General features: G+C 33.9%; 17 protein-coding genes across 24 annotated transcripts; 6 read left to right on the top strand and 11 right to left on the bottom strand.

Annotated features, from left to right (window-relative positions):
• The first annotated feature begins 102953 nt into the window (after positions 1-102953).
• LOC147078013 (uncharacterized) lies at positions 102954-261978 on the top strand. Its single transcript, XM_085961068.1, has 8 exons — positions 102954-103419; positions 139223-139275; positions 240637-240926; positions 244990-245296; positions 246285-246463; positions 247086-247221; positions 249020-260201; positions 261585-261978. Exons 2-8 carry the CDS (start codon positions 139240-139242, stop codon positions 261842-261844), a joined length of 12390 nt encoding a protein of 4129 aa, XP_085817194.1. The 5' UTR covers positions 102954-103419; positions 139223-139239; the 3' UTR covers positions 261845-261978.
• Positions 261979-262154: 176 nt separating this feature from the next.
• On the bottom strand, positions 262155-282090 carry LOC147078012 (RIB43A-like with coiled-coils protein 2). Its single transcript, XM_085961093.1, has 9 exons — positions 281589-282090; positions 280172-280312; positions 278343-278503; positions 277162-277240; positions 269663-269824; positions 268449-268676; positions 266288-266394; positions 262940-263721; positions 262155-262843 (listed from the first exon to the last, which is right to left on the bottom strand). Exons 1-8 carry the CDS (start codon positions 281712-281714, stop codon positions 263580-263582), a joined length of 1146 nt encoding a protein of 381 aa, XP_085817219.1. The 5' UTR covers positions 281715-282090; the 3' UTR covers positions 262155-262843; positions 262940-263579.
• Positions 282091-287720: 5630 nt separating this feature from the next.
• Positions 287721-295227, bottom strand: HDAC11 (Histone deacetylase 11). 2 transcript variants are annotated; one of them, XM_085961098.1, is made up of 8 exons: positions 294961-295227; positions 294727-294853; positions 293274-293384; positions 292256-292347; positions 291422-291629; positions 291011-291177; positions 289177-289285; positions 287721-288208 (listed from the first exon to the last, which is right to left on the bottom strand). In XM_085961098.1, the coding sequence occupies exons 1-8, from the start codon at positions 294966-294968 to the stop codon at positions 288038-288040; spliced, it is 993 nt and encodes a 330-aa protein (XP_085817224.1). In that variant the 5' UTR covers positions 294969-295227; the 3' UTR covers positions 287721-288037. The 2 variants fall into 2 exon arrangements, with proteins under 2 accessions (XP_085817224.1, XP_085817225.1); XM_085961099.1 differs by lacking the exon at positions 287721-288208 and having other exon boundaries at positions 289177-290309; positions 290980-291177.
• A 2675-nt stretch (positions 295228-297902) lies between these two features.
• Positions 297903-452257, top strand: Ndf (Nucleosome-destabilizing factor). Its single transcript, XM_085961084.1, has 12 exons — positions 297903-297973; positions 298074-298110; positions 301619-301704; positions 302416-302542; positions 303729-303860; positions 308995-309174; positions 313346-313519; positions 441901-442011; positions 442937-443080; positions 444990-445113; positions 446660-446839; positions 450683-452257. Exons 1-12 carry the CDS (start codon positions 297939-297941, stop codon positions 450880-450882), a joined length of 1530 nt encoding a protein of 509 aa, XP_085817210.1. The 5' UTR covers positions 297903-297938; the 3' UTR covers positions 450883-452257.
• On the bottom strand, positions 331773-357944 carry LOC147078010 (uncharacterized). Its single transcript, XM_085961076.1, has 5 exons — positions 357637-357944; positions 343447-345197; positions 341300-341459; positions 337347-337487; positions 331773-332833 (listed from the first exon to the last, which is right to left on the bottom strand). The coding sequence occupies exons 2-5, from the start codon at positions 345147-345149 to the stop codon at positions 332012-332014; spliced, it is 2826 nt and encodes a 941-aa protein (XP_085817202.1). The 5' UTR covers positions 345150-345197; positions 357637-357944; the 3' UTR covers positions 331773-332011.
• Positions 452258-466087: 13830 nt separating the features above from the next.
• Positions 466088-468811, bottom strand: LOC147078008 (uncharacterized). The gene has a single exon (XM_085961102.1). It carries the CDS (start codon positions 468409-468411, stop codon positions 467629-467631), a length of 783 nt encoding a protein of 260 aa, XP_085817228.1. The 5' UTR covers positions 468412-468811; the 3' UTR covers positions 466088-467628.
• Naa15-16 (N-alpha-acetyltransferase 15/16) lies at positions 468653-832377 on the top strand. The gene is made up of 14 exons (XM_085961077.1): positions 468653-468817; positions 469235-469319; positions 470872-471134; positions 472469-472593; positions 474987-475169; positions 478499-478771; positions 479348-479615; positions 483015-483171; positions 487531-487655; positions 488016-488229; positions 826574-826827; positions 828055-828333; positions 829598-829774; positions 831421-832377. Exons 1-14 carry the CDS (start codon positions 468761-468763, stop codon positions 831616-831618), a joined length of 2658 nt encoding a protein of 885 aa, XP_085817203.1. The 5' UTR covers positions 468653-468760; the 3' UTR covers positions 831619-832377.
• Positions 494475-571877, bottom strand: LOC147078007 (uncharacterized). The gene is made up of 2 exons (XM_085961074.1): positions 571003-571877; positions 494475-498359 (listed from the first exon to the last, which is right to left on the bottom strand). Exons 1-2 carry the CDS (start codon positions 571018-571020, stop codon positions 494916-494918), a joined length of 3462 nt encoding a protein of 1153 aa, XP_085817200.1. The 5' UTR covers positions 571021-571877; the 3' UTR covers positions 494475-494915.
• Positions 832378-844476: 12099 nt separating the features above from the next.
• LOC147078005 (deoxycytidylate deaminase-like) lies at positions 844477-855055 on the bottom strand. The gene is made up of 5 exons (XM_085961065.1): positions 854888-855055; positions 851800-851955; positions 851630-851718; positions 846908-847121; positions 844477-845869 (listed from the first exon to the last, which is right to left on the bottom strand). Exons 1-5 carry the CDS (start codon positions 854908-854910, stop codon positions 845749-845751), a joined length of 603 nt encoding a protein of 200 aa, XP_085817191.1. The 5' UTR covers positions 854911-855055; the 3' UTR covers positions 844477-845748.
• Positions 855056-859040: 3985 nt separating this feature from the next.
• Positions 859041-864641, bottom strand: LOC147078004 (deoxycytidylate deaminase-like). Its single transcript, XM_085940049.1, is given in 5 exon segments — positions 859041-859110; positions 859717-859930; positions 864357-864445; positions 864528-864547; positions 864549-864641. Coding segments are annotated over 5 exon segments (471 nt in total). The 5' UTR covers positions 864627-864641.
• A 15409-nt stretch (positions 864642-880050) lies between these two features.
• Positions 880051-970667, top strand: LOC147078003 (uncharacterized). Of its 2 annotated transcripts, none has more exons than XM_085961080.1 (9): positions 880051-880214; positions 881858-881944; positions 922479-922522; positions 936668-936758; positions 950721-950924; positions 961442-961583; positions 963756-963955; positions 964752-964904; positions 968069-970667. In XM_085961080.1, the coding sequence occupies exons 3-9, from the start codon at positions 922489-922491 to the stop codon at positions 969537-969539; spliced, it is 2295 nt and encodes a 764-aa protein (XP_085817206.1). In that variant the 5' UTR covers positions 880051-880214; positions 881858-881944; positions 922479-922488; the 3' UTR covers positions 969540-970667. The 2 variants fall into 2 exon arrangements, with proteins under 2 accessions (XP_085817206.1, XP_085817205.1); XM_085961079.1 differs by having other exon boundaries at positions 881811-881944.
• Positions 970668-987699: 17032 nt separating this feature from the next.
• Positions 987700-997879, bottom strand: LOC147078002 (transcription initiation factor TFIID subunit 4-like). Its single transcript, XM_085961064.1, has 2 exons — positions 997711-997879; positions 987700-994709 (listed from the first exon to the last, which is right to left on the bottom strand). The coding sequence occupies exon 2, from the start codon at positions 994432-994434 to the stop codon at positions 991813-991815; it is 2622 nt and encodes an 873-aa protein (XP_085817190.1). The 5' UTR covers positions 994435-994709; positions 997711-997879; the 3' UTR covers positions 987700-991812.
• A 349-nt stretch (positions 997880-998228) lies between these two features.
• lsn (vacuolar-sorting protein SNF8) lies at positions 998229-1008951 on the top strand. The gene is made up of 4 exons (XM_085961101.1): positions 998229-998592; positions 1002167-1002368; positions 1003581-1003727; positions 1007700-1008951. The coding sequence occupies exons 1-4, from the start codon at positions 998325-998327 to the stop codon at positions 1007830-1007832; spliced, it is 750 nt and encodes a 249-aa protein (XP_085817227.1). The 5' UTR covers positions 998229-998324; the 3' UTR covers positions 1007833-1008951.
• Positions 1001189-1030331, bottom strand: LOC147078000 (uncharacterized). Of its 2 annotated transcripts, XM_085961083.1 has the most exons (12): positions 1030088-1030316; positions 1029397-1029451; positions 1025758-1025937; positions 1024545-1024667; positions 1022571-1022909; positions 1020857-1020935; positions 1016684-1016867; positions 1015334-1015457; positions 1013916-1014064; positions 1012308-1012481; positions 1010831-1010938; positions 1001189-1001222 (listed from the first exon to the last, which is right to left on the bottom strand). In XM_085961083.1, exons 1-12 carry the CDS (start codon positions 1030123-1030125, stop codon positions 1001219-1001221), a joined length of 1557 nt encoding a protein of 518 aa, XP_085817209.1. In that variant the 5' UTR covers positions 1030126-1030316; the 3' UTR covers positions 1001189-1001218. The 2 variants fall into 2 exon arrangements, with proteins under 2 accessions (XP_085817209.1, XP_085817208.1); XM_085961082.1 differs by lacking the exon at positions 1001189-1001222 and having other exon boundaries at positions 1008861-1010938; positions 1030088-1030331.
• A 2903-nt stretch (positions 1030332-1033234) lies between these two features.
• Positions 1033235-1075415, top strand: LOC147077999 (uncharacterized). Of its 5 annotated transcripts, none has more exons than XM_085961070.1 (15): positions 1033235-1033360; positions 1033665-1033889; positions 1044136-1044261; positions 1045933-1046109; positions 1046562-1046765; positions 1048036-1048110; positions 1048294-1049212; positions 1057230-1057386; positions 1057476-1057771; positions 1058165-1059907; positions 1060166-1060571; positions 1063019-1063245; positions 1065430-1065683; positions 1069236-1069692; positions 1073653-1075415. In XM_085961070.1, the coding sequence occupies exons 2-15, from the start codon at positions 1033722-1033724 to the stop codon at positions 1074006-1074008; spliced, it is 5565 nt and encodes a 1854-aa protein (XP_085817196.1). In that variant the 5' UTR covers positions 1033235-1033360; positions 1033665-1033721; the 3' UTR covers positions 1074009-1075415. The 5 variants fall into 5 exon arrangements, with proteins under 5 accessions (XP_085817196.1, XP_085817197.1, XP_085817195.1 ...); XM_085961071.1 differs by having other exon boundaries at positions 1033662-1033889; positions 1058168-1059907; XM_085961069.1 differs by having other exon boundaries at positions 1033662-1033889.
• Positions 1075300-1080042, bottom strand: AsnRS-m (asparagine--tRNA ligase, mitochondrial). Its single transcript, XM_085961085.1, has 3 exons — positions 1079834-1080042; positions 1078700-1079728; positions 1075300-1076057 (listed from the first exon to the last, which is right to left on the bottom strand). The coding sequence occupies exons 1-3, from the start codon at positions 1079963-1079965 to the stop codon at positions 1075800-1075802; spliced, it is 1419 nt and encodes a 472-aa protein (XP_085817211.1). The 5' UTR covers positions 1079966-1080042; the 3' UTR covers positions 1075300-1075799.
• Positions 1080043-1083590: 3548 nt separating this feature from the next.
• Positions 1083591-1087439, bottom strand: LOC147077997 (uncharacterized). The gene is made up of 4 exons (XM_085940102.1): positions 1087103-1087439; positions 1086313-1086407; positions 1085488-1085652; positions 1083591-1083608 (listed from the first exon to the last, which is right to left on the bottom strand). Exons 1-4 carry the CDS (start codon positions 1087437-1087439, stop codon positions 1083591-1083593), a joined length of 615 nt encoding a protein of 204 aa, XP_085796228.1.
• Positions 1087440-1095717: the final 8278 nt, after the last annotated feature.

Below are 1095717 nucleotides of genomic sequence, written 5' to 3'. Positions count from 1 at the left end.
CTTCCATCATTTGAATTATGATCTATTCGCCGGGACCTCTGACATACAATGCAATATTAATAATCACTGGATCTAATAAAGGCAAAACTGAATTTTTAGATATATAGAAGTGTACACGGGAGTCGATTAATAATGCGCAGTTGCCTTTTTTTGTATCGGTTAATGAAACGCGAGGCGCGTTGACGCACCCGCGGAGACGAGTTAATTCTTTAACTGTTAATAATTCTACGTTTAGTTTACGCTCATGAAATTATAGTTAATTTTTTTATTAGATAAATTATTATTACAGTCGATCGACTACGAATCGATCGATTGAGTATATTTGTATATATCAATAATAATGTGAAGATTTGTAGATTTATTTTTGTAAATAACAATAGCAATATATTTAACGTAATCGTAAAAATATGGGGACGGTTTTTTAGGCAACTTTAAAATAGAACATAATAATATACTTAATAATAAAATTATTATATATATATATATGATAAAAACTGTCACTATAAAAAATGGAGGTAGAATAAACACAGAGCATTATAATATGTATAAAAGGATACATAGAAAGAAACCTAGCCATAATGATATTATACAATTATTATTACTTCCTGCAAGTACTTTACACAGTAGCGTGCTTCTAAACTGATTAAATTAAAGTAATTTCCTACACCAGATGCCTTCTAAATGTTAACCATATTTACCACAATCATTATGCCTTTCAATAACTTGCAATTTTAAAAAAATTCTTGCAATGAACACAATTATAAACATAATATAATATGTAATATTTCGAAAATGTCACCTTTTTATTATACATTTTCATTTATTCGTTTATTACCTATTTGATTAATAAACTCAAATGGTGACCATAAGTAAATTTTTATTTTTTAACATTACATATTATCTGTCTTTGACTTTCTCTAATGAGATTAAACAGTACATATTTGAATATTGAGATAATCAATCAATTTACTGCAAATTGGAGATGTCTTGTTTATTTTTTGTAGGATATTAAATTTAGCCCATTCACTGCACTGGGCATGTGAACACGCCCAAACGAATCGAGTCTATATTGCAATGGTCATTAAATTTAAACATGCCCAAAATTAATTGGAATCAAAATAATCGACATTTTTGTCCACTTTTGTGTCGCTGTAAAAACTTGTTGCCGTCTCCTGTCAGTGAGACTCCTGACTCATTTTTGTCCTGGTATTTTTCCATTACAAACCTATTGTGCTGAAGGCTGTATTACTGGACTCTTCAATTTAACTCCACATTTTCAAGATAAAAATATCATTTTATTTTTTAAGTTCGCCGCATATGCCATAAATATTCAATTGAATGTTAAAGTGTTCTTTCTCCGATCGTGGGTCGTAACTTATAAGGCAGTGTTGTAGGAAATTACTAAAATTAATATTTAAATATATATCTTAGCGATACAAAACTCAATAATGAATGTTGCGAGTGTGGCTTGCATATAACTGTGACAGCGGGATAAGCTTTGATCGTGTCATGTCACAGTTTATAAGCTTCTTTGTTCAGAATTTGAATGTGTAGCGTTACCGTCGTTGAGTTGGTTTTGTTCCAATAAACCCCTTTATTATTATTACTATAATAATTTACATCGATTAACTCTTAACCCGTACGGATTAATTTAATTCTGTTATATTTACTATTTAAGGGATTATTTACTAGGGACATAATATTTATTCGGTTGTCATGGCAGTTTTGATATGATTCGTTGAGTTAGGAAAAAAATATTATCAAAAGTTTACATTTATTTAAAGAGTATTTACGGTTTGAGCAAAACACTAAGTAGTGAAGATCCCATATTTATCTAGAAGCATGTTTCATTCCTACATTTTATTTAATGTATCGCTTCAATCATGGAGGTAAAAAATCTATTAAGCGATAGAAAATATGGAGGGTTTTATTAAATAAAACGTTTCATGTTATATTCTCTTTCCTTCAGTCGAAGCAATTCAGTGAATTTGCTCATGACTTCAAATAACGTCACGCAAGACTGAGGTCCTTCGTCAATATTTATACAAAATGCTCTCTCTCTCTCGACAGTTTAATGTGTACCTCCATGGTTTGGATGACTTTTAGTGTAACAGAATGAGGCGAATTACAAATTTATACGAGTCCATAATGCGTGGCCGATAACCGTAATACTTGTGTTTGTATAAACAAGACTGAATCAATATTGTTTAGACGCGTTTGTTTAATGTTATTACTAATTTTCATTGTTTCACAGCAAACAACTAGGCACAATAGTTTTCTCGCAACCTGTAAATAAGGGATTTTCCTGTATTTTTGTTATAAACGTCAAAGAATGACTATAAATGAATATTTTTTTTGTATATTTTTGTGATCACGATATAATTTATGGTTATATATCCCATTTATTGGACCGTTGTTTTGTTTTGTTAATATTATTGTATACATTGTGATACACGAACACCAAGAGAGCTAGCTCGCATATGATTAACATATTATTAACCCCCGTGAGAATTTCAATTTATTTATTTAGTTTTGTTTGTTATTCTCATATCGATTGCAAAATTGACTAGGTTTTCCATGATTTTATTGCATAAAGTTGTTTCATTATCGACGAATTTTCCTTTTCAAATTTATTCGGTCTATGACATGATATATTAATGTGGTAAAAAATGCATTTACGCCAAATATAATATTTTAAACACTTATTACTTATAATAATAATATGTAGTATTCTTTGGCAGCTTTTAATAATCTCTGCCTTGAAAGACTATACTACGAACATGTATGTATAAATTTTTAACAAGAGTATTGAAGGAATATTATACAAATTGAAATAAACTTACTCGGTGACCATATTTGTCATCTCTTAATACCATCACAAAATGGACAAGTTGTGTAATTTAATCATTGTCTTCAGCTCTGGGCAACGGTGCATTTTTTATTATCACTAAGCAATTTTGTGAGAGTGTGTAGTTAATTTTGGCTGCTTTCATTTTATTCCAGTCGTCTGTAAATTTTTGAATATGATTTTGTTTATATACAGTAATTTATACGAGAAAAAAAAGGGACGTAATGTGGTTTTTGATAAAATCTATATCAATTGTTTATGCAACTTTCCATATCACTTTATTGTTGTTGTGAGATTATTGTCCAACTTATAAATTGTTTGTTTCGAAAATGGTTTATTAAAATTTTGACATCAACCATCATAAATATGTACAGTAGAAATATCCAACTAGAATCCTTTGATTTTTGTATTTATTTAATGCCTCTCAAAATTTAATTTGCTTGACATTTTACTGATTTTCTTCTTCATTGTAAAAGCTTATTATCCTGCTAGTTTTGAGAAATGTTTCTATTAATTATGTCGCTTTATTTTAATTTTATAAATTGGTAGCTTATTTTTGACAAGATTCTTAAACGTATTGACAAAGTTTGCAGTGTTCTGTATCTATTAAATAAATCTATAAAATATTTAAAAAAAAAACAGCGTTACAAAATAATGACAATCATTTCTGTTATTTCTTTTTTTTGTAATTACCGAAGTGCAAAATGCTCTGCAAATATTGTTAATTTTCTTAATAATTGTAACATGCATCGCTTGCAAATGCTTGAGGATCGAATAGTTAAAATGAATTCCTAATATGATTGCTTCCAAAATATGAATAAATTGTGATTTTCCAACAGTTTCCTATCAATTTCAATCTACATATTACTCAATATTTACTCCAAAGCATGTACTTGCTCATTACTTTGCTCACATCTAGTATTTTTGCTTTATATTATTGTGATAATGGAATTTATTTAAATACATACAAACAAACTATCCCCATTCTCAACCTCAAATTCATGTTATGAGACCGTATAATGCTCATTTTCATATTTTTGAATCCACCTTTGTCAATTGCATCTCAATTTCCTGGCATGTTTAGAAAATTAATATCAATTTGATATTATGAAAGAGAAAAAATGTGAAAGAATACTGTAGTAATTTACTTCATAATGACAATATTTTTGATTATCTATTTAAAATTTTAAATATTTTGTGATAAATACGTTGATTGCTATTTGTTTTCCTCATTTGCTGATAATGTACATTTTGGTTAGCTTTATAAATAGAACGAATAAATATTTAATTATATCACGATTATATTGACCACATCCTAAAATAGTAATATATTTTGTCTCTCTTGTTAAGTGTGTTTTAGTGATGGCTACCAGATTATTGGCGAATGTATACGATGCACAAATGCAGCATAAAGTAAAAGTACACAGTGTTTGTATTTTATTATAATCTTATTTTTTGTATGGATAGTATTTGTTGAATTTTAATTATTTCCCTGCTGTATCAATATTGACTGTCGACGATTCATAAAAGAAATAAGACAATACAAAACTGCACACCATAGAAATGTCCACCAATTTCTTCACATGAAAAAATATAATATTAAAGAATCAAAATAATATAACGTCTTGACATTTTAATTCTTCCAAGAAATACCATTTAGGGAGAGTAGATAAATGTGGTTTCCTCTCTCATCTTTTAATTCGTCTACCTGACAAATTTTGTCAGTTAATTATTCGAAATTATAAAATATTTCATCATCATTAGTCGAGATCGATCCACTGCTGGATGAAAACCTTCCCATAACTCTCATGTATTTCTGCCGACCACGATGAGTTTGTTGATTTGTTTAGTACCTTTTGGAAATCTAATGTAATATTTAATTATTTTGTTACCAAAAATCACATTTAACTGCTCTCTTTGTATACAGGGAGCCTATGAATGTTGTAGTTTTTTTTTGTAAAATTATCTGAGAAATTCCCAAGATATTATTTTAAATAAGCCATATGTATTTGCAATGCTTTCTCTTCTCAATTTGAGTGTCTGCGAAAATTACTAAATCTGATTAAAAGTAATTGTGTACTTACCTAAATGAATGGTTGGCTATTTTATAAATGTGCAGTTTTACTCATATCAAATAAATTACTTCTTTTGTTTATATAAGATAATCACATCATTTTGATAGAAGAAAGTGACAGTATAGTGTCTTATAATATAATATAACTTTATAAAACCGGACTAATATATTCTCATTCTAAATAAATGTATGTGTGTAAGAATTGAACATGGTAAAACATTATTGTGAAAATTTGTCAATGTTTCACATTACCATTTACCATTTTTATCCTGTGAACAACATACATTGCTGTGTATTTTTTATATTCAAAGATTTATCTGAAAACTTAATTAACTTTTGATGTGAAAAAGATTTTTTTACAGCATGATTATCAAAAAATGGCACTTTGATAATATAGTTTATTTAAACCTTGATGAATATGTGAATTCCACTAACGCTTACTGCTTGTGAGTTTGGGATCTAATAATTGTTAAAAAGCGTAATGATATCCACAATACTTATTAATTCCTTTCTGTAGACTAGTTGGAAATGCTAACGTAACATTTGGTATATCTTGAAATTGATATACCATGCCAAACTTACTGTTTGTAAATTGTCCTCAAGGAGTTGTATGTACGGATCAAATCAAATCTTAAATAATTCCCGTAATACAGGGATACATTAAAACATAGATTATTTTTGGATAGTATCTCCAATGGAGCACAATAATTGTAATTTTGTACATTTTGATACCTATCTTAGATAAAAATGTTCAATTGAATGAACGTTGACAAAACATTGTGTGCAAAAATACGTATTTGTCTTTTATCATTTTAGTATTAGTATATCAATATGGTGCTCCAACGGAGTATAATGTAAAATTTATTTCTCGTATTCTATAGTAGCTTTAATTATGTGTTTTTATTTCACATTTGGTCTTATTAAATTAACAAAGATTGTCCACTGGTCTTTCCATACGATTCCTCTGAGAAGTACATGCCAATAAGTTATCGTAAATTTTAGAATATCTGAATACTTTCAATCTAGCACTTGCCAATTCCTTAATTTTTGTACGGTTACTTTTGTTGGAAAAATAATAGATTTCTGTATTTGCAATAATAATTGTAAAAAGAGAATTTATAATAATCTAGTATAAACTGATAGGGAGAATAAATTTACCTAATGTTAGATAGAGACTGAATTATGAATGAGTCCTAAGACATGTGTGCAAATCTAGAGAATGTTGCGCAACGCAAACTCAAAAATATTTATTATGCCAAACCTGTACAGTACTAAGTAGACAATGATCTTTCTGATTTGTAAATATTATCTGTTTCATTTTGTAATTACGTAAAATAATTTTTACAGTGCCCTTAATTTATTCATAATAATTATTCATATTTATTTCTTTGCTGTTTATTTAAAAAAAAAAAATGAATGGGTGATAAAGACACCTATGTACCGAACTCATGTTTTTCTTTGATATTTAATTATTATTGTTGTCTTTATGCCTTCTCTTGAGTTAAATTTTCTTTTGCTCTTCCTTAGAGTGTTTTTATGTTTGTATCGTTAGAATAATTTTATTTTTGGTGGAATTGATATTGTTCGAGTTAAATTTTCTACTCTCCTTTCATATATTGCTTCCTTTTATTACCATTACAATGCAGTAATACGTTAAAAAAGCGACTATATTTTGTCATAAGTACTATCAATATATTTGATGCCTGAGCATAATGTTTCTGCTCCAGGATAGAATCTTTTGCTTAAGTCACAAATCCACGGTGAGAAATTTGACTCTCAAGTCAAAAATTTCACCATGATACATTTATTTGAAATACAATAATTACGTTATAATGTGCAGTGTGACTCTATTTCAGTGGTATGTGAGAGAGACGCGTGAGTCTTTTTTGTCATTTATGAGACAGAAATTTCACCGTGGATTGTGATCTTAATGATTTAGTTCTGTTGTCATTTTATCAGTATCAGAGTGTTTGATTGATCGATTAAATTTGTATTCGCTGAAGGTAGATTATATTTAAAAGCCCCTCCTCCCTAACATTGTTCTAAGTGAAAATAAATAATATTTTTTATAGTTAATGAGGATACAATTAAACGGGATCGCTTTTGGCCGTCGCCCTAACCTAAAAAACGTGTACGGTCAAAATGTTTGTTACACATAAAAATGTACACCTGATGACTATGAATATATTTTTACATGCTATGTCAGATAAGAGAGAAATCACAAATACTATTAATAATCCTTTATTTTTAAGAAGAATATCCGCTCTGTGGGTAGGATAATTACCAAACAAAACTTTTTTGTATATTATATGATAATTATAGAATTTATTATTGAAATGGTTGTTTTTATAATGTTCATTCACTTTTCCCATTCCCTTTGACAATTCACAAAAACATGTGTTTTAGGTAAATAGACAAATCACCATCATAATGAACATGGACCCTCCTTCATAATGTAGATTATTTTAATAGACTTGCTAGGAATTGTTGTTAGCCATTCATCAACCTATTGGTTCATGCTTTGAATCAAACTCGGAGAATTTACCAAGACCCTGGACCTATAGCTACAAAGTCTAACACTCTTGACTCTATTTCAGCATGGGGATCCCTTTTATATCTATGAATATTTTATTTAATGCAGAGGTTTTAAAACTTTGTTGATTTCCAATGGCCTTATTGTCTAAAAATTCTTTCATGGCATCCTAATTTTCTTCAACCCAAGCTTTTACATGCCCAAAAAAAATACCACAATACTAGGGTATCTTGGAAAGTCTATAAACAGGGGTGGCCACACTTTTATTCTCACTTATGTCTTTCACTACTAACAAAAAGAAGTAGGTACACATTAACTGTAATTTCACCATAGTTACACAATTTATCTGCATATCGAATATTAGAAATTTTGTAGTAGCCAAGATGCAACCCTTCGCCAGGAAACATACTTCATTCTACATTACTACATTCTATACAATATGAATTATCATTTAATTACATCAAATCATATCACATTAAATTGCATCGCACAGCTGTGTATTTAAAATTTAAATATCCCTTGAGGAAAATAGCGCCCCGCAGGCGACTTTTTTACTATTTGAGCAAATTTGTGGCTTGTGTTTTTCTTACTTAACTGGTTGACCCACTACGCCGGGCTCACCTCAGGCTAGAGCCCTGTCAGACCCCCCTTTGTGGGAGCCATGCCTGCTGGTGTATAATGCAATGATAACTGATAAAAGTGGGTACTGTTGCCTCATTTTTACATAAAGTAATAAACCCAACATGATTCCCAAACATAGCTCCTAGGAGCTCCATCAGTCGTAACCGATACTAGTTTATGAATAGGAAATCGAGTATGATTAATATTCGACTTAAATGCATTAAATAAATCTTCTCTTTTGGATCGTTCCTCCATTGGTAAAACTGTTAATAATTCTTTTGAAGCAAACATGTCTTTAAAAACCAATAGAATAAAAACGCATAGTTGTGTAATATCCGTGTAATCTACCGAGTCATCAAATTGCAAGGATAGGAATTATTATTTATTTTATTAATGTTTTCCTGTAAAATTTCTTTCAAGTTCTTATCACTTGTGTTCTTCATGAGTGTATTTCTTGATAATGACATGTAAGAGAAGAGATAAGAACTAGCGGATTTTAAGAGCCGGAACATAGAGTAGTTTTGACTCGTTTGAACAAGAAATAGTACAATATTATTATTATGTCCGCGATCAACCGAAAATACCTTCGCGATCGATGCACTGGCCATCCCTGGTCTATAAGATGGTGCGACAATTTATTAAATAAATTTACTAGTGGCAAGTATCTTCAGATAACCTTTGTCAAAATATTAATCCAAATTAACATTTGACAGCCACCATAATAAAACTCTCACCCAGGCTAGCGGTAGCAGTAAAATACATATAAATATTTTTTATTAATATCATAGAAACTTTATTGATTTTAAGTTATGTCAAACAGTAATTGGGCAGGTAGTAGGAATAAACAAATAAAGCTCACTAAAATATTATGAATTATAAGTGTGCAGTACAACATTGTCATAAAACCTTTCTGTAAGAATATGATTTTTATTTATTGAGATGAGGAAAAACACACAAACTCATGATTTATATAATCAACAAGCATCTAGGAACATTATAATATATTTTTTCAGTAAAGAAAAATTAAGAACATTTCAAAACAAATAAAAAAATATAAAAAAATACATAGAATTTAGAAAAAAAAATAACAAATTTAAATTGAAATAAAATAGGTGCAAATTATGCAAAAGTAAAAATATTTTATTTGCAGTTCTACATGTCGTATGTGTTATTAATCACAACAAGCAACAAACAGTCAATTTCAATCAATACCTACCTTCATGTGTGCGTTCTTCATGTACGTATGCACAATTCCATTTGATGGTGCCATTGTGTAGATTTTCTTTTGAATTTTTATTCGTAAATAACAAAACTTTTGAACAGTATAAAAAATATTCTTATTTTGGTTAGTAACAGATCTTTTCAAGGGATTCAGTGATTATTTCATAGAACTGTTGTAAACCATTATTATTAATTCAATCATTGAAAGTTTTGTACTGTTCCTTATCAATCGATATTTGCCACTTACATTTCGCATTTCCATATTTTAAGTACGTAGGTACCTACGAGTACACCCTTTTTTTCACTGGGTCTACAATCCGATGTGGATCTTCGTCGCCTCCCAAAAAGATTTTTAAACAGATTTTTTTTTACGAGAAATGGATGTTGGCCTTGCTTAATTCGTGTGAATTCATTACACATTTTTTAAATTTGAAATGTTATAATAGCTTCACCAAGAATTAACAGGGTAAAATATTATTTTTTAGCTCGAAACAGTGAGCATTAACAAACAGTTGATGAAATTTAATACACCTAACATGATTATTTTCGTATTATTACAAATTTAAATAACAATCAGCAAACATAAAATGTGGATACAAATAGAGAGAAAGATATAAAAGAAAAAATAATAATTAATACACAAAAACATTAAAACTCTTGTAACGTTTTGGGTCTCATTCTCGAATCATTCTTTCGTTTTTACTGTACTTACAATTCAAGTTAAGTGCTTACTTACAAAACTATTTATTCTAACTTAATTATTTCGAATTGCAATATTTGAAATTGCATGACTAGGTACCTACTGAATATTGTAACCAGAGATTTTTGTTTTGAAAATTATTTCGCCTCTTCGTCCTGTTGATGGTTGAGGCGATATGCAGATGACATCCTCTTCTTTCACTTCGTAAATGTCTTCTACTCTTGGAAATGAAAACATAATTTCGTTTTCTTTTTTAATCGTCTTAAGTTTTCGAGCAAACTTTGTCAGAATTCTGTCATCTTGCTCAAGTTTTATTATAACTCCGACAAAATGTTTCACAGTTTTTTTTGTAGCAAATTATACTACAATCCACTTTCCATTCTCTAACATTTCTGAATTAGATGCAACTGCAGTATCATCAAACTGATCAGACAATTAATTGAAGGATCGTTTTCCTCATCGCCGAGCAAATTATTAATATAGTCTTGCATATTATCTTCGCTTTCGTCACTTGATGTCCATGACAAATCTTCTTCTGATGACATGGGTTCGTGTTTTTTTTGTTTTAGTGTACTTTTATCGGTTTCAATACCTTCTTCTGCATGTTAGTTTTGTCTTGCAATGGCTTTATTTTCTTTTCTATTGGGACATTATTTTTCATTCGCTCTATAACATCATAACATGTAATCACTTCTGCTCCTGGGGCAACCATTTTTCTCTTATTCTTTATATGCGCCTTACTACTGATAATGAACAGCAAAAGTGTTTCAAACAAAGTTTTTTCTATATTTTCTGCAGGAAACTTCTTTATTTGGTAATTGAACAACTTTGCAATCCAGAATTATAGGCTTAGAAGAACATTTTTGAGTCGAACAGTCCCCATACAAATTGACGATTTTTTTTTCTTCTTCGGAAAATTCGATTTATAGCGATTTTCGCGACTTCGAAATCAAATTTTCAGAGTCCCTTAGATTTTGAATTATCTAGGTTATACGGGTATACAAATTCTTACATATAAACATTCTATTTCAATTACGAACATGTTCGATCTTCGATACTTCGATCGATATAAATTATGCGTCATGTCCCATCACTAGTTAAAATATTGACTTTGCAAATTCATACAAAATATATGGGGGAAGTGTGACACAATACAAAGGCACACTTACCCCACGTGTTTACTTTCGTGGGGAAAGTGTGTCTACTTGATTAAAGGTTTCAAATGCTTATAATTCAGTAAAACGATAACACCACGTGAAGCAGCGTATCAAAACACATATACTCACCAATTTTTACAACCACAATGTGCAGATTTCCATGTTTAAAAAAATATTTTAGTAACAGCTACCATCTCACTCGTCGACTTCAAAATGTCGTCTGGAGAAAATTCCATGTAGTCACCTCAAAAAACATGGTGTCGACACCATTTCTGATTATTTTTATAAATCGGTGATTTTGCTATCACCTTTCCATAGATGGCATCATCCAATTTGTAGTAGATACTGAGATATCTTAGTAGCTACACTTACCCCAAAGTCACACTTACCCCGACTTACCTTACAATAAAATGAATTATTATCTATATATATATATATAAAACAAAGTCGGGTTAGTTACACCATTTATAACTCGAGAACGGCTGGACCGATTTTTATGATCTTTGATTTGTTAGATTTGTCTCTGCTCGGAATAGCAGAATAACTATTAAAATATCGGATAAATCACGGAAAAAATACATTATGAAGACAATTCATTTTCTCATACATTTTGACATTTTGAAAAATGACCTCGCGCATTCGAAAATAAAAGAAAATCACAAAAAATTTAAATCCATATACAACGATACATGACAGAAAGAATAAACAAGAAACAAACAAACAAATGAAAGGCGTTGTGTGCATTATCTATCCTTTGACAGTTGATTCAGTTCATCGTCAGATAATCCCGAAAGACTTTGTTGTATACTCCGGTGAATTTTGGAGGAAGTTGTCCTGCCTGAATCTTTTTTACTTCGTCGACAGCGTCCAAAAATAAAGCCAAGGATAAAATTACATGATCTCATTGCTGGTATTGCTCATTATTTACCTACCAATTTCAAAAACCATCATTCGAACTTCATTCGACAATCGATCTACGTGAATAATCGAGCCGATTACCAGCTAGGTGCTAGAATAGCTATTTCGATCGTGATTTTCAAACGGTAAGTTGCCTTCGAAGATGTTCACTTTGTGAGGTTATCAAATTTGTGATTGTGTGTGCATCGATAAGTGCTTCATTATGTAATTTTGAATTATGTGATTAATTTTCCAGTGTTTATCATTTGATGATTCGTCAAAATGCTGACAACTATTTGCTGCGATTTCGTCGATTGCTTAAAATCGTCATATGCATGAATATGCGCAAGATGCAATGACATATGTTCATCATTACGGTCGTCATTACGGTCGTCCAGATCTATTCATCACCTTTACATGAAATCCGAAATGAATAGAAATTGTTCAACTGCTACTCCCCGGACAAACATCAAGTGATCGGCACGACATCACCGCACGTGTGTTTAAACAAAAAATCCTGTCGCTGATGAACTACATTGTTAATCATCGCGTCTTTGGGGATACTCGATGCTGGATGTATTCAATTGAATGACAAAAACAAAGCTTGCCGCATGCATACATTCTTATTTGGTGAGTCGAAAGAATTCGACCAGACCAAAAAGATGACATCATATGTGCCGAGATTCCTGATCCCGAAACCGATCCAGACCTGCATGATGTTGTAATTTCTTACATGATTCATTGAACAGTGTGGCGCCATCAACCCCCAATCACCGTGCATGGTCGACGGCAAGTGTTCCAAGCGTTATCCATGAAGTTTAACGGCGGAGACTATCACTGCCAATGATGGTTATCCACTGTATCGGCGTCGATCACCCAATGATAACGGTAAAACTATCACAACGAAAATGAAGTGAAACGATATCGTGGTCGACAACACTTGGATTGTTCCGTATTCGCCACTTTTTTCCAAAACATTCAAGGCGCATTGCAACGTGGAGTTTTGCAATTCAGTGAAGTCCATCAAATACATCTGCAAATATGTCACCAAAGGCAGCGATATTGTAGTTTTTGGCGTTCAAACTCCCAATACCAACGATGAAATCACGCACTATAAAGTTGGTCGATATGTGAGCTGCAATGAAGCAATTTGGCGTATTCTCTCATACCCCATTCATGAACGTCATTCCACTGCTGTACATTTGGCGGTGCATCTGGAGAATGGTCAACAAGTTTATTTCAACGCATCGAATGTTGCTCAACGTGCTGAAATATCTCCAGCGCCAACATTGACCAGTTTTTTTTCGATTTGCCAAAGCGATCCGTTTGCACGAACGTTGTTCTACTCTAAGATGCCACGTTATTACACTTGGAACGCTTCATCGAAGAAATTTTAACGTCGGAAGCAAGGCGATGCGGTTCCTGATCACCCGGATGTGCATTCTACTGATGCTCTTGGTCGCATTTGCACAGTTCATCTGAAGAATGGCAAATGATTCTACTTGCGGTTGTTGCTGGTAAATGTTCGTGGGCCGACATCATTTGAATCACTTCGAACTGCCAATGGTGTAGTGTGCCCAACATTTCGTGCTGCATGTCAAAAGCTCAATTTGCTTGAAAACGATACTCATTGGGACATGACAATCGCTAAAGCATTTGTTTCTGCATCTCCAAGTCAGATACGCACATTATTTGCTATCATTATTTCGACATGCTTCCCATCAAATCCACCTGAGCTGTGGAACAAGTACAAGGATGACATGTCAGAAGACATTTTACATCGAATTCGTGTCAGTTCAGAGAATTCCGATCTCGAAGTGAATGAGGAAATACATAACCAGGCTTTGCTTTTGATCGAAGACATGTGTTATCTCATGTGCGGCAGTTTGTTAGTCAAGTTAGGAATGCCAACAAATGATCGTGGAATGAATGACGCTTTTAATCGAGAATTGGAACGTGAACGTGAATATGATCAAGATGCATTGAACATATCGGTTTGATCGAATGTACTAATGTTGAACCCCAAACAGAAGGAAGTGTACGATACGTTAATGAAGGCAATTGATGATGGAAATGGTGGTTTATTTTTCCTCGATGCGCCTGGTGAAACTGGGAAGACATTTCTCATGACATTGATTTTGGCCACTGCTCGTGCGAGATCCGAAATTTCTGTAGCAGTTGCTTCTTCTGGGATAGCGGCCACGTTGCCGAACGGCTCATTCAGCCTTGAAATTGCCGTTAAACCTTCAAATGACTGAAACACCGACAAACAGTATTGCGAAACACTCAGCAATGGCCAAAGTTTTGGTAGCAAGTAAAATCATCACCTGGGATGAATGCATAATGGCGCACAAATGCGCATTGGCAGCACTCAATCGAACTATGAAAGATCTGCGCAATTACTCAAGATGTTTTGGTGGCGCAATGATTCTACTATCTGGCAATTTCTGCCAAACACTACCAGTCATTCCAAAATCGACCGCTCCCGATGAAATGAACGCTTGCCTCAAATCATAGACTCTGTGGCGCTATGTGAAGAAACTTCGGCTGACGACGAACATGCGAGTTGCATTGCTAAACGATCCATCTGCCGACGATTTCTCTAAGCAATTGCTGACTATCGGTAACTGCCGTGTTCGTGTCGACGAATCGAACGGATTGATTTCGTATCCGCCGAATTTTTTAATTTCGTCTCAGCGAAGGACGACCTCATCAACAAAGTGTTCCCAAACATCATTGCTAACCACAAAAATCACAATTGGTTGAGTGAACGAGCAATTTTTGCGGCAAAGAACAAAGATGTGGATCACTTAAACTCCAAAATTCAAAATCAAATCGTTGGTCCAATGCATTCCTTCAAATCTATTGACTGTATAATAAACGAAGAAGAAGCAACCAACTATCCAACTGAATTTTTAAACTTATTGGATCTGCCTGGCTTGCCACCGCACAATTTACAACTGAAGATTGACTTGGTAGTTATCATGCTTCGAAATCTGAACCAACCAAAACTATCTAATCTATTTCATGTTGATCTGATTTTTGCACATTTATTGAACTTAATTCATTTTGAGTATTTTAATTCAGCAAATAAGTTAACACAAGATTATTGATTCTGAGGCGGTATGAAGTTCGCCGGGTCAGCTAGTATTATTATAAAACAGTCGTTTCTTTAAAAGCTAGTATGGTTCTGATTTTATTTGAAATGCAATAAAGATATAACATGAAAACTCTTCAGGGCTTCAAATCTTTATTTTTTTCGTTTCGGTTTTCGTTCCGGTTCAAGTAAAAAAATATATAATCAGGGCTCGAAATGGACCGGAACGCACCTGAGCGCCGTTCCTTTTCTAGAAATCGGTAAAGTTATCGCTCCGTCTCGTGGAATCAATAATTCGACCGTCTGAGCTGGATAGGCCATATAACAAAAATCTAACAAACTTATTTTTATGAAATACACATAACATTTGATAACTATGTTAATATCTTCAGAAAATTTCCGAGCGCTCCGGTTCGTAAACTTTTCCATTTCGAGCGCTGTAATATAAGTAAGTATATCGGTTCGATTCCGGTTTTCGCTCCGAAAAAAATAACGGTTTTTTCCGGTTTTCGGTTCAATTCCAAGTGGATGGTAGTGAGTGACCCAATAGTAAATAGTCTAAGAGTCCAAGGGTCAAGAACCGAGACGTAAAACGTGTTGCACTTACGACAATTGATCGACAACTGAAGTGGGGAAGTAAGATCATGTTAATGCGCGTCTTTGAACATGTACCAAACTGAAAAAAACCGATATTTTTTGTTCAGTTCGGTTCAGGTTTTCGTTCCGACAAAAATAACGGTTTTCCTGGTTTTCGACACAGTTCCGTTTCGAAACCCTGCTATTAGGTCTACCTACATATTTTTAAATACGTATCAATGATAATAAAAAATCTTTGTTGATTTAATAAACAATACGTGTTCATAAGATGAACTCAAAAGTTCAATGTAGTGTTTTTAAAAATACCTACATTACGCGTTGTGCCATGCCCATGGAAACTAGCTCTTCGTAATATAATATTTAATTTTAGTTTTTACAAGGACGCATGTTTTATTTTTCAATAAGAGATTTTTTATGTAATATTTTATAAAATAATGCAAGACAGTTGGATACATTTCCCACCAAAGATCGAACCTGCGGTCAAGGCTACCGTCCATCTATATTGTGTAGGTACGTACCTATGCGATCCGGCTCGGCAATACCACGTCGGTTCTTAAATTCAGATCCGCGTAAATGCAAAACATTAATAGCACATTAATTTATTTTGTTCGGAAGGTGTGAAGAGGTTCAAATGGTTACTTGAGATTATTAGTTTACACCTACTTTTCGATGACATAGATGCCCACAACTGATAATAGACCAGGGACATTTTGAACATTATTCGAGTTTGCAGTATAACGGAACCGGAACTTAAATCCGGAATTCTGACAAACGAATGATTATTGTGGAACCGGAACCGTAAATGAAAAAGTGTTGGGGTTGGGGACATGCACACACCGTTAATTATTAAAAACTCAAACATAACAATATGTATTTTGTACATAATTAAGTACCTACATAGTTTTTCAAGATGGTCACAATCGTCAGCCATGAGGGAACGACTAAGAAGAGAAGTAAGTAGAATTTTCGAGATATGTAGGTACTATGTATGAAATTGGCATGTCAGTATGGCCATGGATAATATATACCAATGTAGTATTTGTAAAGTATGATGATAAACAAATTAATGTTATTTTTCGTACATGAGAAGCAGGGAACTCAGAAATAATGGGAACTGAAATACATAACGGGTAAGGCGATAGCAGGTAACCGACTCGAGTAAGGAAAAATCCGGGTTAAACTTACACACGTGTCAAGAATACGTTTTACGCCGAATACTGAAAACTGCTCTCGGTTTATGCATTTACGCTCATTTAATGTTGATGTATTACACACACTATTGCACGTGCACAATGCGTGCTTTATTTTCGTAGGACACTCACACATTCAAAACCCTGCATCAAGATGCGGCGTATTGAATATAGCCTATCGGTATTCTATTTATTATCTGTTCTTTGATGAGAAGTGTAGTGGGTAATAAATATTAAGTCGAAAAAAATATTTCTCCGCCGAAGTAAGATTATATTTTTTTTGAGGAATCGGGGTTCTGAGTTATATTTTGAATGACCAAACCCCCTAACGATTTTTTTTTCATTGGAACTGTAACTGTAACGGACCATTTAAAATGTAGAGGTTCGACAGTTCTGGTTTGAAGCTTGTAGCGAGAAATACATGGGTATGTCGTTGAGTAAACCGGTGCAAATATCTATCAGCTTAGAATAATTCTAAATAATCTCAAATAATATCTACGAATGCAAACGAATAAGGTCAATCAACCCCCCTGGGAATAATATACTAAAAGCTTCATAATTATTTCCCGCCGCAGCAATCAGGTCGCAATAACTATTCGGTCATGCATACAAAACATGGTTCGCCAGTAGAGATAGAAAATTAGGCAAAAAACTAAATAATTTGTGTACGGGAACAGCAGCGTTTGCTGAAGCAATAAAAATGAACAGAAAACATAGCTCATAAAATAGACAAATCTAGTCTTCCAGTGGTACCCAAGAGGTAGAAAACGATGCTATAATATGACACTGGAATTCAGCGCTCGAAATGAACCTGAGCGTACCGGAACGCAGCTTCGGTTCGCGAAATCGCCAAAATTATCAGTCCGCCTCGTGGACAAAATAAATATTGCGTCCCGGTTCGCGAATTATGAAAAGTAATTAAATTCATCTACTCTATAGTCCATATACATTTTTAAAATTTAATACGAAACTTATCGATTATTAAAATAATAAAGATGTCGTAAACCCGGTTTTTCGCCTGCGGCGCTAACAACTTTTCCATACCAGAAGATTAAAGATTTTTATTCCATATGACCGTCTGAGCCAGGTAGGTAGGTAACGAAAAAATCTAAACTACTTATTATAAGTAGGTACATACAATTAGATAGGTAAATGTGTTAATATCAGTTACGAATTATCGTTCGTATAATTACCATTTGGAACCCACTGGATTGATGAAATAGTTAAGTTGTGCGGAATTATGTAGCAACAGCGATAAAATGCAATTAGCGTAGAGAGTCCATCAACCAGCAGTGAATTGATTGAAACTGAAGATGATAAACTTTACTATGCTCTACTGAAAGAAAAATTGCCTGTGTTAGCTGCTCAATAAATAATTCTGTACCAACCAGGAAAAAGTAGGTAAGTCTTGTTTTCAGATTATCATAAGTCATAAATTCTAAATTAAATAAGTTATTAGTTATTTAACACACTAGGTAAAATACGACAAAATTATAAAACTATATCGTTGTAGTTTGTTTGTATAATTGAAGAAATGGATTATTGTACAATTAAATATAAAATAACAAAGTTCAAACCGTTCCCCTGAAAAGTTGCTTCTCGTGTAGTTACCTACTTCTTCACGGTTGGTACAGAATATTCTCCTTGCCACTATGATAGAGCTAAACAGCAATATTATTTTCATATAATAGTGTTTAAAAATGATAGAATGATTGATTTTACAACAGTTTTGGAAGCTCTAACGATAGGCGGATCTTGTTTGTAGTTCTTCTTGTAATAATTTGATGTCATCACTTTCGATTTTGCTTACATTTATAAGCAAACCGATTGTATGTTTAGTTCTTACATAGGTACTATTTAAAAGATGCACACTCGTTAGTAGGTATTCTAAATACTATTCGTAAACCGTATGAATTATTCAAATAATCATTCTAATAATATATTACAATAAATATTATGTTGATGCAAAAGCTTGCGGTTTGCAATGCAGTTGAAGAATTGACTATGTAGGTATTCAGTTGTAGTTTTTCACGAAGCCATATGAGGCAGATGCTTCTAGAACAAATTAATAAGATAAAAATGCGAAAGCCAGTCGCCACAGACCAAGACTTTCATCCATGACCACCACATCTTGAAACGTGTCCCCAGGCCAGGATCTTTGGCGGGCCCCCTACCTATCGCTAGGGTTAAAGGCAGTGTGACGCTCTACAGAAGCGAATATGTAAAATTAAGGGTATTCTGTGTAATTTTTAGCGATTTTTTTTTGTATTTTCGAATAAACCCACTTGAATTATAAAGTTTTCGAATATCGACGCACAATAATCAACATTTGCATCACGTAACCACATATTATAAATATTAACATTCTTAACATTCAGCGATGAGATACCATTAGAGAAAAATTCTGATGTATGTTTATCTCACTTGTTAGGTCGACCCGCCACGACGGGGCCCTCAGACCCTTGAATATTCTCAAGTATTGGCGAACTTGAATGCGCGTTGTGTTTACGTGACAAACTTTAATGTGTAGGTACTATGATGAAACATTGAAAATAATATATATTATATTTTTTTTAACCATCTCCGATTCTAAGAAGATCACGGGCCTCCACAGAGTAGAGATTTGTATTAACTGATTTTTGTTTTTATCGAGAAATGTATGTTAGCCACTTGCTCAACCTATTAGGCCCATACTCTGAATCGAAACACACTTCGAAAAACAATATAATGCGTATTTGGCAGACCCAGGATTCGTACCTGGGACCTACGACATTATAAGCAGACGCGTTAGTCGCTCGGCCATCGTGGACCATATTATTCTTTAACACTGGTTTAAGTTTATCCCACATTTCTCCACTCTCGAGAATCATAAGTGCCTTGTTACAACCATACCCAGAGGATACATGTTACCGAAATATACGAATGTCAGGAATAAATGTAGCTCTTCCTGTCCACCCTACTAAGAAAATAAGGAAAATAACAATATTAGATATTTAGTCTTGAATAAAAATGCATGAATGGAAAAAACGGTACGAGAAAAGGCTTCTTTAATTATTTACATTTCCATTTTTGTGCCATATTCGATATCGAATGTCGTCGATGATTTTGATTGCTGATTCCGCTGCTTTGAACAGGGTTGGAGTACTGAGCCAACTGTACTGACAAGCGTACTGACCAATTTTTCAGATTTTTGAGCCAGGGCGTTCTTCTGCCAGAGTCTCGCTTACCTGAAGTCACAGATGTAACCAAAGCATGCTAATATTGCATTTTTGACATGGTTCTCAGTTTTACATCAACGATATCATCTCGACATTCAATTTAGTGTCAATAAAATTAACCTCAGAGACGACACTTGCGAGCAACAGGGAATCTTCGAGACGCAGCGTAGTGTCCATAAATATGCTCTAGCTGAGGAGTTTCATGGACTAACAAGAAACTAGACTAAAAATTGTCACATAATTTTCAAGGGGTACTGTCCACGCAGACAAAACAGTATTAAAACGTATACACCGCCCATGCGCATATACGGATATAATCAGTGACGTCCCATGGGAGTAGGCAGATTGAGCGTCGCTTGGGGGCGGCAGTTATTCAAAGGGTGGCAAATCGAAGAAAATCATTTGGAATATATAGAAATAGCTACATAAACTTAGTAATAACGAAAATATATTTCCATTAAAAAATTCAGCTCACTGCTATATCTAGTTTACTTCCGTTGTCTTTCGACGTCCTTGGTGACCAGAAACGACACGTGCAGATTTGCGAATAATAAGTCTGATATTTTGTTAGTAATGTATCCATACAACATATTTCTTAGATATTGGACTGAAAGGATGATAAAAATAATGTAAGTATAAAAAATGAGGCGGCATTTTGGCGCTGCCTAGGGGTGGCATTTTAACTTGGGACGTCACTGGATATAATACAACGATAGGAATAAAATACTTTTTTTTCGTACAATTCTAGTTACATGTATGAATCCTGTTTCGCGTAATATGGTGATGTGAAATCTGCTACCTACTAACTCATTTTTTAATTATATGTCACTTACACTCGTGACTTCATGAGTCGTGACTCCGATTCAAGACAGACTATCATCGGTTTTCTTCGCCTAATTTTATTTGTTTGGTCATTTAGCCCGCAGAGAAGATGACAACATGGAAAAACTCGTGATGTTGGGTCAAGTCGAAGGTTGGAGACAGCGGAAAAGAGCTTCCTCCCGATGCACAGTCCAAATCAAGAGTGCCACATGTTTCATATTGACAAAGGTTCCGAATGGTGAGAGGGATGCAGCAAAAGCCGTAAAGAATGCTGTCAGACGTTCAAATAATCTGGATTACGATCCTCAGTCCTCAGTCTGACGTCCCGACGAAGAAGACAACTCTCGTGACGGTAGACTGAACCATTTGGAATGAGTGAGCGATTTGTAATTCTTCCGAGCTTGGCGTACCTACTACAGGAAACCATGCTGCTCGCGAACAAATTCTCCCATAACCTATAATGTAAGTGTCATGTCATAGATATGAAAATGATGAATTATTTTTATTATCGCAAGTTTACGACACACTTCCATTTTGTGGCCAATCATTTTTTTGACAGACATTGAATTGGATTTCAATATTATGAGACACGAGACATTTAAAAAGTGAATTATTGCATTGCTGATTGTGAATTGTGGACCAACTGCAATCTGCATCTTGCTTGGTTGAATACTTTGTATACTGTATACAATGGAAAATGAAAATGCTTCGCGAATTTGATTTTAGTATTTATTACGAAAGGTTAACCTTAAAATTTAATATAACCGCGTTTAAGTCAATCAACGTCTATCTTTAACATCAGTTTTCCAAAGGTGGCATGTGGTGTTTTATAAATTAATATTTCGTCATTATTTATAACGTGTACCTTCCTGTGAACGAATATTTTGATGTATAAACAAACATCTTAGCTCGCCCCAACCCCGATTCCGTACTGTGGTAGAGTATACGTTTTATAACTTTGCACTTTTTACTACCTACATTGATACGCCTCTTTGTCTGATTAGGTACTTAGCATACAATTAGATCAAATGACATTCACTTGTATTAATATATCTAGTAATAAATAATAATATAAGTATGTAAAAAAATATTTAAAAAATATATTATTACATTTTTTCATCCTAGCACCGGAATGCAAAGTTATGAAGCAGTACTCTAATATCAGAAAAGTATAACAAAAGTAATTGCGCGCATCAGCTATGTCGGGGAGGGTATAGATAAGCGAATTATGTGAAAACAGTGACACAATTTCAAAAGGTCTACGTTATGAGGATGCTCGAGTAATGGCGCATTTCACGCTGTCGTTTGTCGCTACAAGATTCAATGACACATGACGTATAAGAATGTGACATTTTTCTTGGAATATTCTTTTTATATATATATATAACAATGCCCTTGCTTTTTCGCCCAAGGTGATTGGGAGGGTTAGTTGCATTGATGTGTGGCTAATTATGTTCCTCCATTTATATCTTTAATTTTCGGCCAGAATTAAATATTTTGTGTAGTGTTCTTGTGTTGTTCTATTGCTTAGTACTTCGTGAGGCGTTTGGAGGGAGGTCAATTTCATGGTTATGCTGTCCTGAGAGCCGTCCCATGGACAACAGTCATCGTCACTCAATTTAAATCTTTTTAGATTGGCTCGCACCGCTCCATAGCCTGTTAGTATCTGTGTGAGTTCGTGTGATATTTTTATGTTCCTGGCAAGAGTGATTGATGGCAGAGTGTACGTTTGGAACACATTTCTGCGTTATTGATCCTGTGGCGGATGTTGTGTAACAGTGGTTCCATAGCTATTTTGTATCTTCGTTTAGTTTTTGTTTTGCGTAACTTATAGGGAAGTATGTGTAGGTTGAAGGTATTTTATCTGTTGTGGGTTGTTTAGCGTATTTATCAGGATTCAACTCCCTCGTTCCCAGCTATCCCTGTGTGACTTCTTATCCAGAAGAATCTAGGGTTTGTTCTATATAAGCTGTGTTGATAGTGTTAGAGTATGGAATATTCATAATTTGGAACAGCAGCGGAAACATGCGCATTCGAGAAATACTAGAAATGAACTAGTTCATATTAAATAATTAAAGAAACAATTGAACTAAAAATAATGCACGCCAATAGAATCTTGAGAATATATTTCTTGCATGACGCTGCCAGAAATGTTTTTGTGGGGAGGACCCTCTCCTCGTACACTGTGGAAGGGAAAATATACACTTGCTAAGGTATATTATCTCATATATAATCTAAAATATATATTTGGGAATATAACGCAACCGTGCTTATTATCAGTGGAAGGAACCTTGTCCTCTACTAACACCGCTTCCATAGTTGCCTGTCATATCAAGAATATTTTCACCAACAATATGGTGAAACATGATTGAGGGAATAATGTAACAAAGTTTTAACAATACATAACTCCTTCTATGTGCTGACATAACGGCTCCACCAAAGAAATGTCTTATATTATCAATGAATCCTTTCCGAAATGCAGGATAAAAGCTACTTCAGATTGAGAGTGAGCAGAAGGATGTAACTGACAAGCATTGGACGTGAGAATTTTGTACTTGATTGCGGATTCACTGAACGAGCTTTAAGCTTCTACACAAATATAGCATTATTATATCTTAACTAAATTCGGTGTGTGTATTCCAGCACACACAAGATTTCTATCGGCCGCTATGTCAGCTATCTAGGGTATGTTTGTATCGAAGTATAAGCTATTATTATAACAATTACAATAAGTTAGCCGTTTAAACAGTCAAAACTGTCTATCTCGCTCTAAAATTTAGCATAGCCATGAGACGTGCTGTTAAAATAATATAGCATTTATTGTAATAATTACAACTAATTTATAGTAATTGTTAGAATAAGTGCCCATACTTCGATACAAACCTACCCTAGATAGCTGCTGTAGCGGCCGATAGAAGTCTTGTGTATATAATAGATGCGCTGATGTGCTTTTAAGTGGGGTTTGAAAGAGTTCCTACTTTACGAGTGTGGTGAGATTCAGACAACGGAACATAACGTGAAGTCCTGTAATTTGTTTTCCCCGAAGGAGTTTTAGCCATATACTAAACCAAACCGGTTCCATTGTGATCAGTTACCTGTGTGATTTTATTTTCTGATGTATTTTTTTACAAATTTCCATGTCCATTATATACATGTCCATTGTGTATAAATATTATATTACTGTATATAGGTAACATGTTTATGAGCAGTCACTGTAAAAATATACAATAATGTTATTGCAAACTGTAATAGGTGAGTGGTGGTTATGTATACAAAGGTCAGTAATGGTAAAAATCAAGCACCATTCTTCACTTGGCAGCTGAAGACTTAAATGATACATCTTTGCACAATATTAACAGTGAATATGAATTCTATCACTCGCCCATATTCACAATGTAACATACCGTGTATCGTAACTCTTCTTAAAAATACCAGCAGACTTCAGGAGAATTTATTATTACTTTTAAATCGATGCCGATACAATTAAATGGTCATATAAAAAGTAGAACTAGTAATTTATTTCTTAGTGTAACCATAATAGGTTCGCATGCAGAAACTGTAAACGGGCGATTCTAATTTAAAATACAATTAAAATTTTCGCGTAACACCGAAGAATGCTTACCTATAGACCCTTTTTAGACTCTTAAATTATCATACTTTGCGCGTATCACTTCATATTTACCCTTTTATTACTATCAAGAAACGTTTTTAGCGTGGGTGAATTGGATATAGAATATATATTAGAATGTATATATATTATATATATTGAATAGAATATCGTCTGGTGAAAAAAAAAAAACTCAAAATTGCGTTCTGGTTCGTGAATTATGAAGAAAATTCTTTATTCTATTAATTTGCATAATATTTTTTATAAGTGCAGTACAAAACTTATTTTAAATCCGTATTTCTACAACCAATAGTGAGCTTTTGTATTATTTATCTAGATATTTTTAGGTATTTTAAATACGAGTATCTAATTCATTTGGGCCTTAAACGAACAGATTACCTATATACATAACCAAATTTATAAATATATATATATAAAATTGTTCAAACACGCGCGTTAACATCATTTTACTCCCTAGTTCAATTATAGTTTGTCAATTTATGGCTACGGCCGTATGTTGTAGCTTAACTACTGGGAAATGCCAAAAGAAATGGCGTATTTCAAAAAAACACTACCTTATTCTTAGGTCAATAATTATTATAAAGCAATCATTATTCGCAGGATGTTTATCACACTTGAATGGTCAAAGACATAGCTTATAATGGAGTATCTTTAGAATTATCTTCAAATGTGTTAATCTTGCCCATTTTTTGAATAATAAAATGCCTAATTCTTGTCAAATTTGGGATCACAGAGATTATCAATATATTTTTTTATCGTAAATATTTCACTATAATAATGTCGACATAAATTATACTGATGGATTTATAAATGCGTTTAAAAATTAATAAATGTAAAAAGTCTTAACACCACTGCACATATGTACTGAAATATGACTATATTCTAAAACATTAAAGCGAGAGGTTTAAAAGAATACTATTTTATGTAATAAAAATACTTTATGCAGTCATCAAATGTTTAAAATAAATATAAAGGATAATAAGGCTTCAAAATTAAATAAATAGATTATCTACAACGTTAAGGTATGTCCAGGATCATGCTTTGAAAATAAAACAAAAGCTCCATTTTGACCTACGCTGAGCATGTCCCCCCTTAACAGAAAATTTAAAAACGTTGTAAATAAAAAGTTCTTTTTATCTTGTAATTATTTACTATTAGAGCAAATTTGCATTGTGTGTTTATCTGACTTAACTGCTTGTCCTGAACGCCGCCCCTCCCCCTAAGCCCGCCCCCCCCTGGCTAGAGCCCTGTCAGCCCCCCTCTTGCGGGGGCCATGGAATACCTATATACGTATTCAAATCACCAGTAGATTATGCATGTCAACAGTGACTATAACGGGCAAATACAATCAACTAGTACTAAAAAATTAAGCATTCTTTAATATTTTCGCAAAATTATCGGGCGCTCCGTTTCGTAGCGCTTCTGACTGATGTAGAGAGACGCCAAAGTTATTATACTATTTTAACTTAAAGCTATTATAATATGATAGCCATGTCACTATGACGAAATCTTCACTCTCCTAGGAGAAAGGAAACCCAAAGACGAAGAGAATAAATATTATTGCAAACGATATTGTGTAATATTAGCTAATAGATTTACTCCTTTACCGTGTTCGGCATTTACACTAAGTATAACGAAGCATATTCAAAACAATATAGGTACAGATGAAATACGATACATATATATATGTATATTTCGATTCATTAAATTACGGCTGCTATCTATATCTTTTTTAGTTCAATCGATATGAACCATCGCTTAACTATTTACGGTAAGAAGATGACTTGTATTATTATTATCTTAGAAGATATTCAAACCGCAAGATATTATAAACACTCAAATGTTACATTATATAAATCAACTGACGTTTTGCAGGGTCGAATTTACTATATAATTATACAAAATTATCAGGCAGTGACGTCCCTAGACAAAATGCCGCTCCATTTTTTACCCTGTCTTGAGGAATTAAGAGCGATCCATGTCGACTTCCTCTTCACAAAACTTGGCAACATAGAACAGGCTGATAATAAATAGAATTTCGATAGGCTATAATATTCAATACGCTACATATTGGTGCAGGGTTTTAAATGTGTGAAGAAACACGCATTATGCACGTGCAAATGTGTGTAATACACCAAAATTAAATGAGCGTCAATGCATAAACCTAGAGCAGTTGTCAGTATTTGGCGTACGACTTATTCTAGACACGTGATTAAGCTTATCCTGGATTCTTCCTTACTCAAGATCGGTTACCTTCTACTCCTTACCCGTTAGGTATTATAGTTACCATTATTTCTGAGTTCCCGGATGCTTGCCAAAATTTGAAGTGATATTTTTAGCTTGAGATTGCAAAGCTTTAGGCATTATTAAATCGATAATCGATATAATGACGGCGCGACGCTAAACTCGTGGACCAGGAATGGTATGTGGGACGCTCTGTAAGAGGGAGGGAGGGTGCATCTTTTGTTTCGACGGCCAACATAACTACCACTGCACTTCGCACTGGTTAATAAATCAGACTGTAATTATTCGCAAATCTGCACGTGTCGTTTATCAAGGATGTCGGAGGGTAACGGAAGTAAACTAGACATCGCGAACCAGACAAAAAATACAGTCGTGTTAAACTTTTTATTTTAATTAATACATTTTATTTCCAACCAGTGAGTTGATTTTTTAATTAACGATATTTTCATCAGCCAACATTTTTACATAGCTAAATGAATACCTCTTTAAGTGGATCCAACTCCTCTCGGTTCTGTGAGTTACGTTGCCACACACTAACACAAACTTAACTATACCATCAATCCAGTGGCCTCTTCTTGGTCGTTTTCTACCTTTAGGATACCACTAGATAGCTAGATTTGTCCAGTGATTATCCCTTCTTCGAGTGATGTGCCTTCAATTAATTATCAAGGCGAAAGGTTGTTTATCAATTTATTACAAATTAAAAATTATTTATGCTATTCTGTTGGCCAACATCGTTTAAGTTCGGAGAGAGTAGGGTTAAAGAGTATGAAATGATAAGAGATTTGGCGGAAAAAAGCAAAACATATTACTATAAGTATTATAAAGTAATATAATTTATATTTAACCCTGCTGACTGAATTAAAAAATAACCTACCTTTGGTACCTGTTTTTGGGGCCTCTGAAATTTATTAGTCCAGGCCCACTTGAAATGAGTGCGATCCTGACATGAGAAATGCTAATTTGCGAACCGCAAACTGTACCTGTACGTATCTGATGTGAAATGTATTTGAGACGTCTATTTCCAAAAACCGATAAGTCCGCATGTGGTCTAAATCACAGAACAGATTAATAAATAGAATTTTGATAGCCTATTCTCCAACACACTACCTTTGACGCAGGGTTTTGAATGTGCGAGGGTCTTACGAAATTGAACCACACATTATAGACGTGCAATAGCGTCTGTTGCAACCTAAAAATATACCAATATTGAATAAGCGGTCAGTGCATAAACCGAGAGAAGTTGGCAGAACAAAGAACAAGTTTCGAATGGCGTATTCATGACACGTGTTTAAGTTTATCCCACATTCTTCCACACTCGAGATCGGTTGCCTGTTACTCCACAACCGTTAGGTATTTCAGTTCCCATTAATTCTGCGTTCCCTGGTCCTTATGTCTATGTAGACAGATATGTACCGGGAATTCACTAATACGTCTTATTGAATTTGTCTTGTAAATGCAGTGACGTTCCGTGAGGGTAGGCAGATTGAGCGTCGCTTGGGGGCGGCAGTTACTCGAAGGGCGGCAAATGGAGGACAATCATTAGGTATTTATATAAATAGCTGCCTTAACTTAGTTATAACGGAAATATCTTTAAAAAATCAGCTCACTGGTTGGAAACAAAATGTATTAAGTAATTAACATACCTACAAGGTTTAACAGGACTGTATTTTTGTCGGGTTCGCGATGTCTAGTTTACTTATGTTGTCCTTGGAGGTCACATCCTTGATGACCGGCAATGATACGTGCAGATTTTTTAATTATAGGTAGGTACATACGTGCCTAATTTAAAAAAATTTCAAATATTTTTGCCAGTCATGAATTTTGGAAGTTGCCAGGCGTATTTTTAAATATATCTGAAACCTAGGACTCACAATATTTCTATTGAAGCAGGGATAGCATTAAAATTAGATTTAGTATTATATATTTTGTCGATAATGTATATAACAACACATTTCTTAGATATTTCAGTCATGAAAGGATAATGAAAAATACTGTATAAAAAATAGGGCGGCCTTTTTTCGCTGCCTAGGGGCGGCATTTTGTCTGGGGACGTCACTGTGTAAATGTCATTTTTTTGGTTACAAGACAGTCGTTAAAATAAATCATTAAATTTATATACCTACGTTATAATAAATTGATATAAATATTCATAATTAGGGCATTATAATACATTCATTCCAATTAATAAGAAAAAATAGTTAATTTAAACACAGCGGCATCGAGTAAAGGATACCTCAAAGGAAATTCGTATTAGAATGTATTTAAATTTTTAGTGGGGTGTTTGTTTCGTAATTCGATCAATATTATGTAATATCTATGAAATCGCAACTTTTGGCCGCCCTTAAATCATTTTCGAACAAACACAGTGGCAGTTTCTAGCACATAGTATGACATAGTATGCTAACGGAGCATGGAGCATACATTCAGCTCAGTATTGAGTTCCAGGATATCTTTTGGGGTAATATTATTTGCTGAACATACTTATTAGTAAGTAATTTAATAAATGTGTAACTATCTTTATTTAGTTCTTACGTAAGCGATCCGGTTATTGTTTACCGGGAAACTGTGGAAGAGCTACATACAGTAAAGAAAAAAAGTCTCGCTTCAGTAAGTAATTTAATAGACAAATATTATTTATTTTTTCATTTCATCACGCATTCTCTATTGATTTGATTGTACAGTCATCAGCAATAATATAGATATTTCAATAAAGTCATGGTTATCAAACTAATTGTTTCGTTTAGTTTCTTCATTCTTATCCGTTAGCATTCAGCTTTGTTGAGCTTAAAGCCGGATTCACATTTGTGTTACTTGACCACGTTAAGCTGGGTCCACATTTGTTTCCGCATCTCACTCGGTTACCAGGTTCTGTCTCTAAGCGATGGTGCCCACAGAACGCGTCGGGCGCCGCACTCGCGCAAAATTTCTACAAGTGGCGCATAAATCATTGAAAATACAACGTAATCAAATACGCCAGCGCCCACTGGATATGGCGACGCATTATACGCGCGCGCCGCATGAATCATCGTTTTTTCGCGAATCACCGCTTCTCGGCGATACGAATGAAAGAAAATACAATGGAGTCCATTCATTGAACACAGCGAGCAAAAACACGCTGCGCGAGGCATCGTCGATCGACGGGCGGAAAGCAATTATTTAATTACAGAGAAGTCATTGTTTTATTTTATTGCGTGTTCAGTTTATCGCTGGTTGAATAATGTCGTCGTAAATTTTAATTACAAGCCCCGAAATAATATAATATTTGTATTGCTTTGTTAAGAGAGGCGCTGTAATAATATTTATTTTGTGCTGCTTGGGCCGCTTACTACATAGGTGAAGGGTAATGCGCGGCGAGAGACGTGTGATTATGGTTATGAATAAACACTGCATACGCGGACTTCGCGCGCCCGACGCGTTCTGTGGGCACCATCGCTTAGATCTATTACTTAGTAGCAAAATATAGACTGTGTCCTGTTTCCATGAGATATCATCTACATTAATTATTACCAGGAAAAGAACCTGGTAATAAATATGGATCCGGGTTTACATCATCATCTATATTTTGTGCTTACGAGGATCGGTAACATTTACCAACCCACGCTTACTTTAACCCACGCTCGGCGTCGTGAATCCAAAATGGTTTTCATAATGGTAATGATAAAAATATTATTTTCGAATCTTAGTTAGTGAGGTAACTTTTAGTATGCCAATTGCACCGATAGGCAGAGTAGTATGACTTATTGTCCTGTATGCAAAAAATAGCATCGTGACGTGTTTAGCCGTTCTCAGAATTGATAACTCTCGGAATTAGCTTAAATTTTATGGCCAACTATTAAAACTGCATCTGCTTATTTTATTTAATCTGAGGCTGTTAATTTCAAAGTCTGTAACCTCAATATTCTACCATTTTAAGATAATCGTAAAAAACCGTCAAGCACATTTAGGACTGCAAATAGAATATTTTCTTTTATCATATGTACAATTAAAAAAGTGAATAGTGAAATAAAATGACCTTTCATATTTAAAGTTAGTCGTAAAATATAAAAAAAAATCGGCTGATGAATATAAACGACTTTGCAATCAACATCCGGTTCAATTTTATTTAACTACCTATCAAACAGAGTTCGATTTGATATTTTATGAATACACATAAGTCGGAAAAGTACTTACAGAATTAGAATGAAGAAGAATGTAAAAAAAGTAGAAATGGAGTTAACCGACTTTGAAACAAATAACTCCATCTTATCGCATGGCTGACGTCGCTGTAATCTATTTGTATGGACCTAATTCCAGTTGATAAGTCTCCACCAAATTCTAAAGGTACAACTGCGTTACAGACATTTGAGGTCGTGACGTGAGCTGCCATGTCAGTCTTTAGTGACGGATGAAATAAATTTGTTATTTACAGCAATTTAAATTTCCTACATCGATATGTTTTCAGCTGACTGTACTATGCTGATTTAAGATGGCATTGCTGGCCTTTACGTAACAAATTGAATCAAATATTATTATTATCGTGACCAATATTTTTTATACTGCGGTAAGTAGTCAAGTATATTTTTCAAAATGATTATAATCCTAATTTAATTTTTTTCCATGAGTCACCTGGGCATTTAATCTTTTTGATGCAATCATAAAAGACGAGGAAGGATTAGTATTAGATAATAATAACCTTTTTTATAAGCATAGTGGCGTATTCTTTGAATGACAGAAAGCTTACTAAATGATGACTCTAGTCAGGGGCGGAACTCGGTGTCTTAACGCCCTGAGCAGTGAGAAAACGTATTGCAAAACTTGATTTGAAAAAAGATAGGCACCTAGTCCATAATCCTGTTAATATAACCTCAAGAATTTCCGCGCTGTTAGAGTATACGTTTTATAACTTTGCACATTTTTGCACTCTTTACTATAATACTGATACGCCTCTTTGCCTGATTACCACGCATAAAATTAGATCAAATGATATAACTTGTATTAATATATGTAGTAATAAATAAATCGACAGATAATATATAGGTATGTTAAAAAAATATTTTGTGAATATAGTATATCATTTTAATCCTAGAGCCGGAGTGCAAAGTTATGAAGCATATACTCTACCCTTCGTCCAACGGCATGTCCAACGTTTTTCTCCATGTCAGATTTTGATATGCAGTTCGTAGGTTGGTATTGCAGCATCGTCGGAGGGCAGGGGAGCGATCGGTTCTGCCACAAAGGTAAGGAGTGTCGCTCTCTTAGATGGCACCCAGAGTACATATCCCAGCCGATAAATCGCTTTTTTTTGATCACATCCATTACCAAAGGCTAACTCGTCTGCTCACGAGATTGATTGTTTATAGCGTGGTCGTGTTAGTGTACCCCGACGTTTTTTTGGAGCCATCGATTCTCAAAACGCAAAAGCTGTGACCCTTGAGCTTTGATTAAGTACTACGCTTCACAGCCGTACAGAACCGCAGATGACAGCTGGTACGTGTTGAACAACCGCCAATTGGTTCTATAAAATGAAGTGGGGTACACGTGACTCTAAATTGATTCAACGCAGTCAACTCGCTCAATGTTTAGTACGCGATCATGCTGAACATGGCCCCCAGACCCTGAAGCGGTCCCCCAGGCCAGGATCTTTGGCGGACCCCCTACTTATCACTAAGGTTAAAAGCAGTCTGACGCTCTACAGTGGCATTTTCTAAATGCTGTTCGAGGTCAATAAAATTCAGTTTATTTTTAGCGATTTTTAACACATAGAATTATGGAGTTGTCGAGTATCAACACACAATAACCTAAAATTGCATCGCACAACCATACTTATATTTTAAAATGGTAATAACTATGAAGTTAAATAGCGCCTCAGGCGACTTTTTTTATTACTATTAGGGCATATTTAAGATGTGTGTTTATCTCAATTATGTGGTCGACCCGCCACGCCGGGCCCTTCTGAACCCGGGCCCCTAGGCTAGAGCCCTGTCAGCCCCTCCCTTATGGGGGCCATGATGCTGAACACTGGTTGCAGCTGCAAGCTAGGTGTTAATTGCTAGAATATATGCATGAAGTTTCTGGATATGTGCGGGGAAAGGCTAGCTAGGAACTTCTTTACTTCATCAAAGAGATGCGTGCATTAGAGCTCGCTACACTGTATAATACCTAATATGCAAGCATCTTGTGCAAAAAGTATGGGAAATTGGGAAATATAATCCGCAACGTATGGTTATCACCGATGACTGTGCAAAATATTAATTATATTGATAAAATAATATTTCTAATAAGAAAAGCTGCGTAATCTGACCATTGAAATAAACTAAACAATTAATAATTATTGCTAAATATATAAATTTACGTAATATATTAATATTATTTATTTTACTCATGCGGTTTTCCCGAGATTTTATTTTACAGAATTTTTATACTTTAATCAGCCGCAAAGTGAAAACGTTCAACACTTTGAAGATTTTAAGGTTGTGGCATTGACCTTTTCCGAATTTTTTTAATCACCGAAACATCATTATTCTTTGATAATGTAATATTTTAATTGATGTGTAAGAAATGCATTTCAAGTTTTTTTTGCAATCGCGTTAACATGGCAACTTAAAAATCAATATGATGAACGCCAAGATTTATGTCTTAATGTAATAGGTCTGAACTCGTAAATATAATGGACACTATTTCTTAAAACATACAATATCTGAAAGTTTTTGAAGTTATACTTCTTTTGGCGCGTTTGGGAAATTAGATCAGAGTGTATTTTTGGCGTGTGACGTGTAACACATAATTTATTTTTTCACACGAAAAAAACGCACTCGATTGGATTCGAACCACCGATTGGTCGGTTATCAGCCGAACGCACTACCTTTACGCCACAGTATGATACTGCAATCGTGGCGATTATACAGTATAATATTATAGTTTAGAATTGTTCCGTTGCCTAGGCAGCGAATTTATTATTATCGGCCATTTGCAATTCCATACGTAAACAAACGATTAAATGTCAGACAGTTGGTACTTTAAAAATAAAAACAACGAGAAACCATTATATAACTTAGTAGTATAAGTTACAGTGTATAAAAAAAAACAAACGGCGTTCCAATAAGCGGTCTTTTTTCATGAGTGTGTAATTTAACAAGATAATTAAGAGCTAATTAAAGAATCTAGTTTATCACAAGTTTTGTTTTTGTTTTGTTACGCCAAAGAAGTATAACTTCTAACGCGCATACATATATACGTACAGACACCGATTTTTTTTTATTAGAGCCTCAAGAATATTACACAATATAATATATGATTACTGAATAAACTGACATTAATTAGATATAGATGTTCTAAAATATATGTTATAATATATATGTTATAATATATATGTTCTTGCGTATAGATAAATCATTCAATAGTGGCACCATGGGTACGGTAAAAGCGATTTGCAGTTGTGGTGGTATTGTTTGCTAGCAGGAAACTCAGAAATAATGGGAACTAAAATACATAAGGGGTAAGGCGATAGGAGGTAACCGACTCGAGTAAGAAAGAATCCGGGTTAAACTTACACACGTGTCAAGAATACGTTTTACGTCGAATACTGAAAACTGCTCTCTGTTTATGCATTTACGCTCATATAATGTTAACGTGGCATAATGCGTGCTTCATTTTTCGTAGGACACTCACACGTTCAAAACACTGCATCAACATGCGGCGTATTGAATATAGCCTATCGGTATTCTATTTATTATCTGTTCTGTGTTTGCTAGTGTAGAAACAGGCATTTTAGAAAACAATGCCGATATAAGTACGAATCGCCTGTGGTGTCACTGTAGAATGATTTACTTTGCCGGGTCTTTTCGGATGTTACGGTATTAAAAATTATCGCTCGGGCTAACCGTAGCAAGTACCTATATAACCTATACTTCGAAATCTAGAAACAGTGGAGTAGTTAGTATGGCTGGCTAAAAGCTGCACACAGATTTCGAATAATGCGATGACACGTCGTCTTACCACTATATGGAAGGGTCGGGGAGTTTCAATTGCCATGAAAATTATGCTTGTGCTATTATTATTAATTGTTCTCTAAACTTTTTTACGGTGTCGAGTCATGGACCTTGAGGGCAAGGGAGTGAAAGACAATTAATTGGTGCTTTCGAAATGTGGTTTTGGCGCCGAATGCTTCGTATTTCGTGGACAGAGCACGGGACGAACCAGTAAATCATCCAGAGACTCCAAATAAAAAATGGCTCTCGACAATAATATGTCTAAGACGGATTCTGCAGTTCTTTGGGCATTTTATTCGGCGAGGACCAGATAATATGGAGAGATTGGTGATTTTCGGTAGCCTCCAGGGAAAGCAAAGCAAATGAAGAGCGACCATGTGACCACATAATCTAACAAATAATATGTAGCTATTTAACACATAAGTCTAACTGCTTATAGGGCGTAAAGAGGTGAGGAGTAGGAGCCACGATCACTTCCAGGACCATGACTTTTAGTATACACTGTACAGAATCGTGTTAGATACACGAATCACAAAAGAAACTGCATAATTTATATCGTATTATGTATACGAAATGCCACTCAGTACCCGGTCTATACAATACATTGTCGTTTTTTCAGTAAATTTAATTGAGAATTGTTTTATTTTAATACATAATACTTGTTAATTGTTATTAGTCATATTAAAATGAGCTAATTTGCAGTTCATGAACCCATAATTATTTATTTTATGTAATACCGGATGCCTGCACGAGCCATCATTTTTGGTGTTTTAGCTTTTTATTGACTTAACCTTTATTAATTATTGCATGAAAAAAATAATATTAGCAATAGCATGTTATAATATTTTTCTATGGTTCACTTATATCATTATACTCCAACGCAAAAAGCATTCGTGATGCATTGTTTTATTTCCTTTAAGCTTTTATTAATTAATCTTAAAATATTTCTTATCTGAAGAATCATGCTACATCATGATTTTTTTTACGATACCTTTATTTCTAAATTCAATTCTGAATATTATGAAACTGTTTGCAGGATATGGAGACGAGTTTTAGAGAAGGGAAAGAAATCACGCAGGCTAGATTGATACTATCTCTTTCAAATCCTTCTTAGACAAATCTACTTCTATATTTTACTAGACGACGCGTTTATGTTTATTTTTAATTTGTTGTTTATTTGTTAATTTTAGTTTACTTATGTTTATTACAATTTGAATAAAGAGTTTAATTAACTATTTTTTTATTCAATGAATAATTCACAAGATTTAGGACCTACATTGATTTAAAATACAAAAGCCGATTGCCAATAGTAACTCAATTTAGAAAGCACTTCAGAGAGAGTTGTAAGAGCTAATTGTTAAAATTTGTTGCAATCAGATAATATGCCTATATAGCATTGTGGTCGATGTGCGTGGGCGCAAATCCCGAGAGACGCAGGTTCGATTCCTGCTGGGTAATATATTATTTTCTCAGAAGTATTATATTTATTTTTTTATTATTCAACATACATAATTTGAATAAAGAATTATAGCGGAGCGCCTTGCGGAAAAATATAAGGCTTGCAATTTAAGACAGTTTACTGACAATTTTTATTTTAAAGATTTATCGTACACGTGAATTCGTTAAAGGATACCATCTGATAATTATATATAATTTGTATATTGTGTATTTGAGAGTAGCTGCGCAAGTTTACAGGCTCTAAAACGCGTAGATGAAGATTGAAATAGGGTAAGTGAGAGTCTGATAAGCTAACTGGAAGCATCAGAATATGGTGGGCATGTATTATTCTATCTTGAAAAAAAATGGAGTGAGGAACGACGGTGACTTCCATGGGTTGATGGTCTATATGAAATTTGAGTAATCAACTGGAGAAAAAAACAAACGGCAAGGTCCGCCCCTAACTTTATCGCTAGGAAAGAAGAGGTGTCATGAGTTAATACATATCGAAAGTTACATATTATCTATGTGTATTCATACTTTGCCAGTCTATCTTGTAAATCTTAAATGAAGATATATTTTTTTTAATTGCAATGATTCCAGGATTTCCTGGTATTTAACAGGTTTGCAAACTTTGTGGGTACAGATTATGATGTTTTTGTGGATTGATTTCTTGAAATGATTGGACGTGTTTTTTTTTTGATCATGTGCGATTCTAAGATCATATTATAGGCTTTCATAGAGTGGAGGTTTGTATTACTCGTAACAGTTCTTGATTAATATTAATAACTATTTGTTTAATTAAATAAAACACAATTTTATAGTACTTATTCCACTTTATTAATTAAATTTTGGACCGGTTTTGTCCTCCTCAAAGGATTATGGATAAATGATTGATAATGTCCCTTTTAGGAGGACAAAACCGGTTCAAAATTTAAAGTAGAATAAGTACTATAAAATTGTGTTTTATTTAGTTAAACAAATAATTAATCAAATAATACAATGCAGTTCCACCATGAATTGACTGAATTAATAGTTTTATTTTGTTTTGATGAGAAATGGATGTTAGCCGTTTGCTTAACCTATTAGACCAATATTCTGACTCCAAACACACATTCAAAAACAGTATGTGTATTTGCCAGACACAGGGTTCAAACCTGAGATCCACAACATTTTAAGCCGATGCGTTACCCGCTTGGCCATCGTATGACGTATCATAGTTGCCTAATAAAGTTTGCCAAAAGTCTTAAATGGAACATGGGCGGTACACATTTTTCGTAGAAATGATAGTCGATATGGAGGAATGTCTGAATGAATTTAGTAGTGGTACTCGAGAGCATAAACTGACCGAAAGGCCGCTCCAAGATACGCTTGATTGAGAGGTATTATAATGTTAAGGTTCGGTGGAATTACGTGGCAGCGTAGGTTTAGCTCGAGGAGGTCTTCATCTAGAAGTGTATTAATACAAAATATAGTATTTTTTGGTTTATTTTAACAATACAAATCGAAAAATGTGAAGACAGTTAAACGCTAACATTAATTTCTCAAATTGTGCTAAAACCGTTTGACTTAAAAAAATATTATGTCAGATACATTTTTTTGTGTAAAAAATAATTCATTTCAGAATACAATTTTATTACTGTAGAGAAATATTAACCAAAATCCGTTTTTGTCTCCATTTTACCAAGATGGCGTCATTTGTATTATTTGTAATCAACAGAAAAAACCTTTGTCCCTCGATAATACCGTCTTCTGGTGACCAGAAGTATTTAATAAAAACCCAAAATTTTCCGCATTTTCCGGATATTTAATGCAAAATTAGAACATAATGCCCATATCGACCGGCGTGCACTATAATAGATCTCCAATACACTAAGTGTAATTTAATTCACCACTATTGATAAATTTAGATTTCAAGTCGTGACTGCGATCATCGTAATGCCTCATCATGAGCATTCAGCCTTGACTCCACTGGGTCATGAATCATGATGAAGACTTGACGCCAAAAAAATCGAGCTTTTTATGTAAAAAATAAAATAACACCAGGATGTCTTTCTTTTGATATGAATCGGTGATTTAATCAACTGAAGCAGATATCGTTTTTTTTTGTTTTTGTTGTTATTTAAGTATTGAAATTTGTGTTTTTGCATTATTTAACGCCGAACACAGGGGCGTGGTATGTTTTTTTATGCAAACTAAAAACGTGCATACGAATTAAATTGATCGATCAGATTTCATGATTTAATTGGTGTGAAGCGGTTTTTTACTACATATTTAAAATAAAAACAATCACGTTTTTTTTCAAATGAAGAAGTCATCGATCGGACAAATGCTTATTTTGAGGACCTTCCGAAAATTTATTTTTCTGACGGTTTAAAAAAAATTGAGAAACGTCTAACCAAGTGTATTGAGCTCCGAGGAGATTATGTTGAGAAATAAAAAAAAAATACAAAAATAAAAACTGTTTTAATGCTTTTTTCTAAGGAATTATTGACCCACCCTCGTATTATAATATTCCCAGATACTATTTTGTAATGCAAAATGATTATCGATGATTTTGTTATTTAAGTTTAAATGCATATTTTCCTATATCTGTAATGAATTACCCTAATGACGGTTTTGTATGATTGTCACAGGCGACGTTTGTATTATAATATGAATGTTTTGGTTCGGTACAGGTCGACTGTGTTTCGTCGTTGAAATAATCATCATATGTAGTAATTAACCAAACAATAACACCCATTCATAATATTTCCAAGTTTTAGGATTTCTCTTTGTAATATCTGCACATTTCTTAATTTACGGAATCTACTGATTGAGTGAATTTTGTGGAAATGAACAGATGCGGGTGATATTAGTGTACATATTAAGTTTTCTACATTAATATTAATATGCATAATGAAATCGCATGCAGCAAATTTATTAGTACATATTAAGCCGGGTTCCCACTATTATCGATTTTTGTCGTCCAACTGTTTGTTTAATGGCAGTTATAACCATATTGATAAGTAGGAATGACATTTCAATAAACTTGATCGACTTGTTAGTTTAATTGAACGAATGTTAGGTGATTTCTACGTTTAATTTATTCAACTATGTATTTATAACACCCGGCGTGTGGAAACATTTTATTTCGATTTTATTGCATTTGGTTAACTACAATATTGTATTTGTTTTAGTTTCTGAATTAAATGTGATGTCTTCATCCAAAAAAAATTGAAGTGGTCGTACAAAATTATGTTAACGAATTAATAAATTCACTTGACGTCATTTTGATATCGATTACCGGTTAAATTAAATCAATGTGTCCTATAAATTTCTTTTTCAATATTCAATATAATTTTGAACAATAAAAATCCACACGTGTGAACATGGCATTAGTAGTGCCTATTGTTTTAGTATAACTTCTATAATATATTAATTATCGGTATATTGAAGAGAAGCTTTTTGGGTGTTAAGCGTGACTTCCATCCTTAAGACATGGCTTTCTCAACGGAGTCGCCCCACGAGTGTGTAAAAGGCTTCGAAGGCCATTCTCAATCTTACCCTCTTCGAAGATATTCAGCTTTCTCTCATCTACGATTACTGTATTGAGCTCAAAATACATTGGCAGATTCTCAGGCCGACCGTCTGCCATCACAGCCCCCGATTGTGAGAAGTCACTTTTGAGTTGTTACATTTGGGCGAAGCTTTGATCGGAAGTGTTTCTGTAAATAGTAATATGATTTTATTGACAGTGTATTTATTCCACAATCTTCTTGGCTGATGTCATATTGATGCGTAATTCCGGATATACGTATTCGTCAATAACTGTCTTAAAATATAAACTATTAGAATATTACACATATTTATAATAGATTTACACCAAATTATGAATAGATATAATAAAATTAAAAATAGTTCTGCAGATAGCAACCAACCCACAGTTTGGGTAAAAATGAGTTACTGTGTTTAACATAATTCTGTGTAAATCGCACATGGTTTCGTCATACAAAAATGTTCAAACAAACCCATAAAGAAAATTTCACTAATTGCAGAATAATATATGCCACTTTTGATTTGTAGACAAATTACACTTCACTAAAAAAGGCGCAAAAATAACATAAACATATTCAATTATTTCCTGTACAGATATGTATTTATATAAATGGTAAAAGCTTACATAGCTGTATATTGGGTGCATGGACCCCACATCCTGAAACGGGCCTCCGGGCTAGAATCTTTGGCTTAACCCAACCTATCGCTAATGTCTCTTTCATCAGGTATATGGAATCTAATAACGTGGACCTGGCTTTAATCCAGGAACCGTACACTGGCAACACGGGTCAAATCCGTTCGTCGCTTTTTTCAGGTATCATTTTTCAGAAGCCGAGCAGTCTGTATCCAGTGAAGGCAGCTATTCTTGTGCGTCGAATGTCATCTCTAACCCACTGCATTTTACTTTCCGAGTTTAGCTCATATAGTTGCGCTGTTGTAGAACTCGACTACTTAGGAGAAACGCTACTGGTCGGATCACTGTACTGCGCGCCGTCAGTGCACATCGATGAATCGCTGACCGGCATGAGCCGGCTAATGAACACTTCAAAGGGTCACAGGCTGTTACTCGGAGGCGACGTAAACGCAAAGAGCATCTGGTGGGGCAGTCAACTTACAGATAGCAGAGGTACAGCCGTGTCAGATTTTTTAGCACAGCACGACCTAAACGTATTAAACGAGGGTTCTGTCCCAACGTTTGAAACGATCAGAGGAACTCGTAAGCTGGAAAGCTATATTGATATTACTGCGTGTTCCAACGCTCTGCTCACCAGAGTTGAAAATTGGAGAGTATGTCGTGATGCAGCGTTGGGATCCAACCACAATGCGATTGTTTTTTCATTACAGGCCGCAGATAGCTACGCTGCAAACAAAACTTCAAATGTCAATCAACAGCGACCAGGTTTGTTTAAGACGTCTAAGGCTAACTGGATAGATTTTGGGCTTGCACTTATTTCCCAGATTCAGGATCGCGGTATCACTGTAGATAGTTTGGATAGCGTCACAGACGCACATGAGCTCGAAAACATTGTCAAAGAATGGTCATTGGCGAACGAGTCAGCATGCGAGAGCACGATGGTGCGCTCTTCGGGCGAAGGATTTCAAAGAAAAAGTAATCCATGGTGGAGTCCGAAACTGGATACACTGAAGACGGCTTTTAGAGTAGCAAGGACAAAATTTCGAAATTCAGGCGTGGTTCGACGGCCGTTCACTCGACAGATTTTTGAAGCCGCAAAGAATAAGTATGAAACTGCGATTGCGGAAGCGAAATTAGAAAGCTGGAAGAGCCATTGCTCGGCTCAGGGAAAAGAGAATGTTTGGTCTATTCTTCAGAGATTGCTCAAAAGTAAGGCGTTCAAACCTCCTGAAACTCTGACAATCAACGGTCGCATGACCTCTTCGGCTCTCGAATCTGCAGAGGCTCTTCTTGCGTATTTTTTTCCAGACGACAGTATTGCAAACGAAACGGAGCAACAGACATTGATCCGAAATGCGGCCTCGATTCCTTCAGAGGAAGATGACGACGAGAACTTCACTCTCGAGGAGGTCGAAAGAACAATGAGGCTGTTCAATCCAGCTAAAGCTCCGGGACACGACAGTTTCACGGCGGATATCTGTCTCAATTCATTCTTAACTGTTCCTAGCATAGTTGTCGCTCTTTATAATGCTTGTTTGCGAATTGGTCATTTTCCAAAAATCTGGAAGGTAGCTAGAGTGGTGGTCATTCCCAAACCGGGAAAGGACGACTACGCTAACGTCTCGTCGTATCGGCCTATCGGATTGCTGCCCGTGTTCGGTAAAGTACTCGAAAAATTATTTATTAATCGAGTTTCCTGGAAACTTCAGACTAAACATCTGCTCAGCGAATACCAATACGGTTTCACCCCTCAAGAGAGTACTGAAGACGCGCTTCATGCAGCAATTGATAGAATCAGGGAGGCTAACCGCAATGGTCAGCTCGTAGTGGCGGTATCTCTTGATATCAAAGGCGCGTTTGACAACGCATGGTGGCCATATCTTCTTCAACAGTTGAAATCTAAAAATTGTCCCGCTAACATTTTCGGGCTCATCAAAAACTATCTATCCGACCGAGAAGTCTTCGTCGAATATGCTGGAGCATCTGCTACCAAAGAGACATCAAAGGGATGCATACAAGGTTCGTCTTGCGGCCCTGTACTGTGGAACATAATTCTCGACGATCTTCTCTCTATGCCGTTTCCTGAAGGTGTACACGCACAGGCCTTTGCTGATGATGTTTTGCTGATTATGGAATCCAAAGAACTTGGTTCTCTAGAAACCATGACTAACAGCGTGCTGGAGAGCGTCGAGACCTGGGGAAAGAAGGTCAAACTGTCTTTCTCCGCGGAGAAAACAAAGGCCTTATTCTTTACTAGGAGGCGCGTCTCTCCGCCTTCGCTGGTGATGAATGGGCAACCTATATATTTTTCTAGGGATTTTAAACTTTTAGGGGTTGTAATCGATGACAAATTAAATTGGTCAAAGCATGCGGACAGCATCTGCAAAAGAGCAGCGGTGACTTCGCTCAAACTAGCAAGAATGGCCAAACCTACATGGGGTATATCTTCTGAAGCTCTTCGAATTCTCTACACTTGTGCTATTGAGCCTATGATCACGTATGCGGCCAGCATATGGCATGAAGCTGCCAAACGGAAAAACATAGCAAAAAAACTCAATACGGTTCAGCGAGCACTAGCGATACGAATATGCAGAGCTTACCGAACGGCTTCGCTCAATTCAACGCAAGCTCTAGCAGGACTTATGCCTCTAGATTTACGTTTAAAACAAATCGCTCTCATTTACAGAGCTAAGAAGGGCGAGGAGGGCCTCACAGGTTTTCTGCCTGACGACAGGCTTTTCGAAAAACCGGTGGACTATAGAAGGCTGCCACACCCGGCTAGACTATTTTCTGAAGTGGTTTCTTATCCTGCAACGTTGGAAAGCAACGAATGCAATAACGTGCCGATTTTCACGGATGGGAGCAAAATTGATGGCGGTACTGGTGCAGGGTTTGTGGCATACATTAATGGCGGTGAGATAGCGGCTCGTAAGTACCGCCTTGCCAGCTATTGTACGGTAATGCAGGCCGAACTCTATGCCATCCAATGCGCTCTGGAGTGGGCAGGCTCAGATCCAATCCAGCGAAAGCTCACCGAAAACCATAGTATTTGTATTTATTCGGACTCCAAAAGCTCAATCCAAGCAATTGGAGATCCCTTGTCTACTAATCCGATTGTCTTTTCTATTCACAGCGAGTCGGCTCTACTGAGACGGCGCCACCCGGAGGTGCACTTCAAGTGGATAAGGGGACACACCGGGATAGAAGGAAATGAAAGAGCTGACAAATTGGCTCGGCATGGTGCCTCTGAACCCAATACCGCGATAGCTTATGACAAATTTCCTCTGAGCTACGCGAAAATTACAATTTCAGATATGGTGAAAAACGAATGGAACTCACGATACATAAACTCATCGACAGGGGAGAATTTTAGCAGCACGAGACGTCAGGGTGCATAAGGGGCTGTGTTTTGAGATGACTCAGATTCTTACAGGTCACGGAGTCATGCGAGCATACCTGCACCGGTTTAAAATAACATCTGATGGAAAGTGTCCATGCGACGACGGAAGCGACCAGGACGTCTTACATTTACTCCTAGATTGTCAAATCTTTAGCAAGGAGCGGCACAACCTGAACTTTTTATTACAGATGGCAGATGCGGACATTCGAGACCTTCCGGGGACCATGGCAAACGAGGCCGGAAGAGATGCACTTTTTAATTTCTGTATTGATGTAATAAAAAGAATAAAAATAATAAATGGTGACATGTAAAGATGATTCATGCCTTTCAGATCCAGTGACTGCAATCATAATATAAGATAGGATAAGTATATACTTAGAATATCAGTCCTATGCGACATTTCTTTTACCACGGGAAAAAACTCGACTACAAATCGCAGTCCTCAGTTCCCAATGAATACGACAAAATATTCATCAGAATCATCAGGTTTTTGCAAGGCGGTTTCATAGGCCCTGGCCGAATTCAAATTAGCAATACCCGATGCGGGTAGAAGAACAGTTTTCAATAAGGCATATTCTCTCAGCCGGCACAATTTTCATTTGACTAGCATCAAGTAGAGTAGTTTGCGTGCCAAAGTCCTTAAGAAACCTCGATAGTAAATGCGAGGTATCCATAAAGGCATCTAGAAAAAAAAAAAAAAACCTATCGCTAATGTTAAAAGCAGTGTAACACTATACAAGCATTTTCCAAATGGTGTTCGAGGTAAAATTATTTAGTGATTTTCGTATTTTTGAAAACATCTACTTGAATTATGGAGTTGTCGAGGATTGACACACAATAATCAAAAATTTTAACGCATAACCACATATTTTAAATGTTAATACCCTTGAAGTAAAATAGCAGCGCAGGCGAATTTTTCACTATTAGAGAAATTTTTTAAAATGTCTTTATCTCACTTATTTGGTCGACCCATCACGCCGGGCTCCTCCTAAGCCCGGGCCCCCAGGCCAAAGTCCTGTCAGCCCCCCACTGTGGGGGCCATGATTGGATATGTAGTTATAAATTATAAATGGTAATTATACCAAATATATAATATGCCATTTGGCTGCTTTCTGCATAAATACGATCAATTAACACTTTCATTAGAAACAATAAAAACAAAAAACGAATACCTACTTGGAATTTAAATGTGTTGCTCAGAATGACAAAGTTAAATATATTGGTACAGGTTTCATAATAAAATTGTGTATGATTGGGGAAAAATACAAGTTAATAATAAATAATTATTAATTATGATACATATGGAATTCACATTCTAAGATGAAAAAAAATATGGTACAAGTGGAAAACATGGTAGAGAATTATTTATAAAATACCTGTTTCTACTCATACAAGGTATCTATTATGTTAATTTACATTTTTATCACACGATAATCGTTGTGTAATCGATTTATGCGATTTTTAAGAAAATGCCTTTAGTATTAGTTTTTAATATTATTGCGGTATGTTCACATGGGATGAACGCTTGGAGCAGACATAATATATTGCAAATAATGTAAATCGTATTATTTTACGTGTACGATAGCCTAAGTTAAGCCTAACTTGTAAGATTTAATGTCAGGTTATAATTACGGGTCTGGAAAATTCACATGTTGTTTTTTTAATGTATATTTGAACCCAGAGTATGGACCGAATACGTTGAGCAAGTGGCTGATATAATTCTGAATACAATTAATCCATATTGTGATCCTCTTGTCAGTAACAATAATTAATACCTACTATATAATACCTACTTCTTCTCTAAGTTCCGTGAGGGTCAAGGATAGTGGCGATATTAATATTCTTATTGCTTACTTTTTGAGAGCAGAGGTCTCGTGTTTTGTTGTTGAACCATTCGCTGAAGTTATATGGTAGGAAATCCTTTACCAAGGATTTAATTCTTTTAGGTAGGTACACTTTTAATAAGCTCTTCCTCTAATTATGTACCTAATACTGATAGTAGTATTAATTAAGTTAAGGTTGTGATCCTGACGGTTTGACCGTCGAGGTTTTCCCACTCATTTCGCCACTAATTAGCAAAACACTGGGTATGTGCAGGGCAGCGGAATTGCGGATATCTTTAAACTGAATATAGATGGGCAGAGGCTGTGATCGAGAAATCTCGTGTTAAGAATTCTCGAGAAATAATCAAAAGAGGGCAATTTAGAATCTCGAGAAGTTAATTATTTGAAGTTTCGAGAATTATCATTTATCGAAAAATCAACGAGATTCTCTATCAAGAAAAATTGATTTCTCGGTAAAAAAAAAAGGCCTCGACTTTGAATTTGAACGGAATTTCTTAAATTCCCCGGTTATTTTTTTTGACCGGAAGAGCTGAAAAAATCTCTCGACTTTTAATGTGAACAGAATTTAATTTGTCTTGTTGTAGGAAATGCTAAAAAAATATTTTTTCTTTTTCAACAAACATTCGAGGGGTTGCTGCCAGATGTTCGTAAGTCAATAATTCAGGTATTTAGAGTTAATAACGGATTATGTGTCTATATATAAATATGTATGCTAGAAAAAAATCGAGGTCATTCAATATGTTATAGAACATGCAATGAACACGATGCATCACATTTAAAATTGAAATTACTCCATAATATGGATTGCAATACCAAATGAAAATATTAATACCGGTATTTCGGTAATTCCTATTGATTACCGATATTAATACCGGTTTTCGTAAAATAATTGAAAAAAAACCTTAACTAGCAAGTATCTGCCAATAAATATAATATATGTAAAACTCTCTTTAAATTATTAATTTGTTATAGCATTTATAGCATGTGTCATTGTTCACCAAACACGATGAAGGGCCACGGACGTAAACCAGACATCGCGTAGTCCGACAAAAAAATACAGCCCTGTTAACCATTTTATGTTAATTAATACATTTTGTTTACACGTTCATTACCGAATATATCGGTATTGTCTGATTTTTAAAACCGGTATTTCGGTATCGTAAAATACTGGGATACCGGTTTTGAAATACAATTATTGCAATCCCTACTCGAAAACATGATTTAGAAACTTTTGGCAGAAACCTCCACGCTTGATTTCGAGAATTCTAGAATCTCAAGAAATGAAAATAGTCGAGAAATCACAAGTTCTATAGATAGGTAATGCATGTATCCTTTATTTTTATAAATATTTACGGCGTCAACAGCTTTAGATACCTACCCAAAATTGTGGATGACTGCAAAGAAAAGCTCACTTTCCGTTGGTGCTGAAGCAGCATTCTGCTCAATGCGGAATATATTGAGCTCCCTGTTGTACTTGGTAAGAAACATGTACTAATGGTTGTTCACATTCTGAAGGTGCTGCGTTCTGTGGTAGCAATGGAACTTTATAAATACTTTAAGTTAGTAACTGCAAGCTGAACTTGAAGAACGGGTATAGCAACGAAATGGATCACACAGCCTCTCGTCACATATTATAGTAAAGATAAGACGTTGAAAGTGTTATGGTTGCCTCAACATGGGCTGACTTTTTAAAATCTAACCGATTTCCAGTATCCTGAAACTGTAAATATCAACCATAGAGTGTATAAGCTGAAGCCATGGGAAGCTAGCAAGTCCTGGGGAGAAGCAAGAAGTCTGACGAGCGACAGGGATTCTTGGAGGCATTGCGTGTATGCTAAATCTAAGTAGACTTAACCAAAGAGTTCGGTGAAAAAATAACCAACTATATTGATAGAGTGAACAGGATGTTAACACAGGCTATTAACTCTTATGAATTGCCAAATTTATTACACGCATGTGACCCATACATAATGGTAATTATGAGTGTATCATTTTTGACCTCTAAGTTTGTCATATAATTGCATCATATCATTGGATTGACCAATCGATATTCAAATTGTGTATAGAGACAATTCAAAACCACAAGTTCGTGCATAAACAATCATATTTTGACTTAATAAGCCATAATACACATTCTGTATTGTTTCCATCGCGCTATAGAATGCTAGGCCAAGTTCGAATACAATATTGGAAGGTTTCACAAATTGGAATAATATTGTTCTCAGTGTTACAATTATACAGAATTGTCTTTAAAATATCCAGTAAAACTTAATTATTTTTTTTTATTTTAAATTAAAGCAACAATAAAATTGACGTATACAAATTAATGCAGTTTGAAATTTACTCTTATTACAATGCAGGTAGATTTACGAAATGATTATTGTGCAGTCATTTTATTTTTTACACACGCTAATAAAATTAGACGTCAATGCCCCAGATGCACTAAACGACCATAAAAACTTCACCCGAAAAGAGTAGAAGAATCTAGTGATTCTAGAGGAAGCTTTAATGTATCGTTGAGTATACTCGGCTCAATAGGGAGTAAACGTCATTCGGATTGGACATGACGTCTTGATTGTGCCGCCCGAGGGTTCTATACCCTTTTCACCTGTATCTATTGTCTAAGCTTTTCACATATCGTCGCTATATGATTGGTTTGTCGAATATCCGTTTTTGTCGAAATCGACCTTTCAATCCAGAATGATTTTTTGTATCTAAATGGACCAGAACCATCATTTTCTTTAAATTACTTTGTAATGAATACAGCATGCATATGACGTAAAACAAAAATTTAAATATCTATATGCATTTAAATATAGAATCATGAAATTTGTTTTTCGTCTCCTGAACATTTGACATTTGGTCTATTCCACAACCAATCCTACAGCGACGATATGTCAGCCCTTGTAACGTGGGGAACGGGGTATACTAAACTTATTCTTTAAAGCTGGAGATAACAGGCTGTAGTAAGAAGTGGAATGGAAAAAATCTTGCATATATATATAAAAAAATAATACGAAGAAACAGAAGAAAAGATATATCGGGTTTTTTATTAATTGGACTAAGTCTTCAATGGTAATTAATTATTGTTGGATCCCACATCTGGGAACCGATCAAATACCAAATGGAGACATTTTGTCTGTCAAAACTATCAATGCAATAAATAACATTTTGACGTTTTTACGGTCGTGGGATTTTATTAAATTATTTATTTGGATTGATATTTCTGACCTTTGTTTTTGCAATCGATGTTGCCATTAAATGAATACATTCTTTAAAGAGAAAAAAATTGCTCACCTTAACACTGCGATTGATTATTGTAGTAAAAGGAGACCGCGCGTTTCGTCATTCATCTTTGAAGTAATGGCAGTTGTTATAATTCAATAGTGAACGGTAAGAATCCAATTTATCTACATTCGTCGGTGTTTTGTAAAAAGGGCGAATCAACCATTTTGGCGAAATCGAGATTTTAATGGAAAAACAATATGTACCCCACTAGCTTTGTTGTGTAAAAACGGCGAATTTTTATCTCCACAGGAAAGTACTTAAAAACGATAATCGACTAAAATTAAATTAATTAAAATTACGAAATAAAAAGCAAATGTGACATATTAGGTCTTTTGTTAGATATTTATAATCATCTACAGGTAAAAAACAAATAAATGTCAAAAGTTAAAAATCCTCCTCCTGTAAAGTAGCATTTTGGTTAATTCGCCCTTTTTACAAAACACCGACGATATTCATAGGTGGATTTTACGGTTTGAACTGTGATCAAAATAATAAAAAATATGCATCTTACACAATTTTAAGCAACCTCAGAAATACACAAGTAAGAATAAAAAAATAAAATACCTAATGGGACATGAACTGGCATCCATCACAGCCCGGGATTTACCAGTCAATCTATTGAAAAGATTATTAATCACACCAAAAATTTATAATAACTGTGCATTCCGTTACTATCTTATTGTAATTTGAAATCAAAATACTAACAATAGGTAGGTATATTTTACTCTAATTCCTAGGGTTACATGTAAATTGTACGTAAAACATTTCACCATGGCACAGTTCGGCTGGCTTCCTTTAAAGTGTAATCCGACAAAAACCATGTTTTATTTAGACATGAATTTTTTGTCAGTACTATACGAACCAATGAGGTTGGACGGTCTTTAATATATGGCCATATATTTCCGATACAAAATTTCACGGTGAAGAGTAATACGGCGAACTGCATACGTACAAGTTTCCTGATTTGATAGTTTGAATTGTGAACACAGTATTAAAAAATACGAAATGTATAAAAGATATTATGTATTTTACATAATTTTAAACAACCTCAGAAATATACATATTAGAATAAAAATTTAAAATACCTAATGGGACATGAACTGGCATCCATTGCAACCTGGGATTTACCGATCAAGCTATTGAAATAATTCTTAATCATGCCAAAATTCCCTGATGACAGTGAGAAGACACTGTCCCGACGCGCTCGGCCTCCACTAGGTACACTACTGTTAATATTTATTAAAAATCTAAATATCCAATGAATACTATACAGAAATTATTAATTATGTAATATTTTTATTGATTATAGATAATATTGTTTTAGATTTTTTTGTACCTTATGTATCATTAAACTCTTTTATTTTTGTTAAATCTCCATGCCTCTCTCTCCCATGCAATGACATATTAATAGACAACGCACTCAATACAGTAGCTAGCAAGTAAATTCGCGCATAGCGACATTCGCACATGTATGGGTAGACGTCACGCAATTTCCATTATGCGATATCACGCATCGGGAATTTATAGCAATATGACCTTTATTGTAACGGCGTTAGAACAGTGTTTCTAGTGTCAATGTTCATTTGAGCGAATCCGTTCAAACCGAACCATTCGGCAGACCCGACAAAAAGCATCGGGAATTTATAGCAATATCACCTTTATTGTAATGGAGTTAGAACAGATTATGCCATTCGGCAGACCCGACAAAAAAGTGAGTGTCTTTTTTTTTCAGATGCTTCGTCCATATTAATGTCATTGCTCCCATGGCACGTTTTATTAAATTACGTCTTTCATTAAACTCAGTTAAAGCTCACTTGAGAGGGTGGTGACCTAGGTCTTGGGTATCAGCTCCTGAGACATTCCCAGGCGTAAAAAAAATACTGGTGCTTCATATCAAATGTAGGGCCTCCTGATACGCTCGATTGAGACTGAGTATGGTGCGGGGCGGATTGGCTTGGTTTGGATGGTTCATGTTTGTGTTGATTATACATAATTTAAAACAACCTGAGAAACGTATTATGTATTGAAAAAAATCATCAAACAATAAATTAATATTGTTCCTATAAAAAATAATAGTAATAACGTTTGGATGAGAATTATAAAGAGTATAATAAATCATTTTACATTAAAATTTCGTCAATATTAAACAAAAAATATAAGAGGCGTATTAAACTATCACAAATTTGATTTCAGATTCGTTGAATACCTACATAATTAATGTATTTTCTCACAGAAGTTAGCGACAGCCCACATGTCGCTTTAAATTTACCAAATAAAATATGAACTCTGTACTAATATCGTGAGATTGATCGAAAAATTTATATTTTTTGACAGCGAAATGTCTTGAGAAACATTTTGCTCGAATAATACATATTACCGGCGTTTCGCATTAAATGTTAAATTTATGTTAGGCATATGAAATTGGAATCGTAAATCAGTTCTGCATTTTGAATAAATTCCTTTAAATTCTCTTCTTTCGTCCTAAACATAGACTGTAAAAATACTGGGGTTGTAGTAAATTTGTAAAATTATTATTAAGACTTTACCAGTTAAGAGTCCAGTGTTTGCCAAACTTGACCTGATGGCACACCGGGGAAGGGAAATTTGTTTCGTGGCACACCACATAAACATTAAATATTCTTTATTAATATGAATAAAAAATCTTATTATAGAAAACAAATACAATAATATTGTTTTATCAACATAATTTGAATTGATTTTATTAGTGAGAAGATTGCAATTAGTTTTGCGAAAGAATTATATTAAAACGTGGAATTAAATTAAATTAACAAACATGTAACTGTTCATCCAAAATGCTGACAACTCTAAATCAAAAAATGAGACTTGTGCACAGGATCGTTTATCAAGTCTATTCATTTTTCTTCCACTGTTAATGTCAGGTGTGTACCGTCATAAATTACGACAGGATTGATGACCCACGCGTACATTTAGTAATCAAGTGATGGAAAATACTCTAAAGTTATGTAGCAAGGTTTTTTAGTATCTTCTGCACTTATGACAAAATTTTCGCGGCACATTTGGAACCTCTCACGGCACACTGTTTGGCAAACAATGGGTTAGATATTAAAACATCGATGAATACGACTTATTTTAATTTAACTACTGGTAACAGAGGCGTCGCACCCTTATATTCAATATGTACTACATATATGGGCGGTTATACGCAGGGGTGGCCGCAGGATACCTTATGAATCGATAATTATCCTTTTACAATAAGTTCGTAAAGAAAGAAAGAAGATAAGATATCAGTTATTGTTTTTTTTTTTTTTAAGTAAAGTTTATTTAATATTCATGGCTGCCCAATGACAGTAGTGCAATAAAAAAGTAGTGTAATTAGTAATACAAGTGAAATAATCATAAACACTCAGGCTTCAGGCTCAGGCCACACTCAGGCTTTGAGAAAATCACATACATATATTGTGACCTCACCGGGTATCGAACCAGGAGCTGGACTACGAGGCCGCATTTTGGAGTATTTGATTTTATAAAATGATACTTTGAGGTGATATATACTATATATAATAATTATATATTATGCTGCCAGTATAAATACAAACAAAATTCGCATTATTAAATTGCGCGACGTTAATGATAGGTTATTTACGATAATAATTATTGATCCGAGTGAACCTGGTGAATTGTATCGCTGATGAATGAGTACGTTTATTTTTCGTTGAGTATTATAAAATTTTCTGAGTTCAGGCGACACTTTTCGTAGCACACTTCTTCAAATTCTTCGCAGTGGCCCTCTCGTGACAGTAAATGTTACATAGATGAAACTCGAGATATACAATCTTAGTATTTTGCATCCAAATGTTACAAAATAAACATATTATAGCTTTAATTACGACGTATATTATAATGAGTAATATAACTCGATGGAACTATATCCCGTAAACAAGTTTTTTTGTCCTGCTATAAAATTAATAAAACTTGACAGATGAAATTAAAATAAAAGCTCCTCAGTTATCATTCTGAAATCTTTGAACACATTATTCTTGTTATAAATTAATGTACCATCTTTGAGTACAGACTTTTTATTCAAGGTTATTATTAAAAAAGTATTCATAAAATTTCTTCAAAAAGGTCAATCATAATATATTTTTTATTCAAATTGAATAATAAAATTACAAATTTTCTCCACAAGACACGAGAAAATCGTGGCTTCACATAAAAATTATTCACGAAATTGAAAACACAAATATTTCTGTTGTAAGATCATTTTTAATTTATACCAATAAAAACAAACAAACACTAGGCACATAAAAATAATAATGGACACGTTTTCAGCATTAGGTAGGTCATAGACGATTTAAAGAATCATTAATGCACCTACAGATAATTTATGACGAGAGAAATATTATTAATCTTACAATAAAGCATCCGGAAACCACTTGCCAAAACACGACTTCTGTCATATTATATTTATTGAATACAAGGCACAGTCAATGTATTTGAATATTGGTTTGATCTGCGAAAAGAAAACATCCCTGAAGAACTCCCTTTCCACATTAGATCAGTATTTCTCAAACCGGTGGGCGCGGCTACCCACTTTTACAATATATTTTGTTAGGAGATGAAATAGGAACCGGAGGGTAGGTTTGTTTGACTCCAATAATAAGAAGAGTGATGCGTGAATGAAATGAACCCTGGTTTTATTATCTCCTTCCAAATAAATATTAATTTAATTATTACAGGTAAGTTTACAGATTTATAAGTTAGCTGTGTGAAATCACGTGTATGAGTTGGTGAATTGCGAAGTCGACCGGGCGAAGTTGAACGATAACCTTACGGTTAAATCTTTGATAACTGACTGACAATATTGTTTTCATGTAGTGGGTGTTTTTATAGTGATTCGATACAATAGAAAATGCTGCTATCACTACTTGAATATTTTGATAATCATGCTTATTAGGTTTATTGTGTAATGCATGGTTCGTTTATAAATAATTGATTTTAATTTGAACGATTAAGCAGTTTTTAATAATTAGGCAAAATTGATTTTCATATAAACAATTTTTGTGCATATCATGATAAATCGTTTTGTAAATTATAAATAATTGATTAAATTATTTTTGCTAAATTAGCTTTCTGTTAAAAATTGATTTTGCTATTTGAACATTATTATGTTGCAAGATACATTGTAATTATAATTTATTGGTTTCCTGCCAAGTCATGTAGGTGGTAGGGTATTGACCTCACCACATAAGTGTTAATAATTCGATACTTTTCTACCCTATTTAGCTGCTGTAGCAGACCGAAAGCAGCCTTGCGTATAGAATAGACCCGCTGGAGCTCCTGCCAGGGAGCCGCGAAATATGTATTTGAAAAAAAACAACATAAAAACATGATCACTGGTGATTGGACGATACATCATACAAATCAGTCAAAATTTCGAGGTCGAATTTTCACATGATCACAATATTTTATCCGGATATGAATAAATACTCTACTAATACTTAATAATTATTTTTATTACTAATCTAATAATAATTATTTATGTAAAAATATGCAATCACACCCCTCTCATTAAACTGTTTTTCTAGGCTGTAGCTTTTTGCTTTACAAGTAAGTAAATGAAATGTTCTAATATTTTTAATAAAAATGTACCTTTAATAATAATTAATGGTAAAGAAAGTACTGTTGGTCACTAAAGACAAACATTGTTGGGGCCTTGGATTTTTTTCTGATTTCTGGGGCCGTGGTATGAAAAAGTTTGAGAAGCACTGCTTTAGATCTTTCACCTTTATTATGGTAGATTTATGGTTAAAAAGATTTGCCATGATGGATACAATGTTTTCCGGTACTCTCATCTTTAGAAGGACCTGCCACATCTGCTGGCATCGCTCAAAGTCAAATCCACACCGTCGGTATATTAAATTCCTTGCATTATTATTATCATATTAGCTAGCACACAATCAGAATTTCCTCACGCGTACCTCTCCTGAATACAAAACACACCTACTCCTTTGGAAGTTTACTTAGTACCTACGTTTAGCAAAATTTTACTTCCGTAGGAGATCAGTGAGATTATGATGTTATACAACTTCCCAAATTTCAGAGTATGTTATACTTATTTTACAATTTAATAATGGTTAATAAACAATAGCCATGTAATAAATGATGCAATACCTATAGAATTACTATAACTTGATAAACACAAGTATGGAGCATCAGACGGTCATAGCACTGCGGACCCACACTGGATATCACACACAAGACGTCAATAAACTAATTAAAATGATATCACCAAAAATGTATAAAAAAAGATACGCACCTTGCGCACTTCGTGTATTATTTTTAATTCTTTGTAACGCGTATATCTTGTCCGCTGTATAATAATATTATGTGCATGCATTTACGTCGAATAAACTTTAATGTTTTAACTTTCGTGAAAGCTTATTGTTTCCCGATTATCTTCTCGCTATCTAGTCTAAATATATCCTTGAAGGTAAATCACCTGACAATCTGACACCTTCAAGACGACGGCCTTAAACGTAACAGCTGTGAATACTACTCAGGAGTTGCACAGAAGTCCAGTCTTTGGTAGGGAAACGATGGAAGGATAACACCATCACAAACAGTGCGATAGTTTCCACTCGTTTTAATATATAAGGATTATTATTTTATTATATATATAATATATAATTCAGACTACGTTTAATCATGGGGTCATTTCAGATCTCCAGAACGTATTACTAATATTTAGTAGATATTTTTTATTTTCAATTCTGATATAATATATTTTAGGAAAATATAGATTCAAGTTTCATCTTATATAATAAATATATTAAAGTTAATTTGGAAAATTAAGTAATAGACTAACGTTTAAATTAGTAGTAATTTATATCGCAAATGCGGATTCATTTGTAGATAGGTTATTTATTTCTGTCACCCGCATCCGGCGAAAAGGATTCTAATATTCGTGGATAGCTTGTAGATTGAATGATTTACTATTTCCGGGCATAAGGAAATTACTTTTTGCGTTTAAAATATCATAGTCCATATTGGTTTAGAAAAAAATAGTGTTCTATCTATTCATTGATTTTTAATTCGAATTAAATTTGAAAAATTGAAAGTTTTCCAATTATAAATAAGTCAGAGTTTCAACAGACCTTCTTGTATAGTATAATAAAATTAATTGTTTTATGATTATGGATGGCGAAGAAAATGTATGATTTTTTTCCAAGGCGAAGACACATAGTTAACATTTCATTTTTTTTTTTTTGCAAAGATGAAATGCATTTTAATCTATAATTATAACCTTCACCTCGATTGTCCAGCTCCTGAGTCAAACAATAAATGCGTTCATGATTTATTGGCGAAATTACGATGATTTGTTGTTATAATAACGTTTAATCGATATCATTAGCATCTGCTTATCTTATGTTTTAATGTAAATTATTTACAGTTTACTTAGAGGTTATGTAAACTTTGTGGAGATTCACAAGGCCCGTTTTAATCTCTACAGGCATTAAGTAGTTAATAGTTAAAGTAGTTATAAGTGTTGCTAACCAATGACGTCCTGTGGGTAGGGATGCCATGCGGTGTTTAGGAGCGGAAAATGAAGGAACGATCATTACAAGTTTTCTATAAAGCAGCCGATTCGGTCGCTTCATTGGAAAGTACTGACAGCTTAGTTTAAAAAAATATAAGGGGACCTCCATGTACCTAAAAACACTGCTGTTTTCGTTGGCTATAAATGCTCTAATCCTCAGTATAATATGTAGGTATGTCATTTTTTCAAGAATTCTGTTGCTACAATTTGAGACTAAAAATGAAAGTGTATGACTTTCTAAGTCTGCATAAGGGAGATATTTTGGTCAGGGACGTCACTGTTGCTAACTGTAATATAATTATAACATTTTTGTACTATCGTTTTGGTCTTCGCACCGTGTATAGTGTCGCAAAACTCTTAGAATTAAGGCAATCAAAAAAGTTATATGTTAAAAAATTATATCGCATGCCTATTTACACATTTCATTGACATGAGAATACCTAAAGGTTACTAATTTTCGAAATAACTCTGGTCAGTTTGGTTCAATAAATTCATAATATTATTGGCACAATATTTCAACCAAACTATGATATACTGTAATATGTCCAGTGTTTTAAGCATAATTTCAAGTACAATACAAAATAATATATTATGTATATAAGATGGACCAAAATAATTTGTCCAAATGTGGGTCTCAAATCACCACATGAAAAACTATAAAAATGTCTAAATTACTATAAATTTATTTCTTTTTTTGATCAAGTCAGATCTTAACACGATCATAATTATGTGCCTCCACACAGTGGAGGTTTATACTAACAGATTTTTGTTTTTACGAGAAATGGATGTTAGCCACTTGCTCAACCTAATAGGTCCACATTCGTTACTATAATTTTTTTGATGGTAACTTCTAATGGGTGTGTTAAAAGCCGGAATAAGTAACCAACGATTTCCGATAGTTTCGTTAGTAATATAAAAGAAAAATTTAGAAATCAAATCAAATCAAAATTATTTATTTTACATATAATGAACATAATAAATTACAAATTCGAAACGTTCACGAGATGACATAAAATAAGTGTTAACAATTTTTTAAAATAAAAATACAGAAAGACGTGACTTAATAATACAATAAGTAATAAAATAAGAAAGAAAAAAAAATATAGCAACAAAAATAAAAGTAGATGGCAGCACACAGGGTGAACTATCGATAGACCCTATCTTAAAAACTTATAAAACAACCTCCACCTAAGTTCACCCTCACGTAAGTGGAATATATCAATATCTGAAGCGATTTCATAAAACATGGTTATTGCCCTCTCAATTGGCATCACTAATGGCAGGTTAGTTCTGCACCTTGGGAGAACAAACAACGGATGCCCTCGATTACTAAGGTAATCATCAGAGACACATAAGCCAACACCACCATAGAATGGCAGAGTTCACATTTACGCCACGTATAAGTCTGAAAAAATATGTAGCTAAATAAAGATCCCTTCTAAAGCTACAGTATGTAAGCATACCTAAGAGAAAGTCAGTCGGATAGAGCCACGGATAATATCCATACAGCCGAAAGTAAAGGAGTCTCAAAAATTTCTTTTGGACTCTCTCCACCATAAGGCCGTACTTCAGCTGATGCGGGGCCCAAACGATAGACCCACTCTCCATTCTGCTTCTAACTAAGGAGGCATAGAGAATTTTTAGTACCGTAACATCCGAAAAGACCCGGGAAGTACGCAAGACAAAGCCCAACATTTTTAGTACCTTGACCACTCCTTCATTCATACAGTCACATAAATAATTCATACGATTCAACATAATGCGTACTTACAATTACTAATTATGAAACTAATTGTGTATTATTTAAAAATAAGCCAGCTCTGCAAAAATAATATACTTAACTAAAATACTAATTAACATTAAATGTGAATAAAGGATTGATATCATCGATTTTTTTTAAATATTCATATTATTATGTCACTGTTGTATTGTAATTATTCTTGAACCAGATAGAGTTTAATTACAGGTGTAAATAGGTATTTAACAGCAATAAAGCTATATTGACAGTATCGATGCGTAAACCAATATCAAGATACATCCGACAGTAATAATTAATTTGTAGTAGGTACGCCTTCTGATTAGAAGGAGCATTACAGTCGTTTTGAATTTTGTTTTTACCTTTGATGTAGGTAAATTGATTCTAATAACAATATTCCATTTCGTCATATCTAACGCCACTAATTTAGTTAGGTACCTATTCATTGTTTTAGTATATTAGTTAAGTAGTTTTATAATAATTTATACGTTTTTGGCAATAATTTATAGTACCTAATGCATCAAAAGTTACTGCATAATAATATTATGTATATTAGATTGAAAGGTTATTCATTATTTATGATATTTTGTGTTCAATACGATTTATGTAAAAATATAATATTATATGGGTTAGTAACAGTTAGTGTGTTAGCGTATTTTTTTTAAAATTTAAAAAACATCATTTTTTCTAGAATAAAAAATGATAGTTGATAGGTATTATTTATGAGCTTTGATGTTGTGCACAGATTAAAGTTAGATTCGATATAAATAAGAAAAATTAATATAAAACTATGATTTTTTCAAAACATTATTATATTATTATCTTCAGAACTTATAAAACTACATTTTCATGAGAGAAATGTGAATAAAATACAATGTAGGATATGAAATAAAAATGTCGAACTTCCAAAAAAACGAACATTTTATATAAGTATGTTTTACAACATTTTCCTTAGCTCTAGCTATTTGTCCGGTGGTTCTTTGTCCGGTACAAATCTTGCAGTCGATTTTTAACTAACTTTCCGACTAGCTAGACATTTGAAACTTTTAGAATATATCAAAACACGATGCCAATGCATTTTTTTAAAAACTTTTAGCCATCTTTAAGTAGAATTGAATTCATTTTTAATTAATTCTGTTTTGTATGAAAAGTTATTTCGGCACCATTATTGGTTGCTAGGGGTCTGGGGTCCTAGCAACTAAATTATTAATATATCCGTGCGTTACTATGGAAATCGAAATGACATTTCAGTATTATTTCTATCAAGTACATTTTTTTTATTGTTAAGCTAGTCAAGTCAATATCACTCCCCTCCATTTTGGTATGAGAATATTTCAACTGTCACTTTTATTTTTAGTTTCTGGTTTATCGTCTGCGTTTTAGGATTTGGAGGTAGATAATTGATACACCGGAATTGTGATGGAAAACGGCGAGTTTATTTACGTTAATATACTATATGGTTAAATTTTTAATAATTTTATTCTACGGAGGGCGAAATGTACGCGTTCGTGATTTTGCTGCTTGTCGCGATCTCCGCGCCATCTTGTGATTTTTTCCAACGAAACCGTCGTCGAAAAGAAAGCGACGTTGCAAATCTCCAACGGTTTTACAAAATTTACGGCATTGCCGGCTGGGCTCTTTTATTATTATTTATTTTCGTAATCAGCGCCTTATTATTTGCTGGCTTCGATACCGATTCGGGCGTCTCCAGATACACAAAGACATCCCCAAATGGGGACCGTACGGGGGTGTCACAAGCGCACCTCTCCGGAAAGGCCCGAATGGGGATCGGGCCAACTAAGGGCTGATTACGATAGCGTGTGTAACTGGACAGTGCGGCGGCTTGATAAGGGGGGGTTGCATTTCTAGACGTTGAAGGATCGAAGCCCTCCCGGTACGTCGGCGGCTGGAGAGACTCGGATGCAGCACTGTAGCATAGTGGTTCGCGGTTTCCAGGCCTACCGTAAAGCTGCTGAGAGAGGAGGGCGTCGCGCCCAGCCCTCTCAACACCCTCGGACCGTCGGCAACCGGAGAGTTTCGGATGCAGCACTACGCCGCTTTGTGGGCGTAGTGGTTCGCGGCTCCCCATGTCTACCGTACGGGCGGATGCTGAGAGAGGACGTCGCACCCAGCCTTCCCAACAGAGACCGTCCGAAAATCAGTCGATCCCTCGCGAAAATGCATACCGGCGCATTACTCGACCCCCTTTTTTGCTCGCTTGCCCTGCCGCGGCTATCGAATTACACGCACTACACTGATATTATATTAATATAATATGCAGAAAACTTAATTTAATACTTAAAATGGCTTTAAAGTTCATAAAAATAATTTAAAAAATATATCAGGGCCCGAAATGGACCGGAACGCCATTCTGCCTCATACAACCGCTCCGGGTTGTAAAATTTTCCACTTCGAGCACTGAAATAACTTATTATACATCGCTTCCAAACACAAAACACTTAAAACTAACTAATCTATGATGCTAATGGCTGAGGATGCTGCTTGGCTGCTATCCGCTGATGGAGGCTGCTTTGCTCAGCTGAAGAAGGCCGCTTTGTAGCTCTCTTCATCCTGGTGTATCTGGGCCAGGGCTGATTGCAAGGCTCACAGACATGCTGCTGTTGACGAAGAGGGCTCAAGCGGCTGATGATGCAGGGCATTTGATGCCGTTTTCCCTCGTTGGAGCCAGGGTCTTGCCCGATACACTCGTCCGTGGGCCAAGTTCGCTGGCGGATGCAGTTGGTCGGGAGTACATCGGGAGCCATGACTTTGCAATCCGGGTGTTTCTGCTCTTTTCTTCACTGGCTTGGCTTTAGCAGCATCCTCTTTCTACTGCTTATTATTATACTTTGTTGAGCGCCACCAGAGGCAAGCCTCTGGATGTTTCTTCCTCGCCGTTTCCTATCCCGGTGTTTGGATCTCAGGGTGTGTCCGGGTGAAAGAAATTTCACCTGCTTCTTGATTCCAGACGATCAAAATCAAGAAGCGTAGTCCCACGTTGACTGGGGCCACTTATCACTTCCCTCCATTTTGGTAAGAGATTATTTCTACTGTCACTTTTATTTTTAGTTTCTGGTTTATCGTCTGCGTTTTAGGATTTGGAGGTAGATAATTGATACACCGGAATTGTGATGGAAAACGGCGAGTTTATTTACGTTAATATACTATATGGTTACATTTTTTAATAATTTTATTCTACGGAGGGCGAAATGTACGCGTTCGTGATTTTGCTGCTTGTCGCGATCTCCGCGCCATCTTGTGATTTTTTCCAACGAAACCGTCGTCGAAAAGAAAGCGACGTTGCAAATCTCCAACGGTTTTACAAAATTTACGGCATTGCCGGCTGGGCTCTTTTATTATTATTTATTTTCGTAATCAGCGCCTTATTATTTGCTGGCTTCGATACCGATTCGGGCGTCTCCAGATACACAAAGACATCCCCAAATGGGGACCGTACGGGGGGTGTCACATCAAGTTTATATGATTCAACAGAAAATATAAAAAGTTCTTTTTATCATGTAATTATTTAAAGTTTATTTTTAAACTAAAAAAAAATATATGTATATTTGATTTTAATGTTCTTAGATGCATATTGTGTAGTTCTTCGTTATTTTAATTATATTTTAATGTGATATTACGTCCAGCTACTAAGTTCAGTTTTTTTTTATAAAGATACATATTTGATTAATAAACACAGAGCTGTTTTATGGTGATTTAATATGATAGTATGTCTTTATTATTTTGGTAGTTTTATGTATATTGCGGACAAATACAGTGATTCTTCATTATATCTAATACCGGTTAACGTTTATGTCAACTGTTTTTGTGATGAGTACTTCATTATTAACTGAGCTCGTTAGGTATATTTTATGTCGATAGGACTTGGGATACTTGGGATACTTGGGAGACTTGGGAGACTTGGGATTGATTAGGGATAATAATTATGAAAGTTTCAGTAAAATGTATTACATTGAAGTTTTTGCTTAATATAAGAAGAGTGAATACGTCAAGGAGAGGTTTTCGTCCTGCAGTAAACCGAGAGTCGCTGAGATGGTGATGATGACATAAACTCATCTAAAATTAAATACTCATAGGTACTTGAAATTCAACTTGCAAGCAAAACAAGTGTCGTAAAATATTTTTATTTCACTACACATTTATAAATCAACACTGACCACCACCACGTAATCGCTAAAATTGTTTTCTTTCTTTATCTCTACTAGAACTCTCTGCTATCAGTGGCGATCACTTTAACAGTATACATGACCTGTACAACCAGTGTTGCCAAGTCAAAATTTAAAATTTCAGTAGATTTTGACAAAAAATTCAGTAGATTTCATAAAATATCAGTAGATTTTGGAAAACGTAGTATATTAGATATAATTCAAGACTAATAAGGATAAAAATAAGTAATAATATTAATTTATTGTAAACAATGATGATATTAATGGGTAAAATGGCGCTCTTGGGTAGAGTTACAATGCTTTCTTCGTCAATTCTAGTGTAACACATCAAAAAAGATCGTGCGTAAATCATTTCAAGTTTATTATTAAAATAATCATGAGTAAACTTACAATTATGGAGAAACACAAATATCAGTAGATTTCGTGAATTTCGAAAAAAATCATAAATTCAGTATATTGGCAAAAAATATCAGTAGATCTACTGAAATTTCAGTAGACATGGCAACACTGTGTACAACACACATTAACCTATTCGCTGACAATTTTTCTAGTAGAAATTGTTATTGGCATGGACGGATTTAACCATTCGAGGGCCCCACTCGCAGTGCGATTGCCCCCTTTATAAACAAAATATATATCTATACTTATATTAAACAAAATTAAACAACCAAAAAAGGCGTGTAAACCCGTATTTCATAACTATAAATAATTGATTGTCAATACTCTCATTTTTTTGCCTCATCAATATTATAGACGTAATATGACATAAAATTAGGCACGCACACAGGGGTAGGGAACACAGGGGTTACGAAAAATAAATTATTTAGGTGAATGAAATATAACTCGCATTAAATTAACTTCGGCATTAGGTATACGACACGCAAGGCCAGTGTCAGTGGTACTTACGAATTGGTGTAACTATTTAAGGTAACCAATATATTTTCTCTAATATTCTGATACGGCATGTCTAAAAGATAAGACAGCGCGGACGATACAAATGTACACAGACGTTTCTAATAATTATAACCGTGAGGTTAGGCCATGCGTATTCCATAACAAGTCGTGGATGCGACCGTCGTAATATCTCATACCCGTAGCTAGGGAATCCAATCCTGAGCCAAAATTCTGATCCCGGGATTTCGGGATTACAATTTCACAATCCCGGGATCCCGGGACTGGTCCCGGGATTGGCATTTTTTCCATTGTTAATATAAAAATTTTATATTCACAAATAACATTGATAAAATCGGTCAAAAATAAATCTAGTATAATTTATACTATTTAAGACATTTATTGTTAAAATTGTATCTACGTTCAATCTTGGAAATACATAAGTTTAATGGAGTAAATAATATTGTAATATAAAAAATAATGTGAATTTAATATGAGATTGCTGTTTCTGATAGTAAAGGCTTAATGAATGGATTAGCGAGATTTAAAATAGTAAAGCAAATAATCATGGCGTACTTATGGCCTTTCCGCTTCATAAATCTAATTAGTCAACCAAATATGAAACTGCCGTAAAACGTATGAGATCATGGTGGAATTACGTTGTTAAAAGTGCGAAGCATTGTTTTTTTCCAATCTTTCTCATTTTTAGTAATTTATGTGAAAAAATAAAATGAATCGGCAACTTACACATGGGTATAAATCAAACTTCATTCAAACTCAATTTATTTCTAATGTAGTAATTTTTTATTATAAGAATTTTTTCTTCTATATTTTTGCTTTTATTTTATGTTCCAGAAAAATTGATAATAAAATCAATCCCGAAATCCCGGGATTATGTTTATCAATCCCGGGATTCATAAGTATCGAAAATAGCTCGGGATCCCGGGATTGGAATCCCTACCCGTAGCTATAGCGGCAGGCCATATTATTGTGTTAATCGCTAGACTCAAATTGCGGAGTTGTTGGGTATGAAAAACGTATATGGAAAAGGAAGCGATAAATTGCAGGCGGGGTAAGTGTGAATGCCAGTCCACCTGCTAAATTTTGTTGAGGGGGCGACGGAAGAAGTTCTTGAAAGGGCTCGCCCATCGTTGTTGGGTCACTTATGATGATGGTGATTGATAACTATTAACTCTGTTAAAGACAGTGCATCTTCCACGATGCTCGAAAAATCGTTTCGTTATTAGACAATAAATGTTTTGAAAGAAGTATACAGTCATTAATGATATTTTTTAATTACAGCAATTTACATATTTAAAAAAAACATTTTGTCCATTTTGTAAGTATTTTCTTGTTTTCAAAAGTTTTTACTAAAAACTTGACTATTTTATTTAATATTATTTGAATTTGGAGTCCTTTGTCAGCCTTATGCCTTGATTACACGTAACGAGTGCAGTGGCGAGACAGTGTTCTCGGCCGAGTGCCCGGTCGGTATAAACATATTACCGAGTGCTCGGCCGAGCATTCGGTCTAGTAGGGTGACGAGACAGTCACTTGGAACCTTTTCTATTTACTAGACCGAGTGCCCAACCCCCCGCCCTACTGGCACTGACTTGCTAGCCCGCTCGGCATGTTTAAACACAAACTCGGTGCGTACTCGCCACTCGTATCTTTGTATCATTGGAGTAATATTTAAAAAAAAATATTAAAACATTCTACATCCATTCTCAGAAGCGCTCTAAATTCATCAGGGTCTTCTAACTACAATTCACTAAAAAGAGTGTAGGTTTGACCACGATCTGGTATCCTTAAAATCCATTGTCTTGTCCAAAGACGTTTATTTTTTTTCATATTCAATTCTTCTATCAGCAGTGGCATGAGCAGCCTAGTATATTATATGTACGTTTTACGATCCATGTTTCGGTACACAAAACTAGCCTAGTTTTTGAACGAAGGTGAACTGACTCGCCACAAAAATCGAAAAGAGAAAAATACTTATAAACACTCTCTCGCTCACACCACTCTCTCGGTCTAGTGACATTTTGCTGTCTCGCCACTGTAACTTGTTACGTGTAATCAAGGCATTACTTCTGCGCGCACCCAGAGTAAGTACATTTAAATCCGCAACTGGGTTGTTGAAGTGGTGAATATGCGAAAACAAATCGATCGACAATAATATATTCAAGATATTAATTGGCAAAACGGATCTACATGTACAATATTAAGCATGAATTAATCAAATCAAAACGTGAAGATTAAAAAAATTACGTAACGTCTAAAACAAACCGATGGCTTATTGATTGTGGATTTTTTGCACTGGCAATAATTATTTTTCAATTCATTTAAAATCAACACGTCGTAAATTAATTAATTATTGATATTGGTCGTGCCAACGCCATGAATATGTATTGTTATGTTATTACATTTAAGCCGATTTATTTTTGGTAAATTAAATAACATCATTAATTCTGACACCTTGACAAACGTGTATGTAGGTACTTCTTTAAAAAAAAAAATATCGCAGGATTCTTTGTAAAATTTCGTGCCATTCTCTAAATGTAATATTAGTATCATTGCTAATAATACACACGTTGAAAAATACAATGTACCATACAGGTATTATAATATACGTAATATCGTCACACATGAGATCGCTCTCATGGTGGTTACTGGCCTCTGATAGGGGATGGCACAAAAAGAATACACAATAATATCATGCGAATGTTTTAGGCATTCATATATTGAATTAATCATTCATCGTAAAAAGCATCGAGAAATGTGTACGTAGGATATACAAAGCAACATCATTCAAACCGGAATGCGAGCAGCCATTTTGTTTGGGGATGCCAATATAAAAAGAAAAATAATGATCTTTTTACCAATACCACACGTCACACAATTGTTAAATCCGATATATTGTAATATACAGTGGCGAGGGGTGGGAGGTAATATCAGTGGCGAAAGGTGACTTTTGGAAAGAGGTAGGCTGTGGAGTAACAGAGCTTGTCAAATATATTTACGGGAAATAAGAAGATAACCCTATATTAATACTAATGAATAGGTACACTAAATCGATGAAATTTCAAAATCTCAATTTGTTTGATATAATTAGTTTATAAATAAGCAATAAGATTGAATTATGTATTTTCCTATAAACGTAACATACGCTCAAAATATATTATCTATCATCTTTGAAAATATCCGTTGTTGTGTATAATATGTTCCATAACAATTTATAATTTAACCCGTAAAACTAGACATTTTAAAATACTTATATATTTAAGAGACAGACTTAGGTATAAATAACTGATAAATAAAAATCGCGAGATAAATTATTTTATATTTTTAACAACAATCAATATTTATATGTGATTGAATCCCATAGAAATTATTTTTTAAATTATCTTAATAATTATTTTGAATAAATGTGCGGATGTAAGCGCTAACTAAACAGCCTATGATTTCAGAATAAAAAGCCAGACAGAGACTGGCGTCAGTGGCGTCACGTGACTAAAAACGCATACAAACCACATCTTAAATTCCCATCGAATATTCATTCATAACATAGTTGAATCCACACGGCAGTAGTTATGGTTCTAAACCATACTAATTTATAAAATAAAGCTATGTACTTCTGAATTTTTACGATAGATGACTATCAATTATCTTGGATTTTTCAGTGTATTTTTTTTTTTTAATTTAAATTATTTGCTTGAAGATCTATTTTTCTTAGTAGGTAGGCTTTAAATAATCGCCTACTATGGAGCCTTCGCCACCGGGTAATATAATGATATAAATAGTGCACACTAAACTTTTTCAGTCATACTTATTTTTTTCCATTAAACTTCAATACAATTTGCAGATTGTGCTAATTAGAATTAAAATTTATAAATTTAGTTTAGGTATGGTATGGGCGATATGGCAAAAAAGTGCACACTTTTTCAGTCATACTTATTTTTTTTTTTGTTGAATTAAGAATTCATAAAATATCAAAAATATTCTATAAAATAACTAAAATTATGTATGGTTAACTGCATAATTTTAGATATTTTATAGATAAACGAATATTTTTTTACTTTTGTCTACTACTGCTTAGATTAGGCAGGGTTTAATTGAATTTTAAAAACTAACGAACACTATCTACACATTGTAAACTTAATTCAATGAAAACAAATGCTTTTGACTGACAAATTTAAGTGTGCACAATTTATGTCGAATCATAAAATCCTACCTGCACCCTTAGCTACTAATTATTAATGGGAATAATTAAATTTATTAATGATCGAACGATTTTGTTAGATTAAAAGTGCACTTTTAAATGCATCGTATGCAAAATACGGAGGATTTATTTTTAAATCGCGAGATTTCCAAAGTTCTACCTATGTTATAACTACGCTATGACAAACATGTGAGTTAAGTTTATTAATTTTATGAGGGCAGTTAAATAGTCGTGATAATATTTCATCGTTTAACCAAGTGGTTATATTTAACTTTGATTCACGATACGGATCCACTGCCCATCAAATTATCCATGTAATTGAAAATTACTCTCGGTAAATAAATAAATAATAAATTGCAGATTGGAGTACCATATTACTCTAGCCGTAAATCAGTCCGCTATAGAGATGCAATGCGTCAACACTCAAATTACAATAAATCTTACATTGTAACTACACTTTTAATAGATATATGTCAAATTATCTACGGATATTTATTACAAATTGGGAATATTATTTTATAATGTGATGTATCATAGATTTTATAACTCGTATATACATTTATGACTATGCATAATCTACAATTTTAAAACTGCAATGTGTTTTATTATTATTACTATAAAATTGTAGATAATATTATTATATTAGTAAGTGTTTAATCACAGAACAGATAAAGCAGGATTTTGAATGTGTGTCCTACGAAAATGAAACACACGTTATAGACGTGCAATAGTGTGTGTTGCAACCTTAAAATTTACCAATATTGAATGAGCGTCAGTGCATAAACCGAGAGCAGTCGTCAGAACGAAGGACAAGCTTAAAATGACGTGTTCTTGACACGTGTTTAAGTTTATCCCATATTCTTCTACACTCGAGATCGGTTGCATGTTACTCCACACTCGTTAGGTATTTCAGTTCCCTGTGTTTAATAAATAATATTGTTTACATAAATAATGGAAGAATTACTCAAATGAAAATCGACTGGTCACTGTGTCGGCGACGGGACGTAAATTACGTTATAAAAACTAAATTATGGAGTGATCCGCGACGTCGATTAGTAATTAAAGAACTAATTATTGGTACGTACTTTAATTTAGTATGCTAAAACCGATAGCCAACATTATAGCGCGATTCGATGAGCATTTCATCTAACAACTACTAGTTTAAATCGTTGTAATTTAGTAAGATGCCGTAGCTTACTTGGAAAAGTATTAAGTCTCGTCGCGTATCGTATTTTTTTTTTTACATTTTTTCTAGTTTATACATGGATGACATGTTTTCAAATTATGTATGTTCATTGTATAGAATGTTACATTCTTTATTCGTTGGATAAAAGAAATAGTTTAAACCCACGGTGGCCACGCGGCTTAAGCGTTGGACTATCACGCCGTGGGTCTCAGGTTCGAATCCTGGGTCTGGCAAGTACACATATTGTTTTTCAATTTGTGTGTGAGTCAGGGTATGGACCTAATAGGTTGAGCAAGTGGCTGACATCCATTTCTCGTAAAATACAAACTTCTACTCTGTGGAGGCCCATATGATCCTATTAGGATCGGACATGGTCGAAAAAAAAAATTATAATTTTTACCTACGCAGTTGAATTCGAATCTTAGCCTGCAGATTTATATATACATTTAAAAAGAAAAAAATATGGAACATACCATGCGTTTCATACAAGTAGACATTAATCGAATAAAAACCGCCTGTTAATTTAGGCAAACCTATAGGATTCTAGATTCTAGTTTAGAAACGTTGAATATTGATGGAAAACCATCTACGTTTTACGGAGGCGCTGTTTGTGTATACAGTCAGTTTCTTTTACGGTGCTCTAAAAATGTATGTTCTGAGCTGCCAAATGAAAAATTTCCCTTCAGAAACTAATTTGAAAACTTTTTTTAGTTTTTATGCACAATTTTTTTGAGTAGTGAAGGAGAAATGTGTAAAATTGTTTGGAATTGTTACGTTTTTATAATAGACTGGTGTGTCTTTCGCTGTACACTTTGAATACCACTGCTTTAATAAATGGACGGATTATATTATTACAGGAGCCATTGGACTTGGATATAGAAGGCACATGACCGGATGCAATTGAAAGAAATTTGAAAGAACTGTGTCCAGCAGCTGCATCTAATGGCTGAAGAAGACTCAGAAGCAAGATTAGATGTGGCAGTCTATACTAAATATTAGATATTACTCAGTGTCCTATCCAAGGCTTGTACTATGACCAAAGTTAAATTACATAAGTTTTAATGTTAAAATGTAAACAAAGGACAAACAGTTAATAAATAAGATTACCTAATTTTATTATATAAGAAAGAAATGCGAGTTTGAAATCATAGAACAACAATATACCATAAATTAAAGCACTGTAATATTGCAATCATTATATCATTTTATTATTATCCATACATTTCAATGATACGAGTTATAGAGGTCAGGGTGCAAAACAATTATGATAAAATTTTTATTGCGTTTTTTATATTCAAAATCAGATATTATGCAAATTAAATCGAAGGGCAACATACCTCTTACATTTGAAATTTCAATAAAAATAACGCAGAAACTAAAAAATATAAATAACTTTACCTATCGTTGAAATATAATATGAAGACTTAGAAACCAGTGGCGAAAAGTGGAAATAGGCTGTTAAGATCCGACATACATAATGCCTACTAAACTTAAAAAAGACTACAAATTGCAGATAGTATTGGTTAGTTTATAAAAATCAATTAAACCCTGCCTAACCAAACCATAATAGACAATAGTAAAAAAATATCTAAAATCATACCATCAAATCACACAATTTTTTATATTTTAATATAGGCGATCCGACAAATCTAGTATCTACACACCTTTTCAGTCGTAGCTACTTATTTGTTTTCATATTATTAATACTATCGACCGAAGGTACTTGATGGAATTTGAATTTAAATTCTAATGGATTTAAGTTTTGTACTATTCCTTTGGAGTCATTTTTTGCGACTCGGGTTTCGCAAGGCAAGGCAAAGCAAAACGGTGTCAGTGTGTGTACATAGTGTCTGAAGATGCCGAAAGGCGAAACCCGGGTCGCAAAAAACGACTCAAATGGAATAGTACAAACAGATCCATTAGAATTTATTTGTTTTCGTTTAATTAAGAATACATATTACAGATACAGGTGTTAGTTAGTAAGTTTTTTTTTAAAATTCATTAAGCCCTGCCTAAACCAAACCATAATAGATAAAAAATATTCTTGTATCTATAAAAACTTAATATAATATAATTATTAATATTTTTTTAATTGCATAGGGACGTGTTTGAAGTACCGGACCGCCCCCAGATTTTATTAGAATGAATTGTAACCGCATCAGCACCTATGTAATTTTATCTGCAGGTATCCGGGAAGTAGACGAAAATTGAGCGTGACAGAAAAACGTTGCCGATTTTATCTAATCTTTTAAAATTATAGAGTAGATTGCAGAATCCGCATGATCGCGTAGAACGGATATTTGTTGAAACACGAAACATGTAAAACAAACACGTCGTATCACCACTGCCTTCAATATATTATTTTTTTTCCAATAATAATTCTCGGCTACCAATCCGTAATGCATCCGTACTTCGATCATCACAGCTAATAATAAATAAAGTGCTTTAACGTTTGGTTAAAAAAAAACCCCATAAAGCTTTTATTCCAGGTAAACGTGACATGATATCACAGAGTTTAATTAGGAAACATGCTTCCGTGATCGAAATCTAATGTGTAGTATTATTGAAAAATTCGATTCAATGCACCTTTATTGGTAATTAATGATGTTCTTAAATTGAATAGACACATTTGCTGATTGAAAGAATATGTAATCACTAATCAGTCAAGGATTATTTTATTTTAATCATCGATAATATTACATTCTACCTTTTTTGTAAGTGAATGACTCCGGATTTATTTGATGATGTGCCACCTGTTGAGTTAAGCATTTTATATCTGCACAGTGGCGCACCCAGGTTTTAATATTGGGGGGGGCCCAAGGAGGAGAATGAAAATTAGTCCCATAGGCTCTTTTTCTTCTTCACAGCCTAATTTCTCGTTTATCGCCCTTTTGTCTATTGCACTCGGTGTACCTACACCATGGTCCCCACATCCTGAAACGGGCCCTCAGGCTAGGATATTTGGCGGGCCCCGTACCTACCGCTAAGATTAAAGGCAGTGTGAAATACTACATTAACGTTTTTCAAATTGTGTTTTAGTTTAAATTAAGGGTACTTATACTGTGAATTATTGGCTATTTTCAATACATCCACTTAAATAATGGAGTTGTCGATTATCGACACATAATAATCAAAAAATATATTGCAAAATTATTGAAAATGTTCACGGTCATGAAGTATAATAGCGCCGCAGGCGACTTTTTTTACTATTAAAGCTAATTTATGATGTGTGTTTATCTCACTTATCTGGTCAACCCGACACGCCGGGCCCCCCACAGCCCGGGCCCCCAGGCTAGAGCCCTGTCAGCCCTCCCCAGCCATGACCTACACCACTCCGGAATTCGGGTGGACACCGAGAATTTTTTGACAGTTCCATTAGGGATTGGGTTTCTAAAAAAACCTGACATTAGTGTTTCGAAATTTTTGTGTTAGAAATTAAAATCTAAGAAATTTTTATAGAGGGTGCTGGAGAATTTCAAATCATTTTTTTGCCGTGTTTTTATTTGTCTAATCTATTGGCTTTTAGTTTCAATGTTTTTTGGGGGGGCAAGGCCCCTTGCCCCCCCCCCCCTGGGTGCGCCACTGTATCTGCATATTATGAATTTTATCTATATTTTACTTTTCGCGTGAGATATAAGACATAGATAGATATTAACAGGTGATATGTTGGTCTCTAAAAGCTTCTAAAGAACAAAGCACTCTCAAAGAAAACCAAAACAACCTTATATAAAACTCTCCTGCGTCCGGTATTAACATATGGATCAGAATGCTGGATACTCAGCAAACAGGATGAGAAAAATATGGAAATCTTTGAGAGGAGAGTTTTGCGTAGAATCTTTGGGGCTGTTCAAGAAGGTGGCATTTGGAGGTCAAGGTATAATGAGGAGCTATACTTACTTTATGGGGGCGAAAAGATCAAGTAGCATATGAAAATTCAGAGACCGACGAGGCGTGCTATTTACGCAACCCCCGATGGCAAGAGAAGGCCTGAATGACCGAAGTTGATATGGCTGGACCATGCCACGGGAGATTTAAAAATGCTCGTTCAAAACAATTGCAGATTGTCGGCGGTGGGTCATCCAGGATGGAGGAAGTTTTTGAAGGGGGCCAAGACCTACCAAGTGCTATAAAGGATGATGAGATATTGATGTAACAACACGTTTGGATTACAATATGTTATTATTAAAACAAGGCGTGCGTACTTTGATGTGAAATTAAGTAAAGCGGTTTCAAGTACTACTTCTCGACTACCTACTCTCTATTCTTCCAGCCAAGCAGCGATATTTTATTCACTATGCCATTAGTGGAATTCTTTGTTTTGATGTGCATCCTGGTGTAGCATTTCTCGATTGTCTCATTTAAAAGTTACAACTACTATTACATACGAGTTAGATATAACATTAATTAGTCCTGTTGAATACAGGATTATTAATTGATAGGAGATTTAGGCATTTATTACGTTAATTGGTCTCACTACTTATCGTTACTCATCGCATCAGTGCCGACTAAATATTACATAAAATTTTGACATTTATGTTAGATTCTTATATTATCCTGTTTACACTGGCGTGGATTTACTTCCGATAGTACGTATTATCGCGGCCATAGTAAGAAAATGCACGTGTAAACATGGATTACCATGCAAGTTGCAAGATTGCATGTTATGAATCAAAAAAGTTTGGAAGCATAGACTAATAAATACTATACCTATACCAATTCGGAAGCTTCTGAATTTTCACGCGACACTTGGGATTTATTCTATATCTGCGCCTGTGCTGTAGAACGATAGTGGCGTACCTGCTGGTAAAAAAACGAACTCATTTTGAGGTTAAATGATTTTTACGACCTGTCAAATAGTACTATAGAATGACAACATCGCGTATCTCTTATTCTTGAAGAATGAGATTGGAGAGACAGTCAGCACTTTTACGTGTAAACAGTTATCATCGCGATCGTTTAAAATACACGCTATTGCTGCAAGTAAATCCGACCATGGGGGACCATGGTACTTGATAGAATTTGAATTTAAATTCTAATTGATCTGAGTTTTGCCTAGTTGGTTTAGTATAGTATTGATTTATATGTTAAAAGAATTCAAAAATGTTCATTTTTGGCAACATATTTATAAACATCTATAAAAACCCTTTTGTGTTCGCTATGAAACTGCAGATATATATTTACGCCATATAAAGTGATGTAGATCTTCTACCATTATTTTCATCATCATCATCATCAGCCGGAGTCGATCTACTGTTGGAAGCCTCCCCTAGCTCTATCCACTCTTCTCGGACTTTAGTTCTTTGCTGTCACGTACATCCACCGAAATTTATGAGCTCATCTATCCAGCGGGTTTTAAGGTGGACGTTTAATGCCCCTTTAGTACCACTGAATGACGGCATTTGTCCAGTGGTTGTCCACTCGCCCAGTGTAATTATAATTTATAATTTAAATAATTCAATATACGGGCTACGTGTTATGTTCGTATAACCATCCATTTTGGGCCGCAGTTGTTGACCACTGTTCTGTACTGTAAGAATATTTATGTATACCTACATAATACTATAAGTTCATACTACATCAATTCAAAAAGTTGTTAACATTTTGTCACCCTTTAAAGTTTCAACACGTTTATAATGCATGTTAGACACACGTCTTCATTGTTAATTTTCTGTCATACATAAGATTTAAGTGTCATTTGGAGATAGGAAAATGTAAAAACTGTAAATCAACTGACGACGACATTTATTATTTTTTTGCTTTAAGCGTGTGAAGGATGCGAATTAAATTTTTTATTTAGTTAAGAGCAAAATGATAAACATCAAGTTTTAGCCATTTTATTATTTCATATTTGCAATTTTCAAGCGATAATAATAGTATAATATTCACAGCACATTGCGTTAAACACAAAATTAACATGACATGCAAAATACATTTTAGCTTAATGATATTTGAGTTAGGAAACTATTATATATTTAGGTATGATTTTTTTTTTTTTTAATAAAATGAATATTTACATAATCAAATAATGCAATTAAAGAAATTTGTTAGACAGATGTTGGACGGAGACAATGTATTTAATATGAAAATGAAGCTTAAAAAGTCAGATACTACGGCTAATGATCAAATATGCTGAAAATCATGTAGCATTTCAGATTAATTGAGCAAAAATCGCAGTTTTGTGATCAAAGATTTATTTTTTGTGCTGAAATAAAAAAAAATACCTCGTATTAGCATTACAATAAAACATTTTATTCACAATCAACCGACGTTATTTAGAATATTTAGATAAACAATAACAACAATCCGTAAACAAAATTGTGATAAGTATATAAATTATGTACAATATTATAACCATCTGACCGCCACACTGCTTAAAGTTGTCATTTACTTCACCAATATAAATTATACAAAATATTAATTCAATCCAATTCATTTATAACATTGACAAGTATGAACATTACAAATTTAAAGTGAATAATAATCACAATACGAAAATGAAATATATCTTAATAAATCAGTGGCACCAATCCAACCACAATAAATTTGTTTTGGAATCGTCATTAATAGTGTTGTGAACAAACAGTTCATGTTAAATTCAGAGGTATAATCCAAACTCTATAGTCTATGTTATTCTTTAAAAATATTCGGGGGAATTTTGTCTGAATGTCATTTTCATTAGATTGTCCTTTATGTATTCTTATTTTATAAATACCTATATCTAGATGTTGCTTGTAGCTGGATCTTTGAAAGGTTTACGTCGAAATGAAACGCACATGATTTAGAGTAGTGGAGTCAGCTTGAAAAGGTCTTGTTACTTGGTTACTTTTAAACAAGTAATTCATTTTAACAAGTTATTTATTGTTCATAAAAACTGAGAAATTGTGTAAAAACCATAAAATATTGGTTTACAAACTTTTTCATCTCGCATCGTTCTTTGTGTCTAAAAATTTCTCCACAGCGCCCTAAATTACCAATTAGTTGGATGAGTGAACCCGCTGTTCTCCACGTAATTTCTCAAATCTTGGAATTAAGCTAGAGACTTCTTATTTAGTAACATAAATCATTTCACTATTTTTACCAAATTTTATCAAACAAGTAAATATTTTTTTTCTGATATACTTAAGTATACTGGAACCGCAGGTGAATATTTGGCAGATTCCATGAAATCTATTCTCAAAAGTTATATTATTTGCATTCATTCATTCATTTTCCACCCTCCACAAAGCATGACATCATAGTCATACGAGACGTTACCTACCCTCATGTCTTTCAGATATTGAATCCATGTCAACTTCTACATACTATTATTTCCATAAAAGTATTTTTGAAGCCAATTACTAAGGTGAAATAGGTGCTGTATAAAATCAATTTTGTATTGAGTGAATATAATATTGTATTTGAAGTCATAAACTGGTGCAATAATGGGATCTATGATTGCGATTGTGCATCGACGCTTTATGTAAAAATTGTCTAGAATTAATATTTTTTAAACAGTTTGTAGCACACTGATAATAAATAACACAAAAAAACACGCATTTTTGCTTTCTTTATCAACCTGTTATAGGGTACATCACATAATTTAATGTTAATGGTATATTTGTCATGGATGTTATATCTGTGTTAATGATCCTGTAGTAAAAAAAAAACATTCACAATTATTGCATGATGGTAACGATCTAAAACATAAGTTTATTTATTAGATTCTAAGTAAAGATGAGCCTCTGAGTTTTTTATGGTTGTTAATTATACATGGTAAATATCAAACTAGGCATTTATTTTGTTATTAATAATATGTGCATTGACATTTGGCCTACCGAGCGCACAAAAGTATTAATGATTTTTCTCATAGACCATATTGTGAGCGTAGCGATTGCCAAATCCACGAAACATAATTCAGTTTGCCAAATAAAAAAATACTTTTAAAATTAATTAATGAATCTATTGTTTATTATAGTAAGTAAATCAATTTCAAAACACTTATTCAGATTCAAACTATAAAACTTTGACCTGATTCATTTTTTTTGTTATAATTCTATTGTAAAACAAAACATGTCTGAAATTCGTGTATTTTTTGTTTACCTTTACAATTATTACCCATTAGACCAATTTGTCAAATACATAATACCTAATTATTGTTATAGTATGGATTTACAGCTCAAAAACTGATAATAATTACAAGATAAAAAGATCTTTTTATATACAACGTTTTTAAATTTACTGTTAAATTATTATGCTCAATATGTTCAAACTTGTACTTGATATAGAGTAAATAAAAAAACATACAAACAAACAAATATAGAATACTGAAATGTCATTTTGACGTTTCATTTTGATTTCCATAGTAGCGCACGTATATATTAATAATTTAGTTGCTAGGACCACTCCCTTAGCAACCAATAATAGTATTTTACTTTTTACGGATTTTTTCTGAAATAACTTTCCATACAAAACAGAATTAACTGAAAATGAATTCAAGTCTGCTTAAAGATGGCTAAAAGTATTAAAAGAATGCATTGGCATCGTGTTCTGATATATTCTAAATGTTTAGCTAGTCGGGAAGTTCGAAAAATCGATTGCAAGATTTTTACTGGACAAACAACCACCGGACAAACAAGAATACGAGCTAATAAAAACGATGTAAAAATAGCTACGTACGAGTTTTTTCTTTGCATTTCGTCACTGTTCTGGCAGAAGACACTAATTCGAAAAAATGACATTTGAGTTAGTTATACCAAAATGTTCCTTATTTCAAACTTTACCGTCTGGAAACCTTCTTAATAAATAAAGTCTTTATTTTAAAGTTATCCTTTTTATGATTACTTAATAAACTCACATTATAGACCATTTCAAACATTTTAACAACTTCAAAGTCAAATTACTCAAAACAAGTATTCTCCAGTTAGTGTGTTCTGCCAGAACAGAGACGATTTGAAAACCCTACAATATGAGTTTTGTTATTAACAGCGAATTGATTGAACGAATGACTCATTATAAATATTTAAGAGCATGGGTCAATAAATGCGAAATAAAATCAAGAATTGAGATAGAGTGAAGTGCTCTTTCTCAAAAATTGACGCCTCTACGCAATAAATACTTTAACCTAGATCTAACATGGCTCATGGTTTGCTGTTCTCCCAATCGTCTTCTATGGTATACGTATAGATACTAAACCAAGAGATGTCACTGAAAGTTAAGACTTTCGAGATATGGCTGTATAAGTATGCGCATTCTCAAATTTATGTGGACTAACCGAGTGAAAATATTGTAATGTAGTAATGTTGACGTTCTCAAACGAATGGGAAATTGACGGAGAAGTTCTGCATAGTATCAAAACTATAAATCTACGGTACCTCGGCTAAGGATTGCAATACCGAATGAAAATATCAATACCGGTTTTCGGTATGTCTCATTGAATACCGGTATTCGTTAAAACATAAGTAATTATCACTGTCAAAATATAGCTATTAAAATCTCTTTAAAAACATTATTTTTTCGAAAAAACTTACCTACCTGCATTTATTATGGTGACATTTAAATATTGTAGAATATTGGTGATTTTTACAAATAATTTGAATACAACGATAATTTCAACTAAATCCCTCAAAAAGGCTAGTTGTAAGTAAAAAGTAAAAAGTGTAAATAAGCGCGCTGCAGGAAAAGCTTCTTCATTTCAACACTTGTACAATCATCAATAATGTTATTATAGAATAATTGAGCATTTGTCACGGATGTTTTTTATTTCGAAATGATATCAGTAGGTATGTTAATTTATAGCGACAATTTTATAAATGGTTATATTTAATGAATTATGTTTTATTGTTATTTCACCCATATTGGATTCAGTCAATATTTTACATTAATAACTTATACACTCAATTGAGAAGGAAATACAGTACAAACTAATGAAGAAATAATATTAGGTAAATTCATCGTCAAAAATGTAAACGAGTGTGGCTTCTAAATACCGAACATTTCGGTATTTTGAATTTTTAAAACCGGTATTTCGGTATTGATAAATACTGTAATACCGGTTTTGAAATACCGGTATTGCAATTCCTAACCTCGGCCACATTATGATAAACGTACAGGATTCCATAATTTGATATGCAAGGAAATATCAATGGTTAATATAGCAGATGACGTCGTTTAAGAACCTACATAGCAGATAACAAGAGTAGGTAACAGATGATGTAGCAAAGATCTTTCTGATGGTAATCGACTTCCGTTAGGAGATCGCACGATAAGAAGAAGATTAGATGAGAGTGTATCCGAAGAGGTCAACAGTATTTGTAGGGTAAAATTAATATGACGTACCTACCTGATAGGTATTAGCTGTTCTAGAAATACAGTATACTATTGGTTTGGGTCTTTATTAGGATCCATGATATATACATTAAATTCTTTTTTCTTACTTCATGTCCGCTCCTCAGATGGAGTATATTGACGTAACGCGGCGAATTTTTCTAGCATCTTATAGGTAGCTGTATATTGTATGTAGTATACTTGTCTTTCCAGGACGTCGGAATGTAGTTGACTAGAAAAGACAAGCCAAATTAAAACGAAAGACGACATGGTCTGCTATCTTATCTCCTTGTTAATCACACCAAAGTCATACCACCTCACACCTAGTATCCACCGCAAACATCCGTGTTGGTGAAAAAACACTGCATAGTTTATGTCATACATATAATATGTTCCCCAACGTTTTTACACCTGCGGACCGCTAAAAATAGGAAAAATATTTAGGGGACTATTAACGCAGAAAAAAAACTATTGCTAATATAGTATTTTTTATTGGCTTTAAAATCTTATATTATAACAACAGTCTAATTTAAAATACAAAAAAAAAACATGAAAATTCTATGGTTATTTGAGTAAATAAATTATTAATAATAGTACTTCTGGAAAATTGAGAATTTTTTATATTTATATTTTGTGAAATCTATTGATAAATATTTGCTAGAATGATTTATAACCATGGCTTTGGTATTATTTGTGAGATATCCAGGGAAGGTATCCATCCATTAGGTTTCTCAGTTTCGTTTTTTTATTGACAAACGCGAAAAATTTTCTCACCTAGTCAAAAATGTGGACAATAATTTAATGGCTTTCTAACAAAAAATGTTTGTATTTTATATCGAGATACCAAAATATAATCAAAAGCAAACTCGATAATTATTCTAGATTATTAATTCCGCAACGATTGATGTCTTACATGAAGGATCCTTTTTTGGCATAGTTATGCATTTGCCGACCGGCCGAAAGTTTCTGCGGACCCGCGGTTGAGAAACACTGTTCTATTGTACAGTTGGTAACATTGCTCTGAAGGATACGATGCTTTTTTGTTCTGTTTTCAAATATTTTTCTTTTATTTTCGCATATCATTTGTTTTTCTTATGCTGTCATATATTGATATATCACATCGTATTCAAATGTCATCTTTAAGCAACTCAGCCTAATAAAAAAATATTCAGTTTTAAAATCTCAATAATCCGTATTCGAATTACAACACTCGGATGTTTTGCCAAATGATTCGCTACCGTAAACAAGCATTGGTTTAATGAAAGTATTGATCATGCGAGATTTTGAATAGGATTCCTGAGATTAGCCATTTCCATTCTGATGAAGCTTTATTTTATACCCACGTCGTCATCCGTAATATGCTGCCTAAGCTTTTCAACTACGAAATTACACATTTGAAATGAACTGTGAACCTAATTAAAGTATGCGACACCAATGTCGTAGGTCATACAAATAACTCTCTGGAAATGTTTCACAATGCCAAAGTAAAGCAACAACTAAAATTTTAACGATATTAATATGATTCGGGCGGCCACTGCAAATGTAGAAATCGCATTTTAACATGTTAAATGATGACACATGCAAGTATAAATAAATGCTCATATAAAATGAAAAAATATTATTTTCTGGAGAATGTTAAATACCAAATGAAAATTAAAGTTCGAAATCGTTCAATAGGTCGAGAATCTAGATATAACTAACGTAATACATCGAAAGTCGTATAACTTATAACTAGTCGTTATTAATGAAAATACAAAGATTTGTTTATGACATAACGCGAACGAATTTTTTATTACATATTACAATGCAAATAATAACACGATAAGTACAATATCTAAATGTGGATTGTCCCACAGGATCAAACTCATGATGTTCTCTATTGTACCAGAATGTCACAAAGACACACGTATTTTTCTTAAATTAAGGGCTCATTTTTAATTATCTCTGTCTTACTGATCATATAAGAACATCGTGGTCATTTTTTTTATACGATTAACCTCCAAACATCTCATTGATAAGCGTACGCGTAGGTTTAATGTTTAAAAAGGAATAGGTATGTTGCTACTTAATAGATGCGATATGCACCCCTACTATATACGATAGTGTTATGCCCCATTTTAGGTTAATTCTACGGCGCTTGGCTAATACCCCGTTTACACGTGCATAGATTTACTGTGCACAGTAATAAAATGTATGGAGAAACATGTATTATCCTGTAGTTGGCAAGATTGGGTGCATACAAGATTGAAAGATTCCACATTTTGATGATTTATTGCGCGCAAGTAGATTATTTTCGATCTGCGCCTGCGCAGTAGAGCGATAGGGGCGCGGCGAACATGCCGGTAAAAAAACGAACTACTCATTTTGAGCTCGTCAGATAGTAGTATAAAATGACAACCTCACGTCTCGCTTCCTCTTGAAGAATGAGATTGGAGAGACAGTCAGCACTTTTACGTGTAAACAGTTATTGTCATGATCGTTTAAAATAAGCACGATTGCCGACAGTAATTTCATGCATGTGTACAGGCGCTATAAGTCTCGAAATGTCTGCAAAATCATATTGATGAAATTAAAAAAAAATGTTGAAACTTCAATTATTGAAATAATAAAGATTTTTTGGTGACAAAACGATGGCAGCAATGGTCGCGGCGAGTGGCGTGTTTGAATGTTTAGTTTTTGTTTATTGTTGTAGAGTTGTAACAGAGCCGTGTGAAACACGCAACGAGAAACGATCGTTAAAATTAACCTGAAGTTTCAGTTAATCGCTATAACCAGTAGTATAGAAATATTTAATTTTTAAATTTTTACAGGCTCTGTCGGACAGGCTGGAAATGTAAAGTGCAGTCATCATGTGCAGACATGGCAATGTTTCACGATTTGTAATCACTATGTTACATTCGTTGTGCTTTCAGTAAGCACATCCTCTGGGATTGCCCGCTTATGGAACCCGAACGAGCGGAACTGTTTGCCAGGGTCCGTCCTCACACGGGCTCAATTGGCCACTCAGACCTGATAGCAACCGATGCCAACTTTGCGGCATTCGAGAAATTTGCAGCGTTGTATGGGGACCGGGATAGTCCCGACTCTTAGGTAGACCTCTGTAGAAGAAAGTGAAGAAGGTAGCTATGTACTGTGAGAAAAGAGCAGATAGTAATTTTTCATATAACAATAATTATAGTACCCACAACATATCTTGTCACTTCGCGAATACGAACGTCATTATCGCTTTCCCTCCATGAATTGTTCAACATAATATTTAGGGACTTAAAAAATAGGATAAGTATTAAATAATTGTAAAGCACCCATCGTTTCACCAAAATAATCATTTCAGCATTTGGCATCTTATAATTTTTTTTTTACTATATGAAGGTGTAGGATTTTAAGATAAATAAATTAAGGAGTTAGGAGCATCATGGTATGACGTGTTAAGTGCCTTATCATTTATCATTTATCTTGTACTAACTGCTGTTTTAACATAGGTTTTATAGCCATTTTTTAACCCAACATGTACATTTCCATTCGACTGTATTTTACTCTTCTATTGCCTCCCTTGCGTAGTAAGTAGCATATATGTATTTTTAATGTAGTTGACCATATTATTAGCTTTCGATGGATCAAAAAAAACAACATGTGAATTTGATCCAGTCGTAAGTCGTAATATACTAACCTACGAACCACGGCATTGGAGACAGGCATACGTCCACTACTATGGTCAGTATGGGTGCCGTAGTATCTCTATCTATGCCCGAAAAAAAGAATACATTACAAATATTCGTCCACTAAAACACGTTAATTGAAAATAATAATGACACCATTGATATTTTGTATATTGTATACTGCCCTTCTAAGGAAAAAGGCAGTATCTGACTCTCACATACTTTCGAGATAAATGACATAATGTGTTTTTTTTTTTTTTTAAATATTAGTACTGTGAATTATATTTTAGTAGGATGTCAAAATACAAAGTAATAATAAATAAGCAGGAACTGCAATAAATATGTGCAATGACCTGCCTTTTTGCTAAGAAATGTGTATCATTTTAGCAGATGTCCATTTTTTCGCTAAGGATTTTAACGGTATTTTAGTGATAATACTGATTTTAAAGTGAACAAAATATATAGCTTTCAAAAATACCTCAAATTAACTCAATTTCACAAATTTTGCGAGTTACTGCCTTTTCCTTGAAAGGGCAGTATAAGGATCAACATAAAACGAGATGCTGCGGTAAGTTTCGTAATAATTATTATTCAATATAAAATGTATATTGGCGATAGAAAAATAATAATATTGTTGTGTAAAGGTCATGTTGACAATAATAATCCACAAGAGTTCAAGCTATATTAAGTTAGCGTAAAACTGGTTTAAAAAATATATGCGGTCAGGTTTTTTTATTTGTTATTTTTAACAATTGATTTTATTGAATGCCATTTCCATAACATAGTGCTTAATTTTCAATTCATACAAAAAAAATCATTAAAAATAAACTTGTAACTATTTACCATTACTAAATTCCTTTGGTATATTGTAATAATTTAGTAGTTGACATAGTAATACATTTTTTAATATAAAATAAGTGGTTATTTTAATTTCTTGTCGTTTTAATTAGTTTATTATGTTTTACATTTTAAACTGTATAAATACATATATTTAAAAAATCATCACACATTATTTACATGTGATTAAACATACTTAATATTTTTTCCGGGTAATATCTGGTGTCACTTGATTTCATAACAATAATATTCATCTAAATAGGCTTTTTCAATATAGTCGCACCAGTGATGTCCCTAAAAAAAATGCCGCCCCAGTATACAGCATTTTACAGTATTTTTATCATCTGTGCACGTATCGTTTCTGGTCACCATTGATGTCGAAGGACAACGGAAGTACACTAGACATCGCGAACCCGACAACAATCCTAGTAAACCTTTTATGTTAATTAATACATTTTTATTATAATTGTATTTGTTATCTTTTCTTAAATAAATAATTAAAACTATTTTACTTTCACATTATTATTTATATTACAATATTATTTACTCCAATAAACCTATGTATTTCCAAGATTGAACGTACACAATATTTACAATACATCTCTTAAATAGTATAAAATATACTGGACATGTTTGACCGAATTTATCAATGCTATTGGTATATATGTTATGCCGAATGTGCGAAATTGACTATTACATGAAATGGGCAAACTTTTGGCTAATTCGTGTAATATTCAAGCCCGCTGCCTTATTCATGAATAAGGTAATTAATCTGCCGAGTACGTGAATTCGCCAGGGTATGGAATTCTTAAACTGTCAACATGACAGTAGAAAAGTAAATTTAATACGGATGGTTTTATTAGTTATAATTGGACACAATATAATAGTATTATTATTAGGTTAGGTTAGGTTTTGTAATTCTGAATTCAACTGAATGTTCATTTTAAGATTAGCTAACAAACGGTCAACAAACTATCACAAACATACAATCGACCATTGCACGATTGATACCCAAGCACGAATCAAATCGCGAAAATACCTTTTAATAAAATTATTCCGTTATCATATTATAGTTCTAGATTTTTCATTTAGTTAGTTTGATTAGTTGCAAAAAAATACCACCGGAACGCGACCATCTATTTTGACCATAGATAATATACGTAAATTTTTACCAATGCATGAGCATTTGACACATTTAGTTTAGTTGTAAAAAACACCACTGTAGCGCTACTATCTAATTTGTCCAATGCATGAACTAGGCAGAAAAATTACTGCCGAATTCACGCACTCGGCAGATATTTTGTCTAATTCATGAATAAGGCAACCGGCTTGCATTTTTCATGATTTAGGCAAAATTTTGCCCATTTCATGTAATAGTCAATTTCGCACATTCGGCGTAACATATATAAAAATTTTATATCAACTATCGAAAAAAAAATCCAATCCCGGGATCAAAATTTTGGCTCGGGATTGGATTCCCTATAATATAGGTACGACTACGTAGCGCGGGCTTCCTCGTGGTTAATTTGTAAACGACTTTCATATAAGTTAGTTATAAATGAAAATAAGAATGGGAACTGCTTCCCTTTCAATATATTCTGTCAGATATTTAGATACAAATTAAGTCTTACAGTAAAATTAAAAATACAATATGATTTGATTGCGATAAAAAGTTTGATTATTGCAACAAATGGTATAATTAAATTACACGAGGTTTATTTTAAATTCAGCCTTCTCAATTATCCAATTTGTTTGATTGCAATAAATAAAAGTACAAAAAACAACAACAATGGGATTCCACATAAATTAACAAAGAGTTAAATGACATACATAAAATGTTTGTTTTTAATGCAATCAATATTTAAATTAAATCGCAAGGTGTGACTAAATGATTAGGAAAAAAATCTCCTTCCGTCGTATTAAATATATAATATATTATTAAACGCTATTATTTTACATGACTTTGGTCTGATAGTCTGATTACAATCCACGTTCAGGATTGACTTGGTGGTGAGTACCTACTTCAAAATACCGTTTTCTACGTATGAGGCGGTAGCTTTATCATGGGGAGTCGTAATTTACTACCTGGAACAATCGTTTTGCGCATTATACAATCCATCATTATGATAAAAAGAATGGGCGCAAGTCTACAGCCTTGTTTGACTCCTGATATGATTTCGAGAGGTCTCATAATACGGAAAGAGGCGTGAGAGTGCTGCACCGAAGAAAATGGCACGAGTATGTGCTTACTCTATGTATCCTCCGATGCTCAAGGTGAATTAGGTGAATCAATACGATTATAGAACAGGGATTTTAAATAGCAATATTTAGGTACTACATAATTTATTATATCACGCTTTTGGGTGCAAGCAGAAGTGGTAGTGTTTTTGTTTAGATTTTGACTATAAGTATGACTAATTGGTTTTTGAAACTCTTCTTCTTCAACAATGTCCGCCTCTAAGCTGGAGTATAAGGACATCACACGGCGCTTCCAAGAATCCATGTCGCTCGCCAGTCTTCTTGTGTTATACCAGTATCTCGTAGCGCCACCGTATACACTCTATAGATAGTATTTAGCGGCCTTCCAGGATGCCGGAATGCGGTTGGCTTGAAGTCAAGTTGAGGTTCTCTTCTGTCATTAGCAACACGTGGCCGAGCCGGGCCCAACATCACCCCTTCACTCTCAGTATGATGAGAAGCTGCTTGGTTCATTCTCATATCTCCTCGTTACTCCTTAAGTTATACCACCACCACACACATGCACACCTAGTATCCGTCGCAAACACCTGTTCTCAAAGCTCAGTATGTATACGGTTGCTCTGAGCATTCGTAAGGTGCCATGATTTGCTACCGTAAAGCAGCACCGTTAGAATGCAACCGTCTAATAGACGGCATCTAGATTTGAGTTTTAAAAATATCTAAATAAATCGTAAAATATGTAATTTTTAATTAATATAATGGCTTTGTAAATAACGATGATAAAAAAGGAAGTAGAATAAAATTACCATATTATAATTTATGTCCATTATATGGGTAACATTATAATCATTTTATATTTTATTATAATATATATTGAAAAATAACATGGTTTCGTTTATTGATAGTAATTAGTGTGGGAGTGTGTCGATATTTCACGAGGTATTTTTGACTTGCACATTGACAATACAATTTAAAAATACAATAAAATTTTAATCGTCTGCTTTCTCTGTGTAGGTTGAACAAATTGCTAAAAATATGACAACAGTTTATTTATTTAATGGCTTTCAGTATTAAATACCGTGTATTCATTATTAACATGTTAAATATAATTATATCATCATCTACTTAAAATGTTGTTTTAGAAAACATTTTCATTATATTATTGATATGTTCATTATTTTTTTTAATATTTCTCAATCTATGTTTGGGTAAGTATATAATTCACAATGCGATTCAGTATATTATATTATATATTGGCCATTTTCATTCAGGTTATTAAACATTGATTTTTTTATCATTTTCGATCACTGATAATTATCTTTTTTTGCCAAAATAAGTCAATGTTTTGGACTAATTAATTATACGTGAACTTATATGTAAAATTAATTAATTCAGATAGATTTATAAAGACGCTGAATCCGTTTAGTAATAACTTTAAATATCATAATAATTTACGATGGTGTTAATGACTGAAAATAAGAAAATAGGCTACCCTGAAATGTTTGGGTAAGAGATGAATGGTCGTGGATAGCTTTTGGAGCAGCGATTTAGTGTGAGGAAGGATCAGGTTTGGTGACGTCATTCCTGAAGGATCTAGGACGATTTGGCGCCGGGACAACTGGACGCCACGCAATTTAAAATTAAATAGACGTTTGGTACTTATAGGTACTTCTAAAAAAATATTGAATATTATTATTTATATTGAAATTATTATATTATGATATAGTTGGTGAGAATTTAAATATGCATACGTAAATACTGATTTAATCGTGCATATGTTTAAGTTCCAACGAAAAAAGAGTTTTTTATTTTATATAAAGCCTTAGGCATGGTAAATATCAATCCGCAATAAAAAAAACATTATGTTAAGAGTAAAATGAATTAAAACTACTAAGAGTAGTAGATAGAAACAGATTAAAATTACTCGTCTACGTTCTGTATACGTGTCTACCACAGTGCGGCGTCCAATTGTCCTGGCGTCCAGTTGTCCCATTCCCATTCCTGAAGGTACGCCACAAGGGTATGGAGTGTTTCACGGAATCCGGAACACATATCCCAGCCACGTGAATTAATGACTACCTAAATCACCAAGGGCTGACGTGTCTACTCACAACATATATTGATTGTAACGCGGTCGTACTGTTATATACATTAATAATACATCACACCTATTTAATTTACAATGCTATTTGATTATAGCATCATATAAACTTTAAGTTTTTAAAGTAAACAATATAATATAATATAAACATTTATGCACCCACTTGAATGTGTCAAACTTAAGAAATATTCAGAGTGATCTCACAGCATTCAAATCACCATTTAAAAGCAGTAAATTAACTAAAATAACGCATTAAACCAAAAGCGCATCTGCAGTAATAAATAGAGTGATATATGTACCTTTTTACACAAATGACACTTCAAAGTGCTATTAAGGAAATCTTTCAACAGGTGCATCTTTCTCACTCCCTTTTAAAATACTGACACGAGTTAAGTAATACACTTAACTGGCATTTATTAATATTATTTACGAGTTCATGCAATCTGTACCCACCTATTTGGAGTAAACAGCTGCAATCACCCTTATTCTAACTATGTTGATTTAAAACAAGTACATCATTATGAAATAGATCTCACGCTTTCGCAAGCTTAGAGATGAACCAGAAAAAGCACTCAACTGGTAATTATCAGTTTTATTTACGAGCTTATGTTTTATATTTGAAGTAAAGCAATTTGTTATCTATATTAATTACACAAATGTGCATCCCTTTTTTGGATTAGTTTAGACACTTATGAACACCTGCATAGTCAAATAATGTCATAAATGTTATTTCTTGTTAATGTAAAAGCATATATCATAATGCACACGTGCAGTCTGTTCAAGTCAAAAACCCATTAAAGAGAATAGTATAAAACCTCAGGGAATGTCACTCCTGTTGTCTTTAGTCTCCAACCATAGTACTGTACGTAACTTATGTCTGTCAAACACTTTGTACTAAAATTATTACTGAAATAAATAGTAATGTTTTACTTCGCGTAAAACCCTATTCTTCATCGTGTTCATAATCAATTATAAACGCCCACCGCTCAAGCATCCTAAGAAGGTAAATCCTCTGACAAAACTACCTTCAAGACGTACCGTCTATAACCGTACAAGAAAACTGTGAAGAATTACATCAAGGAGATTCACAGAGTGTCCCAATTCTGGTAAGAAACTTAAGGAAGGTTAATATCATCAAACCATACAGGACCTGCCAATCCAGATCTCCTACTCCATTAAGCTACTCATCACTGGGACATAACAGTACCATTGTACCTTATATTCGGCGGAAACATCGATTTCTCGAGAGCACTCAAGTCGAGACTTTTGGAGCCTGATAAGATGTCATATAGGAGCACAGGTACCACGTACGCGTTGAACAAACAATATTTGGTAATCAGAGAATACAGCCTTGACCTCCGCACAACTCCAAGTTGGCTGAATAGTGAATACCGACCCCATCACGCCCAAAATACGAAGAATATATTTAGATAAACAGTCACAAATAAAGATTGTATCGAAAACAAAAAAAACAACACTGTAATGTAAATCTGTATCTGTCGTGAACTACTAAGTAGGCAAAAATAATAAAATGACATCATAGTGCAGTGCGTAAGACGCTAGGTTTTCATTCAAGGGCTCCGGGGTCAATTCCAGGTGTGGTCGCAATATATTTATGTGATTTCCTTAAAGCCTAAGTGTCTGTGATTGTTTCACTTATATTACTACACTACTATTTCTCTATAATACTTACATCGGGCTTCATGGCCTAACTAAAAATGATTTGTATATATTGTATATATTTTCATACAGTAATATAAAACATATGTGTGGAACCATCATACTGCAGTGCTAAGGATTTAAATGAGAGTCAGGGGTGTAGATAGTGCAGGAGGGATTCTTAGCTCCGCGGATCGCTGCAAATACTTCCGCAGCCAAGATAACGGACACAATAACGGAGCCAACCAAATATCCTTGATCACATTTTGTTGAAAATTTTAAATACCGGAATTTGTCAGGAGAATGACCTAGAACTCCGTTTGACATATCATGAACCTATACGCTATTTAAAAATTAGAAAATCTGAATACAATAGTATCCTAGTCAGAATTTTTATTTTGACATTTTTATGGCTTGACAGAAAGAATATATAGATTCTCAGGCTGTTTAATGTATATAAAATGTAGTAAAACAACACGAATATTCATAGTAAAATCAATGTTCGTTGAATGTCACTGAAAACACAAGACAATACGTTCTGTCTAGAGTTGTTATTTCCTCGTTGCAGATACAAACTTTATGAAAGTAATGCAAGTTAATGAATGACTTTGCGATTAACTTAATCCGACTAGGATTCCTATGTGCATATGCTAATAACAAAGAAGAAATAAAACAATCGTTTGCTCCGTGAACTCTGACTTCAAAAGGCAATTTATATGACATAATACACTATGGCTCATAAAGTATAATCTGGACATAAACTTCATATGAGTAATGTTTATAGCTGTTTGACATTTTAGTAATTATGTAATAGTTATATTCGTGTCGTAAAACCAGAAAGTATACAATATAAAAAGAGGGAAAATAATCGAATGCAGTATAGTATAGGTCAAATATAAAAATTGCAGTACCAATCATCTATTTAACTATATTATGCACATGCATGACTTTGAAATACCATTTATTAGTAGGTTCTCATATTGGGAGTTTTGTGTTCGATTCCCGGTGAGGTCACAATACATTTTTGTAATTTTATCAACCCTTGTTATTTCTGTAATAATGTTTCACCACTACTACCATACAACCGTTTCATTATGTACGACTACAATGCCAAAAGTAGGCCTTGTAGCTTGTTATAATGTTAAAAATTGAAAAACTTAAATATATTATTTTCCTTCGTCAGTAATTTTTATGTGATATATTATTTAATATTCACCAAATATAAGATAATAAGTCATTGGAATTCAATATGTAAGTAAGTGTTTCAAATAATTATTTTAAAAAACAACATCATATATAAAAATAATTTAAAATGTGAGTTTCGCTCACATATTGAGTATACTCGTTCATTTTAAATTTAATATTTTTAAGTTATACTATTATAATTATTATCAATTTGGTATAAAATCAGCTATATAATGAGGTACTTGAATAGGTACTAAAAATATTACTTTATTTTATGTATTTAATATGTTCATTAGTACTTAATCAATATTGAAAGATTGCTGAGTTTTTCCGATATATAATCGTTCACAGTAGTTGCATATTAATGCATAACTGTCGTTTTATTGTTTAGTCATTTTAACCAGTAGGAATCAATCTAAAAAAATAAGCTAAGCGTTCCGTTAAAATTTCCGGGTTTGCGAAGTGTTCCATTGCAGAAAAAGTTTGGGAAACCCTGGTTTAGTGGATGGTTTAAGAATGTATTTTGAAGATTTATTTTTATCTTTGATATTTGAAAGTATTTAACTTAAATAATTTAGAGTATCCAATGCTCTTTCTGTGACATCTGGTAACTGTTTTGAAAACTCATAGGCCTTTTGAAAATATTTTTGTAATTATTGTTCAATAAATATCAATATATTAATACAAACTTTTTACAGGTTTCATTCATTTATATATTACCACATTATCTACTATACAAAAATAAAATATAGTAAAAAAGCTTGTCAAATAGTGAACTTTTGTACTAGCAGCTTGATTGATTAGATGTACTGAATTCATACAATATAAATAAAATTCAAATAACATTACAAAACATTTTTTTCCGAAATGCCTTTACACAAATTAAATAAAATCCACCTTTATAATTTAGTAATACGTGCAATATGAACAGAGTTCAATTGATTTTTTTTTCATATGAATTATATCATTGTTAAAGAAATAATGTTTATTGAAATAATATTTTTGTAAGAATTTAAAAGATCTCAATAACCTCAATAAATAGATTCATTATACTGGAAAAGTATTGTATTGTTATAAAGGACAACGCACACCATATTACATACCTACATTATTTAGGAATCAATTGTTGCCAATAGAATAATACTATAACACTTCGCTATAGAAGAGTTAATTCACGTTTTTGTGTGACACACTGTTGTAAGAATTTATGAAATGATTCTTTGTTTATTTATCCACGGATAAACCCGAAGGCCGCTAGACGACCTCTCCACAGACTAGCAACCTAGAAAACAGTAAAAGCCTTACGGGGATGCTCATCAGCTAACCTTGAACCGTCATCATAACGTCTTCATGATTGATTGATATTTTTTTGTATTCAATCGAGCTTCGGCCTAGCGGACGCTAATCGGTATAAACAGTGGTGTACTACGATATAAGGGATCGAATTTCATTACGCACGTACAAAATTGATTCCTATCGTATTCATTAATCTCTACGAATCCACAGTAATTATGAAAAGAAATTGTTCGAAACCGTCAGGCATATTTACATAATATTCTTATGACTCACAAACATTACAATAAAATGCAATTTTCATTGATAAACACTTTGTCAAAGTGGTAATTTGTAAACGTGTCATTTATCTTTTACATGTGTGTAATATTCTTGCACCCATCAGAAATCAATCTAAAAAAACTTCCTAAATCGTGTTGACAAAACGAAAAAATTACAAACCTTTTAAATAAGAAGAATTCTTTTTACTTCTTCGTGGGTTCATTTACAATCCGTAAATACTGGCAAATATTAATTTTCATGTTCCCACCAATATCACTCGTAACTCGTAACGGTCTTCAAGATACCTCGTCGCAAGACAGACGTTATGTTTCATGATGCTGTGTATCGTGCGATTAACTTATTGGCACCATAAAGGTTGATTTATTTTTTATTAACTATATAATGTTTGTGGACGTGTTAAATTCATAATTGTATATATCATGTTTCTTTAATATTTAAGTAAACACATGCTGTCTTTTCTACTTTCTTGTTATATTAGTTGTTATTTGTAATTAAGGCATTTTTATAATTTTGTATTTATTATGTATTATGGCGCATTGACCAATCGCTGTAATGCCGTAATACTCTTTTTCTAAATAAATAAATAAAATAGGAAGTTTATTAGTTTAAAAAGAAAATTAGCTGGTTTTTACTGTCTTTTAAAATGAAAGTTGTTTTTGTTTTATGAGGCTTACAAGATAAGCATGACGACATGTAGCATTTATTTGAGATACGACTGAGGTACATAAAAATAAATGAAGTAGATTATCTTCTGGGTGTGACTGTAAGAAGGTACAAATTTAGAGTGTGAATAAATATGGGATAAACTTAAACATGTGTTAAATAGAGTATGCTATGTTTCAATATTTACGTCTGAATCGTAATATGCACCAAAGTTTGTCATATAAACGATACGCGCATTCAATAATGGAAGATACTCAGCGGGATTTCAATTTCTTGCCTTATGTGGCATGACCGTCATCAGGCGATAAATTAAAATTGGCTATATGGCATTTCGCTTTTGAATTTCTATCTTATTATTATGTTTTGTGGATACGACATTTATTTGGGAATAATGATTTTCCGCGGTGCATATTAATATACACGAACCCAATTTATGAGAAAAATTTCCTGTAAATTTGTACAACTTTATGACTCTCTTCAACTTTATGAGTCTATTTTCTGGCGTTCTTTGCCGTACTACAGAATATCATTTTTGCTGAAATATTTTAAACATCTATTACACAAAGATACTGAACCATTCAATGGATACTTTGACAAGATGTTTTTCGGTGTTTTCGTATATAGTGAAGTTAATAAATATGTATTGTTTTAGTAGTGATATTAAATAAAATGTTTTTAGAATATATTGCCGCCCCTGCGTTGTGCACCCCCAATAACCCTGCTTGTTGCTGGTCAGAGTGATTATATACATTTTAGTTATATTGAATAAATGAATACGCTTCGATGGACTCCATTCATAATCAGGTCTCTTGGCTCATGAGAGGACTGCTTACGGTATAGACACGAAATTAGTATGTTAAGAAGAAGAGCTAGAAATGAAACTGGAACCGAACCGTGAAACCCTGAAAACCCTTAATTATTTTGGAACCGGAACCGGAACTGGAACTATTTATTTAAAATCTTAAAAACAAATACATGAAAATTGATTTTAAAGTAAGATATTAATAATTTGCATATAACTAGGTAGGCAGGTTTGAGTAGGTAAGTATATTTATAGTTTTTTTTAAGAATTAGAAGAAAACCCCGAAGCCGTGGATTTAATTTTGGTTTGATAGAACTAAACCGATTAGATTTTTCTACTGGAACTGAACCCGGAATCGAACCTTTAAAAACGGAGGTCTTAACAACTCTACTAAAGTACGTTCGAACTATTTATTTTTCATCGGTAATCCTTTTGCAACCATATATACAATTTTTTTCTCGACATGAAGACACGTGATAGGATTTAAAGTGGAAAAGCACGATTAGGTCGAATAAAGTGTGAATAAATTTTAATTCAACAAAGTCGATTCATACTAGGTCATTGTTACTATTGTTGCAAAAACATTTGTTTTGTTCCTAATGTTCAGTTAAACAGTGATTGCTTTAAGAAAGAGCACATGATACCTGGCACTTAATAATTATATACAGTGGCAATTTTCCATTAAGTAGCAATCGATTCGTATTAGTTTACCTACCGAAATCTTAGAATCAATATGAATATAAAAAAACATAGATTTGTAAAAATTCTGGTAACATAACAATTGACATATTTTTAATATTATCAAATGATAGTTTATCACACGCGGAAAAAAATTAAAGGGTGCCTCTCTAGAGTCTAGACTCATCAGCATATCCCACCTAAAATCGCCACAGACCATAGTGGAATATTCGATTCTAACACAAAACACACGGAAATGAGGGGTATAATGCTCCTAGTTCAAACAAAATAGCAATGTATTACATTACATTTTGCAGGTTAGCTTACGATTAAAAACAAAAAAATTGCCTCGCGAGGTTATAATTAAGCGTGTTGTAGCGCCGGCGCGACGCGTCGGAAGAGAGAGGGTCATTTTTGTATTTCTAAACCACGGCCATTTTAGTTTTTTCGAAAAATCGTTTATATAATAATAACATATATATTAAAACAGGGGTTGGGAACTTTTTTTGTTATTAGTTAACAATATTATTTTTTAAATTATAAATTAATTACTCGCTGTAATTCACTAGTCTGCTTGCGTGTCCTCAGGTCATGACAGCATCTCGTAGCTCTGCCGTTTTGACTCTGCAGATATTATATACCGGGCAGGACGCCTGAATCCGGTTGGTTTGAAGAACAACTAGGCTTAGTTTAAATTATTTCCAGCCATTCGTGGCACATCTACGAGCCAGGTTTAACGTCGCTTCTTCACTTTCAATATATCGAGAGTCTGTACGTCGATTTTTATCTACTCGTTATTGTAAACGTCATACCATTACAAATCAAGTATCCGTCACAAATATCTCTAGTCAAAGATCACTATATGGTTGCTATTGTAGCAAATAGTTAGAGGCCATCCATGGACTGAAACCGTATGCGATTTAGATCCGTGTGCCATACTAAACTTATGATTGTTGTTACATAATGAAAATACATTTTCACTAAATTTATAAGTGTAATTGTATGGTATAAACGGATACGATCAGATGCTTATAATATACTTTGTGAAAATATATTTTCATGAACAAAAAAGATAAGCTTAGTATAGCACACGGTTCGAAACCGCATACGGTTTCTGTTCATGGATGGCCTATTAGTTGCCCTTAAAGTAAAGAATACATTTTCCTCAAAAATATTTTCATAATATAGGTATGATTCTGAAGTATATCAAAATTATGCATGTTCAACAAAGAATATTTATATATTTCTTAAATATTGTAAATTATATGTTTGCATTTAAAATCGATCATAAAAATTTAATCATTTCATTTTTAATCCACTTTTAAAAGTCCAAATGATTTCTATACCTTCTTCGTACGAATATAAAATCATTGTTCACTAAGGTAGGTAAATTCATAAGGCACCAATATCAAAATTCTAAGGATTATTTTGTAGTATTGATATATTATAATATCTATTTTTGGGCTTTCATTGCCTACAAAATTTCAAAGATTTAATTTTGGGGTTATTTTTCACTATTCCTCGAGACACACAAACACTGACGAGCGACAGGGATTCTTGGAGGCATCGTGTGGTGTAAATATGCTTCAACTGAAGAGTGGACGTCAAAGAAGAAGAAGATTTCCCGATCCCTTTATCAAAATACTACTAAATATTTATCGTTGATAACTACTTCATGGATTATGAATATAAAATTAAAGTTGCGATTTTAAGTCAATTCAAATCATTCAACTACAGAACAAATTAATAAATAGAATTCCGATAGGCTATACTCCAATACACTACATTTTGACGCAGGGTTTTGAATGTGTGAGTGTCCTACGAAATTGAATCACACATTATAGACGTGCAGGTTACAACCTTTAAATACACCAATATTGAATGAGCGTCAGTGCATAAGCCGAGAGCAGTTGTGTTTAAGTTTATTCCATATTCTTCCACACTCGAGATCGGTTGCATGTTACTCCACACCGTTTAGGTATTTCAGTTCCCATTATTTCTGAGTTCCTTGCTTTCAACTAACAAATATACCAATTTAGTATTTACAATCTATATTGAGATACTACTTGTAAAATTTTCATAAAAAAAACTCGACAGATTTTTCATCTTTTCAAAAACAATAATTTCCATCATGCTTTCTATTAAAAAAGATTTCTTTTTAGAAAGAGTATATTTCCTTTTTTCTGCTTTACTACTAAAATGATAAAACCTAATTTTCAGTATAATATTTAACTGATATCAGGTTCAAATGACTCAACTAAAGGACTTTCCTCGTAGAAAACGGGTGGTCACCGTAACAGATGATGGTCACATTGTTACATGACATGATAATATGGTTATGGTTTATGAACACGTGACAAGATGAAAATCAATGTTATAGCACCGCTGCAAAGTACGACTGACCTCGATTCGTAAGGGAGTGGAGTGTGGATTATCAGTAGACATTTTGAGAGTATTCCCAACCTACAATAAGATGTGAACACCTCTAGATCATAAATCCAAGTCAATATATTAAAAAAATATAAAATATAAAACTAACGATAGCTTAGTTATTATTTAAATGAAAATGAATTAAGATTTATGTCTCTTGTTGTAATATAATAACTTTGTATTGGTTTACTCCTGGTGCCGGAGCAACATAAAACAAGTGTATAAAAGCTTTTTTGCGGATGATTAGCTTTGGGTTATTATTTTCTCTTATTTTATTAAACATGTTTTTGAAACTAGTAAACTTATGTTGAAAAATAATAATGTTTACGTCTCTTCCGTATACAAAAACAAACTGTGATTATATTTAATTCTAACAATAACCTACAGATAATAAACGAGATGAAATTGAATACATTATATTGTGCGAAAGGTTAAGAAAAACGCAAAAAATTATATTATTTTATTGGGAAACAACTTTATTCTAGAAAGATTTAGACTACTTTATAGATATTTATTAGTTTTTATAGTTTATCTTGTTCTGTAATGAAAAATAAATGTGGATTCTTTAGCGTTTATGTTTATGTTGAAAAAATATCTCTTCCAGCCAAACCTATTCTACCATATCCCTTTAACACCCAAAAAGAGCTAATTATGATAAATATATTACATTTATCACTTTACGTATTCCGGCGGTTAATTATTTAAATAAGTTAACCGTTTGAACTGTCAAAAAAGTGTTATCTTTTAACAGCTCCTGTCTTGGCCATGTTAACTTTGAGAACGAGACAGAGTACGTCAATTTTACAAATCGAGAATTGAGATGCAAGATCCGACTGTTTTGAAATATGATTACGTCACGGCCGCCGTTTCAATTTATAGTTTCCCGCGAGCTGTCAAATATCGAGTGGCTAGTACCAGCTAGTAATAATATAATATTTGTTCCATTGTAATTTACATTCGTGCTGCAGTCGCAATGACATGATTAATAAAATTGTAGGTTATCTTGATATGTCTGACGTGTGAATACAAAATTCTTGTGTTCGGCTTTATCCGCTTATGTTCGGCCGTAACTGGCTGCTCGAACATATCCAAATTTGACCGATATGTCTACCAACCTAATTTTTCACCATATTACGAATTGGAGATAGCTGCCGATAACTGTTTTGTGTATGGAATGCCTTCCGTGTTAATTTGGAACAATGAAAATAACGAAAATGTGCTAAATGATAACCGTTAAGAATAGACCTTACAAAATAGCGACTGCATTACCTATTTGAATTTAGATTCTTATTTGCTATTACATGTCTTGGCATAAAATAAAAAAGCAAACTTGATTTGATTAAGATAATTGAACATTCCGTTTAAAACTGGTTTAGAAGAACAGTTGACAAGTCAATTAGCAATATCCTTATGAGCGATTGAAACAGAATGTTATTAAATTATGCGGATTACGTATACTAAATAATTTGTTTGAATTCAATTAATATAGCAGTGAACTATTTTTTTTAAATAATAGTTTTTATTGATACCTTATCATTAATGTCGTATTTTAATTAATTTCAAATAGTTAATTTTTAATAAACCATTTTTTTTTATTCAACAAATAATTTACAAGATTTGTGAATGTAGTATTCTATAAATTGAACATACATAATTTGAAAACATCTCATGGATACCCACTAAAAAAATCCTTATTAATGCAATTTGATAAGCATTTAGCGTAAGTTAAATTCTTCGTAATTAAGTAGGATGCCCGTAGATTAATCGGACAAGCACACTGGCGCAAATCCAGCGGTTACAGATTGAAGTCCCGTTCGGTGTCGTATTTTTTTTCTTCTAAAAAACGATTTTTTCTAGTAGATAAATTCATAAGATGTTTTTAAAAATATACTTTTACTTACTACAGTGTTTTCTACCAAAATTTCTCATAATGTCTAAAGCATTCTTTAAAGCAATATTACCCAACGTGGGGCGTACGCCTACCGAGGGGCAATTTGATTGTTTTGGGGGGCAATGTGCAAATCATTAATATTTGGTACATTTTGTTTGTTAAAAAACGCGTTTTCGAAAATATTTTTTTGATATTGCAACCATCACTTTCCGAAAAAACTACTGCTGCCATTCCCATCATAATATTAAATGCGAATGAATAATAATATTAAACGATTTGTTACTAAAAAAATAAATCGTTTTGATATCACAAACTGTGGAGATTTAAGATTAAAATTTTCCAAATTAGTACCTCACATAAAAACTCTTTGGAGCTCACGTCAAGCACAAGGATCGCACTGATTTTCTTCCGAGTTATAGGTACATCTAATATAATATACATAGGTACTTACGAAAGTTAAATTAAATAATTACAAGATAAAAATAACTTTTTATATATCACGTTTTTAAATTTTCTGTTGAATCATATATAAACTTGACAATTCTATGTATTAATAAATACTTTTTTTGTACTTGATAGAAATACTGAATAAATATAGAACACTGAAATGTCATTTTGACATTTTCCATAGTAACGCACGTATATATTAATAATTTAGTTGCTAGGACCCCCTTAGCAACCAATAATAGTGTTTTACTTTTTACGATTTTTTTCCGAAATAACTTTCCATACAAAACAAAATTAACTTAATTAAATTTATTAAAATGAATTCAATTCTGCTTAAAGATGGTTACAAGTATTAAAAGAATGCATTGTCATCATGTTTTGATATATTCTAAAAGTTTCAAATGTCTAGCTAGTCGGAAAGTTTGTTAAAAATCTTCAATCGTCCAATACAAATCTTGGACAAACAAGAATACGAGCTAATAAAAACGTGGTAAAATAGTATTGCCTATGTGCATTTTTTATTTGAAGCAATTCATTTTTTTTCAAGTATGATTTTTTAAAGTATGATATCTCATAATTTTGGTGAAATAACAGAATATTTTAAATTAACTTAAGAGGTTACATAGTATGCTCCAGTTCTATTGCTAATGCTCTTCCGGTGATCAATCATTTTTCCTATAAGTGATATGATTAAAAATAGTGTATTCATATTAAATTTAACTACTGATTTATATTTAAAATATTTTTAACCCATCCAGCAGTGGTATTTGACCCTATGGATGACGTTATGAAATAAAACAACGCATCTGGCGTTTTTTGATGAGACGCTCGGAATGTGCATGTACAAATGTTAAAGTTTACTGCAATTTAGAGACTTTAAAGTTGTTTTTGCGAGAATGCGAAATGAAAATGATAAAACCACAATTATTTTAAGTATACGAGTATAAATACCGATAAATTGTATGCAGAGGTGTACGTACCAAGGGATGGATTTGTAGGTCATACGTATGTTTTTTCAATATTGTGAAATTCAAGCAAATGGTATAATTTTACAGTGACACCATGGATAGGTACGGCAAAAACGATTCGCAGTTATATTGGTATTATTTGAAACAGTCCATAGTGCCACCGTACAATGATTCAACTATATTATATCTAATGTATTACCATTTCATCTACTTCATCCATGAGACGAGATGCCTTATAATCAATAGTTTTATAAACTATTTATTTTATTCAACGAATAATTATTCACAAGGCATATTTTGATAATGTAACATTCTTTATATTGCACTTAAAAAAAATTAAAAACATCTCAGACCCTGGGGACCGTGTGTTTTGAATACGGTGGCTGAGATTGGTCATCGCTTGACTGATAAAACAGGTGAGTGCCGTTCTGTTGAAGTAGGAGTACCTGATACAGCGAATAAGCATAAAAATCTAAAAAGCTATTAAATCGCTATTTAAGGTTTAGTTTTTACTCTTGAGGTATCTAGGGGAATGGAGGAAGTATTATAATTATTGTTTTTTCGTTTATATAATATATTATATGTGGGTACTTATATCGTTTAATTTTACACGTTTATTATTTATTTGTTTATATATTTATATATAACCTAGTTATTTAAAATACAAACAGACAGAAACTTATTGTGATTATCTATATACATATATATTTAAATAATTGTGACTGTAAATTGTCATCTTTTAATAAAAAACAACGACTAGGATCGCTTCCTCCAGCATATTTTTAAGTGTGATTTTTTTGGGCTAGTGTCTTCTATCGGTTTTTCAAAATCATATCTTACAAAAATTAGCAAACATCACACTACCCTTAATTTTACGTTGTATAAATCAATTTGAAAAATACAACGCTAGATCATTATAGTAAGTAATTCATGCCATTACTGAGACTAGATCGATAGTACAAAAATGAAATGTGTATTACCGTGTTCACCCCTTCCGTAGCATATGGGGATTAGGCCTACATAGAGTGGCGATTATTTTAACATAGTTTTTATACTTAATAGCTATTAGACATTCGTCAACAAATTACCCAACTTACTATCGATTAAATACATAAAAAAAACAACATGTAATTTTGTCAGACACGAGATGCAGACCCGTAGCTGCGACCCCAGAGACTGGGGTGGACAACCAACGTGGGGATAACATTAAGTTATCTAAAATATCTAAGCTGTCTCATTATAAATTTTGATTATGGTTACTCTAAATTAGTATTTATTTTTCTTATTTTGTTCGTGCAACAAGGCGGGTGGACTTTTATTCTCTGGATATTCTATGTATGTTACTATATTTTATAAGGTTTTATTTAATTTATAATAAAACTAAGAATAATTACCTGCCAGATTTCCATGTATGCAAGAAAATTCCATTAAGGGAACATAATTATTGAAGCTTGTTAGCTATCGTCATTGATATTCCTTGATTACTTGTGTGACATTTTAGTTAAGGCTATACCTCAGTTGAGGTATGGTCTAAAAAATCGTGGCTAGGCGATGCGCGGATTGTGAAAATGATGCGTGCCGAACGAAATATAATTTGTCATATAAATCCAACATGCGTCCATTTAATGTTCTGTTTATTGTTCTATTAGTAACAATAATAATATATTCAGTGACATGTTTTCTTTTTCAAGTAAATGCGTAACGTTTTTTAGTCATCTTTACATGATTTAAGAATTAATATCCCCGTCTACATCACGAAACAAATTGACGTGTTCACAGCTCGACGTTCGCTCTCCGATTGCCAGCGAGTCTAAAATTTCGTCGCACCTATAGTTGAAAATTATTTGCCGTTTCACTGAAGTACCGTCGTAAGTACTTATTTATAACTATCTATGAATTTGCGCCTTCGTTAACTTTAGGCTTGATTTAATACAGCGAGCGTTAAAATAAAGGGGTGCAAAGAAAAATGTTCAACTTTACAGGAGAGCAATTCAAAATAATAATTTTATTTGCTGATGGTGAAAAAGATATTTTAAATTATTTAATCCAATATGTAGTAAGTATATTATTAGGAAATATGTTAATGTTGGAATTATAACATGGAATAAGTACAACATATTGTAGAGTATCTACTACTGTCAACTTCAAAAAAGCTGTATACTTTGTCCATATTTTTCCCAATAAAAAGTACGGTTTACTCAAACTTATAATGCAGGAAAAGGTAAAGGGCAGCATAAGGGCAGATAGAAGAAGATTATCTTGGTTACTTAACCTCCGTAAGTGGTGTAATGTCCATGGCGTTGGGGATCTGATACGACCGGCCCAGGATAGAGAGGTGCACTGCAAGCTGGTCGCCAATCTCGGAATAGAATTTATTTTATTTTATTTATTACAATGCCTGTCCACAAAAAAATTACAATAATTAACACAATTAAAGCAATTTTACCCCATAAAGTAACTCATTTATGCAAAAATTCCCCTTACGACCGTTGACATAGTAATCTACTAATACTAATGATGAATATAAATAAGATTATTATTAGGTATTTAGAAAATATATAGATAATATTGTTCATGCCACATGATATTATGTTAAATTAACGTGGATATGTATAAAATATTATAGTCTGTGAACCCACACAGAGTTAAGGATTAATGGTGTCTTCATGAAATTCAGGACACAAATGAAAAAGGACGAATAGGCGGGAGTGCACGATTCACCCCCCTTACCATGTTGGACCACAACATCTTCTCGCGGTATAAATACTTTCACTAGATTGCTCTGCGCGACACTCGCGCTATGTCGACAGCCGCGGCATATGCGCACTAAAGCGCGCAGTGAAAACCAACAAGCCGTCCCATTAATTATCATAAGGCACCGAAAGCGAAAATCTCCCACGAGAAAAGCCGCGAAAATATCCGCTCTTTTTGACACAGCCCGCCATTACGGCCGCGCGGTAGATCCGTGCGCACGCAGACGCTAGCGCCAACAGCCGGCCGCTGAGCACAAGAAAAGGCGGCGACCTTGAGAAACTTTTCCTAGGGTAGCTTTTCAACGCGATTTACCGCGTTATATTTCAAAATAAAACTGAATTATAAACGCATTCATATTGATAAATAAGACATATTATTAAATAAGCCTTCGAGGCTATAGAATAGGGGCTGTTTTTAGCTCCTCGCTGTCGCGTTTTGGTTATTAATTTGAGTGTTAAGTGCTTCATTCTATAAAGGATTGTGGGAACGCTTTTCATTCGGTAAGTTTTTTGTGATTTTCATTTACTAATTAGTGAACATTCAGTGTAATTGTGAAAAATAAGGATACTTGAACTATACATTGTCAATTTAGTTGTGAGGATATACATTTCCAGTGACTGGAATCACAATGCTTAATTATATTTTATAATAGAAAAGTGAGAACTATAAATAATAATGTTGGTCTCAAACCAACATATGGAAATATATTATCATAATATTTAATATATACGCACTCAATAAAAATATTAAAATATCAAATTAATTTTAAATAAGAAATTAAAAGTGTGATTGTATTATAGGTGAAATAATGAATACTGAAACTTACACAACATTATTATATTTATTATAATTAAAAATAATTTAGATAAATTGAATTTAATACGCGCATATTATAATATATTATTTTTTAAATTGAAGAATATCTATTACGAAAGTTTCGTCAAGATACAATTAATTACATTGAATAAAAATAAGAACTATTTTAATTAGGCATTATAAAAATGTGATAACATATTAGAAATAATAATTCTAAAATAAATTTGAATCTTTAGTTTGTTTGGAAAATTCTTTAAAAATGTGAAGTAGAAGATAATATGTAAAAAAAATTCGTGATGAAATTAAATTCTTGATAATTATTTAGTGCATTCTTTTTAAATATATTCTATCGCAACGTTCATAGCGGTTAAAAATATTTTATTGCGAATAAGGATGCCTCATCGTGTGGGCGTTTAAAAGTTTACATAAAACTTAACCTCATTTTCTTACTGTGACACAACTATAAATATTATTCATGATAGTGTATAATTTACCATAGATGGAATATATTAGTATGAATCGTGCTATTGTATAATTTACCATTAAAATGATAATTTATGAAGTTGAAACAAAGCCTTTAGAATACCCTTAGAATTATGCAAGACATAATTATAATTGTACAACTAATTGATATTTTTTATATTTAATTGTATATCCTTACGTTTCTTTGTCGATGTGTTAACGTATTGATTTTACGTTATATCTACTAAATCTACCAAGATTTATAATTTCAAATGAGTTTACACTACAAGTAGATTATTGTCGAAAATAACCGGTAAAATGATTTAATGTTCACCATAAGAAAAGTTTATATGTCATTTAGTCAATTTAAATTTAGAGTTGTTCTGAAATAAAATAAGCAGGTATAAATAAAATAGAATTATTATCACATTGAGATCTTAAGATGGATTTAGGAATTACTATTTACTAAATACAATAGTAATACGTTGATAATATTATGTTATTTAGAGATGTATATATATATTTAATTTTGATTAATTTCCCGAAGTATTAATGTTTGATGACTATATTAAGAGTTAAACTATACTTTTTCATAATATTAAATCGCGTGTTTTCATTTCTCATATTGAATATAAATTTGCTTAAAAAATCTCGAATAAAATATGAAAATCCAATAAAAGCATTGTGTAATATTTTTTTTGTTAATGATTATTTCATTCACAAATTTGCAGACGTATTATATGAAAAGTATCGTACAACATAATATTTTTATTTTATCTTCAATTTATGATTAATTATGTAATACCATCAACGCATTTTGATTAACGACCTGAGTATAGTTTAAAGTTAGCAAAGAATACGTATATGTTTAATTAATTTTGTTTGGTGTAATAAATGATCGTTTTATTGGTGTTGAAAGGTAGAGAATGTATTTTATTCCTACGCATTTCTTTTTAAAAAATAAACTTAATTACTGAATCGTATATGATAATATATTACTCTTGCCCACATATGTATGGATTATTTCTTTCTTAAAGTTGTGACCAATTTAAAAGCTTTACACTAAAATTAATACTTGTATGAAATTCATAAATGTTTTAATTGAATTTATCTTTGTAATTTTGATTCAAGACTTTTTAAACGTTTATTTCATAAAATAAGTGGCTAAAACTTGCTTTTAAAACTAGTAAACTAATACAGTTTTTAATTAGATATATTAGAATGGTTGTAGTACATCAAAAAATATTCGGTCTGGAAGAAATATTAATACTTACTAATAATTACTTACCGCGATAATAGCGTAAATACATATTTCTAGTTCGATGACATCCTTTTTTTAGATTAAGCATACGTCAAAGTGACAATAAAAAATGGCAGTGGCAGGTGTTCGGTGTTAACTAGTAATTTATATACAGAACTGATCCAGAACTTATTGGGGTAATAATAGTCATTATCAAAGTTATGAAGAGATATTTTGGAGTTAATTAATTGGAATATAGCTGCTGATAGCCATATTTTACGTAAGGAAAAAGTTCTTTGGAAAATTGCTAGATTTTTAAAGCATAAGTTAGTTAAAACTTTTACAGATCTATTCTAAAGTATGTTTTTAATTCGTGGAGATGGGAAGCAGGACCTAAAAGTCCTAACATACATATCTAATTAAAGTTAAGATATTTTTAAACATTGCAGTGATAGGTTTTATCACCATAATATCAGTTTAAGAAAATGGAGAAAGAGAATTGATTTATATTGTATAATATCTAAATTTATTCAATATTGAAAGAATAAGAAATTTATTACATAATATGACCAATAAAAAAATACTGACAATCATATTAATAGCATATAAAATTTGAAGCAATATAAGTATACTTCTAGTAGAAAACAAAGATCTTTCATTACTACACTCATTTTTACAGATTTTTAATTGCGATATGAGTTTCATCAATAACTCTCAGACAATTATACATATTCCCTTCTATATTCACCTAGAAAACAATTATGATTTATCAGAGACCTATGTTAACCTCAATTTATCGTGAGGTCATAATGACCCTTCGTTGATATATAAGCAATTCGTGAAGTTTTTCGTTGCGTTAGTAAAATAAAAACATTCACATTCTGTGTGCACGTCTCACGAATACTAAACGTGTGCATAAGTAATACATCTTTGTATTTCCTTGTTTATTTACTCATCAACACGAGGCTCTTATCAAAACAATTGGGAAACAATAATTACTAAAAAAAAATTTTCCACAACGTAATATTATAGCCAAAACTTGAAATACGAGTATCTACTATAATGTATTGAGTAATATGAAATTTAATATTAAAATATTTGATAGTGATTCAAAAACATTTTTAGTATGTATGTAATTTGAAAATATATGTAAGAAATATATAACCACTAGAAAAATCTTATATGCGACACCCAGGGAGCGCAGGTTCGGTCACGCTGGGTGTCGTATTTAAAAAAAAAAAATTCTAGTAGACATATTATATTTTTCACATGTGTTTTCAAATGATGTATATCCAATAAAGAATGCTACATTCTTAAAACTTGTAAATTATTCTTCGATTACAAAAATATCTTAAGTATGGTTGAATAATAACAATAATTACATGTTGGCAAAATCTCTAGTAAAAAAAGATAAAAACTTGCTTACTTATTTGCGATTTTACGTGACTATGAAATTATGATGACTCACTGAATAAATATTATTTTGGGGGTTTTTTACTTAAGCCCTGCTTTGGGAAATAAATCACAGATAAAATGTGAAGAAGCTTGCTACAAACGCATCTGCAATGCAAAATTACTAGCAAATAATGTCACTCTCAGTCACTCTCATATATAAAGCTCTATCTGCACTGAAGAAGGCTTTTATTTAACATCTATCGATTATAATAAATTTATAAGATACAGCCTTATACCGAATATATGAAAATATTTAATAATATAAATTAATATTCTGAATAGGATTTTTTTTAAATTCTAATATAATATTGCATTGGATTGGGAAGCACGTCATTTCGTCGCGTGAAAATGCGTACATTTTAACGAAGTTTTAAAGAGTGTCTCAAAATCTTTGTTCGATTAACAATTCAATTTAACTATTACAAAAGTTCCAGCAAGTGAATGCTAATTAAATTTATTATAATTTTAATCATGACTGAATGTTTATTTTGTGAGTATCAATTATATGAAAAAAATCAATGGATTTGTATTCAGAACACTGCTAAAACGTGTCGTCAAAAATAAAAAGATTTACATATAAGTATGTCAGGAGTCATACCACGTGGAATTTTCAATTTGTAATATTCAAAAAGTTTTGCCATCATCAGCCTGTATCAATCCATTAGTCTGATGGAGAGCATCCTAAAGCTCTCTCCACTCTTTTTGGTTCCTTACTGCCACGTAATTCCGCTTAAAATTTCATCAATTAAGCGTGTTTTTGGACGTCTTATATCCATCTTACACAAATCACTGCTGAACTTTCAATCACCACATTTAAATAACACGTTAATTATATCTAATGGCCAAGTACTCCAAACACGCCAGTCGCAGTGTTAGCACTAAATGAGTTAAGTAGTACTTTGTTATTGGATTTGTCCAGCGGCCATCGTACTAACGAGCTATGTGTTATCTTCTTCTAAGAGCTTTGGCATAATTAAAAAGGATCCTTTTTCTATCTCTACGCGTGATGCCTAACAAACACTTTTCATGATAAGTTGTGCAACTATTAATTAATAATTATAAATCCTTGTATAACTAAGAGAGCATGTTCTACTTGCATACGTGACCACTGCAAGCACACATTTGAGATGATGGGGGAGGTCACTCTTCAAAATGACGTCCATATGTCCAAATGTCCTTCACGCTTACGTTGTTTGCCAGACAATTTTGCTATGCATACTACTATTTATGGACAGCAGAAATATAGACCCCTTCAAATCAACCTCCTTGCATAACACTCGGTCTTAATCGAGTGTATTACGAGGTCATACGTTTGGTTGAAAATCATCAGCAGTTTTTACTCATGGGAATGTCTTAGGACTAAATACCTAATACCGAGGTCACCACGCCCTCAAGTGTGCTTTGACTGAGTTTACTGAGACTATTTCTAACAAAAGGTGCACATAGAAGAGAGGAACACGGTGAACTAATAACAAAATAAATGGTTCTAATTAATAAAATAATGTATTATACAAACAATTTAAGTAGTATTGTTATCCATAATATACGTAGTTTTAGACCCCCAGTTAGATAGAATTTATAACAATTAGGGATTTATGGCATAGACGCTATCACCAACAGTGTTTGGATTACGTATCAAACTATCTCGGTCAACCCTCCTCCCGCTTTTTATTGTTCTTATGGGTCGATGACATTGAGCTACTTTACAAGCTGCTTGTTGGCGAATTTCTGATTTTAAACTTGCCCAGTGCCATTATCGAACAAGCTAACAGGCAGATTGTAAACAATCTACCGAGAAAAGTTGAAAGCCGGTCTACTTTACACGCTACACGCTGGCGTGTGGTACCGATTTGCGTCTGCGCAGTAGAGCGACAGTGGCGACCTCCCGGTAAAAAAATTAACTACTCAATACGTTCTGTCAAAATTGTACCAAAAATGACGGTTTCAACTCGCTAGCTTGTTGGCTTCTGAGCGGGTGGAACGTTTTGTGTGTCATCATCACAATCGCACTAGCTGACTCGACCGCTTTTAAATTCGCCAACAAGCAGCTTGTAAAGTAGCTCAATGTTATCGATGCTTTAAACTATCGAACCTTATTTAGAATGATATACATTTAGGCCATGGGTGGTCAACCTTTTCAGCAGCCGGGCCAGATTCTAAAAATGAGACTTCCAACCGGGCCGCACAATCGATTTTTTTTTTTATACAAAACAAAAAAATATATATTAATAAAATAAAATAAGAATCCAATATATTTATTAGATTAGACTTTTTTTAAATAATAAAAAATAAACAAAATAGTAATAAAATTAGCTAAAATAAACAATATAAATAATAAATTTTAGTGAGAAGTTTGATTTTGTGTGGAAGAACTAAGTGCATCAATATCGATATCGAGTGAGGTTGTTCCTACACGCAAACAGTAATGTTTTCCAAATGCACATCAGTGATTCATGTTCCCACTCGGGATTTGATATGCTTCAACCTAATAAAAAGCTGTTCACACGTGTAGGTGTTTCCAAATAGCGAAGTCATCATTATAGCATGTTTGTAAAATGCAGGATATTTCTCATTGTCCAAATATGTTTTGTAAAACTCTTCCAAACCAACCTGATAGAATTTCTCCTTTAAATCTTCATCGCAATATATTTCACATTATTCCATTTGTAAATTTCCCGGTAATAAATTCACGTCTACGGAGAATGGCGTTGCAAATGCAGCAAAAGCACACGGTGCTTTTTAAAATCTTGAGCCAATATCGAATCTCAATTTGAAAAATTAGCACATCTAGCGGCAGCATTTGATATTATTTTTATTTTCTCACAGCTCCACGGGTCACAAGTTGACACCCAGTGGGCCGCATGAGGCCCGCGGGACACGGGTTCGCCACCCGTGATTTAGGCTGACTACAAACTCTTCTTAGAGACTGTCATTAAAATAAAATTTGATTTTAAACCATGTGCCACACTAAACTTATGATTTATGTTTATGGAAATATATTTTCACTAGAATATAGTTTATTAATAAATCTGTTTCCCTAATCTAAATAAAGAAGTGTTAATGGCTAATGAGTTCTCATCCCAAATGGGTCAACAGCCCGGCTGTTTGTGTTTTTGTCGAGCGTATTCGCTTTTTACGCAATTTTCGACCGCAGAGACTCGAGGTTGCGCAATGGCCGATTATACGTTTTTTTAATATTTGAGTGGAGAAAACGAAAGTGAGAATCTTCTGAGTTCACAATGACGCGCGTACGAGACCTATGATGCAGGGTCAAAGTTGGCATTTTATGGCCCATTATCTCTTCCTTTGTATATAACTTCATCTATATTTGCATTGCATTGATATGCTAAATGATACAACAACGACATCGGCTGCATTAGAAACCGTTCTAGTATTACGCAAATATGCTTGGGATGGTTTAATTAAAAAAATATATAAATTTGTAAGAAGTAAGAGAGAAGATCCAAATCAGAGCATATGGGTTGTATCAACAGTATTTTTATGAGGGATGGTTGTTAGCCATTTGCCCAGCCGATTACACTGGATCAAATACACATTAAAAATAACAACTATATGCATTTTGAAACCAGCTACAGGTTCAAACCTATTACATTGGATTTAGTAATATTACAAAAAAATATTTTTATTTTAATATTTTTTTTGGTGAGTTTGTTTAATATGATATTTGTTGATTTATATGTAGGCACTTTAAAAATAGAGTATAGTTCCTATATTTCCCGGGAGAATATATGGTCTTAATTGTCGCGTACGCCTCGCTTTGACGTAGACACTAGTTGACACTGGTACAACCAAACCGACCTAGTATCTGCGTCAATGCGGCGCGATCATGGCAACCTGCGGGAACTTCATCATTGATAATATTATAATACAACAATGAAAGGATAGATCGCGTCAATAATTTTGCCTAATAGATAATTGTACCTCAAGGGTAATATTTATTTTGATATTATTACCAATTCAACCATACTACAATCAATTGTTGTAAATTCAAAAGACTTGTTCTAATTATAATTCAAATTATTTGTTGAAACCCATTCGCTCCATAATTTTATAGTTATTACTGCATATTTTTTGATACTATAACGTTTGGCGAATCCTTGCAACATGCAGAAACTGTTTCACCCTATAGTCTAAGGTTTCACCAGTAACAATTCAGTACTGCCGCTTTCCAATAGCATTGACCAAATAATGTTGTTGTTGTTGTTGTTGTTGTTGTTGTTGTTGTTCACTATCGCCATACAGGTCTTCTGTTATTGTCAGAAGTTACGTACATAGGTCGCCTTGCTACTAACTGGCTCCCTTGGAACCTTATGTAGTTGACCGATTCAATGAAATCTATTGTTTTCACAATATTTTATATACCATCTTTTTGCTCACATAAATATAAGTATATCTCTTCATTACATCTTGATCAATAAATGCCATTTTCTTTAACAAATCTTAAGATTTTTTTAAGGACTCAAAGGTATCTATTATAGTTCTCCCACACTGTTTGCTAAATAATACCCAGATTCATATATTGGGTGCAAAAGATCTTTTAGGTTTTATTTATTTAATATAATCCTTGATCTGGACCTTTTAATAAAAATAACTAACAAGTGGCAGGTAAATTGAATAAGTGGTAATTCCACGCACCTACCTACTGCTCATAATTTAAGCATACATCTCTTCAGAATAATAAAACCGTATGAGAGTTCCTCGCTATAATCTCACGTGGGAGTATCCAGCGTTAATATATTACTATTATTTAATTCTTAAATACCTAATTATGAAGAAATAATAATTGAGTGATTCCAAAAAAATGGCCACAGATAAAATAAAATTATTACGGAGTCAAAAGATGAATCTGTACATTAGTTTTATGTAACTATTTGTAAGTACCTATGTATAATTATTAGGGCTTAGGGCTTCTAAAATTGGTCACGAAACAATTAAAATAACTAGTTCTTTTGTAGTACACTGTGATTTATCGATTTCGGATTTATTATAAAAATAATTGTTTTTTACAGCCATAATAATTGAACTCTTGTAAGTAGTCATGGGAAATGAGTGACATAAGTCGTCGCCTCAATAAATGTCCTGTCTTGTTCTTATCGATTAGGTCATTCGAGTCACGGAGAACGAAATTTATTATCAAATGCATTTGAGACAAACGCTCTGACTTGCTTCTGCCTTCACACCGTTCACGAAGTACCTTAGAGTCCTATCTTAGCTTCTGAGCGTATACAAAAGATGTTGCGGGATGAAAATGTAATTTTTAGCCATGACAGAATGTTTCAGACATTATGCATGTGCATAAAAGCTGGTGTACAACTGTTTTACGGCCAGCCTCTTACTCAGATGTCTCAAGTCATTAATTAGTACATGAACGATGAATATATTATTATTTCTAATTGCAAGAAAATGTTTCATTAAAATGTTTTAAAAAATTACAAAGTTGCTCAATGCAATAAAAGTTTATATATTCATCTATAATAATTTATATAAACAATATATAATTTTATATATTTATGATAAATTAAGATAGTTAGTTAATGAAATACAACGAATAATTTAAAAGATTTTAGCATGTAATGTACTTATTAGAACAAAACTTAAAAAAAAAATGTATGGTGCCAGATGGGAATCACTCTCGCATCCATCGGATTCCAGCCAATGTGCTTTTATGATTTAGTCACCTGCACTCTACCCAATTACGATGAAATTAACTACATTCGTGCGACTGAAGCATTTATCAAATTGGTGAATATTGGGGGTTTGAATGGTTAATAATTAGGTACTTACCTAGACTCCTTGCCGATGTCAGGATTTCTCTAAATTTTAGTTTTACCGTACTTGCACTAGATAATTAGATATTGTATATTGTGTATATTACGATGAAAGCTTTCGAATGTTTTATAACAATATTGTACTTAATTAAAAAAAAAACTCTAATTTCCTTTACACATCTACTTCCTACCTAGTGTCTGAGTTTCAAATCTCTGTGGGTGACCATAGATATTCTGTAGAAGATGTTATTATTTAGATGATTATTTAATCGAATAGATAAATTATTTCACGATTTTAATTCAAAAGATTTGAATCAGTTTTGAGTTCAATTTAAATTATTCTTTTAAGACCATTTGCAATTACAAACTCTCTTTTTGTTATAAAAAACATTCCATATATTCATAATACACGCGTTCAGTTATTTATATACCTGAACTAGAAATTATAATGTGCATTCTAACAAACAATATTTGATGAAGTCAATATATTTATTCATGAAGAACTTTTCTTAGGTAAGTATTTGTGTGAAATGTCGCCATTAATTTGAAATAGTCAAAGGTGTTAGTTATTTTGTCACAAAGATCTTTACGCATGGCACATCCAAATATGAAACAAACTTACAATATCATAATATAAAAAATTAATACCAAATAAATATACAATAATTAAAATAAATAAATGTTTGAGTTTAAGTAACATAATGTACCACTATATACTATATTAAATTTGATGGATTACCTACATCAAGATTTTTAAAAACTCGTTTTCGTTATCCAAATACTGTTTTTTGAAACTAAAAAATGGAAATACTGAGAGATCAAACATATTTTAATTTCGTCATGAGTTAAGGACCATATTGTCTACCCATATCATGGCCTCCACATCCTGAAGCGGGCCCTCAGGCCAGGATCTATGGCGGGCCCTCCTACCTATTGCTAAGGTTAAGGGCAGTATGTACAGTAGTACAGTAGTGTTCCTCAGGTGGTTTCTACGGAATCCCAGGGTTAAGGGTATTCCATGTATTTTTAGCGATTTTTTAATAAATTCAGTTGATTTATTGAGTTGTCGGCACATAGCATATTACTACGAACCACTGATCGTGACCTCCTTGTATGGTAACTAAGTAACATGCAACCCTTCGCCATATTAGATAAGTCATTTTATAGGTCAGGAAACACGCTTAAAATAATCTACACTCGAATTATAATTTAATGAATAATATCAACCATCATATCACATCAAATTACATAGCAGTCATATATTTTATAATGTTAATAATCAATTAAGAAAATAGCGCCGCAGGCGACTTTTTTACCACTTTTTTAAAAATAACTGATCGACCCGCCACGCCGGGCCCCCTCTAAGCCCGGGCTTCCAGGCCAGAGTCCTGTGAGCCCCCCATTGTGGGGGCCATGATCCATATTCTTAATGCAAATAAAAAAATGACACATTGATTTTAAATATATATATATATATTAATTTGACACAGTTGTGAGCTTGAAGCCCATGACTGAGGCGGTCATTCTAGTTTACACTCTATAACGGATGTAAAACTAACGTGAAACTAAATAACTAACATATTATTATTTTGTAAATGAAAATTCGGCGACTGCGTGAACAATAATTATGGTAATGCCGTGCATAACACAATATAATAAATAATTTTCTCACCGAACTATGCAAAAAAGAAATAAAAACAATCTCGAAAAGAAGCAAACGGTTGTGAATTCTCACACGTATGATAAAAGAATACTATCGGTAAATACTGGCGGTGCGTATACAGCCTTCAAGTGTTTAAAAAACCGAATAATTATTATAGTCCCAAAACTATTACTTCACTGACATAATAATTATTGTCTATGCTATTGAACGTGTATACTGACCTTTACGTATAAATCTTGTCATTTCTTATTCAATACAGGTAGTACCTACCTACAATAATTCGTTGATTTGTATAATAGTGTACCAACTAGCATAATATAAAAATATATAACTTAAAAAGGTGTGCATTAAAATGGGATTGAAGGCCCTATGTGGAATGGGAAAGTTTTAAATGAAAACTTTGGGGTATTTATGTGAGCTATCTGACTAAATCTGTAAAACCTGTAACCTATATGCTATTATAATTCCCAATCTTTTTAATTTTAGATTTATATATTTTATGATCACATCAAATATATTAATAACATAACACAGTATTATTCTAAATGTTATATTAACATTGAGAATAAAGCCATGTATTTTGGTACATTATATTATAATATATAGGTAGGCCTTGGTGATAGCACTTTTTTAAATTATTATTTGGCAACTCAATATGCATTGTAGCTTAAATTGTAATGTTATTTGACATTATATAATAAAATAAATTCAGTAAACGCTTAATTACGATTTGTAATTGGCATGTAACTTATAATTTTAAAGAAACTGCGCCGTCTACAACATGCCATATATTTTTTATGGTAGTTAATTATGTTATTAGCTCAGGGTTGAAGATGAGATTCTATTGATTTTAAAAATATTATTATGTATTTTATTTTGAATACATATTTGCAAAGTTTTTGTAGATAAATATATACTTACATCTATCGTATTTAATCATAATAATAATAAAAATATATTGTGACTGAGTATTTGATAAAATTGAAAAACTTTGGATTTGAAAAGTTACTAGGTATAGGTAGGCTCACCGTTATCTGAATCGGGGGAGAATATTAATCTCAAAATCCCAGGATTATAAATTCTTACCGGGATTGCAATCCATAATATGGACGTAATCCCTTTTAAACTCCTGACTCCTCTGTTTCGGCACAGTTTCAGTACACGGGAACAGAAGATACTTCAATTACTTTTTAAGATACTTCACTAAAAAGCAAGTCAAGAATCTTTTTTTATTTTCTAAACTCTTTATTTAAGCACCAAGGGGCACTGTTGCTACATCAGTCTCGTGCAGCTTCGTTTCGAGAAAAGGAAGTGTGGCACTATAATATTTTCATTCTGACACGTTTATAGTGTCATAGATGGCGGCCGTGCATAAACCGCGGCTGCAATAGATAAAGGGTGAAGATGAGATAACTCAAAGCATGGATTACATAATGAATTCACAAAGACGTTTTACGAAAATTGAGAGATATTAATTCAATTGGTTAATTATTTCATTTGATTAGAAAGCAACATACAACTTTAAAAATAAGTCACGCGATTACGGAGATCAACTCTATTTCTTATAATTTAAATGAATATTTTTAATGAATGAAAATTTGAACACAATTTTATTTGTCAGAATACACAGCTGCAATAACAATTATTGCACAAACAATACAAATGATAAATTAAGAACCTGAATAATATGTACAATATATATCTTTGGTAGGACACGCACATCCATTTTAAAGTTTCCAACACAACAATATTAGTATTGAATTGGCTTTCTTTGTGCTTCTCTTTCGGAATTGAATTACATATTTCAACACGCCAGCATCATTCATCAATCAAACGAACAGTGAAATGTTTGTTTTGTATTTTTATTCACGAAATTTATGTTGGAAGGTTATCGTAATATTACTCTCTGTATTTTTACTTGTGTACAGTGTGATGATTTATTCACAACACATTTTTGCATGTTGTATGAATATTATTATATTAATTGGAATTTGTATAATAGTGGCACGGAAGCCATATTATATTTTATTTATTAAATGACAATTGATGTTTAATTAATCTGGCGTCTACGTTGTAATACTACATATTTTAACTGATTATAAAACAAAGTTGTTTTTGTTCAATTATTTATATTTATGAATATTACAGGTTAAGAATTCATCTTCGGAACTGCCAACTATTTATAACTACTGATGTCAGAGGTTTTGATAATTCTTCTCTAATCTTTGACAGTTTTGAGAGAGCAAAAGGTTATGAATCAGATAAATCCAACTTCAAGTATGCTATTATCTAATGTCCAGTATCAAAACTAGCAGTAATCAACCGTACTCTACTATTAATTGTTATTCTATAGCTTGCTTAGACATACGTACTATATTTGACTAATAATACTGAAGCATTATAAATTAAACACATACACATGTCTTTCAACATCATAAACAAATACTTAAACTCCCAATCGTCGTGAAAATTATAAGTTTTGGTCCTTTTTAGGCCTTCATTCAGCAATAATCGTCAAATTATTACCACACTGTGAGAATAGCTACTATGTAAGTGTAAGGGAAAACTACGCGTTATTTTAAAGAGCGTAAATGAATATTTCCCTCACTCCCGCGGCAGGATGTCAGTAATGAAATACAATTCAACAAATATGATGAGGTTACGCAAACTTCTTAAAGCGAGGTTAATTTGAAAACCATTTACTAATAAGCTTATTAAAGAAACAAAGATAGTAATGGTTAATGCTCACCATTCAAAATCTCAATGAAATCATTTTATATTACAACTAAAAGTAGGTACACGATTTGTACATTTTCACAAATCAATTTCTTTCAATTCAATCAAAATCCTTCAACGAATTGGACATGCCTAGAATAAATGTTCATACATATATTATGGTTTCCTTCTCATTGACAAAAATGATGTAGTTGTCGTCTATTTATTATTTAATTATTTATTATGTTTTTTTTATATGTATACGGATTTAAGTATCATCGAGTAGTTATTAAAAATAATTTAAGAAATGAACTGTTAAATAGGTTAACATCTACAGGTATATCACCATGTATTGGTTATGGCTTGTTTGTTTTCAATGAATGCATATGTTCCTTATAACTGGTTATAAAACTTCTCCCTGTTTGTCCAAAACTATTGAACAAGTCATGCGCTACAAAAATAATATACACCACTTTTCTGAAGTGGATATAGGTATCTATTATTTATATGGTGTTCACTATTTTTGTAACGTGTCCGATTATACAGTTGTGGAACTTCGAATTCACATCCCATGTTTGGAAACATCACATATCGTTTTCAATACCTATGTATTTGAATCTAGATCATAAGTAATATATCGAGCAAGTGACTAAGTAACATCCGTTTCTCGTAAAAAAAATGTTAAAAAACCTCTTCGTGGGGCAGCCAAGATTCACATTAGATTGTAGAGGCAATAAAAAGTAGGTATATTCATATCTTGCAGTTAGTTGCATAATCATAATAATATTGTGAATTAAATAAATGAAAAAAATTAAATAATGTTTCAAAAGTAATATTAATTGCCTTATTGTTTTTAGTAGCACAACGCGGCTTAATTATATCAATTTTGAAGTTGAATAGGTATTATGCTAAACTTAATGTTGAATGGTTCATTCAACTAAATACACTTAATTTTAGCTCATCCATCTATCTTCTTTGTGAGTTTAAAGTGTTATGTCATCACTCAGGTAATTACTACCTGTAATAATAGAGACAGTGAAATATGATGAGTCCAAAACGATACCGTATGTGTAAACGTTTTAAATTATTGCATGTATGATGTGGGTCAAATTGTGGTTTAAACTTTAAATAATGACAATGATTTGAGAAATTTGTGACTACAGTTGGTCATTTTGTGGTAGAATTTAATTAAAATGAAATTGAAACAACTCATTTAGTAACTATGCGTAAATAATGATAGCATAATTAAATAAATTTATCACTTGATATTTACTACATCATATAAAAATTGCTGTACGACACGGGTTTCATTGATTTGATGAGCTTTTAAAGTTTTGAATATCAAGCGATAAGCTTATTTCATAAATTATACAATACACACAGCTTGGATGATACAATTGAAATATGAAACGTTGATTTCTACTTATCCTTTTCTTTTTTGCCATCCCTTAACGGAGGTCGGCCACCGTCAGAACAATCTTCATTTTATCATCAGCTACTGTGATATTTGATTAACCTACACTCGAAACAACATACTATAAAATATAACCTACAATAACAGTAGTTATAATTTATTGACTTACTTCTGTTTACTTTCATAACGATAATTTAGGTTTTGATTACTTTTTAGCAAAACACGTGGGTAAATTCGTAATATTTAATATAGAAGTAAAACAACACGATGAGTTTCATTGTTTTAACAAGTTCACACGGCTTTTTTATTTTCCTATCTGGACGCTATTACCTAAGTTACGCCATATTAAGAGTCAATGACTAACGATGCTTCATATCGTGATTGTTGAAAAAAAACTAAGTAAACTCAACGTCTATACCTCGAATAAGTATGAGCCATTCAATAGTGCATTGTTTAAGTCACTATTTAAAGCTTAGGTAGGTAATTGTAACATAATTATTGAAATCCTTAGTTCTAAAGTGTACATTTATCATCAAAGATGGTTGTTTATATTCCAAATATAAAGTGGCGCATGGAGATAACCAGATTGACTCCAGACCATTGAACTTCTCAGTTTTTAACCTGATACGGTGTTTTTGCCTCCAAGCTCTGTCAACTTAGCCTAATAGAATCTCCGACTTGAGTATGTGGAAAATTGCAGGATGCCGATCACGTTCTCTGGGAGTGTCCCCATATGTGGGTTGAAAGGAAAGACATTCTCAAGTCGGCCCGACCCTTTGGACCAGTTGGATCAGTCGGCTATTGCAATTTGGTATCTACGAGGAAAAAATTTCTCAGCCTTTAAAAAGTTTGCGGCATTTTATGGCGAGCGAGAAGGTCTTTTCTCATTGAGAATTGACCGTAACATATTATATCGAAGTAGGAATCACGCACACTCTAGTGCACGCCAACCAAGGTCTTGGGAAGTTGCTCAATTTCAGCACAACTTTGAAGAGCACTTAACGCTCCTTACGCCACGGTATACGCTTGCAAAACGGGTCTGGTGACGTGGCGGGTGGTGGAGGGAAAAGCAAGTGTCGTATATAGAAAAAAAGATGAAACCTTATATGGTTTCCAATTTCCAGTTTCTCGTAAGTGCCATTTTGTATACAACCTTCCAAGTTCATCAATATTCTTACTCGGTTACTAAGAAAATTAACAGAAATGGGCTCTTTTTTGCTTAATTTTCATTTGTTTAGTCTACATCTGTATGGAAGAAAGTTTTCTATCTTTGATATTAATCAAAATAAATAATTTTGAAGTGGTGAAGATTAAATGAGTGCAAGTAGTATATAAAATAAGAATATATATAATCAGATATTTTTATGCGTGAAAAGAGATTAATTACTTTGTATGAAATGTTATAGGTTATAGCATTTTATTCCTAATATCATATTTGATTATATCTCATGGATGTGATGAATAAAATGATGATATTATTTCCATAGTGACGTGGTAATTTCAACTGTTTTGCTCTAACCAGTGAGAAGAACTTGTCCTCGTTCAAATATTAAAAATATTAATGCATAAATTGAATAGGTAGTGGTAATTAATATTTTGAGAATAAGATCACATCTACAGAAGGTTGGAAGTAGTTATGCGGAGTATAGTATTTCATATTTAACTTTGAAGTTGCACTCGTATTCGTTAAATATTCAGCTATTTTGTAACCAATAAAGCAACTATTGTTTTGTATGATCGCATGCGTACTGATGCGGTTTTGATTTTAGTAGCAAAATTAATTAGACTTCAACGGTCGGTAAAGCATCAAACCTAAATGTCTACGTCGACATACATAATTATTACAACTTGTAATTTTATTGCAGTGGTGGTTTTAAAATGTGTATTCTTTATACATCTGATGATTTTTCTAGCACTACTATATGACTATAATTTTAACACTTAGTGGTGGTTAATGCATAGGCTAAATTCTTCATAGTTCAATAGTATCCAAGAGGACGAAAATGTCCAAAACGTGAACGTGGGGGCTGTTGGATCGATGTAATAGTTCATTTTATGGTCTTAATCCATCTGTGGATAGATTCAGACTGATGATTTTGATGACATGTTAAACAATTCTTTAATATTAAGTATTCTTCAACTGATGTATTTTTACATTTGATTTGGTTTGGATAAGATAAGTTACGGTTAGATTTGATAATATTTAAGGGATGATAATTAAATTATATTATTAAATACAATTGATGCGGCCAAATATAATACATTTATATAGTAGGTAGTTATTATAGTTTTTCAATATTTTTTTATGAAATTTTGACTAATTTAAATTGAATATGATGGTTAATTTGTAGATTTGTAAATCTGAATGCTTCATTTGACGCTCCTATTATAATTTTTCGACACTATTGATCCAGAACTCATCGACTTAATTTAATCTTCCAATTTTCAGTTTTTATTATATAATCTTTATACTAATCTCTATACTTATATAATCCACAATATATATATATATAGTTATATCTTTTGTTGCTCTCTTTTCAATATATTTTCTTATACTAATATTTCAATAATATCAATAATTCATATATGCGCCGCGATGACCAAATGGTAACGTCATGTCAACTTACAATTTCGTGAGTATCGGGATCGATTCGCGGTTATTGTTTTTTTGATAGAATATGTAGCTAACATCTATTTTTCGTAAAAAATGTAGATCCGATTTAATTTAATAATATGTATACATAATTTCATGCTTTCATACTAATTGACAGTCGGTTTTTGTATTTTAAATTACCTTTATTACTAACTGGTGTCAGGATCACTCCAAATTTAGTAAGTAAGTACTTATAAACTTTTTTTTTATTCAACCAATAATGTTACATTTTTATTGAGCATAAATTATTTGAAAACACTTCTGAGAAATTTTTCTTATAAATCTTGTAAATTATTCGTTGAATAAAATAAATAGTCAATTAATATAATCATTTATTTTCACCAATAAAATAAAATCACCACAAGTGTATAAATTATTATATTAGAAGATAAATATTAATTATTTATTTATTAAACTCATAATTCTATTCAGCGATTATCTAAGCATGTTTAACAAAAGAGAAATAGATAATTAGTCGATAAAATGAGATGTGTAATGTATTCATATCAATACAAGTGCGCGAGTAATTTTTTCTCATACTAGAAAAATACACAACTGTATTAGATTCGCGTAATAGTACCTACTAGCCAAGTGCGTACACCGGATTTGATTGTACATCGATAATTATTATCATTTAAAAGTAATCCAAGTGTTAATCAAAGGAAACATCATAGCACCGTGTTAATGACAATGTTATGAAATACGAAAGTGATTATTTCATTTATTCTCTCTCTTCATTTCTTTTGCTTGTGAGAACTAAACAAATCCCATTGTATTCTTTGCAAAAATAAAACACAGATTGAAAGATTCTTTGAAAGGTAAAACATAGCCACAGAAATCAGTATGTAATCGTTAAATTAACACATGAAGTAATTTTCACTGCTAATAAAATACGCAATTAATTAATGAAGTATTCATTAAACATAAAAAGATTGATTAACTATTTGACTAAGGTATATTATAATCAGACTTTTTATGATATAAATGGTTGCCTGAGATTTTTACTCCACTGAATTTTAACAAACATAATATTTATTAAAAAAATAAACATAGATTAAAAATATAAATTGAACAAACAACATTTGCTAACCTAAATTTGATATTACATCGGTTTATTTAATATTAATTAATAATTTATTTCAAAGCATGTCAATTTTGTAGATCATTACATTGATCACAACAATTTAATTTTTTTGAGTTATTCGATGACTATACATTTGATATTTAGGTCGGTAGATTAGTGATAATTGCTCTCGTCTAAATAGTTAGAGATTTGTATTAAAGTCCACATAGTGTGAATGTCACAGTTTTTTTTTATAAAACATAATAATATTTTAAATAAAGTCGAACTAGATATTTTAATCAATTCGTGTACACTGGACGCTAAAGATGCATCTAGCGCGTAACGATTAGGTGGCCATTCGATATAATTAGCATGTTACTTAAATGTGGTAATTAAAACGTAATTATATAGTCAGAAGTCAATGTGTATAGAGATGGTGAGAAAGAAAAAAGGCATATTACGTCTATAGCTTGCAATGAGTATATTTATTTTATGGCTAATTGTTTTTTACAAATATATCGTGGGTTTTGCCAAAAGTTAGTAAGTCGATAATTAATGTATTTAGCGTTAACGACGAATTATGTGTATATACATATATAAGTATAAAAATATGTATGCACATAAATCAGGAAGAAATTAGCATTATGCCTGATTTTAGAGGGCATGTCAAATTTCAAATTGGAATTACTCCATAACATGATTTCGAGACTTACCAACGTTTAGCAGTAATTCCAAGAATTATATAGGTATTTAAGGTCTTTGCTTTATTATTCTGGTGTTATATGCTACTTAAGTAGCCACAAATAACGGTTAAATTCAATTGAAAATTCTTTATTGTGTGGTGTTAATATTTAACCGTCGTTCAAAATGTGATGTCACGTTTGATCTAGCACATACTGTACGCGGTTAATAATTATTGAAGTATAAATTTTTGTTATGAAAGAGTCATAATATTATGTATATCACAATGCTTCATTGTTTTTGTTTTGTATTAAAACTGACATTATATCGGTGATTTAACATTTGGTAACTTCTGGTAAAGTAATATTTTAACAGTAATAATTTATATTGTAATTTGTTTTCCTCTGATAAAATATCATTTCAGTCGGAATTATTGTTATACGAATTAAATTGTGTGAATATTTGGTGGAATTATACTAAAAGAAAGAATATTACTATCTTATCATGGTCATAAAGATTATTTTTCTTGAAGTGTATTGTGAGAAATTTGTGATTATCAAATTTTTCTAGGACATTATATTTTTCGTCTCTAAATATTTAGAATTAAGGGGGGACATGCTCAGCGTAGGTCAAAATGGAGCTTTTGTTCTATTTTCAAAGCATGATCCTGGACATCTCTTGAACGTTGTAGATAATCTATTTATATAATTTTGAAGCCTTATTATTCTTTATATTTATTTTAAACATTTGATGACTGCATAAAGTATTTTTATTACATAAAATCTTGCCCATTTTTTGAATAATAAAATGCCCAATTCTTGTCAAATTTGGGATCACGGAGATTATCAATATAATTTTTTATCGTAGATATTTCACTACAATAATGTCGATATAAATTATACTGATGGTTTTATAAATGCGTTTAAAAATTAATAAATGTAAAAAATCGTAACATCACTGCACATTTATTGACTGAAATATGACTATATTCTATAACATTAAAGCGAGAGGTTTAAAAGAATACTATTTTATGTAATAAAAATACTTTATGCAGTCATCAAGTGTTTAAAATAAATATAACGGATAATAAGGCTTCAAAATTATAAAAATAGATTATCTACAACGTTTAAGGTATGTCCAGGATCATTCTTTGAAAATAGAAAAAAAGCTCCATTTTGACCCACGCTAAGTACGTCCACCCTTAAGCCAATCAAACATAATTGTATAATATCTGTATATGGCGTGAATATATTGATCTGTAGAAAAACATAAATTCTCAGCTATTTTAAAGTTTAGTTATCTGTAATAAATCATATTATATGTTTTTTTTTATAAATTTTAGTAAAATTTAATTTATTAATACACAAAAATCTAAAAACATCCCTGATTTTTCACAAAAATTCAAAATTAAAATAGCTGCCCTACGAATTGACGTTTTTTAACGTAACAAAATTTATTTACGCCATACATAGACATATGCATTAACTTTATACTGGTACAATTACTGTCATTTCTTTCAACATGCGGTAGAGTATCAGTGGCTACCTACTGGAAAACTATCCGCACAAATTCCGATGTCCTAAAAAGAAAATTAATAATTAAGTATGATTATCTAGTTATCAAATGCGATACCTACCTGAACTGAACTAATTCTTTGGCAAGTTCATCTGGCTATTTGGTCGAGCGAGCCATCTTACCTTGTTAATCTATTTTCATGTACCGTTTGAAGTATTATCTGTTATTATTGATTAATCTCTGTGAACTCTGAATAAATACTAAAACTGGAAGAGTTTCGGTTTTATAAATAAACTGCCTATATTATTTAATTTAAATTATTTGAAAAAGCATTTAATGAATAGCATTAAAAACTACAGTGCAGCAATGGTAGATTACTTATATTGAAGCTATGGGTTGGGAGTTTTTTGTATGTCAAAAAACAACATACTGTGTTGAAACCAAATGGATTAAAGATTAAATGAACAGTTAAATTTCGTTGTCTAAAATCTGCCATACTCTATTATAAGAGGCCATAATGATCATTTACCATTTATCTTTATTTTAATAAATAAAATCTATAACGACATTAGCCTGAAAGAGTTGAATTGGTGACCTTAAAGTAAATTTATTGCAGGATCATCCCGCATCTTTCTTTTAAAAAAAAACCTAACAGCGTGATAGCAATATGGGCCCTCTTACTTTCTCTTTTCGTCGCATGTTGGTCTTTTCTTGTCATTAAACGTCATAACCTTTGACATTAGCAATACAGTCACTAATTTACTACTGAGATAATAATTATATTTGTGCAAATTCGACGAGATTATGCTTACCTAATTAAATGTCATCCAGTATTCATTTTATTATTTAATATTAAATTAACATATCTGACTAAAAAATTATATTAATATGTTACTTATTAATATTTAAAAAAGCGATCGTAGATTATAAACTTTTTCAATTATGATGGCATAAAAATAATTGATTGATGATACAATGCAGCATAAAAGAATTTAATTAACAAACTGTTTTAAATGATTTATTGATATTTTTATTAAGTCAAAAATTACTTATTATTAAATTTTATTTTAAAGTTAGGTTTTTTATTTAAACTAAAATTATATTTTTTTTCTCTTGGGCAGTGCAAATAATTTGGAATAATTATTCATATTCTTGATTTTTTTTTTAAAAATCGCGAAATCCTCTTTATTTATATCAAATCGAGCTTCAGTGTAGTAACCATACTGTAATGACATTCGATATAACTAAAAATCATTCCATATAAATGCTACGTAATATGTTTTCATATTATTTAGTATTTAGTATTTCTTAAATAATAATATAATTAAAATAACAATATAAAAAACGCCCATAAAAATGTATCTCGTAGAAACTATACCAAGTGGTATTTTAGTTTTTTTGTTGTATATTAATACTTATAAAATAATTAAATTTTGTGAATTCAGTGGTATATATTACAATATATAATAGTAATAGTTATAATGGTATCAAATATTATCGATTGTTTGTAGTTATGGCGAACCAATACAAAAAACTGATAACTGTGTAGAAATCTTTGGAAATAAGGGATGCATCTCTACTCATAAACTTTATTTAACCAAAAGTGCTGATGTATTTTGACCCAAAAGGTGATTGTTTATTCATTATTGGATAAATACAAGTAAGCAAAAAATAAAACATCTGGTAGGTCGTGCCTACTAGTGAAAATTAAACGGTATTCTACTGCTACATTTATTTCAGCTTTAGTAGTAGTGCGATGGGTTAACTATGTAAGGATGTCACACGCAGAAAAAGAATATGAGAGCCAAATTCGACACAAAATTGTATAAAGTATAAAAAGGCAGCAATGCATTTGAGGAGATATTTAATTCCGATGTAAACAAACGTCAAAAAACTAAAAAACTAATTTTAAATAAAGAAGAGTCAAAACGAGTAATATAAAGTTTTCTATTTTTTATCATTGAATTGATTATAATGCTGCGTTCTTGTGTGGCGATTTTTATCGTTAAACAAATCAAAAGAAATGTTCTCACGTATCGATTTAAAATAAACTGATAGTCATAGTCAAGATGTCGTCAAGTGAAATATACAATTTGGCTAGGTAGCCAGTTATTCAAATATTGAACAAATAAAAAAAGAAACAACCTCAATTTCATTCAATTTGTAAGTTGATCACCTTTATTGAAACGTGGTTCCCACTTATCAATTGTTATTAAGCTTCAACTGTCATTCAAGACCCTGTTGAACAACACAAATTGCCACACCAGAACGCGACATAACAGAAATACTCATTTCTCTTGTGAGAAAATAACACGATTTTCTCATATATAACACTAAATATTATATTTTTTCTAATAGGTTTTACTATCATCCTATTTTAACACATTTAAATGATTAATTTTCAGTATATTGGTCATTATAAAATTTTATTTCTGCCGCGAGTGCAGGCCACTGATTTTTTTAAAATTATTTGTCTGTTAGTTGGCATTACAAATTGATTATAATAAAAAATTGCATAATCTAAGGTACGTAAGTCATTGAAAAACACATATTGACAATATTTTAAAAACAGTGCGGTGTTTTCCCGCCTCTAGAAAACGCCTATGCCGCCATTTGTTTACCGTAAGCTTTATCAACTATTTCATCAATATACGTGTAAAGTATTTTAGTATACAGTGGCATATATAATTATATATATTTCTATCAAAGAGATTAATAAATACATCGGATGTCAAAATTATATACCCAATCGTGTCTATTACTTTTATATACTTAATTAGAAAAACCATTGGCTACAGAATCGTAACCAAAGATATCACATTTAAAAAAAATTAACTATTCTATGAAAATTATTCATGTTTAAAAATGTTTCCATCTGTCAAAAAAATATTATTAAGTCGTTTAACAATGTTTCCATCTGTCAAAAAAATATTATTAAGTCGTTTACGACATCTTTATAATGTGATCCCATATAGGATTATTTTTATTACAATTGCAATCCAATCATTAATTTTCCAAAGTATGACAAAATATCATACAATATTTTTGGAAAATTGAAATAAATGTGTTATTAGCGAATGATAGAAATCTTCATTAAAAATTAAATATATTTGTTTAAATGAAGCGAATATTTCAAATTATATTGTCAAGACGTTCACAACATGACATGGTAAAAATTAACATTGTTAAATTGAGTTACATGTAAATAAAATAAGATTAAAAAAAATCGGTGTAGTTAAAAAAATATAATATAATAATATATACTTATAAAATATACCAGAATGTACATTTAGTGAGCTAAGTAGAAATGATCTTAAGAATTTGTAAAATAATGTCCACATAAACTCTAACGCAGTTGAATATATGAATTTGTGAAGCGATTTGGTTGACCACAGTTATTGCACTGCCAGTTGTAATTACCAATAGCAGGTTGCGACTGTACCTTGGGCACCATATTATATAACTAATGTTCCCTAGCTGAAATTTATTCGTCAAAGTATTTTTCGACTATATATTAGTTTTATTGGAATAGATATTCTAATTTTCAAATCGAGTAAATTCAGTACATAGCCAAATTCTGCTTTTCATATAGATTTTGTAATGAAAATAAAATACTTCTTTATTTGAAATTATTTGAAAATGGAATGTTTTCCACATATCATTAATTTGTTTTGGTAATATCTTGCACATAAGAATGCGTTTTTCGCAACCAGTAGTTAGAATCAATATTTCCAAAGACAAGGTGTGTCTATAGATCTTTGAAATCTTTAATAAGTTATCATAATTATTCATGTTAACTGCCATCTTGGATGTTTTTGCGTAACTATACTTGATGGATGTTGAATGACGCTTTTACGGTAAATAACGCTATGCACAACTACTAACCATCAACAATACGTCATAACCTATGAAAATACGTGTAAATCTTTTTGTACATTATTGAAATGGTAAAAACCACAAAGAATATATTAAATTAACAACTTTTTGGACTATCATTAATATATTATAATATTTGGTAAATATACACGAATTGTTGACGTTTACTCAGATACTCTCAATGGCCGCCTAAGAGACCGTGGGTTGTAGGATCGATCCTATGGCAAATGCATGTTGTATTTGTATGTGTTTGACCCGGTGCAAGGGTCTTATGAGTTGGGTTAATGACTAATAATCATTCGTTATTAAAATCTATTAATAACACGATAATTTAAAAGCAAATTACCATGTTAATTCTTGAAGGAAAGCATATGGGTTTCCAAATAATGGAAGTTATTTTAACAGATTTTTTACAATGAATGGTTGTTAAGCATTTTTCCAATCCACTAGTGACTAGATCATGCACATGATTAAATACACCAAAAAATATGCATTTATATTTGTCCAGCCGCGGGTACAAATTTTAGCTTCAAGCTTATATTAAGAGATTTTTCACGAGGAATCTTTGTTAACCATTCGCCTTCCCCATGTTTAATCATACGATAACGTATGTGAATTGAAACAATCATAAACATATAAAATTCTAGAAAATCACATAAATATATTATGACCTCGCCGGGAATTGAACCCGGAGCTCCCGGATGAAGAAACAGCGCATTACGTGAGCCATCAGTTGGAAATGTAACTAAGTCTGGTCACTTATTTTGAATAAAATATAGTTTTAACTGACGTTCTCTCTGACCAACCTCTCTCAAAAAAATACATGCTACTTTATTTTCGTTATATTGTAATTTAATATTATTGAAATTAATTACTTTTCTTTTTTGACTATGAATTCCGCGTTTCAAATAATATGTAGGTACCTTATATTGATTCAAGGGACGCTAACCTTTTTTTACATAATGAATACTATTGAATGGATGATAAAGTAACGGCACACTACTGTTCTGTTCTGTGCACGAAATAATCCATCAGCTGTCAAACCGATCAATGGAATCTTCGTAAGTTGTACTTATGTATAAACGGTTGTTTATTCCAGCACACCTCTTCAGACAAAAAAATGTACATATATATAGTATAACTAGCGATAGCTGCAACTGTCGTTCAATCTCTATACTGTAAAACTGATAGTTAGTTGTCCTGTTTGTTTTATGTATGTTAATGTGGATGCATCTTTTGATTTATGGTATAAGCTGTGTTTTTGCTTATGAATCTCTTTAAACTGTCTTCTTGTTTAGAATAAAAAAAATTAAAACAATATTTCGATTCTTATACATAAATAAATTGTATACCTACCGCTTTTGACTTTCTGTCAAGTGGTTCAGAATTTTACGTATAACATTATCCGTACACTAACTTAATTTGTGATTTTTGTTCAAAAGCTGCCTTTTTTCTTATGAGGCAGTATTATAGTAATGGCATGGATAACTTGAAAATGAAGCTTTCGGTATAAATTTACATGATACAAGACAAGTCAATCGTTAGGACTATTCCTATCATCTATATACATAGTTATTATTTCGTATATAAAAAAACTCAATAGAACTTGCACCGTTGATAGTACATAGTGTTATATTTGAGGCAACGGAAATCCTTCACGTGGTTCAGTGGAAGATGTATGTCAGTAATAAGCCTCGATGAATGTTAATCTTCAGAGAGATGTTTATTCGCCATGTCTCAATATTTACAGTTACATGGTGTAAAAATAAAAGGGAATGAACTCATGAGAGTTTGATCCGCAGTAAAACAACTCAGTGAGCAGAGTTGAGTTAAGTTTGAACAAGTTGAATGGTCCGAGTTGAATGATATTAGAATCGTTTACAATAGTATACATATGAAATAGTAAGTAAGTAATATTAGTGTCGCTTAGTTTATGTACAAGGGTTTATATATATTATATTATAGGTGTATAGTAACACAGCCTAGATAGGGTGGATAAATTGGAGTTGATCAACAATATAATATTGAGTAGGTACATTGCAATAGTCGAAATCACACCGATCGAATATTCTTAACAATGGTACATAATTAGAATTTTAGGGTGTCGATGAATTAAACAAAAGAGAATTTATTGTCATTGGGGAGATATCATAGAGAAGAGAGTTACGGGTACATAACAGTAGGTACTAAAATGGCTGACGAGAAAGGCAAATACAAACTCCTACGTACCTATCGTTGGTCATGCTATCACTTATTATGTACGGATACTGCACGTTCAATAATGAAAGTAAAACTTGAAATATAGAAATGAATTTATTGTGAAGTCGAAAAACATAGACAATTAAAAGATGGAGATTCGTGGTCAGAGGTGAAGTAATTAATCGACAACATTAATAATCAAACGATATTAAGCATCTAAATTAACTTGTTATATAAACGTTTTTCTTTTAACCTATAGTGAAATTTTAATGGTAGGTACTCCATTATAGATAGTAATTATCGTTTTTTCAACACTTTAAATATACATTATTTTTATAAACATTTTAATAAATGACGCCTCAGCATAAATTAATTGTATGCAAGAAATAAATATATAAGCGTACGTAATATATATTGCTTTATCAAAATAAAATGTTTTGTTCATTTTTTAAACACGTTTTAAAAGCTAAATGGTCACATTAAATTTCACCTTTAACTTTCGTTGGTGTAATTTTAATCGAAATTTTATTCGGGTACACCTTTGTATAGATACCAGATATATATAAATTATTTTGAAATAAAATATGGTTAGTTAAACTCTATGTATATTCATTTGTATCTATTATCGCACGTATCAGTCAAAAACCGCAATTTTAGATACATACATCCACACCTTCTTTTATTTATCACTACAGCATGTCACGCAGCCCAATAACAATAGTGTAGTGAAATAGTAGTGTATTTATTAAAAAAATAATCACAAGCATTTAGGCTTTGAGAAAATCACATACATATATTGTGATCTCACAAACCATCAATTCCACAAACTATTATATATATATTAGCATTATATATATATATTATATAATATTATATATATATATTATATAATATATATTAGCAAAATAATACATTAAACATGAAGTTGTTATAGACGGAACGAATTTATTCACATTCTAATAAAAAAAATGTTGCTATAACTGCATGTAAAAAGAAAAACGTATCAGTTATTTTATAATGTCCACAGCTAGACAGCCAAATGCACTAAATCATCATTATTTAGTTAGATATTAAACCACAAAAATTATATATTATATGTATATGACAATAAATAAATATAAAAAAATTAAACCAAATATAAACCCAAAGGTTTATAAACAAAAAAATATGGCCAACTGTTTTTGATACACCAATGTAAACTATAGATTTTTATATTGTTACTAATTTAATCAGACTAAAATTGTCATGATATTGCCATTAAATCTAAAAAAATATATTAAGTTTAAGACTATAATTGTTAAATAACACTGAAAATAAACAACAGTTATTTGCAGATGTCCGTTAGCTTGAAGTCAAAACTTAAATTATTCTGTACATTCATTCCATCATTAATATTTTAATATTATGACATTTTACTGAATTATTAAAAAATGATTGTGCAAAATTATGTGCTGACGATTGCCTAGTGAGCAGTTAATTTGAAGGATTTTTGCAAATAAATATTTAAACTATAAATAATAAATCACGAATTTTGACGGCCGAATATTTTAGACAAATTTTTCACTACGCCTTGAAAAAATTGTCATAGATATTTAAAAAAAAAAACGCATTTTTTTCGCAGGTGTTTGCTTGTCTAATACATAATATAGTGTAATGTCAGTCAATGCGAAAAAATTCATTACCATAAAACATGTTACTTATAACGAAAGTTTGATGCCATTATGGTTCACGATGCCCTATACAAAATTACCGTTGTTAACACTCCCGTTACCCATCAGTAAAAATCTATATACTACTCGTATTTATAATAATCAAATACCTACCAAATATTAAATTGATAATTAACTTATTAGATTGTTTACTATTATTATTGAATCAGTAGAATGAGCCTGGTATTGTGATATCAACTCGCGTACGATGAAAGTGTCAACATAAGCGGTTGGAAGGTGTAATTATTCTGAGGATGCATTTACTTCAAGTGTACCTATCTGTATAGTCGAAAAAATTAGTCTTTGCTTAAAAATTGATCATACGATTTTTAGCGTCTTCTTATTGTCCTCTTGCTTCTAAATGCCCAAATAAAAATACGTGGAATTAATTTATTATCACCAAAATATTCATATTACAATAAAAATCATAACAACTTTTACCTATTAAATAAATAACATTCCAAATTAATCAATGAAAATTGCATCGCAGATAAAATTTTTACTATTTATGTTTTTTTTAATGTTTTAGGTACCTATCTCTATGATTCAATTAATTTTATGGCACCCCTTTCCCACTGATTAGCATCCCTAACACCCCCGCTTGACATGTCCCTGATCTCCCGTATATGCCAACAAAATAATATGTATAAAGTCTATCACCCACTTTAGGACACCATGCCTTATACCAGGGTTTCCCAAACTTTTTCTGCAAAGGAACACTTTGCAAACCCGGAAATTTTAACGGAACACTTGGCTTATTTTTTGGTAATTCCTACTAGTAAAAATTTAAAAAAAAATGTTATTATAACACAGTATATATTTACTAATTATTTTTAAATATAAAACTATAACGTAATATACACATAAAAAATATGAATAAATAAAGCACTTAATGGATTTGATGATGTTGAGTCCTAGAATTGCATATCTTATCTTATCTTATATCAGGCAAGTTGCATTCTAATATCTGGTGTGCAATGACATTAATGTCATTGCTGGTGTGGCATCGAGCCTGTTCCTGCACTTTGACTTCGTTGTAGCATAAAAAGAAGATCCCACTTCACATAAATAGGTTGTAGAAAACGGAAGTTGGCTTCTTTTGAAAAATTGGGGTAGGCAGGTACTCTTCTGACAAACTCGCACAGAAATCATTTAAAGGCTGATCTGTGTATTTTTGTTTCAAATCAGAGTCACTAATTAAACCAATTAAATTTTCATAGTCAATTGCGCTTAAGCCTACTGGTTTAGCTGTCACGGAAAATGGATTCTGAGCCCAGGAATCGTCCTTACTAGTTTCTTTACTTATTCTAGTTTTACTTATTTTACTTTTACTTAGTAAATGTATTGCAGTGTGTAAAACCTTTCCAAATTGTCGCAGAACACCTACTCAGGTTCGGCGGAACATATTTTGGGAAACGCTTATACAATACCACAGTTTTTTTATTATGATATATTTGACACAAAGTAACGGTGATAATTTTGACAATATTTTCCCTGTCTGTCGTTGATCTGATCAGGAATGGAGTCCAATAATCAAAGCTGTTTCTAAGATTTTAAAACATATGCGTTTTATTCTGCTAAGATAGTCTGCCCTTATTATATATAAACACATATCGTTCTCGGAATGAAGTTAAATGAACATCCTCTGGACCATAATAATTTTTTGTTTGTTTTGTTTTCTGTCTAATGTCACGTTCAATTTACAAATAGCATGTGTTTCGTAAGCGACTTTGAACTCAATCTATTTGTAATTTTATTTTTTTTCATCTACGATTAGGCTTGAAACACATACTAACATACAAATTGATGGGATTGACTATAAAGTTAAAAATGCGACTGTAAATTGCACATAAGTAATTTCAACATTCTATTAATAAGGTCGTATTTTGATGAGATTAATATGCCATGATTTGAAAAAATAGCTGTGTTACGTCTAATATTTTTTTAGTAGATTATTAAATAATACAAGTTAGCCTAAAATATTAAAATTAGAGAATATGTGTCTATAATCATTCATGTGCTATGTTTAGAAAGACGTACAATTCAAATATACCGCACTTGGATGTTGTATTGTAATGAAAATTAAAATTATAATGAGTCTCATTCAGTCCTCTGAGCCTCTATTCTTCTTGCGAATGGAAAAGGAAGAGAGTCTTTAACCATTACTTTTCAAGAGTGCCAAGAGAAGATCAAGTTTTGAAAAACTTCGCAATTGAATAACTTATTTAAGTATAGAATTTATTATTGCATCATGATAGATTCGTTTTTTTATTTACACACATATACAGTATTATTATTAAACATATTTTTCTTATATTTTCAAGCATATCTCTCCTTACTTTTAACTTCAAGTATTATTTCTTCTGATAGTGGAAGTGATAGTAAAAATTTGTGTCAGTTAGTATTTAATTAATACCTATTTAAATAACATGTCATATCGCATTTTGAATGTTAGATCTTTTTAACGTGTCATAAACAACAGGAGCTTTTGACAGGCCTAATGAGAAATTTGATTATTAATAAATAAGAAAAAAGGTTAATTACATTTTTTAAAAATAAAAGTCCTTCATACTCTCAGGAAGTTAAAAGGTACTCATCAGCATATCAAATTAAGGAAGCGCTGTACAAAATATTCAACTTAAAAAATGCACGATTTTTACCGCGAATACTCATACATCAAACAAATAGTTTGGCATGCAAAAAAACTCAGCGTGAATAAGTTTTATTTGTTTTTGAAGAATGTTGGCGAACTTATCTTGAATATAAATACCTCTATTATGTCATCAAACAATCAAATTTAGATTTCTCATTGCATATTAATTGAAAATCATCACTTGCAAGAGGAATCTCGCAAGGCCACTGTACACTTAGTTGTGCTTATATTAAATATGTAAGTCCTGTTAACACTTATAGAAAAACGTTGAATTTCTACCAATTATTTCTCTGAACTTTGTCAGTCATACGTGTTTGTTTTTATTGAACCAAGAATACAAATTTTAGATGGTATGGGTTAGTTTTTTTTAAATACAATCACAGGCTGCCTAAACCAAGCTACAAATATTCTTCTATTTATAAAAATATTATCTAAAATTATATATGATTTAATGGCACAACTTGAGATATTTTCTAGATAGAAGATTTTTTGGTACAGTTCGGTTATGAGGAATACAGCGGAAAACACATTTTGAAAATAGCCGATGTACTGGATTATTTGTTAGGTTAACCTAAACAAACCTAACCTAACCTAACCTAACCTAAACTAACCCAAACTAACAAATAATCCAGTATATCGAGTATTTTAAAAATGTGTTTTCCGCTGTATTCCTCATAACCGAACTGTACCGATTTTTTAATCTAATATGGTTTTGTTTAAGCAGTGGGTTAATTATTTTTTTCTATTAGGTACATATCTTAAGTGTTAGGCTTTATGTAGGCTTTCGTGATTTTAATAGGCATATGCGCACATACTATATAAAAAAAACTCGTATACGTTAGCTTGGTCGAAACTATGTAAGAACGTTCTGGTAATTCTTAGAAGTAAAAATGGTTGTTTTATTTTATTTTAAAATTAAGTATATCTCAATTAATAGATTAGCTTATTATATTTTTTTTTAACATAAATAATCTTTTCTTTAATGTTTATTGTCACAAAAGTGTTTAGAACTGGCCATCTGCTGAAATCGAATGATGCCATCTTGACTGCGAAGATTTCGCTTTTATCCGGAGGCCTTGAAATGAATACTATTCAATTTGTATAATCGACTTGCGCACGATATTCTGCACTTACACGTAATGCTAAATATAATCAATACGTGCGGACACTAAAATTACTTACAGACAATATCGAAACTGCTGTTGGCGCTTGCCATTTAGAAACAGTACTTATTATACCTATTAGCATATCGACAGTGTTTTATTATAAAAAATCGGAACATCAAATGACTTGGTATCATAATGCTATATACTGTTGTGAGATTTTTTAAAAATCATTCTTCTGCGGTCCATCTCTAGTCTGCTATGCCAATGATGTTGAGAACTGTTTCAGTTTACGTATAAATCTTAAAAACGATTTTTTCTTCTTTTGGTGGTGGATCTAAAATTATGCCATTAAAACATACATAGAAGAATATTTTTTTGGTCGATTATGATTTGGTACGAGGGTGGGTCAATAAGTCCTTAGAAAAGCCGACAGGTGGCGCGACTAGTACTGTAAGCGGTTTGTTTTCATGCAGCGGCACTACCGATTCAGTATGCTGTGAAGTTTCAATCAGATTGGTCGGGTTGTTGTGTGTTTCTCGTACATTTAAAAAAAAAATTTGCTTGTGGAAAATGGAAAAATGGAAAATGGAGAAAGTTGAGTTTAGAGCAGTTATTAAACATTTTAATATAAAAGGGTTAACAGCAAAGGAAATAAAAAATGAGTTGGATTTAGTTAACGGCATATCTGCTCCTTCACTTGCAACTATTTATAACTGGTTAAATGAATTTAAACGTGGTCGTACATCAACAAAGGATAAACCACGCTCAGGACGTCCTGTAGAGGTGACTACACCAGAAATGATCAATAAAATCCACGATATGGTGTTAAATGACCAAAGATTAAAGTTGAGTGAGATAATTGAGGTTACAGGGATCTCAAAAGGTAGCGTCATTTCTATTTTACATGACAAATTGGGCATGAAAAATATTTCTGCAAGATGGGTGCCGCGTTTGCTCACAGTCGACAATTAACGCAATAGGGTGGTGGCCTCTAAAGCCCTGTTGTCGCTCATGCAACGCAATCCGGATGAATTTTTTCGTCGCTTTGTGACTGTAGATGAAACATGGATACACCACTATACTCCCGAGACGAAAGAACAGTCAAAGCAGTGGATTGCGAAGACAAACCATGTCCAAAGAAGGCGAAAACCGTAAAATCAGCTGGTAAGGTTATGGCTACTGTATTTTGGGATGCACGTGAAACTATTTTCGTTGACTATTTGGAAAAAGGAAAAAAAATAACAGGGAATTATTATGCATCTTTATTGGACCAGCTAAAAAACAAAATTGAAGAAAAACGGCCTCATTTAAACAGGAAAAAAATCCTCTTTCATCAGGACAATGCCCGTGTTCACACATGTTTACGATCAATGGCTAAAATTGAAGAATTGAAGTTCGAATTGGTCGACCACCCACCGTATTCGCCAGATTTAGCCCCCAGTGACTTTTTCCTCTTCCCAAACTTAAAAAAATGGCTAAGTGGACAACGTTTTTTTTCAAATGAAGAAGTCATCGATTGGACAAATGCTTATTTTGAGATACCTTCCGAAAACTTATTTTTCTGACGGTTTAAAAAATATTGAGAAACGTCTAACCAAGTGTATTGAGCTCCAAGGAGATTATGTTGAGAAATAAAAAAAAATACAAAAATAAAAACTGTTTTAATGCTTTTTTCTAAGGAATTATTGACCCACCCTCTATAAGCATTAATGAATTTAAAAAAAAAATAACCAACACTATCTGTAATAATTATATATTCTTGATTCGACAAAAACAAATAAGTATGACTGAGAAGATGTTGCACTATTTTTGTTGGATCGCCTAAACTATTATGGGTTGGTTTAGGCAAGGTTTAATTGAATTTTAAAAAACAAACCAACACCATCTACAAGTCATATTCTTAGTTCAATGAAACAAATAAGTATAATTGACAAAGTATAATATGCCCTATTTATGTCGAATCTTAACAGCCTACCTCCATTCCTCGCCTCTGCTTTGGATATTGAGCCACTTACAATCTTAAAATCTCCTTCTATCTACGTTTTGGCTGCTGCTAAACGATAGGTACATATTATAGATAGAAAGTTTTACAATTAGAATAGCTACAAATAATAAAATTTGAACCATATATTTTTCTGTACAAGTCTGTTAACTGGAAGTCGGAAAAAAATCAAGAATGATAACCTAACAAATAATCCAGTATATCGGCTATTTTCAAATTTTGTATGCCGCTGGTTTCCATTAAATAGATAAAATCCTATTTTCCTATTAAGTAGGAAAAAGTAGAAAAACACTGTTATTGGATACTATACTAATGTCTTAAACCTGAAAGAAAATCCCAATTTCAAAACATAAAATCTTCATTAGATTTTTCAAACTTAAACAGCTATTATGACAAAAATTACACGTAATCCGTTGAGCCATTAATTAATGAGATGAATGTGTTAATTTCCATAGACACTGTTTAAAAGAAATGCATCTACGAATTGTTAAGTATTTATAATAAATGTAAATATAAAGTAATGCATACATGTAATTTTACATAAATATGTGTAATAATATATGTATAATAATAATAATAATGTATAATGTATATAAACGTTTTCTTGATAATAATTTATGACCTATCGATTAAATTATAGGACTGGTTGGTTTTAGGACGATACATGACTAATATAAAATTTATTGCATGGCATGGTGTCTATTCCTTGTATATTTATCTACTAGCATCTTTGATGCATCGCCAAAATCTCAAAATGTCAAATGCCAAGATCTTTACGAAACTGCCAACTGAAAAATAAACAAGTCCCTGACACGGTGGTGTGGAAACAAACAAAAAATCTGACCAAATATGCATAAACGTCATTAAACATATTATCTCTCTTATTCTTTGCATGTAAATTCATCATACTAAATAATATGACATATTTTAATACTATTAACAACGGTCTCATAGCATAAAGAAAAAGTTGCACACTAAATCTGGTTGTAGTATACCAAAATGGACGTTGCAATATGTGAAATTTTATAAAATAACATAACGCTATTTTCCATAATGAAGTTTCCAATGTATATTTCATCTCGTTGTGATTGCATAAAAATAAAAACTTAACATAAATAATATGTATTATTAAAATAGTATAATGGTATATTTATTATCTAAAGCGATATCTTAAAATGCATCCTGAATTTTTGTCTTTTTATTTGTTAATTAATCAAGCATTTTAATTGCCATATCGAAAATGAATTATGCAATATAAATGTAAAAAACTTATTTTTTTTCTATTTTTTCAGGTTTCCAACACACAGCTATGAAGCTCTTAAGACTTCTAGCTACAGTCACGCTGGTAAGTTTTTCTTAAATGTTACAATTAATTAATGGTAAATAATTATTTATACTTCATCTGTCCTCTTTTTTTTACAACAGGAGTGGAGGAACTTTTTTGAGTATCTCTCAAAATAATTTATATAACCATAATATTTACAGACAAACAAAATAAAGTTAATTGCCCTTAAAGTGAAGAATAAATTTCTCTTAATGTCAAGAATTAATACAAGACATATAAGTTACAATATATTTTGTTATACATATAGCACACATTAAACATTAATTAAAATATTGAAGAATTGAATTATTTCATTCAAATGTTTTTGAAAATTACGTGGTTTCATTTTTGATGAAACATTCATTCGATTTAAAGCTATTTTTCTAGTTTAGAAAAGTAGAAAATTCTTGGACACAATGTTAGGTTGGTGCAAAATGCAGTAACATTATTGTCACTTTCTCAATTTTATTTGTATCTTTAGACTTTCATTTTCTTCAAAGTATTCATATTTTGTGTAATTTACCCCATCTTCCAGAAATTACTCTTGACTTTTAGTCATTGTTAGTTAATTTTTATAACTAAAAACAGTAGATTACGAAGAAACATCCATTTAACTTAAATGTCATTAGGATTCACATAGCATAGCTAACTACAATGTTTTGTTATACGCTATTTACTAATAAAATTTCTTGTTGTATCCAAACAGTAACGAATATTATTAATGACTGCTATTTAAAATCAATAAACAGCCTTCACATATAAATTTAAATTGGTTAAATTTAATACTATATTGATTTGACATTTAATTAGATAAATCAATTAGAATTTAATTTAAAACTTCATTCAAAGTATTTTCAGTTGATTGTATTAACTTCACATATAATATAAAAATATATACATACTTCAATTACTAACAAAAAACATCTATATTATTATGTATGCTGTGATCTATAATATATATAAATTAATAATTATTATTATTACTTATCTAAGAAAAGTTATTTTTTTATTTTAATAGGAACTTATTATAGATATTAATTATTATTCAGTATTCACAGGTATTAAGGAAATAAAGATTTTTTTCCTACATCGTTTTATTAATAGTGCTATGTAGTACAAAAATCTGAAAAGATTCTAGAATTAAAAAGTAATTTTAATAATGACAATACTATAGTTATTGTTTGTGGTACTTAACTTATGCAACCACAACCAGTGTAGAAATAATTGAAAGAATAACAAGTTATTACGACATTTTCATTAAACTTGTTGTATTTTTTGTGGAATATTTCTGATGAAAAATTAATATAATATTTTATGCCATAAATTCAATGATAATTTGTAAAAAAATAAAAGTCAAAGTTTACTTTAAAAATTATTTAGCTGCGAGTATTAAAGTGGTACTTCTTATATTACAGTTTTATTAGGGATTAACTTTAGTGTATATATTTTGAAACTCTGACGCTTTTCTGTGTATAATATAATTGCATGACGTGTTTTGAATATGTCACAATAGTTATAAATCTATTATAAACTACTATAATTTATTAAAGTTAGCACAGTTATAGGCAATTTGGCAACGTGAAATATCTAGTAATTGGCGGTCCACAATATTATTATTGGTAATAAATGACAATAAAATAAAATGTCACGTCGAATCTATTCAAGAAGTTTCCTTGTCATCTTCGTTTATTATTGTCAATGATTAGATTATAGTATTCTTTATGGTACGGCATTATAAAAGGCATTATAATATGAATCGAATAGAGGCTATTTAACCTAGTTTGTATGAATGAAATATTAGCCATCGGATAGTGTAATAGTTTCATTCTGATAAATACGTATTGTAGTATTGTGTCACAAATGTTTAGCATTACGTATAAGTAGCTTAGGCCAGGCATTAGGAACATATTTCATTGCTTATCTTCTATGAGATGATAATAAAATTAGTTAAAGTTTCATTTAAATGAGATGAGATGAGATTAAAAGATAGTATGCTAATATACAACAAAAACAAATAGTATCATGAAATATATAACTTTTTAAACGATTACATAAGATGTTTTGTAAATTAAACTTTTTGAATTTAAAAAAATCATTAAGTATGTATTAAATTAAAATAACCTTTAGTAAGTATTTTTTTAATTCTTTCGGCATTTAATAAACATAATCTTGTATTTGAATATCTGTGCAAACGTAGAATACAATTTTTTAATATTAAGACTTTTCACTGCAGATATAACTTAAATTTACGAATCTGACATGATTATAATGATATAATATGTTACACTAATATCATTTTAATAAAATGATTCCTTGGAAAAAAATGGACGATCTAAAGAACTTTTCAAAATAACTATTTTGTAGTGTATACTAGCATACTCACTTTGCCTTATTACGCCTGAGCATTTGAGCATAGGGCAAGCACGAAATTGCGACACTTCTCTGGGTCCATCGTCACGTCCCACGTCTCCTGCCATGTAAGACGTGCAGTGTGTAGATTGCTTTTGTATAGCCGCTGCAGGATAAGGAAGGATCGGCCACGGCGACGGAATCCTTGAGGCACGAAGATTGCTAAGATTTGATGGAGACATCTATTCTCAAAGCTCAAAGGTTAAATTAATTTTTTAATATAGGTAATAATAATTATTATAAGTATATGTTTTTCATTAATATGGTATATGTGAATGAAACACGACTGAATTATCTCACTAACCTAAAATTATAATATGAATGAGAAAATCTTAATTATACTATGTACGGCACTGTTTAAATAAATTATTGAATTCACTTAGCTGTGACTACTCCTTTACCGATGTTATCATTCGGACATACCTGTAAATAAAGTCCATTTTGAACAGAAGTGCATGCAAGTCTTGGCAAAGAAAAATGTCACATCGAAATTTCACCAAATTCAGACAGGCTTTGTTAGTAATAAAATTAATGTTGCACATTGCTTAGCAAACAGTTCAACTTGATTGTTTGGCAAATCTCACGCATGTTAATTGGCGCGACATTGTGTTTTTAAGCAACTTAACACTGTCAACACAATCTATTATAATTATAACTACGTTGCAATGAGAACCGAAATTTAGAATGCGCTTTATTTAGTCAATATGGAAATATAAATTTAGTCACAAAAACAAATTAAGTAGGTCCTCAGTGGCACGCGGTAAGATCTGTTAAATATTTAGAAACTTTGTGGACTCCGTTTTTTAAATAAAACTATTTTAAGTTACATCATTTGGAAGACAGGAAATTAAAATGAATGTATGTCACACAGAATTCAACGTAACGCAAATCAAAATGTATAATTTGTACTAATGTGTATTAATTTAAAATATTTAATTAACTGTCCTGCAGGCTTTTACAATAATATATTTTTTCCGCGAATGTGAGCCATTAAAAGTGTTTAAACCGCAATATACTAGTACAGGGGTCGGCAAACCGTGGCTCGCGAGCCACATGCGGCTCTTTTGGTATTGGCGTGCGGCTCTTTGCCAAATTCCCAATTCACATTTTTTACAAAAAAGGTATGATTGTTGTCGTTTTAAATCCGCCCATTGCAATAGTCGACAAAATAAATTTGTCTCCATTTCATATTGACACGAGATTTAACAAGCAGAGTTATCGAGCTAAAAATTTGTAGGTCTTGCCACCAAAATTGAGGATTTGGAGAGAAAAATGCAATTTAATTTCACAACAAAGCTAAAAAACTAACAACAAACACTAAAAGATCTACATAACTAGCTAGATACTACGATTAACAATATAAGTAGCATTTAGAGAAACCAAATAACCGATGAAAATTTGGAGTCACGCCTAAAATTGAAAACTACAAGACCAAACATACAGACACTCTCCAAAGAAATGCAAGGGAGGTCATTGTTCACATTAGTTTTAAGGAATGCGTGAAAATTGTATGTAACTCATTTTCTCTAAAAATTATATTTATAATGTCAACAATAAAAATACTCATATTTGCGTTAGTTTTATTCGCAAAATCTTCTTCACTTGGTAAATAAACAATAACATTCACTGAAATAAATCATATTTATAAAAATATATGTATGGCTCTCGAAATTTTTTTTAACCATTGTGATACTCATATTTGGCTCTTTTGGTCCAAGAGTTTGCCGACCCCTGTACTAGTATATCGACTTTAACTAATATTGTATCTTTAGTGCCGTTTCATTTGTTATTCTAATTCAATATTATTATTTAATTTTGCTAAATATTTCTGTAGTTTATTTCAGAATATAAGTACTGTTATTATAGTATACTGTAGTTTACTTTATTTATGTTTCCATACAACTCTGCGAATAACCTAACCGCAATTTTAACTTACTACGTTACAACACTAAGTATGCTATTATTCTATTTGTAAGGACGGCGTTGTATGAATGTATGAGAAGCACCATTTGTATATAATGCATTATAAATTACTAATCCAGGTAACTAGACAATTATCTTAGTTATTAAAAAAATAGCTACGCGTAACATACAGATGCAACAAAAACCACGCAATTTATATACAAAAGGTCGTATAAACGAACATGCGTTGATGAGATTTTTTTTTGAATTGATTCTTTCCAGATATAAAAAGATTGAACTTATATAATGGTACTTACGACATTTTTGTATTATAACTCTTGCTAGCGATTCCAGAATGTTTTAAATTTGATATTGGTAACTATAATCATAGTTCAATGAGGTCACCTGTACCTCGACCGCGCTCGAGAAGTGACACTCGGCGATTACATGTGGACAGCTCAATGTACCTGGAATGCGTGCCAGTTTTTACATGCGAGTCAAATCGCGCCATCGGGACAAGGCCTAAGTAATCTTAAATCTTCCGTGACGCGTTCCGTCCATCTCAATTTCTTATTGCCGTTGCGACATACGTACATAGTCCACCGTGCTGGTTACTTATCCGCATTCTTATAATATGACATGTGATCTCGTTGCCCTCATACAGAGTGTAAAGTCAATAATAATACCAAGCTTACCGTTGGCGGCGATAGTTTATAAACTGTGGATTTATTTGTTTATCTTAGGTCCTTCATCACAAACACATATAACACACGCGAAGAAATAAATCGCCACATTTGCTATTTTGGTTTCCAAAGGTTTCTGAAAAACATGGCATTCTCAAGGAAAAGCAAAACAACTAAACATAAAACTGTCTAACGCCCAGTATTAGCGAATTCATCAAAATCATGAACTGTCAGCGGAGAATGAGATAACTATAAATACATTTGAGAGTAGAGTCTTGTGGCGAATCTTTGAGACTGTTAAAGACTGAATTTGGAGGTTAAGGTATAATGTGATGCTTTATGGAGTGCGAAAAAATAGCGTGGCGTATGAAAATGTAGAAACTGTACTGGATTGATCACGTGCTAAATATCTGGTTGACCGAAACTGAGATGGCTGGACTGCGGCAATAAAAGATTTAAGAATACTTGATCATAGCAACTTGAACTGTTTTTCGCCTTATTAATTAGTTACATTTTATACTAGTAACTATGCATGTGCATACTATCACGTTCATATAAAATATTATCACAGCATTGAGGACTTAATAAAAAAAGAAAGAAGGCAATATGTAAAATGATTCTGTTTTTGTTTAAATTATTCATAACATGTAATTTTTGCAGACTGCATAAAGATTTGACATTACAGAAGAGAAAATATGAAAAAATAGAAACTGCTTAACAAAAATGCAAATGTGTTTGAAATAAATCATCTATTTTGCAGAAATATTAACATCGCCAATTTTTAAATGAGAATATTAGAAATAATAAATAACGTGGTCGGACTTATGTCTCTGTTTGTACAACACGCGTTTAAACAATACCAGTAATAAAAATGTTAATCAGTCAATTGTAAGAGCATGCAAGTGGATGCCTTATAAAAACATTCCTGTGTAAACGCACTTCCCACGATATTTTATGTTGAGATTACAAAAAGCACCGATTATCGTAAAATTATAAGAAGTATACAATATAATTACAATCACAAGGTGCTAACTAAAGTAACCAGCCTCTTTATTGAGCTGTAGAGATTTTTGGTTTGCTTTTTATTATTTTATTTAGTTATTCGTATTGAATTTTTTTTTTTGTAATTAGGAAATAATTATAAAACTGGAAAGCGTCCATTCTAAATAAGGACACGGTGAGAGAGTTTTTGGAGAAGTCAGAATCCATTCCTGGTTGTCGCGCTTCTGATGGTGATGAATAAGATTTTTTTTTGTGTGTGGATGGGGAATTATTTTATTTCCATCACCATATCCGTTTTGTTTGCGTGCCGTAAACCATAGGTTAAAGAAAGTTAGACGCTCTTCTACGTTAAGCTGAGAGTATCCTAGGAACAACTTCCAAAGGGCTTTGGTTAGCGTGCACTAGAGTGTGCGCGATTAATGGTCAATCCTTGACGAAAAGAAAGTTTTCATCGTAAAAATGCCGCACATTTATTGAAAGCTGAGAAATTTTTCCCTCGTAGATACATTATAGATAGTCGCAATGGCTGATCATTCCAACTGAGGGTCACATCGACTGCAAGTAACATCATCAGAGAATGTGTTGAGCATCCTGCAATTCTTTACACGAGAAAGTCAGAGATTTTATTGGGCCAAGGTGACAGAACTTGGAGGCAAAATCATACATAATATTATTATATATTATACGTTTTACCAGAATTGAATATTAGTTATTTTTCCAACTCTTATTTATAATTAAGAAGAGGAGTGCAAACATTAGAATTCGATAAACAATAATATGTATGCTGCATAAAATTCTTAGTTTAATTACATCACATAAAATAAAATTAGTCAAATCAAAATTTATCAGTACCTATGTTATCGAATGAAAGTGCATATTATATGAGTATATTGAAAAGGAAATATCTGAGATTAACTTAGCAAGTAGAGTTTTTCACAATTTTTCAGAAATACGTGCATTGTCGAAATCTGTTAATGTTTTTAATTACTAATCTTTATTCAAGTAACGCTTTCAATCTAATGTGTAAATCGCATAGACTACTGGTTACTATTGTAAGTTTAAAATTTTTAAGTTTTGAATAACTAATACCTTGTAACTGACAAAATAATTATTCATGCTGCATTTGTGTATTTATGTAAAAAGATTTTTTTTAAATTTGATATGGGCTACCAAAAAAGACAGAGAGAGAAGAAGAGTCAGATTTAAGAGTTGACTATTAAACAGATTCATGTTTTCATTGATTAGGTAATCTATGTTCTTTTTTCGGTGTATTTATTTATCTAAGCTTGCTTTATTAGGTTTAAAATTCATAAGTGACCATGAGTTGAATCCACAATGTAGCCACTCTTTAATTGTTTTAAACCCACTAATTCAACCATACTAAAAACATTAAGAAATCGCTAAATAATTTATAATGAAGTAGGTAATAGTTATATTATTGGCTGAATACGTTTGTGTTTATTATGCATTGAAACAAAACAAAATATTCCATCAGTGACTTGTATGCTATGTAAATTTACTTGCTTATTTATTTTTTTAGAAATAAGTAATTAAACTTTTTGACCCCGTTCATGATCACCGGTAGTTTAATTAATATAAAATATTCTTTGCGCAGATGAATTTAAACGCGTCAATAAATAAAAGTCTGATAATAAAATGTCCAAAGCAATTAAGCTTTTATGCAAGCAGTGAATTTTTTTCCCGAGAATTAACCGAGGCCTTGGGGCGTGCGAACTTCTCGCGAAGAAAAAAGAACTTTCGTAATAGTTTTTTCGGTGATTTACTAATTCAGACTCGCAATTCCGCGCCGGGTTCCATGGCGCTATTAGCCTCCGATTGGCAAATCCTCAAATAAAAGCATTTTCATTTTAATTTCAACATATAAGTACTACAATAAAAATATAAAAGAAAAGAACTACATACTCGTATCTTCCCAATTATTTTTAGCTAGTCTTAATAGCGTCTTTTTATCATTAAATGATACATAAAACGAACGTATTTGTTTTTTCTTAAATAATGAATAACACTTGTGCATCCGGAATTAAAATTCTCTTTCAGAAATATGCGCACAAAATTATATTAGGTACATGTAAGTCGTCTTGTAATTTAGGAAAAATTTAAATAAAACAGTAATTACACGGTTTATTAAAATTGTTTATGGTCATAATATTCATTTGTCCCAGCAAATGACCATAACAAATTTGTAACGAAAGTTTATTTTTTCTTCTCACATTAATATTGGTAGGCATATAATATGCTTAAATGTTTTTAACATGTCAATATGACAAAATGACCGATATTAAAAATGAAGTTTAACACATCTTACTGTATATGTGATATTTCATTGGAAAAGGAACAAAAAAATATATTCTCATAACGTTTTCATATTAATTTAGAAGAAAAACTATTTTCGGGATGAAAATGAGTATTATGTGTCTTTAATGGTATATTATAGAATGTGCGTTACCTTCTAGATATATACGTAAGAAGATATAACTCTGAAGTACGGAAATATGAGAAAAACTTAAACACCTATTAAGGAATATGTTATTTTCAATAGTTACATCTGTATATATTGAAGTTTATTACGTGAACGAAACGCGCATTGAATATTGGTAATATTTTAGTATGTACTAAAAAAATACTAGGTGGCAGTGCCACCTATCAACATTTTTGTCGATGCGCTCAATGCGTTCAATGTGTTCAATCCGCAGTCAGAGAGACAGTATGTATGTACGTGCTATGCCGTGTTGCGCAGCATTACAGACAAATATTATAATATAATGTAATATTCCGGAGTTTTAGTATTTCTTCCTTTTTATGGCCTTAAAACTGACTAAGTGACTGACTTTGCATTTATATCTTATTAATTTGTTGTGTGGCGTTTATCGTGTCACTATCTCTCATTCTCGTCGCCAAGACAGGATCGTTTTCTGAAATATTTCCGAATTCTAAGTTAACTTTCTCAATTGATCCTAATCGTATGTAAACCTTGTGGCGGATACTATGGTAGCTAGAATGAATTCCTTCATCTAGTCAGTCCACCCCTTTCACCTGACACATAGCCCAAAGCAATTAACCTTTCGAGGCATTCTGGGCTTCGGTGAATAGTATGTTCGAAGAATTACGTAATATAACTCAGGCCTTTCTTTATCGATGATCACTTCTTACAGTATCGAGGAAATGGTTATATTGTATACTATACATGATATCCATCACCAGCATCTTATTTAAAAATGGGTTAGATCAGCATGGCACACAAAATGCAATGCCTTAATGGAGTATGTGGCATAATATTATTTACCCCTCTAAAAACGGTCGAGAAGGTTGTTTCTAGGTATTAATTAAGTACCTACATAGAAAAATACTTCAATATTTTAATTATACTTATATTAAAACAATTTATCGGACATTTTCATATAACAACTTAAGTATCTGCCTACCTACCGATTCTCCCGTATTTTTACAGGCTAATTATTCAAAATGTAAGGTTCTATATTTACCAGTAACAATGAACTAACAGCTAACTTTGCAAGATACCAAAATACTAGCTGGTTTTATTCGTCTAACAATATTATTTTGTACCGCATTTTCCATGATACCAATGAGCTAATTTTGTATGTGTTTTTCAATATAATATTTAAACAGCGGTGCCTGAATTATGAGAAACATGTCGTTCTCGGTTATTCCTTCAGAATTAATTAATTCTATTGCATTAAATTGAAATTAAAAACCAAGTTTTTTACTGCGGACCTTTAAATTAATATTTAATTACCACATTTACTTGCGTTGGAGTAGTGAATCAATCGTTTTATTTTATTATTATTACTTAGGGTGCGACGCCCCCAATGCACGAGGCTTGATTAAGTCCAATTGGTAGAATCACCCTAAGATACATTAATTGAAGGCACCCATCGAATAACGATAACAATAACAATACATTTGAGGAATGAAGAAATACCTACGTTTAATCAAACACTTTGTAAACATACGTTTATCATTGTTCTACTCACTTCATTTTGCTCTTCTTTTGGAAACATATTGGTATTGGTTTCCCGGCATCTTTCAGTTTTTTTCATTTTGACATCACTCCAATTTTCAATTAAGGTAATCTTCCCTTTTCTGCTTTTATTCAATAATTGATTTATGCCACTAGATAACACGATCACACTATGTTTGCGTATCGTTATTCCTGGATAAAGTAGTTTTCGAAAACTTACAGTACAGTCTAGGAGTGAATGATAAACCTTTTCGATACATTAAAAAGTTCATAAGGATCCACTAATTATCATTTTTTTTATATTTAACTCAATATGCCAAATATGTACCGCTTTTACTGAGATGAGCAATTACTCATTATTAATAAATGTACATTGTATTTTATAATTTTCATTCATAAAATAACCCAAATAGCTAGACATATTAACTGCCTATTAATTATTATTAGCAACCAATAAAACACATATTATTATGGCCTATTAAAACTGCACACCTTTACTACGTAGTTCACATTACATGTGCTTTAGTAATTGGCCATAACTACGGTAGAAGGTCTCATAAGGTTGCATCACATCATAAGACAATGGCGATATTATTTTCAAAACGATTCGCGTTGCAAACGAAAGTGTAAGTGTTGAAAATAATATTATAATACAATATATTATACGACATATTATTATCAATGCGCAAAAAATCTGTACCGTTATATCATTTCGATCAGAGCCAAATAATAACCAGACGATTTTGTGAGAACTTCTCTCATATTATTATTTATTACGAAAATGTCTGGAGTATCAGCCGATTAAATATGTACTTATTGCATACAATTATTAATTGTAATCAGAGACTGCAGTTATTGCATATACAGTTAAAAGTATTAATTAACAATGGAGGGGTGCAATAACGGTATTCAACAAATTACTTCGTGTATCGAAAAATTCCATTTTCGTGTAAGGGAGTGTAGTTAAACCTGGTAAATGTTTTTGTAAACGCATAAAATTTGATCTATTTAGCTCAATATATGGATAGGGAAACAGACAATAGTACTCGATGTGATAGAGGTTACTAACCATATGAAATGGCAATGGGCTGGACATGTCGCTCAGTGAGTAGACAACCGCAGGACAAATGCCGTCATATAGTGGCAACCAAGGGGCACTAGACGCCCACCTGGCCACCCAAAAACCCGCTGGACAGACAAGCTCACAACGTTCGATGTATGTACGTAGCAGCAGAGTTAGAGACCGAGCAGAGCGGAGAGAGCTAGGAGAGCTAGGGGGCCTTTATCCAGCAGTGGAATGACCCCGGCTGATGATAAAGGATATTTTTTATTACATTATATATATTATATCACTCTCATTAACCTTGATAATATTACGGCTCATACCATCTTGTGAATATCTTCAACTTCTAATATTCACTCATGTAAATTGTAAATAAATGGATTTTAATTTATTTTTATACGATTGTTTATCTAAAATTACAAAATTTGATTGAATTAAAAGCTTTTTTCTGGTAAACATGTCGGGCCACGTGTGAATTTTTGCAACAAATCTATTTCTTTAATTCGGTATAATATCCGTTACCGAGCGTCGTCAATAATTTTGGTCGTCTTTTCTTTGCCCTGGCTTTAAATAGGGATGAAGTACTGACCTCAAACTAGCCTCTGAGAATTCATCTTTTGCCAAGACCTCGATTACCAGAAATCTTCATTCAATAATAATATGCAGAAGTTAATATCTCTGTGCAGTAATTACGAAAGCTTCAAATTGTATTAATATTGTGAAATAAATCTATAAATGCAAAATAATTTGTTGCTAATTTCATTACTGGTCTCGATACAATTTTCTAGTTTCATTTTCATATAAGTATAAAAGCTCTATCTGTATAGAAAGAGATTATATGTATACTACGTAGCTTTTTATATGCTTAGTGCTTGATTCTTTAACGCATAACGTGATCCAATTATATGATTTAGATTTGCACTTAGATTTGCTTGGGGTTAATGTTCCCTCATAATAATGCAAATCGGTATTTGCTTTTACGATCGTGTTGCCATCATTATCGGATAACAATTACCGACTCGCAAAGCAATTCAATGATAGATAGTTAATCTTTATGGATTCACTTTAAATTAGTATTTCCTGCTCACAATAGTTCATCACCTATAAAACAAGAACGCCTTAATCACGATGCAATTTAGACATTAGCAAAATAAACTTCAGATGTTATGACGATGATCCGCTTTCGACGAAGTGAATAAATTATAATCTCGACGATTCATCTAACGGAGCAGACACTTTCGCAGTCCATTTTGGTCTAGTCAAATAATTTATTGTTAGGTCCATTCGACTGGCATCTCTAAAGCACATCATTTCTTTGTTGCATCATTACAGAAGAGTCCACAGATATAGAAATATAAATGTGTCCTTATTAGGCCACTAATTTCCTTTCGTAAATTAGCTGGAGATTATTTGCATGTCAATCAATCTTTCAAACGCTTTAAAAGATTATATATTGTGTGTTGTTATGTCATTCAAGTTTTAAAGAAAGTGTTTGTCGTCCTAGTAGAATATACTACAATAATATAATAGCTGGCTTAATTCTAATCTCCTGTCTATCTTCTGCCAAATGCAGCTATCCACAAATTGATCTCTCCGTTTAAGTAGTGAGTAGATTAAATATTATATACTGCTTGTAATGAATATAAAATATGCTAATTTTCTTACTCATTTCACGGGAAAATAATATATTTTGGGAGCACACAATTGTGTTTTTGCTAATTGATTTTCAAATGCAAATAACACTTTAATCATAAAATTAATTAAAAGGGCCCGTAAGCATTGAATTATTTATTTAGTATTGAAATACTCAACATTAAAACACTTTAGACACATATATAATTATTTAAAAAAAAAAAAAAAAACAAATTAGACCGATTAGGATTCTCACATTGTCATTATCAATTCTCTTATTAATTAATCTATTGATTAGCATATGCGATTCATAGGACAAATTGATAATAACCACGAGGTCCTTAAAATTCTTTCAAGGAATCGCTTTATTACGATTTATAACTGGCGTTAGGAGTGATTTTTTAGCTATGACAACCTTGTAATTGATAATATTTATGAATTCAATTATATGTACTAATAGTACTCATCTAGATTATAAAAAAGGGAGTTATAACCATATTTCGTTTATAACTCCTATATTTTCCTATATTCTCCTCTATTATATACTCCTATATTCCTGTATTTTTACAAGATTTTCTCTAATATATATTTATCTGAGGTTTTCCAAATTATGTAGGTATTTGATATATATAATCTGATGTGCTTTTAATATTAAATTAACTGGTAAAATAAAATATAAATTATTAAAGAAAAAATAAATTTAATACAATTTTGGTAAGTAGTCCAATTTGAACATTATTAATATATTTTTATAAAATTTACTTGGTTTTTACTACCTTTAGGAATTAGTTAATACGGCCCGTAGTTCGCTTATATTATACAGCTTTTTTCAACCCCCCACTTTATAAGGCTGATAATATTTATATTAAGTATGTATTTAAACTCAAATGTAAACTTCCGGTACGTTTATACATTTTATCATGTAACCTACTATGTTGAGAAAAAATCTTATTTAAAAATCAAACAGTATTGATACAAAAGCTGTTTCTTTATATCAGCTAGATATTTGTAAGTGATTTTTGAGCTTTTTAAAAATGTACAGTTACAATGAAAACGTGGTATTGTAACAATGTTACAATGTCCGATACCGTTGTTGGATAACATTAGAACATAATATATTATATAATAAAGATGTAGCTATTTATTGATAATAAAGTCATGAGCCATATCAAACATTATAAAAGCACATGATATTGTGTCGTGTCCAGCAACCACGTGCTAAAAATGATCATTAAATAAATTAGTTAGGTACAAATTCAATAATTTTTGTTGAAAGATGCCGCTAAAAGAAGCGACTCGTTTATTGTCGCGCATTAAAATTGTCTGATTTTAAGCGAGAATTAGCAATATTAAATATTTGCATACATTAAAAGTGAAGATCGTCTCAAATAGCATTGAACTCTAATATTGCCAGTAGCGTACGAAAGAAGTTAGATTTTGAATATGGATAATATCATTTCATAAAGCCTCAAAATCAATATCATAACTTTACTATGTTTTCTTTATAAACACATATTTATCAAAAGAGTATCAATGCCACTCAAATTAGTGGATCAACAACTACGCTTATTTCGGCCAAAAAAATAATTGACGTGGTGTCTGTGATGAGATTGCTTGCAGAACCAAACTAGTGCGGGATACATTACGGCACCTGAATAGTATATTCAAAAGTGATCTTCAATTGAGTGGTTCATAAGCCAAGTGAACCAAGTCCAGTTTGGTTAGTTTTTAGTAAATGAGGTTCAAACATAATATTTGAGTATTTCTAATTCTGTAAGGGTATGATTGCAATTCTGAAGTGTTATGTTGAGTACATTTAAGTTTTTTCTGTAAGGGCAATCATACCCTTACATAATTATAAATACTTAAATATTATGTTTGAACCTAGTTTACTTAAAACTAACCAGAGTGGACTTGGTTCATGTGGTTTATGAACCACTCAAGTCTTTCTTAGCATAAAGTGTTCAAACAAGCGTTCTATCAATGCTGACGTATGCATAACAAACATGGACCCTTAATGTCAGTAAAATCCAAACATTACGACTAGCGTAACGTAGCATGAAAATGTGCACATTGGGCATAACGCAGAAAGACCATAAAATAAAGCTATGGATAAGATATGAGTACACGATAGAATAGAGGTCGTCAACCAAATTAAATGGTAATGCACTGAATATGTCGTTTGGTGAGTGGACAACTACTGGACAAATGTCGTCATGCAGTGGTACTTACAATGCATTAAATGATCACAGGGATGCCCTTAAACCCGCTGGATAGAATAAAATAGATAAGCTCATAATCTTTCAGAGAAATCACAGAAGACTTAGCGACCTATATTACACCGTACACTTTTGTCTACCCCTAGTAAAGTAGTAGATACTGTCAGTTTATGTATCAAGACTGTCACCACATTACATTCTTTTTTCACCTTTCTTCCAGGTTTTTGCCTTCATATATCTAACAGTAGGTACACTTGAAAATAGTGTTTTATGATAATATATACTGTAATGAGCACAGTGTCCATTCGACTAGTTTCTTCAAGGCACAACATCATTTTTGTTGCGTCATTATAGAAGATACCACGAATATAGAACCATAAATATGTCCTTATTAGGTCACTCATTTTCATTCATAAGTACATAGAAGAAGATTATTATCAATCAATCTTATAACGCATTAAACGATTAGTGTCTGTTGTCATTCCATACATGATTTAAATAATAAGTGATTGTATTGCTAGTTGAATGGATTGTAATTACACAATAACTATTTTAATCGTAATCTCCCATCTATTTGCTACCAAATGGAGACCTACTAAACGTTATCCGACCATTGAATTAAAGGAATAAAGGTGAAGTATATACATAGATAACAGTCCAAACATTTTTTTAAACAGTCAAAATCTCCAGCAAGTAAATGTTTACTGGCAACAGACGTATAAGTATAATAATGCTTCTATTTTACAACGTTTTTCTTAGCTCGTATTTTTATTTGTCTGGTACAATGCAATCGATTTTTAACTAACTTCCCGACCAGCTAGATATTTGGAACTTTTAGAATATATCAGAATACGATGACAATGCATTTTTTAAATACTTTTAGCCATCTTTAAGTAGAATTGAATTCATTTTCAGTTAATTCTGCTTTGTATGAAAAGTTATTTCGACACCATTATTGGTTGCTAGGGGTCTGGAGTCCTAGCAACTAAATTATTAATATATACGTGCGTTACTATGGAAATCAATATGACATGTCAAAATGACATTTCAGTATTATGTCTATCAAATACAATTTTTTTTTGATCGTTTAAGCTAGTCAAGTCAAGTTTATAACCTGATTCAACAGAAAATTTAAAAACGTTGTATATAAAAAGTTCTTTTTATCTTGTAATTATTTTTATACATGGTCAATAAATAAACCTTTTCCAGGACAGCATATTTAAAAAAATAGAGTGGCAAGACTGGCAAGGGAGTATGTAATGAAAGAGTAATGGGCATAGGCGATAAAAGTAAAACTGCTTGTTTTGTTTTATATGTTTAGAATTTTCAACAATATATGTGCAAGGAATTCTCGTCATCACTATAAACTGTCCCATCTTCACTTCCACTAGGGTTCTCCGAACAGTCACACAGTTGTTCATCAGTTAGGTACATGGTCTTAGTGATATATTTGTATTTGTAAATGTCGGAATAGTAGGTCAACGTAGGTACAATATTTTATGGGTTATCTTTCATACGCATAATGTATGACCATGAATCGACGATTTCTGTTTTGTTATTGTTGAAATTTTTATGATAATCGATCAATTTTCGCGCCTCTAAATCTCAAAAAGACAGTATATTGCTGAGTGAGTTTCACTTATTTAATTGATGGACAACCTATGCATATCACTGTAAAAGTTCAAAGCTCTTTTAAAAAATAAAATACCCTCTGTTAATATAGATCTATTTAAATTTTAAAAAATAGTTTTGTTATTACATATTATATGGATGTGAGACATGGCATCTTATTAAGCTTCAAAGGTATTGGCTTTTGAGCTTTGAGAATCGATGTCTCCGCCGAATCTTAGGGGTACATTGGTACGACCGCGTTACAAACACCCGAGTTCGTTAGCAGACACAGCAGCCTTCGGTGATTGACGTAATCACGAAGAGACGTTTTTCGTGGCTTGGACATGTGTTCCGGATGCCGGCAAAGAGTGCGACACTTCGTACCCTTGTGGCACAGCTTCAAGGGTTCCGTCGTCATGGTCGACCCTCCCTCACCCTGAAGCGGTGCTACAAAACGATCACGCGCTGCAGGTCTGGAATAGCGGGAGGCGCAAGAGTTAGCGATGGATCGAGGGAAGTGGTGCGAACTTGTGCTTGCCCTATGTCCCAATACTGGGCCGTGACAGGGTGAAAGAAGAAAGAAGAAGAAGATTACATATTTGCATTTTTGAGTCATTAAAGATATTACAAATTTGCTAAAGTAGTTAGGATATTAACATTAGAATTATAAGTGAAATCTATAATGAGTTACATTTATTATGTTCCTTCATTAAATTCTTTAATTTTTTAAATGCCTGAAATTAGATATTTTGTACCTATGGTGTTTTGGTTTTTTTTTATGGTAAATATCATAATTAAGTTGTCTCCTCAAACACTGACGGATATACATCACATGGATAACAGTTAGCTTCGTTGGTTTGATTTTACTACGTTTTTCTTAGCTCGTATTCTTGTTTGTCCGGTGGTTTTTTATCCAGTACAAATCTTGCAATCGATTTTTAACTAACTTCCCGACTAGCTAGACATTTGAAACTTTTAGAATATATCAGAACACGACACCAATGCATTATTTTAATACTTTTAGCCATCTTTAAGTAGAATTGAATTCATTTTCAGTTAATTCTGTTTTGTATGAAAAGTTATTTCGGAAGAAATCCGTAATCCAATCCACTATTATTGGTTGCTAAGGGGGTGGTCCTAGCGACTAAATTATTAATGTATACGTGCGTTACTATGGAAATCAAAATAACATTTTTATATTCTATATTATTTGTTTGTTTGTTGCAAAATAGCAAAAAAATGATTTGTTGACAATTGCCTTATTTGTCCTAAATTATTAATACATAGAATTGTCAAGTTTATACGATTCAACAGAAAATTTAAAAACGTAGTATATAAAAAGTTCTTTTTATCTTGTAATTATTTTAAGATAAGCTCTCAATGCTTCGTGGCCTGTTTATATCTGTGTGAGTTTGAGCGATGTTTTATTTTCCTGGCAAAAGTGGTGGCGGTTCATTTGGACATAGTACTAAAATACTTACCCATTTTCCATACAGATACGACACTGAGTATGGCACACTTTCGGTAACGTCTAGGCCAGCTTTCAGCCTAGTCAGTCGACTCTCTTCCACTTTGAACCCAACGACAGAGTCAAACACTTTCTTTTCCAGCCATTTAACGGCCATTGCAGTGATACCCAATAATATTCATCGCCCAATTAATACGCCAGCGATTATATTATTTTATAATACTAATCTAAAAGACAACGATTTATTTTGAATAATTTTCACAGAAAGCCACGCCTAATATCATTGATATCAAAGCTTGCGGAGTGATTGTTCTAATAACATATTATGCAGGACGTATTTAGGGGTTTAGAGCCTAATACACTGACTGATTTGAGGCCCCATTATAAAAAAAAATAAAGTAATCATAAATTCCAACTATCAACGTACCTACATAATAAAAATAATAATGTATCTTTTTTTAATAAACTATTTATTTTCATTCAACGAATAAGATACAAGATTTCAGAATGTAACGTTCTATATATTGAATATACATAATTTGAAAACATCTTATACATGTTCAAATCCCGTCGGGTGTATTTTTTTCTACTAAATGATTTTTTTCTAGTGTGTATATGCATGAGATGTTTTCAAATTATGTATATTCAATATTTCTCTTCCCGATCTAATTATCATTGAAGTTGACAGTGACACATAATAATATTAGTGGTTTATTTTTTGTATGCAAGTATGTATCTGTTTGAGTAGATATTGGGCCGTTTTGATGACCTTCGTTAATATTTAATACTTACTTAATTTGTGAGAAATATACTTTTTAAGATTTTGATATAATTTAATAATTAATACCTACATGACTGGTTTAGACTGTTTCGAGGCCCCTTTTTAAATCTTTTGACAAATCTATTGCGCCATCTCCGTCAAAGAAAACCGCCGTCGATAATATCAAGTTTTATTATGTGTCTGTACAGATAAATATCTATTCTTTATACCTTCTTTCTAGGAATAGTATCTGAAAGATGAGGAATTTCTTTCTTAACTAAACTTAAAATTACGTCATATTGATCTCTGGCCATTAATATATTTATTTATTACAATCGATTCTTGCCGCTTGCATATATTTATAAACAATCTTCCATCCGTTTTCAATGCTAATTTACGTTTCTTTTCGACTTTTAACAAAGGTAACGTTTTGATTATTACCTTTAAATGTCACTTTCATTGTTTGTAGGCATATTGTTGGATTCAACGGTATTGAAATTAATATGGCAATACTATGACTCAACTATTCATGCATATAAGTTATAAAACGTATGCAATTATAGTTAGACAAATTAAAACATATTTACGATTCTCAGATTAAGTTAAATAAACAGATGTGATATTTCTATACAAAACACCTCGATGGTTTTATCTACTAGTGATTTTTTTCATAACGGACAATAACGTCTTACAACTCTGTTAGTCCAAATAACATACTAAACCTTACATCATTTTCAATTGATCTATGCTCCTTTCAGCATTTTTATGTGTCATGATAGAGTAGTCGAGCGTTTGGCAAAAACTCAATTTTCTGATAAAAGAACCCCGTTACTATAGCCCTCACTGTGGAGGCACATTTGCCCCGCTTATGAGTAAAAATGGTAAAAAATCCATGCCTGGTTCTAAAGTAACTAAATTAGCCCTACACAGGATTTAACTACGTGATCTGCGGATCGTAACGCGGAACTAATTCTATTACTTCACCGTGGACGTTGATCGGTGTCGTGGATTATATACATAAATATGCGCCCTCGAATCGAGAACCTCGGGTCCCCGCGTCTGCTATAATTGTAAATTGTTAAAATTCACATATTGTTTTTCTATGCGTGTTTGAGCCCTGATCATATATTATATGCAAGATTCCTATAATAATTATTAAGGGGGGACATGCTCGTCGAAGGTCAAAATTGAGTTTTTATTGTATTTTCAAACCATGATCCTGGACACTCCTTAAACGTTGTAGATGATCTATTTATATAATTTTGAAGCCTTATTATCCTTTATAGTTATTTTAAACATTTGATGACTGCATGAAGTATTTTTGTTACATAAAATAGTATTCTTTTAAACCTCTCGCTCTAATGTTTTAGAATATAGTCATATTTCGGTACATAACTGTGCAGTGGTGTTAAGATTTTTTACATTTATTAATTTTTAAACGCATTTATAAAACCATTAGCATAATTTATTACGAGATAATTTTTGTAAAATATTCACGATAAAAAATTATATTGATAATCTCTGTGATCCCAAATTTGACAAGAATTAGGCATTTTATTATTCAAAAAATCGGCAAGATTAACACATTTGAAGATGATTTTAAAGATACTTATTATAAGCTATGTCTTTGACCATTCAAGTGTGATAAACATCTTATGAATAATGATTGCTTTATAATAATTATTGACCTAAGAATAAGGTAGTGTTTTTTTGAAATACGCCATTTCTTTTGTCATTCCCCAGTGGTTAAGCTACAACATACGGCCGTAGCCATAAATTGACAAACTATAATTGAAGTAGGGAGTAAAATGATATTAACGCGCGTGTTTGAACATGTACCGTTTAAAAAAAAATAAAAAAAAATTCGGTTAGGTACATGTTCAAACACGCGCGTTAACATAATTTTACTCCCTACTTTAATTATAGTTTGTCATTTTATGGCTACGCCCGTATGTTGTAGCTTAACTACTAGGGAATGACAAAAGAAATGGCGTATTTCAAAAAAACACTACCTTATTCTTAGGTCAATAATTATTATAAAGCAATCATTATTCATAAGATTTTTATCACACTTGAATGGTCAAAGACATAGCTTATAATAAGTATCTTTAAAATCATCTTCAAATGTGTTAATCTTGCCGATTTTTTGAATAATAAAATGCCTAATTCTTGTCAAATTTGGGATCACAGAGATTATCAAAATAATTTTTTATCGTGAATATTTTACAAAAATTATCTCGTAATTAATTATACTAATGGTTTTATAAATGCATTTAAAAATTAATAAATGTAAAAAATCTTAACACCACTGCACAGTTATGTACCGAAATATGACTATATTCTAAAACATTAGAGCGAGAGGTTTAAAAGAATACTATTTTATGTAACAAAAATACTTCATGCAGTCATCAAATGTTTAAAATAACTATAAAGGATAATAAGGCTTCAAAATTATATAAATAGATCATCTACAACGTTTAAGGAGTGTCCAGGATCATGGTTTGAAAATACAATAAAAACTCAATTTTGACCTTCGACGAGCATGTCCCCCCTTAATATATGTTGATCAATTAATTTACTCAAAGAAATATTTTCTTTCATCATTTTTAACACATTTAATTTAAAACTCATGGTGGCAGAAACTGTCAAATAAATCTGTTTAGGAAAAACCTTCTTCTATGCATATGGAGCTATCATATATTCAAATAAAACTGAAATAAGGTTACTATTTTTAAGTAAAAAAATATAGACTTATTTCTAAAAAAAACTTTACACTTGTTATTTGAAATGCTTTTGCTAAAACCACCTCACAATCGTGTAATAAGTCTCAAAAAAGTTAGTGCATGCAAAGAACCATCTCATTTTTAGATAAAAAATCACAAAAGCTCGTATATAACATAACTAAGTAACCAAAGCATGACGGCAATATTCAAGTCAACATTTTCTATTTTTTATTATTTACAATGTTTTCAATGCTGTCAAAACAGATAGTAGGTATTAATTTACTAAAACCCACTGACATTCTAGAGTATTTCGGAACGTACCCCCTCTATTTTAGTATTACAATACCTTTCGTCTTAAATAACGAATCCGTCGTTATTTAAAAAAAAATAAGTGTTTGAAGAAGTAGGTATCTACTAAAAATAAAAATGGTTACTTAATCATCAAATTAATTATACATAGGCTGATGCGTGTGAATTTATAATGATATATTGTGCTTTTTTAAAACCTAATATCCATTATACCGACTTTAAAAAAACCTACTCTTAATTGGGTAAGTAATATATTTAACAAAGTATTAATTCAAAATTATGGGCTACCGGTATCAAATTATTTTTAAAAACAAATTAAAAAAATAGGTAGTGGGAAAATTATAGGATCAAAAAACAGCTTATCAATAATTTACGACCAAAATTATGTATAAATATGAAAAAATAAACCTGCCAATAATCTTTATAGCAAATTTTAATTAAATACAAAACACAAACTACAAAACCATAAATTGTAAATATGAAAACATGTTATGTAAGCATATTAGTAGTGCAATACGATTTTTTTTATTATTTCATAATGGCATATCATCAAATAATTATAGCGGGCAGGTCATGATTTAAAAAAAACATGATTCATCTCATTTCAATATCTAATTATCTACTGTCTTATAAATTATCATTGATCAAATTCACGGCGGTAGCCATTTGTCAAGGCATGATGTGATGTTCGATTATGCAATATTATGATTCTGTTCATACATGGTACTGGCATAGTATTGTTTATTTTTAGGTTAATAACCCAAATTAAATAAGTATGTCCACAAATATCGAATTATTATAACAAAATGACAGTTTGTCGACAGCAGTAGTGTTGTTTTGTTCGGAATAAACGTATTTTGCAGGTGATTTGTCTTGCACATAATAATAAAATTATATAATAGCTACATGTGTGTGTCACTGTTATTAATGTGAAGATGCATCCAAATGTGATGTTATACATTCATTCTTGGGTTACATGACAAGCATTTTCAGTCAATTAATAAAGATCAGGACCGATTTCATCCACCCACATAGTCAACTGACAGTTCAATACAGACTAAAATAAATACATTTATATTATTATACCTAATATTGTACATATCGATACCCTAGTTCTATAGGGAAATAACTCAAAATACCTTGTTCCAAGATAATGGCTTTTGAAAATTTTGAACAAATTTTCATTTCGATGTTAAAGCCTTGATTTTTGAAGTAAATGCATTTATTTTTTATTTAGTTCAAATGAACTTAGCAATGCAAAATGAAATGTTACAGTTTAATAAATAATTAACTCAGACATTCCCGTTAATATTTGAATTAATGATTAATCCCAAAAACGGTTTTTTGAGTTTTTGACCCGTTGAATAGATTTTTTGATTTTTTTTTATTGAATTATGAAGATAGAACCGTTCTACATTGAATGGCATTATTAACTCAAAACCTTGAAATTTTGACTTGTTTCCCTATAGAACTAGGGTATCGATATATTAAGTTGTATAATATGTATGTATGCATTTACATCGGCTTATCCGGTTTGAATACCAATACAATATATAAAATATAATACAGTAGGTACCACACTTAGCAATTATAACAATTCTACCATTTTGTATTCTATAATCCTGATCCAAAATTATCTTATTAAATCGAGGATGTTAAGGCTGAACCTCATTAGCTGATCTGAACAGTTTACGAGTTATTACGAGATCTAAATTTTTAATATATGCTGTATTTTGGACATGTCCAAAAATGAATGAATCCGATTCCATTGAACGCGCCATTTCCATATTATTATGTAATCCTTGATCGCTACTAAAATATACTTATGTATCTATATTGATCTGTCGTCTGTCTTACTTTATTTTTTCGCTGTTTTTTCCTACAATAATATGAAGAAATTGAATAATAATACCTATCAGTGATATATCTATATTAATATAAAAATATTAACCCTTTCATTTATATTAATTAATAATTCTGTTTTTTTATTGACATACTTCTCTCTATTTTACGGTATGGTTATTCTAAAGATATTTTTATATTATGGAAGGCTAGTATGTTTGTGGAAATTTTACTACTTACAATGGTTTTGGTTTTAACTATTTTTATATTATTTTATAACAAGACTGTAACTGTTTGTTTTCATCAATCATATTATAATAAATTAAAATCGTGAAGATATTTTTATTTTTATGTTTACTATGTAATATTTTTCTCACGCCTTTAGCAAACTTTGAAATACACCAGCACTATTTAATAACCGATAACATAAAATATTCAAAACGTATCAAATGGTATCATTACTTGAGTGTGGAATAGGCAAGCTAAATTATATTGAGCTATTTATAAATTAATTATCGATAGTGATATAATACGATAATAAATAATAAGGTCTACACTACATCACATTCACTCCCATAGGGAGCAGCACTATATAGATAGCATAATAATAATGAAAGAAAACGTTAAAATGAATAGACAGTTAGTTGAAAATTATTGTGATTTAATTTACAATACTATTCTAACTTTCAAAACAAATTACAAACTTGCATTCATAATGCCAATTTCTATGGCAATAATTTCAATCAAATTGCTTCGGATTTTAATATATTCCATGTTCGTGAGGTGAGTTTGGTTAGATGTAGTTTAAATATTCATTCAGTTTACTTTTATGTCCTTTTATGATGTTTCAGATTACGTCTGTATAAATATTAATAGTATTCTGTTAAAAATTCTTTCTATTTTTCATGTCATGCCATGGACGTTGTGACTTTAGAATTCGTAAAATTGACTTAAATATATTATAAAATAAATAAATTAAAAAAATAATGTAGCTACAATAACATTCACGTCGGAAAAGAAACAGTTACGAACTTTGCACTTTTCATCATTATATTTGTTGCAAAAATAACTGACTTAACAGCGATAAAAAAAGTAATAACACACATCCTTAATAACACTTTCCATTATCACGAAAATAGAACGCTAAGCAAATAAAACCTGCATGCACATTTTCGAGTTGCGGCAGTACTTTACCAGAAGCGAGGAGTCTCTCGAAATGATGAACTAACCGGTTTCTCAACACGACCTGTTGATTATCAAATACGCACGAGGATGGCCCGCGGTCACAACTCAAAATAGTTACACATACAAGAGTTGAGCCATTTCATACTATACTTAACATTCCCTCCGCTGTCAATAAGTGCACGTAATGACATGGATTATATTCGCAGATAATTTATTCTACATATATTATGAGCTATTATATTTCCTAACTATTGGAACCTAACACTAATATATTTCTTATATTATTTGACGTCTTGGTAGTGTTGCCATATATTATATTGTAGAATTTCATAATTAATTTTTTATTATTGAATCGTCTTAATCATAATACTCTTAGTACGGTTGATAACACTGAATCTTGGGTAAGTATGCATAGGGAATAGCATTAATAATAGTCGTGTTAACTTAAATATTGTATCTTAATAAGTACAATTAGTTAAGAATGTCCATGACGAAGCCGGTCCTGATCGTTGTTAAATTTGGTGGAATAAATATTATTATATGTATTATCATATGTTGAAAAAATACTTACTTTATTTAGTACCTGTTGACATTTTTTTGTTATGTCACGTGATTTTTCATCTAAATAATGATGTTCATTGAATAAAAACTTTTTTAGATGTTCTTATATTAGCGCTTTCCTGATAAATAAATTTCAGATCACAAAGTATTATGTTTACTACAAAGTAATTTACAAAACTAAGTAATGATTAGCCCTTGTCTACAATATACCTACGACTCCAATATCTTGAATCCATAAGCTACTATCTACTTATTATTTTATCTCATTTTAGATAATTTGTTTTTGTGGCTTGACATCAACGCAACAGTGCGCTCCGGCACTTCTTCAAACAGTTTTTATCTATGTTATACACACAATACATTTTCAAAATGCAATATAAACGATTAGTCAGTTCAATTCCGTTGTCCAAAAGTGATTATGGGTGTTTTTATTGGATTTTTCCTACGCAATACTAATTCTGATCTTTAAAGAACGTCATTCTGCTCGGTACATAACCATTGAGATACTGAATATGTGTTTTAGGAAAGTGGGGGGAGGGGGTAATTAAGATTTAAAAAAAACAGGGATCTGACACTAGTTTATTCACCACTGCATGATATTACTGTGCAAGTCAGTAACCTTTATACGGAAGTCATATACTCAGAATAGGATAATATACATGATTTACGTAAGTACTTAAATATCTGTATACATTATTAGTGCTTGTTTAAATCAATCATTTTAATATATGGAGTTAATTATACGATGAAACAAAAGAACTCAAAATGATTACCGGCAATTTCAAATAAAGAACATTATTTGAAACTGGAAAACAAATGAAGTGATCAAACGATGTATCGAACAATACTAATTTGACGTCAGCAATTATTTTTTTTTTAACAATCTTTCATTCCACTTTCTCTAATAGTGGTAATTACACCACCACTCATATATAACAATAAAAGTTAATTGAAAGTTCTTCTAATTCATAGCTCAATTTTAACATTAATGCCTACGATATTAGCCAAAATCAATAAATCAATCGACCAACTTACGAGCGGGAAAAAAGATGCGCGAAAACGCTCGAAGCGTTCACAGTTCGTGCTAAGTGGAAGCGTCCACTGATATCTTGCGTCATATCAATCTATTGCATACATTTTTTTTAAGAAATAGTCGAATTGCATAATAAAATTATTCGTTTGCAGTGTTTTCTACTTACTTTTCTTTCAAACCACGCTCAATTACTGGAATACAAAGTTTTTGCCTTCGAAGATTATAATATTCTTTACAGTCAAGTCAGATTTGTTTAAAAAACAACGCTTATCATGATATTTATAAATAGAAGCTGATTTGCATTGCGTTATTTTTTCTACAGATAAGAAGGGAAATGGAGTGACGAGAGACGTAACTGTGGGGTTGAACATCCCTGAGGCTAAGGTGTTGGATGAAGCTTGTAGGAGACAGAAAGTAGTGCAGATGTTCCCTGTATTGGGTTATTATGCTGTTTAAAATACAATGTTTGTAATGATGTATAAATAATAGGTACTAAAATTGCATCGCATCACGCATTTATAAATAAAATTTATTTGTTTTTGAACACAGAATATTCATGTATTAAATTAGTTTACATATCATAAAATATAATTACGTATATTATTTTGTATACTTAACTGTAAAATTTAATTTCTGAGTCCGTTGACATTAACCCAATCCTGACAGTAATTAAAATATCTGGGTTAGGTATTCCACACACTTGTTAGGAACAATGATAGACAGGGGAAATTATGTCCAAAAATATCGCTAAAGTCCAATAGAAGCACATACTACATATATGTATATTTTATTTTGTTTTAAATAATTAATTATAATGTCTTTCCACCAAGAATTTTCAATTAACACCATTGTGTTTTAATTTAAAAGAGTGCGATAGCCACAATTGTGCTGAAGTTAGAACAGCCTAAATAATATGCAGCCATAATTGTAGAAAAAGTTATCAATTGCTTTAAATGTATTCTATTTTTACTTAACATGTATTTTGGATATGCCCAGAAAACACAGAATCTGTTATGTAGATAAGCCGCATGATTTAAAAATGTAAAATGAATTATGTTAACCAATTGGAAGTTCTTTAAAAACACATGCCTCATAGTATGGGTGAAATACGTACCTCATTAAAACTCATTTAAAATATATATTTAACGTAAATTATGTTGACATAATCTCGTGAATTTAATTCATTAAAAAAATCCTTTGACCGAATTTAAATACTATGTGGTTTGCTAAATCAAGTCTGCTTTGCATACACATATAACAACAAATCGAAGTTATTCAACCGTAAAATTTACGTTAAATTAATTAACATGACAATTGAAACCAACATTTCTCAGAATTAAGTTAATCTCCGTGGGTGTTTTGAATTAAATATTTCTTAAAATGTCCATTGAATTTGTCATAGGCACTGTTCGCAAGAACAGTGTCATTCTAATATGAATAGATGTACTATTATTGTTTGTAAAATCACACACAATTATTGAAAATACTACAGTTAATTAGACTAAGGAAATTTTCACAAGTGTTCATTATGAATCGAAAGTCGATTTCGCAAACCGGTAATCTATACCGGTTGAAACAGCTAGAATTATATAGTCCTGATATTAATATCGTAAATCTGACTGATGTGAGCAAGAAAATAACTTCAAAGAATACTGATGTATAAGCTTTTACCTGTTTAACTACAAATAATTTGAATAAACTTCCATTCTATCATAAACATTTTAACATAGCTACCTCACAATAGTGAGATAAATTAAATTCCACAGAATAGATTTTTACATCTTTTGTGTTTGTATTTTGTATGAAAACTGTTATAAAATTTAATACTAATGTAAAATGGAATTATTTAAAATAAATTATATCTAAACTATTAAAAATAGCTACTACTTAACTATTTAGCTATTTCCATAAACCTTTAGTGTCAATAACTGAAAACAAATATTCACATTTTTACAATTTACTACAATAAATCTACAAAATTAAAATATATCAAAGAGTTTAGCCTATAATCAGATGGAGGTTACATAAATTTTTGATTAGTAGAATTGGTAGCCATATAAATTGTATGATGTATTAAAAAATGACGGTATTGTCGTTTTATGACACGATATTTTATGATTATTCATTTAAATATTCTAAATTATTTGGCTGCTTATGGTCAATAATTGATGCGGTATGTTCTTTTGCCGATAGTTAACGCACTTCTTCTTCTTCTTCTTCCACACTGTCACGTCCCAACGTTTGGGCATAGGGCAAGCACAAGTTGGCGCCACTTCCCTTCGTCCATCACCAACTCTTGCGTCTCCCGCCATGTCAGACCTGCAGCACGTAGGTCGCTCTTGTAGAACCGCCACAGGGTGAGGGAGGGCCACACACGGCGACGGAACCCTTGAGGCTGTGCCACAAATTCGTATTGTAATGTTAATGCTTTGATTTCGGTACAAGTTGAAAATGTTTCGTATTATAAATGGGCAATGTGTATAATAACTAATATAAAAACACAACCTATTTATAACAATTTTAAATTTCAGAACTTATCTTGATAATATTATTAATATATAATTTGAGGAATTGACCGAACCTAAAATTGTTTTGACAGACGTGGACGATAGCGTGTAAAATCTTTAATTCAATACGAATGACTTCCAGTTAATTGAATCATTAACCTTAGTGATATTTTTATGAAAATTGGTTTCTATAATTAGGCGCCATAATAAAGGCTTTCTTCAGCATATTTGAATTATGTGTTCAAATCTCTTCTATTGATGATATCAATTAATTTTATTGGTAGTTAATCACGTAAATTGACATTTTATTGATAAATAAATATTTATTCGATAAATTAGACATTTGATAAAAAAAAAAACTATCTCTTAGGCACACACTAATAATATCCGTGCCACTTTCAGCGAAATATAAATCAAACAAATTGCATAATAGTAGACAGACATCTCATAATCATCCGCTGGCATTTGATTAACAACTTTTCGGCGATTTCCAATAGTTTTCTGCGGTTACGTATATATTTAACCGCAACTTGAGACATTGCAGGGTGTTCACAAACGGTCTTTATGTATATTTAATAATATATAACTGTTCGCTTCTATATATTTTTTAATTGTATTTAACAATGTTTAAGAATATGATTTGAGGAAAGCTGTATAATTGTTTATTGTTTTATGCCAAGCTCAAATTACACCGCAGACTGGCACGTATTTTTGGAACGGTTTTATTAAGTTGCTAATTTTATCGACTTGTGTGAAGTTTTTGGACTATTGAATACAAAAATCGATATTTTTATACGTTATTAAATTATTTTAATACCTTTTATGAATACCGTGTAACTATTTATATATGCACAGTGTACACTATGCATCGTTGTCGTTTCTGAGAAGCGGTATTAGGTCTTAAAACGAAAGAATGGATAAAATTTTCCGGCCGTAAATCTCCGTATCCGGAAATTTGTACGTAAACAGTTCAACGTAGAACACTTATTCGTGTGCCACAGTACGTGAAACATGAGTTCGTGCAACATTTAATCAAATGACGAGTTCTTCATTGAACATTTCACCGTGGAATACATTTCACCGTGGAATACGTATTCTACAACATGTGGCGCTAGTTTGCTCTTCCAATTAGATTCAATACGAATTTTATGAGATGTCTTTATTGGTTTTAAATAATTTAATGTTGTGATTAAATAATTGTGAACATTTTTCACATAATTTTTTTATTCAAATGTTTTGGTAAAATTATAGGAATCTGAATAAAACATTTGAAACCATAATATTATTCTAATAATAAAGATAATCTCCTAATATAATATTTTACCAATTACCACCAATAGATGTTGATAATTTATACCATTAAAGTGCAATATTACTTACTAATATACTTATACTAGGTAATACTAATATATTACACAGGGAATTATAAATATAATAAATATTATTTATTTATAATATTTAACAAAATATTGCTATTTCTGTAAGTTGCAATATTAATGTCTAAATAGAACACTTAAAAATACGTAATAAAACCATCGTAATACAAGAAACACACATTATAAAATAGGTAGGTAAGTAGATTATAAATACAATCACATAGTATAGGTATATTATTTACGTAGTTTCAACATTGAATTATTTAAAACCAATAAAGACATCTCGTAAAATTTGTATTGAATCTAATTGGAAAAGCAAACTAGCGCCACATGTTGTAGAATACGTATTCCACGGTGAAATGTATTCCACGGTGAAATGTTCAACGAAGAACTCGTCATTTGATTAAATGTTGCACGAACTCATGTTTCACGTACTGCGGCACACGAATAAGTGTCCCACGAAGAACTGCATACGTACAACTTACATGTAACCGTAAATCTCGGCCAGGCTCGATCTCTCAACTCTCTTACCTCGCCTGGAGCAGTGTGATGTTCCACATCATTTGTGGTGCAGTCTACTCATCTTTACATACCTATAATATATCTGCAATGCAATATTCGCGATATCAATTTAAATGATCAAAATAGCTGGAAAAGTTAATGCAAAATATTGAAGAAGTGTTTTCACTAAATAATAATAATACAATTTGTCTTTCATATCAACCGTATATATTATTACAGTCTACGTTATATGTACCTACGATGTATTACCATCCTATAACTCTCTAACCTCAGAGCATAGGGCAAGCACAAGGTCACGGGATTTAGTTCAGTCCTTCTACCTTTGCATGTAAACTCCGTAATTGTTGTAGTTTCACCATGAGCTATATATTATATTTATATCAGTTTATTAATGGCACTAAAGGGTGACAGTAATGTTTTTAGAAAAAAAACTGCAATATATATGCTTAATATGTTTCTGATAACTTTTATTTCCAATAATCAAGATGCTCCTAAAAACATTGAAATTTATATATATATTTTTTTGTTATACACTTACACTTTAAGAAATACATGAAATGTGCGTTGTAAGAAGTTTTTCAGAACGTGACAAAACGATTTTTGATAAATTCATAGTTTAACACATTTATTTTAATTAAAAAAAAAAAAGATTTTTATCATCATCATTTATGGCACTACAATCCTTTGGGGATTTTGGTCTCCATCAAAAACTTCCTGCATCCTGGACAATCCAGCGCCGACATTATCCAGTTGCTTTGACCGAGCATTCTAAAATTTTCTGTGGCGCAGTCCAGTCATCTCAATTTCGGCCGTCAAGATATTCTCTTGCCCTCAGGGGTTGCGTACATAATCCGCCTTGCTGGCATTCTACGCACGTGGTCGATCCAGCGCAGTTTCTGCATTTTCATAATAAGGATATCGATTTTTATAAAAAATAAAAATGTATACATGGCGAGCTTCGATGTGGTTATTAGTATTAAGTTATATTATATTCTCTAGAACAATCGAAGTTGTATTGTGGTCGTATTAAAACTCTATTAGATAAACTTAATTAAATCAGACTACATTTTAATGACTAATGAGTAACTAATAAGCAAAAACGCATATTTTAGTTTTTTTATTTAAAAAATCTTTATAAAGACACGTGTTGATTACTTAAAATGGAAATTATCAATAAAATTTATAAAATTATATTTTTTTAAATTAATTCGTAGACGCATTATGCTCACCTTTTTGGAAGAGCATAAAAACAAGAGAACATAATCTAACACTTACTATTCGTCTTATTAATTTTATTTTATGATTTTATATCATATAATCTGAACAATCATAGTATATTTCCAAATTACATCTCGGCGGCTTTTTGTTGAAAAGAAGATACTGTTGCTTTGAGCGATACGTCATTATCATTTAATTTATTATAAGACAATTTTGGCAAACACGCCACTTTTATTGTTGTAATGTTGCACGTTGATTGCTTGCTATAGATAAGTTTTCACTTTTTTATAGGCATGTATTCCTTATTCACTAGGAAACTTAATTTAGGATAATCATTTTATTACTTAAAAACTCTTTATATTTTAACAGATATCTGGGTTCTATTGTAAAGTATGCTTACATTTATACATATTTCAAACTATCATGGTTGGTATTCCTGTGGGTCTATTCTATATACAACGCGACTATCGACGGCTAAAGTGATAAATATTATTACTTTATCATATTGATGTATTGAGGTGGTTAATTGTTACAAAAATTTAACCGTCTTAACTGTCAAAACTGTCTATCTCGCTCTAAAAATTAACATAGCCAAGAAAGGGGCTATTAAAACATCGCACTTTTTGTTTGTTTAGACAGCTAATATAATATTGTTACAACTAACTGCCTCAATACATAAATATGATAAACTACGGTCAATAGCCACCTTGTGTATAGAATAGACCTACTGGTGTAGATCAATATATCGCATATTACAGCTTTATAAAATTCTTCGTAAACTTTTTTTTACAACACAAAAACACATGTACCTACTATCATTTTGTGCGAATCTCTGAGTTTGTCTGAATCTGCGAGTCTATACCTGCAAACATTACTATCAAATGACAATCCATATCGTAAAAACTTGGACTTCTTAATACAAACAACATTTGACAAGACCCGCGTCGATATTTCCGATGAAACAGTTTAAAAGAATCCCTCAAATATGGCCACACTTGCTTGTTTTTCAGTACATTTGCATAATGTCATATTTTGTATACACGCCAGAATATGTACTGAAAATGGTTATTTTCGTAGAAAAACATTTAAATGAATAATATATTTAAAATTTACAATGTTCATTTTGTTTACAGCCAAATACATTGTGATCTAGGCTAGGCATTAGAGAGTACTATGAAATAAATTGTAAGTTATTACAGGGCTGAATTAAGACGCTGTAGAATCCTGTACTACGAAGACACGTTGAAATATTTGTAAAATAAAAATGGAAATTTTAATAAATTATTACAATTAGTAATCTTGTTTTAGAATCTTAATGTTGGTTAGGTACAACTAATGCTATGCCTAAACATAATGTTTAAGTGTAAGTTATCACTTCACTGCACTTAAGTATAATATATTACAATATCTAATGATCCTAAGTATGTAATAAGCTTCTTAATAATAAAATAAACTAAAAATCTCAGGCTAAATTTAAATATGGAAAAGCAAATATATTTATACATTGAATTAATGTTTCTATAAAAAAATAAATTAACAGGTGTCGTTGGTAGTCAATGGATATTTGAATTGAAAGATTTTATCGTAGCATTGTGAATTGATGTTTTATTATAAATATATGCGTAAAATATTATATATGAGAATGTCGGCATTGTTTCAAACATCGAGTTGCCGGTTTTCGACATTGGCAACACGCTAAAATATTGAAACAATAAACATTTTTTTGGCGGCAAAGCATGAGTCAGATATTTTCAACCAATGGTAAATACATACTAAAAAGAAATAAAATATATTAAAATTACAGAACATTTTAAATATTTGCCGGATGATCTAATACCAGCACTTGGCACTATAAAATGTGTAACAAAGGTAACAATAAACCTTTATATAGAATTCGCAGTTACGAATGAAAATGTAATATTTGTGAATGACGCCCATTATGGCCGAGCGGCTTACGGGTCGGCTTATAATATCGTGGGTCCTAGATTCGAATCCTGGGACTGGCAAATACGCATATTGTTTTAATTTGTGTTTGGAGTCAGAGAATGGACCTAATATGTTGAGCAAGTGGCTAACACCCATTTCTCGTAAAATTAAGAAATCTATAAAAAAAAACTATACACTGTGGAATCCCATATGATCCTATTACGATAAAGAAGAATAAAAGTTTGTGAATGTGTCTACATCGAAAAGATTATGGTTAATCAACATCTTATTAGATGACCAAAACCTGACAATTTTCTCATCTAAAATAATTATATAAATGTAAACGTATTTTTTGACACTTATACTTGATAATACTAACTATATGAGTGAAACACGTGTTTTAATGATCAAATGTTAATAAGTATTCTTTGGTTTCCTTACCTCTGATTCAAGCCAATCGCGCTCGAAACTTTGTGTTCTTTTTTTGAATAAAGCGTGTGAAGAACTGCGTTCCAAATAGGTATAATTTCGTCATAATAAGTAATATTTAAATATTTACTTGCGACAGCTAACGATTGTTCGGAAAAGCACCCGCTTTTAATAATTCTAATTTCAAAATTTTTGACATTAACCATGAACGTTGAAGATGTTTTAACAAGTTCGGCGAGCTAATTAACTTATTTACATAAATTTTTTTTACAATAATAGCGATATAAACAAATTAAGTTTTTAATGTTTAAAAAGAATAACGTTGAAATGTACACATCAATAAATTTGGGAAGAGTCTTACATTTGAAATGGATTTGAAAGGAAATTTCAAATGGCTTAGTTTATTTTGCACTCTATAGAAATCATTGCTAAAATAGTTGAATGAATACGTCAAAAGAAATAAAAGAAAGAGCGAATCGTCAAATAAATAAATACATATCACACGAAATTTAAACAAAGAACTTTATTCTGTAACGCCGTATTGAATGTAATCCATAGACAATAATATTAATAGACTTTATGTTTTACAATGTAAAATGGTGGTTAAATTCTAATGAAAGCATTATTTTTTACTTAACATAACAACTAAAGAATAATAAGAGGCATCTTCCAACCATTATTAGAACGTCGGTTATGCGTTCAATAGCGCATTTACGAATAGTAAAAAAGAACCACATAGTGAATGGGATTCTCAATAACATTATCTCGTAAAATGTGTTAATTTTTTATAATTTATTAGCTATGCCTATCGTAGAGGTAAACAAGTATAGAATTATAGACGTTATCAATCCAAACAATGATCCCGGACAATGGACGGTGTTTGGGTAAGCGGCGAATATAAAATGTTAAGATTGCCAAATAAAAACGTGATCTCGCACTTGGACATTCGGATCGGTCTGTGGAACCTCTTGAAACTTGAAACTTGGTCTTGAGAAACCTGTTGAAAGAAATAATGTTGATGAAAAAATTCCTACCTCCCACAGAAGAGATTAATTAGATAGAAATGTAAAAGCCATCGTCATGGACCAAGGTTTTGAAGCAAGGTACTTTATACGGTCAGGCAAAAAATCCCAAATAAAACAAAGCGCGCCGACTGTCCTCAAAAATTGAATGCGTGTTACACTGTAATGTATATTACTATGATACAGACTTAACTATTGAAAATAACATATTATATAATGTGTGTTTAAGTGAATCCTATATTTTTCACACTTAAGTTCCGTAGTTTATCATACCTCACCCAGTAGGGTAAACCAATTTATATTAATTTTGTAATCCCGGTCAACTCCAAAAAAATGGACTTAACCCGAGGGTAATCTATTCATCAAAGTTTTTAGTGTGGTTAAATTGGTTGTTTTTGTTTATTTCAATGCGCAATTTAACATTTAAAATGCTATGTAACCTGACTTTACACCACAGATAGTTGAAAAGGTTAAATAGAATATCATGTCATGTCATATTCTTCAAATTTGTTTTGCGAGTTTTTCACATTTCGATTCGGTGTAATTCGTTGTGACACCGAGCCTGCGTCGCGAATTTGTTGACTGCGTCAAATAACGCCTTAATTTGACAATAATTTCGTATATTATAGAAATACTGTAATCGTTTGGAGTTAGATAATAGTAATTTTTGTTTTTGTTAACAAGTTAAATGTACGTATTTTTTTCTTTAATATTAAATATTGCTGTTTTGAATGAAAAGTAACAGAAAATGAAATTCATAACACTTTTCGTAATAAATGCAACGCGAATATAACATATAACTACATTCACCAGTGATAACCACGCGCTGTAAACTGCGTTTCCCTACAATTTATACATATATATATATATATTAATTGACACCTGCACACTCCACTTAAATGACACGAGTTTTTTTTTGTGAAACAGTTAGGTATGAAGACGTTTATCAAATCGTGCAAAAATGATTAATGGATGACACACGCGAATGTAAGAATGCGACATTCGGTGTTGTCCTTTGCAGAAATGAATCAGAAATCTATCTCATATTAATAAATTGTGCAAGAGAGAGAAATTTTATTTCAATGGATTTTGTACACAAATATCTTTAATCCGAATGCTAAACACAGAATCATAGTCATTAGGATATTTTAGCGTCTAATTAGGTCTTTGATATGTGTGGATACTCGTATAAATGAATACGTGAATGACAGGCAATAAAAGCTTTGTTTGAGAGCAAAAAAATAATATAATATACGACATACTGCCATCTTCTATCTTCTTCCTTTTCAAACAACCATGCTAACAACTTTTACATACCACTGTCGGTATGAACATATATTATTAGGTATAGAACATAATATTATTAGGTAGGTACACTTTATGTTAGAATACCAAATGTTACATATTATTTTTCAGATAATATGATGTAGGTAGATGATAATAATATTTAGACTTGTGTGTGTTGTAAAAAGAAATTAAATAATTTATGTACGTTTCAATATTTGAAAGTTCATTATAGTTTTGCAGTGACCTGTTGAACTTAAAATGAGTTTCTACTGACCGTGTACATAATAATTGTACATCTAATCAACTTTTTTTGTGTTATTATATAATTGTTAAAATTATACTAACGAAGCGGTTCTTGCAATTATCGAACGCCCTGAATAATTAAATCCTTTCACATATAAATTATACTGATGTAAAATATAGATAACGTTTCAAAATAAATCATATTTTGTATAAGAAACGATGCGAAAAAGATAACGGATAGGTACCTACCTACGTAGATCTCGATACAATGTATTTTATAGCCGCAAAAATATGTGTTCACAATAAATCAGATAAGATGTACATATTCAATCTGCTGTCATTTTTTCTTTTGATTTTGTATATAGATGGGTAGGTACCTAGTATTGTTTGAATTGTTGAATTTTTCCGTCAGATTAAACGTCAAAATAACCGAATGCGTTCAAATGTCAAATTGTTAAAAAAAAAAATACATTTCAATTGTTTCCACTTGCTATGTTCCGTATTTGAAATACCTACCAAAGACTTCAAAAGATGCCTTACATACCAGATCCCAAGGCCGACTATGTTCAGGCCTGGGCAAGAAGTTGTGAATTTGGTTATTTTTCAAATGCAATATGGTAAACTTTTTGTAAAGGATGATGATTGTTATAAAATGGTAATACATTAATTAGTTTTAATCGAAAATCTTCAGGTACTGAGAACAGGTTACCGCATTGCATTCGAAGATAATCAATAAATACTACCATCACTGTAAGTGCTAGTGCTTCAGCCTAATTATTGTCGGCCTTGACTGGAGAATGAATTATATTATTATGAAAATAAAACCGGAAGAGGTTTTACGTTTAAATTCAATGCAAGTCATTTCGCATTGAGTATTCATTTGTGGCGATTTTCACAACTGTTATCGCCTAGGTACAACTATCAGTCCATCTGTCAAAAACCGCAGGCATTTCAACAAAGTTTTAGATTCATTAAAATGGTGATTTTATAGTTATTAGTTTTATTCTAGATTCATAAAGTTGCCGAATTCATGTGGTTTTAAATTTAAATAGCATGATACAATATATGTTGATCCGCGGCATTTTTGATCGAAAATGTGAGACAGACTATTCTGAAATGATTTGGTAATATAGGAATCATCAAATGACTTCTAAATATGGAATTAAATCGTAATTATTTACATATTCGATAAGTTCACGAATTCGACAGAAAATTTGCAGATATTGTCATGATATGTACAGAATATTTAGATTTACAATCACAAATATGTCAAACACGTATATTATCCGCATCGAAAAATTAAGCATCAAAGTTGGCGGCAATACACATGCCTCGACAGTGTTTCGAATTAATTAAATATTAATTTTGCTATTACTACAAATTTAATTACACTTCAATGTTCCAGAAATGCTGCTTCCACACACCTACATAAATCCATTCACTCAATTTCATTTTACTTACAAAAAATTGTTAGTGATTAAAATTTTAGTCTTGAAAAAATCTTATAATAGCCAAACAAATTTGTTTAAAATGAGCCGGGTAATCGTTATAATATGACGATGTCTTTGGTAGGCGGAGTTAATTTTTTTCGCTTCAATGTTTTTTAATATTATCAAGTTGAAGATTAAGAATAAATAAAATTGAAAGTAGCCTCGGCCACCTGTGGGAAAATAATTCAAACACATTAAATTACGCAACATTTACTTACAATTACCGAATTTCCCATGCAATCTGAAGTGAGCTGTGCTCAACTAGGTAAGTATGTAAAAAAGATTGTCTATGAAACTGTGTGCCCCGTGCCAAAATAAAAATTTAAAATCAAGTCTAAAATATTATATATGGAAAACCCCAAACTAAAACTGATACCGCATGCCAACTTAAGAAGCGCATATCTGATTTCTTTCCGTATGTGAGAAGGTAGGCAAGCTAATTTGTTTATTATCTATTGTCCTTTTTGCCTTGTTTCGCTGGGTACGGTTCCACCTATCTTTTATTTCCGGCCAAGATTATCAAACCTTAAATATTATAATATACTGTATTTACAGATGTCTGCAATTTTGACATTATCAATTAAATTTTAAACTTAGTATACGAGTGACAGTTCTCGTATACTAAGCTGCAGTATAACAGCGCCCACGGTGGCCGCGCGGCTTAAGCGTTGGACTATCATGCCGTGGGTCCCAGGTTTGAATCCTGGGTCTGGCAAGTACACATATTGTTTTTCAATTTGTGCGTGAGTCAGGGTATGGACCTAATAGGTTGAGCAAGTGGCTGACATCCATTTCTCGTAAAAAACAAAATCTGTTAATACAAACCTATACTCTGTGGAGACCCATATGATCCTATTAGGATCGGACATGGTCGGAAAAAAAAACAGTTCTCAATCTTGTAAATGTCAAAAAGTATATCAAAATTGTTTTAAATTCATTAATATTCCCAAAAACATTATAAATCAAGTAACCTACTTGTATAATAATTGAAGTGACAATAGATCTTCATCTTCGTGACCCTGTTCCTCACTATTGAGTCTTTTAAGTTGTTTTATGTATGTGTCTAATCGCTGCATTGAAGAAGAATCCGACAAATACAATGAAAAAAAAGACAATATATTATGAACTTGTATGAATGTAAATATAATATTTTTGGAAAATCTTCAGCATTTTTTCTCAATAATAAATAATCTATGTAGATTATTATTGAGAAAGATTTATTGGAAATTTATGCATCATGGATAAACATAGTTTTTTTTATGTTCAATTAAAGAATGAAGATGTTGCAAAGAGAATGTATTTAAATGGTTTTATCTAAGCATTTGAGAAGCTTTGGCTTACAGAAAATTAATGCCTAATGTTAAAGAAAGTAAAAATAGTTTTTGTGTATTTAAAAACTAAATTATTATCACCGCTTAAATAAAAATTCATCACGTCAAAATCATCAAGTCAAATGTTTTTACTGATTACTTTTATCAATTACCTACCATTAATAGGTTTTTTTTATTAGAATGTATTTGAACCATAGACACGTATTTTTTTAGTCAAAAATCAAAGATGTTGAAGAAAGCTCTTACATATTGTAGATGGTGATGGTTAAATTAACTGCAAATATTTTCAAGTTACAGGTTCATTATTTTGTATCATGCTTCACTCTAATTTTATTTAACATGGGTGCTTTAAGATAAAAATGCTTTTGATTATTAAAGTTTAAAAGCACTAAATGGAGTTTTTGTATAATATACTCTCATTATTTAGATGAAAAAATACGTAAAATAGGGAACTAAAGCCAGATATGAATAGTAGGACGCCTTACTTTTTTTACTAATTAATAATGCATGCAATGTCTCAAACGGAATGAATATTATTGTTTATATAATATATTCAATTAAATTAAACTATGCTAAAATTGATCTAGAGTTGCTTTTTACTCTAGAGTCTAGATAGTGGAAAAAAGTTTCCCAGGGAAAACATAATATAGATCTCAACGACATTCTCAGTGGTTTGAATTTGTCAGCATTATCTGTGGAGAGAGAATCAATGTACCCACACATAATATTATAGTATATACACATAGGGAAAGTTCGCAGCTTACTCGATTGAGGCCCACGACGTAATAGATATTAAACATTTGCTTCTCTTGTTATTATAATATATGTAAGAAATACCGTTTTTAATCGATTGTTGAAATTTATAATTTATTATTTTCTTTTCCTATGCCTATTGCCTCACGATCGTGTGTGGAGAACAACAGTCGATAAAAAATAAGTAAATTAAACAATTTAAAATGCAAAACGGTGGCAATAAATTATTTAAAAGTTAATGAATTAATAGTCTCAACATCGCAGTGTTATTTTTACCAACGATTCCGGATTCAGTCTTCTTTAATTATTCACTCTTCCTTTCTGTATGTGTTTGGTTCTTGAAATAAGCGGAATTAGTCACGTGAGTAGAATCGACTGACTTATAGCGTCTTGAAGATGGTCGCTTTCTCCGTCCATAGCGGGTCGTCTCAGTCAACATTTCTGTCTGGTTTTGCCGTTATAGGGCATACGGCTATCGGTAAAAATTCACATCAATCTAATAATAACCATAGATGAGTTGTACGAGTATTAATAGTATGACAAACTTTAACGGATCACAGTCTAAAGATTAATTCAATTATCCATTGTGCTCAGAAAAATATAACTTTAAAACTATTATTATTGCGTTTTCAATCTCTATTCCTGTATCTATTCTTATTTGGTATCCATTATTGGAAATAGGCCAACAATTTTAGCTATATTTTTCTGTCTATCACTGAACAGGAAGTCAAACCAATTTCAGGCATTCTTCAGAAATGACGTTATTTTTCTGCCGGGGCTACCAGAAATCTTCACTTGAATGATAAGACATAGGCGTTGATACTTTTCAGGATTCTAATAGTCAGTATTTAAACTGACAACCAAAAACTATACTAGACATGACATGTGTCAAACCTTTAAAAGTAACAAATAAACTTGATGTTTCAGACGTCCTAAAAAATATGTTTTTGCTAATAGTAACTTTTCTATGAACAGAAAAGAAAGGTTCTGTCTTCCTCTTGGATCACGCATATTTTAAATTATAATTCAACGGTACTGGTCGGTAAAATTTACCAGAGTAAGCTTAATAAATTTTACTGGAGATTTTCACACATTTTAAAGGATATAATTATTCATGAACAACTCAGTTTTAATTGAAAATCTATGACGCTGGATCATCTGGTATGAATAAAGATTTTGAATGAGTTGTACTGCCAAGAATAAAACTGTAGTTAAACCTAAGTTAAAGTTAGTAGGTAGGATGATAGTAATAGTAGAAAAATATCGTTTAATATTATAACAATTATTAGTATATATACCCAACTTCTCACAAATGATATAATTTAGAATGTAGGTATATTTAGTCAATCACACGTACACGACAATATACTAATTATGAGATACGAGTATGTCACATCATTTGAACTTTGGTTGACAAGTGTCTAGAAAGTGAATAATATAATATTGCGGCGTAGAGGAAGTGACGCTCCAAAGTGCAAATAATATTCATACAACACTCGTCTAGTAATAAGCCTATTAACAATGTTAATAATAACCAAGTAAAAAATAAGTATATTGCAATATACCATACTTATTTTGGCATTTAAATAAATATTAAAAAAATTCACAATGAAAGTTGTAGAAATCGGGTAAACTTAGAAACGTTTTCTTTACGTAAAAAAAACATTAAATTATCTAGCAAATCTTTTGGTGAATTTGTTATTTTTTGGTCGTATTATTTATTTATTAAATTAGGTATTCAGCAAAAAAGATCAGTGTGTCGAAGAAAATCTTCTTTCTTAGAAATGAGACTTATACACATTTTAATCCGATAAAAAGGACTCTTTCTATGAATACTGTACTATTTTTTATAAAAAAAACTCTGAAATTATGAATTACCTAGGTCTTATATTTCTTGCATATTATATTACATCATTTACGTAAAATTTGAACGTTCTTCAGTGATTTATCTAAGGAAACCACAAGAGACTACACCTGGAAGAAGATTCGACTTATTTTATCACCAAAGACTAGCACTACGATGGGAGCCCACAATTTTGTACTATGGCCTGATTTTGGATGGAGTGTGATAAAAGGCATTGATAAATTATTTTACTTACTTTAAATGTATTGACGACAGTCGTGCATATTTTTAGTGATCCATATCATGTGATTTTAGTTAAAGCCTACTAGTTAGTATAGTTCTTACAAATAGTCTTGAATCATTAGCTATGTTCGGTGTTGGCAAGCGAGGAGTCTAGTAGGTAGGGTGCGAAGAATGCAATATGCACACGATTCGCGCCCCACTTACTCACTCGATCGCCCACCGACCAACAATGTCGAAAATTGCCGAACATTCAGGACTATTTGTACGAGATCTACTATGCATTTGATTCAACTGTCGATTATGGTGTACTAAACTTGTACGCATATTATAATTTCATTGTGATGATGGCAAAATATTTTCACATTTTTTTTCTGGAAAACTATTAACAAGATTGAAATATAAACTTATAACACTTGAGGTACTGAGGATTGCACTAATACACCAGATTGACTAAATCGACATCACAGTTAAATATACGATTGTAAATTCTACATAACAATTTTCATCATTTTGTAAATAAGATCTCATTTTGACTGTTTAATCTGCAAACCAGCTAACTGCACTTTTGACCAAAGATTAGATTTTGATAGCATATTATTATAAAGTATGTTTTCTATTGTCATGTATAATTTCAAACTCCTAAACCTATAAATAAATGCGTTATTGTTCTTCACACAAAACACCCAAATGCAGTTGCCAAATTACCAATATCGTAAATGGAACAACTCCGCTCTTTATATAAGTATTATGTTTTTATTGTATTAATTTAGAATGCAGCATATTTGTTAAATTGTTAAATTCCGCTTGATAGTTAAATTATTAAGTTTTTTTCTCCTTCCTGAACAGTTTTCCCAAATGGAGTTTGCCGGTTTGCAGATTAAGTAGTCGATTCGTAAATGACTATTCCATGAAAATGATATATTTTTATTAATAGATGTTTTAGAATTTGAAGCGAGCAAGTCAAGCCAAATCATTTAAATAATATACGGTTACTATAAACATAATAACGTCACTTTAAACACCATATCCACGGGATAATAAACTCCAATAATATGAATAAAATTGTTATATCTTTTCATATAAAGCAGCTACATATTTGAATCCTATTTCACGTATAAATAGGTATGTGGTAATTTTAAAACTGCTCCTACCCCATCTTTTTAATATTATATATGTCAGTACTATTATATATTTAATGCTAATGTTTTATTCTAATAATTCGACTAACCACACTAATCTATAATAATATATTAAATTAGTATATTCTCTTTTTATTTATCTGAGCTATTTGCACGTATTCACGTATTACAAATTACGTAAAGAGAAACAAAATACTTGTATATTTTGCAATAATGGCTGAACGTCAGACAAAATTCCACAAATTATATCTAATGATCAATTATTTAAATCACTATAATCAATTAACCTGCAGCTTTTGAAAGGTTGCCTAGAGATCAGCACGTGTGGTGTGATCTCTCTCTCTCTCTGTTCTAGCAACACATACTAATATAATATCTTGTACTGGCGATCGTCCACGACATCTTCCACGTGAAATACGGACAATTTCACGCTATCGCTAGTAATTGATAACATTTGGTGAATACCAAGAGATAAGTTAATAAAATTGGTTATCAGTTGGCCCACGATGACCAAGCGTCGGTTTATAACGTCCTGGGTCCCAACGAATTCTGGTTCTGGCAAATACACATATTAGTTTCCAATTTGTGTTTGAGCCAGAGTATAGACCTAACAGGTAGAGTAAGTGGCTGACATCCATTTCTCGTAAAAAAAATATGTTAATACAAACCTCCACTCTGTGGAGGCACATAGGACCGGACATTAAAAAAAAATACACTACATAATATAGAATATAATATATTGTTGTTACGACACGTTTCATTCATCCTTTTCAAGTATGAGTACTGTAATTTACAACAAGTTTTATAAGTTTTTGTATGGTTATAATTACAATCAATGTGTGCTTGGGGGTAGACAGGAAGGTAATATGTTCTGGGTAAGAGATAGTTGGTATAATTCAAAGTCATAATCAGTGATGCCAACCGTACTATTTTTAAAGTACAATACTATAATTTTAATTCTGCGAAAAATGTAAAATACTATAATTTTACGCCAAATATACCAAAATACCATAATTTTAAAGGATTCAAGACGAAAAATGTTCTTCTACTATATATTTTTTAGAAATACTATAATTTTTACGCCTTTGTACTATAATCAGCATAGAAAAGGATGGCAACATTGGTCATAATTGAGACAAAGTCAACAAAGGGTCGATTTTTTTTGTGTTGGTGAATAACCAGAGTGCACGAAAATAATGGGAAGTGCCTTACCTTCTGGATATGGTTGTAAGATGGTACATTTCTTGAGTGTGGACAAATTTGAGACAAATTAACTGTATTACAAAAGTTATTCGCGTAAACGAAACGCGCAATAAGTCATTGTTAAGTCTCTTATTCTATGGTGATTGGCTTTCGCATTTCTATCTGATTAATTGGTTTTTTGATGAATACCTAGTGATAACCCATTTTATATATTATTACCATAAATTACCACCAATTATATTCTGAATCTCTTAAAAATCTATTCATTTTGTTTATTTTAGTGATCAGTCAGTCATCAAATATGAATTGCAGTCTAAGTTCAAATATTGTTAGTAGATTCTAGATATACACGTAGGTATTTTCTATTTTTATGAACATGAATCCAAGTACCTATACTACATTCTCTATGACAGAAGTACTTCAACTTCGACCTTAAGATGGGATATACCTGTTCATAGCTGGATAGACCTCTCTCATGAGGCTGCTTTATGATAATCACGTTAAGGTTGCAGTGTAATCTATGGCCATTATTTAAAGTGCTGGATAATTAAATTTCTATCATTATAAGTAGGTAATATTAAAATAATTCATATGGCGAATATGCATGTGTGTAGTTTGTAGCTTAATTCACCGCAATAACCTCACCACCCCACTATGTCATACTGTAGCAGTCTCATACAAATGTAGCAGAAACTGGACGGAAATAAGCTATATACGTAACTAGGCATCCACGCCGCGAACTAGATCGGGGAAGGGATATGTTAGTCATCGCGTGAAAATCGGAATAAAAAAACTTTGAATGGCTTACCACATGTGCATCATCATCAGTCAGGGTCGATCCACTGCTGGATGAAGGCCACCCTTAGCGTTCTCCACTCTTCTCGGTCCCTAGTTCTTTGCTGCCATGTATATCCACCGAACTTCATGAGCTCTTCTATCTAGCGGGCTTAAGAACGGGCGTTTAGTGCCCCTTGGATACCACTGTACGATGACATCTGTCCACTCGCCGAGCGACTTGTCCGGCCCATTGCTATTTCATATATTTAGCGATCTCTATCACATCGCATACTCTTGTCTGTTTCCTTATCCATTGGTTTATTATATGATCTTTTCGCGTTATGCCTAATTAACTTAACTAGTAATTGTAGAATACGTGCATCTTCAAATAATGGCTTCGTTTCACGCTGTCACTTGTCGCCACTTATATATAGACATTGTTGCACACGAAGTTATGAGCAAACGCTAACCTAACAAATCATTATTGATAATAACTTGACATTATCTGCATAATTATAACATACATACGAGAGTATTAATTAAGCTTAATATATTAGTGAGCTATTTAACTATATAATATGTTATTTACATTGAAATGAATATGCGGGTCTATTCTATTACACAAGGCTGCTTTCGGCCGCTTCGACGGCTAGCTAGGGTAGGTTTGTATAAAAGTATTAGCACTTAGTGTACCAATTACAATAAGCTGGTTGTAATTGTTGAATAAGTGCTATATTTTAACAGCACCCCTCTTGTCTGTGATAAAATTTAGAGTGAAATAGACAGTTTTGACTGTTTAGACGGTTGACTTATTGTAACAATTATAATACCCCAATACAAATATGTAATAAATACTATCACTTTATCACTTTAGCGGTCGATAGTCGCCTTGTTTATAGAATAGACCCGCCGCGGGTCTATTCTATACATAAGCTTGCTTTCAGTCCACTACGGCATCTAAATAGGGTAGGAAAGTATAGAATTATTAACACTTATTGTAACAATTACATTAAGTTATCCGTTTGAACTGTCAAAACTGTCTATTTCTGTCTAAAATGTATTACAGAGAAGAGGGGTGCTGTTAAAATACAGCACTTATTGTAACAATTATAACTAAATTATTGTAATTGTTACAATAAGTGTTAATAATTCGATACTTTCCTACCCTATTCAGCTGCCGTAGCGGACCGAAAGCAGCACTGTGTATAGAATAGACCCGCTGGAATAGATATAACATTTTTTCCCGATTATTTTAATTGATTTTTTTCGGTGTTATCGCTTTCATATTAATTTAAAAAAAATACATGTTTTGTATGAAGTTACTAAGTAATTCATATTAAATTATTATGCCATAGTGGCAAAATATATTTAGCAAGACACTGCATGATTGACTCATGCAAGTTGAATTACCTTATGTGCGCATTGCAGAATCTGCTGCAAAGTAATAATCACAATATAGTAATAATCGTAAAATTACATGGTATTTTAATAATAAAAAATAAGCATTATGAAATACGAATTTTAGTAAAATTTTCAATTCGATATTCACATGGAAACTTTCGCAATATATTTTGTGCAGCCTCGTGATAACATAAGACGTGTTAATTTTTGATAGTTTCTTACGAATACGATAATAATATTGTATTACGTTTTTCTACGAGATTTGAAACTAAGTGGCCTTGCAGAGACTAACTCTACAATTTATGTATGGTTAATAAAAGATACAATAGTTTTATACATTAATTTTACAGTGATATTCTGCCCTACCATTTTCAAGACATTCACCGTTTTTTTAGTGAAAATTAATGACAATTCAATTCATAAAATTACTTAATACTTTGGACGCTGAAGACGCACCTGACGCGTAATGACCAGGCGGCCGATCGATGTAATTAACGTGCATTTTAAAGGTACGTGTTTCGCTCATCCGATGAGTATTATTAAGTATCAGTACCGAAATTTACGTTTGAGTTACTGTAATGTTATAATAATTAATCTCAATATTGTGTGGTGAGTAAATAAAATAAGCTAAGTACTATACAGTGAGAAAGAAATGCTTAGTTGATAAAATTCCAAGTCATAATAGAATAAAATGTAGAAAAATACTGAAAAAAATAGTCTTCAAAGTAAATATTTTAAATTATAGATGCACAAAACATAATAAAACAAACCAAGATTTTGATGCCAGATTTGGTTTATAAATTAATGGCGGTCAGGCTATAAAACGTAAGAAATACAAAGATACAAAATAATAGAAAAATATTTTCAATATTCAATGCGCGTTTCGTTTACGTACTTAACGTTAATGCATACAGACGTAAATAGTGAAAGTAACATATTATTTAACATGTGTCTAAGCTCAACCCATGTTTCTCCACACCTAAGAATTGTACTTTCTTACAACCACACTCAGAATATAACCCACTTCTATTATTTTTGTGACTCTTGATACACACCATATAAAGAATTAAGATTATGCACGAATTTATTACGGAAAAAAATGTATAAATATTGTAAGCAATGCAATATCGAAAATCATGCATGACTTAAAAAAAATCCATAATGTTTAATTGCATGATGCTTGAAGCATATCGTTTTAATAGTCTTCTATTACAGGGCGAGCTTAAATTAGGCAATACGACCTGTAACCGATCTGTGACCTTTCGATCACGCTTGCAAACTCATGGATGAATAGTGTCCCAACACAGGGGTACAAATTATTCAATTTATTTCATATAAATTTCTATAATATTTCCTGATTATTAAATGGTTGATTTTTACAGAATATATATCATTAGTTCAAAGATGGAGATGGCGAAGGGTGGAGATATAAATAGTGCAAACTAAACTTTGTCGGTCATACTTATTTGTTTTCATAGAACTAAAAATACAAATTATTGCAGATGGTATTAGTAAGTTTTAATGATTATATCAATTAAACCCTTCTACCAAACCATGATCAAACATCCTGAAGTGGGCCCCGAGATCAGAATATTTGACGGGCTCCCCACCTTAAGGCTAATGGCAGTGTGACGTTCAACAGTAGTGTTCCCCAAACGGTATTCTGCGGAACCCCAGGGTTCCACGAAGTAAAATTAGGTTCTACTATTTTTGAATAAATCCACTTGAATTATTGAGTTGTCGACACCATATGAAGCGCCTAGTTTCAAAAGCCCATAAAACGATTCTAAGTAGTTCTGAGAAAAATGAGAAAAAAGATTTTAGGTCGTTTTGAGAAAATTGAGAAAAAATCATATCAATTAAATCTGTGAACTTAATGTATTTATTTTTTAACTCGTTACATTCTAAAGAGTATTTTGTGCATTCCATTTAAGGGGTATTTGAAAAGCACACCCAACCATTTTAGCGGGATTTGAAATTTACCCTAATTTTTGATCATACGTATTGACGGTTTTTGGCGTTTTTTAAAGTTCAATTTTTTGCCATCATATAGGTAACCAAAATATCCATCTAAATACATATCTAAATCAAACATGTTCAAAAACCGTTTTAGAGGCCTTTGAAACTAGGCAATTCATATTATGATGTAATGATCGCGACCCCCTTTTGTGGTATCCAAATAACATGCAACCCTTCGTCATATTGGATAAATAGCCATTTTTATTAGTCAGAAAACACTAAAAATAATTATATCACATAAAATTATAGCCAAATATTTTAAAATGTTAACATTTTTTAAATAAAATTACGCTGCAGGCAACTTTTTTTTACTGTTAAGATTATGGGCCATGATTACATTACATCTCGATAATAGCTGTAGGTACATCTGAAATACCTATCGATTAAAAAATTATTTTGTAAAATTTGGTATTATTAATATTATACTATTGTAAAATGAAGTTATAATATCACAAAAACAGCTTTATTTTAGTACGCGATCCAAAAAAAGGTTCTGTATATCTAATGGAAAGCCTCCACGAAAGACATTATTGTAAATAAAAATGTTTTAATCAGTTTCGACTCCGTGACTCCGCATTCAGTCATAGATTTCACTGACGACATTTCCGTGTAGTTTTCATTTACAAGAACTCACAATGCCTCCAAAACATTATTTCAATGGTTTAATATAAGTTTTACGAGCACGTACATAATAACTAATATAATAATAATCGAAGATATAAGTTTAACATTATTTTTTATTATTCTTTCGGGAAATCTAATTTTATATCAACTATAGATATATATATAAATAATAATTAAACTATTTATTATTTTTTTATATGAATATTCCTCTTCCTGGTGTTGCGCTATAATCATTGGGTTTATCTACCATCTGCAACGATCCAGGTCTCTTAAAAACCGCTTCTCTGCAGTTTTGGCCGACAAATCGCTTCAACTATTGATATACATATTTTGCTTGTTTGAGAATGATTTTAAGTTGACCTTGTTCTATTTTTTAAATAGTTTTAGTTTGCTTATCTTATTCGGTGTGCTTCCATGTACTGTATTATAATTTTTCAATTTACTCATTTAATTACTTTGTATAAATACCATTAAATATTTCATTATTTCCTCCCCCATTCATAGTGCGAACGCCTTAATTTATAATTGATAAAGTTCACTATATCTTAAAATAAAGTGAAGTGAGTGTCCCATTCGCTGTAACTTTCTTTCTAGATTTTTTCATGTATATCACCGAGGTTATCAAAATTACGTTTTTTTCTATAATGAATAATCCCTTATTCAGTATTGAATAGAAAAAATGTATTTAAAAGCATCAGAAACACACTTAAGAAAAATTATAGAAACTCCTTTCACTGAGTACCTACCCTTACAGACTATACCACTAACCCAAGACGTGAAAACTTAACTTTGGAGTTGACTCCAATTGATGTTAGATTATATAAATCTTTGAGACTTTCACGATTGTTTGTTAGTGTATTTATAGATTTTTGGGTTTCATCGTGTGTACTTCTACCTTCCACCTTCTTTCCTCGACATTTTGGACTCTTAGAGCGTGTATTCTTAGAGCGGCGTTCGCATTCATACCCCTAGACTACACTTTATCGTAACATATATCTTGAAAATTGCCTCTGCAACGAGCCCTAAATGTCAAAGAAAAAATATAGAAGCACACAGGGTGAAAATTCAATAATGCGGTGATGTTAGATTAATTTACTTATATTATAAACTATAGTTGTCATTTTTGACACCATTTTAAAACATCTCAGATGCGTTGGTGTTAGGAACTATGGGCATGAATAATACCTATTTGAGGGGGTAGTTTAATTCGTAAAGTACTAGACCGGTGTACAATAGATGGGAGTTGACGCCCAAATTTTAAAAATGATTTTTCTAATGGGTTTAATTTCTGAGGCTTTTCCATGTTGTGTGAATAATGATGCATTCTTAAATCTTACACACATTCAAACTTGAATAAAAAGGTAATTAAATTTTATTGTTAATAGCATTTTAAGCTATATTTTCACTGATCACGATTATAAAATCATCGCAATAAAAATAATAATCAACCTTGACTGTCCAACTATCGATGAAAAGCAATCGAATGGAAGACAATGAAATATGATGATCATAAATTAATGTGCTTAATTCGAATGTTAGTATCCTTTTTAAATCGACACAAAGAATCGATTGGCATATGCGATTGTAGTTGTGAACGAAATGGAAAGTTCTTGACCCGGCACTGTCAGGTACCCACATGAACTGCATCGCATCGTGACTTGTGGGAACCTTCATCGTGACCTCATATCCTGCGCCGTCAGGTGTGCACCAACTCAACTAACATGTGCGGAATACTTACTACTATATACTAGTATTATAATTTATTGGGGACATTAAATAATGGATTGAAGATTAAAAATCATAATGTGGCAGTAAAAATGCATTTATTATAAATATAATAATAATACTCTCAAAGGACATTGGAAAGTTTTAGATTTTAAGTCAATTTACTCACTCATTCATTTGGATTCCTTTAATCCTGAGTTTAAAATTAAATATTATTTTGACGATATTATCAATTTACTGGTTTCTATCTCTCTGACAGGTAATATATTTTAATATAGTGGAAATCTTTTAAAAAATCGTTGTCATTGTATTACAAATATTAAGATGTAAGAAAAAAAGGTCTAAGTACTATTCTGTACAAAAGTTGGCATGCAAAATATTATTTAATGTGACGTCATTGAACCTGTTAATAATCATTATTTTAATAAAAAAATATTCAAAATCTTTTATTAAAAGTTCACCCATTGGAAAACCTTTATAAAGTAAAAGGAAGTCACAAATATGTTTTAAGAAATCCTGACGCCATGCATGAATCAACTTTAATACCTAAAAGTCATCTTGCTTAGTTCTCAAAATAAATTGTGATGTTCAATAATGAATAAATCTATCAATTATGCAATAAAATAATTGGTTTACATTTTTATATCACTTTATATTACGGATACCTACATGAAGTTATTGTAATTTGTATGTGTTCCAGTACGAATACTAAAAATCTACAATAGTATACAACTCTACAAATTCATATTTAACACTTTTTATCAAGACTTGTTATATAAATAGATTAACTCTTGATAATGGTATTACAACCGAAATAGTCATTACCTAAAAAAATAATTTTAGATTTTATATTATTAAAATTATACTAGGTGCATACTTTAAAATGGGTTCTACCAAATTAATGCCATCTCAATTAATAAACTAAAAATTTACACAAAATGAACTAAGTAATAAGTATATTATATTGTTACTAGGAGAATAGAGAAATATCATTTTTTGTGAAAAAACTATCCTCACACCCACATATTCATCACTTATTTGTTTTAATTTTTTGAGCAGTCAACTTTCAGAATAAAAAAAAATGTTTAAAATGGATTTTTTGTTAAACAGCAGGACGTATTATAAAAAAAATCACAAACATTCATAATATGAAACGACATTCCGTATTAGTCAGTTTTTTTCCAAAATATTTCACAAAATAATATTTTCCCCACAAAAAAAGAATAACACATAAAAATGTCACTTTTGGTTTCAGTTTTTTTATGTTCCTATTATTATATAAATTCTTGTTAATTTTTTTTTTTTAATAGTGAATATTAATTTCACAATATGCCTAATATTGTATGAAATTTGCATAATATATATATTTTTTTGCGGACACAATACAACATTTTTAGTATTAAACACAATGAATAGTGTTTCCGTGAATAGACCGTGACAGATAATTTTGTACTTGTTTACGCATTTTTAATGCATAGTTTTGAATGTTATGTTTAAATTATCAATATACTTACATATATATGCATTATGTTCACCAGTACGACAAGCCATTGTGGGTCTTGACCGCCTACGGGAAATGTCTCCACTACCATCTATCTGCCATAAGTTTCATCAGCTGCATTAGCCTTACCATCGGTGTCTTCTTCTACACAGTCACGATTCTCATTTTCTTTATGATCTATTGACGCGGAGACACTTGAATCATGACCAGGCTAAGGGGGTCACCTCACTATGATCGAAAGCTCACTATAATACAAGGCATGCGGTACACAGTTATACTTTTCTCGTGCCAATTCTATATACGTGTCCAAAGTCTAGCCCTAGCAGTCCAGTGCATAAAGCACTGGTTTCTCATCCGAGGGCTTCTAAGCTTGTGAGGTCACAATACATTTATGTTATTTTTTTCAAGCCTGGGTGTTAATAAGATTGTTTCATTTCTACTATTACACTGTTTCACTACACCACTGTCATTTAGCCTCGTGCAATGATGTAATTTTTAAAATAAAATATAAGTACCTACATTAAAAAGAAAAAAATGAAAAACTTTTTCAATATTGTATTCCTATCGAAATATTCTATATTTTATAATAATGCGTGTTTAATGTAATTTTTCATTATGTAATATAATATCTATAACTTAGTAGGTATCATCTGTTTGAATTATATTCATTGTGCTGATAATTTGTATCTAAGTTATATATATATATTAACAAGTATTAGGGGCGGTTTGAACCCATATACTGCTCTGATAAATAAAAAGACAGTGTTTTGGTTCCAGTAACACGTAGCAGACGTCTGTTTAGAGATTACGTCAAAACAACTCAATAATTTCACATAACATAAAAGAAAGAGTGGGTAGTATAAACTTGGGTTCTCTAACATCACAAAAACCAAAACACTGCCTTTTTACGTAGCAGGGCAGTATACTACCCTTATTATTTTATTTATTTAATAAATTTCCAGGATGCAAATATATACGGTAAAAATATAACCACTTGCGGAATTCAGACCCACTTGAATCGAATGTTTTCTCATTTTGAGATACATTTTATCTTTAGATAGGTACATTATAATTAATAATTTTGCGTCAATAATAAATTTGCGTGAACATCTTAATATTTGAAATTAATTAGGTAAGTGTGTTTAATTATTTGACAAGTAAAAAAAACAATAGTGTCATAAATCATCTCGATATATTCTGATACTGAATTGATCAACCCGTAAGGCACTGGGTCTCATATGGGGACTCCAGGTTCATGTATGGGTGTTTATATGATTGTTTCACTGCTACTACTACAACACAGTTTCATTAGTATTGTATTATTGGCATGCGTAGAGACTCCTTTACTTGAGGTTGTATGGATACTATCCGTGGCTTTATCCAACTGACTTTCTCTTAGGCATGCTTACATACTGCAGTCTGCAATTTAGAAGAAATCTTTATTTAGCTACGTATTTTTCGACTTATACAAGGTATAAATGAGAACTCTGCCGTTCTGGGCAGTGTTGACCTGTGTGTCCCTGATAACTATCTTAGAAATAGAGACCTTCAGTTGTTTATTCTCCCAAGGTGAAGAACCAACCTGCCACTGGTAATGCCAATTGGGAGAGTGATAACTATGTTCAACGAAATTGCTTCGGGTGTTGTTATATTCCACCTACGTGAGAATGAGTTTAGGTGGATGTTGTTTTATAAATTCTTAAAATAGGGTCTGCTTAACTCATCCGGTGTACTTCCTTGTACCTATCTAATTCATCTACTGATATATCTCTTTTTTTTATGTAATACTGTTATATTTATATATCTTTGTTTCTAAATGTCATGTTGTGAACGTCTTAAACTTATAATTTGCAATGTCCACAATATGTTAAAAAAATAAATGAATTGAATTGAAAAATAAAATAAAATAATGGGAAAAAATCATAGATTATGTAGGTATAACGTATATGCCTATTATTAAAGCCTACAGCCAATGCTGTACATCTGTGACTTCCATTCGTAGAAGCACGTATCTCCAATTTAGTAAATCTCGTAATTATTATCTAATTAAATGTGCAATTTCTTTCGGAAGATGAATAAGCGTGACATGTTTTCCAGAAGAAAGTTTCTTTAAATTGGCGCCATTTTTAATAATGTAGACACTGAAATCGATATTGACATCCGAGACAAATAATTTCTTGTCGCAGGGATCGGAAACAATAATAACTATGCGTGATTAATAAAAGACATGATTGTTTAAAAAAAAAAAAAAGCTTCGACGTTACTGTCAAGTGTATTTTGTATATTTAGTAACGTTAGAGCTAATAAACTAAACAAACTGGTTACATGTAAATTGTACATAAAACATTTCACCGAGGCACAGTTCACCGTGGGCTTTCTTATCGAAAAAAGATGACCGTATACTATACGGTCTCCTATTTTATTATATTCAATATCAACGTTAATTCAATTGTCATAGCTGATTTTGGCAAAATTCATGAATTCAAGAATGAAAACCTAACCTATCCTAACAAATAATCCTGTATATTGGCTATTTTCAAAATTTGTTTGCTGGTTTCCTGTGAAGGGTAAACCGACAAGAACCGTATTTTATTTAGACATGATTTTATGTCAGTACTATACGACCCAAAGAGGTTTGACGGTCTTTAATATACGGCCATATATTTCCGATAAAACATTTCATGGTGAAGTGTGGGACGTCGAACTGCATCCGGACACAAAACAAACTATGCTTAAGGTCTCTGTCGTTTCCACTACGTAGAAATTTAAATAACTAATTAACTATTATATTGTATTAATAATAGTGATTACTATGATAATGAATAATGAGTATATCAACATCATCATCTGTCAGAATGGGTCCTAAATGAAGACCTTCCCTAGCTGTTACATATTTCCCTTGAGCTTTATGGTGACTTTGGGTTCATTTAGAGGTCTTTGAATACCCATGTATGACAATTTTTGTCTGTTCGTTTATTAATTATTGACATGAATAATATAATGGAGACTGCGCCATATATTTATATAGAGTATTGACTCTAGTATTTTTTTTATTAAGGAAACAAACAGTTACATATTGATTACAAAAATTTAAAATATAATAATGAAAAGTTATTGCAACCAATAAAGTTATAGCAAAGCATAGGGAAAACTCAAAGTTTCAAGTTTTTTAGTTAATAATTCCATTCTATGTAGAAACGTCATTTCTTCAACGGGTCATAAAATCTTTCTGGGATTTCATTGTGCATTGCTAAGTTTATTTGAACTAAATAAAAAATAAACACATTTACATTTAAAAAATCAAGGCTTTAACATTGAAATGAAAATTTGGTGCAACATTTTCAAGCACCGTTGTATTAGAAGAGGGTATTTTGAGTTGTTTTTCTATAGAACTAAGGTATTAATATATCAAACATCGATACCGATACCGATACGATATGATAAAAAAGCTATTTTTCTCCTTCTACCTACCTCCTACAGATAATCTACCATCCTTGCCTTGGAATAAAATATAGTAAATCAAGAAATAAATTTGCTATGCGTTATCTTATTACATTGCAAGTAGAATAATTTCATAATGAAACCATATACGATCTGTATTACGAAATAATTATATTTGAATGACCTGGGTCGATAAGTCGTGGGACCTATGCAAACCAGATGAGCAAGGTCGAGTGCGCTTTTAGTTTTCAGTCGGAGTGTAGGTACATTATAAAATAAGTTATTTGTATGTACAGTTATATATCGCTATATTATATATTTACGTACGCACAAAGTATGTTATATTATAAAACCGTAAAAGAACCAACAAAAAACGCCATGTTAAAATCGCTCGTTATGAATTGGTACTACACGGAAATCGCGTGGCTTTTTCCCATTACTTATCTCTTCACTAAGTAGCATTAAGTATATCCCATTAAATAATTATGAAGACATCGGTTTAAAAAATCCGACGTTCACACCATATTTATAATCTGCATGTAACGACAAATTGTACTTACCGGCTTAGATAAAAATTTGTTAAGTAATTTCATAGTTTCTTAAAGGGCTTTATTATTTAAATTTAAAAGTTCCACCCAGACCCACTTATTCTTAATTATATTATGCATCGTATACACAATTAATATGCATATCAATCCATCAATATACTGTCCGTATAACCTATAGTATTGTTAACAAGTTTTGATAATTCCAGTGGGTAATAAGAAAGAGTGGGAGGGAGAACAGGTCAACCTGATACAAGAGGATCAATTTAAACAATGTATAGTGACCATTAACAATGTACAATTTAGTCACGCTAATTTCTTGCGCATAGGAAGGAATACCACCTTTTAATGTCTCTCTATAGTATATTGATGAATTGTAGATGTTATATCACTCATTTGATTTTGCATACAGTCGATTAGTAGAGAACGTTACCAATAATTAATTAATGTTGTCTATACGCCAGGCAAGTAAATATTAAATCTTGTGATAATTCATATATGTATTACATAATGTACATATATATTCTTTTGAATACTACAATACAGCAGGTCATGAGGTCCAATTACAGTAGTGTAGTTAGTAATAGAAGTGAAAATATCACAAATACCCGGACTTTGAGAAAATCATATCATCGGGATTCGAACCCGAATGAAAAGCCAGCACTGTACGCACTGGACCATCGACTACACTACTGACTACACCATTGGTGGAACTAATATAAAGACCTATATTCGATATCGTTGATAATACTCTTAATGAAAATGTATGAGAAGATCATTGGGTGAAATAATTGTACGCATAAATTTCTCCAAGCGTTTATTCAAGAATCACCAACAAAATAGTGGAATAAAAGTTTTTTTTAATGCTAGAAACAAGGAGGAACTAATAATACTATAACATTATTATTTATTCGTAAAACAAACGAGTTTTTTCCTTGTTTTCGATAAACTTTTTTAAATAAAAAAAAAAAAAAAACTCGTAAAAAATATTAATCGCGCCATTAAAAATTAAATGTTTACTGCACACTATTATGACGTCTAATCTGCATAATTACCGAACATTTTCAAGATGATCATATTCAAACATACGATTATAATTTGGAAAGAAAAGAAAAATATGAAAGTGAATTTAATCACACGATAAATGTTTTTAATAGTATGACAATCCAATGACGATTATAATATTGTATGCAGGTATTATAAAATATCAATCTCATTAACGTTTTGTTTGATATAATATCTTCTTATTATGATTGATAACATCCCAAAGCGGACGTTGGCCATGGAGTATCTGAACTGGTTAACCGGGTAACCAAACGTTTCTAAACTAACCGAAAACTGGGTAATTTTACGTGGTTAACCGACCGCATTCATAGTAGGTATTTGTACAAACATAAAATGGAAATATGCATAAACCCAATTCCTTAGCTAGGTTCACATTCCATGCCCAGTTGCTTACTCAGAAAATAAGCATACTTTCGGAGAAAGTACATACTGATAGATAGCTAGGTAGGTATTATTTCAACTGATATATTATGGAGCGAAATACAATTCGATTTTTTTTATTTAAACATGCAACATATTTTATTTAATCTAACGATTTAAGCCGGTTAGTTATTTGTAAAAAAAATCGCTAAGCAGGTAGTATTTTCCACCGGTCTATTGGATTTCAATCTCTCTTGATCCGGGAAACTTTTGTTCAATTTTCTTATGCCCAGTGACATCCCTAGACAAAATGCCGCCCCTAGGTAGGGCCAAAATGCCTCCCCATTCTTTATACAGTATTTTTTATCATCCATTCATGACCCCAATATCTAATAAATATATTCTAATATCTGTAATGATATGTTTAGTTTGAGATCGCAAAGGTTTAGGTTTAGGCATTATAAAATCGATAATCGATAACCGCGTGACGCTTCGATACAGACTAAAAGCATGGATCCGGAGTAGTAGGTGGGACGCTCTGTAAGAGGAGGGTGCATCTTTAATTAAGACGACCAACGCAACTTCTGTGCGTACTGGTTAATAACACAGACTGTAATTATTCGCAAATTTGCACGTGTCGTTTCTGGTCACCAAGGACGTCGAAGGGCAACGGAAGTAAACTAGACATCGCGAACCTGACAAAACCAGGGAGCTGATTTTTTTTAAATAATAATAGCTATTTATATAATATATTCCAAATGACTCTCCTCGATTTGCCGCCCTTCAAGTAACTGCCGCCCCCAAGCGACGCTCAATCTGCCTACCCCCACGGGACGTCACTGTTTATGTCTGAATAAATATTCAACGAATAAATAACTTGCCAATATATAGACGTTATTATATTCCGTTTATAGCATAAATGTTAAAAGAAACTATTCAATCAAGTTATTCAACTATTCAGTAAAGCAAAATTGCAGTAATTGTCTATGGTGTATTCACTGTCGTATTCGATTACCAATAATCTTTGGTTTTGGCAGAGTAGAATTATGATTATAATAAATACATTACTCATCTTTACATATATTAACTTATGCGGATGTAGTAGGAGGCAAAATATGCTCACATATTTTCATGGCTACACAGCATGCATGGTGATTAGTAAATTAGTAAAATGATATTTATATTAGATACTTAAATAAAAATATAATGAGTTTTACTAATTAAATACCAGCTCGATTAGTATAGTATGTTTAAAAAAATCTTTAAACGATTATTTTAACAAAGTGCAACTTTATCATTTGAACAATATTTGGTTCCCATGACTTTTAACCGAAAGAAGAAGCGGTCAATTACGGCTTTATTATGGTATATCTTTCATACCGATTACTATTTTACATTGTATATTATAAAAGATAAAAAAATACATACATATTCCGAAATGTCAAGGATGTTTGAGATGCGTCACGTGCCTACTAATAAAGTATTTGTAGCCGATTCGCCTCATCCGAAATATATATAATTCCTTTTTTTAATAACAGCCTTGAAAAGGCGAAGACGGTTACGAGATATCCTTTATAGTATAATAATAATAATCCTGAAGTATAGGTCAAAGGTAGAAGAATTTATTGTCTTTCGCTTAGTAATAAGATAACGGCCTGGACAGGTGTTCTCAGCACAGTCATTATTAATATTGACTTATATTTGAGCATATCACTACATAATGTAGCATATCAATGTTGACGCTTTAGCAGAGTATGTCAAAGGCATTCACTTGAATTTGCAATACCCTTATAGCGCCTGTACACGTGGATGGATTTACCTGCAGCAATAGTGTGTATTTTAAACTACCGTGACAATAACTGTTTACATGTTAAATTGCGGACTGTCTCTCCAATCTCATTCTTCAAGAGTAAGCGAGACGCGATGTTGTCATTTTACAGGTGGTGAAAATCGGTTAACCTCAAAATGAGTCTTTGCGCGGTGTAGTTCGTTTTTTTATGCCGGCAGGTTCGCCGCTATCGTTCTACTGCGCAGAAGCTTCCGTACTTTTTTGATTCATGCATGCAATCTTGCAACTGTGGGATAATACATAGATTTTACATACTGTACATTTTCTTGTGATGGCCGCGATAATAGGTACGTACTGTCAGCAGTAAATCCATGTATGTGAAAACGGGGCATTATGATAATGTAGATATTTTTATATTATTGGTGACAATGTCGAAGTGAACACGTAAATTATGGTACCCCTCAAAGCATCGTTAGTACTACTTTTTGGACTACTTTCAATCAAGGCCGTCTATAGTCAGGCTACGGCACTAAAATGGTAATAATTTACGATGGTAGTGCTTGCTATTTCTTGAGATGAAGAGTCCACCTACTAGATGCAGCTGGCGGAAAAATACGAATCTTGCAAAATTTGAGATTTTTTTTGAGAAAATCACATGTGTTTCAAATAAATACGTATCATTAAAAAGAAAAATATTTTTTTATGTAATGTGAAACAAAAACCTACAATTTAAAAAAAGATTCTATATTATTATTACATATTATTTCATGACAATAATTATTATTAAAATTTAGTTTATTAAGTTTTTTCTAATGCAAACAAAAGATTTTTGACTAATGCTAAGTTTTTTATATTTATTTTAAATTATAACATAAAATTGTTTTTATTTATATCAATATTGTGAGCATACCAAGATAAGATTTTTTCTATAAATTATACCGGTGTAGATAAATAATAATTATGGATTACTTTTCAATCTTTATCTCTCTGATTATTAATCAGAAGACCTTTACTTATACATAGAAAGAAGGTTACAATAATAAAAGTATATAATATATACTCACTCAAAGTATATAGTAACAATGAGTTACCTACCTACTTTACTAGTGAGGAAATGTTTTCATAATTATATTACCACGAACATCTTCAAAGACAAGAATATTAAGCCATTAGATTTATTTGAGATTACTATCAGTTTGATGTTAAGTTTACTAGACAAAGGTTACTTATAAAGTAACCTCTTTTATGCTGCTAATAATAATTACACATCTTATGCAAAGTTGTAATAAATCTTAACCGCAAGAATGTCTGTATTTTGAGTGTTTGTTGTGTAACAATGCTGTAATTATTACGTATGTATTAATTGGAATATGTAACGTTTTCTATCAATGATCTTTGAGTCAACTCATTTAATTTATATATAAATACTAGCTGACCCGGCAAACGTTGTTCTGCCATATAAATTATTTCTAGTGAATATTTTGGTTGTTAAATAAAAAATAACGAATGTATCGTAAGTGTGGGGGGATGGGATCTATGACAGAAAGAGGAATAGAGCGCTGTATACGATGACCGCTGATAAAAACAAAAAAACATCAACCATTCATTTTCTCAATTCAAAATGAGTAATGATGTTCATAATGAATGAATTACCTGTGACAGGATCTCGTTGTTTAATGTTTATGCAATATCCGTCTTGTCACTTCCAGAAAATTAGCGGATATTGGAGAGCGTCGTGTGAACGGTGTGTGTCAGCGATGAACTCCAGATTATTGTTTTTTATTCGAATCACGATTTCTCGCGTCGATGTGCGGTCGCCAACCATGATTCCGGCAATGTCGTCAACAACAGGCACATTGAATCGACGCACGTGCTCTCCAGCTGGTGTTTTATTAGTATTGATGATAATAGCGTGATTGTCACTTTGCAATTTGTGCATGTGTGCTTTGAAGAATTTCAATAATTCATTGTGCTCATTCAACAGGGCGTCCAGTTCGCCGACGATGCGCCTGGCATTAGGTGAATTGAGGCTATTGTAGCCGCAACGTGCATCCACATGATTGATGTCCTCACCGCCCATGAAGTAGATTTGTAAAAATGTATGTGGTTCGTTTGGCATTGGCAGCAATGAGCCTACTTTGTGGTATACTTGGCCTTTGATTTTGAACGTAGAATGGAATTGTTGACCATTTGCCGCAGTATTGTGAACTATTTATGTTGCTCCGAATGAAGTCATTTGGAAGCATGAATTTAATGTGCGAATGGACTTCAGGAACAGGTTTGAATCTGGAACCGTGCCGATGAGCAAGCCGTTCAATGGTTCTGGTGGTATCTCAATTTCTGGTAGTTGCACTTTTCCTAATGCGCAACACATCCCGGCTGACTCATGTTTGAATTTGAGCGCATGACAATGGGGACATTCTTTGTCCATAGCACCAATCAGCACTTTCGGATGAGCGAAATATTCAATATCTGGCTCGTACTCGAATGCGAGACGAAGGAACGAAGCGGATGTTAATTTTCGATGTACTTGTTGGCGTTGTCGGTCATTTGCTCTGCGTATGTTAACTACGAACCGGCGCGCTTGGCTCCATTCCAATTGTCGTTGTTGATTTCGTTCAGCTCGTCCCTCTTGTGATTAAGATGCACGCAATTGTGACATGCTTACACGCACATTTTTGTTATCTTGTTGGATTTATTCGTCTGTTCTTTCTGCTCTACTATTTTGCATGTTTGTTGCTTTATTTGTTCGACGGCCCAAATGGCCCCCCTTGCGTCTTGCTGGCATTGTGACTTTGATACACGCACATAAAAATAGATAAATTAAAATAAATCGTACAAAATTTTGCACGCACTGCGTTGTGATATGCCGAATGAAATGTCAAAATGACGCGACGCTTCTCTTGAATTCTTCTCGGACGTAGCGCTATCTGTCATTCAACAACATAAATTATTTCGTTCTGTTTGAAATACGAACGACGGTTAAATTTGTTCATACAAAAATAATAAAATCGCGATTAAAAAATGGGAGGGTGGGGGTAGGAGAGTGAAAATTTGGGGTTATAGGTATTTTTTATGCCAAATAATAAAAAAAATACAAAAAAAAAATTGTCAAAAAAATAAAAGAAAATTTTTCTGGATAGAGATACTCTAATCACCTAGCGGTATATAATATACTTGTTGACCTATTCTCATACCTAGCAAATATACATTAAAAAATTCATAAAAATCGGTCGAGCCATTTCGGAGGAGTTCGACCACAAACATCGTGACACGAGATTTTTATATATATAGAGATTACTTTTCAATATAAATCAAACACTATCATAAACATGGCACAAAGTTGTTTGTAAATTTCAGCTCGGTTAATTGATTGCTGGATGGTTTAACCACCACTCAGTATATTCAGTAATCTTCCGAGCGACTGGGACTTTCCACCCCTCTCGGTCTTCTGCTTCTCACAGAGAAGAGTGAGGGCTGCCCCCAGTAAGCTCCTTCTCTTTGTCGCTGCAGCGGACCGATGCTCTTCCTCTGTTTCGCCTTCCCTGGAAGCAACCCAAAACCACCAGTCTCTCCAGGTTATCCAGGCTGCTCCGAATAATATGTCCAAAAGCTGCAGAATACGTCTCAGACACATCGTTATTTTATCTGGAGTCTCTGGATGATTGACTGGTTCGTCCTGTTCTCTCTCCAAGAAATACGAAGCACCTGGCGTCAACGCTACATTTCTAAGGCATTGATTGCTTACCACTCAGATTCCCTCAGGGTCCATGACAAGACACCGTACAATGATATGGAGAACACTAATGTTTGCACATGTATCATTTCCTAGTAGGTATATAATATTATGTATGTTTTATAACGAATACTCTTCTTCATTCTGTACCATATCCGTAATGATACGTCGGCAATGACTGCAGCCATATTCTCGATATCTGACACTGTTCTGAATAAGAATGAATTGCTGAGATCAAATCATTCTTTAAGATTTTGGTTCAAAAAGACCTAGCAAAGACCTCCTCTCGAATATAAGTTGATATCTCTCGGGATGCCGCATGATGTTGTTAAAGTATACTAGCATTCTAGTTTTTACTTCGCAAATTAATTTTGTGGTATTTATCATCTTCGACATTCATAAGTCCTTTCAGCTGATGCGAAGCATGCGTCTGTACACTCACATCAATGAATATTGCATTCATCATAAATCTTGGCAATTATTAATCCCATCCCTACACATAACAGTGGTAGACAAGGGAAATATTTCACATATCATCGCCTATACCCAGTAGTGGAAATGGCACAAACATTTAATTTCGTAATGAAATATGTCAGTCCGAATCCTGTCATTATTTTGAGTGCATATCATTATATCATATTCGTGTTGTAAACAATTATATAATATATCATTCAAAAAATAGATTACCTTTTAGATCCCATTAATAATAATGATTTTCATATTGAGAATCAGTTACCAGTAAAATAAAGTAAGCAGGTATTTAGATTTAAGAGAAAATTAATTTCAAATTAATCTTAATTTTTCAATCATTCTGACAGATGATAGACTAAAATAAGACACATAGTTGTATAATACGCTAAAACGTATTGCGTGTTCACGTGAACTCATTGAAAATTAAATACAATATACAAGTATCATATTGAGCTCTGTTATTTTAAAATAGAAGCTCATTATACTGAAAAGAATACAGCATTTTAATACTAGTCAGAATAATTACTATAATATCGCATACTAAGCGCTATTAGCTGATTCATTATTATTTCTTAATATCTTGAATAGTTTTGGTATGTAATTAATTGGTTTTAAATGTCAAATAGTGGATAGGTACATGATTTATATGTATATTTTATATTGTATGGATGAATTTTTTATACATATTGTCTTACATAACATTACCTAGGCCGGCTCCAGACGATACGTTGAGGAATTTTAATGGTGCTGCGATCCATGTACTTTAGGGATGCATTGACTTTTATGAAAGAGTCGTAACCAGGGTGTTCGCGGTGCGAAAAATCCGGGCGGCAGGATTCAGTGGGCGGCAAAAGTTCGAAAAAAACTCATTTCTTTCTCAGAATCTTATGATATAATATATGAAGTACGTAGACAAAATATAAGAGTTAAAGCTAAATATACAAATATTACCTGTATATTAAAAATTATTACCTTATTTAGGTAAGTATATGAAATCTCCGATCTCTTTCAATCCGTGTCATATCATAATAAATAAAACGTTTCTGCAAACATGTAATAATTCTTTGTACGACAAAGAAAACCATTGGGTCTATTCTATACTTATCGACCGCTAAAGTGATACAGTGATAAATATTATCAAACTTAGGGTAGGTGTGTATCCAAATATTAGCACTTATTGTAACAATTACATCACAGCACCTATCTTGCTGCTGTTAAAATATAGCACTTATTGCAACAATAAAAACCGACTTATTGTAATTGTTACAATAAGTGCTAATACTTTGATACAAACCTACCCTAAATTTGATACTATTTATCACTTTATTACTTTAGCGGTCGATAAGTATAGAATAATCCCACATAAAGTGTTTCATAACGGTAGAGCATTTGACGTTTATCACGAGCTCGTTTATGGACAGTAAAAATATGTTTCATTCCTAATTATTTAATAGTTTTTTTTATAAATTGTGCTTGATTCGATTATTTTGAATCATTGAACAGCAAACAATCATAAGATACTGTAAGTCCCAAAGACTACGATGGGCGGGACATGTGGAGAGAATGCCTGAAGTTAGAGCGCCAAGGATCATGACGAAGTGGCTACCCCAACAGAAGAGACCCAGAGGCCGTCCAAGAAGGAGATGGGCTGACGCCGTAGAAGTGGACTGGCTTCATATAGGAAGACCCGCTAACTGGAGAAGTGTGGCGAGAGATCGGAGTGAGTAGAGAGCGGTTGTGGAGGAGGCCAAATTCCACCCCGGGATGTAGCGCCGTGGAAGAAGATATATTTGATAGGGAAAATATGTCAACAATGCTGTTAATATGAATATTTTAATGAAAATATAATAACTATTTTAACTTTTTTATTTAAATATTTCTCATACTACAAATAATTTTATTAACATCACAAAATCTGTTCAAATTATATGACGGCTAATCTAACCGAACCACACTATAAACTCATATCATATTCGACAAGCTTCATATGGAAACATATTATCAAAGTGAAGGTTATATTTACAGACTTTTTAGTATGAACGGTTAGCCTCCATTCGCTCAACCTATTAGGCCCATATTCTAGATTCAAACACACCCTATAAAAATAACATGTGAATTTTCTCATGACTTTGGAGACAGAAGTTCGTGGACAGAACAAAGTGGATACAATCGTCTTCACCTAGTTACAATTTATATAGTTAAGAAGGTCATAGAATATCATTTCTATCAGCGAACAGCTTTCGTCATTTCATTTCTCTTGTTGTATGTGTTCACTTTCTATCAGCTACACCTACTCACAATACTCACATACATCAGCTTTCCTTCTTTCTTGAAATGCGATTTTGTTCTTCAGCAGTATGTGCCCTTAGCGCATGGATCAGTGTTGCTGACTTTCGTTTTCTTACCAGATCTACCATGTTCTATTAGTCATTTATATCTTGCAAAAAATTATCTAATGTGTAGCATTTCATTTTATATAAATAGCGACTCTAGTATTATTTTCATTCATGAAATCGCTGGTTTTTTTATAAACAACTCGGCCATGCTGTTTTTCTCACTGTTCTTCAAAAAACATCAACATATTATCTCTATTCTATTAAAAATCGTAAATCGAAATATCCTTACAAGGGTTACATGTAAGTTGTACGTATGCAGTTCATTGTGGGACACTTATTCGTACGCCGCAGTACGTGAAACATGAGTTCGTATAACATTTTATCAAATGACGAGTTATTCGTTGAACATTTCACCGTGGAATACATTTGTACGTATCTTACAAAATGCGGCGATAGTTTGCAAATAGTACTGTTCTAATAAGATTAACCCTAACCTAACCTAACCTAACCCAACCTAACCCAGGCTAGTAAAGACATCTCATAAAATTCGTCACATGTTGTAGGATACGTACAAATATACTTCACGGTGAAATGTTCAACGAAGAACTCGTCATTTGATTAAATGTTACACGAACTCATGTTTCAAGTAATGTGGCGTACGAATAGGTGTCCTGCGGTGAACTGTTTACGTAAAAATTTCCGGATACACCTTACAAGACAAGCAGTTGTTTTATTTGTCTCTCATGATATTTTTATTGGCTAAACTTGGCAATATTTGCACGACTCGTTTAAATTGATTAACATAACAATTGTTTTGGTGTTGAATGAAAAAAATCAATTATGCACACTCACTGACTTGCTCCATCTGTTCAACAAATAGTAGATTTCGAAAGATTACACGTTTTTTGCCGTAATTAAACTTACTATGAATGCAAAATAACGGTTAGGTAAGAATTAAATGGTTTTTAATAATTTATCGACTTCATTTTGAATCACGATGCAAGAGACACCTGTTTTATGTAAATCGTACGATCAATTTGGAAAATATGACCATAAATAATGTATTTAATACGTAATTAACAGCATGTAGATAATAAGCTTTAAAATTTTATGAATTTTTACTTGTTAATAAATGTTTAAACTATGTTAATTATTTCAAACGACTGAGTACTTATAAAGCAGTAAATTAAATTTTACAAATGGAGATTCTTAAATCCCCATGTCCACTGTGTGTTTTTTTTTAAATCAGTGCGACATCATTACATACACATATAGGATATAATCCGTACCAGGATGAGCGCGCGGTTAATTGCATGCGCGGGGAGATTCACACGCTGATTAAAAAAAACTATTACTTATACAATATGACATTTAAGAATTTAAGACATATTTAAGAATCAGTATGACAATAATAATTGTGCCTTTTCTACGTCCACCATAAATAAAGTTTAATAAAAAGGATTGGAGTATTTCAATACTTAAAATTTACAGCTAATTGAACGGGTGTACTGGGTGATTTTCCTTTTTATGCATTACTAAATAATGTAATGAATAAATAAACAATACATAACCATAAAACAAGCAAAGCAACGGTAAAAATACTCTGGAATATAAATATAACTTAGTCTTTCGTCAGCCTTCAGTCGTACACGTATAATAAAAGTTTGAATTTAAAAAGCACATATTATTACACTCATCTTTCTGCCGATACCATGGCTTCGTGACCTAGAGGGGCGGTAGAGAAGAAAAACAATCTTAGTTTTAATATACATTAAACCTTGAAAGTCTTTGAAGATCCGTTTCGTTATTATCAAATTGTGGAGAAAAAACTTTCCATAAAATAACACAATGAATCGATAATCACAACAAATTAACGTAAGTAGTAGAATTATACATTTTATATTCAAATCGCTTAAAAGACATAACCATTTACATTATTATTGATGTTTCTATGAATCTATATATTTAATGTTTTAAATAATGCGTTTTAAAGTTATTCATAATATGTATTTGCTTATCGACATTGTTTAATCTAAGCTTTGCAAATATAAACAGATGTAATATAAAGATTAAAAAAAAGTTATAGCTAATTAATAAGTAGTAAAAATGATACCAATTAATATTATTCTGTTTTTCTCTCTCTTATGTTTGTAGAACTATATTTTTTACAGTTGTTAAAAATTGTAGCTGAAATATGGCATTTATATAAGTGTTCATATTCCAAATTTAAATGATTACAGGTTTTATAATTGTTTATATTTTACATGTTTCAGATAAATAGCTGCTATATGGTATTTATATCACCATGTTCCAAATTTAAATTATTACAAGTTATATGAGTATCTAGTAGTTTGTGCTTACATTTTCTATTAAGTAGCTGTAATGTGACATTTTTATAACACCGTGGTCGAAATTTAAATAATTTCAAGTTAGTGTAGTAGTTGTTGTTATTGTGTGTATAGCTAATTGTATTAGAACTATATTCGAATGAGTTTGAAACATCAGATTGAAATGATGACAAATAATATGGTTATAGCCCAAATTACTGTAAAAGCGTTTAACAATATTTTTTATTGTTATTTTAATAATCATATGTTTTTTTTATTTAGCTTATGATGCATCCATTACATCCGAAAGTTTCCATAACTTTTCAGTGACCAAATAACTCTCTTTAAAACATTATAATATTATTAAGTATACATGTAGCTGTGACTCCATCTGATTGTATCACGTTTTAAAAGTAGGTTGCGAAACGAGAAATAATATTGGATGCGCAGAAGATGCTGTTACGGGCAAGACGATAATTGCTCACCGGTCGCCTCTTCAATTGGACATTCTTGGTTTCCCTTTCGATACAGGGTTGTACAATGCGATTCTGCATAATATTAGTCCGATTCTAGTATTCAAATTCTTATGCAGGAATTATCAGAGTAACATATAATAGAATGATAATACTTATATTTAATCTGCCACCATTGGCAGAGTGCCTGTTCTTGAGTGTGTGAAATTCGTGAATACGGATTTGAATTATGAGACTGACAAGTGTTTTAATATATGTTTTGTTTTCAATGTATGTTTGATCCAGGGCAGGTTTCTGCCGGTACTGTACGGATCGGTACTGTGTCTTACAATCATTTCTATTTTTTTTTAAATCTGTTAATATATACCCACTTCTTAGAAACTTTTATATTTAAATGTAGTAAACAAACAATTGGAAAATTTACAATGTTGGTTGTTTTCTATTAATATTACTACCCGTAAAGTATCTGTTTCCGTTTAATTTTACTTCTTTTCACAGATGAAATAATGTTTGGGCGAATGGCGAACAACCAATCATTAAAAACTTAATATCTTTCCGTCACAGTAAATTTCTAATAAATATCCAAAACTACCAAAAGCTCATGAGTCCGATTTGACATATTATGAAATAATAAAAACATAGCATATTGGTTATAAGTGTATTTGTTATGTTGACCATTATTATTAATTAGGTCGGTTTGTATTTAGCAAATTATGATAAAGATCTCTTAGTTTCTATTAATGAAGTCGGTTTAATTAAATTTGGTAAATTACATACATATAAACAAAAATAAATGATACTTGATCAATATGCATGTGATATTTATTAAACACATAAATTAATATGTAAATTTATGTATACAAATATTGGCATTTTCAAATAAATTCTTGGAAAGATGAGTAAGAATGTGAGGACAGTGCCACAATAAAAATAAATTTAATTATATATAGACCCCCTTGTCTGTAGGCAACCCTGATTAACCTGTATTGCACAGAAGTGAATATTGAGACTTTTATTATGCCCCCTCCAACACAAGACAGACAGAATACCTACTACCTTTGGCATTTTATTTCACGCATCGTCAGTGAAGTCATAAAAAATGGAAACTTGCTATTCGATTTTTAAAACGAAACATAATATTAGGGAAATTACATTGTTTTTAAATTTAATCTTATATTTTTATGTTCTGTTTTAAAAATTCCATCTTTGAATTTGTATTGTATCGTGTTCACTAACATAACGACATGATTTATGCATATCATTAAATTTTATATACCTACTTATAGATATCTCATGAATCAGTTCATCGAATAGCTTACTTTCAATCATGATCATCAGCCTGAAACTATCTACTGATTAATAGAAGCATCTCTAAGCTTACTCTACTCCTACTAGTACCGTGTATTTCGCTACCACGTACTTCCACAGAAGTAAACTATTTCGTCAATCCAGTGGTTTTTGTATCACTGGACAACTAATTTTTTGCCCAGTGTCCAGATTTATGGTTTTTAGCAAACGCTTTTTTTTTAATTATTACTAAGCTTGTCTTTGCTTTTTCATACAAGGTGGTTGTTAGAAATTTTGAATAATCACAAACACCCAGGGCTTAAGAAAACACATACATATTGTGTCCTGACCGAGATCGAACCCAGAACTCTCGGGTGGAAAGCAAGCGCTTTATGCAGTGCACCACAAGAGCCGCACAGCAAACTCTATTACACCGTGTAGGTACCCTTGTTTATTTCACGTCTTTCTGTATATATGCAACTCTGTTTCTGGATCTCTCTTTCAATGGAGAATCTAAATTTGTATCGCATATTTATATTATATGGTTATTGAAAATATACACTGATTCAATATCGTATTTAAGGTAAAATGGTTGGTCATTTTTACAAACAATATTCAGGCAGTCAAAAGCATTCAGCCCAGCTTTGTTTTGTAAAGAATTTCACCAAGTATGCATCTATCTACTGCCACTAAACTTGTTGTTCCACATAATGTTGTTCTTCACCTGTGCAATTGATAAAGATCTCTTTTTGGTCAGCAAAGTAAACTTTTAATAGTTACCTTCAAATAAACAATAAATGGGATGAGAAATCAGAAAATTAAAAGTTTGTTAGCTAATATAAACTTTTATTTAATGAATCGATAGATACCATTACGATCTCGGCGTTAACAGCTTAGCGACAGATATAATAATATAAATACATAGTAAAAACGATAATGTTATAATGTGAGTAAAAATTATCAATTTTATCAGCGACGGTTATAATATCATTTTAATAATTGATTTTATTGTTAAATATGCAAATGTCATGCGTCAATAAAAATAAACATGACAAAATAGGATATATAAAAGTATGATGTAAATGTCAAATTACAACTATTAAATCGTATTATCAGAATTTATATAAAGAATTATTTAAAACTCTATGTAGAAATATCCGGCAACTAATTTTAGTAGGTACTAACACATCATTTTATTTTAAATATTTTTATAGCAATATTTAATAAAATTATAATTGTAATCTTTTATGTATATGGATAATTTAAGCTATATAAACTTTCTCAGTATGTACAATTAATCGTGCTATCCTGTCAATGATTCATTATACCTAAGTCAAAATAAATCCTGAATTTGAAAAATATTATTAATAACTAGTAAGTATTTAGATAACTAGTAAGTAAGTGAATTGCATCACCTTTATCTTGCAATGGCCTTCCATCAAAGATTGACAGTGTACAAAATTAAACACGAAAAGCAATTAATTTATGTTAATTATTACCATACGTTACCAAAAAAATGTATCTTACTAATAAATACATTGTAAAACGCTAAGCATTATTCTGTGTTATTAATAATCTCTCTTAATACATTAATGTGTAGGCATAAGTACTATTGCATTTACAATTATAATGAGAATATCATAATATAATATTAATGATCATTATGGCCGATTGTAAATAGTTTGTTAGTTATGTCTTCTTTCGTATTTCGTATCGTATCCAAAAAATGGCTATTAATGACGACTCATAGAGGGAGGGATTCACTATTCACATTCGTTTTTATAAAACACTTAATTGCGTTCTCAGAAAGTTTTTAGCTTTGTAAAAGTTTTAAGTAACCTAGTTAATAGATTAAAATAGTAAACAGATAAAATATAGGTGTATTCCTTAGCAGCCCTTGAGACATAGCGATAAAATAAGATGGTGGCGTATTTTGCGTTTTATTAAACTGTATGTATGATTATTTTAATTCTCTCATATTTTAACACAATACGCCATGATGCCTAGTTATAGTAATGCAGTAGTAGTAGTGAAATAATCACAAAAATACCCATGTTGTAATAAAATCATATAGGGCACATTATGTATTGGACTACGAGGACCATTGCAGTTAGTGTCGTTTATAATTATTATTCATCGAAATACTCTAAATAATGATGGTCCATTAGTTAATAAAAATATTTTAGGCTTTTAACAAAACTGCAGCCGTTTTTGTTTTAGTGTAAGCCTGACAAATAAATCTCAGAGTAGGTAGGTACAGCAGCACACATGAATCTACGATGCTACACATTATAATCTTTCACCTTTGTAGCTTTTTTCAGTTTTACTTTCATATGTTTATGCTCCGTGTGTATAAGACAAGGTTTTATTCACTGCTTTTGTTTTTAAGTATACTACGATTGTAATTACGTCATATCCGTAATAAAAAGCTATATTAATTTTATATATTATTCATGCATTTAATAAATAAATAACGTTATATTAAAGCATTGTTTACAATAATTTAGTACTGAAAATATTCTGTTATCATGAATAATGATTAATTTTAATTGAAATTTATAAAAATATTTAACCGGTTAGCTTAGCAAAAATATGTCATTGTTTTTATTCAAAGATTCAATGCAATTACGATTTTATTCGAAATATCCAATATCGCTGTAAAATTAGCATTTTTAATGAAATATTTATATAAAATTTAAATTACTTTTTATCGGTATTTTAATATAAATAAGAGGAAATCTGTTAATATTTTCTTGCTTTGCAATAATCGATTAAACGACTTATCATTTGCATAACAATAGTAGGTACCTGCCGACAACAATATTTTAATAATGCATAAATAATAATAGGTAAATATATATTTTTCTTATTTATTTATTGTCTATTCAGGCCATTGCCAAAGGATGTTGCATTCATAATAATATTATTAAATGAGATTATTGTCTTTAAATTATTTAGATTTTTTGACAACAATGTAATGTATCATACATAAAACTTACCTATATTATAGTGTCCGTTCCCATTTCGAGTATACTTGATAATTTATTTGGCACTAAAGACAATTCGGACCAATTACTGACTTTTTTCTATACTACAAACGTCTGTATTCTGAAAATTCTCTGTCCAGCAGTCCATGACATATTAATCCTTTACTGAATACTTATCCATACCACCGCTGCTTAGGTCGCAAGTATCTATAGAGAATTATAATACATTCCAAAAACAAATAGAGTAGGTGTACTACAACAATATTAATTACATGTAATTCACTCAGTGACGTTTCGTAGGGGTAAGCAGGTCATACGTTGTTTATTGGTAGCGCATTATAAAATTTGGCAAATGAAGAAATGACTACTAGCATTACAACTTTTGAATGTATGAAGTTGACGATTCGTTAGAAAGTACCGGCATCAAGGATCTAATTATTTTAGTATACAGCATTAAAGTGATCTAATGTAAAATAACATAATGCTTACAAATTATACCTATCAGGTTATAACAATTGCGGTTGTACAGATGACGCGTGTCTCGCTGCGATATGCCCCGAGTGCATGTGGACGCCTCAATGAAGTCACCTGTACCTCGACCGCGCGCGAGAGGTGACACATTGCTAGTGCTTATGGACGGCTCAATGAGGTCACATGTATTTGGAACGCGCGCGAGTTACGCGCGAGTCAAATGGCACCATCTGGACTAGGCTTAAGGATGTATTAAACTTTTAGCTTGACTTGTAAATATGTTTTTTTCGACCATGTCCGATCCTAATAGGATCATATGGGCCTCCACAGAGTAGAGGTTTGTATTAACAGATTTTTTTTTAAATATAATTTGTAAATATAATTTAAATATGTTGTTTTCAATATGAAACTTCAACTGGAGTATCATGAAGACTGCAGAGTTACGAGTGATATTGTTGGGAATATGAAAATTAATATTTGCCAGTATATACGGATTGTAAATGAACCCAAGAAGAAGTAAAAATAAATGCTAAGAGCAATCACTCTTTGGGTGGACATGGATTGCATTGATAGCATACCCAGAAGAAAACGAGTCGAATATGTCAAATGTTAGTATGTGGAGCCCTCACTCACCGGACAACTTATACTGGTGGATGTATATTATTAAATATTACACAATACTTTATTACGTCGTATTGTATTACTTTTTCCATTTCTACAATTTTTTTTACAATGGAATAGTGGTCGTTAATGCAAACTAGCTAATTCTAGCCACAAATAAGTAAGTAGGTAGGTACTACAACTTTATGAATTCGATTTTATGCTTACATGTGCAAAGCCATAAATACTTATAATTATGACAAGTTTGAAATATTATTCGCTTCTCATGTGTTATGTTATGTTTATGTATAATAGACAAATCGATATTTTTTATTGTCATTAATAAGACCGGGCCATTAGACACCTGCCCATCCAAGACATTAAACCCACGCGTATATCATAAAACATTTACGAATGAATAAATATTACGAAGATTTTAATGGACATTTTTAAAGCACGAGAGATGGTGTAATAATAATTCTGAACCAGGAAATAATATGAACATAGCTACAGATTCATTATGAATTGATCGCGGAATTAAACATAAATATATCGAAATGTTCGGACTGTTTAACAAATAAAGTCCTCACGTAAGTAACCTTTGCAATAGTATTTTTTGCAGGACACGATGTTAAACGATATAAAAATGAATCAAGTTTAGAAAGATACTAACATTAATATAAAATATATATATAAAAATAATCTTTTAATGGTATAGGTTACTACATAATAATTAGATTATGAAATATGTGGACTAGTTTGTGCATTTGTGGATCGTTGATAGAATTATGTTTTACAATAATATCATAATATAAAGAATATTAAATCCTACATTTTTAGTTGATAGACATTTCCGTTAAAACGATTGACTTATAACTAGTGGCGTAGCTACTTATCGCAAGCGTATGCAAAGCATTTGGACCTAGCGAGACAAGTGGCCCTAAATCGTCCGATACAGTTCACAAAAAATATAAAGGAAAAATAAATCACACGGGAATTTAAAAAAAAACATGGAAGAAGTGAGGAAAAAAGAGTTGAAAAAACTGAGTTTGATTTTGGAAGATTTTCTTTAGAAACACCGAGTGGTCTCTTGTATGATTTTTACATAGTGGCTCAATTTTTATAGTTACGCTACTGCTTATAATATGATTTTACCGTATAAAATCTCATTATAAAAGAGGACACGTTAGCAGAATAGTTCAAATACGTGAAGTTAAAATAATAATATTTATTGCATTGCAGTTATTTTTTTCTACAATGCTATAAATTATTTAATACAATGTAGATTATCCGGCAAATCCACAACGCTTAAACCTTCATTTCAGTACTTACCCATTCTTTGAACGCAAATACAAAATACTGCACCATGCAAGAGAATGAAAAGATATGATATTTAGCCAATCCATAATAACCTTCTAACACTATTCTATTTTTAGGAGACTGAATGATTGACGGCCATCAATAATACATATTATATACTATATGTTGATATATAAATGAACCTTTAGGTTATAACAACCAGAACATTAATATACTAGTTATGTAGCGTGTGTGAAATTGAAAGTTGTCCGAAGATCGTCTCTTGTTATATAAACAAACTCCATGTTAGCGTGTCAAACTGTATTAATTTAATTATCTAGACTTCTCTTACGTTTAAACAGTAATTTCATATTAAGCATGAGGTACTTAAAATTTGCGAAATGTTTAATATCTGGCACAAAGCTTTATGTCTTATTTTGGCATCATTATACCTATGATAGTGCAAGTAATATCTACATTAATTTCCGCATTGTCATTAATAATTATTATAATGACCAAAAAAGAAATGCTTGATTAGTGTGGCTGGATAAAGGTTTATATAAAAATAATTATCTCACACAAATTTGTCCAAGTATAGAGTAATATAATATGCACGGCGAGATTTTTCGGTGAGAGTATGATGGCTTAAGAAAGAGAATCAATGACAGTTGATAGCGTAAATTTAATAATATCATTCCAATTCCAATTTTAATGTTTTGACGTTTCATTGTTGTTCATTTGTTTTTAACATTATTATATAATATCAAAGTGTAGTTAGCTATCTATATAAACACTAACAAAACATACTGCTTAATTCTATATTATTATGTAACTATTATTAAGTCATACGTGTCAGATTTGAACCATGTATCATTCCATTTTCAAATTTAACTCTTTGACGTTTCACTGTTGTTAAATTGTTTACCTTTATTATATTATTTACACGTCTTTCAATGCAGTCGACTCAGAAGTTAACGCTGCCTTTATCAACAAAAACAAAAACAGGACATACTAGTTTAACCATACTCAATTACACTCTACAACATGACCCCACACCCTGAAGCGGACCCCCAGGCTAGGATATTTGGCGGGCCCCTCTACCTATCACAAAGGATAAAGACAGTATGACGCTACAGTAGCGTTTTCCAAATGGTGTTCGCGGTAAAATTAATGTGTATATTTAGTGTTTTTAATACATCCATTTTAATAATGGAGTTGTCGAGTATCGATACACAATTAAAAATTGTATCGTACAACCAAATAATTCATTATTGAATGAAAATTACTTTTTTTTACTATTAAAGCAAATTTGTGATACGTATGTGTTTATCTCACTTATCTGGTCGACTCGCCACGCGAGCCCCTCCTGAGTCCGGGCCCCCAGAGCCCTGTCAGCCCCTCCCCCTTGCTTTACATACACTAGTTCATAATGTATTATTCGATATTATGTGATAAGTCTTGAATTTCGCTATCATTCCAATTTCAAATTTCTGTACCCGAGAAGCATACGGATGCAAGTCCAAAATTTGGAGAAATGAGTTAATGATGACAACTTATAGTTAATGACCATGTTTATCAGTGGCAGAGAGATGCAAGTCCTATCTCAAAGAATAAAGGATTTTCAATGATGTATACGGATGCAACAACCATAACTCATTAGAAGCAGAAGGGTGTACATGGACTTGCATCCTTATGAATCAGTAAAATCAGTTGCATTCCGACTCAAGTCCAATGTACATCCGTCTGCTTCTATGGTAACTGTCTATGCTTTTGACTTACGCATCATTATTGATCATTATATTCTTGTTTCTTCTCAAAGAGGAAACGCAATAGGTACAAAGCATGTCCCAGGGTGAGTACATTTTTCATTTATAAATTTTGGAAAAAAAACGATGTTGCCATATGTACTTAGATGTTTATACTGTTTTTTCCGTAGCACGTACAATTTTCAATCCATACAATACTAAAAATATTCTTATTTATGTACAGAATATTCTGACTGAAATTGAATTGCCTTCACCGTCGAAGAAATCCCCGGATCAAAATTCAGCAAGGCTTATATTAGTTGATCCAATATACGACTCTGACTCTGACAAAGATCCTGAATAGACCATCAATAGCTCTACCAAGTCGGACAATATACACTTTATTATTCCCCCGGTTCATTTAGAAGAAATCCCCACCCCCATTCGTTTAGAAGAGACTGACAATCTAATTTTGGAAGAATCATCAGCTCAAAAGAAATCAGTTGGGAGAAAACGTGTGATTAATCAGGCTAAATAGAAAAGACAGCGGGCAAAAACCAAACACCTTACAGGAGTTCAATACAAGTCTGCTTTTAGCAGTAAGTGGATACCGGCCAAAGCATTGAAAAGTAGATGCAATCAGCGTTGTCAGAGAGACTGTAATTTGATAACAAACCAATAAAAAATTAATGTACACGAGAGGTTTTGGAAAACGGAAAGTTGGGATTTACGTCGTCAACTTATTGTGTCATTGGTAAATATTGAAATCATAGAACGATTACGGCCAAGGAATAATTTAAAGCCGATTATCAGAAAATACACAAGATTTTATTTTTTGGTTGTAGGGATGAATCAAAATAAGATAAGAGTATGCAAGACAATGTTTCTCAACACTTTTAATCTCAGTGACAAATTAGTCACCCTCGCAATAAATAAAAAGCTTCAGTGCACGGGCTCGGTTCTGCCTCCAGATGGTAGGGGTCGGCACCCCCCAGCAAATAAGCTGGATGATAATATTATCAAATCTTTAGTCATATCATATCATTTCCCAAAAATATCTGGGCACTCATTTGAATGTAAGCATGATTTGAATTTAACCAACTGTACACAGAAATGCATCTTGAAAATCATGCAAAAGAATGGCTCTACTGCAAAAATTTTAATGAAAAATTCAGCTTGAGTTTTAATCCACCAAGTAACGATACCTGTGATGTCTGTGACCAATTTGTCATTAATTAAAAAATGCAAACGAGACGGACAAACCAAAGCTCGAGGAAGAAAAAAATTAACATATCAACGAAGCAAAATTACGATACGATTTGAAAAAGTTTCGAGCAAAGACTACATCTTCTGAAGTCATATTAATGGTTGATATGCAAAAATGTCTTCCCTGTCCGTTTTTTACAAATGCCCAATCATTTTATTTAAAAAAAATTGTGGGTTTTGAACAAAACTATTCTTGACAGCACAAATGAAAAGGCATATTGCTGTATGTGGAATGAGACAGTTGGTGCCAGGGAGGCAAATTAAGTGGCGTCTTGTATCCTTAAATGGATATATGATGCCATGGGAGATGATGTGGAAGAAATAACTATCTGGTCTGATAACTGAATATGGCATCACTTTATACTGGTTCCCAATCACATTTTGTCGTACGAAAAAAGAATGTTAATGGTGAGGATTTCCTATTATACACAGTGGTGTAGCTGCGAGCTGACGCTAATATGCCGGGAGTATTATTATACAAAAACACTTTTCAGCAAAATTGTTTCCAACAACTTGCCGTAAGAAGAAAAAAGAGAGGTGTTTCGACTACTCCAAGTGTAATATGTGAAGTGAATAACACCGCTTAGTTTGCAGATCTGCAAAAAATGTTGCAGTGGATCCCAGAACCACTGCACTTTTTTTTTTACAAAAACTTAGCTCACAAAAATAATATGCCGGAGTATCCTCAATCGGGTGATGAAGACATTGAGTCAAATATTTGTTTATGAATTTTTTGATTTCTTAATGTTAATAAAAAAACTTTATAATTGCATCGGAGTTCTTAATAACCTATAATGAAAGCTTTCTAACTTTTCATTATAATAACAGTATTATACACACATGGATCCTGTAGATCAGTGCTCCGCAACCGTTGTAACGCGGCACACTAGTGTGCCGCGAGACGTTGCTGGCTGTGCCCCGGCACATTTTTCCGGTAGAAGAAAAAATCAAATGTTGTCTATAATATAAAATACTTTGTGCAAACGCAGACGCAGATAAGCAGAAATATTTTTTTTTTGTAGAATATGTAATCGAAAAAATATTTATTTTTAAGCACCTTTATTTTCTACCTCTAAATGTATTCATCTTTTTGGTATCTGGATCGGCACCCAAGAATTCTTCGCACCAAATAATCGTAAAATGGTTAAACAACTGCTACTAACAGTCATGTACTTCCAGTCAATTCAGTCAAATTTTCAATTTCATTTTCAAGCATAAGGAATCAAGTCCACTGAAGTCAATACCTATATTTTTAAATATTTTTTTTCTATGTCTTCTACATAAAAAAAATCAAAAAAAAAAACACAATTCTTATTCAAAATTAATTGATATTCATAACTTATTTTTTTATCAATCTGTATAAATATTTCTAAAAGTTATAAGAGCTTAACATAAAATAAAATAGTTTTTTGGCTCTCCTGAACATTTCATGTTTTGGACTTGCATCCGTATGCTTCTCGGGTACAGATTTAATGCTTTGACGTTTCATTGTTATTCATTTTTTTGACGTTTTATATATTTATTGTATATCTAAAGCGTCAATTACATTGAGCTTCTTTACGAGCTGTTTTTGGCGAATTTATAATCTGCCAGTAAAGTCGCCCAGTGTACTCATCGAACAAGCTAACAAGCAGGTTGTAAACACTCTACCGAGAAAAATTGAAAGCCGGTCAACTTTACACGCTACACGCCGGCGTGTGGATCTACTGCGTCTGCGCAGTAGAGCGCAGTAGCAACCTCCCGGTAAAAAAACGAACAACTTTCTGTCAAAATAGTCGCTGGCTTGTGGCGAATGCTATGGAATATTTCTCAGCGAATGGAAAGTTTTGTGTGTAATCATCAAATCGCAGTAGCTGAATCGCTCGCTTTTTAATTCGCCAACAAACCAGCTCGTAAAGAAGCTCAATGTAATTGACGCTTAAGCAATTGACTTGCAAGTAAAAGCTATTTCTATTCAAGAAATCAAAAAGGCCCCACTGCTCATATCAGCTGCTTCTCACTAACAATATAATATATTAATAATACATATGATTAGGATATACGTGATTAGATCTGATCTCGTACAAGACGAAATATTTCCCACGAATGATATTTGATTTTGTGAGTTCATAAAACACGTACCAAACTCAAAATTAAATTTACAATTTTAAAAAAATACTCCGCACAATATCTAAATGCCAGATTTATTTATCTCACAATAAATAACTAACTATTATTAAGAATTACTAGTTTTACTTTTTATGTTAGTGTTGTTTAATTATAGTATTACTACAGGTATTATTATACTTAACCAGCTAATACGAGGTAGGTAATACAAATTAAGTTATTTTTCTCATGTTTGGTGCAAATTATTGTGCGAGAAAATGGCCGGCCCATACGGAAGAGTAGTTTTATAATCATCTCGTTGAAAAATGGTGTTAATAACATATTAGTAATTGCATACAATTGTTGGTGTCATTCCTCTATTCGGCAGTGGTTCGTAAGAACCGGTTGTTAAAATAGTATATTGTCTGTAAGCCCGTTGTTAGATTCGAGACAAACTAGTTGGACACTCAAAATACTGTATCTTCATCAATTGCATTATATTTTTTTCGAATAAAATGCAATTAAATATGGAAAAACATTGTTTTTCCCTGCTGTTACCGCTGCTTCAATACTAAGAATAATATTAAGAAACGTTGGACAAGTACCTAAATGATTTCATCTTACAATAATATAATATTTTTTTAGGAAAACGGCGTGAATTTTCAAACTCTGTTTTACATTAAATTCTCTTCTTCAGATATTCATGTATTCCACTTAGGTGAGAGTAAATTTAAATGGTTTTTGATTAATAAATTATTAAAATACAGCAACTCACTCGGTATTCCTTACTCTCTGCATGTTTATAGAATGCATTTTTTCTCTACGTCATCGTCACTTTCATGACGAAGGATCGTGACCACTATGGAAATACTACCGAATTCTGGATTAACTTTCTTCTTATTTTCATATCCTTTGCAAACATTATGGTATTTTTTTTATTAAATGTCATGTTCGCTTCAAAGAAAATTATTTTGATAGACTTTTTAGGAGAAACGTTTTCTATTCTTTCTCTTAACTTCGTGGTATAGATCCAAACAAAGATTAACAAAAATAATCCTTTTGATTAATAACATGATAAATCTAATTAAATTAAAATTTTTATTAATTAAAATGGCTACCTACTGATGGTATGATTCAAATAAAATTCCAACGCTTAGAAAACCCAGTACTTGTAGTACAAAATTAGGGTTACATTGTATTAATCTGCGAACATGTTGATAGAAATTATAATGACAACATTATATAGAAGTGTCACTATTGACAGTCACTTACCTATCGTATAATAGTGATTATTATCACACTTACATAATGTCACAAAAAGTAGTATGCAGTTTTTGTTAACACGATTTGGATAGGTCTGCGATAAAATTAGAAGGAAGATCATTGATGCGTATCTCGTTGCGACTGATTTAGAAGTCGGTCAATAAACAGAACATTGTTTTTAAATCTTATTAAAATGTTTTCTTGCTTACGTTTAATGCGTAATTCTTTTGCAATATTAAGACAGACTACTGCAAACATCTTTGGTATATAAAAGTACTGTATTTATTATCATTGGACCACAATATTATCTTCAATAACAACTTGCTTAAATTTATCTGTTTATTGAAAATTTAAACAATTCATTTCAGAGCGTTATCAAATGACCAATATGTATGGTCACTTCAAAGGGTTAGATTATTTTTTTATGGAAATATATGTGTATACTATGATTCCCTCATCCTATCACACGTAAGAGTGGAGCGACTCCGTTGGGCAGCTGAAGAATAGAAGATATCCAACCATTAAAGAGGCTCATCTTCTATAGAGCATTAATAGAAAATGTAGGCAGGGAGATCAAGACATACAGCAGGAAGTTATTTGCGGCAGATACAAGGAAGTGGAAAGGCGGAATTTACTATAATTTATGTTATCATTTGAAAAGATATCAACGCTACAAAATTTTAAGCTGATTCTTTATTTTTTCTTTCGACCATGTCCGATCCTAATAGGATCATATGGGCCTCCACAGAGTAGAGGTTTGTATTAACAGATTTTTGTTTTTTACGAGAAATGGATGTCAGCCACTTGCTCAACCTATCAGGTCCATGCCCTGACAGAAACAAATTGAAAAACAATTTGTGTACTTGTCAGACCCAGGATTCGAACCTGGGACCCACGGCGTTATAGTCCAACGCTTTAAGCCGCGCGGCCACCGTGGGTGGTAAGTTAATTATTCCACAGTTAATTATTTCACACGTAGCGAGTGTTATCGCCGGTAACACGGATAACTCAGTCGTAAGACAGGGGCCCTATGTTAGAACTTGCGAGTGCCAGCTGCCCGGTCGACATGACGTCATATGACATCATTGTGACGTACTACTGGAGTGATAATAGCACTCGAGAAAATAACGCTACTCAGACAGCGGCGCTATTCATTGTCACCATACACATATAGGTATTTCATCGTAATAATATCTACGGTGAGCACTGCACGCTGGGCGGCTTGCCTCGAGCGTGTATTGGCTGACGTCACAATTACGTCATGTCGTCTGGTGCCACACGAGTCGATAGTTAGGAAATCGCGGTGCAGGGCTTTTTCATTTTGAGCGTGAGCTGCGTGACCATACATAGTCGTAAGTGAGTCATCAATTAAGTATAGTCAAACCACACTACCACTGACTGCGATATTATTTTGTCTAATTTGAGTTTTAACCTGATTAACATAAAATTATTTTGACGAATACACAAAGACATAACATACGAACTAATCATTAGTTCATGTACTAAAATTTAGCTTGCCATATTATATTCAAAGTAAGACGTCAATTTTATATGAGTAAATTGCAAAGCAAAGAAACCCCAAGTATGTATTAATTAATTAAAAAATCATCTGTTTCGTGCTGAAATATTACACATATTTCAAATGTGATATACCTAATTTTTTGATTGGTCATCATATCAATTCTGACCTCATTATTGAATAAGTAATTTATTACAAACATTATTCAATTAATATTGTATACAATTTAATGTTTGAATTACAAACTGTGTTTATATACAATTTTTCTATTACTCATTGACCTGTTAATATTTTTTACTGCATTAGTTGCCATTGAAAAGAAGTGGCATTAATAAGAATACAAAAAAAAGAACAAGAATATGTAGACTATAATTATAAATTAATAGATACACACAGAAACTCATCCGTGCAATACATAATCTGTAAACGCAAAGAATATTTACTATGAATAAAACCTCTTAATATCAGTTTAATACGCATTTATTTTTTTACTGAATACAAATAAACACAGTAATTGATGGGTCACGAGCATGATGGGCCACCTACTGGAAGGCTACTTAATATATTAATTTTATTTATTATGTTAGTCATCCATTCGTGGACCTTGATGGGATAATAATAAAGAAATATTTCGAAATTTAATGAAAGATGATACTGACGCCCCAATAATGAGCAAACGAAAAAAAAAACACTTTTGTTTTTCATTCAAGCTGTCAATAAAATTAAATACATGATATTGTGTGTAAAATTAATTATTGTACGGATGTTAGTTTACTAGTAAGTGTTTTAAAAATATACAATGTCAGTTACAGAGGTTATTTACAAAAACAAAACAAAAAACCATTACACCTGCTTAGAAGGTAGTTAGTTATTAATTAAATTTTAATAAGGCATCATACGAATTCAATTGAAATGTTTACCAGACAATATCAACATGCAAATTATGGCAAATTTAAAATAATTTCCTTTCAATAATTTTAATAATAATAACATCATATAAACTTTTTGATTTATTATATTTTTCAATAAAATTTAAAAACGAAATATACACAATTGTATACCAATATAATTTTACTATTTAAAAATTTCTTCAATTCAATTATTATCAGGGAACACAGAATTAATCTGTTCTGTTATTATTATCATGTATTTACTTCATGGCCCCCGCATCCTGATGCGGGCCCCCACACATATCGCTAAGGTTAAGGGCAGTATGATATTTGTTGACTGGTGTACCCTAAATGGTAGTCCCCAATGAAACCTTAGGCTTCAAGGTAAAATGAAGGCCGTTCCATGTATTTTCAGTTTTTTTTTTTTTAAATAAATTCACTTGAATTATTGAGTTGTCGGCACTCGGCATTCTATTACGAATAACTGATCACGACCCCTTTTTTTGGTAGTCAAGTAACATGTGACCCTTCAATATATTTAATAAATAGGCATTTTTATTAGTCTGGAAACAGACTAAAAATAATTAAAATAAATTTACACGCGTGAATTATCATTTAATTATATCAATCATCATAATACTCGTAATATCACATTGAATTGCATCACATAAACACATATTTGTAAATATTAATAGTCTTAAAGTATACCAGCGCTGCATGCGACTTTTTTACTATTAGAGAAAAATTTTGATGTGTGTTTATCTCACTTAATTAGTCGACCTGCGACGTCGGGCCCTCTCTAAGCCCGGCCCCCCGGTTAAAGTCCTGTCAGCCCCCCCCCCCCCCTTATGAGGGCCATGCTTTACTTACTTCACTTCACAGATATTGTATTATTCAGGAAAATAATAAAGGAAAATTAGATTATGTAACGCATTTAACTTTAAAAAGACTTCTTTAAAACTATAAAGGATATAATTCAATGCGTGTTATGAATCTTTTTTTTTAATGGTGAAACGAAGATAACTTACTATTGTCATTTTTAGATCCTTAATATGATTATAGTAGTAGTTATTTCAATGAACGTATGAATATATCCTAGCGAACGGTTGTCCGGACATGACCGTATATTCTCCATACTTATGTTATTATGTAAAAATGGGACATTAATGTTGTTACGGTAGGTATTTCTATGTAATATGAATATTCTCTAAATATGATTTTTTTTGTATTACGTTCTACCTATTAGGTACACCAAAAAATAAATTGCCAAATCCTACATAAAAACACCAAAGAAAAGGTTATTTAATTTATTAGGTATTAATAAGGAGTTCCATCAGAAATCGTCAGTAAAACACATTCATTATATTATCAAATAGCTAAATTTATCATCATGATCGATGTCAGCAATAAATCACTAGAAGAACCATTAAACAGAGAAAAAAACATGAAGGGGCTTATAAAATAAATCAAGTTCACACATTGAAGTAGGCATTTGAAATCGGCTAGACAAGCATATTTATAGGTGAAGATTTATTCGTATTGTTAATTGTAAAAATGAATTGCCAATCAATAAACTAATAAAACATTATTTACCGCCAAAAATGAAGGATCTTCTATCGGCAAATAGGTCATAGATATTGTGTTGGGAAGATAAGATATGAAAGGATGGTAAGATGGTAAGAATAATGTCGTGCAATAACAGCTGGAAATTAAATCTATAATTGTCTGCATGTTAAATTAAAAAAGTAGCCGGCTTTTATATTCTATCACAATCATCGCCGTAGTTGACCGACAGTGATAACGTTTCTACCATACAATAAATACCAACTTGCCAACTCTAGAACTGTTATAGGCACAATGTCAATTAATAGAAAGTATTAAAAATAGTAGGGAAAGATGTAGCACCCACTATAAATTTTAAAAAAAGGATGTAAATTATACCAGTTTGTTTTTGTACTTCTTTATTGATAGTTAGCTGCAGTGACGTCCCTAGACAAAATGCCGCTCCTAAGCAGCGCCAATATGCCGCCCCATTTTTATACAGTATTTTTTACCATCATTTCATGACTCCAATATCTAAGAAATGTGTTGTATGGATACATTAGTAACAAAATACATACCGCTAAATTTAATTTAAATGCCATCTCTACTTCAGTAGATAATATTGCGGGTCCACGGTTTCGGATACATTTAAAAATAGATCTGACAATTTTCAAAACTCGCTAGTGACTGGCAAAAATATTTGGATAAATTTATTAGGTTATTATGTACCTACATATAATTAAAATATAATTCGCAAATCTGCACGCGCCATTGCTGGTCATCAAGGACGTGACGTCCAAGAACAACGGAAGTAAACTAGACATCGCAAACTCGACAAAAAATTACATTCCTGTTGAACTTTTCATGTTAATTAATACATTTTGTTTCCAACCAGTGAGCTCATTTTTTTAATGAAAAGATATTCCCGCTATTACTAAGTTAAAGGAACCTGTTTCTATATATAACAAATGACTCTCATCGATTTGCCGCCCTTCGAGCAACTGCCGCCCCCAAGCGACGCTCAATCTGCCTACCCCCACGGGACGTCACTGGTTAGCTGAAGCATACATGTTTGTACTATCGTCTCAAGTTGCCTATGATAATAATATATTTGGCAAAGTAATACCGCTTAAATACGTGTAGGCGGATAGTGAAAAGCAATAAATATAATCTCAAAAATCTATGGGAGAACTATCAATATAAAAAAAAATATTTTGGATATTATACAAGTCTATAAAAATGTTGATAATACCTACTGTTGGTATCTATGTGAATGTTAATCATCTAATATCAGTTCTACCTTCCCACGATTATTTTGCTTCGTGATAATGTACCCAAAAATAAACACTATTTTCCTTACTGCATATTCAGACATAATATTGCATTGACATGGTGTTAAAAATGTAATGATTCAGTTTATCTGTTTCGTTGAAAAAACGCCGTAGTTTATAATAAATTCGTCGTTAAAACTTTGTATTTTAATTTTTTTATTTTTAATTACTACAATTCCTTACATAATATGATATTTGCCTTTTGACATTTCTTTCGATATCGCCGTCCAGAATCATACGAAGATAATCCACCTCTCAACGTAAATCCAAAATGTGCTGACATGAATTTGTTTCTCCACCAAAGAGAATGTCACATTAACAATAACGATAGTTATTTCTCATTTTACTGACACAATATATCTAAACAGCTGTTCTGGTGACATCTTTATTATTGACTTATTATTATTATTATCATTGACACTAAAACACACTATGGGTGTTGGCTGACTCCAGAAAACGTCTCCACTCGTCTCACCACAACGCTTATATTACTACTACTACTACTTTACTACAGCTCTCTCCACTACTGGTTTCAGCGTCTCTACACAATTAATCAGTGGGGCAGTTTAAGTACGTTACACACCTTTTTTCTTCCCGTCTATTAAAGAGTGATGTAGTGTTAAATAAAATAGCGCCGGGTCACCGTTTTTAAATTATTAACAAATGCCTCCTACCCCCCCCCCCCCCCCATTTTTCTAAAGTAAATTTTTCAATATTTCGACGGATAGGTACCTAAATTTTCGTAAATGACAACGATTATGGACAGACTGAAAATCAAAGCAATAGAATACTAAATATATAATATTTCTGTGCTGTATGATACAGGCATTATATTTTTACCTTGGAATTTGACTGACTAATCGCATTCGCATTTACACCTAGTTTCTTCTTCTTCTTTTACCCTGCCATGACTCAGCATTGGGGCATAGGGCAAGCACAATTCGCGCTACTTCCCTCGGTCCATCACCAAATCTCACGCCTCTCGCCATGTCGACGGAACCCTTGAGGCTGTGCCACAAGGGTACGCAGTGTCGCACTCTCTGGCGGCATCCGGAACACATGTCCCAGCCACGTAAAGCGTCTCTTCATAGTTTACTGGGTATAAATATTTATCATGTAGGCATATTCTAATTTTTTTTACAATTTAAAATAAATTAACAACGACACAAGACGATAATTATATGGAGAAGTGCCCGAGACCCTCCGTCCTGGAAAAAAAGTCCCGTATCAGCGACCCGGCGTACACCGGCCTAACTACACTACTGAAGAAAAGCCACACCGTTCCTTGAGACAACGGATTTAGCACAATTTGAATAAATCTTGACTGACTTTTGTACGTCCCTATTATTAAATAAACTTACAATTTATTATATTTTGAGTTATCGTGTACCGTTCGCCTTGGAGGATCCTAATTGATGATTGGGTGCGATGTACGAACAAAAAAAATCGTGATCCGGTCAAACTGTTGTACATACAAGACGTGACTTCTTGTTTTGGAACGTTTCCAGTGAAGTGTATACTTAACTAGGTAATAGGTTACCGAATAAAAAATGCAATTTATTATGATTAAGCCGTTAACTACTCTTCATTATTAGTTATGCAAAGTTCAAGCTCACAATTTAATTAATTGTTTTGATATTTTTGGAAACTGATCTTTGTATTAAATTATCTTTAATGGCATGATACACTACGTGATCTTCGTGCCGGGACGTTACAATACTTTGAATAGATAGTAAATTATAATATGAACTTATGTTACTTCATACACGGATACACATTCATAAATTAGCGAGATGGATAACAGTTTGATTTATGCGCGTGTTCCTCTACTGAGCCGTTCTATTTTTATAAATACCCTGTCAGTACCTTTAGTGACGTACGTCAGTATCACACTTGACTGAGTTCACCCGATTAACGATGGTTGTATGTGCCGCCGCTATTTCAACACTTTACCTGCTTGAGATACATTATTGGATGATCGTTTTTTGAACAATGCATATGCGCCTCTATATGTTGATATCTACGTCCGTATCCGGAAATTTGTACGTAAACAGTTCACCGCAGGACACTTATTCGTGTGCCACAGTACGTAAAACATGAGTTCGTGTAACATTTAATCAAATGACGAGTTCTTCGTTGAACATTTCACCATGGAGTATATTTGTACGTATGCCACAACATGTGGCGAATTTTATGAGATGTCTTTACTAGGTTAGGTTAGGCTTAATCTAATTGGAACAGTACTATTTGCAAACTATCGCCGCATTTTGTAAGATACGAACAAATGTATTCCACGGTGAAATGTTCAACGAAGAATTCGTCATTTGATAAAATATTATACGAACTCATTTTTCACGTACTGCGGCGTACGAATAAGTGTCCCACGATGAACTGCATACGTACAACTTACATGTAACCATCTACGTCACGGCGACGTATGCGAGTTTTTGCATGCTGGCGGTATTGCAATGGTTTTAGTTCCAGAAACGACCACAGTGATGTGTATGTCTCGATATAGAAGCCACAGTTCAGTCTATCAAATTCTATCAATGTTGTTCCAGTAGTGTTTTAGTTAAACGGACAAACGATAACTTAAAAAAATATGCTTAGATATCATGGAAGTAGAGAAAACGCTGATCAAAAGGCAAATATTATTTTGTAATCACACACAGACATTTTAATTTTGTTATAAGTGTATGTGTAGATATCTAATAAAAAGCCGAGACCGTCCACAAAGTATTCAATATACTATTTATGTATAAGTTTTTTTTTAATATTATACTAAAATATTTTTTTATTCCACGAATAATTCAAAAGATTTGATAATGTAACATTCTTTATAGAGTCATTCAAAATTTTAAAATACATCAGAAACTACTAAAAATAATCGCTACAGTTTATTAAATTATACAGGGAATTAACGTGAAACAAATACATACAAATTATTCTAAATAAACTTTTGTTAAAACTTCAGTTTTGATTAAGAGACTTTGACATATTATATCGGTCAATAAACATAATATATCATCACACATACTGAAAAAGTGTTAAATAAATACTTAAGTAAACGTTCTTCTGATTTGATACATAAATATACATACATTAGTGAGAATTAAAAATTATAAGTTCAAAACTTTCACAGCATTTCGAATATTAAAAAAAAATAAGAAACCCAATGATATCAGTGAGAGTTTGTAGTACGCAGAATATGCAATCAATTTACTTTTGTTTATAAATACGCACCTCACTGGTCATTAAATAATATAATACAATATCGGTTTTGGAACAAATATAAATCATAAAACCTCTTTGTCATATTAAAGATGCGAAGTGTTGCACAGAGTGGTCGGGTCACAGTTCAAAACCGCCTGCGAACAGGTGCTTCTCAAATTTGACTGGCCATTATATTATTATTCTATTGTGCAACCACACTACCATTATTTCGTAATTGATTGGGCTTAAAATATAAATATAACGCAATAGAGCAGAGTGATTAATAAATAGTGAGATGATTTATAGAGTAGATGTTCTTGTTAAAAATGTTTGATATTTTTGCTATGGCCATCGCAATTTTTATTGAGTATATTTCCATGTATCATGTACACAGAGAGAAAAATTGACAAGGTCATAAAATATTTTGTTTTATTCTCCATATTTTGGATCAACATTAGAAACATGATTACTGTAACCTGTAAACTGCGGAAAATTTTCCAGTTGATAACAAAGGCCATGCGTTGTGATTTCATTTCAAAGTGATGACCGATAAATGATAACGAATTCATACACGTTCAAAAACTGTCACACGTAATACTACATCACCTCACACGCATTCATTATGTATTATTGGTAACAGAACCTCTTAGAAATAATCTTAGAAAAAATTACCGAAAGGGACTTGAACTCACACCCATCGTAATCCGGGTAGTGAGCTCTACCAGTTAATCTATACCTATACAATATGCAAAACATTGGATGTCATCTTAAATGATCTATAAAGAATTTAACTATATTTTTTAACCAATCATTGAACAAAAACTAATTGATATAATAAATATTATGTATACATATTAACATAATTGGTTTTAATGCGCTGTTTGCCTGACAAAAACTTTATTAAGCTATATCAATTTTAATGGCCAAATCCAACTGTCTAAAATCTGTCTCTTACATAGCCAGGTCTTTTCCAAACATTTGCATGCAACGAAAACATTAACGATAAAATCAGATAACTGAAAAGAAACGTATTGACAACCAGTTATTAGCGATTTCGGTTAGGTATCGCTTTACTCTACTAATGGTTGGTTAAATGAATAACAATGATTCCCCAAAAGTGTTTTTCAAAATATTAACCGGTGGTGGCTATATATTCCACCTCAGAGAAAAAAATTGTTTTTATAATAAAAAAAAAGATAAAAGGTATTTTAATTGTGACATCGACGCAGGTGTATCCCTTAAAACCTGTAGATCAATTTTTACACGATTGTTTTGTTAATAATTAAATTTGAATTGATTTCGAATGGGTAATAATATAAAGTTTATTTATTTGAACATACATAACTTGAAAACACCTCAGATACCTATCTAGATAGACAAATACCCATCAGATAGACACCTACTAGAAAAAATCTCATTTGAAAAAATACGATGATCGACGGGTTTCGAACCCGTATACTTAAACACAAAAACCGATAGTCATTAATAACGCAATTTGATAAACATTTCATATATGACCTACTAGTTTAAATTATCGCGATTAGGTAGGAGGCTTGTAGCTTAATTGGTTAAAGCATATTAGCGCGATACCAGTGGATATACTGGCTCAAACCCGACGAGCATCGTATTTTTTTCAAATGTGATTTTTTTCTAGTGGGTATATATATATATATGAGTCGCTTAGAATCATAACTCACATATTCCAAAAATCAAGTTTTAAGATAATCGCTAAAAACCAACAGAGCACTATTTTTTGTAATTAGAAGAACAGTATTGAACTCCCTAGAATATTAATGAGTGAGAGAGTCGAATAACTTTTTTTTTTTTAAATATATATATCTAATACTCCTAACGTTGCAGACATACAGCATACTATGAGAAATAGAGCTCCCCGATTGGTTAGGAAGGCGTTGGTGACAAAACTCTATTCTTTGAAATATACGACATATTACACCAACAATGAATTTTGTCAACGATTTTCACATGGTTTAAATTGACTTTTAATACTCAACTATTTTTCGGTATATAGATTAATTCATTTAGAATCACTTGGCATATTTAACTAAAAAACGACAAAATTGCAATATGTGAGTTATGATTCTAAGCGACTCATATATCTGATGTGTTTTCAAGTTATGTATGTTCAATATATGGAATGTTACATTCTCAAATCTTATGAATTATTTGTTAAATAAAAGAAAAGGTTTATTTATTTGTTTAAAGAAGTGGTATTTTTTGTGTCTGTTCATATCAATTATTATTCCAACCAAACGTGATTGTTGTTTATTGTGAAAAATATAATATAACTAAATTTAGTATTAATTAAAATAAACAATATGTTAAATTTCGCTTTGAAATGTACTTAGTGAATTATTACTTCTAGCGCATAATATGTAGGTGCTACGAGTAGCTACGCACGGGTGTATATTTTTATTCAGTGTTTATACGGACTAGTCGTTAGCACAGATTCGTATACAAAGATCCATGCAACGTTGAACGAAATAATAAATTTCTCATTCTTTCGAGTCTCAAATATTTATTAGTATTTAGGTAGATACTTTAATTTCATGTTTTTTAGTGTGCTTGCGAAAATACGCAATGATACGTCTGTGATGAGAATATTATATTACATTATTTATGTGATGCAACAGATTTTGATTGATTTGGTAAACATTTAATAAGAAAATCTATGCAAAAATTTTCCAATATCTGGGACAACGCGTTGTAAGAAAGTTTTATTTATTGATTGATTGTATTGTATGGGTAAATTTTGACACGTTCTTTAACGACATTTATTTTCAAAAGTCATGTCAACATCTTCAAATATAATATAAATAATCAATAAACAATTTTTATTTTATGATATTTACAATATTTGTGTTAATTTCAAAAATGATTATTTTCAAAATGTGTTGTAAGAACTATAATATTGTATTTATTAGGAAAGGAATATACCTACATTGTTTAAGGGTTTTTTTCTTCTCACTGACTTAAATCGCATGCTGGATTTCATATTATGCATTGTCAAACCCCACATTAAAGTTCATCATTGTACCTTCTTCCCATGCCATGCCATCTTCGCATAAGTCTCTGAAGAATCTTTACAATATATTCGTTTCAAAGCTGTCCAATGTCATGTCATATTTGATAAGGTGCAGCACTTCAATTCATATATATTCAGAACATTACAATAAAAGTCTAAAAGTCATGTCTACTTAAAAACATAAATAAATAGTTCACCCTGACAAGTAAATTTAAGCCATATTAAATAAATTTGTTATATACGTTTATGTTAATAAACTACTTTGACATGACGTATTGAAAGTCCTTTTCTCCAATATTAAATAACATTCAGATCTGTCCATAGCGACCTGCATTATTAATCGTAAGGTTCGTCTTTTGATATTTTTTAGTCCAGGGAACACAATGGAAATTACGTTACCTTTTTAGTAGGTTATACAGAAGATACGATTATCGGGTATGGATAAATATGGGACAAACTTAAACACAAAGAATAATGTTATTTTTAATATGCACGTGCGTATTATAATAAACATTAAAGTTTGTCAGGTAATTGCAACGGAAATTCAATATTGATAATTTTAAGGACATTCAGTGTAATTTATATTTTTATTAGCTGGCCCCTCATTATATCATAAACCAAAACTGCTTCAAAGTCTCGGTCTATAGCGACTGGTTTTTGCATTTATATCTTATTAATCTAGTCTGTGTTTCCGACTCTACGTTACCCATTCATATAATACAGTCGGTTAGCTCTACGCTTGAATTACGATGTCGGCACAGCCTTATTAAGATTTATTTTTGAGTATACAGTACACAATGATGACTAAACTACTACTAATAGTCAATATCATTAATTTAGAAAGTATGTACATATAAATTTTCATAGTATTAATTATCAGTATAATTTTCATTGTATAAATAGTATTAAACCTTTCACGGTTCTTAAATGCTAAGTAGAAATTCACCTACGCTTACACAAATGCCACCAGTGTCAATAGTTGACAAGACTTGAAATAAAAATAATTCCCATTTAGGAAAAAATACAAATATGCAGTCACGTAGTACGTGTGTGAAAACCACCTACATATTTTAAATATAAGCATAATATTTATATCACAACACTTTTAAGCATATTTTCGCGAATTTAATCGAATACATAATAATTGTCATTGCACAATAAATTCACATGTCTTAACATCCTTCGAGATAATTATTTAAGGTCAAACTTAAGCAAAATAATATCTACAAGGGCAACAGGTATCCAGTGACGATACAATATTTTTTCATGTTGAGGCTAAAATAAAGTAGGTAACAATATTTAAGTTAGTAGCTAGCAATAAGTGCGTTGCATGATTTTTTAAGCTTTTAGATTTAGTTTTGTCATAACCAATATCAGCCTGAATCAATTTAATTGTCTCTTAGAGTTGATTCTATTCCTCTCGGTCATGTGCCTTTTAATGTCATGTACTTCGTTCTACTGTTCTACTTAACTACCTCGCTGATCCAGAGGAATCTAAGTCAACCTTTTAGATTTATAAAACGGATTCAATATTATATATTCACATAAGTATACAATATTATAATATATTATGCTAAATATTATATACATTGAATGTGCTCTACCTCTAATGACTATATATATATATATATGTTCTGACTATTTAAGTTTCCTTAAAACTTCAAGTGGAAATGCACATTATTTTAAGCAATGTCAGGTAGCTATAAAAAAACTACAGCATTTTTGTACTAAAAAATGGAATCACTTTTTAATACTTATAGTTTTATTTCTGTAAAAGAAAATTTATTTTAAATGTGTATAAAATCAAGAAATGCCTCAATTGTTATTTTTCCCATATATTTTTTAAATTTTCTGTGATCTTGGTCTTATGGGTCAAAGACCCCGAGCAAGATAGAAGATTTTTTTATGTAGGATAATCTATCATATGACCAATAACATAATTATACAGAAGCTGTTAAATCACTACAATTAATAGCCCTCCATCAAAAGCTTGTAATTTCTAAACATAATTAATATATACGCCAATGATTATCAGGTATTTCGATTAATACAATTTATATTACTATTCATAAAAATAGTAAACAAAAGAAACATTTCCACGGGATATTGTTTTATTATGTTGAATCGAGCTTCAGACCCATCTGCAGACCGAACATGATAAAAGATGTTAAAATGGGAAACATTTATTGTTTTATTTGGTTTCCAAAAAAAACAGAGGTCGCGCTATTATGTCATCCTCGTAACCTTAAAAGTCGGTGGATAATAAATGGATCCATTCAATTAATTACAATATAATATATTAGAATCTCCATGAATACAGCTATTTATCAATAGTGTTCGTATAACCCAAAATAAAAGACTAACTTATTTTTTCAATAATACATAGTGTCTGCCTATAGATTGTAGTTGTGTGATAGAAATTGATTGAATTAACTTCTTATACATATATATTTATATTAATTTCATATTTTCGATTCAATTGTACACATGTCCAAATAAAATACGTAGCCCCTCTACTATGCTCTTCAACGGTAAAGAGGTGGACGTTGAATTTCACCTGACTCACCTCCGTAGACAGACCACTAGAAGCTAGACACAAGGAAAGGGGGCATCTACCTGATGCCGGTGAATGCGGCTATGAAAACCTGTCAGGGTGATTGGGATGTCATGGACAAGGGAAGGCACACATAATGTTAACTTGCATTAGGTGGCGAATGGAGATAGACGCTCCTACTTCGGACCACCATAAGAGTTAGTTCTTAACTGGGTATGGCGGGTTTCCTGGAAAGCTCTTCCCTTGGTCGTATATATTGGCCTAAAACTCTATGTTGATTTTTACAGGATGCTGAACATATCCTGTGAGAATGTCCTGAAGTGTGTACGAAAAAAATAGCTATTCAATACGTCCAACTGATAATTCCATTAAGCCGTCCTTCAACCTACTAGATATTTTCATTTAGTTATCTCTACCGGCATTCTTTCTTCTATTTTCTTTTTGACTCCCCCATGAGTTTTTCCTTCTTAAAAGGGTTGCCAGGTATCCCGGAAAAGAAGTCATTTTACCGAAATTTTAGAGGCTACTGATCAAAATGTTTGCAATGCATATTACACCGATTTTCTATTATGCAGGTTAGAATAATATGTAGGAAGATCTAGTAAGAACACGGAAAATAAAATAAAAACGGAAATCTGATTCTGAAAGGAAAATGAATGATGGAGTTTATTATGTTGTATACATACATATTTCAAATGTTTCCCAATCTGCTAATCCACAGATAAATAGATTTTCTTCAATAAAATTAAGAGGGATTTACTATGGCGGTAAAAATAAATATCTCTAATTATACATTTCGCGCTGTGGCATACATATTAAATGTCACTTGTCTTAAATCAGAGGCTTTCAAGTACGATCATCATGACTACTTATGGGCTATTAAATAAAAATGAATACAATTAGGTACCAACACATAATTTAACATACTAACCTGCATAGTTTAGTAATAAGTGTATTATTTATGGCATTTAACCTAGCAATTAAAAGTAGCCTTGAATCTAACTAGAGATAATATCATTTAAATAGTTACATCAATTAAATCATTGTGTATTACAAAATGAAAAGTATGTGATAAAAAAAATACTAATTGTTTGAGACTATCATTAAATGTCTCAGATTTACGATTGAAAAAAATGCAACCACAGATTTCGCGGAATTTTGCGTATGTTATGAGGACTTCTACAATACAATATCTATAAAAATATAATTAGTTACCACGTCCATGGCTTAATTCTACAGCTGAATATCTACATCAATTATTGTTGCAATTACGTGTAATAAAACTAATGCAAAACATCAAGTATGTAACGACATTAGAAATCTCGTTTGTTTGTTTTTTAAACCTTTCATAAAATGAGTATCAGATTTCTTAAATAATGAATTTTAAAATTGGAATAACGGAAACGGAAGTTGTTACATATAAATATCGGAAAATACCCCTTATGATTTCAATAGGACTTTATAATCCTGCCTCGCGCCTCCTTGTTCCTAAATCACCAACGTACGTGCGTCATGTTCTTATTATGGATTGTTATAATTGTATAACCTCCGTCCAATAGGGAGTCTTCTCCACTAAACACCTTTTTTTACTTTGGCTCTACAATTCGATATGGATGTTGGCCACCTCTCGAAGAAGTATTTAAACAGATTTTTTTTAAGTGAAATGGATGTTGGCGAATTGCTCAATCTTTTTGGTTCTAACACGCCTTGAAAAACAACATGTGAATTTTGCCAGACCCAGGACTCAAACCCGAGATCGATGTCGAGATCAAGACAATCGTAACACTTAAATACCCACTAAAATCAAATATATTTATTGAATTAGGTTACCATTTAATTACTATGGAAATTTAAGGTACAATACATTAATTATTACCCTTTAAATGTATGTAGTTAGTAATTGACATTAATTTGTCTCATTTATTTAATGATAAAATTATCCTATACATAATATTATTCTTACGTTCTTTAAGTAATCTTTTTTTTAATATTAATAACCATGCCCTTGCTTTTTCGTACAAGGTGGTTGGGTGGGTTAGTTGCATTGATGTGGGGCTAATAAGGTTCCTCCATTTATATCTTTAATTTTCTTTATGGCCAGGATTAAATATTGTGTGTAGTGTTCTTATGTTGTTCTATTGCTTAGTACTTCGTGAGGCTTTTGGAGGTCAATTTCATGATTATGCTGTCTACATCGAGTCCTGAGAGTCCATCGCTCCTTTTGTAGTATAGGGCAGTCGTTGATAACATGCCACACAGTTTGAGATGTGTTGACGTCACATGGACAACAGTCATCATCCTTTAATTTAAATCTTTTTATAAGCTCGCACCGCTCCGTGGCCTGTTGGAATCTGTGTGAGTTCGTGTGATATTTTTAAGTTCCTGCCAAGTGTGATGGCAGAGTTTATGTTTGGAATAAATTTCTGCGTTATTGATCCTGTGGCGGATGTTGTGTATCTGTGGTTCCAAAGCTCTTGTGTCTTCGTTTAGTTTTTGTTTTGCGTAGAACGTAGACGTTTGCGTATCATAGAGCGATACAAGTTATATAATATTAACTACATTCGACGATGTTACTATATTTTATAATTTCATATTGACATAATATAATATATACTAATTACGGTTCACAATTTGATTGAGTACCTTGTAAGTTTGGTCAAATAAAAGTGTATTATATTATAATTTACATTACAAGTAGGAACATATACATATGAAGATTTGGTTGAATAACTCTGTGATTTAATAGATAAACTTCTCTTAGTAGAACTGGTCAGGTCACCGCTATTGCAAATTCAAATCGCTTTCGCTAACTAAAATCTCACAAGTTAATTGGCGAAGATTACCTTTGCCTCCACTGCGGATGACTACTCTATAAAATATTACCTAACCTGATCAATTATAATTATTCTAGATTTCTTTATTCAAGTGTCAGATGATGAAACAAGAAATGAAATTTTAGAAGTACTCTTATGTATGCGTAATTATATATTCGATACAGTATGAAAACATCAGCATCTTCACAATATAACTTAGATAATTTTGAAACACCTTAGAAACATACAGACTAGAAAAAACTTAGAAAAAAATATGACGCCCAACTAGAACTTGTGTCTAGGGATTCCAATCCCGGGATCCCGAGCTATTTTCGATACCTATGAATCCCGGGATTGATAAACATAATCCCGGGATTTCGGGATTGATTTTTTTATCAATTTTTATAGAGAATAAAATAAAGGCGAAAATATAGCAGAAAAAATACTTTTAATAAAAAATAACTACATTTGAAATAAACTGAGTTTGAATGAAGTTTGCTTTATACCCACGTGTAAGTTGCCGATTCATTTTATTTTTTCACGTAAATTATTAAAAATGAGAAAGATTGGGAAAAAACAATACGTTGCACTTTTAACAAAGTAATTCCACCATGGCCTCATACGTTTTACAGCAGTTTCATATTTGGCTGAATAATTAGTTTTATGAAGCGGAAAGGCCATAAGTACACCATGATTATTTGCTTTACTATTTTAAATCTCCCTAACCCATTCATTAAGTCTTTACTATCAGAAACAGCAATCTCATATTAAAATCACATTATTATTTATATATACTTACATATATATATTATATAATATTATTTACTCCATTAAACTTATGTATTTCCAAGATTGAACGTAGATATACAATATTAACAATACATATATTAAATAGTATAAATTATACTAGATTTATTTTTGACCGATTTTATCAATGTTATGTGTAAATATAAAAAAAATATATTAACAATGGAAAAAAATCGAATCCCGGGACCAGTCCCGGGATCCCGGGATTGTCAAATTGTAATCCCGAAATCCCGGGATCAGAATTTTGGCTCGGGATTGGATTCCCTACTTGTGTCCTACCTAATTACAACAAAATTGACTATACAAATAGTGTGCAACTGAAACGCTTTACAAATTTCGCAGATAGTTGCGACTTGGTTTTGTGGTTTGAATCAATATACCAATAATATGTTATTACTACTTATGTACTTTGGTTACTAGCCAGCATAAGGAATCTCTCAAAATTTTAATCATAACGTACTTACACTTTCTAGTAATTATTCTAATTCATGTTTCTGAAGTCTTTTCCAAATTGATCTTAAAAGATCAAAAGATGAAAAAAAATCTTGAAAATAAATAAAATATGACACCAGACAGGACTCAAACCTGTGCCCATCGAATTTCAGTTAAAGTGTGTAAACTGAATATGTAGCTAAAATCATTAAAAGATAATATTCGTCAATGTAATCAGTGATGTAAAAAAAGTGTTTCATTATTATTGTCCCAGAAGTTGGTATTTCAATTGGCTAATACAAAAACGTATAACCCTCTGTTTTTGAAGAACATAATGGGTAAATCCCCAATGGACCGAATTCTATAATGGGTCTCTGTTTTTTTTTTTTGTCACCGTTCTGTTTTGTCATGTTCTGTTTTTGTCATGTTCTGTTTTGTTCGGTTACCCTATAAAGATTCGCCAAAATGCTGTTTGTTGCGGTAACGATAGGAACTAACTTGAAAAACTCTATTCAGTTTTAAAAACAATAATCAAGAATCACAAAAGGGAAAAATATTTTTTAATTCGTAACGCGGTGCACTAATTTTGTTTATAGAAAAAATACATTCAAACATATTTATATATATATCTATTCATTATCTTTATATTATCATATTACAATATTACGCCTTGGTAATTAAATTTCTAACCTATTTTTTCCTTTCTTATAGCTGACCGTCGCGTCAGTGGCGTCCGACGATGAGACCCTATCGGCTATCCAACTCAACACAGCTTTGGCCGCAAAGGACGTCCCTCTATACTCCCTGGAAGAAGATCTCAGCGAAGAAGTGACCTTCGTGAGGGGAGCCAGGCAGCTGCGCCAGATAGACCATGGCCACACGCACATTGAATCTCTCAACGTACAGTGCGGAGACCGCGGCATGCAGGTCACCATCGAATTCGCGGAGTCTTTCGGTGGAGTAGTCTACAGCAAGGGGCACTTTAACGACCCCAAGTGCAAGTGAGTCAAATTCATGGTTAATATTGTAATACAGCCGTGTCATAGTCTTTTATCAGTATGGCTAATTCATTCATTTTATAATGATTCACAGGTCGCAAGTGTAACAAAAAGGTTAATTATTATTACAATTAATTTAAATTTAAAGGGAAGTGTACTAGGGACGCCTATACGCCATAAAGAAAAAAGGATTTCAAGTAAACATTCAGTTTTTTAGATATAATATGTTTTTTTGATACGTATCGATGTTTTTAGATTTAATACAAATGCATCGAAAAATATCAAACCACATTTAATAACACATAGTTTGAAAATATTTTTGAAAAAAAAGACTTTTGAATTATTCATTAAAAAAAACAGTTTATTAAATTATTAGCAAGTGCAAGTACGTTATAACTAAAATTTGGAAATATGACACTGGTTGGTAATGATTGGTAATTGATACTTTGATTTAAAACACAAAAGCCGACTTCCAAAAATTAGCACAATTTGCGAAGCGCTTCAACATATAAAAACTACAAGTTAATTTCGTCGTAATTAGATAGTACGCACATGGTTCAATTATTAAAGCATATTGGCACGAATCCAGTGGGTGCGGATTCGAGTCTTGCTGGTCGTCTTACTTTTTTAATTAAAGATCTTCTCTGGTAGGTAAACATATATAATATGATGAGGTGTTTTCAGATAATGTTTGTTCAATATAAGAATGTTATATAATTACAAATAATATTGTATATCAAATCTCGTGAATTAGTCGTTGAATAAAAAAACAGTTTTTCACATTTATTAGGATGACATTTTAATGTTAATTTAATGTTAATTTAATGTTATTTAATACTACAATTATTGCATTAGATTGCATATTTTGGTACTTCCGTGAAAACCAATTAAATTAATGTGAAAAAATTATCATATTCAGTTTGGTGCCACAATAGATCTAGATTAATTTGTGAACACTGTGCAATATTGTTTGTTCAAAATAATTTTGGTACCTACCTAATTAATAATTTCTGTAATCTTATTGTACACATTGGTTCTCAACCATTTCTCGTAAACGTAAACTTCCGAACCAAAAATCACAGCATACAACAGCGACAACCAACAATAATTATTGTTGTGTCGTTTTTGCTTAAGAGTGAGAGTAACGATTTTAACTATTTATCGATAAATTGATTTTTAAATGTTATATATTATTTTACAATACCTGCATTTGCTACAATTTAAATTTACCTGATTTTTTAAATAATCAGATAGGTACAGATTGATTGATTAAAATGCTTTAAATGTAAATTATCAGAAAATTATATTAAATTGCGTACCTACTTCGTATTCTGTCGTCAGATACCGCTAGTAGTATGACGCTCCCCTTAACATAATTTCTTTGATTACAAATAACTAAATCATCCATGATCTGATTCGCGTAAAGTTGACCGCGGATGATATACTTTAATTACGGGATTATTTTTTAAATATTTATTTGTTTTCTTTACTGCATACTTCAGGAATGAATACAAATTTTTAAAATACTGATTTCAATTTATTGGAAATTATAAAGGACTATACTTCAATTCGTAGTATTAAGGATTGTCTATAAAACAAAGTAGTCATCGACAATAATTATTGTTTTGTAATATAAATGTCATTATTATTTGTCTTCAATATCTATAGTCATTTGAAGATGCTTGTAAATCCAATCGCGCCATAAATAGTCCGGGTCCGTGAGGTCAAGGATTGCGTCGAAATCGTGTTATGCATCTAGCCAGAACAATATTGTTGAGATCCGCTGGTCTAACTAAATCAGAAATACTCAAAACCGCATTCCAATTAAATAATAAGTAATTATACACAAGTGCGTATCTCTCATTATGTTAACTCTTAGGCAATAAAATAAAGGCGATTTTATCGAAATTAAAATTTACTAGCTGTAATTTGGGTATAATGCTTTTTTATTACGCGCCGTGGGAAAGAAAACCTATGACCTTAGGTTGAGAATTACAAAGAGAGATTGCATTATTTGTTTTGCTTTGAATCTGATCCGAAACCCATGCAATCGACACTTTGCTAGTATGAATTATTGCCAATTTGATAATGATATTGCAATAATTTCTGATAATGAGCAATGATAATATTATAATAATTATTATAGGCGTTCACGTTTGCCTAATAATTTTATTTATTTATTGTTGGAACACAAGGTCATCAAAATCCGGCTAATTAATGGGTAATACAAAATGTGATTTTTTAAATTATATCCAACATATTAGACATTATAATGAAACATAATTCATCATTTGGAATTAATTAAATTGGCACTAATTTGAGTGATGTATGATAGGCAATAATTTTCAACTATAGGCACGACGAAATTTTGGACTCGCTGGCATTCGGAGAGAGAACGTCGAGTTGGGAACACGTCAATTTGTTTCGTGATGGCGACGGGGGTATTAATTCTTAAATCGTGTAAAGATGACTAAAAATGTTACCCATTTACTTGAAAAAGAAAACATGTCAATGAATATATTATTATTGTTACTAATAGAAAAAAACAGAACATTAAATGGACGCATGTTGGATTTATATGACAAATTATATTTCGTTCGGCATGCGTCATTTGCACCCGCGACCCGCAATCCGCGCATCGCCTAGCCACGATCTTTTTAGACCATGCCTCAACTACTGAGGTATAGCCTCAATTTAAACGCGGCCAGTAAATGCGCCCGTGATGGACAAGTGGCACAATGTCCGGGTTAGTCGCGGGTTAGAATCCCGATTCTGGCAACCTAACGCGTTGTTGTTTCTTTCAATTTTGGTTTGGAATGAAAGTATGGACTAAACAAATTGAGCGAATGTTTAATAACTATTTCCGTTTTCCATATATTATATTATTAAATCTGTTGAGCAACCTCTTCGAAAAGCCGGAAAATTTCACGAAGAAAAAAATAATGAAATGGTAATAATGGTAAAAATAAAACAAAGGTAAATGATTGAATTGATTCACAATTTTCCACGACGGGTTGGTAGCTTTTTGTTCAATATCTACTTTTATATGAGTGGTTCCTTTGGAGGGTTATGTTCGTGATCTTCCTCGGTGACTAGCCGTATTGGAAGATGGTTTTTGTTTATTGTTATAATATGTTCATGTATGAGATCTTCGTGGGAGGGGTGGATTGGTTGCTATGTGTTCTTGTCTTTGTTGACTTGGTCGACAACCATGCAATACAACAAACCTTGCATTTATCCCAGAGTCCAGTGGGATTTCTTTCTTTCTTTGGAGGAGGCCTTCACCCGAAGAGGGGTTCTTACAAACCAAACAAGCAAACAAACCAAAATATTATTTAAGTTACAAATACAAAAATATATACCTACCTACTATATAAACGCTATATAGCACTGTTTAATATATAAACATTATTTATCAGTATTATATACAAAATAAAAATCTTAATATATATATGTATTATACAAAAATATAAAAGTATACTTAGATAAAATATAAAAAATCATAGATAGATACATATACATAACAGATATAATTATAGGTTATATATACATTAGATATAGTCAATTCACTGTCATTTACTTTTTGTCTGTAAGAAATAAAAAGGCTTTTTTTATTTTATTATTTATTATTTATTATGTGAGCGTTTCACAAGCATAGTGAACCAAGTCCATTCTGGTTTTTTTTAAGTAAGCTAGGTTCAAACACAATATTCGAGTATTTCAAATTCGGTAAGGGTATGATTACAATTCTAACGTGTTATTTTGAGTACATTTAAATTATTATGTAATGGAAATCATACCCTTACAGAATAAGAAATACTCAAATATTATGTTTGAGCCTAGCTTACTCAAAAATAACCAGAATGGACTTGGTTCAATATGCTTGTGAAACAAACACTCATATGACATGAAACGTTCCCTTACAAGCGCGAGCCCAACGTAAATAAAGTAAAATACGAATGACGTATTATTCAAATGTGTATTACAATAATGCCAGTACAATCGCAAAGAAAAAGCCTCCTTCAAACAGTCTTACATATCTAATAATTTATTTATTTAATTCCAGATACGTATCATATGGAGGAAGCCAAACAAAGTACACCTTCAACGTCCCGTTCAAGGGATGCGGATCCCGCCCGGCGTGCAAAGCATGCGGCACCATAGACAATATCCTGATCATCCAGGCCGATGATACTGTCCAGGAGGTGTGGGACACTGCCAGGAAGGTGACCTGTATGACTGGAGAAGACAATGGTGTGAAGACTATCGTATTCAAGCCATTCATTGTGGACATGCTGGAGGTGGTCAACGTTCCGACAGCGCAAGGCAGTGTTGAATGCTGGATGGACATTCAGAAGGGCGTTTACCCTAACGTACGTTTTGTTGGACTGATATTTTCTAGATATTCAGTGCTTACTTTGTGTTTATTGTTAATTGATTTAAAATAATATATTTGGATATACCAAAGATGTTGAAAAACAATGCAAAAGTTCCTTGTAGAAACCGTATAATGTAATACATAATATATGCTACATTAGGTAACCATTATCCTCATTTGTCATGCAATTTTTGGGCATGTCACCAATGGACATCCCATTTTAATTTAGTTTAATTAATTATTAATGCTCTGGTAGCTATTTTCCAAACAAAACACATAAAGATAATTTTCATCGATATATATGTATTTTTTTTTTTATCTAACTGAAATAAATTCAAAAACTACGGCAAAATGTCAATGAAATTTAAAGTCAAATTTCAATCCTCCATTTTCACATCTGCTCGCATAAGCTGGTGCTACACTGTCGACAGCATCTCATCCGAGGGCTACGTAGAAGCCAAGTGCTTTCATAAACTTTCATAATCAATGTTATACAATATTTAAAACCCAGTCAGACCTATATCTTGCCACCTCCTTGACTCAAAACTGCAGAATTAATTAAAACACGTGTGCTACTGCCATGTGAAATGTAAATAAATGCCACTACAGTCAATGCTCTCTAAGAAGTCGGATAAATCAGACTTACCGTCCTTGTTTTTTGTCGTAGGTACTTATATAATATTGTGCCTACGTATCTTTGACGTAAATGTAACATCTATAAATCAAGTCATCAACGCATGTAAAATGTTACATCGTATTGACGGATGTTAATATTAGTTGCCACGCGATACTACGCTAAATGATAATATTGACCACTGGACTAGAGAAAAGACAAAGCGCGGCAGCATATTGTATATTCCAGCTATATGCCATCCTAATTCAGATCGACTAAAATGCTATTATAATGCAACTAAATCTACAAATAATATATTTTTCGATCTATTGCCACATTAAATTCACAAACGCCTTTCCATCTTCAACAGGTGTCTCCACTGTCAACCGTGATCAAGATCGGAGAAGACCTCTCCGTCCTGGTGTACCTCAAGGATCCAAACAAGCAATATGACCTGAGGATCCGAGACTGCTGGGCTTACGACGGAGATGATTATGATTCTCCGCAGACTAACAAACTGCAGCTTACAGATAAAGAAGGATGTCCTAAGTATGTACCTGGAGGTTGTCATCGAGAATTCTCGAGAAATAATCGAAAACGGCTCTTGAAATCTTGAGAAATATTTTTTTCTGAAATTTCGATGATTCTCATTTCTTGACAGACATTGTTATACGGTGTGTATATTGCAAATTCGCATCCGTAAATGAGAAACTAATCAATATCATGATCTGCTAATGAGTCTCTTGAAAAAGATTTTGTTTGTAAAGTCAATGTATATCTACAATACGATCCACTAAGTCTTATTAGTAACCGCTAACAAAAATTAAATTATCAGGACAAAAGATGTTATATTACAAACATGCCATATTAGGATGAAGATCGTTAGTTTTGTGAGAAAATAAGTCATAGTGCCTAGCGAGAGTAAGCGATGCAATTAATAGGCTTAATGTAAATGAAGCCGGGAATAGAAAATGAATTAATTCGTGCGCACTAGAAGAAATCTCATCTGCGCATATTCAAGGTGTTAGTGAAAGAAGAAACGTGAAATCAAATTCGGTGGATACACTATTTCTTCCCAATTCAAAAATTTGTATAATACTTTTCCCGTTTCATTCGTGGACGCTCTGTAATGGTTCTAATGGTTAACATTACTATTATTTCATTGTCATAGGAAGAAGAAGTTAGCCTCTTCCTGGCAGACGACTCAAAATACTGGAAACTCTGGCGCTTCTGTCATCGCATGGAACAAAATCAGCGCTTTCAAGTTTCCCGATAAGGATCAAGTTTTCTTGACTTGCAACATTGAGGTGAGTTTTGACTTATGTATGAATACTTAGTATCAATAATATTATTGTCAAACGTGTGCAATGAAAACACAACGAGTATCTTCGAACTTTATCCACGATCAAATTAATATGTTCTGTATTTTGACAAGACCCCCCATTATCAGGTCATGGCGCGTACAAACTTCTCAACAATAATTAGCCCCTTGAAGGGATTACTTTACTCCAATACCTATATAAGTATTTTTATTAAAATAAAGTGTGATGTCAATAAATGTTTTATGCTCTTAAGCTATTAGTTTGTATATGCTTTAATCGAATAAAATAAATGAAATATTAAAAAGCCTTTAGAGTTAATTTTCGTGGCAATGAAATACGACACATTGGCGAAAAGTGCCATAAAGTAACCCTACCCTGGTTTACGCTATGTCATTTTGAGATATCGCTATAAATACATAAAGAACTTTCAAAACCCCGAATAATTCTGTGATACCCGAAGGCAATACCTGAATGCATAAATTTTCAGAAAATAAAACGCTTGAGGCGACCTTAATGTGGTTATATTTAGATATTTTTTGACAGATTCTGACCCTATTCATTTGCTGTTCAAAATGCTCTGAATGCTTACGGTATTTAACTTTTATATGATTTTCTATAAATTAAAGATGGGGAAATTTTAATTCATTCATAAGAAAATATTTATTTGTTTAAAAAAGCATATTGAGTACTTACTTAACATACATAAAATTGTATGTTTTTTGTTTTCAAAAATTTTATTTTTCTGTATTAAATTGTACTTAAATATGTTTTGATTTTATTTTATTTTTTTGTTATTATATTTTTTCTATATTATTCTCTTCTTCTCTCTTGTGAGGGTAATGTTTGACTTATAATGTAAATCTCATGTTGTGTACGTCTTGAATTTAGATTTGTAATGTCCACAATGTTTTTTATTCCTTAATAAATAAATAAATTATTAATTCATGGCGTTCCCAAAATTACATTTGGAATGAAAAGAACAGGCAAATCAAGTTAGTAGAGATAAAAACTACAATAATTCAATAAAAATACAAATTAAACAGTAAAATAGAATTTTAAAAACAAAATACCTACATAGCGCATCACTAAAAATGTCTACGTCTCTACGGAATGCATTGACCAGCCGCACAGGCCTCGATAAGTGCAGCTTTAGTCGTATGGTTTTAATTAAGTAAATCAAAATTTAACCATTGTGGGTGGGTAACTGCGCGGAGAACCCGATGATTTTTTTATTAGAAAAGGAATTATTATGAAATACATTATATATATTAATTGGCTCTACAATCCGGTGTGGATCGTGGCCGCCTCACGAAGATGGTTTTTTTTTTTACGAGAAATGGATGTTAGTCACTTCCTCAACGTATTAGGTGCATGCTCTGGATTCAAACACGCATTGAAACACAGTATGTTTATTTTACCAGACAAAAGATTTGAACCCAAGCCCTCGACTGACTTGCCAGGCGAATACTTTACCACTCGGCCATCGCATAAATACGTTAATAAAACACTTTCACTGCAGTATTGACGTCACTAAACGGATATATACTTTCCCAGCCAACATTTTGAATTTACAAATTATAATTTACTGAATTACAGATCGTCTTTAAATAAGTTCCACAAATTATTGTTAATATGCATCGATTCAGTGCACCCGCTGCCTCCATTTTAAACATTATGAGGTTGAATACTACCAGTTATGAACCGTAAATCTATTGCGAGCGCGGGTGATAATATTATGTTCACCGTAACATTATCACTAACCTACTCATTTGTACTTTTACAGATATGCAACGGTAAATGCGAGCCAGGCAAGTGCGCTGGAGATGACACAACTCTAGTCACCGTAACATCTCCAACTCCTGTGAGGCCGTCACCCCCGGGACCCTTGTGTTACCCAGGATCCACTGACAAGAGGTGCCAAAACACGCAAGGATCGACTAGTCGCCCGACTCCTCAACAAACATCTGCAAATTGCTACCCAGGCTCCAATGACCCTCGGTGCTCAGGGTTAATCCAAACAACACCAGGTCCGGGTTCACTACAATGTTTCCCAGGCTCGCAGGATCCCAGATGCCCAAGACCATTCACGACATCGACCCAAAAGCCAAGCTGCTACCCGGGATCAAGTGATCCTAGTTGTCCAAAAACTACACTTACTACCAGTCCTCCACAATTGAATTGTTACCCTGGATCAACCAATCCTGGTTGTTCGCAAGTTAAACCAACACCTGGACCTCTTCAATGCTACCCTGGTTCTAATGATCCACGTTGTCCTCGCCCAGGATCCACGACAACAAAGACACCCGCCACATACTTACCTCCGTCGAGTTCACCAGCATCTCCAAACTGCTATCCAGGATCTACAGATTCAAGATGTCCACAGCCACAAACTACACCAGCACCTAAACCAAATTGTTATCCAGGCTCAACAGATCCAAGATGCCCGAAAACTCCCGGAACACAGCCACCGCCCCAATGCTATCCTGGAAGTACTGATCCCAGATGTCCTAAACCTCAAACAACACCATCAGGACCAAATTGTTATCCAGGATCTACAGATTCAAGATGTCCACAGCCACAAACTACACTATCACCTAAACCAAATTGTTATCCAGGTTCAACAGATCCAAGATGCCCGAAAACTCCCGGAACACAGCCACCGCCCCAATGCTATCCTGGAAGTACTGATCCCAGATGTCCTAAGCCTCAAACACCATCAGGACCAAATTGTTATCCGGGATCAACCGATTCCCGCTGTCCGAAGCCACAAACTACACCAGCACCTAAACCAAATTGTTATCCAGGATCAACAGATCAAAGATGCCCGAAAACTCCCGGAACACAGCCACCACCGCAATGCTATCCTGGAAGTACTGATCCCAGATGTCCTAAGCCTCAAACAACACCATCAGGACCAAATTGTTATCCAGGATCTACAGATTCAAGATGTCCACAGCCACAAACTACACCATCACCTAAACCAAATTGTTATCCAGGCTCAACAGATCCAAGATGCCCAAAAACTCCCGGAACACAGCCACCGCCCCAATGCTATCCTGGAAGTACTGATCCCAGATGTCCTAAACCTCAAACAACACCACCAGGACCAAATTGTTATCCAGGATCTACAGATTCAAGATGTCCACAGCCACAAACTACACCATCACCTAAACCAAATTGTTATCCAGGCTCAACAGATCCAAGATGCCCGAAAACTCCCGGAACACAGCCACCGCCCCAATGCTATCCTGGAAGTACTGATCCCAGATGTCCTAAACCTCAAACAACACCATCAGGACCAAATTGTTATCCAGGATCTACAGATTCAAGATGTCCACAGCCACAAACTACACCAGCACCTAAACCAAATTGTTATCCAGGCTCAACAGATCCAAGATGCCCGAAAACTCCCGGAACACAGCCACCGCCCCAATGCTATCCTGGAAGTACTGATCCCAGATGTCCTAAACCTCAAACAACACCATCAGGACCAAATTGTTATCCAGGATCTACAGATTCAAGATGTTCACAGCCACAAACTACACCATCACCTAAACCAAATTGTTATCCAGGTTCAACAGATCCAAGATGCCCGAAAACTCCCGGAACACAGCCACCGCCCCAATGCTATCCTGGAAGTACTGATCCCAGATGTCCTAAGCCTCAAACACCATCAGGACCAAATTGTTATCCAGGATCTACAGATTCAAGATGTCCACAGTCACAAACTACACCAGCACCTAAACCAAATTGTTATCCAGGTTCTAATGATCCCAAGTGCTCAAAACCACAGACGTCTCCAGCACCTCCATCTTGTTATCCAGGTTCCAACGACCCAAGATGCCCACAACCAATATTCACTACAACAAATACTCCTCCTACATACTTACCACCCTCTTCAACTGCACTCAATTGCTACCCTGGATCAAGCAATCCAAGATGCCCTCAAACTAAGCCAACACCAGCTCCCTTACAATGTTATCCAGGTTCAAATGATCCAAAGTGCCCAAAACCACCACCATCTACACAACCACCTGTACAGTGCTATCCAGGAAGTACAGATCCAAGATGTCCTATACCACACATCCCCCCATCTCCTTCTACCTGTTATCCTGGATCAACAGATCCTAGATGTCCAAAAACACCAGGTACACAGCCACCACCAAAATGTTACCCAGGAAGCAGTGATCCGAAGTGTCCAAAGCCCCAGACAACTCCATCAGGACCTAATTGTTATCCGGGATCAACTGATTCCCGCTGTCCAAGACCGCAAACTACACCTGCACCTAAGCCAAACTGCTATCCAGGATCTACAGATCCAAGATGTCCAAAAACACCAGGTACACAGCCACCACCACAATGTTACCCAGGAAGCAGTGATCCGAGGTGTCCAAAACCACAAACTACGCCATCTTCACCAAATTGCTATCCTGGTTCATCTGATCCTAGGTGTCCAAAGCCCCAGACAACTCCATCAGGACCTAATTGTTATCCGGGATCAACTGATTCCCGCTGTCCAAGACCGCAAACTACACCCGCACCTAAGCCAAACTGCTATCCAGGATCTACAGATCCAAGATGTCCAAAAACACCAGGTACACAGCCACCACCACAATGTTACCCAGGAAGCAGTGATCCGAGGTGTCCAAAACCACAAACTACGCCATCTTCACCAAATTGCTATCCTGGTTCATCTGATCCTAGGTGTCCAAAGCCCCAGACAACTCCATCAGGACCTAATTGTTATCCGGGATCAACTGATTCCCGCTGTCCAAGACCGCAAACTACACCCGCACCTAAGCCAAACTGCTATCCAGGATCTACAGATCCAAGATGTCCAAAAACACCAGGTACACAGCCACCACCACAATGTTACCCAGGAAGCAGTGATCCGAGGTGTCCAAAACCACAAACTACGCCATCTTCACCAAATTGCTATCCTGGTTCATCTGATCCTAGGTGTCCAAAGCCCCAGACAACTCCATCAGGACCTAATTGTTATCCGGGATCAACCGATTCCCGCTGTCCAAAACCGCAAACTACACCTGCACCTAAGCCAAACTGCTATCCAGGATCTACAGATCCAAGATGTCCAAAAACACCAGGTACACAGCCACCACCACAATGTTACCCAGGAAGCAGTGATCCGAGGTGTCCAAAACCACAAACGACGCCATCTTCGCCAAATTGCTATCCTGGTTCATCTGATCCAAGATGTCCAAAGCCGCAAACTACGCCGATACCAGAAAACTGTTATCCTGGATCACCGAATCCAAAATGTCCTCAACCCAAACCTATTACTACAAAATCTCCTTCAACATATCTGCCTCCAGTAACATCACCAAAGCCAGCACAGTGCTATCCAGGGTCTAATGATCAAAGATGTCCAAAGCCTCAAACCACACCAGCCCCTCAACCAAACTGCTACCCAGGATCATTAGATCCTAGATGTCCAAAAACTCCCGGAACACAAACACCTCTACAATGTTATCCGGGAAGTACAGATTCCAGATGTCCAAAGCCCCAGACAACTCCATCAGGACCTAATTGTTATCCGGGATCCACTGATTCCCGCTGTCCAAGACCGCAAACTACACCCGCACCTAAGCCAAACTGCTATCCAGGATCTACAGATCCAAGATGTCCAAAAACACCAGGTACACAGCCACCACCACAATGTTACCCAGGAAGCAGTGATCCGAGGTGTCCAAAACCACAAACTACACCATCTTCACCAAATTGCTATCCTGGATCATCTGACCCCAGGTGTCCTAAACCTCAGACCACGCCCTCAGGGCCGAATTGCTATCCAGGATCCAACGATCCCCGCTGTCCAAGACCGCAAACTACACCTGCACCTAAGCCAAATTGCTATCCAGGATCTACAGATCCAAGATGTCCAAAAATACCAGGTACACAGCCACCACCACAATGTTACCCAGGAAGCACTGATCCAAGGTGTCCAAAATCACAAACTACACCATCTTCACCAAATTGCTATCCTGGCTCATCTGATCCCAGGTGTCCAAAACCCCAAACAACACCATCGGGACCTAATTGTTATCCGGGATCAACCGATTCTCGCTGTCCAAGACCGCAAACCACACCTGCACCTAAGCCAAGCTGCTATCCAGGATCTACAGATCCAAGATGTCCAAAAACACCGGGTACACAGCCACCACCACAATGTTACCCAGGAAGCACTGATCCGAGATGTCCAAAACCACAAACCACACCATCTTCGCCAAATTGCTATCCTGGTTCATCTGATCCAAGATGTCCAAAGCCGCAAACTACGCCGATACCAGAAAACTGTTATCCTGGATCACCGAATCCAAAATGTCCTCAACCCAAACCTATTACTACAAAATCTCCTTCAACATATCTGCCTCCAGTAACATCGCCAAAGCCAGCACAGTGCTATCCAGGGTCTAATGATCAAAGATGTCCAAAGCCTCAAACCACACCAGCCCCTCAACCAAACTGCTACCCAGGATCTACAGATCCTAGATGTCCAAAAACTCCCGGAACACAACCACCAACACAATGTTATCCAGGATCTACTGATCCAAGGTGTCCAAAACCACAAACTCCACCATCTTCACCAAATTGCTATCCTGGCTCATCTGATCTCAGGTGTCCAAAGCCCCAGACAACACCATCTGGACCTAATTGTTATCCGGGATCAACTGATTCCCGCTGTCCAAGACCGCAAACTACACCTGCACCTAAACCAAATTGCTATCCAGGATCGACAGATCCAAGATGTCCAAAAACACCAAGCACACAGCCACCACCACAATGTTACCCAGGAAGCACTGATCCAAGGTGTCCAAAGCCCCAGACAACTCCATCAGGACCTAATTGTTATCCGGGATCAACTGATTCCCGCTGTCCAAGACCGCAAACTACACCCGCACCTAAGCCAAACTGCTATCCAGGATCTACAGATCCAAGATGTCCAAAAACACCAGGTACACAGCCACCACCACAATGTTACCCAGGAAGCAGTGATCCGAGGTGTCCAAAACCACAAACTACACCATCTTCACCAAATTGCTATCCTGGATCATCTGACCCCAGGTGTCCTAAACCTCAGACCACGCCCTCAGGGCCGAATTGCTATCCAGGATCCAACGATCCCCGCTGTCCAAGACCACAAACTACACCTGCACCTCAGCCAAGCTGCTATCTAGGATCTACAGACCCAAGATGTCCAAAAACACCAGGTACACAGCCACCACCACAATGTTTCCCAGGAAGCAGTGATCCCAGGTGTCCAAAGCCCCAGACAACTCCATCAGGACCAAATTGTTATCCGGGATCAACCGATTCTCGCTGTCCGAAGCCACAAACTACTCCTGCACCGAAACCAAATTGTTATCCTGGCACAACAGATCCAAGATGCCCAAAAACTCCCGGAACACAGCCACCACTGCAATGCTATCCTGGAAGTACAGATCCGAGATGTCCAAAGCCCCAAACAACACCATCAGGACCAAATTGTTATCCAGGATCTACAGATCCAACTTGTCCAAAGTCGCAAACGACGCCTTCTCTGCCCAGCTGTTATCCTGGTTCGAATGATCCTCGCTGCCCTCGCCCCAATTTCACCACAACAAATACTCCTCCAACATACTTACCACCGCAATCGACAGCTCCAGCACAAAAATGCTACCCAGGATCAAATGACCCGAGATGTCCTAAAATAACACAACCCACACCTGCACCAAGGCCAAATTGTTATCCAGGATCAACAGACTCCAGGTGCCCGCAAACAACGAGGCCGACCCCTGAATCTAAACCGAACTGCTATCCAGGATCATCTGATCCCAGATGTCCAAAGCCAACACCGCAGCCTAAACCAAACTGCTACCCAGGCTCAAATGACCCTAGATGCCCTAAAATAACACAACCTACACCTGAACCAAGGCCAAATTGTTATCCAGGGTCAACCGATTCTAGGTGCCCGCAAACAACGAGGCCGACACCAACGCCTCAGCCGAAGCCAAACTGCTACCCAGGCTCAAATGACCCGAGATGTCCTAAAATAACACAACCCACACCTGAACCAAGGCCAAGTTGTTATCCAGGATCAACAAACCCTAGGTGCCCGCAAACAACGAGGCCGACCCCTGAACCTAAACCGAACTGCTATCCTGGATCATCTGATCCCAGATGCCCAAAACCAACCCCGCAGCCAAAACCAAACTGCTACCCAGGCTCAAATGACCCGAGATGCCCTAAAATAACACAACCTACACCTGAACCAAGACCAAATTGTTATCCAGGATCAACCGATTCTAGGTGCCCGCAAACAACGAGGCCGACACCAACGCCTCAGCCTAAGCCAAACTGCTACCCAGGCTCAAATGACCCGAGATGTCCTAAAATAACACAACCCACACCTGAACCAAGGCCAAGTTGTTATCCAGGATCAACAGACCCTAGGTGCCCGCAAACAACGAGGCCGACCCCTGAACCTAAACCGAACTGCTATCCTGGATCATCTGATCCCAGATGCCCAAAACCAACCCCGCAGCCAAAACCAAACTGCTACCCAGGCTCAAATGACCCAAGATGTCCTAAAATAACACAACCCACACCTGAACCAAGGCCAAATTGTTATCCAGGATCAACAGATCCTAGATGTCCAAAGCCTACTCCATCAAAACCAAATTGTTTCCCTGGTTCGCCAGATCCTAGCTGTCCTAGACCTCCGATTTCATCAACAAAGGCTCCGTCAACATATTTGCCACCAGAAACAACAACTGGATCACAGTGTTATCCAGGATCACGAGATCCTAAATGTCCTCAAACTAAGCCGACAACGGTTTCACTTCAGTGTTATCCAGGATCAACGGATCCTAGGTGTCTAAAACCAACACCACAGCCGAAGCCAAACTGTTACCCAGGTTCAAATGATCCCAGATGCCCTAAAATAACACAACCAACGCCTGAACCAAGGCCAAATTGCTATCCAGGATCAAGCGATCCTAGGTGCCCGCAAACAACAAGGCCGACACCTGAACCTAAACCGAACTGCTATCCAGGATCATCTGATCCCAGATGTCCAAAACCAACACCGCAGCCAAAACCAAACTGCTATCCTGGCTCAAATGATCCCAGATGCCCTAAAATAACACAACCAACGCCTGAACCAAGGCCAAATTGCTATCCAGGATCAAGCGATCCTAGGTGCCCGCAAACAACAAGGCCGACACCTGAACCTAAACCGAACTGCTATCCAGGATCATCTGATCCCAGATGTCCAAAACCAACACCGCAGCCAAAACCAAACTGCTATCCTGGCTCAAATGATCCCAGATGCCCTAAAATAACACAACCAACGCCTGAACCAAGGCCAAATTGCTATCCAGGATCAAGCGATCCTAGGTGCCCGCAAACAACAAGGCCGACACCTGAACCTAAACCGAACTGCTATCCAGGATCATCTGATCCCAGATGTCCAAAACCAACACCACAGCCAAAACCAACCTGTTATCCTGGCTCAAATGATCCCAGATGCCCTAAAATAACACAACCAACGCCTGAACCAAGGCCAAATTGCTATCCAGGATCAAGCGATCCTAGGTGCCCGCAAACAACAAGGCCGACACCTGAACCTAAGCCGAACTGCTATCCAGGATCATCTGATCCCAGATGTCCAAAACCAACGCCTCAGCCTAAGCCGAACTGCTACCCAGGCTCAAATGATCCGGGATGTCCTAAAATAACACAACCCACACCTGAACCAAGGCCAAGTTGTTTCCCAGGATCGACAGATCCTCGCTGTCCAAGACCTCAACCGTCTTCAACAAAAACTCCTCCAACTTACCTACCACCAACAAAAACTCCAGCTTTGAACTGCTATCCTGGCTCAAATGACCCCAGATGCCCTAAAATAACACAACCCACACCTGAACCAAGGCCAAATTGCTATCCAGGATCAAGCGATCCTAGGTGCCCGCAAACAACAAGGCCGACACCTGAACCTAAACCGAACTGCTATCCAGGATCATCTGATCCCAGATGTCCAAAACCAACACCGCAGCCAAAACCAAACTGCTATCCTGGCTCAAATGATCCCAGATGCCCTAAAATAACACAACCAACGCCTGAACCAAGGCCAAATTGCTATCCAGGATCAAGCGATCCTAGGTGCCCGCAAACAACAAGGCCGACACCTGAACCTAAACCGAACTGCTATCCAGGATCATCTGATCCCAGATGTCCAAAACCAACACCGCAGCCAAAACCAAACTGCTATCCTGGCTCAAATGATCCCAGATGCCCTAAAATAACACAACCAACGCCTGAACCAAGGCCAAATTGCTATCCAGGATCAAGCGATCCTAGGTGCCCGCAAACAACAAGGCCGACACCTGAACCTAAACCGAACTGCTATCCAGGATCATCTGATCCCAGATGTCCAAAACCAACACCGCAGCCAAAACCAAACTGCTATCCTGGCTCAAATGATCCCAGATGCCCTAAAATAACACAACCAACGCCTGAACCAAGGCCAAATTGCTATCCAGGATCAAGCGATCCAAGGTGCCCGCAAACAACAAGGCCGACACCTGAACCTAAACCGAACTGCTATCCAGGATCATCTGATCCCAGATGTCCAAAACCAACGCCACAACCTAAGCCAAACTGCTACCCAGGCTCAAATGACCCTAGATGCCCTAAAATAACACAACCCACACCTGAACCAAGACCAAGTTGTTACCCAGGATCAACAGACCCCAGGTGCCTGCAAACAACGAGACCGACACCTCAACCTAAGCCGAACTGCTATCCAGGATCATCTGATCCCAGATGTCCAAAACCAACGCCTCAGCCTAAGCCAAACTGCTACCCAGGCTCAAATGACCCAAGATGTCCTAAAATAGCACAACCCACACCTGAACCAAGGCCAAGTTGTTATCCAGGATCAACAGACCCCCGTTGTCCTAGACCACAAATCTCATCGACTAAGGCTCCGTCAACGTATTTACCACCACCAACAACCATTGCCTTACAATGTTATCCGGGCTCACGTGATCCGAGATGCCCACAAACAAAACCAACTGCAACACCGCTGCAGTGTTATCCGGGCTCCACAGATCCTAAATGCCCGCAAACCACAAGACCTACACCAGAACCAAGGCCAAATTGCTATTCGGGGTCCACTGACCCTAGATGTCCGAAACCAACGCCGCAGCCTAAGCCAAACTGCTTCCCGGGCTCAAATGACCCCAGATGCCCTAAAATAACACAACCTACGCCTGAACCAAGGCCAAATTGTTATCAAGGATCGACCGATCCTAGGTGCCCACAAACAACGAAGCCAACACCTGAACCTAAGCCGAGCTGCTATCCAGGATCATCTGATCCCAGATGTCCAAAGCCAACGCCACAGCCGAAGCCAAACTGCTATCCAGGCTCAAATGACCCGAGATGTCCTAAAATAACACAACCTACGCCTGAACCAAGACCAAATTGTTATCCAGGATCAACCGATCCTGGGTGCCCACAAACAACGAGACCGACTCCTGAGCCGAAGCCGAGCTGCTATCCAGGATCATCTGATCCCAGATGTCCAAAGCCAACGCCACAGCCGAAGCCAAACTGTTATCCAGGCTCAAATGACCCGAGATGTCCTAAAATAACACAACCTACGCCTGAACCAAGACCAAATTGTTATCCAGGATCAACCGATCCTAGGTGCCCACAAACAACGAGACCGACTCCTGAACCGAAGCCGAACTGCTATCCAGGATCATCTGATCCCAGATGTCCGAAACCAACGCCGCAGCCTAAACCAAACTGCTATCCTGGCTCAAATGACCCCAGATGTCCCAAAATAATACAACCCACACCTGAGCCGAGGCCTAGTTGCTTCCCAGGATCGACAGATCCTCGTTGCCCAAGACCACAACCGTCATCAACAAAAACTCCACCAACTTACTTACCACCAACAAAAACTCCAGTTTTGAACTGCTATCCAGGATCTAAAGATCCTAGATGTCCACAAGCCACACAGCCAACACCGGAACCTAGGCCAAATTGTTATCCAGGATCAACCGATCCTAGATGCCCACAAACAACGAGGCCAACACCCCAACCGAAGCCGAACTGCTACCCAGGCTCAAATGACCCAAGATGCCCGAAAATAACACAACCCACACCTGAACCAAGGCCAAGTTGTTATCCAGGATCTACAGACCCTAGGTGCCCGCAAACAACGAGGCCGACACCTGAACCTAAGCCGAACTGCTATCCTGGATCATCTGATCCCAGATGTCCAAAACCAACGCCACAGCCAAAGCCAAACTGCTACCCAGGCTCAAATGACCCTAGGTGCCCTAAAATAACACAACCCACACCTGAACCAAGGCCAACTTGTTATCCAGGATCAACAGACCCCAGGTGCCCGCAAACAACGAGGCCGACACCAGTACCGAAGCCAAGCTGCTATCCAGGATCGACTGATCCAAGGTGTCCTCAACAAACAAAACCCACCCCGGAACCGAAGCCAAACTGTTATCCTGGATCAACCAATCCGAGATGCCTAAAACCAACCCCGCAACCAAAGCCCAATTGCTATCAAGGATCGAGCGACCCTAGGTGCCCCCAAACAACACAACCTACTCCGGCTCCTAAACCTAACTGCTATCCAGGTTCAACTGATCCTAGATGCCCCAAACCACCAACACCGAGCTCTTGCTATCCAGGATCAAGGGATCCTAAATGTCCCCAACCTAATGCTCCCACCAGCACCAACCCGCCATCAACTTATTTGCCTCCGTTCCCAGAGCAAAATGAGATTGGGTCAAATAAAATTTACCGAGGAGCAGCATCTGAAATAGTGGAGAAAATTGTTCCTGCAGAAATAAACAATGCATTCGATGACGTCGACAATACTGTGGCAGACTCGGGAGACATCTCTGCTGCCGCAAGTGAAACAGTGGAATCATGTAAGTTATCGTTTTCATATTTAGACGTATGATTTTAAAAAACCTAACAAGTCAAAATCTTACAAAAAATACAAACATACTATCCTATTTACAAGTTCACACGATATTTAACGACTTCTAACTTCTAAAATATGCCAAATCATATTACGTAAAATACATTAAAAACTTAACGACTTACAGAAACCAATTATTTATGACCTAATAATGATATAAAATAAATGACCAATTTTATTTAGCTAATATTTCCTGCAAAATAAACATTATCAAATAGGTATGGGCAAATTGTTCAAATTTGACAACAAAATAGATAGAGATATAAAAAAGGAACTAACATTAAAACGTTACACACAAAAATGTCCTAATATTTAATTGTGGGTTTTTTAAATTAGCCCATACAATTATAACCATTGGTCTAGATAAAGTGCTGCATAGCATCTACCATTTTTCAGGGTGAAAATATATAAAAATCCATTATATTTATCATGTTTAACTAACATTTAACATCACAGCTTAAAAGAAAGAGTGCGTATTGATGAAATTATTCATTTTTTATTTTTCAGTAGGTATGTAATAAATACATCATTTTTATTTTTATTTTCTTCTTTACATGACATGATATGAGGATTTGATGACCTCCTTAATCGGGGGATCTGCATCCTTCTATGCAATGATATGGGTCTTGAATTTGTCTCTGCACCAGCCACCCTCTTGATTCGCCGGTTATCATTAATTTATAAATAAATTTTCATCTACAAGCACGCAAACAAAGGTGAATGCGTAGTCTTAAAATATAATCTCGTTTTTAAGACATTATAATAAATTGAATTTACTACATTATTATACAAATTCGATTTTAAGAAATGATACATCACACCAGTCTGAATATAAACAAAATTTTAATTATTAACATCATCATCGGCCGGGGTCGATTCACTGCTGGATGAAGGCCTCCCCTAACTCTCTCCACTCTTCTCGGTCCTTAGTTTTTTGCTGCCACATAGATCCACCAAACTTTATGAGCTCATCTATCCAGCAGGTTTTAGGGCCTCTCTGTAAGCATTTAATGCCCTTTGGGTACCATTGTATGACAGCATGTACACAATGTTAATGATTGGTAATCTACGATAAATGATTGATGATAATGATAAAGATGTTTTTGTTAGTTGACTATTTCTAATCCTTTTTTACAACGGCTGCCGTAGTTATCTCTCGTGGCGGCCCGATACTCAGTGATGCAATTATATTATAACATTTAATAAACATATTTTATAAAATATGATAGACAACAATATTCTTCTCACACTCAATATTCTTCTCACACTCTACACAAATCTACTAGTAAATTAATTAGTATAATGTTACAAATTTATTACTTATTTTCAGATGTCAAGCCAGAGAACGCTGATGCAGAGAAATCCCACGTCATCCATAGAAGACACACGATGGAGGATCAAAATAATAATACCAACGACGACAAGATCACAGTAACATCGATCTTCACATCAGGCTACATGGTGGCTAGTTGTAGCATCCTTTCATTGGCCGTCATATTAAGTGTTTTAGGTTATATTTATAAGAAACGATCACAAGTCGCCCACAAAAATAGAATCGTTGAATGCGTGCCAGAATTACAGTCAAATTAATTAAGTTACATAAACTTAACTGTATTCCCCATTCATAGATGGCCAGTAATATTACAAGAATAAAAAAAACATTTTCGCTAATTTCATTTATAATATTATTTAAAAAATCATGATAAATTATTTTTTATTAGTATTATCATAATAATAATTGTGAATTGAAAATTCTAGCAGCAATAAAATAAGACAGGCACAACGAATTCTAAATTCCTTGTGAAGGTTTTTTTTTATCGACTCAATTCGAAGGATCGATTCGCAAGAGGATTATTTTTTTATTAAAAGAAAAAAATCTAATTAATAACAAGTGTATATTGTAAATTCAATTTATTTCTCTCGATAAATTTAATATAGTGCCATGTGAATTTTTCACTACCTTCTTTAAGACGAGAATAAAAATGCTTCAAAGTTTTTCACAGAAAAATTTCGCACCCAAACGATATAATGAAGTATTACAAAATATTATTTAAATTGACCGAAATCACTGCCGTAATGTTATTTTGTATATTATTCAGTATTTACTATTTAATATAATATTATCTAAACATGTTTTTAAATCATGAAAATTCCATCATTAGTTTTAGTATTGTGTAATTTTCTGTAAAAAGTTTAATATGAAAAGTGAATTATCGATTACGAAGATATAATAAATAATTCGATGGACTGCATATTGTAGTCCACGCAATAAAACATTTTAATGATGTTGCTATTTTCCATAATTTTATAAACTTGTCATACTTATAGATATTTTTTGTAAAAAAACTGCCTTATCTGAAGTAAACTACTTCAAAAATAATAAAAATACATGTTGTCATTTTATTCAAACCATTCCCATAACTCAAGAAAAGGTACTCAGGTGCAAAGGAAAATGACAAAGCTATCCAGGATTTTTTACCACTTCACTACAAGGTTCTGAGTGTTCATCTTTGACAAAACAAACCCAACACTGAAGTAGTATTTTAAGTTGCCTCATCGTTATGCCGTGTCCACATTGGCAACGAGTTGCTGGCAACCTCATTAAATTTCACGATAATTATCATAATTTATATGACCATAAATTATTTTAATCAAAATTTAATGAGGTTGCCAGCAACTTGTTGCCAATGTGGACACTGCTTAAGACATTATTTGTTTTCATTGAACTAAGAATACAAATTCACATGTTTAGTTAGACCCAGAGCGTGGATCCAATCGGTTGGGCGAATGGCTTAAAACCATTCCTCATATAAAAACAGGGTATTATCCACGCAGTGGTTGAACCCCGCAATCCACAGCTGTAGAGACGGGTAATCAACCAGCTAAGCCACCGTAACTATATACTTTTATTTTTTTTGACCATGTCCAATCCCAAGATGATATCGGTCCCCACAGAGTAGAGGTTTGTATTAACAGATTTTTGTTTTTGCGAGAAACGTACGTTTGCCATTTGCTCAACCCATTAGGTCCATACTCTGGCTTCAAATTTGATATGATGATATGAATGATTCATTCACACATTGAAAAACAATATGTGTATTTGTCAGACCCAGGATTCCCTGGAGCCCATGACATTATAAGTCGACGTGTTAGCCGCTCCAATAATTAAAATTTGATCAAAAGTAATCATGATGTTAACATAGTTTTATTTATATTTCATGAGTCACGACATACACAATCCAAAGACAATAATTATAAGAAACAATCACAATCACGATACATATTTAAAAAAACATTGCAGGATTTAAAAAAAAAAAACTACAGTTTATCGAGACGATGTATTGAACTGATTGAAGTAATCTTCAGTGGGCTCATTCTTATAAATGATCTTGTCGAAATAATCACGCTTCTCTTTCTGCTGCAAAGACAGCCGCAGGTTTTCTTGCATTGTTTGTATTGCGTTCTCTCTGTAACATGAAAATAAATTTCCAGACATATTCCCAAAATAATTTTTCATACTATTCACTAGTATAGTCGCAGGAAAGAAACCTATGGCAATCACACCAACAAACACATAATTATTGTACAAGTTAAACAGTGTATCTATAGCAAAGAATTTGGACTCTAGATAGAAGGAGTCTTAATACAGGTTCTGTATTAGGAATTTTGAGGGCAGATCGATATTCGAATTGAACAATTGTATGTGTTTATTTTTCATCTTCTATTGGCAGCCTCGAAAACACAATGGCGACTCGTCTGCCACTTTGTTTGCATCATACATATTTCTCAGTGTTTTACGTGATTATTCATCTTAAAAATAATGGTCACTGTATTGCTTTTGGCTGCCTATATAGGGAGTATATTCCTACAGGTATTATTAGCCAAATTTTATATTCAAATGTGTCGTTTGATGAAGCAATATGTGAGATGCATGAAATGGAAAATTTAAGTCGAATTTAATAATGCCCTACCCAATTCTATGTAATTAAGTACCTATTCATGGCTTATTTTGCCAATATCTGCACATATAATCATGCATATAATTAACTAATTGGGTAAATCTAAAATTATAGTGGAATATCATACAAGAAGTGTTTTTCATTTTCACAAGGGGGCTGCCACTAGGGAATCCAATCCCGAGCCAAAATTCTGATCCCGGGATTTCGGGATTACAATTTGACAATCCCGGGATCCCGGGACTGGTCCCGGGATTGGCATTTTTTCCATTGCTAATATAATTTTTTTATATTTACAAATAACATTGATAAAATCGGTCAAAAATAAATCTAGTATAATTTATACTATTTAAGACATTTATTGTTAATATTGTATATGTTCAATCTTGGAAATACACAAGTTTAATGGAGTAAATAATATTGTAATATAAATAATAATGTGAATTTAATAGGAGATTGCTGTTTCTGATAGTAAAGACTTAATGAATGGATTAGCGAGATTTAAAATAGTAAAGCAAATAATCATGGCGTACTTATGGCCTTTCCGTTTCATAAATCTAATTAGTCAGCAAAATATGAAACTGCCGTAAAACGTATGATATCATGGTGGAATTACTTTTTTAAAAGTGCGAAGCATTGTTTTTTCCAATCTTTCCATTTTTAATAATTTATGTGAAAAAATAAAATGAATCGGCAACCTACACATGGGTATAAATCAAACTTCATTCAAACTCAGTTTATTTCTAATGTAGTTATTTTTTATTAAAAGTATTTTTTCTGTTATATTTTCGCTTTTACTTTATTTTCCATAAAAATTGATAAAAAAATCAATCCCGAAATCCCGGGATTATGTTTATCAATCCCGGGATTCATAGGTATCGAAAATAGCTCGGGATCCCGGGATTGGAATCCCTAGCTGCCACATATTTCAGTATCTCGTGCTTATATGTATCTTAAACCGCCACCCCGTGGAGCACGTTTCTATAACATACTCAGTGGTTTAATTTTCTCTGCACTCTCACAAGGTGATTGGTTGTGAGAGGTCAAGTTTAGTTGGCGGGGGGATTATTAGGCTGCTGAAACCGACCGGTACCCAAAAATATAATATACAGTCGAACTTGGTTATTACGCGGAAGATGGGACCGACTGAATTTGCTCATCATAAGCGTTACTCGTTATATCAGAGAATAGGTAATATTAATAGGTAATAGTAATTTTTCCCCGAAACAAGCATGGCACTCATAAAATACAAAAGAAGTTGTTTATTGTAATGAACGCTGGTATTGTAGTACCTACTGACTTCACAAACCTTTACATGCAATTTCAACCATATGCGTGGAAACTTTTTCAATATTGTCGGCGAAAACACCAATTAGGTAGCTACTTAGACACTTAACTAGTGTCATAAACGTAATCCAATCCCGCCGGCATCCTGTCCAGTGGGATTTTATTGCTTAGGGTCGAAATGTTTTTAAACGATCAACACATTAATAGTTTTAAGAAAATTTTTGATGATATTTTAGCTCGGTATATCCGTTAAGTAACTCATTATAAAATTGAATAAATGTATGGGGAAATTCATAAACTAAAATGTCAACGAATATTTCCTCGTTACATCCGAGATCTAGCTATATCCGTGATCGTAATAACCGAGCTCGACTGTAATATAAAATCAAAAAATGTTTGCAAACTACGAAGCGTGGTTCCACGTCATGAAAGAGAAAAGGTACCTAATAATGAAAATAATGTATTGCTAAACTGTTTCTTATGGATTCTCTCATAATAATAAAGTAATTTAAAGATGTTATGCCAAAAGAGATATAATAAATAAACTACCAGGAGAGAGGACTTTGTAATAGAGTGATTGAAGCAAAACTGATCATGTCCTATGAAATTTGTTCGGCTTTATCTATTGCTTAAGAAGAGATAATGTGTGAAAGAGAAATGAAGATAGATGGAGAGAGAAGACAACACCAGAGACTCCTGTCAGTTTCACTTTGGATACTATGCATAACTACAGTGTGATAGAGTTTGAACCTAATTATGTAAATATTTTATCATTAACATAAAATGTAACCTCCGTAGCCTGCGCATATCAGAATTGATATCTGCAACATTCCTGTTCAAGTTGGTGGACAGTTCTTGCCATTCGGATGCCATCTTTCTTTCCTGCTCTCGTCTCACCTGCAAAACAGAAAAATTTGAATTTATAGGTTTTCTTTCATAGGTTAATAAATTTCTGGAATAGCTGTTATGCAAAAATCTTTAGTTGTTTATCTAACATTTAAACACATAATTAATATTATAGAATTGTTTAGTCGGGGTATTGCAATAAATTGACCAGAGTTGAAAATCGAGACCCTAAAATTGTGATGAAAAGACCCTGGATAAACTATCCATCTTGCCCCCCCCTATATATTATCGTCTCTCTATATTAAATACCTCCCATGTGGTTTGTGTCATTCTGAAATAATCGTAAAAAACTGTTTTAAAAAATAGTCATAAATCAAATTTTTGAACATTTTTCGTAGATCCTAATAATAAACAAAAATTGGATAATCATATTTTTTTATGATATATTTATTATTTAATAGAAAAATCATAGATTTTGCCATGTTTTTATCACATAGGATTAATTTTATATGCACATTAAACGCATTGAATTATTTGATTATTTTAATACTGACCTATAAATTGCAGCGGACGTTCACATAGGATTAATTATGGTGCGTGATTTTGGATGCTCTCACATAGTATTAATAATAGTACGTGGTATCAATAACTCATTTTCATCAAAATCACCACATCGGAGGTATTTAATATACAGAGACGATATATTACTGTACATAATTGGGCCTCGTGGCCTGATTTATTGATTTAACCCTTTATAGGGCAAAGGTCGGAAACGGTTTATTTATCGACCACTTAATTTATGAGCTATAAGTTATACACTAAATATGGAAATATCAACCTTAGTGCGTCAAGACGTTGTTGAGTACGTTCTCTGGTTATGAAATAAACCATCTAATATGAAGTGTACGTCAATCGCTCGCAAAACACTATTTCAACGATTGGTCGATGTATCAGCCATTGCGCGTTTGCGGTCGCGACTCTACGAATTCGCGAGTGACACTTGACTTTGCAAGTCATTTTGTTCCAATTTATATTATGTGTTGTGAAAAATGGTATGTACATAAGTATTTAATATGCATTTATTTATCGATTTACATTATATTTTTTACAAATATATTGTGATAGAGTACTTGTTTCATCATTCTATTGCCAAGCGGGAAGTACATAACCTCAAATTTGCAATTCGCACGGCTGACTTCTAGAATTATTTTAAAAATAATAAAGCGGCTTAGGCAGCTGTGTATAGTTATATTTTATTGTAAATATAGTATACTATCATAAATATATTTTAGTTTTACTCAAAATATTTGGGATCGGAAAAGTTTTCAAAATATCCGCGAAGAAATGGTGTTTTTTTGTTAGTTGTGACATCAATTGAATGCCAAAGTACTAAATTACTATCAATATCGCAACTTTCATGGGTTTGTATTGTATTATATTTGACCGTAGAAGTAACATCATCATCAGCTGGGGTCTATCCACTGCTGGATGAAGGCCTCCCCCATCATACTCTATTTTTCTCGGTAATTTCGTAATATGGTAATGTTGTAGGTCGGTAGGTACTGTTACGATAATATGTTTTATTTTTGTTTTAGTTCATGAGTAAATCTAAAAAAAAGAGCTGTCGGTGTGCTTATTGTAGTACGGCTAGAGAGCCAAAACGCATATCTTATTTTTGTAAGCAGTGTAACGTACCACTTTGCATACTATGTTTTGAAAAGTATTACGTAAATGGGTGTAAAAAAATAAAAAAATGAATTGTAACTTTTCTTATGATTTAATAAATAATATGTACAACCATTATTTATTTGTTTTATTTGAAAAAAATATATTAAAAAAAAGACCTAAATGGCCACTGGTTGATAAAAAAACCATCATAAATTATAGTTTTTCCAAATTTCTGTTTTTTTTTTTTTTTTTTGAAATTGTTTTAAGATATTAAATATCTGATGCAAAATGATAGAGAACGGTTTAAAATGAAGAAAAAAATGCTTTGCCCTATAAAGGGTTAAAAAAAACAATACACAGGGCATTCCTGCCATTACACTAGAACAGATCCTTATCATTATCAACCTTAAAAAGGGCGCGAAGCTGTCGCCAATTACCTTCTGCTCCTCGATCTGATGCATCTGGGTCTTTCTGATCTGTTCTTTCTCCTGGGGTGTCATTCCTTTGTAGGCGTATCCAATGAAACGGTGAGGTCCCAAAACACTCCTGGCAACGTCATGATTTTCTGTCATCATATCCGAAGTGAGGTTGTTGTACATCTCAGCTCGGTTGTCTTGAGCCTCGTTCTCATTATCAATGACTTCTTTACACTTTCGTTCTTCAGCCTAAAATATATTTATATTGTATGTTGTTATTTGTATCTCATATAATGTTGGTTTGACATTTCATTATAATATACGTATGACATAGTGTTATTTGCGATGTTTTGTGATTGTTTATCTAAAATTTTACACTTGTAATACAAATGCAAGACCTTTTTATCTAACTGCAATACTGGAATATAAGTCTGACATGTTTGCAACAAATTAATCTACAGGTCCAGCCAATTCAATCATTAGCCGTAAAAACCGTTTTTTGGTTCACTTTCATATATTTAGGATCATAATAGAAGGTTTTCTTCAACATCTTTGTTTGATACCAGTCAAGCTTCATTTTAGCTGACAGAGATGAGCCAGTGTCGCTTGTAATTTGGGTTAAATTAATCTGCGAATATGTTGACAATAAAATTGACACCGCTGACACATCAGTTATAATCATAGATAACAGACAAAATATATAGATTAGATGCGTAAGTTCCATACAACAGGGCATTCTTTGGTACAATCTCTTGTTGGTTGATGAAACTTTCTCCATAAGAGCATTGGAACAAAAATAAATAAAAGACGATATTACCTAATTCAAATATTTGAAAAATCGATGTGGTTGCATAATAATATAAGTACATACCTGAGATTTCTATGGAAATTACGGATATTTTTTATGAAGCTAGCCCATTTTGAATGCATGAAGAAGGCCAGAAGAAGAACAGAAATAAGTATGACTGAAAAAGTGTGCACTATTTTTGGCCCCTAGCATACCTAAACTATTATGGTTTGGTTACGCAGAGTTTAATTTAATTTTAAAAACTAACCAGTACCATCTGCAAATTGTACTCAAAGTTCAATGAAAACAAATAAATATGACTGACAAAGTTTAGTGTGCACTATTTATATCGAATCGCCACTGCCATCTCTATTACACGAGGTTTTCATCAAGATCCTTGTATTTAACATTGTAATATGAGTGTAGTAATTTATTAGATTATCCTTACCAATGCTTTGTTGAATCTGGCATTAGCGGCTTCAAGTCGAAGTTTGCACTGCCTCTCCACAAGTTCCAGTTGCAGAGCTCTCTGATCTCTGGCGGCGACCACATGCATGTAGGCTTCATTCGCCATCTTCTGCTCCAACTCACACACTCTGCGTTCTTCCATCTGAAAATGATAATAATGTATGAAGATGCTAAATAATAGTCATAAGTCATCAATGACACTTATCATTTTATCATTGGGCCATCTGTTAGGTAGCATAAACTTAGTCATTCATCCAACCCATTGGGTCATCGACTAACATGCATTCGATGGGCCTTGAAGTAGGATCAAACCCATGAACCACGGTTTCAGAAACGACCATTCTATCAACCAGTATGAATTCTATATTGTGGTATTGCAAGTAGCAGGAATGGATAAAACTAGGTGTTATTTAATTAGTTCTCTAATAATCTGTCAACCACAAGCCGCTCTACACTAAAATAAATAATTAGAGCTCTATAGTTTTTAACCCTCATTATAACTCCACATCCATTAGATGGGCGTCTACCACGGTGTAATTAATTTCAGGCGCTAGTGGCGCAACAAAAGTTGCACACCCGAGTGTCCCAGGAATAACCTTTCAAAACCTTGATTGTCGTTAACTGGAGTGTACATGATATACCTGTTTTGATTAAATTTATTGAGGTTAAGTACACATAGTACACACAAGTACACATAATAATCGAAACGCCGCCCAGTTAACACATACATAGTGTTGTCTCACTAAGTTTTTGTTTTGTTTTATTATTTCTTTGAAACAAAATGGCTGAAATAACTGAATTAACCAATATTATAGTCAAACAAAGTGCCCTTATTGAAAAACTTATGAAAAAAGTGGAGAGTATTGAGGAATTCCTCAAAATAAATTCATTTAAATTAAATAATGCAACTCCCAGTGACTCGAATACAGTGTGTACTTCGCCAGTAATTAAGTCCGTCGTAATTAGTGACAATACGGTAAAACCAATTACCACGGCAAGTTCAAAATCGACGATTGAAACGCGCGCGCAAACGAAGCGCCGAGCATCGACCAAACAACAAATCGATGCAAATTCAAAAAATGCCGCGTTAGAACGATCGCGTCCTGGAAAGGAAAATTATCCTGCACTCGGAGTTATCCCAGCAGTCGCCCCAGAAGAGGATTCCTCATCGTCACCCAAGGCCTCACAACCGAAACCACCAGCTGAAGGTTTACCTACGCCTGGGATTGTTGATGGATGGGCCACCGTTGCACGGAAGCGGCGTGTTGCGGTTCGGGGAAACCTCGCTGGACGAGCGAAAACTGTTGTGAAGCAGTATCACATCTGCCCGTTTCACAGAGATACAACAACGGCTGATGTTTTAACCTATTTAAATAAGTTGTGTACCGCTGATTTCACAGTTGTGAAAATTAAATCAAGGGGGGACTACGCATCCTTCAAGGTAGGTATCCCTTCTGATGTCACGGACACTGTTTTGAGGGCGGATAACTGGCCACGCCACTCATTCATAAAAGAATGGGTGTCGAGAGTGGAAACTCCACGGTTGCCGGTTAGCTGACTTCGGAACAGTCACCGTTCAGATAAACTGTTATTTTACTATCAGAATGTTCGCGGCTTGAGGACAAAATCTGTGGAATTTTTGAACGGCGTATTAGCTGACGACTATGACATCATAGCGTTAACTGAAACGTGGTTTAATGACAGTGTTTTCAGTCGTGAATATTTTGGTGGTGATTATGCTGTCTTTAGAAGGGATCGAGACTCCGGAACAGGCCTCAGGCAGGGAGGAGGCTGCCTCCTGGGAGTTAGAAATATGGAAGGGTTGCAGACCGAACGTTTTCGTATTTTGGAGACTTCTAACGAGGACCTTTGGGTTAAACTAACCTGTAACGGAGAAACTGTCTACGTTTGTGTCGTGTATTTTCCTCCAGCAAGTGAAGTGGAGGCGTATAAACTTTTTGTTGAAAAAATGTTATCTAGTATCGTCGTATTTGGGGATAAGAGGGTTATTGTAATGGGAGATTTTAACCTAAACTCAGCGCGCAGCGGTGAAAGGGTCAAGAGTGAACTGGAATTTCTGTGTGCTGTTTTTGGATTTTCCCAGTACAATGATATTCTTAACTCTAAAGGTGGACTTCTGGATAGGATTTTCAGTAACGCTATTTTATCAATTTCGCGATGTACATTACCTTTGATACGAGAGGATGTGTACCACCCTACATTGGTTTTTTTACACGTATTTCATGCGATTCGCCCGCTGCGAACAGAAATTCCCTCACACGAAGCTAATTCGTGTGGGGGATGGAAGTTTGATGGTGGAAATTTCAAGCTGCTTTACTCTTTAATGAGTGAAGTAGATTGGAGTGAGTTGCGTGAGATTTTTGATGTGAATGAGGCGGTACAATACTTTTATAATGTTGTATATAATGTGTTTAATAAATGTTTTTCAAGGAAGTCACTATGTCGAGGTGGAAGACGATATCCGAAGTGGTTTTCTTGGGAGATTGTTAGAGACATTAGAGTCAAACACTACTATCATACAGCCTGGAAGGCTAAGCATGGTCAGCATGACTATGAAATGTTTGGCCTTTATCGTATGAGAGTGAGACAAGCTGTTCGGCTGGCCTATCGAACATATATGGAATCGGTAAAGGATTGCATTCACGAAAATCCTAAATCGTTTTGGGATTATATAAAATCATTAAGAAAGGATGGTGGATTTGCCAATTCGATGACTTGGAATGGCGAAGAGGTGACTGGACATAGAATGGCAGAAGCATTTGCTGGTCATTTCAGGTCCGTCTACGCAAGTAGTACTCCGAATCTGGATGTCGCCTCAACGTCAAGAAAACGATCGTGCGGTGCCCAATCCGTTGACATCTTCCCAATTGATGAAGGTGACGTGTTTAGATTTATTAAAAAACTTAAGAATACTCGCTCTTTGGGACCGGATAACGTCCCTACATTTTTTTTAAAGGGGTGTGTTGATTTTGTCAAAGGCCCACTTGCATATATATATAATCTTACAATGGAGACAGGTATCTTTCTGGAAATATGGAAGATGTCGAAGGTGACTCCAATTTATAAGAGTGGTACAGAGTCGTCAGTAGAAAACTACAGGCCGGTAGCTGTTCTCTCTGCACCAGCAAAAGTTCTGGAGATGATCATGCACAGCATGATTTCTCCAAAAATTGAGTCATTTATAATGAATGAACAGCATGGATTTAGAGCAGGCCGATCAACGGAAACCAACCTGATGGTATTCACTGATTATGTGTCATCAGTACTAGATAGAGGCAGCCAGGTTGACTGTTCTTACAATGATTTCTCGAAGGCATTTGACAGAGTCGATCACGATATTCTAATGGAAAAACTCCAACTTATTGGATTGTCGGATCGATTTTTGAAGCTATTCGGGAGTTATTTTAGGAACCGTCAACAATACGTTTCGTACGGCCTTTATCAGTCACAGACCTTTTACACATTTCTGGTGTCCCCCAGGGCTCAAACTTAGGGCCATTGCTGTTCACGATTTTCATAAATGACATAGCATTGGTAATTAAAAATGCTATGTTTTTGTTGTTTGCTGACGACTTGAAACTCTTCATGGAAGTTGTCACCTTGGACGATTGTCATCAACTCCAACTTGATATAGATAATATATTAGATTAGGGCAGGCGTAACAAACTGGACTTCAATATTGATAAATGCAATGTTTTATCGTTTACTAAAGCCTCACGAGTATTGTTTTTCCAGTACTCGATGCATGGCAGAGTTCTCTCGCGAATATCATCTGTAAGAGATCTTGGAATTACGTTTGACGGTAAACTGACGTTTAGTGGTCATATAGATACTGTCACCTCCGAAAGGGGGGGGGGGGGTGATGGATGAGTGCTCTGGACCCCCCTGATCATGTAATGTCATGTCAAGTCACGGTGGTATCGTCTGCTTCTTCTTTCGGGGACATGTTTGTGTTGATTGACAACGCGGAAGTACAGGCGAAAACAGGGCGTTTATTGTTCGGAATATAAATACAGTAAAGTACAGCGTACAAAATATTTAAAAAAAAAAAAAAAAATTTTAAATGGCGGTGACGCCGGCGAGCGCGGCGCCACAGCCGACGTCACGCTCGAGAGTCCGAAAACCGAATGACCCTAATAGGGGCTGGTAGGGCAGAGTAGGTAGTAATAATACCCAACAAACAATTCACAATTATTCTATCTCTGAAAAATGACAAAAACAGCCTCTGGCATATGTACCTGGCTTGTAAGTAGGTACCTCAGGTCTCATATTTCAGACCTTTTCTAGGTACATGCTTTGGAAAGGGGCTGTGAATTTCTTGGAATTATTACTACCTTCTGCATTTCTATGCTTGTTAGCTACATATTTTGAAATATTTGAACTAGGTACAAATACATATTTTTTCAAAGTAATCTCAAATCAGATATTCTAGGTGCTAGGTACATTGTATGGCTGGGAACTTTGCTTCCAATATTGGTCAAAATTGGATGAAATGTAGGTAATAATATTAAAAAAATGATATTAATAATTACTATTTGCTTACGGGCTAGAAACTTGCCTCGCAGTCGATCTGTTCATGTTTGCATGAATCAGCCGAATGATGATTCAGGCCTCGTGGCCTTGGATCCTCTGAGGATGCCATGGTTTAGGCGGTATCAATACCATTTGTTAAAAGGCGCTAAAGATGTTGGGCTTTGTCTTGCGTACTTCCCGGGTCTTTTCGGATGTTACGGTACTAAAAATTCTCTATAACTCCTTAGTTAGAAGCAGACTTGAGAGTGGGTCTGTCGTTTGGGCCCCGCATCAGTTGAAGTGCGGCCTTATGGTGGAGAGAGTCCAAAAGAAATTTTTAAGACTTCTTTACTTTCGGCTGTATGGATATTATCCGTGGCTCTATCCGACTGATTTTCTCTTAGGGATGCTTACATACTGTAGCTTAAAATTTAGAAGGGATCTTTATTTAGCTACATATTTTTTCAGACTTATACGCGGCGTAAATGTGAACTCTGCCATTCTTGGTGGTGTTGGCTTGTGTGTCTCTGATAATTACCTTAGGAATCGAGGGCATCCGTTGTTTGTTCTCCCACGGTGCAGAACTAACCTGCCATTAGTAATGCCAATTGGGAGGGCAATAACCATGTTTAATGAAATCGTTTCGGATATTGATATATTCCACTTACGTGAGGGTGAATTTAGGTGGACGTTGTTTTTTAAATTCTTAAAATAGGGTCTGCTTAACTCATCCGGTGTACTTCCTTGTACCTATATACTTAATATTTTTTGTATTTACATATTTATACTGTACATAAAACTGTTTTAATAATATTTCTTTGTTTCTAAATGTCATGTTGTGAACGTCTTAAACTTATAATTTGTAATGTCCACAATGTGTAAAATAAATAAATTAAAATAGTCCATTGCGTAAGCTTTACGCAGAAAAAACAATTATTAGATTCATCGCATTAGTACAAAATTTACCAATTCTATAATACATTTATAATAAATGGAAATATTTTATTAGTTTCTTCTGTAAGTGTCAACATATTGCGTATATAAAATTATGTATTATGTAAAAATATCACAAAACATGAACATGTTTTTGTTTTGTTGCTCTATGAGTAGAATTAAGCATGTAAATAAATATCTTCGAGTTTGCTACCTGGCTAACCGAGCCTAAAAATTTTATGATCTGCCCCTTTCCAAAAAAAGTTTGCCGACCCCTAGCGTAAGCCACTGGCTTGTCAACTACATAAATGTTCAATTACCAGTGAGGTCACAATGCATCCGTATGATGATTTGACTGTGATGCAAACTGTTTACTGAGCCACTAAGCTTTCAATGCTGATTTTTTTTTTTGACCATGTCCGTCCCTAATAGGATCATATTATGGGCCTCCACAGAGCCAAACTAGATCGGTTAATAATATTTTTACTTAACGGCCCACATGCTCGTCGTAGGTCAAAATTGAGTTTTTATTGTATTTTCAAACCATGACACTGGACACTCCTTAAACGTTGTAGATAATCTATTTATATAATTTTGAAGCCTTATTATCCGTTATATTTATTTTAAACATTTGATGACTGCGTAAAGTATTTTTGTTACATAAAATAGTATTCTTTTAAACCTCTCGCTCTAATGTTTTAGAATATAGTCATATTTAGGTACATGAATGTGCAGTGGTGTTAAGATTTTTTTTCGTTTATTAATTTTTAATCGCAATTATAAAACCATTAGTATAATTTATGACGAGATAATTTTAGTAAAATATTTACGATAAAAAATTATATTGATAATCTCTGTGATCCCAAATTTGACAAGAATTAGGCATTTTATTATTCAAAAAATCGGCAAGATTAACACATTTGAAGATGATTCTAAAGATACTTATTATAAGCTATCTCTTTGACCATTCAAGTGTGATAAACATATTATGAATAATGATTGCTTTATAATAATTATTGACCTAAAAATAAGGTAGTGTTTTTTTGAAATACGCCATTTCTTTCGTCATTCCCCAGTGGTTAAGTTACAACATACGGCCGTAGCCATAAATTGACAAACTATAATTGAAGTAGGGAGTAAAATGATATTGAAGCGCGTGTTTGAACATGTACTGTTTAAAAAAAAATAAAAAAAAATTCGGTTAGGTACATGTTCAAACACGCGCGTTAACATAATTTTACTCCCTACTTTAATTATAGTTTGTCAATTTATGGCTACGGCCGTATGTTGTAGCTTAACCACTGGGGAATGCCAAAAGAAATGGCGTATTTCAAAAAAACACTACCTTATTCTTAGGTCAATAATTATTATAAAGCAATCATTATTCGTAGGATGTTTATCACACTTAAATGGTCAAAGACATAGCTTATAATGAGTATCTTTAGAATTATCTTCAAATGTGTTAATCTTGCCGATTTTTGAATAATAAAATACCTAATTCTTGTCAAATTTGGGATTACAGAGATTATCAATATAATTTTTTATCGTGAATATTTTACTAAAATTATCTCGTCATAAATTATACTAATGGTTTTATAAATGCGTTTACAAATTAATAAATGTTAAAAAATCTTAACACCACTGTACATTCATGTACCGAAATATGACTATATTCTAAAACATTAGAGCGAGAGGTTTAATAGAATACTATTTTATGTAACAAAAATACTTTACGCAGTCATCAAATGTTTAAAATAAATATAACGGATAATAAGGTTTCAAAATTATATAAATAGATTATCAACAACGTTTAAGGAGTGTCCAGGATCATGGTTTGAAAATACAATAAAAACTCAATTTTGACCTACGACGAGCATGTCCCCCCTTAAGTTAAATAAATATACCACCAATCTAGAGAAGATTTTCTTCAACGTCTCTGTTACCGAATCATTGTTAGTGTGAAAATTGTTCATGAGAGTTATGAATCAATAATAATGGACACAATATGGATACCTGTTGCAGCAGCCATGCCGTTTTTTGTTCAGCCATTATGCGGGCCCGCTCCTCACTATGAATGTCTTCCCCTTCGAATCTGACAAAAATAAATATAACAAAGAGCACATATTTTATGTAAAAAATAATAACTAAAGATTTAAATTTTCTGTCAATCGCACGTCATGTCCCGTAAAAAAATATTTGTTTAGAGAAAAAGGCAGGCTAGATTGAGATTTTCAAAGACTCTCTTCGGTATTAAATCCACTGGATTATGGCATCATGGAAGGCCACTAAATACCATTAGGGTGTATACAGTGAAGCCATGAAATGTTGACATGACCTCGGAACATCCAAGAAGACTGGCGAATGAGAAAGATTCTTGAGGATACCCTGCGGGGTCCATATCCTTTCACTAATGAGCGGATGCCAGAATTGAATGAGCGATTGTCACCCAGAGAGATGTGAACTCATGACTATTTCTTCTTCTTTTATATCATATGCATGTCAACTTCTTAGATAAAATATATGGAGACCGTGTGATGCCTCTAATAATCCCTGTCGCTTGCTGGTCTTCTTGCATCTTCCCAGGTCATCCCAGCATAGTATGGTATTTAAATATTTTTATTTTGAGATTTTTTAAAACCGACATATTTGAAAAGACAATCATTGTAAATTTTAAATTTTCAATATCTAAATATATGTTTAAGAAATATTCAAATAAAGCAGTTTTAGTAAATTCTTATCAATTTTACTACAAAATAAATCTGGCTGTTGGTCTACTTTACGATATCAAATTAACCCATTGGAGACAGATTTTCAATCGGAGGAGATTGGAGACTGACATGTTCAACCATTACGTGCCACCAGTGCTCATGTCAGCCTATAAAACATGTGCCTTCGATACAAAAGGGATGCAAAAAATACGAATATGTGGCATAGAATGGTGCACGATGAGTATGACTAATGTGTCACAGACCAGACAAGGGTCTGCGATGTGATTGATTTCGCCAAACTGAAGTGGCAATGAGCTGGCAGCCTCTCGGAGAGTAAATAATCCCAGATCAAATACATTTACCCAACAGGCCAGCCCTACCTAACAACTGTCGCATCGATAATGGATCGTCTTAAAACTAAAACTAGACAGTACGATGAATGATTAATTTTTATAACACAACGAGGTTTAAAAAGAAATTATTTACTTTTGAGCAGAGGCTAGTCCGATGTCATACGAAGATGAACACCTCAAGGGCAACTGTTTCTTCAAAACCTCAGGGTCATTCAGGTCATATTCCCGGCGATCCTCCTTCCGTTGGTACATTTTACGATATTCATTAGTCTCGGCCTGGATTCTTCGACGTTCCTAAACCAATAGCACTTATATAATATAATAAATTATTGTTTAATTTAATTAAACGCAATTTTTTTTTTATAGTACTTATTCCACTTTTAATCAATAAATTAGGACCGGTTTCATCCGCCTCAGAGGGACATTTTCAACTGTTTTCAACTTCAGTTGAAAATGTCCCTCTGAGGCGGACGAAGCCGGTCCTAATTTATTGATTAAAAGTGGAATAAGTACTACAAAAAAAAATTGCGTTTTATTAAATTAAACAACAATACAATGCAGTTCCACCATGAATTGACAGTTAACAAAATAAAAGAAATATAATAAATTATCAAGCACTATAATCATTTCAAGATACTCCGCATTACATACAGATACAGCGTTAACTTATTTATAAAACGATCTTATCACTTCGTATCCACCGCATATAATTATATAGTAGTCATCACATTATATTATATTATGATGAATACGAAGTGATAAACGTTTTTTATAAATTGTCAGCCACTAGTTATTTTTAGTTTGCATTCAACATACCGTCGTACATACATAACATACTGTCAGTGGCGAAGGGTGGAGGTAAGCTGTTAAGATTTGCTATAAATAGTGCACACTAAACTTTTTTAGTCATATGTATTTGTTTTTATTGAACTAAGACTACAATTTACAAATGGTGTTAGTTAGTTTTTAAAAATCAATTAAATACTGCCTAAACGAAACCATAATAGTTTTGGTCTAATTTGGGCAATACGACAAAATTGTGCACACTTTTTCGTTCATCGTTTTTTGTTTTCGTTGGATTAAAAATACATATTACACATATTGTTGGTTATTTTTTTAAATCCATTAAGCCCTGCCTAAGTCAAACTATAATAAATAAAAAATATTATTCTATTTATAAAATATTCAAAGTTATGTATGATTTAATTGCATAATTTTAGATATTTTATAGATAGACATGTATTTTTTGACTATTATCTATTATGGCTTGGTTTCTCAGGGTTTAATTGAAATTTAAAAAACTAAACAACAATATCTGTAAATTGTAGTCTTATTTCAATGAAAACAAATATGTATGTCTGAAAAAGTTTAATGTGCACTGTTTATGGCGGATCTTAACAGCCTACCTCCACCCTTCGCCACTGCATACTGTACAGGCCAATTGCCGTAACCCTCACTTTTCACCGATGGCAATGGACTTATTACATACTCTTACACAAACTGGCCAAGTATTATAAATCCCAAAAAATAATTCAAAACTATTTTTTACGTCATTTGTAACTTGACAAAAAATATTCCAGCCAAATGCTGTAACCCTCTAAACGCAAGCCACTGGTGTCAATAAAAGAAAATTCTCAATTTGTAATAAAATAAATAGTACATAAAATAATAAGTAAATGCAATGCCCACAGTTTTTTTCACTTCCTGAACAATTTGATATTTGAGGGTTACGCCAATTGGCATGTACAGTGACGATACTATTATACAATGAGTCATATAGAAAAAAATAAACTATGATGAGCTGGACAATGTAGTTGGTTCTGTGTTAGATTTTGTAAATCGCTGTCTTAGTTACTTATAGAAACTAACTTACTTGCGATGCGCAGAAAGAACGGTGGAGGAAGCGAAATCTTGCTGGAAATGTAGTGCTGAGAATGATAGAAAGAATTGAAAATAACAAACCTCGTGTTCATTTCTTGCTAAATTGTACGCAGTCTGGACATCATTTTTCATTTGACAATCAAAAGATTCTTCCAACTTCTTCTCATTATCCTTCATAAATCTCTGCTCTTCCAACTGACGTTCCAAAGCATCAATGTCAACCTATACAGAGTTTGATTTGAATACATTATAATATCATATTCTTACTAAAATAATAAATATTTTGAAAGATCGTTATAATCCATTAATTTTGTTAACGCAATGAGAGAACGATGGAAATCGTATTATAAAATTTTATACCGTAGCATGGGGTGACTTTGGCCCAAATTATTCTACTACTCCAAGAAAACTGATATAAAATCGAACTGGAACAAAATGATGGGCTGAATATTTCTAGTTAAATAAAACGAGTATTGTTGAACATGTTTTTATTTATTTGGAAAATATAAGTATCATAGTTTCGTTTGATTATCTTTTTTAAATTTTGGGCTAAAGTATCCCAATATAAATATGACACTCCGCACGATACAAACCTGCACCCACTAGATTCGCACCATTGTGCTCTACCAACTAAGCTATGTATGTCCCATCTAATTGCGACAAAATTAACCAGTAATTCTTTACACTTGTTTTCTCTGAAGCACTTCACAGATTACGTTAATTTTGGCACTGAAGAAAATTTTGTCAAAGTATCGATAAATAATTTTACACCAATGAATTATGATTGTGAACTACGCCAATTAAACTCTCATTGAATGTAAAGAATAAAAAAAAATATTGACACAAAAATTAAAAAAAATACTGTATAGGTACTACTAAAACAAAGGAAGTTATCCATTGCGAAACGCACAACTATTTTATTTTTTTGACTATATCCGATCCTAATAAGATCATACGGGCCTTCACAGAGTGAAGATAAGTGTTAACACATTTTTGTTTTTATGAGAAATGGATGTTAGCCTCTTGCTCTTGCATATTCTTGACTCCAACCACAAATTGAAAAACAATGTATATTTGTCAAACCCAGGATTCGTACCTAGGACCCACGACATTATAAGCCGATGCATAAGCCGCTCGGCCATCGTGGGCACAACTAAAACATGGAAACTATATTTGTAATAAATAAATTATAAAATATGACATTTTTCAACTAGGTACTGAAATATTTCATGGCTCCATGGATGGAGCTTTAAGCCCATCTAGGGGTGGCGCCGTCCACTGTTTGAAAACCACTGTTCTAAAAGACAGTCAAATCAGATCAATATTAAGCCTTTATACATCATTTTCAGACCTATCTGTTTCATTTCAATAAATATTTCACATCTTCGTTGTTCTTGAAATTTGACTCAGTATTAGAGGTTAAGGTCCAAAAAATTTTGGTTAAATGTAAATAAATTAAATTAAAAATAATATATCTAGGTAGTTATAAAGTACTTACACCGATCTTCCTGTATCTTGGATTGAAGATTCTGTCTCTTCTTTCATTCTCAAAGCGGCGCCGTCTATCAATTTCTTGGGACTCCTTTCTGTCTTTTTCAGTTGCAATTAGAATGCTTCCAATCATTTCGTGAAATTTATTAAGATTTAAAAAAAATTATGATTCTCTCAAGATTTTCTCTTCACACATTGATTATAATATTATGACAAATCAGTAAACAATATTATAAAGGAAGCCAGTAACCATGGCAACTGTTACTATAGGCATTGCGAATGTTAACACATTATTATGATCCCAAACAAACGCCGATGTCTGATTTTATTTTACATATTAATTTATTGCAATTAAGGGATGGTTGATCAATAATAATGATGGACAAAAAACTAATACCAATCATTGAAACTCGAAACACAAAAATGTAATTTACCAGAAGTATTGAATTGTGGCTGTCCATCAAATTAAAGCGATTTGTACCTACCTATCTCAATATTTTTATAGAATCATATTTTTAATATTAATAATACACACAACTTTTAGTTTCATATCTATTTATATATTTATAATCGAGTAGGTAACAATATTTATATTCAGATAAAATATCAGTTCATTTATAAGAGGAAGTATCTATATTCTATAAGAGAGGGCACAATAGAAATTTTGAAATTGGCCACAGTAGTATTATGTTATTAAAATAAATTACTCAATTTAATATTATGTAAATGTGTGCGTAGGCTTATATGGCAAATTCACTACTGCATATTGCTGTGATTTTCGTAGTTTCTTGTAGATATCGGTATTCAAGTTCCTGCGCTGGTACGATCATTAGAATGAGTTGTTTCATTATCAGCTATATGTCAAACAAATATTGATTCTGACGATGACGCCAGCTGAGGAGCTGATATATAAATATTTACAATGCACCGACACAGGAATACCCCGTAAATCACAGATATGTGCAGCATTAATTAAAATAAAACACCACATTAATCAACCATTTAATATCATTTATTTATTGAACTGTCTGTCTCCAAATCACCTGCGATTGCTTAAATTCTTCTGGTAACAATAATTGTTAATTATTATATGGTATTCATCCAGTGAGAGCGCAAAAAAACTCTCTCATGGCCACGCCGGTGCACTGGTTGCCGACCTCTATTCTACATCAATCTTTACCAACAGTTTCATATTACATAATAATATAATAGCCCGTTTGCATGTGCATGGATTTACTGCTGACAGTACGCATTATCATGGCCATAATAAGAAAATACACATGTAGACATGTATTATCGTGCAAATCGCAAGATTGCATGCATGGATCAAAAAAGTTCAGCGTCTTCTGAATTTTCACGTGATAGTTTGAATTTGTGCGATATCTGCGCCTGCGAAGTAAAACGATAGTGCCGAACCTGCCGGAAAAATACGAACTACACCGCAGACATTTTGATAATTACCAATTTTCACAACCTATAACAACAACGCGTCTTGCTTATGCTTAAAGAATGAGATTAGTGAGACAATCAGCACTTTTGTGTGTAAACAGTTATTATCGCGATAGTTTAATTTACACACTATTGGTACCAGTAAATCCATGTATGTGTACAGGAGCTATAATAATAACACTTTAATTTCGTTTCATCACTAGAATAAAAATGTATTCCTGTCTTAAATCAAGGGAAAATATTATATTTTGTTGACGAGTGAAAAAAATGTGGTAGGTAATTAATTTTGGAGGCCGAACTAGAAAGCTTTAATGAATCGCAGTAAAATTTAATTCAATTTAATTCTCCTTTCTCAATACGCAATGTAAATTGCTGTAATTTTGTAAATGCTAATTTGCTGAAATTTTTTTTTTTCATAAAAGCTAAGTAACAGATTTTATTAACATTCTAATAATCAAAATTTACATTCAACAAAATTATAAGAAGTCATGTCTGACATTTAATATAGCACATTATGTACAAATTTATTATACAAAACATATATAATTAAATGAATAATTAATAATCTTATGTTTATAATACTTCTATGTCATACTTATTGAGTTCAGAATGAATGCCATCAAATAGTAAGCTAAGTTGAAGCAAATTTGTAAGTCGTTCACTCCATATGTAGGTATTATCTGTTTTAGTGTTGTATGCCACAGGTTATTACAGTATAATGTGAGGCGTCTAATTCCAAAAAGCGATAAGTCCACATTTGGTCAAAATTGAGAAAAAAATACGCATGTATTCTTTGTATAATTTTACACAATATGTATTGATCTATAAATTCCAAAACGTGACAAAACCCTATGAAAAAAAATATTTTAAGTCTCGATTTATTACAAAAAGCGCCAAGTCCGTGTTTCATATTATTTAAAGTTTGGTTGATTTCGCTCGTGTTTAAGTCAACCAATAAGGGAACGTTCAATATTGGAAATGGCGTCTCCCATGCTGTAGCATCCAGTAAACTGATGACAGTGCCAAGGAAATATGTGCCTTATGCGGAATAAATTAAAAAGTGACGTACAAGTAGCGGTACGTCCAATTTTATTTTGCATATTTATTACATTTAAGAGTTTATCGGCTGAAACAAATTGCCATTTAGTTCTAATTTCGACATAGAATACAACGGAAAAAAATAATCTCACGTTAAAACAAATAATTGAAATTTGAAACATAATAACATTGTTTCCCGCAAATATCGAATTGTAGACCTGTCGCTTTTTGTAATTAGACGCCTCATATGTATATAATAGTATAATGTATTTATTTCACAAAGGCGCGCCCCACTCAACCGACTGCGCTGATCAGTTCACACCGTGAGTGTAAAACCAAGACATGTGCAAATTTTTCAATTTCGAGATTAAATGCGAAACAACTGCAAAAGCCATGAACTCGATAATGTAAAAGTGAAGTAACTGAAAGAACATGCAATATAATGTAGATATAAACCAAATATTATGGTTTTTTTTTAGAAACTCTATTTGTCCTAACAAAACGAAGACTTCAAACCTTAATATCTCCAAAATATGTTTTTTGCGCATGTCTTAGTTTTACACTCACGGTGCGAGTGACTTGTTGGCTACTTAGCATTTGTCTAGCAGTACACTATACAGTCCCACAAACTTATCTGTACCACTGACAAAAATGAAACTAAATACTGATACATGTATACGTGTTTTTATAACTGTAAAAATCAGCTCTAAGGTTTGTGACAAACATTTTACCTGCCTGATCTGGCGAAATTCTGAGAAGTTAGGCTGCGGGTACAAAGCCGTTCTATCATAAGTCGCACCAGAAGCAGCGAACAATTGTCAGTCAGAGTTTATCCTGTATCTGGCCGAGATGCTTGATTCTAATTCTTGAATATTTACATTCTTATAGAATAATTATTATATTACGTTGTAATCGATACAAATACATACCTAGCTCTCTGTCACAAGTTTGATTATTGGACTCGTCACCAGCCTTAACAAAACATAACAGTCTAACGATGTTATATTGAATATGTCATTCTTCTCATTCACATTGTATCACTGTACCGACTGTGACAACCCCATCTAAGTTTGTGGAACTGTAACAGTGTTCACTATAAACAATGTTTAAGAACGTACATGAAAAATCGATTGCTGTATACTACTCAGTTGAAATAATTTTATTATTAACGTAAACAATGGACGCTGTGTTATACCGACATTGTTATCTTATTACACAGCAAATGGATAGGGTATTACAAAATTTGGCACAATATTTTCAACGGCAAATTTAAATGAAATAGAGTGAAACAAACTAACTAAATGGCTACATAACATTTTACAATTATTCATAATAATGCTTTCTTTCATTAGCACAAGACGATATTCAAACATTTCAGTCTAATTTCAACATAACATACATTATAGGTAGGTACCATCATTAACATTTCACTAAATTTAAGGATATATATGAGAGAGGTACCTAATTAACAATAATTTTAAGTTTCATATTTTTACTGCTATGTCAGTATCATTATTTAAAAGGTAAATGTGTCGGAAAGTATTACATTGTTATACCCCGTATACAAGTGCATGGATTTACTGCTGACAGTACGTATTATCGCGGCCATAACAAGAAAATGTATTGTCCAACAAGAAGATTTAGGCAATAACCAGAAGTCACTAGTGCGGTTAAAAGTAGGAGGAGCTTGTTAGTTCACAGTTTAAACACGTAGCCAAGAAGATCTTGTTGGACAGTATGTGTAAATATGTATTATCCTGCGGTAGCAGGATTGTATGTATGAATCAAAAAAGTTCGGAAGCTTCCAAATGTCCATGCGACAATTGAAATTTTTTCGATCTGCACCTGCGCAGTAGAACGGTAGTAGCGATCCTGCCAGCAAAAAACGAACTACAAACGAATTTTGAGGTTAACCAATTTTCACTACCTGTCAAATAGTATGATAAAATGACAACATCGTGTCTCGCTCACTCTTGAAGAATGAGACTGGAGAGACAGTCAGGACTTTCACGTGTAAACAGTAATTATCACAATAGTTTAAAATACACACTATTGCTGCCAGTAAATCCATGCACGTGTACAGGCGCTATTATTCTAATTCCAATATGATATGATTTATGATGAATTACCTAAATCATCATCACTATATGTATTTTGGATTACTTTCTTCACTACCAACATTGTCACACAATATAATCAAACGATCCATTCCTATCAATGAGGTTTTATATTATCGCTGCGCTCATAAAAACTTTCTTACAAACGAAAATCGTACATTGACCTTGAGATTAGGCAAATTTGATATAAAATTTCATTGGCTGAAAAATATTCAATAATAATCAGTCAATTCCTCATTGGCTGCATATCATTTACTACCAATACGCCGACCAATAACAGGCTCCGAATGCTTTATGAAACTTCAGAAAATGTATATGCATCAAATCTATGTGAATTTAGCTAAATGCCTATCCTATATGCATAGTATGATTCCAATGATATACCACACAATAATCAAATGCACACTAGAAGTGTTTAATGTTTAGTGTTGTAGACGTGTACCAATTTAGAACTGAATTGTTCCACTATATATCAATGCTTTTATCACGTTCATAATATTCTTCCTCTAGACGCACTATGTGATCGCACTCTTATTCCAATTAAGACGGTTATATACTTTTCAATACTTCTTCCGTTAATCAAACGATATCTTCTTATTTTGGTTATGAAACAAAGTTATTTTTGTGTATTCTAATTTAATTGAGTCATTTACGTTGACCCTATTCCACCCAGTAAATCCAACGGGCGACTAGAACTGTACAAAATAAATATCTTCTTATTTACCGTCAATATTGAAATTGGCCACCTTCCATCTGACCATTGACACAAATAAGCTAAGAGTCAATAATGGACATTAATCATTTTGGAATGAAAATAATTTTTATTAGTGGCAAGACAATTATGTATGTTTTCCTTCATCGGCATGGTAACCTATTTATTGTGATAGGGTGGGTGCATTGTCCATTACCACAATTATTATTGAATTAATTGGGACAAGAAAATTTTTCAAAATTTTGATTTAAAAATTAGTAAACCATTATTAACGAAACCGTTTTTACCGACAGCATAGACATTTAAGTATGGAGGAGATTTTAGGCAAAAAGATTATGTGAATAAATAACGATGTGATACTCTCCGACACTTTTACAAAAATGAAAGAATTCATACAATAGTGCAGTTATGTAACAAACTTCACTATACTATATATCAGTGGCGAAGGGTGGAGGTAGGCTGGATTCAACATCATAAATAGTGCACACTAAACTTTGTCAGTTATGCTTATTTGTTTTCATTGAACTAAGAATACAAATTGCAGACGGTGCTGGTTAGTTTATAAAATTCAATTAAACCCTGCCTAAACCAAACGCAATGGTAATAATCTTAGATATTTTATAGATAGACGAATATTTTTTGACTATATCTATTATGGCTTGGTTAATGGAGGGTTTAACTGAATTTTAAAAACTAACCAACACTCTCTGCAATTTGTAGTCTTAGTTCAATAAAAATAAATATGTATGACTGACAATGTTTAGTGTGCACTATTTATATCGAATCTTAACAGCTTACCTCCACATTCACCACTGCTATAAATAAAAATAGAACTTTATTTAAAGATGCTAGGAACACCAAAAACCAATTAGGTACAGAAAACCAGTTTTAGTTTTGAATATTATCAAATACAGCATTCTATATTTGAATAAGTATTTGACAATAAATTTTAATATTTTAGGTTTTTTTTTAAACTAGTTATGATATTTGAAATTTTTAATTTATAATCACAACATTGTCTTATTAAACTATGAATCCATCTGTTAACATTATGTATAATGTAATTTTAGTATGTAAAGTCTAGTTTAATTAATACAGTTTATGAAGACATAAGGTTTATAGAAGATCCCATATAATTTATTAATCAACCTCTAAGCGTTTTGGGAGATATCCTAATTCATCTAAATTAAGAATAGAATTGGCTATAATTCTAGCTGTCCTTTTAAGATAACCGCCACTCGTAAGCATAACAATTGGAATTTTATTTTTTCTGCAGGTTCTAAAGACGAATTCGTCACGCCGCATTATTCCCTGAAAATAAAATTAACAATCTTATATAATATATAATTATCCAAGAAATGAAACCCGATAATTTAGATATTTTTTGATACATCGTCGGCAGTGATGTCCCTAGGCAAAGTGCCACTCTTAAGCAAACTTAGAATGCTGCCTCCTTTCAGTTTTAGTTACAAATTGTCTGGAAAATCGTTAGGAGCATCCTTACTTATTTTATTATTTATTTCTGGCGATTTTAAACAGACAAACAAAACCAAAAATCTTTAAATTGACATACACTCCATCTACTGAGTATGTCTATGAAACCTACTTTTGAACAGTGGTGGTGTTAAATACGTGGGGGTCTGTGGCGCTGTCCTGGTTTAAAGGCACCCTTATGAAAATTTTGACTGTGCATTAAACCGCCATTGCATTTTAGTACAAAGGGTCTCCGTTATCCGAGGGTAATGGGTACTGAAAAAATACCTCTTAAAGCGAATCCGCTTAAAACGGGGATCAAAATTACTTAATAAATGGGTTTAATTGTGACACGTTTAGAAAATAAAGACACGTGAGCACGTTAGAGAGTGGGATTGAAAGTGACAGTTGACAACTGTGTGTTATCGCGCATGTGTTTTGTATGTGTTTTTATATTTTTTTTTGCATTCTTCTGCAAATTCGTAACTGCAGGGACTCAGATAATGAGGACCCCTTGTAATAGTTATGTTGTAAGGATTTTTAGCATGACCTGCCTACCCCCACGAGATAGGCTTTACACCGAGTAATAAATAATTAATCATTATCAGATTTTGTTGTTTCATCTGCAGATGCATAACCATCCAATTATACTGTGATTACTAAATTGTATTCATAAATTTAGTTATTGACCTTATTTACATAATAACATGCAAGCCGATCGTGTTTCTTGGGAATGTCTCTTTTATAATGACATGGTGCTCGATTAATTCGGTTAAATATAATAAAAAGTAAATTAAAATACTCACCACATCTGATACTTGTAATAATCCCAAAGGATCTCCGGCTAATATATCCGTACCGGCATTATAAATAATTATATCAGGAATAAATTCATCAAGCGCAACAGTTAAATTCCTGAAAAAAATATTTTTAAATATCTCATCACTTTTATCTTTACATCATCTTTAAAAATCTCATCACAAAATACTAATTGACAGTGGAAAGTATAACAAGATTGCTTGCAAAACCAAACTGGCATGGAGAGTATTTGAGTGCCTTACTTGTATCTTCAAAAGTGGACTCTGTGTCTGGCTATCAACCAATGTATGCTACCCAGTGGTGAACGGTGGAGGTAGGCTGTCAAGATCCGATTTAAATAGTGCACGATAAACTTTTTCATTCATACGAACTAAGACTACAATTTAGTGACTGGTGCTACCAATGCTTACGTATGCGTATGAAACATGGACCCTTAATGTAAGAAAAATCCAAGAGTATCGCATCATAGCATGGAAAGGACCACAAAAGAAACCAATGGATAAGGAGGCAGACAAGACTACATGATGTGATAGTGGTTGCCAAGCAGATGAAATGGCAATGTGCTGGACATGTGGCTTGCTGAGTGGACGACCGCTAGACAAATGCCATCATAGAGTGGTCCCTAAGGGGCACTAAATGACTCAGTTATACCCCAAAACCCACTGGATAGGTGAACTCATAAAGTTCAGTGGTTGTACGTAACATCAAAGAACCGAGGAAAAGTAGAGAGAGCTTGGGAAGGCCTTCATCCAGCAGTGAATCGACCCTGGCTGATGATAATGATGGTATCTTATAATAAATGCTGTCAAATAAAACCCCATTAAATTTATAATTAACATAAGTTTTATTCAACAATCAGTTAAGTTGTCTCATTGTATGTAGTGAATTGATGTCAACTCTTAGTTTCTTAATTGAACAAATTATGGTTATGGAATCTTGAGTACTAAATCATTTCCCGGTGTAATTGTCAACCGGCTTTTAAATTAGTAGGTGGCGGATTTCAATTATGTAATTGGATTAAATCCACATGTTTTTTAACTGTTTGTCCAAATTCAAATTCTGGACCCGATAGGTTGAGCAAATGGCTAACAATCATTCCTCGTAAAAAGTATCATGTCCACTGAGATACCCGGGGTTCCAGCGGCTAGCTCAGGTGTCCAGCGAACCCCGGATTCACAAAAAAAAGATATAAACGATTGGAGTGTAAATAAAACACGGTCTTTCGTGCTCCTAACGTGGTCTTCTTATATTTTACATTTTCTTTAAACGTTTACATATTTTGTTTTAACAATAAGTTTCGCAGGTCCGTACATGTTGAAAAAGGGACGCTCACTTCTCTTTTTTTCTCTTTTTAAATTCCTCAGACCCACGCCAACTAGTAAAAGGGACTAGTGATTGGCCAAATCTGATCGCATGATCTTTGATTCGGCGAATCACGAGCCTGACCCTGGCGCCGGCGCGCGAGGATTTCACGCACAATGCGCGGCAAAATTTATTATATTTGAATAATTATATTTAGTCTTAAAATTATCGCTTTTATCCATCATCATTTATACTTTTTAAATTAAATTAAATTTATCTTAATTACACCTCCGCCCAATATGCGATTTTCACACACCGGACGAAGGCCTTTACTTATGATTAAAAAATACTTACGTGGTTGAGCAAGGAATCAGATTAGATGTTTTATGAAGCCGTTTCTAGAGGTCAGGGTTACGTTTCGACTTATAGCTACTAAATGATTATTTTACACCGGGAGAAGCCCGCCTGTAACAGGGGTGTATCACCACAACACACACTAAATATGAAACATGTTTTTACTTTTCCAATTTTTTCAAATACTCCTCATCTTCGGTTCCTATACGCAACTCCACCTTTCTTTTAATAGCTTTCTTGGCTGCATGGTCCCGAGGGTAGATGGATGCATTGAACATGTCCATTATGTAAATATTTTCCGTGTCCAAAAAGTCATGCTCATAACCGTTACCCTGAAATTCAAATCACAAAACGTTATTAATAAAACAAATTCCCTCCTATAAATAATCCGTAAATTAGATGACATTAGTTATTGGAGACCCTGTCTCTGACTATAATAATGTAACACATGGATATAAGTAAAATGGAAGAGATTAAATCATAGTAGACAATGTGGGTATTTAGCAGAAAATTACTTTGATAAGTTTCGTAACAGATGGTGAACAAAAACAAAGACAAATAGAATCTAAAAATTACCTGATGGGCGTCCAGATCCACAATCATAGCTGATTTCACTCCCAAGCCACTGTGAAATAGAAACTTAATGAGCAATGTAATATCAGCGTACGGGCAGAATCCAGCCCCTCTGTTCGCACTGCAATGATGGAATCCTCCACCGATATTTATCGCCCACCCACGCTCCATTGCCAACTTTCCAGCTAAAATACTGCCGCCAGTTTGAAACCTGATAAAATCAAAATTGTTATTACTGACTATAACTGTAAATCTCAGAAAAATATGTATTTGGAAAAAACTAATTTTGGACATTTATTTGAACACTATTTAAATAAAATACCTATTAATATTTGTCAGTGCTGCAACCGACTCTCTGTTATAAGTCTGTCAGATGCCAGTTTCGGCCTGATCCTCAAAGGGGAATCAATTTAGTGGATGTAACTAGGTTACCATCTATTGGATTTTTTATAACATTTATGATAACTGACGATGCTTTCAAATTCTGTCACAGTTACCGTGATTTATATTAAACCAAGGTGATGATCATAACTCAATTTGATTCATAGATTATAACTGGGTTACTCCAAAAATTTTGTGACATTTTACTTGCGAATGTGTATTTGACGAAAATTGAGTATAATATTATGTAATACACAGTTTTTGATGTTTCATAAGGCAATCAGGGCCATATTGGGTATTAGACGGCAAACAGCCAATGAGGTGTCGGTCTTTCTAATATCGTTATGGTGCAGGTGAGTCCAACCTGAAGTGGCTATGTACTATTTTTGTGCATAAGGTTAAAATAACAATCGAAAAACCAATGGAATGCTAATAATTTAAAGTACTTATTCATACCTCATAGGTCTTAGATACCCAGATTGCACAAAACAATTTGGCACTAAAATCAACGGAATGACTTCAGCAATACGCGCCACGTTAAAACTCCACTGGAAATTTACAAAAGTATTATGTTCAAACAGATGCATGAATCATTTAACAAAAGGTAAACATAATTTTATATCAATTTGACGGTATGTGACAGTTTTGTTTGGTGTATTAACATGCCATGTATTTAGATTGACAAAGAATGGATCATTCACATTCACACACATATTATTATGTAATGTGTTAACAGATTTTTATTTTTTGTTTTTATGAGAAATGGATGTTAGCCACTCACGCGCTCAATCTATTACGTCAATACTCTGGGTCCAAACACACATTGAAAAATAGCACATGAAACTGTCAGACCCGGGATTCGAACCTATTTCCCTGTGATTATTAAAATATTAAAATGATGGTTAATATAAACTTTAAATAGGTAATTAAATGGTTGCTTTATCAGTGGTTATACTGAGTGTTTTCAAAATTCACATTTTTTTTATTTATTGACATGGCAATGAAATTTTATGTACCTATTATTAAAATGGCATCCATTGAGACAATAGATCTTAAGATCTAGTGTCGACAGTTTGAATAATACAATAAGACGTATTTAATACTGCTAGTCTTTTGTATTTGCATAGGTGGATTGGTAATCCAAATAATTCTGTTTTGTCAAAAACAAGGAAACAACGTTAAAACTGTATATATTTGATTTTTGATAGAAATATGCAGTTATATAATAGCCGACAGATTTGTTTCAATCTATCGCATCTAGTGGTATCCTGAATATCGGCTGATTAGTGATTAATGGTATTCTATGCATCAGTCTTTTAAAAGACCCGACAAGACTCTGTGATCCTAACCATTGAACATTGAAATATATGTACAACATTTACATACTATCCATGGGACAACCATCATTTATCTTGTCATACAATTGTCGTTAAATTGAGTAATAACTATAATTGTAAAAACATAAACTACCTACCCTTAATTTGTTGAGGTATTTCCTTGGATGGACAACCATTAAATCATCATCATCAGCTTCTAATGGTTTCACAACAGTATCCTTCTCCAAATAACCAGATTCCAACAAAATCTGAAAGCAAAAAGCCGATAAATTAGGGGTCATCCATAAATGATAACACGATGTTTGGTATTTTTACCACCACACTTCCCCCCATCGTCACACTCGTCAGAAAATCTTTTACGTCATGATATTTCATCATATTTTTAACACCCCCCCAATTCGTTAAAAACTGTATGTTCTCAAAGAATATTTTATTCTATATACATTAGAGTTGCTGAACCTTTTTACGTACGTGTGCCAAAATGTCCCATATATTATTTTGCCTTGGTTTTTCATGGAGGAAAAATAGTTTTTAAGAATTCTATTTAAAGAATGATGATGTTCTAGATACCACTCACAGAACATAGCACACATATATCTTTATTGCTTTTTTTCAATTACGCTATACATTTCGGTCCACCAATTTTGAAACTGTCTGCCGGAAATACTACTATTAGCTCCACCACGTTTTTGTTTCTTATTTGGTGCAGCCATTTTTGGTTGGAAGAAATGAAATTGTTTATTAATATATACATTAGTTTGGTTCTTTATGCACACATTGACACCAGAATTGCTCCTATCAGATAAGGCATTCTCTTGTTACAGTGGTCTCAAACATTGTAAATCGATCAAAATTAGAGGTTCGCGGCGCGGCATCGCCCACCGCCTGATGAGGTTAGTGTGTTAAAAGCGTGCCATGTAAAATCATCTCGTGTGCCATGGGTTCGCCACCACTGATATACATCATATTCGGTATAACCTCCCTATCCTTTTTGTCACAAATTATCAGACCTCCTACCCCCCCCCCCCCATAAGATGTGATGTATATATATACCCCCCCATATATGGACGACTCCTTCACTATCGGGTCACCCATAACTCAAGATTATTCATATCAATATAGCTGAGAATAAATTGAACTCAACTTTTTCTCTATTTGAGTGCATACTCAACTAAAAATCAAGATCATTAATAAAATTTTTGCTAAATTTTATTTTATTCTCGACGAATAATAATTACCCATACATTTTATGGTAAATATGTCACAGATGGCGTCATGAGATTTTATAACTTTCTTTTTAGACCAAACGAAACCTAACCTAACCTAATCTAACATACCCCAAACCTAATATTATTACCTTATATAATCATAGTTTGTGATAATGGTGCATCAAAATGTATGAAAATTTCAAATTTTCAATCAACGATTATTGGATCGAAAAGCCGATGCGCCGACAGAAAAGGGTATTTATTATAATTGTCTAAGTACGTGGAATAAACTGTTTTCGTAAAAAAAATATTATAAAAGCTCATGACAGCATCTGCGGCACAATTACCTATTTTATTTAGGTGCGACATAAAAATGACATACCTCAAAAATATGACCCCATTTCGAAGAATCAAAAACGTGTAATTTTTCTAGTCCCATGAATTTTACATTATATTCTTTCCTGTAGATAATTGGCAATTGCTTTGGCAATATGTCAAAATATAGATTACTGAAAACATAAATTAAATAGTATATTAATTTACTTTAAAAACTTAAATCACTTCCAATTATTAGGTCTCGATACAAACATTACTAAATAACCAGCATAATGATTACCTCGTCATCGTGTTATTACTTTTAATCAATTACGGAGAGAGGAAAGTTATAAATTTTTTGAGAGTCATAGATCTATTCACATATTGTGGAGTGACTGTGCCATTGGTTGAACATGTGTGGAATCGCATAATTAGTACAGATCAATTATTGTAAGTATTCTAATGCCAAACGAAAAGAAAGTGATACAATTTACTTGTATAATAATATTTTATATTAAACTATGGTTTTGAATCTGTCATCTGTCAATAACAAGAACAAATTAAACACATCTATGAAGTTGGTCACTCAACAATTAAGTTAATCAGGCAAACAACTGAAAAAAAAATATTATTTAGTGACTGACAGGCACAGACGCCATAACATTGTGCAGGCGGTCTATTGACGAGCCAAAAGTATGCGGACAATAAGTCATACGGTAGTATTTTCATGTAGATTTACACAAAATAATAAAGAAGTGAAGGTAACACAAATATTTCATTGTCTTTTAAGGTTGTTTTTAAAATAAAAAGGCATCGTTAACTTTCTTTATTGAATATACTTACATAATTTGAAAATACCTTAGATAATTATATGCTAATATATCTACTAAAAAAGATTAATAGAGATAATAAAGAAGTCTGGCAATGAAATTAGATGGGATAAACACTTTTTCTCCCATATAAACGTATCGCTACTCTCTTATGTGATATTATGGGTATTATGTGCATCTATAATTTGAAATATTTATATCTAACTTACATAAAAACTTAACAATCAATTATCAACAATATTGACAATATTATCTACATATAATTTGAAAATAATATCTCAAAAACATACCCACCATAAAACTCCTGGGAGTCCGGTATTATTCGATGTACCTACTTATAAAAAAGTATATTAAATGATTGAGTGCAAGTAGGTACGTTAAAACTAAAGTTTAGAGAGATTCAGACGTCGGTTACCAGGTAATTAGTTAATCTGATTAATACTTTAATAATTTAAGCCGATTGCAAAAAGTTGTGCGCTTTATTAAGTAATAATACTGCTAAGTAACTAGGTACTAGTTTATTTTTTCGTGATTAGATAAGACACACATAGCTCTATTAATTGGTAAAGCTCATTGGCAAGAATCCATAGCATGCAGTTTCGCAATAGATATATATTATGTACAATGTACATAGGTAACTCTGAAAACTCTGATTGTTTTCAAATTATTATGACTATACCTACTATTAAATGATAAAAATTGCTCTATCATAACTGACGTAGGTACCTACATGTATTAGGTATAAGCCAAAATATTGCGGTTGAAAATATTTAATATTCTTAGGTAAAATTTTTTGAATATAATTTATGTAGGTACTTACCTACCTAGGTAGTTGATAATATTTTTTTCTTTTATTAATTATTCGTCTTATTAAATATTTAATTAATGTCTGATATAATAATATGTTACATACAATTTACTGATGTTATATAGAACACATAAAAACTCTCATTTTCAAGAAACCTATTCGCGTTCCTTTTATTGCCACCAGCTTTTATAATGTTTCGCTATCGATGTATAATATGGTACATACCGCTCTAAGCATCGGATCATCTGCTGCCTATGGAATGTCATTGACTTCGTTACAATAATAGCAGTTGCATATTGAGTGAATAAATATTAGTATTTTATGTGTATCAGCGCTCGGAATGGAGCAGAACGCACCGGAGCGCCATTCCGGTTCGTGGGATTTCCGAGGATGGCGTTCCTGTTCGTAAAAACTTCGAAAATGGCGTACCGGTTTGTAAAATATCCGACTTCCAGCGAGCCGTCTAGTAAAATCCTCAAGCGTCTTACTTAATATTATAACGTTCCGGTTCTTAAATCTTTTTTTTAATATACGTGAAGGATAATAATATTTTCTTGAAATACGGAAGAGCGGCATTTTTAGTCTATTTAAGGGGCAGGGCAGCATATGCCCTAGGGACACCCCTGATTGTGTTATTACTAACTAAATCAACATATTAAATCAAATTAATCAAAATAAATACATTATTAATTATAAGTAAAAATACAGTGACATCCAGTGGGGGTAGATAGTACATATGCAGAAAATAGAGACAAAAAAGAAAATAAATATATATTTTAGAGTATATTTCGTAAAAATGCATTGTATTTTTGCCTGCGGCGCTGATTAACGTTGCCTGTCCATATGTTCAGTCAATGTGCATTTTTAATGGCTATTTGCATTTTATCCTTCCTTGGTAGGTAGTTTAGGTACCTATAGTTATAACAAAAATTCTGGCAGACGTAATTTTTTGGAAAATTATCAAGCGCTCCGGTTCGTAAAATTTTCTATTTCGAGCACTGATGTGTATGACAGCGAACGAATTCAAACAAAGATTATCAAAATTATGATTTTATAGTGTCAAGCTATTAATTGGTATTAATGCATCGGTAATAAGATAATAATTATTTATACAACTCAAGGCTATTATATTAGTGCCTTTACAGTATATTATCTTCCACGTAACCTTACAATTTGGAATGGGTTTTACTGAATTATTTGATGAAATCAACCAATCAGGCGCCTGGCATTTAATGTCTACATTAATACGCAGTGCGTACACACAGATCTTGTCAATGTGTACAATTGAAAAGTTACGTAGAGGATACTCTAATAGATAGGTATTTTCCTTGACAATGTTATTTTGTGTCGTTTTCAGTCTACCGCTACACGAGTGAATGAAGAATTATTGAAGATACAGCCTTTTCTACTGCTATATTGACGGAACGTCTGCAAAACCGGTATATTTCCGAACGTAAACTTTTGGTTAACCAATGGATCATCAGCATTAAGAACAGCGACGGCCGGCAGCTGGGTAATAAGTTTCAAAACAGTAGCAACACTAGTAATAATATGACGCTCAATTTGACTTTTCATTGTGGTATCATGTAAAATTGTTTTCATTTCAGTTGAGTTTGGAAGTTCGTTCTGTTCGTATGTACGATGTCTGTCGCTTATAAATTAAACGATTTAGTATGGTAGGTTTGACAATAAAACTTTCCAAGTGTCAAAACGACAACTAATACTCCTATAATATTCGAAAAATGTTTCTTTACATCGTTTTATTACTTTTTGCAGGGCCAAAATGAAGGGGTTCAGTCCATGGCCCGGCCGGGTAAGTTGTGAAACCGTTATTTGCTTATTATTTCTTAAATAAATACTCTAAGCTTTCTCGAAAGTGCCAAATTTGTGTCCAGGAGTCGTGAAAAAATATTACCGTCCGAAAATGTGATATAAATACATCGCAGCTTAAATTTTGTATTTTGTCAACTTTCTTGGTTCTGTCGTAAAGATAGCGCGGGAAACGAATTTAATTTTCAATTTGAGCGTACCGAAATATAACGACATAATTGTACTTTTATGACATGATTTTAAAACGTTAAAACCGTATTTAAATACCTGTTGTCATTGATAACCCCTAATGTCAAACATTAACCTAACAAAAACATAACCTCCAATGTTGATATTTACAATGAAATAATAAAAAGAAAAAATAATATATTTTTTGTATAATAATATAAGTATCCCTAAGCAGAAAGACAGATTTTAAATTCATTATCTATGAAATCGATTTTTTTTTATAAAAGTAAGTACATTCTATACCTACCAATTCCTATGAAATTATTTTCTCCCATATTATATGGGACTTCATCATCATCATCATCAGCCTGAATCTATCCACTGCTGGATGAAGGCCTCTTCAAGTTGCTTCCACTTCTCTCAGTCCTGTGCATTGCGTTGCCACGTACTTCCGCAGAACTTTATCATTTCATCGATGCAGCGGCCTCTAGGTCTACCTTGTGGACGTTTTGTACTTCTTGGATAGCACTGGATGACTAGATTTGTCCAACGATTGTCTCTTCTTCGAGCTATGTGTCCAGCCCATCTCCATTTAAGGCTTTTAATAAACTCTATTACATCGCAAACCCTTGTCCGCTTCCTTATCCACTCATTCCTCTTTTTGTCTTGTCGCGTTATGCCCAGCAAGCACCTCTCCATACCACGTTGTGCTACTCTGAGTTTCTGGATCTCTCTTTTACTTAGGGTCCATGTTTCACACGCATATGTCATCACGGGAAGCACACACTGGTTGAACACTTTGCGCTTTAGGCACAGTGGAAGGTCACTTTTGAAGATATTATTCAGGCGGCCAAAAGCACTCCAGCCTAGCTTTACTCTGCGAACAATTTCATCAAATATACATCCATCTATAGACACTTGTTGTCCCAGATAGATGTAGCTTTTCACCTGTTCGAGCTGAGTGCCATTGATGAGGATCTCTTTTTGGCCTGCAAAGCAGTTGAACATGACTTTCGTCTTTGTTACATTTATTTTCAAACCTACTTTGTTGCTTACTTCAGCGAGTTCCTGCATTCTGTTTTGGAGGTCTTCTGAGTCTTGCGAGAAAATTACTATGTCATCGGCAAAGCGCAGATGACTCAGTATTCTCCATTTATGGGGATCCCTTTGTCATTCCAGTCAAGTTGCCTGAATAAGTCTTCAAGGGTAGCTGTAAATAGTTTAGGTGAGATTGTATCACCTTGTCGGACTCCTTTGCTGATAGGAAATCTGCGCGATGGTTTATGGAGATTTACAGATGCTGTTGCGCTACTGTATATATTATTGAAAATATTTATATAGCGCCCAGGGATTCCTTGTTTTCTGAGTGCGTCGAGTATTGAACATTTCTTTATCGAATCAAACGCCTTCTCATAGTGGCAGTTTGTATTCCTGGCACTGCTCTATGATTGCTCTGACGACTTGGATATGGTCCATAGTGCTGTATCCTCCTCTAAATCCGGCTTGTTCTCTCGGTTGGTTCTCGTCTAGTACATTTTGCAGACGGTTTGAGAGAATTTTTGTGAACATCTTGTAGAGAATAGGGAGTAGACTTATTGGACGATAATTTGCTAGGTCTTCTCTGTCACCTTTTTTGTGAAGAATGACAATGCTGGCATTTTTCCATACCTCTGGGACATCCTCTTTGCATATGCAGGCTGTGAACAATTGTGCAAGTACTTCATTTGCATTCTTTCCCGCTTTTTTGAGGATATCTATCGTTAAACCGAATATTCGATTGATTACCTACCTACATACTCATATCACATCCAGCGAATTCAAATCATTTCATATTAACTCACTTTCTTTATACTATTTTCGTTTTATGTCTACAGCTGCAAGTCCACCGTTATAAAATAAATATTAATGCCAACATCTGTGAAGCCGCGATTATTGTGTTTTTAATCACTGGTACATTGCTTGATGTATGAGTACTTGATATGCAATATATGTATTTTGGATTCATTGCATTAATCCAGACATTGATTGAAGGGCTGAAAACTAATCATTGTTATAAGGCTCTTAAAATACCTCTGGTTAGGGTTACCAGATGGTATCCAAAAGGCGGACATGTTCTCTTGGTCGACTTAGAAATAATGTATTCTATCCATTTTAGAAACAGTTCTCATACATCCTCGAAATGCATTTTTTCATAGACAAAGTTTCTTACACTATTCTTATAAATTCGTCTCTATATATAAAAATAAATCGCCTGTGGAACAATTATTATCAGTAAGCATCTAAATGCTTTAACTGCATTTGGTTCGCTGGTATGTTCTCTATTTACTTTTCTTATGTATGAACGCTAAGTCAGGATATGTGACATAGTTTAACTTAAACCCAATTAAATGAGTCACATCAGTGGATTTTTTTATCCATTTCTGAAGAATGCAGCACCATCAGTTTAACAAAGAAATGCTGAAAAAATTCTGGAATTAAAATGTAACTATATGTTTCAGTTTTTTTGTCGACACAGATTTATGTTTTATCAGAAATGTTAATTTACCATACATAATTCCTTTACGACTCCGGATGCAGTTATTGCCGATCAGGCGGTTCAAATTAAAAACTTTCGTGTAGTTTGCTTAACATGCATAGTACAGGTAAGATCGATTAATTAATGCATATTACACTGGCTTCAGTCAGATGCGTTAGCGTTAAGGGATGTCCATAAATTTAATGATGTCACACGATCTTCGATATTTTTTTCACACTTTATCACAAAATCTTTTACCCCTTGTTCAAATTACATCACATTTTTGAATGTTAAAAAATAAATAAATTCTAGATGCTGATGGCATTATACTAGAAAGCCTACTGAATTTTTCGATTACTTTCCGCTTGAGTACCGCTATGCTTGATGCAATACCGCTGTCGTAGTCATTACATCATTTCACCTGCAATGAAAATTCAACGGGTGCTTAGTACACTCTTCACTCACAGACTGACTGTCAGCGACTGATGCTCTCTGCGGGTGCTACTTTTTGAACATCCTTCGCATGTAATTTGGCAGAATATTTGCTATTGCGTCACGTCATTTGTATGTGTGAATATTCTATCTGAGACGCAGTACAAAAAATTGAGTGACGTCATTTATGGATGACCCTTACCGTAAGGCCTCAGTGGCAGTGTTTTGCAGTGCGCAGCGTGCATATTGTGTGCTTTTGTTTAGCATGCACCCCCCACTTTGCAAAACGCTGCCACTGAGGTCTTACACTTATCATCTTACCTAATAGGTATTATGTATAAGAAATGAAAATTTGAAATTTAATATTTTCTTGCAGGTGGCTCTTCCTACCCACGATTTGAAACAACCGCCAAAGAAGACTGTCGGAGTGCAATGTATTTATTTCTTCGGCTCCAACAATTAGTAAGTTTAATTAAACTCTCATTTGAACTTTACTATTTATTAAAATTAATTTCTGTTGTGGACATACCTATTTCAAGTATAGTATGCAGTTGTGAGGATTAAATCCATTTCCCATTTATGTTGTATGGGTACGAGTATAGTGAAATCGAAACCACTGAGTATAATTTGGTTGACGTTTACACCCTGTTACTATATAAGCGAATGAATTATTAATCTTACCAATACTTTGATTCTCTGACACCCACAATGAATAAGGGCGCAAGTTCCAAACCTGTGACTACAAGGTATGTGTAACTCAGAGCAATGCCTCAATGGGTGAGGCGAATGGCTTAACAACAATTCCTTATAAAAACTTACTTGATGTAAAGATTGGATGCTGATCACAGCCGGTGACCGTCATAGTCTAATGTGCAATGCACTGGTTTTTATACCAGACACTTGGATGTCTTGAGGTGTTGTGGTCAGTTGAAAGGGAAGTTGATCCTATCTGTAGTTTGACCAATATCCAATACCCAGTGTGAAGTGGTTTACACGAGGGAGGATTGATTAATATTCAATAAATTGCAGCATGATGCAGCGAAAGAAAATGTTCAACCGAAGTAACGGTATGAGCCAGACTACAGATGTTCATTTTGAGAAGTTCTTCCCGGGATGCTCTGAGTACTATTTGATTTAAATGCTACTGTTAACACTCTTTTCTCTTATTTATAGTGCCTGGATAGAGGAACCGAACATTAAGCCATATTACGAATTTAAAGACCAGCTTATCAAGTCTTGCAAGACTGCTACTTTCAAAGAAGCAATTAGTCAAATTGAGGCATACATTAAGGATCCGGAGGTAAGAGAAAAATTACAGTTATCTATTACGTAGTATTGCTTTAAACCAGCTACAAACTTAGCTGCATGCGTGAGTGATATACTTGCGGTTCAGACTTGTGCGAATCTATGCTACACATGTTCAGTTATACCTGTGCAAAAGTATACAGTATAGAAGTTCCAATATTTTCATTTCGTTCATAGTCAAAAGCCTTGTGCTATATTAACATATAGACTCCAGTATATTTGTGCAAAATAATTAGGCAAGTGTACCAATCGAGTATTGACACAGCTTGTCTTTAGATTGCAGCCCTGTGTGAGCCTTAGGGCTTCTTCAACTGGGAAAGGTCAATGTGTTGTGAAGACAAAGTTTACTTTTACTTCTTTAGCTGGGATGTAATTTTAAAACACATCGAGTTGACACATTATTGTTAACTTAATTAATTAATGTCTTTCTTCGGGGGAGGTGGAGTTGGCGTCGAACATCATCCGTGAGTGGTAGATGGAGTGGTCGGGACGTAACGAGGAGCTACAGCTCGGCTCATTACGTGGTGTGCAGGTTAATGGAGTAGGGAAGAGGTAGGGCCGTGGTTCATTACGTGTTGCTGACCTTTGGTGAGTGAGAACTTGGGCAATGGGTCAGAAGGGAGACAGAGGCTCGGATCTTCTACTGCAAATTGGCTTACCACCGGAACTTTTCTCGGCCTACTTTCTGCACACGTTTGTAATGCACTGCAGAGTAATTATGAGTGGTGTATTAATTAAGACATTACCTTGATCCATCCTTTCATTCATTTCATTTCATTCCAAAATTCCATGCAAAATACATGTTTGTGTACATGTGCGTTGAATTGAGACTTTCCATTGAATGCGAATGCGTACTGGTGGTTCCAATATTCTATTTTTTTTAAATTTCAATTTTGTGGTATAATTGAAGGCAGGGAGACTTGCGGAGAAACAAGAAACGGCCATCCAAGTATATGAAATCAAAATTTTGCTGATAAATAAAAACTAAATGTAGTGCATCCATACTAATGCTGACTTCCTTACAAAGTCCATCTTTATGTAGAAAGTGTAAGTTCGGATATGGTTTCTAACGCTGCTTAAGAATCAGAAGATGTGCTAAAACTGACTTGCACTAATTTTATATAATTTTAGTTATTGCTTGTTTAACTTGTGTAAACTCATTCTTATAACCATTTGTGCAGCAATTTGGTCCAGTGGATGGCGTCCGAGCAGACCCCGATGTGGAGTTCAACAAATTGAAAGATGGCATTCAAGAGGAAGAGGAAGAGGAAGATGTGGAGACTCCTAAAAAACTTAACGCAAAGCCAAAAAAGGTAAGATTTCCACTATTCATTTTATTGATTTGGTCCACATACGATGGTCTAGGTAAGAAACCGACATGGTGTCACTTGAAGGCATGCTCAATGATATCCTTTATTCTCTTCAAGGGGATGTGTGCTAAAATTTTTCCTGGAACACTGAGTTAGCATGATGCCTTAGTGATTGTCGCAGCACACCTGTCTTTGTTAAGTATGAACATGTTATCATTTATCTAGTCTTCCGGATAGTCTGATCTAGAGTCTCATCAGATAAAACATTGGGACATAAAATATTGCAATCGGACTACTTAAGGAATTAAGGCGGGCGGCGGTTGAGCACTTGCAGAAATAATGTTTCCAAATATTTTCAAAATATTCTGGATTCGACTATCATTCCACTGGGACTGAAAATGACTCCAGGAGTTGGTAGGTTGACAGACTTAGTGGCTGATTCAGAAGAGTTTTTCGCTGTCATTCATGCATCCTATTTCAATTTTTTGGTTCATAAATTGGAGTTTGATGCACTGCACGAGTCTCTTGGTTATGTCTTGGGTCTGATTGTCTGTTTGGTGGTCTTCGGCTCAGTCGGGGTCTGTTTCCAGGTTTTTTAGGGCTTTCAGTCTCGCTTGCTTTCTCCCATGATTCATTCATTCCATGGCATCCACTCAGATGCTTATTCCATCTGGTCCCAGAGATGGCAGAAGTGGAAGACGCTACTTTATTTTTGAGGTACCAATTTACCTTGTGATTAATTACTTTCGGTGCTTGTGCTCTATGTAATTAGTCAATCAGCATCTTTGTGCGTCCATCAGGAGATGCGGCGAAATCTGTCCTTCTGATGATGAATTCATTAGTCTTGAGTTCAGTGAGATCGTCATTGTTGTTGCTGGGATCGCCAAGGCCGTGTCACCGCGTCACAGGGCTGAGTGCTGAGTCCGTTCCATCTCGTATTGTAATCCCCAATTACGATCGCACAGTCTCCCTAGAGGATGGCGGAGACTTCTGTGTAAAGGGAATTGTAGAGAACATCCTTAGTCTACCCACCTGTATCTTCAGTGCGGGCGTAGCACTGAAAGTTGTTAAGGAGCTACCCGTTGTCTTGACAGAGGTGTGTAGGAGTCTCTGAGATAGGTTACCATTTCATGAGGCAATGGACAGCTTTCTTTGATATTACCATTGCACACTCTTTGAAGGTAGTACCTCTGACTATAGAAGACGATAGTGTAACCTTCAATCAAATTTCTTCCTTGCTCAGATCTAGGATATCTGTATTGTAGATTTACATTATGCTAGTTGCGTGCAGATACTTTTCAGGGATGTGCATGGTGCGAACATTGTACATATGTCCGTCCTGGAGTCAAGTGCTCTATCAGTTTCTCTATCAGTCCATTTGAGACAGAAGAATCAAAACGGAGAAAGTGTCATGAAGAAAATTACATTGTAAATGATTTTTTACAGTAAATTAACTACACAACCAGTGGCGGCTCGACGACTTTCTAGCTGGTAGTGGGGTTTAGCCATTAATTATTAAATACATATGCATACCTAACGACTTTCTCATAATATGATTTTATTAATGAGGAAATGAGTAATTTTTCAGAATAAATAATATAATTATCCGAGTCGTACTTAATCACATCGTTTTTACCCACTTAGGGGTTATTTGATTCGCTATCCAGTATGCGTATACTAACGCTAATGCATTCACATCCTTTGTAGAACGAGATTTGTACTGTGGCGACGGGATGGGACTGATTGAGCCCGGTCGGAGAAAAATAAACATAGCTTTCTTGATTTGTACGTAGGTGTCACAGTGAAATAGGGCATATTTTAATATCGCGTAATCATCAGGTTATTACATAATTTACATTTATTGGTTTATTTATTTGTGTACTAATAATAATAAATATCTATAAAATAGCGACGGGTTTAGATGGATAAAATAAATTAAATAGTTCATTTAATCATGTAATTATGTAGATATATTATGACAATGATAAAAATATTGGACGTGTATTTTTGACATGATAATTATGTGGGGATGGTCCCTACGAACCCTTAGGGTAGAGCCGCCCCTGTACACAACACATAATCATTCCTTTCAATTAATGTGAAGAATGAATGGAAGTTTATGTCTGCTATGTGGTTTGTACTTTTGCCTTTTCAGTCCCTTGGCTTTTCAATATACTCTTGATAAGGTTCATGCTTGAGCAAGATTGCTCACATACAAAATTATGTCAAATCGAAGACTTTATAGCCGTGTAAACACAGAAAAAATTTACAACCTCATAAAATATTTATTATCATAATTTATTTTACCCTAAATTACTTAATCGGTCATTATGCTAGCAACACTTTTTCTATTACTTCCGATTTAATAGGTGAGTCGAGTGAGTTGCAGTTTTTATGATGTTGTCAACTTGTGTGTGTACAGTCTTCAGAATGTAGAAAAACAAATATATTTTAATAATAACCAGGAAAGCTATTCTGAGTGTTGAAAGTCTCCCTTTTGTAGATTTTTTATAGCAGCCTACTTGTGTTGTGAAATCAAATTGCATTTTTCTTTCTCCAGATGTTAATATTCAGTACTAAGACCTACTAATTTGGAGTTCTGGCCCCAGTGACCCCGTGACTATTCTGTCCTGTTGTATTCTGTATTGAGAAATTTGGGTCGTATAGTACTGAGATAAAATTCATGTCTATGTAAAACACGGCTCTTGTCGGTTTACAGAAAGCCAGCAGCAAATAAATTTTGAAAATAGCCGATATACTGGATTATTTGTTAGGTTAAGTTAGGTTAGGTTTTCATCTTTCATGAATTTTGAATTTTGAATCAATTCATGAATTTTGCCAAAATCAGCTATGAAAATGCCCCATGAACAACGCATAATTGTGTAACGGTGCTATAGAGATGACTGTATAGTATACGGTCATCTCTTTCTGATAGAAAGCTCGCGGCGAACTATGCTATGTGAAATGTAATACGTAGAATTTACATGTAACTGTTTTTTTTTTTTTTTTTAGAATTATTAATAACCATGTCCTTGCTTTTTCGTACAAGGTGGTTGTTAGTAATTTTGAACAATCACAAACACCCAGGCTTTGAGAAAAACACATAAATGTTTTTGTCATGACTGGGATCGAACCCAGGAACTCTCGGGTGGAAGGCGAGCGCCTTACCAACTGCATCACGAGAGCCGCCTTACATGTAACTGTTGTATTCAGGCACTGCTTGTCAATATTCACCAACTTTTGATGTCAGCTAAAGCTAACTTTACATAATATTGTCTCTGTTCTGGCAGAACACACTAACTGGAGAATACTAGTTTTGAATAATTTGACTTTGAAGTTGTTAAAATGTTTGAAATAATGGTCTATCATGTGAGTTTATTAAGTAATCGTAAAAAGGGTGACTTTAAAATAAAGACTGTTTATTTATTAAGAAGGTTTCCAGACGGTAAAGTTTGAAATAAGGAACATTTTGGTACTAACTCAATATGTCATTTTTTAGAATTAGTGTTTTCTGCCAGAACAGTGACGATATATTGATTTGTCTACACACAGTTCGGCAAATATTCAGTCCAACTAATCCATGCCAGTGACTCCCAACCTTTTTTGGTTACGTAAGCTCATGTTCAAATAGCATGTAATCGAATAATATTTGTAACCTGGCGGCGATGTTCTCGTTGTTCATTCAATAGCGACATAATTTGTAACTGAATGTAATACACCCAAATGTATCTTACTTGCCTTGGAAGAATAAAAGTGTCTCCACTCTGTGTAAAAAAGGTTTTGTGGTGTAATTTATTTTTAAATTAGTGCGGAACCCCTGCCATGTCTCGCAGAGCCTGATTGAGAATTACTGCCATATTCACTTCCTGCTTTAACACAAACTCCATTTTCTTACATAATAAATTTTATAGTATTTTTGTAAAATGTCAACATATATACTGATAGCACTAAATTACACTAAACACATTAAAATCACTAGAAATTTTCTTGTGTATGGAAAATTTCGAAGCACGGTTCAAAACATACAAACAAAATGCGCGCGGCTCAAACAAATGACGGTCTTTCAGTGGATTCCGATGTGTTATGTTGACTTACATCCGCTTCCAAAGTTTCTTCTAATTCAACATCCGAATCATCACTTCCATCGTCTTCAGATTCGACTGTTTCGATAAGGTTATCGATTTCACCAAAATCGTCAATTTCATCCATTTTGAATCATAAAATTTGTAAAACTAAACTTGTAAATAAAACATTCCGTATACGTAAATTGAATCCGAAATACAAATAAAAAATAGTCACAACACTTGGTCTTTCATCAATTTCTGTCTTAAAACATCAAAAATCTTTCTTTTCAGTCAACTTCAGTAGGTACAATTTAAAACAAAACTCGTAACTATAACACTTTTTTATACGCAAATTGTATGTGAAATATAAATAAAACACTTGGTCACTCAACAGAAATTAATATAAAAACATTGAAAACAGTTAAACTATAACGCAAATCTGAATAAGAAAATTAGCATTCCGACTTTATTGATTGATAACTCGGCGCCAACTACACGCCGATCGCGTCAGTATTGAATCATACCTAGTAGTAGAAATCCCAGTGTTACAGGGGAACTTTGAGCTAACCCTGATTTGGCCTCTCGGGAAATTCCCTTATTCTCGCGATGTATGCGCCATACAAATGTTTTTTGCTTGCAAGGTCTGATCAGAAATGTAGTTACACGTTTTAAAATTGAATAAATAAACATTTGACTCATACAAGCGCGCAGAACGACACGACGTATATCGTACGTTACGGGCGCCTGAATCGCGGCTGGCCATGACGTATTCGTTACGTTACGGGTTATCAGGTTAACTGCACCGTTACTTTTTTTTTTTTTTAGAATTATTAATAACCGTGTCCTTGCTTTTTCGTACAAGGTGGTTGTTAGTAATTTTGGACAATCACGAACACCCAGCCTTTGAGAAAAACACATAAATATTGTGTCCTCACTGGGAATCAAACCCAGAACTCTCGGGCGGAAGGCCAGTGCCTTACCCACTGCACCACGAGAGCTTGATCGTTAATTAAACATTTCGTGAATATTATAATATTGCACTATGTTAAAATATTTTTTTTATTTTGCTCCAGGAAAAGTCAGCGATAAAGAGAATATCGAGTGGTGCAAAGGTTGTTCCGCGAAAGAAAGCCAAATCAGACTTCCTCTCCTTCACCGACCTTGACGATGTCAAAAATGAATCAATGCTGAACCATTCCTTCAAGAAGTCATCTTCTTCATTGCTCGACAGACCCGCCAACGTTATAAGACCGGTAAGTGTGATCTGATGGTGATGTAAAGATATGGAATATGATACGAACATTCAATGCTTCTTTGAGCGTTTCTATTCTTTCTTTATTTTTGTTATGTTTGCCCTTTGAATAAACTAAATAACCAACACGCTGCGCTTTCAAGATTCTCATCACTTGTCACTTGCCAGTCTTCTTCTTTCCAGGCTATACCAGCACCCTGTATTATTTGAATGGTATTTGAGGATGCGGAATTCCTTAGGCTTGGTAAACATTATTTTTATCCAGTTTAAAGCAATATTTATAAATTATAATTATAGTTATGGTCAACGGCTGGTTGGTCCCGAGTGGACACATTCACACCAGTAGATGTGTCCATAGCAAATGTTGGGAAATGCCAAACTGCCAGCAAGTCCCATCTGTTGGCCTCCCCGCGGCGACCACCGGACAATGCAGTGTAAGCTGTAGCTAATAGCAGGGGGCGAAGGGCGAGTGAGTGCGAAGGCCTCCTTGCTAAGGGAAGAAAAACCCTTACAGAAAAACCCGGTCAAGCCGACCTTCAGGGCCCTCGTGGCTCAGGGGGCGAGAGCACTGGGCTAATCATCTTGCCTCCTTAAATCACAGCAGCCTCGGACTACAACCAGCTCTGTAAACCGACGACACAGCATGGAAATGGACAATGAAACCAGCAGAGTAATCCTCTCTAATAACTTGCGCTACATTATGGACATCCTAGGGCTGAGCGAAGTGCACTGGAAAAGAGCCGAGAGAAAGTTGATTGAGGGTTACTCTGTTGTTTACTCAGGTCAGAAGCAATATCATCACCAGGGAGTGGCAGTATTGATGTCAAAAAGAGCAGCCCGTTGCTTCATGAAATGGGAATCAATCTCGAAAAGACTGATACGTGCCTCCTTCAAGACGCCTGGTAGCTCCTTGACTGTCTTTCAGTGCTACGCCCCCAATGAGGATTCCGACGCGCAGACAAAAGACGCCTTCTATGATTCCCTCCATGTGGCAGTCTCCGCCACCCGTGAAGAGACCGCGTGATTGTAATCGGGGATTACAATGCTAGAGTAGGAGCGGACTCGGTGCTTGGTCTCACGGTGATGGGAGGGCACGGCCTCGGTGACCCCAACGACAACACAAAGACATCCACAAATACACATGGACGTCTTCTGATGGACGCACAGGGATGCAGATTGACTAATTTTTGTACAGCTTGAAACACACCGAAAGGAACTTCCTGACGTGCGCACCTACAGAGACACCGATATCCATAGCAACCACGAGTTCCTCATTGCAAGTATCTGGGTAAAACTCAGTCGCCAGACGAGGCCTCCGAAACGCGAACATATCGACGTAGACAGAATCTGGATCGAGTTCGAAACTGCTGTACGAGGTAGTGTAGATCGTATATATGAGCGGCATGCATCTGAATCCGACCTCATCGAGGCGGATTGGAACCTCATAAAGAGTGCGATTGTGTCATCGGCTCGTACCATCCTTGGTACCAGAAGGAGTGAGCAGCCAAAGTGGATGTCTGATGAAACATGGGATGAAGTTGGAAAGCGAGCCAAGCTGAAAGTCCTGAGAGACGAGGAGACAGACCCCGACCGAATCGAGGACCGCCGGACTGACTACCAAACCCAAGACAGGGTAGTCAAATGATCCGTGCGGCTCGACAAGCGCTAATTCATGAACCGGAAAATTAAAACAGCAGAGGAAGCAGCAAGCAGAAATGACACCAGAAAACTCTTCCGAATCACCCGTGAAGTCCAAGTCTGTGGCAGTCGACCACCGACTCCCGTAGTCGTTTGTGGGTGGCCCCAATGGAGTCATAGAGTCTGACACAGAATACGTCAAGAAGATTTGGAAGAATCATTTCTGCGGAGTGCTGAACCGCCCACCCCCTTTGGCCCCCTTTGACATACCTATAGAAGTCTTACTTTTGTATATCCTCTGAGCGACCGAAATTTCCACGCACGCCGAAATAAAATCGGCTGTGAAAAGGCTCAACAACGAAAAGGCACCAGGGGGAGACAGCATACATCTTGAATTCCTCAAGTACAGTTTGAGCGCAATCCTGCACCTTGTTTCATCTGATTACAAAGGTGTGGGAAGAAGAGTGCTGTGCAAGGGACTGGGTGAATGGTAAAATCATCACACTTCACAAAAAAGTGACCCTCTTAACTGCGACAATTACCGAGGCATTACGCTACTCAGCGTTCCGGGAAAGATTTTGGCAAACATCCTCTTGATGAGAATAAGGGACCCGATAATGCACGTCCTCAGAAAAAACCAGGCTGGGTTTCTACCTGATATACAAGACATCATTTGGTGTATGGAATGCCAGAATGAGCCATGCGGAGAATGCAGATATTCATCGGAGCTATATGGTGCTGGGTTAGTTTGTGAAGAAGCTGTTGAACTGACTGTGACAAGAATGATTAGAGGTATTGGCCCTTAACACTTAAAACTGTCTTGGCAAATATACTATAGACTATAGAGGCACGCAGCTTGGTAAGAAGGTGAACATGCTAGCTGAGATTGTTGTGTCAATATCCAACTGAGCTAAACCCGGAAAATACGTTTTGAAATTAGGTCACCTTCTTTGCAAATTCTTTCGGAAACCCTCAGACATGATGTCGTTTTGATTGCTCAAGATTACTTTTTCGTCAGTTCATTTTTGTTCATACGATGCACATGACATAGTCATTGTAATCTCCTGACCTTTATTGATTGAACTGAGTTTCGTTAAGGAGTCTTACTGATGACTGTACAGCTCTGCTTTGATTTGGATTTAGGCTTGTTCATTTTGCGAAGAGCTGATACCCAAGTTTCCGAGGAGTAGCGAGCACAGGCTTTATGAGTGACTTGTAAAGCATGCTTTTAGTTCCGCTAGCGGCTAGATAGTATGTAAGTGGGGTCTTAGTAAAAATTAATTAGCTATTTATCAGCATCATTACCATCTCCACAATCTAAGACCTCTTCAGCCAAAGTTCGAAAATCTTTTTCCGTGAAATGTCAATCACGGACTATGATGCATCGTGCATCTACAATCTACATCAATACCATCCATTGACTTACTAGTGGAAACGAATAAAAGAGTTTGGCTTCTTAGTCTCTTCATAGAAATTTCATTCTTTTGTAAATACACGTAACCCTTTTCCATCGCAATCCGCAGAGTGCAAATTCATTATACCACAATCAATTTTGAGTTTAATTTTGTTGTACCTACCGCATGCCAGAAATTGTCATAATGAGTGTAATCATGTGCATACGATCAGATTATTTGACAGTTATCGACAAATTTTACATTAAAATTGCAGACAGACCAGCAGGGTAAACTGTGTAGATTCGTTTTTGCTACGCGGAGCAAAATTAATGTAATTTCTTCAGTTTATTGCAAAGTTATAGTACTTTTAATTTATGTATGACATTAATTTAATTTTGTTTGTTTATCAAAAAATCTTTTTTAAATTGTAATTTGTGTTGTTTTTCATTTCCCCCCGTTGATTGAGAAATTTCTAAAACGCATGGCCCCCACATCCTGAAGCGAGCCCCCATCGCCAAGGTTAAGGGCGGTGTAATGTTTTACAGTAGTATTCCCCAAATGGTATTCCACGGAACTCTTGGGTTCCATGTATTAGGGAATTTTGGTTTTTTTTAAATAATTCCACTAATTGTCGACACTCGGCATCATAATATTATGAAGCACATTTGTGATAGTCAAGTAACATGCGAGCTTTCACCATATTGGCATCAGAAAACACTAATAGTAATAAAATTCTACTTGTGAAATAGCCCCGCAGGCAACTTTTTTTATTATTACAGCAAATTTGTGGTGTTTATCTCACTTAACAGGTCGACCCGCTATGCCGCCCCCCCCCCCTAAGCCCGAGCCCCCAGGCTAGAGCCCTGTCAGTCCGTATCCGCTGCGATTAACGGGGGGGGGGGGTTACCTGTACATTCTTACATTGCAATAAGAGAGCATATTGCAAAATCGGATTCATACCTTTACCATATTGTTGTCTTATTCTGTTAACTTGTGTGCAATATTGCCGATAAAAGAATTCTACCTGTTGTAGGTGCATATTGCAAATTCGCTACCATCAGTTCGAATTAGGAGAGAAAATAAAGTTTAAAATATTATATAGCAGTTGAAATAATTAGGGCACATCTGGTTTATTTTCAGGAAACTCCGATACTAGATCTTGAGAACATATCGGAGACGTTGAAAGGCAAAAACATTCTACCGAGTCAGATGCGGTTTGGCTTCCTGGGTCTGGGCATCATGGGCAGTGGCATCGTTAAGAATCTCCTCAACTCCGGGCACAAGGTTGTCGTGTGGAACCGCACCGCCAGCAAGGTAGGAATCATTTCTTTTAACCGTAAATCTCATGTAGCCGTAATCATATTGATGCAGAATTTGTAAATATGTCTTTACCGATTATACAATGTGAACATCCTCTTTGATATCAAATAATGATTTGTGCACGACAGAAGTCTAAAGATACTTTTTCCAGAATTCGGTATGTACGACTGCTGCAACAGGTCTGCAAACATAGCTGTTTTTAAATCTGGAAAATTCTTTTAATGACGACGCTCAGTAGGCTAGAATGAGGTAGCGACACTGTGGGATTGTTTATATATGATATCACACCCTACAGAGGGGATGGGTCTGGTATGTGCTGTCGGAGATAAGGAGTTGAAGAAAATGTCATTATCAAACCAACAAAACTTTAAATTTTAAAAATATTAAAAGATTTTGTGATGAAGTGTATCGATGGAGGGGCGTTCGGTAAAGAACAACCGAAAATTGTGTGACTTCATTTTTGAACATCGACGACAGATACTGTCCATCAAGAAGATTTAGACATAAGCCGGAAGTCGCTGTCATCGACTAAATAGGAAGAGCTTGTTTAGTTCACAGTTTTAACACGTGGATAACTCGTCGCTAACCGGATGGCGCTCTAATCGAAAATGTTTATTTAAAACCTAATGTTAATATTTTATAATTTATTGTGTTTTGTACATTTATCTTGCTTATGATGATGTTAAAATTTATAGGGATAGTTTTAAAAAAATATGAAAACAAGGGTAACTTATGTAGTTAGCGTTAAACTTTACTGACGATTTAATAAGAAATTAGAAAAGATTGACATAACGTTGTTTGACTATCATGTAGCCGTAAATGTAAAATAACGATATCTAAAAATAAAAAAAAAACACTATTTTGTAGATAACGTTGTCTGACTTTAAGCACTCGATTTATTGAACTATCAACAGACATGTTGCCTTCTTGGCGATTCTCCAATTAGCCCGCATACTTCAATCTATGGCATACCGTAGTCCAGTGCCCACTGGCCTTTCTCCACACAGGTGATAATCCAATATGCGAATTCCTCAAGCCTGGTAGTTTTGCTACTGCAATTAAGCTTAACAACCTGTTGTGCTGTTTATTAATAAAGAAACAAATTAAAAAAAAAATAATAAGCAAATAGATACCTGTAGAATTACATCATTACCATATTGTTGTAGATAATATGCCAAAGTTGCTAAGACGTGCTCTACAAGGCCAAGCAAAGATAAACAGATCTCAATAATTAAACGGTAAATGGAAATAACCTACTAAAGACTTTCGAAACGAGCCAATTTAATAACTGAACACAATACTTTCTCTTCCAAGTACCTTCAGATTAGTTGGAGATTTCTATATTATGGCTGCTATGTTAGTATGTAATGTGAACTTGCGGTTGCGGGCAGGGGTAGATTATTATTCAGCATCATTCTCCATCATCCTTAGCCAGTAGGACATGCCGAGAGTCTGGAGGTCCTTTTCTCTTTCACTTTGTTCAGCCACCGGATTTGTGATCTCCCGGGGTGTCGTCGTCCCTCAAGCTTTATGGTACGTTTACATCTGACACTTATACCGTTATACTTATTTTATGTGTCGGACATAAAATTTCATTTACTGTTTACACCTGCATGGATCTGACATAAAATTCTGGTATACTTCTCGTTGAAATAAAGTCTCGACACTTTATTCAATGGCAACATTGGAATAAATATATGCGGTGTTTACATATGATATTGTAATTTATTCGGACACTTATTTTGTATACTTCTCAAAAACGTTATGTCAGTTGTCAATATGGGAATGTTAAAAAAGAAAGCAGCGAGTGTTATTATTTTAAGTCTTTTGGCAACAAAAAGGAGGAAAAAATGGTCTTGATGGGTGCGGGAATGGATTCAGCGACGAGAAGAACTAGGTGCCTTCCGTTTAATGTCAGAGTTTAAAATCGAAGATCCAACTCAATTTGTGAACTTTAGTTTGCAAGATTGGACCTTTTGCCAAAAAACAAGACACACAATTCAGAAATGCGTAGAAGAACGATTAACAGTAACATTGCGATATCTAGCACTTGATCGTCATTGCATATTCAATATAATATTATCGTACCTAATACGAGTGCAGGTGTGGGCCAAAATGAATTAGGTAATACCATTTGAAGCGCATTTTCTCTTCACAGAGTGCATCAGAATTAATCGTATGTGCCGAGAACAAGCGATATTTTATTTTCGAACAAAATCCATAGAACACGGCACATCCGATTTATTTCTCATTGTCTATGATTTTTGACAGATCGCTACACAGTACATTTATTAACGTAAACGTTGGGCATACATTCATGGTGTACCTATGATTATTGATTGTCCGTTGTTTTAGAAATATACATATGCAATTCACTAGGTACCTGTCAAACTACGAATATTGTGTCAGGTACTTGACATAAAAGTAGACGGTGGTCCAACTTCGGTGATATATCGCTCCAAGTTCGAACTTGTCGAATACGCGGTGTTTACATTTGCGTATATAAGTAGATTGAATAAGTGGTAGGTGAGAGTCGACACACGCAAAATAAGTGGCAGATACAAATATACTTACTGTTTACACTTAAGTGAATATGGTGTCATACATAAATATGACGATATTAGTGTCAAATGTAAACGTACCATTAGACGTTAGGCGCGACAGGAGGTGTATCATTCATTTTTATATGAGCCGTCCAGTGGTCATTGCAATTTTATAAACTTTATGATATCCGGCTCATCACAGATACTGTATAGTTTGTTTGTGACAGCAATTTCTGATAATTTTCCTAAATATGCTGCTATCAAACATCATTAGTTTCTGACTGTTATTAAAGACATCGTCAACTTCACAATGGTTTTGTATACCTGTATCTTTGTTTTTCTACATAGTAATTTGCAGGGGTAATGGAGAGGAGATTTGTAGTATCTGAAGGGAGGGGTATTTTTATTTCCTCATGTTTGTGATGACATGTTGACCAGAATGTCGACATTACTCTGTAGATTACAGCCCTAATAGCCAGTATGATGAAATTTATACACTTATACATTATTAGCTTCTGTTTTCTTACTGTGATACATTGCTTGCAATTTAGTATTTTTTTATTGCAACCTGCAATTTGCTAAGTTAAAACATGAAGTGTTTAACAATGGGATATTTCTTTCTCTTGTGTTACTTATGGGAAAGAAGAAGATAGACGACAACAGTATGTTTTATGTTTCTGCAATAAATACCAGCGCAAGATATGTGGATGTATGTCGCAGCTTTATATGCTTTCATTGTACATGCGTCAATCATCACAGGCCTTAGTCAGCGTCCACAATAATACCCTTGCAACATTGAAACGTGCAGTAATTGAACTCTTGTCACTGTAGACCAGTGGTTTCCAAACTTTATTTTACTACGCCTCCCTTTAAAAGATATCTAATCTTGGCGTCTCCCCCCCTTTATTTCATTAAATAATACAGACACCCTTTTAAATGGCCAAAAATGTACTAAACACAACAAAGAAAAAAAACTTAATTAAGTATAAAAATAAACAAGATTTTACTAAGTACTTTTATTATATTTATGTTTAAATTAATTTATTTTTCATGCGATGGATGTGCTTGTTTCTTAGCACAAAGTGCTCTTTTTCTAATAAACGGGGTCGATTTTTGGATTTCATTGCAGCTAATGCAGAAAATCCCGTTTCGCATAAAAATATGATGTTACGAATGGTATAGCAGTACCTACTTTACTTAAAATAATATATTATTTATTCACTTCGATTCAATCAAAATTGAACTAGGGTTTTTGTTTCAATGAATTATCGCATAATAATTCTATCAATTTTTTCCTTTTTAATAGTCATTCCAAATTCATCATCATTCATTGACAAATGGATTCTATCACGGGCCCCACATCCTGAAGCGGGCTCCCAGGCCAAAATCTTTGGCGGGCCCACCTACCTATCGCTGAGGTTAAGGGCAGTGTGCTGCTCTAAAGTAGTGTTTCCTAAATAATACACGGGAGTTATCATTTAAGTACCTATAGCAATCATCACAATAGGTATCACATCAAATTGCAATGCACAACTACATATTTAAAATATTTAATAGTCCAAAGTAGTAGAAACAAAGTAGCGCCTTTTTAAACTATTGGATTAAATTTGTGATGTCTGTTATGCCTGGGCCCCAGGCTCTTTATAAACTATGCATTTGCAAACTGCAAACCTGTGGCTACATTTGTGTTAAACTTTTCGCGCCTCCCTTTGCAACACTCCGCGCCGCTATCGTGAATGAACCTTTCATTGTCAGCCCCTAGCTCAGTGGTGTTATTGTACAGTAATACCCCGAAGTTACGCGACAGGTGGGTCTGACGAAAATCACTTGAGTTGAATTCGCAGTCGGGGTACAACTTTGCATATAAATACATATAAATTTTGTTTAATTGGACCAAGGACTAACAAAAACACTAGTTTAGAAGAAAAATATTTAATAAAATTGCAGTTCATTGTGCATATTATTCTTTTTTTGATCATGCCCGATTCTAATAGGATCATATGGGCCTCCACAGTGTGGAGGTTTGTATTAACATATTTTTGTTTTAACGAGAAACGGATGTTAGCCACTTACTCATCCTATTAGGTCCATACTCTTGACTCCAACCACAAATTGAAAAAATAGTATATGTATTTGCCAGACCCAGTATTCGAACTTGGGACCCATGAAATTATGAGCCAACTTGTAAGCCACTCAGCCATCGTGGTAAGTTATACATATTAATATGTACAGAATATTAAAAAATGAGTTAGCAAGCTAATAATTTTTTTATTCCTTGCTTTGTAGCTATAACGCGTTCTTCGTTGGAGTCAATGTATTCTAAAAATTTTAAGCCCTTTTCAATTGAGCCGAGACCTTCTTTCAAGCTTGCAATTGAAGATCTTGGCATAAAAACATCAAATGTCCACTTTTTTCCATTTTCATTTTATTGCATTTCTATATTCCCTGTGTATGATTACATACAACTGTGCAAAGATATATTTTAAAAAAAAAACATAAGTCCCTCAAATCTGCTCTCAAAAATATGCCACTTTTCTAAAAACCGCAATAGTCCAGGCAATTTTGTGTGAAAACAGCAAAGGTCCAGTAGTTCTACACTTTTATCACCAGGCGGCGTTAGTAATGTTAGTATACATTCCATACAATTTAGTTAGTGTCTGAGCTGTCAAATTATCCTTGATTCGTTTAATTATTGCTTTTTATAACATTTTATTATGATTGTTTTTATATTTTATCATGGATATTACTAGCATAGATATCTGAAACGTCTCGAAAGAGAAAAATTAACAAAACCATGCAACGTTTTTACCAAATAACGGTGACTTTCATTATTGTTCAGTTGCATGTAATAAGGAAAATTCTGGGCCCTTCATTATAAAATCTAAAGAGACCGGAGAAAAAGATTTTTTTAATATGAAATATAGGCTAAAACTTTGGCATTTTTTGGTAAAAATTTGTAGGCTAGTTATAATGTACAAAATAGACCAGGCTAGTAAGGGAGAAGTGCTTTGCGAACATTTCAGTTTCTCTCTAGGATGTGGGATAGATTCAATGTACCTAGTGAATAAAAATCAAATGCAAGTCACGATTGCATTTAAAACAACATATGGTGGATTAGTTCCGTTGAAAGGAGCTAAACAAAAAAATATTTTAAAATTAGCTAAATATTTACAAAACCCAATAAATGTATCGTTTAATTTGCTGATAGTGAAGGTGTCAGACGAAGCTAATCGGTTTTCTTTTTTCGTGTTAACTATCAATAAATTCATGGTGGAAATCCATTGTGTTAATGATTTAATTTAATAAAACACATTTTTTTAGTACTTATTCCACTTTTAATAAATAAATCTGGATAGGTTTCATCCGCCTTAGAGGGACATTTTCAACTGTTGACAACAGTTGGCAGAAAAACAGAGGCGGACGAAACCGGTCCAGATTTATTTATTAAAAGTGGAATAAGTAGATACTAAAAAATGTGTTTTATTAAATTAAATCAATAATAATACTATGAAGCTTATCAGTATTAACCCGCACATGATTAAAACATTTTTTCAAATATTTAATTCTTGATTTTTTAGAAACATTGAAGTCGTTTGTTAATAGGTAAATAATATGTCAAAACCTTATTAAAAGTTGTATTATGATTAAAAAATAACAGAAATATATATTCTTTATTTTATTTAATAAAATTATAGTTTTAGTCATACTATTTACATTTCGATCTTTTCAATTTTGCAATAAAAACAACAAATGTCCAAAAATTGTGTAAAAACAGCAAATGTCACACTCATTCTTTTTTAAATATCTATTTAACCAAAATAAATTTAATATTTTTTTTACATTCATATAGTGCATATACGGTTTTCTATAATTTCTCATTGTCAAATTAATATAATTTTTCTTGACAACCAAGATATTATGTTTTTACCCTCTCCTGAAAAAAAAGTGTTTTGTGACATTTGCTGTTTTTATGCCAAGATCTTCAATTGTGATGTGCTTTTCTGGCGGAACTGGGTCTGAAGTATCGGATAAAGAACCACATAACTCGTGAGTTTGCATAAGTCAGGGTATTAATTACTGTATATTGGGATTGAGGCAGTAGAAAGTCTGGGACTTTAATCCGAGCCCGAGAAATTTCATATTTATCATGACCTGTCTCTAAATAGTCGGATAAATTAGGAATATTCAGCTTTAGGACTTGCTATCATAACAGTTAACAATCTTCTCGCACATATCTAAATCTTCTTCTTTGGCCGTATCCGCCCCTTAATTGGGGCATATGGACAGCACGCGGCGCTTCCAAGAATCCCTGTCGCTCGCCAGTCTTCTTGCTTCGTTCCAGGTCAAACCAGCATCCCGTAGCTCCGCCGTATACACTCTGTAGATAGTATTTAGCGGCCTTCCAGGACGCTGGAATCCGAACAGGCAAGCCAGGTTGAGGTTCTCTTCTGGCATCCGCATCACGTGGCCGAGCCAGGTCCAACGTCGCCTCTTCACTTTCAGCGTGATGAGAGGCTGCTTGGACCGTTCTCTTATCTCCTCGTTGCTCCTAAAGTCATACCCCACCGTACACCCAGTATTCGTCGCAAACATCTGTTTTCGAAGCTCAGTATACGGTTGCTCTGAGCCTTCGTAAGGTGCCATGATTCGCTACCGTAAAGCAGCACCGTCAGAATGCAAGCGTCGAATAGGCGGTATTTGGTTTTGACCGAGTACAATCGTGAGTCCCAGACATTCCGCATCGAGTTGAATGTTGCTCCAGCCATTCCCATTTGGATAGCGAGCTCTTTCTGCAAAATGCCATCTCCCGTGATGTGTACCCCCAGGTACTTGAAGCTGTCGACGCTCTTGATGTTTCGCTAATCAGAGGGAAATCTGGATCAGGACAGGCGCTATTACACAAGACGTTGGTTTTCTTCGCGTTGATTTTCAAACCAACGCGAGAGGAGTTGTTATGCAACCTGTTGATTGTCTCTTGAATGCCCTCGATTGAGTTGTCAAATAGGACAGCGTCATCGGCATATTCCAGGTCGCATAGCTTCACCGTGGGGGTAACAGGTATGCCTCGGTAGGGTGGTATTGACTTCCGTAGTATGAAGTCAAAGAGAATGATGAAAAGAAACGGTGCAAGGACACAACCCTGTCTGACTCCGGTCGTGACCCTGAACCAATCCGTGACAGTGTCTCCAATTCTGACACAGCATTCGCTATTCTCGTACAGGCTTTTGATTATGGCAATGATCTTGGGAGGGATCCCGTATGTTCCCAGTATCATCCGGAGGGAGGGGCGGTGCGGACTGTCGAAAGCCTTCTCATAATCCACAAAGTAGCAAGTCATCGGACTGTTCAGTTCATGGTTCTGCTGGAGAAGACATCGAAGTTGTGGATTTGGTCTGCACACGCTCGATCAGGTAGAAACCTGGCTTGGTTTTTCCTGAGGACATGCATTATTGGGTCCCTTATTCTCATCAAGAAGATGTTTACCAAAATCTTTCCCGGAACACTGAGTAGCGTAATGCCTTGGTAATTGTCGCAGCTTAGAGGGTCACCTTTTTTATGAAGTGTGATGATTTCACCGTTCACCCAGTCCCTTGGTCATATCTAAATCAGTGGTTCCAAAACTAATTCCGCGAGACGTATCAATGGTTCTACAAGAACTTGCAAAAAACGTGCAATTTGAAATCTTTTTAGTAATACGAGTAAAAATGAAAGTTTTCAAAATTAAGCTTCATTATAAATTGCCTCACAGATACTGTTGAAGTATCTAACAAGGGGTTTAATAAATTAGTACAAGAATTTCTGCGACGACATGGATTAAAGGAGTAAAATTTGAGGAATTGAGTTGTTATAAACATAAACAAATCACTTTAACGTTAAGTTCGATAGTTTTGCCAGAACAGGAGCGGCGTCGTGCGAGAAAAAGTGATGCAAAAGATTTGCTGTAAGTTCAATCCAGAACTGTAACTGTAACAATCATCACATTCGCCCTCCGTCATTTCTGTGCACTGGAGGATATCACATTTATTGTTCCACTATAGTAATGAGTATCACCACTTACTATGTACTGTTTTTGTTTGTATCTATCAATTTACACACTAACGCTACATCTGCAACGAAGTATTGAACTATTCCTATACATACAATGTATTGTTAAGTTTGTTTTATTGGACTTAGTTTGGTTGTATGTGAATTCTAAGAAATAAGTATTTTTTAATGTTAATTATTGAATTATAGAACTTTCAAGATTGAATCCGTGGAAATGACAAATTATCACCTCCTATAGTCTATCAGAATTATTTCTTACACATACAAGTGTTTTTTCGTTGATTCCGCAAGGCAATGAATTTTTGTAAAATTTGAGATGAAATATAATAAGCGGTGGAATTTTGGTTAAATGTCACTGTTTACTGCTTTACACACCTCTTGTGATTTATCCCTCTGCGCATCTATTCTAAACACAAGATTGCTATCAGCGGTATCGAGGGTTGTTTATCTTAATTTTATATCGAGGTACAGGAGGACCTCGACTTTCACACATAATTGGTTCCTGAAAAGGTGTGCGAATGTTGAATGTTCGAAAGTAGAGGGAAGTAAAAAAAAATTAAATTGTGTGTATTTTGAAATATTTATTTATCAAGTAAATATAAGATGTTTAAGTGGGGTTTGCGGGTGTTTCCCTTAAAAAATTATCAAGAGTTAACTGTTTGCCACTCTTCTCTTTCTTATTTTAAATAAAATATTTTAAATCGTAAATCATTAACTTTACAATATTGCTTAACTGCTGGCACGAAATGTAAAGTGAACCAATCTTTTAATATTAACGCAGTAAACCCAGGCTTTTTTATTTGAGTACTGGAAGCAATTCTTTATCCTTCCCTTCCAATGCTCTGGGATTTTCTGGTTGATAAATTAACATTGGCATCAATTTTAAATCACCAGCCGCCAAGTTTCCACCAAGAAGCAATGTCAATCGGTTTTTAGATGGTTTATGCCCAGGGGCAACTGATTCTTCCTTAGATAAGAATGTATGACTAGGCATTTTTTTTTTCAAAATAAACCTGTGTCATCTACATTAAATATTTGGCTAGAGGAATATTCTCCATCTTCAATAATTTTGGATAATGAGGAAATAAATTCTTTTGCAGCATCTTTATCCGCATCAGCCGATTCTCCAGTGAATTTAATATAAACCAGGGGTGGGCAAACTTTTTGGATGGAGGGCCAAATTCAAGAATTCGAAATGAGCGGCGGGCCGCAAGTAAAATACCATTTTTAGATATACACTATTATCACGAAAAATAAACATTACAAAAAAATTAATGAGAAGAATGAAACATTTTTTTAAATTCAGGTGTTAATTTTGTAGTTGATATTCTCAAAACTGCTTGTAAATGGGCATCGGAGATATTTGATCGTAAATTTTTTTTATTGAGGTTCATGATCGAAAATGTTTGTTCACATAGGTTGATTTTTCGATTTCGATTCGTAGATTTTTCTTGCATAATCTTTAAGTTAGTCGAATTTGTCTGAATTAAGGGCATTGTAAAATTTGGAGATTTCTTCACGACGATGCAATTCTCTTAAACCAGTTTCACACTGCAGATCAATAATCTCAAGTTGTAGCTATGTTGGTACACTATCAATATCTTTGAAAATGGATCGCGTACTATTGCTAAACTTGTCTCAATTTTTCGGAAGTCACCAAATCTTTGTGAAAAATCGTCATTCAGAGCTTTAATAATTTTACCATATTCTTCAAATTTATATTCTGGTATATTCAGCAACTTCAAAGTTGGAAAGTGGTCCACGTTCTTATTCGATATTTGTTGAAGGAATAACTTGAGTTTTAATTGAAATTCATTCCAACTTTTTACCATATCATGGGCATATATTTTTTCCTTGCAACGCGGAGTTAAAGGTATTTAAATGTGTCACGATGTTCAACGTAAAAAATAGTGGATACATAGTGTGAGACGCGACGCAAGGAAGACGTACTGAGATAATACATGTGCGAAACAACAAATTCTTCAAATTTTAATCTATTGTCAATATTTTTTAAAAAAATATATAAAAAGGTTATTCGTAATCAGAAGTACAATTAATGATGCACAACACAACAAGCCTGCATGTGCTCCTGCGCAAGACTAAACCTATCCTAGCTAGCTCACAAGCAAAGTGACGGGTGCGAGCAGGATGCAAGTGATGCAAGAAATGCACTTGCTTGTGAGTGAGCGAGAGGGGTATATGTTTACCCCATAGCGCGATGTTTTAAAAAAATGTTTTTTTTTAAATGTGCGAAAGTCGAACGTTCGAAAGTCGAGGTCCGCCTGTATTATAATTATTGTTACAATAAGTTACCCGTCTAAACAGTCAAAACTGTCTATCTCGCTTTAAAAGTTAGCACAGCCAAGAGAGGTGCTGTTAAAACATAGCATTTGCTATAATAGTAATTGCTATAATAATTATAGCAATTACTACTAACTTATTTTAAAAATTATAATACTTCAATACAAAAATATGAAAGCTACCCTTGATAGCCGCCAATAGCAGTCTCGTGTATAGAATAGATGCGCTACACCATAATATGTGTCTATCAGGTGGGGTTCCCTGAGGTTTTACAATATAAAATACATGGAAGGATTTCGCCGAACAAAAAAACCTTTTTATATAGATGAAGCAAGCCTAAATGTATGAAATTGAAGCAAAAAAAGACCAGTAGTCCACTAATTAAGTTAGCTATTGCAGTTCATTTACAGAGAACTTCACACTACTGCTATGATATTTATTTGCCAATCTGCAGGGCCTATAAAAAGAAATCCGTCACAATGAGTAGATAAGCAGACAATATGTTAAATTTGCACTCGAGTAAGTAATCCCATTGAGCATAAATAGTGACCGCCATTGAGTATGTAAGAAAATTGGAATGGCTACCGAGCGATCTTAATTTTTGTGGACTTTACCAACTCAACCATGCTTCATGCGCTTGCGAAATAATTTCAAATGCCATAACATATAAGACTCCTATTTATAGTACAAATTCTTTGCGTTCAACGTACATATAACTGCATATGAGGAAAACAAATCCATGATAAATAATTGGTTCTCGAGTAAAACAATAATGTTTCAAAATATCCATTTTATTTATTATTTCTTTTAAAATTTAAATGACTACACAGAAGTTTTTTTTTCATAAATTCTGTAAAAGATAAATGTACTATAATAATTTAATTTAAAATATACTTAATCTATCCTATATTATAAAATAGATAGTTCAAGGAATAGCATGGTACTTAAATTTATTAAAAATACTGTCATTGCCCGTAGCGTACCTAAACTACTATGTTTTGGGTAGGTAGGGTTTAATTGAATTTTAAAAACTAACTGACACTATCTACACATTGTAGTCAATGAAAAAAGATACGTTTGACTGACAAAGTTTAGTGTGCACTATTTATGTCACATCGTAACAGTTCAATTCCACTCTTCATCACTGCATAATATAGACAAAAACCAGTCAGGACTTCAAGGGGACCTCTAAACTTTCACATTTCAAAAACCACCACTGCTTAGGGCGCTCAGGCTAATATTTGTATTTTATTATAGATAATATTTACTTTACTATAAACTTTTCCATAATTTTAGCGACCCTGTCTTTGTGTTACGACATCTTCAGGCTGTATATACCAAACAAATGGCATGGATGCATATAGGTTGAATAATATGCCAGAAGTCTGAAAGCACAAGAGTCTTACAAAATAGAATTTAAAATCAGCTTCCATTGAGTGCCCTCAGTCTACATATAGTATTAATTTTCACATATAAATTGTATTTTTTTGGATATTATACTTAATTTAAAGTCGTGTTAATAATATATTGTTAAAAGTCAATGCGCATAGATAATATTATAATGTCATATCGTGTACAAAATGGAATAAAGTGGAACCCGATTTTACCTGCCCCGGAATTCATATCTTTCCATTTTAATTGCGTTCTTAACTTTTATTTTACTAGGGTATATATTTATATAATATTTTATTTTTAATCTCTAATATAATATAATGTATAAATCTTTATCTGTCTTCAAAATAAAGTAGTGCTGCAGGAGGAATTATTTTCGTCAAGGCCAAATTTAATTTATTTATGTAATGCCACAGAAAAAGATGTTTAGGATTCTCTAGTATTCTGCCTCCCCCCCTCCCAACACAGCTGTGATATTTCTACAGTTATCGAATTTACTGTTTAATACATCAGATAAATAATATTTATCTTTGCTTCTGTGCAAAATAGAAACTACGGCGTGGCGTTCCTTCAATCATTATGTTTTCTATGGAAATTCCTAAGTAAAATAAAAATTTACTTTTGCTGTAAATTGGCATTTGATGGTTAATACAACTACTTATAGTTTTGGCCTTAGAAAACCATAGACCAGCAAGTACACAAAGTTATCAATATCATGACTATGTTTTCCATTCCCTGAAGCCAGCATTAAAATTCTCTACATTCTGCTCACCAAATTGTGCGTAGTCACCGAACCATTTGAAATAAAAACAAGAGACCAAAGGTTACTGAATATCTACTATCAGCTTAGGTTAGTCATGAAGACCAAACCCTTGTCATTTAGTAGATCAACAAAATGCAATGCTTTAGTGTTATATTATCTTTACCCGACAACAGTGTCACTGGTTTTTTTTTTTTTTGAACAAAATGAGTTCAAAAATCTCCATTATGAGAAAATGTACACATTATCATTCTTGCTCTTGTGATTGGTGTATGCCTTCTCCAATATTTTTACACCGGGACTGCGTGTATGATTTATCCATTTGACCTCTTCTGGGTACAGTTTTTGTGTAAGTGACACAATGCTGCAACCAAGGAACGGAAATAAGGGAAGTGGGTTCCCTACCGGGTGGGGCTGTATGAAGGTACAATTCTCAAGTGTGGAGAAATATAGAATAAACTTAAACACGTGTTGAACAAACTGTTATTTTTAATATTACGTCTGTATCATAATATATGCATTAAAGTTTGTCATGTAAACGAAATGCGCATTCAATATTGGTCATATTTGACGACACTCAGCGGGCTTTGTACTTGTTGTGATTTATAGCTTGACTGTCATCAACTAGTAAACCAAAACTGCCTTTAAAGTCTTGATCTGTGGTGACTGGCTTTCGTATTTCCGTTCTAATAATCTGTTCAGTGGCTGCAACAAAAATGTCGCCTCCGTATATATCAATAATTTTATTTATTGTCTACAATGATTTTCACGCAAATCAAAAAAAAATAACCAGCAAATAATTTTCTGGAGTCTCACAACAAACTTAAAATACCATTTATTTTGAGTTTATCTCAATGCCCAATTTGGTAACTGGCATCAAACATGAAAAACACGCCACTATGTTTTTGACAATACACCATCACAAAGTACTCTATCTTTTCTTTCCCCATGTGAGTTATTGCAACTTTATGCTGTGTGATAAAATATCTGCTAAAGATAATTTAAAACTAGTGGGGGTAGTGAGGTAGTACAGGTATATTGACTAACATTTTATCCAAATCGGTTTAGTTATGTCTCACCTTGGTTGGACTTGGACATGTGGTTCTAATTAATCTTTTTTTAAATCATAATTTTGGATTGAAGGAACACACGTGACATGAAAAAATTTAAAAATTACAAATGCATTCAGTTATTTGGTCGTATTTATTTTTAACATTATTATTATGTATTTTCATTGTTTATGTTTTTTTTTTACAAAATATTGTAACATCATTGTATAACACTTACAACAATCAGTTATGACATCTCTCAAGAATGATTTTAGTAAAAATTTATACCACAAAATATACCCTCACAGATAGTTAATACAGCTAAGATGATATCTATTGACCCTTACAGTCCCAAGCTAGTGTTGGTTAATATTGATTCCTAAAGACAAAATTCTATACTATCCTCTCTGTCAAGGTTAAATAGTATTTATTTTTAGATAATTTTAAAACCATTTAGAGCTTAAGCATTTTTTTTTAGTATTGACATCGAGATTCTCACATTGACTGAATATTATTAAATTCAAAGATAGTTTCAATTTTAGAACATTTATGTCAAAAGAACCTAACTCTGTCAATAAAATAATGAACAATTAAAAAGATAATAATTCTTTTCAAACATCGCTTCTACATATAATATTATAATTTAAATACTTTATATTTTGATAAAGTGCTCAAAGAATCAAAATACGCTATATCCGATTAGTTAAAATAAATATACAAGATCATGAAGGTTGTAATGAAGTATTTAAAAAAAAAAAGAAAAAGCACAAATCTTACTGTAGGTGCTTTTGATTTTAATCTTATCTCTATTTTGGAATTGACCACATTTGATTTCTTACTACATACATACAGAATAATAACCAAAAGATTAATAAACCAAATAGAAACATAATCAATGGCCTTAGTAGGTCAACTAATAAACAACATAATATTCAAACTGAAAATAATTTGCAATAAACCGGTTTCGCCATAATGGAATAGAAAGTGTTCAAGAATGAATTCAGTAATTATGCGAATCATTTATTTTTATATAATAACTACCTAATATGAATTTGAAATGTTACTGTTTAATATTCTGAAAAGGTATGGATATTTTGTAATATATATTTTAACCCCTTCAGCCCACAATTGATATCGATAATTAAATTGCAGTAAACGCAGACAGTGCTCAGGTAATTAGCAAAAATGTTGTCTTACATAAGATTTGACAAGCCATAATGAATAAGTACTCAAAAATGAGATCAGTAAATACATAATATATTATATAAGACACTGCAAACAAACTTTTTGTGTTGACAAAAGTTCTTTCATAGAGTAACATTATTATGAAGATATAATTTTTTTACAGATCTCACTAGAATGATTTGCATGAATGATACATTGAAACAGTACTCCTGTCTACATTGCTCATATTATTTATTATTACTTATAATGATTGATAAATATAATGCCTAAATAATTTTATTAATTAGTAATAATTATATAAAATAGACCCCTGTGAAGCAGAATATTATTACAATTTTTAAATTATTTTTTTTATTAAATTAACTTTGCAGACTGAAAGGGATTATGTGCATATTTTTTTCTTTATTAGAAAAAATAATCGCATTTTTTTGTTAAAAGTAACAAATGCGAATGACTTTACTTTGATAGATTTCCTCTTATAAACGACCTATCACAGATAGAAATAATTTGCAAATTTAATACTCTACTCCTATACATTAGGCTTATTCAATATAAATTATGATCTTTTTCACATGACCCTTTTTTACAGTAATGGACTGTGCTTCAGGAAAAAAATAACAACCCACAAAACTGAATTTTACAATAGGCACAAAAACATTTGAATTCAATATTTTTTATTTCTTGGGCAATAGTAGGTATTTATTGGCAGATTCATACTATATTTTTATAAATTGCAAAACAAATAATTAATTTTTTTTATTTGAAAAATCTTTATATTTCGTGATAACGTTGACAAAAATGTGAAGGGTTGAACTTTTTTCCTTTAACAGTCATAAAAGTTTTATTATTGAATTTAAAATCACTTGATTAATTTATAAAATTCATTGTTATGACTATATTCTATAGAGTAAAGAATCTAGGTTGATATCAACTAACACCTATACTCGCCGAGTTAATAATCAAAGCAACATAATAAATAGACTGACTGGTCTTTAGCAGTTTTTGTAAAAGGTTTTAACCAACTGGATTTTCTCAACTTTAGATGAGGTATTAATTTACTCTCCATGCTAAGACTCGATTATTAAACTTCTTTACTCTACAGTAGACACACTTACATTTGACAATGTCATAATCATCGACATACGTTATTTCTTAATATTACTTCACAGGATCGTATGATAAAATGCACTAGTTTCCCCTTATCCAATTTGACAAATTTTGAAATGTTTTTTTTTTAAGATCTCTTCAAATTGTTCAAGTTATGCAATTTTTAGTTATGTAGCAAGTATGTTTCTTTCTGAGGATTGATTTATGGTGGCGCAATGAATTATGTGACGACGGCAGTTGAGACATATTCCCAAAATAGTGTTCAAAGCAATGTCATGTCTCTTAGTAAATATTATGTATAAACATACTCTTTGAGCAAATTTCTTAACATGTATGTGAACATTTTATATTCATGTTTACTAATTTAATGCACTAAAAACGTTTTGATGTTTTGTATTACAAATGAGAATACCAATACTGTACTAACTATTCAAATGGTGGTCCATGGAGAGCAATTCAATAAGCATTTTTTTTTTATAAAACACTTCATTAAAATATTTTTTTCAAAATAACATCTCACAATTGGCTTATGTAAAAATGACTTGCATTTGATGAACCGCAAGTACATGGGTAGTATTTATAAAAATCATCAATCCACCATTTGTTTAGTAGTAACTACCGATGTGTTGGACGTGGAGTTATCCGAGTTTGTCTTTGAATCGGTGTGGAGACATCCGTGTTTGAAATTATATCCAATTTTAATTTGATATGTATCAAATTGCAGAAATTTGGTGAAAACAATGCTTTAGTAACCAGTGCATTTTATTTTGGTACCATGTGTGAATCCATCATAATAATTAACCCAGGTAAATCTCCATAATTTAACTAATTTCAAAGCAAAGACACCTTAGTTTTGGTTGTTGAAAATATTTTATTTCTCAATGGATACCTAAAATGATGTTATAATTTAAATTTCTCAACTAATTAATTATTATCAAGCGATGAAATGGTTTCATAAGTAAGTATTACATGTTATTGTTGTTTTTAAATGACAAAACGCAAGTGAAACTTTCCTAGGCAGACAGTTTAACCTATTATGTAATTTAATTATAATGAGGTTTTACATTGAAATAAAATTATTAATTGATTATTTTAATTCACAATAATTTTTGCAGGAACTCAAACAATCACTTCATTATAATTTATTTTAATATTTGTAAATTCCAGCACTATTTTTTTTTTCACTATTTGAGATTAGCAAATAAAACAAAACTTATTCCAGAAAAAGTCATGTTTTTAGTTTCACATAATTAATTAATTACTTAATATGGGTTCTGTTCTGTCACCACACATTTTTCGTATACACAAACTTATTTAACACCTTTTTTGATTGTTCTAAGATTTCACGGCAAGACCACTTCTGTTATTTAACCTTAAAAACTAATCTAAACTCACTTTCACTTTTCATTTTTCTCTGAATGTTTTTTCTAAACCTACAATAATTAATACATGAAAACGCAGACTATGAAACGTAAGTAAAAAAAATTATATCTACGATTCCTTTTTAATTATATTTGCATTATTATTGGCTGCCGCTCTTCTTTGAAGGGGGTCGGTCGCTGACTTTAATTTCAACTTCTCTGACCTTAAAGAAGTAGGTAGTAAATTTTTCTATACAATATTCCTTACAAAAAAATCGTTTGCTGTTTTAAATAGAAATAAATGTATTTTAGTTATATTATATATATTTAAAAATAATTGACAATATTAAATTTAAATCTTTTATAAATGATACGCTGTCAAACGCTTCAGTCACAATGCATTTTTGAAAGCAATATTAATGTTGCTTCAAGGAATTTCCTCATGGCATCATACAACAGTGAAAAAATACAATTAAAAAAATTCACAGTTTAAATATCTTATTTAAAAAAATACTGCAATGTCTTTTCGCATTGCTTGATTGAAATTGGAAAAACTGACGATAATTAAATGTACTCTGGTACACATAATCAATGTTTTTTTAAAATATATATTCAAATAGAAGTAAGTATTACTGTCATCAAAGCTTAATTGAAAATTATGCCTGTCCATCGCAGGATTTTTTGATAAAAATCTTTTCGTTGGATAGAGCATAAACCTTGAACAGCCTGGTGACCATCCTATACTACAAAGGTGTAGTCTCCGTGGTGCACTCCTTGACCGTCACCCCTGGTGAAACGCAACGGGAATGATCGGACGACGAGGAATCAGAACCTTCTGGAACTTCAATAGCCAGCAGGACTCGAGTAGGAAACGGTCCCGCTAGTATTCTAGGCTTCGGACGCAATTCGGGCAAGCTCGAGCTCTGTATCATCCGAATTGGATCAGATCTTTTGAACCCTAGTAACGGTTCTTCAGAATGCGTCGTTTGATCGATTTCTTCATCTTCTAATTTTGGAAATAGTCCTTCCATTAATTTTCTCGAGCGAGTGTTCATCTCATTATGCGGCGACGATAGCACATTTTCCAAGGCGGGTGGTAGAAAATCGTGCGGTCCGAATATAGGCATACGGAGTCTTCTTTCTTCGATGTAGTTGATATGAATACCGTCAGGCATCATCATGGGGGGAGAATCCCTTCTGGAACCGATGGATCTCTCAGTGGGGGTGTAGTACACTGACATTTTGCTTTGTTCGTCTTCGTTGGCATGTCTCATGGTGGCCAGTTTCTCGATCTTGCTCTTGATGTAGGTGTCGATGCCCTCCAGGTCGTTGGGGTCGAACACGATCGAGTCGCTCCGGCCGCAAGATCCGCTGCGGCAGTTTTCGAAGTAGAAGCTGGGCAGGTTCTCGAGGACTTTGTTGAGCGTCTGCTGCTGGTACTTGCAAGACTCGCGGATGCGCAGAACCTGGTGCGCGCTGAACTTGCGGATCTTGTTGCGCTGGAAGACATAGTTTTCGCGCACCCAGTTCAGCTGGCTCGTCGAGTAGTCGCGGACGCGTTTCACCTACGAGTAAATAAAGGAAAACATTAAAAACGTGTACTTTAATTTATGAATGTGAAAAAAAATACATGAGTAAATACTCTTTGAACCAATTGGTGCCTACACAATTACCTAACTAATTGTCTATTCTGAGTATTTATCAACACAATCAAAGTCTAGCTAGAATTTGTGAGCATGTATGAATACACATAAATAATTACTTCTGCCACTATTTTTAAAACAATAATATTGTCATATTGCAAATTGACAGTCCGACTATACCAATTGTTTTAAAAGAAAACGGTTGATAAATTATTAGATTTAACAGCCAATTTATCCATTGATAAAGTATTTTCAATGTAACGTGTTACGAGAACTTCGATATTTCTCTATCAAATACCTAATACTTGTAGATACAATATGATATGAGAAAGAGGATTGTGACGTGACATCGCAATTTAAAAGTAGATGCCAACGTTCCGACTGACATCGCAACTGAGAAATGGATGCCAATGTTTACAGATAGTAATAATATTTATATTATGTCAACAAATCATGGTAAATTCGGAAGTGCTATTATGTAAAGCAATAAAATACAATTTAAACATTAATCATGCAGAAATGTCATCAAAAGAATAAATCTTACCAGTACAAAATTATCAATGTGCGAGTACCTAATACATAGTACATCACATCTTGAACTACGCGTTTCACAAGATTTGATAAGGGACTATTACGCAAATACAAGTCAAATAATATTTACATTAAAGTGTAAATAAATAAATACACAGTAGGTATGTATTAAAACGGTTTCATTTAGAATTTGTTGTGACATCAATCTTTTATCATTGATTACTATTTGCACTTAGTACCATGTCAGTATTTACAGATAATTTATTATTAAGGAAACATACATCGAGAGTAATATTGTAATAGATACCGTATTTTTTCTTCGTAGCTACTAGCTCAGGGATTCCAAACCATTTTGGTTGGAAGAGTCCTTTAAATAATTTGTAAAATCTCGGGGCGTAGGTACTGTTTACAAACAAACTCTGTCGATGGGCTCGGGATAATACTAGGTAGGTATATGTTAAGCTTTTATCGAAATTTAGTTATTAATTATTATACACAAAACGTTCGATTGCATTGTATTACACACCTTACACAATATAATTATGCATTTAATATGTCGATATTTTGTATTTTTTTTTTTGGTGTTCACGTAAGTCTGAATTTGGAAAATACACTAAAGTTGACTAGTTCTACATTGTTCGGAATCTTTTGAAAATTTTCGCGGAACGGTTGGGAATCACTGTTCTAACTATACATAGTTATATTAACCAAATGCATTTGTATATAAATTATATTATTAGTATTATTATATTACGAATGGCAAAAACAGTTGCACCATGCTGCAGTTAGAATGCTTTTTATAGGTCACTTGTCACATTAGCGAATCAATTAATTAAACATTTTAAAATAAAATGGACATCAAGCAAGAAATAAACGAGGCATAATTTGTTTTAATAGTGTTCAGACGAAATTGCGTCTGATTTCGTCTGATCTTTATTACTGACTTCAAATTTAAAGTAAATAAAATATCCGCAAAACCGTTACTTTTTGAACGAAAGAAGTAAAATCAAAGTGTATTTACTACACAAGTTTTTATTTGCATAGGCACTTAACGACTTCGTACAGTGTGAACACATTACGCTACCTACCTAATACTCTTAGTATAAACGTATCATTTCGACATAAGAGCTAATTAGATTCTACTTTTAATTTTGTAGGAATTTAATTAACTCGAAATTGTAATACTTGCTAAATTAGCGAACAAAAACTGTGTTAAAACAAGCAATACACGATATACCTACTACACTGTGCTTTGTAAAAAGTTGCTTACCATTGCACTTTTTGTAATAACCGGTCTAATTAGGAATACATATTATATTATACTACAATACGTAGATACAGAAAGTCTTGAATGGTTCCAAAGATCAAAGGTGTGTTATAAATATATTAAAAAACGAGATAAACTTAAAGGTACATTAGTAAAACAACAGATGATAAAAGCACAGAAACGTACAGGCGTGTATAAATAAATATGCTTTATTTTTAGTCTTTTTTCAAAATGGCCAACGCAAAGGCATGCCGTATGGCCGATTTGAAGATATTTCACACCTAATCAGGTGCTATTTTCGCATAGCGCGTTCCACGTGACCACCTCGCCTCATCTCGGCGGAGATGAGAACCAATGACGTAGCTGGTAAACAATAACCCCGCCGGAGTAAGTGTTGATATTACAATAATGATTAGCGTATTTACGACTTATACAGTGGTGAAAATAGCAAGCCGAGATAATGACTGCATGCGACGACATTTTGACAATTGAAATAATAAGAGTTGGTAGTTTGGCACCGCGGTCCATCAAATGTGAATGACAATAATAGCAGTGCCAGGGAAAGTTGATTGGCGCCCCGTAATCGACACGTAAACAAGACAACTTGCATATTGTCACTTCTTTCACGAGTGATGTACGATAATCTTGTCAAGCTGCTAAAAGAAGAAGAAACAATGCACCGGTATGACGTTAATTGAGTTTTATGTGTGGAATAATAATAAAATAAAACTTTCTTTTAGTTCATTGAGTAAATTCATTTTCTGTTAATGTGAAGCTTACTGTACACAAACTAATTCAATATCAGCTAGCAATATCAGAAGCAAAATTAAAAATTTTAGTAGTAATTTGATATTAAATAAAATTGAAATATATGTAACTATTAATAAAAAAATCCCAAATAAGTTAATACAATTTAGCTTTCCCACTCCACACGCAACCAATGTCAGTAAATTTTACATTCGTTTGTTCTGTAAATCGTATGTCATTAAAAAAACCTTTTAAGAATGTTTATTTATTGAAAATACATAAATTGGTTTGTTTCACCTTGAAGCACCTCAGATAAATGTATTGTATGCGTGATTGGTACCAGAGTCGGTGGCTTAGTGGTAAGAGCCCCCCCACTTAGTTATCGAACGGCGTGTGTTTGAATCCCGCTAGAAGGTTGGTTTAACAATATTTAAAAAAAAATACAAAAAATTTCGAGTTTCTTAAAGTAGGTAACTAAATAAATACTACTGTAGTGATGTGCTACTGTAGTGATGTGAATAGATACTGGCGACAGAAGTAACTACTCGTGAATTTTCGAACTAACAGGAACAACTTATATGAAAGTATGATAAGCAGTGTAATCATCGTTTCAGGTGTCTATGGGATGGTATTTTTCAATGTGTCATGTCAGTACGTTCTTCTTTCTGCTGTAGATAATATACGACATGGGTTGATCTTGAATAGCCAATACATAAATGTTTGATTTAATAATGGGTGTGCTAGTGCAGTGAAAAAAATGTTCCAACGATAGATAAAATGTTTTAAAACAATCAGAGCCCATTTTAAAAACTAGGCTTAATTTTATTGTGCTGTAAATACAGCAAAATACGATAATAAATTAAACATCAGTGCGTCCTTATTCGCCTATAGAATATTAGTTTCGGGGTGGCAATAAACCGACACTGGTACCAGTATAATAAAAATATATTCGATCGTCAATAATTTGGTGGCAACGATTCGTTTTGAACAAAGTCCAATACTATTATTTTAATGTATACATTTTTACAGTATTTTGCGCTTGCCTAATCAATTCAATCAAAATTGATTATACTGGGACTGTCACCGCAATGCGAGTCATTTCCGCTTGGCTGACAAATGATTTAGCAAACAAAAATATCAACACGACAATTTGTCTAAAGAATCTGACAATATTCTTCAAAATACTTAATGCAAAATTTTTAATATCATACCACAACATAGTGTATAGACTTATAGAGTATATTATACCAGTGATCAATACATAAAATTGAACTCTTAATAGAGGATCGCAAACTCTGCAAATTATCTACATTTAGGACATTTCCAAATGTTTTGATTTCGACATGATTTATTTTGACTACGAGTACCTACCTACAATTTCATCTGCATTCTAGAAACAAAAATCCCTTATTCAATACAATATGCTAAATTTGTTCATAAAGGGATTAAATTTAATACACTCATTTGATCGAAACTTGATTGTAGACTGCAGTGAAATAAAACGCATTTATTTACGAGATTTCACTACTTTATGATAGGCGTGTTGGTAGACGTTCAATCTGTATCGCGTCAGTTCAATCCGTGATTGCGATCCACAATGAGCAGATCGATGAACTGAATCGCAAAATATCCGAATTATAACCATTGCAGGTTGGCTTTGAGTGATCGTTGTTGTTATCAAATACATACACTGATATATTTTCGCGAATTTTATTTAATTAAAAGATTCAGAATTTTTGTCTTATATAAATGGCATTTTTAATATCACGAAAACGTCTGCCTATGTTTAATAGTATCGACTAATTATTATGCATCATTTTGGCTGTTAGGTACTTCAATAAAAAGTCTAGTGTCAATGGTTTAGTAAAACGGATAAGTCTTCTCCCTTACCTGGTCGTAGTACTGGTCCCGTAGCGCCGTGAGGTGGTTTGTGCCGATGTCTCTGATCTCCCGCAGGTGCTTCGACTGGCTGGAGTAACTACTCTGGATCCAGTCGACCTGCTGGGTGCAGTTGTCGCGGATGCGGTGCACCTGTGTAAAAAAGAACAACCAAAATCAATTAAAATGTCACACATTGACTAATTATATTATTATATAATCTGAAAAGTAAAAGCGCCCTCGCAAATGACCCTGCGCACACACCTGGTTTGAAATCACGTTTCCATTTACTACGGTTATAAAGATATTCATTGCACTTTTGAACGCACCGGTTGATTTTATCCACTGCATTATGTTATTATTGATTCAATGTTCGTTTAACAATAACCATTGAAGAATCCAATAACTGTATACAATAAGCCAACGTCATTTACTTATTACTTGGATAAAGCATCTGAAAAATAAAAGCGTCCCCGTGAACGAACTCCACTAAAAATCTCGCCCTGCTTGAAACTTGATGTATGGATGAGGTAAAGATTTCACTATCTACATACATTCGCATTCATATCTTTAAAGCATTTGTCATATCCTGATAATACATATACTTACACGTAAATATTGCCACATACAATATAAATAATGAATTGTAGTGGTTGAAAAATGAATTATATATAATAATATATGCATATTGCAACTGTGCATCCATGTCTTTGACCTATTCTGCTGACATGTCTACTTAAATATTGCTTTTTCCATGTACATAAAGCGTAGTATAAATCAATGACCGAAAATAAATCTATCATATCGACGCAAGTTTTCAATGTCACGTACATTTTATGCCTCTGAAATCGATAAGGTAGGTCGTCTCCATTTGCGTTATGTAATATTGTTTCATAAACTACGTGTCAATGTGAAACAAAACATCAACATTATTTATTCTAGTTTCGGCTTACTTAGAGACAGTAAAACGTTTTCGTTGAAATGTAGATTAACATCTTTGACATTGTTCAACAAAGCTGGACAGTTTTATCGTTCAATTTAAAATCTAAAAGTAACTAGACTGATAAAAACAGCGAACAATAATTATTTTAAAACAGAGTTTGCGGTTGATATTTATTTTGCCTTGTGTGTAGTGCAATATAACATAACGAGCGCATCGAATTTCTTAACAAAGTCACAATATGCATTTTCTGCTTTATTACTTATATTATACTTCCATTGGTCTCAAATCGAATTTAATTTCCATATATATTACCCAGATAATTATATTGTATCGAATTTCCTTCGCAAAGAAATCAGCTTCTATTTAGTCGCAAAAACGATATTTGTACGCATCATTCAATCATGTATTCAATGCGCGCTCTGACAGCATCCCAGCTTCCGGATATTCCGTGTGCGTGGGGGTGGGGGTGGGGGTGGAGATAACGCGGCATGATAAAAAAAAACGAAAAACGATTGGGTAGTAAGAAAAGAAAAATCTCTCAACTTTTCCGTTTATTTTTGACTTGGATCGACATGCGGTTCCATTAATTTTGAGTTCCAGATCGCTACTGGAATACTAACCGGATCCTTGTCGCAGAAGAATATCAATGAATATCTTTGGGTTGTTTTGAAGTTGTGCACCTAGTTTGAAACCTCGCGTAAAAAGATTTTATGTATATTATTATATTATATCAACACGAATATGGTATCAATAATTCAATATATAATTCCATGTTAAAATCTTATGCAATAGAGTAATAGACAGATAAAAGTATCAATCATTTAAAATTTATGATTCAGTTTTTTTAATTACCACTAATAATTATTATCACTTAGACGGCAAATGAAAACAAAGTGAGAAATCGCAGTGAAATTGGACAATTTTATTGTTTCGACTGTGTAATGTAGTTTGTGCGAACTGTTTTTTTTCCGGAAAGTATGTATTTCTGTAATTTCACTCGAGGTCACTTTCGTGAGAACTCACATGAATGCAAAAAAATATACAAGAATAGTGCTCGTGAAATTCCAACAAACATACCCACATTGTGTTAAACCTACGCTTATTTTTTTCATCGAATTTTCAAAGCAGTTTTTATCTCTTTATTTTTTTAACACTTGAAACATTCGCATCGTTAGGTGAAAATGATTGTAACGGTGTGTGAGTACGATTTTTTTCCCATACCATTTTATAAATACGTCGGCATTTCGTCTTGCGTGATAGAAAAGAGTTAAATGCCACCCTTATTGTAAGTGCCAGGGGGCGTACGATAATATCAAGTTTCGCCCCCATTTCCAAGTCGTTATTTAAAATCAAATGCCGGTATATAGTCTCGCGCTAATTTTGATGAAGAAATTTAACAATGTTTTCAACAAGCGTTCGTCTAAACTAGTATTCCGCCGTGTCCTTGGTAATATCCCCTACTTCTCTTGGCATTTAAAAACTTATTATGTACAGTTAAGTTAGTATCTATAAAAAACATTATTCTTTGTAAATAATACAAAACTTATACTCGTAAATAAAAAAAATTATGATTCAGAGGAAAATCATTTACTCATTACCGAGAATATTTAATTTAGAGTTTTGATATGTAGTATGTAAGTATATTCTGCATATTATATTTGAAACTAGGGCGTCCGAAAATGTTTGACCTGGTTATTCTAGTTTCTTGCACATACTCAGTTACTAATCCGGTTATCTAATCAAGAAAGTGCTCTGTAAAGTGTAAACATCGATTCTGTTCAATAATTTACTTGCATACTAGCTTTCTACTTTGGAAAAGTTAGGTTAAGTTTTGCTACTTAGGCAACCTTGGGTGGAGATGAATGCCAAACTTACATAACAAACAGGTGAAAATTATAGTTGGAAAACTATCATACGCTCGGGCCATTTACTTAACTGACAGCCAGCTCGAGCACAAAGAAAATTTTCCGGCGCAAAGCAAATTTGATAATAATAATGTTTCCCCGGCAAATGTCATCATGCCGCTATCGACCGGCACTGCGGTACAAGAAATACGTATTTCGTTACATAGGTAGTAGCACCACTACTTTATGACGCCGAAACACTTTTTATGTCGGTTTCGAATTAAGCCAATATATTTTTTTCTCATACAAGCCAGCGACTTGTTCGGCCGGCTGAAAATTGGCTGAGAGTGTAATTGATACGAGCTATTTATCAAAAGCATACTAGACGTTCTTTTCAACGTAGCTAGCAGACAAGTAAACTGAAACTTGGTTCCATTTACTTTGCCTTGAAACTTGTACTCTACACTTTGACCAGTGGGACAAGATTTTAAATTTATTACATACACTTACATATTATTAAACACGTGATCAGCAGTCGCTAAAGAGAAATCTCGATTGCTTCTACAATTATTATCTAATATTCTAATACAATTAAATCTGATACTTTCTGACATCAATGATAAACCAAATAACTGAACGATATTTTATGTACATATGTATACTTACATATTTAAGTTTGACAATTGTATTCTTAAACAAAATTGAATGGTTACTGGATACGTACAAAATAGCTGTTTTAGTATTGATCTGCCAAGTTTTATATCCACAATGTCATAACAAAACACTAAGGACGATTGTCAGAGTGTGCACCTTTGAAATCGCGGATTTTAATCCTGTGTTATAGAAATACATAATATTATTATGTCGTATTTTCATCGTGTGTTTGCATCAAGAGCGTTAACCATTAAGAAAGAAAACTGCCCAAGATTCACGCCAATTATTAGAGCAAATGATATAAAAAAAGTTACGTACGGGCATATCATCAAAATTTTATCTCAAAATGATCACCACTTTGAAAACTTGGTAGTAATGTTATGATATAAGCGAGAGGTATAATGTCAGGGAAGGCTTTCAAAGGGGGACACAATCAGAAACAGTACCAAAACATTAATGACGTGCAGTGTACCGACACGGTTTTCAATGTAGTCATATACCTATTTAATGTTATTTTTCCTCACCTGCATGGCATAATTCTCCCTGAGCTTCTCCAGCTGTTGGCTCTTGTACTGTTCGATGTTGTCCAGCATGGCGGATATTTGCTTGGCCCGCTTGGGCGCGTCTTTGTCAGCGTGACGGCAACACAGGCAGCAACTGCAGCACTTGTCGATGATGCCCAGCCTGGAAATTGCACGACGTTCAATTGCCGTTTCATTCTTTGCTTAGGCCGCCGCGGCCAGCCCAGATTCTGCAGCATTTAAACGATTATCTATTTTATGTTCGGTATACCTAAATACGGGTTCTGTCTATTAATATTCAACTTCACCACATATTACTTATATTTTTAACATATAATAACGGTTAATGCGCATCCCGGTAACGTTCGCACACATGAATTCATAGGCACCTACGTCCTATTCCTTCCACCAAAATACATAGTTGATAAACCGTCATATAGGTATATGACATTTTCAACCCAGCCGGGAGTTCAACTGACAACTAGACTAATACTAATTAGAAGTCATAATTAGGCATATGTCAGATTATTCTTAGTTCTGAATTGTTACCACATCTGTATCAATATTTTTTTCGGTATCAGTTCACAATGTCCATGTAAAATAATCAGATAGGTCTCGATCGTTATTAAATTAGAGAAAGTACTACGTGTTGTTGTATTTTTTACCTACAATGTCTTCGTTCTATGATGAATAATTTACAGTTAAAAAAATATCATGTTTAAACCTTGATTTCGAATAATTCAAATACAATAAACCTCGTTCGATACAATAATTATTACTTATGTGTGAGTTTGTTACTTGTGTGTGGATCGTGTATGAGCGTGAAAAAAATATTCAGAATGTTCAATATTTACACTATTTCTTATTTTTAAACATATAAGATACATGTTATATTGTTCTATTTATATATTGACAGGTGTCTTTTTGACTACATTTCTATTGTTTTATTATACTCATTCGCATTCTTTCTTTCTATCATTGTAAAATGTGTACAGCAAATATGGCGTATTTAAAATGCTTTTTGTTTGTATTATGGAAACATGCTTGATCGACGTTGAAAATAATGTAATATCAAACTGAAACTAAAATACCATTGTACTTATAACGACCGTTTACGTCGTAATACTCGAGTCACCTATATTTTTTTGCATTTTTAAAAACAACCCCGCGATATCGTCATGTAAATAATTATTTGCGTTTTTTTTAAACGAACGGGCACGCGATAAAATTAGTACACGACATCTACCGCCATTGAAAACGCGCCCGTGAAAACTTCATGGAACGGCACCCAAAGGAATTGCCAGAGCATGATTTAAATTCACACATTTTGCTGGATAACAATATGGTGTCGGACCAGTAATATTTCGCAAAGAAAGGCAATATTTAACGGAGATCGTGTGATTTTCTAATCGCTATCATGTCTGGCACTTTTCAATAAAGATTGGTTATCTCTGGTGGATTATCATACGGCGCATGATCTCGGGGTTATCCAGAAAAAAAATCAATTTCACTGCTATCACTACCGGCGATAAGAGTCACTATGCCATCTTTTTTTGGTATTTAGGCTGTCACCACGTGTTTCCCTTTTTGCTCCGGAACGCAGTGTGACAGTCAAATACAAAAATATAACAACAATCGTGAAATGACCACGAGATATGCATTTAAAAACGTTATTTTACCCAGGACAATTGATATGTTTGATACTGATCTTTTTGTATATAATATTGTGTGGTACAATAGCTATGCGTGGTATAAATATTGATTCAAACCAAAGTGTCGTGCATCTTATCTTATTTCTGACGAGTTTTATACTATCGAATCAGTTGAACATTATTATACTGAATATATGTTTTTTTTAAGAGGTTCAGAGTCTATTGGTATCCATGATATTTTATAAAACGTGATTTGCTCGGTTGGGTTTGGATGGGTGAGGTTTATCAGCCGATCCTCGCGATGTTCCTACTAAAATTTCCACCCCTTCGACTCAATTATAAATTGGAATTTCATTAACTATCTCTTTCCCACATTACATAGCCCTTATAAGTAATTATTACGAAAATTTCATGTGGTGAATACCTAGTGATAGTCGCAATTTTATAAACGAAAACAATCTTAATTATGATAGATAACTCACTAATAAATTAACTTACTTATCTACCACATATCGCAGGAATTGTATCAGGAGAGTCATCCCGAGGAAAGCCGCTGCACACGCGACACCAAACAGCAAGCTGTCAATTTTGATTTCATACATTGTTATTGGATCGATGTTCAATATAACTTCGGTGGTCACATTCGCTGAAGGATTGGAGGCGTAGCACATATAACTTCCACAGTCTTCTCGTGTCACATTTTGGATGAATAGTGTCCCGTTTCCGAGCACTTGGATGCGCGATCGGCGGTTTTCTAAATCGTTGAGCCTGTCATCGTGCGCGGTTGGATGTTTGCTGAACAAGTCGGGAATCGAAGTATCGGGATTCCAGTGGAAAACTTGCCTCAGCGGCGTCACCCACGTGACGGACGGTGCTGGGTTCCCGGCGTACTTACATTCTAACAGTGCGTTCGATTTCAATACGTAGTAGGAAAGCGGAGTTTTGTGAACTATTCGAGGACCGGTGCAGTTGAGGTATTGCAATATAGGTAACATATCATTGGGATAAGTGTGCGGGCCGCAGCTCAATTCTGATTTCAAGATGTGCTGTCTTTTCTCTGCCCAATTGGCAAACCATACCATTCGGCAATCGCAGGCCCATGCGTTTACACCCATGTGAAGTTCTTTCAAGTGTTCTAATTTCATCAGTGTCTTTGGTAATGATGTCAACGCATTGCCGCTGATGTCAAGTTTCTCTAGCGTCGCTACCTCGAGGAAAACTGCCGGTTCGATTTCTCTCAGGCGTTTGTTGTTTCTCAATATGAGCGATTTTAGATTCTTCAATCCCTTGAAATCCGTATCCACAAGTATCTCAACATTAGTTTGCTCGAGGTAAATTGTTTCTATGAGAACATTACGTTTGAACATTCCCGGTTCTAATCTAGACATTTGATTATCGCCCAAGTTGAGCCACCTGAGAGCTGTCAGTCCATGAAACATATCAAACAAAAAATATTTGACTGGATTTCCTTTCAAATTTAAGTACCGCAACTCATCCAATGAATCGAACAACCCTTTCGGTATGACAGACAGTTTATTATTTGACAGGTCTAATTTCCTAAGGTATTTGAGATCTTCTAACGCATTCGGCAACACCTTGTCCAGGTGGTTGTCGTTAAGTAGGAGCGTATCGAGAGCCCTATTGGTCCTATTGAAGTGGTTCATAAAAGTCATAATAGTATTATGAGAGAGATCCAATATTCGTAGATTCTTCAGAGGTGCAAATACTTGGAAGGGTATCGCATATAAAAGGTTGTGCGATACGTAGAGTTCCTCTAGCGCCTCCATTCCTTTGAAAAGGTTCCTCGGGATATCCTTTATTTTATTAACAGTAAAGTTCAACAATTTAAGACTATTTAACGATTGGAAGATGTCCGGCATATTGCCGGCAATTTGGTTCCTACTTAAATCTAATTGCTCCATTTCGGAGAGTCCCCGAAACGTGTCGGGGACGATGGACACCATTCCGGCATCCGACCAAGTGAAAGCCTTGATCGGCACATCACTCTTCGGGATGGAGGCGCGCGTCAGGATGCCGATGGCCAGTCCCGTGCAGGTCGGGCGGGCGGGCTCTACGCAGGAGCAGCCCGCGGGGCAAGCGGCCACAGATTGGCCTGTGGCCGACAGGCCTGGCCCGCCGGAGCATGCCGCCAGTAATGTGACGAGCAGAAGCGTGCGCACACCCTCACGGTGTCGGTTCATTTTGGCAGCTCACCGCGCATGGTTCGCTACGGACCGCAAGGCGGCTACCTGTCAAAAAAGAAAACATCAACTTAAAAATCACAGATAACAATATTAATATCGATTATTTATTTTGTATCGTACCCGGTAATTATCGCTTTGGCATCTTATAATATCTAGTAACATAATATAATATGTAGGTATATCTTTCTGTTTGCTTTAGTTATCAATAGGGAACTTCTAGATTCTAGATACTTTATATTTGTATGGTAACCGAGTAAAATATTTTTAAACATGTAGGTAGGTACAGCATAGATATTAAAATATAGGCACAGCACATAATTAATGCCTCAGCCTATCAAGGAGCGCAAAATAGGAAGATAAGAAAAAATCATACTGTCTTGCATAGTAGGTACTTATGACATATTGTTTCTCAACCGTATTCTAACTCATGTTCGTTAGTTTCGATATATTATTATGTAATATCACGTATGAGAATACCACTACTGCTTATTGTGTAGACTTACGTCCAATTCAAAGCGTTTTAGTGTTGTTTATATCGTCGTTGTTTCAAGGGGTTTAACTTGTAGCTTTGGTGAAATTATTCACTGGCAGTGTAATATTTCTAAGGATTTTCTACCCCATTATGTTTAAAGACAAAGCATCGCTACGTGACATTACTGCTAAAAAAAAATAGCGATAGCAAGATGGCTAAGCTACTGGTTTACGCGACCAGTTCGTATTTCGTTGCCAATATACCTACCTACTTTGTACTTCGCATAAAACGCTATTCCCCTTGTGTAACTTCGAGTAGGTACGTATTCAATGTGTGAAATGATTTTTTGCCTATTTCCGATTATTCACTCTTCTCTCGATAACAGTCGTCTGACTACGAGTGGCGTCACGTAATGTTTTTTTCAGATCGATGAGTTCTATACACGCCTTTAACAATGTTTACGGTTTTGTAATATACCTGCTTAAACATTAAAATATACCTATATATTTAAAAAAATAATTTCGCAGGCGTGTTTCCTTTGTTCCTATGTGAGAACGATATCATGGAGATTGTATTAAAACTGAAAAATTCAAGTGTGCAAATTAATGTCAAAATATATTTTCTACGTATTATTTGTGCAACTCATTCACGATACTTATAGTGTAATCAAATATAGCTTTGGGTCGCGACATTGGCGTGATCATTGGTACTATTTGCGGACGACAGTTGTTTATGATATTTTTTTTACAATAAACAATAGTAAATTATTATACATATTACAATGAATATTATCTTATACTTAATATGTTGGGTAATTTACATGAAATACTTAATCGTTTAAAACTTGGTATAGAAACATGGATGCTGAAAAACCGAGAGATATGATGGTGGAGGATTATGCTCCGAATTCCATGTGGCCCAAGCGCACGAATGCTTCGATTCCAACAATCCATAGAAGCTGGAAGTCACCTGACGAAGTGAAGAATCTTTCTGAAGTGACAGAATAAATTACACCATGGGCTTTCCTACCAATGGCCCTCGGAGTATACGAAGAAAAATGGCAGAAGGCCGTCAAGGGTAACAGCTGTTTCAGTCAATGAAGGGCGCTACCATAAGGACTAAGAAGAAGAAGTAATTTACGATTGTATTCAGAGTTATTTGTACGGATTGTAAATTGAATATAAAATGCAACTCCACGAATTAAGTAATTCTCTTGTCCATACGTTACTTTCTGATGTAAAAATAAATCTTGCAACAATCGTTGAGTGTGTAGAATGCTTTCGAAATCGCTGGATTCAAAAGCGGAGCGTACTTGTCTAATCCGCATCGCCTTGTCCGATACATTCGCTGCGCAATCCGAAATAGCTTTCACAGCCGGCAAAGGCAAACATGACGACGGCGGGACGGATTGTTTGCACGGTGAGTTGTGACGACGGGGAAACAGGTTCACAGCCGGGACGCGGGTTCGTCAACCTTTCGGCCGCCGAGGCAGGAGGAAAGCCGGGAGTTTCCTGTCAAACTGCGCAACTTTCTACCTGTATCATCTACGCCATTATCGCGCCGGACAGGATAGCTACTGCATTAATTATTGTATCAGACTCTTCGTTGTCAAGTCAGACATCTCAACGGTCAGTTACCTAGTCTAATTCTTTGAGACAGTATTCCCGTTACAATCTTGAGATTTATCGAATGCGTCGACGACTACACGTTATCTATGTCACAAATTTCTTTATATGAAATTATTATTCGTTTATTGATTTACAGCACTGACGGCCGTCAGTGTTAAGCTTTTAATCGAGACACAGAACTCCGAAGATACTCAACTCAATCATGTAATTTTAACTATTCGCCGATAGAGCTTTAACAGTGATTTTTTAAATTTATATCAATGGGGGGGGGGGTATTATGAAATTTGTATTTCGTTTATTGATTTTCTATTATACTCATTTCCGTCGTTAACGTCCTGCGGGTTAATGATCTGATATTTAATTTATAAATCTCTCAAGTAACACAAACGTCCATAATCAACTCAAATAAACCCGTATAATTAGTATAGTACTTTTCGTATTGTGCGATTTGGCCATTAAGTACTTATAGTGAGATATATTTCTCTTTGAGAGAATACTTAAAAAATGTAAAGTAAAATACGGGTATGGGATACACACGGGTAATAAGTTCATTTTTGGCACCCGGAAACATTCAAAGAACAAATTGCTGCCGAAAAATTAAGTCAGATAGGTTCTGGGTAAGTGCCGGGTGCTCAACGAAACTTGGTATGTACTGGGGGGTTTGTGAACGAACAATTCTATGATCAATGTTCGGAGCAGTGTATAAGAGCAAACCCCCTGTGTAATGGGGGATGCACATGCAATCGGTGTAGTGCCATGGATGTATGTAAACCTAGGTATATTATATTATGTAGGGGGTTTTCTTCTTTTAGGTATATTTATCCGGCGATTGTATGAGTAGATAATATAATAATAACATATTAGGTATGTATTACAGGAGTCATTGTCACTATCTTCAGTTCTGTAATAACACTAATAACATTAACGTAAATTTATTAATAATATAATTTATCCACAAAGTCAAAACAAAATTCTCGCCATGTTATTATACGCACACGTAGTTATTGTCATATATTCCATTTTCCGAGGCGGAAATAATTCAGCAGTCGTTCACGTAACTGACAGGCACTCGCGATCCGTCTATCTTTGTTTTTCACTGGTCCACCCCACCTTATATAATATAAATATAGTTAGACATCAGCATGTTTAGGCATTACAGACTAACTTACAGTAATATTGTACGAAACGTATGCAAAAGAATCGTTTGCCCGTGGATATTTTTATATGTAAAAAAGCCTTTCAGACTGACAGTAGTAATCATGCAGATTAGTATGGTAATTTCCAGTCCAGTGAGTATGCACAGCGGATTTAATTGATCTCGATTCGCGAAATATCCAAATTGTAAAAGTACCAAATATATTACATCAATACGAACATTAGATAATACGTTTCGAATCTGCTTTTTATATAACTGCGTAGTTCCGTAATAATTTAGTGCATACTATTATAAATAATAATTTATAACAAACCTATAATTATCTAAAAGTATTGAACGATGCTTTGTATTATTAGGTGGATAGGTTATGGACTCAATCTAAGTAGGTATGTATATTATATAACAATTTTGGCAGGTAGTCGATACACGTATTTATGAGGTACAGTGTAATGTAATATAATTATGCCGCACTATGCATGTGGATAGATTGAGAAAACTCATTGTCAGTAAAACATACAAATTTGTGAATTAAGTAGGTACACGGATTATTTTAAATTCACGAAAACGTACCTTGATTTATTCCACAGTGTAATTATTGGACTATTGATATTATATAAGAACCTGATATTGTAAAACACATATTTGTTAGCTTTAAATAAAATTATTCTAGTAAGAATTGTGTTTAACTATCGCTATCTATACCAAAGTGTGCATGTCATGTCACTTTTCATGGACTACTGGATATCAATTAGAAATTAGACACTTTAGTGTCCAAGACTTGTCTTGTCATTTATAAATTACACTTCGATCGCATAATAAACACTGACACTTGTATTGTATTTGAAAGTTTTCACTCAATATTAAATTTAATACACGTCTTGTGCATTTACATAAATGACATGTTTCTGATATGTATGTAGGTACATAATAATATGATTATGCGTAATGTTAGTCATCTTGAGAACCACTACTTGGCACTTTTCCAAGATGCTGTCATAACGAGCATCATCATAAATTATTACAGAATTCAAACAGAACGTAAGCGATCCTAAAACAATGTTTACTAATTTACTTCATTGTTTGTAAGCATTTTAGAGCAGTTAAAGATTATTAATAAAAAAAAATTCAATCATTGCCTTTTGTATTTCAACAGTGTTTTGCTTTCGTTTCTGTGTTGACTACCACTTACGGCACGTTTTGCATTAATTTTTTGCGATGACTATATTATTTGCAATCAAAATGGTAATCGAACAATTAGTTTCACTTAATGTTATATTGATGAACTGTTTTAGCTACTGTTTCCAGTTAGTACCGAAGTGCTAATACTTTGGAAAGTCGTGTTTGACAGTTTTGCGTTATGTATTGTTCAGAAGCTGCTAAAATAAGACTCGGGACTATTATGCCAACATCCACAAACGATGTACCTACTTACCCACCCGATACATCCATAACAGAACATTCAGAAATATGCGGCGTATAACCATTGACTTATAACTTATAACGCAGTTGCGTATTATAACTGAATATCTGTAAACAAACAATATTTTGATGAAACAGAATTACAGTTTGTTTAGTTTTTGTGCATGATTCAATAACAGGTGTGGCAATATTATCTCAGTTTTGCAGAGTCCGGATCCACTTATTAGTCATGCTTTCAACACAACGTTTAAGTTTTGTCACGTCATTTTATTACCAAATTTAGCACTTTGAATCGACACGTAGTTTTTCAGCAAGTCATTACTTAAATACCAGAAAAAGATACCTCTGCAACCTTCCACTTTTGAAGGTGCGTGTATTATTTTATCAGTATTCGCTATCATTCTATATTATTTAGAAAGCATAAAAAATTTGAAAACAACCGAGTACTAATTCTACATTACTTCTAGTCTGAGTTGGATATTATTGACATAGAAAACAATTTAATGGTGGAGTCTGAATTTATAAAATGAGCAATTCATTTGTAACTAGCTTATAGATTTACTAAATTGATTTTATTCATCCGTAAATCAAATCGCAAAAAAATAATTGAATTCTAATTTATTATTACCACTAATTAAACTAATCAGCGATGCTTGAAACTTCAAGAGTCTTTTTTGTCGATTAAATATTGTTTACAATATAATAAAACTGTATTACAATGTGTTGGTCAACATGCAATATTTCCGCAATGATATTAATAGCCGATTGCAGTTAGCAATTCGCATGTGGCGCAACCTGTTGGCAGATTTACCAGGCACGCCGTGATTTTCATATTACGGTGCCTAACGGATCAGTTGAGTGGCGAGTCTTTGATTGTTCGCGCTCTGATTGACGCATCGTCGTTAGCCAAGAAATAATGAGCGGTCATCCCGAATGGTTGTCTTGCATCGCATGTGCTCCGCCGCTTTCGCTTTCCACGGGCGGCCATGTCCTATTGTATTATTTTATTACATTATGAAACTCATTGAATTGGTGGTGCATCGTTTACATTCTTGCAGTCATAGATCCGTGCTAGATGTTATTGGATTCGATTGACACGAGTCAAGAACGGTGACCCGATTTTTCGAGGCCTAAACTAATAATTTTCAGTGGGTGTGATTAGAATTATACAGAGCAATACACAACTAGAAAAGATTGACAGATTGAGTGCCCAATGCCCATAAATGGCACAGGAGATGCTACTTCACATTACAGAGGGATAAGTAATTCTATCAGACAAGTTTTAATGCTTGAATTACCACTTACGCGCGCGCACACAATTGCCATGTTAAGCTGTTGCTAAGACATTGCCATGTAAAGCATACGCTTTACCATTGCTCACGTAGGTGCTAAATCTAAACACAACTGTTTGAATAGCTTATATGCAATCCAATGATTGTGCCATTCTCATTTTATAGCCAAAAACTGTAAAATTGTATTGAAAGGTGCATGCATCATTATGTAAATAAAATAAACAAATGTATAAATTCTGTATGATAAGCAAAAATGTGAAGCAGGTAATGTGTTCCAAATATTTTCACGAATACTTTATTCTATAAGTCACGCATGAATAGCCAACTATTCATTTATATTATTATAAACGTCTGATTTGAACATTATTGAAATACTTAAGTATTTAAAGAGAAATAATGCGGGGCGGTGTATTTTGTAAATTGACTGACAATGATTCGACTTCGGAAGCGGTTGAGCTCAAAGGGAAATATGATAATTAATCTGGTATTTGGTCAGTTTGGATCTCAGAAATTGACGGAAAAATATCATAACCTAGAACTTCGTGTTCGAGTAGTGGAAAATTTTTCTTTTTTTTAAAATTTAGATTTGGGCTGTCTTTCTTACATAAATGTCCAATTATTTCAATTACTTAGCTGTAATTGATATAATTGGACATTTATGTAAATTACCAGACAGTGCACCTACAACGCGCTTGATTATAAAGCGACCTGAAAGGTTAATGAAAATTGAAAATCCTGTCAAAATAGAAAAATCTGATACCTTGTTGTGTAGATAAGAGACATCACATTGTGTGGCCAAGTGCTTTATTGCGTGAATGTTATTAGCCTAAAAGCCGTGTTAAAAATACTTATCGATCTTCTTTATCGCGCAATTACTCGACTGTTGCTAATGTACTTTACTTGTGATTATCTACCAAGCATACTGTGGCTGATACACGTAAGTAAGTATTTTCATAGAATAAACTCCCCATTTACGGGTTATTTAAAATCTCCCAGCATTAAATAATAGGGAAACGTGACTAGGATTGTTTAATGCGGATTTATTATTATTACGTAACTCTAGACGCGCTTTGTGTACAATTTATTTCAATTTCAGTATGTATAGGTAGGCATTATTCGAAAGATTATATTTCTGTGCCAGAGGATATCCGTTTACGCGTTTATGGGGACTCACGCGATCTTTTGTGTTTCATTGAGCTAATCATATTTCGTACACACGACAATAATTAGGCACCTAGCCTGTAATAATATTATATTCTAATTAAAGTCTAGTACATACCTACATACACCCGCCCGCAAGGAAATAAACAACGTATAAAACCGTTTACGAACATTTGTACAAAATGTTTTTATACAGATACCAATATTTTATTTTGTTTTCTTGTGCGGATGGGCTGACAAAAAAGTGGACATGTTTGCTTGGTTTTTTTGTTATTTAGTTAGACTGTCCAAACTACATTTAATTTATTTGCAGGATATTCGTTTCAAGCACATGTGCAAATGTAAACAAAACCTGCTTCTTATAATAATTATTATATACCTACAAGTAGGTACATCGTACATGGTTTTTTGGATTGTTTAGCTTTTCATACATACTTAGGTGCCAAGTATAATAACAGATTGGTATTGTGTATTTCAATTTTGTCCTTTGTATTCATTATGTTTACACTCATGTTAATTTAATCCACCCCAAGCAAATAACTATACAGTGTACAAAATGGCCCCATATCCTAAAATGGGCCCCCGGCCAGGATCTTTGGCGGGCCCCCGTACCTATCGCTAAGTTTAATGGCATGTGTGACACATAACAGAAGCGTTTTCAAAATTGTGTTAGAGGTAAAAGTAAGGCCTTTTTTAGGGATTTTTGTAGTTTTAATACACCTACTTGAATTATATTTAGTTGTCAAGTATCAACACAAAACAATCAAAATGCATCTAACGACCTCATTTTTTAAATGTAAAATTATCTCTCGTGAAATAGCGCCTTTTTTACCTACTATTAGAGCAAATCTGTGTGATCAAAAGTGTGTTTTTCTTAAATATCTGATTGACCCGCCACGCCGGGCCCCCTCTGAGCTCGGGCCCCTAGACTAGAGCCCTGTCAGTCCCCCCCCTTGTGGGGCCATGGTGTACAATATATACATGTACCTACAACAATCCTAAGCTGAATGAATTATGCCGTACTGTAATAGTGTAATACACTTTACTTGGCTAAGTGGAGAAAATAAGCATTGTACGTAAAATATATTATGAGCTTGTAAAAAACTTGTTTTCGCCAAAATTACGCGAAGCCCACCAAATGCAATCATCTAATAAGGATTGCTTACTAGTTAAAGTATGAATTTTAACTCTACTATGATGCATGCCTGTGGATATCAATAATAATTGTGAAATGTTAAAAAAATGTTAAGATATTATAGGTACTTACATAATTTAACCAATAAGTCAAGCGACAAAATAATAATTATTAATACTTTTATGCACACGAAAGTTAGATATCAGAATGACATGTTGTTTTGTTGTCTTATGCTGGGTCCACACTGGCAACATGTCGCGCGACAACCTCATTAAATTTTACGATAATGATCATACTTATCGTAAAATTTAACGAGGTTGTCGCGCGACATGTTGCCAGTGTGATCCTGATGCCGGGTCCACACCGAAAACATGTCGCGCGACAACTCGTTAAATTTTACGATAAGCATGATAATTATCGTAAAATTTCTTAAGCAATTATGATAATTATCGTAAAATTTAACGAGTTGTCGCGCGACTTGTTGCCGGTGTGGCCGCACTTTGACATTATACGTGTTGACAGTATAAAGAATCTTGATACATGTCATATTATGCAGTGGGCAAACACTGTACAATATTACATAAAATGATATTTGGAACATTTTTTTGTTTATAATAATATTAATATTATATCTGTAACCATGGCAGAGGGTAAATAATGGCTTTTTTGTAATCACAATATAAAGTTGACGTGTCCGATATTGAGTGTTGCAATTTTCAAAGACGATACTAATTATTCATACTTGTAATAATAACATGTTGAAACCGTTGGCAGTATACTGGTTAATTATCTATGTATACATACATCATTGGAAAAAAATACAAAGGTATTGAAACGATGACATTGTAAATTTTAATAGTTAAGATACAGCTTGGTTTCAAGATAAAGCAATTTCCCACAATTTATACAATATTACAAAACGTCCTCGCGACGGGACCTACACGCACATATTGTGTGCACGTAAAGGGTAAACATTACGGTTTTTTTATAATACATAATACAAATGGTAAGTTTTCATTGAAAATGTAAATCGTCATCTACACGCAAGGGTGTGCGCGTAAAAGATAAATATTACGGTTTTTTATAACACATAATATAAATGGTAAGTTTTCATTGAACATGTGAATATTGTAAATCGTCGTTTCCGCTGCGATACAGAAGGTATAATATAATAGACTTCTACTGTTTGGGGTAAATTAACAGCTTTAGCAGTCGTTGCCTAATCTGCTCACTGAGGATCGTTGTCTTCTTAAGCTGTTCCTAGTCTATCGATCCTTCCTCAGTTGTCATTGGACTCAACTGATTATATACTGCTGAATATCCTGTCCCATTCTCGAGTTTATCAGTACATTGTACGGTTGTGCGCGTGATGCATCGTTTAGCCCGGTCGCATACAGAATCGTTTTGACTGCGAATCATAATCAGCCGGCAATGTTGCAACTCTTCCGCGCTCACAGCCAGGACAGTGAGGTCACGCCGCTAACGGAAACGAACGAAGAAGGCTATTCATGGAACATGTTGCTATTCTACCTATGGGCCCATACCGAGTGAAATTTGTTACATGCAACAAGCAGATGTTTTTTTAACCAAAAAAAAGCGGCCGTACATTAAATTAGACGAGGCTTATGTTACCAATCTACCAGTATTTCGATCAATACGATACGATGTCCCTTCTATTTTTTTATGAGAATATCTTTAAAACTGAATACAATTATTATTTTTGTACAATAAACAGTTTGGTGAATAATACATATAGATTAATAATACAAAATAGAATGATAACAATGATACCGGATTGTAATTAGGGCTATTAGGAGACCCAATTAAATATGCGTGGGTTTCCCATTCAAATTGAGATCACTCGTCGATTTTATTAATAATTACTGACTTGCAATAATGTAGGTACCTATACTATACATACATAGTATACACCCACATTATATTGCTTTTACGATTTAGAATTTCTAAATTAGATGATTGTACACGTCCGAAATTAACTGTATACTTAGTGGAATTTAAATTTCAGAAATATAGTGTATTTTTGTCGGTTTTAAATAATTCTCATAGGTAATCGGACGGAATTATGCAATTATATATTGGGGAATCTGAGATATTTATTTATTTATGTACTACTTGTTCAAGTCTGTATGAAATATTTCCACAGTATTTTAACATGTTTAATTTTGACTTACCTGTTCAAATTTGCGAGGTTACAATAAATTTAGTAAGACGTTGGTAGTGAAAGTAAGTAAGACGTACAAATACCACTTCTTTCAGTGGATTACAAGATAACTAGGCATAGCTAATTTGTTTATTATGGTACTTAGTTATGTTATCATCAACAGTGTTTACATCGTGCCTACCGTATCGGTTTGTCTCACTATTTATCCCCCCCCCCTTGTAATATCAAAATAGGAACTATCCATAATATTTAATTGCATGGTTCTTTCTACCTTTGATTCTAAATAACTGTGTACTAATATTCCTTTTTAATGTGGAGACTATCCAAATATGGGTACTTTAAGTCGTTAATAATACGTTGGAATGGTCAATAATTGTATGTCATGTTGAAAATGTACATTTACGTAAGTATCTCCTTTTACTACCTAATTACAAGTATTTCACGTCAAACCATTGCTGCTTATCGAAGTTGCCTTGTTCGCGGACAAGTGCGGAGAAACAGGCAGGTGTCCACAGCTGTTTTGAATTGACATGCTGACGTACTTAATAATGTAATATTATATACCTATATAAACGACAAAAAAAAGTTATGATACCACAGACCAGATTCCCTGTAGGTATGATACTACAACATTTATATGCGTTGAATTATATAATTTGAAAAGACCTTGAAGATTTTTGTAATACCTACCTATACATATTTTTTTCAAAGACTCCACACAATAAAATAAGACGAAGAATGTCAAAATATACATACGCACCATTTTGACTGAAGATTAACTTGTTTTCAAAAAGCTTACTCGCAACCAGTGTGTGGTGTGCTGACAGCTGTTTCGGGGTGCGAAGCTGTCACGAGAGTGAACCTTGGTTCTATCTAAAATTCTAAAACAACTTGTACCACGCATACGCCAATTCAACTGCCAGGTTCGGTTCATTTTAAAAATAATATGATGATAGGTTTACATAATAAAACCTAATTTAATCCAGAACGCAGGTGTTTCATTATGGGGGTGGTTCGTATTGTGATCTAATTGGAAATGAAAATTATATAATAGAAATAGAGAATAACTTAATTTATTTAGTGATGCAGTATTCTGGTTTACCATGTACCTACCATGGCAAGTATAATATTATCATTATGTAAGTATTTTTATTAGGTAATTGTGTTTTTGGGGCGGTCCGGATCCTCGAGACTGTCCCCAAGTGCCTACGTGATAAAACGTACAGCCATCATTGTCAGAGTTTCATAAAACCATTCAACACTAAATCGATTATATTAATATAACGTTGTTTCCCGCCAAAGGTCAATGTAAACAGCACTGGGCAACGCATGATTATTTACATAGGTACTCCAATTTAATCTATTTTATTGTCATTTATCTCTGGGTCTAATTAAAAAAATTACGATTATACATGGAAAATTATATAAAACGTTTATCGTACATTCAATTTGAAAATAGAAGCAAACATTAAAAATATTTTCTTACCGGAGAATATTATTATTATTGATTCACTCCAAAATTAAAATTTTTGTCATTTTTCTTTTCCGTGTAAAATATTTAGGTATTATATTTATTCCGTAATAACCAGCATACAATTATTATTAAAATTAGTTTTATGTAAAAGATTGTGTTGAAACCGCATGTTATTTTCATGACCTATTGTAACGAATGTCGTTCTGACGTTGCCCGCTGTGACTAACGAAATATTTTCAGACAATTTTTGCGAAACCCAGATAATAATCGCTTTAAACCAGATCAAAATTATAACCGAAAATGTTTTTTTTTATTATGTAAGAAGCATTTGGCTAGTTTTGAGCACTGTTTTGCTTGTAAATTCGCCACGTTATGAGTATTTTGACAGTTACCTTGACTGATAGAGAATGCAACAGCATTCTTTATTGCTTTTGCAAATAACATTCATGACTTTTCGTGTGAAGATATTAATATAATCTTGACGCGATGACGCCCAGCTATAATAAAGAAACACTTATAATGGCGATGTGTACTGTTGATATATTCATTCATTCTTTCAACATACCTAAACGGTTTGCAGCGTTGAATTCCTTTTACCGTGTAAATACAAAAGGAATCCATTTTTACAACAGATGCAGGTAAGGTTCGGAACGATCTTGTAAATTAAACTTTACACACTAATCTGAAACGCTATAAATCACTGTTCACTAACATTAATCACTTCACTTATCGAATAAATCCGTTATCGCAATTATTGTGGCGATTGGAGCTGCGTTTTAGTAACACAAATTTGTTGTTGGCGTTTTCGGCATATTACTCACATAACGCGACATGCGCGCGCGTCCGTGTTTCTGAACGAAATATCCGCGATGTAAATGTTGCCATAGTGGTGGCTAAATCTTTCCCGTTCGGGAGACGTGCAACAACGAAATGCGCCATAGATTTTTTTAATAATAACCATCATTGTACTATTTTACTTGCGATTTGAGGAATGAACTCTTTAGCTATTGATTGCTAGTAGGCTTTGTCTGTCAGTATCCTATGTGCACGCCTTCAAAAAATTTAATACTGATTACAAACATCATGGGAAAAATTAATTAACAAGATCCGTGATCTTAATTTGTGAATTTCATGGCATGTTATTCAACTTATTAGTATTTGTAATGATTGGTATTACGATTTCGATACTTACTATGAAAAGGCTATTGAATGGTGTCCAGGGTTATAATAATATAGTCATATTGAATAATAATAAATAAGAAAAAACACGATATTACTTGACATAAAATGGCCCGGTTTCATCCGTTCAGACATTGTCAACTGTGTGTAAATTAACATAACCATATAATTCTGATCTTTATTAAATTTAATTATGTTTGTAAGTACTACATTATAATATGTTATTTTAATTAAAACTGTTTGTACGTAAATCGTTTGCACTATTTCAAAGATATTATAATTATTTCCACTAAAGATGTACCTAATTTTGACACTAAAACAATTTCGTAATTTTAATTGATTTCGAAGTAAATATTTGCGATGAACTCGGGAATATTTTCGCACCTGGCAAGTCAGAGTCTGGTTTCGGTCGGGCAGCTCAGCTGTACAACGGAAATAACCGAACGACGCCGAGCGGTTGGACGATGCCATTGCTAGTTTGAGGGGTGTTTTATTTGCCCGTTTGTAGTATCAGCTGTGCCGTGGCGGAAGACTACTAGCGCAGCCATTTTGTACAATATCGTATAAATGTGAATTAATAATTTAATTTTGTTTACTATTATTTTCATGTAGGCACTGGTACATTTACTTTATGCTGCACAAGAGCTACAACGTTCATAGTTGGCGGATTAATAATACTTATAATATATTATTTTTGCTATTATTGTAGGCATAGGAAAAAAGAAGCTGTGTAAAAATATATAGATAGGTATTTATAGGTACCTACTTAACCGGATATCATCTCATAATAATATCTGGAATCTTTTTCATGCCATACTTTACATATAAAAAAAACTTGTAAATAGAATAAATGATATTTTCAAATGATTATCGGATAAATTTAATAATACCTACAAAGATGTTGAAGAAAACTTGGGTAATAGGTACCTACCTACCTATATTACCTATATGTATATCTTATCTAGAACAATTTAATCGAGTATTCTGCGTTATATGCCATAGTCATAATATTAAATAAATCAATTCAATCTGATTGCTGAAATTTTATAAAAATCTACTTCATCACCAGCCTGGATTAATCCACTGGTAGATGAATTGATCTCCAAGCTGATTCCATTATCTGCTCTTCGTCCGCGTTGCGCTGTCAGTCCATCGTTACCAACATAGCATTTTATAGCCAGATCTAGCATTTTTAATATAGGTACATCTAGCTTTCAAACTTTCTGGCGTATGGCGTTAATTCTAGCGCAAACAGCTTATAGCTTCTCATAAAAAGCTAGAATACAACAGGCTGACCTATTGTGCCTTATAATATCTTTATTATAGATACCTATATCAAATGTAACATACGATATTTGAGTGATGACCAAATTTCGCATCTAATAATTTTTAGGTTGACTTAGGTTAGGTATCTATTTATTAGTTGAGTGATATTTTCTATAGTGGAAACTTAACGTCGAAATTGCGCAGATTGCGATTTCTTCTACTGTGCACAAATTACACAGGGTAAATTTAATTATTGTTACCGCTTTATTGCCGACTGCTCTTACATGAAGCTCATTGCACCGTTTTCTCTCGCTCTACTACGTCATATTTTCTGTTAAACCTATCGACCTTCACGCTTATAATTTGTGATATGTTTACTATCTTTTTAAAATTATACGAAAATCTAGCATTTTTTCTGCCAACTAGCTTTTTTTGGAATATTTTTGTCAATGTCAGTTGGCATCACTGGACTGCCACACACTTCCGCAAAACTTAATTATTTCGTCGATCCAGCAGGTTTTAGGTAGGTATATATTTTGACCATCTATATGTACTTCTTGGGCCTTAGTGACTAGATTTGCTCAGCGATTTCTCTTCTTTTGTTCGTGGACAATACCTTTTATTAGTTTCTCTTCGAAAAGATTTTTTTCCGTCCGAATTCAATTACAGAATCCGGATTCTAGGATTGAATATATTCATGGGGAAATTCTTGAATTTTCGAGAATCTTGAAATAAGCGAGAGAGGAAATCTCAAGATCGTGTTTTCTCATTATTTCTAAATTTACTAAATGTACGGTTACAAATTCCACACGGTGCACGTACGTAGTGTTGGGATAACCCGAGAATACTGACGAAGAATGGTGATCCTTGGATGCACAGCGTGGCGTCCATACTCCATATTATGCCCTACTATTTACTTTAACCTAACTGATATGGACAAAGATAAAAATTCTACTCAAAAGCCCAACAAACTTATAAATAAGTATATTTATACAAATTATACAATATGTAATAGGTACCTATTGGATTTCTTTACTCCGAGTAACATTGTAAAAAATAATGCGAAATAAATTTACCTTCACAATATTCTTTCACATCAACATTTTAATTTTAATCAGATCGTTGAAAATCAGACACATGCAGAGAATAATAATATGTACATAATTAAAATATCCTTTCACTTTTTTATTAGTATTAATAATTACACCACAATGTTCTTTCTGGTTTGAATCAAATTTTCTACTTTTCAAAACCCACGTTCAAAATTTTGTTGGTGAATCAGTGTGAAATTATCTCACTCATATTCATATGTTATTTCATTATACAGTCGAACTCGGTTATTACGATCTCGGACATAGCGAGATCTCGGATGTAAAGAGGAAACATTCGTGGACATTTTGGTTTATGATTTTCTCCATACATTTATTCATTGTTATAACGAGCAACTTATCGGATATACCGAGCTAAAATACTGTTAATGTGTCGATCGTTTAAAAACATTTCGACCCTAAACAATAAAATCCGATCGGACATGTTTTTTTATGATTTTTTATTGATTATGATTTGATTACGACACTAGTTAAGTGCCTAAGTACCTCCCTAATTGGTGTTTCGCCGACAATAATAAAAAAGTATCTACGCATATGGTTGAAAGCGTTCATTACAATAAACAACGTCCTTTGTAGATTATGAGGACCATGCTTGTTTCGGGGATTTTTACGATGGTTTTCAGATTCTTCATTTTCGACTTTTTGTGTAATGTGACCGGTCATTTAAAAATACCTATTATCTGATATAACGAGTAACGCTTATAATGAGCACATTCAGTCGGTCCCATCTTCCTCGTAATAGCCAAGTTCGACTGTATTATTTTGGAACATCCCTAATGATATTTCTATTGTCATCAACCGGGGTCGATCCACTGTTGTATGAAAGGCCTCACCTAGCTCTTTACGCTCTACCTGGTCCCTAGTTGTTCATCGCCATGCACATCCACCGAACTTGACGACATCGTCGATCGGGTCGATTTTAGGGCGCCTTGTTGTCATTTATTCTCCCTTGGGTACAATTATTATAGGTATGACTGCATTTATCTAGCGATTAGTTGTCCAGATTGGCGACCTCTACTACATAACATCACTCTGCCCTACCTACTTATGTGTAATATTAATTCGAAGTAAAACACCTACAATTAGTACCTACCAGTACCGGAGGCGGATGTAGGTTTTTGAGATCCGACATAAATAGTTTTTTTGAACTCAATTAAATCCTGCGTAAACCAAGTCATAATAGTTAAACAATTTTCATATATCTATTATGGTTAGGTTCAAGCAGGGGTAACATGAATTAAAAAAAACTAACCAACACAATCTACAATAAATTTGTACTCGGAATTCAATGAAAACAAATAAGTATAACTGACGAAGTTTAGTGTATCTATACTATTTTTGTCAAAATCCACAGCCTACCTCCACTATGATAGTTTGGTTTGAGGCAGGGTTTAATTGAAATTTAAAAACTAACCAGCACCATCAGTAATTTGTATTCTCAGTTTAAAGAAAACAAAAATGTATGACTGACAAATTTTAGTGTGCACTATTTATGTCAGATCGCTACAGCCTACCTCTGCCTTTCGCGCACCTACCAAATAATTATTAATAACTAAAAAGGAGTAGCCTCAGTAAAATAGGACATAATAGCATCAGTTGTTTGTTCTCTCAAGGCACACGTAATATGTCATTGGTAATTTTAATTTAACCAAATCGCTTCGGAAATATTCCACTTGCGTGAGGAGTTTAAGCGTTGCTGTTTTAGCGTTGCTGTTTTATGTATTTTTTTCAATATGGTCTCAAATTTATTATTAGCTCACTCGGTGTACTGACATGTAGGTATTTTTTTATGATTTTCATTTTTTTCATCCTATTATGCTGGTTTTTTAAAGTTAACCATGTTTATTTTAATTTTTTACGTCATGTGAACGTCTTGAATTTTACTAAATAAATTATGTAAAATAAATAGTTTTAAAATTTTAAATAAAGGTTAAAAAATTTAAAATTATAACTTTACCGAGGGCGTGTTGTATTACGAGATTTGGCGGTTCTTAAGGGGCGGCTGAAGAGCTCGGTATTCAAATATAATTTAGTATGAAATCGACCTCGGCGTCGTACGCACGTTAATTTAAATCGATCTTTTGGCAAAAATCACTAATCATCGGAGATTTTATTTAAAAAAAAACATTATTATTAGTATTATTACTATTGTCGACCTTCTGCATTATTATTATTGTGGACAATCTTACATTATTATTTGATAAACACCACCTGCACGTGTCCGCTGATCAGAAAACAGGGCTGTCAAAATAATATAATATTTGTAAAATGTTAATTTCATCATAGTTTTTAATCAAACCTGTGCAAGTACATACTGATAACTTGGGTGGATATCGTGGCAAACATACTATTGATATATCTACGGGTATATTATTATTATAACCCAATTCAAATTGAACATAGGTTGATACTCAAATACTATTATAGTATCTTTATGATTTCGAGAAAATAATACGATGGAATATATTATATAATCCATTTTGGTTGCCAGTTTTTACTGCGATGAATCACTGTGTTCCTTACTGTCTTTTTTTATTCGTAGGTTTGTTTACTATGTACACCGAGAAATTTCCATTAATAATATCGGAAATGAGTTGGAATATAATGCAACCAAAACTGGAAAAATTCTATTATGGGTGTTTACTTTTTGAATTAGTTGACCCCAGAAAAACAGGTACATGCCACTACGTGAACCACAGTGGATATTATGCCGGGTCCAAATTGGCAACATGTTGCCGGCAATCTCGTTAAATTTTACGATAAGTATGATAATTATCGTAAAAAATTTTAAGCCATTATGATAATTATCGTAAAATTTATCGAGGTTGTAGCGCGACATTGTTTTGCGCCAGTGTGGACCCGGCATTAGATGCACAAAACTTAAATAAAATATATTATAAATTAAATTTAAAAAGTACAATATAATTAATTGCGTCGGCAGCCCTGTCAGACACTTTTTCTAGCGACAGTCATTTTTTATAGTCATTTTTTATATGCCCGCCAGTCCGATGGATTAATAAAAAAATAATGTGTCTAGTGACTGTATGTTAATAATTATTTTTAGGCACTCTTAATATAATATATAATTTCGCCCATTGGCTTTACCTACCACTTGTTTCACTAGTATAAAAGTGAAGTTGCGCAGGCAATAAAAAGTCACTTTCTTTTTATAGGCAGACAGTAAATTCTACGTTTTAAAAAATATGCATTAGAATTAAACAATACCTATTATTTTTAATATGTAGGTCCTAAACATTACAAATAAGCACTATTCATTAGTAATGTTTTTTGGATAGCACATGAAATAAAAATGTAGGTTGATATGTATGTCAACATCCTTCGTATGTTTAGTTCTCGGACAATTTCAGGTTAAAAAGTTATTAATATATTATTAAGTTTATATCGTGGCCAACACATAATCAAAAAAGTTATCATATCCATCATATCAGTTACAATACTTCCCACAAAAGAACTGATAAACATATTGAATTTAGTAACATTAAATGTTATTAGTAAATTTATTAGAAAATAAATTTTATTAGAAAGTACTATTTTTTGGTCACCCCATAGCTTCACTTCACAAGCTTCACTTGTAGGGAGTTTATTGAGACAAACATTGGCGGCAACCTTTTTATATTAACTAGTAGACCAGTTATTATGGACCACATGTAAAAAAATCATATTTTCAATTCTTAAGGGGCGGCTGAAGAGCTCCGTATTCAAATATAATTTAGTATGAAATCGACCTCGGCGTCGTACGCACGTTAATTTAAATCGATCTTTTGGCAAAAATCACTAATCATCGGAGATTTTATTTAAAAAAAAAACATTATTATTAGTATTATTACTATTGTCGAACTTCTACATTATTATTATTGTGGACAATCTTACATTATTATTTGATAAACACCACCTGCACGTGTCCGCTGATCAGAAAACAGGGCTGTCAAAATAATAGAATATTTGTAAAATGTTAATTTCATCATAGTTTTTAATCAAACCTGTGCAAGTACATACTGATAACTTGGGTGGATATCGTGGCAAACATACTATTGATATATCTACGGGTATATTATTATTATAACCCAATTCAAATTGAACATAGGTTGATACTCAAATACTATTATAGTATCTTTATGATTTCGAGAAAATAATACGATGGAATATAATATAATCCATTTTGGTTGCCAGTTTTTACTGCGATGAATCACTGTGTTCCTTACTGTCTTTTTTTATTCGTAGGTTTGTTTACTATGTACACCGAGAAATTTCCATTAATAATATCGGAAATGAGTTGGAATATAATGCAACCAAAACTGGAAAAATTCTATTATGGGTGTTTACTTTTTGAATTAGTTGACCCCAGAAAAACAGGTACATGCCACTACGTGAACCACAGTGGATATTATGCCGGGTCCAAATTGGCAACATGTTGCCGGCAACCTCGTTAAATTTTACGATAAGTATGATAATTATCGTAAAATTTTTTAAGCCATTATGATAATTATCGTAAAATTTATCGAGGTTGTCGCGCGACATTGTTTTGCGCCAGTGTGGACCCGGCATTAGATGCACAAAACTTAAATAAAATATATTATAAATTAAATTTAAAAAGTACAATATAATTAATTGCGTCGGCAGCCCTGTCAGACACTTTTTCTAGCGACAGTCATTTTTTATAGTCATTTTTTATATGCCCGCCAGTCCGATGGATTAATAAAAAAATAATGTGTCTAGTGACTGTATGTTAATAATTATTTTTAGGCACTCTTAATATAATATATAATTTCGCCCATTGGCTTTACCTACCACTTGTTTCACTAGTATAAAAGTGAAGTTGCGCAGGCAATAAAAAGTCACTTTCTTTTTATAGGCAGACAGTAAATTCTACGTTTTAAAAAATATGCATTAGAATTAAACAATACCTATTATTTTTAATATGTAGGTCCTAAACATTACAAATAAGCACTATTCATTAGTAATGTTTTTTGGATAGCACATGAAATAAAAATGTAGGTTGATATGTATGTCAACATCCTTCGTATGTTTAGTTGTCGGACAATTTCAGGTTAAAAAGTTATTAATATATTATTAAGTTTATATCGTGGCCAACACATAATCAAAAAAGTTATCATATCCATCATATCAGTTGCAATACTTCCCACCAAAGAACTGATAAACATATTGAATTTAGTAACATTAAATGTTATTAGTAAATTTATTAGAAAATAAATTTTATTAGAAAGTACTATTTTTTGGTCACCCCATAGCTTCACTTCACTTGTAGGGAGTTTATTGAGACAAACATTGGCGGCAACCTTTTTATATTAACTAGTAGACCAGTTATTATGGACCACATGTAAAAAAATCATATTTTCAATTCTCAAGGCCGATTCTGTAGAGCGTCCTCTTAAGGCCGATTCTGTAGAGCGTCCTCTTAAGCATTCAAGGTTATAAGGGTGGTTGAATGAGAGCAAACACGTGTAGTATTAATCCATATATATTATGTTTCGTGAATACCGAGTCATTTTGTATTACTTAAACAACAAAAAAAACTCGGAATCTCTTGAAAATTATATTATGTACTAGGTACGATGTTCATTGCAGCCAGCCGCATTGAGCATGAAATCGATAAGTACGCCTTGACCCTGTCGTTTCATATTTTGCCACTGGGTTAAATTATATACTCACCTACTGAGATAATATATTATTTAAAACAATCGGAGTGGGCCAATCGATGTTGGTTTTTTATGATGCTGATCGAAATCATGATTTCTTTTTTTGCTAGAATATGTATTATGGAATTAAATTAATTCACTGAAAATGTGAAAGGAAAAAATATCTGATATAACTACAACGCATTATAATGTTACACATATATATGTAAATATACACGAATTGCATGATACATTTTTGTTAAAACAGATACCTACTTAGAATGTAAAATTAAATTCTGATTGTTGTGAGTTTTTTTGCTATTATATTCGTCGTATTCAGGTTTTAAGTATACCTATATTAACATATTGTATATATCTACCTAAGTATACAACTGATAAATTTAATATTATTTAGTTTATAATAAATATGGATTACTTACACTAAGTACCTTCGTAATTAATATAATATAATAATTACAAGATAAAAAGAACCTTTTATATACCAGTTTTTAAATTTTCTGTTGAATCATATAAACTTGACAATTCTATGTATTAATAAAAACTTTTTATTGTACTTGATAGAAATACTGAATAAATATTATAGAATACAGAAATGTCATTTTGACATTTCATATTGATTTCCATAGTAACGCACGTATATATTAATAATTTAGTTGCTTAGCAACCAATAATAGTGAGTAGTAAATATTACTTTTAACGATTTTTTTCCGTAACATACAAAACAGAATTAACTGAAAATGAATTGAATTCTGCTTAAAGATGGCCAAAAGTATTAAAATAATGCATTGTCGTCGTGTTCTGATATATTCTAAAAGTTTCAAATGTCTAGCTAGTCGTGAAGTTAGTGAAGCCAGATTGACCAATGTAGCATAGACTACATGTGCCACATGTTATTTTATAAACTCCGCTTTTCTCCAGTTTGTTGATTTTATCTTTACTATTTTTTAAGTTTAATCCTAGATTATTATTAGCTTTGAATGCTACGTTAACGCTATGTTTAATTTCTTGATAAATTTTGTCTAAAATGCTACATTGGTCAATCTGGCAGGTCAATAAAAACTCGTTTTGAAGAGCACCTCCGGTCTTTTAGGAATGGTAAAACAGATTCTCAGTTTGCTAAACATTTGATATCAAACTCGCATAGCATCAGTAACAATGAAACGCCACAATGTTTGCATATATGTAATAAAGGTCTAAAATTAAATTTACTTGAACAGTTGGAAATTAATCGCGAATTATCCAAAAGTAATCACATAATTAATGAAAATTTGGTAATGTATTCGTCGCCACTATTAAATATAATCTAAACACACGATTAAGACAATTATACTAATAATATTTTAATTGATTAATAATGTCAATAAATAACCATCGAACACTGTAATTTTGATAAATTTTGAAAATTTCGATATCCATTTTAAAAAACCCACTTAGGGTTTTCAAAGTATTAATAATATTACAATTAATAATAATGTAAAAATTCATAATATTGCTGGAACGAATAAGAAAATGTATTCTGTCTCTATCTATACACGTATAGTATTTAAGCAAAGGCAAACGGCCTATCTGAATAGTCTTGATAATGGTGTTACAACCGAAATAGCTATCGACAAACCTTTTTAAAAAAACCTGTAGAATTTAATATTAATTATATTTTCATTTCTTGTAACTTAACTAGGTTAAATGGGACAGTATTGTGGCAGGCAAGATTTGGACATAATGTTGACGCGGCAGATGAAAATTGAGGTTTACGTCACGTCATTAACACTATTTTTTTAATATGATTTCGATAAATTTCGTATAAATTTAAAAAAAATGTATATTTGAATATGTAAATGATTATATTACTTTTTAATAATAATTCACGATTCGGGCATTTCACGAACAGCAGCTGCGCTCCAATACGTTCCAAACATTGCCCACTGAAGAAGGAAGCCGATACATTACACGACTGGTCCTACTTTTCGCCCCTCCTATTGTCTATAGACTGATCATACTGACGCGTCTGTCGTGTTCACTTGTCGGAGTATTCTTAGTTTCAGAATTCTTTCAGATTATTTTAGCGTATCTTGGAGACCTTGGAGTTCATCTGATTTAGTGGTTATGTGTTATTAATAATTGGAAGTGACGATCAAAGTAAGTAAACTTCTTCTGTGTATAATAATATCATAATACACTAGGACGTTTGTGAATGTGATAGTCGATTCTAAACGACAATAACTAATAACTTATTCATACTTTTCAGTCATTATAGAATACCAAACTCTGCTTGCAAGTACGTTATCAATAAATATTATGGCAGTGGACCACTCGTTGCTTGTGCAAACAGTTATGCTCAGGCTTTATTAATCTAAAGATGGCGGTGGTTCCAGTCCATGTCGAGCGCTGATTCATAAGTAAACGAATTGTCCAGACTCCAGGCATTGAAAAGCCTAATTTTTTTTCGCTTATAATTATTATTCTATTATGATTTCTTCCTTTCTTACTTGTGATCGTTTTTCTATACATTCTTACTTTCGTATGAACCCAGCCCGTCACACACACATTGTATTATATAATTATATAAGTATAAATGTATTAATACTTTTTGAAATTGCTTTCCATAGGAATAAAAACATATTTGATTATTGGTTTATAAATTCGAAATATATTTTTTCAGTAATATTGCATAAGCAAGTTAAAAACTAATTTATTACGATACTTATTATGAGCATAACTATTGTATAAAGGTGGAACTATCCATTGATATTTTCTGTTGTAGAAAATTACCTGTAAAGTCTCACTATAAAATAATCATATATAGATAAATCCGAATGCCGGTCACATTAATATTGCAATATTATTGAATAGGAAATGGCTTTTTGCGATAAAAGATAAGATATTATATCTGATGCACTGAAGTAGGAACATTTAGATTACACCTGGTATGGCAACATTAAATTCGTACGATTGAGAAATATTATATAAGTACCTACCTGTGGTATAACATTATAGGCAAACATGATAATAGACACCGGACATCTGGAGTCCTTTTTTTTTGGGACGGACTCGAATATTACAACATTTTTTAATTAAAAAATGTGTTAATAATTTATGGAACCTATGTTTTTCAGAAAAATAAGTTGTACGATGTAGTAGGTACAATGAAATATGAAATAAATGATATTGATAATATGTGCAAGAGACTTTATCGATACTTAATTATATAGAAACGCTGCTATTAGTAGATATACTATACTATTTAGAGAAATTAATGAAGCGCTTACGTATAGAGTGGAAGAATTAGTTGTTAATAGTAATATCTATAATATTTAATAATATTCCACTTTTTATATAGCTATTATTGAAATCAAAGTTTAAAATTTCCACTAAACTACTTCTATTTTCACTATCAAATAACAAATCAAACTTGCTCCCATGATGAGAAGGACCGGACAGCTAGTGTATTATTAAAATCGTACCAAATCTGAATGATTTCGTATATTATGTTGATACTACGAAAATATATAATAAAAAACATATTATTATATTATTGTAAAACCAATTCAACGAGGATTCAAATCAATGCTTATCAGCTCTTGAGTAAGGACAGATTTTTACACATTGCACAACAGCGGCCACTTGAGAATATCAAGACACGTCTGTTATATTTACCATAAGTACTTAAGCCAAACTAGTAATTATTTTTGAATACTCCACCTATAATACGTTCCTTGTGTTACGATAATGCGATAGATAGCGATGTGGATTTATGGATGGGTAAAATGAGGAATATCGGACCTACGTGGTTAATAAAACCCTTTAGAAAAAGTTTTGTACGAAAGATACTTCAAATCGTACATTTGTGTTTCAAGCAAGTGGTTGGACATGTTGAGATATTCAATTTTAATAATAGGTACTGATGTTGTAATGTTTTTTTGACATTTTGATAGGCCATTTTCAAACGCTTTATATTCATCATGCAAAATATGTAAGTATATGCGTTTTCTGTTAATTGCTACTCCCTATTACTATAAATTATATATCATAGTATTATTTCAATGAATTGTTTCGGAAGTTATCAAAATGATACAATCATAATTAGTCGACATTGACACATTGTGTATATATAGTACCTAATACCATTGATAATAAATTATTTTATCAAGAAATATTAGATATAAATAGGTATAACACAGTTGCAGTGCCTACCATTTCTTAACAAGTTGACCTTCTCTAATAGCTCATTGCTTTATCCAATCTGGGAGTTCACACATGAAACTATAATTTGATGTTATAGTAATATGGTAGAAAAAAACAAAAAAAACTTAACCTGTGCGCTTGTTAACTGATCTATGTATTTTCTTAAAATCCGACATCACTTCAGTTTTCACGATTATGGATTATTTATAGCTTAAAATTGTTTATTTGTTTTTTATTTAGTGAGTAGGTATATTTCGTGATATTTCACATTAGCTGGTTCCATTGTTTACGGGAAATGACGATTTAACGGGCTTACCTATTGAATGTATTAATAGTATGTAAGATATTCATTACGGGTTTTCACAAACACTTCACATAATCAAAATTTGTTTTTACTTGATCCTTTACTAATAGGTAAGAAGGTTTTCACATTCTTTTATTATATTAAATTACTATATAAACGAAAATTAGCTTTTTTCTATGTCAATGTGCATTTACGATCGGTGAGTGCGCATAGTGCACGAAGAAGGCATACGCCGGACCGTAAATAATGACTTGAATAGAATACCTAGTACAAAACATAAATCAATTAGAATTTATTGATTAATGTTTTTGCCACTCGTACCCGTTAGATATAGGGACCATTATACCACGTTTTCCTCTAGAAGGTATATAAGGTACTTTTAAACACTTTTGAACTGATTTTTTGTCCACAAAATCACTTTATATTGAGACGTCACACAACTATCACAACTTACGAGATAATGGCAAAAGATACGTCTTGATCACATAACATTACTTTATTTCTTGATCACATAACATTAATTTATTTAAAATTCAGAATACGATTCGTCCAAAACGCGCGCCAATTTGGATTAAAGACTACCTATAGTGATGTGAGTTTTGATGGAACTGTCATACGTTGCAGTGTGTGTAATATAAATATAGCATGTAATAAAACAAAGTTAATTAAGCATGTTTCCTGTAAGACTCATCAGCGTAATCTTGGTGTTATTGACCATCAAAGTGACTTTAATTTAGACTTTGCTGAATTTCTAATAAAGTGTAACATACCGTGGATGCAAGCGCAGAATCCAGTAATGCGAGTTTTTTTTAATAATTGTATAACCTATAACGGGTAAATACGCTAAAGTTACGCTACCTACAGAATCAAATCTACGAAAGCGCTATTTACCAAAGTTATATAATATAGTAGTAAATAACATTAAAATAGATTTAAGTGATTGTTATGTATGGGTAAGTGTCGATGAAACTACGGATCAAAATGGTAGACATATAGTGAACGTGATTTGTGGACGCTTAGCCGAAAATGAGGTGAAGTTATGCCATTTAATTTCAACAAAAGTGATTGAAAGGTGCAATTCAGATACTTTATTTCGTTTAATGAATGATTCTTTGTTGGCACTGTGGGGTGAAAATTATGAATCTAGCAGAAATAAACTTTTAATATTAGTGACCGATGCAGCACCTTACATGATTAGATTTGGCAAAAAAATGAAAGAATTGTACCCAAATATGCTACACTGCACCTGTTTTGCACATGGAATTAATAGAGTTGCAGAAGAAATTAGATCCGTATATCCTAACGGAAATAAATTAATTTCTAATGTTAAAAAGATTTTTTTATAATCTCCTTCGAGAGTCGCAGCATTTTCGAGCATTCTTCCAAATATACCACTACCTCCAGAGCCAGTAGTTACACGGTGGGGAACGTGGATAAGTGCTGCGTTATATTACGCAAATCATTTTGAAGGGATTAAATCCATAATAAACAGTTTTGATAGTCAGGCTGCATTATCAATTTCAGCTGCTCAGAATGCGCTTCGAGATAGAGATATTGAAAATGATCTAAATTTTATTAAAAATCACTTCTCAGTAGTAAAATCATCTATAGACAAATTAGAAAAACGAGGGCTAGAACTTAAAGACTCCTTCAACATCATACAAGATCTTCAATTGGCATTATCAATTGTGCCTGGAAGTAAAGAAGAACTTATCAATGAAAAGTTACGAAATACATTAGTAAAAAATCCTGGGTACCGAACGTTGTGTCAAGTTAATAAATTATTAAAATACGAAGAAATTAACTGTACTGATGACGACAATATAAACACAATAAAACTGTTCGAAAAGTTAAAATACTGCCCGGTCACATCAGTTGAAGTTGAAAGATCATTTTCTCAATTAAAATGGATTTTGGCGGATAATCGACGTCATAATATAACACCAATCCACCTCGAGCAACTCTTCGTCGTTTACTTCGAAAAACAAAACAGTTCATCATCATGAATCATCCAATACATTAACAATTATTGTAAGTACAGACAATTCATATGAAATTGTTCTATTCAATTTCCTACCGTGTTTGTTGATAATATCCACCTTTTACCATATTTAGAATGAATTTCACCATAATGAAATGTATACCTAAAAACATGTTTTTGTAGTGACCACCAAGACACACAATACGGTTATTGTACATATTGCATTTTTGTTTATTGTTATTAAATCTTAGTTGATATTATTCTTTTGACTTATTAACTTAAAAATAACAATAATGGATGAAATATAATATTCCTAAAAATTATAATATGGCACATACAATATATAATTATCAAGCCTCGATAGCGAAGGCTGCGTGACTCTCAAATGCACTATGTAAACCTGCTATTAATATTGTTTTAAAAGCACATTGCATTGTTATTTTTTTAAGATTATCCTTTGCTTTGTAATTTTATTCTTGTAAATCCACGGTAAACATAAATTTATATACAATATTGGTATATACTACAGCTGATGATGATACATACTATCGTATGGAAAATAATTCATTTTTAAGTAGTGGACTTTTTGTATTCATCATGCGATTGAAAACAATAAAACCACATTCAAAATTTGTCATTGGTAGGGAACCTTTTTTAATATCTGAGGTAGGTGAATTTTAAACACAGAAAAAATTTCAGTGATGAATTTACGCTATTTCATAATTTATATTATAAATCAGTCATTTAATAAATAAGTACAAATACCACCAACAAGTTAGTTCAAGTAAACAACGACTCCCACGTTATCTATACTTAATTAATTGACTTTTTATGCAATAATATGTACCTACTATCACTCCCCTCCATTTTGCGTGTGTCGATTTTTCTCAACTGTCACTTTGTGTTTTGTTTTCTTTTTTATCGTCTGTATTTGGGATGAAGGTAGATAATTGATACACTGGAATGGTTTCGGAAACGACGAGGTTTATTTGGTGTCAATATATACTATATGGTTACATTTTTTATCATTTAATTCTACGGAGCGCAAAATGTACGCGTTCGCAATTTTGCTGCTTGTCGCGATCTGCCCGCCAAAAAAAAAAACCGTTGGACTCGCGAGCTGTGCACAATGCGACGTTGCCATACGTGTTTTTTTTGGACAATGTTGCCGGTCAGATATTATTTATTAGTGGTATTATACATTATTTAATTATTTTCGCAATCAGCCGTTATTATTTGTTGGCTTTGATACCGATTCGGGCCTCTCAAAATACACAAGGACATCCCCAAATGGGCACCATAAGGGGGTGTCACAAGCGCACCTCTCTGGAAAGGCCCGAATGGGGATCGGGCCAACTAAGGGCTGATTACGATAGCGTGTGTAACTGGACAGTGCGGTGGCTTGATAAGGGGTGGTTGCGTCTCTAGACGTTGAAGGATCGAAGCCCCACCGGTACGTCGGCGGCCGGAGAGACTCGGATGCAGCACTGTAGCATAGTGGTTCGCGGTTCCCGGGCCCACCGTAAAGCTGCTGAGATAGGAGGGCGTCGCGCCCAGCCCTCTCAACACCCTCGGACCGTCGGCAAACGGAGAGTTTCGGATGCAGCACTACGCCGCTTGGTGGGCGTAGTGGTTCGCGGCTCCCAGGCCTACCGTACGGGCGGATGCTGAGAGAGGACGTCGCACCCAGCCTTCCCAACAGCGACCGTCCGAAAATCAGTCGATCCCTCACGAAAGTGCATACCGGCACATTACTCGACCCCCTTTTTTGCTCGCTTGCCCTGCCGCGGCTATCGAATTACACGCACTGCACTGATATTATACTAATATAATATGCGAAAACTTAATTTTATACTTAAAATGGCTTTAAAGTTTATAAAAATAATTTTAAAAATATATCAGGGCCCGAAATGGACCGGAATGCCATTCTGCCTCATACAACTGCTCCGGGTTGTAAAATTTTCCACTTCGAGCACTGAAATAACTTAATATACATCGCTTCCAAACACAAAACACTTAAAACTAACTAATCTATGATGCTAATGGCTGAGGATGCTGCTTGGCTGCTTTCCGCTGATGGAGGCTGCTTTGCTCAGCTGAAGAAGGCCGCTTTGTAGCTCTCTTCATCATGGTGCATCTGGGCCAGGGCTGATTGCAAGGCTCACAGACACGCTGCTGTTGACGAAGAGGGCTCAAGCGGCTGATGATGCAGGGCATTTGATGCCGTTTTCCCTCGTTGGAGCCAGGGTCTTGCCCGATACACTCGTCCGTGGGCCAAGTTCGCTGGCGGATGCAGTTGGTCGGGAGTACATCGGGAGCCATGACTTCGCAATCCGGGTGTTTCTGCTCTTTTCTTCACTGGCTTGGCTTTGGCAGCATCCTCTTTCTACTGCTTATTATTATACTTTGTTGAGCGCCACCAGAGGCAAGCCTCTGGATGATTCTTCCTCGCCGTTTCCTATTCCGGTGTTTGGATCTCAGGGTTGTGTGTCCGGGTGAAAGAAATTCCACCTGCTTCTTGATTCCAGACGATCAAAATCAAGAAGCGTAGTCCCACGTTGACTGGGGCCACTTATCACTCCCCTCCATTTTGCGTGTGTCGATTTTTCTCAACTGTCACTTTGTGTTTTGTTTTCTTTTTTATCGTCTGTATTTGGGATGAAGGTAGATAATTGATACACTGGAATGGTTTCGGAAACGACGAGGTTTATTTGGTGTCAATATATACTATATGGTTACATTTTTTATCATTTAATTCTACGGAGCGCAAAATGTACGCGTTCGCAATTTTGCTGCTTGTCGCGATCTGCCCGCCAAAAAAAAAAACCGTTGGACTCGCGAGCTGTGCACAATGCGACGTTGCCATACGTGTTTTTTTTGGACAATGTTGCCGGTCAGATATTATTTATTAGTGGTATTATACATTATTTAATTATTTTCGCAATCAGCCGTTATTATTTGTTGGCTTTGATACCGATTCGGGCCTCTCAAAATACACAAGGACATCCCCAAATGGGCACCATAAGGGGGTGTCACACTACCTATATTTTTTAATGTTATTTAATTGAAAATGTCCATTAGGATAAAATCGGTTAAAAATCAAAATTATGAAATAAATGTGGAAAAAGTACGAAAGTACATATAAAGTGTTTTAATGAAATATGTATCTAGGTACCAGTCGTTTTATGTGATGAATAGTTCTTTACACTTTATAATATGTAAGTATTTAAATCAAATACATAATATAATCATCTATCAGATAATTACTTTTTAATTACAACATTTAAATATAAAAATATAATGCTAATTATGTCGAATGGCCACCTAATCGGCGCGCCTTTAGCGTACAATGTATTAAATGGGACGGCGGGACTTTTTTAACGTTACACACCTACAAACTTACCTGTAGAATGGACAAAAATGGAACTACGAACTACCATAGGACGCCATTTTGAAAATTTCATTCGAATGTCAGATTTTGTCCAGTTACGAGTCTTGATTGGGTAGTTTTCGACAATGGCTCCATTTTTTTTGTAGTACTTATTCCACTTTTAATCAATAAATTAGGACCGGTTTCGTCCGCCTCAGAGGGACATTTTCAACTGAATCTTCCCTTGTTCAGTTGAAAATGTCCCTCTGATGCGAACGAAACCGGTCCTAATTTATTGATTAAAAGTGGAATAAGTACTACAAAAAAATGCGTTTCATTAAATTAAACATCAATAAATATTAACGTAATACAATGACTAAGTGAAAATCTGAAGCAATATTATATTGCAAAACCTTAAGAAGAAGACAATTACGGCTTACCAAATACCTAATATTATAATAGTAGGTTCAAACGAATATTTTCAGGGATGTCTCGCATCTACAGATGTACGCCACTGGTATTTTGAAGATGAAATTTCTTACGATCGATTTGATGAAATTCTTCAATGTCAATAGTTTATAATCAAATAGACCAGTTTGGGCAGAGCATCCTCAAAATACTTAAATATCTAAAGAAATAAACAAGTAGGTATGTGACTTTTTTATCGATATGTAGGTACTGTATTGTTGCTTGGTAATACTAATAGGTATCAATATGATACATTTAGAACATAAAACGGGTCAGCGGACAAAATCTTTCAATATTTGTATTTATATTAGTGGTAGGTACGCAAAAGCTATTCGATATTTAATTATGAAAAAACATATTCTACACGCATTTTATAAAAATGGTTGACCATTACTTACCTGCAATAAAACAAAACATCAATTTTGTAATGCGACCTTTTTAATTACACATCGCGAATTTGAATTCGTTTGGCGTGGCCCGCACGTCGCATTATAATATTGGCAAGACGATTATTTTAATTACAATAATTACCATCGCACCTGAGCTGCCAGAAAAAAACAACTGAATATATGTAGAAATCCATACTAAGAATCATTTGGGCAAAAGTCTCCTTAGGATATTGGATTCGTCCACCATTTTAATGTGTTTTTTTATGGGTTGACGGTTAAAAACTCGAAAGATCCGGCCTTTAATGATAACACTAGTAGCTAGATAAAATATTGTTTTGGATGAAACCATTACTGGAACCATATCATTTAAATGAAATGACGAGTAGAGAAAGTCAGGTATGGTTTTACACGATTGAGCATGAAAATGGTACGCTTTTCTTTTCAGTCCTATTATATTGAGTGGTGCCATGGACACTCACAGAAACAACGCTCAGAAAACTTAAAACTTTCGAAATGTGAGTGCACGGGGGGGGGGGGGGGGAATTCTCCGCTGGAAAGACAAAGCTACGAATGTGGATGAAAAAAAAACCAATAAAATAATCAGAAATAAAAATAAGATAATGGCATACTTTGGCCATATCATGCGGCATCCCGAGATATAAACTGGTTGCGTATTTCATAGTGGACTGTCGTTTTGTAACGAGATGGTTGTGGTGGTGGATGTGGATGCTGGAGGGCGGGGTTACACGTAGGATGCCAGGCACTGACCTTTTATGATGTTCTGGGTCTTGCTGAAGCTGGTCCCTGGGGCATGCTCTCACGTCCTGGCACTCGCACGGTACACTTTTAATGAAGGTTATGATAAATGAGGAGACACCCCGTGACGGTAACACGGACACGGGTGGTTTTATTAACGGACTTCGGTTGCATTGGACACGCATGTGGTATACACTTAACTTTTTGAATCAAGCGATATAAAGCCAATAAAGGCGATTCTCGGGGGCTGCAACATAAGAGAAAAATTGCTCATTAAATCAATAGATAGGTATGATTATGATCGCGGAAAACGTTTCAACAACAAGATAGTGTACCTACTCCTTAAAATGTGCAAACGCATCATAAATATGCGATTGTCCGAGATACTGGTTTTTCTTTGCGCATTGAATCAACACCAACATAGCATAAGTTTCATTTTTGTTCACTTTAGATTTTATCAAAACCCTCGTTATACCTAAGTCGTCACCGATGTAATCAAAAACGAGACATTTAGATAGGTAGTAGATACCACTTTTGAATCGATTCATTCTAAATAGGTAGGTAAGTAATATTGTCTCCTTCTAGATTCTTCTACGTGAAACATAATGTTAATTATCATAATATTATAATCATCAGAAAAACAGTAAAGGTGTTTTCTTTTTTTTTTGTAATGAACACTTCATTTTAATGAAATTGATAAAGGAATAATTTACATACATATATTTCACCGGCAGTCCTGTAGTTACAATCTAAATTCACATACAATGTATGTATTACTAAAATTCTAATTTAAAAATTTAAAATTAAAAAAGAATAAAGATACCTTTGTATTATGTTTATGAACGCCCCAAAAATTGACGGTACGTTAGGCCCATTTCAGACGGGACACCGGTGTCGCGCTCGATATAATATAAGAGGCTTTTGTATTATGTTTATGAACGCCCCAGAGCTAATGAGTCAACGCTTATAAATTAGAGCATAAAACTGGCTGCGGTAATAAAAACAAGTGTATCGGCGGCTTGAGAATGTAGCGGCCGAAGGAAAAGTGTACTGGACACGCGTTGACTCATTAGCTCTGGGGCGTTCATAAACATAATACAAAGGCCCCTTTATTCGAATACAAAGGCTTCCTATATTATATCGAGCGCGACACCGGTGTCCCGTCTGAAACGGGCCTTACTCTGAGGTGTGGGGTGTCAACACAATATGGCGTTAGAAGTTAGTTGAATGTTGAATGGGATGGTTTGAGCCAATGAAAAGCTTTTCAGCAATCATCGCAAAAAGTCTGTCAATAATTCTTTGATATATACTGTGGAGCTCTGCCATGTAACTAAAATGTCATCTACCAACTTATGTTTTATACTGTTTTTCCTCTACCACATATCTACCACATGTAAAATTTTGATAGTGATGTCATAATGCGATAATGATTAATGGTTTCATTGCAAAATATTTTTTATAGATTTTATATAAATTCGCTGTGTGTAGGTAGGTGCTCACAATCCGAAAGTTTTTCCTCTATAAAACTTCCCTGGCGGAGAGTTTAGTTTAGGTCATGTGCCTGGCGTAAGTAGTTCTTTTTTCAAAAGTGGTAAAGTAACGAACGGCGCATTATTCAAAGATGTGCCGGCCCGCGGTAGTTTCTGGCGAAAGCTCTCTTGCGCGCGTAGCCCCAGGAAAACTTCGTGTTGTGTGCACTGTATGCAGGCAGTGGCTCGCACCCCCGGAGGGATTTATTTTTGAATATCGTTATTCTATATCGTGGCTCTGTACAGAATGCATCCGTAGCGGTGACGAAGTCTCGAGAAATTGTGAGAAATCTTGTTTCCCATTTTTTCAAGATTTTTTTTCTCGTTTTAAAAATTGTTGTAATTCTCGAGAATTTTTGATATTTTCTATACTTACACTTCCGCTTGCCTGGAAGACCTAAGAGCATACTTCAGTGAAACGGCATATTCAACAATGGGTGGGACGTAATTTCGCACTCGTTGCCAATCAGAGGGCGATAGTCGACCTGTGAGCACGTCAATTTGTTTTGTGATGGCGTCGGAGGAATATATTATTAAATCGTGTAAAGATGACTAAATAACGTTACGCATTTACTCGAGAAAGAAAACATGTCAATGAATATATTATTATTATTATTACTAATATAACAATAAACATAACATTAAATGGACGCACGTTGAATTTTTATGACAATTTATGTTTTGTTCGTCACGCGCCGTTTGCACAATCTCTGCGTCTCGTAGTCACGATCATTTTAGACCATGCCTCAGCTGAAGTATATATAGCCTTAAAAATCTCAAGAAAACACATGCATTAGTGCCACAAATAATGCAAATTTGATTTATTGTGCCGAATTGAAATTAAGGGGGAGACGCATGCCAGCAGAGAACCTAGCGGAAATATACGAAGCTTGCAATTTGAGATTATTTTTTGATAATTTACAATTTCAACTGTATTATTTAATAAATATGTATCCGAAAACATTAAAAAGATTTTTTATTTTTTTTTAAACTTAAAGATAAACTTACAATTGTAAAAAAATGTAATAAAATGTGAATGCGTTGCAGGGTCAAATCTTATTATTGCATTATATTTTATGGTCATAATTATCATTAAAATTTAGTTTATTAAGTTTTAGATTTTATGTAGTGTAGATTTTTGACTAATTCATCGTTTTAATATTTTTTATATATATTTTAAAAAACATCGATTTTTATAAAAATATAAATGTGTATAACTTGAAATCCTTTTTATTTATATCAACTCGAGCTTCAATATTGTGACCATGCCTAAAATAAAATTTGATATAAATAAAAAGGATTTCAAGTTATACACATTTATATATTTTTTAAAATCGATGTTTTTTAAAATATATATAAAAAATATTAAAACGATGAATTAGTCAAAAATCAACACCACATAAAATCTAAAACTTAATAAACTAAATTTTAATAATAAATATGGCCATAAAATATAATGAAATAATAAGATTTGACCCTGGAACGAATTCATATTTTATTACATATTTTTACAATTGCCAGTTTATCTTTAAATTTAAAAAAAAATAAAAAATCTTTTTAGTGTTTTCAGATACATATTTATTAATTACTACAGTTGAAATTGTAAATTATCAAAAAAAATCTCAAATTGCAAGCTTCGTATTTTTCCGTTAGGTGCCTCTTTTCGCCTCTGATAGTATAAGCATCCCCCTTAAGGACGCCACGAGCAAACGGCCATATATGTATAGATTATATAGATACTTATATCATCCTTTTATAAAGTAGGTAAATAATATAGGTAGCGTTTATAGAACCATGATTCTAGACTCTAGACCTAGAGTCTCAACCCTTTTTGTCCGGTGGAACCTTTGAAATATTTTTTTAATTGAAACACATTGAGAATTTCCACGGAACTTCAGGCCCATAGTCTGGTCAATTATTGCTCTAGGAGAGAAGATAGAATTTATACAGCTGAATTAAATATTTCTTGTACACGTCGCCGGTAAATATTGATTTGAATGACTACATTCATTTTGTTGCTGTAATTTATTGTTTTTGTGTTAAATATTAGTTACTGGTAATTATTTTTAGTTAATTTAGTAGAAAATATGGTTAACTATGTAGAAATTAGCCGTACCGAGAAGCAACATGATGGTATAACGTTTCATAGTTGTTAATAATACTACAATCGAGGTTCTACTGTGCGGTATACGCAAGAAACACGGTTTCATTTTGCCGAATAATAGCCACTCTTTATATTGTTACTCTAAGCCCATACATACATAATACATAAGTACCTATTTTATTTAATTAACAATATTTCCACAAGTCCTGTCACTGGACAGTGAGTTGCCCGAGTAGTTTGTATGGACTTGAGGGATGTATTATTTGATCGTGAACTTTTCATGGTGACCTTTCCAACAGTAAAAGCACTTTTCTTGTGATATTATTCCCTTCAAAAGGTCTCGTGAATTTATTTGAATACCGACAATAGCGTTATAAGAGCTACGTAGGCAACTATTTTATAAAGGCGTCTAATTATATGACTAAATGGCAAATACGTATTCGACAATAATTAATACTACCTAGGTACGCTACCTACGTGTAGAGAAATTTTCGGGATTTTCCATCCCGAACTGGAATTGTCAGTGATTTTTGAAATTCCATTTTAATAAGTAATGTTTTGAATTATTTTTGTTTTTCTACTTCTTTTTTGTCTGTCTTCTTACATAAATAAAAAAAATCATATTTTTTTGAAATTTGTCTGTTTTTACACTAATTTTTGGATTTTGACAGGTTTTTTAAAATTTCTCGATATCTCGAGAATTCTCGAGAATTCTTTTCTGGAAATCCCGAATCTCGAGATTGAGATTTTCTCGGGAAATACCCAACCCTACCTACGTGTGTAATACAAAATCGGCCGAATAGGTACTGATTTCTATGAAACACGTGACAGAAGAACAAACTGAATGATATTATTAGATAGTCATTATTAATTGAATCGATTGGAGTTAGGCGTGGGTTTGGTAATCCAATTAAAAAGATAGGTAAAAGAAGATAGATAAAAAATAGATGGATAAAATAAGAAGGGCCCAAATAAATTTGGAGAGTTCTGTTTTTAGAATTCTCAATTTCTTTATTACGTCACCAAAAACCATTCTGGTTACGAATACAGTCTGTATCACATATTATTCGTCGCGCTGTCTATTAAAAGGAGATTTCTCACTCTTCTTCTTCTGTCATGTCCGTGCGGGAATGCGTCCAAACACTCTAAACCTAAACTCTTCCCAACCAAAAGCCTTGGTAAGAAAGAGCCTGCACGTGGCGACCCCTGCCCAGGGATCTGCTGAATAATCTCACCACTATGTAAGGAATGTTGTGCGGCTAATTAGAATAAACTCACAGAAATGAACCTACGTAATATTACCGCACAATTTTTGGTTCAGTTTAATTTTGACAATCAGACTGCCACGTGGGGCGCCGGCGACTTGGTGCCAAGGTCGCCTCGAATGCACTTGGCATCAAACTAAATCAAGCTATTTTTCGTTGTCTTGCAATGCATAACAGAACATAACAATAGTATTCAAGAGCCAATGCAATGCACATCGAGATTTATGAATTGACTAGTAATTAGATTAGAAACTTTGTATATTATCAAAAAGAAGACGTGGATTAAGCAATATGAAATTTTAAGAAACTGAGCTGATTAATTTTGAAATGTTTTTTCTTAAATCAGTAGGTATACCATTTTCGTTTATTGAAGAATATTAGTTAGTGATGATTTTGTGTTTGTAAAGGTGTTAAATTGTTTAATGCTATATATACTTTAGCTGGGGCACGGTCTGAAACGATCGCGACTACGCGGCGCGAAGATTGTGCAAACGACGCGTGCAGAACAAAACATAATTTGTCATAAAAATTCAACATGCGTCCATTTAATGTTCTGTTTATTATTATATTAATAATATATTCATTGACATGTTTTCTTTTTCAAGTAAATGGGTAACGTTATTTAGTCATCTTTACACGATTTAAGAATTAATACCCCCGTCGCCATCACAAAACAAATTGACGTGTTCACAGCTCGACTTTCGCTCTCCGATTGGCAGCCAGTCCGAAATTTCGTCGCACCTATAGTTGAAAATTATTTGCCGTTTCACTGAAGTACAGTCTTAATAATACTGATTCGATATGCGAATACTCTCTCTAGTTAAACATTCAAAATGCTTATTTTCGGGGCAGTCCTCTGTGTTCGCGCCTCCAACTTGTCATAACGCTATAATTAATTCAAGTTGATATCTGTGACAAACGTCTCTTTCAAATTGGCAGCTGAAAGCTTTTTATTTAGTTGTTTTGCCAGAATAGTTCGCATGAACTTTTCAGGCCACGATCCCTATACATACGCATACCTACATGCCTATGAATTAGTAAGAATTTTGTTATTTTTATTTATGTTCTTTAACTGTGACAGACTATTTTCAGTTGAGTTCATAAGCACCTTCTTATTGCCAAATTATCTATTCAGATTTTTTTAAAGCATTGTTTTCAATTAATTAGGCAGTTTTGTCTATGTATATAGTTTTAAAAAATACGTGTAATGATTATTGTTTAGTTTATTCACTCACCCACACTTGTCTTATAATGGGAGAGTAGAATGTAAAATGATGATACATGTTATGTTATAATACTATTTTATAAATAAATACTTACCTACAATAAAAACAATGAACAGAAAAATATCCACAGAACGAAACTAAAGTCGCCAAATCAAAATTACATTGTCAAAAATAGTAGGTACTTAGTGATCATAACCTATTTGTAAGAAGTGCCAATTTATCCATTTCCTAATTTTTCATGGGCCGCAGTGTGTGAAAAGTGTTTAAAAATAATGATTAATTATACTAGACGAGACATACATTTTACTATTTTAAGTTTAATATGTAGTAGTTACATATCAGCTACTCCAATCACCCTCCACTCTGCATTACGTACATATTATTATGTATTTGCACGATATAACTCAAGCGCGGCTTAAGCGTCGGACTATAGCGTCGTGGGTCCCAGGTTCGAATCCTGGGTCAGGCTAGTACACGTATTGTTTTTCAATTTGTGTATGAGTCTGGAGTATGGACCTAATAGGTTGAGCAAGTAGCTGACATCCATTTCTCGTAAAAAAAAAACAAAATACAAACCTCCACTTCGTGGAGGCCCATATGATCTTATTAAGATCGGACATGGTCTAAAGATTTTTTTTTCTGACACTGCATGATTTATTCAATGAAAAATTTGGTGATTTGAAGTTTGTGCATCAATATTGTATTAAGAGGACAACGGTAGGGCTTTAACCACCGAAAAGATAAATAAAATAGAAATGCTCGCCATGCGCCAAGGCTTTGAAGCCGGACTCAATTAGTTTATGACGGCCAAGCCACATATCATAAGAAGCAAAAGGCCCACCGAGTGTAAAAAACAGTATAGAATACGTGTTTCGTTTATGTGACAAACTTTCATGTAGGTATAAGATTATACAGACGTAACTTTTGAAAATAAAACACGTGTTTAAGTTAATTCCTTATTACTCCATACTCGAGATTTTAAATATGTTACAACCTCACCGAGAATGCAACCCCATTACATTATGTTTGTGTTCTCTGACCTCAACCAAAAATCTGCTATCCTCAAAGTTTGGTGGATAGCAGACAGTCCCACGTGTATGGCATACAGGACGCAGATCTCAATGGTTCAGATCTGTACATTCACGCAAAGGGGAGGAACTTCATCCTCAATCCTCGCGTATGCATGCATACGCACGTCGGGTATGTAGGCAATGATTTCGCGTAGGTATTTGGCCGCCTGGGAGTTTCTTAACCCAGATGCCTGCCATTCATGGTGCCAGACTTGTCCAGACGTATCGTACCATTTAACCTTAACCAACTCCTTTTTTTACTCCAGAAAAAAAACTATATTAGCGGACAGATCATACCAGTCTGAAGCGACAGCAGTACAAACATTTTTTATACCTACTCTTATTAGAGTCGCTGTGTCACGCCTGGGCTCTGGTGGAAGAATACATCTTTGTCCCTATTAAAAAAGTCGGATCTGCAAAATGCTATTTTTCAGTACAAGCAATCAAAGATGTTTCATCAAATATCCTTTGTGACCTATTGCTTGCCATAATGAATAAAAATACGGGTTATAGAAACTTTTCTAAACGTTTATTAAAAACATCCGTCTGTCCGGTGAACATAGCAGCAACTGTCAGATCCGACGCATCTTGCTCACCCACGCCCAGCCAACAGTGTCGGTGGGTAAGAACCGACATTGTCATTCGAACACTCTCGGTAGATCCGTCATTTTTAACTTGAGTATCTCGAAATTTTTCAAACAAACAAAAAAAACTGTGATTGTGGTATAAATGTTTAAAGTATTTAAATAACTTTTACGTAATAATCCGAAAATGACAAAATTTCAGATCCGACTTTTTTAATAGGGACCGACGACATTGTGTAGTACCTACCGGCAACCACAGTACACAGTAGGTACATACTAGGATAGTGGATACCGTTTTCTTTAAATTTTGCATGGTTGTATTTAACCTCGTTACTGATGACATAGACCACAGAACAGATCTGACATAGACAATACCGGTAAGTTTAATATGGTACGTGTTCTGTGAAATGCTTGTTATTATAAAAATATATGAAAAATTACGAAACTGCGGATACAAGTAGGTAAGTACTTAAGTGAGTCACCTTATTATCTCGTACGATAAGATATTATCTTGTATTGCGCATATAATATATAATACCTGTCTAGATACATGTTCAAGATAATATTTACAACGATAATATAATTCGTATTGCATACCTACACAAGGCCCACTAATTGTCAGGTCGTGACACGAAACCGTATATTACATCGTAGTGCTAGTTTTTGCTCATACTTACGCAACGAAATATGCGATCGAAAGTCTTCATCTATTACAAGAGTTTACCGCAATGCCTTTGAAAATAAACAATTACTGTCAACATACCACATAAGCGCAAAGTTTGATAGTTTTGACAGAAAATATGACGTAGTTAGAGCGACGTCGAGCGAGAGAAAACGATGCAATAGGCTTCATGTAAAAGAAATCCGAAATAATAACTGAACCAATAATTAAATTTACCCCTTGTACCTAATTCATGCGCAGTTAAAAAAACGCAATCATCATCCAAATCAATATTAATTGCCGACGACGTGTATAACAAATATTTAATTCAGCTGTAGAATTTCTATCTTAATCTAACACATTCTGCGGGTATATCAGCGCGCCGAATGCTTTCTCACTCGCACTTATGGTTCGTTTTTGTTCAGGCCTTGGGTCAAGTTGTACCATCGCACTACCATCGTACCTCGTAATTTAGTGTCACGACCTGAATAAGGTCAGCCTTGATACTTATATAGTACCTCCTTGGTTAGTGGTACTTTCGTTAAAAATCCCTACCTGGACCTGCATAATAATAGTACTACCCACTGTAAATATTATTGTTGTAATTTGTAAGCATTGATATAATTATTATTTATGTACAGTGGGTCTATTCTGTACCTATTGACCGCTAAAGTGATAAAGTGATAAATATTATCAAACTTAGGGTAGGTTTGTATCAAAGTATTAGCACTTATTGCAACAATTACAATACGTTGGTTGTAATTGTTGCAATAAGCGCTAATACTAACCTACCCTAATTTTGATAATATTTATCACTTTATCACTTAAGCGGTCAATAAGTAGAGCATAGACCCACTGGAGTCGTAATTCCATAATATTATAGTGTCCGAACACGAAGCTGGAACTTTTCTCTTAAAATGTTATATACATAGAGGTATTAAATAAAAAGAGGGGCAAGGTATCGGATTTCTCATACAACTGAATGAAGCAGGCCAACAATAGCCGACAACTTACGAGAAATAGCGACGCGATAAAAAAAATGCAGGGCTTCACGGAGGATTTACTTTGGTCATTATAACGTACCCATATAATTAATAATGTTAACGTTAATAATTCAATTTGCGGCAAAATTATTTTGCCGCAAATTGATTACCAGCCTGCCTCGCCATCCTTTTTTTATATAACTTACCTGCTTCACCATACTTTCATATAACCTGCCGCCCCTGGGTTATAGATATCTGTAAGAATCGCCCTTATTGCACTACTAAAGTTCAGTTATCTATAAGTACAAAATTATTTGGCGTTGGGTTACTGACACGTTAGGGAGATAAAATAGTAATAACGTGTCCAAATCAACGCAGTTTTCAAATTGAGCCTTATTAGGTAGGTGCAATGCAAGTAAGTTAATTTTTTCCATTTCTTTCGTCTGTATTTATCTGAAGAAATAAAATTTGTATGAGAGGATTCTGGAAGACGAAAAACCTACCTATGCGGCGGCTTGGTATCATTTTTTCCACATACCTACTTCGCCCATAATACGTCAATACTTGTAATGTAAGACGAAGACATTCTCTTGGTTATGTAAATTATTTAATCTTCAAGTCGTTGATAACCTAATTCGACTGGTTCCTGGATAGGGAAGTGAAAAGCTGGTTGAAATTTTGTGATAGGCAGATCGTAGGTAGATTTGCACCTAATATTTTAAAGTAAATGTAGAAATGCAATACAATAATTATGTAGACGTGTCATTTGGTTTGCGTTTGGCGCTGGATGTTCTGATGATAGAATCGTAGCCTAGAAACAGTGACGTTCCTAGACGAAATGCCGCCCTTGGGCAGCGCCAAAATGCCGCCACATTTTTTTATACTGTATTTTTTATCATCCATGCACGTGTCGTTTCTGGTCGCCATCGACGTCGAAGGGCAATTGAAGTAAACTAGACATCGCGAACTCGACAAAAAAAATACAGTCTTATTAAACCTTTTATGTCAATTAATACATTTTGTTTCCAATCAGTGAACTGATTTTTTTAATGGAAAGATATTTCATTATTATTAAGTTTATGTAGGTAGCTATTTCTATATATACCAAATGATTCTCCTCGATTTGCCGCTCTTCGAATAACTGCCGCCCCCAAGCGACGCTCAATCTGCTTACCCCCACGGGACGTCACTACCTAGAAATGACAACTGTTGACCTAATAGTTAGTTGTTCATTCCAAAATGTCATCGTTTTCTTATTTACCTTCACCCTCGAAAATATGTCCTCTTGATATACTATGCATTATTATAATTCTAGTTCACATTCGTGCAATTGAACGAGTTCGATTTTTTGTTTTTTGTTTTATAACTCTACCTATATCTATAAACGTAGGTATACACTTTCCGCGCCATCTCTACTTGCACCTGGCAATGTTCATTCCTCGTTTCGTTTGATGCACTTCGTGCTGACCTAGATGTTTTAATGCCTTCCCCATTCCCTGGAGTCGAATTGTCTAATTCGCGAAGTTGGTTTATTCCTGGTCCCTGGATTAATATTATAACTAATAGTATTTTTAAAAGAGTAGTCTCATAATTCGTTAAGTAGGCATTGTTCACGATAGTCTTAAGAGCGATAACGATAATACACCCCTTTTATATTTATCTATTTATATATAAGAATTATTTTGTTGGATTATTGATTGTAAGTCAATGTTTTTCAACCTTTTTACCTATGTGGCACAGTGAGCATAGTCATAACATAATATTAAATAAATGTGATACTATTTTATAAACACTGTGACTAACGTCACCGTCACACATTTCGTAAATAATTAAATTTTAAAGTTTTTTTATTTCGGAAGGTAACGAGTTGGCAGAAGTACAATTTTACATTTAGTTAAAGCCGTTGTACAAAAAATCGGGGAAACAAGGTAATCACCACCAAATGTTATGCCATACATAGGTAAAAAATTGACGGCACGTTATGACACTCGGCGGCACATCGGTTGAAAAATTTGCGTAGTTATAAAACCCGCCACTGACAGTAATACGAGTGGTTGCAGTATTGTCTTCTCGTTTGTTCATTGGACAAGCTTCTTCACAGCTTGGTTGGAATCATTTCGACATTTTAGGAGCACGTAGTACCTATATCGATTTGGGAAGGAAAAAGGGCGTAATCCACACGAATCAAATTTTCCAGGAGGCAGAAAAACGCTTTTGTTATGGTTTTCAGTAAAAGTTAAAATATAAATTAGACATAACCGTGAAGTGCATGATAATTAATATTTTTATTTGTATATTCCTAATCTGATATTAATTACTTATTGAGTTAATTTTAAAAAAAAAAACACAAAAATTATGGTTACTTAATCGTTTTCCCACTTCATTTTTTTTAATTGCTAGCTATATTTATATAATAATTCGGGATTTGCAGCTTACATACATTGGATACAACTTGTATTTAGTCGTGTAAACGTTATTATGCAATAAAACTGAGGGTTACGCCGTTTTTCCTTTCTACAGTCGATATATTATAATGACAGTGTAGTAGTAGTCAGTGTATTTTTCCAGCTCGATCTAGTGCTATAATAAAAAAAACAAATACTTACTTTACATCCGATTCCCACATATTTGTGTCGTGACCGAGTTTCACTTTATTACGGTGAGAGTAAAATAATAAAATACATCTTTTGAGAGTCGTGTCCATAAAACAGGTAATTTTAGACATGCATTAATAGTGTTTATCGCACACCTCTAGTGGGCCAATCCACATAGTTGCACCGCAAATTTTCTAATCCCAGAGATCAAGCTACATTTCACAGAGCTTTGTAGTTTACTTTAAAAAACGACGTTCTCTGGTAAGTATTAAAAACGTAGAGATATATTTTTTACTTACCACCAAAATAAAAATACACCTTGCAAAGATCACCATTTCCGACCTAAAGCCAGATTACATAGATAGATGAACAACATGAATTTATTTTATAATTAGTCGATATAATATGTAAATATACATACTTAATAAGGAAAGTGATTTTTGAGTATGGAAAAACGATATCCGTCGATTTGGCCGCTTAGTACAAGGTACTGTAAAACGGGGTGAATAGGAACAGTTCCCGGTAAAAAGATTCAGAGTGGTGCAATTACCAAAATGCTATCGTTTGCATTCCAATGTGTATGTTAATTGACAGATAATTTATTTTTCTGCCTTTTGGAAACTCCGATAGGACAGGAAACTTGACCGTTTGTTATTCATCAGACGTGAAAAAGTTTGTTGCGATTCGCATGTTTTGCATGTCTGAAAAACTTTTTCGAACATGTCTATTGTCCATGAATGAACTCAACACAATTAAATAGGTACATAGTTTTGTTCCAGCTAATCCACTGATTAAAGAAATAATACAGTTTTTGTTTTCTAAATAAATATTTCTTTATTTAATCATGTGTTTTAATAAAATTTGCGGTTTTTCCCTCTCTGTTCCTATTGACGCCGTTTTGCTGGCGAATAGGAACAGCCCATCATTTTTGGAAAATAACGCGTGAATATTGAGTGTTCCCATTCACCAAACCATACTGATGAATCGCAGACACAACTTTTGGCGAGCAAATTTAGCTTTTCAGTCATACAGCATAGGGTTTAAATTAAAGATGAAATCTGAAAACGTTCCTATTCACCCCGTTTTACGGTACGTCACTAGAATTTAACAAACAACTCTGGTGTGGTATGGTAATTAAAGTGGGCATTCAAATTTTGGTTTTAATATAATCTAATATTAATCTTGGATATCACTATTATAATCTACATATTTCTTAAATATGTCAATAAAATCTACCTTGCCCATTCCACGCACGACCGTAAAATAATTTGTCGAAATAATGTAGGTACCTATTTTATAAAATATCCGACGTAATATAAAAGGTTACATACATCTTCTAAATAATGACAAAATACTTACCCAGTTGATTTGAATGCACTCGTAATATGAGTGTGTGGGTAACAAAATATCCTTGCTGTGCATTCGATGTCTGTCTCACAGAACATTCTGAGAGTTTTTACCGCACCTGTCTGTCTATGGATCCATATTATGATTACGTATGCTGCGAGTGACCTTTGCCTTGTTAAAGATGGCCCCTCAATCAAAATCACTCTCGTTAATTGTCCCTATTAAATTTGACTATCTAATAACATGAGCCACTCACTGGCTATACATAATTTATACGTAATATATTGAAAACTATCGATCCAATAATAATAATAATATGCTGAATGTACGAGTATATTATAGATGAAAATATTTCTAGACTAAATGAGTATTACCCCGTTTACACGTGCATGTATTTACTGCTGACAGTACGTATTATCGTGGCCATGACAAATAAATGCACGTGTAAACAGGTATTATCGTGAAAATTGCAAGATTGCACGCATGGGTTAAAAAAGTTCAGAAGCTTCTGAATTTTTACGCGACAATTATTGGACTGTGCGATGTCAGCGCCTGCGCAGTAGAACGGCAGTGGCGAACCTGCCGGTAAAAAAACGAATTACAACGCGCAGACTCATTTTGAGGTTAACCGATTTTCACGACCTGTCAAATAGTACCATAAAATGACAAAGATGAAAAATTACATCTCGCTTACCCTTGAAGAATGAGATTGACAACACAGTTTTCAATTTACGTGTAAACTGTTATTATCGCGATAGTTTAAAATACACACTATTGGTGCAATTAAATCCATGCACAGGCGCTATATGTATCAGTGTGGGATTGCAATTTAGAAACTAATTGATGAGCACACGGAGTTTTGCCCGATTTTTAAAAAGTATTTGTAATGCCTTTGATTTTTAAATCTTTCCATCGGATAAACATTTTGTGCTGGTACACACAATGTTTGTCAGAATGCAAGAGGCAACATAATCAACCGCCATCTCCAGTCGTTGGAAGTGCGTGGTTACTGAGTAACTGACTGATTCGATCTCACAGAACAGATTAATTCTGTGTTCCCTGTTCGATTTATTATCACGATTACATGATCTGACACCACACAATGCTCTGTATGGTGCATGTATCGGCCACCACAAAGAAAATGGTCCCGACTAAGAGATTATCTTTGCATTCTATCACATATTATAATCAATAATTATGTAGGTATGATTAGAATCTTACAATCATTACTTAAATACGTTTTGAAATTGCGTTTTCCATATAGGTACCTAAACAAATATTTTTTACTACATTATTTAAAAAAACCGTAAAAACACACGAAAAATTCGTAGAAATAAGTTGGTCCGGGTGGGATTCAGACAGTGCTCAGTGCTCCTTAAAATTATCGATCCGTGTCTGACGTTTCAAATTCGACCAAGGAAAGCAACCAACTTTGTAATTAAAGCGAGATAATTATATTACTAACATGTTTGCAGATGCCGTCAGGAGTTAAAGCTATAGGTACTTCAGCTTAGGCATGGTCTAAAATACTCTAAAAAGATCGTGACTACGCGACGCGCAGATTTTGCAAACGACGCGTGCTGAACAAAACATGATTTGTCATAAAAATTCAACATGCGTCCATTTAATGTTATAATAGTAATAATAATAATATATTCATTGAAATGTTTTCTTTTTCGAGTAAATGCGTAACGTTTTTAGTCATCTTTACACGATTTAAGAATATAAATCCTCCGACGCCATCACAAAACAAATTCACGTGCTCACATCTCGATTATCGCTCTCCGATTGGCAACGCGTTCGAAATTTCGTTCCACCTATTGTTGAAAATTATTTGCGTTTCACTGATGTATGCTCTTAACCAATAATACTTATAATCTAACATTCTTAAATCTTTTATATGTATATTATGCAATATTGAATAAAACAAATAAAGAATTCTGGGCCATGACATAAAACAAACGAATGCAAAACTAAAAGCATGATAATTGATCGAAACTGTCAATTGGTCAATAACATTCGCGACAACTATCACAGGTATCGAAGCATCTGTTAATTAATTTTGGTAGGCTCTAACTAAAATCTAAATAATAAATAGCTCAGCAAGGAGTCTTAACCAGGGCTTAATACCCTCAGTTATGCGGACGGCGGAAAGATACCTATAACTAGGTCATTTCAAAGGAAAGCCTTTACCCTCAAAAGTGAGGGACACGAAAACGAAAGATACCTATATGCATCATAATAGAGCATTGTTATGATGTTAATTTACATAGCTTTTCACTAAAACAAACAATTATTATTAATTTATGACTTATTATTTTAGATTTTTATTGATAAAGTTTTGATTATTCGTTGTTGTCGTAGAGATTTATTTAATTACTGTATAATTAATTCTCTCACATACCTACTAATCGATTTGCTATCAGTTTCTCACTGATCATTGACCTGTATTTATTTTTTATATTGTATATTTTCGGTACCTAATTAAAGTTGATTTTTCACTAATAAATGAATGACCTTTGATATACCGCCCAGATGTTTATTTTTGCAAGTCATTGTAATACCATTTATTGGTTTTATTGTTCACAGACCACAGCATTTTATATATATATATATTTTATAACTATAACAATAGATAGTATAATCCTGATACTACATGTGTTATTTTTATTTATAAGTGATGTGATAAGTTCTTGTATGAATTGTATGCTTCTTATCAATACTTATTCATTCTCCTTGTTACTAATAGCGTAGCGGCTTCGTCGTTACCATCTACGCCGTAGCCGCTCAGCAGATGTCCACCATCTACGCCGACACGCACGACAAAACCTTATTATAATATTATTTTACCATGCGAACGCGATGAGTTAAAAGTAACTAAATTATTGATATACTTATAATTTAACGTACATATTTAATTTAAAACCTCTGCAAAGTACAATGTTATTATCAACTAGAAAAAATCGTTGAAAAAAATAGGACGTCGGGCGGAACTCGAACCCGCATCAATTGTCAATGGTCAATAAACAATGTTACATTCTCAAATATTGTGAATTATTCATTATATTTACCAATGCGTTCATAGCACTCAAATGTAATTATTATAATGAAATGTTTGAACATATTTTTGTTTTTTTTTTATTTGGTTGGGGGTGTCGTCATATGGTCCCCACAAGGGAGGGGGCTGACAGGGCTCTAACCTGGGGGCCCGGGCTCAGGAGCGGCCCGGCGTGGCGAGTCGACCAGATAAATGGGATAAACACACATCACAAATTTGCTCTAATAGTAAAAAAAGTCGCCTGCGGCGCTATTTTCCTTCGATAATGTTATTATTTAAAATTATTTGGTTGTGCGATACAATTTAAAATTGTGTATCGATAGGTACTCGACACCTCCATCATTCAAATGGATGTATTAAAATATACACATTAATTTTACCGCGTACACCATTACGTACGCTACTGTAGGGCATCACACTGCCTTTATAATTAGAGATAGGTAGGGGGGCCGCCAAAGATCTTAGCCTGGGGGTCCGCTTCAGAATGTGGGGGCCATGGGTGTCATACTTATAATGCTAGATTTAACGGTTTATGCCAGATGTGCTTTTTGCAAGCTAGATTGGTGCCTTTTCAAAAATGTTAAATTCGGCAAGAAAATTGCTCGGTTGGCAATGCAGAATTGCGACATTTAAATATGTATAGTTAATGGATCCATAATGAGATATATTTTTTTTTTTTTAGAATTATTAATAACCATGTCCTTGCTTTTTCGTACAAGGTGGTTTGTTAGTAATTTTGAACAATCACAAACACCCAGGCTTTGAGAAAAACACATAAATATTTTTGTCATGACCGGAAATCGAACCCAGAACTCTCGGGTGGAAGGCCAGCGCCTTACCCACTGCACCACGAGAGCATTAGGTGGTCTTTATTATCGATAATATTGTGTATACCAGTGGGTCTATTCTATACTTATCGAACGCTAAAGTGATAAATAGTATCAAACTTAGGGTAGGTATGTATCAAAATATTAGCACTTATTGTAACAATTACACGAAGTTGGTTTTTATTGTTGCAATAAGTGCTTTATTTTAACAGCAGTAAGATAGGTGCTGTTAAAATATAGCACTTATTGCAACAATAAAAACCAACTTCGTGTAATTGTTACAATAAGTGCTAATATTTTGATACAAACCTACCCTAAGTTTGATAATATTTATCACTTTATCACTTTAGCGGTCGATAGGTATAGAATAGACCCACAGGGCCGGCAAACTTTTTGGATGGAGGGCCAAATTCAAGAATTCAAAATGAGCGGCGGGCCACAAGTAAAATACCATTTTTAGATATACACTATTATCACGCAAAATAAACATTACAAAAAAAATAATGAGAAGAATGAAACTGTTGTACATTTTTGAACATTTTTTTAAATTTAGGTGAATTTTGTAGTTGATATTCTCAAAACTGCTAGTAAATGGGCATCGGAGATATTTGATCGTAAAGAATTTTTATTGAGGTTCATGATCGAAAATGTTTGTTCACATATATAGGTTGATCCAAAAATAACGAACATTTTTCTTGCATACTTACTCTTTAAGTTGGCCGAATTTGTCTGAATTAAGGGCATTGTAAAATTTGGAGATTTCTTCACGACGATGCGATTCTCTTAAATCAGTGTCACACTGCAGATTAATAATCTCAAGTTGTAGTTCTGTCGGTACACTATCAATATCTATTGAATCGATGTTCAACGTAGAAAATCGTGGTTACATAGTGTGAGACGAGACGCAAGGAATACGTACTGAGATAATACATTTACGAAACAACAAATTCTTCACATTATGATCTATCATCAATATTTTTTTTTTAAATTATAAAAAAGTTATTCGTAATCACAAGTACAATTATCGATGGCGGGCCGCGAAAAAATACCCGGCGGGCCACATGCGGCCCGCGGGTCGCAGTTTGCCCTCCCCTGGTGTATACTGTGTACATTAAATTTATATACATACCTATATTTATCTATAATAAATAGTAGATATATATCGACAAAAATTGTACTTCAGTACTTGATACGTGATAAGTGTGATACTATATTATACTACATATATAATAATTTTGCTATGCATAATATATATCAGAAATCGGGAACACAGCGCCGGTGGAGAATGGTCAGTACGCCCGCACCCAGTTTAATTAACTAATTACGGTGTCATTATCGCGTGTATGGTAATTATCTCGAAATGTAAATCGACAATAATCGTGTTTCATTCACTATTAAAACTCGGAATGATCTACCACACTTTCCCGTTCTTCAACAACACTGGGGCGTTACAAATTAAGCAACAGCACTGTTCTTCTTTTTTCATAATCACAATTAACTACTAAATTTGTATTTTTCGTGAAAATTATAGTTCTGGTCTTCTTTTGGGCACCCATCGTCAAACTATTATCACATTATCCAAAGAGCCTACTACGCAACGGTAAGGGTAGCTACGCCCCAGTTTTAAAGCCGCATTATTCCTTCGGCAGCAGATAGATTGCCAACCGGCAGGCTGGTATTTTTATATGTATGAGATTCTTGCAATACTACTGTAATTCGCACCTATATATTTTTTCGCTAATAGTAAATCATGGAATCAAATTTTTTTTATACCTTTGTTTGAATTATGAAAATATGTAGGTATGTCAATTCTTTTGGATCTTTATATTTATATAAATAATATTACAAATAAAAAAAATCTGTTTTCAATGGATTCAGTGTTTATTTAGCGGTTCGTAATTCATATACAGGTATCCCCCCCTGATCGCAGGGTATAATGTTTTGGAGACTTTTAGATAAGTGAAGTTAACGCGATTTTAAAATACATGGAAATACTTTTTATAAACAAAAGTCGTATGTACGTTTAGTATTTACTTATATGTGAGTGAGTGATGAAAGATCTTATGCACGTGATTGCACTGTTCATTATGATTTTTTTTCACGTGGCACATATCAAAACAAGTGCGGGGCAAACAAATATTATTAAAAATCAATTGTGATATAACGATTTCAACCTCGCAATGAACGAGAGTCACCTGTTTATAAATAATATAAACTATCACTTCCTATTTCACCACATTTACAAAATTTTTGATAAGACATGTGTTTTATTATTAATACTTACCATTATCATTGTAAACTTAAATAATTATAAGATAAAAAAAACTTTTTATATTCCACGTTTTAAAATTTTCTGTTGAATCATATAAACTTGACAATTCTATGTATTAATAAAAAAAAAATATTGTACTTGATAGAAATACTGAATAAATATAGAACACTGAAATGTCATTTGACATTTCATATTGATTTCCATAGGAACACACGTATAATATATTATTAATTTAGTTGCTAGGACCCCTTTAGCAACCAACGATTCCATACAAAACAGAATTAACTGAAAATGAATTCAATTCTGCTTAAAAATGGCTAAAAGTATTAAAAGAATGCATTGTCGTCGTGTTCTGATATATTCTAAAAGTTTCAAATGTCTAGCTAGTCGTGAAGTTAGCTAAAAATCTTCAATCGTCCAATACAAATCTTGGACAAACAAGAAAAAAAATCTACTGGACACAAGAAAAAATTAGTAGTGGACAAACAAGAATAAAGACGTGGTAAAATAAAGCAGTGCGGGTCTCACTCGGTAATAGCTAGGCTTAGGATTTTTAGATGCTAAAAAATGAATAATAGGTACCTAAAATATGTAGATATAATTGGAAAATATGTTATTAAAATTTCATTAATATGTGCTAAAAATTTAAATAAGTACCTCTTACAATAAATCATATATATTTCAATAGTTTAATTTATTATTTATTCGCAAACAGAAAACGCTTTATTACAATAAATATTAAAATGATGCTTCAAAATTTCGAAAGTGAACCTTTGACGATTTGATCTTAGCAATTTTTTATACACGGAAAAACTTCTTACCACTTCTACAGATGTTATTATTGCGTATGTAAATGAAACTATTTCTGAAGTAGAAAAAATTGAAACATCTGAGGAATCTAATAGATTTTCCAAAACAGCTTTAGTATTCTGCAGCATTTGAGGTCCAGTATTTTTATTTAAAACACTATTTAATTGGTCCAGATTGAAATTTTATGTTTATGTGAAAATATGTGCCTAAACTTAGAATATGTAAAAATATGTAATTATCCAAAAATATTTAAAAATAGGTGCTAACAAATAGGGCTGAAATTTTTTTAAATTGTCTGAAACAGATACCTAGATATTTTTGATATTTGGTTGTGGGGCCGCTCAAAAAAAATATTTAAATACCTAATAATCCTAAGCCTTGTAATAACACTATTCTACCAACAAATTGTTTAATTACTGTTGATTTGTTTGCTGATGAAGTGTACCTACTGTAGGAGTATGAATTTGAACGCCCATTTTAGTATAATATAATGCCCTCTGACCAAAACGTCGAGTAAAGAAGGAGGAAGAAATCGCGGTGAAAACCAAAAAATCTATTACGATAACAAACAACCGTGAAAGTCTCAAACATCATATCGATTGGTTTCAATTAATGTCAACAGTAATCATTGCCTTTCAGTAATTTATTACGGTCTATGGCTATACAATTCATTTCTTTATGTTTCAGATTACTATTTCCGTTATTTATTTATTTGTTTATTTTTTTGTTTCAGGTAAGAAAGACTGCTTTTAATGCATACTAAATTGGTGGACCATCAAGGTAAGAAATATTAATTATAAAGTTTTCGAATTTCCTAGATCCGACATGTTTTTCTTGAATAATTGTAGTGATCTACTGGCCACAATAATTGTATTTTAGATACTTCTTCATTATTTAATAAGTTTTGGCCTCGAACTAATTTTCTAATAATTGACTTTTGTTGTTCGGGCTAATTTTCGGCACGTGTTGATTATGTAAATCTCCACCTACCGACTGAAGTAGACATCACAATAGAAAACATGTTGGGCATAATATATTATTATTACTACATACTACCTACCCATGCTCCGCAAAGTTGAGTAAGTACTAATTCTCCTTTTTTCCATGGTCGTTTCGGATGTTACAGTATGACATTAATAAGTTCGTATCAGGGTCGATTGTTTGGGTCTCGTATTGGCTGAAGTACAACCTTATGGGAAACAGAATATTTTTTTATGGATTCTTGGGATTGTGTGGATACTATCCGTGGCTTTGTAATGTATAAGTTGGAATTTTATGCAGCCTTACTTGATATTATATCATAACATAAGCCGTGAAAATATATGTGGGACATTCAGTTGTAATATTCATAGTGTTTCAACACTGTGAACTAAAGACATTAGGTCAACTTATTACAGCATGCGATCGAGCGAGATTCCTTGGGGAAAGTGGGTTGGATGTATTTAAACATAGTGGCGGCAGGTTATATGAAAGTATGGTGAAAAAGTATAGTGAGGCAGGCTGGTAATCAATTTGTGGCAAAATTTCCACGTTAACATTATATTATATGGATACGTTATAATGACCAAAGTAAATCCTTCGTGATGCCCTGCTTTTTTTTTATCGCGTCGCTATTTCTCGTAAGTTGTCTGCTATTATTGGCCTGCTTCATTCAGTTGTATGAGAAAGCCGATTCCTTGCCCCTTCTTTTATTTAATACCTCTATGATTTAAACACTGCAATTAGCACGTGGAGACACTTTTATTCTTCAAGGCAAGTGAGTTAAATATGGGAATAATATCACATACGGTTACAAATTATGTGGATATTGAATGGGAGACGAGGACATCACCACCCGGTTACAAATATTATTCGATTACTTGTGAGTTAACCAGGGAACTCAGAAATAATCTGTTCTGTGGAGTTTACGTTATGGGTTGGTAATAAAAGGCATAATCGCAAAAATTCCTTATTGCGGGTACTTTGTACTAGCAATCTAGTGACCGGACGGCTGACGCCTCTATGGGTATATTTTGAAATGATGTCCTGAGGCGGGAATTTTTTGGTCCGTTTAGGTCAACCAATTATTTAGTTAACCCGTAATATCACGATGGTAACAATAGGTATTATGAATTCTATTTGTATATATCTATTTGTTATACAAGTAGCACTTTAAAGCCAAAGTAATATTTTATCTATGTTGATTTAAACACGTGCATATTCTCACTCTCTTAAAACATTTGACGTGCACCAAGAAATGCACTTAAGTGTTTTTTATTAATATTATTTACGAGCTCATGCAATCTGTTATCTACCCTTTTGGGTAGACACCTGCATTCATTATTATATTGCTTCCACCCTCTTGTAAACATGAAATGAACCAGAAAATGCACTTAACTGGTAATTATCAATATTATTTACGAGCTTATGTTTAATACTCACACTAGGGGTAAAGCAATCTGTTATCTACATTAATTGCACACGTGTGTATCTTTTTGGGTTAGATATCCAGATTTTACACCCTCTTTAACCTTTTTTACCCGAGCTAGAAAACTCATTAACCATTATCAGTGTTATTTATTGTTGATGTAAGTAGATGTGATAATGAACACCTGCAAATGCAAAGTGGAGTTTGTTCAAGTCAAAAACCCATTAAAGTGAATCGTATATAATCCCAGGGAATCTCATCCCTGTTGTCTTTTGTCTCCAACTATTGTACAGTACGTAACCTCTGTCTGTCAAACACTTTGTACTAAAATTATTACTGAAATAAATAGTAATGTTTTACTTTACGTAAAACCCTATTATTTCCCCGTGTTCACAATCAATTATACACGTCCACCGCTCAAGCATCCTAGAAGGTAAATCTCCTGACAAATTACCTTCAAGACGTACAGTCTATAAATGTACAAGAAAACTGTGAAGAATTACATCAAGGAGTTTCACAGAGTGTCCCAATTCTGGTAAGAACTTAAGGAATGTTAATACCATCAAACCATATAGGTTACCTGCCAGCCAGATCACCTGCTTTCTTAAAGTACTCATCACTAGGACATAACAGTTCGACTGTATAAGTTGGCGACCCCACAAAAAACCCATGGGTTGGGTAACCGTGTTCTATAGAAGAATAATAATAAAAAAAATCTCATTTTCCCTCAGTCGATAGTATTAACATACAGTATATTAAGATGAGTGAAACAAATCTAACAGCTGTCTTAATAATTGGTTATCAGAAATAAATAATGCCATTTTCTTGTATCAGATAAACCTATTTTGAATACGGCTCGACTATCTACGCCTACGCCATCTACGGCCTACGCCCTACGCGAACACGAAAATCTTTCAGTATTAAACACTTCGTATTATATTATTCATGACGTATCGATTCTAGATTGACACTATATTTTGTTAACAGACGCCATAATATTAATAATAATATCTACAATTGCATTGCCATGGCCCATGTCGTTAAAAAAATATACGATTAAATTATTTAAAGTAGGTATATACCTATTTACTATTTTCTAATTACTTAGATATTCGATTTATATTGTTTGTCAATTAAAAGATATTTTAACATATATATCAAGTAATCGGAATTTAAAAAAATAATAGCAATTATGATCGCAGAAAGCAACGTTGCCTTGTTGGTTGATTAAGTTTCGCATCTCTCAATACATTTTAATAAAAATAACTTTGACGATACTGTATAGGTATGGGTATCGTTGTTATTTTGATTTATTCAGTAACGTCGACTTTCTATGCATTACGGCCATAGTTAGGTATACATATTTAGTATTAAAGAAGTCTATTTTTTCCGTTTGTGAACAGGCCCGCTTGCTAACAACAAACTGATAATACGAGGATCAAAGCATTTACGACTGCGGTAAAAATTATACGATACCCGATGAGTCTTATCAAAATTGTCATACATGCATCAGTGACTAACATCATACATATGGGTACGCTGCGTACGTACAGTAAAAACGAAACAATGATGCGGTTCGTCGATTTTATATGTACGTATACGTACGAATACGCGGTCATCGGCTGCCAGGCATTTATTACGGCTCCCCATAAGCACGCACACTATCGACCGACCGCATTATTGTTTCGTTTTTACTGTACACTTCATAATAATAATATAATCCTCCCGAAATTAACCGCGAAACCGCACTGTGGATAAATGGATACATACTGGAATATTTTCATTTTGCCGATTATATTGTTTCAGATGTCATTTTGGTAAGCAAGGAAAAAACATGATAATTTCAAGAGTACAGAGTTTACCTACTTACCTCATGTCTCTCGTGAATCGACATAACGAATAACGATAATATAGAGGAAATCAACAATAGAATCATGTCAGTGAACAAATTAATGTTATTTCGATGCAATAAGAATATTAATTAACGTTTAATATCCAGACGAACTAAAGTCCACAAACATTGTTATTGACTAATTATGATTTATGAATAATACGTAGGTACTTAATCTTTTCAATTTATTCAGCAATTACTTGGTACCCATTAATATTTAGTATAATATTATAAAGATCACTTATGTTTCTTATACATAGTAGTAAATAATAGAAGTGTTGTTTGAATTATCCTATTTAAGTTATTTATTGTTTATATAGACACATTTATGCATCATTATTTTCATAATGATGTACATTGTAATGTACACTTATCTATGCAAATAACAAATATGTTAAATAGGCTGTTCCCTTCGAAAATATTTCAAATGTAAGTTAGAATAGTTCTGCATTCAGCTGACACAATGTAAAAAATGTACAATTTTCATTGACAAGAAATAAGCCTGCCTACCTACCGTTTGCATTCATGCTGAGACCAAAAGTTAGTCCAAAAATACTCTGAAAATTCTGAGTAGACAAGTATTTATTTCTTGCATATCATTTTTATTAAGTACAGTTTTACGATTGTAGCCAACCTGCCACGTACAAATATAAATTTAATGGATGTTTTTTCCTGCAAAACCCACACCATTTGATTAATAATGCGTTTTTGTATGATTATTTTATTAAAAAAAAATAAAATTCCACCTTGACAACATGCAGTGTGCAGCTGTTTTTTCTTTGCAATCGTTACGCCTTGTTGCATTCGTGTAATAATGATATTCCTATTAATATATTATTTACAATATTGGAGAGGTTTTTGCAAAGCACAAAACAAAAAATATAATCAATATATGTTTTTGTGCAGAGTTGTTAATGGCAATATTATGTAGTTCAGAAGATATGTTGTTTAGTTTCACATTAAAATCGTTGCCTGTTTAAGTATGTATAGGTACTGTTTCTTGCCTTGTATTTTTTTTTTCTCCAAAAATATGAAAGCTTCATAAACCCATTATCACCTTATAATAAATGTTTTATAATTATTATCGTCTGATTTCATTGATTTTCGTTATATGCATGTATATACATAACTGATTAAGTAATAATTAATGTAAAAGTCAGTCGCCAAAGATCAAGACTTTGGGTAGGATTTTATTTTTCGTATTAACGTCGTGTTTCATATTTTTTAAATGAGAAAACGATTATGAGGAATTTAATCATTCGTCACGAATGGCAGGTAATTCAAATTAAAATGAATCCCCCTGATTGTCATTGTTGATAATAAAAAAAATAAAAAAATAAATGAAAACCTAATTATTATTAATTATCAATATACGTCACCGTTTTAGCAAAACCATCTATGTGCACTTTCTCAAATTGTGCAGGAGAAGGATAAAACTGAATTAAAAAATAATGTTACATTTAAACATTAAAATTATGAAGAATACTTTATTATAATCAGAAAATGGTCTAAGATTATTATTTTGTTTACAAAAATCTTTTATGTTTAATACAAAAATAATAAAAATACAGTTTGTGATGTCACATAAGTTGTTTTGACCGTTTTGTAAATACACATAGTTTAATTTATTCATCAAAATGTGAATAATAATAAATTCATGAAAAACTGTTACATACATAATAGTTGAAATATACATAGTGCGTTAGTGATAAATTGCAATATCATTTTATTAATTATTAATGCAATAGTGAGATGATATTATATTTATAAGTTCGTTTACTTTCTATTAGCAGGTTTAAATGTTAGGTTATCGTAGAAATATTGGTGATCTTTCTCTATTACACTTTTTAATTCCTGAAGATGTATGTATTTCGACTGCGATATTGGCAATGATTCATTATATATATTACAAAGGCAGTCAAACGGTTGCACTGATAAAGTTGAGTTTGTAAAAGATTGTTCCATCTGGTAGATACTGTAACATTTTAATATCATATACAACAGGATCTCCGATTCGTTTTCCTGGTCTGATTGAACTTAATCCAGATTTAATCTTATCCATAATTCTTAAAAATTTAAAATCAATGACATTAATTTTATAAGGTTGTTTTGGTCTTGCTAGCCGCATACGTGCTATATAAACAGATGGTGAATATATTGGAGGCTTAAAATACTTTTCTTAGGTGGCATGTGCACTATCGGCCTCTATCATGGTGTGGCCTTTTTCCAGAAAAAGCTGTAGAATCTCGGTGTTTTTTCTCTCTAAAGATATAACTTAGAGCAGTAGCGAATAATTTATTTCGGTTTTGATATCCACACCCATCCGATATTAGAATTATTTCATTGTATTGTCCTGCTTTCGATGAGATGAGACAAATTCATTAGAAGATACATTATGAAGAATGTATATGGTGAAATTGTGTAGTTGCAGCTTTTGTTTATAATACATTTGTGCCTGTGTTTTGGACATAGCAGCACACTTTGGAGATCCATTGTGATTACTAACCGTCCAGTAATACTTCTGGTACTCTCCTTCATTTCATTTTTGGTCTTCTAGCATCTTTTTTTTTTTTTTTTTAATAATGTGGCTATTGTATTTCATTTCTGAAACATTCTTCATTTTATAACTACAGCAGATGGCAGTGATGGCACACTGATCTTTACGTGGTTGGTGGATACTGATTTTTTGGTGGTAAATATACTGGAGTATATTCTGCTGCTTTATGACCATTTTTTATATTCATCATGCATTTGTATTTTGGATCGGAAACACGATTCCACATACACCCTGGAGGTATTTTCTCTGCAATAATGGCTGGGAACTTTGGAATTAGATCCAACCATAATGTAACATTTTTCCACAAATCTCTCCGTTTTGATTTTTGGTTGCACTACCAATTATTTATCTTCAGTCAGATTCTTATTACCTGTCATTGTTGCTTTCAATTGGCCACTGTCATCGAGACGCTTGTAGTTGTTTATCCAACTTTTAAATTAATTCTCGCCTATACCCTATTGAACATGTAGGCATCTTCCAGAAATTATTGAATATTTCCTGTCTCTCTTTTTGAGAACGCATCTTTCAAACCGTCGTGCAAGACCATAATGCATAGCATATAACATAGAAACAAACTATGTGTAGCCAAACTGTAAAAAAACATTACACTCTCGATATCAAAATACCATCTTACTTATATGTTACTATAATATACACATAGTTGTTTTTGTGAACCCTGGTTTTTGAACCTTACACATAGCTGTTTTTTATTTTTTGAAATAACTTCGGAGCGAGTTTACCCAACACATAGATCATTTTACTGGCCTATAGAGAAAAAAATAAGGAATGACTTGGTATTTAAAAGTCATTTTTGATAAAAGTGACACATAGATGGTTTTGCTAAAACGGTGACGAATATTCTAAATACAAGTTGGCCCTACCTAATAACCCAGCAGTCAGAAAAAATGTTAAGAGCGTACATAACTGAAACGGCAAATAATTTGCAACAGCATGTGGAACAGTGATGCCAACCGTACTATAAATTATAGTAGGTACAATACTATATTTTTAATTCCGCGAAAAATGTAAAATACTATAATTTTACGCCAAATATACCAAAATACTATAATTTTAAAGGATTCAAGACGAAAAATGTTCCTGTACTATATATTTTTTAGAAATACTATAATTTCACAATAGAAAAAGATGGCAACACTGATGTGTAACGAAATTTAGCAGTCGTCACCAATTGGAGACTGACAGTCGAGGTGTGAGCACGTCAAATTGTTTTGTGATGGCGTCGGAGGAATATATTCTTAAATCGTGTAAAGATGACTAAATAATGTTCCGTATGTACTTGAAAAAGAAAACATGACAATGAATATACTATTATTATTACGAATATAATAATAAACATGACATTAAAAGGACGCATGTTGAATTTTTTTATGACAAATTATATTTCGTTTGGCTCGCGTCATTTGCACAATCCGCGCATCACCTAGTCACGATCTTTTTAGACCATGCCTCAGCTGAAGTATAGCCCTAATGATCACGTGGTGTTGGTGCTCACCATTGTCAGAATGGGTTAGGTACGCGTTGGCCGGGAAATGTTTGCCGTCTATCGACAGTGTCGGTGTCAACAAAATTAGTTTTATGTATATAAAAATGGAATTACTAATTAAATTTTTGTCAATAGTCAATTTATATATTTACAAAAATCATGGTCATCATTACCATCAGCCGGGGTATATCCACTGCTGGATGAAGGCCTCCCTTAGCTCAATCTACTCTTCCCGGTCTCTCACTACCACGTACATTCACCGAATGTGGTTCACTTCCGGTGGTCGTCCCTGTGGTCGTTTAGTCTCCCTTGGGTACTATGACTGCATTTGTCTAGCCGCTAGCGGTTGCCACTCGCCGAGAGATAATATGTTCAGCCCATTGTCATTTCATCTGCTTAGCACCATTATCACATCGCGTAGTTTGTCAGCTTTCTTGTCCATTCGTTTCTTTTGTAGTTTTTCCGCGTTATGTTCAACATGAAATTTCTATGACACGTTGCGATACTTGAAATTTTTGGATTTCTCTTGAGCATACGTTAGTACTGGTACTTGGTAGTGTACATTGGTTGAACATTTTACACTTAAGACACAATGCGACGTCACTTTTTGAAGATATTATTCAAGCACCCAAATGCACTCCACGCAAGTTTGGTTCTGCGACAAATCTCTTCATGGCGTGACGTCCCGTGGACCAGGCAGGTCATGCGTTGTTTGGGGGCAGCATAAAAGGACAACGAACAAAGGAACGAATACAAAATTATGACAACTTTTGAGTATTAGTGATCGTTTTTCATTAGGCAGACGATGTAGTCGCTTCATGAGAAAGTATCGACGTAGGTATTAGTTTAAAAAAATGTAAGCATAAAAAATACTGTCATAAAAATTGTTGTATTGTAATATTATATAAGTACATTGTATAATACATATTGTAATGGCAACTTATCGTATAGGAAAATTTTTCACATATGTAGATTTTTTTGTGAATTTGTCCGTTTAAGATACTTGGTCGAAAATAAATAATAAGATGGGCAAGTGGGTGTCTAATACGAATTTGCAGATAATTAATTTGAAACTACAAATGAATTATTGCCATTAAATATATAGATGTAGATAATATTATCATGATAGTACCATCAGTACCTAATGATGTTTAATTTATTTTGGCTGCCCCAAGTAAGCTCATTTACTTGGTATTGGTCACACCAGTGCGTTGTCAACAGCCGTTCCTTTATTTTGTGTAAAAATTAAAAGTTAAAAGAGACTATCAAAAGGTGAATTCTCGAAATTGTGGGTAGTTTTCCGGACCAATTAGCGGAAAAATAAAATATCTATATTTAAACATGACAGTTGCTCTCCTTGCCGTTTTATTATGACATCAAAGTTGATTTAGTGTCTTTCAAATTCTGAGTTGAATTAAGTTCGTTGTCCCATTTAGATTAAAAATAATACATCATTATTCCAAAGACCTCGTCTTTCGCTTCGGAATTAGAAATTTATCGTATGGCGAACATTTTCATAATTTATTTATTCAATTTATTCAGCCGCTTTGAGGGCGAGCTGAATTCGAAACAAATTCTAATGGCTTTTTGACAGATAGATTTTCAGAACGATTAATCTGTTAACGGAGAAGTGATGTTTTGTATTCAATAAAATATATAGTTACTTTTGTTATTTATATCCTCAGATCAAACAATGATGAACTAGGTCACACTCTTTCACCATCGAGACTATGCTAAATCTGCCCACATGATACGTGTCCCTTATTGCCGTAGCCCCATGGACCAGTAACGTTCCTTCCTAGGCAAAGTGCCGCCCGTATGCAGACTAAGAGGCCATCCATAGACTGAAAATGTATCCGGTTTAGAACCGTGTGTCGTACTAAACTGATGATTTTTGTTCATGGAAATATATTTTCACAAATTATATTATAACTTATAAGTTATAACCATCTGATCGTATACATTTATACCAGGGGTTCACAAAGTGTGTCCCGTGTCACCTTTTGGTGTGTCCCGTGAGATTTATGTTAAATCTGTGTTATTATTTTTCTTCACATAGAATATTAAAAATTACATTTAAAATTAAATATACCTACTCTAAGAATGAGGACTTTCATTTGAGGTATATCCAAATATAGTCAAACATGCTCATCAAATGGCTTCGTTATTTGGAAGTAGGTAGGTACCAGTGTTGCCAACCGTACTATAATTATAGTAAAATACTATAATTTTGATTCTGCAAAAAATGTAAAATACTATAATTTTACGCCAAATATGCCAAAATACTATAATTTTAAAGAATTTAAGCTGAAAAATATTCCTGTACTATATTTTTTATAGAAATACTATAATTTTTACGCCTTTGTACTATAATCAGCATAGAAAAAGATGGCAACACTGGTAGGTACCCATATTTGTGAAAATACATTTTCTACAATGAGCATCAATAAATCAAACTTAAGATCAAAATTAACAGACAACCATATCGCTCTGTTTTGCGTATTCACACCACAAAATATGAGCATTGCAGGATTTAGTTTCAAACAAACAATTGCATAAATCACATTGTGAAAAAAATTATAATTATAAGAGTAATAAAAATGTATATTTAGTTAAAAATGTATGTTTACACAATGAACTATTTTAAAATTTTTTTGCCTTATGTTTTTTTAAAAACAGAAAATATTTACAAAAGAAACGGCCCGCCAAATATTTTTGATTTCAAAATTGTTCCTTTGACGAAAAAGTTTGTGAACCCCTGGTTTATACCATACACTTACACAAACGTAATGGAAATATATTTATAAATATGTAAGAAATGAAAAAGAAATATATAAGAAAATATATAAATATATAAGAAAAGAAAAAGAAATATAGATATAAGTAAATATTTTTGATTTCAAAATTGTCCCTTTGACGAAAAAGTTTGTGAACCCCTGGTTTATACCATACACTTACACAAACGTAGTGAAAATATATTTTCATGAACAGAAATCATAAGTTTGTTTAAATTATTTTAAATTATTTTAAACCGCATATGGTTTCAGTCTTCGGATGGCCTCTTAGAATGCCGTGCGCATGCATTTTTAGTCTAAAATTGTGTACTGCGAACATTTTAAGCGCATTGCACACTACCATCGGAACTCGCAATATAGTGCCGCAGCTTGACTATAGACGGCCTTGCAACCATACAAAATCTCATCAGTTTAGTAGACACGTTCTACCTGATGAAAATCTGAAAAGTCACCGTTATTGCAATGTTGGTTGAGTTTACCTTTAACTTACATACCATTTATGTATTTTTACAATAAACATAATAATATGGCGATACAGCTGTAAATGCGTTAGCAAATGCAGATAGGACAAAAATAATGAATGCAGAGTTACACTGTAGGTAGAGTTCATTTTAATATGTATCTGCATTTATACTGCGTACATTTAATACGCCAGTATTTTGAACATTAAAACATCTATACATTGGTCCTACACATTTGGGGGTCATTTGGACGATCTTGAGAAGGAAATAGTGATTTTACTCGTGTTTTATTGAATACTACATTATTTATTGCGCGGTTCTTATTGGGCATTTATCGCCAGGCGGCACTACCTACCTTACCCGAACGGCCAGCTCGTCCCGCTCCGACGTTCGCCGAGCAAGAGGGATGGCGCCATACGAGCCGGCGGATCCCTAACCGGCGGCCGCCGTCTACCAGGCGAGCAGCTTTCGTAGCGGGTCGATAGGTCGCGAATCGCGCGCGTAGGGGTTGTGAACCTTCGCTGGGAGAGGGACCGATAGCCTTTGCAGATGGCCCAGATGATCGGCATATATTTATTATTTAGAAACTCTTAATAGCCTGTACATAATATGTACTTATTATGAATTTTCTTCAGTGTATGGTTGACTATCCTATTTCTTCTTTTAGACTATTGAGTCCGCTTATCACATGAAACGATGCAGAGTAATTTCATCATTATACGATGTAAACTTAAGCATAATTTTCGTTCGCGGGTTTTTTTTATAACAATCCAGTTTTGACAGTTTCGTGAGATAGTGTTAGTAAACAATTGATACATTCGTTATACTAGATGTTGGTAGTTATGGATTCGATATCAGATTAAATAAAATATGTAGGTGTAGTGTTTCTATACAGAAATGCTATGACTTGGCTACCTATGAAATTAAGCTAATTCTGACGGTTACATGTAAATTGTACGTAAAAAAATTCACACTGGCACAGTTCGCCGTGACCGTATACTATACGGTCTCCAATTTTATTACATTCAATATGAACATTAATTCAATTTTCATGGACGATTTTGGCAAAATTCATGAATTCAAGAATAAAAACCTAACCTAACCTAAAAAATACTTCAGTATATGGGCTATTTTCAAATTTTGTTTGCTGCTGGTATACTGTAAAGTGTAAACCGACAAGAACCATGTTTTATTTGGACATGAATTTTATGTCAGTACTATAATACGAACCAAAGAGGTTTGGACGGTCTTTAATATACGGCCATATATTTGCGGTACAACATTTCATGGTGAAGTGTGATACGGCAAACTGCATACGTACAAGTTTCCGGACACGAATTCCGACAGTCGCAAATGTTGAATACGCCGGGACACGTCATGTTGGTTTTTATAATGGACATAATATTACCTACTCCGCCAGGTAGTGCAAATGTAATACTATAAGTAACATCGTTTCTAATCGATCTATGGCCCGGGCATGGTTGGAATTTAACATTATTAATTGTCGGCTTAAAAATTAAAATGGTCGTAATCAATGAATATAGAAGACTGTTTTCTTCTGTGTTTTAGAAATATTATTTAAATGTAAATTCATTTCGCCATTTTTCATGGGTTATGGAAATAACAGATAAATAAATACGGATGAATGTCGTTGGAAAATCAATTATTTCTGCATTGAATGAGGGTCACCGTTGAAAATCTGAGTTCATGTTTTAAGAACATTGTCACCATATTCTACGAACGTGTGTACAATTTACTGTTCGTCAAATGCTATTGTATGTAGTTAAAAATACATTTTATGCACATATCAATAAGGGTGATTATTGCAGATTTTCGTTAGATGTTGACTATTCCTTTCACTGATATTTAATTTTGCTCATGTTTAAATATTAAACTTGTAAGAAGTATTATATCAGCAAAGCAAAATATGTTTTATTTTATTCAACCCCCGTAGCTACCCTTATAGTATGCTACCCCTGCTGCGAGACAACACTAGAGCATCTCCCTCTGAAATACCCGTGTAGCGCGTCATCTATCTCCCGCTACATTCTGCTGCCCTGATACAATTTGCCCCGGTTATTCAGTGTTCGTTGTCCCGGGGTAACGCTGTGCCTTGCCTGCCTCACAGGTGGGGATAGAATAATTTATAACAATCACGTCCGTTTACCTGTTGTCGCCAGCCTCCGCCACTTGCCGGAACGGTCCCGCCATTGTTGCGACGAGCACTCACTCGAAAATGATACTTGCACGCCATTTTGTCAAACTCGTGTGTCCTTCTTCACCGTATAAAAGTCTTAAATTTTATGACTTTATCCGGATATTAAATTTTTATCGCATTTCGTTTGTTTTAAATTGTTTTCAGGTAAATTATGTCATAAACATTTGTATGTAAACATTCAGTGTTTTTTTTTCATTCAATTTATTTGGTAAATTTATTTATTCAATCGCAGGATGGCCAAAAATTATGTATTAAAGATTATGATTTTAATTTAATCAGCTTGGTACCTAGTTGTCGTGAAAATGTATGAAAATCAAGTATCTATGAGTATGGGGACCAGTGGGTCTATTCTATACTTATCGACCGCTAAAGTGATATATATTATCACTTTATCATATTTATTTATTTATGTATTATAATTGTTACAATAAGTTAGCCGTCTCTAAAGCGTCAATTACATTCAGCTACTTTACGAGCTGTTTGTTGGCGAATTTAATAGCGGGCGATTCAGCTACTGCGATTATGATGATGACACAAAACTTTCCATTCGCTGAGAAGCCACCAGCCAGCGACTATTTTGACAGAACGTAGTTCGTTTTTTTACCGGGAGGTTGCTACTGCGCTCTACTGCGCAGACGCAGTAGGCCCACACGCCGGCGTGTAGCGTGTAAAGTTGACCGGCCTTCAACTTTTCTCGGTAGTGTCTTTACAATCTGTTTGTTAGCTTGTTCGATGATTACACTGGGCGACTTTACAGGCAGATTGTAAACTCGCCAAGAAACAGCTCGTAAAGTAGCTCAATGTAATTGACGCTTAAACAGTCAAAACTGTGTATCTCGCTCTAAAGTTAACACAGCCAAGAGAGGTGCTGTTAAAACATAGCACTTATTGTAAACATTACAACTAATTTATTGTAATTGTTACAATAAGTGCTAATATTTCGATACAAACCTACCGTGGAGGCCGAAAAGCAGTCTTGTGTATAGAATAGACACGCAGGAACACATAATTAATTGTTCTGTGATACGGGGGGGGGGGATGGGTATGAGTATAGCGTTCTACATATATACAAGTTTATAATTTGCGACGTCATATGGCGAGAGAGAAGCTGCCTTCTCATCCAGGCTCAAACAAAATAGCAATAAAATGGAACTCTATTGCACGTCATTTACAACTGGGCTCTTGGTAAGTTCTTCCTGGGACTCTCCCAGTCTATACCAAGTTTTGAAGGGTGCTTCTCGTACGTCTCGCCATTGTGGACGGTGGATGGTTGATGGGATAGGGGAGTACGTAGAGGCAAATTTTTGCTTTCCCGTCAAATCGTATTTATGCCTAAATTGGCCGCAGAATTAAAGTTTCATAGTATATAGGTACGCGCCGCCAAGGAGAATAAATTGTCTCTGTTCTGGCAGAACACACTAACTGGAGAATACTACTCGTAGTTTTGAGTAATTTGACTTTGAAGTTGTTAAAATGTTTGAAATGGTCTATCGTGTGAGTTTATTAAGTAATCTTAAAAAGGATGACTTTAAAATGACTAAGAAGGTTTCCAGACGGTAATGTTTGAAATAAGGAACATTTTGGTATAACTAACTCAATATGTCATTATTTCGAATTAGTGTCTTCTGCCAGAACAGTGACGAAATGATGATTTTATGTACATTTCAAATGGTCAGCAATGAAAATAAATCAATTTAATTATCTACTAACTACTTACAAAATATGTAGGTAGTCTAATGTGTTTCAAAATTATATATTTCCAATTATCAGAATTTAATATTCTTGAATCTTGTGTATATTCAATAGAGGTAGGTACCTACTTTAGATTAAAAGAAATCTAATTTCAAGTCAAATCAAGTAATGTACCTACTTACCTACTGAAACTAAATATTATTGGGTATTAGACCATGTCCGATCCTAATAAGAGATCATATTATGGGACTCCACAGAGTGGAGGTTTTGTGTATGATCAGATGTTTGTTTTTACGAGAAATGTATGTTAGCCACTTGCTCAACCTATTAGAATTAGATCCATACTCTAACAGCTATATTCTCTAAATAAAAAATGAAAAACAATGTGTATTTGTCAGACCTAGAATTCGAGCCTGGGACGACATAAGCCGGGGCGTAATCCGCTAGGCCATCGTGGGCATCGTCTATACCTGGTGGAAACTGAATAAATAATCTTCAACTAATAGTGAGTAGGTATAGACATAGGTGGATGTTTTCTTTGCATTTTTTTAAACTTGACAGGTCATGTTATCTGACTCGGAACATTTTCTGGCACGCTGTTTATTCCGTCTGGTGATAAGCCAAGTTTTAAAAAGTCGATAAGTATCGCGCACGTAGACGGAACATTATTCAGTGACTTTTTACCTTGCAGATATAACGTTTTAGTTTTACGATATCAAATCTGTATTGTGTCTTTTTTATTTAGAATTATTTCCAATTTATTTCACCCTACCGTGTTACAGCAATTTGACCAATATAGCAAATAGCAGGTTCCTAGCGCTATTTCCCTCGATGCAGCGCTTTTGGCGATGTCAACTCTGCAACCAAATAATAATTTTATTATTGATGGTCCTTGTAATATTGCCAAGGACAGCCACGTCAGTAGAATGCGTGCAGTTATTTTCAAATTTAATAGACAATGCACTGTATCACGAATCTCTGCACCACTGATTAGAATAGTTGTCTTCATTTTTATAGCCGGTCTGTCTTCTGAGCCGCTTCTTTAGTCATATATTATATTGTGACGTTCTTCCTGGCAACTTTTGTTACATGGGTTGTCTTGGCGGTGATCTCTATCCGCCGACCTCCTCAATCATCCTTTGCACACAGGGTTAAGAAATAGCAACTATGACATGCTGTTCACTCAATGGAAAGGCCCCCTAAGGCGTTGGTCAGATACCGCATTCCAGTACATGTGGACGGCTCAATGAGGTCACCGGTACTTGGAATGCGCGCGAGTCAAATCGTGCCATCGGGACAAGGCCTGAGCACATTCTGGTAGGAAGAATCGTTTGTCTCTATATGGGGAAAATATAATATTTTGGGTGAATCTAAAAAAAAAAACAAAGAAACCCTCGAAAATATTTTTCCATATACCTATCTATTTGCACGAATCTATTCAATGCCGGAATACATAATATAGTATAGCAGCAGCTTCATTTCATTATATTATTGCGATAACAGAATGATAGGTATATCGACATTTTTTCATACGTTTTTCAATTATGAATGCAATGATTTGGCATGAAATTACAGTCATGTAGTTGGTGCACTACTAACTATATGCAAAAAATATTTTACTATACAAAGAGAGCAAGGATATTTTTTTGCAATGTGCTACTTTAGCAAGAATGGTGCAAAAAAATCTCCCATTAAGCTGTAGTCATGAAATTATTGTAAAACATATTGTTTATATAGATAGGAGCACGCGCTCATTATGACGGCCAGCCGCTATTAGCCGGCTCTCACATCTAAACTCGTCTCGTCTGCAACGTGTCGAATACTTCGATGTGACGTCTTCGTTATTCACAAAACACACGTTGCTAAACGGACCTCCGTATATTGGTCGAATGCGACATTTTAGTTGGAAAAAAGACACCTGGAGGCACATGCAACTATTTTCAACCGACATGCATGCGACATGTGTAGTCCTCGTACGGCCTTACTATACGCACATAAGAAAGCTGCATGTTGTGCTCTTGGTTTATGACTATTATCCCAGTCGAGACGATTTTCAATGTGCGTCTGGGCTTATACACCGAAACGGCTAGTGGGTAGTAAGGTGAGGTAAGGTACGCATCATGTCGCACGGTGCCAACAGGGGATCAATGTGCGTTGAAGATGTCTGGTAGTTAGCCCGCACACCAGCGGCTCGTCGTAGTGGGCGTGAGCTCTTAATCATTTTTCTATGTTTTGATTTTTACTCTGAAACCATTTATCTCAATATGAATTATTTGAAAACGTGATAAAGTCTTCCACTCATCGTCATATGACATATTATGGTTGTGTGAACATGTGAAATCATGTTTTTGTTATAACAATGTAGTATTTAAGTTATGTCACAATGTGTGTATTGTGCATACCAGTGGCGAAGGGTGATGGTAGGCTGTTAAGGTCCGACATAAATCGTGCACACTGAACTTTGTCAGTTATACGTATTTGTTTTCATTGAACTAAGATCACACATTGCAGATAGTGTTAGTTAGTTTTTTTTTTAAATTCAATTAATTAAACCCTGCATAAACCATGCCATAATAGATAATAGTAACAAAATATTCGTCTATCTATAAAATATTTTATTAATTATTGTTTGGTTTAGGCAGGGCTTCATGAATTTAAAAAAAAATAATCATCACCACCTGTAATATGTATTCTTAATTCAATGAAAACAAATAAGTATGATTGAAAAGTGTGCACTATTTTTGTCGGATTGCCCATAGCATTGTTATGTATCCATAACTTCCCTCTGTATGATATCTCCCAAACGTTTAATTTATCGACACTCTAAGTTACTAATTATGTACCTACATACATATTGTTAATAATATTCGATCGGCGTGATTTCGACTATTGCAATGCACCTACTCAATATTATACTATTGATTAACACCTCAGATAAGTTCTACTTTCCGAGTTGTTCCACTGCGGATCGAACTTTTCTTTTTCGAAAGCTCTTTCCATTTTATAACGTAACTGTACTTTGACACAATGACGAATAAACATCACTGAAGATTAACATTCATCGAGTCTTATTACTGACATACACCTTCCACTGGACCACGTGAAGGATCGGGGCCCGTTGGTAAGAATTTGCGTTGCCGAAAACATAAAAGCATACCTAAACTATTATGGTTTGATTGAGGCAGAGTTTAATTAAATTTCAAAAGCTAACCAGCACCATCTACAATTTAAAATGGAAAAAAAAGTATGACTGACAAGTTGAGTGTGCACTATTTATGTCGGATCTTAACAGCCTATCTCCACCCTTCGCTACAACGTAGCACCTACTGTTTCATGATAATATTATTTTCATAAAGTGCCTTTAGGACTTATGTCGTTTGTCATTCATTCATTTGCTATCTAAAATGCATTCATTATGCCGCCGCGGTATCATCATAGTGTTCATAAAACACACTTTATGAATTTATGATATCACCAAAGTCCTTTACCCAGATACACATATTAGCATTTCATTTTGATTGTGTACCTACCTATAAGGATTATGCAAGTCAAATTATCTGACATTCTTGACAATATCTTTATTATTTGATAATTTACAAATAGCACGTAAATTGTTTTACAACTTAACCTAACCCAACCTAACCTAATCTAACGATGGCTTGTTGTCTGTGGTATAGTGCTGAATATAAACAATTTCGGAGCACTGAATAATTATACTTACCAGTTTTATAACAAATTTACTTCTACTGCATATTCTCTGTCTACATCATAGACTATAGATACATCTAGACGCCACCCGTTGCATTGCTAAATGAAGCTGCGTGCCATGCGTTTGGTTTGTGAGCGAGCGAACGCATTCGTCTACAAATGTTCGAGACCATAGACCATTTCGGTAGTGCTCGCCCAAAGTGCTCGCACTAGACGCTCAGAATTAAAATATAATTCTCTATTTTTTTTACGTTATATAGTATTTTTAAGCGGTCAAAATGCAACCATTAGGTAAAGATATCCATAATTTAAGTTATTTTAAAGAAACACTAGGTCACTGATATGAAAATATATAATAATATACAAATAAATTATCACGAACATGTATCAACTTACCTATGAAACGTAATACCATCTTTTTGCTTATCAGTACGGCTACCATATTTTAATACAACACACAGAACCATCTTTCCTACTTCATTAACTAAAAATATTTACCACTGACTTTATGTTTAACAAAAAAAATAGCAATTTAGCAACACGAGCTACGACGCTACGTGAAGCGATTCACCGCGATTTGTCAGCGATACTTTTGGAAACTAACTAAAACATATGTAGACCTTTTATCTTACTCTAGCGCGTGTCGCAGAGATTATTAGGGTGCCGAATACTTTCTCACTCGCACTCATGCATCGTTTTTGTTCAGGCCTTGGTCTACATCTTTCCCTGACGGTCAGATTACGCGTTGTTCGTTGAGCATTGCAGACAATATTCCGATTTTGGCAAAATTCATGAATTTAAGAATGAAAACCTACAAGAAATGAAAATATAATTAATATTAAATTCTACAGGTTTTTAAAAAGGTTTTGTCGATAGCTATTTCGGTTGTAACACCTAATAGCTATCGACAAAACCTTTTTAAAAACCTGTAGAATTGAATATTAATTATATTTTCATTTCTTGTAAAATGGAATTCTACCAAGTAAATGTTAACTCAATTAATAAAATGAAAACCTAACCTAACACATAATTCAGTATATCGGCTATTTTCAAAATTTGTTTGCCGCTGGCTTCCGGTAAACCCACAAGAACCGTGTTTTATTTAGACATGAATTTTATCTCAGTACCTACTATATGACCCAAAGAGGTTGGACGGTCTTTAATATACGACCATATATTTTCGATACAACATTCACGATGAAGTGTGATACGGCGAACTGCATACGTACAAATTTCCGGACACGGAATCGAAAACAGTTAATGCGCCTGGTCTCCACGCCCCTAAATCCGCCACTATTAAAACACTCTGGGTTACTTGGGCACTGACATTTAGTCCACCCTCCCCAACCGTACAAATTTGCGGCCAACTTTCACTTTTGTTCCACTAAAAATCAATATATCTACGTATTTCTGTGAATAATTCTGATCATGATGCATCCCATTATTAATGAAAATATCAACTATTAATTTTTAATGCAATTCTTAAAGCTTCTCAACCTTGGATTGCTATTATGGAATAATTCAGATCGTTATATTATTTTATGACTAAACGATGAATTATTGTTGGTTATTTCATTTTATCCCATTTCAATTTCAATTGCAATGTGGCAGTCAGCTTGAAACACCGCCTTCTGTTACCGACATTTATTTCTGCTATAAAAACATGACCTATATTATTGCGCAAAATGTCAGCCGTTTGTCTTAAAATAGAATTTTAAATGTAAATCGGCAATAAAAAACGTATTATTGTTACTTCGGTACGATGCTGAGTGCCGTGTAACTGATGTCTGTCTATACTCTATATACTGTTTATCAGTGGCGAAGGGTGGAGGTAGGCTGTTAAGATCCGCCATAAATAGTGCACATTAACCTTTTTCAGTCAAATTTATATGTTTTTATTGAAATAAGACTACAATTTACAGATGGTATTGGTTGGATTTTAAAAATCAATTAAAATCTGTCTCAACCAAACCATAATAGTATATTTTAGGCGATATGACAAAATTGTGCACATTTTTTCATTCTTACTTATTTGTTTTCGTTAAATTGAGAATAGGTACGTATTACACATATTGCTGGTTCATTTTTTTAATTCATGCTATGCCTAAACCAAACTATAAAAGATAAAAAATATTATTCTATCTATAAAATATCCAAATTTATGTAAGATTTAATTGCATAATTTTATAAATTTTATAGATATACGAGTATTTTTTGACTATTATCTATTAGGGCTTGGTTTTCGGAGGGTTTAATTGAATTTAAAAAACTAACCAACACCATCTGTAAAATGTAGTCTTATTTCAATGAAAACAAGTGTGTATGACTGACAAAGTTTAGTGTGCAATATTTATGGCGAATCTTAACAGCCTACCTCCACCCTTCGCCACTGCTGTTTATCAATGAAGAGATGATTCCCTAGCGAGATTTTTTATTCTGTCGCGAGACGAAAGTATCTGTTAGTTTCTGATGTGATTAGATTACGTTCGACCGAAAATAGTTCGATATAGAGACGTGGAAAGAAACCTTCTTCTAAAGTAAAAACTAAAGAGACTACATTAATTTATTATTTTAGTTTATTTTTCGGCGGTCACCGTATTTTCTTCCTCCTTTCCTCGATGTATCGGGCTTGTTCCAGAGGCTATTTTATTCTCTCTAGATACCTATAATAATGTTAGGGGTATGGAGTCTGAGTGCGAAGCTGAAAAATGTTACAGACGCTAATGATTAAAGTAGCGTCAAATCATTTAGCATTATAGATTCATGTGCAGCTTTGTGATCTGAGATTTATTGGTACTGTTCGGTTATACCGGAGCCAGCGGAAAACGCATTTTGAAAATAGCCGATAAACTGGATTATTTGTTACGTTAACCTAACCAAACCTAACCTAACCTAACCTAACCTAACCCAACCTAACCGAACCTAAACTAACCCAAACTAACAAATAATCCAGTTTATCGGCTATTTTCAAAATGCGTTTTCCGCTGGCTCCGGTATAACCGAACAGTACCGATTTATTTATTAGGTATATCTGAACTGAGATAAAATTAATATGTATTAATTCAGCTCTTACTCACGACAAGTATGTGCTCATTGCGTGGAGTATCTGGACATGATATTATATGAATGCGGGTGTCCCGCTACGGATCCAATGAGACACTGTAAGAAGGTAATCGGCATGAGAACAATAATTATGATTGGCAGACACTCACATCACTCTTTATGATACTTCCTCAACTGGAACACCCGTATTTCCACGCATTTATACTTAATGTTCAGACACTACTTGTTATTAAAACTTACAAGTGACCTGTTGTACCCTCAAGTGGTTGTCATGTGCGAGGATCATGTCACTTGAGAATTGGGAATTATGTGTATACTTGAAAGGCGCCCTAGCTAGGCAAAATAAAATTGTAAAGTTCTTTAACAGAATAGGGGTGAGGATCTAATCGGCGGATCCCCTTCTAGAAGAGAAGAGGCGATATGACAGCGGGTCGCAGTCAAAGCCTCGGTAAAATCACAAAAAAAATATTTAAATAAACGAATAAAAATAAATAATATAACGAAGCTCCTGCAGTTATTTGGCCACTTGGGACAGAAAAGGACAGTTATGATTTTGAAAGGTTCATCGTCAACGGACATATCGAAATTCGACGCGAAAGATGGAGGATGGCCTACTCGATGGTTCAGTGCGTAACGGACTGGCTTCTCATTCCGGGGTTCTGGGTTTGAATCCCGGCGACGTCACAGTATACCTAAGTATGTGATTTTAATCGAAACATAGGTGTTTTTGTGATTGCTGCACTATTACTATTGTCATCAGACGGTTGTAGTGCCAAAAATATACAAGGATCGCTGGCGAGATATTACATATTATTATACCTAACTAGTATATTTAAAAGAAGTTTTTGTAATAAATCCGTAATTACTTTCTCTGTGCATTTCTTTTGTATATAAAATATGATCATGATTAATTTATTGGCAAGTTTTTAATAATAATATTAATTTATTATAAGGCTAAATAAACAACTTATTACCTTTTGTATCGGTCTATATTTCACCTGATATTCACTAAGGTCTATCAAATGTGCGAAGTATATTACTACACACCCTCATGATTGTGTTATAAAGTTTGATGAGGGAAATATTGTTCCCCCGAAGGCGTAATAACCACCTGCCTGAGATGCCAGTATTTCGAATTAGGGTTTTGGTTACCTTTTGGACTGTGCAAATTTAAGCTTGATCACTTTACTTCTCATTATAATATTTACGTGCGCCCTGAGTTTGACAGGGTAATACAGGCGCGAAGGAATAATTCAAAATTTAACCGGACTCTACGTCAGGTATCATAAATATTGTGATATTCATTAAGAGGACGCTCTACAGAATCGGCCTTGAGAATTGAAAATATGATTTTTTTACATGTGGTCCATAATAACTGGTCTACTAGTTAATATAAAAAGGTTGCCGCTAATGTTTGTCTCAATAAACTCCCTACAAGTGAAGCTTGTGAAGTGAAGCTATGGGGTGACCAAAAAATAGTACTTTCTAATAAAATTTATTTTCTAATAAATTTACTAATAACATTTAATGTTACTAAATTCAATATGTTTATCAGTTCTTTGGTGGGAAGTATTGCAACTGATATGATGGATATGATAACTTTTTTGATTATGTGTTGGCCACGATATAAACTTAATAATATATTAATAACTTTTTAACCTGAAATTGTCCGACAACTAAACATACGAAGGATGTTGACATACATATCAACCTACATTTTTATTTCATGTGCTATCCAAAAAACATTACTAATGAATAGTGCTTATTTGTAATGTTTAGGACCTACATATTAAAAATAATAGGTATTGTTTAATTCTAATGCATATTTTTTAAAACGTAGAATTTACTGTCTGCCTATAAAAAGAAAGTGACTTTTTATTGCCTGCGCAACTTCACTTTTATACTAGTGAAACAAGTGGTAGGTAAAGCCAATGGGCGAAATTATATATTATATTAAGAGTGCCTAAAAATAATTATTAACATACAGTCACTAGACACATTATTTTTTTATTAATCCATAGGACTGGCGGGCATATAAAAAATGACTATAAAAAATGACTGTCGCTAGAAAAAGTGTCTGACAGGGCTGCCGACGCAATTAATTATATTGTACTTTTTAAATTTAATTTATAATATATTTTATTTAAGTTTTGTGCATCTAATGCCGGGTCCACATTGGCGCAAAACAATGTCGCGCGACAACCTCGATAAATTTTACGATAATTATCATAATGGCTTAAAAATTTTTACGATAATTATCATACTTATCGTAAAATTTAACGAGGTTGCCGGCAACATGTTGCCAATTTGGACCCGGCATAATATCCACTGTGGTTCACGTAGTGGCATGTACCTGTTTTTCTGGGGTCAACTAATTCAAAAAGTAAACACCCATAATAGAATTTTTCCAGTTTTGGTTGCATTATATTCCAACTCATTTCCGATATTATTAATGGAAATTTCTCGGTGTACATAGTAAACAAACCTACGAATAAAAACAGACAGTAAGGAACACAGTGATTCATCGCAGTAAAAACTGGCAACCAAAATGGATTATATAATATATTCCATCGTATTATTTTCTCGAAATCATAAAGATACGAGTACTATAATAGTATTTGAGTATCAACCTATGTTCAATTTGAATTGGGTTATAATAATAATATACCCGTAGATATATCAATAGTATGTTTGCCACGATATCCACCCAAGTTATCAGTATGTACTTGCACAGGTTTGATTAAAAACTATGATGAAATTAACATTTTACAAATATTATATTATTTTGACAGCCCTGTTTTCTGATCAGCGGACACGTGCAGGTGGTGTTTATCAAATAATAATGTAAGATTGTCCACAATAATAATAATGTAGAAGTTCGACAATAGTAATAATAATGTTTTTTTTTTAAATAAAATCTCCGATGATTAGTGATTTTTGCCAAAAGATCGATTTAAATTAACGTGCGTACGACGCCGAGGTCGATTTCATACTAAATTATATTTGAATACGGAGATCATGTGAACGTCTTGAATTTTACTAAATAAATTATGTAAAATAAATAGTTTTAAAATTTTAAATAAAGGTTAAAAAATTTAAAATTATAACTTTACCGAGGGCGTGTTGTATTACGAGATTTGGCGGTTCTTAAGGGGCGGCTGAAGAGCTCCGTATTCAAATATAATTTAGTATGAAATCGACCTCGGCGTCGTACGCACGTTAATTTAAATCGATCTTTTGGCAAAAATCACTAATCATCGGAGATTTTATTTAAAAAAAAAAACATTATTATTAGTATTACTATTGTCGACCTTCTACATTATTATTATTGTGGACAATCTTACATTATTATTTGATAAACACCACCTGCACGTGTCCGCTGATCAGAAAACAGGGCTGTCAAAATAATATAATATTTGTAAAATGTTAATTTCATCATAGTTTTTAATCAAACCTGTGCAAGTACATACTGATAACTTGGGTGGATATCGTGGCAAACATACTATTGATATATCTACGGGTATATTATTATTATAACCCAATTCAAATTGAACATAGGTTGATACTCAAATACTATTATAGTACTCGTATCTTTATGATTTCGAGAAAATAATACGATGGAATATATTATATAATCCATTTTGGTTGCCAGTTTTTACTGCGATGAATCACTGTGTTCCTTACTGTCTTTTTTTATTCGTAGGTTTGTTTACTATGTACACCGAGAAATTTCCATTAATAATATCGGAAATGAGTTGGAATATAATGCAACCAAAACTGGAAAAATTCTATTATGGGTGTTTACTTTTTGAATTAGTTGACCCCAGAAAAACAGGTACATGCCACTACGTGAACCACAGTGGATATTATGCCGGGTCCAAATTGGCAACATGTTGCCGGCAACCTCGTTAAATTTTACGATAAGTATGATAATTATCGTAAAATTTTTTAAGCCATTATGATAATTATCGTAAAATTTATCGAGGTTGTCGCGCGACATTGTTTTGCGCCAGTGTGGACCCGGCATTAGATGCACAAAACTTAAATAAAATATATTATAAATTAAATTTAAAAAGTACAATATAATTAATTGCGTCGGCAGCCCTGTCAGACACTTTTTCTAGCGACAGTCATTTTTTATAGTCATTTTTTATATGCCCGCCAGTCCGATGGATTAATAAAAAAATAATGTGTCTAGTGACTGTATGTTAATAATTATTTTTAGGCACTCTTAATATAATATATAATTTCGCCCATTGGCTTTACCTACCACTTGTTTCACTAGTATAAAAGTGAAGTTGCGCAGGCAATAAAAAGTCACTTTCTTTTTATAGGCAGACAGTAAATTCTACGTTTTAATAAATATGCATTAGAATTAAACAATACCTATTATTTTTAATATGTAGGTCCTAAACATTACAAATAAGCACTATTCATTAGTAATGTTTTTTGGATAGCACATGAAATAAAAATGTAGGTTGATATGTATGTCAACATCCTTCGTATGTTTAGTTGTCGGACAATTTCAGGTTAAAAAGTTATTAATATATTATTAAGTTTATATCGTGGCCAACACATAATCAAAAAAGTTATCATATCCATCATATCAGTTGCAATACTTCCCACCAAAGAACTGATAAACATATTGAATTTAGTAACATTAAATGTTATTAGTAAATTTATTAGAAAATAAATTTTATTAGAAAGTACTATTTTTTGGTCACCCCATAGCTTCACTTCACAAGCTTCACTTGTAGGGAGTTTATTGAGACATACATTAGCGGCAACCTTTTTATATTAACTAGTAGACCAGTTATTATGGACCACATGTAAAAAAATCATATTTTCAATTCTCAAGGCCGATTCTGTAGAGCGTCCTCTTAAGGCTATACTGTCTAAAACAGCGATACTCAACCTGCGGCCCTTTAAGCTTTTATGTGCGGCCCGAAACACATTTATTATCAGGAATTTCGTATATCTTGAGATTCGTTTCGACTTTGACGCACAGATAGTGACACCCGAAGAGGATTGTCACTATGGTCCACATCAGATCTGGTATAAGAGTGTTGCTATTGCACACGATTAATTTAAAAAACACGCATAATTTTTTAAATCTCAAAAATGTTTTGTAAAAAGGGGGGGGGGGGTTTCATGATTTTTTTCGTCACACCAGTAGTGATGCCGGCCCGCGTTACTTAACAAATATATCTATTTGGCCCGAAGAAAAAAAAGGTTTAGTATCATTGGTCTAAAACGATCGTGACTACGCGACGCGACGCGTGCAGAACAAAACATAATTTGTCATAAAGTTGCGTCCATTTAATGTTATGTATGTATAATTGTTCTATTAGTAATAATAATAATATATTCAATGACATGTTTTCTTTTTCAAGTAAATGGGTAACGTTTTTAGTCGGTTTTACACGATTTAAGAATTTATTCCCCCGGCGCCATCACAAAACAAATTGACGTGTTCACAGCTCGACTTTCGCTTTCCGATTGGCAGCCAGTCCGAAATTTCGTCGCACCTATAGTTGAACATTATTTGCCGTTTCACTGAAGTACCGTCCTAAGCAATAATTAATCTTTTTTTTTCATCACCAATCTCGGTAGGGATTTCTTCATTATCGACTTCACTCAGGAGATCTTTAATGTTCTAAATCCATAGTTCCTTTCAATGTCCAGATTTAGACCACACACAGAAGTTGGTACCGCCAAGATTTAGCAGCGTAGAATTCCCATCCCGAGGTCAAGGTTAAAGTCTTTATTAAAATGCTATGAAGTGGCTAATTACTTAAAAGAGTCGTAATACGTTACGACGTTCTTCCAATTTTCTAGTGTCGGTGACTAATCTATTTTATTTTCGGTAATACTAAAATATTAACTCGAGATAGCGCGCACATACACTGACCGCCCGTTTCTAATTTTCATTCATTAATAAATTAAAGCCTTTTCGATTTAGATAGCGGCCAAACCCTTCTCATCATATGTCGTTTCATACTACAGCAGATTTTTGCACTGTCACTCTGGTCGGAACACAACTTTTCACAGCATCGGCCGCATACATCTGAAGCGGATATCCCTGGTCCCTAGTGGTGAGAGTTACTTAACGTTTCGGAACCTTGATTTCTAAAAAAATACATAAACGTATTCTCGAGGGTTGAGAGCTTTGCTGACCAGAACAGCTACGCTATCCTCGACGATTCTCCACCTTTAACCCAAATACTCAACATTGGCTACATTGGTAGATCCTGGATTGGAACGTCCTGCCTTGTATCCACCCACACTTCTAAAGTAGAGCTTGTGATTTTTTGACTTTCATTTCTCAAGATTCTAGAATAATTCTCGAAATCAAGAATATTGGTTTTCTCGAGAATTCAAGATTGGTTTCTTGAGATAATGAATGAAAATAGAGACATTTATGTAGTTTTATCGGCCAAAATTATTTTTGATTTCAAAAATTCTGCTCAGAATCAATTTTTGCTCTTTCGGCAAATATTACAGAGATATAATTTTTTGAGCAGCTTAGCCTAGTGACCACAGAACAGATAATAAATAGAATTCCGATAGGTAATATTCAATACACTATAGTTTGATGCAGGGTTTTGAATGTGTGAGTGTGCTACGAAAATGAAACACGCATTATGCACGTGCAATAATGTGTGTAATACAACCATATTAAATGAGCGTCAATGCATAAACCGAGAACAGTTGTCAGTATTCGACGTATGACGTATTCTTGACACGTGTTTAAGTTTATCCCGGATTATCCCTTACTCGAGATCGGTTACCTGCTACTCCTTACCCGTTAGGTATTTCAGTTCCCATTATTTCTGAGTTCCCTGCTAATGACAATTTTTCGATTTCACGAAAATCTCATTTATGATTTCTTGAAAAATTGTATTCTTGAAATTTCGGAAAAATAATTTCTCGAGATGTAACATACTCACCATTGATTGCATTTATATTACTGACGTGTACTATTATATTATTGTCTAATAAAATATTTTATACTGGAACGTCTACGCGTTATAGTATTAATATTCTGTTAAAATAAAGTAATTAACATAAACCCTACATTGTATAGCCGCCATTTAAGCTCCGTTTGATTGATAGCAGTATACACTCATCCAAATGAATCAATTATGGGAAGAGCTTCGCCTATAGAGGCGTTACCCCGTGCCGAAAGTCCGTGCTTCAATATTTTCGGTCCCCTGACTTATTTATCGATTGTGCACGAGACTTCGATATCGTCGATAGCTAGCTGCCCCGCTATAAATAAATTGCTTATATCCGTGAGTGAAATAATCTTGGGTATCTTTTGGGGGAAATTGGGTCACATTAAATAGGTATCGTGAGAATTATGTGCCAACTATTTTTTGCTACGGTATTGTTTCTTTCCCCTTTATTTTCTTTGTATCCATGGGCTTCTCGGTGCACTAATTTACAACTTTATTTATTAGGTATTTATGGATTTTTTACTTCCCAAAATACCACCCGCCACTTTGCTAGGCAAGATGCGCTCTAGCAAAAAAAAGATTTAATGTCTTAGAAATAAAAATAATATTTCAACAAATACATTGAGGATACACCTGCTAAGGGAGTGGGGCATATAAAATACTTCGGTTGCTGTATATATACGGAGACCGGAGCCCGGGCTATAACATCAAGATCAGGATTTAGATGGCCAGAAGCACTTTAGAAAATAAATAAATGTTTCTTCTGCAATCGTGACATAGGTTTGGACCTTAGACTATAGATACATCTAGACGCCACCGGGTGCATTGCTAAATGAAGCTGCGTGCCGTGCGTTTGGTTTGTGGGCGAGCGAACGCATTCGTATACAAATGTTTGAGACCAGGATTAAAATATAATTTTCCATTTTTTGACGTTATATAGTATTTTTAAGTCATAATGCAACCATTAGGTAAAGATATCAATAATTTTAGTTATTTTAAAGAAACACTAGGTCACTAATATTAAAATATATAATAATATACAAATACATTATTACGAACATGTATCAACTTACCTATGAAACGTAATACCATCTTCTTGCTTATCAGTACGGCTACCATATTTTAACACAACACACAGAACCATCTTTTCTACTTAACTAAAAATATTTACCATTGACTTTATGTTTGACACAAAAATAGCAATTTTAGCAACACGGTTATCGACGCTTAGTTAAGCAATAAGCTAAGATCTGCCGGCTACACCGTAGCAAACCATCTCCCACATCTGTAAATCTTTTATCTTACTGTAGCGCGTGTCGCAGAGGTTATATGGGTGCCGAATACTTTCTCACTCGCACGTATGCATCGTTTTTGTTCAGGCCTTGGTCTGGACACTCGATGGAGAGATATGAGCTGCCACATCATTCTCTCCATCTACGGAGTCGAAGTCTCGTCATAAAACGAAACGACTATAAAAATACTGGAAGAATACGCTTAGATTTGGGTGTAGTGAACACATAATTAACGAGGAAGTTTGAAAACGCGCCAATATGACAGGAGAACTTTTAGTTTCTATCGAGCGCAGAAATGATATACTACTGGCCTGGAGAAGGAGGTTTATAGAATGAAATAATAGATTATTTCTAACAGATAAAACAATAAAACAATAGATCATTTCATTACGAAGGGCATTGCAAACGGACATGTCGTGTCTACTTACTACTACTTGGTGTATTATGTTATATATCAGCGCTGTCGAATTGGCGGCCCGCCAAAATTGTTTTGCGGCCCGCGAGCTGTACAGCAAATTTTTCATCAAACATTGAGGAGCAAAACTTTGACAGAATTCATATTTGACGTGAAATGTCCGGTTAAAGAAAATATAAAACTGTGTTCAGAATTACCCATCATACGTTAAAATTTGAATTTGCAGGAAAATAATTTATTTCATTTTGAATCTTGCAAAGAGTTCTGCTGATTTAAAGATTTTAATACATGATTTTCTCAATTTGATGACCTTAAGCTGAGTATTAATTTATTCAGTGATCCATTCAATATCGATATTAGCTCTGTTGGTCCTAAATCCTAAAACGTAATTAATTATGATGATTAATTTTTTTACAAAAAAAAAATAACTTAATATTATTGTTTTTATTATTTCTAGTTATGTGTTATTTCTGATTTTTTTTGTTGATATAAATTGAATTGAAATTAGCTGACTTTTCATTTACCTATCCTCTTTGGCCCCGAAATGTTTGCTAAAGAAAAAATGGCCCGCGGCCTATAAGAAGTTGGACAGCGCTGTTATATATTATAATGTTAATAGGTGCATAGGTATATTATTTAGTATTCTCGTGAGCTGTATTGTAAAAACAATGAAAACCAAAACTTTCCAACCCTCTAAGTAATAAAAAATTGAGTTATGGCTATTCATTTTATGAGTACCTACTGTAAGTGTAGCTAGTATAATTATCTCACATGATTCTATTATTTTGTAGTAAACATATGAATAAAATTACACATTTAAATACACACAGGATAATTAATACAGCATAGGTAATTACGAAAACCAAGGTTTAAAAATGGGCAGCTAATTTTGAGAACATGTTGGAACATTTTTAATTGTCATAAATTGTCCCTTATTCTACTTACCACACTCCAGCATCGGAGCATAATGTAGGACGGTATGAATGTGAACGCCCAAGAAAAAGGAAGAAAAATCACACAGCGATAACCCAAAAAACCAATTACAATATCAACCAACGGCGAAAATTTCTATCAATTTGAAATTATTTTACCAAACATATTTTTTTGCTTGTTTGAAAAGCATCTAAATATCATATTGTTGTTTATAGTGAGTGTATTAAAATAAATCAATACACGTTATAATTTGATGGCCGCATTACTCTTTTTCCGAATCATTACCCGTTTCTAAAAATCTGGGTTTGGCTACAGTAATTTTCTTCAGACTATGACGCACGTCTTTTTTTATAAATCCTGCTTTCATTAGCCCGCTACATTTTTCTGAATGGATTTTTAACACTTCGTTTTGGACTGTTTACACGATTAATAATATTGCGATTGCACAGCGTATTGATTATTTACACAAAGTTCGCGCGTTCGTGGTCCTACCACGCAACGTCTCAATTTCGACGAATCTCGGAACCCAAACTTTTACAGTCAATATAAATGCTGATGTGCGAGACCCAGTATTATAAGAACAGTTTCTCTGGCATCGTCTTAGGACCAGATGCTTGTTCATTCTTAATAATGGCGAAATTGAGAAACTCAGAAGAATAGTAAGTTGTATCGTGCACACGATTCGGGTGTTATGTTTCTTTTGCATTTCATGCGAGTTAGGTCATTTTATCTTGAGTGAAAATAAACTGATGTAATAAATGACGCCCTCGATGGCGGAGCGGTTAATGCGTCGGTTTATGATGTCGTGGGTCCCAAGTTCGAATCCTGTGTCTGGTAAATACACATATTGTTTTTCAATGTACTGTCCATAAAAAAGAAGGCACACGCCGGAATCGCTGTCGTCGACTAAATAGGAGGAGTCTTAGTAGTTCACAGTTTTAACACGTGGACAACTAACCGTCGCTAACCGGAAGGCGCTTCAATCTAAGTGCGGTTAAAATAGGGCGACCTTGTTAGTTCACAGATTTAACACGTAGCCAAGAATATCTTGTTGAACAGTATGTTTGTATTCAGAGTATAGACCTGATATGTTGAGCAAGTGGCTAACATCAATTTCTCGTAAAATCAAAAAAATCTGTTAATATTACAAACCTCCACTTCGTGGATACCCAGATGATCTTAGGATCGGACATGGTCAAAAAAAAACTAAATGTAATGTTACGCTTGCTTGAATTGTATGCTCTATTCTTAATTGTTTTGAAAGATGCCACATACGTTTCCCAAGTCTACCACTATTTAGTGGTTAGTTAGGCAAATTTAACCGTGCACTTTTCCGTATTTAGCGAATATGTATGTCCATTATGGAACCTTTTATGCCACACACGAAATATGGACATTGTTTTTAATGATACCTCCCGCATATTTCGCGGGTAGCCTGGAACCAACTCATGTGCACATTCTGACCGGAAATGCACCACCGTCTTTGGATAGAGAAACAGCATTTAGCCCCAGCGGTGTACGTAGTAGAGGAAGACACCGCATTTCGCGATTTATGAATCTCCGTTATCGGTTCGAGTGCAGTTCCAGCAAACTATTGCATGACGTTATAATGTCTCGTATGGTACTTGCACGAAATGTATTCTTCAATTTTTGAATCACATTGTTAGAAAATATCCGAGCAGTCGAAGTAAGTCGCTAGAGCTTATTACAAGCCTTCTAAGAGCGGCTGGATTATCAATGACGGAAGCTACCAGATCAGCGCAGGATCGCCCAAGATGAAACTATGTAAGTATTCAATAATTATCATCAGAGTAGGAAATACAGAAAAAAAACAAATTTGGAGAAACTTATTTTTACTCCAACCTACATACCTAACTGTAAGCATGTCTTTGGGTACCTACTTATCGTATTTCTTTATTCATGAAATAAAATGAATATTATTTACTGCTACCCTGGACATTGAGATCTCTTTAAATACATTCCTCCACTGTCTTCTTCTGTCTGTTTTTTTGCATCCGTCTCAAATATTTCATAAAACCGACTTATTTTTAATAATAATTTCCTCCTCGTGTACCGAACATCGTTGTTATGTCTGCCTAACATTGCGCCAAATGTAAAGGATGCCTGACATAACTTCGCGAAGTCACTTGCCAAGTGTGACGTCGCGGACATTCAAAAATAATATTGCATGCGTCCATTATCCGTCTTGTGTTAATTTATTCTTTCCTTCAGACAGGCCCACGCCGCGCAATTCCACCGGCAGAAATTAAAAAAATATGTTTTACAAGTGTACAAATTTGGTTAGACAACGGGATTCAAAACTTTTGTGGGTCGTAACTTTCGTTGTTATATCCTGCGACCCCTGCCACGTTTTCATAAAAAAAAACATTTTAAATATGGCGAAGAAAACACATACAAAAATATCATAAAATAAAATTTGACACATTAAGTACTTATCAATCAATGTTTTGAAAACTAATTTTTAATCTTTCTACCGGTAACATAGGATTACGGCTTTGTTTGTTGCATTTTCTTATTTTATATTGATAATATTAATAATTTGTCATAGAACCGAATTATCTGTTTTTTCCGGCTTTGGCTGCCGTTTTAAATCCAGGATGCACTTATTTAGTAGGCAAGTACATAGTTGGCGTTAGTTACATCCATGGACTAGGACATGGGTGGCCAAACCGCGGCCCGCGGACCGCATGCTGCCCACTGGGTGTCAACTTGTGGCCCGTGGAGCAGTGAGAAAATAAAAATAATATCAAATGCTGCCGCTAGTTGTGCTAATTTCGCAAATTGTGATTCGATATTGGCTCAAGACTTTAAAAAGCACCGTGTACTTTTTGCTGCATTTGCAAAGCCGTATATGTGAATTTATTACCGGGAAATTTACAAATGGAATATTGTGAAATATGTTGTGATGAACAGTTAAAGGAGAAATTCCATCAGGTTGGTTTGGAATAGTTTTACAAAACATATTTGGACAAGGAGAAATATCCTGCATTTTACAAACATGCTATAATGATGCTTCGCTATTTGGAAACACTTACACGTGTGAACAGCTTTTTAGTCGGATGAAGCATATTAAATCCTGAGTGAGAACACGAATCTCTGATGTGCATTTGGAAAACTGTTTGCGTGTGTAGGAACAACCTCACTCGATATCGATATTAATGCACTTAGTCCTGCCACACAAAATCAAACTTCTCACTAAAATTTATTATTTTTATATTAAGTATTTTGTTTATTTTTTATTAAGTATTTAAAAAAGTCTAATCTAATAAATGTGTTTAATTCTCAATTTTGTTTTATTTTATCAATATATATAATATAGGTATATTTCTTTTTTGTTTTGTATAATAAAAAAAAATCAGTTGTGCGGCCCGGTAGGAAGTCTCATTTTTAGAATCTGGCCCGGCTGCTGAAAAGGTTGGCCACCCATGGACTAGGAGGAATCTGTGAATTGGAGTATTAAAGAATAGGTATATTTTATTTTGCATATTTTTTAAAACCTCATCTCTAACGATTTCGAAATCGAAATAAATAAATTATTGTAATGTGCATACACGTGTGTGGTAATTTATACGAAAAAAACTTTAGCCCCATTCATAAATGGCAGAAAAGCATTCAAGCCCAATGGTATTTTTATCGATCAGCAAGATACTGTTTGTTATTTATTAGTTTTATTACGTAAGTATATGTATGCACATTATTAGTACATACATAATATCATTGCCATTATATTATGATAATGTACAAAATGTTATACCTAAGTACAAATTTTCCCTGTCATAAATCAATTGCAAAAATCCACCTACATTATACCTACGAATTTCTATATTATGCCAAATTTAATGAATGTTTCTCTTTCGTCGAACACTTCGCATAAGATTGCAATGAAATTTGTTTATTTAATCTCGCCCACTGCCCGGGAAAAATCTTTTTTCATTACCTGCCGCCGCCCGCCCACAACAAAATCAACAAAAAATATTTCCACTTTTTCTGTTACATAATACATTTCCTTCATTATTTTATTTGTGGTTTATGTAGTCGGATTATTGTTTTCTCAAACTTTTCTAACATACGTTCTAAATTTTCTAATTAAAACCAATTACCATTCAAATTTAATTTTGAATTTTAATTCAGCTTATTCATGGACTTTGCACATTGAATTTATTATTAAACTTTGAATACATACTTACAACGTTGCCTACCGTGTATTTTTGATCGAAATTAAGGCGCCGCTTAGTGAATCAGCAAAAGTAGAAGCACCAATGCCGCTGATCCACAGAACAACAAAATGTCGCGGTAAAAAGTTTACTGGTTTCGCATACGCTCTAAGTTATAATGAATGCGGCAGATAAACATACCGTAATAATATTTTCTAATGTTGAAGTACCTACCTATCGTCTTATTTGGGTGTAGGTTTCCATCAAATAACAGACACGTTGGTATTGGATCTTTTATATTGACATATTTTCTTTCTGTTTATCTGTCACGATGAGTAGATGAGCAGCCAGTAATACTACATTTCGGTATTATTATTTAGTTTAAAAAGTCCTGTAAAATTCGTGTAAAACCGTTTATACCTACACTCGAGTAAGTAATCATAATGTAAATAAAAATGGCAGCTATTGCTTAATAAGTAAACTACATAATAGCAGCAACTGAGCGATCTTAATATCTGTGGAGTTTACGAACTTAACCATGCTTCGTGTGTTATAAATCTTCCAAATAATTTCATATAACATAGGTAACGGACATGACGGAAATAACGTATAAGACCGTTTCACACGGGACATCTGTGTGGCGCCACCGTCGTGGCGAGATTCCGCATTTACACATAACAGAATGGGCGCGTTCAGACGGACACACACGAGTGCCACACATTTTAAACCACATGGTACGAAGCCGAAAATGCAACGATATATTATTTTATGAGACTTATCAAAGAATTCGGATTATAAATATAAGGAGTCTTATAGCCGTTTCACACGGGGCACTTTTACAGGCGTGGCGAGATTCCGGATTTATATATAAATGAACGCGACACTCGTGTGTTCCCGTCTGATCGCGCCTATTCGATAATATTCTAATGCGCAATACTTTTCGACAATTTTTATTTATTTACTCTTTTTTTTAATTCAATTTCTATTAAAGCATCACGATTTTTTGTTTGCTTATCGACATTGCAGAACTTCGTCGGTAAATGTTATTTTATTTATCCACTCGACAAAAGACAACGCAATGATTTCAACTTTTATTCGAGATGCTCGCTCCCAAGGTGCTAAAGCTAAACAGACTAAAATTAGCAAGGTCTTTTTCGGCAAGGCAGGTAACAACAATATTATTCCGAATCGTGCCTCTGTCAATAGGAAAGTTCAAAAGTACTTATTTATTTCAGAAGTGGCACTAGCTTAATCGTTACCAAAATCGTACATTAATTTATAATATGGTAAGTAGTTTCCAAGGATTTATTTGTGGCTCATATTGAAAACACTACACTGTTTAGGGGCGAACGAATTAAAATTCGTAAAGAGGCCCTCCAGACACGTCGTCAAATACGATCAAATAGGTCATAAATCGGCTCTCAGCAATAGGTCTGAGACACATTCTGCAGTTTTATGGACATTTTGTTCAGCGCGGATCGGGTAACCTAGAGAGACTGGTGGTTGTGGGTGGCCTCCGGGGAAGGCGAAACAGATGACGAGTGTCGGGGCGCTGGAGCTACCAAGTGAAGGAGCTGACTGGAGGCAGTATTCACTCTGCCCTGAGAGAAACAGTAGATTGAGAGGGATGGAAAATCTTGGTCGCTCAAAAGATGACCAAATTTCAGGGTGGTCACGATCCTCAGCCATGAAGGAACGACCAAGAAGAGAGGTCATAAAACATAATATACGTAGGTACATCGATTTGTTTACGAAAATTTAATAAAACCGACTATACATTTTAAACTTAAAACAGTTAATTGGCTTAATTTATATCGAAGGGACCTTAAAATCAGTGAACGCGTGGGTCTTTTACAATTATTTACATCCATTTCAGCGGCAGGCTTCTGAAGTATGTACATACCAGTGACGTGCGTTAAGTTTTGCTTATTAGGATGCTGTCCAATAATACATAATATACCCATCTACTGGGTATATAACACGGGGGTTTTCAAAATCAAATTTAATAATATTGTTGTGCAAGTTTGTAACTACCTACTAGAATGTTGATGGGCGGTAATGAAGTATAGTATGTCTGTGTGTATGTAGCCTGTTAGATTTGATATATTTTGAAAATGGTTGCCCACTTAATATTTATAAAGTAAAATACAATTTATCATACGATTTGCACAATAAATACGTATAGTAACAATGTCGATTATTCATGGGGATATAGGTACCGCACGCCACTGATAGTTATGTATCCAAGAAAGCTCTTTATTTTTATCTCTTATTAGCGATCGCCCACGAATTCGTCTGTGTGAAACACGGAAAGGAAAATTAGGCAGATAGGTACATACAGTATAGAAATACTCTACACGCGTCTCACCTCAACTTATACTAATTAGATTAATTATATTAATATTAATTATAATTAGTTGCAAGTGCGTTATTTTCGAGGAGTTTTTTTAGTGAAATCAAGAATCTATACGAAAATAGGTACCTACATATACTAAAATTTTACTAAATTGGTAGGTTCTAAGAATGTAATTTGGAGAAATTCAGTTTCATCAATATGGGTCCTGTAGTTTTTTTCAGAGCGTTGTGCAGACCTTTTTTTGAGTTGCTCCGCTCCGGGACCTAATACTTGCTCCAGCTCCGTTCCAGGGCCTGCTCCGCTCCGGGTTAAAAGTTTTAATAGGTGTTATATGTATACAAATGCTATTTTCTTTTAAATAAGTTGTTTTGAAATATGGTTTATTATTTGTACTTTTCATTATTAATTCTATTAAACAAAATTAACGACAGCAAATCGTCGTTCATTATCTACCTCGTCTGTCAAAAAAGTGAGGTATTTAGCACTCAGCAGTGTTGCTGTATTTCAAATAATTCCAGTGTTGCAGTGTCAAATATAATATTTTCATCGGATTATAGGACGAAAATTTAATAATAAAAAAACATCCGGAGCAGTGGAGCACTACAAATTTTCGGTGCTCCGACTCCGCTCCTGCTCCGGGTAAAACCCCATTGCTCCACTGCTCCGTGCTTCTGCTCCGAGCTCCGCTCCAACGCTCTGGTTTTTTTAGTTGTAACCGAACGAACGGATATTTATAGACATTCAAATGTTATTGCTTGATAGGTACATACATATTGATACAGATTTGACAAAAGTTTTCGAGGTTTATTATTGCCGTGTGATTTATAGCTCTCAAAAAATGTGGTTACACGAAAAGCATGTTATGAAGGCCCTGAGCTGTAGCCTCAAGCCCGTGCATAATCCGGCTCTGTGTATAGTATTCTGAATCTACGTGAATAAACAATTATTATTTCTCTTTCATATTTTTTTGTTTACTTTTTTCCGGAGAACAACGCTCATATTTTTTCTCGCTTTAACGCCAGCTTGGAGTGAGTGAGTGTTTTATGAACTTTTTACTTTGACTTCCTTTGAAAATGGTCAGTTTTATATTTCATCCGAGTGGCTTAGCGGAATGCAAAGCACTCATAGAACGGGGTGAATGTCGGGAAACATTTTCATTTTGAGGGTATGAAAAGCTGCCCTGAATTCATAATCGTAAGCATAGCTGCGACATTGCTTCTTAATTGTGTGTTATAAAGAGTTTTGCAATAAATTTTACTGAAATTAGGAGCAGGATTCATAATTTGCTAACCTTCAGGGTGAATTTAATTTTTTCAGAAGTATAATGTGACGTAATTATATTATATCAGCGTGTTTCAACCTTTTTACTAAACCGGCACACTTGACACTCTCCCGAAGTGCTAGAAATAATATTAATTTGCAATGAAGTTTATGTATTTTAATCCACACAATTATGTTATAAAGTTAAAGTGTATGAGTTAGTTTAGCGATTGTTACATAAGATAAGAAATCTCAATTGCTTCCCGTCTGGCGAAAGTCGATAGTGTGATAAGGGAAGGGATATATTTCACTTTTAGATTGGCAGGATTTTCAATAAATATACAGACGTGTAGGTACACCCGATCCTCTTTTTGCACGGCTTTTTTTGTACGGTTGAAAAAAAGTACCGATTATTTTTTATTATCTTTTATTTACACTACTGATTTTTTTGCTTTAACGCGGTTTAAAAAAACTAAAAAGAATAAAAATGCATATGTATGTACACATTTATCAAAAAATTGCGTTACAATCAATGACATTATTGATGGACAACGCACTCAGTACAGTAGCTAGCAAGTAAATACATATAGCGTAGCGCCATTCGCACATGTATAGGTAGACGTCACGCAATTTCCATTATGCGATATCACGCATCGAGAATTTATAGCAATATTACCTTTATTGTAATGGCGTTAGAACAGTTTTTCTAGTGTCAATGTTCATTTGAGCGAACCCGTTCGAACCGAACCATTCGGCAGACCCGACAAAGAGCATCGGGAATTTATAGCAATATCACCTTTATTGTAATGGCGTTAGAACAGATTATGCCATTCGGCAGACCCGACAAAAAAGTGAGTGTCATTTTTTTGTCTAGATGCTTCGTCCATATTAATGTCATTGGTTACAATGGACCGCACGCCACTGGTGCATACATATGTTGTCACCGGATGCCGCCCAGATATACATACTTACATACATGGCGCCACTAGTCAGTCACGTCGGTTCGATACGAGAGGCACGCCGCGTGCTTCGGCGTCAGCGTCATTAAATATTTCCAGCGATGAGAGTGATTTTTCGCCAGAGAAAAATAACTGTAAACGGGCACGTTTATTGTCAAGTAACGAGACTGGATGAATATATTTCTCTATGCTAAATTTAATTTAAATCGAACACTATGTATTTGTATGTAAGTATGCATATTTTAATGTATAAATAATAAATAAATTCGATTTATTTTTGAGTTCAAGAATTTCGTATTTTTAGTTAATTTTAAGTAATGGAACCTATCTACCATTTTTGTATGGGCACCTTATCGTTTTGTACACGGTTTTGTTTTGCACGGTAGTCTTTGGAACGTATCCCCCGTGCAAAAAGAGGATCTGGTGTTTATCAAGTCAAGTCAAGTTTTTCAATTTTAGACGGTACGAATTTGTTTGCATTCGTAAAATATATTATCAAGACGTTATCGACTAACGATGCAATGAATCCGGCTGTCTCCATGATGCTTCAAATACACTCTATGACGATCGGTCATATATATGTCGAAAAACCCGTTTCTTATATTGGCGTCCTGTGTCACAGGGAGTCACAGAGTGTAAATACGATGTCATAGCTGTCATACAATATGTATGTATAAATGTCGGAATGGCATAGATTTGATCATAGACACTAAAACGCTCTTAGCATATATGTGCCCGATCGTCATATAGTCTATTTGAACCTTGAGTAATTCCTAAAATCGGTCTCCCACCCTATAGGTACATAGTTTTTGAAGTTATACTTCTCTAGGCGCGTTTGGGAAAACAGATTAGTGTATTTTTTTCGACGCCTACTAAAATATTTCTAAACACATTATGTAGATGTAGGTGCCTATACATATATAACTATACCCATTAATTAAAGAAAAAAAAACTTAATACCGTAAATTCCACAATTTAAATATGGTATGAGGGGTGGGTATACTTGAAACCTTATCGTTTTCTTATGAACCAACAAACGCTGTGTTCGACTTACCACTCACCTGTCAACCCTTCTACCGTAGGAAATGTAGAAACCAGTCGGCACGGTATGCCTGCGCGGAGTATATAGGAAATGCTTACCTACGTAAAACGCAACCACAGACGGTGATAATGGGCCTTTATGTGTGGTGCAATTCATTTTATTATAATACTTATGTACTTACAAGACGTATTGTGATGGTTTTTAATGATTTTTGGAAATTGCCCGACTGAGATGAGGGTGACAGTCAGCAACCATTGAAAGTAAAAACCCAATCGAAAAAATACAGATTTTTGCCGCCTTTTGTAATGGAACATTTTGACACGAAATGTATTAGCGAAGTACGTATTAATAATGCATGTGAATCGAATTAAATGACGATATAAATAAAAATGCTCCGTATTTTATATAACATTGAAATATTATTATGTATGCATACTTTATAGATTCCATAAATAGGTAATATGATTATGTGTAATCGATTACGAGCCGCCATTGTTAGGCATTTATTGAAATGTCAAAATAACAATACGCAACACGAAAGAATAAAAAGAAACCATGCGAAAAGGTCAATAATATGCAGACGCGTAGGCAAATTGTTCGCCGATATTGGTATAGTTTTGCCAATATTATAAAAGCCAAGCGCTCGACAGACAGCACTAAAAATGATTAAAAGGCATAAAATCGACAAAATGGTACGAGTTCATATTTTTGACGCCGGCGACGACGTGTCAACGAACGCCTCATGAAAATGTCGCGTGGCCGTTTGTAGATTGCGGCTAGCAGGACAGAGACATCTATGAAATTTATTTTGAAGTACACTAAAAATTTAAATAATGATATTGTTAATTTATAATGTGAATTAACTTCATAATAATTAAATTATTTTATCTGCATAGAAGTAGTTGTTTTCCGGTTTATTTGAGTGAAATTTAATATTTATTTAGCTTTATTGTCAGAAAAATAGATGTCACTGGTTGAAAATATTTTTCAATAAACCTAAAAATATCTGGCATTTATATAAGCACATTATTGTAGAATCGGATTAATTTATGGTGTTTTTGGTGAAGTCGGAGTCACCGAACTTGGTAGGCACTTGTAGAAAAAAGAACAATGTCTGATTTTTCAAAAATGTTTAAATCCATATTTGTTACCGTCACATTCAGTGGTGTTGCAGTGGGATTTTTTAACAACTCCAACACGTTGCATTTTTATGCGTTTTATACTTATTATCTGAGATCTTCGACCCCATGCAGCTGATGATAGCTAGTACTTATTACTTCTTTTACCATGTCAGGCTCAGGCATCGCAGCATGGACGAAGCACAAATCCAAGCCGACTCCCATTCTACTTGCCGTGTCTGACCTGCTGCACGTAGATCGCTCTTGTAGTATTGCTACAAGATCTACGATGACAGAATCCGTATGACTGTTTCACATGGGCGTGTTAACAATAATTTGTTATTATTATTGCTGGGATCTTTTTGAGTTCTTCAGGTTACCACTGTAAATTGGGTGTGACTAGGGCCTCATAATTTTAGCTCTCCGTTTGATAAGGAATAATTGTGTATTTTACCAAATTAAGCCAAAATTACTTTCTTTTTGAAAGATTCAGTCTAGTTCAGTGGGTTTTTTCTATTCTGTACACAAGGCGCCTATTGGCGGTAGTTTATCATATTTATGTATTGATGCGGTTATTTGTTACAATATATGTTAACCGTTTGAACTGTCAAAAATGTTGTTTTAACAGAACCTCTCTTGGCTGTGTTAACTTTTAGAGCGAGATAGACACCTTTGACAGTTTAGACGGCTAACTTATTGTAACAATTATAATACCTCAATACATACATATGATAAATTACCGTCGATAGCCGCCTTTTGTATAGAATAGACCCACTAAAGGGTTGAGCCACTTCAAAATTTACCCAGGTCGTGGCAAAAATATCAATATTGAGTTATCATTTACTTGGTAGAATTCCATTTTATCATATAATTACCATCTGATTTGATGAATTTTCTATTAAGTACCTGTTCTAATATATTTTTTTGAAACTCACCTTGCTGTCAAGGTGCAAAACTTGATTCAATATTTTTCTTCCTATTATTAATTGTGCCAATTTTTCTTTTGTTCCAGTGTAAAGAGTTTGAAAAAATCGGAGCAACGGTAGCTGTGACCCCTTGTGATGTGGTGGAAGAGGCTGATATCACATTTTCTTGTGTTGCTGACCCACAAGCGGCCAAAGAGGTATTTACTTTCTGAATTAATGGAGTTTTGTAGTACTTGCGTACAATTATTTAACCAAGTCTTATAACTAAGGACAGGGATTCACAACCAGTCTTGTAGTTTATGTGGTGCTATTTGAATATATTGCATCTGGACACCAAAATTGTATCTTCTAAAGTGACCTCGTACTGTATCTTAACCATAAAGTGTTCAACCAATGTGTGCTACCAACGCTTACGTATGCGTGTAAAACATGGACTCTCAATGTAAGAGAAATCCAAAAAGAGTCCAAGTGTTTGTGCAATGTGGCATGGAGAGTTGCATGTTGGGTATAACGTTTAAAGACTTCAAAAGAAACCAATGGATATGGTAGCAGATAAAAAGACGCAATGTGATAGAAGTTACTAAGCAGCTGAAATGGCAATTGGATAGACATGTTGCTTGGCGAGTGGACAACTGCTGGACAAATGCTATCATACAGTGGCACCCAAGGGGCATTAATCGCCCACAGGGACACCTTAAAATCCGCTGGATAGATGAACTCATAGAGTTCGGTGGATGTACTTGGCACCGAAGAACTAAGGACTGAGAAGACTGGAGGACACTAGGGGAGGCCTACATCCAGCAGTGGATTGACCCTGGCTGATGATAATAATGATGTTGATGATGCTGATTTAAAAGAGGCAAACCTCAATCAGATGAGCTGTTATTTTAGTTCAGAGTTCAGGATCTTTTGCCTGTTCATTTGAACCTTTTAGGTTTAGAGTGATACTGTCGACTAACTGGATATTGTATTGAAAAGCAAAGTCTGAGAATAAATAGAGCTGTACTTCTCTGTTCCTGATATCATTACTTACTAACTCAACTGTTCCTCAACCCGTGAGTCGCAACCCTCAAGATAGCCAAGCACATAATATTGTTTTGTAAAATAAATTTAAAATTGCAGATGGTCTTTGGAAACTGCGGTGTACTGCACTGCCCTTCGTTGGAGGTGAAAGGATACGTTGAGATGACCTCTATTGACGCAGACACCTCTCATGACATCGTGGAAGCTCTCAGTGGAAAGGGGGCTCGCTATTTGGAAGCACAGGTATGCATGCATCCATCACAATATATCTAGCTCAGATGGTTACATAACAGATTTTGTTTTCAACTAATATTTACATCTGCAATTGGTGGGAAAGTATGGAGAAGTTCTGCGTAGCATTTGAACTATTAAACTACAGTAACTCGGTCACATTATGAGAGGACAAAAAAAATACAGCATCTCCCCAGATCATTCATTATCCAAGGAAAGATCAACAGTATATCTGGCAGAGGAAGACACTGCCTTTTATGGCTTATGCTCGTAGATATAGTCATAAAAATTTCAGTCTTTCGTAAGCAGATGACTGTGAAATGAGCTCTATGTACCAATGGCGAGTGGTGGAGGTAGGCTGTTAAGATTCAACAGTAAACTTTGTCATACTTATTTGTTTTCGTTGAATTAAGAATACAATTTTCAGATGGTGCTGGTTAGTTTTTAAAATACAATTAAACCCTGCCTCAACCACACCATAATAGTTTAGTGACCCTTCAAAAATAGTGCACACTTTTTCAGTCATACTTATTTTTTTTTGTTGATTGAAGAATGCATATTACAGATAGTATTGGTTTGGTTAATGTTTTAAAATTCATTAAACAACAACGATACAAAATATATTCTTCCATAAAATATCTAAAATTCCGTATGCGTCAATAGCATAATTTTAGATATTTTATAGACAAATATTTTTTGACTATTTACTATGGCTTGACCTATTGCAGCGGTCGGCAAACTCTTGAACCAAAAGAGCCAAAAATGAGTGGCACAACGGTTAAATTTTTTTTCGAGAGCCATACGTATATTTTTATCAATACGATTTATTTAAATGGAATTAATTACATTTTATAATTGTTTATTTATTAAGTGAAGAAGATTTCCCGAATAAAACTGACGTAAATATATGTTTTTATTGTTGAAATTATAAATATAATTTTTACAGAATATGAATTTCATACAATTTTCACGCATTCCAACTAATGTGACCAATGACTTTCCTTGCATTTCATTGGAGAGTTTCTGTATGTTTGGTATGTAACTTGTAGTTTTTAATTTCAGACGCGACTCCAAATTCTCATCGGTTATTTGACTTCTCTAAATGCTATTTATATTGTTCATGTTTGAAAATGATTGTTTACGTACATATTATGTAGACTCGATTATGTGTTAGGAAAGCTATTCCATGTATTAAATTAAATAAGTATCTACCATTCTACCTTATGTAGTTTAGAGCACTCCACTTGTGTTGTGAAATTAAATTGCATTTTTCTGTCTTCAAATCCTCAATTTTGGTGGCAAGACCTACAAATTTGGAGCTCCATAACTCTTTGCTTGTTAAATACACCAATAAAATTGTATTTCAAAAGTGCTCGTGTCAATATCAAATGGAGAAAAATTTAATTTGTCGACTTTTGGAATGGGCGGATTTAAAACAACAACAATCATTTATACCTTTTTACATCAACCATCACGGAAGAAAAATTAGTCTCACGGTAATGTCATTATATAATATAATAAGTGTAAAATCAATGACGAAAAATTAAAATTGTGAATTTTGCAAAAGTTTTTGTAAAAATTGTGAATTGGGAATTTGGCGAAGAGCCGCATGTGGCTCGCGAGCCGCGGTTTGCCGACCCCTGACTTATTGGAAAGCAAATACGATTGACTGACAAAGTTTAGTGTTGACTATTTATGTCAGATCTTAACAGTCTACCTCCACCTTTCGCCACTGCTATGTACATTGCAGTAATGATGCATATTGTAAATTTAATAAGCGTTCATGTGCCCTCTTTCAATTGAAATTTTATATCTACAATCGAGTTCTGAGTAATAAGTCAATGTTACAAAATGTCTAAGGCTGTTTTACTAACAATGATTTTCGATTTTCTTTATATCATGTTATTTGTATTTTCCGCAGATCCAAGGTTCAAAGGCACAGGCGGAGCACGGAACACTCATAGTACTTGCAGCCGGAGACAGAACACTCTTCGACGACTGCCAGTCATGTTTTGAAGCTATGAGCAAAAATTCCTTCTACTTGGGTAAATATACTCAGCCGTTTCTTTATTTACTTTTTAGAGACAATGGAGAAACTTACACCTGCTCTGATGTTTAATATTTATAGATTATATTGTTTTAAAATTCCAATACATTTCCAATAAAAACTTGTTACATTCATAATATAGGCTATTTATTATACTTATTATGTCAATATTTAAGAAATGCCAGAGAGTAAATACCAGGATTGATGCTAATATTTCTTGTAAATGTAAAACCATTTTCGCTCACAAGCTGAACATAATATCGGTCTTAACATATTTTTTATGAGTTATGTTCTTTAGCCATTCTACGAACCTATTAGGTACAGGCTCTGAGTCAACTATACAGTAATTTTGATTTGAACCTGCGACCTTTACTGGTGAACGTTTTGTCACTTTGTAACTGCATAATTGAAGCGTCTAATCACAAAAAGTGACAAGTCCACAATTCAATATTTTCGGGAAACAATTTTTTTATGTTTCAAGCTTCAATTATTTGTTTTACGTGAGATTATTTTTTCCGTTGTATTCTATGTCGAAATTAGAACCAAATGGCAATTTGTTTCAGCCGATAAACTCTTAAATGTAATAAATATAGGCAAAATAAAATTGGACGTAGCGCTATTTGTACCTCACTTTTTAATTTACTCCGCATAAGGCACATATATCCGTGGCACTGTCGTGAGTTTACCAGATGCTACAGCATGGGAGACGCCTTTTTCAATATTGAACGTTCCCTTATATGTTGACTTAAACACGCGCGAAATCAACCAAGCTTTAAATAATATGAAACACGAACTTGGCGCTTTTTGTAATAAATCGAGACTTAAAATATTTTTTTTCATAGGGTTATGTCGCGTTTTGGAATTTATAGATAAATACATATTGTGTAAAATTATACAAAGAATATGTGCGTATTTTTTTCTCGATTTTGACCCAAATGTGGACTTTTTGGAATTAGACACCTCAATTATAGTTTTATAGATGGAAGTAATCTACGATAAATACATTCAACAATAAAATGAATTTGTCAATTTCTAGCTCAACCTGCCCACTCTGCAAACCATGTAACACAAAATATTACTACTTACAAAGCAGCTAACCTTAAAAAATAATTTCGACATGACCACCTTTGTGGTGTATTATTAATCATTAATTTAGATATGCAACTAAACGTGGCTACTAGAGTCTTTGTTTCTCTTCTTATAACTCTCAAATTTTAAGTTAATTCCTCGTTAGAATAAAAGATATATTACCTATGTTGGTTATACATTTTTTGCTACGGTACATGTTGGCCGTGTGGTTACTCGTCGGCTTATAATGTCGTGGGTCCCGGGTCTGGCAAATTCACATGTTTTTAAATTTGTGTTTAGACCCAGAGTATGGACCTTAATAGGTTGAGCAAGTGGTTAACATTCATTTGTTGTAAAAACAAACATCTGTTAATACAACCTCCACCCTGTGGAGGCCCATTTGATCTTCTTAGGATCCGAACATGGTTAAAAAAATAAATATATTATTATACTTATATTTTTTATTTTTATTTTAGGTGAAATTGGCAATGCATCAAAGATGAACCTTGTCCTGCAGCTTATCAATGGAGTGGTCCTGGCTGGACTTGCCGAGGGAATGGCTCTGGCAGACCGAGCCGGACTCAACCAGAAAGATCTGCTGGAAGTACTTGAGCTCACAAGTCTTTCTTGTCCAGCCGTTATGGAGAAGGGAAGAGGTATGAAAAGAATTCTTTTTATCATCATTACTCAATTAACTGGCTAAATTTATGTAGGTATTATACAATGACATTAATATGGACGAAGCATCTGGAAAAAAAAATGACACTCACTTTTTTTGTCGGGTCTGCCGAATGGCATAATCTGTTCTAACGCCATTACAATAAAGGTGATATTGCTATAAATTCCCGAAACTTTTTGTCGGGTCTGCCGAATGGTTCGGCTTGAACAGGTTCGCTCAAACGAACATTTATACTAGAAACACTGTTCTAACGCCGTTACAATAAAGGTGATATTGCTATAAATTCCCGATGCGTGATATTGCATAATGGATATTGCGTGACGTCTACCTATGCACGTGCGAATGTCACTATGGGCGAATTTACTTGCTAGCTACTGTACTGAGTGCGTCGTCCATTAATAATGTCATTGGTATTATACATGTTCGATAGCAATTATTATTTCAATGCTCATGTTTTTTTTATAGGTAATCAGAAAGAGTCTAAGAAGCAACATAAGTTATTTACTTGCACAACTGGTGTTTTACAATCAAATTCGAATCAAAAAAATGCATTAATGTGTTTGGGTTTCAAATGACATGATTTTTAATACAATATTATAATATCATCTGTATCAATAAAATATAAATTATATATTTATCATTTATACTATTGAAACTGAACATGTGTAATATATGAGGGGAGTTCGAAAAGTATGTCATTTGTTTTTCCTGCGGAAACAAATGAAGCAAGGGAGGTGGGGAGTATCATCTCCATGCGTATTTACCGCCTGCCCCGAGAGATCAATCGCTGGCGGGTGAAAGAGTGTACCTACTGATACTTCTCAGCTCTGGCACTCCTAAAGAGGATGGAGTGACCGCACCCCACTGCTAAGGTGGTTAGCAAACGTTTTGAGAGCACTGGTTATTATAGATTGGCAGTGTCGTTTTGGTTTATTGAGTAACTTGACCTAATAAAAAATGCAAAAATTATTGAGATAAATAGATTACGACAGTGAGTGATAGGATAGCGGAGTGAGGGATAGGGATGCCTGAATGTCTGAAGGAGGAAGTGAGATGCCACAATATTTCACAAACAAAGATTGTTAGCTAGCCTGCTGGCAGAACGAAGATGGAGCCTTATGATGGAGGGAGAAAGCGTGTCAGCAGACACTGACATGCCCTTTTGTAAACAACAAGTTACCGCCTGCATATTAAAACACATTACAAAATTTTACTATTTAAACTGACTAGCGCAGTCTGATGCTGATTGCATCAAGGAGATTTGGGAGAAAACTGTGGAGTGCTGAACTGTCCACCCCCATTGGATCCCATTGACATACCTGCGGAAGCCTTACTTTTAGATATTCCCCGAGTGACCGATTTTTTCGTTTGCCCGCCGACGCACGCCGAGATAAAATTGGCTGTGAAAGGCTCAAGAATCGAAAGACACCGGGGGTAACTGACGTATATCCTGAATTCCTCAAGTACAGTTTGAGCGCAATCCTGCACCATATGTTTCATCTGATGGCAAAGGTGTGGGAAGAAGAGTGCTGTCCAAGGGACTGGGTGAACGGTGAAATCACACCACAAAAAGGTAATCATCTTAGCGGCGACAATTACAGAAACATTCCGAAGCACTTGACGTTCCGGGAAAAATTTTGGCAAACATCCTCTTGATGAGAATAAGGACCCGATAATACACGCCCTCAGGAAAAACCAGACTGGGTTTCTACCTGGACAAGTGCGCGGATTAAATACACAACCTTCAATATCTTCACTAGCAGAGCCAAGAGCTGAACAGTCCGCTGGCCTGCTGCTTTGTGGATTATGAGAAGGAGCATATGGTATCCCTCCTAAGATCGTTGGTATAATCTAGTGCCTGCATGTGAATAGTGAATGCCGTGTCAGAATTGATGATACTGTCACAATGGTTCAGGGTGATGACCAAAGTCAGATAGGGTTATGTCATTGCTCCATTTCTCTTCATCATCCTCTTTGACTGCATACTACGAAAGTCAATACCAACTGAGCGAGGCATAAGTGAAGCTGTGCTACCAGGAATACGCTGATGACACTGTCATATTCGACAACTCAAATCGAAGGCATTCAAGAGACAATCAACAGAATTTGCCTTAAAATAATCAATGTTGCCATCTGTCATTCATAAAATATGCCAGAGTTTCAACATAAGCCAATAATGACTGAAAATAATGTTAGCTTTTCTCAAAATTTCACAAAGTGTCTAGAAACTAGTATTTCAAAAAAATGTCATAATTATTAACATTGTTTTTACAAGAACAAAGATTTTCATATATTACAACTAATAAAATAAGTCACAATTAAAAATACATGTAGGTAAGCAATTTAGTCATCATTTTGTATCTAGATAGCATAATGGTCTTAATTATAAGATAAAGACCAGCTAGTTGATTTTCAAGTAAATCTCTTTATTGTGAAAACTTTTATGTTGTTTGCGGTGTCTAAAAATGGTAGATCTAACACCATACGTCGATATAACAAGCTACGAGTAGATGCCTATTCAAAAATGGTAGATCTGGCAAGAAAAATGTTTAATTGGCAACGCTGAAAATTATGTATTGTAATTTAGTCACGTTGTCATTGTATGCATGTTTCAACAAAACATGCTGATACGAGTTTAATTGATTTGCACTTTGACATTAAATAATATTATTAATTTACATTGTAATTATTTGCAGCAATCTGTAAAGAAATTACTTTAATTTACATTGTGTGGGTCTGAGCAAGGCCTGTTATTGTTTCACTGATAAAATCTTTTAAAAGTAAAGTTAATAAAGCTTACCAGTCTGTTACCATATCAGAATTTAATATAATAATATATAATATATATATCTACATATTATGTGTAACGCAGTGACATGCGGTGACTTATGCTTGTGGAGATGCTGCCGAAAATGCATATATATATATATATATATAACTAGTATTTAATATGTAGGTATTATCTTCTTAGGATTCTGTAAGTAGCTGAATCCTGGTGGGCGGTCGTGTAAGTAGTATGGTATGCTACTTCAGAGTGCAGTGGCGAAGGGTGGAGGTAGCCTGTGGAGATCCGACATAAATAGAGCACACTAAACTTTGTCGGACATACTTATTTATTTTCATTGAACTAAGACAGGGAATATAAGAAAAGAAAAAAACTAGTTCAGATATAATAAGTCGTAAATTTTGGAATAATTTAATTTGAAAGTGAAAGAGGCAAGAGAACAAAACAGATCCACTCGATCACTGTGAAGATTCATGGTTCTGCAGACTCAAGTCAATGGACAATTATTACCTGGATAGGTCTATTATGAATGTATAGAAGTGAAAAGATGTGAGGACGAATATTGACTCTGGGTACATTTAATAATATAATGACTATATCTAAAAATAGTACTATAGAGAAACAATTTAATATGTGCAAATATGACTTCCATTAGTGCGTAGGAATAATGCAGAGCTTATGTATGTGATCATTGTTATGGATGCTAACACCGTCTGAACTCACATTAAAAATATTGCATTGCTTTCTCTTACTCGGCACTGGCACCCATCCGACATGTCTTTTTTTCTGTCAAAACTATCAAACCTCATACTAATGTGGTGTGTTTATAGTAATGATTGAATTTATTAATAATGATTATTAATTACAATCACAATAATTCATTACAAAATCTTTTTACTGCGTATCTTGGTCTCAACTAATCTTAAAGATTCTGTACAACTGTTTGTTAATTATTATTCTATCTTCTCTGATGTCGGCACATATTTGTGTAATGATTTGAATGGCAGACAAATAAAATGGTATTAAATGTTGCAGCGATGATCGACAGCTCATACACCACCCACCAGCCACTGTCCCACATGCAGAAGGATCTGAAGCTGGCGCTGGGGATGGGAGACCTGCTGGAGCAGTCGCTCCCGCTCACCGCCACCACCAACGAGATTTTCAAGCACGCCAAGCGCCTCGGCTACTCTGGACACGATGCCAGCGCCGTCTACATCCGTGCCCGCTTTTGATGATCCCAGCCACACACTCATACTAACTTGACTCAAAAGAGCGAGTCTTCTCTGTTCCATTACCATCAATGATGCACCAGACACACATTTTAATCCCTCTTTTATTTCATACAAACATTATATAATCTCATGTCATGGTTTGCATATATACCTACTATTTAAAAAATATAACACTAATTAATGCTTTAAAATGACAAGGTTATCCGTAGCATATCACACTACATATTATACATATTTTCCTGGGTATATTATTATTATACGAGGGTTGTCCGTAAAATAAGGTCTCCAATTTTTTTTCACAAAGAAAAACACGTTTATTTGCAATGGATTATACATTGTTGGAAAGCCTGGACTTTCTACAATTTTTCTATATAATCCGCATTGCGATTGATGCATTTTTGCATGTGGTGTAGCATTTTTCGTATACCCCTGTCATAGAACTCTCCCGCCGCGGCGTGCAGGTAGCGTACAACCTCTTCTTTAAACTCCTCGTCTGACTAGGTGTGACTTCAATGCAGGAAACAGATGATCACTTGGTGCTAGGTCCGGGCTGTAGGGGGGTGTGACGTTATCCCATCCAAATTGGTTGATGAGGTTGGTTGTTGCACTTCAACTCGTTGCCGTTGGTGATCTTCGGTGAGCATTTTGGGGACTCACCTTGCACACACCTTGTGATAATGCAAATGTTCTGTCAAAATCTTGTCAATAATAGTCTTACTGATATCAGGGATCAATTTGCACAACTCCCGAATCGTCACCCGTCGATCTTCAAGCATTACCCTCTCCACTTTCGCAATCGTTACGTCCGAAACCGATGGCCGTCCGGCACGATGTTCATCATGGACGTCTGTACGTCCGTTTTTAAACTCTGCACCACGTTTTTGATGTCTATACACCGTTGTTCATACACTTCACATAAGTGTCGGTAAATTTCTATAGGTGTAGTGTCTTTAGCATACAAAAAACGAATAACAGAACGTAACTCACACCTGGCGGTAGCGGAGAGTGGAAGCTCCATCGCAAACGGCTACCAAACCAAGACTAAGCGTCGTAGACAGCTCGGAGTGGTGGGTATATGTAGGCGGGGAACCAACGGGGCTACACACCAGTGTTGCCGGATCTAGCGTTAAAGCGTTTCTCGTGACTCCAGTGCCATGGAGACGTTATTTTGCGGACAACCCTCGTATTATACTATACTATACGCACTGTATTCGAAAGGAAAATGGTGTTGGATCATATAAATTTAAAAATCACTTGGGTATGCCAAATTAAAATTCAATCTAGTTTGAAAAATAAAAATTCGTTTATTCTTATTCAGAGTTTAATTGATTTTTAAAAACTAACCAACATCATCCGTAAATTGTGGTGTTAGTTCAATAAAAAAAATATGTATGATTAACAAAGTATAATGAGCACTATTTATGGCAGTGACTAGCATGACAACCTACCACTCTTCGCTACTGCTTTTGAAAGTCATTTTTTCAGGAGAATGAAAAAGATATCCTTGTAATATTGAAACACCAATATATTTTTTTTCATACATTATAATTATTATCTATGGCCGTGTATGAAGAAGTAAGAAGATTTTTTTCTTCTTTTGACCATGTCCGATCTTAATAGGATCATAATATAGGCCTCCACAAATTTAATAATATGTGATAAAACAGCAGAGATTTTCATTGTTATTTCTATATTATGGCTAACACTGTTTGTGGTGTGAAAGGCCAGAGGCAGGATGTGGATATGTACTACATGAAATAGAAGGAGAATTTTTAGTTCTCCAGATGACCGTGATCGTGAACGAATTTAAAAAAATCAGCCCATGAAGTAAAACTACTGACATGTGGGAATTTAAACCTTGGAATATTATATGTATGAATTTTGAGAAGTCTTGTATATTTTGCTTTAACTATTTCTAATTGTTTTATTAACCCCTCATTCTCACACTATCATTTATCTACACTTCAAATGGAAGTGAAAGTGACAAAGTGAATATGAATATTTTCGAAGGGTATACAGAGAAGACTCACTAGTTTAAGTACGTCTCCGGCGGTAACATTTAAATAGGCATATTAATTAATCGTTAGTTTTTTTTTAAACATATAATCTTGTTTATCGGATCGGTTTTAGATGTCATTTTTCACAACACAATATTATGGAATACAGTTTTTAATCATTGAAATTTTTAATGGAAGATAAAAAGTCCATAGCATAATTGAAAATCAATGATTTTGTATTTTAATCATTTGGTTGAGGATTAATAATAATTGATATATTGTAATAATGAATAATAATGCACTTATTTTCTTTTCTTTGGCGATGGAATATGTCTGCATCAAGAATTACTTGAACTCACAATGTTAGGACATATGTGTGATTTATAAATATGTCAAGTCATTGTATCATAATACCCTGTTTACACGTGCATAGATTTACTGCTGACAGTACGTATTATTGTGCAAATTGCAAGATTGCATGCATGGATCAAAAAACGTTCAGAAGCTTCTGAATTTCCATGTGACAATTGGACTGCGATATCTGCGTCTGCGAAGTAGAATGAAGTGGCTATCCTGCCGGTAAAAAAATGAACTACACCGCGACTCATTTTGAGGTTAACCGATTTTCACGACCTGTAAAATAGTACCATACAATGACAACATCGTCTCGCTTACTCTTGAAGAATGAGATTGGCGAGACAGTCAGCACTTTTACGTGTAAACAGTTATTATCGCGATAGTTTAAAATATGCATTATCGGTGCAAGTAAATCCATGCACGTGTACAGGTGCTATTACTTTGAAATGTTATTAATGTGCTTCATACTTTAATAAAATGCATGAAAGTTCGTCAGTTTTAATATGAGTGTCTTTTGTGTATTGTCACACAACACAATGTCATCATATAAAAAACTAAATGTACTGTGATTTAGACTTTATTCTTCACACCATATGTTCTTCTTTGGCACTACCGATCCTGGAAATGAATCTTGGCATCTCTTTCGACGCTGGTGTTCCAGCGCAACACAGTTATTATAAAGGTCTTTGGTATCTTAGTGTTGCCTTCTGTACTATTTATTGTACAATACTATAATATTGTTACGAAAAGATATACCATTTTACCCGATATGTGCCGAAAACACCTTTGTACTAGAAAAAGATGGCAACACTGCTGTATCTCCTGCATGTTGACAATTACGTAGTCGATAATCTTATTTATTATAATTCGAATTTGCGTAATTATTTAAAAATGTTTAATTTTTTTGTAAAGTGTTGTGTTAAATGACTGAGCATTTAATTCCTTTATATATATACATATTAATATTTCACTGACTATTATAGTTTAGTTGTAAGATGGTTATACGTTTTGACTTGACATATTAGATAACGTTTCATTTCAATATTAATATAGTTAAGTACATGTATGTATGTATAAGAGGACGCTGCATAAACTTTACTGTAGAAGTTAATTTTAATGTTTTTATGTAGTGTAAATGTTTGCTAAGTAATTTTTAATTATTTCTAAATCCGAGTACTTTTATTTGATAACCATTTTAGGCACACGTTATTTTAATATCATTTCATTTTTTTTGTGATGGGGACAAACAAAACCAAATATTTTGGATAAATATTATTTTCATTCTTTGTAATAAACAAAATTAAAGCAAAAATGGTGTTATAATTATTGTACCTTTAATACCACTATCTAATCTCAGTGATTCTCAAACAGGTTCTGTGGAACCTTGAGGCTCCGGCTCTGCTAGGTGAGTTTCGGGTTTCGCGAGAATTCGAAAAAGCTACCAACTAATTTGGTAAAGAAATGTTTTTCGCAGGCCATTTTTAAACAATGAAGTAAGTATTTTTAAGTCCAAAGTGAAAATCGAGGATTCTGTCAGTAATGAAAGTCAATGCCTACCAGTGGCGAAGGGTGGAGGTAGGCTGTTAAGATCCGCCATAAACAGTGCACATTAAACTTTTTCAGACATAGATATTTGTTTTCGTTGAAATAAGACTACAATTTACAGATAATGTTGGTTAGTTTTTAAAATTCAATTAAACCCTGAGAAACCAAGCCATAATAGATAATAGTCAAAAAATACATGTATATCTATAAAATATCTAAAATTATGCAATTAAATCATACATAACTTTGAATATTTTATAAATAGAATAATATTTTATATATATTATAGTTTGGTTTAGGCAGGGCTTAATGAATTTTAAAAAAATAACCAAGAATATGTGCAATATGTATTTTTAATCCAACGAAAACAAATAACTATGAATGAAAAAGTGTGCACAATTTTGTCGTATTGCCCAAATTAGACTAAAACTATTATGGTTTCGTTTAGGCATGGTTTAATTGATTTTTAAAAACTAACTAACACCATCTGTAAATTGTAGTCTTAGTTCAATAAAAACAAATACATATGACTAAAAAAGTTTAGTGTGCACTATTTATAGCGAATCTTAACAGCCTACCTCCACCCTTCGCCACTGATGCCTACTATGTACAATTCATTTTATTTTAGTCAAGTGTTTAAAATTTACATTATTATACTCCGTTTACATGGGCATGGATTTACTGCAGACAGTAATATAACATATAAACATGTATTATCGTGCAAGTTACAAGATTGCATGGATGGATCATAAAAGTTCAGCAGCTTCTGAATTTTCACGCAATAATTGGTATTTGCATGGTGGGTGCGCATGCGCAGCTGAATGATAGTGACGAACCTGCCGAAAGAAATACGAACCTACCACACAGAGTATTTTGATGTTTTCTGATTATCTACGAACCTCTCTGAATCAGTCTGGACTTTTTTGTGTAAACAGTTATTATCGCGATAGTTTAAAATACACACTATTGGTACAAGTAAATCCATGTACGTGTACAGGCGCTATAATGTTATAGTTACAGCAATGAAATGATTTATTTTATTATTTTACCTATCACTTTCATTTTTAAATAATTCATGATTCAAAAAACATAAAAATATATAGAATTTGGTTATTACGAGGAAGATGGGACCGACTAAATTTGCTCATTATATCAGAGAATAGGTATTTTTAAATGAGCGGTCACATTACACAAAAAGTCACAATTCAAACAAAAATACACAATTAGAATTTTTCCCCCTTAACAAGCATGGCATTCATAAACTACAAAAGAAGTTGTTTATTGTAATGAACGCTGGTAGGTACCTACCGACTTCACAAACCTTGGATTTTTTACATGGAATTACAACTGTGGATACTTTTTCCATATTGTCGGCGAAAACACCAATTAGGTAGGTATTTAGATACTTAACAAGTGTCATAAACGTAATCCGACACAAGCGGCACCCTGTCCAGTCGATTTTATTGCTTAGCGTCGAAATGTTTTTGAACGATGCACATTAACAGTTTTAAGAAAAAAAAATTACGATATTTTAGCTCCGTGTATCCGATAAGGAGCTTTGTTATAAAAGTGAATAAATGTATGGAAAAAATCATAAACTAAAATGTCAACGAATGTTTCCTCGTTACATCCGAGATCTCGCTATATCCGTGATCGACTGTATTTTGTATATTGAAAAACAAGTAAATTCCATAAATTGTTTTCATTTTTTCGTATATGGACCAGTCGATAATGGAAATATCATAGTAAATACGAGAATTGTTCTAGCCTCGACTCCACTGTGGGTGCATTTTTTAGGTGGGTAAATTACTATTACCTGCATTAGTATATGGTGGGTCCCTGATGTGAAGATATTTTACAAGGGCTCCAAATACATAGCAAGATACCATTAAAAGTTTGATTGTTACCGATCTTGCAATGCTCACCCCGTGTGGCACTGTCACAAAATTGCATGATCATCTCTGCATACGGACGTGGCAAATTTTTACTTCCACAAATTACCGTTAAGGCAGATTATGTAAGTAGTTACAGATTATAAGTAAATTGCCACAGATTGTATTCTGACAGATTTAATGTAAGGATTGGTTGTTAGTCATTTACCCGATCCAATGACATATTAAATGGACAACTCACTTCATACCGGCGCGCACGAGAAATTGTGCATGAAAGTCATTCACAGATGTATAGGTAGATGTCACGTGACCATATGACGTATCCATTTCCATTATGCGATACAAGCTTCAAGAATTTATAGTAATATAACCTTTATTGTAATGGCGTATTAGTGTCATGACTCATTGCGTTAGAAACAGATTCTCGGTTACTTACGACTTCTCGTAGATTAGACGCAAGTGAGCCCGGCGCATCACAGGCGACTGTCCAATGGTTTCTGTCATTCAATTGCATTGAATAAACATTATCTTAAAATGGCATTTTATAAATAATAAATAATACTAACACATGAAAAGTGATATCCCATCTTTCTTGGAGTGTTTAGTAGATTTTTTTTACAATTTTTAACTAGGCACATTGGCATTTTGTAACACAATAATAACGGTGGAGTCGAAACCTGACAGTCAGAAATTTTGTATGGGCAGACCCAGCGGTGTCGCCAGACCGCTTGCAAGCAGAATGTTCATTTGAGCGTAGGATACCGATATTAAAATATGAATTTCGCCATCCGGCAGACCCGACACAAAGTGAGTGTCATTTTATTTTCTAGATGCTTCGTCCATATTAATGTCATTGACCCGATCAGAGGATGAGAGGAGGGAGAAGAACATTAGACATGCATTTTTTGTAGTGGTAAGTTAAGGGTTGAATAAAAAATATGGTGTTTCTTTTAATAATATATTTTATTATTATGTATAAAATTTCTAAAAATGTTTCTCGGACAGCTAGCATGCTGTCAACAAACTCACGATACATTATATACACATTTAAATGATATTACTACAAAAGAAACATACAAAATAATAGCACATTGTCAATTTATTATGAATCAATTGTATTGAATCATATAAACAGATCTGTTATTCTTATCCAGATCTTAATACCCAATCGAAACATAAAATATTCATATGCAGCATCCCAAACATAATACAAAATAGTTTTACAAAAACATAATTTTTTTTTATGTATTCATAATAATATTAATGTCTTGTCAATTCCTTTTACGCATCACACTATTTCTGGATATGAGTGGTAAGGTGACTTATTGAAAAAAAAAAAAAAACAATTTTAATAAAATCCAAATTCTCTACTGTAATGCTATGAATCAAATACAGGTGACCTTTGTTCATGACTTATTTTGACATGTGCCAGGAATCAATATTTACATAATAAGTGCAAGCAGGATTGACTATGCAGATTAATTTTTTGCAACGCAGAACAAAATGAATGCAATTATTTCAGTTTATTGCAATTAATAACCAAATTTTCTGTCACCTTACCTTTAGGGGGGTCCAGATATTATTTTGATATTGTATTAGTAATAAAGTTTTCATAATAATAATTTAGGGGCTAAGGATTTAAAATGACAAGTGACATAATCGATAAAACATTGAGTTATCACATTTATTTTTATGTGTAAGAAAAGGTTCAACTGTATAAATTGTTTCATATGAAAAGTTATAAGCATAATAATTTATTGTAACACTGAAATCTATTTTCCCAACTCGGTAACCTATACATTTGGATCACTTTAACCCTTAGCTGTTCAATTATTTTACAATTTTTTGACAGCTCAGATAACACAAAATATGTATTTTTTATTGAACACAACTGATTGATTATTATTCTGATAATTATTCACTTTGCACTGCGTTATGTACTTATACAACAAGTGACATTATGCCAAATTGATATAATAAGCTCTGAAGTTACAATCAGCAATCAACTGTCATAAATATTTTTTTTATATGTCAATGTATAATGCATTCCAATTATGAATTTTATTTGCTGAGTATTCAGACATTTTTATATTGTGCGGTATATTAACATGTCCCCCAATGATATAATTGCACGCTGCAGTCTACACCTTAACCACTATAAGGGCCGAAAAGATTTACCTCCGGTTAAGTAATATCTTAATAGTTTAATATCTTGTTTTACTGAAGACTTTCGGCAGTAAAAAAATATATATTTAGGTCAAATCATTTATATATACCTACATGAAAAAATGTCATCGACCAAATTAAACATAGATCCCGAAACTAACCACTCAACACTGGGTTGTTTCAGTGGCGGAAAAATAAGCGTATAACATTTTACGAAAGCTAATTTAAAATAAATGCGCAAATAATATGGAATGGAGTATTTTTCAAGTAAACATTGGCGGAAAGACTTGTTAATAGTCTTTATCATTGACATAATGATTACTGTTGGAACATGCCGCATACAAATAATTTATGAGTCTATTTTTGATAATACATTATTTTAGCAGACAGTGAAAAAATACATCTGACAGAAAATTTAAATAATAATACACAACTCTCATATTGCATACTTTTCAAGGGCAAAATATTACACTGACTAATTATGGAAATCAGTAATGCTTTCGCAATTAAATTCAATGATTTCGGCATTTGCTGAGTCAAAAAATATTTGATTGTATTTTATTTACAGTTTATGCAGGCATATAAAAATGCAATACATTATACAGTAAGTCCTCGACTTACGTGATTAATTCGTTCTGAAGATGTTCGTGTAAGTCGAATAAAACTTAAAATCACGAATTTTTTTAAATAACATCTTAGTTAGTAAGTGAAAATAAAATGGACCTACATCAATGACATTATTAATGGACAACTCGCTCAGTACAGTAGCTAGCAAGTAAATTCGTGCATATCGACATTCGCACATGTATAGGTAGACGTCACGTGACAAAATTTCGCAATTTCCATTATGCGATATCACGCATCGGGAATTTATAGCAATATCACCTTTACTGTAATGGCGTTAGAACAGTGTTTCTAGTGTCAATGTTCATTTGAGCGAACAATATTGATATTAAAATATGAATTATGCCATTCGGCAGACCCGACAAAACGCATCGTTAATTTATAGCAATATCACCTTTATTGTAATGTCGTTAGAATAGATTATGCCATTCGGCAGACCCGACAAAAAAGTGAGTGTCATTTTTTTTTCCAGATGCTTCGTCCATATTAATGTCATTGACCTACATACACACATTTAAGAAAACATTATTGATTGATGAAGTGGTTTGATTTTGCAATCCCCAGCAGCATTTCCGGGAAGGAAAAGGGTTAGCCTACTTCAGACACCTTAAAACCTGGCATAGATTTTTCTAGTTGGGATATATTATAAAATGACTGACCTGGCATTTTTTCCAATAAGCCCAGTTTCGATACTTCAGTGAAACGGCAAATAATTTTCAACTATAGGCGCGACGAAATTTTGGACTCGCTGGCAATCGGAGAGCAAACGTCGAGGTGTGAATAAGTCAATTTGTTTTGTGATGGCGACGGGGGTATTAATTCTTAAATCGTGTAAAGATGACTAAAAACGTTACCCATTTACTTGAAAAAGAAAACATGTCAATGAATATATTATTATTGTTGATAATAGAACAATAAACGGAACATTAAATGGACGCATATTGGATTTGCACAATCTTCGCGTCGCATAGTCACAATCGTTTTAGACCGTGCCCCAGCTGAGGTATAGCCTTAAAAAGTGGCAGGTAATTCTCATTTTTATGGTTTCTGCTAGACTCTTGATAAAATTCATAGCTTCCTCTATATCTGCATAACTTAGCAGCCTCACCTGTTGCTTTGATGTTGTGTAATTTATTACGGCTTTAAAATTTTTTGAAACCGTCCGTGGCTTGCAGTGAATGTATTAGTATCAACACTATCATCATTTTTACACTTTATGTCTTCAAAACGACTCAAGGCTTTATCCTGTATGAGTATAAGGCTTATTGGAATTTATTGTTGCTGCATATCTTCCATCCATATAACCAATATTTCCATTTCTTCTATTAATATTCCTCTTTTCTTGGTAATTATCATAGATTGCATTACTACTATGTTTTATACATGATCCGTATTATAAAAAATACTCAATATTATATGTAAACACAAGCGCAGAGAAACAAACTGCAGCAAAAAAACCATATTTAAAAAAATCGCATAAGTACGAATTCACGTAAGTCGAGGACTTACTGTATAGGAATGACAGAATCAAATGCAGGGTCACAGGGAATTGAATGCAAAACTGACAAGAGTATTTAAAGTTTAAATATGATAACTAATACATACTGGTAAATTCCATATTCCATTTTTCACATTACATAAAATTATGAGGCTTTACCATTCATAAAAAAAACAGTACATAAAATAATATTATACATAGCAGCTTATCATGATTGAAGTTGCTTACAACTTTTGCACCCAGAGTGGCCTATTTGGTAGAACACCCGTCTCTAAAGCCATGAGTTTGACAGAAGTCACGAAGCATCGTTTGTCTATGTTTTTATTAATTTTAATTTGATTTATAACACGGCTATTCGTCAATCCCCACTAGCTATCGTGCGGATTTTCTATCAGAAAAGGTGTCCGGTAAGGCAATACAATCTCCCCCAAATTCTAATCTTATTCATAAAACTATAAGGAAATTTTGATGAAATTATTCTCAGATCAAAGCTGAGTGAAAGTATTCAACCAGTATGTGCTTCCCGTTATCACATATGCAATTAACATAAAATCCCAGTAAAAGAGAAGTCTAGAAATCGAGTATGTGAAGTAATAGTATGGTAAAAAACAAATCAAAACGGGCAGAATACACCAGCTCATAAAAATCACTGGATAAATCTAGTTATCCAGTGGTACATACTATAATTTCCTAGATGCCGATGATGATGAAATAGTTCTGTTGGAGTACGTGGCAACATAATCCATAGGATTAAAAAGAGTGAAATATGTTTGGATAGGCCGACATCCCACAGTGGATTGGTCCAGATGTGTCACTTGATTTATGGATAGATGGACAATGTGATGTGCGAACTACTGCCATACCTAGCGGCTAGAAGCACTGCTAAATACAGTTTGTATTTGCTGGGGCTACGGAATCCTGGCATGACTAGGGGAGAATCATGTGGAGAAATTTTTTTTTTTTATTTTTAATTCACTAAAACCCTTTGTGTAATCCATATTATGCTCTAATTAGAAAGCAAGGATGGAAGGGGAAAATGTTGCTTATGTTGCACTGAAATATGTACTCGAAACGGTTCTTTGTGCTGTCTTCTCTCTGTTATTAATATTATAATAGCTGAATAGTGTTCAGTGATAGCAAATTGCTATTCAAGAGTATTTTGCAATCAGTTGTACTAGATGTTTCAATAATACAGTCGAACTTGGTTATTACGAGAAAGATGGGACTGACTGAATTTGCTCGTTACTCGTTATATAACATAAAAAATCTGAAAACCATTGTATAAATCCCCGAAACATGCATGGTATTCATAAACTACAAAAGAAGTTGTTTATTGTAATGCTGAGCCGCCGGTGCTGGTAGGTACCTACTGACTTCACAAAGCTTGGATTTTTTATAAGAAGAAAACACCAATTAGGTACTTAGACACTTAACTAGTATCATAAACGTAATAATCTGATCCCGGCGGCATCGGTCTAGTTAACTGCCCAGTCGGATTTTATTGCTTATTGTCAAAAATGTTGTTTTTAAACGATCGACAACAGTTTTGCTTGGTATACCTGAGAAGTAGCTTGTTATAAAAGTGAATAAATGTATGTAGAAAATCATAAACTAAAATGTCAAGGAATGTTTCCTCATTACATCAGAGATCTCGCTATTTCCGTGATCGTAATAACCAAGTTTGACTATATTAAAAAAAAATGGTACTATACATTAGCATTTTGTAGTAAATATATCGTTTTTCAGATAAGCCACTTGAAGGCTTTTAATAAACATGTACAATTTCATATCAGTTTTGTGATATGAAAAAATATGCATATTATGTATTGTAAATGTGATAAAATTTTAAACATAAAAAAATACTTCAAAGATTAAATAACAATGTATTCTTACATTGATAATACATTTTTTTTTAAATTTCAGAACATTATGTGTGAGAATGATAATATTATAATGCATCTGTATAATAGTTATAAAATTATTGACATTGGAATAAATGAAATACAAGACAAAAACAAATGTGTCCCATACTTCATTTCGATTATCAAACATTTTATAATATACCGACATGGCGGTGTAATGTAGATTTAATATGATTAAACAATGTACAAAAGGAAAATAAGCCTGAAAAACATTTATTAAACATACAATATTATGTAGACGAAAAAAAAGGACGAGTCAAATCAATACAGTTAATAAGTAAATTTCACACAGAACCATGGAAATTCACATGCAAAAATTCAATCTTCTTTTCTTTTCTTAGACTTCTTCCCTTCGCACATAGACATTACGTTAAGAAATCCAGAAGTAAAGCCTTACAAAATAAGAATCAAGTTAATAAAGCCTTTTCTTGGTCTTGAGTTGTATAGATGTTTTATCTCACGACGGTGTACATGTTCACCGACTCTTCTAAACCGGTGTAGTAGTATTATTAGAGCAAGACTTGCATAGTATTGCAAAGCAACTAATACATAAAAATAATGTACGGCCGAGATCCATCAAAAATAGTCCACAAACAGTTTTTCGAAGTCAATTAAACCCTGCCTAGTGGTTTGGTTGGGCAGGGTTTCATTGTTTTTTTATCTTTGGGCATGGTAAGTGCCTGCACATGGCGCCGCTAGTTCAATGTAAACAAATAAATGTGTCGCTAAATTTCAAAATCCGCTATAACACTTTTTTGAAATAATTAATATATATAGATATGTCAATGGATTCGTTTTAAAACGTCTACACGAAAATTTTATCGCCTCTTTCAAAATCCGCTACGATTGATTGTCATTTATGAAACAAAATCAATGTGTCTATCAACTTGCGCTATAACACTATGTATAACATTTTACGAAATTTAGTGACACAAATGACGTATGACTGATGTGTGCACTACTTTCATCGGATCTCCACAGTTTGCCTCCACCCTTTGCAACTGGTATACAATATATATTACACCATTGTAAGATAAAAATTATATACACTGTGCAATCGTTCCGATATGTAAGAAAATATATGAGTAAATATTATATTATGCTGACTTTTATCAAATAAACAATGAATATATTCTTACTATCTAAAATTTGAGTGAAATTTTGATGGCATCTCTAGACAATACACTTACATCTTATAAGTATTACGATTAATTTAATATAATAGGAAGGGGAGATTAAACTATATTATAATAAAAATTTTATCTATGACTATGATATGAAGATATTATTTATAATTGTCGTAAACCGCTATGTCTACATAATAATATCTATTACCTCTACGTAAGTATTTTTTATAATGGCCAATTTACACCACCTGTCTCGATTCAAATAAGAGGGGCAGTTTTCAGTCACTTGCTCAGATCGTGAGCATAATTATAAGATTTTCTATTTTACCTTAAACTAATCAAATAATAAATTTTATTTAGTGTCACAATCAAACGTCACGAGGGCTGTGTGCAGTTTGCTGTTAAAATGGCAACATTTTCACATGACATGTTGTATATTTATTTTTCTTGTTAATATAAAGAATAGTTTCATTCGCTGCACACATTTAGAAAAAAACTGAAATTACAGGTTTATTTTAATGTTATATTCATATACAGTGAGTTCTCGACTTACGATCATTCGGATTTACGATGGACAAAAAAGTCTTTTCTCAAGTTTTTGTCACCCTGCATGCGCTACTGGAGTAAATAAGATGTTGCGTCATCTTATATTTTTTTTAAATGTGCAGATAGTCACCCTTTGTGTGCGCTTGTGGACGGTGGTTTATTCGCGGTTTAAATCAAAGCTAAGTACATGTACAAAGACAGTTTGACCGGATGGCTGCCAATGACGTCTTAAGACGCGAACTTTTCCGCGAACGGAACACCGCTCGTACAAAAATGACGTCTTTGGACATCCCACTTTAAACGGGATTTTACTAACGTAAATCAATTATTTTAAACATATAACGACATATACGAACACGCAACATATATTGGGAATATCGTCATATACTCAGAATTGAAACAGAATTCATTTTTACCACTTGAAACGTAAATTGATTTTATTTTTTTATTTTTGCAATAAAATTCGCGGTGTGCAAGGTACCGCTATACATACACCTACCGTCAGTAAAAAGGTTAAAGCATGTAAAGATTTTGTAACCCTTTTCTTGGGTGGAAATGTTGCTGGTTATAATCTAAAGTCATTTGTGATTTATCATTCTAAAAATCCAAGAGCTTACAAAAGAATCGATAAGTCTACTTGACCCCTACATTATTGTTGGAATAAAAAGGCATTGATGACACAATGTCTTTTTCAAGACTGGTTTGAGAACTGTTTCATTCCAGAAGTAAAGAAATATTGTGATGTAAAAGACATAGCTTTTAAAACATTAGCACTAAAAGACATGGCTGCAGCTTTTAGCTAAATAAATGATGCAATTGAAAAATATGTACTCACTGATAGATGTTCAAAAATATATGCCACCTCATTCAGCAAGCAATTGCCTGTTATAATGAAATTTGACTTACGACCTAGAAGGCAGAACGGAACCCCGTTAAAAGTCTACAACTCACTGTACATAACTTAGGACAGCCTCAGAAATACACCGAGTAGAAAAAAAATCTTAGACACATTTATCACATGCTACTGACTCAAGTCACATTGTGTTAGATTCTTAAATCTTGGGTATTATTCAGTTTCCAAAAGATTACTTCAAACGTTTCAACTTAACTTTGACAAACATTTCATGTAATAATAATAATATAAGAGAGTTTGGTTGAGTATGAAGGTGTAATTTGGCCATAATAAAATATTGAAAAGCAAACAAAATATGATGCTTATTTACTACCAGACTTGTAAGTTTTATGACTTTTATGAGTTGCTCACGCCTATTGGCTGGGTTAAACAGTCATGTATGTATGTAATGTATGGCAGTAAATAGGACAGTATATTGGTGGTCGCTTTATATTGAATTCCTACAATGCATTTCCATCAACAGCAAATGATATCAATTTTATTAATGTAATTTCTACACTAATTTACCATTATCAAGAACTGCTATCTAAAAGGGGTCACGAATTCATCTATTTATATTAAAATCTCGCAAATGGCAAGTTTATTACAATTTTACTAGGTATATTGAATGAACAAATCTTCATCTATCATGTTGTATATTTTTTTAAAACGCTATTCTTACTAATTTCATTACAGGTATTTTAGGCACAGGAGAATATTGAATTAATATTACCAATTTGATATACTTGCCTAATAATAGAAACCCTTAAGTCTATATACTTAATATAAAAACAAAATAATTAATTATAAAATTTATCCATCAACATTCATTTAAAAAGTATTTAATTCAACACGTGTTTTCTGGACTACTAGACCAATATTAATGAAAAATATAGATTACATTGGTGGTTAAAATTTATCTCTTATACTCAGTTCCTGATATCTCAAAAGAAACGATGAGCAGCATGGAAAGCGCCTAGAAATCGAACAATTAATAATACGAATCAGTCTATTTCCTCATTGTGTTCATCTGTTTCTTTTTTTTTTTCTGTATTACACGTGGAAGAAGTCATAGGCGATTGCTCGCTGACAATATATTATATAAACTCAAACATAAATTGTTGCTACTTGTACTTGATAAAGTTTGCTATGTGAACGAAACACGTGTCATATTAGATATTTTTTTATGTGGTGAATATCAAGTGATAAAATTATAATGAACCGTGTAAATGTAGAAACTCTTTAAAAGAATATTACGTAAGTAGTTAGTATTGAATTACAAACTCATGTCAATTCATATTACACTTATAATTATTGAGTATGTCCACAATAGTATTTAGTCAATACTAAATAAAATTGTTATTTTCCAATCCTGGGCATGACTATTTGGGAAAATCTTAGATAAAATTTTAATAAGATACGGATTTCAGTATATTGACGGATGCTGTTTTATTTAGTACCCAAGTCACATAACCATGTTCCAAAAACCTAACATATATTGCTACCGTGTTCAATGCATGTGAATATGGAAGAGTCTTAACTTAACGTGTACATCTGTATAGTTATTTTCGCTTACACCGCGTGTAAAAAATCACCAAACAAAGTAAAACTGCATACCTATTAATAATTATTACGTGTGCATAGCAGAGTAGATGAATTGAAAAGAAAAAGTAAAACGGAATGTGATTAGGTAGGTAGTCATTTTTATAACGAATCATAACCAGAGATTAGTATGAAAATGATAAAGTGACATTTTATTGTTATAGTATTCCAATATCGGCTGAATATAGTATTGATGCATTGATAAATATGTGCACTTATATCCAAACATAGCAAGTTATGGAGATTGAAAGCAATATAAAATAACACCACAAATTTGTAAACTTCTAACAATATTTTTGTATAATAAGACCAATAATAACAAAATCTCACAATAATCAATCAATTAATCTTGAGACCTAAATATCCACAGAATGTACTGCTATAATTTATTATTCTTTCATTCCATGAAAAGTGAATACTTAATAATATATTGTCTATTAAAAATAAAAATAATGCAATGTTCCATTTTTAAATGAAATATTACGTAGGTAAATGTAATACCTATTGCACGTAAAATAAACATAACGCATAAGTATGAGCAGCAAAATTTCCCTGATAAAGCAAAATGGTTTCACAAATTACCGCTTAAAAGTATGGGACAGTCGCTTAGTGAGACTGGGAATGATGCCATTCAGGTCGTCTATATCTTCAATTGCTGCATTGTCTATAGCGGTTTCCATGTCTCCGTCCAGTTCATGGGTTCCGCCTTGTACCGGACCCTCGTTTCCAACATGATACGGCGACCCATCCTGAGATTCACCGCCGGCTTTCACTCCCTTTTTTTGAGGAACGGTAGAACTAGAATACTGCGGCATATTGGGTGGCAACTTTGAATTGCTCACGCCGCTTAGGGGTTTGGCCGTTCTCAAAGAATTTTCCAACTCTTTAATCTTCTCCTTTGCGTCCTTCAATTGCCCCGTGAGGCCTTCATTTTCTAATCTCATAGAGGCCAGGGTGGTCATTTTACTTGCGTCAACTTTTTTCAGGGATTCTAATTCTGTCTGGCAATAAGTCAAATCTTGTTTCGCCTTCTCTGCGGATCTTCCGTGATCACTGATATCCGATTTGTATCTGCGGATGTCTTCTTCGTTTTTCACTTCGATCGTTTTAATCTCGGCGATGCGACTCTCGGCTTCTCGGAGTTGGGTTTCGATTCCGTTCCTTCTCGACACGCAGATCACTCGCTCGTCGGAACATATATTCAATTGATCACCCATGTCGTCCATTTGTTTTAGTAATTCATGATTTTGCGTCGAAAGCGACCACCAGTTGCACGCCAAAAGAAAACACATCAGCAGCAAACCCGCTACCAGGTACGACGGACATCGCGCGTGCCCCGAACGCATCGTGTCGAATCCCATCTCACACTGAATAAAATAACTTAAATAGAATACTCGCCGTATCGTCTAATTGCTTATCGTGCTTAATTGAAGCGCGAGAAGGTACGATTTGCTAAAGTAAACAAATTATTTTACGTCGACACCCCTCCCGTATGTTTTGACGTTTCGATAATAAAACAATATTTCGTCCATAGGTTATGCCAACAGCCAACACAAAATAAATCAGTCGCTGGATAATCTCAATTGTTTTGTTGGCAACCCTGCAATTGTCAGGTCACGTGACCCTAATCGACTTCTTGGGTTATAGCCACGAGGTTTTGAGGTGAAAATTGAAGTTTGCCGGCCCGAATAATTTTGGGGCTGATCAAAAATGCCATCGAGCAATCCATTACCTCCCAAGGAAAATGCTCTATTCAAGAGAATTTTGGTAAGTTTAGTGAATATAATAAAATCTTCGCGGGTGCTGCACCATTTTTGTATAGCCGTCTCTGTCGCTCATGGACCGAGGCCTATTTGGGAATGATCAGCTAATAGGAAAATTTATGAATTAATGCCAATTTAAAATCATTTGAACTGTATTAAACAATGAACAGAAATAAATATAGAAATATTGTTCACTACTATGCCGTGGAAATGCAAATCCCCGACTCGTTTCCTCCTATTTATAGATCACTCAAATATTCAGGTCTTGTCACCTGTTTATATTATTTTTTATCTGTTGTAAATTCAAATTTAAAGAACCATATATTTAAAATTAACATTACCCAATCTATCAGCTAGCTTCTTGCGAAAGTTTTAATTTTATATATGATAATGCAACCCAAGAAACATCTTTTGTTTTCAGCGCTGCTACGAGCACAAACAATACAAAAATGGGCTAAAATTTGCAAAACAGATTCTCTCGAATCCCAAATTCGGAGAGCATGGAGGTATTGAACGTTTTTAATAATTTAATAAGCCGGAAAACCTAAAAATTTTCCATAATAACCATTTTATATGACCCTACTGGATGACACATGAAAACCAGTTTATTTATACAACATCATCGTTTTTTAAACAAATAAACCCCTTTCTCCAGTCTTTATAATCAAAAACATAGTAAATCTTCAAAATCTTCCTCGAGATTTACTTAAACTACGGTACATTTACTTTTTATAAGCATCATAATAATACATGTCAAAAGATTGAGGTTAGGTTGAGACAAAACTTACTTCAATGGATTAGCAATATTAAACGTTTGTGGTGTACTTGTTTATATTGAATAGTGGAATACACTACATAATCTTGATTCTAAGATTCTAATTAATGGCATTATATATTAGGAACATCTTGTAATCAATGATTGTCTACCCAGTTGTCAAAATAATTCAAAATCATTGTGGGTAGTATGTTATACAAATTCACCTTCCACAGTTGTATATGACATTATTATTTATAAGGATCTTTAACCTGCTATTTGTTTAAATAAACTTAATGTTGTGAATACAAACTGTGTTAGTGTGAGTAAGATGGTTCCCATCCAAGCATCCTTGCAATATCTAATCAATAGTTTCAATAAAATCTACATTTAAGCAGGCACACACATGTAGTTTTAAACAGCAAGTGCCACTATCATCTTTTAAACATTAAACACCAACTTAATACTTAAAGCTTATTTCAAATAATAATAAAGCAGTACTTTGTACATTGGCACCAATGGCGAAAACTGCCGGTTGGAGGGGGGGTTATTAATGGTTATAACATGTGAAAAAAATAACAATGCACACTCAGACGTTATCAGTATGCTGTAATATACATTTATAATTAACCAATGGCATTAGATTTTGATTACCTAACTTAATTAAGTATGTCTTATTTAAAAAAAGCAGGGCATATTTTTTTAAATTAAGGAAGGCACATTTTTATATTAGTAGTAATTTTTGTGTTCACACCTTGATATGTATTATACTAGGGTCTCTCCAATAGTAAATCGAGCGGAAGTAGTGGGTAGGGCATCTATCTATCAAGCTGTAGTTCGTGGGTACGAATCTCGCGGCACCATCAAATTTAGATGTTGGTTGTTTGGATCCCCAGACCCTACTATTTGGAGGCTCTACGCTCACGGACCTGTGCGACAGTGAATTAAATGACATGTTTTTGTGGATACAAATAGCATTACATGAAACATTTTTAAGTTTATGATTGTGTGTCCAATCATCGTATAATATACCTACTGTATATATACCACAATCATCACCGGCGATGACTCCATTGTAATTAACGTTTACCTTGCAGAATAATTTCAATATGAGAATGTTGCCACGTATAGCACGAATGAATTTAATATTCCATTCATAAGTAATGAATTTGAAATATAGTGTGACAACCTAGCGTCACCTTTGAATACTGTGAATTATTGAGTCCTGTATCTTTAACTTATATTTGTTTGAAATACTACGCTGCATAGATATGATTAATATGTATCTTCAATCCTGTTTACAGAGACTCTGGCGATGAAAGGCCTGACTTTAAATTGCCTCGGCAGGAAAGAGGAGGCCTACGAATATGTCAGAAGGGGTCTGAGAAATGACTTAAAGTCCCATGTGTGCTGGCACGTGTACGGCCTACTACAGAGATCTGACAAGAAGTACGATGAGGCGATCAAGTGCTATCGTAATGCACTCAAGTGGGAGAAAGACAATATTCAGATTCTTCGGGATCTGTCATTATTGCAGATTCAAATGCGCGACATGGAGGGTTACAAAGTTAGTCTTGATTCCGTTCCTCATTATTTTATTAATACATAGTCAATTCAATTCATTTATTTATTTAAAAGTATATCAAGATGTTCACGACATGACATGGAAACAAAGAAAAATAAGTAACAAAAATGTAAATAGTGAAAATCCAATTTCTTAAAAAGTTATCTTATTTACACAGTGTATAAGTCAGAAAAACATAGTCGAATAATGATATCTTCTAATACTACAGTATGTAACCATGTCTAACGCGACGTCCTACGTAGGCGAAGTTGATGTGAACGCGATTGAGACGCAGTTTGAAGCGATACAAAGCAAAAGGATGCGAAGCGGCAACGTTCTACGTGGCTTGTCACCAGTCGGTATCGCACATTCATTCATCATGGGCGGACGCAAGGGTTTTTTTATTTGAAAACTCATTTTAAATACAAAATTTCACAGAAATATGAAGAAGTGGAACTAATATTATATATTTAGAAAGATACGTTCATGGAGCGCGCAAAAATATTAACCTGATAAATGATAAACCTGATTAACTGATCGCGTCGCTGAAGCCACGCGCGGCTTCGCATCACTCGCTGTGCGTAATCTGCACCTAGGCCACTCCATGTATTTGATATTTCCGTGCCTTTTCCGCATTGACTTCGTCCACGTAAGACGCCGGGGGTAAGGTAAAGTCGATTGGGTGAGAAGTCAAGAAAAAGAAGTGTCAATTTTTGTTTGAATCCTCCACTATATAGCCATATTTTAAGTGATATACTACAGTGGATACAGAGATAGTGTATACTGGAATCATTCTCCAGTGTCACCATGGGAATTGGTATTGTTTCTATGATACAAACAATACCAATACAACTGCGATTCGCTTTTGCCATTCCCATAGTGCCACTGTTGAATAATTCCAGTATACCATCCTGAGGTGCTGATGGCTCAATTATATTTGGTTACTTGAGGTCACTATTAGACAATATGATAATTATATCGCCACTTTAGAGTAGTGTAGTGGGCAGAGTGCCTGTTTCTATAGCTGTAGAGTTGATCGCATCCATCAAAGATTACATTCAGTATTGAAAAAGATACAATAAAAACATGCTATTTATTGAGTCGTGCTTTTTGCTGACCATGCAAATTTGGTTATAGCTGCCTGAATTATTCGTATATCTATTTGATTATCCAAATTTAACAGGACAGTTAATTATGGTACACTTTCATATTATAATCTTGTGATTCACGATGATAATGTAAAATATTAGAAACATTTTAAAATGCTCTTCTATTGTTAACATAATTATGATTGTTCAGAGTTTTTCGTGTATCTACATTGCAGTTCTATTTTGCAGGATACAAGGTATCAACTTTTTATGTTGAGTCCTACACAGAGAGCGTCTTGGATCGGATTCGCTATGAGCTATCACCTTCTTGAAGACTATGACACTGCACACAGTATCCTTGAGACCTTTCGCAGGTGTGTTTTACATATCGGTTTTCATCTATTCATAATATCAAACATACAATCCCCAATCGAAAGTAACAGTTGGGATTTAAACTACTCAAAGTTTCTATTGTGTACCTATTTATACTGCCCTGAAGTAAAAAGACAGTGTTTTTGGTTTTAGTGAAATGAGAACCCAAGTTTGAAACCACCCTTTCTCTTATATTTCTTTAAATTATTGGACTGGACTAAATATGTAGACAGTGTCTATTTAGAATTTTATATAATATAAGAAGGTAGTTTAAAACTTGGGTTTTCATTTCACTGCAACCAAAAACACTGTCTTTTTACATGGTAGGCAGTTAGCCCCCTTGAAAAATTATTACAAACTATACTCATCACTCTATCGTGGTGTGTAGGGTGTAGGGTAAGGGTCTGGGGTTAAGTCCAACCAGTTGGAGGCAAATCTACTCTAATGTGAATCTTTGTTCTCATTAACAAAAGTGGAATAAACATCAATGTACATTGATAACTTCCTACCTCTCGGAAGTCACCAGTGATTTAATTTTATCATGGAGTAATTCACTTTTGTTATGTGCCATGATGAGCTTGCTAGTGGAATTTCTAGCATTGATAGCCACTATTGATTTCAGTATCGATGGTGATGGATAATTTTGAAATGAATATGGACATCCGTTCTCCTTGAAAAAGACTGTAGTTAAGCTAGGGTTTCCTAAGAAAGCGGTACCTTTATGTATCGGCCGTAATGTACCGGTGGTTGACGTCACTAAAATGTTGTCTATGCAAACCAGATGGCGTTGGTCTCCTAGAGAGCGTTGGCTGTCAGCGTAATGTCAAATAACGGTGCCGCCATTTCAGTCGTTGAACATTTTTTCGTGTGTAGCGGTGACTATAAAATAAAAAATGAGTAAACACTGCAAACGTAATTTGGACCAGTAAAAATGACGACTTATTGTTTGTTTTTGTAAGAAATAATGAAGCTTTATATAATTTGAATAGCAAAAACTATAAAAGCCATCTCTTATTTGATTCAGTACATAATCAAACAATACTGGTGTTAAGCGAAAGTATTGCCTGAATTTTTCCTCGTTGCAATGCAGACGGCGACGCATTAATATTGAAATGCACCCTTTGTAGCACGATTTCTAAATATCTCGCTCTCCTTCAAATGACAGTTTTCGTCTTTCGATGACTCCTCATCTTCCAAATAATACAGAAATAAGGCTATATCTAGATCGTTCATCTTCCACCGCAATACGCTTACTGGCAGCTGTCTGTCTTTTTTTAAGTTTACATCTCTGGTTACCGTTTTTACAGCCGTTTTCCTACGTCCGCCGCATCACGTCATGTTACGGCCACTACATAACGGCACCGCTTTCTTAGGAAACCCTAGCTTTACAGGTTGCATGATGTACCAGATACAGCTGTATTTTTATATTTGTAATACCAAAGATATTAAAGAAAAACCTCCAGTAGCATAGGTTTCTAATAAATAATTAGATTACCTGCAGACCGTTTTCCATTGCAGATTCATTTGTAATAACCTTGACAGCTTATGTTCCGACATTTATTGCTAATTAATAAATAATACCTTTCATTATGTTACCCGCCTAAAAGAAGCATTTTGTACTATCTATTTGTAATATATCTTTATCGTATCTTATCGTAATATAATATATCGTCACCGTTCAGGCAAAAGTCACCAACCCTGAAAATGGCAGTTTTGAGTTGAGTATGTCACCCGAAGCGTAAAATTATGTTCTTTAAGATGCAAAACTCACCACGGTACATTAGTTAGTAAAATTTTGCTTAAATCCGAATTATTTGTTTTTCACTAAATGACTTTCGATAAAATCTTAACAAGCAAAAGTCATTATAGGTGAATAGACATTATTGACTATATAAAAAAAAAATCCTTCGTTATAAATATACAAGCAAAAGTCACTATACTATGGATGGTGAGTTTTACTGATCCTTCTTTTGGCTAACATTGTTCAGATTATTAACAAGCAAAAGTCACCAAACCATAATTGAGCTACCTTGCCTCCTTCAAAACCGTCCAGATGTTTTAATTAGCATCAAAAAGTAAAATTACCTTAAAGAAATTATTAAGAAGACATGAGAAAATAATTTAATGTAGATAAAACTTTAAAAACATTAAAATCTGATTTTTCCTACATTTTCAAACTTTCAAATTGCGATATCTCAAAACTATGTTTTTAGGGTTGGTGACTTTTGCCTGAACGGTGACGATATATTTGTAATATCTATGTAAATGTTTTCCCAACACTAGTCCTCGTGTAACTGTGAGAAAACAAACGATAAGCCCTTCGATGTTGCGCTGGGAATGTCCCTGGTAGTTTAAATTCATATTCTGACTTAATGTTTTTCTATGTTTTAACCAGATCACAGATGAAGGTGCAATGTGACTATGAGCATTCAGAACTTCTATTATATCAGAACCTGGTGTTGGCCGAGTCTGGCCAGTACGAGAGGGCTTTAGGACATTTGGAAAAGTTCCAAGGGCAGATTTTGGACAAGCTAGCCGTCCAGGAGACATCCGGAGAGTTCAATTTGAAATTAAATCGGTGAGTTTCTTGTTTAATAACATTATTGCTATACTTTAACTTTCCAATTGAATCAAGAAAAATAAGACATATCAATCGGAAACATTATACAAATTTTGTATTCTTCTGAGCTGTTGCTTCATTACTGAGAATTTTGGTGTTCACAAGCAGTTCCTATTCTGTACACAATTCTCCGCAGTTGCCCCTAGACTCGGCTAAGCAGATTAACGATGACACCAATGAAGATCTTGTTGCGTTCTTCATTTGATAGATAGATACATAGCATGCTGGTAATCTTCCTCCTTTACAGTTTACATTGCCAATTGTGACAATTCTCTCCCAAGTCGTTAAACCTTCCTCCATGACAGTATGTGTTTTGTTCTTAGCTTTTCAAGTAGTCCAATGCGTAAGGCAGTGACTCCTCATACTGGGGGTCCCAAGCAGTGGCGGCCGGTGGTTTCCAAAATTGCTTTCATTGGGGGCTGCACTAAAAACTTTCTTACCTTCTAAAGAAAACATCAATAATTCGGCATTGTGTCTGCATAGTGAACACCTCAATAACTTTCTCTTTAAAGTCTGGAACTGTTTGTAGAACTTTTTATTCTTAGCACAGGTACAATTAAGTCTGTCCTGATTTATAGTACAGTCGAACTCGATTATTACGATCACGGACATAGCGAGATCTCGGATGTAATGAAGAAACATTCGTTGACATTTTAGTTTAGGATTTTCTCCATACATTTATTCAGTTTTATAACAAGCTACTTATGAAATATACCGAGCAAAAATATCGTCAAAAATTTTCTTAAAACTGTTAACGTGTCGATCTTTTAAAAACATTTTCTACCCTAAGCAATAAAATCCGACCGTAGACCGATGCCGCCCGGATCGGATTACGTTTATGACACGAGTTAAGTGTCTAAGTACCTAATTGTTGTTTCGCCGACAACATTGACAACGCATATGGTTGAAATTTCATGTAAAAAATCCAAGCTGAAGTCAGTAGGTACCTATTGTCCGGCAACTTCATCTTGGCTACGTGGCAAATCTGTGAACTACGTACACCTAATCGAATTTCCGGTTTCAAATTAGGAACGCCCCCAAATTTTTCATTACATTTTTGACACTTCGTATTGGACGCATCTGTTAATTTACGTAATTTGAAGCTTTTTATATTCAAAAGATGTCTAAAACAATACGAAATGATATTCGAATTATTATCAGTAAACTTTTGATTTATTGCGAAGAAGAAAAAGAGTCATATTTAAAAGGCGAGCTTATACAATACTTTCAACAAGCCCATTTTACGGGTTCCTGTCATGTCAGGTATGTCAAAATTCAGTGTTGTAATACTAGAAATATTTCCCCAAATACTGGAAATTATTTTTGTATATTATAGAGTTATGTGTATCGTAATCTATTTTATTAATATTTTTAGACGTATAATAATTAAGTATAAATGATCATTAGTTAGTTAATGAATTGTCCTATTTTTTCCTAATTTTTAAACCGATAAGTAGGTACATATTGTTTTAAAATTTATGTAAGGTAGATATAATTTAATTTATAGAAAATTATTTTCACAGTATGTGTTTCTACAACAGTTTTACTAAAAATACGATATAAAGACATCATTTGTAAATTATAAAACATGTGATTGGGTCATCAATATAATATTGAATATGTTATATCTTTCACTTCTACTTTTTTACTCATAATTTGTGTTCTAGTTATTTAATTAATAAATACCTGCAGCAATATTATCAGTTAATGTGGGTTCAATGATACATTTCCTTCCAAATTCAATAATTACGCTGTATTAATTAACCTAATATAATAGTAATAATTAAGAGGTGAAATTATTTGAAAAAAAAAATTCTATTGATATTTATTGAACAATAATTAGACTTATAAATTAATGTACTTATAAACTTACTGAGAATAGAATTGATATAAACTTAAAACCTAGTTTCGCGGGATATGTTTTCTCAAAAAATGACAACACTGTGAAATATTCTATACGCGATAAGAGCGACTTCCTGTTGTCGCCGAAATAATGTTGTCGTACAGTACCTACCAGCGTTCATTACAATAAACAACTTCTTTTGTAGTTTATGAATGCTATGCTGGTTTCAGGGAAAAATTCTTATTGTGTATTTTTGTTTGACTTGAGACTTTTTGTGTTATGTCACGGCTCATTTAAAAATACCTATTCTCTGATATAACGAGTAATGCTCAGTCAAATTCAGTCGGTCCCATCTTCCTCGTAATAACCAAGTTCGACTGTATTTCTTAAAAACGTTTTCATTCTTTTAACAGTTTAAAAACACCTTCCACTTTCCACAGATCTCATCAGAATCGGACAAATGCTTTTTAACAGTTTAGCATAAGATGATGTCGACGACAAGACTCTTTGTTTTAATCGGCACATTTTTTAAATATTTAATTCAGGTTTTGGTGCACCAGTTTTTTTTATTTCGAAGGAACTCTTGTTATTTTTGATAAAGTCTGCGTCTACCGACATCATTTTTAAACAGTTAACTAACTAAACAATTATATATTATGAATCTTTTATTCAGATTTATTTTTATCAAGAAAATTCTCGAAATAACGTGACAAAACAGTTAATAACGTAATAGATTGTTTTGAATATGTTTTTTTCGGCACTCGTCTCGACATGTAGTCATATTTTATTTAATGAGTCCCTTCGTCTACAAAATGCAATAAAATCTCTCGTCCAGTTAGAATCATTATACATGTGACATGTTATAATACCATCACTGAAAAACATAGTAACTAACATATTATTTTTTGATAATATTCTATTAAAATATTTGCAATATATTTGCGATATAACGATTTAAGAATCGTATCCATAATATTTATGTTGATATTCAATTTTTATGTTGTATTTATGACAAACCAAGATTCATTTTCTTGCGGACGGCAAGTCCGCACTCATATTCGATGACTGTTCAGTGGGTACATGCTTTTGGTGCAAATTTACATGGATTAAATTGCGATAAGCAAGTGAATGACTTATGAATAGTAATGATGCACGTTGTGTGATGTTTTAGAAAATGGCGGGAGTGTAGCGCACATGTATGGTAGAAAAGCCGCCGCTGGTCCCAAGTTTGATTCTCAATGAGCTCACAACACATTTATGTGATTTTCTCAAGCCTGGGTGTTTCTGTATTGTATTTGTACTAAGAACTTACTGCATTACATCCTAAAATTTTAAAAGTGTTACAGAAAATGAATGTTAATAAAATTTGTTTCTCACTTCAGGTGAAAGCTAGTTCAATCATTACATACTTACATTGAATGCTGTTGTATATTAATATTTCCAGATTCAAAGAAGCCGAAGAAATATATGTTAAATTGTTAAAAAGAAATCCTGAAAACGTTTTATATTACTCCAAACTACTAGAGGCCAAACAGATAATGACGGACGAAGAAAAGGTGGCATTCTTTGAAGCCAAACAATTGGAATTCCCGAGGGCCATTGCCCCGAGAAGATTGCCACTTAATTACGCAACTCAAAAGGACTTCAGAAGACTCGTGGACCAATACCTCAGGAAAGGACTGCACAAGGGCGTTCCCCCACTCTTCGTAGATTTGAGGTTAGTTTACAAAATTTATCGTAAGAATAATGGTTACATTAACACCCAAATAGACTTGGGTAGAAGTGTGGCCGTTTCGAGAACTACAATCCTTCCTAGCCCTTTCCTCTTCATTCCCATTTGACGTTCGTTATTTGTGCGTGCTGCGTTTGTGTAAAGTGTTTAAACGTGTTAATAATACAAAAAGTGTAGAAAAGTGGTAGCAGGAGGATTATCAGTCGTGTTATAACCTACTGCGAAGAAGAAAAAAAACAAAATGAGCTCTCTGAGCCTATATAATATGTATCCAGACAAAAATTTCCTAATTGTAGAGTTGATCCAATATTATTTTTCTTGCCATCACTATTCTCTAAATGGACCACATTATAAGTGAGATTTTATAGTTTGGGAATTAAAATAGAAGGAGTCAGAGCGGCACCGAGCGAGACAAGATGATACAGTAGACATTATCCCCATTCACTTATCAGAAATGTACCTATATCTTAATTATTATGCAGAACCATTATAATCTTAATCACTGCTGATATAAATTTATTATGCTGACATTAATACATATTGCCCTTGTCTCTTTTGTAGATCTTTGTATGACGACAAATCAAAGGTGGAAACGATAGAACTTCTTCTGAAGCAATACATGGAGTGCCTAAGCGCCAACAGTCAGTTTGCCAAAGGAGAGGGCGAGGTCCGGCAGCCGGCCAGCGCCTTGCTGTGGACGTACTACTACGCGGCACAGCACTACGATCACCTTGGAAACACCTCCAAGGCGATAGAATACATTGATTCAGCGATAGAACACACCCCTACCCTTATCGAGTTGTTTGTCACTAAGGGAAGGATATACAAAGTGAGTTGTGTGATGTTTTATAGTTGCACCTCCCTCGCCACGTGTCATCACCGTCGCACATGACTCCATAGACCAGGGGTGGCCAACCTTTTGCATACCATGCGCCAATTTTATTCACAGACGAGTTCAGATGCGCCATACAACTCAAGCACTTTTTCTACCTTACGTTCACGGTTGGGGTTTGAAAATAGGGATAGGGGTAGGATCTGCTTCGCTTAGGGGAGGAATAGGAATAACTCAATCAAGCTATTAAATTAATTAATTTATGCCAGTTCAAAAAACACACATTTATTGAAACACCAATCTACAATAGTCAGAAATGATCTCTTGGACGAGAGGGTGATCGCTGTCGTTGACCTCGCTGATGGTGCTACAGCTGCCAGGGAGTAGTTTGGTGAAGATAACTCTGGACCACAGTTGTTGGATGTGATGAGAGAGAGAGGGAGAGCTCTGAGCGGGATGGAGCACTGAGAGCTTTTGTAGTACATAAAAAATATTCTTTTATCTATAAAATATCAAGAATATGTATGATTTATTGGCATAATTTTAGATATTTTAGAGATGGAAAAATATTTTTTGACAATTATCTATAATGGGATGGTTAACGGGGGTTTATTTGAATTTTAAAAACAACTACATAACACTATCTGCAATTTGTTGTCTTAGTTCAATGAAAACGAATACATATGACTGACAAAGTTTAGTGTGCACTTGTGCACTACGAATTTGTGTCGGATCATAACAGTCTATCTCAGTCTCAGTCTTTCACAACTGGTTCATAGTCTGTAAAATTGTGTCAAAATATCGATTATTTATATGCATATCTGTTATTCAGAACATGGGAGCTATCTCCACAGTAGACTGGATCGGTTCATCTGGTTTTTGTTTTTTTGCCTTCAATTAATATTATAATATATTACTTCAGCAGCTTTATTCAGTGTACCCACTGCAAGTTCAATCTACCGCGGTGAGATTAGCGGGTAGTTATCACCTTGGTTACTCAACACAACTTGAATCGGAAGGAGATTGCGCAGTATAGTAAATTAGTTATTAATTGCAATATTAATTGCAACTTCTCTTGCGCATGCGCATTTTAACAAATTATTTATATATTTTTTGTAATGGGCATGCGCATTAGAGAAAACGAAAAGTCATTGGGTAATTTCTATTGCATTATTGCAATTATGTATTTAACTATTTGCTCCATATTATAAAATGGCAGTAGATTTGCAAATGACAAGTGATTTACTACCGTGATAATATTGTCTCCACATATTTCTCACCTTAGGATGTGAGTCACAAGAAATATTTGTATAATTAAAACAATCCCCCCCTACCATGTCCGATTCTAATAGGATCATAATATGGGCCTCCACAGAGTGGAGGTTTGTACCAACAGATTTTTTTTGTTTTTACGAGAAATAGATGTCAGCCACTTGCTCAACCTATTAGGTCCATGTTCTGACTCATACACAAATTGAAAAACAATATGTGTACTTGCCAGACCCAGGATTCAGACCTGGGACCCACGACGCTATAGGCCAACGCTTAAGTTGCGCGGCCATGGTTATTGTATGAATATCAAAGAACTGACTTGAACCTATAACTTAGATTATTATAATTTAGAATATTTGGCTTAGACATGACATATTATGAAATATTAATATCCAATTTCATTCATTTTAATTTAATTGTTATTGACAAAATATTATTGGATAGATAATTTAATGTATTGGTAGATTATTTGTGTCACCTTTTGAATTTGTTTTTATAAATGCCTGTTGTATAAAAATTATTTAGTTGAAAATGTCCCTCTGAGGCGAACGAAACCGGTCCAGATTTTATTAATAAAAGTGGAAAATGTATTATAAAAATGCATTTTATTAAATTAAATTAATAATGGTTTAGAAAGAAAGCTTTGGTTAATTTTGTAATTTTTTGTGTTATTGATCAGTGTTCCGACTGCCATCGATAAAAATAAGCCAGACAGAGATAAAGTAATGTTCGGTTTCTTAATCTGGCATTTTAAAGAGAAATTTTAAGCTGAATGCTAGATTTAACCTGTTCTATGCCAAGAGGTATTAGTATGGCCATATACGGAGGGCCGCGATTTTCGTTGAAAAAATAAACCTTAGTAAATATCCTTTTTTTGGCATTATATTAATACTATATCATATAGACTTACCAAATTAATACACAATGTGTCCATTTACGCCGCCATTTATCCAAATAAATCAAACCTAATGTTTCACATAACGTCAGGGTTGTCACAACACTTACACAGTAAAGATGAGAAATGTGATAATGTATGAGAAGTAATTCTACAATATGCTACTTTAATCTTAAAACCATATTATAAAAATATAACGAATTAAAAAAAAATTAATAGTCTTCTACCGTGTGGTATGTCTCAAAACAAGGTTGAACGCAGAGCGCCACTTTGCACTGTTTGCACTCATACTTTGTGTTCCTTCCATTTTGATTATGAAGATGATCAAAAGGTAAACATATACATATTTGTAAAATAGTTCAAATATCCCAGAAACTTAACTTTTTATAAAAAGATATAACACAAAAAAGTGAAACACTATGCGAATAAAATAAGTCCCGACACTAATATCTTATAAAATAAACAATAACCGACACAACACAGATTTTGAAGGTTTAAAAATTACGAAATCGTACCCGTAAATTACGAATAAAAATGCCAAAAGTCTAACAGTAATTATTATAAAACTATCATATAAGAAATGAATTATAAAGTGAAAATATTTCAGCCGCGAAACCGAATTAGATACGTCAAATACGACTACGAATATTCAACTGGTATGTATTCCAAGATGTGTCACTCCTATTGAGTAGTAGTGTATATTCAGGAATTACAGTATTCCCCGTTTCTCGTATGCATAAGGGGTAAACGGGAATCCCGGCGTGTGATTTGATAAATATCGGATCCGTGGCACAACCCTACTAGCGACGTGTTTCGGTAACCCAAGAAAGCTTTGTTTAAAATTGACGTTTCGTTGATGATAATATAGAAAATGTCAAATGTAAATATTACACCATGATCCTAAGAGATGTCTCTGTATGGGCAAAGTGATAGAATTATTCAAAACATTGACCTCGGCCGATATATTGCGTTTCAAGTGGAGCGTCTTTGCATGCGCATTTTGCCTGGCTGGCCCTCTGTTCTTGGATTAGAAAAGTGTGCTAGGACGCTGGCGGCAGTTATCCGGTTAATACCATAATATGTCAAATACGTTTCATTGTAAACGAGATGCCTATTGAAAAATATTGGATCTGGCGAAACTAACCTGGAATTATTATTGATATTCATATCTGTTTTGAGCTTGCTCATTCCTACAATCCGTTTAAATTATTTTTTGTGTTTATTTACAGCACGCTGGTAACCCTGCGGAAGCGTACAGGTGGCTGGATGAAGCTCAGGCCCTGGACACAGCGGACAGATACATCAACAGCAAGTGTGCCAAATACATGCTCAGGGACGGTCAAGTATGGTTGGCCGAAGATATGTGTTCTAAATTCACCAGAGAAGGTTTGTATCAACCATCACACCTTCGAATATATCATCATATAAACTAGTTCCTCGAAGAGAATTTAATTATTGTTGATTTAGTAATAGTAAACTTTAGTGCTCCAACGGATGTGCTTTTTTTAGCAGCGCTGCATCACTGCGAATGGTTTTTCCAATATATTTGTGGGGACTCTTACACAAAGGCGTTCATGTGCTAACAAGAAGTGCTGCAATGTCATAATTGTGACTCTTTGTTGCTAGCAATTCTGTTTTTTCTTTCACACATGGTGTTATATGAGTGCTGTAACAACATTAGTCATTCGTCACTCACGATCAATCAATTATATAGTAATTTATTTCACTTCCTCTTGACATTAAATGAGTTTTGATAAAAAAAAAACAATATGAAGTACCCATTTATCTTTTTATCGTGCCATCCCCTAATGGAGGTCGGTCACCATCAGGGCAGTCTTTGCTATATCATCTACTGCCCGGAACAGTTCCATGAAATATGGCGTCATCCTCGGTTATGTTCACCGTTGATCTTTCTTTGGATGACAAGTTGGGGAACGCTGTCCTTTTTGTCCTCTCATAATATGGCCGTGGTACTATAGATTTCTGGTTTTGATACTGTACAGAACTTCTCGGTCATTTCCTATTAGATTGAGATTGTCAACATTGTCACTCGGTCAGTCCAAGGAATTTTGAAGATGCGTCTATTCAGCCGCAATTCTATGACGTCAACTGGTAAAGCGTCCATACCTCAATACTATAGAAAAGGATTGAAAGAATATAACAGTGAATCATACACATTCTAGACCTAGGTTACGGTCTCGATTGCGAAGGTGGCATCTCTTTTTGAGAAAGGTACTCTGCGATCTCAATTCTAGTTTTTATTTCCTGAGCCTGTTCGCATTTCTCATTGACCCATGTTTCTAAATATGTATAGTGTGTCACACATTCAATGGGTCCGTTGTTAATCCTTTCTGTGCCGCAATTAGTTAATTGGTGTAATTAACGTACAATTAGGGCGCATAATTGATATAAAATTTAATATTGTCTTTTGGTTTGAGTCTCAATATGCAGTGAATGTAGCAATAGGGTAGAAAACAATGTATTGTGTCTACATTTGAAAGTAATTGAAAATTTTAATACCAACCTGTCTTATTCACTATAAATAGTATAAAAGTACCCATAAAATAACATGAGAGCTTGTCATAGGATATTCCAAAGAACTGCACCTACATCGCATTACCATTTTCGCCTCTAAGCGGAGCATATTATAGGCCTTACTTACAAAGTATGGTTGTTAGCCATTCAATCAGCATAGTGTACCCTTGTCTAAACACACATTGAAAAAAAAAATTTGCCATCCTATACTAGGTAGCCACCCTCGGTTTCAGAGGCGGCCACTCTACCAACTCAGTTACCGTGGGTGCAGAGCATTTATATTTTCAGTTAATTAACAAGCTTAGCACAAGTATCTCCTCGTCAGAATGCATGCTGTAATTGAGGCGTCTAATTCCAAAAAGCGATAAGTCCACATTTGGTCAAAATCGAGAAAAAAATACGCACGTATTCTTTGTATAATTTTACACAATATGTATTGATCTATACATTCCAAAACGTGATATAACCCTACGAAAAAAAATATTTTAAGTCTAGACTTATTACAAAAAGCGCCAAGTCCGTGTTTCATATTATTTAAAGCTTGGTTGATGTCGTGCGTGTTTAAGTCAACCAATAAGGGAACGTTCAATATTGAAAAGGGCGTCTCCCATGCTGTAGCATCTGGCAAACTCATGACAGTGCCACGGAAATATGTGCCTTATGCCGAATAAATTAAAAAGTGAGGTACAAGTAGCGCTACGTCCAAATTTATTTTGCCTATATTTATTACATTTAAGAGTTTATCGGCTGAAACAAATTGCCATTTGGTTCTAGTTTTGACATAGAATACAACGGAAAAAAAATTCTCATGCTAAAACACGTAATTGAAGCTTGAAACATAAAAACGTTGTTTCCCGAAAATATTGAATTGCGGTCTTGTCGCCTTTTGTAATTAGATGCCTCAATTATTGACTAATGAACTAGAGTAGGGCACTTGATCATGATTTTGCTCAAAGCAGTATAGCTTCTAATTAATGAAGAAATAAGAAATGATATCTTTTAAAACAGTTAAGTTGTTTATTTGGTTATGTAACTTCATCAAAAAACTGTAACAAAGACGATGTTTACATGACTAAATTTACATTAATGTCGCAAATGCCGGATGGGGTTAGTTGAGCCAGTGGGCATAGAAAGGTTTTTTTCATCAGAGCAATATAAAATACAATCAAAATCTTTCTTAAATCTTTAATCCAAGTTATTAGAAAACAATAGGAACATATAGTTATACTTGTACGTACTTTTTTCTTCTTTTGGAGATTTTTAGTTTTCTTAACAGGTCGTGTCTCTTCATCAGATTCAGAGGAACTCTTCAAAATAGCTTTCTTCACTGTCAGTTTCGTCGACTTTACTATCTTCTTGCTACCCTCACTTTTCCGTTTACTTTGTTCTGCAGCAAGCTGGTCCTTCTCAGGTGTATCTGTTACTTTCAGGTGTACGTTTGTTATGGCTCAAATGACCCCTTCCCCAAATTATTACTAATTGGATTGAGCCACCCAAAGACTATTGAAAATAGATTATTTTTGATTTTGTCATCGCATAAACACACTATTTTTAAATCAAAACACATTTACTTGATTGCCGTAACACCACAGACATGTGCTTGAGAGTCTTGAGACCAAAAAGTATGAGGAACTGCTTTCTTTACTTTTGGCGTGAAAATAGTAACATCGCACGTTCACAGTCACATCGAACACCGGACGGTGACTGATGCAATTGCGGATTGACTGCCTACCACTCCCGCTTTGTTTGGAATCCACCGCTTGTATCTATAATGCAGCGTAAGAGTGATACTACGGGTGGCGCAGGTGACCCCGTGGCTCAAATGACCCCGCTCTGCCCTAACGGCATGTGGGTTGAAGCTCTGCTAAAAGATTCGCATCTGTATACGAGTTCTTGTTAGCCAAATTATATCTCTGGAATCAACAGACTAAAGTATTAATTATTCCACTGTATTCACGAAGTTAGTTGAGACTGGTGGTGTAATTTGATACTAGGAATACCTCGATGAAGGCAGCTAGCTATTCGGCTTATACATTACCAATCCTGCTATTTTATAACATAATATAATTTTTTTGGCAATCATACATAGAACTGAATTATATGATGAATATTTTGTTGGTGTTATTATCGTTTGCCACATTCCTATGAATGATCATTTGAAATCTTGATTCACTGGTTGACCTTGAACTCGCGATCACTTCTAATCCTGCAATGGATTGACAACGAGCTAAAAAAATTATTTACTCACTTTGCTGTAGGGGGCTTTTTATTTTTTGTTAAGTGGCTCCATCTATTGTTGTCAGACTCAAATAAAAACTAGTTTTAATATGAAGCTTACGAAACACTATATTTTTTATTGTATGGTCATATAGATGTCATCAACTAATATAATATTATTTTAATAAGATTTAAAATTATTAATATTATTGTATGTATTATAATGTAACTTAGTAGAAATAACACGGCTATTGATTATTCATGTATCGTAATATCATAACACAAATTATTATATTATATTCAACAAATTTTTATATTTCACCAATCATTTAAGTGAACGATATTTTTGAAGAGTAGCATAAATATTCCTTACTGAATGTCGATTACTTAACAATAATTTTACATCACCATCAACTGGGGTCAGTGCACCGCTGGACGAAGGCTTCGCCATAGCTCATTTCATTCCCTAGTTATTTGCCACCAATTAATTCTTTGAAGTAGATGGATTCATTAAAAAGTGCAGCCTATCGTCATTTGATATTTTTTTTTTTCATATCCATATATCTATACATTAACAATGGTAGCACGCATTGGTCACTTTTGAAGATACCATTCAGGCTCCCGAATGCACTTCATCCCAGTTTGGTTTTGCGAGTAATCTCATGATACATACCTCCTCTGTGGACATTTGATTTGAGTGCCATTTATCATTACTTCTGCTATCGAGATGATATCTATCTTTAAACTTATTTTGTGATTCTTATTATATGCTGTTTGGACCTGTGATCCATGAAATATGACATAAGAATTCCATCTTCTACTCAGACATCAGCAGAGTATATGTTTTTATTTTGTTTCAACAACCAATCCTAGTGAAAAGTGTTGACATCTTTCACACGGTCGATAGCCGTAATTTGTAGTGGAAACAGTGATTTACCTTATTTTTATATGAAACTCTTGATTATTAAAAATGAATTTTTGTGATTGTTTTAGGTGTGGTAGCGACAGACAATCTAAACGAAATGCAGTGCATGTGGTACCAGACAGAATGTGCTGTCGCATATCAGAGACTCGAACGTTGGGGCGACGCGTTAAAGAAAGCACATGAAGTCGATAGGGTGAGTTTATTTCACTATGTATTCTTAATTATTTATCTCCGTGCAGAACTATTTTTCGGCAGCACATGGTTTTTCAAGAAGATAAAAAAAGTATTTTTAACCCATTGCGGCTAGATATAGTTAAAATTCTAAAATGCCTGAGTGGCCCTTTTGACATTTTGTCTTGATAAAATAGCCTGTCTAAAAATGATACAGATAACAGGTTTAGTTAAATCGACCAAATGAAAGAACTCAGAAAGCTTAATAAAACCGTATACCCATCTCGAGATTTATAATTTTGTATTTGTCTGGAATTGAACAAAGTCCACATCAAATTTAAATTGTTCCTAACTAATACTTCTCTTTTCCGTTTCTATACAGCACTTCTCGGAAATAATCGAAGACCAGTTTGACTTCCACTCGTACTGCCTGCGCAAGATGACGCTGCGCTCATACGTAGGTCTAATGCGGCTGGAGGACGTTCTCCGGGCGCACCCCTTCTACTTCCGCGCCGCCCGCACCGCTATCCAGGTCTACCTGCGCCTGCACGACAAGCCTCTTCTCGACATGAAGACGCAGATAGAAATGAATACAGGTCAGTTCATTATCACTGGCTGGAATTTTGCCTAGAGTTGATCTGTGTGCATATCGAGGGTGCTATGCCGAAAGAGCGTTAGGGTTAACAATAATGAGTTATTTTTGGAGTTAGGATGTCATCTTCAACATCACAAATGCTTGTCAGCAAAGTTATCCTGTGACAAAGTTATAACTATTTTTTGATAGGGTATTTAGTGAAAAATATATCGTCACCTCAATACTACAACTAGATAACTCTGATTTGGTCATTGTTGGGAAAATGAAATTTAAACTTTACTTGATTAACTAAAATCTAGGCTAAAATTATTATAAAAAAATTGTGCTTGTCTAATTGAGTCTAATGTTCAGTTGTATGAAATATTTTAGATGTATTATTTTATTTATTTATTGCATTTATGATTTTAAAATCATCGAATATTTTCGAACACAAAATTAATACAGTTCCCATTAACTTCCGACTTACCTAGTTTTATCTTATTGTAGAGAAGGAAATGTAGAATAATATTTAATAGCTAACTCAAAAACAGTGAAAATCAAGTTATCGAGGTGACGATATGATGAAACTAATAAAATTATTTTTTAAATTGCTCTCCTGTAATGTTAAAAATTGTCTCTAACCCTCTTGTCCTTTTGCCTTTGCACAGTCAATATAATATCTACATAGATGAGATCCAGGAAAATCAGTGATGTATTCTCTCAAAGTATACATCTCATCCACTGATGGTGAAACCAAAAATAGCATTGGCATTTGGTGAGCATGACCATATCATAAACAAGATATGCATGCTAGTTTCCTGATTGGTGGATTTCGATCTCATGGCTGGGTCAAATTCGTATGTTCTGTTAGTGAGTTCATGTCAGACAATATAATGTGAGGTTATTGTTTTCAAAGTCAGCTACCTCGTTGTTTTTTTAAATATATTTTTATTGATTCTGGTTCTGTAAATAGTTTTCTATCAAATTATGTATATCTAGCCCAAAATAGTATTAAACTGGTTTATTGTAATGTCGGTTATATTTATCAGCTCCCATTTTTTATATTTCTCGACCAATTTTAAATGTGTTTTTAATTAATTTTTATGAGTTTTGGATCATATTATTTAGTCATTCGCTTTTTATAAATTACATATTACAGTAAAACCTCGTTAGTACGAATTCCATGGGACCGAAAATCGAAAAAAAAATTGGGGAAAAATATTAAAATTTTGAAGGAAAAAAAAAATTTTTGATTGTCATTAATTTCGTTTCTGATCATAGATGTGACTACCGAAATGGGTCATAAAATGTCAGGATTATTTTTATTACTACCATAAAATAAGTGATTTTTGATGTTTTAAGAAAAGTCTGTCACAATTTTCAATGACTGGCTCATGAAATAGTGTACTTTATTACGATTTAATGAATATTTTTATATGCCAGGGACTCTGAAATCATTTCAAATTACGAAATTCGAATTAAAGGTATGGTTTGATATGAAAATAATTTTCAAGGGACTTTTTTTTTCGGGAAAGTTTCGAATTACGGCGAATTTCGAATTATCAGTGTTCTTACTAATGAGGTTTTACTGTAATATGTTTGCAAAAAGAAAATATTTTATTTGCAGTCCTGAATGTGGAAAGTCAAAATGGTGGAATATGGAGGTGACTTTAAAACTAATAGCTTCATGTGTTTGATTGAAGGCATGATTTAAGAGTAATTCCCAACATAGGGTGACCAGAAGACGAGGGGCAGTCAGTGGCACTAGATTGATCATGTTGTCAAAGTTCACTCAGCGTAAAATCAACTTTATGCCTAGGAGACACAAGGGGCAACAAATATTAATTAATAATACCTACCTCTCACTTCACATGTATGAATCATTTTATGTGATTTGGATTATGCTGTCTGTGTACGAGCATTGTTTTTAAATATTTTTCTATAATGTATGTGATATTGTCTAAAAAAACTTTGTTAGGTAAGCCAAAAATGTTTGAAATAGTCTGGTTTATGAGAATGGCTTACAACCAATCCTTGTAAAATAGTCTGTTAAAACATCTCCATTTCATCCCAATATGCCCTGTATTATGAATCTTCCACAAAGGTACTTACAATTTTTCAAGGATTGTTGCTAGCTATTCACTGAACCCTGTATTCAAATACATATTAATTGGAAAACAGCTTTTAAATATTTTTTTAATGTAAATCGGAACTCCAGCTCTTTAAAAAGCAAATAGGTACCTTCCCACTCCTACCTGCTTAGTTGTATGTACCTACATTATGGGAATTTTAAGTTATTCTTACCAGGTGAAGCATATGAACATCATAATTTGTAGGTATTCAACCACATTAATAAAAAAACTGTTGTATATTATTCCTTCATTCCGACTATGTCCGATCATATGGGCCTCCACAAAGTGGAGGTTTTGTATTGACAGATTTTTGTTTTTACGAAAAATGGATGTCAGCCACTTGCTTAACCTATTAGGTCCATACTCTGACTCATACACAAATTGAAAAAAACAATATGTGTACTTGCCAGACCCAGGATTCGAACCTGGGACCCACGACGCAATAGGCCAACGCTTAAGCCGCGCGGCCATCGTGGGGAATGATATATTATTGCATTAGAATTACTATTTTGTGGAATAACTGGCTCACCATCAAGGTTTCCAGTTCTACAATAATTTATTGGTTCTTCGGGTTCTGGGGTTCGGATCTGGCTCCATTTCCAGCCCTGGTATGCTCACGTAAAATGCAGTAATTAAATTAGATTGCATAATGCATTTTTAAATCAAACATTGTTTCAATCTACCTTAAAGTTTTGTCTCTCCTTAAATATGTATATAATTTGCTCAGTGATGCTTCATCCAAAACTCTCAAAGGACTATACACAGATCTATAGTTTGGGCATTGTATGAGTATGGGGAAATCAAACTGAGCATATTGTTTGTTAAACCTCCGACCATACCTTTCATCGACGAAATTGTAAGTTCTATGTGTGGTTTGCTCTTTTTGGTGAATTTGTGACTTATTTTGGCAATGTGATTTTGTGTTTGTTGATGTCTTTTTGATTTCCATTTTTGCTTCATGGCGAGGTATAATATATGCATTACATTTATTTACAAGGAATGGTGGTTAGCATTGGCCCACGGTTTCTTAACCCTTTTGAACCGCAACCCAGATTAGAATAATAGTCTTGTTTTATGACCCAACAAAATATCTTGATAATTTTAAATGTCTCGCTACCCACTCAATATGCCAAGTGACCCAATTGTGGGTTGTGACCCATAGGTTAAGAACCCCTGCATTTGTCCAAACCATTGGATCCTTGCACTGGATCAAATACTTAGCCAGAAACATGAACAATACTGCTACTCAAGGTTTCAGAGATGAGAACTGTATAAACAAGGCCACAGTGGGTGCAAAATGAACATTGTCAACATTAAAGTGAACATTTTAACGGAATAGGTTAAAGCTTTCATGTTAAAAAATATATACTATTTATGAAATAGCTACACAAGTTCTGTATTTAAAAAAATTGCAATTATTTTTCTCTTGTATTGACACAAATTACGAGGTGGATTGATTTTTGAAATTACTATGTAGATTTATTATGGGTGCAAAAATCTTACTCATGAAAATATTCGACAATTCTGGAGTATTCGATAAAAATTTTAGTCAACATTGTATTTATGAGTTTTACAAGACAGACTGATGAAATGTTTCACCGGCAGTTTTTTTTTTTATATGTTACCTATTTCTATATAAATGCATGACGTGATCCAATTGGGAGTTATCAGCTGTTGTTTTAAAATATCACCACATAAATCTGTGTCAAATGCCACACTGCTGATAATATAGTATGAAATTGAATAAAAATCACCTTACATCGACTGCTCGAGTCACAACATTAATAATGTCTGGTATGGAGGTCACGAAATTAAAACAAACATAATGTTCACTTTCATTTTATTATTGAAAAGTTAACAATGTCTTAGTTGCCACGCTTTATCATCAGCGTTCAGCGTTTAAACATGGGAAATTTTTTTCTCGTACACTCCGCATATAATTAATATTATTTAAAAAAAAAATAGTACATATTCTCGTATGCATAATTTATTCATTTGAAACATTTTAATATTGCCTGGTCCGTAGAAACGGATTAATTGTCACTAAAATGCACAAGCCTTGTGTGCTATTCGGTCACCTCACCTCGTCTTGTATTTATTGTACAATATTGCAATTATTACGTTATAATTAATTATCTGGATTTGATTTTATTTATACATTTTATATCATAATGCACTTTAGTATTGATTTATTTCGATATTAATATATTATATTCTGTCGTATTTAATGAATTTAAGATAAGTTTTTTGTTTTGTGAGTTCTTTTGTTTGGCCAATCCAAACTATTGAAATAATGATAATATTTGATGGTTAGTTTTATAAAATTTATCATTGTAGTTTCTTTTTCGATTTACAGGATGTTTAAACTCTTCTAATGAAAAATATCAGTTTTGTATTGACTGAAAATTTACCGAATACTAATTATTTTTTATTTTTTACAAATTTAAGTGTGTTTTCATATCAAGAAGTCTTAATTTCTTAACAAGATCGGTTGAAAGTGTTTTAATTGACGAACGCAGTATTGATGTTTTCGCGAAATTAAGATGTTTTTAATGTTTTATCTTTTATGTATGCATTCTGGGCAATCTTGCTTTATTGAAAACTCTTCCAAGGCAAAGTAAGTCAACACATAAAATTTTGATTACTTATTTTGAAAGTATTACTTGCAGATAAAACTCATTCAAAATGATACAGTGTTTCAGAATAATTATTTACTTATATTTCTGTTAATAATAAAACAACTGATATTTTAAAAAGCTTATACAGTATATTTTAATTTATAGTAATTCAACTATTCTGTTCGTACGGACCAGTCACTGCAATAATATTTAGGCAAAAGTATTGGGCTTAACATTAAAATAAATAATTCACAGGGAAATATTTACAATAAGATCTTTAATTGCACTGTCTCTTAACACAAGAGACCAGACAATATAAATAATAATTATTATTCTCGTTTATTATTTTTTCATGTAGGAAACATTTCTTATGTCTAATTTTGGTACTAATTTCATTTTATATACTGCGTTTCATATTTGACATTAGAAGGTCGTCCGTGTTTGCTATTGTAAGAGAAAATGTGCGGTGAATCATATTAATTGACACCCATGTATAGGCAAGACTGTTTATTAATTGTTCGTTCTGTATCTTGGTTTCTGTAAACATGACCATGACCCTTTAAAATTATATGAATAACTGTTATGTATACAATATAATAAATATTATATACAGGTCGCCTATACAATATAATAAATATTATATACAGGTCGCCGTGGTTGAAAAATAAAATTTTGTTTTCACAAATATGTAGCTTTGTTTTCATAAAGTACAAATTGTTAAATGAGTAAGGGTTTTTTTTTGTTTTCTTTCCTTCTAGTGTCAAAGTATGAAACGTGAAAATTTAATTATTTATTTTTTAAATCAAAGAATACTGTTTTGTGTGTATAATAATTTCTGCAAATTCATCATTGCATTTTTTTTAAATTGCCTACAGCTCTGAACGACGAAGCGTTCATTGTAAACGATTATTTTAATGCTATAACATAATATTCACATAAAAGCCTGCGATATAATATATTTTGTTTTTCACTATTCACTAATAGAATTACAACCTTAAAGAACTACATAATGGAAGAAGAAAATATGGCATTTTCACATGAAGCTGTCGTTTTTGACATGTGACTACTGGTCTTAAAAAAAATCTATATAAATTATTGATTTAATTACGGATGAATTCAAAAGAATTTTTATTATGTGGGGATTTCCCAGCAACCATTTAATAGTTTTTATATTGTTCGTGTTGGTTTTTTTTTTTCGATACAATAGCCGCATGTCGTCAAAAACACTATTTTCTAAAAGAAATACAATATAACATTTGAAGTACGTTACAAAAATAATATTACTGTTACCTTATCATATAAAAGGAAATAATAGGATGCGAAACAAAAATTTAAAAAATAATGATCTAAAACTACACTCGGTAGTATGTTTTTATGAAAAATGATTCTTATCAAATACAGTTTCATTTAAATAGTCAATAGTTTTTAATTTTAATATTATAAAAAAATAAAAATATATTATGTTATTTATAAAAAGGCATATATTGTCTAATCACATTTGCGCTTCTTTTCCTCATTTGAGCAGTCATTTTTTTACACCAACTTATTTTAATCACGAATTCATGTTGCGACTAATAATTATATTTAATTTTTTTAATGGCTGTCTTTTAAATATCTTATAAGACAACGGCTGACACTTTAAAATGTTCATGTCGTCTCATGAATGAAATAAAAGAGTCACTCATTTTCATAATTCACTATTCAGTCCGCAACATGGACAAGGTATGACAAGGAACAAAGTGTTTTAATTTTATAAATTATCCCCCACGTTCGTCTCGTATGAAAGATTAATAAGCTATTAATATTTTGTTTCTTTTAATTGCGCTTGGATAGGAATGAAGTTCACTAGGTATTAATTGAAATTATTCACCGATAGTCATATTAAATTGTCATTGATCGACATTCCAAATTTGTTGGCAATTATTAATTGTATCACATTCTAATTTGTGTCTGTCAATTCAACTAAGTGCTGCTATCTCCTCGGGAGTTCTGTATTTGAGACCGTCCGGTCTGGCAGGCTGCGGAGTTAAGAAATATACATGGGCACCTTCTCCTGGAAGTCTGTACGCAACCAACGAACCCGGTCTGCCTTCAGCCACTTGGGCTCTTCCCCCGCTATTTGCTACGGCTTTATTATAACCTTCATTGGCACTTTGACTCTGACCTCGTTGGGCGGTTTGTCCCGCTTGACTATTATAATACTGCTGCAATCTTTCTTCTTCAAACTGATCCGCTTGTTCGATTCCTTCTGATTTGATAATTTCTACGTTCTTAACTCTCTGTCTATGCGACAGTTGGTCTCTTATTTGTTTCAATTGTCTATCGGCTTCGTATTTTGCCTGGACCTCGGGATTGACAATCGGTATAAACTCACTCTCAGGATTTATCAGCGGCCTCGGTTGTCTGTAGTTTACTGCTGTGTCTCCTGAGAGCGACACGACTGCTTGTCTTTCTGGTGCATATGCGGCAGAATTTTCTTCATATCTAATATTGATTCCATTATCCAGTGGTGTTTTAACCGTGCTTACTTCCACTGGCTTTATCGGGGCTGTTACGGCAACTCCCACGCCATCGCTGTTGCTATGTTCGATCTTCTGACCGAAGATTGTGAAATAATTCTTTGTGATGTCATCAAACAAGCCTTCTTCTTGCTTGGTATAATAGGCATGGTTCACTGGATTTCTAGTAGTCGGATTAAGACCTCGCTGTCTGTTTTTAATGGCAGGATTTTCACTTTTTAGTGGTATATCCTGATAATCTTTGAATTCTTCAGGTTTGAGAGTTGCATATGAAGATTCAGTCGTGGTTTTTATAATTGGAGTAGGAGTGGCTCTGTATTTTTCTCCTTCTACGTTGAATGGTTTACTGTATGATACCATAGGCCTGAATGGCTCCGAGTCCATTTGAGGGGCACGGAAAGTATTTTGTTCCGGCCTTGCTGATTCGCTCTGATAACTGAATTGGTATACCGGGCGCGGAGTGGGCTTTGGTTTTTGCCTCACTTCTCTGTAAGGACTGGGCCTATAGGCATTGGCTATTGGTCTACGTGTTGTGTAGTAGTCAATAGTCTGCTGAATATTAGCAATCTGATCATAGAATGTAGATGGTCTGATCGATTGTTGCTGGCTGCTTACAGGTGCTTGTTGCTGCACATTGTTTGGCCTGGCAAATGTCTGTGCTTTAGGCTTCTGAACGCTGAAGTATTCCTGCGTTAATGTCCTGGATCCCTGTCTTTGTGGTATAGAGAAGAAGAACGGAGAAGGATCTCGACTTGGGACAGGTGCATATTCTAAATTAGACGATGGCTCAAATCCTCCTTGTGATTGAGAATTGTAAAAGTAACCATCTTGTCCATTTGCACCGACAGATTGGTAATAGTTTCTTCCATCAAAGTATGCCACCGGAGATGGTGTAGCCACTACAGCCTTCGATGGTTCTTCATAGAAATAGAAGGACGCGACAGATTTTCCATTTTGTCTCGCATTGAAATAATCAGGGCGAAGTCTGCCATCGGTTTGGCTGGTGTATTGAATTTGAGGCTGCGGAGCTTCCGCGTATGTCGGCTCGCTGTAGTATGCCCTCAACGGTACAGGAGTGGAAGTGACATATGTCTTGTCGGGGAACTGCTTGATGCGAGCTCTCTCTGGCGGACCGTACACCGGGAACGGTCGCGGAGACTGCGTCACGGAGTTTCCTTCGAAGTAGTTCTTCTCCGGGAAATCGTACAAACCAGATATGGGGACTGGTTTCAGAGTTGTTTTTATCGGTTTGTGCAGTACAGTTACAGATGGTGGATTCTTCTCTACTACTACGGGAGTGTTTGAGTAAATCTTTCTCGGGGGAGTTGGTTTGGGAATTACCACAACCCTGTCGGGCTGGCGATGTGCTGGACGAGACGTTATCGTTACCGCTTTAGGTGTCTGGGTGGAAATATTGTCTATAGTGTTATCGTGCAGGGCGTATGATGGTTTTCCTACTGGGAGATAGCCAGACGTCGGACTGGCGGGTCTTCTATGTGGAGGACGAGGCTTAAGTACTGAAGTTGGAGGTGCCGCAGGTGTGGCCGGATAAGCGTGTGCGGGTGCTTGGGTAGTGGTAGATGTGGTGGAAGTGGAAGGTGCTTTGGTGGTGTAAGGTTCCAGCGGCGCAAAGAAGTCTGGCGGCGGAGGCAGCACGATCCCGGGAACCAGAGGGCCGGCGGGCACCTTGCTCGTGTTATCAGCCCGATAGTAGAAACTGTAGGGCGGCGGATAGTAGATCGAAGGGTCGTCCTCGTCGTAGAGGTCCGTCAGGTTTCCCGGTGGTGGTGCGAACTGTGCTCCCGGCCCCTGTGGTCCGCCTGGAAATGATCCATTGTTCATCGTCGCGGGGAACGGGAACGGGAAGGGGAAGTCGCTCCCGTTCCTCGGCGCGAAAGGGAAAGGAGCAAACGGGAACGGAGCTCGCCCGGCAGTAAAGTTGCCCTGATCGGGACCAAGAGCCTGGGGCGGGAACGCCGGCGGATAGGGGCCGGAGAATGGCGGCGGAGCAGAAGCTCCGAAGCCCGGAAGGGGCGGGAACGCGGGAGCGGGGATACTGCCTTCGGGCGTGAGGAAGACGAGAGGGCCGCCGTCCGATAGGCGGACGGGAAAGGGCGGCGGCACTTCGGGGTTTTGCGGAATCTTTACTTGCCTGGGGGGCGCCACGTACGCGTCGATCGCTGGCCACGCTTCTCCTGCTGCCGTGGGTTTGGCCCCATGGTCCGGGAATGATCCGCCTTTCAAAACGAGCAAATGGTCCTCTGCCAGCCAGATCTCCTCTTTTTTCAGTCCTCCTAGACTGCTCTCATTGTCCTTGTTTTTGGTTTCCGGATTGGCCGTGTAGCTTATGACACCTGGCTGTGTCGGTGGGTTAACGAAAATCTCCTTCTGGATCAGACCGTACTTCCCTTCGGCGACTTGATCGGATAGCGTTTTCTTATCTTCGTCGGTGTCGGCAGCTTTCTTCTTTCCCTTTTCCTCTCCGTCTCCGGCGCTGGACATGAGCATGCCGTCGTCCCATTGCCCCTGGTTCCATCCTACGTTCTGGCCTTCAGTTTTTACCACAACGCCAGAATACTTGTCGTAATTCTTGATATCGGGGTCTTTGACCTCGTTCTCCTTGAATCGCTGGGATCCGTACTTAATGTCCTTCTCTCCGGGTGGAGTGAGGGAGTTCTTTCCATGGTCAGGGTTAGCTTTAGAGTTGTGCTGTTGTGATTGGGCGTCTCTTAATGATGGCAGTCTGAGATGGCCCCCTGCGAGGCGGGCGAGCGTCCTCTGCCCTGTGTTGAATGATGGAGGCGGCAGCACGTACGTCGGCACCAGCACGCTGCAATGCGCGACCAGTGAGCACGCGAAGAACGCCGCCACTACCGCAAGTGCCTGAAATAGACAACGGAAACAATTATTAAATTGTATTATAACACTAAAAATGTTTTGTACAAATGGAGCTGCTTTGAAAGTGAAGCTAAATTTGCTGCAAGTCTTTTCGCATTTCAAATTCATTAGTAGCAAGCTTGACAATATTGTACAAAAAATATATTTGCTAAGGTCACACCGAGACATAAACTAGAGACCCAAAAACTATATTATTTTAACAATGATTTATTTAGGATATTAAGAGATGAACAATCACGTAAGATAATTCATTATATTAGACAATAATAATAAAATTCGGCGATAATTGGTCAATTTATTGTTGATTGTGGTGTCGTATATTTTTGAGTTATTTTGAAATTAGTATAAATAATAGTATGTGTATAAAAAATGTTTTTTTCTATTTTGCAAATTCGTGTGGGATTTCCGCCTGACGTGTGGCACAATGGTTTACTTAATTTGATTGATACGAGACACTACGGCTTTCGCTTCGAATCCCACCTTTAGTTAGTATAAAAAAATATATATTATTCAATATACCCTTGTCAACTATTTTTAACAAATATCAGTATGTGTAATTGACAGATGTCAAATTAATTCACAATAACATTAGCGTAGTTTAGCGTACTCGGTTACCGAGAAATCTGACAACGCTTCACATTATAATATTGCGTGATTTCTAGTTTCCAGCACGAATCTTGTATTCTCCCCAAATACTACAGTTTCCCGCATAATTCGCGTTGTTAATGCGTAAATCGTAATTCGTAAACCGTAATAAACATTTCCGCTGGATTGGTAAAATAAAATTAACTTAGTGGTTAATATGCACACTTAGTTTCACTTTCCTCCTCTTACGCATGATGAATACGTTATTGGAGTTGTGAGCGATACTTGAATTACCATTGTACACGGTAATTGCGCGTATTGAATTTTAATCAAGCCTATTGATTACTCGCCAATTTTCTCCGGCAATTATATCGTTCCACAAATGCGTTAGTTACTCTTGTTTATGTGTTTCGCAACACTGTGTTACGTAGAATTTGTTATCTGAGTTTTTTTTTAATACCTCCCTTTAGAGATATGTACTTCTTTGAACTTCTATAGGTGTATAATTGTATTATCAGTATTATGTTCTCTTTTTATATTTTAATTTTTATCGCATTTATTACTTTTTTTTCTTTATAATAATGTTTCATGTCATGTTGTGAACGTCTTAAACTTATAATTTGTTATGTCCACAATAATTAATCCACGAAATTATTAACCGAATGATAAACGACCTTTGACATAACTATTCGATATGAAGAAAATGGCGTTTAGCCAACGAGGTACCTACGACTCGGAGCTATATTAAAGCTATACTAAAGACTTAGATTATTATCTCGATAGTTTATTTACACATTATTGCTGGCAATCCATACACGCGTGCAGGCACAGCATTAGATAGATTTAAATGTTGTATTTTTGACAGACGGTACAATATAACTTTCTGTAAAGTAAAGAGCATTTTGTAGAATTAATATGTGTAGTCAGTTAAATTTGTTTTGCCTCCAGCAGTTTGTGAAAGAGGCGGTAAACGGACAAAAATATACTACAGATTTTAATTCACAATGCCGTAGACTGTAATGAAACTCATATATTATATGCAAGGACGTTATTGTGTTTTTATCAAAACGTTTAGTAATAATAACAAAAGTATGACGAAATCTTTAAAAGTCCTTACGCCCTCGTCGAAATTAATAACGAAGATTGAATCAATGTCCTTAGATTAGGTAAATTATTTCGCTACATATTGAGCGACGATAATTTTCAATTATTGCGCCATTACGTCGGAACCCACGTGCAAATAGAATATAATATAACTTGACTGGCAATTCTGACGAAAGATATTAGAAATAAATTCAGCTAAACTAGGAACACTTACATGTCTTTTGTATCTGATTTATAGTCACTAAATTGTGCGCATAGTTATATACGTATTCATTATTATAACGAACGTAAAATATGGGTCTCTTTTGGAATTATCGGACGATTACAGCTGCCCACGTTGTATGAGTGATATAATATTGATTATTGACAGTCGATGGATTAATTACTCTCATATTATGGTTACTTAGTTGATTAAAAGTTGAGAAGTAATGGAAAAATTAAGTTGAATGTTTGCAGTCAAGTATTTTAAACGAACAGTTGCATAATGATGAAATCGATGGAAGGTTTACTGCACTGATGTTGTATATTTTATATGTTTTAATAAAATTAAAGATTCGAATTGATTGAAAATGCGAGACAAAATGGACATTATTATGTATTCGAATGAAACAATATCTTCTCAAACGGTACCCTATTTCGTCATTGATTTTGTACGACTAATACAGTCTGGCGTTCTGTGTCTAATAACTTAATTTTGGTGAAAACCATCCATCTATCATCCTAAACTCATGTTGATTCTAACGGTTTGTATTAGGAGTGTTGATAGCTATTTAGAGGTAATACACCATAACAACATCAGATCAATAGTATAACAATATATTACATCGAATCATAATTTAGTTACAAAATGCTTTTATAAAGAATTACAGTTATTAAAATAAATAATATTACAGATCTATCAGACTAGGGAAGGTGTTTAAAAATGTATTTGTTATTCAACCATTCACGTGTTCGAAAAAGTAGTTTGTCGCTTCTCGTCAGAATTATATTCATTTAATAAAATTGCATTTGCGAACTGGCTTGAATAAGAAAATGCAGTGATTGCACGTCCGCTAGACTGTTGGCACTTTCTTGTGCGTTTTTTTATTGTTCAGAAATGTCCATTTTCTTTGGCGACATTCAGTAAATAAACATTGTACTAAAACGACTTTCGATTATTCGATCGAAAAGTTTTGCAAGTTACATTGTAGATATGTACACTGAAAATGTGTCTCTCATACTAATAATTCATATTCTTGATTTCAGTAGGTATATTGTATTGAATCAACTAATGTTTAAATGGTATAACTAAAATGGTAATGGTTATATTTTGAGTTGTCTATATAATTATCATTATTACGTTGGTACTTACTTAACGTACTATTGCTTCATTATAATAAATAATAAATATCAAATGATAGAGAGTCATTAACACTAAAAAGGGTAGCCTGGAGCGTATCCGTTATATCAAATAATATCGATATCTCAATCAAAAAATCGGCCATATAAATAAATAAAACACATAAATTATGCCAAGTTATAAAATATTTCTATATAATACGCGGTCTATTTATCTGTATTATGTTTGGGGTCAAGCCAGAGGCTTTGGGCGTCAGAGTCGCGGTCGTGACGTGCTACCATACTGGATCAAGGTCCCGTTCGCTTGTGACCTCTGGACCCCTGTCTCTTTGCTAACGAAATAATTCAAGTCTTTTGTTCCGATATTGTTTTTTTTTGGCTGTGCAGCATTGGTGTATTGGGCATGTCTCTCTTTGGACAGTAACCTGTGGGCATACTTAATTCTCGAGTCACTTGTTTGTACGCGGTGAATGTAAATAGAATTGTGTTTTTGTTTGTGTTCCAATTTTGGCGGGCTTATTGGAAAAAGAAACGAAACGAAGTATCAATGTGACAGTTGTTTCCTTGTTGCATATTTGACTCTGTTCCGAATTGTCCACATAAGCGATAGTTGTGTAAAATTGTGTACAAGGAGAAACACATACACATATTTAAATAAAACAACCACTCTTTGATAATAATTGCATTAATAGAATTTTACTGTAAAAACGTCATTAGTAAAATATATAAATATGTTTTGGTGTCAACCCGGACGTAAAACCAAAATTCAATTTGATTCTTTGCAAGCAGCGGATTTTTATCAAATAAATAACTACTCATTTATATTGTTCTATTTATTCAATTAATCAGTTATTTGTGATTAAATATCGTATTGTTGCCACACTGAAAGAATTTTAATACACATAACTTTTTGTTGGCGTTTAAAAAAGAAACTACTTCTTAATATTCCAAATTCAAATCCTAAAATCGTGCGTCCGATTTTTATACTAGTGCCGCCATTGCTTACATTTTGTTTTGATAAAACAGCAGATAACACGTTTTAATTAGCCTTTCTTTGTATTATTTTTTTTTTTAAATAAGCAATTCGAATCTGATTACTAATTAAATTCTTAATTACGCGAAACAATAAACCTTTAACTCAATTTATTCTGAGAAGGTTTATTAAGTACTTTTCTTTGATAATCATTCACATTCTTTGTGACCACCTAATTCCCGCGCCTTACTAAAATCGCCCCGCGTAAAAAAATGTATCTGCGCTTTTGTTGAGATTCGGATCTAGCCGACCAATTAATTATACCATTGTTCTTTGCCTAACCTACCTACCGGTATACTTGAACATTGTTTTACTTGAACACGTTTATCATACATTAACATAGCGGGATTTAGGAGGTGATGAACTTTACAAGAAAGGGTTTCGTTTTCGCGTAGACAATTTTATTATTAAGCAGAAAAACATACGCGGTACCGCATTTTGCCTCTGATAAAAATGAAAGTAAAAAGATAGGTACTGTCTCATATTATCTACCATCAGTATCTTTTGAGCATTTTCGTTAACCCTTAGGTTTGGTTTTGGTCTTCGCACGAAATGCATCTGCTTATATTAAGTACAAAGTAAGTAGGTAGTTGAATTTGTATGAATATTACAGGAAATAATTATTTATTATGGAAACTTCAGTTATGAGACATGTACAGATGATTAATTACCGTTCAATCATTACTTATGTATATTTAATGATTATTAATTTATAACTAGAATTTACGATACGTTTTTGCGATTACACTACATAAGATGAAACCGTTCTCTTTTAGGTACATACCTGCATTCTTTATGTTATTTCAAAAAAAGATGGCGGGTTACGAAAAAGCACAATATGTTTATTGCTGTCGTTGGCAGTTCTTAATACATATATTATACTCGAATTGATTATTGTTTATTGACAAGTAAATAAATATTGCATAATACATTCATAATATTATTATTTTATTAAATATATTACAATGTATAACTCATTTATAGTGAGTTTGGTTATATAACGTTGTTTATATTTTCCAATAAAAAACACTCGATATTGTGCAAACTCTTTCATTGGCATTGTCCGTCAAAATGTATTATTATACTTAGTTGATTTTTTAATTAAGTGCCTTTGTACTGAGACTATTTTTTATTACTATCGACATTACTTCATACAACTTTAATTTATTGCCATGCATATAATTAAAAATAAAATATGGACCAAGTAATCAGTGTGTTCAAGTATTATATGTATTGTTTATTAACGTTTATTTAATTTTGTTTGTTGAGTTGGAAAAAAATCAACGCTGCAATAATTCGATTTTATATACGTGGCAATGCAGCCAGCTACGCGCGGTGAATGTGCCTGCATGAAATGCCCCGCCTTGTAGGGCGCGAAACAGAGTAGGTACCTACATACATATTTTTCAAAGTACAACGTGCACCTTTCGTACTGAGACACCGACCTGCTACTTACACACCGGCGAGTCTTTAGGCACGTCACCAATACAAGTAAAAGGTAAATGGACGAAGCGATTGGGAACATAATTCAAATTCGAGTATCTACAATTCTTTAATATCCTGTAGATTTGTTATTGGCAACTACGTTTTCGTCTTTCGGTGTCTACGAGCTAAATACAAGCGTAGGTCGTGAAGATGCTGGAAGGTGAAAACAGGTTGCCGATAACAATTCACATTATAACATTAAAATATATCAAATTTTGAATTAAAAAGCAATTTCCATATACAGAATAATTAAAACAACTAAACAAGTTGAGGGTTTTTTGCAAATAAAAACGAATTGTCGATTATTGTATTATCATCAGTCCCGTGCAGCTCCGTCTCGGGACTGAATAAGCACTTAAAATCACTTCTTTCAGACACGTTTATAATGTAATGGAAGGCGGTCGTGCATATCCGCGGTTGTACATACATAACGGGTGGTAGTGGGAAGTTGGAGTCCCACTGGGAACCTAGGTATGGTTGCGTTGTTCACGATTTTGTAATTCAAAAAAGGATTTTTTTTGTATTTGATACTCGTTGGCTTACCGGTATTTTTCACGGTGTGCCGTCAATCCAATCCATCGTTGGGTAACATATTCGTATTATTTAAGTTCAGTGATCCTTATAAATTATTAAAAATGTTAAAGTGTCCACTTGGTAAATTTAGACTCGTGCCTTTGTTAACGTTAAGTTTCTTTTAAAAAGTGACCCGCAAACCATGCCTTCGCGTTGTATGACATGGCACGGGCGTAGTTCGTGACTGGGTGGCGCGCGCCGCCTGATCCAATTCTTGACCGGCAACTGTTGGTAACTTACCAATTCGTGTTTATCGTCAGACAATATTATTGCGCCATGGCGGATATCTCGGAAAGCACACTGCCATGAACCGTTGCAGTGGATTTGTGTAGTAAGAAATGCAAACTATCAACACCTAATGGTGCATTAACTTTGTGAAGACTTTAATTTATGCCACTTTTGGGTCGGTAGTTGCTTGTAGGTATTCTATGGTACTTAGTGTAAAAACAATAAGCTGTGTGATGATACGAAACATAGAGTGGGTATTTCTTGACAGATTTAGCATTTCACTAGCTTGATAAAATAATATCGTGCATATGGCATGGCTTTAACATAAAAGTTTTTATATACTCGCTCGGTTTATTTAATAAATTGAATACTTTAAAATAAGCCATCAAAAATGATTCAGAATAGAAAATTTTAATTAAATTGGCTACTTATTAAATATGTAAAAATTAGGTTATTCTGAACGGTTTTTTTTTAATTGACTTCTAAGGACATCTGAAAGGGGGAACGTCTTATTCATTGCACAGAAAATAACACAATAATGTTCACGGTAAAAACAAAAGCTCTGAACCTTTGTCTCTTTTCAGGAAATATAGCATTTTTTCCCGTTAAATAAATAGCTTCTTTTGTTACCTCGTCTGGCATCACTTCGCGTTAATCAATTCAACTGAAACGTGGTTCAATCACGTTGTTATCAGCGATTTACGCTTTCAAATCTTTTAATACTATGTACCAAGTCTTACAAAGGTCACTAAATTAAAGTATAGGTACTACTTGAAAAAAAAACCTTTCGCTGGATTATTTCACAATCAAAATTAGGTATTAGCAAATAATGCTCTCGAAAGAGGCTTCGTACGGCGCAGTATCTTTTTAAACAGTAGTAAAATGATTTTAACTATTGATTTTACGATTTATTTCTAAATGCGATATTAATTTACAGCCGTGGCAAGGCCGGACGGGCACACACGGGCCGCTCGATTATTATTCAGATTTAATTTCAAGAAAGTCAACGAAATCGGTAGCTCGTGCTTTGTGCTCACCGTAACGTACCTACTTATATCTTTAATGGAATAGCCGCCGAAATGAAGTGTTATTTATTTTGTGTAATAGCTATTCGGGGATGCCCCGGGCCGCCGTAGCACGGGTCTAATCGACTCGTTGCGCACGTTTTAACGACGTACTATAACACCTGGCTTTAACCTAACTACGTTATTTGTTTATTATCGAACTGTAGACTTAGTCCAGCAGTTACGTTAAGGTCTACGCCGAAATTACCCCTTGGGCGCGCAAACTACCGTAGATACCTATATTTCTGTACGAATAGCAGTTACAGTTTATTGGTATAGTTTTTCCAATAGTATAACATAATTATTTTGTCAAAACCAACAAGATTTTATTAACAATTTCCACAGTAAAAATTAACTGTTGAAAAAATTCGATATTATATTTAATTACAATAGATAGTTTTAGTCAGTGGAATACTGGCTCGTAGCATGTAGGTATCTATTACGAAACTTAGGAATACAAAATATACCTACATATAGAATTTTTTGTCGTGTAGTAGCCAGCTAGAGAGGTATATATAACCATACCATGAAAATAATCTACGGGTTAAATATATAATATCATTATGTTGGCTATGTGCCCTACGGTGTCATAATATTGCTAATAATGCTGTAGCAGTGGCGTGCCGTCCATAGATGCTTTTTAATGCGAAGCATGCCCAGAAATAATCGATTAAGTGAAATTTATGGGTTAATTTGATTTCATTAATGATATTGATAGTACCTTATATAAACTGTCAATCAATAGTCAACGCATGCTTCTTGTAGGTAGGTAGTCAATATTTACAAATATATTATATACATAATTTAGTCAAGTTTCGTGCATTTCACTCTTAAAACATGATTTTGTGGAAAGTATTTATAAAAATATTTTGTTTAAATGTCGATTATACACAAGATTTAATAATGTACCTTTCTTCATTTAAAAATAAATGCCTCCGAAATCCCTTAGAATCATGATAGGTATCTATAGGTTAGGTTACCTACTTGGGTTGCATTTTTTATGTCTTGTCTAATCGCCAAATATAACAATACGAATGCTGCCGTTGGCACCTTGATAAATAAATGACGTTTCCACAAAAAGAAATGCCGAATTTCTTTAAGTATGTTGTATGAATACATTATTCAGATGGTTTGTAATTTCTCGGAATCGTGCAGAGTTATGTCGTTACCCCATAGTATTCAATTGGCCACCTCTGGCGAACGAAAAGTGTGATTTATATGCCTGTCGATGCAGAGAATTGATTTTTGGACAGGCGATGCTGGTTCGGTACATGTCAGTGGGGCTTTTGTGTTTGAAGGTAGGCACTAATATAATTGATTCAGATCATTTCTAGATACTGGCAATACTATTATGTCGAAACGCTTCGACTTTGAACAATCGAAAATATATATGCAGCTTTTTGAATAATGAACGCTTTTTATGAAAGTATTTTGATATCAGGTGTTGATTGCTTGTTTTGAAAGACTCACAAGGTTTTTTAAATTAATAATAATATAAAAATGCAATAAAGGTAATGTATGTAAAGTTTATGGAGAATTAGAAATGTTAGAAAATATATGGAGGTAACTTGAAATTAATAGTTTCAAACGTCTTGAATTTTGTTTGCCGAAAGAAAACAATTAATTGTATTTATGAAATGAAAAAAGTTAAAAAATGACAAGCTCTAGTCATGATCAAATACACAACTTCTTACGGCAGAAGTAAAACAAATTTGTATTTATATTATATGTATTGGAATATTTAAGTTAGATTTTTTTACTCGTTGTTTTTTACGTATCTTAATTTTTTTTTTTTATTTAATTACAATATGCCTTTATGTGTCTTCTTAAATATTTAATACTGGATAAGTGTAAGGAAAGCATTGCTTACCGCAGCTAATGCACGATAATTAAAAATGCAACTCGTTACCACGATAAACTCACAATAATTTAATCGAGATATCTCAATATAGAGGCACCAGTTATAAAACATCTCAACACTTCCGCGTTAAAAACTGTTTGTTCTTTGGATCATATGATATTATGAACGCGCGAGATCTCTGAGATCAGACCGATGTTTGTTTCTTGCGAGATGTAAATCACTAAGTAATCAAATGATCTTATCTTAACTGCAAAGCGTTCAATCGTTTGTAACTTAGTATATTTTTTAACTGCGCGTTGACTGGAAATATGCGCAATATTATAATTATTATTGTAGAGCGGGAAAAATACCTCAGAATTAATGTTTCGAAAACATCAATTTCGATATCTACCAGAAACAGTAGGTATGTAGAAATCAAACGCGGTAAGAAAACTTTATATAAATAGACGGAACCTACATATCGATACCTTAAACCTACAGCGAGTTATCTTTATATTAACTATCACGAAACTGTAACAAATGTACGTGAATATCACAATCGAATTAAACCGTCAACAACAGCCAGCTATTTTAATTTTATTTGCAAAAAGTTGCCAACATAGAAAATAAATACATATTAATTTGTATATAGTTACAAATCCAGCCATATTAAAATCGTTCAGGAGTTACTGTGGATAAAAATCCCTTTTTTATAATCAACATTCTTTAGTTGTAACCAATAATATCCATTCAGTTGAATAAGATAGTCTATTAATTGTGGTGCCTAGTCTAGAGCAAAACCGTTAACGTCGTACATATTTGAGCGCTTTAATGAAAACAACTTTCCTTGAGATCATGCGTCGCTACTTCCGATGAAACATAATTTTTTCCCTCAAACATGACCACACGTGCATATTTTCTATCTGCGGTAGAATATAAAACACATGAACACTCATATAAAAACATTTTTAATGTTATTATATAAACGTTCGTATACAGTTGTTGTCAAGTACCACAAACTTATATGAATAATTGATGGGGGAGCCGCAGTCGAAAACTACCCAATCAAGACTCGCAACTGGACAGAATCTGACATTGGAATGATTCAGTATGGGTTCGTAGTAGTTCCATTATTGACCGGTCTTCAGAGAAGTTTGTGGGACTGTACAAGATTTTCACGTTCAGGCGTATCTTGTTCTGTACTCGGCATAAGGGATTGTTTACACGGGATTAGTGATTACTAATGCTTATCACTAAACCCGTGTAAACAAGCCTTGATAGAGCAATAATTGGTACTATACGTTATAGTTAAGCAAGTCGGTCTACAGTAAATAGTGATTTCACGGTTAAAATGAATCCCATTTGCGGTGAAGTATCTTTTACGCAATATAAGTACCTACTGGCAAGGTGAAATGATGGAATAGACGCGTGGTCCGGTCAGCACGCGACCACTACCTAACCCGAGTCGAAAATGCCGTGAAACAATTATCTTTTTTACCGACCGCAAAAAGCGCCGGTCGATTATGTTTTATTTCTGCTACACTTTTTGAGCCTTGGGAAAACAACACTCGTTTTCACATTCGCTGTCTTATTAATACGATCATTTTGATTAAAGTGTTGGGCGTTTTTTTTTTATTTTTATTAGCCCATTACAGAAGTAAGTAACTTACAAAATATTATTTTTATATCGTAAACGTTGCGATAAATCGTCGGGCCGGAATGTCGGGTTTCGCGTAACCGTGCTTTGGTGAGTTAAGTATATTTGTTTAACGAATGTTTATAAAATGAGTTAATAAATTTATCGACCACCACGTAGCCGTAATTTATGTTCGATTTTTAAAAACCGACAATAAATTTTGATTGAATTTCAGGGAAACGTGATTTAAATTTAAAATTGTTCAAAATAACTATATTTTTCATCGTTAATATTAGATGCAAATATAAATTTACAAATAAACCAAACACTTTCTTGAGTAAAAATATTATGAACTTAAAAGCATTTATGCACTTATACACTTTAATAGAATAGTTAGTTTTAATTTTTTAAATAATTACAATATTAATATATAATAATCTTGATTTATCTATGTGTCTGTCTGTAACGAATGAGAGAAAACATACACGTATAGACAAATTCTTCATTTAAAAAACAAATTGATACGAAAATGAATGCGTCGTTTATTTTAATTGGTTCGTGAAAGAAAATAATTAATGATACTCTCATAATAGTTTAGCAGATTCTTACATTGCAGTACGTGCATATCGCCACATCGAAGAATATGAACAGCTACAGCATACAATACAGCTTTAACTACCGACCGAGTAATATTGGAATGTTGGGTATAAATACGTCGAAAAACATTTTTTCCTGTTTGACCACGTTAGAACAACAACTGTCAAATATTGATTGAATACTCTATAAGATTCGCATTCTAGGTATATTGGTGAAGAAAATGTATGATGATTCGATAAACAGATACTCGTTTGACCAATGATGAAAAGATCAAAACACTTAACACGGTACAAAATGCAGTTAATAGGTTTTCCTTGTACGCTGATTGTTGACAGTATAATATTAATGAGCGACTGTCAAAAGTCGACCGAAACATCATGGTATTTCTATAATCGCCACGAATATTAAACAGTCAGCGTTTTATTCACACACATAACAATTTTATATAATTTATGACAGATTAATATCTTTTTCGTGTTAATTTCTTTTGGCTCGCGCACCGCTATTTTCCGGCCCACTGATTTAATAGTAACATTTAATTTTTATTAAGGCGTGATATGAAAATTATTCACTTCCTTGCACGTGAAATTCGAAATTAATGCTCAACATTTGACCTCTCGGATTTTTTAAACGCCGCCATTAATTGAGATTTATTTTTATTTGCTTAGCTGCTACTATAAAATTAGTAAATTACACTCCTTTTTACGTGTCTATTCTCACAGGAAGTGTTTAATTATATTCGGACTGTGTAAACGTTGTAATATACGCTGTGTAAATTACAGTTATTAGCGATTTCATAGTTGCAGGTAAACCAAGATAAATTTTGTTACATCTTTGGGTGCAGGAGATTTGATGTAAGTATGTGTCGTGAATCGTATTATGAAAAATAAGCTAAAGCGAAGATATTACGCTATTTCCATTATTATAAGCTAAGTAGAGCTTTCCCATGTTGGCGATCAAAATTAATATACTACTTCGTCTAAGTACATATACTATTCCGCTTAACTAAAACACGGTTTACAAAACGCTTTCAATGTCTGTTCTCACATATTCTTCGGAAGCCTGAACATTAACTCTGCGAAATGAATGAGCGGGTATACCTACATTAGAAAAAAAATCCGTCGTAGCAATGAGCCAAAACGGCAACTGTTGGAGGAGAAGTTATACTGATATGATAAACTCTACGATCTCTTTCAGGGCTTTGTAATGCGTATGGTAGATTATCTCCATTGTATGGATGACAATGAACTGACAAATAGAGCAATGCGTAGCAATCCAATGATAGCAAAAGAAAGGGCAAGCCAAATATTCGCCGGCTAGGTGAACTCGATCATTATAATATTAATTATAGATTACGTTTCGAATGTATGTATGTCTTTTAATCAAATCTTAGCAAAACCATGATACAAATAACTTGGTAAGATATAAATAGATTTTAATGAGGCATTTAAATTGATAGATTAAAATTTATTCCATTGTCCGCTAAGTGATAGTCATTCGATACAACTATTGCAATCAGATTTTCGTACAATGATTGTTATATTACAGAAATAGCCAATAAAACATGGTCCATTTCGACTTTGTAAATAAATCAATAGCCGTATATTTCCCCACACATTTCAAAATGCATTAATTACTGCACTATCAATAATTATTCGACTTCCTCGTTCAATACTACTCAAAAACGAGCTTTACGACATTTTAATCGTTCAAATTTAATGTATTGACTAGGTTTTTTTTTCCATGTCTAAAAATATTTAGCCAATTTATGTATGTGCCCACTGTATCCATGCACGTAACCAGTTTAGTGGTGATTACTGTTGGTTACAATTTGAATTCGATTATCTTTTATCGACAATCTGTATTTGATTACTTGAGATTGACGTTCATTGTTTTGTGATTGATTATACTTAATCTCTCGAAAAAATGCACGGTAATGTTCTAACCGATAGAAAACACAGTCGATTCGACTTGAGACAAAGTAAATATTTGTATTATCTTATATAATATGAATTGGATATAATTAAAACACTTATAATATTATACAGCGTACTTACGATAATTTATTTTATACTGCAAATTAATATGTTACAATATTGTAGATGCTATTGAACTATGAAGAGATAGTATTGAATTATCAACACTTAGTATGGCAATAATTTACTAATTAAATTCAGTCACAAGTTACGAAAGCTGCTATTATAGTTTGTCCTCCAAATAGTTAATATTGTCATAGATGGTACTTGATGTAATTTGAATTTAAATTATATTTGACGATAGTTAGGTCCTATTCCACGGGAATCGGTTTTAAGTAGACATGTGTAGATCCTGGCAATGCCAGATCGCTACAATCGATTCCTAAGCAATGATACAAAGCTTTCATCGATTAGAATAATGTTATTTTTCATCTATATCTGATTGGCATTGTTATTATCTTTGACAATATAGGAAATCAGCATTTAATGATTTATTGACTCTTTTTGTTCGAATGACAAATCTTTATTTTCATAATAGTGAGAAACCCTTCCGAATAAGTGATCTATACTCTTATCGTACTTAGCCTATTCAATCGATTGTACATTAATATATGCGGTATCCCGTTTAAAGATCCTAATATACCGAGATGAGAGTCCACTGTTTATTTTGGACAAGACATTGTATGTAATTACCATTGCGATATTGTGTGACATTTATGATTGGGTGTTATAGCCTTCTTATATGTAGTATTCCGTAGCTCAAAATAAACGGTGAAACTCTTGATACACAAGCATATTATATTATTATAATCGACAGTGTATCTTATAAAATTCACCGTTGGTTCTAACAGCACGTTTATTTAACATACTATAAAAGGATTAATAATATAGTAACAAAAAGTTTATCAGAGATATTATAATAGACAACGAGCCAACAGGTGGCGCGTGAAAGTGAATAGACCATTTCATTCACTTAGCTATGTAAGAGCAACCTGCTAAATTCAACAGAATGCAATGAATACAGATTTTCTATAAGTATTATTTTATTCTATAAGTAAGCCGTAGTTTGTTTTCTTGTCGGGCAAAATGCGTTAGTTTGCTTTGGTGTTGTATCTTGGACAAAGGAAATGTGTTAGTCGTATCTCTGTCACTGTATAGTCAGGCTTTTACGTAACATCGCCCGTGGGTATACTTCGATTATCTAGGAAGCTTCAATAAGTTTATATTGATGACTTGGAAGCAGTAATTTATTTTAAATGTACCGTTTAACATCTCCTTTATACTCTCACGATTGGATGTCTCTGTTAAGTAATTAATCTTCGGTTTATGACAACATTATTTATTCATGTTTTGAATTTATGCAATAAAAATATTGTAGATATGATATACACAGAGGGAACATAACACTATTATTTAAATACTATTATTGTACCATAATCATATTACAATTTTGTGTTTATCATAAAATAAATTTTATTACGGATATTCAGTTTTGAGAATTATTACTTCCTTTTATGAAGTAGCTAATTATTTTAGCTTGTATTTTGTCAGAGTAATTCGACATGCCAAGTGAAGATTGATTAGTATACATAATTCAGTTATATTTGTGATAATTCGTTTATAAGATTATATTATTATGAAACGTAATGTTTTCTTTTATTGTGTTAACTGTCAATTCATGGTGGAAATGCATTGTATTATTAATTTAATTTAATCAGTTGAAAATGTCCTTTTGACGCGGACGAAACCGGTCCAGATATTTATTAATAAAAGTGGAATAAGTACGATAAACGAGTTGCGTTTTATTAAATTAAATAAACATAATATATTATGTATGTCTTGAATACCAAATGATTACTGAATAAGCTAACAAAAATGTATTGTCTAAATAAAATCATACAAAATATTAATATATACATACTTAATCTACGTAATTAAAAATACACTTAAAATACTAATGATTAGTTGACAAACACTCCTATAAGGTGCCAATACATCGAATTTGGAAGGTGTTAAATATTATATGTATCTTATACATACAATATTATATACATTTTGATTTGTTTAATATAATCTCTTTCCATTACATTAAAATACATGAAAGCGATATACTAATGCCAGGTGGTGGGAAGACCTCACTTGTATCTAATTATTGTGTACCTGGTATGGTTAACATGTAAACATATTATTAATATAATGAGTCAATCATATTGCAGCGCATGGCCAAGATTCTAAACTAATCGACATTTCCTCAGTTAAAACAGTTCTTAAGGAATGCCAGTAGAATCTAATCTAAACGCTCGCAGATTCAGTTAGCTGGTATTAAATGAAAGTAATTTCCCTGGCTTATGTTTTTATCGTACTTTATCTTTTTGCTAAGAGTTAAGTATTGCCATTATTACCGCTTGTCTGTTGGGTATTTTATTCTTTTTAATTCAACTATTCGGAGGTGTAATATTAAATCATTTGGAAAACTCGGAAGATAGCTATTATTATTTAACAATATCAATAAATTAGATTAATTTTAATACTACGATGCATTGAGATATCAAGCAGAAAGTAATTATGGATGTACACAAAAGAATTATTTATACACGTAACCGCAGTTAAATATCTTATGTAAAGTATATTTATTTTCTTTCATCAAATTCAACTTAATGTTAACCTGGATTAATCAGGAGTCGAATTAGGAATTAGGAGTAGAATTCGCATAATGAAACAAATGATTCTAAAAGTTAGATACATGTAGATTCATTGTCAACTGTACTTAAGTACTTGATTCATGTAGTGGTATCTTAAGTGACACATTACTTTGTAAAGAACATAGCTGTAGTCTTTTGTCAATTTATAAGATCATTTCGATATAGGTATGCAGTTTTAATTAGTTTCATGAGTTCTCTCGTTTGGTTTCAAACCAAATTATTGACATAGTATTCGGTGGTTAGTTTAATAAAAATGTATAATGCACAAGATATTATTAAAAAATAAATATTAACTTGATTTGAAGCTACATCTCAATTAATGTATAGTGTGTTAAGAAATCTCAGTGGAATGCGAAGGATATTGGTTCAACTTCCATTAGATGCATTTTTATATGTGTGTTTATGGATTTGGTCTAAATTACGTATGATACTTAAAATTAATCCGGATTAACTTAAGTTAAATGTAAAGAAGAATAAACGTACGTGCTCTACATGTCGCAATAGTATTCTTTTGTCCGCCGTTATAGTTCTGATTGATATCGTCTATTATTCGAAACTAAACGAAACATTTGATACTGTTGGTGCGTTTTATTCAACAAATTGTCATTGTAGTAATTGCTCAATAATAAAAAAAAATACGATGATGTATCACCAAGTCCGGCCTCTTACCAAAGTCTTTTGTTAGTCTATCATTATCTCTTATTCAATTGTCCGCGGCTTGTAACAGGCCAAACATTTTTTTCCTCCGACACAAGTACCCGCTGTTATTATTAATTACATAATAGACATTTTTTTACCTGTGGCAAGTATTATATCTACGTTTGCCCATTCGTTTGATACGTTTTGTGTGGTTAGAATTGATATCTGGACGCGGTACGATCGCCTTGCAATGTCATGATTTATTACAGCGATTTAGAATATGTATTCTGTCATGGGTGGCTTTTTTTGGCCCCACGGCATAATATGTCCGTCTGAATAGAAAAAGTCTATTATGGGATAAGCTACATGTTTGAAAGTACAAGTGTATGAATAAAAAAAGTTATTTGAATGATAAATTGAATAAAGTGACAAGTGTTTGCTTTTACTTACATTCAAAAGCAAATAATTTGGCACAGGAAGTTTCAAAGTAATGCTGTAGTATTTTTTATTCACTTGACACAACGCCCTTAGGTAATACTCAATGAATCAGTTGAACATTTGTAATAATTATTTAATACTGTGTTTATGTACAGCAAATTATGTTTACTGTTTGTGTTGTTTTATGCTTATTCACACGTTGAAATCATGTACAGCTATTTTAGTAAATAGAACATTCATATGTTGGGCTTAACAGAATTAAAAGTGGTATAGGTAATTATATACTTAGTTTTAATTGGTAATAAGTCATGTATTTGTGTGTAATCTGTTAAAATATCAATATAAATGAATTATTGCTATAACTTTATAGCGGTCTGTAGAAAATTAATTAAAATCATTCATCATAATAATATATAATAAACACAATGTTAGTCTCCAATATAATCTATCGTTGATTTTAGAGATATGCTACGTGTCACAGGTTTAGATAGGATGTCAACGCGTAGAAGACGAAAACCTGCGTCTACGCTTCTAAATAATTGCTTATTCTTTTTCTTATACCCGCAAGCGGTCAGAATATTTCAATCCAATTTGGTGCCCATTGTCGGCTGCCTTTCGGAAATAATCTTTGTTGCTTCATTAGGCTCGTATTAGGAGCGCGGAGGTGCGTATCTTTCAACAGGTTGGAATTCGATGATTTATGGATCGCTTTTCGATTTCCACTCAGGCGTGAATTATTCGGAATCCAACACTTTTGTTGTTGGCCGCGTGTAGCTAATATTTCTTTCCTATTTAGGTGCTACAGAATTTTTTATCGATCTTAATAATGGTTGTCGATTTGTACGTGGTTAAATAAATCACCCGGCACACACGTATTATTTAATATAAACGGGGGGGGGGGGGGGGCTAATGGAGAAATAAATGGCGCTACACACGTTTTTTTTTCAATAAGGAAGCGTAATTTGTTGATAATTGATGTACTTTATTTAAAGCATCATAAACTTACAGTAAGAAGACATGGAAGACCTCACCATACAAACGTTTATTAATATTAATATTTCATGACTTTGTAAGGGCGGTATTGGCGTCATATGCAGAGCGGGTAGATGTGAAATAATAGAATAATTTCCATTATGTATGTAGGATTTTGTATTACGAACCACGTTGTATACATAATAATTTTAGACACCTATTCCCAGCACTAAACTAAAACATGCGAGTCTTTATAAAGATGCGGGATACATTAGTGCGAAAAGGTGTCCTGACATGAAGGTGGTAGGTGCGGTGCATCTTATGAAAAAAAGTAATTTTAATAATCATCGAAAAAGATAAAATAATGGATTGGAAGTCCGACGTCTTTCTATTACAACACAATGAAACTGAATTTGGAAATAGGTAACGATTATATTATACAATATTTTTTCGTTACATACATAAATGAAGTATTTTATATTGTAGTGAGGATGTATTGGAGCATTCAAAATTACGATACCTTAATTATTATATTCAGGAATATTTACTCCGCTTTACTTATTTCGTAAATAGTCCCCCTAGGGCCTAGATCCATGATTTATACAAAATATAATATGTACAATATAAGGAATGCGTACTAATTAACATTTCCATATTGTAGGCATGCAATTTTTTATGTATCGTAATAGTTTGGGCGAATAATATAAGTTGTTTAGAATTATATTTTTGACGCAAGGGTCAAATACATAGACCACCGACCGGACCAGCTAGCAACAACGTCAAAAATTAAATTAAATTACAGTGTCCTTGTACCGACGGCCTGCATTCCTTTCCAAATAGACTCTAAAAAAATAATCGTAACGCGCTTTAAATAAACGAAACAGAATATGTCTATACGCGGAACTACCGTTGGGCCCAGCCGTAAGAGCATTGTCTCGCTGTAGGGCGGGCCCCTTCACTGCTCCATTAATGTTATTATTTTGATTTGTATTGTTGGCAGGCCTTTGATTATTATTATTGTTTCCATGTTGGCAATACTATTATTATTATCTATGGCGGCAATCGGCGAGATATCCGCTCGGCTTTCGTTTTGACAGCTTCAAGGATTTTCAGCCGTCACTGACACGCTAAGGAACGACCGGCGGACATTTTCGTTTCGATTCGATTATTATTGATAATTTGATCGATTTTTTAATTATTGATAAAATTGAAAACGCAGCGTGATAGCAATCGTTTAGTTTTTGGGTGGGTTTAATTTGTATATATTAATCTTTCTAAAAAAAATACTTCGTATTGTTTTGTATTATTGACAATGAAAATTATTCTGTTCTTATTGACAGAAAGACAATAAACAAACTTATAGTATTCTTCGATTTTTATGGTACTGAATCTGTTCTATAAATTCATTTTACTATATGTAAAAATATACCCCAGCTCTTTTAACAATAATTAATTATTGATTATGTCAAATATTTAATATCAAATATATTGCACAATGCCAATATATATAATATATGTAACGATTTTATCACCCATTATCATTGAACATATCAGGTTAATGAATAGAATAGCTTAAATGTTTCTAGGCCAATTTTGCATATTATTCTAAATTATTTCCATGGAATAAGTTCAATATTATAATTATTAAAATTAATACAGTCAGCATTTACTTGTGTGCTAATTCATGATATTTTTCACCACGTATATAGTAAACATCATATAGCACACTGGTTTCCACTCCGCACAAATTTTTCATTAAAAATTCCAACCCCTCCTTTCACTTATGGTACAATTGAAATTTTATCAACTATTTATAGCCCTTTCTCACATTATATACATAGCTCTTTTTTAGCTTACTACAAAATTGAACACGTATCGTATAAAATATTTTTTTTATATATTCTGATAAATAGATACCAAGCGATAAGTACGTTTTATAAATAATTACGCAAGATTTAAAATGCGTAGCTATTTGTATGGTGGTTTCAAATGTGTCGATCTGAATATTTTCCACTCGGCAACATAATATATATATTTTTTAATTCATTTAAGTACCTTATTTCACAGGATACGACGTTGTTTGGCCGGCTGGTCTCTAATGTACAGTCCGACGTTAATCTATATTTTGTTAACAGTGTCTCTCATGCGACATGAAAACGCCCCGAATGTCAGTCCGTGGCTTTTTATTAAGGTCAACTTTGTAATAAATTCAATTCGTTTTTTTTATATTACGAGAAGACAATAAAACTATATGGTCGAGTATAATGTGCACATGTATAAAATTAGCATAATTAGCCATCAAATTGATTGATTAAATTGTGAAACCACGTATGATAGATTACTTAATATACACAGTAAAGGATGTAAACTATGATATTGTCTCATACATCATCGTAAGGAGTCGGCTTGTCTTATGATCTATCACAATAATCAATTCAGAGTGGTCTGAATTTAAATATTAATGCTAATGCAATGATGTTTCTTTTAATTCACAGATGTAGATTATTCTGGATTTATTGTTGAACGTGGACGTATATGACGTGTGTATTTAAGAAGCAGTTAGTTTTGGTTAGTTAATGTACACCATCATCTATTATTTGCACAGTATTTTTGTTGTAGGCATACAACCACTATTTAACGGTAGAGCAGCAAAAGTATTAGTTTTTACTGTGTATTTATTACACGCATTGCAAAAATACAGTTGTAATTTGTAATCTCATGAAATTTTACGAATTATATAAACTTTCAACTACGAATTAGATATATATAATTTTTAATATACATAGTTAGATGTCTATTATCATTACTAGACTTCTAAGCGACGAAAATTATTTACGAGTACTAATATTAAAGAATGTTTTAATTTTGTTTGTACTTGGATATGCTATCTTGCACGACGCCCGCAAGAAAACGGCATCGTTGTACTCTTTAAAAGCTTCCGCCGAGCTTTTTTATCCGTTAATACTTCCGACAAATACGTCCTTACTTTCCCATCTTTCACTTCTACCTCAGAGAAAGTTTGCAGTAAATTATTATCTGGGATTATACTTAATACATTACATTTCGACGAAAAAAATAAACTTTATCTAACCGCTGTCAACCATATCCGGCTGTTACTTAGTACGTGTATCGTTCGCTGGTTTTACGAAGGCTTTCGTCGGGTTTGTTTGATATTGTGCCGCTAGGGAACACCTGCACGTCGAAGGCTGTTCGGGGAAACGGAAAAAGTTTGATTTAAGTACCGCAATTTTCGCTACGATGCAAGTTATTTGTTGAAAAATGTTTTTAAAAAAATCTAGTACGAATATAATATTACCATGTATAGATATAATAGAATATTCGCTTAAACCTGATCGGTTGAGCATTGTAATATTAAGATTTCCTTTTTAGGATTGTTGATTATATTAAATTTTGACGACTCATAAACGTCATAACAACGTATTAACGATATGTTAATAATATTATTGGTGTACCATTATCGTCCTGTTTAAAAATAATAATTTTTACCTGACTAGAAGATTTATAAGAATCTATATGAATCTATTCGTAGTGTTGGAAGTAATGTGGAAAGGTACTAAGTAACTATATAAAATTCATTTAAAAAAATCCATGTTCTTGAAAAAAGATCAGGTCCTATAATTATTAGTACTTACACCAAAAAATCTGATTATAACAGTTTTTGTGTTAAATGGGTATTTCACTTTATATTTATATAATTATTATTAAAGACATGGCATTCTAGTTATGATAATTTGGGTAGTGTGACGCTCTATTGAACTAAGTTTTGTTTGTGAAAATTAACAATTAGTGGATTTAAAAAAAAACCACACAATCAATATTACAGTTCATTTTGTGTTCCGTATACATTTTGTTGCATTAATAAATGTGTGTTTTATTATATAGCCAGTAGTCGTAATTAATGTACGTTGCTAATGGCTCAAATCCTTGTCCTTTTTAGTAATTCAAACGGACATTAATTGATACGTTCATAAGTCGTTTCGTTATTTTTATACTAATGGATTTCGCCCGTCATAATATATTTAAAACAATATAATAATTAGCGTGGAATTCTTTACAAATTACACGTCAGGTTTTGACTGAACAACCTAAGCGTTTGTAATTATCTTGCACTGTAAGTAAGAAATAATTATTATTGGGACCGTGCATTACCATTTATCACCCGCGGATATAGATTGTTAAAATGCTTTACTCAAACATTTCTCGAAAACTAGTCTAAGGTCAAACGGTTACTATTTTGACACAGTATTTTTTAAACCTGTGCTTTATTTGTTGAAAGTTATTTGTAAATTCATTACGAATATATTGTGTTTTGTGCGTGCCATGTGTATTCGCATACATATTTTAAATATACATCCAGTTATTCCCAACCATTGTAACCAATCGAATTAAAAAATATGCGCATATACTTTGGGGCAATGACAGTATTTCGAGTAGTTTGGCCTGTCAACCAAAATATAATAACTTTACTGTGGCGGAGCAGAAGGGCCTCAGTTTACGCATCTCAAGCCACACGTCTATATTTTTTGTTATTGATCTTATCGATTCGAATTTTTCCCCGATCGATTCTTCGCGTTCGGTTTTCAAATAAAATGTAAAAAAATATGCTGACGATCTGCTTTACGAGATAACGAAAGGCAAACATTTCCTTACTTTACTACTGCATAGTATGTGCCGGTGAGCGGTGTGCGCTGAGCAATTAATACCTCGTAAACCCCACGCAAATTTTGCCGAACCGTTACACTTTTTTCAAACTATTTTATTATATTTTCCCGATTTCACACGAATTAATAACCAGATGCAATTTATTCTAATAAATATTTTTCGTAAAAATAACATTAAACACCTTACGTACAAATTACTTGTCGACATTTATATGTTTCATAAGAATCTACTGTGTTATGTTGAATGTTGAATGCAAATGCTTCAAGTTTATTTTATGACGTATAAATAATAAACATACTTTTAATTGGGCACTTTTTCCTTTATAGACCGCCATTAGTCTATAATAGATGTATATTATGTCTATGTCGATGCTTGAAAGATATATTTGAATTTGTGATAGTGAACATCGATCAAAAAATATTACTTTTTCTCTAATAGGAGGCGAGTTTTCTTTAACAGATAATTCAGACAACTAAACTGAACTTTGAGTGTTCGATCGTTTTTAACGAAATCTTAATTTCAACAATATCTTTCGGTATATCTGTTGATACACTCTGTAATCTGTACTAATCGATAATTAGTGGTGATTATTAATTATTTTTTAAATTAATGTTTGTTTGTTTTTTTGTTCACAGGTAAGCCGCTCAGACTTTATAATTCGATCTGCAATTTTATGGCTGATGAGGTAAGATCTTGTAAATTAATACCGATTTAAGGAATGTTGTTTTTTATTAGACCCACGGTAAGGAAATGTCCGAACAGAGAAAAAACTACTGTTGATTTATTAAAGTCTTAATATTGGTCATCGCCAAATTGAGCTTTTGCTTTTTAAAGAACGCCTCAGGGAATAAATAGATGTATTATTTTCATTCAATGATATTATTTAAGTAATATATGCCAGCAGGTAGCAGATGTTTTTTTTTTGTACGCTATGACTTAAAAAACATTTCAAATGTAAGTGAGAAAAATATCATTTTATTAGTAAGTTGATTTGACATCTAAAAAATAGTTATTTGTATTTTTGACACAGTTTTTAGAAATACAATTTGAGGTTAAATAAACACAGTGTTGAAATAGTTTATTGAAAATTTTTTTTAACATCAGTGTATGTATATAAATACTTAAATAGTTCCTAATTTAGAAGATAAATTTTGCTATATAATATTTGACATAAAAATTCTACAAATATACTGTTAATGAAGTAGTGAAATGTAATTTATGTAGTAGGTTTTCACAAAAAATGTGAGAACTTTATATTATTATTTTTGATAAGCAAAACAGTGTTGCAAAAGAGAATCTCCTAACCTCCTAATGTGTATTTAGATCCAGAATATGGATCGCATAGGTTGAGCAAGTGGTTAAAAATTGTTAATACAACCTTCACTGTGGAGGCCCATATAATCTTCTTAAAATCAAACATTGTAAAAAAACAGTAGACGTTATATAATAATCGTACAATATATTTGATTAGCTCACTGCTATTAATTTTTTAATTGTTTAAGTATATCTTTCGAAATGTATTTTTAATTTGAAATTTGTAATAAATTGAAGATGTCAAGGATAATACATTGCGTTTAAGAGGGATTCGTTTTTGGTCACCTTTTTTTGCCACGTGATTAGTTTTCATAATAGGGTTTTATTTAGAACTGTGTTCAATTGGCAAAAACCTTGGAACAATTAGCAGTATCCCACGAGAGTGCGCTGGTGACAAATCTGTTGTCTTTCTTGTATATTGCGAACACACTGAAACTGTATGTTTTTCTTTGATTATAATTCGTCGCCATTGTCTCCCATGGTCGGGCGCTTCATTAGCAGTATGCACACAAGCAAAAATAACTGCGCGACGTTTCTAATTTTCCTCTTTGTCTCGTTCCGCTAATGCGGCTCGGGTGTAAAACTGAAGAACTTTCCGAAATCTGAGGAAAAAATGCAACAAAGGCCCATTGAAAATGACGCCGGCTCATTCATTCATTCATTCATTGACTGTGACGCGCGTGGTTCTCACCCAATGATTTTTTTGTTTCGCGTTATTAGGTATGGCACGGACGAAACTGTTTTCAACTTCCGAACACACATAAGGATATTGCACTTGATGTTATTTGCTTGTAATTCTGGCAAAACCGTTGGAATAACCATGATTAACTATATGTTTTATGTTTATAATTTTTAATACACTCAATAATAAGATTGGTATCTCAAAACAGTCATTAAAATAATAAGATACTTAGTCCGTATGATTTAGTAAAGATCAGGACCGTATTCGTCGGTATATTGAAGCAACCATAACCCGTATGTTCAGTCAAAACACTTACATAATCTCACTGAATTATATAACTGAAGATTATTTATAGTATGTCATAGTCGATTTTACACGAGGCCCACTATAGTTAGACTGTGACACGAAACTGTAAACTTCGGTGATAGTGCTAGTTATTGCGCATATTACGAATGCAATATGGAAAACTGTTTGTAGAAAATGATGATTGTTGCATATTGAAATAAATTATAATAATATCTATGAAATATTCAATCGTAAATCTGTATTTATTGCGAACAGGTAACCGTATTGCGTTCGAAGATAATCAATAATTAGCACTACCATCGTAATTCGCAAATCAGTGCCACGGGCTGAATATAATTAGCCATGATTTTACACTATTATCAAAAGGTTATCTATATAATGTATAAACGTTTTATATCTTCTTATATTAATATATTATAAATTCTGTTTAATATGCTGAAAAACTCAAAATGTGTTAATTGTCAGCACTTATCTTTTTTTGACTGAACGCTATCCGTATTATGTGAATACTCAAGTGAGCAAATAAGAACGTTTTTATGATCACCTGAATTTACCTGCATTATAAAGGACGAGTTCCATCAAACTTGAATAATGTACTTAGTATTCGTGTGTGCTCGACTTTACTTCGCTTGACCTCACGTATTATATTTTGAATATGTACATAATATAACGGCGTACCAGTTTTTGAACGGCCAGAATAACTGTCGCCGTGTCTCGAAAATGGATTGTGAAAGCATCCATTATTTTTTTTCCACTACATTTCGTCCGCGCACGAAAAAAAATTTCGACTCGAGTAAAACTTAAATACTGCGTAATGTATGCACAGCCAGCTGTACTGTAATTCACTCAAACTCAGGGCCCTGCGAACACCGGTGCAACATGATGGCGGAATTCCGGTTAATTTTTACATTTCGGTGCTCCGGAGTAGTTGAACTTTCATGTATACTAATATTAAAAAAAAAATATGTAGGTATAAGTACAATATTAAAAGTAAATTTCAATAATATAAGCACATAATACTTTTATTTTTTTAATCCGTAATAAGTAACTATGTGAAATATTAGCAGGTATATAGATTAGAAAAAAATATTTATGTACATGCATTTAAAATGAAACGAATCACATTGTAGATAGGAGAGGAGGTGCGATTGGTTATTTTAAAATTTAACTCTTGTTCAAAATAAACGTCAATTCACGAGTAGGTATATTAAACAAAATATTATCTACTCACTGTGATACCCAGGAAAATTAATAACCCCCATGTGTTAATAAAACATTTATTGTGTTTTGACCCTAAACAACGTTTTACACAAGAGATTTAGAGTGTCCAATATAGGTTTAAATAACTCGAGTTTATTTTCAATGAAAAAATTACATGACTATTTTTTTATTATTTCATTTTGTCGATTGCTAAGATGGGCGGGAAATCTGCCTCAAGACAACAGACTACGTGATAGTTGGTAGTTAACGATACGATCGATTCGATCTTACGTCCAGATGCAGAGAATGATTCGAAAAACTAGTCAGCCGATGAAATTCGGAAACGTTCGAATTTCGAATGATCGATGCAATAGTACGAATACTTTATTTATTTGTATAATATCCGGTATTCTGAATATATATCGGAATACCGGCGATGTGCTCCCTACTCACTCGTAAAACACTGAACCATATATTTCGACATGACAGTTTTTGAAACGTATTCATACCGCAGTACCTAATAATGAGAATGCTCATATCTATATGTGGCTCAGTGGGCATAATCCAAAAGCATTATTATACCTTGTACGGGGCCGAGTTTATTATCATTATCATTACAGAGTCTTGCATTAGTTAGTTAGTTAGTTTGGTAATTGGACTTAGTCATTTTATGCAGGGCGTCTTGTGTTTGACAAATGAAGATTTAATATTTTTATTTTGCTGTTTAATAATGTGCATTGTAACGTTGGCATCAATATAATATATAACATTGGGTAGGTATAATTTGAAAATTCTCAATGAAATATGTATGAGATATGTCACTTAAATGTATTAATTTATTCAGTATTTAATCGATATATTAGTTTTTTTATTATTTTAATATTTGTTTGCTTGATCTATTGTTGGGTTATATTCTAACCTGAAATAAGTACTTACCTAATATTTGCAAAAATATTGAAAAAAATATGACACCGGACAGGACTCTAATCTGTATTCATCGGATTCCGGATAATATTCTTTACAAATTTAACCACCTGCTTCCTACCTAAATACAATGATATTAATTAATCCGAATGCAATAGAAACGCTTCTCAAAGTTCGCTAATTACCTAAAGTACATTGGTCAGAATCCGGCGTCATTTTTTTTTTTTTTTTTTTTTTTAAATATTATTCTAATATTGTATTTTCAAATTATGTACATATGTTGAATTTTATATTTTCAAACCTTGTAAATTAGTATAATCAGGCAAAACAAATATGTGCAGAATTTTTAATTTACTGTACTTTAAAGTACTGTCCATTTTTAATTTTGACATTATTTGGTTATGGTTATTTCAATGTAGTTTTTGTTGTATAACTTGACAATGTTTTTGACGTTTAACGCATTCGCTGCTGAGTAGATAATGATTTTTTAATTAGCACCTTTAAAATGCACGTTAATTACATCGATCGGCCGCCTGGTCATTACGCGCATGTGCGTCTTCAGCGCCCAAAGTATTAAGCTGACGAAACTGGCCCTTAGAGCTATTAAAGTGTATCGATTAAATATTGTATTGTGATCATTTTTAATTATATTAAGTATATGTACTACATAGTATCACTTGCCCACAACTAGTATAGATTCTGAAAGTTTGCCTCCTGACGTAATGTGCAACTGATGCCCGGTGTTTTAATTATGATCGTTGTAAATTGTATTCGACCACGTCTCACGACATCTTTACTCGTACCAGACAAGCTCAATAACAGGTGTAAGGCATATCTCATCACTGATTGATTGATCGTATCACTGTTCAGTTTTTTCCCACGCTTTGTGTCGAGCGGGTTAAGAAAGCTCCGCACCGACGCTACGTGTTAGTAGGCATCGAAATCTGTTAACCCTTACACATGTTTTGACCCAGTCTTATCTTTGCTTCCATGTATTGATAATGTATTCTGTTGTATTTGACCAATTTATGATTAGTGCAAAATCCGTTTGGTCAATTTACTATTGAAATATTTATTGTGTCTTTTGGTTAGTTTTGTTTCTCGGATTGCCGGAAGACATGATTAATGTTTCAGAATAGTCAACGAAAAACATTTTTCAATTAAGACTAATGATTAAATTAGCTGCTAGACATTTCGGACTGAGATAAAACACATTTCATTGAGAAGTGCAACAAATTAAGTTTTTTTTTTATGCAATGAACCATCTTCATTTAGATAGACTGTGTTCTTCAACTATGCTTAAGAATTATATATTTTTATAGATACAGCTATATTTGTATTATTTATTATTTCGATATTAACGCATGCGAGTAAGGCCAGATTTAAAAAAAATACATATAATTTATGCAATTATCATTGCCAGACCAGCTGCGAAGCTCACTTATTCGCCCAGAACCGTGTTACAGTTTCGATTCACAAGACTGTGTTAGGACAACGGGTTTTTTTGTAATTTTTCTCCAACTAGTTTTGAATTTTTCTCCAACTAGTTTTCAGCCATTTGTCGCCGACGCGGTTGGTCGCTGTGTCGATCTAGTTATGACATGTGTAACTAGTCGATAAAATAAGTAGGTATGTATACTACATATTCTAAAGCAATAAGGAAAAAAATCAGACAAGTACGGTACATTTAATATTGACTCTTGCTCGATATACTGACATATCAATACATATTCTTTTTTGAAGCCAGTTTATGAATAATTTACTATAGGCCAATTCTGTGCAGATATACTTATTGGTAATGCGTAATTTAATAATATTCGTGATATTTGCAAGATTGCAAAGTGAGTAAGTTTCCATGCATTTATTTCTCGAGGTATATTGTTAATAATTTTTTTAGTGTAAGTGAACGAAAATAAGTAATCTTATATTCTTAATAGATATTCATATGCGTCTTTCAGTGAAGGAAAAAATAATATATTATTTAAAATGCTATAGGCAAAAAAACTTTGCTAATCATTTCTGCTGTATCTAAGTCTACAATTATATCAGGCGGCCCTAGTAGTCCAGTACATAAGGCGTTCCGGGTACCATTCCCAGTGAGGTCACAATACATTATTATTTAAGTTACTCAAATCCTTGGTGTTAATGTTATTGTTGCACTTCTATCACTGCTGACTATTAAGGCTACATGGCCTGTTATAGTACCGAAAAGAATATAATCATTTTTTTAATATTTTAAATGTCCGATATAATCTTGTTAGTGAGTATTTTTTAGTATGTAGTAGCTTCTTTGCAGTGTATTATGCTGAAATACTTTTTACAGCTTATCTATCTGTCTATCGAGTATTTCTTTATCTTGTCAAATCAGCAAAACGGCCATAACTCATCGGACTTCCTGAAAGAGATATCTGACGTAGGTTCGCACTTCACACGTAATGAAACAAAACGGAAGTATCAAATACATTTTTAAATCTGCAGTTAATAAAACTGACATAGTTAATAATATTAATGATCCAGTCGGAGAAGCGAACACCTTGAGTTTAGAATACGCGTTAATTGAGTGTTTTATTATAAGAGATATTAATTTATAATTACTGGTTATACTTGATATGGAATAGTAAGACTAACGTATAACAGGTTTAGTTTATTTCGCAGTGTATTAAATGACATATCCTCTTACTAAATAAATTCTTGACTGTCGCGCCTGTCTGATACCTCCTCCTTGATCTTTTGAAAGTTAAACATTTGACATTTCGACACCTTTTCAGTGGTTTTAAAGGTTAGGAATTTATTGTCATTATGAGATATGCTAACATAGTTTTATAAGCATGACAACAGTGTTATCAGGCCATTGCACAATAGTCGTTTTGCTACAACTAGCAGGTGGATCTGTGTGATATATAAAAAGTTGAGTTAATAATAAGACAATAGTGAATAGATTTATGATTATTTCTCATAGTCAGATCGCTTCAGGTTTGGTTAGAACATTATTTTATCCGTTATACCCACAACGAGATGAATATTTTAAAGTAGTACCTAAATTTTAATAATATTGAATACCCGTCATCACAATCATCCTTCCGGTATATAAGATTAGGAACCCGCACAGTACCGTAGTGTTCCGAATCGTGTCCGGAAACTTGTACGTATCCAGTTGGCCGTATTACAGTTCACCGTGAGCTATTGTCTCGCGAAATAGATCAGCCGTATATATACATATATATTCACGTCTAAGTAAAAACTCTTTAAAATATGCAATAGAACCCACCGGAATACAAGGGAAATACAGATGAAAATATGTAGATAAGTAAATTAGAAATACAATCATATCGTATATAATTATTATTTATATAAATTTTTTTAATAATTTAAAATTAGGTGGTCGTAAGTCGTGTCTCTCAAATTAATGTTCTTATTGATTCTAATACTCAACGAGAAACAAGTCATTTTTTTTTATCTCAATGCTATACGGCCATCTCTTTCCGGTGTGACGCTCACGGAGAACTGTGTGTATCGAAAAAGGTTTTAAGATAATTAATACCGCTAACTATCGGTAATAATCTAGATGGGTGTGAAAGTAACATATTCTGGGAAGTATATGAAAAAAATAACATAGATTATAGATCGAACAGTAATGGTTCAAACGACACGTGACCATTTTTTCTTATGTTTTATTACGAAGGCAACATAGGTATCTTGCCAAAAGCTCGATGTTAGGTAATACGGCACTGTCATATCGGACTTAATAAACGTTAAATATTATCATACAGTTACTTGTATTGAATGTAACATTTTTTTGTTGCAAATTAATAGCCTCTATTATCAATTATACTATTAATTTCGGTTACGGCAATCCGACCTCACGGGCGATTACCGAATCACCGCCGTTTTTCTGCAATACAGATTTCGTTTTCTAACCAGCCGATCACAGCTGGCGTACGATTCCATCAATCTTAATCAAATTATACGCCGGCCAATGTCAATTTGGACCGTCCGTTTTAGAAACTTAAACCGACAACATGGACAGACCGCACGAATTAACTTGGATTCAACCATACTCGTATTAGTAAAACGGTTTAATTTAGTGTGGTATGTACGCCTTCCTCTGTTAAACACATGGTTTATCTTTTAGATAAGATACCAGAAACAGTGGCCGATTTCCTTTCTTATGCATCGTGGTTGCTGTCAACCTGTTTACCGTTTTTAATGAGCTAGGCCCTAGGAGATGCTATTGTTTTAATTAAACTCTCATAATGTGGATGAATTATGTATTGTAGTTGTATGTTATTGTTTAATACTGTGTAGAACTTATACATCTTTCCCAATTTGTTTGAGGAAGTCAACATTATTATCCTTGTTAATGGAAGATTTTTAGTATACGCTTGGCTGTATCTCTACGTCCTCAGTTTTTCGTCGTGAAAATCTAGTCTGCCGTATTTACAAACTTTGCGTATATTTGAATTAACTATTGATTGACTATATATAAACTAAAAAAAATCACACAGTATATATATTTGGAATTTTAATGACGATTTGATAATCTTTCCTGTCATTATATTTATATATTATACTGTTAAATTAAAAAAAAAAAACCTTGTGTCTACGCAATTACTCTATTTCTGTTTTTGAAGTGTATGTATTCATTTGAAACATTTCCACAAATTTTACAGTCGTTAATATTAATATAATAATATTACTATCTTAAATTCTTAGTTTACTCTATTTTTATCTAGCTACAATTTTTAATATTCCGTTTAGCTTTAGCATAAATTATCGATTCAGTACCTACAATTCAATAGGTCTTACAAAATATAGCGTCATTCATTTACAACACTGTCAAAATTTCGCTCTTGTATGTTCTCTTACTTGACTGAACAGTTACCTCAGAGGCTTTCTTTGGTGTTACATTTTTTTTTCTTTCTCAAAGGCACACCTTAGTGTTTCGTTATATATTTAATTTAATTAATTACTGATTATCTTCTCGTCTCGTAATATTAAAATAGAATATAATTAAGACATTGTAAAGCCGAACGGTCTAAACACAAGAAACGTGTTTGATACTAACGTGTATATCAATCGAAGTTTGATTTATGTACATTAAGCACATCGATATTTTGATTAAAGAACAACTTACTCAAGCCTCATCTATAATATTATGATAATAATATAATTCTTATGCTACGTTATTCATTTTGCCATAGTATTACGATGGTTTAATAATAATTCTTATTACTTTATAGAATTTTTAGATCAATGCTGAAAATTTGTCTTTGTGTAAATACCGCGAGCTTTATTTAAAATGATTCTCAAATTGAGTGTAGTAAAATCAGTAAACTATTGAATAAATATTTAATTAAAATATAAGTAATGAAACAAAAATGTAGTCTTTAGTATACATAAATAATTATAGCGACCAGGACATTGTCAATCAACTGTGTTTCCAAAGGTTTATACGCACATAAAAAAATATTTGTCTAGTAAACTAGTAAAACATGTCATAATTTATTATACAATTTAAATTATTAATATCATTCATCTTAATTAATCACAAAGTAGACTGCCTCATTATAGGTGGAATTCGATGTAGATAGGTACCTCAATTAAAAAATAGAATTTTCACAAAGTTAATGAAAATATAATAAAGTCAGTGTTCTTTGCATTCAAATATCTATTGAATATTCAACAAAGCCTATTTAAGTTTAATTTTCTGTTAATTAAATATAATATAGGTACACGTGGTCGATGACAGTTGGTTGTTGGTGAGTAAATGACTTCCGTCCCACCGTTTTGTTACGATCAAAAATTGTGTCAGTCAAAACCGATGCTGGACTCGATTTTAAGTCGACGTGACATCTGTTTAAAGCATAATTTCACGTGTCGCTTACCGACCTATCTCAAAGTAACGAATCCAACAGCAATTTGGAAAGCCCGCTTGTTGCGCAACCGCAAAAGACAGGTCCATATCAAGCCGTAAGTATTACGTTCGCGGGTAATTACTTACATTTGTTTTTTTAATCTTAACTCTTACCATTCAGAGCACGCCTTCGGTGCCGTCATCGCGGCTCAGCGTCATCGTGTTAATTGTTGTAACGGGCCGACTGGTACTATCAAAACATTCGTCGGATGTTTGGAAGAAAACCGGAAATGCGACTGCGATAGCCGCGGAACGCACTTGTTGCAAAATGTATGCGAGAACGTGGTCAGGTCGCTTGCATAGTACTAGTTATGACTCAACACAAAATACTGAGAATGTTAACCCACCGAAGACAGAATTGATTTTGCACGAACACTTACAAAGCGATAATGTGGGTCTATTCTATACAGTATTCTATGACAGTTTATGCTTATACGGTTAACTTATTGTAAGAATTAACCGCCTCAGTATATATCCGTCGATGGTCGCCTTGTGTATAGAATAGACCTGCTGATATCCTAAAATTGGTTTTAATAGTTTATTATGTATTTAATTCAAATAAATTCTTTATTTTTTATAGGCATTTTTACGTTAACCACTACAAGACTTGCAAAGGATCGGGAAAGTTAGATAAAGCTTATACATATTCCCGCAGTATCTATTAAAGAATTATCACGATCCTCACTCAGGGCTACGACGAGGAATAATATGATTACTATATCTTAAGTCAACTATTTATATCGGTTATATTAAGAAAATAATACAGAAAGATGCACTAAAAGTGTATCTAGGTATAATAATTATTGTTAAAATGTTCAGAATATCTAGCGCTATTTTACGTTTATTACACTGTCAAACAGTTCATATATGTAACTGTCGAAGCGTCGCCATTTTGATAAATATAAACGAGAATCTTTTTTACTAAAAAAATACATTGTTTTAAAATATATGTCATATATCATAAAAGTATAGGTGCATCTTCCATTGAACAGTTTTCCGATTGTAATAATAAACGATTGTCACAATTTACTTATCTGTAATAGCGGCGCCTAATTGGATATGCGATTCACTATCTTCACATTATACTAATAATGAGCTATACGTATCGAGAAATGTGGAAAAGACTATGATAGACCCTTTGATTATGATGACTGAGGGTATACTGTCACTATGCTGAGAACATACACTAGTAATTATTTGACTAATCGATTGATTTCGGTTTTTATATTATTTTCAAGACGTCCGATTATAATATACAGTAGAGGGGAGGGTATTCGAGGGATTCTATTTACTTCAGTAATTGAATTAATTAATTGAGATAATATTCAAATTTACACTTTAAATGTATGTCATTATTAGTAAGTTTTGATGGTTAAAGCAGGAAACAAGAAGTAATAGTCGATACGACGGTGCGTTCTAAACATTTACTTACTGGGCACGGGAAGAATCTCATCAGTGGGTACATCATAATTGTTAAACGGTTCCACATGACAATTACATGTTCAGGTTAGTTAATTATTATTTAATTCTCTATGTATGGTCAAAGAAAACCAGTATTTTTTCATAACACTATTCCACTGACTCAGTAATACTTAATTACCCGTTATCATAGCCATGTTATCGCGTACTTTTATCTCGTTTAGTGAATACATTATTATTTTAATATACGGCAAGTAGCAGCGTTCGTATCTGGAGCGTGATTCTCGTGTGAAATAAAATTATAATCGGTTGTGTAACCGACTGACCGCTCGGACATCCAACTCTCTTCATTTGTATAACACTTATCTCATTTCTCCTGAACGAAAGCGATTCGTTTTTGTTACAACTGCCCGTGCATTTATTTGCACCGCCAATAACAACTAACTGCAAATAGTTAATTAACTTTCATTACATTCGCGAATCCGACTGTTTCTGTAATTATTACTTCTGATACGGTATTTGGATTCATTATTAGTTTTTTTTCACTTGGACCACAGTTAATTGCGCGAATTATCGAGTAACACGGATATAACAGGTGTATTCTATAATGCATAATTACGGTAATCTACGCGAGGGTGCTCGTGAATGAATGTTCATATATGCAACCCAATTAAAGATAACTTATTTATTTTCTTTTACACTTGTTTCAATGAAATTAACTTAGTGTTTGTATATATGTTGATATATATAGCCGTCTAATATAATAACATAACTAAATATTATAAGTAATAATATAAGAATATTATAAATATGTTTAACTACGGCACTGGCTGTCAGTCAATGCTAAATACTAATTAATACTAATTACAGTTAAATGTTCACTTGAGTGTCCGGCGTGACATCAGTGTATAATCGAAGGTCTATTGTAACGGTCGCAAAATCAATGTAATCTTTTACTCTGTATATTATTATTCATGATGATAATAATAAAGTTAATCATATGAAGAAAACCATGTTCATAATTTAACATCCTCTAAACGATCCATTATCCCAACATGGTAGCAGAACGCGGTTTAAATATAAAACTAGTGCAACGTGGTTTAAAAACGTAAAACCAGTGCTCCGTAAATTGTACCGCGGGTTCCCGGTGACAATAATAAAAGTGCGATCACAGCGGATCAGAAAACAGACCGCTTGGTTAAGTGAAACGCAGTGGCGGCGTAAGGCTGCAAAATAATTCAATAAAAAAGAAAAATAAATAAATAATAAATAAAATTATTATTACGAAAATGGCAAATCTAACGAAGATCACAGAGGTAAATATACCAATCTTCGAAGGAAGGAATTACAATAGCTGGAAATACAGATTGCTGAACATTCTAGAATACAACGAGTGTCAAGCGCCAGCAATCCGAACAATGGAAACAACAGAAAAATATGCGGAATGGAAAAAACTAGATTTAAAAGCCAAAACCATTCTAATTAGTGCAGTTTCAGATAGCCAATTAGAATTTATCAAGAACTGCGACACGACATTGACAATGCTGAAAAAACTAGATGAAATACACTCAACGAAATCAACGCCGATGCAGATAATCTGCAGGTCAAAAATCGAGGAAATTAAAATGAAAAACTATGCAACTGTCGATGATTTCTTCTTAGACTTCCAGAAAACCTGCAATGAATATGTAAATGCAGGTGGTACTCTTCAACAAGAAGAGCAGATAAGATATTTAATAAAGGCACTACCGTTAAGCTATAGTGCGATAGGTGATTTCATTGACATAGTTCCGGCGGAAAAACAAACAATGGAATATGTCAAATCGAAAATCAAGGAAAAAAGCCTAACAAACACGGAAAATCCACAAAAGACGAATGTAAGCACATTCAATACAAAAACAAAAACAAAAGCCCTGTGCTATATATGCAATAAGCAAGGACACAAGCAGCAACAGTGTTGGTTCGCAAATCAAACCGACAATCTACAGCAGGGATATGGGCCCAGCACCAGAAACAGCGGCAATACACCACAACAGCCGACGAACAAAAACAATAACGAGAAATTTGGATATCAGAGAGGCAGAGGCACAAGATACCAGCGAGGCGGCAGCCGAGGCAGAGGCATCCAGCAGCAGCAACAACAACTAAACTTGAACACGTGGGCTCTTCAAGTAAATCATCATAAACTCAGTGCAAACAGTGAAGAAACAAGTGAGAGTGAAATAAAGTGGCTACTCGATAGCGGGTGCACAGATCACCTAGTGAAAAGCGATAAGTTCTATTCAAGTTGCGTTGAGCTTAAAGAGCCAATCGACGTAAACCTACCCGACGGCAAAAAGTTGCGAGCAACAAAAGTGGGAAATATTGTAAGTTACTTTAAAAACCATAACAATGTTGAGCTAGTAGAACTAAAAAACGTCTATTTTGTAGAAGGTTTAAAGCAAAATCTGTTAAGTTTTTCAAAAATAACACAAAATTGCACGATAGTAGCGCGCGATTCAAACGCCAAAATCTTTAATAATAAAACCAGAAACCTTATAGCAGTGGCTAATAAAATAAATGATTTATACTACATGAATAGCTTTGTAAAAATTCCTGAAGATTCAAGCAAGATCAGTACATACAATGATTATCCAAATGAAGCCTTCACAAATACAACGAGATTAACAAAAAAGGAAAAGTGGCATCGTGCGTTAGGCCATGTAAACTTTAGATATCTAGAAAAAATAGTAAAATATAAGTTACTTGATGGACTACCAGACCATCTTGAAAAACAAGAAATGAAATGCGCGACATGTATTGAAAGTAAAATGGCAAATTTACCTTTTGAAAATCATCGCGCGAAAACAACAGCAATAAACGAAATAATACACACCGATCTAAACGGTCCGCACAATATTGTGGGCTATAAAGGTGAAAAATACTTTTTGACTGTCATAGACGATTACAGCAAATGTGCAAAAATTTATTGTATAAAAAATAAATCAGAAACGGCCGAGTGTCTCAAAAATCACATTAACTTTGTAGAGAATCAATTCGGGAAATCAATAAAAAGATTGCAATGCGATAAGGGGACCGAATATTTAAATCGAGAAATATACGAATTTGCAAACAAAAAGGGAATCGAAATTTTACCATGTCCGACAAACGTACACGAACTCAATGGAGTCGCTGAACGTTATAACAGATCAGCAATGGACATAGCAAGATGTTTAATTAAAGAGGCGCGCATAAGTAAAATTTATTGGCCCGAGGCAATAAATACAGTTGCCTATTTAAAAAATCGAACTATCGCAAATACGTGCGAGAATAAAACGCCTTATGAAATATTTTTCGGGGTTAAGCCGAAAGCCAAACATTTAAAAATTTATGGCTCAAGAGTTTTTGTCCGAATTCCGGAAATAAACAGAAAAAAATGGGACGATAAGTCACAAATCGGAGTACTCGTAGGATATACACATTTCGGGTACCGAGTTTTGGTTAAAAATAAGGTGATCGAGGCAAGACATGTGCAGGTTATCGAAAAAGGTACAAGACTAATATGCCTAGAAAATCAGACTAATGAAAACACTTTCGACGGAAGTAACGAATCACAAAACCGTGTAAACATTGATCTAAATGAGCAGGGCTCGGAGATCGAATTAAGCGAAAGTGAAAATGAGCGTGAAAATGATAATGATAATGAAGTATTTGTTGAAAATGAACAGGCGAGCGAATCGGTCAAAGTTAAAACTAGACGAGTATCCGCACGCGAAAAAAAGACAGTTGAGCGTTACGGAAATCCTATAGCTCACTGTATATACGTTAATTACATAAACGCAAATGCGCCAAGTACATATGAGGAAGCTTTAACCTCAAAAGACTCTGACCATTGGCGAGCGGCGATGGATTCAGAAATTAACTGTCTAAATAAAAACAAAACATGGTGTCTAGTCGATAAGCCGACTGATAAGAAAATAATCGATGTTAAATGGATATTTAAAAGAAAGAGCGATGATGCATATAAAGCGCGTCTAGTAGTACGCGGCTTTCAACAAAGAGAACACTTGGAAAACGTTTATTCCCCGGTGGGAAAAATGTTAACTTTTAAAATTCTTGTGAGTTATTGCACAACGAATAATCTCTTCATTGACCAGATGGACGTTGAGACCGCATTTCTCAATGGACCAGTTAAAAGCGAAGTTTATATTTACCAGCCAAAAGGCTATCAAAAAGAAAAAAATAAAGTCTGCAAACTAGAGAAAGCGTTATATGGTTTGCGAGAAAGTCCACTTGCGTGGTACGAAACATTCGATGAATATGTAAAAAAATTAGATTTCAAGAGAAGCGAATACGATAATTGTCTTTATGTAAAAACCGAAAATAAGGAATCAATATATCTCCTGGTATTCGTAGACGATCTGTTGATCTGTGGGAAAGACAAATTAAAAATTGACTTAATTAAGAAAAGTTTAATGAAAAGATTTACGATGAAAGACCTTAATGAGGTTAAAAGTTATATAGGCATCGATATAGATTACAATAAAGATCAAAACAACATGAAGCTAAGCCAGACAAAATATATCGAATCATTAGCCTCTAAATATCAGTTAGAAAATTCTAAACTATACGAAACTCCAATGGAGACAAACCTAAAAATCGATCAAGCGAGCGAAACAGATGAATCAATAAAATACAGAAACTTGATCGGCGAACTTTTATACATAAGCTCAGGCACTAGACCTGATATCGCGTACAGCGTTAATTACTTAAGCCGTTTTCAAAACTGCTACGACAAAACCCATTACAAGTATGCGATGCGAATTCTAAAATACTTATTAAAGACCAAAGATCTAAAATTAAGATATGGCAAAAACGAAAAGAACGATAAAATAGATTGTTACGTCGACTCGGACTATGCGGGCGACAATATAGACAGAAAATCGACGAGCGGTTACGCAATTCGACTAAACGGAAATTTAATTTTTTGGAAGTCAAAAAAACAAAATGTGGTTACAAAATGCTCCACTTTCGCGGAATATATAGCACTGTCAGAAGCAGTCACAGAAATTTTATTTGTGAGAAATATATGTAACGAAAGTTTTGATTTAAAAATAAATACACCAATCAAAATTCACGAGGACAATAGCGGAGCGGTCGCTATTGCAAAGTTTGGAAATTTTACAAAAAACTCCAAACACATTGAAATTCAATTTCATTATGTAAACGAACATTACCAAAACAAGACGATTGACATAGTAAAAGTTGATTCAAAAAATAATATAGCGGACATCTTTACCAAAGCATTGGATAAAACGAGCTTCCTGGAAAATCGTCAAAGACTGAAGTTAATCTAATGTACAAGTACAAAAGTAATTAAACGGCTAAGAGGCGTGTTGATATATATAGCCGTCTAATATAATAACATAACTAAATATTATAAGTAATAATATAAGAATATTATAAATATGTTTAACTACGGCACTGGCTGTCAGTCAATGCTAAATACTAATTAATACTAATTACAGTTAAATGTTCACTTGAGTGTCCGGCGTGACATCAGTGTATAATCGAAGGTCTATTGTAACGGTCGCAAAATCAATGTAATCTTTTACTCTGTATATTATTATTCATGATGATAATAATAAAGTTAATCATATGAAGAAAACCATGTTCATAATTTAACATCCTCTAAACGATCCATTATCCCAACAATATAATTATTACAGCATTGCTCCCCATTTTTGCCATGTAATTTTAACGCGTTGTGAAACTGAGGTTATTAATTATCTTTAACGCTTTACGTATGTAGGTATACAATCGTATGTTTAATGATTTTTAGTCGAAGGAATAATGTATTAAAAAGCGACCTCCAATAATTGTGCTTACAACATACATTATATAAATAATAATGATGTTTCTTATAAATGTCTGTAACGGTTGCCATCCTGGATTTAAGACGTCAAGTAAAACACCTGGTAAGCTACAATTGTATTCAATGTCTGCATTCAAAATTCCACGATATGACATTTGCCCTAGGACTAAAATTGCGTTGGCCTTTCCCTTAATCATTGACTATCCGTAAAAGAAAGCTCAAAAGTAGCACAGTGTGAGTGTTACATATTATATGTGTTAATGAATCATATGACATACCTATTTAATTTGTATGTTTTAAATAATACGTGATTAATTTCATTCTCTGCTGTATGTTAAAACATATAGACATGTCGAGTTGGTTCGCCCCTTATATCCGCAACGTCTTAACCATTTACAGTTTAATACGAGATCCGTATAATATATTTTTTATATAGTTACGCATTACGTAATTCCTTACCTCTGATATGTAAATACTCTGTAAAGCACAAGTGTCCAACTTTTTTGAACATGGGAGCGACCGACCCATCTATGTTTAGTATGTAATTCAGGTGAATATTCTGAATCGTATTTTACCATGCTTTATATATTATGATAATTTCTTTCATAATTGATAATCAGTAAATAAAATCAGAATGCAGTCTGTTTTTTTGTGGTTATCAGCGTTGATTCTGTTCATTTTTGTAAAATCTAATTTAAGCGGCAACTCTGGTAATACAGACGAAATTGTGTCGCATGAGAACATTTTTATTAATGTACAAAGAAATGCAAAATCGAGTTATTTTTTTAAAAATTTAATTCATAGTACATATTGAATCGAACCGTTTTAGTATGTACCTAATTGTGCACTTTGTACTGGCCTTTGTGATCATATTAACAGTTGTTTCTCTTTTTAAGCAAAATTAATGCAATTAAGGTAATAACCTTTAATAATACGCGCGAATAGGAACACTGGATCGGACAGTTGGACACCCATGCACGTAGTCATATTCCCCGCGCTAGTTCATGCCGAGTTTGATTCGGTTTTAAATTGTCAGTTAGCTGAATATAATCTACGATAATTCAACGTCGGTAAGTGACCATTGCGTAAAATGTTTGATCTCGATACATATAGCCTTTGCAAATTGTACCCGCACAGAGCGGCCATCTGATATTTAATTTGGGGTATTTGCTATGTTTGCGTACTGTTTTATTGTAATTATCAATACTGATATCGGCCCGAAGCGAACATAACTATCGTACGAAACTGCGCAAGAATTTCCGAGCTCGGAACTTTCTCAAATAATTAGTATTGCATGGTAGTTTAAAATATACGTAATTGGGGTCTATATTGAATTTTATTGCTGCTAAGTACTAATAAAATACAAGTTAAAATGTAGGTACACACATATATGTATTTTTATTTTTGAAATAGTTTTAAGTATCTAGTCACTATTTGTACTCACCTAGCTAGTTAGTTATCTATTCGTCATAGGCACTATTGGTTATATCATTGTTAAGTACATTTTCATGTTCAGTGAACAATGTCCATAAGACGGTGATGCAATAGTATTTACAGTTTTAATGATTTTTCCTTGTAGATTGGTGTAAAAAGTCTTAATATATTCCCATTTTTTATAATATAAGTATCTAGACGTATATGAAAATGGTGCTTAACTGATGTTTTAATACTCTTCGTACCGGCCACATAAAAGTAATTTTACGTTCATATTACAACAGCATTAGCGTATTCTTTGATTTCATTGTGTCATGTCATAAGGATTCCCAGTTAAATCGACATATATCGGAAGCCTTTATTAAACGACTCACTGCTCGGATGAGTCTATGATTGCGCGATACAAGAGACAGTGTTTGGACAACCATACTATGTATGTTTATTTCATATTTTGAATTGCCGTAATGTTAGCTTTCCCACGATGCATAATATTTTGTCTTTTCGTAGACCGTAGACGCATCGGGAACATCGACGCGCGGTAATGTTGGAAACTTGAGTGGCCCACTTAGTTCCTACATAATATCCGTCTATATCCCGTTTGTTGTTCGATTTACTTTATTCACTCGTTAATTTATTAATTATAATAATAATTATTATATTATTAACAATTATCGCTGGAAACTAGTCCATCTGTAACCGTGTTAATATTGTATTGTCTTCCTCAGACAATACAACTATCCACTCCAGTGAGATCATTCCTTTCCGCCTTAAGTTAATTTTGTAAAATATTTTGATCAACGCAAATGTGTTTAAGCATGCTTAACTGTAATTATCGTAAAAATGTAACAAAATAAATAACAGAATGCGATGCCGCAATTAACTTTCTTAAGTCATCAGTTATCATTGTACACAGTTTTGACAGTTTAATTACGTGAAAGAAAAATCGACATCTCAATCGTAACTGTGTAGCGATGCTGGCGAATTATTAGTCTGTGTAGGCCTTAATCAAATATAATCCAGATTGAAAATCGGCAGTTATACACAGTTTTTGCCTTTTTGTCTATATAATACATTATATTCTATTTCGCTTATATTGGATATTTTTGATAAACTCTGAATTATTTAAAAAAAATCGGCAATCCCATATTATGTTAAGACGACACTGTTGCAGTGCGCAAAGAAACTATCCTCATCTATGACGACGACGTATTAACGATTGGATTGGATTTAAAATGTAACTTAATCTTGATTCAATAATAATATATATTGTGATAATAATCGTACATATTAATTGAATTAGCAATGAGTATTCTTACTTCAATATCTTTTTTTAAATTTAATATCATATTTAACCTGTACCTTCTAACATTTTAATCGCTGAATGAGTAGTAAGTACACATACAAACGAGAGGTTATCAATATTTATGTTGTACCTACACAGCGATTCTTTAGTGTAAATTATTATGCGTATATATTACATGAATCCTTTGTTAGTGTGAATTCTAACGAGATGTATTATCAATAATTTCCTTTGAAACTACTATACAACCATTTGCGGAATGACTTTCGCCGTCTACACTACGAGTGAATTTATTCAAGAATGCGGTAGTATTGTTAGCTTCTATGCACACGTCTGTATCCCGTGTGCATGGACCGCAAACAGGTCTGCGTAGACACCCATACAAACAACGATCATTAGCATGCTCTACGGTTAATTGTTATTCGTGTAACGTCCGCTCCCAAAGGCGACTCGGCGAGTAATTGCCCATCACCGTTGTTCGTACACCTGTTCGGCTTGCCACTACTGACTTCTCGATTTCGTTCACAGCCGTGTTACCGTTGCTCATCATCACGTGCGTCGATGTCACATTTCGGTTATAACGTAATTTAGCTTATCTACGCCCAAAATAGAATAGCTCTCTCAGCTCCAAACCGTGTATGCAATATTTACTTGGTATTATTACAATACAATATAGAATATTCTTACACAACTTATACTAGGTCTCGTGGTTGTTAAGATGTAATACAAACGTATTGATTAAACAACTCATCTTTGTATAGTAGAAATTGTTAATTTGTAACGTATGCAGTTTTAAGTTTTATGATGTTATCATATACTAGACAAAAATACCAGGTGGCAGTGTCACCTGTCAACACTATTGGACGTGAGTCCTGCAATATAAATCATTTTGATTAAAATCACAATTAGACTTTATTGCTGCATTACCTTTCTGTCAATCTGTTACAAATTAATTGTAGTGTCGTTTAATACTTTCTATATACTCAATATGCTAGTACTGCGCCGTAAGCATCTGTCAATATATTGTGAGAGTAGCTACCGAATAAAATAAACGATTCCTTTACTTTCGTGTCAGTATATTTTTCAAATTTATAATTTGCTTCTACGTATATCTTTTCTTCCACCTTACCCATTTAATACGTCTTCTCCTTGTCTCGCTCTCTCCTACATATTTAGTTATGTTTTATTTCATGCGTTACAGACATTACATACGATAATAAAACTCCTAGATTTTATTTTCTCCAGATGCACCTTGGAATGCATGATTCTTTTTCATTCAATTGAAATGATTGCACACTGTAAATGTAAATATAGGATAGTGCTATTTTAAATAGATATCTTTCGGCAAGCAAACTTCGTATCACATTGTTAGACTTAAAATAACAGTGGGTCGGTCGGTCAATTCAGTAAGAAGGGATGACTGGTGGGGAAGAAAGGCAACGTAAAAACAAATTCAACAGTAGCCTTTTTATTGTTTTTTTTTTAATATGCGTTTTTATGGTACTTTTATTCTCTACGCATTACCCATGTCGTTCCAATGACAAAAAATGGCCACTACTAATTATTGTAGGTCGTGTGAGGCAATACCCCATATATTAATATGTTTATCCACTAAAACGTTGCGTATGCTGTCTTAAAATGACTATGATTAAATTTTGCTGATTAAAAGTACAATATAATGCGAACGTTTTTCTATTATCATTGCTGGTTGTGCGCGGCGTGACACGAATCTCTTAACATTTTTAGTATCTCGCTTTTCCTTTTGACATGTCAGGCCGGGCCGCTTTGGGAGTTTTCATTTTCCTCCGTAAATAAATAATACACGGCTATTGTCTCGCGGTCTCGTTTGGTATTGTTCGGCTGATGAGGCGGGTAAGGTTTTTCCCAGACCTTGCCGGAGTTTCGCAAATGACCCGGACCGCCTGAGATGACTGTCAACTCTATGTTTTTTTTTTAATCGGCAAAGTGATTTGTGGCGCATACTTTTGAGCGGTTTTTTTTGCAGACTAGTAGTGTGATATGTAATTACAATGCATATTGTAAAAATATTAAGCAGATTGCAATTTTTCAGCTAACTTCTTTAAGTTAACTAATTCTAAACTATCCTAAACGCCAATTTTTCGAAATACGTTTTTTTACATCAATCGATTCTCTATAAAATTTTCAACATTTATGTATAAACCTAAATGCATAGGATTGTATTGAATTGAATTGAATAAACAATTATTTTCATGCCACTTCTTAAATATCCTAAGTGACAAGTGCAAGTCATAATACTATCTTGATATTACCACTTTCATAACTCTTTCTTACAATTGAGTATGTCTACCTTTGTCGCATTTACTTTTAGATCTATCCCTTTTATTCGTAATGGAATGCGACGCTCTGATTGCAATGTGCATTTATAATTTAATCAATTATATGTATTTACTGTGTAACCTAAGACGACATTACAGTAATGGGAGTGTTAAATACTCAAAGTCTGCTAATTCGATAAAGTAATCAAAACTACGTGGCAGCAAATGACTAGAGACAGAGAGGGGTAGAGACAGCCTTCATCCAGCAGTGGATAAACTGGTTATATTTATTAGTTAGCAAGGTGTTATATATTTTTAATTCCAGTCATAGTACATTGATTCTCGTTTAAACAGTTTTAGTTCACACACTTTAAACAACAAAACTGCTGCAATGAACAATAGAATTAACTATGCAAACTAACTGATGGTGTTTACTCTGTCTTCTTAATTTCTTTAAATTTAAAATATCCGTTCAAGACCGCAATATAATTATGTAAAACAGTATGTTCTTCATTTTTACTAATACAATATAAAGTAAATGTCGATATGTACTAGTTTTTGATTGTTTTAAATATTTCAAAGATCGAATGCAGTATACCTTATTTTCGTTGTATCGCTTTTGATTTATTGCCTCCGAAAATATTAGCATGCTAATTTCGACATGTTAATTGTTGGTAAAAATAACAACAAGGTTTTTTACGACAGCAGCGCTTAAAGCCTTTCATCGTTTCTGCAATAATTCTAATTGCAACATCTCCCCGGCTTTCTGGTGTGGGCGGATAATCAATTTTCTAATAAAATATTACCCGTTGATTAATTAATGCTGGCTTTGGGATTAATTTATTTTATGTTGATCATCGTGGACATGATTTAAAATGTTTAAACGATAACTTGATAACTTCGTTAGAATGTAATCAATCATTTCGATAGATATACACTTCCGTTTATAAGCTGTCATTCAAACGAGGGCAGTATGTAATGTCTTAATTTTTATTTAATAAATGGTTAATTATTATTATAGTGTTAATATGAATTATAATAATCACGATTTATCTCATTATACTTACTAACAAAAAATATACTTACAAAACGTTTTAGTAAGACGCCAACTACATATTGAAGTATTTTATCTGTATTTAAGGCGAAGTCTTCACTGAGCCTTTTTTAAAGAGGCACCTAGCGGAAAAAATACGAAGCTTGCAATTTGAGACATTTTTTTGATAATTTACAATTTCAACTGTATTAATGAATAAACATGTATCTGAAAACATTAAAAATAAAATTTTTTTATTTTAAGTCAAAGACAAACTTACAATTGTAAAAAATGTAATAAAATGTGAATTTGTTCTATCGGTCCGCACCCTATTATTACATATATTTTATAGTCATATTTATTATTAAAATTTAGTTTATTAAGGTTTCTAAGCATCACCTAAGCGATTTTTGACAAATTCATAGTTTTAATATTTTTTATATCTATTTTAAAAAACATCGATTTTTATAAAAAATATAAATGTGTATAACTTGAAATCCTTTTTATTTATATTAATATAAATATTTTATTTATATTTATAAAAATAATTGATTTGATATAAATAAAAAGGATTTCAAGTTATACACATTTATATTTTTATAGTACTACACAGTACAGTTGAAATTGTAAATTATCAAAAAAATGTCCCAAATTGCAAGCTTCGTATTTTTCCGCTAGGTGCCTCTTTAAAAAAGGCTCAGTGAAGACTTCGCCTTAATATGTACATTGTAGAGATCAGTTTTCATAAGAACGATTGTATTGTAGTTGAATTTAAAACTGTAGAAAAAATAGTAAGTGGTGTTATTTTTTTATGCTTTTATTCGTACTATTTTATTCGAATGCTTATTTGAATACTTATGGTTTATTGTATATTGAAAACCGTTGAAGACATGCCACAGTAATGCGAAATGGTTTTATTTAATAACAATCTTATTATTTATGCGGCCAAACCGCACCTAAAGTAGTTTGAATTATCTTAATCAGTCACTGCTATGGTTTTTTTCTATAAAATTATGTGTTTGTGTTCTCTTTCGACAACAGTAACACTTGCATTATTTGTGGTGTTATATTAATATATTATTATCGCAAGCGATTATGTGGACGATTTTTCATTAAAATAATATTGTGCCTCACCTTCGCCGTCTCACTTCGATTAACTGTCATGAAATTGACAGTTTTTACTCATAGTTGTTTCACAACATTGAAAATTAACATACCTACAAACAATTAAAATTCGAAATTATTATATATATTTGAGGTGGTCCGGATCCGAGTAACCCTTCCGTCTCCACTCCAACGGTGTATTATTTATTAATCTATTAAATGTTAGAGTATTCTGGTCATTGAAAAAAAGACTGGAATTAACTTATTGTATTTTTACACTACTTATAGCTGTTTTGGTTATTTTACCGCTACGGAAATAACCGAATTATATCTTTTTTAGTTTTATATGTAGGCACTTATAGAAAATGACAACATCTTAAATAAAAAAGTGATTATTTTTAAAAATAATGAAGAAATAATCAGTATTTTGGAAGCTTTTAAAAATTGGTTATTTGTTATAATGTTGGTTGCTATTATTGATTTCATTTCATTAGGCAGTTTTTGACCAATAAGAAATTATTCATTAAATTACATAATATAGTGTATCAAAATTCTGACTATAGTATATACTATTTAAAAAAAAATATCTTGAATTTCACGTTAGATTATAAGATGAGTATTTCGTGAATGATTGAGTTGTTTTTGGATTATTCTTTCTTAAAATATGACCAGACAACGGAGGTTGAAGACTTCTGAAGTTATGCGGGAAAGTGGAAAACTTTTGGTTTAACAGTAGGGAAAAACATTGTTGCACGTGTACAATCGATGTAAGATTAATATCATCAGTATCGTATTTGAATCAATGAGAAAAGGAGAAGACACATTAATAAATAATATATCGTGAGTGGTCGTTTATTATTGACGGAAATTGTTATTAAACATCGAACAATCTTCTCACACTTGCGGAGTACCAATATTGCGGTCTTCGGAGAAAATAGACAAGTGATCATTATTATTATTGGTATTGAATTTTGCAATATCCGTACATCATTTATTCGTAAATTGAAAGCAAAGTGCAATTATCAATTCAATATCGCTTTCGTTCTGTAACACACACTTAACTGTTTATGTTTTGAAACAATTCCAAGTGTCTCCGGTACGTAGTAGTATTTGATTCAAATTGGATTATTTCACGTACGTAGGTGGCTTAAAGGTATGTGCTTCGCGCTTATCTAATTAGGTTTCTTTATGTCTTGTGAAACTGTCTTCATTGTCACTTAATTAGGATTATATTATTTGGTTTGCGTAGCCTACATACGTGGATATGTCTCAATTTAAAAATTCTTGGTCTCACCCACTTATCTCGCTATCTACGTGACGATTTCGTCTTACGATTACAATTCTGGTACGAAACTTCTCGTAAAAATCAGATAGTTATATTATAAAATAGATAAAATGGTTGCATTATTATATTCAATTCGTTTAACAAATTAATTTAAAACTGTGTAAATTAAAATAAAACATATTTTTTAATAAATAACCCGATCGGGATCTGGACGCACTCAACTATTGTTTTATTGCATTTTTTTAAATTTGGGATACTGTGCATAAAAATACATTAATTGTATTATTTGCAAAATCAAATCTTACATATTTAAGTCGCATGAAGATATTTTCTCAAATACACTTTTACAAAAATACCTCGGTTGTTTTTATAATTTAAATTATACATTAAGTAGGTTTTACATCGTATTAAATTTCGTGGGTTTGAAAATTTGTTATGTTATCATATATGCCTATATACAATATTTGGTATATAAGTATTAGTTGCATTTTTGAGACACAGCAATCCGATACGAAACAATCGGTTATTTCAACATTAAAAAAATATAATTAAAATATCATGTTGTGTTCTTTGCGGTAGTATTTTTTTTTACATGCTTTGGCGGTTGTACACACATACAGACCGACTGCAATACGTTGGCAAGCGCAAGGCAAGACCGCTCGCTGACTATGCAAAGACCTGCCAAATAGATATGGTCGGGCCACGGTGGATATGACCCGTCAGGCCACGGTACGCTTAGTACTGCGACACCCCGTGGGAAATTACTTATTTTTACTTCGCTACGCAAATGCAAAAGGCGTTTTTCAAACTCGCAGTCAGCCGCTGTTTTTCGTATAATCATGATTATACATCTGTGCTCAACCTTCAAATATATAATTTTATTATTATTATCGCACTTGCGAATTTGATACGGTGCTGCGAAACTTTAGGTGTTTTTTTTCTACTATGGCTTGCTCTGTAGTATGGGAAATATTCAGTGTTGAGCAGTTAGTAATGATTTATCAATTTAGCACTCTCGGAGAATAATCGCCTTGGAATGGAATTAATGGTGAGATGTATTGTGCCAAAACAAGTGTGTTATCAGATCATGCTTTTTGTCTCAATAATAATTGATTGTTAAGTGAATGCCACATTTTTATCCATAACAATACGTTATAGTCCAACGCAATGTTTTGTAATGAATAGTAATTTATTATTTTATTCTATATTATCTCCGTCAATAATTCATTATTTTCAATAGCAACTTACGTAAATTCTACATATGAATTTTGTTATGTATTAATAATATATCTTTAAACATATTAAAAACGCGTTAATATTTATTTTTTCTTCCATATAATTTTCTGCATACAGCGACATTTTCAACTTTAACCTTTCAGAATAACTTCGACCCCCGTTGTGTTCTCATTATTTGTTTATAAAAAGGTAAATTACCATTTTCGCTAATAAGCCTTGGAAGTTATATTAATATATATTTTTTACAAGAAATGTTAAATGAAAAAGCATGTAAGTTTGGCCAGATGTTGGATATATATTATATATACATAACTAAAATGTATTTCAATGTTAAATTATATCACATTTGCTAAGCAATGCAGGGCTGGGCTGTTTTGTTTTTAGTTTATATCGGGGCAGTTTAGTTTTTTTATATTTTTGTTTTAACAAAACTTAAATTGAACGTAGTTATGCAGAATGTAGCCAGTTCACAATAATATCGAGCTGAGATAATGACTTTTTTAGCAACAACATGATATTAAAAATGTATGTAAAATTGTAAATAGTATTTTATTTCAAGAATATTTTTTGCGGCTTGGCTATTTTCAGCAGAACGTTGAGAAAACCTTCTCGCATCTGTTCTATATCATATCTCATTATTTTATTTTTTATGGACTGGCTACTTTCTGCATAACTATGTCCAATTATAAGCCTTTTTTTAAATTACTTGTACCCGCGACCCGTTTTTAATAATATGTTTCGATTCTCTGCCTTGGTTTTAGACGAGATTAGCCCAGAGTTTAATCACAATTCTCATGCTTCTGTCCCTAGAACAATGAATTCTGACCTCACATACTGAGTATGCCTGTAGTTTACGAACATACCTGCAATTCGCAATAGCAATTCATGATAACTCGAATCTACATTTTTCCTCGTATGGCTCTACTGTCACAATAGTTAATTAAGAAAATGAAAATTTCATTGTCATATTATTACGTTTGCATTTTAGTTATGTGTAGATGTAGATCGCATACGTTTCATGGAATAGAGAAATTCGGAATTAAGACATTTATAATATGAATAAATGAAGGCGAGAATATGTAAATAGCGATATTTAACATGGAATTATAAATGCTTGATTAATATTTTACACAGTGATTGTTCGCCATTAATTGACTTTAACCAAGGAAATTCTCATAATAAATATTATGTTCAACAAACCCCAATGCAAGGTTGAAGGATAACATATATTGATTGGTGATTTGTTGACGTTTTAATAAAATAATGATTCCTAAATGACCGTGACAATACATATTGTCAAACTTTACTAATATGAAATTTCTATACACTAATATAATATAGATAGAGTTAAATTTATTCTACGTATTTCTACAACATATTTTAATGTAAAAACTCGAATGGCGACTGTAAACCACCCTTAACGCATAGATAATTACGATATTTAATTTAATAAAATCATAATCATCAGCCAGGGTTTTTCTTTTGCTGAATTAGGGTCTCTTCTAGCTCCTACCACTGTTCTCGATCCAAGACCAACCCATTGGCCCTGCGATCATTTACTGTGCCCCTTGTGTAATGTTTTCAACGGTTCATTTGAATCTATATAACTACGTCATAATACTTTTAGACAGCAGTGTATTTTATTCACAAACCTCACTCTCCCACACCAATTAATATTTTTTTCAACAGCTATACATTTAAAAATCTTGATAAGGCCACAATAATAACACAGTTTTGTGCGAAACTGTCCTATGCCATGAGTAGACACCGGACATCTGGAGTCCTTTTTTTTTTGGGACGGACTCGAATATTACAACATTTTTTAATTAAAAAATGCGTTAATAATTTATGGAACCTATGTTTTTCAGAAAATTAAGTTGTACGATGTAGTAGGTACAATGAAATATGAAATAAATGATATTGATAATATGTGCAAGAGACTTTATCGATACTTAATTATATAGAAACGCTGCTATTAGTAGATATACTATACTATTTAGAGAAATTAATGAAGCGCTTACGTATAGAGTGGAAGAATTAGTTGTTAATAGTAATATCTATAATATTTAATAATATTCCACTTTTTATATACCTATTATTGAAATCAAAGTTTAAAATTTCTACTAAACTACTTTTATTTTCACTATCAAATAACAAATCACACTTGCTCCCATAATGAGAAGGACCTGACAGCTAGCGTATTATTAAAATCGTACCAAATCTGAATGATTTCGTATATTATGTTGATACTACGAAAATATATAATATGAAAACATATTATTATATTATATGGATGGGTAAAATGGGGAATATCGGACCTACGTGGTTAATGAAACCCTTTAGAAAAAGTTTCGTACGAAAGATACTTCAAATCGTACTTTGGTGTTTCAAGCAAGTGGTTGGACATATTGAGATATTCAATTTTAATATATAGGTACTGATGTTGTAATGTTTTTTTTGACATTTTATAGGCCATTTTCAAACACTTTATATTCATCATGCAAAATATGTAAGTACATGCGTTTTCTGTTAATTGCTACTCCCTAATACTATAAATTATATATCATAGTATTATTTCAATGAAATATATAAACCCGATATAATTATTTATTTCGGAAGTTATCAAAATGATACAATCATAATTAGTCGACATTGATACATTGTGTATATATAGTACCTAATACCATTGATAATAAATTATTTTATCAAGAAAATATTAGATATAAATAGGTATAACACAGTTGCAGTGCCTACCATTTGCCTTAACAAGTTGACCTTGGTTCTAATAGTTCATTGCTTTATCCAATCTGGGAGTTCACACATGAAACTATAATTTGATGTAGGAATAGTAATATGGTAGAAAAAGCAAAAAAAACTTAACCTGCGCGTTTGTTAACTGATCTACGTATTTTCTTAAAATCCGAGATCACTTCAGTTTTGACGATTATGGATTATAGCTTAAAATTGTTTATTTGTTTTTATTTAGTGAGTAGGTATATTTCGTGATATTTCACATTAGCTGGTTCCATTGTTTACGGGAAATGACGATTTAACGGGCTTACCTATTGAATCTATTAATAGTATGCAATATATTCATTACGGGTTTTCACAAACACTTCAGATAATCAAAATTTGTTTTTTACTTGATCCTTTACTAATAGGTAAGAAGGTTTTAACAATCTTTTATTATGTCAATGTGCATTTACGATCGGTGAGTGCGCATAGTGCACGAAGAAGCCAGAAGGCCATAAGCCAGAAGGCATAAACCGGGTCGTAAATAATGACTAATAGAATACCTAGTACAAAACATAAATCAATTAGAATTTATTGATTAATATTTTTGCCACTCGTACCCGTTAGATATAGGGACTATTATACCACTTTCCTCTAGAAGGTGTATAAGGTACTTTTAAACACTTTGTACATTTTGCATTTTTGTTTATTGTTATTAAATCTTAGTTGATATTATTCTTTTGACTTATTAACTTAAAAATAACAACAATGGATGAAATATAATATTTCTAAATATTATAATATGTCACATATATAATATTGTGTAAGTATATAATATATAATTATCAAGCCTCGATAGCGAAGGCTGCGTGACTAGCAAATGCACTTACGACCTATGTAAACCTGCCGCTCTGTAATTTTATTCTTGTAAATCCACGGTATTATAGATGGTTGCACTATTATATCTAAAATGTAAACATAAATTTATATGCAATATTGGTATATACTACAGCTGATGATGATACATACTATCGTATGGAAAATAATTCATTTTTAAGTTGTGGGTTTCTTGTACGTATCATGCGACAAAAGCAATAAAATCGTCTTCAAGTTTTTGTCATTGGTCGGGAACCTTTTTTGATACATATACCTACGGCAGGTGAATTTTAAACACATCAAATTTTTCACAGTTTTGAAGTTACGCTATTTCTTAATGTATATAAACCAGTCATTTAATAAATAAGGACAAATATCACCAACAAGTTAGTTCAAGTAAACAATCGACTCCCACGTCCTCTATACTTAATTGACTTTTTATGCAATAATATATACCTACCTATATTTTGTACTGTTATTCAATTGAAAATGTCCATTAGGATAAAATCGGTTGAATATCAACATTATGGAATAAATGTGGAAAAAGTACGAAAGTACATATTATAAAGTGTTTTAATGAAATATGTATCTAGGTACCAGTCGTTTTATGTGATGAATAGTTCTTTACACTTTATAATATGTAAGTATTTAAATCAAATACATAATATAATCATATATCAGATAATTTCTTTTTAATAACAACATTTAAATATAATGCTAATTATGTCGAATGGCCACCTAATCGGCGCGCCTTTAGCGTACAATGTATTAAATGGGACGGCGGGACTTTTTTTAACGTTACACACCTACAAACTTACCTGTAGAATGGCCAAAAATGGAACTACGAATTACCATAGGACACCATTTTGAAAATTTCATTCGAATGTCAGATTTTTTCCAGTTACTAGTCTTGATTGGGTAGTTTTCGACAATGGCTCCATTTTTTTGTAGTACTTATTCCACTTTTTATCAATAAATTAGGACCGGTTTCGTCCGCCTCAGAGGGACATTTTCAACTGAATCTTCCCTTGTTCGGTTGAAAATGTCCCTCTGATGCGAACGAAACCGGTCCTAATTTATTGATTAAAAGTGGAATAAGTACTACAAAAAAATGCGTTTTTTTAATTAAACAACAATAAATATTAACGTAATACAATCACTAAGTGAAAATCTGAAGTACTAAATGGGACGGCGGGACTTTTTTTTAACGTTACACACCTACAAACTTACCTGTAGAATGGCCAAAAATGGAACTACGAACTACCATAGGACGCCATTTTGAAAATTTCATTCGAATGTCAGATTTTGTCCAGTTACGAGTCTTGATTGGGTAGTTTTCGACAATGGCTCCATTTTTTTTGTAGTACTTATTCCACTTTTAATCAATAAATTAGAACCGGTTTCGTCCGCCTCAGAGGGACATTTTTAACTGAATCTTCCCTTGTTCAGTTGAAAATGTCCCTCTGATGCGAACGAAACCGGTCCTAATTTATTGATTAAAAGTGGAATAAGTACTACAAAAAAATGCGTTTTATTAAATTAAACAACAATAAATATTAACGTAATACAATGACTAAGTGAAAATCTGAAGCAATATTATATTGCAAAACCTTTAGAAGAATGCAATTACGGCTTACGCAATACATAATATTATAATAGTAGGTTCAAACGAATATTTTCAGGGATGTCTCGCATCTACAGATGTACGCCACTGGTATATTAGTTGAAAATGTCCCTCTGATGCGAACGAAACCGGTCCTAATTTATTGATTAAAAGTGGAATAAGTACTACAAAAAAATGCGTTTTATTAAATTAAACAACAATAAATATTAACGTAATACAATGACTAAGTGAAAATCTGAAGCAATATTATATTGCAAAACCTTTAGAACAATGCAATTACGGCTTACGCAATACATAATATTATAATAGTAGGTTCAAACGAATATTTTCAGGGATGTCTCGCATCTACAGATGTACGCCACTGGTATTTTGAAGATGAAATTTCTTACGATCGATTTGATGAAATTCTTCAATGTCAATAGTTTATAATCAAATAGACCAGTTTGGGCAGAGCATCCTCAAAATACTTAAATATCTAAAGAAATAAACAAGTAGGTATGTGACTTTTTTATCGATATGTAGGTACGGTATTGTTGCTTGGTAATACTAATAGGTATCAATATGATACATTTAGAACATAAAACGGGTCAGCGGACAAAATCTTCCAATATTTGTATTTATATTAGTGGTAGGTACGCAAAAGCTATTCGATATTTAATTATGAAAAAACATATTCTACACGCATTTTATAAAAATGGTTTACCATTACTTACCTGCAATAAAACAAACCATCAATTTTGTAATGCGACCTTTTTAATTGCATTTTGCGAATTTGAATTCGTTTGTGGTGGCCGCAAGTCGCGTTATAATATTGGCAAGACGATTATCTTAATTACAATAATTACCATCGCACCTGAGCTGCCAGAAAAAACAACTGACTAATTGTAGAAATCCATACTAAGAATCATTTGGGCAAAAGTCTCCTTAGGATATTGGATTCGTCCACCAATTTAATGTGTTTTTTTATGGGTTGACGGTTAAAAACTCCAACAGGCCGGCCTTTAGCCATGAGCTTTGATTTTACGGCGTACTGTAAAACAAAAACATTGTTTAACTGTAATTAGCGTAATATACAGTTGCTATTCTTCTCGCCGTGGCAATTACTTGGGTGATGATCGCACCAGTCAGTGGGTTGGGTAGTCGTTTTCGTTTTATAATAAAGTAATAATACAACCGATTGACAAAATCGCTAAGTAATAGTTTACAGTTTCTCTTTTTTGCGCTATTATTGCAGTGGTGCCAAATTAATTTGCGACAGTTGGCGAAGCAGGTACTTCACAGTGACTGGGCGATTATTTGAGCTTAGATAATGGTTAGAATAATAGATTCTTCTTCATTCTACACGTTGCAATTGTAGTTGTTCGATAATGACTTTGCGGTAGATTAAGTTTTACTTTCTCTCTTCTATTTCAAGTTCAGATGGAACACTTGTTTTTATTTCTAATTACACAGTTGTGACACCGAGCGAAAAATATATTTAATTTTATTCGGTATCCTGACAAATCACCTGTTATTAATGTTTTTTTGTTATTTTTATTAACAAATTGATATTTTGACACCGGCATAAAAAATATACTCATACATTACTCGCGTTAGTCACGCATTTGTGCGTTGAAATACAATTTTAAATTTCACAACATCTCTGCAAGGCATTCAAAGTATTTTACATTTCGACGATAAATTCCTTATCGAGATAATATTGTATTTTATTCTTGATATTTAAGTACTATTCTCACGACTAAAAAAATCTGTGGTAACGATATGTTATTAGGAATATTAACATTATTAGGTTGCGGTTACAAAGTGGTTGTAATAATTGTCGACTTTCGTCATCGCGCGTCGTCGGGCGTTTCTCGTTGGACGCTTCACTGCGTTCGCATGACGCTCGAACGAAATGCGTCTCGCACTGCGGCGTCTACGCGACAATTTTTTTAATTAATTTATTTTCATACTTAACGTATTTTTTATGGATTTAAACACGCGTAAATATGGAAAACATGCAATTATCTTGTTTGCAATGGTGTAATTTTCTTTTACTGCATAAGAAAAACTTCATTAAACGGTAATAAATGCAGCGTAATACTTGTAGATAATTAGTGTTATTGATTAGAATTGTATTAAGTACATGTGTTAAACTAGATGTCAATAATTGAATTATTTAAACTTGAAAATAGTCGTTATTCTCACAGCCACCTTTATAATAAATCAAAAATAGTCCTCATTCATTATTCATTGAGCTTCCGAGGCAAGCAGTTATGCAGTGGTAAAATAACACTTGAGGGCGGTTTAAGTTATATTAAGCATATACTTGTCGTCGTGTAGTGTATATATCGTAGTGTATATAAGTGTAGAGTGTGAAATTCACAGTATTGGATAACAGAAAGATAAATATATCAATTAAATACTCAGTTGAATTTTACTGTAGTAAGAAATTTGAAAATAATTTCAAGACGGATTGATTATTGCTGTATTGACTTGGCAACTTACAAATTATTAACAATATCATGCCCTGTAATCAAATTATGATAAAATTAATTTTTAGTATTTTTCGTTTGTTTTTCATTTCATTCAAATGTAATTAACCACACACATTTTGCGTAAGAGTAAACAGTAGGTAGTTACTACGTGCGTATATTATTGTTTCGTTTTAAAGTATTTCATTGATGTTTTTTTTTAATTAGTGCCAATTATATATTCGTTAAACACACAATATATTGCGTGCGGTATCAAGTGAAAATGATACACTGGTTTTGTTTTGTTTCTTTTTTATTTGTAGATATGTTTATAATTATTACCTATTTGTTATTTTCTAGAAGAAAGTCGATTTACTTATTCGTCTTTTATTAAACTATTGCCAAGAATGTACGCATGTAACTGTCTTTATCTGTCGGTAATACGTACTGTCATTAAGTATCTTTGTATTGGAGGTATTTGATTTACAGTAAATACCACTTTCTATAGTAGGTGCCTTAAATTTGTCACGACCGTTAGGTAAACATGGACAAAATAGAACAGTGTATAAACATCTCGACTCATTATTATATATGTAGGGAAAATATCGAACACAAGGATCAACATTAGCATACGTTAATTTATTTCTGTTATATTATAATTATTATAGTCGATTCAATTAGCTTCACTGTTTGATAACATAAGAAATCGAATCTTCTTTGTTATTGCACATGCACGGGAAGCGTCGGTCGCCATTTTCCTATTGCAAATACATAATAATAAAAATATTGTGCATTCTTACGTTAATAATATAATTAACGATAATAAACAGAACCTGATTGTTTCTAGGCCAACGGGCGCAATCTTGATTATCATAACACTATGTTTCGTTACGCGAATCTTCGTATGATTTTTAGGCCGGCCGCAGACGATGTGCGAGCGGTTGTGCCAATTAATATAAAGGAGGAGGCCGCACTCGATCGTCCTGTTCTAGCAAGAAAATCACTAAACGCAAACTAGTTGGTTATATTTGAAAAGGGTCACCTGTTATGTTATGTAAGTTAACACAATAAAACGTAGTTATAACTTTATTAAACCCCAACGTCTTAAAAATTGAACTACCCAATTAAAATATCACATTTTTAATTGTGTACCTATTACGTAAAACAAATATTGTTTTACGTTGACATTAAGAAGGGGTGTAATGCGAGTGTCTCTCGCCTGTGACTAATACCCAAACGCCTTAACGTAAACGCATTAAAGGTTCAAAATATTCCTACGAATAAACGCATATCTTATTGAGCCTAGGTTACATGCAAATTATTAAGTTTCGTAGCTACGACATGGGTATTGTGTTAAGCATCTCTGGAGATTTTTCATTTATAATTTAATTTAAATATAGGCACATTGTTTCTTTGGATCCAGCGCACGTGTGTCAGTTTTTAGCCCATGACTAGTGATTGGACGAATGGAAATCTATATTATTAAAATTGTTTGGTTACCTTCACAGCGTGGTGTGCATTATGGTCCGTCTCGAGCGGATATGGTGAAAATATCTATACCGCAAATTCTACCACGCATGCCCCTTCATGTGTAGTATAAAATATTGCAATACGACGCAAACTACTTCATTATAAGTATGATGATACGAACGCAGTGTTTTGTAATATGTACAATAATTATTACTTGATGTAATTTTTCCTGTCCGGTCCAATCTAGATAATATTATTTTCTACTCGGCAACAAGCCATAATATACGTCTATACTTTGTTTTAAAATATAATATTGCTATGTCCATGTTAGATATGCATGTTTGGTATGCGTCGAGATCTTGTTTTGAGATCTTATGTTTTTTTTTGTAACACCAACTGCGTCGCCCTGTGTTTTCGGTCAGTACCTACATAACTAAAATTACATTAAAATATTTTTCTTTCTTTAAATTGCAACACTTTTTCTGATTATTTGTTATTTGAATTGAGGAATTGTGCATCTAAAGTGATACACTATTATTATTATCACACCAGTTTTGCCTTAATCACAGTAATCAATAAATTGGTCCGAAAATAGTTATAGTAATACTTAATAAATTTCAATAAAATGTGACGTTTTCATTGTCTCCGAAAAACGTTGAATTTATTCATACTAAATCTCGGTAATCGCTTGCATAACCTTTCAAATAGCGTTTCTTGCGGTGATTTACTGCAATGTGAAATAAAACGTTTGTCACAGCGGTTCTGTGGAGTGTAAACCTCCCACATTCCCATAACGCGAAATATCACAGCGGGAGGGACGATCGGATATGCTAATTTCAACTATACGTTACGATGTATAATATTTATCAATCTTTGACTGAATCGAGTACCGGTGTATTAATTCAAAATATGCTCAATTGACCTTGCATCGCTACTTATCATTTCACGACAACATAATAAAACATTTACCAAAATGTAATCATAACTAGAGGGAATCGTTAGAACTTTTTCTACGTATTACAATACATTAGACATACTACCCGAAATCCTACTTTGCCTTTTAAATGTTTTGTTTCAATATTGAATCGTAATTAAATAAGAACTATTAATGTTACATATTATATTTACACGTAAATTTGCATCGTAATATATTTTTATATTAATGTCTTATTTGGGACATTTCTTTGCAAACAATATAACGTATATACTATTAAATATGTTATATCCAAGTGTTTCATCTTCTTTGTCTACATATTTAATCGTGTAGCGTATGATTTAATACTTGCATATAATCTAGGTACACAAGATTTAAAAAAATGTTAGATTCTTCATTATTAAACATACATGATTTAAAAAAAACTTTAGATTAATGGAAAATAAATTGTACTGAGTGGAATTCGATGTCACATCTTTCTCTCTCCCGTGCAAATTCGTGCAAATTTTCACTAATAAATAATGCAAAGTGTATCTCTGATAAGCGTAGTTATTATTGGTTGGAAGTTAACAAGGCATTCGAAATAAACTGTCAACGCCTTTCTTATTGGATCTTTTACCATGAAAATATGCTAATTACCGCTGAAATAGAGAATAGATCTGACAGTCTACCCACAGCCTATTGTGCCATTCCATTGCGTCTTCAGTACTAATAAATTTCATCCGTCGATATTATTATCTTATCGGGCGTATCATATATATTATATTATGATGTCAATTTCGTACGGCAGCACGGCGACGTTAATTTATATTTGTTTAGGGGGGCGTTTTGTAAAATTCAAATAGGTTAAGGCAATAATTTAAGAAATTAGCACATCGCGTAGAATATAGTTGAGTTTTATTGATCGAACTGCTGGCGTATTTATAATGGTTTACCTCGATGCATCTAATTAAACATACATATTATACATGCTCACCTAAGAAGGTTGGCTCTTATTTGATCACGGTCTTGGGTATAATTATTATTGTTTATTCAATTAGATAAATTGTATTATTTATTCAGTAATGTGAAGATGAACAGTTTTATCTTCAATGTGTACTGTATACATTAGGCAGATTTGACCTATTTATTTGTTTGGTCTGGTATACACCCGGACACCTTCACCGTGGACAAATTTATTTTATATTATTATTATATTATACATACTGCGCATTGACGATAAACAATAATGATTGTAGCACTATAAAACAATAATTGTGTACGTCTCATAATAATGATTGCAATGTCTCGTTTAGAATTTTAATTTTAAATAGAGTATAAGTAGATACACACTTTATCGGGGTGTAAAGATTAAAGATCACGTGCTATGTACGCAACCCCCGAGGGCAAGAGAAGACATGGACAGCCTAAATTGAGAACGAATGTTTTGTAGTATTTCTTTTTGTAGCAGTATTTATTGTTAAATATTATACTGTACATTTTTATATCCCGTTTAAACATACTTAAAAGAATATAGCTGCCAAACATAGCGGCAAAATTAGAATTATTTTGTGGCCACTAATTCAACCATACTAAAAACGTTTCAGAGTTGCCAATGATTGCCGTAGTAGGTACTAAAATGTCAATAAGGTTCCGTATTGTTATAGTAAAACGTACAAATTATGTAGGATATGATCTTATTATTAATGCAAGCTCATATTATTTCTGCACTCGTCTCAATTCAACGCTATGGAACCGAATATACAATTTTGCAGCGGTTATTTTCGTGTAAATTCACACCTATTCCTAACTTGATTCGGTTCGCCACTTACAAACGGCGTTACGCGTTATTCAATAAGTCATAATAATTAGCACTTCTGGCTGTCATACGCAACTCTGCGTGCCGCGACACCTGCCTCATATGATTCTGTTTGCTATTGCATCGTTACGCAATTAATCACTCTTACGGCATCGATTGGTTTGTTATTTTATCTTTGTGAGATCGTTTCGTCGTTTTTTTTTGGCTGGCAGTAAATATTCTTGATATTTTAAAATCGGTCTACAAAGTGTATTCATTGTAATGTTAGAAATCACATGCATTCAATTATCGTTGTAATTTTTATCATTTCATTTCATTGGGATTTTAAAGGGGAAGTATTAACCATTCCTATTTTTATTTCCTTAACCAGCCTACGTATCAAATTAACAATGAGGAAGCCAGTCGATTGTGATTGCACTCCACAGGAGTGAGAGAAAGAGAAGATGTGAACCCCTGCGCCTTAAACTGAGGCGTAGTTCCCTTACTTTCACGAAGTGGGATAATTTCCTTGTAATGGTAAATGACAGTTAGTGCTGTTTAATTTGTAACCTCCCAGTATCATGAATCAAATATAATACGTTTGTTCAAGTTGAAGAATGGCATTGTGAGAGTGTGGTAGATACATTTTCTCATTTTTTTATATATTTAGTTATAAAATTATTATTATCGAGGGTAAATTATAAATAAAAATGAGGGTATTAACTGACTGTACACTGAATTCATAGACGATAACTATCTATACCTATACGTAGTAAATTAACGTGAACTCAATTTACTTGAAATGGACCTGTATATCTGTATTGAATATTTTTTATAGTTCGATGGCCAACTTTTTCATACTGAAATCAATGTTGGATTTTGATCATTCAGTACGATTATAAACAGGTAAAGTAGTTATTTATTTACTACGGGAAAATGATGTAGCTACCAATAATTATTGCTGACATCGTTTCCGATCTATTTCATTGTTGTGATTGTCTGAATACTATCATAAAATAATATTATAACAAATTTTAATAATAGTGAGGTATAATTATTGTCCAAATTTGAATGCATTATCTATTGACCCCAAAACCTCATATATGGATTGGTACATTTTTTTTTATTTGATTTGTGTTGAATCATAAAATGAAAACTGCACGAGTCTGTAATGAAGATCATTTTTGTATTATGCATGAATAAGTCAATACGTTGCAAGCTTATTAAAAAAACTAATATTACAACATAATAATTGCGTATTGACCACTTTGTTTTATCACACGTACCGTTTGTTAATACTGCTTGGAGACGATATGGAGTATCTCATTTAAACTATTAGGATTAGCTTAGCTTACAGTCGATTGAATGAGATGTACTAGTGAATTTGTCTTTTAATCCAATTCTGAATAATTCAGCGACACAGCCAAAAACTGCAGTACATTTTTGGCGAAACCACGTCGTAACATTTAATATTAAAAATACAGTGGTTCATTTGAACTTACATATTTTAACATTAAGATAACTCCATATAAACTCACCACACCCCCGTGTGGATGTGAATCTTCATTTCGCACACCCCCTTATGGAGATCGGCCACCATCAAGGGATATCTTACAATATTATCTGCTACCAGGAACAGTTATATGGAGTTGAGTTGCTACTTGTACCAGTCTCGGAGGTTTTTATGCCACACAATGATCTTTCCTTTTTCGGCATTTTCCCGTTCGTTTGCGAATGTCAACGTTTGTCACCCGGTCAGTCCGAGGAATTTTGTAAATTGAATGACATAAATAAAGGCAATCGACATATTTTATTTCGACTATTTCTACGCATCGTTATGTTCTACACGTCGTTCTATTTTCTTCGCGAGGTCTTTCCTTGTGTGTCTATTAATTACCGCGAAAATTTCACATCATTTCAAATGTAATTGCACTTTGGAATGTCAACAAATCCAGCAAGCCGTCCACCCGATGATTCAACGTCGCTTAAACGGTTAATTTGAAGTAATCTGCGTCTGTTTGTCCCCACGCGATAGCTGTCAACGTGTCTGCACATCGGGCTAAGATGGCATACCTACATCCTGCCTACATAGTTTTTTTTTAAAACACTTTTCTGTTGATATACGCTGTAAATTAATCACTGTTAATGTTGATTTAATAATAGGCTAAGTATTTACCCCTACGTATATTAAAAGTGTGTCAAAATTTTGTAATTACTAGATAGAGAAATAAATTATTATTTTATTGTTTTTCTTTGACAGTAATTTAATAATATGAATCACCGTTTTTACGCTTAGTTAGTTATTTTAATAAAATGCAGATATTCATTCCAATTCAGTATTATTATAATATATTATAGTATATTTACCTTCTAGAGAAGTGTTTCTTCAAAGTTTTTGTAGCATTACCCGATTTTTCTGTCAGAAAATTAATTTTAGGTATCTGCATATAAAACATTAATCGTCGACCCTTATACTGTCAAGATATTCTCGTTACAAAGACAAAGTCAAGCGTAGAAAACAAACGCCTATTGCAGGCCTATAGAACTAATCACGACTCCAGCTCAGGCATTATGCCCCCCACCCCTCTCTCGCTGCACCGATTGTCATTATTATTGTTATTATTATTTTACCTGAGTTCGCTTCAAAATAATGAAACTGGAGATTATTAATTACCTCCGTGTAAAGTAGGCCAGAGCGGGTTCTATTGTAATCTATACCGCGTCGACTCCGATTATATTTGTCTCTATATACACAAAGTGCATGGAAACTTGTAGGTAACTGTTTTATCCAATCACCTGTATTAATTTTACTATGCTTACCGCTGCAGTGTCCGTGTTGTGTTTTTTTTTTAAACACTAGTTCATGCCCGAGTCATTAGTCTTTTGAACAAAGACTCGATTGCATTGATTTTTTCTATAACAAGTGATTGAGTTTCAGTATTAGAAAACAAGTTGAATAGTAATTATTCCACTGGATTAATTATATACTATTACAATATGAATTTAATTTGGTACTTTTTAATTTTTCAATCATTTTATTAATATCATCGCCAGTCGGGGTTTATCCACTGCTACATAAATGAAGGTATCCCCATACGTCCTTCCACTCTCATGTCTAACAGTGCATTAACATAAAAAGTCTGTTACTCATAACATTTTCACTATAGATTTCCGTTTCCGATTTCCATTTCCGCATAAGAAGCGATTTATTTTTTTGACATTGATACTTGCTTACATTTGATAACATAAAGTGTTTATAACCAAATCACTGATTTACTTACGACAATTTTAATTAAACTATTTTTTATTCAATAACCAATGCACAAGATTTAAAAATGTAGCATTCGTTATTGAACATTCACAATTTTTAATACATCAGAAATATACCTATAATTTAAAATATGTATCAAAAATATTTGTACCGAGCGGGATTCGCACCTGCATCCATCGGATTCAGAACGATGTACTTTTAAAGCAAAGTCCGAATTATACTTTTGTTATTCAGTTAATAATACTGTCCAATACACAATAACCTACGTATTTATGTTGTACAAGATTATTTTAATTACTAGTAAGTACCTATACTTATCAAATAATTATTGCTTAATTACACGTAACTTGTTAAGTTCGCTGTGTTTATCATATCGGTATTATTATTACATGTTAAACTGAGTCTGTTGGAGAGTTAAATTTTCTTTTTCCGTACCTACTGCACAATATAACGATGCACATTTTACCTGCAGCGAACGGTTGCATTCTGATTTGATAGACCCCTCCGCTACTCGAGGTAATGTCGTTTTGTATCGTAACGAAGATCGTTCAACGATCTCGGACGACGTCTTGTCACGTCTTATTGCTTATGATAATTTAATCGGGGAATCCTCGGAACCGGTCCGCGGCGCCGAATCGGCCATTTGACAATCGCGCTAATGTGATATTTATTAATGTTTTTCCTAGACGCGGCCTTGACTGCCTTCTCCATATATACGTGTTTTATTCGATTTTAGATGTCACATGTCTGATTTATGCATCGCTTATATAAAGATAATTGTCATACTTGAGACTATTAGTCACTTTAAAATAAACACCCAAAATAAATTCGTTTGTATATTAAATAATAATTGTGATTTTTTAGGCTTTCAATGTAATGTCGTTACTTTTTTGTTTGTTTTTTGTGCTGCTTGATGAACGGAAGAGTTACTAAGATACTATAAAACTGACGAATCGATTTCGTTACAATATTCAATTACAAGAGTGATTATTTATATATTTATACTATTTCGCAGTGTCACGAGAGATGTGTCAAAAATGGATTGCTAAATTGTCTTGAATGAACTTAAATGATTCACGATCTATCTCAATTTTAATAATGTGTCACCCCGTTTTTAAAACTTAAAACAAGTAGTCGTGGTAGCCAGCAAGTCAGCATGGTCGATCGATCGCATAATTAATGACAAAATAACACATCGCCTGCCTATATCTACACGTTGAAAGCTTCCTAAGTAGAAACAATTCGATAATCAAGTTGGATCACGTGATCTTATAATCAAACGCGTGATCGACTCTTATTGGATAAAATTGGATTATAAAAAACACACATCGATTCCTTAGTTTAATAGGGAAACAACACAAAAAACACAAATTTTAATCATATAACCTTGATTTTTGACGAAAATAAGTTTTTTTAATATTTAATTCGAAATTTTTAAAGTTTAACAAAGAATCAACCCAGATATTCCCATATATAATTGAATTGGTGAATTGTTTGCCTACAACCACAGTATCGATATATATAAATAACTAACACAATCATCCCTCTATAATGTTTGTTTGCACTGTTTATTGTATTTTATTAGAATTACAACTAGTATATTATAGTATATAATTTCATTAAGTCTCGAGACCGCATGACGCTTGGGTTGTGTTTTACCCGGAGTAATTTTAGATTGATGAGTAGCGTTGAAGCAAAAAAAAAACAAACAATGTGACGATTAGTTATTAAGTACCTTTCAGTGAGAATGCGAAAAAAACAACCGACAATCGTAAACACGTACCTCATCATTACCTATTCCGCGCGGTATGTTTACGTATTTGGCGGAAAAATATCTCTGCTAAATGCCTTCTCGAAGATTGACTGAATAGATTTTTTATATTAGTGTATGCCCATTACGTGACGTGGGACAACAGTCACGCAGGCTAGATCCGGGACTCCGAGACCAATAAAAATATGTCCATGTTAATAATACAATAATGAATGACATAAAAAATCCCACGGACGGACGCTGTTTCCTCGTACCGTAGCGACGCCGAAAACAAGTTAATTTAGTTGATTGGAAGCAGCTGGCCGGCGAGGAATGCGGGTTAAATAATGTTATGTTGAAAAGAATCCGCAGACGTTACAGTTGAGGAATCACTGTTACGATTTTTACACGGCCACATACCTCCGTATACTTATTTTTACAGTCAATACATTGCTGGTTCTGTTCCTTTCAACCTATCTGTAGGTTTTTGGTATTTTTTGATACATATATATCACTGGATTATTATCATAATTATCAAAATCAAAAAATCACTCGTAACAATAAATGCGTACATAATTATTATGACATATGACCGGTAACCGTACCATTTTATTAAAGTAATACTGTATTAAAGTAATATCGCACATAGAAGTTTCCAATTTTTTGCAGCGTAAAAGCTGCCTATTTTAGTAAAGCTTTGAATTGTATGTTAATTTTCGATTAATATTGCATTTAAAGTTGAGAGAAAATACTCTTCTATCTAGGATATGACATGATTTTTTTTAGTTATATCATACAAGGAAGGATTTTATCGAATGCGTTTTTAGTGTCACTTCATTATAGTGCCGTTGTCGAATTAAAAATGTAATATTGTTTAACAGTGCCTATCCTGACATTAATTCCGCGACAGCCTTTTATCACAAACTCAATCTGTGCCATGTAAATGTCACCAAGTTTATTCCACTTCACGCATTTTGAAATATAACATTCTTGATTATGTCTTGTTTCATTCTATAAAACATTTCAAAATTTTACCATATTTTACTGATATAACACAATATGTTGCTTCGTTTTGCTATAATTGTATTGTTTTCTGGGATATCACAATGTTATGATGGTAATAATTATTAATAGTTATTATGTGGTATTATTTCGTAATGATTTTAAATCCTGCAATTAAACATAAAAGGCCCTCAAATGTCGCAACATCAATACGACCCGGCAGAGATTGTTAAATTATTATAAGTATAATTAAATTTGATATACCTACCAAAGCACTGACTTATACCATATAAAAAATAAACATTGGGAGTTCTTGATGTACGTATATTATTCTCTAAGCCCTGCCCTATTGGTAGATTTTATAACTACTAAACGTCAAATTGACAGCTCAACTTCTACAACATATTTTGTATTGCGTTACTTCAGTACAGCAATTATAAAACATCGATTTTGATTAGTTCTCCTGTCACGTCGCTATGACGATATTTAGTTATCTTGTAAATGTCAAGGAGTAAGGTACAACTAGATATCTACAAATATTTTTGTTGTCAGTATTCCTAGTTGTATTATTTGCAGAGATAATTTTTTTTTCAAAGCCCACTCCCATTGAGCAGAAAATAATGTACCTAGGTATATAGTTTAGAATTTTTTCTGAATAATGACATAACTCAAGATGCCTACCTAATTATGGTTTTAATGTGTCAATGCAATAATTTTATTCATCTAATAGATGGTGTGGAAGCTTTTAAAACAATCATTGCATGTTTATATTTGTGTTTGGTTTTAGTTCTGCGATGTCATTATATTTCTATGGACCACGCTGTATTCCGAGTTCAATGAAACCACCAATAACACCAACGGCCGGCAAAAAAGTGTTTTTCCATTAGAGCGATCAGGTTTTTCATCGCGTAAAATAAAAATAATAATTGTTTCGCGCGCGTTTTCATCGGGAGCGCCCCGGACCGTGAATCGCAACCGGAACTAATTGTCATCGAATCGATTCGACGAGGGACTATTGACTCTCTAATGATATCCTCGTAAGCTTCTTGGGAATTCCTTCTGAACAGGATACATGATGATAGTGTCAACAATACGCTCCTTCGTACATTGACTCTTCTAGTAAAACGGTCGTAGACCCGATCGGAGGTTATATTGAATCATGTTTTCGGTATGTCTTCGATTAATCGACGCCATATCGGATGATTATATCACGTATTTTTTTTAATGCTTTATGTATCAAAGTTTGGTGCGTGCTTTTATACATAAATACTGAAAAGTGACTAGTGAATTGTCTTAGTCAAGCTTTTAGGCTTACAATTTTATATATTTGGCGTTACGTATTATATTGCATACAAAATGAATAAAGTTTCTGAAAGTTTGAACATCGAATTCATGACAATATTGTATTAAACAATTGTTCATTGTCTTTAAAATTGTTAGTATAAACAGCTGTAAGATTGTTCGGTTGATAATGTCCCATTGAAGCGGTCGAAAACGGTCATAATCAGTATGAAATTATGTGGAGTAAGTTTTCACAACAATAGTTAAAGAGATTATTAAATTAAATGATATTTTTTTTGTAATACAAGCAAAACGTCACTTGTATGAAACGATACAAAATAAATTGTGATTGTATCGATGCATTTAAAGTCTTATTCTAATCATTGCATGTTTTTTTTGTCAAAAGATTCTACGTAGATGATTGGTCCTTATTCAACTATGAAATAATACAAATTTACTTTAAATTTTCTTTCTACTTAGGCACTGTTTCTTCTTCATAAATTATTTTTTAGGCAATCTCTCGTTTATTTAAAACTCCTTTAGCTAAAAAATTAGTCAGTTGTCTCAAATCGGTGTTGGATGTTATCAAACTGATAATTATGTAATATTATGAAACGAATTTATGTTGCATAATAATGGTATAAGCACCGCTGAATATAATAATAAAATTATTGTCAATCCCAGTGATTTATATCAGCTGCTAAATCTGCATAGAGCCAGCGCTGAACTCGACGCATTTCTCGACCTAATGGTTTGGATTCAGGCCCGTTGCATTGTGTCGCGTTTTCTTTTCCATTGTCCCCATATAAGAATACTAACAACCTGTTTGTCGCGTAATGCAATTTGATTGTTGAAATCCGTACCGCAACACCGTGACAGAGTAATCAAGTCGCTTTATTATTAAATTTTTACACACACGCGTCATAACGACAATCTATCGGGGCGTTAAATGGATTATTAACATTTTAATAAGGTGTAATTTTTACCATAATATTATCTATCTCTATCATATACCTACGTACCTAATTATTTTTAACTATACTTATACTTATTGTGTGATTTAAAATAATGAAATAAAATTTGATTTTTGAATTATTACAACTAAAATGATTCTCACCTAACGGTGTCTCAATTTGATTTGTTCTACACATATTATAAATAATCAAAATCACGATATTTAATGTTGTGTTCTAATTATATATTATATTTCGATTGAGATTTTTTTAAATAAAATACAATGCTGTGATTGCAAGACTTATCGCGAATATGTAAAAAATACTAAATAAATTGAATGTGCCGTGTAATCTTTTAAATAAAATACAATGCTGTGATTGCAAGACTTATCGCGAATATGTAAAAAATACTAAATAAATTGAATGTGCCGTGTAATCTTTCATATCACTTTAAACACGCGCTAAAAAAATATTATTTACAAAAAATATATGCAAAATTTAATTACAGTCATTAAACACTATTGCACATGCTAATATCAATTATTTAGGATACAATATTTTCTAAGACCTCGTTTATTTGATTTATGTATTGATAATTTTATTATGTACTTGTACGTATGTATACTGTATTTTTTTTCACCGTAGCAGATATTTCTAAAATATTGGCAGTTATTAAATTTTGAATTTATAAAATGTACCTATTATAATATTATGGAAGTCTAACTGACTCGATTAGTAATATTTTTTTTTAATTTTTCTTCATTTATTTGGTTTCGCGTGCGTTTTTGCTACCGCATACTTTAAAATTAACGCGTGTGTGAACTGTACATATGTACCTACTTTGATTTATTTAGATGTATGTCGTTGCATTGCGACAATGCCGTATGTACGGCACTTGCAGAAACAATTATTATTATTTTGACGACTTCCATACAAATTATCGCGCAAAAGACAATGGAAATGCGAAAATGGATTCGTAACGCTAGCAGAGCTTCACAAGTTGATTTTCACAGTTGCTCCCATGTTGATAAAATTATGATTGGGACGCGCGTAATCCAGTCAACTAAATCGAAAAATAAAAATTATTGTTATGGTTTCTATCCAAAGTCACTGTTGTTTCTCTTTTTTGTTAAATTTATCTCTGATCGTATCGGACATTCAATAGTGAGAAAAATATCAGAAATACAATTCATATTGTTATTAAATTTAAAAAGATAGAAATTTAAATTTCTAAATTCTGTATGTTTACAACTGAATTCGACATTTATTCATTTAAGTACCATATTATTAGATATTAATTTAATTTAATAAAATGCATATTTTTATCGTACTTATTCCGCTTTTATGTAATATCTGAACCGGTTTCGTCCGCCTCAGAGGGACATTTTCAACTGACTGACTAAATATACCATACGTAATTAATTGTGTTATGTTGTAAATAAATAAGTGTAAGACTGTATGTCCATCTGCTATAATTTTTTAAAATTTAAATTATAGATAGATGTCTTCGTAGTTAATGGCTCTCATTATGAAACGCTGAATTGAAGATTTGAATCGAATTGTCCATTTATTTTATTAGTTAATTTATTTCGTAATTGTAAATTAATTCGCCAACGAACACAATATGCCAAATTAATTTATTCTATCGAATGAAAACACTTGATTATCTGGTACAAATCTGTTAATTAGGAATATTACTTTTAAACTTGAAGAAATCGCTATTATGATTAAAATTGCTCATTAACCCACTATGCCGAAGTGTTTCGAATTATCATTATAGTCGCTTACGACATGAAGATGAGTGCATCGAATGGAAAAAAAATGTTAAAATTTATACACGTTATTTTTTTTGCGTCATTACTGAAACGTAAATGTTTCACGATTATGAATAAATTTCAACAACGCGATGGCTATCGCTTGATTAGATTTTTATCGTTTTCCAAACAAACATTTCGAAATTGACATCCATCCGATTAATTTCACTTTTCAACTAATTTATTTTGATTATATTTCTTTATATAATAACGGCTTAACGCTCGGATATGTAGTCATCTGCACCTTATCTATGGCAAGTACATACGGGACGGAATTAATATATGTAATTTTGAATGCACAATAAAACTGTGTTAGCATCATCACCGGTTTACCATACTATTCACTATAGTCGTAATTCATACACAGTTATATACTACAAGAATAACAGATTAACTATATTTATATTAACTTAAAAAAATATTATATTAATATTCTATTTATTTACACTGTAAGACTTTAAAGCATGTTTAAATTTTGTATTATTATTTCCTTACGTTTATTTGTATCCGCATCGTGATGGTCTTTGAGGTAAGTCTATCGAAGTTATTCTCTCCTTCCTTCCGAAGAGTGGACGTCCAGGAACACCTGTTAGGAAAAATCAATACTTTTCTCCGAACATATTCTCCGATGATGCACTTTTGTGTATATTAAAAAAATCTTCAACAACAGTCAATAGTTTCAGTTAAAAGTCACTCTTGTCTTATTTATTTTACCGATCAAATCACTGGTAAAATTTCCTCGTGATCATTTTTATCAACGAGTAAAGTTTTTGTAATGCATGTGTTTTAATTAATATTGTCACTTGTGGGTTTATTGATTGTTTTTTGCTATTATTATTTAACTTGTTGCGAAATCACCACGTCCGATCGACTTGAATGTCTGTTACGTACTGTCAGACGCCGTGCAGCCGAACCAATCTTGACAGGGTTAATCTGTGCACCGCGTAAATGTTTGCAAAACGAAACGACCCCCTCCCTTCACGAGTCGAAATCTACTTTCAATACCAGCATTAATTTTATTTTTAATGATCAGCAAAGTGATTTTTTTTGCGGACTATAGCTGACATAAAAGTATAACACTGTAGCGAATTATTATTGCATCAAACTTGTAATGTCAATCGAACGAATCACCGAATGCATAAAAGGATTTTTGTCAAATTGAGTGTTATATTTTAACACGTCGAATTCAAAAAATGAATATTACCGATGTTTAAATAAAATAATTATCGAATTCAAAGATGGAATATTGATTAATCATAACTCTCGTTCGGTATTATTGTTTGGTGCCGGCGAGTTGTAATCTCGGGTTGTTTAGTTTTTCAATGTCGCAACGCGACACGTTCGCCTTGCGTGAATGTCGTGGCGCGAGTGAGCCGGCGTGGTGGGGCGCCGCGGTATATACGGGCCGCGAGATTACCTGCGGCGGGGCGAAAGGGGTAAAAAAAGGCTTTAGGAATCTCACTGAAATATTTATTCGTGTGCAGGATTCTGTGTCGAAGGATCACTGTATTTTTTTGTTGTTTTTTTGTTCATTCTTATTCAACAATCATATTTTAGCTGTTGGGTTTTCTTGGTGGTACCAATCTATCTAGCGTTATTATGATATTACTATTGTACGATTAATTTATTTGTCAATAGAACTAATCATCGATTTCGAATTACTTACAAAAATATAGCCTTAAAAAATAGTTCATAATAAATATAAGATGTTGAAAATATCATTTAAGTACTCGTTTTATTCTTTTTTTTAATCGAGTATGTGTTCAACGTCGGCGCATCTGTATTTTTATTATAAGGTAGGTCATGTGACACATATCTATGCGTATTATGACAAATTCATAATATTAGTGACCAGCTGATTTCAATTTGATGCACCGATTCGATACAGTTCAGTCAGTTGATTTATGATAATATATTAGTAGGTTTACTTATATATTATGTTAACGACGAATTTTTTGTATTTTATTTATTAATTATTAAATTAACGTTCATGTGTTAGTTCCTACTTAAATGTATCGGTTTTTCCTTAAAACAATGTGTTAATTGGATCTACAATAATTATTTAGTTAATAATGTTGACAATGGGGTACATATATAAAATTATATCGAGTTATCTTTTTACCGTTTAATTAAATTTGTAGAATTAACAAAAATGTAGTTTAAAAAACATTAGGTATTTTATTTATGTTTGCATTAAAAAAATGTTTTTTATATACCTACCTACCTACTTAACCAATTCCTCAGTTGTATTCTGGTAGTCTCATTTTATTTTTAGTGAAAATTCCGCTTTTATAGAAATCAGTAATCCTTGAAAATATAAATACAAATAAGTATGTATTTTATTACCAAAAATCTCCTTAATTTTGATGATACGGAATTTGGCCAAAATGTGAGATAATAAAATTCTCAAGTTCAACTGCTTCGACACCTAGTCGACACATATTTGCTTCACGGATGTTTTTCTCGCTTAAAATATGTGTTTAAAATGCAATATTTATCTTTATTGGAGTTTTGTAAATTGCCATCTGTGAACATTCTAATAGTGTTACGTAATAATTGTAACGATATTACTATTTATGTCATATATAATATAAACATTTTCCAATGCGATGAAAATAACACAATACTAATTATACGAAGATTCTTTATTTGCAAATCTAATATTAATATACGAGAACAGGCGAATTAAGTGGACTATGGTAAGTAGTAAAAAACTTCTCTCTGCTCTCCGGATGAAAATAGGAAAAGTCTCGAAATCTACAGGCTAAATACTGTTTACAGTTTGAGTTTTTACATAACTTGTTTAATTAGAATATTTGACGGTTGACACACTAAAAGTTCCAACGAATTCATAATCAGCGAACTCCAGGTTCGAGATAGACTCTTCTCGGTTTGCTTTTGTGGGACTATTTTTTTTGTCATATACCCCACCCCGTAGAGATGACAGCCGGGAGAATATCATGATATCGGGTCGAAGGGTACACGTCATCGCATATTCTAAATTTGAAAAATAAATTGACACAAAAATAAAGGAATCGTTAATCGAATAATGTGGCAATGTCACTTCGTATTTTTTTCTAGTATTATATAGACCGGGGTGGAAAGGGGCAGAACTGCGGTGGTTAGACCGTTTAGGAAGAGACTCAGCGTCTAGTGGAGAGAGCTTGGTTAAGACGGAGAATAGTGTAGACGTTTCTCGGAGGCGGTGAAGACCCACGTTGAGTAGTGGCGATGATGATGATCGTATACCTACTTATGTTACGTGTGTAGGTAGGTACCTGCCCATCTCACCTCAATATATCAATGTGTTATTTTTCGTCATCGTTATTATTATTGGCATGTCTCGTTGGAGATGCGTTAATGTCTTTTTTTTCTCGGAATGTTTCTTTAATCATTTTTTTTTTAATGTTTTTTTGATTCTCGACTGTGGCACGCGCGGAATGCTGACTTGCCAGCATTTTAGACAGGGAAATCCAATGCAACAATAATTATTATACCTACTTAACTTATCTTCCGAAATTACTGAAATGTGGAGAAACACCATTTTTTTATTCTACGAATTAGCATTATTTTTATAAACTGAAATGTTAATATGAAATAATATATCCCAGAAATAAGTGCCTGCGTCGTACTGGTGCGTACGTAGACAGAGCATTAAACGCATGGTCAAGCTGTAAACTTTTCCCTATTTGTACGTTTACAGGTGTAAGTATTAAATTTTAACATTTTAGTTGTACATATATGAATGTGTGTGTGCTTTTATATAATGTTGTTAACTCCCAGTCAAAATTAATCAAATGAGTATATTTTTGAGCATAGTTCATTTTAGATAAAATTATGACAATTTCCAATAAAATAAACAGTTTAGTTTTCATATAGATATGTATACTTAAACTGACAAGTTTTATTTATTTACGCGTTAAGAAGCTCAAATACCTATTCAAAAAAAAAGTGACAGCTCTAAGAATTCTCTAGTCCCTATCCATGAAGTTAAGTTCTGTGGAAGTACGTCGTAAAGTAATGCGCATGACTACAGTAGGTAGTATACATTTAGAGACACCTTTATTTACCAGTGGATTGGAGAAGATTGGGTATGATTTAGTTTTTCCGAAGATTATTATATGGGCCGCAGAGTGGAGGTTGTTTGTATAAACAGATTTTTATTTTTACGATAAATGGATGGTTCGCCATTTGGTAATTCTATTAGGTTCATACTCTGGACCAAAACAACATTGAAGAACAACATGAGAATTTACCAGACCTGCGCAGCTATCGGTTGTTATCGAGGGTAGTTTACCATATGCTTATATTGAGGTATTATAATTGTTACAATAAGTTAGCCGTCTAAACAGTCAAAACTGTCTATCTCGCTCTAAAATTTAGCATAGAACTTAGTGTAACAATTACAACTAATATATTGTAAAAATTATAATACATACTTAAATACAAAAATATGAAAAACTATCCCCGATAGCAGCCTTGTGTATAGAATAGATGCGCTGGGATTCGAATCAGGGACCCACGAGATTTATAAACCGATGCGGTAATCGCTCGGCCATCGCGGGCAATTTGCAAAACGTGGGGCTTTTATTAAGTATGTAGGTATTAAGTGGGTATTTAATCTGAATTTAAATTTCATTTTTATTGAGTGAGATGTGAGCAGTCTCAGTAGATTGTAGGTATAAGTTCTAAAATTACAAACAATTTCATTATTCTGACCGTTAATATAATATTAAAAGCAGTACCTCGAAGACCGCGAAAATATGTTTGAAATCCCCTATCATTTGACACCGTCGGAATCTTCGCGTCTCTAGTCTCACCCGGAGATGAATTCGACATAATGTTTTATTTATTTTTCGCCGATAACCCGATCAATAATGGACTCTCTCACATGTCGGCAACGGACGCCACGATGACAATGGTAGTTTCTGCGGTTACGAGTCCCGTCATTTCGGTAGTCGAGTAGTTATGAGGCCGTCTACTATTTTTCATATCTTAACGTGTTCGATATATAAAAAAAATCATTTTTTATTTCTCATTATATTTTCCTAATAAAGCTGTACGTTAAAATTATTTTGTTATGACGTAGGTCTGTTTGATGGATTGTTAGCCGATTATTTGACTATCAATTTACCTTGCAAGGTCTTCGGTTCAAACACCTGTTGAATTAGTAAATTTATGATATTTTTAGTTTAGAGATAGGTATAGCAATTCTCAGATGGATTTTTCAATCAAGAGATTTCAGAATTATTATTTTTTTATTACCGGACTTAGGACGTATTATACCATATAACTCACCCCCTCGGTCACCTTTCACACCTTTCTGATTACGATGTGGGTACATAGTAATTAATGTATAGAAAACACAGACAGATAATATAACTCCACAGCACACGTTTATTGAATTATTAATTATTATAAGTTACACATATATCGAGGCTTAACATTTTACATGGCGAAAAATAATTTAATCAGTACCCCGACCGAATACAAACATTATGTTTTGATTGCGATATGAAATACGTATAATAATATAAATAAATCAACTACAATAAACCTTAAATATCCGGAGAGACAAGGATGGATTATTATGACAAAGGTAATGGCATGATGATGCCTCGCGGCCTCAGGTACTTTTGCAAATTAAAACATGTTAACACATTAACCTATTTAGAGACTGCAAACTATTATCTTCATTCGGTGGCATTAGATAATATGAATCTATGGTGATCCGTACAAATAGGTATATCGCATTTAAGTACTCAGTATTTACTTAGTGCTTTGTTTATATTTCGATTTAGTAAGCAAGCAGTTTAATACTTTCCAGGTCTATTGTCTCTCTTATGATGTTGAAAGCGAATAATAACTGCGATGTTTAAGGTAGGTACATCTGAAAAACATGTTATTTATTTGAAAACCGAACTTTTAACATATAAATGTTAATACAGTTTTTCCTTACAGGATTCATAATTATAGTGTTAAAGCACAATTTTGAAATACTATTGTAATGTTTTAATTATAGGCTAGCGACTCTCTTTGTTGTGTTAGATAAAAATAACGTAAGTACCTACTTAAAAGATTATTGAAAACGCCGCGAATTCGGGGTCGAGAGTCCATCCCATGTTTCAGTTTAGCTTGTCAATTATTATAGATTGTTATATCAGATTTATTATACATATATTATTATTATGTATTGTATAATAAATCGCTTTGTAAGCATTAATCATGTTACATATTAATATATATTGGTAGATACTATTTGCGATTAGATAATATGTTTAACTTATCTACTGAATCATATATTCCATGTTTACCTACATTATAAAATCCTAGTTGATTTCCCCGATACTTTTACTGTCCACTGGCCTCATAGTTATTTGATTCGTTTTTTATTGCGATAACTCTCTTGTGTTTATAAATAATAATATAATGTATGAAATGTTAATGTACATACATGGGCCTGAGTTCATTGTAATTGAAGACAGGCTGTAAAATCACAGCCTCATAAAAATATTAACAGTTGAGAATTGTAGACATTTCTAGTTGATAATAATAACCTGGCTTTCCCCAGCATGCTTTAATGCAGTTTTATGGAACGCTTCGTTAATGTCTCCTAAATAGTGCTCCACAGTAGCGTCTTTGTATTTGTTGTATTTTTCCTGCCGCTGCGATGTTTTTTGAGGATAGGAAAAAAGTAGAAGTGAATAGCAAAGAGCCCTTACATACTTATGTGTGTATCTATATTCTATGCCTATACGACAATTACCGGTGCGGACATATGAAAATCGCGTTGTCCTTATTTCCACACGTTTATATGAAATGTTGTACCATTATGTCTTAAGCGTAGGGTGTTCAACCAATGTGCGCTACCCGTGCTCACATACGGCTGCGAGACGTGGACCCTCAACACGAGAGATGTCCAAAGGCTAAGAGTCACACAGCGAGGCATGGAGAGGTGCATGTTGGGCATCACGCGAAAGGACCGCAAGAGAAACGAATGGGTTAGGAAGCAGACAAGAGTACGCGATGTAATAGACGTTGCCAAACAGCTGAAATGGAGATGGGCGGGGCACATTGCTCGCCGAAAGGACGGCCGCTGGACAAATGCCGTCATCCAATGGTACCCAAGGGGTACAAAACGGCCACAGGGTCGCCCTAAAAGCCGCTGGGTTGATGAACTGGTAAAGTTCGGCGGAAATACGTGGCAGCGAACGACACAGGACCGAGAGAGTTGGAGAAAGCTTGGGGAGGCCTTCATCCAGCAGTGGATTGACCCCGGCTGATGATGATATGAAATGTAGGTATAATACATTTCACTTAGGTACGAGTTTTAAAGAAGCGTCACAGTGGCACAGATGCGATTATCTGCCATAGGCGGCGATGTTTTTATTTAATTTCGAATAGGTACACTAATAAACCGCCCTCCGACTCCGGAAGAATACAGTGTGGGGCAGTTGGAATCGCGGGCGAGAAGGGGTCGTGAATTTTGTGAGGAGGATTGTATTAGGATGAACACCAATTTATGTATTGTGGAAGACAGTTGGTATCAATTACAAAGTTAACGGTATAAGTATGTTTTTACACATAGGTGGAGTATCAAGTAGGTATAAGAACGCGTCTTATTATCTTCGTCGGAAAGGTCGGTACCCACTGAAAACGATTTGTTCATTTGGAGGCATGAACATGGAGTTTTAGGGTTGAAAACATAACATGTAATGTTACTCCAATATCAGTCTATCTGCGCATCATCACAAGTACTTAGTTGGTGTAAACACGTATGTATAACTATTGTACGACAACATCTTCTCGGTTACGTAAAGGAAGGCGCTATTGTCGACTAATGGGAGGAGCTTGATAGTTTATAATGGAAGTGCGGTTATAAATGGGAAGTTCATAGTTTTAACACGTAGCCAAGAAGATGTTGCCACAGAGTAAATGCCGCGTTAATTCTTACAGCGAATGTATACCTATAGTATGTAAATACTATTTTCTCAAACGTTGAAACAGCGCTAGTTAGCGGCGGGTATCTTTTCTAGAAAATTATAATTTGGAAGAGTTTTAAGGCGAATGGATCATCAATACTCAGTAGGGTCGACTGCTAATTAGAACTTAGTGTTTCTTATTTTTTTATGAATTGTAATAAGTTTTAATATATTTTGTTTGTTAATCTATGGCTTTCGGCGATATATATAAGATTAATTTAAATATTATTCTAAACATCACGGGGATGCCCCGCATGGGACATGGCGTCATTGCCGCATGTAGTGTCGTCTATTTTTAGGCGCGTGTTCAGAATTCCAAGCGAGTGTGTTCCGAGAACCGACGCACAGATCAATATGGTTTATTATTACGTCACGAAGATCGATGATGCTGATGACTGACTCACTTGCCTGAAATAAGAAATTCTTCAGGCATGCTGTTTTATTGTTGTGTTTACTGTATTTGTGATACGTTTGCGAATGTGATATCATAGGAATTTGCGTAGTAAATATTTTACGCTAATGCTGAATTATCTACTCGGATTTGTATTAAATTTGTAGGAATTTAAATTTTAAATGAAATATCTTTGGAAAATACGCAAACACAAATTTTAATGTTAATATTACAATGAATAGGTTAATTATGTTGCTAACATTTGAATAATGTTGTTCCTCTCGTATGAATAAGTGCATTACGTAGGCACCTATATTGTTTGATGTAGGTACTAGTGTAAAATCAAAATTATGTATTATTATTCAATAAGTACACACTGAATCTGCCTACTTAGTAACAAACCGCTCTCTGACTCCGGCCTAATACATTGGGGAATCGCGGGAGAGAAGGGATGACATATTTTTGGTGGAAGGAGGGGAGTTATGTCAGGTTAAACACTGGTTTTGTAAAACTCAATTACAAGATGGTTATGTATAATATTTTGTCTATAACGCGTGTGCATGGATAAGTAAAGTCTTAGTGGTTCGACTGGGAGGTCGGTACTGATATAAAAATCTCTGTTCCTATGGGGAATGAAATCCGTGTATCCGGGTAAAAATTCCCGAAAAATCAACTTAACTTACGCTTGAGTGCGGGGCATAAAAAAAAGGCTGTCGTAAAAAGGGGATGCCAATTCGTACACGCAAGATTAAAGATTTTAGCAATATTCGTTAAAAGTACATTACATCTTGAACTGAGTACGATTTTAATACACGTCAGCCGGTTGTTTAGTGATGGGCGCCCTAGCATTAATAAAGAAAAATTGTCTTCAGTCCAGTGCCTAATATGTATTTTATTGAAACCCTGCAATTATGTATTTTCAATTAGATTTGTCCTTCATGATTCAATATGTGTAAGTACTGGTAGTGGTAAACAGCTGCCTAAGTTATGCCTATTTTCCAATATAATATTATAATCTAAAATTATAGTTATCTTGCAAGATGAACGAGACCATTTTTACACGACCCATCCTATCAGTACTATGTATATATTTTAGTTGGTAGTTTGACACGTTCTCCGGTCCCATAGCCGCCAAACCTCAGTGTGAATTATTTGTCTAGTAGATGACAAAGATAGTCACCATGTTTTCCAACCTCTTACTGAGAGAGGCTGGCTGGATTTTATCAGTAGCTTTGGGCTAATTATAGGGATTGTTTAGATTATTATATATTTATTTATAGGGATTGTAATCGGTTGATTTTTTTAGGGGAAAAGGAAGTGTAGAAGTAATTTGCCATTGGTGATGGTATTTGGAATGGCAATAGTGTCGTTCGTGTTCAATCGAATTAATTCGGATGTCGATACATTCCACTTATGTGAGATAATTTAAAGTATGTATAATCAATTTTCACAAAACAATCTCTCAAGAAATATGGTTAGGTTGTGTTTTTTCTAAAGTTATGTTTCAAAGTATTTAATTGCCATTGCAAGCAAGAGTAAATATTATTTGTAATAGACGAATAAAATGATTATAGGTATCTAAACGATAATATGATACAATGTTCGCGTTGACTTTGACAAGACTAATACGCGAGCTTCACAATTCATTAGTGAGGGGGTTTTAATTGCACTAATTACCTACGTACTCTTAATTTGTTAAGTATCGCAGTGGTGACTGCTGACACGGATTTTTGACGGTAAAATTTAATAACCGGCGTTCAATGTTCACGTCGGGTTAACCTTTGCCGTGTATTTTGAAAAATATCATCTTTCTCAATGCCGACGGAGTATTTTACTTCGCGCTTTAATGAACATAATAGGCTTCGCCTGAAAACGGTACATAGGTTACAAGTTCATACATAATAGCGATGGGTTATTATTTATTCTGCTGATAATAATTGGAAGGCGTTATGTATAAAGGAACTAACCAACCATATTAAATAATTCAACTGCTGCATTATTCTGAGAGTGCATTAGTATAAACTTCGACGATCTACCTATTCCAATTACGTAATTCCATAACATCCAATAACACTGTTTCGTTAATATCCGCGGTCCGAGAAGCACAATATCGGATGTATTCTATACTACTATACACTAATACTTTAAACGGCCACCCTTCGCTCTAATTCGTGCATGCTTCGTGTTCTATCGGACGAGTTCGTGGGATGTCGCGCTTGTGATATGCGTTATCGCTAACATCACAGTAAATGACAGTTCGATAGTTATCTTATATGTTATTTTTGACAATTTATACTAAACGCATAGAAGCATTTCTATTATACTTACACTTACGTTGGAACAGTTAGTTAGTGACAGTTCGTTAGTGAAGTAGTTTCTTTGGTGTGTTCTCTTGGTGTCATAGTTTTAAATCAAATATTTTTGGTAAACGATAATTTATTGTGCTATTAATAATGTTAATACTATCGACCGAAGGTACTTGGTGGAATTTGAATTTATTGTGTGTTGTACGCGACCGCGGTAAAGTTTTTCAACATTTATTTTCATGTTTTTTGAAAATATATACCTACTTATAGAATATTATTTTTGTTAGATTTTGACCACATCTTGTGAAGTTACATTCATCAGTTTTTCTAAATAGACCTCAATTAGAATTGAGAAATTAAATTTACATTCTTCTTTCAAATTATTTTTAGACAAATTGTGCTTTGGTTCCTTTCGCGATAACTTCACCCAAATGCGTGGAAATCATTTCTATTATTCGAAATAATATTGTATGTATGTCAAACGATAATCTGCAATGATGATTTGTGAACGCAGTTCAGTGCAATCGTGGATGGTTCAATGCTTTTTGAATTATGTTTCAATGATGCCAATGTTGACTTCAGTCGACTTTGAATACATAAAAAATACATTCTTCTTGAACTTTTAGATCGTGCATGAAGTTATTGAGTATCAGGTTACTTGTAAATTAAAACTTACCTACCTTATGGATTTTTTGCTCTAGCTCAGTGCCTGTCACAAAGAAGAGAAGGAAGTACTTATATGATTCGTTTACAAAATTGTATTTATCATTGGGTAGTAACAAACGGTCCTCTGGTTCCCGACGAATACGTGGCGTACGGAGAATCAAGGGAGAGGAGTGGAATGATTTTGGGGAATGAAGGGCTGTGTCAGGATGCACACTGATTTATTGTGACAGGCAGTAGAAATTACAAAGTTGTCAGTATAACCTTCTTTTGCACATCGCGTATGCTCGGAAGAGTACGAAATAAAGGAACGCGTCTTATACTTCCACTGAAGGTCGGTACTAGATATCAAACTCTTTATTCATTTGGAAAGGATGAACCAAGTACCTACATCAAGTTTTATGAGCGAAAGCGGAGGACATTTTTTCAAGCTTATGTGCGTAAGTATTTTACAGTCAATTCGTTCCCTTTATTGTTGAATCGAAAACCTTACTTTATTTTACCACGACTTCTTCGTTTCCGTGTTCCTCACTGCCGAAGATCGTGCCTCCTTTTGAATTTAAAATGTTCTATTTGTCTCCAGCAATAACTCGCATAGTTTAATTAAAGTATTGAGAAACCCGTAGCGTCCTACACGTGGTCGCACAATCGTGTTTTACCTGTCTTTCCAAATTATTGTTTTTCTTGTGGTTTCATATTTTAGAGTGCTAGGTTTTCGCATATATTCTACTATAATAACCATTTAAAATATAACTATAGCTTACATACTTAGCTGTTTTGTTGACGTAGTTTTAGTAATTATTAATAACTATCTGTTATTAAAAGAAGAATTACCTATTGTATTTGTAATCCTGTCCCTCGGTACTACGCTTTTGCAGAAAATGAGTTAATAATTATTACAGATTTTGTAAAGATAGAACTTCAAGAACAGAAAGAATCCAGAAACTCAGAGTAGCACAACATGGTATGGGGAAGTGCATGCTGGGCATAACGCGAAAGGACAAAAAGAGGAATGAGTGGATAAGGACGCAGACAAGGGTTTGCGATGTAATAGAGTTCATTACAAGCCTCAAATGGAGATGGGCTTGACACATAGCTCGAAGAAGAGATAATCGTTGGACAAATTTAGTCATCCAGTGGTATCCAAGAGGTAAAAAACGTCCGCAAGGTAGACATAGAGTAATGGAAGCAGCTTGAAGAGGCCTTCATCCAGCAGTTTATGGATTCAGGCTGATGGTGATGATGACAGATTTTGTACTGGGTTGCTAGTTGCAACATCTTCTCTGTAATCTATTTTTATACATATTTATTATCAATGTAACTGTTTGTTTTCCTTAATAAATAATTAAAATTAATCTTTCAGAGACAAGTCACATTTTCTGTCTTATTCTTACCCAAAAAAATTGAAATTTCTAAAGCCAAAAAGTCTACAGACAATTTTTGACATTAAGCGATTAAATCTTAAAATACCTACGTTTTCCCGAAATTACTATTTACGGATTACGGATATTATTTTACACACTGGCTGTCAAATAGTATTTATTCATCTAACGACAGTAATAACTCTGATGAGTGTTTTATAGCAAATACTAATTATAGTATTTTTGGGTACATAGTAAATTTATTAATTGTAATATTGAAAACAAGGTTAATGCATCACTGGTGGCTACCGACGATGAGCGAGAGGGCACAACATTATTGGTGAGATACTCGGACATCGAACCGCGATGTCTTGGGTCAACGGCGTTCGCTCGGCCGTGAAGGACGATCTCCAGGCGGAAATAGACACTTACTAGAGTGGAAGTTGTTGCGACGGATAATGTCATTTGGTCATTTATTCAATGAGGCTGTATTGGGGTTGATTGGGATATTAATTACAATGCAATTTTGACAGTTGTATTCAGGTCACGATAAATATAATTAATTCATGTTGCGTTTGGACACATCGACATGGGAATCGCGTGAACGTGTTGTTGAGACGTTCGATTCTTGCAAAAATATTGATTCTTTTAATCGATTCGAATTAATTATAACTAATTTATATTGTACGAAAGTCGAAATTAAATTATATATCTTTTAGCAATCAGATCAGGATTTAAAAAAAATCATTTAATTTTTTATCGTTTTACATGTAAATATGAACAAATCATTTATGATTTGAACTAATATTATGTGTGATTAAAAACAATGATTTTCAATCAAAAATGACGACCTGCTGTGGACGCCACAGTTTTGTTACTTATTTACATATCTTACGTGATTTTTCATCTAAATAATCATGGTGTATTCAGTATTGTATTAAACATTTCTTTTAGGCTTGTAATTCGATTGTATAATATTTTTATCTCAGCGCAGCAAACCTGGCGTTTATATCTCAGAACAAAAGTCAATAATCTGACTACAAATGAATCTGCAATGCGAATTGACTTGCAGTTAATTTAAACATTCGCACTCTAGTGCACGCCAACCGAGATCTAAGGACGTTGCATTCAATACAATCTCAGCACAACATTGTCGGGCGCCTAACGTGCGTTACCCCATGGTGTACGCCCGCACATGGTGAATGGAAGTGTGTATTATGCTTACCTACTGATGGAATAAATATGATGTTTGATAACAACACCGGAATTCATCGATGTATTTTTTCTCGTTTGAGGAAGTCGAATGACTACAAAATCGCCGTAGGTATTAAAATGCAACTAGGACCTCAGCATTTGCAGATTTTTAAATGAAAGGAAAAAATCTTGAAAGCCTCAATAAAATGATTCCTTCCTGTATAATTTCAACTCTCTCTCTATTTCTATAGCATTTAACTCATCAACACAATGTGGGTATCAGGTGATTGTCAAATACTATTACTTATATATTATATCAATACTTTTATATTACTTATATTCCGATACCATGTATTGTACCTTCACCATATCACCCGGCGCCGCAATAGTAAAAGAAAGAATGTGCCTAACTTAATAACTATAAAATATCGATTGCATTCGACCTCGTTTGTTATAAGGTCTTTTTTTTCAAGCCACATTTATATATTTGATTTGTTTTATAGCCTCATAAATCTTGTGTTAATTGAAATTCTCAATCTGTAAATAGATAGCAAAATATGCACATTGTTTTTATTAATGATTGTTTTTCGTGGAGTCGAGGTGAGATTGATTGTCGTTATAATTAGACTTTTACATATGCATATATTTTACTCACATATTACATAATCATTTAACTGTGTTCTATTTAACGATATGCGAAATGAGTCACAAAGCATATTATGGTCAATTAAAGAGCATTGTCCCGATTTTTGTGGGACGTCACGCATTTTACGATAAAATAGATTGTCCCGCGCAGGACAGCCAAAATAATGATTATTCAACAAATGCAAACAGGAATTTAAGGCATAAAGCCCACCAAAAAAGCGTTCGGTGCGCTCACTACTGAGTAGCCCCCCTCCCACCCGCGCATTACCCTTCACCAATGTAATAAGGGGCCCAAGAAGCACAAAATAATTATTATTATCAGCGTCTCTCATAACAAAGCAATAAAAATATTATATTATTTCTCGGGGCTTGTAATTACGCAATAACTAAACAATGAGTTCTCTGTTATTAAATAATGCCTTCTCGCCCGTCTATCGACGACGCTTCCAGAGCGTGATTTTGCTTGCCGTGATCAATGAATGGACTACGTTTTATTTTCGTTAATTCGTCCGGCTGAAAAGCCACACAACGGTGACTCATGGGGCAGGCGGGCATAATGCGTCGTCAAATCCAGTGTGCGCTGGCGTATTTGATTACGTTGTATTTTCGATGAGTCACATAGAAAATGCGCGAGCGCCCCGCAAGCCTGCTTTAGTGGACTTTATGCCTAACTCGTTGAAATCTTCTATTGATGTGATTGCGAATGGCATGAAAATGGCATCACTTATTTAAGTTATTCCCGAAAAAAGAGACCTAAGAATATTTTCATGGAAATTCATTTATTTTAAGTATAACAACATCCAATTGCTATACCGAACGGGTATTTTCTCAGATGATTATAAAATGGTCAGATGAAAGAAACAGTAGGTATGTTCTATTAATTTGATAAAATCTGAATTACTTATTTAACATAATATACTCATGTGCTGAATTTGACCAATACATTAAGCAGCAGAAAGAAACTCTTCAGGAAGTAAAATCTTCAGCCAAGTATAAAATATGCTGTCGGAATAAAATATTGTTTAATAATAATATTTTGATAGTTAAGAATTTTGTAGTTTGTGTTGTGTCATTTATAATTGAAATTATAGACATATACTGTTTTTTAGGTTGCCCGTTTTTTGCTCATAAATCCCGATTTTGTGAAAGTTATACTTCTTTTGGCGCGTTTGAGAAATCAGATCAGAGTGTATTTTTGGCGTTTGACATGTAACACATAATTTATTTTTTCACACGAAAAAAAACTCACTCGATTGGATTCGAACCACCGATTGTTCGGTTATCAGCCGAACGCACTACCTTTACGCCACGGTATGGTACTGCAATCATCACGATTATGCAGTATAATATATTATAGTTTAGAGTTGTTCCGTTGCATTGTATCATTTGCCTCTTCGTCAAAAAGGTTTAATTTTTACGAAACAAAAAATGTTTAAGTATATAAAATGCCGACTGTAAAGAATTTTGAATAATCTTTATAAGAGTTTATTGATGAGGCTAAACGTCCTCGATAAAACTTACAGTGGCCTTTGAAAAGCTGAAGAATGCGATGTGATAACGACGTGTTGATAATTATTTAAAGATCTCTCGCTTATGACGTCTTATCGGAGATAATGTGTTTTTTCGCGCGCCGTTAGCGTTTTTCCCCGAAAATTTGCATCGCTTTGAGATTAATATAAAAGTGCATTCCGCGAACGTTCGGTCACCGCAGGAAATTGATATTTATTTCTTCAACGAGATCAAAATATGTCGTTGAAATCTTTGTCGCATACATAATTCTAATATGAGACGCATTTTCTTTTGTGATTTGTCCATCTCAGACGATATTATATACCAGTGGTTCTCAAACTTGTCCATACCACGCTCCCCCCTCTGCGAAAAAATAAATTATTTTAGTTATCAAAAGTTTTATTTGGCATTATTTTTTAATACTTTTACTATACATACACATGTATATTTTAATTTTTAAGTATATTTATCACAAACAAAATACAATAAGATTAATTTACTATACGTGAAGCCTACTCGTACAAAGCCTATAAAAATTATTTAACAGGACGCATGTTTGTACATACCTTACAAATCAATGTCGGGTTCGGTGTTAGTATCTAATTGTAATTCGCTGGGAATCTTCCAAGTCTCCGTTGAAAGGCGTGACCTGTGCTTATTTTTTATTATGAGTAATCACGAAAATGCTGTTTCGCATAGATGCTGAAATATTTCGCGGCTGTGATTCACGAAATTGGGAAGCACTGGTATAGACGAAAAGTCATGGTACCAGGCTTTGAAATGTTTGTGGCTCCTTGTCCTCACCTTCGTATCTTGGTACTTGACGGGAATCGCTCGTAAAACCAGCATATGATAAAACCGGTAAAGAATCTACCTATTTGGTAAGTTATAATAATAATAGATTCAAATTATTTCTCAATTCAACCTAATCCACAGAGTTATTGTTACATATGTGACCTAACGCCCAATGCGAGCGGAGCTCATCAAATACCAAGCAAGGAAGGCGAGGAGCTGGAGCACCGACCATGACTTCGTGTATACCATCGTCTCAGATAGACGAATCATAACAGATAGTGCATCTCTCAAAATATTATGTATGCAAGAGACGTCTAGGAACCCGATATAATACGCCATGTAACACTTTATCAGACTGTGACAAATTTAGACTGTATTTGTGTTCGGGTAATTGACTATTACATTATTTCGCACTGCATTTTTCATTGCACAATAGCATTCGTTTGTATTTCATTGAAAATTCACTGGATCTATCGGGTGTCATGCAATATGAAATTAAATGATATACTATTGTTAGGAAAATTAAGTTCGTTTAATGCGAGATATTACAATTACGTAACGTGAGTGCACGTGAGCTATGTCGTAAGCTTGCGCCGTGGATACAAGTATGAAATCTTGGTTTACTTGGTATTTAAAATGTTATTCAAACGGTGATGCTCCCATTATGTCGAATATTTTGAGCCGGAAACGAATAGTGTCAGTTGGAAAAATGTGAACAAGCGAAAGCATGGTCATCTCACGCGTATCACTCCACTGGTCACAATAACGCGTGATATAACGTTTTGTTTATTTTATAAAAAAATACACAATGTTGAGTCACTTGCTCTCACGTATCTTTGATTTTAGTGGTTTGGAAGGGGGTTACAAATGAGAGGATATTGACACAATGTTAGTTTTTATTATTGAAGCTTCTGATTGTTACTGCTCGTGCGCTCACGTGACGTGATGGTGATCAGTGGTTCCTTTGCATTTATCAATTCATAAAATGTTTGCGTCACACTAAAGAATTCTTCCGTTCCTATCACCTTAGCAGACCGCGGGTGGTTGCCAATCTCTGATTCTGAACACGTACGCGTCGGATGTTTGCAGGTCGTCCAGTGGATTATTATTATGCCGGGTCCACACCGGCAACAAGTTGCGCGACAACTCGTTAAATTTTACGATAATTATCATAATTGCTTAAGAAATTTTACGATAATTATCATGCTTATCGTAAAATTTAACGAGTTGTCGCGCGACTTGTTTTCGGTGTGGCCGCACTTTTACAATTTTATTCTGAATGCAGGGGTTGAGGTCGTCTGCTCAACGGGACCCGAAAAATAAATAATATTGTTATTGTACCTCTCTACTTTTGTTGTTGTTCGGCTTTCCCCATCTAGCAGCTTACAGCATGCATGTGCATGTTTATTACCGATGAATAATTCAAACATACATCGTGTCATTGTATAATTTTTAATTGTCTCTTAAGTCAAATAGTCACTTAGTATCGAGTCTTTGCCACTGCGTACTGGTATCCCAAACCAGCCGATTTAAATGAATTACGACTGCCTATCATTTATTATCTTTTGGATCATAAATCCATGATTTTATACTATTCACGTGACGTCCGAAGATCTCTTCCCACAGTTTAGTATTGTTTTTGTATCTATACTTATTTGTATATGTACCTAGTATCTATATTCTACATAATTAGAATCATTTGTTTTAATAAAAAGTCTGTAAAATCAATCGAAGCACACTAGAGTTCGTGGCGACCTCAGTCTTGGGCACCTACTCCTGAGATATTCCCTGGCCTTAACACTGCTTTTGTTTCACATTTAAACGTGTGCCCTCGTGATACGAATGTAATGCAGGGCGGTTTGGTTTGGAGGGGTCTATGTTTGTGTTAACATCCGATGTACCTACCTACTCCCATTTTTCTGTATAGTTAAATTCCTGAAAAAAAAGATTATTTATAATATATATATATATATATATAATATGTACCTATATAATATTATGTATATTTTTGTAACTTTCTTCATTAATAGTTATTTAACCTTGGAACATTTATAAGTATGATTAACTGTCAATACTTGTACGATAAGTTTACAATGTATGGACAATAAACAAATTATCCGAAACCATCTGGCAACTTCTTGATGTTTTGCTGTTGTCAAATTAATTTTTCTGTTAAAAGTATCCATTCCAATGACCACAATTTCGTTTTATATAAGCTCCTACTCTATTGTTATTTTGCTGATAATAATAGGCTGTACGTTTTATCGGTTGGGGTCAAAGTTTAGATATGTGTTCGGCGACTCTTAACTATCCTCAGAACAGATTCCTCCCAATAAAACGTCTCGACGATTTTCTCGGAATTGTAGCGCCTCTGAGAACCTTGTATTAACATGAAAGCATTGTATTGATACATTAACGAGAATCATAAAATTATAAATGGATGTATTCGTCTGAAATATTATTTATAGAATTAGGCTTGATTTGTTGTTTTATATTCATGCTTTAAGGGCCCACATTCCCAACGTAGTTGACCTACGTTGGTGAATGGGGAATTTTATGGTATTTTCAGAGCATAAGCCTGGACATTCCTTAAACTTGTAGATAATCTATTTATATAATTTTGATCATTCATATTTGTTTTAAACATTTGTTGACTGCATAAAGTATTTTTATTACATAAAATAGTATTTTTTTAAACCTCTTGATCCCAATGTTTTAGAATATAGTCATATTTCAGTACATCCATGTGCAGTGAGTGGTGTTAAGATTTTTTAGATTCATTAATTTTTAAACGCATTTATAAAACCATTAGTAAAATTAATGTTAACATTATATAGTGAAATATTTACGATAAAAAATTATATTTATAATCTCTGTGATCCCAAATTTGACAAGAATTAGGCATTTTATTATTCAAAATATGGGCACGATTAACACATTTGAAGATAATTCTAAAGATACTGATTATAAGCTATATCTTTGACCATTCAAATGTGATAAAACATCCTACAAATAATAATGATTGTTTTATAATAATTAATCGACTTAAGAATAAGGTAGTTTTTTATAAGGTAGTAAGTATGCCAATTGAATTGGCATAATTAATAAAAAATTGTTATCTTGTGTGTCAAAAACAAGTTATCTTGTGTAGGGTAAGAAGATAAATAAGATGTACCTACATATTTAGTTGTAATAAAATTTATAATTTTTTTGTAGGTTTTCATGGAGCAATTTTTACAATTATTACTTAATCGTGGTTATCACTATTTTGTTTTACTTGTTTATGATATTTTTATGTTAACACATTAAACACCGGTTGCGTGTATACCTACATACTATACTATATAACTATAAATATAACAAACAATAATGTTCGGGTATTTTTGTTTACTATAATTTACAATCATTTGTTTTTTTCCTTATCATCTAAAAATATATAAAAAAATGCTAATTTATTAAGGTGGAATGTAGTACGTAGTGTTACAAACAACATCTAGTAACATAATTGCGAAACATGCAATTTAATACAATTTTTATAAAATTGTCATTAAAATGTTTTCTAATTTCATCAATACGTATTTATAAACATTAGAGAGATTTTTTAACTAAGTATAAAATTTAACAAAATAGTGTTTGAAGACAGGGAATATTGTCCTATCATTGAAGACTTTTATTTTATTATTACACCTATTAGTTTTCTTCATTAAAATGTTATTTGATAAATTATTTATTTAAACAAATCCACGTTTTTAACTTGCCACTTCACTCCTTCATTAATAAGCCCGGCCGCACATAGAAACTCGTCTAGACCGCAACACGTCGATTTTGCCGATGTGATTTTGTTTTCATTCACAAAACACATGTAACCTAATGTACCGCTGCACATCGCGTCGGTCCGACATTTTTGGACGCGCGGGTGCTGCACTTGCATTCGTTTCGACTTGCCGCGTGACGTCAATACCCCGGCATGTTACCGCCTGTGTGCGCGGAAGAGAGCTGCAACATTACCGGCCCCTTTCATTTATGGGCATGTCGCATTCGGAAAGATTTTACAAGTGCGACCGGGCTAAATCGTGTTAATTTTATACTTATGCGTTACCATCCTATTTATGTTATTATAACAAATCAATATCTATAATAATAATTGTTATTAGTTTTTGTCCACTGTTTTTTTCTAATTTTCTTCCATATATATTTGACAGTTTTATGATTGTAAACAGTAACCATATGGCGTGGCGCCAAAGATACGTTTTTATTTATTTACCAATAATTCTTATTGGCATTTGAGGAATCCAGATTTCTTGGGAACAATATTATTTTGAATTTAGTTTGCTAAACTTCGTTTAATTTATTATACCTCTGCGATCCTGACCCGCGTAAACCGGAATGTATTGGATTCTACTTAATGATTTGAATATTAATTTTAACACGAAATACAGCATGACTAGAAAATAGTTTTGCTGTATGTATATATATATATACCTAGCGATTTATTTATTAGAATAAACTGATATCATTTACTAGAAAATTTTAATAATTTATGTCATCGCCAGCCGTACTTGATTCACTGATAATAATAATTATAATATAGTAAAGTCCTCATAGCTTGTCCCCACTTTCCCGGTCGCCAGATATCTTTTTCGATTCACGTGCGTGTAATGGGACACTAACCAAATGGTGTGGTACTGACTGTCGGTATTTGTACACGCTGTATGCGTCTTGGATCATTTAAATCTTCTGGCATTTTATGTTATCCCTCATGTTTTTATGCTACTAATTGAAACTAGTGAAAAAAGCCATTAATATTTTTTCTAGCTGTTCTTCACCCGTTCAAAAAATAACGTAATGGAAATGGTATTTCATATTAGTACCTTTTCCAATGGGCCAAACATGCCACAGAGCTTAATTTTCCACACAATGTTACTGTAATTATGTAGTAATAGAAACACATAGTACCTACATACTTCAACAAAGACTTTTAAAGCATTTCCAGTTACCTACAACATCTACAACCTAAACAGAATACGTATCGTTTTATACCCAAATCTTGCTATAGTCTCATCAATTCTGCTAATCCGTTTTCCTTATTCTCCAGTAATCCCCGGTCAGTCCTGTGGTGCAAGAAGCTCCATCATTTCTTCCTTCGTTCCATCAAATCGACGGAGCAGTCATATCCGGGTGTTCAGTTAGGGCTATTTTCCGAAACCATACGGTGTGCATGTCCTGACCATGCAGAAGTTTTTATAATTATAGCGAGCCCGGGTACATTTGCATAGCTTTTATTGTGTCCTGTTCTTCATGCTACTAAACCTTTCTGCTTGGGTCCAATTTTTTTTTATAATTTACCTTTCAAGCCATCCAATATTTCAGTAATTCTCACATAAATTGTCTACGTGTCGCTGCCATGATATTATCATTTGAAATGTTTAGGGTCATAATGTGGTATTTATATAGACAGTCTTATACTGAAAATGGTACAGTAGTGAGAAGATTCGTTGCTCTCCAATGTTACCCTATTTTAGCGAGCTTCTTATTATTCTTGGTCCTTGTTGATATTAGACCCACGTATGTGAAACTAACTACGATTTCGAAATTGTGCAAGTTGAATGAGACCGATTGGTTAGTAGGTAGGTATTATTATTTGGAATAAGTTTTGAATTTTCACATATTTTGGGAACACGTTGTAAATACTTATACAAGTTAGGGATGTTTACGGAAAAAAAAATCACAGAAAAACAAACGTCACACTAGGTATATTATTGCATAACGCAGTTTTTAAAATGTTATTCATATGGAAAGTAGTTCTCGGATTCAGGTCTGGACGGATTAATTTGTTTCGGGCGCCCGATGGTCACGGCGCCTGATGACATATTATTGGGGTAATCAAAAAGAATAACAGCTTTTTTATATGTTTTTAGATCCGTGTCCTCTGCATAAATAATACGGCTTCGGAAAAATGTCGCGCCTAGAATTAAAAAATCAAAACCAATTTAGTTTTATAGTTTTGCCGTGCTCGGTAATGCGGTTCTATAAAAATTAAACGATAATTTTTATTACCACGTCGGCGTATACAACATCTAATCATTTGTTTATATTGATGTTTTTTTCTTTCAATTGTCCTAGTATTTTTTGTCATTGGTAAATCAATTATTTGTACTTTTCGTTCGCTTCTTTTTTTTCTTAGTCATGTCCGTATGAGTGATACGAGTTCGCTCCATGCCTTGGTCAATGTTATGCCGCACCACTTATTGTCTTCCAACTTGATGCCCACACCATCCATCGTGCGCTCGCTTGTATCAGTTTAGTATATAAGGATGTAATCGTTACTTGCTCTGTTCCAACTACACCCGTTATTCGTTTGATGTCTGAAGGTTGCTCGTCATTGAGACATCTGTGTTCGCGCAGAGTTGAATAATACACGGGTTGGTGTTTTATATTAACTTGTTTGTTATTACACGGCAAATAACGTGGTGTTATTATATATTATCGCTAAGTTTTAACATGAATCTTTTAACTTGATTATTCAGCCAAGGACTGGAGCGTCCTTATAATCTCTACACAGGAACGAGGTCTCTAGACAACTGTCTTATTTCCGCTCCGCCGCTGTCTATGCCCCAAACATGAGCATAAACAATGACGTGACAGTTGTAGAGTTGGGTAAAACCTCTACAAGTAGGTATGTGCAAGAAGTACGAACGTGTCACATCCCATTTCCGAAAATAATCAGAACTATTTTTTTTGTTTATTTTACCCAAATGCTTATAAATGTGGTGACATAACAGAGACAAAATGTTTGCGTCGGATATTTGGAGTGCGATGATATAACTGTAGGGGTATCGAGAAGATAAGAGAGCGGACCATGCAAAATCTTATCACGCAGAGAGTGATGACTGACGTTGTGCCTGACTCGGCTCCGGGTGCATCAAGAGAATTTCAAACTGCCTTGCTTTGTTATTCAAGCCACACCCGGAACCCTCTAAATACCATCCACACTGTATGCGTCTGAGATACGGGATCCTAGCATGACATGGGAAGATGCAAGAAGACTGTAGAATGACAGGTATTTTCGGAGGCGCCGTATGGTGTCCACATGCTCTAATTGGGGAGTGGACATTGTCAAAGAAAAAATAACTTTGACACTGTTAAACATAACATTCTATCTTAAGTGGTTCTCAGTTGTAAGAATTATACACAGAACCGAGAAGAATGGGTAGCACTATTAATAAACCTTTATCTAAGCTGGTGACGATGATTATCTATTATAAAATAAAACGACTTAATTAACAAAGTTTTTACACTTTTTTTTAAATTCGCCTGCGGCGCAAATTTCTTCGGTTTATTTATATATTAAAATGAAGTTTTTAAGTTATCAAAATTTTTTCATAAAATAAAACATTAGGTTAGGTTTGGGGTTATTAGTTAGTTTTTTGCATGTTTACTCAGAACTTGAGGTTCCGCTACTGCCTACGAGATTATTATAATACGCAAGGCAGATGACTTTTACGTGAGTTGGCAATATTCTCTCTCTCTCGAATGATTACTAATACCGATGATTGTGTTTATGCAACAATGTTGTAATACTTTCGATCGTCGACTTGGTCAATCAAGGTCCCATACATGTCAACGATTTGGGAAGGTTATACGCGGCGAGTTTATCGTTCCATTTATTACCGGTGTATTTTAGCGTCGAGTAGCTAATTCTGTAGTTCGTAAAATGTCGAACTTTTACGACGAAACACGATTGATTCATTGTCGATAAAATTGTAAAATTAACATCAATTTGAACGTATAAACCTTTACGCTTGTTTATGCCATAAAATATAAACACAGGCATCTGTGGTGAGGAACTCATTATTAGCAGAAGATTCTTTAATTTATTATTATCATGCAATTAGTGTTCTATATAATGCAAACTGATTTATTTGTGTCTATACATTATTCACAGCAATCTGTATAATCGGCAGTGTCATCTATATACTTTCAGTGGAATATCTATGTGATAATTAAAATTAAACACAATATCTAGTATTTATTCCACACATTTGAATAATCACCTGAACCAGATTCGTCCACTTCATGGGACATTCTCAACTGGTCTCATTGAATCATAGTACGAACCCCATTCTGAAGTATATTAATTTAAGTATGTGGAATTAGTATTATATATTTTGATTTATTTAAAATAATACACTATATTTTCGCTTATAATAATTGTCATGTGTAAAAAACTGATGGAATCAATGGTTCAAATAAAATATATAAAAAATATCGGCAATTCCTAATTAAATTGCAAACGGCGAGGCAATAGCTTACAACCATAGTAATATACCGGGATAGCGTTACTAGAGAGACAATAATATAGCGTGCCGCGCTCATGCAATGGATAGTTACGCGAACTTAATTGTTTTTTTCGAAGCGATTGATTTCTGGTTTATGTCACATGTGATTTTAACAGGGAACATGTTTTACTCATGATCTCCGACGCAAAAGCGTTACGAAAAATAGACGTAGAATAACTACATAATATAGACGTGGAGCCCGTGCCCCGTTCCGATTACTTACGCGCGCCGATTATTTTCATTTTACCAGTCGCCTACATTCTGTGCGACGTATTGTTCGTCTGTTATTATTACTTCTTAAGTTTTATTATTGTAATTAGGTACATCATTTTCAGAAAAGTAAATTTTTTTGAATCCTTGGGATTCGGTCACTTTGACAAATAAATTTTCTTTCGAATTTGGACAACTAGCATTCAGAGAATCGGTAGGAAAGCATGTTCCATGTTTAATATTTTTTTTTATACTAAATCTAAATATCATCTGTGGACCTTTAAATTATATTATCTTGTGTACTGGGTTATTATTTAATATCAATATAGTAGGTAATATAACAATTTTAACGGTCGGTCACTTACGACTAAGTGGTAAGGTATAAAATGCATAATTGGGATAAAATTGAATACGATTCGTCAGTGTCGAGCGCATACATCTAAATCACTGATCATATCATGTTTCACATTTTTTTTTCGACCATGTCCGATCCTAATAGGATCATATGGGCCTCCACGGAGTAGAGGTATGTATTAACAGATTTTGTTTTTTACGAGAAATGGATGTCAGGCACTTGCTCTACCTATTAGGTCCATACCCTGACTCACACACAAATTGAAAAACAATATGTGTACTTGACAGACCCAGGATTCGAACCTGAGACCCACGGCGTGATACCAACGCTTAAGCCGCGCGGCCACCGTGGGTGTCAATTATCGTGGGTGTATGTTTCACATACATACGTTATATCAAATACGCCGAATTATTTCAATTTTATTTGTTAGATTGTATCAGTAAAATATCGATTATGCACTTATTATAAATTGACCGAAGATCGCAGAAATTAATTTGAAAATATTTGAGACTCGGCGTGGGGCTTTGCTCATCCCCGAAAACCTGATCATTTATATAAGCAAAAGAACACCTCTTTCAACTTGTGTTGTTTTTTTTATGGCCATGTTATTATTGTGGTTTGGAGGAATTCCCCACACAGCCTTGCAAGGCCGGCGCGACGTCGCCGACGGCTGACCTCTTGGCCCCTCTGTCCATCCTGCCCTCCCCTCCTGTGGACCTCTTCCCTCCCCTCGCGAAGATTCAGCGCGGCAGATGTTCGGACATTTTCATCACGACAGGATTGTTTCGATTCGAAATTATTCTCATCAATCTCGCGTGACAGTTTTATGGTGTGACATTTTGACTTCGTCGTACGGTTGTAGTTGTTTTTTCTTCGCATTTCATGACTATAATATTGAATCCAGAGATTTTGAGATAACATAAGTCATTCGGTACCTAAACTTAACCCGTTCTTTTTGCCATATGATAATGACAAAGTGGTGTTTCAGTATGATTAGTACATGTTATTTTGTGTATATTATGAACGGTACTATCTGCCCTTTTAGCCTGTGATAAGAGAGAGGGAGGGAAATATTTTGATATCTTATTTTTTAACAATTACACGTTGCCATTATGATGTCATACCAGCGGGGAAAGGTGAAGGTAGGCTGTTAAGTTCAGCCATAATAGTGCACATTAAACTTTGTCAGTCTTACGTATTTATTTTCATTCAAATAAGACTAGAATTTACAGATGATATTGGTTAGTTTTTAAAATTAAATTGAACCCTGCGAAACCAAGCCATAATTATGTAAATAGTCAAAAAATACTCGTCTACCTATAAAATATCTAAAATTATGCAATTAAATCATACATAACTTTGGATATTTTATAGATAGAATAATATGTTTTATCTATTGTAGTTTGGTTTAGGCAAGGCTTAATGAATTTAAAAAATGAACCAACAATATGTGTAATATGTATACTTAATCCAACGAAAACAAATAAGTATGAATGAAAAAGTGTGCACAATTTTGTTGTATCGCCAAAAATATACCAAAACTATAATGGTTTGGTTTAGCGCTTAATGTTTTTTTTTTATCTGACCAACACCATCTGTAAATTGTAGTCTTAATTCAAATATGTATGACTGATAAAGTTTAATGTACACTATTTATGACGGATTTTAATAGCCTACCTCCACCCTTCGCTGTAGTGTCATACCAATTCAATTCAGTTATATTCACTGTAGTCTTGTCGCCAGTCGCCAGGGAGATCGATTTTTTGATTGATTAACTAATCTGCCGGATGTAGCTTTGTCACTCTTGAGCAAACGACGCTACTTTGGAATAATGTGACTGAAGATACCAATACTTTATTAACCGTTTAGCCACACGGACATATTTATTATTTGATGAAACATAGATTTTAATATTCAACTTAACTTCACAACGTGAGAAGTTAATGTTCGTATTTGAACGTTTTAATTTCTGTTGGGGTTAATTAATGAAATATTACAAAAAAACTGTTTTTTGACGCCTTTTTTCCAAGATGGAGGTGTTTAGCTAATGGTGTCAAAGTGTCACCCGACAGATCCGTAATCAGTGGAAAAATCTGATTCAGAATTAGGGAAAAAAATCCTCTGCTATTTCCAGGACATGCAACATTTAATAAGTTGTACGACCAGATCATAATATTATGTTTAAAATAAAATTTCTCAATATTATAAAATTATAGTTATTTTAGTGCATGTAATATTTTCGTGACGATTTGCATTTTGTGTCCAGTATATGTTATGTGTGTGTTATTTTTTTATAACTGTTATAAATAACGTTTGTTAACTATCAGTTTATATGGTATGTATCACTCATTAATTGTGCAAGAAAGCAATCAAGATTGCTCCAAATCGTTAGTAATATAATTACAAAACTCAGTGAGTTGAATTAATTATTCCAATCCCAGTCTGCGTGCATCGTTATGTAAGAAGGGTTTCCGCGTTTGGCGACATTATGAGATGGCGAACGGCGACAAGACGTGTTCTCGACATGTCGAAGATTGACCGTCGCCTTGATCCGAAGCGATTGCCTCTCGTTGAATGAACATAGCTCACTTCCCGCTGGGACAGGGCTTAGAAACGAACATGGTCTAAAATTTAATTTCATATTAAAGTATTTTTTTTTATATTTAAGTAAATTTAATATATATAATACATATTTCTTTTTTGTTTTGTATAATAAAAAAAATCGGTTGTGCGGCCCGATAGGAAATCCCATTTCTAGAATCTGGCCCGGCTTACTGAAAAGTTTGGCCACCCATGGTCTAAATCGTCTAAATGCAATTAGTTATGTTGAATTTTATCAGATACGATACGTGTAGATACTATTTTCACATTGACTGCTGACTAGATAATTACTTTTTAATCACCACATTTTAATAGCATGCTAATTATATCGAATGGCCACCTAATCGTTACGCGGTGGGCGCGTTTTTCTATATTCTAAAATGTTGACTGAACTATAACCATGTAATTAAGTCATGCAATGAAATATTCTGGGATCGGTAATCAGAGTCAAGAATGAAAAAGGAGTATGGCACATACGTCTCAACCGCGTAACTAGTCTGCGAGGAATTCTGGTATAATCGTAACATCAGAATTTGACGACTAAAATGGGCTAGTCATGTTAAACGATTGGACCTGAGTCGACCAGTCCGTTTTCAATGCAAAACGTCTGGGCGGAGGAGGACTGTTAGGAGACCCGAATCGCGGTGGATGGATGCGTGGACCAGGATATGCGGGCGATGTGAATTCCGGATTGAAGGGAGATTGGAGAAGATAGACCAGGCTGGGGAAGACGACTTGACGAGTTCAGGGCGTACGTATTTTAGGCTGTTGCGCCACGAATTATGAGGGTTTAGCAATTCTGTCTATATCTACTTGATTTGGTACCTAAGTCGTGATTTGACAAATATTCATCGGGTTGATTAATTTTCTACTGGCAATGATATTGTGTTGAAATTACTCTCTGGTGCGTTGAAATTTTTGCCGCAGAATTAACGTCATTCCACCGTCTAAAAAAGAGTCAGACACACGATTGGACAGACTCGCCGAAGTAATATTTGTACTGTAAATTGTCCCGTCGAGTACAATTTATTATACATGTTTTAATGATCGAATTTCACAATAAATGACAAAACAAAATGGCTTATCAATAGTTAAATATTATGAAGATATGATGGGTATAAAAAGAACAGATAATTACCGCTTTTATTTCGACCTATTTCGATTAATGCATGTGATAGTAGTTTATAATTACATGATGATTATAGTTCTGTCCGCGATCCCAGACTACCAACGCGACTGGATGTTACCACTTTCTTGCCGTTGTCACTTTCACGTGGCTCCAAGCTGCGACTGATCGGCATGTTTTCATGTTATTAGCTAAACCAGTCGTTTATCTTTGATACGAAAATGATAGCAGTATGCATTAGAGCTCGAGCAATATCATATAACCTCGGTTACTCGCGAAGGCATTAATTTACTTAGCGAGTCGAAATGAAAATAGTAGCTAAGTAATATCGTTTATTATATTTACGTTGGGTTATATTATGGCCTAATACTAAAAGAAAGCAAAATGGTGCATACTGTATACCTTGTCCAACGCGTCGATCGCACCATAGACCCATAGGAATTGAGTCGTGAAAATGTTAGGGAAGGTGGAGGAAGGTTTGGATGAAGCAACGATTCACCCTGGATTTTCATGCCACTGATGATGATGTATATACATTTATTATTTCAAATATTAAACATGTTCGACTTGTACTGGAACCAATGCTTTTACATTGTTCTCTATAACGTGTTAGTTAGCCGTCAATTATTGGTAATAATATATATATAAATATATTTTATTCCACAACCGTTAATACGGTGTTATATTTTGACAAAATAAACTTTTACGTTCTTCCTCTGTGGTTAATACCTTTGCATTGACCGGAGATGCGTCGGAGATGCTACTCGATTCATGCAATTGCGGAAGTGAATTTAGTTATTTCCTTATTTTATCGCATTTTTTAAGTTCACGTTTTCTTAATAATAATGTCGACAATCATCGCTTGACTGCCGGAAAATGCGGTATAACCTCAGTAAATTCTTATACCTTTTTTGTTTCAGTATAGTTCTCTTGATTTTATATAGTAGGCTATTAAGATAAATATTCAATTATTAATAATACACTAAAGACCTTCACCTCCGTTTTATTATGGGTGTTAGTAGGTGTGACTTATAATATTTGTAATAGAATTTTAAATTTTAGTAAATTAATTACGTATATTATGTACCTGGTTTTAAAAAACTATAATTGCATGCTGGTTTTTTCTGTATTTTCATGAACATTATTGCCAATATTTTAAAAATCGATGTATTTTAAAATGTTGTATTAATTAAAATAAGACCGATTATGTAGTACTTGTGTTATTTCTTATTGCATTAGTGTTCTCGATATTTCTATACGGAGTCGAGTCGTGGACCCTGGAGGCAAGAGAGCGGAAGGTAATTGATGCCTTTGAGATGTGGTGTTGGCGCCGAATGCTTCGCATTTCTTGGACGGAGCACAGGACGAACCAGTCAATCATCCAGAGACTGAAGATAAAGGAACGGCTCTCGACGATATGTCTGAGAAGAATTCTGCAGTTTTTTGGACATATTGTCAGGCGCGGACCGGACAACCTGGAGAGACTGGTAGTTTTGGGTAGCCTCCAGGGAAGGCGAAGCAGAGGAAGAGTGTCTGCGCGATGGAGCGACCAAGTGAAAGAGCTGACTGGGGGCACCATCCATTCTGCCCTGAGATAAGCGGAAGATCGAGAAGGATAGAAAGTCTTGGTCGCTCAAAGGATGGCGAAATTTAAATGTGGTCACGATCCTCAGCCATGAGTGCACGACCAAGAAGAGAAGAGTCTTATTCCACATAATTTTGAATAACAATAATGACCTGTTTCGTCCGCTTCAATAAGACATATTCAACTGATTAAAAATGAATACATTCCAACAGCCATTTATATTGAAAAATTGAAAAATTAAAGTTATGTGTGATTTCGGTCGATACAATACCATATCACCATGGCAGCTCCGACATATTCTAAGAAAACTTACGTAATTTTAATAATATTAGAAGAAGTAAAGTTAAATCAAACTAACCATTTGATTTTATAATAATAAGCTGCATTATATTATTATTGCATTGTGCTCTACCGAACATGGGGATGCGCCACATCTGTAGCATCTACGAACCGCACGCCAATGGTATTTAGTTACGTCAATTAAAAATTATTATCACTTTTTATGGACGAAACTGCTCCCTGTAGTCATGTGGAACGAGTACTTGCCTATTTTGTTTTATTTTAATTAATACAATCTCTTGTAATACTTAATTGGATTTATAGTAATTAATATAGTTTTGTACCAATATTAGATCAAATTTGATAGTAAAGTAATATATTTTTGGAGTTATAATATGTTATAGGACTCATTATATAAGTTTTTTTTATCTCCGTCTAAAATAGAGTTTTCTTTTACTTTCAGGTAAGATTATGGACTCCAAATACATTCGTACCCACCTACGTGCTGAATACGTTGATCATACAATGATTGTACAATGGTAAGATTTTATATATTCTTCTTTACCAAGAGTTAAATTACTCGGATGGGAGCCTGGAGGGCAATTGTGACGGTTGCTTAATTGGCTATGAGCGCTTATCCGGAATGTGAAAGATGTGTGCTCGAATTTCACTCAGTATCTATTTTTCTGAAGCTTCACAAAATGATGTTGTTTAAATAAGAATTTCAAATTAGTTTAAAATAAAATGTTTAATTTAATTTAAATGCATCGATCGCGCATGAGTTTATGTTATTTACGTTTACACCAATAAAATCGTGATAGTGTTTCTTGGTTGTAATAATATATTATGACTCATTATTCTCGGTAACTACCTACTATAATATACTATACAAATATTTCACCAATCAAACGGAAAATAATATGTTTTTAAAGAATAATTTTGATACCTACGCGAAATCAATTATGCTGAATTCGCGTAAATATTTTTTATCAAAAGTCCTATATTATATTCACGAAGCAAACGAAAATGTAATTTATTCGAGGAAACGGATGAAAGAATCGATTAACGCTTGCATTTTTTTTTAAAGTGCACAGTGAATTTCCATATACACATTGTGTTTATGTCAATTAGACATAATCTATGTTCCCGGATTAGCTTGTTTTTTGTGTCATTATAAAGATTATCTAACTAATTGCCAGTTTATTGATAAAATCGCGTTACGCCTTCTAGTATCGGAAGACTAATAGAAATAATAATACGTTATTATTGTCAAAAAAACTAGTGACCCGTTCACCGTTTTTGTCAAAGAGCCTACCAGTGGCGTGCGGTCCATATATCGAGATTGCTATGGCAAACGCTACTATTTTCAATATTTTGGCTAACTGCAAGATCGCGGTCTCCAATTGTTCTCCATCGACACGTCCTGCGGCTCCTGCCGTGGAGACCTCTAGCGTTATATTTATAGCCTTATTTGTTACTATTTGGCGTGAATTAATTGTTAAATCAAATACATCCGCTAAATATCTGACTGCCAGGCATGACACCACATATCGATATTAATTGAGTCAAGATCGTAAATTTGCAACCGATTTAGAGTAGTGGGACAATTTCGTTTCGCGTCCTTCGATGATTCATCCGTAAACATCCGGCATTATTTGCATTCTACGAACTTCGTATCACGTTACTTAAGGAATTTTTAAATAAAGTATAATATGGTTTATATTAAATTACAAATCTATATTAGGGTATTAGGATATCACAGTTTATCATTCTAGCCTGTACACACATTAAATGTAATAACATATAAACACGTAATGTGTATAGTTTTATTACGTAATTGATCAAAGTTTTGTACTATTCCACAAGGATCGGCTTTAGCGGCTCGGGATTTACTTTTCCGCATCTTCATATGAATCTTTTGGTTATGCACATTTTGATCATCATCGACTTTACGAATCATGTGTGGATCTTGGCCGCCTTGAGCTGTAGTTCTCTAGTTTTTAAGAGATGGCGTCTCAATCAGCGCAATCAAGCCATCTCAGCATTCTCAACGTAGGTATTTCTTTTTCTTCTTTAAGTTGTCATTAGTTTTTTGGGGGTCGAATTGCCTACATTCTCCACATTACCGAATTGTCTTATTCTTGGTTTCCCAAACGGACGATAGATTGCCGATCGTCGTATGCCTATCTTTGAAAATTCTTCTTAGTATCTTGCTCTGGAATATAGTGCACGATATACATAACTACACAAAAACGCTTTCTTAATTTAATATATAGATGTAGAGACCCCAACAGCATTATATGCGTCATTTTTCTTAGTCGCCGAAGCTCACCATTTGAGCTTTATTTGCCTTGTCGCCCTAGTCCAAAGCTTTTCTTTAGTCGGCCTAGTTTTCTGCGCCCATTCTCTACTTAAGTAAAACCTTTCAAAATTACTACAAAAAGAACTATTAATTGTACCTACCTGCAGCTGATTAATTGTATCTAACATGCAAGTACCTTCGCCTTTTAGGCTTTCTGACCTGAACAAAAAAGGCTTACTCAATTTCTACTGGTGATATTGAAATAATCAATTATAATAGATAATTGGTACAAATCTTTTGTCGATCTGTAAGTACGTGCACATTCAATGTTAATGAAATTGCTGGTTGCCCTCGGCATTATTAATTTTATTCCAAATATCAATCGTTTAGCTGTCATTTCTGAAATAGCTATGCATTGTATAAATTAAAGCATTCAATTTATATATAATTATTCAATGTCTATCACAAAAATGTCTGTCATAAATAGATATATGTAATTTTGTTTTCATAAATTATTTAATAATAAACTTAGTCATATAATAATTAATATACATGTAAGTTTTTGATAAAAATGCATCTTTAGCTACCTATTTAATGTGTTGGGAATTATTTTCATTTAGATATTCTTCTTATTTAACGGACTTGATTCGGAAATACATAAAAAACATACCTATTAGAAAAAATCTTGAAAAAATGGTGCCGGGCGGGATTTATATGCTCAATAAAAAAAATATTCTTAAATCTTGTGGATTATTCGTTCATTAAAAAATAATTTCTTAATTATTGCCCTGCATTGCGTTATGTAGGTACATAGTTTAGTTTTCAATGCGACAGGTATTTTCTCACTTCTATTCCTTGACCCTTCTTAAATATCTTATATAGTAGGTATCCCACAAAAAACATGCTTTGAATTTCTTCGGGTTTTGGTTTCTTGTAACGGCGGACAGTGTAAATATTTTATCCATTTGAATAATGTTAACCATCTGCAATTTCGGATAACCAAAAAATGAAGATTTTAATCGAAATCTGATAGCAATAGTGGACTGTATTGAGGGTAGGAATGGCGGCAGTGGGGTAGAACTGGCACTGACGTTGATGTTGATGAAAGGTGAATACTGCAGGCATGTGTGTATGTACCTACACGCGCACTTATACTATTCACAAGTGTTTTACATTTTGTAATAATTATTATGTACCTACTAACTACGTGTTTCCCATTACTACTGGGTAGTATGGTATTCCACTAACATATTGCTTTGACGCCATCTACGGCGCTCTTCATCCATAATCATATGTCTCCGCTATCCTATAATAGAGTTTATCATAGGAAAGCCCACGTCGCCTCGGTCATTTCAATTCAACTTTATAGAGTCCTGCGGGTGTCACCGTAATTATTTTTATGACGCAAAATTTGGTTTTTTAATATTGCAATGTCTATATTCATATAATTAGATAGTTAGACACTGACAACTCTTTATTGCAACCACAAATTAGATTTTTTATTATCCTGCCACGGTAATTGTAAAATTACTCTTAACTAATTTCAATAATTGATTGCGGTGTAATACTGTCCTTCAAGTTATTCGAATATTTTAATAGATTGACCACACCTCTCAACATATACTTATTACGTGTTTCGTATGTATACATATAATATATTGTTGGGTATATTGCAATAACAAATTGAATTCTGAATGAATGAGAATTACTTGTAATCTATCTGTCTTTTGCATAAATTACGTGCGGCATGCCCAATTTTGTCGTTCATTATGTTCACGGTATAGTTGGCATTTTCATAATTTATTGTTCATATTTCATTATGTAGTGCAATCGATTGTTTTGATTCTGTTGCATTGCAATTGGTTTGTTACAATTTAATTTCACTGATCCATCCCACTTAGATAATATTATGTATTTATTCTGTAGTTATGTTTTCGTACAATGGCACCAGGCAACCGCCCTTAGGTATATATCTACTTATAACGAGAAACTTCACAAATTGTAAGGAAACTATGACAAAATAAACTTATAATAACAACGCTGTGTCGCGGGATTTATGTAAACCGCCAGCATAATGCAGGAAATATAGTGCAGTGCACCAGCAATTATCTGTGAATTCTAGACTGTTTGACGGAAATACTCCATACTCCATACCGATTCATTTATAACGGATTGGTCAATATTGGTCAATCGACCTGGCATTGTGATACCTAATGGTCAACAACGCAAAAACAGCTGACTTTGTCGACGTTGATGTGCCTCAGACAAATAATATTGTGAAAATTAATGCGGTGACGATAAATTAATACAAGGATCTAGTCTAGTCGGTATGGAAAAAATGTGACAGCACGAATGGGTTAATATAAAACCAAATGTGATGCAGGGAGACATACGCCGAGTAAACAGGTGATGAATTTGGGAAGTGTTCATCTACTGGGGGGCAATTAACATATCGGTTCACCTGGATACTGTAATAATAACCGGGAATTACATAAGCAGGTACCTAACTAATTTGAAACAGTTAGCGTTGATTTTATTTGCCGCAAATGACGCGATCGGTTCGTCAGAAAACTTAAGAGGGGGTGTCCAAATAGTTCAAACAGTTCATAAATTTACTAGTTAATATATATTTAATAATCATGAACTCATTCTTCAAAAAGAAGCCTTCCCGAAAATGGACATGGCGAAGCCCAGCAAAACGAACCAGCGAAATCGACTACATCCTCACCGACAAGAATGATATTTTTCTAGACTGCACAGTCATTAACAGATTTAATACTGGCAGCTACCATCGAATGGTAAGGTGTAAAGTACGATTTAACATCAAACGTGAGAGATCCAAACTGATGCAGAAGCCCAGAGTCCGCAGAGGCTTGAGAAGCAGAGTCGAATTCCAACAAGAGCTGGAGAACAGGCTAGCGGCTTTCCAGGCTAAAAATTACCCCATCTCCCTACAAAACACCGAGGCAATAACAAAAATCATTGTAGAATCTTCGGAAGAGACAGTTGCTGCTGTGGTTGAACGAGTAAGCAAACTTTCAAAGGAAACGTTGGATCTTATGAAGCTGCGTAGGAGTACGAAAAGCGAGCAACAAGTTGCAAATGATCTCGAGTACTCCACGCTGTGCAAAACTCTACATAAAAACATACGAGAAGATCTTCGTAAGTTCAATATGAACCTTGTAGAATCAATTGTTGCGTCAGGAAGGAGCTTACATAAGAACAAGCAACATCTGTCAATAGGGAGACGGCAAATCACGACACTAAAAGCGCAAGATGGAAGTATCGTGCGTAACTGGGATCATCTACTGGACACTGTTGTAGAGTTTTACAGCGCTCTATACAAAGATGACACTTACATCAATTCAGATCTTCCGGTGAACGGAGAATATGGAGATCCTCTTCCCGAGGTTACTACCACAGAGGTGGAATATGCTATAATGTGCATGAAGAGTGGGAAAGCCCCGGGAGAAGATGGGCTGACTATCAATGTTCTCAAACGGGCCGGGAGGACGGTGAGCGAAGTGCTCGCACGTCTGTTCACGTCTTGTCTGCACGAAGAGAACATCCCAGAGTCATGGAAAAATGCCTCCATTATTATTCTCCATAAGAAAGGAGACACTGAAGATCTGAAAAACTATCGACCAATTAGTCTACTGCCAATTCTGTATAAGGTTTTCACGAAACTACTCTCAAACCGTCTCGAAACAGTTCTAGACGAGAACCAACCAAGAGAGCAAGCCGGATTCAGAAGAGGCTACAGTACTATGGATCATATACAGGTCGTCAGGGAAATCATAGAGCGCTACCAGGAATACAAACTGCCATTATATCTTGGTTTTATAGACTATGAAAAGCGTTTGATTCCATCAAAAATTTCTCAATTATAGACGCCCTTAGCAACCAAGGAATTTACAGACGCTACATAAACATATTGAACAGTATATACAGTGATGCCACAGCATGCGTGAAACTCCACAAACGGTCGTGTAAATTCCCCATTAACAAAGGTGTCCGGCAAGGTGATACCATTTCACCTAAACTATTCACCGCTACTCTTGAGGACTTATTTAGGAAACTTTATTGGGAGGAAAAAGGTTTTCCAATTAATGGAGAGCACCTCAGTCACCTGCGCTTTGCAGATGATATTGTTATACTCTCACAAGACCCGAAAGACCTCCAAGGTAGAATGCAAGAACTCGCGGATGTCAGTCAAACGGTCGGTCTAAAGATAAATGTCTCAAAGACAAAAGTGATGAGGAACTGTTTTTCGGACCCTGCGATTATCTGTATTTCTGGCACCCAACTCGAGCAAGTCAGCAGATACGTCTATCTCGGACAGCAGGTGTCCATAGACGGAAGCATGCACGATGAAATTGCTCGAAGACCAAAGCTGGGATGGAGTGCTTTCGGACGTCTGAATAGTATCTTCAAGAGTGACCTACCATTATGTCTTAAGCGTAGGGTGTTCAACCAATGTGTGCTACCCGTGCTCACGTATGGCTGCGAGACGTGGACCCTCAACACGAGAGATGTCCAAAGGCTAAGAGTCACACAGCGAGGCATGGAGAGGTGCATGTTGGGTATCACGCGAAAGGACCGTAAGAGAAACTAATGGGTTAGGAAGCAGACAAGAGTACGCGATGTAATAGACGTTGCCAAACAGCTGAAATGGAGATGGGCGGGGCACATTGCTCGCCGAAAGGACGGCCGCTGGACAAATGCCGTCATCCAATGGTACCCAAGGGGTACGAAACGGCCACAGGGTCGCCCTAAAAGCCGCTGGATTGACGAACTGGTAAAGTTCTAGCGGAAATACGTGGCAGCGAACGACACAGGACCGAGAGAGTTGGAGAAAGCTTGGGAGTGGATTGACCCCGGCTGATGATGATGATGATATATTTAATAATAATGTAAATACAAGTTTTATATTATTTAAATATTTAATGAGGTTGCTTCAAAACACCTTTATTATTTAAATTCACTACCTAACAGATTCATACAAAATAAAAATAATAAATCAATTGAATGCGTGGATTTGTTTGTAAAATTAAAATTAGATTGTTATTTCTTTTTACGTTAGAGGTGCTCAAAATCAATAAGTGAGTCTGGCCTCTACGTCAGGTAGTAAACGCGCCTCTGGCAAGAGTCCATAGGTAACTTAGCAAAGAATGCCATGAATTGTAAAGGGAAAGAAAAAAGACAATATGATAATATTAGTAGATGGAAATGCCGGGCAGTAACCATGTTTGCCACCAGTCGAAAAATTCAGACTATTTACAAAAGCTCCGACACAGTTTCAAGAGTTTTTACATTTTTATTTCAACGCATGGTCAAATTTCAAACCCGAAAATATTCTTAACCTGCGTTAATTAATTTTGATATCCCTTCCGCTCAAGTGAATAAAACACATTGCACTTTTAGCGGATAAGTACTAGTAATGAATTATGATTATCAATAAATCCACTGTGCAATTAATTATTCGATCGTGACTTTGCTTGCTTTTGTAAGTGCTGTAGGTTTTTGTAAAGTTAAATAACTCACAGAATGTTTCCGGTGGATGCCATAAATCCACTGACAAATGCTTTTTTTTTTCTTCGCCGTGTTTATTTTTTTTATTATTTATACATTTTTGATCTACTAGTTTAATTATGTCATGGATATGAGAGTTATGTTCGCAGTATTCAAGGCCATTGTAGTTTTTTATTAGTATGCTTTTTTATTGTTATTTATTTATTTGAAAGTGTATTGGGTTAGAAAATATTACACCACCTAATCGGTAATTATCTTTTTAATGTACCGCTTAAATGGGTTGGGTTATAAAAACTCAAGTGTTATATTTATAACCTATGGTAGACATTTTTGGGCGTGGTTTTTTCTACGGTGCGTATTATTATTTTATTTAATACTATGGTTAGAATCTTATTCACTGTCTACATGTAGGTAATATATATTGATATTGGTGTATGACGAGGTTGCTTGCTGAATTAAATTGTACGCAAAGTGCTTTTCGGCACCTTATCAAAAAAGACCTCCCATGGTGTCTAAAACGTCAAGTGTTCAACCAATGTGTGCTAATACTACTCTTACATGCACGTGAAACACGTACAGCGATTTATATAATATGCATATTATGGTATGATAATGTTATCCCGTGATAGTTAGAAAATTAATTATTTTGCCAAGTTTAAATTTATTACTGATCCAACCGATTTACTTCGTGAAGAAAAACAAGTCCACTTTATAAAAAATCTTATCGATAAATACCTACCTAATTATAAAATCTCTGGATTGCGAGATGAATACAGAGGGATCTCGGGATGGCAAGTCATCTTAATAGTATAATTAAATACACTCTAGCGATTAAAACAAACGTTTTAACAAGAATTGTTGCATTCGCATTTATGTTTGACATTATGACTGACATTTTATTAAATACAACTTTTGTATTTTAGCATAATTAAATTTGAATAAAACAAATGCCAAACAAATCTAATTAATTATTATTCAATTAAATTAGCTTTTAAAAATAACACTTATTAGCTACGTAGGCAGGCCGCGTGATCAGTGTTGCCATCTTTTTTGTGATGATTATAGTACAAAATCTCAAGGCGTAGAAAGATAGTATTCAAAAATAATAACACTTATATTAAGTAACAGTTATTATGAAGTGTCAGAACTTCCAATACTAAATACCTACTTAACATTGTCGTATAATGTACCTATAGCTTTCCTATGTTTTACGTAGGACAAACCAGGAGAGAGATCCTGAAAGTTAGAATAGCAAAGTTTGGTATGGAAAGGTTCATCCTGGGTATAATACGTAAGGGTGATAAACGGAATAATCGGATAATGTAACAAGGCTGTCAGGTGTAATGGAGTTTGATAAAAAAAATTGTAGATGTGTAAATCGGCATGTCATGTAGCTCGAAGAATAGACAATCACTGGACATAATATAGTCATCCAGTGACACTCAAGAGGTAGACAACGTCCGAAATTAGCGACCGCTGGATCGACACAATAGTGCAAAACCTACAAAAAGCGACAGGGCGAGCACACGTCCACAAAATCAAATATGGCAGGTCCCATTAAGTGTGGCGCGGGCCGCACTATTCACGCCGGCAATAAATTATTCATGTTTCCAGATATTAATGAAAAACTATATACAACCATACAGCGACGTGCGCTTAGCAATGCATCGCAAATCTCTCGCGAATTCCACTTGTGAGCCTTTTCACTTACGTTCTGCGGCAGTCGATCCCAACTAGGGAACACAAAATTAATGGGAATTGGCTCATCCTACTGAGTGTGGTTTAACAGACTACGATTGTCGAGTGTGGAACAATATGGGATACACTTACAGATATGTTAAAGAATATGTTATGTTCAGTAGTTACGTCTGTATGATAATAATAACGTTCATTCAACATTGATGGCAATCGGAAGCTTTGTTATACTTGGGTTTTGTGCCCTGACCGTCGTAAACTACCCCACTTCAAAACCTTTCCTCGTGTCGATGGGTTTTTGATTTCTATATCTTCTGTAGTGCGGTGCCAATGTAACGAACATGTCACATAGAAATTTTTGGAGAGGCTTTCGTCCGACAGTGGATTGGTTCAAATTGATATTGTCTATAATTATAGTACGGTTGGCAACATGGTACGATGGATATATGTAGCATAATTTCATTAGTGGTGAATGATTCATGCGAATTCCTCAAATCAGAGCAAGGATGAGCAAAGCACGATAGTCTGTACCAACAATACTCTCATTCCTCATTGCAAGTTGATGCTTAATTATAATCAACTTTAAATATTCCATTACGCTAATTATCGGCAATTACGGCACGCGTTCAAAAGTTTTTTTTACGCTCGACTGGTGAATCAATCTTCTTTATTTTTTTAAGAGCATCTTATTATTGCTAAATTTTATGAGTGATGTAATAATCTATCGTTAGTAAGTTATGTTTAGTATATCTACTAATTTATTTATGATACAATATTGTAGGACATGTGTTTTTTTCCAGCCGTATTTTTCATATTGAACATTATTGTTGTGTCAACAACGATGATTTTCATCGATTTGTCAGATGATTTAAAAGGGGCATCGAAATAGTTAAAATCACAATTATTGAATTATTCAAATAATTTTACGCAAATTGAGTAAAATATTACCCAAAGCATAACCCTCAAGAATACCTGCAGCTAACGTCCAAGGGACCTAGAACATAACCACTCAAGGCTTGGTTTTCGAAGGGTTTAATTAAATTTTAAAAACTAACGAACACCATCTATAAATTGTAGTCTTATTTCAATGAAAACAAATACGTATGACTGACAATGTTTCGTGTGCACTATTTATGGCGGATCTCCACAGCCAACCTCCACTCTTCGCCACTGGTATATATGCAGATTAATATTAAGTTTATATACTTATATGGAAATTGAAGCTGAAAGAAAGATTACTAAGGCTAATGGTCAAATCACCCGCTAGTCATTTAGCTTTGCAGATTAATCTGTAGCAAGATATACATACTGAGATTTATATTCCAGGACTCCACTAACTTACAAGCGTAAAATAAGTTTTTTTTATTCGATGTACCCGAAGATTTCAGAACAAAATGATTGCCTCTTGCACGGATATATACGATGATTATAAAATGGAAAATAACAGCAATTGACACTCGGGTAGTGATCAGTGTTTTATAATACTTATGAAATAATAACGCATGTACGTGGTATATTCGGCTCTAATTCGAAATTTTCAAAATCAACTAGGTATTCAGTTTATAATATGTTTAATGTTATTGTGTCTGATTTCTCCAAACTATGGAGCATATTCTATGTGCATACAAATTAATATTATTTACAATTACAGACAAATAAATAAAAATTGAAGTTAAGCAAACCAATAATTTTTAGGATCCTTTAGATAAGTTTCAAAAAGGTTTTAAGTAAGCACGTCGGTAAACATGAAATTACCGACAATTCTGGCAATTTGGTACTTATAGTATTATAGATTCGATAAATTTGGTTTAGCTGATATTATGGACATTATGGATTGTATTCTGTCACTATTCAAAATTGTCAATGAATACTTACCTACTGCATGTCCACATACGCTATCTTCTGTACATAATATGTGTACAGATATACGACAAAGTAGATTATTCTAAGTAAGGCTTTACCTGATATTACAGCGAGTACCTACTACCACCTGTTTCCTTTTCACATTTGCCCTGAGCGACGGATATTACGTCTTTCAATCGCATATTATCTATATTGCGTAATATTGTTCTTACGTGTAATTATTTAATACCTTACTTGCCTACTTTCGATAAGATACATACTGCATACATATAATAGTAAAGTGCCATATAAATGTTTACTATATATACCTCCCGATCACACGTCGCGAATAAATACCTTTCTGATATTTTTTATTGTACTTATGGGTGGTTCACAATAATTATGGATCAAGTCCATCAAAATGGAACGTGACATATTTGGACTTTTAAGTTAAAACGCCTTTTGTAAAATTCAGGAATGTTTTCACTGTATATACTTATCATATATTGATAGTAGGTACATGGATCAATTTAAATAAATAGTCGAAACATAAAGTATATTCAGGCTTGTAGCAAATACCTCTTTATACTGCTGAAGGAACTATCAAAATGGACATGATTCACATTCAATTCGATGTCTTATCAATACTAGTATTGCCATTTATGCGGAAAATTGTAAAGCTACGACTATGCTATTAACACACAATATAGAAATATGTTTTATCTAGCCACTGAAATAAAAAAATCGAATTTTATGAAAATTGCACTTGATCCATAATTATTGTGAACCACCCATATCTAAAACATACAGTAATAATTATTGTTACTCGCAGGGGATGAAAACGATTGCATTATTATTCTGAGGTTTCTGTGGGATAACATCCCTTTTTTTGATTTTTATTAATTATTGCTCTGTAAACATTCGGGCGACATTCATAATAGCCGTTGTCTAAACTAAATGAATAGTGTAGTTTCTCTCAGTTGTTTCAGTGCAATTTAACAAATTGTATTACGACATATTTCCGATACTCGAAAATGAGCTTCTTAGCCCTAGGTCAGCGTTTAATTGTGTTTTATTAATAATAATAATTGTAAACACCATATTTTGTGCCTTGTTGTAGATATTGTCAAATCTTTCGCCGACCAAATGCACCCAAACTTTGAATCTTATCTGGTGAGTCTCTCGCCATAGTGGTAACTAATCTATTATCTACACAAGGCGACTATCGACGGTAGTTTATCATATCTATGTACTGAGGTATTATAATTTGTTACAATAAGTTACTTGCATGTCTGATGCTGATCCTCATACTACATACATACATACATTAACTATAGATGACAAAAACATTGATTTGTAATATCAAATGTCAAACACAGTGTGCAGGCAAGTTTATTTCCCTATCCTGTAAAGTTATTTTGTCACTTACGAAGTGTCGTTCCTTAACCTCGACATTATGTAATTTATACCTAAGTAGTTAATCAAAAAATATGCGGATTTGCTTGTATATTATTATTATACCCTCGATGGCCGCGTGGCTTAAGCGCCCGCCTATAGTGTCGAGGGTCCCAGATTCGAATCCTGGGTCTGGCAAGTACACATATTGTTTTTCAATTTGTGTATGAGTCAGAGTATGGACCTAATAGGTTGAGCAAGCGGCTGACATCCATTTCTCGTACAAAATTAAATCTGTTAATACAAACCTCCACTCTGGGGAGGCCCATATGATCCTATTAGGATCGGACATGGTCAAAGAAGAAGAAGATATTTTAATTGGAAAAAAAATAGTAGGTATCTATCTATTTAGATAACGTTTCACGCTTTACAATTTCTTCAATTTTACTAAATTAGTCATTTCTTGTGCGCGTATGTACTACTAACAATTTCATTGTTATTAGTCATTACAACAAAACGAACAACAAATCTATTTATTAGTATGCCACAGTTGTAAATTTTAAATTTATAAACCACATGGGGAAAGCCGGTGTTTCCTATTAGTGTGTCTATTATGATATTTATTTATTTTATTGTTTGCAACTACTGAAGCAGTAGCGCATCGTTTTAAAATGATATGTCATTAATTGAAATTAAAATTAGTCACCGAATAATGATATTACCATTGTCTTGTATTCATCTAAGAACTTGAGCAATCATAATTTCATTGGCTTTTTAAAAACGTTGTTTCTATACCATTGTAATGGAATACCACGTAAACGCCATATCAACTAATTCCTTCCTTCGCCGTTACCCTCGTGACTGAGGATTGTGATTACTGATGATGTCTGAATCGCCCTTCTCCAACTTTCCCTACCGTCTGTAAGCACTATATCTCTAATACACTGATCATTTTCTCTCCCTTGGCATGTTATGTTCGTGACTTTCCACCCCATGAAAGTGGAAAATATTAAGTACCATTTAATACATGATTGTATTAATTCTATTCTTCTTCATACGGTTTTTTTCTGAACCGTTGTATGACTTGTTAGACAGAGGTAAACAATTATAACAACCGAAAATAACAACAAAACATACACAATTAGCCTATTATTGCAGTAATGTAAATTGTACGTGTGTAGTTCGCCACATCACATTTCACACCGAGTTGACACATTTTAGATCAAAAAATGACGCTTTGTTTGTGGAGCATTTCACAAGCACCTACTTGCTAACCTAATTTTGAATCATTAGATTATTTATAGGTACATTGTATTTCTGAATCACTTACCTACCAATTTACTTCTGTCTATCCCTTGTATCCGGTGTTTTTTATTACGTAATTTTAAGATTATATCTACATATGAATTTGATATGTTATGCTACACGACCATACATATATTGACGATATTAACGGTACGTCGGAATCGTTGCGTTCGACCCCCCGTAGCCTGTCAACCCTTCCGCCTTCGCGATTATGGGAGTATGCATTGTGTGGTGTACTGAAGGGGAAAAGTTTTTGCGATACGTCGCTCTGGTGGGCTCGCACCCTAACTCGAAGACTTCAAAATAAACGAAATATGTTTAGCTTATTTTAAATAATGTTTCATATTATATAAACCTTTCCAAATTTCGGCGCTAGTAATGTTCATACAAATATTGGTTACTACTACAGCTCCAATAATTTCATATTGTGTAATGGTGTCGCTGCTTCTCACTTTGTAATTTTATTACATACTGATGGATAACTAGTATCAATTTGCACTATTCGTGATAATTTTTTTACGGATTGTTTAAGAATATAATCGCTTATTATCGAGTCATCGCCACTGCCTGACATTGCGGATCCTTTTGGTATGCTACCACATAATGAGATGACCACATTCCGTGTTGTATTAAATTTGCATTATTTTTATGTGTCAATTGGGATTTATAATACACTGATTAGCTATGCCAAAGTACGTATCTGTGTCGCGTCATCAAGATGTGGCAGGTTTTTACACCAATTTGTGAATTTACTTATTCACTACTGTACGTGCGAACGATGCAATATCGTTTGCTTTGTTGTATTTTATTGTTTAACCATTTCATTACCGCATTTGTAGGCCTAAAGGATTACCTATTTTTATTTTATTAAGAAAAACCAACTTAAGAAACACTTAAGAACTAAATTGGAACGTAACGAATAGTCAATTATGAGAAATCTATCATAATTTATTTATTCATAGTACCGATATTATAAACTATAGATATACCATCATAAATCATCGAATTTAGAATTAAGCTTACTACAGAATATAAAGTATTAAATGATATATCATTTATGTCACATGTTAGCATGTGGCGCCCAAACTCAGCGGACAACTTATAATGGTGGATCTATACTACGACTACTTCTTCATCATGTCACGCAACAGCGTTGGGGCATAGGGCATGCACAAGGTTACGCCACTTGCGCCTCCCACCATTTCAGATCTGCAACGCATAGGTCGCTTTTGTAGTAGCACCACTGCAGTATTAGGAGGGGCGGCCATATCGACGGAACTTTTGAGGCTGTCGTTTTGACCCGACGTTCGAACGGTTCGAGGTAGCCGTGAACTCGAAACGTGTGGGTCTTCATCTGAATGCGGCTAAGACCAAATCCATGTGCAGTACAGCATGCATTGATGCCGACACTCCTCTGTGGGTTTCTGGTCTGGCCGTCGAGGTGGGGACCAGGTTCAAATACTTAAATATTATTAACACAAATACTTAAAATTAAAATAGTATATTACATATTTGTGCCAAATCCTGTAAACTGGTGGTTTCAGTAGGAGGCGTCCTCGTGTATGAAATATCTCTATAATTATTCAGTCTCTCAATTTATGCTTCTGTGGTGAATACACAATATTTCTCAATATTTTAATACGTTTGGGAACATTTGAACATAAATGGTATTTCATATTACCTACTTAAATCGTTCGTGTCCATCATTGTCGCGAAGAACGCTGGTAGAAGGGGGGGGGGGGGGGGGGTTAACTAATAATTAACTAAAATTATAATATAAATTGTATCAATTTCTACATATTTTTGAATTAGCTGACTATGTAGATACCTACTGTTGAATATCTCCGGCCTATATTTTTCAAAAATGTACGTAGTCGCGTAAAAAAATATCTACTAATGGTTCAAATACGTTATGTGCTGTTACGTCCTGTCTCAGTATTATCTATTATCTATGGTCTGCAGGTTGGGTTCTGTTCTAAATATTATCTATGTATGCAATATTGTAAGTAATTTTAACTCAAGCACACGTAGAAACTGTTAAAGTTAGTTGAAATTATCATGAATAATAAATAATAATTCAAAATGCAAATACATTATAGTTGGCATTCTCCATCATTGAATTTATAGAGATAGTGATCATTCAAAATATTCTGCGGAATAACGAAACCATAGATTAAATTTGTCGCCTTACCAGCATGTGACAGTACGCGACGTGAGCACAGTGTAATTGCAGCATTATTATATCTTATCTTCTATAAAATAACATAAAGTATATAGTACTTATTAAAATCATTGAATAAAAATGAAAAACGGATAAATGTTATCGTTTGTCGAATTAAGTGAATTTTTATAAACATGTATACGGTACCTATCAGCAACATAATAATGTGTACTAAATCGATTACATCTGACTGTAACACTATGAGATATGCAACAAGAATGTTACTGGTATTCACTTGCGAAAAATCTTAAGCAATACGAATAGTATTTTAGTAAAAATATAAGACTTATTTTAATTATAATAATATCGAAATGGAATTTATTATTTCGAGTCAATTAGCATCGGTAGGTATGCACGTGATCAATACAATAAAAATAATTGTTTTTTTTTATTCGTTTCCAAATAATACCTCATTGACCAATAGCTTATTTAAGGCATCGCCTTCCGAATGGTATTTTTGCTTTTTGTTTTAAACCAGAGCATGTGTATCGCTTGTAATTTCTGTGTAATATTATTGCAGGCAATGAATTATTTAGATTCAATTTTTAAAACGTATTATATTTATTCACTTGCAACACTGGACAGTATCGCGAAATTTTCGCTGATGCTTGGATCGGTGGCTGAAAAACGACAAGCCTGCATCAATTACGAATTGCACTTTTCATAATATTACGACGAGAAAGGTCTAAACACTCTAAACTAGTGTCTGTGAACCTTTTTACGAGCACGTGCCTAAATTTCCTAAATATTATTTTTCGACAATTTGACTCCCCAGTTGTTTTTCATAGAGAAAAAAAGAAAAAAACGTTTTTAAGAATTCTATTGAAATAGTTTAACAATTACAATTGACTTCTTAAGATTCTGTCTTAGCCAAAGGCATATCTTTTAATCTTTGATTTGTTTTTCTTATTTTCATAATTTCAAAGATATCGTAGGAGTATTTTAACCATGCTTCATTCATAATATTCCCCATCATTGAACGGTTTTCCATTAAAATTTATTCTTTTTGCGATAGCAATAATTGAGTGTATGCAGATAAATTTCATTAAACCGGCGCTCCATTGGCACGCAAGTCAGACGATTTACAGTCTTCGGACTTTTTTTTCGCGTGGAGCACCCCAGATATGCGGACTTTTTCATCCGCAGAAAAGGCTCGTTGGATTTTCGATTCCGAGTTGCCAGACTTTGTCCGCCGATCACTGTGCAAATTCGATCTGACATTAATACGTGATCATTCGGACCTAAAAAAAATCTGTAATTGTTTTAAATATTTTCATTGATTAATTTGTTAATTTACACATTAGAAAATGAGAGATTTATCAATTATTTTTTTATTTGTATTTATGAAATTCATAAAAGAAAACGTAAAACTTATGTTGTTTTCACTGGTACATTATTTTATACAAGTCTACATATAAATAACACAAAATTATAGGATTATCGGAAGACATTGCGATAATCGCATCTTTTGACTTTTAACAGCTCGACTTTTTTATTCGTTCGTTGATCAGTAGCAGAGCATAGACAAATCGGACGATTTATTGTCCTCGGACTTTTGGCTTGCCAATGGAGCGCTAGCTTAAGGTTTGGTGATTGAATATTTTTTTTAATTACCCTATCAGTAAATGTCAATAGAAGTGTTTCCAGTTTAAAAATGTATTGGTGTACGGAAAGATGAAATATAAATGAAGATTCCGGAAATATTATGCATACAAAATTGAATTTGTAAACTGTTTACGTGTCAGCTAAATTTTCGTACATGCCACCTCTGGCACGCGTGCCATGGGTTCGCCATAAACCCTAATTATTTTCAAAACTTAATATTTGGACTGCATTGACCTTAAAATAAAATACAATGGCATCAACAGTCTGGTTTGTTCCCTTATTAGATTGTATTTTTTAATCCCAGCGCGTTACACCCAGCATTAATCGAATATTTTTGTTCACATTAAAATTGAGGCAGCAGAAAAGACCCTATAAACTAAATGTATAACCCGTTAAAAATTATTCTCTTGAACCGTTAACACTGTGAGTTGGACGAGAGTCATCCGATAAAAGTCAAGTGTCAGTCTAAAACAACAAGAATATGGATTACTGATATGCCTTGGATTCATTGATTATGGTAAAAAGTATTTGGATCTGAAGAAGACCTCGATTTGAGAAAACTTGAGCAACCAGGGTATTGCTAACATGCTAAATCCTATAATAGTATAAACATACCTACACACCAAAGCGATATGGCGTCGACTGCTACTAATATGTTTCTGTTCCATAATACACAATAGAAAATGTTAAAATATGATGTTTCTCCACAAACGTGGCGTTTAATTGCGTGGCTCTCGTAGTCCAGTGCGTAAGGCGCTGGTCTTTAATCCTATGTCTCCGGGTTCGATTTCCGGTGCAGTCACAATATATTTATTCGTGATTGTTTCTCTTATATTACTAACTATACCAGTGTTACTGTCAAAATAATATTATATTTTATGAATCTATATTTTTCTTGTTTCTAATCTGTTCTGACCTTTATTAATGTTCACCTTTATAACTGAGCGAAAGCGTCGTAAATCTCCACAAACCTCGCAGATTTCCTATTAGTAAGTGGGTCGGACAAGGTGATACGATATCACCCAAATTCTTCTCTGCAGCTCTTGATTCACAACTTATATATTTTTGTAAAAACTTAGAACCCTAATAAAAAATATGTACTACTATTTTGCTATACTGCCTTTCTAAATTAACAATCTCCTTTAGTGTCTTCGTTTTCAGTTGACACAAATAAGTATAAATGAGTTATGATAGCATGAATTGCATTTTTACTTGTTTTTTTTTTTTTTTTGAATATTCATAAGTTCGACCCGATTTACTTTTTCCATGCTGCGAATGATTTCAATAATGTATGCAGCATATTATGGCAAAGACGTTGCACAGAACTAAAATATATTATCTTACAATTTCAGTGGTCTATTTACGAATTGTTTTTTTTTAACGAAACTGCAAAAACAATCGAAACTATTTCCTAAATCTGTTTATTGTTGTCGGACTGCCAAATACATTTAAATTACAAAGCGTAACGTTACGACTTCATAAACAAATCATTTTAACATTTTGCACAAATCATTCGCCCGTGTGAGTCGGAGTAATAAAGTATTTCGTTGGCACATTTTTTTAACATTACATATTGTTATTACTTATACATATTGTTATTATTTAATATTACCTATTAAAAAAATATTCTTTATTAATAATACACACGATATTTCGAGGATGCTTACAGCTTTTTTGAGATACCGAATGATACTCTGAACAATCATTTTTTAAACATTACATAATATAATACAGCTATGTATATTTTTCTTCGTCGTGTCGGGTCTTCAATAACAACAATGTGTCGCTCCAGAAGTTGGCGAAGGCAGCACCATTTTCCTCGGCTTGTAGGATCTCGTCGCTAGCTTACTGGGCAAGCCTTGCATGAAAAAAGGTGCTCTGTACTTTGCATTTCACCGCACTCGCAGGTTTGGTCATCGGAGAACCCCCATGTTATTTCGAGTGCGCCCAGGGCTCGAAATAGACCGGAACGCACCGGAGCGCCGTTCCTGTTCGTGAAATTCTAAAAGATACCGTTCCGGCTCGTGGATTTTTTGAAAATTGCGTTCCGTTTCATGTTATTGAGATAATATTGCATGTAGGTATGTAGTTTTTAAAGTTGTAAGAACTGATTCGTGGGAAAAAAATGCAAAAATGAGTAGTGTACCCATTTAAAAAAAAAACTACATTTTAATGTTGTATGGGGGGGGGGGGGGGTAATGTGTATTAGCGCAGAGCCCCTTCAAGTATAAATGAAACCCTGATTATTAGGCATATCGCCCTTATGATATCCGAAAAATATTTAACATAATTTGATATTTTTGAATGATTATTCAGCGCTCCGGTTCGTAAGATTTTCTATTTCGAGCACTGAGTGCGCCCTACCATGGTTCTCAGTTTGTTTAGGACTTTCCATGTACGGTACCCGATACTGGCTCCGGGTGGAAGATGCTCTCCTGGCTTTACCCAATCTTCAAGACCTTCAAGAGGCTAGCTTCGTCTCCCATGCGGATAGTCTATCTTCTTCGGGTGGGACGCTATGTATATAAAAAGGATAATATGACACCCCTCATATTGGAGTTATGTGGTACTGTCCACCAAACAGAGTTTTTGGATACTTTTGACATTTTGAAGTTGCAAAAAAATTATATCTATTGTTTTTGTGAAAAAGTTAAATTATGTATGTCTCCATTGCCATTTAATTCGGGTGATACATTATTTTTGGTCATATGATAGATATTCTTGTCTTTTAAACTCGTAGAATATAGTTATCTGAAGGATATTGTGCCTTATAGTTTTAATGATAAATAAAATTTTCTGGACATGGGCAGTGGCGCTTTTAGGCACGTGGATGACTGATGCGCTAATGGGTAGAGAGGCCTCCTTGATAAACTTTCGCGATAAGCAGCTATGTTAGCAGTTATAATTCCAGGATTTGTTTACTATTTTATTGATTGTCTTATGCTTCAATCGATTTTTTACACCCAGATTATGAAAATTACGGTTTCTTATGATTTGCATATTATTGTGACCGCCTCATTTGCTTCAAGAAAATCCGCAACTGGACATGTGTTTGTAATATGTGAGTATGTGACTGAGAATATATGAAAACAGTGCAATATTATAATTTACGAAAAACATTTTAGCATGGGTATTCCTTGGAAAAACATAAATTAAGGAGTAAATCCATCTACGTGTACAACAGCCGCTATTATATTATTATTTAGGCAGTACATATTATAGGCCCGCGTGAACAGTTTACGTAAACACATATATTTTAAACGTAAATTGGTTTTATTTACAAGATATGGATAATAATATTATCGTTAACTGCGTGACGTAATACGCACCGAAAACAGGTAAATTTGCCTTTAATCGCTAAAATTAAATTATTTTTTTATTTATATTTGACGTGTGCGTAAACAGAGGGATAATAGTCTATTTTCGTTTAGGTAATAATATGTTTGTTTTTATAAGCGTTTCGAGTGAATTTATTCTCATAATAGTCTTAATAATTATTCATGACGCAATAATTTAGTAAAATACCGATAAATTAATATGCAAATAATACACCTCATTAATATTTATTTTTATGTAAACTGCTTCAGGTGACATGAGCTACGCTGCCGCTATTAAAAATGTTAAAAAATATTTCAGTTTGCAACGAGCTAATTATAATATAATTTTAAATATATCATTGTCATGGCGCTCGGTGTGTAAGTGCTGCCAAATGCCGCCACACTACCACGGGCCGCACCCCCTATTGCCTGCTGAATCGACAAACTATCATCAAATAAATAAAGATGATAATCCATTCTAGCCTATAGAAGCCTCCATCTAGCGATCCACCCCAGCTGTTAATGAATTTTCTACCCGCATACGTACCTACCACTAAATGATATATTTTAAACAACGCCACAGGTTTATTATGGCAATGGGAGTTGATCAACGTCCAAATATAGAAGCGAATTATTATAAGTAGAACGATTTTTTTAACAACCCTTTTATATCAGCACTAAAACTTTAGAAATAAAAACTCTCTAAACAGTCTAAACGAAGTGAAATATTTTATTCAATATTTACGACTATGTTTACCCACCCCCTTTTAAAATAGTTTAACGAGGTAGTGCGACCCTCAGTGAAATTACCCGTTCTCTCTTCAATACTGTTAAAAATTACAATTTTACCGATCCCTTCCATCTTCCCCAATTGACATTAAAAATATCAGTTCCTCTACGTTCTCGAAGACATCTGAAAATATAATTCAATTAAAAAAATAATTCGTTTATTCATCTCTCAAACCTGCAATTTTTGTTTCCCAGCTTTTTTTTCAGAATTTGTATTGTTTATAAACTATACTGAAACCATCCAAACGTGGTTGCATTTGGGCTACAAAGGCGTCATCATCTTAAACGAGACTTGTATGAGCGTCATTAACGGTACTTGGTTCTGCTCATTGCACATGCGTTGACGCAATAATTACGATGTATGGATTTTCTATAAATCGAAGGTTGTCGCATTTTACGTAGATTCAAAATCTATAGAATTCGTCATGGATATCCGTCCTCTTGACTTAAATATAAATGACGAACCATTGGCGTGATCAAATTATTGGATATAACAAATCAAACGTCACCTTTTGTGGACCCATCTCAATTTTCCTCCTCGAGTCTAAATTAAACATGACACATTGTTTTCTCTAGCACAGGTGTTTGCTAATACTTTTTATTGTTTTAATTAGTGCAAATATACCAAGAAAAAACATCATTTGTTTTGAAAAAAAATCCGCACAATTCTTAACATCATAAAAAATATTTTAACATTAAATTTCGAATGACATATTGTATTTTTGTTTTGTCAGACAAAATAATTTACGATGTTTATGATTGTGTATTTTTGTTGATCACTTGTTTATTGTACACCTTGAAATTTTATTTTTACGTGATAAATCTACAATTCTTTATATTTTTACTTCGTTGTTTATAAATTTAGAATCTATTTTAATGTGATTTGATAACAGTGATTTACCATTAGAATTTATAAACATGTCAAATATTATTGATCGTCAGTATCTCTATCAGTGCTATAGCTTTTCACTAATAAGTATTTATCATTTTGTTAGAATTTTATTTAAATTGGTTACTTGATAGCGTTTATATAAAAAAACACAGTCTGGATTAATAAGACAAGTGCGAATTATTTCCCCATTTTCACCAACCATGTAAAGAATCACCCATATTTTAACATTGACAGCTATCTCTTCAATAACTTCGCGTACCTAGGTTTTTTGATAACCAATTAAGAAGCTTTAAAGTGGCACTTTATTGGGCTCTACGTTTGGGTGTGAAGTATCAGCACTTTGTTTATTACTGGGAATACCTCAGTAGCAGTTATCCAAGACAGGTTGCCACATTCTCGAGTGTGCTCTGACTGAGTTAAAAAAACACTGAACTAAGTGTGCCCACATGAGCATGGAGAACAATCAAAAAATTAATATTAAACTATAAGATAATAGCTAATATAAAACAGCCGAACAATCTAAGTGAATTGATCTTCACGTTCGCGGTATGAGACCGCAAATTTTCTAAATGCAATAAAATGTGCCTTTGTGGCGACCAGGTCTGACGGCCCGATAGGCCCATCAGCTGGTACAGTGTAATGTAATGCTAATTATTACACCTTTTCTGCTAACATCTCCATATTCAGACTTGAAAACTATATATCCCGGTATTGAAATCAATATCAACGCCCACCCCACGATAGCAACGTGTCGACCTATATTGTCGTGGGTCTCGGGTTCAAATCCCAGGCCTGGCACAAATTTCACACTATTGTTGTAGCAACGTGTGTTTGGTTTGGACCCAAAGTGAGCGAGTAGGTATGTAGGTACCTAATAGGTTGAGCAAGTGGCTAACATCGGTTTTTCGTTAAAAAATATAAACTGGTAATACAAGCCCTGTATTTATGATCTTCTTAGGATCGGACATGGTACAAAAAATTTAATCAATTCCTTCACAAATATGTATACGTACTTACTAATTATCCGTGTATAGATGTAGAATTATTATTATACATATATACATAATTTTGGAAAACACTTCTGAGAAAATATATTATAACCAATAAAAAAAAAAAACACCCGGCAGGAATCGAATCTGCATCTCTTGGGTTTACGCCCCGTGCGCATTGTCCACTATGCTACTAGGTATATATCTCTTACGTTGTTTGTCAACAATATGAATATTTGTGTTGAACTCGACCACACACAATATGTCGTTATGATAGTTTAGACTTTTAGTGATAAAAACGATCCGGTAGATACCAGTTTTTTTTTAATTAGCAGATGGTCTAAGAATGAACATGATAATTAATAGCCGACGTCTTTTCCCAGCAGGATCGGCCCGAAGAAGCCGGGCGCCAATTGAGGATCGGCCGCCGCCGTCTCATTATCATAACTGTCACCGAAATAGTAATTATCATAACATAACAATTATTATTATTTCGTCGCGACTCTTCTTCCTTCCACACGTCGATCGTCATCATCACGGAACCACTATACTATACATTGCGCACGGATTCTGAAACTATTCTTTACGTGCCACCTGTCATTGTCTACATTCCAACAGAATAGAACTAGGTACTATGCAAGGAACTTCCCATAAAACACTATATAGCACCCCTCGTGGGCGCCGGCAGCGTGGTGCAAGGTGGTGCAATTTCACCACATTTTGTTCATTTTTTTTTAGATAATTATTGTGTAATATATCAATATAACAATATTATTTATTGTTGCAAGTTCTACACATAAAAAATCGATACAAAAATCATTTTAAAAGTACAAAAAACAAATTTAATTAAAAAAAAAAAATAGAATTGGTACTTATTTAAATATATTCATTTATTTACTCAAATGTATGTCGTTCATTGTTCAATACGCGAGGTAAATTATTCGTATATGTAGTGATACCAATTAACGTAATAAATTCCTAAATCTCCCATCAAAAATCGTGCAATCGACATAATTAGGGGTATAAATATCAACCCCTAATAATAATAACTTTGAAACGAAACGACCGAGAAATGCTAGACCGGTATGCACGACAACAAAACAAAGAATTCCGCGAATCTTGAAATAACGGAATAATTGCATTTACTTCGAACCTCGCGTGGCTGGAAGAAAAAGATAAACAGTTAGTGGGCAACTAGTCGTTGACTGCATAGGGTGCACCCGAATATAAAACGCCTCCTTTTTCGCGCCAAAGTATGTTTACCTAAGTATGTTAAGTATCTAATTTTATGTGTATTTTATAAAATAAGTGTGTTAGTTTTTGTTATATGGCATATTTAGCGCATACGGTCATTTTTTTTCCACGAGATGGAGCGATAATTTTGGGGATCTTATGAACAGGAACGGATTTCCGGTGCGCTCCGGTCATTTCGAGCCCTGATTTTGTACCAATGGAGAAAATAAAAAATGTTTTCATTTCAAATATAGTCATTTTCAGTCATTGTATTATGCACATAGTGACATAATATTCCTCGAATTACTGTGTAAAATAATATTATTGAATTTAAATATTTTTCGATGTTTTGTTTTTTTGCCTAAAACTTAGTAGTCCTTTATGCAGGGTAAATTATTTGAAAACTTACTAGTCTTGCCCAACATCATGTGATAATAATACACGGAGTGGTTACTTCTTAGTTACACCGTCACGTAAATGGTAGATGCTGGGAGGCCGTAGTACCGTAGACCGAGTCACCTATTTCTGCCATAGGGCATAGGGTATGCCTTAAAAATAATTTATTTTCAAATAGTGCACCTTAAGATAAAGGGTATCAAAGTTTTTATTAATTAATATTACAAATATGATTTTTCTCAATAATTTTACCAGTAATGTAATAATATGTGATTACATTTTGATGTTCTTGAATATTTTTTTCCATCGCCTGACGAAGGCACTTAGCACTTTTAATACCCGAATTAAAAACATTGTTTACAAGTGATAGTCTTACACGCATTATGCGATATGTGCTTGTGCTTGTGAAAAACAGAATTCGTTAATTTAGTTGAATATAATTTTCGATAAATTAATTTTATTTTAAGGTCAATCCGCCGCGGAATATTTTTTCAGCACGTACGTACTGGTTCGCGACCCACAAAATAGGAAACTCTGATATATTGGCAATTCTCTTTTGGTTGCAAATCCATTCGTTTACCCGTCTTATCATCTTAATCTGACCCTCCGGGGGTCACGACACACCGTTTGTTACAGAGCCACTGCTACGTTATTATAGCATAACATGAAAACACCGATGTGTCTCATAAAAAATAATAAAAAATAAATGTATAATCGAAATACTGCTTCTTCGACTTTTCAAAGGTCACATTCCTTCTGTGGGCTTTTCCCGGCAATCCGTCTGTTTGGTGTGTGTGTGTATTTATTTTTTTTGTTTAATTTTATAGAAAAATGTGTTTTTCTAAAATATTTATCGGGCCGCGGTATTTTGTTGTCTTGACTTGTTTAGCGTGTCATTTGATTATTGGTTTATTGGCAGTGGCGTATGATAAATTAATACTGCTTAATAAAATATTACAAATTATATTAAATAACTAATAATAAAAAAAATCTGACTAACACAGATGATATCGTGGTTATTAGAAATTATTTACAAGAATGATACATGGAATGGTGGATTAATTGATTAATAGCACTCGCATGTAAACTGAATGATGTCTCTTTGAATATCGTTTTGTCCAAGACTTTTTCTAAGATTTATTTTAATAGGTATGTTTCTAAGGGTTTTCATTATTGATTACTTCTGAAATCACACTACATATAAAAATATATAATTTGAATGTAGGTATATCGATATACAATTAAATCAAATCCTCGGGTGAAAAGAGGTCCAAAGACAATTGAAAGAAATGAAGCATTTCAAAGTCAACTCAGTATCGTCGTCATACGTGTATCGATCATACAGGCATGTCGATCGAAGACGATAAAATTTGACGTATTTAATCATATAGTCAATAGAGGCACCCAAGAGTCCTATTGGTAGACCTAGAAAGCACTGGATCGATGAGGTAGTAACGTTCTGTGGAAGTACGTGACAATGGCATCGACTTGGAAAGGACTTCATCTAGCAGTGGATTGATACAGGCGGAAGACGATAAAGAATCAGAATATTGAGGGGAAATTAGATATATGGTTACGTGACAGAAATTATCTATAATGAGATTGTAACCACAAAGGGTTGTCAATATCCGTAATTGAAAATTGAATGAATGATATTTCTTATTATTGTTGATGTGTAGCACACAATCGGAAACCACGAGTGTGGTCAAGATTCAATTATGTTTTATGCCCACGTGGTGTAGGTTTAGGACCGACCATCTTCTGCGGGGGTGCCACTGTTTCATGTTATGTTTTCCGTACATGTGCTTCAAATTGGCGGCAATTTTATTGGCGCGCCGGCGACGGTCTGACTATTTTTTCCCGCCTTCAACAATCGACGCTAAACGGCACCCTTTTAGCGGTTTCTTTGTTTTTCCGCGAAATATATTAAATGTTATAAAGAAAGCTCTAATTGTGTGTTAATTGTACGTCTAAATTTATTATATATTATTTATAAAGGCGCCAAACTTTGGAATTCCGATAATTTTGATCGGTCCATTGCGGATTTGAGTTTTTTTACATAACATCTATTTGGTCACTCAGGAGCTATGTTTTTTCTGTATTTATTATTATTTTTAGCATACTACTACATACGTATTGTTGACATAATTGTTATTTTTAAATCAAAATGTGATTGGAAATGTGTTGATCTGTATTTAAAAATAGCATACATACCTACACTATATATTTTAATTTTTAGCCACCATCCTTAATTGCTTGTTTTCGCGTTTGTTGTAATGTATGCATGGTATGTGCAATTTTTTGTGTCTGTTCATTTAAATTAGAGGTCTTCAACCTTTTTGACATATATGATGACACTAACTGGCTCATTATAATATCTATTTATATTTTTTGACCGCTTAAAAACTAAAAAATGTGTTGTGTAAACACATAACAAATATATATATACTTACACACATCTACTTAAGAAAATTGAGTCGCAGGCGACTTTTATACGGTAACCTACATGGAACAAATTAAAAAAATATGTAAGAAACTATATCTTCATACGAATTTACAAGATTTATGGGAAAATGGATTAACTCTTTGGACTTGATAGTCCGTTATTATATTTGAGAAAAATATTTTACGCACTTCGGGAGCATCACGTTTCTGACACATCTGATCTAAATATTCTACATAATGATACGGTTGCCATTATTTATCTAAATATTGATGGTTCATTGATCTGACAACTAAATCAAGCGCTTTTGCATTGTTTAGGTACATTGTATTATTATATACGTTTTTTTTTTGTGATTTTAAATGATTGTTCGTTAGGTTATTACTTTAGGTTAGTTAGGTATTAAGTGTCTTATGGAATTGACCGATTGCGTGAATCTAAAATTATGTCGAAATGCTTGTAATTTTTGACAGACGGTGCTAACGATGTGAAATTTTCTACAAATGAATCTCCAATACGAAATAATTTGCAGCCTATTTAATTGTTAGCCGTAGTATGCCTTCATTTTCACGAGAAGATATTCTTTGCGAACTCGGTACCCACACAGATCGAACAAGATTTTTTATTTGTTATATGTAATCTACTTCCATAACCAATTATTGTAAATGATATATATACATAAATGTTAGTATGTGAATTCAAAGATAAGTTGATGCTCTTTTAGCGATATCACAATGAATATCACCAATGTGTGACGCTGGCCTTACCTTACAGTCAGTTTAGTAAATTCAGTATAGCAAGAAGACAAAATATGTTCCCGTTGATTAATTGCCTGGTTTTCGTCCATAAACTTAATATGTAATTGACGGAGGTTATGCCTCTGCTAGTAGGCTTTATAGGGTCGATCAATCAGATTTTTTTACCGGTGTTCTGTTACATTAAGCTCAAGAGGACCTTGGTGGATAAATTTACATTTTGGGGTCATGAAAATAAATCTTTTCGAAAAGTTGCGGCGCTTTTTTTGTTTTTGAATAATTAACGACTCCGCGTGGTATTAAATAAGTTAGTATACTATACGTCGATTGACTGTGGATGTGGATGTGCAGTGAAATGGTCATAAAGTTAATTGACACGAGGATACAGGTATTATTCTCTGTCTTTGCGGTCACTAGGGTTGCCAACTATTTTTAGACAATTCCGGGACATGCGGCCTGAAACAGAAATTGGAATACAATATATTTTTAAAATATTTTTTCCTTAACACGAGAAAATATAATTAAAATAGTCATAATAAAATATGCAATTATAGAAAAAAAGGAGTCATTATTATGTTTGAGGTTTTTCGTGAAGTGTTTCTTCATTTTCTCTACTGTTTTCGCCGAGTGAGTCTACATTTACAAAAGTTTTATATGTTTTACATATATTTCTTTTTTTAGGTAACATCCATTATGTTCCGGGTTTTAGTATACGTTCATATCCCATTCATGTTTAAATACTTTTGCTTATCCGATCAGTCATTGTATCTGAAATATAGATAGAGGAATGTATGAGGATTATATATATCGCGAAGGGACTTGCGCTGTAGAAATAAGTCTTTATTGGTTATTGGCATTTCTTCGTCGCCGAATAATGTCCTAACAGAATCCCGAATATAGAATCCCGAACAATTCAGAACGTTTGGCAACCCTAATATAGATCCTGATATACATATATCAAATTGACACCCCCGGTAGTGTTACAACTACTCTTAGCGGCCTTTAAGGGATCCTCAAATTTTTAAATTCTAGTTGTATGTAGGTATATTAAAATGTATAGCATTTTGAGGAACCAATATTGAAATTCGATCTCTCTCACACGCACATTTAGATTGAAATGTGAGGCGAAGCTATCGTGGGTGGACCGACAATTGGTGTCGCGAACTCTGGCCAGCACCCTTATAAATATTCCTGAAAAAAAACATTATATATCAAGCAACCAAATATCGATAAATAACAAAAATCAAGCTGGCGATCCTTCGTAGACCAATGCGTATCTAAGGTACTGGATTCTCATACTGGGGGTTTCGAATTCAATGCCCGGTGAGGTCACAATTTTATACATCCATGTGTTTTTGTGAAACTTGGTTTTTATGGAAATGGTGTTGTACTGCTACTACTACAGTTACACTACTGTGTTACCATTGATTACTATTATCTTCTTGGTCGTTCCCTCATAGCTGACGATATTGATCATCTTGAAATTTCGTCAATTGGGCGATCAAGATTTTCCACAGAGTGATGACGGTCCCCAATAAACTCCTTCACTTGGTTGCCCCAGTGCGACGACGCCCTTCCTCTGTTTCGCCTTGTTGTATTGTCGAGAGCCGTTACTTTATCCTAAGTCTCTGGATGGATTGACTTGTTCGTCCTGCCTGTGCTCTGTCCTATAAATATGAAGCATTCGACGCCAATACTTTCGAAGGCATCAATTGCACTCCCTTGCCCTCAGTGTCCACGACTCGACACTACACAAAAATATCTAGAACACTAATGTTATAATTATAATTTTCGTGGCAATTGAAATTCCATATAGTGGTAAGACGTATCGTATTTTCACTGTGTGCGCCTTCTTTGCCCATATCGTAGTGTTAAATGTATATATCTGATGCTCGAACGGATAGGGGATTCAAATGAAGTAAATATTGTTTTACGATAATTGTTTCACTCTCATAAAAAATAGTTTTTATAACCATTGTAATTGCATTTGTTTTTTTTTTTAATTTTAAATCAAATCCCCTTGAATACCACTCTCAGTCGATAGTTTTTATTTTCTAAATACAGGAAGTTCTCAATGCTTTACCAATCTTATGTCATATACTTATACACATATCAATATTTTATTATATTTTCAATTGACCACTAAATATATATATCCAGCAAACTTTGCTCGATAGCTCCATTATAAAACGGGCGTATTCGTCAGCTTAGCTTTACATGCATATTACCGGAGTATTTCACGGCAAACCCAACTAGACCTTGATACACATTTTTTTGGTTCAATCTAATCTACCGGCAATTACAGCGTATACACTCTCAACAATAAAACTCACTTTTCCATCAGGCATTCCACTTATACATACGCTTTGTGTCCGTTATTTTATTATTCAGTACCTAGTGGCGTTGCACAATAATTATTGTTATTATTGCGAATGTGTGGTGTGTATATGAAAACATTGAAAGGGAAAAAATAGATATATATATACTTAGTACAGAGGCTTAAAATCGAAAGTAATTTTAAAAAGTCAAGTAAATTTTTACTGCTTTCTTTATTATTGTCTCCCAATTATTGAATGAAAGCCATTACACATTATTCATTTTTTTTTTTTTAACATATTGTGGACATTACAAATTATAAGTTTAAGACGTTCACAACATGACATTTAGAAACAAAGATATATAAATATAACAGTATTACATAAAAAAGAGATATATCAGTAGATGAATTAGATAGGTACAAGGAAGTACACCGGATGAGTTAAGCAGACCCTATTTTAAGATTTTATAAAACAACATCCACCTAAACTCATTCTCACGTAGGTGGAATATATCAACACCCGAAGCAATTTCGTTGAACATAGTTATCACTCTCCCAATTGGCATTACCAGTGGCAGGTTGGTTCTGCACCTTGGGAGAATAAACAACTGGTGGTAATATAAAATCTTGTCTTTAAAATAATAAAAGTTAAAAATAACATCTAAATTAAAATCTGCAAGGTTTTTCTTCCCGGTAAAAAAGCGATTTCGCCTATTTCCCGTATGCTCATAGACTAGAAATTTCCTGTAGAAATGTGTTAATGCGGTGACAATAATTTATATAAAAATGGTAATGGTCCAATTCTCAGCAATATTATCTGTAAATTTCTTTTTAATCGGTCTGTGACCTTCACTAATACACGTTTCGTTTCCAGATAGAAGTGTAAAAACAACACGTGTCTTCAATCTACTTTTCGAGAAAATATAACTTAATCATTGCATTATCGTCGATCACTTACCGCATGTTGCAAGAAGGGTTGAGTTGGGCTCGCGGGGTGCGGGGGACCCATTGATGTAATATAATAATACATATACAATACGTTAACCGCATGGTTTAATAACTACATCCTTTTTATGAGACATTGTCAGCCGATACAAAAAATAAATATTCATAGCTTGCTTTTTCAATGAAGGTGTTGAGAGGAATATGACACGCTTGGTGAGGAAGGTGGAAACACAAACTGTGACCCGTTGGACACCCTCAAAGATAGAAGACATCTAACTATCAAATAGGCTCCTCGTCAACAGATCAGAAAGGAAAATTAGGGTTGGGAGAATCCCTTAGGCTTAATCGATAGATGCAGCTTGCAGTAGATGGATGTGACCCATATTGGGTTGTAGTGCTGATAATAAGAGGCCGGTCGCGTCATTTCACTTTTTGTACCATCTAGTAAAAGACATCCATCTTCCGCGTCAATCCTGGATGTTTTCACAGACGATGAGTTTCTCTAATTTCGCCATTTTCACTTCCAAAAGACAACTCTCAAAGAATTGCACCGAACTCTCTAGATAAATATTTTGGAGCCGTTTCTTTATTTTTATTTCTTATAGATCGGTGACATTTGTCTTTGAATTCATAACAAGCGCATGCAACACTGCATCTCGAACGCACTTAAGTTTTTCTTCGAGTAATTATTAGATAATTCTAGTCTTGACAGGTGGTCTATTTTGATGCGGCATTGTTTTTCCATATTTTGTTCAACCTGTCATCGTCTGTTTTGCGATGTCTTTTTTTGTAACCTCCGGTGCTTGTAATGAAAGTCTACAGTCATTGAAGCGCGTTGTTATTGAGCAACTGTCCGCTTCGACCTATGATCATGATTTCGGTATTCCTCCTCGGGCTCTGCTTTGTATCTCTACGGCGTAGAGGTCTACGCGTTAAAGGTGTATGGCCATTTCATTTTGGCATATGAATGTAGTATTTATTGCATGCGTATCTAAGATTGGATATGTATATATTGTCGCCGGTTCCCAAGCGACATGTGGACGTATTGCTTGCTCTCCATTGATGTTAAATAGTGGAGACCCTTGCCGAACACTTTCAAACATACTGAATGCAGAACTATTCTAACTCACATTTGAAATATTTTAGAAGGATGTTCTTTGAAACAACCTATTTAACTTATTTATTTCTTGTATAGATAAACGTATATATCATATTTTAGTAGGACCATTGACAAAAATAATGATGCATGAATGTGTCTATATAAATCCTGAATAACTTCAAATGTGAGTTAAAATACTTCTGCATTCAGCTGACGATTTGATACCTGCCTGCAGCTCTATTTCAAGTAGTTAACTTCATTACATATTTTCGTTTATTTATCTTGATTCGGGATAACTCCTAAATGTTACGGAGCAATTCCGTATTCAAGTCGGTTATCTAATTTGCGAGTTACCTACTCATGGTTTATCCTGTTTTAATTTGATATTAGTCGAATTACCACTTACTTAGTGAACTTTGAATTATAATTCACATATGCAATGAAAATATTCAGTTCTTTATTCATATATCAGTCCCTCATATATTATCCATTAGTGCCGGTTCATCCTTTATCAGAATTTGCCACATTGTTCACACTGTATAATATCGTCGAAAGCTTTGTTGTATAGATATACCATTATAAATTGTCCGTTGTTCGAATTTAGAACTAAGCTCATCACAGTATAAAAAACTATTGAGTGATATTATATCAAATGTTAACATATTGTGGCGCCCTCTCTCAGCTGACAACTTATATTGGTGGATCTATACTAATCGTTATTAGAGCTACAACAAATTAATTGCTTCAGTTATTTTAACACAATCGCTGCTGACCTTTTAATTACCTTTTAATCACCACATTTAAATAACACGTTAATTATATCTAATGGCCAATTACTCCAAACGCGCACTAAATGAGTTAAAAACTAGGTCCTGAAATCATACGGTCTTATTAAAAGACTATAACTTGACGGTTGGGTTCATCTGGCTCACAACTTTTCTTATTGACCTTAGAATATATTCCATGATATGCAACAATAATGCTTAACGTTTAATAGTTATTGTTGTAAATAAACGCCTTGGGGTTGACCAGGAATTCGGTATGTTTCATTGTTAACTCGAAATGATTTACAGATTTGATGGGCGTAGTGTGTTTTTTTTATTAATAATACTTAATAATCACTTACAGATTAAAGACCATTGTATTTTATGTTGTTATAAACTTATTTCCTTTTACTTTTCTAAACGTAATAAATCTCGTACTTGCTAAGACGTATGTATGTCCAATAATAATTAGTATAGACTACTTGAAGCATTGTTTTGAAAGCATATAAAATTTATGAGATATTGCCATACATTTTTAAAATTTACTATTGGTTCAATATTAATCGAACGAAAATATAAATGGCTTCTGGCATAAATGTTCTGTGATGTTATAAATCTATACTTTATTATGTAAAACATTGTTAGATTAACGCATAAGTGAGGTAAAATTATATTTTACAGCAGGTCTCAACTTATTAATATTTTATTATGTAAGATTAATTACATATCAGGATTTAAAAACTCTTTGTTTATATTATGTACTTTAATCGAAATAATGTAATAGAAGTAGTTAATCACTTATCTTTGACTATACATAATATGGGGCGATTTTTTGACTCTTCGTTTAATGCGATTTAATTCAAATGTATGAGAAACTACGTAAAGAACAGCAGGCTCACCCATTCCACTAATTGACATTTTTAAGGGCGCCACTAAATGAAAAAGTTTGAAATGAATTGAAGCTATGCCATATCCGAATAGTTCTGCTTTTGGAGCTTCTAATTTTACTAATTATTATTTTTAATTAAGTTTTTGTCTCTTCGAGTGGAATAAAACTAGCTTTTTTATCAAGCTGTATTTTTGAACTTGTCATTTTTTGCAATCATTTATCAGCACATTACTGATTCATGAATTCATTACGGCGACCGTGACATATAACACGCATACAAAAGTGAAATATCACATATTATTATATTGTTATTAGCGGGCGGTGCTGATCTGTAAGCAATAATCATTATGTCGTTTTCATAACACTAGCGTAGATAACACTATTATTACAATAATCTAGATTAATACTGGTCGTAAGATAATTGAAAATTCTCCTGCCTACTTTGTGAGACGGAATAAATATATACCTGCCAATGTGTTGCCTTAATAACTATTTTGAAAATAAATTGATAAAATTTAATTTGCCCACTTCACAAGCAAGGAATGACAGTAAATCATACATTCGTTTATTTTAAAAATCTTCTCCCATCGAGTATCCAATAGAAATAACATATTTCAACGTTTGACATAACTGTTATGTAATTAAATTTTTAATACATATACATATATGCCGTCGAATCGTCCACTTCGCAAAAACAGAGGTATTTGGATGTAGTAGTATGTTGCATTAAAATGCAATATGCACTCCGCGAACCAGTGGCAGTCCCAGGATATTATTTAAGAAAAAATGAGAAGTTGATGTACATTTACGAAAACTTTTTAAGACTTATAATACGTATGTGCAAATGATAAAATACGCAAAAATGTCAGGGGCCTCTGGAAAGACTCTAGAACATACGGAGGTCTTTAAACGGCCCTGGATTCAGTTACATATCAGTAACAACTTACTTTTTTTTGTATAAATGGCTCTAAGAATAATTTATTGTACAGGTTGACAAGGTCTCTTTAGAGTTTAGAGACACAAGTCAAGTAATACTATTGACTCGACTGGGGATATTTCTAATTTATAATACTTTTCTTTTACATTATGTTTTAATGGAAACTTACAATTATTATGTTATATTATAAATTGTAAGCGACAGCTACCTATCGCGATTTACTTTCATCGCAGTGTAACATGTAGCGTTCCAGACCGTATCCGGAAACTTGTACGTATGCAGTTCCCCGTATCACACTTCACCGTGAAATGTTGTATTGGATATATATGGCCTTATATTAAAGACCGTCCAACGTCTTTGGATCGTATAGTATTGACATACAATTTATATCTAAATAATACACGGCTCTTATCGGTTTATACCTCACAGGAAGCCAGCAGCAAATAAATTTTGAAAATAGCCATACACTGGATTATTTGTTAGGTTATGTTAGGTTAGATTTTCATTCTCGAATTCATGAAATTTGCCAAAATCAGCTATGAAAATTGAATTAATGTTCATATTGAATCTAATAAAATTTGAGACCATATAGCATATCTCTTTCCGATAGAAAGCTGACGGCGATATGTTGCACAGTGAAATGTTTTACGTACAATTTACATGTAACCGTTCCAGACTTGGCTTATAGGGCAAATAAAATGTCTCATTGGTTTATCTACAAAGCCGTGTTCGGTACTACAGATACAGTAAAAAATGTCAATTATGTAACATCGCTCCTAAGTGGGTCACGTCCTTATACTTAATCAAAACACATATTCCAAAATTACATGCATTATGTTTTGCCCAGTCGTGGGATTGAATGATTGGACCCACGGCTTCATAGACGTCCGTGCTTACAGGTAATACACAAGATTAAGAAAAAAACATTTATTTTAATGATTTAATTAAATTAAATGTCTTTCTAGCAAGAATTGGCAGGTGACAGGAATTAACTATTCAGTGGTTTAAAAAGAGTATTCTAATTTAATAAATAATAGATAAAATCATCAAAGAAATTTCCGCAATTTACAAAATTAAAATGAATCTAAATAAAATACTAGCAGACAGATTAATTATTTTAATAAACGTTTTAGGCGCCTTATTAAAACTGCTAAACGTTTGGGTCACTGGTCATAATAACATTATAATAATTTTGTATTCATTTTATTAATTTCCGGGTAAATTAACACTATAATCGGGCGTGATTTACTAATTTACGCCTGTTAATAATTGCATCAAACACAATTTATTAGCATAAACTGTTTGAATAATATTAATATTATATACTAGTTTATTCTCGTTATTTTGATGTAAATATAATTTAATTAAACCATTACTGACTTTGGGACGAGCAGCTGCGCGATTTAGTGGGCAACATTTTTGGCCGTAATGTTAAAATTAATGTAAAACGTAATAGACACATATTTTATTAGAAACAATTTATGCCACTAAGAATATTATTTTTTATTGTTGAATAAATAGTCCATCGAATGGATTAAATTTAAGCAGGTATTTTTTCTGAATTAATTCGACTGTCTAATTTTAATGCAATACATATTATATTAATTAAAAATTGTCAGTGATTCGAACTGAGAATCTATTTTATTTTCACGGCCGTATATGGGCATTTTCGCCAAAGTTTGTACATTGCGTTTTTGGCATGTCCCATGACTTTGATTGATTTTTTCATAGTTATTATATTATAAAATGTTGGAAAGTTATGTACTTTTAACATGCAAATTTATTAATTTACTCTATTCAATCAGTTAAATACAACTATCTGACCTGTATATATTTTTAATTGATTATTTAGATCGAAAGGTAGTGCGTTTTTACCATGTCCCACCCATAAATTCAAATAAACAAAGTCTGATTTCGTCATTAATTTTGAGTGTGTAAAATTAAATTCGTAGTGTTTTCAACAGCTTACATTATATATTTTTGGAAAATATATAGTTTTTTCGTAAATTTGTACCAATATTGAAAAAAAATCACGTTTAAAGTGTGTCCCAGGATATTTGAAAAAGTGGAACTCCACATTCCGTTACCACGATTTTAGCATGAAGGCGAAAAATTTTCACTATAAATATGTTTTTTTTTAATGTAGCAACATTTTTGTATAACACTGATCGCCATGTACACTTTAAATTGTTGGTGTGTGTCGGTATCGCTATCGGAACAGGTTGCTTTCTGGGTTGGTCATTTAAGAAGTTCCACTACTGTTACCACGATTTATAAGGTAAGAAAACACATATTTCTATTTCACATACTACACATATGGAGCTTATCTTTCATACTACAGATATAATAAAACATATCGCAGGTTTAACAATAAAACTAAGCTAAATTTTGGCTTCAAACACTTCTGAAACAGAATCCGTTACTTCCACTCCGAAACTATATTGGTGGTAACGTATATGTGGAATGTAAAAGTAACGAAATGGCATGCATAAAGTTGGGTTTACAGTGTGTGTTTAGTTCTTCATAGATTATAAAAAAAATTATTTTGTCTGTTCGTATGAAAAACAAAAATATTTTCATTAAAAAATATAAAAAATAACCTGACTATAATATAATAATATAATAAAGATTAAAAAAGTATGTGATATGTCTGAATACGCAAAAATAGCGCACATAAAAGTATGGAGATAAAAAAAAACAACAGAAGGAAAAGAAAAAACACCAGACTGAAATAATTGCGAGACAGGCACTGGCTCTGTCATACTCTTTCTGTTATACGCCACCAAAATTTTAAAACTTCTCCATACATTTTAGGCATAGAAATTTATAAAAATGTATGAAAAAGTATTTTTTTGTCACGTTTAACAGAAATGTGTACTCGATTAGATTTAATACCTAGAACTGTAGGTATTCACGAAATGTCAGAAAAGTACGTCTTGATTACAATCAACCTGTATAGCTACATTTTATGTTGATGAATACAATTAAATTTCAAGACAACATAAAGTCGAACTTGGTTATTACGAGGAAGATGGGACCGACTGAATTTGCTTGTTATAAGCGTTACTCGTTATATCAGAGAATAGGTATTTTTAAATGAGCATGTCACATTACACAAAAAGCCGAAAATAAAAAATTTGGAAACCATCGTAAAAATCCCCGAAACGAGCATGGCATTCATAAACTACAAAAGAAGTTGTTTATTGTAATTAACGCTGGTAGGTACCTACGGACTTCACAAACCTTGGATTTTTCAACCATATGCGTGGATACTTTTTTATTATTGTCGGTGAAACACCAATAAGGTAGGTACTTAGACACTTTACTAGTGTCATAAACGTAATCCGACCCCGGCGGCATCCTGTCCAATCGGATTTTATTGCTTAGGGTCGAAATGTTTTAAAACGGTCGACACATTAACAGTATTTTAGCTCGGTATATCCGATAAGTTGCTCGTTATAACAGTGAAAGAATTAAATGTATGGCGAAAATCATAAACCAATTGTCAACAAATGTTTCGTTATTACATCCGAGATCTCGCTATGTCAGAGATCGTAATAACCGAGTTTGACTATAATTATTTTCGTAAAAGTTATATACTCCGTGCCGCGCTAGGAACTCGCGTCTGAATCCCTTGCTGATTTTTTTTTTCATATATTGTTAATTTGCTTAAAAATATTTTTTATCTGAGTTACAAATAATATAAATGCCAAATAAAGTTATGGTAATGTATAGTGTGTCAAAATTATTACCTACCTTATTTTACAAGTATTGTGAAATTTATTATAAAATATGTCTATTTTAGTGATTAAGTTTGATTTGTTTTGTTATTTTGACGCACGTTGAATATTTATCTGTCTATCAAAAAATTCAAATAAATTTCATAAAACAAAAATTTGTTTTTATGGTAACATGTAACTTAAGCTTTACAAATTACACTCCGTTACCATTTCGTTCCATTCCGAAAATGTCCCCAAAAAAGTTGAACGTTAACTATTTTTCATTTGATTATTAAATAACGAAACTTATTTATTTTTCCAATAAAATTTAGTAAAAGTGATTATTGTCTTTAAAAAAATAGCAGAACGAACATTGATTGGTTTTTTCAAATACTAAAGGAAAAATGCTCTGCCATTATAGACATAGGGTAACGGAGGGGAACGAAATGTGCCCAAGAATTAAAATTCAATAATATTTTTTGACTATTTGTAGTTTTATTTTGAAGTGTATGGTTTTTTTAATCTAATAGAGCTCTTTTAAGTGATAAAAAGTGTTTCATTCATGTTTTAAAAGCTAAGTTTCGTAGTCACGGAACGGAAACTTATTATGCCCAATTTCATAATAAAAATGATATAAATATTGTATTAATCAATATTTTGCTGAAAAATTGCTATCACCAATTCAGCAATAGAACAAGGAATCTGCTAGCTATATAAAAATGGTTAATTTGAGTGAAAAAATAATATTACCCAAATTTCAAACATGTACAAACTTTGGCGAAAATGCCCATATCCATCTTTGGTAGCCTAGTCGTTAATTAAAGTATAACACTGTGCATTAATTAATATCTATGGGTGGTCTTATTTATTCAGAAATATTGTATTAATGTCAAACAACAGCGCCAAATTCACATTAAAAGTATACATTTTCCTCAGTTAGATCGACCGCTTATCCTGTTTTAGTATTTCTACCATTGTTTAACAATTTAAAAAATATATATTTGTACATAGTCAAAGTACATTAGACTTCGTACTTCGTAGCAACCTCAATCTTGTGCGAATGCTTCCGAAACATTATCGGGTCGAAAAACTGGAAATGTCGCGTTAGAATACCGGGTATGAAGTGGGGTTGCATCTAGGGATTGCAATACCGAATGAAAATGTCAATACCGGTTTTTCGGTATTACTTAAACATTAAAAAAACAGAAGTAGTTGCTTATCGATACATTTAGCTATTAAATTTTTTTTTAAATATTATTTTATAGAATAAACCTATATATACACCTACATTTATTATGTTGACATTTTAAAATATCATTAAAAATATCATAATTGTAGAACTAGCGATTTTTTACAAATAATTTGAATATATTGATAATTTTAACTAAAGCCCTCAAAAGTTCATCAAGTGCAAATAAGTTCGGCTGCAGGAAAAGCTTCTTCAATTCAACGCGTGTACAGTAGTCAATAATTTTATTATAGAATAATTGAAAATTTGTCATGGATGTTTTCTATTTCGAAATAATATTATGTTAATTTATCGCGACAATTTTATATATTGGTACCTATATTTATATTAGATGGATTTTGTTTTATTATTATTTAACTTCTGTTGGATTAAGTCAATATATTTGCATTTTAGCACCACATAACTGATACACTCAATTAAATATGCAATACGGTACAAAGTAATGAAGAAATAACATTAAATTCATCTTCAACAACGTAAACGATTTTGGTTTCTTAATACCGAAAATTCCGGTATTTTGGATTTTTAAAACTGGTATTGATAAATACTGGTTTACCGGTTTTGAAATACCGGTATTGCAATCCCTAGTTGCATCTAATTTTTATTAGGTTTAGGTTGTCATATACTTAAAAAATTAACACCTATTTTCAGTTTTCGAGTAATTTCTTTCCTTATTGATTTGTTTATCACTATGGATGGAATCCTCGCGGAAAGTTAAAATTATTTCATATAATATTATTATCATCATTATTCATTTATTATACAAAAGAGTGCACAATGTCCGCGCACGTCCACCTGTTTCCTGGTCCGAGAATTTATTATCAGATTTCGATTATTTATTTTGCTCGAACAATTGGAGATTCTCGGGTTTCAAGGCGGTCTCGGCTATCAGCCGCGGATTAATTGCGAATTATTTATTTACTATCATTTCTCTCGTAGAATTTACGCCTGTCGTCGCCATGTTTATGCAACATCTCGTTATGATCTTGTCGACACATTTTTGTGTGTGATTAAATTACCATTCGGTATTGAATATTCGTGAAATGGTGTAATATCAGAGTATTCAATTTCCTCGTTTTGTTTTGGAACACCTGTTTTAATATTTATTGGCATTGATTACACATTTAAATAAACTGAAGGATTCATGTCTAATTGCGAATTCTTATTGTCCTTTGTTAAATTTTCCTGGCGCTGAAAATATAGATATTGGCGCCAGTTTGACGTGGTGCTATTGTTGAATCCTCAAAATATCCTGAGCAGAGAAGATGTTAAATGAAAATGTGGTTTTATAATGCAATTTCCAATAATCATACACATCAAATCATCATACACATCATCAAATACACATTAAATTAGAAACTGGCGGAATTATCAAAATCTTAAATGTATGAAGTTATTGTAAGTCCTCAGGACTTTCCAATTTCTCCCCAGCTTGCTATAAAAATAACATGAAAAACACTTGATATTTGGATACAAGTCGAAGGTCGGAAAGGAAGAGGAAGAGTTCCATCCAAATGGATGAACCAACTCAATATTCCCACGGGGTTTCCACTGTGCCGCTTAATACAGAGATGGAAAGCCGGAAATGCAGAAAGAATCGTAACCAATTTGTTTATGATAACAACCAGGGTCGCACTTTGGGTCGAATTTTTCATAACAAATGACCGCACGTTACTTTATATTAATTACAATACGACTTCCATATCAAATCTTCTCCGTCGCCACGGTGGTTTTTTGGAACTAACCCCCCCCCCCCCCGCATTTATTTTCCCAACGCCCATAATTCAGTGTATGTTCGATATCGCGTGGAGTTTCATTAACAATAAAATGCCTAAAACTTTGCGGAATCAGACTAAAGAATTATTTCGAATGTAGAAATATTGTGTGGAGGAGAAAGAAAAGAAAGCTATTAACTCCTCTCGATAGTGCCAGAAACAGAGTATCAGATCATGACACGTCAACACGCAAAGAGGATGTGATATAATAGTATCAGCGCGCAAAAACTACGTGACGTAACTGTGACGTAAAAGACTTGAGAAAGAGTGGGTCTATACCTCTTTTATTCTTAATTAGGACTATTTCTATACTCCCTAGTTATAGCTCTCCAATGAACCTTGCCATTTAATGTCTATTGTTATTCTAGATTCTTATAATCGAAACTTTGATACTGATCAATATTGCGTGGATGAAATACACTCATAACATAACCCTTTACTTTAAATTATGTTGATAACCACAACATAATAAAAATACTACAATTTTTTGTTTGTTTCTAGTGATTATGTATACTGTAATAGTAATGGGTAGGTATGCGGTTAAAGGGCGTTCACCCTATCGGTGCGTACACACGCCACTGCGCACCGGTTTGTGGCGAATTCCGCGCGACCTTGCAAGGCAAACTTGTGACCCGGCCGAAAACAAACTACTCGACGACCATGCCTATTTGGCGGCGTTATGCATGGTGAACTGTTCTGCCAAGAAGTTACGGTCGGTTGATATAGATGCGTGGAAAATTGCCACTGATTACTCAAAAAGGACCTGTGATGATGCATATATTTTTTTATTAAAATCATGTTTTACAAATTCTCAAAATATCAATTAATATATTTTACCAGATATATAAGTATGTATGTGTAAGTATTTTAGCTGGGTTATTTTATTCAATAATGATAAATGTATGTGCAATACATTGTTTTCTAAAACCTTCGGCATACGTCATAGATTCCCACACACATTTGTCATATTCTGTGTGAGTCTGTGAGTGCAACTCACCATTCAAGGTCATGTCCGGAAACTTGTACGTGACGGGTCGCCGTATCACACTTCACCGTGAAATGTTGTATCGAAAATATATGGCCGTATATTAAAGACCGTCCAACCTCTTTGGGTCGTACTTATAGTACTGACATAAAGTGCATGGTTGCTACATCAGTCCCGTGCAGCATCGCTTCGGGACAAGGAAGTGTGGCAATAAAATCTTTTCATTCTGGCACGCTTATAGCGTCATGGAAGGCGGCCGTGCACAAACCGCGGCTGCATATACATGGCGGGTGGAGATGGGGACACTCAAATCCGTACTGACATACAATTCATGTCTAAATAAAACACGGTTCTTGTCGGCTTACACTGTTTACCGTGTTTACACTTTACGGGAAGCTAGCAGCAAACAGATTTTGAAAATAGCCGATATACTGGATTATTTGTTAGGTTAGGTTTTCATTCTTGAATTCATGAATTTTGCCAAAATCAGCTATGAAAATTGAATTGATGTTCATAATGAATTTAATCAAATTAATGACCATATAGTATACGTTCATCTCTTTCCGATGAGAAAGCTCACGGTGAAATTTTTTACGTACAATTTACATGTAACCAATTTTATGTACCTACGACCAGTTCTTCATAATCCTTATTCAGGATATGATCACGTCACGTGTTATTAACTATCAAAGGTCCACGTGAATCGCTATTGACTCCTCGCCCATACGGCACGATTTGGATATCGACATAATTATTATCATTCGTTATTATTTATTACGACATTAATTTAATCAACATTAAGAGTTGTGACTTATTAAGTACATAATCCGGTTACACAGAACTGCCAAATGCTAAATTAGGTTTGTGTTTGTTTCTTTGTAACTTATCGCTTTTCGTGTTTGATACTGTAGAGACATTAGTACCTACCTACTCACTTTACATATACCTAAATACTTCGCCACTGTTTTATTGTTAATTGGACTAATTACAAATATGTGTAAACGTTTGATTTATTAAAACCCCACGATCGATTTTTCTACCCACCGATACCTTTGCTCGTTTGAGCTTGCATTCATAAATACTAAGTATTGTTTGCTGTCTGAAGAGTGATAAGTAAAGGCCGGATCTTTCAAGTTTTTAACCGTCAACCCATAAAAAAACACATTAAAATGGTGGACGAATCCAATATTCTAAGGAGACTTTTGCCCAAATGATTTTTAGTATGGATTTCTACAATTAGTCAGTTGTTTTTTCTGGCAGCTCAGGTGCGATGGTAATTATTGTAATTAAAATAATCGTCTTGCCAATAGCTAAGCGATGGTGCCCACAGACGCGTCGGGCGCGCGAAGTCGGCGAATGCAGTGTTTATTCATAACCATAATCACACGTCTCTTCCCGCGCATTACCCTTCACCTATGTTATAAGCGGCCCAAGCAGCACAAAATAAATATTATTACAGCGCCTCTCATAACAAAGCAATAAAAATATTATATTATTTCGGGCTTGTAATTAAAATTTACGACGACATTCTTCTACCAGCGATAAACTGAACACGCAATAAAATAAAACAATGACTTCTCTGTAATTAAATAATTGCTTTCCGCCCGTCGATCGACAATGCCTCGCGCAGCGTGTTTTTGCTCGCTGTGGTCAATGAATGGACTGCATTGTATTTTCTTTCATTCGTATCGCCGAGAAGCGGTGATTCGCGAAAAAACGATGATTCATGCGGCGCGCGCGTATAATGCGTCGCCATATCCAGTGGGCGCTGGCGTATTTGATTACGTTGTATTTTCAATGATTTATGCGCCACTTGTAGAAATTTTGCGCGAGTGCGGCGCCTGACGCGTTCTGTGGGCACCATCGCTAACGCGACGTGCGGGCCACGCCAAACGAATTCAAATTCGCAAACTGTAATTAAAAAGGTCGCATTTCAAAATTGATGGTTTGTTTTATTGCAGGTAAGTAATGGTAAACCATTTTTATAAAATGCGTGTAGAATATGTTTTTTCATAATTAAATATCGAATAGCTTTTGCGTACCTACCACTAATATAAGTACAAATATTGAAAGATTTTGTCCGCTAACCCGTTTTATGTTCTAAATGTATCATATTGATACCTATTAGTATTACCAAGCAACAATACCGTACCTACATATCGATAAAAAAATCACATACCTACTTGTTTAATTCTTTAGATATTTAAGTATTTTGAGGATGCTCTGCCCAAACTGGTCTATTTGATTATAAACTATTGACATTGAAGAATTTCATCAAATCGATCGTAAGAAATTTCATCTTCAAAATACCAGTGGCGTACATCTGTAGATGCGAGACATCCCTGAAAATATTAGTTTGAGCCTACTATTATAATATCATGTATTGCGTAAGCCGTAATTGCATTCTTCTAATGGTTTTGCAATATAATATTGCTTCAGATTTTCACTTAGTCATTGTATTACGTTAATATTTATTGTTGTTTAATTTAATAAAACGCATTTTTTTGTAGTACTTATTCCACTTTTAATCAATAAATTAGGACCGGTTTCGTTTGCATCAGAGGGACATTTTCAACTGAACAAGGGAAGATTCAGTTGAAAATGTCCCTCTGAGGCGGACGAAACCGGTCCTAATTTATTGATTAAAAGTGGAATAAGTACTACAAAAAAATGGAGCCATTGTCGAAAACTACCCAATCAAGACTCGTAACTGGACAAAATCTGACATTCGAATGAAATTTTCAAAATGGCGTCCTATGGTAGTTCGTAGTTCCATTTTTGTCCATTCTACAGGTAAGTTTGTAGGTGTGTAACGTTAAAAAAGTCCCGCCGTCCCATTTAATACATTGTACGCTAAAGGCGCGCCGATTAGGTGGCCATTCGACACAATTAGCATTATATTTTTATATTTAAATGTTGTAATTAATATGATTATATTATGTATTTGATTTAAATACTTACATATTATAAAGTGTAAAGAACTATTCATCACATAAAACGACTGGTACCTAGATACATATTTCATTAAAACACTTTATATGTACTTTCGTACTTTTTCCACATTTATTTCATAATTTTGATATTTAACCGATTTTATCCTAATGGACATTTTCAATTGAATAACATTACAAAATATAGGTAGATACATATTGCATAAAAAGTCAATTAATTAAGTATAGATAACGTGGGAGTCGTTGTTTACTTGAACTAACTTGTTGGTGATATTTGTCCTTATTTATTAAATGACTGATTTATAATATACATTATGAAATAGCGTAAATTCATCACTGAAAAATTTTCTGTGTTTAAAATTCACCTACCTCAGATATTAAAAAAGGTTCCCTACCAATGACAAATTTTGAATGTGGTTTTATTGTTTTCAATTGCATGATGAATACAAAAAGTCCACTACTTAAAAATGAATTATTTTCCATACGATAGTATGTATCATCATCAGCTGTAGTATATACCAATATTGTATATAAATTTATGTTTACCGTGGATTTACAAGAATAAAATTACAAAGCAAGGGATAATCTTAAAAAAATAACAATGCAATGTGCTTTTAAAACAATATTATTAGCAGGTTTACATAGTGCATTTGATAGTCACGCAGCCTTCACTATCGAGGTTTGATAATTATATATTGTATGTGCCATATTATAATTTTTATGAATATTATATTTCATCCATTATTGTTATTTTTAAGTTAATAAGTCAAAAGAATAATATCAACTAAGATTTAATAACAATAAACAAAAATGCAAAATGTAAAATAACCATCGTAAGTTGTGATAGTTGTGTGACGTCTCAATATAAAGTGATTTTGTGGACAAAAAATCAGTTCAAAAGTGTTTAAAAGTACCTTATATACCTTCTAGAGGAAAACGTGGTATAATGGTCCCTATATCTAACGGGTACGAGTGGCAAAAACATTAATCAATAAATTCTAATTGATTTATGTTTTGTACTAGGTATTCTATTTAAGTCATTATTTACGACCCGGCGTATGCCTTCTTTGTGCACTATGCGCACTCACCGATCGTAAATGCACATTGACATTTAATATAATAGAAGAATGTGAAAACCTTCTTACCTATTAGTAAAGGATCAAGTAAAAAACAAATTTTGATTATCTGAAGTGTTTGTGAAAACTCGTAATGAATATCTTACATACTATTAATACAGTCAATAAGTAAGCCCGTTAAATCGTCATTTCCCGTAAACAATGGAACCAGCTAATGTGAAATATCACGAAATATACCTACTCACTAAATAAAAAACAAATAAACAATTTTAAGCTATAATCTATAATCGTTAAAACTGAAGTGATGTCGGATTTTAAGGAAATACGTAGATCAGTTAACAAGCGCGCAGGTTAAGTTTTTTTTGTTTTTTCTACCATATTACTATAACATCAAATTATAGTTTCATGTGTGAACTCCCAGATTGGATAAAGCAATGAGCTATTAGGGAAGGTCAACTTGTTAAGAAATGGTAGGCACTGCAACTGTGTTATACCTATTTATATCTAATATTTCTTGATAAAATAATTTATTATCAATGGTATTATGTACTATATATAAACAATGTGTCAATGTCGACTAATTATGATTGTATCATTTAATAGTTCGATTTTAATAATACACTAGCTGTCCGGTCCTTCTCATCATGGGAGCAAGTTTGATTTGTTATTTGATAGTGAAAATAGAAGTAATTTAGTGGAAATTTTAAACTTTGGTTTCAATAATAGGTATATTAAAAGTGGAATATTATTAAATATTATAGATATTACTATTAACAACTAATTCTTCCACTCTATACGTAAGCGCTTCATTAATTTCTCTAAATAGTATAGTATATCTACTAATAACAGCGTTTCTATATAATTAAGTATTGATAAAGTCTCTTGCACATATTATCAATATCATTTATTTCATATTTCATTGTACCTACTACATCGTACAACTTATTTTTCTGAAAAACATAGGTTCCATAAATTATTAACGCATTTTTTAATTAAAAAATGTTGTAATATTCGAGTCCGTCCCAAAAAAAAGGACTCCAGATATCCGGTGTCTAGTGATAAGTGATATCTATTAACAGTGATAACCAATTGACTGTAGTTTTATAAATAAGATGGTTAAAAGAGATCGAAAGAATCCATAATTATTTATTTATTTAAAAAAACACATTGAGCACATATCAAATTGTGAGATCAAGACGTTCACAGCATGACATTTAGAATAAAAACTACAAGTAAATAAAATGAGAGAAAAAACAAACCAAAAAATATTTGTATTGCAAAAGTAATGAAAAAAACAACAATAATTCAAGACAAATACAAATTAAACAATAAAATAGAATTTTAAAAAGAAAATACATATTGTATCGCTAAAACTATCTTCATCGCTAGGGAGTGCATTGACCAGCCGCACAGCCCTCGCTATTGGTGACTAGTGAGCCCGACATAAGGAAACAATTTTCACCCAAAATACAAGGCCATGGCTGCGACCACGCATGTAATTGATGGAATTGTATAGAAATTAAAATTTTCCAGAATATCAGGATTGGCAACTATACCACGTGAGAGCAGGGAAAAATGCTTTAAGAGCGGAAGTGACCGACGAGCATCAAGAGAATGAAAGGCGTGTGCATCCTTGAAGACAGCTAGTGGGAAAATACTCATTTGAGAAACTGTTAAAAGAAAAATATTTATATAGGTGCCTACATTAAAATAAATATGTCGAAGAAATTTCTTTTGCACACGCTCTAAAATGGTTTGATGAACTGTTTTTTTTATTCATCGAATAATTCACAAAATTTGAGAATGTAACATTCTTTATATTGAGTTCACATGGGCGCGAATTCTATTGATACGGATTCAATTCCAAGATCTGAGGTGTTTGCTATGTGGTTTGCTTTGACTTTATATTATATCGAAAAACCTTTACAAAATAAATATATACGATTTTTACTTAAGTGTAATTTCATAATTCAGTTTATTGTTTGCGTAATTAGGCGTTAATAGTCTATGCAATAATGCATGCAAATGCATTAAAATTTGCTCTGCAATTTGTTATTTAATTAGAGATGAGAGGGTAGTAGGTTTCCACTTCACCCCAGATAAGAACGTAAAATGTAAATGATTCTCAAGTAATGTAATGTTTTTGTTTTTTTTTTAATGTATTTGTCTGTAGCCGTCGCCATTAATTCTGCAGCGTTGTCACAGATCTTCAATGTCTCATGAAAGAAACTAGATCTGTCACTTTGCATTTCTGTCCCCTTTCCTTGTATCGGATACTAGGCCACATATTCACCATTTTACTAATCGCAAGGGCGTGTTTACACGGGTACTCGCATCAATACCGACACGTCGTGGTTACAGGTCGTAAACTAATGCTGAACACTAATTCAGGGTAATTTACACGTGGCGGTATTAGTGCGAGTAGTAGAGTGTAAACAAGCCTTTAGGGTGGTGACTACCATCAGTATAATAAACAAAAATAGTCTATATTCATATTATGGGTGCTGATAAAAATCCTGAAATATCGGTTAGGTTAGATTAAGTTTACGTGTCTACAATCCCTCATTCCACATGTATCGTGCTTTCCTATAATATATATCGATTTAAAAGCCTTGTAAAGGCGGACCTAACATAAACTAGTAATATGTCATACTAAATAGTGTTTACTAAAGATAATGAATGGTACCTATATTATGTACTTTTTTTGTTGTCAAAATCGCTTTAATCAAAATAAATTTCAGAATAAATTCCTCGCGTGAAAACTCATCCGACCATTATTTTAAGGCATGAGTTTATTTAATTTAATTTGATTTTATTAATAAACCGCAGGAATGCGGACACGTTTTTGGAGAGAGGATGCGCAAGTTTGTCAAGCCCGCGTGAATTATTTATCCTTTTGTTGAGTGAAAATTTGTTTTGTGTGCGTCAGTCACGATACGCGTTTTTTCGTGCGTAGGTAAATAAACTGTAAAAGGATGTGAATATCTTACATTCTTTCTATTCTTTTTTTCTTGATAAATTTACATTATAGTAGGTATTTTCACGTCTTCAAAAATATAATTATTATCAATATACCTATGCATATGCTCACTATATTTCAGTGGCGAACGGTGGAGGTAGGCTGTTAAGATACGACATAAATAGTGCACACTAACCTTTATCAGTCAAACATATTTGTTTTCATTGAATTAAGACTACAATGTGTAAACAATGATTTGAGAAAGAATGTCTACGGTTATCCTGCGACGTTCGCTACAATGTTTTGTGCTATTTGGTCAGAATGAACGCCGATAAGGGCACGGCAGAGGTCCTGACGAGAAATAAAATAATATGAAGTATTCTGTATCTCGTTTGTACCTTCTGTGCCGGCTAGTAGTTTCGAAAATATAACTCATGTATACGCTACGGCTACGCGGACATCTATCCACTTTTAGGCAACGTTTTTTTTATCGTAATATTAGTAATTACTTAACATAGTATATTATCTTTTTATGAACATACCTACGTATATTAGAGAATTAATACTATTGACTGAGGATATTAAATTTTGATGATCTGGATTTGCATACGTATATATTATTTATATTACGGGCATGCATATGTAAAATAAATTATCTCTGAACGACTGATTTTCGTGAGAACAAAAGTTTTCGCTTCATACAGTCATAAACCTGAGATATTCTACAGTGAAAAATTCTTAGGTGAAAGCCACGGGAACCGAATAAGTCTTCTTGTAATATTCTAACCTGTGACAGTATCCAACATGCATGATGTTCATGGCGCAAATTAATTATTTGATATATTTCAAATAACTTAAAAAAAAATGAAAATTTTGATAAATTCCTTTTGCAGACAATTAATTATACATAGATGGAGCTAAATCAAATACCTACATCCATCACCATTCACATTCCCATTTTTATGTAGTATATTGGAATGGGTAATAAAACAACCCTAAGTCAATCTATTTGTGGTGAACGTAAAATTAGAAATTAGTTATATTGTACATACCTACAGGTTAAAATTTTGAAATTGAATAACATTTTTTTAGTACTTTATAAAAACTTGGTTATCCTTAAGAAGTATATTGTAGAAAAATAGAAAACTGTGATCAGGAAAACTTTAAATTATCATTTTCACATGTGTTATTTATTTATAGTTTGCTGAAAATATTTTAATGTAATAATGTTATTAATAGATTGAGTTAATCATATTAAATTCTACATGTCAGTTTATCTATTGTATGTATGTTGTCACATCATTATCAAGATAACTTCTTATAGTATTGAGATTCAAAAAATCATTTAAATAATAACAGTGGAAGAAGATGGCAGGACAAGCACATACACCTACAGTGATAACATAACTTAAATTCCAAAAAATAAATAAATGGCGGTGAACGTCTATAAAATATATTATAATAACAGTAATTTAGAATCTATCATTATACGACACCGTGCCTTTAGATGACTGTTGTATTTCACCGAGAAAAATAAAATAGTATGCCGGCAGCGATTGCACTATTGAAAACTCAATTTCTATTTCACGTTCATTGTCAGTGGAGCTGATATCTGGTTACTTTGTTACTTATACATCCCGGAGGGCGGGAAATAATTATAAAACGTTTTGTATTTATCATATATTTGTTTACGTGTGTAAAAAGTATACTATTAACTGTGCCATTGTCAACTGGTAAAGTCATTTGCTACAATGTTAGCAAATAAATACTTTTATTGCACCTACTGTAAATTACAGTTTTTGTTTACCTTTCCCGTTCTGTGATGCCAAGACACATTGATTTAGTTTCTTAAAGATTATATCTACATATCGCAATCAATAAAAAGTTAAAACTAGAGGTTTGTGATCGGGTTTACTCGTTTTGAGAAATAATGAGAGAAGTTGAATTTTTTTCAGAAATTTCAAGATTCTCATTTCTCAAGAAATCATCAATGTGAATCTTGAGAATTCAATATTTTTTATGTGACTTTTTTCGAGTGAAACCTTGAAGAAAGCTCTCGACTTCAGTTTGCTTTGGTTTTCGACATTTTTTTTAGTCAAGAAGATCTATTACCTTTAATAGAAATTCTCGGGTTCTCAAGAAATCACTAAACCAATCAAATCGAGAATCAAATATTTCAGAATTCTGGAATTTTGAGAATGGAAAAAGGTCGTGAAATGACAAGCTTTAATTAAATTTATTTTATTATCTATATGATTATATTAAAATAATTTATGATAATTATAATACATATTTAATGAGTATATATTCGACTTCACCCTATGTGTCTTTTCCTTCACTTTGTCACTGCAGCGTACCAATGCTTTTCATCTGCTTCCGCGTTCCCTGTATGCTACCCAAAACCACCGTCCAGTCTCTCTAGGACCTAGGTTATCAAGTCTGCGTCAAATAATAATTACAAAACACTGCTGATTGACCTGTATTTATATGACTTTAAATCGTTTCAGTTATTTTGCACTCTATCCACATAATATACTCGCGTGGTTAATTTGGATCTTTTTCTTTCGCACGCAACTTTGTACCCGTTTCCCAGATAGGGTTGATGCTCCCTTAAAAAATGACATCATTAGTTAATTTTCCGTGCAATGTTAATTAAAAACCAATTCTTTTATTGGGAGGAAGCATCTGTGTATTTTTCTCATGCAGATTTAACCCGCCAACCAACTGAGTTTCTCTATTCACTATTGAACACCGCGATATTGTTTGACCTTGAGTGAAATGTTGACCTTCACTTATTATTAATATACTTCACATGCCATTTTTCAATACATTTTTCTTATTCTTGTCAATTGTAGTATGTGCACATACGTATAAGTTTATTCCGTTTATATTTTATTGCCAGTTAAATTACACAAAAGTATCCACATATTATAAAAAACACTAGGTACCTAGGTAATTCTTACTTCACGTACATTTTTTTAATTGCTGGTTTTTGGAATTGAATTGCAGTTAAAAAAAAATAAGATCAATTCTAAATAAACTAAAATTAATACGACATGGTAATCTATGTACATACATATAAGAAATATTATTCATTCCTGATATATATTATTCCATCTAGAGTCTAGGTTTCTGATACATTTACTTCACTTATGCCTGGCTTTCATCGACCGAGTGATAGTATACTAACTACCTAGCCCAGCGTTGTCAACTCAAACGTTTTTCTTACCAGATCTAGCATCTAGCTTTCAAGATTTAAGTACACCTGGCGTATAGCGTTAAATCTATTATTTTTCGACACCGCAAATAGCTTAGAACTTTTCACAAAAAGCTAGAATATTACATCAGATTTGCTTTAAAATCAACAGCCTGTCATTTTAATAATATAATAAATGTTACGTGCATGTCCCCCACACCCTGAAGCGGGCCCCCAGGCTAGTATCATTGGCGGCCCCCTACATATCGCTAAGCATAAAGGCGGTATGATGCAGAATTGACGCTCTAGAGTAGTAGCATTTTCCAAATGGTGTATGAGGTAAAATTACGGACTTCCAGTGTGTTTTTAGCGATGTTTTGAATTATGGAGTTCTCAAGTATCGACACACACTAATCAAAATTTTCATCACACGACCGCAGGCGACTTTTTTGCTATTAGAGGAAGTTTGCGATATGTGTTTATCTCACTTATCTGGTCGACTCGCCCCCTGAGCCCGGGCCCCCAGGGTAGAGCCCTGCCAGCCCCCCATTGTAGGGGTCATTGTTACGTGCATTTCGATACAATATTTCGTACCTATATTAATTTTTAGTTTTATCATTTAGTTATCAGTTTTGAAACAATACATTCTTCTCGTAAATAAATGTTGATGCTTATTCTCGTTTCTACCATCTCCTAGCCGCTAGCGTATTATTTTCTTATCCTATCTGGCGTATTCTGTGACTGCCAGTCGGTAACAATTTCTCCACCACCACCACGTATTCTTGTACTGCTTTGAATGAATGTGGAATAGATTCGAACACTTTCGATTCCGGGATTTCGTTATCAAGAAATCAAGCGGGAGCCTGGGATTGCAATCCCTAATCCAGTCGTAACTTAAACACGTCAGCGTTGAAGATTACGTAACCTGTCAATAACAACGATACGTTATACTTTTGAAGTAAATCATGGGTTGAAAATTGTTCACAACATTTGTAGACGATCAGTTGTGCTCTCCGATCAGTCTCTGTTTCAGTCGAGCTGTCAGTTTAACTGACGTGTTAATATTAATACTATAGACCGAAGGTACTTGATGGAATTTGAATTTAAATTCTAATGGATTTAAGTTTTGTACTATTCCATTTTAGTAGTTTTGCGATCCGGTAAACGGTGACGTGTAAATGCAAAATTAAAGCGGCCGACTGAAACCAAAACGAGGACAAGTCAGGATAGATTTTCTATCAGTTATCGTATACGTTTTTAGAGTGTCCAGTTAAATTGACGTGTAAATTACTATGTTGCCATATTTTTAATATATGTTCCACATATATTATTCATACAATTTTTTTAATTTTGATTAAAATATTATTATTTCTTCAAATATAGGTAATGTATTTTATGAACCAATATGTTTAGAAAGTTATTATTGAAATAATATTTATTTTTAGTGGATAAAAAATGTGTAAATATAAATCGCCGTTTCAAAACTGAACGGACAACATAACTGACGTCTAAAAAGACCTTATACACAATAATATGCACTTTACATAAAATGAAATAAATAATTTAAAATAAAGTCTAAGGCATAAAGCCCATCGACGCAGCTCGCGCAAAATTTCTACAAGTGGCGCGTAAATCGTCGAAAATACAACGTAATCAAATACGCCAGCGCACACTGGATTTGACGACGCCTTGTGCCCGCGTGCCGCATGAGTCACCGTTTTTCGCTTCTCAGCGATACGATTTAACGAAAATACAACGGAGTCCATTCATTGAACACAGCAAGCAAAATCACGCTCCTCGAAGCGTCGTCGATAAGACGGGCGAGTGTCATTTATTGTGTGAGACGTCATTATTAAGAACAGTGTACGCTTTGTTTAGTTATTGCGTGTCCGATATTTAATTACAAGCCCCGAGAAATAATATAATATTTTATTGCTTTGTTATGAGAGACGCTGTAATAATAATTATTTTGTGCTTCTTGGGCCCCTTATTACATAGGTGAAGGGTAATGCGCGGCAAGAGGCGTGTGATTATGGTTATGAATATACGCTTCTTGGGCCGACTGCGCCCGCTCGTCCGTCTTGATGGGCTTTATGCCTAAGGGTTAAAGCTACATTTGAAGGGAAAACAAAAGAGAAAACTGTCATATAATAATGATTGGGAGTGACATGTGATTTACGGGAAACCTAACCTCGCATCAATAAGAAATAACAATAATAGCTATTATCTTTTATCTATAGATTGCATTCATACAGTATCATCAACGTCACGTTTCATTGTGTTGAAGAAATGTTATTATTTATCGGAAACAGTTCCGCTGTGTAAAGAATGTATGACTTTGAAAACTTTCATTCCACTTGTCGAGTAATAATACTTTGTGAATAATATTTTTTTGCATTTAATAAAAAAAATGAAAACGTTTATCTGCAGTTAGTAGAGACGGTATTGTTTTCCTGTGAGAGCATGATTACAATGCTCGATCTCGTACTGTTATTATCTTTTAGATAAAGTAACATTTATTTTGGTTTTTGCTGATTTTTGATTGGTGTGTCTGTAAAGAAATGGGAAATTAGATATGCCAGTGAATCATCAGAATTATTATCGTACTATATGAATATGACAGGCAAGATTGACGCGAGAAGATGAGTTAGATCAGAAATGGGCAACCAAAGACTTTGAGGAAAACATTCTTTGTGTTTATGAAAGTGAAAATTATTATTATATAGTTTCTCGTCGTGTATTATTAGTATAGTGGGTGGCTTCGTTGGGAAACCAATGCTCTGGAATGGAATACACCTAACCATTCTAAAAACTTATCGTTTATTCACCTAAAGATAAAGGAAGGATCTGGATACCTAAAATGCGGTGGTAAGTACCTAAACACCGTACGCAAAGGCTATAACTAAGAAGACGATTCCTAAAGGCGGCCAATAGATACATTAGGTTATAGTGCCGTTAATGAATGAATAATAGGATGTATTATCATATTTGTTTAATTTCAAATTGTCTATTACTCAATTTTTTAAGCAACGGCCAACGGTTTCGATGGCGGCTACCACATCGGTCATAACTACAAAATTAATTACCCGATGATTTTTTAGTTTAAATATCATCATCGTCAGTAGCAGCCCGTTTCAATCCACTCATGGATGAAAGCCTCCACTCTTCTCTGTAACGTAATTCCACCGAATATTAATATTTCGCCAATCTAGCATATACCTTAGGGCAGGGGAGGGCAAACTGCGGCCCGCGGGCCGCATGTGGCCCGTCGGGTATTTTTTTGCGGCCCGCCATCATTAATTGTACTTCTGATTACGAATAACTTTTTTTATATATATATTTTTTTTAAATATTGACGATAGATTAAAATTTGAAGAATTTGTTGTTTCATAAATGTATTATCTCAGTACGTCTTACTTGCGTCTCGTCTCACACTATGTAACCACTATTTTCTACGTTGAACATCGTGACACATTTAAATACTTTTAACTCCGCGTTGCAAGGAAAAAAATATATGCCCATGATATGGTAAAAAGTTTGAATGGATTTCAATTAAAACTCAAGTTATTCTTTCGACAAATATCGAATAACAACGTGGACCACTTTCCAACTTTGAAGTTGCTGAATATACCAGAATATAAATTTGAAGAATATGGTAAAAGCTCTGAATGACGATTTTTCACAAAGATTTGGTGACTTCCGAAAAATTGAGACAAGTTTAGCAGTAGTACGCGATCCATTTTCAATAGATATTGATAGTGTATCGACAGAGCTACAACTTGAGATTACTGATCTGCAGTGTGACACTGATTTAAGAGAATTGCATCGTCGTGAAGAAATCTCCAAATTTTACAATGCCCTTAATTCAGACAAATTCGACCAACTTCAAGATTTGATAGAAAAATGTTCGTTTATTTTTGGATTAACCTATATATTATGTGAACAAACATTTTCGATCATGAACCTCAATAAAAATTCTTTACGATCAAATATCTCCGATGCCCATTTACAAGCAGTTTTGAGAATATCAACTACAAAATTAACACCTGAATTTAAAAAAATGTTAAAAAATGTACAACAGTTTCATTCTTCTCATTAATTTTTTTGTAATGTTTATTTTTCGTGATAATAAATAGTGTATATCGTCACCGTTCAGGCAAAAATCACCAACCCTGAAAATGGCAGTTTTGAGTTGAGTATGTCACCCGAAGCGTAAAATTATGTTCTTTAAGATGCAAAACTCACCACGGTACATTAGTTAGTAAAATTTTGCTTAAATCCGAATTATTTGTTTTTCACTAAATGACTTTCGATAAAACTTAACAAGCAAAAGTCATTATAGGTGAATAGACATTATTGACTATACAAAAAAAATAAATCCTTCGTTATAAATATACAAGCAAAAGTCACTATACTATGGATGGTGAGTTTTACTGATCCTTCTTTTGGCTAACATTGTTCAGATTATTAACAAGCAAAAGTCACCAAACCATAATTGAGCTACCTTGCCTCCTTCAAAACCTTCCAGATGTTTTAATTAGCATCAAAAAGTAAAATTACATTAAAGAAATTATTAAGAAGACATGAGAAAATAATTTAATGTAGATAAAACCTTAAAAACATTAAAATATGATTTTTCCTGCATTTTCAAACTTTCAAATTGCGATATCTCAAAACTATGTTTTTAGGGTTGATGACTTTTGCCTGAACGGTGACGATATATATCTAAAAATGGTATTTTACTTGCGGCCCGCCGCTCATTTTGAATTCTTGAATTTGGCCCTCCATCCAAAAAGTTTGCCCCCCTCTGCCTTAGGGCGATTTTTCAGTCGTTGTATATCCTCGGGTATTACTGAGTTATCGCATTTGTCCATCGGCCATCCTGTCCACGAGTCATATGGCCGGCCGTTCATGGGTTTTGTTTGGCATAGTTAATTTTCTCCATGCATCGCCGTGTAAATAGAAATATACGATGAATAATCAATAAAACTGATTATACGTATTGAAAAATATCAGGTTTGTCTGATTTTCAGTTATTTTTGTAACGTTTTTTATTAAATGTAAACAGTATCGATGCCTAGACTAAATGACATGTTGTTTTTTTAGCTGTTCAGTTGTTAATCACTTATAATTCAAATAATAATATAAAACATCTGGAATAAATAACACGTAAGCATTATTAGAAAAACTTATGATTGTCTACATTTTATGGCATCTTCTACATTAATTAAGATGTTTTTGTCAATATTTAGAATAATCCCATTATATGAATAAAACATACCACTTACAATTATGATAATCTGTTTAAAATTTATTTGATTTTAACTTAGTAATGCTTAGTATATGTTTGTTAATATATTTATGGCAATATTTGAATTAAATCGTACTATTTATCGCCGAAAATGATTGCATTTATTCGATTCGCAATCCTAGTGATTACTTTTTATTTATCTGTTTACCTTGCGAACTTTGAATTTTTATAAGGCTTAAAAATGTTTATATTTTTATTATACCCAGATTATCGGTATTTATTGACACTTAGAGAGGAACAAATCGATTTTATAACTATGTTTGTGTTTTAACAGGTGTGATAATGGGAGATCGACAAATTTATTGCGCGGATAATTTGATCAAACGATTAGATTTTATCTAGTGAATGTTTATATTAGGTAGTGATTTGATTACAATCCGACATACAGAGGTCAGTTCCATCGAGTCTTTCCTGTCCAGCTCTATCAATACATGGTAGTAATCGTTATATTATATTTTCAACAGTAACATCGTTATTTTTACTATAGGTATCTTTTATCAAGCATGCACATTGAAAAAACCCCTTCATCCACAGTGCCTAAATTAATTATGAAAGTAAAGCCGATAAAACTTTACTAAAGCGATTGGTGATATTACCTGGAAGTATAGCAAGCACCACAGTATTGTGCTCTAATACTTATTTGCCAGGGCTTCGCTTATATAAAACGCATTGTATTACAAGCCTTAAACAAGACAGTCCTTCATTATTTAGAATATGTAAGTGAATAATCACAAAATAGCAGATAATAATATATACTGTTTAACAAAACGTCAAAAAGACGACATATTACGTGTCTCCATATTTCAAAGCTGCCAAGACGGAATAATATTTTTATATTATCATTCAAAATTAACTTTTTTTTAAGAACGTAGCGTTCTTTTACATCTACTCAAAATAATTGACATTTAAAAATATCTTGGGTCGAGTGGAATTCGTCTATCTTAATTTGAAAAGCATTCGTACAATACGCTTCTGGGTTTCAATTCTGGGTTTTTAAACCCACCCGATCCAAGATTTTTCTGAAAGGTATGATTGCGAATCGTTTCATAGTTATGTTTTATTAAATAATTGCCTCTATGTATAGTTTTTTTTATATTGCCATGTCTTATCATTCCATGTGAGAATTAATCATTATTACTTATTTTATTACTTTTTAAAATACATTCACCTTATTGTATTACAATAATCCCATTACTTCTCTTAATACAATAAATGACTTTAATAACAACTATCGTTCATATCGTGTTCAAAGACAATACAGGTCATCTTTACAATTAGCAATTTTTCATCGGCAATGTCTTAAATCTTGTGGACTAACCGTGAAACACGCCATGTTACTCGAGCAGTACCTATACAGTATACACCGACGAATTTTGTACGAAAAAAATGTATGATATGAAAACGGTTTTATGAAGGAAAATCGGCCGAAACAATCAGGACGATTCACAATTGACAGAAATGCATTCAAGCCGAATAGATTTTTTTTTTATCGATGGCTCATGTCTTTGCCTAAAACGACTAAAAATTATCCTACCGACTATCGAACCCAGTGCGGTGTGTTCATAAAAGATTAAGTAGGTATTATTTTCTATGAATTCCAATTCATCTACATCAAAAACTTTCTGGATTTGCTGTCAAGTACCTATACTTACAGACATGTCCGTCTTCAAGTAGTCTATGGTCTAACATTCCTTCCCATTGTCGCTGTTCAACTTAATCAAACGTATTTTATTTAGTTGAGGCATTACAAATTAAACAACACCAATAATTGTGTTTCACCCATGTTTCACCATCACAAAAATATACTTTCCCATTCGTCATGAAAATAGTGAGTTTTGGTCTTACGAGAACTCATCACTGCACGGGGATTCGTATCTTCCCTTTCTCTCACTTCTGAGGCAGGCCGTAATTCATGCAATACGAAGCAAATTATACGACGATGCAACGCGGGGTACTTATGGTAAATTTAAAAACTACTTTCACATAAGTTAGTTAAGGAAATGAAAATATGAATGGTTAATGCTTTCTTTTCAGAATCATAATAAAATCATATTATATTACGTTTTAATGTACACGCTTTTTACATTTTTACGATTCAATTCCTATATGGTGAGATCGACCAAAATGCATCCCCCTATCGCGATCGACAAACTCTTTCATAGATACCGACTTCTAAAGCTCGTAAATGTTCCGTTAACATATAGCTTGCACTCACTAGTCTTTTTTTTAAATCTATATCTGGCACGCTGTTAGCGCCAATCTCCGTGATTTTTCCTCTCGATTCTTCTTCGTTAACCTACACTTTTCAATCTCTCCGCAGGCTCCCATGCAATTTGCATTGTTGGCGCTGTGAGACATCGAGGAGAAAATAATACGAACTGGCGATCAATGTCAGGGGGCGCCCGCTTCACACAAAACATCCGATTAACGTATAATTCGTACACTTGCTCGCTCAGCTTTACTTCCAACACGCCTGTGATCTCTATACTATTATAATGTACAGAGAGAACGTAAAATTACCGTGCCCGTTATCATTTTTTACTTCTTCCCAAAACATTATAGCGGAGATCGCCTTGTTAGCTTCCTTCAGTAAGTCCTCTTCATTGCATAATAATATTATGCAATCCCCAATACTAGAGTATCCCAGCATGACTGCCGTCACTACACTACACATGTGACGTCCTCACTGGTTGAGATACGAGGGTGGGTCAATAATTCCTTAGAAAAAAGCATTAAAACAGTTTTTATTTTTGTATTTTTTTTTTATTTCTCAACATAATCTCATTGGAGCTCAATACACTTGGTTAGACGTTTCTCAATTTTTTTAAACCGTCAGAAAAATAAGTTTTCGGAAGGTCCTCAAAATAAGCATTTGTCCGATCGATGACTTCTTCATTTGAAAAAAAACGTTATCCACTTAGCCATTTTTTTAAGTTTGGGAAAAGGAAAAAGTCACTGTGGGCTAAATCTGGCGAATACGGTGGGTGGTCGACCAATTCGAACTTCAATTCTTCAATTCTTCAATTTTAGCCATTGATCGTAAACATGTGTGAACACGGGCATTGTCCTGATGAAAGAGGATTTTTTTCCTGTTTAAATGAGGCCGTTTTTCTTCAATTTCGTTTTTTAGCTGGTCCAATAAAGATGCATAATAATCCCCTGTTATTGTTTTTCCTTTTTCCAAATAGTCAACAAAAATAATTCCACGTGCATCCCAAAATACAGTAGCCATAACCTTACCAGCTGATTTTACGGTTTTCGCCTTCTTTGGACATGGTTCGCCTTTCGCAATCCACTGCTTTGACTGTTCTTTCGTCTCGGGAGTATAGTGGTGTATCCATGTTTCATCTACAGTCACAAAGCGACGAAAAAATTCATCCGGATTGCGTTGCATGAGCGACAACAGGGCTTTAGAGGCCACCACCCTATTGCGTTTATTGTCGACTGTGAGCAAACGCGGCACCCATCTTGCAGAAACTTTTTTCATGCCCAATTTGTCATGTAAAATAGAAATGACGCTACCTTTTGAGATCCCTGTAACCTCAATTATCTCACTCAACTTTAATCTTCGGTCACTTAACACCATATCGTGGATTTTATTGATCATTTCTGGTGTAGTCACCTCTACAGGACGTCCTGAGCGTGGTTCATCCTTTGTTGATGTACGACCACATTTAAATTCATTTAACCAGTTATAAATAGTTGCAAGTGAAGGAGCAGATATGCCGTGAACTAAATCCAACTCATTTTTTATTTCCTTTGCTGTTAACCCTTTTATATTAAAATGTTTAATAACAGCTCTAAACTCAATTTTCTCCATTTTTGTAAACAAGCAAATTTTTTTTTTAAATGTACGAAAATAAAAAACAACAACCCGACCAATCTGATTGAAACTTCGCAGCATACTGCATCGGTAGTGCCGCTGCATGAAAACAAACCGCTTACAGTACTAGTCGCGCCACCTGTCGGCTTTTCTAAGGACTTATTGACCCACCCTCGTAGTACCCGATCGTCCTTCCTGCCACATCGACTCTTATCATATGCAATGCCTTTCATACTAAGAAATGGAGTTCGCGTCTTAAGCCTCAATTACATTGAGCTTCTTTACGAGCTGTTTGTTGGCGAATTTATAATCTGCCTGTAAAGTCGCCCAGTGTAATCATCCGGTCAAAAAGCCGGTCAACTTTACACGCTACACGTCGGCGTGTGGGCCTATTGCGTCTGCGCAGTAGAGCGCAGTAGCAACCTCCCGGTAAAAAAACAAACTACGTTCTGTCAAAATAGTCGCTGGCTTGTGGCTTCTCAGCGAATGGAAAGTTTTGTCGCAAAATCGCAGTAGCTGAATCGCCCGTTTTTAAATTCGCCAACAAACAGCTCGTAAAGAAGCTCAATGTAATTGACGCTTTAGTGAACGTTATTTGATGCGTATCGCTTATAGGAGCATAATATGCGTAGGCCTCGTGCGAAGAGCTTTCTGTATGTTTAAGTTTAAATAGTGGCAATCGTGGGATTGTGGCAGGTTTAAAAAAATGCATCAATGTGTATTTGAGACGGTGCAAGGAAAGGACCCAATGCCAGTTCTTCAACAGTTCTGTGCCAAATAGCCAAAAGTTGATATGTCCAAAATATGCCTTTTTTGGATTTAGATTGGTATCATGGTCAATATGATATTTTTAATTTTTCAAAAGCCGTCATTTCTACCATACATAGTGCTCTAATTCAGTGTGACCATACATGATATTTCACATTACTTAAATAATATTAGGGTCATAATTTGATAAGTGCCCATATCAAGTTATATTCTTCGTAAAATTGTATTAACTAAAATATAACACAAAATTTAATATGTTCTTTTCCACATAATTTAATACTATAACATGACTGTCTGACATGTCTGCTTAAAAGAGCAATCTCAACTAATACGAAAAATACATTTTTTCGTGTATTTATAATATACCAACAACAACGAAAATAAATATTTATTGAACTCATAAAAACTGACTGTTTGCAATATTCTAAGAAAATCTCTGTTCAAAAAATAATTTACAATAAAACAACTCTACTAATTAAATATAATAAATTGCCTAAGAATATTCTCTCTTAAAAAAACAATTCAATTAAATGTATCTAGCTTCGGAATATTATATAATGATAATACTGAAAAAGCTCTCGACTCATTTAACAAATCTCTGGAATTTAATATAATTTATATAATAATTTGGTTCATAAAATACATTTATACCTATTAATGAAATAATTTTTGTAGTTTAAAACTTGTTTTTCGTTTAATCATTATTTATGTGGTTAGGGAATTTAGAAAACCATCAGTTTTTTTGAATATTTACAATCTTGATGCGCAATATTGATTGTGTACTTACTTATTCATACAAAATATCTGCGATATGACCATCTAATTTAATATTGTGAACACCGTGTGCTTCAAATAAGTTAATCGTAAATTGTACAAGTCGTTCGCCCGTTTGACGGTTTTCATACTGTGCAATTTATTGCTCTCGTTTCTCGAATGAAAGTGCTTTCTTTGGAAAATCATCTATTTATAAAATATCCATCTAACGAACCAAATGAATTGAAATCGCATAAAATTTATACGAAACAATGCAACGGTGAAAAGTGTACTTGTATAATGTAACTGCCCTCTAATGATGACTTTGGCAACAATACGACATGATTAGTAAATAAAAATCTACAACGATCATTAGTGTTTTCGTACCTAATAAACATACCGGAAAGTCGTTGATGGTTTCTATAATATGTTTTTATACTAGTGCTGTTGTTCCGCTCTCAGATTGAGAATAATATATTTTATTATTATAATTTCTTCATTAGGCTTAGAAACGAAGCTTATTTTGTATAAAAGTTTGTTAACTGTACTCACAACCCGGATTAGAAGGGAGAATTGGAAGTACACATGACATTACCTTTTCTATGAATTCAAATACATTATTATAATATTATTATTATTATATAAGCAAGCAATATATGCAATACAGGCGTGGTGTAGCATGATGCTAATGTATATCATGGTTACATGTAAATTGTATGTATTACATTTCACCATAGCACAGTTCGCCGTCAGTTTTCTTATAGAAAAGAGATGACCTCTATACCACCAAGATGAAAAAGTTACGTTTTGTTCGTGGAATATTGCAGACAAATGTTCCTTAAATAATAGAAACCTAACCTCACCTATCAAATAATCCAGTATATCGGCTATTTTCAAAATTTGTTGGCCGCTGGCTTCCCGTAAACCGACAAGGACCGTGTTTTATTTAAACATGAATTTTATTTCAGTAGGTTGGAAAGAGATTGGACGGTCTTTAATATTTGACCATATATTTCTAATACAACATTTCACGGTGAAGTATATAAGAATACGTACACAATTCCGGATACGGTATATCATACGATCGACACGTTTGATTCGTTTCGTTAACACTAGAGTTATCTAATTTTTGAACAGAGAAGTTATTAGAATTTGTACTAATCTTTAAAAATTCTTTGTATAAATTGCTGTTAGATTGTATATTTTGTATCAGGCGACATTGTCTCATTAAATCAGGTGAAAAAAAAATTATCGTTAAAGGCATTATGTTTCTACCTGTTGTAGGTACCTATTTTCTGTAATATGCGCGACATTTTTTTGCCGACGTGTATATGGAAAATCGTCGCCCGATAATGTCCGCTGCGTGTGAAATGTGAAACGGGGTTAAGAAAGCAGACAAATCCCAGTTTTTTGCCACTACATATTTAGATTCTAATACATTTTTGCTTTCCGGGCAAATGATACGAGGGTGGGTCAATAATTCCTTAGAAAAAAGCATTAAAACAGTTTTTATTTTTGTATTTTTTTTTTTATTTCTCAACATAATCTCCTTGGAGCTCAATACACTTGGTTAGACGTTTCTCAATTTTTTTTAAACCGTCAGAAAAATAAGTTTTCGGAAGGTCCTCAAAATAAGCATTTGTCCGATCGATGACTTCTTCATTTGAAAAAAAACGTTGTCCACTTAGCCATTTTTTTAAGTTTGGGAAAAGGAAAAAGTCACTGGGGGCTAAATCTGGCGAATACGGTGGGTGGTCGACCAATTCGAACTTCAATTCTTCAATTTTAGCCATTGATCGTAAACATGTGTGAACACGGGCATTGTCCTGATGAAAGAAGATTTTTTTCCTGTTTAAATGAGGCCGTTTTTCATCAATTTCGTTTTTTAGCTGGTCCAATAAAGATGCATAATAATCCCCTGTTATTGTTTTTCCTTTTTCCAAATAGTCAACGAAAATAATTCCACGTGCATCCCAAAATACAGTAGCCATAACCTTACCAGCTGATTTTACGGTTTTCGCCTTCTTTGGACATGGTTCGCCTTTCGCAATCCACTGCTTTGACTGTTTTTTCGTCTCGGGAGTATAGTGGTGTATCCATGTTTCATCTACAGTCACAAAGCGACGAAAAAATTCATCCGGATTGCGTTGCATGAGCGACAACAGGGCTTTAGAGGCCACCACCCTATTGCGTTTATTGTCGACTGTGAGCAAACGCGGCACCCATCTTGCAGAAACTTTTTTCATGCCCAATTTGTCATGTAAAATAGAAATGACGCTACCTTTTGAGATCCCTGTAACCTCAATTATCTCACTCAACTTTAATCTTCGGTCACTTAACACCATATCGTGGATTTTATTGATCATTTCTGGTGTAGTCACCTCTACAGGACGTCCTGAGCGTGGTTCATCCTTTGTTGATGTACGACCACGTTTAAATTCATTTAACCAGTTATAAATAGTTGCAAGTGAAGGAGCAGATATGCCGTGAACTAAATCCAACTCATTTTTTTTATTTACTTTGCTGTTAACCCTTTTATATTAAAATGTATAATAACAGCTCTAAACTCAATTTTCTCCATTTTCCATTTTTCCATTTTCCACAAGCAAATTTTTTTTTTAAATGTACGAGAAACACACAACAACCCGACCAATCTGATTGAAACTTCGCAGCATACTGAATCGGTAGTGCCGCTGCATGAAAACAAACCGCTTACAGTACTAGTCGCGCCACCTGTCGGCTTTTCTAAGGACTTATTGACCCACCCTCGTATATAACAATTATTGAACACTGATGTATTGTTTATTAATTATACCGCAGTTGATACGGTTGAATTTCACGTATATGTTAGATATACATCTTCGAATGGAAGATGTTTTTTCCTTGTCTATGTACCTATACGTATCGTCAGAATAGTAGATAGATTCCTATTAACGTGATAAAACTCGTGATATCTTACCGTTCCGTTCAATTGACGTTTTCGATTCATGCAACTTGTACAACTTAATTAATGGACATTCTAAAAACTTTGTGGTTTTATGGTCGACTTGTTTATTTACTAAAACATTTCGCAAAAACTGGTGTTTCAATGATCCGACAGGAAAATATCAATCGATCGATGTGTTATTATTGTTATTAAATTTGTTTTCGTTTTATTTGGATCAATTAAGTATATTTATTGACATCCGATTCCATCCGAGTTATGCAAAGTTTTGATTACTAAATGGACGTGATTATACTAATAATAATTATTTTATTGACAAGATGTTACAGCGTATTTATTACGGCCATAATTTATTATTTTCCTGTCTGGTATTCTTGGTATTCAAAAGTTTTCGGTAGTTTTAACGATGTCGAAAATTAGTTTTTCTCACGTATTATATTATTAATATTCAATTATGGTAATTTGATGTCCTATTTTAATTGCTCTATTATTACTTGCTGCCAGTGGCGAGGGGTGGAGGTAGTTTGGTAAGATTCGACATAAAAAGTTCACAGTGAACTTTGTCAATTTGTTTTTATTGAACTAAGAATAAGTACAATTTACGTGTGGTGCTTGTTAGTTTTTTAAATTAAATTAAACCAAACCACAATAGTTTAAGTAAAAATAAAATCAAAATAGTGTAAACACACGAACATCACAAATTAAACTGAATGTAACCAATTATTGTCATCCAATTACTTGAATAATTCATGCAGTATTATTACAACATTATAAATTAACATTCCAATGAATATTTTCTTTAATGTATACAAAATTATGTCTTGTATGTTTTCCCACCCTTCTTTTCAGATGTAATTTACGTGGTTAAGCTTGTTTGTCTGCTTTTTCATAATATACAATATTCCAAATAATATTTTGACTTAAATATGTGTTTATACACAAATGTTCAGAATTTCATTGGCTTATTAAATAGGTAATAAAACGTAAAATGCTATTTCATGACTCACGTGCAACAGAATTATTTTTACATTTAGGTATCAATTTAATAACATTTTTTTAATATTTATTTTCAGGTAAGGATCTCAAATAGTTCATCATTGAAATAATCTTCGCCTTGCAGTATACTCATATAAGCTGATTATGGTGAGTAATCATATTATTTTATATAATCATTACAATAGTGACAATACTACATTGTCACCAGGGAATCCAATCCCGAGACAAAATTCTGATCCCGGGATTTCGGGAATACAATTTTTTTCCATTGTTAATATAATTTTTTTATATTTAAAAATAATATTGATAAAATCGGTCAAAAATAAATCTAGTATAATTTATACTATTTAAGACATCTATTGTTAATATTGTATACGTTCAATCTTGGAAATACATAAGTTTAACTGAGTAAATAATATTGTAATATAAATAATAATGTGTATGAGATTTCTGTTTCCGATAGTAAAGACTTAATGAATGGGTTAGCGAGATTTAAAATAGTAAAGCAAATCATGGTGTACTTATGGCCTTTCCGTTTCATAAATCTAATTAGTCAGCCAAATATGAAACTGCCGTAAGACGTATGAGATAATGGTGGAATTACTTTGTTAATAGTGCGAAGCATTGTTTTTTTTTCAATCTTTCTCATTTTTATTAATTTATGTGAAAAAATAAAATGAATCGGCAACTTACGCATGGGTATAAATCAAACTTTATTCAAACTCAGTCACTTTCTAATGTAGTTATTTGTTATTAAAACTATTTTTCTGTTATATTTTCGTTTTTATTTTATTTTCCATAAAAATTGATAAAAAAATCAATCCCGGTATTCATAGGTATCGAAAATAGCTCGGGATCCCGGAATGGAATCCCTAATTGTCACTATAAGAAGACGACATGTGTGGAATATAGTATATTTTGTGTAATTACCTAATATTTCTGAATTTGTTCACTCATCATTAATACGTACCTACTTACAACGGCTTTTTGTTTTAAGTATTTTTGCTAAGAATTTTCGGCAAAATTTTACTTACGATATAATATTATTATTCTGCCTATGTCATGTCAACTACAAAAAATCGTATCCAGAACATTTATCGCTGATGACTATTATTGCGCGCAAAGACTATCGGCAATATGCTGTATAAAAAATATATACCTATTATGCTATCGGGGAAAATTGCAATAATTAATGTTAATAGATTCAACTAACCAACTTACCAATGCTGTGTATTTTTCCAGTGAAAATTTTTTCTTTTGCTCAATAATTGATCGTGCGCGCAATTGTATGCGGTTATCAATTTCCCGTGAATCCTGTAGGTACTTAGATATAGGTACAATTTAAACCGCATCATACATTGTTAATTAATGTTTAGTTCTGAATGCAAATTGGACTCTCTGATTAGATATTTGATATGTGATTAGCGATTAGTATTGTCACGATTTTTCCCACGCGTGATTTGCGACCATGTGGATTAATTATTCTGATCGTAAAAACCAATCTTCGGTTTTGTACTATGCAGACATCCTGTTGTTAATTAGTGTGGGATGTCGTAAGCACTAACTTTGTAAACGTCATTGTTTTATTTAACCCCTTTAATAAGGGCATGTCGTTTGCGGTCTTCACATTGTAAAAGAAAGCCAATAGATACATGTTGAACGATGTCCTTAATATTGCACCTGTTTTTGCATTTTTGCATTTTTGTTGTTCGCTGATGACCTGAAACTCTTCATGGAAGTTGTCACCTTGGACGATTGTCGTCAACTCCAACTTGATATATTAGATTGGGGCAGGCGTAACAAACTGGACTTCAATATTGAAAAATGCAATATTTTATCATTTACCAGAGCCTCGCGAGTATTATTTTTCCAATATTCGATGCATGGCAGAGTTCTTTCGCGAATACCATCTGTAAGGGATCTTGGCATTACGTTTGATAGTAAGCCATCATTTAGTGGTCATATAGCTATCATTTGTAAAAAGGCGCTACAAATGTTGGGCTTCGTCTTGCGTACTTCCCGGGTCTTTTCGGATGTTACTGTATTAAAAATTCTTTATAATTCCTTAGTGAGAAGCCGGCTTGAGAGTGGGTCGATTGTTTGGGCCCCGTATCAGTTGAAATATGACCTTATGGTGGAGCGAGTTCAAAAGAAATTTTTGAGACTCCTTTATTTGAGGTTATATGGATACTATCCGTGGCTTTATCCAACTGACTTTCTCTTAGGTATGCTTACATACTGTAGTTTAAGTGCTAGAAGATATCAATATTTGGCCACGTATTTTTTTCGACTAATACGTGGTGTGAATGAGAACTCTGCCATTCTTGGTAATATTGACTTGTGTGTCCCTGATAACTATCTTAGAAATCGGGAGCATCAGTTTTTTGTTCTCCCGAGGAGCAGAACTAACCTGCCATTGGTGATGCCAATTGGGAGGGCAATAACTCTGTTCAACCAAATTGCTTCGGATGTTGATATATTCCATCTACGTGAGAATGAGTATAGGTGGATGTTATTTTATAAATTCTTAAAATAGGGTCTGCTTAACTCATCCGGTGTACTTCCTTGTACCTATATACTTCATATTTTTTGTATTTACACATTTATATCTACTGTAGAATAACTTAATATTGCATAATTACAGTATTACATAATACTGTTTTAATAATATTTCTTTGTTTCTAAATGTCATGTTGTGAACGTCTTAAACTTATAATTTGTAATGTCCACAATATGTAAAATAAATTTAAATTGAAAATTGAAAATATCTGTTTTACAATCGTTCGATATTAATAATTTTAAAATAGTCTATTTATTATTCGTGACTATCACTCCATGCATAAGTCACTCTCAAGACATGGTGCGTAATACCCGTTGTAGTGTTAGTATCGCTCACTTAAAGTAGTCACCTGAGCCGAGTTGACAGCTTCATAAAATTGACCACAAGCTTCCATTGTGTGGACATATTAGTTAACACTATACAGTTGACAACTTCTTTTCTCTGTACTTACCCACAATTCTAACATTATATCGATACACACATTTCTTTTACAAACAGGATTGTCGCTCTACATCAGAAATGCACAAACCGCGGCCCTACTTACTTAATCGCCATTTTTTTTCATTAAATACGTCAAAATTCTAATTTCCTATATAGGTACTAAGTTCTATAGTGCAAATATATATGTACGTGATGTAGAGTGGCGAGTGATTGGAGTAGCTGATATGTAACTAATAAATAATTAAAGATAGTAGAATCTATGTCACGTCTAGTATAATATATCATTATTTTTCAATACTTTGTGCAGTAGTAGAACTTTGATAAATTGGCCCTTGTTTTAAATAGGTTGCGCACCACTGCTCTACATGAAATACGTGACCCAAAACATTGTGCTTGCTGGTGCATCTTGGAGAACTGTGATAACCACACAATTTTCAGCGTGTATGACGTATTGGCCCAATTCCTATTGGACTATTATGGTAGCATTCAATGGTTATGGCAGATACGTCTGCATACGACCTAAAATACGGAGCGTGTGAGGGATGTGTGGGGCAGGCAAATGAAAAATTTCGGTCAAGGGTGGTACCTTTGAATGTGATTGTTATAGAATTAATTGTCTATTATCAATCGTTTGATGCAATTCTACGTGCAGTATTAACTAGTAATCATTGCATTGTTGTAGCTATGTACGTGACTTGAATTTTAGTAATCTTCCTTTCAATTAATTATAAGCAGTGTGCCCTTTAATGTTATTATAATAAATAATTTTATTGTCTTATTCGAAATAATATATTTTAACCTTAACCTCAAAAAATACGATATTCGTCAGAATGGCGTCATTGAAATGTTAAATGAAAGGTAGATCGATACAACTTATTGTGAACTTCCGGATCTATTTAGGAATCTACACTATATTTATATTTATTGTTTTCTCTTGATTGCTAACCTTCGAAGAACAAAAAAGATTTCCTCGCCTTGCATCGATTCTTCTTTAGCAATCTACGCGATTGATTTGTGTTTCACTATAAATAATCCGACACTTTAGTGTGTTAGGGTGAATTAAGTCCCTAAGTCTTTTGATATTAGGGGAAGCGAGTTCGAGCTCAGTCATAACATCTTATCATTAGTACAGGCAGTTGCAAACTAGCATCACTACTGCATAATGATTCGTGCGATACTCGTTTGATATTATGACACTAATCCACTATGTAATTATTCATCGAATACAACTGTTAACTTCCTACTTAATGTCACTTCTGCGACCCGGATCCACGACGTAAGTTATACAACTATCCATTATTATAACTATAACATAATCGCCTTATATTGAGAATTATAATAATATGACGCCAATTTGCGAGATCTATTCATATCCGCGAGCCCATCCTCTGACACGTCTGTTCGGTTTTTCCTAGTACCGATTGTTTATAATATATTGTCACATTCTTTTAGAGCCTAAATAGTCCGTATAAAGTATTCTAATGCCAATTCTCCTTATTTGTTCGATTTGCTATCTATGAGATGCATAACAATGCAGATTACCATATCACGCCTCCGATCTTAATTCAAATAAACCGGACCCGACGATCCGATTTGTCACTTTTGAACAGAACAGTTATTTTAAAATATATCCCAATTTTAGAAACTTAATAACACGCCGTGTATACCATGTCACAATAATTGCTATGTATAGGTGTACCGACCTATATAGATCTGGATTCTAAAGTGTTGATGTGTTTTAAAGAAACGCTATAAATCGCATTATTTTTGAATAATAAACATTAAACAAAATATGATTCGTTTGAATTATAATTTCCGCGAATATGACGGTCGTTTTTCCGTATAGTTATCAAACGCTTATAGTTTTTTTTTTCTTAGTTAACATGTCAAACATAACAAATAAAGAATCGCGCAGTGGCAAAGGATGGAGTTTGGCTGTTAAGATTCGACATAAATAGTACAGACTAAACTTTGTCAATCATAATTATTTGTTTTCATTAAACTATGAATGCAATTTGAAGATGGTGCTGATTTTTTTTTTTAAATGAAGTGAACCCTGCGTAAGCCAAACCACAATAGTTTAGATATGCTATGGGCGATCCGACAAAAATAGTGCACACACGTTCAGTCATAAGTATCTGTTTTCGTTGAATTAAGAATTTAAATTCATTAATTCCTGCCTAAATCAAACCATAATCGATAAAAAATATTCTTCTATCTATAAAATATCGAAAATTATGTATAGTTTAATGGCATACTTGTCGAATAAACTACTCAACTAAACGAATATTTGTCTCAATGAACTCAAAAATGCACTATCGGCTTTCTTAGATGAGAACGAAACCGTTTCCCTATCCAACGCGGAGGATATAACGAATATTATTCTACAATGTGCAGAAAAAACAGGCGTAAAAAGCTCAGAAGTTACACCTTCCACCAAGCTTTCGAAGGCAACATTGAATCTTATGGAGCAGAGAAGGAAAACCAAGAGCGATAGACAGGCACAAAACGATATGGAGTTTTCATCACTTTGCAAAACCCTCCGAAGGAAGATTAGAGAAGACCTTCGTAAATTCAATGTAAACCTCATACAAGCAATTGTGAAAGCAGGCAGAAGTTTAAACAAAAACAAGCAATGCTTGTCGATAGGAAAACGCCAAATCACAGCACTAAAAGCAAAAGATGGTTCTATCGTCAGAAATTGGGAACACTTGTTAAGCCGAGTTGAAGAGTTCTACAGCGATCTCTACAGTGATGACACTGACATTACGACTATAGACTTAGATCTTCAGAGAAATGGAAATTCGGAAGACCATACTCCCGAAATTACATCCTGGGAAGTAACCCATGCTTTAAATTACATGAAAAGTGGGAAAGCCCCCGGGGAAGACGGTTTAACGATAGATATCCTCAAAAAAGCAGGAAAGGATGCAAATGAAGTACTTGCACAATTGTTCACAGCCTGCATATGCAAAGAGGATGTCCCAGAGGTATGGAAAAATGCCAGCATTGTCATTCTTCACAAAAAAGGTGACAGAGAAGACCTAGCAAATTATCGTCCAATAAGTCTACTCCCTATTCTCTACAAGACGTTCACAAAAATTCTCTCAAACCGTCTGCAAAATGTACTAGACGAGAACCAACCGAGAGAACAAGCCGGATTTAGAGGAGGATACAGCACTATGGACCATATCCAAGTCGTCAGAGAAATCATAGAGCGGTACCAGGAATACAAACTGCCACTGTGCATGGGTTTTATAGACTATCAGGCGTATGCATATAACAGCAAACTGCATTCAAGCTATTTACTGCAAATTTGCATGCATAAACCTAATTGTATCTGACGGATAGTGACGTCACGTCGCCGACGTAATACGCGTCATGCCATGGATAATGTTACCTAATTTTAAATTTAAATTTCCCGAAAATTAATTTAAAATTTTGAAATTGTGAATCGGTGTAAAAATGTGCAAACGGTACCATATAAATTTAATAATTATAAATAAATAATTATCATGAACTTTAAATAATTTATTTGTTACAAAATCATATTTATTTTTTACTTCATAATGCACGAAATGATCAAAGTATACCCAGTAAATATTTCCATAATATGGCAATACAGCTTCACGGATCATTGTCAATATTATATTTACAAACACCTCCATTGAACCACGATCTCGATCATTTTTGCAAGCTTAGCATCATTTTTATTTTCATTTTTTAGCATCATCATGAATCCTATTGTGGCACAACGACGACGGGCAGTTAACTTCACGCAAGATGAAAAGGAATTATTAGTTAGCTGTGCCGATAGGGAAACATTGATAATCTCTGATGTATCTTTTTTGCAGTCGCAAGCGTCTCCTCCTTTCTGTTTCACACACATTTTCGCAATAATTTATAAAACCTACGAAGGTTTCAAGCCTCCTACTAAACGTTTGTTGTGATGAAGTCATTGTGTATTAAAGTGACACTGACAGCTCGCGCAGATCGCCGCCATTTTAAGTTTGGTGCGCATTCCTGTGCGCATCTCGTGACGTATGCATTTTTTATAGTTTCCTTAATCGGCCGATAAACGGCTTACTACGTTGAACGCAGTTCAAATGTATATGAATACGGCAGTATGAGAAGGCGTTTGATTCGATAAAGAAATGTTCAATACTCGACGCACTCAGAAAACAAGGAATCCCTGGACGCTATATAAATATTTTTAATAATATATACAGTAGCGCAACAGCATCTGTGAATCTCCATAGGCCATCGCGCAGATTTCCTATCAGCAGGGGAGTCCGACAAGGTGATGCAATCTCACCTAAACTATTTACAGCTACCCTTGAAGACTTATTCAGGCAACTTGACTGGAATGACAAAGGGATCCCCATAAATGGAGAATACCTGAGTCATCTGCGCTTTGCCGATGACATAGTAATTTTCTCGCAAGACTCAGAAGACCTCCAAAGCAGAATGCAGGAACTCGCTGAAGTAAGCAACAAAGTAGGTTTGAAAATAAATGTAACAAAGACGAAAGTCATGTTCAACTGCTTTGCAGGCCAAAAAGAGATCCTCATCAATGGCACTCAGCTCGAACAGGTGAAAAGCTACATCTATCTGGGACAACAAGTATCTATAGATGGATGTATATTTGATGAAATTGTTCGCAGAGTAAAGCTAGGCTGGAGTGCTTTTGGCCGCCTGAATAATGTCTTCAAAAGTGACCTTCCACTGTGCCTAAAGCGCAAAGTGTTCAACCAGTGTGTGCTTCCCGTGATGACATATGCGTGTGAAACATGGACCCTAAGTAAAAGAGAGATCCAGAAACTTAGAGTAGCACAACGTGGTATGGAGAGGTGCATTCTGGGCATAACGCGAAAGGACAAAAAGAGGAATGAGTGGATAAGGAAGCAGACAAGGGTTTGCGATGTAATAGAGTTTATTAAAAGCCTTAAATGGAGATGGGCTGGACACATAGCTCGAAGAAGAGACAATCGTTGGACAAATCTAGTCATCCAGTGGTATCCAAGAAGTACAAAACGTCCACAAGGTAGACCTAGAGGCCGCTGGATCGATGAAATGATAAAGTTCTGCGGAAGTACGTGGCAACGCAATGCACAGGACCGAGAGAAGTGGAAGCAACTTGAAGAGGCCTTCATCCAGCAGTGGATAGATTCGGGCTGATGATGATTATGATGATGATATAATATGGCTTGGATTAGGCAGGGTTTAAATGAATTTTAAAAACTAACAAGCACTAGGTATTTGCACATTATAGTTTTAGTTTAATGAAAACCAATACGTTTGACTGAAAAGGTTTAGTGGACACTATGTATGTCGGATTTTAACAGCCTACCTCCACCCTTCGCCACTGGCGTCGCGGAATAGTAGAAAACGTCTATCATTTAGATTGTATTGAATAAGATAGTTTTGCTTGTTTTGCTGGCAAAAATTCAAGTTTTTTTAAAAACATGTTTAATCGGTAAACAATAATTTTAAAGGGTTCCGGTTCCCTAAAACGTCACGTTCGGTTCCAAATTTAACAACGACTAAGATACCCATTTATTAATTACACCTGATTCACATGAGATTCCTCGAATGTTCTACAAAATCAACATTTAAAAAGGTGATATTATATTTCAAATGCTAAAAGATATCGGACATGGTAAAAAAAAGATGATGCATTATCATCGGTCATAAACTTACTATGGTCGTCGGAGTCTGGGGGTGTAATATGGTATACTATGTTTATATATCGTTATATTGGTTTAACAGCTATGTATGACTTTATTGCTAGTATACAAAGTTATTTATAGAAAATAATCACAATAGATTTTTTGTAGTGGCAAATCTTTACTGATGATTGGTGGTTGTAAATTATTCACCGATAATGATCCTAAGTCCTGAATAAATTACATTCAAGTTATTTCACGCTTTTAGCTATTTATGACCATTTAGCTATATCAGTCTATAATGGTCTTTTACTATCTGGATAAATATGTACAATATGAAATCTATATGTTGTTTCATATGCCGGTGATATTAAAACATTTGATATTATCATCGTGTTCGGTGGGCGCTTCTTTTATTCGTAAATTTTTAATGAATTAAAAATGATAACAAACTTACGGACCTGGGGGTAGTTTAACGAACTTTCAATACGACGGTTTTAGCTAATCATTATTAATCTGCCACCGATGGCAAATGAAGTAGTGGTTACAACCTTAATCTGATTATTAATTAATACATCGTGGCTTCGAATCCGGGGTAAATTCATATCAATATTTTGTTTTTGGGCCCGTGGCATTTGTCCCATGAGTTAGTGTTAGACGAATAATTAAGAAGCAATCTTCGTAAATAATCTAATAAGTTATTAGATTATTTATGAACTAAAGAGTTTGAACTAGTTTCTATGTATGATAAAGGGAACCTTTTGTATTTCAATTCTTGATAAGGATTTCAGAACATTTTTAGTGTAGATAGTTGAATTGGTAGCTATAGAAAAATAGATAATATATCCGTTGGCAACGTTGAATGCTATATTTTTTAATTAAAATATGACGGTTCATTGTATAAAAAAACTTCTTTTAGACGTGTTATTCAAGTCGTTTTATTTCAACGCGGTCTTGAAAAATGAGAGAATCCAATCAATAACCAAGCATTGCAACAATATTGTGCCTTAAAAAATAATATTGTTTGATTAAAGCGCGCAAATATGAAACATGTGGCCTGTCCAAATTACATTTAATTTGACGATTCGACGAAATGTTTGCAGGTGTGAACGTGGGTTTACTTTCGAACGAATGTATGTGCACACGTGCATGCGCGTATCATCAAAATTTTATAAAGCATTGTATAATAAAAATATTGGTATGCAGAAATTTATGTGTCCTGATTTAGACTATGTATGCATTTGAGCTCAGCGTGTTTATTTTGTTTTATATGTTGCACCCAACCGATTTCGTTTGAAATGGTTAAGTTTATTTTTTATTCGATGAAAATTGAATCGATCTTGTTTACAATACGATTTCACAGAACCGTCGTTATCGCCAGGGCGCCCTCGTTCTTTTGTGCCTTTAATTTAAAATCATCGAATGATTCAGGTCTTCCCCAAATACTTAAGCACCATATCCGGCTGTATTCCTCTCGACATACCAAAGGCGCACTCAATTGGTCATTATATTTATTTTATTTTTCACATCAAAATGCATCATAATATATATTATACAATACGTATACTAAATACGATTTTTATTATTCACATCACGTAGCATATAAATTTACGCACTCATATATTTACCGAATCAGTTATAATGCCTTGGAAATCTTGCACCTATTCGAATTCGAACACACGTCTTCGCTTACAGAATGAATGTTCGCACCACTGAGTATTTTATTATTTAAATCAAAATCAAATAAAATTACTAACTTATTTCATAGATTGCGTCGGGATTATTAGATATTTAGTTTCAGCGACCTTTTACTTGCTATTAATTAAAGTGTTTGTTTATCCAATACTGAATATGTATACACAATAATTGAGAATACATACTTATAACATACTTCATGGGAAATACATAATATTACCTAAAAAGTTTCCGACATAATATATATTACAGAAATAATTAAATTGATAATTATATATTGTCTATTGTTTCTTAATATACCTATCTCTGATAAGTGATAACCATAATGGCACTATTGCGATTAAACTACCCAGCCAATCATTGCGATTATTTTATTTATAATTTAAACGTAGGCGTTTATTTTGAATTTTTATACGTAATTATATTTTGTTAGTAAAGTGGTTGACTTAATTTCCATGTCTAGACTGATTTTTATAACTACAGAAAAATCAATTTCACTATCTTTTGTTAAATTTTGCGTCCTGTAACAACGCAAGAATCAGCAAGTCATTCAACTGTCGCACAATCGCCGCATCTGCGATCAGCATATTCTACAGGTGTGATATACTTCGATGGGGGTCGACTACCTCGGGCTTGGTCAACGAAACGCTCCGAAGTTGCAACGATGCGGTGGTGAGCAGATTTCCCAATTGCGAACTTCATCACCAATGACTCAATTTACCGAATTTTCATGTATATGAATAGTGAGTCATAGTTATCCCAGTCCGTCCAGTACCTCGAGAGCATCCAGTCTCAGTATCACATCGTATAGGACTCACTTCCACCGAGCCTCGGACCGCTAACATCATTTACTCTTGTACCAACTGTATACCGTTACGCAGCAATGAACTATCGCTCTTCTGTTCATCTGAGCAACCTCCAATCAGTTCAGAAGTACAGAAATACTACGAAATAGTTAGCTAAGAAATTTAAGTTAAATCCGAGAATCGTAAATGGTGCTATGTACCTACTACTCTTATTTCTTCATAAGGGATATTTCGTTCTACGATTCTGCCAGGCAGTGAAAATGGCATTCTGAAGATCACTTTGTTTTCAATCAGTTTATAATCCAGACTTAAATCCAGTAAAAGTAAGTACCTACGTTGCACATGACCGAAATGATTGGAATCAGCTTAGAGTGATTCAGGGTTCGAAATGGAGAGGAACGCACCGGAGCGCCGTTCCTGTTCGTGAAATCGGTAAAATTATCGCTCCGTCTCGTGGAAAAAATAATTTGACCATCTGAGCTAGAGAGGACAAATAATAGAAAATCTAACACTCTTATTTTTTTGAAATACACATAAAATTTGATATCTTAATATTTTCAAAAAACTGTCGAGCGCTCCGGTTCGTAAACTTTTCCATTTCGGGCGCTAATCACTCAGTGATTCATCCAACAGTGAATTGATCCAGGCTGATGATGATCACCTATGTTTCTATTAGATAGGTAGGTACTCAAAATAATCAATAATGTATTAATGGTTGTCTCAAGATTTGATCTGTTAAGCGAGAATCATTCAGAATCAAAATGTAGATACTTACATATTTTGTATTATAGTTAAATTCACGCACTTCACTGTGTATATTCGTTATCCTTTACAAGCCGGATGCTCCTCAGCTTAGGATAAACTCTGCAATCATTAGTGTAGTCCAATGAGATGAGATATTTCAGGGGAATCCCCGTAGTCCCTAAATTATAATATTATTCAACAAGACTGCTGTCAGTCGATGGAATTATTGTTGTATTAAGTATTGTTATTTTGCACAGTTAAAAAAAATATAGCTAAAATAATGATATTCAGATTTCTTATCACTTTGTTTTTCTTTGCACTGTGGGTATTTTCCAAAACCAGAAAACAAAACCAAAGTCCTTATTGTTTTCTACGTGTAATTATTTGACGAGATCTTATTAAATTTGCCACGGTAATCCCTACTGTTGTGGATTTTATTATCAAATTTGTAGTTGGCATTTATTTAATACTTACCTATTTTTTTGTTTTGTTTTTAATAATTCGTAATAATAAGTTTCATAAATAATTGAGGAGCTAGAGAGAAGACCGGCGTATCTTCTAAAATATAATTTTGAGCAAAGTTTAATGAAGTCATTATTCTTTTTTATTTTTGAATGGTAAAGTATCACTAAAAATATAAGAAGGCTATTTAGATGCAATAGATATTAGATGTAGATAACCTTCTTCTTTGAATGGTGCTACAGCTCAATTCAACCCTTAGCCTCATCCACCACCTTGCTTTATACGGTGCGATCTTCTACGTCTTCTCTCACTATTCGTATTTAAAGTAAATATTTATTGTAAAGGAGTCGTGCGTCTATAGCCTTCTGCACAATAATATTATAATCTCTATTAACTACTTTAAAAAACAATTTCAAGTGTTTCTCATAGTTCTTGCTATCTTGTAAAATTGCTATCATAGAATATAACAACTACAAAAGTAAATGGAAGATATTTCTACAATCATTACTTTTCAAAAGAACCCATAGAAGATTTACTTTTTAACCACTTTGTATGTAAACTCCTTTGCTTATAATATGTGAAATTTACTTAAAGCCGTTGATTCGATTTATCCTTTTTCTTCTCTCCGCATAGATTCATTATGTTTAATTTACCACGTTCAACTCATTTTTCAGACTTTTCTCCCGTTTTTCACACACATATATATAGGCAGTAGGTATGTAGTTGTCCGATTAAATTATTTTCAGAATCATACTAGGAAAGGAATTGTTTTATGCCTTTTCGCAGCAGAATGCCCCATTTTTACTTTGGTCATTTTTCTACACAGCTCTTAATTGCTATTTTCCTATTTTATTATTTGATTAGTGATCAATGGTCACTCATGTTTTCAATGCATTATTTACGATGTAATAAATGGTGTTATTATATTCTTTTGTTTGAAATCAAACTCACGTGTTTTGGCATTACGTAATAAAAATAAATAACGTATTCAATATTATTTATTGTTCTGTATGTACATAATAGTAATTTTTTATCATTTCAACATTAATATATAAATGTTATATCATCAAACGTTATCAAGACGCATGACTGAATCAGGGATATACAACTTGGTATTTATGATGATGTTACTTAATTTAAGATACTTGCAACTAATAAATAGCCTTATATAGGTCTCGTGGTGCAGTGCGTAAGGCGCTGGCCTTCCATCCCGGAGTTCTGGGTTGGATTCCCGGTGAGGTCAAAATATTCTAATATGTAAATTCCTCAAACCTGGGAGGTTTACCACTATTTTTGGGCTTCACGGCCTGTTGTGGTTTTTAATAAAGATAGTAAACAAAAAAAACCCTTGTATATGAACTAAGCGTCACTAATATCACTTACTTACTATTTCATATGTATACCATTGTAAATGATTCTAAGATCATTCAACTCGGACCTTTCAGTTTGTTCAAACTTAACTCCGCTCTACTCTCCGTCTTGTTCACTGCGGATCGAACTCTCCAGAGTTCTTTCATTTTTATTTACACCATGACGAATAAACATCGCTGAAGAATAACATTCACTGAGTCTTATTAGTGATATACACATTCAACTGGACCTCGTGAAGGATAGGGGCCCGTTTGTACGGATTTCCGTTGTCGAAAACATAACAATTTATATATATTTTATATTTACTGCAAACATAATTAAATTTAATAAAGAACCGAATGTGATTGTCTCGCCTGAAAATATGATTAAAATTATATAACTCCACAGTTTATAATAATATAAGTGTTATATATTTCTTTTAATATAAAATTCTATGTAAGATCAAATTCTTCGTCTTTCTGTATTAGTGAAAAGTGATAAAATGGGGAAAACTCAAACTTGTTTGGCCAATGTTGTATGTGTATATGTTACGCCGAATGTGCGAAATTGAATATTACATGAAATGGGCAAAATTTTGCCTAAATCATGAAAAATGCAAGCCCGTTGTCTTATTCATGAATTAGACAAAATATCTGGAGAGTGCGTGAAATTGGCAGTAATTTTTCTGCCTACTTCATGTCTTGGACAAATTAGATACTAGCGCTACGGTGGTATTTTTTGCAACTAAACTAAATGTGTGAAATGCTCGTCGATTGGTCAAAATATACGTATATTGTCTATGGTCGAAATAGGTGGTCGCGCTCCGGTGGTATTTTTTGCAACTAACCAAATTTGTGTCAAATGTCATTGATTATAATATAAAAATATACCAATCAATAACTAAAATGACGTTCATGTCCATTTACTATGCGCAAAAAAACTAGAACTATAATATGATAACGGATGAATTTTATTTAAAGGTATTTTCGCGATTTGATTCGTGCTTGGGTATCGTACATGCAATGGTCGATTGTATTGTTGACACTTGTTAGCTAACCTCAAAATGGACATTCAGTTGAATAATTCAGAATTTCAAAACCTAATCTAACCTAACCTAACCTAATGTCACGAACACGTTTAGTGTGCCCCTGAGAGGACGCTCCCATAAGGAGTGGTACCATCCAACCGCTCGATCTGATCAAAATAGTCAATGTACCACCGGTTATATGGCGAGAAGCTCACGACCCCCGACAAAGACGAGCCATATATGATGTATGAGGAAGTCCTACAGTTGCCCCAGCAGGTTCCACTGCTCCTCAGGGTGAACTGTAGAAGAGATAAGTCGGTCATAAGGACCATGAAGAGTGATGGTAAGAATGTAAATAACGACGGAGTAATAATAAGGTAGTAATTAAAATTCAATTAAATAAATAATTGATAGGTATATAAATGTTAAATTAGCATAATACTGTATTGGACTTCGAGTAGATATAATAATGTAATTAAGATAAATGGATCTAATATTGTATAATTGCGATGATTAGGTATTGTCAGCGTGTGTAATTGTAAACCGACATTAATATATAAATCTGTACCTATAATTAGAATATAATGTTGACATAGTTCGATCCACGAAATTAAGCTAGATAATAATTAATCAATATTTTAATTAATTTAATTAGACGAGAATCGGTCCAGACCTGGGCTCTGTACGTAGCATCTACATAGCATCTAAGCCACTCACGAGGTACTGTATACCTCTGGCATCTAATTTTCATCACTCTCATATTAATACCATACGCGTGATCCGCACATCCAGCGCGAGATTGCCCCGCGGGATTTCTCGCGGATCATGTGTGTCATATGAGCAGCCTTGGCGCTGCGTTCGCTGGTCGGTAACCGGACAGTTGTCTCCCTCGCACAACTGGATCAATTCCCTATCCCGACCGCGGCCGCAGCCGATTGGCTCATGTGTGGAGCGAAAACCCGGTTACGCAATCCATGACAGCCGCGAGATCTCCATACAAACACATTATCAATGATAGCTAGAGCTGCGCGTGTCCGATCAACGTGAAACTTGAAATGACATATGCGTCTATGGACCGCGGAGATTTTAGTTATTTTATAGTACGCGTAACCATAAAGGTTCGCGAGATATAGAGCTCGGAGACTGGTCAGATTCCATTAATTTTAGCGCCTTAAATATAAGTTAATTAGATATAACATTTATATGTATACGTAGAGAATAAGACCTAATATTTTAATAATTTTTATTTTTATCATAAATATACACGTAGCGCGTGGGCGGCCCGCTTATAGGTCCGGACTGGTGGCTCCCGCCATTCAATCATGAGGAGACTCACATCACGGGGTGCATACTCAAATGCTAGCGTAAGCGGTAACGAGCAGATTGACGTATCACACTCTTTGATACACTGAGTTTTCGCTTGGTTAATTAAAATCTAAAAGTACAATACCAGCTAAAAAACACATTCATTGTAAGGAGAGCTATATGAAATCGCGCTCTCAGCGGGATGTCGCGAACGAGATTTCATGCCAGCGGCCCGCGCCTACCGAACTCCGTTGATTTCAGCTCGCTCGCGGCTTGCGGTTCCGCGGGGCAATCAATTAAGTCCAAATCTCATAGTGAAAATGATATGTGGATTTTTGACCCGTAGAACGCTCGCCGAGGGGATGAAATCTCCCGATTCGAATAAAAACCCAGGATTTCCGAATTCTGTATCCAGTTTTCTCACTGCTTCCGAGGACGTCACCACGCCGGTGGACGATCCAAATTCGCATCTATTTTCATACATTTGTGCAGTTGCACAGGAGTTTGGGACCACCCAACTCCCCCTTTCCTCCTGCGGGTAAAATACCCTAAGTTGGACTTAGCGTTTCGGCGCGAAAAATCGTTTAGAAGTACCTAACCGGGACTTATAAAAATTTCGTGAATAATTTTCGGGAATAAATACCTATCTGGTACTTTAATATTTTCGGTGTGAGAGATAAATTATAAATACCTAACTGGGACTTATAAAAATTTCGTGAATAATTTTCTGTCATAAATACCTATCTGGTACTTTAATATTTTTGGAACAAATTGTGAAGTTTCTCTCTCGAATCAATATCTTTTTTTTGTGTTGCGAGTGTTAGTGTACTTTATCATCTGACGGATGACCGTATACTGTGCTTCGAACATTTATGTGAATAATATTAACTTTTTTTTGAACACTAATAATTATAATATGATGAACCATTGTGAACTTTGTGAACTTTTGTGAACTTGAACAATATATGGACCATCTACCAACTATGAGTTTTTATTCTGACTTCCAACCATACGAAGACCTTGGCCTGTGACTCCTCTTGGCATTGACAACCTTCACTTCCATACCCTTGGAACTAGCCGCGGCAGTGGAGGGCCCCGTCAATCTGGCGCCCAACGTGGGGCTTTTCAGATCGCATAAATCTGAACGACTCCAAACCCTGGGATGCTCTCAACCCTGAGCACCCAGCAGAAAAACAAAATAAACTGTGAGTACTGAACATTAAAGTGTAAACAAAGCTCACTTGGATGAGCAGTGCCAAGCTAAAATAAACTCTTATAGCGTTTTAATAATATATAGTAACCTATTTTTATAGGCCTAGTAAATTTTTATATAAAAAATTAAAAATCATTTTTTTTACTTTTTCTTGTAAACATCAACTGTCAAGAACCAATTCAAGGAAAATATAGTAAAAAAAAAAAATACATAGTAATAAAACTTAAAAATACTTAATAAATTTCGATAAAAAAATTGGAAATTATTTTTCTCGTTTTACAATTCTCTGTAATTGTGGATTGAATATAAATAAAAATAATAAAACTTAGTAAAAATACGTAGTAATTTACTATATAAACCTATAAACTATAATTTTCTAACTTTTTTTACTAAATTCGCAAATGTAACAATCCATTTAGTACAAATTACAAAATAAAGCCTAAAAATAAAATATATAGAAAAATATAATAAAATATAAATAACTATGTTTTTCTCGAACTTTTATATAACAATGTGTATACCTCAAGCAACTAACGTGACAACAGTGCATAAAAACGCAAAATAGCGACACTTAGTAAAAACTATATATTTTGAAAAAACATAAACTCGTGTATCTTCGGAATTCCACCGAATAAGAACATTTTAAAACCTATCTCCATCATGTACAACCATAGCGCACATGAATAAATAATCGCCACCTTGATAAAAATATAATTATAGAAAATTATAATTAATTATAAAAACATAATAATTCTTTTTTAACTTTTTTTTTTTTTTTTTTTTTTTATATAATCGCAACGTCAACCTGGCATCTTTAAAATAAGTATGCACGCGATTAATTAAAAACTAATTAAATTAATATTATCTATATAAATATAAATAAAACCGATAATTTTAATAAAAATAATTCTCAAGTGTAACTTTCGCGCGCATAACCGTCGTCTGGTACCAATACGGTACGGAAAGGGCCGAAATTGTGCCCAAGCGATAGTGAAGCTGGGGCACGCCAAAATCGGCGCCTTGAAGATTCCGGTCGAACGGGAAGTCCCAGAGCAGCGGAACAAAAACTAATCGACGTCGTCTCGTCTAATGGACACACGGTCCAAAGCTCGCCGCGCTCCGTCTCCTGTCAACGAAGATATGAGTATCACCGTGCCGAGCCCGGCCGAAGAGGAAGCCGTCAGCGGCCCATCCGACATTTTCGGAGGGGACAGCTTTCAACACGCGCAGGTTTTTCCGGTGGACAGCCCGCGTACAGATTTCAGCGCGACAAGTATGCCGCCCAGGAGGGAAGCACCCGAAGACGAGTCCAAAAGGCCTTATGCTCCGAAGCCGGAGCTTCGCACCATATTCACCGGCGATCCGCGTCAACGTTTTGCCGATTTTGTGGCCGAATGCGAGGCGTACTTTAAAGAATCAAAGTGCCCGCCCAACTGCAGAGTGCGCGAGGTCCTGAACCGCCTCGAAGGTGAAGCTAAGACCTGGGGTCGGACGTTCGATCCAGCTGACAGCTGGGATGCGTTTTGCCAGGATGGCAAACTCCATTTCGAATCATTCGCCCGGCGTCAGCGTCAAAGGATTGAGCTACTGGTACAGAGACAGCGACCAGACATTGAACCGTATAAATTTTTACGTCAAAAAGCTGAGCTGGCCGCCGTCTTAATGCCGGAAGCGAAACCGGAAGTCCTCGGTCAAACATTTCACTTCCTGTTGACAGAACGCGACCAACTTCGCGTCAACCTGATGCCATGGAAGACGATGGAGCAGCTCTTGACCATTGCACAACAGCTCCATCCGTTACCTACCACCCAAACGACCGGTCGCATGACGAACTCACGAACGTCAAAAGCTGAGCCGCCGCCGTGCATTCTATGCGGCTGCGTCAACAGCGAAATCAGGAAGTTGACCAGCACCGACAGCTGGCGAGAGAAACCGAGAGCGGACGAGAAGCCAACTGCCAGACGCGAAGGCCCTGTCGAGGAGACCACTCCTCAACGCGGAGGAGGTACTGGGACGAGAGGCAGCTACTAAGCAAGAGCTGGACGTGGCGGAATGCAGCGTGGGAATACCAGCCCCAGGCAGGAGGACACTGCAGCGAAGCGGCAGGAACATCCAGCCCAAGAATGAGGAAGGTCCACGGCGCCGGCGAAATCTTCACCGATTCGTCCAAGACGCCGGTCCGCCGTGCCAACGAGCGAACCGGTTCGTGCGGAGTGCAAGGACGTACAAGTGACGCCTGCGCAACGCATGGCCAGTGATCTGGACGCTCTTATAGATATAAGTGGCTGTAGGAATAGTGTGTTGAAACCTAGAGACAATTTAAATAAGGTGAAAACATTTTGCAATACAGACAGTAACAATAGAATCAATTATTTAATTGCCGAGGCTGGCCAAAATGATTTAAATTTATGCAATAACAATAGGAACAATTATTTAATCGCCGAGGCTGGCCAAAATGACTTGAATTTATGTAATAACGGGACGATCGATAATCTGAATACCGAGGCTGGTAACAATGCTATTAACTTGTGTATAGGCAGAGACGTGGCCGCTGGGGTCGTCTCCGAGAGGTCTGGTGTAGGTGGTTGGCAGCGCTCGCCCCCTAGCCGCCCTGGCGACCTTCATATTAGCACCATGACCTTTGTTAATAGGGCGGCGCTGACCGGCCTGGGCTATGGCAGTTACGCGGACGTGGCGGGCGGACAAGGTAAGCATCGAATGTCCGCCCAGAGCGAGCCCGACCAACAGATCTCTGGACCTGCGGGAGCCAAGCCGAGCACGTCTGAGGCGGTGAGTAGTCCGGGCCGCGCCAAAGTTGGCGACGGCCCACTCATGTCAACTAACATCCGTAGCCCTACCGCCGATCCTGGCACACCATACGTACCATGCCGATTTACCAGTAGGGCCGAAGCTGGCCGCCTAGTCACTAATAACCATAGCTATAACACCCACCGTGCATGTGGTGCTCCGGCCTCCACCCCGACTCCGAACGGACAATTCCAACGGCGGACCGGAAGGACCGCCGATCGCGGTACTAGTGACGGGGGTCGCCCCGTTATCACTCGCCACCAAAACACGCGCATAGCTGGTGACCCGCGTGCCCATGTTGTATATAGGGATCGATCAGGAGCTACGCGGAGGCATGCAGCCGACGATTGCACCAATAAGGCCAGCGACCATTATGATAAATGCGTGTTAACTAAGAATAGATTTGTATTAGACGAGTGTGATTGTTGTAACGAGATATGTAGTGCTAAGTGTGAAATAACTAGTGATAGTGTGAATAATGTGTGTAATATGAATTCCGATAACGTCGACAAGGCCGCTGCGGGGGTATACAGTGTTTGGGGGGGGGGGCGCTCCCGCTCTTAAGGGGGGTCACCTACTCACGCTGCCCTTCCGCATCGAAGGTAGCGAGACGGAACATGACGCCGTCATCGACACGGGGGCCACACACACCCTGCTGCGCAGCGAGCTGTACCCCCATGAGGCAGCGCCAGGCGGAAACCCACAGGTTTTGGTCACGGCCGGGGGCGGTTCCCTGCGTACCGCGGGGGTCGTCACTGTGAAGGGCTTCCTTAGGGACAGCCCCGTAGTGGTGCAAGCGCTTCTGGTCAGCGGCCTGCACGTCCCTTTTTTGATAGGGTTGGACTGGCTAGAGGCACAGCAGGCGGTGGTCGACATGAAGCGACGCTGCATCCACTATGGCAATGACCTGCGGCAGACGTTATACAGTAAGCCGCTCCGGAAGCCCCTACCCGGTGGGCCGATTCAGTTGGCCGAGTTAGCGCCCGGTATCCCCGATTCGGCCCGTACCACCTTAACAAAAGTCCTAGAAGATTTTGCAGACCGTTTCGCCGAAACGGGCCCCCTGTGCCGAACCACGGAAGTCCGGATCTTCTTGAGGAAGCCGACTCCGTTCCGCCTGGGACCATATCGACAATCGGAACAGAAGAGGAAACAAATACAAGAAGATGTGGAGCAAATGCTGGCCGATGGAGTGATCGAGCCGAGTTCTAGCCCGTACATAAGCCCGGTCGTCTTGGTACCTAAAAAAGACGGGTCGACGAGGTTTTGTGTTGATTACCGACGGTTGAATTCTCAGACGGAGGACGAGGCGACCACGCTACCACTGATCTTGGAGACCCTGAAGGACCTAGGGACTGCCAAAGTCTTCAGTTCGCTAGATCTTCGCCATGGATACTGGCAATTAAAATTGCACCCCGAGACTAAACCATTGACAGCCTTTGCAACTGCCGATGGTGGCTGCTACCAGTTTCGTGTTCTCCCATTTGGGTTGAAGCAGGCTGTGGGATCCTTTCAGCGCCTGATGGCGCAAGAAGTCCTGATCGGCTTAGTAAACAAGATCTGCCTCGTCTACCTCGACGACATCATAGTGTATAGCAACACCTGGGAGGAACACGCACAACATCTAAGGCTAGTGTTCGAGCGATTGCAGTTCCACGAGTTACGGGTCGCTCCAAAGAAGTGTCAGATCGGGAGACAAGCTGTAGACTACTTAGGGCATCGTATCACGGAAACAGGAAACGAGCCCCAGGAGCATCACCTGGCGGAAGTGGAGGCGGCCGCGGTGCCCAAGACGAGGCGCGATGTACGCGCCTTCCTGGGGCTGTGTAACTGGCTACGAGAGTACGTACCGCACTTCGCCGAGATGGCTGTGCCGCTGACGAAGCTGCTTCGCACGACTGTGAGGTTTCAGTGGAATGATGACGCGGAGGTCGCCTTTCGTCGAATAAAGGACGCATTGAAGCAGCCTTTGAGATTGGCCAGACCTGACTTCGAGAGACCTTTCTGCCTCCAAACGGACGCCAGCGGGCATGGCATCGCGGCCGTACTGTTCCAACCACGGGACGATGGCGGGCGCGATGTTATTTCTTACGCGAGCAAACGCGTCAACGAAACGGAAGCCCGTTACCACATAAACGAACTAGAGACCATGGCCGCTGTATGGGGTATCACCAAATACCGCGGTTATCTGGAAGATAGGAAGTTTAGGCTGATAACGGACAACCAGGCGTTGACATGGTTGAATACCGCCAAGAACCAGAAAGGAAAGCTCGCTAGGTGGGCGATTCTGCTCTCGGAATTCAATTTCGAGACCGAACACTGCCCCGGCAGTGAGAACTACCTAGCGGACCATCTCTCGAGGTTCCCGCAAGAACCCGCAGGTGAGACGCTTAGCCCGGAAGAGGAGTGTGCCCGAATCGAAGCACCCACGAGGAGACCGGAAGCTACTGCAATGTTGCTGGAGATGGTAAGCATCCGGGAGGAAGTGATCGAGAAACAAAAGACTGACCCCCGCACGATGGAGTGGGTCGCGCGCCTCATTTCCCCCGAATACGCGGGGAAACGACCTGCCGGACTCGCCGTACGGGATCGGATGCTGGTGCAAATTAAGGATGGGTGGGATCCTAGGTTGATCGTACCCGACGGCACGAGGGTCGAAGTGATGAAGGTGTACCACGATCAGAGTGGACATCCGGGTGCCGCGGAGACAGACCGCTCCATAAGGAAGTGGTATCATTGGTGTAAGAGACGGCGTGACGTCGAAAGATACGTCCGTAGTTGCGAAATATGCGCCACACGGAAGAGATGCGCCGCGCAGCCTTCCGCACCTCAAACGTCCCACGTCGAGGCGGTGAGGCCATGGGAGATCTTGTCACTAGACTTGATGGGACCGTATCCGACGACAGGGCGCCTCAACAAGTACCTACTGGTGATAACTGACATGTTCTCACGATGGGTAGAGGCTTTCGTGATGAGGTCCGCGACGGTATCGACGATCCTACCGTTCGTCGAAGAACAAATCCTCAAGCGGTACGGTTATCCGCGGGCAATCCTGACGGACAACGGAACTCAGTTCGACCACCCAAAATGGCGGACGGCGCTAGAAAAATGGGGAATCAAGCACTGGACGACCGCGATCTATATGCCACGTTGTAACCCCACCGAACGCCGGAACCAGGAGATCAAGAAAGGCCTCCGGGTCCGCCTGGCTAGCAGTGACCATGGCAAATGGGATCTGCACGTCGCTGATGTCCTATATGATCTCCGATGTCGGAGGAACGACGCGACTGGGTTCTCTCCCGCCGAGGTACTATGGGGGTACCCCATCTGCCGACCAGGGCATTTCGCCAACCCGCTGCGGACGGGTCGCGACGACGAAGTACAACTGAACCGCGAGGAAATGAACGCGGCCGTCTTAGCAAACCAAGGAGCATACCTCCGGAGTCGGGGTACCGAGGCAGCTACCGGGCCGCCGACGTACGAGATAGGTGACAAGGTGTACACCAAGGAGCACCCTAAGAAAAGGCCGGGTGCCTGCGCCGGACTGGACGCGAAGTGGAGCGGGCCGCATACTATAATCATGAAAATAGGGCGCACCCAATACTATGTGAACCGGCGCGGACGCCCTTATAAGTTTCACGTTGATCAAATCCGACGGTACCTTCCCCCTGCTACCGGGAGACCGGGGGCAGCAAACGAAGGGGCCGATGGTCCGGCGCCAACGCTGACGCCGCCCGCCATCGAACCCGTGGACGTGGAGGACGTCAGGCGAGCAATCGGCTCCGACGGGAGTGAGGACGAGACCGAAGGGCTCCCGGAGTTCGACGAAGAAGTCGGCGTCGGTACTGACGGAACCGGTAGACGTGCGCCGCTAAGACTCACGAGTTCGAGTACACCCGGGGTTGGCCACAGTCCCGCCATGCCGGACGTAGAACGGAACCGGGAAGACCGGAAGAGTGTGTTAGACGACATCCTCGACGACACGCCTTTCCGGTCCCGACCGCCCAAACGGAGGTATCGACTCGCGGGCCGCGCGGGGGCACGCCGCCCGAGGGACCGTAGCTCGCTTGGCCCCGGAGAACGCCATAAAAAAGCGTAGTATTGCATACGTCCCCTACCCGACCGACGGAGGCATTGTTCTGTCGAGAAACCTATATAGAATATCATACCGAATAATAACAATAGAACTTACGAAGGCGCCGCATACGTCGGCCAACGTCGCGACGCCTCTCGAAATTAAAATTCAAACATAACTCAGAACTATTTCATCCAAGAATCAGTTCTTCTATAATAAAATTCAAAATATGTAGATGTGCGACGTGTCATGTGTAGCATATACGTCACTTCTACTAACGGATTAATGAGATAATAATTTAATATGTCAAAAAGGAGATAGATTAGTGTACTACCAATTCATGATGAGAATTAACGATGAAGGGTGGAGGCAGACAACGTGACGGAGATGTGTGGTTGCTCATTTTCAGATTTCTTATGTATTCCTTAGTTAATAATTTCTTCTTTTAATATGCATGTGTAGACTAACAATTAGCTAATAACTATTTCTTATGCAACAACATGTCGCAGACGTACTGGGGGACGCTCTCCAGTACATTGTTAACGATTCTCGCAGAACGGGTCGCTTGGCTCACATCGGGAAAACTACACACTGACCTGGGGGAACAATCGATGGGGGGGTGCCACAAGGAACCCTAGGCCCTATAACGCATTCTTCGCCAGGAGGTGAGGAGTCAGACCACAACAGTCACCAACGGCTCGGGAATGATATTTATCTAATCGAAAATTGCATTATATAATTTTTTGTTCAATGAAATATTTAGCTATAGGACCCGACACTGGGCGAAGTCCAAACGGAAAAGAAATCATATTTTTTTGTCATCTTGTGCATGAGTAGTGTGTCTTTACTTTAGTGTATAGTTAAGTTTTGCATGAACTGTTTTACCTGGCGACGCGGAAGCGAGGGTGGCCGCTGGCGCATTGAGATCAGATTCTGGCGGTTTTTGGTTTGAAGTAGGAGGGTTTGTCACGAACACGTTTAGTGTGCCCCTGAGAGGACGCTCCCATAAGGAGTGGTACCATCCAACCGCTCGATCTGATCAAAATAGTCAATGTACCACCGGTTATATGGCGAGAAGCTCACGACCCCCGACAAAGACGAGCCATATATGATGTATGAGGAAGTCCTACAGTTGCCCCAGCAGGTTCCACTGCTCCTCAGGGTGAACTGTAGAAGAGATAAGTCGGTCATAAGGACCATGAAGAGTGATGGTAAGAATGTAAATAACGACGGAGTAATAATAAGGTAGTAATTAAAATTCAATTAAATAAATAATTGATAGGTATATAAATGTTAAATTAGCATAATACTGTATTGGACTTCGAGTAGATATAATAATGTAATTAAGATAAATGGATCTAATATTGTATAATTGCGATGATTAGGTATTGTCAGCGTGTGTAATTGTAAACCGACATTAATATATAAATCTGTACCTATAATTAGAATATAATGTTGATGTCACGAACACGTTTAGTGTGCCCCTGAGAGGACGCTCCCATAAGGAGTGGTACCATCCAACCGCTCGATCTGATCAAAATAGTCAATGTACCACCGGTTATATAGCGAGAAGCTCACGACCCCCGACAAAGACGAGCCATATATGAGGTATGAGGAAGTCCTACAGTTGCCCCAGCAGGTTCCACTGCTCCTCAGGGTGAACTGTAGAAGAGATAAGTCGGTCATAAGGACCATGAAGAGTGATGGTAAGAATGTAAATAACGACGGAGTAATAATAAGGTAGTAATTAAAATTCAATTAAATAAATAATTGATAGGTATATAAATGTTAAATTAGCATAATACTGTATTGGACTTCGAGTAGATATAATAATGTAATTAAGATAAATGGATCTAATATTGTATAATTGCGATGATTAGGTATTGTCAGCGTGTGTAATTGTAAACCGACATTAATATATAAATCTGTACCTATAATTAGAATATAATGTTGACATAGTTCGATCCACGAAATTAAGCTAGATAATAATTAATCAATATTTTAATTAATTTAATTAGACGAGAATCGGTCCAGACCTGGGCTCTGTACGTAGCATCTACATAGCATCTAAGCCACTCACGAGGTACTGTATACCTCTGGCATCTAATTTTCATCACTCTCATATTAATACCATACGCGTGATCCGCACATCCAGCGCGAGATTGCCCCGCGGGATTTCTCGCGGATCGTGTGTGTCATATGAGCAGCCTTGGCGCGGCGTTCGCTGGTCGGTAACCGGACAGTTGTCTCCCTCGCACAACTGGATCAATTCCCTATCCCGACCGCGGCCGCAGCCGATTGGCTCATGTGTGGAGCGAAAACCCGGTTACGCAATCCATGACAGCCGCGAGATCTCCATACAAACACATTATCAATGATAGCTAGAGCTGCGCGTGTCCGATCAACGTGAAACTTGAAATGACATATGCGTCTATAGACCGCGGAGATTTTAGTTATTTTATAGTACGCGTAACCATAAAGGTTCGCGAGATATAGAGCTCGGAGACTGGTCAGATTCCATTAATTTTAGCGCCTTAAATATAAGTTAATTAGATATAACATTTATATGTATACGTAGAGAATAAGACCTAATATTTTAATAATTTTTATTTTTATCATAAATATACACGTAGCGCGTGGGCGGCCCGCTTATAGGTCCGGGCTGGTGGCTCCCGCCATTCAATCATGAGGAGACTCACATCACGGGGTGCATACTCAAATGCTAGCGTAAGCGGTAACGAGCAGATTGACGTATCACACTCTTTGATACACTGAGTTTTCGCTTGGTTAATTAAAATCTAAAAGTACAATACCAGCTAAAAAACACATTCATTGTAAGGAGAGCTATATGAAATCGCGCTCTCAGCGGGATGTCGCGAACGAGATTTCATGCCAGCGGCCCGCGCCTACCGAACTCCGTTGATTTCAGCTCGCTCGCGGCTTGCGGTTCCGCGGGGCAATCAATTAAGTCCAAATCTCATAGTGAAAATGATATGTGGATTTTTGACCCGTAGAACGCTCGCCGAGGGGATGAAATCTCCCGATTCGAATAAAAACCCAGGATTTCCGAATTCTGTATCCAGTTTTCTCACTGCTTCCGAGGACGTCACCACGCCGGTGGACGATCCAAATTCGCATCTATTTTCATACATTTGTGCAGTTGCACAGGAGTTTGGGACCACCCAACTCCCCCTCTCCTCCTGCGGGTAAAATACCCTAAGTTGGACTCAGCGTTTCGGCGCGAAAAATCGTTTAGAAGTACCTAACCGGGACTTATAAAAATTTCGTGAATAATTTTCGGGAATAAATACCTATCTGGTACTTTAATATTTTCGGTGTGAGAAATAAATTATAAGTACCTAACTGGGACTTATAAAAATTTCGTGAATAATTTTCTGTCATAAATACCTATCTGGTACTTTAATATTTTTGGAACAAATTGTGAAGTTTCTCTCTCGAATCAATATCTTTTTTTGTGTTGCGAGTGTTAATGTACTTTATCATCTGACGGATGACCGTATACTGTGCTTCGAACATTTATGTGAATAATATTAACTTTTTTTTTTTGAACACTAATAATTATAATATGATGAACCATTGTGAACTTTGTGAACTTTTGTGAACTTGAACAATATATGGACCATCTACCAACTATGAGTTTTTATTCTGACTTCCAACCATACGAAGACCTTGGCCTGTGACTCCTCTTGGCATTGACAACCTTCACTTCCATACCCTTGGAACTAGCCGCGGCAGTGGAGGGCCCCGTCAATCTGGCGCCCATCGGTGTGACTTTTCAGATCGCATAAATCTGAACGACTCCAAACCCTGGGATGCTCTCAACCCTGAGCACCCAGCAGAAAAACAAAATAAACTGTGAGTACTGAACATTAAAGTGTAAACAAAGCTCACTTGGATGAGCAGTGCCAAGCTAAAATAAACTCTTATAGCGTTTTAATAATATATAGTAACCTATTTTTATAGGCCTAGTAAATTTTTATATAAAAATTAAAAATCATTTTTTTACTTTTTCTTGTAAACATCAACTGTCAAGAACCAATTCAAGGAAAATATAGTAAAAAAAATACATAGTAATAAAACTTAAAAATACTTAATAAATTTCGATAAAAAAATTATTTATAAAATTATTTTTCTCGTTTTTACAATTCTCTGTAATTGTGGATTGAATATAAATAAAAATAATAAAACTTAGTAAAAATACGTAGTAATTTACTAGATAAACCTATAAACTATAATTTTCTAACTTTTTTTACTAAATTCGCAAATGTAACAATCCATTTAGTACAAATTACAAAATAAAGCCTAAAAATAAAATATATAGAAAAATATAATAAAATATAAATAACTATGTTTTTCTCGAACTTTTATATAACAATGTGTATACCTCAAGCAACTAACGTGACAACAGTGCATAAAAACGCAAAATAGCGACACTTAGTAAAAACTATATATTTTTGAAAAAACATAAACTCGTGTATCTTCGGAATTCCACCGAATAAGAACTATTTAAAACCTATCTCTATCATGTACAACCATAGCGCACATGAATAAATAATCGCCACCTTGATAAAAATATAATTATAGAAGATTATAATTAATTATAAAAACATAATAATTCTTTTTTAACTTTTTTTTATAATCGCAACGTCAATCTAGCATCTTTAAAATAAGTATGCACGCGATTAATTAAAAACTAATTAAATTAATATTAACTATATAAATATAAATAAAACCGATAATTTTAATAAAAAAATAATTCTAAAAGTGTAACTCTCACACGCGTAACCGTCGTCTGGTACCAGTACGGTACGAAAAGGCCGAAATTGTGCCAAAGCGATAGTGAAGCTGGGGCATGCCAAAATCGGCACCTTGAAGATTCCGGTCGAACGAGAAGTCCCAGGGCGGCGGAACAAAAACTAATCGACGTCGTTTCACCTAATGGACACGCGGTCAAAAGCCCGCCGCACTCCGTCTCCTGTCAACGAAGATATGAGTTTCATCATGCCGAGCACCCAAACGACTGGACGTATGGCGAACTCACGAACGTCAAAAGCTGAGCCGCTGCCGTGCATTCTGTGCGGCTGCGTCAACAGCGAAATCGAGAAGCCAACCGCCCGACGCGAAGACCCTGCCGAGGAGACAACTCCTCAACGCGGAGGACAGCGTGGGAACACCAGCCCCAGACAGGAGCGCCCAGCACAGGACGAAGGATGGGAGGCGGCCGTGGAGAGTGCAGCTGACACGCCCGGCACCGCATCATCAGCCACGGAGCTGACGATGGTCTTCTGTCAAGCATAGTGTTAGTGGGTGAAATATGAAATGATGAATGAAGGACACGCGCCTGGTGCCGCGGAGTTGGACGAATATTATTGACTTTTCTCGAAAGCGTAATAGATATATTCTTTTTGTAAACCTGTATAAAATTTATATGTCATGTCCAATTTTAACTAGGTACTAGACAACCAGAAGCTTATTTAAATATTATTTCAAATCATGTCACATTTTATTAGATTAAGAATTGCATAAGTCCAGCGAAACGTGTGAATTGCGCAAATCTATCCGAACAGCGGTGGCATATATTGGGCAGGTAGCCGTTTGGGGTCGCCATGTGTTCGCAACGCATGACGACCGAATTGAAAAAAAAAATGTACGAACTGTTGAAAATAAATCATAGCTTGGGTTTGTTAATTTAGCAGGATCAGTAAAAATTAAAATTCAATTCTGGCAGCAGGAGTAGCATTAAGAATAGCGAACCATAATATTAAGTCAGATTTAGTATGAAATCGCCATGTTAGGGCTTATTGAATATACTGATACCAAAGGGTGGAAGCGGCCGCGGAGATCCTGCGTTGAACGACCGTTCGACAAACAGTAGGTACTGCCGTAGCGTCGTCGAAGCTGGCGTCAAGATTGTATAGAAAAATAACCCATTAACGTTGTGCCGATGCCGGATAATAATTGTACTAATCGGTAAAGCTGAATCTGGCACCCTGTATAATTAATTGGTGACTAATATTAAAATTGAAACTAATAATTAAGGATAACTAATAATAACAATAATTTTAAGTTGTGTATGAAGGATTTGGACGTGTAGCTTGTAGAATATTGTTTTCCGAAATAACTGATAAAATCGTAGGTGGCGTGTTACGTCAACTGCCGTAGCTCTGGTGGCTTCGACCGCGCACGTGGGCGAAACACGACGTCCCAGAACCCGTTCGCCGTGACTGGGATGACCAGGCGGAGGGGGGGCCGGATTACCCCTCTCGTCAAAGACCATCGCCAAGTTCACCGCAGCGGGGGAAGATGTAGTCTTGGTTAGCGAGAAACGATCGCCCCAAGACACGGCATCGAGGGAGCCTGAAGTAATCGCGAGTGCGCTGTCGGGGCACACTGGAGTGCGTGCGAGCGTCACCTGCCCGAACTTCTGGCGACCTTGGCGAAACCATGGGCGGGACGCGACGTTCCAGAACTCGCGCGCGGCGTCTGGATGATGTAACGAAGGTACGCGAAGTGCCCTCTCGTCCGGTGCATCACCAGAGTCTGCCGTGGCGAGGGGAGGCGAAATCTTGGGGCAGCTGATACGATCACGCCAGGACAGAGCCCGCGGAAGCGTGTGGTCGCCGTGGACGACTCATAAGGTGCGCTGGGAGGCAACGTAGTTAGGAATTAACAATTGTGTGCTATCTGAGAGAGAGCTGGCACACAGATATTGTCGCGTTGTCCTGTCCGAATTAAAAAAAAATTAAAGTAGTCTGATCACGGTGAAGGCGATCGACATAAATAGATTGTTAATCATAGATCCGAGGGAGTTAAAAGCATCATATTACATAACACCAATTACCATATCGACAGACATGCCCCGTCGAGAAACTTATATAGAATATCATACCGAATAATAACAATAGAACTTACGAAGGCGCCGCATACGTCGGCCAACGTCGCGACGCCTCTCGAAATTAAAATTCAAACATAACTCAGAACTATTTCATCCAAGAATCAGTTCTTCTATAATAAAATTCAAAATGTGTAGATGTGCGACGTGTCATGTGTAGCATATACGTCACTTCTACTAACGGATTAATGAGATAATAATTTAATATGTCAAAAAGGAGATAGATTAGTGTACTACCAATTCATGATGAGAATTAACGATGAAGGGTGGAGGCAGACAACGTGACGGAGATGTGTGGTTGCTCATTTTCAGATTTCTTATGTATTCCTTAGTTAATAATTTCTTCTTTTAATATGCATGTGTAGACTAACAATTAGCTAATAACTATTTCTTATGCAACAACATGTCGCAGACGTACTGGGGGACGCTCTCCAGTACATTGTTAACGATTCTCGCAGAACGGGTCGCTTGGCTCACATCGGGAAAACTACACACTGACCTGGGGGAACAATCGATGGGGTGGTGCCACAAGGAACCCTAGGCCCTATAACGCATTCTTCGCCAGGAGGTGAGGAGTCAGACCACAACAGTCACCAACGGCTCGGGAATGATATTTATCTAATCGAAAATTGCATTATATAATTTTTTGTTCAATGAAATATTTAGCTATAGGACCCGACACTGGGCGAAGTCCAAACGGAAAAGAAATCATATTTTTTTTGTCATCTTGTGCATGAGTAGTGTGTCTTTACTTTAGTGTATAGTTAAGTTTTGCATGAACTGTTTTACCTGGCGACGCGGAAGCGAGGGTGGCCGCTGGCGCATTGAGATCAGATTCTGGCGGTTTTTGGTTTGAAGTAGGAGGGTTTGTCACGAACACGTTTAGTGTGCCCCTGAGAGGACGCTCCCATAAGGAGTGGTACCATCCAACCGCTCGATCTGATCAAAATAGTCAATGTACCACCGGTTATATAGCGAGAAGCTCACGACCCCCGACAAAGACGAGCCATATATGAGGTATGAGGAAGTCCTACAGTTGCCCCAGCAGGTTCCACTGCTCCTCAGGGTGAACTGTAGAAGAGATAAGTCGGTCATAAGGACCATGAAGAGTGATGGTAAGAATGTAAATAACGACGGAGTAATAATAAGGTAGTAATTAAAATTCAATTAAATAAATAATTGATAGGTATATAAATGTTAAATTAGCATAATACTGTATTGGACTTCGAGTAGATATAATAATGTAATTAAGATAAATGGATCTAATATTGTATAATTGCGATGATTAGGTATTGTCAGCGTGTGTAATTGTAAACCGACATTAATATATAAATCTGTACCTATAATTAGAATATAATGTTGACATAGTTCGATCCACGAAATTAAGCTAGATAATAATTAATCAATATTTTAATTAATTTAATTAGACGAGAATCGGTCCAGACCTGGGCTCTGTACGTAGCATCTACATAGCATCTAAGCCACTCACGAGGTACTGTATACCTCTGGCATCTAATTTTCATCACTCTCATATTAATACCATACGCGTGATCCGCACATCCAGCGCGAGATTGCCCCGCGGGATTTCTCGCGGATCGTGTGTGTCATATGAGCAGCCTTGGCGCGGCGTTCGCTGGTCGGTAACCGGACAGTTGTCTCCCTCGCACAACTAGATCAATTCCCTATCCCGACCGCGGCCGCAGCCGATTGGCTCATGTGTGGAGCGAAAACCCGGTTACGCAATCCATGACAGCCGCGAGATCTCCATACAAACACATTATCAATGATAGCTAGAGCTGCGCGTGTCCGATCAACGTGAAACTTGAAATGACATATGCGTCTATAGACCGCGGAGATTTTAGTTATTTTATAGTACGCGTAACCATAAAGGTTCGCGAGATATAGAGCTCGGAGACTGGTCAGATTCCATTAATTTTAGCGCCTTAAATATAAGTTAATTAGATATAACATTTATATGTATACGTAGAGAATAAGACCTAATATTTTAATAATTTTTATTTTTATCATAAATATACACGTAGCGCGTGGGCGGCCCGCTTATAGGTCCGGGCTGGTGGCTCCCGCCATTCAATCATGAGGAGACTCACATCACGGGGTGCATACTCAAATGCTAGCGTAAGCGGTAACGAGCAGATTGACGTATCACACTCTTTGATACACTGAGTTTTCGCTTGGTTAATTAAAATCTAAAAGTACAATACCAGCTAAAAAACACATTCATTGTAAGGAGAGCTATATGAAATCGCGCTCTCAGCGGGATGTCGCGAACGAGATTTCATGCCAGCGGCCCGCGCCTACCGAACTCCGTTGATTTCAGCTCGCTCGCGGCTTGCGGTTCCGCGGGGCAATCAATTAAGTCCAAATCTCATAGTGAAAATGATATGTGGATTTTTGACCCGTAGAACGCTCGCCGAGGGGATGAAATCTCCCGATTCGAATAAAAACCCAGGATTTCCGAATTCTGTATCCAGTTTTCTCACTGCTTCCGAGGACGTCACCACGCCGGTGGACGATCCAAATTCGCATCTATTTTCATACATTTGTGCAGTTGCACAGGAGTTTGGGACCACCCAACTCCCCCTCTCCTCCTGCGGGTAAAATACCCTAAGTTGGACTTAGCGTTTCGGCGCGAAAAATCGTTTAGAAGTACCTAACCGGGACTTATAAAAATTTCGTGAATAATTTTCGGGAATAAATACCTATCTGGTACTTTAATATTTTCGGTGTGAGAGATAAATTATAAATACCTAACTGGGACTTATAAAAATTTCGTGAATAATTTTCTGTCATAAATACCTATCTGGTACTTTAATATTTTTGGAACAAATTGTGAAGTTTCTCTCTCGAATCAATATCTTTTTTTTGTGTTGCGAGTGTTAGTGTACTTTATCATCTGACGGATGACCGTATACTGTGCTTCGAACATTTATGTGAATAATATTAACTTTTTTTTGAACACTAATAATTATAATATGATGAACCATTGTGAACTTTGTGAACTTTTGTGAACTTGAACAATATATGGACCATCTACCAACTATGAGTTTTTATTCTGACTTCCAACCATACGAAGACCTTGGCCTGTGACTCCTCTTGGCATTGACAACCTTCACTTCCATACCCTTGGAACTAGCCGCGGCAGTGGAGGGCCCCGTCACTAACCTAACCTAACCTAACCTAACCTAAGCCAACCTAACCTAATAATATTATATTATGTCCAATTATAACTAATAAAATCATCCGTATTATATTTACTTTTTCTGCTGTCATGTTGACAGTTTAAGAATTCCATGCCCTGGCGACTTCATGTACTCGGCAGAAAATTTACCTTATTCATGAATAAGGCAACAGGCTTGACTATTACATGAATTAGCCAAAATTTAGCCCATTTCATGTAATAGTCAATTTCGCACATTCGGTGTAACATATAGATAGATGGTTTCAACATGTACTGGGAGAATCCTGTTACCTCCATTTTTACACAGTTTTGACAATCATTATAATTCCTCTTTGACCTCCGTCATTGGTAGGTATGAGTGTAGCTCCATCATACTGATCCGGGTAGCAGACGATTAAGCGAAGATCCGTCTGATGGTGATGATACGAGAAGAAGAAAAGTTGTAATAGAGCGGAGGAGCAATATTTGTTTTGTTAATTCTACGATAGTTGAGTTATTTTTGTTGATAAGTGTTTTGGGTTGTGAACCCATTCTCAGAACGGCACTAGGATAACCTAATTTCAATGAACATATCACAAAAAGATATTTCAAGAGCAATACAAAGATTACGACGTTTACAGCGGAATGAAGGCATTTTCTGAAATCGACAAAGACCCACGGTGGGCTGTACCTACTGTGGAAAAATGATCAAATGTATTATGTAATTTTAGTCCTTTTAATGTATTGATCATTAAAGGGGACGTCACGCGTAAAGTTTAAATCGTGATATCGCGATGTGATGAGATGATCACTCGATGCGTTTGTAATCGCCTCGGAGAGTTTCAGTATCACGCAGCGCCTCGGGTAACAAATATCGGCGCTCGTATAAATAATGAAAACATACCTCAGCGCGTCTTGTGAATTTTATTGTGTGGAATGCCTCTATTTATTTTCTTCTCCCAGCGACTTATTGAAGATTTTCCCGCTCTAGCGAGAGACTGCGACTATCAAACTGAGATGTGTCACTTAAATTCAATTTATAAAAGAACTCACATAAAATTTAAAATAATATTAATTACGTACTTCTTATGTCGGTCATCCCACAAGTTAGTTCCAATTGGAGAGATTAAAATAGCAAAGTCGTATCGATTTAATATAAGTAGAATCTACATTACGCAAGTATGCTGATATATTCTGAATCACACACACATATCTATATTATTCTGTCGTCTTATATCTTTGGTAGCTTGGTCAAGCCAAATGAATGATAATAGGTAGTTAGATGGGTAGTTTTATAAAATTTACTACCCATTGCAGTTTATTTTGTCGGATTAGAGTCTTTAAAAAATTAAATGCTATAATGAAAAATATCAGTCTTACATTTATTATAAATTTATCAAAGACCATAACATATTAGGTAGGTATATACACTATGTAGTTCGGGAGTTCTTTACAAACATCGTTTTAAAAATCTTTAAAAGTTTTCGTTACGAAAATCGCAGTTATGAATAATAATAATAAAAATATTAATTTTGAATAAAATTTAAATATCTCGCTACCAACTTTAATGGTTAACGGATTTTTTTGGTCTTTTTTTGGGTCGGGAAATCCCAACTGTTGCCCTAACCTGGGCCGCAGCTGAAAAATGTTTTAAAAAAGTCTGGTATAAATTTATGTTTCAAGACTGGTTTTAATTTTTTTGTATATCTTTTAATATTGAACGTACCGTACCTACCACCTACCTGATCATATTTTAAAATGGCGAACTCGATTCTAAAAGACCTACTTACCGAATTTTCATCCTCATAATATTATGATGGTCGTATTACTGCAGATGTGATGGAGGGTCGGAAGTTGGAACTCATTATAGTCTACGTGACTCGAGGAGATTTGGTATTAAAGCTGGCTTTGGTTTCGTCCAGAATTAATCACACATTAACGCTTCTATAATAGACTGAAATCTATAGCTTATTATTTGTTGGGGTGGTTCCGTTGTTATCTCATTCCGTCAATTAATATAGTTCTGAGTGTCATATTATTATACCAAAAGTGGTATGACCGAATTCTTATTGCAGTCAAATTTATAATTAAATTTCATCTATCTTTGACAATCTCAAGTACATCTCAGACGGTTAGGAACATTATGCACGACACGAATCGTCAGATCGGATCGTCCCGCCTCCCCGCGATCGCCCGGAGAAGCTGCAACGCCGGCTCGTCAGCCGTCCTCGCATCAGGTCAAGTTCAATGATGATAGTCAACGCGATGGGAGACGCGAACATCTGTTATGGCCATTCTCGACGCGCGCCGTTCTGAATCGTCTCGACTCTCGTTTCATGGCCGTAATTTAATTATTTAATACGTTCACCGTATCTGGATAAGTATTGCGGTGATGCAGTTTTTGCGGTTGATTTTTCAATTTCCGTTTGTGGCTTGCAAATAGAAATTCCACCATCAGTGATTATTCTATTATTTACCGAAAACATTTTTTTTTCGTATGGCTTAATAATAAATATCTCTATGGTTATTCTATGAAATGACAATGCACATATGAAATTATAAAATTGGCATTTATATTGCTAACTATATCATATCATCATCAGCCGGGGTCGATCTACTGCTGGACGAAGGCCTCTGTCAGCTCCTTCCATTATTCACGGTTCCTAGTTCTTCGCTACCACGTACATCCACTGAATTTCAGGTCAGCATTGTGGTCGTTCAGTGTCCTTCGGGTGACACTATATGATGGCAGTGTCTAGCGTTAGTCCACTTGGCGATGCCCAACCCATTTTCATTTCACCTGCTTAGCAATTATATATGGTATACTTACATAATTTGGTAACAGTGGCGTGCAGTCCATAATATGCTGTACTTATATGCAAAGCATGTCTAGAAGAAATGAATCATGTAACATCTAGTATTAGTACCTATGTATGTATTGTGCAAGTGTATGGTTAGTTTTACATAACTTTACTTTTTTTAAAGATTATACAATATTTAAATAAAATTAAAAAAAAAAAAAACTACTTTATCGATCACAAGTCAATAGCAATAGTAGGTAGATACCTACTGGGTAAATGTGTCATTTTGAACAGCGTTCCCAAAAGCTAAAGTCACATCACGTTGCTGTGTAGAACACGTCGCTAACACTCCCGAATCCGAAGTAGGTACCTATTATCAAATTCCGTTTATTTTTGGCGACCTTATGTTTCAAAAATATATGTTTTCAAGTACTTAGCTAGATTTATGGGGTGTTCAAAATACTAATATATTTTTCTACGTATCTTTCCGAGCCGCCTGTTCGGTGCCCTTTCAAATTCCGAAATATTTTGTGTTGGGGTTCTATACAGAATTTCCCAGGGCGATCCCAACGATACGCAGTTCTTCCGCGCACCAGAAAAATTTCCACGCGCCCCCCAGGTTCGCTACCCCTGTACTACAGGAACGTGTCAATAAATTAAATTTATTTTATGTCTGACTCTTAGTACATCGCATTGAAATCTCGGAAATATTAATAAATAAATTGTATTTATGTAAGTATTATTCTATTTTTAACTTTTTATGGTTGCAACGAAGAAACGTGCGACCTTGGAGAGGCCGTCGGAGATGTCAATAAAATAACCTATTCCTACGACCTTTTAACACTTTCCATTCCGTATCGGAAAATATCCTATTTATTATGTCAATTCCAGATTTTCCGATATCTATTTAATGTTCAGTTTTCATAATTCATTCTACCTATTAATTTTAAAAATTCTGTTACATGTCGGGAGTTTGAGTGTTATGTATTTTCAGTATTAGCTCTACAGCGGATTGTAGGCAGTAGATTTATATTGCTGTAGTTTTTTTTATATGAAAAAATAAGACAGAATTACAGTACTACTACTTTGTAATTTACTTTGTAATTTGACAAATTCGTTAATCAATGTTTCGATATTCAGTATTATTTAGTTGGTTAACCTGATAAGTTTGCATTTGTACGTTTTGCTTTATATGTTAATAAAACGATGCTGCTGTGACCTACGTTAACAGTTCATTTACTTTACATTCTAAACTAAACCATTAATCAGTGTTTGATGTTTGGAGAAGAATTAACAATTTTATAAAATTAATAGTGCCCACTGCTTTTTGCAGCGATGCAAAAACATTTTCTCCAGAATTCGAACCTTTTAAACATTTTTTTAACGCTGTCATTCCGCCAATTAAAAGTAATAAATGCTTGTATCACTAAAATACAATTGGATATTGCTTATAAAAATGACGGACAGGCGCGTTATTGTGCGGTGTTTTTTTTTAATCCGTCGAAAAAAATTGTTTATCAGATGTATCGGAGTTCAAGGTTAGGCTTTTGGGCTGACATTGAAAACCCACGCGGCTCGAGAGATGCCTCCTCATGGCCGGCCGAGAGTTGAGGAAGGTCGTTGGGAGATGACCTGCAAATAAAAACTCAAAAACAATGTAAAATACTTACTCCACTGTTCTGTTTGCCTTCTTTACACGATTTGAATGCACAAGTAACACACTCAGTGTCGACGGTATAATGTTTGTATTTTTACAGCCCTTTTATTAACTTCATTTGCGCTCTATACGTAGGTATCATTTTTTTCAAATGTCTCCAAAGGCATTGAAAGAATTCTTGTCATTAAAATAGAAGTTAAATTAAATGACGGTGAAATTGAAAAAAAATACCTGCATAATATCGTGTAGATTTTGTATAAACTCTTTACAACAATTTCTGTCAATAAATTGATCATCATCGAATGAGATTAAATTCGAATCCGATCACGTCGCCCTCTTGCATATCATCTAAATAGAAATGCACTGTCGGCTTGCAGTTAACCTTGTCCTTACTTTGTTTTTCGAAACATATTTGTGGATTTGTTATGATTTTAGAATTGCATCTGAATACTTGAATAATATGACGTATGACTGAGTAGCCTACACCGTACACTAAGCATGTACGGGCGTCCCATACGAATAAAAATATGACAAATGCAGTCCACAGCATGGTTACTACCTTTGGTTACTGGTTGTATCAGCATGCGGCGTAAATCCTCTTCAGAAAACATAGATAATGCTGTCTTAGGCGGCTCTCATATCAAAACTCGCCTCGTTCTACGCGACCGAGCTCCGAGCTGCGCGAAACATTGTTGCACGTGACGAACGCGCACATCTACTAGCTTCACTAACGACACTCGCGTCTCGAAACGTCAAAATAGTAAGTACTCTGGCCAGCGCCATTACGCAAATATGTCATCGGACGGCGAAACAGCGATTAATTTGTATTGATACCGCAGAATTTTAAGCAGAAGGCGAAATATTGGATTCATCCGTCAATTAATAGGCATAATATCCATGCACATTGGATCATTTATCGCAGCAGAACTCATCAAGCACCCAGTGACTGACGTGCGTGCACTGACGTCTAGGATGGTTAACGAATACGCTTCTAGATATATGTCCCTCTTCCTCCTGGCGCTACAATCCTGCGTGGATTTTGGCCTCCTCCACCATCTGCCTCTATCCAAAGCATCCAGCTTAGGACGCGCAAGGTCTTTAAATTCTTCCCGACACTATCTCCCCTTTTACCTTCTAGCTACCCGAATCTCAGTTGCTTTGTCATGCGTGACTTCGTCCATCCTGTATACATTGCACAGCCATCTAATGCGGCTCAATTTGATAAACTGTACAATGTGCGGGTCCCTATACAAAACGTACACCTCGTGAATTGTATCGTCGTCTCCATCCCAACTATGTGTCGATGGGTCCGAAGATACCACGCAGCACGCTCCGATCAAATGAGTCCACCACTCTTTCTATGCTCTTAGTCATACAACAGGTCTCCGAGCAATACATGACAACTAAATGTTACGAAACAAAAGAAATATTTTAATTGTAAAATCTGCATAAGTATGATAAGCTGTTAATCTCAAACGCCATTAAAATAAATCCGTTATAATTACGATAATTCAGCTAATGACGGTAATTTTTCACGATCTATGACACATTATGAACAAGTAAGGATGAGTCGTTCTCCTAATGTGTAAACCATAGATGTTTTAAAAGTATAGGCAACGATTTGGCTTCCTCATACAACTGAATGAAGCATGACGACAACAGCCGATAACTCACGAGAAATGGCGACGCGATAAAAAAAAATGCAGGGCATCACGGAGGATTTACTTTGGTCATTATAACGTATCCATATAATATAATGTCAACGTGGAAATTTTGCCGCAAATTGATTACCAGCCTGTTTCACCATACTTTTTCACCATACTTGCCGGCTTCACCATACTTTCATATACCTTGCCGCCCCCTAGGTGTAAACGGATGGTATAATAAATTATATTAATTAATAGGATGAGCACCCACCCGGAAAGACCACAGAATGAATATACTATTGCGACGTGATAGAACTCGCACATATGATAAAACCATAGTAATTGGCCGGACATGCCACTGGGTGAGTGGATAATCATTGAACAAACGCAGTCATCACAATATGGTCGCTCAGGAACCTCAACTGGATCAGCGGAATTCGCCGTATCAATGAAAAACTTGAGAGACAGAAGAAGAGTGTGAGGAGCTAGATTGAATCCTGACGCTGTAGGGATGGCAATACCGAATGAAAATACCGATATTGGTATTTTGGTATTTCCTATTAAATACCGGTGTTAATATCGGTGTTCATAAAATAATTGGAAAAAACAAAAGTAGGTATCTACCAATAAATATACATAATATACATAAAAATCTCTTTAAAATATTAATATTTCATGGCATGTGTCATTGCTGGTTAACAATCGACGATGACGAAGGTTCACGGAAGTAAACCAGACATCGCGTAACCTGACTAAAATTACAGTGCTGTTAAGCCTTCTATGATAATTAATACATTTTGTTTCCACTGTCAATACAGAATATATCGGTATTTTGGTATCGAAAAATATTTGGAAACCGGTATTGCAATCCCTAGCTATATGTATATCATGTCAGTAAAATAAGTGCCTTGATTAATTACAAATTCATTTGTGGAATTCCAATTAATACATCAGATAGCGTAGTTATTAGCAATACTTTATAAGATTTTTTTCTAACATGTATATAACAATAGTTACTAACAAGTAGGGAATCCAATCCCGAGACAAAATTCTGATCCCGGGATTTCGGGATTACAATTTGACAATCCCGGGATTGGCATTTTTTCCATTGTTAATATAAAATTTTTATATATACAAATAATAACATTGATAAAATCCGTCAAAAATAAATCTAGTATAATTTATACTATTTAAGACATTTATTGTTAATATTGTATACGTTCAATCTTGGAAATACACAAGTTTAATGGAGTAAATAATATTGTAATATAAATAATAATGGGAATTTAATAGGAGATTGCTGTTTCTGATAATAAAGACTTAATGAATGGATTAGCGAGATTTAAAATAGTAAATCAAATAATCATGGCGTACTTATGGCCTTTCCGCTTCATAAATCTAATTAGTCAGCCAAATATGAAACTGCCGTAATACGTATGATATCATGGTGGAATTACTTTGTTAAAAGTGCGAAGCATTGTTTTTTCCAATCTTTCCATTTTTTATAATTTATGTGAAAAAATAATATGAATCGGCAACCTACACAAATGAGTATAAATCAAACTTCATTCAAACTTAGTTTATTTCCAATGTAGTTATATTTTATTAAAAGTATTTTTTCTGTTATATTTTCGCTTTTGTTTTATTTTCCATAAAAATTGATAAAAAAATCAATCCCGAAATCCCGGGATTATGTTTATCAATCCCGGGATTCATAGGTATCGAAAATAGCTCGGGATCCCGGGATTGGAATCCCTACTAACAAGTCGCATTCTAACTCAGGACGAATATGGTTTGGAATCGCGTGAAAGACGGGGTGGGATATTTTATCGGTGTGGCGATTGTTTTGGTAAAACTGATTTAATGACAGTAGATATTGCAAAGTTGTGTATAATATTTTTTTATACAACGCGTGTGCGGGGACAAGTACGAGTAGTAAGTTACGAAGTCATTGCTTCGACAGGGAGTTTGGTAACTCAGTAGTTATTTTAAACTTTGCGGGGACGAACTGTGTGCATCAGGATACATCATAAACCCAAAATGTGTGGCGAATCGGCTTCGCTAGTAGACGGGTGTCGTAATAAAGAGGTGTTATGAGTATCACCTATTTAAGAAATTATTTGTTTTCAATTAAAATAATTTGACATTCTCAAATAGATAATACAGAATTAACTATTACTTTAATAACGTTAATAATAAATTGTTCTTTGTTTTCAAATTTTGTGTATAAAATTATTTATTAGGTACATTTGTTTTTCACTTCGTTCTTGGAATCGTATGGTGCTCTTTGTTTATAATAGTTATGATGGACATTACCGTATAATGTAGATATATAATTTTTATTGGTCTTCAATCGAGTAGATTTCTGTTTTACCATAGAACGATCGGCTGCAATAAAGACACTATAAAATTAGGAATGCGGATAAAACATATACAAATATAAACATGTTAAAAAATACATTTGAAGGACGAAATGTCAATTAATTTTATTAATTTTAATTGCCGGCTAAATGACTATCACTTAATTTAGTTCTTAATGGACCCATATATTATACTTCGCAATATTCATAATCTTGTCATAAAAGATATTTCGTAAAATGTCTGGTATATGTATGGAACGTGGATTATGATGGGCTAGATCAGGGGTTGGCTAATCGCGCCTCACGGCTACGGATACCCTTGTGCGGTTCCTATGAAATATTACCACAGGCTTATTTTCAGTTATAAAAATAATCTTTCACACACGGCGTGGTTTAATTTTTATTACTATATGAAATTCACATTTTCGATTGAACTGGTTGTAGGTAGTTAAGATTTATTTTATGCTGTTAACTGTCAATTCGTGATACGCTTGATTAAGACCGAGTGTGGTGCGGGGCGGTTGGGTTGGAGGTCCATGTTTGTGTTGTCGATTCATGGTGGAATAAATACATTATATTCATTAAAATAAAACACAGTAATATGTAGCACGTTCCATATAAGAAGCTTAATAATAATCGGGAGCGATTTTGTCCGCTATATGTTACATGTAAATTGTACTTATTACATTTCACCGTATCACAATTCACTGCTCGTGTACCAGAAACCGATGGTCGTATGACACAGATCAAATTCATGTCTAAATAAAACACTTATAAATATGTCATACGACCAGCTGCATACATACATTTTTCCTAAGACGAATATATTATTATATAACTTTTTTTGAAAGCGATTTAAAATTGAAACTGTGGTGATTTAAAATAATGGTGTGTATTTACATCATATGCCTATATGTTCTACAATAAAAAATGCTGTCCACTTAAGGGGGGACATGTTCAGCGTAGGTCAAAATGGAGCTTTTATTCTATTTTCAAAGCATGATCCTGGAATTCCTTAAACGTTGTAGATAATATATTTATATAATTTTGAAGCCTTATTATCCTTTATATTTATTTTAAACATTTGATGACTGCATAAAGTATTTTTATTACATAAAATAGTATTCTATTAAACCTCTCGCTCTAATGTTTTAAAATATAGTCATATTTTAGTACATGCATTTGCAGTGGTGTTAAGATTTTTTAGATTTTTTTTCAGAAATACTATAACTTTTACGCCTTTGTACTATAATCCGTATAGAAAAAGATGGCAACACTGACCACAACCAAGATAGTATTTACATCTGGTTACACAAAGAACATATTATATTATATTCATATGTCTTTAGTTTAGATGTAAAATATCCAAATTGTCTCAACGAGGCACCACTCACAATATCTCATTGCCACTCACCATTAATATACAATACAGAAACTTGTACTCTTAGATTATCAATATAATTTTTTTATCGTAAATATTTCACTATTATAATGTCGACATAAATTATACTGATGGTTTTATAAATGCGTTTAAAAATTAACAAATGTAAAAAATCTTAACACCACTGCACATTTATGTACTGAAATATGACTATATTCTAAAACATTAGAGCAAGAGGTTTAAAAGAATACTATTTTATGTAATAAAAATACTTTATGCAGTCATCAAATGTTTAAAATAAATATAAAGGATAATAAGGCTTAAAAATTATATAAATAGATTATCTACAACGTTTAAGGTATTTCCAGGATCATGCTTTGAAAATAGAACAAAAGCTCCATTTTGACCCACGCTGAGCACGTCCGCCCTTAAATCAAAGGGATCTTCGTGTGGGTTATTTGTTCTCTATAAATGGGTGAAATTATCCACATTCACATCCATAATTACATACTTTTACGGTCAAAAGATTTTTTTTTGTAACAATTGTTATTATATAGCGATAATTCTGTATTGTCCTGAAAATTAGACGAACCTCAGTAAACCTATTTCGGTGTTTGATGGCTTGATTGAAAGACCTGAGTCTCAACGTAAGCGCAAAAAATATAATGGACCTACTACAAAACCTAAAGGCGACCACAACCAGTGATGCCAACCGTACTATAATTATAGTACAATACTATAATTTTAATTACCCGAAAAGTGTAAAATACTATAATTTTACACCAAATATACCAAAATACTATAATTTTAAAGGATTGAAGACGAAAAATGTTTCCGTACTATATACCTATTTTTTCAGAAATACTATAACTTTTACGCCTTTGTACTATAATCAGTATAGAAAAAGATGGCAACACTGACGACAACCAAGATAGTATGTACAATCTGGTTACACAAAGAACATATTATATTATATTCATATGTCTTTAGTTTAGATGTAAAATATCCAAATTGTCTCAACGAGTCACCACTCACAATATCTCATTGCCACTCACCATTAATATACAATACAGAAACTTGTACTCTTAAGGGGGGACATGCTCGTCGAAGGTCAAAATTGAGTTTTTATTGTATTTTCAAACCATGATCCTGGACACTCCTTAAACGTTGTAGATAATCTATTTATATAATTTTGAAGCCTTATTATCCTTTATAGTTATTTTAAACATTTGATGACTGCATAAAGTATTTTTGTTACATAAAATAGTATTCTTTTAAACCTCTCGCTCTAATGTTTTAGAATATAGTCATATTTCGGTACAGAACTGTGCAGTGGTGTTAAGATTTTTTACATTTATTAATTTTTAAACGCATTTATAAAACCATTAGTATAATTTATTACGAGATAATTTTTGTAAAATATTCACGATAAAAAAATATTTTGATAATCTCTGTGATCCCAAATTTGACAAGAATTAGGCATTTTATTATTCAAAAAATCGGCAAGATTAACACATTTGAAGATGATTCTAAAGATATTTATTATAAGCTATGTCTTTGATCATTCAAGTGTGATAAAAATCTTATGAATAATGATTGCTTTATAATAATTATTGACCTAAGAATAAGGTAGTGTTTTTTTGAAATACGCCATTTCTTTTGTCATTCCCTAGTGGTTAAGCTACAACATACGGCCGTAGCCATAAAATGACAAACTATAATTAAAGTAGGGAGTAAAATTATGTTAACGCGCGTGTTTGAACATGTACCTAACCGAATTTTTTTTTATTTTTTTTTAAACGGTACATGTTCAAACACGCGCGTCAATATCATTTTACTCTTTACTTAAATTATAGTTTGTCAATTTATGGCTACGGCCGTATGTTGTAGCTTAACCACTGGGGAATGACAAAAGAAATGGCGTATTTCAAAAAAACACTACCTTATTCTTAGGTCAATAATTATTATAAAGCAATCATTATTCATAAGATGTTTATCACACTTGAATGGTCAAAGACATAGCTTATAATAAATATCTTTAGAATCATCTTGAAAAGTGTTAATCTTGCCGATTTTTTGAATAATAAAATGCCTAATTCTTGTCAAATTTGGGATCACAGAGATTATCAATATAATTTTTTATCGTGAATATTTTACAAAAATTATCTCGTAATAAATTATGCTAATGGTTTTATAAATGCGTTTAAAAATTAATAAATGTAAAAAATCTTAACACCACTGCACAGTTATGTACCGAAATATGACTATATTCTAAAACATTAGAGCGAGAGGTTTAAAAGAATACTATTTTATGTAACAAAAATACTTCATGCAGTCATCAAATGTTTAAATTAAATATAAAAGATAATAAGGCTTCAAAAGTATATAAATAGATCATCTACAACGTTTAAGGAGTGTCCAGGATCATGGTTTGAATATACAATAAAAACTCAATTTTGACCTTCGACGAGCATGTCCCCCCTTAACCCTTATTTCAGATTATGTGACGGATATTTAAAAAATAGTATACCTACTTGAGGTCATTTTTAATACTCTTATAGTAGGTATGTGTTTGGTTAAATTTTGTGTTTATAGTATTAGCGGATGTCGGAAAAATAATAGTTATTATAGTGATACAAGATAAGAAATATATTATATTATCATCTGACAGTTTTTGTAAATGGATTTTTTTTATCTACAATGTGACAAAACGAATCTTGCTATTGTATATTTATTAATTAATTACTTATCCTTACGGATGTATCTAAAATATTTTTTATTCATGCAGTGATACCGCAAAACTTATTGGTGATGTTAATTTTATCGACATTTTACATTATTCTGTTATCTCGCGTTATTAATCGTCCGCGGGCCACCTTCTGTATTTTTTATTATTTTATTGCGGCAACCCACCTTCTGCCGGCCGCCCCCACCGGCGCCTAACCAATGTAACATCCATACAATATGTTTCGTCTCGGCGTGGGACGCTGCCGATTCCTCGAAATCGGAATCCCCTGGTGTGGGAGATGTCACCTACCTGCGCCGGGGGATCAACTCTTAAACCGATGTTAATATGATTTGTAGATATGCCGCCTTTATAGATATGATTGTTAATGGCTTAATATATAATATAATGTACATATTTATTTGCTTTGATGGAGGTTGTGAACAGTGAAATAATCCATGTAATAATAATATACCTTGTAAAATTATATTAATATTAATTATAGAATATCATAAAGCTACCCCTTCGCAAATACCATATAGGAGACACTATACTATTTCAGTATTACATCGCCTAACCGTCTAAAATATAACATTGAGTAGATATTAATTAACTATTTCTTTTATTCAACGAGTAGTTCACCCATTCTAATTATTGAACATAATTCATGAACATAATTCTGAAAACACTCATGAGAAAATACAGCTGATAGATTTTTTTTTTCGAAAAAAGGAAGACTCCCGGCAAGAATCGAATCTGCGTCTCTTGTGTATCACGCCCTGTGCATTGCCACTATGCTACGACTACCATGCTTAATTGCGACAAACTTTAACTATTGGCTTTTATTAATACCTGCTCATTAGTGCTCTCCAAAGCTCCTTTTTCTATTGGCTATATTTTCTAATGGGTGTTTTCACAATTATGTATGTTAAGTAGATATGACTAAGAATCCATGAGCTTGGTCTTGTTACCCGTTCTACATGTCCATGTGGCGGAGAAATACAGGATGCAAACCATATCCTCTGGGATTGTCCTAAAATGTGTGATGAAAGGGAAGAGCTGCTCAAGTCGGTGAAACCAACTGGTGGACCCATCGGACAGTCCGATCTGGTCGCCACAAAGGCCAATAGTGATGCATTGAAAAAAAATAGTGGTGTTTCTTGAAAAAGAAAAATAGTTTTTTTTTTAAATAACTATTCGCTTGCAGTTTAACTTTTGGTTTATAATGTTTAGATGTTTGTTGGAAGGGTTATTTTATAATTTTAGTAGCATACGATACCGTACGATTCACATACTATGCTTTGTTGTGTTGTGTATGACAGATCCCTCTATACCAGCGATACTCAACCTGCGGCCCTTTAAGCTTTTATGTGCGGCCCGAAACATATTCAACACGCGAAACAACACGCATAATTTTTAAAATCTCAAAAATGTTTTGTAAAAAGGGGGGGTTTCATGATTTTTTTCGTCACACCAGTAGCGATGCGGCCCGTGTTACTTTACAAATATATGTATTTGGCCCGAAGAAAAAAAAGGTTGAGTATCATTGCTCTATACTATACATTATACAATATACATCGGTGGTGCACAATCTATTTGAAAGAAGGTTTAATTTATCAATTTTATAATTTTTCACGGGCCGCAGTGGGTGAAATTGTTGAAAAATAATGAAATAATGATATACATATACGAGACATACATCTTACTATTTTTAATTTAATAGTTACATATTGGTGATGAAGTACTTGTTATTTTGGGCCGCAGTGTATTTTTTAAATTATTAAATGCACCGAACCTCTTATTGAAATCTCGCCCGGTGGCTCTCCTGTCTAGTGGAAGATAACATTAAAATAAGCATTATTTTAGCACCGTGGTAATGCTAACAATCAACCCTCATAACCAGTTGAACTACTGGATCGTTAAAAGAATAGTAATGTAAAATAACTTAATAAACGAAAGAAAAAAATTCTGTAGGTAGGTAGACCTGCCGACTGAATGATACCGGATTAGATAATATTACTTTATTAGATAATATACTTTACTATTAGATAATATACTTATTAATATTAATTGCCTATTTATATATTGTATATTGGTGAAATGACGATTATAATTATTGCTTATTAGCAAAAAAAAACATTAATATTTCAATACAAAACGAATTTTCTTGCAAAATTACATATTTTTACAAATCGTTGCTATAAGATTGGTTTGTCGAATATCCGTTTTTGTCGAAATCGATCTTTTAATGCAGAATGATTTGTTGTATCTGAATGGACCAGAACCATCCTTTTCTTTAAATTGCTTTGTAATGAAAACAGCATTCATATGCTGTAAAAACAACAACTTAAATTCCTCCATGTATTTAAATATAGGATAATGTAATTTGTTTTTCATCTACTGAACATTTTACATTTGGTCTATTCGACAAATCAATCCTACAGCGACGAAATCGTGTCTGAGATTTTGTACAACAATATTATTACCAGTGTCGCCAATTCGCATATTCTTATAAGGGCCTTATCGGTAACAATGAATAAAATATTATAATACCATCCAGTAGCGGCGCGGAATGCCGTGGGTGGACGCTTTGCATTGTCTCTTTTATCGAATACATTGTGACCGCGATTTATTTTATTGCCTTTTATTGATCGTATTGTTCTCCTTTGGATGTTTATAATAAATAAATATCTGAACACGATCTTTTCAAACGGATGTTCCTTGTACGGGAAATCCAGATTTTTTGTTCGCCGCTAATGGTCGACACGTCTTACTGACAAAGACCACGGTATTTGACATTGGTTTACGAGATATTTTGTATTGTTAGCCAAATGATTAAATTATTTATCACATATTTCAAATGGCATATCGTCGATGAGGTATTTAAACCTCTGATGTGACAACATTAAAGTTTTCATGAGACAAAAAAATATTTAGATGACAAAATTGAAGATAGCAGGATTTCACTGAACAATTTGAACTAAAGTTGTGTTACATAATATCAAAATAACCGATAATGGGGGGGACGTCATCATTGAGTGTTTGTAATAGCTGTTAACATGACTAGTTGAGGTATTATTCAAATTGCACATATTAAATCGGTGGTTTCTGCAATTAATTAGTATTTTAATGGTAGTGTTATATAAAGCAATGTTTCCCAACCTTTTTATACCTGTTGACTGGTGAAAATGGGAGAAATATGTCGCAGACCGTTCACAAATAAATAAAAATATATTTTTGTTTATAATTTTGTTTATTGGTTATTAAGTCATATAATATAAATAACAGTCTGGTTATAAATACAAAAAAAAATATAACATGGAAATTCTATTGTTAATTGAAATCAGGAACCGATCAATGAATAAATTTTGAATAATAGTACTGGAATTCTGAGAAATCAATTTGTTTTTATATTGTGCGAAATCTGATGCTACGTGTTTGCTAGAATAGTCGATAACCGGAGCTTCAGTGTTGTTTCAGAAAACAAAGCGCTGCATTGACATGGCCGTTTTAAAATGGATGACAATTATTTTTGAACCCGCAGAAAACATCTGCGGACCGGAGGCTGAGAAACACTGATATAAACTATAAAGCATTGGTGGTTTTACGGTACTATGTGGTATAATATAAAATAAATGAACAGAAAATATAAAAAAAACCCTTTTGACAGAATTGTCACATTTTAGGTTTTAACTTTTTAATCGGTTTGAAATTTATTAATGATAAAAATTAATAAAATCTCACGAAAACAAAATTATTTATTGAAAATCAGAACACAACTATCCGTGTAGCATTTTTTTTACGGGAAAAGTATACAGAATATAGTGCTTTAAAAAAAGCTTATGTAAGTACCTACATATACAAAATCACATGTTTATAAAAGCCGCGTTGATAAACGCTCATGGCTATGAGGCTTGTAGTTGTTTATTCGTTTAAACGTTTAAGGCGTATGTATGCACCTGTATACTGTACTTATCACATTTTGAGGATGTATGTATATAGGTATTTAGATAATTTTAATTCAATCTAAGTGTATTTAGTATTTAATAAACATACATAATTTTGGAAATACTTTGGAGAAAATATATTATAACCGATAGAAAAAATCTTATTTGAAAAAAGTAAGACGGAATCAAACCTGCATCTCTCGAGTTTTGCGCCCGAGGACTTAATTATCGTCTGAGCTCTTTTGATATACTTTCCATTTTAAAATAATGACAATATTTATGCGTGTGTGTTTATTATTACAGCAAATTTTATAAAATGCCAACATGTACCTATACCAAGACATGCGTTCGATATTGCAATGGTCTAACTAAGTAATGTTAATTGGGTTCGTATTTTAGTGAAGAATCTGTTGAAAGTCGGTGCTAGTAATAATACAATATATTATTTTCACGTTGTCCATTCTTTTCCATCTGTTGATTCTAACCTTGTCAGAATGCAACGCCTTATTGACCCACTTCAGAACGACGCTTCATCGTCCAAAAATAGTGATGCAAAAATATTTGGTCACGGCGTGGAGACGTCATCCCCACAAAGCCATCGTATCGTCACTTGCAATTTATTGCAGATAACAAATACCTAGTCTTGTCGAAATCGGACGTCGCGAATCGCTTGACACGTCTTTGCAATTTTTTAGCTGTTATTTACTCGTATAATAAATAACACTGGACTGAATTTCATTCTTGCTATGATAATTTTATTGAACTGTGGGTCTATTCTATGCTTATCGACCGCTAAAGTGATAAAGTGAAAAATATTATCAAACTTAGGGTAGGTTTGTATCAAAATATTAGCACTTATTGTAACAATTACACGAAGCCGGTTTTTATTGTTGCAATAAGTGCTATATTTTAACAGCACCTATCTTGCTGCTGTTAAAATATCGCACTTATTGCAACAATAAAAACCGGCTTCGTGTAATTGTTACAATAAGTGCTAATATTTTGATACAAACCTACCCTAAGTTTGATACTATTTATCAATTTAGTGTTCGATAAGTATAGAATAGACCCACAGGTGTTTACGTATTAGAACTCTACTATAATGGATTGTAAACGGCAGTGTTTCACTATACAATATCGATATATTGATGTGGACAGCTGCTTCGGGCTATTGTAAAAGAAATCCTTGCGATATCTAAAAACTAAACTCAATAAGTACTTACTTTTCTTACCATGCTATAAATTACAAAGATTAACCATCTCTTGGTGGGCACTTTTTAAAATAAGCTATTAATATGCAATAAAATAACCTCACTTCAGTTATGTATGAGACATTTTACGTTTACTTCGATATGGTTACGATAATATATTATAACTCCATCCAAAAGCAGCGGAGGTTTTTGACTTTGACCGCTCCCCGCCAGAGGCACTAGTTTGTAACCTACCCGCCCATCTTATTTTTTTTACAGGTTGTCGAATGTCAAGCCGTCTAGTATCGCAATGGTCCGTTATTGATTGTATTTTTTCTCTTTTCAATATATCGTTGTAAGTGTTATATACCTTGTATGTAAATTCTTATTTAAGTAGGTATTTATTGTGATTTTGTAATATTATATACATAGATAATTCATTCGTATTAGGTTTGTAAAATACATTCGGAGTTCTGTTTACATCCCCGTATTTATCATTGTAATATCATAAGTATTGCGTTATAATTGATATAAGTAGCTTCTTTAAGGTTTAATTAGCTACCTGCTTTATAAATAAATCGTTTTAATAACTTTTACCGATAAAATATGATAATGACGTTACCACACATTAGGTTATTTTCTTGTTCACGTGTTAACTTTAGCTGAGATACGGGTATATTCTATACCCAAGGCTGCTTTCGGTCCGCTACGGCAGCTAAATAGGGTAAGAAAGTATCGAATTATTAACACTTATTGTAACAATTACAATACATTATTTATAATTGTTACAATTAGTACTATGTTTTAACAGCACCTCTGTGGTATTTTAGACCGAGATAGACAGTTTTGACAGTTCAGGCGGTTGGTTAACTTATTGTAATTGTTACAATAAGTGTTAATAATTCGATACTTTACTACACTATTTAGCTGCCGTAGCGGACCGAAAGCAGCCTTGTGTATAGAATAGACCCGCTGGAGTCCATAAATAATGTCCATGACTAAAGTATAATGCAAAATATTCCGCGATCAGAAATGCACGCACCAAATTTTTAAGGTATTATCGGACACCCTTCAAAGGATAATGTGTAACTACTCACTTTTAACCTGTCTCGCGTTTTTAAGCAAGGTTTATTGATGTGTATGGTAGGTACTGCTCTTTCAAAAATTGAGCCCCCCCCCAGACCACTTCCCCGGCAAACGACGTATAATTTTTCAAATCCCATTCGTTTTTAAGATTTTTTGTAGAATGCTTGTAATTTCCCACGTTATGTATTTTCAATAAAGAATGCTACAATATTAAATCTTGGGTACATTCAGTCTTGAATACAAAGTAATTAAAATTGTAGAATTATCTGAAGTACATTAAAACGAAGAAGATCTCATTCGAGATTAACATTTAAATGCGGTACCTACCTACACGCAGTTAGTATTTATCATACAGACATGTCCAACTTTAATTAGACTGTGATATAGGTACTATCTAGTATCAAAACTGACAGTGGTCATTGTTATTATTAAATAAACGTATTATATCTGGCCGAGGACACCGGGGCGTTACAAATCATTATACTGTGCAAAATAGCCAAGCGGTATGAGGAATGGTAAGAGGAAATTACGTTTCAGTTTAAAGTGTGGGGATTCACGTCTTCTCTTCCTCTCACTCCTGCGGTATGCCGTGAGTGATGCAATACGACGGGGTCAGTCAGGCTTCCTCATACTTAATTTGAAAACGGTTTTACGCAAGGCTGAACGCGAAGTTGTAAATTTGAATCGTAGTGCTAAGTTATTGCTCATACTTTGAGTGTAATGTGACAAAATGTTTGTAGAAAATGATGATTGTTTCATATAGAAATTACGTAATGGCAATACTTTGATTGATTTGAACGAAAAATACCTTCGAAAATCTTCATTTATTGCGAACAGCTTACCGCATTGTAACTCGTAATGCAGTGCCCCGGCCTGTCTATATTCGGTTAAGGAAATTAAAAGTATCATCATCATTAGTGGTACAACAGCTCGGGGTGGGCCCTGGTCTCTTCGGGACGTCTTCCCTAGTCCACTCCGAAAATAAAGATAGGAATGGTTAATGCTGCCCCTTTTAAATAGCAACTACTTATTATTTGAATGTGGGTAGGTACACTGTTTTTACATTGTTACGACCACCCCGCGATCGACTCGTTGGAGCCACATGCCTGGTTAATATAATGTTGGGGCTTAGTTTGCGTTTGAAACGATATCTATGTCCACAATATGTTAAAAAAATAAATAAATTGAAATTGAAATCTACAGTATATTTGTACTACATTGAGTAATCCAAAAATTTATGTTTACAATGTCGCAAAGTCAACACCTGCCAAAAACATGAGTCGTGTATCTCTATTTGTTCTGCGGACAATGTTTTATTTGTGTCACGTCGCATTATGCATTTATCCACGTATTATAAGATAAACTCTCTCGCTTGTATTAGAAACCACTATGAGTTCTATGCATCACGCTCAGTGTCTTGGAATTTCCTAAGCAGCGGTGTTGATTTTTTTCTGGTCAAATTTTCTTAGATATCAGTGTGACGCATAGATGTGGAATTTTCTTTCAGAAAATCGCATGGGCAGGTTTATCATTTCTGTGGAACAATCTGAAAATTGAAATCACTATATAAGAAAATAAATCATTATTTCTACAGCAAACGCCACTTATAATGTTAATAAATTTTAATAAAACACGGTATTGTATTATTATGCAGTAGAAAGATACCATCAATATAATTTTAATGAAAATTTTAATAGGACATGTGTTATTTTCGAGGGATTCTGATATTCACACATTTGTTTTACGACTCGTGTTTTGCTCACACGGTGAGCTTTATCAACTGCACATACGTTTAAATTTACGTTTGGGTTTGTGTAATTCCATATTTTCTAAATGGTTCTAAACCTTCAATTATTGGTGGAATGACATTGTATTAATTAAAATAAAACACAATAACTACTAATTACTCCACTAAGTTTTAAAAAAATCACTAACTATTTCTCATTTCTGTTCAAAAATAAATCAGGTAAAATTACATGTCTCTTTGGAAAACATTAGTACCTATAATCGTATTTAACTAGGTACTTAATCTGCGTAAAATGAATATTATCTCAAGTCAATTGCAAGTGTGACATTACTGTGTTCTGGAGGAGAAACGGAGCTATGCAATGTGGTTGGAAAGGAATCGTTACTAAAAAATCAAATTATAATAATAATTGAGGAACGTGAGTGGGAACATTTAACGAGAAAATCTGAGGGAGCGATTAGGATTTAAACTCTTAAATATCGTACATCTTTATTGAAACATGTATAATTATCTCATATGCGTATTAATAATGTTTGTATATATATAGATTATTAAATTCTCTTTATGCATCTCTAACCGTAATTTTCTCTTTCTGTTTCAGGTCAGTAAACAAGTACCTACTGTTTTGCGCTTAGAAATTGTAAGTGATGAACAATTTGCATACATGTTACCTTCGAAACATCGACAGCGGTCTAATGTAGAGCACGGAGAAGGTCAATACAGCCATAAGCCTCTATAAATATCGTTGATTTCATACTATTAACGTAGTACATATTTTAAACCCTCCCCTTTGTTTTTGTCTTCAAATCCACAGGCTATATTTTCAATAAAAAAAATCATATTATATTAAGTCCAAGTTGATGCAATGACCAACGAACAATCTTCATCTATCACGATGACTTATTTACTATGAGTTAACAGTTGAACCACGTCGTAAAAAATATTTAGCCCTGTGCTCGACTCACAGCGCCTTTACGTATAAAATTGTGCCATGAGCAAGCTAGTCACATTTTTCTTCAATTCTTGCAATCATACTAGATACAGCTATTCCTATTTCTCGTTCTATGTTCAGTTTCGAGCAATATTTAGTTTTTATTACAAAGTAGATTCGTTCGATAGATATGAATGAAAAATACGAATGCCGTCAGTCGTACAATGATACTACAACGATGAGATGTGGCGCATGTTAAAATGATATTGGTGTCTACGTTAAGGGATTAGTATGCTTTGTTAAACATTGTGTTCTCTCATGAAGAACACAGCCACCAAAGCATACAAATTTATTAGCGCTTTAAATTATCTTCCCCATAACAAACCTATAATATAGAAGTAGATACATAATAATTTATTGTATTCGCACTTCTTCTTCTCCGTGGTTCCCTCAAGGATCGTAACCATCCTTAAATGGAGTCAACTTCTAAGCGACCGAAATCTTCCACTCCTTCTGTCAGGGTAGAGTGAAGGCTATCCCAGTAAGCGCGCTGACGCTTTTCCTCTGCCTCGTCGATTCAAAATCACCAAGCTCTCCAGATTATCTGACCCGTGCGCAACAATATGTCTAAAAAAAACTTCAGAATTCGCCAGACGTTCCCATAGAGCCAATAATCAAACTTTTCTGTTCGGTTAAAAAAATCCTACCTTATCAAATTAATTTAATATGTCGAATAAATCCGATAATCATTATTTTCAATTGTATATTATATTGTGATGATTAACTCATGATAACTGGTTATCACGTGTTATTTTGGACTTCAATATTGTATTAACAAACAGTATTTCATTAAATAATGTATGTTTGTACAAAACGCTGATTAATTATAATTACAGACCACGATGTAAAATACTAATCTCAGAAACAGGATGCAAATTATAAGATGATTACAATGGTTCAATAAATTTCCCTCCCTTCGTTGTTATTGTTTAGTATGTTTTCTCACCGCACCGTTAATCGGTGTCTGAAGGTAATTATCACCGAAGCAAGTGTACCATGTTCGCGTGAGCTGTGTCCTGTTTTTGATGTAAAAATAAATGTGACGAATCTCGTCGGAAAATTACCGTTTTCCTACAAGTTACCTTTAATTACTGGTTTATTATTGATATTGTTTGTAGCTTTACCTGCACTGTTTTAGTCATCTCGGGATTTACACCCGTCTCATCCAAGGACGTATATTATATTCTATGGTCGGGCTGTGGCCCGAAATGGCGAGTTACGATAGTAGTGCTAGTTATTGCTTAACTTAAATTAAATTAAATTTAATTTCTTATCAAATATAGTTTTGCATCACTCCACCTGCTGCAAGAAACCTAAAAAAGATACTAAACCTATTCTTATGGAATAGCACATCATTCTCACAATTTAGAATGTGGAGTACCTACTGTATATTTTTGGCGTTCATTTAAATATATTTCTGCTAATAATTGAGAGCTAAAACCAGAAAAGAACCAAGTGAATAATATCTATTTTTATCCTGAATTACCACCAATTAAATGCTGAATCATTTGAATAGAGTTTTGTGTTTTAATTTAGGGTGTATTCGCTTGTCATTCCCACGCATTGGATGTGTTTTGATCGAATGTCTAGCAACCAATCTTTCAAAAAAACATAAACAATGTTTAACATAACGCCTCAAGCACACATATGCTGTACTCAATACTGTGACCGATAGCGGATATGGAGACACAATACATGATCAAATTTGTCGCATCATGCACGACCGTGAGCCACTCGCCTTAAAGCTATGATGTATATTTATCTATATGTATTTGTATTGTTATTTTTTTATGTCATTCTGTTATGATGATTGATTTTTTTCGCTCCAGAATAAGCACCTTCGACACTTGCTCTTTAAAACCCTGTGAATATTATTATTTAGATTATAATATTGTTGCATTCGACCAGATTTGGAACGAGGCTGGAATATTTATATTGTCTCGCACCTTTTGTTAGAGATTGACACTTCGCCCCGGCGAAGGTGTTGGTCGTTAATAATAATAAAAAATGCGGTTATAGTCTGATCTTATCTAAACTCAGTATTACAAGAGCATTGCTATGTAAAGCGGTCGAATTAATCGATTTTAACAAAGTGACTTATTGAGATTAAGTATTCCATGCAGTTAAAAGAATGAATACAGTGAAATTTCTATGTATCGTTCGTTTTGTACCTACACGGCTTCCCAACTCATGAGTCGCGATTAGAGCTTGTGATTCCTCGATTTTCTCGTTCCTCGAGATGTTCTGAGACAAATTCTGAAATTCGAGACCTTTTTTAGCTTTTATTGCCAAAACACAATTTCAACGGTGAACAAACAAAAAAATCCGTTTCCGGTTTAAAATCGAAAACTTTTTTTAGCTTTTCTTGCAAATAAAAATACCGGCAATTTAGATATTCCGTTACGGCCGAAGTCAATTGCTTTTTTCTTACTCAGGCAATTGACGAGTTTCCATTTTAGATAAAAATTCAAAACAAATCCTATTTGTAATTTATTTCTCGAGATTCGCGATTCACGATTTACTATTCTGATTATTTATCGAGAATTCTCGAGTCGAGATTTCTCGATCATAACAATCTGTAATCGCGATTTGTATTCTTGGAGTAGCGACCTCCTGTACTGAAAATAGCATTGAAAAATGATTATTGAAATTCATGTTTAATCGTTGTCTCGATATTTGAATAACAGGCAGATTTATATTTATTTATGTTATGTCAGCTTTATGAATGTGCATTCATATTTATCTGATACTCAAGAAATCGACACTCGTCTCGGCTAACATTGTCGACCAAAAAGCAGAGATTTCGACTGAAAATGGGAACAAATAGTTTATAGAATTAATAAGAGTAAACCAAATAATATGGCCACAGATTTATGAACTGTGGAAAATACAAACAATAATTAATAACCTCAAACGAACATTTACGGATTAGTATAAGTCAATCTTCGATAAAATTGGATCATCCCCAACCCACACGTAAAATTTTATTTTGTGATAGTTTTTAATGTAGTTTTCTCCGCCATCTTAAAAAAGAATTCATTCAAATGTAGTGGGGGGTCGCGACTCCAAAAAGTTTGGGAATCAGTGCTTTAGTGTGTACAGTTCTTCTTCTTGAAGTTTGCCAATTTCTATTAAAACCGGGCTATAACTAACTGATAGCATTCTAGTTGACTCGCATTATGAAATTGTAAATAGGTTAGGTCCCCAAATAGTTTTAACCGCATATTTAAATGTGTATTTAACCAGTATATTATTTGGTTAACTATTCGACAGCTATTTCGGTTGTCTTCAGTTTCAAGACTAGTACAATATGAATTTGGAAACTTCGTCACGGAGCATCCTTTAAATTTCAATTCAAAAGCATCGTATAAGCATGCGAATAGTATGATAGTTTCTTCTGGCACTCTTACTATTGTGTCCAGAAATTACTGAATATCTGACCACAGCTTATCTATATTAATATTATATACGATTATACATAATACGTACATACGTATTCACTTTGAAGGAGATTAGTTTGTAATAATATTAACGGCGATGCTGACCGTTTGATTAACTTCCTTGTTTGCTGATGTTTGTATTATCACAGCTACGTTCAACAATAATTGCAATGAGCTGCCCTGAAGTCTAAAGGAAATTGATCAAATTAAGTAGGTACATTCATGTATAACAATAATATTGTGTGTATTCAGGTACATACGTTCAACGTTACATTAGGCGGTGCGCACACAAAGAACCGACGTGGTTCTTTCTTTCAACAAAGTCAATAAAATTATTTTCCCAATTTTACAGACAGGCGCGATTTCTTCTATGCTATCGATGCCCGTGACTTCATCCGCGTAAAATTCGAAAATAAAGTGTAGACTAAGTTCACAGAATCAAGAAATAGACTGATTCCGTTTGATTTTTCTCAACTCAATGAGTTGTATACAATAGTTGGATTTAGTCGCGCGTCTTTCTACCCGCACTTCACGACTCGACTGCTGTATGGCCACTTCTTGTGATTTTATTATGACCTTTATCGCGCTGTGAGCGCTAACCCCGCGTGATCAAGAATTGATTGTTGTAGGCGCATGTCTCTATTCTCACCTCACCACACCACCACTGCTATACGACATTTTTACCTACTCGTGAATGTTGCAAGTGCGTTATTTTTCAGAAGTTTTATCTTAATTTCGGAATCTTTTGATACATTCAGGTGAAACTATATTAAAGTATTACCAATGTAGTATTTGTAAGTCGATGTTCCATCAATATTGATCTAGTAGTTTTTTTAAATTATAACGGAACAAACCGATATACATGCAAAACGTGCTGATGTCTGCATCGGCAACGTCAACTGAAAGCGACAGGCATGCCACGTCATTACCAAATTACTGGCACGCGTAGACTATTTTTTCCCCATCAACAATATTAAATCAACTATGTGTGCGTCAGACCATTAAATGTTGAATGAATATTGAATGTCTACCAAAGCTTTTCTGCCAGTTTCTAGTTGCATTTGCGTCTGTATGTGCGAGCCCGCTTATGTTATCATATTATAAATAAAAGTTTGCTCCAAGGTAAAACATGCATTGTATCCACTGTTATGATTACTTTTAATTGAAATAATTTTGTCGCTATTGTGTAAATCACTCGTCTAGTATCAAAGGTGTAAGTATCCCATTTATATATTATACATGTGATAACTCTACTTTGAAACCAAACAATTCAAATAACGATTTTACAGTTAGTTGAAGCGGTTGAAGTTTCAGTACATATGCAATGATTCGTGACTGTTACTGGAAGGATTGATTAATTTCTCTTTGGACTGAAAGTGATTGATGATGAACTCTACAATCAAATGACGTAGTACATACATTATTTTTTACACAACGTTCAGACAAAGAAAGCATTGTTTTGATGTTCCTTACTACATCGAGTCATTCTGTGGTATTTTACCCCGTTTTTCTTGGCTCGTATTCTTGTTTGTCCAGTGGTTGTTTATCCAGTACAAATCTTGCAATCGATTTTTAACTAACTTCCCGACTAGCTAGACATTAGAAACTTTTGGAATATATCAGAACACGATGCCAATGCATTCTTTTAATACTTTTAGCCATCTTTAAGTAGAATTGAATTCATTTTCAGTTAATTCTGTTTTGTATGAAAAGTTATAGCAATTAAATTATTAATAAATACGTGCGGTAGAAATCAAAATGACATTTCAGTATTCTATATTTGTTTGTTTGTTGCAAAATAGCAAAAAAATGATTTGTTGACAATTGCCTTATTTGTCCTAAATTATTAATACATAGAATTGTCGAGTTTATATGATTCAACAGAAAATTTAAGAATGTGGTACATAAAAAGTTCTTTTTATCTTGTAATTATTTATATCATAGAATCAAAAATTAATGAAATGACAATATTCGGGTGTAATAATTATTAATTGTATGTGTTTCTCCTTTGTATTATGTTCCTTTCATTGGTTAAAATGTCAAACAACAAAACATGTGTATAGCGCTGTTTTAAATTACCATCTAAGTATCTATTGGGTACGAGTTTTTACAAACATTTCAAGTATTCAAAATTTGTTTGTTTTTTTATACTAAATCTTTAAAATCGTTTACTTAATAGGTAATAAGATTTTTACCTAATTTTATTGTATTCATGTATTATATAAGCGACAATTAATTGTATTAGTTGTCAGTAGGGAATCCAATCCCGAGCCAAATTTTTGATCCCGGGATTTCGAGATTACAATTTGACGATCCCGGGATTGGCATTTTTCGATAGTTAATATTATTTTTTTATATATACAAAAAACATTGATGAAATCGGTCAAAAATAAATCTAGTATAATTAAATTTATACTATTTAAGACATTTATTGTTAATATTGTGTTTAGTGTTTGGGTTTGGGTCGAAATCCCGAATGGCCGGAATCCCGAATGGCCGAAATCCTGAAAGCCTAAATCCCGAAAGCCGAAATCCCGAATACCGAAATCCCGAACGCTGAAATCCCGAATGGCCGGAATCCCGAATGATAAAAAAATACAAACAGTAATAATTGCGCAATCACTTATCTTGAATTGCGCAATTTTTGCAAGAGACAAAAAAAAAATTTTTGTAGAACAAAAGCTCTTACAATACTGCCGTGGGCTATGAAGACAATCTGTAAATTCAGTTTGTTTGTATTACGTAAATTTATCAATAAAATAACTGTAATAATAATTTGCTCCGATGTAATAAAACATTTATCGATAAGTGTTTTCTGTTTCAGCCCATAATCATATGTTTGTTCAAATTCAATCAAGCCTCCGTGATATTGATATCATTATTGTGTTTATCCAATTTTGAAGATTGTATAAGAAGTGATTTTTTTGATAGTACATTACCGTTGGACCGATTGTCTGATAATGCGTATATCGGTCGGTAATGCGGTACACCGCCTGTAATGGTATCCTTTATGTAATTTTTCAATTTCTTCGATCTCATCGTAATTGTACAGTTTCACGTTAACGAGAAAATACCTTCGGGTTATTGTTGATCGTACTGATTGATACCTACCTCTATTAGCGACGTAAATTGTCCGTTTAACAAAAAAAAAACTGACTTCAAACCTGAACAATAAAGTAACTCTCGTATATATATTTTGGTTCTAGTCTTAGGGGTTATTTTAATTTACCTATACACCGTTACTAACATACAATTATAACAATAATTTTATACAGTTAAATGTTTAGATTAAAATCTTTGTTAGTTGTTTCAGAAACAACTGGTACTTTGGTTAGCTTTTTACGATTGTATGTGTGATATGAAACGATAAGGGATTAAGGAATCTTAAACGCTTCCCGTCAGGCGAGAGTCGATGATGTGGCAAGGTATGATTCTGTTTGATATTGGTATGAAGGATTTGCTATAAGGGCAGAGCTCGAAATGGCCCGGAGCGTAGTTCCGGTTCATTAAATTCTCGAGATTATCGCTCCGTCTCGTGGACAAATTAATTTGACTGTAGGCAGTATTTAGGTAGGCCATATAACAAAAGATTTAATTCTATTCACTTATTTTTATAAAATATACATAAAATTAGATGAATACGAGGGTGGGTCAATAAGTCCTTAGAAAAGCCGACAGGTGGCGCGACTAGTACTGTAAGCGGTTTGTTTTCATGCAGCGGCACTACCGATTCAGTATGCTGCGAAGTTTCAATCAGATTGGTCGGGTTGTTGTGTGTTTCTCGTACATTTAAAAAAAAAAAATTGCTTGTGGAAAATGGAAAAATGGAAAATGGAGAAAATTGAGTTTAGAGCTGTTATTAAACATTTTAATATAAAAGGGTTAACAGCAAAGGAAATAAAAAATGAGTTGGATTTAGTTCACGGCATATCTGCTCCTTCACTTGCAACTATTTATAACTGGTTAAATGAATTTAAACGTGGTCGTACATCAACAAAGGATGAACCACGCTCAGGACGTCCTGTAGAGGTGACTACACCAGAAATGATCAATAAAATCCACGATATGGTGTTAAGTGACCGAAGATTAAAGTTGAGTGAGATAATTGAGGTTACAGGGATCTCAAAAGGTAGCGTCATTTCTATTTTACATGACAAATTGGGCATGAAAAAAATTTCTGCAAGATGGGTGCCGCGTTTGCTCACAGTCGACAATAAACGCAATAGGGTGGTGGCCTCTAAAGCCCTGTTGTCGCTCATGCAACGCAATCCGGATGAATTTTTTCGTCGCTTTGTGACTGTAGATGAAACATGGATACACCACTATACTCCCGAGACGAAAGAACAGTCAAAGCAGTGGATTGCGAAAGGCGAACCATGTCCAAAGAAGGCGAAAACCGTAAAATCAGCTGGTAAGGTTATGGCTACTGCATTTTGGGATGCACGTGGAATTATTTTCGTTGACTATTTGGAAAAAGGAAAAACAATAACAGGGGATTATTATGCATCTTTATTGGACCAGCTAAAAAACAAAATTGAAGAAAAACGGCCTCATTTAAACAGGAAAAAAATCCTCTTTCATCAGGACAATGCCCGTGTTCACACATGTTTACGATCAATGGCTAAAGTTGAAGAATTGAAGTTCGAATTGGTCGACCACCCACCGTATTCGCCAGATTTAGCCCCCAGTGACTTTTTCCTTTTCCCAAACTTAAAAAAATGGCTAAGTGGACAACGTTTTTTTTCAAATGAAGAAGTCATCGATCGGACAAATGCTTATTTTGAGGACCTTCCGAAAACTTATTTTTCTGACGGTTTAAAAAAAATTGAGAAACGTCTAACCAAGTGTATTGAGCTCCAAGGAGATTATGTTGAGAAATAAAAAAAAAATACAAAAATAAAAACTGTTTTAATGCTTTTTTCTAAGGAATTATTGACCCACCCTCGTATGTTAATATTTTTGGGAAATTGTCGGGTGCTCCGGTTCGTATTTTTTTCCATTTCTAGCGCTGAATAAGGGGTATGTAGGCACATGTTGCAAATTCTCGTTCATATGTTTGACGTATTCTGCAAACATGTTTACTTAATGTGAGTATAAATGCATAACGCCCTCGTAGTCCAAAATGCGTAAGGCTTCTCATTGGGGTGCGACACCCGGTGATGTCACGATACATTTATGTGATTTTCTCAAAACCTATGTGTTTGTTTTACTTCTACTACACTATTGTACGTATCTTATTGGAATTTTAAGTACTAAAATACATAAGGTACATGTTAAAATTTAAGAATAGATAATGGAATTGTACCATGTGAAAGTCAGTTCAACCGATACATACTGTGGCATGTGGTGATTTTTACTATCTACATAATATTATCATATTGTGTTTGTACCTAACTAATTGAATCTTGATGGGCGGCCGCACATTATACCTACGTTGTTTTTGCGCATTTTCTAATTTTCAGATTCAAAGAAGCTTTTGATACATTCAGGTGAAACAATATTATAATATGTAATATTAAAGTATTACCAATGTAGTATTTGTAAGTCGATGTTCCATCAATATTGATCTAATAGTTTTTAAATTATAACGGAACAAACCGATATACATGTAAAACGTGCTGATGTCTGCATCGGCAACGTCAACTGAAAGCGACAGGCATGCCACGTCATTACCAAATTACTGGCACGCGTAGACTATTTTTTCCCCATCAACAATATTAAATCAACTATGTGTGCATCAGACCATTAAATGTTGAATGAATATTGAATGTCTACCAAAGCTTTTCTGCCAGTTTCTAGTTGCATTTGCGTCTGTATGTGCGAGCCCGCTTATGTTATCATATTATAAATAAAAGTTTGCTCCAAGGTAAAACATGCATTGTATCCACTGTTATGATTACTTTTAATTGAAGTAATTTTGTCGCTATTGTGTAAATCACTCGTCTAGTATCAAAGGTGTAAGTATCCCATTTATATATTATACATGTGATAACTCTACTTTGAAACCAAACATGCATTGTATCCACTGTTATGATTACTTTTAATTGAAGTTTGTTTTTGCGCATTTTTAATTTTCAGATTCAAAGAAGCTGATGAAAATAATAAATGCGTTAATAAAATCTAGTTAATGTTTCATTCATGTGATGAACCTTCGCGCGATACTTCGTTACCTACATTATGTATTATATAATATTCTTATGGATTGCGGGGAAAATATCTGAGTCGACGGAGCGAAAAGTCTGTCGTCACAATTTTCCATTAACCATTAAAGAATCGGGGCAATATTCGTTTTATATCGAATTGATTATTGTTAGATAACACATGACTGAGTTAGATTAATCTAAATATTTTGTTTTATTACTGCATTCCACATTTTCCATGCAGTATCGTAATGTAATCATACAGCATAGTAAATCAATTATTATAACTGTGTTTCATTTATTATGCTGCATACGTTTTCAATAACATTAATACGTACATACCTATTTAGCTGTAGAAAGAAGTTGGTTGCAGTCGATTTTAAATAAGAACGGTATGATGGAGCAGATACATGCTTCAACGACAGGTCTATTTGCCCACCCGATAAATAAAATTGTACGAATTTTAAAAAAAGTCGCATCAAGGACTGAATTAAATTGATCTTTATTAAACCGAACCTAAACATTCGAAGGATGGAATTAAAAAGGGGCTTAAATTAGCAGCAAGTCATTTTGTATTGCGAGTCATTAGTAGCAAACTTTACACTCTTATCACACGCACCTGTAAATACTATACTTAACACAATTTGTCTTCACTCGAAACAGTCGATCACATAAATTATTAAACGTCTGACTGTTGCCGGACAAATCTTGAAATTTGTATTTATTACGAATGAGTGCTATCGTTTTATTAATCACCTCACTTAGTAACCTCACAATTTCGAATACTACATAATATGTTTGTCTTGTACCGAAACCAAAACATTGATATTTCAATGTAAATCTGTGAAATGACAGATCGCGACAATTGTTGTAGGTACATAGAAAGGCATCCGAATACACTGACCTATAATTATTTAGAATATTTATATTAACAACTAACTACAAAAATCGCGTACGTTACACGCATATTACCGCAAAGTCTAGCCTGAAAGGTTAATTGCCAAAGATGGCGCCGTAAAATAGTTTTTTTCTGTGACTACCAATTCAACCACACTACACACGTTCTAGCAACGCTACCAAGTGCTCTCAAGTTCACAAGTTAATTGAGTTACTACTGGCAATCGGATTTTGTATTTAAAATCAAAATAGGTATTAATTACCTTAATTACTAACCGACGTCACGGATCGGAAGTTGATTACCAATAGTACAACCTCAATTTAGAAAGCGCTTCAGAGAGTATTTTAAGAGCCGTTTGTTGAAATTCTTCGCAATTAGATAAGATGCATATAGCATTGTGATCAATGTGCCGAATGTGCGTGGGCGCGAATCCCGAAAGACGCAGGTCCTGCTGGGTGTCCTTTTTTTTCCTTTTTTTCCAAAAAAGATGTTTTCGATTGGTTATATATATATTTCTCAGAAGTATTTTCAAATTATGTGTGTTCAATAAAAATAATGTTGAATATAGTTTTATTTGAAGACAGTGCTGCTTTAATTATCTCATGTTTGTTTCTCAACTGGTTAATTTACTCAATTGTGTCATATTATAATGTGCCCTTGGATTCGTTATCCACCTCAATCCTCGATACCTAAAAGGTATAATTTATTAGTCTGTATACAATTCTTGGTAATTACCACCAGCTGAACTCTGAACCCCGAACAATATTCACGAATTATTACAACAATTATCTAAGGCACCATAAACGGTATTCGTATAATGTACCAATAAAAATGCTGTAATCAATATGATCATTCAGTATGTCGAACAATCAGGTGCCGTTTGTTCGATCCCAATCAAAACGGTGCAGCACATCAATAATGCAATTTGTGCCATTCATCTTTATATTGCATTATGCCCATTATGCAATAAGTGCAGAGTATAGATACTCGCAGGTACAACAATACGGAAATGAGTGATAGCTTTTTTTGCTTTGCACTCGCCGCTCGTCGTATTGACGCGGCGGATTAAGTATTTGTTTATTCTATTTGCAGATCTAACAATGCGCTTTGTGCGATTGATACTCGTTTGTTTGCGGTGGATGTTCTAAAACTTTTTGAATTAAAAAAAACTTATTATTTTTGTGAAACAATATATTTTGCGTTAATTACCAAGAACTTTGGTGGAGAACAGTTTAAATGTTAAGACAGACAGTGTACAGTTTACAATAGTTTTCTCTATAAATTATCAATGTTAATTTACTAGAATTAAAATCAAGCGACTTGTCCCTGTAAGGGACAGCCCCAATACGAAATGTGACAAGAAGTGTTAACACCTTATGCCTAGTTCTCCGGAATTTAGAACCAGGATTACACTAGGTTCGAGTCCAGTTGAATAAAACAAAAGAAATAATATTTTTTAAATATGAGTTACAGCCAACATCTTATTATAAATAAGACAGTTAGCAGTCAATTTCGGCCCGATCATCGAAGCTCGCAATCGGAATACAGCGGTCTCGCGACGCAGCTCCCGTGTGGTTTCGCTCTTACTTGGAAAAGCTTCAGAAACATACCACTAATAAATAAATATTATTACCGAGAGGGATTCGAACTTACTTATCTAATTTTCCGGGCGAGTTCTATAATCATTCAGCTACGGATCCGTATCATTGCGGATAATTCCTAATACATACGTAACTGATGATGTTTGATGTATGTATGGCTCAGTAAGCTAGTGCATGCCGAGAAACATTAAAATAGTGATAGGCTCATTTGAATAAAGCTTACTGCATAGTATAATTATAATATATAACAGTATATAACATATCGTTCTTATTTATTTATAGAAAGAAAAATTTTATCTTCATTAATACTGAAGTGCCATAATAGTAGACAATTTACGCGATAGGTTACAACGGAAGCAATATCTTATGCGAACTGTTATGTAGTTACAACATATTTTATTTATACTAACCGTGTAAGGGGTATTTTCCGATATACCTTTCTTTATATTATGTAACCCCTCCAAATTAAAAACGCAATGTTTTGATATCTACTCATTGTATGCAAGATTTTTAAAAAGAAACAAACGAATGTTCCACCTACTGTTACTTGCATACAATCTACGTTATGACAATTTATTCTATAATATGAGAAAGTGTCATTTTAGGACGATTTTTTATTAATTGATTGCTGCGAATTTTAAATCATACTGTCAACATCTTGGGTGCACTGAGATTTTTTAATGTATTTTCTCTAATTATGGCAAATTTTAATTCATTTTTTTCCGAGCATAGATCTAAGATGAGATAAGATAAGATCAGATATGAGCATTGATATACTACTAGATGAGCAGTTCCCATACAAGTGTCATTTTAAAAATGTACCACAAAAGATATTACGAATATCGTCTTATAATATTTCCTTGTAGGTATAATGCGTTAAGACCGATAACCTGTTTTTCCGAATTTCACCCGTATTGCCCTGGCTGTAAAACTAAATTTGCGTTCTTAGAATAGTGAACCTAAGGGTGCTGCAACGCAAAGCAGACAGAGCAAGTGGTCATGCGCTGACTATTAGTTAGAGTAAGATGCAAGCTAGATCGGGCTTAGTCAGTAAGTTTTAACAAAGGCCGAGTCGCTGAAAATCGGGCGTCATTTTAAGAAGCATATGATTCATCCAGTAGTATATCAATGGATATGAGATAAAAAGAGAAGATCAAATGGAATAGCACAAAACTTAAATCCATTAGAATTGGGTGCTTCAACGTAATTGAAATGCACTATAGCTGCATAATATGCAATTATATCATAGTGATTGGACCTACCTGCAGGCATGTGATGGCATTATTGACTTCGCAGAATAACTTGGGTCTATCAGATTTTTTTTAAATGTATTTTGACCACCATAGATCTAAGAATTGCCATCTAACAAAATTGCGTCTGAAATAGCCAAGCTTAATGTTACTAACTTATTTAAAAATATTTTTTAACAGATAGGATACCCATATTCCACTTTTGTGTCGTTTATTAACATATTTAAATTCTTCTATCATTGTTTGTTTAATTCATCTAATTGCAAACATAAAATTTATATGTTTACTTTATATTTCTCGTACGTACTATAAAAATAATTACCGGCATATTATTCAATTTCATTTAGGAAGTGTGCGTAGATACTCACTTACTCTTATGTCACTCACCTATTTCTTAATCGGCCGATTAATCAACGCACAGTTTGTTCTCCGTCGCCCACCTGTTTGTTTGCTTTGTGTCTGGATCTGTACGGCGGAGATTGATTGATGCCGCGGAGTATCATAAAGCGAAGTTGATTGCACAAACATCAAAAAAATACGTCGTAATGTTTGCAAGTACCTACCTACCGAAGACGCGTGCCTACACTTTTATTATGCATGCATACTACATCTGCTACATAACAATAAAATTGTGCAACATTGTACTGTAAATAATAATTAAGTAATGTTTTTAAGTTGTTTAATTGAATGTTTGTAAATGTGAATCCTTGTTTGGAATACTTATATTATAAACCGTTTTGTTATTATGAATTCATTCAATTTAAAGTATTGATTTAGTCTGGATGATTGGGTGAAATAATTACTTAATTCAAACATTTTTTCATCATTTCCGTTCATAATCGAGATTTTTTTTTCCTAATCCACATAATCGGTGACCGGACAAAACAGAACAGTGACAAAACACAACAGCCAGGGGAAAAATGAAACATTAATTTATGTGGAATCTATTTAGGTTAGGTTAAGTTATGTTAGGTCATTATTTCGTTGTACCTAGTTACCCAATCATTTTGAACATATTATATTATTGATTAAGATGAGATATCCTAAGCTTGCCGGTAAAGTCTCGTTTATTTCAGGCTTTCTAGCGATTAGGAATGCAGAAATTATATATATAATTTGATTTATTACGGTGTATTGAAAATCTGTGCTATTAAAAGTCTATCAACATAATAGAGATAAGGCAATTTCAATATTAAATATATATTTTTCCTGAAAGGTCAAGTTATATTTATCGTTGTTCTGTTTTGTCACTGTTCTGTTTTGTCTTGTTCTGTTTTGTCATGTTCTGCTTTGTCATGGAACCACATAATCATATTAAGAACTACCAGCTTCGGTTTCTTTCGCTTAAAACAGGGGTCCGCAAACTTTTGAGACATTATAGTCAGATATGAATTGCCAGATTTTTTCAAGGGCCGTATAATCTATTTATTATCTCTCCTTGCCAAAAAAAATCCTTCCAGAATCCAAATCAATAGTCTATTTTTAGATATATTTCTCAAAGCAAAAAAATGGCTTCAAAATCGTGAATTCTTTAATAATTGAAAATAATATACTTGTTTCATTTTTGCATTTAATGTTTTTTCAATGACATTTTCAACTGTCAAACGAATCCGGTCATGATGGATATAAAATTATTGTCTGCACCCATTTATTTTCAACCACCAATTCTAATCTTAATATGATAAAACGAAGCAATGGAAATTACAATCACACAACTGTCCATGTTAAGACACTAGAAACAATACCAGATGGCAGTGCCGCTTGTCAACATTCTTGTAGATGCGCCTGATAATACTATTTAGCTAACAATACTAATATGTTTATATCATAAGCAAAGCAATATAGGGTAACAGTATACGTATTTATTTCGATAAAGCCGGTGTATTTTACGTGAGTTTGATTGGTATTGTCTTAAGATGGTTTAATACGCATCTGAGCTAAATGCATAATATAATATACGCGACTAAGCGATTAAGTGCAGCGCGAATGAGAGGGATGTAGTGGGTGTTATATTAATGCGACCGTGCAACAAAGACGCAATCTATTTTGCATACAAATTTACCTGCATCGGAGAGAGACAACTTTTTTTAGCTGTGCGTACCTTTGGCAGAAAGAAAGTGTGTGTGTGCGTGCTGCGTATATAAAGTAGCTAATGTAAAACGAACCATTTCAAGTAGGTAATGTACTTTATACTTTACTAATGTAGTTTATAATATTCAGTTTCACATATTGTAGATAAGTATGTATATAATCTACATTTATTAGTATAATAATTTATTTTAGTAGGTGCCTAGTTAGATTATAAGTTAGAAGTTAAATTTTCTTCAATATTTTTTTATATATCTACTTATATTAAATTTGTAAGCAACTTACTACTTGGCCAAATCAATCCTATTATAAAGAAATTGTATTGAGATATCGAGAACAAAACAAATATGGGCTGAATTATCTGTGATCGGTCTATAAGCAATATCAATCCAGCACCGCCTGTCGTTACAATACTATTTCTCCATGTCGCAATCTGAAATATTGATTCGCATATCGATATAGCAATATCAAACGAAGTTGACCCAGTCGGAAAATAAATATTATAAAACATTTCTTTCTATACGCATTGTTGGGCGGCGTGGCACATTTTGCGTTCTTGTTATAAGGTGGAAACAACATGCTCCATAGAAGAAGTCTTTTAAGTCAAAAATATACGTATCCTAATTCTTGATACGAATATACGTAGATTCTTTATTGTGAAATACAATTTTACTTCGACTGGTAACTATTTAGTTATTCGCTTACGTGTCCGGAAACTTGTACGTATGCGGTTCGCCGTATCTTACTTCACCGAGAAATGCTGTATCGGAAATATATGGCCGTATATTAAAGACCATTGAAGTTAAATTCCCTCCACCAAACCCGCCCTGTACCACCCTCGGTCTTAATCGAGAGTTCACGGGACCCGTCAATTGATGATGTGAAGCATCTAAGAATTGGCCTGAGAGTGTCCTGGGAGAAAGTGCCCTTATTAAAGACCGTCTAACCTCTTTGGGTCGTATAGTACTGACATAGAATTCATGTCTAAATAAAACACGGTTTTTGTCGGTCTACACTTAACAGCAGCAAATTAATTTTGAAAATAGCCGATATACTGGATTATTTGTTAGGTTAGGTTTTCATTCTTGAATTTTGAATCAAAATCAGCTAGGAAAATTGAATTAATGTTCATATTGAATCTAATAAAATTGTAGACCGTATGGTATACGGTCATCTGTTTCCGATAAGAAAGCTCACGGCGATATGTTTTACATACAATTTACATGTAACCATTCGCTTAACCGCTGGTCATGATATTTAAATACTCACGCCGTAGACCCAAATTAAAACAGTATTTTGAAACAATAAATATATTATGGAATAGCACCAGGCAGCGGACTCGAATCTGGTCCCACAAGATACCTAGCGTACCGCGGTAAACTCTGCTAAAATACAGTTGCTGTTAATATAACTTTAACACAAAATAACACCGACAGAGGCGAATCGTTAAAATTAATTTTAGTGCCCGTTTACCCATAAAATAAAGTATAATAATATGCGCACGGTGTTAATACAATTATAACGAAATTTGTGGTTAGTATTTATATTAGTTACGATTTTTTCCGAGAATTTTGTTTATAAAATGTTGTATTGTTTAAGCAGTTGTTTGCTACAAAAAAACATAATAATCACACCTACGCCATCTATCAAATACTTATGATTATCGTGCATATTAACTAAAAAAATACCTTTTCCTCCGTTGTCAATAATTGCTACTGAGTGCCCTTCCAGAAGTTAACAAAGTCAAAATAATTTTCCTTTGAGTCTAGGATCTGTGTTCTATTGGAATTACCTTGACGATGGCTTTGAAATAAAGTGTTTTGTCAAAATAGAATTAACAAAAATAGCTTTAAATTCTAATTCCATCAAGTACCTACCTTCGTCGATAGTATTAATATTAAAAATAACTTAGTTTCAAAACCATTATGATGGAGGTCTACCAAGTAAACGCCCGTTTAATTAATAAAGGAATTACCTTACATGAAAATATCGCTTGACATTTCACCGCATTTACATGCCTCGTCATAAAAATACGGTTTTATTAAAACTAACCATTGATTATTAAGTTTTCGTAAACTAATAATTGACACATGCTGATTAATATCATTTTTTTTTCATTTACAATCTTTCTATCAAGAATCGACTATTCTTCGTAGCTTTTACGTCTACTTTAGTTAGAATCGATCTACCACGAAACATGTGCAACACAATAGACTTGATTGGTATCAGTTTATTGCTCCTATTCGATTATTCTGTCATAAAGGAGAATAGTTTTTTTTATATGTACAAGAATTTTAAACCTTCACTTTAATTACCTACCTACCTTTTTCTAGGAATATAATAAACTCTTAACTGTTCGATCGGCATGTTATCTAAAGCTCTGTTGATTTTATATTATTATTCTGTTAGTAGATAGGTATCTAGATACCATTTTATTAAGGCTTGTATGTACATTGAAAAAAGTAATCTAATTTCTTATACCAACCAATATTTTATGCATTGTTGAGATAAGTTGGTATGTACATTTTTCATTACCAACTCCATCCACAGATATATTATATACCTAGGTAATTTTGAAATACCTCAAAAACTTTTCTAGAATGTTCGTATGTTTTTTGACGTATTTAAAATATATTATAAGTATATTTAAAAAAAATCAAAGGTACTGTTCGGTTATACGGAATACAGCCGAAAACGCATTTTAAAAATAGCCGATAAACTGGATTATTTGTTAGTTTGGGTTAGTTTAGGTTAGGTTAGGTTGGGTTAGGTTAACCTAACAAATAATCCAGTTTATCAGCTATTTTCAAAATGTGATTTCCGCTGTAATCCTGATAACCGAACAGTACCAAAATATTTTTTTCCATTTAATTTGGTACAAGTTGTGAAATTATTGTCTATTGTCACGCCGACTATTCCAATTTTAAAATTCATTCTTGTAAAATTTTTAATCATACTCGATGGCAGATTTTCAAAACAAATGCATGCAGCCTATTATTAATTGATGTCATTAGTTATTAATTAAATTATACGTGCACATAATTAAATTGTGAGACAACAGTTTTCAAAGCATGAAGAAGATACTAGCAAATAAAGTCCCGCACCACGTTTCATCCCATATGTAGCAGTTCCCTCTACTTAATGTGACTTTTGTGGCGGATTTTGACACGTCATGTATCTAAATTATGTATTGTTTATAATTTGCGCATCCACCCTTGAAAGAAGATTTATACAAAATATATACAAATGTGTATGACAAACATGAACCAATAGAAAGTAAAGTCTGTGGGGGTAATCTCTTGTGAGGGTAATATTTGTTATAATGTAAATCTCATGTTGCGTACGTCTTGAATTTAGATTTGTTATGTCCACAATGTTTTGTTTTCTTAAATAAATAAATAAAAAACCGTAGATCACAGCACACAGAGCAATAATAGAATATTACAGTCGAGTAAAATATAAGTTAATATGACACTTCATTAAATTAGAAAAACTACAATAACATCGGCATATACTATTATGGATGACATAACAAACAAACGACTAAAAAATCATTTGCTGCGGTGCTCGAGTGCCTGAACGGGATGTATTGAACATGTAAATAGAAGAAATACTCCTTCTCCATTCACTTCACCCGGGGTGAAAGTTCAAATTAAACCGAAATTTTATTCTATCTGGCAGATAATGCTTGTTCACAAACGCATGTGCTTCCAAATGCGACCTTCGCGAAACTTATTAATCCCTCAATTATTTTTTATTAATCTTCGATACAATTGTTAGTTTTTCCAACGAAAATGCATTCTGCAATGTTTTATTATGTTCGAGTTTTATTCTAAGTCGGTTTGGTACGTCATTGATGTCTACATTAAACGGGTTCAAAAACATTCATATTTCTTGTCTTTTTAATATAAATAACAGATCTAATTGAAAATTCTAACAACGACGAAGTGCAGTTTTGTGTTTACCGTTCAACTGCAGATACATTTTTTTTAAAAATATAAAACGTTATTGATTTCTTTATGTACTCAGAAGTGACTACGTAAGTAGTGTCTTGGAAATATCGATATTGCTTGAGTGTCATCTTCATTTTAAAGTTGATATCCATCTAGGTATTGGAAAATTCATGCAATCAAGAAAACGGTATTATAAATTGAAGGTATGTACATATTTTTACAATCCCTGTGGGTATGTCGCAAAACCTTTCATTGCTTAACGGCCAGACTTGATATCTCATTTTAAATCTCTCTGGCTTGTCCGGTCGGTAGGAGGAAAGACTATTATTTAGTGTGGTTATTTCGTTGACCAATACTGTCAATCACCACTTACTCACTTACCGATCGCTGTGCCCGCTAGTGAAACATAACTGCATTTCTGAATCGCAGTTACTTTTTCGGTTAGTTAGTTTTTGTACGTCGTAGTAGTCCAGGATATTTAAGTTGAATTCACTAGTTTTTTTTAACCGTCTTTAATAAAACGTGTATTTTACAAACACGATTAAAACAATCAATAGATATTAACTGTCGTTTTTATTCAACGAATAATTCACAAGATTTAAAAATGTTACATTCTAATCATTGAACATATGTAATTTTGAAAACACTAGAAAATAATTAGAATGTTATATTCTGAAATCTTGTGAATTATTCGTTGAATAAAGAGAATAGCTAATTAAAAATTATTAGCACGTTCAAGTAAGTTCCAATAAAAAATCTTGGGAGTGATCCGTGACGTCATTTAGTAATTAAAGTAATACCTACTTTGATTTAAAATACAAAAGCCAATCGCCAATCGTAGCTCAATATGGAAATGCGTCAGAGAGTATTAAAAAGTCATTAGTTAAAATTTGTCGCAATTAGGTATGACTCCTTTAGCATAGTGGGCGTGGGTGCGATATCCGAGAGATGCAGATACGACTCCTGCGGGTGTCTTACTTTTTTCTATTGATTATAATATATTTTCTCAGAAGTGTTTTCATAATTATGTATATTCAATCAATAGATAGTTGGCTAACAAAAGATTGGATGGAAAACATAATAATTTGAACGTTTATTTTACGCTAAAATTACATATTATTTTTCATTTTATGTTTTAGACTTTTTAGGGTAACCTCTTGGGTGGTGGGGTGTCTTCCACCCGTGAGCTATGACCTGCCCAATGAGCGCGCTCTATTATGAGATGGTACGGGTAGAGGGATAGGCATCTGGGTTTTCACATGAAACACATGCGTTTGTAAACAGAATAATACAGATGAGTGCAGTTGAAAATTTATCTACCTACATCGCGATTAAGGTCATTATTTCAAATTTGCGTTCATGATTTTACTTCAGCAATTTTGTGTTGTTCTACCAACGCGTCTGCAGCTGTCCGCATATGACATCAATATGAAAAATAGATAAGTCTGATTATTACGTTGACGTCTTTGACGTATTCTGCTAACGTATTAGCTATCGTTACCAACACAAAAATTAATCGCCGGATAGTGTAAAGCAATTTGGTGTTGTGTTTGGGAGTACTTGACCAATACAGTTCATTTTTTAATTTTATATTTTGAGCACTTTTGGGACAAGAAATATTCGACTTAAAACTAACAAACGTCTCCCCAATCGTAGAAAGTCGGCAGGCTCGAGTGTCTGAATCCCAATAGAAACGTTTTGTTGGAATAATAATAAATACCATTCGATGAGATTTCGACCTTGTAAGGATTTGTTATAATTTAATACTCTAATATAAGACAAACAGCTCAAACTCCGTGAATCCTAGTGATGGAAGGTAACCCGCAGTTGTGGGTGCAACTTAAAACTATGTATTGTTCGACTAGATTGGAACTGACAAGTTTTTATAACGGGTAATCAATAATAATTAACTACACGTAATTAAATAATATTTCTGAGTGAATAAAATATGAACGCTTTCGCTTCGCCTCGTAAAGTTTCTAATCTTAAATTCGCTACAGCCGGCTAATACCTCTCCGATGATAAACTGTTTCGCATTACTTAGCGACTTTTGCGGTTTGGGAAGGCTTTATTCGTATTTATGCGTCTGTGGCGTATCTCGAAAGCTTTTAATTAATCCGAGACACCTTTGGCCCGCAGACAAAAAAGCTCGCAGGAATTTTAAGCACACTGTTGATGCTCGGTAACTTTGACGGCTGATTCAGAAGAAGCTTCTAACACTTCCATGACCACTATTATTCAAGCTTTTGTTAAACTTACTATTAATTAAAATTGGAGTGTGATTTCGGCATGTTTGTCTCTCTGGCAATGTTTTGACTACTTCCATGATACCCACATCGTGTTTTCTTCTTCGTTATAACCATCGACGCAAGTATTAAGTATAACATATATGAAGTATGTGAACAATAAAATAACTCAAAGCCGCATACATTTTAGTCTGCCAGAATCCAGTCTTACAAATTTTATTCTTTCGTAATAAACATACATATATTGTAATAAGGGTCAATTTGAGAACTGCGTTATTTTGTTTACGCCATTATTCTCCAACGCGTCTGAAGCCGAACATTAGATCCGATAGAACTCTACCTACATTGCAACAAGGGTGATTTTTACAGATTCTTGTGAGGTGTCTATTACCGTTTCTGGAAAAGGTTCTATGTTTTGTGTTAAGATATTGATGTGCATATTTAATTCTCTCTACCCATTCACTGCGGACCTTTTAAATAATATTTAAATAACATGATAATTATATCCAATGGCCACCTGATGGGCAACGCACCAGTTGCGTTGGACTATAACTAAAAAAATACTGGAGCAATATTGATGACGCTTAAATAAAGAATGAAACCTTAAGATTTCTACTACTACTACTACTTACTAGATGTGGGTATTTAGAATAAAATTGTATGGAAGCCACAATTAAAATTCAATTGAATACTATGTGATATCATCATCATCAGCCGGGGTGAATCCACTGCTGGATGAAGGCCTCCCCAAGCTTTCTCCAACTCTCTCGGTCCTGTGTCGTTCGCTGCCACGTATTTCCGCCGAACTTTACCAGTTCGTCAATACAGAGGCTTTTAGGGCGACCCTGTGGTCGTTTCGTACCCTTTGAGTACCATTGGATGACGGCATTTGTCCAGCGGCCGTCCTTTCGGCGAGCAATGTGCCCCGCCCATCTCCATTTCAGCTGTTTGGCAACGTCTATTACATCGCGTACTCTTGTCTGCTTCCCAACCCATTCGTTTCTCTTACGGTCCTTTCGCGTGATGCCCAACATGCACCTCTCCATGCCTCGCTGTGTGACTCTTAGCCTTTGGACATCTCTCGTGTTGAGGGTCCACGTCTTGCAGCCATACGTGAGCACGGGTAGCACACATTGGTTGAACACCCTACGCTTAAGACATAATGGTAGGTCACTCTTGAAGATACTATTCAGACGTCCGAAAGCACTCCATCCCAGCTTTGTTCTTCGAGAAATTTCATCGTGCATGCTTCCGTCTATGGACACCTGCTGTCCGAGATAGACGTAGCTGCTGACTTGCTCGAGTTGGGTGCCAGAAATACAGATAATCGCAGGGTCCGAAAAACAGTTCCTCATCACTTTTGTCTTTGAGACATTTATCTCTAGACCGACCGTTTGACTGACATCCGCGAGTTCTTGCATTCTACCTTGGAGGTCTTTCGGGTCTTGTGAGAGTATAACAATATCATCTGCAAAGCGCAGGTGACTGAGGTGCTCTCCATTAATTGGAACACCTTTTTCCTCCCAATCAAGTTTCCTAAATAAGTCCTCAAGAGTAGCGGTGAATAGTTTAGGTGGAATGGTATCACCTTGCCGGACACCTTTGTTAATGGGGAATTTACACGACCGTTTGTGGAGTTTCACGCATGCTGTGGCATCACTGTATATACTGTTTAATATGTTTATGTAGCGTCTGGAAATTCCTTGGTTGCTAAGGGCGTCTATAATTGAGAATTTTTTGATGGAATCAAACGCCTTTTCATAGTCTAATGTGATAGTGTAACTATGTGATATAATGGAGAAAAAATGCGTGCATATAAGATTTTATTTGTTGGTTTTTTGGGGGAATTAAACTCTTCATGGGGTCAAAGTCCCCAGTTATATTAACATTCTGCGTACCAGCATTGGTATAAAATATCGATGTCCAATTTATTTAATACCTTAGTTTAATCAAGTGGAACGTTTTCCCTCGTTCTTTGCTTAAGTTTCGAAGATTGGATGATAACATGTCCAGGTAATTGTGAAGAAATTGTATTTGAGTCATATTGCATTCTGCTTCTTGTAGCGTATCTCTTACATTGTTTAAAATCCTCATTTTTTGTTATTTTCCAAAAAACCTTTAGTCGCATTGCAAAATCCAAGCTTGCGATTCATAGTAGGTCGTTATTTTCACATTTATTGAACGACCGTGGAATAAAAAATATTTTCCAAAAATACGTATAGGAACTGTACTGCCCTGCGAAAGAAGAAGGCAGTAAAAAAAGTAAAAATTGTGAAATTGAGTTATGAATGCCATCCGTTAGGTAATTTTGAAAGCTATATTTTCTGTTCACTTTAAAATCATTATTACCATTACAATCCATAATGAAAAAATGGACATTTGCTAAAATGATACACATTTTTCTTAGTAAAAAGACAATCATTGCACCTATTTATTGCAGTTACCGCTTGTCTAGTATTACTTTGTTTGTATTTTACTACTAATAAAAAATATCACCGTTTTTTTTATTAATTCACAGTACAAACATTTGAAAATACACGTGTCATTTATCTCGAAAGTGTGTGAGAGTCAGTTACTGCCTTATTTCTTGGAAGGGCAGTATAGTACATAACGCAATTTTTTCTGATTTTTCCGAAATTACGAATCAATTGAAAATTCCAATAAAAAAATTAGGAATATTATTATCGTGTTACATATTACATACCTCCTTGAATCAAATGAATAATGTACATTTTAACAAAATAATAATTTTAAAATTGCTATAACCACGCACATCTCATGAACCAAAATATACCTTTATTCCCAACACTCTTTTATTGTAGTATCTACGTATAATAGATTTATGTTATGTGATCGTGAAACAAAGGCATCCATATAAAATGACATACCTACAAGGAAATTAACCAAAATATGACAATGTGTGATCAGTGATCACTGATCACAAACTGTTTTACAAGGTGAGAAAATACAGAGTATCATAATAACATATAGGTACTCTCCATTTTCAACCGTTATACGGCACATGGGCCCTTGGTAAATAATCTTATCTCAATTAGAAACGGAATGCTATGTTTTATATACCGTATCGAAGAACTAAATGCATGTCTTCGTAAGAATGCATGTTATTATCCAAGACATTAAATGATCATAACAATATAAAGTCATTTAAGATTCTGTCAGGGCTTAAATCGATTATGAAAATTGTATGGTGGAAAGAATAAATTGAATATATTTTGGAATGCGACCGTTGCTGTCTGATTTACAATAGCAAGATATTTACGAGAGAAATGCCTCGACCAAAATGACTGCCTGCGGCCTTAAATTTTTGAAAAATAATATTTTGTATTAAACCAACCGATTGGTCCTCCGCTTACTATTTACCAATGGATAATGCTACAGTGTAGTTAGTGTAGTACCTACACAACAATGTATCAATAAGGGATTAAATTAATATATTTTTGGTGAGTAATTTACTCTATGTATAATTTCATAGTTTGTTTGAAAAAATCGTTCTCTAAACAGCAGAAGAAATCCAAAACGGCCGTCGATATGCACGTCTATTGTTCTTCTCTCATCCGCGAGGACTGCTCAGTACAACAATCACCAAATAAATGCATTCATATTAGGGTGTCGCGACAGTACGGTTTCAGTTATAACCAGATTAAATAATTCTTCAACGTGCCTACCTTGCTGTATCTTGTTGTTTCCAAAAGGGCGCGTATCTTGTTTTTGAGACATTCGGACCTCGCCAGCTCTGCGGTTTAGACTTCGAGTCTGCAACGAGGATACATAATTCGTCGTAATCTGTTTAGCTCAGGGGTAGTCAACCTGGTCCTTACCGCCCACTAGTGGGCGTTCCAGTTTTCATGGTGGGCGGTTGAGGTTTGGAGTAAGTGGAAAAAAGTAAAGTTACTTCCCTACTTTATACATCACAATAACCGTGAAACCGGTGGGCAGTTATAAAATTTTACTACTAACAGATACAAAAATGGGCGGTAGGTATAAAAAGGTTGATTACCCCTGGTTTAGCTCAATAATTTAAGTATCTTCTATTACGTCAAGTGGCTAAATAAACCAAGGCTGCGCTTCCTAATACCGTATTTCCACTTTATTATAACCCGTATCTTCAAAACGGTTCGGCAAAGCGGTACCATCCCCCATCATATTTTGGAGTGCCGGGGCTTGCAGATATCAATACTTTCTTAGCATCTAGTTATGGCGTAAAACCTACAAGACATTTTCCACAAACAGTGTGAATTGACTCAATATTACATCGGTAAATAAAATGTATTACAACGTGAACAACTAACGACACGTTGAAATGCTAAGAAATTATTGGGTCTGTAATCGTATGTAATTAGCGCCGCGAGATTCAGGAGTTTTCCATCTTCTATAGTTTATGGGGGAAAGTAACAACTCACATACTTACCTTTTTACCGAAGCGTATAGATGCACATAAAGACTATCTACATGCATTTGTGTTATTTACCCGCGTATTATTTTTGCAAGCGCACACATGGGTTGTTGTATATCCCGTCTCCAGATATAACTCTCCTGAGGTGTCAGAATCGTTAAAGGCTCTCATGGGGTGCTGTCTCGGCGTCGCGACAGGAATAAGGCGCCATGATTATTTTTAGCGCGCCAAATTTCCCCGCGGCTTCCTTCTTCCTTTACGACCTTGCGAGATTCCTTTGATTATAGCTGTTATAAAAACATACAGGCGACTGAACTGACCAAATAAATTAATATAAATTCAATGTTATATACATATATACCATCGGCTGGGGTCGATCCACCGGTGGATGAAACCTCCCCTAACTCCTCCTTCCACCCTTTTCGGTTCCTAGCTCTTCGTTAGCAAGTAAATAAGGGAAATGGGTTACTTTCTGAATGTAATTGTAAGAAAATACAATAATTCTTGAGTGTGGAGAAATATGGGATGAAATTAAACTCTCAATAGTTGCATCTGTATCATACCTAATAGGCATTACAGTTTGTCACGTAAATGAAACGTGCATTCAATATTGGCAATATTCGAGGAAACTCAGTGAACTTTGTATTTATGTATTACGTTTTGTGGCCTGATCGTCATACAGTAATAAACACAGTCTGACATCAAAGTAGTCCATGGCGACTGGCTTTCACACTTATATATTTCGAATTTATCTGATTAGAACACAGATTTTCACTGAATAGTCGCTCCTTTTGAAACCTTCTGGATGTGACTGTAAGAAGGTAGAATTATCGAATGTGGAGAAATTTGTAATAAACTTGTATTAAATGTTAAACAATCTGTATGTCGTTTTCAATAGTTACGCATACATCGTACCTAATACCTATGCGTTAAAGTTTGTCACGTCAATGAAACGTGCATTCAATATTGGCAATATTCAAGTACACAGTATGTACATTGTACATTTAAAATTACATACTTTTTAATAAAACGTTTTATTGTACTCTTCCTATAGGATTATCATCCCACGTTTTCGTAGCTCACAATAAGCCTTAATGAGATTCACGTTATTTCACGGCCCATCACATAACTCATTGCAAGGTTGTATATTGTACGCCTTCCAACATTCCCCGTAACATTTGACACGCTCCAATGGGCGCGGGGTGGCATACATCATTAGCTTCTTTTTATTCCCGTTTTATTTTCGGTGGCGCCTGTACCCTCGTCTTACACACGCGAGGAATTCACCTCCCACCTGCAACTGCTTGTAGTAATGCGGCATCCACACTTTTATAAACGGCAGGCAAGTGTCAGCAAGAGACGGCATTTATTCGGTAGACTTCCATCACCTTATATTATATATTTGTCTTGAATTATCTGTAACGCATGAGAGAAAACATATAAAAAATACGTATAATGCAAATTCTAAATTTGGGGGAATAGATTTTTGTAATCGGGTCGTGAAAGAAATGAAATGATACTATTAGTTGTATGCATATAGTGCAGTAATAGAAGTTCGAGTGATTAGATTAGAGTATCGAGAAATGAGTGTATTATCAAAGAAATTTAACGGTAAGTATAATAAGGGTAGGGTAGGGTGATGTAACTTAAAAAATAGAAACATGGATTAGGAAGAACCATCATCTAAGTGTCACCGTTTCACAAATTAACGAGTTCAGCGATGACGTGCTCGACAAAGTTCCTGACTTCTCAATGACCCCGCCAGGCTGATGCAGCAGCGCACAGACAAAAAATTTGCAAGTCTGAAACACCAGAACAAAGACAGTAAGACAGAATATACATCTTGACGTATGAGAGAGACAGAGGGGAGATGTATGAGAGTGTTGACAGGTGATACTGCCACCTGGTAATGTTTGCTGGTTGTATAGTAGTTATTTTAATATGCTGCATTTGTATAGCGGATGACAACTATTGTGGGTGTGTAGTGTAACCTGAAGCATAACGGAAACGGAAACAAGAGAAGGCTATCCAAGTATTTGAAAAAACAACGAATACTTGGACAGGTTAATAAAACCATAGGTGCCGCATCCGTACGAATGCTGGGCTCTTCGAATAATTCAATTCCAATATAGTCAATATCTTGAGGAGACGAAGACTCAGATGGGGCCGGTCATGTTATTGGATGCGATGGAGCAAGAGCTCTCCATAAAATTTATGAAGGACCCCCTGTATTCACTCAGCCCCCGGCGAAGATGGGCAGATATCATCAAGAGGGACGCAGAAAGAGAGTACTGAATCGTATGTGGCCCCATCTTAAGTGAGTAGTAATGACTGTTTTGGTTAACACACCAAACATCAGGAGAAACTGTTATTAAACCATGTTTAAAGAAAATGTCCCCAATAAAAGAATTTAATTAATCTACCGTTAATTTATTTAAGTTTTACAGTCGATGTAATTAATTGTTTTTCACGACAACAAAAAAAACTCCTAACATTGATGAGTTTCCACCAAACTTGGATAATTAATTTATTCTTGCTCCCACGATATTTCCTTGTGATGGATACCCCATATTCCCGTGGTATTTCGTGTGCGTTCACGTCCAAAAATAGCTTTCTCGGACAGTTTTAATGGTGGTTAAGAGTGGCGCCGATCGACCCTCACACCTCTACGTCGCCGGTCGCTGGAGTGGCCCGTGCGGAGGGCTGGGCTGTTCACCCCGTGATGCAATCACCAACCAATTAATTGGATAACACCGAAGAGTATTTTTAGAACTCGTACATTCTTTCGGTCGCTTTTTTGTAGTTGCTTTCTTTCTTTATTTTGTTAACGTCGCTCAAAGTTATCGAGGCGCCGATGATCTTTTGAAAATGTGTTGCTGTAAACATCTCGAGTTATTTCGTATGATGTTTTCTTTGGTACTAATGTAATAATGAAGGTTTATTAGTACTGTTTAAGATATATCTTTTTTATTCAGGGCTATCACAGCTTTAAGAGTGTACAAATTATTTTTATTGAAAATATGTAGGTAGGTACGTAAAGTGGAACTGCCTCAGAAACATACATATTTGAAAAACAATCGCTTGTACTAATAATCGGCGAGTAGGTGTATGCTTTATAACTGTGCACTCCGGCTCTAGGATGAAAATTATATAATACTTATATTCTAAATAGGTATATATTTTTCATTTATACCTATTATCTATTTATTTATTTATTATATATATAATATTAATATTATATTAATATTAATATTATATTAATACAGGTGAATATCATTTGATCTAATTTTATGCGGGGTAATCAGGAAAATAGGCGTATCAGTGTAGTAAAAACTGCAAAAAAAGTGTAAAGTTATAAAACGTATACTCTACTACCAATTATTATGCTACCCACTCAGTGTCCTTACGGAAAATTGCTAACTGTGGATGTTTTCGACATAGCTAGGTACTACGTTTGGATCATAGCTGGCGTCAGAATTGCTTTTTCCAAATTTTTGTGGTATGAGGTATTGAACATGCCAATAGAATCTATTCGAAAAACAAGGAATCCTTGGTATTGAAGAATGAATCGACAAGTTGGCTATAAAAAACATGTGAAAATCGTGAAACGGGTCAAATTTTTTTGTCTGTCCAGTTGGGACACAAAACTGGATCATGCTCAATAGTTCTGGGAAATCTAAGATTTAAATGGCAGGTGTAAACATAACCAAAATGTCAACTCTTTGTCGCCTTTATTTTATCATGGTTGGTTATTTTTTAACAAATTTCTGTAGATAACAAATTCAGCTGAAATACCTACCTAATTGAAAGTTAACCAAACGTAGAATTGTAAGTACGTTAATATCTTTCAATGGTTTGGATGTGAACTTTTTGACCATTTTGTAGAAATGTATCCCAAAGGCAGGCATACAAGTATATCGTCGGTGTTTTGTAAAAAGGGCGAATCAACCATTTTGGCGAAATCGAGATTTTAATGAAAATACAATATGTACTCCACTAGCTTTGTTGTGTAAAAACGGCGAATTTTTATCTCCACAGGAAATTACTTAAAAACGATAATCGACTAAAATTAAATTAATTAAAATTACGAAATAAAAAGCAAATGTGACATATTAGGCCTTTTAAAATATTATATAATAATACCTATTATAATGACAGTATTCTTTCCAAGCTTTATTATAAACTTGTTAAATATTTATAATCATCTACAGGTAAAAAACAAATAAATGTCAAAAGTTAAAAACCCTCCTCCTGTAAAGTAGCATTTTGGTTAATTCTCCCTTTTTACAAAACACCGACGATATTATAAGAGTCTAATTGAGATGAGATTGATCGCAGAACCAAGCTGGCATAGTCGATACACATTGTTCAACCAATTTGTACTAATAGTTTGTAAAAAAAATAAGGGGATAGTATCAGAAACACCCACGTGATATGAGGATATTAATTCATAATAGTTTCGTGATTTCTGATCCAGCTGTAGCCAACCAAGCCCGTGCGGTCAATAATGAATTCAAATGCGATATCGGATGTTGACAACACGCGAAGGACGAATTCTTCCTTTCCTTCGTTAGTCGCGTCAGATCACAGATTAGTCCCCATTACAATATTTACGAGCGGAATGCATCCCGAGTTCACGAATCCGTTTTGTCGCTGATTATTTCAACACGTTTTTTTATAATTAATTCATTTCGAGGCGAGGAATGTGGACCCTTAATGCGGCGAGGACTACAGTGTGGCCGAAAAAATATGTTTGGTGATATCGTGCGGCGGGAAGAAGAGTAACGCATACATAACGGAATGATTGGGGTCAGAACCGCGCCCAACATTTATGAAAATATAAACTAATACCATCGACTGAGGGGTAAATGCCCAATGTAAATTAAATGTAAATTCTAATTGACGACAGTTTATACTATTCCATAGGAATCAGTTTTAGTCTTTCGATATTTTACATTACCTTTAGCCAAGGCCCACTATATAGCAGTGGCGTAGGGTGGAGGTACCTAAAGTGTTGAGATCCGACATAAATAGTGCACACTAAACTTTGTTAGTCATACTTATTTGACTTCATTGAAATAATAATACAGATTGCAGTATTCACAAGATTTAAGAATGTAACATTATTTTATTGAACATATATAATTTGAAAACACTGCTGAGAAATAACCTAATTTAATACTTTGATTTAAAATACAAAAGCCGATTGCCAAATAATAACGCAATTTTGAAAGCATAGAGAGTAGGTATATTGTTAAAACCATTTAAAATAAAATTCGTTGCAATTAGATATGATACCAATAGCATTAGTGGTCAATTCACATGGGCGCGATTCTCGAGAGACGCAGGTTCGAATCCTGCTGGGTGTCGTATTTTTTTCAAAAAGTTTTTTTCTATTAGATACCTACATTATATTTCTCGTTTGAAGTGCTTTCAAATTATGTATCTTCAATAATTTTAGATATTCTGAGAAAGGCATGGTCGTGACTGGTCGCATTACTCGTTCAATTGGTTCACTATTAATAACATAAAATGTGTTTAGTGTTGATATTTTAACAATGTTAATAATTTATTAAATCCATGTTAATTAATGTGAGGTGCCGTTTATAAATATATAGAATTGTAATGCTCGTACGAGTACAAATACATTAAATAAAATGCAAGAAATGTGTTGTCTCTTCACATTATCACACTGCGCCTCGAATATACGGCAATAATTCATTATTGTATCCTAAATTCAATGTCCCACCATTGCACATAATCGGGGTTCCGTATCCGGTCGCAAGGTCGTCTCGCCTTCCGTTTTGGTTTTCCCTCTCCGCATTCTCAGGTGGGCCACGCGCACTTTTAGGGTCGACTCCGTGATACGGTCGAATCGGTCCACTTATTATGTCGCGAATTTCGCAATATTTTTTATTATCACGGCCCGCTCCAGATACAATGTTCTCTGTGACTCTCAATAAATGTTGCTATAAATTAAATGTTACAATGTTTGGTGGGACTAGCATACACATCGCGTCTCCAAGATTGCATGCAATAGCATCAGTTAACGGTAAATTGACCGTCGCGAACAATTTAATAAACGGAGACGAAACTCAGCTAGGTATATGTTAATTCCAGGAATTTTGTCCTTTGCTATTTTTTACGGTTGGCAGAAACAATCACTGCTGTAGCCATAGAGATAGATAAAATAATAGAGTGAGTACTTACTGAACTTACTAACTGTAATTTACTGAAACCGTGTTTTGAAAATATTCGCAGGTTTACAATGTAATATCAACCACTGTAACATTTTTTCTCAAACTAAATCAAAAAATCATAATTTGTTAGTAGTTTAAGATCACTCGTAAATCAAGTAGGTATATATTGTTGAGAGGACGTAATCCCGGGTCGCAAACAACGGAAGAGTATAAAACTTAAATCCATTAAAATTTATATTCAAATTCCATCAAGTACCTTCGATCTCTAGTATTAATATTATAAAAAATACTACTAAATCAGCTTTGCCAGCTTGGCGTTTTTCTTGCCAGATCTAACATGAAATATACTTCTTATAACAGTTTAAAATTTCTCATAAAAATGCTACAATACTACACGAATTTCCTTGAAAATCAACATGTTAAGTCTCTTGTATGGACATTTTTTTTAATTATAAGAAAGTCAAGAATTTTTATTGCCAACTAGCTTATTCTCTTACCATATCTGGCATATTTTTGTCAATGACAACTGGCAACACTTGTTATGTGTTGTAAGAAACAAAGTGGTTCTAACATACATTTTTTTGTTAATTATGTCGTAATGATGTTTTTTCAATATAGCAGCAAATATGTTAAATTATTGCTTCGAATAAGACTGTACTACGGTCTACGTACTTTGAGAAGCACTGTTTGAATTCAACATAGACATCGTGTATTATAAGATATGTTGTACTTGGGACAAATTCCCCATGAAGGCTGTAAATAATTAAGTTATTTCGAATTCCATTTCATTTATTTGTTTACCCTTCAATTGTATGCTGGAAAAGTGTGCAAGGAGAGTTATATAATAATTGACCGCTTGCATAACTTTGCGTGGGCTTTCAATCTTTTTTTTGGCAAAATTTATTCGTTCGTGGATTTGACCTTATTTTTTTTTGTTTGTGTTTATTTTAGTCTTTTAGTTACCAGCGTGTCATAGACAAAAGTAATGCAAAAGTCACGAATCACGATTGATTTGAATTATCTCTACATTTTTTGCTGTTCGAATTAATATATTATAGTACCTACTGATACCACCTCGTTTCATTTCGTAAGTTGATTACAACACTCTTTATCTACGTCAGTTATCTATGATTTGTAAATTTGTGGATTAGTGGATTTATAGTCTAGCGAGGCTGACATAAATGTATGTGCGTGTAGAAAATTGAAGATTTTGTTTACTAAAAATACTTAATTACATTAATTAAGTCGCTTTAGTTGTGTATACATTTTTATATAGTACAGCGTGTCCCACATGTTATTACTTTTATTTTGGTTAATAAACAGATTGAGAGCTACATTCCTGCCAAATTTCAGCTCCGTACCTCGGCTACACCACCGGTCAAAATATCGGCTTAGAATCTGTAAACTTAGAAAGATATTCATTTCATTATGATATCTTGTAATAGTTATCTCTTTTCACCTTATGATATCCAATAATATACATAGTGTTATTTGACAAGTCTGTGTTATACATTTTTCAATGAAGTAATTTCGTTACATAAACTATGATATGTATCTACGTTATCAGGGGACACAGAATTAATGGGAACTGAAATACCTAAAGGGCGTGGACTAACAGGCAACCGATCTCGAGTGTGGTAGAATATGGGATAAACTTAAACACATGTCAAGAATACGTCATTCTAAGCTTCTGGGTCTGACAACTGCTCTCGGTTTATGCACTGACACTCATTCAGTATTGGTGCATTTGAAGGTTGAAACACTCACCATTGCACTCTATAATGTTTGTTTCATTTTCAAAACCCTGCTTCAAAACCTAGTGTATTAGGGGTATAGGTTATCTTATTTCTATTTATCTGTTATGTGTACGTTATCGATTTATTCTACTAATACTTTATATTGTAATTTCCTCTTTAGTTGAAAACATTTTCTTATCTATATCTACCACGATACCTACGTTATACGATGATATTGTGTATTATTATCTCGAGGCATATTCGTAACCATTCAAAAAATATATAAAATAGTTATAAAAGATTAATAAATTGTATATGTATGTATTTACATGTCTTACTAAGGCTCATTGGCATGACTACGTGTTAAAATGTGGGTACCTGAATAATGTATTATTGCATAATTCGTGCACCAGTAACCTGTGGGTGTTGCTGTGCATACTGCATCTAATAACATAGGATTACTGGTTCAGTGACTTACGATAGATATTTCTGTGAAAGGGTATTTTTTCGGGTGGCTTATCTGTGAAAGGGGTGTGTAATTTATCAATATAGTAGCGAGTAATTGATTCGTGTTATACATAGATTGGGGAGACACCTCTAATAGCAATACAAACTTATAAATGACAACAGCTGCCAGTTAAATACTCGATCAAAATGTTAGTAATTTTTTACATATAATATAGATTCTGGGGGGTTTTAATAATCTCTTTTTCTAACTTAGCCGGCCTACTGCCATTTAAGTCTTGTGCTGCGATAGAGTATAGATTGACGATTAACGACTTGGACTTGAATATCTAAACTTATTCGCGTTTTTAGGTAATCACACTCACCCGTTTCGCCGGCTAATTGGCGATAAATCTCTACCACCCAAACCAGAGTTCCCAAGGCAGGTCAGGGTTGAAAGATTTGAGAAAAAATTATAGTTTATAGGTAATTTATATACCTATCCATTTCCCGACAATGCCGCATGCTTTATGAATGCATTACGTCCTCCTATACACATTAACTTACAATATTCTTCTTTCACCCTGTCACGTCCCAACATTGGGGCATAGGGCAAGCACAAGTTGGCGCCACTTCCCTCGGTCCATCGCCAACTCCTGCGCCTCCCGCCATGTCAGACCTGCAGCACGTAGGGCTGCACGCAGCAACTTACAATATACCTAATGAAAACTACATTGTAATACAAAATCTCAATAATATTCAAAAGTGCACACGTCAACCAAACAAAAAAAACAATTTATAATTAGTTTATTAAAGTATTTTGTTTTTAAACCACAAACGTTTACTAAATTGTCCCCCCCCCCCTTTGGCGATTAGGCTGGAATTGGCTTCTGACTTTCTTTTAACCAGGAGTAGCTGCAATTTAGCTAAGATTAATATTATTTTACATTTAATGTTACTTTACATATGTATTTTATTAGTTGTAGCCTGATTGTTGTGCCAGTGAATCATTTCCGAGAAGATCACAACGGCGCTTGGCACTGGTAGGGGACGACGATTAAATAGTATTGTCATTGACTCACACTATAAATAATATATATCTTAGTAGGTATATTACAAGTAACGGTGGTGCCCTTGCCCCTCGTGCAACTGGTCTATAATAATTCTCTAATTTATATACCTAATAAGTATTGTTAATTATTGTATGCTATCTGTTTTGTTTTTAAAAATATAAACACTTCTACACATTCTCAAAATTCCTTGGACTGACCGGGTGACAAATGTTGAAGTTCTCAGTCGAACGGGAAAGTACCGAGAAGTTCTGCTTAGCATCAAAACATAAAACTACAGTACCTTGGCCACATTATGATAGGGCAAACGTACAGCATTCTCCAACTTTTGATCCGAGGAAAGGTCAACGGTAAGCGTAGCAGAGGATGACGCCGCATTCCGTGGCTTAAGAACCTCCGTGATTGGCAGTAGCAGATCATCCTGACGGTGACCGACCCCCACTAAGGGACGGCACGATAAGAAGACAACACTTCTACACTTAAATTATCGTTTATTGGATTCGCCACCTCCAGCAGTAACACCACGTATAATATGAAATGTATATGAAAAGGTTGTTGAAAACTGATGTGCAAATTAGGGTCGAAAAACAAGGGCGCTTTTATTTCCCTATATCCATTATATTACATATAATAAAACACTTAATATCATGATGTTTGATCAACTTACTGCCGGAACCGAATCCTCGTCATGCCACTGCAAAGATTGCTGCAACTCACCATTCCATGTCTCCTTATCTGGTCTCTTATCACACCTGACTGCTGGGCTCTGTGTGAACTTTAATGACCTGGGCGCCTGCTCGGGTTGTTACATATTATGCAGTATTGCTATCATTTTACCGAGTTGGTTGTTCGCCCACAACCTGGTAACCTCATTCGTAGCATTTCTCCTATATTGAAATTGGAAGTAGTGCAAAGATTCATAATTTTATGTCTGTATAAGTATGTTTCATATAGGACAGTACGTTATCCATGCATATAAGATTGGAGATCTTACTGTAGATGTCGATGCAATAGGAACGTTGTGTCATTTACCTACCTGCTAGTATTCATATTGATATTTTATTAACGTTAAACAATGTTGAAGACCATAATTCACAGTGACGATCATCATTACTGTAAAGTTTTCGTTGTTTTTGCTCCATGCAATTCATTATTTCTTTACCTTTTGATAATACATACTTTAATAACCACTAGAAAAAATCTTTTCGAAAAAAATACCCGCGTTCACTGGATTCTCGCCAATTACCAACTAATCTATGTGTTCCCTATCTAATTACGAAGAAATTAACTCAGTTTTTACAATTCTTCACAAATTGCGTTAATTGTGGCAGTCGGCTTATGTATTTTAAGTCAAAGTATCAATTAATTACCTCACTTACTGACCGCGGGTGTCAAGATTTCTCCAAATTTTAGTTATAAGTTATAACGTACTTGCACTTGCTAATAATTTAATAAACCATTTGTTCATTGAATAAAAAATAGTTTATTATCTTTTGATGGATACATAACCTGATCTCGAATTCATCGCCATCTTGGTAAAATGTCAGTTAGGTATGTCAATATTGAATTATAAATATTGATAAAATATTGGGACGACATCTGCTACTTATAAGGCATAAAGCCCACCAAAAAAGCGCTCGACGCGCTCACTACTGAGTAGGCCACCTCCCACCCGCGCATTACCCTTCACCTATGTGTTAAGGGGCTCAAGCAGCACAACATAATTATTATTATCAGCGTCTCTCATAACAGTCATAACAAAGCAATAAAAATATTATTAAATTTCTCGGGGCTTGTAATTAAAATCGGACACGCTATAACTAAACAAAGAGTTCGCTGTTCTTAAATAATGGCTTCTCGCCCGTCGCATCGACGACGCTTCGAGGAGCGTGATTTTGCTCGCCGTTTTCAATGAATGGATACGTTGTATGTTCGTTCATTCGTATCGCCGAGAAGCCAAAAAACGATGACTCATGGGGCGGACGCGCATAATGTGTCGTCAAATCCAGTGGGCGCTGGCGTATTTGATTACGTTGTATTTTCGTTGATTTACGCGCCACTTGTGAAATTTTGCGCGAGAGCCACGCTTGCTGCGTTAAGTGGGTTTTATGCCTAAGACGGTTGAGGTTGAACACAACGGGGCGTGGTCATCGTCTTAGAACACTTATATGTTATTACAAATAACAATTTTATACCTAAAAGTTTCCAGAAAATCAAACATTTTTCCTAATGGATTTAAATTCAAATTCCATCAAGTACCTACCTTTGGTCGATAGTATTAATATCAAAGATTTTTGAACTGCTTTCGTACTAAATATTGAAATTTGCAATTCAGTCCCTATGTTCATCCAATTTAGTTTTCCTACTGCATATATTAATTCGTATGCGAACTGAGTAATGATGCCTGCAAGAATGCATAACGTAATCCAACTTATCTCACAATCAGTTCGTCCAATTAATCTCTCCACGCGACTATATTAAAAATTAACAAACATAACAACATTTGTGCGTTTAAACTTGTTTCCTAATGTACCTACTTCCTACATTTAATTTTTAATCTAAATCGCAGAGCACAGTTTTACTGTAACAATCACTTTGTAGCAACAAATTGCCACACAAGTTTATATCCGGTGAAAAAATAAAAAATGTACCTAATATAATATGAAACATTTTTGCGTTTTCAATGCCATACCGCCCACAGCACTTTCGCTCGATCCTTTGTTTCCTTCTATTACAAGACATTAATTTTGATCGTATTTTTTACTCACCTACCTTAATTGAACACGCCGTATTTCTAAAGTAATTATTTTTATAAATATAACTTTTTTTAAATTTTTCGGAACGCCAAGGATATTTTGATAAAGGGTTACATGCGTACGTCATAGTGAATTAAGTAAATGAGTCTTTCCATTAGTTACTGTCTATTTAACCTAGTAATTATTATTAGTCTTGGCTATACCTAAGATTATTTTTTAAATGTGGTAGGTGAAATACGACTGTAACCTTGTAATATTGACTGTTTCGACAGTTATTATGGCCTGCGATGATACAACCACTAGACGTTGAGTTTTTTTTAACCTTATATGCTCCGTACAGGCGTCTCCCCCGCCGACTGTCTCCCATTCTTTATACTGGGGTAGTGTGACGGGGTTAAACGCGACTGCCAACTGTTGTAGTTGGCGGACAACGTTACTTACCTATTGTTTCAAATGTGTTTAACTTAATTTTCGTCGTTTCCTCCTAGCTGACAATCTTGACCAATCCTTTTTTTGAGTGACCAAAACTCTCCGTCAAAGTGAAAATTTTCCACCCAGTCTACCCTACTAGCCGACGCTTTCGTCGACTTTAGCTTTCTTCAAGGATGCCCAAAACTATAATCCTCTCCGGATTATTCACGACGACCAATATGACAGCCGTTCTTTTATTTTGACTCTCTGGATTACTGGTTGGTTCGTTATATACCCTGGTAAATCAATTCCAAGCATTCGACACCATCAAAAATTACTCTGCGCTCTTTGTCTCCAAGAGTCCGCGAGGAAAGAAGATTGTGCTCTTTTGTTTGACTAGTCCTGCATTGCATGTGTGCATCCAGGTCAGGGAACACAAAAATAATGGGAACTGGCTAACCCTACTGGTTGTGGTATAACAGGCTAGAGATCTCGATTGTGGAAAAATTCAACGTAAGTATATCCGCTAAATTTGACTCAATCCAGCAGACTGTCTTTTGTGCCAATTTGCATGCCTTGGATACTATTGGTGATTCGTCATCTCCCATTTGATTATATCGTGAAGCCTGTCTGATGCGATCGATTTGAGTGTGTTTTAATTGCTCGTATAATCGCATACGCATGGGCGAAATTCGTCTGAAGAAATTATATTACATTCGAAGTGTAGTCAGGAGTGTCTTGTAAGGAAACAGTCTGCCGGAATGCAGGAAATTGTGGCCCACATAATACGTGCTTATTGCTTCGCACTGGCATTATCATTATTGTTTTTAGTTAGCGCTCTTGCAAAACGAGATGCTCTTACCGAAATATTAAATGTACCTATCATTATTCTCTTCGCCGTGCCACTAAACTGTGAAATTATATGAAATTAAATAAATAAAATGCGCAACGATGAAGAAGCGGTGATTCGCGAGCCTTGGATATACCACACTGAGTGGTTGTACACCTTTTACGTTGTTGTTTCATAAAGCTTAAAATACAATAAGTGCAACTCCAGCTAAGGAGCAAATTTAAATGGTTTTAAAACAGATTTTTTTTATAATTCTACGGTATTTCAGCTATTTACATTGACAGCTGTTATGGATTGTAAACACATGTTCACCGCAGCCATAAGCCGGCTCGCACATCTAAACTCACCTCGTCTGCCGCACAGCCACAAATCTAACCTTCGTCGCACCGATGTTGCATATGAAGACCACACACGTAGGCGCTTAGCGACAGTCGTGGGTAACTTCTCGAAGCGTTGATATGTATGCTATGCGGCAACGGTGAGCTTCGACGTCCAAACAGGAGTGATCAATTCGTAGCGTCGCGAAGTAAACTTAAAGTATCGTCGTCGTAAAGTCGCATTCCACCAATGTGTGCTTAGCTCCATTTGGCAACGTGTGTTTTGTGCATAACGATGACGTCACATCGACGCATTCGACACGTTGCAGGCGAGACGAGTTTATATGTGCGAACCGGCGGAAGATAACTTTGCACAATCTGAAACGGAACGTTAGCAACTTCGAAGGCATGTTAGGAAATGGTCCTGAATTTAGTGAACATATCTTCTACCCAAAATGATAATGTATATTAAATTATATATGGGTTTTTATTAGTCGATAGCTATTTCGGTTGTAACATCATTGTCAAAACAACAGAAAAAAATTACTTGTCTACGCCGTATTATAAAACATAGAATTAGACGGACTTACCTCTCTCTCTCGCCTTAGGACTATTCACGAATGAGAATGGAAAAGCACGTATTCATGGAAACGATATTAATTATTATGTACGGAATGACATTAATATGGTTTCCAAGTTAGAGGTTTATATGGACCAAAGAATGGCCAAAATTTCAGTAGGTATATGCACCATATTTGGTATATTTTGTACATTCTTCGCACATGACGAATGTCGTGTTATTGTCTTCACAATTTTTCTTTGAAAAGATGTAGGTACACCCGATCCTCTTTTTGCACGGGGGATACGTTCCAAAGACTACCATGCAAAACAAAACCGTGTAAAAAAAGATAAGGTGCCCGTACAAAAATGGTAGGTTCCATTACTTAAAATCAACTCAAAAATACGAAATTCTTTAACTCAAAAATAAATCAAATTTATGTATTATTTATACATAAAAATATTTATACTTACATTAAAATACATAGTTTTCGAATTTAAATTTAGCAAAGAGAAATATATTCATTCAGTGTCGCTACTAATAAACGTGCCCGTTTACTGTTATTTTTCGCTGACGAAAAATCACTCATCGCTGGAAATATTTAATGACGCTGACGCCGAAGCACACGACGCGTCTCTCATATCGAATCCGAAGTGACTGACTAGTGGCGCCATGTATGTCTGTAATTTTTTGATAAATATGTACATACATAAGTATTTTTATTCTTTTTAGTTTTTTTAAACCGTGTTAAAGCAAAAAAATCAATGTAAATAAAAAATAATCGGTACTTTTTCTAAACCGTGTTATTTCGAAACCGTCCAAAAAAGCCGTGCAAAAAGAGGATCGGGTGTACTTAGCATAATATGTAGGTACCTACTATCTACCCCTTTTCGCCTTATTTCAATTTGAACATTACCGAAATAATGATATTCAACGATTAATTGAAATACAAGAGTACCTACTTATACAATTTATGTGCTTATTACAAAAGTTTTGTTACCACTTCAGTGGCGTACCTACATGTTGCATTTTCCACAAGGTAAATAATAGTTGTGAAGTAAGTAATTATTTTCGATTTTTTTCTCTTCTATTGCACATCATCTGGTCGATTGAAATATTGCCATCGAAACGGCGTCTGAACGCAGGAATTATTCTTGTACATCATAGCGATAATTATTATTTACAATTTTATTTCATTTTTTAATATATTTTGATTAATATTAAATTGTTCGTGAAGTGAATAGTGATGGCGAAACAAGAGGCGGTGAAATCATTCGCCGATTTCTCGGAAAAGATGCCCGTTGCGTCATATTTGTTTTGTTTTTATAGCGTTTTTGGTTAATTAATTTGTCAAATTGATTATCTAACACGATGAGGTCCTCCGAAGATGAACTGGCATCAAACATTACTGCTCCGTAAACTACTTCCACTTATAAATTTCGGTTAGATAATTGATATTATAACAAATATATATTAATCGGTATGTGCATTGCATTAACTAATCAATCAGTCATAAAATTGCCGTATTATATAATCGTATGGCGATAGTAAAAAAAAAACAAATTCACTAAACTACTCATATAGCCAACCACAGTCATACCGGCAAGGCATCAGTCCACGCAACAGCCTCCGGGTTGGCCTGTGGTGTGGTTGAAACTTCCCCTGAGAAAGTGTAGGTACTTGTTGCATGACGTCATCATGTGCTCCGTGGTCTGAATCTCACCACACAACACTTTCAAGCGCCACTTTTCGATCATTTAAGCACATATGAAATGCCCACACCGGATTCGGTTCAAACACGCTATACTTGCGTGGAAACTTAAACGATGCTAGCCAGTCACGTTGCCAGGTATCTGCCTGCTTGCTCTCATTCTGAAGCACCTGCAATCCGGAAAGGATTCTTCGAACGTAGACGATTCCTTGGTGGAAACGTTATGTCAGCATAAAGCGGGAATTTTATGTTGTTTAGAATATTCATATATTTCCTCAATATGGCCATGTTTAGCTTGACATCACAGGCAGCCATGGAAGCGTAAAATCAATGTTTAAAACAAGACTGCGCAATTTTTTTTATTTGATAAGCGGGTGGTGAAACAAATAGAATATAAATGAAAGTATTCCTCGAAGAGAATATAAATAATAATATCGATTGGCTTCTTACTCCAGGACATCGCATGTTATTTGTTTTCAAAATAATGCAATAGACATACTTGTCGCTAGAATCAATGAACACCGCAATGCATATCCTACCTAGGGTTGTTAATAAATTAACATTGTCATAAAAATGTGTGTAAGTTGTGTAGGTAACCCAGTCATTACCATAGGGTTAATCTTATCTTATCAAAATTGGTGATGTGGTTTTTGTATTTTGCGAAATTATAATAACATCACAAGTTATTGCAATCCAACTTATTATAGTTTCATATATTATGGTATAATCACTCTAAAAAGAAAAAGGAAGATCTCCAATAGAAAAATAATTTAAAAAAAAAATGTCTCATACTTTTGTGTAATGTATAATATTTTATTTGAAGACAGCATTTTGGATAATCCCTCTTCTATATTCTATGTCTATTCGCCCCATCCTGAATTTAAAGTATATTAAACTGTATATATTACTAATATCTACATATTTTGAAGTCGGTAGTAAACAAATTATTTTAATATTACGTACGCCGAGACAGATGGAGCCAAATCGTATAGAAGGTTGTTCGGCGGTAAAATCATCAGGGTAACGATGAGGTTCCGATATAGAAGAACATAGAAGAATATTTATTATAAGTTACTCAAAGTCGTTTTATAATTATCTAGATACTTGCTTCATCCGATTAAACAACACAATAGATGAAGATGAAATAGGTAGGTCCTGTTCGTAATTAACATATTATTCTGTAGATTTAGTGCTATATAATATTTCATTTGACGTGTTCGTCAGTGATGATTAAATGCGAATAGGTATATTACATATTTCGGTTGCGAGTTGCAAATTATTTGACACTGACAGGTGAACTGTCACCATTCTACGTGACAATTCTTACACCCACTATGCTTCGTTATCCGTTAAACAGCCTATAAACGGCAAAATAGCTTATAGTGATTCATGACGTTCTATCAGGGAACACAGAATGAATGGGCACTGAAATACCTCACGAGTGTGGAGTAACAGGCAACCGATCTCGAGTGTAGAAGAATATGGGATAAACTTAAACACGTGTCAAGAATACGTTATTGTAACATTGTCCTTCGCTCTGACAACTGCTTCGGTTTATGTACTGACGCTCATTAAATATTGGTGTATTGCACGTCTATACTGTGTGTTTCATTTTCGTAGGACACTCACACATTCAAAACCCTACTTGAAAATGTAGTGTATTGGGGTATAGCTTATCAGAATTATATTTATTAATCTATTATGTGCATTCCATGCATTTCAGACCATGTCTTAGTTGGTGAGTATAAATTAAATATAATTTGACTGGTCCATTTAACTTTAATATTGGATTTTAATTAATAGCATTAGTATAGGAATATCGGCTATTAATGTCCAATTTTACTCAATTAATATCGGTTACTCTTCGGTTTTTAATGGGTCACAGAAACAAAAAAGAATAAACGTGTTACCAAAAATCGTGTGTTTATATTCCTTAATCGAACAAGTTTTTGTTATTATACTAGGTAAATAAGTAATAACATGGGATCAATATAAACGATATTTATCGTTATTTTTAGTTATCGTTTATTTATATGATTCTATTCGTACACGCTGACTCACTGTTAAAATATTTCAATTAGGTAGTTATGGCACTATATCCACGCGGACGTGAGTGGGAACGCCTTCATATAAATAATATTGATTTGTTTGTTTCTACTGTATAACTAACTCCGACGCCATAAAACCAAGAATTTCGATGATTTATGATTAACTAAAACACTCATAGTTCTGATTCAAAGATATTGAAAAACACTTTAGGCCGGTATTAGATTATAAAAGATCTTTCACAAATATTTTTTATGTCATATACAATGTCTTCATCAAATATACGTCCATCTATTCTATAGACACTACTTGTTGTCTCAGCTTTGATGAAATTGTTCGCAGAGTAAAGCTAAGCTGGAGTGCTTTTGGCCGCCTGAATAATGTCTTCGAAAATAAACTCCCACTGTCCCTAAAGCGCAGTGTTAACCGGTGTGTGCTTCTCGTAATCACATAGGTATGCGTGTGAAACATGGACCTTAAGCAAAAGAGAGATCCAGAAACTTACAGTAGCATAGCGTGGTAGGGAGAGGTGCATGCTGGGCATAGCGTGAAAGGACAAAAAGCGGAATGATTGGATAAGGAAACAGACGAGGGTTTGCGATGTAATAGAGTTAGCTAAAAACCTCAAATAGAAATGGGATGGACACATAGCTCATAGAAGGGACAATTGCTGAACAAATCTAGTCATTCAATGGTACCCAAGAGGTATAAAACGTCCGCAACTTAGACCTAGAGGCCACTGGATCGATGGAATGGTTAAGTTCTGCGGAAGTACGTGAAAACGCAACGCACAGGACCAAGAGAAGTGGAATCAGCGTGAAGAAGCCTTCATCCAGCAGTGAATAGATTCAGGCTGATGATGATACAATGTCTTAGTCCATTCTTTATAAAATATAAGTACTAGCACCACGATATGTTTTATCAAATATTAAATTATGGCTGTAATGTTACTCAATTTTATTAAATTATAAATTGGAATTCTGCCAAGTAAATGCTTTCTGAATTAATAATAAATATATTGGTACATAATTATTATGAACCTAAAAATAAATAGCTACCGCAACCATACCCTATTGATTATGTCAAAATCCTCGAAATACCTAATGTTTATTTGATGTTTGACGAATTGCATTTATGTAATTATCAAAAAGCCTGAATAAAAGTATGTTAGAATTGCGTTGAATATAATGAGTATGCCTGCATGTTGGATAGTTTTTATGTATCTACCGAGGACCATCAGTCAATAGCCGAGGCCTACTATAGTCAGGCCGCGACACGACACTTGGAATTTCGATCGTAGTGCTGGTTATCGCTAATACTTTGAATGCAATATGAAAATAATGAGTTTCACATAGGAATAAATTGTAATATGTACCTACGTTAATTGATATGAACGACGTGTACAATCGAATCTTAATTTTCTTCGTTACACAATAACTAGCACTACTATCGCAACTCGCTATTTAGTGCCTTGACCTGACTAAATAGACGACCTTGATCAATAGCCAATATAACTTTTTAATGTGTTTTTCACTCGATTCACATAAGACCATTCAAAATAGGCCTCTATTTTATTGATTCCATATATTTTGTAGAATTGAAGTTCTGACGTATTGGTGCATATTTTTATTACTTAATATTAATTTCTCTAATGAACTGTCAATTTGTGGTGGAAAGACATTGTAATATTGATGAAAATAAAACACAGTATGTAGGTAATACATATTCTACAAAGTAATATTATAGGAGGAATAAGTGCCTACAGCATATTGTGTTTTATTTTAATTATTAGTAGGTAGGTACTTGACATTTCCAAATGTTTCAATCAATATATCCTTACTTCAAAAAATTTAATATGCGTCGTATTATACAGATTTATATATTTTTTCCAAATAGGTTTGTTAAATTACCGTTCGTTGAATGTTCTCGATTTTAAATGGAGATTCGACAAATTAAATAATAAAATTAATGACCAATTGTTTGTTTTACAACAACTGCCCTTGAACGTAACTGTATCTTTTTTATATTAATAAATATTGATTGTACTTTTTTATTAAACTATTTTTTATTGGATACGTATACCTTTTCTTTCTGAAATACTTTCCGAGTAATAATTAATGCACATACTTATATATGTATTTCTTTTGTTTCAGGTATGGACATATTATTATCCAAATAAAATAACGTTTCTTTGAATAAATTGGTAAGCAAATAATTTATTATTACGCTAAAATACTATTACAAATTAATTGTTATATTATCAATAGCGTGCGGTGTATTTTGAGTTCAGTCATGCTATTCTAAATCATTAGTATGTTAAAAGCATAAGATCTGTTTCGAGATTATTAGATATTAATACATTATTATTTCTACTGAATATTCAATGACGATAAATGTTACTTTCATTAGTTCTTAATTAAACTATACGTTGATGTCTTAAAATAAGGGGGAACGCTGTTTGTAAAGCATGATGGATATGCTAGCAAATATCACACTACATTTCCTCCTCATAAGACGCAGTACCACGCAGCCAGTGTGTCATTAAATGTATTAATTGGTTTTATGGATACTTATAACATGATATATTGGAATAATATAGTGAGGCATGCGCTACATCCGCAGCATATATGGAACGGACTCACAGTTACATTTGCATTTATTTCATCTAGACACGTTATTCACACTGCCAAATAAATAGGTGTTACGGATGTAAACGGCTCGGTAACTTAACGGATAATAGCGATAAGTCCGAATCCCACCCGGTACAGATTTTTTCCAAAGTGATGTATTAACAATTTTTTATTTATTAAGCCACTATTTTGTGTTGGACACCAGGGCAGCCAATTTTTGCCTATTCGTCGCCATCTGAGTATCCGACTATAGTGGCCATAAAAATGATAGTGACTTTATTCTCTCCTATTGTATTTTTAATAGATTTTTTTCTGTGGCGACAGCTTTCTATCTCTATTATTAAATTATTACATTATCCAATCAATTAATTGAACTTGTATCAGTTATGTAACCCAATGAGCGTTGTTTTTTTTGTTACTGTACAGAAACAATAACGCCCAATCACCGCGAGATTGGTTCTCATTCAAAACATTTTTTTTCAACTCTTCCAATGGTCAAGCATCGATTTTTTTATTTCTTTTTTAACGTTTCTTTTATTCAGCTGTCAAATTGAATTAGCGCAGTTAAGATATATGTTTACCCGACGATAAATTCGGTTTTTATGCAATTAATATTATCAAACAAGCGTTTAATTATGAGGTTTTTTTTCTTTGTACTTGTATCGTGTAACAATGATTATTAACAATTCCGGTTATTCTACGAACCATGTGGTACATAATACTATATAATATGTAGGTAATACCGCATCATGGTTTTATATTAGGGCAGCCCAATAAAAATGCTCAGCTTGAATTTTTATTGGTAAGTACCTAAAACTGGTATCGTAAATAAATTCGTTATGTATGATACTTAACTTGCAAATACATATCAATATTTTATATTCCATAAGAAATGACGTGTATAGGTGAATCCTTTTGACACCTTACCCGGTATTGATACATTTATTCTTTCGATATACATCCTTACTTGTATCAACGCATCATCATTGTGTAAAAAATGTTTATAATACCAATGCCTTAGATATAATCACAATTATTTAGTTGCGAGATAGTAGTTAGAATGTATAGTTATTGGAATTATGTAGTAAAAAAAAATGACGAATGGTGTATGTAAAAATTAAATTTCTTTCTAGCACAATAGGTAGGCGCTTTTAAGTCTTGTCAAAGTTTAACTAGAAAGCTTTATCGTACCATGCATTTAACAATATTATTTTTCTTTATTAAAATAAAGGTATAGGTAACAGTAAAATCAGTAGATTATAACATTTTAATTGTAATTTATATAAGTTTTTTATTAGTATTGTGTGTAAGGGTTGGAAAAGTCTTATTTTGATCCACAGCTGCGATCCGGAATTGCAACTTACGAGATATTGAAAATATTAAGTGCGTCCTTCAGTGAAACGGCAAACAATTTTCAACAGTAGGTGCGATGAAATTTCTCACTCGGCGCCTGGACTCGCCAATCGGAGACCGACCGTCGAAGTGTGCTCACGTCGATTTGTTTTGTCATGGCGCCGGATGAAAATATTCTTAAATCGTGTAAAGATGACTAAAATCTTTACGTATGTACTTAAAAAAGAAAAAATCTTAATGAATGTATTATTATTATTGGTAATATAACAATAAACATAACATTAAATGGACGCATGTTGGATTTTTATGACAAATTATATTTCGTTCGGCACGCGTCATTTGCACAATCCGCACATCGCCTAGTCACGATCTTTTTAGACCATGCCTCAACTGAAGCATAGCCTTAAATATTTTGGAATTTTCTTTGAAATGATAAACATACTTAATCAGTCAATGTGTTGGCAACATATTCTATTTTTTATAACCACGAAATGCTTATTAATTGAACAGGCGTTTCCGTGGTAGTATTACATCAAAATGGTTTTGAAAGCACGAAATGTTTGTTAATCAAAATCTATGATCCAGAAAATATTCCAACAGCTCTTGGCGAAATTGCATCATTTTAAAGAGAATTTTCTTTCAGAAGAATCCGAATTTGGGGAAAAATTCGCCTGTGGCGCATTTCTGTTGCATTTTTATTTTTCAACAGATTCTGAAATCTTATACAAACTTTGAAAAAGTTAAAAAAGACTTGTGCAGCAGGCAAATGTTAGCCGATATAATTAATATGGCGCTGCTTTTCCAAATTTTGTTCAAGCCCATATAAAATATTAATAATTTGAACTTATATAATACCCAACTGACTACAGCTGCTAATATAATCTATTATTACTGCAAGCTATTAAATGTTTAAATTAAAAATAGCTCGATAAGATCATGCTGACTCACAAAACAGAATATTAATTTATTTTTTATATTACATTTTAGATATTAATTTTAACATTCTATAGTTTTTAGACAAATTACTGAAACAACAATGAATTACATTTAATGTATTGCTTTAGTAATCCAGTGATTTTCAATAAATCCGATTAATAGCTAGTTTTCATTTAATCAATCATTGCAAGCATTCTATACATTCTGGTCCAAAATTTATTTTGTCTTTTCTTGTTACTTCCTAAGCGAGTTTTCTACGGAAACGCTGTCGATCCCCTTGAATTAATCGAAAATTTCTAAACTAGATATGTGATACTCAGAAAATGAATTTTTCCGGTAAGCTTTAATCGGTTATGCCTTTTCAGTAAAACAATTCTGTTTTGGTATTGAATAATGTAAATAACTTTGGAACAATCCTATTAAAAATTGTATATTTTCAAGTACGAGTATTTTTAATATTAATACTATCGACTGAATATGGAATTTGAATTGAAATTCCAATGGATTTAAGTTTTGTACAATCCATTTGAGTCGTTTTTTGCGACCCGGGTTAAATTCCCAATACGTTGCCATTGTTTCCCAGTGCTGACGATTTTACACCTCTTGAATGTAGTATTTATTGATTATGATTTAATGATCTATTATTAGGGTTTAACGATGTATACGCCTATTGATTGTGTTATTAGTGATGGGTTTTTTTTACAAACACTTCAACTATTCATAATTTGTAAGTTATATTTTTAGTAGGTGATAAAGTTTTTAAGTACCTACTTTATTGTATTAATTTATGATATAAGTTAGAATTAATTATATTCGTTGCCATTGTGTATATACCTGTTGGTTAGTGCACATAGGGCCTGAAGATGCCGAAAGGCGAAACCCGGGTCGCAAAAAACGACTTGAATGGAATAGTACAAAACTTAAATCCATTAGAAGTTTTACTTGTATTTTAAGTAATTTTTTTGTTTTTAGTCAATCTGAGGGTATGCAATAGGTTTTATAACCATGTGATTCTGGTCTATTTAGTATTGATTTCAAAATCCCGGGATTGAAAATGTTTGCATTCCAGGATTTTCGATCGGTTTTAACGAATTGTTATATTAAGAAAGTGTAGAGAATTGTTATATTAAGAGTAGAGTAGATAGAGATTAAGTTTTTAAATTTAATATTGACATCTTTGTATATACCATTCACGGGATTTCGGATCGTAAATAATATGCATAAGTAGTTATATACAAATGTATACAATCTAAATCATAAACGAAATTGGATCCATAAAATATTAAATCCGTAATTCGAGAAAATCTCTTGTATTTGGACGATTCTACTCTATATAAAAATATTATCTAAAATCTGTGACATATATTATATTAAGTTTTACGCTCAATTTTCGCCAACTACCCGTACTACATACCTGAAATTCGGTATATATGTGTTAATGCGATGATTGGGGAAGGGGGCTGAGACCTTTGATATGAGATTAGGCTGCCGTAGGTGGCCAGTGAGCGGATATTATTATATTACAGCAGTATTTTAATATTTATGTTTTCGCGGTTAGGGATTGCAATACCGATTGAAAATATCAATACCGGTTTTTCGGTATTTCTTATTGAATACCGGTATCCGTTAAGACATAAGTACTTATCGGTAAATATAGCTATTACAATCAAAAGCCATTCTTTAAAAATATCATTTTATAGAAAAAAAACCTACCTAACTACATTTATTATGGTGACATTTAAAAAGATGTATTAGTCACAATATTGTACAATTATTGGTGATTTTAACAAACAATTTGAATATATTAATAATTTCAACTAAAGCCTTCAAAAAGGCTCGTTCATTAAGTGTCAACAAGCACAGCTGCAGGAAAAAAATCTTCAATTCAACACTTGTACAATCATCAAAAATGTTATTATAGAATAATTGAACATTTTTCACGGATGTTTTTTATTTCGAAATAATATCAGAAGTATGTTAATTATTTATCGAGACAATTTTATAAATGGGTATATTTAATGAATTGTGTTTTATCGTTATTTCGCCTATGTTGGATTCAGTCAATATTTTGCATTTTATCAGCTCATAACTTATACACTCAATTGAATAGGAAATACAGTACAAACTAATGAAGGAATAACATTATTCATCATCAAAAACGTAAACGAGTGTAGTTTCTTAATACCGAAAATTTCGATATTTTGGATTTTTAAAACCGGTATTTCGGTATTGATAAATACTGGAATACCGGTATTGCAATACCTAATCGCGGTGTCGTCGGGCAAAAATCACGTGTTCTTTTTTCAACTTGCAATTTTTCAAGATCTCTCATTACAACCTTTACTTTGTGTAGATATGGGATCCATTAAGGAGCGATTACTATAATTTTCCCACCCTTTTACCTATATAAATCCATGGTAATGAAATACTACAGGCGCATTGTTTACGTCGTTTACCGTATCGAATTTTTAATTTGATCGATACCCATTAGAAGTGTATTTCCGCAGTACGTTTATCTGTTCTTATTTATATAATCGACTCAGATTATAACATACGCGATCGCTCTTGACACCCACATTTTTTTTAATATGACCGTTATTATACATTTTAATGAAATGGTGTATAACTAAATAAATTATTTTCCTCCGTGGTTAAATTATATATTATGTAGGCGTAATAATTGCTTACTGTTTTTGTCGTAAACTGTTGCTCGTTTTAATAATGGTCGATCTGATGATAGGTAATATGCATGAATCATTAATATAACAATAATTGTTTTGGACTGAATAATGAAAATTAAACTAGAGTTTATAATCCTTCATTCCCGCACCTTAATATATTTGGGAGCTAAGCCTGAACAATTTTTTGTAGACACTAGAGTTATATAATATCATTATGTCCTGTCTTTTCTCATCTTAGAAATCATTTCATGAATACACAATATTATATTATGTTAATTATTGGTACTTACCATAAAAGAGATTTGAGAATAAAGGCATACCGATTGTGATGGGTTTATGAGATTTCCATGGTTATTATTATTGTACCTATCACTATTCATCAAATAATGTATTGTTACATAACACTACCTATATACTTCGTAAAATTTATATTTGGTAAACTTTTCAGTGTAGTTTTTTTTTTTTATTTTTTTCATTAGTAAATTTAGGATCTGTTTTTACCAATACATTTAATATAATATATTATGATACACTATGCCTATTTATGGGACTACGGGGTATCAACAGTTCAGTGACTCACTTACTAAAACTCACTAAAAAAATAGCTACTATAGACATAGGTCATGCGGCGATCTCTTCAGCATCCTGAATTTAAAAGATTGTCTCGTAATGCAGCAAAATGTTTGATTTAGTAATGGAAATGGCAAACATTTCAATTGAAACATAATGCAAATTTATTTTTGCTTAATTATATTATCAAATCCATTACTAGATTTTGCAGTAATTGAGCAAATGAATAATTATCTATTTTAAGCACGTCTTAACTGAAGGCGATTGATGCACATAATAGTATGAAAACGTGACCAGTTGAGCACACCCCAAGCCTAATGTCTTATGTTTCATTAAATCGCTGGTTGAATTCCGGCTAGTTCTATCTCCATTTTAGTGAAATGTTCAGGAGGGTACTTCTGAAGTTCTCATTCAAATAAATACAATACAATATGTTAAATCCTATATATTTTTAAAACTGTGTATTTAATTTGAAATAATGACTTGTTCTGAATAAAACTATGCTATTTATCCTGTATTTTGTACATTCTCCTTTCGTATCTGATCGGCGGGAGCCAATTCTTCCAAGACTTTTGCAATAGGTACTTGGATATTATTTCTTTGTTCCTGTTAAGAAACACTATATAAAACATTTCCACTAAACATGCAACAATAAATGTTGGGTGGTGAATAACATTTTAACAATAAAGGAATTGTAAACATATTTCAGAATGGATAGACCAAAAATGAATTGCGGATATTCAAAAACCAGTTCACATTTTTTTAATATTCTGACAATCGAGTTAAACAGAATTATTAACAATGTGACATTATTATAACTTTTTTTCAAAAATTTGAGATAGAACAATCCGGAATTCAGCCAGCGAAATGCCGAAGTAATTATTTACTACTTATTAAAAGTGTTTTTGATTTTTTTTTTGTTTAATGGTCAAGTTTGCCGTGCATTTACATGGATATTTTGAAGATGTATGTCATTTACACCGTACCTTGTTACCGAAATAATTAATCCTTATGTAACCAATGTAACCTAATTTTTCTCATATTCGAGACTTACCTTGAAATCATGAATTTCTCTACAACATTATTCTCTGAAGTTTATGTTCATATGCTTTTCATTATTCGATCCATGGCGAGGACTCCGTGGGTGAGACGAATGGCTCACGACCATTCCTCATAACCCCCACTAAGTCCACATTCCAAAGATATTGAACATAATCTTATTGTGGGGATTACGTGTAGTATACGTAGTAATAGTAGATACGTATTAGGTGTATTTCGCCGTATTAGATTAAAGAGATCAAAAAATTATGCGTTGTTCGTGAAAGATTGCAGACTGCTGACAGTACCTAGTGTTCCAATTTTATTAGATTCAATAAGAACATTAATTTGATGTTGATCTACCTACCAGAATTTTATATCATCGCACGATATTATTGTATTTATAATTTACTTTCCAAGGTACCTCCTCTCTCCTGTCTTTTCTGGTGTTCGTATTTTAAAGTCTTTTATTAAATGTAGACATGAGTTTGATCTCTATGTTGTCATCTATTTCCGATACAACATCTCATGATGGACTGAGGTACGGCCAACTGCATGCGTACAAATTACTTTTAATTTGAATACAAACTCAGTTTATTTTGTTGTATATAAAATTGGTAGTGTAGTTACGTCAAACTGCAACTTGCTTCAGCGATTTTTCAGGGAAATCACAGAAAACTACACCTGTAGAAGTTTCAATATAGTTTCTCATAGTACTCGATTTAGTAGTGTCATCTGTCTCCCTGCAGTGGATAAACTTCTCCCTCGCGAAAGACCATTATAATTATATTCGTGCTTACGGTAATGATTAGCTGACCACCACGATAGATGGACCTTAAATAATAAATTGAAAAAAATTGTTGTCTAAGTGAGGGGATTAGAATACAAAAAACTGTATATTTTCAACATACAGCATGCGTATTAACGTCTAATTTCAACATGCCTTTTATAACTGCATAATTTTAATCTTATAGCAAATGTACTCATACTGGTAATCTGTGTACTTGGTCTTCTTGTGCGCGCATACCCACACTTGTTAATTGAATTTCAAAATTCTTTCTTGCAAATCATAAAAGGGTGTATAAAGAAAAAATCGTTTCATCAGCCACACACTATGGAAATATTTATAATTGTGGGAATTTTCCAAAGTCCGGTCACTCTTCGTGAATTTTGCATGCGACTTGTATCGAATACGTAATTGAAATACAGATCAAATCTGAACTGCTGTCATACTTACATAATTCTTCGTATGGCATCAAAAATGCTTACATAATTAGTTTTTTATTCATGAATTCGTCTTTTGAGCCCAATTTATGATTGAATATAATAGCAGACTAAAATATTCATATGGAATAATTTGTTAAACTTTGCTTCAATACACTACGGTTTTTAAATTTATAATTACACAATTATGCATCTTATTCATGGTTTACATAAAGCTATTTTCGCTTATTCGCCAAATGCTCAAAACGCAATCCTAATAAAGAGGATATCAGAAAAGACAGCATGAATCGCAAAGCAATTTGTAATATTCACATTTCGGACGTAAAATATTTGAAAAGAAAATAATTATAAGCCCGCACTTGCAAAATCGTCTTGACTGCGACATGGTCATAAATCAATATAGCTGACAAAGTTGCAACTCTCATCCGCACACACAGGTGAGACCATACCGGGACAGCGACGTCACGCGGTCAGTCGAAACGAAACGAGTTTTCTATGTTACATGCTGCCCATATTTAGTAACATTTGTTACATGTGTTTTGCTGGCATTCACAAAACACATATAACGTAATGTTCCCCGTAGACAGCGTGAATGTAACGTTGTTGGCAACGCGTGCGCGGATGCTGCACTTTGCGGTCTTCTATTCGTTCAATGTAGATATATAGGTATACCCTGGTTACGACTAGCCGCGTGACGTCACTGTCCGGGTTGTGTGCAACATTGTTGGCAGTTTTGATTTATTGCCATGTTGCCGTCGAGGCGATGTTGTATGTGCGACTTCGCTTGTCTCCTCGTTTCTTGTAATGTCTTACCCACCGCACAACCAGTATCCGATTATTTTATTGCAAATACTGTTGAAAATGACCCCGCACACAATACTTTAAAATTAATTGCCCGTCTCTTATCTTCTCCTTAACCGCAGTGGTCACAATGTCACCCACAACTATAATGGGCTATTTCCTCATATGTAGTATGGTATTATTAGAAACAATGTCAACAAAACTCTTTTTGTTTCCCGCCATTTTTTGGAGTAACCTTAAACTTAGTGCCAAACGGTCTTTATTGCGTTTCATTTGACTGCGCTGAGTTATAGTTCCAATTTATTTCTACATAATGGTAATTGGGTAATTTGTCAAAATCCTGAAACTAGAATTACCTGTTTTGAGGTAAAGCGAGTGGGCCGCCGAGGTATTATTACCATTTAATTTAACGTCTCGCTTCTTAATTTTTTTTATCTGTTTTAAAATTCAGTTTAATGATGTGAACATTTCCAATTGTTTATTTTTCGTTGAATTATTGATAGTGTTCTTCGTGGTAATAACCATTTGTCTTACATGTGAAAACATCCCATAAAATTTGTACTGAGATTTTTAACATGTTTGGTTTGTAAATATGTTGAATAAAACCTTCGTCTATAATCTATATACAATATAGATGGAGCCTTAACACAATAAAGTTAAGCATAAAGGAGACTTCGAGATATACTGATGCCAATTTGTGTGTTTGAAAAGACAATCCGTAATGCCGGGTCCACACTGGCAACATGTCGCGCGACAACCTCGTTAAATTTTACGATAATTATCATACTTATCGTAAAATTTAACGAGGTTGTCACGCGACATGTTGCCAGTGTGGACCCGGCATTACGATGCGTAGATAAAGTCAGTAAGACAACACTAACTTATTGATATTTAATTTTCATCACACGAGTGAGTAACAATAAATATCTTAACAGGTAACGCTGGAAAACTTAGGAAATGCCAACTTTTTAATAATATCTTACCAACATCACAATACGTTTTTCGTTCAGTGATTTCAAATCCCATAATAAAAATAGTTTATAAGAATCCTTCTATAATATTGTATTCTTATACGTATATATTATTATATTTTGACTATATTATATAGAATCTATATAGTCAGAATTCTTTGGTGGAGGCTCATGAGAATTAGGTTTGCAATCTAATGCCGGGTCCACACTGGCAACATGTCGCCGGCAACCTCGTTAAATTTTACGATAATTATCATAAAATTTAACGAGGTTGCCGGCGACATGTTGCCAGTGTGGACCCGACATAAGGATTCTCCGTCTCAATTTTTGATCCCGAAATCGTGGAATGAACGAACGATTCGTACAGGTTTTTGTCAGAGTACTCACTACCCAGAATCTTGAATAAAGCGTTATTTTCCTCGGAATTATGCGCAGGATCGGCAAAAACTTACATTATCATAAAATGAGCATCACCGACATGGCAGACGATGAAAACTTAATTTGGCAATAAATCTATAATCTAATAATAAATTTAAACGAATCGTATTTTTACGGCATGATTTATTCTCTTTGCACGATCACCGGCCGGTATTGGCCAATTATGTAATAATATATATATATTTTTTAAATGTTTCCAGCGGATCTAAAATAAAACCAAAAAGGAAAATAGTCAACACAGTCGTTATTAATTATTATTAAATTTGACGACTTTGATAAAGCGCGCTTGTAAATTTTGTCTGGAATCGTCCGAAAATAAAAATTGTTTTATTTTATATGTAAATTAAATAATTAAATAACTATTTTGAAAGTGATAAATTTTGCAGACGTTTTAATATTTATCTGTCAATAACCATTACCGAATAATTTAGTAGCAGTAAAATATTCCTGGTAATTATTTGATGCATCTTCTTTCTGCGACATGAATTATTAGCCCATCATTTCAGAGACATACCAAATAAATAATAATCAGTTTTTGTTATAAATTATATCGCAGTAAGTATTTTGGTAGATTTATCGCCGATGCATAATTTTATGTTTTATATGGCATGTTTATCGATATTTTTTACCTATTGTATGTAACCTGTAGACTTGTAGAGTGTAGAATAACAAAATATCTACGGTAAACTTTAAAAAAACCAACTATTCGGGAGTGACAAAATCCGTGCGGCCAGCCTTTATAAGTTTCCGATTTTTTTGAATTATACTTGAATCAACTTAAAATGATTGGTTAAATATTATCAAATATGTGTATAAATGGTTTCAGCAAAATTAATTAAACTTTGTCTCCATCATTCCGAATTCTATGAAATAGTGTTCAATTATTTCATCCATATTTATATCATCTGTGCTTTAATTTCGTATGTCCGACCGTTAAAAACTGAGCCAGACGAGGATTCTGTACATTGTCCACTACAGTCAGGCCGTGACATGAAATTGTAAATTTCGAACGTACCTACTGCTAGTTTATTGCTCATACTTTGAGTGCAATATGTTAAACTATATATTGTAGAAAATGATGAAATAAATGGGAATACGTTAATTGATTTGAACGAAATATTCAATCTAAAACCATCATTTACTGCGAACAAGTTACCGCGTCGCATTCGAAAATAATCAATAACTAGCACTACCATATTACCTCGATATTCAGTGCCACGATCTGTCTTTATAGTCGGCCTTGGATTTGTAATAGGGTACTGAACTAAACCGCCCCATGAACCATCGTTAATTGGATCATTTCTGACAAATAACTAGGATAAGGGCGTCAATATTACATATTATTTTCAGTTCACTAACTCTGAAGATGTCCACACCCGAGTCGGTTTCATCTCGACTAACCTTCAATTGCAGACACCTTATATAGACCTTTATAGATTGAATATTTACAATTATGCACACAACTGTTTTTTTAGCAATATGAAAATGATTTACATTTTCGGGTTATAGGCTACATTCCATGTAAGGTGTGCGTGTGTGCGTGCGCACACCTACCAAAATGTGTCCGCACACATGTTTTCACCCCTCGCACAGTCCTCACACAACTAGTTCTGAGTATATATTGTATAAAAAAGTAAGTAAAATAGAAATGCGACAAAATTCGGAGAAATATTTTTTTTATGTAGTTGAAAAATTAATACTTAAAAAATATTTGTTGCATCTCGGCAGTGTGAAAAGAAACACATTTTTTATAAATATTTATTTTGCACACAAGTGTTTATATTGAACAAAAATAACCCAACATACAAATATATAAATTTAAAAATCGAAAAAAAAACCTTCAGCAAGTTCAGTATTTAATATTATATTTTATCAACGAGAAGGTACTTTTTTTCTTTATTTCATATTATTTTTTATTTACTTCAAAAATTATCGTTGTTAGTGTTATTAGATATTATATAAAATCACCGAAATTAATAATTACCTTAACATATAAGTTTTTATGAAAATTTGTTTGTGGGGTGGGGTGGTGACACGGCCCCAAAATGTAGGCCCTCAGCCGGCATTTTTCCTTAATAAATTAGTGACGTCACAACTTTTCGATCCGATCGTGAATGTCGATTTTACTTGAAAAATACGTGCCCAATCTCTAAACAAAGCTATAGTTATTGTGTACTGAGTCCCGTAGTACAGTCTGAGTGACATATAGCCCCTCAGAATGAACTACGGATGAATTTTTTTTCAAGGAGACCAAATGGTCTTATAAGGTGGAATGTAAGTAATTGAAATGTATAGGATTAAGGTTAAAAATAGATAATAAATTGTAAACGACTTATGAGATATCATTTGCTAAACATTGTAAATAAATGTCCATTTCTATTTAATCTGATTTTGAATTATATAAAAATAAATTTTATTTTTCTAAATTAAGTCGCGATGTTTTCGCCGCGGTCAAAGTCAAATGCCTTAAATAAATAAATTATGATATCAAATATTGTCGTAATTAAAATCTAATGATTACGTTTTGTAAGTACTGATTACGCACACTCAATTTAAATAATAAATTAATATTTCGAATCGTATTAAAAAGGGTACCAATTTAAGTACTTACTTTTGTAAAAGTTAAATGAAGGAATTTCGAAAATGGAAATTCTGATAATGTAAGTCTAAGGGCTCGGTTGCTCTCTTAATTTACGAATAAAAATTATTCTTTAGATCTGTCAATTAACCTCGACAGATCAATATTAAATTACCCAAAATAGGTAATTTTCAAACTCAATAAATGAAGACTTGTCATAGAAATTTTGATTGAAACTAATGTTATACCTTTAAGTTGAAGTGTTCTATAAATATAATTGAATAAATTTTAATCGCAACCCTTTCCGGCTATCCGTAATTAGCCCGCAAAAGTTCTGCATAAAAGAAACGGACAACTGCGATTTCTGCCAGTCTTATTATATCTACGCTCTTGGACGGTGATTTTAATGACTCCCGCCTCTGTTGCGTATTATTTTAGCGAAAACATTTTCATTTTTCCTTTCCGTTAGCTCGATAAACGAACTAACAGATATTTGGACAATTTGTGTCAAAAGCCCTATAAGGACTTTCACGATTGTTATTAAACTTGTACCGCCTATAGGTATTAATTAATTATATATTTTTATTCTATTGAATGATCATAATTTTCCGGAAAAGCCGGGAAATAAACAGCTTTTCTATGATTGGTCCGAAACTTTGGCCATTAGCTCTGTGGAGGAGGTAGAACGGTCTCCTATTGGTTCATATTTCGAATGACGTCAAAATCTCGGGTTTTTCCCGCTGTGAGTCTATATAACGGTCTGCATTTTATGTACCGTCAGTCGTCGGTTTTTCAGTATTCCCGGAAGGTTGTGCCCGGAGGCGATCCGAATTCGCTTAGTTTTGGATATTTCTCCGATATTCATTCGGGAGATATTTCGGTCGCGTCGTAGTCTGACGTCACGGCGGATGACGTGTGTGATTCGGTAGTCGGTCTTCTCATATCACCGTGAGGTTGTGCCTGAGGGCGCACCAAATTCACATAGTTTTAATTATTTTCGCGAAGTAATTCGTTCCCGAAGATTACGTCCGACGTGTCACGAGTTGAAACGTCATCGTAAGCGACACGTGATTCGAGCTGTCAGATGATATAGTAAACATATCGTCATAGTACACGTCATCTATTCGCGATCTATTATATATATAAAAGGAGCATAGCTTCTTAAAGTTTACGGTCGGCGACTCTTAGTTATAAGTGTGTAATCGTACATTAATTAAACATAAAATAATTATAATTGATTAACTTTATTTAATGATTAATTTAAATAAGAATATAAAATAATTATGTAATTATTCGAAATTAAACTAAAGTGTATAACTGTCGATTATAATTAATTAAGAAAAGAAATTAAATTTGTTATCGAGAATAATTTAATAAATAATTTGAATTGAATTACCAAAAGGAGTTTTCATTTTTATTTTTGAAAAACAACCAACGAAACATTTCGTGAAAAACATCTAATACTAAGGGAAGTGACAGATAGTCAGCTGTCTTTGACGCTTACGTAAATATTTACGAAAATAAGTTCGATCTGAAAGACAATCAGACAATTAATGATCTAGGCGCTAACCTATCGCTAGGTAGTGGTCCTAAATAATATAAAGTTAAATAATAATGATCAAGTGTATTCCAAAAGTGTCAATCGAGAACTTTAGTTGATCACCCTCTCCCCGAATAGTATCGAGCTAGCCAAACAAAGGTTCTTAATCGGTCCGAGGGCAGGACCGGTTGTAGATAAAGTACCTTTGAGACTATTCCCGGACCGGGGTGAACGTCAGTGGTTTAAATTTACCGCACCGGGTGACACCAACCCTAATTACGCCACTGCTCAGATGCGTTGATGATCCGCACACACAATAGAAAAAATAGAGGGAACCTTGGTTATAGGTGTAGCTAACAAAAGACAATTACATTTATAGTGTTGTTCATCACTTACCGTCGGCATGACTATTTTTGTAGTTGTTTGTTTTGATTGTGTATATATTTTGGATAATATTAATATTATATATGTGAATTTAATATTTATTCATAAAAGTCATTCTCGGACAAACAGAATACCTATACGAGGAACGATTTTTCCTTTAAGAGATTGTTTGTGAACTGCGTGATTGAAAGGTTTGATATCGACCAATCATATCTAATACTATGTAATTTGATAAGTTCGAATGACGAGTACTTAATTATCGTTTGTTCAATTTTATATTGATAGATGTTACTATAAATTCTTGCAAAAAATCTTAGTATGATTTTATAATTATCAATGTGTGTTAATTATATCGTATACATATTATGTTATTGATTTAATAGGCAAAAACATCTCTTATTTTTCGACAATGTCCGTAAGAACTATTTACTATATTGTAAATAATAAGTCTCTATAACTGTATGACCCTTGTCATTGCATAAACCAGTTAAACTGATTATTAGCCATGGCCTCTCGACCCGTTCATAATCATTAGTAGGCCAAGGAAATCGACAGTCCGGAGGAAAACTTGTATCTTCCAAGCATGTGTAAAACAAACCGATACTTGTTAGACACCTCATTTTTTTATTTTAAATAACAACATATTATAATTTAGTCTTAATCAATTTTATAAAAAATCTCATTATAATAAAAAATATGTGGCCGTATTTTTAAAAATCTGAGATGCACACTTATTGACTTTTGGGCATATCATTACTATCTATGCTAGAAGTGAAATAACATATGTGCATAAGAAGGTGAATCCAATGAGTGATTTTTGCGATCCATTATTACAAATGTAAAATTTGCTCACCTGTAGGTATATGTATTATTCTGAAGATAGTTACTTACTTTCCCTTGTATGACGACGAGCTGTTTGTTGTCGTGAGAATTGACGTAGATATACCGTCTTCTCCCATTGTTAGAGTATTCCTCGTTCACACCAAATGCATTTCTCTCCATATTATATCGCACTGTTTTCATTAATAATACTCTCCGCTGCATCATAGTACCTAATGGTGTTTTAATTAGAAACATCATCGTCACTAAAAGATCATGTATATTCTTTTCAATAGATTTAGCGTATACTTGGTAGTATTTCATTGGCTTATCACTTCATCTGTGGACTGTGGGAAGGCAAAAGGATTTAACCCTCAGTTTTTTTTAAAAATATGTTTTATTGAATAATAACGTCGTACATTGATTAAATACACGTTGTGTCCAAAACCTGCAAATTTCGAATTATTATCAACATTTATTTTTTTATTTTTTAGAAAATATGGAAATTTAGTGGGGGAAAAAAGACTTAACCATCATTTTCATTGGGTTTTCTTTAATTACCTCAATAATTAGGTAATATCAGTTTGGAAAAATAAAACACCTAATTATTAATCACCATGCACTTCCAATTTATGTACCTATATTTCATATTTTAAATACGAAAACCATTACAATATTGCGCCTCCTGTATATTTTTGATTTGTGTGAGTTAAGTCCTTTTGCTTGTCCGGGTCGACATAGCACTCAGCGTTGCAAACTTTGCGTTTTTCTTACCAGACCTAGCTATTTTGAGTCAGTATCTAACTTATGGCTTTAAATCTTACGTTTTTCGATGTCAAAAACAACTATAAAAGTTACATGAAAAGCCAGCAAAAATGCAAAATATTTGGCAGGTGACCAGAAAAATATGGTTTTAGTTTAATTAGTTTAAAAACACAATAAATTAATTCACTAAATCTTATAATATCTACTTAATTTTTATTCACAAACATTCGACGCTGTTCGAGTGCCGATAAAATCAATCAGTGTTGCGTCTCTAGATACAACAAATTATTTTATATAAGTAAAGTATAAAAAACTAGTGAAATTTTTCACATCAAATTAAACTTTACCAGCGTGACATAGACTCTCCGTATATTGTAGTATTACTATAGGTATTATGTCTGAAGTATTCAATGGAAAATTATACTGACATTATATTGTATAATAAACACGACCGGGAACATCGCAGTGGGTAATATTATTAATCAATCATCTAAGGCCATGGTGTCGTTGTCTGCCATTACATACAGGTAAAAAAAATCATGTACTGATTAGGCTAATGAGATGTAGACGCCTCAACGAGTTTTAATAACACCAGCTGCCAATCACTGTATAATTCGGGGGCTGTCAAAAGTGGCATCCTTGACATGCCAGGTTTGTATCCACTACATACCGCGTGATATCATTATAGAAATGATTCAACTTGACCAACAAGTGTTTTATAATATGGGGTATTGACTGGCATTTACATTATTAATAGAACTCCATTATTCAGGCGACTAAGAGGCCGTCACTCTCTTTTCATATTTTACACTCGTATAGTGACTCGTATACATCATTGTGTTACACCCCCGCGACAGATCACAAGTTTCGATGATTATTTTACGTTTCCTGCTAAACACAAAATACAAAATATAATCTCTTACGTTACAATAAGGATGCGTATCGTAAATTCACTAAATATGTCTTTGAATTTTTCTGATTACATTGAAATCTTTTTTTTAAGATATTCCTTTTCTTATGGAGCACAAAAAGTTAAATTTCAACAAAACAATAACACAATTTCCCCATATTTGGACCCTGTTTACATCGGTCAGGTACAGCATTTTTTCGAAATAGATAGGAGGGGTCTATATCTATTTTCAGTTTTCCTAGCCGCCGTAGATTTGTTTTAAACACTTTTTTTATTGATTATCTTTGGGTCATGTCAATCAATCATGTCACAATTAGATACGAGGGTGGGTCAATAATTCCTTAGAAAAAAGCATTAAAACAGTTTTTATTTTTGTATTTTTTTTTTATTTCTCAACATAATCTCCTTGGAGCTCAATACACTTGGTTAGACGTTTCTCAATTTTTTTTAAACCGTCAGAAAAATAAGTTTTCGGAAGGTCCTCAAAATAAGCATTTGTCCGATCGATGACTTCTTCATTTGAAAAAAAACGTTGTCCACTTAGCCATTTTTTTAAGTTTGGGAAAAGGAAAAAGTCACTGGGGGCTAAATCTGGCGAATACGGTGGGTGGTCGACCAATTCGAACTTCAATTCTTCAATTTTAGCCATTGATCGTAAACATGTGTGAACACGGGCATTGTCCTGATGAAAGAGGATTTTTTTCCTGTTTAAATGAGGCCGTTTTTCTTCAATTTCGTTTTTTAGCTGGTCCAATAAAAATGCATAATAATCCCCTGTTATTGTTTTTCCTTTTTCCAAATAGTCAACGAAAATAATTTCACGTGCATCCCAAAATACAGTAGCCATAACCTTACCAGCTGATTTTACGGTTTTCGCCTTCTTTGGACATGGTTCGCCTTTCGCAATCCACTGCTTTGACTGTTCTTTCGTCTCGGGAGTATAGTGGTGTATCCATGTTTCATCTACAGTCACAAAGCGACGAAAAAATTCATCCGGAATGCGTTGCATGAGCGACAACAGGGCTTTAGAGGCCACCACCCTATTGCGTTTATTGTCGACTGTGAGCAAACGCGGCACCCATCTTGCAGAAATTTTTTTCATGCCCAATTTGTCATGTAAAATAGAAATGACGCTACCTTTTGAGATCCCTGTAACTTCAATTATCTCACTCAACTTTAATCTTCGGTCACTTAACACCATATCGTGGATTTTATTGATCATTTCTGGTGTAGTCACCTCTACAGGACGTCCTGAGCGTGGTTCATCCTTTGTTGATGTACGACCACGTTTAAATTCATTTAACCAGTTATAAATAGTTGCAAGTGAAGGAGCAGATATGCCGTGAACTAAATCCAACTCATTTTTTATTTCCTTTGCTGTTAACCCTTTTATATTAAAATGTTTAATAACAGCTCTAAACTCAATTTTCTCCATTTTTGTAAACAAGCAATTTTTTTTTTAAATGTACGAAAATAAAAAACAACAACCCGACCAATCTGATTGAAACTTCGCAGCATACTGAATCGGTAGTGCCGCTGCATGAAAACATACCGCTTACAGTACTAGTCGCGCCACCTGTCGGCTTTTCTAAGGACTTATTGACCCACCCTCGTATAATGGATTTCCGCATTTTACAATAAGACGGTGGTCAAGAATAGACACATGAATGCAATGTGTTAAATACCTATTGGCTACCGTCACGCTAATGATGGTAATGATCTTACCTTTCATTGTTAATTTGACCACGTTTATATATCGTTAAGTATGTTGCATCTTGAAGTACTTGGCACTGCTTACTGCATTTGAAATACCACGATGATGTCAGAAACGTTTCCAACCATCAATAATTGTTTTTTTACATCATTATGAGTAGTACCTACTATAGTGGAGATGTTTATTAATATAATATAACGTCTTAATAAACAGTAGATTTGATTCTTCACCTATCAATTTGGTATGTCGACTATAATATACCTATATAATATATTAATAATTATAAGATAATAAGATCTTTTTATATACCACGTTTTTAAATCTTCTGTTGAATCATATAAACTTGACAATTCTATGTATTAATAAATACTTCAATACTTTAATTTCTTTGATGAATTATCCCTTCAACTTAAAGAAAATGATCAAATGCGTAATAAAGAGAATTTTTCACACATTTATTAATTGAATAACATAATAATATATGAGATTTTTAAAACCTGTACCTACTTGATATGATATGAAGTAAAAAACAAAAAACAAGAAAGCGAGTCAATTCTTTTAAAATCGTCGAACGCCGTTACGCAAAAGTGCAAGCATTGAATTCGATCGAAGCACCACCTTGCGGATTTTTTCCGAACTAACTTTCCATACAAAACAGATTAACTGAAAATGAATTCAATTCTGCTTAAAGATGGCTAAACGTATTAAAATAATGCATTGTCACCGTGTTCTGATATATTCTAAAAGTTTCAAATGTCTAGCTAGTCGGGAAGTTAGTTAAAATCGATTGCAAGATTTGTACTGGATAAACAAGAAAACGTGATAAAATAAAATTTGACGCTTTTAATTGAAACTTTCAATTCAAATGATTGCTTTTATAAACTGTTTTTATTTCCTTGCTGTTTGGTTCCTTTGTCCTATAAGCTAATGCCAATAAAAATACTTTTACTGAAGAATTTCAAGTGAAAGAAAATGCTTACATTGTGTACCTACGTATTTTTTAAATTTTTAATTAATTTGTAATTTCATATGAACAAAAGTCAAATCACAATTCTTGCACATGTACCTAGTATGTACACTTCCACAGCTCAGATGTATCTTAAGAGGCTTGTTTAGCGTCTTGTGCATGGCCCTAACAATGGTGAGCTGACAGGGCTCTGGCCTGAGGGCTCGGGTTGAGGAGGGATCCAGCGTGGTGGGTCGATCAAATAAGTGGGATAAACGCACATTAAAAATTTGCTCTAATAGTAAAAGAAGTCGCCTGCCGCGCAATTTTACTTCATGAATATTAACATTTTAAAATATGTGGCTATGCGATATAATTTTTGATTATTGTGTGTCGGTAGTACTCCATAATTCAAGTAGATGTTTTAAAAAACGTTAAATTACACTTAATACCCATAATTTTACCTCGAACACCATTTAAAAAATGCGTGTACAGTGTCACACTACCAATAGATAGGTAGGAGGGGCTGCCAAAGATTCTAGTATGAGGGCCCGTTTCAGGATGTGGTTGCCATGGTCTTGTGTAAGTTATCCATCCATTGGATTAATCCGTTGGGTGCATACCCTTAGCCAAAATACACTCATCTTCTTATGCCATTTGCGTTATGGGACGTCGGTGATGATTTTGGAATTATAAGATTAACACGATTATACTTTTCGGGATGTTGCACCATGTGAACATATTATGATAGTTTTCCAGTTCATTCGCCCACATTCAATAAAAAAACATATCTTATATTATTTTGTCCAAAGAATAATTAATTTTACAAGAGAGCCTGAAAGCACTGAATGAAACATTTATTTTATTTGAAGCTAAGGTGGTTTTTTATGAATTAAATAGAATTTATTTAATTATTGTAGTCTTAATCTTATTTTTCAATTAATTCCCATCTTCATTGACTATATAAAATGCAAATACAAAAAACTGCAGATGGAGAAATTTTACTGTTGATATTTGCGAGTATTCTAAGACATTTTTTCCCGTATTGTGCATGCATCAGATTTTTTTGTGCACATACGACCAATTGCATTTGTTGTATCATATCGATTTGTTACCTATCCATGCAAATTTGTTAGAGCATGCTATCGTCAGAATGCCCACAATATTGCGTCTTTTACCCAACCAACCGAATTGAAACTTGCGAATCCACATATTAGCAGCAACAATAAATTAGTACATATACGTAACGCCAAATTTACATTCATTTCTTATTTGTTTTGAGAATTCATTTTAAAACGTTAAGCAGGATTCATAATGATTTCGATGCATCTAAACTAGGCAACGAATCCCCTCTCATAATATCCACCCACAAGCTTAATAATAATCCCTTCCATTTATGGTCGAAGAGAACCGGACCTTCGTTAGTAAGTATTGTTTACAAGAATACATTTGTCACTGTTCATCTGGCGAGTCATCCACAAAGTTAAACCAATGATGCTGTCATCGCATCATCGTTCAATCAGTGCATATTTTTTGTGGATCTGGGCTAATGGACAATTGGGTCTACGTGTGCAAAACGTAAACAAACCTTGCTTTGATTGTGCATTATTAAATTTGACGAGGCTATATAATTGAGGTAAAATATATTTGTCATTCTGTGGTATCTACCAGTATCAGCTTGCAAGCTGTAAGCGATGGTGCCCACAGAACGCGTCGAGCGGGCGAAGTCGGCGTATTCATAACCATAATCACACGTCTCTCGCCGCGCATTACCCTTCACCTATGTAATAAGCGGCCCAAGCAGCACAAAACAATTATTTTTACAGCGTCTCTCATAACAAAGCAATAAAAATATTATATTATTTCGGGGCTTGTAATAAATATTTACGACGACATTATTCAACCAGCGAAATATAATGACACGGAATAAAATAAAACAATGGGTTCTCTGTTATTAAATAATTGCTTTTGGCCCGTCGATCGACGACGCCTCAAGCAGCGTAATTTTGGTAGCCGTGTTCAATGAATGGACTTCTTTGTATTTTCATTAAATCGTATCGCCGAGAAGCGAAAAACGGTGACTCATGCGGCAGGCGGCGCGCAAGGCATCGTTAAGTCCAGTGGGCGCTGGCGTATTTGATTACGTTGTATTTTTGATGATTTACGCGCCACTTGTAGAAATTTTGCGCGAGCGCCACACTCGCTGCGTCAATGGGCTTTATGCCTAAGTATTTTTTTACTAGATAAATTATTCATATAAGCTATCAAACTACGGCGAAAGTATTATGACTACTAAGCTTTATAATATAAAAAAATTAAAAACTGTATTGGTTAAATTTCTCTCACGTTCTCATATTTTGACGTAGAACACGTTTATTGACTGAACCAGGACTTTCCTAAAAAATCGTAACGCGGCAATGTCACGTTTTTTTCTATATTTATTTTATAATCCAAATAAAATAATTAGTCGGCATGCGTAAAGATTATCAGTCGCATACACTGCCAATATGATATCGTCGTATTATTTTTTTTCATATAAGTATAAGTATTGAATTGTAGAGTTTGCTTTTATATTTTACACACGAAATATTTTTTTAGGTAGCATGCAGATTCGAACCTCGAACACACCACCTACCAGTCGCGTACACAACCAATACGCTATTGCCGATATCGCGTTAAATGATACTTTTACATGTATTTAAAACCACGATAATATAAGGAATATACGTTCTAGTTTTAATTATCATCTACAGATGACTGTAGGTACTTATGCATTACCTACCTATATTTTCAATGGTAATTAATTACGTAAAATCATTATATTTTAATCTCCCAAATTCCCTTTACAAGTTCCCTAAAATAGCAATTAGAATTATCGATATGTTCGTTCATAAACATAGGCAGATACTATAATGATCAATAGATACATGTAGGTACCTATTTTTTTCAATATTTAAATGTCAATGTAAATAAATGCTTTTAAAAATAAACATAGTTAATTTGCGTGTCTAATAATTGTATTGTTAAAAACAAGATAATGTTTTCATGAAAATTGTATAATTTATTTCATAACGCAGATTCCCGAGTTTTTGTATAAAAGCTTAAACAGTAGGTGGCACGTGCCATGTGTAAGATTTTTACAATATTTTTATTAGGTCGTATTCTTATTTGTCCGGTGGTTGTTTATCCAGTGCAAATCTTGAAATCGATTTTTAACTAACAATTAATAACTTATTATTAATATTTTAACTTAGAATATATCAGAACACGATGCCAATGCATTTTTTTAATACTTTTAGCCAACTTTAAGTAGAATTGAATTCATTTTCAGTTAATTCTGTTTTGTATGAAAAGTTATTTAGGAAGAAATCCGTAATCCAATCCACTATTATTGGTTAGGGGTCTGGGGTCCTAGCAACTAAATTATTAATATGTACGTGCGTTACTATGGAAATCAGTATGTAATGTCAAAATGACATTTCAGTATTATTTCTATCAAGTACAATTTTTTTTGATCGTTTAAGCTAGTCAAGTCAATTTTATATGATTCAACAGAAAATTTAAAAACGTTGTATATTAAAAGTTCTTTTTATCTTGTAATTATTTAAATATTATGTGATAAATATGATATGTTAGTTCGTTTAATCGTTATTGGAAGGTACCTATATATTTTCGACAAGACAGCGAACAAATCGGACACACCCCCCTTAATAATCTGCAACACTTTAGAGCACTGCATATAGCTATGATATCAAATGACTAACACGCCATTCCTACCCACCCGCTTAACCAAACTATGTGTTCAACGGATATGTCCCTTTTTGGTGATTCCTAATCGTCCATTCATTAGGAATCTGATATTCTCTTAGTCATGTTCGTACTATTAAGTATCTCTTGGGTTGAAGAGATCAATGACATTAGTCGGATGCAACGGTCTTTGCATATATGTATAGTCTTAGTTGGATGGCAATATTATCTTCTATTTGTTTTTCTAATTTTCCTCATGTCATATGTCAGTATTCGGTTTACAGCGGCGAAATAATTCTCCGTAAAATCACAACATTTGTTTGTGAGTGGTGTATCCAAGTATCTTTAAAACCCATTCACTGCCGACCAGTTAATTACTATTTAATTACCACATTTAATTAACACGCTAATAGTATTTAATTGCAACCACCAGTTGCGTTGGACGCACGGGATGGTATTGACGGAATGGTGGACGCACGATTAAGTATATATTATTCGATTTGGTGGAGCAGTAGGTAATTGATAATAGTTACATCATTTACGGTCATTGATATACTACTGGATGAATCATATGCTTCTTAAAATGACGCCCGATTTTCAGCGACTCGGCCTTTGTTAAAACTTACTGAGTAAGCCCGATCTAGCTTGCATCTTACTCTAACTAATAGTCAGCGCATGACGACTTGCTCTGTCTGTTTTGCGTTGCAGCCACCCTTAGGTTCACTATTCTAAGAACGCAAATTTAGTTTTACAGCCAGGGCAATACGGGTGAAATTCGGAAAAACATGTTATCGGTCTTAACGCATTATACCTACAAGGAAATATTATAAGACGATATTCGTAATATCTTTTGTGGTACATTTTTAAAATGACACTTGTATGGGAACTGCTCATCTAGTAGTATATCAATGTTTACGGTCGAATCCGACTAAACAAATGTGTTTAAATAATTACTAATTTACACATTCAATAAAGCACATTATTTTTAAATGACAATTATAAGTACATGATTATGGAATTGATATTTAGCTTATTGAAAGGGGCTCGGGACAAGTTTTCTGGTCTGAAAAACAAGCCTGGAGAAGTTATATTTGGAATCGGATGCTTGCTAGCTCGGTTTAAAGGACGACTGATCTCCTATTAGATAATGTAGGAATGACAGAGCGTTTATGGCAAACAAAAATCAAACTGGCTCTGATTTTGGTCAAATAATCACGATTACAATAATACATCGGTTCACACGTTTACCGGTGTATTATTACGATGGTAACAGTGCGTATCTACTGATTATATAATGAATTAACATTAAAGGCTTGCCAGAACTCAGAAGGTAAGTATTATTTGTAGTAAAAAAAAATGTCCAAGCTTCGGAGAATGGTGTTGGATTTTTTAACATTAAAATATTTCCGGTGTCTCTAAATAAACATAGTAAAATAAAACTATGTTATTTTGCTAATAATTAACAAAATAAATCGCGCTTTCGTTTAGAGAAATTATATTTTAAAAAAAAAATGTTTGATATTTTTATTACGCGAAAGTAATCGCTTTTTGGGTATACCTTTTTTTATTATGTCGTTATTTTGTCGGATTTAAAAGAAGTGTTAATCATCGGTAGTTATCTTTTAAGAGTAACATTGTGCCGTGCCGCTATTACATGCCATTGTCTAATAAAAACTGAAAACTTTCATCGTGGAAAGTTTTGGGAACCGGTTGTCTATTCATTATTATATCATGAGGAATATAATTTATATACTTTGACAGAGCAATATATCACGGTATATTTTCATATATTTTGCAAATTAAATAGGTAGGTAGGTATAATATACATATGTATGTAAACGGGGGACTAGTTCGAGGTCTGGACCGTCAGAAAATAAAATATATAAGTATTCAACCCTGAAACCAAATTGACCTGCATTGTATAATTAGTAATATAAGACAAAACACCCAGGCTTTGATAAAATTATATAATTGTTTTTTGACCTCACAGGGTCGAACCCGGAGCCCCCGGGCGAAAGACAAGTGCCTTATGCAATGAACTATGAGGGCCGCGGCGTAGTATTATTAAAAAAATAAAAACAAATTATAACAACTTCTCAGCTTTAAACTCGTGTTTTTTTTGTTAAAAATGTGGGTTACGTCTATTCATGTTATATTATGGTCAATCGGTAAATGCATCTAACTTTTTGATGGGACTGCATCCTATGTTAATCAATATAATTCGTGTGTCGTTAAAACTCAAAAACTACTGGACAAAATAGTAATGATTTGCACAGCCTATAAACTACATCGTTTGTACCAACAGGCCGCACACATTTTTGTTATAATGGTGTTATCAATCTATAAATCTTCACACTTCCTCGTCGTCGGTTTGCAGATAGAAATGAAACATAAAGTTTGCACCGTCGATTTACTTTTCGAGATAACAAACTTTAATTATTTCGTTATCGGAAATAAAGTCTCAAAACAAAATAAATTCAATAAAATGAAAGAAACAAAAGCTTGCGCATGTCAAATTTGGATTACCATTAATAATTACACAAGAACAAATCTGGGTATTTCAATTGTTCAACAATACTAAAACTAGTATGAATATTTTTACGTGGAAATTTTAACCATCTGCAGTAAAAATGCAACGCATTGCATAATAATGTTTACCCTCGAGTCATTTTCATAGTAACTAGGTAACTGGATCAGAATCACCGGGCGATATTGGTTCATAATTAATCAATGCTTATTATCCGTTCAGCAACCTGTACACAGAACAGCCGACATATATTATTAACGTCGCTCCCGTCTGTTATTATCTAAATTGTTCCACTTTTAGTTTTTACGATTAAATTTACATTCGGACACCTCACCTCTACGTCATGTTGATTTAACATTTGGAAAACGCCCCATCCTTTTGGCGATAATTTTTTTTCAGTACATACTATTATAATATTTTCATATGTTGTAGTGCAGGGGAGGGCAAACTGCGGCCCGCGGGCCGCATGTGGCCCGCCGGGTATTTTTTTGCGGCCCGCCATCATTAATTGTACTTTTGATTACGAATAACTTTTTTGATAATTTTTAAAAAAATATTGACAATAGATTAAAATTTGAAGAATTTGTTGTTTCGTAAATGTATTATCTCAGTACCTACATCTTCCTTGCGTCTCGTCTCGCACTATGTAAGCACTATTTTCTATGTTGAACATCGATTTCAATAGATATTGATAGTGTACCGACAGAGCTACAACTTGAGATTATTGATCTGTAGTGTGACACTGATTTAAGAGAATTGCATCGTCGTGAAGAAATCTCCAAATTTTACAATGCCCTTAATTCAGACAAATTTGACGAACTTAAAGATTATGCAAGAATAATGTTCGTTATTTTTGGATCAATCTATATATGTGGACAAACATTTTCGATCATGAACCTCAATAAAAATTCTTTACGATCAAATATCTCCGATGCCCATTTACAAGCAGTTTTGAGAATATCAACTACAAAATTAACACCTGAATTTAAAAAAAATGTACAACAGTTTCATTCTTCTCATTAATTTTTTTTAATGTTTATTTTTCGTGATATTAAATAGTGTATATCTAAAAATGGTATTTTACTTGCGGCCCGCCGCTCATTTTGAATTCTTGAATTTGGCCCTCCATCCAAAAAGTTTGCCCCCCCCTGTTGTAGTGAATAAATTACTGTGTCATTTGTTTTTGTTTGTCTAGACATATTTATTTTGGCATTTAAAGAAATTGACATCAAAAAACCATATTGGTGAAACGACAAATGAAAACATTCGATCACATTTTTTAAATCTACACCAGAAAACCTGCTCGGTTTATCTTATACGATACACTTTCAGTCAAGTTGCCATTATTATTTTCATTCGAGGTAGAAAAATAAGTGTAAATATAGGATGTATGTAAATTGCAAAGTTCATCGGAAATAGTTGGAAGCAACTATATTCTATGTTGGTTGTATATTTACACTAGAATCTAGATGAATGTTCATAGTGTCTGAAGATGCTGAATCAAAATCATTTGTGGCGCACCAGCCCGAGGTGGGCCACATGACCTTCCTCGGTACGGTCTATCCTCTGCATCCCTCATCCATGCATCCTTGGCTACGCCATCCAACTTTCACCCACCACTCCTCCGCCCAGATGGCTTCGTTTCAAAAACTTTACGGACTGGTCAGCCTAGCTCAATTCGTTGAACATTGTCAGCTCATTTTAGTTTTGCGTTATGTTAGACTTCGCGTTTTTTTCGTATGCGCCACACTCCATCTTTATTTTTTACTCCAAATATCGCTCTCGTGATCTTTCATTCGAAAATCAGAAGACAGTTTTCAGACTGGTTAGTGATGACCGAACATTATGATCCCCATATGAGGACTGATTTCAACAGTGTTCTGTATGTTTGGATTTTTGTGTCCCGAGATTGCGCTTTGAATATCAGTGGGTATATTCTATACACAAGGCGGCTATCGTCGGAAGTTTATCATATGTATGTATTGAGGGAATTAATTGTTACAATACGTTAACCGTCTAAACTGTCAAAATGTGCTATGTTTTAACAGACTCTCTTGGCTGTGTTAACTTTTAGAGTGAGATAGACAGTTTTGACAGTTTATACGGCTAACTTATTGTAAGAAATTATAATACCTCAATACATAAATATGATAAACTACCATCGATAGCAGCCTTGTGTATAGAATATATGCGCTGTACTCAATCTAAAGTTACCTTCAACACTTGGTTTTGGATATAATATGTAGTAGTGATCAGAATAATATATATATATATATATGTGTGTGAAATTATTGACCTGAAACTCTTAGTAAGACAGCGCATAGACACAACCACTAACGACACCCACCGGTGGTTGCCATATTATGTGTACTGCATTTCTCACAATGTTTGTATTTGACATTCATACACATTACTATTATATTACTATTCTATACAAATACTTGTGCATTGAAGACCCACAGGTGTGATGAAACTCCATCAATTACTATATTAATGAACCCTACGTTATTAAGTTATGAACACAAATATATGCTTGAAGTGTTTTACGCGGGAAGAAAGTGTATCTGTGTTCACTGCTCTAATATAATCTTCCATAGATATTGAAAACAATATTTCTGATGCATATTGAATTTTGTGTCGATAAATTAGCAGTCTTTATTATCTAGTGAAGATAATAAATGATAAAATATTACATTAGGTAGGTACAAACTTTACTTTTTGAAATGAGTTTTTTTTCTTGAATCAACATTGCTAACATTTTGACTGGTCATAATTATCATTATGTATCGATACGATCGAGCCCCTGGGCGTCAGCTATAAAATCTGAGCTAATGACCCCTCACTTGCAAATCGCAAGGCAGCTTGTGCAATTTACTCTGCCTCCGACGATCCACCACCCCTTTTACGTGGGTGCGCGATGTTTATATTGATTAATTGTATGCAAACAGTATTATAGTTAGCTTTTTCCTATCCTGTAACCCACCCATTAACGATTTTTATTTCCTTAATCAGTTTTCAAGAGACAGCCCACGTGACCTCGTCGTATCACGTGGTTCGTATTGCATCAAGCACTGCTCGCCCTAGAAGTGAGATAAAGAGAAGATGTGACTCTTTAAACCGAGGCGTAGTTTCCCTTGTTGTCGCGCAGTAGGCTCTTTGCACGTAAGAAAAATAGAAGACGAGGTCGAAGCGACGATTGGAAAATTAAGTATTTCTTTGTGACGGTGAAAGACGAAGTGTTGTTTACGGGCCCATATGCTCCACGTAGGTGAAAGTGGAGATTTAATGGTATTTTCAGAGCATAAGCCTGGACATTCCTTAAACGTTGTGAATAATCTATTTATATAATTTTGAAACCTTATTGTCATTTATATTTGTATTTTAAACATTTGGTGACTGCATAAAGTATTTTTATTACATAAAATAGTATTATTTTAAACCTCTCGATCTAATGTTTTAGAATATAGTCATATTTCAGTACACCCACGTGCATTGGCGTTAAGATTTTTTAGATTTAATAATTTTTAAACGCAAACACATAAACTATGACTTAAACTACGAATATGTTCGCACTATAAATTCGGATGGTAATCGTCCATGTGTCCTTGCGTCCAGGTGGCGGCGTCAAATTGTCCCATTTCTCTCAACTTAACATCAAAGTATCATCATCGGCTGGGGTTAACTCATTGCTGGAATAAGGTCTACCCTATCTCCTTCCACATCTTTCATCAGCCCTTTTCTACCTATATATATTAGAATATGCGAATTTTTATGAATACAAATTTAATATTCTAATGGATTTAAGTACCTAATCAAGTACCTTCGGTCGATAGTATTAATAATATGAATACAATAATGTATATATATATATATATATATATATTTTTATATTTTTTTTCAATACTATTGAGCTTGCTAAACCAAAAAGTTACATGTTGGTGAAAAATAAGTTTATTATGAATTTACTTGATTATACACTTTATACTGTTTGAAATGTGATTGTAGCAAGAGTTATTCCTTGACAAAGTTACAACTACTTTTTGTGTAATTTAATAAATCTTAATATTAATATCTACTATCGACCGAAGGTACTTGATGGAATTTAAATTCTAATGGATTTAAGTAACAATACTTACACACTGACACTGAAAGGCGAAACCCAGGTCGCAAAAAATGACTCAAATGGAATAGAAAAAAAACTTAAATCCATTAGAATAATATTCTTGTTTCAATGTTTTCTCCTTAATGTTACAAATTGTCACTTACGCTTTTTGCCTTCACAAGCTCGCTTTTATCTCACCATCTTCGCATTTAAATAAAAGTCGTGTTCGACGTTCAAATTTAATAATAACAATGCATTATTTAACCTTTGTGACGATCCTTCAAAAATATATCACACCTTCCAGTGATGTCGAAATTTTGTATTAGGTACTTACGTCAAATTGTGCTCGCAACTCCCATCACATTATTTACGTCGACTTGCAGCAAAGGTCAGGCCGGTGTGAGGAAAATGGCGGAAAACAGCTGACTGACTGCCGACTGCAGCTTTAATTAAATAATCAAAATCGAAAATAGGTACATTTCTTATTTCAACATACGTATAATTTTTTGCACAGGTACCAAATTTCATCTCAAATAAACAGCAGATGTTTTTAAAATACATACGTTCAAATTACTACTCAGTGAAATGATGGACGACGAACCTGTCATCCGGTCTCAATACTATTCTTCCATCTATTATTTGCATCGATGTATACGACCAGTATGTGTTCGTACAATTTACCTGATACGAAAAATTCCATGTTACTATTACATACTGATCGATTATGTTGCGAATATCGTGGGTAATTGTAGTAAATAATGGTAAAAGTCTTTATCATACCCTCGGTTCCACTATATAATGTTTTATCTCTAGGCTCGAATATTTACAAGTAAAGTAAATAGATTATTTATTTTTTTATATGACGTGTATATTGTAAATCACTGCGATAACTAGCAATTAAATAAGTATATTATCACATTAACTATTTTTTTATTTAACGAATAATTCCCAAAATTTAAGAATGTAACATTCTTTTTATTGAGCATACATAATTTTAAAAACACGCCTAAGAAAATATATAACCAATAGAAAAAAATCTTTTAAAAAAATACGACACCCAGCAGGATCGAACCTGCGTCCCTCGGGATTCGCGGCACGCACATCGACCACAATACTAGACTAGGACATGGTCAAAAGAAAAAATAAAGAAAATATTTGAAGTAGGTATGTAAGTAGGTAGTACTCAATAAAATCATTGTTTATTAATTTAACGTTTTCAGTGGAGTTTTTAAAATTCTTTGATTTTTATTTCTAGTCATCAAAATTAATGTCACATTTTTTATAATACGTTCACTATTTTTACTAATTTGATTTGTTTATAATTAATGTTAGGTACCTATATACACACAAAGAAATCTATCTCACCAATCCTAAAGATGTATGATCAAGCGTATTCATTGATCAAACTACATATTATTATTAGGGAGCGGATTTATATGCAACAAAAACCATGATTATATGCATGCACGTATGCACTTAAAATCAATAAAATATGCACTAAAACCGAAGAAATATGCAGTTAAAAATTTACATTTTTTGTGGGAAAAAATTGTAAATACCCAATTTACTCAATATTTCTGACAAAAAATCGAATAACTAGTTAATATTTTTTCAACATAATACGATAGCAGAACAAAACAAAAACAATGAATATAAAGTTAATCAATTATAATTTTCAAAATAGTTTTTTCACAAGTATAAATAATTGAATAATAACTGCAATGTAAACCAAACATAACTTAAAAAACAAAAACGACACACTTAACTATTTCTAAATACTATTTTCTGTTTTTTGCCCGAAAAAACATTACTAATATTTTTTTCAATATGCTCTGGCATTAAATTTTTCCGCATGTATCTATCAGTATTTTGTTTATATGCGGAAAACGACCTCTCAACGTCCACAGAGGTGATTGGGAAAACTTAAAATAAAAGTGCCCGAGTTGACTTCACTTTTTTTGATAAATCCAAAGCTCGGAGATGGCATTAAAAATGCAAGTACATCTAAACCATCTACCTTCCTAACTTAGATATATTTCGATAAAATAATTTAAAAAAACTACAATTATAAATTCAAAAGCTCTAAAACATGCATTTATTTATGAAATATGCACTAATGTCTCAAATATGCTCTAACGTCTCAAATATGCATTTATATGCACAATAAGATTTTATTTTTGGATTCTGTGTCTTTTAAAACAGATTTCTGTGCATACACCCTAACAAAACATGCACTAGCATATAAATCCGGGCCCTAAATATTATGTAGGTACCTACCAATGTTGCCATCTTTTTCTATGCTGATTATAGTACAAAGGCGTAAAAATTATAGTATTTCTAAAAAATATATAGTACATGAACATTTTTCGTCTTGAATCCTTTAAAATTATAGTATTTTGGTATATTTGGCGTAAAATTATAGTATTTTACATTTTTCGCAGAATTAAAATTATAGTATTGTACTATAATTATAGTACGGTTGGCATCACTGGTACCTACCTTAAAATTACATTCCATATGGTACCTATTCGACAGTATTAAATAAGAACTCAATTCTGGCGGCGAAAGGTGATAAACAACCTACAAATTCTGTAGGTGCAATATCCAATAATGTTCGCTAGCCGGTATACGTGGACCAGTTACTCTGCGGTCAGACAGATTGCAGTCAACTCATTATTATTTTATTAAATGTGGTGCAACGAATGCAAAATGCAACAAACCGCTCAGTTACTATGCGGACCAGACTGTGCCGCGCCCACACTTTACTTTGTATCCAATGCTAGACTTGTTATAGTTAATATAGGTTTTATTTTCTAATGGTGGGTACTGACAATCCGCCCTCTTGGCCACGAGCGACTAATTTTATATATTTTAAAGATAGACGAGTATTTTTTGACTATCATCTATTATGGCTTGGTTTTCGCAGGATTTAATTGAATTTTAAAAACTAACCAACACCATATGTATATTGTAGTCTTATTTCGATGAAAAAATACGTATGACTAACAAAATGTAATGTGCACTATTTATGGGGGATCTTACCAGCCTACCTTCACCCTTCGCCACTGAATTATATAACATGTTTCAATTTTCCGATATAAACTTGTTGCTCACAAAAAGATTCGTTTCTAGTCACGTGCTTTCTCTCTTAATCAAAATGCTCCATCCTTATCGTTCTCGCTAAATATTCACGTAAATATAGTAACTTCAAAAGTGACCTCCCATTATTATGCCTTAAGGGTAAAGTGTTCTACCAACGCTCACGTATGCGTGTGAAACATGGACTATCATTGCAAAAGAAATCCAATAATTCAACATGGCATGGAAAGGTGCATGTTTGGTTTAACTCGGGATCCCAAAATAAACCATTGGTTAAGAAACCAAACAAGAGTACGCGATGTGATCGAGGTCGCTAAGCAGAGTGTGTGGAATGTCTTTGGTGAGGGGGGTTTGCTTCAGGATAATCACTCTGAATTAAAGTAGTCTAGGCTTATGTTGGCAATATCTACACAAGGAATCATGCATGTTATTAACTAATTGATTGGTTGTGAAATTATAATCGTATTTTAGTGTAGAATATGACAGTGGAAGTGTGAAGTTGTCTTCAAATGAACATGCAAGCGAAGACATTTGAAGCCTTCGTTTTTTCTGACTTACACTTATTTTGTTGCCTACGTGTTTCATTTGTCAAAAAAATTTATATATAGGTAAACTGTAAAATTATTGATTGGAACATTTTCAATTTCGTCGCGTCAAAAAAATTAAACGTGATGCCAAGATTGCAAACCCTACCTATAGCATAAATTATTTCTTCGCAAAGTTATCATAAGATTCTTAAGTGCCCTATATAAATAAGAACTTACCTACTTTTACTAATATATTGTAAGTAAATCGATATATTAGAATGGCTGTCGGCCTCAGCACGATGGAATGTTGATCCATTTTTTTTGCGTCATTCCGTTTGTTTCTGCAACAATGCCAGATTAATAATGATTCAGCGGAGATAATAACATTTTGCAACGCGCCCTGACCACCCAGCCGATAGTCGAGAATCATGGTTAAACTTTTGAACTTATATGAAGTCTAAATCAAGGCCTCGGTCTAAAGTTTTGATTCCAAATGTGACGAACGTTTTTATTATAACTAAAACACGGTCACTAAGTCATTCGTTCATTTTTATCCGCCGTGGAACGAGGTGTTGGGATGACAATATACAACTCACTATTAAAGATAATCGTCCTTCCCAATTTTTGAGACTAAGAGTTGGTTAGAGGCAGAGATGCTGCCACTAAACTAATTTAATGGACATATTATGCTTAATCACATACTTAACGTTAGGCGGTCGTTTAGTAAGTAGGTAGTGACCAAGACCGGGGTACTGAATAGCATTTTACGATGGTAATGCTAGTTATTGATTATCTTCGAATACAATGCGGTAACGCGGTTTCGCGGTAAATGAAGATGTTTGATTACAATCAGCACCATGATCGAAATTTGCTGCTTCATGCCCCGGCCTGAGTATTGTCGGTCTTGGTGTTGATTCGATTAAAATAGTTGCTGAATTGAGAAACGCATGACAGTTGTCATAATATTCAAGTAGGTATGTCGTACACGGGTGCCGGACGAAATTCCGAAGGCCGAAATCCCGAATGCTGAAATCCCGAATGGCCAGAATCCCGAAGGCCGAAATCCCGAAAAATAAAAAAATACAAACACCAATAATTGCGCAATCTTGAATTGCGCAATTTTCGCAAGAGAGACAAAAACCCATTTTTTGCGGAAATATAAAAAAACGAAAAATAAAAAATACAAACACCAATAATTGCGCAATTTTCATAATAGAGACATAAAACCATTTTTGTTGAACGGAAATTGTGCAATTTCCAAATCCTACTAAAATTGCGCATTCTTAACCCTTGTCGTGCATCGTGTAATAATTGCGCAATTATAGGTGTTTGTATTTTTTATTTTTCGTTTTTTTTATATTTCCGCAAAAATGGGTTTTGTCTCTTGTGAAAATTGCGCAATTCACGATTGCCCAATTATTGGTGTTTGTATTTTTTTATTTTTTGGGATTTCAGCGTTCGGAATTTCGGTATTCGGAATTTCGGCTTTCGGGATTTAGGCTTTCGGGATTTCGGCCATTCGGGATTTCAGCATTCGGGATTTCGGCCTTCGGGATTTCGACCCAAACCCGTTAAGACGAATTGAAGGCAACTTATGGTCATAAATATAATTATTATGGTGCTGGATGTAGAGATGTCACCGTCATAATATTAAGGGGGGCTATGCTCAGCGTAGGTCAAAATGGAGCTTTTGTTCTATTTTCAAAGCATGATCCTGGACATACCTTAAACGTTGTAGATAATCTATTTATATAATTTTGAAGCCTTATTATCCTTTATATTTATTTTAAACATTTGATGACTGCATAAAGTATTTTTATTACATAAATAGGGAATGCCAAAAGAAATGGCGTATTTCAAAAAAACACTACTGTCATGTTATTTATAACCTGACACACTATTTTGATGATGGCAACAAAAGCAGAAGATCGACTTGAGTGCGCGTGCGCACCACGTTAGTTCCAAAGAGTTCGTAAACTATTTCCGGCGCTAAACAAGAAAGCGGCTTTTTAACATGAAGGCGAAGCAGGAGTCGGCCTCTCTCAGTTTGTAGCTTTCGAACGAAGCAGACGTCTCTCTTAAGTTCCAAGCCAAGGGAACCGGGGCACATGGCCTTGATTTCCTGACGTTTTGGAGACGTTGATGATGGCCCACCGAAGGACGTCCCCATCAGGCCAGGAGATCGAAGGAAGCCCCATGGACCTGACGCATTCGAGGACGGCGAAGAAGACTGAAGAGCATATCTGTATTGGTATTACTTGTTATATCTTCACGTTACGGTCCACCGAGCTAGCGTTTTTATTTGTATTTCTAAAATTGTTTGATTATTATATTGAGTTAGGCGCTCGTAATTAACTAAATTAATATTCACTTTTATACACTTTCACCCGCAAGCTATTCTTATATATTAACTAGCTGACCCGGCAAACGTTGTTCTGCCATATAAATTATTTCTAGTGAATATGTTGGTTGTTAAATGAATAATAACGAATGTATCGTAAGTGTGTGGGGATGGGATCTATGACAGAAAGAGGAATGGAGCGCTGTAGACGATGACCGCCGATTAAAACAAAAAAACACCAACCATTCATTTCCTCAATTCAAAATGAGTAATGATGTTCATAATGAATGAATTACCTGTGACAGGATCTCGTTGTTTAATGTTTATGCAATATCCGTCTTGTCCCTTCCAGAAAATTAGCGGATATTGGAGATTCGGAACGGTGTGTGTCAGCGATGAACTCCAGATTATTGTTTCTTCTTCGATCACGATTTCTCGCGTCGATGTGCGGTCGCCAACCATGATTCTAGCAATGTCGTCAACAACAGGCGCATTGAATCGACGCACGTGCTCACCAGCTGGTGTTTTATCAGGATTGATGACAATAGCGTGATTGTCACTTTGCAATTCGTGCATGTGTGCTTTGAAGAATTTCAATAACTCATTGTGCTCATTCAATAGAGCGTCCAGTTCGCCGACGATGCGCCTGGCATTAGGCGAATTGAGGTTATTGTAGCCGCAACGTGCATCCACACGATTGATGTCCTCACCGCCCATGAAGTAGATTTGTAAAAATTTATGTAGTTCGTTTGGCATTGGCAGTAATGGACCTACTTTGTGGTATACTTAGCCTTTGATTTTGAACGTAGAATGGAATTGTTGACCATTTGCCGCAGTATTGTGAACTATTTCTGTTGCTCCGAACGAAGTCATTTGGAAGCATGAATTGAATGTGCGAATGGACTTCAGGAACAGGTTTGAATCTGGAACCGTGCCGATGAGCAAGCCGTTCAATGGTTCTGGTGGTATCTCAATTTCTGCTAATTGAACTTTTCCTGATGCGCAACACATCCCGGCTGACTCATGTTTGAATTTGAGCGCATGACAATGGGGACATTCTTTGTCCATAGCACCAATCAGCACTTTCGGATGAGCGGAATAGTCAATATCTGGCTCGTACTCGAATGCGAGGCGAAGGAACGAAGAGGATGTAAGTGCTCGATGTACTTGTTGGCGTTGTCGGTCATTTGCTCTGCGTGTGTTAACTACGAACCGGCGCGCTTGGCTTCGTTCCAATTGTCGTTGTTGATTTCGATGAGATGCACGCAATTGCGACATGCTCACACGCACGTTTTTGTTTTCTTGTTGGATTTGTTCGTCTGTTCTTTCTGCTCTACTATTTCGCATGTTTGTTGCTTTATTCGTTCGACGGCCCAAATGGCCCCCCTTGCGTCTTGCTGGCATTGTGCACTGTAATACACGCACACAAAAATAGATAAATTAAAATAAATCGTACAAAATTTTGCACGCACTGTGTTGTGATATGCCGAATGAATTGTCAAAATGTAAAAATGAGCGACGCTTCTCTTGAATTCTTCTCGGACGTAGCGCCATCTGTCATTCAACAACATTAATAATAATTTCGTTCTATTTGAAATACGAACGACGGTTAAATTTGTTCATACAAAAATCGCGATTAAAAAATGGGAGGGTGAGGGTAGGAGGGTGAAAATTTGGGGTTATAGGTATTTTTTGATGTCAAATAATAAAAAAAAATTGTCAAAAAACTAAAATAAAAAAAATTCTGGATAGAGATACCCTAATCACCTAGCGGTATGAAATATACTTGTTGACCTATTCTCATACCTAACAAATATACATAAAAAAATTCATAAAAATCGGTCAAGCCATTTCGGAGGAGTGCGACCACAAACACCGTGACACGAGATTTTTATATATATAGAGATTATACTTCTGATCAATTTCTTTATACGCGTTTTATTTATATTATCCTTATCACTATTGTCTCTATGCATTTCATAGAATGGCGCTCAAATCCGAGATATCTATTAATTCCATTTTTATGTCTTTTATTAATACAGGAACACACACGATTGAGTGAAGTAACCGGACAGGTAACTGAGGTCTTAGAGGTATTGTCAATCTACCCACGACCCTGCATTTCTCCCCCGAGTCTCATGCTCTCCGCGCTCCTATCCCATTCCATATCCCGTATCCACTTCCCCGTACCCAGGCGCACCTGCCTACATACTTCCCATACAATTCCAATCCACTCCTCTTTTCCTTATGTCACAATCTGATCAATTGTCACAATTCCCACCCTTCCTATTCCTACCCTTTTCCCCTTATATGACCTACCTTTCTTCACGTATGTGACACTACATTATTCTTATGTCAATAATTATTATAAAGCAATCATTATTCGTAGGATGTTTATCACACTTGAATCGTCAAAGACATAGCTTGTTATGAGTATCTTTAGAATTATCTTCAAATGTGTTAATCTTGCCCATTTTTGAATAATAAAATGCCCAATTCTTGTCAAATTTGGGATCACAGAGATTATCAATATAATTTTGTATCGTAAATATTTCACTTTAATAATGTTGATATAAATTATACTGATGGTTTTATAAATGCGTTTAAAAATTAATAAATGTAAAAAATCTTAACACCACTGCACATTTATGTACTGAAATATGACTATATTCTAAAACATTAGAGCGAGAGGTTTAAAAGAATACTATTTTATGTAATAAAAATACTTTATGCAGTCATCATATGTTTAAAATAAATATAACGGATAATAAGGCTTCAAATTTATATAAATAGATTATATACAACGTTTAAGGTGTGTCCAGGATCATGCTTTGAAAATAGAAAAAAAGCTCCATTTTGACCCACGCTGAGCACGACCGCCCTTAACTTAACTAACCCAATATTAACCACAACATAGTGGCAGACTTCGTGCGTCCATCAAAATAGTCGAATATATCGCATTTACTAAAAAAAATCGATTGAGATTCAAACGAAAAATTTGCGTGAATTCTGTGTACGACGAAGTCTGCCACTATGTTGTGGTTAATATTGGGTTAGTTAAGTTAATATTATGTCGGTGACATCTCTACATCCAGCACCATAATATATTTATGCCCATAAGTTGCCTTCAATTCGTCTTAACCATAGGCCGAAATCGGTCGTTTAGTGACTAACGCCGCCACAGTTAGTTGCAGAATTTGGGAACGCAAGGCAGTGGCAGTTGTCAACATAATAAAGTAGATACCTCTATCGTACACGGAATTCAAAGAAATGGTGTTCGATGGCTCATGAGTAGGTACATGTTTAGAATGCGACTACACGTAAAATATATCTACTTATTATGTTTCCACAAGGTATTCTAAATTGATTTATCTATCTTCTTTTTTGCATAATATCTGAAGTATAGCCTAATACATTATTTATAGACAAATTCCATTGAACTATTTTCATTAGAGTTTTTCTCCAGTGTATTTGCATTGTACTTATAAATTAATTCTAATTCTTGTAAGTATACATTACATGTCAGCATTTTAAGTATTTCTCTTTGTCGGAATATAAAGGCATATAATTATTATTACTGGTTGCATTAATGTCCTTTGACATTTAAATGGTATTATGAAACGTTCCCTGTCGCAATATTTATCATTCAATTATTGTTTATGAAGTTCCTTCGAGCAGGCTTCGACTTCGCCAGAATGTCGTAGCTATTGTCTTAAATACAATCAACACTCGGCATATTGTAGGCATGTCGTCGTTGTAGTATGTAGATATAAGACGTTTAAGACGGCTTAACTTGGGAAACCTGACAATTTCAATAGATACTAGATTCAGATATAATATAATTGGTCGTCATTTTTTACGTTAAAATTACGTCCTATGATCTATAAATACCAGCCATGTCCAACTTCATGTAGGTTGTAACTACTATTTAGTACCAACACTTCCATTGTTATTATATTTGGCTGTGGAAATTACCATTTTACAACGTTTTTCTTAGTTCGTATTCTTATTTGTCCGGTGGTTCTTTGTCCGGTACAAATCTTGCAATCGATTTTTAACTAACTTCCCGACTAGCTAGGCATTTGAAACTTTTAGAATATATCAACACGATGCGAATGCATTTTTTTAATAGTTTTAGCCATCTTTAAGTAGAATTGAATTCATTTTCAGTTAATTCTGTTTTGTATGAAAAGTTATTTCGACACCATTATTGGTTGCTAGCTGGGATCCTAGCAACTAAATTATTAATATATACGTGCGTTACTATGGAAATCAATATGACATGTCAAGTACAATCTTTTTTTGATCGGAACAGAATTTAAAAACGTTGCATATAAAAAGTTCTTTTTATCTTGTAATTATTTGTATTATGAATCTCTATTCCCAATAATTAGTTTGGAATCACATGAATTTTTTTGTTACAATAACCTTATTGAAATTTGCGTTTGATGGCTCTCTTGCCATCGTAGAAATCAACCGAAGGAGATGTGATTACAGCCCATAATTTTTATACATGATTTTTGAATGATTTCTCACTGAACGGAATAAAATAAGTGGCAGAAGTTCGACATTAAATGTACGTATCAAAATGCATATTATTAATGTAATTGAATGTTCAACACGTGTGAAATGTAGATCAAAGCCTCGGAGCTCTATTCAGTAAATAATTTATTCGAGTTGAGTAATATTTATAGGTGTGTGTTTATCACAGTGGGTGCTTTCGGTCTACCGTAAGGTGTTATCAACTCTATAAGCAGGGCTGCCACACTGTGCTTCTCCAATATGTCTCTGCTGCACCGACCACCCCTTGGATGTCATGACTCATGAGTGATTAACACAATATACTCCTTAGCCGGGTCGCACATCTAAACTCGTCCGACTGTAACACGTCGAATATGTCGATGTGATTTTTTTGTTATTCATAAAACACATTTAATTAATTCAATGTACCACTGACTCGCTCCAATGCGACATTTTAGTTTGTAAAAACAGATGGTGTCGCAAGCAACAAATTTCACTCGACTTGGGGCGGAGCTATAATACCAAAATGTCGCATCGGCACATGTGCAGGAGTTGCTTTTTATTCATTTCTGGCCGCGTGACGTTATTGTCTCGGCATGGCCTGACATATGTGAGTTGCAACATTGCGCTCAATTTTTACGTACAACTAGGGTTGAGTTTCGGGAATTCTCGAGAAATTTTCGAGATTTTCCACCCCAAATCTCGAGAATTGAAATTTTTAACATTTCGGGAAATCCCAGATCACGAGATTTTTTTCTCGGAAATATGAAAATATGAAAAAAGTGGACAGAAAACACAAAACGTCCAAAGACTGATCGGGGCATTTAACACAATTAAGCCAACGTCGACTCAAAATGAGCGCAATTTATGCAACATCAGAGAAATTTGTGTCTCAAAAGCGTTCAGCAGACGCAGCGATTGACAGTCTGTGTTTTTTGAAACTCTATTTTAATAAGTAATGTTTCGAATTATTTTTGTTTTCTTACTTTCTATTTTGTTTGTCTTCTTACATAAATAAAAAAAATCAAATATTTTTGTAATTTGTCTGTTTTTAAACTGATTTTAGGATTTTTACAGGTTTTTTTTAATTTCCCGATATCTCGAGAATTCTTTTCTGGAAATCCCGAATCTCGAGAATTCAAAATTTCATCATTTCAATAATGTTTTATATCAATTGATATACACAGTAACCACTCCCAACATTTACCATTTCGGAATGTTAGAATTTTTACCGTTTGTTGAATGGCAATATTACATAAGTATACTGTTGGGCCTTTACTAAACTGTTTGATAAGGCTAACGAGGTGAAACAATAAAGTCAGATCACGTCATATTAGGCCGACTTTATGGCCCGCCGCCGGCATCTTAGGGAAATTCTACAAGCTAGCGTTCGACTGTCGATTTTTTTCTAAATTGTTGATATCACAACTCTATTTTATTTTACCGGGGCACGCGCCTCTGTGATCGATTATATACTCCGTTCGTTGCCTGCGTGCATGACTCTTTATTATACGAGTATCATACCATTTAAAATAATTCAGACTTTACTGTTTACTCAGTGTTTTAATGTTTTTTTTTTATAATATTTTAACTTCCTTTCCCACGATGGCCGAACGTTAACGTGTCGGCTTATAATGTCGTTGGTTCCGGGTTCGAATCTCGAGTCTGGTAAATTCATATGTTGTCTTTTAATGTGTGTTCGAACCCAGACTATTAACCTGATGGGTTAAGCAAATTACTTACATTCATTTCTGGTAAAATATAAAAATCTGTTAAGAAACCTCTTCGTAAGTCGGCCGAAATCCACATAGGATTGTAGAGCCAATAAAAAAAAACATGTATGACGCCATGGTATGTTTCGCATTTGAGATTGGTAGTATGAATTTATGCAATCAACAGTAACTAATTAACATGCATAAGTCTGAAGCTGACTCCCGAAGAGGGAACTTAGAAATAATGGGAACTCAAATACCTAACGGGTGTAGAGAAGCAGGCAACCGATCTCGAGTGTGGAATATCACGGGATAAAGTTAAACACGTGTCAAGAATACGTCATACGTCGAATACTGACAACTGCTCTCGGTTTATGCATTGACGCTCATTTAATATGGGTGCATTGAAGGTTGCCACACACACACTATTGCACGTCTATATAATACGTGTTTCATTTTCGTAGTAGACACTCACACATTCAAACTCCTGTAAAAATGTAGTGTATTGGAATATAGCCTATCGGAATTCTATTTAGGTACTAATCTGTTCTGTGCTCCCATATCAACGTCACTCTTGTCTCGGACTTTTCAACAACCTGTATAAAAATATATAAATTGTATTATAATTTAATAGTTTAATTAACGCATTAATAATAACCCATAACACTTGGTGTATATCTACTTAATGCAGTATTATTATTTATTATTATTATATTTAGAGTAATATTTTTTATAATGTGAATACACACATTTTCATTGTGAATACACCATAATATGCGGAATAAAAATTGATGCAATTTTAACGATATGGTTGCAGTCTTGCTCATTGAATATCTGCGAGAGGTGTTATTATACAAGGCCCGTCTATCTCCGCTCCGGGCAGCACTTTACGGCCCAATTTCATTGCCCACTCTGTACAATTTTTAATATACACATCAGTTATGAAATTATTACGTTTTTATATACCCAATATTATCGCTTTTACATCGGCGAAATTGTTACTTCTACCTGCGATTTTGAAACGGATTCGACTATTATTAATGTTTGTTTTATTTTATATCCGATCAATAAGAAAAGAAGCCTTGCCTGTAAATAAGCTCACAGAAGAAATACATTTGACTAGTCAGTCTGTTATTTGAATCATTTCCATGTCTCCTTTCTCAAGAAAAATATTACTTATTATTTTTCTGGAACTGGTAGGTATAACTAGGTTCACAATATTAAATTTGGTCCCATTGCCGTTAGTTCCGACCTCTACTTTTTGGCAAGACCTTGACAACTAAATAATATGTTTAGGTAATCATAGACAACACGCAAAAGTGTCATTTTTTTGTGTAAGTAAACTGTAAACGACTTCAGACACTTTTTCTATTGACAACGAAGTAATGGTCGTCAATAAAACGACGTCACATTAATTCGGACATACAAAAAAATATTACTCTATGCATTTCCAAATGCTTTATTTGCGAAATTAATCAATCACTAAAAAACGTTGGGATATTTTTAGGGCTACCATTCAAATATTCTGAAATCGCTCTGTTGGTGTCCGTTAAATTGTCTATGCCGTCTATGGTATAATTATTCCAAATTCTTCATGACTTAACAGATATCATGGCATTTTACACTGAACTCTAAAATTTAATATTAATTTTAATTTTTAATAATTAACTTAACTTAAATAATAATTTAATATCTATAAAATGATAAAAATTGTTACAGCGATTCCAGATAGATATAATGTTTTCACTTCGGACTATTTTGTAATTACGTTTATTTTAGTAAGTATAATGAGATAAATCGTGATTATTATAATTCATATTAACACTATTATAATTAACCATTAATTAAATAAAAATTAAGACATTACATACCTACTGCCCTCGTTTGAATGACGTCTTATAAACGGATGTATATATCTACAAAAATGATTAATTACATTATATGTATCATATAAAAAAAGAAGTTAGCGATTATCAATTTAAAATGAATTGATTCCTCAAAAATCTATCAAAAAAACTCTTTATACCTAGGTACCTACTAAAGTGACTTGATATTATATCATCATCAGCTGGGATCGATCTATTATTGGAAGAAGGCCTCCTCTAGCTCACTCCACTCTTTCATCTGCTTAACGACCTCTATCACATCGCGTCGGCTTCCTTATCCATTGATTTATTTTGTGGTCTTTCCGCGTTATGCTCAACATGCACCTTTCCATACCACACTGCGCTTCTCGTATTTTTTTTTTATTTATCTTACATATTTATAAGTATACTTATGTTTTCTTTTAGTTTGTCCAATATAACTTTTTTCTTCACTTTCCCAATATCGGTAGGTAGCCGCCATCTTATGATGTGGTTAAATGCAAATTTTCAGATGAAAAATTCGTGTTAATGTATTTACAATAGATTATTAAGCCATCGTAGATATTTCTGGGAATGATTTAGCACACATTCGAGTCGTGAAAATTTGCATATATCTCGCTTTTTTGTACATACGATGCAGAATAGATAAGGTTGCATCAATGCAAACCCTTTGTGGTCTGACTATTTTTCATTTATAATTCCATATCACGCCGGGTTTGTTTTTAGTTATCACAAAAATAAATATGGTTTCACACCAGCGCATCTATTCTATACACAAGGCTTCTATCGACGGCTATCGAGGGTAGTTTATCATATTTATGTATTGAGAGTGGTAATAATTGTTATAATAAGCCGTCAAAACTGTCTATCTATGTGTAAGTAACACAGCCACGAGAGGTGCTGTTAAAGCACTTTTTGACAGTTCAGACGGGTAACTTTCTTATGTAGAAAAAGAGTATTATGACATTACAGCGATTGGCCAGTGCGCCATAATACATAATAAATACACATTATAAAAACGACTTAATTACAAATAACAACCAATACAACAAGAAAGTAGAAAAGAGAAGTAACAATTGATCGCCTCTACATAAATATGATAAACTACCCTCGATAGTCGCCGATAGCAGCCTTGTGTATAGAATAGATGCGCAGAACTATGTATTAATATAAATCGGTCTTTTTTTTAATTATCATTATTGTTTTTATCCCGATATTATGGATGAAAGGGTCTTACCAGGGAACACAGAATTAATGGGAACTGAAATACTTAAGGCCATGCATTAGTTGAGGCACGGTCTAAAAAGATCGTTGCTAGGCGATGCGCGGATTGCGGGTGGCGGGTGAAAATGACGCCTGTCAAACGAAATATTATTTGTCATATAAATCCTACATACGTCCATTTTATGTTCTGTTTATTGTTCTATTAGTAACAATAATAATATATTCATTGACATGTTTTCTTTTTAAAGTAAATGGGTAACGTTTTTAGTCATCTTTAGACGATTTTAGAATTAATTGACCCGTCGCCATCACGCAGCAAAGTGACGTGTTCCTGGGTCAACATTCTCTCACTGAATGGCAGCGAGTCCAAAATTTCGTCGCGCGTACAGTTGAAAATTATTTGGCGTTTCACTGATGCGTCACCTTAACGGGTGTGGAGTAACAGGAAACCGATCTCGAGTGTGGATGAATATGTGATAAACGATGAATGTGACAACTACTCTCGGTTTATATGCACATTCAATATTGGTTATTTGAAGGTCTATAAATAGTGTTTTATTTTCGTAGGACACTCACATATTCATAACCCTGCTTCAAAACGTAATGTATTGGGGAGCCTATCTGAATTATATTTATGAATCTGTTGTGTGGGCCTTACGCACTCATCGACTCACTTTAAAACTAATTAGGCTAACCGCCCGGGTGCCAAACCAAAATTGCCCCCCCCCCCCACCAATATATATTTTTTTAATGGAAATATGACAGAAATTAAGAAAAAATATTTTGATGTCGTCAAAATATGTAACAAAATGTATGTCATTTTTTACTTATTGTAGTTACTAGTTATAGTAGGTATAACATTTTGAATAATTATAATGTAAAGCGTCTTACAGCGTCTGGACAATTTATAAAAGGATATTTAATGACATGGGACGAAAATTTTATCATAGAGTTCATTCCTACATATAATTGAATAATATATATTTTTTAACAATATCATCAAAAATGTTTTTGCCGACTTTTTCCGCACCCTCTATTCTGCCGACCGGATGTTTCACACCCCGCTTGGCGCGTCCCTGAGTTCTATGAATACTGAATAGTCACTATCAAACAGAAAATGTACCTGTATATTTTTTTAAATAGTTTCAATTTCCTGAAATAGTCTCATTTATTAATTTACAATTAATAGTTAAATCAATAGTTCTAAAACGAACTCGCGCGGAAGGTGTTTAAACGCAATATGACTTTTCTCATGCCCTCAATATGTCCCATTGAATTTTCGGCCGATCTTATTTATTTTTTATCACGCGAATCAATTTTTGTTAATGTATCAATTAGCTACTGTGGGAATAGCGCGGGAAAAGAGTGTGTGTGATGCCATCTACCACCACACCGTATATATTTACTCTCCGCCATCCGGAGTGTGACTTTGCATCTTTCAAAAGCACTTACGATGGTGGAAGCCTACACACAATTATTAAATTAAATAACAAAAATTAATATAAAAAATAACACTTTATTAAATGTGCAGGTATCGCAAAGATATAATCTGAATTTTATTTATCATGAACCACAGACCGAGCGAAATGAAATTCAGCTAAAGGAGGCCTTCAACCAGAAGTGGATAGATCCAGGCTGATGATTATGATGATCATGGCTCCCATGTTAAGTGCAGTGTAATGTTCTACAGAAGTCTTCTCCAAATGGTATTCCGCGGAACTCTAGGGCTCAGTGTATAACGAAGGGTATTCCGTATATTTTTTAGCGATTTTTGGTATTTTTAAACAAATTCACTTGAATAATTGAATACGTGTATTAATTAAGGCGCTAAGTACCAAAACATAAAAACTGACATTTTTATAGAAAAATGTTCTACATACCAACGCCAATAACTTCAACTATAGTCTAAGTGCCTCAAGCAAGTCAAAAAAATACAGCAAAATAATTAAACCTGTAGACGTTGTAAGTCCGTTGGCGTGTTTTATTTATAATGGTGTAAGTAGCACTGCAGTGGTCAACGGCATTCAATATAAAATAGCTGACGATGGTGTGTTGACACTTGCGAGTTCTTTATACCTAAAATTATAGAAGCTGCCGTGATTGCTTCACACTGTAAAACTACATTTTTCAAAAGGTCTGTTTCATGAAATTTTACTGCAATGACTCGGTATTCTGTAACTACAGGCAATACTACTTTTTGGTACTTAGAGCCTTATTTAATACACGTATTCAATTGTCGGCACTCGGCATCATATTATTATGAACCCACTGATCGCGACCTTCTTTTGTGATTGCCAAGTAACATGGGACCCTTTGCCATATTGGATAAATATTTATTTTTATTATTCAGGAAACACATTAAAATTAATTATATCATAAAACTATACGTGAAATAGTTTTTATATTTGTATAAATTTGTGATGTTTGTTTATTTCACTTAACTGGTCGACCTGCCACTCTGGCCCCAGGCTAGAGCCAGTGGAGGCCATGATGATGATCATATAAACCAGTAATGGGCAACTCGCAGCCCAGTACTGATTTTTACAATACTAATAATATGCCGAAGAATGAATAAGATTGTATTGGAACCGCATAATTATCGGTTTTGATAATTAATTATACGAGAAAATTATATGTAGGTAAGTAGATACGTGTACAAATGTGGACCCCGAAAAGTTTTTGGTATTTAATTTGGTCTTTGGGTCATTGAAAAGAAATTTTGCTTATCACTAATAATATATAGATACTCTGAAGTCTAAACCAATTCATAACGTTATAATCCAATTGATTGAATTCATTCATTATAGATTATATCGATGACTTAAATGACAAATTAGCGGATTTTAACGGGAGCGACAATATCGATATTTAAAAAGAAATTTGAAAACGTGTAAGTATTTCTCAATAAACAATATCTTATGTAAAAATGTGGTATTTTAGTCTCGAGGGGGTCGAGGAATATTACCATGAATAAATATTATTTTAATGTCGATTGATTTGGCACAACCCTGAATTCCTTAATATTCAAATCGATTGTCATTTTGGATAAAAAGATTTCAGACAAAGGATTCACGATTCATTTGAAACTTCATTTTTTTTATTATTCTTTAAGAATCGTCTTCGCTTTGGCTGTTAACAATGCAATTATTTGGCAATGGCGGAATCAAAATCTTTGTTGGCAGTTGCATAAGTACGTTATTATTATTAACCCCTTTGTGTATTAGTTTTGATATTGCAAAAATATTTTCTTCAATATACGACTAGGTATATTCATCTTTGATGTTTTTTGCATTAAATTGTTAGTGATAAGATTTTAAGTACCTACCTGCATTTCTTGCACCAAGAAATTGGGCCTTGTACGGGGGGGCATTGTGCAAGCATACGTCGTCGGGAATTTCCGTTAATATTCGGGAGTGGTAAGGTATGAATCGTCAGGATATTCCGTCGACGTTTGAAAGTCGGTCGTTGCTCGTTGTTACTGGCGGTTTTTCCATTACACATCAACGGGATTTACTCTACCACGCGTTAAAAAGTTTTTTTTAATGAATGTTTTTACTGTCGAAACAAAATCGATAGGTTCGATTAAAACAGGGAACTCAGAAATAATGGGAACTGAAATACCTAACGGGTGTGGAGAAACAGGCAACCGATCTCGAGTGTGGAAGAATATGGGATAAACTTAAACACGTGTCAACAATACGGTTTTCTTTCATAGTACACTCACACCTTCAAAACCCTGCGTCAACATGTAGTGTATTGCGGAAACGGTATAGCCTATCTGATTATTTATCTGTTCTGTGGATTCAAATATGATGGGACAGACAGGAGCCAGGATGTATACCTAAAACATGGCGTTTATGGGCAGGGGGAATGGACCGTGGCGTGACTAACCTTACGCAACCTTCATAGATTGTGTCAGGAGTGTTCAGCGCTGGTTACGTTGATTGGCGAATCATAGTCACTCGCCGCAATAGTGATGGTCTTCTTCTTCGCATCGATCCTCGATCTCCTCCGCCATTCTCTTTCAGTAGGACCTGTCGAGGAGATTCGTGACACATTTTGTAACCCTTGTCTGCTTCTCGAATTACGCATATAAGTAAAATGATTAACCTGTCCACGATATACCTAATGACGCGGCTCGCTATTGAAAGATTGTACGTGTGAAACGGCCGGGCGCGATACATTAGTTAGACGAAAGCTGTTTTTTTTTTTTTAAATATTCCAATAGGGTTAATTGTTATTGATCTGATCGATTCGTTCAGTCATCACGCTTCTCCGATCGGGCAGTAATATCTTGGGGCTTTCTTGAAGTCACGATTCTTATTGGGCCAACTGATTAACAAATCATTACTTAGCGGACTTAGCCCATTGTTAAAGGAGAAATGCCGCGTTTCTATTATCTCTCTCGCTTCTTAAGTATACCTACCTTTTTTTGATTACATCTTAATATTTTACCATCTGACACGCTATCATGTCAGTAAATATAATTTAAGGACTTTCAAATCTTGCCATTGCTAATGTAAATCTTCGGTATATTATTATGGCTTCATAGACTCGATTGAACGTTATTTCAATTTCTATAAAATATTTATGGCGCCTTTTTGTGATAGTGTATATGTATTCAAACATCGAACGTTATGAAAGCTTTTTTATATTTATAGGTTAAGGGGGGACATGCTCGTCGAAGGTCAAAATTGAGTTTTTATTGTATTTTCAAACCATGATCCTGGACACTCCTTAAACGTTGTAGATAATCTATTTATATAATTTTGAAGCCTTATTATCCTTTATATTTATTTTAAACATTTGATGACTGTATAAAGTATTTTTGTTACATAAAATAGTATTCTTTTAAACCTCTCGCTATAATGTTTTAGAATATAGTCATATTTCGGTACATAACTGTGCAGTGGTGTTAAGATTTTTTACGTTTATTAATTTTTAAACGCATTTATGAAACCATTAGTATAATTTATTTTGAGATAATTTTTGTAAAATATTCACGATAAAAAATTATATTGATAATCTCTGTGATCCCAAATTTGACAAGAATTGGGCATTTTATTATTCAAAAAATCGGCAAGATGAACACATTTAAAGATGATTCTAAAGATACTTATTATAAGCTATGTCTTTGACCATTCAAGTGTGAGAAACATCTTATGAATAATGATTGCTTTATAATAATTATTGACCTAAGAACAAGGTAGTGTTTTTTTGAAATACGCCATTTCTTTTGTCATTCCCCAGTGGTTAAGCTACAACATACGGCCGTAGCCATAAATTGACAAACTATAATTAAAGTAGGGAGTAAAATGATATTAACGCGCGTGTTTGAACATGTACCGTTTAAAAAAAAATAAAAAAAAAATCAGTTAAGTACATGTTCAAACACGCGCGTTAACATAATTTTACTCCCTACTTTAATTATAGTTTGTCAATTTATGGCTACGGCCGTATGTTGTAGCTTAACTACTGGGGAATGACAAAAAAAATGGCGTATTTCAAAAAAACACTACCTTATTCTTAGGTCAATAATTATTATAAAGAAATCATTATTCATAAGATGTTTATCACATTTGAATGGTCAAAGACATAGCTTATAATAAGTATCTTTAGAATCATCTTCAAATGTGTTAATCTTGCCGATTTTTTGAATAATAAAATGCCCAATTCTTGTCAAATTTGGGATCACAGAGATTATCAATATAATTTTTTATCGTGAATATTTTACAAAAATTATCTCGTAATAAATTATACTAATGGTTTCATAATTGCGTTTAAAAATTAATAAACGTAAAAAATTTTAACACCACTGCACAGTTATGTACCGAAATATGACTATATTCTAAAACATTAGAGCGAGAGGTTTAAAAGAATACTATTTTATGTAACAAAAATACTTTATGCAGTCATCATATGTTTAAAATAACTATAAAGGATAATAAGGCTTCAAAATTATATAAATAGATTATCTACAACGTTTAAGGAGTGTCCAGGATCATGGTTTGAAAATACAATAAAAACTCAATTTTGACCAAGACGAGCACGTGGGCCGTTAACATGTCCACGGTTTTTCTATCGGCAATACCGCATAATTCACATCGGTTTTCCACTACTTATAGATATTTCTTTATTTCCGTATCCTTAACTTAAATTGGATTGAACATTATTATGTAAATGGCTCGCACAATAGACAAACTCGCCAAAGTGTGTGATTTAGTTGACGCCCACAACAAAGTTGGCTCAATATTTTGGTTTAGAAAAAAATAGTTTGCTGTTGGAAACTGACTTGGTACGCATTTAAACGCCTCTCAATTTTGGCTAGATGCGACAAATTCCTAAAGGACATCTTATTTACATAAAAGGTTAATTGAAACCTTCCAAACAATTGATAGATTTATGTGCATTGTATTGTATTTCTATAATCGACGGACGCACAGAATGTCACTTAGCCCAGTCGCACATTGAAAATCGTCTCGCGGCGCAAAATGCAACTTTATTATGTGCGTATAAGCAAGGCTATGCGATGACTGTTACGTCACACGGCAAGCCAAAATGAATGACGAAGTGCAACATCTCCAGTAAATACCTGCGCTGCATGTGACTCCAGCTGTTTTTTCAAACTAAAATGACCTATTCCATCAATGTGCGAAGCTCCATTTCGCAACGTGTGTTTTTTGAATAACGATGACGTCACATCACCGTATTCAACATGTTGCAGACGGACGAGTTTAGATTTGAGAGCCGGCTAGGTACCTACTGTCTACTTTTTGCAAAAATACTGAATCTTGATCGGGATTCCGCGGCATATAAATTGAGTGTCGTCAAATACCGATATAATAATTATTTCGTAAATCTTAATTATTCTGTTATACATTGAAAGGTGTCAAATGTCAGTATAGCATAGACTTTTCCAATATGTTTTTGTAATTATATTATTACAATTGCAATTAAACGCTTGAAAAAAATTGCTGCAGATCCACGTGACACGTTCGATGTCTGTGCGCCTTCGAGCGTTTAAATTAGCTAATTTATAATGGCCCAGGACAAAGCAATAATAATTGATGTCGGTATTCTAATTTCGAAGTTAAAAGTAGCTTTATGAATAGTTACATATTATCACAATATCATCATCATCATCAGCCGGGGTCAACCCACTGCTGGATGAAGGCCTCCCCAAGCTTTCTCCAACTCTCTCGGTCCTGTGTCGTTCGCTGCCACGTATTTCCGCCGAACTTTACCAGTTCGTCAATCCAGCGGCTTTTATGGCGACCCTGTGGCCGTTTCATGCCCCTTGGGTACCACTGGATGACGGCATTTGTCCAGCGGCCGTCCTTTCGGCGAGCAATGTGCCCCGCTCATCTCCATTTCAGCTATTTGGCAACGTCTATTACATCGCGTACTCCTGTCTGCTTCCTAACCCATTCGTTTCTCTTACGGTCCTTTCGCGTGATGCCCAACATACACCTCTCCATGCCTCGCTGTGTAACTCTTAGCCTTTGGACATCTCTCGTGTTGAGGGTCCACGTCTCGCAGCCATATGTGAGCACGGGTAGCACACGATATAGTAGGGTAAAAAACTAGATTATTGCTTTTCTTCGATATTTCGACGCAAATATTTAATATTTTGATTGCGATGGGTTATAAATTAATCTTTGTAGATTGGATAAACAAACATAATATATCTACACCATGGCCCCCACAAGGGGGGGGGGGGGACCGACAGGGCTCTAGCCTGAAAGCCCGGCGTAGCTGGTTGACCAGTTACCACAAATTTGCTCGAATATTAATAAAAAGTCTAGTAATAAAATAAAATTTTCCTTAATGGCTAACATTTAAAAATGTGTAGCTGTGTGATGTAGTTTAATGTTATATGATGATTGATATAATTAAATGATAATTCACGTTTAGAATTTTACTTTATAATTATTTTAAGTGTGTTTCTTGATTTACAAATTGGCTATATGGCGAAGGGTTGCATATTACTTGGCTACCACAAAAGGAGGTCGCGACCAGTGCTTCATAATATGCTGAATGCCGACAACTCAATAAATCAACTGGATTTATTTAAAAATTGTTAAAAATACACTTAATACCCTTAACCCTGGGGTACGGTGGAAACCGCTTGGGGAACCTACTGTAGAAAATCACACTGCCCTTAACCTTAAGCGATATGTAGGGGGGCGCCATATATCCTGGTCTGGTGGCCATGACGTACACCATATTCACATATTTAAATAATATAAGCTGTTCGTTAGGAAAATATTTTTTTCCGACCATGTCCGATCCTAATAAGATCATATATTATGGACCTCCACAGAGTGGAGGTTTGTATTAACAGATTTTGTTTTTACGAGAAATGGATGTCAGCCACTTGCTTAACCTATTAGGTCCATACTCATACACAAATTGAAAAACAATGTATGTACTCGCCAGACCCAGGATTCGTACGAACCTGGAACCCACGACGCTACAGGCCGACGCTTAAGCCGCGCGGCCATCGTGGATGTAAAATAATTAGGTACCTCAAAACAAACATTGCGATTTTTTGTGTTTCACTCATGGTATCCTTAAACACTTTGACAGTTGACTTGATGTCGATGTTTGACTCGTGGAAATAGTCACTTCCAATATTGAATAGAGATGGCAGTAATAAATAAAAATAACGTAATATTATTTTATTTACAGAAAACCTTGCGCCGAGTGAACTGAAAAAGTTACGCAACAAGCAGCGCAAGGCGCAACGCAAGGCTGAGCAGAAGCAGCAACAGGGCAGCGGCACCGGGGGCACCGTTTCGGGTGGAGGCGGAGGCGCAACCGGAGGCGCGGGAGGCCAGAGGCAGCAGGGCGGAGGGCCGCACGCCAGGCCCAGGCCTCACCATGACGCACCCGACCCCGAGGCGCCACAGCTCGAAGAGCTCGTGCCGTATAAACTTGAAAGGGTAACGTTTTGTTAATTTTCATCATAATTACGGTCTAAATACAGGCACAACCACTACTACCGTGGAAGTGTATAGCCACCGGTGGTCGCGTTGTAGGGTGCGCGCAAATATGGGTGGTTTTTATTAGTGACTTTTTTTACCATGTCTGATCCTAATAAGATCATATGGGCCTCCATGGAGTGGAGGTTTGTATTAACAGATTTTTTTTGTTTTACGAGAAATGGATGTTAGCCTCTCTGCTCAACCTATTAGGTAAATACTCTGACTCCAAACACAAATTGAAAAATAATATGTGTATTTGCCAGACCCGTAATTCGAACCTGGGACACACGTCATTATAAGTCGACGTGTCAGCCGCTCGGCCATCGTGGGCTAGCTACAGATTAACCACTGCCCCATCGAATCTCATGGGGCTTAGAGAAAGTCAATTTCGAATGCACTGTGTCCTTTACAAGAGCAACACAGTTCGGTACTGTGACAATGGCTATAGATACCGTTTTCATTGTCTTTAAGATTTCTTCCAAGAAATATTTCTGTTTGTATATATTATGGCAAAAGTATGTGGTGACTGGGACATTTACTGAACTAAGGAAAGATATCTCTTTTCTTCCTCGTCGTCAACCTCATGACTGAGGATTGTGATCACTCTGGTATTGGTACAGTGACATTCAGGGTCAGCCTTCTGGAGTTTTCCCTATCCTCTGTAAGTTTTGTATAGGATGCTATTTCCAGTGAATTCCTTCAGTTGGTGAATCCACCTCATCGGTGTACACGGTTACAGAGTACATTGCTCAGAACAATTACCTTTTTAAAGGCTTTCTGGGCCACAGCACAACAGTACGACGAAATAATCTCAAAACACGACACAGCCACACGGAGGACAGTCTCTTACAGTATCGAAGAATTAGTTCAGTATTCTGTCCAGGACATCCCCAGCAATTGTTGCAAAGATATCTCTATATGTCATTAACAGAGCAATATACTTTATATTGCTAAAGAATTGAAATACAAACTTTAAGTGCGTTGGATTGCTTATTATTTTAATTTTAATGTAATGTGCTCTAAATTTTATTTTACAATTTATTAAAAACGTTGTTTCTGCTTACCTGTAAAAAAGCATTCCAAGATGCAACCATTTGCCATCACACTACCGAAATCTGGAGACATCATAAGACTTCCAATTGTTTGCTGAATTCGATCTTATTAAACTACGTGTTAACATTTCAGGTTGAAGATCCCCTCGAGCAAGCAATCAAGTTCCTGATCCCTCTGCAGACTCTGGCGACGGACAGGATAGAGACCCACCTGATGGCGTTTGAGATCTACTACAGGAAAGGCAAAATTCTGCTAATGCTGCAGAGCGTGAAGCGAGCGCGGAAGTTACACAGTCAGCGGCCTGAGCTGCATGACTGTCTGGCACGCTTGCAGGTGGCCCTCAAGGCCGCAATCAACAAAGAGGATGCCCACAAACCTGTCACCAAAGTTTTGGAAAAGGCTGACCAGGAGGTAAGTACATTATGCTTTTTAATCATTAAACAATAGATGTAAGATACCTTTTTTTTCTCTTTGCCCAACAGATAACCAGGAATATTTTTTATATTGATTATGATCATTATCGCCGACAGTCTTTACATCACTCCTGTCATAGCTGTCTTTCTTGTTACCCACCCGAACTATAAAACCCTATTTACATTATAGTATATCTGCTACCGGCTCCAAATATGGCTCCATCTCCATTATGCGATTCCCAATACCAGGGCTCTGTCGATCATTGGATTTTTGTAAGGATACTTAATAACAACAAAAAATTAAACCATGTTCAATCCTAAGAAGACCATATTATGCACCCCACACCCCCCAACCTATTAGGACCAGACCCTGGATTCGAACCGAGGACCTACGGACATTGAAGGGTGTATGCCATCGTGGACATGGAAAAAAACTATAACTTGACCACCATTTTAGTAATTTTATTAATACAGTACTCTCTCAGTAATCCGCCACCCCAAAAACCAGACAAGTGTCAAATTAGTGAAAACGGTGGTAACAAAACAAAATCTGGTAAAAATTAAAACAGGTATTTCGTAAAAATATTTTTTTTGAGGTATTCGTACTAGTAAATTACAGTTTTATTTATAATCAAAATCAAGTATTTACTAAATATTAAACAGTTAATCACTTGACACAACCAGTTGTTCAGTGAGGCAGATATTCTTGAATGGCTTAGGATTCCTGGCTTTCCCTATGATCAAAAGCTTCAGTTTGTGTGTACCGGTTGCATTGGAGCACGGCATAATAATTGTGATGCGCTCCTTGGGCACTTTCCTCCCTGGTACATTACTTTCTTCGCGATGAACGTATGTTTTACGAAGGAGAAATTTCCAAAATAAACCCGTCTCATCTGCTTTGTATACTTGTACGTGGCGAACTACTGAATTTGAGAATCGAATACCGGCGAATTATAGAGCTTGATTTTGTGCTTTCAACTAGTAAAAATAACAGCGGATTATAGTAGTTGTCAGAGAGTGTACTGTATTGTTGTTTTTATTTAATAAAACGCAATTTTTTATAGTACTTATTCCACTTTTAATTAATATATTAGGACCGGTTTCGTCCGCCTCAGTGGGACATTTTCAACTGAATACATTTTTAAAAAATCACTGATAATCACTCTAATAAAAAAAACTTTTTCTTCGACATATTTGTTTATTGCTCTCCCACATGTCAGTCATGTTGGCTATAGGTTGAAGATTTTTGTTCTATCTTTCAGTTGTTCCAAGGAAAGTCAGCTTTAGAAATGAATGCAGAGTATCTGGAGGGGCCGGCGAGTACGTCGTTGGCATGCGCTTTGCAAGCGGCTCGTGTGATGGCACGTTTGCAGACGGCCAAGAGGAAGCAGGCACTGGCAATCGCAATGTACATGCAGCAGTCTGATTGCAATATCGAGGTAAGATGATTTACTATCCATTAAGAAAATATAGTTGTAACATTTATTTCATTTTCTTCTCCACCGTGCTACATTCCAAAGCAGGGATTCTTAAGAATTTTTGCCAGTCAAGACATATTTTTTTAGTATTGAGTCTTCGCCACTGGTTTCCAACAGTTCCAGACTATCTGTCATTCTGTTATCCGATCCTCACACATCCCCGTTTGGGTCAGAGAATTGTGACTTTACTGTGACTGTATGATGGATTTGTTGGTACTTCTCCCGGTTTAATACACTATTTCTTTTATTCAACGAAGAATTCAAAAAATTTGAATATAGTTGAAATATTGAACATGCATAATTTGAAAACATATCATATGCACTAGAACAGGGGGGGGCAAACTGCGGGCCGCATGTGGCCCGCCGGGTATTTTTTTGCGGCCCGATATCATTAATTGTACTTCTCATTACGAATAACTTTTTTATATTTTTTTAAAAAATATTGACAATAGATTAAAATTTGTTTAGCAATAGTACGCGATCCATTTTCAATAGATATTGATAGTGTACCGATAGAGCTATAACTTGAGATTATTGATCTGCAGTGTGACACTGATTTAAGAGAATTGCATCGTCGTGAATAAATCTCCAAATTTGACAATGCCCTTAATTCAGACAAATTCGACCAACTTTAAAGATTATGCAAGAAAAATGTTTGTTATTTTTGGATCAACCTATATATGTGAACAAACATTTTCGATCATGAACCTCAATAAAAATTCCTTACGATCAAATATCTCCGATGCCCATTTACAAGCAGTTTTGAGAATATCAACTACAAAATTAACACCTGAATTTAAAAAAAAATGTTAAAAAATGTACAACAGTTTCATTCTTCTCATTAATTTTTTTGTGATGTTATTTTTCGTGATAATAAATAGTGTATATCTGAAAATAGTATTTTACTTGCGGCCCGCCGCTCATTTTGAATTCTTGAATTTGGCCCTCCAGCCAAAAAGTTTGCCCCCCCCTGCACTAGAACAATGTTTCTTAACACAAAAAAATGTTTTGCAGACCATCAACATTGGAATAAAATAATAAATATTTATATTTACACTATTTTTGAAACAATTGTCGAAATATAATACACCCCCACTTCAAATGTTGGATTCTGGGTAAACCACGCCCCGTCCTTCTATGAAACGATTTATGACTATATACAATAGTGTCATTCATTCCGGAAATGACTTGTTAATTCATTGGGAACCCTTGTAGGTGCACGAACTCTGAAAGATATTTATTACTTTAAATTTAATATAAGCATTTAAAAATGTATAGATACTAACTATTTTTGAACTGCAGAAAATTTTTGCGGCCCACCCAAAAATCTTCGCGGACCACCGGTTAAGAAACTATGCACTAGAATACCGATAGCCAAATCTTTGTAATTAAGTAGGATGCCCGTAGCTTAATTGGAAAAGGACACTGCCGTGAATCCAGCAATTACAGGTTCAAGTCCCGTTGGGTGCCGTATTAAAAGATTTTTTCTAGTGCGTATAATATGCATGAGATGTTTTCAAATTATGTATGTTCTACCAGTTTGCCCAATATATAATTTATTTGTTTGTAAACTTACTACTTGCTCCTAAAGTAATGAATATTTTCAGAATTGCACAAAAGTCCTGGAAGCGATGCAGAATGGGGACTTTGGAGAATGCGACCAGGAGATTGAAGAATACATGACAACATGCCAGCAGAAGTTTGTGTGCGCGGCCGCCTTCAGGCCCAAGGTAGTCAGCATGCCCCTCCAGGAGTCCTCCTCGTCGGAGGCTGCCCTCTCCGATCAGGAGAAGAACTGCAATTGATTTCGACTCTCCACGACCGACAACATGACTAAAAATACAACGCACCCGTCTGACGGGAGCCCCGTGCTCCAATGGGCGTGGCATTCAACGGAGATTTTGATATGACCACATTTATTTAGTGTAACATATTATTTCAAGTCGTCAGGTTATTTTTATTGGGCTAACTCGTTTTATCTATAGTTCATTTGCTTGTGTGGTAACTCACTGCACTATGAAGTTGCCATTCAGGTAAAATCAACAGGAATGGCAGTTTCGAATTAAAAATGCCAATGGAGTCAGGAAAATATACTCTTTAAATAAGCTGTCACTGAATGAGACCGAAACCTCAAAAGCTGAACAGAAAAATCAAAGAACACACATGTCAAAATCATGTTTCTGCCATTACCAGCTTTTGCTTGGAACGACGATTTATGAAAACATTATTGATCATTTGAAGCGCTTAGTTCCGAATTCTATAATAATGATCTTATGTAATATTTAACAACGATGCATTAAAAACTTATCGTATGTATTCCTAATTATTTTCTAATATTCTGTTGACCATGTCCGATCATAATATGGACCTCCACAGGGTGGAGGTTTGTATTAACAGGTTTTTGTTTTTACGTGAAATGGAAATTAGCCACCTCCAAACACAAAACGAAAAATAATATGTGTATTTTGCCAGACCCAGGATTCGAACCTGAAACCCACGACATTATAGCAGACGCTTAAGCCGCTCGACCGTCGTGGGCGTTCATATTCAGTTCTTTTGAAATCCCAAATTAAGTTTATGATTATCTGATATTTTCTTAAGATACTGTTGGTCGTACTGAGTACTAAACCAAACCCATTTTTTTGATAAATCCCTTTTTCAAAATATATATTAGATGTTATATAATGTTTTTATTAATATTATCATTAAAAAAATTTTTTTTTTCAAAATTTGGGAAAGCTGAGAAGAAAACCTTGGTATATTATAAATATATTTTGATTTAACCCCACGAAAATAATATATCAGCTGAAATGGAATATTCAGCTACTTGTATAAAAGTTTTGTCATATTTTTTAATGTCACTTGAATCGAAAGTCTTAACAGATGGCATTCATAGCTCATTTAATTGATAATATATCGCTCTATCAGTTAATTCATAATATGTACTTCTATTTTCGGTAAAAAATAAATTAACAGTTTTTGCAATTAAACGCTTCATTTGTTAACTAAATCAATGAAATTTTGTGTACAGATTACAAACAGTAAGTCCTTTGTGTGTATTGTTTGCATGGTATCATCACAGACTTCAGATATCCATTATAGAGAATGGATGACAAAGAATTCTAAAACTCGCGATTCTTACTTAGCCCAGTGCAACATTTTAGTAATTTAAAGTGTGGTTGGCATGACTTTAATAAACTTATTGCAATATTGTACAAAGACATTTAAATATTTTTATCTTTGCTAATTTATTTTCATTTCACGGTTTCCAATACAAGCAATTACTGAATTATAGATTTTTGGAACCTGATGGACTTAACCTTTTCTTATAATGTGTGATCATGATAATTTCCACGTTTGGTGTGTTCCGGTTAATGCAATTCTTCTGTAAATCCGTGTGTATTTCTTAGACTGTAAAAACAAAATACCGCGCACCAATCCTACTTGTCATTCAGGTAAATACGTTTTAATATAACCTCGGACATGTATTTTCTACATGTTAATAATATTATTATACTATTAAAAAGTTAATATTTGTAATAAAATTATGTTTATTGAAAAAAAAATGTTTTTTTTAATGCCCATCCTTGTTAGTTATTACTACAAAATATGTCAAATCAAATCTCACCAACACAATTCAAGTTACTACACAATTCCTGTAAATATTTAAAAAAAAAAAAAAATACATTTCAATCATTTGGATAAATGACACTATGGGAAATAATGAATGAAAATATTTTTGATATTTGAAAGGTTATCGGTAGTCGAACCATGCGAGAGTTTTTTGGTACCTAGCTACATACTAACAGCATTCAATAAGTGAGACACTCATTTGTTGATTTCATTAAATTTGAATTGTGGGGTTTTCCAATAAACATTCGCTGGTATATACTACTCATACAAACAATCTTTGATAAATATGGCTTAAGTAGCTTATGCCTTTTTGATTTCCCTGACAATATTAAGGACTTAGGTCACTTTGAATACTTGAACCTTATTACAGTCTCTTATTCTTGTGACAAAAGCAATTATTGTCACGCGCGTACGTAACAAAAATACATAGTTAACATTCATCCTCTTGAAAAGACTATACAAGTTTCTTTACTGACTGATATATATTGTATTATTTTTTCTTGACTCGTTTTCTGCGCTTGCTTCCTAACCGGGAAATCTCAATATCGAAATAATAGTTATAGTTAAATATATTTTTTAACATGAATGACAAGTACGGTCGTGTGGGTGTGTTCGTATTTCAACACAATAAATATTTGGTGTTGCCAACGCCTCGAAATATCGGTGATCTTAAATTTGTTAGTTGAAAAAAAAAAATTAAAAAAAGTTTGTCGCCTTTCTATATAAACAAAAAAAAAATATTTAGTTTAGCAAATCGACTGGCCGGTATAGATTGTTTTTTTGTAATTAATTACGATCTAATTTTTAAACGTATCATTAGAATGGACGGTATTAAAAAATATACATATAATATGTAAAATGTTTATTTTCATCATTGGGAAATGATTTGTTTTATTTTAATTTTATTTTTTTTAGTGATAATACCTAATTATTGTTATATCTCATTGTATATTGCAATTTATTATTGGAAGTCGTATTTTAGGGAAGGAAATTAAGGGGTGTGAATAATAATATTGGGTTATACCATTTTGAAACTTATATGAAAATTATTTAATGCATAGTGTGAAAATAACCTCCTATTTTTAGTTGTCTAAAATTCTTATCAGTACTGCTTCAGCGATGAAATTTTTCAATAAGAGCAATGACTCATGAGATGAAACAACTCACAAGTTAGAATCGGAGAGTTAACTGTGCAGCTTATGACGGTTTTAACATGTTCCAATTTAAAAAAAAATATTTTGACATTTCATTAGTAACCTTCTTTTTACGTATTAATTATATTATCAAGATTGCTAAGTAACAATGTGAAAATTTGCCTACTTTTGGGAAGGTAAAGATAAAATTCTAAAGAATGCAACCCACAACTAATTTTCGCCAAAATGTCTATTACACTTGTGGATTATATTATGACGTATGCTGGTACTTTAGACTCATAATTTAAAATGTGACATATAATATCAGTAATGGACTTTATGGAGTTTAATAGACTTTGTAAGAAATGGTTATCGGCCATTGGGTCTTTGCTCTGAATCCAAACTCATACTGAAAAAGACAACACTTCAATTATAACCAAACCAGGATTTGAACCTGTGACCCTTAATAATATTATACCCATCCCATCGAGGATATAGTGCTTTAAGAACTATCCAAAACAAGAAACTGTCATGCTATTACAAATATAGAGAGAGCACGTTGTTGTAATGTTGACGAAATCCAAATAAAATGTTAAACTGGTTCTGTTTCACTTTCCACCCTGGTGTTCACAATCGATCCGATATGGAACACCAATTTTATAGCAGAAATGATAAAATACACTGATGGCTAAACAACATGTGCAATGTTAAAGGTTAATTTTCAGCCAACGGGAGAATGGTGAAAAATGTTACGTTATTTAGACAGAAGGTAAATGATCTGTGTCGGTGGAAAGAACGGATTACAAAAAATATGGAAAATCATGTATATTTAGGAATGACTCTGTAGGACCCTTATCTCGTGATTCAATACAGTCGCACTCAGTTATTACGATCACGGATATAGCGAGATCTCGAATGTAACGAGGAAACATTTGTTGACATTTTAGTTTATGATTTTCTCCATACATTTATTCACTTTTACAACGAGCTAGAATATGGTCAAAAATTTTCTTAAAACTGTTAATGTGTCGATCGTTTAAAAACATTTCGACCCTAAGCAATAAAATCCGACCGGACAGGATACCGCCGGAATCGGATTACGTTTATGACACTAGTTAAATACCTACCTAATTGGTATTTTCACAGACAAGATTGAAGTATCCACCGCATATGGTTGAAAAAAAATCCAAGGTTTGTGAAGTAAGTAGGTACCTACCAGCATTCATTACAATAAACAACTTTTTTTGTAGTTTATGAATGCCATGCTTGTTTCGGGGGAAAGTTCTAATTGTGTATCTATTTTTGAATTGCGACTTTTTGTGTTATGTGACCGCTCATTTAAAAATACCTATTCTCTGATATAACGAGTAACGCTTATAACGAGCAAATTCAGTCGGTCCCATCTTCCTCGTAATAACCAAGTTCGACTGTACATTTACTTATTTATATCTAAAATGTTCTCTCTATAGTGATAGTGTGACAGTGTCATATCTAAAAATATATATTCGACAGTGTAATTATTTGCTAAAAGTTATTGTAACCAAAAACTGCATTTATTCTAGTTTTATATTGATAAGTGACTTTTTTATGTTGATTGATAAAATAACGCCTAACCAGCAAATTAATAGAGCTTCTGATAGACTTCTGATTCAACCTAGTTGTAATTCAATTTTTGTTTTTTACCAATGATACGTTCCCCTTTATTTTTAAAAAAAATTCATGATATAAATGATACTTCATCATAAATATCAAGGGTGGTAAGCCAAAGTGCGAAAGGGACATTTGAAACATTGTGAAACACTATAAGTAATTCATTTTCACAAAATGTCCCTTACGTTCATTTGACTATGACTAGATCTAAAAAAATATTGTGCACTTATATTTGTATATTTTTATGCCCGCAATTAATAATTAAACTCGGTAATGCATTTGTAGAACAGGCAACACTTTCACAAAAATGAAACAACTTGACAATTGAAAGAATAGTCTTTTCTGTACCATGTATGCAGTCGGCGCTTCATTCAAAACGCTTTCACAGTAATATAGATTTTTCATTAAATAGCAGATTATTTTTTTCTGGATAAGTTGCATTATCTGCAAATGCATACCTAATGTAAAGTCTATTTTGATGTATTAATTTTTTTAAATAACCCTTAATTTTAGCAGTATGAATGACAGCAAGATTATTATTACTTGTCTAAATAAAAATATTTCATTTCATTATTAATGGTTTTCTATTTAATAAGAATTATGTAAATAATGATTAGACAAGACAGATACATTGTAAAATAATTATTAACAATTATTACGGCAGTCACACTAATTCTTAGGTTATTTGTATACTTTTGTGATAACATTAATGAAAAGAACACCAGATATAAATTAATCATCCATGAAATAATATGGCAGTGATGGGAAAACCAGGGCTTTCTGATATCAACCCAATGATGGTTTGAAGGATGGACAGGCAAGACCTGTATAATGCAATAAAACTTCCTGACATAATTCTAAAACATACCTATCTTTAATTCCAAATTAATGATGCTTTGTATTTCATAATTTAAATTTCTTTAAAATGCAATACCTACTGTACATTCATTCGACTGTACTATGCAAAACCCTGCCTGTAATCCAGTAATGTAATGCCATGTTGAACTTCACCTATGTCATAATCCAGTGCTTTTCAATAATGTATCATATTATTCTTTTTTTTATATAAATGCCTTCAACCTCCCAAAAGTTTTTTTTTTAATTTTCTTTGTTTTACTGTAATATTATTATTGAAATTGCTCATGGATATATAATTGTAATAGTGAAATGTTGAATTATCGTCAATTGAAATGTACATTGTAACTTTTGTTCGACTCGCTGCAATAGACGTAGCCGACTATACGTGAGACTGATTCAAAGTTAAGCCTAGCATCATCACAAAGATATCATCATCAGCTTTCCTCTGGATCACAGCACTGTCATTTTAAAACGAAAACACCGGCATGGCGGTTCTAAAATGGACTAATCTCATCGTATCTTTTTCATAAAATGTGTAATCTTAATGTTTAATTACTTTATAATTATGAATTACTAGTATTCAATTTCGATAAATCAGTAGACACGGCACGTGAACCACTGTACAGTTGCTTGATGAACCTCTTTTACATGAATTTTTTTTAGGCACTCGTTATTTGCGGGTTATGAAAAGAGAGGGAAAACATGAAAACTCGATGTGTATGTTTTAGTAATATTGTAAAACACTACCTTTTGCGCCACAAACATCCCATGTCTCACAGGTAAGAATCCCGTCACTAAATCCAGTTAACGTGGCTTAGATCCATAAGCCCAGATACAATATTATTACGACCATTCCTTGTTAAAAAAAATTAAATAACATATTATGTCCGACTTGGAGCTGAAATACTAATTTTTCTACCATGTTTGTTACTTATACTTGATGGTATGATTGTATAATGATTCCATTAAAGAACTACCATGCACTGTGGCCCATATATTTCTTAACAATGAATGATAAAAAAACATAGCTCTATTATAAGTAGATGATATGACTCAAAATGAAAAGCCACAATAGTTTCGTGACAATGCTGAACTTTCTTGTCGAACTGCTCAGACTTCCTACTCTTTGGTTGTACATTCTGAACTGAACAACACTGTCATCAAAACTTGATCCTATGATTCAAATTCTATCCATTTTTGACATGAAAAGATATGGAATAAATCTTTCTACAAATTTCATGATTTCTTGTTTATTTTAAATGTTAAATATGTCTATACAATTAACTTTTTTATTACAGAGAATCAATTTGTGAAAAATACCAATATACTTTTAATTTCTCCCATGCTTGTGTGATAATATGCACTGCGTGACTGTGACTTTATCTTTAACTTAAATATAACATATTTTATCAAACAGTGGCGAAGAGTGGTGGAGGTAAACTTTGGAGATCCGACATAAATAGTGCACACTAAACTTTGTCAATCATAACTTGTTTGTTTTCATTTGACTAAGAATACAATTTGCAGACGGTGTTGGTTAATTTTTAAAATTCAATTAAGCCCTGTCTAAACTAAACCTTGAGAGATGGAAAATATCTATCATGGTTTGGCTTAAGGCAGGTTTTAATTGAATTTTAAAAACTAATTAGCACCATCTGCAATTTGTATTCTTATTGTGCGCTATTAATTAAAATTCAATTAAACCCTGCCTAAGCCAAACCATTAGTCTAAGCATATGCTGCCGTTGTACTGTCGGTACAGATGGCTGCGTGACGTGTGCACATTTGGATGTGTTATTTTTATCTTCACTTCACTGTGCTGCAAGGACCGCGCCGTCTGCGCGCCAGCATACGCTTAGCATTATAGTGGAGGTAGACTGTGGAGAACCAACAAAAATAATGCACTCTAAACTGTCAGACATACTTATTTGTTTTCATTGGACTAAGAATACAAATTACAGATGGTGTTGACTAGTTTTAAAATTCAATTAAACCCTGTCACCAAACTATAAGGGATACATTTTTTTTTAAACACTACAACAGGCCTATAGGCCCAATAGTAGTTTAAACAGTAATGTATTTAGTAATAGAAGTGAAACAATCACAAACACCCAGGCTTTGAGAAAATCACATAAACTGTGTCCTCACCAGGTCGAACCCGCAGCTCCTGGATAAAAGGCCAGCGTCTAACGAACTGCACCACGAAAGCCTATTTTTCTATCTCTTATGGTTTAGTTAGGCAGGGTTTAATTGAATTTTATAAATTAATCAACAATTGTAATTTTAATGTACACTACTTATGTTGGGTCTCCAAAGCCTTCTTAAGTAACCCTAAATCAAAACAATGATATATTATGTGAAACAGATTGCAAAGTAAAATAGTTAATTCAATCTTTCATAGTCAAATCGTTTGATTGTAGTTAATTGTGTGGGAAGTCTTCTTCCGCATTGTCATGTTATCTATGGACACCCTAAACAAACAGTGCGAAGTTCGTGGTCTATCTGTTATGAGTTTAGGTTAGTATGTCTTCATCATACTCGACAGATTGAAACTAATATTCATTTTAATTAAACAAATGTGACCTGTCTTCGTTGGGTATCACATTTACCTTTGATTGCATGTAAATGATCCATCATTGATCACTACTAATAATAGAACGATGATAAAAAACAATGACTAAATATGTCTCAACTTATATACCAACAAACTGAATATGTAATAAACCCCTGTCTTATATACATATTGTATTTTTACCACTCGTTTGATGATCTGTCAAACAATTGTTTATAAATTTGATACCACTAAAAATTGCGGTTGCGGTTTATATTCTGATATAACCGTACTTATTGGTGAATAATAGATTATGTTCAAAGTGAAAATCTATAATATGAATATGTACAATCAATCATTGTGTCCATGCACCAACATAATATGTTGGATGGTGGGAGGAAGAGATGTCTCCAGAATGGATGTAATAAAGTCTTTTATACCATCAATAAATGAATTGAAAATACAATGTGTTTCATTAACTACTGTATGTACGTTTGATGACGTCAATTAAACTTTTCAATTTTGATTTTAACACCGAATAGTCTTGTGCATGCTATTTACTTGCACTAATAGTGTGTATAAGCTATCGCGATATAATAACTTTGCTGTTTATACGTAAAAGCGCCGACTGTCTTCGCTAATATCATTCATGCGTAAGGGAGACGCATTGTTGTCATTTTATGGTGCTATTTGACTAGTTGTGAAAAATTGTAAATGTTAAAATCCTTTGCACAGTGTAGTTCGTTTTTTTCTGGCAGGTTCGCTACTATCGTTCTACTGCGCAGACGCAAATTCCAACTCTTGCGTGCAAATTCATAAGCCTCTCAACTTTTCAACTTGCACGATAATTCGTGTTTACACATGCCTTGTTATAGGATAGTACATACTGTCAGTAGTAAATAAAAAAGGAGAAAGTTTGTCAAATTAATGAAAATGGGTAAAGGTGTATAATGTATATAGTAAAAGAAGTTTAACAATTGTATTGCACAATTATTAAACATAGAGTGCCAACTAAATCAACCGATAAAACCTGAAATATTTAATACAATTAATCTCAGAGCTTATTAGATTCGGCTTTCTGCCAACTTAACCCTGTGTAAAGAATGCTTTATAAATCATTTGTCTACCTCAAATAAAATGTCATTTGTAAACTCGTTGAAATATTAAATTATAATTTTTGGGCGCCTTGAAATATGTGTAATTACAAATTAAATATAACAGTAAAAAAATAAGAACACAGCTTAATCGTTAATAGTGTTATTTAATTACACAAACCATTGAAATTTAAAAACATACGGAAACAAATTTTTAATACAACTTTGAGGATCGTTTACTTGGTATGGAACATAAGAATATCTTTTAAGATGTAGTAATTACTTAGCTTTATGTTATGATGGTTGGAATCCGCCTCCTTGTCGTCTCGTCCGAAAGAAAAAAGGCGTCATCTTGCTTTTGAAACTGTCTCTATACTTTAACCAGTGACATCCGTCCAGCTCTGATACTATTCCCGGAGTGATGATATTCTGGGCGGAAATAAGTATTGTTGATGGGACGCTTTCAAAAACGCGCGAAGGAACCTGATTGGCCCCTGTCATTGTTTAAGAAACAAGGTTGACACAAACTTTAAACAAGGTTGTGCCAAATTTTGTTAATTAAATTAACATTTTTTTTTTTATATCTGCGTTTTAAATGTAGCCATGTTACGTAAAATGTAACATGACAAGTTCTCTAGGAAATTAGTAACATGAATTTGATGGAAAAGATTGTTTATTTTGAATAATATTACATAGCAGCTTATACTTAAACAGTAACAATTCAATTTGATTGAAAATAGCAAGCTTTATTAAATATTACCTTATATATCTAATTTGGTTAATATCCTAATAATAAATGCTATGGTAGATGATGACGGATGACGAAAAAGGTGTTAAGTTTTCAATTTTATAAATATTATATTATTCAAGAAAAATACAATAAATACATAATACAATTTAAAAAGTAAATCAATGATGCGCCAAACTACTGTTTTAGATAACTTCCTGAGTGACATTTTTCAATGTTTTAGTTGTCAGGTTACGTAACAGTGTGCTTATTTGTTTTCATTGAACCGAGAATACAAATTGCAAATGGTGTTGGTTGTTTTTAAAATTCATTTAACCCATTCCATGTATACGTGTTTTCACACTAATTTATATGTACCTCTCTGCAGTACGTTTCTTGAAAATGTTTTTGTTCTCCGTCACTCACCACGCTGCCATTATAGGAACACTGTGCCGAGACATAAGAAGTGTTAATAGTCACAATACAACACACTTTATTAACCACATGGCCTGTTTGTGGTTGGGAAACGCGTTAATTATAAAACAACTTAATATTTCGAGTCACTTAATATTAAATTTAATAACCTCACATGATTTTTAAAAAACTAAATACCGGGTAGTCCCAGAAGTACCCGACCTGACGTATAGATGGCAGTTGTTTGAAAATAATGACCATGCTCAAAAGTACCAACCTTATAAAGCTTAAGTTTGAAGTTTGACGACGCTATGTTGTTCAGTAATTGTTTGTCAGCCATCAACAGTGAACGCTTTCAGTGAATTTGTAAACATGGAAAAAATTGGTCATCGTTATGTGATACAATACTTTTATTTGAAAGGCTTCAGTCCAACCAATATCAAAGCGGCGTTAGATTCTAGTCTGGGGCTGTCTGCTCCTTTGTTTACAAAAGTAAAATATTGGGTGGCCAAGTTTAAACGAGGCCAGACGAGCTGCCAAGACGAACATCGCAGTGGTCGACCAAATATGGTGAACACTATTACTCACAATGGAACAAAAACAGCATCTTGAGGATGTTTCAATCGAGTGTTTGGCGAAGTTTCACGGCAATAAAGCAGAGTTTTTGCGTCTATTCATAACCATGGGTCCATCACTTCACACCTGAGACGAAGGAACAGTCAAAACAATGCATTGAAAGGGGAGTATCGGCTCCAAAGAAGGCGAAGACAGTTCCATCTGCAGGCAAGGTCATGGCGTCAGTTTTTTGGGATGCGTAATTTCCATTATCTTCAGAAAGGAAAATCAATCAACATATCGTGGGTATTCTGCGAAAAAGCACTAAGTCAAAATTTTGCAGTTGTGACTTAATGATGAGGTAATCTTATTAAGAGTACGCTCTATAGTCTACAAAGACACACACAGACATATCTATAAAACTGGCGAAGATAATTTATGTTATAAGTCAAAAAGACATACATCTATTCAGAGAAAAGGCACTAAAGGGACTTGGTGCATTTGCTTCTCTCATTCTCAGGCTATATTCACAAAATTCTGCGTGCGAAACTGCACTCAGTCATACTCAAAGCAATATCGCAGAAAGGAATTTGCCTTTTATATATATAAAAAAAGCTAAGACCGCCCAAACTTCAAACTCGATTATCTCAAAACTAGTATTTTTGACTTAATGCTTATTCGCAGAATACCCACGATATTATGCAAACTTATTGCAGTGTTTGAGTGATAAAATCAAGTAAAAACAACCGCATTTGGCGAAAAAGAATGTTTTGTTTCATCAGGACAATGCATCAGTTCACACATCCGTTACCGCGATGGCCAAAATCAATTAGTTAAAGTTCGAATTGTTTCCTCACGCACTCTATTCGCCAGATTTAGCCCCCTTGGATTATTCTGTTTCCAAACATCAAAAAATGACTCGGTGGTAAAAGATTTGCCAACAATGAAGAGGTGGAGTCTGGGGGTTGATGACTATTTTGAGAAGCTCGACGATTCTCACTATAAACAGGGTATCAAAGCTATTGAACATCGCTGGGAAAAGTGTATCAACCTAGAATGAGACTAGGTAGAGAAATAAAGAATTTTTTGTGTTTTCTTTGTTAGGTCGGGTACTTCTGGGACTACCATTGTATTATGAAAAAAAAAGATATGGAGCCACAAATTTAAAATTATTTAGAAAAGTTATAAATTTTATAGCAAGGACTTAACGTAAGGCATAGTGCTACATCACACGTTTGACACATAAAATGAGAGTTTCATTGTTTTGGTTGGCTTTTTCATATTCCCGCAAACATGACGTCTTCTAGGTTTATCACTAGTTGGTGTCGGTGGAATGTATTCTGGCATATTGTGTTGTGTGGCAGTTTTGGGCAATAAACATATCAGACCATCGCTAGTTGACGGTTTGGGCTGGGGCGTACGTGACACTTTAACATTGTATTTAATTACACTGAGTTGGAACTCAACCAACGTTTTTTTGTTACGGCTTATAAATTTGTATAAAATATAAATCGATCATCAAATCAAATCAAATCAAATTTATTTATTTTACATATAATGAACATAACAAATTACAAATTCAAAACGTTCACGACATGACATAAAATAAGTGTTAATACATAATTTTTAGCTAACCGGCAACCGTGGAGTTTCCACTCTCGACACCCATTCTTTTATGAATGAGTGAAGTGGCCAGTTATCCGCCCTCAAAACAGTGTCCGTGACATCAGAAGGGATACCTACCTTGAAGGATGCGTAGTCCCCCCTTGATTTAATTTTCACGACTGTGAAATCAGCGGTACATAACTTATTTAAATAGGTTAAAACATCAGCCGTTGTTGTATCTCTGTGAAGCGGGCAGATGTGATACTGCTTCACAACAGTTTTCGCTCGTCCAGCGAGGTTTCGCACAATGCACAAGTCGCTAAGCATCATGTCAGCTTTGTCGACAGTCCCCATATTTTTATTATAATAACAGCACCCGGCAACCTATGCTACAGGTGCCACTAGGTGGTTTAGAGATGTCGTAGTATTTTAATTTTTTTTTTTCGCAAATTATATTTGACCTGTGAGGTATTGCCAAGGGCATTTTACGGCAGCCAAGAGGTTGGTTTGGTAAGGCGGGGTTTAATTGAATTTTAAAAACTCAAACACTATCTGCAGTTTGTATTCTTAGTTCAATGAAAGCAAATAAGTATGACTGACAAAGTTTAGTGTGCACTATTTATGTTGCTTGCATCTCCACAGCCTACATCCACCCTATAACAATCTATAAAATAGCAATGGTGTTGTTATATATCAGGAATATTGTTTCCATTATAATATAAAGTCAATTTCATACACAAATACGTATTACGTAAGTCAGAGAACATCACAAAATATAACACCATAAAAATTACTTATCACAAAATTAAAATGTTTAGTTATTGGTATATATGGGGTATAAAATACATAAATTTTTTTTCCATAACTATAAGAACATTGCATAATTTCAACACTAATAGTGCCTGTACACGTGCAAGGATTTACTGGCAGAAATAGTGCGTATCTTAAACCATCGTGACAATAACTGTTTACACGTAAAAGACCTGACTGTCTCCCCAATCTCATTCTTCAAGAGTAAGCGAGAAGCGATGTTGTCATTTCATTTCAGTGAAAATCGGTTAACCTCAAGATGAGGATAGTTCATTTTTTCCCGGCAGGTTCGCCACTATCGTTGTATCAAGATCAAATATCAGATCAAAAAGATCCCTACTATCGCATGAAAATTCAGAAGCTTCCAAACTTTTTTGATTCATGCAACTGCAGGATAATACATGTTTACCCATACATTTTCTTGTTATGGCCGCGATAATACTTAGTGTCAATAGTAAATCCGTGCACGCGTAAACGGGGTATAATAGTATCTCTGTATTAATTCATCATTCCGCCACTTTCACTCCATAACCCATTGGAGACAGACAGAAAAGGAGAAAAAGCTGGACCAACGACCAGATTAAATTTTGTAGTAAATGTAACAAGAGTTTAGTAACACTGCTAGAACTTATATATTATTTGATTAATTTAAATATTTTTTCAAAACTTTTGTGCAGGTGTTCGAACACTTGTATTCATTTTTTTTTTAAATTATGTTAGTAAATTTGTAAGGTTTTAAGAAATATCTAAAATTAAAAAATAAAACATTTTTATCAAGGACAAGGATTGTCCAATCACTTGGTGAATAGCGGCGTTAAATTGTGCGCCGATTGTCTCCAATGGGTTAAACAGATTGTCAGAATCGTAGCAAAAAATCCAACTTCACATGGGACCGTCGATCCTGGATTAAAGATTAATTGGATCATTCTCTATATTATTTAATGGCATATGTGGCGATTGGTTCGTATTATTCCAATCTATCTCACTGAAATCAATCGTTATTTTCATATTCTTCGGAACATATTTCCTGAAAAATAAAACAAAAAATATGAAACTATAATTTTGTGGATAATATAGTAATGATATGGAAGGGAATAAAAAACTTAGGCTGTAAGAGCGGAATGCACAATCTAAGATTACGATCCTAAGGATAAGTCGCCGAAAAGCATGACTTAACTATAGACAATCCTGAGTATAGAGTTAAGGAATCCTTAACCATAGACTACTTTTGTTATGAACACGCTCCCTTCTGTATTACCATTTACCACTGACAGCTGCTGTCAAAATGAATTCGCATATCTATAAAACAGTCCATGCACTCAAATTCATTTAACAATGTATCTCAATATTGATATTGATAGTGTTAATTCGTTTGGCATGTACTTGCAGAATATTATTTTACTTTTATACGCCAGCCCGCAGAAATACAAAATGCCAGGTGAAGAATGACACTTGACGCTAGTGTTACCATGTTAAAAAAATATCTTGCGGTGCCTGTGGAATTACGTATAATGACTTATAACGAAAACATAAGAGTATTATAATTAAATATTAATATGTATTTATAGTTATTGCATTTATAAAATGCAGTTATCATATTTTTGTCATCGTTTAACAATTATAAAATAATTTACCTAAACTATAGGAAAGAGAATTTTTAAATATGGTATTATTTTCAATAGAAATGATCAAGGACAATGTTTCTGCATAGTGTTTTCTGCTAAGGAAATTTTAGTTATGACAAATGTTTCTGCATTCCGCTCTAAGTATGTATATTTAACTAATATACTTGCTTAAAGCTTAATATTTTGGTGCTGGGGAAATACATTCAGTTTACCGATGATTATGGATTATAGGTACCTTAAGGGCCCACATGCTCAGCGTAGGTCAAAATGGAGCTTTTATGGTATATTCAGAGCATAACCCTGGACATTCCTTAAACGTTGTAGATAATCTATTTATATAATTTTGAAATTAATGCGCTCGGTCTTAAAGGTCGCAGAGTGCTGACCCCAATACAGCATTGAGCCCGCCACCATACGAGTGATTGTTTGATGAGTCTTACCAATATTTCACGTTAGCTGAATTCAGCATCCTTTTTGATGCAATTGTCTCAATTTTGTGAGCATATTTGTCGGACAAGTAGACGACTTCCTTTATTCCTGATTGAATAATAATCTTGGCACAAGAGTTGCAAGGGAACAGTGCCACGTAGATGGTGCAGTTTTTCACATCAGCAGAATTTTTGTTCAAGATTGCATTCATTTCTGCATGGCAAACTGCAAATAACACACAGAACTGCATTACTTATTGGCACATAGATTCCACAAAACAGGGAAGCAAAAGGTCTCATTGCGGAAGACATTCTGTTTGATATCAAATTACTATACATTACACAGATCGGTGGTGAGGGTGGAGGTATTCTATGAAGATTCAATATAAATAGTGCATACTGAACTTTGTCAAACGTATTTGTTTTCATTGAACTAAGAGCCCAATGCACAATAATTGTGCATTTACGCATATGCAAATTATTCGTACTTACCAATTTTTCCTTAAGGAACCGAAAACCATGTGGTAACTATAAATTAAAGAGTTATGAACACGTCGCCTTCTGTATCCATACAAAAACGAACTGTCATTTTGAAAGTAAATTTTACGGAAAAAGGTAGGTCAAGTAAGCAGTGCACTTTACCACTGACAAGTGACAGATGTCAAAATAAAATTGCGTGTCTATATAACAGTACATACGCACAATCGCACGTGTGGAATATTCATTGTTATAGTATTACTAATTATTGCACTTCAGCCCAAAGAACTATGTCAAGATCGATAAATGTTTCGTTTGGCGCTTGATACTAATGTTACCATGTTAAAAAAATATCTTACGGGGCCTGTGAAATCACATATGACTGATAACGGATACATAAAAGTATTATAATTAAATATTAATTGTGTATTTATAGTTATTGCATTTATAAAGTGCAGTTGTCATTATTATCATCGTTCAACAATTACAAAATAATTTACCTAAATTATGGAAAAGACATTTTTTATATATGGTATTATTTTCAATAGAAAAACAGAGTGAAGCTATTTCAGATCGGGGAATATATATTCGCACAATTGAATAGACTGTTTTCACAAAGCGCTGACAACATTTAAAAAGATGTTCGTCACATAGGAAATGGATTCACAAATCAACTACAACTCTCAAATGATCGATTTGCACTAAGGAAAAAGTAGTCTTCACGTATCAATATACTATTGTAACTAATTAATCGTAAATGAACACAAACACTAAGAAAAATAGGTTTAATGATTTTAATCAATATTTTGGCAAAACATAAGTATGTATTAGGTACCTACTTTCAGATTCAAATAATACTATAAGTACCTATTTAAAAAGTGACGTTAATTAAAACTTAGGTAATTGTGCCGCATATGCCGTCATGAGCTTTTATGTTTTTTTTTTACGAAAACAGTTTATTCCATGTAGACAATTATAATAAATACCCTTTTCTGTCTGCGCATAGGTTTTTCGATCCAATAATTAATTGTTAATTTAAAATTTGAAATGCATCATTATCACAAACTAAGATTATATTAGGTAATATTAGGTTGGGGTAGGTTAGGTTAGGTTAGGTTAGGTTGGCGAGGAAGCAATGACGCTGACAAAAATGGTTCCTTCCATGCTGGAGAACGCTGCATCATGGTCGGCGTGGGTGGAGTTTGCATTGTCAGTGATGCAGAGCAAGGAAGAGGAGGAAAGATCCCGGCGAGGGGAGGAAGAGTAGCGGCATAATATAATGCAAGGACATAGCTGCCCTCCTGAAGCAATGCATAAAAGCGGATTCCGGGAGAGCAGCTGGGAAGAGGAGGGGGGTTTTAGTGGGTAAGAATCCCACACTACTACCAGTCAGTCGCCGCTGACTGCTGGTGGTGTCTTGAAAAGATTTCCCCCCGCCGCAAAAAAAAAAAAAAAAGGTTAGGTTAGGTTAGGTTAAGTTAGATTAGGTTAGGTTAGATTAGGTTAGGTTAGGTTAGGTTTAGTTCAAAAAATATACTTATACAATCTCATGACGGCATCTGCGCCACATTTACCAAAATGTATATCGATGAACCGAAAAAGATATACCTAGGTGGTGTTATTTGGTTGTAGATTTACATCAAATAATAATTTTATATGAACAATAGCAGCACGAATATATACATATTTATATTACTGCGTTAAACATTAATTATATTGACACCTAACCATCATTTTTTCGATTGCCTTCTAATAAATTGTATTGCTGCTACAATTATTAGTTTGACATTTGTTAATTTCTACTGTTTCTTTGTGCGACATATTATTTATCGGTGAAAACAATTTTACAAATGTGTGCAGTTGTCAAAATTGAGTGAATTTATATTTACAATGAGTGATTTATGATTTTTGTTTTGTGAAACAAACTATTTTATGTGATTTCATTTATTTATTTGTGAAATCATTTATTATGTGTGAAAACTACTTTCCAAATGTTAAAGTTATTTTTTTTTTGTGAATTTTGATTATTGCATTGTGCGATTAATTCCCACCCTTTCAGATCTGGTGGACCATAGACAACTCGATCATAACTATGACAGGCTTTCTGCATAGTATTTTGTGCTAAGGAAATTTTAGTTATGATAGACGGTTGTGCATTGGGCCCTCCGAATACAATTTGCAGATGGTGCTGGTTAGTTTTTAAAATTCAATTAAACCCTGTCTAAACGAAACAATAATACAGTCGAACTTAGTTATTACGATAAAGATGAGACTGACTGTATTTGCTCGTTATATCGTTATATAAAATTTTTCACACCACGTTCTATTTAACACGTTGATCGCCATGGGGGTCACTGGTGACCGGCATTGGATTACGTTAAGGGGGCCATGGGGGTCACCGGTGACCGGCAAAGAAGACCTACCTTAGAGTTGTTCTACAGCGCCGGCGGGCACTCGTGAAGTGAATTTTTCGATACGCGGTGACCGGCATGGCCCTTCTGTATATTACTGCCACTTGGCCTGAAAATATGTCTTCCCAGTCACAAAATATAGGCTCACTAATGTAAAGAATGTACATAATGAAAAAAAAAGTTTTCCTTTTAAATTGTAAACGTGTTTTTATTGATATAAAAATAAAAATTAAATAGATTATAAAAATGTAAGTTATAAAAATTATGTAAATAATAAAAAAATAGAATTACAAAAATGATTATAATGTATGTATACGTATATTTCCAGTTTATGTGTATCCAGGTATTATTAATTATACTACCCAATTTGAAAACTTTTATTCCGTATTTGTGCCTTTTCTGTTTATTATACTATCTAAATATAATTCGACCTCGAAATGGCACCATGCTCTCGTCAACACATATTGACAGGTGACCGGCGAAATGGCTGGCCCGGCGCAATATAATAAATTAACTTGTTGGGGCCGCGATGGACACATGTGGCCGGCACATCATAAAAACCAATATTTACGTAAAAAAATCATCAAAATGAAAAAAAACATTATATTCTTTCATAACCTATCAAATAATACCTTAGAAACAAATAATCATTTTTTAACTATTTTATGTAAAACTGGTTGGCGATCAATGTGTTAAGCAAAGAACATGAAAAATCTGAAAACCATCGTAAAAATCCCCAAAACAAGCATGGCATTCATAAACTACAAAAGAAGCTGTTTATTGCAATTAAGTGCTGAGCCACCGGCGCTGGTAGGTACCTACTGACTTTACAAAACTTGGAATTTTTACATGCAATTTCAACCATATGCGTGGATACTTTTTCAATGTTGTCGGCGAAAACACCAATTAGGTACTTAGACACTTAACTAGTGTCATAAAGACCTACAAACTTATCTGGAGAATGAGATGGGTTAAAAACTACCCGATCACGACTTGTAACTGACAAAATCTAATATTCGAATGACGTTTTTCAATATAGCGTCCTATGGTAGTTCGTAGTTCCATTTTTGGCCATTCTCCAGATAAGTTTGTAGGTCTGTAAACGTAGTTCGATCCCGGCGGCATCGGTCTAGTTAACTCCCTGGTCAGATTTTATTGCTTAGGGAAGAAAATGTTGTTTTTAAACGCTCAATACATTAACAGTTTTGCTCGGTATACCCGAGAAGTAGCTCGTAATAAAAGTGAATAAATGTATGGAGAAAATCATAAACTATGTTAACATTTAACTATGTAAGATGTGTTTTCAAAATTATGTATGTTCAATACAAAGAATGTTATATTTTTAAATCTTGTGAATTATTCGTTGAATAAAAAAATAGTTAACAATTAAATAAATGAAATATTTATATTATAAAAAATACTGTATTGGTGACAACAATTTGATGTCCGGTAAATTGTACGTGCAGTTCACCGTATACATTATTGCCGTCAGCTTTTGAGCATTGGGCATCGAATAGCATTGAGAGCAAATAATGCGTTGTTCGCGGAGCATTTGACCGAATGATCATTGTGTATGTACATGTTTTATAATTGTGGTGGGTAACAACTAACACAACAAAAACAAAGAAGCTGCATACTTCGGCCATATTTTCAGCTATGAGAAATATGATATGTTTTCACTCATAATGCATGGAAAGTTACAGGACAAAAGAGGCGTAGGAAGCATTTCTACTAGTATAATCTATGCGCTGTATTTCTGACGTGGCAAAAGACACAGTGTGTGACTTTGGACCAAGGAAAATTTAGCGGCGATGTGTTTGCAAAATTATAAAGTTGTAATACCAACCATACATATATTTATTGTCAGAATCGCATTCAGCATTTTTACCCCAGGGGTATTCATCGTCACTGCATCCGATCGGCATTCCATTGTACCTGAACAAACACATAATAAAGATTATCTCATTTAGCGAAAACATCAATCGGTCTAAAAATCTATTGTCCATTAAATCTTACCCCACTCCGACAATTTTTTTTTCTTCATTAACAACGCAGGCCCCAACTTGTGAAACGGGATCTTTGCTGCGCTTCGCAGCCAGGAATGCGGTCGCCATAAAGTAATCATCCCAATCTATAAAATTTCGCCGTTTGTCTTGACTTTTTTTCACAGGACTAGAAAAAAAAAAATATATACACACATTATCGTATCTTTTACAAGACGCACCCTTATATAGCCTGTACATGTGCATGGATATTCTGTCAGCAATAGCTTGGAAATTAAACTATCACAACAATAACTGTTAACACGTAAAAGTGCTGACTGTCTCGCCAATCTTATTTTTCAAGAGTAAGCGAGACACATTGTTGTCGTTGTGTGATGCCATTTGACAGATAAGCGCACGTATTGCGAACTTGGACTATCACATGAAAATGCAATCTTGCAACTTGCCCGATAATGCGTGTTTATATTTACATTTTATTGTTATGGTCGCAACAATGTATACTGCCAGCAGTAAAACCATGCATGTGTAAACGGCTATTACTCTTTAAATATTAATAATGATATTAAATATAACCATTTATTACGAAGATGAAACTTATACAATGATGATAAACAGCAGTACAATATTATTTATGTATTTCGAAAATCTGTAATATCATAAAAAAATTGTCGAGTTTGAAAATTCTTCAGTTTCAGGTTTACATTTGAACTCAGTATTATTGATCTCGGCCTTTTTCTATTTTTCACAGTGGAAATAGGTAAAAAAACGTGTGTCTTATAATCGATGCAATATGGCAGGTACATCCAGCACATTGATTAACCGGTCGATTGCTGAATGGATTTTGGTTGATCGATAGGAATTGAGTTGTAATAAAATATGATATAAGTAATTGAGTTTACCTCTTAACATTTACCGTTACTACACTTATTTACTTCCTTAACCAGCTTACGAGAAAGTCATTTTAAAATTAACCATGAGGAAGCCGGCATGACCTTGTCGTATCACTTAATTTGTATTGCATCACTAACGGCCTGCCGCAGGAGTATGAGAAACAGAAGATGTGATTCCCCGAGCTTTAAATTGACATGTAGTTCCTCTTACTGTCATGTAATAGGCTTTTGCACAATATAAGAGTAAACAATGGGTGCTGTGAGTGCTCAAAAGAATACAAAAACTTTGCATTGAGCATTTCTTTGTTATGGTGAAGGATACGTAGTGTTGTTTAATCTGTAACATCTCGGTGTCCTCAGCCAAATATAATAATGTTTGTTTAAGATCATCAAGCCTACTTAAATTGGACATACCTGCAATATGGTAATATAGGTAGGGTTGCCAGAATTGCCAAGCATTGATATGGGACATTTAAGGGCTAAATAAATGAAACATGAAAAAAGTGGGTAGGTAATGGTTAATTTTACTTTATTGATAAAAAATCGATAAAGTTTAAGCAATCTAATAAAATAAACATGTAAAATAAGAAAATAATGCAAGGCTAATCCTTTTTAGGCAAAATTTCAGCCCAGTCATATTTAAAAGTTGATTTTAGGCCCTCCTCTCACGGAGCAACCGAAATCTGACGGAACTGAAACTAAAATTTCAACCAGTATCTAGCTAATGTATTTCAATGGCGGCTCGCTGACGGCGATACTGGAATCTCTGTTACAAAACGGTCGCGAAGAGACGCGACATGCTAGTAGCACGGTCTCTCAAGTTTCCAGTCACCGTAAAACAGTGGTACCAATATCAGTACATTCGGTGAAAAATCATATTTTCTTACCAAAATTGGTAGCACTGTTTAACAAGCATCATGCTATAAAAACCATGACAATGCAAGACGTCAAAAGTACAAGATAAGCAAAATTGAAATAACCTTATTGTATTCGAGTAAATGCAGCAGCGTGCGTGTTGTCAGTTTTTGTACAAAACCGCTGATGGTCCAGTTTGACAGTTTGAGGTTATGTGATTATTATTTAAAGTGGGTTTCAGTAGCGCCGTGTGCGAAGCATCACATTGGTCAATTTATGAATTCTATCACCAACCAGTTCCGTCAGATTTCAGTTGCGCCGTGGGAGGAGGGTTTTACCATCATTTTCTTCTTTCACATAATAATTATAAAATTGGGCGCAAGTCATTCATCTTTAAAATGACAATTCCTCTTTGGCATCTTTTATTACAGGTATAAAAATGGGGTTACTTAATATACTCGATCTGCGGGAGAGTAAGCAATTATTTATTTTATTACACACATGTGAAACAAACAAGCGTCCACGAGCACTGACAGTTGAGACTGACTCATAGATGGTGAGATATCCGTGATGCCACCGCGCAGAGTTTAGGGAGAAAATGGGACAAATAGTAATACGAGACTGAGTAGTGAAACGTATGGCAACGCTAAATATAGGTAATGTCATTGTATTTGGTTTTTGTGGTAATTATGCCGCAGATGCCCGCATGAGCGTTTATATTTTTTTTTACGAAAACAGTTTATACCATCCTTCCTTTTTCTGTCAGCGCAGATGCTTTTCGATCCAATAATTATTAATTTAAAATATGAAACTTTCATACATTTCTATGCATCATTATCATTCACTAAGATTATATTAGGTTGGGGTAGGTTAGGTTTGGTCTTAAAAGAAAGGGTACAAGTCAGTTATGGGGAAGCCAGCGGCAAACACATTTTGAAAATAACCGATATCCTGGATTATTTGTTAGGTTGGGTTAGTATAGGTTAGGTTAGGTTTTCATTCTTGTAATTCATGAGTTTTGCCAAAATCGGCTATGACAATTAGCGCGGTTCCCGCCTGGCACATTTACCAAAAATGTCATGGCTTCTGACTCTTTCAGCAAAATCTAATGACACACCTAGAATCTTCGAAAACTACAATGTTTATTTTTTACAGGGAACTGATGTATGTCGATGGACCAGGCATAATCTTACTTAAATAAATAATCGTTTCAATAGACTCGATTATGATATTGATGTATGATCAATTTATATGTATAAATAAATTATGTTACCTAGTAACATGCAAGCTCTAAACAATGTCAACACTTAGTTGATAACCTATATTTTACTTAATATTATTTTAAGATATGCTCACCTGCTAATCTGGAGGTTTTCCATCGTGTATAATTCTTTTATACGTATATTACGGATCACGAATATAAAGCAAGATGGTTGGACAATCTAAACTCAACAAAATTGTTTTGTTAGAAAAGTAGTAAATAATACTAAATGTCACTTCCCAAAATGTGAGTGAAGGAATGCCGACGACGACATGCCAAATGCCAATTCCCGCGCTTTTAGTTTTAACCATAGACAATAAATACGAAGGATCGTGGCCAGTGTTGCCATATTTTCTATGTGGTATAGTACCTACGCGTTGAATGACGAATACTTTTCTGCATTTTCCAAAAATTACGTGTATTTATAGTAATATCAACATTACCCTTTTTAGACAAAAATTCAAATGTTAAGTAACTAACGTTTCGTTTTCTTAGACGAAAATTGAAATGTAAGGTGATTAGCATCTCGTTTTTTTGTTGCAAAATATTCAGATGTAAGGTGATTAACGTTTCGTTTTTTAGACAAAACTCCCGAACAGCTCTAGCTCTTTTTTTATCTATTTTTCACAAATTTTCAAAATTATGGTATTTTGGGCGTACTTTAGGTACCTGTTTTATATCGTACATATTACGCGGCCAAAAATTATAGTACAAATACTATAATTATAGTACGGTTGGCAACACTGAATTCGCGGCTGCCAAGTTTTGTAAAATCGAATTCGAGACCAAAGTACAGTGACTGCCTTATTTTTAAGGAAAATAACATTTTATTTAGACAACAAAAACTATTTTCCACAGAGACACTATTTTCGGTGTCGTCGGAACTAAAACCCCCGTTCTTATAATATATAATTTTACATAAGTAGGTAGTAGGTATAAAAATATTTTTCAAATAAATGGGTAGGTAACAAGATGTCGGCCAAAAATTTTTAACGTTTATCGTCTAATTTATTTCGTTTTCAGCTTAGAGAATTTGAAATTAAGCTTCATATTTTGCAAATGGGTAACCAAAATCTTCAGTTTTCTATTGTTATTGTCTGGTTTTCAGTTTAGACATGCATTTGAGGTTATTAGTTTCAAAGTCGGTAAATTGCATTTTTATTTGTTTTGAGGTAGGTACCTACCCACCTTTCCATCATACAGACCTACAAACTTATATGAAGAATGAAATGAGAGAACCACTATCGAAAACTACCCAATCACGACTCATAACTGACAAAATATGACACTCAAGTGACGTTTTTCAATATGGCGGCCTATGGTAGTTCGTAGTTCCATTTTTGGCCATTCTCCAGATAAATATAGGTCTGTTTGTATATTCCATAGAGATTTTATCATAGATAATAAACTATACGTAAAGATTTTACATTCACAAAATATCAAATCAAGCTCCGTTTGTTATTTTTTAAATATAATTAAACCGGAGGATGATTGCAAAGTTTTTATATTTATAAACCATCAGCTGCCATTTTTTACAACGTTTTTATTAGTTCGTATTCTTATTCGTCCGGTGGTTGTTTGTCCGGTACAAATCTTGCAATTGATTTTTAACTAACTTCCCGACTAGCTAGACATTTGAAACTCTTAGAATATATCAGAACACGATGCCAATGCATTTTTTTAATACTTTAAGCCATCTTTAAGTAGAATTGAATTAATTTTCAGTTAATTCTGTTTTGTATGAAAAGTTATTTCGGAAGAAATCCGTAACCCAATCCACTATTATTGGTTGCTAGGGGTCTGGGGTCCTAGTAACTAAATTATTAATATATACGTGCGTTACTATGGAAATCAATATGATTGACATTTCAGTATTATTTCTATCAAGTACAATTTTTTTTGATCGTTTTAGCTAGTCAAGTCATGTTTATATGATTCAACAGAGAATTTAAAAACGTTGTATACAAAAAGTTCTTTTCATCTTGTAATTATTACGACTAACTTTGAATAAAAAATTTATTAATTGAAATGACACTAAGGACATTTTTTATTTTGCTAGCCACCTTTTTTATTTTTTTTATGAATGTGCTTTCAAAAAGAAAATAATCTATGTGCTTGACGGTTTTTGCGATTATCTCAAAATGGTGGAATTTGGAGGTAACTGAGTTTGAAATCTCATTTTATGGTAGGTACTTAATTTGAAGTGAAACCCCAAATACCAAGATCGTGCACAATCATTAGAATATTTTTTTGAAATATTTCAGTCATTCAGTAAAATGAGACGAATATACACAACAAATAGACTTCTTTGTCGCACCTCATCTCATAATGTTGAAAGTGCAATATTTTCTATAAGTGGCTTTTGAAATATCAAGATTCGAGATGAAAGTCAACTAATTCGTATCTATGTACATACCTAATCAGTGTTCTAAAATCTGTGCAAGTTTTATCAATATTGCTCAAATAGTTTAACGTTATAACCAGGACTTTTTTTGTAATCTAACGCTAAGTAACGCTAATCTAAACGCTACTATAGAGTATCACACTGCCTTTAACCTTAGTGATATGTAGGGGGCCCATTTCAGGATGTGGGTACCATGGAAATCACTACATACTTTTATTCAAATATACGACATTTGTACAATAGGTAAATTGTTTGGCAAGAAGTGAGTTCCGGCACCTTTTTTTTTAAATAAAAAAGCCCTGGTTATAACTAAACCAACCCAGACCCCAATTTTATTATTGGTATAGATAGATTATTTTCGTACATCCATGGTTGGACTAAAAACTAGGTAGAACCGTAATTTTATCATAATATGATATTAGGTAGGGCTTCCAGATTTTTGAACTAAATATAGCATGTAATAGTTGAAAATGTAGGATAAATGTAGGACCATTTTACAAAAACAAAGACAAAATAGAAGACATATTTTTTTTAATAAGTAGGTAGGTACCTAAAAATAATATATCTACTTAAAATGATCAAAATACTGAAAAAATATATGTTTTTGAAAAAATTCTTATAAAAAATACACTAATACTATGAATACGCAATTAAAAAATATTTTTACTGCATCAGAGAAACCTTAACAAACCAAATATTGAATGTTACAATTAATAATGATATAAAATAATAAGGATTGGTCGGTTAGATACTGATTAAAATTGCCCCTTTTTGCAGTTATTTTAGAATGGCGCGGTTTCCCAGATAACTGTCTTTAGTTTAGCCTTGTTTCTCTATCCAATGGGCACTCTGAACATGTAAACCCAGTCAATACACGTGCATGGCAACCTCAGTCTTGAGTAACTCCTCCCGAGACATTCCCAGTTATAATTGCATTACAAATAAATTGCCATAAATAATTGTCACACAAACTCAATTTCTTACACAAATTCGTATTACCTACTATATCAGAATATAATATTACAAAATATATATTGCCGAATTGAGGCTCTAATAACAAAAACCGATAAGTCCACACAATTATAGTCAAAATCTATCTTAGGAAATTTCGCACAGTATGTAATGGTCTTTATCTTATGTATGTAATGGATGCCACAAAATCATTCTAAAAACGATTTACCCAAACAATTTATTTAAAGTGACATATCTATCTACTTAAATAGATTTTGACATTTACTTTTCATGGATGTAGGAAATAAGGGTTAATCAGCTAATTGATACATATTATTATAGTTTGGAAACAAAATACAACAGAAAAAAGCAACTAGCGATAAAACCAATTAATTATGCCTGACAAGTGACACTAATATTGAATTATACGCTTCATCAGTTTTTGTTATTAGACGCCTCCACTGTCCTATACCTAACATAATATTATAGGATATATTTATATCAGATAGGAAGTTGCATAAAATGCCGTGAAAATATCGATGGTATTATTATGCAGTTATGCATTAGGAATATTGTTTCCTTTGTCATATGCATTCAATTTCTTACACAAATACTTATTACAAAGTCGGAAAACATTATATAAAAATGATTTATCGCTAAAATTAAGTAAAATGTCTAGTTATTAATAGGTATATAATATAAAAATATATATTTTTCTGATAATTATATATTATGTCTTCTTATTTCAACTTTCTGCCTCTTAGTAATAATATATATAATAGATGCCAATGCGATAAGTCGTAACAACAGTGACCAACTTCACACAGGACCGTGGGTCCTGAATAAAGATTAATTTAACTGTTTTCATTATTATGTGATGTCATATCCGGTTATTAGTCCTCAGAATCCCCATCTATTTCACTGAAATCAATCGTTACTTTCAAATTCTTTGGAGTGTATTGCCTGAAAAATAAAACAAAATGAATAATATGTATTGGTTTATAAAAATAACATAGAAATAGCAATGACCAAGTCTGTTAGGTATCTAATGATAACACATTGTCCTAAAAACCCTTCGTCACCGATTAGTATCTGTTGAAATAACACACATTCTTTTTATGAGTAACACTTACTAAAAAGTCTGTTCACTGAAGCAACAATTGGATAGTTATTACGAAGACCAAAAATCTTTGTAACAAACAAAATCTTATTATTGACGATAGAAATAGTGGTAAACGATACGTCAAGTTTCTTTTTACTTGATTAAAAAATACTAAAACGGAGAGCCATTTTTAATATTTCCACAAGCAGTAGTCTCGAGGATTTCAAAAATTGGAGCTGTGTGTTCCGGTCAATTTCGAGCACTGACTATGAAATATTATCATGTTTAAAATTTTAAAAAAATGTTCACCTACAATTAATTAATAATAATATGATACATGTAAAGTTTGAAATGTTTAGTCACGCTCCACCTCGAAGAAAAGTCACAGGTGCCGAAACCCACGCTTTCCCCGATTACCACTGACCCTGCTATCATAGGGGTGATTAATTGTGATTGGTGAGTCTTACCGATATTTCACGTCGGCTGAATTCAACATCCTCTTTGATGCAATTGTCTTTTTTTTGTGAGCATATTTGTCGGACAAGTAGACGACTTCCTTTATTCCTGATTGAATAATAATCTTGGCACAAGAGTTGCAAGGGAACAGTGCCACGTAGATGGTGCAGTTTTTCAAATCAGCAGAATTTTTGTTCAAGATTGCATTCATTTCTGCATGGCAAACTGCAAATAATATACATAACTGCATTACTTATTGGCACATAAATTCCACAGAACAGAGAAGCAAGGTCTCATTGCGGAAGACGTTTTGTTTGATATTATGAAAACTATTATTTATATAATATTGTATATTACTAAAACTTGCACCAACTATACATTATATTACAAGGTTTCTTAAGCTTTCAGCGCATCTATTCTTAACAGTAAGCACTTAGCACGTTTCCGTTATTTTCATCGATCCAAATTAACACTTAAGGCATTCCATACGCAAGGCGGTTATCTACAATAATTGGTAAATTCGTAGTACAGTACACTCTGCTCGATTATCCAACAACTACTATAATCCGCCGTTATTTTTATTAATTAAAAGCACAAAATCAAACTCTATAATTCGCCGGTATTCGATTGTCAAATTCAGTAGTCCGCCGGGTACAAGTATTATACAACGCAGATGAGATGGGCTTATTTTGGAAACTTCTTCTTTGTAAAACGTACATTCATCGCGAAGAAAGTAATGTACCAGGGAGGAAAGTGGGCATACAAACTGAAGCTTTTGGTCATAGGGAAAGCCAGGAATCCTAAGTCATTCAAGAATATCTGCCTCACTGAATGTTTCTGAATCTCACTGAATTGGTTGTGTCAAGTGATTTACTGTTTAATATTTTGTTAATATACCTAGTTTATAAATATGTATAATTTAGTAAATACTTGATTTTGATTATAAATAAAACCGTAATTTGCTAGTACAAATTTATCAAAAAAAAAAACTATTATTACGAAATACCTGTTTCAATTTTTACTATATTTTGTATGTATGCACTATAATCCGCCGCCTTCACTAATTGGACACTTGTCTAGTTTTTGTGGTGGCGGATTACTAAGAGTGTACTGTATGGCGAAAATTTAGGTTGGTTGACATGTCGGTCAAATTCGGGTATGTTCATGGTGGCGGATTTGCCTGAACCCAAAAATTTTGTGTTGAAACGTCAAACATATCAACATAACCTACAACTTTATTAGTCATGTCATTGCGATTGCAACATGTAGTGAAACAAATATTAATATGTTACCACCAAGTACTACTAGCCACTCGATATTTGACAGCTTGCAGGGAACCATAAATTATAGCAGCGGCCATGACATAATTATTTTTCAAAACAGCCAAACAATTATTACTCTCAATATGTAAAATTGACGTACTCTATCTCGCCCTAAAAGTTAAGGCCAACAGGCAAGAGAGGGGCTGTTAAAAGTTAGCACTTTTTGACAGTTTAGTGGGTCTATTCTATACACAAGGCGGCTATCGACGGTAGTTTTGTATATTTATTGTAACAATTAACCACCTAAATACATAAATATGATAAACTACCGTCGATAGCTGCCCTGTGTATAGAGTAGACCCACAGACGGTTAGCTTATTGTAATAATTAATTGCCTGAATACATAAATTGACATATTTATCACATATAGCTCTTTTTGGATGTTAAGTGATATGTTAGAATAGCCTCGCTGGTCCGAGACTTGGATTAGAATAAATGTAAAAGTTTTGCTTCCGGGATTCAAGAGAATATTAATAAAATATACTGTACCTATGTATTTAACAGCATCAAAAATCATATTAATGTGTACCAAAGTTTTTAATAACTTGCGAGAGATCAAGAGATCATCAAATCTAATTAAGATAAGCTGTATCTTAAGTCATCTACAGGCAGTAGTCCGCTAGTATCAGCGGTAAATGGTGCCTGCAGAAGGTGGATACATTGTGGTAGTCCAAAAAAGTCCTGGGACAGCCATATTTACAGTAGGTACTTGAATTTAAATATTGTTTATCTTTAATATTTTACTGAACAAAAAATATTATATTATTTTACCTTTCAATATAAGATATTTTACTACGCTACCTACTGTGATAGTCATAAAAACCAAACAGAGAAATTGAATGGATGTGAATGCAGCGCTTCGTCATTCCGAAACAACGCTGAAGCTACAGTCACAGTCATGGATATCAAATATTATAACACAGAACTACTTCTTTTGGGATTTCGCATTAATTTTTTTAAACCATTTCTCAAAATTCCAGAATTTCTATTATTAAAAATATGGATTTACTGATTGACTTCTGAATTTTTTAACTAGGTACTGTTACACCCCCGAATGGTCCCCATTTGGGGATGTCTCCTCTGGGGGTCTAAAGATGCCTGAACCATTTTCTAGCCGACGCATAGTAATGATTGATTGCGAGAAAGAAAAAAAAAAAAAATACATGGCAACGTTGTTTGTCCGAATGTCAAAAAAAATGCAGTGCCGCGATTGTATACCGCTTTTAACGGAAGAGATCTATACTGCGCTTCTCGTTGTAAGTGAGATTGAAAGCGGCAGTTTTGGCGGGCAGACGCTTCTAGATATCGATACTATAAATACGTGTCAAACTTGTCCTCCGTAAAAATTATTAAAAATTGTATAAAAATGTAGCACCTAAATAAATAGTATTTTTCTAAATAAAAAACTGCCGTTTTCGACAATTCCGAGGTGTTATTGGTTCACTCCCAAGTCCCAATGACAGACGATAACCAGCATACTGAGCGAGAAGAGAAATGCATCTTCTCGATCTCGACTTGACGGGAGTTGACAGTACCTACTAATATTTTTATAATATATGATATTGTAGTGTCTTTTCTATAACCACGTATCTCAAAAAACACAACTTTTCAGGAGAGGCAAAAAACTACTTTATTCCCACAATTTTTAATTCAGAAATAAATTTTCTTCTATGAAATATCTATTTAGTATAGTTACTCATATTTTCAAGAAAAAATGTTGTGTTTCTTCAATCTATCGCACTATACTTTCGACCGATCAGTCATATTGTCGAAGATACGAGAATGCGTTGCAACTCTACTGTGAATCATTCAACAATATTACTGCATTAAACATATATCTCGACTTACGAGAAAGAACTTCAGTATATTCATTGGTCGGAGTTCAGTATTCTGTGTACTTACAAAACAGGTATCTCAAGATACAAGTTTATAATATTTATATAAGTCTTTTATTGTGATACATTTTTTTAGTAACTGCTTAAATCTATTATATTATTAAGTATATTTAAGTAAAAGATACTTGTTAGTGGAATATGTGCGTATTCAAATTCTGAATACCTACATTACATTAAATAACTTAAAACTGACAAAAAAATTAAGATACCTACGAGTTTGTAGAAAATTAACGACGATATGTCTTTTTAATTAATATTTTTTTTATTATTGTTTTACATAAGTAATAAAAGTTAAAAAATAAATAAAATTTAAATAATTTTTTTTTATTTTGAATTTGAAAATTTCACAAATATCTTTTTCATTTATTATTATCTATTCATTCGCCCGAGCAACTCCGGAAAATTTAGATTGTGCTATATAAATATTATTTTTTATTTCTGCGTTAGTGGTCCGTAAAACGTTTCTCCTATTTCAGAGTGCATGACGTGTAAAAACATTGAGAAACACTGCTAGCCGGCAGCTTATTTATGCTTAAGAGCATACTTCAGTGAAACGGCAAATAATTTTCAGCAATAGGTGGGACGTAATTTTGCATGCGTTTCCATTGCCAGTCGGAGAGCGATAGTTGACCTGTTCGCACGTCAATTTGTTTTGTGATGGCGTCGGAGGAATTAATTCTTAAATCGTGTAAAGATGACTAAAAAATGTTACCTATTTACTCGAAAAACAAAACATGTCAATGAATATATTATTATTACTTAAATAACAATAAACATAACATTAAATGGATGCATGTTGAATTTTTATGACAAAATATGTTTTGTTCGTCACGCGTCGTTTGCACAATCTGCGCGTCGCGTAGTCACGATCGTTTTAGACCGTGCCTCAGCTGAAGTATAGCCTTAATACATTCCTAGATATGACATGTGTCATTTTCAAATTAAATTATTTTTGTAGAATATAAAATAATATAATTGGTATATAAGTAGGTACTTAATAAAATATAATAATATAAATAAGTACTTAATTATTTAAATGACTACATTTTAATAAACAATTAAAATATATTTTTCTTAAGAAGGTAGGCTTTAAATAATCGCCCAGTATGGAGTCTTCGCCACTGACTAATATTATTATATCTGGCACAATGATGTAAATAAAAAGAAATTATTTTAATTATAAAATTATGGAAATTTAGTCGGAAAAAAACAATGATTTTATGTTATCGGTACTGATCCAAGATTAAATGTAGACATGTAGATGATATTGACATTATTTTAAATTTTATAAGCCACGCCCTTCAGCGTTGTTACTAGAGAGATCTATGTTCTGAAGATCTGGCATGGCAGACGTGTCATTAGACCAAGAGAAATGAAGTGACAATGAACTTACTGTATGTCGATGCTAAGTAATTATAAACTTGTAATACTAACCATACATACTTTTATTGTCTTCAGAACATTTTGCTTTTTTAGCCCATGAGTATTCATCATCACTGCACCCGAAAGGCAATCCATTGTATCTGAACACACAAATAATAAAAGATTATCTCATTTAGCGGAAACATCAATCAGTCTGAAAATCTATTGTCCATTAAATCTTACCCCACGCTAACAATTTTTTTTTTCTCCATTAACAATGCATGCCCCAACTTGTGAAACGGGATCTTTGCTTCGCTTCCCTGCCAGAAATGCTGCCGCCATAAAGTAATCGTTCCAATCTATAACCCTCTGCCGTTTGTTGCTTGTTGTCGCAGAACTAAAAATAAATATATAAATACAAAATACATACTATGTTGCATCGATTCTAAGACACCCTTGATTATTATTATAAGACTCACCCAGGGAACACAAAATTAATGGGAACTGGCTTATCCTACCAGGTGTGGTAGCAGTTATGAATTAAGGTTGACTTTATTACTTTAGGCCATAAAAGTAAAGGACACAAAGAGCGCCGACTGTCATAAAATATTGAATGTGCGTTATACTTACATGACTAACTTTAAGTAATGCATATTATAAGAGAGTTGGGTCTATAATAACATACTCTTTTTAAAGTACCTACCTACTTCGGTTAAAAGACGTTCATAGTGATGTATATAGTAATTGTTAAAAAATTTTAATAAGAGGAAACGAAGATGTGACCCATGGACACTAAAACACCAATAAGCAAACTCCTCAAATGACAGGTTGTCAACTGCCCAGCTAAATGCGTGGTAAAATCACGACGTTGAGGAGCACCATGGGTTGAAATGGACCTAAATCGGCAAAATTACCTATCCTTCCATCTCGTGGAAAAAATAATTTTACCATCTGAGCTAGGATAGGCTACATAACAAAAAAATTAAGGGGGGACATGCTCGGCGTGGGCCAAAATTGAGTTTTTTTCTATTTTCAAAGCATGATCCTGGACATACCTTAAATGTTGTAGATAATCTATTTATATAATTTTGAAGCCTTATTATCTTTTATATTTATTTTAAACATTTGTATAAAGTATTTTTATTAGATAAAATAGTATTCTTTTAAACCTCTCGCTCTAATGTTTTAGAATATAGTCATATTTCGGTACATAACTGTGCAGTGGTGTTAAGATTTTTTACATTTATTAATTTTTAAACGCATTTATAAAACGATTAGTATAATTTATGACGAGATAATTTTAGTTAAATATTTACGATAAAAAATTATATTGATAATCTCTGTGATCCCAAATTTGACAAGAATTAGGCATTTTATTATCCAAAAAATCGGCAAGATTAAAGATTAAAGACAATATAAAGGATAATAAGGCGTCAAAATTATATAAATAGATTATCTACAACGTTTAAGGTATGTCCAGGATCATGCTTTGAAAATAGAAAAAAACCTCAATTTTGACCCACGCCGAGCACGTCCGCCCTTAACACACTTATTTTTATAAAATATACACATAAAATTAGACACACATGATAATATTTTCACGCTCCGGCTTGTATAATTTTCCATTTCGAGCGCAGAGGAGCACAGAACATACTTGTGACAAGTGAACATTTTGTCTAAGAGGAAACTTATAATATGCTTTCCATGTACAATCTTAAGACAATCATATGGACCTCCACAGAGTGGAGATTGTATTAACAGATTTTTGTATTTACGAGAAATGGATGTTAAGTGTTAACCACTACTCAAGCTATTAGGTCCATAGTCTGGGTCCAAATAAACATTGAAAAAAAAATGCATTCAATGCCCTTGTTTTAATTTATTAAGGCAATAATATTCAATTAACCACAGAGAGCACAATTTGTATTTGTGGCCGTCGTCGGATTCGTGTGTCCGAGTTCTCAAATTAATATCAGTTGTTTTTTCAATGATTCACAGGCCATCAGCAGTTTTGTGTTGCTCATTACGTACCTATATTCTTTTGCATATCATTCACACAGTCAAATTACTTCTTGCAATTAAGCACTTTTTTTCACCTCAGTAACAGTATTAATGTTTATTTATATTAAAAAGTTTTTGTCACCAAAAGCCTGGGATGTTTGTGTAGGTAAGCATTTATTTTAACTGAGTTGGGTTAAATAAAAAGCTATAACGATCGAACAAATGCCTCACTCGTAACGTTTACTTGATAAACTTGTATCTAGCTAGAGAACTAAGTCTTAGTGCCTCGGAAAATAATCAGGACTTGAAATGGACTGGAATGGTAGCGCCGTTCCGGTTCTTGAACTCAGCAGAGTCACTGCTCCGTGATAGACCACAATAACATACAAATAAATATAAGATAAATATTTACTAATAATAATAAACTAATAATAAATACTCATTTAGTGCTAACACCGTGACTAGCGCGTTTGGAGTCGTTGGCCATTAGATATAATTAACGTGTTATTTAAATGTGGTAATTAAAAGGTTAGCAGTGATACTACTGACCGAAGGTACTTGATGGAATTTGTAAATTCTAATGGATTTAAGTTTTGCACTATTCCATTTGAGTCGTTTTTTGCGACCAGGTTTCGTCTTTCGGCATCTTCCGACACTGTGTACACTCACCAAAAGGGAAATAAACACTGACACCGAATACTCTAAACTCTAACTTATATAACAAATCAATACAATAAAGTAGGTAAAAAGTCATCATCTACCTATTCAAATCAAGGGTCACAATAAAAAAATATAACAAACAATTAATTATGAATACCTAGTTCAGGGTTTGTGAACCTTTTTACGTACGCGTGCCAAACTTTCCCAAATATTATTGTTTGACTGTCTAAGGTGCCAAGCAGTTTTTCGAGTAGTTCGAGCAGGAAATAATAGTTATAAGAATTCTATTAAAAAAATGAAAAATCATAAGTAATTGAGATCTTAAGAATTGTTATAATACCTACTTAGTTTGGTTCTTTACGCACAAATTGACGCCGAAATTGCTCGGATCAGATGAGGCATCCTCTCGCTACAGTGGTCTTAAGAATTGTAAAATGACTGTAAATCGATAAAAATCAGAGGTTCGTAACTCGGCTTCCCCCGCCCTTTGGTGAGGTCAGTGCTATAATATTATGTGTGATGGATAAAACCTATGCAATTTAAATCAATATTAAGAAGCTTATTTTTTAAGAGTATCTGCCTGTTATTTTTTATACAATGCGATCAGTCATTTATGCATGTTTTTCGTCGTTTCCGTTTGCGTTTCGATAGATAAATATTATTTGTAAAAATATTATTAAAAACTGAAGAAAATACGCATGTTTAATATTATATAATTTCTACAGGTATATGTACCTATTTGTAAAACTTTTTTGTAAAAAAAAATATTTTTTCTCTTCAACATAAAACATTCGCGTGCCATGCAAAATCATTTCGCGTACCACTAGTAGCACGCGGGCCATAGGTTCGCCATCCCTGACCTAGTTGAAGTGTTTGTAAAAAAACCATTACCTTATCAATAATAAAACACTCGATAAGCATATAAAAACATGGAAATAATAGAAAAACACGCCTCACGCCTCACGCATAATTGCGTTTGCGGCTTTCATCGATCGTATTTATTAAATTTTTCATAAAAATAATAATAATTATTCATTGTCTTAATATAAATTCGTGTACAATACTAGTTATTGTGATTTCTACATAAACAAATAATGTGACTGACGGGTTTTGTTCTTGGGGTTTTCCGACAATATGGAGTATTTATTTACATTACACTCGCAAGTACCGGTATCAAAGAATGCATTATTTCCGAAACAAATCGCATAATATCACTATTTTATACCACAGTACAGAATAATATAATGGAAATTTGAAGGCTACTTGCCCTAGACCAGCGATGGCGAACCTTTTTATGCTTACATGCCAAAACATTCGTAATAATGAGTGACGTGCCAATGAGTAATATTGGTAGTAATTAGGAACGGCATTGTGTGCCTATTGGTATTGTCGATCAAGAACGCGGCACCTAGCGGAAAAATACGAAGCTTGCAATTTGAGACATTATATTAATTTATTTGTATTAATTAATAAATATGTAGATACTTATCTGAAAACATTAAAAAGATTTTTTTTTAAGTCAAAGATAAACTTACAATTGTAAAAAAATGTTATAAAATGTGAATTTGTCACAGGACCACATCTTATTATTACTTACATTATATTTTATGGTCATATTTGTTATTAAAAATTAGTTTATTATGTTTTCTATTTTTTCTCGTTTCTATATACAAATATAAATGTGTATAAATTGAAATCTTTTTTTAATATCAAATCGAGCTTCAATATTGGGACTAGGTAGGTATACCTAAAATAAAATTTGATATAAATAATTTTTAAACAATTTTAAATGCAATATGACACATATTGGTGAAACCTCAATCAAATGCGATGTTTTTTCTTATAAAAGCAAAAGATATTACCAGTTTAATACACATATTTATTAGAAAAACCGAGGAAAAATCGCAACAAATACAATATTTCGGAAGTTCCACACAAGTATAACCGTCCAAAAATACCATGCTGGCGAGAAAACTGATGACAAGTGATTTATGTACCTACCTACTTGTTTATATTTTAAATTTAACAACTTAAAAACGCTCCAATTAAAATATATTTAAATGTAATGTCATGCATTTACAATAATTAGAACCTATGACCACCCAAAAACATTTACTGGTGAGTAACAAACCATTTAAACCAAATTTAATGTTTGTTCATATTATTATTAAAATGACGACTGTCCGCGCCATAGGTTCGCTGTCGCTGCCCTAGCCAAGGGGTTCACAGCCGGTCGATCGCGAAGCAAAATTTGATCGATCTCAATAATTACGATTCTGAATTTTGAATAAGTACCTATAATAATGATTTCCATATTTAAAAATTACCGCCATGGATGGAAAAAATAATATCTCAATCGTAGGACAAATTGGTTTGCTAGATGAAAATAAAATATTTATTCGTAATATTTTTTTCTAATGGATGTGGGGAATTTTGAATTACAGTTGATTGAATTGAAAAATGACGTTATGTTGACACAGTTCAAATCTTCTGGTATATGGAAAGTACTGAATCCAGAAAAATACCTACTCATATTATTTATAAAGAACGTCTATATTTTTCTTAAGTGTGTTAAATCTTAATATCGATCACATTTGACGGGTGATCACCTTGATGACTGCGTTTGCAACAAGTACCTAATTGGGTATAAGCCGAATTATATAAAAATTGCCAACGATACGTCATATCTACACAATGTCAAATATCTCACTAACTATGCCTATATGTTATAATTATATATGACACCCACGATGACCGCGCGGCTTAAGCGTCGGGCTATAGCATCGTGGGTCCCAGGTTCGAATCGTGGGTCTGGCAAATGCACATATTGTTTTTTCAATTTGTGTATGAGTCAGAGTATGGACCTAATAGGTTGAGCAAGTGGCTGACACCCATTTCTCGTAAAAACAAAAATCTGTTAATGTAAACCTCCACTCTGTAGAGGCCCTTTGTGATCTTTTTAGGATCGGACGTGGTCGGGGAAAAAACTATAGGTAAGTATATTATAATAAAATAAATTTGAATGAAAAACTGCATGAATATTCTTGTATTCTTCTTTGCTACCCCATAGCTATAAAAAATATTAAAATGATTTTGTTTTTGCGAATATTTAACGATATTTTGCCGTTTAAAATGATTATTTGAAAAACTAAAAAAGCAACAACAAAATTTATAAAAGATTCTTATTAGAAGTCGATCGTCATGAAAATAAATTAAGATAAAAAGTAGTTCCCAACCTAAAAAAGGTTGGGATAGGTACCCTTGCTATAGAGACCAAGAATCTGAACTAGGGCGTTTTTTATTATTTTATGGACCAACCCAAAGAATATAAAGGGCGTCGCCGCCCTTCAAATATTGTATTCGCGTAAATACATAGAAATGTAACTATTCAAAATAACATAATATTATTTAACACTTGGTTACGTTTATCCGATAGTTTTCCATACTCGAGATCTAAAGCCTATTATACCACGCCCAGTAGGGTAAGCCAGTTCCTACTAATTTTGTATTCCCTGTTCTATACCCTCGATAATATCTTGACAATAGTTTTAATACCTAGTCGATCGCTGGTGTGTGTTAATCCATGATCAATGCTATGTATAAATTAATTGTATTTTTCATGCACTAAACGAAATGTTAACACCGATGAATAATCTTTATTTCTCAATAGTTTTATGTAAAAATATGGAATTCAAGCAATTTAAACATATAGATAGGTAGATATACAACGGTATGCTCACCTGTCTCCCATTGTATATATTATAATAATCACTTTATACGTATATTATGGTCACGAATAGTATAGAATTTAAAGGATTATGGTTTGACAAATCAAATGGATTAGACCGGTAAACCGCTCCTGGCTGCTGGCTGCTGTGAAGACCAATGGTACATACTTACCTGGTGATTAGCCATTGCGTCATTCGCGAACGACTTAATCTTATTAAACGAAACCATAGCCAGCCTACTTAATCGCTCACTCGTCATCTGGGGCCTATGTCGTACAATCGAAACATTTCGTTCAATTCGTTTAGTAGTTCGAAATGTCAATCGCGATCAGGGCTTCGAACCGTTATTTTTTTTAAAGTGGGACAAACGCCACCTTCCAATAAATTCATGTTTTAATTGATTATGGTAGTGCAAGTAATGCTCTTTTCAAAAAATTCACCAAAAGTATCAAAAAACGGTAGTTTTCATAGAGATTTATGAGTTTAAAGTTAGTATGTTATATGAAAAACGGACACTTTTCACACATGTTTGTGAGTCTCCTGTAAAATTTTGTAAATGGCTTATGTCCCACTTTAATAGGTACTAAGCTACTCATATTAGATCTCTATATTTAAATATATATCCAAATATATAGGTACCTATATATATATTTACGCCTATGACAACTGAAGTGGGGAGTAAGATCATTTATTAATGCGCTTGTTTAAACATGTGCCGAACGTAAAAAAACAATTTTTTTTTTCGGTTCGGTTCCGGTTTTTGTTCCGACAAAATTTACCGTTTTTTCCGGTTTTCGGGTTCAGTTCCGGTTCGAAGCCCTGGTCGCGATCCTTGACGCACTTTTTTGTTTAGTTTTATAGGATTAAAGTCGTGTGAACGAAGCATTTAGTGCGCGATTTTTTTTATATGTAGGTAGTTAATTTCATGGATACGAGCCACGTGACTCATCTTATCGTACGCCGACTTTTGTGTATAGTTTGTATAGATTGTTGTCATATCTCTCTGCCGAAAAAATATCGTTACGCGAATTACATGCCTACAGTTACAGTTTTAACCTGTTGACCGCGGAGTATTTAATTACTATTTAATTACCACATTTCAATAACATGCTAATTATATCGAATGGCCAATTAATGAGGGCACACATGTTGTGCCCTCTTAATGAAGTAAAACAAAAAAAAATATTTCCACGTTACAGGATGTAATCGTCTTTTTAATTTTCTGTCCCTTCGATTACGAATTAACTGTATAGTGTACTTATAATTATATACATAAATTTCTGCTGGAAAAAAAAATTCAATTGTACGAGTCGGTCCGAACGGATCGCGATCCATAATTATTGAACTAAAGTCTCCGAAACACTTTTTCCATCTCTACTGCTAATAAACCGTCAGTCGCAGAAAACGGTTAAATATGGATTCCTGTGTTATTATTCATAAACAAAAGATTCGCAATGTTACCACTTTTTCATGTTGGAAGTACAGTGACCCTACAATAATTATTTATTGTTCTAGGAAAAAAAATATACTTAGTACAAGTTGTTTTCGATTGAAAATGTAAAACTTTTTTTTGTCAATGATGAATACGGAGATTTTTTTTAAATTTTCCTTAGAAATGAAAATGAAAACCTTTTTTCATCTCTTCCAGTAATCAATTTTTTTACTCAGGAGTTTGACATATTATTTAATTTGAGATATTTCGGCAAAAAAAATTACACAGGTATTTTGTAAAATTATAAATTCCGACAGATTTTTCAATAATAGGATAGTTGCAATTTCAATTTAGTACGGAAAACGCTAAATTATATTAAGGTACTTTTGGCGTACTGTTGATTGTTAAGGCAGTGACGTCCCTAGACAAAATGCCGCCCCATTTTTTTTATAAGTACAGTATTTTTATCATCCTAATATCCTTTTATCACTCCAATAGCTAATGCCGGCGCTCCATTGGCACGCAAGTCAGACGATTTACAGTCTTCGGTCTTTTTTTTCGCGTGGAGCACCTCAGATCTGTGGAATTTTTAATCCACAGACCAGGCTCGTTGGATTTCAAACATGTTTGATATTTTACTCTCCGAGTTGCCAGACTTCGTCCGTCGATCACTATGCAAATTCGATTTGACATTAATACTCGATAATTTGGACTGAAAAAAATCTTTAATTGTTTTAAACATTTTCATTGATTAATTTGTTAATTTAGACATTAGAAAATGAGAGATTTATCAATTATTTTTTTATTTGTATTTATGAAATTCATAAAATAAAACATAAAACTTGTGTTGTTTTCACTGCTATATTATTTTATGTAAGTATACATATAAATAACACAAAATTATAGGATTATCGGAAGACATTACGATAATCGCAATTTTTGACTTTTGACAGCTCGACTTTTTTATTCGTTCGTTGATCAGTAGCAGAGCATAGACAAATCGGACGATTTATTGTCCTCGGACTTTTGGCTCGCCAATGGAAAGCTGGCATATGACATGTGTTGTATGGATACATTACTAAGAAAATATACACTTACCACTAAAACATACATACCTAATTAAATTTAGATATAAAAAGTGAAATCACCAGAGTCTGAGCAATACACAGATTTATTATTTTCACACCATTTTTACTATACTATTATTGTACAACACGACGTAAAGAAAATTCTTTCAACTATTTCTATAATATAATATACCAAATGATTCTCCTCGATTTGCCGCCCTTCGAGTAACTGCCGCCCCCAAGCGAGGCTCAATCTGCCTACCCCCATGGGACGTCACTGCCTATCAGGCACCATTAGCGAGGGGTCCGAGACTAGTCAATGCGCTCCCGCCGTAGAACGTAGAGCGTAAAGACGTAGACATTTTCGGTGACGTGCTATGTACCTATTTTGTATTCAAAATTTTATTTTTCTGTATAAAATTGAACTCTAGTATTTATGTTTGTTTTTTTTTTTTAACCATGTCCGATCCTATTAGGATCATTATGGGCCTCAACAGAGTGGAGGTTTGTATTAACAGATTTTTGTTTTTACGAGAAATGGATGTCAGCCACTTGCTCAACCTCCGTACTCTGACTCATACACAAATTGAAAAACAATATGTGTAATTGCCAGACACAGGATTCGAATCTGGGACCCACGACACTATAGGCCAACGCTTAATCCGCGCGGCCGCATTATTATTATTTTATATTATTATTCTCTTCTTCTCTCCTGTGAGGGTAATATTTGTTATAATGTAAATCTCATGTTGTGCACGTCTTGAATTTAGATTTGTTATGTCCACAATGTTTTTGTTTTCTTAAATAAATAAATAACGGTAGGTACTGTTCGGTTAAAGCGGATACAGCAGAAAACGCATTTTGAAAATAGCCGATAAACTGGATTATTTGTTAGTTTGGGTTAGTTTAGGTTAGGTTAGGTTGGGTTAGGTTAGGTTAGGTTAGGTTTGGTTAGGTTAACCTAACAAATAATCCAGTTTATCGGCTATTTTCAAAATGCGTTTTCCGCTGTGTCCGCTTTAACCGAACAGTACCTAAATAATTTTAAGTGATTAAAATAATCTATTCAATTTCGGCCTTCAGCGAACAGACTTTGTTTTTATTAGGAGTTCCTCGTAAAAAACAAAGTCTGTTATATCAACACGTGCTAACCAAAGTGTTACCTACGTCCTACACTATAGTAATTTTTTATAGCATGTCACTTGCTGAAATGAATAATCTGTCTCTTGTTCACGATGAGTGCATTTATAAATAATAAAATAATATTGGTCTTTAATAATTTACCATCCTATTTTTACGCCTATGTAATTATTTATATCGAACAATCCGTGGAGGGAAAGCGAGAATGATATTCGTGTTCGCGAAGTGACAAGCTATGTTGTGGCTACTATAGTAATAGTGATTAATTCGTGATAGACATATTCATCATAATATACCTGAATGCATGTTTAGTTGCTACATAATTTCTGTTTAGTGATAATTTTGCATCATTTCATTGGATTTGGCAAACATATAATATGTATAAATACAAAGCAGTGACATCCCGTGGTGGTAGATAAAATAATCATGCACTGCTTATATGCGGCATATATATGACGGAAAGTAATAATTATGTACTGGACCGATGCGTCCATATAGGCGAACTAAGCAACCGCCTAGCTAGGGCACAAGACATAAAGGGGCACATAAATGGAGAACTAAAATTAATTTCTATATTTTAATAATTTTAAATAATACGTTTTATTTTATTTTGATGTTTTTATCTGTTTGTTGTAATTATGTATGATAAGTAGTGATCGGATTTGGAATCTGGTGGCGTTCCATGGCCAGCTTCAGGTAGACAAACGATACATCCAGATACAAACGGTACAAACGATACAAATCCCAGGGTTTGGTCACATAGCTATGTATTGCTTAGTCTAATTACTTAAAAGCGTTTACAAGGCAGTTCTGGGCCTGGAACCCAGCCTCTCGCCACGAGCTTCGGAAAACATTCAGATCGCTAATCAAAATTTTTATTTTCTATCCACCGTTTTTGTTAAAACTGCGACATTTCCAGGTAGGCGGTCTAAGCTCATCCAAGATAAAAAGAGGCCGTATACGTTTTATCTCAGCAATTTATATGAATATAGTTCAACAAATATATAATTATTTCTCTGGGCGACACGTCGTTGGAAAGTTTTATCTAACCGTATCCCAATGTTCACTCTCAAACCATTGAGGCAGCACTCGAAATGGAAAAGTTTACGAACCGGAGCGCTCGACAGTATTCTGAAGATTTACATCGTTATCACATTTTATGTGTATTATAAAAAATAAATGTGTTAGATTTTCTATTATAATATGGCCTATCCAGCTCAGACGGTCAAAATATTTTTTCCACGAGACAAAGCGATAATTTTACCAATGTCACGAACCAGAACGGCGCTCCGGTACGCTCCGGTCCATTTCGATCCCTGCATTGAAGGAAATATGGTGGGAGTGCCAAATTGAAGCTTTGAAGCCTTTAAGATATAATCTGGGTGATATATATGATGCATTAATGGAGATATTTGATGACCCAATATTGAATAATTCATCTGGAAATTCTTCCCGAATTGAAGCAAAGGCCCTTCCTTGCTGATATAATTTGAAATGTATGGTGTCAATTGTCGTATGGTACAATATTCTTTAAGAAGTTAATATTGTAAGTAAAATAATACAAGGAAAGGATACTGATATATATCCTGCTTCAAATCAATTAGAGCTAACTAAAAAATATTTACTAAGATGCAGGAGTGATGAAAGTTATGCACAAGTTTTAATTGATGCTTCTGAGATTGCAAAGATGCTATAAACAGAACCAAAATTTGACACAAAATATATTCGAAGGAGAAGACAGAAACGGCACTTTCAATATAAAGCTGAAGATGAGGTACCCCAAGAACATAAACAGCAATACAACATAGGTTTCTACTATCCAGTTTTAGACATGGCTATGCAATCTATCTAAGAGAGGTTCAAACAATTGGACATAATATTTTATTTGGCTTCCTGTATGACATATATAATATAAACAAAAAGCCACCAGCAGATATACTTGTCGACAGCAAAATTAAAAAAAAAAAATGTCTCATAATGCTAACAAAGATACTGATGCCAACGATCTATGCAGTGAGCTTCAAGCAGTAGCTCGAGGACTTTCAAAATCTATGCCACCACCAGAAGTACCTACTGCTCTTTATCGTAGAACAAAATATTGAAGATTGTGAACCAAATGTTTTTGTAGCTCTAAGAATATTAATAACACTTCCTGTAACAGTGGCAAGTGGTGAACGTAGTTTCTCAAAATTGAAGCTTATTAAAACGTACTTGCGCTCAACTATGTCACAAAACAGACTAGTAGATTTAGCAACAATCTCAATTGAGTATGACCAAACTACGACATTAGATTTGAAGGAGTTTAGCAAAGCAAAAAAGTAGGCGAGAAAAATTAAATTTTAATTCAGTAATCATTTCTATTTTTTTTGTTAAATGTGCATTTTTGTTTATTATTTGGTTACAAATTATTTTTTTTATTTAAATTAAACTGTATATTTGAAACTGAAAATAAAGAGTTTACAGTTTTCTTATGATTTTTCTCTTATCTGTGTCTGCGTATTTGGAATTAATAGACTAAAATTATTTTATTAATAAGTGTCTATTATATGTTTAATGATCCATAAATGTTTTTTTTATTATTTCGAAAAAAAATGAGACAATTTGTTAAAAAGGAGGCACGCAAATAAACGTTGCCTAGGGCACCAAATAACCTCGCGCCGGCACTGATTACGTATACCATTTTGACAGCATATTTCATAAAAAAATAGTTATTTCGGCTGCTGCACTGAAAACGTTGCTTGCCCGAATCCAGCGCTTGAAATGGAAATTGTTACGAACCGGAACGCTAAATAATTTTGTGTTGCAATCAAAGTGTTGGATTTTTTGTTATATGGCCTATCTAGCCTCAGGTGGTCAAATTAACTCGTCCATCAGACGAAGCGACAATTTTGGGAATTTCATGAAACGGAACGGTGCTCCGTTGGGCTCCGGTCCATTTCGAGCCCTGTCCGAATCTTTAGTATGATTGCGTACCAGATATCTAAATACTGTTATTGCATTAATTTGTCCTTTTAAGGTAGATATATAAATTATAGGTACCTATAACAAAAAATCTCACATTTTAAGATTTTCGGAAAATTACCGAACGCTCAGGTTCATAAATTTTTCTATTTCGAGCGCTGATAATGTCAAATAAGCTTCACATAAATGTTGCAGATTATAGATTATTTATCTCTATATCATAATAAAGTAGTAGAAGTAGACCCACTCTTTATTAGGTAGGTATACTAGAACAGGATTTCCCAAACTATGTTCCGCGAATTTATTAAAAGAATACCCCACCCCAGCGTGTCAAAACGAGCTGTTATTGTTTTACTTCCGTTTAGTACGATTTTCTTATTATGCTGCAACGAAGTCGACGTCCAGGAACAAGCTTGACGCCACACCAGATATTAGAATTATTCAACTTTCTAATATTGTGCCTGATATCAAGAATATTTGCAATATATTCAAGGACCCAAAATCATCGAAGTCATTAAGAACTTTATTCACTTATTTCTTTATGCGTTGTTGTAAAAATAATTACTAAATAAATAATTGATTAAGTATTGTATTTTTCTCATTTTTTTTAAAATTTTATTTATTATGTATTTATTATACCTTAGAAAATAAACAAGTTTTCCATCGCAGAAAAAGTTAGGGAAACCCTAAGAAATGTGCACATTTTAACGTATCGAATAATATATTCAGTATATTATTTTATACAGCTCTTATATTATTATGTTATACTTTCGCAGTTACAGAATATTTAGGTAGTGTGCTCAATTATTATTTTAAAAGCTCTGCCCGTTGTATTCTCACAAGAAAAACACAGCATCAGTTGCGAACGTTGCGATCACACAAACTTGGCCGATGCAAATAAATATATAACTACTCAAGAATATTGGGTAGGTATAGTACACTGCCGAGAAATGCGACTACTTCAATGCGGAGACCATGAGCTCGTTCTAAAATAATATACTTTATACGTTGGTATTTAAAATCATTCACTCAACCGTATGGCGGCAGCGTATGTATAATACAATGACACCATAGAAATATCCACATAATGATTTAAGTATAACCACTAAGACGATACATCAGTGAAACGGCAAATAATTTTCAACTATAGGCGCGACGAAATTTTGGACTCGTTGGCATTCGGAGAGCGAACGTCGAGGTGTGAATACGTCAATTTGTTTCGTGATGGCGACGGGGATATTAATTCTTAAATCGTGTAAAAATGACTAAAAACGTTACCCATTTACTTTAAAAAGAAAACATGTCAATGAATATATTATTATTGTTACTGATAGAACAATAAACAGAACATTAAATGGACGCATGTTGGATTTACATGACACATTATATTTCGTTCGGCATGATCTTTTTAGATCATGCTTCAACTGAGGTATTAAGGGGGAGAGGCATGCCAGCAGAGAACCTAGCGGAAAAATACGAAGCTTGCAATTTGAGATTTTTTTTTTGATAATATACAATTTCAATTGTATTAATTAATAAATATGTATCTGAAAATATTAAAAAGATTTTTTTTTTAATTCAAAGATAAACTTACAACTGTTAAAAATGTAATAAAATGTTAATTCGTTGCAGGGTCACATCTTATTATTACATTATATTTTATGGTCATATTTATTATTAAAATTTAGTTTATTAAGTTTTAAATTTTTCGTCGTGTAGATTTTTGACTAATTCATCGTTTTAATATTTATTTGAAAAAACATCGATTTTTATAAAAATATAAATGTGTATAACTTGAAATCCTTTTTAGTTTACACTGCATTACATTCAAAGGATTAACTAGAATTATAATATACGGCCTTGGTAGATCTATATTAAATGATAGCAATCAGAGAAACATACGTTCCGCGTTGCGGTCTACTGATGAATGACAAACTTAACGAGGATTTTTGATCAGGCCTTAAATTCAGCGTTGCCAACTTGACATTTTTTACCAGATCCTAGTATTTTCGAATAGGTAGACATCTAGCTTGCGAAATTATCATCTGAATATTAGGTACTTATATCAGATTTACCTGAAAATCAACATACTGGTATTTTGTACCGTATAGCTTAATAGTAAAAACTACCAGGTGCCAGTGGCACCTGTCAATATAATTACGCTCAATGTGTTCAATGTGCAGACAGAGATAGAGAGCATGTGTTGCGTTACAGACAGATAAATCAAGAAATATTATGACTTATCATATGTTTTATTACTTATTTTATTAGTAGTAAAATACTAAATTATTTTTATATATTTGTTTTGTGCAAACTATGTTATGTAATAAATTATGACATTTTTTGAAATGCAAGTTTCTAGAATTTTTTTAAATTTTGAAAAAATGTAGCATTTTTTTCTGCCAGCTTATTTTCTTATCCTATCTGTGCATATTTTTGTGAATACCAGTTGGCAACACTGGTCTTGATAGTCCTGGTTTTCGTACCTAAGGTACCTTTCTATAATATGAACGACTGGGTTTACTGGCTTGATTATGTAATAATATGTTATAGAATGACGTCCCGTTGGGATAGGCGGGTTATGCGTTGAATAGGGGCGACATATTACAAAGAGCGACGAATGAGAGCACGAAAACAAATATCACAAATGAAAATAATAATGATTCAATGTTTCGTCTTAATTATCCACAGCCCAATCTTATAATGACGTGTATTCACCCTACGCTAGTTTCCATATTGTCAAAACTTTGCAGGCCATTCTATCAGAGGTTATTTCCAGTCTGTCGGTAGCCGCAGTCGAGTGCATGCCGAAGCCGAAGCGGTCCGATTTAATAAACCGCTATTAAATTACTTCACCCCCGCGCATCAAAAAAAGTTTGATCAAAGCTAACAAAATCGCGTTCATTTTCTCGCGGATACGTTAACAAACAATAAACTACAGGTTTTTATAACAATAACGCAGTTGAATATTTGGGCGACAGCGTTAATTTATTTAATATAATAGCAGCTTAATTAAAAAAAAAACTTCAAATATATAGTGTACGTACGTAGGTTTTGACTTCAAATCGACCAACAACAAAATTGCTGGATACTTTATCGCCTAATTGTTGTTTATAATGAGTGACCTTAGCTGAAACTGGCGGATCTTAAGTCTCAAGTTTAACAAATTTATTTAATTTAATGTTGATTTTGGACCCATCATATCTTGGTGGCGCTCAGTAATCTATTTTTTTTTTATTGTTTTTGGCACAATTCAAAAAATATCATGTTCAGTGCCTCGTAAATAAAATAATATAGTGCGTTCAAAATAGCAACAACAAAAAAAAATTTTGTATTAGTCGACTGATAAAGTTTTTACAGAGGTTTGCATGCCGTATTCAGTTCACCTTGAAAAATAAAGGTCTTTAGTGAATTTTTGTGTTTATATTATTTAACTTCCATATTGTACAATACCTCCATAATTTCGATAATCTGTGTTATATGTACCTATTATAACACCAATTATAATCAAATTCAATAGTCTGTAAAACAACTCATTTAGACAGGGACGGATTTGACGTTTTGGGGGCCATATTCACAGTACCAAAAATATATACTTAATAATGAAAGAAATTGAACTACCTACCGAAAAAAAAAATAAGAGGCACGAACACCAGCATTTCTTTTTTACAATATTTTCATACTCACAAAAAATAATAATTAATTTGTAATATTTAAAAATCTAATTAAAACTTGGAAATTAGTAGGTATTTGCTATTGTGGATTTTTTTTAAATTACAGAACGTTTTTTTTTCGTTTGATATTTTTTTGAATTAGGAATGTCAGCATGGGGCCCTACACTTGCGCGCACTCAGAGTAAAGGTTAATACGCTCCTGCGATTTTAAGATCACACATATAAAAGCGCATTGAGTAAGCTAGAAAAATGTGAAGAAGAATAGTATATATGTATATAAACTATCCCCAATTATTTTAGATTACAAACATTGGCAGAAGTTCAAATATTTTTTATTAATTAAATATAGCATCAAACTACCGGCGGTATGGCTAATTAGCGCTTGCATTATATGGATACTATATTATTTATTTATTTAAATCGAGACCGAAATTGTATTTTTTTTTGTTTCATAATAATATATTTTAATCTAAATCTTCATAACCTAATAGGCAGATATGACTTATGAAAGTGTATAATATAATACTTAAGTGTTTTATTTTGTTTAGGTAGGTAGGTATATTTCTTGTAATGTGTATGTACCACGAAATTTCGTACACCAGATTCGTGCCGTACCAACATAATGCAGCCATGTAGATTATTATTTCTGTTTTGTTTGAATTTGAAATATTTGAACCAAAGAGACTTTTATTGACGCCGGTTCTCTGTTTGTTCTAAATTTAAATTTGAATTTGACGAGGCGAAGTTTACTCTGAACGGCCTCACGGAGTGTTTGTTCACATGTTCGTAAAACCGAAAAAATGTTCATTTGTGTAAATGTAAATAAAACCTTAATACTGAATACCTAATAATTTATCGTATAGGTACTTACCTACTACAACTACTGAACATATTATTATATGATAATTAGTATGCAATACAAGAAAAGACAATAGACTTTACTATCTATGTTTGGTGCAGTGATTTGAATTATCCAAGGATTATTATACAATCTAAGGTAAGCATATTTTTATTTTCTTTACTAACTTATTTTTAGTTTGATAGTATAATAATATATAAAAATATACATATATAATAATTCACTATAAAGATGCACTAGTATATACAGTTAGATTATATTATATAGTCATGTAGGTACATAATGAGTTTCTATATGGTTTCTATGATGTCAAGAGATCGCATTTCATATGGATATTGAAACGAGATTTAGGTACCTATCAGTTGTTTTTTTAGGAGATAGTAAGAAGGAATAACAATATTGTCTTTTATCATTCTCCAATAATAATTATTATTATTATTTTTAGATATACCCAGCGTTCGAAATGGAAAATTTAAAAAAAATGTTAAATAATTTCCCTTATAATCCTTAATATAATCCTTAATAATCCATTATAAAAATAAGCGTGTTAGATGTTTTGTTATATTATGACATATCTAGCTCAGATTGTCAATATTTTTCCACGAGACAACGATTATTTTGCGGATTACATTTTCATGTACCGGAACGGCGCTCCGGTGCGCTCCAATCCATTTCGAGCCCTGGCTATACCCTATTAGATTTACACATATTTTGTTAGAATGTACTATCTATCTAGGTACTTACTGTAATTTATATATAAACAAACTTCAAGAAGGACAATGATGGATGATGTAAGATTTTACTAAATTAAATATTCTTATAAAATCAATACTTTATATTATTATATTCGCGAATAACAACAATACCTTCAAGATCACATATAAAAAAAAATCTAAAGTTTCTTTTCCGGTCACAAATCACGCAGTACAGCATTTTAGGCATTATTGCCTATTGTTTAAATAAATTATTGTACTGTTGGTCTAATTTATTTGAATTTTTTCAAAGATTCAGATAATGCTGGGAATCTAGCTTGTGACTTTCCATTTGTATCCAAATGAACTGTTTTTACCTCGCTTGTGTATTGAAACCACTGAGCTGTGTCAGTATAGTTGTACAAGTATGCATTATAGATTATAATATTATCACAATTATTGACGAATAATTTGCGCAATTTTAAAAAAATACTTCCTAGATACTACTTATTAGATAGTTAGATTCCAAGAATATTTGAAAATTCTATTAGACTGCCATCTCTGTCTCGGACTCAAAAATGTTATTTTAGCACAACATTAATTTAGCGTTATCATCAGGGATGGATTTACACTTGAAGGGGCCTTGGGCTAAAATTATTAGTATTGGAGGACCCAAAAAACGCAATTGATCAAAATATACTCAAAAAAAAAATGGTGCTCAAAGTATCTTTATGGATTATTCAATGTATCGATCGATTTATTGTTCGCACAGGTTTAACAGTGTGTGATACTGACTACCTTTCTGAAAGCATACATATTCATATAAAATAAATGGACGGCTGGATAGAGAGAAGCGCGAATCGATCCAACCGTTGTGTGTATCTTTGATTTTAAAAATAATAAGTGGATAAATTACATTCAAACAAATCAGTCTATTTACTCATTATCTATATCTGTCTAATTTTTATTTCCGTATTTGATGCAGACGACGTTGCGAGTGATCGCTAATTCTTAATAATTTGTTAGGTATTTAAAAACACCAAATTTTATATAATATAACAATTTAAATTATTAGATATATATTATAAAATTAATAATCTTAAATTCTAATTATGTTATGGAACGGCGGAATCATTTCAAATTATTATAAGTTAATTAATATACTTATATTATATTATAGCAGATAATGTTTTAGAGTTTAGTTTAGAGAGTAACTTGTTACAGTCTGGTTTGATACAGTGAATGCCATCGATGCGTCTTTCTCTAACGTTGAATTTAAACTGAATTGTAAAGTTATTTTGATTCTTTATAAAAACAAAATATATTACGCATGGCATTCTTATACATTTAGTTTGATAAGGAAAGTGGATAACTATAAAACAATATCCACTAGGAAGAGGTTTGAAATAATGAGCGATAAAGATGCATTGCATTCCGGACGTTTTAGATTGATAGAAAAATCGTGCGATAAACCAAATCTATATCAAACGCATTCCCATACATTCATTATGCTGCTTATTAATGCTTGATAAGAATAATATAAAGATAGGCTCAAATTGCGGGGCTATAACAATTAGCATAACTGCACCAACATAGAATTTATTTACTGCACGTAGAATAGTTTAAAAAAATAATCGCACACTAATGAAAATAACATTTTGTATAAAGCTATAATTCGTGAAGAAATTAATTATTCGAAGTCACGAAGTTTTGTTTGCGACTCACGATGTTTCGTTTGGGTAAACGCATTAATAGTATGTATTGTGTTGCATTTGTTTGACTTCGTGGAAAAGTTAAACTGCCGCTTTTGATATTATTTTCTATATAACTAATTAGAAATTATAAAAGATTGTGGCGGGATTATCTGCTGTAAGTGGATTGAGTTTAGACTGTGTAATTTGATCTATTAAAATAGTATACAATGGTCCAAATGACCAAAGTATTGCATGTATAAATTTAAATGTGGTACCGATCGCGATACATACTAAAACTTTTCGTCTAATCCTCCGTTTTTTCCCCCACAAGACAAAGATATTATACTTACTTAAACAAACGAAATTTCCGAGGTTTGGTGAATACAACAAAAATGTCGAAAACTTATTTATTTGGGTAGAGATTTAGCTGGTGAGGGCAGTGACGTCCCGTGGGGGTAGGCAGATTGAGCGTCGCTTGGGGGCGGCAGTTACTCGAAGGGCGGCAAATCGAAGAAAATCATTTGGAATATATAGAAATAGCTACCTAAACTTAGTAATAACGAAAATATCTTTCCATTAAAAAAATTAGCTCAATGGTTTTGTCGGGTTTGCGATATCTAGTTTACTTCCGTTGCCCTTCGACGTCCTTGGCGACCAGAAACGACACGTGCAGATTTGCGAATCATTAGTCTGATATTTTGTTAGTAATGTATCCTTAGTCCTTACAACACATTTCTTAGATATTGGACTCATGCAAAGATGAAAAAAAATGAGGCGGCATTTTGGCGTAGCCTACGGGCGGCATTTTATCTAGGGACGTCACCGGGTGAGGGAGTAAGGAATTAATTTTCGAAACTATCACGGAGTGAATTTACATGGAGAATTAAATTTCAATTACTCACACATGTTTCGGTCTTGTTCAGGTCATAGTCAGAGGAGAGAAGACGTCATTTACCATACTTATTAAACCATAGAATATAATATAAATCACGAATATTAGCATATTTTTGTTCCAGACTTTTACACTAATACCCGCATGATATTTTAAAAATAGAACTGGACTGTCTGTCAGAAAAATCCAATCATAAGACAATTTAGTAGTTAAAAATAAAACAGTACAATTACAGACAAAAATCTTTATGCGTGCACTTGAAGAACAAGCATTCCAATGAATCTTAGTTCCAAAACTAAAATCACGTTTAAAAACTGGTATTAGTATCAATTTAGTATAACACAAACTACACTCAGTCTTAATCGTGCGTTTCACGAGGCCCTACGTTTGATGTGAAGCATCACCAGTTTTTACACCTGGGAATGTGTAAGGAGCAAATACCAAAAACTGAGGCCGCCACACACTCAAGTATGTTTTGACTGAGTTTACAGAGCGTTTTTAATAAAAAAAAGTGCCAATGGAAGACAGGATCACGGTGAACTAACGTAAAGAAATGATTCTAATTGATAAATGTATAACACAAAAAACAATACAGACATTCAAAACTATGTGAAGAGATGTTCACGTCCGCAATAATTTGCCTCATTTTTTTAAACGCAACAAAATTGGCCTTTGTGACGACCAGACCGAACGGACAACAACTGGTTGGACCGACTTGAACATCTTCATTTGGTACAAGTTATGACATTATTTAACACAACGTAAGATTTCGTAGGTATGTTCTTGTATTGTTTTGTTTCCTTGCGTCAGCGGAGAATTGCAGATCGTTTCGCTAAGTGGTGTTGTGTGAACCTACTACTAGTATGCAATAATACATTGGTATAATATCTACAACAATATCGCATTGATTCGTTTTTTGTAATAATTATCGTGCATAAACAGGTGGTCGAAAATAAACCGAATTTCGTGCCAAGAATTAATGCCTTCTTGTCGCCGAAACGACGTTGGCAGATCTAATAGAGACAGTTTTGTCTGATCATTCCTGTCTTTCACTCATATGGCGGCGTAAACAAAATGCTAAGGGTCAGGTATGCCCAACTCCAAGTAAACTAACTACTCTCTCCCATTGATATTCTTCCACTTAAGCAAACGTTATTTAGCTGGGGATACTAAGGCTTTTTTTCCCTAGATGCCTTTATATAGGTACTTGATATATGCTCGAATTTACCATCAAGGTTTATTTAAGAACATTGGCAGACAGACTCTACTTGATGCTAAATCTAAAGGAATTTGTGCTGGCTGAGAAAAATGCATTATTGAAAACCATTCGTCTAGCCACATCGGGTATTGCTAATTTAAATTCGGCCTATGAAAGCACCTTGCAAAAACTCTAGCGCAAACAATACTGGTTTTCAACTATCACAAAGAAGTCATAGATTTCCTATTCATCGTGAAAATGATAAATTTTAGTGTTCTTTTAGATGCTCATTCAGCACTCATTGTCAAACTATTATCTGCATGTACAAAGAGCCTACTGCGTGGCGGTAATGGGCGGGAAAGAGGCGTAAAAAATTACGTCTCAGTTTAAAGGGCGAGATTCATATATTATCTTTCTCGCACTCCTGCAGCTGGCTTTGAGTAATGCAATATAATCAAGTACCTAATACTTCAAAATCACACGGTATTTCTCGTAGTTAATTTGTACAACTTTCACGTAAGTTGATTAAGGAAATAAAAATAGGAATCGTTAAAATGCTTCCTCTCCAAAATATCAATGAAAACATATTGTGTTACAACTTTATGTACACGATTTTTAGATTTTCACGATTCAATTCATATGGGTCTTTGATGCGATTGGCCAAAATCCGACCCGCGATCGACCGTTGTTCCGTTGGACAGTTATATTTGAAGCGAACAGTCTAAATTATAACTTTAAGAGATTCATAACATGGCAATCAGGGAACTCAGAAATTGTTCTGTGATGGCAATATAATATTATATAAAGATAATAAGTATCACTGTTAACAAGATATGAGCAAAAAATAGTGTAATAAAAATATATATTATGTAAATATGTACAAATTATAAAAACACAAGGAAGTACACCGAATGAGCGAGAGCTGACCTTAGAGTTGTTAAATGTTGTTCTGAAGTTGGTTTCGTAGCCCGAAACAACTGTCAACATGAATAACTAAGTTATCGTAAAGTTAACTAAACACTTAGTTTAAACCATTATAATAAACGCAATCTCAATTAATGAAATAAAATATTTATGATACTTATGGTACTTAAATCAATCCACACAGGGACTTAATTATTTATACAGACAAATAATTATGAATTGTAAAAACCGTAATATTTATAATAAATACTATAAATAATATAGTTAAACATTTTAATTAAGTAATATAAAGTCTTTCCATCACTAAATGGCAGTTGACACCATAAAGGTGCATATTTGATCGTTTATAATCCTATCGTTCCCCTATTCTCTATATTCCCTTAATACCTACATTTTGAAGAAATAAATCTAACACAAAACTAGTAAAATCTCTTGAATTTTGGTGATTTCTGTTATGCTCTATCTGTTGCGGAAATGGCTATTGACCTCACGGCTTGGCATTTGTTTTACTGTCCATGTTCCATCATGTCACGCTTCTGTCAATGTCTTCGGAAGTTGCTCATAAGACAATTCTGGCAAAATCTTTGAAAAGTGTCGCATGTCATTTCGGGATGGTTAAAAGTAAAACCTGCCCAATGTCCTTCACATATGAAAAACGATTAATTAACAAAACTATTGTGATTTGTTATAAATTTTATAAAATAATACATAGATATCTTACAGTGGCGAAGGGTGGAGGTAAGCTGTTAAGATCTGACATAAATAGTGCACATTATACGTCAAACGTATTTTTTTTCATTGAACTAATGTGTAAATAGTGTTTGTTAGTTTTTAAAATTCAATTACTTAAACCCTGCTTAATCCAAGCCATAGTAGATAATAGTCAAAAATATGCATTTATCTTTAAAATATCTAAAATTATGTCATTAAACCATACATCATTTCAGAACAATTTTTATCGATTATAGTTTGGTTAGGTAAGGCTTAATGAATTAAAAAAAACTAACCAACACCATCCGCTGTAATATGTATTCTTAACTTAAGGGGGTACATGCTCAGCGTAGGTCAAAATGGAGCTTTTGTTCTATTTTCAAAGCATGATCCTGGACATACCTTAAACGTAGTAGATAATCTATTTATATAATTTTGAAGCCTTATTATCATTTATATTTATTTTAAACATTTGATGACTGCATAAAGTATTTTTATTACATAAAATAGTATTCTTTTAAACCTCTCGCTCTAATGTTTTAGAATATAGTCATATTTCAGTACATAAATGTGCAGTGGTGTTAAGATTTTTTACATTTATTAATTTTTAAACGCATTTATAAAACCATCAGTATAATTTATATCGACATTATTATAATGAAATATTTACGATAAAAAATTATATTGATAATCTCTGTGATCCCAAATTTGACAAGAATTAGGCATTTTGTTATTCAAAAAATGGGCAAAATTAACACATTTGAAGATAATTCTAAAGATACTCATAATAATCTATGTCTTTGACCATTAAAGTGTGATAAACATCCTACGAATAATGATTGCTTTATAATAATTATTGACCTGAGAATAAGGTAGTGTTTTTTTGAAATACGCCATTTCTTTTGGCATTCCCCAGTGGTTAAGCTACAACATACGGCCGTAGCCATAAATTGACAAACTATAATTGAAGTAGGGAGTAAAATGATGTTAACGCGCGTGTTTGAACATGTGCCTAACCGATTTTTTTAAAACGGTACATGTTCAAACACGCGCGTGTAATTATATAAATAGATTATCTACAACGTTTAAGGTATGTCCAGGATCATGCTTTGAAAATAAAAAAAAGCTCCATTTTGACCCACGCTGAGCACGTCCGCCCTTAATTCAACGAAAACTAATAAGTATGAGTGAAAAAGTGTGCACTATTTTTGTCTGATCGCTCATAGCATACCTAAACTATTATGTTTTGGTTTAGGCAGGGTTTAATTGAATTTTATAAACTAACCAGCACCATTTGCAAATTGTATTCTTAGTTCAATGAAAACAAATAAGTATGACTGACTAAGTTTAGTATGCACTATTTATGTCGAATCTTAACAGCCTACCTCCACCCCTCGCCACTGATATCTTATCGTAATATACATAAAATTTTCTAGCCGTCACTGGAATCACTCCATTAATTAGAGTCAGACAACAAAATATAATGCCGGCAGCGCCGCGACGTCAGGCGTCGTCATTGAATCAATTCGGATCAAAATACCAACGAATCGAATGTGAGGAAGCATTCTCAGACTGTTTATCTGGATAATAGACGCTCTAATGAACGTGGATAGACGATCGACTGGAATACCTACTTTCAAGGATATATGAATTTAAATCTTCCAAACATCAAATACATAATAATTTAGGGTTGCCATATCGAAAGAAAAAGTATCCTTACTTACTTGCAAGCATCGAAACTTTTTTAATATTACTAAAAATGCAATATATTATTGAAAAACAACAATCATAATATAATACAGGGAACACAGAATTAATGGGAACCGAAATACCAAACGGGTGTGGAGTACCAGGCAACCGATTTCAAGTGTGGAATAATATGGGATAAACTTGAACACGTGCCAAGAATACGTCATTCTAAACTTGTCCTTCATTCTGACAACAGCTCTCGGTTTATGCATTGACGCTCATTCATTATTGGTGTATTTGAAGCAGCACTCTAAATGGAAAATTGTATGACCCAAGAGCGCTCAATGAGTTCCAGAAAATAATGACATATTTATCTAATTGTATCTATATTTTATAAATATAAATGTATTTAACTGAGTGTTATATGGTCAAGCTGGTTCAGGTGGTCACGAAATGGAACGATAATCTCGGGAATTTAACGAACCGGAGCTGAGCTCATAAAATATAAAACAAAATACTTACATTGCACAAAAAAATAGCTAACTTATTGCAAAATATTTAAATACATTTTCATCGTCAATCAGCATTTAAATATTCTAGTCATGGAAAAGTATTGAATGAGTCGATACTCGATACTTTTTTGACCACCCTATACATACAGTTCTTGGACCGGAGTAGACCGGAACGCCACTCCTTGATAATCCTTGAGACTATCGCTCGGTATTGTGGAAAATTATAAATTGGTCGTTAGTTATGAAGAAAATAATTAAATTCATTTGTCTTACATATTCTTTCTCAGAGTTGAATGCGAAACGTATGGTAGATAAATAACAAAAAAAATCTAAAAAATCTATCGAGCCCCTGTTCGTTTTTTTTTTCATTTCGAGCACTGAACCTCATTCAATGATAAAGCACTTCACATCTGTTAAAGTTGTAAACCTCTGGTGGGCAGATCATGACGTACAGTCCTACAAACTTATCTAAAGAACGGTCAAAATGGAACTACGAACTACTAACGTCATTCGAATTTCAGATTCTGTCCAGTTCCGAGTCCTGATTGGGTAGTTTTCGACTGTGGCTCCCCCATCCATTCTTTAGATAAGTTTGTAGGTCTGCACCTACATTGGACAGTACACAAACTTAACGCCGAGGTATGTTTAGAATAGCAGACCAGACGGTCGATTGGCACGCTCAAATATAGGTGGTTGGACGTTATCAACAAGGAAACCAGGGTGGCCGGTGCAGAATAGTGGAATAATATAATATTTTCTGACGAAAGCTGATATCCGCATAGGTTGTCAGTGTCGATGATGATGGTGATGGGTGAAAGGTAAACTGCCATTCCCGCTGCAACAATATGTGACTATTGAAAGACAGTTATAATCGATAATAACACAATACTATTATAACAATGACGACCATGTCCAGATGTATTTTTAAATCAGCCAAATTATCCTGTAAAACTTATATAAATTATCTAATAAGAAATATGTAGGTACGTTAGGCATAATGTATCTACCTATGTATAATTTAGGACGTCTTATCCGTGTATCATGATATTTTAAGAGCAGAAATAAATTCCATGAATCAATAACAGCACTTGACTACTATATTGAAGATGCTGTACATTTAAATAGATACATCGACTTGCAAACTTGTTTTTAATTAGTTTTGCATTGTCCAATGTAGGTACCTACTTTAATTTTATTCCACTTCTGCAATTAGAATTAGTGTTAGGAATTTAATCAATTAATTACATCACATAAAAAAATCTGTCCATTCACTAATTAAGCATTGGTATTATTAAAATTGTGTATATATTATTTAAGTACCTAAATATTATCTTTATTTACATTTGTTTACCTAGTAGTTATCTAATAATCAATTTATTAAAAGTAGACCCTGATCTAACTATTGGATATATTTAGCAATATTATATTATAAACATACATATTACAATATACCAAACTGGCTGCAAAAGGTGGGGGGAGGGTTCCTCCACGGAGTTTACAGTTTCTATTTTTATACAGATACTACAGAAACATTGATTTTTGAAAAGAAATAAACGTATTTGGGAAATTAGTTTTCATTTCCTATACTTAACATATAAAGAGATCTTTTGTCGAGGGTATGTTCCGCTACAGCCTGGGATCACGAAAGTGATAAATCACTAATTACGTGATTGAAAGTTCTATTCTGAATTTAATTCCTAGTAAAGTATGGTGTCTACATAAATTTGATATGAAATCGTATGTAAACTTCCTTTTACCATTATGCCAATCTTTATGTGTGTTGTTTCAATACCTAATATCATGTTAAAAACCTTTTTACATTATACATGCTAATTAACAATCTGACATGTCGCATTATTATTATAATGTATTCAAAAGTTTTACATACAAATCCACTTTACCTGCAAATATTTTCTGTTGTGCATAAACACGACATCACCTTATTCTTACAACAATTAATATGTACATACTTACAAATCTACTTCAAGTTTAACTAGAAACCTACTAGATTTATCTCGCACATAACTTGCATATGTAGAGCAGTGTTACCTAACCTTATTTCTGCCAAGCCCCACTTCAACGCTTCAAAAATCCCCATGCCCCCCTATCAAAATTTTATAGTTACTTACCTAACTAATTCTGGAAAAAAATGAATTGCTTCAAATAAAAAATGCACATAGGCAATAGGTACTATTTTACCACGTTTTTATTAGCTCGTATTCTTGTTTGTCCGGTACAGATTTTTTCTTGTGTGTCTAGTACAATTTTTTTCTTGTTTGTCTAAAATTTGTGTTGGACGATTGAAGATTTTTAACTAACTTCCCGACTAGCTAGACATTTGAAACTTTTAGAATATATCAGAACACGACGACAATGTATTCTTTTAATACTTTTGGCCTTCTTTAAGCAGAATTGAATTCATTTTCAGCTAATTCTGTTTTGTATGTTTCGGAAAAAAATCTTTAAAAGTAATATTTACTACTCACTATTACTGGTTGCTAAGGGGGTCCTAGCAACTAAATTATTAATATATACGTGCGTTACTATGGTAATCAATATGAATATATAATTGTCAAGTTTATATGATTAAACAGAAAATTTAAAAACGTGGTATATAAAAAGTTGTGTTTATCTTGTAATTATTTAATTTAGCTTTCGTAAGTAAATATCTACCTCTATTACGTTACATGTACAACTCGGAAGAAAATTAGTGCACTTATGCTATGCTTCGTCTTCAAATGATTTTCAAGCTGACCTTTTTGCCCACCAAAACATTCAATTTCGCCCCACGTTGAGAATCACTGATGTAGAGCGTATGCACTCAGCGCAGCGCACATGAGAGGGATGCAAAGTGGGTGTTTTATTTTATGCGATCGCGCAACAAAAACGTGTGCGTGCGTCAGAGAAAAAGTTACAGACAGATATATAGATAAATCAAGACAAACATATTATACATTATATGATACACTAAGCGCGCCGCGAAACGAAGAATTTTATAAACCACTGATATACGCGACTATTTTGATAATTTCCGAGATAATTTTTCGCTCTAAGCGAAATCGTGCTTATTTAGTTTAATTTAAAAATAATTAATTAATATTGGATAATATAAAGTAGGTAGGTATCCAGTTGTGGTTAGCGGGACGTAATTTGCCCAGGGCTGGCATAGAAGAAACAATAAAATTATAATTGCCTAAGTAATAATAATTAATGGCATTGTCTTTTTAAAATGAGTTACGTCGGAACGGAAATGTCAAGCCGATGACCTTTAAGAGTGTGAATCTAAGAAAGGAAGTTCGTAGATGGCTTCAAGATAATTTGGCGAAGAACTCACATATTGCTTGTGTTGTCATATCCGCAAACAGTTAGTTAGGTAAGTAGGTATGCACTATTCATGAAGACGAATTTCGCTGTTGTGTTGGTATTATACAGTGCCGTCTATTGAAGGAAGACATGTCCAAGGTAATAATGATGGATAGTATTATGATTCATGATTATTTGCCAATAAAAGAAATGGACGATAATATGCAGACTAAATTCAGAGGGTTGGAGCGGACCCTTTTTGAGTTGCTCCGCTCCGGGACCTAATACTTGCTCCAGCTCTGCTCCAGGGTCTGTTCGGCTCCGAGTAAAAAGTTTTAATGTTATGTATTATAATATAATACATACTATGTACTTATACAAATGTTAAAATATAAGTACTTTTGAAATAAGGTTTATTATCCGTCCTTTTCATTATTAATTCCATTAAGCAAAATCGGACAGCAAGTCGTCATTCATTATATGCATCTTCTGTCAAAGAAGTACCGATAATGCGATTAAGAAATAACGTAGGATGACATTATTATTATTAGACTATATTCATACGGACAAGGTGGTCGAAAACCCCACAATAAGAAGGGAGTTAAAATTCCAAGGCTTTGGTGAGCTATATTGGTGTCCACCATTGGAACCAGGGAACTGAAATACCTAAGAAGTGTGGAGTAAAAGGCAACCGATCTCGAGTGTGGAAGAATATGTGATAAACTTAAACACGTGTCAAGAATATGGCATTCTAAGCTTGTCCTTCGTTCTGACAACTGCTCTCGGTTTATACTCATTCAATATTGGTGTATTATTTTAAGGTTGCAACACACACTATTGCAGGGTCTAGGACGATTTGGCACCGGGACAACTGGACGCCATGGAATTCGAAAATAAATAGACGTTAGGTACTTATAGGTACTTTAAAAAAAATATTTAATATTATTATTTATATTTAAATGATTATATTTTGATTTAATAGTTGGTGAGAATATAAATATGCAGACGTAAATAAAGATTTAATCGTGCATATGTTTAAGTTCGAACGAAAAAAGAGTTTTTTATTTTATGTAAAGCCTTTTCAATCCGCAATAAAGAATACATTATGCTAATAGTAAAATGAATTAAAACTACTAAGTAGTAGATAGAAACTGGTTAAAATACCTCGTCTACGTTCTGTATATGTGTCTACGACAGTGCGGCGTCAAATTGTCCGGAGTCCAGTTGTCCCATTCCCATATTGCACGTCTATAATGTGTGGTTTATTTTCGCAAGACACTCACACTTTCAAAACCCTGCTTTAAAGTGTAGTGTATTGGAGTATAGCCTATCTGAATTATATTTATTAATCTGTTCTGTGATTGGTTGTGTAATTGCTAGCGTAATAGTACAAAATGTTGCAGTTCTTGGCATATAGGTATTAAATGATACAGTCAAGTTCGTTCAGTGCTCTTTTCCATTTACATTTCGCTGCCATATTATTATTTACTTGCGCTTTTGGCTACGAATTGTCTTTCTTCTAAATGATTCTTATTTGACGTTGATAAATTAGCAAATGGACATGTACTTACTCAGCTATTGACATTTGCAATCGTCTGCCAAATCGGTTTGCCATTTTTTTCACGTAACAATTAGTAAACATTTGTTTCCATTAAAATTAAAAAAAAAAATCCTACATGTTATAGGAATCGACACACTAGTAATTTTCTCATACCGGTGCTGGTGTTATGAACCGACTCGGCGAGTAAAATTGCAAACCGAATTGTAACTTAAGCCGGGTCGCATATCAAAACTTGTCCGACTACAACATTTCGAATGTGTCAATTAAATTTTTTTCGTATTCATAAAACACGTGTAATTTAATGCACCTCCCCGCACACAGCTCAAATGCTACATTTTAGTTTGAACAAAAAACAGTTGATGACGAAAGCAAATTTCAGTCAACATGGGGCGCAAGTATAATTCGATAAAATGTCATTAATTTCGACTAGCCGCGTGACGTCACTTTCCCAGGTTGGTCTCGCCTTCGCTCACGAAAGAACGTTGCAACATCGCGCCCGTTTTGATTTATGACTATTTCCCAGTCGAGACGATTTTCAATTTATTCTTTTTAGCACCACAGCAGGCCACGAGACTCAATGACAGTAGTGTAGTAATATATGTCAAACAATCACGAACACCCGGGTTTTGACAAAATCACATAAATATATTGTGACATCACTCGACCTGCCTCACACTGGATTGCGAAAGTTAAGGATCGGTGTACACACCACTGCAAGTTTTCAGATACGCGTCGCAGTTTACATTCTGCAGACTGAAGTGAGCTAGGCCCGTTTCAGACGGGACGCCGGTGTCGCGCTCGTATTAATAAAGGAACCCTTTGTATCCGAATAAAATGACCTTTGTCCTTTCAACGCGTGCCCGGTACACTTTTCCGTCGGCCGCTACATTCTCAAGCCGCCGAAACGCTTAGTTTTATTACCGCAGCCAGTCTTATGTTCTAATTTATAACGCGAAATTATGCGTTGACTCATTAGCTCTGGGGCGTTTAAGGCCCCTTTATTCGAATACAAAGGCCTCCTATATTATATCGAGCGCGACACCGGTGTCTCGTCTGAAAGAGGCCTAACGGCGAAAATTAGTCGAGCCAGTTGAGTGTTTGATTGAATGACTGCTGAAACCTACCGCGTGTATGCAGCAACTGGTAGAGGTATGGTCGCTGACCTTTATGTGGCTAAAAACCGCGTTACTTACTCGAGTGCTAATTACTGAAGTCTTCAGAATGCTCATGGATCAACACCTCATACTTATTTTTGTTTCAGATGTTATCGTTAAATTACATTGAAAAGAAATTCAACAATGAATTTTTTGTTCAAGAATTTTAATTACAGTAATGATAGATCGAAATCACCTCATTGAAGCTACATTAAAATTATTGACTAGCGGTTCTGATCGATATAGGTATCTCAAGAATTCTTGAGAAATTATCAAATTTTCATTTCTCGAGAAATCACTAACTCTAGATTCTCGAGAAATTAAGAAAATGTCACTAGACTATTCATAATTTTTTATTTTTTTAACATTCCTTGTATTGATTTAGTTCGCACACAAATTTTTATTGCATAGGTATATAAACTAATTCTGAAATGTCGGGATTCAAAATATCCGTCTCGAAAATCGCCAAAATTCGGGATCCCGGTATTGCAAACCTGAGTAACGGTTCCGCGACCTTGAGGATGGGCCTACAATGATTATTAAACTCTCATGTTTTGGTTTTGAAACATTAAATAGCTGTGCTTTGCTTCGTTGGTTCACGTGCCATTATTGTTTTCATTCATTGAACTGAAAATTCGCGGATATGACGCACGTGCAACCAATGTTTACGGCTCGGTCGGTTCATTCAAGTTCGCGCTGCAGGTTTACCTACGCACGGACAAAGTTGAGCAACGTATTTGGAGTATCGGATGGTGACGCGACAACAATGCTGATGCTGCCATTTTGGAAATCGGTTGTCGCAGTGGCGTCGCAAAAATTATAAAATTAAGTTTCTTTACATGAGAATGCAGGGAAATGAAGTTATCCCGCTTAGAAAGCAACAAAGCGTGGTAGGTTAATCGGCGGTAGAACAACTGACAGACATACGTCACTACGGCAAGAATAATTTATACGGGTAATGTGAGGACCTTAACTGTTAACTGTCAGAATACCGGTTCATTCTCCCCATGAATTACCTCCAGATGGACGTACATAAATACCTGACCTGTGACTTGTCGCACCCACAAACCATTGCCGTGTGCGAGCAGGGTAGGCAATTTTTCAAGTGATGTTGCTGCAGGCGATTGATATTGCACAGGCTAAAAAAATCGCAAAGGGCGCTCCAAACCGGTCGTAAAACACCTACACAAACGACACCTTCATGAATACCTTAGTATGAACAAAGTACTTTTTTTGGAAATTGGTTTGTTTATTTGTTATCGTAGAGTGGCTGAAAATCAGTTTGCGTCCAAATCCTCCATGTATCTTCAACTGCCACTGCTTTAAAGTATCGATAATATTTAAATTTGGCGAAACGTATTCTTTTTCATACAAGTAGAATTTTTAGAATTAAAGATTATCGGCTGAATGTTCAATTAATTTGTCGAAAGATGAAGAATGCCGAATCAAATTTCGTGCTGTGAAAAATACTCCCACCGGGCCATGCTATTTTCGCGTTGACAGGAAATAGTTTAGAGGTGGAAATTAAAACTGAAATAGACTCGCGATCTGGCAAACAAACGCCATCAATAATAATATAAATTTTAAAAAATATCCCACGAGATCTGAAGGTTGGTATTGAGCAACGGAGAGCCAACCTTCCAGAATTAAAATAACATTCATGTGTCATGTCAGGAATACAGATATATCTCGTCACAGCGACTCGGTGAAGTATGTGGTGAAAGTTATGCGCAAAGATGTTCCAACACTGCCAAAATTTAACCACTTCCTCGGAGATTTTAGATCGATATACCTATTAAATAATATTATATTTATTTACACATAATAACGTAGCATATTATGCTACCTACGTCATGCTCTACGGTTAGTGTTGCAAATTTACTTATGTCAGTCTAATAGTACTAGCATGGAACTCAAAAATAACGAGAACTGAACTACCTAACTGGTAAGAAGTAGCAGCTAACCGATCTCGAGTAAGGAATAAGCCGGGATAAACACTTAAACACGTGTCAAGAATACGTCATACGTCGTATACTGACAATTGCTCTCGGTTTATGCATTGGCACTCATGTAATATTGGTGTATTACACACACTATTGCACTTGCATAATGCGTCTATCATTTTTGTAGGACACTTACACATTCAAAACCCTGTATCAAAATGTTGTGTATTGAATATAGCCTATCGGAATATTATATTTATTATCTGTTCTGTGTAGTTAACAGGTGAAAGCATTCATTAGAAATAATCGACATCTTAGCTTAAAAAATAATCGAAGCATAAAAATCTTGACAGCATTATTTGTTGTACAGTATACCTTTATTAGGTACCTACCCATTCCCTTTGTAATACATATTATTTTAATGGCAGTTTACCATTTAAATATGTTCGTGTATTCATCTAAGATAGCCAAAAATAAATAATCAAATACTTACCTATGTAAGTAGGTACACTATATGGATTGCAATACCGAATAAAAATACCAATACCGGTATTTCGGTATTTCCTATTGAATACCGGTATTAATACCGGTATTCGTGAAATATATGGAAAAATAGAAGTATCTAGAAATACTTTCACCAAATGTTTTTTTTTAGTTTACTGCACTTTTATATTTTTTGGTAATTTCTTTACTTTTATTCCGTAAGAAGTAAAGAAAAAAGAATATTGTTAATTTTTTGGTTCAACAAAATTATATTTCTCCAATATTTTCTTTATAAATTACTCTTTAGTAGATAAACATATAACAAAATAGGGACAGACAATTCCATTATAGTGTATAATTATTATACTATCATGAAATATTCACCTCTAGGGTGGAGGTCACTAACGATTTTACAAAAAAAAACAGTAACCGCGATTTCAGATACACCTGACAATTTTCCTACGATCCGCAAGCGAGTTGTGAAAACATTTGGATACATTAAAATTAGGTAAGTACCTACCTACCTATAATGCAAGTGTATTTCGCAAAGTGTCATTACAGGCCATCAAGGACGACAAAGGATAACGGAAGTAAATCCGACAAAAATACAGTTCTGTTAAACCTTGTATATTATGTATTAAGGCGATACATCAGTGAAACGGCAAATGTTTTTCAACTATAGGCGCGACGAAATTTTCGACTCGCTGCCATTCAGAGAGAGAACGTCGAGCTGGGAACACGTCAATTTGTTTCGTGATGGCGACTGGGGTATTAATTTTTAAATCGTGTAAAGATGACTAAAAACGTTACCCATTTACTTGATAAAGAAAACATGTCAAAGAATATATTATTATTGTTACTAATAGAACAATAAACAGAACATTAAATGGACGCATGTTGGATTTATATGACAAATTATATTTCGTTTGGCATGCGTCATTTGCACCCGTGACCCGCAATCCGCGCATCGCCTAGCCACGATCTTTTTAGACCGTGAATATTATAGGTAGGTACTAAAAAACTTGTTATTTGGATATCTTTAATATTTATATGTTATTGCTTTATGTTTTAATCTTTTACTTGTGAACGTCATTTTTGTTGTACAAATATATTTTTCATACTTGAAACCCTTATTTTTCTATCTTCAACAAAATTACCGATTATATTACAATTTACATGATAATTTGATTATAGGTACCTTTAACAAAATTACTTAAAAATTTAAGATGATATTATTTTCTTCCCTATTTATCAGCAAATTAGTTGATGAGATAATTTTGAATAAGTAGGTATGTTGTTAAAACCTTTTTTCAATTTTAATTTAGCTTTATTGGAAACACATCATATAATATGTATTATTATATGTATTCGATTTCCCAGAGAATTTTATGTTTCTACTGCATTAGGGCTTCGATTTTTAAATGTTTATTAAACTATTTTATAGAAATTAAAAACCAACTTCAACGTATGGTTGTATTATTTTTCTAACAACGGCCGTAGTCCGCGAGGCCTGATTGAACCCAAAAGGACTCGAAACCTGACTACGCATCTGGTCTTCATACTTCTAAAACCGTCTCTGGATGCATGGATATAGTTTCACGAGAATGGATTGTTAAGGGATTCAATCAACCACTACTATAGGTAATATAGGTCGTGGTTAAGAAGAGAAAAAAGTAAAATGATGAAAATCGAAAATACTACACTATTTATAATCATAACACTGTTTTAAATTGAAAAGTGTAAAATTTCTCTTCTAGGATTCGAATCTAAGAAAGTTGTTCGCTAATTAGATACTTTGACAAGTAGCTATATTGGTCGGTAAATATTATACCAAAAAAAACGTGGATATTAGTCCGTGTTCAAATTTATTTACGACTTTTACGAGACTTTTAATGAGCTAATAGGACAAGCGCGATAATATTGATATCTCGAACTGGTCAATCTGTGAAACATTTACTATCTCCATTAGCTTCTGGCACCTAATTAAAACGTGCCCCTCTCAAAATAAATAATATTTATCGCCGCTTGTTTTATCCGCCTGGCGAATGATAATAAAAAAAATGTGAGCATGCCGCGCCATTCGTCGATCGACCACCGGCTGATGTTAGTCAGTGTTGCCAATATTTTCGCCAAAAAAGGCGCGGGAAGTAAATGTCCAAAATGGCGTGACGAACTGGGACCGTTAGTAATTTAGCTGTTCGATGTTATCTTTATTTCGCAAGTGCTTATCGCGATATCGACACAAATATTAGTAATACATAGCTACTTACAAACGATTTAGTGATATCAAAGTGAAAGAGATTACTACGTAGATAATAATAAATTTATTATCATTGATTCGTTGTAATATATCCCAGTGCAAGTGAAGTCCCTTAATTGATCACAAATTCGCACTACGGCAAAGTATTATTTTTTATTGAATGTGTATGTTATAATATAATATCTGAAATATACTTTGAAAGAAAGCTTTTTCTGTGTTATGTGCAACATACAATTCTACAATAAGTGTCAATATGTTTAAAATTTACTGTCAATAATACCAAAGTAAACAATCTAAACATAATCAAATGGTTTTGAAACATAATAATATATTTATCAAAATTTCAAATTTTCTGGTAGTGATTTATCGATGTCAACAGTTTGTTTCTGGCTATAAGCTGTAAACCCATCTTCAGAACGATATACACATTTTGCAAAACACCAACTTAATCAGTATAATATTAAATTTATAATACATTTATCACTTCAGTTCTGACTTTTTGTAAGTGCGATTAATTCGTAATGAGTTTATCGGTTTTTAAGTTTGAAGTTTGTTTCCAAACCAGGGCTCGAAAAGAGCGGAGCGCATCGACTACGGTCTGTGAAATCACTGAGATTATCGCTCCGTCTCACGGAAAAATTAAATATTACCTTCCGGTTCGACAATTATTAAAAAGCAATACAATTCATTTAAGTAGCTTCATATAAATATTTTTAAATTTTATACGAAATTTGTCGGAATCATGGTAAAAAAGTAATATTTATGACTTCCCGATTTTTGCTGTTGCTCTGATAAGGCGAATGCCACAAATTTAAAAACTGTTATTTCATTTCAGTTTAGCAGGTACCTACTTATATAAAAAAATATACTTGTTTTTATATAATATCTATACATGCATAAAATTATATAATTATATAATTACGGTTCGTAATTTTTTTCACTTCTAGTGTTGTAAATGTATGTACGTCAGCTGGTTAGAATTCCAGAAGCGAATCGATTAAAAATGACAATGCCTGATAAAGAAAGACCAAATATTATATACAACTTTGTGATTACTCATGTCTCCGTTACAACAAGTTAGAAACGATGTGAAGATATATTTAATTTAGTAATTGATATGTTGTTTATATTATATTAGTATTACAATAATGAATAAGCACTTATAATAATTTGCTAGTACCCACCGGTGATGGGTTTGTAATCCGAAATTACTGCCAGCTTGTTAATAATGATATAAGTAACACACAATATACATACTTACATATTTTGAATATTTTGATTCAGCATTGGTTTTTTATTATTCGTTTATATTATTATAATGTGATTTTATCAATTTTAGTACCTAATTATTTTGGTTCCCACATGCAAAGTGCATTTTTATGACTCACAATAAGAAAATGAATAAGTGAAAAAAGTGATAAAAATAAAATACAATCTGTGTTGGAACAATTATTGTTAATGGCATTGTGGGCTTTTGAGTGGTTTGAATTAAGAATGTTTTCGAATTATTTGTCATACAATCGTTTTAAAAACAGAACAACTATCAAAATATAATAATATATTATGACGAAAAGTGGTTTAGTGATGTGTAGATATTAAAGTTATCATACTATGTAAAATAAATACCACTGTATGGTAACATAATAAAATAATGCCAAAATGGGACCAGTAAGTGCTTTAAGAAAGAAATACGCCACACAAAAGTAAGTTAGTCACATACCTATTTAATAAACGATTTATTTTATTCAACAAATAATTCACAAGATTTGAAAGTAACATTCTATAATAATTGAACAGTGAACATACATAATTAGCAATTTGATAAGAATTTCATATAATAACTATTAGTTAAATTCGTCGTAATTAAGTAGGATGCCCGTAGCTTAAATGGAATTGCACACTGGCGCGAATCCAGTGGTTACAGGTATTTTTATACTGGGTATGCGATGTTTTCAGATTGTGTTCCTGTGCACATAACTATTTATTATTATTCGACCATATTACATTCACATCACCGCAAGACTATTAATAATTGATAGTTAAAAATTATTTAAACAATATGTAGGTTGGTACTTATCTGGTTTGTGTGAAAAATTACGAGACGTCCCTGTACCTAGTAATAACAGATCTATCATTAAGAGCATACATAAGTGAAACGGCAAATAATTTTCAACAGTAGGTGGATCGAAATTTCGCAGTCGTCGCCAATCGGAGACTGAGAGTCGAGGTGTGAGCACGTCAATTTGTTTTGTGATGGCGTCGAAGGAGTATATTCTTAAATCGTGTAAAGATGATTAAAAAACGTTCACCATGTAGGTAGGTAGGTAAGAAAACATGTCAATGAATATACTAATATTATTACGAATATAACAATAAATATAACAATAAAAGGACGCATGTTGAATTTTTATGACAAATTATATTTCGTTCGGCTCGCGTCATTTGCACAATCCGCGCATCGCCTAGTCACGATCTTTTTAGACCATGCCTCAGCTGAAGTATAATCTTAAATATAAGTATAAGATATTCCTAACATTACCTATTCAATTCTATTACGCATGCTAATAATCCAACGCAATTTTGATCGCGTGATCATCACTGCAACAGTATTTGCTTAAAAATGATTGGTATTATTGGTCTCAAAGTGGTCACAATTAAGGAGTCCAATCCCGAGCCAAAATTCTGATCCCGGGATTTCGGTATTACAATTTGACAATCCCGGGTTCCCGGGATTGGCATTTTTTTTCCATTGTTAATATAAAATTTTTATATTTGCAAATAACATTAATAAAATTGGTCAAAAATAAATCTAGTACAATTTATACTATTTAAGACATTTATTGTTAATATTGTATACGTTCAATCTTGGAAATACATAAGTTTAATGGAGTAAATAATATTGTAATATAAATAATAATGTGAATTTAATATGAGATTGCTATTTATGATAGTAAAGACTTAATAATATAAAAATAACTTATTAATAATATAATAATAAAAATAGTAAAGCAAATCATGGTGTACGTATGGCCTTTCCGCTTCATAAATCTCAATTAGTCAGCCAAATATGCCGTAAAACGTATGAAATCATGGTGGAATTATTTTGTTAAGACTTCAAATTATTGGGTAAGTATATATATGCATTATCAGCAAGTATTTTAATAAAAATCGAGCAAGTATTTTATTAAAAAGGTTGGAACTATTTAATATGAACAGCAAGTAAAAAATGATTATTGGTAAGCAGTGGCGCACCCAGGATTTAATATTGGGGGGGGCCCAAGGAGGAGAATGTAAATTAGTCCCATAGGCTCTTTTTCTTCTTCACAGCTTAATTTCTCGTTTATCTGTCTTTTGTCTATTGCACTCGGTGTACCTATACCATGGTCCCTACATCCTGAAACGGGCCCTCAGGCTAGGATATTTGGCGGGCCCCCTACCTATCGCTAACTGCTACTGAAACACTACATTAACGTTTTTCAAATTATGTTTTAGTTCAAATTAAGGGTACTTATACAGTGAATTATTGGCGATTTTTAATACATCTACTTTAATAATGGAGCTGTCGAGTATCGATACGTAATAATCAAAAAATATATTGCACAATTATATAAGTACTTAATTGAAAATGTTCATGCCTATGAAGTGTAATAGCGCCGCAGGCGACTTTTTTACTATTAAAGCTAATTTATGATATGTGTTTATCTCACTTATATTATATTACCCGAAACGTCGGGCCCCCCACAGCCCGGGCCCCAGGCTAGAGCCCTGTCAGCCCTCCCCAGCCATGACCTACACCACTCCGGAATCGGGTGGACTTTGACAGTTCCCTTAGGTATTGGGTTTCTAAAAAAACCTGACATAAGTGTTTCGAAATTTTTGTGTTAGAAATTAAAATCTAAGAAATTTTTCTAAAAAAGGTGCTGGAGAATTATTACAAATCATTTTTTTGCCGTGTTTTTATTTGTCTAAGCTCAAAGGTATAGTTTATTGGCTTTCAATGTCAATGTTTACAATCATTCTGATAATTATCATGTTTAGGGGTGCCAGGGCTCCTTGCCCCCTCTCCCCCCTGGCTGCGCCACTGGTGTACACCACTCCGGAATTCGGCTGAACACCGAGAATTTTTTGATATTTCCATTAGATATTGAGTTTCAAAAAAAACCCGACATTAGTTTTTCGAAATGTTTGTGTTGAAAGAGGGTGCTGGAGAATTTCAAATCATTTTTTTCCGTGTCGTTATTTGTCTAATCTATTGGCTTTCAATTTCAATGTTTTGGTAAGTATTATAATATAACAATGGAAGTATTTAAATTATGATAGGGAATTATTTAAACAATTTCTGGGAATTATTTAAATAATTAATGGTAAGTATAAATATCAATTTGTCAGTATAAAATCTATTTTTTCTTTTACAGAAATAACTTATTTAGTAGCTTCCTTATTATGTTAAATTTAGTAGGATAGTATTGTTCTTTCTATCTGACTCTCCAGAACAGATTGTACTATTAGAATGGTATTTCTCTATTATTTCATCCCTTACGCCCATTTAGTGTAGCAGCATTTGTGTATCTATAAAATGGTTAAATGATGCAATGCAAGTCTCCTGAGCAAGCTTCTAGTGCCTTTAAGATACTATTTCATTTTAACTATCAGCTGTAGCTTAACTTAACTGCACATTCCGAACCATCAGTTGTAGGTAGCTGTTAGGCATACACTCTTGATCTAAGCGCACTTCAAAGATATATGTAACCTTACCTTATGAGATTCAAACCCTTAATCTCTACTTCATTGCGGAGTTAAATAAATTGTAGTGTCTATTATATACATTTTCAACTTTGCAATAATAACAAGACATACTTCAGACTTGTATAGTGCTTATTACATATTATTTTCAGTATCAGAATTACCTAAATAATAAGACAGACTTCAGTTGTTTACAATAAATGTATTTCTTGTGTTCAAAAATTCACAATAATAATCAATGGTAACAAACATATGACAGAATAAGACGTTTCCTTCAATGACATATCAATTATATACAACCTATTACTAAAGACGACCGATGTCGATCAATGTGAATGATTGAACATGATAATCTAGAATACACACCCAGTCAAACGATACCTAACATAAAAATCTTTTCCTTCAATTACGTACAACCTATTACTAAAAACGTTTATGAAATTCATAAAAGAAAACATAAAATTTGTGTTGTTTTTACTGTTATATTATTTTATGCAAGTCTACATTTAAATAACACAACATTTTAGGATTATCGGAAAATATTCCATAATATAATCGCAACTTTTGACAGCTCGATTTTTTTATTCGTTCGTTGATCAGTATCAGAGCATAGACAAATCGGAAGACTCATTAATTGTCCTCGGACTTTTGGCTCGCCAATGGCAATACGTTTCACGGTCTTGTTTACATTACATACTGTAATAAATTAACAATATTAAATTATTATCTGATTCGGCATTTACACTAATAGTAAAAATAATAATATACATATTATATAAATAATTAAGATACTTACTTAAATTAGTAATTTTAAAAGACGTTGATAAAAACCTTTTTTGTAGTGATGAGTAAAAAATTTAAAAATTTTAATTGAGATAAATTTAATATCATACTATTACTATTAATTATACAATAATAACAATAATAGGTAATAAAAATGTACTTAGTTTAAAAAAATGATTTCTGTAATATTTGTAGTACCTACCTAGAGAAACTATATTTTTGATCAATTATTAATTTAATCTTTGAGGTTATTCGCATTTATTCTGTGAAATGTCCATCTAGCTCTTTTTTCTGCACCTCTGCGACTTCTTATTTGATCTTCTTTTAATAATAATATAATCATAAATAGTTTGTTCTTACCGATATTCATGAATGCATAGATTAATATACTTTATATGCGATAATGGTAACCCTAAAATGCCGTGCGCCTCATTGAATGTTTTTTACTTTTCATACTATCAAAATAATAATGGATATTGATTTTATCTATTGGAACATGTCATTTAAATAATGATTATTTATTTTTACTACTGATTTTTGAATATTATTTCATGCTGTACCATTATTTTACATTCAACATTAAAACTGGCGGGCTTATACCGATACTTTGAAATAAATACTTACCATTCATTTAAAATTCTGACAGTTGTTATTTAAAAACTTTTCAAAATTGTCTATTAATACTTGCTTCAAAAATGCACGCCCTTTGTTAATAGTGCGAAGCATCGTTTCTTCAATCTTTCTCATTTTTATTAATTTATGTGAAAAAATAAAATGAATCGGCAACTTACACATGGGTATAAATCAAACTTCATTCAAACTCAGCTTATTTCTAATGTAGTTATTTGTTATTAAAAGATTTTTTCTGTTATATTTTTGTTTTTATTTTATTTTCCATAAAAAATGATAAAAAAATCAATCCCAAAAGATTCGGGATTATGTTTATCAATTCCGGGATTTATAGGTATCGAAAATAGTTCGGGATCCCGGGATTGGAATCCCTAATCACAATATACTTACATGATAAACAGTGGCGGCTCGACGACTATCTAGGTGGTGGTGTTTAGCCATTAATTAATAGATATACATGCCTACCTACTGTCTCATAATATACATTATCTACCAAGCTACTTATAATAATATGATTTTATTAATCAGGAAATGAGTAATTTTTCAGAATAGACAATATGATTATCTGAGTCGTTACATAATCACATCTAATTCATTCACGTCATTGGAAGCTAAATACGCACCTAGCGCGTAACGATCAGGTGGTCATTCGATATAATTAGCATGCTATTTAAATGTGGTAATTAGTAATTATCTAGTCAGCAGTCAATGTGTTAATAATAATAATTATCATAGACTTACCATTATCAGTTTTGAACAAATGACACCCTGGTCAGCGAAAAATAGACGCCATAGCTTTATTAATTTTTATACATAGGTATCACCATGAAATAGGGGGTACTTAATTGAATTAATTATTTAAATACTGCGTAATGATCATTACACTACATAATTTACAATCATTGCTTTATTTGTTTGTATAATAATAATAAATATCTCTATTTAAATGGATAAAATAAATTAAATAGTTCTTTAATTATGTAATTAAGTAGGTAGGTATATTATGACAATGATAAAAAATATCGGAGGTGTATTTTTGAGATGATAACGATGTGGGGATGGTCCCTATGAACCCTAAAAGTAGAGCCGCCCCTGATGATAAATATTTACCATTTATTATATGTTTTAAAATCGTATACATAGCAAATATAATTTAAATAACTCGCGATAGATGATGACTCATGATGAGTCATGATTTAAGTGAGACGGGAAGGCAACTCGCTTATCAGTATCACCCAGTGTCGATAAAATTTCGCCTACTGCGCAGTTTTGCTTGCTTCCGGTCTCCAGTAATAATTCTTCAGCGTTGTGAACAAACCTTTGGTGGAAAATGTCCGTTAGAGACAATTAGAGGACAACATAAAGTTCCGCCAAGTAAACGCTTAATCTCGTAAAAAGAAAAGAAAATCTTTGTCGATTTGGCGGGTTGGCATCACTATATGCCAGTGATGCACAACTTTATTAATAGTCGGTCAAATTTATTCATTTCACATAAGGAACAAGTGTTACAGAGATAATATATTATTTAATATTTTACGATCCGGAGCGCTCGATAATTTTCCGAAAATATTGACATAGTTATCTAATTTTATGTTAGTATATTTTATAAAAGTGTGTTAAAATTTGTTAGAAGTATATTTTTGTTAAGTATAATATGGCCAATCTACTTCAGAGGCCAAATTATTTCTTTCACGAGATGGAGCGATAATTTTTTCGATTTCATGAACCGACACGGCGCTCCGGTGCGTTACGGTCCATTTAGAGCTATGCTTCTCTCTCAAGTTTAGACGAATTGTTATTTTCAATAAAATATTTATTTACATATCTACCAAATTCTTCGGCTCGTTACTGTCAGTTACGTAATTTACAAGATCAATTTACAAGATCAAAATTAGTGTTAGCGCGAGTATGATCACTGACACATCTTACTGTTGTCAATAGAATTCGCTACAAGGGACTTTAATATCTTCTAAAAGTGGGAATTAGATATCTTCCAACCAGATTTTGTTAGTGTATGCGCGTGACATTTCCATTGTTTTTTCAATCATAATAAGTATATCAATAATTATTAACGATATCCACTGTAGCATAATAAACTTTAACTTTTATAGTTAACCAGAGAGTTAACCACTGCCAAAATTTAACCACTTCCTCGGAGATTTTAGATCGATATACCTATCAAATAATATTACATTTTATTTACACATAATAACGTAGCATATTATGCTATCTACTACGTCACGCTCTACGGTTAGTGTTGCAAATTTACTTATGTCAGCCTATACTAGCAAGGAACTCAAAAATAATGGGAACTGAAATACCTAACGGGTAAGGAGTAGCAGGTAACCGATCTCGAGTAAGGAAGAATCCGGGATAAACTTAAACACGTTTCAAGAATACGTCATACGTCGAATACTGACAACTGCTCTCGGTGTATGCATTGACGCTCATTTAATATTGGTGTATTACACACATTATTGCACGTGCATAATGCGTATTTCATTTTCGTAGGACACTCACACATTCAAAACCCTGCATCAAAATGTAGCGTATTGAATATAGCCTATAGGAATTATATTTATTATCTGTTCTGTGTAGTTAACAGATGGTAGCATTTTACTATTTTTCACTGGAAGCCTAGTGTAGGTAAATTAGGGTAATAAGTATGGTAGGAAATTATCTGAAAGGAGGGTCGCCGGCCGCGGGTTCTGCACAACCGATCTACATACATACTTACCTATTACATAATTATGAAAAAATCTAACTAAAAAGTATTTCTTTATAAAAGCTAATAAAAAATACGTATCTAAATAGTACTTATGTATTATTTTTAATATGTGCGTGTCAGTTTTTGTTAGTAGGTATAAGTATATGAAAAAACGATGTTATGTAAATTACGTTATTTTTTTTACAAAAATAAATAAATTATTTTTAGTAAATCTTTCTCTATTCATTCAACACTTATTTGTTTACAGTTTATACGTCTTTTGGCAGCATATCCTCTTTGGCATTACTTGTCAATTACATATTAAAGTTTCTATTTTGAATGACTACGATGCTTTAATGCAAATTTACACGCCATAACCTATGGTACTGCTACAGATATTTTGTTCAGAATTCGCTCTATCCAAAGGAGTCAAAGATAATCTTCTTCAACATAGATGGAACTTAAACATATTATGCGAGTGAAACAAAAAATGACCTCTGGCATACTGATTACTCAATTATGTTAACTATATATTACTTCAGATTGGAGGTTTATTTGAAAAGAACTTCACACCTCTAATATTACATTAATTTTCTGATTTACAGGGCGTGTGAGACAAAACTTCACAGTGTATATAATAAGTAATAATAACACACCTCGACATTATTAAGTTGCAAAATATTGTAGAACCGTTTATAATAATTATTACTGCACGCGAATCAGTAAATATCGTAAAAACAATGCATATCAAAAAGTGACAGCCATTGATTGAGTTAAGAAATAGGTAATGCCAATTTAGTGATGTTAATATCTGTGCAGTTTACCAACATAACCATGCTTCATTCGTTCAGTAGATGCATTCAGCGTCTCATAATGTAACACTCCTTCTATGTAGATATGTGAATAGGTATGTATTCTGTACAAAAATATATGCCATAACCGTCAATAATATTTTATGAATTCAGTGCTCGAAATGGATTTTTTACGAACCGAAACGCTGAATTGTGTTACAAACATAGGTACCAGACGGAAAGTCTTCAGACTCCCAAAATGTATATCTAATAAATATTAAGGTAGGGAAAGGTGGTTAGATTACATTTATATGAAATCTACCTCAACGGGACATTACTGAAATAATAACATACAATATATCCACATACCACGATGTCTGAAAGCGAAACCCGATTAACCCTAAGCGATAGCGCTCACAGAACGCGTCGGGCGGGCGAAGTCCGCGTATGCAGTGTTTATTCATAACCATAATCACACGTCTCTCGCCGCGCATTACCCTTCACCTATGTATTAAGCGGCCCAAGCAGCACAAAACAATTATTTTTAAAGCGTCTCTCATAACAAAGCAATAAAAATATTATATTATTTCGGGGCTTGTAATAAATATTTACGACGACATTATTCAACCAGCGAAATATAATGACACGGAATAAAATAAAACAATGACTTCTCTATAATCAAATAATTGCTTTCCGCCCGTCCATCGACGATGCCTCACGCAGCGTGATTTTGCTCGCTGTGTTCAATGAATGGACTCCATTGTATTTTCTTTCATTCGTATCGCCGAGAAGCGGTGATTCGCGAAAAAACGATGATTCATGCGGCGCGCGCATATAATGCGTCGCCAAATCCAGTGGGCGCTGGCGTATTTGATTACGTTGTATTTTCGATGATTTATGCGCCACTTGTAGAAATTTTGCGCGAGCGCCGCACTCGCTGCGTCAATGGGCTTTAGGCCTAAGTCCGATATCTGTAGTACAAAACTCTCATGAATTGTAGTTTATAGTATTTTATTTATGTTCATTAAAAAATCATTATTATCTCTAAAATTGCAAAGAATAACAATGACAATGTTTGCATAACTCGTCATGAGAAATAATATGTAAGTTTTCGCTGAAGGCCTACACTGAGAAATTGAAATCTCCAAAAACATTAGTATTATTATATCTGGCAAAAATACATTATTGCTTATAGAAATAGAATAGAGACAATGTGATAAGTAATATTATTTTTTACCATTCGTCCAACTTATTTCGTATTCAACTTTAAGATTAAATAAATGATTTTTTTTTAACAATCCACGACCACAACGCTATTTTTCCAGCTATAGCTTAGTGGGCAACGAAAAATCAACGAAGCACCTATAAAAAATTCTGGAGTATTTTATTTTATTATTTTTCTACACAAGCACGTCGTGAAAACCTCCGATTTGACAATTTTGTCAAAATATTTTTTTATTTTATTTTATGTTCGTTTAGTTTATTAAAACCTTCAATGTTCTATGTTCCGCCAAAATTAAAATATAAGTAAGTAATCAATTATTATAGAAACCAATGATGTAAAGTGCATTTTTTTTAAATAATACCGTAATATCTACAATGTAGGTACATAGTCATCACATCGGAATTATTACGAACACTAAAAATGGTGATGATCCTCCCATAAAATTATTCAGATAAAAAAAATGAAAGTCTACCAGCTAGAGTATAAACTTCATAACTTTGCACTTCAGCTCTAGGATGAAAATGATGACGATATATTCTAAAAATAAGTTTTTAATATATACCTATTATCTATTTATTTATTTTCTTATAAAAAATGAAAGTCTACCAGCTAAACAGCTAGACTATAAACTTCATAACTTTGCACTCCAGCTCTTCGATGAAAATGATGTGATATATTCTAAAAATAAGTTTTTCTTAAAAAGTCTTCTTAAAAAAATCTATTTATTTTATTGTTGTTTTACTTTAATAAAACGTAATTTTTTTGTAGTACTTATTCCACTTTTAATCAATAAATGAGGACCGGTTTCGTCCGCCTCAGAGGGACATTGTCAACTGATCTATTTATTTTCTTATTACTACATATCATATTAATACAAGTAAATATCATTTGATCTTATTTTATGCTAATTAATCAGGCAAAGAGGCATATCAGTGCAGTAAAAAGTTATAAAACGTATACTCTACCTTCATGTTTAAGCTTCAATAGCATTTTTTGTCTCATGAAAAATTTCATTTTGACACATGTCATCCGAGGTTTTAACATCTCATATCGATAATGTTTTCTGTTTTGAATTTTAATTGGAGACATTTAAACTTCGCTGTTGTCGATTGTAGTGTGTACTATATAAGATAACACGTAGGTACTTAATATAGTTATTTTATTAATATTGATGGTTCATGAATCATCGTGAATTGATGACAATACTCATTATCAATCACGTACACAAAAGCAGAGCCAGACAGAATGAATATCCCAAACATTATGCAAGCGATTTCCGGAAAGGTCGGATCTATTTTAGCTTTTATTAAGGAATCCGGAGCATTGGTAGAGATAGAATATAGATATATACCTACGCCATATGTGCTGCAAGTCGAATGTTTGTGTGTATGTATCTGTCCCACATTTTGCTATTTGCTATTTCGAAACGGGTTTCGGAAGACATATTATTTGCTCTGATTTCTCTGTGTTAAACAACATTATCTTTACATTCTATTTATTATTCAATGCAAAATTTAAATACTGGTTTATTGTTTAAGATCAATAATTCGTTATAGCCAGTCTTGTTGCTCTTATTTTGTATGTCGGCGGAAACATATAACTGAACGTCAGGGCCGCCTCGTCTATACGTGCGAATTGTGCATTGCACAAGGGCGACCAATTTGAGAGGTTGGCAAAACATCTTTTCGGTTTTATTTACATTATTATGCCAAGTACATATTAAAATGTTGAGAAGTTATTGACCATCGTCGTTTACAAACATATTTCCTCAGTCAAACATAAACTATTATAGAAATCAATTCACTAAACACAAAACATCGTATTAGCATCGTAAGTCGTAGCAGATAACTAATGTATTTCTGGTAGACTCAGAATGAAAGCATTCAGGTAAGTAGGTACATCGACTAGCCTAATTTTCGTCAACCCTCGTGCCAACTCAGTGTCCATAATACTTTAAGTGTAGGCATATTTACAGGCATAGGTAGTTAATTATTACTATTTAAATTCGATTATTTATTTTTAAAGTGTGCATGCTTTTTTTAAATGAAATGAATGTGTAGAGGGGTGTGGCTTTTTTAGTTTTCTCACAAGAGCCGCTGAGTTTTCTGAGCCGGGCCTGCTGAACGTTAAGTAGAAAACATTAATTTGAATGTTACTGTTTAGTGTTTACTTACCATCTAAGATAGCGTGCATATCTACAGTGACATCCCTAGACAAAATGCCGCCCCTGCGCAGGGCCGTAATGCCGCCCTATTTTTTATACAATATTTTTTATCATCCGTGCTCGTGTCGTTTCTGGTCACCAAGGACATCTAAGGGCAACGGAAGTAAACTAGACACCGCGAACCCGACGAAAAAAATACAGTCCTGTTAAACCTTTTATGTTAATTAATACATTTTGTTTCCAACCAATGAGCTAATTTTTTAAAAGGAAAGATTATATTCGTTATTAAGTAGATAGGTACTCAGCTTACTTAGCTATTTCAATATACACCAAATGATTCTCCTCGTTTTTTTGCCGCCCTTCGAGTAACTGACGCCCCCAAGCGACGCTCAATCTGCCTACCCCCACGGGACGTCACTGCATAGCTATATCTGACATAAGGTAATGGGGGGGGGGAATGTTTAAAATGGTGATTTAGGCTTTCGGGATTTCGGACATTCGGGATTTCAGCATTCGGGATTTCGGCCTTCGGGATTCCGGCCTTCCGGATTTCGGCCCAAACCCAACAGTTAGATAATAGTTAAAACTACTTCATAGGTATATGATAGAAATATCCAATCTTAGGATTCCGGCTTAAATTCAGTTGAGCTTAAATTTTTTATGACATAGAAATTTTTTAAGTCCCACCCACCCACTTTTATTTAGAAATATATAATTAACATTCGTAAGAAACAAAGGAATGCGTGAACTCAAAATGCCTTGACTGTCAAATTTCCCTCGTTATAACACAAGTGATAATATTGATAATATAAGTTAATAATGATTTTGAGTTAGTTACGACTAATCTGTAATAGATGACAGACGAGAATTTCACTCTTAGTCATCCCGTTTTCACAAGTCCTTGGGATATTTTTTTAAAAAGTAAAATACTTTGTTATATTTCTGGGGATTCTTTATCCTACTGTCTACTTAAGTTACTAACTGCCTAGGCCCTAGTCCCTATCTATGTAATATTGATTTTTATTTCAAGGTACTTTTTTAAGTTATTTTTATGCATTAGCAAATTATATACTCAAAATATTAACTTATACCTGTAATTACTTCATTCTTCCAATTAGTTAGAAACTGATTTCACCTGAACGAGAATCGTTGATGAAATATAACCGAAATTACATTATTAGCTTTTCAACATACTTACATTTTTAGTAAAAATATAATTTTAGCAATTACTTAAGTACTTGTAGTTAATAACTTTAGAGTATTAAAGGGATATATTTCAGAGTGAAGAAGTGTGAGTCCAAGTCTGTGAAGCCATAATATCTGCAGCGTCTGACAAATTCACTTTTCCAATGTGCGTTCGATGCAGAGCAATGAGTTGGACGATTAGCTAACAACCATTCCTCTAAAATTGTCTGTTATATTTCTTCACTCATTTAAGACCGAAATGTTTCGCTTATGAGAGAAAATTATATTTAATTTACCCGAGTGTGAATGGTTTTAAAAGAAATAAATCATTAAATTTCGCAAAATTAGTTTATTTGGTCAATTGCAATTTCGGTCGTAACATCATTATAAACTATAAAGACTATAATATACCTACTTAATTGAATTTTACCTAATAAATACCGTCTCAATCAATAAAATTTTGTTAATTCTGTAATTATTATAAATTTATTAGAAACTTTGTTTTAAAACAATAAATAATTATGAATTATTATTATACAGTTCACGGCATAGACGTCAGGCCAATATTGAGTTTTTATAATTTGATCAAAAATATGAGATAGAATATAAGTCATCAATATTTTCTACGATAGGAAGGTACTATACATTTGTAAATTCATTAAAACATCATCGGAAAACGTGAATATTTGGTAACTAGGTAGTTACTTACCTTACCTAGTAGGGATCCATCGATTGTAAGCGCGACGATATGGCTTTTGCCCCACGCTGGACGACCAGCTTAATAGTAATTTCACCGAAAAACTGCGTAAAAGAGATGAACTATGACACATCCAACGACAAGAATTGCTCCTTAGATCAAAGTTTGCACCACACGTTATAGGTATTTGGCAGCATGTTAGTTGATCGTCGCTGGTTTGGACCCATTGTTATCTCAAGATTAGTGAGCAGGTTCAAGGTCTGGCGGACCAGAATAGTTATTCCGGTCTGGCAGCCGAAGACGATCTGCTTCGAATATTGGCGCAGCTCGATTTCGCCAGGGTCTTACGACAGAGGCAAAGAACTTTTACTCAGAGATATAAAATGATATGATGCCTAATAATTTTGTAATTTGGTATTGCCGTGTTGTGTTTTAAGATTTTGGTTTTTTTAACTAGGCATTTTTGACACTATAAATAATGAATGCAACCGAAATGACTAGAAAGGTATTGTTGATAACAAAGATAACAATAATCCCTACTACACACCAAATATAAATGTGAAATCGTGTAAATAAAAGTTTGTATTGTTTCACTATTACGTTTGTGTTTTGACTGATAACTGAGTGATAAGTTTTCATATTACTCATTTTTTCATGATACGAGTACATTCTCGGTGCCGACTATAACGCAATTCCCGTCATATTGTATGGGATAAAATAACAATCTATTGTTTTGATCTCACTCTTGTGGTGAATGTTGTGTTATCGGCATTCTGTGCTACCAGTCATTTTAAGAGTCATTCACACATTTTGCAAATTCACTCAGTAATAGGTACTTTATTTATTTATAGAAATTCATATTATAACCTCGTGATTTTTATAGTGGAATTTAATTTACACGAAATCAAATCGTTATACATAATATTATTAGGACAGCTATTCGAAATTTAAAAATTGTAATTCGGTTAATTTTGAAGTTTACATTATATTTTACCACGTTTTTATCAGCTCGTATTCTTGTTTGTCCGGTACAGATTTTTTCTTGTTTGTCCAAGATTTTGTTGTACGATTGAAGATTTTTAACTAACTTCCCGACTAGCTAGACATTTGAAACTTTTAGAATATATCAGAACACGACGACAATGCATTCTTTTAATACTTTTGGCCATCTTTAAGCAGAATTGAATTTATTTTCAGTTAATTCTGCTTTGTATGTTTCGGAAAAAAATCGTTAAAAGTAAAACACTATTGATTGCTAAGGGGGTCCTAGCAACTAAATTATTAATATATTCGTGCGTTACTATGGAAATCAATATGAAATGTGAAAACGACATTTCAGTAAGTATTCTATATTTTATTCAGTATTTCTATCAAGTACAAAAAAAGTATTTGTTAATAAGTACATAGAATTGTCAAGTTTATATGATTCAACAGAAAATTTAAAAACGTGCTATATAAAAATAGTTTTTATCTTGTAATTATTTAACAAATTAACATAGAACCAGTGGCGAAGGGTGGGGGTAGGCTGTTAAGATCCGACATAAGTAATGCATACTAAACTTTGTCAGTCAAACTTATTTGTTTTCATTGAATTAAGAATACAATTTTCAGATGGTGCTGGTTAGTTTTTAAAATTCAAATAAACCCTGCTCAAACTAAACCATAATAGTTTAGGTTTGCTATGGGCGATTTGACAAAAATACTGCAGACTTTTGAATACATATTACAAATGGCGTTGGTTAGTTTTTTTTTTTAATTCATTACGCTCTGCCTAGCTAAACCATAATAGGCATAATCAATAAAACATATTTTTCTATCTATAAAATGTCTAAAATTATGTATGGTTTAATTGCATTATTTTTGATATTTTGTAGATAGACGAGTATTTTTTGAGTATTATCTATTATGGCATGGTTTTCGCGGAGTTTAATTGAATTTAAAAAAATAACCAACATCATCTGTAAAATTGTAGTCTTATTTCAATTAAAACAAATACGTAGGACTGAGAATGTTTAATGTGCACTATTTATGGCGGATATTAACAGCCTACCTCCACCCTTTGCCACCGCATAGAACATAGATACATACATAATATGAATATACCTATATGACGCCGGGCAGGACTCGAATTCGCACCCATAGACTTCACGCCAATGTGCTTTACCAATGCGTTCTACTTAATTACGACGAAATTAGCTCCATAAATTGCATTAATTTTGGCAATCGGATACTGTGGTTTAAATCAATTAAACCAATAACAGGTAGTTAGTGTAAATACTTCCCTTGATTACTACCCTATGCATTATATACATAAAGGTGTGTTTAAAAAAACTTATAAGTACATACACATATAATTAACACATTTTGAAAAAAACTAGGGAACACAGAATCTGTTTTGTGGAAAAAACTCAATAAAGTAGACATTGTTTGAAAAGTATTTATTATAATACTATGATCCTGATATTATATTTTCAGCTTTTCGAGAGATGCAGTGTTTATTTGGTGGTAATTCATGATAATGATAATTCATATCAAAATTATCTCTCATTAATTTAGATATTCAAAAAATATATTATAAAATATTTAATTCGACATAATAATCTAATATATAAAAATTAATATTTGTGTGTTTGTGTGTTTGTGTATTTGTTTGTTCGTATTTAATGCGCAGCCATACCGTTCATCCGATTGCGATAAAACTTTGTCAACTTATTGCTTGCACTTGCGCGAAGAGTATAGGCTATACTAATATATAAAAATGAATGTATGTCTGTCTGTATGTCTGTCTGTCTGTCTGTCTGTCCCGTATGCGTTCCTATACCATTCATCCGATTGCGATGAAATTTTGGTAAGTGGTTGTATGCACACCCATGAAGGTTTCTGAATTAGAAAAATCATCACCTTCTTCTACTTCTTCATTCTATTTTACTGTATTCGTATGGTTCCTATACCATTCATCCGATTGCAATGAAATTTTGGTAAGTGGTTGTATGCACACCCATGAAGGTTTCTAAATTAGAAAAATCATCATCTTTTTCTTCTTCTTCATTCTATCTTCTTTTATTCGTATGGTTCCTATACCATTCATCCGATTGCAATGAAATTTTGGTAAGTGGTTGTATGTACACCCATGAAGGTTTCTGAATTAGAAAAATTATCATCTTCTTCTTCTTCATTCTATCTTCTTTTATTCGTATGGTTCCTATACCATTCATCCGATTGCAATGAAATTTTGGTAAATGGTTGTACGAGGGTGGGTCAATAAGTCCTTAGAAAAGCCGACAGGTGGCGCGACTAGTACTGTAAGCGGTTTGTTTTCATGCAGCGGCACTACCGATTCAGTATGCTGCGAAGTTTCAATCAGATTGGTCGGGTTGTTGTGTGTTTCTCGTACATTTAAAAAAAAAATTTGCTTGTGGAAAATGGAAAAATAGAAAATGGAGAAAATTGAGTTTAGAGCTGTTATTAAACATTTTAATATAAAAGGGTTAACAGCAAAGGAAATAATTAGTTTAGTTAATTTAGTTCACGGCATATCTGCTCCTTCACTTGCAACTATTTATAACTGGTTAAATGAATTTAAACGTGGTCGTACATCAACAAAGGATGAACCACGCTCAGGACGTCCTGTAGAGGTGACTACACCAGAAATGATCAATAAAATCCACGATATGGTGTTAAGTGACCGAAGATTAAAGTTGAGTGAGATAATTGAGGTTACAGGGATCTCAAAAGGTAGCATCATTTCTATTTTACATGACAAATTGGGCATGAAAAATATTTCTGCAAGATGGGTGCCGCGTTTGCTCACAGTTGACAATAAACGCAGTAGGGTGGTGGCCTCTAAAGCCCTGTTGTCGCTCATGCAACGCAATCCGGATGAATTTTTTCGTCGCTTTGTGACTGTAGATGAAACATGGATACACCACTATACTCCCGAGACGAAAGAACAGTCAAAGCAGTGGATTGCGAAGGCAAACCATGTCCAAAGAAGGCGAAAACAGTAAAATCAGCTGGTAAGGTTATGGCTACTGTATTTTGGGATGCACGTGAAATTATTTTCGTTGACTATTTGGAAAAAGGAAAACAATAACAGGGGATTATTATGCATCTTTATTGGACCAGCTAAAAAACAAAATTGAAGAAAAACGGCCTCATTTAAACAGGAAAAAAATCCTCTTTCATCAGGACAATGCCCGTGTTCACACATGTTTACGATCAATGGCTAAAATTGAAGAATTGAAGTTCGAATTGGTCGACCACCCACCGTATTCGCCAGATTTAGCCCCCAGTGACTTTTTCCTTTTCCCAAACTTAAAAAAATGGCTAAGTGGACAACGTTTTTTTTCAAATGAAGAAGTCATCGATCGGACAAATGCTTATTTTGAGGACCTTCCGAAAACTTATTTTTCTGACGGTTTAAAAAAAAATGAGAAACGTCTAACCAAGTGTATTGAGCTCCAAGGAGATTATGTTGAGAAATAAAAAAAAAATACAAAAATAAAAACTGTTTTAATGCTTTTTTCTAAGGAATTATTGACCCACCCTCGTATGCACACTCATGAAGGTTTCTGAATTATAAAAATTATCATTTTCTTCTTCTTCTTCATTCTATCTTCTTTTATTCGTATGGTTCCTATACCATTCATCCGATTGCGATGAAACTTCGTCAGTTATTGTGTTAACACCCGCAAAGGTTTCTGAAATAGTACAACCATCTTCTTCTTTTTCTTCATTCTATCTTCTTTTATTCGTAGGTATAGTCCCTATACCATTCATCCGATTGCGATGAAACCTTCGTCAGTTGTTGTGGTAACACCCGCAAAGGTTTTTGAATTAGTACAACCATCTTTTCTTCTTCTTCTTCTTCTATTCTATATTCTTCTATTCGTATGCGTTCCTATTCCATTCATCCGATTGCAATAAAATTTTCGTCAGTAATTGTGCCAACACCCGCGAAGGTTTCTGAATTAGTACAACCATCTTCTTTTTCTATTCTATCTTCTTCTATTTGTATGTGTTCCTATACCATTCATCCGATTGCGATGAAATTTTGACCAGTTGTTGTGAGCACGCCCGCGAATGGTTCTGAATTAGTACAACTATCTTCTTCTCCTTCTATTCGTATGCGTTCCTATACCATTCATCCGATTGCGATGAAATTTTGACCAGTTGTTGTGCGCAAGCCCGCAAAGGTTTCTGAATTAGTACAACCATCTTCTTCTTCTTCTATTCGTATGCGTTCCTATACCATTCATCCGATTGCAATGAAACTTTGGTGAGTTGTCGTGCGCATGCCCACGAAGATTTATGAATTAGAAAATCATCTTCTTCTTCTATTCGTATGCGTTCCTATACCATTCATCCGATTGCAATGAAATTTTGATAAAGTGTTGTGCCCTTGCCCGCAAAGGTTTCTGAATTAGTACAATTATCTTTTTCTTCTTCTATTTGTATGCGTTCTTATGCCATTCATCCGATTGCGATGAAATTTTGACCAGTTGTTGTGCGCACGCCCGCGAAGTTTTCTGAATTAGTACAACCATCTTCTTCTTCTTCTTCTTCTTCTTCTTCTTCATCATTCTATCTTCTTTTATTTGTATGGTCCCTATACCATTCATCCGATTGTGATGAAACTTTCGTTAGTGGTTGTGCCAACACTTGCGAAGGTTTTTGAATTAGAAAAATCATCATCTTCTTCTTCTTCATCATTCTATTTTCTTTTATTCGTATGCGTTTCTATGCCATTCATCTGATTGCAATGAAATTTTGGTAAGTGGTTGTATGCACATCCATAAAGGTTTCTGAATTAGAAAAATCATCATCTTCTTCTTCTTCATTTTTCTTCTTTCTTTAAACTTTCGTCAATAATTGTGCCAAAACCCGCAAAGGTTTCTGAATTAGAATAACCATCTCCTTCTTCTTCTATTTTATCTCCTTCTATTCGCAATGAAACTTTTGTGAGTTGTCGTGCGCATGCCCACGAAGATTTCTGAATTAGAAAATCATCTTCTTCTATTCGTATGCGTTCCTATGACATTCGTCCGATTGCGATGAAACTTTTGTCAGTCACACCTGCGAAGGTTTCTAAATTAGTATTATATAAAATACAACGTTTATTGTTTGTTTGTTCAATGCAATTTTGATTTTTTTTACTACTAATAACGTTTGCATATTTTGGATTCGATTTTAATTTAGTGGTCTTTTGTTTGACATTTACTCCTATTAGAATTATTTTCATATTGCCATATTGTATTACACCGATATTTTAATATTAAAAAAACAATTACCTCTTATTATTTTTTAAATATCTAAGATAAATATACCCACGAAGCGACCCTGTGCGAAGCCGGGTACTTCAGCTAGTAATATATAATAATATATATATTATATCGTACATAAAGTTTATAAATCATGAAGTAAGTTATATTGGGTTAGGTTAGGTATATGTTGACATGTATTTTGTTCACACAGTACCTATACTTTATCATGTATGTAAGTTAGGTAGCTACTGGATAATGGTCACTACTTGAATGAAACGCGTGTCGTAATAAATATTGTGATACCAGTTAACCATTCCAAATTACGGACAGATATATCAGTTTTCTAAGTTTAATATATTCATCGATTATTGTCTAAGCCTAAGCAATCAATCGATATTTCATATCTTCCATTTATATTATGAAAATCGATATTGAGCACTTAAAAATATATATTTTTACTTGTTTCAGGTCATCAAACATGATTCACGTGGACGAAGATGACCCTATCGGAGGTAAAAACTCACATTATTACAATTATTATTATATATTTATAGCGTCTGTGCACGTCTATGGATTTACTTGCACCAATAATGTATATTTTAAACTATCGCGATAATAACTGTTTACACGCAAAAATGCCGACTGTTTAGCCAAACCCATTCTTCAAGAGTAAGCGAGAGGCGATGTTATCATTGTTAGGTAACATTTGGCAGGTCGTGAAAATTGGTTAAGGCGATACATCAGTGAAACGGCAAATAATTTTCAACTATAGGCGCGACGAAATTTTGGACTCGCTGCCATTCGGAGAGAGAACGTCGAGCTGGGAACACGTCAATTTGTTTCGTGATGGCGACGGGGGTATTAATTCTTAAATCGTGTAAAGATGACTAAAAACGTTACCCATTTACTTGATAAAGGAAACATGTCAATGAATATATTATTATTGTTACTAATAGAACATATGTTAAAGTGCCCACCACCACCCGTCGTATATGCACAATAAACAGAGCATTAAATGGACGCATGTTGGATTTATATGACAAATTATATTGCGTTTGGCATGCGTCATTTGCACCCGTGACCCGCAATCCGCGCATCTCTTTAGACCTTTTAGAAAATTAGCAAATCTTTTTAGACCGTGCTTCAACTGAGGTATAGCCTTAACCTCAAATTGAGTCTCTGCGCGGTGTAGTTAGTTTTTTACCGGCAGGTTCGCTACTATCGTTCTACTGCGCAGGTGCATATATTGCACGGTCCAATTGTCGCGTGAATTTTTGATTCATGCATGTAATCTTGCAATTCGCACGATAATATGTGTTTACACCTGCTTTTTTGTTATGGCTGGCGATAATACGTACTGGCAGCAGTAAATCCATGAACGTGTAAACAGGGTATTATTGATAATTTCAAAATTGGACACCTTGTAAGATATATTTAGTCGACACTGATTGCGATGAATTACGATTGCATGATGCTACATATCTTGTAGTTTTTAAGTTGTCAATTTATTATATTTAGGTTGTTCTGAGGATGGATTTATAACCCGAAATAGCTATCAACATAAATAACACTAATATCAATCTAATAAACTATTTTTTCATTTAACAAATAATTCACAAGATATAATAATGTAACATTTTTCTATTGAACATGCATAATTTGAAAATACTTCTGAGGAATATAATATAATATACCTATTGATCGTTGAATAAAAAAAATAGTTTATTAAACTATTAGTGAGTACAAGTACGTTATAACAGAAATCTTGGTTTGTAATCCCGACATCGGTTAGTAATTAAGATAATTTCATACTTTGATTTAAAATACAAAAGCCGATTACCAATAATTGATAACGCAATTTAGAAAGCGCTTCAGAGAGTATTGTAAGAACCAATAGCTAAAATTCGTCGCAATTATTATAGATACCTATAGCTTAGTGGTCAGTGTACATGGGCGCGATTGCCGAGCAATGCAGATTCGATTCCTGATGAGTGTCGTATTTTTCATTATATACCTACTTCTCAGAAGTATTTTCAAATCATATAAACACAAATGTCGTAGAATCTGTTTCAACACCATTACAATAGAGTTCTACCACTTAAACGCAAGTTCAATTATTATCATTTAGGTACAATACATTTTGCATGTGTGTTTGCAGATTTTTCCTACCTACTGCTTCTCTTTTTAGAATACTTACAAGAGCTTATCATTTTTCTGATAATGAATGGTCTAGAAATTAAACATGAATAAGTATATTGAAATGTGTATTTAAAATTGTACTTTAGACGAATTGGCGACGTACGATTATACATCATGGATGTATGCAAAACTAATGTATTTTTTATCGGTTAATATAATCTCATTGCACATTTTTAAAAGATAAATAAATACCAATGAATTAACGCAATAATCATTAATCATTTAAAATATAATCATCGTTATCTTGAATAACACAAATAACAATGGATTTCATAATCTCGAAACAACGATGGGAATGAAATCGTCGTAATAAAGGAGGGCAAAACCTAAATAAGTAGTACCTACCAAATTTCAGCTTCCTGCCATGAATATAAATTCTCAATTAAATTGTACCCCTCCCTCTATGTGAAATACGCTATAATCAAACACGGACATTTTTAATTTCTAAATTTCTTTTTTGTATTATAAACCACTTTATAAAAATGACGCATTATTCGTTATTTTGCAAATGACTTATACAATTGCTGTTTTATTTATTTTATATTTTTATATGGAGTTCGATTTAGTATTTTATGTAGCTTTAATTTGATATATATATTCTTAGTATGGTATAATTATAAGCCAAGCCCGGCAACATTTCGTAAATATCGAAATAAGGACCTGAACCGCCCCTTAACAGTCCCCACGCTACTCAAATCGCTGGGGACGTGTTTTGGTTAATATGGAGGTTGAGGGCTACATTTCTGCCAAATTACCTCGCTACCTTGGAGGTCTATCACGCCCAGGGAACTCTGAAATAATGGGAACTGAAATACCTAACGGGTAAGGAGACGCAGGCAACCGATCTCGAGTAAGGAAGAATACGGGATAAATTTAAACACGTGTCAAGAATACGTCGTACGTCGAACACTGACAACTGCTCTCGGTTTATGCATTGATGTTCATTTAATATTGGTGTATTACACACACTGGGTATTGCACGTCTATAATGCGTGGTTCATTTTTGTAGAACACTCACACATCAAAACCCTGCGTCGAAATTTACTGTGTTGTTATATTATAGCCTATCGGAATTCTATTTATTATCTCGTCGCCCTCAAGGAAGAACTCACCAAATACAGTTTTTGCTCAAAATGAGTTATTTATACTGGCAATATTGTAATTTTTAGCTCTATCTTAGAAAAAATCACCAAAATTCTAACTATACGTTTTAAGTCAAAAAATATAAAATTAAAATAATTCACCAAATACTCGTACAAAAGCCGATATTTTGTGTTATGGAAAAAGTCACCAAGGTACTTGGTGACTTCTTACATGCGTATTTTTTCGTATTGGTAACACTTGGTGACACATCTTTCACTGAGTCATTTGTCAGTTCGGCGTTGTGTATTATGGCGGTTAACGTTTCCCTGAGTTGTTTATCGTTAAAATACTAAAATGTCACGAAAATTTTATAATTTAGAGTCTCAAAAAGATTGCAAAATTACCCAAAGACTTAGATTGCTCGGATGTATTTACAAATGTCAACAACATTTCAACTCTGAAGATAGAGTGGAGCTATGCAAACATTATTGGGGTCTACATTATCAAGGACGATACAATTTTATCCTAAAATTTGTCACAAGTCACAAACCTATTCGCATAAAAAAAATGCAAATCAAAATAGGCTGGCTTCACGGATTTATTGCTTTATGAAAAATGGTGAGAATATAAGAGTATGCCGCGATTTTTTCAGATAACGTTGTGCATAAATAATGGCCCAATAATCACTGCCTTTAAAGGAAAAAGCAAAAAAGGTGTTTTTTTGAAAAATGACCAACGAGGTAAGAGCTCTCCTGCCAATAAAAAGAAAGAAATACAAATGAGTATTATCAAACAGCACATAAACAGCTTCCCAAGAGTGGAAGCACACTATGTTCGCTAAAGTTGCCAGAGGCAGTATTTCGATAAAAATTTGAGTGTTCAAAAAATGTACGCATTGTATAAAGAATATTGCACAGGGAAAAGTTGAACTCCAGTAAGTTTAACATTCTACAGATGTTTTTTCTGCAGAAACTTTAATTTGTCTTTTTTAGACCTAAAAAAGATTTGTGCCCGATATAGTACAAATTACGCTAAGTGTACGGATGAATCCAAAAAAGCCAAACTTGAAGAAGACTATCAAGAACATCAAAGGCGGAAAGTAGATTGTAATGCAGCGAAAGAAACTCACAAAGAGAGAGCCAAATCAGATCCTTCATTCATAATGGCTACATTCGACCTTCAAAGTGTCCTACAGATTCCGAAGCCCGAAGTTTCGCAATTTTACTATTCAAGAAAAATATGCGTCTACAACTTGACTATTTATGATGGAGCTACAGGTAAAGCTAGTTGCTATTGTTGGAATGAAATGCATGGAAAAAAGGGCAGTTCTGAAATTGGCTCTGCTTTGATAAAATAGATGAAAAATCTTCCAGATGAGGTCAAAGAAATCTCACTGTTTTCTGATACATGTGGTGGCCAGAACCGCAACAAAAATATTGCTGCTCTATTTTTGTTTACAGCATGCATTCTGCGATAGAGCGGGAAAGTAAGAACAAGTCCGTCTATGGAATGAGTGGTTGGTTGGAAATATTTAAAAATGCGAGAGGAAGAATGAGCGATCGACAGCCATATCTTGTTGAAGAGATGAAGTTCGACGACATGATGGATTTGCAATGGTGAGACCATAAAATGGTTGAAGATTAAGTGTATGAGATTCGATCGAAAACTACCGGGTATTATCCAGTTTAGATATGGCCACCAGAATGAATATAAAAATTTACAAGTGTCTGGACATGGCAACTTTGAAGTACCACCAGCCATAAAAAAGGCATATAATAAAATATTGACCATAAGTGTGAAAAAAAAATTACCTCTGGAAACTTTGCACTTCAAACAATATTCCAGAGGAATACCACGGCTGGTATGCACAACTACCAGTGTCCAGAAATGATCCACAGAATGATATTCCGATGAATGAAAACGAATCAGAAGAAGAATAATTGTTAATGTGAATGAGGTCTATGTCATCATCATCATCATCAGCCTGAGTCTATCCACTGCTGGATGAAGGCCTCTTCAAGCTGCTTCCACTTCTCTCGGTCCTGTGCATTGCGTTGCCACGTACTTCCGCCGAACTTCATCATTATTTTTTCATCGATCCAGCGGCCTCTAGGTCTACCTTGCGGACGGTTTTCCATTTTTCGGACGAGGTCTATGTATAAGACGTATAATATGTAAATGGACAAGATTATTTCAGTTAAATACAATATATTATTCTTTTATGATGTGTTTTATTGATACGATCATTCAAGATAAAAACTCACCATTTGAATAATGTCATACATTGAATGTGTATGGAAAAACTAACCAAGTACGAAAAACAGTTTTTCTAGATTTTTTTCTAAGGAAGGTTACATGTTTTAAATGTAATGTACATAAACACAAAAATAATCAATCAAACAAAAAAAACCGTTTCCTTCTATGTATTTTCGTTTTCTAATGAGAGCAATTTAAAATTTTTCAAAAAGTTTAAAAGTCGATTATCTCAGGATTTTACTTTTGTTGGTTGGTGAGTTCTTCCTTGAGGGCGACGATCTGTTCTGTGGTTACACCCATACATTTTTTGTAAAATATTACTGGAATATTACTACCAACCTACTAATAGTTTGTTTGGGGCCAATATACATTGATATGTATTAATCACTAAACTAAACTGACATTCAAATAAATATTCCAATGTACAAAATTTTATGTTTCCGGCAACGTTTCTTAACCACAATGAAAGGCGTTAAATAATAATTGAATGTATGCGAATCCTATAATATTAAATACTTCATAATCATCTCTCAATTGAATGGAATAAACAATTTCATGATTGGTTTATGTTTATATTAATATGTAAATAATTATTATACTCGTGTTATTATTACCCAGAGACTTTTTTTACCAGTAAGTACTCTGAGCACGCGCAGGAGTAGGGTCCAGCGTTGAAGGGGTCCCAGAATTTAAAAATTGAAAACACACTTATTATGAAAAATATAAAAATGCTGTGCTCACAGTGTTATGGAACTGTTTATTGGAAATAATGAACAATGGGATAAAAAATAAATTGACCGAAAGAGCTAAAATCTTGATTTTGATTTTGATTCTGAACGAAATTTGTCAAATTTCAGTAAGTATAAAAAAATCTTGACTGGAATAGATAAAAAACGGTATTTATTTTCATTGTGAACGTTAAATTTCTCAAAAAACCCAACTCGAATTCTCGAGAAAACAAAATATTCTTGATTACGACAATTCGTGAATCTCGAGAAATGAAGTCGAGAAATCACAAACTCTAGTAGGAACAGATGTTATGCCTAAAGTATCATACTTTTCAGCCCCACTTTATATTTTGAGTGTATCCTCCTGAAATAAACCAGAAATTCCTAAAATCCATAGCGTCTGAAAAATCTTAAATTTCGTTTTCCCGAATGTGTTCTTTTTGGGCTTAAAACGCCTAGTATGTCTTACTGTGGTGCGTTATCGGATGTGGAGGCCCGAGGCACTGACGATTAAAAATAAAAAGAAAAACCTATAATTCCAACTAACCAATGTACCTAGTAAAAATTCCAGGTGGCTATTTCCTCGAATCACACCTGTAACTAAAAACAATTATTATTATATTTAAGATAACAGTGACGACGTATAATAATATTAGCGTTTTATGTTTTGTGTCTGTATCTGCGTATCTGTTTGCTATGGTACTTATAGGTTCTTCAGATGTTAATTTTATTATGTTTTGGGTAATATTTAAATAGGTATTAAAAGAACCCGGTTTCGCACAGGGTCGCTTTGTGGATAAATTTATCTTAGATATTTAAAACATAATAATAAGTAATTGTCTTTTTAATATTAAAATATCTGTGTAATACAATATGGCAATATGAAAATAATTCTAACAGGAGTAAAGGTCAAACAAAAGAACACTAAATTAAAATCGAATCCAAAATATGCAAACGTTATTAATAGTATTAATATGTAGTAAAAAAAATTCAAAATTGGATGGAACAAACAAACAACAAACTTTGTATTTTATGTAATACTAATTTAGAAACCTTCGCTGGTGTGCGCACAACAACTGACAAAAATTTCATCGCAATCGGATGAATGGTATAGAAACGCATATGAATAGAAGAAGAAGAAGATGGTTTTTCTAATTCAGAAATCTTTGCGGGCGTGTGAATGACAACTCACCAAAGTTTCATTGCAATCGGATGAATGGTATAGGAACGCATACGACTAGAAGAAGAAGAAGAAGAAGAAGATGGTTTTACTAATTCAGACACCTTCGCAGGCGTACGCACAACAACTGGTCAAAATATCATCGCAATCGGATGAATGGTATAAGAACGCATACGAATAGAAGATAAAATAGAAGAAAAAGAAGAAGAAATGATTGTATCAATTCAGAAATCTTTGCGGGCGTGAGCATAACACTTGATCAAAATTTCATTGCAATCAGATGAATGGTAGAGGAACGCATGCGAATAGAAGAAGAAGATGGTTTTACTATTTCAGAAACCTTCGCGGGTGTTGGCACAATTACTGACGAAAGTTTTATTGCAATCGGATGAATGGAATAGGAACGCATACGAATAGAAGAATATGGAATAGAAGACGAAAAATATGGTTGTACTAATTCAGAAACCTTCACGGGTGTGGGCATAACAACTGACGAAAGTTTCATTGCAATCGGATGAATGGTATAGGAACTATATGAATAAATGAAGATAGAATGAAGAAGAAGAAGAAAAAGATGGTTGTACTAATTCAGAAACCTTTGCGGGTATTACCACAACAACTGACGAAGGTTTTATCGCAATCGTATGAATGGTATAGGAACCATACGAATAAAAGAAGATATAATGTAGAAGAAGAAGAAGATGGTTATACTAATTCAAAAACCTTTGCGGGTGTTTCCACAACAACAGACGAAGGTTTTATCGCAATCGGATGAATAGTATAAGAACCATACGAATAAAAGAAGATATAATGTAGAAGAAGAAGAAGATGGTTGTACTAATTCAGAAACCTTTGCGGGTATTACCACAACAACTGATGAAGGTTTTATCGCAATCGGATGAATGGTATAGGAACCATACGAATAAAAGAAGATACAATGTAGAAGAAGAAGAAGATGGTTGTACTAATTCAAAAACCTTTGCGGGTGTTACTACAACAACAGACAAAGGTTTTATCGCAATTGGATGAATGGTATATGAACCATAAGAATAAAAGAAGATAGAATGTAGAAGTAGAAGAAGAAGAAGGTGGTTGTACTAATTCAGAAACCTTTGCGGGTGTTACCACAACAACTGACGAAGGTTTCATCGCAATCGGATGAATGGTATAGGAACCATACGAATAAAAGAAGAAGAAGAAGATGGTTTTTCTAATTCAGAAACTTTCGCAAGTGTGCGCACAACAACTGACGAAGTTTCGTCGCAATCGGATGAATGGTATAGGAACCATACGAATAAAAGAAGATAGAATGAAGAAGAAGAAGAAGATGATTTTTCTAATTCAGAAACCTTCGCGGGTGTGCACACAACAACTCACTAAAGTTTCATCGCAATCGGATGAATGCTATATGAACGCATACGGGACATATTTTTATATACAAGATATAGCCTATAATCTTCGCGCAACTGCAAGCAATAAGTTGACAAAGTTTTATTGCAATCGGATGAACGGTATGGCAGCGCATAAAATACGAACAAACAAACAAACAAACAAACAAATATTGATTTTTATATATTAGATTTGAACTGTTTCGAGGACCCCTTTAAATATTTTGACGAATAAATACATTGTCATTTATATCACAGAAAATCGCTTCTGTGTAGGTACATAATACTAGATAAAAATATTGAATCAGTCTTGCGAATTGCATTGCATATTATTAGATACAAACTAAAACACCGGAAAAGGGTAAAAAAATGCTTGTGTGAGTTGGTTTCATTCGTATAAATTCCATCTGATAAATTTCCCCCATATTATTCATCATTCAGTATTCTGTGACTCCTCGGCACCATATTATATTATATTGTAATACAGTTTATGTGGGCAATATGCTCGCCAGAGTCCGCCGCGTCAGGCGAGCTGGAACCGGGCCAGCTGGCATCCAGCACTGTATCGACGCGCCGCCACGCCAGAAAATAAACATCTTCGACGCATTCGGATTACGCCCGACGACTTACTTCCTTTATTGATAATAACAGTATTATATTGGCGTGTTTACTTAGAGCGACGTTCCGTGTGATACTTACTTATTAAGTTGTATAGACTCGATAGGTCATGACTCATTAGTAATACTGGTCTTAAAAATAATACCTTGTTACCGCTGATTTATCAATGGTCGCAGCATATGAAAATTAAAAAGACTCTTGTAAACACTCCTTCCTTTATCAGTACTTCTCAAACTGGGTGGCGCGGGCCCCAGGGGGCCCTGGAGCTCCTGCCAGGGAGCCGCGAAATATTTCAGTATTTCAAAAAATATCTCCCAAACTTAAATGAAGACCAAAAGTACAATTTTATTGGATAAGAACACCTTTTCCTAAATCCTTATAATAATTACGTTTTTTTGACTGTTTGCAGTAGTGTTGTCATATTCCAAATGTTCTAAAAGTCGTGTTGGAAATTCTCATAACCCCGATTCAATTACAACACCGTCTTATTCTTACCCTAGCTAACTTTGATACACGTTTACGCCCGTAAATATTAGATGTAATTCGCATGAGTCATATGCAGACCGATGGCTCAAAGGATGGGAGCAATCATTTGAACAGTGAAAATGTGTGCGGTTCGAGTCCCACTAGTTTTTCTCATTTTTAATTCAGTATTGAATAACTCTAATATCCCAACATTGCACTAAGTATGGATATTGCAAATAAGCGTTCATGTATTTGATGTATTCTGTGAACGTACCCAAGATTTTGTAGGTAGGTACGTACCATTGAGCACTATGCCTTTTACTAACGATATTGAACTAGAAATACTTACTTATTATCTCGCTCTGCAGTGCTTCTTCCCTTAGGGGTCATCCATATATTACATCACGCCCTATGGGGGTGGTGATCTGATATAACGTTCTGATTAAGGGGTTTGTAGAAAAATGTTTTTAACGAATTGTAGGAGGGGTTAGTTAAAAAATGTCATCTAATTTAGACGAAAAGGAAAAAACTAACACATGGATGACCCCGTAGTCTCAGGGTGAAACCACTGTATATCCTAGATCATTATATGTATAACTTTTCTATCCAAGACCAAAGGCCAAAAACCCTTAAAGTGTTTTCTCTAAGTATATATTCTGAACTATGCGTCTGTACTATGTAGCAGTATTCAGTCAATATACCTACGTTGTCGGTATCAATATAATCCGCCTGGAGCATGTATAAATTGTGAAAAATAAGCACTGTCAGTACATATTGCCAAATCAGATTCTGTCAAAGCAGTTGGCGAGATTCCATTTTTATCACGCGTTGGTTCATTACAATATTCATTCACTGTATTGCAATTCAAAAACAATTCTGTTCTCACATAATATATTCTATGATAAATCTTATATGGATATATATGATACAATATGTATGATAATATTATTAATGACAAATTAATAATAGTTTGATGTTTAAATTCATGATCAGCTAATCTAATGCTAATCAGCGAAATCCAAATTCTTTGATAATCACTAATTATTTAAAAATGTGTTTATAAATATCATTTACAATCACAATGGATGCGATAAACAATAAGAGGATACAGCAGAGCCTTCACAGAATATAACGAAAGTACCATCGAAATTTCATAGAAACAGTACAATTGCAAAGAAATAAGCTCATACCAGCTATTATGTTATGTGAAAATTGAATTAGACAAACATGAGTAATGAATGCAGCATCATTGTGATTTTCATTGACATACTATGAGAATCCATGCTAATTTTCTGTAATAGAATCGCCTGGTAAAATGGTTCATCAAAATGTATTATGTTTTAAAACGGCATTGACTTATATTATTATATATCCAGCCCACATGTAATTATGATTATCTCTTGGTAGCTATAGCCCCATATAGGTATTAAATATATACATAAGTATAGCAGAGATTCTCAAACTTGTGCACGCTGATGTAGGTGGGTCTGCGCCGACGTTAATTAGATTTTTTTTATATAAAAAAAGAAAAAAATATTGTTAATAATTATTAAATTAATAAATAATAAAATAAGGGCCGATGATGCCACCAGCGTGTAAACCGCGCCGAACGGTGGATTTTTATGGATGTAATGGAATTTGTAGGGTCTCTTCTTGATTCGGCTCAATCCATATGCGGCAATTTTGCTTATTAACAAATCCGTTAAGCCAAGAGTGACCCTCAAACAACGGGTAGGTAGCAAAATAGCATATTTTGTTTTTATAATAATTAACACCTGATAAGAAACAAAGTGCGTTCACTGATGACCGAAATTGAATATACATACATTGAAATCTCCTAAAAAATCATAACAAAACAAAAAATTCATAATTTTCGAACCGGAACGCTATTTTTAATTGCCGAAAAGCTTCTCATATCTGTCCGAGTGTCGGTCGGACCGGCCAGCAATTTTCTCAGCTTACAAAAAGGTTTACGACATCTCATGTCGAGCTAGAAAGTCTTTTTTCATGAAGGCTTACTAATTTAAATCATGCGTATTATCCTAGTGTAAAATAAACCAATGTCTTGGAAGGTTGTCGTGGGATACTCTCGAATAAAAGTGCCTAGACGAGACGAGTGCTGACAAGGAAAGATGCCTGTTAATTTGTGAGTATTTCCCGATGGTTTTAGTTTTCAAAACAAAATACAATTGAAGACGCGATTATAATTTAAGAGCGTACTTCAGTGAAACGGCAAATAATTTTCAACAATAGGTGCGACGAAATTTCTCACTAGTCGCCAATCGGAGACCGACAGTCGAGGTGTCTGCACGTCGATTTGTTTTGTCATGGCGTCGGATGAAAATATTCTTAAATCGTGTAAAGATGACTAAATACTTTACGTATGTACTTAAAAAAGAAAACATGTCAATGAATACACTATTATTATTAGTAATATAACAATAAACATAACATTAAATGGACACATGTTGGATTTTTATGACAAACTATATTTCGTTCGGCACGCGTCATTTGCACAATCCGCGCATCGCCTAGCCACGATCTTTTTAGATCATGCCTCAACTGAAGTTTAAAAAATATATTTATTATTATTTTTTAAATATATAAATAAAAAGTATTTCAAGTTATACACATTTATATTTTTATAAAAATCGATGTTTTTTAAAATATATATAAAAAAATATTAAAACAATGAATTAGTCAAAAATCTAAACGACGAAAAATTGTAATAATAAGATGTGACCCTACAACGAATTCAAATTTTATTACATTTTTTTACAATTGTATGTTTATCTTTAAATTAAAAAATCTTTTTTATGTTTTCAGATACATATTAATTAATTAATACAGTTGAAATTGTAAATTATCAAAAAAAAATCTCAAATTGCAAGCTTCGAATTTTTCCGCTAGGTTCTCTGCTGGCGTGTCTCTCCCCCCTGGCGTCAGGAAAAGTTAGCCAAGTGAAGTAGTACAAAAAAAAATGTTATTGCGAATCACAATATTTACAGAAGATGTATCAAATATCCGATAAAATCTTTCCGACTCATCAATGAATGAATCGTGAGTGGTCCGCTTGGCGTCCAGAGATCTCTGTCTCGCTTTTAGAAAAGCAAAAGTAAATCAAACAGCTGTTCAGGTGAATTCCCTTTCGTGACTCATAACTTGGCACCTGCCGAATAGCCACTTTAATAAATAGACAAATATTTTCACGTGCTTGCGGAGACTGGCTTAGTTACAGGTGATAAACACATTCAAAAGCTTCTCGATTTTCGCGCATGTTTATCCAGTGTTCTGATTGGATCAAAGACGCTTATTATAAAAATTGTCTTAGTTAGCAGGTAACAAAATAATAACATAAAGATTTACAAAATACCTATATTACCTATATTATTTTGTAAAGTTTTCTTCAAATATTAATCAGTTAATCACGTTAGGTTAAATGTTACAATTAGATATTATATTTATTTTACTAAACTAAAAACTTACTTACTTAAACTAACTAAACTAAAAAATAAATAACTTTACTGACCAACAAGAAGATTTAGGGACAAGCCGGAAGGCGCTGTTGTCGACTAAATGGGAGGAGCTCGTTAGTTTATAATGGAAATGCGGTTAAAAATGGGAGGAGCATGTTAGTTCACAGTTTTAACAAGAAGATGTTGTTCGACTATAGTAGAAGGCACGTCTTGGATCGATATTTCAACGGCTAAAGCATTCAGGTACCTACTTGATCGGTGAGCGAAAGGTATGTGTTCAAATTTCACTCGTTCCGTAGCTTTTCGCCGTGTAGTGTAGAGTAAATTTTTAACTATTCACCAATATGTTTATGTATGTTAACAATTACATTTTGCAGAAAGCACTGTAGGCGCTTTTGCAGAATACAGCAACAATTATTATATAAATCTAATGTGATCTTCAATAATGACTCAGCTAGGCTATTCTAACATATCACTTAACATCCAAAAAGAGCTACATGTGATAAATATATCACATTTATCACTTTATGTATTCAGGCCAATGACATTATTATTCAGGCAGTTAATTATTACAATAAGTTAACCTTCCGAATTGTCCAAAAGTGTTATCTTGAGTGCCCCTCTCTTGACTGTGTTAACTTTTAGAGCGAGATAGAGTACGTCAATTTTACATAGGTATTGAGAATTGAGATGCAAGATACGAGTGTTTTGAAAAATTATGACGTCATGGCCGCCGCCTTAATTATAGTTACCCGCGAGCTGTCAAATATCGAGTGGCTAGTAGTAACATAATATTTTTGTTTTGCTACTTGCTGCAATCGCAATGATATTACCAATAATATTGTAGGTGTTCGGGTGGATACGCCAACACGAACATACCCAAATTTGACCGACATGTCTACCAACCTAAAGTTTCGCCGTATTAGAAATTTACTAATAATTATTATTATACCAGGTCCACCCGAAGAAAATACGAAAAGTCGCCTCCCCATTCACTCATATTCAACAAAACACTGTGAAATGTAGTTATAAATTAAAATAAACACAATTGTTGGTATGGGTGGCGGCATAAAATTAGCATAGTCGAAATATCTGAAACCTTTCATGTATAAAATATTTACTACGAAATGTCTTCACTAAACAGATATTTCAAGTTTTGTGCATTCATCTGTATAATATTTGTATACTTATCAGTTTTATACGTGTACTTATCTTATTTTATTCATTTTTTAATCTTAATAAAGTTTCTCCATCTTTTTTATAGAATTGGAACCTTCGTTCGCACAGAGAGATGTCGTCATCAAGCGCGGTGTGGATGCCGAGGACTTCTATGAACTGCTCACAGAAATTGGAAGGTACGTACTTTACCGCATAATAAAATTGTTGTTTTCCCCACCCATAATAATTTTAATATCGATCAAATAATACCGAAAACAGAATTTTGGCACAATTAGATAGAACGAACGTAGCTTAGCTGTCATAGCGCATAACAGCGAATCTTAGGGGGCGCGGGTTCGAACCGCTGGGTGTCGTATTGTTTTTTTTTTCAAAAAGAATTTTGTGGTTGTTTACGTATATATTTGGGTGGTTCACAACAATTATGAATCAAGTCTATCAAAATGGTTCCTGAGATATTTGAACCTAAAGTTAAAACTCCTTTTGTAAAATTCAGGAATGTTTTCACTGTAATATATTTACCATATTTTGATAGTACCTACATGGATCAATTTAAATAAATAGTCGAAACATAAAGTATATTCAAGCTTTATTAATATTAGCAAATTAATGTTAGCAAATATACCTCCTTATACTGCTGAAGGAACTGTCAAAACTCAAAATGGACATGATTCACATTCAAGTTGATGTCTTATCAATACTAGTATTGCCATTTCTGCGGACAATTGTAGAGCTTAGATTGTGATATTAACACACAAAATATAGAAATCTGTTTTATCTAGCCACAGAAACAAAAAAATCGAATTTTATGAAAATTGGACTTGATCCATAATTATTGTGAACCACCCATTCATTTCTCACAGATGTTTTCAAATTAATTATGTAAGTTAATTTTAATGTTTTTGTGTTCCCTGGTTTCTATGCATACTAGGCGTGAAGATTCACATAAAAAAATATGTTATACAATCCAGAATGCTTCTGCTGACTCACGAAAGATTTAAACTATGTATTGCATGTTCTTATTATTTTCTTCCCAATTATTATTATTAACTGAAATATATTAAAATAGCATAATTTATTTTTTGATGTCTGGCAATAATTCAACATTCCGCGGAGGCAAAAATGAGCACCAAGAAACTAAGTAGGTATGCGCGGGGCGGAGCATAATTCTACGTTATGTTAAATTTGACTATTTCAGTTGAAATCGTTATTTTTGACTCGGGATTAAATATTTTACGCCCTTCTGTTAATATGTGAATACACAAGGTACACACCACTGCACACCTATTCAGTGGCAGTTTTCCTTGAAGCATAGACAGATCAAAAATCTGAAGTCATTCGACAAGAAGTACGGACGGAAAATACACAATATTTTGACGAGATTACAACCCATTCACTGCGGGCCTTTCAATTAATATTTAATGACCACATTTAAACAACATGCTAATTATATCTAATGGCCACCTGAAGGGCAACGCACCAGTTGCGTTGGACGCAATGAATGGGTGTTAATCTTGATTTTGTCTAAATCTAAATAGATCCATAGTGTTGTTTTCTGTTACTGTTTTCATGCTGGGCTAAATATTCATTGGATTGATTTACTCTCCAATAGCAAGAATAGAGTTTATTTAGTCATATTTTAATCATTTTGTATTTAAAATTTCTACCGCCGAATCCACGTCATACCAGCATAGAAAATTTTAAGAACCGGAGCGCTCGACAATTTTCTAAAAATGTGCAAGCTTTTTTTATTATATAATACCTACCTACCTACCTACCTTAGACGAACAGATACAATAACATTATGTAAACATCTGATATGCACGTCTACCAAAGATTCGGACAGTTTACGTTTTACAGCGCCGCAGGCGAAAGAAGTTCCTTTTTCTAAATGTTAAGTACTATTATTTTTCCTTGTGCGCACATAAGTAGTATATAAGCTTTTACGTACATAAGCAGTATATTAAAACTTTTTAACAAAAAAACACAAAATCTAATATTGTTTGTAGAAATATGTAACGGTACGACATTCTCATAATAATTCCTGTACCCGGAGCGCCACTTTAAAATTTTCTACGAGACGGAGCGGAAGTCTCGAGGATTTCACGATCCGGAACTGTGCTTCATGCCGCGTAGCTAGGTGTCTCCCTGGTGAGTCTTGCCAAACCTTACTCGTTAGAAAGCGAGGTAGAGGCAATAGATCGCGCCTACTGTCCGACAACAAGATCTCATCGATAACCAAAAGTCGCTGTAGTCGACTTAACAGGAGGGGCTTGTTAGTTCACAGTTTTAACACGCGGACAAGAAGTTTTTTTCACCAGTACATCAATGTGGCCTTTGGCGACCGCATTTTCAACATCGCCCATACAAACTATACCTCCAAACCCTAATCTGAATTCAGTATATCGCAGTAGCCTTTAGAGTAAAGAGTGAAAGCTTAAATTGAAAACTACTTTTACGTATGTTGCTAGCTCTTAGTAGCTATCCTCTTTGCTACGAAGGTCAACAAATTATTTTATACTCCACCCCTTGTGTCTTGTGAGGTGAATATTTTAAATATCTCAGTCGACTGGTATCTTTCCACACATCGAACGAGAAATTAAAAGCATCCCAAACACTCTTTTCTGGTTTCGTTGTGTTGTTTCATTATTGTTTTGCGCCAAATATTTACTTTACCTAGTGTTGGCAGGTAGCAAATGAATCTAAATGCATCGTATCAACTACTTATTTACTAATAAATAATCTGTATGCAGGTATATTGATTATGACAATATACGGGCAAGGCCCTCCATAGTAATGTTGTGGCGCGAAACTGTGCAATTCGATTGTAGTGCTAGTTACCGCTTATACTACAAAAAATACAATATACCTGTGATAATGAATGTTGCATATTGAAAAAAATGGTAATATATACGTTACGGGACAATTGGGCGCCGCCAGGCAATCGAATGAAATTAGAAAATAAATGGACATTCTTGAATTATAGGTACTTTGTAAAAATATATTTAGTACTATTATTTATATTTAAATTGTTATATTATTATTTAATAGTTGGTGAGAATTTAAATATGTGCACGTAAATAATGATTTAATTGTGCATATGTTTAAGTTCCAACGAGAAGAAAGTTCTTATATTTTTATATAAAGACTCAGGCATGATAATTGTCAATCCGCAATAAAAAACATTATGTTTAGAGTAAAATGAATTAAAACTAATAAGTAGTAGATAGAAACTGATTAACAATCCTCGACTACTTTCTGTATAAAATCGTAACGAACGTCTGTCTATTTATTTCATTCAACAGTGCGGCGTCCAATTGTCTTGGCGCCCAGTTGTCCCATTCCCGCCACAATCGCCCTCGATCGTGAAAAGTCACTTTTGAGACGTTCCCTGTAGTCGTGACCGAATCGGAACAATTTCTATCTTTTTTACACGATTCACCCGATAATCGTGTCGAAGATTACCGAAAACGGACGAAAATATCCGAATTAACTTTAAGCTTACGAGTATTATTGTGTTTGAAATAACAATATAAATCTAGCGTTTACATAATGAATGCTGTCTGATTTTAATCATTATGTTAACTGACAATATTAATACAAAACAAAAAATAATTCTCAGCAACTAGTTACTAGTCGCAATGTTATCTCCGTTATCTCCAATAGTTGCCATTGGCACTTAAAGTAATATCATAATATGAGGGAGAACTTTTTAGTGTTGTCACCTCTAACCTGCTGACCAATAGCTGATATTTTTTGGTTTAGATCCATAGATCAAAAATCATATTATATCGTATTATATTATATTGTTAACACTCTAGCAACTGAGTGTGTATTATGAAGCAATCAAATGAAACGTCAACACGATCGATTCGCTATCTGAATCATTCGTTGTACTTGCTATTTATTTTAAAGCTAACGATTGCTCACGACGATCGTTGAATCTGGTTGGGTCTGCGAATCTGTTGGTGTCAATGACATTATTAATGGACAACGCACTCAATGCAGTAGCTAGCAAGTAAATTCGCGCATAGCGATATTCGCACATGTATAGGTAGACGTCACGCAATTTCCATTATGCGATATCACGCATCGGGGATTTAAAGCAATATCACCTTTATTGTAATGGCGTTAGAACAGTGTTTCTAGTATCAATGTTCATTTGAGCGAACCCGTTCGAACCGAACCATTCGGCAGACCTGACAAAAAGCATCGGGAATTTATAGCAATATCACCTTTATTGTAATAGCGTTAGAACAGATTATGCCATACGGCAGACCCGACAAAAAAGTGAATGTCATTTTTTTTCCAGATGCTTCGTCCCATAATAATGTCATTGGTTGGTGTAATTAGACGTTTTGTACGTTTGACTTTAAATAAAAGCTACATTAATTCTTTGTATGTAGGTACTTATCTATGCAGACACGTATTGATTAATTACAATATTTTAAAATTTAAATTCTCTATAAATTGTCTCAAATCGAAAACTTCATTTTTTACCGCCAGGTGCCTCTGGTAGGCGGAGTATTTCTCCTAAAAAGTGTTAAGCATCACTGACTTACGTTTATCAAGAACACAGAAATATATCACTAAAGTTCACGGTCTTGATAAAATATTGCTGTATTAAGTACATTTCGTTGTATCGAGCAACGCAGTTAAAAGCAAATAAGTTTATTGCACAAGGGAGAACAAACAATAAGCGAACGATAAAGTGCAAAAAGCATTTCTTTAAACTTTAAATCATCTCTGTGATAATACTTTGCCTTCAAAATAATAATAATCTCACCTACCGGTTATGTTTGCGACCTTCATTTGCACAGTGCAACTAATCTACCCGATGCATACATCAAGGTAAAATCGGTAACATAATAATGCACAGAACTTGGATTATCAGAGTATCCCAGACTTTTTCGAACTGCCGATTCCTTTAAGAGTAGATATTATGTATGTCGGTACAATCACAATTAAATACCTACCCAAATACACTAAAAAAATATACACTGGAAATTACACGCAGAGAAATTCCTAAATTTTTATTTAATTATTGTCTATCATATCTTATGTCCAATCGTTGGACAAATCTAGTCATCCAGTGGTATCCAATAGATACAAAACGTCCGCAAGGTAGACCTAGAGGCCGCTGGATCGATGAAATGATAAAGTTCTGCGGAAGTGCGTGGCAGCGCAACGCACAGGACCAGGCTTGACATTGAAATTCGTTAGGATAAATAATAGCTGTTAATATTGAATATTTTGTATCCCTCTGAAGCGGACGAAACCGGTCTAGTTTAATATTTAATAAACGCTGAATTAGTGCCATAAAATTGCGTTTTATTTAAATTAACAACCAGGGCTCGAAATTGACCGGATCACCGTTCCGGTTCATATAATCCCCAAAATTATCGCTCTGTTTTGTGGAAAAATTAATTTGACAAACAAAAAATTGAACACTTATTTTTATAAAATACACAAAATTAGATTTTAAAAAATATAAAATTATCGAGCGTCATAAACAATGCATTCCCATAATAAATTGACAGTTAACACTATTAATGAGATTATCATTAAATTATGTAGAATACATACATACTACGCTAGTGTTAACATTTATTATGTTTCAATTAGTAAGCGTGTTAAACAGTCTCATAGTACCGAATCGTCGCCGCTATATACCTACCAATTAATAACACTAGATAGTTGTCGATAACGTTTTATACGTAATATGTTTAAATATGTAAGTACCTAATTAAAATGGCCTTGAAACGACCTATAAAGTATCGACAATGTCAGTCACAGTCTCGTGAAGCCAAAATTTAATTTCAGGCGCCTTTGTTCCTCCATAGACAATATAATTATTTCGGCGAACTTTTGGCACGCACTACGCAGCATGGCGCGAGCTTTTAGACTTGCAATTTTACTACTCTACGATTAATCGACTGAATTCAATCTATGCGCTGAGCAACACGCCATTTAAACACGTGTAAATTTATTGAGAATGCAACAATTTCTATTTTATACTTTCTTTGTTGAGCTGCAACTAAAATATAATTAATAATAGAAACCTCCGATTTAAGGGTGAGAATAGCGGTCACGTGGAAAAAATAAAAATTGCATTCCATTGCTTGAATTAATTATCTTACCATTAGATACGTCCATTTACCTAAAATTAAGAACATTTTCAGGGTCTGTGGATAAATATTGTAATCTTTTAATACTGATTAAACGATTGTAATACATTACATATTTTTATAAATACAAAATACAGTGCACTGTTTATGGGTGGCAAATAAAGAAATAAAAATGAAAAATACGTTAATTGATATTTCGTAGAAATGATTTTTTTTTCGCCAGCTGTTTTAAGTAAGTTTTCTTGTCTAATACTCATCTAATAGTACACAATATTATGCAAATCAGAACTTTAAAGACAGTTAGTGTATTATTTATCCGTTCAATGTAGGTATAAAACAAAAAAATCGATCACACTTTTCCATTTCGAGCGCTGGGCGAGAGAAACTTTTTTAGCAAAAATTGCAATATTATTTTAATGTTAATTTTCATTTTAAGTAAAAAAAAAAAACAATACGTATCTTATCTCAAAACATTAAAAAGTTTATTTTTTAATTAAAAAAAATTATGTTAGGTAGGTACTTAGGTAGGTGTAAAATATGTGTTCTATGAAAGTTCGATTTTTATTAGTACCTACGTCATATTATGGTATGAATCCTTTTACCATTAAAATATAGTTTAAAGTTTAATAAGTTCTTTCGAATGTGGAATAAAGACTTTTGAAGAATCTATTGTTGTCATGACGTATAGACTCTAGACCGGTAGTTCTCATGTGCGGCCACCAGAGGATTTTGCTGCGGCTACCAACATCATTTTCAGTATTTAATTTAATTAACTTGGCTAACGTTCATATGCGTTATTGGAAATGAGTCATTACCAAGTAATTAAAAACTATTTTAATAATACCACGGTTGAAAAATCTTGGTCGAAGTTATATGTTGACCAAGAATTGGCAACAATTACTTTATTAATATTGTCGACTTTTCCTACTACTGTATACTGTGAAAGATCATTCAGTGTAATGTACTTCATAAAAAACAAATATCGAAGCCAATTGACAGATATTTAGAAGCAGCCATGCGGCTCGCATTGGAAAAAAAGAGTATTGAGGAATTTCCATTTGCATTATTTTTAAATAAATAGATATGTACTAAAATATTCAAATGTCTTTTATTAAATGGACTTTTCTATAGGTAAAAAAAATAGCTTTAATTTGTTCAATCATAACAAAAGTGAAATTTGGTGCGGCCACCAGACGTTTCCGTAGATCTGTCCATGTCAATTTTGTACGGCCAAAGTTAAATTTCACGTGAGAAGACACAATAGAGATAGACGATCCGCAAAGACTAGTTCTCTTGAGTTTTAGCACTTTTTTTAGATTCAAGTGTTTCCTTTCAATTTACTTATTTATTTTAAATTATCATGAAATAATTAATGGACCGTGTGGACGTCAACAAATTTATTGTTTTATTTTAAATATAATGTATAGGTGTATTATGATTCTCGTAACAAACGCAAGCTTTAACTTAACCTTTACTAGCAATCGTAAAAAAGCCCATCTCTCCCGGTAAGAGCTGCATGGAATTTGCATACAACATTCTGATACTTAATCAATTATATTATATCCGCGTGCTATGTGGATTGTTGTTATAGTGTTAGTGAAACGAAGTTGGTTTGACATTTGGAAAGCAAATCTCGGATGCTAATCAAGAACGACTTGTCTTTCTTTTCGTTGTTTCTTTCTTTCGCTCTCTAGTCTCTGGTCTTGTGAGAAACTTGGCGAAAGTTTCTCACACTCGAGACTTTGCATTTAAACTAAACAAATGATAATATAACATATTATTGTTTGAATATTATTATGTATACAAATTGATTCACACACAAGATTTGCTTTGATTTGATCGCGGAAAGATATCAAAACAATTGGCCTCGTGATATGCTTTTACTTGGAATTTTTTCAGGAGACGTTTAAAATTATTGTTATTGAAAGAGCCATAATATATTATTATTATGTGTATGCTCTGTGATGTATTATTCCAGTAAGATAATAGTCATGCATATTATGAAACAAATGGTCGGTAACGACCACCCGCTACCCTATAACAGCAAGGAAGGGTAGTCACACATCCAAACTTATTAAAACATACATTTTGGTTATTGGTAATGCTATGTTGTTAGGAACAGAGCTAATGGAGCCGGAGTGCCGTTCCTGTTCGTGAAATCGGTAAAATTATCGCTCCGTCTCGTGGAGAAAATTAATTGACCATCTGAGCTAGAGATAGGCAATTTAATAAAAAATCTAACACACTTATTTTTATGAAATACACATAAAATTCAATAACTATGTTCTTCAGAAAACTGTCAAGCGCTCCGGTTCGTAAACTTTTATATTTCGAACGCTGGTTAGGAATACTCCGTAGGTACTATTCTATGAGCAATAATTTAGCTAATCATATTATATCGAATTACTATGATTATCGTATATGCTTCATAACTTTGCACTCCGGCTCTAGGATGAAAATGATGTAATATATTCTAACAAATTTTTTTTTACATATACATATTATCTATTTATCTGTTACTACATTTGATCTAATTTTATGATAAGTAATCAGGCAAAGAGGCGTATCAGTGTAGTAAAAAGTGTAAAGTTATAAAACGTATACTCTAATTAATTTTACCATCAGGATGAAGCCTCGAGCCCACGTGCGACTTAAAGCCCACTCAACCAAAATATTATAACAAAAAAACATAACATCGGTGTACTTAAAGCTTATGTTAAAGGGATCCATTTTAAGGGCCCCGTGTCCTTCCCAACTTTCTTATTGCTTTGATTTTTTCTCAGTAAGTACGACCCTCGCAATATTATGTATATTGCCTAAAGCAACCTCTGCAACCTCCGCAATTAATGGAACCACCTCTGCAACAAACTCTGCACCTCTGCAATTGATGGGTCTCGTGGCCTATTGAAACAAACTAACTAATTTTCAGGGCAAATGGTGATATTCAAAATTGTTACGTATTATAAAATATAGCAACAACGTTGATAAAAATTGATTAATTGTTCTGTTTTAATATGAATAAAGTCTAAAATGCTAAAATAATTGATTGTTATGGAATAACAAGTTATTTTTGGAAGCCTCCATAAAGCCTCTTCAAACGTAAATTTGGTACTGTAGCAAATTATAACATTCTAAATTCATGACTTAGGTATTTACATTATCATATTATGAAAAATAGTATTGATTTGTGTATAACGTAATAATCAGAATGAAAAAATAACAACAGAACAAAAAAACCTAATTCGTCTTTTCCCGGCGTACGAAATAATTGAAAGCCGAATGTTGTTAATGTTAGCATGTACAATCTTTTGAGATAGATAATCCTGACAATAGATATTTGGATAAAATATTACCCAGACCAAACATGAAAGTCCGTGTTGTCATATTCAATCATTAACAACATCATGTCCATTTGCACAATTCCCGGACATGTTGGTATAGTAAATTTAAAATCTTCAGACAGAATTTGAATGTTTAATATTTAGCCAGACATCCGGATCGAGACGTATCTGAAAACGATACTCAAACTGTGCAATGACATGAGGGACCAACCTATGTATATATTTTTTTCAAATGCTTTTATTGTTTGAGATGAACAAACAATCCGTCACAATATTTTTATAGAAAGGTTTGCACCAAAAGTAATTCAATTGATAATATTGACTTCTAAATAGGGAATCCAATCCCTGGATCCCGGACAATTTTCGATACTATGAAACCTTCGCGATTGATTTTTTTATCAATCACAATCAATTTGTACAAAATTATGTTAGTGAAGTGTGTCTGCCTGCCTGCGCATGTCACAGGGGGAATCGCCAGATGCTCACGGATAATAAATAACCATTTTTTGTTGTCGTACGCAATCGTAAGAATATCAGAAAAATAATAAATTTGTTCATTTAACCAGCTAGACGCCACTGACGTTCTGGCACGCAAACAGGGTCTAACCGCCAGTGCCACGGACATGCAGGCAGGTATAGGTCTTTCGTTCTACAGGGACACTGTTGTACGCTAAAAACGATTTGAAGTTGTGTTGGTGTTCTTTGGTAGTATTGACACAGGATGTGCATGAAGAATTAAGGAAAAATTAGCATATTTTTATGACTTATTGTTTTACTAAAATATGGAATAAAAATGCGTACATTAGAACGTAGGTACCTGTATATTATTTACTTATACTGATAGTTACAATTCAATGAAAACATCGTGTATTATTATTTATTTAGTTGGGATTGGGAATATACAATGTTTTGGAATTTATGAATTAGCCTTAACGATATCAGTATCGTTATTTAACAGATTAGTTATAAATTTATAGAGAACTAAACAATTAAAGACAAATATAATACCGTAAATACATAATTTTGTTGGCAATGTCATTTAATTATACATATAATCATTAGGACTTCTGAGAACAATTACAAATGGCATATTCAACTATAAGTATAATGCTGTCAAAGTAAAATAAATAATAGAGCATAATAATAAGAACATAATTTCATACATTGGACGCTAAAGACGCGAACAGCTATATAGAAAACCAGATAACAGTCACTATATGAACACACTGTAGACGACTCCAAAGAATGAGTTTATGACCTGTTTATGACCAGCGACTCTCAATAACAATAGAAACTCCGCCCTTTACGCCCCTGCACTGTACGTCTAACTAATTGGTGATAAAGTAATAATTGCAGGCGGTTCTAAGTAGGGTTTTATTACAGGCCTTAATGCATACATACAAATAATACCAATACAGATGCGAAGCAATTTTAGCGTACAACAGTGACTCTGTAAAGTGTATGGACTATACTGGTTTCTATGTCGAATTTTATGAATGTTATCTTTTCTAAAAAAACTGTTTTCATTTCACATTATTATATATATTACAATATGTATTTCCAAGATTTAACGTACACAATATTAACATTAAATGTCTTAATAGTATAAATTATACTAGAAATTTTGACCGATTTTATAAATGCTATTTGTATAAATAAATAAAAAATAATATTAACTATCGAAAAAACGCCAATCCGGGGACCAGTCCTGGGATCCCGGGATCGTCAAATTCAGGGCTCGAAATGGACCGGAACGCACCGGAGCGCCGTTTCGGTTCGTGAAATTTGTTAAGTTATCGCTCCGTCTCACGGACAAAATAATTTGACCGTCTGAGCTAGATATGCCATAGATTTAACAAAAAATCTAGCCCACTTATGTTTATAAAATTTGATAACCTTGTTAATATCCTCAGAAAATTTTCGAGCGCTCCGGTTCGTAAACTTTTCCATTTCGAGCGCTGACTCAAATTGTAATCCCGAAATCCCGAGATCAAAATTTTGACTCGGGGTTTGATTCCCTACTTCTAAATGAGCTCCCCCCTTTTTGAATTAAACACCATGCAGCGATTGAATAATACTTACCTTAATATATTATTATTTATATAAAATATATTTCGCGAAATTGTAGGCTTCCATGCATATGCATATTGTGTTCAATTATTAACAGCTGGGTCAAAAAATATCTACGAAAAACCCATACTGTCAGCCCATACTGACCTTGTTTCGGAACGCTGAACCTTATCAAAAAGGGTAGGGAGGAAGCTGGCTACTTTTGAAAGTAAAAAGTATAAGGGGTTTTCTGGGATGTATGTGAAGATGGAAAATTGTGTAAAAAGTGGGTACAACCTTTATTTTTTGTTTGTGTTGTACGGTGGTTCCTTTATTGTCTCAATTAATAGTGAATGTAATACCGACCATATTGGGCTCTCCATATCCTAAGGATGCAACACACTCATCCAACCACCCGTGAGGCTCTTCTTCGATATATGGAAAGAGAAATACAGGTTCAGTAGACATTAGCTGAGGTAATTTGGTGATGTTTAAGAATACCCAGCATCTCTGAGGCAATGGAAGAAGCTTGCGACAAAGACCAATGACTTCAATTGGTCGCAGTGCTAATTAATTTCGTAAATTCATAGAAACATCATTTTTGACAATCTCTTTGTGACAATACTTATTTGTAAATAATAATTTGAAAAAAGTGGTCAGTGTTAACACTGGAAACGGTTTTTTTAACAAAAAGTACGATCATTCGTTTGAGAACACCCGCTATAGACGATAACACTGGCAGTGTTCCAGCGTTCTTAAAAGAAAATTATCGAAGGTTATGTAAATATAACTATTTTTCGATTCGCGCAAACGCCCTTTTAATTTTATCATTGTCCATGGTAAAAAAAGCATAGATTAATATAGTCAGTTGTTGATAACATTTTAATTGTGAGCATTAAGCTATTACACAGTAAAACAGTGATATTACATAAATTCGAAATAAGCATACTCATACTGCACATGCACAGGTAGGTACACACATATTATTTAAAAATGGAATATCAATTTTTAAATGTAATTTGTACAAATAATTACATGATAAAAAGAACTTTCTGTATACAACGCTTTTCAATTTTCTGTTGAATCATATAAACTTGACTTGACGATCAAAAAAATTTGTACTTGACAGAAATAATACTGAAATGTCATTTTGACATTTCATATTGATTTCCGTAGTAACGCACGTATATATTAATAATTTAGTTGCTAGGACCCCAGACTCCTAGCAACCAATAATAGTGGATCGGATTACGGATTTCTTCCGAAATAACTTTTCATACGAAACAGAATTAACTGAAAATAAATTCAATTCTACTTAAAGATGGCTAAAAGTATTTAAAAATGCATTGGCATCGTATTCTGATATATTCTAAAAGTTTCAAATGTCTAGCTAGTCGGAAAGTTAGTTAAAAATCGATTGCAAGATTTCTACTGGATAAACAACCACCGGACAAATAAGAATACGACCTAATAAAAACGTTGTAAAAAATTATAAGCCATTAGGTCGATAAAAGGCAGAAATAATTGGACATTGATCACTTACATCAGAATGAAGTTCATTTTATAAAGGGGCGGGGCTTTTGAATAATATAGTTAGAATAACGTAGCAACCATAAAATTAACACATAGCTTAAAATCCTGGTATAATATGAGTGTCGTAGCAAACGAGAACTACTAGACACAAGTCGCAGAGAATCGCCGACCAGATGATCGTTGCAGAGAGCGCTTGATAATTTTAAGAAAATATTTACTTAGTAATTTCATTTTATATGCATTTTATAAAAATAAGTGTGTTAGATTTTTTGTTATACGGCTAATCTAGCTCAGACGGTGAAATAAACTGTTCCACGAGACGGAACGACAGTTTTGAAGATTTTATGAACCGGAACGGCGCTCCGGTGCGCTCCGGTCCATTTCTAGCCCTGGTTTAGATATGGGAATATCCTGCGGTGATGAGTAAGGTACACTCGTCAGCCCGGCAGTGTACACCCGAATCTATTGTGCATCTACTCTGATCATTGAACACTATAGCAATACTATCTATTGCACGACAGGGTCGACTATATTGAGGTCGTGACACTGAATTGGTAATTACGATCGTAGTGCTAGCTCTTGATCGTATTCGAATGCAGTGCGATAGCTTGCTCGCAATAAATGAAGATTTCCAATTGCCTATTTCGTTCAAATTATTACCTGGTGGCGCTTTTTGCAGTGGACTGTATAATTTTAAAGGTGATGTGGATTCCGTATCTAGAGATGGGGGCGATTTAACAGGATGCCAGAAACTGACCTTTTATGATGTTGACGATGGTTCCATGGTCTGGTTGTACTATCAGTCGCGCGGTATTGTTTGTCTGGGTTACCCAGTGCGCGGCACTTGACGGTACAATGTTTATGGATGATATGTGAGGTTGATGAATGATGATGATTGATTATATGAATGATGAGAGCCGGTATCACGGCTTGGCAGTTATTCAGAAGTATCACTTGAACGACGGTCACACTATCAAGCTGACCCGGCTGGGGTTCACGAAACACTCCTGAATCAGTCTGTACAATAACGCTGTGCAGAAACACGCATCAGTGGTATTCTTGCTCTAATAAATTTTATTCGTTTCTCCAGGGGAAAATTTGGCACGGTGTACCACTGCCGGGAAAAGGCGACGGGGCTTGAACTGGCCGCGAAGTTCGTGAGCGTCTCCCGGCGCGAGGACAGGAGGAACGCCGAGCGAGAGGTGGACGTCATGCGGCAGCTGCAGCATCCGAGGCTCATCCAACTGTATGATGCCTTCGACACGGGGAAGCTGTTGTGCGTAGTCCTAGAATTGTAAGTGACATTTAAATTATTATAATAAGTACGTAGAAACATGATTAGACCTATCCGAGTAATTAATTAGAAGTAGGTACGATCGTAAGTGCTAATATTTGGTACAATGGTCTCTATGTGGGCCTTAAGGCATCTTACGCACTGTCGACTGCTCCGGAAATAATAATTCCCGGCAACTAGAAAGTGTGTCAGGTTGCAACAACCGTGTGCTTAAATTTAATGTAGATTTCCTTTATTTTGTCCCGTGGTTGCTGTCAAGTTGCTGGATACTGGTTAACAGTGTGTAAGGGGTTTAAGTCCTTCAGACCATGAAGAAAGGTCTTCTTATATAAAGGTATTGTTAGGACTAGTATTAATCAGAGACGTAGATACTAGTTATTCCCATAGTATATAGTTGTTTGAGCGCGCAGACTCTTGCGAACTAGAAACGACACGTGCAGATTTGCGAATAGTTACAGTTTGATATTTTGTTAGTAATGTATCCGTACAACACATTTCTTAGAATCGTAGGTATTGGACTCATGAAAGGATAATAAAAATACTGTGTAATAATTACAAGATAAAAAGAACTTTTTATATACCACGTTTTTATATTTTCTGTTGAATCATATAAACTTGACAATTATATGTATTCATAATTTAGGACAAATAAGGCAATTGTCAACAAATCATTTTTTTTCTATTTTGCAACAAACAAACAAATATAGAATACTGAAATGTCATTTTGATTGCCATAGTAACGCACGTATATATTAATAAATTAGTTGCTAGGACCACCCCCTTAGCAACCAATAATAGTGGATTGGATTACGGATTTCTTCCGAAATAACTTTTCATACAAAACAGAATTAACTGAAAATGAATTCAATTCTACTTAAAGATGGCTAAAAGTATTAAAAGAATGCATTGGTATCGTGTTCTGATATATTCTAAAAGTTTCAAATGTCTAGCTAGTCGGAAAGTTAGTTGAAAATCGATTGCAAGATTTGTACTGGATAAACAACCACCGGAAAACAAGAATACGAGCTAAGAAAAACGTGGAAAAAATGGGGCTGCCTAGGGGCGGCATTTTATCTAGGGACGTCACTGGTGTCAGAAAAGAAGAAGTATTAAACCTGGCTGGAATACAAGATACTGAGGGTCTTTCTACCCTTTCCAAATAAGCTACGTAAAATTTTCTGAGGAATTTTTCAAGAATACCAAATTGCTGTTTGTTTTTTTAGAAAAGCTTTGTTAAACCAGTCGTTTTGCATTTAATTGGTTTTATAAGTCCGATATTAGAACATTTGTTTATTTAGTAGTTTAAGCTAATTCTCAAATGTGTTTGTTTACTGACACTCGCCAAGTTTTAACACATTAAACGTATGCTATTTTTTTTAATAATCCTACGACTTTGAAGCACAATACGACTAGGGAGGAGCTTGAATTTCTAAGAAAATTTACCTACAATAACCATTTTTAATTCATAACGTTTGTTTCATTTCAAATTCATAGTGAATGATTAACAACAAGTCCACGTGAAAGTGGATTCTCATTGGCAGATAATTATTGTGTAGTGATCGAAAGTCGAAAGTGATCGAAAATCAACCGTCATCAATATTATCAGTGTTTTCATGTCGTAATGTTATTTAATTACCATCAGGTAACACTCTTGTAATGGGTAGGTTAAAATGGAGGCAGTGTTGAGTGATTAGTTGTATGATTATTTTCCCACCTCTCCGACGCCGGTTTCGCAAATGAATCTGGTGACATGAACTCGGCAAGCAACAAGTAGCGGTGACCGGTGTCTTCTCCATTCTTTACGTTTGCTTGTTTATTTTTTGGCTCCGAATTCTTGGCACAGACAACGGTCGTACTCAGCGAGCACGAATTTCAAATACAGCCAGGGCTGGTTCAATATAATGTCAGTTATAACAATAAATAATTCCTATATACGTACACCATACGTTTGTAAAAGAAACCTGCGCATATTATATTCTATACACAAGACTGCTATCGGCCGCTATCTAGGGTAGGAAAGTATCCAAGTATTATCACTTATAGTAACAATTACAATAAGTAAGTTGTAATTGTTACAATAAGTGCTATGTTTTAACAGCACCTCTCTTGGCTGTGATAAATTTTATAGTGAGATAGACAGTTTTGACAGTTCAGACGACTAACTTATTGTAATTGGTACAATAAGTGTTAATATTTCGATACTTCCCTGTCCTATTTAGCTGCCGTAAAGGCTGAAAGCAGTCTTGTGTATAGAATAGATGCGCAGAGCAATGTCAAATACCTATACACACTGTGATAATATTTATTGGGTTATTTAAAATAAGTAATGAAATTAATTTTGTGTGTTTGAAATATGGTTCGCTTTTTTCAGGTTTGTTAGTTATCTATAAATTCGCAAAATCAGATTGTCGACCTCTCTTATATGCTCTCTAATAACTATTAGGAGGTTTTTTGTAATAAAATACAATGCCGAAACTTGTGAAGATTCCAACGATGACTAATAGGCCATCCATGGACTGAAACCGTATGCGGTTTCGAACCGTGTGCCATACTAAGCTTATCTTTTCTGTTCATGGAAATATATTTTCACATAGTATATTATAAGCATCGCCATCTGATAATATCCGTTTATACCATACACTTACACTTACAAATTTAGTGAAAATATATTTTCATGAACAAAAATCATAAGTTTAGTATGGCACACGGATCTAAACCGCATACGGTTTCAGTCCATGGATGGCCTCTGACTGATTTTTTAAAAATGTATTTATACTCTCAATACCAGTGGCGAAGGGTGGAGGCAGGCTGTTACGATCCGCCATAAATAGTGCACACTAAACTTTGTCAGTCATACGTATTTATTTTCATTGAAATATAACTACAATTTACAGAATTTGATGGTGTTGGTGAGTTTTTGAAATTCAATTAAACCCTGCGAAACCAAGCCATAATAGATAATAGTCAAAAAAATACTTGTCTATCTATAAAATTATGCAATTAAATCATACATAACTTTGAATATTTTATAAATAGAATAATATTTTTTTTATATATTACAGTTTGGTTTAGGCAGGGCTTAATGAATTTAAAAATATGAACCAACAATATGACAATATAAATGTATTCTTAATCCAACGAAGACAAATAAGTTTGAATAAGTATGAGCATGTGTGCACAATTGTGTCGTATCGCCCAAAATATTATACCAAAACTATTATGGATTGGTTTAGACAAGGTAAAACAAATACGTATGACTGACAAAGCTTAATGTGCACTGTTTATGGCGGATCTTAACAGCCTACCTTCCCTTTCGCTACTGCTCAATACATATGTAACATGATAAATTAAATTCATAGAAGTATAGTAAAGTTTACTAACGTAATGCATGTTTTTTTAAGTAGGTAGCTATATTATAATAATGAAGCACAGTCGCGTAGCAAGGGATCGGCGAGCGGAGCAGCCGCCCCGGGCCCATTCCGGGTGGGGGCGCAGAAATGGAGGTTCGTTGAACGTGGAAAAATTAAAATTGTAAATTATCACATGACGAAAATTCGCGATAACTTAATTTTATACTTATATATTATTCAGAGTCACTGGTCAAAGAAATGTTTTTCAAAAAAAGTTCCTACCTAAATAAATGTGTTCACATTTTAACTTTCGAAAATATTAATGCAAATGGGACAATAATAATATAAAAAGTATCATTGCACGCATTAGGCCAATAATTGTTACGATGGAGGGTGCAAACCTATACGTGGTCATAAGGGTTTACCCATTCGTTGCGTCCAACGTAACTGTTGCGTTGCCCATCAGGTGGCCATTAGGTATAATGAGCATGTTATTTAAATGTGGTAATTAAATAGTAATTAAATGTTCCGCGGTGAATGAGTTAAATGTGGTAATTAAATATTAATTAAAAGGTCTGCAGCGAATAGATTAAGCAGTGTCCACATTGGTAACAAGTTTCTGGCAACCTCATTGAATTTCGATTAAAATAATTTATGGTCATATGAATTATGATAATTATCGTGAAATTTAATGAGGTTACCAGCAACTTGTTGACAATGAGGACACGACATTAGGAGCATCGAAATATTTCAGAAATCTACTAATATTTTAAATTTAGATATCGCTTATATTATTTTTCTTTAATCCATTTCACAGTTTATAGTTGTGCAGTTAAAAAAAAGACAATATGTATATATTATGTTAGATCTTTGTACTTAGTAAATTCGATATCAAGAGAATGGGAGTTTAATATTACCGTGCAGTCAATAATGGCGCGCTCCCCTCCACTCAGAGGATTCCGGCATCTCCATGCGTAATTATTATGGATCCTAAATTCTTGACCAAATATTACTTAGTCATTAGTGCAATGTTTCCAGATCGTGAGCAATTTTAAAAGCATTGAACGGAATTAACGGACGGAGGATGATCGACCATGGTGGCACTATGAAAATAAAAGCAGAAAACGCTGGGCTGCATATAAACCAGTCAAAAACTAAGTATATGGTCAGCACACGCGATCAGGTACCGCTGCAGAATATAGACATAGCACAGCATGCATATGAAGGGGTGGACAAGTTCACGTATCTCGGATCCAGCCTAAATACCCAAAATAAGACAGCAGAGGAGATAAAAATCCGCCTTATCTCCGGGAATAAATGCTGGCATGCCTGCAAGCGACTGGTGGGGTCGAAAATACTAGGCCGAAGAAGTAAACTTCTAATTTATAAAACAATTATAAGGCCAGTGGTCACTTATGGCTGTGAGACTTGGTGCTTAACTCAAAACGAGGAAAACAAATTAGCTGTCTTCGAGCGCAAAATACTCCGCAAAATCTTTGGACCCACGTTGGAAAATGGAAACTACAGAATAAAAATGAACCACGAGTTGGAAGAGCTGATTGAACAGCAAACAATCATAAGATACTGTAAGTCCCAAAGACTACGATGGGCGGGACATGTGGAGAGAATGCCTGAAGTTAGAGCGCCAAGGATCATGACAAAGTGGCTACCCCAACGGAAGAGACCCAGAGGCCGTCCAAGAAGGAGATGGGCTGACGCCGTAGAAGTGGACTGGCTTCATATAGGAAGACCCGGTAACTGGAGACGTGTGGCGAGAGACCGGAGTGAGTGGAGAGCGGTTGTGGAGGAGGCCAAATCCCACCCCGGGATGTAGCGCCATGGAAGAAGAAGAAGAACGGAATTACAAAATTATTGGAAGAACGATCCTTAGGTATTATGATTGTGATAAAAAATAATGTTTTGTTTAAAAAAAAGTCACCTCTGACCCAATAATCTAGGTGCTTATTATTTATAAAAAAAAAATATTGACATGTGTTTGCACTTTTATTTAGTTAATATCACTGTTTTTCATTTATTAGCAAGTCGGAATCCTTGGATTTTATGGGACTATATATTTTTAAAACAAATATCCCCGACTATGTCCGATCCAAATAAGATCATATGGGCCTCCACCAGGGCTCGAAATGGAACGGAACGCACCGGAGCGCCGTTCCGGCTCGTGAAATTTGTAAATTTATCGCTCCGTCTCGTGGAAAAAATATGTTGACCATCTGAGCTAGATAGGCCATAGGATAGAAAATCTGACACACTTATTTTTATAAAATACACATACGATTTGATGACTATGTAAATATCTTCAGAAAATTTGTCGAGCGCTCCGGTTCGTAAACTTTTCCATTTCGAGCGCTGGCCTCCACAGAGTGGAGATTTGTATTAACAGATTTTGTTTTACGAGAAATGGATGTCAGCCACTTGCTCAACCTATTAAGTCCATACTCTGACTCTTACACAAATTGAACAACAATATGTGCACTTTCCAGACTCAGGATTCGAACCTGGGATCCATGACGCTATAGGTCGACGCTTAAGCAACGCGGCCATCGTGGGTGTACAGATATATTACTTGTAATAGGTTCAAGTTTTATGTTACGCAAGGGGGCGCATTTTTGTTAGTGCTCCGGGCGCTAAAACACCTTGCTGCAGCCTGGTGAAGCATTACGAATGAGTGAATCAGGTAACGGGTGTAGTGTAATATTCCTCACCCTCAAAATATTAACATGTGGTAAAAAATGTTATAGGTACCTACACACTGCCGCCGATGTTACACAATAAGTTTTTTTTCTAAATGCGCGTCATATTTTGTCTAATATTTTCATAATACCTTGTGTCTATCAAGTTGGCAACATACATACTTTTGTAGACTTTCTATATTGGTACTACAAGTCGTATGAGTAGGCTAAAATGCGTTAGATTCTCAGAAGTCAAAAGCCTATGAAATTAACAGCACAACAAGAAAGTAGGAAAATCCAAGCATGATTATTAATTTAACATTAAAACTGCAGGTATCTCAGGGTTCGAAATGGACAGGAACGCACCGGAGCGCCGTTCCTGTTCGTGAAATCGGTAAAATTATCGCTCCGTCTCATGGAAAAAATAATTTAACCATCTGAGCTAGAGAGGACAAATAATAGAAAATCTAACACTCTTATTTTTTTGAAATACACATAAAATTTGATATCTTTGCTATGTTAATAATATCTTCAGAAAACTGTCGAGCGCTCCGGTTAGTAAACTTTGCCATTTCGGGCGCTGAGGTATCTTCAATCTTGTGGGTTGTCCATAAATGAGGTCAAACAATGAACACACGTTTTTTGGTATTTTAACTCCCCCTGACCCCTCCTTTGTTAGTTTGACACAAAATATTTACGGGGAGTACAAAATATGTACCCCCCTTCCATGACCCCCACATCCTGAAGCGGGCCCCCAGGCTAGGATCTTTGGCGGGCCCCCCTACCTATCGCTAAAGATAAAGGCACACACTCTACAGTAGCGTTTTCCAAATGGTGTACATGGTAAAATTAATGCGTATATTTAGTGTTGTTTGTATATTTTAATACATCCATTTGAATTATGGAGTTGTCGAGTATCTTATTAATTATTATTAATTTTATCGTATAACAACATCATTTTAAATAATAGTATTAATGAAGGAAACCGTTAAAACAAATTTGTGATGTGTGTTTATCTCACTTATCTGATCGACTTGCCTTGCCGGGCCCCTCCTGAGCCCGGGCCCCAAGGCTAGATCCCTGTCAGCCCCCCCCCCCCCCTTGTGGGGGCCATGCCCCTTTCCATTTGTAGACATATTTCAAGTGTAAGTAGACTAAAGATCTCAAAAATTCTTATGTTAGAGGCCATCCATAGACTGAAACCGTGTGCTATACTAAATTTATGATTTGTGTTTATAAAAATATATTTTCACTAAGTTCGTAAGTGTAAGTGTATGGTATAAACCAGTGGCGAAGGGTGGAGGTAGGCGGTTAAGATCCGCCATAAACAGTGCACATTAAACTTTTTCAGACATGGATATTTGTTTTCGTTGAAATAAGACTACAATTTACAGATAATGTTGGTTAGTTTTTAAAATTCAATTAAACCCTGAGAAACCAAGCCATAATAGATATTAGTCAAAAAATACATGTATATCTATAAAATATCTAAAATTATGCAATTAAATCATACATAACTTTGAATATTTTATAAATAGAATAATATTTTATTTATATTGTAGTTTGGTTTAGGCAGGGCTTAATGAATTAAAAAAAAATAACCAAAAATATGTGCAATATGTATTTTTAATCCAACGAAAACAAATAACTATGAATGAAAAAGTGTGCACAATTTTGTCGTATTGCCCAAATTAGACTAAAACTATTATGGTTTCGTTTAGGCAGGGTTTAGTTGATTTTTCAAAACTAACTAACACCATCTGTAAATTGTAGTCTTAGTTCAATAAAAACAAATACACATGACTAAAAAAGTTTAGTGTGCACTATTTATAGCGAATCTTAACAGCCTACCTCCACCCTTCGCCACTGGTATAAACGGATACGATCAGATGCTTTATAATATTATACTTCCATATAAACTTACCTATATATTTCCATGAACAGAAATCATAAATGTTTGGTATGGCACACGGTTCTAAACCGCATACAATTTCAGTCTATGGATGGCCTCTAAGTCACATTTTAACCCATCGTCCCAATTCCTTAAAAAATAATTTGTTGAAAATTAGGTAGTTTCGATTTCTGTAAATCCGGAATATTTTATTATTAGAAAGATATGACTTCATATTTTGTTAGTTTTATGACGTCATATTTTCTACAACCCCGCCTTTCAACCAAGATTACAAATTACCTACAGATTTAAAAGATCACAGATGATTTACGCATTCATGCGTCATGCATCAGCTGAAAATCTGTAAACATGGAGTACTTGTTTACAACTTTGTAGTGGAAATGAGATGATTTTCTTGGAATTGAAAAGAGAATTTCAGTGATAAAATTTCTGGCATTTTCAATTCGGAATCTCCCAAATACCACCTGTTGCTATCATAAATAACTTCTGACAACTGAATAGATTTGAATTCAAATCGATGTTCTTTTCCGGGATAGGTATATTTTTTTTAAAAGTTTAGTTTATGGCTGTTAATAAATGACATTCTAACAAGGCTAAGCGAATAAGTAAGTACGAGAGTAAGATAGGTAGGTATATTCCACATAATATATTTTTGGACATAGGTTTTTTATTCAAAAATAGTTTTAGTGTATAAGAGCGTTTAAAAATATCACGACTTACTGTTCACACAATGAATCTTTTACTAAATAATATGTATTGACAATCATCAGGCAACACAATGATTAAGGGCCCTTTTAATTAATTTTGTAATTAACGTGTTAATTTGCATTTGAAAAGTAATTAGCAAAAACACAATTTTGTGCGGCCCGTAACCATTGGGTTAAATAGTCATGAAGATATTATTCCGTAGTCCTGAATAAGATTCATAGTTGTCATTATTTAGAATAATTTAAATCATCAATTTTATGAAAAGGGCAGTATGAACGAAAATGCATGAATTCACCCAGGGGAACACAAAATATAAATGAAGCGCCTAGTTTCAAAAGCCCCTAAAACGGTTTTTGAAAATTTTTGAGTTAGACATGTATTTAGATGGATATTTTTGTTACCTATATGGTGGCTAAAGATTGAACTTTAAAAAACGCCAAAAACCGTCAATACGTATGATCAAAAATCAGGGTAAATTTCAAAACTCGCTACAATGGTTGGGTGTGCTTTTCAAATACCCCTAAAATGGAAAACCAAAATACTCTTTAGAATGTAATGAATTAAAAAATAAATAAATAAAGTACACATGTTTATTAGATATGATTTTTTCTCATTTTTTCTCAAAACTACCTAAAGTCGTTTTTCTCATTTTTCTCAGAACTACCTCAAATCGTTTTAGGGGCTTTTGAAACTAGGCGCTTCAAATAATAGTAAGTATTAATTTATAAATCAATCTGTTGGCAAATATCAAAATATCTTTGAGTCACAATACGAAAATTCCTCCAACACTTCCCACAGGAAGAAGTTAAAGCTCTCAAGCGATGATTCATCTCTCTTAACATAATATTAATGTGTTGCCACTTTATTTTATTTTACAATAAAAACAGAATCTTACGAATAATGCAGATGCAATTTATCATTTAACGTTTCATACATGGGCAAGTCGCTCGCAACGAATTCATATCTTTATGAATCATGTATTATTATAGTTGCCTTCAAATACTTACATAATTGTGAAAATAGGACATCGGTGTAGAAGGGCGGAGGGGGCACGAGGTGATTTTAAATTAGGTCGTTTAGGTCATGCACTGCTTAGGGGTGGCACATTCTAAGGGGCGGAAAATAAAGGAAGGAAACAGAATAATATTTTTTGAGTAGGTTTCGTGGAAATGTAACTTTTCGCCTGAGGGCATTGGGCGTATCGCGTATCTGCTTCAGTAAACTTACTTTATATCAAACGTACCTATACATATTTTGTCTTTTTAAGGTATTGAGGGTGTTTAACATTCATGAATAATATTAATCCAATTGTCCACATGTTATTATGGCATACATGCCTCTTGTATCCACTTACGGCAGGTGCGCATAGAGATAGGCGGTAGGGGGGGGGGGTCAATTTTGAAAAAATATCCATAATTTATCACATATTTTTTTAGCTTCTTTTTGCTTCAACCGCGGACCCCCAGACTTTTCCAGGTACATACCCCATACCCAGACACACCGCACGTTGTATCAAGCTATGACATATAACCTGCAGCTATAACTACGGGTGCAGCTACACCTACGAGTTATTGCGACCTGTTGCACCTACAAGCGGGTATCGAATCCGCGTGGCCTAATGCTTATAATTATTAGGATCGTTAACGTCAGCCAAATCATCCAGGTTACGATTCTCAGCAACGAGGTGCTGATGAAAAAGAATAATTATTCCATTTACTTTAATTTATGTTTTTAAACACAACCTCCCCCCCCCACCCCTCGTGTGCACGCCTCACCTACGGTTAAAACGATAATGTAATTTGCGGACAACCAAGTGCATTTCATTAGACTAATGTTTGGATTTTGTTTCATTTACAGAATTACTGGCGGAGAATTATTCGAAAGGGTGATTGACGATGACTTCATCCTGACTGAAAAGGCTTGCACCGTCTTCATGAGGCAGATTTGCGAGGGAATCGAATTTGTCCACCAACAAAACATTCTACATTTGGATATGAAGGTGAGATGGTTATGTTGATTTCATATAATATTTGAATATAAATGGAATAGTAACAGTCTTTTAGCATTTTACGAACCGGAGCTATGCTTTAGTTCATTCCGATCCATTTCGGGCGCTGAATATAGCAATATTAATTAAGTTAGATTTATTCATCTTATTTTTGTAGGTAATGTCACTTATTAGTCCCTTGATAACCTTAAATAAATGTGTGCATCTTTAAATCTCGATGATGTGTGTGTGTATGTACCTTCTTTATAGGTACAGCTATTTAAGAAAGATAATAGCATTTTTCCATCTGAATAGGTACCAATAATAATCAATGTAGTGCATAATAATAATAACAACTCAACTCGTTGTGTACCTACTTATCAAAATAATGGTAGTTTTGTGTTCCATGAGGAAAACTCTTATAGCTCTTATAATGTCAAAATATAATGTGTTAGTCATTCATAATCCTCCACAGATGGCATTAATCCACTACCTCATCCATATTTAATATTTACATGTACAATTTGATGAATGTATTCATTAATGGATTTCTGTATATGTTTAAAGTAAAAAAAAAATAACAATATGATCTGGAAATACTTAAGCAAATTACATGCCAACATGTTATTATTACGTTTTAAACTCGTGTTTACGTCTCGCCAATTTGGCCAAAACCCAAATTTTATTATTATCGGAATGTTAACACTTTTACTGACTTTTCTCGGCAAAAATCGTAATCATTAATCGCTGTATAGCGTTTCGAACTCATTGTGAATAAAACCAACCAATATTGTGATTATTTGACCTAGCCACATCTAATTTTATTTCATTTCAAACCAAGCCGTTTTCTACCAATCCAACACTAGGGTTGCAAACCCGGGGTTCCAAGATGCCGCTCAATTTCGGGATTTGTTTTAAATACTTAGGTATATAAATTTTGAGGAAAAAATATTATTTAAGGGAGATCCTTATACCAGCAGAGGCACCTAGCGGAAAAATACGAAGCTTGCAATTTGAGACATTTTTTTGATAATTTACAATTTCAACTGTATTAATTAATAAATATGTAGCTATCTGAAAACATTAAAAAGATTTTTTTTTTTAAGTCAAAGATAAACTTACAAATTGTAAAAAAATGTGAATTTGTTACATATTATTTATGTCACTAGTTATGTTATTATTACATTATATTTTATGGTCATACAGTACTCTCTCAGTAATCCGCCACCCCAAAAACCAGACAAGTGTCCAATTAGTGAAAGCGGCGGGTTATAGTGCATACTTACATGGAAAATATGGTAAAAATTAAAACAGGTATTTCTTAAAACTAGTTTTTTTGAGAAATTTGTAGGTACTAGCAAATTAAGGTTTTATTTATAATCAAAATTAAATATTTACTAAATTATAGATATTTGTAAACTAGGTATATTAACTAAATATTAAACAGTAAATCACTTGACACAACCAGTTGTTCAGTGAGGCAGATATTCTTGAATGGCTTAGGATTCCTGGTTTTCCCAATGACCAAAAGCTTCAGTTTGTCCTTAGACACTTTCCTCCCTGGTACATTACTTTCTTCGCAATGAACGTACGTTTTACGAAGAAGAAGTTTCCAAAATAAACCTGTTTCGTCTGCGTTGTATACCTACTTCTACGTGGCGGACTACTGAATTTGACAATCGAATACCGGCGAATTATAGAGCTTGATTTTGTGCTTTCAACTAGTAAAAATAACAGCGGACTATAGTAGTTGTCGGATAATCGAGCGGCGGAATACTGAGAGTGTACTGTATTTATTATTAAAATTTAGTTTATTAAGTTTATTAGTTTATTAATTTTTGACTAACTCGTCGTTTTAATATTTTTTATATTTATTTTAAAAAAGATCGATTTTTATAAAAATATAAATGTGTATAACTTGAAATCCTTTTTATTTATATCAAATCAAGTTTCAATATTGGGACCATACCTAAAATAAAATTTGATATAAATAAAAAGGATTTCAGGATTTTCTAGGGAATTCTCGAGAATTAAAATCTCGATTACAAAATTGTGTTGACTTCATATTCATCACGTATGCAGATGTGCAGTTTTTTTTAAGTATTCGCTCCATGTAGGCAGTGACAGGACTGAATAACAATGAAGACTTACTCGCGCTAAGCTCTATTTGAAATTCTGTTTCAGCCTGAAAATATCCTCTGTCTGACAAAAACTGGCAACAGAGTGAAGATCATAGACTTCGGACTGGCGCGAAAGTATGACCCCACCAAAAAGCTTCAAGTTCTCTTTGGTACACCAGAATTTGTCGCACCAGAGGTTGTCAACTTTGATCAGATCGGATTCGGAACTGACATGTGGTCCATCGGAGTTATATGTTATGTTTTGTAAGTGTTTTTGTTTTATATACTAGACGGAGCATATTATTAAGTAATAACTTTTCATTATTTTAATATAATAATTGTATAAAACCCCTCGTTATATTATGTCGTATCGAGGTACGGATGGTTAACAACGAATCCTCCTATAAAACACCATGATAAAGCTTACACAATAAGTAAATAAAAAAGTGAATTAACATTGCCACCCCAAGTGTAGAATATCATTAAAAAAAGGTTGCTAAATATTTTACGAGGATTGATTTATCTGTTATTATAATGGTTTATCAATGGGGGATGTGATCCACCAATCAGAACCTAAACACCCTAGACCGGTGATTACCAACCCTTTTCGGTTGGGGGACCCTTCAAGCACGTTTTAAAATCTCGAGGAACCCCTACCTGGTTAACACAAATTAACGTTCAGCAAGGTAAATGAGAGAAATATTTGTAAACCCTAGAAGCAAGAAACTCTGCAATTTTATTTTTAGCCTCATATTGTATGCCAATTAATGATACTAAATTAATGAATTTAAAAAATGTTCCACAGTACCATTGGGAATGACCGTCCTAAACTCTGATCTATGAATGATTTAATGAATGAATGTTATATTAAAATAAGATATGCACAGCTACACAGATATACTCTTATGACATGAAGGGTGCACAGTACTTATTTTATAATTTATTACACAACACACGCCATCTATATGAAGGGGTTTTAAACAACTAACTTGTTAACCAACTCACCCTATAAATGAATGTAAATATATTTCCATATTAACGTATAATTAAATTATTCCAGATTGTCAGGATTATCACCGTTCATGGGCGAGACCGACGTGGAGACAATGGCCAACGTAACAGTAGCCAAGTATGACTTTGAGGACGAAGCCTTCACTGAAATATCAGAAGATGCCAAAGACTTTATTAAGCAACTCCTAGTCAAGGATAAGTTGTAAGTTAAATAAAATTCCATTCTTATCTTATATTTTGAGGTCACAGTAGGTTCCATAGTTTGAAACTTTGGATAGCCATTTTCACAAAATTTCCAACAGCCTGATGTCAACATCATTCTAATTCTAATTATTATATAGTTACTATAATAATAAATACTCTGGTTACAAATTTGTAAAGGTACCTACTGAAAAACAAAAACCATCTTATTATTGACAGTGGAAATATAGAAATTAAATTATCTTGAATACAACATCATGATTGAATACAATTTAGTTTATTAAAAAAACCTACATTTAAAAAGGGTTAATTATCTACTAATTTCACTCAAGAATGGAGCATAGGTATTATGGATCAATACCTTATCAGCCACTAATACCAACATACCCACAATATCCAAAGAAACAATGTAAATACCTAGTGAAATATTACTAATATTTAAATGTTTATATATAAACTTTTGAACTGCTTATTTAAAGTGGACAAATATTTCAATAAGACACCGGTATTCAGGGTGAATACTAAATCTGACAGATAACTCAAAGAAATCTATATAGATTTATTCATTGGTATGATGAGTTTTGCTGGCCAAATCTCAAATCAAACTTCACTGAATACATTTCCCTAAATTAGTCACTACTGCTGTTAGACAGACACACCTCTGTGTAGAATAAATGTGATTGAATAATCTATGAAATAAATCCACACTGATAAAAAATAATCGTCCCCGCCTCATTCATTTTGTATCACGAAATATCCTTCAATGAGATTATACTATGCCAGATTCCGTATTCTGTTGATATGAATGAGTGTGTCGCTTAAGTCAACATTTAATGTTTGTAAAAATTAATTTATTACAAAAACACAATACTTACATTAATTTTCTGTCAGTATCCATTAAAAATAAATCAAGCATATTAATCTAACATAATGATTTATAAAATTCATTATTTTTTATCTGAATACATACAGTTGAACTTGGTTATTACGAGGAAGATGGGACTGACTGAATTTTCTCGTTATAAGCATTAAGTACTCGTTATATCGTAATATAACATTTTTCGCGTCTCATTCTATTTAAGCATGAAACATAAAAAATCTGAAAACCACCGTAAAAATGGCCGAAACAAGCATGGCATTCATAAACTACAAAAGAAGTTGTTTATTCTAATGGAGTGCTGAGCCACCGGCGCTGGTAGGTACCTACTGACTTCACAAAGCTTGAATTTTTTACATACAATTTCAACCATATGAGTAGCTACTTTTTCAATGTTGTCGGCGAAAACACCAATTAGGTACTTAGACACTTAACTAGTGTCATAAATGTACTCCGATCCTGGCGGCATCGGTCTAGTTAACTGCCCGGTCAGATTTTATTGCTTAGGGTCGAAAATATTATTTTTAAACGATCGACACATTAACAGTTTTGCTCGGTATACCCGAGAAGTAGCTCATTATAAAAGTGAATAAATGTATGGAGAAAATCATAAACTAAACTTTCAACGAATGTTTCCTCATTACATCCGAGATCTCGCTATTTCCGTGATCGTAATAACCAAGTTCGACTATATTATTATTTATATCTGTTGTCATTTAAATCAATACATTGATGAGCAAGGAAATTAGAATCAATGTATTTTTCTTCTTATTCGATGACGGCACATCCCAGGATAGGACTCGACGTCCTGCGTAATATCTATTCTTGAGGTCTTTATCCTTCCTCTCACAGTTCGGCCATTTTTTTTCAGGATTTTGGTGCAATATCCATTTTTTATTAAACTGTATCCTACGATACCCTTTGAACCCGCACCAATATAAAGCAAATTAAACACTATTAAGTAGTTCTTGAATATTTGATAACTTCAGTACGAAAACAATAATAGTATTAGAATTAAAATATTATAATTAAATTAATAATAAAAAAAAAGTAGCCATCGTAAGATTATTAACAATATGTAATAATATTATGTTCTTTTTTAACAAACTGTATTTTATTACTTCTTGATGTTGATAAAATAAATTAACACTATCTTTTCCTAACATTCTTTATTGTCACTAAATCTGCTAACCTGCTCATAATTGACAAAGGCCCGAGTCGGTAAAATGTACATTATCTCGATGGACGCCCTCAATTTCTATTACACTCCCATCTTTGTATTTGTAATTGTTCTCTGTCTTTCTTATTTGGATTTGTTTCACAATATTGACATTTTTCTTCAAATAAACAATGATCTGAAACATAGAGTCAATGTTTCACGCAATTTTTTGTTTAAGCTTGTATTGACGTATAGCTATTGTTTTCCAAAAATTGTGAAGTTTGTAAATAATCAATTAATAACAAAACAGTAGTTAAAACCTATCCCCTTTTTATATTTGTAATAATCATAAACATGCGGTAGGTCCCGTTCCGAACGGAACAGAATCAATCGGAAACTCTGCTTGCCTTGATTTCGGTATGATGTTATGTTCTCTTGCACAACAAATATTTGGAATTCGTGAATCTCTAGAGCTACAAGTGCATCTTTACACATATGGCGTAAACCGACAATTATTGTTTTTACGCCGTAGATAACCATAGACCTTGTACTTTCGTAATTCATGAATATTGCTTTAGGTTTAGTCTGTGTTTAATATTTACGCAGTGTCCAACAAAAAAAGTAAACCAAAAAAGATATTAAATTTGCAAATAAGAGAGCATTATCAGGACCATTATACTTGACGATTTTCAACCCAACAACATCATAATTATTATGGTAGTAAATTAATGAACAGAGTATAGTAGTATCAGAGAAAGTTTATTGGCGCCTAGCAAATAAAATTGAATACATAATATTCATATATACTGGATTATATTATATGTAATGCCTATTTGTCTAAATATTCCAGTATGTCTTATTTGCTGAATTTTCGGCGCAGGGAATCAATAGCCATGCCCTGAAACTACTATGTTTATCTATATTATTTGAAATGGTATCTGTTAATTCATTTATTACCAATGATACCTGGATGTCGCTGTATAGAAATTATCAGGAAGGTCAGGTCTATTTTGTACCCTACTCATGGCAAAGGGTGATTGAATTGTTTCTATTGAAGAAGGACGTACCGCATATGTCGGTAACACATATTCAAAGAACTAAGCAATGGGTCTTTGTCTTTATGATTCAGGGGCAGATTGACGGCTCAACAATGCGTGGCGCACAAATGGCTCAGAAAGCGTCCGCCGCCCCCGCTGAAAGCCGAAAACAAACCGCCGGAACTAAAACGAGCTTTAATAGAACCGCCAAAGAACCAACACGCCGAAGAGCTCGACGTGGCCAAAGACAATCTGCGAATGTTCGTGGAGCGATGGAGCGAGCACCCTAATTCGCCGTATCTTTTCGACGTGGCGACGCATGAAATCACCCCTTGCATGTCCCTAAATAACTGTCTGGATAGGTCGTCTTCGAAGCAATCGCTGGGCGGCTGCTCTCCGTCGCCTTGCGGTTCAATTAACAGCTCTCCCGATTCCGTAATAGAAACTGAAGATATCAACGCACACCACAACGGTGATTCTCATTACGAGTATAACGATAACCGTAGACCTTCGTACAGCTCCAGTTTTCACACCTTAGAAAGAAGAGCGTCCGATAGTTCATGCCTGAATAATAAAAAACCAGATATATGCATGAGAGTTAATCTAGCTGAAGAAATCAAGAAATTGTCGGAACATCTGTACATGTTATCAACAATGAACACGGACTTGGTTAACAATAATGTTCAAGCTAGCAGCGGAAATACAGTGAATCACGAAGCCACTAGTGTTATGGAGAAATTACCCAATGGATATTCAACTACTAATACAATTAAGGCGAATTCAAGCATCTCCAACGGTCTAGGAAGCTCCACTGCGTCGGCAGCAAGTTCATTGGCCGTTTCAAAGACTACTAACGGTGGCATTAACTCAATGTCAACTGTAAAGAAGGAGAACAAAACGTTATACAACGATAGCAAGAATTCATCTAGCAATATTTACAACAAGTTCATATCATCTCAATCGACTGAAAAATCTCACGAAAGCAACAATTCAAACACATCAACTAAACTTAACGGATTTATTAGTAAATGTTCATCTTCTTCAAGATTGACTAATAGTAAATTCACAGAAGACGACGACGGAGGTATGTTTAACAATTTACCGTGGGCCAGGAGAAAGTTCAAGCTTACTAATTCAGGCCGAGACGTGCCGCTGTCGCCGACTGAAAAAAGGAATTCCATCTTCGGAGCAGAATTCAACAAGAGAAGAGAGAGAATAGACAGTTTCGTTAATTCAAATGGTCACGGGGAGAACTCTAATACGAGAAATAATATACCTAGGCCATATTATAAAAAGACAAACGAGAATGGAGACGTCAAAGCGAACGCGAATAACACAAAAGACCTATTATTACATTTATTAGATCAGTGGGATGAGAGTCAGACTCCTCCGTCTAATTTTCATACCGGGAGGCATAAGTCAGTGTCGATGGAGTGGTCCGAAGCGGAGAAACTCGCCTCCAAGTCCATGAGCACTCTCAACACCTTTTTCAGCCGACAGTCTTCCACCAGCTCTACAGTCAAGAAGAAAAAAGAGGCACTCGCCGCTAATGGCGAATCGTAAGATAGTGATTTGATTTAGCATACGCTGTGAATGATAGGGTTAATTTACTACATACTGCCGGAATGGCTGCCAACCAGATTCGGGAAATTAAAAGAGTTAAATCGTGTAAGATGTGTTTAATTAGGAAGATTAAAAGTCAAACAACGCCATGTATAGATTAAAATTTTACTGGCTAGATTCAAAAAACACTTAATAACAACATCAAACCGAGTTTCTTAATATAGTTATACTATTAATGATTACAAATAGGGCTACCCGAATTTGTAATATTAAAATATTATTTGTAAATATCCTATCCAGATTCATGGTTTCAGGACAGAATGCATTGTGATTATTCACAATACTTGTATAGTAGGTCTACTATTATAAAATGGATGAATTGGGCCCTACTGATTAATAGGTTGTGCACCGCTAATCTACAACAACATCAGCAGAAACAAGGCTTTGACTTTAATCTGACAATGTTACATTCTACCGGTTCACCTTATATTTGAATGCCCTTTATCTATCGGAACTGGATTTGGCAGTCATTCTAGTATTCCGACGTATTGTTAATTTTATTTTAATAAGATGGCATACCACATAACATAGTGTTTTAGTTCAAACATATTGGTGTCATCCCTTCTCAGCAAAATCTCACCAAAGTTGATTTTGGCCAACATGGAGTTTGATAAATCCATTGAAATAATAGAATTCTATATGTATACAATTTACCAAAAACACTTTTATACAGATTTAAATTTTCAAAATATTTTGATGATTATTTGTTATTGGAAGTGAGATTATTTTCACTATTATAATATCATGTTTATTGAATGTAAGAGATTTACTCTCAATAGGTATCTCAGTTTACTTAATTATAAAGTTTTGACAATATCTATATAATATTTATTATACGTAGAATATTTACAAGAAATTGTTTATAATAATGGCAAAAATATAGAACTGACAGATAAAAAAATGTAAATATGGTAGTCATAAATTGTATGGTTTCCATGGAGTACTGTTTCGACATTCTTAACCTATTAAATGCCGGGAGGTATAAGCATGGTGGTACCCGGGGCAGGCCGTGAATTTCTACAAAAAAATAAAACCTTCAAACATAATAACATCTTTTTGGAAATATATTAAAAGTATATCATAAAGACTAATTAATTGTATTTCGTATATTAGTATTTCACCATGATTCCAAGAGATGGCAGTGTATGTACAATTATTAAATTATTTTAAAACAATCGACTGAGGCTAGTATAATGCGTGTAAAGTACAGCATGTATACAAGCCCATTTTCTATGGTCGGCCTTCCACGCACGGAATTGTAAAGCGGCATTGTCCGCTTGTGACATACATCCTTTTAGGTTACCCTCCTATCGGCTGATGTGCGTACCTTACGAATCATTGCATTGTCTGGAGACACCTGTGTATTGCGTGGCCAGACTGAAAACCTACTATGACTATAAGTTCAAAAGCTGGATTGTAAATAAATTCATGTAAGATCATTCAATTTCTACCTTCCAGCAGGACAATTTTTGAATGAAGCACTACGAAACCCGTCACCAAACCGCTGTGACTGAAGCAAGTATAATTTTTAGTTTTAAAGTAAATATTGTGTGTTCATAGCTTCGAACGGCATCGGCCCTTGAACCATAAGTGCGAGTGAGCAAGCATTCGGCACGCTTATACGTCCCGGTCCATGCGTTAGAGTAAGATAGAATTTTTACCGTGTCAACAAAATGTCACGATGGAATATCACAATATTACATACGGCATTTCCGTTGTATTTTGCAAACAAACATGTTATTTACTGTATTACAAAATCACAATAAATACTATAAATACTATTTAAACACAAAATAACACTTTCAATGGTAATAATTAATATGTAAAAGACAAAACACAATAGATGTACATATAGCTTTCTACAATATTACATTGACATTAGATATCTGACGTTTACCGTCAACGCCTCTAGCGGTAAAGCATATTGTGTACTTCAAATTCAAACTGCACTCCGCACTGCCGGTTGACTAAATATGCAATTTTGGTACTTTAATCGAAGTAGGTGTGCGCAACAGGTCATAGCGCTTCATTCAAAAATTGGCCTCCAGATCTAAATCTCCCAGTAAAAATTCATCAAATAATACTAGTTTTGGTCAAAATTGAGTTTTATTATATTGTTATGATAATTTAAGTACTATATAATATTATGAAAACATCATAATTCAAAAGGAAAATAAACAACATGAAATATTTTTTTTTACAATAAGACAGATGAGTGTGAATAATAATTCATTTTATCTTCAGTGGTTGGCAATCTATTGATCGCGGTGTTTATTTGCCTAGGATGTGCGATGAAAATAAAAATCGAATAAGTGGTTTTTTCCGAATTTATGCGGGAAAAAAATAATTTACTTTTTTCATAATTCCCTCATCACAGCGCCTGTTACTCGAGTTGACAGAGTGGGTGGAGGTTTGAATCATCTAATGACTCTCGTATGTCGTTCTCGCATCTTCATACATAATTGTTATTGCTAAGGTAATGTGCATTTGTTTGATATTATCCCATTCCAGCAAAAGAGGAAAATTGAGTTGCAAAATCCGCTCAGGAAACATTTTTAAAAACCTCTTTATTATAAATTCCATTAAATTTCCTTGCAAATTCGTGTGGGGTACTTATCATTTTAGTTTTATGTCATTAAATATAATAAAAAAATTAAATAATAGATATTAGCCTAGTAAGTGTGAAATAGAAACCGTTTTTGTAATTTTTTATTAAGTAGGAGGAATCACCAGAGCGGACTTTGTGACTCGACGACTCAAATATCAAAAGACAATTTAATATTAAACATGAAAATATATTTTCTTTTTAGAAGATTAAAGAATGTAACATATTTTATTGAACATACATGATTCAGATATGTACCATAAAAAGGGGTGAATAGGAATGACGTGGTGAATAGGAACAGTTCCCGGTAAAAAGATTCAGAGTGGTGCAATTGCCAAAATGCTATCATTTGCATTTTAATGTATATGTTATTTGACAGATAATTTATTTTTCTGCCTTTTGGAAACTCCAATAGGACAGGAAACTTGATCGTTTGTTATTCATCAGACGTGAAAAAATTTGTTACGATTTGCATGTTTTGCATGCCTGAAAAATTTTGTCGAACGTGGCTTTGTCAAAGAATGAACTGAACACAATTAAATAGGTACATAATTTTGTTCCAGCCAATCCACTGATTAAAGAAATAATACAGTTTCTGTTTTCTAAATCAATATTTCTTTATTTAATCATGTGTTTTAATAAAATTTGCGGTTTTTGACTCTCCGTTCCTATTTACCCCGTTTCGCTGGTGAATAGGAACAGACCAATATTTTGGGAAAATATCATTGGCAAGTGAATATTGATTGTTCCCATTCACCAAAACATACTGCTGAATCACATACACAAGTTTTGGCAAGCGAATTTAGCTTTTCAGTCATACAGCATAAGGTTTAAATTTGAAATCTGAAAACGTTCCTATTCACCCTGTTTTACGATACCTATTAGTAAAAATATTGAAAAAATTCGAACCTGCATTCATCGGATTCCGACTAATATGCTTCATCAATATAGCCACTCACACAATCCTATTATGATACGAAATTATGACGAAGTTAACCAGTAACTATGAGTCCATGATCGATTTTGTTAATATCATTGACCATTTTTTGTGAATCAAGGTTATTGGCTGGAAACCGATGGACACGGATTCGAGTCCCGTCCGGGACCTATTTTTTTTTAATAGGTTTCCTTCCGAGGTGTTTAAAAATGTATGAAAATATACATTCAAAGATTCCGTTTAAAATTGAAATAAGAAGAAAAAAGTGAAGGAATATCAATCAATCGCTAGATGAAGAAGATTTTGTTAAGTAGCTCGTATGTCTGTAAAGTTTGCCGACTACCGATGTGTAAATCTTTTATTGTGACTATTTCAAAAAGTTGCAAAAAGATGTTTTCACGTTTGGTGAGATTTCTATGGGTTTAAAAATTGCATTATTATTTTACTTGATACACAAAAATTATTATCAAACTGTGCAACAGGTCGGTATGCACTGTTTTTCACTTTTTATTCATTGGACATTTTAGTATCGTGGAATTTTTTAATACCTACCTACATATTTATATTTTGAAAACCTCAACATTAATTTATATTTTTGATATACAAAATGTATATAATCAAAAGATCTAGAGTAGGAAATAATTTATGTGTATCTACATACTTTTGTTTATTCGTATTTAAAAAAAATATTTCCATTAAAATAAGAAATAGTTTTCAGTACCACCTACCTAGCTATTTTTTTCCATGATTAAATATTGATAGTTTTTTTATTACGTACATCTTAATTTCTATCACATTCACAATATTAAATCTATGGCAAAAATAGTGGTCATATTGAACCTGACTTTATTATGCTGACATATACATGACTGATACATTTGAAATCTTATTTTAAATCAGTGGCTCCCTACATTTTGATAGTAATATTTAATCCTTTCAACACGGATGACACACCTGTTGTGTCCTCATTAGGGGGCCGTTAGATATGATTAGCATGTTATTTAAATGTGGTAATTAAATAGTAATTAAATGCTTCGCCAGTGAAGAAGTTAAAAAAACTTTTGTCGTGGTCCTACTACTTATGAGGTTCACTCACTACATACTAAAATTATTATAAGACATGTGTTGGTCAATTTCAAAACCCGCTATAACACTTTATTTTTGAGAAAATCAATAAAAACTTTTTTTACTAAAAAGGTTTTTGAATATTACACATAGTGTGTTTTGAAAGAGGCGATAAAATTTTCATGTATAGATTTTAATAACGAATCCATTGATATATGTATATATCTTAATTATTTAAAAAAAAAAGTGTTATAGCGGGTTTTGAAATTTAGCAACACATATAATACTATTGTATTACTACAGAACTGGACCTCCTATTGAAATGGATTAACAATTATTTTTACATGAATGTCATCATTTTATTCTTAAAACTGTATCAATGCCCTGTGGTCGGTTGCGACTAGGGAATCCAATCCCGGGATCCCGAGCTATTTTCGATACATATGAATCCCGGAATTGATAAACATAATCCCGGGATTTCGGGATTGATTTTTTTATCAATTTTTATGGAAAATATAACAGAAAAAATACTTTTAATACAAAATAACTACATTAGAAATAAACTTGAGTTTGAATGAAGTTTGATGTGTAGGTTGCCGATTCATTTTATTTTTTCACATAGATTATTAAAAATGAGAAAGATTGGTAAAAAAACAATGCTTCGCACTTTTAACAAAGTAATTCCACCATGATATCATACGTTTTACTGCAGTTTCATATTTGGCTGACTAATTAGATTTATGAAGCGGAAAGGCCATAAGTACGCCATGATTATTTGCTTTACTATTTTAAATCTCGCTAATCCATTCATTAAGTCTTTACTATCAGAAATAGCAATCTCATATTAAATTCACATTATTATTTATATTACAATATTATTTACTCCATTAAACTTGTATATTTCCAAGATTTAACGTATACAATATTAACAATAAATGTTTTAAATAGTATAAATTATACTAGATTTATTTTTGACCGATTTTATCAATGTTATTTGTAAATATAAAAATTTTATATTAACAATGGAAAAAAATCCCAATCCCGGGACCAGCCCGGGATCCCGGGATTGTCAAATTGTAATCCCGAAATCCCGGGATCAGAATTTTGGCTCGGGATTGGATTCCCTAGTTGCGACTACCTTCCCGCCTCAGGAATTATTGTATTAAAGAATTAAATCTCCTCTTTATATAATATTGTCTTGTTTTTATACAAATACATTGGTATAGATTATATACATCGCTGACAATAGCTTCCAATTTTATAATTTTTTTTTATATGTATAATTAATTAAGTATGAATTATAATATTGTTTGTTTTTATTTCTTTTCGTGGACTTCTTCTGTAAGTGTTGTATTTTTAAACAGACTAAAGACAATATTTCTGTCCTACTTTTATAAGTATTAATTATAAATAAGTTTATTATATATAAAATATAGGCAATTACTTATTTCATGTACTATCATCATAAGTTAGTAAAGGCGTGGAGTCATAATATTATAATAAAATCTATTGAATAATTAAAACAGCTTTTATTCTACTAATAAAAATCTGGTGAAAAGACAGTATGAATTATAGTGTTTGAGTACAGGATATTCAGAATAATTCTTGGCTGAATTTGTGAAAATAGCGTATGGTGGCACTAGTGCTTGAAATGGAAAATTTTACTATTTGAAGCACGCGATAATTAAAATATTTATCTAATTTTGTGTGTATTTTATAAAAATAAGTGTGTTAAATTTTTTATTATATGCCTAAATAGCTCAGACAGTCAATTTATTTTTTATTTTACGAGACAGAGCAATAAGCTCAGGGATTTCATGAACCGGAACTCTGTGATCTGGTGTACTACAGTCCATTTCGAGCCCTGGGCGGCACCAATTCCATTATGAGCTATACGGTGTCTGTTATGATATCGTGGATATCATGACGGAACACAAATGAATGACGCATCATCGTTGACAAAGCTGGAGCGACAACAGCATGCGAGGATAACATCACTGCAGTGTTAGAGAACTTCCAAGCTCTCAGTGTTTCCAATTCATCGATGATCCATCTTAAGAAAGAGAAGATGGCCAGGGCCCAGCTCGGGTATAGTGCCAATAATAATATTACACATTTCAAGTTAATTTATTACCAAGAGCATATTTTAATATGAATAACACATTTATTTAAAACATATATGCACAGAACATATTAATAAATAGAAATGTAAAACCCATCGCCATGGACCAACATACTGAAGTAGTTTATGGCCGAAGTAGTTTAAAACCCAAGTAAAAAAAAACGTGACGACTGTTCCCAAATATTAAAACCACGTTACACTAACGTGCCAAACTACAAAACATATTATTAACTATTGAAAATAGCATATTCTTTAATACGTGTTTAAGTTTATCGCATATTTTTCTACACTCGAGATATTTAGCTTGTTATACGACACCCAGCAACGTAAGCCAGTTTCCATTCATTTTGTGTTCCCTGTATACATAGCTTGATAGTATGCACCATCCAACAATTTTACAATTTAATTATGATACATACAAATGTCATTGGATACATATTATAAATTACACAATAATTAACCCATAGCTTACAGGCCGCACAAAATTGTGTTTTTGCTAATTACTTTTCAAATGCAAATTAACACGTTAATTACAAAATTAATTAAAAGGGCCCGTAAGCATTGTGTTAATAACACCCAGATCATGATGATAATAATAATAGGTACTACTTATACCAGGGAACTCAGAAATAATGGGAACTGAAATACAAAACGGGTAAGGCGATAGCAGGTAACCGACTCGAGTAAGGAAGAATCTGGGTTAAACTTACACACGTGTCAAGAATACATTTTACGTAGAATACTGAAAACTGTTCCCGGTTTATGCATTTACGCTCATTTAATGTTGGTTTATTACACACACTATTGCACGTGCATAATACGTGCTTCATTTTCGTAGGACACTCACACATTCAAAACCCTGCATCAATATGCGGCGTATTGAATATAGCCTGTCGGTATTCTATTTACTATTTGTTCTGTGACTTATACAATTATAAATGCGTTAGGAAGAACAAAATTCATTGGTATTTTTACAAGGGTAAGTAAAAAGAAAAATGTTTACATGTATAAATTCTTCTTTATGTACCATTTTCTAAATAAAGATTATCTATCATTGTTTGTAATGTAACGATATTTTTCATAGAATCGATAATGTGGTGCTTTTCCAGCTGTCAAATGATTTAATTATAAATACAACTTAAATCGATCACAATCAGGCTATTATTGGATTACATATATTTGTATACTCTCTGTACTGTGAAGTCACGCCCTGAATTTTCAGAGAAACCAACCAACACCAAATCTCCCCTTCCCTACAGAATTCCCCAATTTACCACCCAAAATTTATAATACAATATCAAAATATCTAAATCGCAACATTCTACCCCGTAAGCATAGAACCCCTGGCCAACAAATAAATATTACCTAAAAATCAAGGTCACACTCCATTACTTTGCCGAAAATGGAATAAAACATGCTAGAAGTCTGCCCTTTTTTACACCTTCCGCTTGCAAGTGCCCGGACCCCTGTCGAGATTTCGTGTTTTTAAATATAATTTCAGTTGAAAAATGAGACTCAAGGGATGAGCGGCTCACAGATAATATTATGTAAAGTGCTGCCTCTCCGAAAAACATTAGAAATTATTCTGATTAATAAATGAGTTATATATTGATCATAATCTAAACAAATACATCTAGTAGCAAGAGTAAAAATGCGACCCTTCGATATCAGTGATCCAAAGTGCCGTTCAATGAAATAACCAAATCACCCTTACCTAAACCACGTGTAGCTTTTTAAAAAAAAAAAACCTTAGAGCTCAAAGTGCGGAAGTCACATTTATATCAGTTTTGAGTTAAGTATGCAGATTTAAATGTGTATTCACGTTCTCTTAATGCTGAAAATTTGGGAGTCCAATGTCACATGGTTTTCAAAATAATTTCTTCCAAAACGACGGTAGTCCAATTATTATACTATATAACTGAAAGATTGGATGTCCAATTTAAGTCATTTTTGCTTTAATCTATAGCAAAAAGATTAATTGCAAAAGTGCGGAAGTCCAACATATGAAGTTTTACTCCGAACGCGACTGAATATTTTAACTAGATTAGATTATTTTTTTTAAAACTGCTCTCCTGCAAAATATTGAATATGTGGCTTCCAGACTTTCAGCTCTAAGGTACTAGGATTTATCTCTCATCTTTAATTGTGCGATCTTTTTAAATATACCCTAATGTTAAACTAACACAACTCTGCATAGAGATGGCCAATTACAAGTTCTGTGTTTCCTGTTACCGAGAAATAACAATGTACCTATCCTAAGGTCAGCGAACGCCTCTCTCACAAAAAAACCACAACAATGAATGACTCCCGACCTCCAGAACTTCTAGATCCACCCACCGGAGTACCAATACATATTATGACAAAAAAATAAATGAGTGTCTTTGAACCGAAAGATTTATATTCTACATTTTTGTTGTCTAACGTTATTTTTAATTTTCAGACAGCGGCTTACAGCAAAGGGGGCTCTGACGCATAAATGGCTAATAGAATCAGCAATGGGAACTGAGCTGATTGTCGCCAAAACTAAACTAAAACGCTACGTAATCAGAAAACGGTGGGCGAAAGCAGTATCCGCCATCATTGCACTGAAGAGGATGGGAGCCAAAATGGATACAGACATTTCCTAAAATACTGTTTATAATAAAATTAAACTGCCCTTAGATACATCAAACTTAATATTATGCACATATACATAATATAAGAATATATGCCTTCTATTAATTCAATTAATACAATATAGCTTTTCCAATAACATTTAGAATTCATATATTTTGAAGTAATCTTTCTGAGTTTGTTTTTATTGCTTCAAAAGCATTTAATTTGATTTGATATCACTGCCATTTGGACATTTGAATAGATTGTGTATGCCTACCTTTAGATACAGTACAAATGTGAAATAATTTAGCCACACAAAAGAAAAACCTAACTAACAGATCGTCCATAAATGACATCACGCTGTTTTCGATCATCCTTTACATACACCCCCCCCCCCGTACCTCCATTGCCGTACTTCAACTGAAAATCTTCTACCCTCCTGCCTAAATTACATCACATTCTTAAACTCCGCCATTTCCTAAAAAATCATCACATTATCCACCCCTCCCTTTAAGGTGTGACATCATGTATGGATGACCACTAACAATAATTTAATTTTGTTATGAAATAGTCCCATTACAAACAGCAAGAAAATATACAATATCATTTGTTTTTCTTTCATGTTACTTAACTCTCATATAAAAATACCGTCTGTGTCACGTATATAGTAAAAATATATTACCTTAAAATAGGTAGGTACCTAGTCTTACGTAATATTTCTTACTCATATTATTATGTACCTATGTTGGTATGTACAGTGAAACCTCGATTTTACGTTTCTGAAAGGACTGACAAAAAACCGTAAATTAAGGGAAAATATACAAATTGGTTTAGTAGACCATCTCAACGTGTTCTTTTACCCCTTTTTGAATAAACTTAAACAATTGCATTGTGTATGATGTAACATGCAGTCATGTCAGATAGAATATGCGTCTGGAAATCATTTCAATGATGTCATGCATTGAATTGAATTGGATTTTTTTGTTGCGGTAGTGGTAAAATTGACTTATAATGTCCTGGGTGCCACATGTTCTTACCATGCTAAGAGTAACTAGGACTAAGGACAATATTAAGAAGTGGAGATACTCCAATGATTGTTCAGAAGGTCTGTCCGCTCGTTACAATCAGCTGCACCATCGACGATATGTTTGAAGCCAATAACGCGGTCATCAAGGTGGCCAAGGTATGGTTGGGAAGAGTCTAGGCGCATCTCTCGCATGGATACGACACAAGAAGAATTGGATTTTTAATTGCAATATGTAATTGAATTTTGAATATTTCAGATGTAAATTTCAGGAAGTTAAAACGTAAAACTGCAAATTAAATATATAAAATAAAACGGGACTGCCGAAACTACATGCAAATAGCGGTAAAACGTGAATTGAAGGCACGTAAAATCGAGGTTCCACTGTATATGATTATTAATTTTAGTAATTAAAATGAAAGTTTTGCCTATTGCTGATTTCCGAACGATTGTATTAATTTAATATTATGATAGCGGTGACACAAACCAAATTATGATTGACAGAGGTACACTGCTAACAATAATGAATCTTACATCTTTTTGGTAGGTATACAATAATATTAATGTTATGTCTTGTTATTTATATTGTTATAAAAATATTAATACTAACTCTAATAATGTTATTTACTCTTTTAAAACACGTGTCTGTATTTTTGTCAAAAAGCTGTAAGTACTTACACATTCAAATGCTCATTTAAAAGAGAAGTCATAAAAAAACTTCTTTGTTAAAAATATTATTTATTGACATCATTGCGTACTTAAATGATAATTATGTATATATTTATAGTAATTCAGGACAGATTTGGTAAGTCAGGATAATTATATATAGTTTTATTTGTGTTTTTAAATGAGGCATTTGTCTATTTTCAAAAACTGTTCTATACAATGTTGTAATGTGTTTTTCCATCGTATTTTATTTTCTAATTAGAATGATGCACCAATTTTTATTAACTGATAAACCAAACAATTTGGAGTCTAAGTCTTCGATGCATTCAGTATTAAGAATTTTAAAGGCAGTTCAATTTTAGAATAAAACAATCGTACATGCGGTATTGGTAACAATTTCATTAGGTACATAATTTTTTTCTTCTATTGGCAACCCCAAAAACAAAATGGCAGCTTGAATTCTAGACTGAAGTCTGTTCCTTTGTTTACATAATTTACGTAAGCATATTTTCTCATAGAGAAAAAGCTTCTTTCAAAATATGATAAAGTGTTTTCTGCAATGTAAGCAAAGTAAAATTGGACATATTGAGATTTATTTCTATATTATACCTACATAGAATATGTACATTTTTTGTTAGAGCTTTTACGGCTCGTCTTAGGTAAGCGCGTTCGGCAGCGTGCGCAACTCAAACCTATAAACGTATAACCAAAAAAAACTTTGTCTACGAACATTTTCACACACGGTTATATGTTTGAGTTGCGCGCGCCACTCAACGCGCCGCCGACTTCGTCCACGTAAGACGCCTAGTTACACATTATAGAAGCAACACATTAGATCTGACACATGCATACTTGATGAAAAGGTTGCCTTGCCGTTCGGGAGTTACGCGTATGCTGGCGTTTGTGGTGCTTCTAAAAAACGCCAATGTGTAGGAGATTTAGATTGTGATAATATGTATGACTAATCGGTTTTTGAAAATAAATAGACGCCTCAAATAATGTATTTTCATATCATTATGTACCTATCTTAATATCCCAATCACTTGTGTGCCATCGAATGCCATATCGATTTACTATTATAGGAATATTGATAAGACTGTTCTGAGCTAATGAATGTTATTTATTATAATGACGTGACTCTGAATGATGTAATACATAATCTCCTTTTACCACTTTACTTCTACGTCCTGTATTTTAAGACTATGGATACAAATATTAATAATGTTATGAATATATAGATCTGATATTTTCGCGAAACTGAGATAATACACTTTTCGTGTTTTTCGTTTTCCTAACGATTTTCATAGGCGAATCACAGAAACTTTATCTGGAAGGAGATTCAACATCTTTCCTGGTAACTAAAACAAGGCATGATTATCTCAGTGCGGCGGCTTTGGCAAATCAATCTTATGAAAATGGATGCATTGTGAAATGATTTGTCTAATTTAGATTAACTGTAGAATTTTTTTAAGCACTCCATCTGCATAGAAAGATGTTTTTCTTCAACTTTGATTGATCCAAATTTGATGCAATGCAAAAGTACAATAATATTATAATACTTTCATATGTATATTTTATCACATAATAACTATCATACTTTTCTTCAAATTTACACTGCCTAGAAAAAAAACCCTCTAACTATGAGCAACTAACAGATTTGCGATTTAGCTAGTTTTATATTATACTATGAGCAATTACCTATATTATATAATATTTTTAGAATACATTTTCTTGACATCTGTTAACATAATTCTTTGCTTTTGTTGTTGTCATATAGGAGAATATAATTATTTTCACTACGCTACTCATTCTTGCCGACTATTTTTAAAACAACACATACCAGAATAATCCATGTTACATGCCGGATTGTTTGAAGCCGGACTCTTCGAGGTAATATTGATAGAAATCAATTAAGTCGATTCAATTTTACACTTATGATGAAAAAAAAAAATTTCCTATATTAATTGTACCAGATAAAAATGATAACATTTTTATATTCTCACCTATGTAGTTGGTTAAATAATAATTTATTCAGTAGTATTTTTAGTACTAATGTACGATAAATAATACTGTGAGAGTGGTCGATGGTGTTGTAGATGAAAGATGATCGTGGTTATTCGTGATGATGGAGAAGTGAGATTTTATTTATGGTTACATAACGTCGCTATAGGATTTGTTTCCCGAATAGACCAAATGTCAATTTTTCAGGAGACGAAAAACAAATTTCATTGTCGTATTATGAAATATCAGTAGATGTATCAATCATTTTTTCTATACTGTATGATTGCAACATTATCTAAGAATAGATTCCAAGAATAATATACTGGTATAAATCAGTAAATGCACAGAAAATGCGTTTTATTTACAAGTACTCGTTGTGGATATTCGGGAAATTGTTAGCGCTCTCTCAGAATAATGGATATTCGGGACAAAACAAGGACGTTCGGGACTTAAGACCGTAGCGTATTGCTGCACGGCCCACGGATTACTGAGTGGTCAAAAAGTACGCACCTCAAATGTTATATTTATTTACACGATAATTGTTAATGATTACTTTTACTATTTAAATACCTAATGATCGTAATAACCCAAGTTCGTAGGTAATAATAACATGCGGCATTCGCTTTTTTCGGTTTTTTTCGTAATAAGTAATAAAATAGTTTTTAATAATCTTTTTTTTTTATTCAACGAATAATTCACAAGATTTAAGAATGTACCATTCTAATTATTGAACATACATAATTTTTAAAATCACTTCTGAGAAAATATATTATAACCAATAGAAAAAATCTTTTTGAAAAAAGTAAAACACCCGGCAGGAATCGTCCCTGCATCTCCTGGGTTTACGACCCAGTCCACAAATTATCCACTATGCTACGAGGTGACATACTTATGACGACAAACTTTAACTATTGGCCTTTTAATACCTGCTCATCAGTATTCTTCAAAATCAAGCGACTATCGGCGATCGGTTTTGGTTTATTAAATAAAAGTAGGTATTTACTACTTCAATTACTAACCGACGTCACGGATTTCTCCAATATTTTATGATGGTACTTACTCGTACTTGCTAACAATTTTATATTAATACTTTTTCCAAAAAAAAAAAAAAAACTATGTATATTATTATATCTATATATTTCTATAATTAACAATTAAACTTATTACAAACCACCAAATAAATATTATATATTTACTATTGGAATGACAATACAAAATATTAGCATCTATAAATTAATTACCATCGGCTGCTAATATTAGGTAGGTACCAATATCCTAAGTATATAATATTTACCAAATAAATAGTTACTAACATACCTACATATTAAATTAAATTAACTATCAGCGCATTCAAAAATAAATAATAGCATCGCCTTTATTTTCATAGAAATACCTAGATTAAAAGTAAAATAAAGACAAACAATGTTTAATTAATAATAATTTGAAATAATAATTATTTTTTACGTCATAGTAGTTGCCGGGCCACACTGTAGAATTCATATAACCGTTGGGATTTTGTGTCATTTATCAAAACAAAATGCAGTTATTTAGGTTAAAATACTCACTTCCATAACTTTACTATAAGTTCAGGGCGAACTGGTGATGTATCAGCTATAAATGATCCCTTCAAATTCGATGAATTCACTATTAAAACAATAGTAACTTTAAAAACAATATCAATAAGACGAAATTTGAAAGAGCATTCCGGACGGCCGAAAAATATGAAAGTGGGCGTGATTGTTTTAGAGCTGGACAGCGTGAATGTGGGAGCGAGATGCACGGCGTCAGCGCGGTTTGATTGGCTAAAAGTCATATTCGGGAAATAAAAACTCAGCCAGAGATTTATTTCGACCGAAATTAACTTGGATATTCAGGTACGAATAGTTGGACATTCGGGAGAACAACACGGAGTAATTGTAACTTAACATGGCGTATTCGGGTTTTTCAAAAAAATATCTCTGTTCCTAGATAAAAATATATTGTTTTTATAAATGGTTTCGGTAGAGTTCGATAAAAGAAATTGAACTGTATTAAAATGTCGATTTCGACAAAAATGGATATTCGGGAAACAAATCCTATAGCGACGATAAGTATAAGGGTACATTCGGTACAATAATAAAAATAAACTGACAGTACATGTACTGAGATAGTAACGGGCCAGGTACTTCGATTTGAGTGATGGATCCGATGAATTATTATTCGCTATTTATACATCAAAATAATATCTACCCATTATAATTTAGGACATAACTAGGTATATTAATCGTGTCAGCTACTTACTGTCATTTGCGTCAATGGACATCCGAGTAGATGACTATTGTATAAAATATAGATATCGCGGAAATATCTGTAGTAAGCTATTTACTGAGTTTACAATAATTGGGCACTCCAGGAAATGGATATTATTAGAGAATTTATAATTCCGGTAATATATTCAATATCGCTGATCAATATGCTGACACGAATTGAGTTGGTATCACCATAATACTATTCTCCTATCGTGTCAAACTGAGCAGAAATATGTCCCGTTGAAAATACCATGACTCCATCTAAACTACCATTAACATAAAATAATCAACATGTCAAGTCAATGGGTTTCATGATTATTAGATTTTATCATTTTATTAAAATCCACAACTATTAGATTAGGACGCTAAGCGATCTTCAAGATCTACTGATTCAGCTAGCTCTGCCAGTTATTAAAATTATTTTATAAGTGCAAAATGTGTGGTGATTGCAATAGTTTTAAAGGACATCTAAACTGTCAAAAAAGTACCTTGCATAATTATTTATTAGGTACCCTTGTGTTGGTTGAAACCAAAATATTTTGCATTTATGTTTTTATGAATCTTAAATATTATAGATTCTCGGATTGTATGGGTATGAATATTTTATACTTAAATAAGTGAAATCAACAACACTGTTAATTTATTATAAGATTCATTCAGATGTTTATATTATGCATTATTTATTATAGGTTTAAGTATAATTAGGTATTTAAATTATTTATTTATTATGTTGATTGAAAAAAAAAATCTCCAATATCCAGTAATCAGTTTTAGTAAAGGACAGTTTTGTTTCAATCAAGCTATTAACTTTTGAATTGCTTTTTTGTTTGATTTGACATATTTAAGAATATTATAATGGAAAAGCGACGCAAGAGTGCGATATTTAAACAGCTGCTGACTTGTATGAATGAACTAACTTGAATTATGTTATTATTGTTATAAATAGAGAAGAATAATATTAAATATTATTTTGCATGCATATATTTGCAGGATAGCAAAAGTGTATATAATAAATTGCATTATTAAAGTGTTAAAATTCTTTCTATTATTTATCATTTAATTATATTACCATCAAGACATTAATTTATATCACTGTAATTAATATAAAATATAATCATGTGATAATTGTTGATGTGTTCAAAAAGGAATTGTATAAAATAAATCTACATGATCTCCTATCCTTGTCTTTTATTTTAGATTTGAACGAAGTACGAAATAAAATAGTATGTAACCATAGATACATATAGACGCCACCCGTTGCATTGCTAAATGAAGCTACGTGCCGTGCGTTTGGTTTGTGGGCGAGCGAACGCATTCGCCTATAAATGTTCGAGACCATAGACCATTTCGCTAGTGCTCGCCCAAAGTGCTCGCACTAGACGCTCAGAATTAAAATATAATTTTCTGTTTTTTTACGTTATATAGTATTTTTAAGCGGTCAAAATGCAACCAATTAGGTAAATATATCCATAATTTAAGTTATTTTAAAGAAACACTAGGTCACTGATATTAAAATAAATAATAATATACAAATAAATTGTCACGAACATGTATCAACTTACCTATGTAACGTAATACCATCTTCTTGCTTATCAGTACGGCTACCATATTTTAATACAACATGCAGAACCACCTTTCCTACTTAATTAACTAAAAATATTTACCACTGACTTTATGTTTAACACAAAAAATAGCAAATTTAGCAACACGAACAACACGCTACGTGAAGCGATTCAGCACGGTTTGCCGCCGATGAGGGTGCCGAATACTTTCTCACTCGCACTCATGCATCGTTTTTGTTCAGGCCTTGTATGTAACCTTCCAGACCATAATGTTTTGTCTTGCCTCAGCTAGGTATGGGTTCCAAGATTTTTTAACAATTCTAAAGAATTTGAACATGTAACATTTTGAACACATTCATCGAACAAATGAAGCATGGGTAAGTTAGTACACTAAACACATATTAACATGGTAAAGTTGGCATTTCTGATTTTCTAACTAAAGCAATGTCTGTCACTTTTGAAATTTGGGTAATATTATTTTTTCACTCAAATTAACCATTTTTATATAGCTAGCAGATTCCTTGTTCTATTGCTGAATTGGTGATAGCAATTTTTCAGCAAAATATTGATTAATACAATATTTATATCATTTTTATTGTGAAATTGGGCATAATAAGTTTCCGTTCCGTGACTACGAAACTAAGCTTAGAAAACATGAATGAGACACTTTTTATCACTTAAAAGAGCTCTATTAGATTAAAAAAACCATACACTTAAAAATAAAACCACAAATAGTCAAAAAATATTATTGAATTCTAATTCTTGGGCACATTTCGTTCCACTCCGTTACCCTATGTCTATAATGGCAGAGCATTTTTCCTTTAGTATTTGAAAAAAACCAATCAATGTTCGTTCTGCTATTTTTTTAAAGACAGTAATCACTTTTACTAAATTTTATTGGAAAAATACATAACTTTCCAATATTATATCATATAATAACTATGAAAAAAACAATCAGTCATGGGACATGCCAAAAACGCAATGTACAAACTTTGGCGAAAATGCCCATGCATTGTTTTTATACTATTATTTACTCACATGCAGTTATAAACAATTTGTTCACCAAATAATAGTGCCAATAGTACATCGGCTCGTTATTCAATCATCGTGACAGACTGTCTTTTCATAATTATGTGCTGCAAATTGGCAAACAAATCTCATAGTAGAAATGTGAAGTTCTTTTCATCAATACGAAAATGTACTTATTCAAAATAAAATGAAACACGGTATAAATTTGATAATAGTTTTTATTCTTTCAGAAAAAAATATTCGATCTCCTCTTTTTCTTTGATATTGTACATCAAATTGATTTCAAATAATCAAGCGCTGTAACTTTTTTCCACTGTCCAACAATGATTGATGTAAAAACATGTGCTAAAAGGAAACCATCCACCATTTATTTTATTAACTATGTAATAATTATGTACACCCAGATGACGCAGTTATCAACTATTTCTTATGCTAAATTTCTATAATGTACAATAACATGGTTCTAATAGCCCCTGTACACGTGCATGGATTTATTGCCAATAACGTGCAAATTGAACTTCTGCAATAACTTACTGTTTATCCACAAAAATGCTGTTGTCTCTTATTGTATTTAGTATATTTTGTAATCAGGGCAGTGTTGCCATCTTTTTTTATGCTGATAGTATAGTACAGGAACATTTTTCGTCTCGAATCCTTTAAAATTATAGTATTTTAGTATAATTGGCGTAAAATTATAGTATTTTACATTTTTCGCAGAATTAAAATTATATTATTGTACTATAATTCTAGTACGGTTGGCATCACTGCATCAGGCTCACAATTATCGCATGTAATGAGCATGAGTTGCGTTAATATTCGAAAGCTGCTAAACTTTTTTGATCCATGCATCAAGAGGTGCAATTTACACGACAATAAGTGTTTACATTTGCCTTTTATATTTATGGTCGCGATATGTACCGCCTGTAGTAAATCCACACACGTGTAAATGGACAATGTCTTGTAAACTTCACAAATCCAAAACAACTTTTTCTCAGCAGGAGACAATAAAAGGCATCCAATTGTCATTTTAATAATAGAAGTTCAAAATTCAAAAAATAGAAACACAGAACAGATTCTGGTACTTACATATAAGGATAGAATTTTTTCTGTCATATAGACACAATTTAGGAGGTATTTGTGAATATTGATTTTTTAAATGATTAAACGTGTTATGAATGCAAGAATTTTACACTCAATCAAAATTTTATTTTTCTATAAAATGGAATATCTGTATTTTGCAAGACTTTGCATTTTTGACTGAATAGTGATTATTATAAATAACTCTAAAAAATTATAATAACTAACTAATCATTCTGTACCAATCTCGATTGTGAAATTTATTTCTTCAACGTGAACAAAATATATTACCCAAATTCGAGAAGTCAAGGAAAACATTGATTCTCTAGTAGCGTTTCATAAACATACAACATGCTAGTACCCTTTTTTATGTTCTGAGCAGCGAATTAAGATTTTTCTCTCTCGTGTCAATGATTTCTGACAAAACTATAGTACAAAAATGTAACATTAGAGCATTGAGACAGTAAAAGATCTGTTATTCGAATTTTCGATTACCCAGATAATATATTTAGAAAAGTGATAATTTCAAAAAAAAATTAGCAAAATCAGATTTTCATGAGTTTTGTTATCCTTATTTTTCATTATCCTGACCATCTTCATCCACAACCAGTTCGAATAATCAAGGTTATACTGTGGAGTTGTTGACTGTTTATACTACAAATACTTTAATTATAATAGTACAATTGACAAATAAATAATAAGTCCAATATTTCGAGTTCAGCAAAATACCACCCTCAAATGTTCTGCATACGAGCAGAGATACATCATTGTGAAAATTCTCGTTAAAAATATACATATATTTCCATGATATTTAATTATTCAATTGTACCTACGTATAAAGATACAAAATTGAGACAAACTTGTTACAAAATGAGTACAAAAGCATAGTTGAATTTTTTTGCCCGTGATTAAAACGATGATTCCATATGAAATAAGCCATGAATTCCATCCGTTAGTAAACAAAACCTTTGAATTAAATTCAAAATAAATCATGAAAAATATCGATTGACTTCATTTTGGATTTTGCCTTGAATTTTGAATTATTTAAGAAAAAATAAAACATTGAAATCTTGAAACATTTAAATTTCGCAAAATCATGGGGCATGCGTCTATAAATACGAAAATTTTACCTATATTAATTACTGACTTAACCAATTTATGATTTGATTACCATTAATACCTAGCAAATTATCCACATACTGATTAATAAAAAAGAAATGTATACATTCAAATATGGTGTCAGAATAATAAAATTGAAGTGCTGAGGATTATATAAATTTAATATATGTGACATACAATAATAAAATGAGTTTGTAGCAGTTTTCACAACACCAGTATTTTTGCGTGAAACATGTAACTGTTCGACGTGTCCAGAAATTTTTACATATGCAGTTCACCGTATCACACTTCACTGTGAAATGTTGTATCGGAAATATATGGTCGTATAGTACTGAGATATAATTCATGTCTAGATAAAATACGGCTCTTGACGGTTTACGGGAAGCCAGTGGCAAATAAATTTTGAAAATAGCCGATATACACCCTGGATTATTTGTTAGGTTAAGTTTTCATTCTTGAATTCATGAATTTTGCCAATATCGGCTATGAAAATTGGCACAGTTCCCGCCTGGCTTCCTGTAAACCAACTTGTACCTAAAACACTCAATACGTAATAAATACTACTGAAATATAAAAGACAGTAGAAAATAGGTAGGTATGTAATTAAATTATAAATACAAAATATCAAATCGAGCGTTTCAAATTTAATATCTGACGTGTAATTTTTTCATCTCAGTGCTATAGAGATGACCGTATAGTATACAGTCATCTCTTTCCGATAAGAAAGCTCACGGCGAACTGTGCTACTGTGAACGTACACTTTACACGTAACTGTACCTGCATTGTATGAAAAGTTATAACTATCTTATTCCCAACATTGTAATATATCCCATGGGCATGGTGTATAAAATATCTTTATTATCTTCATAGAAACCGTATATAATTTGTATGTTTCGGCTGACTTTTCCTCCTTCACTAAAAACGTTGATAAACTGATAGAAATATTAATAATATTTTCAAGGAATAATGAATAATCATTTGAGTACGAGACCTCATTTACAGAATGTTGAAAACATTTATCAATCTCCTCATTAAACAATCCCAAATTAAACTTTGAAGTCGATTTACACAACTTGGTCACCGGTGCAATTATTGTATTAATTCGATCCTCAGCACCTCAAAAGTAGAGATAAGTGATAGACTTTCAATCAAATTAAAATTTACAGAATGTTATGTGATTTCATTCTGCAATTTTAATCAATCAATTTGCGTCAACATTCGTATAAAATGGATTTATGCAGATCCGATGTAGGTTTATCATATTTTGTTTGGATGTACACGTCATAATGTAGGGTGGATGGGCCCTTCACACACCATTAAAAAAAAGTCAAGGATAATGTTAAAATAATCAACAATGAGAAATATATTACAGAGTACTAGATAACTCTTTCATAATAGCCATAAGATGAGAAGTCTTCTTCAAAAATAATATTATGTATCCGTCCTGCTGTACAATATAAAATTTTACAAAATATCAATAAACGTTTGGTCTATTCCTAATGATTCAGTAGTCTTTGGACATAACATGATCATTTAAAATTGGACTCTTGATGGTTTGTAATATGACATATCAATTTTATAAATTTAGGGCCTAATTATTACAAATCCAAGAGTCAAATTAAAGTGAAATCGGGTTTATTCCAAACACAACCGAATTATACAGATACTAGGGATATTTGAATTGTGATGAAATTTCATATTCCTAAATTAATTGCTTCATTACGCACCAATCATTTTTATGAAGTTTTTAAGGGTTCAAGTATTCCTCAGCTTGCATTATTAAAAAAAGAATTATTTACCTATGATATTGACAATACATACGAACATAAAAATTCATAATTTTATTTCAATAGGTAACACCATAAAAAACTATTAACTTAAATTTTACTCAAAGCACACAATCGATAGAAGTGTGATAAAATATTTTTATAAATCATAAGAATTAAAAAAAAAAAACGTAAATTCTGCCTAACGAAAACACCGTCAGAAAAGAATAATAACATTATTTAACACTTCCAGTCCGATATAATGACGAGCGATCCGATAACATTGTCCAATCGTAGTAAACTGTATAAAATTTGATAGTCAAACCGGGGCGGATCATTTGCAATCACTCAACAACATCATTTCAAGTAACATTTGTACAAAAGATGGCTTCGAGCCGTTTCTTTCTCCTGTTCCAAGAGGAAGAGGAGGTCTCGGTAGTTGACCCGTTTCATCCGGGCCCGCAGTGGAGCGGAACTTCTTGCTACGCCGTTTTTCATTCCTAGGGCGGAGTCAATGGCGCTGGAGGTGTCCATTGCACCCGAGTCGCTTTGGTTCAAACTGATTCTGGGCTTCTTCCGGGGGCCGATAGCCTGCAGAGCGGTGAGATTGGCCTCCCTCTGCCGCATCTCTTCCATCTCGGCGCGCTGCATCTCCTTGGCCTTCTCTTTAAGTTTCACCTGCTCGGGGTCCTCAGATTTGGAACGGGACTTGGCAGCCCGCAAAAGGATCTCCCGCTCATAATCCTCACGTCTTTTCCTCTCCACCCGGTCCAGGTCTTCAAGAAACTTGAGCTGTCCCTTGACGTCCTGCGTTACCTCGTAGTCGGAATTCGTCTTGATCATGTCGAGGCGGTGCTCAGCCACACAAGCCAATTTCTCGATGAGGTTTTTTAGCCTCTCCTGCGTGGCGTGGGAGACGAGTGCCGACACGTCAAAGCTAGGCTCATCCAGGCCATGGTCGGCAGCAATCCGTTTGAGGCGTGCCTGTAGGGGGCCCATCGACGCCAGGTACTCATCCTTGCACGAGCGGATCTGTGTGCCGATCATCTCTGTTGAGCGTAGGATTTTCTGAGACTCTTCCGCCAGGTTGACCCCACCCATGGCTGCTACGTCATTAATGTCGTCGTCTGCCGCCATCTTGTCGATGTCGGCGAAGGACGACTGGGCAAACGAGGTGACCGCCGCCCTCTTGTCCCGGTCCTTTGCTGTCTGCCGCCCGATGACGGAGGGACCAGACGGTGCGTTCCCCACCACCTTAACGAAGGTCTTATTACCTCCTTGCGACGTCGGCTTTGTAACATTTCGAAGAGGAGTGGGTGGTTTTGGGGCCGCGAGCGGCACTGGGGAGGAGGCGACTTGCTGCATGACAGGGTGAGCAACGGTTCTAACGGGCGCGGGAGACTGCTGAAGGATGGGTGCCTGCTGAATTGGGGTAGGGGCTGGGGACGAAGTAGGAACTGTGGCGTTGGAGAAGACAAGATTGGCAGGTGGCGGGTGAATTCCTTCAATCACAAGCTCCTTGTTGACCAGGGACTGCCGGAGGATGGGTAGGGTTTTTTTAAGGAAGCCAATGAGGCAGGGCTGCGGGCTGGCATCCAGAAGCCTCTCAAGCCTCTGACAGAAGGCCTCTGGCTCCACCCTCATGTCAATCAGCTCTTGTATGAGGATGCGCACGTTCCTCTCCACTGCCTTGGGCTCCTTGCTAGAGAGGTCTAGCAGGTTGGAGAGAAACTTGCGGCATTTCTCTTTCAGGTTGTCCACTGACGATTTCTGGGAGGCGGCACTGGAAGCCGCGGTCGTGACAGCGACACTGGTCGCCTGGGTCGCTGGCCGCATCTGCTGGATCACTTGTGTCCCACTTACCGGAGTACTCTGCTGCTGCATCTGATTTCCAACGACCCCAGTCAGAACGGGGGAAGGAGCATTGGAGAGGGTGTTTCCGGAAATGGTAACCCCGGACTGAGGGGCTCCTGTAGGCGGTGCCGCAACAGCAGTCAAGCGGATGGACTGTCCAGGGTGCCCCGTTCCCGTTCCAGGAACGGAGGGCGGTCCCACCCGTAGGAGCTGGAACTGGCCATTCTCCGTTTTCAGGAGTAGATGACCCGGCTGACCGGCCTGCAGCCCTTGTAGGGTCTGTAAGGTGATCCCCGGGCCGGCAGGGCGTGCCCCCATCATCTGGGGGGATCCCATGACCACCCGGGGGGAGACGGCGGCGACACTCTTTTGCCCAACAGGGGCGCCCGGCCTAACGTTGACGATCTGGACATTAGCCGGCAGACCACCGTGAGTTTGCCCCTGGTTCTTGTTCGGATCAATAGAGGACCCGTGGGCACCACCGACGGTCACCCCAACCGAGTTGGGACGGATTCCCACAGGGGAGGCACCTGGCCCCTGCTTTATGATGAGCGGTGGCTGCATCTGGCCCGGGCGACCGCCCGCTTGCGTAACAATGCCGCCCTGCGACACGGCCTGCAGGACATTTTGGGTGAAGGGGGTGAGAGCTATGGACCTCCCGGGCAGGGTCTGACCCGGGTAGATGACCCTGGTGTTGAGGTTCACCCCCTGCTGGTTGACAGGCTGCGAGGTTTGCGAGTAGACCAGCTTAACGGCCTCCTGCTGCTTCTGCATGAGGGCTATGCTTCCCTGCGAGTTGGGAGCATGGCTCACGTACGTCTGGCGAGCCTGCAGCTGCGCCAGGGGCACACCGGACGTCACCAAATGCTGCTGGCCGGGCTGGAACGTAACGGATGAGAGGATTTTGGGTGAGTCAGAGTTCATGGAGGCGGCACTGAGGACGTGCCCTTGCTGGATCCCGATCGGGTTGCCGTTGGAGGGGACCCGGGTAATATTCCCTTGGCGGCCGACCACCCGCCCTGAGGAGGTGACCAGTTGTGTTTCCAGCGAGCCCACGATGGCGTTGACAGCAGACTCGTCCACGTTGGTGTTTAGCGCCTCTTCGAGGAATTCCGCCGATGCCATTTTCTATCGGCGGAGGCTTTCAAACACGGGCATTCGTTAAAATAATATAAAAAATCTAAATTGTCTCTCGATAAAAACATGGGAGGATCTTGAATCGTCCGCGGCGCTTGGACGGTTACTCAGGAACTGCTCTCGGTCAATGTGGCCTCTGGGCGTTCACAGACTGCTGTGTGTGAATACTAGATTCTCCGCCGTCTCTTCGGGTCTACATTATCTATCACTCTTGACATTGTCCAATCATATTAATAATGTATGTTTCGTTTGTACTACAGAATCTGAAATAAAACAAATAAAATTATTAAAAATGCGAAAAGTTCACAGATGGATCGGGCCGTGTTTTGCAAGGATTCAAATGGAGCAATATACGCAAAATATTCATTTAAGTATATAGAAAATAAATCCTAACATCCTTTTCATTTCAAAACCAGGCACTAAGATTTTTAGTGTCTATAAATCCCTCCTTCCTGCAGATTGTAATTTTATTAAATCCAATTCTTACATGACATTAGGTTAAGAACAATATTTGTACGTATCTTGTATTTAATTTTACATTTGCGCAGTTCCAATTTTAAACACATTATTTCGAAGTCGATGACAGATGAACAGAACGAATGAAAGTAGCATTGCTGTCATTCGCGTTACGCACTGCAAAAATACATATTAATTAAATTATATTATGTGCATATTAAATATTGTAATGCTACCTTAAAATAATAGGAAAAATTTTGCAAGACATGAAATAAATTTATTGGAACGTTTTAGAAGACATTCTGACGATTTGGATAACTTCACCAACTGTGAAAAAAAAAATGATAATGGGATTATAGATCTACCATCGTAAGTTGGCAGCTGGTCGAATTTGAAACTAAAATTGTCTATCGAGGATAAATTTGTCACAAATGCCATTTAATTTTACAACATGTTTCTCGAATTATGGATTGCGCTTGCGTTTATTTAGCTCTCATGGCGTCAAAATATCAAAAACACATTATATTTAGTGTTGATAAATAAAATATACCTACCTTTTAAAAAAAGAGATCAACAAGTAAAAAAAGCTTTTTCCTTTTAAATAAGGAATGTACCTAATACATAATTTTATATTTGATATAGTATTTTATAATCGAATGAGTGTTTGTTGCTAATTTAGGTAGGCACGCTGTTTTTCTTGCTCGCAAGATTTTTATTGTTTCTACATTTGAAAACATAAAGAGCATTTTAGATTATTAATAAACGAATGTGACCTTTTAATATTTGACATTATTCGATAGCTACTTAGCACCAATTATTTGGTAAGTATTTAAAGTAAGCTATATTTTAATATAATCAACAACGAATTATGTCTCCGCAAACGAAGCGCAAACCGAAAATAACTTCGCAGTAAGTAGTTTTTACTGATTGGGCGTTATGACAAATTGTTTACATTTTGAAACGTCAGCGTGCAGAATTCGGGATATATATTGTGTTATTGAAAATACAGAAGAAATAAGTATAGTGCATAATGGCAAGTATTTCTAAAACAGTTCGTGGGAATGCCAGAGACATCATTTTAACAGTTTGGCAATTCTGCGATAATGAAAAAGGACAAAAAGAATTGATTATTTATATCGATAATGGAATACAACGGCCAGTCGCCATGACAGTTAAAGATTTATTTTCAGTGTTACCAAGTTGCATTTATATTACAAGGCAAGTAATTTCTTGTTTTTTTTAGTTTTGTTCAAAGTTATGATATAAATAAAAATTAATGTCGGATAGCAATATAAATGAATACTTACTTATTATTTGTGTATGTAAACGGATTTATAAAGAAATTTATTATATTAATTAAACTGACATTTACACGTTTGAATTCCATAATATGACCTCGACTGGTTTTATTTTTACCGCAAATGGTCCTGAGAGTGACACAGAATCGGATGATAGTCTATCTGGAATTGAACCATTATAGTAGTTATATAATTTCTACATTGTTTGTGTAATTTATAGTTATCGTGTTTCATTTAAAATTCCATTTATGTCGATACTATTTTACCGTCTTTAGAGTTTAATTTATTTTCGCTTTTTTTATTATATTTTTTTCCATGACTAAATATACACAGTACTACTTTATATTTTCCAATTTCTGATTTTTCCAACTTTGCATTTCTTCCTCGTGGTTATAAAAAAAGTAACACGTTTTTATTTTGATTGTGTTCATTTTTTATTTTAATAATATTTGTACAGAAATCTACTACCAATAAAAAATTATAAATTACCATCTTTTTGTTAGTTATGGCAACATTCTCAATGTCATACTAGCGCCCTCGCTGAAATGCCAATTTATGATCTATAACTCTATAGGGGGACTTTAGGCAATCTCATTATGCTATTTTATATGAGGCACATTCTTAAATTATAAACATCAGCATAAACTTAACTCTAAAACGAATATAGATATTTTTTCATACATCCTCGGATGAGCTTTCCATCTAGTATTATAATAATAGTCAGTGTTCATAAAGATCCATGGCTGTAACTAGAGGGGGAGAATGTAGGGGCAAAGCCAACACATACCAATACCCCGCTTTTTGTAATCAGCGCCTAAAAGCGCGTTGACACGGTCCAAGTACGATCCAAGTACACTTGGACCGAGTGCCATCCAAGCGACAGCTTCATACTAATTATTCCTATCCAAGCTACTCGGACCGCGTCCTACTCATCCAAGTTAAGTTGGATAGGAATAATTAGTATGAAGATGTCTCATACGAGTGCGCTTGGATGGCACTCGGTCTAAGTGTACTTGGACCGTGTCAACGCGGCTTAAGCCTAAAGTTTGGTTCTCGCTACAGCCCTGTTCAGATCAAAATATTATAGCGGCAAAGACCCAGATATCAGTTATTTACATACGTTATATATTTTTAGAAACTGTTCTTACATGTTGTTATGAATGTTTTGGTGGTTATTATACGTTGAATTTTAAATTAAATAAGACGTATATGGTTCCTGCAGTTAATAGTGTACCAGTTGGTTAGGTAAATTCAAGACAATTGCGTATTGCAATGTAATGTTTACCGTTATAATAAGTCATTTTGACAATATTATTTGAATGAATAACAATCGCCTGTCATGACAACATAACCTCAAGCTTTAACTCAATAATTTGCGAATTGGATTAACGCCACAGTAAATTCTTAAATTAGATTATCGGTAAATATCAATTGAAATGTAGTTCAATATAAAACGAAATAATATGATGACATCCGACTATTAGAACAACATTATGCCAAAGTGACTTACCCAATGAAAGAAAGATTATACAAGAATGCCACGAAATAGCTTATTATTGTGTTTCAGATTGTCATTTAATCCTTCGAATAAATCAATATGAGAATTTTATTATACACAAATGTGGTGTTTAGAATATACAAATAATAAAAGTGGAAATCGTGTCAAATAATCTATCCACCCAAGCCAAAAAGTATTTAATGCTGTTAAGTCAGTACGATCGCTGTCAAGCTGCCAACATAAGTACACAAAATTATACATATCTGAAGTTGCAAATTATTCAAGTATAATTTAAAGGGATACGTTAATCTTATTTTATTAGACAGTCCAGATTAAAACAAAATAATCTAAGTAATTTAGAGTTTTAGTTATCGGTCATATTTTATATTTGAGCTATGCGATCTACTATTACTCTTATAGGGTTGACGCTCGTATATGTATGATTGTCAAAGTTTATTATATTTTGGTCTATTCTTTATAGCAACATTATTTCGTGACAATGTAGCCAACACAATGTAACTAATTTCTCCGAAATTGACAGGTGACAAATTGTGACAGTTCTTTTCATAATAAAGAAATTTATATTATAGTAATTTACAACAAAGGTGAAATAAAATAATTTTAAAATGCGTCGACGAGCAGGAGTTGGTGCTATACACAAACAAAAATTAGAACAAGAAAAATATAAAGAAAAGGGAACTGAAATCCAAGAAAATCAATTTCAGCAAATGTCTAAACAGCTCGAAGTATTCCGCGAAAATCTTGAGGAATTTGCCGCACACCATAAGAATGAAATAAGAAAAAATGCACAATTTCGAAGACAATTTCAGGAAATGTGTGCGGCAATCGGTGTTGATCCTTTGGCGTCGGGGAAAGGGTTTTGGTCAGTCTTAGGTGAGTGGCAAATGTGGTGTAGCGCAATTTGTATTCTAACGTCGATGAAAATTTATAAGTTAGTGTGCACTATTTATGGTCAATCTTGTATATTGTCTTCATCCAGGTTAATTTAAATATCTAATTTCGTTTCAAGAAAATGGCACTGTGATCATGATTAGATTCTATAAGTAAATACGATCTACATGTAGATCCAAAATAACCTAATAATTATGTTTCGTTTGGCGTAGATATTATTTTCTCTTTAGGTATTTCCTGCATGAACGAAATTTATTATTATTAAAGATAGGTAAGGTGGGTAGGATTTATGATGGATAGGAAGGGAATTGGATGGGAAGTATATAGGCAGGTGCGCCTGAGTATGGAGCGTGGAGATGGGATAGGAGTGCGGTAAAACATGAGACTTGGGGAAGTGGGTGGTTTGACATTACCTCTAAAACCTCAGTTACCTGTCCGGTTACTTCACTCATTCATGTACTTTCTGTAATAATAAAAGACATATAAATGCAATTATAAATATCTCGGTTTTGACCGCCACTCTATGAAATGCATAGAGACAATAGTGATAAAAGGTACTTCAAATAAAACGCGTGTAAAGAATTTTAACAGATGTATAATTAATATATAAAATTTACTACCGGGTGAAAGTGTATAAAGGTGTAAATTAATCAAATCAATTACGAGCTTCTAACGTAGTATAATATTCAGACAATTTAGAATACAAATAAAATGCTAGTTCGGTGGACCGTAACGTAATGAAATAATATAACAAATACCACATAACAAATATGCTCTCAGCCCATCGCCGTCCTCGAACGTGTCGGGACCATGGGCTTCCTTCGATCTCCTGGTCTGGGGGGGGACGTCCTTCGGATGGCCATCATCATCGTCTCCAAAACGTCAGGGAATCAAAGCCATGTGCCCCTGGTCCGAGGCTCGTAAATCAGCGAGACGTCTGCTTCGTTCGAACGATCAAAACTGAGATATTTATAATTGCATTTATATGTATTTTATTATTACAGAAAGTACACGAATGAGTGAAGTAACCGGACAGGAGGTTTTAGAGGTAATGTCAAACCACCCACGACCCTGCACTTCCCCAAGTCTCATGTTCTACCGCACTTCTATCCCATCTCCACGCTCTATACACAAGCGCATCTGCCTATATACTTCCCATCCAATTCCCTTCCTATCCATCATAAATCCTACCCACCTTACCTATCTTTACCTTCTTTCATATATGACATTTGGCGCCCCACGTTGGGCGCCAAATTGTCACGTAACTTTCGTGTACGGGGTTTATAAGGCCTATGAAAGGGTCAAGAATATAAGTAACAAGGCCGGCTAGCAAATATAAGAGACCTCTACCCCAGGCCGTGGGTCTTTTGAGTTCCAACGGCCGTTCTGAAATTTCACTCCTCCGGAACATCCGCTCACAAAACGAAACATATATCAAGTATCAAAAGCTAATGCTGGTAATGGGCGCCAGCTCCTAGATCTGAAAAGATAATGATTTGGGAGACTAGAAGCAAAATAAAAGATAAGGTTAATTTCAACAAAAGAAGTTACATTGTCGCAATAAGTTTGACAGCTGGGTTTACAGGTTATGACAAAAGAATCTACGCGACGGATCAAACACTATCTAGCGAGAAACAGGGTACTCTGACAATCTTGCGGAAGGGTTTAATAAATAATTGGACAAAATGGAACGAATACAGCTTACGGTTATCCGAGTTTCCGAGGCGATTCAATGATTCACAAGACAATGATTCGTCTGGCCATTTTGTTCACGTCGGAATGCCATTTCTAATTTGAGCGGACCGAAATTGCGATATGCCCACTATGCACGTCCGTCCTCGATTGTGGTCACACACGTAAGCCTCGTGTCACCAGACTCTCTTCTTCTTAATCGTTTCTTTAATTGCTTTCTGCACAATTCGCCAATCACGCACAGAACAACAATCTCATATCCGTCGCAAGCCGTCATCTTGCCTGGCCCCTCCATTCTTGTGTTGCCAGCGTTCAGACTTATAATCGCTTAGTGTGTCAGGTTGTAAAATGACAATATGTAAACAGAAATAAAATTATGTATACTGTTTAGTGTTATTTTGAAATCCATAAACATCTAAAATCCAAAATTTTATCTTGGAATACAAAACCACCAGATATGGATAAAAATTTCATCAGTTTCTTTATCTTTTTATCGTGCCATCCAGACCTGCACTCGTACCAATCACAGAGGTTCTTAAGCCATGAAATGTGACATCGTCCTCTGCTACGTTTACCGTTGATTATTCCTTGGATGACAAGTTAGAGAATGGTGTACTTTTGTCATCTCATAATGTGGCCGAGGTACTGTAGTTTTCTGGTTTTCGATTGAGTCTTCTCCTGGTGTAGCGACCATTCCTCCATACCATAGAAAAAGAGTTAGTAATATGACGATTTTTGCTTCATCATCAGCGATAAATCTGAAAACGGTCAGCTCATTTTTGAATGAAAGATTCTGAGATTGATATTTGGAGCAAAAAATGAAGTGGGACTGAGATTTTTCCGATGTCGTCTGGTGAAGGAGTGTTGGTAGGCCCAAGTTGTGTCGGTTGTATGCAATGACATTAATATGGACGAATCATCTGGAAAAGAAAATGACACTCACTTTATTGTCGGGTCTGCCGAATGGCATAATCTGTTCTAACGCCATTACAATAAAGGTGATATTGCTATAAATTCCTGATGCTTTTTGTTGGATCTGCCGAATGGTTCGGTTCGAACGGGTTCGCTCAAATGAACATTGACATTAGAAACACTGCTCTAACGCCATTACAATAAAGGTCATATTGCTATAAATTCCCGATGCGTGATATCGCATAATGGAAATTGCGTGATGTCTACCTATACATGCGAATTTACTTGCTAGCTACTGTATTCAGTGCGTCGTCCATTAATAATGTCATTAGTTGTATGGCATGGCCAATACGAAACTGTAAACTTCGATGGTAGTGATAGTTATTGTTATTACTTTGGATGCAACAATATTTTTATGAGACTTCAAGACAAGTTAGTAAGTCTCGAAATCATGTTATGGAGTAATTGCAATTTGAAGTTTGACATGCCCTCTAAAATCAGACATAATGTTACTTTCTTTGTGCTTTATGTGCATTTTCTAAATACATATTTATATATAGACACATAATCCGTTGTTAACTCTAAATACTTAAATTATCGACTTACCAATTTTTGGCAGTAACCCCACGATGATAAACTGTTTCGAAAATCTTCATTTATTTTGAACAGGTTACCGCATTGCATTTGCGGATAATTAATAACTAGCACTACCATAGTAATTCAGTGCCACGGCCTGAATATAGTCGACATTGGTCATGACCCAGAACGGTAATATTGGTTTGGAGGAGGATTGCAGAAGATAGACCTGACTGGGGTAGACGACTTGAGGAGGTCAACCATTGCCCAACCCGGGCTGTTGTGCCACAAGTGATGTCATGATGACTTTTATTAAAATAATCATTGGTCTCTTTAATTAATTCTTTGATAGTCTAATTACTTGTCATCGTTACAGGAATTGGAGATTTCTACTATGAATTGGGCGTGCAAATAGTGGAAGTGTGTCTAGCAACAAATCATAAGAATGGTGGCCTCATAAGCCTGGATGAACTCCGCAGCAGGTTAATAGCCGCCCGAGGCAAAGGAAAACAGCACCAAGAAATAACTCTAGATGATTTATTGGCTGCCGTCAAAAAACTAAGAATATTCGGAAACGGGTATGTATCTTTCAAATTAACGCGTTACGCCCCCATTTTTTATTGAAAATGTCACTAGAATGTGTACATTTAAAAAAATATTGGCGTTTATTTCAGCTCGATCGGAGGTCAAATAGCAAAGTTAGATGCAAATAATTGTGTTATTAGAATCGCTAATCGGCAGGTTGGCGCAGGCGACACAGTGCTGCTACATTAGATCGGAATGCTTCACTCACGGACAATAATTGTATGTAGTGGCATCAAGAGTGGAGAGTAGTAAAAATCTATATATTTTGGCACCATATGGAAAAGCAACAAAAATATTGTATATCGAAAAGCCCTAGAATGATTTTTGAATTTGAAATCTGCAGTACTTTCATAATGAACGCTCTAAAATTATGACAATGGGTGAAAATTTTATTTGTTGTATCCGAAGCCTGTTATATCGAGGTTTTACTGTATTTCGAATGAACAATCACAAATATCGTACAAAGTCAGTACATCACAAAGTCATACGTACATAATAACGAAACATCAAAACAGGCTGCCATCTTTCAAAGCGCAAACATACATCATGTGAATTTTGGCGAAGGTTGGAGGTAGGCTGTTAAGATCTGCCATAAATGGTGCATACTAAACTTTGTCAGTCATATGTATTTGTTTTCAATGAAATAGATAGTGTTGGTTAGTTTTTAAAATTCAATTAACCCCTACGAAAACCAAGCCATAATAGATAGATAATAGTCTAAAAATACTTGTCTATCTATAAAATATCTAAAATTATGCAATTAAATCATACATAACTTTGAATATGAAGGGTTAATGAATTTAAAAATGAACCAACAGTATGTGTAATATGCAACGAATACAAATAAGTATGAATGAAAAAGTGTGCACAATTTTGTCATATCGCCCAGTATATTACGGCAGGGGTTTAATTGATTTTTAAAAATTAACCAATACCATCTGTAAATAATTGTGGTCTTAGTTCAATAAAAACAAAAACGTATGACTGACAAAGTTTAGCGTGCACTATTCATGTCGGATCTTAACAGCCTACCTCCACCCTTCGCTACTGCAGCCACAATAAAATCACTAAAAAGGGGAATTACCATGAAGTGTAATAATACAATAAGTTGATAAGACTACCTCTAGTTATAGTCATCATTGATTTGGTACCGCTTAAACAAAATGTATCAATGAGAATATAATAATGTACTCGTTTCATTACAGTTTTAGCGTAGTACCTGTCGGAAAAGGAAAATGGTTGGTGCAGTCGATTCCCGGAGAACTAAATATGGATCACACAGCGGTATTACGTCAAGCAACAATCTCAAATAAAGCTTTTGTTTCTACCGGAATTCTACAAACGGACTTGGGGTATTTGTTTTTATTAGTTACACAAAGTTTCAGATAATTAAAAAGTGATGTTACAGGCTGCCCGGTACTGCTGCTCATGAAAGCAAATAATGTGGTGACTTGCTGTTTCGTAGTGAATTTAATATTAGATAAAAGTAGAATATTATCGTTATTAACATGCAAGCAGTAATAATGGCAAATGCTACATTAAGGTGATGTCTCTAGGTAAAGTTGTTATCGAAAAATAGCTAGAAAAGTTTATTAATCGGTAAATATATATTCAAAAGTAATGAGAAAAATAAAATAAAAAATTAAGATGTATCGTGGAGTTCTATATACCAAAAATACGTGTCAAATTCGGTACATTTCTATCGGGTGGTAAGAATGAATGACATAAGATTTATTATCAAAATTACGATAAAAATGTACGTAAATCTATTACCTAGGGAAACGCTAAACGTTAATTGGAATTTATTATATCCTTATATCTTTTTTTTCAAATTTAAAAAACATCGATTTAGAGGTTAGAAAGCATGCAATTAAAATCGAAACATCTCGGTTCAGACTTAATTTATCGCAAAAAACGATTAGCGTTTCTATTAAAAATATTATTTAATAATTTTTAGGCTAGTTATTTAAATTTAATCTTGTATTTTTGTATATGAACGAATCGATTGTAAATAAAATGAATATTTGACAAGACTTTATCGACATATGCTGCTAACGCGGAAATAAATCGAACTATTTTTGAAACAGTACTTGCATAGATTAAAAAATACATACACACACACATACATTGAAAATAAAGGTTCGCCAGGTACGAAGACAAAAACTGTGTTAATTCTGCTGTCAATAATTTTTGTTTGCGATATTGGAGCATATGTCAATGGACTACATATATCAACCTCCACTTTCTGAAATAGTGTTGTGTAATTATTTCAGATATTTATTACTGTTTTGACGTACCTACCTTTTATAAAGCGATTTTAAAATAAATATAGTTTCATAATAATATAAAGAAAGCATACGAGCGAAAATGCCTAAGATACTTCTGACACACATCAAATTTAATCTTTGTCTAGTAACTGTACAATTTATCCATATTTATGTTAAGTGTTTAAAATGTTATAAGTAAAAAAAAAATCGTCTATTCACGTGGTAGTCGCGAAAATTATGAACAATATACAATGTTAAAAATAATAAGAATTGTTAAAATTTCTAGTCACAATATTATTCAAAGACAAATTAACCCGATCAAAACAGCCTCGACAAACTTCCACTTCACTAACTTTTGTTCTATATGTTTATCCTGGATACAGCGGCAAACACATTTTGAAAATAGCCGATATACTGGATTATTTGTTAGTTTGGGTTAGTTTAAGTTAGATTAGGTAATCCTAACAAATAATCCAGTATATAGGCTATTTTCAAAATGTCTTTGCCGCTGTATCCAGGATAACCGACTTGTACCCTAATTTTAATTACATACATACTATTGTACTATATTTGGGCCATCAAACGTTCATTCCTGTCTACGGCCTTAAAATTATTATCTACGTGCCTATATAACTGTATGCCGTCCTGTCAAAAAGTGGAGGTTGATAATTTAGTATGTAGAAAATAGAAGTTATTATTAGTCTCCATAAAATATAGGGTAAACAATTCAGTGAATGAACACATAAGAGGTGAATTTGAAAATAAATTAAATTAAAAACGATTAAATGAACTAAGAAAATTATAACAATAGGTAGGTACAATAAATTGTGTATAACCGTGGTATTACTAATTTTATGCCGTGATGCTTTGATAGTTGAACTTTTCATAATATTTGGATCACTATTTAGTTGCTCATTTATCTGCTACATCATAAAGTCGTAAATATTGTTTTTTTATGAAGCAATCATAAATACAAAAAATTAAGATCTACTTTTCAATCATAGTAGATACCTAGGAATATGGTATAGGTGTTGATAATTTTTAATTATTTATTCGAGATCTTCAGGGAATTACAAAAGTCCACACCTAGAAACCACTGGGCCAATAAGGTTTCTTTTTATATCTCCAAATCCATTTCACTTACACATTTATAGGTAAAATAAATAAAACTATCTTTTATTTTATCTTGCACTGTTCTTTAAAATCGACATTAGATTTTTTCAAAGAAATAACGTTCTGTCTTTTTCTTAGAATATTATGTAATCAGTGGTGCACTTACTTCAAATTCTAATTTTTTTTCTTACGTTTTACAATTTTTTTTTTAATTTGTCACTTATTTTGTCCTTGGGTTTGCTTATCAAGATTTGTTCGCATGTTTATTTACGTTTTTTCTTACCTCCAACTTCTTTTTTATTCAATTCGTTGCGTGTCTTACTTTATTCTTATCTCAGATATAGTTAGTTAGTTAATACAAACCGTCCACTCTGTGGAGGCCCATATGAACCCATTAGGATCGGACATGGTTGAAACGAAATGAATTGGGATGTCTATATAATATCGACATTGTCATAATTATAACTACAGTCGAACTCGGTTATTACAATTTCGGACATAGCGAGATCTCGGATGTAATGAGGAAACAGTCGTTGACATTTGGTATATGATTTTCTCCGTACATTTTTATTCACTGTTATAACGAGATACTTATCGGATATACCGAGCTAAAATACTGGTAATGTGTTGATCGTTTAAAGACATTTCGACCCTAAGCAATAAAATCCGATCGGACAGGATGCCGCCGGGGACAGATTACGTTTATGACACTAGTTAAGTGTCTAATTGTTGTTTTCGCCGACAATAAAAATACCTATTCTCTGATATAACGAGTACCGCTTATAACGAGCACATTCAGCCGGTCCAACCTTCCTAGTAATAACCAAGTACAACTGTATATTCCTTATTTTGTTTAATAATAATTCGAATGGCATTTGTTTTGCTATTCATTTCATATCATTCTTTTATTCCACCTCTAGTAGAAATTCGATGTAATTGTCAATTGTACAAGATTAAACTCAATCTTATAAACATTTGTACTTAAATGTTCATTTACTACTATAAATGAATTTTACCGTAGAAAAATATTTATATTAATTCGTATTGACAACGTAAAAAAATCTGGTTCATTGACTGGACAGGATACCCTTGTATTGCCACTGTAAAAAAAACTACGGTAAACAAAATGTAAAAATCATAAACACTTTAAATCAAATCAAATAGATATGTTAGAATTGTAAATATTTTATGGGGAAAATATTAATTGTAAATATTTTTACATAGGTAAGTAAATATATAATAAATTTAAATGCATTTTTATCAAGCTTATGATTTTTAATATCTGGCGACACACAATATTTTATTTTATATTTTATCGCCATCTGGTTGCGATCGACGAAAGTTTTTAGTAACACATTTTTAGAAATTCATGGTAGATGCCTGTAGATGCCTTTAGATGGCGTTGAAGTCACATTTGATCGTAAATTGAGGCAAAGAATTCGCCTTAATGTCTCAATAAACAGGGCCTACGGAGTTAGTTACTGTGCAATCTATCCGTGTTATCATTTTTACAATGAGAATTTATTTTCGCCTAGTCTCTCCCGTGGGCTTGTAAACCAGCTCTCCGAAGAGTTTCAGAGAGGCGCTGAGGTATCAATAGAAATAATGTTGGAATATTAGTTGTGACATAAAATGTTACGTATAAATGTAAAATTCGGAGAGATCCTGAAACCGTTTAGTAATTAATACTTTGATTTAAATCTACAAAAGCCGATTGCCAAAAATTAACGCTATTTAGAAAGGGTTTCAGAGAGAATTGTAAAAACTACTAGTTAATTTCGTAGCACTTAGGACGCATATAGCTCAGTTGGTAAACCACATGGGTTGGAATCCCGCTGGGTGTTATATTGCTTTGATTTTTCTAGTATATATACATTTCTCTGAGGATCAAATTATGTATGTTTAATAAATATATGATTAATTGATGTTTTGTCTTTTTTACAGATGGGAAGAGGCTAGAGCCCAGAAAGCTCTACATCACATGGTGAAAGAAGGTCTGGCGTGGATGGATACTCAAGATCCAGCTGAACAACTATTTTGGTTTCCCAGTATGTTCGCAGCATGTGTGTCAGCATAAATTTCACCACAGTGACGATCAATATAGTAGAAACTCAGGTTATAAAGATTTGATGGAAAAACATTGTTATTTTTGATTGGTACTTCGTAACTGAGGGCCTCAAGTCACTTGAATCCGGGGAAGTCTTCTCAACAACTTAGCTATGCATCTTTCAGTACTCAGTAACACTGGTACTGATGACCTATCCTGTGGCACTTATTTGTTCTGTCCAATTTGATAAGAGCTCTTCCACGTTCTCTGACTTCTCTGTTTGTAAATGTTGTTAGATAAATCTGAGTTTTTTAATCTGCAAGTGTAGTGGTAAAAAAACAAAGTCTGCCATGGATGTTAAGAGAATGGCAATTTATAGTGAAGGACGAATCTCGTTTATAGTTGTCACATTTTGGTTACCATAATCGAATTTCTACTATAAAGATAACTGAAGTATGTAATAAGAAATATAAATATTTATTTATCTGCTTTCTACTTTATTGTTAACCCTAAAATATTAGTTGTTTTCATACTGTACCTATGCTAAATTCAAAACGAAGTTTATTTTTGACTTTCACATGTTTTTAAGTAACTCCATTATTATGATACCTCATAACCCGTTTACACGTGCATGAATTTACTGCTGGCAATATGTATTATCGCAGCAATACATAATAATAAAATGCAAGTGTAAACACGTATTATTGTTGCAAGATAGTGGCGAACGTGACAGAAAAAATACAAAATGCAGAGCATTTTGACGTTTTCCATCTGTCCAACCTGTCATATGGCACCACACGATAACAAATGCATTCGCTTATGCTTGAAGAATGAAATTGTCAAGACAGTCAGCGCGTGTGTAAACAGTTATTGTCGCGATAGTTTAACACGTTATTGTTGTCTGTAAATCCATGCATGTGTATACAGGCGTTATTACTTTGGATGATCATTTTCAGTGGATAGTGAGAATCATAGCTTATTAGCAGTACCTATGGATACTACCAAATAATTAAATGCTAATGTGTTTTTACAGTTAAATCATAATAAAAAAATATTTTATATTAGAAGTTATATTCTTCTTCACTTGTTTATTTCACAGCTATACAAATGGAAACCTTACCTCTACGTCACAATATCACAGAATTATTTAAAAAATAAAAAAATTTCGATATAATCAGGTACATAATAATTTTACATAATATTATTGTACGTGGAATTTACCAAACAGCACACAAGTAAAATGGCATTTAATTTGAAAAAAGAACTAAAGATATTTCATTTACAGACCTACAGACTTATCTGTAGAATGGCCAAAAATGGAACTACAAACTACCATAGGACGCCATTTTGAAAATTTTATTTGAATGTCAGATTTTGTCCAGTTACGAGTCTTCATTGGGTAGTTTTCGACAGTAGCTCCTCCATCCCATTCTTCAGATAAGTTTGTAGGTCTGTAAGTTAATAGACAATTTAATAGATTGTCTCATAGATATTTTTCATTAAAGTTTATTTTCTTTTATTGCATCTACTGCATTATCTTACAGATTTTATTGAATATAAAATTCAATATTCACAATATCTTCAAGTTATTGTTGACTCTCATTCCACCGTACGTCACATAAGATTTGGATATTAGCATTTATCACTAATTATATCTACTAGCTGAGCCAGCTGGCTCTCGCCAGTCTGTCTCGCTAGGTCTTGCAGACAGCTTGGCATCCTAATGACATGGTGTTGGATTTGAATACAATTATTGTGAATAATGCATAGACGACGCCATAGTTTTCTCTTGTCACTGCCAATACAAATTTGAGGTCATCCGCGTAGTTTAGTCTGGAGTTTGGCCTTCAGAATGTTGCCTGATACCACCTCAGGCTGCTAGGTCTAGCAAAACAGCTGGCAATCACCGATTGCTACCACTGACATATTGATATAATATGTGTATAGGTAATATGAATGTTTCATTGAATCACGTGCATTTAAATATGATATGATTGTAAAAAATCTTTGGTACCACTATTTGATGATGCGACCACCTCGTCTGCCCTTAGAAAAACATCACTGTGATTTGAGTGGGCCTTTAGTAGATATACATAAAATGTCTGTCAATACGAGACATTAATATATGAGGTAAACTAAACCTGAAATAATTTTGTAGATAAGAAATAAGGTTAGAGGTTTCAAAGTAATGGTTTCTTGATTCTGATTCTGTGAGTACTTTTCCATCGTATGTATGTATTCATAAAATATCAAATCCGACTCTGTTTGTTTGTTATAGAATTAAACCAAAGGTTGATTGCAAAATCGGTTGTGAGTATTGTCACTATTTTTAACAAGATTTTTTATTAATATTCTATTTGCAGTCCTATATTATATGCTTCACGATTTTTTGCAATTATCTCAAAATAGCAGATTATGGAAGTTTCCGACTTTGATACTAACAGCTTCAAATAATATCGACTATAGAAAGGGAAAAGGACGTACTCCACACAAATCAAATTTTACAGGAGGCACGATAATGTTTGTTATGGTTTTCGGTCAAAGTTAAAATACAAAATAGAAAACTGTGAAGTGCATGAAAATTAATAATTAGGTTTTTATATTCCTAATCTGATATTAATTATTGAGTTAATTAAAGAAAAACCAACAAAAATGATGGTAAAGTCGTTTTTCCACAAAATTCCCAGCAGTATTTGCAGCTTACATTCTTTGGACACAATGTGTATTTAGTTATGTACAACGTTATTATCCAATAAAACCCATTTTGAAAAAACGGAAGGTTACATCCTTCTTCCTTTCTACAGTCAATATGTTAGTCCAATGATAAATAATTTTTATTTGACTTTAATCTACATTTGGCACACATCTTCGTTTTACACTTACGTAATCTAGAAATTCTTTTAATTGCAGAGAATTATTTTTTAATAATTTACCAGTCGTAAGTAAAATTTATACAGGAATACACATAATTATTCACTAGCTATTTCCTAAGCTGACAGAATCCGAATGTCTAAATTTTTTATCATACTTTAAACGAATCTTATAGTTTTCTTTCCGTAGGCGTCGATTATCCAGACACAACTCTTCCAGTCTATTCTGCAGTTTACCAGTAATGTCTCTCATGCTCTCTTTCCATCTGTAAAGATAAAATTTCACATTCAAATACCATTTTTTAAATATACACACTCAAACAACCAAATGCAGTAGAGATACTGAATTAACATAAATATAATGTATTAACAGGTACATATTATTATATATAACTATTGAATTGAATTACTATTGGAACCAGTCTACAGCTTTTTTTATAAAAGTACTCTCTCAGTAATCCGCCACCCCAAAAACCAGACAAGTGTCCAATTAGTGAAAGCGGTGGATTATAGTGCATACATACAAAATATGGTAAAAATTAAAACAGGTAGGTATTTCGTAAAAATAGTTTTTTGGGAAATTTGTACTAGCAAATTACGGTTTTATTTATAATCAAAATCAAGTATTTACTAAATTATACATATTTATTAACTAAATATTATACAGTAAATCACTTGACACAACCAGTTGTTCAGTGAGGCAGATATTTTTGAATGGCTTAGGATTTCTGGCTTTCCCTATGACCAAAAGTTTCAGTTTGTGTGTCCCGGTTGCATTGGAGCACGGCATAATTGTGATAATTGTGTCTCATACTTATGTTTTCATTAAACTAAGAATACAAATTGCAGATAGTGCTGGTTAGTTTTTAAAATTCAATCAAACCTTGCCTAAACCACACCATCACGGTGGAGGTGCGCTGTGGAGATCTGACAAAAATATTACCTATACACTTTGTCCGTCATTTTTATTTGTTTTCATTGAATTAAGAGTACAAATTGCAGAGTTTATGTTATTCATTTCAGTCAGTTCTGACTAAATGTTTCACATTTGAAGCAGCAATGGAAAAAAAAATTGTTTCAAGCCATCATAAAACATTTTTATTTGAAATTAATAGCCACGCAAATCAAAGTTTGGATGAAGTTCACGGGAATCTGCATCAGCAGCATTGAAGACTTTTTTTTTTGATAAATGTGTTTAAATGTAATTGCTCTGTCACCGAGAATGAATCACACTCCGGATGTCCAATTAAACCCACCACGAGGAACTTACTTTTTTACAAAACTTTAACTACCCTCATTGTATGATTAAAATATTGTGTAAAAATAAAAATATACCAGTATTACAGAAAATTATAAAGCAGTTAGAGCTACACACCATGAAAGGCAGACAACTAGAATATTTCGGACATATGGTGACAACAATGGAAGCTCCTACAATATATCATACAAAGGTGACCTCCCAGTCAATAAGGTCCGGGCAAATGGAGAATATCATGGGTGAATAATCTAAGTAAATACTCTCATAAAAGCAAAAGACTCAAAGGTGGAGATTGCTCTGATGATTGTCAACCTTTGTAGCGTTTGGCACTTATAAAAGAAATCTATACATAATAGTTGAATGTCATTGAGACGTACTTTAAATTGAGTTTCTGTTGTGTTTCAAAATGTCTTTCGAACTCTCTCGTAGCGGCGAGCTTATCACTAGTTAGACTGTCTTGAATTTGTTCCTTTGATATCAACTCTGACTGGAGTCTTTGTATCGATTTATGGGCTTCATCCAAAGCTTCTTTCAAGTTTCCAATTTGTGCTCTACAAAAGAGATTTTTTTACAATGTAATTAACATAATTTTCACAGAATCATAGCTGTAAGCATTAGCTCTTTTTGTGACAAAATAGATCATAATCGTGGGGACTGCAACGCAATGTGGGTCTTGACCACCCCCAGTTAACATCTGTCCTTAATACGGCTTCCAAACGACAAAATAGATGAATCATTTAAATTAACACCTTATTAATTAAAATAAAATACAACATTTTTTAGTACATATTCCTCATAATTTTATAAGGAATCCACATAAATATATGTTAAATTATTTTACAATCACTAGGCAAACATTATTTAGCAAATCGAAACCAAAGATTGAAACAAAAATGCATTTTGAATACAAAAAAATAAATAAATACCTTGGTAAGAATAGAAGACCTGCGGCGAGTGACATTTTGCTTTTGAAATGACAGTTAAAAGTGGAGGAACTAACAAGATTTTTTTTTACCAATTTTAGTAAGCATAAATAATTACAATTAATATAAAAACCTATGACAATAATATATAAGATTTTTTTTCTGAATGTTCATCACAGTGCACAAAATCAAATTAAGGGTTAAAGAAAAAAAATTAAAACACTTCATAACCCTTGAATACATTCAACAACAAATTGGATGTACAGACAATTTCACTTAGTCGGACGACCAGTTAATTGGGCCAAATCTCAAGGAATGGAAATCAAACCAAGGAACCAACTAAAATTTAAGATCAAAATACATATTACACCTAAAAATTTAACATGATGTGATCTCATATAATATAAGAGCACTTCAATGACATGCGGGTCGTTAGGCCTATAGGAGTCTACCACTGCCATATTCAGTTAGAGTATATGCTTCATAGTTTTGCTCCTTTTACTACACTGATACGCCTCTTTGCCTGATAACCTCGCGTAAAATTAGATCAAATGATTGGTATTCACTTGTATTAATATAACAATGTAGTAATAAATAAATAAATAGATAATAATAAACTGTAAAAAAAAATTGTAACTTTAGAAAAAATATTGTGCAAAGTTATGAAATGTATACTCTACTGCTACAACGACTTGCGTGTATGACATATTATGTGTTAATTTACTTTTTGTCAAATTTATTAAATAAAATTATAGCCGGTTACAACGTTATTTTATGCAGGAAGGCAATGATATGTATACCCTAAATCTACACTGAATACCTGTGCTGATTTTGTAGAAGTGCAAACTTACAAAAACAAAATACAGATTATTCTTGATGCATTTTTGTAAAATTAAATTGTATGTACCTATTATTATTTTATTTTAGAATTTATTATTCTCCTGGGTATTAAGTACCATATAAATAAAGCTTTTTTTTTAACGACATTCAAGTCAACATTCCTTTGTCATTTATGACATGAAAGCAATACATGGAAATTTTTTGAAATATGCGATGCCCTACCTGAGGCTATTTATTTCATTATCATGAAGCTTCTCTTCCCATTCACGTCTTCTTTTGTCTCGTTGAAACCCGTTTGCTATTTGGTCAAAGTCCATTTGTAGACTCTCCTTCTCCGATACAATTTGAATGTTCCTTCGTTCTGACAGAACCTTCAAACAAAGATAACATACATTGAAGAACGTCCAAATGGTCTGTTAAGTCCAATAAGCATATTGCCATTACATCTTGTAAATCCAAAACAACTTATGGTACTATGGTATTTTTTCCATTGTATAGATATGACTTAGGTGAATTTTGTGAATTAATTTTTGGAATCGTGTTGTGGGTGCAAAAAATTTACACATGTAGATATTCGATAAAAAATATATTTTTTAGAATAGGATTTATGAGTTTTATAAGACAGACAAACAGTATCCAAGAAGTGGCAGTAAAAGAAGCATGTTCTTCAGACATAAATGCCAAATAAATGGGTCCTCTAGCTCCTCCATTATACGAAGTCTTTGCCTTGTCACCGTCTTATGTTTTCACTTAACCCAATCAATTCAGCACTATTGTGATCCTCAGTATTGAATTACTGAACTTGTTGATCCATCTCCTTTTCAGCAGTATACAGTAATATTTTAAAAATAATAAAACTACAAAGGCATTTTATCTATCCATAATATTATTTGCAAGCCATGGTTGAGTAGTCGGTAGAGCACTCGTTGCTGAAGCTGTGGGTATAGATTCGAATCCTATGTTGAAAAATATTACATGTTTTCAATGTTTGATCCAGAGCAAGGTCCAATAGCTTGGGGAAATATGACTGCCAACCATTTCTTGTAAAAGTCTGTTGATATAACCTGTATTTTGTACCTTCCCCATGCCTGGTGCTCTGGTTTGTTGAGTCGGCTTTGAGCAGAATGAGCTAAAGTTGATATTGAGACTCAAATCATGCCACACACTGATTAAAAGATTTGATGCCCTCATGGGGATAATTACAGCTTCCCAAAATTGATTAGAGCTGTGACGTATTTGAAAACATCGAGAAATTAAAATGTGACCTTGTGTTGGGGAATATAAATGAGCTTGTTAAAATCATAACTCCCCTGTTAACATAACTGTTCTGGGCCTGAACCTCCTATAAGGGTAAGAGACAATATAAAAGTAGGTTGCAGTCAAAGCCACGGTACAATTATAAAAAAAACCTCTGTTTTGTGTAGCCCGTATGCTTATATGTTTTTTTTTTTTTTTAAATATTTATATTATGTACTCATTCTGAAATTGTAATAAAATCACTGGCGAATGGATTAAACGACATTCATGTCTACTTTATGATTTCCATTGTCATTATTTATAAATAACGATATTATCTAGAATGCGATCAGACATTTCCTGCCGAGTCAAATAATAAAATGCAATAACGAAATTATGCAAACCAATTGTTGAAATGTGGCTTCCAATTTCTGTTCGAGTAACAGCCATTTGCAGTCATTTTCATCACTGGCATTATTTCCACCTTTACGGCTCCTCTCTACTTCATCTTCCAGCAATTTACACTCCCTAAAATGTAACAAAGAATCTTTGAATGAAACACCCAAACACAATCTTCACAAAAATGATCAACTATCCTTATAAAAAATAGAGTTAGGAATCTACTGATATTGTTTTATGGGATTGATTACAGATATACAAAATAAAAGTGGTGGCAATTAAAGGCTTAATGTATTTGGATCAAGGCCTGAACAAAAAATTTATATGTTGGGTAGATATCGTAAATGATAAAACAACCAGTTGACACGTCACAGGTACATCAAGTTGCTATGGACCAAAAATCATCTTTGCCATACAGCGGTTATTATCGATTCAGAAGTGTCCATGATGAATTTAAATGTTAAATGCATCAGCAGCCTGATGCTGAGTACCTCCGCTACACGGAAGTACATTGGAACATGTATATGTCTGAGAACAATTCAAGACACATATTATCCACATTCTAATGTACTTCCATGTAGCGGAGGTACTCAGTATTTACCCACTAATTTCACAACAATGTTGTTAGATAGAAATTATCAACAATGGGCGGTGCGTACTAAAGTACGAAATGTACGCGCTGCACGAAACTGATGAACGATAGCGAATATCGTAGCATGTGTAGTGAAAGTGAAGAATGCAACAATAGGTTCTGTATCAAAAAAATGTCTAAAATTGCAAGCTTCGAATTTTTTCGCTAGGCGCCTCTGTAGGTACAACTGTAGGTATATTTGTCTAAGGTTAAAAATACAAATTAATAATTTAAGAAATACCTACATATTAGTAATGAAATAATTGGTAATGAAATGATAATGAAATAATAATGAAATTATTGTTGTTAATGTATTCAACAAATAATTCACAAGATTACAGAAGTAACATTGTACTAGAAATCTACTAAAACACTCTGCTTTAATACACTATTTTTGTCGGCAACGCTCATCGTGGGCGTAGCTCAAATGGTAGAGCACTTGCTTAGCATGTTTAGCATGCTAACACCCGGCTGGAATCGAACCAGCGTATCTTGGATTTCGTTCGGGTTACTTTTTTCGAAAAAGATTTTTTCTATTGGCTATATTTTCTCATGAGTGTTTCAGAATTATGTATGTTCAATAATTAGAATATTACATTCTTCAATCTTGTGAAGTATTCGTTGAATAAAAGAAATAGTTTATATGTATAAACATTTTCCGCTTCCGTACTGATATAATCTATACGGAACCCCCTTTCAATACACATAAATATCTCCTTTTTACCTCAATGCTCTTTCAAGAGACAAATTCTTCTCTCCCATCTCCAGTTCCAATCTCTGTATATGTATCAGCATATCGTTCAATTTGTCATTGTAACCTTGTTTGGCTATATCTACTTCCTTTTGGACTCGCACAGAAGACTCTTTTAAAATCTCCGTCACGTGATTGGACAATCGAGTGGACTCATCTGAAGCAAAAATACAAAAGATACATAAATCACATTTGCATCCATAATAACTTGTTGAATAAACACTCAGGTAATCTATATACAGGCGGTACTCGTAGATAATTGGTCCTAAAAATGTGTATGAATGTTAAATGTACAAAACTAGAGCAATGTAAAAAAAAACCTCAAAAAGTGTAGGTACTTTAAAATATTTTAAAACAATGAGCAAATAAATTCATTTGCAGCATCTTTATCTGCACTGGCTGCTTCTCCAGTGAATTTATTATGTGAATAGGACCTCATTTTAAATTTGTCGAACCAGCTTTTACTTGCTTGAAATTCCATGTTAGGATCTTCTTTTAATCGAGTCTTGTCGAGTTGAGTCGAGACAAATATACAGTCGAACTTGGTTATTACGATCACGGAAATAGCGAGATCCCGGATGTAATGAGGAAACATTCGTTGACATTTTAGTTTATGATTTTCTCCATACATTTATTCACTTTTATAACGATCTAGTTCTCGGGTATACCGAGCAAAACTGTTACTGTGTCGATCGTTTAACCTTTTTATCGCGACATAATTTCGCTCATGTACTTGTTCGGGCGCGCTGCGATTTTTACGATTCATAAATAATACCGAAACGTCATTAAAAATGTACCTAAAAATCCACTGAGTGGCTCTAGCTATAATAAAACATTCCTTTTAATTTTACAGCATGTGAAAATAAACAAAAAGATCGTAAATTAAGCAACAGAGCTTTAAGAAATTCTGTCATACATAATAAAGCACGCTTGGAGTACATACCGCAGAGTGAAGTGGCCTCTATGATACCGGATAAGTGGTAGACACTTGCGCCGATGATTAATGTTCACACGTTTTTTAACACCAACACAGAACGCACACAATCGTTATTGTTATATTATTTCCTTACAACTTGGTCTCATATTTCAGTCACACCTAATTAATGTTTATGGCTTAACTATATTTCAAAAATTGATTTTGTCATGGTAGTCATAAAAACAGGGCACAGAGCATAAAGCGACATCACATGCTTCACACATAATGTTCGTCATTTTTCTTTTTTTATCTTTAGTAGTTGAAGCAATACACACACGACATCTTCGATATGGTTTTGTTTTATTTACTGTTGGAGGAATTTTACGGGGTAAATGTCTTAGGAGTTCTGTTTTTAAAATTCTTTTTGGGTTATTAACTACACGAGTAGTTTGTGATGTCGATGGTCTTGAGGCACTGCCATATGTTTCGATTAATTGCCGGATTACGTTTAATTGAAATTCAGCTAAACTAATTTTTTTACCGGTGATAACTTTGTAAAGTATGCTACTATTTAATAAAAATAAATCTATGATGTGGAATCCAACCTTTTTATACCACTTAAGACTCTTTCGCATACACGAGAGGCTGCTCAACATCATGTCAGCTTTGTCTACCGTGCCCATATTTTTATTATAATCCACAACGCATTGTGGTTTTATAATGGGTTGTCCTGTGGCCCTATTAATTTTATCTGTCGGTACCATGGAGTCATCGTGCATGGTACTGATCATATGCACTTCCCGCCTATCATGCCATTTTAACACGAGCAATGGGCCACGGTTAAGAGATTTTACTTGTCCTTTCTTCAGTTTATCAAATTTTGGCATTGACTTTCGTGTTTTACGTACCGTGCCGCAAGCATTTGTCTTTTTTTTATGTAGAAACTGAAATAATTCTGGGCTGCTGTACCAATTATCACAAAATAGTTTATGCCCTTTACCAAAATAATCCTTCATCAAAGTGGTGACAACAGCCCCAGATATTCCCAAAAGTTCACTATCACTTATTTCGGTTTCTACACCACAATAAATAATAAAGTCTAAAATATAACCGGTTTCCACATCACAAATCACAAATAATTTGATTCCAAACCTATGTCTTTTTGACGGTATAAATTGTTTGAATATTAATCTCCCTTTAAAAACAATGATACTTTCGTCGATGCAGAGATTTTCGTTTGGTAGCATTGTTTCTTTGAATATTTTTCTGCAGTGGTCAAGAAGTGAGCGCACTTTATAAAGACGATCTCCAGTAGGGATTTGGGTATCAGAGTAATGTAGCATTTGTAGAATCAACTCATACCGATCTCTTATCATAGTTTGGCCAAATATTTTAGAATTTAATAATGGATCAGCACTCCAATGTTCTTCAATTGTGAGATGGCGATTTCTTGTCATCAACATTGATACAGCATAAAAAACATACATCTCTTCTGGGCATGTATCATACCAGGCATGGATCCTTGCATTCGGAGTGTGGGCTTGTGTGTTGAGCATATGGTTGTGGTAATTATTTGTATGGTTAACTATGGTATTCATTATTGTTTTGTTAAGAAAATGACGAAAAAATTCCATTTCTGTGGAATTTTCATTGAGCTGTACACTAGGGTTAACGCCTGAGTTGAAACTATCAAAATCGTATGTGATCGGCACGAAGGGACCCGCAGTCCACGATTGGAGTAAACTGTCTGGTGCTGCACTGGTAGACGGTTCAGCCACTCCTTCATCACTGCCTATATTGGAAGGCTCGTCAACATCGTCGGGATGTTATACTAGCGCAGCTTCTTCATTATCACTTTCCATCTCATAGTCCGAATCCAAACATTCAACATCAGGGATAGACATTTTTATTTAAACACTAAATATGCTATTATAACTTAACAGTTTTGAGGAAATTTAAAGTTTTAATTCACTACACAATAATATTAAATTTTAATCTTAGTTCTTTATTCGACTAAAATGAGAAGAATTTTAATCATCACTTTCCTTGAAATAAAAATGAGTGGCCGTGAATTTTGAAAATCTATTCTACATTTTTTAATTTAAATTTAAATATTTTACAGATTATTATTTACTTATTCTCAATTTTTCGTATGTATTTCCATACAGTACAAAAGATTTATTATAGGAATTTTAAATTATTTATGTGTTAATAATTTCGTTTTCACTTTACAACCACTGATTTAATTCATAAAATCACTTTTCATTTAAAGAATTAACGCACATAATTAATTATTAACAGAATGGCGCATCAATAATAATTTTATAGAAAACCGTAAAAAACTTTGAAATGTATCAATCACAACACGAAAGCAATCGACTGTTGAAAATTATCACCGCACTAGCCGATTTCATGTATGAGATCATTAACATCAATTCGCGCCGGCGCAAATTGCGCAAAGCAACTAGCGGTAAATTTTGAAACCAATCATTGGAAATCTGTTTTACTCCAATATCGACAGGGTATGTGTCTTTGCTTAATTTCGAATTATCTAAAAAGTCTTATTGAAAAAAAGTCACAGATGTCAGTAAAGGAATAACCCAGCTAGTTTTTCAAACAAATTTCGACTGTATTACTCGCCGAATTACGAAAATACGGAGGTAGAAACTTATGGGCACTTCTGGATGCCCTTAGCGGTGAACGGTTTAACTATCATGGGCATTTCTAGATGCCGTTAGCGGGAGGAGGGTTAAAAAACAACGTTTTCGACCCTAAGCAATAAAATTCGACCGGGCAGTTATGTCGACCGATGCCTCTGGGATCGGATTACGTTTATGACACTAGTTAAGTGTCTAAGTACCAAATTGGTGTTTTCGCCGACAACATTGAAAAAGTATCCACGTATATGGTTGAAATTGCATGTAAAAAATCCAAGCTTTGTGAAGTCAGTAGGTACCTACCAGAGCCAGCGGCGGCTCAGCACTTCATTACAATAAACAACTTCTTTTGTAGTTTATGAATGCCATGCTTGTTTCGGGGATTTTTACGATGGTTTCAGATTTTTTATGTTCTATGCTTAAATAGAACGTGGCGTGAAAAATTTTATATAACGAGTAATGCTTATAACGAGCAAATTTAGTCGGTTCCATCTTCCTCGTAATGACCAAGTTCGACTGTAATACATGTACTTATAAGGTAGGTAATTATTTTGGAGTTTAAATAAATATTACCTGTGGCACTTTTCTCTCGGTCGATTGCGGCATCCCTTTCTGATATTGCAGCATCGACGATTCTTAGAGCCTCAGCTACCTAAAATCAAGTCATAACAAAATGTAATTGACAAAGATCTTAAAAAAAACGTTCATCCATTAACTAAAAAATGTAAATTCCCATGTTCGATTATAAGTGGAGCATATAAGCTTGCGGAGAATGGGGGTTATACAGTGGAACATCAAATTTATATACCCGGAGTTCACATTTTCCCGCTTTTTGCGTGTAGTTTCTGCAGTCTCGTAGTATTTTAGTAATTCCCAGTTTTACATCTTCATTTCTGGCAATTTACGTTTGAAATACACAAGTATACAAAATACAAATAAAATATAATTTATTTGAACACGGCAATCATTAAAATATTAAGTTGAAGACGCATAAGCACACTTCTTTTTATAGATATACTTGCCCGCGGTTGATTAGCGTACTCACGCATATTCGCATTTCTTTTTTATAGACACATTCATTCATTGTTTACACTTTACGTTATTCTTTCGTTTTGTTTGTTGTGTTGTTTTGTATTGAATACAACAAAATAAGATGGTATGGGGTGCCTTGAGGGCCTAAAAAGCTATTTTAATGGCATCCATGTTGTACAAGACGAAACATTCAAATCAAATTATAATATTGAAAGAGTTTTATATAAACCAGCCAAAAATATACACCAAGCCAATTCGAATGATTTTTCATTAAAAAAATAATCTAATTTTTAAATTTTTCAATATCCATTTTCCCATTACAGTCGAACTTGGTTATTACGAGGAAGATGGGACCGACGGAATTTGCTCATTATAACCGTTACTCGTTATATCAAAGAACAGGTATTTTTAAATGAACGGTCACATAACACAAAAAGTCGCAATTCAAACAAAAATACATAGGTACACAATTAGAATTTTTCCCCGAAACAAGCATGGCATTCATAAACTACAAAAGAAGTTGTTTATTGTAATGAACGCTGGTAGGTACCTACTGACTTCACAAAGCTTGGATTTTTTACATGCAATTTCAACCATATGCGTGGATACTTTTTCAATATTGTCGGCGAAAACACCAATTAGATAGGTACTTAGACACTTAACTAGTGTCACAAATGTAATCCGATCCCGGCAGCATCCTGTCCGGTCGGATTTTATTGCTTACAGTCGAAATGTTTTTAAACGATCGACACATTAACAGTTTTAAGAAAAATTTTGACGATATTTAAGCTCGGTATACTCGATAAGTAGCTCGTTATAAAAGTGAATAAATGTATGGAGAATATCATAAACTAAATTGTCAACAAATGTTTCCTCGTTACATCCGAGATCTCGCTATATCCGTGATCATAATAACTGAGTTCGGCTGTATTTTATTGGTCAGTCTCTTCAATAAAGTTAAATCGGGGTTTCACTGTATTATATTAACAGACTTTATTTTGCAGGGAATGGTTATTAACTATTCGCCATACCAACTTGGTCCTGACTCTGGATCGAGCACTTACATTAACGTGGGTCTTTCAAATATATTTTATTTGAAATTATCAGACACTGTTTGTGGGCAATAAAATGGAATTCTACCAAGTAAATGCTAACTCAATTAATAAACATTGTACTTATTTTTGCCTAATCCCAGAAAAGTCTGTCCGGGATTAAAATTCCTATTTGGTATACACATTTTGTTAAAATTACTTACTTTGTATCGGCACTCAGATTCCTTCTTCGCATACACGTCCATATTGGTTCTACACAACTCCATATTGTTTAAAAGTTCTTGACAATTTCTCTTGCTGGTTGACAATTCATTCTTGAGACACGAGAGTTCCTTTTCCAGGCACTCCGCTTTCATATTCACTTCGTTCAGCTTTTCGACGTGTTCACTAATACATTTTTCCTTATCGGCTAATATCTTTTTACCATTAATGTTCTCTTCGGAAGCCGCAATCAGAGATTTGTCTTTGATTTTAGCTTCCTCATACGCTGAGGTGATCTTAGACTCCAGCATTTTGATGACAGCGGAATATTCCCGTTTAACCTAGAACATATTTAATACATAAAATTAAAATATGTAATAGAGTAACAGCATATTTTAAACACAATAAAATTAGCTAAGTTTTGAAAATAGACATAGATCGGTGGCGAGGGGTGGTGGGGTGGTAAGCTGAATATTCTATATAAAGTGCACACAAAACTTTGTCAGTCATACTTATTTGTTTTCATTGGACTAAGAATACAATTGAAGACGGCACTGGTTAGTTTTTAAAATTCAATTAAACCCTGCCTAAACTAAACCATAATCAGGTATGGGCAATCTGACAAAATAGTGCACATTTTTTCAGTCATACTTGGTATTTGTTTACGTTGAATTAAGAATATAAATATTGGTGTTGGTTCATTTTACCACGTTTTTATTAGCTTGTATTCTTGATTGTCCAGTACAAATTTTTTCTTGTTTGTCCAATACAAATCTTGCTTAACTAGCTTCCCGACTTGATATACATTTGAAACTTTTAGAATATATCAGAACACGATGACAATGCATTCTTTTAATACTTTTAGCCATCTTTAAGCAGAATTGAATTCATTTTCAGTAAAAAATATAACACTATTATTGGTTGCTAAGGGGGTCCTAGCAACTAAATTATTAATATATACGTGCGTTACTATGGAAATTAATATGAAATGTCAAAATGACATTTCAGTATTCTATATTTATTCAGTATTTCTATCAAGTACAAAAAAAAGTATTTATTAATACATAGAATTGTCAAGTTTATATGATTCAACAGAGAATTTTAAAATGTGGTATATAAAAAGTTCTTTTTATCTCGTAATTATTTTAAAATTCTATTCAGTATATTCTTCAATCTATCAAATATCTAAATTTATGTATGGATTTATTATTATGGATCAATGGAGATTTTTCAAGTATCGGTTACTATAGTCAAATTTTTATACCATTTCACTTTGCCAAAATGAATGATCTATCTCTCGTTCACGATGAGAGCATCTATAAGTAAAAAAATACTACGGGTGCTTTCAAATAATATAGTATCCTATTTTTAATGTACATAAATGTTATGTCAAACAATACATGGAGGGGGGTGCCAAACATCAATAATTGCGCAATCTTGAATTGCGCAATTTTAAAAAGAGAGACAAAACCCCATTTTTTGTAGAAATATATATAAAAAAACGAAAAACAAAAAACACAAACATCAATAGTTGCGCAATTGTGGATTGCGCAATTTTTGCAAGAGAGACAAAAAACCATTTTTTTATAGAACAATGGGCTTTTGTCTCTCCTGCAAAAATTGCGCAATTTTAACACTTATCTTGAATTATAATATAATAAATATTTCCACAAAAAATGGGGTTTTGTCTCTCTTGTGAAAATTGCGCAATAATTGATGTTTGCATTTTTTTATTTTTCGGGATTTCGGCCTTCGGGATTCCGGCCATTCGGGATTTCGGCCATTCGGGATTTCAGCGTTCGGGATTTCAGCGTTCGGGATTTCGGCTTTTGGGATTTAGGCTTTCGGGATTTCGGCCATTCGGGATTTCAGCATTCGGGATTTCGGCCTTCGGGATTCCGGCCTTCGGGATTTCGACCCAAACCCCATGGAGGGAAAGCAAAATGATATTAGCATCTATAACAGCTTTAACTCACCGCATCTATGTCTTCAGGATAAGAGAGGTTCTTCTGGTGTCTTTGATACGCTAACAATTCGCTTTCCAGACTTTTCACTGTTTTTTGTGATCCTCTCCATAATGACAGAAATGACTCTTTCTCCTAAAAATGAATCGTAAAAACTATTTCACGCCTGCAGAAATATGGCAGGATTTATTAAAATGCAAATATATATATATACAGTAAGTCCTCGACTTACGTGATTAATTCGTTGCGATTATGAAGTCGAATAAAATTTAATATCATGAATTTTTTAAATAATACGTGTGAGTTTCAAAGAATAGGTGAAAATAAAATGGACCTACATACATACTGGTTCAGTGTTATTTGCCTTGTGGCCCTTTTCTTTATTTAGGTCCAGTTCATTAGTAATTTCGATAAGTTCGCTAATAACATTGTCAACTTCTTCAGTTTGCATACTATCCTCGATCAATTTGGGGCATGAGCTAATGCCATACGTTACTCATCATAGATATTAAAATTTCACTCCAGGCATCATCAATATTTTCAACAATTGGGTTAACGATTTGCTCTTCTGTCCATCAATAGCTCAAACTGCTTGCTTAAATGTGTTCCGTAGGTAATACTTTTTAAATGTATGAATTGTAGAGACACAAAGAGCAGCCAAATAAAAAAATACATATTTTTTTAAATCGCGTAAGTACTAATTCACGTAAGTCGAATTCGTGTGTGCCGTGGACTTACTGTATATTATATATATATATTACTGTATTTTACATATTTGATAGTTACAATACACTGCCAATATGATTTTGTGTGTTTTGCGTCATTGACAAACTGCCGTCATATAATTACATTACGAAGATAACATTAGGTTAGCAGTAGATCAGCCTTATACAAAATATTGTTTCCACTTGTTGCATACATCTGTATTAACTACCTATGGAACGCGGCCAAATCAGATAATCAAGACATGGACTCTCATGCCTGCTTCGAACTAAGGAATTATAAAGAACTTTCATACTGTAACATCCAAAAAGACCCGGGAAGTACACAAACCCAACATTTGTAGCGGCCTTTTACAAATGGCAACCATGTGGCAACTAAATGTCAGTCAACTGTTAAACGTAACGCCAAGATCTCCTACAGATATTCACGAGAGAACTCTGCCATGCATTGAATATTGGAAAAACAATACCCTTGAAGCTATTACAAGAATACCCCGTATTACCTTTTGATATAGTTTTAGTTGCTGTCTCATTTCTTTGATGATTTCTTTATTACTCTCTTCTGTGACATGTATTGTTTCGTGATTACATTTGGTTTTCAGCAAAGAATCAAGCTGTTTCGTTATCTGCGCGTTCTCTTCTACTAAGGCTTTCGTCTCCAATCGAAGGTTTTCATATTCACCCTATATGGACAAAGAAATAACATTTTAGACCATCAACTAGTCGTGAAGTAATTTTTAATATGCCACCTATCCAAATGCACGAATGTAAAAGTTCACGAAATTAATTGTTTATAGATCTACCATCATAAAATGGCATTTCAGCGAGGGCGCTAGTATGACATTGAGAATATTACCATAGCTAACAAAAAAATTGTAATTTATAATTTTTTATTGGTAGTAGATTTCTGTACAAATATTATGCAATTCATAATTCGAGAAACATGTTGTAAAATTAAATGGCATTTGTAACAAATTTATCCTCGATAGACAATTTTAGTTTCAAATTCGACCGGCTGCCAACTTACGATGGTAGATCTTTAGTAATATTTTTTTTATCTAATTGGTAACGAAACGAAACAAAAAAATTGGCAGAAAGACACATCATCAGACTTAAGGCATTTTAGCCCAATTAAGACGCTGCCTCAATTAAGGGGGGACATGCTCGTCGAAGGTCAAAATTGAGTTTTTATTGTATTTTCAAACCATGATCCTGGACACTCCTTAAACGTTGTAGATAATCTATTTATATAATTTTGAAGCCTTATTATCCTTTATAGTTATTTTAAACATTTGATGACTGCATGAAGTATTTTTGTTACATAAAATAGTATTCTTTTAAACCTCTCGCTCTAATGTTTTAGAATATAGTCATATTTCGGTACAGAACTGTGCAGTGGTGTTAAGATTTTTTACATTTATTAATTTTTAAACGCATTTATAAAACCATTAGTATAATTTATTACGAGATAATTTTTGTAAAATATTCACGATAAAAAATTATTTTGATAATCTCTGTGATCCCAAATTTGACAAGAATTAGGCATTTTATTATTCAAAAAATCGGCAAGATTAACACATTTGAAGATGATTCTAAAGATACTTATTATAAGCTATGTTTTTGACCATTCAAGTGTGATAAAAATCTTATGAATAATGATTGCTTTATAATAATTATTGACCTAAGAATAAGGTAGTGTTTTTTTGAAATACGCCATTTCTTTTGTCATTCCCTAGTGGTTAAGCTACAACATACGGCCGTAGCCATAAAATGACAAACTATAATTAAAGTAGGGAGTAAAATTATGTTAACGCGCGTGTTTGAACATGTACCTAACCGAATTTTTTTTTATTTTTTTTTAAACGGTACATGTTCAAACACGCGCGTCAATATCATTTTACTCCCTACTTTAATTATAGTTTGTCAATTTATGGCTACGGCCGTATGTTGTAGCTTAACCACTGGGGAATGACAAAAGAAATGGCGTATTTCAAAAAAACACTACCTTATTCTTAGGTCAATAATTATTATAAAGCAATCATTATTCATAAGATGTTTATCACACTTGAATGGTCAAAGACATAGCTTATAATAAATATCTTTAGAATCATCTTGAAATGTGTTAATCTTGCCGATTTTTTGAATAATAAAATGCCTAATTCTTGTCAAATTTGGGATCACAGAGATTATCATTATAATTTTTTATCGTGAATATTTTACAAAAATTATCTCGTAATAAATTATGCTAATGGTTTTATAAATGCGTTTAAAAATTAATAAATGTAAAAAATCTTACCACCACTGCACAGTTATGTACCGAAATATGACTATATTCTAAAACATTAGAGCGAGAGGTTTAAAAGAATATTATTTTATGTAACAAAAATACTTCATGCAGTCATCAAATGTTTAAAATAACTATAAAGGATAATAAGGCTTCAAAATTATATAAATAGATCATCTACAACGTTTAAGGAGTGTCCAGGATCATGGTTTGAATATACCATAAAAACTCAATTTTGACCTTCGACGAGCATGTCCCCCCTTAAGTGAAATGAATATTTTTCCATTTCTTGAGATTTTGTTCAAATATACGGTTGCCACAATTAGCCCTTGGCCCAATTCAGCGGAATAGTCTGTATTTATAAATGCTTACCAATTTTATTTCTTCAATAATTCACTGCCGACTTTTGATATTTCATTTGACATGGCATTAAACAAAACTCTGAACCGTTAATATCTATAAGATAATTCAGAATAATATCGAGTTACTATTCACGTAAAAATCATCATTAATGTTTTGTTTTATTTATTAGATGTTTGATGTGCGTAAAAGTGTCTCGAAACCATATAATTATTTGGGTTTTCCAGTTTTCTCCTTAGTCAAGGCCTCTAACCCAGCGCTTCCCAAACTAATAAGTCGCGGCCCCTGGGTGACGTAGGGCTTCTGCGGTGAGGGGGGGGGGGGAAGAATGTTTTAGTAGAACTACAAATATTTATTGATGAATATATTGTACAGTTATATATATTTAAATACGTCAGATAATAACACATTATACAAAATATTTATATTGACCGAAAACGTGATGCAGCTTCCGAGTAGTGGGGGCGGGGTTTATTTTTTCAGGTTTTGGGGGCTGTGGTAAGAAAATTTTTGGAAAGCACTGCTTTAACCAACGCAAGTCATGGAGAATTGAAGATGTTGACACAGTTTCCAAGATTTTATTTATACTCAATAAGTACCTACTACCGATTCTCTTTTTGCAGGATCCAAGAAAACGGACCAATTATATTTTTATAGTGGAACAACCATTGAAATTGTGCAGATTGTGATTTCTTCTACTGCACATGAATTACATAGTTAATATAATTATTGTTAAGATTATTATTTCCGATTGCTCTTACATGAAGCCTATTGCATCGTCGCTCTAATAGTGCCTGTAGATGTGTATAAATTTAGTGCCATCGATTACGATTACGATCACGGACATAGTGAGATCTCGGATGTAATTAGGAAACATTCGTTGACATTTTAGTTAATGATTTTCTCCATACATTTATTCACTTTTATAAAGAGCTACTTATCGGATATACCAAGCAAAAATTTTCTTAAAACTGTTAATGTGTCGATCGTTTAAAAACATTTTCGACCCTAAGCAATAAAATCCGACCGTAGACGATGCCGCCGGGATCGGATTACGTTTATGACACCAGTTAAGTGTCTAAGTACCTAATTGGTGTTTTCGCTGACAATATTGAAAATGTATCCACTCATATGGTTGAAATTTCATGTAAAAGATCCAAGCTGAAGTCAGTAGGTACCTACCAGCGTTCACTACAATATACAACTTCTTTTGTAGTTTATGAATGCCATGCTTGTTTCGGGGAAAAATTCTAGTTTTAATAATTTTTGTTTGAATTGTGACTTTTTGTGTTACGTGACCGCTCATTTAAAAATACCTATTCTCTGATATAACGAGTACTGCTTATAACGAGCAAATTCAGTTGGTCCCATCTTCCTCATAATAACCAAGTTCGACTGTAGATTTATATTAAAAATGAATCAAATTCTACTATCTGTTGGAGACGATAGCTATTGCGGTACCGACCAAATTTTTCTTATATAATTATAAAGTACCTACCTTATAGAAAGCTACTTGTGACTGCAATGCCTCGGTCAATGACTCTGGGTCCCCCCTAAAATGATAAATATTGCCATTTTTATATTGTAGAGTTCTAGAAACTTATCTGAAGAACGGTCAAAATGGAATTACGAACTACCATATGGACCCATATTGAAAACGTTAATCGAATATCAGATTCTGTCCAGTTGCTAGTCTTGATTGGGTAGTTTTCGACTGTGGCTCCCCCATCAATTCTTCAGATATGATTGTGACACTGTATTGTGTTTTATGCTGGGAATATATTAGCCAAGATATTGCTCCATCATCGTGCAATCTATTGCAGGATTTGCTAATTTTATGGTAGATACTCCATATCGTTTTTGTGATAACAGATTTTTTTATTATTTTTGGGTTATAGTGGGTTTTGGTTTGGTTTTTCGACCTCGACCACAAAAACGATATGGAGTAAATACTATAAAATAACTCAGGATTTTATTATTACAAACTCACAGATAAGTACCCACTGTTTCGAGTTTTTTTTATTACTTGGATGTGGTGTCAACTTTGTTTATTTTTATTATTATCAATACAGTCATGGATAGACAGATAAATAGGGAATGAATACTTTAATTTGATGTTTTACCCAATAATTTGGTACCTAGGTGTATGCTTTAATTTTCAAGCAGCGTAATGGTAGTTAAAAACTTACAGGTCAACTGGAAATATTGGAATATCATTATTAGCCATTATCTAAAATCTGCATATATATATTGCTTTAGCTTAGATTCTTTACGAATTATATATGGTAACATTAATTTATCAATAGTGATAAATAACTGTAAACAAAACAATATTTCAAGAATTTATAGATGAAAGACTTATTTTACTATCGCTAATATTAAATATTAGGCATTATGACAGCTGTCTCATTTTCAAAACACGGCAACGATCATAGATAATATCCGTAAAAACATTATTTTACGTATAATATCTATGAATCAGTGTTGGCCTGCGTTGAAAGTCTAGTAATTTTATTTTTTTAATTGTCCACCAATGACATTATTAATGGACGACGCACTCAATACAGTAGCTAGCAAGTAAATTCGCATGTATAGGTAGACGTCACGCAATATCATTATGCGATATCACGCATCGGGAATTTATAGCAATATGACCTTTATTGTAATGGCGTTAGAGCAGTGTTTCTAATGTCAATGTTCATTTGAGCGAACCCGTTCGAACCGAACCATTCGGCAGATCCAACAAAAAGCATCAGGAATTTATAGCAATATCACCTTTATTGTAATGGCGTTAGAACAGATTATGCCATTCGGCAGACCCGACAATAAAGTTAGTGTCATTTTCTTTTCCAGATGATTCGTCCATATTAATGTCATTGTTGTCCACGGATGAGTTAGTGGACGAGCCAAATGAAAAAAATATTTTTTTTTTTCCAAAGATTCCATGAAAAGAAAATAAATATTGTTTTCGGGTCGGACGGCCCAATGGGTCCAATAGCTGGTTGGACCGACTTGAGTATCACCATATTCTAATATATTATTATAATACTTGGTTCGCCACTATCGTTTTAACCATTTATAGGGCAAAGGTCAAAAACGGTTCATTTATCGACCACCTCATTTATGAGCTATAAGGCATACACTAAATATGGAAATATCAACCTTAGTGCTTCAAGACGTTGTCGAGAACATTCTCTGGTTATGAAATAAGCCATCTAATATGAAGTGTACGTCAATCGCTCGCCAAACATTATTCCAACGATTGGTCGATGTATCGGCCATTGCGCGTTTGCGGTCGCGACTCGAAGAATTCGCGAGTGACACTTGACTTTGCAAGTCATTTTGTTCCCATTTATATTATGTGTTGTGAAAAAGGGTATGCACATAATTATTTAATATGCATTTATTTATTGAATTACATTATATTTTTTACAAATATATTATGATAGAGTACTTGTTTTATCATTCTATTGCCAAGCGGGAAGTACATAACCTCAAATTTGCAATTCGCACGGCTAACTTCTAGAATTATTTTAAACATAAAAAAGCGACTTAGGCAGTTGTGTATTGTTATATTTTATTGTGAATATAGCATACTATCATAAATATATTTTATTTTTACTCAGAATATTTGGGATTGGAAAAGTTCTCAAAATATCCGAGAAGAAATGGTGGTTTTTTGTTAGTTGTGACATCCATTGAATGCTAAAGTACTCAATTACTATCAAAATCGCAACTTCCATGGGGTTGTATTGTATTATACTTGACTGTAGAAGTAACATCATCATTATCAGCGGGGTCTATCCACTGCTGGATGAAGGCCTCCCCCATCATACTCCATTTTTTGCGGTCATTTCGTAATATGGTAATGTTGTATGTCGGTAGGTGCTGTTACGATAATATGTTTTATTTTTTTTCAGTTCATTATGAGTAAATCTAAGAAAAAGAGCTGTCGATGTGCTTCTAGTACGGCTAGAGAGCCAAAACGCATATCTTATTTTTGTAAGGAATGTAATGTACTGCTTTGCATATTATGTTTTGAAAAGTATTACTTTGAAAGGTATAAAAAAAAATAAAAAATGAATTGTAACTTTTCTCATGACTAAATAAATAATATTTACAACCATTATTTATTTGTTTTATTTGAAAAAAATATATCACAAAATCAAAAAAAAAAAACACCTGAATGGGCACTGGTTGATAAAAAAACCACCATAAATTATAGTTTTTCCAAATTTCTGATAGATATTTTTTATTTTTATATTGAAATTGTTTTAATTAAGATATTAAATATCTGATGCAAAATGCTAGAGATCGGTTTGAAATGAAGAAAAAAATTCTTTGCCCTATAAAGGGTTAAAATTTCCACACGCCAAAGCGAATGTTCGCCAATCAAGCTCGTATTGGCTTACGGGAAAGAGCACGCTTGCGCGACCGCCTTGCGTCTTGAGTACGAATTTGCAGCGATTATTACCGCGATTTTCGGGAACGCTGTCGACAGCGAATTATTCGCGACGCACAGATTTCGGAAGGGAATTAAGTTATTATCTTACAAAGTTCAATATGGAGCGCTGCGATTGTTTGACGTTTCGGTATCGAGCATTCAAAGCATTCGCAGATATCGCGCAAGTTGCAACTATGTATTATCGTGTCTATTTTTGACCAATGCATACAGTCTTGCAGCTTGCACGATAATACATCACTTGCATATTATTATTATCATGATGCGATAATACGTACTGCCAGCAGTAAATCCATGCACGCGTAAACGGACTGTCGGGTTTTTGTAGTCTGACAATATTGACAATCCATTTCAGAATGACGCAGTATTGCCAACTGTACTATAATTATAGTATTTCTACTATAATTTTCGTCTGCGTACTATGTACGATATAAAACAGGTATAGTACGCCCAAAATACTATAATGCTGAATATTGGAAAAAGTACTAAAATTTCGATATTCCCGTACTATAAATTGGTGCAAAGTACATACTATAATTTCGCTATATAAGAAAATTTGGAGAACCTGTTAAAAAAATCCTCGAAAAACGTGAAAAAATCCCTTGACTTTGGTTTAAAATGAAATATCTTGAATCTATCGGCAAGCGTTTTTGATTGGAAGAGGTACCTAAATAAAAATGGTTTGAGGAATTTCTCAAATTCTCCGTTATTTTTTTGTGAGAAGCAAAAATCCTATAAATTTTCAACATAATGTGACAATGCGTACTATCATTTTTGCCAAAATACTATGTTTTCTTGGACCGCGTACTATATTTCGGTCGCAAAAAGATGGCAACACTGGAATGACGTCACAACGTGAAATCGTCTGGCCGTCGCCATTTTAACTATTTTTGCAGTTAGTTGTGTTATTTGAAAGAAAAGTACCTATTTTTCAACATCTTGTCTGAAACAGTTAGTTCCAGTAATACATGAAATCATGCATCCCAATATTTTCTCTTAGGTGAATATTTGTTTTTCCATTATAGAGCTTTTGGTTATTACTTTTTACGTAAATTATCAAACGTCTGCGTATGCTAGTCGCCATTTTAACTTCACATGTAGGTATTCATAATTTTTCGTTGGAGCATTTTGCGACCGTGGTATGGCTTTGCCGTCAGATTATCCATATGTTTAGTTTGAAAGCATGCTATTAATTCCGTTGTAGTATTTCTCGCAAGTTTTTAACAGTTTCATTTGAACGTGTTCTATGAAAGACTGCATTGTAAGTGAAATAGTGTGATAATCAAGTTTTTTTTCTGTAGCAGGCAGAATGAAGACCATGAGAGGTAGACTTTAAATCAAGTGTTTTTAAATCATCGAGAATGGACGGGAGCAGGGTTGCAGAGGAGGTCGGCGACGAGTATTCGTCCAGCTTGGCGGACCTGACTATGAACAGCAAGCCTCTTATAAATATGTTGACGATATTGGCCGAAGAAAGCTTAGAACATGCCGCGTCCATCGTTCAATCTGTCGAGAAGCATCTGGAAAAGGTGAATTTGCCAAATGATTACTATTTTACATTTTGATATGCTGTAAACTCACAGTCCGCTGTTTTTCAGATTTCTCTTTTATCGAAACTACCATAGGTATTTGGTAAATCATTATTGTCTGCTCAGTGGCCGTTTGACATGTCATCAAAATTAACAAATTTGTCCCCTATATAGATTAACCATTTGGTATTAGTTTTAGGACAAAAGTTGACACGGGGAGTTGCAAACCTGTAATACTATCCTAATAAAATCTATATTTATTTAAATGACTAATAAATAGTCAATATCATTTCTGCTACAGACAAAATGGACCTCGTGAGGATGAAGTTGAGGTTGAATCATATTGTCTTATTGTAGCTTGCTATGGAATGGCGGGATCAACTTCATATAGCCCCTTTTATATTTAAATTGGCTTTATTACAAGGTAATAGGTATAATATATAAATTATGTTTTAGACCATAGTTTCTTAACCAATGGCCCACAAAGATTTTTGGGCGGGCCGCAAAAATTGTCTGCAGTTCCAAAAGCCTAGAAACCCAACATTTGAAGTGGGGCTGTATTATATTTCGACAATTGTTTCAAAAATAGTGTAATTATTCATATTTATTATTTCATTCGAAAGTTGATGGTCTGCAAAACGTTTTTTGATTTTTTTTGTGGTCCGCGGATGTAAAAAGGTTAAGAAACATTGTTTTAGACAATAACTTGCAAGTCTGATTTGATATAGTGATTAAATGCAGTCAATGCATCCTTCTTTAATCCTTTCAGCGCTGACGGCACAGCGTTTGTATCCTCATTAGATATAATTAGCATGTTATTTAAATGTGGTGATTAAATAGTAATTAAATGCTCCGCAGTGAAGAAGTTCCATTTAATTACGTTCATTACACCAATTAACTAATTGCAGCATAGAAAGGATTAAGATTGAATTAAAACTGAATTGAAAAGGTATTTTTATTCTATATAAAACAAACTTCATTATTATTATATATGGCATTCTCCGACGTTTTAGTTTGATAAGAAAAGTGGCTGCCTATAAAACAATATCCATTAGACCAGTGGTCTCCAACCTTTATGTTACTACGCCTCCCTTTAAAAAAATCTAATCTTGGCGCCTCCCCCCCTTTATTTCATTAAATAATACAGACCCTTTTTTAACACACAAGTTTTTACTACTTACTTATATTAAATTCATTTTTTAATTAATTTTTTTTTTCATGCGACGAATGAGCTTGTTTATTACCACAATCAATTTTAATAGAAGTCAACCAAATTCATCATCGTTCATTGACAAAAATTAATGGATTCTATCATGGGCTCCACATACTGAATAGGGCCCACAGGCCAGGATCTTTCACCCATATATTTAAAATATTTAATAGCCCTGAAACAAAGCAGCGCCGCAGGCGACTTTTTTACTATTAATAAAATAATATGAAAAATGCATTAGCAAACTAACCAAGAACTCAGGAAATAGATTTTTGTTTGCTTCAATATATCTGGCGCAGAAATCATTTAAAAGTGAAGACATGTATTATTGTTATATTATATTAAAGAAATCACGTCAAAAACAATTTAAAAAACAATATCACACCCTGCCTACACGCTTCAGTTGACACTTTAGCTACGAGTGACATTTAAATTTGAGGTTATTGTTTTCATGCAACCAGCGGTCGTTTTGTGCATTACCGAAACAGAGCGTTTGCAAAAGCGCCATTTTTAAATTTCTCCGCTCCAAATATTTTATTTGTAGATATTATGGTATAAAAATTAATTTATTAAAATATTTTGGCGCCTCACATGGCAATAGATCGCGCCTCCCAGGTTGGAAACCGCTGCATTAGACAGAAGTTTGAAACAGTGAGCGATAAAGATGCATTGCATTCCAGTAGAAATATTTATCAAACACACTACATTGATTATGCTGCTTACGGATACTTGATAAGAATAAAAATATAGGCTCAAAGCTGCGGGGCATAACAGCTACTTAATGATAAATTCTCACCACAGGTTAAAATGTAAAGTAAAAAAGCTAATGTAAAGTGGACTTTACTACTGCCAACACGGGTTTCTCAGCCTTTCAATATGTGTCCAACCTAGCTAGACGTGTGCACCTTTACTTATTGGGGAAGATATGGTTCAGATGTGCCCAACGGTTTTAATTGTAGGTATCCAATAATTTACATACAGTCGAACTCGGTTATTACGATCACAGACATAGCGAGAGACATCTTGGATATAATGAGGAAACATTCGTTGTCATTTTAGTTTATGATTTTCTCCATACATTTATTCACTTTTATAACGAGCTACTTATCGGATATACCGAGCAAAAATTTTCTTAAAACTGTTAATGTGTCGATCGTTTAAAAACATTTTCGACCCTAAGCAATAAAATCCGACCATAGACCGATGCTGCCGGGATTGGGTCGTTTATGACACCAGTTGAGTGTCTAAGTACCTAATTGGTGTTGTTGCCGACAACATTGAAAAAGTATCCACGCATATGGTTGAAATTTCATGTAAAAAATCCAAGCTGAAGTCAGTAGGTACCTACCAGCGTTCATTACAATAAACTACTTCTTTTGTTGTTTATGAATGCCATGCTTGTTTCTGGGAAAAATTCTAATTTTAATAATTTTTGTTTGGATTGTGACTTTTTGTGTTATGTGACGGTTCATTTAAGCCTTACAGCGCGGACGGCACAGCTGTTGTGTCCTCATTAGGGGCCCATTAGATATAATTAGCATGTTATTTAAATGTGATTACTTAAATAGTAATTAAATGCTCCGCGGTGAAGCGGTTAAAAGAACCTATTCTCTTATATAACGGGTAATTCTGATAACGATCAAATTCAGTCGGTCCCATCTTCCTCGTAATAACCAAGTTCGACTGTATTTTCGAGTGATGTAATAAGGGAATCAGTCAAAGCTTAAAAGTTACCATCAACTAAAATTTAATAAATAAAACATTACTGATATGTATATTATAATCTCTTTCCTTTTTACTCATACTTTTATGTCAAGGTTATAGTATTGATCCTGCGTTTAAAGAAGCTAATAATATATGAATACGTATATTAATTAAGGCTATACCTCAGTTGAGGCATGGTCTAAAAAGATCGTGACTAGGCGATGCGCGGATTGTGCCGATGACGCGAGCCGAACGAAATATAATTTGTCATAAAAATTCAACATGCGTCCATTTAATGCTCTGTTTATTTTTCTATTTGTAACAATAATAATATTATATTCATTGACATGTTTTCTTTTTCAAGTAAATGGGTAACGTTTTTTAGTCATCTTTACACGATTTAAGAATTAATACCCCCGTCGCCATCATGAAACAAATTGACGTGTTCACAGCTCGACTTTCGCTCTTCGATTTCCAGCGAGTTCAAAATTTTGTCGCACCTATAGTTGAAAATTATTTGTTTTGTATGTGTAAGTATGCTCTTAAGGCGCAAAGTACCAAAAAAATAAAAACTTACATTTTTATAGAAAAATGTTCTACGTACCAACGCCAATATCGTCAACTATGGTCTAAGTGCACAGAACAGATAATAAATAGAATACCGATAGGCTATATTCAATACGCCGCACGTTGAAGCAGGGTTTTTGAATGTGTGAGTGTCCTACGAAAATGAAGCACGCATTATGCACGTGCAATAGTGTGTGTAATACACTAACCTTAAATGAGCGTAAATGCATAAACCGAGAGCAGTTTTCAGTATTCGACGTACAACGTATTCTTCACACGTGTGTAAGTTTAACCCGGATTCTTCCTTACTCGAGACGGTTACCTGCTATCGCCTTACCCGTTGGGTATTTCAGTTCCCATTATTTCTGAGTTCCCTGTCTAAGTGCCTCAAGCAAGTCAAACAAAATATTTAAATCTGGCGATGTTGTAAGTCCGTTGGCGTGTTTTATTTATAATGGTGTAAGTACCACTGCAGTGGTCAACGGCATTCAATATAAAATGGCTGACGACGGTGTGTTGACACTCGCGAGCTCTTAATTCTTAAAATTATGGAAGCTGCCGAGATTGCTTCACACTGAAACCACATTTTTCAAAAGGTCTGCTTCATGCAATTTTACTGCAATGAAGTGTTTTGTAACCACAGGCAATATTACTTTTTGGTACTTGGCGCCTTAATTAATACACGTATTCATATTATACTAATGTGTATTATTTGTTGAATATTGTTTACTTTTAAATGTTGGCTGGTAAATACTTCAAAGCATATCGATACATTGAACAAGACAAACCATAAAAAATACCATTAGGAGATCTGTCACATTCATATTAGGTATAGTGTTAGTGGTGTGGCTATTGCTGGGCATGGGATAGACGAATTTATCATAGAATTGTAATTATAGTGACAGTAATCTGAGTCACCATGAATTGAGCAGAATAAATTACCAAGGGTGGGTTTTTGACGAGGACTCCTTAACTCCTTTGAAATAAAAGGATTACATGATGCAAAGTGAAATTTACATACTTAAATATTAATCTATTAAATTGAGTCAATGTGAGTGCATTTATTGGTTTATTTGGTCAAAAACTCAATAAATAATGTGGCACTCTCTTAGAATCTTTTTTCGCACAGTACATTTTTTTCTATAGTGACAAGCTCTTTTTTATTTTCTATGTAAGAGTAGTCAAATAAAAAATTTCCATTTGAAACCAGATTTGAGACTGTTTTTTCATTTTTTTCCCCCGACCATGACCGATTTTAGCAAGATATGGACCTCCACAGAGTGGAGGTTTGTATTAACAAATTTTTGTTTTTACGAGAAATGGATGTTGGCCACTTGCTCAACCTATTAGGTCCATACTCTGACTCAAAACACAAATTGAAAATCAATATGTGTACAGCCCAGGGTGGGCCCTGGCCTCTAATCCTCCTCCGATCGCTAACGCATCCAAGGTCACGCCATCGAACTACCGCAGTTTGGGTCTCCTAACATTCCTCTGCCCGCATGACTTTGTATCGAAAACTTTCCAAACCGGTCTACCCAGGTCTATTCGTTGGCTCATTTTAGTTAGAAATTTTTTAATGCTTATTGGGTTTAAATATGTATGCAAAAACTTTAAATTTTAATAATCAGATGCATTCTTAGATTTAAATTAAATAATTCGATTATAGTCAGTAAAGCTGTATCCAAATACTGGTTATTGCATTATAATAGACTGGTTGAAGTGGGGCCATACCAGACCTATAATACGTTGGCCAAGATACGCTATAAGTATGCATCGTGCTACATCTAAACATTCTAAATGCATACATCGGTCATTATCTAGTATAAAAAAAATATGTAGCATATCATTTACTGTGGGCCTGGGCATGCACAGGATAAAAAACTTTCACTCAAATAAAGCTAGCGAATTTACATGATCAGTAATAATAAATACCTAGATCAGGATGTGAGTTTACAGCATTTAATTAAAGGGAATTTTTTGAAGGTTTTGCAACTATGTGTACTGGTACTTATGTAATATTTTTTACATGTCACGGTTACAAATCATGATGATTGACTGTATACATCAGTTCCATCATAGCATGTAATTTAATTTTCTGCATTTATAAAAAATATTATTCTGCATTAATTGGTTGTTTTATGAATTGGATACACATGCAATATAGCTGTTGTGTAGGCATTATGGTTAGACCTTGAAAATAGTAATAGACATTTATTGATTTTGTAACTATTGCTTGTGTATTCTAATTATCTGTTGTCATCATTATTTTATTAATGTACTATAAAAGCAAAATAATATAGCTGTTTGCAAACAACAGAGATGACCTACTTCCTGACAGGAAACTGTTTGCGCTTAGGTGGTGATGACTGATGTGATACATACCTTGTAATCGAGTATTTGATGTTATTTTTGTATTCAAGTAGTCTTGCATTTATTGATATTTCAAAGCAGCACTTTCCATTAATATAATTGATATGGTCAAGGTGTTTCTCAGAATACTCACAGAAAACTTTTGTTTCACTAGTACTGTGGATTGCTTTATGATTATGGATTTATCATGAAATGTCACATTATTTAAAATTACTGCAGCAATATTTAATGTAGTTTATATGCTTCAGTAAAAATCAGCATTTCAATATATCAATGGCGTTCAAGCATAAAACTCCCTTGTTATAGCGAATTTAGCCCAACAGAATTTAGCAATGCCCAATGAAATTTTATCCACCTCAGACATTTCTGTATAAAATTAAAATAATGATGGATTCACAAAAAGCGTAATTCGATTTTATGACAAATTCATGTAATTATTAGCTGTTTTAAAAAAACTTTCTATTTTCGATGGCATCATTAACTCAAAATCATGATTTGATTCCCTATAGAACTGGGGCGGGGCATTGAAAAGTCCACTATCAGACTATCTAACATAGTTTTGAAGATAATAGTCTATTCAAGTTTTTAGGCGTATAAAGACATTGGAATGTTTGTCCTCTAGTCTATTTCAGTATTTTGCATTATCTACTTGGCGATTGGCCTGTGGAAAGAATATTATTATCTCGATTCATTAGCATATTTAACACAAAACTGCCATTTCTGCTGATCAGTGACTTGCCTGAACGGTGACCAGGAAGTTAGGTACATTTTTTCATGTGGATAATATGTCATGAAATACCTGACTGTACTGTTATGTGGATTTTGGGAAATGCTGTTTTAGAGTAAACAATAATTTCTTTCAAAAATCTTGTTTCGTAATAATCACATTAATTAGAATTCATGTCTCTGTCACTAGATTGTACAGCATTGCCATTTTATACACTTTTATTTTCAAAATTCTGTCACGTTAGGCAGTAAAGTAACTACACCCCTTGGATATTTTTGATAAAGTTTGACTGGAAGTTTTATTTTATATAGTGATTTAGGTTATATTGCGCATTTATGGAAGTAAGTATATGAAATGCCTATTTTAGTTTAGGGACAAAACAATAGTTAAAATGGCCATACATATTTAACGAATTGTATGTTTTACTTGTGTCATTTAAGCAGGGTCGGATTAAGGCATGGGCTTTGGGGGCCTTTTTTAAGAATATAAGTGGCATATAGATCGCCTGTCAATGAATATATCTAATAGAAGATAAAAACATCATTGTTTTAGATACAACCATTTTCTACTTACTATCATGACTACATATCATTCTATGGGATTTTTTTAAAGCATGTTCGTTCATAATAAAATCACATGGGCCTCCAAGGAGTGGAGGTTGTATTAATATATTTTTGTGTTTATGAGAAATGGATGTCAGCCACTTGCTCAACCTATTAGGTCTATACTCTTGACTTCAAATACACATTGAAAAACAACATGCGTGATTAGGTGTTGTAATAAACCCCTTCGGAAAACCGGTTTAATGCAGTGTTCGGCCACTTTCTAAAAAAATATTGACAATCCAAAACACATTTAAAATATAGGTTTGTTGTTTTTCAATGAATTGAAATTTTTACAATTTTGAGATGTCGATATGATAGGAGATTTGTAAGCAGATAGTTCTCGGATATATTCTTACTATATTGTGATATTTGCTGTGTATAACTTGTAAGTGTGAGTTCTATTTAAACATTATGATTTTAAAACATTTTTTATTCCATATTGGAAACACTTAACAACTTAAAATTCTGGTGTTTTGGAAAACATGTTTCCAAGAAATTGCAGAAAACATGTTTGAATTTGAATTGTTAGCCTTGGAAAAATGTTTTTTTTTACCCTTTTGTTTAAAATATTTCTCGGAGGGCGCTGACAGTAGTTTTAGCCCAGGGGCTTCCGAAGTCTTACACCGGCCCTGCACTTGAGTGCAACCTGCCTTTAGTTATGATAGGTTTCATAAATTTGGAGTCATTAATTACCTATATTAAATATTATTTGTTATGATGCTTATCGAACAAATTTTTTGTTATTCCTGCAATTTTTTGAGTTATTGATGTTAGCAGCTGTTGATCCTTACGTCAGAATGATCTATCGATAACCTATGTTGTATTTTTTTTATTGTAATATAAATAATGTACTGGTATTTCACCGTAGCCAAGTACTGGTATAAGTTGCAAGATCTTCAAATTATTGTGAGATTCGATCGATTGTTTTTATTTCAGTGACTCTAATATAATTTGTGAGATGTTTTTTTTTTCTAAAACATGAAACGAAAATAAAGAGCTTTCCATAAAAAAAACTGTAGTACTTATTTTTATGAAAAAAAAATATACGCTGTTATCAAAACAAAAGCCTTCTTTATTATCCTTGAGTCACTAAATTTAATTTTATGATGTCGATAAAATGTTTTCTGAAGAAAGTTACACCATTCTCACATAAAATATTACTCAAGCTTCAACAGTCCAGTGTTTATTTACATTTTTTTTATTATCACCACCATGTTACTTATATTATGTTTTTCATAGTGAACTCAATAAATTTCTTATTAATTCAATCAATTACACTACTAAGATTTGCACAACCTACCTTTTTTGTATTGTAATAAATAATAGAAAATCGATAAGAGTAACCTACACAAAGAATCTCTTCTGTAAATACATGTTATGTTAACAGGAATCATAATCATCAATTATTTTTTATCTTGTCAGATTAAAATATATAAAACATTTGTTTAATGGTCAATAATTAACATTACAATAGAGGGGTATCAGAGAAAGGTAAATAATATGGATTTATTATACACACATTTGAAGTTTAAATAAACTAACATCTTAAACCTTGTCTTAAAAATGTTGCATAGGAAGATTGGCGACTCACACATTTATTATACAACCCTAATTTAAATTTTTTGTATTACTCACAGTTAGTTATAAACACAGTTCTCGCTCTTGACAAACGCAAATTATCGGATATTATTGATCTTGTTGAATTTTGATTGATCATTGTCCAAAAAAAAATATTGATGTGTTGACAAGTAAAGTATTTTAAGTAAATTTTTTCAATGTAAAAATTACACAAATCACCACCTCAAATGTATGGGAGCGTTTTTATATTAAAAAATTGTATCAAAAATTGTACAAATGTTAGTCTAACCTTCGTGAATTACTTTATGAGGTTATTAAGTTTATGATACTTTTATTAATTACATCAAATGGGGTAAACTACCATTTTAATTCCTAATTGAAGCAAGCAAATGGGCCTACATAGATTGGAGGTTATATTTAAACAGTTTTTTTAAACAAATAATGGTTTTTTAACGTTATTCATTCACAACATATTAGATCTTTATTCAAAGATCAAACCCATATTGAAAAATACATCTGAATTTGCCAATTTGCAGAATTCGAACCTGCGATCCATGACTTCAGTGGCAGAAACTCAGCCACTACTCCATGCGGGTTAAATGAAAAGGCTTTAAAAAATTCATTGTAAATTTGGGGTTTTGTACTCATTATTTATAAGATACTATTGACTCCCGATTATCCGGGTTAATGGTGGGGAGAGGCAGCACAGATAATGTGAATTATATCATCACATCAATAATTGATGAATGTAGAACTCTTCTAAACTCACATTTGAAATATTTTAGAAAGGTGTTCTTTGAAACAACCTACTTAATTTATTTATTATTTGCACAGATAAATGTATACATCATATTTTAGTAGGACTATTAATGATGATAATTATGCATAAATGTAGATATATAAATAATAACCTGTAAAATATTTCAAATCCAAGTTAGAATAGTTCTGCAATTTAGCTGGCGACATGTTTAATACTCATTATTTATTAAGAAAATCTGTGATTTTGGTTTGTTTGCAGGAATCTTTCTAATATCAGTTCGAATTTTCCTAAGCGTGGTTCATGTTTACGAAAGCGAGCGTTTTTTTTTTTTTTTAAATTAAATTCATGCACGAATAATCTGCACACGGATAATTGGGAGTTTACTGTTTGTAGGATAAAAGCAACTAGCTGTTTTATAAAATCAGGTATATTTTTTTAAGTAGTTCCATCAAGAGATAATACAAAGAGGCTGGCATACGTTTGGGATTTAAGCGATTTGTAAATTGTTTCACAAAGCATTCATCAAATACACACCACATTACAAGTAGTGCACATTGTTTTTAAACTGGAAGGGTCTTAATAATGAATCCGGTGCATCGGATACCGACCGAGCGGGCCGTTCTCGATCCGGCGGGAGCACAGGAGGATTCTACGGCGGAGAGGATTGGCCATTGGCCTTGGCTATTATTTTGTGATGGTGAAGAGTAAGTTATTGTGCGTAGGTCCGGCCCGAGATGAAGCTGCCCGTATTATATTTGGTGGATTCCATCATCAAGAATGTGGGAGGCGCTTACACGCAGCTCTTCTCGCAGATCATCGTCAATATGTTCTGCCGAGTCTTTAAACAGGTACACATTTTTTTTAAATTATTTATTTTATTATAAAAAGTTTTTTCTCAGCTACTACTGTTTATATACCTACTATATTCAAAGCGGCTACTTCATAGCAATCTCAGCGAAATGGTAGATTTTGACATCCGTTATCGAATATTGGTGATGATATTGGACATGCCTTCCCTGTTCCGAATAGAGATGGAGTGCTGAGCTCAAACTGATCATCCACTTTCTGACAGTGCCTCGCTTACCGGAAACCTTCCCTAGAATTATAAGATGTAGAAGATACCTCTCGGAATGCCACATGATGTGACGAATGCATCCCACATTGTTCTTTGATGATCTTGACAATTGTAACTTTGGTCTGTACAGCTGATGTGTCTGTACTCCCACATTTCAAAAGTATCAACTTCCATTCCAGATAGGACCAAAAAAACAGCATTTTATAATCTCACCTGTAATGGAGTAATGGCAGAATGTCCAGTTTAAAGCTCGCCTGTGGGTTCGAATCCCACATTAACATATTTATTTTTCAACGAGTCAAGGTGTAGAGGATTAAAGGAGCATAAGCGAAATATAAATAAAAAATGAGTAGTTTTTTACACCACCATAATATACACTTATTTACGCTTCAAAACAAAAGGGTTCAAACATTTTAAGTTATAAGCATTTTATTCCTAACATTAAATTACACTCCCATAGATTTCTATGTATGTATTAATTATTGTAATTTTTTTCATGGTTACAATAAAATTATCCTTTCAAATGAAAGAAACATTTTCTCATAAAATAAAACCTCATTTACAAAATTATTATTTAACGTATACATTTCATCAACTTGGTCACCGATGGACATGTCAACACCTCCTACGTATATAGTCAGAATTGCAAAATGGTATCTTTGCAGTAGTAAGATTTTAATAAATTATAATGACATGTTAATCTAAATGCTGGGATCGTACATACTCTTGACTCCAAACACAAATTGAAAAATAATATGTGTATTTGAAAGACCCAGGTTCGAACCTGGGACCCACGATATTAGACTGACGCTTAAGCCGCTCTATAAAATATTGATTATTTTTTTTTCGATAATATTGTTTTATTATCTTTAAAACTATTTTAACTATAAAAGGCAATGCCTGAACAAAAACGAACCATAAGTGCGAGTGAGAAAGCATTCGGCACGCTTATATCTCCGTTAGAGTAAGAAAGAATTTCTACGGCTGAATTAAATATTTTTGTAAATGTTGACGGTAAATATTGTTTTGACTGATTACATTCATTTAAAAACAGCGAGCACGTGTTGCTGAAATTTATTGTTTTTGTGTCAAATATAAAGTTAATGGTAATTATTTTTAGTTAATTTAGTAGAAAATATGGTTAACTATGTTGTGTTTAAATTTGGTAACCGTACTGAGAAGCAACATGATGGTATAACGTTTCATAGTTAAGTTATAATAAAATTTAAGTGCATTATACGCAAGAAACACGGCATCATTTTGCTGAACAATAGCCACTCTCTTTATATTACTACTGTAAGACAAAAGGCAATTAAGTCAAAATGGCAGTTTCGATCTTTTACCCAGGAGGTGTTGTTGATGTGTTCCTTCAATCCCCAGCTTCTCAGTTGTCTTATTAATGTTGTGTTTGTATGATGGCATTAAGTGTTTGAATCCTGTTCAGGTGGACGAAAAGACTCGATCACAGATGTTCAAGCTTCGCGAGACCTGGCATGAGGTGTTTCCTTCCATCAAGCTGTATCAACTAGACGTGAAAGTGAGCCTCATTGATCCCGCGTGGCCCATCCAAGCGCACCCGCCTCAGAGCAATATCCACGTCAATCCAAATTTCTTCAAAAAGGTATTAATAATTTTACTGTTTCTAGTATACGTGTATGAGGTGTAAATGGAATATAAGAAAAAGAGTTAGATTATACCAGTGATGTATAATCTTTTTATTGATAGGGCCAATTTACCAAAGTTACAATAAAATTGCTGTAGTACGGAAAACAAGTGTCACTGTAATATATCGAGGGTTAAGAAACGACAACTCATAAGTGAGAAAGGAAAAAGTAAGGAGAGGGAAAAATTCGCCTGCGCACAATGTGTTTGATATTTGACACTATTAAAATCGTCGAAACTGCATGCTAGCTCGATTGACTTTATTTTGTCTACAAGGAACTTTTTTTAGTACAAGAAAATATTATATTTTATACTTTGAAAGATGGTTGTCTGTTATCATATTTGGTTATAATGTATGCATTGTTATTTGTATGTACAAATTCGATATTAAAATTGTACATTATGTTCCAGCCTTCCGGGGGTGCAGTAGCCACTACGACGGCGTCGCCTTTGGCAGTTGGGGTAGTGGATGAAGACATGCGCAATGCGGTGGCGCTCAAGGAGCAGGAGCTGCTGCTGCTTAAGAGGAAGAAGATCGAGATGGAGCTGGAACAGACTCGCCGCCAACTGTATGAACAGAGGAAAGCCCTCGAGAGGACCACTACTGCCGCACTTGTAAGAATCCATTTCTGCATTATCATACATTCATACAATTATACAAATTCACACAATCATCAGCTTAGCAAACTTATCATCGCTCACTCTCGTCTGCTTCTTTATCCACTTTCTTTTGTGGTCTTTCCGCTTTCCGCCAAAGTGCTCCCTTCCATGCCACATTGCACTACTCATCGTTCTTGGATCTCCTTGGATTAATGGCCCATGTTTCACATGCGTATGTGAGTACTGGTAGCATACATTGGTCAAAACACTTTATGGACAATACAAAGTCACCTTTGAAGATACTATGTAGACACTCAAAAGCGCCCCATGCCAGTTTGGTTCTGCAAGCAATATTATCATACATACCTCTTCCGTCAATAGACATTCGTTATCCGACATAGACAGTTGTTAACTCGCTTGATCTGAATGCGATTGGTGAGGGGGGTTGGTGTTAATTAAAAAAATATTACTTGTTAGCTATTTGCCCAACATTCAGAAGGGAAAAATTTTCATTTCAAACTATTGCATAGAATCCAATATGATGAAGATTGAATTGATTTTAAACTCCACTGGTAGGTTTAAGCCAGCTTGCTGGCTTCAAACTCGGAACCATTAGATTGGGAGCAAGGTCTTCGAGCGAATTTACCCAGGCCATTGATTGGGTCAGCACTAGACACAAGGTTTTAAGCAACAAGCCATGCGTAAAACTTGTTTTTCTGTCTACTTTTTCTCTGTCCTGTACATCTTTTATAGGCCCTAAATCAATGACATTAATATGGACGAATCATCTGGAAAAGAAAATGACACTCACTTTATTGTCGGGTCTGCCGAATGGCATAATCTGTTCTAACGCCATTACAATAAAGGTGATATTCCTATAAATTCTTGATGCTTTTTGTTGGGTCTGCCGAATGGTTCGGTTCGAACGGGTTCGCTCAAATGAACATTGACATTAGAAACACTGATCTAACGCCATTACAATAAAGGTCATATTGCTATAAATTCCCGATGCGTGATATCGCATAATGGAAATTGCGTGACGTCTACCTATACATGCGACTGCGCGAATTTACTTGCTAGCTACTGTATTGAGTGCGTCGTCCATTAATAATGTCATTGCCCTAAATGATTAACTTTGTATAACTTTCTGAGCCTGTGCAGTGACACCCTTATCAACTGTCGCCAGCACCACATTTCGAATAGGCGTTTTGGAATAGGAATATTTTTGTAGTGCAGATTCATTTTCTTTCAACTTTGAAAACCAATTTTATGTTCCATCTTTCAGTCGATAAACGCAACTGCAGTCGTCCCGGTCACTCTGCCGTCTGCTGTCACCGTTCCTGGAAAGTCCAAGCACACGGTGAGTTATTTCAAATACTTCTCTCCAGATTAACTCAAATACCTTAATTGGTCATTGTAGAATCAACAGACATTCAAATTATTATAGAATACATGCAATATAATCGCCATATGTGTGTATTTAATCTGGTGATTAATTTGGTACATTCATTGCATCCAGAAATTGATTAATCTCGATTTGCAGATGTCCACATCGAGTTCGATACCTGGCGGAGCGACGGGGAGTGGTCGAATTGCTCCAGCCAATCCTGCCCTAGTCAATCACGCCCGCCGGAGAGATCCACGCCTTTCCAGACAGACTAACGCTCAGACACTGCAGCACACACCCACCCCCGCACCCACACCCGTGCCCTTTGATCCGTATGAGATCTCCAACTCAGTCATTGCCCCCAATCTGTTTGATATCAAACCATTGGAGAAACCAACCCGCGGCGGCCGCCACAAGTCATCTCACGAAACCGCCGACGCTCAGAAGACGCGGGACGAAACCAAACATGAACCCTATCACAATAGAAAAGATCCTCGGCTGGACCGTGGTAAAAATTTGGAATCCAAATCATCCAAAACGGCTGTCTTTAAACGGTCCAGGTCTCCCGGTAGGCGGACCCCCGCCTCTGAATTACCGCCTGCCATCAAGAGAGATAAGTCAGACGAGATCAAAGCGGATGTAGACCGACCTAAACTTCCCACCATTCCCAAGATAAAATCCAAGAATGCGGAAGGGTTGCGATTGGAGCCGGACGCCCCACTCTCGTCCCCCACCAAACGTAAGAAGGATCAGGCCAACTCGCCTCGCTCCAATGGCAAACCTAAAAAGTCTAAAGACTCTTTGCCGAAGAGCGGAGCCGTCTCGCCTAAGCCGGCCAAGACTTCCGGTGAACCTAAAAAAATTAAGATCAAGCCCACGTTTGAACCCATGGAAACGGAGACCGCCCCGCCCGATGTCACCTTCAAAGAGCTCAAGACTTGCACCAAGGAAAGAAACTACATTCGGAGGAATCGCGAAAAATCAGAGAGCCCTGAACGGGCCGATGTTGACTTGCGCGGTGAAGCACCCGCGCCTTCCCTCCCCCTCTGCGAGAAGACCGCCGATACCCCAGCAAGTAAGATAAAGCACCAATACAAATTTAGAAACTTCGGATAGCTCCGCTCTGAACTATTGTAATGTCAACAAAATGTACGTGTCATATTTATCCCAATAAAGAGCCTTTCTTGTTTCTCGTCTTATTTTACGGGGCCCCCGTGCGGTCAGAGAGTCATATCTCTCGCCCAGGCTGTGGTAGTTTTATTTAGATTTATTACCACTGATATTTTTTTTACGTATCCGCATTGATTATTATACATTAGGTAGATTGAGATGAAAAGTTTTCATTCCATTCGATTCATTGTGATACTAGTTTTTAAATGTTATGGTTACGATTATACGAGTTCGTCTATAAATCACCTGTCAATTGTGTTTTTCTGTTTCCCAGCCGGTCAATACCTTCCATCCTTTTGCCTGTTGTATATTATAATATTGTCCCTTGTCCCGTACTCTAATACTGATTATAATTTATAAACTATTTAACAAGATGATGATTTTTAATTAAAGAAATCATGCAAATATTTTACTGTGGTTTCTTTTTTTATAACTGTTTGTGCATAAATATTATGTAAGAGTCATGATACTGTTGGGTTTCATATAATTATATATTGTGCAAATATATGAAAATGTCTAAAAAGAGTTTGAATTCATGCATACCTTTCCTTATTTTTATTATCTTAAATGAACTTATTCTATGATTCACTCTAATTAATTTATTTATATTTAAAAGAACTACTAAAACCGTGTTTAGAGAAATAACAACTAAGTTTTGCTAAATAAATAATAAGCCCACTGAATAATTCAGAATTTTTGTTCTGTTTTATTTTTCTTACATACAATAGGTACTGTGGTCAAGGTCAAAACCTCATAATAAATAGATTTCACATAAATTGACCAAAGCATAGTTAGGCATTCATTGTAGATTACTTTTTCATCTGTTTGTCTCGAAGAAAAAACACTTTTGTAAGGTACAACCTAGGGTACAGAACAACATTGTATTTTATATGCAATAGTATCTGTTGGCCACTCCACAGCCCGAATTATGTAGAAAATTACCTGTCACATGATGCGATTTGAGGAAGATGAATTTCTAATGTATGAAGTGAACATCAGGTGTCATGGCCCCCACATCCTGAAGCGGGCCCCCCTACCTATAGCTAAGGGTAAAGGCAGTGTGACGCGCTGTAGTAGAATTTTCCAAATGGTGTATGCGGTAAAATTAAGGTGTATTTTTAGCGATTTTTAATATGTAAATCCATTTGAATTATGGAGTTGTTGAGTATCGGCGCACAGTTAAAAATTGCTTCGTACAACCAAATATTTTTAATTATTAATAACATTGAAGTAAACAGGCGACTTTTTTTTACTATTAGAGCAAATTTGTGATCTGTGTTTATCTCAGTTATCTGGTCGACTCGTGACGCCGGGGACCCAGGCTAGAGCCCTGTTAGCCCCCCCCCTTGTGGGGTCATGTCAGGTGTACTCGCATTGCTATGTGGCTGTATTGAAAGACACTGAAATATTCTGTTCATGGGTACGAACGGTGTTATGCATCTTTGCCAAAAGCTCTTTAGAGTCTGGGATAGATTTTCACAACCGGACTTTTCAATTCTGCACTGTTCAGAAACTGGATATCTTTTGAACATCATATAACCACTGTCGTGAATGTTTTGCTTTGGATGCTCTGAATATGGCATTTCAATGGTACCTACGTATCAAATGTCCAGCCCATCACACATTGAGTCAGTTTGATAAACTTTCCAAAGAGTTCGCAGTTTGTAGAGGTCATGGTTGCAACACCTTCAGATATATAATGGTGTCTGGAATGTAGAATCTCGTAATTTATAGAAACTCATTGTAGGGGCCAGCAATTTGTCACAATTGTGATAAATAATTTCCTTGTCCAAGTATTCCTTTAAAATTTACTAACATTACAACAATTAACTATTTCTTTTATAAACATTTTCAAAATACATAGCAATTATCATTCAAATTATATTGTGTTTTCGTAAACAGGATAATTTTATGTTTTTTTATTTATTGTTTTATTAAAAATTGGGGTGACAAAACTGTAGTTTTGTTTGTAAGACAATCAATACAAAATTTACTGTCATGACTAGAGGTTCTGATTGAGAATTCTCATGAAATTATGAATAAATGTGATTCTCATTTTTCGAGAATATTTTGTTTCTCGAGAAATCATGTATGAGATTCTCAAGAATCATGGGAATTTCTTACTATAATATGGTTATGTTAAGTTAATATGGTTATACATTGAGTATACCACTGTTTTATAATTTCAATATTCCGTGCTATAGTAGATGCAGTAGATCAAAAAACAGTTCAAGGAAAATTTATGATTTTCTCGAATGATCTGAAAAATAAGCTTGTTATTTGTACTATAAAAAAAATCTTGAGAATCCAGAAAACCAAACTTGAAATTTGAGATGCAAATATTATGAGAAAAATCGAATTCTCGAATATCACGAATCCTTAATCATGATTATAGTAATTAATACATGGTAACTTTAAAATAATTAAATTATTAACTTATCTATATTGAGGTATTATTTGACAACTAATTTAATATATTATAGGAGTATTAAAGAAGAATGATCTAGAAATCAGAAAATCTTATGTAATATCTGGTAAATCAAAGTTTTGTTTGAATATTTCACTACATAATGTCTAGAGTAAATAAGAAGAAAGAAGGTTCAATAATCTTTTTTTGAGTTATTGGCTGTTTAATTATTACAATAAAATCCAGACATGCATTTCGAATTCAGACTATATTCTGTGTACATTAATAATTTTAACGACTCAATGGGAGTTGAGTTCAATTTTGAATGTAAATATGATGTTTGAATTTAAAAAATCATTTGTATGATTTTACATAAATTAATGATGAATTTCATTTGTAGATATTATATTATACTATATAGGTATTACTAATTACTAAAACCATTTGTGACTTGTAGCTGTCATTGATCTCATAATTATTTATGTATTTCCTCACTCAAGATGTATTCATTTTTAAAGTGATTTCATTGTAAATTTTATTATTATAAGCAAAATGATTACAACTTATCATGTTATGGTTTTTATTTCTCTTAAAAATTAAGTTAAATTACCAATTATCTAACACATCGCATGTTGAAATAATGGTTTTTATACTACGCTAATAATAAGAAACACAACTACTTAATTGCACAGGGTTCACTCACAATAAAAATATTGTTAAAACACTCGCAAAGCAGGGGTAAATAATAATACACAGAACTTTGCTAAATCATAATTTTTATACTTTACTTTGTTGAAAATGGAATTACATTCTAAGGAACCTGCTTTCCAAACTAATGGTGTAAACTCAAAACAGCTCTCCACAGATTAGTAATAGGGCTCTGATCCTACTTAGTACACTTACAAATGTGTCATTTTAAACGGTATAACTTACCACAACCAAAGGGAAATATATCTGTAAGTACTTAACCTTTACATTTTACAGTGTTTCCCAAATTTCCAACATTCTTGTATCTTTTTAGAGACACATTTTACCCGCGCACTCCATTCGTGATGACAAATTATGATCACTTTTTTAATAATCTGCAATTAAAAATTTTCAATTTGCAACATATTTTTCTCTCGCATCGATGACATCTGTATGAAATATCATTTGTATAATATTACTTTGCTCATTTTGAAAATACTAGTCTATCCGACCAAGTTGTAGTACAGAAATTCAACCATACGTATTATCGTTCATAGTATACAGACTAAAATCACAAATATTGTAATTAATAGTACATTTTTGGCAACACTACCTGAATCGATGATGAGTCAAATATATTTTAACTTCAATTGCGTATGAGGTACTACTTAAAATATTTTGCATACCACAGTTAGAGAAACACTGCTCACACTTAGAAAATAGATACATTGCTCTACATCATAAATATTTTTTACACCCTCTAACAGTAACGCGTGCAATAGTACTAAAATTTTGAATATTGTGGTACAGTGATGTATTTATCAAGCCGATAACAGTTATTTAAATTTTTAATATAACAGTAATGATTTATTATATTATGTGCACGGAGGAGTCTGGGCTGTTTGGTAAATTAAAAATTGAAGTGTAATCGGTATATTGCCAAGTTATGAGAAGAAGTGTCTGTTGTGAGTTGTCAAGAAGCTTACGCCACCGTAAGAGAGTTAAAATAGAAAGTATCAAGAAATATCTTCAATGAAGAATAAATATCAAGAGATGATGAAGTGACGAAATTCAGAAGAGATTCAAAGGAAAATATCAGATTTGGTCTGAATGTCTGCTTTAATTTGAAGAAAGTGTGAAAATACATTGACTTAGTTGAAGGGAAAATTTACTGATGGAAGAATGTGACATGAAGAGCTGATTGTATGAAAATTGCAAGTGTTGGCTTTAGTCTGACATTTTGAAAATCAGGATACTGTTGATTTTACAGTCAACAAAGGCAAGGCCTGAAAGCGAGAATTATTTCCATAGCCTACAGAATTGTACCAAGTGAAAAAGTATAATTTTTATTAGTTAGCTGCTAAGTTACAATGTTGTTTTGTGATACTAAAAATGCTATATTCCATGCAAACATGGCTGGTCACATGATTTGTTTTCATAAAGTAAAATATATACGCCAACAAAAGTACAATTACAATTACAATTTTTACCAACGGCATTGAAGAAATCTGAATCACAAGAAATGTGATACTAAACTGAACAGAACTTATTACTGTGAACAAAGTTGAGTGCAAAAGTTTACGTGATTCTTCATAAACGACTAAAGGAAAATGATTTGGAGATATAATAATTGATGGTTCAGTCTCGAGGAATATTTCTTTGACAATATTTTCTATATATTAGCAGATAGGACCATGTGTAGCCTTGTGATTTTGGAACAGTCTGCTGTCAAAAGAATAGAGAGTATGACCAAATCTCATCCGTCTCTCAGACAAGAAGCTGCCCCATGGGGTGTGTGGACCCATGGCTTAGCAGTTGAATTGAATAAAGACAAGAATAACGAGAATTGAGTAAAGTGTGGGAGTATACCTGATGTGCGTTTGCCACATCCAGCTATATCACAGACTACGCGAAGCACATATTTACAACTTAAAATACATAATTTAACACAATGTGTAATATATTACTTCCAAATCCTATCTAAAGCATGACATGGACGATGACAGATATGTCCAATTGAATTTTGTTTGTATTACAATTTATTTTTAATGTGCTAATAAAAATGGGCATATTATTCTAAATTGGAAACGGACATACAAACTAGTGATAAAAACATATAAATATGGAATTGTAAACTAATCAGAAATAGATACCTACCTCTACCCGGCAGAAGAATGAAGATTGCGTATAAAAATCTCATCAGTAGATAAATTTGATGACTTTCGAATTTTATTTAATAATGTTGATAATCAAGTGTGCCAGATATTATAATCGCCCATAAAACAAGAGAGAGTTAAAGTGATTCATGAGGATGCCCAAATATTCTTCGCGATTGGTAGTGGTCCGGTAAAAAGATAAATTACCATTTTCACTCTTAAATGTAGCATATGGACCTCGGTTAATTTTACAGACTTCAGATGTGGGCTGGCCCTATTATGGTAGCATTTCAAATCTGTATCAATTATCCAAATTGACTTACTCTTATTTATTGATTTGAATATTTTCACCGGCAGCTAGATATCTTTGCATTGCAATTTACTTGTTGAAGAAAACTTCCTCGTTTAAATGATCAACACAATGTTATGTTATTATATTATTGTAAATAGGAACATCAACATTTATGTTAATTCATATTGTATTAGACTTCACCTAAATTTGATATATTAAATATTTAATTCAGGCTTTTTGCATTGTGACGGTACAAAAGGAATAAATTAAAATATTTTCAATCCACCCCGGGCACAAAATCAATGGATATGTAAGTATACAACATGGTTTAGTATTGCTTGTATCATTTTTTAAAACTATTGACCAATAGAAAGATGCAGAACTATGGGCGAAATGATGTCACGCGGACTCCGTAACCGAGGGGACGAATCAACAATCTTATACTAATTCACCAATGAACTAATTGAAATGTTTGATAGTCCTTAATATCTCCAATCCTAAATAACAACTTATAATCTCCCAACATGTAAAGTTATGAAGTGCTGCTTGAATCCAAAATTTAGTATTATCTTCAGATAAATCCCTTATTCTGTATTTCTAAGAATTTTACTGTATGTATAATATTTTTCTAAAACAGGTGATTTATAATAATCGTTTTCATGATCGTTAAAAGAAATGACACATCTTATTATGCTTGTTCTATTATTTTATTTATAGTACTTTTGCGCATTACTTATAATACGTTTATCGGCAAGGACCTTACTCGAAAATCGTAATGCTGAGGTGTCACACAAATGTAACAAGCTCATTCAACATTTAATTCACAAATGGGAAATATACGATGGCAGGTTTTTTGTCTTATACATTTTCAATTGGGGACAATGTTTAAGAAAAAAGGAAAGTAGGTTTGAAATAAAGCTTTGTTAATTCTACCATAATTTTTGAGTTGTTTCTGTTGATAGGTATTTCAGGCTACAAACCCATCATTAGCATCATCTAAATATAACTCGTTTTGACAATGATTTCATAGCCTGAAACAGCTGTCTAAATAAATAACAAAAACTTGGTTTTATATCATTTTAATGGAGTTCTGCCATGTAATCACCAGTTGAATTAATTTATATACATATAAAATATTGAGTCTTCCGATGTTTCCCTATCAAAATCATCAGTATTTTCCAGTTCGTTATAAATACCTTTTTTTATATGCAACAACCAACAGTTAAGAATATTTATTGAAGGTTTCAATAAATATTCTTAACTGTTAAGTAACACAGTAACACTTTTTCGTTATTTTTATTGGTCAAAATTAACACGGAAGCAATTCCATACACAGGCTGTTTATCTAACCATAATTAGTAATTCGTAACATGGCAAAAATAATGCCTGACGTGTGAAATACGTCTCTTATTTGTGAAGCTCGGTCAAATTTGGGTATGCTCGTGCAGGCGTATCAATGGTTTTGCCACCAGAAGCATGAAATTTTGTATTGAAACATCAAACAAGAATTGAACATATCAACATAATCTATAATTTTATTAGTCAAGTCATTGCAGTATGTATTAAAAAAAAAATATGTAGTAATATCGATGTTTTTAAAATAAATATAAAAAATATTAAAACGATGAATTAGTCAAAAATCTTAAATATGTAACAAATTCACATTTTTTCCACAATTGTAAGTGTATGTTTGACTTAAAAAAAAAAATCTCTTAATGTTTTCAGATACATATTTGTTAATTAATACACAGTTGAAATTGTAAATTATCAAAAAAATGTCTCAAATTGAAAGCTTCGTATTTTTCCGCTGGTGCCTCTGCTTGTATAAGGATCCCCCTTAATGTTATAATACATAATAAAATGTTATAATACATTAGTATACACATAATATAGTAAGCCTTTAAAAGATTTATTGACAGCACGAATATACATTTCTAACTGAACATGCATCTGTCCAAATGATAATTGACTAAGTATATTTCTTTTAAAAAGTCACTAATTTGAGAGAATCCTGAAAATTTTGAAAGATGAAACCGAGGATGTAATTTAAAAAAAATGAATACAACTAAAATAATCATTAATTGAGATGAATATCCATCAAATACCTTTAGCCAATAATATAATACGAAACCACCAGCAAATATGGTGGTTTTGTGCAAGATTAAGAGTACAATCTTCTTGTTTTGATGGTGCTATGACTCAATATGAGCGAACTTTCCCCGTAGGAGACATTAAGAAAGACTTTCGAATCACTCTTCAAACCGTTTTCCCACTGGGTTCCCTGAGCATATTCACTTTGTAAATGGTTGATATAGAATAGAAGAATTAATTCCAATGAGATTTCTGCAGAAGTGTGATTGTAAACTTGCAAATTTATCAGTTGTTCCCGAGGGATCGTTGAACGGGGCGACAGCCAAGGATGTAGACCTGCGGCTCATACCGGACATCGCCCCAGCGCCCGTATCGAGAAAGAGACCTTCCGGAGAAAACTTGGAAGCCCCGACCGTCAAAAAGAGCAAATCGGAGAAGTTTGATGCGTAAGTCCACCTTTTTATGATATCATTTTTAATATATCTGAATAATGTTATAAAATAAATTCATGTGTTTTAAAAATTTTATTCAATAGTTTATTTGGAAATGAAGATGTTGACCTCCGAACTCTGCCTTTGGTGGATGATCTGACGCCCCCTCCTGCCCCATCGATTACTTCCGAAGAAGACGCGGATGAGAGCTCTCTGAAGCTATCCACCGATATGAAAAACACGGACGGAGGGTGGGCCAAGGTCAAGGAGATTCAGTCGCCGCAGGTGATATCTCCTTCGGCGGTGCCCTCCACGCTTGATCTCATTAGGGCCAAACTCGCCGAAGCCACGAAAGGCACCGATCGCTTAGGGAGACCCCGTCTATACAACTCGTTTTCAGGTAATGATCAGATAATAATATTTTGTAGTACTGTTGTTAAACGTTGTTGTCATTACAGTGAGAGTCAATGTTCACCGATTCAAATCCAATTAAAATTGTGTCGAAAGGAAATGAATCATCATAGCACTCCTCAGGACTACTATAAACGAAATTTTATTCAAATCATTCGATTCGCAAAAGGATGATTACGGATATATAAATAAAAATAATTACATACTGTTAATCTGCCACCCGGTTAACATGACTCCGGTGAGTCGAGAGTCAGCTGTATTGGTGTTTTAATTTTTTTTCCAGTTTAAATAATTATAACTTCTGATTTCTTTCTACCAATGTTGTCCTGGCGGTCATACAAATATGTAATGCAATTTGAAATATCTGATTATTTTCTTTCAGAAGATTCTAAAGAACACAGCCGGAAACACGACTCTGAGGATACGGATATGCGACTGCGTGGTAAATCTGACATTGACAGTAGCACGTTAGAAGGCAAATTCAAAATTATGATGTCCCAAGCCGAAGAGCAGTTCAAATCAGGAGGTATGGACAAGCAACAGTACAAATCGATAATCATGCAAGTGCTTCAATTGAGTGAAACACAAAAGATAGAAGAGGCGGAGAAGAGAGAATCTCTAAAGGTTTCCAAGAGGAGGCTTCATTTGGTACAAAAGTACCAAGAAGACAAAGAGGTGGTGAGCAGTGAAGACGAAAATGCGTCATACAGTCCGTACAGTGATGATGGAGACGCCATGCGTAAGCCCGTAGTGCCCCCTGTCTCAAGTGTTTATGGGGATATCGACGAACGTGTTGTTCCTCCGGTCGTGCCCGGCAATAATGTGCCTCATTCCGAAGGCGGCAAAAGACCCCCTCTCCTACCCAGACCTGATCATTTAGATTCCGATCTGAGGATGCATCCGCAGATGCCTGATAATAATAGATATCCGCACCCAGACATGAGGATGCCTATGCGACCTGGCCATCAAGCTCTGCGAATGTTCGCCAGAGGCTGGAGGGGCGGCAGGCCCCGCTTGGAAGAGTGGAGAAATTTGAGACCGCGGGGGCCCATGATGCCCAATAACTCATGGAGGATGCCCCAGGGCGGCAGGCCACCATTCGATCAACCCGAAATGGGACCCCGGGTGCCATTCCCGACCATGGAACCGCTGATCGGAATGTCTCAAATCAGTAATCCGCTCGAACGCTACGTGAGCGGAAGTATATCGCCTTACGTGACGAAACCGTCAAAACCTTTACCTGCGATCGATCCGAGGGTATTAGAATACATCGATCAGGATCCCATGCGGACGAAAAACATAGACGAAGTGCCGAGAGAGATTAGATTCTACCATAAGACCGCTGTTATCATGATGGACTGGGACGATCCTCGGGAAATTTCTTTTCAACCCGGGCGCAGAAAGGTCGCCATCGACGATGTCAATTTCGTTCTTTCCTTTAACGATGACTATAAGAATATAGTGATAGACGGAGTGGTGCACAGGATACGCTTCGGCGCCCCCACTAGAGAACTTTTTATAGATGACGCATGGTATGAATGCCTTTTTGGGGGTCCTCCGACACCCATTATATTAAATGGCAAAGTGAGACATCTGCAGTTGGACGGACCGCCTCCTCAAGTTACCATAGGCAGAGTGAAACGAACCGATCTAGTCGCCGGTAAAATAAACTTAATTATCGATGCAGCCATCATGTTACCTGTATTTTTAGATGCTAAACCCCAGAAGTTCGAAATAGATCAAGAAGTTCACATCGTGCGGTTCGTGGACTCGTTAGAGACGATATTGATCAATGAAAAACCCTTTGGAATAAAATTTGGAGGATTACCCAAACCCATCTTTGTCCAAGGTCTTAAACATTTTATTAGATTCTCGATGCTGCCGAAAAATATTATCGCCGGGCAGGTGATAATTGCCAATATGGAAGGCAAGGTGCCCGAACTAGCCCCCGTGTCAGTAGAATCGATCGACTCCGCTATTGCTGACAATTCACCGGCCACGTTGATGCCGAGAGATACCCATAATTTAAAGACGTCCGAGACAGAGTCGCCGGCACATTCAACCCCTATGGATGTGGATCCCAATAAAATTCATTTTAACGCAGAACCGGATACTTCTAGTGGTGGTGAGTTTGGTGTTTAATACAAAATTATTTTAAAACTTCTCTGTTTTATAAACATACCACATTAGCACGAAGTTCGGTGGTTTTGACCGAAAATAAGTCATAATCCCGGAATTGCTACCGTTACTTTGTTATGTTATGCATGCTTAGAAAACATTCACAATTATTTGTGACACTGGTGCTGTTTGCAAGGTATCACAAAAGTTTTTTTATATTCAGACTATGTGACTATCAGAATATGAATGTCAATGTTTTTTTCAGGTGGGCTCGACGTTTTAGCCAGTGTGATGCCATCGTCAATGGCGCCTCTGTCTCAATTCGGAGGATACAGCATTGGCGAATCTCTCGGGGTCGCATCGGATCCGTCAAAAGCCAACGTGATCCCCGGCTTCGACACCCCGCAGGACACTTCGCTTTCACAAGACATGTCTGTCCCCCCGCCAAACATCTCATCTCTCTTCCAGAATCTGAATGTCAATGATCTGTTTGCAAAGTTGGTCGCGACAGGTATCGTTTCAACACCTGCCGCCCCCGTTAATATACAGGCGAAAACTGAGGATACCAGCAGCAGTGAGAGTGCTGCCAAGGCACCTGATAAGTTGCCAGGGAAGGTTGTTTCAACTACTATCAATCCTGTTAATCTTCTCAAGCCAGAGACACTGAAAGTGTAAGTGATATTTTTTTTACGTTTATTTTACATGCATCGCAGCATTGTCAAGCCAAATTGTGTTAAGGGAAAAAATTCCATAATGAATCCTCATTTATTCTCTTGAACACAATACAAGATATTTGCATTGCAAATCATTTTCATTGAAATATAACTTTTAAAAACATCATTTCTGTTGACCTTGGATTGAGTGGTATTTAAACTAATTATTCCGTCTCGCTGGGCGAGGGCTCTGATCACTAAGTTACCAACACACAGAGGATTTTTTTTAAAAAGTTACCAACTGAGATATCTTTCTTAGGGATATTTCCTAATATGTATAACTGATGACAGGATTTTTTTAAATTCTGGATGATGGTGGCTACCATATTTAATATTATATTAAATCATGGTGATCTTATTAAGCTTGATTTATAAAGAACGTCATTTAAACTTTAAAGTGAAGGTAGAGAAATAATGCTGCATATTTTTGTTATAAAAAATTACAAATTGACAATTTCATAATATTATGAATATTATAATACAATATCGGACCTGAATACGCGGAACTTGTAACTCCATATTGACCAATTTTACAGGAGGAAGAAAAAACTGTTTTATAATTAAACAAGACAGGTTTATGATAATTTTGAAAAAACACTATTAGTATTTAATGTTATAAATGCGTAGATCTGCAATATTTAATAAAGCATTGGCGAGTACTACATATTTTTCTGGTTTGTAGCTCCATCACTATACAGAATAATGGTTTTATTGTCGTCAGAAAGAAGTAGAAAAGGAAGAATAAATTGACTTATTACACTATAAAGCTAATTTGTAGTAAACCCACTTTCGACTTCAATCCAAACATAGCAATGACCATCAATCGTTTGTGGTTGTAGAGGGTAAAATTATGAATGGCAAGTTTTGTTTTAAAATATGCGCTGCACACATTAGATTTTGGATATAACAAAACACATTGTAGGTCCATTCTCCTTCCTTCATTGTCCAAACACATATTTTTCAGTAATTTTGTCAGATTCCTTTTCACATCTGCCATATTTTTTCTTTCCTTGCTGAACAAGGTATTTTAGTCCATCTAAATTCTTAGACTGAAATAGTTTTCAATTCAGGTATTCAAATTTCTGACTTAAACTCCCATACTATGTTTAAAGTGTTTATTTGTCCCTATGGTCAAAATCAGTGTTTCTAAACTTTTTTACACCTGCGGACTACTGAAAATATCAGAAACGTTTTATGCACCGCTAACTCATAAAGAAAACATTATTTATAATATAATAGCGTATGATCGCAGTTGATTTATTATGACTGAGCATAGGCATTTGGATGCCAAAAATTCGCGGACCACCAAAAACTTTCTGAGGACCACCGGTTGAGAAACACTGGTCGAAATTATACATTGGTATAATTAAATATACAACCAAACTTATTGCTTTCCGTTTTCTTGGGCCATGATTAATTAAATTTGATGTAAAGCAGAAACAATGATTGACTTTGACACAAGACAACACGCGTGGACTTTTTTGTATGACTTTACTGGAGTTACAGGGTATGAAAACTAACAAATAATAGCGTCTGAGATACAAGGAATGAACAATGTGCTTTTGCCACAGTAAATATTTTTTTGGATTAACAATATATGAACAGATCGATGGACAATTAAATTTACTATAACACTGCATACTTAACTCATTTTAGGCCAAAAGTGGAGTTACAAGTTCCGCGCATTTAGGTGACGATATGTGAAGTGAGAACAATAGTTCTCACTTCTGTTTCATTTTGAGACAACAGTTTAATTTAACTTTTCCAAAATGAACAGCACTATAATTGTTGGGATAGAATAACTTTGTGTGTACTCAATTTTAACACAGCAATAAAAACATGCTGTCTACATACATAATATGTATAACCTTACCATTCTACTGTAATCTTGACTATGACGTCTTAGCTACGATCGGTGGAACTACGGATCTTCCACGTATGTTATACGCATACATAATTTGGAAATGCCTCAGAAACATTCCTATTAGAAATAATCTTGAAAAAATATGACACCAGACAGGACTTTACCGATTTAGCTACCTGCGTCCTACCTATTTACAATGAAATTTACTAATAGCATGCAACTGAAGTGCCTTAAAAATTAAAGCACATTGGCCAGAATCCGATGGATGGAGGTTCGAGTCTTGTTCAGTGTGATACTTTTTTCAAGATTTTTCTTATAGGTTTTCTGAGGTGTTTCCAAATATGTATGCTTATAAATATACTTGAAAGTGTGAGAAGATCTGTAGTTTCGCAGATCACAGATAAGACATCCGTATGTTTCTGAGGTGTTTCTAAATTATGCACTATGTTCAATAAAGAATGTCACATATGCACTCAAGTTTTGTATGTGACAAGCAAACAGTGTTTTGGCATCCTGACTGTTTCTTCTTATGTAATTATAGTCGTCAGCCGGGGCTAATAGCGGCCCTCCACACTGGAATGCAATGCGGCAGCTGTGGCGTCCGATTTCCCCCGGAACACACGGTTCGCTATTCCCAGCACTTGGATTGGCACTTCCGGCAGAACAGGGCCGACCGGGACTCGCAGAGGCGACCGCACTCCAGAAGATGGCATTACGACATCTCCGATTGGATACAGTACGAAGAGATTGAGGATTTGGAAGAGAGAGGTTAGCCATGATTTTGAATATATATTGGCACTGTCATGAAATGAGGCGTCTAATTCCAAAAAGCGATAAGTCCACATTTGGTCAAAATCGAGAAAAAAATACGCACGTATTCGTTGTATAATTTTATACAATATGTATTGATCTATAAATTCCAAAACGCGACATAACCCTACGAAAAAAAATATTTTAAGTCTCAATTTATTACAAAAAGCGCCAAGTTGATTTCGCGCGTGATTAAATCAACCAATAAGGGAACGTTCAATATTGAAAAAGGCGTCTCCCATGCTGTAGCATCTGGTAAACTCACGACAGTGCCACGGTAATATGTGCCTTATGCGGAGTAAATTAAAAAGTGAGCTACAAATAGCGCTACGTCCAATTTTATTTTGCCTATATTTATTACTTTTAAGAGTTATCAGCTGAAACAAATTGCCATTTGGTTCTAATTTCGACATAGAATACAACGGAAAAAATAATCTCACGTTAAAACAAATAATTGAAGCTTGAAACATAAAAACGTTGTTTCCCGAAAATATTGACTATTGCTTCAAATGTATTTTAACTTTGTATGCAAAAGGAAAGGAGTTCTAAAGATTGTGATTATCGTAAATTTAACAAAACCTTATAACAGAGTTCTACAACGTAAACGGCAGTTCAATTTGATAAAGATCTTCTAATTGACACCCGTGATAAGAGTAAGAGTGATAATCAAACAGAAATTAAGATATCGTACATAATATGTATTGTTTGTATGTATTCCATTAAAACTATTGACCAATTGGAGATATTTCAGTTATGGATTATTTGTTTAGATTTTTTGTATTTATATAAACAGACAACCAATCGTTAGTATAGACTTATTATGTCATAGCTGTGGACATCGTAATAGCAATCTATGGTACTAAAAATCCTCCTGTTTGTTATATATGTTACACCGAATGTGCGAAATTGACTATTACATGAAATGGGCAAAATTTTGGCTAATACATGTAATAGTCAAACCTGTTGCCTTATTCATGAATTAGGTAAATTTTCTGCTGAGTACATGAATTCGCCAGGGTATGGAATTCTTGAACTGTCAACCTGACAGAAGAAAAAGTAAATTTAATACGGATGGTTTTATTAGTTATAATTGGACATAATATAATATTATTATTATTAGGTTAGGTTAGGTTAGGTTTTTGTAATTCTGAGTTAAATTATTTAACTGAATGTCCATTTTGAGGTTAGCTATCAAGTGTCAACAAACTATCACAAACATTCAATCGACCATTGCACGTTACATTCTTCCGTTATCATATTATAGTTCTAGATTTTTTTGCGCATAGTAAATGGATATGAACGTCATTGCAGTTATTGATTGGTAAATTTTTATATTATAATCAATGACATATGACACATTTGTTTAGTTTGATTAGTTGCAAAAAATACCACCGGAGCGCGAACATCTATTTTGACCATAGATAATATATGTACATTTTGACCAATGCATGAGCATTTTGATACATTTAGTTTAGTTGCAAAAAATACCACCGTAGCGCTACTATCTAATTTTTCCAATACATAAACTAGGCAGAAAAATTACTGCCGAATTTATGCACTCTCCAGATATTTTGTCTAATTCATGAATAAGGCAACGGGCTTGCATTTTTCATGATTTAGGCAAAATTTTGCCCATTTCATGTAATATTCAATTTCGCACATTCGGCGTACCTAACATTTACATACATATCTATGCCCTCAATGCCCGTTGTTCCTGTTCTTTACAATCAGTCATGACATTTTCATCGTAGAATAGTTACTCGGGCATTGTAAAGATTTATCAACAAATTTATTTAAAAGAAACTTGAAGATATTTCCACAATTTATTTATGAGAAACCTTTTGTCAAACAAAAATTCATACAATTAAATTTTATTCATTCGTTACAGCCGTCATCATATTCACAGCTTATCTAAATAGAAATATGTTTTCGTTCATCCACTGCCGAATAATCAAAACCATTTCCTCCCGGTCTTCCATGTTCAATCTTCCTTTCTACGACTAGTAACTACATATTGGAATATCGCTATTTTGCTTCATGTTAACATTGACAAAGAATTTGAGCGTTTTACTCTACAGTGCGTATTAGGATTTCTGCCCTTTGTTATAAATATAGCCTTAAAATCTTGTGGTTTGGTTGCAGAAAAAAGTTGGTTTGAACGGCAGCAACAGGCGGCGGAATCGGAAAATTCAACAGCCGCTGCGGCCAACCTTGCCCTTCAGCAGCAAGAAGCATCCAGTGTGCCTGCGGGTACTGTACCTAATGATCTTCGGTGCGAGCTCTGCCGGGACTCTTTTGACCAGTTCTACAATGAGGAAAGCGAAGAGTGGCACCTCAGGAAGGCGACTCGACATGAGGATAAGAACTATCACCCGCTTTGCTTGGAGGATTATAAGGTGTGTTCTCGTATATATTAAATTTGATTGTACATCAAATTGAGTAATCGGTTAGAATTATATTTACATTAGTGTACTAAAATAGTAACTCTTCAAACAGCCAGTGTACTAAAATAGTAACTCTTCAAACAGCCAATATACTGTGATATGTGAACCTCTAAGTGTAAGTTATTTGGAAAATAGCGATAAAAAATAATTTATTGTTGCATGTACGCCAAGCGGGCACCTTCAATGTCAGATATTTTTTATATTTTTCACCTTAACCAAAATCTAATTATATATTATAGCAAAGAGTTTGAACTAATAAAGATGAAGTGTGAAGGGTAATCTGCAACACAAAATAACTGATGGTATTCTCCTTAGTATGTAACTGTATTAAAGGATTAGGCTTGTCTTCAACATTGACTTCTAGATTATTTCTTTGTTAACATTTAACTTTTTTGTAAGTATAGTACACTCTCAGTAATCCGCCGCTCGATTATCCGACAACTACTATAATGCGCCGTTATTTTTACTATCACCCACGGTGGCCGCGCGGCTTAAACGTTGGACTATCACGCCGTGAGTCTCAGGTTCGAATCCTGGGTCTGGCAAGTACACATATTGTTTTTCAATTTGTGTGTGAGTCAGGGTATGGACCTAATAGGTTGAGCAAGTGGCTGACATCCATTTCGCGTAAAAAACAAAATCTGTAATACAAACCCCTACTCTGTGGAGGCCCATATGATCCTATTAGGATCGGACATGGTTATTCGATGACTAGTTCACTAGTTGAAAGCACAAAATCAAGCTCTATAATTTGCCGGTATTCGATTGTCAAATTCAGTAGTCCGCCGCGTACAAGTATACAACGCAGATGAGACAGGTTTATTTTGGAAACTTCTCCTTCGTAAAACGTACGTCAATCACGAAGAAAGTAATGTACCAGGGAGGAAAGTGCCCAAGGACCGCATAGGGAAAGCCAGGAATCCTAAGCCATTCAAGAATATCTGCCTCACTGAACAACTGGTTGTGTCACGTGATTTACTGTTTAATATTCAGTTATTAAACTTAGTTTATAAATATGTATAATTTATTAAGTACTTGATTTTGATTATAAATAATACTGTAATTTGCTAGTACAAATTTCTCAAAAAAACTATTTTTACGAAATACCTGTTTTAATTTTTACCATATTTTGTATGTATGCACTATAATCCGCTTTCACTAATTGGACACATGTCTGGTTTTTGGGGTGGCAGATTACTGAGAGAGTACTGTATATACAATAACTTTCCATTACAATGTTGCATTTACTTTTCTCCTTATATTCTTTCTATTAACCACTCTATCGCCTAGCGCAGTTCCCCATTTGCATAATTTTGACGATTGTAATTCCGGAGTAAAATTTGATCTCGACAGCAATGCAAAAGAAATGGATTTTTTCAAATTATACGTAGATGAGGAATTCGTGTCATTTATTGTCACAGAAGAGAACAAGCAATATGATTTTTTGAAAAATAAAATGATCGCAGAAAAAAAACAAATATCACACAGAATGAGTAAATGGGTAGACACCAATGTAGACGAAATGTACGTTTTTTTAGCAATATGTTTCCTAATGGCTCGCAATAGAAGAAATAAGCAAAAAGAACACTGGTCCACCGATCCACTTTTACATTCTGAAATTTATTCGGATACAATGGCAAGCATTACAAAAAAATTAGAAAGGTGGTTGAGCACGTAAAAAATAAGTTTTTGATCCATTTTTATCCTTATACAAATTTATGCATAGATGAAAGTCTACTATTGTTCAAGGGTAGATTACTTTTTCGCCAATATATCCCATCTAAACGAAGTCGATTCGGTGTAAAATTTTTTGTGGTCTGTGACTGCAAGACAGGCTGCATATTGAACTTCATCATATATACAGGCATTACAACTGAATATCATAAAATCAATCAATTGGGAGTGGGCGGTAGCGTAGTTATGACTTTACTTGAACCATATCTGGAAAAGGGACACTCGTTATACGTCGATAACTGGTATACAAGTCCAAAATTGTTCAAAAGTTTATATTCTAAAAAAACAAATGCTTGTGGCACTGCCCGTAAAGGTCGTATTGGAATGCCCAAATTTGAAGACAAATTAGCAAAAGGACAAACGAAAGAATTACATACAGATTCAATTATGGCACAAAAGTGGAAAGATAAAAGAGATGTTATAATGCTATCGACTATGCACACGGCAGAAATGATTACTACCCATAAAAAGGATCCAAAAACGAAGGAATTTATAAAAAAACCGACCGCGATCGCTGATTATTCTAAAAATATGGGAGCTGTTGACAGAAGTGATGGAATGATTTCATTCGTGAAATCAATTAGAAAAACCATCAAATGGTACAAAAAAGTATTTTTTCACATGTTAGATCTTTGTTTATTCAATGCATATACAGTATATGTAAATAAAACAAAAAAGAAGGTTACATTGGCTGATTTTCAACTTGCGGTGATACGCCAACTAATTGATGAACACAAACGACATGTAACCCCTCGGAAAAGAAAAATTGAATATATTCCTCGATTAGAAGGAAAGTGTGGCCACTTTCTAACCTTTGTATCAAAGGAATTTCAAACAGATAGAAAAAGGTGTATTGTATGTCTTGCTACCAAAAATGCCAAGCAACAAAATTTGCATGCCAACAGTGCCACGTTCCCCTGTGTCCGACAGATTGTTTCAAAAACTACCATACAAAAGAAAATTATTGAAATAAAATAAAAAATCTAAAAAACACTATTATAGAATTTATGATGAGATGACCCTGAAAATGATGACCGTGAATAGTGATGACCCTGAATAGTGAAGACTGAATTCTAAGTGAAAAAATACATCAATAATAATAAAAGTGAAAAAAAATACTTATAAAAAATAAATAAATATTGTTGGGTGACAGCCCTGAGTGAAAAATATATCGTAGTTTTCCATGAAAAATGAATACAATCTATGTTACCATACATAATATGTGAGTATTACTATACATTATATATTTATTTCAACTTTTTCTATTTTTTTTATTTTTTTAAAAATGTGTGGCATATAGGTGTTAATTTGATTTTAACTCTTGGCGATCAACTGGTTAACCTTACTTTTGTTCTATAAAAACACTGGGTAGAATATGAGGCAGGGGGTAGTGGGTCGACAGCGCGTGTGTTAATTTTTTGAGCAGTGTGACAACTCAACGAACACACTTGGTGTTGAAATATTGCAGAGACCACAAAAGGCGACATGGGAATACTTTACACTGCAACTGGCTGGATTAGGGGGTGACACCGCCTAAGCCACTAGCCTATCTTTTTTGTTATTGGTCAAAAAATACTGTTGTTTGTTTTTGAGGTAACGACAACAATATTTCACTTGATACTACAATACTTACATGGCAGTGCAGAAGTGGCTGATTTTTGTGTACTTTGAGCAATGCCTCGTAAATCCATCGCCACACCTCCTCCTGTGGCTTTCTCACTTAGTCTTTAGAGTTACATATTAATGAATATGTTTTTATTTTTAATTCAGGCATCCCTTGCGGAGAAAGAAGCCAAAGAAAAGGAGGCAGCTGAAATGGAATTAAATAAATCAGAAGAACCAACAGAAGGAAAAGACACGGTCGATATTGACGCCAGTGTCGAAATGACAGAAGCTGATGAGGTCAAAGATGTAAGTGATGAGATCATCGATGAAATGATAGACTCCCAGGATGCCGACAAAGACAATGAATCTGTAGTGGAAGTCCTATCAGAGGAATGCCAATCAGAAGTGGCCAGTCAGGACGATGGAGAAACTCCCGATGTAGAACTAGTGGAAGAAGATGATGATGTTGTCATCAAGACAGAGCCTGTGGAACAGATCATCGTGGACGATGTGGACACGGATGAAGAGACAGAGAGGGAGCGAGAGGCGAGGAACAACAACCCAGACATCATCGCTATTGACTTCAATAATGTGAAGATCAAGCAGGAACCTGTCGATCCGGGTATGTACTCTTTTCATTATTTATTGACACCTTTTGCGGCGGACGCTTATATAACAGTTACTGTCGATATTCTCTCAATTAGAAGGCAACAGAGTGATCTGAATAGTCCATATGGATATATCCCTAAAGTACAATAGCATAGGTGTAGCTATGTGGTTTCCCCGAGAGATTTAAAGGATGAAGAAAGTTGTTAGAGGAAGCCAAGGGTTGTAGTGGTATAATCTACAAGAGCATACATAAGTGAAACGGAAAATAATGGCAATTCATATCGCAAATATACATGCATCAAACGAAGACAATACTGTAATGCAGGGTTTCCCAAACATGTTCCGCCGAACCTGAATAGGTGTTCCGCGACCATTTGGAAAGGTTTTATACACTGCAACACATTTAAAGATCTTCTACGAAGTAGAAGTAAAATAAGTAAAATTAAAATAATTAAAGAATCTACTTCATATTGAAAGGCGAGTGATGATCAATCTCCACTGATGTTTATGTCGTGAAGTCGTGGCTCCCACAAGGGGGGGCTGACAGGCCTCTAATCTGGGGCCCTAGGCTTACAGGGGGCCCGGCGTGAGAGATTGACCAGCCAAGTGAGATAAACACACATCACAAACATGCACTAATAGTAAAAAAATTTGCCTGCGGCAAGGTTTCACTTCAAGCATACCAACATTTAATAATATGTGGTTTTGCCATACTTACAATTTTTGATTATTGTCGATATTCGACATGTCCATAATTGTGCATATCAACATAAAAGTGGGTTTATTAGAAATATAAAAAATCGCTAAAAATACCCTTAATTTTACCTCGAACACCATTTGGGATATGCAACTGTAGATTGTCACATTGCCTTTAACCTCAGCGATAAGTAGGGGGCCCGCCAAAGATCCTAATCTAGGGGCCCGCTAAAGATCCTAGTCTGGGGGCCCGCTTCGGGATACGGGGGCCATGATCTAGGTACAGAAGTAGGACCATCTTTTCTCACACCGTGCGCATGAAAAACATGGGGTATATTGTTTTTAACTGACCGGCTGACAAGCCTTGTCAGTTTAACGACAGTTGCCAAAATTGGCAGAACAGTTAGCTGCGCTAATAAATAACCTACAAAATAAACTAAGTGTTCCGTTAAAATTTCCGGGTTTGCGAAGTGTTCCATTGCAGAAAAAGTTTGGAAAACCCTGCATTAGAGTCTAATGAAAGCAATAAACTATGATCATTTTGAAAGATTGAACTATGTTCTTGAAAAATAACTATATTTTTTTTTTAGAATTTAAATTTAATCATCAAATCTTCAGCGTTTTTCGAAATGCCTGTTTACACTAAATAACAACAAACAGCATATTTTAAATTCTCTTGTAAAGATATGAAAACAGTAATCAATTATTTTTTATTCCTACTATTTCCATATATCATATAGAATTCCGTGAGCCAATTATTTTTTTGGAATAAGATCGGTTACATCAAAATATTACAATGGGGTAATTATTTTCACCAATAGGTGGGACGAAATTTCGCATTCATCGCCGAGCGGCATTCGACGTGGCAGTATGTTGATTTTTTTTGTGATGGCGTCGTAAGAATATATTCTTATATCGTGTAAAGATGACTGAAAAACGTTATGCCTGTACTCGAAAAAGAAAACATGTCAATGAATATATTATTATTGTTACTAATATAACAATAAACATAACACTAAATGGATACAATATGTTGAATGTTTATTTTTTTTTCTTTTATTTTGTTAACTGTCAATTCATGGTGGAACTGCATTATATTGTTGTTTTTATTTAATAAAACGCAATTTTTTTGTAGTGGAATAGTACTACAAAAAAAATTGCGTTTTATTAAATAAAAATAATTGAATGTTTATGACAAATTATAGCTCAATCCTCGCATAGTTACGATCTTTTTAAACCATGCCTCAGCTGAGGTATAAACCTTACTGATAATCAGTTGGTTTCTCCTGTAGTTTAGTAATTTTTGGCTTTGTCTTAAATTTAATCGAGCCATGTGCGGCAATCAATTTCTTGTGTGTACTCCTATTACAAACTAAACTGATTTCCGGCAACCACGGTTGGGTATCCTGAGTGCTATAATACTAAAGAAAACAAATAATATGGAGCATATACTTGGTGTAGTTAACGTCGCATGACCTGATGGTGAGTTACCGAATTATGTCTCTGAACACTGGCTAGCATTCAATGTCTTAGTTATATTTTTCAATATATTATTTATATAGCTGGTTTTGTTACTATGTTGGCGCCACATTTAAAGTAATATGCACAATAGCCATTTCTAATCGGCTTGTCTTGCTCAACCCCCTCTACTCCTTTTTGTTACCCACCCAAACCATTGAACTTAATTGTTGAATGTCATTTATATTTTATAGTATATTCCTGATATTCGCTTATTTCATAATAAAATTAATTTTATTAATTATTTGTTTTATTTCATATTTCCTGGTGAACTACCTATTTTATGTACATGCCTTGAATATCTTAGGCCATATACATTCTGTCAAATGATAATCATTGATTATAAAATTATCACCATATGTAGTAGAGGCCCATCTGAACTTGTATGGCGGAAATCACATGTTTTTTATAAGTCATCCAGAGCTTACACAATGGGTCAGGGAAATGTCATTCCTCCTCCAAAAAATGTTTGTTAATATTAGCTCTGCTTAGAGTGATAGCCGTCAGTAGTTTGCCTTTATTTTCAACCTATTTTTGCAATTGTCAATGAAATTTTGCAGTGGATCGTGATGCAATATTACTCGATGGCCGGGCTATTTGATATTATCAAGGCAAGCTCAGAATCACATTGAAGGCGAATCTCCAATTCTAAGTTTCTATTTTTGAGATTCTTATTGCCATATTTTCTGAAATGTGGTCACTTATTATAAACATCAAGTTTTAAGAAGGTTCTTAACTACCGTTGTCTTTTTTTAGTCAAATCTTTACCATCTGGATACATTGTCCATGTGAAATACTAAACTCTTACTGACAATAGGATAGTACGATATATCGCACCCTCGCAACCTAACCGCCACAAGTCCAAATTTACGTGTTTTGAGTTAATTACTATGTTTCATTGTCTGTTCATAGTATATGTACCGAAAATTTCATATCTCTAAATCATCAAATTCAATATCTAATATTTCAAAAATGCGAAAGGTAAAAACTTCAAAGCTGTTTTTCTCTTTTTGACATTTTTTAGATTGTGGCAGTTTAGTTGCGAGGGTGCGATATTAATTTTGTCTGGCGTTTCTTATTTTTCTTTTCAAAAACTCAGCAGAGCAACTATGTACTCAATATTTTGCTTCTAAGTATTACAGTAAAACCTCGTTAGCAAGAACACTGATAATTCAAAATTTTCCTGAAAAAAATGTCCCTTGAACATTATTTTCATATAAAACCATACCTTTAATTGGAATTTCGTAATTCGAAATCATTTCACAGTCCTGGCATAGAAAAATATTCAATAAATCGTAATAAAGTACACTGTTTCACGAGACAGTGATTGAAAAGACTTTTCTTAAAACATCAAAAATTACTTATTTTATGAAGGTAATAAAAATAATCCTGACATTTTATGATTTTGCAATTTGGTAGGCACATCTATGATCGGAAACGAAATTAATGAAAATCAAATTTTTTTTTTTCAAAATTTTAATATTTTTCCCCCATACATTTCATATTTTGAATTTTTTTTCAATTTTCGGTCCCATGGAATTCGTATTAACGAGGTTTTACTGTACTAAATTACTAAGATAATTGAGACATTGTAATAGTATAAACTTCTTAACTCATCAGCTGTGCTCAATCAGTAACCGAGGTCTCAATGATATTATTCATTTTCAACTGCTGTTATTTTCTTCGGATTGGAGATTCTTGCTTCACATTCTTTTCAGGCATCAAAAAACAAATTGTGAATTAATTTTCTATTCTCCAGATGACGAACCGATCATAACTTCCGAAGAAGTGTTGAAAGCTCAAGCCGACACGACACACGCTTCAGTCCTCAGTTCAATAGATGGCAACGTCCAACTCCAACCTACGGCCCAAGCGGTCCCGGTAGTCGGAGGCATTAAAATCAATATAACCAAGCCTTTAGTCAGCCAACCACCCAAGGAGAAAGAACCGCCGCCGACCATGGATGATACGGACACCTCTAATGAACCTCTGCCGCCCGGCGAAGAACCTGAAATCGTCTACAAACTGAAACCTAGTCTGCACGGTGTTGAATTTTCTGCTCAGCCTCCCTGCAATCGAGGTTCCGAACTGTCTGCGTTGTGTTCAATCATGTGAATTATTTTATGCATCAGTTCTTCAAAAGCGGTCGCGAAGACAAAGGATAGTGACTCAATCTTTTTTATTTATTTGAACATTATAATTGAGATACAATAAAAAGATTAGGCCGCGTGTCCCCAATGCAAACCAGTAGCGCTCCGCGATTGTTCCTAGTGGATACGTTCCCGTGACCAACAATATTCTTAATGGAGTGGTCGAAAGAAAAATGTTTAGCTCACATCATACTGTCTTTCAAGCCTTGTCACAAAGTTAAGGAACAAATTTGTTGATACTTGCTTTGAAATTTTAAACAAATATTGCAGACAGAAAACTATCAGTGGCTAAAGATCTTAAGGTTAAACCAGCTTATCTTGAGCTGATAGCCTTGAAAGCAGCACTTGCCACTAATTCAGACGATACATCCTTCATTGCGGAGCGACCGTGCTTGTAAAACACGTCTCCTTTTGAGCGGTTGCAGATTTGCAGAACGCTACTAGTTCGCGAACATAGTGGATACGCGGTTTTATATTTTATAGGCACGAAATAATCTGTATAGATCTTTTTTAGTTATGAATTTGGTCACCGGTTTAGGAAAATCAATTCTGTAGTTTTTTTTATTATGCCAGAAATTTCAATTGATTGAAATATGAACTTTTTCGTTTTCGTTGTTTTTTCTCTATAAGGGAATACATTATTTATTGTATATTATAATGAAGTATTTTTAATATACGAACTGTTTACGGTTAATAAATTTTTAGACTATTTTTAGTGTCATAAAAAATTTCCCTTTCCAATTGAAATTTCAATCAGGTGTCAGTTTTGGATAAACGCATAATATTATTAACCATGTATAAGAAATATGGCGATGAATGGTTACATTGTAATATAAAGATACTTTGATCTCTAGTTGTAAGTGTCTATATTTTGACACACAAAGTTGTTAGCGGTTTGAATGCCTTTTGCGAATGTAAAATTAGACCAATTTTGTCCTGAGGCTATTTATTAGATGTGTGAATATAGTGGATTGTTATTTGACTATGTATTATATAAAATATTATGTAAATATTGATAACTTGTACAAAACCGTGGCTCTTATATCATAGCATTACATCTGAGGTGCTTGTGGGATTTTTGTGTGCCGTCAGCCAATCTTTATAATCTGTGATCTTCACTTTTGTAATAATTATAGTTTTATTTTATTCCTTGTTTGGAATTTATTTTCGTACTCTGACGATGGTGATGTCGTAAATACACACAATGTTGTGTGAAAAAATAAAGAAATTTTGCAACAATTGGGTTTTTTTCTTTTCTCTTACTATGTATGTGATTTACTGCAAGCTTTCACTCCAACTAAAACTTAGTATTTATAATATACACACGATGGAATAAGTTCAGACTTCAATAAAGATATATCAAGCGAACAAACACATGTGTTTCAATTATATTATACTTGTTCACTTTGTGATCCGTTTCCTGAAAATCATGAAATCATCACCCCCCGATCCCCAGTAAAACTCAGCCAACAATGGTATTTTAATAGATAAGACTGAAATACAAAAGACGAAAATATTAGTGCCATTAAATATTATATGCTTATCAATTTGAACAAATTTACAAGAAAAAAAATAGCAATACTTTGTCGCGGCCCGGAAACTCGACTGCTTTTAACAAATTATTTATAGAATATCATTTTTGAACCAAATAATATTGAGGATAAATCAAATTGGAAACAAAGTTTTGCTATTTTGGGAAGAACTTTATGTATTTTTCTTGTAAATATTGTTAATATACATCACATAAAAACTTCATCTACATAGCGCAGTTATGCGGCCATCTAGGGAATGGAATAGTGTCTTTGATGTTTGGAATGCCGCAAATCAACTGCAAATATCTTTCGAATCCCAACCCGAACCCTCCAGTGGGTACACCACCAAATTTCCTTAGCTCGAGGTACCAATTCAATGCTGGCGACGGAAGTTTGTCTTTTAAACGCTGATAATCATTTTCGCGCAGACTTCCTCCGGCTATTTCGCCGGTGATTGGTGTTAATAAGTCCAACGCTGCAACCTTTTGGAAATTTGCAAGGTAAGGAGATAATAAAAATTAAGATCACATCAGTCATCCATTTCGAATATTCACAGCTCTTTATTATATCTTGACACCCCCTACATATAAGTCCGTATCTGCAAAATGGTACTTTTCAGTAGTACAATTTTAATGACACCGCAACGTTAATTTTTAGTGCAGGAATCGTAATTTTTTAGTTGATTGATATTATAATATAATTCAATTAATATTGATTGAATTTTTGCTTTTTTTTTATTATTGTATTACCTTTAAAATTATTTAATAAAGGGCAATCGAGTCAAAATATCCCAAAATGCAGTTACGGGCTTATATGTAGGAGGTGTCGATCTGTACCTTAAAGCCAGACCGTCTTATAAACAATAAAGCCGGAAGTACATTAATATAAAAGGCGTGAATGTATTTTTTTGGACTTATGGTAGTTTCGCCCCCTGGGTACAATGTTGTGATTTTATTTATTTAGTGTTAAAATATTTCTATAGTTCTATGCATTCCACATGACAGATTGAAGAGTTTGTGATAATATTCAACTTATAAATCTAATGTTACCCACAAAATATCACCAAAATTTTAAAACAATGCATAGTCCAGAACAAGATGCGACCGCCTGCATACAACAGTTTGCAAACTTGTGCTATTATACAAATACACCTGCCGAATAATTTTTTTGAAAATCGTTGCATGTCCACACTTGCAGACATTGATATTAAGTGTAGTCCACATCGTACAAATTTGCATGCATTAATTAAAACATTCTACAAGACCATGCATCGCGACTTCTGATGAAACAGTAAAAATTTTCCACCAAATATAGCCACATTTCCTTGTTCATCAATATATTAGCACATAAACTGTTTTTATCCAGTATCGACTTAAATGTTTTTTATACATTATTTATTTGTATCTTGGTCTGGCACACTGGAACACAGCAAACCATTTTATGAAAAATACTCCAAAGTCATGGTCGTGGATGGTACTACAGTCATCAAAGTTGAGATAAAACGTTCATACAAATTCTATATTATTAAAGTGACATAGTTTGTTCTTGGTAATCCATTTGATCAATAATGTGACAATTGCGAGTAAACTGAATATCAATCAATCTTCATGTATTGCTCGACTGTATACCAAAGATGTTGAAGAAAACAGTCTTCTATAAAGATGGAGCCTAAACCAGGAAACACAAAAATAATGGACAGTACCTTCTGGGCGTGGTTGTAATAAGGTACAATTCTCGAGTATGGAGAAATGTGGCATAAACTTAGAACATTAGTTAAAGAATACTTATCGTATTTTCAATATTTACATCTGTATCATAATGTGCATTAAAGATCATCACAGAAATTTAATATTTGTAGTAATTGAGGACATTCAGGGGGCTTTGTATTTCTTGTGTTTAATTGAGTAATAAACCAAAAATGCCGTCAAAGTCTTATGGCGACTGCTTTTGTATTGCTATTTTAATAATCTGATTTGAGTCTAAACATATTATAGGTATATAAGTGAAGAAAAAAGGACACTTTCATACAAATTCTGAAGAGCGGTTAACCTCATCATTGCATAGAAAAATTACAATAAACTTAAAATAACGATCAGCATTTTTGATTGGGAAATCTCAAAAGGATCTATCTGGCAGAAGGTTGCTTCAACATCTTTGATGTATACGTACATTTAAATCAAAACAAGTACAGTACACTCAGTAATCCGCCACTCGATTATCCGACAACTAACTTTTACTAGTCGAAAGCACAAAATCAAGCTCTATAATTCGCCAGTATTCGATCGTCAAATTCAGTAGTCCGCCGCGTACAAGTATACAACGCAGATGAGACAGGTTTATTTTGGAAACTTCTCCTTCGTAAAACATACGTTCATCGCAAAGAGAGTAATGTACCAGGGAGGAAAGTGCCCAAGGACCGCTCACAATTATGCCGTGCTCCAATGCAACTGGGACACGCAAAATGAAGCTTTTGGTCCATAGGGAAAGGCAGGAATCCTAAGCCATTCAAGATTATCTGCCTCACTGAACAACTGGCTGTCAAGTGATTTACTGAACCGGTTCTGTGCCAAAGCGGATATGGCCGGGCATACAGTACCGGCCATACAAAAAACGCGAACTCATTCGTCTGTCTTTGAAGACAGAATTTCAGTCTCAGGCGTTTGTTTTGAATAATTTAAAATTCAGAAGAATACTGGTCGAATAATGAGACATTTAGCATATGATCGGTAAGTGTTTACGATAAACTTTCAATATACCTAGGTATTTCAAAAAAAATTAAATAATGAGGTTTATTTTAGATAAAAAATTCGCGGCTTCTCACTTGCCGCCATACAAAACCTTCCGGCGCAGATCAGGTTAATATTTAATTAATACATATGTATAATTTAGTAAATACTTGATTTTGTTTATAAAAAAAACCGTAATTTGCTAGTACAAATTTCTCAAAAAAAAAAATATTTTTACGAAATACGTTTTAATTTTTAGGATATTTTGTATGTATGCACTATAATTCGCCGCTTTCACCAATTGGACACTTGTTTGGTTTTTGGGGTGGCGGATTACTGAGAGTACTGTATGTCATTGATATTGATGACATTTTTAAACAAAATTATTGTAATTATACCTTCGTTATATCCGTAGAACACTCCCGCATGTAGAAAGGTTTTATACTTTTCGGCCAGTCAACTATAAATGTCGGTACTCCACCCATCAAAGCTACCAGAACTAGTTCATGTTCCTTCGCGAAGCCGTCTCCAGTCTTCAGCGGGGTCTCATATTTGTCAGAGTTATGTTTAATCAAATCGAAAGCTTCATCATAAGTAATAGTAACAAACGGATTTTCAATCCAATCTAAACTGGGGGAATCCTTACCTCTGAGATTTTGAATGTCAGCATCACAACTGTTCAAAACGGATTTGGTAACTTTTTTTATCATGTCCTCTATAAGGGATTTTATATCATTTAAATTCTCGGTGAACGCTAATTCAGCTTCTAGCATGTAGAATTCGGACAAATGTAAACGTGACTTCGAGTTTTCAGCTCTGAAGGTGGGACCAAACGTATACACTTTACTTAAACCATGGGCGGCAGCTTCTAAATGAAGCTGACCTGAAACCGAAAGAAGAGTTTTAGCTCCGAAATATGCATCTTGCCGAGTGCTTCCTGTTTTAGCCATTGCTTTGACAGTCGAATCGCGCTCCGGCTCTACTCTGAATACTTCACCGGCACCTTCGCAGTCATTAGAGGTCAAAATTGGTGCATTAATTCCTATATAGCCCAAATCACCAAAATGATTATGAATAGCCCGTGTGGCCGCATCTCTGACTCTAAGCATGGAAGCGATGGAACTAGTTCTGGGCCTTAAATGCATGTGTTGCCTTACTACTTCTGGTGGGTAAGTTTTCCTGGGATGAAAAGGGAAGCCGTCAGTTACAACACAAGGCCCCAATACTTTTAACTTGTCTGTCAGCAGTTCCAATTGACCTTTCGTAGTGGTGGCAACGATTCCTGTGACCTCTATGGACGACCCCCAAGTGAGATTATTCGGCTTTTCTGTGGCTGGTAGGTAAATTTGTATATTTTCGTTGCAAGAGCCATCATTGAGGTCTAAAAAAACATTTTTCTTTTGAATCCGTAGGGCTTTCACCCATCCCTGGAAAAGTAGATTGCAATGACATACACATTGTGCTTTATATGTTATATTATCAATAAGTTAAAAGATTTAGCAGCAGATAGCTGACTTGACACTTCATCCAACCTGAACAGTAGCTGGAAAACCTTCATTCTTTTCCTCAAAAACTTCAGATATAGTTGATATTTTATGCAAGTTTCTGCGCCACACCACAGCTTTATGAAGATTCATACATTTTATGATTCGTTTAGTAATCATTTTGATGTAATCTAGATTTTTCAGAGTAGGTAATTATAAAAATTTACGATTTACGCCATTTATGGCGTTTTAACTGTTGTGTTGCAAGTTCTGAAAATTTGTGTTGGCTCAGAAATACTATTTATTTCTAGAATTTTCGCACGTGTTAACGTAAAACAGGGTTACTTTAATCCAGAATCCTAGACCAGATGTGCCCAACCTTTAGTATATAACGAGCAAATTAAGAATTTCAAAATTTTAGGCGAGCCACACATAAGACGAAGACCTTTTTTTTGAAAAAAACAGCACAATAGGTAAAATAAAACACAATAATATTACTATACTACATATTACTGTTTACTACTAGGTAGGTACCTAGTTAAAATTAATAAAAAATATTTCTCTTCCTAATCTTCTTGAAAATTGTCCGTTTTTTAAGTGTATGTCCGTTTTTTTCTTATTCTCTGGCTGGTATTCAGACATAATTATTAGGGTAAGTATAATAATATGATAAATTTAATTTTCAAACTGACACTTGTGTCAGAACGCGCTTCGTCTCGCCCAGAAATGATCTCTTATATTTTATATTATTATCTCCTACATATTATGATCACTGAGATTTTGGAAAATACGTCAACTTTTTTATTTAAATACCACTTTGTTGATTATTAAAGGAATTCACTTCAATTTTTGGAGTCCCGAATCTACTTCCATTTGAATCGGGCACAATCTGATAAAACTCGACACAATCACAGATAAAATCATTTTTAAATCGCGTTTTACATCCGTCACCATACATTTTCGCTACTTTACTGTCTATCTACCGCAAATTGATTATAATGTCGCTTAATACTTTCTGTTTAATCGAAATTTCAGAAATCAGAATTAATATTCCACAAATCTATTAAAATCTGTAAGTAGCACATTGGCGCACTATTGAGTTTTAACTAGAAATAAATACATCTTTCCTCACTTATTACTACGAAAATATAATCTAAAACCATGTCACTGCTTTTTATCTGTCAAACTTATAGACTAATGATTGTCATTTGTTTTCTTTCACAAAACAAGTTCATTTGACGTGTCAGAATTCAAATTTAGAATTTGCAGAATTAATCGAAAAAATGTGACATTTCTATTAGCATGTTAAATAATCAATATCAATCAAGATGAGTTTTCTATTAATTAATAACAAATTTGATTTTTTTTTTTAATACTTCTTTGTGGCTGTTTACGCACTATTTTTTATTGAATAATTACCTAGGCTACTAATTTCCATAGATATAGTCATATTAAGTTGCCATTGCAAACAATGAAATAAATTAATACGAATTGTTATAGTTGACAAAATTTGTGATATTGTATAATATCTACCTATTTTTACCATCCTTATCATCATCAATCTGGACCTATCCACTGCTGGATGAAAGCCTCCTCAGCCTTATTCTACTCCTTACTTACACATGGAAATCAGTGATATCATACTATCTATATTTATAATGCCATTTTTATCACAAGCCTTAATAAATCCACTGCTGGATGACGGCCTCTCTACGTTGATTGTATTCTTGATAGTCTTGAATTTCATCATCATCATCAATCCACTGCTGGACGAAGGGTTCCGCAACGTGATTCTACGACTATCGGTTAAACGAATTTGTGATATTATACCTATTTCTATCATCCTTATCATCATCGACCTGAACCAATCCACTGCTGGATAAAGGCCTCCCATAGCCTGATTATACTCCTTTCTGTCATATGAATTGCTGTATTTATCAAAATCGGTGATCTTATATTTATCGACATATTCATATCGTCACCATCATCAACCACAATCAATCCACTGCTGGATGAAGGGTTCCGCTACCTGATTCTACTACTATAGGTTTAACGAATTTGTGATATTATACCTATTTCTATCGTCCTTATCATCATCGACCTGAACTAATCCACTGCTGGATAAAGGCCTCCCTAGCCTGATTCTACTTCTTTATGTCATTTGAATTGCTGTATGTATCAAAATCGGTGATATTATATTATATCTATTTATATTGCCATTAGCATCATGAGCCTGAATCAATCCACTGATGGATGAAAGCCTTTTTAATTTGTTTGTATTTCTGTCGATCATATGAATTGCTATATTTATCAAAATTGCTGATATTATATTTACCCATTCATAATATCGTCATTATCATCATCAACCAAGATCAATCCACTGCTGGATTAAGGTTATCCCAACCTAATTCTACTCTTCTTGGTCACATAAACTGCCATATTTTTTTTAAATTTGTGATTTTATATACCTACCTATTTATATCGTCATCAACCTGTATCAATCCATTGCTGAATGAAGCCCTCTTTAAGCTGATTCCACATTTTTAGGTTTTATAAATTCCTGTTTTTATCAGAATTGGCCTATTCCTCTCAGATATATTATGTATTGCTTTATTATTTATTAACATTTGTCTCAATATGAATGTCCCGCACCGGGAAACTATATTGGCTAAAGTTAATTTTGAATTCAAAATTTGATTTGTAAATATTATTCTATTTTTTACATACATTTATTTTTTATAGACAATGAAACAAAACAATGTTTAAATTTGTTTTTTATGCTGCTAACCTTTTTCTATTATGTAAATAGGAGCCGAAAGAGATTAGTATTTGGATATAATGGGTCGCTTTTTATGATAATCACATAATATTGCTGTATATTCGAAAGAATGAGATGTATAATTATTTATCATATTTTTTTTTTTTTTTAGAATTATTAATAACCATGTCCTTGCTTTTTCGTACAAGGTGGTTGTTGTTAGTAATTTTGAACAATCACAAACACCCAGGCTTTGAGAAAAACACATAAATGTTGAAAAGCCTGAAGTGGTGTCAGGTGATATTGTGAATGCCTGACTCCAGAATAGACTACGCATATGACTCCAAATTTGTATTGGCAGTGACGAGATGCAAATCGTAAAACTGACAAATCAGCGAAATGTCAAAATGTCTGACGTAAATGAAAATCCATCCCGAAGGGAAAACTATGGCGCCGTTTATGCATACTTCACAAATATATTAATATACAATACCGCCAAGCCGTCTGCAAGACCTAGCGAAACAGACTGGCGAGAGCCAGCTGGCTCAGCTAGTCTCCTATATATTATTATTATCCTAAGAAATTTTGGAAAACGCACCGACTTTTTTTATTTAAATACCGTTTTGTTGATTATATAGGAATTCACTTCAATTTTTGGAGTCCCGAATCTACTTCCATTTGAATCCGGCACAATCTGATAAAACTCGACACAATCACAGATAATATCGTTTTTAAATAGCGTTTTATATCCGTCACCATACATTTTCGCATCTTGCTGTCCGTCTACCTCAAATTGATTATATTGTCGCTTGATTCTTTCTATTTAATCGAAATTTCACAAATCTAAATTAATGTTTTAAAAAATTATTCAAATCTGTAAGCGGCACATTGGCGTACATTGGAGTTTTGACAAGAAATAATTACATATTTCCTCACGAAAATATAATCTAAAACGACGTCACTGTTTTATCTGTCAAACTAATAGACTAATGATTGTCATTTGTTTTCTTTCGCTTATTTAGTTGACGTGTCAGAATATTTTCAAATTTAGAATTTGTGAAAATCCTAGAAAACATCGAACAGTAATGTGACATTTCAAATAGCATAGACATTTATTGCAATATTATATGTGTATTCATTGCCAATAATAATAATGGAGAATTTTAATACTACTATCAATGAATAATAATTTCAGATACTTTGATTATCCTGATATATTATGTAATAGTATTATTTTTACATTTAGGTAGGTAGGTAAATGAAATTCATGTCACGTTTATTACAAATATATTTAATTCGCGATGTTATTAATAATAATTAAATTGCAATGATGTTTCTTCTTATTAATATTTTAAAAATGACACTAGGTATCATTTATTCTTTATTACACATAACATCGCTTATATCTTATCGGTTATTGGCAAATAATATTCTAACAGTAGTCAATTATTACTATTTTACACCATAATTAGGTAGGTACTATAAGTAAGTAGCTACTATTTTTCCATTTTTGTACGTGAAAAAAATAATATCATTTTTATTTCCTCGCCCAGATAATTTGTTAAATAATAAATTAAGCATGTTGGGATTTATTCAGTGGTATTATTAAAAACCTACTAATTTTAAAATAAAATAGTATTTTTGCTCCTAATGCCAGCGCTCCATTGGCGAGCCAAAAGTCCGACGACAATAAGTCTTCAGATTTTTCTACGTTCTGCTACTGGCCAACAGACGTTCAACGAAACGAGTATATAATTAATTTGACGAGTAAAACAGTCGACTTTGACAGCATAGATAATATACGTATATCTGACAGTTAAATCGTGATGGCGTTAAATGATACCGACGTTTTATGTTTTTTGGGTTATTGGGTGGCAGATAATGTAATAACGAAGCAAAGGGTACACAAATACTGGGTGAAACATTGGATAAGGAAACGAACGACATTATCCCACACAAATTTAATACGAGAATTGCGTTTGCAACCGAGCGATTTCCGCAATTATTTGCGAATGTCGGAGGATGTATACACAGAACTGTATAATTTGGTCTCCCCATTTATTAAAAAAAAAAATACTATGATGAGGGAAGCTATTTTTCCTCATGATAGATTATGTGCAACCCTGCGATTTTTGGCTGCCGGCGGAACATTCACTGACTTGCATTATAGAACTGCGATTGGAAGACAAACTCTGGGCAAGATAATTCCCGAAACTTGCCAAGTCATCATTGACGTTTTGAAAGGAGAATATTTCAAGGTGTGTATTATATTATACGTCATCTAATAAAGTTGGGCAAATTTACAAATATATCATTAACAAGTAGACATTGGTTGGTCTTATAAAGTGAACGTTTAGTGGATTGTTTTACCTATATAAATCATAGACGGCAACATCATAAGAATGGCAGACAAGATGCATTTGAGATAGGTATATATATAGTCACAAATAAGGCCATCGTTGACATGCTAAATATTCAATAGACCATTAGAATGCTGTACCTAGCCAGGACTCTCCATATAGGCTGTAAGCAAGCTGCTTAATTATTCCTGTTGAATGTATTGTAATACTAGTCATATTCTTCGAAAAGCAAGCATGGAATTTGATTTCTAAATGAGGCCACATAATAATATAGGTTTGCTAACATAGCTCAAATACTTACCATTTGTTGTATCGCTTAAGCTAAGGTTTATAGGCATAAAAACAAACAAAAAAACAAATATTTTTACAAGATATTTATTCATACAAAAAACATTAATTTATTATACCGGCTTTTGTACATTTTTGCTTAATATACGATAAACTGGTTGAGTATGAACAGTAGTTGCTGGCGTTATTTTGTCACTTTGTCCCATAAAGGCAACTTCATGCATCAGCTTCTCGGCCAGCAATCTTTGTCCCTGTGACATCGATCGTAGTTTCATGGCCATCATTTTGCCAAAAACATCAAATTCATCTTCAGTCTTGCTTAGTTTGTCGGTGATCAATTCTAACACTTTGTTGGCGCTATCATTCGATTTTTTTCGTTTGAACGATGGGGGTTCTGGTGCTCTATTGAGATTCGACCTTGGAGTAGTCGACAACGTGGATGTTGAAGGCGAATATTCTATCTGTAAATAAAATGTTGATTATTTTTTGTTGCAGTTCCCTGATACGCACGAAGAAATGGAGACGATTGCAGAAGAATTTAATAGTAAATGGCAATTTCCAAATTGCCTGGGCGCAGTTGATGGGAAACACATTGCAATCGTGCCACCTGCAGGCGCCGGCTCCCACTTTTATAATTACAAACATTTCCACAGCATTGTTTTGATGGCGATTGCAAATGCTAATTATGAATTTATTTATGTTGATGTTGGAACAAATGGACGTATTTCTGATGGAGGCGTACTGAGAAAATCTGATTTTTTCAAACGTTTAGACGAAGGCAGATTAAAAATACCTGCATCAAAAAAACCTACTGCTAATTCTGATGCACTGCCATTTGTTTATATTGGCGATGAAGCCTTTGCATTACATAACGATTTCATAAAGCCGTATTCACAAAGGCAATTAAATCACAGTAAAAGAATATATAATTATCGGACATGCAGAGCCAGGCGAATTATAGAAAATGTTTTTGGCATTTGCCAATGCCACTGCCAATGCTAAGAAAGCGCGAGGAGATTTCGAAAAATATTTTAATACTACCGGGGCTGTCACATGGCAAGAAAGTATGATAAGCAATAGATAAATTAAACCAATGTAACAATTTAGTTAAAATGTTTTACCTCAATACAATCTTCGTTGTTTAACGAGTTGGAGTAACTCTCATCAGGAGACATGTTTTCCAAATCGTCCACCATGCTGGATATTGAGCTCGATTCTGTAAAACAAAATGTAAATTGTTAAAATACAACATAATACTCAAACTTGTTTTTTATTATCTCTCCCCTAAGTACCCATTCCTTCATACGGTTAATATTGATATTGGTATAATTGGTGTAATCTAGTATATCGGGTATTTTCAAAATGTGTTTTCCGCTGTATTCCTCATAACCAAACTGTACCATTAATTTTGATTGATGATTGACGATTTATTGATTGTCTCTGAAGGAACCTAACTCGAGCGATTTTTGATTTTATGATCGTTTCTTTTCTTCTTCTTTCGACCATGTCCGATCATAATATGGACCTCCACGGAGTGGAGGTTTGTATTGACAGATTTTGTTTTTACGAGAAATGGATGTCAGCCACTTGCTCAACATATTAGGTCCATACTCTGACTCATACACAAATTGAAATTCAATGTGTACTTGTCAGACCCAGGATTTGAACCTGGGACCCGACCACGACTCAATAAGCCGCGCTTCCACCGCCATGATCGTACCTATATATTATTATTTCTTACCTACCTCAGCAAAGAATAAGAAATTTTATTGTGACTAGAAATGATTCATAGCTGTATGTTTTAATTGCTTAATAGTAGCTAATCTAATGCGATGTCACTTTCAGAGCTAGGTACGACAATTTCATAATCTGCACGTGTATAATAAATAGCTTTAAAGCATTCCTACGTACCTTCCATTTGGTCGTTCAAGAACTCCAAATTTTTATAGTACCACAGTTTGGGTAGATAAACTGCGTCTGTGCCGGCTCCGCTTCGATATGATGTCCTTACTTTATTTCTCTCCTTTCTGTAACCCGACCTCAATGTCTGTATTTTCTTTTTAACATCGTCGACCCTTGCCTGCGGCTCCACCTTGATTAAAATCTCCAAAAGTTCCGCATACGCCAAGGACTTGGCATCACGATTCTTGTATAGTGGGCTGGTCGTCTTCCACAACGATGGGTTGTCTTTAAAACAACTAATAAAATCTTCCAAGAAACTTTTCGAATGCACTCGTAGATCTACCATTGTTGTTACCGATGTGAGATGTCCGAACACTTTGAATGACAGTAAAATAATGATGGCGCTGTCGTCCGTCGGCATAGATATAAATAATGTGACGGTAAAGCGTGGTGAACGTACGAATTTCAGCGGCTCGGCGAGTAAAATATCAAACATGTTTGAAATCCAACGAGCCTGGTCTGCGGATTAAAAAGTCCGCAGACCTGGGGTGCTCCACGCGAAAAAAAAGTCCGAAGACTGTAAATCGTCTGACTTGCGTGCCAATGGAGCGCCGGCATTAGACACTGCAGACTAAGCTTTGTCAGTTATACGCAGGGCTTTTTTTCATTTAACGCGGTGGAACGGCGTTCCGGCACCTTTTTTCACGGTTTTATTTCAAAATCAATTAAACGAAAAAATATTTGCGCTTGAGTAATTACAATAATAATTCGTTAAAATGATAAAATAAGGTACAGGTGGAAGCAAAGAGATTGGAAGGGGAGGAGTCCAATCTCTTTGGGTGGAAGCCATTTTGAATGTTGGCGTGTTAGTGTTAGTGAAGTAACCGTATAGTTTAAATAGCAAACCTGCGTATGTAACTAGCTTCATACGTATGGCTTTGCGTATTATGATTTTTACAGTTTGACGTTTATCGCATGGCGGCATCTGCGTATATTGTTATTTACGTTTGTTTAGTCAGTTTGTGTTACGATTACGTGTTGTGCAACTATTTTATATATTATTTAGTGCAACCCCAAGTTTAAATATGAAAAAAATTTCCTGTTACTTCTCAACCACCGGCAGCGGCGCCGATTCCGCAAATAAAAAGCTCAAACAGTAACAGAAACGATGACAGAAGATATGGAAATATCGGTATAATGTAGATGTTCCTGAATCATCTCGAGCTGATCTCGGGGATCAAGGTCGAACTCAAAACGATTGGCCAGACTGCTGGTCATTAGATCAAAAAAACGATTTTTGCTCAAAAAACGAATGGTTGAACGTACACAAAATGAAACTTGGCTGCACAATTTGCAGAAACGTTGGAACTCTTGGAACTGAAACGACAATGGGAATGAAAATATCCAAAGAATGGGCCAATAATGAAATTACGTATTCTGGGAAAGAGAGGAAGCTACAATTGGGGTCACTTCGAAAAAAAAATTTTGATCACAGAGGATCTATTGCACACAAAGCAGCGTTAAAAATCATTTGCCAAAAAAAAGCAGATTGAAAATACTTTTTTAAAATCGTTATCTCGCGAAAAAGTAATAACAGCAAACATTTTTCGAACTGCATATAAAGTAGCTAAAGAAAATCAATCATTCAATAAGTTTGAAAGTGAAATTAATCTCCAAGAACTAAATGGGATCGAAATGTGTCATATTCTCCATTCCACTAACGCATGTATTAACATTGTAAATCATATATGTGATGAAATGAGAAAAAATGTTTTCAAAGAAATTGTTCAATCGAAAAATATAATTTCTTTGATAATTGATGAGTCTACCACCATAAGCCAAAAAACCACCCTCATTGTGTATATTCGATGCTGTGTCGAAAGTGTTGGAATGAATTCACCAATTAATTTGTTTTTGGATTTGATTGAACTTAAAGACGTAACGGCAAAAGGAATATTTAAATCATTACTCCAATCTTTTGATTTATATGGGATGACAGAAGAATATTTAAAAAAATATTTAGTTTCGGTTGCATACGACGGCGCTGCTGTGATGTTAGGTTCTAAAAATGGAGTGAAAAAATTGCTGACAGAAAAATTTCCTTCAATTATAGTTTGGCATTGTACTAATCACAGATTAGAATTATCAGTAAGTGATGTTGTAAAGAAAATTTCAGGGATCAATAGATTCAAATCATTTATTGATAAACTTTATGTTTTATACCACACGTCGCCGAAAAATAATAGAGAGTTGCATTTATGTGCAGAATCACTAGGCGTTGAGGTACTGAAAATCGGAAGAGTTTTAAGTACCCGATGGGTGGCATCTAGTTTTCGTTCAGTTTCGGCTGTGTGGAATAATTATGAATCCCTTGTGCGTCATTTTGAAGAAGCGATGAATGACCCTACAAGAGATAAAAATGACAAGTGTACTCACAGTGGCTTAAAGAACAAAATAACATCAACAGCATTTTTATTGGATCTAGCATTGATGTGCGACGCTCTCCAAGAATTGTCGGAACTTAGTTTGGACCTACAAAATCGCAATGTGAACCTTTACATTGCAAATCGAAAAATAAATGAACTCGTTCAAGTTTTTGAAGAAAGAAAACAGAATTTTGGACCCTATTATAAATGTGCTGCAGCTGCTATAAGCAATCTGCATTTTCGTGGAGTTTTACTTCACGAAAAAGTTTCTAAAAATGATCCTCCTATTGATCCGAAAATATTTTATTCCACGTTGAAAACGTCAATTGAAAAAAGGCTGCTAGATAATAAAGATGTTAAGTTTGCACTTTGGGCTCGCGTACTTGACCAAAAATATTGGCCTGAAGACATTGATAATCGGTTGACATTTGGAGAGATGGAAATTAGAAACATTTCGATCAGGCTAAAACTAGATGAACGAGAAATGATTCGTGGATATCGCGAATACATTCTCGAAAAGACATATTCTGAAAAACTCTTGCGTTTGGTATATGCTCTGAATTCTATTCCCATTTCTTCAAGTGAATGTGAACGGGGGTTTTCGCAAATGAATCTTATTATTACCCCAACAAGAGCTTCGTTAAACACTAAAACAGTTTCGGCACTCTTGTTCATCAAACTCGTGGGACCACCCTTGACACTTTTCGATCCTTCAAAATATGTTGATAGGTGGTTACTTAAAGGAAGACATTCGGCCTTAGACTCTAATGCCAGCGCTCCATTGGCGAGCCAAAAGTCCGAGGACAATAAATCGTCCGATTTGTATATGCCCTGCTACTGATCAATGAACGAATAAAAAAGTCGAGCTGTCAAAAGTCAAAAATTGCGATTATCGTAATGTCTTCTGATAACCCTATAATTTTGTGTTATTTATATGTAGACTTGCGTAAAATAATATAGCAGTAAAAACAACACAAGATTTACGTTTTCTTTTATGAATTTCATAAATACAAATAAAAAAATAATTGGTAAATCTCTCATTTTATAATGTGTAAATTAACAAATAAATCAATGAAAATGTTTAAAACAATTACAGATTTTTTTGCGGTCCGAATGATTGCGTATTAATGTCAAATCGAATTTGCATTGCGATCGACGGACGAAGTCTGGCAACTCGGAGGTAAAATATCAAACATCTTTGAAATCCAACGAGCCTGGTCTGCGGATTAAGAAGTCCGCAGACCTGGGGTGCTCCACGCGAAAAAAAAGTCCGAAGACTGTAAATCGTCTGACTTGCGTGCCAATGGAGCGCCGGCATAAACTAAGAAAAGGAATCGAGATGATGTATCAGACGAGAATTGGAAAAAACTTTGGAAATCACTCTAAACTTTTATTCAAGTTCATAAATAAATACATTACATATGTATTTACAATTATATTTTAAATTAAGTCTTATTTAGTCTTATTTGTACAATATATTTTAAATATAATGTATGTATTTTATTGTTTCTGTAGCTTTGTTTTGACTAAAATAAAAATTTATCGTAAAAATCAACCTTTTTTTGTTCGCTTCGTGGCATAGGGTATGGGTCCTGGTATTTATCAAAATCGGTGATATTATATTTATTTACATATTCATATATCGTCATCATCATCATCATCATCGACCTGAACCAATCAACTACTTAAAGACCTCCTTAGCCTGATTCTACTCCTTTCTGTGATATGAATTTCTGTATTTATCAAAATCGGTGATATTACATTTATCTACATATTCATATCGTCATCATCATCAACCAGGATCAATTCACTGCTGGATGAAGAGTTCCGCAACCTGATTCTACTACTATATTATACCTATTTCTATCGTCCTTATCATCATTGACCTGAACCCATCTACTGCTGGATAAAGGCTTCCCATGCGTGATTCTACTCCTTTCTTTCATTTGAATTGCTGTATTTATCAAAATCGGTGATATTATATTATATCTATCTATATTTCTATTATCATTATGAGCCTAAATCAATCCACCGGTGGATGAAGGCCTCTCTAAGTAGTTTGAATTTCTTTCGGTCATATGAATTGCTATATTTATCAAAATTGCTGATATTATATTTACCCATTCATAATATCGTCATTATCATCATCAACCAAGATTAATCCACTGCTGGATGAAGGTTATCCCAACCTAATTCTACTCTTCTTGGTCATATGAACTGCAATATTTTTTTAAATTTGTGATTTCATATACCTACCCATTTATATCGTCATTATCGTCATCAACATGTATCAATCCACTGCTGGATGAAGGCCTTTTTAAGCTGATTCCACATCTTTAGGTCTTATAAATTCCTATTCTTATCAGACATAATATGTATTGCTTCATTATTTATCAACATTAATTGTCTCGATATGAATGTCCCGCACCGGGAAACTATATTGTTTAAGGTTAATTTTTAAAACAAAATATGATTTTAAAATATTATTCTATGGCTCCAAGCATTTATTTTTTATAGACAATGAAACAAAATAATGTTTAAATTTATTTTTTATGCTGCTAACCTTTTTCTATTATGTAAATGGGACCCGAAAGAGATTAATATTCGCGTTATATTGGATCGCTATTTATGATAATCACGATTGAGATTTATAATTTTTTTATCATATTTAAATGCATATACCTACACATATATTGTATTAAAATTAAAATGACAGTGGTAGCAATCGGCGATCGCCAGCTGTTCTTCTAGGCCTAGCAGCCTGAAATGGTGTCAGACGATATTGAGAAGGCCAGACTTCAGAATAGACTACGCACATGACTCCAAATTTGTAATGGCAGTGACGACATGCAAATCGTAAAACTGACAAATCAGCTAAATTTTTAACTGTCTGACGTGAATGAAAATCCATCCCGAAGGGAAAACTTTGGCGCCGTCTATAGACACTTTACAATTATTATATTAAAATCCAACACCAAGTCATTATCAAGAAAAGCTGTCTGCAAGACCTAGCGAGACACACTGGCGAGAGCCAGCTGGCTCAGCTAGTTGTAATTAATTATTAAATAGGTACATAGTGGACAGTGGTGAATACCGACGAGGTGTTGCCACAGTGAGTAGAAATTTTGGTGATTTTGACATACTTTACACTGCGCGCTTAAGGGGACGCTCTACAGAAATGTCCTTGAGAATTGAAAATATGATATTTTTTATGTGTTCCGAAATAGCTGGTCTACTAGTAATATTAAAAAGTCGCAGCCAATATGTGCGTCAAAAGTAATGGTCAATAAATTAAATTTAAAACAAACAAATTCGCTTCGGCTTCAGCAGAGTATGGGGTGACCAAAAAATAATATCTTTTAATATACTTCAATGTTACTAAATTCAATATGTTAATCAGCTGTTTGGTGGATAGTATTGCAACCAATATGGTGGATATTGTGACGTTTTTAAACTTAGAGTTTAGTTTAGTAGTTTAGAAACTTTTTTTTTCGACCATGTCCGAACCTGATAGGATAATATGGGCCTCCACAGAGTGGAGGTTTGTATTGACAGATTTTGGGTCTGGCAAGTACACATATTGTTTTTCAATTTGTGTGTGTCAGGGTATGGACCTAATAGGTTGAGCAAGTGGCTGACATCCATTTCTCGTAAAAAACAAAATCTGTCAAATCTGTTTAGAAACTTAGAAATAGATTAATAACTTTTTAACCTGAAATTGTACGAGAACTAAACATACGAAGAATTTTGAAACACATTATCTACCTACATTTTTATTTCATGTGCTATCCAAAAAACATTATTAATGAATAGTATTTATTTTGAATGTGTAAGACCTATTACATAATTATTAAACAAATAGGTACATATTGTTTAATTCTAATGCATATTTAAAAAAAAAAGTGGAATACCTATAGTTTATTATAAAAAGAAAGTGACTTTTTATTACTTACCCGATTGGTTTAAATTTAGTCTGACACTTTTACAAACAAGTAACGCAACTTTATTTTTAGTTGGTAGGTACAATAATTATTGTATTTTGTTGGTAAGTAAAGCCATTGCAAGAAATAATTTATACTTATAAAAAAATGATTATTAACGTGGTCACCCACAGATTATTTTTTTTATTCAAAGCTAGCGGATCGCAGCGAGCAAGACAAAGATGCCGACAGAATCGAATCACCCAGGGCTGTCGAAGACGTCTTACTTGTTTTTATGATAAATTGTTTTTAATTGTGTGCAATTTGGCGGAAAAATATAATATATACAGTTGCATACCATTCGGTTATCCAATGAGCTGGGTTTTGTTTACTCTTCCGCCGACATCCTACAGTTTTATTTTTTATCTTGCCCATCTCGCGTAAGGCTATCTGATATTATAAAAGTCACACAGTACAATAGTGTTTAAATCTAATATGTAATTGCACCGGTTTAATTAAAAACTATAACGAAATTAACATTTTAATGAGACAAGATACATATTACGAAATATCCAAAATACACATCATCAGATAATATGTGAAATATTTTGATAAGCAAAAAAATAAGCCCAATACAAAAATAACATAACATAATCAGCTAGTCTTTTCATAATTATTTTAGATGAATGTTATATGCCGTTTGACGCTTGGAAGTATGTAAGTATTCCATCTTTACAGTAAGCTATTTTTAACTTTAAATTTGTAGCTCTTTAAAACGTACGATTAGATTGATATTATTTTGACAGCCCTGTATTCCGTCGGCCGGCATCATGTTACGTCGCATACTTGTTATGTTTGAAGGTAATAATAATAATAATGATTATTCATTTGACCGAGAAGTGTAATTAATAATTAAAGCGTTTCTTAAAATAAATCCCCGATGGTTAGAGGTTTTTGAGGTTAGACTGAATTAAAATGACGTCCTTTCAACGCTGAGATTACTCTCTGAATGAACTATGAATGACCTTAATACATACTTAATACATAATCTGAATACACGAGCCGCGAGCCACATTAAAGCGGTACGCGAGCAACACGTTGCTCGCGAGCTACGGGTTGGCACCGCTGTCCTAGACCACTGATTCTAAATCATTAACCAACATTCTTTTTGTAGATTCGATCATCAAACTAATAAGTTAAGTTATACCTACCATGAATTTATTTACCATTTACAGTGGTTTTCAAACTTTTTCATTTTGCTGTGTCCTTTGTGAACCCGTTAAACTAGTGCTCGAAATAGAAAATTTTACGAAACGGAACGCTCAATATTTTTTCAAAAAATATGTGTAATATTCGATATAATAACTGTAATACAAAAAATATCTCAGTTTTACATAATGTTCTTTATAAAACATTTTCAACACCTCATTCACCCGAATCAGTTGTTTGTGACATCAAAATATATAACAATATAACTTTACGAAATCATTTACAAAATCATAACATTAATAATATACAAATATAAATATCTAATTGTATATGAATCTAATTGGACTAGGAAACATACATGAAATAATGGACAAACCAATACAATTTCCCATTGGTTTCGTCAGTAGTTTGAATACTTTATAAATGTATAACTAAGTGTAGATGGAAACATGAGTAAAGATACCTTGTCGTAATTGATTGTTAGGTTTTTATCGATTGTACTTCTTCCTTCTTTCCTCGATATGTTATAATATAAGTATTATGTTCGATTATGATATATCTTGATAATGGCCTCTGCACTGCAACTAGCCCGAAACGTCAAGGAAAGAAGGAAGAAGTCCATGCGGTGAAAACCCAAAAATCAATTACGATGACAAACAACCATGAAAGTCTCAAACAGCCTTTGAGATAGATACAGACAAGACACATGCCACTTTATTCAAAGCTCCGATTTTTTGTAAATTGGAAATATTTTGATGAAACTATTTTTTAATCAAATCAAAATCCAACATGTACGAAAAAGCAAGAGCATCAAGCATCAAGAACACAGTATGAACATCATAATAAATTAATTTAATAAAATTAGCTATTCAATTAATACACAAGTTTTACGAATGTAGCATTCTTTATTAAATAATATGCATACTTTTAAACAAACTTAGACCTAGATTCTTCGGTTAGCTCTGGTATGGTGATTTAGAATCAGGTTTACAAAATAAATAAAAGTGTTTCTTTGGTTCATCGAACTATCCAAATTATTTGTTTTTCTTATTGGTACGAAGTTGAAATG

This window comes from Rhyacophila brunnea, unplaced genomic scaffold (assembly GCF_057557595.1).
Source record: "Rhyacophila brunnea isolate RB1 unplaced genomic scaffold, BYU_Rbru_1.0 scaffold_12, whole genome shotgun sequence".
NCBI classification, from domain to species: domain Eukaryota; kingdom Metazoa; phylum Arthropoda; class Insecta; order Trichoptera; family Rhyacophilidae; genus Rhyacophila; species Rhyacophila brunnea.
This window is presented reverse-complemented; position numbering and strand designations above follow the sequence as displayed.

What these genes read in the sequence shown, in the direction of transcription:
- Ndf (XM_085961084.1), top strand. Translation starts at nt 297,939, where the DNA reads ATGTCTGTCGCTTATAAATTAAACGATTTAGTATG. An exon ending in TCAGTCCATGGCCCGGCCGG is followed by an intron (nt 298,111 to 301,618) that starts GTAAGTTGTGAA and finishes ATTTTCTTGCAG; the next exon opens with GTGGCTCTTCCTACCCACGA. An exon ending in TTAACGCAAAGCCAAAAAAG is followed by an intron (nt 303,861 to 308,994) that starts GTAAGATTTCCA and finishes ATTTTGCTCCAG; the next exon opens with GAAAAGTCAGCGATAAAGAG.
- AsnRS-m (XM_085961085.1), bottom strand. Translation starts at nt 1,079,965, where the DNA reads ATGATTACTAAACGAATCATAAAATGTATGAATCTTCATAAAGCTGTG. An exon ending in GTTTTCCAGCTACTGTTCAG is followed by an intron (nt 1,079,729 to 1,079,833) that starts GTTGGATGAAGT and finishes CTACTTTTCCAG; the next exon opens with GGATGGGTGAAAGCCCTACG. An exon ending in GTTCTACGGATATAACGAAG is followed by an intron (nt 1,076,058 to 1,078,699) that starts GTATAATTACAA and finishes AATTTCCAAAAG; the next exon opens with GTTGCAGCGTTGGACTTATT.
- LOC147078003 (XM_085961080.1), top strand. Translation starts at nt 922,489, where the DNA reads ATGATTCACGTGGACGAAGATGACCCTATCGGAG. An exon ending in CGAAGATGACCCTATCGGAG is followed by an intron (nt 922,523 to 936,667) that starts GTAAAAACTCAC and finishes TCTTTTTTATAG; the next exon opens with AATTGGAACCTTCGTTCGCA. An exon ending in GGAGTTATATGTTATGTTTT is followed by an intron (nt 963,956 to 964,751) that starts GTAAGTGTTTTT and finishes AAATTATTCCAG; the next exon opens with ATTGTCAGGATTATCACCGT.
- LOC147078012 (XM_085961093.1), bottom strand. Translation starts at nt 281,714, where the DNA reads ATGATTGGAAGCATTCTAATTGCAACTGAAAAAGACAGAAAGGAGTCC. An exon ending in TAGCAAGAAATGAACACGAG is followed by an intron (nt 278,504 to 280,171) that starts GTTTGTTATTTT and finishes CTATTGGTTTAG; the next exon opens with GAACGTCGAAGAATCCAGGC. An exon ending in ATCAGATCGAGGAGCAGAAG is followed by an intron (nt 266,395 to 268,448) that starts GTAATTGGCGAC and finishes TCTGTTTTGCAG; the next exon opens with GTGAGACGAGAGCAGGAAAG.
- LOC147077999 (XM_085961070.1), top strand. Translation starts at nt 1,033,722, where the DNA reads ATGGACGGGAGCAGGGTTGCAGAGGAGGTCGGCGACGAGTATTCGTCC. An exon ending in ATCCAAATTTCTTCAAAAAG is followed by an intron (nt 1,046,110 to 1,046,561) that starts GTATTAATAATT and finishes ATTATGTTCCAG; the next exon opens with CCTTCCGGGGGTGCAGTAGC. An exon ending in GACCGCCGATACCCCAGCAA is followed by an intron (nt 1,049,213 to 1,057,229) that starts GTAAGATAAAGC and finishes CAAATTTATCAG; the next exon opens with TTGTTCCCGAGGGATCGTTG.
- LOC147078008 (XM_085961102.1), bottom strand. Translation starts at nt 468,411, where the DNA reads ATGGGATTCGACACGATGCGTTCGGGGCACGCGCGATGTCCGTCGTAC.
- LOC147078005 (XM_085961065.1), bottom strand. Translation starts at nt 854,910, where the DNA reads ATGGAAAACCTCCAGATTAGCAG. An exon ending in AAAAAAATTGTCGGAGTGGG is followed by an intron (nt 851,719 to 851,799) that starts GTAAGATTTAAT and finishes GTGTTTGTTCAG; the next exon opens with GTACAATGGAATGCCGATCG. An exon ending in TGACAATAAATATATGTATG is followed by an intron (nt 847,122 to 851,629) that starts GTTGGTATTACA and finishes TGTTATTTGCAG; the next exon opens with TTTGCCATGCAGAAATGAAT.
- LOC147078010 (XM_085961076.1), bottom strand. Translation starts at nt 345,149, where the DNA reads ATGAACCGACACCGTGAGGGTGTGCGCACGCTTCTGCTCGTCACATTA. An exon ending in CTGCGATATGTGGTAGATAA is followed by an intron (nt 341,460 to 343,446) that starts GTAAGTTAATTT and finishes TGCAATTTCCAG; the next exon opens with GCTGGGCATCATCGACAAGT. An exon ending in GGGACCAGTACTACGACCAG is followed by an intron (nt 332,834 to 337,346) that starts GTAAGGGAGAAG and finishes ATTTACTCGTAG; the next exon opens with GTGAAACGCGTCCGCGACTA.
- LOC147078000 (XM_085961082.1), bottom strand. Translation starts at nt 1,030,125, where the DNA reads ATGGCTAATAATGATATTCCAATATTTCCAGTTGACCT. An exon ending in CCAATATTTCCAGTTGACCT is followed by an intron (nt 1,029,452 to 1,030,087) that starts GTAAGTTTTTAA and finishes TTATCATTTTAG; the next exon opens with GGGGGACCCAGAGTCATTGA. An exon ending in AATGAAATAAATAGCCTCAG is followed by an intron (nt 1,012,482 to 1,013,915) that starts GTAGGGCATCGC and finishes TCTCTTTTGTAG; the next exon opens with AGCACAAATTGGAAACTTGA.
- LOC147078013 (XM_085961068.1), top strand. Translation starts at nt 139,240, where the DNA reads ATGAAGCTCTTAAGACTTCTAGCTACAGTCACGCTG. An exon ending in TCTTGACTTGCAACATTGAG is followed by an intron (nt 247,222 to 249,019) that starts GTGAGTTTTGAC and finishes GTACTTTTACAG; the next exon opens with ATATGCAACGGTAAATGCGA. An exon ending in AAGTGAAACAGTGGAATCAT is followed by an intron (nt 260,202 to 261,584) that starts GTAAGTTATCGT and finishes ACTTATTTTCAG; the next exon opens with ATGTCAAGCCAGAGAACGCT.
- LOC147078002 (XM_085961064.1), bottom strand. Translation starts at nt 994,434, where the DNA reads ATGGCATCGGCGGAATTCCTCGAAGAGGCGCTAAACACCAACGTGGAC.
- Naa15-16 (XM_085961077.1), top strand. Translation starts at nt 468,761, where the DNA reads ATGCCATCGAGCAATCCATTACCTCCCAAGGAAAATGCTCTATTCAAG. An exon ending in TGCCGTATAAACTTGAAAGG is followed by an intron (nt 826,828 to 828,054) that starts GTAACGTTTTGT and finishes TTAACATTTCAG; the next exon opens with GTTGAAGATCCCCTCGAGCA. An exon ending in TGGAAAAGGCTGACCAGGAG is followed by an intron (nt 828,334 to 829,597) that starts GTAAGTACATTA and finishes TCTATCTTTCAG; the next exon opens with TTGTTCCAAGGAAAGTCAGC.
- lsn (XM_085961101.1), top strand. Translation starts at nt 998,325, where the DNA reads ATGCGTCGACGAGCAGGAGTTGGTGCTATACACAAACAAAAATTAGAA. An exon ending in AGGGTTTTGGTCAGTCTTAG is followed by an intron (nt 998,593 to 1,002,166) that starts GTGAGTGGCAAA and finishes TCATCGTTACAG; the next exon opens with GAATTGGAGATTTCTACTAT. An exon ending in ATTCTACAAACGGACTTGGG is followed by an intron (nt 1,003,728 to 1,007,699) that starts GTATTTGTTTTT and finishes TCTTTTTTACAG; the next exon opens with ATGGGAAGAGGCTAGAGCCC.
- LOC147077997 (XM_085940102.1), bottom strand. Translation starts at nt 1,087,439, where the DNA reads ATGGTAGATCTACGAGTGCATTCGAAAAGTTTCTTGGAAGATTTTATT. An exon ending in CTTGAACGACCAAATGGAAG is followed by an intron (nt 1,086,408 to 1,087,102) that starts GTACGTAGGAAT and finishes TTTGTTTTACAG; the next exon opens with AATCGAGCTCAATATCCAGC. An exon ending in ACAACGAAGATTGTATTGAG is followed by an intron (nt 1,085,653 to 1,086,312) that starts GTAAAACATTTT and finishes TTTTATTTACAG; the next exon opens with ATAGAATATTCGCCTTCAAC.
- HDAC11 (XM_085961098.1), bottom strand. An exon ending in AATGGGGTCATATTTTTGAG is followed by an intron (nt 293,385 to 294,726) that starts GTATGTCATTTT and finishes TTTTGCTTTCAG; the next exon opens with ATTTTGTTGGAATCTGGTTA. An exon ending in TATTACAAGTATCAGATGTG is followed by an intron (nt 288,209 to 289,176) that starts GTGAGTATTTTA and finishes TTTTATTTTCAG; the next exon opens with GGAATAATGCGGCGTGACGA.